General features: G+C 40.6%; 7 protein-coding genes, 7 long non-coding RNA genes and 4 pseudogenes across 69 annotated transcripts, besides 51 other annotated features; 10 read left to right on the top strand and 8 right to left on the bottom strand.

Moving 5' to 3' along the window:
* Positions 1–10082: 10082 nt before the first annotated feature.
* TLK1 (tousled like kinase 1) lies at positions 10083–250553 on the top strand. 6 transcript variants are annotated; one of them, NM_001136554.2, is made up of 21 exons: positions 10083–10231; positions 123519–123637; positions 158524–158595; positions 180220–180295; positions 183179–183225; positions 184810–184905; positions 186204–186293; positions 187523–187615; positions 191202–191312; positions 191426–191562; positions 195014–195202; positions 212971–213037; positions 226428–226525; positions 229922–230003; positions 234313–234404; positions 234487–234576; positions 234733–234902; positions 235094–235229; positions 243553–243664; positions 244616–244723; positions 247420–250553. In NM_001136554.2, exons 2-21 carry the CDS (start codon positions 123524–123526, stop codon positions 247594–247596), a joined length of 2157 nt encoding a protein of 718 aa, NP_001130026.1. In that variant the 5' UTR covers positions 10083–10231; positions 123519–123523; the 3' UTR covers positions 247597–250553. The 6 variants fall into 6 exon arrangements, with proteins under 6 accessions (NP_001130026.1, NP_036422.3, XP_016860911.1 ...); NM_012290.5 differs by lacking the exon at positions 10083–10231 and adding an exon at positions 80483–81086; XM_017005422.3 differs by lacking the exons at positions 10083–10231; positions 123519–123637 and adding an exon at positions 80483–81086.
* Positions 36545–36718: a silencer, noted in NCBI's record as "fragment chr2:172061168-172061341 (GRCh37/hg19 assembly coordinates)". NCBI's record gives its function as "represses an EF-1alpha promoter that drives an FKBP-Casp9 reporter gene in an ReSE screen in phorbol 12-myristate 13-acetate-treated (for megakaryocytic differentiation) K562 erythroleukemia cells {active_cell/tissue: K562(+PMA)}" and the evidence as "EXISTENCE:reporter gene assay evidence [ECO:0000049][PMID:32094911]".
* Positions 56609–56813: a silencer, noted in NCBI's record as "fragment chr2:172041073-172041277 (GRCh37/hg19 assembly coordinates)". NCBI's record gives its function as "represses an EF-1alpha promoter that drives an FKBP-Casp9 reporter gene in an ReSE screen in K562 erythroleukemia cells {active_cell/tissue: K562}" and the evidence as "EXISTENCE:reporter gene assay evidence [ECO:0000049][PMID:32094911]".
* Positions 67895–68224: an enhancer, noted in NCBI's record as "active region_16745". NCBI's record gives its function as "activates an Ori minimal core promoter by ATAC-STARR-seq in GM12878 lymphoblastoid cells {active_cell/tissue: GM12878}" and the evidence as "EXISTENCE:reporter gene assay evidence [ECO:0000049][PMID:35858748]".
* Positions 79893–79952: a silencer, noted in NCBI's record as "silent region_12099". NCBI's record gives its function as "represses an Ori minimal core promoter by ATAC-STARR-seq in GM12878 lymphoblastoid cells {active_cell/tissue: GM12878}" and the evidence as "EXISTENCE:reporter gene assay evidence [ECO:0000049][PMID:35858748]".
* Positions 80083–80802: a silencer, noted in NCBI's record as "silent region_12098". NCBI's record gives its function as "represses an Ori minimal core promoter by ATAC-STARR-seq in GM12878 lymphoblastoid cells {active_cell/tissue: GM12878}" and the evidence as "EXISTENCE:reporter gene assay evidence [ECO:0000049][PMID:35858748]".
* Positions 80083–81312: a biological region, named in NCBI's record as "H3K27ac hESC enhancer GRCh37_chr2:172016575-172017219".
* Positions 80667–81311: an enhancer, noted in NCBI's record as "H3K27ac hESC enhancer chr2:172016575-172017219 (GRCh37/hg19 assembly coordinates)". NCBI's record gives its function as "activates a minimal SCP1, AML or CMV promoter by ChIP-STARR-seq in naive H9 embryonic stem cells {active_cell/tissue: H9 hESC(naive)}" and the evidence as "EXISTENCE:reporter gene assay evidence [ECO:0000049][PMID:30033119]".
* Positions 81073–81312: a silencer, noted in NCBI's record as "silent region_12097". NCBI's record gives its function as "represses an Ori minimal core promoter by ATAC-STARR-seq in GM12878 lymphoblastoid cells {active_cell/tissue: GM12878}" and the evidence as "EXISTENCE:reporter gene assay evidence [ECO:0000049][PMID:35858748]".
* LOC124906168 (uncharacterized) lies at positions 94949–95046 on the bottom strand (annotated as a pseudogene).
* Positions 97871–119170, top strand: LOC124906092 (uncharacterized). The gene has a single exon (XM_047446755.1). The coding sequence runs from the start codon at positions 117404–117406 to the stop codon at positions 117899–117901; it is 498 nt and encodes a 165-aa protein (XP_047302711.1). The 5' UTR covers positions 97871–117403; the 3' UTR covers positions 117902–119170.
* Positions 138028–138534: an enhancer, noted in NCBI's record as "NANOG hESC enhancer chr2:171959352-171959858 (GRCh37/hg19 assembly coordinates)". NCBI's record gives its function as "activates a minimal SCP1, AML or CMV promoter by ChIP-STARR-seq in primed H9 embryonic stem cells {active_cell/tissue: H9 hESC(primed)}" and the evidence as "EXISTENCE:reporter gene assay evidence [ECO:0000049][PMID:30033119]".
* Positions 194935–195442: an enhancer, noted in NCBI's record as "NANOG hESC enhancer chr2:171902444-171902951 (GRCh37/hg19 assembly coordinates)". NCBI's record gives its function as "activates a minimal SCP1, AML or CMV promoter by ChIP-STARR-seq in primed H9 embryonic stem cells {active_cell/tissue: H9 hESC(primed)}" and the evidence as "EXISTENCE:reporter gene assay evidence [ECO:0000049][PMID:30033119]".
* Positions 256587–257087: an enhancer, noted in NCBI's record as "OCT4-NANOG-H3K4me1 hESC enhancer chr2:171840799-171841299 (GRCh37/hg19 assembly coordinates)". NCBI's record gives its function as "activates a minimal SCP1, AML or CMV promoter by ChIP-STARR-seq in primed H9 embryonic stem cells {active_cell/tissue: H9 hESC(primed)}" and the evidence as "EXISTENCE:reporter gene assay evidence [ECO:0000049][PMID:30033119]".
* Positions 257088–257588: an enhancer, noted in NCBI's record as "OCT4-NANOG-H3K4me1 hESC enhancer chr2:171840298-171840798 (GRCh37/hg19 assembly coordinates)". NCBI's record gives its function as "activates a minimal SCP1, AML or CMV promoter by ChIP-STARR-seq in primed H9 embryonic stem cells {active_cell/tissue: H9 hESC(primed)}" and the evidence as "EXISTENCE:reporter gene assay evidence [ECO:0000049][PMID:30033119]".
* Positions 263335–263891: an enhancer, noted in NCBI's record as "OCT4-NANOG hESC enhancer chr2:171833995-171834551 (GRCh37/hg19 assembly coordinates)". NCBI's record gives its function as "activates a minimal SCP1, AML or CMV promoter by ChIP-STARR-seq in naive and primed H9 embryonic stem cells {active_cell/tissue: H9 hESC(naive and primed)}" and the evidence as "EXISTENCE:reporter gene assay evidence [ECO:0000049][PMID:30033119]".
* Positions 267201–267450: a silencer, noted in NCBI's record as "silent region_12096". NCBI's record gives its function as "represses an Ori minimal core promoter by ATAC-STARR-seq in GM12878 lymphoblastoid cells {active_cell/tissue: GM12878}" and the evidence as "EXISTENCE:reporter gene assay evidence [ECO:0000049][PMID:35858748]".
* Positions 267591–267900: a silencer, noted in NCBI's record as "silent region_12095". NCBI's record gives its function as "represses an Ori minimal core promoter by ATAC-STARR-seq in GM12878 lymphoblastoid cells {active_cell/tissue: GM12878}" and the evidence as "EXISTENCE:reporter gene assay evidence [ECO:0000049][PMID:35858748]".
* Positions 267855–273465, bottom strand: LOC124906091 (uncharacterized). 2 transcript variants are annotated; one of them, XR_007087293.1, is made up of 3 exons: positions 271913–273465; positions 271317–271437; positions 267855–268408 (listed from the first exon to the last, which is right to left on the bottom strand). It is a non-coding gene; the product is annotated as an uncharacterized LOC124906091 (long non-coding RNA). The 2 variants fall into 2 exon arrangements; XR_007087294.1 differs by having other exon boundaries at positions 272212–272509.
* A 780-nt stretch (positions 273466–274245) lies between these two features.
* On the bottom strand, positions 274246–312899 carry GORASP2 (golgi reassembly stacking protein 2). Of its 2 annotated transcripts, none has more exons than NM_001201428.2 (10): positions 312816–312899; positions 292946–293026; positions 291634–291837; positions 291086–291172; positions 289918–290048; positions 286594–286726; positions 284817–284940; positions 279627–279713; positions 278430–278537; positions 274246–275586 (listed from the first exon to the last, which is right to left on the bottom strand). In NM_001201428.2, exons 3-10 carry the CDS (start codon positions 291775–291777, stop codon positions 275246–275248), a joined length of 1155 nt encoding a protein of 384 aa, NP_001188357.1. In that variant the 5' UTR covers positions 291778–291837; positions 292946–293026; positions 312816–312899; the 3' UTR covers positions 274246–275245. The 2 variants fall into 2 exon arrangements, with proteins under 2 accessions (NP_001188357.1, NP_056345.3); NM_015530.5 differs by lacking the exon at positions 312816–312899 and adding an exon at positions 311973–312123.
* Positions 311645–312344: a silencer, noted in NCBI's record as "silent region_12094". NCBI's record gives its function as "represses an Ori minimal core promoter by ATAC-STARR-seq in GM12878 lymphoblastoid cells {active_cell/tissue: GM12878}" and the evidence as "EXISTENCE:reporter gene assay evidence [ECO:0000049][PMID:35858748]".
* Positions 323903–324197: a silencer, noted in NCBI's record as "tiled region #14; K562 Repressive non-DNase unmatched - State 7:EnhWF". NCBI's record gives its function as "represses a minimal TATA promoter and a strong SV40 promoter by Sharpr-MPRA in K562 cells {active_cell/tissue: K562}" and the evidence as "EXISTENCE:reporter gene assay evidence [ECO:0000049][PMID:27701403]".
* Positions 367713–367772: an enhancer, noted in NCBI's record as "active region_16744". NCBI's record gives its function as "activates an Ori minimal core promoter by ATAC-STARR-seq in GM12878 lymphoblastoid cells {active_cell/tissue: GM12878}" and the evidence as "EXISTENCE:reporter gene assay evidence [ECO:0000049][PMID:35858748]".
* Positions 380225–428166, bottom strand: GAD1 (glutamate decarboxylase 1). Of its 8 annotated transcripts, none has more exons than XM_011510922.1 (17): positions 427954–428166; positions 422703–422847; positions 419227–419289; positions 411743–411901; positions 410184–410426; positions 404493–404583; positions 397219–397331; positions 395755–395870; positions 395591–395670; positions 395313–395367; positions 393584–393700; positions 392026–392090; positions 388584–388662; positions 387354–387503; positions 384251–384358; positions 382483–382572; positions 380225–381667 (listed from the first exon to the last, which is right to left on the bottom strand). In XM_011510922.1, the coding sequence occupies exons 2-17, from the start codon at positions 422782–422784 to the stop codon at positions 381494–381496; spliced, it is 1785 nt and encodes a 594-aa protein (XP_011509224.1). In that variant the 5' UTR covers positions 422785–422847; positions 427954–428166; the 3' UTR covers positions 380225–381493. The 8 variants fall into 8 exon arrangements, with proteins under 8 accessions (XP_011509224.1, NP_000808.2, XP_016859245.1 ...); NM_000817.3 differs by lacking the exon at positions 427954–428166 and adding an exon at positions 424328–424489; XM_017003756.2 differs by lacking the exon at positions 427954–428166 and adding an exon at positions 423960–424122.
* Positions 417736–418535: an enhancer, noted in NCBI's record as "H3K27ac-H3K4me1 hESC enhancer chr2:171679351-171680150 (GRCh37/hg19 assembly coordinates)". NCBI's record gives its function as "activates a minimal SCP1, AML or CMV promoter by ChIP-STARR-seq in primed H9 embryonic stem cells {active_cell/tissue: H9 hESC(primed)}" and the evidence as "EXISTENCE:reporter gene assay evidence [ECO:0000049][PMID:30033119]".
* Positions 422052–422574: an enhancer, noted in NCBI's record as "H3K4me1 hESC enhancer chr2:171675312-171675834 (GRCh37/hg19 assembly coordinates)". NCBI's record gives its function as "activates a minimal SCP1, AML or CMV promoter by ChIP-STARR-seq in naive H9 embryonic stem cells {active_cell/tissue: H9 hESC(naive)}" and the evidence as "EXISTENCE:reporter gene assay evidence [ECO:0000049][PMID:30033119]".
* Positions 422575–423098: an enhancer, noted in NCBI's record as "H3K4me1 hESC enhancer chr2:171674788-171675311 (GRCh37/hg19 assembly coordinates)". NCBI's record gives its function as "activates a minimal SCP1, AML or CMV promoter by ChIP-STARR-seq in naive H9 embryonic stem cells {active_cell/tissue: H9 hESC(naive)}" and the evidence as "EXISTENCE:reporter gene assay evidence [ECO:0000049][PMID:30033119]".
* On the top strand, positions 422725–426753 carry GAD1-AS1 (GAD1 antisense RNA 1). 5 transcript variants are annotated; one of them, NR_197761.1, is made up of 4 exons: positions 422725–422990; positions 423461–423658; positions 424344–424522; positions 424891–426753. It is a non-coding gene; the product is annotated as a GAD1 antisense RNA 1 (long non-coding RNA). The 5 variants fall into 5 exon arrangements; NR_197762.1 differs by lacking the exon at positions 423461–423658 and having other exon boundaries at positions 424377–424522; positions 424891–426751; NR_197763.1 differs by lacking the exon at positions 422725–422990 and having other exon boundaries at positions 423336–423658; positions 424377–424522.
* Positions 424338–424507: an enhancer, noted in NCBI's record as "experimental_55930 CRE fragment used in MPRA reporter constructs". NCBI's record gives its function as "activates a minimal promoter by MPRAs in K562 erythroleukemia cells, with activity observed for both the introgressed and non-introgressed 2:171673464 variant alleles {active_cell/tissue: K562}" and the evidence as "EXISTENCE:reporter gene assay evidence [ECO:0000049][PMID:34662402]".
* Positions 424595–424674: a silencer, noted in NCBI's record as "silent region_12093". NCBI's record gives its function as "represses an Ori minimal core promoter by ATAC-STARR-seq in GM12878 lymphoblastoid cells {active_cell/tissue: GM12878}" and the evidence as "EXISTENCE:reporter gene assay evidence [ECO:0000049][PMID:35858748]".
* Positions 442399–470998, bottom strand: ERICH2 (glutamate rich 2). Of its 13 annotated transcripts, XM_017003875.2 has the most exons (11): positions 470842–470998; positions 470189–470702; positions 464199–464229; positions 463951–463999; positions 463696–463732; positions 461488–461583; positions 458987–459135; positions 456543–456730; positions 448456–448513; positions 443264–443335; positions 442399–442606 (listed from the first exon to the last, which is right to left on the bottom strand). In XM_017003875.2, the coding sequence occupies exons 2-11, from the start codon at positions 470692–470694 to the stop codon at positions 442482–442484; spliced, it is 1311 nt and encodes a 436-aa protein (XP_016859364.1). In that variant the 5' UTR covers positions 470695–470702; positions 470842–470998; the 3' UTR covers positions 442399–442481. The 13 variants fall into 13 exon arrangements, 12 of the variants coding, with proteins under 12 accessions (XP_016859364.1, NP_001276959.1, XP_047299955.1 ...); NM_001290030.2 differs by having other exon boundaries at positions 470189–470998; XM_047443999.1 differs by lacking the exon at positions 464199–464229 and adding an exon at positions 469949–470147 and having other exon boundaries at positions 470647–470998.
* Positions 469901–470040: a silencer, noted in NCBI's record as "silent region_12092". NCBI's record gives its function as "represses an Ori minimal core promoter by ATAC-STARR-seq in GM12878 lymphoblastoid cells {active_cell/tissue: GM12878}" and the evidence as "EXISTENCE:reporter gene assay evidence [ECO:0000049][PMID:35858748]".
* Positions 470361–470420: a silencer, noted in NCBI's record as "silent region_12091". NCBI's record gives its function as "represses an Ori minimal core promoter by ATAC-STARR-seq in GM12878 lymphoblastoid cells {active_cell/tissue: GM12878}" and the evidence as "EXISTENCE:reporter gene assay evidence [ECO:0000049][PMID:35858748]".
* Positions 470610–541008, top strand: ERICH2-DT (ERICH2 divergent transcript). The gene is made up of 6 exons (NR_110185.1): positions 470610–470674; positions 513588–513717; positions 514048–514091; positions 515287–515333; positions 517783–517872; positions 540797–541008. It is a non-coding gene; the product is annotated as an ERICH2 divergent transcript (long non-coding RNA).
* EIF2S2P4 (eukaryotic translation initiation factor 2 subunit 2 beta pseudogene 4) lies at positions 488294–489685 on the bottom strand (annotated as a pseudogene).
* Positions 497383–497677: a silencer, noted in NCBI's record as "tiled region #1892; K562 Repressive non-DNase unmatched - State 5:Enh". NCBI's record gives its function as "represses a minimal TATA promoter and a strong SV40 promoter by Sharpr-MPRA in K562 cells {active_cell/tissue: K562}" and the evidence as "EXISTENCE:reporter gene assay evidence [ECO:0000049][PMID:27701403]".
* On the bottom strand, positions 523298–526039 carry SP5 (Sp5 transcription factor). Of its 3 annotated transcripts, none has more exons than XM_005246542.5 (2): positions 525308–526039; positions 523298–525117 (listed from the first exon to the last, which is right to left on the bottom strand). In XM_005246542.5, exons 1-2 carry the CDS (start codon positions 525488–525490, stop codon positions 523972–523974), a joined length of 1329 nt encoding a protein of 442 aa, XP_005246599.1. In that variant the 5' UTR covers positions 525491–526039; the 3' UTR covers positions 523298–523971. The 3 variants fall into 3 exon arrangements, with proteins under 3 accessions (XP_005246599.1, NP_001003845.1, XP_047300220.1); NM_001003845.3 differs by having other exon boundaries at positions 525813–526039; XM_047444264.1 differs by having other exon boundaries at positions 525276–525393.
* Positions 524088–524877: an enhancer, noted in NCBI's record as "H3K27ac-H3K4me1 hESC enhancer chr2:171573009-171573798 (GRCh37/hg19 assembly coordinates)". NCBI's record gives its function as "activates a minimal SCP1, AML or CMV promoter by ChIP-STARR-seq in primed H9 embryonic stem cells {active_cell/tissue: H9 hESC(primed)}" and the evidence as "EXISTENCE:reporter gene assay evidence [ECO:0000049][PMID:30033119]".
* Positions 524878–525665: an enhancer, noted in NCBI's record as "H3K27ac-H3K4me1 hESC enhancer chr2:171572221-171573008 (GRCh37/hg19 assembly coordinates)". NCBI's record gives its function as "activates a minimal SCP1, AML or CMV promoter by ChIP-STARR-seq in primed H9 embryonic stem cells {active_cell/tissue: H9 hESC(primed)}" and the evidence as "EXISTENCE:reporter gene assay evidence [ECO:0000049][PMID:30033119]".
* Positions 525666–526455: an enhancer, noted in NCBI's record as "OCT4-NANOG-H3K27ac-H3K4me1 hESC enhancer chr2:171571431-171572220 (GRCh37/hg19 assembly coordinates)". NCBI's record gives its function as "activates a minimal SCP1, AML or CMV promoter by ChIP-STARR-seq in naive H9 embryonic stem cells {active_cell/tissue: H9 hESC(naive)}" and the evidence as "EXISTENCE:reporter gene assay evidence [ECO:0000049][PMID:30033119]".
* Positions 526673–526722: a silencer, noted in NCBI's record as "silent region_12090". NCBI's record gives its function as "represses an Ori minimal core promoter by ATAC-STARR-seq in GM12878 lymphoblastoid cells {active_cell/tissue: GM12878}" and the evidence as "EXISTENCE:reporter gene assay evidence [ECO:0000049][PMID:35858748]".
* Positions 526809–528937, top strand: LINC01124 (long intergenic non-protein coding RNA 1124). The gene has a single exon (NR_027433.1). It is a non-coding gene; the product is annotated as a long intergenic non-protein coding RNA 1124 (long non-coding RNA).
* On the top strand, positions 529369–625584 carry LOC100130256 (uncharacterized). 14 transcript variants are annotated; one of them, NR_187617.1, is made up of 15 exons: positions 529369–529512; positions 558317–558480; positions 558886–558981; positions 572888–573051; positions 591401–591454; positions 593310–593419; positions 596494–596634; positions 596733–596890; positions 597432–597659; positions 599913–599946; positions 600210–600334; positions 602332–602497; positions 602636–602753; positions 602884–603007; positions 621732–625584. It is a non-coding gene; the product is annotated as an uncharacterized LOC100130256 (long non-coding RNA). The 14 variants fall into 14 exon arrangements; NR_187618.1 differs by lacking the exons at positions 602332–602497; positions 602636–602753 and adding an exon at positions 586736–586853; NR_187619.1 differs by lacking the exons at positions 591401–591454; positions 596494–596634 and having other exon boundaries at positions 602332–602753.
* Positions 558872–559421: an enhancer, noted in NCBI's record as "H3K27ac-H3K4me1 hESC enhancer chr2:171538465-171539014 (GRCh37/hg19 assembly coordinates)". NCBI's record gives its function as "activates a minimal SCP1, AML or CMV promoter by ChIP-STARR-seq in primed H9 embryonic stem cells {active_cell/tissue: H9 hESC(primed)}" and the evidence as "EXISTENCE:reporter gene assay evidence [ECO:0000049][PMID:30033119]".
* Positions 559551–559751: a silencer, noted in NCBI's record as "peak3923 fragment used in MPRA reporter construct". NCBI's record gives its function as "represses an SCP1 promoter by STARR-seq MPRAs in K562 erythroleukemia cells {active_cell/tissue: K562}" and the evidence as "EXISTENCE:reporter gene assay evidence [ECO:0000049][PMID:32103011]".
* Positions 560522–561071: an enhancer, noted in NCBI's record as "OCT4-NANOG-H3K27ac hESC enhancer chr2:171536815-171537364 (GRCh37/hg19 assembly coordinates)". NCBI's record gives its function as "activates a minimal SCP1, AML or CMV promoter by ChIP-STARR-seq in primed H9 embryonic stem cells {active_cell/tissue: H9 hESC(primed)}" and the evidence as "EXISTENCE:reporter gene assay evidence [ECO:0000049][PMID:30033119]".
* MYO3B (myosin IIIB) lies at positions 586209–1063229 on the bottom strand. 11 transcript variants are annotated; one of them, NR_045682.2, is made up of 36 exons: positions 1063087–1063229; positions 1041985–1042168; positions 1041092–1041226; positions 1026893–1026997; positions 1026548–1026647; positions 1023981–1024057; positions 1005240–1005385; positions 905926–905991; positions 871999–872154; positions 859264–859360; positions 858187–858303; positions 857562–857666; positions 855104–855187; positions 854068–854270; positions 849758–849856; positions 848881–848995; positions 841062–841188; positions 839685–839895; positions 838381–838528; positions 836976–837129; positions 835743–835831; positions 833532–833661; positions 797330–797409; positions 777931–778008; positions 774665–774870; positions 742673–742784; positions 741568–741730; positions 739511–739591; positions 726354–726455; positions 721836–721938; positions 716750–716871; positions 698410–698470; positions 697388–697484; positions 589642–589748; positions 589222–589268; positions 586209–588393 (listed from the first exon to the last, which is right to left on the bottom strand). NR_045682.2 is itself a non-coding variant. In XM_011510654.4 (36 exons), the coding sequence occupies exons 1-36, from the start codon at positions 1061221–1061223 to the stop codon at positions 588255–588257; spliced, it is 4161 nt and encodes a 1386-aa protein (XP_011508956.1). In that variant the 5' UTR covers positions 1061224–1061246; the 3' UTR covers positions 586209–588254. The 11 variants fall into 11 exon arrangements, 8 of the variants coding, with proteins under 8 accessions (XP_011508956.1, NP_620482.3, XP_006712362.1 ...); NR_045683.2 differs by lacking the exon at positions 716750–716871 and adding an exon at positions 594437–594467; XM_011510654.4 differs by lacking the exons at positions 716750–716871; positions 1063087–1063229 and adding exons at positions 714174–714281; positions 1061195–1061246.
* Positions 589121–589666: an enhancer, noted in NCBI's record as "NANOG hESC enhancer chr2:171508220-171508765 (GRCh37/hg19 assembly coordinates)". NCBI's record gives its function as "activates a minimal SCP1, AML or CMV promoter by ChIP-STARR-seq in primed H9 embryonic stem cells {active_cell/tissue: H9 hESC(primed)}" and the evidence as "EXISTENCE:reporter gene assay evidence [ECO:0000049][PMID:30033119]".
* On the top strand, positions 638992–641238 carry HMGB1P4 (high mobility group box 1 pseudogene 4; annotated as a pseudogene).
* Positions 804468–805113: an enhancer, noted in NCBI's record as "OCT4-NANOG-H3K27ac hESC enhancer chr2:171292773-171293418 (GRCh37/hg19 assembly coordinates)". NCBI's record gives its function as "activates a minimal SCP1, AML or CMV promoter by ChIP-STARR-seq in naive and primed H9 embryonic stem cells {active_cell/tissue: H9 hESC(naive and primed)}" and the evidence as "EXISTENCE:reporter gene assay evidence [ECO:0000049][PMID:30033119]".
* Positions 805114–805759: an enhancer, noted in NCBI's record as "OCT4-NANOG-H3K27ac hESC enhancer chr2:171292127-171292772 (GRCh37/hg19 assembly coordinates)". NCBI's record gives its function as "activates a minimal SCP1, AML or CMV promoter by ChIP-STARR-seq in naive and primed H9 embryonic stem cells {active_cell/tissue: H9 hESC(naive and primed)}" and the evidence as "EXISTENCE:reporter gene assay evidence [ECO:0000049][PMID:30033119]".
* Positions 878183–878477: an enhancer, noted in NCBI's record as "tiled region #12446; K562 Activating DNase matched - State 5:Enh". NCBI's record gives its function as "activates a minimal TATA promoter and a strong SV40 promoter by Sharpr-MPRA in K562 cells {active_cell/tissue: K562}" and the evidence as "EXISTENCE:reporter gene assay evidence [ECO:0000049][PMID:27701403]".
* Positions 886434–887287: an enhancer, noted in NCBI's record as "NANOG-H3K4me1 hESC enhancer chr2:171210599-171211452 (GRCh37/hg19 assembly coordinates)". NCBI's record gives its function as "activates a minimal SCP1, AML or CMV promoter by ChIP-STARR-seq in naive H9 embryonic stem cells {active_cell/tissue: H9 hESC(naive)}" and the evidence as "EXISTENCE:reporter gene assay evidence [ECO:0000049][PMID:30033119]".
* Positions 890433–900859, top strand: MYO3B-AS1 (MYO3B antisense RNA 1). The gene is made up of 4 exons (NR_110576.1): positions 890433–890497; positions 896443–896577; positions 897720–897917; positions 899947–900859. It is a non-coding gene; the product is annotated as an MYO3B antisense RNA 1 (long non-coding RNA).
* Positions 900525–901089: an enhancer, noted in NCBI's record as "OCT4-NANOG hESC enhancer chr2:171196797-171197361 (GRCh37/hg19 assembly coordinates)". NCBI's record gives its function as "activates a minimal SCP1, AML or CMV promoter by ChIP-STARR-seq in primed H9 embryonic stem cells {active_cell/tissue: H9 hESC(primed)}" and the evidence as "EXISTENCE:reporter gene assay evidence [ECO:0000049][PMID:30033119]".
* Positions 901128–907448, top strand: LOC124906090 (uncharacterized). The gene is made up of 4 exons (XR_007087292.1): positions 901128–901209; positions 903463–903527; positions 906497–906630; positions 907245–907448. It is a non-coding gene; the product is annotated as an uncharacterized LOC124906090 (long non-coding RNA).
* Positions 916201–916740: an enhancer, noted in NCBI's record as "OCT4-NANOG hESC enhancer chr2:171181146-171181685 (GRCh37/hg19 assembly coordinates)". NCBI's record gives its function as "activates a minimal SCP1, AML or CMV promoter by ChIP-STARR-seq in naive and primed H9 embryonic stem cells {active_cell/tissue: H9 hESC(naive and primed)}" and the evidence as "EXISTENCE:reporter gene assay evidence [ECO:0000049][PMID:30033119]".
* Positions 1003363–1003657: a silencer, noted in NCBI's record as "tiled region #12880; K562 Repressive DNase matched - State 8:EnhW". NCBI's record gives its function as "represses a minimal TATA promoter and a strong SV40 promoter by Sharpr-MPRA in K562 cells {active_cell/tissue: K562}" and the evidence as "EXISTENCE:reporter gene assay evidence [ECO:0000049][PMID:27701403]".
* Positions 1019088–1019588: an enhancer, noted in NCBI's record as "H3K27ac hESC enhancer chr2:171078298-171078798 (GRCh37/hg19 assembly coordinates)". NCBI's record gives its function as "activates a minimal SCP1, AML or CMV promoter by ChIP-STARR-seq in primed H9 embryonic stem cells {active_cell/tissue: H9 hESC(primed)}" and the evidence as "EXISTENCE:reporter gene assay evidence [ECO:0000049][PMID:30033119]".
* Positions 1019088–1020383: a biological region, named in NCBI's record as "MED14-independent group 3 enhancer GRCh37_chr2:171077503-171078702".
* Positions 1019184–1020383: an enhancer, noted in NCBI's record as "MED14-independent group 3 enhancer chr2:171077503-171078702 (GRCh37/hg19 assembly coordinates)". NCBI's record gives its function as "activates an origin of replication core promoter dependent on BRD2, BRD4, P300/CBP and CDK7 cofactors, and independent of MED14, by STARR-seq in HCT116 cells {active_cell/tissue: HCT116}" and the evidence as "EXISTENCE:reporter gene assay evidence [ECO:0000049][PMID:35650434]".
* Positions 1025880–1026571: an enhancer, noted in NCBI's record as "OCT4-NANOG-H3K27ac hESC enhancer chr2:171071315-171072006 (GRCh37/hg19 assembly coordinates)". NCBI's record gives its function as "activates a minimal SCP1, AML or CMV promoter by ChIP-STARR-seq in naive H9 embryonic stem cells {active_cell/tissue: H9 hESC(naive)}" and the evidence as "EXISTENCE:reporter gene assay evidence [ECO:0000049][PMID:30033119]".
* Positions 1026572–1027263: an enhancer, noted in NCBI's record as "OCT4-NANOG-H3K27ac hESC enhancer chr2:171070623-171071314 (GRCh37/hg19 assembly coordinates)". NCBI's record gives its function as "activates a minimal SCP1, AML or CMV promoter by ChIP-STARR-seq in naive and primed H9 embryonic stem cells {active_cell/tissue: H9 hESC(naive and primed)}" and the evidence as "EXISTENCE:reporter gene assay evidence [ECO:0000049][PMID:30033119]".
* Positions 1060818–1061047: an enhancer, noted in NCBI's record as "active region_16743". NCBI's record gives its function as "activates an Ori minimal core promoter by ATAC-STARR-seq in GM12878 lymphoblastoid cells {active_cell/tissue: GM12878}" and the evidence as "EXISTENCE:reporter gene assay evidence [ECO:0000049][PMID:35858748]".
* Positions 1085803–1085852: a silencer, noted in NCBI's record as "silent region_12089". NCBI's record gives its function as "represses an Ori minimal core promoter by ATAC-STARR-seq in GM12878 lymphoblastoid cells {active_cell/tissue: GM12878}" and the evidence as "EXISTENCE:reporter gene assay evidence [ECO:0000049][PMID:35858748]".
* On the top strand, positions 1121278–1121380 carry RNU6-1006P (RNA, U6 small nuclear 1006, pseudogene; annotated as a pseudogene).
* Positions 1134493–1134993: an enhancer, noted in NCBI's record as "OCT4-NANOG-H3K27ac-H3K4me1 hESC enhancer chr2:170962893-170963393 (GRCh37/hg19 assembly coordinates)". NCBI's record gives its function as "activates a minimal SCP1, AML or CMV promoter by ChIP-STARR-seq in naive H9 embryonic stem cells {active_cell/tissue: H9 hESC(naive)}" and the evidence as "EXISTENCE:reporter gene assay evidence [ECO:0000049][PMID:30033119]".
* Positions 1134994–1135494: an enhancer, noted in NCBI's record as "OCT4-NANOG-H3K27ac-H3K4me1 hESC enhancer chr2:170962392-170962892 (GRCh37/hg19 assembly coordinates)". NCBI's record gives its function as "activates a minimal SCP1, AML or CMV promoter by ChIP-STARR-seq in naive H9 embryonic stem cells {active_cell/tissue: H9 hESC(naive)}" and the evidence as "EXISTENCE:reporter gene assay evidence [ECO:0000049][PMID:30033119]".
* Positions 1149414–1149981: an enhancer, noted in NCBI's record as "OCT4-NANOG hESC enhancer chr2:170947905-170948472 (GRCh37/hg19 assembly coordinates)". NCBI's record gives its function as "activates a minimal SCP1, AML or CMV promoter by ChIP-STARR-seq in naive H9 embryonic stem cells {active_cell/tissue: H9 hESC(naive)}" and the evidence as "EXISTENCE:reporter gene assay evidence [ECO:0000049][PMID:30033119]".

Raw genomic sequence — 1153433 nt, 5'->3', positions numbered from 1 at the left:
TTGTAATCAGTGTTTCAGTGTAATAAAATGATTAAGAACACAGTCTTCAAGACAGACAAGACTGGATTCTATTATAATTAAGACTGGTAACACAAATTCTCTGAGCCTCAGTTCTTCATTTGTAAAGGCAGAGTAATAATTGATACTAGCCTGCGGAGAGGATTCAATAATGGAAAGAAAGCCTTGACAATGTCTGGTGGGTCCGGATACCCCAGGAAGAACTGATTTCCTCCTGAGTCTTTGGACAAGCAATCAGAATCAAGTAGCTCTCTAGAGCACTGATTGTCAGAGCAGAGCTCTCCTTTAGTCCCATCAAATGCCATGGGATTGTGGAAAGTCTAGAGGTCACCTAGTCCTTTCTCCCCACCGAGGCAGGAATTCACTCTACAATATTGTTACTTGTGCCTGAACATGTCTACTTTGGAGAAATTACTTCTTAGTATGGCAGCCTATCTTGTTTTAGAATAACTGTATTAGGAAACTTTACTTTATATTGAACCAACATACACAAATCTGCCTCTCACTTCTACTCCTGGGTCTTTGTTCTGCTACCTGGAGTTCACACAGTCAGTTGCGTCCTTATTTCTTTTTCTTTTTTCTTTTTTTTTTTTGTGGGAGGCGGGGGACGGAGTTTTGCTCTTGTTGCCCAGGCTTGGGTGCAGTGGCGAGATCTCGGCTCACTGCAACCTCCACCTCCTGGATTCAAGTGATTCTCCTGCCTCAGCCTCCCGGGTAGCGGGGATTATAGGTGCATGCCACCATGCCCAGCTAATTTTTTTCTTTTTTTTCTTTTTTTTGTATTTTTGGTAGAGATGGGTTTTCACCATGTTGGCCAATCTGGTTTTGAACTCCTGACCTCAGGCGATCCACCCACCTCAACCTCCCAAAGTGCTGGGATTACAGGTGTGAGCCACTGCTTCCAACCCGCTTCCTTATTTCAATCAGCAAATGGGCTCCATCTGCACTGCCATGGGCCTTTCTTTACCCAGGCTCTTTTCTCTCCAGTCCCACTGTTGTGTTTTGTCCAAAATGCAACATGCGGAAAAGCCTCCTGGGGAGGCTACCTCTCCTCTGAGCATAGTGATTTGAACAGAGGACCTTTTGCAAATTTTTGTCTAGGGTCAGGACAGAGGGCATGATTTAAACTGGCACAATGACTGTTCACTTTATCAATCATCTGTTACATAATACCATCAAAACAGAGCTTCTCTCTCCTCCGAGAAAGTGCCAGCTGAAGAGGATACAGACTCCTCTTGCCATTGACCTAGCCTTTCACTGTGGAAATCAAATAATGTTAGATTCTTTAGTCAAGTAGAGCCTAATCTGGAGCATGGGAAAATAGAGCAGAAATGGGCTGATTGTTCACTGAGGGACTGAGAAAACACTTGAATGGGGCTCATAGTCAATCTCTCTTCTTTCTCTCACCTTTTTTTTTTTTTTTTTGAACTGGAGTCTTGCTCTGTCACCCAGGCTGGAGGGCAGTGGTGCAATCTTGGCTCACTGCAACCTCCACCTCCCGGGTTCAAGCAATTCTCCTGCCTCAGCCTCCCGAGTAGCTGGGACTACAGGCACATGCCACCATGCCTGGCTAATATTTGTATTTTTAGTAGAGATGGGGTTTCACCATGTAGGCCAGGCTGGTCTTGAACTCCTGACTTTGTGATCCGCCCACCTCAGCCTCCCAAAGTGCTGGGATTACGGGTGTGAGCCACTGCGCCTGGTCTCCTCTCTTCTCTTTTCTTCTCTTCCTTTCTCTCTCTCTCTCTTCATTTTACTCAGAAGAGATCTTCTGGTAGAGAAAAGTATCGAGAATTAGAGCACATGAATGGCTGGGCCCGGTGGCTCACGCCTGTAATCCCAGCACTTTGGGAGGCTGAGGCAGGAAGATCCTGGAGCCAAGGAGTTCAAGACCACCCTGGGCAAGATAGAGAGATCTTGTCTCTACAAAAAATAAAATTAAAAAAAGTTAACTGGGTATGGTGGCATGCTCCTTTAGTCCCAGCTATTTAGGAAGCTAAGGTGGAAGGATCGCTTGAGCCCAGGAGGTCAAGGCTGCAGTGAGCCCTGATTGTCCCACTGCACTCCAGCCTGGGTGACAAGAGTGAAAACATGTTGAAAGCAAAGGAAGGAAGGAAGGCAAGTGGGCAGGCAGAGAGACAAAAAGAGAGAGAAAGAGCTATCATTGGGGAACAGGCTATTATTATTCTGTTCAAAAATGAAAAAAATAGGGAAGGAAACGGTAGATGGTAAGTGGCCAAATGAAACCTCAGACTCAGATTATACAAATCCAGTAGCTGCACATTGCCCATCAATATTCTCTTCCCTGTAAAGCAGTCGTCCCCAACATTTTGACCCCAGGGACCGGTTTCATGAAAGACAATTTTTCCATGGACAGTGGGGGCGATGGTTTCAGGATGAAATTCTTCCACCTCAGATCATCAGACATTAGATTCTCATAAGGAGTGTGCAACCCTCACACGTGTAGTTCACAATAGGGTTTGTGCTCCAGTGCGAAATCAAATGCCACCATTGATCTGAGAGGAGGCAGTGCTCAGGTGGTAATGCTCACTCACCGGCAGCTCACCTCCTGCCATGTGGCCCAGTTCCTAACTGGTACCAGTCTGTGGCCTGCAGGTTGGGGAACCCTGCTGTAAAGGAGAATTGTTTTCTAAGCCCTAGCCTTACAAAGTTACCAAATGATTATGACAAATTGTACAACATTTCATGGCAAGGGATAAGATATGTAGGATATCCAACCTGAGCTTTGCCATGACAGAATCTTCTACTGGAGTTCAGTTTGTTTATGAAACAACCATGACCCTGGTCGAGTATTTTTGTTTGCTGAAAGAAATTGCTTGAGGAATAGTTATCCTGAAATAACATTTCTAAAGTTGTATGTTTCTTTGAGGTCAAGTAAAGCAGATTTTATTTTACCCCAGACTCAACACATTATGAGGTTCTCAGGACACTCCAATAATGTGCTTTTGCAAGTTCTCCATTTATTGCCTCATAGCTCCAAATTCACTCTTCATTGCCTGCTCTGCAAAAACGGAACTGCGCCCTTTAAATATTTTTCCTTTTCCAACTGGTAAATGTTAAGTTTTGTCACTGAGTCTTTGGTTAGATATTGCAAGATGAACGGGGTTTCCTTCCTGGTTCCTGTGTGTCTGTGTCTTGTAGCCATCTCCTGCAGCGTAAGTGGCTTCTCTGACAACTGGTAATGCATGTGGTTTCTCCATCACTGGGCTCCTGCTGTGCACAGGGGTGGTCAGCAGTACCAGAAGCCAGCAACTTCCCCTGGTACCCCTCTTGTATGGTTTTGTAGTAGTACATGTCCAGCAAGACACCTCCTTCTTAACAGCTTTCCTTGGCAGGGTGAATTTCCAGCAAGTTACACTAACCTGGCACCACACTGACTTCTCCATTCAGGGAGTCACGTGCCCATGCCCTCCCTAACAAGGTCTGACTCTCAGACTAGAAGGGCAGGAGGACTCTTCCTCAGTGACTTTATCTCAGCCCTAGAGGTAATGGCTGCTACTTCTATCTAATATTCCTATATTATTTAGAACTTTTTTTTACTTCTTACTAGACTTCTCTAATTACTCCAGTCTTCTGTTATGGTTACTAATTCTTTATATTAAACTTCACCTGTTTGAGGCCAGGTGCAATGGCTCACACCTGTAATCCCAGCACTTTAGGAGGCCAAGGCACTCGGATCACCTGAGGTCAGGAGTTCGAGACCAGCCTGGCCAACCATGGCCAACATAGTGAAACCCTGCCTCTACTAAAAACATAAAAATTAGCTGGGCGTGGTGCCAGGCACCTGTAATCCCAGCTACTCGGGAGGCTGAGGCAGGAGAACCGCCTCTGAACCCGGGAGGCAGAGGTTGCAGTGAGCCGAGATCATACCACTGCACTCTAGCCTGGGTGACAGAGTGAGATTCTGTCTCAAAAAATAAATAAATAAATAAATAAATAAATAAATAAATAAATAAATAAACTTCACCTGTTTGCATTACTGTGTGGTTTCTGCCTCAAGACTGACCTTGACTTAAATAGTACCTGTATTGTACAATTTAAATGTTGGCCCTCCTCAACTATGTAGTTTAAATTATTGAAATACTCTGTTTAGTGAGGACTCTTCTTGCTGCAATTAAGAGTAATCCAATACATATTAGCTTAAACAAAAAGTACTTTATTGGTTAAAAGCACAAAAGGACAGGAATGGTGGGTTCAGAGAATCAAACACTATCATATCTATGTCTCTGCCTTTCTTTTCTCTCTGCTTCATCTGTTATTGCCTCTGTGTTTCAAATCTGTTTTTTTTGTTTGTTTGTTTTTTGTTTTTTTTTCTGTGTGTGGCTTCATTGTCTCAGGTCTTCTATAACTGTGCAGCTAGAATTGTGGCCACATTTGTGTCCAGGCTTTATAGTTCTATGCTTGGGAGGAAAACCTCATCCCATTTCTCCAAAAAAAAAAAAAAAAAAAAAAAAAAAAAAAAAAAAAAGTATCATTTCCTTTCATCTCCAGTTAGAAAAGTCTTCAGAAAGACTTGACTTGAGTCGTGTGCTTATCTATAGAATAATCAGCGTGGCCAAAGAGGTAGGAAAAATTGGCCCATCCTGGGTTACATGCTCACCTTTATTGCCAGAGGAGTGGGTATAGTAATTAGCAGAGCCCAAAAGATTCACTTGTGTAGAATGGTGAAACTTCTGATTTTCCAAAAACATGAGGGATGCTGTTCTAGGCAAACAAACTATAGTCTTTAAAGATGTAGGCTCAAGCTTCACATACTGAAAAAATTAAGTTTTTCTCGTAAAGACAATGGTCATTCATAGCAGTTTGATGGTTAAATAATGATAGTAGGCCCCCCTTCTTTAACCAATTGATCAAGGTAATAATTTTTAGCATATTTCCTCAGTCCAACAGGACTTAAGTGTGGCAGATATTGTTGACAGCCTGTCAGTAGCCAGTTCTTCCCATGTTGCTTATCAACAGAATCCCAATTTGGTGTGCCCTCACCATGGCCACGTGCTCAGTGAAGGAGCCCCTCCTCAGCATCAAAGGGTGAGTCTCTGTTAGCAAAGCCTATAGTGGCAATTCCATTTTTATTGCCATTGATTCTTTTTTTTTTTTTTTTTTTTTTTGAGTTAGGGTCTTGCTCTGTCACCCAGGCTGGAGTACGGTGGCATGATCTCAGCTCACTGCAACCTCCGCCTCCTAAGCTCAAGCCACCCTCCCACCTCAGCCTCTCAAGTAGCTGGGACTACAGGTGCTCAACACCACACCTGGCTAATTTTTGTATTTTCAGTAGAGATGGGGTTTCACCATGTTGGCCAGGCTGGTCTCGAACTCCTGACCTGAAGTGATCCACTCGCCTCAGCCTCTCAAAGTGCTGGGATTACAGGCGTGAGCCACCGCGCCCAGCTGCCATTGATTCTTTAGAATGAGCATGTGAATTAATTCTAGAGAATCAGACTTGAAAGAAATTTTTCTGGGATAAGTAGTAGCTTCTGGAAAAAGTTTTCCTCCAATTGGGAGGGCAAACTGCCCTGTTGGGATGTTTCAACATTGCTGTATGAGAAGAAGATGCCTGGAGATGGGGCAGCCAGCCTGCAACCATCATGAGATAACCTGGGGACAAAACCCAGCACACTGCGGATAGGAGCAAGAAAACATGGCGGGAGACAGAATCCCTGATGGCGCTGTCGAGCTTGCTGGGGCTCAGAGCACGATAGCCCAAAGTATGGCACCTTGGCCTGCTGAGTACTTTCAACTGAGGGACATTGTAAAGGCCCCAGAAGCAAGGTGTCCCTGACTGTCTCCTGTCCTCCTATCTCCTGCACAGAAGCCAAATTCCTCTTTCCTAAGGTGAGTCATAGAAACTAGAACCCTTCTGCCTCAAAGCAAGCTATGAAGCCTAGACAGGTCACTCTCTCCATTTTCCCTTGAAACCCTCATTCCAGAGGGTTCTGCCCCATGCCCGGGAGGAAAGAATACTACACAGACAGGCCGAGAAGAATCTGAACAGACAGGCTTTGCTGGGCTTCCCCTATCAGTCTGTTACCATTAGATTGTCCAGCCACATTTCGACATGTGTCTATTCTTCATGGAACCTAAGTGTAAAAACAGACAGTTTCCTCCGAGTCTTTGGGTCTTCATTTCTGAAGGTTCCTATGCCACATAAATCTTTGGTTAAATAAATTGGCTATGCTTTTTTGTTAACCAGTCTTTTGTTATCAGAGTGTCAGCTGTGACCCTCACGGTGGGTGAGGAAAAATAGCTCACCTTCCTGCCCCTACAATTTCTTAAATTAACTGACCTGGAAATCACTCTGTCTCCAGAATTCCTAAGTGGAAAAATAAATTCCTTTAACCCATTTTTAGCTGGGTTTTCTGTTATAAACAATGAAAAGAGTTAGAATTGAAATCTGGGACCTCATTTATCATCAGATTTACATCAGGAAATAGCATATTTATTTGGAAAATCAGATTTCTTTATCTGAGGAATAAATGAAGAATGGGAATATTAGCAATTCTAAAATCAGCTAGAGCACCTCTAACCTCAGAATCACCCAATATTGTTAGGTCAGCTGCCACCCATAATCTGATATCAACATAGATTTAGATCAAATACAGACAAGGCAGATGTGCATCTCTTTATACATGGATATAGCCTTGAAAATAGATTTCTACCTTTTCAAAGCAATGTCACTTGCCAGAGACAGACATAGACATTTGAAATGCATTATAGCCTTCACAGTCCATGTGGGCATCTCTCATTTGGAATGCCATCTGCTGAGCTCTTCCAAAACTGAGCTCGACAGGTAATTCTATCTGTGAGGAACACATTCAACTGACAAGCAGCTATTTGGTTTCCCTCTACAGGAATGAAGATACACACACACACACACACACACACACACACACACACACTCTCTCTCTCTCTCTCTCTCTCTCTCTCTCTCTCTCTCCACATTGATAGCTTCCTTTTATAGTTTTTTCATTTTGGTCCTTAAATATACTCTGATTCTTTCATTTTACCTTTTTAAAATGTCTCTTCTCGTTACAATTTCCGACAAGGTCACATGGTAGAGAAAATATGTGCTTTGAGACCTCAGAATCAGCCTAAAATCTTGGTTCTGCCACTTAATGCTTTGCAACTTTGGGCAAGTTCCTTTGCTTCTGAGCCTCAGTTTCTCATCTATAAAATGTGAATGCTAACGTGTCTTCTCACACTGCCATCACTCACTTTTATATAACATTTTAATCTATAAGTTGTCACATTTTAAAATCACACTGATCTTAAGTCACACAGGGATTTTGGCTGGAAGAGAATGTTATTCCTTGATTCTTAGTGCTAGGGTTCTCGGTGGAAAGCAGTTGGCTCTTCATTTCTTCTTCATGATCTCACAGAAGAGTAAAGAGGATTCAGGACCTTCTGATTCATCACTATGGAGGATAGAGCTGACAAAGAACCTCTTCCCAATATAAACACATACAAATGCTAGATAAAATATTACTACATCATTTTTTAAGTGGAAGAAATGAAGAAAGAAAAAGGTAAGAGAAATAAAGCAATCCATTCTAGCAATGAAGCAAAAACTCACAGCCAAAGTAGCAAGATTCAGGAGTTACCAACAGCTCAGGGGAAGACCAAACCAGCATGTCGGCCCTATGAGATAGGTGCTGAGTGGCAGCCTCCACACAGCCCTGGGACTCTGCAAGAATCTCAAGTCCAGGGTCAATAAATACAGATCTACCTAGAACATCATAATGAATAACATAACATTAAAGATAAGGGGAAAAAAATCTTAAAACAAACAAGGGAAAGGCAGATTGTCTACACTGGATCAACAGGCAACAAAATAGAGGTGAGGCACAAAAGCAATAAACATCTTAAAAGTACTAGGAAAAAATCACTGTCATCCTTCTATATGCCTAATAAGCAAACATTAAAATATAGAAAGCAAAAGCAAATGGGAACACGAGAAAATTTTAGAAATCCAGAGTCATAGTAGAAGATTTTAGTGCCTCTATCCAAAACTGATAGATTAAAGGGTCAAAAAATCAGTAAACTTCTAGAGAATTCGAACCACACAATTATCAATTTCATATATAAATAGTACCCTACCACCAATAATATAATATGCAATATTATGTTCACTTTTTAAGCGTGCATGAATTTTTTAAAAAATGAATTACATACTGGGCCATAAAAGAAGAGAAATACCAAAAATTGGTATATTATCTCTGAAAAAATGTAATATAATTGAAAATGAATTATTAAAAAGATGCTAAATAAAACCTTAATGTTTATAAAAACTAAAAAGTACACTTTTAAATAATTTACTTTTCAAATAAAATAAGTTAGAAATAAAAACATGTTGAACTAAATGACAGTAAAATGACTACTTATTAAAATTTGGATACAGCTAGGAGAGTTAAAGCCTTAAATGTAGGTACATCAGCATTTAAAAGTATTAAAAATCTGTAAGATCAATATTCATCTAAGGAAGTTAGAAAAGGAGCAACAGAGTGCATTCAAAAATGGTAGCAGGAAGAAGAAAGAAAAACAAAAGTAGAAATTAATAAAATAAAAAATAAACAATAAAGATAAATCTTATGTTTTGAAAGACTAATAAAATAGAGAAGTGTCTGGTGACAAACCAAAATATACAGGAGGCACAATTAATCATATTAGGAATGAAAGAAGCTCATAATTACAGATGAAGGGAAATTTAAACCACAGAAATTATTATGTTGAGTAACATTAAATTGCTGATATTCAACCTTTTGACTTTGCAAAACTGCAATTTGATGTTAATATGAACAATCATAGTCCTAACATTTGAAAATATAAAGTGAATAATTTTTCAGATAAATGACAAAAATTCACCAAAGAGGAAATTTTAAAACTTTAATATACTTATAATCATTAAAGAAATTGAATTATAGTAAAAAAAAGTTTCCCCAAACAGCATCACTCAATTTACAACCCAGTGTTAGCAAACCTTCAAGAAATAACAGTTTATACCTACCTTATTGTCTTCCAAAGAATAGAAAGATAGAGAAAAGAAATCATTGGTTCATTTCAAAGTATCAATCTTAGAGAAATTCTCACACATGTGTATAATGATAGGAAGATAACATCCAAGGATGTTCATAATCAGAAAGTTTATAATATCCAAAATCATAAATCACTAAATGTCTTTCAATAAAGAAACATATAAGTAAATTATGGGATATTCATACCATAGTCAAAATAAATAAATCAGAGGTATATGTATCAGCACAGAAAAATCTTTTTTCTTTTTTTTTTTTTCCTTTTTTTTGGAGTCTTGCTCTTGTTGCCCAGGCTGGAGGGCAATGGCACCATCTCGGCTCACCGCAACCTCCACCTCCCGGGTTCAAGTGATTCTCCTGCCTCAGCCTCCCAAGTAGCTGGGATTACAGGTATGTACCACCATGCCCAGCTAATTTTGTATTTTCACTAGAGACAGGGTTTCTCCCTGTTGTCAGGCTGGTCTCAAACTCCTGACCTCAGGTGATCCGCCCACCTTGGCCTCCTAAAGTGCTGGGATTACAGGCGTGAGCCACCACACCCAGCCTGAAAAATCTTTAACTATTAAAGATCAGTTAAAAAACAAGTTGCAAAAGAAAATGTACAAGGTGATATCATTTATAAAAATATTTTCATCTTATAAAGGTGGTATTTGTATAAAAATAACTACAAGTTCCTTGTGGATATAGAGGTAGTAAAAGTATGAAACATACATGACAGTGACACTGAGGATAGTTACTATATCTGGGGATGAAGGGAAGTAGATGGGAGGGGCTTAAGGAGGGAATTTCAATATCTGTCACTGTTTATTTGTGAGGGTTAAAGTAAATACTTGTAGTGGGTGGAATGGTGGTCCTCCAAAAGCTATGTCCACCAAAAGCCTGCGAATATGACCCTATTTGGAAAAAGGGTCTTTGCAGATATAATCAAGTTAAGGGTTTTGAGATGAGATCATACTGGGTTAGGGCGGGCTCTCAATGCAATGATCAGTGTCCTAGAAGAGAAGAGAGGGAGAAGGCACACTGAGGAATGCCAAGGACTGCCAGCAGCACCAGAAGCTAGGAGAGAGGCACAGAACAGACTCCTAGCTTCTCCTAGGCTCCCTCTGAGCCTCCAGGAAGAACCAATCCCGGTGACATCTTGATTTTGGACTTCTGGCATCAGAACTGTGAGAGAATAAATTTCTGTTATTTTTAAGCCATCAAATTTGGGATAATTTGCAATATTGTATTTCTTTCCTAGAGCTGCTGTAACAAAAGTTAATATATGTCAAACCTGGGAGGTTTGTGTGTATTTTCTGTATTTCTCTCCATATTTTAAATACCCGAGGAAGAGGTTTGCAGGTGCAAACCTTCAGTAAAATGCCCTTTAATGTCTCTCAGCTGCTTTTGGCTCCAGATATACGGGTACACTTGATAGTGGAAACTGAAGTCAGTTCTCTGTTCCATTTTCTCCTTTGCCTAACTCTGGCCATTTACCAAAGAGTTGCTAGCGTCTTGGCTTTTGGTGTTCTCTATAGCATGTTCAAAAGTTCTGACATCAAGCCCAGAATCAACATTTTCCAGAATGATTATGTAACTGTAGTAGGTCTGTTGCCTGATGAATTGGGGCAGGTCAATACGCCAAGACACCAGGTTGCAGAAAAGAAAGCAGTTTAATTGTACAGCTGTTGAACAAGGAGACGGGAGGAAATCTCAAATCTATCTCCCTGAGGAGTCTGGGGCTAGGGTGTTTAGGGGTTTTAGAGTGGTCCAAAGTGTGGAGATTGTTGATTGGTGGAAGAGTGCAGGGTGGTGTCGGGACAGGGGGATGAAGAAACTGTATTCTCTTGCGGATTCCATTCCTCTATAGGGGCCTTCAAACTGGGTGGTGTCAGCTATTTCCCTGGAATTCGGAATTTGGAAAACATCTTAAGCAAGTCTTAAAAGTCTTATGACTCTAATGTCACAGATCTTATCTTTGGGGACAGCAGGGATGCAAATGGGCAGTATCTGGAGCTACATAGCTTTTGGTTGCAAGGAAGTGGGTCAAAGTATAGTCTGACTAATGCTTAATTATAACTATATTTCTGCCCAGGATTCTTGTTAACTCTGTGAGGATGGCTTCAATTGCAAAGTCTTTTATTATTTCTTTGTTATTTGTGCAAAGCAATGAAGTGTCATTTAATGTATTTTGTAGCAGTTAATGGATAAAAAGAGTTAGATGGTGGGCCTCTGGAAATAAGTATTAGCTTTTCAAATGAATAATTATGGAAGTAATCACTTTTTATTAGTCTTTTTTTTTTACTGTAATTTGCATTTTTCTGGAATATAAATTTGACTTGCAATGGGAACTCCTACTAAACAGAGGTAGTACCTTACAAACATGGGTGGAACCTAAGGAAGGGCAAGAACAGCAAGGCCTTGTGCATGGTAGAACCTGGAGCTTTGTGCAAAATCAGAAAGTCTTTCTTTCAATCAGCTTCCTCTGCTAACTCGCCATGCCAATGACCCAAGATGGCACAGCATGCCTAGTGAGGTACGATTTTTAAAAATTGATTGAGAGGTGTCTGTGTTCTTAGGCGGAGGCAATACCTAAGCCAGGAGGAAGGATTTGTTTTTATGAGAGGGCTCTCTTGAATGCTCCTACTTAGTTGTGCAAATGCAAAGTTTGCACCCTTTCTCTTGAGGAAAGGACTTCCTAGGACTGAAGAACAGAGATTCTGTCCATTTTTCCTTAGAATTGAAGTCCAGTAGCTCATCAGGGTCAACCAAAGTGGTTCTGTCCTCTGGCAGAACAGGATACCACAGCTTCCAAAAGGGATGGCACCCGGAGGGAAGAGTGAGTTTAAGCTGGCAGCTAGAACTAAACACAAAATGGCAACAGTTGGATTCTCTGAGGCCCAGCTCTCCTGGCATTGAGTTGAATATGTGAATGCAAGTCAAAAAAGTTCTGATCTTGGAGGCCAAGCATTAGACTCTGGGCTGAGGAAGACAGGCAAATATCCATTAGCCTGCACAAGACTGGCACTGAATGTTGAGGCTGTGTGGCAGGGATCAGACTCATACTGCTGTGAGCTCATGAGATTTCCAGTTCCTTCCTTTTTGAGGTTTGATAGGGTCAATTCTTCTGCACCAAGAAAGCCCCTGAGAGTTTTGGACAATTAAGTGGGAAGGCCTCACTGGGCAGGTCCTGGAAAAGAACATGTGACGACTTGAGTAAAATATTGGAAAACAAAAGATGTAAGACCATATTGTTCCCTGAGGTGGAGAGGTGTGTCTTATAGGACACGCATATGCCCTTTCAGTTCAAGAATCTACCACTGAGTGGAAATTCCCAAGTGCATGAATCTAATTAGCTTGACCAGGTCAGATGCCCAATTCTGTTCCATGCAGCTGGGACCTCCTAAGCAGGGAGGCCAATTGGCAGAGTTGAGTAGGCAGGCATTGACAGAAAGGTTATCCTACATGCAACACAGAATTTTTTTTTTAATTACAGTTCAACCACTAGCTTAGCAAAATATATCTCCAGAGTACAAAATGCTACCTTCACAGATTCAAACAACCATTATCTAATAACATAGGCTAAAAAAGAGACAGTCAGTGTTGCTCAGAACAACACAGACAACTCCAGAAGGACATGAGTTTAAACGCTGTCAACTGAACTGAATCACTTGGGAAAAATTAATCAATCTGAACCTCAACTCTCCCATCTGTAAAGTGACCACAATAATACCTACTTAATAAAAGAGTTCTAAATATTATTTATCTTTGGGTTTTTTTAGAGACAAGGTCTTACTCTGTCTTCCAAGCTGGAGTGCGGTAGCACAACCATAGCTCACTGCAGCCTCGAACTCCTGGGCTCAAGCAGTCCTCCCACCTCAGCCTCCCAAGTAACTGGGGCTATAGGTGTGCACCATGCTTAGCTGATTTAAAAAATTATTTCAGAGATGAGGTCTTTCAGTGTTGCTCAGGCTGGTCTCTAATTCCTAGCCTTAGGTGATCCTCCTGCCTCAGACTCCAGAGTAGCTGGGATTACAGGCATGCCTAACAGGTTGTGAATATTAAATACAGTAACATCTACAAAATGCCTTGTCCCTGGCCTACAGCCTATTCTCAGGAAAAGGTCAATGTTCTTTTATTTATTTGTTTATTTTTTGAGATGGAGTCTTGCTCTGTCACCCAGGCTAGAGTGCAGTGGCACAATCTCAGCTCACTGCAACCTCTGCCTCCTGGGTTCAAGTGATTCTCCTGTCTCAGCCTCCCAAGTAGCTGGGATAACAGGTGTGTGCCACCACACCTGGCTAATTTTTGTATTTTTAGTAGAGATGGAGTTTCTCCATGTTGGCCAGGTTGGTCTTGAACTCCTGACCTCAAGTGATCCACCTGCCTCAGCTTTCCAAAGTGCTGGGATTACAGGTGTGAGCCACCGCGTCTGGCCTTCAGTGCTATTTTTAACTATACTAACAAGAGTTAGCAGTGTTCTTCCAAGGTGTCTAATATACTCCAGGGTATTGTTCTCTGAAATTTGTAAGCGCTTTCAGACTCTTTGGGAAAATGTACTATACTGGAAAGAAATTTTATTTGTGTTGTGTTTCTGGTTTACTGACTAAGTTGTAGAGGTAAGACAAGGGAGGGCTGTAATATTTTTCTGGCTGTTCGACTGTTCTAAAATGGGGAGTGAATTAGTCAGAACTTTTACAGTTGCAAGTGAAAGAAATCCAACTGGCTTAAACAAAAAAAAAAAAAAAAAAAAAAAAAAAAAAGGAGATTTACTAACTCATGACTAACTCATGTAAATGAAAAAGCCCAGGGGTATCGTGACTCCCAGATTATTTGGACTCAGGTACACATAAGTCAAAACCAGAAAGCTTTTGGTCATGCTTTCTCCTGCATGGATGCATTGTTAGACAAGCTCTCCTGCAGTTGTAGCAAATATTCCAGAAGGAACTCCAGGCTCTCATTCTATTCACTGAAAAGAGATCATCTCTTTCTTAATAGTTTCAGCAAAAAACTGGAGGAAGTTTCTCATTGGCCCAAGTTGAGTCACATGCCCATCTCTGAACCAATCATGAGGTCAGGAGATAAATTAGCCAGGGCTGGGTCATGTATTTATCATTAGAGCTTGGGGCTGGGGTAAGGGTCAGCTCCACCTCAACTACATGGAGGGGTAGTAGGGAGTCTCAAAGCTTGATTGGGACACTTTTACCAATAGAAAGAGGGTGGGAATGGTATGCCAGAGAGGCATTAAACAAACAGTCCCTGCAGAAGGAACTGCAGCTGTAGGAGAAAAGTTAAAACAAAATGACTATTCTCTGATTGTTTTGCTGCTACAAAATGATTTTGTATCTACCTCATGGTAGCCACTGAAATTTATTTTCTAATTCCATTTTAAAAAATTATGTAAATCTGTTTGAGAATGTATTCTAGGATGACAAAAATGAGGCCAACTACATGAAGATTAACTTATCAGAAGCTGCAAATAAATTGATTATTTTACATAAGAGTAGTTTCATTCTAGCTGGATGATTTTTGTATGCATGACCACTACCCTAACCATCCTATTATAACAAAGGAAATTGCCATCTGCCACTTTGCTTGTATGAAATATTTCTGGAGGTGGCTTGCCAACTTCAGCCAGAATTATAAAACTAATGAGTTTTTAGCTACCATATGCACAGAGTGTAATAATAGCAGGTTCTAGGCAAATGTTGTCTACTTGCTTCTGGAAGTGCTTTCCCTCCATGATAGGAGCAGATGCCCAAGCCTCTATTAAGAATTCTGTTTTCTTCATAAATCTGTACAGTGACATGGAGTCCTCATATTCTCATGAAGTGAGTTTTATATGGAAAACATGGCCCTCATTACCCTGTTTCTTATGGGGTTTTCAGCCTCTGTTTTGTGGAGACTGGCCCTTATTATGTCAGGATAGAGTACCAGATGCCTTTTAGGAAATTTGGCCAGTTTGAAATTTCTAATAGGTCTTCTGCTCTTTTGATGCTTTACTGATTTATGTGAAGGCAAACAAGATTTTAATTTCCTAATACTACTTGCTATTTATATTAAAATGTCTATTTGTACCTACACCAGTGCTTTATGCTATAACAGTCAGAATAGGTTAGATTATGTGGTTGTAACAAAGGCCCCTGAATGTCAGTGGTTTACAATAAAGCCTTATTTCTCATTCTCACTACATGTTTCACCATTTTCCATAGATTAACATGCAATTTGTTTCCTTGGGGCTCTAGTTCATGGGACTCCACCAGGGGAAATCCATTAATACTCACAGGAGAATATTAGGGGGGTGGTGAGAGAGTATTATATCGATTTATAATTTAGGATGCTTAAAAAAAAACAAACCTAATACCAGAAAATCTAGCTCTGTCTACTGATAGTTCCTAGAAGCAACTACAGCCCATGACAATAAGCACACCTAGATGTTGGTTTCTAAATTCCATTCAGCAATGATGAAAGAAATCAGGGCTCCTTGGAAAAATGGCTGATTCTCAGTTTAGGTCAGGGAAAGATTGTTTCAGAAAATAAAGACACATTAAGGAACTGAAAATGATGTGTGTATGCACTCAACGATTGATGGACATTTGGATTGTTTTCACTTTTTTTGCTATTATAAGTAATAATGTATGAACATCCATTCATAAATAATGTATAAACGTTAGGGTTTTTTTTTGTGGACATACATTTTCAGTTCTCTTGTATGTATAGAGTGGAAAATCTGGGTCGCAGTAACTCTGTGTTTAAGTTTTTAAAGAACTACAAGACTGTTTTCCAAAGCAGTCATGCCATTGCACCTTCCTACCAGCAGTGTACAAAGGTTCCAACTTCTCCACATCCTTGCTGACACTTGCCTTTTTCCTTTTTTTTCCCCTTATAGTCATCCTGGTGGGTGGCTATCTCATTGTGGTTTTGAGTCCCTGATGACTAATGATGTTAGGCATCTTTAGTATGCTTATTGGCCATTTGTGTGTCTTCTTTGGGGAAATGTTTGTGCAGATCCTTTGCCTGTTTTTAAATTGGGTTTTCTTTACATTGTTGAATTGTAAGAGTTATTATATATTCTGCATACAAGACCCTTATTATACATATGATTTGCAAGTATTTTCTCCCAATTTGTGGGTTGCTTCTCACTTTCTCACTGATGTCCTTTGAAGCAGAAAAGTTTTTAATTGTGATGATACCCAGTGTATTTTTTTTATCATTACCTGTGCTTTTAGGGTCATATTTAGTGCCTGCCTTGAGATATTTGATTCATTTTGAGTTAATTTTTATATATGATGTGAGGTAGGGGTCTATAATAAATTCATTCCTTTGTATATGAATATCCAGTTGTTCCAGAAACATTTTTTAAAGACTATTCTTTCCTCATTGAATTGTCATGAAACCCTTGTTGAAAAAATCAATTAACTGTAAATGTGAGGATTTATTTCTGAATTATCAATTATATTTCATTGATATACACATATGTCTATCACTAAGCCAGTATCACTGTCTTGATTGCTATAGCTTTATAGTGAGTTTTGAAACTAAGAAATGTGACTCTTCCACAGTTTTGTTCTTTAAGATTGTTTTGGCTCTTCTGGGTCTCTTGCATTTCCATATAAATTTTAGGATGAGTTTGTCAAATTTTGCAAAAATTAAAAAAGTAGCTGGGATTTTTATAGGGATTTTGTTGAATCTGTAGATCAACTTGGGGAATATTGCCACCTTAATGATATTAAGACTTCAGATCCATGAACATGGGATATCTGTCCATTTATTTAGTAGTTTACTATAATAGAAGGATAAGGTTTAAGAATTAGGACTATACAAAGCAGTCTAAAGTTTCAATGCAATCCCTATCAAAATACCAGTGGCATTTTTCTTGGAGAAAAAAAAAATTATGAAATTTAAAGACCCAGAATAATCAAAGCAACCCTGAGCAAAAAGAACAAAACTTTAGCATCACATTACCTGACTTAAATTATACTACAAAGCTATAGTAACACAAACAGCACAGGGCTGACATAAAAACATCAACCAATGGAACAGAATAGATAACTCAGAAATAAGTCTACACATGTATAGCCAACTGATTTTTTACAACAGTGCCAAGATCATATATTGAGGAAAAGACAGTCTGTTCAAAAAATGGTGCTAGAAAAACTGGATAGCCATATGTGGAAGAATGAAACCAAGTCCCTATCTCTCATATATACAAAAATCAAATCAAAATGGAGTAAAGACTTAAATCTAAGACCTCAAAGTATAAAACTACTAGAAAAAAATGGGGAAATGCTCCATAGCATTGGTCGGGGCAAAGACTTCTTGAGTAAGACCTCAAAAGCACAGGCAACAAAAGCAAAAATAGACAGATAAGATCACATCAAACTAAAAAGCTTTTGGACAGCAAAGAAAAAAATCAACAAAGTGAAGAGACAACACAGAATGGGAAAACATATAACTACCCATCTAACAAGCGATGAATAACCAGAATATACAAGGAGCTCAAACAACTCAATAGCAAAAAAAAAAAAAAAAATTGATTTTAAAATGTGCACTGCTGGGAGTGGTGGCTCATGCCTGTAATCCCAGCACTTTGGGAGGCTAAGGCAAGCAGATCACCTGAGGTCAGAAGTTCAAGACCACCCTGGCCAACATGGCAAAACCCCATCTCTACTAAAAATACAAAAATTAGCTGGGTATGGTGGTGAGCACCTATAATCCCAGCTACTCAGGAGGCTGAGGCAGGAGAATCGCTTGAACTCAGGAAGTGGAGGTTGCAGCTAGCTGAGATCTTGCCACTGCACTCCAGCCTGGGCAACAGAGTAAGAGTCCTTCCAAAAAAAAAAAAAAAAAGTGCAAAATACCTGAATAGACATTTATCAAAAGAAGACATAAAATGGCCAACAGGTATGTGAAAGAAAAATGCTCAACCTCATTAATCATCAGATAAATGCAAATCAAAACTACAATGAGATATCATCTCACCCCAGTTAAAATGGCTTTTAGCAAAAAGACAAAAAATAATGGATGCTGGTGAGGATTAAGAGAAAGAGGAATCCTTGTACACTGTTGGTGGGAATGTAAATTAGTACAATCACTATGGCAAACAGTATGGAGGTTCCTCTAAAAACTAAAAATAGAACTACCATATGATCCAGCAATCCCACTTCTGGGTATATAGCCAAAAGAAAGTAAATCAGAATATCAAAGACATATCTTAGGCTGGGCACAGTGGCTCATGCCTGTAATTTCAGCACTTTGGGAGGCAGAGGCGTGCAGATCATTTGAGGTCAGGAGTTCGAAATGAGCCTGGCTAATATGGTGAAACTCCGTCTCTACTAAAAATACAAAAATTAGTTGGGCGTGGTGGTGCATGCCTGTAATCCCAGTTACTCAGGAGGCTGATGCAAGAGAATCACTTGAACCTGGGAAGCGGAGGTTGCAGTGAGCCGAGATTGCACCACCATACTCCAGCCTGGGCGACAGAGCGAGACTCCATCTCAAATAAATAAATAAATAAATAAATAGACTATAGTTAATAATTTATATTGTATATCTCAAAATGACTAGAAGAGTAGAATTGGAATGTTTCTAACACAAAGAAATGATAAATGCTTGAGGTGATGGATATCCAATTATCTTCATTTGATCATTACACATTATATGGTTGTATCAAAATTTCACATGTCCCCCATAAATATGTAAACTATTATGTAGCCATAAAGATTTAAAAAGACCACTTTGGGAGGCAGAGGGGGGTGGATCACTTGAGCCCAGGCATTCAAGACTAGCCTGAGCAACATGGCAAAACCCTGTCTCTACAAAATACAAAAAAAATTAGGCAGGCATGGTGATGTGCGCCTTTGGTTCTAGCTCCTGGGCAGGCTGAGATGGGAGGATGGCTTGAGCCTGGGGATGTCAACACTGCAGGGAGCTGTGATCGTCCCACTCCAGCCTCGGCAACAGAGCAAGACCCTGTCTCAAAAATAAATAAATAAATAAATAAAAAAGAATTAGGAAATAGTAGGTTTTGCTTAATTACAAATTTACCCTGAAATCCCAAAGACTTAACACCACAAAGGTTTCTTTCTAATTTGTGATGCATGTCTAGTGGGACTGGGGTTGTCTTCCCACATAGCCATTCACAGACCCAGGATAAGGGAGTCTACAGCATTTTATAGCTGGCTTGTAGGTTGCCATGAGAAAAGAAGGGAGAATTGAAGGATCATGCATCAGCATTTAAAAGCTTCACTCAAAAGGGACATATGTATTTTTTGTCAACAGCTAATTGGCCAGAACCAGTCACACAATCCTGACTGACTATAAGAGGCCTGGGAAATGTTGAGGAACGCATGGGTATTTGGTGAGCAGTAAATGTGTCCTCCAAAAAATTCATATGCTGACGCCCTAACCCCCCATGTGACTGTATTTGGATATGGTGACTTGAAGGAGGTAATAATGGTTAAATAAGGCCCAATAAGGGTAGGGCCCTAACCGGATAGGACTAGTGCTCTTATAAAAAGAGACAGAGACCCCAGAAATGTTTTTTTCCATGTGTACAGAGGAAAGGTCATGTGAGGACACAGTGAGAAGGTGGCTGTCTCCAAATCAGGAGGAAAGGTCCTAACAAAAACCAACCCTACTGGCACTTTGATCTTGGTTTCCAGCCCCTAGAACTGTGAGAAAATAAATGTGTGTTGTTTAAGTCACTCGTTAAGGCAGCCTGAGCTGAGAAATATGCATCAGCCACGAAGAGGAAGGGAAGACTAGAAAAATAGATCGGACCATATTGTAGAATGCTTTAAATTAATCCATGTTTAATTTTTAGGCAATGGAAAGCTTTGGATTTTTAAAAAATAGCTTATAAAGCAATGCATCATCTTCTTTCCTCCAAGGTGTTCATGAAGTTTCGGTGAGGTGCAGGGCAGTACCACAATAGGCACTCCTTTAAATGTTTGATTCATAAGGATTATTGAAGTCATACGCCGAGCATCCAGCTCTGACCCCAAATCTAGTTCTTTTTCATTTTTTTGTTCCTTACGCTGTCCTTTCAGGGTAGTTCCCCAGATGAAAAGTGGGCCACCGTTACCAGAAGAAAAGCAAATGGACAGTGTCTAAGTAATGATAACAGATATTCATTACACTTCCTGGTAAAAGAAAATAAAGGATAACTATGACAAAACCAGAAATGTGCTCTCTGCTCCCAGAAATGTGGAATGCTGTGTGCCACTCAAGTCCATTACTTATTCCTAGAGATTATTAACATATAAGCCCCAATTTTTCTCTGTGGAAATTTGTTTCTTAAATTTTTTGTAGAGACAGGGACTCACCAACTTGCCCAACCTGGTCTCAAACTCCTGGGCTCAAGCGATCCTCCCACCTTGGCTTCCCAAAGTGCTGGGATTACAGACGTGAGCCTGGCCTCTCTGTGGAAATTGTAAAAATATATAATTTTATTTAAATATGTGGGTAGGATGAGGAGGTTTTGTTTATTTGTTTAGGATAGGGTTTTTAGGGGGTGAGAGGGGCAATGAAGGAGGCTTGGTTTCTCCTTCTCCCACATCACTACCTGTATTACAAATCACCTTCCCAACTTAATGACTCAAAAAAAAAAACAAACACTATCTTCATAGTTGTATGGGTGAGGGGAAACTTGGCTGGCTAGTTGAGCAGTTCTAAGTCTGCAGTCCTCTAAAGGCTTGCTTGACGATCAAGGATCTACTTCCAAGGTGTCACACTCACATAATTGGCAAGTTGGTGCTGGTTGTTGGTGGGAGGCGATAGTCCTCCCCATGTGGGTCTCTCTATGAGGCTGCTTGAGTGTCCCCACATGATGGCTTACTCTCAGAGCAAGCTACCAAAGGCAGCAAGGCAGAAACCGTAACATCCTTTATGACTTTGTCTGGAAATCATACACTGTCACTTCTGCCATATTATGTTTGTCACACAGACAGCTCTCATTCCTTGTGGGAGCTGACTTCGAAAAGGCATGAATATCAAGAGGCAAATCACCAGGGCTCATCTTGAAGGCTGGCTGCCATGCTGCTCCCTTCATATTGATGATGTAGTACACATCTTTGGGAGGCTGAAGAATGGTCCCTAAAAGATAGCAGGGCCTAATTCCCAGAACCTGTAAATGTTATCTTACATGGAAATGTTATCTTATATGGAAAAAGGGTCTTTGCAGATTTAACTAAATTAAGGATATTGAAATGGAAATATTATTCTGAGTTGTCCAGGTATGCCCTAAATGCAATCAGAGTCTTTCAAAAAGAGTACAATGGACAGAATGTTTGTGTCCTCCCAAAATTCCTATGTTGAAACCCTAACCCCCAAAGCGATAATGTTGGGAGCTAGAGACTTTGGGAAGTAATTAGGTCATGAGGTTAGAGCACTCATGAATTAAATTAGTGCCCTTAAAAAAGGACCCCAGAGGCCAGGAGTGGTGGCTCACACCTGTAATCCCAGCACTTTGGGAAGCCGAGGTGGGCAGATCACTTGAGGTCAGGAGTTTGAGACTAGCCTGGCCAACATGGCAAAACCCTATTTCTACTAAAAATACAAAAATTAGCCAGATGTGGTGGCACGTGCCTTTAATTCCAGCTACTCAGGAGGCTGAGGCATGAGAATTTCTTGAACCCAGGAGATGGAGGTTGCAGGAAGCCAAGATGGCACCACTGCACTCCAGCCTGGGTGATAAAGCAAGACCCTGTCTCAAAAAAAAAAAAAAGGTGGGGGGAGGGACCCCAGAAAGCTCTCTTGACTCTTTCTGCCATGTGAAAATACAAGACATTGGCAGTCTGCAACCCAAAAGAGGGCCCTCACCAGAATGTGACCATGCTGTCACCCTAATGCTGGACTCCCAGCCTCCAGAACTATGAGAAATACATTTCTGTTGCTTATAAGCCACCCAGCCTATGGTATTTTGTTATAGCAGCCTGAACTAAGACAGAGAGAGACAGAGGGAGACTCGATTCACACAGAAGAGAAGGCAATGTGACCACAGAGGCAGAGATTAGAGTGATGCAGCCACAAGCCAAGGAATGCCAGCAGCCTCCATAATTTGAAAGAGGCAAGGAATGAACTCTCCTGGAGACTACAGAGGGTGTGCAGCCCTGCCAACACCTTGCTTTTGGCCTAGTGAAGCTGATTTCAAACTTCTGGTCTCCAGAACTGAAAGAAAACAATTTTATGGGGTTTTGTTTTGTTTTAATAATTGGAGACTGTTTATTTTACTTTTGATATGGTTAGGAGCAAGGCCTTTAGAGTCAAATCGTCCTGGATTTGAATCTATCATTGTGATCTTGGGCATATTCTTGCACCTTATTTTTCTCCAAAATGGGGCTAGAAAACAATACCTACCTCAAAGGTAAAGCTTTAAAAAATTGTGGGTTTTTTGGCAAAATACACAAAATATAAAATTTACTATGTGCTATGGTTTGAATGTTTGTGTTCCCTCCAAAATTTAGGTTGAAACTTAATGTCTAATGCAAGGGTATTAAGAGGTAGGGCCTTTAGGAGGTGATTAGTTAATGAGGACTCCTCTGTCATGAATGGGATTAAGGCTCCTACAAAAGAACTTCACACAGTATTTGCCCCCTTTTTGCACTTTTGCCTCTCCACATGAGGACACTAACATGAGGGTTAGTCCCCCCAGAGGATGCAGCAACAAGGTGCCATCTTGGAAGCAGAGAGCAGCCCTTGCCAGACATCAAACCTGCTGGCACCTTGATCTTGGACTTCCCAGCCCCCAAAACTGCGAGAAATAAATTTCCATTGTTTATAAATTACCCAGTCTCAGGTATTGTGTTATAGCAGCATAAATGAACTAAGACACCAACTTTTTAAGTGTATAGTACAGTAGTGTTAAGTACATTTTCATTGTTGTACAACCAGTCTCTTCCAGAACTCTTTTCATCTGGCAAAACTGAAACTTTATACCCATTAAACGACATTCTATTCCCCTCCATCTCTAGCCTATGGGCAACCACCATTCTACTTTCCGTCTCTATGAATTTGACTACTCTGTTTTTTTTTTGTTGTTGTTATTTGTTGTTGTTGTTGTTGTTTGTTTGTTTGTTATGCGATGGAGTCTCCCTCTGTCACCAGGCTGGAGTGCAGTGATGCAATCTCAGCTCACTGCAACCTCTGCCTCTGGGTTTAAGCAATTCTCCTGCCTCAACCTCCCGAGTAGCTGGAACTACAGGCATGTGCCACCACACCTGGCTAATTTTTTTGTATTTTTAGTATAGACAGGGTTTCACCATGTTAGCCAGGATGGTCTTGATCTCCTGACCTTGTGATCTGCCCGCCTCCGCCTCCCAAAGTGCTGGGATTACAGGCATGAACCACCATGCCCGGCCTTACTCTGTTGTTTTAATACACCAAGTTTGTAGCAATTTGTTATAGCAGCCATAGGAAACTAATACGGTATTCTTCCCCATCTTTGTCCATGTTCATACAACTTTAAATATTCATAAATGTACACAAACAATTTTAGTCACACATATATATGCAGAAATTTTTGTTATTGCTTTATAAAAATAAGACCATATTACACGTACTCTTCTTTGTTCTCTCTTTTCACTCAACTTGTTTATTGAATTTTGTTCAGAATAATCATTTCACTCTGACTTTGGGCAAACCTGTTTCAAAGTACCTTTATAAGCTTTCATTAGATGTTAATGTCTGAAGCATGTTCAGAGTGCTTTCTCTGCCATCTGACAGTGGTGTCCTCTCAATTATCCAAGCCCTCATGATCAGCTTTGGGAGTTGTGTTCCTCCCTCCTGCTGTCTGCTTTTCATACCCTTCTCCATTCATTAGCGCCTCCACCAGAGGGGGGCAAGGAAATGGAAAAGAGGTGAAATACGACTCCCAAACTGACAAAGAGATCAATGGAACAGGAGGGTCCAGAAACCAGTTCTCAAAATGGTCATTTTTCCTTATGTTAGGGATGCTGGAAGAAACTTCAGTAATAATACCTCCCAAGTTACCTGTGGATTTGAGAGGGAGAATGGTATCTACTGTCTACTCTTGATTTGTAAGTTCGTTTGTCCCATTTTTATTATAATCATTGCAAAAAGCAATCCCTTCATAAATGTTGGAAGAATTCATTCAATCAACAAACACTTATTAAGCATCTATAATGTGGCAGCAATCATGCCAGGCTCTGAATGAATGAATAACTCAGGTTTTTGTTTCTTTCCCTAACAAGTGGGACTCCTGTTCTGTGGCACTGCTGTTGGAAGGTAGGAGGTAACAGTGAAAAAGTAGGGAGGATAAATGCATCAGTTTGGTATCAGTTTCCTAGGGCTGCCGTAAAAAAGTGCTACACACTGAGTGGCTTAAAATAACAGAAATGTGTCGCCTTATACTTCTGTGGGTTAGAAGTCTGAAATCAAGGCAGGGCTGCATTCCCTCTGAATCTTATAGGAAAATTCTTCCTTGGCTCTTCCAGCTTCTGATGGTTCGCTGGCTGTCTTTGGCATGCCTTGTCTTGCAACTGCATAACTCCAATCTCTGCCTTTGTTGTTACATGACGTTTTCCCTGTGTATCTTTGTCTTTACATGGCTGTCTTTTAAGAACATCAGTTATATTGGATTGGGGGCCCACAGTACTCCAGTATGAGCTCATCTTAACTAATTACAACTATAATGGCCCTACTTCTAAATAAGGTCATATTCTAAGGTACTAGGGGTTACGACTCCAACATATGTTTTAGGGGGTGAGGAGGGACACAATTCAACCCATAATAGTTTCTACTTGTCAAATAGACAAGTCAAATAAGACCTTGGAATTCTGGATTTCATTAATCTCGTAAGTTGTTATTCTCTGTTTTTTTGTTTTGTTTTGTTTTTGAGACGGAGTCTTGCTCTGTCGCCCAGGCTGGAGTGCAGTGGCATGATCTCGGCTCACTGCAAGCTCCACCTCCCGGGTTCATGCCATTCTCCTGCCTCAGCCTCCCGAGTAGCTGGGACTACAGGCGCCCACCACCACACCCGGCTAATTTTTTGTATTTTTAGTAGAGACAGGGTTTCACCGTATTAGCCAGGATGGTCTCAATCTCCTGACCTCGTGATCTGCCCGCCTCGGCCTCCCAAAGTGCTGGGATTACAGGCGTGAGCCACTGCACCCGGCCCTTGTTTTTTTAAGGCAGCATAGTGGTTAGTGTGCAACTCTGGAGCCAGAATTAGTTTGAATACTATCTTTACCTCTTATTAACAGGTATGACCTTGGGCAAGTTAACTAATTCCTAGTGCCTCAGTTTGCTGTCTGTAAAATGGAGATAATAACAGAATTTACAGAATTGTTATAAGGATTAAGTGAACTAATGCCAGGAAAGTCCTTAGAACAACGCCTGGCACAAAGAGAATCTTGATATGTGTTAGCTAATTTTATGAAAAATGAGGAACCATGAGTTGATTATTCTTGTAATCAATTCCCACTAGAAAGGGGTGGTGGTGCGCATATTGTTAAAGGGAATAAAGCGTTCCACCGCGTGCATGTACCCGCTGGGGCCTCCTTCTAAGAGGAACCGAACTTCCGAGGAGTGGGCAGCTGCTCACTGCCTATGCTACTAAATTGCCTTTCTTGGCCTCTGACAGACTATAAAGTCAAGAGACTTCCAAAGCCCCCAGAGAAATATTTCTTCTTTTGGACAACCAACCTCTGAAAAACAATTGATTGAAATGTTTTCAAGGAAAATATATCACTATTAGGGAAGCCTATATATATAATTTAAATTTCCTTTGGTTCCTTTTGGATTTCAACTTAAAATGACCTGTAGGCTCTATCAGAGTAAGAGCAATACATCACCGTGCCTGTCTTGGACATTCTTAAAGCAGATTTGCTCTGCCTAGTGTGACCTAACTCCAGCCACAGCAGAGCCTGAATGCAGACTTGATTCCCTCAGATCGCTGAGGAAAAAGAGCATCACAACTGACAAGACTTGGAGAAGAGCACTCTGTTCTGTATTTGTGTTGGAAACTAAACACAATAAGCCATCCTCTTTCCTATGAAACTGAATGTTAGTGTCTTTATGTAGGTGGAGTGGAAGGTGAGGTGGAGAGGATACTGAAAGAGTTGAGAGAGAGAGTGGGCACGGCGGCTCACGCCTGTAATCCCAGCATTTTGGGAGGCTGAGGTGGGCAGATCACTTGAGCCCAGGCATTTGAGACTAGCCTGGGCAACATAGCAAGTGCCCGCCTCTACAAAAACTACAAAAATTAGCCAGGTGTGGTGTTGCCAACCTGTAGTCCCAGCTACTCGGGAGACTAAGATGGGAGGATTGCTTGAACCCAGGAGTTAGAGGTTACAATGGGCCATGATCATATGACTATACACCAGCCTGGGAGACAGAGCAAGGCCCCGTCTCAAAAAAAAAAAGAAAAGAGTTGAAAGAGAACATGATTGCAGGCGGAGTCAGGCTTCAGTTGCTGAATCAAGGCCCATTGTCTTGACTCACTTAAACATCACAGAATTCTTTAGCTGGAAGACCTTGAGGGGTTACTAATTCAGGAGTTGAAGCAAAGTATAGAAAGTAATTTGTTAGAAATAATAAAAGTGCAGCTTATGACTGATTGATTAATTACTAAATTCCAGGGGATTCTAAGTTCTTATCATACATTGGTCCTCAAAGTATGGTTCTTCCAAGACCAGCAACTTCGCATCACCTGGGAACTTAATAGAAATGCAAATTTTTCAGCCTCACTGCAGACTTAACTGAATCAGAAATTGTAGGGTGGGGCCTGGCAACCAATGATTAACAAGCCCTCAAGGCGACTCTGATGCCCACTCCAGTTTGAGAACCACTGTTAAAATTGTATCAATTTAACACACCTGGCATTCAGGTGTGCTTTATCAAGGGAGTACGAATGGGTGAAGTTGTATACAACTAGTGCCTGGGGACTGGGGCACAGAGAGCCATGCATGCGCACATGTCATTCTCAGATGTCCCATTAGGATAAAGACAGACAGTTAGTGACCTTATCTAGACCCCATTGTAGAGATTAAGAAGCTGAGGTGCAGAAGGGTTACGTGACTCACCCAAGCCGTATGGATACTAAGAGGCAGAGAAGACACTAGGTCCCACCTTGCCCAGCTCAGAATTTTCTTTTGTCTTTTTTCTTGAGACAGGATCTCACTCTGTTGCCCAGGCTGGAGTGCAGTGGCTTGATAAAGCTCACTGCAGCCTTGAGCTCCTGGGCTCAAGCAATCTTCCTTCCTCAGCCTCCCGAGTAGCTGAAACTACAGGCATGTGCCACCATGCCCGGCTAATTTTTTTTTTTCATTAAAAATTTTCTAAAACTATTCACCAGAGTCTGAAAGAAGATGATGGCTGCTAGAGGTGAGCTCCACACTCCTCAAGAAAGATATGGCTGGAGTTTGAGACCAGCCTGGTCAACATAACAAGACCTCTTCTCTAAAAAAAAAATTTTTTTTAAATTGCTGGGCATGGTGGCATGTGCCTGTAGTCCCAGCTACTTGGGAGGCTGAGGTGGGAGGATCATTTGAGCCCAGGAGTTTGAGGCTACAGTGAGCCATGATCATGCCATAGCATTCTAGCATGGGTGACAGAACTAGACCTTATCTCTAAAAAAATATAAGCCTCAAACTCCAGGGGTCAAGTGATCCTCCCACCTCAGCCTCCCAACTAACTGGGACTACAGGTGCATGCCATCATGCCCAGCTAATGTTTTTTTACATGTTTTTGTAGAAAGTAATTCTTACTATGTTGCCCTCCCGCCTCAGCCTCCCAAAGTGTTGGGATTATAGGAATGAGCCACCGGGCCCAAACTAAAATAAATTTTTTTTTTTAAAAAAAAGATATAGGCCTGGCATGGTGGCTCATAGCTGTAATCCTGGCACTTTGGGAGGTCGAGGTGAGAGGACTGCTTGAGCCCAGGAATTCAAGATCCACCTGGGCAATACTGTGAAACACTGTCTCTACAAAAAATACATAAATTAGCTGGGCACGGTGGTGCATGCCTGTAGTCCCAGCTACCTGGCAGGCTGAGGTTGGGAGGATCACCCGAGCCCAGGAGGTCGAGGCTGCAGTGAGCCATGATTGTCATGCCACTGTACTCCAGCCTGGGCAAAAGACCCTGTCTCAAAAAAAAAAAGAAAAGAAAAGAAAAGAAAAAGAAAGATATGGCCTGATATAGAGCCCTGTAGTCTAGCGGAGCCAGACTTGGAATTCACCCATTAGCAAAACCTTTTGGAGATAAAAATATTTTTTCTAAAAAAAAATTTTTTTAGAAAAGGCTTTATAACTTTTCACTTTGGTAAGAAGGACAATTTTACAAAGTAATGTCTACTCTGGCCATAATTTCATAAAGGAGATGACTTTTTTCATAGCAAAGATGTAGATCAGATATGAAATTAGGATAAAACAAGTTTTTTCATGTTAAATACATTTTGCTTGTTTTTTTTAAAAAAAAACAAAACGCTTTTTGCTGTTTTCCTCTTATTTCTTCATGTGCACAGAGCACTAAAACTAAAATGCTGTGTACAATCATAGGAAGCTCAAATATCTTGCTAAAGACCCCTGATTAACAGGGGCTCTGACTGCCTGCCTTACCCCAAATGCAAGCTCTCATCACTAAGTAGGCATTTAATAAATGTCCTTTGATGATAAAAATTATGAGGACAGAGTGGGTTTATAATTTTTTTTACAGTTAAGAAATTACATGCTAGAGGTAGAAAGGACTTAAATTTCTTTTCCGAAGTCACACAACCAGTTTTAAAAGGAGCCGGTGCTGGAACTGAAGTCTTCTATCTCCTGGTTCCAAATCCTTTTCCCTTAGACTCCACTGACATTGATAAAGGACGTCTAAAATGATGTCCCTTATTTCCTTAGGGGGAACATGTTTATTTACCCAGGCAAAGGTATAATGAAATCAAACATCAAGGACCTATTACCAGATATAAAGATAACATCAACTGAACAGATGTTGGGAAAATTGGGGGTGTCAGGTTAAAGTTGCAAAAAGGCAGCATAACAGGGAGTGAAGCTTGGGGGCGGTGGGGGAGGTGAAGGAGGGGGCGGCAAGGGGTGAGGGTGGGGGCAGGGGAGCCAGGAATGTTTCTCTATGATAAAACAGCTGCTGGAGTGGCCAGGCTGAGCTTATGCAGATGTTAATTGATTTCTGGAGGTCCGGAAAGGCTTGTTAGACAAGCTTTAAAACGAGAGGAGGCCAGGCATGGTGGCTCACGCCTGTAATCCCAGCACTTTGGGAGGTAGGTGGATCACCTGAAGTCAGGAGTTCGAGACCAGCCTGGCCAAAATGGTGAAACCCTGTCTCTACCAAAGTACAAAAAATTAGCTGGGCGTAGTGGTGCATGCCTGTAATTCCAGCTACTCGGGTGACTGAGGCAGGAGAATCGCTTGAACCCAGGAGGCAGCGGTTGCAGTGAGCCGAGATTGCACCACTGCACTCCAGCCTGGGTGACAGAGTGAGACTCTGTCTTGAAAAAAAAAAAAAGAGGCCGGGCACAGTGGCTCACGCCTGTAATCCCAGCACTTTGGGAGGCCGAGGCGGGTGGATCACGAGGTCAGGAGTTCGAGACCAGTCTGACCAACATGGTGAAACTCCATCTCTACTAAAAATACAAAAATTAGCCTGGCGTGGTGGGGTGCGCCTGTAATCCCAGCTATTCAGGGGGCTGAGGCAGGAGAACCACTTGAACCCGGGAGGCGGATGCTGCAGTGAACCAACATCGCGCCATTGCACTCCAGCCTGGGCGACAGCGCAAGACTCTAATCTCAAAAAAAAAAAGCATCCATTTAACTCAGATATCACTAGATACATTTATGACTGAGTGTAGTCTGTGCAAAATAGCATTGAACAATTACACTTTTGTATGCACCTCAATGAAGTATCTTTGTATATTATATTTCTGGTGTATTAAATAAGTATAGGGTAAGCCATGCATCTTAGGTGAGTTCAACTACACAAGAAAAGAAAGAGGAAGTGAACTTACCGTGACAAACGGTTTGATATAATTCGTGGTGAAAACCAAAAGGCTTCCTACAACCCAAACCGGTTATAGAAAGGGAGCCAGTAAAAGTAAGTAATAAAACAATGCTTGTTTAAATTTTTGTCGCATGAAAGGCTCTACAGCAATGTAAACTGTGTTACAGGCACTAACATTCTTGTAGGATTCGAGGTCTCTGAATTGTTGAGCATCTGTCTTCAGAGTGCTTTTTAGTATCTAAGAATGTAACATGGGGCAGGAAGCAGAGAAATCAACCAAAAGTAAGGTTTTCATGTGCCCAAAGGATGTCACCGCAAAGATCATAGGAGATAATGTGGACATATCTGAAGAAGTGCCTTCTGGGCTGGCTGCTTATGACTGCTGTCCCTGGCACATCCGGCTGTATATACCTGCTGGCTGAAGTTACTCTCTCAGCCTCCTGGATATATTCAGCTTCAAATGCAGCTTCCCTTCTCCCTCCTGGTAACAGTCAGAGAAGCCTAGATCCTGTTATCAGTTCCTAGATTTCTTCTCAACATTTCACGGCATTCTCTCAATGAATTAACCTTGCCCTAATTTAATTAGCCGGCAAATTCTCCCTTGTAAATTGTCCTAGTTTAGTTTAGTCTCTAGGTGGTTCAGATATAAGGATGTTGCAATACAATGCAAAAAAGTCAGAGTCCGAAGTGTCCGTGAACATTAAGACTGGGTGTTTGTTTGTGTGTTTGTTTTGTTTGACTTTGTTTTTGCACAGGGCATTGTTTTTGTTTACTGTGGTGCTTAGCCCATTGGATGTATTAATTGGATATACTAGTCAGAGATTTTTCTGATTACGTCTGAAATCGAAATTCTTTTCTTTCGCAAATACTTGCCTAGATGTGGTCTTGGTGGGGAGCAGCCCCAGCCAGGGCTATTACACTTAAAGGGAAGATACTGACCATGGCTGGGTGTGGTGGTATGTGCCTGTAGTCCCAGCTACTCAGGAGGATTGCTTGAGCCCAGGAGTTCATTCTCTCCTATAGCCGCATTCTAGCCTAGGCAACATAGTGAAACCCTTGTCTCCTATAAAAAAAAAAAATAATAAAAAAAGAACGTGAAGGTGTGAGTGGCATTATAACCTTATTTCTCTTTCAGAGGGGCCGCTATAATACACACCTTGGTTGCCACATTCCAGTTCAGCTCTATTCATCTAAAAATAATCAGTTGCTTGGCTGATCATGGTACTATAATGACATTCAAATTCAGAACAGTAATACAACTTTTTAACATAAGGAAAATGTAAATAAACATAAATGAAGACATGACACTGTATTTTGATTTACCTGATTAGCTAATAGGAGGTACAAAACAGGCATTCCCATACACTGCCTGTGCCTACAAGCTCCTGGAAATTTTGAGAATGTGTATCAGTATTGTCATTAGTTTGCTAGGGCTGCGGTAACAAAGTTTCATGGATTGGGTAGCTGAAATGACAAAAATTTATTTTCTTTCAATTCTGGAGGCTAGAAGTCCAAGACCAAGGTGTAGGCAAGGTTAGTTTCTTTCAAGATCTCTCTTCTTGGCTTGTAGATGACCGTTTTCTCTCTGTCTTCATATGGTCTTCACTTCGTACATATTCTGTGTCCAAATTTCCTCTTCTTATAAGGACTCCAGGCATATTGGATTAGGGCTCACCTAATGACCTCACTGTAACTCATTATAATTACCTCCTTAAAGATCATATCTTCAAATACAGTCACATTATGAGATATGGGAATTAGGACTTCAACAAATAGACTTACAAAAGGACACATTACTGCGTCAGATTTTGTAAACTATACTAAAGAAATAAATATAATTTCTTAGGTTATAGGAGTATATATTACTTTCTTATAACCTGCTTTTCTTACCCAATATATATTTGAACATTTCTGTGTATATTTAAACACTTACAATATAAATTTTCATCGCTATCTAGCATTCTATCACATAGATACCTAATAATTTATTTAGCAGTCCTAACTTAAACTTAATTTTTTGAATAAGAAAAACATTCATATGGTTCAAAATCAAAACAATATAAAAAGATAAATACTTCCATCCCACCCCTGTTCCATATAAGTAACCCCTTTTATTAGTTTCTTGTGTATTCTTCCAATGTTTCCTTATGCAAATAAAAGCAAATGCAAATACATGCTCTTATTTCCCCTACTTTCTTACACAAAGGGAACACACTATTTACGCTGTGCTGCACCTTACTTTTTCTAAAAAGCAACATATTTCTGAAGCTTCTCCATTATCAGTACATAAAGAGCTTCCCCATTCTCTCCTATAGCCAGAAAATATACAATTGTGTAGCTGAACCATGGTTTACTTAACCAGTGTCTTCTATACAAGGTTGTCTCTAATTTTTCTTCTGTTGCAAACAGAGGGGCAAAGAATAAACTCATACATGTCATTTCCTACAAGTACAGATGTATTGCTAAGATAAATTCCTAGAAGTGGAATTGTTGAGTCAAAGTGCATTTATTATTTTGATAGACACTGCTAAAATGCTCTGCACTGGGCTTGCATCATTTTGCAGTCCCACCTGCAGGGAACAGTAACTAATTTTTCACAGCTTCCCCAAGAGAATGAGTTGTAAACTTTGGGATGGTTGTCAATATCAAATGCCTCATTTTTGAATGTTTAAGTTGCTTCTACTTTTGTTACATTTAGCAGCACTAGGATTAATATCCTTAGAGCTACACCTTTGCTCATTTTAATTATAGCCTTAAAATAAATTTCTTAAAGTTGATTATGTTGTTCTGGGAGTACATGCATTTTTAGGGCTTTTGATCTGTACTATTTTGAGGATTCTTGAAGTCTCAGGGGTTTTTAAGCACGGAGAGGAGAACTCTCCACTCTTATAATGTAATTAATGCTCTAAGTTTATATAGCTAATAAATAAAACTCAGAAAATCAGTTTCCTTGAGCATTTAAACATTGTTTCTAAACATAATTAATTAAAATCCTTCAATGATTTAAAATTTAATTACAAATTTAATTTGAAGGATTATTTAGAATTCTTCAAATGCCTTAAACAACAGTGAGAATAAAACTTATACTTACAATTTAAAAATAGCAACACCATGAATTCAATTTATTTTATAAAAAGTCTATTCTTATACCTTCCTAAGGTTGCAGTAATACTAATTTCTATACTTTCCCAGGATTACATTAATTTTACTAAAGCCAAAAGTAAAAAAAGAAAAAGAAAAAAGAAGACTAAATCAGACTAATTTAGGTTAGAGAGCCTGGGTTGTTAATTTAGTTGAAATAGGCTTGTATCTTTGAAAGTGATTCAAACCTGGCTGGGCGCAGTGGCTCACACCTGTAATCCCAGCACTTTGGGAGGCTGAGGCAGGCAGATCACTTGAGGTCAGGAGTTCGAGACCAGCCTGACCAACATGGTGAAACTCCATCTCTACTAAAAATACAAAAAATTAGTTGGCCGTGGTGGCAGACAGCTGTAATCCCAGCTACTTGGGAGGCTGAGGTCTGAGAAGAGAATCACTTGGACGTGGGAGGTGGAGGTTGCAGTGAGCCGAGATCATGCCACTGTACTCCAGCCTGGGTGACAAAAAGAAAGTGATTCAATCCTGTATCATTGACTAGTCTAGACTCCCCTCCCTTTTAAAAATAGATTTTATTTTTAGAGCCCTTTTAGGATCACAGCAAAATCAAACAGAAAGTATAAAGAGTTCCTATATCCCCCCATCTCCAAACATGCCCAACCTCCCCTACTGTCAACATCCCACACCACAGTGGTACATCTGTTACAACAGATGAGCCAACATTGATGTATCATGATCACCCAAAGTCCATTGTTTGTATTAGGGTTCCCTCTTGGTGTTGTACATTCTATGGGTTTGAACAAATTTATGGTGACATATATCCACTGTTATACTGCCCTAAAAATTCTCTGTGATCTGCTTAATCATCCCTCCTTCCTGCTAATGCACTTACTGATCTTTTAAATGTCTCCCTCGTTTTGACTTTTCCAGAATGTCACGTAGTTGGAATCATACAGTGTGTAGCCTTTTCAATTTGCCTTCTTTCACTTAGTAATATGTATTTTAGTTTCATCCATGTCTTTTCATGGCTTGATAACTCATTTATTTTTAGTTCTGAAGAATATTCCCTTGTAGGATGTCCCACTATTTATCCATTCATCTACTGAAGGACATCTTGGTTGCTTCCAAATTTGGGCAATTATGAATAAAGTTTCTATAAACATCCATGTGCAGGTTTTTTGTAGACATAGATTTCAATTCATTTGGGTAAATACCAAGGAGCATGATTGCTAGACTGTATGGTAAGAGTATGTTTAATTTTATAAGAAACTGCCAAACTGTTTCAAAGTAGTTGTACCATTTTGCCTTCCCACCAGCAATGAATGAACATTCCTGTTGCTCCACATCCTTGTCAGCACTTGGTGTTGTCAGTGTTTTGAATTTTGCCCATTCTCATAGGTGTGTAGTGGTATCTCATTGTTGTTTCAGTTTGCAATTCCCTAATGACATATGATGTTGAACATCTTTTCATATGCTTATTTGCCATCTGTAGATCTTCTTTGGTGAGATAGGTCCCTTTTTATAGTTAGGTTTTCCTCACGTCAAGGGGACTTTTCATGTCCAGTCCACACTTTTACATAGATTTTAGTTTCTAGCAAGCTGGTCTCTTTTCCTAAAATAATGCATTCTTTTTATTTGCTTGGTCAGCATTACATAAACCAGTATCATGTCCCCATTAAATATTGACCTGGTCTTCTAGCACTGTTGGAACCCGTATATGCCTTACTAGGCCCTAGAAGTGATAGGCCCCTTAAAGGTTTCATCTCCATGCAGACAAGGGGTAGAGATTGTATTGCCCAGCCTCCCTCTTTAGAACATTTGGCTAATCCATCACCTTTCTACCTCTCCTCTCTCATCCATCCTAAAGTTGGTAGGGTTCTTACTGTTTTTCATTATAATTTGGCTATCTCACCATTTCACAACTTTCTCTTTTCTTTCTTAATCAAATAGAGACAAACGCATGCCATATTTTATTAAATGTAAGATGCTATTGATTGTCAGCTGCTTCATTATTTTATGTGCCTCTAGGAAAGAACAAAAACTAATTAAACTATGACACAATGTCTTACTGATAATCTTACATAGTTGAGGAATCAGTTAAAATAGCCTCTCATTGCTCTGAAATTTCTTTCTGTGAGGGATTTGGCCATTTTTCCCATCTTCAGTTGTATTTCTTGACATGTAATAAGAATCTTTTTGCATGTATCTCAGTAACAAAATATAACATAGTTTCATTTACTGCAGTAGCTTTCTTTCTCAGGTCCCATAAAGCACTTAGTTGTTGCATTGGAAAAAAATATGGGAGATATGTTGACATTCCTCTAAAGATGAAGATTTGCTTCACTAATAGCAAATGTACATTCCACTGCTCTGTTTTATTGCCTTTCTGTGTATATAATATTTCATTTCAATCCCAAACTTACAGAGGAAACCTTTATTTTTAGACATTTCAAATAGTGGTTTAACTCAGTCTGTAAAATAACAAACAACAAAGCAGATTACTCAGCTTAAGTGAAGAGAATGGACAGCTGTTACCAAGTGTGAACATGCCGCTCTCCACCCAACAGCAATAAAAAGGCCATCTACTGTAGAACCACCTGAATTTCAGAGGTGTTAAAATATGAAAAGCAGCTGTCTTGGCCTGGTGCTGTGGCTCACACCTGTAATCCCAACACTTTGGGAGGCCAAGGTGGGAGGATCGCTTGAGCCCAGGAGTTGGAGACCAGCCTGGGCAACATGGCAAAACCTCATTTGTACAAAAAAATACAAAAATTAGATGGGTGTAGTGGCATGCACCTGTAGTCCCAGCTATTCAGAAGGTTGAAGTGAGAGGATCGCTTGAGCCTGGGTAGTCAAGGCTGCAGTAAGCTCAGATTGTGCCACTGCACTCCAGCCCTGGTAACAGAGCAAGACCCTGTTGGGGGAAAAAAAAAAAAAAGCTGTCTTAGAATCAATAAGTGTGTACCTTATCATTTCTATAATTTAACTGTCATATATTTAATAGACGATAGATGGAACACCTATGAATGACAACATTCTCCTATTTTTAGAGACAGGGTCTTACTCTGTCTCCCAGGCTGGTGTGCAGTCATATGATCATGGCCCACTGTGACCTCTAACTCCCGGGCTCAAGCAATCCTCTCACCTCAGCCTCCCAAAGTGCTGGTATTACAGGCATGAGCCACCACACCTGCCTATTAAAAATACATTTAAAGAATATAGCATATTCCATTGCACTCACCCTTATTTAACATCATAATTTCCTTTTGTTTTTTATTTACTTAAAATCTTTTTTTTTCTTTTTTTTTTGAGACGGAGTCTCACTCTATCACCCAGGCTGGGGTGCAGTGGCACGCTCTGACCGCAACCTCCGAATCCCGGGTTCAAGTGATTCTCCTGCCTCAGCCTCCCGAGTAGCTGGGATTACAGGCACCGGCCACCACGCCCAGCTAATTTTTGTATTTTAGTAGAAATGGGGTTTCACCATGTTAGCCAGGCTGGTCTCAAACTCCTGACCGTAACTGATCTACCCACTTCAGCCTCCCAAAGTGTTGGGATTACAGGCGTGAACCACCATGCCCAGCCCATAATTTCCTTTTTATATAAAATACGTAGATTTTTCCTTTTTGGAGTGGCTTACAGACTCACAGATTTTCAGATATGTATATCATTTCAATTAGCCATAACTACCTTTTTTTTTTTTTTGGATGCTCAAATGACACAAAATGACACAAGTTGACCAGGCCTGCCTTTAAGCTGGCTCTTTTGTCCTTTCAACATTACTCTGACATTTTAAAAACATCTTTGCTTCCTGAAAACATTAAGATATTCTAAGTCTACCTTTATTTTTCTCCCTATCATAGGACATGGCATTAGCTACTTTTAGTGGTTACTAGAATTTAAGACCAAATCTGGGCACGCACTGGGGTTCCAACTTAGATCGTTCCATTTTAGTATCAGTGTAGCCAGGACGATAGCACTGCTAGGTGCCAATTTAATGGCAGAGCTGGAAAAGGCATTTCTCTTGAAAATCTTGAGTTCATGTCAATTTCTGCATGTGTAATGGAGAAATATTCTAATCGATCTCTAAATCCCTTTAAATTCTGATCTAATCACAAGTTTTAAATTTGTTTTCTATACAAAATGCTTACTTAAATGTTTAACATTTCACTTATCCATAATTTTATCATCTTTTCTTTTTTTTTTCTGAGACAGAGTCTCTCTCTGTTACCCAGGCTGGAGTACAGTGGCGTGATTTCAGCTCACTGCAAGCTCTGCCCCCCACCGGTTCAAGCGATTCTCCTGCCTCAGCCTCCCAAGTAGTTGGGACTACAGGTGTGCGCCACCACGCCCGGCAAATTTTTGTATTTTTTTAGTAGAGATAGGGTTTCGCCATGTTGGCCAGGCTGGTCTTGAAATCCTGACCTCAGGTGATCCACCAGCTACAGCCTCCCAAAGTGCTGAGATTACAGTCATGAGCCACTGCACACGGCCCATCTTTTCTTTTATAATTCTTATATGTCTCATTGATTACCAACCTGTAGTAACTTTAATAACACTGTCAAATTTCCTCTGATATATTCTGTATAAATTAACATTCTCAATGCTCATGCTCCTAGCAGCATTATTTACAGTAGCCAAAATGTGTTAGCCACCCAAGTGCCCATCAATGAATGAATGGATAAACAAAATGTGGTTTATACATGTAATGGAATATTATCCAGCCTTAAAAAGGAAGGAAATTTTGACATATTCTACAATGCGGATGAATCTGAAGGACATGATACATTACATAAGCCAGTCACAAAAAGACAAATACAATGTTATTCCACTTACATAGAGTGCCTAGAGTAGTCAAATTCATACAGACAAAAAGTAGATGGTGGTTGCTAGGGGCTGGGGATAAAGGGTATGGAGAGCTGTTGTTTAATGAGTATAGAGTTTTAGTTTTACGAGATGAATTCTGAAGACTATTTACACAAAATATGAATATACTTAACACTACTGAACTATACATTTTGTATACCATAAAAATGGCCAAGATGGTAAATTTTATATTGTGAGGTATTTTTTAAACCACAATTAAACATTTTTTAAAAATTATGCTCTCACCAAGAGGGCATGGGGATCCTTATTTCTCCTAAAATTACATTTGCAGTAGAAAAAACAACTAGCTTTATTTTTTTAATTTTAAAGAAATTAATTGGAAGAATTAACAATACTTAACAATATATTAATATAGTGTATGTTCCCCCACCACTGAGAGAGAATCCATTGTTTACATCAAATTTCCAAAAACATATGGACCCTAAAAGATGCTAAAAACCATTCTTCTACAGAAATGGAAATTTTCAAAAAGGACTTTGGAAATTAGATCAATATTTTGTCCAATAAAACTATGAGAATGATATTTATATGTGCCAGAATTAAGATTTGAAATAACTTAAAATATTGTTAAGTAGATAAATATAAAGTTCTGTTTTTTTGTTTTGTTTTGTTTTGTTTGAGATGGAGTCTTCCTCTGTCACTCAGGCTGGAGTGCAGTGGTGCAATCTCGGCTCACTGCAACTTCTGCCTCCCCGATTCAAGCCATTATCCTGCCTCAGCCTCCCAAGTAGCTGGGACTACCGGCGCACACCACCATGCCCAGCTAATTTTTGTATTTTTAGTAGACACAGGGTTTCGCTGTATTGGCCAGGCTGGTCTTGAACTCCTGACCTCGTGTTCTGCCCGCCTCAGCCTCCCAAAGTGCTGGGATTACAGGCATAAGCCACTGCTGCGCCTGGCAGGGAAATTCTTTTTTTTTTTTGAGTTGGAATTTCACTCTCGTTGCTCACGCTGGAGTGCAATGGCGCGATCCCGGCTCACCGCAACCTCCACCTCCCAGGTTCAAGCAATTCTCCTGCCTCAGCCTCCCGAGTAGCTGGGATTACAGGCATGCACCACCACGTCCGGCTAATTTTGTATTTTTAATAGAGATGGGGTTTCTCCATGTTGAGGCTGATCTCGAACTCCTGACCTCAGGTGATCCGCCCTCCTCGGCCTCCCAAAGTGCTGGGATTACAGGCGTGAGCCACCGCGCCCGGCCTGAGCCGGGAAATTCTTATACCCAAAAATTATTTGTTATTTGTCTGAAATTCAAATTTAACTTGGCATCCTGTATTTCATCTGTCAACTGTGTGTTTTAGGCATAGTAAGAACTCAATAAACATTAACAAAATCCAGTAACAGTCCCCAACTCGTTTCTACATGAGCCCCTCTTCCCTGTGCAAGGCAAATTGCCTAGATAGATAGATAGATAATAGATATGATTGATGATAGATAGATAGATAGATAGATAGATAGATAGATAGATAGATAGATGATAGCTGATAAATGGTCTTAGGCTAAGTTCATAGTCATAGTGGTGTCTAGACCCACAGAGCTGAGGTTCTCACTGCCCTCTCCAGTTGGTCACATCGAGCTGTAGTAAAGACCTGCAGAGACCGTGCGTGAAGAGATATGACTTCAGGGTGATGGAACAGCTCCCTTTAAGGAACAGAAAACTTTAAGTGAAAGAATCCCTGAGATTTCTTCAGAGTTGTACCAGAGCATTAGATGGGAACCAGGTGGAACAGTTCCTTAGAAGCAGCTTTCAGCACAATATGAGGAAAATTCTCAATGGTTAGAGCAGTCTATAGAGCCAGTAAATGAAAACCTAAATAGTAGTGAGCTTCTTGCCAATTGAGGCTGGATGATCACCTATCAAATGTGTCATGAATGGGATTTCCTAGTTGAGTGGCTGGATACATGACACAGCTGTCCTCAAAAATGCTCTGAAGTGAGGTCAGGCAGGGTTCATGTTGATAGTATGGCTCTTAATAAATGGCAGCTCTCTAGTAATTTCAAAGATGCTTCATAACGATTGATGACAAAATATTAAGTGTAAATCTGTAAATAATGAGATGGCATTTCAATAGTAATTAACAAGCATTGATAAAATGAATTTAAAATTAATCTCAAACATACTCTATGAATGTAAAAACTTTTGTGATGAACTTAGGGTAAGGAAGACAGATAATATAAAAATGGGATTTGAGGCCGGGTGCGGTGGCTCACATCTGTAATCCCAGCACTTTGGGAGGCTGAGGTGGGTGGATCACCTGAGGTCAGGAGTTTGAGACCATCCTGGCTAACATGGTAAAACCCCCTCTCTACTAAAAATACAAAAAACTTAGCTGGGCATGTTAGCATGCACCTGAATTCCCAGCTACTCAGGAGGCTGAGGCAGGAGAATGGTTTGAACCCGGGAGGTGGAGGTTGCAGTGAGCTGAGATTGCGCCACTGCACTCCAGCCTGGGCTACAGAGAGAGACTCTGTCTCAAAAAAAAAAAAAAAAAAGAAGGGATCTGAGCCAAGTGCCTAATTTGACTTGTCAGGAGCAATTTTTAAATGATTTAGATTAATAAAAATAATACAAACTAAAATCTGATTGATTCTAATATATTTCTGTTGCTAATTAAGACTTAAAAGGACCTGATATGAATCTCCCAAATAATTTGTAAAAATACAGATGGGGTCTCACTATATTGCCCAGTGTAGTGCTATTCACAAGTACTATCATGGCACACTATAGCCTTGAACTCCTGGGCTTGATCCTCCCACATCCTTCTCATGAGCAAATGGTATTACAGGCATGCACCACCATCCCCAGGTTCCAAATAATTTTGACTTTGATCCAATTTTATTTAGCTTGCCTGAATTTTAAATTCCTAAGCTTAGGCCTACCTTAATGGATCCCAATACATTGCGGCAAGACTGTAAAATGTGGGCTGCGCAAGTCATTCTAACAGTTCAAAGAAAGGAACCATGGCTTCCAGATAGTCATATGATAAAGATAATTCCAAACCATTGTTGTTGCACAGACCAAAATTTTAAACTCCTTTAAGTAATGATATCACGCAACTGAAATTTAACAACACAGGATGGGGGGGTAGAAAAAACAAGCACTTGAAGGATGAAGCAAAGCACACTTTAAATAATGTAATATAACTGTGGAATGCTGACAAATAGTATCTTGATGGGAGGGGAAAGTGGAAACGCCACAATTTCTATTTCTACCGTGTTTTCCAAAGACACAATTTGCTTATGTTTATGTGTAAACAGGGCTTTATTTTCTAATAGTATTGGTTATGATTTAATCAGGGGAAAAAACTCTTGCTTGGCCTCACCATCCAGTCTCTCACATTTATGCTAGAGGTTCCCTGTTTTCCAGAAAAGGGAATTCTTGAGTCATTGGCCATTATTGTAAGCCATGTCAAAGGTGTGCCCTCTGCTCAGCAGTTACTAATGATCTATTGTGGGAAAGCTTCTTTTTTTACCTTACACTTGCTCTGTTGAAAATATCAACAAAATCTGAGTTTATTTGCTTACCAGTATTCCGTATGACAAAGACATGAAAACATCAAACATTATATTCCTTGATTTCTACTTTGCAGAAACCTTTCAGTAAATTAGGCTCTGAAATTTTCAGATTCTATTTCGAATTTGTAATATGACCCTCCTCCATAATTGAAAAGTTTTTCCCCAGCAAAAGGGACCACTGGATTTACTACTTTGACTGTGCCCCATCCCAAACACACACTTATAGGAAGATCCACTGGCTGAGGGAGCCCTCGAACTTCAGACTGATTCTGGGCTTTAGGACTCAAGGCTCAGAGGCTCAGACAGACTCTGCACTTTGTGGTTTGTTTCTGATTTTTTTTTTTTTTTAACCAGGTCTCACTCTGTCACCCAGGACAGAGTGTGGTGATGTGATCACGGCTCACTGCAGCCTCCATCTCCCAGGCTTAGGTGATCCTCTTGCCTCAGCTTCCCCAAAAGTGCTGGGATTACAGGTGCATGCCACCATAGCCAGCTAATTTTTAAATTATTTGTAGAGATAGGGTCTCCATATGTTTCCCAGGCTGGTCTGTAATTCCTGGGCTCAAGCAATCCTTTCACCTTGGCCTTGCAAAGTGCTGGGATTATAGGCATGAGCCACTGCACCTGATGCTCTTGGGGAGTTTTGAGTTCAGAATGACCTTGGCATGATTTTATGGGCTAGCCTAGAAAACTGATCTGGCAGATACACATGCACATTCCTAATATAACACTACTTTTAAAATAAATTACTTCCAAGCTGCAAACAACTTAGTTACAGATGGCTCTTTGGAAAACAATCCTTTCCCTTTTTTGAAAAACAAATTTTGGGTACATGGTTCTTTCATTAGAAACTTATTGGATGGACAGGACTTGAGTTTTACTTTTAATAATTCATGTTATATATTACCAAAAATGTGATTCTGGTGATGTCAAAGTCATGCTTTGTTCATTTGAATCTATTAAATAAAGTACTTATATGGGAAATAAAACTTACTTTAAAATTGATCAACAGGTAAATAGATAGGAAAGGTCTTAAATAATCATCAGTAAAGAACTAAAACAAGCAAACATTTGCTTTTCTAGATTGGAGGATAAATTTATCAGAGTCAGAATTTCCTCACCATGCAGAGTTTAAAGGCCGTTTATAATTATTCCTCATCTCCATCCTTTAGTCAATCAGGCCTCTTTTCTAACACATCTTTGGATGCTTGTCTAACTTCCCACTCTCATCACTGCCAACCCAACCACCAACTCTATCTAGTCCCAGCTGCTCTTACAACCTGCTAATTGAATAGTTTTAATGGCTCTTTTATACATCTATCCAAATCCACTCCAATCCTCTACTTTGTCACATTCATTCCTGGATTTTTTTCCTTGCAGTTTTGAATGGGCTAATATTTCTATTGAAAATTATTCTACTCATCCATAAGACGCAAATATTTTACATTATTTTTCCAATTGAGATATAGTGGCCATGTTGAACCACTGCTGTTTCTTAAATGATGCCTCTGAGCAGAAAAGCTTCATGCTATAATTAATTGCGCTGACACATTTATAGAATATTAAATGCGCTTACACATTTATATCACACATTAAATATGCATGTCAAATACATTTATAATGTATTTCCAGCTGGCCAGCCCATGTTTCTTTACCGTTATCATTTTTTTTCTCTGTTCTTGCTTACCTCTGGTAACTATAGAACGTAGATGATACTTTCCTTAGTAAATGCTTGGATTTAAACTATGATTAAGAGGAGAAAGACCATCTCCCCTATGCAAGTTGTTCATGTAAACATTTATTGACCATCTACTCTAGGCCAGAAACCAGGGTAGGTACTGAGGATACAAAAATGGACACATCATGTCTATCCACAGGAAACTTTGTCTGGTGCAGTTGTTTCATAATTTAGTGTTCTTATAAGAATCATATAAGGGTACTAGCCAAAAATGCAGATTCTGGAACCCCTAGTTACCCCACATTTTAATTTTAGAAGTTTGGAGTAGAGCCCAAGCATCTGCATTTTAGCAAGTCCTCCAAGTGATTCTTTATTGTTTTTTGTTTGTTTGGTTTTGTTTTTGAGACAGAGTCTCACTCTGTCACCCCAGCTGGAGTGCAGTGGTATGATCTTGGCTCCCTACAACTTCTGCCTCCCGGGTTCAAGCCATTCTCTTGCCTCGGCCTCCTGAATAGCTGAGATTACAAACGTGCACCACCACGCCCAGCTAATTTTTGTACTTTTAGTAGATACAGGGTTTCACCATGTTGGCCAGGCTGGTCTCGAACTCCTGACCTCAAGTGATCTGCCCACCTCCGCCTCTCATAGTGCTGGGATTGCAGGCGTGAGCCACTGTGCCTGACCTGATGCTCCAAGTGATTCTGATGCAGGTAGTCCCTTGATAACACTTTGAAAACATCACATTGAATACTATTGAATGTTTTATATTTGTGCCTATAGTTCTGTACTGTTATCTTTTGGGGGGTATTTTCGGGTTTTTTTGTAAAAAGCTATATAAAAGAAAATATTATTTAACCAGTTTCCTTTTCCTCAAATGCTTTTTTCTCTCTCATTTTTAAATAAGAAATCTTTTCATATTCAGAGATTATCTGTCAAGTATAAGAAAATTTAATGTATGAGCGCTTTTCTAAAAACCTAGAAGTTTATCATATATTTTCCTTATTTTTTTCACCACCATTAGACCATAACACAAAACATAACACTGTTGCAATAATATTATTACTTTACAAAAGTTTAGATTTCAAAGTTTGCTACTGAGTATTTTTTTTCTTTGTACTTTCCCCACACTTAGGGTTCTCCTGCTTCCAGGAGGAAAGAAACATTTCGTTTTTCTAGTCCAACTAAAGGCCCAAATTATGACTTACGTGAAATGTAGCTTCTAGCTATATGCTCATTACTTTGAAAAAGACTATGAAAGTAAGTTTAAGCAAAGCAAAACATAAAATAACCTTACTAAGTTTTTAGAGCTATATTCATATAGGCATAGTTACTTTTGTAACTAATGCTTAAGTTTGATGGAATAGTCCTCCCAATCTGTCTTCAACTTTCTTTGCAAACTCACTGTGAAGTCTCTCATAGAACCAGGCTGACAATGGCCTCCAGACTGCTGCCTTCAGATACCATACCATTTTTTTGTATTTCCCTTGCAAACTGCTTAGTTTTTAGAGCCCATTGAAGGGATGCCCAAGCTCACCATTCTTCTGCACTGACTTCTCTGTAACCTCTGTCCATGTAGCTGGGAAGGGGTTGCGAGAGCGGACATAGAAAAAACATATAGATATATGGCAAACCAAGTAACCATGTCAATTTTTTGAGAACATTTTTAAAAAATCCCCATGAGTTTGATGTTTTCTAATTACCAGGAGACAATTATCCACATTACACTTAAATAAAATGAAAAGGTCTCACCATTTCTGGCTACAAGTCCTGGTGTGGTGGCTCACGCCTGTAATCCCAACACTTTGGGAGGCTGAGGCGGGCAGATCACCTGAGGTCAGGAGTTTGAGACCAGCCTGGCCAACATGGTGAAACTCCATCTCTATTAAAAATACAAAACTGTGCTGGGCATGGTGGTGGGCACCTATATTCAAAGCTACTCAGGAGGCTGAGGCAGTAGAATCACTTGAACCCGGGAGGTAGAGGTTGCAGTGAGCCAAGATCATACCACTGCACTCCAGCCTGGTAGGCAGAGTGAGACTCCATCTCAAAAAAAAAAAACCAGCTACAATGTCCCTCCCTTCCTTCCTTCCTTCCTTTCCTCCTTCCTTCCTTCCTTTTTCTTTCTTTCTTTTTTTTTTTTTTTGATACAGAGTCTCACTCTGTTACTCAGGCTGGAGTGCACTGGTGCAATCTCAGCCCACTGCAGCCTCCACCTTCCAGGTTCAAGTGAGTCTCCCACCTCCCAGGTGAGTCCCAGCCTCCCAAGTAGCTGGGACTACAGGCACACACGAACATTGCAAGACGGGGTTTTGCCATGTTGGCCAGGCTGGCCTCGAACTCCTGACCTCAGGTGATCTGCCAGCCTCGACCTCCCAAAGTGTTGGGATTACAGGCGTGAGCCACTGCTTCTGGCCTACAATGCCTTTTAGCTCATTGGGATCTCAACAGAAAATCTTATAAATGTAATCATTTTAGGTGTTTATCCACATGCTCCACCAAAATGAGATGTAAGAAGACAATATTTTACAAAATGAACAGTGTTGATGATTTAGTAACAATATACTTAATTTCAGGAACAAAAGACAAGGACATACTTCATTATTTCCCAGTAGAAAATAATATATATTCAAATATAGAGCTTATCCATGGTGGATTATGTTTTTTTTTTTTTTTTTTTTTGAGACAGAGTCTTGCTCTGTCACCTAGCTGGAGTGCAGTGGCGCCATCTGGGCTGACTGCAAGCTCCGCCTCCCAGGTTCACGCCATTCTCCTGCCTCAGCCTCCGGAGTAGCTGGGACTACAGGCGCCCACCACCATGCCCGGCTAATTTTTTGTAGTTTTAGTAGAGACGGGGTTTCACCGTGTTAGCCAGGATGGTCTCAATCTCCTGACCTCGTGATCCGCCCGCCTCCGCCTTCCAAAGTGCTGGGATTACAGGCGTGAGCCACCGCGCCCGGCCGGATTATGTTTTATACAAGTACTGTATTCTTCTTAGTGTCTGACATCTTGTCAGGAAAAGGGTGTTTTCAGTTGTGAAGAGTGTTTCACATCTTTAAGGTTGAGGGCTTGAAGGATTTCACTAGTTGAATCTTTACTGACAGCAAGTATACGAAAATGCATATCAGAGAAATTTTGCTGCTGACTTCAACTTGCCAGCCACAGACATTCTGCATTTTGAACTGATTGAGGAAAGGGCTGTGTTAGAAAAGGAGCAGTGAATGAGCAGAGCAGTGATTCGTGTAGTGATTGCCAAGAACCTTGTGTTTCAATCCTCCCTCTTTTTTCTAATATAACCAAATGAATTTTTCTCTTAATGAAAAATAATTACAATGGCTTTTACTTTTTTTTTTTTTTTTTTTTCCCTGAGACGGAGTCTCGCTCTGTCGCCCAGGCTGGAGTGCAGTGGCGCGATCTGGGCTCACTGCAAGCTCCGCCTCCCAGGTTCACGCCATTCTCCTGCCTCAGCCTCCGGAGTAGCTGGGACTACAGGCGCCCGCTACCACGCCCGGCTAATTTTTTGTATTTTTAGTAGAGATGGAGTTTCACCGTGTTAGCCAGGATGGTCTCGATCTCCTGACCTCGTGATCCGCCCGCCTCGGCCTCCCAAAGTGCTGGGATTACAGGCGTGAGCCACCGCGCCCAGCCCACAGTGGCTTTTACTTTTAATTTTTATTCAAATTTTATTTCACTGAACTTTTTCTCAACCCCCAAAGCTTTACTTTGTTTCATAATAAATGGTAGGGAAGTTAAAGATACATAATAAATGATCGACCTTGCTCATGTATGGGAAAAAACATCACAGGATTTCATAAGATTTCTTTACATTCCTCTCTTCTTCAGTCAATTTATTTCTGAAGGTGTGGAAGATGGAATTACAGGCCCCATTGAAGACTGTTTATAGTTATTTGGGTTGTACAGTCCACAAATGGCACAATTATATGTAGAAACCCTGATTGCTGAGGCTCATTTTTCTACACTTCCTAAGTGTTGTGTTCACAGATTAATGTGAATAAGGCTTAAAGAAATATATTTCTTCAATGGCGAGCCCCAACTATGCCCTTCATGTACTGGTGTGTAAGCCATTTGCTTTTAGCCTAAAAGGGAAAATTTTTTTGAACTAGGCATGCTAAGACAAGGGCAATCCCATTATTAAAACAAAAATGACCGGGTGCAGTGGCTCACACCTGTAATCCCAGCACTTTGGGAGGCCAAGGCAGGTGATCACCTGAGGTCAGGAGTTTGAGATCAGCCTGGCCAACGTGGTGAAACCCTGTCTTCACTATAAATACAAAAATTAGCTGGGCATGAGGTGGCGGGTGCCTGTAATCCCAAGCTACTTGGGAGGCTGAGGCATGAGAATTGCTTGAACTCAGGAGGCAGAGGTTGGCAATGAGCCGTGATTGTGCCACTGCATTCCAGCCTGGGCAACAAGAGAGAAACCCTGTCTCAAAAAAAAAAAAAAAAAAAAAAAAAAAAAAAATGCCAGGCGCTGTGGCTCACGCCTATAATCCCAGCACTTTGGGAGGCTGAGGCGGGCGGATCACGAGGTCAGGAGATCAAGGCCATCCTGGCTAACACGGTGAAACCCCGTCTCTACTAAAGAAAAAATATAAAAAATTAGCCGGGCGTGGTGGCGGGCGCTTGTAGTCCCAGCTACTTGGGAGGCTGAGGCAGGAGAATGGCGTGAACCTGGGAGGCGGAGCTTGCAGTGAGCCGAGATCGCGCCACTGGACTCCAGCCTGGGCTACAGAACGGGACTCCATCTCAAAAAAAAAAAAAACGAAAAACTAAGTGATAACAGAAAACAAACAAAAAAAATTAACAGTCACTATGGAGACATATTTATGTCATCTAAGAAACAACGGCTTTGGTGAGGTTTATGAAGTCCTAGGAGGAGTGATTTTCACTCCTCCTAGAGTAGACTTTCATTCTCTCCCAGTATTGATATTTCTAAGTGTGGCTGTTGGCCTCATGTATTTGATTTATGTCAGCATATGGTTGAGCTCACAGATTGCTTTCTTTTACCAAATGTGTGGTTACCAATACTGTATAAGTCTGTACCTGAGCAGAAGTTTTTAAAGAGCTAATTTCAACAAGATTTCTTGCAGTGATTTACACCAGCTTTATTGTTAACCAAGGAAAATTAGCAGGTTTTACACCATAATCATTTAATAGATTCTGTAACTAAAAACTAAAATGTACATATGTTAAAGTATATTGATCTATTAGGCAGCTAATTCCAAATCTGAGAATAATAGCATGGAAACATGATCAAGTAACAACATTTTCCAGAATAATCCTCTCTTGTGAACAGGTTCAAGACCCTTCTTATGAATGACTAGAACAGTCATCAAGATGTTGGAATTTGAAGCATGTACAGATGGCCACAACTCTTAAACTATCTCTAACCTTTTGGCCATGACACCTTAAAGTCCAGTGGTTCAGACTGATTTCTTTTGTTACCAATACTTCTTCTTTATTTTTTTTATTTTTTATTTTTTTGGATGGAGTCTCACTCTGTCACCCAGGCTGGAGTGCAGTGGCATGATCTCAGCTCACTGCAACCTCCGCCTTCCAGGTTCAAGCCATTCTCCTGTCTCAGCCTCCCGAGTAGCTGGGACTACAGGCACGTGCAACCATGCCCGGCTAATTTTTTTTTATTTTTAGTAGAGATGGGGTTTCACTGTGTTAGCCACGATGGTCTTGATCTCCTGACCTCGTGATCCGCCCGCCTCGGCCTCCCAAAGTGCTGGGATTATAGGCGTGAGCCACCGCGCCTGGCTCTGTTACCAATAACTTCTAAATCCAAATGCCCTTTGGAGGGTTGCCACTTGTATTATGAAAATAATAATCGTCAGTCCCGGTGGCTCACACCAGTAATTCCAGCTCTTTAGGAGGCCAAGGCCTGTGGATCACTTGAGCCCAGGAGTTCAAGACCAGCTTGGGCAACATGGCAAAACCCCGTCTGACAAAAAGTACAAAAAAATTAGCCAACATGGTGGTGTGCACCTGTAGTCTCAGTTACCCCAGTGGCTGAGGTAGGAGGATCACCTGGGCCCGGGAGGTCAAAGCTGCAGTGAGCCAAGATTGCACTACTGTACTCTAGCCTAGGCAACAGAGTGAGACTCTTTCTCCAAAATAATAAATGTGTGTTCATCTATTTAGGGCAAAAATTTTCAAAATGTATTCTGAGGTAAAAGGGATTCTGTGGTCAAATTAGATTGGGAAATGCTGAATTAAATCTGGACCTCTCAAAGCCTTGAAGATGCTACTATGCATCTTCCAGGAGATGCATAGTAGCATCTCCTCAATTTATTACATCAAAGAATCAGAGTTTTTAAGCTCATCACAGTTTACAGGACACATTTAGGAAAGTATATTGGCCTTGCTGGGTAAACCCTTTCTTATGCCTCGGTAGAAAGACTGCTAATATAGGTCAATGACAAAAAGAGGAGTTCTTAGGAAGACAGTGGGACCAGGGATTTTAGTTTTCAGTGGCAGAAGTAAGATGATTTAAAACTCAATTTCCCTTTGCTTCCTCCCAAGGCCCTCTCCTGGCTGATGTGAGATGCCTGAAAATGGCCTTCATTGAGGAAGAAAATGAATTCAGGGTGTGGCTCAGGAGAAAGGGGTGGGTATCTCTGGCCAGTTCTGATTCTGACTTGAGAGAGACTCCTGGGCGCAACCAATCCTACTGCCCCAGTCCCTGTAGTAGCTGGGACTGTAGGCACACACTACCATGCCCGGCTAACTTTATTTTCATTTTTTTAGAGGGGGGGGTGGTGGGTCTCACCATGTTGCCCAGGTTGGTCTTGAACTCTTGGCCTCAAGTGAAACTTCCACCTTGGCCTCTCAAAGTGTTGGGATTAAAGGCATGAGCCACCACTCCTGGCTAAGATTGCTTCTTAGTAGGGTTCTTGAGCCATAAGGGCAGATCCTGATTTTATGGGACTTGAAAGTTACCCAATTTGGAGTTAGGGGGAACTTGTTGAAAAGAAGAACATAAATTTTTTTTTTTTTTAAGATGGAGTCTCAGTGTGTCACCCAGGCTAGAGTGCAGTGGCGTGATCTCGACTCATTGCAACCTCCACCTCCTGGGTTCAAGTGATTCTCCTGCCTCAGCCTCCCTAGTGCTGGAATTATAGGCCCGCACCACCACGCCCAGCTAATTTTTGTATTTTAGTAGAGATGGGGTTTCACCATATTGGCCAGGCTAGTCTTGAACTCCTGACCTCAAGTGATCCACCTGCCTCTCCCACAAAGTACTGGGATTACAGGTGTGAGCCACCACGCCCAGCCAGAAGAACACAAAATTAAGGGCAAAAGTGACTATTTAAAATAAGGAAAGAAATCACAATAAATTAGATTTTAAAAACTGATAAATACCATTAAAAATCACAAAGAAAAACATTATAAATTTTATAAACTGCCTGACATGTTCCTAAATTTTTAAAACTATTTTTTGCTGCACGCTTTTTGTTTGCCTCTTTATAAAGATTTCACATTTTGAAAGAACATTTTACATAGAATAGAAAGATAATCCAGGCTTTCCTCTAGCAAGTTTGTTTGAAATTTGTTTTGTTTGTTTTTTAAATTGGTAATCTGGAAAAGTTTCTTTCAGCATCATAAGTTGGAAATGTCATGTAAAATTTTAGGATTATTGTCAAACTTTGGAAAACTTTTACCTAGATTCTCTCATGTATCTGATTTGAGAGCATTTCAGATTTTCTTGTGAGTGACTAATGCAACTCCTCCTTGAATTGAAGACACTCATTTAACAGTTTGTCATCAATGTCCTAGTGTAGTGGCTTGACAGTAAGCTTTATGTTGAGGCCTGTACACTCACATCATGGTGCCAGGTGAGTTAGCACCATGGGCAGCAGGAGTTTTCCTGAAAATGATTCCTATACCTCCATGGTTGGCACTAACTCAACTATAAACAAAAGTGACTGTGTACCTCCTAAACAGATCCCACTGAATTTCCCCTTAGCTTCATCTCCCAAAAACCCTTGCCACTCCAGCAACACTCACTTTATGTTGTGAGGGTGGAGAAGTTCGAATGGAAAAGAAAAGTCATATTAATTATTGCAGCTAAAAGATCTTAATTGTGCAAATTTGACAAAAATATATGACCTTGTGAACATATTGCCAGGGTCTCTTCCTCACTGAATGGAGATGTCTGATAGATCTCTTTCCATGTTTTAGCTGGCACATGCCTTCTGCCCTTTTTTCTTTTCTTTTCTTTTGAGACAGGGTCTCGCTCTGTCGCCCAGGCTGGAGTGCAGTGGCATGATCTTGGCTCACTGCTTTCTGACCTTTTGATTTTCTTCTTGCTTGGAATTCAAATACAATGCTGGAGGTGGAGCAGCCATCTTGTGACCACAAAATGACAACATGAGGGCAAAAACCATATACAAAGGGAAAGGCACAGAAAGATGGAAGGCGCCCAGCTGATGTCATGGCCTATCTTCAGACTTCTTGGTACATGAAAAATATCTGTCATATTTCCTGTTATTTGCTAATGAATGCAATCACAAATTGAAATGCTTCCCATGATAGTGATTTTGAATTAATGATATAGGTAACAGAATTTCTTTTGCCACCCTGTGGGACTTTGAACATTTTAAAAATTGGTTGGCCTATGCAATAAAAAATGCATGTTGTTTTCTCAAGTCTTTCCCATACTTCTTATGAACATTTTAAAATCAGGAAATATTTGAAATATTAAAATTGTACTATCATAATCCCAGCACTTTGGCAGGCCAAGGAGGGCAGATCACGAGGTCAGGAGTTCGAGACCAGCCTGGCCAACACAGTGAAACCCGTCTCTACTAAAAGTGTAAAAACTTAACAGGGCATGGTGGTGGGCGCCTGTAATCCCAGCTATTCAGGAGGCTGAGGCAGGAGAATCGCTTGAATCCAGGAGGTGGAGCCTGCAGTGAGCCGAGATTGTGCCATTGCACTCTAGTCTGGGCGACAGAGCAAGACTCCATCTCAAAAAAAAAAAAAAAAAAATTGTACTATCAATATTTGAGTTGATCTTTCAATGTTATTTAAATTCCCTCTCTATATTCTGGTTACATGGATATTTCACTTCAGATGTGATATTGATTTAAGATGATTTTCATGGTTGACTTATAATTCTTATATGTTTACTTTGTCCTTTTGTAAAATGAAAATAATTATTGGTTCTTATTAAGCACAAAGGATGTAAATGAGTCTGTTGTAATGTCTTTGTATGCCATGGATAATGTATCAAACGATTCTCCTATGAGGTATTTTGCTTGAATCTTTTTTTTTTTTTTTTAGACAGAATCTTGCTTTGTCGCCTAGGCTGGAGTGCAGTGGCCTGATCTCGGCTCACTGCAACCTCCACCTCCCTGGGTTCAAGTGATTCTCCTGCCTCAGCCTCCCAAGTAGTTGGGACCACGTGCCACCACGTCCTACTAATTTTCTTTTTTTTTTTTTTTTTTTTGAGACAGAGTCTTGCACTGTTGCTGGGCTGGAGTGCAATGGCACAATCTTGGCTCACTGCAACCTCTGCCTCCCCAGGTTCACGTGATTCTCCTGCCTCAGCCTCCCAAGTAGCTGGGAATACAGGTGCACACCACCACACCCGGCTAATTTTTTTGTATTTTTAGTAGAGACAGGGTTTCACTATGTTGGCCAGACTTGTCTCGAACTCCTGACCTTGTGATCCACCTGCCTTGGCCTCCCAAAGTGCTGGGATTACAGGCGTGAACCACCGTGCTTGGCCTAATTTTTGTGTTTTTAGTAGAGATGGGGTTTCACCATGTTGGCCAGGCTGGTCTTGAACACCTGACCTTAGGTCATCCACCCGCCTTGGCCTCCCAAAGTGCTGGGATTACAGACATGAGCCACTGTGCCCAGCCTGCTTAGGTCTCAATGCCCATATTAGGATCCTGTAGAATAAGATTTTAAGTGTGTACAGGATTATTGCTTAAGCTAAGAGACTTTGGATTGTTTTCAGGGTGCTACTTTAGAATTGATCATATTTTTGCTAAAAGCTTACCAGGTATTCTTCACCTAGATCTGACATAAGGGATGAGTGAATTTCACTTGACCCTTGAACCATGCTCATGTGTTCCTTACAATTTAGTTATATCTATTTTTATATTTCATGTTATGCATGTGGATTCCTGCTCCTTGCCCCTCCCATGACTTTGTAATTCAGTCCAGAGTTCATAATCTGTCATACAATCTCCCTTCCCTCAACATGAAGTTTCTTTTTATTGTAGAATATACCACTCTGTTCTTTTATTGGTATATAATTAAATCTCTACTTATAGTAAGTTTCTTATTCATCCATTCATTCATTCAATAAATATTTAATGAATGCCTCTATATAACAAAGAGAGTTCTAGGCAGTGGAGATGTAGTATAAATAAGGGTAACAAGGTTCTTGTTCTCGTGAAGCTGACATTCTAGCAGACGCAGGCAGACAATAAACAATATTTTAAAACTAGTAATGGATCTAGGGAATGGTGGAGAGCTGGCTTCCTAAAAAATCATGTTTGGAGGAACTCAAAAGCCAGTAGCTCAAAAACTATCTCACACTTGACTGAAGTGATTTTGTGCCCCCTTCTTAAAATTCTGTCTAACACTTCAGCTCATGGCATCTGACATTCTTCCCTTAAAGACTGTAAGTGCTCATTAATAGCTAGAGTTAGAAGTAAGTTTAGGAAGGACTTGTGAAACTGTCATAGACTTTTAATGGTATTGAGTCATAGAATGTTAAAACTGGAAGGCAGATAGTTTAGAAATATTCTTTGGGAGTCACCTGAGTTATCAGGCCAAACAGTTAAGACCTTGGACCCTGAAGGAGTGAAGCATCAGGTGTACGTATTCCAGCGAGGATGTCTATTTTCTAGGATAATGCTAAATTGAGGAAGCTCCTAGGAGTGGATGCCAAAATGCAAGGGAGACTCCTAGAGATGGGTGGATTGATGGAAGAAAGTAATGAAGATGAACTTTGCTGTTTCTATTAGAATTACTCTTACCTGGACCAACCAAAAAAAATAAAAAGAAGTGCCTGGATTTAAAGACTTTATTCTTTTCTTTTTCTTTTTCTTTTTCTTTTTTTTTTTTTTTTTTTTTTTTTTGAGACAGAGTCTCACCCTGTCACCCAGGCTGGAGTGCAATGGCATGATCTCGGCTCACTGCAGCCTCTGCCTCCCAGGTTCAAACGATTCTTCTGCCTCAGCCTCCCGAGTAGCTGGGATTACAGGCAACCGCCACCACGCCCAGCCAATTTTTGTATTTTTAGTAGAGATGGGGTTTCACCATGTTGGCCAGGCTGGCCTCAAACTCCTGACCTCGTGATCCACCCGTCTCGGCCTCCCAAAGTACTGAGATTACAAGGATGAGCCACCGTGCCCAGCCTAAAGAGTATTCTTTTATCATTCATCTTTCATCAATTATATAAGAAACTAATATGGAAGTTACTATGAAAAGTGATTACAAAGTGATTATTTAAGCCCACACAACTTACAAAGTATGATGAGGTGTTCTGCCCACATTCCTTTGCAGTTTCAGTTCAGAGTGACTTTTAGTGCTGGGCTTCTCCTAGCCAATGGGAAATGGATGAGAAATAAAGTCCGCTTCTTAATTGAGTCACTGTGGGCATTATGGGCAGGATAATTCTTGGTCAGATAGGACTGTCCCACACATTGTAGGATATTTAGCATCTCTGGCTCCTAGACACTAAATGACAAGGGCTTTTACTCCCATCATTGTGACGAAAATTTCCCCAAACATCCCTCCAAGGGAGGGGACTGTCTCATCTCCCTGACTGAGAATCACTGGTAATCAGGAAGAGATTCTTAAATGTGTCGCTTCCATGTGGCATGGTGTGTGTGAGGCTAGATGTTTGTGTTCATTGCTACAGGAGCACAGAGGGAGAGGTATCTCACTGAATCTGGTGTTTCCTATAGGCATTTCGATGAGGATTATTCCTATCAAAATAATCCAACAATGCCATTCCTACTCAAAATATTTTAAAGCCTCCCCTCTGGGTTTACTTTTAGAGCCTGAGTCATATTCTTTTGAATTTGTTCAACGGAGGAAAGTTTCTTCCTTTGGAAGCATCCCAAAGTCACTTGTAGCCAAGCCTTGTGAGTAAGATGAGTGAACAAGCTGGACAATATTATTTTTAGTTAAAAGCAGTTTCACAGAACATAAAATTATGAGCCAGCACTTAGTAGTTAGTGAATTATGAAAAGCACTTAGTTCAGGTTTTAATAAGATATACCACTTCGTTCATTATTTTTCAAACTCTTATTATCACGAGATTGTTAGCACTCTGTTAGGTACTGCAGATGTAGAAATGAAAAACAATTTCTGCCATTAAGGAATTCACTATCTAGGGAGAGAGCAAGACAGAAAGATAAGTAAACCAATAAGTGCAATAAAAATGTAAAAGCGTATGCTAGAAGGGGTATATTTGTGCTGCTATGGGAGTACAAAGGAAGGACACTAGCCCAATCTAACAGCAAAGAATATGGACAGTTTGCCGCAGGAAGTTGGTGCTTTATCTGAGTTTTGAATGTACAGTGCTAATTGGCTTGAAGGAGGAATGGAAGATATTCTAGGCAGAAGCAGCAGCATATCCAAAGATACAAAGGATTGAAAGTGTAGTGCACTCTGCAAGCTTCAAGTTCTTTTTTGTCTGGAGCAGATGGTATCTAGTAGGAGATAACACTGGTGAGATAGGCAGTGTCATATGTCAATATCCTTTTTATTTGCCATACCAAGGAATTTGGACTCTGTATTGAAGATGAAGGGTAGCCATGAAGGACTCAAAGGGTAGAAATCTGATGATACTTGCATTTTTACATCATCCTAGAAACAGAGTGGAAAATGAACTGGAGGAGGATAAAACCAGAGACAGCAGTTAAGATGCTAGGAAACATGGGAGAAATGATGAGGTCCCAAATAAAGAGGTAAGGATGGGGATTAAATGGAGAGGGATGATTCAAGACATTTAAAAACATAAAGTAACAGTGATTAAAACATAGTTATAGGCCGGGCTCGGTGGCTCACGCCTGTAATCCCAGCACTTTGGGAGGCCAAGGCGGGCAGATCATGAGGTCAGGAGATCGAGACCATCCTGGCTAACATGGTGAAATCCCATCTCTACTAAAAAATGCAAAAAATTAGCTGGGCATGGTGGCGGGCACCTGTAGTCCCAGCTTCTTGGGAGTCTGAGGCAGGAGAATGGCCTGATCCTGGGAGGCGGAGCTTGTAGTGAGCCGAGATCGTGCCACTGCACTCCAGCCTGGGTGACAGAGCAAGACTCCATCTCAAACAAACAAACAAACAAACAACCATAATTATAAATGGTGAAAAGAGATCCTTTCTGATAAATGGATCAGGATAGAGTTCAGAAACCAACATTGAATAGGAATTATACATACAGTAAGGATGACATTTTAATTTAGTAGGAAATGAATGGAATTTTTTTTAGAGATGTTGGTTAGAAAGATATACTAGTTTTCTTTCTTTTTTTTTTTTTTTTTGAGACGGAGTTTTGCTCTTGTTGCCCAGGCTGGAGTGCAATGGCGTGATCTCTGCTCACCGCAACCTCCAACTCCCAGGCTCAAGTGATTCTCCTGCCTCAGCCTCCCTAGTAGCTGGGACTACAGGCATGAGCCACCACACCCAGCTAATTTTGTATTTTTAGTGGAGACGGGGTTTCTCCATGTTGGTCAGGCTGGTCTCAAACTCCCGAATTCAGGTGATCTGCCTGCCTTGGCCTCCCAAAATGCTGGGATCACAGGCGTGAGGCACCACGCCTGGCACTAGTTTTCTAATTATCAAATTATCAAAAACTTGATGGCTTAAACAATATAAATTTCTTTTCTTATTGTTCAGTAGGTCAAAAACCTGACATAGATCTTACTGGGCTAAAATCAAGGTGTCAGCAGGGCTTTCTGCTTTTTGGATTCTCTAGGTGAGAACCTAGTTCCCTGCCTTTTCTAGCTTCTAGAAGCCACCCTCGTTCCTTGGCTTTTGGCCCTTTCTTCAGTCTCCAAAGCCTGTAACATTGCACGTCTCTGACCATTCTTCTGTAGTCACATCGCCCTCTGACCACAGCTAGGAAAGTTTCTCCACTTTGAAGGACCCGTGTGATTAGATTGGACCCACCCAGACAATCTGGGATAATCTTCTCATCTCCACAATCCTAACCATATCTGGAAAATCTCTTATGCTATGTAAGGTAACATATCCACAGGTCTTTGGTTTATGGCATGGACAACTCTGTGGAGCCATTATTCTGCCTACTACAGGTGAAAAAAATGTTAATTTAGAGTCCTACTTCATGACATAAATGAAGAATAAATTACTGATGGATTAAAGATCTAAACATCAAAACTAACAAAGTATGAAAAAATGTAGTAGGATATCTTTAAATAAGGAAGACTTTCCTGGATAGGATAAGAAACCCAATGGTCATCAATTAAACTATTGACAGACTTGGCCCAATATTTAAATTATTTAAAGCATCCATACAATGAAAGACAAGCAAAAAGTTACAAAGTTAACAGGCAAGCACCAGACTAGAAGACAATATTTGCAACATATACATATATAATAGACAGATAATATCCATAGTATATAAAGAGTATCAAAAAATCAATGAAGAATAAAACCAACCAGATAGGAAAGTAGACAAAGGATAAAACAGATGATTTAGAAAAGAAAAAATAAAAGTAACTAATAAACAGAGAGTAAGAAAGCTAAACCTCTTTCACTATCAGGGAGTATTAGGAATTTCTACATATGTGGTAAATCTTTAAAGAAAAGCAAGGAAATGATAAGATATATTCAGGATATATCTTATCCAGTTTAGAGTTATCTGTGGATGGAGAGGAACACCCACAGCTTTAACATTATTGGGAGCTTTAACATTATTGACAAATTTTCTGTTTCTCAAACTTAGTAGTAAATTCATAGATGTTCATTTTTATTTTTAAATGTCATTAATGTACATATATTACACTTATTCTTTTTTGTATATGTAATGTATCATGATTTTTAATATGGAAAAACAGGTTTTTAAACTTCATTTTCAGACAACTTATTTGAAACAACTTCAAACTTACAGAAAAATTGCAAGAATTATACAAATAACCCCCATAAACTGTTTGTCCTGAGACCCTATTCAAGTTTGTCCAGCGTCACAATAATGTTCTTTCTTTCTTTCTTTCTTTCTTTCTTTCTTTTTTTTTTTTTTTTGGAGTCAGGGTTTTGACCTGTCACCCAGGCTGGAGTACAGTGGCATAATCATAGCTCTCTGCATCCTTGACCTCCTGGGCTCGAGCAAACCTTCCTGCCTCAACCTCTGGATGAGCTGGGACTACAGGGATGTCCCCACCATACCTGGCTAATTTTTTAATTTTTTGTTGTGATAGGGTCTCACTGTGTTGTCCAGGCTGGTCTCATACTCCTGGGCTCAAGCAATCTTCCCGCCTCAGCCCCTCAAAGTGTTGGGATTACTGGTGTGAGCTACTGTGCCTGGCCTCAGTATATTCTTTTTGCTATAAAGCAAAAGGATACATTCCATGTTTTGTACCCAGTTATCATGTCTCTCTAGTCTCCCACCCTGAAATAGTTCTTCAGTATTTCCTTGTTTTCCATGGCCTTGTAGAATGTCTCTCAGTTTAGACTTATCTGAAGTGTGCTTTTGATTTGACTTAGATCCTGCTGGAACATCATAGAAGTGAAGCTAATTTCTTACTGCATTCTAATAAGTAGCCCACAATGTCAGTATGTCCCATTTCTGGTGGTATTAATTTGATCAGTTGATTAAGATGGTATATGCCAGGTTTCTGAGAAATTATTCTTCTATTCCTTTGTAATTAATAAGAATTTGGGGGAAAGTACTTTGAGACCGTGTAAAATTCTCTTCCTCATTCTACTTTCACCCACTAAATTAGCATCCATTGAGGCTTTTTCTCAATTTTTATTATGCTGATTGCCAAAAAGTGATTTTCTAATTCCATCTACATTTGTTAGCACAGACAGTGTGATTTCCATATGGCCCTATTCCCAGAGATAGTCATCACTAGCATTCCTTTTTGATAGTCTGATGGGGATTTTTCTCTACATGCTCAGGTATAGGAGTGAAAAGCCACTGGTTGGATCGACCCAGAGTAGGTTCAGTAAGTGATCTTTCAAAGGAGTAAACAAGTTAATTGTCTTGGCAAGAGTAGGATCGAAGAGATGGATTGTGGGGCGTAGCTGGATAAGGAAGGAAGTAAAGCCAGAGGCAGCTGACAGATTAGGAGGAGATGGAGAGAGAGAAGGACTGCCGTAGTTTGAATGCTCTACCCCTTCGAATCTCACATTGAAATTTGATCCCTAATGTTGGAGGTGGGACCTAATGGGAGGTGTTTGGGTCATGAGAGTGGATCCTTCAAGAAGAGATTAAAGTTTAGAGAGGAATAGGTTATTGCTCTATTAGGTCCCTTAAGAGCTGGCTATTAAAAAGAGCCAGGTGCCTCTCCCTCTCCTTGCTTCCTTTCTTGCCACGTGATCTCTGCACACAACAGTTCCCCTTCGCTTTCCACCATGGGTGGAAGCAGCCTGAGGCTCTTACCAGAAGCAGATGCTGACACCATGCTTCTTGTATGGACTGCAGAACCAGGAGCCAAATAAACCTTTTCTTTATAAATTACCCACCCTCAGGCATTCCTTTAGAGCAACACAAAATGGACTGAGATGAGGACGTAGAAACTCTTTGATGCTAATATGTTAGAAGGGAAGCTTTAGGATGTACAAAAAAATTAGATCACTTAGGTCCTGGCTTGGTTTTTTACTTTGGATTTCTCAGATGCTTCAGAGTCTTTATATGGACACCTCATTGATGAAGCACATGGAATGATTCATACCAATCGAAGTTAAGAAACAAGTTTCACTGTTTCACTTGTGAGTGTGACAATTTTGGGGTCTTGGTGATGGTGTTTTACAACTACCAACTTTGAAGTTTTGTTTCAAGATCATTAAAGAAACATTGAATTTTGTTTCAGCTACTGTTTCTCTCAATGAGACATTAATTCTTCCAGCTTCTGTTGAAAGATCAGAACAAATGGCAAACCTTTATTGTTTTTGTTCATTATACAAACAGAAACTTTCTTGTGCTCAAAGCTTTTTACAGAATGAATCTGTTCTAACTTTAACTCCTCAACCATTATTATCAGAGTTAATCATATTTTAAAGCCCCAAGTCTCTGAACTTTTTAACATTTGCATTAGACCTATAGTTTTACTTCTCATGAAAAGTCATCTTCTCCAGCTTTGAACATTATGCTAAAGTAAAAAAAAAAAAAAAAAAAAGCATCCTCTTAACATTATTTGTATGCCCATATAGTCCTAACATGTCAAGTGACTCATTTGCAGAATTTACATGACTGAAAATGTAGTCTCAAATCAGTGTCTCAGTAACAGTCACTCATTTTAAAGCCAATGCAGAAAAACCTCCTGGACTACTGAAACTTTGTAACATCAGCACAAAGCTTCACACAGAGCAAATACAAACTACTTCAGAACTCTGGAAAGAGTCATTCTAACCTATGGCACTGAAGATGCACTGAATTATCCAATGCAATAAAAAGTATATATAAAATTTAATAGTCATCAGTGTAAAAGGCCATAATACTTGAAGTAGTTAAAACATGTTGTAGTCTTCTCGGTTCTGACAGTTCCTCTTTTGTTTCCAGGAATCATAAGGAGAAAACAATTGGTCTCCTTACTTTGTAGCACTCCCATGTTGCTAATCTGTGATTTCAATTATCCATACTCAAGAAGAGAGATATCAATATGGGTAAAACAACTGATAATATGCTAAGTCTTCCCTTCCTATCAGATTAGGACCTGAATTTTGATGACAAATACTGCCTATTGAGACGCAGGGACCCGGGGGGCAATTTTTTTTTTTTAGACAAAGTCTCGCTCTCGCTCTCGCTCTGTCATCCAGGCCAGAGCCAGAGTGCAGTGGCCCCGAGTAGCTGGGATTATAGACGTCCACCCCCATGCCTGGCTAATTTTTTTTTTTTTTTTTTTTTTGAGACAGAGTCTCACTCTATCACCCAGGCTGGAGTGCAGTCGTGAGATCTCAGCTCACTGCAACTTCTGGCCCCCAGGTTCCAGTGATTCTTGTGCTTCAGCCTCCAGAGTAGCTGGCATTACAGCCACATGCCACCACACCCAGCTAGTTTTTTTTATTTTTAGTAGAAATGGGGTTTCACCATATTGGCCAGGCTTGTCTTGAACTCCTGACCTCAAGTGATCCACCAGCCTTGGCCTCTCAAAGTGTTGGGATTGCAGGTGTGAGCCACCATGCCCGGCCTAATTTTTGTGTTTTTAGTAGAGACGGGGTTTTATCATGTTGGCCAGGCTGGTCTTGAACCCCTGACCTCAAGTGATCACCCGGCCTTGGCCTCCCAAAGTGCTGGGATTACAGGTATGAGCCACTGCACCCGGCTGCTCCTGCTCCTTAATGTCTCCTTTACTTACTCCTTATTTGTGAATAATGAAATTGATAAATAGAACAAATACTGTCTGCTTGATTGTCAGACCAAAAACTACTTCCTTTTTCTCTTCTTCGCTTACTCCTTCTCTTCTCATAAAAGGAATATAAGGAGCTAACTGCTTAAATGTCAGACTCATAGCAATAAAGAGCCTATCATGTTTCAAAACCTCTGAAAGCTCTCTAGAGGACAAATAGGGGGCATTGGGGAATCCACACCTTCTCTAACTTTTTTCTTCTCTTAGCCAAGATTCCAATTCATGTCTGTCTGATTCTCTTAACTGCTAGATTATGAAAAATTAGGTCTTTGAAATGAGAATGAGAAAGAAAAAAATGTCATCATGTATATTTATTTCATTTGGGAATAAAAGGGTGCCCTGTAATTTAGAATAAGAGACAGGGATGACTCATTACAACTATGAGGATTATTAAGGAAATGAATAAATCAATCACACCACTCCAACTGTACTTGTCATCACAGTAGCATTGCCAATTTCCCTATACAGTTGGTAATTGTTATTCCATGTCTTCTTACATGGAATATAAGGTCCATTCTGGTGTAACAAGAAATATTAGAATAGTCTTCAAACCCATCATTAGATGAGGCTATAAAAAGCACTAACTAGAGCAGGTGCAAGCTACCTCAGAACCCTGGAAAGAGTCATTCAAAATTATAGCACCAAAAATGCACTGAATTATCCAATGTAATAAAAAGTATATATAAAATTTAATAGTCATCTGTGTAAGAGGCCATATACTTGAAAATTAAGACTGTTTTGATAATGTTAAGTTAAATTGATATCCCAAACCAGGAAAATGGTAGAATGCCTAAACTAACATTTAAATTTCTTCTGTTTAATAAGTCTATAACTGCTTAACAAAAAGAATAAGAGCAATATATATTACAGCAGCTTTGTTTGACTCTATTTAGACAAGTAAAATCTTACGCTTCCCTGTAGTTTTCCTTATAAAGCTGACTGATTCTCAGTTCATTTCAGCTAATGTTTTGCTTGATATGTCTTCGTTGCTTTGGTTGTCAGGCTTGGAGTTACTTTTCCACTGCTGTTTTTGCCTGCTCTCTAGCTGAGGTTACCATTGTTGTTATGAGGTGTCTTCACCCCAGCCTATCTGTCTTATACTGAGTCAATGAAGAGGGAAGATGGAGGACAAGAAAGGGTGAGAAGCCAAAGAGCTTCCCTTAAGCTCCTGTCTGTAACTGAAAGCTCCATGACATTCCATCCAGAAATCAAGAAGCATATCTGTGGAAACTGAAAGGAATAAAGGCCTATGCAGAACAGTTGAGAGCACAGACTTGGCCTCAAGCAGACCTGGGTTCCAATCCTGGTTTCTTCCCTTGATATCTGCGTGACCTTGGACAAGCTCCCTAATCCCTCTAAACCTGAGTTTTACTGCTTAAAAAAATGAGAAGAACAATATTATCTATCTTATAGAGTTTATTGACAGGAGCATATTAGATAATGCATTTAAACACTCTGTATAGAACCTAGCATATAGTAAGCATTCAAAAATGCAAGGCCAGGTGCAGTGGCTCATGCCTGTAATCCCAGCACTTTGGGAGGCCAAGGCGGGTGGATCACCTGAGGTCGGGAGATCTCAGGGGACCAGCCTGGCCAACATGGAGAAACCCCGTCTCTACTAAAAAATACAAAATTAGCCAGGTGTGGTGGTGCATGCCTGTAATCCCAGCTACTTGGGGGGCTGAGGTAGGAGAATCGCTTAAACCCGGGAGGCAGAGGTTGCGGTGAGCCAAGATCACGCCATTTCACTCCAGCCTGGGCAACAAGAGCGAAACTCCATCTCAAAAGAAAAAAAAATGCTAGTTAGTAAAGTATGGATGCTATTAATATAAAAGCTTTTTGTTCAAAAATGCACTATAGTCTTGGTAGGACATGCTCCCATATCCTTTTGGGGGCCTTATTCAGTAAGGACCTTGAGTCTAAACATTGCTGTACTTCTATCACTTTGTTAGTTGAAAAGAGACAGGTTCTAAACAAAATGGTAAAGTATATCTTTGATGACCAGTTCTGTTCCTAATTTGGTTTCTCTTTCCAATAACCATGCCCTTCCCTCCTCTCAAGACACTTAGGATTCTGTATGCCGAGGTCTCTCACAAGGGCTTTCTGTCTTGAGGTAGCAGTACTTGTTCTGTTTGAGGAACAGCTTTAAGAAGCCCAATGAGGTGGCTAATGCCTGTAATCCCAGCACTTTGGGAGGCTGACGCAGGTGGATCCCTTGAGCCTAGTAGTTCGAGACCAGCCTGGCCAATGTGGCAAAAAAACCATCTCTACAAAAAATTTAAAAATTAGCCAGGCATGGTGGTGTGTGCCTGTAGTACCAGCTACTCTGGAGACTGATATGGGAGGATCCTTTGAGCCTAGGAGGTCAAGGCTGCAGTGAGCTGTGATCGGGCCACGGCACTCCAGCCTGGGTGACAGAGTGAGACCCTGTCTCAAAAAAGAAAAGAAAAAAGAAAAGAGGAGTCAGGCATACTGGCTCATGCCTGTAATCCCAGCACTTTGGGAGGCAGAGGCAGACACATCACTTGAGGTCAGGAGTTCAAGACCAGCCTGGCCAACATGGCAAAACCCCATCTCTACCAAAAATACAAAAATTAACTGGGCATGGTGGCAGGCACCTGTAATCCCAGCCACTCAGGAGGGTGAGGCAGGAAAATTGCTTGAACCCGGGAGGTGGAGGTTGCAGTGAGCCGAGATTGTGCCACTGCACTCCAGCCTGGGTGACAGAGGGAGACTGTTTTAAAAAAAAAAAATTAAAAAAAAAATAGGCCGATGAGGTGAAGCAGAGAGTGAGCAAGGCAGAGAATGCTCAGAGAGGAGGCTGAAGATCTAGAACAGAGGCCAAGTCATTGTGGACGCTGAGGGCAATGTAGGGCAGGAATGCAGGAGTGGAAGCAGGGAGACTATGAAGTTATTGTTTTAGCTCAGTAAGAGATGACGGTAGCCTAGAGTGGTAGCCATGAAGAAAAGGAGCAATGGTAATATTAGAATATGCTTTTAATGCGTAGCAGATCAGAACTTAATTATGTGGATGTGGGAAGTGTGGAATCAGACAATTCCTAGGATTTCAGCCTCAGCAACTACTAACTAATGGGGCCATTTACAGAGATGGGAAAACTGGGGAAAGAACAGGTTTGGGGGCAAAAATCAAGAGTTCCGTTTTGGATATGTGAGTTATTAGACAGCCCAAGAGAAGCCATGCTAGCCGAGGTTGGAGCTCAGAGAGTGGTCAGGGCTGGAGACATGTATTCTGAACTAATCTGCATAGAGATGGTTTTTAAACCCACACAGTGTGCTGCTCAACACTGGTCCCAATTAGAATCACCTGGACTGCTTTAAAACCCTTGATATCCCGGCCGGGCACAGTGGCTCACACCTGTGATCCCAACACTTCGGGAGGCTGAGGCGGCCGGATCACCTGAGGTTGGGAGTTCAAGACCAGCCTGACCAACATGGAGAAACCCTGTGTCTACTAAAAATACAAAAAAATTTAGCAGGGCATGGTGACCCATGCTTGTAATCCCAGCTACTCAGGAGGCTGAGGCAGGAGAATCGCTTGAACCCAGGAGGTGGAGGTTGCAGTGAGCAGAGGTCGCGCCATTGCACTCTAGCCTGGGCAACAAGAGTGAAACTCCGTCTCAAAAACAAAAACAAAAACAAAAACAAAAAAAAAACCTTGATATCCTGACTCCAGCCCCAAAGATTCTGATACAAAAGGGGCCTGGATTTGGTATTTCTTTTTAAAAAGTTTCTCAGGTGATTCTAATGTGCAGTCAAGGTTGAGAACCAGGGTCCATGGGAGGTAGTTGTGGCCATCAAGGTGGGAGGATAGTGTCCCAGAGGTCAAATAAAGACAGAGGTTTAAGAAGAAGGGAGCAATCAGCTGAATCAAATACTGCTAGGAGGGCTAGTTAGATAAAGACTGAGAGGTAACTGTTAATTAGGAATGATGAAGTGTGTTACAGATAGAATGGGAGATAACAAATGGTGCTCCAGTTTTTCTTCATTGTGTATGTACAGTTGTCCCTTGGTATCCATAGGGGATTGGTTTAAGGACCACCTTCCCATACCAAAATTCATGGATACTCAAGTCCCTTATATAAAATGGTGTCATATTTACATACTTAAAAACTTTAAATCATCTCTAGATTACTTATGATACCTAGTACAATGTAAATGCTCTGTAAATAGTTGCTATACAGTATTGTTTAGGGAATAATGACAAAAAAGAAAAGTCTGTACATGTTCAGCATAGAATGCAACCACTACTATTTCTTTTTTTTTTCAAATGTTTTTAATCTTTAGTTGATTAAATCCATGGATATAGATACCATGAATACGGAGGGCTGAGTGTACTTTTTTTGAAACAATCTCACTCTGTAGTTCAGGCTGGAGTGCAGTGGCACAATCATAGCTCACTGCAGCCTTGACCTCCTGGGCTCAAGCAATCCTCTCACATCAGCCTCCCAAGTAGATGGGACTACAGGCTTGCACCACCGCACCTGGGGCTGATTTTATCCATTTTGTATAGAGACGGGGCCTTGCCGTGTTGCCCAGGCTGGTCTCAAACTCCTAGCCTCAAGCAATCCTCCCAACATGTTGGGATTATAGGCATGAGCTACTTCACCCAGCCTTGATTGTACTTACTGAGTGAAGTTGGGAGTCATAAGGCATTTTATAAATAAAAATCATTTAAAATGTTAAGGGTAATATTACTAAAAGTTATATTCTAAATCTCCCTTAAAAAAAAAGATGGTGAATCTAAATAATAAGTAGCTACAGAAAATTTGGGGAATTGAGAAAAGGAAAAAAAATGTTATCCAAAAGACTATTGTGTGAACACAATCACCATTACTTAGTCATTGACTAGCTTTCATTTAGTGAATTCCTACTTTGCAGCAGGCTCTGTGCTAAGGATATAGAAATGAATATGACAAAAGTATTTGCCCTCAAGGAACTCAGGGCTTAGTGGAGGAGGAGGACATGCAAAAAATAATTCTAAAACAAAGTGATAAGTGATATAATAAAGATTATACTAGTATGCCATGGGAGCAAGGAGATAGAGAGCTTAATATTGCATGTTAAATAATAATTATGAAGAGTACCTTGGCAAATTAAAAAATTGCTCCGTTTTAATGTTAGTGATAAAAACAAGAAGGAGAATTAGTGTACCCCATGATTACAATCATATAACAATGTGATTCCCCAAAGGTTCTCTAGCCAAGGAGAGGCTTGAGCTGCATCTTGAATGGTGAGTCAAGCAAATAAGATTAGGAAAAGGGTGGGGGAAAGAATAGGTAGGAGTAGGAAATTCCAAGCTGGAGGAAGGCAAAGGAAGTGAAACAGAGTGTATAACCTGTTTGGTCACTGTAATAACTTTCGTGTGGCTGCAGTGTGGGATTCCCATGAGAGAGTAACCAGATATAAAACTGGGAAAACAGGCAGGTGACAACAAGATTAAAAAGATGAAAAAGAATCACATAGTGCTAGAAAGACTAGTTGGAAAGCTTTTGGAATAATCCAGGAGGAAAAATAATAAAAGTTTGAACTAAGGCAATGGAAGAAGGACGGATGGATGGACAGATGAATGAATGGGAGGAGATGGATTCAACAGGCTGTTTAAGAGACACCGTAGTCTTAGGGAGTGGCAAGGGATGGAGGTATGGGAAATGGGGAGCTGGGGGTGACAAGAATGACTCTCAGTTCTCTTGTTTGGATAACTAACTGGGTTCTTGTCTTGGTTCTTATTCCTGGTCATTTCTACCCAAGATAGTGAATATAGGATGAAGACATTTGAGAAAACTGTGGAACATCCAAGGGGAGATGCATAGGGTCAATTCTGAACCTCCTGGAGCTCAGGAGAAAGATGTGGGCTGAAGAAACAAATTAAAGAGTCATCATTGGGCCAGATGTGATGGCTCACACCTATAATACCAGGCTTTGGGAAGCCGAGCGGGGAGGATGCCTTGAGCCCAGGAGTTTGAGAACAGCCTGGGCAACATAGTGAGACCCTGCCTCTGCCAAAAAAAGAAAAAAAAATTAGCTGGGCATGCTGGTGCACACTTGTAGTCCTAGCTACTCTGGAAGCTGAGGTGGGAGGATCCCTGGAGCCCAGGAGTTTGGGGCTGCAGTCAGATGTGATGAAACCAGTGCACTACAGCCTGGGCAACAGGAGTTTGGGGCTGCACTGAGATGTGATGACACCACTGCACTACAGCCTGGGCAACAGAGTGAGATCCTGTCTAGCTCTGTACATATGTGATCCGTATGAGTCACAAGAGTAGATGAGATTGGGCAAGAAAGTTGCATATATATCATTTGTGTGTTTTCCTTTTTAGTTATGTTATTCTAACTGGTATATTTCCTTAGTTATAATAATAGTGAGCATACAAGTTTCTGTTTCCTTTTTCACCCTACATCATACCAAAAGCTTTTGTCATGTTGCACCAGAGTTTTCAAAGTAGTCACAACTGGCTGAATAAAACTATACTAACAGGATATGCTATAGTTATAATTGACTTTGACTCTGTGATAAACATTTTTATTCATAGTATTTCCCCATATTTTGAATTTTTTTCTTAGGAAAGATTCTCAGAAATAGGAATATATGTATGTTATACAGTTAAAGTGGACTATACATATATCCAAATCACTTTCCAAAATGTTTGTACCAGTTTATCAACAAGGTATGAGAATACTAGAGTATTAGTCTGTTTTCTCACTGCTATAAAGAAATACCTGAGACTGGGTAATTTATACAGAAAAGAGGTTTAATTGGCCCACAGTTCTGCAGGCTGTACAGGAAGCATGATGCTGACATCTGCGTGGCTTCTGGGGAGGCCTCAGGTAACTTTTAGTTATGGTGGAAGGCGAAGGGGAAGTAGGCACATCTTACATGGCCAGAATAAGAGCAAGAGAGAGAAATGGGGGAAGGTGGCACTTTTAAACAACCAGGTCTCATGAGAACCCACTCACTATCACAAGAACAGCACGGAGGAGAAAATTCACCCCCATGATCCAATCACCTCCCACCAGGCCCCACCTCCAATACTGAGGATTACAATCCTACATGAGATTTGGGTGGGGACACAGATTCAAACCATATCAACTAGTTTAAGTAGATACTTCCCATAATTTTGTATTGTGTGTGTGGTGTGTCTATATTTTTATTGTATTTGTTAAACATTTTATTGAAGTATAACTACATGTACCAAAGTGTACAAATCTAAATGTATATAGCTTGATGAATTTCCACAAAGTAAACGTACTTTGTAACCTGAACCTAAACTAAGAAACAGAACATTACCAGTCACTCAGAAGCCTCCCTCCTATCCTCTCAAGGGTAACCACTGTCCTGATTTTTAACCCATAGAATGATTTGCCTGTTTTTAAACTTTATATAAATGGAATCACATAGTATGTAATCTTTCATGTCTATCTTCCTTTGCCCAACATTATTTTTGTACAGTTCATCTACATCATTGTGTTTAGTTGTGATTTGTTAATTCTCATTTCTGCATAGTATTGTATTATGTGAATATTCTATAATTTATTTATTCTAATGAGTACTTAGATAGTTTCTAGTTTGGGGCTATTACAAACAGTGCTGCTTTATGAACATTCTTGTACATGTGCTTTTGATGAATATATGTAACGCATTTTTGTTGGGTATATACCTAGGAATGAAATTGATGGATCACAGATATGGACATTTCAGCTTTAGTGGTTACTGCTACCAGGTACCAATATCCACTTCCACCAGTGTGTGGGAGTTCCCAGTGTTGCACATATTTACTGACATTTCATATTTTTCATTTTAGCCTGTCTGTTGAGTGGTATCTCATTTGCCTTAATTGTTTTGCTGTTGTTGACTAAAGATATTTAGCATTTTTTTTTGCATTTGGTTATTCTTTTTTGTGAAGCAACTGTTCAAGTTTTTGTTTGTTTCTACTATATTATCTATCTTTTCCTTAAAGGTTTTATTTTGCTTTTTACATATTCTGAATACAAGTCCTTTGTCAAATATATGTATTGCAACTATCTTTTTCCGCTCTGTGTTTGCCTTCACTGTCTTTTTTTTTTTTTTTTTGGAGATGAGGGCAGTGTAAGAGTCTCCTATTTTGCCCAGACTGATCTTGAACTTTCAATCTTCCTGCCTCTGCCTCCTCAGTAGCTAGGACTACCTACAGGTGCATACCACTGCACCCAGCATCCTTTCACTGTCTTTTCTTTTTTTTTTCCAGACAGGGTCTCACTGTGTCATCCAGGCTGAAGTGCAGTGGCGTGATCTCAGTTCACTGTAGCTTTGACCTCCCTCCACCTGCCTTGGCCTCCCAAAGTGCTGGGATTACAGGCATGAGCCACTGCACCCGGTCTCTTCACTGTCTTAAAGCAAGTTTTTTGATGATTAGAAGTTCTTTATCTTAATATTGTTTAACCTATCAAAAATATCCCATATGGTTAGCACATTTCATGTCCTGTATAAGAAACCTTTGCCTAACTTAAGATCATAAAAATATTTTTAGATTTTTTAAGAGCTTTATTTGTTTTAATTTTCATATTTACAGCTACAATTCATTTGGAATATATTTTTGTGTTTGGTGTGAGGTAAGGGTCAAAGTACGTATTTTCCCCTCTGGATATCCATTTGACCCAGCCTCATTTATTGAAAAGATTATTCTTTACCCCACTTCACTGAGTATTAATATTCTAAGTTTTTCTTTTTAGTTTAATTGATGAAAAGTAGTACTTCATTGTTTAATTTAAATTTCTTGACTATTTGGGTGGTTTGACATTTGTCCATTGTGTTAATCAAGACAGGATAGGCTATGCTGTAATAGCAAATAAAGCACCAAACAACGTAGGTTTATTTCTCTACATGCAAAGTCTGGTGCCAACTTATGGGGCAGCTACGCTCCCTGCAGTGATTGGAAGATCCAGGGCACTTTCACCTTGTGACTTCGCATCATTATCTGGTCTCTATAGTACCTACCAGAGGAGAAGACAGAGTGTGATGGTGGCGCAATGACTCTTAAGTCTTTTGTCTGGAAGAGACACACCAGATGTCTGCTTACATTCCACTGTCTATACCCAATAACGTGGCCCTATCTCACTGAAAGGAGACTTGAAGGTATACTTTACCCATGTGCCCAGGAAGAAGAGGAAAACTGATACAGTGAGGTAGTGGTTCTGCAACACTCCCATAGTTAGCTAATTTATTTTCAATTTTGTGAATTGTTGTATCTATTGACATTTATCTTTTTGTGTATCTCATGTTTATATTAAATCAAAATAACCTTTAAGCTTTGAATTCTATTTTAATGTAATAATGCTTTTTCTAATTTATTACAAGCTTGCTTACTACATATTTACCTATCCTTTTCTTTGTAGTCTTTTTGTCTTATTTTATTTAGAAGTATTTTTTTATAAGCAGTAAAGTATTGGATTTTAATTTTTAACACAATCTGGGAGGCTTTTTCTATTAATAGGGAATCTACATTTAATAACTAAACTTATCATGGTTAGTCTCACTGCTGCCATGTTTTTATGCCTTTCTTTTCATGTGTGCATGCTGTTTCTTTTCAGTTTTGTCATTTGCTCTGCAGACTTAGTTTTGTTTGCTCTTATTTTCTACTGTGATTTTCAAAGATGGCCATTCCTCTGATTCTGCTAGTGGGTTCCTGAAAGCTTTCCACAAATACTTTAAAAATCTACCTTTGCTTAATTGAATCAATAAAAAGCCAAACAATAGCTTTTAACTATCTGCGGAAAAGAAGGCACCAAACGTTTTGTTTTTCTTCTAGCCCCTGTTAATCCTTCTTTTTCTTGGTCTTCATTAATTTAATCTGGGGTAATAAACTCAGTCATTTGAAAAAATACAGCGTTTTTTTTCCCCATAAAGTACTTGCTATTCCTATAAAACGTTTGGAAAATATTGAAAAGTACAAAGGCTAACAACAAAAATCTGCCATTATTTTACCACAGAAAGACAACCACTCTTAATACTTTGGTATATTTTCAACTGGGCCTGGTGGTGCATGCCTGTAATTCCAATTATGTGGAAAAATCCTTGACCCAGGAATTCAAGGCCAGCCTGGGAAAGATAGTGAGAACTGGTAATAAAAATATTTTGATATATTTCCTTTCATTCTTTTTGTTATACACATTTTATATGATTGAGACTATATTGTATATATATATTTTATGCTGCTTTATTCACTGAGATGCTCTTATAAGCAAACTATTGCTTTTGGTTATTATAAAATCTTCACAAACATTTTAATGGCCTTATCATATTTTATAAGATAGATGAGCCATAATTTATTACCATATGCTTAATATTGTACATTTACGTTATTTTCAATTTTATTGTTACTATAAATAATGTTGAATAGAATTATCTTTGTGTACAAAGAGAAAAAGCACAGACACATTTTTTCTAATTTAAGATTGTTTCTTCCAGATAGATTCCCAGAATGAAATTAGTGGATCAAAAAACAAATTTTTTTTTTTTTTTGAGAAAGGGTCTCACTCTGTTGCCCAGGCTGGAGTGCAGTGGCGAGATCTCGGCTCACTGCAACCTCTGCCTCCCAGGTTCAAGCGATTCTCCTGCCTCAGCCTCCCAAGTAGCTGGGATTACAGGCATGCGCCACCACACCCGGCTTTTTGTATTTGTTGCAGAGACGAGGTTTCACCATGTTGGCCAGGCTGGTCTTAAACTCCTTACCTCAAGTGATCCACCTGCCTCTGCTTCCCAAAGTGCTAGGATTACAGGCATGAGCCACTGCACCCTGAGCACACACTTCCAGAATAACTCTCATCATTATAAATAAAATCTCAATGTAACTATATTGTTGTGATAGTTCTATTAACATTTTAGACTTAGCATCATCTTATCTCCCATTATTGGTGTTTATATTATCTTGTATCTATAGCTAAAGTCTGTTTTAGACACCAGTTCTTTCCAACCCCTATCTTCCAAACTATGAATTCTTTTTATGATTCAGTGATTCATGGTTCATTGAATTATGACAAATCCATGGGAGAATGTTCCTAATTTGCCCCCAAAGTCCTGGGATTACAGGCATGAGCCACAGCGCCCTGAATACACACTTCTAATCAGCACCTGGATCATGAAACAAAAAAATCACTTGCAGCTCAGAATCCCCGCTCTTACTTCATGGTGGCATTTTGACTGTTTATTTTTTTATTTTTTTATTTTTTTTGGAAGAGGAGGAAGAAATTCTCATCAATATTTTACATTCCCATATTGTTTCAAAGTTTCTAAATTCATATGAGGTTATATATGTCTCCTTTGCCATGTATCGAATTAAGAAAGATTTGGCATTTAGTTTTTATTTTCTGGGAATGCATTAAGTAATTCTGAAAATCTTTAAACTATGGAGTGGGAAAGATATTGTCGAAGATCAAAGATATTTGATATTTTTTACGAAAAGAAACTTCCATTTCTTTTGCCTACAAAAAAATTTATGCTGCAGAAACAATGTCCAGGGTAAGATTTTGGGCATTTTTGTTTTTCCCTCTTAATGTGATAAATTTATATTTTGGTTTAATCAGTAAAATTTAGGATAAGTAAAGTGTAACACTAGATTATAATTATAAATTATAATTTATATATTTTTAAATTACTTTTCAAAGTTGCCTGCTTTGTTAAGAGGTACACTATTGATTCAAAATTTGTAATATGAGCACTGTTTGCTTGTTGTACTTTGTTTTTGTAAACATTTCATAATACCATGTCCTTGGAGGATAGCTTCTAGTGCACTTTGGGGGAGGGGATATTATTGTTCTGAAGTTGGTTACAATTATTTAACCTCAGGTGAAATAAATCTAGTAATTCCAGTTTTTGTTTGAGAATCTAGTAATTCCAGTTTTTGTTGTGTATGGACCAAGGGTTTTCTTTTTTTCAAATGGATTGACAAATCTGAGAGAAAACATTTCCATCACTGGAGGGAGCAGAGGAAGTGTAATCTAGCCTATTATATACAAAAGCTTGGAACTATCTCTTCAGGATTTGGAAACCAAAACTTTCAAGCAGTGGTTTTGTGAATTGTGCAATGAAGATAGAACCAACTTAATGAAATGAGAATTCTTCATAATCTAATGTAATGGAGCCATTTGTCTAAGCAACTAATCAAAAAAACTATTGAGGGGGCGTGTTGAGATTGCAGGGTAGGCATCTTAAGAGCTCTGATCTATATTCATACCTTTGGACAAAGAAGGAAACAAAAATTTGGAGGTGAGTCCAGGCAGAGGAGGCCTTGTTGACATTTCAATTCACTCTGATAAGAAGGAAGAAGGCCCAATACTCCTCATTTCAACATTTGTAATGTAATAATTCATACATGTAAGAGTAGATCTAATATATACATGTAGTTTAAAGAGAAAGAATAAGACAAACATACCTCCGTACTCCCACCCAGCTTAACAAGTGGTGCTTTTAGCAGTGTTTTTGAAGTCCCTCTGAGTTCCCATGATCACATGTGCCCTTTTCCTTGAAGGAGGTAACCACTCTGATCTTGGCTTCTCATTTCCATTTTTTTCCTTGTAGTTTAATGTATTCCTGAACAATATATGATTTAGTTTTGAATGATTTTGAATATTTGAGAAGGAATCAAACTGACTTTGTTCTTCTGTAACTTGCTCTTTTTAATGAGCATTATATTTGTGAGCATTTTAATTGTTGTGTAGTATCCCACTGTACAAATATACATATCTCTAATTTATCCATTCTCTTGTTGACGGACATTTGGGTAATTTCCAGGTTTTGACTACTACAAACAGTAGTGCCGCGGACATTCTTGTTCTTATCTCCTGGTGCATAGCAGCAAGAATTCCTCTAGGATACATTCTTTGGAACGGAACTGCCAGGTCAGAGAATCTTCGTCTTTCACAGATACTACCTTACGAAATATCTTTTTGCTTACTTCAAAAGGGCTTGGGTTGCCAGATTTAGCAAATTAAAATGCAGGATGCTCAGATAATTTGAATTTCAAATCAATAAAAAACATTTTAGGATAAATATGGCCTACACAATATTCATAGTTTAATCTGAAAACCCTAACAAGGTCAGTGAACTTTATCAAACCACAAACATTGGGCAATGAAGGATGAGTGTGAAGGGGTGGTGGGGCATTTGGCCTATTCTTCCCCTGCTAGATGGCCAGCCCAGATGTTTATGAGCAGGTTAGCTCAGGGGACTCCAGTGCTTATTAACCAGCTGTGTAGGTAGTTGGTTGGCTCCACAACTGTATGCCAGGCAGGTGCTAGATGTTGGGTATTAACACAACTGTAACCATTACAGAGAAGGGTCCTTGCTCTCCCTAGGCTTTCAGCCAAGAGGGGGAAATAGAGAACAGAGAACAGTACAGCAATGACAAATGTACGATGGGAGCAGTGGTGTGCTGGTGAATGCTTAATAATTGGCTCTGATGGGGAGAAGCAGCTCTAACTTGTAGCTTTTGCTGACCTAGGAGTTATAACTACTCTCACCATGGCTGACTTCAAGCTACAATTGTAACATGTAACATTACTGAATGTGGAGTTGGGAAGCCATGTACATAATCTTCTCCCAGGACATTATGAACAGGCTCCAGTATCCCACTGTATGGGAGTACTCAGAAAGTATACCTCATCCAGTCTCCGGACTCATTTCTTTTTTTTGAGATGGGGTCTCCCTCTGTTGCCCAGGCTGGAGTGCAGTGGTGCAATCTCGGCTCACTGCAACCTCCGCCTCCTGGGTTCAAGCAATTCTCCTGCCTCAGCCTCCTGAGTAGCTGGGATTACAGGTGTGCGCCACCATGCCTGGCTAATTTTTGTATTTTTAGTAGAGATGGGGCTTCACCATGTTGGTCAGGCTGGTCTCGAACTCCTGACCTTGTGATCCACCCGCCTCGGCCTCCCAAAATGCTGGGATTACAGGCGTGAGCCACAGCCCCCAGCCTCTGGGCTAATTTCTTGTTGGTTTGGGGGAAAGGGGCTTAGGTGGCTCAGACATTAATTTTTTCCCTTGAATTTAGAAGTTAAGAGTATAAAATGCATTTTAGTATGTCTATAATATTGGATGCTTTGTAAATATTTTTACTATGGTATAGAAATAGAAAATAGTCTATTAAACATAGTTATAAATTATGATCATCCTATAGATCGGGGCTCAGACCTTCACCTTTTGCATCTGACCTTCCATCAGGAGACCCTTGAAGACTTCTCCTGCATTGCCCTATCACCTGAAACCCAGCTCATTGATCGTCATCATTCATTAATTCCACAACATTGACAGAGCCCTTGGTCTGTACTAGAGGCTTAAGGCCCTGTCCTCATGGAGCACTCAGAACGTTCTCTCTAGTCTCTTCCTGATTCTTTCTAGGCAGGTTTACTACCTTTTACTTGCTCAGTTCATTTCTGTGTTCTCAAGCTGGCTTTCCCTCTGGGAATATTCCTCCATGGAAGATTGCCAGAAAGCTTCCAATGATCTCTTCTTGCTCTTGAGATTTCTTCTTCCCTACAGAGTGGCACGTGTCTCTTTCTGTCTGAATCTGAACTCTTCTGACTTTTCTATATTTTTTCCTATTGTGTAATCTATCACTCTAGCCATCTAATCTTTTTCTTTTTTTTAGATAGAGGTGGGGTCTCACTCTGTTGCCCAGGCTAGTCTAGAACTCCTAGGCTCAAGTGATCCTCCTGCCTTAACCTCCCAAAGTGCTGGGATTACAGGCGTGAGGCACCGTGCCCAGTCTTGATCTATTTTTTTATCGGACATTTTTTGAATGCCCATATACTAGCAAATTTCAAGGTGTGGAGGAGCTTCTCCTTGCCATTTAAAAGTTTTCATTTATTTGACATAATCATTTTATAAAATTATGTATTTGCACAACTTATGTCCAGAGGCCTTCTTTATGCTTCAATTACTTCAATTACTTAAAACGTATTTATTGAACTTTTTCTGAATATAAAAAGAAATACATGATTTGTTTTACAAAATTTGGAAAAGCATACATAAAGAAATAATAACTATGTGATCTCACAGCCCAAGGCTAGTTATTATTAACTTTTTGGGGCACATCCTTCCAGTTTTTTTTCTTTTTAAGAGATGGGGTCTCATCATGTCGCCCAGGCTAGTCTTGAACTCTTGTGTTCAAGTGATCCTCCCACCTTGGCCTCCTGAGTACTTCCAGTGTTTTTGATGCATACTTAGGAATAAATCCAGATCATATCCATTTTTTCACTTACTATAGTGTGAAAATGTTATCTTCTCTGGTATTCTTTGAAGACATGATTTTAAATAATGGCATGACATTCCATTTTCAGGCTAAGCTGCAGTTTGTTTAAATAACTCCCCATTGCCAGTAAAAGCCTTTTTTTTAAAGGTTGGTGAGTGCTGTCTTATCAAAAACCACATGAAGACAGGAATCAAACATTTAATTGTCCTTCTAAGGAAGTATCCACAACAAAAATATAACTAAAGTAAGTTGATCATGTATATGCTGTAATCCTCTAGTTATCATTAAAAATAAACATAGCCAATCTGCATTAAATATAACATGAGTTAGGGTGGACGTGGTGGCTCATGCCTGTAACCCTAGCACTTTAAGAGGCCAAGGCAGGTGTACTGCCTGAGCTCAGGAGTTTGAGACCACCCTGGGCAACATGGTGAAACCCCATCTCTACTAAAATACAAAAAATTAGCCGGGCATTGTGATAGGCATCTGCAGTCCCAGCTACTCAGGAGGCTGAGGCATGAGACTTCCTTGAATCTGGGAAGCAGAGGTTGCAGTGAGCCAAGATTGCACCACTGCACTCCAGCCTGGGTGACAATTAAAAAAAAAAAAAGTACTATGAATTGGCATAAGGATAACTTAAAAACTTGAAGCTCTGGAGAAGGTTGGGAGAAAGATAACCTACCATCATCAAACCTTTTTGGTTGGGCTTTGTTTACCATTTTTGAGAGGAACTGAGCTCTGTACAGTCTCAGAATTGGTAGGAGCTTTAAAAATCACTCAGTGACTCTAACCTCTTTCTCGTAGATGAGGAAATTGAATCAAGTTACCTGCTGAGACTAATACTCAGGTCTCTTAACTTCCTTCCTGTCCCATGTTCTTTTCACCGCAATCTGCTGACTAAGCTTACTCTTAAAAATACAGAAAGAGCATACATTTATCAACATGTCATTACAGAAACTCTGTTCCTCTTATAGTGCATGTATTTAGGTATAAAAATCGAATGGCAAGATCCTGGGTATGTATCCAAGGGAAAGGAAAGCCTATGTCCACAGAAAGACTTGTACATGAATGTTCTTAGCAGCATTATTCGTAACAGCCAAAAAGTGAAAACAATGCAAATGTCCATCAATAGTTTAATGGATAAACAAGTGTGGTACACTCATTCAGTGTAATACTACTTAAAAATAAAAACAAACTATTGATAATGCAACAATGTGGACGAATCTCTCAAAAAAATAATGTCGAGTGAAAGAAGCCAGACAAGGCCTGGCACGGTGGCTCAGGCCTGTAATCCCAGCACTTTGGGAGGCCAAGGTGGGCGGATCACCTGAGGTCAGGAGATTGAGACCAGCCTGGCCAACATGGTGAAACCCCATCTCTACTAAAAATACAAAGTTAGCTGGATGTAGTGGCACGTGCCTGTAATTCCAGCTACTCAGGAGGTTGAGGCAGGAGAATCATTTGAACCCGGGAGGCGGAGGCTGCAGTGAGCCGAGATGGCACTCCAGCCTGGGCAAAACAGAGTAAGACTCTGTCTCAAAAACAAAAAACAAAAAACAAAACCAAAGCCAGACAAGAGTACAAATTGACTGTATGGCCTGCATTTATCTAAAATTCTATGAAATGGAAAGCTACCCATATGACAGAAAGATCTGTGGTTGGAGAGAATGGAAGTAGTGTGGAGGAGGAACCACAAAGAGGAAACTTTGGAGGGTGATAGATACATTCACCATCTTCCTTGTAGAAGTGGTTTCAGGGAGGTATACACATCAAAACTTATCAAATTGTACACTTTATTTTTATTTTTTTGAGACAGAGTCTAGGAGTCTCGCTCTGTCGCCCAGGCTGGAGTGCAACGTTGCGATCTAGGCTTACCGCAACTTCTGCCTCCCGGGTTCAAGCGATTCTCCTGCCTCAGCCTCCCGAGTAGCTGGGACTTCAGGCGCGTGCCGCTACACCCGGCTAATTTTTGTATTTTAAGTAGAGATGGGGTTTCACCATGTTGGCCAGGCTGGTCTCAAACTCCTGACCTCGTGATCCGCCCACCTCGGCCTCCCAAAGTGCTGGGGTTACAGGCGTGAGCCACCGCACCTGGCCAATAATTGTACACTTTAAATATGTGCAGTTTATTTTGTCAATTATACCTCAATAAAGTTGTTTGTGAGATGTCCCTCTTAAGTTTGAAAAGCAGACAAGACTAAAAACTCACTGAAGTATCTAAAGCACAAGGCAACTACAATTACTTCTGGAGATAACTGACAATCAAGGTTCTTTTCTAGTATGATAGTTTATCTGAACAAAACATTACTATGAGAAATGCGAAGTCATAAAAATAAAAAATAGAAACGACATTTTTGTCCCCCTGGTAATCATGCCATTTCCTCTTGTCTGTGCAGTAGCGCTATATCATAATCTTTTTAGTGCTCTATTCAATTTGGTTTTCTAAAGAGAGAAATAACCTTGTTGTACTTTTCCTGAACTAGAGTGCTCTTTTATGTACAAGAAGCCCAATCCCTGGTGTGAGTATACTTGTGTGGGTCTGTAGAAAGCTACACTCTATCTATAAATTTTAGCAAATGCTGTTATTTATTTTGGGATTTTTGTAGTCGGGACTCAGCGGAGACACTAGAAACAAATTATAAGTTTCTAGAAACCATACCTTCTGCAAGATGAACGCTGTATAGTTTTCCTAAATATGTGATTCAGTAATCACATTTTTCATTTAGATTTTCCACTTACTGTTTTAAAACAAAGAATTGCTATACCATACAGTCTACAAAACTGGTAATTTTCAATTTCCTCATTAAAGATTCTTCACTCTTTTTTAGAAAACACGAGAAAGTTTTATTTCCCAACTCTCCCACTACCCATGTTTATTTTCATAGCTCTTTTATTCGGTCATTATTCCCATTCTGCAGACGGGGAGGCGCACATACGTTTTTCTGCACAGTACAGAGGGGCAAGAAAGAAGGAACTCTCAACTTTTCAGTTCCATTTTGAGAAACGATCACATTGAACTCCCGAGAAGCGGCAGCTGAGCGAGAGCAGCAGCATTTCTCCCCGTGTTGGGTGTGGGTCAGGAGAGAGGCGCGCTTCCGCGGGAGACAGGGGGAGTCAGGTGGCAGCGGCGCTGGAGCCCGAGCGGCGCGGCGGGGGCGCGCCTCCCTCCGGCCGGCGCGGGGACGCTGCCCCCGCGCACGCGAGTCCGGCAACCCCGGGCTCCCGCGCCGCGCGGCGATCCGCGGGTGCGGCAGGGGCGCCCCGGCGCTCTAGTCTCTTCCCTCGCGCGCTCGCTCCTTCCCCATGCCCCCACCCCCCAGCCCCTGGCAGGTCCCTCCCCCAAGCCTGCTCCCGCGGCCGCCGCTGCCGCCGCCGCCGCCGCCGCCGCTACCGGAGGCGCAGGAGCCTCGCGATAGTGTTTGCACAGGCGGCGCGTGACGCCGCCGCCGCCTGTAACTGATGCAGAGGTTACCCCACCGCCTCAGCCGCCACCCACAGCCCGCCGCCGCCGCCTCCCGGGCGACGCCGGGGGCCGACGCACTGCAGAGGTGCCGGCAGGTTCCGCCCGCGGAAGTGTCCTCGGCCGGCGCAGCCCGCGCTCCGCCCGCGCTCCGACCCCGGCCCGGCTGGCACCCCCTCGACGCCTCCGCCGCCGCGCTCCTTTCCTCCTCCTCTCCTCTGGCGCGCCCGCTCGCTCCCTCGCTTCTCCCCCTTTCCCTCCTCCCTGTCCCCTCTCCTTCCCTCACCTCTTTCCTCCCCACCTCCCCTCTTCTCGGTTTCCTCCCCCATCCCCTTGACTCTCCCCTCCCAGCCCTCGCTCTCTCGCTCGCCCTCAGCGCGGCCCCCGCCATGACGGAGGCGGGTGCCGGTGCCGTTGCCGCCGCTGCCGTCGCAGGGGGGGAGTCGGGTTCCCAGAAAGTAGCTTGATGAGTGTCCAAAGTAGCAGTGGAAGTTTGGAGGGGCCGCCATCTTGGTCCCAGCTCTCCACGTCTCCAACCCCGGGCTCGGCGGCGGCGGCCAGGTCCCTGCTGAATCACACGCCGCCATCCGGGAGGCCCAGGGAAGGTAAGCACCGCCGCGCCCGCGCCCGCTCGCGGGCCTCCTCTCCCGCGCCGCGGACCCCCGCGCCCCCCCCCCGCCCCCCCCGCCCCGGGGCTTCTCCGCCAGACCCTGGGGTGGGGGATGGTGGCGAGGTGGACGCGAGGCCGCCCGGCTCCCCGGCTCTGGGGAGGTAGTGCCCTGGCTGTGGATGGTGGTTCGCGGGTGGCGGAGGAGACGGACGAGGGGGTGCGCGCTGGTGGGGACGGGGCGAGGCGCATAGACTCGCCTGGGGTTCCTGGGAGCCAGTCCTGCGAGGGTGGGAAGCCTCCCCCCAGACGCGAGCCCCTTTCTGCTCCATTTGCCAGTACACTCAGTACTCTTAACCTCCTGGCCTCCGGTCTCTGGTGGGTTTTCCCTCCCGCTGGAGCCTTCGTCCTCGAGCCCCCTCCCCTTCTCCCGCGCACTCCTCCCATAGAGGCGGTCCCCACTTTGCGAGCTTTGCTGCCCGGGACCTGGAGGATGCCCCTCGCTTGCTGGGTTTCTCCTTTGGGGAGAGACGCTGAAATTATCTGGGCAGACTTTGATCCCCTGTGTGGCCCCCTAGAGCAATTTAAACGACAGACTGACTCGTGGGCAGGCTTTTAAAACCGCCCCTCCAGATGGTTGCAACTTTCTCTCCTTCGCCGTTGCTTCCTGCGTGTTTGTGCGTTATATTCTCTGCTGCAAGTAGGCTACTGTTCTTCTGTGACAGGGTCGTGGGTTTTGTGGGAAATATCTGCGTAAAGGTTATTGCAAACACGCACCAAATCGGTTACAATTGTTTTCTAAGTTTTCTGGCTTCTTGCAAGCAAGTGGGCTGCCACCAGATGTAGCAGTTACACAGCTTGTAAGGCACCGGCGTGCTTTTGACTAAAATTTCAACTTGCTGTATCTAAGTATACAACATAAAATGAAATTTGGGAGAAAACACATTTATGGGGAATGAATAAATGTGCATGGAATGTCTTTTAACGCTCTTTAGTCTGGAAAAAGCTTAGCGGTATTCATCCGCAATTGGTAGACGGGCTGTTCACTCCTAGTTGTCGCACACGAGGAGATAGGCACATTTTCAAATGTCTGGAAGTTCAACCGTCTAGTGAATGTTTTAAAGAAATCAAGAGCTTCGATTTATGTAGGAATCGGTGCGAGTACTTTATTTTGAAAATATCTGTCGATATTTGCTAGTCAGAGCCTTGACAAGTGTTAATCAAGTGTTTTGTGCCCTGAATCCAGTGGTTCAGGCATAGCATTCTTTGTCATTTTGTTCCTGTGAGCATGTGTGAAAGTGACAATAGGCTTAAAGATTGGCATGAATATGCTCTAGAAAATTCACGGAAAGCTTTGATTTATGGGATCCATTAAACATGCGGAATACATTGACAGACGTTTCCCCCTTTCATCTTATCCCAACGCTGAGCTTTCATTGTTAGAATATAGAAGTTTATTTATTAAATGACTAGAAATTTAGTATATCTGGTGATTCTTTTGCACTTGAAAATTTTTAAATGAACGGTTTAAAATGTATTTCATAGAGAAGTTGATGCTTGCTTTTAGCATGCTTTTACTTTTGTTTGTAGTTTCATTAAGATGTTTAATGTTAGTGTTATGAGTTTAAAAAGACCATTTTATTGTTTCTTGTTTAAGGCTATATCATCATTCATTCATTCATTCATTCATTCGTTTCTCGAATATTTATTGAGCCATTACTGTGAGCCAGGCCGTGAACTGGATACTGAGGACATAGTGTTGAATTATCTCTTGATATCTGTTATCAGTATTGGGAATTTGGGAGACAAAACATCTAGATTGTGAGTTTCTGAGGTTACTTCAACTTAAAAACATTCTGCACTTTTCCTGATGTTTGAAAATTTGGAGGGGTTGGAATCATTTAGCTTGAACTTCCAAATAACCATAATTTTTTCCGGCAGTTTAGATTACAGTGGGTTTTTATGTAACCTAAAGTAGTGAGTTTCTGTTAATTCATGAAATCATAGGACAGGCTTTTGTGAAAGTTACACTTCACACCGAGTACCTGTATAGCTACAGGGGGATATTTCTTTTTGACCAACCAGCATGCAAGTTGAAACTATTAATCCTCTCTAGGGTTATATTCATTTTGAAGCTTGGCGATGTGTTCTCAGATTTCACTAACGCTAACAGGAATATGAAGCCCTGAGTGTCAAAATGGAGATGATTTCTATTGAGCGAAATCTCAGTTTTTATTTTAAGTGTTTAGCACCTTTTCCAGGTATACATGTTAGTACATTATATAAATTGATGAAGTTTTAGAAAGCTTTTTAACTGCTAGTTACTGCTAGTAAGAACCGTTAATATTAATGGAACTTGAATGTATTGTATGTATCACGGTGAAAACTAACTTTGTTTCTTGAAAAATTGAGTCAGTTTAACATATAGTAATAGAATAATTGAAACTTAAAAGAGATACACATGTATGTGAACTTACATAAATATTCTATGTGATGAACTCCTTTTAGGCAGACTTAACTTTGAAAATGGGTTATTTTTAAAAATATGCCATAAGCATCTGTAAAAGTTACTTATTTTGAAGTTTTGACATTTGAAACCACAAACCTAAGATTATGATCTGATTATTTTTGATGCTGTATGTTGTAGTTTTGTTTCTTTTTACCTTATTACCATTATCATATTCACATAGTTTTATCACAAATAAAATACAGCTCTATAAGATTTGGGAATCTATTAGAATTTAGGAAATTATGTGATAAATATAGTATAGATTTCTTTCCCTCGGGTCCCAAAGCTTTTCGCTTGTCAGTCTTGTGGTTCTGTTAGAGGAGTTCAGCGATGTAGCTCTAGATTTTCTGTTGAATCTTTTAAACCTATAATCTCCATCCCATTTTGTCTTCTATAATCCTGTGATTAAGGGAGTGACGAGTTAAAAAGGTTTTCAAGTAAAGGCCAGTTTTGCTTTGTTGAAGTCTAGGAACCTAGTGTCATATTGGCTAGATAAGTAGTTGGGTTTTTTTGCATATCAGTACATGGGTACTTTTGAATGGGTTATTGCTGAGAATCAGATGATTGATTATATAGAACACTTGCATTTTCTTTCCTGCTCCAACCTGCCAATTATAAATAATTTGCTTTACTTTTTTGTAAATAGTGAAAGCTTGGTCAAAAAGATTGTATGGGCCAGGAGTGGTGGCTCAAGCCTGTAATCCCAGCACTTTGGGAGGCCTAGGCAGGTGGATTGCTTGAGCTCAGGAGTTCAAGACCAGCCTGGACAACATGGTGAAACCCTGTCTCTACAAAAAATAGAAAAATTAGCTGGGCATGGTTCAGGAGGCTGAGTTGGGAGGATTGCTTGAGCCTGGGAGGTGGAGGCTGCGGTAAGCCTAGATAGCGTCATTGCATTCCAGCCTGGGTGACAGAGTGAGATACTTTCTCAAAAAAAAGATGGCATGATAGTTCGATTAAACTGTAAACTTCCTCTGTTTCCATATTTAAAGACTGCATTCCTTAGAAGAATTAAAGTAATTGACTTCAGATGATTTAGTAATGAGATGTTAAAAACGAAGGTGTACCAGATGGCCCTGTAGGCCTTTAATTTTTTGAAATCACTAGCTGGAGGAGGACAGGGTTATGTGTTTAAGGATTCTAGCTCATGAATAGATATGTGACAGATGTCTCCTTTACAATGGCACATTTACATATTAGAGGAGAGAGATAAAAGAGAGAAACCAGAACGGAGGTTTGAAAATCTTATGAGAAATAGACTATGCTTTAGCCTTTTGGCCTCAGGGCCTCTTTACTCTCTTAACAATTATTGAGGACCCCAAGAGATTTAGGTTTATGTAGATTATATCTACTAATATTTGCTCTTTTAGAAATTAAATGACAATTTCAAATATATTTATTAATTTAAACTGTGTTGTAAATAGAATTTTTTATGAAGAATAAATATGTCCTAAAACCAAAGAAACTAGACCAGTGGCATTGTTTTATATTTTTGCAAATCACCTTGATTTCTGGCTTACTTGGAGAAGACAGCTGGATTTTTTGTCTGCCTTCAGTCTGTTATGATGTTTTGGTTGAGATATGTGAAGAGAATCCAGCTTCATGTAGATATATGGTTGGAAAAGGAAAGAGTGAGTATTCTTCTTTGGTATTACATCAAAATTCAACAAGTGGCAGTTTTTTGTTTTTTGTTTTTTAAGTTACTGACAATGTGAAAGCATATTGTATTCCAAAAATGTCTCTAGGACCTACAGGAAGTCTATGGAAGATACATTTAAAGAAGAGACTAACGGTTGGGAGACGTGATAGCTGTCTCCAGGTATTTAAGAAACTTGGATTTCAGTAAATAGGATTTAAAAACCTGTTAATTTTAATAAATAGGAGGGAGAATAGATCCATTCTCCTGCTTTAGAAGGCAGACCAACGGGTGAAAATTAGGAAGACATTGAGGTCAGTCTAATTTTTTACCAGAATGTAAGAACTGTATGACAACTAGACTTGGAACAGTGGAACAGTGGAGCAACAATGGAACTCGCAACAGCTAACAACAATGGAAAGAAGTAGTTAGTTTTGAGAATTTAAAGTGGACTACAGGGACATATTTTTTGGGGAGGTGGAGATAAATTCTGTAGATTCTTACGATGAGTGCTATTGGATTAGTGACTTAAGGCTTCATCCAATTTAAAAATGTAAACATTCTGTGATTTTTTAAAAATCCCTAAATATAGTTAAACTATACTTATATATATTCATTAACGTTTTTGAATGTTCTTGCAAGTCAGTAGTATGAAACTACTGTTGTTGTTGACTTTATTACTATTTTGCATTTTTATTGTGCTTTTCCTCTGAGGATTTTTCTGTCTTTTCTTGTGTCAGCAAGATCAGTCTTCATGAAATCTTGCTAAATTCCCTGTGAAATATAATAAGCTTAAGACATTTTAGAGAACCAAATGCTGTTTATGATACAGTTTAGTAGAGTTGTAATATATTTCAGCACAGAATTTTAGAATACTATGGGGGCTGATTTTCAATTTTGTAAGAGAAATTATGAGCATAGTTTATATAGTCTTTTATTTGTAATTGTTTACGTGATTTCAGAAGTAATATGCTTAAGTTATTCTAATGTTTTTAAAGCTAGAGAGTCTGAAAAGAGGGAAGAAGAAAGAAAAGTGTTTAAATTGATCTCTTTTGAATTTAAAATGCATATTAAGTATAACTAGAACATAAAATGAAGAATTTAAATTCTCATCTTATTCCTAGAATTATACCTATAATATGTATCATTACTTATAACAATTCATATTTTAATTTTGCATGGCACATAATCTCTTCTGTGAGTTGGATTTTTAGGTGGTGGGAATTTAAGCATAAATTCTCATAACTTTCTTGGGGTCAATTTAATATTAATAAGTGTAGTAAGTAATAATACCCAGCTTGAGACCTCATGTACTTGTTGCATTTGGATTTAAAGCTCATTTCCTATAGAAGAGCTGTAGAAATCAGTCATGTAGTTTCATAAACTCCTTCATGCTTGTTAATAATTTTCAAGAATCTTAAAATAAATTACAGGAATATTGTTATGAAGTAGTAGAAGCAGTATGGTATAGGGGAGAAAGTGATTGTAGTTGGGATCTGAGGATAGTCTTTACTTTGCTATTAACTAGCTGTGTGACCTTGGGCAAGTTGCTTATCTCTGCTTCAGTTCCATAAACTAAGAATTACAGAGCTGAACCGGATCTTGGAAGCAATCTAGTACAAACCTCTCATTTTACAGATGAGGAAGCAGATAATTTGCACAGGCTTTCACTGTAAGACAGTTGGGCCCAAAATTCAGTTTTCTGACTCTCAGGTTGGTTTTTTTTTTCCATTATACTTTACAGCCTCTTTTCATCTGTAAAATGAGAGCATTGGATTAGAGGCTCTCAAAGGTCTCTTCCAGCTCAAAAATATTGTCATTCCTGTGACATTAGTCGTAATATAATTTATTAGGGGAAAGTTTGTAGCTTTTATTTATTGGTGAAAGAAATGTTTCTTGAAGAGGCAGTATAACCTTTGCAAGGTTATATTTTGTTTTTTTAAGAGAATATCATCAGGCGAGGTGCTATGTCTCAGGCCTGTAATCCCAGCTTTGGGAGACCAAGGCAAGAGGATTGCTTGAGTCCAGGAGTTTGAGACTAGCCTGATCCTGTCTCAAAAAAAAAAAAAAGTTAGCTGGGTATGGTGGCATATGTCGGTAGTCCTAGCTACTGGGGAGGCTGAGGTGGGAGGATCCCACCTTGATCCCAGCAGTTCAAGACTGCAGTTGATGCAGTGAGCTATGATCATGCCACTGCACTCCAGCCTGGGCAACACAGTGACACCCTGTCTCAAAAAAGAAAAAAGAAAACATCTTCATTAATACCAAAGGGTATTTAAGTTTATGAGCATGGTAAGTAGTGTGATAGGTAGTCTTGTTTTTTGTAAAACACTTATTAATATATTAATAATATAAATTGCGTAAATAACAGTGTGATACCCGGAAGTGAAGTAAGTAGGTGATTGTTCCTCAGAAAATATTGCTGGAGTTTATTTTATCTGGGACCCCTGTGTCTGCCCCTAGTTAAGTGCCTGTGTTGTTTAGTGTCTCACAGGATTGTCTGTTTCCATAGCATCTGCATCATGCTACTTTTATTATAGTTTTATTTATATTGTCTACTAGACAGAAAGGTCTTGAATTCAGAGACTATATTTTGTTCATTTTCGTATTTTCAGTGCACAGGAGGACATCCTCTACAGAGTTGGCACTCAACTAAAAGTTTTGTCAAAGGACTGTTTCACATACATCATCTCTCTATATATCATGGTATGCACATATTTCAGACCCAGGAAGATGCTTATTTTAGTAATTCTTAAGTGAACTATATTTTAGAGGGTGATATGGATAACAGTAACAGTAATAGCTAAAGTTTATTGTGTTCGCACATGTTAATTCTTATATCTCATAACTCTGAGTTACATACAGTTGTTATTCCCATCTTCAGATGAGAAAACTGAAGCACAGAGAAGTAAAGTGACTTACCAGTGTGACCTAGAGTAGTACATGATGGGGATTTGAACCAAGTTGGTGTATTTTAATCACTAGGATATATTGCCTAAAATATGAAAATTTGGTTTTTAGTATTTTAGTAGTTTTTCCTAAGCAGATTTTAACTTACTAATCAGACTTCCAGGCTTATTCATTTTACTTCTAAACTTTTGTTAACTTTTTTTTGCATGAGTTTTTATACACGTGTGAAGATAAGATTTAAAAAAATACAAAAACCCCAACCAAACAACCCAATTTAGAAAGCTGTACCAGCTGTGCAAATCCTACACTTCATTTTTTTAAGATAAGTTTTGTCCATTCATGGAAAATGTTAGAGATACATCAATGAAAAATTTTATTTCCATGTTAGATAATCTAATTTGTAATTCCATTTATCTTGATATTTTGGCCTCATAAACCCACTGGAGCCATAACAAGTAAATACTAGAATTTGAACAAAAAACTTCCCACTGTCAGTATCGGAGCAGTCTATTTATTGTGGAGGCTTTATAACCTGATGGACAAGGCTTTAAACTAAATTATAATGCTTTAGTGGCAGATCTTTGACTCTGTTAATAGTATTCAGTATGGGCAAGGGGAAGAGGATGTGCAGTCTAGCTAATCTGTAAAAAAGTATTTTAAAAAAATACTTAGTTTTAATTCTTTTATTGCTAACAACAACAACAACAACAACAATAACAAAACCTTTGGTAGCATGTATTATATAGCAAACCTAATTGAGAGGCAGGATTTGAATGGATTGATAGGAATTTATCAGTCATGGAGTGGAAAGATATGCAGAGCAGAGCAGATCCAGGTGGTAGGTTGTCAAACTTGAATTAAATTTTTCCAATGTGGCTTCATCATTAGGTCTGAAATTTAATGAATTTCAAGAAGGCAATTTAACCTGTATTTAAATAAAAGTGATTATATTCTACATAGATTCATTAGCCAAATATAAGTATTTTGGGGGGATGACTTAAAATATTTTTTCCTCTTCATCTATGTGGATTGTTAAGAATTGGTTATACTCATAAATTTGTGCTTTTCCTTGAAAACTAATTAGCTGGAGTAAATAAACTACTAGGTTTAAATTCTTGCTGTTAATATGATAAGTTGTGTGACTTCATGATTCCCCACTGGACACTTAGGTAAGTGCTTCCTATCTGAGGATGAATGTAGTTCCTCTGGTGAAGGTCAGAGGGGTTTGTGTGAGGCTAATCATACTCATCCTGTCTCCTAAGACCAGAGACATGTTTTACTTTTTTCCTTTTTTGATACTGTATATTTGCCTCATAAAAAATATAAAATTTCCCTTTTCCTTGCCGATTTCTTTTAAACATCTGTGTAAATATGTAGTTTAGTTCAACTTTGTATACTACTCTGTTACTTATTTCATTTACTTAAAGATACTTATTTCATTTACTTAAAGATACACATGGCTGGGCGCGGTGGCTCACGCCTGTAATCCCAGCACTTTGGGAGGCTGAGGCGGGCGGATCACGAGGTCAGGAGATCGAGACCATCCTGGCTAACACGGTGAAACCCTGTCTCTACTAAAAATACAAAAAAATTAGCTGGGCGTGGTGGTGGGCGCCTGTAGTCCCAGCTACTCGGGAGGCTGAGGCGGGAGAATGGTGTGAACCTGGGAGGCAGAGCTTGCAGTGAGCTGAGATGGCGCCACTGCACTCCAGCCTGGGCGACAGAGCAAGACTCCGTCTCAAAAAAAAAAAAAAAAAAAAAAGATACACATATTTATTAATGCTGGACACTATTCCCGGCATTTGTAAATAGTAATTCATTTGCTTCTCCTAACAATCACATGAAGTCCTGTTATTATCCCGACTTTATAGATGAGGAAATTGAGGCATAGAGAAGTTAAGTAATGTATCCAAGGGCCAGGCACAGTGGCTCATGCCTGTAATCCCGGCATTTAGGGAGGCTGAGGTGGGCAGATGGCTTGAGCGCAGGAGTTCGAGACCAGCCTGGACAACATGGTGAAACCCTGTCTCTACAAAAATATACAAAAATTAGCCGGGCATTGTGGTGCACGCCTGTAGTTGCAGCTAGTTGGGAGGCTGAGGTGGATCGCCTGAGCCCAGGAGGTTGAGGCTGCAGTGAGCCGTGATTACGCCACTACACTCCAGCCAGGGCAACAGAGTGAGGCCTTGTCTAAAAAAAAAAAAGGAATGTACCCAGGCACACATAGAGAATATTTAGCAGAGCCAGGATTCAGACTGGGCTGAGTACATGCTCTTAACAGTTACACTATTCTGTCAATGTTATTTCCTTGAATGGATGCACTATAATTGGTTAACTACTCTTCTTTAGGTAGGATGTTAGTCATGAATCCTTTGGTTACACGTAATAACAACACGACTTTGTTAAGTTAAAAAATGAGTGTATTGGTTCACATACTGGGTATTGTATGTGGAGGGTGATGGAATGGCTTTGGAAACAGCTAGATCCAAGGTTGCAAGTAATGTCATTGGGTTTCTTTGTCTCCTTTCTGGGTTTTTCTAGCCTCTTGCTTCTGGAGCCCCAGACATATACCTTTAGCTTAGCAACCACACTTGAAAGACAGCTTCTCTTTCCTGATGTCCACATGTCAGTTGTGTTGTTGGTAATCAATTCTGATTGTCAGTTCCTTAACCAATCATTGGAACCTGGGAGATGAGCTACAGCAAGGGTAGCCACTGTGGTGGCTGTGGTTAGGGTGAGTTGGGGAACCCACAGAAAGCCAGGATTGACAGTCCCCTTGAGATGACATGAATTGGATGAGGTGTAGTTTTCCTGAGGAAGGGATGATAATGAGCAAAAAACAACTATAGCGAATCATTTAGGTTATGTCTTTTTAATTTTAACTTTATAACTGTCATAGATAATGATACAGTAACTGAGTAAAAGCCTCCTTTTTTTTAAATACTAGATTTTCAGTCATGGAATTACGAGAGCAGAGTATAAAACAATTTTAGGGCTTTCGGTAAATGTTGCCAGATTATTTTTTTGAAGGATACGTGTACTTAGCTCATATACCAACAGCAGGCATGAGGTGAGCATGTACTTTTGAACCAGGTAGGGTTCAACTCATCTTAGAAATACTGTACTGGGCTTAAATATTAACACATGCCTTGCACTTAATCACAGGGTTGCAGACTTGACACTGAGCAAATATCTAATGCAGTTTATCAAATGTTTCATTATATTTTATCTGGCTATTTTTTATTTTCATTTAAAAATTTTTATTATACAGTCTTTCGTTCGTTCGTTTGTTCTTTCTTTCTTTCTTTTTCTTTTTCCTTTTTCTTGAGACAAGGTCTCACTTTGTCACCCAGGCTGGAGCACAGTGACATGATCACGGCTCACTGCAGCCTCCAACTCCTGGGCTCAAGCATACTTCTTCATCTCAGCCTCCCAAGTAGCTGGGACTACAGGTGCACGCCACCATATCCTGCTGATTTTTTAACTTTTTGTGGAGACATGGTCTCCCTATGTTGCCCAGGCTGGTCTTGAACCCCTGGGCTCAACCAGTCCTCCTGCCTCTGCCTCCCAAAGTGTTGGGATTACAGGCTTGAGCCATTGTGCCCAGTCTATTGTATAGTTTTAAAAAACAAAACCAAAAGGCTAATAAATGGCACCCCTTTGCAAGCTCTTCCCCCTCCTTTCTTTTTCTTCCCAGTGTCTCCTACTTCTCTGACCTAGTTGACAGCATTATACTTTTGGATGTTGGTAGCATGTATAAAGTACATTATTACATAACAAGTTAATATAACATAATAGTTTCAAGGGTTTTGCCACTTAATTATACTAAGTTACTTAACCTCTCAATGCCTTATCTGTAGATTTTGTTTTTGATAGGGTGGGATAGTAATAGTAACTACAAGGTTTCACAAGGTTGTGAAATTGAATGAGAAATACATGGCACTTTAACAAGTCACTATGGATTATTTAATTTCTTTTCTTCTTCTTCTGCTGCTGCTTCTCCCTGCCCGCCCCTACCCTTTTTTTTAGAGACAGGGTCTTGCTCTGTTGTCCAGGCTAGAGAGAAATACAATTTATTTACTCCCAGTAAGGAAAATCTTAGAAATGTTAAAAAAAAAAAAAAAAAAAAAAAAGAAAAGTAATTCAAAGGATGAAAAATGACTATTTGCATAATATTTACCACAGTATTATATAGTGACAAGAAATGAGACCAACAACTAGATTAAGTTTTGGTATACATATCAACAAAATCAACTAAAGCAACGTGATATATATATATATCGCACATACACACACACGCACACGCACACACACACACACATATATATATATATATATATATTTTTTTTTTTTAAGACAGAGTCTCACCCTCTTACCCAGGCTGGAGTGTAGTGGCACGATCTCGGCTCACTGCATCCTCTGCCTCCAGGGTTCAAATGATTCTCACATCTCAGCCTCCTGAGTAGCTGGGACTACTATGCATCACCACGCCCAGCTAATTTTTGTATTTTTGGTAGAGAGGGGGTGTCACCATGTTGGCCAGGCTGGTCTCGAACGCCTGACCTCAGGTGATCTGCCCTTCTGGGCCTCCTAAAGTGCTGGGATTCCAGGTGTGAGCCACTGTGCCCAGCCTTGTATACATTCACTTAAAAAATAAGTAGGAAAACTGTGCAATATGGAAACATGTACAAATGACGGAACATTGCCTAAAAGTTACTTTGCAATGACTCCATAATATTAGCTTGTTTTTTGTCTCGCCTTTCTCTCAAAAGAAAAAATACACCACCAAGAGCAACAATGACAAACAGCATGCCCAAAGTCACGCAGATGAGAAGTGATTGAAAAAAGGATGTCAACCCAAGTCCACACTTCTAATCCCTATACCACACTGCCTATGTTCCCACTAATAGTAATACACACATTATTAGGCACCTAGTGCACATAAAGCACTCTTTCTCCTTGGTACTAATAAGAACACACAAAAAAACACAATATAGGCCCCTTTCAAAATTTGCAATATAGTGCTTTACAGTATGCAGCTGCTGCTGGGTGTGGTGGCTCATGCCTGTAATAGCAGCACTTGGGGAGGCCGAGGTGGGCGGATCATGAGGTCAGGAGATCAAGACCATCCAGGCTAACACGGTGAAACCCCATCTCAAGTAAAAATACAAAAAATTAGCCGGGCGTGGTGGCACACGCCTGAAATCCCAGCTACTCGGGAGGCTGAGGCAGGAGAATCGCTTGAACCTGGGAGGCGGATGTTGCAGTGAGCCGAGATTGCACCATTGCACTCCAGCCTGGGAGACAGAGTGAGACTCTGTCTCAAAAAAAAAAAAGGAATGACTGCATACCAATACAAAGTATAAACACTGCTAATCCAAATCTAGTGCTTGATGCTTAAATGGTATAACTGCGTCTCATACATGTGATCAATTCTAAAGCCACAGAAAATTACAGGCACTAAGATGATGAAAGCAGCAATTTAGGATATCATTTGAAATCTACATCTGTGAGCTACAGTTCTTCAACAGGCTGGAGAAACAGACCATCTAAGTCAAGCATGCTGTGGCTATAAGGAACATTTATTCAGATAGTATTTGGTCCCTATTCTTTGCCACATAAACAGAGAGGAAAACATTTAAATTCTAAAGTATCATTATATCCACACATAATAGTGATAGTTAAAACATAAGCCAGGTGCAGTGGAGCATGCCTGTAGTCCCAGCTACTTGGGAGGCTGAGGCAGGAGGATCATTTGAGCCCAGAAGTTGAAAGGCTGTACTGTGCTATGATCACAACTGTGAATTACTTTTTGTTTTTTACATTTCAAAGATTTGGCTTACTGGGCAAAGGGGGCGAGTATTTTTATGTCGTTTAATCTCTGTTGTCACTGTTGTTTTCTTAGTGGAATAACTGGGATTTTAGTCTATTGTTCTCTGAGATGAATCAGTTGTCAGAGCTATAGAGTTTTATAGAAAACTTATTGGCATAGTTTGTTCATTCAGCAAGTATTTTTGGACCTGAAGCCTAGTAATGAGGAAACAAAGATAAATATGATGAAGTTAGTCCTTGCTTTCTAGGAGCTTGGTCACAGTCTAGTGAGGAAGGATAATTTCTAACATTTAATTTATACTTTTGAAGAACACCTTGTGGGTTAGATAAAACAACCCGAATTGCCAGTTTTCAGCTTCTGAGATAAGCTATATCAAGGTGTTATATTCATTGGTCATTTGGTTGCTAGAAATTAACTTAAGCAAAACAGATTTATTAGTAGTAGAAGGTTATAGAGCTGGGTATCCCTTAGACCCCAGTTAGGCCTTAAGGAGGCCTACTGAGGTAGAAACCGGAAATTCAGGAATCACAGTAGCATTGTTCTCTTGTGGATCATTGAGCAACTGTTTCCAGTGCTGTGAAATAAAGTTTTCTAAAAAGGAGAAGTGGGAAGGAAGGAAATTGTATTTCTGCCACAGAGGTTGTGAACAAAGTACTCCCTACAGAAGGGAGTTACACAGTTTTCCTCCAGTTTAACTGCTGTTAAAATGGTATCTTGTTTCAGTTGATATGTCTTGATTGGTAGTGAGATTGAACTTAATATTTTTATCAAGAGCCCAAAGCCAATTTTTCTTGACGTCTGTATCTTAGACATGAGAATATATGGTAGTGATGTTAATTCTTGTTACATTTGATGAAACTATTTCCACCGTCATATTTTTTCTTTTATATATTTGAATATTTTCCATTGTATAAAGTTTTATGCTTTTATTGAATTCAATACCAGTTGTTCTTTATATTTTATTTATTTTCTTATCAGATGGGTCATATGCTGATGTCATAACAAGGTTTGAGAGAGGCACCTCTTGTGTGTGAGCACCCAGTCATCACACTTAAGAACTACAAAAGAATCACATTCTTACAGAGTCTCACTCTGTTGTCCCGGCTGGAGTATAGTGGCGCAATCATAGCTCACTGCAGCCTGGAACTCCTGGGCTCAAGTGATCTTCCCACCTCTGCCTCCTAAATAGCTAGGACTTCAGGCACACTTCAGTATGACTGGCTCTTTATGATACTTTAATGAGTATAAGTCTTTAAAAGTTACTGCTTTCTGAAGTTCAAGTACTCTAATTTTAGTGTGATTCAACTGATTTTATTTCTAAATTTTATATATTTTATCTTTCATATTGAAGCATAACACATACTGAAAAGGCACACAAAGTAGTGCTCAGTAAGTTATTATAAACTCTGACCTGTGTAACGACCACTGAGACAAGAAATAGAATATTGCCAGCACTTCAAACACTCTCCTTCCCCATCAGTCACTACCTTCTCCATGCTCCCCAAAGTAACCATTATTCTGATTTAGTTATGCCTGTTTTTGAGTTTGATATAAATGGATCCACGCATTATATATTTTGTATCTAGATATTTTTGCCCCACATATTATTTGTAAGATTCATCCACATTATTTTCTGAAACTGTAATTTTAATTGCACTATAATATTACTTTGTGTGAATGTACTACATTTTATACTTTGTTGATTGACATTTGGATTGTTTCCACTTGACAAAATATTAATAATGGTATTATGAACATGTTTATACCTGTCTCTTCATACATTATATTTGTTTTTTGTTTTTTTTTTTTTGAGACAGAGTCTCACCCTGTTGCCCAGTCTGGAGTGCTATGGCACAATCTCGGCTCACTGCAGCCTCCGCTTCCCGGGTTCAAATGATTCTCCTGCCTCAGCCTCCCGAGTAGCCGGGATTACAGGTGCCCGCCACCATGCCCAGCTAATTTTTGTATTTTTAGTAGAGACAGGGTTTCACCATGTTGACCAGGCTGGCCTCGAACTCCTGACCTCGTGATCCACCCGCCTTGGCCTCCCAAAGTGCTGGGATTACAGGTGTGAACCACTGTGCCCGGCCTTTTTTTGTTTGTTTGTAGTCTGTGTCTTGCTCTGTCGCAGTGGTGCGATCTCGGCTCACTGCAACCTCTGCCTCTTGGATTCAAACGATTCTCCTGCCTCAGCCTTTCCAGTAGCTAGGACTACATGCGTGCATCTCCACGCCTGGCTAATTTTTGTGTTTTTGTTAGAGACGGGTTTCACCATGTTGGCCAGGCTGGTCTCGAACTCCTGGCCTCAAGTGATCTGCCCATCTTGGCTTCCTAAAGTGCTGGGATTATAGGTGTGAGCCACCGTGCCTGGCTGTAAGATGGTATCTGTGTGGTTTTAATTTTTCATTTCCCTGATGACTAAGGATGTTTACCACTTTTTCATAAAGTTTATTGGCCTTTTCGTTATCCTTTGTGAAGTGCTTGTTCAAATCTTTTGTTCATTTGTCTGTTGTGTTTGTCTTTTAAAAACCATACTTGAAGGCATTCTTTTTGTATTTTGGATGAGAAGTCTTATTTTTTATTAAAACTTTTTCCCCCTATTCTGTGGCCTGCTTTTGTCTTCTCTTTATGGTATTTAAGAAGCCTTTTCTTATCTCAAGTTCATAAAAATGTTTTCCCATATTTTCTGTTTTTAATATAGGCATTATAGCTGTAAATTTCCCTCTAAGCACTGATTTAGTTCATTCCATAAGTTTTGATATGTTGCCTTTTTGTTTTTATTCATCTCAAGTATTTTCTAATTTTTCTTTTTATTTCATTTGACCCATTATTTATTTAGGAATATGTTAATTTCTGCATATTTGTGAATTTCTCGATTTTTTTTCTGTTACTGAGTTCTAATTTAATTCTATTGTGATCAGAGAACGTACTTTGTATCCTTTTTATCCTTTTCAGTTTGTTGATGCTGGTTTTATGGTCTAGCATAGATCATCTATCCTGGAGAATGTTCCATGTGTGCTTTTTTAGAAAAATGTGTATTGTGTTGTTGGGCAGAACGTTCTCTAGCTGTCTTTTCCATCTAGTTGATTATAGTGTTTGTTTTCTGTTTCCTTATTGATCTTCTGCCTAGTTCTATTCATTATTGAAAGTGGGCCATTTAATTCTTCCAACTATTGTTCTTGGCTTGTCTATTTCTCCCTTTAATTCTGTCAGTTTTGCTTCATGTAATTTGGGGCTCTGTCATAAAGTGCAAGTGATTAGAATTCTTATATCTTCCTAATAAATTGACCCTTAATTGTTTTAAAATGTTTCTCTTGACCTCTCAAAACACCAGTTTTTAAAAGTTTGTCTGATACTAGTATATTCATGCCAGCTCTTTTGCATGGTATGTTTTTTCCCATCCATTTACTCTTATCCTGTCCCGTTTGTATTTTTGAATCTAAAATATGTCTTAAGTAGACAGCGTTTAATTGGATCTTATTCTTTTAAAACCCAATCTGGTAATTTCTGCCTCTTGAGTGTATTATTTAATCCATTCACATTTAGTGTTACTGATAGGGTTAAATTTGTCTGCCACTTTGTTTTGTTTTCTATAGGTCTCATTTCTCTTTTGTCCTCTTTCCCTCCTCTACTGCTGTCTTTTGCATTACATGAGTATTTCCCAGTGTAACATTTTAATTTCTTTAATCATTTTAAAACTATATTTGAATTACTAGTGATTACTGTAGGGTTTACATTTATATATCTTAGCTTATCAGAGTCTACTTCATAGCTACATTAATTCTTGCAATATATAGAAACTTTAGTCCTGTATAGCTCTACTATTCCACCTCCCCCACCTTTTTTTTTTTTTTTTTTTTTTTTTTTTTTTTTTTTTTTTTTTTTTTTTTTTTGGAGATAGAGTCCCACTCTTCTGCCCAGTCTGGAGTGCAGTGGTGTGATCTTGGCTCACTGCAACCTCTGCCTCCTGGGTTCAAACAATTCTCATGCCTCAGCCTCCCGAGTAGGTGGGGATTACAGGCATGTGCCACCACACCCAGCTAACTTTTTGTATTTTAGTAGAGATGGGGTTTCACTGTGTTGACTGGGCTGGTCTTGAATTCCTGACCTCAAGTGATCCTCCCACCTTGGCCTCCCAAATGTATCTTTTGATGAAACTGAGATAAGGAAAATACATTTTATAGTTTTTGTACTAACCTTACTTGTCTATTCATTTACCATTTGATATCATTTCCTTACTTTCAGTAAAGTTTGTCACTACTGACCCCTTTGTCCATTCGTGCATTCATTCATTCATTCCTTCATTCAGTCATTCATTTATTGAGAGACGGAGTCTCGATTTGTCGCGCAGGCTGGAGTAGTGGCATGATCTTGGCTCAATGCAACTTCTGTCTCTGAGTTCAAGTGATTCTGGGTTCAAGCGAATCCCTCCGGAGTAGCTGGGATTACAGGTGTGAGCCACCATGCTCAGCCCTGATTTCTGATTTGACTCCATTCTAGTAAGATTTAAATCCCTAAGACTTAAGTTCTTGGAAATTTGAGACTTGCTTTATGGTTCAACATATGGTCTTTTTGGGTAAACATTCCTTGTGTACAACAACAAAATATTTATAGACTACAGTTGTTAGATGTGGTGTAATATGTTCTATCAAGTTTGTTTCTGTTTCAGATTTTTACTGCTTTTGCATTTGTTTGCTCCTATTCAGACAAAGGTTTGTTAAAATATCCCCAAATGATTATAACATTTGTCTCTCTGTTTAATTTGTCAGTTTTTGTTTTATATATTTTGATTATGTTAAAGTGCTGACAAGTCAAGGTTTTTTTAAATCTACCTGGTGAATCAAACTTTTTATTATTGTGACGTGTCCCTCTTTATCTCAGTATTGCATTTTACCTTGTAGTGTTTTTAATCTAGTGTTAAGGCAGATACACTAACTTTCATTTGGTGTTTGCATGCTACAGCTTTTTCCATTCTTTCAGCTTTCGCGTTTTAGCCATATCTTTTAAGTTGCATATACTAGTTTAAATAAACTAGTTTGACCATGTTTGTTCTTTAATTGGAACATGTAGTACATTTACATTTAATATACTTGCTGATATGTTTAAATTGATATTCCTAATAAATGATTTCTGTTTATCCTGTTTGAACTTTCTCTTATTCTCCTTTTCTGCTGCTTTTGGGATTATTATTATTTTTTGTTCCAAATACCCCCCACCCCCCAACTTGGCTTAATAGTTAGACCATCTTTTTTTAAATTTGTTTTTAATATTTATCCTAGAGATTACAATATGCCTCCTTTCTGTGTTAAAGTGTGATATAAGTTAGCACTTTTTTCTCTTTCTGGTCAGTGCAGCAACATTAGAAAACATTAACTGTACATTTCCCTCTCCAGAATTACATACTATTGCCAGATAGTTTAGTTCTCTGATATTTTAACTCCCCACAAGATATTACCATTAGTGTTTTATTCAGTAATTATACATTTAAATTTGTTTATATACTCAGTTTTTTTCTTCAATCTTTAGTGCATTTCCAGGCTTCTAGCTGGGTTGATTTTCTCTCTGAAAATACTCTTTTTTTTCTCTATTTGGGCCTATCTGTTGAGGAATTCTTTTTTGCTTATCTGATAATGCTTTTTTTTCATTTTTATTCTTGAAGGGATTTTTTTGGGGGGAGGGAGCTGGATACAGAAATCTTGGTTGGCAGTTTTTTTCATTTGTCATGTTGCAGCTATGCACAGTGCCCTTGAGACCTGGTTTCCAGAGTTTCTGTTGAGAAGTCAACTATCAGTCTTACTGTTGCTCCTTTGACTGTAATCTAGCTTGTAGATCTCTGGTCACTTTTTGTTTTTGTTGGAGTGGGGGTGTTTATATTTGGTTTTCAGCAGTTTTACTGTGATATGTCTAGGTGTGATCTTTTATTTGTTCAGCTTGGTGTTTATAGGACTTCTTATAACTGTGACGTAGGACTGCACTGCCCAGTGCCAGCCACTAGCTGCATGTAACTGTTGATACCAATTAACATTTAAAAAGTTAAAAATTCAATTCCTCACATTTTAAGTTCTCAGTAGACAAATGTTTCTATTAGTTACTCTATTGGCAGATGGAGAACATTTCCATCATTCTATCAATAGAATAGAAAGTTCTGTTGCACAGGACTGATGAGCTCGTTCGTCAGTTTTGGAAAATTCTCAGACTATATCACTTCGGATAGTGCTTCTGTCTTGTCATCTTCTTTCCTCCTGGTACTCCAGTTATACATGTATTAAACATTCTTAAATTTGCCCTATGTTTCTTACATCCTTTTTTGTATGTTTTATCTTTTTATTCCTGTGTGCATTTTTAAAGATATATTTTTCTGACCAATCTTCCATTTCATTAATTCTCTTAGGCTGTGTCTAATATGCCATCAGACTCATACACTGAGTTCTTTAATTTAGTTTATTTTACTTTTTGGTTCTAGAATTTCAATTTTATTCTCTTTAGTTTCAGGTTTTCTGCTAAAGTTCTCAGTGTTAACTACTCAGCATACTTATTCGAGAGTCTGTGTCTGATAACTTAATTATCTAGATACCTTTGGGTCTTGTTCCATGTTTCATTTGCATTTTATTTGCGTTATTTTCTTGGATTTCTGGTTAATTTTTATTGTGTATGAGACATTTGATGTGAAAAACTGTAGAAATAATTTGAGGCCTAGAATAATGGTAGTCTTCCATGACATAAAATTTACATTTAATTTTGACAGAAACATAGGGGCCCTATAAATCTGCTTTTCTTAATTCACTTTTAAGGATTGAGATTATTTGAATCTGGGCTTTAATTGTAATTCTTTTGCTCTGAGGTTGAGATCCCAACCCAGAGTTTGGGGGAGGCTCAGGGTCTCATTTTTGTCTGGCTAACCCAGTGAGGCTTTCAGATGTTTTGCTTAGCTTTCCAGCCTCACAGTCACTACTTAAATCAGCAGATGCCTGTAGGGGAGAAGAAACCTGGTATACCAGACTCACTTCTGGGAACTTAGTGAATTCTGGCCCCATTTCTTTACTGCCTGATCTCTAGAAGTAGAGTTTTCGTTTTTTAAACTTAGTTCAACTTTTCAAGTTTCTTCAGCCAGAAGATTGGTTTGATGACCTGATCACCATTACTGGAAGGAGAAAGTCCTTGTTTGCTTTTATTTTTAATTCTTTAATTGGCTTTGAAATTTTGGGTGAATCTGAATCTTTTTCTCCTCTTAACCACGCTCTTCTTCTCTCACTCTCTTTATCTTCCTTTTGTTTAAATTATCAATTGGTTATATCGGGTCCACAACACCAGGGCTGCATACCTGTACTGGTCGCTATCCTGTGAGGAATGAGCCACACAGCGGGAGGTGAGCAGCAGGCCAGTGAGCATTCCCGCCTGAGCTCCACCTCCTGTGAGATCATCCGTGGCATTAGATTCTCAGAGGAGCGTGGACCCTGTTGTGAACTGCACATGCGAGGGATCTAGGTCGCTTGCTCCTTATGAGAATCTAACTAATGCCTGATGATTTGAGGTGTAACAGTTTCATCTGAAACCATCTCCACTCCACCCCACCCCACCCCACCCCACCCCTGGTCCATGGAAAAATTGTCTTCCATGAAACTGGCCACTGGTGCCAAAAAGGTTGGGGACCACTGGGTTATATACAGAGTTTGAATAGGACCAACTTGTGGAGCAGTTAGCCATCTGGAATTGTAGGTTTAATTGGAAGCAGAACTATTTTTGCCTTTGATGCCTTGAAGATAACCGGTTTTTGTTGTTGTTGTTGTTGTTTGTTTGTTTGTTTTTGAGACAGAGTCTCACTCTGTTGCCCAGGCTGGAGTGCAGTGGTGGGATCTCGGTTCACTGCAACCTCTGCCTCCCAGATTCAAGCGATTCTCCTGCCTCAGCCTCCCGAGTTAGCTGGGACTCGTGTGCCACCATGCCCAGCTAATTTTTGAATCTTTAGTAAAGACAGGGTTTCGCCTTGTCGTCCAGGCTGGTCTCAAACCCCTGACCTCTGGAGATCTGCCCGCCCCTGCCTCCCAAAGTGCTGGGATTACAGGCGTGAGCCACCATGCCCAGCCAGATTACTGTTATTTTAAGTTTTTTTGGCAACCGGCTAGTACCAATGTAAGTTAAGTTTGGATTCAAATAAAATCGTCAGAGCATTACAATATATTTTTAAAAGACAGCTCTTCGTGAAATAACATTATATATAATATGTGTGTGTATATATATATCCTATTCCTTTAATGCTGGGTATTTTCTCAGCTCTGTACTCAATTCTTTGTCCTGTAAGTAAAAATGTGATACACGTCTTAGTCACTTTGCTTCTTTTAAATTATAACCCTTTGAGCAGTAGTTTAATATAAAAAAGTTTTAGCTTTCGAAACAGACTTTTAGAGTTGCTCATACTGTATAACACCCTTTATGCCTTTGGAAAATTTCATCTTATGTATTGTAGTTACTGTTTCAATTTATTGATTATTTAGTAAAAAAATATGAATGTCTTTGTGGATGTTACTGTATTGTACGAGTTGTAACTTTAGAGTGCCACTAGCAACATACATATGAACCAGTTTAATGGAAACATTACTGCTCTTAGTATTTTTAGGAAGTGTTTGGCTTGTTAAGTAGGGGTGGTATTACATGTTATTTTACTTACTACATATATTTGATTACCAAGAGATTAAGCAGTTTTCCACGTGTTTATTACTGTTTCTATTTGTGACTTGTTTTAAAAATTAAAACAGTCTTAAATCTCATCTTGGACTTGTTACTCCTGCTCATTACTGCCAAGGCTTACTATAGTATTTACAAACTACAAGGAGTGTGATAGTTTTTATGTTAAGATTACTTAAATTTCTTTGGACTAATTTTCTTCTCTAGCTTGAGAAAAAAATGATTGGGATTTTTAAGAGGGATTACGTTATTTCGTACTGTCCTCCAAATGCTGCCATCTGAAATTTGAAGGTTTGCAGTATTTTTTAGATAAGTATACCTTGGTATGGGAGCCTCTGTGCTAGGACCAATTTATAGTAGTTCTCTACTCTCTATTTGCTATTATAAAGCCAAAATAAATATATTAAATATGTCGTTGTAAGTATATTAGTATTTAGCAAATTCTCTTCTTCCTTAAATTTTATGTTAATAAGTTAACTGGCTAAAACAAATGTGTACATGGCCAGTTAGAACACTGTCTAAAACTTCTTGATATAAGCAAACATTTTAGTTATCTTTGAAAGCTCACACGATAAATTACAACCCCTATCTCTACCCCCTTGAGCTTGCTTTTAAGAAAGTGATAAAAGTGATGCAAACTTTTTATCATTAGTTCTCAATAATTTTATTGTATAATTTAACTTTTATAGGATGCCTTTTCTAAATTTGTATGAAGTAAAAATAACTTTCAGTCCAGTTATTTGAGAAGACAAAGCTGTATAACTGAATAGTTGTATAAATCCTGTTTATTAAGAGTGCTCAAAGAGCTTAATAACTAATGAAAGTTTTTTTTTTATTTTTTACTTTTTTATTTTATTTTATTTTTTTTTGAGACAGAGTCTCACTCTGTCACCCAGGCTGTAGTGCAGTGGCGCGATCTCAGCTCACTGCAACCTTCACCTCCTGGGTTCAAGCATTTCTCCTGCCTCAGCCTCCCGAGTAGCTGGGACTACAGGCACACGCTGCCACACCCGGCTAATTTTTTGTATTTTAGTAGAGACGGGGTTTCACCATGTTGCCCAGGTTGGTCGCGAACTCCTGAGCTCAGGCAATCCGCCCACGTTAGCCTCCCAAAGTGTTAGGATTACAGACGTGAGCCACTGCGCCTGGCTGAAAGTTTATCTTAAAACTGAGGCTTATTCCGGATACTAAAGATATTAAACAAGGCATATGTGCATGTGCCTGGGTGTATATGTAGATGGCTTGGGGGTAGAAATAAAATAAAAAGCCACAGAAAAGGCTATGGCTTTTTATTTTTTAAAAAATCACTTCATTGAATCAACATTTTAATTTGTTGATATTCTTTTTTGAATTTACTTCGTTTTATTTCTGCTCTGCATCTAATTCCTTATTTGGGATAAGATATAGAGCATGAGTCAGCAAACTTTTTTTTTTTTGAAACAGGGTCTCACTCTGTCACCCAGCCTGGAGTACAGTGGCATGATCTCAGCTCATTGCAGCCTTGACCTCCAAGCCTCAAGCAGTCCTCTCACCTTGCCTGGCTAATTTTTATATTTTTTGTAGAGATGGGTTTCACCATGTTACTCAGACTGTTTTTGAATTCCTGAGCTCAAGCAATCCACCAGTCTTGGCTTCCCAAAGTGCTGGGATTACAAGTGTGAGCCACCACACCTGGCCTAAACTGTTTTAAAAGAGTTGTCACAACTACGACAGGTGCTTGTGTTTGTGTGGTAAAGTGCAGCCATAGACAATATGCTAACAAGTGGGATGACTGTGTTCTTTAAAACCTTACTATGGACACTGATATTTGAATTTCATATTGATTTTACTAATCACAAAGTAGTCTTGATTTTTTTACCTTATAATATTTAACAGGGTAGTCACTGCTGCCCGTCCTTGTATAGAGTAACTTTCCTTGAGGAAGTTCAACCCTTCTAGTTACCCAGCTATCCAGGTAGTTGAAAGTTTTAAGTTAAAGAGCAGATGTTTCTCTGACTTTTCATAGATCAAGAAAAGTCAAGGACCAAAATTGTTAGCTCTGTACATATGCAAACATTTTAGCCATTTTTTTTCAAAATTGTAATTGTGGTTAAAAAACACACGACATAAAATGTACCATCTTAGCCTTTTCTTTTCCTTTCCTGTCCTGTCTTGTCCTGTCCTTTTTTGAGACAGCGTCTCACTCTGTCACCCAGGCTGGAGTGCAGTGGTGCAACCTCCGCCTCCCAGGTTCACTTGCCTCAGCCTCTGGAGGCTGCCACCCTGCCTGGCTACCTCTTAGCCATTTCTAAGTCGGTAGTGTTAAGTGTATTCCTGTTGTTGTGCAGCTAATCTCCAGAATGTTTTCGTTTTGTCAAACTGTAACTTTACACCCATTAAACAACTTTCTAATTCCCCTCTGCCCCTAGGCCCCAGCAACCACTATTCTACTTTCTGTCTCTGTAAGTTTCACTACTCTAGATACCTCACAGAACTGGAATCATATAGTATTTGTCATTTTGTGTCTGACTTATTTCCCTCAACATAACGTCTTCAAGGTTCACCCATATTGTGTCATGTTTCAGTGTTTCCTTCCTTTTTAAGGCTGAATAATATTCCATAGTACGTGTGTACCACATTTTGTTTATCCATTCATCTTTTGATTGGACATGGGTTGCTTCCACTTCTTGGGTATCGTGAGTAGTGCTGCTATGAACATGGGTGTGCAGCAATGTCTTTGAGATCCTGCTTTCTATTTTCTATCTAGCTGTACCATTTTACATTCCTACTGACAGTACACAAAGGTTCCCATTTTTCCACAATCCTTGACAACACTTTTTTTCAGTGTTTTTGATGGTAGCCATTCTAATAGGTGTGAGGTGATATCTTATTGTATTTTTTTATTTACATTTTGCTAATAATTAGTGGTGTTGAGCATCTTTTTCTTTTTTTCTTGTCGCCCACGTTGGAGTGCAGTGGTGCGACCTCAGCTCACTGCAGCCTCTGCCTCCCGGGTTCAAGCGATTCTCCTGCCCCAACCTCTGGAGTAGCTGGGATTACAGGTGCCCACCACCACTCCCGGCTAATTTTTTACATTTTTAGTAGAGATGGGGTTTTACCATGTTGGCCAGGATGGTCTCGAACTCCTGACCTCAGGTGATCCACCCTCCTCGGCCTCCCAAAGTGCTGGGATTATAGGCATGAACCACCGTGCCTGGCCATCTTTTTCTTTTTTAAGAGATAGGATCTTGTTACATTGCCCAGGCTGGCCCCAAACTCCTGAGCTCAAATGATCCTCCCACCTCAGCCTCCAGACACTATGCCTAGCTCAATTAATATTTTTAATTGGCAAATCATAATTGTATACATTTATGGGGTACAGTGTCATGTTTTGATATATATATATATATATATATATACACACACACACACACAAACACACACATAATGTGGAATGATTAAACAAAGCTAATTAACATATCGGTCACCTCCTTTAATTTTTCCAGCAAGACATTTGAAATTTATTCTTTTAGCTATTTTGAAATACATGTCATATATCATTATTAACTATAGTCACCCTGCTGTGCGATGGATCTCAAAAACTTATTTTTTCTGTCTAACTCAAACTTTGTGTCCTTTGACCAACATTTCCTCATTTCTCCCAGCCCCTGGTAACCACTATTCTTTCTGCTTTTGTGTGTTCAAATTTTTTAGATTCCACATGTAAGTGAGATTATGTGGTATTTGTCTTTCTGTGCCTGGCTTATTTTACTTTGTCCTCTAAGTTCATCCATGTTGTTTCAAATGACAGGATTTCCTTCTTTTTTAAGGCTGAATAGGTCCGGCTCAGTGGCACATGCCTGTAATCCTAGCACTTTGGGAGGCTTAGGTGGAAGGATTGCTTGAGCTCCACCTCAAGCACCCCTTGAGGTGTGAGCTGTGATGGCACTACTGCTCGCCAGCTTGGGCGACAGAGCAAGACCCTGTCTCAAAAAAAAAAAAAAAAAAAAAAAGGCCAAATAGTATTACATTGTATATATACCACATTTTTTTTTTTTTCCTATTCATCTGTTGATGGACATTTAGGTTGATTCTGTATCTTGGCTATTGTGAATAGTGCTGCAGTGAACATGGGAGTGCAGATATCTCCTTAACATAATGATTTCAGTTTCTTTGGATATATAGAAATGGGATTGCTGGATGTGAGCATCTTTTCATTTCTTGGCCATTTATATATCATCTCTGGAGAAATGTCTGTTCAGATTCTTTGCCCAATCGTTAGTCAAGTTGTTAGCCAACTATATTTTAATAATACTTTCTTTTCTCTCTTGCAGTGTGTCACAAGTACAATTAAATAAGAAATTAACATAATTTAATCCTTACTTACAAAGGTAATATATTGCAAGAATGAGGAGAACAGTAAGGGGAATTTCTGATTTGCTAAATGCCAGTCTAATAGAGAAGCTGACCATTCCATAATTGTTTTTAAAGTACATGAACAGCAATCTGAGAGGATGAAATATATATATAATGTGACTAAAAAAGATATGGGATTGATTTTTATGTGTCATATAGAATTAATCATACCTTGCCTATATATTATAATCAAATTGTCTGTTAAGCAGATAAATTTAGAGAACTGTTATGCTGCATGGCATTTAGGTTTACATGCTGAGGAAGAAAAAAACTTGAAATGATTGTGGCTGGGCACATAACAATGAATTTTATGGATTAAAAAAAACAGCCAGGTATGGTGGCACATCTCTGTAGTCCTCAGCTACTTGGGAGAAGGTGGGAGGATTGCTTGAGCCGGAGAGTGAGGCTGCAGTTAGCTGCGATCATGCCACTGCACTCCAGCCTGGGCAACACCCTGACACCATCACAATGTATATGAAACATAAATAAATGTTATGTTTAGACTTGGGTCCCATCCCCCAGATACCTCATTATGTACACTCAAATATTAAAAAAAAAAAAAAATCAGAAGTCTGAAACATGTTGCTCCTGGGCATTTTGGATAAGGGATACTCAACCTGTATTCATCATTGTTCATAGTTAGACACTATGAACTATCAGTGTCTAAAGCCAGAAAGAAACCATTCCCTTTTCTTTTTTTAAAAAAGCTTATTTTATATTATTTTAGACAGGGTCTCACTCTGTCTCCCAGGCTGAAGTGCCTTGGTAGAGTTTCAGCTCACTGCAACCTCTGCCTCCTGGATTCAGGTGGTTCTCGTGCCTCAGCCTTGCGAATAGCTGGGATTACAGGCACCTGCCACCAAGCCCGGCTAATATTTTTGTATTTTTAGTAGAGACAGGGTTTCCCCATGTTGGCCAGGCTGGTCTGGAACTCCTGACCTCAAGTGATCCACCCTCCTCAGCCTTCCAAAGTGCTGGGATTACAGACATGAGCCTGCGCCTGAATTCAGTCTGTCACCAAATCTTGTTGTTTTTTCTCTCTTAGATACTTTTCTTATCTGTCACTGTTCTAGTTAGGCTCCTATTTTCTCTTAACCTGGATGGCTGCCTAACATGTCCCCATGTTTCCCCTCTGGAATCTACTGTTAGGCAAAAAGGCAGAAGCTATAGTACTTGACAGGTAACAATGTTTAATTTTCAACTTGACTAAAGTAGCTCAGCTTGTGTCCCTTTTATTTTTATTATTATATAGTTTTACATATTGAGCTCCAAGAAGTTATAGTTCCTTGGTTTTTAAATAAGATCTGTAAGAGGAGTTTAATCCATATTTAGTGTTGTGTTAATCTTCAAGCCAGTAAGTTAGACATTTATTCTCATTTTACAAATAAAGAAATCGTTGCTGAGAGTTAACTGTGTGGTGGAGTTGAGATTTAGATTTAGTGTTTTGTTATGTTTTTTGAGACAGTGTCTCACTTTGTTCCCTAGGCTGGAATGCAGTGGCGTGTTCATAGCTCACTGCAGCCTTGATCTCTGGGGTCAAGGGATTCTCCCACCTCAATCTCTTGAGTAGTTGGGATCACCCCACCCAGCTAATTTTTTGATGTTTTGTTGAGATGAGGTCTTACTATGTGGCCCAAGCTGATCTTGAACTCGGAAGCCATAGCACCTGGCTAACAGCCATCAGTATTAAACACAAAAGTGTAAGTGTCCCTTTTAGGCTTTTAATTATCTTAGAAAACAGCTATTTGTAAAGAAACTTAAAAAACTTTTACTAAAATACCACTACGCTGTATTATTAGAGTACTAACATTAATATGCAGTGAACTTATACAAATACGTAAGTTTATAATTTATCTGAAACTCGTGTTGGGGGGGGTAAGTAACTTTATGAGTTTCTGGATATATGACTACTGTTGATATGGTTTAGCTGTGTCGCCATCCAAATCTCATCTTGAATTGTAGTTCCCATAATCTCCATGTGTCCTGGAAGGGACTCGGTGGGAAGTGACTGGATCATGGGGGCGCTTTCCCACATGCTGGGTCTCCTCCCGATAGTGAGTTCTCACAAGATGTAATGGTTTTGTAAGTGTTTGGCATTTCTCCTGCTTGCACTCATTCTTCTGCTGCTCTGTGAAGAGGTGCCTTTGGCCATGATTGTAAGTTTCCTGAGGCTTCCTCAGCCATGAAGAACTGTGAGTCAATTAAACCTCTTTTCTTTATAATTACCCAGTCTCAGGTATTTCTTCATAGCAGTGTGAGAACGGACGAATACAATGGTAAAGAAAAACAAACCCAAACTGAGAATTGGATGGATGGAGATTTTATGTAAGATCTTTCATTTAGCAGTACGTCAGCTAGTGATAAATATATCATGTGATGAACTTTCAGGATTTTGTACACATTTTCATAATTGTAAATGTAAAAGTGTCTTTGAATGCCAGGGGCTACCACTGTATAAAATGTAATCTCAATTGTTGGAAAAAAAAAAAGTATGTGGAAAAAAAGACTGGAAGAAAATAAGCCATTGTTGACATTGGTTATCTTTGGGTGGTAGGACTATGAGTGGGATTTTTTTGGCTTTAATTTTTTGCATTTTTCCATTTTTCTTTACCATGCGTTCATGATTACGGGTAAAAAGGGAAAGAAGTGAAATTGCTTCTTTCCTGACAGTTTTTTAGGAAAATATCCTTTTGTTCATAAGGCAAATAAATTGTCTTGGGGAAGAAATATGAAGAAATATGAAGTCAGAAATATAATAATTGAAAGAAGTCTTGGTATAAGTCAGTATTTTTAAGTGACTGTTTGCTGGAAAACTATGGTGTTAATCTGAGGCCAACCAGGCATATGACTATAGAACTTTGCATCTGCCACTCTGTTTTGGCAGCTTTTAGAGTTATACAAAAAAGGTACGAGAATGATGTGACCCACAATTTATTTGAATCACTAAATACTGTCCAAAAATGGCAGTTACAGTAATTTGTGAGGACACTAGGGGATCTGATTATATCATAGGCCATTTTGGTCATTGAGTATTAGGTTGAACCATATGAACCTATTTTATAGATTAAAAATGGTTGAGTGTCTGTAACTTCCTGTGATTTAACCTGTTAAAAATAGTACTTTTTCATCCTTCATTCAAATTTGATTTACATAGCTTGTATTATATACATATTTCTGTATCTATCTATATATCTCTGTATCTCTCTCTATATATAGATATATAGATCTCTGCATCTATCTATATATATAGATACAAAGATATATAGGTATCTATCTAAGTTTACAGGTTGGTGTGTCCGTTAAGGTTGCAGATAAAAGAAATTATTATTAGAATCTTAAAATTTTGATTTTGGGGTGATTTGGTCTTTGGAAATATGTCTTTCTAGAGGACCATTATGACCTTAATGTGGATTATGTGCTAATTTATATATCTGGATCCCAAAGTTGGCATTCCCTGGAGTCTTGATAGCACGTTAGAGTTGGAAGTGATGGTTAAAGATTGTTTTAGTTTTCATCAAGCAGGATAACTCAACATGTCTACGTGGACATGTAGAGCAGGTAGGAGCCCTATCCTACGTAGGCTAGCCTGTTTTATTGGAAATCTGGTGGATAAAATTTATTTATTTTTGTTCCTTATTTGAAGGTTTAGGCTAGGTGAGTAGAAAGTGAGTAGATTGGAATGCTAATATGTTCCTTCTGTTGCTTTCTCTTCTCACGTGATTTACTTTGCATGTATTTTTGGGCAAGTTGCTTATTTTTCTGGGACTTAGTAAGTAAACATCATTTAGGCTAATATGGTCCAGGAACCTGCCAAAACCTTACATGTATTATCTCATTTAACTCACCTTATGAATTAACGCTGTGTCCTGCCTGTGAACAACCCTGTGATGGACATAGTCATTACCAAGATTTTTTTTTTCCCCGAGATAGAGTTGCTCTGTTGCCCAGGCTAGAGTGCAGTGGTGCGATCTTGGCTTACTGCAGCCTCCGCCTCCTGGGTTCAAGCAATTCTCCTGCTTCAGCCTCCTGAGTAGCTGAGACTACAGGCACATGCCACCACGCCCAGCTAATTTTTGTATTTCTAGTAGAGAGGGGGTTTCACCATGTTGGCCAGGTTGGTCTTGAACCCCTGACCTTGTGATCTGCCCGCCTCAGCCTCCCAAAGTGCTGGGATTATAGGCATGATCCACTGTACCCAGCCGTTATTACCAAGATTTTATAATAATCGGGTCACTACGTGGCAAAGCTGGGATTTGAACTCAGGCAGTCTGGCCACAGAGCCCATGTTCTTAACCTTACAGCTGGCTGTATTGTTAAAATAAATGTCCACAGAAATCAATTTTAGGAATCTTACGAGGATATGGTAAAGATGATGTTGATGAAATAATAGGTTGAAATCACTGTATGAATATTTAGAATATTTAGAATTTTACCCATGTTATGTTATGTTATGTTATGTTATGTTATGTTATGTTATGTTATGTTATGTTATTTGGTAACCTATCTATATCCCAGGCTGGAGTGCGGTGGCAGCATTTCACAGCTTACTACCACAGCCTCTACTTCCTGGGCTCAAGTGATCTTCCCACCTCAGCCTGGGACTATAGGTGCGGACTACCATGCCTGGATAATTTTTTAAATTTTTTTGTAGAGATGGGGTCTCTTCAGGTTGCCCAGGCTGGTCTCGAACTCCTGGGCACAAAGGACCTGCCTGCCTTGGCCTTCAAAGTGCTGGGATTACAGATGTGAGACACCACTCCTGGCCCCTTGTTGATTTTCATTCATTGTTTTCAGTTGTGCTTTAATAGGTAGATCGTATTCAACTTGGACTTCTTACAAAAAGTACTTGCAGCCTCCTTTTTGGTCAGGGATCTACTTACCTGCTGTAAAGGGACTTTAAGAAAGAAAAACTGTTCTGTGGCCCTTCTTTCACCCTGTATTATTGGGATAGAAGAATAGGCCAAGAAGGAGTACTGTGGAGCAGTAAATCATCACTGTCCTTTTTAAGGTTCATAACAATTGGTTACCTCTCAGGAGTGGGATTTGGAGACAAGGAGGTATTGGGACTTTTTACTTTTATATTTTTGTATTTATTTCAAGAAGCACCTATTACTTAGTAATGAGGGAAAGGGATGAAACCAAAAAAGAGTCTTGAGTACTTAGGTTAGAGACAAGATACCAGTCTACTTTCTGGTAGTGAGGAGAGGGTAATTACCAGCTCAAGTTTTACCAGATTCCTGTTTTGGAGTTTTCTTAGAGAACATTCCTTCTTACTGCAGGATCAAGTACATGCTCTGTTTTTCTCTGTGTCTCTGACACGGACACGTGCACACACACATACACACACACACACACATACTCTTCCTCTGGACCCTTCTTTTGGGACAGAGATGCTTAGTTGAGTGGATATAAACTATAACAAAAGGCAGTATAACTTAACCTTTCAGTGTCTCAATTTCTTTATTTTTAAAATCAGGACTATATGTTAATACAGAAATGCAGTCTAGTATAAAATACATCTATATGTGAGTATGTGTATATACATTTGTATGTATGTGTATATATATATACATGTACATGTATATACACAATGTGAGAGATTGATTTTAAAAATAGCAGATTGTCACAAGTTTGAGGCTAGAGGAAGAGGAACTTGGTTAGTTGTGTTACTACTATATTAGCATAAAGAAATTAGGCACGGAAGTATATGTAATCCTATTATACTTAGCAGGAACTTCTAACCCCAGGAAGAAAGCTAGAAGGGGGCTTATTACATTATATATGCTAATATTTATTGAGCACTTATATTTTAGCATACATATATGTTCACATTTATTGAATGCTTTCTAAGTGACAGATTTAGTTCAAAACTATTCATAGAAACTTATTTTACTTTAACAACTCTATAAGGTATGTACTTTTATTATCTCCATTTTCTATATAAGGAAGCTAAAATAGAGAGAGATTAAAGAACTTGACCAAACTTTACACAACTTATCGACCTACGTATGTTTTTGATGAAAGAAAAATTAGTTGTCAGATTTTTTTATTAGTAAGAATAAAATTGAAATTTAAATTATTTTCATTTTTTAAGGTCATGGCAGTAGAGAGAAGCAGAAACCCTATGCTTTAGTAACTCTGATGCAAGCCATATCTCCTTATATGAATTATTTGGTCTCAGAGTATTTGAATTCTTTGCTGTAAGGGTTGCAACAAAAGTGTTTAAAAAGACCAATTATATTAAAAAGATTAGGTGAAGCATTACTCTGACTTGGAATGATTCTAGATTAGACCTGTCTTCTCTACCACAGGGTTATATAATTGAACATGTATACCTAGATTCAGGGACCTGACTTTCTATACTTACTGTTGTCAGACATTTGGGTGAAATCTTCGGAAAGTGTGTGTCTGTGTTTATGTGTGTATGTGCAGTACATATATATCTATATATGTAGATAGATGGATAGATAATATGACTCAGAAACAGATAAATAGTTTAGTGAAACTATTTAGTGAATAAAGTACAAAACAGACCGATGTTTATGGAATGTGATAACCAGAGAGGTATTTTAAATTAGTGGGAAAAGTTTGAATTGGTGAGAAATTGGGACATTTTCCTTTGGAAAAAAATTAGATATATATCTATATATAATTCTAAATGGATTAATGTTCTAAATGTTAATATTTGAAATCATTAGAAAAAAATGTAGGAAATGGGTTTATTGAATTCATGTGAGGGAAGGGTTAGAAAAAGAAATTGGGCTGGTTTTGTGATAGCTCATTTAACTAACATGTTCATTTAACTGCCAAAAAATTAGAATATTTGGTTTTAAAGTAGGGAATCAAACTGTGGAATAAATAATGCAACATAGTATAGCCAACAAAAGTTATAGCTAAATATGGTACAAAATATTGTCAATGAAAATAGGTATGTTCTATTTATTAACCATGTTAAAATGGATGTTTCAAGACAAGATTCAGAAGTAATTCCAGTGTTATACAATATAGACTTCTTGAATTTTTTCTTTCTTTTTTTTTTTTTTTTGAGACGGGAGTCTCACTCTGTTGGCCAGGCTGGAGTGCAGTGACATGATCTCAGCTCACTGCAACCTCCGCCTCCCGGGTTCAAGTGATTCTCGTGCCTCAGCCTCCTGAGTCGCTGGGATCACAGGTGTGCACCACCACGCCTGGCTAATTTTTGTATTTTTTAGTAGAATTGGGGTTTCACCATGTTTACCAGGCTGGTCTTGATCTCCTGACCTCAGGTGATCCACTCACCTCAGCCTCCCAAAGTGCTGGGATTACAGGCGTGAGCCACCGTGCCCAGCCCAGACTTTTGAATTCTTTTGCTTTCGATACTTTTGAGTGCATTAAAAAAAACTAATGAAAAGGAATTATTTAAGTGGAATATTTTATCTTGGAGAAATAATTTCGTTGTCATAGTGTTTATTTTTAATAAAAGGAACCTCTGCCTTATCTAGTATAATATGTAAAGTATTAATAGAAGAAAAGCTTTAACTGTTCTCTATAAATCAGCTTATCAAGTGTAATATGAAAAGTAGCAGTTAAAATCTCGAGTGAATTAAAATATTTTTAGACTTCAGGAAGTTTTAAATTTAAAACTAAGGTCATGGCTCAGCAGCAATTGAATCTACTATTAGAAAGCTCTTAGTGAAAAAACTCTTTTTCACCTTTTTGGTAACTGGTATTAACCTTTTAAAAACCTGCATTCTAGGCATTTGATTTTATTATGACTGTCGTCAAGGAAGATTAAGACTTAAGGCAACTAAAAAATTATATAATGAAAAAATGATTCCTTGTCATAAATACAGGTGATATAACTATCATATAAAGTGATGTTGACTAACCAGAACTAGTAATATGTTCTAATATATCATCCTTGGATCCTTGGGAGCCCATACTTCTACAGTAATCAACATTTATTGAGTTTATGAGAGTGTGTGTTTAAAGACAGGGAGAGAGAGAAAACATGTTTATTAAAATGAAACATGACAAACTAATGGGTCGGATTGTGTTCTTTATGTTCCCTAAAATTTTTCTTCATCATATTGAATGTGATTGATCTCTAATTTGGGTAGTGACATTCCTTGTTATATGTTTTATGTGATGTTTTGGATTTACATTTGTAAATTTTGGGAAACAGGATAGTAAGAAGAGTAGCATAATTAAAAGACAGGTGGTTGTGCTTTGAAATGGGCTATTCTTTAAGAATGGTATGATCTTTATAGTGGCTTTTGTAATTTCTTCCTTTTCAAAATTATAAACATTTATTGTAATAAAGAATTTGATGGATTATAGTGAATTTACTTTTTTTCCAGAAAATTTCCCTCTTGAGGACAGAATTTTTTGTTAAGGGTCAAAAATGACAGTTTGAGTCCATAAAAGATTGAAATCTTTGAAGTGTGTTTTCTAGAACAGGAGTAAGCAAACTTACCTATTTTTACATGGCTAAAAACATCAAAAAAGAATAATTCTTTCAGGTGATGGGTGCACCAAAATCTCAGAAATCACCGCTAAAGAACTTATTCATGTAACCAATCACTACCTGTTCCCCCAAAACCTGTTGAAATAAAAAATAAATAATTCTTTGTGACATGTGAAATTTGAATTTCATTTTCTATTTATAAATAAAGTCTTATTGGAACACAGCTGCTTTTGCTTTATAATGGCAGAGCTGAGGAGTTTTGACAGAAACTGTATATGGCATTCTCATTACTTCAAGCTACTGTTTGGTGTACCACAAATTTCAGTGCTGCCATTATTGCTTGACGGTGTTTTGAGTGCCACATCTGTGACCAGATTGCAATTTTTTATTTTATTTGTTTATTTATTACCACTGTGTATCCATCATGTCAAAAAAAGGAAAGAAGAGAAAAATATAGACGTGCTTTTAAGGCACATTGGAGTGTGGGTTATTTTGTTATTGAATTTAATAGCAAAACATTGCTCTTATTATGAAGTGACACTAGAGCTGCAATAGAGGAATACAGTATACATGAAAGTAACTAGACTAATCATATACTACACTATGTCCAACTCTGAGGAAAGCAATAGAAAAATTACAAAACTTAAAAATGGAATATCTCATCACAGCATAATTTCTTCATAAAAATGAAAATGAGGCTGCCACCAAAATAAGTTTCCAAGTGGCTTATTTGTTTGCCAAGCAAGGAAAGCCATTTACTGATGTTGAGTTAATTAAATTGTATTTTATTGAAGCAGTCAAAAAAATTATGTCCAGAGAAAATAAACTTGTTTTAGGCTATTAGCTTTTTGGCAAGCACAGTTGATTTAAGAGTTGAGGACATTTGAAGCAACATCACTAGTCAATTAAAAAACAAGGCAAATGATTTGGAGTGGTTTTTCTCGGCTCTTGATGAGCCGGCAGATGTTATTGATACAATTCAGTTGTTCTTTATTCAAGGAGTCAATTCCAAGTTTGAAGTGGCAGAAAAGTTGGCCTCTGAATAGCCTGTGCAGAACAACTACAGGCAAGAATATTTTCAAAGCTGAGAAAACACTAAGTACAATCTGAAGTGGAATCTGTAAGGATGTGCTGCAAGCGGTGGTGATAGAATACATACGGAGCAGCAAAAGGCTTAGTTGGAGTAATTTACAAAGCTTGTAAAACTGAGGAGTTCATAGTTTATGGTTATTCATTGTTATTCATTGGCAGATACTTTGCAGAAAATATTTCCATCTATCCATGTGTGTTACTGAATCAGTACTGTCAACTGTGAAGTCAGTTTGCTCTTTTGGACTTAACTAGCATCAGCTGCATTAATTTTTGTTAGAAACAGGACAAATATCCTGACTGGCTTAGAAGTGGTAAAGTATATTTTCACAATTGTTTGAGCTAAAGGCTGAGATTGAAATTTTTTTAATAAAGAGAACTGCCCTCAACTGCTATTAAATACTAATTAGCTTTGGAAATTAGCTTTTTGTGAAGATTGAGTAATGTTTTTAAAATGAATTTAACCTAAGATTTCAAGGCAAAATAGTGTCTATATTTGAAAGAATGTGGTAAAGTCATTTCAGTGGCAACTGATATTCAAATCCCAAATAATTTCAGGCTGCTTTATATATTTCTCAAGCTGTCAAAGAAGTTAGATTGTCATTCCCACATAAATATGAGTGGACGTATTTTCTAGTCTCAAACTATAGTTCCCACAGCATTTTTCAGAAGTTGACACAAATGCACAGAAAGTTCCATATTTCAAAAATTTGTTTAATTTTGTAGTGGAGAAACTTTCTACCTAACCTTGAATTGGAAGTAATTAATCTGCACTGTGATGACATACTGAAAGGCAAATATCAAATGAAGAACCAATGGATAACTGCCTTCCCAGTAATGAATATGCTCAATTAAAATCATGCTTGTGGGTTAATATCAATATTTGGCAATATCTGTTTCTGTTAAAAGACATTTTCAAAGACAAATACATACAGTCTCATTACAGATCAGTGTTTTTTTGTTTGTTTGTTTTTAAGCAAAAGTGCTCTCATTCTGCGCCCAGGCTGGAGTACAGTGGCACAATCATGACTCACTGCAAGCCTGTATCTCCTGGCCCCAAGCGCTTCTCCTACCTCAGCCTCCTGAGTAGCTGCGACCATAGGTGCATACCACCACACCTTAGGTTTTATTTTTTTAATTTTTGTAGAGACAGGGTCTCCCTATGTTGCCCAGGCTGGTCTCGGACTCTTGGGCTCAAACAATCCACCTGTCTTGGCCTCCCAAAGTGTTGTGATTACAGACGTGAGCCACTGCGTTTAGCCTGCAGATCAGTATTAACAGATGAGGCCAGGCGTGGTGGCTCATGCCTGTAATCCCAGCACTTTAGGAGGCACAGGTGGGCTGATCACTTGAGATTAGGAGTTCAAAAACAGCTTGGCCAACATGGTGAAACCCTGTTTCTACTAAAAAAAAAATTACAAAAATTAGCCAGGCATGGTGGCATGTGCCTGTAATCCCGGCTACTTGGGAGGCTGAGGTGGGAGAATCTCTTGAACCTGGGCGGTGGAGGTTGTAGTGAGCCGAGATTGTGCCACTGCACTTCAGGCTGGGCAACAGAGCAAGACTCCGTCTCAAAACAAAATTTAACAGATGAGTATTTGTAGTAGATTTTGATGATAGGAAACCCCAATTAAGTGAGGTGCTATCTTCTCAAAAAGAATTTCATTCTTTTCATTAGCAAACTTTTATTAAAAAAAGAAGTGTGTGTGTGTGTGTGTGTGTGTGTGTGTATTTATTTATTTATTTTTTCATATAGGGTCTTCTCTTGTCACCCAGGCTGGAGTGAAGTGGTGTGATCTCGGCTCACTGCAACCTCTACCTCCTGGGTTCAAGTGATTCTTGTGCCTCAGCCTCCTAAGTAGCTGGGATTACAGGCATCCGCCACCACACCTGGCTAATTTTTGTGTTTTTAGTAGAGATGGGGTTTCACCATGTTGGCCAGGCTGGTCTTGAACTCCTGACCTTAAGTGATCCGCCCTCCTCAGTCTCCCAACGTGCTGGGATTATAGATGTGAGCCACTGCACCTGGCCTATTATAAAATATTATACTCATTATTGTATCTTGGATTTTGTCAATAAAAAGTTTTTGGAAATTGTTTCTGTATCCAGCCTGGGCGACAGAGTGTCTCCAAAAAAAAAAAAAAATTGTTTCTGTCTTGTTATGTAAGTATCTATATGATTTTGCCTGTTGGCCAGCAAAGACTAAAATATTTGTGACTGGGCCCTTTACAGAAAAAGTTACAGATCTGTGTTCTACAGAAGTACTTCTGAAACATGAATGTATATAGTAATTACTGGGGATCTTGTTAAGATGCAGATTCTGGTGTGGTCGGTTTGTGGAGGAACCCATGATTTTGCATTTCTTATAAGCATCTTGGTGATACAGTTGCTGCTGGGCTCATGCACTGTAGTTTAAGTAGCAAGGCTCTACTGTTTAGGATTAACATTTGCTAAGCACCTATTATGTGCCAGGAATTACACCAGGGGCTCTTGAGTATATTGCCTCTTTAAAATATCTTATTAGGGCCGGGTGCGGTGGCTCACGCCTGTAATCCCAGCACTTTGGGAGGCTGAGGTGTGTAATTCACGAGGTCAAGAGATCGAGACCATCCTGGCCAACATGGTGCATCCTGGCCAACATGGTGAAACCCCGTCTTCACTAAAAATACAAAAATTAGCTGGGCGTGGTGGTGAGCACCTGTAGTCCCAGCCACTCAGGAGTCTGAGGCAGGAGAATCGCTTGAACCCAGGAGGTGGAGGTTGCAGTGAGCCAAGATTGCACCACTACACTCCAGCCTGGTGACAGAGTGAGACTGCGTCTCAAAAAACAAACAAACAAAAAGTAATTAGAAGGTGTTAAGAATTAAGGAGAGATTGTGCTTTTAAGAGTTTTTGGTTAGAAACCCATTTGTTCTTGGGTGCCTAATTTCCTGTAAGACCTCATGAAGAGGGTTGAGGTCCTAGAGGAAGCTATATATCTGGGAAAAACAATAGGAAACAAAATATATTATTATTTACTGATCTAGGTCAAAGCAGGGCCCCATGCCCTCATCTTCCATGGTAAATTTCAGTGTGCCATCAACCAGTTATCAAGTCAAAGAGTAGGCATAGTATATAGCACATACATGCTTTATAAATGTTTTCTTCCAATCTGTTGTTTACCTTTTCATTTTGTAACCATGTTCTTTTGAACTAGCACCATTTTAAATTTTTGATGAAGTCCAATTTATTGAATTAAGAACTTGTAAGTATTATTTGAGACAGGTTCTCGCTGTGTCACCCAGCGTGGAGTGCAGTGGTGCAATCTTGGCTCACTGCAGCCTCGACCTCCTGGGCTCAAGCAGTCCTCCCACCTCAGCTCCTTAGTAGCTGGAATTACAGATGCTCACTGCCACACCCAGCTAATTTTTGTATTTTTTGTAGAGACAGGGTTTTGCCACGTTGCTCAGGCTGATCTTGAACTCCTGGACTCAAGTGATTCTCTTTGCCTTGGGCTCCCAAAGTGCTGGGATTATAGGCAGGCGCCGCGACATCTAATTATTTTTTTTTAAATTGTGGCAAAATATAAAATTTACCATGTTAACTATTTTTAAATGTAAAGTTCAGTGGTATTAAGTACATTCATACTGTGCTACCATCACCACTATTCATCTGTAGAAATTTTCTGTCTTCCTCAGCTGAAACTCTGTACCCATTAAATACTAACCTCCCATTCCACCACACCCCCAGCCCCTGGCAACCACCTTTTGTGACTGGCTTATTTTACTTAGCATATCTTCGGAGATCTCCGTGTTGTAGCATGCACCCATATTTTCTTCATTTTTCAGGCTGAATAATATTCCATTGTATGTAGATACCACATTTTGTTTATCCATTCATCTGTTGATGGCCACTTGGATTGCTTCTACCTTTAGGCTAATGTGAATAATGCTGCTGTAAATGTGTTTGTACAAATACCTGTTTGAGCCATTGCTTTCGCTTGTATTGGTTATATACTCAGAAGTGAAATTGCTGGATCATATGGTAATTCAGTGTTTCATTTTTTGAGGAACCGCTATACTGTTTTGCACAGTGGCCGCACCATTTTATGTTCCCACCAGCGATGCACAAGGATTCCAATTTCTCCACATCCTCACTAGCACTTGTATATTTGGGGTTTTAGTTTTTGATAACAGCCATCCTAATGGGTATGAAGTGGTGTCTCACCGTGATTTTGATTTGCATTTCCCTCATGATTAATGTTGAGCATCTTTTCATGTGCTTATTGGTCATTTGCATATCTTCTTTGGAAAAATTTGTATTCCAGTCTTTTGCCCATTTTTTAATTGGGTTTTTTTTGTTATTGAGTTGTAGAAGTTCTTTATATATTCTGGATATCAATCCTTTATCAGATATATAATTTTCAGATATTTTTTCCATTCTGTGGGTTGCCGTCTCACTCTGTTGATTGTGTCCTTTTAGGCACAAAAGTTTTTAATTTTGATGAAGTCCAACTTACCTATTTTCCTTCCTTCCTTTTTTTTTTTTTTTTTTTTTTTTCTGACGGAGTCTCACTCTGTCGCCCAGGCTGGAGTGCAGTGGTACGACCTCGATTCACTGCAGCCTTTGCCTCCTGGGTTCAGGTGATTCTCTTGCCTCAGCCTCCTGAGTAGCTGAGATTACAGGCACACACCACCACGCTCGGCTAATTTTTTTGTATTTTTAGTAGAGACGTTTAGTAGAGATGTTGGCCAGGCTAGTCTCGAACTGCTGACCTCAAGTGATCTGCCGGCCTTGGCCTCCCAAAGTGCTGGGATTTCAGGCATGAGCCACTGCACCTGGCCCTATTTTTTCTTTAGTTGCCTGTGCTTTTGGTGTTAGATCAAAGAAACCATTGCTAAATTCAGTGCCATGAAGCTTTATCCATATGTTTTCTTCTAAGAGTTAGAAAGTTTTAGGTCTTATATTCAGGCATTTGATCCATTTTGAGTTAATTTTTTTATATGGTTAAAGTAAGGATCCAACTCAATTTATTTGCATGTGGATATCCAGTTTTCCCTGCACCATTTGTTGAAAAGACTGATCTTTCTCCACTAAATGGTGTTGGTGTTCTTACTGAAAATCATTTCACGTGAGGGTTTATTTTCTGGTCTCCCTGTTTTATCCCATTGCTCTATATATATGTCTGTCTTTATGCCAGTACCATATTCTTATTTTAAAAATGTGATTTAATGTTTTCAAAATAGTCCTGTGCCAGGGAAGGATTGATAGTTTTTTATAAAGCAAAACTTCAGTAGATTTTAAGTTTCAGTGCCAGGCTTAAGACTTGGCAGACCTGGCATATAATAGGTGTGTGATTTGAGAATCATGTTTGAAGCCAAAGGAGATCTGAAAAGAAAACAGAAGGCCATGGGGAATATTTGCAGTTAAGAGAGAACAAGAAGGTGGTGGGGGGAACAGGTGTGGCTGAATTATGAAAACTAGAACTGTTTATGTTTTTGCTTTGGTTTTTCCTCTCAATAAAGGAATAATATACAGTTTCTGATGTAATAGCAGGAAGAGAAAAAATGGAAGCATTGATGATACTAAGGATGATATGGTTATAAACCAGTTTAAGGGAAGAATTAAATGGTAGTACAGTAAAATTGAGGCTAAGGTAGACTTCTAAAAAGACATAAGTGAGGGCAGAAGGAGACAAGGAGTGAGTAGATGCCAGAGAGGTAGGGTACTTGTGAATACAAGATTTCTTGGATGTCAAGAAGGAGTGAGGTCAAAAGCAAGTGTTAAAGGCTTTAGCTTTTTAGAGGGATTTACCTCTTTTTTTGAGCTAGAAGAAGTAGACAGAGGAAGGTGTATTTTCAGGTACAGGGATCCAAATAAGCATGAAAGAGTGGCCACCATCCATCTAGTCCTCTGTCCAGGTGAGGATAAAAAGTAAGAAAGGGAATTTCAAAAGATAAGATCTATAGGAGTAGTTGTTAACCTTTAGGAGAGGAATGTCAGGATGTGTGGAAGGGGCTAGTATAGTTCAAAAATGTTCCCCAAGTCATTCTGGATTCTGGTAATATCCTTACCTGCTCCCTTTGAGAGCCATTCATTTATGTCACTTCTGGGGTTTTTGTTAGAAGAGAATTAGCAGACATAGATAAAGTAATTTTTGTTTGAACTTCATCTAGAATTTGGAGTGCTTTAGTCTGCATAATAACAATAACATCAGGGTGTTAAATTTTTCCCCTTAATTTTCAAGGTGGTTTAATACTAGTAAGTGTTACTTCAGTCATCTGTGTGTGTGGTAAACGTGTTTGTGTTTCATTTACCTGATGGAAACTTAAAACTATCAACCGTACAAAAAATCTTAAGGATTGTGACAATAATAAAACAGTTCTTTATAGTTTAAAATGTAGTTAGTTATATAAGATATACATAAACAAAATAATTAAGTGGTAATGTCGCATAGTTACAATTCTGGGTATGCTCAGAATAGGGAGATTACATTAGGAGAGTAGTATTTTTTAAACTATGGACCCATGGTCCATTGTTGGTTTATGAAATCAATTTAATTGCTATTTACTAGTGTCACCTCACTCTTTTTTAAGTGGACTAGGATAGGCTAGAAAATAGATGTTGTACAGGACTCTTACTACTGCATTGCAGTAAGATTTGGTATTCTGTGAAACTTTTAAATATATGAATGTTTGTAACTGTGTACTAAATTAGATGGAAAATATATTTCTTCTGTGAGTTGCAGCCAAAAGTGTTGGAAATCCATTGTAGGATGTTTTGATAAGTTGATGTGTACATTTAAAAATAAAGTCTCTCAATTTCGTCTGCTTGTAGCATTCATTCCTAAATTTTTAACATCTTAACTAATCACATATATATATTTGTGTGTGTAAGTATAAAGTATACACACATATATATGTGTACATATATATTTTTTTTTCTTAATAGGTGCAATGGATGAGCTTCATAGTCTGGATCCAAGAAGGCAAGAGTTATTGGAAGCTAGATTTACTGGAGTTGCAAGTGGGAGCACTGGAAGTACGGGCAGTTGCAGTGTTGGAGCTAAAGTGAGCAAAATTCTCATCTTTATTTGACAGTCTTTCTTTCTATTAAATGATCTAAAATAGTATGTAAAGGATTCCTACATAACGTGCTTAACAGCAAATGTAACTTTTATAATGTGTAGAATAAGATCAGTGTTCATAAATGCGTTTTTAATGTAGTATACCATATTTCAGGGGCATTATAATACAGCATAATATGTTTCAGGGATAAAAAGGAGTTTGGTAGATTGTACTGCCTGTCTCCCACTATGTAGTTTCTTATCCTTCCTGCCCTTATTATCCATGGTCCTATCTGTACATCTAATCCACAGTTTCTAACTGCTGCATAAAACTTTAATAGTGTATATCTTTTAGGCCAGGAGTCCTCAACCCCTGGGCCAAGGACCAGTACCAGTCCTGTTAGTAACCGGCCACACAGCAGGAGGTGAGCGGCAGGAGAGTGAGCATTACTGCCTGAGCTCCACCTGTTTGATTCAGCAGCGTTAGATTCTCATAGGAGCATGAACTCTATTGTGAACTGTGCACATGCAAGGGATCCAGGTTGTGCACTCCTTATGAGAATCTAATGCCTGATATGAGGTAGAACAGTTTCATCTCTAAACTATTCCCCACCCAACCTCCACCTTCCCTCTTTTTTCATGGAAAAATTGTCTTCCATGAAACTGATCCTGGGTGCCAAAAAGATTAGGTATTGCTGTGTTCAGCCTTTCAGTGATAGACCCAGATTGTCTACCTCAAACTGTGATGAGTTTTCATGTACTTGGGCTCTTATGGACCTTTGTGACCATTTATTTAGGATGTTTTCCCAAGAGTACAATTGCTAGATCATAGGGTATGTATAGACTGAAATTGGATAAATACAAGGTTGCTATTCAGAACAGTTGTACTAATCTGCATTTTCAGCGGAGTGCATGAGTATTTCTGTATTTCCATATCGCAGAAACACTTGACACCATCCACATTCCTCATTTAAGTATAAAATATCTTCTTGTTTTACTTGTACCATCAATTATTTTGAGCATTTCTTCTTTTTTTTTTTTTTTTGAGGGAGTCTCACTTTGTCGCCCAGGCTGGAGTGCAGTGGCATGATCTTGGCTCACTGCAACCTCCGCCTCCCAGGTTCAAGCGATTCTCCTGCCTCAGCCTCCCAAGTAGCTGGGATTACAGGTGCTCACCACCATGCCTGGCTAATTTTTGTATTTTTAGTAGAGACGGGGTTTTACCATGCTGGCCAGCTGGTCTCGAACTCCTGACCTCAGGTGATCCACCCACCTCGGCCTCCCAAAGTGCTGGGATTACAGGCGTGAGCCACCACGGTCGGCCTATTTTGAGCATTTCTTTGTATGCTTGTTAGGTTGTTGGGAGTCTTAGAAATTATTTTAATTCTTTGTCTGTTTTTATATTAGTATTACTTTCTTTTTTGAACTGATTTTCTCATGTTTCATGTATATTCTACATGTTGATTTCTTGTTGACTTCATACATCGTAAGTAACTTCTCCCACTTTGTCATATGTCTCTTACTTTGTTCATGGTCTCTGTTGAACTGGAGTTGTGTGAATTCATAGCACATTGAACTCTCTAAATTTGTTGTAATCAGTCTCACCAGTTTTTTGCCTTACGGTTTGTATCTCCAAAGTTTTGACTAACTCTTGGTATTTAACAGAAATAAGCATCACCATTAACCATTTGGGTCAAATAGACCTTTTTGTATTTTTATATTTATAAGCTATTTTACTACTAATTTATAGACACATGAATAAAAGTATTATGAAAAACAACTTTATTAGATATTTTAATAAGAATTACCTTGTACATCTCTTTGTATCAGGTAAATTTTGGCTCACAAACATAAAAGATGAAAGAGTACTGTGATGTGTCCTTTGAGCATAATGAGGTGGTCCAGAATATGGTTGCAGAATATTATATGATGCAGTCCTTACTGTGTTTTCTTTTTTTCCTTAGAAATATATTGTTCAATTCATTGATTCTTGAATTTGAGAAAATTCGTCTAGCATTATGTTACCTGATTATGTGAGATTTTACATATAGTCAATATCACCACCATCAGCTTCAGAGTCTAGACATGCAACTGTTGGTGTTTATATTTTCTGATTCATCTAATAATTGTAAGATGTATTCCTCTGTCATTTTCTTCTCTTGGCCATCGTGGGTGGAAAATGAAAATTTTTGAATTCTTAGGTGGAGTCAGTGAAAGCTAACATTAGACTACGAAGATGGTATTCTAGTCTTTCAAAAATATTCTTAAAAGGCCGGGCACGGTTGCTCACGCCTGTAATCCCAGCACTTTGGGAGGCCGAGGTGGGCGGGTCACCTGAGGTCAGGAGTTCAAGACCAGCCTCAACATGGAGAAACCCCGTCTCTATTAAAAATACAAAAAAAAATTAGCCAGGCATGGTGGTGCATGCCTGTAATCCTAGCTACTCGGGAGGCTGAGGCAGGAGAATTGCTTGAACCTGGGAGACGGAGGTTGCGGTGAGCCAAGATGGCGCCATTGCACTCCAGCCTGGGCAACAAGAGCGAAACTCAGTCTCAAAAAAAAAAAAAAGAAAGAAATTCTTAAAAGATGAAGCAAGATGAAAGATGATGCAGTACTTGAAAGATAATGGAAGGCAAGAAGAAAACTGAAAGATGATTTATTTTACTATTGCACCATCCTTTTAGGTTATTAAATCTGTATTTTTCTATTGTTTCCATAACAAACTAAGTAAACTTAGGAGTTTAAGATAACACAAATTTATTATAGTTTTGTAGGTTAGAAGTCTGTTACTAGTTTTATGGGCTAAAACCATGGTGTTTATAGGACTGTAATCCTTTTTGGAGGCTCAAGGGGAGGATCAGTTTCCTTGCCTTTTTTAGTTTCTTTCTTCTTCTTTTTTTTTCCCTCTGAGACAGGATCTCACTCTGTCACTCAGGCTGGAGTGCAGTGGCATGATCTTGGCTCACTGCACCTTCTGCCTCCTGGGGTCAGGTGATGCTCCCACCTTAGCCTCCCCAGTAGCTGGCAGTACAGGTGCGTGCCACCGTGCCCGGCTAATTTTTGTATTTTTAGTAGTGAAGAGGTTTCACCTTGTTGCCCAGGCTGGTCTTGAACACCTGGGCTCAGGTGATTTGCCCACCTCGGCCTCCCAAAGTGTTGGAATACAGGTGTGAGCCACTGCACCAGGCCACCTTTTTTAGTTTCTAGAGGCTGCTGTGTTCTTTGGCTTGGCTATTCCTCCAGTTTCAAAGCCAGCAACAGCCCATCTCCTTGACCATTCTTCCAAAGTCACGTCTCCCTCTGACAACAGTCTGGAAAGGTTGGGCCTCTACTTTTATGTACTCATGTGATTAGATTAGACCAACCCAAATAATCTGGGATAATCTCCCCAGTTCAAAAGCCTTACCCTTAATCACTTCTGCAAAGTCCTTTTTTTGGCCATGTAAGGTAACATAGTCACAGGCTCTGGAGTTTAGGGTGTGTGTATCATTGGGGAAATTATTCTGCCTACCATACACCATCATTCTTCATTTTTTTCTTTGATTTTTTATTTTGTTTTTTAGTATAGTTGGGAATAATTGATGAAAATAATAAGTAATGATGAAGTAATTGCTAGTACGTGATAAATTCAAAATATAGGAAAAATAAGATATGTAAGATTCCATAATATATTTTAGATTTATGGAAGGGCCCATTTGACATCTGGTAATTGCAAGATGGAATGAGTTTTATTCTATTAACAATAAATATAATTTTTGTTTTTTGGATGATCCCTAAGAAAGAATAAAAGTCCTCAAATATCAGTCTTTACAAATAGTTAGAATGGCTCAAACAAGAAATTCAAAAACTAGAATTTGATCTCATAGACCTTGATGGTATTCTAATTAAATACTGCTTCTGCATCCCTGGACCATAAAGATATTCTACAGTTTCTGTTACTAATTTTATAGGTTTACTATCATACTTGCTCTTTAATCCATCTAGGGTCCATCTTTTATATAATATTGGTAGTGATCCAGTTTTATTTTTCTCCATCTAGTGAACAAGTTTTCTCCACAGTGCTTCTTAAATCATCTTTTTAAAAATTGATTTGTGATGCCATCTTTATCATACATATGACTTACATAATTAACACATATATGATTTACATATATATGATAAGTATATGTGGGCTGGGTGTGGTGGCTCACGCTTGTAATCCCAGCACTTTGGGAGGCCGAGGCTGGTGGATCACTTGAGATCAGGAGTTCAAGACTAGCCTGGTGAACATGGTGGAACCCCATCTCTACTAAAAAATACAAAAAATTAGCTGGGCATGGTGGCGGGTGCCTGTAATCCCAGCTACTTGGGAGGCTGAGACAGGAGAATTGCTTGAACCCAGGAGATGGAGGTTGCAGTGAGCCGAGATTGTGCCATTGCACTCCAGCCTGGGTGACAAGAGTGAGACACTGTCTCAAAAAAAAAAAAAAAGGATATGTATGTGGTTGCCATGTATATATAGTATGTAGGTTTGTCTCTGAAATGTCTCTGATGTTTCAGTGATCTGTGTTCTTGTGCTCCAGTATCACATTAAAAATATTATCATATTTTGGTATGTCTTTTTTATATGGTAGAGTAAAATCTCTCGTTTACTCTTTTTCTGGGGTTGACTTTGTTCTTTATGGATCTTTAGTCCTTCATAAAATTTAAGCATCTCTATATTCTTGATAGCATTTGGGAATTCTTCTATTATAGCTTTTTTTGTGTCTTTTTCCTTAAAATATTCAAATGTAATTTTAATTTTGAATGCATTCAATTTGTAGATTAGGGACTACTAGCATCTTTGTAAGATTAGGTTATCCTATTTAAGTACATGAAATGTCTCCCTGTTTATTCAGTTCTCCCCATGGACTTCTTAGGAATTTTCGGCTGTTAGATCCTTTAAAGTTTGTTGCTGATCTTTTTTTAATTATATTTTCTAGTTGATTTTTGCTGGCTTAGGATGCTTTTAATTTTTATAGTTTGGTCTTGTATCTGGCAGTCTTGCTGTTCTCTTTTATTGGTTGTAATGGTTTGTTGGTTCTGTAGATTTATTTAAGGGAAATAATTATCTTCCAAAAATGATAGTTTAATCTCTTATACCTTAAATACATATTTTTTCCTTATCTTGGTCATGACCTTGAATGCTGTGTCTTGTTCTTGCTCTAAAAGAGGAATTGTCTGAAGGTTCTTTATTAAGTGTAATGTTTGCTGTAGGTTTGGAGTATATAACTGCCCAAATTAAAGAAGAGCCTTTCTATTCCTGGTTAGTTAAGGAGATTTTGTTGGTTTTAAAAATTATAAATAGTTTTGAACTTATGAAAGTCTTTTTTCAGTGTTGATTAAAAGACTCAGATTTTTCTCCTTTGGATTATTAATACAATAATTTAATAGATTCTTAAAATGTTGAACCTTGTTTGTATTTCTGGGATAAACCATACTTGATATGATATACTATTTAAAAAACATTTATCAGGCCAGGCGTGGTGGCTCACACCTGTAATCCCAGCACTTTGGGAGGCCAAAGTGGGCGGATCACGAGGTAAGGAGTTTGAGAACAGCCTGGCCAATATGGTGAAACCCTGTCTCTAGTAAAAATACAAAAATTAGCTGGGCATGGTGGCGTTTGCCTATAGTCCCAGCTACTTGGGAGGCTGAGGCAGGAGAATTGCTTGAACTCGGCAGGCGGAGGTTGCAGTGCGCCAGGGTCATGCCACTGCACTCCAGCCTGGGCCACAGAGCAAGACTGTCTCAAAAAAACCAAAAACAAACAAAAAACCCTACCATTTATTGGATTTAATACATGATTAATTATTTAGGATTTTTACATATATGCTTTAAGAGAAATGAATGTGCCAACTGGAAGAATGTAGTTCAGTGAGTTTTGACAAATGTATATACACTCATGTAATCTACATTCCTCTTAAGATACAGAACATTTTCATTACCCTACCATATCTGTTTTATAATTCACTATCACATTAGCCTCACAAAATGAACTGGGCCCCTTTCACTATTTTTAGTTTTTTCAGCATCCTGTATATGATAGGAAATGTTCATGAGAATATGAGTAGACACGTAAAACTGTCTTGGCCTGGCCTGGAGCTTATTTAGAATGGTGGCTTTTTTTTTTTTTTTTGAATACAGGATCTCACTTTGTCGCCCAGGCTGGAGTGCAGGGGTGTGATCTCGGCTCACTGCAACCTATGCCTCCCAGGCTCAAGCAGTCCCTCTATCTCAGCCTCCCAAGTAGCTGGGACTATAGGCGCTTGCACCATGACATTCGGCTAGTTTTTTGTTGTTGCTGGACTTTTTTTGTGGAGACCAGGTTTTACCATGTACCCAGACTGGTCTCAAACTCTTGACTCAAGTGATCCACCTGTCTTGGCCTCCCAAAGTGATGGAATTACAGGTGTGAGCCACTGTGCTCAGCCGGGGAGATCTTTTACTGTGATTTTAATTTCTTTAATATTTAGTTCATTAGTTCATTTCATGTAAGCTTTTAAACTTACTAGTATATAGTTACAATACTTTAAAAACCTCCTTTGTTATTTTCTTTCTTCATATTCTCCTTTTCTGTTCATTCTTGCCAGAGCTTTGTTTAATGAATATTTCAAATAAACAAATTTTTGTTTTAATTTTTTTCACTGTTTTTTTCTTCTCCCTTTTCCGCAGTGATTTCTGCCTTCATAATTTACTTGTTATTTTGGATTTGCTTCTGTGGCTCTTCTTCCAGCTATTGAGTTGAATGTTTAGTTTATTTACTTGTATATAGAAATAATTAAGTACAGTAAAATGCGTAGCTCTTATGTGTTCGGTTATGGGACTTTCTCCCCATGGTTTTTATTAAGGTATAATTATCAGTTAGTAAAATTACCCTTTTTTACTATATAGTTCTGTTGTAAGATTTGACAGATGTATATAATTGTGTAACCACCATCACAATTAAGGTATTAAATAGTTTATTTTGCTGAAATATTTTCCCATACCCCTTTGTAGTCAACTCCTCTAGGTTGCCTCTGGCAACCACTGATCTGTTTTCTGTTCTTTTAGTTTAGGTTTTTAAGAGATGCTATATAAATGGATACATATTGCAATATGTACCTTTTTGAGTCTGGCTTCTTTTAACTTATCATAATGCATTCATTTGAGATTGATCCATGTTGTTGGATGTTTGACCCTTTTGAATGCTAAATAGTATTCTGCTCTATGAAGATAACCACTTCTTTTTAGTCCATTTTCTGTTTGTTTATTTTTTTGAGACAGTCTTGCTCTGTCGCCCAACTGGAGTGCAGTGGCACAACCTTGGCTCACTGCAACCTCCACTTCCCAGGTTCAAGCGATTCTTCTGCCTCAGCCTCCCGAGTAGCTGGGATTACAGGCATGTGCCACCATGCCCAGCTAATTTTTGTATTTTTAGTAGTGAAGGGGTTTCACCCTGTTGGTCAGGCTGGTCTGAACTCCTGACTTCAAGTAATCCACCTGCCTTGGCTTCCCAAAGTGCTGGCATTACAGGCATGAGCCACCACACCTGGCCTTTTTAGTCCATTTTCTAGATGAGGAACATTTGTGTTGTTTCCAGTGTTTTGATAATTAGGAATAAAGGTATTATAACCATTCACGTATTCCCCCCTCTTAGATTTGGAAATTGTTCAGTGTAAATACCACACAAAACAAAATATAGAACACTTCCATCCCTCCAGAGAGTTTTCTTCTGCCCCTTTCCAGTCAGTTCCCTCTTGTCAAACCCTTTCCCCCAACCCTTATCTAATTTCTGTCACTACAGATTAGTTCTGCCTGTACTTGGATTCCATATACAGTAAATGAAAGTATGCAGTATATTCTTTTGTATCTGGCATCCTTTATTTAATGTAGTGTTTTTGAGATTTATCCAGGTTGTTGCTGTTTTAGTAGTTAATTCTTTTTGTTGCTGAATAGAATTCCACTGTATGGATATACCACAGTTATGCATTTAGTAGAGTGGTATTTGGATGTTTTCATTTTGCCTGTTAGGAGTAAGGTTACAATAAACATTTTGGTACAAATGTTTTGGTAACATGTTTTAATTTCTCTTGGGAAGATACTTAGCTGGATAGATGTATATTTTACTTGGTAAGAAACTGCCAGATTTCCAAAGTGTTTGTACCTGTATAAGAACTTTGATTGTTCTGCATCCTCCCTGACATTTTGTTGTGATTCTTTTTCATTTTAGTGTAGTGGGTGTGAAGTAATATCAGCTCGTTTATTTTAACTTTTCTTGTTTCTTGATTAATGCTGTCCCTCCAGGAACTGCTGTAACTGTTCCATAAGTTTTGATGGGTGCTGTTTTAATTAATGTTCAGATCTGTATATTTCATAATTACCTTTGTTTCCTTTTTAACACAAGGGTTATTAATATAGGATATTTTGAGCTATCTTTTTGTTGTGGATTTTCAATCTGTTGCATTACAGTTGGAAAGTAGTTTGTATGACATCAGTCCCTGACATCAGTCCCTGAATGTGCCTTATTTTAGAAACATTTCATATCTAATAGCTGTTAATTGTATTTGTTCAGATCTTAGATATCTCCTTGCATTGTCAACTTGGCGTATCTTTTTCTGAGAGAGATGTATTAAAATATTTAACTGATGATTTATGTATTTCTACTTGCTGTTCATTTGTTTTTGCTTGATATATTTTGAGGCAGTATTTTTACATGTGTATCTCTTGTTCTATTCTTTTTGTGACTGTATACTACTTACTGTTAATTTTAGCTTTCTTTTGGTTTATGTTTGTTTTAGGTATATGGTTTTCTATTTTATTTTTGCTCTTTTTAAATGTGTTTCTTGGGGCTGGGAGTAGTGGCTCATGCCTGTAATCCCAGCACTTTGGGAGGCGGGGGCAGGTGGATCACTTGAGCCCAGGAGTTCGAGACCAGCCTGGGCAACATGATGAAACCCTATCTCTACAAAACATTAGCCGGGCGTGGTGGTACCCACCTGTGGTCCCAGCTTCTTGGGAGGCTGAGTTGGGAGGATTACTTGAGCTCAGGAGGTTGAGGCTGCAGTGAGCTGAGATCATGCTACTTCACTCCAGCCTGGACGACAGAGTGAGACCCTGTCTCATTTAAAAAAAAAAAAATTAAATGCATTTCTTGTAGACAGCATATGTTTTTTGATACAATAGGAGCATTCGACTCTCTTAAATGGTGAGTTTTGTTTATTACATTTTTTGTAATTATTGTTATTTTCTGACTCAGTTCTGCCATCTATTGCTTAATGTCTTCTTGTACTTTACGTGTTTTCCATTGGACAAATGAATTTTTTTCCTGATGTTTTAAAGTTACATATTCTATTGTAGTGTTATAATGACAGTATACTCAGTGTAGTGTATAGTATATGAGTATAGAGTGTCATTATAACACTAAAAATGCTCTCTCAAACTGCATTCCTGTGGGTTTGTTCCCCTTAAAATTTGTATTACTTTTTACTTTGAAAATAATCTATACCTATAGATAAGTTGAAAATGTAGTATAAAGAATGCCATCATATTCTTCATCTAGATTTAAAAGGTGTAAACAGTTTTGCTTAATTTGTGTTCATGTACATCTTTACTGTGTCTCTCTGGTATTGCTGTGGTCTCCTGGCTCCTGTTTTTTTGTTGTTGTTGTTGTTGTTGTTTTTTTTTTGAGAGAGGGGTCTCACTCTGTCACCCAGGCTGGAGTACGGTGACGCAATCTCGGCTCACTGCAGCCTCTGCCTCCTAGGCTCAAGTGATCCTCATGCGTAAGCCTCCTGAGTAGCTTGGATAGGCAAGTGCCACCATGCCTGGCTAAGTTTTTTGTATTTTTTTTAGAGATGAGTCTCACCATGTTGCCCAGGCTGGCATTTAACTCCTGGGCTCAAGCAGTTCGCCCACGTCGGCCTCCCAGAATGGTGGAATTACAGGCCTGAGCCACTGCGCCTGGCCAGCTCCTTTTTTTATTCTGTTGTTATAATTCATTATTGTCTTTGAAATTCAAATTGTCCCAAATTTGGCCAGTGGAAACTCCTTCGCATGGTCACTTTAGAGATCTTTTATCAGTCTTTGGTTTTCAGACACAAGACATTTCTGGCTTCCCTCGTCCTTTTCTGCATTGAATATGAACAGACATTCTCCAAGGATTCCTGGTTCATTTTAATGAAGAATGGTGCTTAGGAACCAACATCTAGGTGCTAGTTATGCTTGTTGTTATAATACATAATAGTCTCTTAGAAGAATGCCAGCTAATGTAGAATCAGAACACTCACCATTTGACATCCCCAATATAATTATTGATTAAGGCAAGGATCATATGTTTTCCATTGGACATTTACATTTAGTAAAATGTTTTCAAGAGCAGTATACTTACAGAGTCCTAATGTTTTACCCCATAGATTAGTTATTACAAAAGAGAAATGTGTCTAAAATGGACACCATTTCTCACCACCATAATAAGCAAGATCAGACTTTTCATTGGCATATTATCTCAGAGAATCTGACATTGTATGTGCCTCCTAAGGTGGTGCAGTAGGAGTTACACAAATCACCTCTGTTTTTAATGCTGGAAATATTTGATTTGAATTTAGTCATGAGACAATACTCCTGGGACACTGCTAGACAACTGGCCTGGACTCATCAAAGTATTCAGTGTCTTGAAGAACAAAGAGAGGTAAATGGAATTGTTGTAGATTGGATGAGGCTAAAGAGACAAGACATAGCAATCAGATGTAATGTGTGAATCTGAATCCTGATTTGCACCTGGACTGGAGGAAAACAGTTATAAAGGACGTTTTTGTGACAATAGGGAAAATTCAAGTACAGGTATATGTTGGATGAAGATACTGAATTAATGTTGGTTTTACTCTTTTGTCTTTTAAGTTGTAATTTTAAAATATAGGTGAAGCTACAGAATGTATGACAGTTGTGACCAATGACTCCTGTAATGTTTAGAGTGATGATGATAATGTGCTTGTGAGATGCAGTATTAATAGGTAGGCAAATTTTAATGATAGTAGCATCAAGAGTTTGTAATTTGGAAGTAAAAACATTCTAAGGATCAAATTGCTGGTAGCAACGGTGCTCTAGCAGAGAGGGTCGGGTAGAAAGGTAAATACATTATCTAGGAGTATTGATTTATTTCTAGAGAAAAATAGAGCAGTATATTTGCCAGCAGCAAGGAAGTAAGCACAAGCAACAGATACTGTACATACAACCTTCATTTTTTGTTTTTCTGCTTTTATTGTTTTTAATTGATAGAGTAATTGTACATATTTATGGAGTACAGTGTGATATTACATGTAGAGACAATGCATAATGATCAGATCAGGGTAATTAGCATATTTGTCACCTCAAACATTTATCATTTCTTTGTGATAGGAACATTCGAAATCTGCTCTTCCAGTTATTTGAAGATATACAATAAATTGTTGTTAATTATAGTCTTCCTATAGTGCTATAGAACACCAGGACTTACTCTTCCTATGCAGCTGTACTTCTATATTCATTAATCAACTGTTGGCTGTCCCCTCCCGCCTACTCTTCCCTGCCTCTATTCTGCTGTCTACTTACAAGATCAGCCTTTTTGGTTTCTGCATATGAGTGAGAACATGCAGTATTTATCTTTCTGTGCCTGGCTAATTTCACTTAACAATGTCCTCCAAGCTCATCAGTGTTGCTGTGAATGAGAGAAATTTTTTTAATGGTGAAATAGTATTCCATTGTGTATGTATACCACATTTTCTTTATCCATTTGTCTGTTGATGGACACTTACATTGATTCCATACTTCAGCTATTATGAATCATGTTACAGTAAACATGGGAATGCAGATATCTCTTCAGCATACTGATTTCCTTTCCTTTGTGTATACCCAGTAGTAGGATTGCTGGATCATATGGTAGTTGTATCTTTTTTTTTAAGGAGCCTCCATATTTTTTTCCATAATGGCTATACTAATTCGCACTTCCACCAACAGTGTAGGAGGGTTTCCCTTTCTCTGCATCCTTACTAGTATTTGTTATTTTTTGTCTTTTTTTTTTCGAGACGGAGTCTCGCTCTGTCGCCAGGCTGGAGTGCACTGGCGCAGTCTCGGGGCTCACTGCAGCCTCCGCCTCCTGGTTTCAAGTGATTCTCCTGCCTCAGCCTCCTGAGTAGCTGGGACTACAGGCGCACGCCACCACACTCATCTAATTTTTGTATTTTTAGTAGAGATGGCGTTTCACCATGTTGGCCAGGCTGGTCTCAAACTCCTGACCTCAAGTGATCCACCCGCCTCAGCCTCCCAAAGTGCTGGGATTACAGGCGTGAGCCACTGCGCCCAGCCAAGCATTTTTTAAATATACCTGTTAAAATTTGTATGGTTTTTGTATGGTTACTTCTTTCAAGAGATGTCTTTGCCCATTTTTAGATTGGATTATTTATTGTTTTGCTGTTGAGTTGTTTGAGTTCCTTGTAAATTCTGGATATTAATCCCTTCTCAGATGAATAGTTTACAAATCACTTTCTTGCAGGTTGTATCTTCACTCTATGATTGTTTCCTTTGCTGTGAAGAAGCTTTTTAGTTTGAGATAATAGTTTGTCTGTTTTTGCTTTTGTTGCCTGTGCTTTTGAGATCTTCTTCATAAAATCTTAACCTAGACCAATGCCCTGAAGTGTTTCCTCTAAGGTTTCTTCTAGTAGTTTCATAGTTTGGGATCTTACATTTAAATCTTTAACCCATTTTGAGTTGATTTTTGTATACAGTGAGAGATAGGGGCTAGTTTCATTTTTCTGCCTATGGATATCCAGTTTTTAATGTTCCCAGTGCCTTTGTCGAAGATTAGTTGGCCATAAATGCATAGATTTATTTCTGGGTTCTATTCTGTTCCATTGATCTGTGTCTGTTACACAAAATCAACATACAAAAAGTAGTAGCATTTCTATACACCAACAATGAACTAGCAGAAAAAGAAATCAAGAAAGCAATCCCTGGCTGGGAGCAGTGGCTTATGTCTGTAATCCCAGCACTTTGGGAGGATCACTTGAGGCCAGGAGTTTGAGACCAGCCTGGCCAACATGGTGAACATTGTAGTGTATTTTGAAGTCCAGTAGTGTGATGCCTCCAGTTTTATTCTTTTAGCTCTGTATTGCTTTGGCTATTCAGAGTCTTCTGTGGTTTCATATGAATTTTAGGATGTTTTTTCTCTTTCTGTGAGGAATGTCATTGGTATTTTGATAGGAATTGCATTGAATCTGTAGATCACTTTTGGTAGTATGTCATTTTCACAGTATTCTTCCAATTCATGAACGTGGGGTGTCTTTCTATTTTTTTATGTCCTCTTTAATTTTTTTCTTCAGTGTTTTATAATTTTCCTTGTAGAAAGGGAACCCCTTCACCTCATTGGTTACGTTTATTTCTACTTTTGTTTGTTTGTTCTTAGTTCTTGTAAATGGAATTTTTTTTTTTTTTTTGAGACAGAATCTCAACTCTGTTGCCCAGGCTGGAGTGCAGTGGTGCAATCTCGGCTCACTGCAACCTCTGCCTCCCAGGTTCAAGCAATTCTCATGCCTCAGCCTCCCAAGTAGCTGGGATTACAGGCGCCCACCACCATGCCCAACTAATTTTTGTATTTTTAGTAGAGACGGCATTTCACCATGCTGGCCAGGCTGGTCTCAAACTCCTGGCCTCAAGTGATCCTCCCAAAGTGTTGGGATTACAGGCGTGAGCCACTGCTCCCAGCCAGAGATTGCTTTCTTGATTTCTTTTTCTGCTAGTTCATTGTTGGTGTATAGAAATGCTACTAATTTCTGTGTGTTGATTTTGTATTCTGCACCTTTACTGAATTTATCAGTTCTAACAGCTTTTTGGTGAAGCTTTTAGGGTTTTCTATATATGAATTTGTGTCATCTGCTATACATAGAACTTTTAAATTACTGGAATAGAATGTAGAAGGAGGAATATAAAGAAATGTAATTCAACAAAAGAGAAGGAGAAAAAGAAAAACAGAAAATATTTCATTTTTATCTGCTATTATATAAGATGGAAGCAATAAAGCCAGGCATGTATTAACACAGTAAATGAGACTCCATCTACAGGCTGTTAACAAGAAACATCCCTTAAAAAATGATGAACATTGGAAATATCTGGAAAGAAAGTATCTCAGATAATCACGAAGAAAAATGAAGTGCAATTAAATATAAATTTGAGGTCAAGAGCGGTGGCTCATGCCTGTAATCCCACCACTTTGGGAGGCTGAGGCAGGCGGATCACTTGAGGCCAGGAGTTCAACCCCATCTCAAAAAATTAGCCGGACATGGTGGGACGTGCCTGTAATCCCATCTACTCAGGAATCCGAGGCAGGAGAATTGCTTGAACCCAGGAGGCGGCGGAGATTGCAGTGAGCCAGGATTGCACCACTGCACTCCAGCCTCAGTGACAGAGTGTGACTTATGTCTCAAAAAAAATTATATATATATATATATAAATTTGAGATCAATTTTTTTCTTAACTCAGAACCTTCCCCAAACTTCCCATTGCATTTCAAATAAAATTCAGTGTCTTCACTGTGCCCCACACAGATCAGAAGGCCTTCCTCTAAATCAGGAGGCCTTTTGATCTAGTGTTAGGCTAACAACTGCCCCACCACGGCAGTTATTATTTGCTGTCTTATTTGCCACTTGCCTCAAACACACTTCACGCTGACTTCATTCAAATTTCCCCTCTTCAAAGAGGCCTTATCTCACCGCTGTATGTAAGGTAATACCTTTGTCACTGCCCCTTAGTTTCTCCACTTCTTTTTTTTAATACTACAACTTATTGATTCCATAGGTAATACTAAAATTTATGTGTTTGTTTATATTCTCTTTCCCTTCTCGTAATGGAAACTCCATGAGCACTGGACTTCAGTCTGTTTTTTTCACTGCTGTATCCCTAGCATCTACAACAGAACCAAGGCCCTCAATGAATACTTTTGAATGCATGAATGAATAGCAAATAAAGCATTCTTCAAAGGCAAAAACCTTGAATGGTATAATGATAGACGTTTTTTAAGGACTAAGTCTCCACAAAGAAGATAAGGCAGTTAAAATTTTTATATATCAAACCGTTTTAGAAATAACGTAGTGAATTTATTAAAACACAGTTAGAATGAGGGATTTTAAATAATTCTTTTAGATTTTGACTATTGTTTTACCCTAAGCCTGTTTCGCCTGTTTATTTACTTACCAGACCCTGATAGCATATGAATTTGTGACTCTCAGATAGAAAGAAGGGTAAATGTTATAAACTGTAATTATGTAAACTTATTGTGTAGTTGTCATGTTGGGAGAAGTTAAGGATATATTTTCTTATTTTACATAATGAGGAGTCATTACACACAGTTTGAACTTAAAGAAAATATTATATTTAAGGTAAGGCAACCATTTGAAGAATTAAAAATAAAAATATAACTAAATGTCTCAGAAAGAAGGAGAAACTGTGATGCTAGATAAATTCTTCATCTTCCATGGCAGGGTCAATTGAGGATTTACTAGAATCTGGTACGTACTCACCTGTTTGAAAGAAAGGAAGTAAAGAAAAAAAGGAATGAAGAAGCTATCTGTGTTTTGATTTGGAAATGTCTCCAAGATATATTAAGAGAAAAATATGCAATGCAGTCTGTATAATGTTATCTTTGAGTGAGAAGGGAGGAACCAAAGAACATATATTTAATTTGCTTGTATAGAAATAGAGACTCTAGGAAGACAATAAGAAAGAAACCAAAGTAGCCTGTTTATATTGCCTATTCAAAAGTTAATTAAAAACATTTTTTAAATAAGTCATTGCCTCTCAATAGTGGGACTGATGTGGGAAGGAGAAATTATCTTTCTGTAATGATTGAAATTCCTCTTATGTGCCTGTGTTGCTTTTATATTTTTTAAAACAATGTCTCATGGGTGTTTTTTAAAAAAACCTATTCTTTTGAAGGCCTCAAGTCTGTGTATGTGTGCTTGCAGTGGAACATACTATATGAGTGTTTGCATGAATGATTATATACTGTACTTTGTTGAGCTTTTTTCCTTCTGATTTCCCTCCACTAATGTGAACTTTTAGAACCACTTTTATTGAGATATAATTAACATACCATCAAAATGACTCATTTAACATATTTAATGGTTTTTAATGTATTCACTTTTTTATGCAACCATTACCACTGTCGAACTCTAAAACATTTTTGTTACCCCAAAACTGAAACACACAAACATTAGCAGCAACTTTCCTTCTTCCCTAGCCTACACTGCATTGCCTGGCAACCACCAGTCTACTTTCTGTATCTCTGGATTTGCTTGTTCTGGACATTTTATATCAATGGAGTGATACAATATGAGTTATTTTGTGCCTGGCTTTTTTTTTTTTTTTTTTTGAGACGGAGTTTCACTCTTGTTGTCCAGGCTGGAGTGCAGTGGCGCTATCTTGGCTCACTGCAACCTCCACCTTCTGGGTTCAAGTGATTCTCCTGCCTCAGCCTCCTGAGTAGCTGGGATTACAGGCACGTACCACCACTTCTGGCTAATTTTTGTATTTTTAGTAGAGATGAGGTCTCACCATGTTGGTCAGGCTGGTCTCAAACTCCTGACCTCATGATCCACCCTCCTTGGCCTCCCAAAGTGCTGGGATTACAGGTGTGAGCCACTGCGCCTGGCCTGTGCCTGGCTTTTAAAACCTAGCATAATGTTTTCATGTTCACAGATGTTATAGTATGTATTGTACTCATTCCATTATATGACAGACTGTTCCATTATATGGATGTGCCACATTTTGTTTGTTCTTTTGTGAGTTGTTGGACATTGGGTGGTTGTTTCCGTTTTTTGATGCAAATGTTATGAACTGTTAGGAACACTCTTAGAAATTTTTTGTAGACATATGTTTTAGTTCTTTTAGGTATATAGATAGGAGTGAAATTACTGATTCTATGTTAACTCTGTGTTTAATGTTTTGAGGAACTGCCAAACTCCTTTTCAAAATAGCCACACCATTTTATATTCCTACCAGCAATGCATGAGAGTTCCACTTTCTCCACATCCCTGTCAACACTTATTATTGTCTTTTTAAATTATAGCCTGTATTCATCTGCTTGTGTTGCCATAACAGAATGCCAGAGACTGGGCAGTTTATAAAGAAAGAGGCTTATTTAGCTCTTGGCTCTGCAGGCTGCGAGGTTCAAGGACATGGCCTTGGCTTCTGGCGAGGAGTTTTACATTTCCCTCATGTTACAGAAGGTCAAAGGGGAAGTGGATATGTGTGAAGAGGGACTGGGGAGGGGGAACCTTGCTTTATAACAACGTGCTCTTGCTGGAACTAAATCCAGTCTTGCCAGAGTAAGAACTCACTCATTACTGCAAGAGTTGCACCAGGCCATTCATGAGGGAGATATAACACAAGCACCTTTCACTAGACCTTACTTCCCACACCGCCACACTTTGGACCAAATTTCAAAATGAGTTTTGGTGGAGATGAACAGACCATATTCAATCCATAGCATAACCATTCTGGGTGATGTGTGAAGTGGGATCTCACTGTGTTTTTGGTATGTATTTCCCTAATGACTGATGAGCATCTTTTCATGTGCTTATTTTCCATTCATATATCTTCTCTGGTGAAGTGTTTGTTAAAATCCTTTTCCCATTTTAAAATTGGGTTATTTCTTAAATCTTGAGTCATAAGAATTCTTTATACTTACTGGGTACTAGACTCTTATCAGATACACGATTTACAGATTTTTGTCTCATTCTGTAGGTGTCATATCTAAGAAATCATTGCTTAATCCAGAATCACATATTTATATACCTATGCTTTCTTCTAGGGAGTTTATAATTATAAATAATTCTTACATTTAGGTCTTTGATCCATTTTGAGTTAATTTGCATATATGGTATGAGGTAGGGAATCCAAAATAATTTTTTCGCGTTGGACTATTCAGTTGTCTCAGCAACATTTGTTGAAAAGACTATTCTTTCTCCCTTTGAATTGTCCTGGAACCTTTGTCAAAAGTTAATTGATTGTAAATATATGGGTTTATTTCTGAACTCTTAATTCTGTTCTGCTGATCTGTATGTCTATCTTTTCGCCATACCACACTGTGTTGGTTAATATAGCTTTGTAGTAGGTTTTGAAACTGGCAGTGTGTATCCTCCAACTCTGTTCTTTTTTCAAGATTATTTTGGCTATTCTGGGTCCCTTGCATTTCAATATGACTTTTATGATCAATTTGTCAATTTCAACAAAAGGCCACCTGGGATTTTGTTAGGAATTTTGGTGAATGTCTAGGTTGAATTGGGAAGTATTGCCATCCTAATAACATTAAGTCTTCTAGCACATGAACACAACTGTTGGTACATTCATTTAGATCTTCTTTATTTTCTTTCAATGATGTTTTTTAGTTTATACTGTATAAGTCTTGCATTTGTTTTGTTAAGTTTATTCCTAAGTATTTTATTTTTTTGATAGTATTGTAAATGAAGTTTTCTTAATTTGTTTTTCACATTGCTCTTTGCTGTTTTATAGATATACATTTGGTTTTTGTGTGTTAGTCTTGTGTCTTGCAACCTTTCTGAACTTATTAGCTTTAATAGTTTTGCTGTTATTACTGTATTTACCTTTAGTATTTACCTTTTATTTTTTTCTTGCCTAATTTTCATTGACTAGAACATCCAATACAATGTTGAACTGAAGTGGTGAGAGCACATATATTGTCATCTTAGAGAGGAAAGCTGTGAGTGCTTCATAAATGTCCTTTCTCAGGTTGAGGAAGTTTCCTTTTATTTCTAGATTGCTGAGTGGCTCTTTTTTGTTCCTTTTAAATCAGAAACAGGGTGTTGGGTTTTGGCAGACATTTTTTCTATGTCTGTTCATGATCAGTGGTTATTTTTTGTTCTGTTAATATAGCTGGTGTATGTTGAACTAACCTTGCATTCCTGGAATGAATACTGTTTGCTCAAAGTGTATAATCCTTTTTATATGTTGCTGGATTTGGTTTGCTAGTATTTTGTTGAGGATTTTTGCATCCATATTTGTAAGGGATATTGATCTGTAATTTTCTTGTGATGTTTTTATCTGGTTTCACTATCAGGTAATATTGTTTTTCCAGAATGAGTTGGTAAGTGTTCCTTCTGTTCTTTGGAAGAGTTTGTGAAGAATTAGTATTAGTTCTGCTTTACATATTTGGTGGAATTTACCAGTGAAACCATCTAGGCCTGGGCTTTTCTTCGAGGGTAGATATTTATTCGTTTTCTTGTTTTAATTATACTGCTACTATTTCTTTACTTGTAAGGACTATTCAGATTATTTATTTCTACCTTTCTACCCCAGCTTTATTGAGGTATGATTGACAAATAGAAATTATATATATGTGAGGTGTATATGTGATGTTTTGATATACATATATATTGTGACATGATTAACACTATTAAGATAATTAACATGTTCATCACCTCATGTAGTTTTTTTTGTGCGGAAAACATTTAAGATCTATTCTCTTAGCAAATTTCAAGTGTACGGTACTATATTATTAACTGTAATCACCATACTGTACATTAGAGCTTCAGAACTTATTCAGTGTAGATGAACCTTTGTACCCTTTTACCAAAATCTCCCCATTTCCCCTACCCCCTAGTTCCTGGCAACCATCGTTGTACTCTCTGCTTCATTGCTTCATGAGATTTCACATGTGAGATCATGCAGTATTTAACTGGCTTCTTTTATTTTTCTTTCTCTTTCTTTCTCTCTCTTTCTCTCTCCCTCTCTCTCCCCGCCCCACCCCTTTCCCCTTTCCCTTCCTTTCCTTTCCTAGTGGAGTCTTGCTCTGTCACCCAAGCTGAAATGCAGTAATGCGATCTTGGCTCACTGCAGCCTCCGCCTCCCAGGTTTAAGCGATTCTCCTGCCTGAGCCTCCCGAGTAGCAGGGATTATGGGCACCCGCCGTCAACACCCAGCTAATTTTGTTATTTTTAGTAGAGATGTCATTTCACCATGTTGGCCAGGCTGGTCTCAATTCCTGACCTCATATGATCCGCCTGCCTCAGCCTCCCAAAGTACTGGGATTACAGATGTGAGCCACCACACCCGGCCGCCTATTCTTAAATTAGGTTGTTGTCTTGCTCTTGAGTTACAATATTTTGGATATTAAGCTCTTATCAGATACATGGTTTGCAAATATTTTGTCCCATTATGTAGATTGTCTCTTTACTGTGTTGATTGGTTCTTCTTCTGTGCATAAGCTTTTTAGTTTGATGTAATATCATTTGTTTATTTTTGCTTTTGTTGCCTATATTTTTGGGATCATTTTCAAAAATCATTGCCCAGACCAATGTCAACAAGCTTTTTTTCCTGTGTTTTCTTCTAATATTTTAAAAATTTCATATCTTATGTCTTTAATTCATTTTGAGTTGATTTTTATATATGGTATGAGATAAGGGTCCAGTTTCCAACTTCTGGATGTGGATTACCAGTTTTCCCAAGGCCATTTATTGAAGAAACTATCCTTTCCCCATTGTGTGTTCTCGGCACTTTTGCCAAAGATCAATTCACCCTACATGTGTGGATTCGTTTCTGGGCTCTCTGTTGTGTTCCATTGGTTTATATGTCTATTTTTATGCCAGTACTGTACTGTTTTGATTATTATTACTTTGTAGTATATTTTGAAATCAGGTACTATGATGCCTCCAGCTTTGTGCTTACTCAGTTTTGCTTTGGCTCTTTGGGTTCTTTTGAGGTTACACGTAAATTTAGGGTTGTTTTTTCTATTGCTGTGAAAAATGCCATTGGAGTTTTATTAGGATTACACTGAATCTGTAGATCACTTTGGGTGGCATGGACAGTTAAACAATATTAATTCTTTCAATTCATGAAAACAGGATATCTTTCCATTTGTATTGTCTTCAATTTCTTTCGACAGTTTTATAGTTTTTATTTTATAGATCTTTCACCTCCTTGGTTAATTTTTTTTTTTTTTTTGAGACAGGGTCTTGCTCTGTCACCCAGGCTGGAGTGCAGTGGTGCCATCTTGGTTCACTGCATCCTCTGCCTCCTGAGTTCAAGTGATTCTCCTGCTTCAGTCTCCTGAGTAGCTGGGACTATAGGCGCCTGCCACCATGCCTGGCTAATTTTTGTATTTTTTGGTAGAGATGGAGTTTCACTGTGTTGGCCAGGCTGGTCTGGAACTCCTGGCCTCAAATGATCCACCTGCCTTGGCCTCCCAATGTGCTGGGATTACAGGCATGAGCTACCGTGCCTGGGCTGATTAAATTTATTCTTAAATTTTTTTTATGCTATTGTAAATGGAAGTGTTTTATTAATTTCTTTTTCAGATCATTAGTATATAGAAATGCAACTGATTTTTTGTGTGGGATTTTAAAAAAAGTTTATTTTATTTTTTATAGAGATGGGGTCTCGCTATGTTGATCAGGCTGGTCTTGAACTCCTGGCCTGAAGCATTCCTCCCATCTTGGCCTCCCAAAATGCTGGAATTACAGGCATGAGCCACCATGCCCTTCCACAACTGATTTTTGTATGTTGATTTTGTTATCTTGCAACTTTACTGAATTAGTTTAACTGACTCCAATAGTTTCTTGGTGGAATCTTCAGGGTTATCCATATATACAATTATGTCATCTGCAAATAGAGATAATTTTATTTATTCTTTTCTGACATGGATGGCTTGTATTCTTTTTTTTTCTTTCCTTTAGCCTGATTGCTCTGGGTAGGATTTCCGGTACTATATTGAATAGCAGTGGTGAGAATGGGCTTACTTGTCTTGTTCCTGATCTTAGAGGAAAAGCTGCCAGCTTTTCATCCTGGAGTATGAAATTAGCTGTGGGCTTATCATTTATTGCCTTTATTATGTTGGGTACATTTCTTCTATACCTAGTTTATTGAGAGTTTAATCACAAAAGGATGTTGAAAGTTTTTTTTTTTTAAATCATGAAAGGATGTTGAATTTTGTCAGATGCATTTTCTGTATCTATTGAGATGATCATAAGATTTTTATTCTTCATTCTGTTAATGTGGTGTATCATATTTATTGACTATGTATGTTGAACCACCCTTGCATTTCAGGAATAAGTTTCAGTTGATCTTGGTGTATGATGATCCTGTTAATGTGGTGTTGAATTTGGTTTGCTAGTGTTTTGTTGAGGATATTTATGTCTTCTAGAATCATTTTTGGTAGCTTGTGTCTTTCTAGGAATTTGTCCATATCATCTTAGTTATCTGATTTGTTGGCATAAAACTTTTCATTATATTTTCTTGTAATTCTTAGTTCTGTAAGTCAGTAATAACGAGCTCTTTCATTTCTGATTGTAGTAATTTGAGTCTTCCTTCTTTTGGTCTTGGTAGGACTTGCTAAAGATTTGTCAATTTTGTTTTCAAGGATCCAACTTTTGGTTTCATTGTTTTTTTTTCTATTGTTTTTCTATTCTCTATTTCATTTGTTTCTGCTGTGATATATATTTTCCCCCCTGCTTGCTTTGGTTTTAGTTTGGTTTTCTTTTTTCTAGTGTTTTTTGGGTGGACGGTTGGGTTATGATTCAAGATCTCTTTTTAAATGTAAACATTTACAGTTACAGTTTTCCCTGTAAGCACTGCTTTAACTTTATCTCATATGTTTTGATATGCAGTGTTTTTGTTTTCATTCATCTCAAAGTTTTTTTCTAATTTCCTTTGAGATTTATCCTTTGACCTATTGGTTATTTAGGAGTGTGTTGTTTAATTTCTGCATGTTTGTGATTTATAACAAATCTTTATGGCAGTCATACATAAACCTGTATCTGCTACCCTCTTCTCCCCCTTTAGAAAATTTAGTTTGAGGCCAGGCGCAGTGGCTCACACCTGTAATCCCAGCATTTTGGGAGGCTGAGGTGGGCAGATCACCTGAGGTCAGGAGTTCGAGACCAGCCTGACCAACATGGTGAAACCCTGTCTCTACTAAAAATACAAAATTAGCCAGGCATGGTGGCGCATGCCTGTAATCGCAGCTACTCGGGAGGCTGAGGCAGGAGAATCGCTTGAACCTGGGAGGTGGAGGTTGCAGTGAGCCGAGATCACGCCATTGCACTCCAGCCTGGGCAACAAGAGCAAAACTCTGTCTCGGAAAAAAAGAAAATTTAGTTTGAGGGTATTGCTTGCCCTTACAGTGTCGATCTTTTAAGCATTCTTGAATACATGCTGCCATGTTTTGAGTTTGCATGTCTGAAAATGTCTTTCTTTTGCTTTCTCGTAGTATCTCAGTAGTTTATAGATACTATTTTTGATGTCTTCTAGGTTTTAATTTTTCTTCAGCTCAGGGAAGTTTTCTTTTTAATATTTGATTTTTTTTCTTAATTTGTTTCCTCCCTTCTGAAAACGAGTTATTTTCATAGTAGATCCCCTAGATATGTCCTTTGTATCTGTTGTTTTAACTCATGATTTTAATTTCTTCATATTTTGATGTTAACGGGATGATTCTACTTCATTTTCTAGACTACTAATTTCATTTCTAGCAGTGCTTCTGCCCCTACTCTTTACTGAATTTAGATTTTTGCAATTGCGTTTCACTGTCAACTCTTTTATTTCTAATTATATTTACTTTAAAATTCAAATAATATACTTATAAAAGACCTATTTCTGCTCTGACCGTAATTTCTCCTCTAGTTGAGCCACCTATTCTGTGTTTGACTAGGGCTCTCCCTTGCAAGGTAATTAGGCTCCTTAAATTACCTGTAAGATTTTCTTGCCACAGCATCCATTCTGGTTAGGCTGGTGATCTTCTGAGTAGTGATAGATTGGTTGGTGGTGAGGTTTACAGGTGTTCCCTTCTCTTACTCCTGGTGTTGGCTACAATCAGGTGGCGTCTAGAGCAGCATGGGACAGGTGGGTAAGGGGAGTCTTCTCATTATGCAGAAGTGATCAACTTAAATCTCTGTCAGATCTACCTTTATGTAGCCCTACAGACATTCTTCCCCATAGATTTGACCAGAAAAGCAGGCCTGATCTTACTTACCTATTCTAACTTATTGATTCTCCTAGCCTTCTTAACAGTGGCATTAAGAAGGTGTTGCTTGGAATTTTTTTTTTTTAATGGTTTCACATAGTTTTTAAGTTGAAGTTCAAATTACCTGACATTTTTCGGATTCCTACCTTACCACTGTAGCCCAGTTTCATGCCCCACTTTCCATCTTTTCTTCACATTGTACTTTGAACAGCCTATTTGTGGTTCCCTAAATGGATATGGTTTTTCACATCTTTCCTTTGAACATACAGTTCACTTTGTTTCAGATGCCCATATGCCCTTTCTTTTCATCAGATGCATCACTCTTTGAATGTCAAGGTCAGATCAGGTATCACTTTAAGGATGTTTCTCTGATTACCTCATTCCATCTAATTGCCCAAATCCAAATCTGGTGGACCTCCTGTGTCCCTCTTCAACACCTGTGTGTACCTAGACAAAATTTTTCCCATCACATTTTAATTATTTGTTTCTTACTAGCCTACTAAGCTCTTGAAGACAAAGGACTGTGTGGCATATTTTAATGGTCTCAGCACTTAGCTCTGTGTCTACTCTTTAGTTATGTCCTCAATTTTGGGGGAATGAAATCCTTTTATTATAAGAAATCAAAACAGTGTATCCTGATTCAGAAACTTTGGAGACTTAGGCAGTAGGAGGCTAATTTTGAGACTGGCATATATTTTTAAGAGTACTGGGGGAAAATTTTGAATTGCATTTAGAGTTTACATGGAGTCATGTGGTCCTTCTGGACTTGCTTTAATATTATGTTCTTAGCACTGCCCAGTATCAGCAAGCTCTTTGGAACTGAAAATAAGGCCAGTGTCTGTTTATTTTACTAATTTTCCTAACTTCTAACCTGTTAACATCACGTAAAAAAAAATGTACCCATCTAGTTGCTTCATTTCCTTAGCATATACTTTAAAGTACTCATGTGTAAGGTTCCATTTAGTGTCCTTGGTTTGTAGACAGAGGACAAAATCCTTGCCCTCAGATGCTTTTAGTCTGTTCTAGTAGTAACCACAGCAGAGCAAGCATAGTTTGGTAACTTCCAGGTGGACATATTCATCATTTTGTCCATGGGGGTAGGAGGGTGGTCTTAACAGTTTGCAGGTTTAACCCACATTTCAAAAAACATGTTAAAATATGAAGTGTTCTAATTAAATCTATTGGCACAGTAAATAGATATTTTGGGATATTAGTGAACTAAAGAGATATTTGGGGAGATGGCAGCTACAAGCTAAAATCTGAACACTTTGATTAATATTTAGAATTAATTGACAACTACAGAGAGCCAGTAGTGGTGGTGCTGATAAGAATGTGGATGGTAACCAAAACTTAGTCTGTCTTACAGTTTTGCCTACAGCTGGTCATAGTGAAAATATGTAGTGTGAAAGTGAATGTCATTGATGGACAAGTCTTCTTTAAGACATTTGACTTCGTTTTCTACTTTTGTCCACTCCAGATTTTTTGCCAAAACAATATGGATTTTTTTTCTTTGGCAGAAATAAACCCCAGCTCTCTAGCTACCTTGAGCAAAGAAGGGAAGTTATTGATCGAATATCAGTCAATTCACAGAATGATTTGGAAGCCTGGAAGACCAGAGTTGCACAGGAACCAGGGCAACCTTGGGTGATGAAGCAACAGAAACTGCTCATCCTTTTGATTGTGGGATCTCCAGTGGATTAAAAAAAAAAAGACGGCCGGGCGCAGTGGCTCATGCCTGTAATCCCAGCACTTTGGGAGGCTGAGGCTGGCGGATCACGAGGTCAGGAGATTGAGACCACGGTGAAACCCTGTCTCTACTAAAAATACAAAAAATTAGCCGGGCGCGGTGGCAGGCGCCTGTAGTCCCAGCTACTCGGGAGGCTGAGATAGGAGAACGGCATGGACCCAGGAGGCGGAGCTTGCAGTTAGCCGAGATCATGCCACTGCACTCCAGCCTGGGAGACAGAGTGAGACTCCGTCTAAACAACAACAACAACAACAACAACAACAACAACAACAACAACAACAAAGACACCCCCCCGCCATCCCATGCTTATTATATCATTCCTTTGAGATTCAAACTTCTGGGGAAGAGAGTTGATTAATTTTCCCCTTTGTTTCTCGATTATAGGTATGGGTAAAGATTATGTATGGGAGAAGGACCCTCCTTAGAATTTCTCTAGTTGCTGGGCAGGTTGATTTCCAGTCCTACCAAAAATACAAGGACAGGATGGTTTTCTAAAAAGAAACTATGTTGCTGTCATGAAATTGGAATGGAGGTTGAATACCTAAAATGGGAAATGTTTACTGTGTTCTGAATCATAAGACTTGACTTTCAAATCCCAAATTTAAGACAGTTAATGCTTTTTAGGGATGCAAGGAATGTTTATACTAGATTATGTCTGGTTAGATGGGGGCATCTATTGTTGAAATATAATATTCCCTCTTAACCCATATAGCTCCTCTCAAGCATTGAACTCAAGCACTGATTTTTGTGATTTTCGTATGTCTGTAGCAGAGGTCGGCAAACTTTTTCTGTAAAGTGCCAGGTAACTAAATATCTGTAGGTCATGTGGTCTCTATCAAAACTACTCAACTGTGCCATTTTAGTACTAAAGCAGACATATACCATATGTAATGAAATGAGTATGGCTTTGTTCCAGTAAAACTTTATATAAAAACCAGGCAGAGGGCCATAGTTTGCTGATCCCCTATCTTATAGCAACTCTGTCTAATAGAAGTTTCTGATATGATGGCCATCTTTTGTATCTGTATGGCCTAATAGTAGCCACTGGCCACATGTGGCTACTGAGGATTTAAAATATGGCTAGTGCGACTGAGGAAATTAATTTTCAATTTAATTTTAATAGTTTCTTAGTAAAAAACTATTGTGTCTGCTAGTTTAAATATTGTTCTTTTTACTAAACTTTTGGCAACATTACCAATAAAAAGCCTTATAAAGTGGAGTTATAGTGGAGCTAGGAAAGATATTTTTATTGATAGAGAATGAATTCTGGTATAAAAAGCATTAAGAATAAATGAGTGCTTATCTATGGGGAAATATTACCAGCTTTAGTCTCCAAAGAATTAATACTGAAATTTAACCTTTTTAAATACATGATTTTAGAAAGTGAATACCTAGGAAAATCCCAAGGATTTGATGACTTTGTAGCAAAAAACCGTTCAAATAAATAGCATAGGCGATAAGTAGTTCTCTTCCTCACTACATTTAGAATAATGCACAAATCATAAGTACACTCAATGAATGTTCACAAACTGAACACAGTGATGTAAGCAGCACTCATATCAAGAAATAAAGATTATCCCCATAACATGATTATGATCTAGAGAAAAATCACAAGGAATCTAAAAATAATTAAAACTAATAAGTAAATTAGTTAAGGTCATTGATTATAAATCATATATTAAAACCAGTTATATTTTCTGCATATCAACAACAAATAAGTAGAAAGTAGAAAATGAAGTTTTAGAAAGGTACCATATACAGTATTAAAAATTGTTAATATAAATATGTTATTAAATCTTTATAATAAAAATATAAGTTGAAATAAATCTTACAAAAGATACTCAAGACATCTTCACTGAAAACTGTAAAACAGTGAAATCAGAAAAGGCCTTAGTAAATGAGATGCAATATTCAAATATTGGAAGACTCAATGTTATAAAGCTATCAGTTCTTACTAAATCGATTTGTAGCTTCAGTGCAATACCAATTAAAATCCCAGCAGGATTTTGGGGAGGGTGGAAAGTAACAAGCTGATTCCAAAATTATATAAAAATGTAAAGACCAAGAATGGTCTAGGCAGCCTTAAAGGACAATAACAGAGCTGGGAGAATTATACTACTAGATATCAAGAATATTTTGTGGTATTATTGATAAAATTAAACCAGGCACGGTGGCTTGTGCCCGTAATCCCAGCTACTTAAGAGGTTGAACGGGAGGATCACGTGAGCCCAGGAGTTCGAGGGTGCAGTGAGCTATGATCATGCCACTGCACTGCACTCCAGCCTGAGTGACAGAGCAAGACCTGGTCTCTTAAAAAATAAAGAGAAAGTTAGTTATTAAGTCAGTCTGATATTGACATGGATAGAAAAATAGACCAATGAAAGAGAATAAAGTCCAGCAGTAGACCCATCTGTAAATAGTAACTTGATCTATGACAAAGGTGATATTGCAGTGCAGTGGGAAAGAGTTGATCGTTAAAATAGATGTGCTGTATCAATTGGATATCTATAAGGGAAAATAAATAACTCTTCACTTTGAACTCTTATCATGATAGAAAAATCAATTTCAAGTAAATTGTAGATTTAAATGGGAAAGGTAAAGCAATAAAACTTTAATAAAATGAATAGACTGTCTTCATTACCTTAGATTGGCAGAGATTTCATAAATAGGTTCCAAAAGGCAGTAGCCAAGAAGAAAAACATTTGATAAATGTAACTACGTTGAAATGACACAGTAAGGTGTGAAAAGGCAAACCATAGATTCATGTCCTGAATATGGAAAGAATTCCTACAAATCAAGAAGGAAAAGACACACAATTCATGTTCATAATTTCAAAGCCAGGCCAAATGTGGTGTCTCACTCCTGTAATCCCAGCACTTTGGGAGGCCAGGAGTTCGAGATCAGCCTGGCCAACATGGCGAAACCTTGTCTCTACCAAAAATACAAAAAGTAGCCGGGCATGGTGGCACATGTCTGTAATCCCAGCTACTCAGAAGGCTGAGGCAGAATCACTTGAGCCCGGAAAGTGGAGTTTGCAGTGAGCCAAGATCATCATAGGATCAGGGAGACTTTTGTGTCTGTCCTGTGTTTGAGCTATTTCATGTATCCCATATCTTCTCTTTCTTGCTTTATTTCTTTGTTTTTGGTGGAGCAGATTCTCTGGTTGCTTCTTGAGGAAAGATATATGGGTAGTGAAATTTTTGAGACCTTGCATATTTTCCTCCTCCCACTTTGTTTTTAGTGTATCTGACGGGTAGAATTCTAGGTTGGAAATCATTTTCTCAGAATTTTGAAGGCATTGTTCCATTGTCTTCTAGCTTCCAGTGTTACTGTTGCACACTCCAATGCCATTCTGATTCCTGATTCTTTGTAAATACTCTATTTGTTCTTCCCTCGAAGCTTTTATTTAGGAGCTTGTGTTTGTCTCTAGAATTTGAAATTATTTATTCTGATGTATCTTGGTTTGGTTTTCTTTAAGCCATTGTGCTTGATTTTTTAAAAATGTGTCTTTCCAATCCAGAAACATGCTTTCCAGTTCTGGAAGAATTTTTTGAGTGATATTGGACTTTGTTCATATCTGTGCATTAGGCACTTAAACACTTACTGGAAACTGTGTAACTGGGCAGGGTTTACTGACTGATGGATGGGTTTTGTTTTTTGGGGTGTTTTTGATACAGGGTCTCAGTCGCTCAGGGTGGAGCGCAGTGGCACTGTCACAGCTCACTGCAGCCTCTATCTCCTGGGCTCAAGTGATCCTCCTACCTTAGCCTCCTGAGTAGCTGGGACTGCTGGTACATGCTACCACATCTGGCTAATTTTTTTTTTCCTCTGTAGGGACAGGGTTTCACCATGTTGCCCAGGCTGGTCTCAAACTCCTGGGCTCAAGCCATCCGTCTACTTCAGCCCCCCAAAGTGCTGGGATTATAGGTGTGAGCCACCATACCCAGCCATGGATGGGTTTTGCAGTAGGATGATCTAGTTAAGTCATTTCTCTGAGGGACTTATAGAATCTCCCAGAGAGAGATTTTTATCATCTCATACCTGTGGAGTAAAAGCTTGGCTGCTAACTTTTTAGAATTGAGAACAAGAAAGGGCCTAAGGGTCTCTTTAGTGTAGACTTTCTACTTAACCTTCTCTGTTTTCTCAGCTGTGCCTTATGCATCTTAGTACAGAGTTCTCCTAGCTCACTATTTCCAGAGTGAAGTTGGCCTCCAGCATTTATGATGACAAGTCAACTGTTACTTTTATCCTTTTTTGTTCTCATGTGTACTTTCTCCAGCTGCTTTCAAGATTGTTTTCTTTATCTTTGGTTTTTCAGCAGTTTGACTATGATGTGCGTAGGTGTGGTTTTCTTTGTAGTTATCCTGCTTGGGAGATTGAGTGAACTTCAATCTGTAAATTAATGTCTTTGCCAAATTTTGGGATTTTTCTGGCTGTCATTTTTTCAAATATTTTTTTCTGCATATTTTTCTCATTTTATGACCCCAGTTACATGTATCTTAGACTGCTTCATGGTGTCCAACAGACACTATTTTTCAATATTTTTTTCTCTGTTCTTTAGTTTGAGTAATTTCTCTTGACCTATCTTCAGTACTCTTTTTCCATTCTTCTGTTAAGCCCATTCAGTAAGTTTTCTATTTTAGAGAGTGAAATTTTCAGTTGTAGAATTTACGTTCAGCTCTTTTTACGGTTTTTATTTGTCTGCTGAAATTTCCAATCTTGTCGTTTGAGCTACTTATATTAGCTGCTTTATGTTATTTATTTGCTGATTCCAAATCTGTGTTACTTCATGATTAGTATCTATTGATTGTCTTTCCTCTTGAGTATGGGTCACTTTTTCTTGTTTCTTCATATGATTACAAATTTTTATTGTATCCTCCACGCTGTGAATGACACATTACAGTGACTTTGGAGACTGTTTTTTGTTTGTTTTTCTTTGTTTTAGGAGGCAGTTAACTTGGCTAGACTGAAATTTAAGCTATGTCTCCCTGCAGAGGGCAGCACTGACATCCCTGCTAGTTGTTTTAGTCTTATCTAGGCTGCTTATCGTCTGCTCCGTTTTTGCATAGATCACTGACCAGCCAAAGAAGTAGGCAGAGTTAATATGCAGAATTTGGGACTCTCCCTTTGTGGATCTTTATTTTCCAGCGTATCCCTCCTTACTTTGCAGCCTCTTTGGAAGCTTGAAACTCTTGTTTTTCAAGCCAGTAAGACTAAAGATTTTGATCTGGGTTTCAACTGCTGTTTGTGCAGCTCTGATCTCCGGGACCTTCCCCTCAGCAAAAGCTGTAAAAACAGGAAACCTACCCAGATCTATTCCCTTCTTCTCCTCTTCTTTTTTTTTCTGTTTTTTTTTTTTGTTTGTTTTTTTTGAGACGGAGTCTTGCTCTGTTGCCCAGGCTGGCATATAGTGGTGCGATCTCTGCTCACTTTAACCTCTGTCTCCCAGATTCAAGCATTTCTCCTGCCTCAGACTCTCTAGTAGCTGGGATTACAGGCATGCGCCATGACGCCTGGCTGTTTTTTGTATTTTTAGTAGAGACGGGGTTTCACTATGTTGGCCAGGCTGGTTTTGAACTTGTGACCTCAAGAAGTCTGCCTGTCTAGGCCTCCCAAAGTGCTGGGATTACAGGCGCGAGCCACTGCACCCAGCCTCTGTTCCCTTCTTCTAAGTGTTGTCTTGTACTTAGATTCTGCCTACTTTTGGTTCAGGTAGTGGCTTTTTTAAATCCTTTTTTTCCAGGATTTATATATAGTTATCTGTAGAAAATAAGGTATTCTGTTTTTACTGGTGGTGGAATCTTATTCATCTACCTACCTACTTATATTTTTATTGTTTGTTTTAAAAGATAAAAATATTTCATGAATTTTTATTGATATTTCCTATTCAAACTCAGGATTATAAGGTTTTTTTCATATGCATCTTTATACTGTGAATTATGAAATTCGAAGATACGAAGCAGAGGATAGAATTGGATATCCCTTAATTATTTTACTTTATTCTGTATTTCACACACATAGCTGTCTCAAAATAACATTAGCACAGTGAACAAAGTGGGTACTGAAAACAATTATTTTGTGTATGCTTTCCATCCCCTAGTTTTAAAAATACTGTACTATTAACTTTGCATGCATTTAGTCATTAAATATTATATCCTCTCCCTTGTCATTATCATTTAATCTTGATCAACAATAAGTCATATTATTGCTTGCCTTCAGTTCTTAGACTGGTAAACTATTCATTTTGGTTGTCTTAAGCTTGTTCTGTAGTAGATTCTTTAGGAAGGGCTCATGGGAGCAGGGTTCCCTAATTGCTTGCATTTTTGGTAACCGTTTATCTATGCTTTCCATGTGTTTAAAATGGATTTTACTGAATATAAAACACTTTGCTTTTATTTTCTTTCCTTGAATAGCTTATGTCACTCCATTTTTGTCTGGCATAAAGTGTTTGCCTTTGATGTTCGCTTTCTGGGTTGTTATTCCTAGGTGTGCATGGTGCTCTGTCAGTAGTTTCAATTTTTTTAATTGAACATTTAAAAAACAACAACTGACAACAAGAGACTGACAACTGAAAATGTCAGAGACATTTTTTTTTCTTTTTTTTTTTGAGATGGAGTTTTGTTCTTGTTGCCCAGGCTGGAGTGCAATGGTGTGATCTTGGCTCGCTGCAACCTCTGCCTCCCAGATTCAAGTGATTCTCCTGCCTCAGCCTCCCAAGTATCTGGGAATTACAGGTGTGCACCATCACGCCTGGCTAATTTTGTATTTTTAGTAGAGACAGGGTTTCACCATGTTGGTCAGGCTGGTCTCGAACTCCTGACCTCAGGTGATCTGCCCGCCTCCGCCTCCCAAAGTGCTGGGATTACAGGCATGAGCCACTGTGCCCAGCCATCAGAGACATTTTCTTGAATTACAGTTTTTACTATTTTCTGGCTTTAGTAGTTTTTAGGGTCTTCTGTTATCTGTATATTGATCTTTGTTGCTTCATCATCAGCTGTAGCTTACTCTCAAATACTTTTCATCTCTTCATTTCTTTTGATTTCAAAAATGTCCCTGTTTTTTGCCTTCTGGTTATCTTAAAGCATTATCTACTGTATATATTTGCTCTTGGGTTCATTCAGATATACTTTTTATTTCTGAAACTTTTATTTTTAATGCTTTCTTGAGTTCTGTTACCTTATTTCCGAGTTTTTTGAAATCTGATTTATATAGTTGTTTCATGTCTTGAGTCCTTTTTGTAATATCTCTTAGTTCATTTTAAAATAGTAGGTTACAATTTTTACCTATTTTGTGGATGTGTGTTCCTGGTATGCTTTTATTATCTGGATGTTATTCTGTATCTTACTTTATTTTTTCTTATACCTTTATGACCTGCATAATTTTCTTTTGCCTACTTTCATGTGAAATTGGATTTCCTGAACACTTAAATGGTTGGTGTGGTTCAGGATGGCTTTTCTTACAGGGCTTTCTCTACTGCTGTTTTTAGGCACGCTTCAAAACTGTGGCATTTGCTTTCTGAGATTGCTAGGCTGTGTTCCCTCCCTTCTTTATCTGAATATTCTCTTTCCATTATTGTAATTGTACCTATATAGTACTCAATTTTCATTCCACACCCAGTAATTTGTACTCATTGTACCACCCTGTTATGTAAAGATCCGTTTCAAGGATTCGTGGAGGCTAGACTGCTCTCACTTTTTAAATGTAACCGTGGACTCCTCCCACTTAGTCACTAATTGAAAGTGCAAAACCCTTCTGTACTTAAGTTAACCTAGCTTCTGTACCTAACTTGTTGGCTGTTTTAGGTGTCTTTTGTTCTCGGTTATCAGACATCTGTTTCTTTCTGTTTCCTCCCATATTGATAATGATACCATACATTATCTATGGTTGTTGTTGACTTGTTTCCATCTGATGTTTTGAGGGGGATTCATGGAGATTCTTGTCACCTAGTTTTGTTGTAAATACAGTCTGTGGGTTTTTGGTTTACTATTTAGTTTTATACATTTTTTTGGTGGGTATTTACAGATGCTCAAACACTTTGCCACTGCCCTTATTGTCCCAGAATCTTTCTAATGTATTACTTCTTAATTGCTGCTGTTTCAAATTTGATAATCTTGCCATAATTAGATTATAACTTATTCCAAGTACTACTTGAATTGTAATTAGTTCAAGCGCTATCCTTTGTTGACAGCAGCTTTTACAGTATCCAGCATAGTACTGGGCATGTATGCAATGGCTCAGAGTTGTCACTTTGGAAATTAATCTAATTTCAATTATATAATTATAGTCTAACTGGCAACCTGTTAATAGTAGGATTAGCAGCCACTCCTGTTACAAGTGAGGTGAAACATGAGGATATCAATTGGCTTGCCTGTATGTAATGTTAATTCTTGCATCATCTTTGACATATATGCCATAATCTGTCAGCCACCTGGTCTAAGCATTTCTGGAAGACTATGATCTGATGTACTGATGGTACAAAAAAGTGCACAAGATAATAAGTATCATAGAAGCGTATTGGAAACAAAGCAGACATCATCCTACAGAATGTTAGCTCTTTCTTTGTTACAGTTCAAAAATATTGTCAAGGAAATGGAGAAATTCTTGAGCAAAGCAATTAATTAAAATGGTCGAGATGGTCAAAGATGTTTTTGAAGAGATAGAGTTAAAACAAATTTTAAAAAAAAGAAAAACAGGACAGTTTGTTAATACAGAGAAAGGCAAAGAGGTGTGTTTCAGACATGATGGAATTTGATAATTGTGAAGGGACCTGAAGAGCCCAAATAATACTTTCAGCCAAAGGTAGCATTAGTTTTTAATACATTGAGTAATAATTTTAGGGATCTTGTCATCCTAACAATGGCCCAGTTCCTTTGCTTTTGAACTGGGATTTAAAAAACCAGCTAATAGAAGTCAGTTCCTAAAACACAGCAGAACTTTATTGACTTGATAAAACTTTTCAAAGTATATAGTGTTAAGAATTTAGTATTTCTTATTTTTACCTCATTTGGCTTCCTTGTTTTAAGGAATTATACTTTATTTATTTATGAAGATAGATTATCTACTTTGTAATATGTTTGTTTAAAATTATTCCCGCTGCTTTAAAAAAATTACTCCTAATTTTTACCTTTTAAAAAATCTTTAACAGGCCTCAACAAATAACGAAAGCTCTAATCACAGTTTTGGAAGCTTGGGATCTTTAAGTGACAAAGAATCAGAGGTAAGTAATTTCATTTTAAATATGGTGCTATTAAAGTAAAAGCTGGAATCACCGTTTTAATTAGTATTTTGTTTCTTCATCAGTTCTTTTGCTAAAGGTTAATGCTTTTAAAGTTTCTTATAGGAATGTTTTGTTCTGCCTTATGAAGCACAACATTCAGATTGAAGACTGCATTTGGCATTAGAAAGAAAATATAATTTCTTTGGTTATGTAGCTGAACTTGTAAATGAATGATATGTATATATTCTTACTGGAGACAGTTATTAGCCATTCATAGTTCTGTGAGAGGAAGGAGGTTCTTAAGTATGTTGGGTTTCCCAGTTTTCTATTATTTCTCTTTATTCTTTCCTTTTAGTTTGATCCTTAGTAAGAGTTTGTGTACTTTCTGAGATACACATTTTTTCCCTCTTTTTAGAATTTCTTATGGAATCATGCTGCTGGTTTTCATTTTTCGTATTTTAAAAAATCTGAAGAATTCCCTCCCCTCTTAATCCCTCCCCCTTTTACCCACTTACTGATCCCACCAAGAAAATATCTGGGATTTTACAAGCAGGCATTTGGATCCATGGTATAATTTACCCTGAGCATGATATACTTGATGACATCTTTTAAAAATGGGTAGACAGGAAGTTCCGTGAGTTTTAGCATTCATTTGTTGATGTTACAGCTTGACTCTTGTGGGTATAGCCTTTTCTCTCCTTGGATGATAACAGGTCTGTCACTTGTGTGTGTGTGTGTGTGTGTGTGTGTATTTTTCCCGTCAGTCTTATTTCTACTTGATCCATTTTTGTCTTTTTTCTACTTGATTAGTATAGACTTTTTTCTACTTGGTTAGTATAGACCTATCAACTTGATAATACCAGTAGTTCATTAGCACTCAGAAACTCTTAGGCATTTTGTTTCACTGTTCAGAGGAAAGGGAACTTCAAAGGTGGCATCTTTTTAGCTCTGTGTTATTGAAAGCATCTAGAAATCTCTAGGTAGACAGTTTCGTGCAGTTCTGTGCAGGCACCCTGACACTACAAAGGAGTATGGCATAGGGCTCTCACTCATCAGGCTTTCCCTTCCACAGAAACAACTGGCAGGCAGCTGAAAGGACTGTGCAAGTGACGGGACTTTATCTGCAGTAGGTTCCCTTGAGGTAAGCGTTAGTAGCCCCTGTAGCATCAGATTATCAGTTTAGTTTTTAAAAAATTAACATACTTATACTAAGCCTTTGAAAATTGTAGGTTTAGCTCTAGTCAAAGTTTTTTAAAAAGTGTATCAAGAATGTTCTCACTTTATATTTCCTGGACTTTGGAACATTTCTTGATATTTTCCCAGAATTGGGAATATTTAGTAATTTCACCTGCCTCCTGTTTCATAGACATTTGTGTTATGAAGAGCAATAAAATAATGTTAGATATTTCTCTTTTCTGTTCACTAAATATGATATTTTTGATAGATTTTTTAAAAAAGCAAAACATGGTGAAAGTTAGATCACTTATCACAGTTATACATTCTTTATAGGTACCCATATTCCAAATATAAGTTATAGATTTAATATTTGGATTTTTTCAGAGGAATTAGTCTATAAGAGAATTCAGCTTCCCTTTAAAGATCCCAAGGATCACTTTTGGCTATATTTTTAGTTAAAACATGTTTTTGTTTCTTAAAAGACCATACTGGCATTTGAAATGAAACACAATTTGGTTAATCATTGGATATACTTAGCTTTATCTGTATTGAAGTTTTGACATTTGGGGCAGCAGTAGAAAATCTTGAAAAATCTTTTGGGCCATGTACGGGGGCTCACGCTTGTAATCCCAGCATGTTGGGAGGCCTAGGCAGGATTGCTTGAGACCAGGAGTTCGAGACCAGCCTGGGCAACATGGCAAAGCCCCATTTCTACAAGAAACACAAAAAGTTAGCTGGGTATGGTGCCACGTGGCTGTAGTCCCATCTACTCGAGAGGCTGAGGTGGGACAGTAACTTGAGCCAAGGAAGTCGAAGCTGCAATGAGCCATGATTGTGCCACTGCACTCCAGCCTGGGCAACAGAGTGAGACCCTGTCTTAAGAAAAAAAAAAAAAGAAAAATCTTTTGACTTTTGCTGTTCTGCATTCTCTGTCTTGGAGTTTTACAAATTAATGGTTAAGTCTAGTGGCACAGAAATGACTACAGATTATACATTGTCCTTAAGATTCAAAGAAATAATTACTATTACCATTATTATTATTATTATTATTATTATTATTTTAGTGTATCTTTCCATTTAAGGAGTTGCTTATCTGGAAAATGATTCCCAGGTTTTATCTGTATAGTTGATAATTAATGAATTCCTTTGGGGTGAAATTTTATATATATCAAAATACAGATATTTATAGATCATTAAGTAAACATGAGAAGAAACAGTTGCAGGATAGAAGTACTTTTGTTTTTCCTAGTACTCCTAGTAGTAAAGTTTATGAAGTATTTCATTGTCTTCTGATGTCACTATTCTTTTGGTAATCCATTCTCCAATTTACTACAGTTGTTAAAATAGTAGTTTTTGGTTTTGGGAGCAAATAGTACTGGAAGGTTTATTACTTTTTTTTTTTTTTTTTGAGATGGAGTCTCACTCTTTTGCCCGGGCTGGAGTGTAGTGGTGCGATCTCGTCTCACTGCAAACTCCGCCTCCCAGGTTCAAGCAATTTTCCTGCCTCAACCTCCTGAATAGCTGGGATTATAGGCGTAAGCCACCGTGCCCAGACAGTTTATTACTTTTTTTTTAAAAAAAATTGCTTTCTCCTACCACCCTTACCCCACCCTGGATTCCTGAAATTTATATCCATATTTTAATATAATTAATATGCATACCCTATTGTAGTTCACCAGTTGGACATTTTCTGTTGAATCCCTCTTAGGATTTGTGATGGTTTTAACTCACCACAATCCCTTTTCTGTACTTCGTTTTCTCCTACCCAGTACTCTTTTTCAGACATCCAGAATCCTCTTGTTTTCTTCTACCCTTACTATTAAAACTGGAAAGCATCCAATTGTCATTGTTAAGTTGATTAATCTACTTCAAGTGAAATTTTTATTTCAGTTTGTATGCGGTTTATTTTATATATGAATCTTTTTTTCTAAATGTGGAATTAAATAGAATGAAAAAGTTTTTCCTCTCGTAAATAAAAGAAGATGGTAGGTAAGAAGGTATTGTTTTGATTTTGTTTTATTTTACATCACTCCTGGTCCATTCAGCAGGCTCCAAAAAATTCAGGATATTTTCAGTAAACATTTATTGCATATCTATTAACTTTTAGTCTCTGCCCAATCACAGAGAATATAAAGATGAATAGGATACAATCCCTGCCTTCAAATGAAATCAGTGTTTAGTAGAACAAACATTTAGACAGTCTGCCTCATGACAGTGTAGGCTGTGCTGTAACAGATAGAAGCACAAGATGCTATGGAAGCAAAGCGCAAGAAACCACCAATTCCATTTGCCTGTAGGGGAAAGGAAGCAAAGAGGTCTTCCTTCAAAGAAGAGATGATAGTCGAGTTTTTAAGAGAGGCTGTGAATTCATCCCATAAGACAGAGTGAAGTATGAAAAGAAGGTATACAGAGGGACTAGGATATGTGTTTGCTTTTATGTGGGAGTATGACAAGTCGTTTGGTTTAAGAGAGGACAGTGATTCTCAGCCACTACTGCTCTTTAGATCTCCGGAAAAGCTTTAAAAAATACCCAGCTGCTTCAGTGATTCCACTGGTTTTCAAACTTCTGGTAGAGGGACTATATGCAGGAATGGTGAAAGGTAGGCAGGGGTCAGGTTTGAAGACCCTTGTATTTCATAGTAAAGAATTTGGACTTCAGGTAGAGAGCCATTGAAACAGGGGAAACAAAAGACAAAGTAGAGGTGAAAGGCTCCCACAGATGGAATGTAGAGGATTGCGTTGGAGGGACATGAAACCCAAGTTAGGAAGATCACTTAATTAAGGAATACAGCCTTCTTTATAAAACTCTATAACCTTCAAGGTTTAATATTAGGAGGAAAAACTTGAGATAAGAGGACTTCTAACTAGTATTTTCAAGTTTGCTGTTTGGGCTCTGCCTTTTTCAGATTCTCTAACTTTGGTTACTGAGACTATCACCACCCAAGGCTGTGGTTCTCAAACTGTTCTGTGCGAATGAATCACTTAATGTTTATGACGGTAGGTCTGGGGTAGAATTTTGCATTTCCAACAAGCTTCTAGATTTCATTAGATTTTTTTTTTTTCTTTTTGAGACGGAGTCTCGCCTGTTGCCCAGGCTGGAGTGCAGTGGCGTGATCTCAGCTCACCACAACCTCCGCCTCCCAGGTTCAAGCGATTCTCCTGCCTCAGCCTCCCAAGTAGCTGAGACTACAGGTGTGCGCCACCATGCCCGGCTAATTTTTGTATTTTTAGTAGAGACGGGGTTTCACTATGTTGGCCAGGCTGGTCTCAAACTCCTGACCTCATAATCTGCCTGCCTTGGCCTTCCAAAGTGCTGGGATTACAGGTGTGAGCCACCAAGCCCAGCAGATTTCATTAGATTTTTAAAAAGTAGAATCAGTAGGGTTTGATGACTTGGAATTAGCATAAAGAAGGAAAGGGAGGAGCCTAAGATGATTCAAAGGGATCTAGCTAGAGTGCCTTTGATTGAGATGGGCATCACAGAAGGAAGATAACAAGTGTAGATGGCACAGTAGAAGATATCTGGAATTCAGGAAAGAGGTCAGGCTACATAAGAAGACCTAGGGGTCTTTGGCATAGGTGTTAATTAAAAAGGCTTGGTTGTAGATAAGCAGATCTCAGAGTATGGTTTGAGGATTTCTAGGGGTCCCCTGCGATTCTTCCAAGGAGTCCACAAAGTCAAGTGTTTTTTATAAAAGCGCCAACACATTATTTGACTTTTTAACTTTCATTAGCTCATGAATTCACAATGAAAATTTCCAGAAGCTGTATAACGTGATATCATCACTCTGATTTATTCATTTGTATTCTTTTACACTTGTATATTCTATTGTTATAATGTTTTTGTTTAAAATCCTAAAATAGTAAATATCGATAGTTATACACATGTAAATAAAAGCTCTTTGGGGTCCTTAACAATTTTTTAAAAGTTACAGAGGGATCCTGAGACCCAAAAGTGATAGTAAGTGGAATTAAATGTCATAGAAGTCATTTAAGATAGGGACTGTAAAAAGTGACTAAGAATTTGACACTTAGACTTAATTTTAGTAGATTAATGGGAACAAAATGCCAGATTGTAGTTAATTGAGGAGAAATTAGAAAGTGAGGAAATAGCGACAGCAAATATTGACTGCTTTTGGCAGAACCTTGACTATGAAGGAAGGGAGACAGTATCTAGAGTCAGACAGGCTTGACATATCATGTGCTAAGGAAAGAGTCATAGCAGAGCTGTGATGGAGACAAAGTGCTGAAGAGAGAGGGAAAAGAGAAATAAAACCACACATCTTTTCCTGGAGGAGGAATGAATGGGTGAAATCCAGACCCTGGTTGGGCAGGGTTATTCATAGACAGGACTAGGAACATCTTTCCCCTGAATTGGGGTAGATGAACTTGCATATCTGATAACTTTTTCTCTTACTTCACAGTGAAAATAGGTTATCAGCTGAAAGGAAAGAAGCGTGAGTGGGTTGTGGATTTGAGGACTGATAAAAATTTTATCAGAGGACCAGAGAAGAGAGTTTACCAGGGCCACTCATCCTTTATTTAAATTTTTTAGAATACCTGAAGGAGTTAGAAATATGGTCATGTACCTGACCTGCTGGCTAACAGCCCACATTATTTTATGAAGATAAGAGCCCGTGTTTCTTGAGTACCAGTGTTTCTTTTTTCTTTCTTTCTTTCTTTCTTTTTTTTGAGACAGAGTCTCACTCGTTGCCTAGGCTGGAGTGCAGTGGCGCCATCTCGGCTCACTGCAAGCTCTGCCTCCCGGGTTCACGCCATTCTCCTGCCTCAGCCTCCTGAGTAGCTGGGACTACAAGCGCCCACCACCACGCCTGGCTGATTTTTTTGTATTTTTTTTTTTTTTTTTTTAGTAGAGATGGAGTTTCACCGTGTTAGTCAGGATGCTCTTGATCTCCTGACCTTGTGATCCGCCCGCCTCGGCCTCCCAAAGTGCTGAGGTTACAGGTGTGAGCCACCACGTCCTGCTCAGTGTTTTCTAAGTTTTAAAACCTGCCTTGATCCACCCATTTGCAGTTCTTCTTGTAGCACTTTCACTATCTAAACACAATGATCTTGTGTCTCAGTTCATTTTCTGCTGCTCTAACAGAATATCACAGACTGGGCAATTTATAATGAACAGAAGTTTATTTGGCTCTTGGGTCCAGAGGCTAGGAAGTCCAAGAGCATGGTGTCAAGCATCAGGTGAGGATCATCACCCCGTGGTAGAAGATGGAAGGCAGAAGTGAGCGTGTGAGACAGAGAGGGAGAATTGGACTCAACTCATCCTTTTAATCAGGAACCCACTCTGTCAGTAACGAACCCATCCCCACAATAATGGCATTAATCCATTCATGAGGCCCCTACCTCTTTTTCTCCCCCCGCCCTCCGAGATGGAGTTTTGCTCTGTTGCTCAGGCTGGAGTGCAGTGGCATGATCTTGGCTCACTGCAACTTCCCCCTCCTGGGTTCAAGCGAGTCTCCTCCTTCAGCCCCCTGAGTAGCTGGGATTACAGGCACCCGCCACCATGGCTGGCTAAGTTTTATATTTTTAGTGGAGACAGGGTTTCACCATGTTAGCCAGGCTGGTCTTGAACTCCTGACCGCAAGTGACCTGCCCACTTCATCCTCCCAAAGTGCTGGGATTACAGGCAAGAGCCACCGCACCTGCCTCCCTCCCACCTCTTAATATTCTTACTACGGGGAGTAAGTTTCTACGTGAACTTCAGGGCACATAGTCAAACCATAGCACCTTCAGATTCTGTACAGTTGCTGTCTATACCTAAGCCCAAGATGCTAAGTTAGATTATGTATCTTCTAGCTCATTTGGAATTCTTAATGATTATTAAAAGCATAACCATTTTTCCTCTTCTCGTTTTGGATGCCCTAGGATACATTTATCTGCTTTATTTATTTCTTACTGAAGTTGGGATATTTGTGACTGAACATATCATTTAATTACATCATTTTTAATAATTAATGTTGGAGAAGCACAGTTATGTCTGTTTATACGTGTGCTTATATACAATATACTCCATAATATTCATGTTTATAAAGCAGACATATATCAAATTATTCTGTTTTTCTCAATTTAATCCTTAATATTCATCTTTCAGAATACTTTTGTATAATCTCAATCAAATTTGAACAAGTTAAAATATATACTATCTCTATAACCAAAGTAGTTTTCCACCATTTTTCATGGGTAACTACCAAGTCTTAAGCCTTTATCCACTGACCTTAAATTACTGTGTATTTTTCATCAAAGTATATTTTGGGATTTTCGAGTTATTAATTTTAAATTATATGGATATGTGGAAGCTGGGACAGTTGTTGCATCTAGAGCATTTCCTGATTTAACCTTGTTTTATATACATACCCACCTCTACTTTCTCATACCTTCTTTTTTGCCCTCTTAATGCTTAGTGCTTAGCTAGTGCTTAGTGTATTCTAAGCACTAGTGCTTAGCTATGATTCTATTTGAAAACAGAGGTAATACTGGCCTTAAGTTTTGTTAACATTTTCATTAAATTTTAATTTATCTATATTTATTTACTGTGACCTGGAGAAATCTTTTTTTTTTTAATGCCTTACTCTGAGTACCTAGTAAGAAAGAAGAGAGACTTTAAAAATCGATTTACTGTTGGATGGGATAAGTATCACTGAAAGTTACATTTTTAGGCCTTTTACTCCTGAATAAATTACCTTGCTTTTGACTAACTCTCTTTAAATCTGTTCTCCTCCTTAAGATGTTAGACACCTATCATCAATTTTAAGACATATTCTATCTTGCTGTCTAAATTATTTTCTAAAATATGTTAGTGTGATAAATGATGTTTGTGGTGTTCTACTTGTTGACCTCCTCTGTCTTTTATTTATCTTCCTGCTAGTATGTTCTCACTTTGTTCTTACCAGAAATCTTACTATTTTTATGTCATTGGTTTTTTCTTCTTTCTTTCTTTCTTTTTTTTTTTTTTTTTTTGAGGCAGAGTCTCGCTCTGTCACGCAGGTTGGAGTGCAATGGCACGATCTCTGCTCCCTGCAACCACTGCCTTCTGGGCTCAGCAATTCTCTGGCCTCAGCCTCCCAAGTAGCTGGGATTGTAGGCACCCACCAGCTTGCCTGGTTAGTTTTTGTATTTTCAGTAGAGACAAGGTTTCACCACATTGGCCAGGCTGATTTCAAACTCCTGACCTCAAATGATCTGCCTGCATCGGCCTCCGAAAGTGCTGGGATTACAGGCATGAGCCACTACACCTCCACCTCCAGCCTATGTCATTGTTTTTACTGAGGCATGATATGCAACAATGTTGCTGTATACAATGAACAAATATGTACAGTAATGATGTCTTGAAAGCAAGTACTCTTTGTACACATGGAAAATAGTATTATTTTGTAACATAAAAAATGGGGAATGTGGCCGGGAGGGGCGGCTCATGCCTGTAATCCCAGCAGTTTGGAAGACTGAGGCAAGCAGATCACCTGAGGTCAGGAGTTCGAGACCAGCCTGGCCAACAGGGTGGAACCCCATCTCTACTAAAAATACAAAAATTAGCTGGTCGTGGTGGCACATGCCTGTAATACCAGCTACTCAGGAGGCTGAGACAGGAGAATCGCTTGAACCTAGGAGGCCAAGGTTGCAGTGAGCCGAGATTGCACCACTGCACTCCAGCCTGGGTGACACAGCAAGACTCCATCTCAAAAAAAAGAAAGAAAAAAAAAGGAGGGGGGGGGGGAATGTTAAGTTTATTCTCTTCTCTGTTATTAAGACAAATAATCATGAATTATTAGACTTAAAAGTTCCTGTGAAACACCTGAAATTACTTTGTAACTTTTTTTTTTTAAAGAGAAAACAGTATTTAATTCACCACTATATATTGAAGGACACAGTCTTTTAGAGACCTATATTCAGGCAGAAATTAGAGTATCTGACACTAAAATATATTGTATTAACCGGGTTCATAGCAAAGGAAGTGAGTCCTGCTTGAATATGTTCATGCTTATTAGTCTCTTGGAAGGAAAAGTGAACTGGAAACCAAATGTGAGTCTCATCCTGGCTGTATACATCTGTTTCCATAAAGGTAGAAGAATATGTATATCAGAATTCTTCAGGAAGCTTTTTTTAATGTTTGAGTAGCCAGGCTCCCTGCTTGGAAATTCTGATATATTCTGTCTAGTTGAGTTCTTGTAGGTCATGAAATCATGAAATGGATCTGTAAGCTATTTAGCAAGCAAACAAACAGCTGTTAAATGTTACCCTTTAAAAAAGTATATTCGATGTGGTTCAGTGGTTGTTTGTTACAGCAAGAAATTTCTAAGGGAACACAACAAGAGTGCCCACCTTCACCACTTATTCAGTATAGAATGGGAAGTCCTCGCTAGAGCAGTCAGACAAGGGAAAGAAGTAAAGGGCATCCAAATTGGAAAGGAAGAAGTCAAATTATCCTTGTTTGCAGATTATATAATCTTATATTTGGAAAAACCTAAAGACTGTACCAAAAAATTATTAGAACTGATAAATTCAGTAAAGTTGCAGGATACAAAATCAATATTAAAAAAGTAGCATTTCTATATGCTAACAGTGAACAATCTGAAAAAGAAACCAAGAAAGTAATCCCATTTGCAATAGCTATAAATACTATGAAATATGTAGACATTAATCTTTTTTTTTTTTTTTTTCGAGACAGAGTCTTGCTCTGTTGCCCAGGCTGGAGTGCACTGGCACAATCTCAGCTCACTGCAACCACCACCTCCCCGGTTCAAGCAATTCTCCTGCCTCAGCCTTCTGAGTAGCTGGGATTACAGGAGCGAACCACTGCACCCAACATTTTTTTTTCTTTGAGATGGAGTTTTTGTTCTGTTGCCCAGGCTGGAGTGTAATGATGTCATCTCAGCTCACTGCACCCTCCGCCTCCTGAGCTCAAGTGATTCTCCTGCCTCAGCCTCCCCAGTAGCTGGGATTACAGGCGCCCACCACCACGCTTGGCTAATATTTTTTTTTAAATGTATTTTTAGTAGAAATGGGGTTTCACCATGTTGGCCAGGCTGGCCTCAAACTCTTGACCTCAGGTGATCCACCAACCTTGGCCTCCCAAAGTGCTAGAATTACAGGTGTGAGCCACTGCACCCGGCCTACCCAGCTAATTTTTTTGTACTTTTAGTAGAGATGGGGTTTCACCATGTTGGCCAGGCTGGTCGAACTTCTGACCTCAAGTGATCCGCCCCCCTTGGCCTCTCAAAGTGCTGAGATTATGGGCGTGAGCCACCGCACCCAGCTTTTAGACATTACTCAAAGTAGTAAAATATCTCTACAATAAAAACTATAAAACATTGATGCAAGAAATTGAAGAGTATGCAAAAAAATGGAAGGATATTCCATGGTCATGGAATGGAAGCATCAATACTTTTAAAATGTCCATTGTACCCAGAGCAATCTATAGGTTTAATGTAATCCCTGTCAAAATACCAATGGCATTCTTCACAGAAATAGAAAAAATAATTCTAAAATTTGTATAGAACCACAAAAGACCCAGAATAGCCAGAGCTATCCTGAGCAAAGAACAAAACCAGACGAATCACATTACCTGACTTCAAATTATACTACAAAGCTATAGTAATCAAAACAGCATTGTACTGGCATAAAAACAGACACATAGATCAGTGAAACACATAGACCAGTGGAACAGAACAGAGAATCCAGATAGCAATCCATATATCTACAGTGAAGTTGTTTTTGACAAAGGTGCCAAGAACAAACATTGGGGAAAGGACAGTCTGTTCAATAAATGGTGCAGGGAAAACTGGATATTCATATGCAGAAGAATGAAACTAGATCCCCTATCTCTCACCATATACAAAAATCAAATCAAAATGGGTTAAAGACTGAAATCTAAAAAGACCTCAAACTGTGAAACTACTATAAGAAAACACTGGGGAAACTCTCCAGGACATTGGTCTGGGCAAAGATTTCTTAAGTAATACCCGACAAGCACAGGCAACCAAAGGTAAAAATGGACAAATGGGGTCAGGCGTGGTGGCTCACACCTGTAATCCCAGCACTGTGGGAGGCAGAGGCAGGCAGATCACTATGTCAGGAGATGGAGACCATCTTGGCTAACACAGTGAAACCCCGTCTCTACTAAAAATACAAAAAATTAGCTGGACATGGTGGCAGGTGCCTGTAGTCCCAGCTACTCGGGAGGCTGAGGCGGGAGAATGGCGTGAACCCGGGAGGCAGAGCTTGCAGTGAGCTGAGATCACGCCACTGCACTCCAGCCTGGGCGACAGAGCGAGACTCCATGTCAAAAAAAAAAAGGACAAATGGGATCACATCAAATTAAAAAGCTTCTGCACAGCAAAGAAAACAATCAACAAAGCGAGGAGATAACCCACAGAGTAGGAGAAAATATTTGCAAACTATCCATCTGACAAGGAATAAATAACTAGAATATATGAGGAGCTCAAACAACTCTGTAGGAAAACATATGATAATCCAATCTAAAAATGGGCAAAAGATTTGAAGAGACATTTCTCAAAAGAAGACATACAAATGGCAAACAACTTGATGAAAAGGTGCCCAATATCATTGTTTATCAGAGACATGCAAATCAAAATTACAATGAGATATCATCTCACCCCAGTTAAAATGGCTTTTATCCAGAAGGCAGGCAATGACAAATGCTGGCAAGGATGTGGAGAAAAGGGAAACCTCATACACTGTTGGTAGAAGTGAAGATTAGTACAACCACTATGAAGAACAGTTCGGAGGTTCCTCAAAAGGCTGAAAATAGAGCTACCGTGCGATCCAGCAATTCCACTGCTAGATATATACCCAAAATAAAAGAAATTGATATATCAAAGAGATACCTGCACTCCCATTTTGCAGCACTATTCACAATAGCCAAGATTTGTAAGCAACCCAAGCATCCATCAACAGATGAATGGATAAAGAAAATGTGGTACATACGCACAGTGGAGTACTATTCAGCCATAAGAAAGAATGCAATCTGTCATTTGCAACAACATGGATGGAACTGGAGGTCATATTGTTGAGTGAAATAAGCCAGGCACAGAAAGACAAACTTCACATGTTCTCACTTATTTGTGGGAGCTAAAAATTAAGACAATGCAACTTATGGGGAAAGAGGGTAAAAAGATGGTTACTAGAGTCTGGGAAGAGTGGTGGTGGTGGGGAGGGGGAATGGTTAATGGGTACAAAAATAGAAAGACTTAGTAAGACCTAGTATTTGCTAGCACAACAGAGTGTGTATAGTCAAACATAATTTAATTGTATATTTAAAAAAAAACTATAAGTGGATTGTTTGTAACACCTTTGTGTTACAGTTGTTTGTAACAACTGTATCAAAATATGTACCCCATAAATATATACACCTACTGTGTACCCACAATGATTAAAAAAAAAAAATTTAAAAAGGAACCTTCTAAGCTGATTGGTGGAAACAAGATTGGAAGAGAAAAATGGCCTATTACTGTAAGAGAGTGAAGATATTTTTTTAAAGTGGAACCCAGTATAGTTCTTTACCATAATAGGTGCTCAGTAAATAGCTGTTGTCTACCCACCTCGTTAATAGGCTACTACTTATTCTCTAGCATACTCATCTCACTTGCTAGCATTTCCTAGTATACAATCAGGATGAGTGTATCTACAAAAGCAGTTTTCAAATTTTGGGTCTCAGGGACTGCTCTTTAACTTTAAAAATTGAAGGACCCTAAAGAGCTTTTGTTTATGTTGGTTACAACTATTTGGTATTTACCATTTTAGGATTTCAAACAAAATGTTGTAACCCTAGAATTCACGAATACATAATCCATAAATCATCCAGTGAGATGTCGTCACATGTCATATAGCCTCTGGTAATTTTCACTGTAAACTCAGAATGAAAGTAAAAAAGCACACCGTACAGTTAGTTTTATGTACCAACTACAAATGATTCTTAATGTGTTCATCAAAGCAAGGTTTCTCACCCTTAACATTATTGACGTTTTGCACTGGATAAATTTTGAGGGGTGGGGTTCCTGTCCTATGCAATGTAGGATGTTTAGCAGCATCTCTGCCTCTGTACATTAGATATCTACAGCCTTGTTACCGCCATCCTCAGTGCGTCAACCAAAAATGCCTCTAGGTATTGCCAAATACCATCTCTCCTGGTTGAGAACCAACTCATTACTGGAAGGAGAAAAAAGAAAGTTTTTAGCCTGTTACCAATGGAGCTAGATTGCGACTTCTTAAGTTTTACATGTCTAAATTTAGAAACCGGTGCTCAGAGTAAATAATTTGTCCATAGTCACACAGATACAAGTTAACAGAGTCAGAATTTCATTCCCAAAGTATGCCTTATTTCAAAGTGATGCTCTCAACTACTGTGCTATTATAATCTTTCCATATAACTAAGATAGTATATAACTTGTTATATAAATTACCCTGGTAAGTCTTGGACAAAAATGGTACTCTTTGGAAATATTTAGATTTCAGATAACTTACAGTAATTATCAAATTTGCCAATCTAAGATATACCTGAGCTAACAGCACTTCACAAATGTTTAATCTGATAAATGTTGCTTTTAGACTGGATTTTTAAAGCATTGAGCACAAGTTGACATTACTGACAAATTTTGTTTCAGAATTTTATTCTTTAGTTTAAAAAATATTAGAAAGATGTATTTTTATGTCAGTAGAACACAGTGAATTTTCTTTAAGATTCTCATTTTTCTAAAATAACTGAGTAACCATGACAACCCATTTGACTTTTTATAACCTAATTAGTTTTCTGCTATATGTAATAATTTTGGTCTTTAATATGGGAAGACTTTAAGGAATAACATTCTTAATTTTAGAGATACTGTAAAGTGGAGTATGTGGGAACTATACAACGTACTATTTTATATATAAACCTAGATAGACAGACAGACTGTTCCTAATCCTGATGATACATAACATCACTTCTGGACCTTTTTAAAATTAATGATTCCTTTGGTCTTTTTCCAGAGATGGTTAAATTTGGACTGGAGATTCCAGCATAAGCTTTAAATAAAAGCTTTATAAATGATTGATGTATAGTCAGCATTGAGAATCAATGCTAATAAAGATATGATAGAGCAATTTAAAAAAAGAACAAAGAAACTGGGTATGGTCACATGTCTGTAGTCCCAGGTACTTGGGAGCCTGAGGCAGGAGGATCACTTGAACCTAGGAGTTACAGTCCAGCCTGGACAATGAAGCGAGACCCCATCTTTCTTTTTTTTGTTTGTTTTTGTTTTTGAGGCGGAGTTTTGCTCTTGTTGCCCAGGCTGGAGTGCAATGGCGCGATCTTGGCTCACTGCAACCTCTGCCTCCCAGATACAAGCAATTTTCCCGCCTCAACCTCCCGAGTAGTTGGGACTACAGGTGCTCACCACCAGATCTGGCTAATTTTTTTGTATTTTTAGTAGAGGTGGGGTTTCGCCATGTTGGCCAGGCTGGTCTCGAACTCCTGACCTCAGGTGATCCACCCACCTTGGCCTCCCAAAGTGCTAGAATTACAGGCTTGAGCCACCATGCCCGGCTGATCCCATGTCTCAGGAAAAAAAGATCACTTTTTTTCTGATTAAAAGTGTTGTATTGGCACCACGGAATACTATGCAGCCATAAAAAAGGATGAGTTCATGTCCTTTGCAGGGACATGGATGAAGCTGGAAACCATCATTCTCAGCAAACTAACACAAGAACAGAAGACCAAACACCATATGTTCTTACTCTTAAGTGGGAGTTGAACAGTGAGAACACATGGACACGGGGCAGGGCGGTTGGGGGGACTTCACATAACAGGGCCTGTTTTGAGGTGGGGGCTGAGGGAGGGATAGCATAAGGAGAAATACCTGATGTAGATGACAGGTTGATGGTTATAGCAAACCACCTTGGCACGTGTATACCTATGTAACAAACTTGTACGTTCTGCACATGTACCTCAGAACTTAAAGTATAATAATAAAAAAAAAGTTGTATTGGTATAGAGAAAAATAGTAACACTTTTTTACCCATCACATCTCAAAGGATTGGTGAGTAGTCTTATACAGTGTTAATGTAAACATGTCAATTGATACTGGCTTTGAATGTGCAATTTGGCATTATCTTTAAAAATCTAAGTGTGTGGCCGGGCGTGGTGGCTCATGCCTGTAGTCCCAGCACTTTGGGAGGCCGAGGCGGGTGGATCACAAGGTCAAGAGATCGAGACCATCCTGGCCAACATGGAGAAACCCCATCTCTACTAAAAATACAAAAAAAACAAGCTGGGTGTGGTGGCGGGTGCCTGTAGTCCCAGCTACTCGGGAGGCTGAGGCAGGAGAATAGCATGAACCCAGGAGACAGAGCTTGCAGTGAGCCGAGATCGTGTCACTGCACTCCAGCCTGGGTGACAGTGTGAGACTCTGTCTCAGAAAAAAAAAAAAAAACCTAAGTGCACATATTCTGTGATACAGCATTTACATTTAAAAGTATGTATACCAGAGAAATAATTGTACAGACCTAGGGATTCGTGTTCAAAGGAATGTTTGTAGGGGTATGATACAGGAGTATGTTACTCCATTGTGAGTGTCACAATGGGTCAAAAGTTGTGAGACCACAGCTCTGAATTTGACTATTACAAGCACTTTCAAAATGCCAACATTTCCAGAATAAATTATCTGAAAGTGTTACTTCCCAACCCCCACCCTTCAGCAGTTGTTCTAAATGGCTGTTTTATTCTTGTATGATTTGAAAACTACTGGCAAGGTAATTTGAGTAGGGGAGAAAGTTCAACTTTATTCTAATTTTATAGTATATACTGTTTAACAAATAAAGCCTTAAAGGGATAGCCAGAGAAGGGAAAGTGCCAGGAAATAGACTACGTAAGTGATAAGAAAATAACAGACAAAATCATTTTCATCAATATTAAAAACTTAGTATACTCCTTTAAACATGTGTGAATGCAGTGGGTCCAAGTGATAGGAGTTTAAGAAGTCACAATGTGAGGATGTCAAGTTAGGTAGTTGTTAAAAATTGAGCATAAAATAATTGTTTTAATATTACATTTCTTTGGAGTACTGATACGGTTGTGAATGCTGTGCATGTGTAAATAGAGTCCTTCAGCCTTTACAAAAATGTATGAGGTGGCATACTTTAAGTATACCTGTAAGACAGCACATATTTTAGTTGGGTGGTTACCCAATTTCTTCTTACTGGTGTTCTACCATCTTTTATATTACACGTTATTAAACAATAAAGGCAGTACAGCAGAAAATATACTACACTCCAAATTGCTGATATGATGATTTTGATTTACTTAGAATTGCAAGGAAATGCTTTTATTTGATGATAGGATTCCAAAATTTTACATACATAAATTTTTTATACTAAATATTAAAATCAGCATTATAGTAGAGATCTTCTTTTAGAGGTCAAAGGTTCAAGTAAATATTTACAGATAATAGTTATCAATATTAAAGTTTTAACTCTTGGGCAGAGACAGACTATGTGAATTTCAGGTCATACCAGCTCAAAATCATCCTTGAATTCGGATGTGCATATTTCATGGTAACGTTTATATGTAAATAGGATACAAAGCAGCAAACATTTTCCTGTCTCACATCTAGTTCAACAAGTTTTGCCTAGAAATGTGGATAAAAATTGAACATTGTTTTACCAGCTGCCAGCAAAAAGGTTTGTCATGCCATTTGTTCAAATTATAGTACCCTTGAATTTGGTACCCAAGTATGAATCATTAGAATAGCCAGAGAGGGCTGGGCGCAGTGGCTCACGCCTGTAATCCCAGCACTCTGGGAGGCCAAGATGGGCGGATCACTAGGTCAGGAGATCGAGACCATCCTGGCTAACACGGTGAAACCCCCCTCTACTAAAAATACAAAAAAATTAGCCGGGCATAGTGGCGGGCGCCTGTAGTCCCAGCTACTTGGGAGGCTGAGGCAGGAGAATGGTGTGAACCCAGGAGGCAGAGCTTGCAGTGAGCTGAGATTGCGCCGCTGCACTCCAGCCTGGGCGACAGAGCGAGACTCCGTCTCAAAAAAAAAAAAAAGAAAGAATAGCCAGTGAAGTTGCAGTTTTGAAACCAGTCTTTGGCTGAATGGATCTGTCAGAAAAAAATTCATTCTGTCAGGTTTGAAGATTGAATATTTTGTAAGGATACTATTTAATATTAGAGTAACTTTTGTTTCTGTTTTAAAGTATTTTCTTGTTTAACAAAAAGAAATATTCTGTGTCTATTAACTATAGTGATTTTATTAGAGATGATGATACCTGATTTTTGTTGTCTATTCAGTGAGGCCCAATGAAGAACAAACTTTAATATCCATTCCCTCTTTTTTTGTTGCTATTAAAATATTTTTTGTATACTGTAAAATTTTCTGTAATGCATTTATTTCCATAATTTTAAATCTCTCTCTAGTTTGAGGCTTATACAGGTGGTTATCTGTTTTCATGGAATAATTCATATTGATTTCTGTCCCTCATACTGTAACAGCATTGAGATTCATGTGTTCTTATGTTTGGTCTTATTTACATTGAAGAAAGACTCCTTTATATTTTATTATAAGATAAAAGCAGCAGGCTACATGATTAGATATAAAAACCTTGATTAATAATCACTGACCTAAGTTCCAAGTAAAATTGGAGGATTAGTTAAATTATATCACTACACTTCTTGAGTCCTTTAAATTTGTCTTTGTGTTTTTTCAACAAACTTTCAACTGGTAGAAAATACTGTGTAAATTCACACTAATATCTTGGAATCTCTAAATGCCAGAGTAGTCATTCAGGTTTTGGTATGATTACAAATCTAACATTTACACAGCTAACTTGGTTTAAAGTGTACTAGTCTCTCCTTTCTTCATTTTCTCCTAATGACTGTTTCATTGTATATTGGAGCTCTTTGGCCTTTTATAATTACTGAATACTTTTCATCTTTACTTCAAAGCCAAATCCTATTATTTTGCCTTCCGTATTAATCTTTTCTTTAGTGGTCTATTTATAGTAGGATAGCTAAGAAAAAATAGAGAATAAAAGAAAGAAATGACAGCATTATTAGCAAGAGCAGTCTTGAAAATGTTCTATATAAAATGTTTAATATGTGCACATTATATACCTTAGCAAATACATAGGTGGCCTGGTTGATGTCCTTTGGATTTCCTCAAGGAAATCATTGGTCATGATCAGTAGTTTTTTTTAAAAGCTGTCGAACTATTTTTTCAAAGGAAATCTCATCTGGAATCTCAATATTAAAATAGGAGATGCTGTGTTTGCAGATTCAGGGTAGAGGTAACATAGGATATGTCTCTGGTAGGCTGGAGCCTTAACTCAGCCACACACTTCCTTCCCTTCTCCTTCCCCTTTAATAACTTCTGGGGCACAACAGTCTTAAAATTAATTTTAGTCCTGTTACCCTTTTTCTTCTCCATCTGTAAATTCTTCTCTGGTTTAAAGGAGGTAAACTTGTTGCCTTCTTTACTATAATTATAATGCATTCGTTTGCTTTTTGGTTGGTTTAATGAAAAGACATTTTTGCCAATGGACTGTCCCATACCTCCACACTGGGAAATTCTGCCTCAGAGGAAAAAGGCTTCACGAAGTAATCTATATGTTAAACAACAAAACTAAGTAATCTGTATGTTAAACAACAAAACAACCTTAAATATCCTGAAGTGCATATCCAGTGAAGTATTTAACGAATGTTGTCTCAAATAAGTTTTGAAAATTTATTGTATCTTCCCACCTCATCCCTCTTTTGGAGATAGCCAGTGCATGTTAGCATTTTGATGGTTCTGAGAAGCCTTGCAGTAAAGAAATCTAATTTTGTTTACCCCGTTTGAACTCACCCCTTTTTACCCTCATTTAGAACATAGTCTTCTCAACCTACCATTGAACACTAGTTCCTTAGGATATACTTTAGAAAATGGTACAGAACCATTTTGAACTTTACATTTTATTTTGTTTTCTAGCTAGAAAATGCTGTTTCCAATACAACTGTTTCAGAATTATAACATTTTGTATGGGTTTTTCCCCCCTATTTTTGCCTGTTCAAGAGTACCTAGTCAAGATTTAAGATGGAATTCGAATAGGATCCTGCCATGCTTAAAAAATTAGTATAACATTAAAGGATTCTGAAAAATTATGTTTTCTTCGCTTTTTTATATATAAATTAAGTTAGGAAGGATATGAATAAATTATTATTTGGGGATCTTTTATTTTAACGTAGACTTGGGGTTCTTTTGTTTTTGAGATGGAGTCTCGCTGTGTCACCCAAACTGGAGTGCAGTGGTGTGATCTTGGCTCACTGCAACCCCTACCTCCTGTGTTCAAGCGAGTCTTGTGCTTCAGCCTCCCGAGTAGCTGGCACTACAGGCATGCACCACCATGCCCGGCTAATTTTTATATTTTTAGTAGAGTCAGGGTTTCACCATGTTGGCCAGGCTGGTCTAGAACTCCTGACCTCATATGATCTGCCCGCCTCGGCCTCCGAAAGTGCTGAGATTGCAGGCATGAGTCACTGCACCCGGCCGATTTAGGGTTCTTTAATAAATGTTAAAAGAATTTTTAATGTAGTGATATTTTTATTTCTAGGAAAACAGAAGATTGATTATTGTTTGAGTTTGGTAATTTTGACAATGAAACAAAAGTAGTAAACTACCTACCCAAAATTGCTGGTACATCAGTCTACCTCCTGAGTAGATGGCCAGTTAGGGTGGATTTCTTTAAGACTTCTGGTTTGTGAAATGAAAACATACTGGCATTTCATTGGACATATTGAGTTTTATTCATAAACAGTAAAATTCTGAAATATTTTTGTATAGTAGATTCATTTAGTTAGTTCTTGATGTAGGATATCATAGAAAAAATAAAGAGCATTTAGGTCTTAGAATCATACAGAACTGAATTTAATTTGAATCCTGGCTCTGCCACACTGGTAGTGTTACCTTGAGTAGGTTACTTAATATTCATGCATGTATTTATCAAGTAATAACTGTATGCTAGGGGTGGGGTAAGAGGGTGAGATAGGGAGAAGATGTAACATCTGTATTTAAAGAATTCAGATGCTATGAACATTTGGTCCAATTTCTCTGAATCTGTTATCTTGTTGGCAAAATGGAGGTGGGAGAACTTTAAATACTCAAGATGGTACTTAGAGGAACAATATGTGTTCAATAAGAATTAGGCTATGTATTGTTATTCATATATTTAATTGTAGGCCCACTCAGAGACATGAAAATACGGATTAAATCCCTTCCTTGTTGGGGGACCATGATGCTTTTAAGAGATTTATTTTAAGTTGTTTAGTAAGATTCATTCATTCATTCAGTCAAATATTAGTGGAGCTCTTGTGAAGTTCAGGAATTTTTCTGGCACCAGAGGTGCTTACCACGTTTCTAGAATTTGAGGGCCTGGTGCCATTGCCTGTGCTTTTGCTCTTGGTTTTAATTTTTGACTAAGCAGGAAAGTTTGTCAAACTCCAGAAAAATTACTTGTATTAGTCTAATGAAGATACTTTCTATCTGTTATAGGAACACACATGTCATTTGGAACCAGAGCCACCATCTAGAGCAGGGATCTGTTAACTTTTTTTGTAAAAAGCCAGATGCTTGCGACTTTATGGGCCATTCCAACTCTGTTGCAGCTACTCAGCTCTGCCGTTGTAATGTAAAAGCAGCTATAGACAATACCTAAATGAAAGAGTGTGGCTGTGTTCCAATAAAATTTTATTAGGAATACTGAAACTTGAATTTCTTGTAATTCTCACACCACAAAATATTCTTTTTGTTTTGAATTTTTAAAATTTCAAACATTTAAAAGTGTGAAAGCTATGGTTCGATCATACAGAACAGGTGACCAAACTGATTAGGCCCATAGGCCATAGTTTACTGATCCGTTATCTGGGGCATAATCTGTGAATTGGCTATAACGGTTGGATAATAATTGCCAGGCATTTACGTGGATGGTCCTTTTTAGTAGGGATTGTGTATATCAGGGTTTGTGTTCTGCCCCTTTTTTCTCATCCAAGTTTACTTTTATACACTAAGTATGTTTGAGTAGTAGGAAACTAAGGAAAAACTTAATAGGAAAAAACTCATAGGAAACACTAAGGTGATTTTTTTCCCCCTCATCCAGTTAAGCATTTGAAGGTCATCTTTTAAAGGCTAATTATTCTAGGATTTTTCATCCACTTCATGTCAAATTCTGTAACTGAATATCAGATAATATGTACAAGGTCTTCTCTACTTGGAATTTTAAAATGTATACAATAGGAAATTTTATCTTTTAAATAAATTGTGTGTAAATAACAGTATATTAACATCTCTTGAGCACTACTGAATGCTATTTTTTTGGTCTCGAAACATGGTTTTATGTTGACTGTGATAATTTTGTATATTAAAACTGTCATTTAAAAATCTGTTATCTTGTTTTCTGTAGACACCGGAGAAGAAACAATCGGAATCATCCAGGGGAAGAAAGAGAAAAGCAGAAAACCAGAATGAAAGTAGTCAGGGTAAGCACATAACATCTTCCTTCAGAGCCTAGTGGACACTTAAAATTAATTGTTTTAATTTTTAACCAATTAATACTCTAATTGTAAAATAATATGAAGTTGTAAATTTTGGTGTGTGCACAGGTAGTTAGTGTATAATGATTGCTTTTAGGCTTTTCAATGTTGCCCTTATTGTTTTCATTTGGGTCCTAGAAAGACAAGTATCATGTCCAAATCTGGCAAGCATTAACTTATGACTTTTCATTTTTCATTCTTTATATGTATTGTATTGAAATGGCTTGTTTTTGAATTAAAAACTTCAATCTCACTTTAACAGAACTACTCAAACTTTTCCCATTTATTTAAAAAAAAGGCTATCAAAATAATTATGAGAGACTCTAGTTAAAGTATTATCTGTTTTTCTTTCCATCCTTTCTTGCATACCTACTTTTTGTGATATGAACTAAGAAAATTATTTTCATTTAACTAAATATCTTATAATGAATAGAAAAATAGTGTTGTCATTTAATTTGAGCACTCAAAATTAAATATAATAAATTGGGCTCTTAAATCGTGTATAATGATGACTTTATACATAATGTTACATGTGTTGGAGCCAATCTTTAGCCATAAGATCTATGGCTGTGAACCCATGACTTACTGGTGTATATAGGGCACTGGAAGCAAGGAATGTATTTGCAGCAACTGTCTTTATGGAAGGAAGGGTAAGTCATTTTAGTGCCTTTTCTGAGGTGTATTGTATTTTGTATCTCAGTTTACACTGAGCTCCTTTTTGGTCTTAGTGTAGCCTCCCCCAGGTTGTAGTTAGTGGACTTGGAGCTTTATTTATTGTAAAGATATAAACTCAAAAACAAGCCCCCGAATAAGATGAGGCTTCTGGATTGGTTGAACCATGTTTTTTTCCTTTGTGGTCTGCCATCTACAGATTTGTCTGATTATCTTTGTTTTTAGGATGGTTGCCTAAATTGTTTTTTCTTGTTTCACCTTCCTCACTTATATTTGCTTTAGTCTGGCTTTCAGTGTTTTTTCCCCCCTTCCTTTGGAGTAAACTTGACTTCAAGTCCAAAGCAGACCTCTCCTCTCATCTTCTGCAGGGTTCCCCAACCTCCCGGTCTTCCAGTCCTTGGCCTATTGGGAAATGGGTCGTACAGCAGGAGGTGAGCAGCGGGCCAGTGAGCATTACCGCCTAAGCTCGGCCTCCTGTCAGATCAGCGGCAGCGTTAGATTCTCATAGGAGTGTGAACCTTATTGTGAACTGCACATGCAAGGGATCCAGGTTATGCACTCCCTTATGAGAATCTAATGCCTGATGATCTGAGGTGGAACCGTTTCATCCCAAAACCATCTCCCCTACTCCCCGCAGTCTGTGGATAAATTGTCTTCCACAAAACTGGTCCCTGGTGCCAAAAAGGTGGGGAACTACTGATCTTATGGACTAGATTGGTCATATGTCCATTCCAAAACTAGTTAGGACCAACAGAGGTACTATTGCCTTAAAAAAAATCAGGCCATCTGTAGGTGGATAGTGTCAGAAATTTAAAAAAAGAAAAAAATCAGGGCCATCTTTGAACCTGGAAATGGAATTAAGTTCTTAAACATACAGCCTGTATGGAGAAGGGATGATACTTGAACAAAATTGGATTTCTAATAAGAAGGTGAGAAGGGGACCTGGAAGTGGAAGTTGTATAGGAGTCAGCTTCCTCTGAAGTTACATGTGCCATGTAGGGTGAAGGGTGTTAACAGAACAAAATTTCCATTCAGTTAAGGAAAGAGAATTGGGGAAATAGCTTCTGGAGTAGGCAACCAAAACCATCTGTCTTCATTAAAATATAGTACCTCTTTAGAATCTACAGAGAAATTATTATGGACAGAAGGGAAGTCCCTTTAGTATAAGACCTTTACAGTCATCTCTGACCTCTAAATAAATCTGTGCAGAACTAATGTTCAAAATTTCTAGGTAGCATTGGTAGTCCTGAATACTTGTTTAGTTTTTAAAAATTCCCCCCACCTTGTTCCAAGAAGGAATTTAAAGTTGTTAAACTTTTAAGAATACTGTTTTTCATCTTAGTAATGCCTGGCACATAGTAACCACTTAAGAAATATTTGTTAAATAAAATAAATGAATCATGAAATAAGTCAGCATTGAATTAACAAATATATGTATGTTTATATTAAGCAAAGCTTTTGACTTTGTGATATCACTAGTTGTAACTTGAAGAAATCGTGTATTCTGTATAGTTCCAGTCAAGGATGGTTACTTCTCCCCCAAGAAAGCATCTCTAAACATTGTATTTCTTAGCAAGTTCTTAATTTAAAACTTACAGGACTGATGAAGAATCCATTTTAGAGCAAAATATTTAAAAAATAGCGTGATCTCTAATGAGCTGGTTCACTTTGTCAGCGTGGTCATATATGAGCAATATTTACAATCTAGTTTTTAAAAAACATTGTATTTAATTTGGGAATGCTTTTTAGAAAATCAAAATACATTTTACAAAATAACATTCCTATTGAAGTGTGTTACTGTCAGTTTGACAGGAATCATGTTATGGTTTGTATAACTAAAGCTGTTTTATTATTATTTACAAGTAAAGGTTAGTTTGTCAGTGATGCAGTCGCTACTTTTTTATTTACTGATTTGCTTTTCTGAAATTAGTAGTTATTAAGCAGTATTAATAATGTAGTTTTAAAACAGGACATCACTTACATCATTTATTTGTAAGATTCTCCAATAACTGGAACTTTTAAAAATTGGCATGTCTCTATTGAAATGTCATTTGATTTTCATATTTGTGAAATTGATAGCTGATGTCCTGCGGACTCTTAATATTTTTTTGATGCCCATCACTACCCTACTAACATCATGCGCTTCTTATATTTTAGGAAAAAGTATTGGGGGACGTGGCCACAAAATTAGCGACTATTTTGAAGTAAGTTCATTGAGGATTGTCTCCATTTCCTAATTCAGTACTATTCTGCTGTGAGCTAGAAATAATTTCTTAGAAGCACAAGGTCAGCTTTTGATTACTTACTTGATTAGAGCAGAGCTTTATTACTATGTGATATCTTTCTAGGAAAATTAGATTTACATTTACATTGGGATGCCATATCATTTTTTTCTAAATACTTTCTCACATAGTTGTTTATAATAACCTGTAAGATAGGCAAAATACATATTAGTGTTTCAGTTTACAGATGATGAAACTGAAGACCAGAAATGTAAAGTAGCCTACACCGTAATTTTTTGAATTTTTGCAGTCAGACCGTGGCAGCAGTGACCTTGAGCAATAATAGAACACTAGGCATAAATGGGTTAACCCATTTAAGGCAAAGTCTGAATTGAAGAGTAAAGAATAGAAGTTAAAGTTCACTGGCTCTCTAGTTGAGAATTCTTTCTACTATCAAGTGTAATTATTAAAACAACAAACATGGTCTACTCAATTGAAAAATATTTATGTTTACTTGAGAGAGCAGAATTGGCTGATTAAGGGAAGGACTGATTTTTTTTTCCACCACTGCTTTCTTTCTTGGGTTCGTAAAATCTAAAGTAAAGCAGTTGCTGACCATGAGATACCTGATGCTCTTTGGTTGAGGTCAGTCACTTACTGATATCATTAATTAAGAACCTTTGCCAAAGGTACGATGAATTCAAATCAACAAATGTCTCTTGAATGCCTACTATGTGCTAAATTTTATGCTAGGCTCTATTGATAAAATAAATAAGGCAAAATCCCTAGGTTGCAGGAAGTTGTTTAATGAACATGCTGGGAAGTTCCTATCTGTGCTGTTCATGTAAGTAAAGTAATTAAACAAGAAATGATGAAATGGACAATAATCTACACCCCCAGAGGAACTTTGCTGCAGCAAGTTATTTTCTTTTCCCATCCTTCGTATGTGAACTTGAAATAGGAGAAAAGATAGCTATGGAATAGATCAGTTGGCTTCTCTTCATATGCAGCTAAGTCATGCACTTTGTACAGAAGAATTGATTTTTTAAAGATTTTGTGCTGTTAGAGGGAAGGGACCTATTATAATTCTTTTTATATAGTGCCATGAACACTTGGGTATCTTGAGAATGATATTCTGTTTAAAATAGTTGATTATGTTCACTAAGGTCTATGGGTAAACATTTTGAAATTTCTTGGGATTAGGGACTATATGGCTCAATAAACATTTGTAGGGGACCTGTGCTAAGATTTGGGGGGAAAACAAAATATGTTTATTGCTTTGGAGGAATTTATTTGTCTTTGAGTTGACCAAAATAACAGATGATAGTCAGAATATAGAGTAATAAGGATCTTTATAAAACAGTCTCGTCATGTTCTTGTGATCAGTAGTCTCTTAGTCTTTTAGGACTTGGCTGACCTTGTGTTTTTTTTTTTTGTTCTGGACCCATTTAAATGACTACTTATTTTAAAATTAGGTATATTTAGATTAATTCTTAATGTCATATCTGAAATAACTGTCTGAGCCTGCTTTAGTAAATAATAATGCTTCCTTTTTCTTTTACTCAGTACCAGGGTGGAAATGGCTCAAGTCCAGTAAGAGGCATACCTCCTGCAATCCGTTCTCCTCAAAATTCACATTCACATTCCACTCCTTCCTCATCTGTAAGTCATCTTTCAAGTTTTTCATGTGTAGTCTTTGGGAGGGTTATGTACACTGAATAAGTTTTATAATTTGTTGTTTTTTATTGAGAACTTCTATATAAATAAGTTAGCATTTATCTTTTAATACATTATTTCTGTGACATGAATTAAATCCTTTTAAGTTATCTGGTGCTATTGGAATTTTATTTCTGGAAGTGAGCCTCTTAAAGATTTTCTGAATTAATTATATCCAAGAAGCATTGTTTATGTTAAAAGAATGCCTGTTGAGTCTGTGGGACTAACATGAGTACTCTTGTATCAGTCTGTATTCAGTTGTTGATTCCTAATTTATAACTTTCTTAACAATTGAATTTCTTAACCACTAAAATGATAGCATAATTCCTTTCTGGGAATCCTTAAGAAAAAGGCAGGGTATGTAGTTCAGTATAGGAAAAGAATCATGGACTTAAAATTATCTTAAACTTTTTGGTTTTTTCATAACATTTTAGATATAGTTCTTTTATATGCATTGTTTTGCATATTGGATTTCATTTTTAAATTTACTTTCATTGTGTGAAAGTTCAATATCTAACTAGAAAAACAATATTGGTTTTCAGTAATTTAAAGAGGAATTAAAGATTTTTAAAAATCAGAGTTTCACTTATTTATTCAAACATCTTGTTTTTATGTCTTGTGTCCCCTTCTTGTCCTTTGTCTTTAGACATACTTGGTTTTGTTTTACTCATTTTGTACCTTTCAGGATATCACATTGCCGTGTATAAAAGTAAGGCATAAGATTCAACAGTAACTAAGAGTTGTAGTGATAGCGCTGATACAATGTTATAATCTGCTTTCAGTGAGTGTCTTTTTGAACTAGTGACCAGATAAACTATGAAATTCATTGATAAATTGATATTAAACTACATATGGGCGTGTATTATTGTCCCTAGTAAGTTTGTTTTTTCAACTATCATAATCATTGTTTAATATTTTTCAGAATAATTTATTTGGCCTTATTTTTTTTTTAACTGTATGAAAGCATTAAGATTTCTTTTATGGCACTAGAATGTAAGCTCTATGAGGGCAGGGAATATATTGTTGTATTTCTCACTGGGTCTTATGTAGGAGGTACTTAATGAACACTTGTTGAATAAATGGTGATTAAAGGTTTTAAAAGTCAATTATGTTTCAATTTAGGTATTATTCTGATAGAAACTTCTTCAGAAATGTTAAGTAATTGTTGCTAATTAGAAATCTGTTTTGTTTTGTGTTTTTTTTTTTTTTTTTTGCTAATATAAAAATTTTAATAATTTCTTTAGGTTCGACCGAATAGCCCTTCTCCTACTGCATTAGCATTTGGGGACCACCCTATTGTACAACCAAAGCAATTATCCTTTAAAATTATTCAGGTAAATGATAATTAAAATGTTTTTTTCTATGGCTTCTAAGAAACCATTGACTAACTTACTAACAACTAAGATGTCTGTTTGTTTTATATGTAGTCATAAAGCAGAATTACACATCAAGAAAGATAACTTACTAAACAAAAACAACAGAATTTGTAGGAAGGAGTGAGAAACTGAAACACACAATTTACTATCAGCTTTTTAAACAACCGTTAACATGTCAGTTCTGTTTACTGATTCTTTCTGAACTTAATTTCCAAGTATATGTAATTGATATTTTGTGAAACTGCTGTATTTTTTAGAAGTGGACATTAAAGCCTCTCATTTGACTGTATTTATTAAATACGTATATGTGACAAATTATAAACATTATTTGAATTATTTGTATATTTTCTATACTTATTTAGTTTCATGAATTTGAGCACTAAGTTTTTCATTTTAATTTTTTACATGTGACAGTTTCTGAGTGGCACTTTCTCAGACTGGGGTTTGGGAGAGTAGATCTTACTCTTCAAGCTCAGCTTGACAGTTTATTTCTATTAGACTGTATTTGTGAGGTCATATCCAAACTGTTGTGCATGTATCAAAACCTCTTTCTTTGGATGATCCTGAGGCTAGGATTAGAAGTACATTCCTTTCAGCCACTGAGTAGATCATGAAAGGTTTTGCTGCATGAGATGTTGGTCAAAGGACATAAAATTTTAGTTGGAAAGTAAGTTCAAGGGAACTATTATACATCATAGGGGCTACAGTTAAAAACAATATTTTGTGTATATGAAAATTGCTAAGAGAGTAGATTTTATTCACACCACAAAAAAAAGATATGTGTTAAATAACTTGATTTAGCCATTCCACATTGTATATACATATATCAAAACATCGTGTTGTGTACCATAAATAGATAGGTTTTTACTTATCAATTTAAAAAAGGTCTTGCAAAATTCAAAAAAATCAACTAGAGGAACGTATAGCACAAAGCAGCGGATATATTGAATTATAATGAGGAACATCAGTATTCTAAGTAATTGGCCTTTCTAGATGTTTCTTGGTAAGTCTGTAGCATTTATACACTTGAAGTTATTAAAACTGCACTAAAACTTTTTGAGATTCACTTTACATATACACACAAATATATTTTTCTTTACCTTTTGAATTTGGAGTAAAATCTAGTTTTATGTTTGCTTGAAACAACATATATAATGGAGATAATAAAATAACTTTTTTTCATTTAGACTGATCTCACAATGCTGAAATTAGCAGCATTAGAAAGTAATAAAATCCAGGACCTGGAAAAGAAGGAGGGACGTATAGATGATTTGCTCAGGGTAAGTAATGAGTCATAGAGGGGAAAAAAATTGAATAAATTATTTGGCAACAGTCAAACTGTTCAGAAAATACTTAGCATTGTAAAAAAATCTGTAGCTAGGCCAGGCGCAGTGGCTCATGCCTGTAATCCCAGCACTTTGGGAGGTCGAGGCGGGCAGATCACAAGGTTGAGAGATCAAGAGCATCCTGGCCAACATGGTGAAACCCCGTTTCTACTAAAAATACAAAAATTGGCTGGGCATGGTGGTGCGTGCCTGTAGTGCCAGCTACTTGGGAGGCTGAGGCAGCAGAAATGCTTGAACCCGGGAGGTGGAGATTGCAGTGAGCTGAGATCACGTCACTGTACTCCAGCCTGGCGACAGAGTGAGACTCTGTCTCAGAAAAAAAAAAAATTCTGTAGCTAGAACTCAATAAGCTTTTTCTGTTAGTTTAAGTACATGATTGAAAAATACCAATTTTAAAGTGAAATATTTTATTAGATCTTCAATAAATTGGGAATTGAGAAACTGTTGGAGAACTGGAAGTTAATAACATTTATATGACCAACTACCATAACACAAATAGCCATTTCATGTTAAAGTTTATTGATTTTATTATATGCCTGACATCTGATACCTATACGATGAAGTAACTGCTGCAGTTCTGTAGGATTTTTAATGGAAGCTTTATTTAAAAATACATCTAGAAGTATACTTAAGAATGTAAGGGTTTAAAGCAGCAGTTCTTACCCCTTGATGCTCCTTAGACTCACCAGTTGGGAAGGGTGAAAGTACTAATGCCTGAAACTCTACCCTGAGGGGTTCTGATCAAGTTGATGATGATGTAGGTCTTGGACATTGGTAGTTTTAAAGGCTCTCCCAGATAACTTTAATTTAAGACAGCATTGAGAACTACTGGTGTAGAAACTCGATAAAACCAACACCTGTGATCCTACTGTATTTGACAGTGTCTTTAAAACATCCAGTGTGTCTTTTTCCTGATCCTGTCATATTTACTTTCTCACACCCATTTACCATTTAACCACTATTTTAAATTTTGTATTTGTGATGCCTTGGTGTTTCTTTATGGTTGTATTAAATATGTGCTTACATTCTTCACAACATATTATTTCAGTTGGTTTTTGAACGTTAAGTGAAATTTTCCAGTATGGACCCTTTTGCCCAGCTTGTTTTCAATGAAATATATCAGAGAGTCATCCACTTTGATGAGTATAACTGTAGTTTGTTCATTTCATTGCAATATTGTAAGGTGTTACAAGTATACCATAATTTCTGTATCTTTTCTGCTTTTAGTTGACATTTTATTTCTACTTTTTCTAGTATAAACAGTTCTAAGAACATTCTTTGTACATGTCTTCAGGGCACATATGAAAGAATTTTTCTGTGGTATATGTTTAGGAAAGACATAGCCAGAGTACAGGGCATACGCATTTTCCATTTTACTGTATAATACCAGTTATTTCTCAAGGTTTTTTGGTCTGGTCTTTTTTTTCCCCCGCTAAGTGACAGGGTCTCACTGTGTCGCCCAGGCTAGAGCACAGTGGGGGATCATAGCTCACTGTAGCCTCAAACTCCCGGGTTTAAGCAATATTTCTACCTCAGGCTCCCAAGTAGCTAGGACTACAGGCTCATGCCATCACTCCGGGCTGATTTTTTTTTATTTTGTAGAGCTGGGAGTCTACAGGCTGGTATTGAACTCCTGGCCTCAAGTGATCCTCCCACCTTGGTCTCCCAAAGTGCTGGGGCTATAGGCATGAGCCACCATGCCCAGCTGATCTTTCAATATAAATTATTAGTCTTACTGAAATTGGTTTTGGGTATGGCATGATGTAGGGTTTCATTTCAATTTCTTTCTATATGGATAACCAGTTGTTCATCCCCATTTAATTAAAAGCTCATTCTTATACTGCCAGCTCTATCATCATAAAATCTTGTTTCCAGTATACAGGTGGATCTGTTTCTGTGTTCTGTATCATGTTTCCTTGTTCTGTTTGTGTCTCTACACAAGTACTGCAGCATCTTTTTATCATTGTTGATAAAACAATTTTTATCAGTTGTTTTTGGCTGTTAGTAACAGTGAACATAAATAACAGTACTTCAGATGAGATAGAAGCTTATTTTTCAAGAGAAGAACAGAAGTGGGCAGCTCAGATATTATTACTCCTCAGTATCATAAGGGACCTTGTCATTGTTAGTTCATGGCTTATATCTCAAAGGTCACATCAAGGTTCAATATATCTATTAGGGTCACAATTATATCTGTGTTCTAAGCAGATAACAGGAGGGAGGATGGGAGCAGAGAACACAAAGCACAATTCTGTGTGCAGCCTTCTTGGATATCTCATTGAACAACTTCTGCTTGCATCTCATTAACCATCCTTCGCTCTAAGGGAAGCTGGGAACTGTAGTCATTTGGCTAGGCAGATAGCAATCCAGGATAAAACATTGAATTTCCATTATTAAGGAAGGAGGAGGCTTGGGTGATCATAGTTATGTAGCTTTATGTTAAGTCATGATACATGGTTAAACAGATATCCTCTTCTTCTTTTTGGCTATTTTTGGCCCTTCACAGTCTTAGAGAAATTTTAGAATCAGGTTTCAAGTTGCATATGCATCATACACACACAGTGTTGAGATTTTGTTTGAATTGCTGAGGGTCTATTGGTGCTAAATTCTGTTTCCTCTTCCTTGAAAAACAACTGTGTTGGGTATCTAATTTTAGGTTGGCAATTCTTTTCTCTCAGCACTTTTAAGATTTTGTGCCCTTGTCTTGTGGATTCCACCATGGTTGGCCTAGACTTTTGATTCTCAAAGTGTGATCTTCAGACCAGGAGCATCAGTATTACTGGAGAACTTATTAGAAACGGAAATTTTCAGGTCCTTCCTGAGACCTGATTCAGAAGCTCTGGGAATGGTTCCCAGTAATCTGTTGTAACAAGCCCTATAGGTTATTCTCTTGCCACTGTACTAATCAGACTCATCTTTTGATGTTAGAAGGAAGCCTCTTCTCTGAGCATATGGCCACCTACAAAGTGAACAGAATTAGTATCCTATTGCTAAGGAAGAATGGTGAGGACAGTTGTTGGGTAGGCAACTTGTGTATGTCATTTATAAGTTCAGTGGAGAAAATATTTTGTTAGTTATAAGAGATAGAGGAAAACCCACATTTAATTTGTTAATTATAAGAGATAGAGGAAAACTCACATTTATTTTTAAGTGATAGACACTTTATATACCATATTTTAGTTATTTTTAACAAAGTGAGGTAGATTGTGTTGCTTCTATTTAGAAATAAGAAAGCTGAACTAAAGTTCTTATAACTTAGCCAAAGTTAACCTTAGAGTATGGATTTGAATGTATGGATATGGATACAAATTTCCCTGTATGTACTTTCCACTACACACTTAAGTAACATTTAACAGTATTATCTCATGGTTAAGTAGGCTTTTTTTTTTTCTCGTATCATACTCAGATATTTAATATTATTAGTCCTATCTGTATATAATTTATTTAGAACATTAAAACTATTTCTAAGCTTTTCATATTCCCCAGTCTAGACCTCTTGCATTTTCTACTTATGTCATAGGCTAACTGTGATCTCAGACGGCAAATAGATGAACAACAAAAATTACTTGAAAAATACAAAGAACGATTAAATAAGTGCATATCAATGAGCAAGAAACTTCTTATTGAAAAGGTAGGCTAAAAGTTGAGTAAATTTTCGCTTTCCCTTCATTAGCCCCTTTTGCTTTGTATGCTTTTATAAATTAATGAATACAATTGAGTGATGATTTTTTTTCTCCTTTTCAGAGTACACAAGAAAAGCTGTCAAGCAGAGAGAAGAGTATGCAAGATCGATTACGCCTCGGGCACTTTACAACAGTTAGACATGGCGCTTCATTTACTGAACAATGGACAGATGGTTTTGCATTTCAGAATCTTGTGAAGTTAGTCATTCTTAACATTTAAAAGTTTTTAGTATTCGTTTGGGTTTTCATTACTTTAAAAGATTATAGATTTGTAATTATGCTCTCCAGTTCCTCGCTACTCTGAAATCATAGAATTTAGTACCTTTGAAAGGGATATGAAACCAAGAGTATTACAGTTTTAGCTTAGTAATTTCTTGATTAATTAGCAGTCATCTATAGAATGTAATATATTATTCTAATTCTGACTTTCCGAGATATTAATTGAACCTTTAGCTTTACAGATGATGTTTTGAGAGGGAAATTGTTGAAAATTTAATTTTCACTGGAAGATTTGTGTGTGTGTTTATTTCCTAGGATTTTCCTACTTAGTTTTTTCCCATTCCCCAATCCTTACATGTTAATGTTCAGCACTTGCCTGCTCTCTATTCCTAAGGGAAAAAACTTCTCTTTTGCCTCAGATATAATAACTGATTTATCAGTTAAACTGAACATGTGGCTTTAGCGTTTCTGAGGTAAACTCTATTTATTATTTATTTATTTTAATTTCAACTTTTATTTTAGTTTCAGGGAATATATATGCAGGTTGTTACAGGGGTATATTGCTTGATACTGAGGTTCGGGGTACAATTGAACCCACCACTCAGGTAGTGAGCATAGTACCCAGTAGTTTTTCAATCCTTGCCCCTGTCTCTGCCTCCTTCATCTTTGTAGCCCCCAGTTTCTATCATTCTCATCTTTATGTCCATGTGTCTCCAATGTTTAGCTCCCACTTATACATGAGAACATGCGGTGTTTGGTTTTCTGTTACTTTTCAGATCAAACTTTTAAACAGAGGAATTATAGTTACCATATTTTCTTGAGTTCAGATGGTGGTAGAAAAGGATTTATTGGCTGTTTATGTGTTAAGGAGTGCTAAATATGCTACTCCGTTTTTGGTGGAAAATTTTTTTAAACCTGAAAATGGGGAGTAATGCCAGCATGAACATCAGCTTTTCCAGAGTATCCAGTTATTTGAAATAGAGGCAGAACTTACTTTCACATGGTATCACACCAACATTGCTGTTCAAACACTGCCTCCTAGGACTTGCCACAGAATGGCCTTCTCTCTCAGCAGATTTATTCAACTTTTCTTCAACATATCTGTGCTAGTTATACCACAGTGAAACAAAGGATAATGTCCTTGTGATATTAGAGAGTTTGGGTTTCAATTCTGCAGATAATGGGACTTGTTAAAGGTTTACATATAGTGTACGTGATCGGAATGATATCTACAGTGATAGTTGTAGAATAATAACTGATGGTAATGTGAAAATATTATTAGAGGATGAATGTTATTGGTAGTTAAGATGGAGGGGTATCCAGATGAAAGGTGATTAAAGCATGAACTAACATATCAACAGTAAAGTGGAAAGCAGGAGAAGATAATTTTTTAGTGTTTATGAGCAAGAGGCTCTGCTACTAAACCCAGACCGGCAATTGTCCTGCAATGAATAAAAGAGACAGTTATATAATTAATATGAATGTTCTGAAATATAAATTCTACTAGTAGTTCCAATTTCTCCTCTTAACTGTCAGAAAAGAGGCCACAGGTGCAGTGGCTCACGCCTGTAATCCCAGCACTTTGGGAGGCCGAGTTGGGAGGATCACCTGAGGTTGAGAGTTTGATACCAACCTGGCCAGCAGGGTGAAACCCTGTCTCTACTGAAAATACAAAAATTAGCCAGGCATGGTGGTGGGCGCCTGTAATCCCAGCTACTCGGGAGGCTGAGGCACGAGAATTGCTTGAACCTGGGAGGTGGAGGCTGCAGTGAGCCGAGATCATGCCACTGCACTCCAGCCTGGGCGACAGAGTGAGAGTCTGTCTCAAAAAATAATGTCAAAAAAGAAAATAATTACTTGTATGTCCTGACTTTCACTAATAAGCATTTATTGAGGACCTACTGTGTGTATATCAAGCCGTTTATAATTGGTGATATAATCCAGAGTGGTTAGAAGATGAGAAGAGAAATAAATAAAAGTAATAATATTAATCTCTAAACTGTATAGTCATCCCTGAGTAATCAGCTATTAATATCTATTCCAGTAATTCTTTACTTTCCATTAATATTTTAATCATTAGGATTATTATTGCTTATTTGCATTTATACCATCTTGATTGTGCCCTAAAATAGCCTTAAGATTTACTTATTAAAAATTGAAATTTATTCCTGCTTCTAAATGAAAACCGGATTAAAGTCTTGTTCTCACTTTGCTATTCTTGAGATTTTTCTCTACCCTTTCAATCTTCTACCTAGATTCTTCTTGATTTTTTTCACTCCTATCATATTCTGCTACTTTATCACTAAAACCATAGGGAAGGGGATGTGTGTAAGGTCAATTCTGCATTAGCAAAGTAGGAGCCCTTTAGTTGATGTCAGTGGTTGGGGAGAGGAGGGCATGAAATATTTGACTTGCTCTAAGTATTGTAACCATGTAGGATTTGAAAATTTTTTATTGGCATAGTGAGGTGACCTGAAAGAGAACATGGTTACTGTTAGAATAAGCTTAAGGTGTTGTATGATAAGTTGGTTTTAAAAAGCTTCACTGTTAACTACTTTATGCTCTGCTCAAACTGCTAAAATATCTAATCTACATTTTAATAATAGACATGGTATCTATTCGTTTTTAGAATTAGGGAGCTATTTGCAAAATTGTTTCAGTTTCTTGAATGGGAAGCATTGATTTTATTTTTGTTACTTTCCCATTTTTCAGAGCCATGCTAATTTTTCTTGCTATTTTCTTGTCTTTTTCCCCTTAAATTATCAAAAAAATTTTTCTCATAAATTTCTTATATTAAGGTTAATTTGTCTCATTTCAAAACACCAACTTCCCATTACCAATTTTTTTTAACAAAAGTAGATTTAGAAAATAACTCTCTTCACATTAAATTCATATTTGCCTTTTGTAAATTTGTTTGCAAATACTGTGGTGAGATGCATGTGTAACATATACCCCATACTTTAATAGTTTGGGGTATTGTTTTATCTCATTTCATTCAAGAAACATTTACTGAGCAAAGGTAAGTGATGATCACTACACTAGGTACTAGGGATACAACAGTATAAATACTGTATAAATAGACACCATCTGTGTTCTTAGGGAGTGATGTCATCTAACCGGACACTTTCTGATAAAGTATCTATAGGAATAATATTTATTAGAAAGAGTGAGGTGGGGAGATAGAAGATCCCATGAAATTATATATGGCAACACATCTTTCCCTAATCTAGGGGTTTAGAGAATACCTCACTTAAAAAAATTCTTTCAAATGAGACCTGAAGGATAAGTACAAATTGGTTCACAAGAGTGGAACCAAAAGGTTACGAATGTATATTTTATGGTTTTTCATGTTTTTTATGCATTTTTTCCAAGTTTAGCCTTGAAAAGTAATGGAAGGTTAATATGGTTTTATTTGTTTATTTTTACACAGGCAACAAGAATGGGTGAATCAGCAAAGGGAAGATATTGAAAGGCAAAGGAAACTTCTAGCCAAACGCAAACCTCCCACAGCTAATAATTCTCAGGCACCCTCTACCAATTCTGAACCAAAACAAAGGAAAAACAAAGCAGTCAATGGAGCAGAGAATGATCCCTTTGTTAGACCAAATTTACCACAACTGTAAGCCTCCATTTAAAATTTTTCTTTTTTAAAATTGTTGCCAGTGAGCGTGAATGTTACTAATGGATGTTATTTATAATTAATACTTAGATAGCAAAAATGATTAAGACCAGGAAGGAAGGCAGTATTGAAAATTTAGCTCTAAATTAATAGCCCCAAATATCTGAATTCTACCGTTTTAAGCAGAGATTTAACAATTCTCTTTTAAAACAGAGACCTAGGTAGCTAAGAGGTTACCAGAATTCACCCTTCTGTGTCTGAATCAGTTAGGAATCAATTAAAAGTTTTGGATTATTCTAATTCAACGTTTCCATTCACATTCCTTTGTCTGAGAGAATGAAGTAATGTAACTACCATTTATATGTTTTCTCAGCCTGTGAAAGCAGTTCATTAGTGGGTTATAGGTATTGTTTTTCCCTTTCTGCTTTTCTTTGTTTTCTGGATTTTCTTTGTTAATGAATTATTCTTTATAATTTAAAGGACAAAGACATTTTTTAAAAGAAAATTTGGAAAATAGGACAAGAATAATAATATAGACCATGATCCCATTTCACAGAGAACACCATTGTTAAAATTTCAATATACAGATGTATCCAAACTTACATAAATTTTCTGTTCTAGAAGAACTTACGTAAACTCACGTGAGTAGAAAATACATAGACCGGGCACGGTGGCTCATGCCTGTAATCCCAGCACTTTGGGAGGCCAAAGTGGGTGGATCACGTGAGGTCAGTAAATTCTCAGAGAGAAACCCCGTCTCTACTGAAAATACAAAAATTAGCCGGGCATGGTGTCAGGCACTTGTAATTCCGGCTACGCAGGAGGCTGAGGCAGGAGAATTGCTTGAACTTGAGAGGCGGAGGTTGCAGTGAGCCAAGATCGTGCCATTGCACTTTAGCCTGGGGGACAAGAGTGAGACTTTCTCAAAAAAAAAAAAAAAAAAAAGAGAAAATACATGTACCCTCTAATGTCTTGTATGTCATGTATTCTTTTCTCCTCTATTGAAAGATTGTCTGTCATCCATGCTTTGAATCCCATCCACACCTGTATCAGGAACCTCTTCTGTTGATACCTCCTTTGTGCTCTGCTTGTTACTTCCCTTCCAAAAACATGTAAGCAAAACCATTAAAAAACTCTCCCTCAATTACAAATCCCTTTAGTCTCTATATTCTGTATGTTCTCTTCATAACTAGGCTTCTTCAAAGAGTTGCCTGTCCTCGTAGTCTCTTCTGCCTTGTCTTCCAGTTGCCCTTTCTTAACTGAAATTTTTCTTAAGATTATCTTCCTGATGCTAAATGCTGTAACATTTGGGTCTTTAACTTACGTAGCAGCACTGAATATTGTTGACTTATTTTTTTCCAAAAAGACTATTTTAGTTTTGAAGATACTGAAGTTTCCATTTTAACTCATCCGGCTGCATCTTCTCAGTCTCTTTCTATGGGCATCATTTACTTACCAATCTGTAAAATGTAGATGACTTTTAGGGATATGTCCTAGGCCGTCACATTTCTCACTCTGCGTATTCTCCTTGAGTAGTATCTACTCTTAGGGTTTCGGTTACCGTATACATCCTGCTGACATCAAAATTACCATCTCCAGCCCACTTTTCTCTTGAGTATCGGATACTTCTGTCTCAGTCTTGAATATCACATCCTGCTTAGTTGCTATCAGTACTTAAATGTCTCACAGGAACTTCTAATGCAGCCTGTTCAAAACTATATTTACTAAAAACAAATAAAACCTTGTATTTACTGTTATCTTTCCGATTCAGTCTGTCTTTACACACACATACTTTGCCCCTTTTCTGTGTTCTCTTAGTGAGTGGCACTACCATCCTCTCACATGTAAGAATTCTAGTTGTCACCTTTAACATTTTAAGTACAGATTTTATTTATTTTTATTTTTTATTGTTTTGAAGAGATGGAGTCTCCCCATGTTGTCCAGGCTTGTCTTGAACTCCTGGGCTCAAGCTGTACTCTTTGCCTTGGTTTCCCAAAGTGCTGGGATCACAGGCATGAGCCACTGCACCCGGCCAGATTTTGTTGATTTTTTCTTAATCCATTAGTAATTAGATGGTGATAGTATTAATCTTTCAAAGTCCATCTCAAAATGTACTTTCTTCTTAAAGCCTTTCTTAATTTTCTTGAGCTGTTGTAAGTTACAATTAAAACATTTTGACTATATTAATTTTTTAAAAGAACTGTACTTTTTGTAAGTTAGTAAATTTGTTTAAGAAAAAACCAAAAGCCAGGTGAATGACTGGCTTGGTGGGTGATTGTATTAAAAGAAAGTGTGGGCTGGGTGGGATGTCTCACACTATAATCCCAGTGCTTTGGAAGGCTGCGGTGGGAGGATCACTTGAGTCCAGGAGTTTGAGACCAGCCTGGCCAACATAGTGAGACCTTGTCTCTATTTCTTTAAAAGAAAAAAAAAGCAAAGTATGTGTTAGCTTTAACTCTACCCTGTAGATGCCCAGTCCTGCTAGATACCAGATATGTCCACTCATCCTTTATGCAAGTTCCCGCTAACACCATTCATTCTAACTCAAGTTAATGCTGTCTTTTACTTGGGTGATGTTTATAATCTCTCCCTCTTCCCGCTTCAATTTTGGTCTCTTCCTGCAGTCTGTTTTCATGTCGTAGAGTCATTTTTCTGAAATAAAAATGTGATCCTTTCATTCTCTTCCCTATAACCCTAACAAAGCTCTCCAGTACTTGAATGATCTAACCCAAAAGTCCTAATATGGCTTATAAAGCACTTTTGATCTGGCTCCTTCTTCGTTATCTAGCCTCATTGTTGCCATCACTCAGTACTTCTACTTCACTGCCAACATTCAGACTCTCACCCATTGTCTTAATTTCTGTTAATCTGTTAAGTCCCACGGTAGTTATCGCTTCCTCCTGGAAGCTTTTCTTTAATATATGAAAGATGGGAGTTATTTATTACTTTGAGGTATCACCATAGTAAGTACCCTCTATCTCTTCAGTCGCAGCATCAATGTCCACTCAGGTGATGACACTAGGAATCTGCCTGTCATCTTAATGTTTCTCTTTCCCTCATTCTCTGTGTCTGTTTCCATAACATTTTCATGTTTGCTCCATTCTTCATTTTCACGGTCACTGTCTTAGTGTAGGACCTTGGTTTTTTTTTTAACCTAGATTACTATTTTTCATGTCTCACCATGTTTAACCTCTGTCAGTGGCTTTCTAGATAAAATTCACCCACATGAAGACCCTTTATGTAAACCTTATTTCTCACTTTATCCTCATTCTCCAGCATTTGCCCTACATATATCTTAAGTTAAACTTTTTCAATTCTCTAAATGGACTGTGCTTTCTTGCTTCTGTGACTTTATCTTGTTCCTTACCTTTCTTCATTTGTCTCATTTCCTGTTTATCCTTTAAGACTTGGCTTAAATGCTGTCTTCAAAAGGAAGTTCTCTCTAACCTTTTTTTTTTTTTAACCAGTTTCTCCTATTGCCTCTCACACTAGGTGCCATGATATTTTGTGCATACTTGTATGTATTGTAGCATTTATTTCACTGTTTTATCTCTGTAGTCCCAATGCCTAGCACAGTGTTTGGTGTATGGAAAGTGGTCAATACTAAATTACAATACACAAGCATTTAGGCTGGGTGCAGTGACTCATGCCTGTAATCCACTGTTTTGGAAGGCCAAGGTGGAAAGATCACTGAGGTCAAGAATTTGAAACTAGCCTGGGCAACAGAGCAAGACCCTATCCTTACAAAAATAAAAAAAAAAATTAGCCAAGTGTGGTGGCATGTCCCTGTAGTCCCATCTACTCAGGAGGCTGAGGCAGGAGGATCTCTTGAGCCCAGGAGTTTGATTACAGTGAGCTATGATCACTCCACTGCACTCCAGCCTGGGTGACAGTGAGACCCGGCCTCAAAGGGAAAAAAATAAAAAAAACACATTTGATCGAATTTCATTTTCTTTTTGATAGATCATCTTTCTGGTTTGTCACAGGTATTTTGTTTACTAGTTGTCTTCCAAGATGCTAACAGCTTTAATTATAGTCTAATAGTCATAGTCTTCTTTCGTTTCTATCCCATTTTATTACATATGTTGACCTAAAACTAACTCTGTGGCAAATGAAGTGATGGGTACTACATGGCAATTTGATTGCATTCTTAAACAAATTATAGGTTTAAATAGGGCAAAAGGCCACAGAAGCACTTTGATTCATATATACTGCAGTTTGAATAATGCTTTTTTAACACAAAATGTCACATCTCTACTTGGCAAACTATCTTTTAAAACTTCTTTTGATTCATTGTTTAATGAAAATGGCTTTGGCTTGTGTGCAGAATATCTAGTATAATTAGGGGACAAGTTATGAATCTAGTTATCAATTGTCTATCAAGAAATTAACATAGAAAATGAAGTTACTATTATGTAGTACAGTAGTCCCCAACCTTTTGGCACCAGGGACCAGCTTTGTGGAAGACAGTGTTTTCATGGGCTGGGGTGGGGGCTGGGGGATGGCTTTGGGATGAAACTGTTCCACCTCAGATAATCAGGCATTGTATTTTCATAAGCAGCATACAACCTAGATCCCTTGCATGCGCAGTTCACAATAGGGTTTGTGCTCTATGAGAATCTAATGCCACTGCTGGTCTGACAGGAGGTGGATGGAGTTCAGGTGGTAATGCCTGCTGGCCCGCTGCTCACCACCTGTTGTGCAGCCTAACAGGCCATGGACGGTACAGGTCTGTGGCCCAGGGGTGGGGAATCCAGATGTGGTGGGTAGGACTTTAGGTTCTGTAGTCAGACAGATGTGGATTCCAAATTTAACTCTCCCAGATTATTTTTAGTAAGTTATTTTACTTCTTTGAATCTCCATTTTCTTGTGAAAGTATCTACATTATACTGTTGAAAAGATGGTAGGAGGTAATGCATGTACTTGGCATGGTTTTTAGTTCATAATTTATTTTTAACTATTAGCAAGAGTCAGTTTTTTAGGTAATAACTTGTAATTTTAGTTACAAGGACTTTTTATTCAGAGTAAATAGTTTGGGTAGTTAATACTATCTCTAGATAAAGTCTGTTGACACTTACATTGATTTTCCTTTACTAATACATTTTAACCAAGATTTTTACTTAAAATATATTTCAAATTAAGCTTTGGTTGTATCTGTTAGACTTACATGTTGCATGTTTCACAGAGGGTGACTGCAAAGTTAAGAATAAGTAATATTTTACCTCATATATTATTGAAGTTGGACAGGTCATTGCTTTTCCATTATAGCTTTAATTTTAAATTAAGAATATATTTTAGGCTGGGCGTGGTGGCTCAGGCCTGTAATCCCAGCACTTTGGGAGGCTGAGACGGGAGGATCACTTGAGCCTAGGAGTTTGAGACCAGCCTGGGCAACATAGCAGGACCCCATGTTTACCAAAAAATAAAAAATTAGCCAGACATGGTGGTATGTACCTATAGTCCCAGCTTCTCAGGAGGCTGAGGTGGGAGAATTGCTTGAGCTGGGGAGGTCAAGGCTGCAGTGAGCTGTGATTGCATTACTGCACTCCACTCCAGCCTCGGCAACAGAGGAAGACCCTGTCTCAAAAAAAAAAAAAAAAAAAAACAAAAAAGGAATATATTTTGTATAACATTATTAGTAGACTACTTATCTCTTTTTAAAATTAATGAACTTATTTTTTAGAGGAGGAGGAGGGCAGTAGTACAGCAGAATTGAGCAGAAAGTACAGAGTTCCTATATACCTAACCCCTGTCCCCACACGGATACATTCTCTTCTACTGTCAACATCCCACACCACAGTGGCACATATGTTACCTGCATAGACACATCGTTGTCATCCAAAGTTACATTAGAGTTCACTGTTGATGTTGTACATTCTATGGGTTTTGACAAATGTATAACTGATTTTTCTAAAATCCTGTCTGAAAAATCTTCCTTTCATTGGAGAATTTAATCTGTTTTTCAATTCATGCAATTACTTATTGAGGCTTATCTTTATGCTTCTGTTTATCCTACCTAGTCTCCCCCTTTTTCTTTTTTTCTCACCTTTTATTGCATTGACCAGTTTTTGTTTATTTTATTCTTTTTCTCTATTACAGTATGAGCATGCTTCTATACACAGACACACATATATACACACATCTACCTATAGGACATCATTATTGTCTTGCATAGTGAGTGTTCATATGGACTTTATCCACATATTTATTTATTTTTTGCTCTTTACTTATTTCTACACCTCTCACAAGATTTTTCTGCCAAGAATACCCTTTACAAATTTTCCTTTGTAAAGGAAAATTACAAAGGGGTCTGTTGGTAGTGACCAGTTTTTGTTTGTCTGAAAATTATTTTGCCCTCTTTGGATATCTTTACTGGTTTTAGAATTTTGGGTTGGTAGTTACTTGAAGAGATGATTTTTATTGTCTTCTGATTTACATTATTACTATTGACAAGGTAGCTGATAGTCTTTAGAGAAACAATCCTGAATGCAGCATAAGCAGTATTTGGAGATGAGATAACTAAGAGTGTTTCAAAAACAGATGAACAAGATCAGTCTACAGGTTCATGAAGGCCAGCAAATTCCAGGGGATATGAATAAAAAGAAACACTCATTGAGGTTGGGTGTGGTGGCTCACACCTGTAATCCTGCCACTTTAGGAGGCCGAGGTGGGTGGATCGCTTGAGCTCAGGAGTTGAAGACCAGCCTTGACAACATGGCAAAAACCCATCTCTACTAAAAATGCAAAAATTAGCCAGGCATGGGCCTGTACTCCCAGCTACTTGAGGGGCTGAGGTGGGAGGATCGCTTGAGCCTGGGAGGCCAAGGCTGCAGTGAGCCATGTGCGTGCCATTGCACTCCAGCCTGGGTGACAGAGTGAGATCTCTGTCTCAAAAAACAAAACAACAAAACAAAACAAAGCTCATCTATACACATCATAGTGAAATTTCAGAAAATTAAGGCAAAGAGAAAAAAATTCTTAAGCAGCCAGAGGGAAAAAAGACATATTGAAATAACAGTTTAGAAAAGACAGGCAAACACCACCCAAAAGAAAGCTATATTAAATCAGACATAGTAAAATTTAAGACAAAAAAAATTATTAGAAATGAAGTGGTTGTTATAAAAGGTTGAAATCACTAGGAAGCTATAATAATTCTAAATTTATATAAATATGATAACATGGCCTCAAGATAAATAAAAAACTAATAATAATAGACAGATCCACAAATCATAGTGGGAGATTTAAGCACATTTCTTAGAAATAGAACATGTAGATAAAAATAAAGCATTACAAAACAAAACACACAGTGCATGCAAAATTAATGGGATTGGCAAACTTGAACCAATGGACATATATAGAATACCTCCCAACATCTGCAGAATACATGTTCTTTTAAAAATATTGACTATAAAAAAATTGGTTATAAAGCAAGCCTCGGCAAATTTCACAGGATTGAAAGTTTATGTAAGAGTGGTATTCTTTCTCCCTTAGTCATTGGTAGAACTCCAGGATGAAAATGATTGAAACCATTATATATGTTCCCTGACCACAATGCAATTAGCTAGAAATCTGTAACTAAAAGGTAGTGGAAAAGTGCCAATGGAAATGAGAGAAAATTCTGAAATGAAAGATTTCAAAATATTTTGAAATGAATGTTAGTGAAAGTGCTACATAACAAAATTGGTAAAATGTATCTGAAAGAGTATCGAGAGAAAATTATAGCTTTAGTTATGTATGTAAGAAAAGAAGAAAAACTAAAACTTTAGAAACTAATCATCTATTTCAATAAGTTAGAAAGAAAATGAGCAAGAGAATTAACCAAAGAAGAGGGAAAAGATAGCAGAAATTAATATAGGAAACACACATACAATACAGAGAATAAACTAGTTTTTTAAAAATCGCGTTAAAATTTTTGTAGGGGAAAAAACCTGATACAATTGATATGATTGATTTTTAAAAACCACAGCTATCCCCAGGAATGAAAAAAGGAATATTACTACTGTGTCTAGATATTTAAAGGAAACAACACATTATAAATTGCTTAAATTTGAAATCTTTGTGAAATTGACAAATTTAAAGAAAAATACAGTGGAACCAAAACTGACAGTAGAAGAAACAAAATCCACATAGTTCTGTAACTATTAAATAAAGTGAATCTGTAATTTAAACATTTATTCAGAGAAAAACTGCAGGTCCAAATAACCGCATCTAAGAATTCTATCAGCCATTTAAGGATGAAATAGTGCCAGTCTTTTACAAACTTTTTTGAAGAACAGAAAAGGTAGATATGCTTCCCACTTATTTTCTGAGGCCGACATAATCTTGATGTCAAAACTCAACAAAGATTGTACAAGAATGACAGTTACAGGCAAATCTCACTTGTGAAAATAAATGCACAAATCTTAAAATAGTAACACAAACACAACATATAATATATAAAAATGCTAATTTATGAAGACCAAGTTGGGTTTATGTTGGATGTGCAAGGTTGGTTATAGATCAGAAAAATATATATAACTTTTCACATAAATAGAAAAATCATATGACTATCTTAATAGATACGAAAAATTTTAAAAAATTAGATAAAATTCAACATTGATCTGTGACTAAAACTCTTAGCAAACAAGCAGAAGATACTTCCTTAATCTGCAGTTTGCTTTCCTTTTTACTTTTGCTTGAGTATCTCCATGCTGTACTCTTGGGTCATCATGCCTCTGTTTTTTTTTTTTTTTGAGACGGAGTTTCACTCTTGTTGCCCAGGCTGGAGTACAATGGCACGACCTTGGCTCACTGTAACCTCCGCCTCCTGGGTTCAAGTGATTCTCCTGCCTCAGCCTCCCGAGTAGCTGGGACTACAGCCATGCGCCACTATGCCTGGCTAATTTTGTATTTTTAGTAGAGATGGGGTTTCTCCATGTTGGTCAGGCTGGTCTTGAACTCCCGACCTCAGGTGATCTGCCCACCTCAGCCTCCCAAAGTGCTTGGATTACAAGCGTGAGCCAACGTGCCAGGCCCATCATGCTTCTTAATACCCTATTTCTTCTTCCTGGCCTCCTGCTGTTGCTTCTTTTTAATTTAGTTCAGATATTACCTTTTCTGTGACTTTGACTAGTTTCCTGCAGATAGAATGTATTTTTTTTCTTTGCTCTGTGTATTCATAGCTGTATTATAAAAAGTAATTATCTTAAAATCAGCTGATGAGCAACCTTGATCCCATTTAAATCTAGCCTTTTTTAAAGACTAGGATATGGCATTTTGGGAAAACCATTATTCTGTTTACTGACCCCCAAAGATTCACATCCTTTCCACATGCAGAGTACATTCACCCTATCTCAACATCCCCATTACAGTGTCAGCACAAAGTCTGACATCACATCTAAATCCCATAAGCTCAAAGTTCAATTCTCATCAAATAAATGAGATATGAGTGAGACTTGGGGTATAATCCACCCTGAGACACAGTTTTTCTTCATCTGTGAAACTGAAACTCGAGAAGCAAGTTACCTCCTCCCACAGTACGATGGAGGAACCAGGTATCTGATGACAGTTTAGAGACATTTCTGTTCAAAACAAAAAGCAGTGGAAGCAAATTCCTGCAGAATTTCAAAATCCATTCAAACTCCATTTGGATTCAAGGTCTGGGAATAATCTTTTATGATGATCTTCTGTGCTTCTGCCTTTTGGGCACAGGTTTCTGTCCTCTAGGTTATCCTTTCTTTTTGATGAAGTTTAGCCTGCTAACAATCTGTTTAAACTTTTTAGAAATTATGCTTTTTTTGGGGGGGGAGACAGAGTCTCGCTCTGGGTTCAAGTGATTCTCCTGCCTCAGCCTCCCAAATAGCTGGGGTTTACAGGTGCCCACCACCATGCCAGGCTAATTTTTGTATTTTTAATAGAAACAGGGTTTCACCATGCTGGTCAGGCTGGTCTCGAACTCCTGACCTCAAGCAGTTCACCCGCCTTGGCCTCCCAAAGTGCTGGGATTGCAGGCGTGAGCCACTGTGTCCAGCCTTCAGAAATTATGCTTCTTAAAATTCTAGCCTCTGTCCCCTGCCCAGTTCCAAAGCCACTTCCATGTTTTTAGGTATTTATTAAAGGCGCATTCTACTTCCAGGTAAGAAGATCTGCAGTAATTTCTTATGGCTGCTGTAACAAATCACACAAACCTAGCTTTAACCAACACAAATATTACCTTACCGTTTTAGCGATCACGGACCTGAAATGGGTTTCATTTGGGCTAAAATCAAATTGTTAACAGGGCTATGTTACTTCTAGAGACTCTAGAAGAGAATCCATTTCCTTTCTTTTTCCAGCTTCTAGAAGCTGCCCACATTTTTTGGTTTATGATCCCCTTCCGTCTTCATAGCCAGCAGCGGCCAGTCAAGTGTCTCACCTGTCACATTACTCTGATTCTGACACTGCCTCCCCTTCCCTCTGGGCACACATGGGTAATGCAGAATAACTCCCTGTTTTACTGTCAGCTGATAAGCAACCTTAATTTCACCTGCTACCCTTAATTTTCCTTTTCTTTATAACCTAATACATTGACATGTCTCAAGGATTAGGATATGGAAGTCTTTGGCCATTATTTTGCATATCACAGTAGTACTTGGTATGTAAGTCATTGTATTAGTTTGCTTTCACGCTGCTGATAAAGACATACCCGAGACTGGGCAAGTTACAAAAGAAAGAGGTTTAATGGACTTAACAGTTCCGCGTGGTTGGGGAGGCCTCATAATCATTGCAGAAGGTGAAAGGCACATCTCACATGGTGGCAGACAAGAGAAGAGTGCTTGTGTAGGGGAACTCCCCCAACCCCCTTTTTTTTTTTTGAGACGGAGTTTTGCTCTTGTGCCCAGGCTGGAGTACAGTGTCAAGATCTCGGCTCACCGCAACCTCCGCCTCCTGGGTTCAAGCAATTCTCCTTCCTCAGCCTCCTGAGTAGCTGGGATTACAGGTGCCTGCCACCACGCCTGGCTAATTTTTTGTATTTTTAGTAGAGACGAGGTTTCACCATGTTGGGCAGGTTGGTCTGGAACTCCTGACCTCAGGTGATCCACCCTCCTCGGCTTCCCAAAGTGCTGGGATTACGGGCATGAGCCACCAAGCCCAGCTGGAACCTCCCCTTTTTAAAGCCATCAGATCTTGTGAGACTCACTCACTATCATGAGAACAGCATGGGAAAGACCTGCCCCCATGATTCAGTTACCTCCCACCAGGTCCCTCCCACAACACGTGGGAATTCAAGATGAGATTTGGGTGGGGACACAGCCAAACCATATCAGCCATTATACTTATACTAAGTATAAGTAATTGCACTTCAATTTCTATTACATTGTGAACGTTTGGACTCTTCAAAGGAAGACTAGTTTCATCCCTCCCACAATCACCTATTTTTTTTCCTAGTGATAACATTTTTTAATTGAGGTTAAATTTATGTAACATACGAATAACCATTTAAAGATGTACAGTTCAGTGGCTTTTAGTCCATTCACAGTGTTATGTACCATCACTTCTCTCTAGTTTCAAAACTGTTTCCTTAACCCAGAGGAACACTGTGCACGTTAAGTAATCACTCCCTAGCCCTTTCTCTTCTCACCTCCAGTAGCAAATAATCGGTTTTCTTTCTCTGTGTATTTGCTTCTTCTGAATGTTGTATATAAAATGACTCATACCTTATATGACCTTTTGTGTCTGGCTTTTACTTAGTATAAGTTTTCAAAATATATTCATGTTGTAGCATGTATCAGTACTTCATTCTTTTTATGGCTGAACAATATTTCATTGTGTGATTATGCACAATTTGTTCATTCATTCATTGATGGACATTTAGGTTGTTTCCACCCTTTGGTTATTATAAATAGTTCTGCTATAAACACCTGTCTACAATTCTGTGTGAGCTTGTTTTGTTTTCTTTATCTGTCTAGTACTGAGTATTATGGTAATTCTGTATCTTAACTTGTTCAAGAACTGCTTATTTTCCATTCTGCACCGTTTTACATTCCCATCAGCATGACAATTATCCCTATTTTTCTACATCCTTGACAATACTTTTTACTTTGCCATTTTAAAAATCATAACCATCCTAGTGGGTGTAAAGTGATATCTCACGGTAATTTTGATTTGCATTTCCCTAATGACTTAATGTTGTTGAACATCTTTTAATGTGTTTGCTGGTCTTTATATATCTTGTTTGGAGAAATGTCTATTCAAGTCTTTTGCTCATTTTTTCACCAGACTGTTTGTTGTTTTGTTGTTGTGGGAGGTTTTTTTTTTTTTTTAAAAAATCTGGATACTAAACCCTTAACATATATGATTTGCAGATATTTTCTGCTATTCTGTAAGTTGTCTTTTACTTTTTTGATAATATCCTTTGATGTACAGAAGTTTTTTATTTTTATGGGTACATAGTATTAGGTTGGTGCAAAAGTAATTGTGGTGTTTGCCTACTTTCAGTGGCAAAAACCGCAATTACTTTTGCACCAACCAATGTACAGGGTACATGATATATTATGATACAGGCATACAATGTGTAATAATCACATCAGGGTAAATGGGGTATCCATGACCTCAAGCATTTATCATTTCTTTGTTATAAACATTCCAATTATACTCTTGGTTATTTTAAATGTACAATATATTTTTGTTGACTGTTGTCATCCTCTTGTGTTACCAAATACTAGATCTTATTCATTCTATGTTTTTGCACCCATTAACCAACCCCACCTTTTGCCCCCTTCCCCACTGTCCTTCCCAGCCTCTAGTAACCATCATCCTACTCTCTATCTCCATGAATTCAGTTGTTTTAATTTTTAATGTTTTTAATTTTTATGAAATGTATTTTGTTGATTTTTGTTACTGTTGTTGTTTATGCTTTTGGTGACAAATCTAAGAATTTATTGCCAAATTTGTAGTCATGAAGATTTACCCCTGTGTTATCTTCCCTTTGTTTTGTTTTGTTTTGTTTTGAGACAGGGTCTTGCTCTGTCACCCAGGCTGAAGTGCAGTGGTGCGATCTCAGCTCACTGCAACCTCTGCCTCCCAGGTTTAAGCGATTCTCCTTTCTCAACCTCCCAAGTATCTGGGATTGCAGGTGCCCATCACCACGCCTGGCTAATTTTTGTATTTTTAGTAGACAGAGTTTCACCATGTTGCCCAGGCTGGTTTTGAACTCCTGGCCTCAAGTGATCCACCTGCCTCAGCTTCCGAAAGTGCTGGCATTACAGGCATGAGCCACCATACCCAGCCTCCTGTATTGTCTTCTAATAGTTTTAGTTACTATATTTAGGTCATTCATTCATTTTTAGTTAATTTTTGTACATAGAGTGAGGTAGGGGTCCTACTTCATTATTTTGCATGTGGTTCCCTAGTTGTCCCAGCATCATTTGTTGAAGAGATTATTCTTTCCTCATTGAGTGGTCTTGGTACTCTTGTCAAAAATCAACTGGCCGTAGATTTTTGGGTTTATTTCTGAATTCAGATCTATTTCATAGGTATATATGTGTATTCTTATGGCAGTACCATACTTTTTGAAAGTCTCCAATCTGTGGACATAGGATATCTTTTCATTTAATTAACTCTTTTTGAACTCCTTAGCAATATTTTGTAGTTTTTAGTAGGCAAGTCTTTCACCTCCTGGGTTAAATTTATTCCTAGGTATTATATTCTTTTGGATGCTATTGTAAATGTAATAGCTTCCTTAATATCCTTTTCAGGTTGTTCATTGCTGGTGTATAGAAGTAACTGATTTTTGTGCATTGCTCTCATACCCTGCAGCTTTGCCAAATTTATTTATTGTTCTAGTGATTTTTTTTCTTGTGCATTTTTTGGGGATTTTCTAAATATAGAGGCATGTCATCTGCAAATATAGATAGTTTTATTTCTTAGCTTACAATTTAGATGCATTTTATTTCTTTTCCTTACCTGACTGCTCTGGTAGGACTTCCAGTGCAATACTGATTAGCAATCATGAAAGTAGACGTCCTTGTCTTTTTCCTGGTATTAGGAGAAAATCTTTCCATTTTCACCATTAACTATGATGTTAGTTTGCCTGGGTTGTTGTTGCCTTTTGTTGTTGTTGTTGTTGTTCTTTTCTTTTCTTGCTCTGTTGCCCAGGCTGGAGTACAGTGGCAGTCTCAGCTCACTGCAACCTCTGCCTCCCAGGTTGAAGTGATTCTCATGCCTCGGCCTCCTGAGTAGCTGGGACTACAGGCGTGCACCACCACATCTGGCTAATTTTTGTTTAAGTGCCTCTAACAGTCTATTTACCATAGTTTGTGTTCTTTGAGGCTTCATGTTAATTCTCTGCTTAAACAGAATGTCTTTAAGACATTGAATACCAAATTTGTTTAAAATGAATATCCCTGTTTTTGTTATTTCTACTAACTTTTTAAAATACTGTCACCCCATATTTCTGTTAAACTATTTTAGAACACTTTTAAAATTAAAATTTTCATTTACTCAGACTTAGTGTGGAAGATTATCAGGAGTCAAGTCTTATGTTTGGGGTTTAAATTTGTTAACGTTTAAAATATTATGTGTGCATAATAAAAATAATACATTGTTATGTGTGCATAATAAAATATTTTTATGTTTGTGTAATAAAAATATTAATAATTTAGCTATCATCAGATATGAGTCTATGGGAAGAGATGGATTATATCTTTGCCTTATCTATGAATAAAAGATTTGCTAAGTAATTTAACTGAATTGTTTGAGAGGGCAGGTTCTTTTAAAAGCATCTTACACACATAAAAGTATTGATAATTAAAAGCCACTGATGTGAACATTATCCTAGCTTAGCTCTTTTCATTCTGTCTAAAATCCTGTTTCTTTAAAGAAGATTGTTCCCAGTTGCTTTTATCTAAATACATAGATTTCTTTAAAAACGTTTTTGATTAATACAAATGGACAACAGAGGTTATCGAAGAAGCTACAATGTGTCAGGTATTAATAATCCCTAATACTTCCTAGTAGGAAGAGGGAGAGAAAATGTAAGAAATGGCTCTTTTGTCATTTGGGGGTTTGCATTCTAATTGGCAAGACAAGACCCAGGCAGAGGAACTCTTACTGAGATTTGTGAATCCCAAAATTATATATATGTAAAATTTTCTGGGGAGAGTATTTATAACTTCCTTCAGATTTTTTTTTTTTTTATGATTGTAAAATGGTAAGAATCACTGCCCTGAAAAGTGAGTAGCCTAACAACACACAACAACAAAATAGCGTTTCTCCTAAATTGCACAGAGTCTAGCCATGTGCATGTGTAGGAGCTTTGCAGTTATACATGATAGCCAAACCTCTTGGTAGGACAAAAATTTCAAGTAACTCAAGTCATGTACTAACTTTGGTTTAAGATATGCCAAATTTTAGCTGTTTTGTAATTCAGTAAAAATCAAAGTACAGAATTTCTATATAGAAAGAAAACAAATTTAAATATCTTTTAAAAATTAGTTATGAGCCCATACTATGGCCTACTAGTGGACCTTAAACCATACTTTAAGAATATGAATTTATGATACTGTTATATAATAGCAGTATCATAGGCAAACTTCCACCAGTGGCATAAACCTGTACCCATATCCAGAAGCTTTTTGCTAACATTCCTACATCTTTTCTTTTCTAGATTAGTTGAGATATTATACATTTTAGTTTTCAAACCTCATTTTCTTTAGTATCACATTCCTCCTCCTCCCTCTCTCACTTCATCTACATTCACACTCCAGCATTTAATTCTCTAAATTTACTATAAGCAACTGCTACAGCTATCAACTATTGCTATATTCAGTGTAATAAAATCCAGTAGTTGTGTCACCCTAAGACTAGGTAGAGAAGTTTAATTTAACATGTTAATTTTTTTGGCTCTTAAGATGTTGCGGGTGGAATACTAACTGAATTTCTTGTTTTTGTTTATTTCCTTTGAATACTCCTTTTTTAGAATTAGTTAATTTAATTAGCATCTAGCTAAAGGGAAATGGCATTTATACTAAATGTTGCTGAGGGACTGAAACCAAACAGATCACACCTGAGTTAGGAGCTTAATGAAATAACCTCAGAACACATAAGTAAATTAACAAACAAGGGCTTGAATATGATAGATAAGAGCTATTCTTTTAAAGTTGGGGTATGGGCCGGTTGTGGTGGCTCACACTTGTAATCCCAGCACTTTGGGAGGCTGAGGTCGGTGGATCACTTGAAGCCAGGCATTCAAGACCAGCCTGGCCAACATGGCAAAACTCCGTCTCTACTAAAAATGCAAAACTTAGCTAGGCATGGTGGCGTGTGCCTGTAGTCGCAGCTACTCTGGAGGCTGAGGTAGGAGAATCACTTGAATTTGGGAGGTGGAGGTGCAGTGAGCTGAGATCGTGGCCACTGCACTCCAGCCTGGGCAACAGAGCGAGACCCTAATAAGCCTTGTTGTAGTTCTGCATACATTAAACTGATTACTTTTCAAAGTCAGGTAATAATATTTGAAATAATAAGATAACCATGAAGCACTTTCAAGACTTAAAGTCCTGTATCTATTTATAATTAAGATTTTGAAGTAGCTAGGCATGGTGGCGTACACCTGTACTCCCAGCTACTTGGAACACTGAGGCAGGAGAGTCACCTGAGCCCAGGAGTTCAAATTCAACCTGGACACTAAAGCAAGACCCTATGTCTATATTTGGAGTATAAGAATTTAGTGCTTTTTTGGGGGTGAGGGAGATTGAGACGGGGTTTTGCTATGTTGCCCAGGCTGTTCTGGAATTCCTGGGCTCCAGTGATCCACCTGCCTCAGCCTCCCAGAGTGCTGGGATTACAGGCGTGAGCCACTGTACCTGGCCAGAATTTAGTACTTTGACTAAAGTTTTAGCATTTTTTTATCTTGCTTATTTACTCCCAACACACTGAAGCAGGGAAAGGAAAAATGTCTTTGTTTTTTTCCTCTTTTTAAAAACTGCCCAAACTGGACTGACTCCCTTTGCAGTGATTTCCCATTACTCTTAGAGTAAAACTGAAATTCTTGACTTGGCCTGCAAATCTATACATAGTATGTCTCCCCAGCTTGCTTCTCCTACTACTCACAACCCTTTTGACTACATCTGATTTACTCCCATTTTTTTCTCTTCTATTTATATGCCAAGACTATTTTCATCTTAGAGTTTTGAACTTTCTATAACTCATGTCTAGAATATACTCCCCAGAGTCCTCTCATGGTTGTCTTTTTGTTATTTAGATGGTCACCTCTCTAACACCCAGTCCAAATTAACATAATGCAATTAGTCATTACCATACCATCCTTTTTTGCCTTCTTCATGACACTTACTGTTACTTAAACTTATTTATTTCATCACGTGGTTTTTTTTATGCTTGCTTACTTCCACTATAGAGTGTACGCTCAAACTAATATGTAAGGAGAAATTGTTTTGTTTTTCACTGTATCCTTAGAATATAAATTCTAGAACATCACTTGATAAATGGTACTCATTAAAACATTGTAGAATTAGTTAACTGTTTCATCTAAAAGTATTAAATATATTCTGAAGAATATCTCAAAGGATTTTTGGCTCATACATTTTCCTTAAAGCATTGTAGAATTAGTTAACTGTTTCATCTAAAAGTATTAAATATATTCTGAAGAATATCTCAAAGGATTTTTGGCTCATACATTTTGGGCTTAAAGTTGTCCACATTTTAGTATTTCCACTTGATTTTTATATTTTGCTAGTTGTTAATAAACTAAGTATTAATCTCAATATGTAGAATTAAAATTTCATTTTTGACAGGTTGACTTTGGCAGAATATCATGAACAGGAAGAAATTTTCAAACTTAGACTAGGACATCTCAAAAAGGTATGTGAAACATATGCTGCATTTTTAGTTCAATTTGCTACCAGAATTTGTGGGAAGTTGTGTTATAAGTCACTTATTTTAAAAGCCAAAATTTAAGAGAGTAAGATTTCAAATTAAAAATTTCAGATTAAAAAGAGATGCATTAAAGTTACTTTATTTTATTTATTAGTATTTTTATTTTTTGAAACAGTCTCATCACTCAGGCTGGAGTGCAGCGGCACAATCTAAGCTCAGTGCAACCTCCACCTCCCTGGTTCAAGCAATTTTCGTGCTTCAGCCTCCTGAGTAGCTGGGATTACAGGCATGCGCCACCACATCTGGCTAATTTTTGTATTTTTAGTAGAGTGAGGGTTTCGCCATGTTCACCAGGCTGGTCTCAAACTCCTGGCTTCGTGTGATCCACCCACCTTGGCCTCCCAAGGTGCTGGGATTACAGGCATGAGCTGTCGCACCCGGCCAAAATTACATTTTTATGTTGAGTATATTAAAACAACATTCCTTTATCTTGTGTCAACTTAAAAATCTTGAGATGGTGACACACCATATCCCTTTAGTGGAGGAATGATTCTTGGACAGACTTCCAAGGTCTTTAGATTATTCTATTTAAGTACTACCTTTTGGTAAAAAATACTTCATTTTAAAGATGAAATCTAAAATTCCATATTGTTTATGTTCATTTCATAATAAAATAGCAATTGTAAATAAATAGCAAACTTATTTCTTTGGCTTATCTTTTAATTTGTTGCATGTGTGATGTTTCGATTAGAAGATGTACGTAGGAAAAAGCACTTAGTGATAGTATAAAGGGATAAAACTGAGAAAAAATGTTGCTATGTGTTATTGTCGTAAACTTTTAAATAATGTGTATCTTTCTACTTGTTTGTAAACTCTGAAATTGTAATCAGTTTATTGTTTTTACAGGTCTTAATTTTAGTTCAAATGATTTCAGAGAAGTAGTAATAATAGAGTAGGTTTTTTTCCCTCAAAATTAAGTTACTGACAGACATAAAGTTCTTTTTCTTTGACCCAATTTTTTGTGCTTTCTGCTTGTCAGGTTCTTTCAATTTTTTAAATAGGCTGAATTATAGGTAAAATTGAAGGAGTGAACTAATTGGAGATAGTATCTGTGAAGTTGTCTCCATGGGATAGGGTGAGGTAGGATGGAGAAACCCATTCTGGTAGCAGCTACTATTACACTGCATACTAATTTGTTTTGGAAATGTTATTAATATGCTGGGGATTCCTACCATTTATAGGGAATAGAAAATTATTATATATAATTTGCATTAGTATCCTTTAATATGCTATATCTGTCTATGCCAACTGCCCAGAAAGCTTCAACGTAAACTACTTGAACAGTGAATTAAAAAGTGATTTATTTTGGTTTTGTTATTTAAGTAGTTCTATTCTGTTCTATTGTAATTATTGACTACTTTTCCTGCGCTTTGAGACTTAGTTGACAACTTAAGTCTATTCTCTATAATAATAGATGGAGCTATATAACTATCATAATAGTTCTATAATAGTGATAGAACCATATAAAGGAACTATGGAAGCGAAAAGGGAATTTTTAGTACAGGATGAGTCGTAAGTATCTGTGTGCCCACTTAAACTGTTTTGATAATGAGTTCGTAAGGGCCTATGCTTTATGTCTCATATAAAGATTTACCAGTTATTTTCTAACCAGCCTGTGGTGATAAAGGAATACTTATTTACTTAGTTATAGTGATTCCAAGGTGTACTTGAGAGTTTTACTGAAGGGTTATTATCTTCACGTGTAATACCAAATTTCAGATTACTCTTTCTAAATGATGACATTTTACATATGCACCTTATTTTATGAAAATCTGTTATAAAATCTGAAATTGTAGAGCAGTTAAATTAGGAATTGGCTATTTGTATTACAAAAAGTACACTTTGAAAAGGCTTCAAAGGAGGGTTTGTTTTTGTTTTTGGTTGGTTGGTTTTAAAGCTTTCCTGGTACTTTGAAAATACTGGTTTCTGTGAAAAACACTTTTATAAAGTAAGGTATACTTAGTGTCCAAATATTATATAGACATTTGTAAAATGTTGTAGAACACTAAACCTTCTAACCTTCGTATTTTCCTCTTTCCCAGTGTTTGACTTCTATATTTTTCGTATTTACTTACTCTTTCCAATAATTATCCCTTCCATAATCTTTTTCCTGCTTTTTTTCCTAGCTTTTATCAAATTTACTGAGCAGTCTTAGATTTCTAACTTTATCTTCTTTTTAACTAATTTACAACATAACTTTTCTTTTCTTTGACCTTCATCATGGAATATTTTGGGGAAATGGATTAACAGTAATGCTGAAACATACTCTCATGTCATGAATACCCATGTTTTCTTCTGAGAGACTATTTTGGGTGAGAAGAATGAGTGTATTATAAAGAAAGTGGCCAGTAGTACATACAGGGAACAAAATTAAGCAAGTAATGTCACCTTAGAGCATAAATAGCAGTTGCCTGCTTAGAACCGAGTATTAATTTTTGAGTTATACAGTTAAAAAATAATAAGCAATAAGTTACATGTATAAAAATAAGTTATTTGGCATTCTGAAGCACAGTTGGAAAATAGGTCATTCTGTTTTCTAAAAAAGATTAAACAGATTTTTAAAACACAGGACAGGCTTGAGTCAAAAGAAAAGATGTTATCACTTCTGTCTTATCAGCTCCCTATGCTCCTGGGTTTATTAAGCAGACATGAACCCCGACTTGTAAATATACAGCTTCTACCATAGGCTGGATCTGAATATTTGACGCCCCTTGTATCCTGCACAGGAAATATAACCAGTCAGTTTACGGTTTAGATTTGGAGCCTGGCATACTCTTGCATTAGCATGGGTGACTCTCTTGCCCTTTCTCCCTTCAATAAATTCTTAACATTAAGCAGAACTAATTATTAGACTAACTTTCTTAGCACTGAAGGACCAAAGTTCATTGAGGAAGCCCATGGCATATGGACATAGGAGAATAGAAAGACCTGTTTACTTTTTCTTGAAGTGGATAATTTATGACATGCTTTGTGTTTCATAATGATAATCACTATAATTGAAAAGCTAAACTAAAATATGAAAAAGTATATTTACCTTTGAATAAATCATGAAGTTTAGTTCATATTTTATGCTGTTCTTCAGGGTTAGAAAAATAATAAATCCAAAGATAGCCTTACTCTATTATCCAATGTGTGATAGAGTAAGGAATGAGAGTCAGGCAGAAACCTCCAAAAGTAAATACATGGCTAAAATAAATAGGTGTTTCTAGTTACTACCAAAAAGTAAATGTAAACTTACTTATGGACTTATTAGTTTTCTCTTCTGAGATTAGGAAAATCACAGCAGAGCGTCACTTTTTTTCCTCTCAACTGTATCAAGAATTCTTTTATCTAATATTTATTGTTATAGTTGTTCCCAAGTTTAAGCAGTCGTTGCTCACCCATTTATTAAGTGACTTATTGCCATACTCTGCCTGACACAGGCATAATTCAAATTCCCATTTTAACGGAATTACATATTACTTTTTATAGACTTTGAAGCTTTCACCATTTTTGAGTGAACATTAATTACACCTTTTTGAAAGCCCAGATCTATATATACTTCCTCTGGAGTAATACCACCAGTAAGTGACAAAGCCAAAACTTGAACCATTCCCACTCCTATTTCAATGACTGTACCCATGTAGTTAATTCCTAGAATTATTTTGTTGTAGATTAATAGTAAGTTGATTCTTTGTATTCAGAAAAATTAATTCACTTGTGGCTTTCCTTGCATCTCTATTAAGTACTGGACTGTTTGCTTTTCCTTAAGTTTTCTTTTGGTGTGTGGCGGGATGAACGTGCTATTTCATTTTCATTACAGATAAAGGAGAACAGTTTTAAGTTAATTATTTTTCATACACATTCTTTTTCATTCTCTTTCACATACTTTCTTCCTTGGGCATTATGTTAGTGACTGTTGAATCAACTACAATATTTCTTTATTATTAACTAATATATTGATTTTCACTCGATTTATTTTTAAAGGTCAACAAAGACCTTTTTAAAAAGCACATTTTTAAATAAAAACTCAAATAATTTTAAAATATATCTTAAGGAATTCTTAGAATAGAACTATATAGTAAAATGTATGGAGACTATACAAATTATTCCTGAAACTATTTCAAAAGGAACAAGTAACTTTTTTGGTTATCATTAATTATATACAAACTTCCCCAGTTATTACTTAATAAAAGCTTGTAGTTGTAAAGAGATTAATTTCCTATCTTTAAAAAGTTGTTAATTTGAGGCAAAGCTTCTAAATGATCCTATTTTATCTACCTGTGCCCATGTGGAATCGTGGGTTCAAGGAAACCAACCAAAAACCAGTTTGCTCTTATAGTTGATCAGGTTTTGATACCTGTCTCTGATAAGTTCTAATTATGGGAAAACAATTTATCTTTGTGATTCAGAAGCTCTGCTAGGTTGATTATATAGTCAGATCTTTATTCTGGAGTTGAAGAAGATGGTGTGGATTTGCTTTCAAGGATTGTCACTAAATTAACACATAAAACTAAAAATACAATCCCTGCAAAATCAACTTCCTTGAAATGTCTATATTTTTAAAAAGATACAAGTTATTAGTCATAATACCCCAAACTGATGAGTAAATGAGAATTTTGAAAGTTATTAGGTCCAGTAACTATGTCTTGAGACTGCTGTTACTCAAATTTGTGATATGAACAGCATGTGGGTATGTTACTCTTTATTTTCTTGTCTTCAGATTTTTTTGTCTTCTTGATTTTAAATATTTGATTAGTTGGAGAGAATGTGTTTAGAAAGTGTGACATCTCAGTATGGAGTATTAAATAGTGTAGTAGGGATTGGCTTTAATGTGTGTGTTTTGGTGTGTGTGTGTGTGTGTGTGTGTATGTGTGAGTGCATTTGACTTATGAGCCCTGAATATAAGTGCCAGAAGTTTTATTTGAAAAACATAACCAATTTGTAATTGAAACAGGATTAGTCAAGAACCATCAGCACCAACACAAATGTATCTTTGCAGACCGAAGGAATCAGCTAAACAATTTACAGTCATCTCAATCTCTACTAAAACAAAAATCACATCCAACATGCCACCTGACACCATTTCTTTCTCTCTCTCTCCTTTGCTCCTTGCGATGTGGCATTCATCTCTCCTTGTGCCTCCGTTCTGAAGAGATAACAGTATAGCAACAACTCTGCCACTGAAATCCTGTTCTCTGACCGATATTGGCACCTGCAAAGAGAAACAACCAGTAACAGGCAGCAGCAGCATCAGTATTAATCTTCCATGATGAAATCTTTACAGGTCAAGAACAAGTACACAGCTCTTTTCTCACTCCTTCACAGTGGACCATGCAACTAGTTGAAATGGAAGACAATGGATTGTCTACAAGCCTTTTGAACAGTGGAGAATGCAGGGCGTTGGCTTTAGGTGAATTGACCCCCAAATATTCTTGAAGTTTGATGTCCCCTTTGGTCTTTTTTTCTAGAACACCATTGTCATCTGACTTATCAAACCCTTAGTATGACCACAAAGAATAAGTTTGCATATGTGACATTTTTTGTCACTTTAGGTTTGAATGAAAATATGAAAATAATGAGCATTATAATGCTAGAGGGCTTAATCTTTAAACCTGTTGTTCATCTTTATATTTATAGCCATGACTGGAAGAAATCTTCTAGGAATTCTCTCAATTAAAGCCAACTACATTGTACATGATGTTTCTGTAGAACCTGACACAAGATGCTGCTTGTGTAGGCAGTAGTTTTCAGTGGAATTCTGGGAAAAGTATACTATACTGGAAAAAGTCGTGATTAAGCCCATGAAGAATGTTAAAAGATTCCTGATTTCTTGGAGGGAGGTGTGTGTGTGTGTATGTGCAAGAAAGGTGCCAAGAAGAGTGCTGGAATTCTAACTTTACAATTTGTGCTTACTACTATTTTCCATTTAAAAATGAGTAGTTGTCCCAAAAAGATGACTGTGGTGAGAGAACATGGAACTAGCTGTAGATGGGAAAACTCAGTGTTTACGTTCTTATCTCTTACTCACATATGGACCTGCAAACTATCCTGGCTCTATTTTTCCATATTTATAATCACACAACCTTAACTTGGTAGTAGATAATGTTCAGCTACCAAAATGAAAATGTAGAGGTAAAAGGTGTTTTACTTCCCCAGTGTGTGTGTGTGTGTGTGTGTGTGTGTGTGTGTGTGTGTTTTTCGCCCAGGCTGGAGTGTGGTGGCATGATCCCGGCTCACTGCAGCCTCCGCTTCCCAGGTTCAATCGATTCTCCTGCCTCAGCCTCCTGAGTAGCTGGGATTACAGGCATGTGCCACCATGCCTGGCTAATTTTTATATATATTTTTTAGTAGAAACGGGGTTTCACCATGTTGGTCAGGCTGGTGTCGAACTCCTGACCTTGTGATCCACCCACCTCAGCCTCCCAAAGTGCTGGGATTACAGGCGTGAGCCACCGTGCCTGATCCACAGTGTTTAATATTAATCCTGTTGTTATACAGGCAATGGAATTTAAAACATTTTGGGAAGAATCTTAGAAGTCATGTTAGCCATCAGCAGGGTTTGTAACTAATTCAGATTTGTAAATTCAGTTCAGAGATAACTTTCACAAAAAAGAGAAAACAGTTGCTTGGCTACCAGCCCTTCCCAATCATAACTGTAAATCCATGCCATATGCATAATGAGCATGTAGAAGACTAGGTTTAAAAGGAAGCAGAGGCCAGGCATGGTGACTCATGCCTGTAATCCCAGCACTTTGGGAGGCAGAGGCCAGAGGATTGCTTCAGCCCAGGAGTTGGAAATCTTGTCTCTACCAAAAAAAAAAAAAAAAAAAAAAAAAAAAAAAAAAAAAGTCGGGGCGGGAAAGCAGGAAAGAAAACTGGGAGAAGGACTGCAGTACACTACACGAAGGCATTGCACCTGTGTGTGATCAGGCTTGGTGTCAGCCCCTTGGTTAGTGTTGAACGTTAATTTCACTCCTATAATACAGCAGCTGTAAATATTTTTAAGACAAGTGTGCCAGATATTTAAATTTTGCCAATCAGTTGAATTCTTAAACATTTATTTGATGCTGGGGAGGTAGTTTTTGTTTTGTTTTGTTATAATAAAGTAGAGGAACTGACAGAATTAAAACCTGCCTGTTTTAACAGTCATTCCAAGTTACGGGTATTAATGCATGTATTTATGCATTTGAAGGGAGAGTAAACCATTACCCCTCCACACACCCCCAGAAAAACAGGAAATGAAGTGTGTAGAGAGCAAAACATTGAGTAAAGGTACTAAGTTAATTATCTAAGCTAGTTGAACACACCTGAGGTGATACAGTATGCTCTCATCAGTAATAAGCCACTTTAGTAATTGGGGATAGGGGTGGAGGGAACATTTATATAATTAGGAAAGAAAGCCCCCAATATTTAATGATTTTTATCTTTTCTCCTTCTCCTACCCTTCTCCCCAATCTACACAATTATTCTCAAGCAAAAATATGATTATGGTGCAATAGTTTCAAAAGTCAGACCTGCTTTGTCTAGGTGGTTATTTTGGTTGGTTGGTTGGTTGGTTGGTTGGCTGGCTTTTATTTTGGTTGGTTCATATCTCACACATTCATATTTAGAATATGGGAAAGCATATAATATGGTGACATAATAAGGATAAATTCGAAATAAATTAGTAATTTTCTCCTTAATTGTTTTTTTGCACTGCCCTTCCTTTTAATTAGCTTTTTTTTTCTTTTTTTCTTTTTTTTTTTAGACAGTCTCGCTGTGTCACCAAGGCTGGAGTGCAGTGGTGCAATCTGGGCCCACTGCAACCTCCGACTCCTGGGTTCAAGCGATTCACCTGCCTCAGCCTCTCAAGTAGCTGGGACTACAGGCTCCTGCCACCATGCCCGGCTAATTTATATATTTTTAGTAGAGACGGGGTTTCACTGTGTTGGCCAGGCTGGTCTCAAACTCCTGACCTCATGATCCACCCACCTCAGCCTCCTGAAGTGCTGGGATTATAGGCATGAGCCACCGCACCTGGCCCTTAATTAGATTTTAATAGTGCCTTTTGTTGATTTCACCTTTCCCTTTCTTGGTGGTAAACTTTCAGAATGGCATTATAAATCGTTTGTGAAATTAAAATTTAATTTTTTTAGGACTTAGAGATGTTAACTTTTAAGGGATTGATATTATTCACATTACTAAAGTGAATTTGGTGTTAAATTTTTTTTTTTTTTTTCTGAGACGGAGTCTTACTCTGTCACCCAGGCTGGCTAGAGTGCAGTAGTGTGATCTTGGCTCGCTGCAACCTCAGTTTCCTGGGTTCAAGTGATTCTCGTGCCTCATCCTCCCGAGTAGCTGGGGTTATAGGCGAGCACCACCACGTCTGGCTTATCTTTGTATTTTTAGTAGATAAAGGATTTTGCCATGTTGGCCAGGCTGGTCTCGAACTCCTGACCTCAGGTGATCCACCGGCCTTGGCTTCCCAAAGTGCTGGGATTATAAGTGTGAGCCACCTCACCTGGCTGGTGTTAAAACCTCATTCTGAACCGGTTTTCTTAATCAAGTAGTGTTGTTACGGTGAATAGACTGTTCCAAGCCATATTCTTCTACCAACTCCCATAGGTTATAGGCACGCTGAGAATAATACATCAAAATACTTCCTGTTTTATCTTGGCTTTATGCGAGGCAGTTCTTAGAAATTGAGTTTTTTGATAGAGAGAATATGTAACATATATTCAGGATTTGCTAAATAACTTTAAACTAGCAAGTTTAATTTTTTCAGGAAATGTATTGGTTTTACATATAAAAATGTATTTTATAACTTTTTAAGCCTTATAGTTTTAATGCCTACCATATTTCACCTTTTAATAATTGCCTTTTGAAAAAAATGCCATTATGAGAAATGCTCCAAAATACTCCAGATTCACCTACCATTTTCTTTTCTTTTTAAAAAACATCTCCTTCACATGGGAACCACCTATCATTTTTAACCTGGAATTTTACAGAAATTCTACATTGCTACAGCCTACATTTGGCTTATAGACTTGAGCCAAAGGAATATTATGTTGCCATAAGAGACTTTGATTACAAATAGAAAGCATTTCTATGCTGAAGATCTGGTGAGGGACAAAGTCTTTTAGTGAAGTTGCTGTGGGAGTTATCCATACACATTTTTTTTTTTTAATTTTAACTGTTAGAAGGTGGTGTTTTTTGCAAGTTACTTAAACAATGAGACAGTGTTGAGATCTGTTGTATACCTGTCTGACTTGGCTTTTTATGTGAGTATTAGATTTTATTTTAAAATACTGTTAAAATAGCTATAGTGTGTATTGTTAAATTTTCCATTGTAGTTTTTGTTTGAACAGAAAAGAGCCATGTCCTTTTATTGTGTATTTAATTGCCAAACTTACCTCTCTCTTTAATACAGTCTGTTCTTACTTATGTCTCTTCTTCATTGTAATAGCCTACAGAGACCAGTTCATTTCTGGAGATGCTGTTTGTCTCTTTGTTTCTTTTAGATTTTCTCTGCTTTCATTAACTGCTCAGCTAGTGTATGAATTCAGGACTGAAACTTGGTGTTCTTACTAAGCACAACTTAGCTGATTGGATTGTCTCCTTTCAGTCTACTCGTCTGGCCTAGTTTTGCTATGAGTTTGAGGATTCTATTCTGTGGTGAATTCAGATCAATTGTGAGCCTAGTTAATCCTGTCTTCTCCTGAACCCTTGGAAAAAGATTATTTCTGAGGATGGCCCACAGGTTAATGTCAGTCTCAGGCAAGGAGAATGTAGCCTACTGGATAGATCTTTGGAAATGATCTGTAGCAAAGATAAGTTGTTCAAACTATTGTACCCTGGGCCAAACCAAAACTGGGCCTTGCCCCATTCTCTGAGGACAAGGTGCTAGACAGTATTGCCCTAGCATTTATCTACAAGTATGTGTGTTGGCCATAACAAAATATCAGACTGGGCACCTAAACAACAGAAATGTATTCTAGAAGTCCATGACAAGATCAGGCAGAGTTTAGTTTTGGGTAAGGGCTCTCTTGCTGGCTTGCAGATAGCCACCCTCTCACTTTATCCTAACATGGCCTTTTCTCTGTGCTCCTTGGAGGGAGGGGTGGGGGAACCTTTCTTCTCATAAGGCCACTAATCCCATCATGAAGGCTCCATAACCTAATCCAACCCTAAGTACCTCCCAAAGGCCTCATCTTCAAATGCAGCCATATTAGGGAATAAGGGCTTCAATATATGAATTTTGAGGGAACACAGACATTCAGCCCATCACAATATATGTACTTTTTCTTAGTGGAATTTTTAGCGTAGCAGAGTTACCTTTCCCCCAGAAGTGTGTCAGTTTGCTTGAAGTCCAAGATACTGTGAAATACTAACTTACAAGATGAAAGACAAATATATTTCACTGAGTATGGTGGGTTTATATCTATCTATTTAAGACATAGTTTCTTCCCTTGACATTTCCTTCTAAATACCCAGAATCCATCTTTTTTTCTCTAGTGCTACTGACATTTTGTTGTTCTTCCAGTAAACTTAACAATTCAAATGGAATGAAACTTGCTTGTGCTTTGATTTTGTAAGATTTTTATGGGACATATTTGTCATGTTTTTAGAGGCAAAATAAAAAAAGCTTGCTTTAATTTGCTGATACATATTTTACTTTCTTTAACAAGTATTTATTTTGTAATATTGATTACTACCATTGTATAGACATCTGAAGATTATAAAACAAATGTAATTATGTTCATCAACAACCTATTTGAATCTTACTTATTTATGACTCAGTAAAAATTAGCTTTTATAAATTCACTGTTGAAATAGTCTCCCCATGCCACAATTTCAAATAAAAGTTAAAACAAGTATTTATTCTAATAGGCTTTTCACAATTTTATCAGATTATTTAAACTTGCACCAGCCCACCAAATGTTGAGTAGCTTCCTACACATGTGACAGTCAAATTAAGTTTTTAAGCAGCAAACATTAGTAACATGAAGGGAAAGAGTCATTGCTTTCTAGATTCTAGTCTAGATTAGAATTGAATCTAGATTCTACATTTCTAGTGTAAATTAATTTAAATTCTTTCATACTCCTGGGTAAACCTGTAGGCAAGTTTCTTATCTGTTTTACATGGCTAACTATGATAACTAAGCTATGTTTTGAGTTTTTTGTCTCAAAGCTTTAAAATTTACTTCCTGTTTTTATGAAACTTTGATTATTGAATCTCCTAGGATATCACTTTACTTTTTAAAATTAAAATTAAAAATATATGTGACCGAAGCTGTTAATGAGGAAATTTCAGTTAAATTAAGAGAATCTATGTAGTGTACCTATTGTAGAAAATCTCCCAATACTTGTAGAAAGATTTATCTTCATTTGAATTTATTTTGAAATTTTCTATTTGCCATGTAATATCAAATCTGCATTAAATATCTCTGCAACAAGTCGTGGTTGAATTTCATTTTAAAATAATAACCTTAGGAGTAATGTGAAGTACAAACAACATAATCTTTAGAGATATAATTTGTTTTTTCTCATAATGCTTAAAATATTCCTCTGAATTTCTGTCTTAGGTACCGGTGTGATAAGCTTTATACCTCTGTTTTCTGTCTTTGAATGAAATGATAATATTTATATTTTCAAAGTAAATTTCAGAGTTATATTTTGAGGTAAATAATTTTTTATATCAAAAGATAAATTACTAAAAAGAAGCAAAGGAGCTGATGAAATATTTAAATGCATTATTCAGAAAAAACTTCTGTTCCACGTGGTCTAGATTTATAATTCTAGTGGGTACACATTAGGCCAAGGTGATCTGTATTTCTTTACTTCAAAATTACGTACTAAAAATATTCTAAGCCGGGCATGGTGGCTCACACCTATAATCCCAACACTTTGAGAGGCTGAAGCAGGAGGATCCGTTGAGCTCGGGAGTTCAGGACTAGCCTGGGCAACACAGTGAGACCCCATCTCTACAAAAAAATAGCCAGGTGTGGTGGCGCATGCCTGTAGTCCTAGTTACTGGGAAGGCTGAGGCAGGAGGATTGCTTGAGCTTGCGGGGTCGAGGCTGCAGTGAACTGTGATCATGCCACTGCGCTCCAGCCTGAGTGACAGAGTGAAAAAAGAAATTGGGCTAGAAACTTTCACTGAAACCTGGCACAGGCTTATCCTTTTTTTTTATTGACGGCGGGTGGCGGTGGGCTGGAGAGTGGGGATGGAGTTTCCCTCTTGTTGCCCAGGCTGAAGTGCAGTGGCACGATCTCAGCTTGCTGCAACTTCCACTTCCCAGGTTCAGGCAATTCTCCTGCCTCAGCCTCCCAAGTAGCTGGGATTACAGGCATGCGCCACCACGCCTGGCTAATTTTGTATTTTTAGTAGAGACGGGGTTTCTCCATGTTGGTCAGGCTGGTCTCGAACTCCCGACCTCAGGTGATCCGCCCGCCACAGCCTCCCAAAGTCCAAAGTGCTGGGATTACAGGTGTGAGCCACTGCACCCAGCCCTAGTCTTATCCATTTTTTAAGTAGTATTCAAATTTGTATTGACAAAAAAGGGGTGGGTGTGTGTGTGTGTGTGTGTGTGTGTGTGTATATGTGTGTGTGTATGAATGAATGACATGAATGACATGAGTGATATGTGTACTTGTTTTGGTGGCTAGTCTAAAAGTTGTATATTTTAAGACAAAAATGTATTTATCAAAATATTTATATTGATTATTAAATTTCTTTAAGATTTATTTACATCTGCTCTGATACCTTAGAGTCTACTACAGCAATCTATAAATTTTTTGTTGTAATGTATCTTTAGGATTGCAAGTGAGTGGTCAGTTTGTGTGTGTGTGTGTGTGTGTGTGTGTGTGTGTGTGTGTGTGTGTGTTTGTACTCCAAATGCTGTAAGGCGTAGGAAGAATCATTCTGCTTTTTTCTTTCTTCCTCTTTTAACTATTATAAAATATTTTCATTTTATTTGTTTTCTACTAGTAAATTATTCCTTCTTAAATTAAAATTTGCATGGACTAGAAATGGCTCATTTTATGTTATGTCAGTTTTCAACTACCTTTCAGTATATACATTATAAAAATAGATTTCTTGTAGTACAGAATAAAACCCAGCATCTCATTAGGTATAGATTTTCATGTGGAGGATGGTTTCTTCAAATAGGTTTTTGCCTTATCTCTTTCCATCTTTTCGGCATTGAAAAGAGCACTTTGGTCTTTTAACTCGGTGGTACTTTATAATATACTATTCTTCCCATCACTGTAAAACATTGATGCATGGGTAAAAATATCTTTTTTATATCGCAAATAAATTGAGCTTGTTATAGTCCCCTCTCTTCATTTTCAGGAAGAGGCAGAAATCCAGGCAGAACTTGAACGTTTGGAAAGAGTCAGAAATCTTCACATACGTGAGCTGAAAAGAATAAACAATGAAGATAATTCACAGTAAGTCATTATTTGCATTTCACAGTTTCATATTATTAAAACTACCCCCGCCCCCCATAGAGCATAAACACAATATTTCCTTCTTGGGTTGTCTCATCGTACTTAGAAAAGATCCAAAGTCCTTCCCATGGCTTGGAAGGCCTTTTATGATTTGGTCCCTGGCCACCTTACTGTCCTCACTTCTCTTAAACATGTCAAGAGCATTCCCTTCTCAGTGGGCTTTTGTGCTTACCATTTCCTCTGCCTGGATGTTCCTCCTCTAAACACCTAATTGGCTTAATTACTTATCTCACTCCAAATGTTCTTTAGAAAGGCCATTCTTAGATCATCCTATTTAAAATAGTAGTCCCTAGCCAGGCCCAGTGGTGCTCACCTATAGTTCCAGCTACTCAAGAGGCTCAGGTAGGAGGATTGCTTTGGCCAGGAGTTCAAAACCAGCCTTGTCAACATAGTGAGACCCCCATTTCTTTAAAAAAAAAAAAAGTCTCTGCTTCTTCATTTCCTCTTTTAATATCGTTACCTTGCTTTATATTTTCTGGATGTTGATCACTATCTGGAATTATAAATTTATTTTTTAGTTATTATTTGTCTCCTCCCTCTAGAATGTAAGCTTCATGAGTGCAAGGACTTGGTTTTGTTCTTGCTGTATCCGTAAAGCCTAGACCAGTGCCTGACATATGGCAGGCACTTAATAAATATTTGAATACCAAAGTTAATGTTATAGTAGTGAAGGAGAAATTATTTCAACCAAAAGTATTTCAGTAAGCCATGTATCCCACATTATGCAAGAATTGGGAGAGAAATGGAAAAGTACAGCTTACAGTCTGTGTTCTTAATCAGTTGTCAGAATGAGTGCCATAGATAGTATATGTTGAAGCAATTGAAAGAAAAGAAAATATCTGTGGGCTTGTGGGAGCTTCATGAAAAAGATAGAAATTGAGCAAGACATAGAAGTAGAAATTAAGCAAGGTACTACTTGGATTTAGTTGATGTACAAGAGAGGAAAGGTTTCTGTTTACACTTCATCTTTGACTGGTCATGTAGTTTAAAGCTTCATGAGTTAATATAAGTATCAGAATAGGAAGTGGCCAATTTCTGTGTGAAATATGAAAATCTTGCTTAGAAAGGTCTTCTTGTGATGTCTATGTATGTATAATTCATAAATACACAGATCATTCCATTGTGTGAAGAGAAAGAAATAGTTATGGAATAACCTAAATTATGTCAGATTAAAATTCTAATGAAAGCCAGGTGTGCTGGCTTATGCCTGTAATCCTTGCACTTTGGGAGGCCAGTGCAAGCAAATTGATTGAGCCCAGGAGTCAAAAACGAGCCTCAGCAAGGTGGAAAAACCCTGTCTCTACAAAAAATACAAAACTTAGCAGGGAATGGTGGCATGCACCTGTAGTCGCAGCTACTTGGGGAACTGAGGAGGGAGGATCGCCTGAGCCTGCAGTGAGCCTAGATCGCAGTCCAGCCTGATTGACAAAGTGAGACTTTGTCTCCAAAAAAAAAAAAAAAAAAAAAAAAAAGTGAGGGGCCAGGTGTGGTAGCTCATGCCTGTAATCCCAGCACTTTGGGAGGCTGAGGTGGGCGGATCTCTTGAGGTTAGGAGTTCGAGACCAACCTGGCCAACATGGTGAAACCCCATCTCTACTAAAAATAAAAACACTAGCCCAGCGTTGTGGTGGGCGCCTGTAATCCCAGCTACTTGGGAGGCTGAGGCAGGAGAATCACTTGAACCCGGGAGGCGGAGGTTGCGCCACTGCACTCCAGCCTGGGCAACAGAGCAAGACTGTCTTAAAAAAAAGTGAGACTCTGTCTCCAAAAAAAAAAAATCTAATAGAGCATATGGTACAAAACTAATTTAAGACTAACTGTTCCGAAAATTACATTTCAAATTTTGTGGATCTGACTTACATTGATGAAAATAAAATCAACTGTTACAGCTTTACAGTGTGGCTTGAAACTAAGCAGAAATTTCTTATATCTACAAGTTTCTCAAGAAAAAGCTTAAATTACTAAATCTAGAGTCAATTGATCTTGAAAAAAATAATAAAATACAATGTATTTTGGCCAGGCGTTGTGGCTCACACCTGAAATCGCAGTACTTTGGGAGGCCGAGGCAGGCGGATCACAAGGCCAGGAGTTTGAGACCAGCCTGGCCAATATGGTGAAACCCCGTCTTTATTAAAAATACAAAAATTAGCTGGGCGTGGTGGCACATGCCTATAGTCTTAGCTAATTGGGAGACTGAGGCAGAAGAATTGCTTTAACCCAGTAGGCAGAGGCTGCAGTGAGCCAAGATCGTGCCACTGCACTCCAGCCAGAGCGAGACTCTGTCTCCAAAAAATAAAAAAATAAATAAATAAATAAAAATACAGTGTATTAGTATTGCAAAGCTGACTTTTTTTTTGAAAGTGTACATTTTGGAACCACATTTTTCTGCTAAGTCCTGCCTTTTATTAGCTGTTAAGCAAGTTACTTAACTTTTCTGTGCATCAGTACCTTCATTTATAAAACAGACATAGTTATAGGACCTACCTGATAGGGTGGGTTGAAAACTAAATGAGTTAATACAGGTAAGAGCATAAAACGCACAAGTTGAACATCCTAATGTTGGAAATCTGAAATGTAAACTTCTCTAAAATCTGAAAATTTTTGAGCACTGACATGACATTCAAAGGTCTTGCACAAAGGAAATGCTCATTGGAGCATTTCAGATTTTGGATTTTCAGATTAGGGATGCTCAGTCGGCAATATTCTAAAAAAAAAAACAACTCCCAAATCGGAAACACTTCTGGTTCCAGGTATTTCAATAAGGGATACTCAGCCTATATATGGCAAGTACGGTAAATTTTAAGTAGTAATAGTAGTAGTATTACCTATGAGTGATTTTTTTTTTAATTTTAAAAAATCTTTTTAAAATTGGTGGTTAATTTATTTTACAAAAGTCCGAAGACAGTAAAATTTAATGATGAAGGCCAGTTTATAATTATGTTTAATCATATGTCAATACTGTAAAAGCTTGATTATAACTCCCAATATAAAAGTCTGTTTTTTCCAGAGAAGTGATTCTTGCTGAGTACATAAAGGATTTTATGAAGCTCTTGGCAATGCAGTAATTATTAGGTCTTTGTGAGAGTGCTATAATTGGTCATTGCTCCTGAATATTGAGCTATAAAAGTTTTGTGAGCGCCAAAGCCTTAAGATGGGTGGTAGTCATGCAGATAGACTGGTAGAGAATGAAAAGAAATATTGAATGAAATTTGAAATTAGCAGTGGAGTAACTGAGAAATAAATAGCTAGGAATAGAATAAGAGAGTAGAACTTCAGTGTAGAAGGAATTTTTATGTGTGTGTTTTAATATGTCTGTTTTTTGCCCCCACCTCTAAGGTTCAAAGATCACCCAACATTAAATGAAAGATATTTATTACTTCATCTGCTTGGTAGAGGTGGCTTTAGTGAAGTGTATAAGGTAATGTATGTTTTATTCTGTTTTTTTTACACTAATGTAGCAAGGATATAGGAGTATGTGGTTAAGAAGTACTTACGTTGTCTGGGCATGGTGGCTCACACATGTAACCCCAGGGCTTTGGGAGATGGGAGGGTGCCTGAGGCCAGGAGTTTGAGACCAACCTGGGCAACATAGTGAGACCTTGTCTCTACTTAAAAAAAAGTCAGCCAGGTGTGGTGGCGCACACATGTAGCCCCAGCTACTCAGGAGGCTGAGGTGGGAGTATTGCAGAGTCCAGGAATTCATGGTTGCAATAAGCTATGATTGCACCACTGCACTCTAGTATGGGTGACAGAGCAAGACCCTGTCTCAAAAACAAAAAAAAGAAGTACTTGTCTTTTGTTTATTGATTATATGTCCTCATTATAAAAAAGGGTTTGTTGTGGCTTCTGTTGTCTTATTTCCAGAATCCAAAGACTGTCCTTGCCACCTGCACAGTCCCTGTGATATTTGATACCTAGTCACCATTAACCAGTCCAATACAAAGAGTAACAGCTATTTAAATCAAGATAGGCAGGTAGCCATTTAATACAGTACACTTATAGAAAGATTGTACCCCTTAATTAAAAAATGTCTGAAGTATTAACATGTCCTGAATTTATCCAAATTTCTACCTATGTCAAGTCCGTTTCTCAAATGCATATGTATAAATGTAGCATTTTTACTCCCCATGTTCACTATTTTATGCCTTTCTTTTTTTTTTTTTTTGTACTTTATGTTGTATCTTTTAGCCTAACCTTTAAATATTGGATTCCTAAGGTCCCTTTTATCATTCTGTATTCTCCCTTAAGAAGGTTTTTATCCTCTCTCATTCACTGGGTTATCTATTTGGTGTCACCCCCAGGTAATATCTAGCTCACACTTTCTTCCTGAGTTCAATACCTCAAAGTATGTTTGTATACATGACTTACCTCATGTGGGTGCTTCATAGGTACTGGAAACTCACATTTGAAATAGAAGTTATCTTCCTCTCCTCTAAAATGTCTTTTAACACTGCTTCTGACTTCCCTGACCTCAGTATATAACATTGCCATTCATCTGCCTGGTCCCTCAAGTGAAAAAACACAAAAACCATCGTATGCTCTTCCTTTCCCTTTGTTCCCCTCCCCTCACATATTATAAGCCCCTAGTTCCTGCTATTATTAATGTCATTAAGTTCTCCTAAATTCAGCCATGACCCTTCCCTTCTGTCTCTTAGCTCAAGGCTTCTTCCGGAACCTCATAGCTGATTGTCTTCTTTTGGGCATTGCTTTTCTCAAGTCATTTTGTACACTGCAACTAGAGTGAACTTTTTATAAAAGGCAGCCTGATCATCTGTCCTACTTGAAAGCCCCAGTAGCTTCCCATTTGCTCTTGGGATGAAGTCCTAGTGAAGGGTTATATGCTCATCTTTAGTTCCTCTAAACAGCTTCCCTGACCCTCTGCATCTTCTCTGATAGATTTGGTGTGCCTTTTTATAAGCTCCTTTGTGCTTCATTACGTACTGGCATAGTTGGTTAAAAGCTTTGGTTCTGAAGCCAGACAGCTAGGTTTAAATCCTGACTGCTATTTACTAATTTTATTAATTTGGGCTTCTTATTTAAATCCCTGTCTGACTCATTGGCTCCTTCTGAGAATAATAACAATACCTACATTATAGGGTTGTTGCAGTGATTAACTGAGTTATCACATGTAAATCATATAGAACATAGGTGCTGAGATAAGCTGATAAGATTATTAGAAATCCTGCTTGTTGGCCATGGCTCACACCTGTAATCCTAGCACTTGGTGGGGCCAAGGCAGGCAGATTGCCTGAACTCAGGAGTTCAAGACCAGTCTGGGCAACATGGCGAACCCGTTTCTACTAAAAATACAAGAAAAAAATTAGCTAGGCATGATGGCACATGCCTGTAGTTCCAGCTACTCGGAGGCTGAGGCATGATAATCGCTTGAACCTTGGTGGTGGGAGGTTGCAGTGAGCCAAGATTGTGCTACTGCACTCCACCCTGGGGGACAGAGGGAGACATTTTCTCTCAAAAAAAAAAAAAAAAAAAAAAAAAAAAGGAAAAGAAATCCTGACTGTTGCATGGGACAAAGACTACACCCTTCTCGTTTCTGCTTCTGACTTGGAAAAATTATGGGATTTGAGTTAAGAGAACTTCAGTTCTGGTATCAGTTCAACCATGCACTATTTTTTGTTAACTTAGATAAGCATTACACGTCAGGGTCCTCACCTTCCTCATTCATCAAAAGTGATCTTTGGGCTCTCTTCCAATTCCTGTTTCTCTGATTCTAATAATAGTTTATCCTTAAGCACTTAATGGGTGAAGTAGGCTTACCATAAGGTAGAAAAGATTATCATGATAGTTCAGCTGGGATCTAAAAGTCACTAAAAGTGCAGTTAGCATTAGCGTGGCCTAAAAGTTGTTGAGCTTATGAACTTACCATGAGCCTTCATAACAACCCTCTGCTACTGCCTGGTTGTATTTTAAATAACTATTTTACCCTCATAGGTGAGGACTTTTGTAGAAGAGGCTTACATAGAGATTAGAAAGTGCAGATTGGGGCCCAGTGACTTGAACTTTCTATACTGACCTAAATACTAGTGACATCATTCTCTAAGCCCTTTAAAGCCCTTTCATGATTGCCAGTTCTGTTGGGAAACAACTAGACAAAAAGCAGATTGTAAGTCAAGAAGTAAAGAGTTGTATTTTATACCAGGATGGGAGATGTTGAGTCAGTTGCTGAGTGATTGCCATATTAACCTTATGGAAAGGTATACTTCTACTCACCTGAAATTTTGGGAGGAAGATGTGTTACATATAATTTATTATAATCAGTATACTCTGATAATAACTTTTTATTGCTTGCTTAGTTTTTTCTTCAATTATCCTTTACTATGATTGCCTTGAATTCTTTATAGATTTGTTCCGCCTTGTCCCTTATATAAACTTACTTTATTTTTATTCTTCTCAGTTTCTTTACACTTAACCCTTAATAATAATATGTAATTAGCTAATGTTTCTTGGCCGTACCATGTATTATTCTAAACACCTCATATGTTTTACCCCCATTTAATCCTCTCAATAACCCTAACTTTTGGGGCTCAGAGAGGGTATTAGCACAGAGTCACTCAGCTAATAAGCTAATCTGATTGCAAACAGAATATTCTTAACAACTGTGTGCTATATTATATCTGATCTCATACTTTTATAGTTTTGTACCAAAGTAGTCACTTTACTGCTTATCCCTTCCTGCTTATTTTTAGGTTAAATTGATGGGAGGAAATGGGGACCTTCTTTCTAATAAATACGTAAGCTTTTAAGTGAAAGGGGCACCTTTGTGTGTAAATCACAATGGAACCAAAATTATTAAATGTCTCTTTAATGGTATTCATTGCTTTTTAAAAAAACATAAGTCATGTAAAGCTGTTAAAATACTGATCATTCTGTGTTTTTAATTTAAGAAATAGGCTGGTGATTTGAACAAATCAAGTATAAATTCTTTTTGAGACAACCAGGGAAAATTGAAGACAGGTTAGGTATTAGATGAGATGAAGGAATTATTACTGATGTAGTTAGGTGTGATAATGGTATGTGGTTATTTTTATTTAAATACTGATGTGTTTACTGGGAGAAATAATGTATTTGTTTTAATAATACTCTGGTTGGGAAGGGTGGGATGCAAGGGTACTAGGGAATAGATGAAACAAGAATGGCAACATATTGGTAATTTTTGAAACTGGATGGTAGGGGCATAAGGGCACATTATAGTAGTCTACTTGTGTATATGTTTGAACAGTTTTATAATAACGAGTTTTTTTCAACAGTTGGAAAAATAACTGTTAGGAACTTTTTAATTTTTCTAAAAAGTGAGAAAGAAATAGGGGGTTGCTAGGAAAAGATAGATTTAAAAGGTTTTATCCAACCTACAAAAAAAGTGGTACAGTCATCTGTTTTCCTGGCTGCTTACTACTAGTATAGAGGAATAAGTCCATATTAAAAACAAATAATAGCTTTATTGTTTTATTTTTATTCAGTATATTGGCATTTATAAAATTTAATGTGAAAATTCACATTAAGGTTTTCTCTGATTTATTACCATGGAATTTCTGTCTTCTGATAATAAAAGTGTCATTGAGCTATATATAGTCTTAGCAGAGAAGATCATTAATAATTGTAGGGTTTGTCCTAATTCCATATTATTGCAAAAATTATCACCAAAATAAAAAACATCTCTTCAGCTATTCAATTGGTCTTTCATCTTAATTGTTTTTGACTTGAAATCCTAGGCTTTTGACCTTTATGAACAAAGATATGCTGCTGTGAAGATACATCAGCTTAATAAAAGCTGGAGAGATGAGAAGAAAGAAAACTACCACAAGTAAATACTAATACTTTATGGTTTTTTAAAATTGAATATTTTTTGAATGATCATGGAGAATTAATACACTGTCTTCTCATAGACATGCCTGCAGAGAGTATAGAATACACAAAGAACTGGATCACCCCAGAATAGTTAAACTCTATGATTATTTCTCCTTGGATACAGATACGTAAGTGAATATTAAGGTTCAATTTTTAAGGAAAGATATGCTTGCTTTCTCTTTCCCCATCCTGTGTTGATGATATAAATACTCTCCATTTCCCCATTGTGATTCTGAATTCTTGGATATTACTTATGTCTAATTTTTTTCTCTTCTCTGTTGTAGGTTTTGTACAGTGTTAGAATACTGTGAAGGCAATGACTTGGATTTCTATCTGAAGCAACACAAGTTAATGTCAGAGAAAGAAGCTCGGTCTATTGTAATGCAGATTGTAAATGCACTAAGATATCTCAATGAGATCAAACCCCCTATTATACATTATGATCTTAAGCCAGGTAATTATGAAATTTGTCTAATTTTTTTTAAACTTGAGTATAGTTTTTAAAAGTCATTCATTAAGTTATCTGAAAACATGTTTTTTGGTTTCTCTTGTAAGACATCAGTAAAATACTAGTAAAATTAAAAGTTATTAAAGTTATGTTTTTCATGTATGTATCATTAAAAGAATCTTATATTTTATTCTTAGGAAACATCCTACTGGTAGATGGAACAGCATGTGGTGAAATCAAAATCACTGATTTTGGTCTGTCCAAGATTATGGATGATGATAGCTATGGTGTAGATGGAATGGATCTAACTTCCCAGGGGGCAGGCACTTACTGGTAAGTGTATTACTAAAAACATCAGAATGTCTAGATTGGTGCCCAGTGCTTTTATAATAATTTAGTGTTTTTTTTTTTATTTCCATGTAGCCATTAAGATTACTGTGGTAAAGGTACTGATATTAAGCTCTCAGTTGAGAGGGAGACTTCTGTGGTCATTCCTCTTTTCTCATCTGTTCTTAACTGCAAATAACAGCATACTGGAGAGAGAATGACCTGGCATTAACAAGTGACTTCAGTACCTGCCAGTCAGAAACTCCTAACAGGAAGAATTCATTCATGGGTTTTCTTCTACAATGTTAGCGTGATGTTCATCATAAATATAAATACTTATGTTAATATAATATTTTAACTATTGCAAGCAAAAACTGCAAGCATCAAGCCCTCTCTGTGGAGGTTATATGGTTGCAGGAATTTTCATTTTATTTTGAGACAGGGTCTTGCCCTGTGCAGTGGTGTAATCTTAGTTCATTGCAGCCTCAAACTCCTAGGCTCAAGCGATCTGCCCACTTACTCTTGAGTAACTGAGACCACAGGTACGCACCACTATGCCCAGCTAATCTAAACTTTTTGTAGAGACCAGGTCTTAATTTGTTGCCCAGGCTGGTCTTGAACTCCTGGTATCAAGTGATCTGCCTCTCCCAAAGTGCTTGGATTACAGGCGTGAGCCACTGCACCTGGCTGGTGGTTTTTGTGGAAGATGGATGTTTTGTTGGCTGTGAATGGGAGATAAATTTGGCATATTCTTTGGACTTGACTTTCAGAAATCCCTTTTAAAGACTTGATATGTCTAGATTTAAATTTAGATATAATCACAGATTCATAGATATAAATCTAAATGACTGTCATCCCCTCAGTATACCTACGTGTTCACAAAAACTACTTCAGTGTGAATTTTCAAACTTGTTAAATTCACCAAAGTGGAGAACATAAACTATAAAATTTCAAAACAAACTTAGTTCTCAGAGAAAATTAGTTTAGCATAAAGAGTGACATTTTAATGGAAGAAAGATAACTGCGTTCAACTTCATTGAAACAGGATTGTGACTACAAACATAAATGTGACTTCAGGTTTTCCAGAACAGTATTCACACAAACTGAGCACATCATAACCACTTACACACGATGCCACTGTCTGTATAGATTTCACTTTTAATGAGCAGGGATTAGTCATATTCATGTATTCTTTTAAAGCCACTTTCAAATTTTAAATTTGGCTTGTGGCATTTCCTAGGAACATGGATAAGATAATAATGTCATGAATTTTTTCTTCATATTTTAAGAAAACTATTCAAACTGGTAACCCCCTGAAAGTCAATATTCTCAAAGTCTTTGGACTTTTTTCTTTTAGCAACAAGGCTCATTTTTTTTTTTAACAACAAAATCTTATTCTAATAAAACCAACAAAAACAAAGCATCTTGGTAGAATCTTAGATTCCATGGAAGATAGCTTGAAAACCATGTTCTAAACAATAAATTATTCTTCGTCTGCAGGACATTCTCATTATTTGTTTCTCTCTCACTCTGGCTTCACTAGTATAGGGAAGGACAAGGAAATTTCCCTTTTACAGATGTTCGAGGGACAAAGAGCTTATGTTTCAGGGGCTGTACTGGAAGGAGATACAATAATGGCATTGTTCTATAGGAACATGGAATGTATTTCTCATGGAAATCTGTGGTCCAAAAATTGGTTTATGTCTACAGTCATATTAGTTGTTTAGCTATGTACAGCTGACCTTGAATAATATAGGTTTGAAATGCATGGGTCCACTTTTATGTGGCTTTTTTTTTTCCGATAAATACATTGGAAAATTTTTTGGAGATTTGCAACAATTTGAAAAATCTCACTGACGAACCATGTAGCCTAGAAATATTGAAAAAATTGGCTGGACACGGTGGCTCACGCCTGTAATCCAAGCATTCTGAGAGGCTGAGGCGGGCGGATCACTTGAGGTCAGGAGTTCGAGACCAGCCTGGCCAACGTGGTGAAACCTCGTCTCTGCTAAAAATACTAAAAGTACAAAAGTTAGCTGGGCATGGTGGCCATGCCTGGAATCCCAGCTACTTGGGAGGCTGAGGCAGGGGAATTGTTTGAATCCAGGAGGCAGAGGTTGCAGTGAGCTGAGATCATACCACTGCACTCCTGCCTGGGCGACAGAGCAAGACTCCGTCTCGAAAAAAAAAATACTGAAAAAATTAAGAAAAAGGTATGTCACGAAGGCGTGAAATATATGTAGATACTTGTCTGTTTTACCATTTACTGCCATAAAATGTACACAAATCTATTACAAGAAGTTAAAATTTATCAAAACGTATACAAACACAGACTGTACCTGGTGCTATTTGCAGTTGAGAGAAACGTAAACAAATGTAAAGATGCCGAATTAAATAATAACTTCATAAAATTAACTGTACCACATACTGTGTACTGTAATAATTTTGTAGCTACACCTTGTTGCTATTGTAAGGAGCTCAACTGTTTTGAGTATCTGTTTAAAACACTGTGATGCTAATCTCCGAGCAATTAATCTCTCCAGTAAAAGGCCTATCGCAGTAAAAAGTAATCTCTCGTGATTCTCAAATATTTTTCATCATGTTTAGTGCAATATTGTCAACCTTGAATAACACCAGTAATGATGGAAGTGCTCTCAAGGAGCAGAGAAAAATCATGACATTACAAGAAAAAGTTGAATTGCTTGATATGTACCATAGATTGAGGTCTGCAGCTGCAGTTGCCCACCATTCCAAGATAAATGAATTCAACAAAAAGATCATTGCTAAAAAAAAGAAATTTGTAAAGCTGTCACTGCAGCTATGTCAGCAGGAACAGAAACCTTGTACTTTTTTTTTTTTTTTTTTTTTTTTTTTTTTTTGAGACGGAGTCTTGCTCTGTCGCCCAGGCTGGAGTGCAGTGGTGCGATCTCGGCTCACTGCAAGCTCCGCCTCCCGGGTCCACACCCTTTTCCTGCCTCAGCCTCCTGAGCAGCCGGGACCACAGGTACCTGCCACCACACCTGGCCAATTTTTTGTATTTTTAGTAGAGACGGGGTTTCACCGTGTTAGCCAGGATGGTCTTGATCTCCTGACCTCATGATCCACCCGCCTCGGCCTCCCAAAGTGCTGGGATTACAGGCGTGAGCCACCACGCCCAGCGAAACCTTGTACTTTTTGCAAAATACCCTTTTATCTCTAATTGAAAATGGAAGCCGTGCACGGTGGCTCATGCCTGTAATCCCAGCACTTTTGGGAGGCTGAGGCAGGCAGATCAGATCACTTGAGCCTGAGAGATGAAGATCAGCCTGAGCAACATGGCAAAACCCCATCTCTGCATAAAAATACAAAAATTAGCCAAATGTGGTGGCACACACCTGTAATCCCAGCTACACAGGAGGCTGAGACAAGAGGATCATCGCTTGAGCCTGGGATGTGGAGATTGCAGTAAGCCCAGATTGCACCACAGCACTTCAGCCTGGGTAACAGAGTGAGAACATGTCTCAAAAGAAAAGGACAAAGAAAATGCAGCTTTCTGGGCGCATGATACCCACAGACTGTAATGTGATTTTAGAAAAAGCAGGCCAGGCGCGGTGGCTCACACCTATAATCCCAGCACTTTGGGAGGCCGAGGCAGGTGGATCACGAGGTCAGGAGATTGAGACCATCCTGGCTAACACGGTGAAACCCCGTCTCTACTAAAAATACAAAAAATTAGCCGGGCATGGTGGCAGGCGCCTGTAGTCCCAGCTGCTCGTAGTCCTAGCTACTCGGGAGGCTGAGGCAGGAGAATGGCATGAACCCGGGAGGCGGAGCTTGCAGTGAGCTGAGATTGTGCCATGGCACTCCAGCCTGGGTGACAGAGCCAGACTCTGTCTCAAAAGTAAAAAAAAAGAAAAAGATGATATGACCATTTTAAAGCAAAAGGAAGGTGAAGGATCTAAAGCTGGAGAATTTCATGCCAGTAAAGGATGGTTTAATAATTTTAGAAAAAGGGTTGGCTTTTAAAATGTCAAGATAACAGGAGAAGCAGCTCCCGCCAACCAAGAGTTCCCAGATGCTATTAAGAAAATAATTGAGGCCAGGCGCGGTGGCTCATGCCTGTAATCTCAGCACTTTGTGAGGCCCAGGCGGGCGGATCATGAGGTCAAGAGATCGAGACCATCCTGGCCAACGGTGAAACCCCGTCTCTATCAAAAATACAAAAATTAGCTGGGTGTGGTGGTGCATGCCTGTATTCTCAGCTACTATGGAGGCTGAGGCAGGAGAATTGCTTGAACCCAGTAGGCAGAGGTTGCAGTGAGCGAGATCACACCACTGCACTCCAGCCTGGGCAACAGCAAGATTCGGTCTCATTCATTCATGAATGAATGAATGAATGAAAAAGAAAAAATAATTGAGGAGAAAGGATAGCTGCCTGAACAGATAATTTAATGCAGACAGAAGTGCCCTCTTCTGGAAAATAAAAATGCCACGGAGGACATTTATTTGTAAGGAAGAGAAGTGAGCACCAGGATTTGATGTAGGAAGGGACAGGGTAACTCTACTGTTTTATGCAAATGCAATTGGGTTTATGATCAGGACTGCCCTTAGCTATAAAGCTGCTAACTCTGGAGCCTCAAACAGAGAAGATAAATACCAGCTGCCAGTCTTTTGCCTATACAACAAGGAGGCCTGGACAATTGGAACCCTTTTTTTGGATTGGTTCCATCAGTGCTTTATCCCTGAAGTCAGGAAGTACCTTGCCAATAAGGGATCACCTTTTAAGGTTCTTTTGATACTGGACAATGCCCCTGGCCACCTAGGAGCCCATGAGTCCCCAAACACAACAATATCTAATTCAGCCTCTAGATCAAGAGGTCTTAAGGAACTTTAAGGCTCGTTACACATGATACTCTATGGAAAGGATTGTCAGTGCTGTTAAAGAGGACACCAGTAGACAGAACATCATGAAAGTCTGGAAGGATTACACCACTGAAGATGTCATCATTGTTTTAGAAAAAGCCATGAAAGCCATCAAGCCTGAAAGAGTACATTGCTGCAAGAGAAAACCGTGTCCAGTTGTTGCATATGACTTTGCAGGATTTATGACAGAGGCAGTCAAGGAAATCATGAAAGAGACTGTGGATATGGCAAAGAAGGTGGGGTGAAGGGTTTCAAGATATGGATCTTGGAGAAATTCAAGAGCTAAAAGACACCCCTCCAGAGGAATTAAGGTGACTTGATGGAGATGAGTGCTTCCAAACTGGTGCCAGATGAGAAAGTAGTAGTAGAAGAGGCACTGCCAGAAAACAGGTTGACATTAGACAGCCTGGCAGAAGGGTTTCTATTAGTCAAGACATTGCTTTTGACTTTTATGACATGGACCCTTCTATAATACAGGCACTGAAACTAAAGCAAGTGGTGGAAGAAGGATTGATACTATATGAAAAAGCAAAACAAATTATGTCTGTAAAGTTGCACTGAGTGTGTCTGCCTCCCCTTTCATCTCTTCCCCCGTCACCCCTGAGACAGCAAAACTAACCCCTCCTCAGTCTACTCAACCTAAAGATGACAAGGATGAAAACTTTTGTCATAATCCACTTTCACTTAATGAATAGTGATTTTCTCTTACGATTTTTCTTAATAGCAGTTTTTTTCTTCTAGCTTACTATAAGAATTTAGTATATAATACAGCATATAAAATATGTATTAATTAACTGTTCATGTTATCAGTAAGTCAACTTCCAGTCAACAGTGGGCTATTAGCAGTTAACTTTTTTTTTTTTTTTTTTTTTTTGACAGAGTTTCGCTCTGTCACCCAGGCTGCAGTGCAATGGCACAGTCTTGGTTCACTGCAACCTCTGCCTCCCAGGTTCAAGCGATTTCTCCTGCCTCAGCCTCCCAAGTAGTTGGGATTACAGGTGCCCGCCACCATGCCTGGCTAATTTTTTTGTATTTTTAGTAGAGACAGGGTTTCACCATGTTGGCCAGGCTGGTCTCAAACTGCCGACCTCCTGTTCTACCCGTCTCGGCCTCCCAAAGTGCTGGGATTACAGGCATGAGCCACCACGCTCAGCCTAGTAATTAACTTTTTAACTTTTTAGGGAGAGTCAAAAGTTAGACATGTGGCCAGGTATGGGGGCTCACTCATGCCTCTGATCCCAGCAGGAAGACCACTTGAGCCCAGGAATTGAAGACCAACCTGGGCAACATAGCAAGACCCTGTCTGTATAAATTTTTTAAAAAAATTAGCCAGGCATGGTGGTGTGTGCCTGTGGTCCCAGCTAATTGGGAGGCTAAAGTGGGAGAATCGCTTGAGGCTTGGAGATCGAGGCTGCAGTGAGCCGTGATCGCACCACTGCACTCAGCCTGGGCAACACAGTGAGACCCGGTCTCAAAAAAAAATAAAAATAAAAATCATACATGGATTCTCAACTGCATGGGTCAGTGCCTCCAACCCCTATATTGTTCAAGGGTCAACTGTATTTGATATATTTGGATAGCACTATAAATACTCGTATATTTTAGAATACACATATAATATTGCTCTTATAAATTACCTTTCATCCTCAGAAACTTAAAATATTTAGTTTTGTCTCTCTGGTCTCAAATTCACTAAATCCTGGTGGACATCTTTTCCCAAGTTACTTTGACGTCAATTTCTGTGGTTGCTCTCCTTGCATACATACACCTTGTGCCTGGAGAGAGTATAGCTTAATCTTTACAAGCTATTCCTGTTTCAGTTACACACATAGACACCTGCGTAAAATACACACTTTTATTGACAAAATAAATCCAGCTTTTTACTGCATTACAAATGAGTTATTGGTTATCTTTGCTGGTTTTACTTCACGGAAGTTTCATGTGTATTTTAAGAGATCTGTCAACATCTTGCTGAAATCTTAATGATTTTAGCATAGTGAATACAAAACTGCATTTTTTAAAAAAAATAGTAAATTCCCATTGAGCAGCATTATTTGTTTTGATAATTTTAAGTTTATCTAAATTTTTGAGGTGTGAGATGCTTGCATCCTTGTGATGGATCTTTTACTTATAACTGGAGATGACAAATTGATTTTTACCCTTCATCTATTAAAAATTATGAACTGGCTTAGTGTGGTGGCTCATGCCTGTAATCCTAGCACTTTGCGAGGCCAAGGTGGGAGGATCACGTAAGGCCAGTAGTTCGAGACCAGCTTGGTCAACAGCACAAGACTATCACTACAAAGAAGAAAGTATTAGCTGGGTGTGCTGGTGCACGTCTGTAGTCCCATCTATTTGGGAGGCTAAGGTGCGAGGGTCACATGAGCCCAGGAGTGTGAGGCTGCAGTGAGCTATGATCGTACCACTGTACTCCAGCCTGGGTGACAGAGTTGGACCCTGTATCAAAAAAAATTATGAACTTATAAATAGGACTTACATATTTTTAAAATAGTAATTTTGAATACCCATTGTGTTTCAGACACTGCTAGTGCTTGAAACTGCACAGTGAATAAGAGTTCCTTGAGCTGCTCACGGTCTGGTGTGATTGTAGTTTAATGCCATAATAGAGGCATTGCACCATTCTGCAGTAACACAGAGAAAAGCAGAGCCACCTGGGGAGAAGCAAAAGATGGCTTATGGGGGTTGGGTGGGTCTTGAAGAAGAAAAGATGCTAAGTAATTGGAGTGATTAGGGAAGGCAGTAGTGATTGTCATATTCAAGAGCTCAGAGGATAAAGGAGAGCCGAGTGGAGATGCAAGTGAATTGGTTTTGACTAGCCAATTTGGCGGGTTAGGGTGGGGGAAGATAGTGTGTGCAGATTTTGAAAATGTATGTTGTTGCCAGATTAGCATGAGTCTTGTGTTACAAACAAGAGATACAAGGTCTTGTTGGCAGTAAGTGCTGTCGAAGTTGTTTGAACAAAAGAACCATGTGATCAGGTGTATATTTTAGGGAGAGAAGTGCCTACAGTTTGAACAGTGGTTAAGGAGGATGGGAGAGGGTTTCTTCTACTATTATTAGATACTGCAAATAAGACCATTGTAATCTCTTTAAGTTTTTGTTTCGGTAGGTAGGTAGGTGGTAGGTAGGTAGGTAGGTAGATAGATAGATAGATAGATAGATAGATAGATAGATAGATAGATAAAGATAGATAGAGATGAACTTTATCACAATGTTGTATGTGTTGGCTCTAGAGTTAAATGATAAAAGAATGTAAATGCTCCAGAAGTTCAGTTGATGATTTTCACTGATGGGAGTCCTAGAGTTTATATATGAATAAAATTCGTGTTCTAAGATTTTACACTTAGAAGATTTTAAGTTACAGATTGTCAGTAGTAACCTTTTTTCTCTCCCACAAAACTTACAGGTATTTACCTCCTGAGTGTTTTGTAGTTGGAAAAGAGCCACCAAAGATTTCCAACAAGGTTGATGTATGGTCGGTTGGAGTCATCTTCTTTCAGTGTCTTTATGGTAGAAAGGTAAATTGAATTCTACCAGCCTTCAGCTCTACAGAGATAAATTAAGTTGAATTTTTCCTTCTTAAAAGCAAAATTTCACTAACTTAAAGTCAATTTAGATCCTTCTAAAGAAAGCCAGGCTTCTCCTCTATTTCTTCCTAAAATTTCCATGGATCAGAATTATTTTAATGTCACACCAGTTTACTTGACCTACTTTTTGCTTTCTTTCCTTTTTTTAAGAAAAGAAGTAACTATCTGTTAACATGCTAATATTTGTCTGCTATTGGGAATACTGGAGTCAATACTTTTCATTATCCACCATTCACTTGACCTCCTCTTACACCCCCCACCCCACCCACACACACAGTTTGGCCTGGGTGGGCAGTTTCCCCGTTGCTCATCAGGGAAATACCATCAAACTTAGTCTTATTTCCCAACTTCTTTTTATATTGAAGTTGGAAGTGCAGGTTACCATAAATATTAACTAGCCCACATCCCACCCCATCCCTTCATCAATAGGGGAAGAGAGGTTAAGGGATTTGTGTGGGATCTCCTCACTCCAAATCCAGAGCTCCTTCATTTAAATTCGCCTGTGATGCACACAGTATTTTATTCTTTGGAAATTGTCATAGACATTTTCATTACTACTTCATCTCTTCTCTAACTGAACTTCATTGTTTATTCAGAATAAAGTTTTAAATTTATGTTTTTATCTTATATTGCAACAGCATTATTTTCTTCTTCTTACAGTGTTTAATCTATGTTGAAGATCTGTTAGGTAGGCTTTCTTGGCCTGCTATCAATTATAGCTTGTTTGTATGAGAATTCATCTCAGGTTTCAAATAACTGAGGAAGATTTTAGAACACAAGATATTTGGATTTTCGGTTTTGGGAATTCGCTTAAACAGAAATGATATCTGTGTTTAAATATTTTGTGAGAAAAGTATCTCAACATTTAATTTTTTTTTTAAGCCATTTGGTCACAATCAATCTCAACAAGACATTCTTCAAGAAAATACAATATTAAAAGCCACAGAAGTCCAGTTCCCTGTAAAACCGGTTGTAAGCAGTGAAGCCAAGGTATTAAATTTTTGTAAATGAGTTTTGTGAAGTAACTTTTCTTTCATCAGTTGTGCTGACAACAAGGTAAGTACTTTCCAGTAAGTAAAGTCACAAGACTCGCTGCTGCAGGGGATCTGTCCAGCAGGGGCTGGTGATTTACTTTCAGAGAAGGAGTTGCATCAGCCTCTGGTTGCTATAGTTTTTATCTTTTAAGCTATGGTCTCTGATTGTTTATGTTCATCAGCTGCTACTTTGAAAATTAGGGAAAAATCACAAGATCTGGGCTCATCATTACCTTTTATGTATTATTTTATCTGCTTATGTTAATACTGAGATATATAAGTATATAAGAAATATTAAAAGTAATAATAAGGCTGGGCGTGGTGGCTCACACCTGTAATCCCAGCACTTTGGGAGGCCAAGGCGGGCAGATCATCTGAGGTCAGGAGTTTGAGACCAGCCTGACCAACATGGTGAAACCCGGTCTCTACTAAAAATACAAAAATTAGCCAGGCGTGGTGGCACACATCTAGAGTCTCAGTTGCTTGGGAGTCTGAGGTGGGAGGATCACCTGAGCTCAGGGAGGTCAAGGCTGCAGTGAGCCATGACGATACCGCTGCACTCAAACCTGGGGGACAGAGTGACACCCTGTCTCAAAAAAACCAAATAGGCCATGCGCGGTGGCTCACACCTGTAATCCAGCAATTTGGGAGGCCCAGGCAGGCAGATTGCCTGAGCCCAGGAGTTCGAGACCAGCCTGGGCAACATGGTGAAACCCCATCTCTACTAAAAATACAAAAATTAGCCCGGTGTAGGGGCCCGTGCCTTTAGTTTCAGCTTCTCAGGATGCTGAGCTGGGAGGATCGCTTGAGACCAAGAGGTAGAGGTTGCAGTGAGGTGAGATCGCACCACTGCACTCCTGCATGGGCGACATAGCAAGACCCATTCTCAAAAAAACAAAAGAGATAAATATTCTTATTTGAAAGCAAAATGAATTATTTTTGTAAGATAAATATGACTCCTTTAAAAATATTTTAACTGTGCTGACATCTAAATCTTGTCTTATTTTCTGTCTGTAGCCTCATTGAGAACAGAAATTAAATGAATTTAGTTGATTCATGATCTGTTTGTTTAATACTGACTGAAAAGACCAGGAGGAGTGGAGTTGCCAAAGGCAAAGTCTCATTTAGCCATTCCTGGTTCTCTCCTTAGGCTCTTAATAGGCACCACAGTCACCTTTTAGAGATCTGGAATCCAGGAAGGGTTAAGGGGTTGTTGGGGGGATATAATATTAATATGATACAATTATATGATATAAATTTTAATATTTTAATGTAATATATAATATCTCTATATTCTGTATCCCTACAGAAGATACCTTTGCCAAGTACTTTCCCTGACTTGGTGTGGGCATCTTTAAGTACATTATTTGTTGCAGACTTAACCTTAACCTTGCTATTGATAGCCTTTCCACTCCTCAAACTCTAACATATCAGTCTTGATGTTTTTTTCCCTCTTAATCATTTTTCAAAGTGATCTCTGAAACTTTGTTAAAGATAAAAAAGATAAGTCCTCTAAGGGATCAGATTGACTTCCAATAAACAGTAAGCTATGGTAAAATGAGAATAGCTAGGTATATTTTTAGAGAAAAATATACTTCTAATGAATTTCAAAGCAAAGAAAGTGCAAAATAGTTACCTTTTAATGTGATTATACTTCTGTTTAATGGTATGTATTAATTTCTAGTGTCAGCATTAAGAAAGGGAAACAATTACCAGTTACCTCCTGAGAATATTTTATCTGTTCCCTCCCCCCCCAAAAAAGGATGAACCTCAAAATTTAATATTGGGTGAAAGAGGCCTGGCAAAGGAGAACATAATTTATAATTCTATTTATATAAAATTCAAACAATCAAAACTCAACTATGGTTTTAGAAGTCAAGATAAAGGTTAACCCAGGTTCGACTGGGGACAGAGCCAGTGCCTGGAACTGGGCATGAGGGGGATTCAGAGGTTCTTTTTCTTGATCTGGTTGCCAGTTACATAGATGTATTTACTTTGTGCTATGCACTTAACGATTTGTGTGCATTTCTAAAAATGTGTTACACTTCAGGAAAGGTTTTTTTTTTTTTTGTAAGAGGCTATTCTCAAAGAAAAACTGAGTAAAATTGGTTTGAGAAAAAAAAAATAGTGATTATATTCTGTTTATTTAGCTTTTCCAGGAGTGTAATGATGCATAGGGTTAACCTGGGAAACAATGTCCCTAATGAAAGTGTCCCTTCAGTGATCTCTTCATCTAAAGAAAGTCTTTATGTCAGTAGGAAAAAAAAATAATGGTTGAAAATGGCATCTTACCCTTTGCTAAACTGAAGTGATAACAAAATGGGATGAGGGTGGGAGGACTGTTTAGCAGAAGAAAAATGCTAGAAAAAAGTCTTCAGAATTTCGTAAGCAGAAACAACTTTCCAGTATAAGTTCAAATGGTTGCAGTAGTAATTTAGACTGTAAAGTGAACCACTGCAGGGGCTTCAAGCAGTGAGTTGCATTTGGAGTGAGAATTTTCTAGCTACAGAATTTTTTTTTTAAGGTTTGAACTTCCAATAAAATGAGATCTACTTATGTCTTAAATGTGTCCATCCTTCTGCTGATTCAGTTGATTGATATTTAGAAGGGAAAAAGATCATTAATTGCTAACATTTCCTTTCTCTTTTTGAGGCATTTATAAGACGCTGTTTGGCATATCGAAAAGAAGATCGATTTGATGTGCACCAGCTGGCAAATGACCCATACCTTCTCCCACACATGAGAAGATCAAATTCTTCAGGAAACCTACACATGGCTGGGCTGACAGCATCCCCTACACCCCCTTCTTCAAGCATAATTACTTACTGACTTTCCTCCAAGATTGGCATGATATCTTTGAATTTGCTTCCAGATGCACACTTAAGTTTGAGAGCATTTGAGTGTTTGTTTTCTTTTTCTTTTTTTTTTTTTTTTTTTTTTACACAAGACGTGGTTAAGAACTGTTTGTGAACTGAAGTTCCTCATAGTGTCATTTGTATGAGAGAGGATCATGGACAATGAATAAATGCACACTTCTGACTATAATTTTGAGCAGTGAAGGAAGGATGACTGCCTGTTACACAGAAACAGGAATACCATGTTAAGATAGAGGAAAAAAATTTTGTTTATTTGGGGGAACACTGTAAATAACGTTTATAATACTTAAATACATTTGGTTGTTACTAGAGAGTTCTAATATGAAGGGTAGTTTTTCATTATTTAAAAACACATGGAAAAATATGAGACATATTTCTAACATACGAACTATAGTGCCTGGATACATTCTTCAGCATTTGGCAGTTAATCTGCTGAAACCAAAGTAAGAACTGAATGACAGTGACAGTTGTGTTTTATAGTAATAGAATGTGAGAGTTAGAATCTTTGGACAAAGTTAGGCTTTGTCATTTGCCTATTCAGACTTTTACCAAGTTGTACCTCGAGATCACATGTCCGTTTTCTTTCACTGGTTATATTAAAGGGAGAGCTATTATTTCTAAATACTTTACACCTTTGACAAAATGAGCTGCTTGTGTTGAAATCAGTTGAATTCACTAAATTATAATATTGCCAGTGTTTTCAACACGTTAGAATTGATAACAGGTATTTTTCTTTTGTTACCAGGCCTTGTTCATCAAAACAGGTGACAGTGAGTAACCAAATGCAGACCAGTTCTATGCAGGATAATGATAAATTCCCTTCTAGCTCTATTGTAAATTGTTGTACAGATGTCATATTTCAATTACTAAGTTTCAGCAGCTTATTCTTGTACAAATGTTTAAAATATGGCTTTTCTAATTGGATATTGTATTTTTTTTAAGTCTTCTTGAAGGCACTCTAATTGCTGCTAAATGATGTTGCTTCTTTGCTAAAAAATTAAATGACCTAGAAGGTGCAAGTTGACTGTACATCATAGATATTAAAAAGCAGACAGTCATTAACAATCAAGATGTAAAAGTGATCCATGTTGGACATAATTGAGTTTTTAAATCAGTTTATTGGGTTCTAGGGCTGTAGAACACATAGATACTAGATTTTTAATTTGTTCATGGTTATTCTACATTTCTAGAAAGTTCTTATCAGCAAGATGGTCCCATAAGCAAATTTCTTGTGGTTTGTACAGATTTGTTAAAATGTGAACGTTTTCTAACTGCCTCGTAGGGTAGAAACCAATATTTTTCAGGATGCTGTATTTCACTCCTGTAAGGACTTTTTCTTTATTGTCACATTCATAATGCTGATACTTACATGTAAGTTGTTCATGTTGCAGAAAAAGGTTATACGTACCACGGATTCTCTTTAATATTGTACAGTTAAACTGTATTTCTGATGTTGCAAGCCATTTTGTTTTTTCATTGTACATAGACACATTGTCTCTTTAAAATGCTGCTGAAATTGTAGAGAGTATAGCCAAAACAGTAATAAACAATGACAGTTAAAATGTAAAGACTATGAAAATTACATTGGAAGGGAGCTTTCAAGATGGTAGGATATTGACTAACTGAGCTCCTTCACTTAAAAATCAGCTGAATAAATTCCTTAAGTATACTTCAAGACAAGTGTAAATTGTTTCAAGCTGTTAAAGTTAAACCTAATAACCATTATCAAGGCAACTCCTGGGTAAGTAACACTTAGAACCATCAAGAGTGGTTTAAGGGGCTGGCTATACCCATTCCTCTGTAGAGCACAGAGAAATCCTATTAAAAAAAAAATACTACATGGTAATGAAATCTTAGCATTGATTGAGTGCTTTACGTGCTGCCTGCAAGTTTTCAGTTTTGTTGTTAGAGTTTTCGTCTTTATGAATGATAAAGTCCTATGTTCATAAAGTAACATTTAAATTCCTGAACTAAAAGGAAATGCCTGTTGTGCTTAAAATTTTGGGGAGATACGAAGTGAATGTGTAAATCTAACTTTGAGGTTCAGTAAGTTAAGTAGTATAGACCTAGAGATCACTGCTTTACCATTTTACTTTCAAATGAATGAGAGCGACTGCTAGTGGCAGAACGCAGAAAAGGGGAAAAACAAGCCATGAAATGAAGTTGCTTTCCTGACCTGGGTTTAGGTCATCATTTTAAAATCAAAGATGTGTAGGAGATGAATCAACTTATAGACCCATATTTTCCTTCTAAAAGTTTCCCAAAGAAATGTTATAGATTTTGAATAACATGCCAGTGACCCAGCAGGTCCAAGATGGCTAACCAAGATGGCTAATTTAGCCACATTGAATAACTTACTTTTACCCTCACATGGAAAGTTGGTATCTATTGCTAAATGATTTCAAGGTCACTCTGACAGTCTTTGACACTGTTTTTTTTAGGGTTTTATTGTTTTCTGGTCTCCTGGTGTCTGTCCTCAGAATTAAAGCATGTCCTGCATCCCTAAGATGATAGCCAAGGCCTCTCTTTTATTAAGAGTCAGCACTGATGTAGGGTAAAATCAACAGTTTTTGCATATGATTTTAAAATCTTTCTTTGATTTGAATTTGCTTTAGTGTGTGCATGTTGAGAGGAAGTAAGTGTAGAAACCACCCTAATTTGTAAGTTGGGAGTTGGAGATACTTGGTGGTTTTTCAAAAATAAAGACTCAATCTTTTTTTTTTTTTTAAACACTCACTACCATCTCCTTCTAAAACAACTCTGTCAGTTTAAATGGCATATAAAATGTGAACAAACACCTCATTACATGAAGTCAAAATGGTGAAGAGCTTCAGTGAAACATTTAAAGAGTATATTGTGTGTTGTTTTGCTGTTCATCATTACTTATTAAATGCAGTAATGTTGATTGCCCTCATGCTATTAGCTGTGTTTTAGTTGTATAGTACAGTTCACCTAGATTAATTTACTCTTAAAATTTAATTACATTGCTGTTTGATTTTTGTGTGAATGTTATAACCTTACTTACACATTTAAAAGCCCATTGACAGGTCTTTCTTTAATTCTGCCTTAAGTTTTGACCTGTTAACTGATGATTTTTCATCTACATATACTAAATTTCAATGTTCTGAAGATTTAATCTAATTCAAAAAGTGCTTTTAGGCTGGCAGTGATGGCTCATACCTGTAATCCCAGCTCTTTGGGAGGCCAAGGCAGGTAAATCATTTGAGGTCAGGAGTTGGAGACCACCAGCCTGACCAACATGGTGAAACCCCATCTCTACTAAAAGTACAAAAAAATTAGCTGGGCATGGTGGTGCATACCTGTAATCTCAGCTACTCAGGAGGCTGAGGCAGGATAGTCACTTGAACCCCAGAGGCGCAGGTTGCAGTGAGCTGAGATCATACCTCTGCACTCCAGCCTGGGCGACAGGGTGAGACTCCATCTCAAAAATAAATAAATAAGTGCTTTTAGCAGCTAGTTTTAGAATTAAATTGGAATTCTAGTTCCTGTGTTTCAGTTCATTCTTCGGCAGTTTTAGAATTTATATAACTTGTTTTTCAATTTAAATTAGATGTATTTCCTACAACATAAACATCTCCATTTACCTTCCCCTACTTTCCCTTCATTTCTCTTTTTTGAGGATTCCTCCCCCACCCCGCCCCCTCTGGGAATTCTATAATTTTTGAAAAGGAAAGATTTGAGTAAATGTGTTTAAATCAACTTTTAAAGTTATTTGCAGAGAGCCAGAGAATGGGGTAGAAGAGTTACTTATAGTTAGGACAAAAATGCATGGCTTTCACCTGGAAATCTTCATTTGTCTAAAGTAATAGAGATGTGGATTATCTACACACATATGACTGGTTTTGTTTTTGTTTGAGACGGGGTTTCACTCTGTCACCCAGGCTGGAGTGCAGTGGTGTGATCTCAGCTCACTGCAACCTCTGCCTCCCGGGCTCAAGCTGGGACTACAGGCGTATGCCACCACGCCCAGCTACTTTTGTACTTTTTGTAGAGACGGGGTTTCACCATGTTGCACAGGCTGATCTCGAACTCCTGGGCTCAGGCGATCTACCTGCCTGGGCCTCGTAAAGTGCTGGGATTACAGGTGTGAGCCACAGTGCCTGGCCCATATGACTGTTTTAAGAAGGGCAATAAAATAGGTTAAGATATCAATTTTTTTGAACCAGAGTTTTTGGATTAAAATGTTGACTAACATTTACTACCTGTGTTTCTGGTTCCTCATCTGAAAATTAGGGTACAACTACCCATCATGCAGAGTGGCTGCAAGGAATGAATAAGTGAATTCACATATGTAACGCACTCAACCTTTACTTATATGCCCAGCTCATAAGTAGGTACTGTATATAATAAGCTGCTATTGTCATCATCCCTTTTTAAAACTCAAAAGATTATTCTATTAGCCCTATTTATAAAATTCAGTCTGCTTTGCTTCCTGTGGTAATTTTAATTATTTTAAGAAACACTTTCACAGTGCTTGACTCAGGTTTCAAACAAGTGATGATTAGATTGTCTGGAAATGGAAGGTGAGGAAATGTAGCAATTTGAAACAAAAAGTAGTAGCTGTGTGTGTGAACTAATTGCCAAAAGGATCATGCCCTATTGATGCTGTTTCATCACAGATATCTGTCATATTTTCCACAGTTTCCTTGCTAGTAACAACTGATTGAGGTAGGACAGATGACAGTATCCGTGTTCTACAAAGGAGGAAACAGATTTGGAGTGGGGGAATAACTTGGTAAAGCCACATAACTGGTAAGCACAGCTTTTGGAGTCGTGGAGCAAGGTTTTTAACTATGTTAACATCTTGGTATATAGTAAACATGGCGTAGTGAGTTAAATCTCATCATGACTCTTCAAAGGTGACAGCCAAATAGCTACAGACATTATTGTCATCTTTTTAAAAGCAAATCTAAAGATTTTTTTTTTTTTTTTTTTTGAAACAGGGTCTCTCTGAAACCCTGTTTTTTTGAAACACCCCTCTCTGAAACAGGGTCACTCAGGCTGGAGTGCAGTGGTGCAGCCTCAGCTCACTGCAGCCTTGACCTCCCGGGCTCAAGCAATCCTCCCACCTCAGCCTCTCAAGTAGCTGGGGCTACAGGTGCATGCCACCATACCCGGCTACTTTTTTTGTATTTTTTGCAGGGGCTCACCATGTTGTCCAGGCTGGTCTCGAACTGGGCCAAGTGATCCACCCACTTCAGTCTCCCAAAGTGCTAGAATTACAGATGTGACCCACATCACGCCTGACCTAAGAATTTTTCAAGTGTTAGATGAAGAATGCCATCTGAGCTGAGTCTTGTTGGCTGTGAGTCACTAGAGAGCAGAGCCCTGCCACAGACCCATTCTAGGTAAGAGGGAGAGTGGGCTGCACCTTTTTCTGTTCTTACATCTTTTTCCCTTGCCTTTTTAAGTCAAAGATCAGGTCCATCGATGAGCTACCCCACCCCATTCTACCTGTCTTACAGAAAGCACCTCATGGAGGTCTTCCTCTGCCCACTGTCACAGGCACAGAAAGTACTCCTGGTTCCTCTCCCCGCAGTGGTACCAGTTGCTCTTTTTTTTTTTTTTTTAAATGCTGGGTGCAGTGGCTCATGCCTGTAATCCCAGCACTTTGGGAGGCTGAGGCGGGTGGATCACCAGAGGTCAGGAGTTTCAGACCAGCCTGACCACCATGCAGAAACCCTGTCTCTACTAAAAATACAAAATTAGCCAGGTGTGGTGGCACATGCCTGTAGTCCCAGCTACTCAGGAGGCTGAGGCAGGAGAAACGCTTGAACCCAGGAGGCAGAGGTTACGGTGAGCCGAGATTGTACCATTGCACTCCAGCCTGGGCAACAAGAGCAAAACTCCATCCCCCCCGCCAAAAAAAAGTTTAAAACTGACTCTAGTAAGTCAGTAACTCCTCTAAAGGAAGCCCTGGAACTTTGGAGAGATTTCACTAATTACCAATTCACCAATATATAGCCCCTGAACATTGTATCTCGAAGTCTTCTAAATCTGATAAATTACGTATGTGTGGTGTTCTACCACCAAGATCACAAATGGGTACTTCTGATTGCATCAAGTGACTCTACTGGGGTTTAAAATTGCTGTATGTAATTATGTTTAAGATTCTCTGTGTGATCCATTTTCACCTGAAGGACCTTAGATTGTTCCCAAAACTATATGCCTTGGGCCAAACAGTATATGTGCATGACCAGCATCCCACCTGTTCTTGATTGGGTGTGTGGTATGTCACAGGGGTACTAAGGTCTTATTTCCATTATATGACAGACATCAAACTCAGATACTAAAATTACCTGATCCAAAGAATGAGCATGGCTGATTTGTTACTAATATTAGCCATGTTTTTGGTGTTTCAAATGATCTTACGTCATATTGCATCCTAAGAGCATCTCTTTATGTCCACTACTTGCCAAATTCATAGCTTCCTTTTAAGGAGATATTTAGAAGGATGAAAGTGGAAGAAAGCATGGGTTTGGAAGTCTGACCTGGCTTTGCCTCCCAGCTTTGTTACTTAATAGCATATGACCTTACAGAAATCACTAACCTTTCTGGGGTCTTATTTTCCTTGTCTGTAAACTATTTCTAATAGCACCTGCCTCATGGGAACCTAGCATCAAGAGTGGGGTTCAGAAGTTTTCCCAGCTGATAATGGCATGGGCTGCGACAAAATGGAACAAATGCCACAAATGCAGAAGACAAGATTCAAGAGGCCCCTATCAGGGTCATTATGTGTTTTGTATTTTTTTGGGGGGTGGGCCTGAGAATGGTTGGGAGATGTGAGGAGGAGTTGCTCAGGAGACCTGGCGCAGTCTCCTACCTACTGGCTTGGAAGTTTTCTGTATTTAACCCATATCTGTGCCTAACTGCTTAGTCTGAGCCCTGCATGCCGCCTTGACGGTGGCACGCTCTTCACTGCCTTCTTTTCCCACTCCAGTACAAACAGCTATTGTGGAAGTGTGTGCGTCCACCGAGGGGGAACAGGACCGCTGCAGGTTGGAGTCCCAACTGGTCTGTGTTTTCATCACTTTTGGGATGCTGTTTAGATCTCAAGAGTGGTTATGTTGAAACCACTATGAAAATTAACACTATTGTGGTTTCTGAACTAATATAACAAAATTTATTGATATTTCACTTTGACAATGAATTTTAACTTCATTAGTAGGAATGAATGAATATATATATATATATATATTTTTTTTTTTTTTTTTTAAGATGGAGTTTCGCTGGAGTGCAATGGCATGATCTCAGCTCACTGCAACCTCCGCCCCCTGGGTTCAAGTGATTCTCCTGCCTCAGCCTCCCAAGTAGCTGGGATTACAGATATGCGCCACCACGTCCAGCTAATTTTTGTATTTTTAGTAGAGATTGGGGTTTCACCATCTTGGCCAGGCTGGTCTTGAACTTCTGACCTCGTGATCCACTCACTTCGGCCTCCCAAAGTGCTGGGATTACAGGTGTGAGCCACTGCATCCGGCCATAGTAGAAATATTTTTAAAGTTTAATTTCTGTGAGCTTCCTTCCCAGAAGTAAAGACGTGTGTATACAGCTTTTAGTGAAAAAGCTTTAAAAGAAATTCAGCTTGAAAGAATGAGATCATGCATTATTCTAGATGCAGAATTAGCCATATACCAACAAAGTTTGTGTAAGATGAGAAACTTTAAGTACACTTAAGCAACATGAGTAGGGTTATTTGTCGTATGTCGATAGCATTTTAGTATTCAAACATACCCTTACATTTGACTAAAACAATATGTGCTTTGTAGTTTGGGGGAACGAAATAACCTTTAGGGGACTGAAGCTATGCTAAAGTGCAGTTTAAGATGTTTCTTTGCTGATTTTTAAAAAATTACACAATAAGGAAAGTAGTAACCCTTAATTGTAAATTGGCATATTTGTGACCAAGACTTAGAAAAAGTGATAGACTTTCCAGTGGCAGATATGGAAGATATTCATTCCACTAATGACCATGGAAATTGCTTAAGCCAAGTTTCATGTTCTGCAGCAAGGGTCCCCAAACCCCAAGCCACAGACTGGTACTGGTCTGTGGCTTGTTAGCAAACTGGCTGCACAGCAAGAGGTGATGGGCTGTTGAGTAAGCATTACTGCCTGAGCATCATCGCCTGTCAGATCAGAGGCGGCATTAGGGTCTCAGGAGCACAAACCCTACTGTGAACTGCTCATTCAAGGGATCGAAGGCTGGGCGCTCCTTATAAGAATCTAATGCCTGATGATCTGAGGTGGAACAGTTTCATCCTGAAACCATGCCCTCAACTCCCATCCGAGGAAAAACTGTCTTCCACAAATTGTCTTCCATGAAACCAGTCCCTGGCACCACAAAGGTTGGGGACCGCTGTTCCACCACGGAAATTCATTGTATAAAGTTTACTCCTCCCCACATCTCTGTAAAAAACTATATTCAGAGATAAAATTTGGAAAAGCAGAGTTCTCACTGCCACGTTAGTTAGAAGAACAACATTCCCCCATTTATTGGCCTGGCACTGCAAAATAAAAGTGGCAAAGTGACTTGTTTTGAACTTGTAATATAAACACTTCAAAAAGCTCCTCTCACAAATCAACCATCTTGGCACTAGAACTGTTTCCTTCATTGGGTCACTGAGTTGAATAAGATCATGTTGGAAACATTGACAGCTGTAGTAGTTTGCCATTACCACACAATTTAAAATTAAAGCCTGATCCTGGTCTCTACAAGAAATATACGTAGGTTACAATTACTCTTCCGGCCTGGGCGAGGTGGCTCACGTGCCTGCAATCCCAGCACTTTGGAAGGCTGGTGGGAGGATCGCTTGAGCCCAGGAGTTTAACACCAGCCTGGGCAATATAGGGAGACTGTGTCTCTACAAAAAATGACTATTCTGTGTCCGTTTACCCTTTTCTGATAGACTAATATTGTACCATATACAAGTTATTTAATAAATTTTAGTAAATACTGTTTAATTGACAAAAAGCCAAACATGGGAACTTTCTCTCCACGTACCTTTCTCAGCTACTTCCCTAGACTGCATCATGAACGTGTTGTTAGGTGTTCTTGTTTCATTGTTTTTTCCAAAACTATGAAATCTTCATGGTCCCTGCCCCCCCGCACCCCACATCTTAGTGTGAAATGAAAACAGGATAAGCTATAGTAACAAATTAACCCCCCCAAAAGGTTTGTTTCTCAATTATGCAAAATCCACACTGAGCTTGGTAACTCCTAGGCAACTTTACAAGACAGCTCTCTTCTCCAGGTGGTGGCTGGGGCATCCAGGCTGCTTGCATCTTATGGTTCTAGTCACATCAATCTGTAGTTACAGGAGAGGAAGGCAGGAAAGGAGGGGACATCCTAGTTCTTAAATGCCTTGGACCAGAAGTATTGTCTTTCCTTGCTAGAATTGAGTCGTGGCCTCAAATCAGCTGCACAGGAGGTACTATATCTCTGTCACCATCAAGAATTTGCATGACAATCCAGGTTTACATGTAACCTGCTTGTACCTTTTAAAGGGAATCTCCACTTCAAATACATACATATCTAGTCTGTGATTCATGACTTTTGCCAGATTTTGGGAGCTGTGTGGAGCAGGAACCTGAAGAGCTTAGCTGAAAACCTCTCATCAGTAGGAATCCACTGAGGTAGTTACAGATACCTGAGGCTCAGATGGGAAGCCCTGGAGGACCATACCCAAGAATAGGAGCAAACCAGCTCAACGCCATGCCCTCTGCCTGGTGGTTCATTGTGATTGGTTTATTGTGTAGATATTGAAGAAAAAGAGAATATTTTAGGTTGACATTTTTAAGCCAAAAAAAAAAAAAAAAGATTCTAGAAAAAAGCCAGGATTATTTTAGACCCAGTTAATTATTTGAGATTCTCTTCCAACAACTCTACCATAGACTTTGACTTGGAATTACAAAGATGGAGAAAATAAACATTTCACTTGAGCAGGGGTTTGTGTTTGTTTAAGGAAAGAGTAATAAGGACAATTTGTCGAGCACTTATGGTATACCAGTCACTGTAACCTACATTTCCTAGAATCCCCAAAAACAGCCCTATGATTATGCCATTTTGTAGGTGGAAGAGGGGAGGGGTGCATTGGAGACAGATTAAGTTGTTTGCTCAAATAGTGAAGTAGCAGGGATGGGATTTAACTCGAGACTGGCTGACTCCAAAACTCAACTGGATTAAACATCACTAATTCTATAATCCATCAACATCTTTTAAAAAATAAAAGTAACAAAGTGAGGCTTAATAAGTTTTAAATGTCAAATTTTCTTACAATGTTCTTGTGTTTTGAGAGTCTGAAATCCCCAACCCACTATTCAGAAACTGTCAGGCCTCTGAGCCCAAGCTATGCCATCATATCCCCGGTGACCTGCATGTACACATCCAGATGGCTGGTTCCAGCCTTAACTGATGACATTCCACCACAAAAGAAGTGAAAATGGCCTGTTCCTGCCTTTACTGATGACATTGTCTTGTGAAATTCCTTCTCCTGGCTCATCCTGGCTCAAAAGCTCCCCCACTGAGTACCTTGTGACCCCCCACTCCTGCCCGCCAGAGAACAACCCCCCTTTTTCCTTTACCTACCCAAATCCTATAAAACGGCCCCACCCCTATCTCCCTTCGCTGACTCTCTTTTCGGACTCAGCCCACCTGCACCCAGGTGATTAAACGCTTTATTGCTCACACAAAGCCTGTTTGGTGGTCTCTTCACACGGACGCGAATGAAATTTGGTGCCATGACTCGGATCAGGGTACCTCCCTTGGGAGATCAATCCCCTGTCCTCCTGCTCTTTGCTCTGTGAGAAAGATCCACCTACGACCTCAGGTCCTCAGACCGACCAGCCCAAGAAACACCTCACCAATTTCAAATCGAGTAAGCAGTCTCTTTTTACTGTCTTCTCCAACCTCTCTCACTATCCCTCAACCTCTTTCTCCTTTCAATCTTGGCACCACACTTCAATCTCTCCCTTCTCTTAATTTCAATTCCTTTCATTTTCTGGTAGCGACAAAGGAGACACGTTTTATCCATGAACCCAAACTCCAGCGTCGGTCACGGACTGGGAAGGCAGGCTTTCCTTGGTGTTTAATCATTGCAGGGACACCTGTCTGATTATTCACCCACGTTTCAGAGGTGTCAGACCATGCAAGGATGCCTGCCTTGGTCCTTCACCCTTAGCGGCAAGTCCCGCTTTTCTGGGGGAGGAGCAAGTACCCCAACCCCTTCTCTCCGTGTCTCTACCCCTTCTCTGCTTTTCTGGGGGAGAGGCAAGAACCCCTCAACCCCTTCTCCCTCACCCTTAGCAGCAAGTCCCACTTTTCTAAGGGGCAAGAACCCCCAATCCCTTATTTCCATGCCCCGACCTCTTATCTCTGTGCCCCAATCCCTTATTTCTGCACCCTGACCTCTTATTTCTGTGCCCCATCCCTTATTTCCACACCCCGACCTCTTATCTCTGCGCCCCAACCCCTTATTTCCATGCCCCGACCCCTTTCACGCTTTTCTGGAAGTTAAGAACCCCCGAACCCCTTTCCTCCGTGTCTCTACTCTCTCTTTTCTCTAGGCTTGCCTCCTTCACTACGGGCAACATTCCACCCTCCATTCCTCTGTCTCCCTTCGCCTGTGCTCTCAAGAACTTAAAACCTCTTCAACTCACGCTGGACCTAAAACCTAAATGTCTTATTTTCTTCTGCAATGCTGCTTGACCGCAATACAAACTTGACAGTAGTTCCAAATAGCCAGAAAACGGCACTTTCAATTTTTCCATCCTGCAAGATCTAAATAATTCTTGTCGTAAAATAGGCAAACGGTCTGAGCTGCCTGATATCCAGGCATTCTTTTACACATCAGTCCCTCCCTAGTCTGTGCCCAATGCAACTCACCCCAAATCTTCCTTCTTTCCCTCCCGCCTGTCCCCTCAGTCCCAACCCGAAGTGTCGCTGAGTCTTTCTAATCTTCCTTTTCTACAGACCCATCTGACCTCTCCCCTCCTCCCCAGGCTGCTCCTCACCAGGCCAAGCTAGGTCCCAATTCTTCCTCAGCCTCTGCTCCTCCACCCTATAATCCTTTTATCACCTCCCCTCCTCACACCGGGTCCGGCTTACAGTTTCGTTCCATGACTAGCCCTCCCCCACCTGCCCAGCAATTTACTCTTAAAAAGGTGGCTGGAGCTAAAGGCATAGTCAAGGTTAATGCTCCTTTTTCTTTATCCCAAATCAGATAGCGTTTAGGCTCTTTTTCATCAAATATAAGAACCCAGCCCAGTTCATGGCTCGTTTGGCAGCAACCCTGAGACACTTTACAGCCCTAGCCCCTAAAAGGTCAAAAGGCCATCTTATTCTCAATATGCATTTTATTACCCAATCTGCTCCTGACATTAAATAAAACTCCAAAAATTAAATTCCAGCCCTCAAACTCCACAACAGGACTTAATTAACCTCGCCTTCAAGGTGTACAATAATAGAGGCAGCCAAATAGCAACATATTTCTGAGTTGCAATTCCTTGCCTCCACTGTGAGACAAACCCCAGCCACATCTCCAGCACACAAGAACTTCCCAACGCCTAAACCGCAGTGGCCAGGCATTCCTCCAGGCCCGCCTCCCCCAGAAGCTTGCTACAAGTGCCAGAAATCTGGCCACCAGGTCAAGGAATGCCCACAGCCCAGAATTCCTCCTAAGCCGTGTCCCATCTGTGCAGGACCCCACTGGAAATCAGACTGTTCAACTCACCTGGCAGCCACTCTCAGAGCCCCTGGAACTCTGGCCGAAGGCTCTCTGACTCCTTCCCAGATCTTCTTGGCTTAGCGGCTGAAGACTGACGCTGCCCGATCGCCTCGGAAGCCCCATAGACCATCACGGACGCCGAACTTTAAGTAACTTTCACAGTGGAGGCTAAGTCCGTCCCCTTCTTAATCAATACGGAGGCTACCCACTCCACATTGCCTTCTTTTCAAGGGCCTGTTTCCCTTGCCTCCATAACTGTTGTGGGTATTGACGGCCAGGCTTCTAAACCTCTTAAAACTCCCCAACTCTGTTACCAACTTAGACAATACTCTTTTAAGCACTCCTTTTAGTTATCCCCACCTGCCCAGTTCCCTTATTAGGCTGAGACACTTTAACTAAATTATCTGCTTCCCTGACTATTCCTGGACTACAGCTACATCTCATTGCCGCCCTTCTTCCCAATCCAAAGCCTCCTTTGCGTCCTCCTCTTGTATTCCCCCACCTTAACCGACAAGTATAAGATCTCTACTCCCTCCTTGGCGACTGATCATGCACCCCTTACCATCTCATTAAAACCTAATCACCCTTACCCCACTCAATGCCAATATCCCATCCCGCAGCATGCTTTGAAAGGATTAAAGCCTGTTATCACTCGCCTGCTACAGCATGGCCTTTTAAAGCCTACAAACTCTCCTTACAATTCCCCCATTTTACCTGTCCTAAAACCAGACAAGCCTTACAGGTTAGTTCAGGATCTATGCCTTATCAACCAAATTGTTTTGCCTGTCCACCCCACGGTGCCAAACCCATATACTCTCCTATCCTCAATACCTCCCTCCACAATCCATTATTCTGTTCTGGATCTCAAACATGCTTTCTTTACTATTCCTTTGCACCCGTCATCCCAGCCTCTCTTCGCTTTCACTTGGCCTGACCCTGACACCCATCAGGCTCAGTAAATTACCTGGGCTGTACTGCCGCAAAGCTTCACAGACAGCCCCCATTACTTCAGTCAAGCCCAAATTTCTTCCTTATCTGTTACCTATCTCAGCATAATTCTCATAAAAACACACATGCTCTCCCTGCCGATCGTGTCCAACTAATCTCTCACACCCCAACCCCTTCTACAAAACTACAACTCCTTTCCTTCCTAGGCATGGTTAGATACTTTCACCTTTAGATACCTGGTTTTGCCATCCTAACAAAACCATTATATAAACTCACAAAAGGAAACCTAGCTGACCCCATAGATCCTAAATCCTTTCCCCACTCCTCTTTTCATTCCTTGAAGACAGCTTTAGACACTGCCCCCACTCTAGCTCTCCCTGACTCGTCCCAATCCTTTTCATTACACACGGCTGAAGTGCAGGGTTGTGCAGTCGGAATTCTTACACAAGGACCGGGATCACGTCCTGTAGCCTTTTTGTCCAAACAACTTGACCTTACTGTTTTAGGCTGGCCATTATGTTTCCGTGCAGTGGCTGCTGCCACCCTAATACTTTTAGAGGCCCTTAAAAATCACAAACTATGCTCAACTCACTCTCTACAGCTCTCATAATTTCCAAAATCTATTTTCTTCCTCACACCTGACACATATACTTTCTGCTCCCCGGCTCCTTCAGCTGTACTCACTCTTTGTTGAGTCTCCCACAATTACCATTGTTCCTGGCCCGGACTTCAATCCCGCCTCCCACATTATTCCTGCTGATACCACACCTGACCCTCATGACTGCATCTCTCTGATCCACCTGACGTTCACCCCATTTCCCCACATTTCCTTCTTCCCTGTTTCTCACCCTGATCACACTTATTCATGGCAGTTCCACCAGGCCTAATACCCACACACCAGCAAAGGCAGGATATGCTATAGTACAAGCCACTAGCCCGCCTCTTAGAACCTCTCATTTCCTTTCTATCATAGAAATCTATCCTCAAGGAAATAACTTCTCAGTGTTCCATCTGCTATTCTACTACTCCTCAAGGATTATTCAGGCCCCCTCCCTTCCCTACACAGCAAGCTCAAGGGTTTGCCCCCCCGCCCAGGACTGGCAAATTAGCTTTACTCCACATGCCCCGAGTCACAAAAACTAAAATACCTCTTAGTCGAAGTAGACACTTTCACTAGATAGGGAGAGGCCTTTCCTACAGGGTCTGAGAAGGCCACCACAGTCATTTCTTCCCTTCTGTCAGACATAATTCCTCAGTTTAGCCTTCCCACCTCTATACAGTCTGATAACAGACCAGCCTTTATTAGTCAAATCAGCCAAGCAGTTTTTCAAGCTCTTAGTATTCAGTGAAACCTTTATATCCCTTACAGTCCTCAGTCTTCAAGAAAAGTAGAACAGACTAAAGGTCTTTTAAAAACACACCTCACCAAGCTCAGCCACCACCTTAAAAAGGAATAGACAATACTTTTACCACTTTCCCTTCTCAGAATTCAGGCCTGTCCTCAGAATGCTACAAAGTACAGCCCATTTAAGCTCCCGTATAGATGCTCCTTTTTATTAGGCCCCAGTCTCATTCCAGACACCAGACCCACTTGGACTGTGCCCCAAAAAACTTGTCTTCCCTACTGTCTTCTGTCTAGTCATACTCCTATTCACCATTCTCAACTACTCATACATGCCCTGCTCTTGTTTACACTGCCAGTTTACACTGTTTCTCCAAGCCATCATAGCTGATATCTCCTGGTGCTATCCCCAAACCGCCACTCTTAACTCTTAAAGTAAATAAATAATCTTTGCTGGCAGGGCTATGCGGAACCTCCTTGGGCACTCTCTAATTAGATGTCCTGGGTCCTCCCAATTCTTAGACCTTTAATACCTGTTTTTCTCCTTCTCTTATTCCGTTTAGTTTTTCAGTTCATACAAAACCGTATCCAGGCCATCACCAATAATTCTACACGACAAATGTTTCTTCTAACAACCCCACAATATCACCCCTTACCACAAAATCTTCCTTCAGCTTAATCTCTCCCACTCTAGGTTCCCACACCGCCCCTAATCCCGCTCGAAGCAGCCCTGAGATACATTGCCCATTATCTCTCCATGCCACCCCCCAAAAATTGTCACCGTCCCAACACTTTACCACTATTTCGTTTTATTTTTCTCATTAATATAAGAAGACAGGAATGTCAGGCCTCTGAGCCCAAGCTAAGCCATCATATCCCCTGTGACCTGCACGTACACATCCAGATGGCCGGTTCCTGCCTTAACTGATGACATTCCACCACAAAAGAAGTGAAAATGGCCTGTTCCTGCCTTAACTGATGACATTGTCTAGTGAAATTCCTTCTCCTGGCTCATCCTGGCTCAAAAGCTCCCCCACTGAGTACCTTGTGACCCCCCACTCCTGCCCGCCAGAGAACAACCCCCTTTTTCCCTTTACCTACCCAAATCCTATAAAATGGCCCCACCCCTATCTCCCTTCACGGACTCTCTTTTCGGACTCAGCCCACCTGCACCCAGGTGATTAAAGGCTTTATTGCTCACACAAAGCCTGTTTGGTGGTCTCTTCACACGGACGCGCATAAAAGAAACCTTTGAAGTGACCAAAGTAATGGCAGGGGAGAGTATTCGGTCAATTCATGGTGCAGTATCTTATCTTTTTTTTTTTTTGAGACGGAGTCTCACTCTGTGTCTCCCAGGCTGGAGTGCAGTGACACCATCTCAGCTCACTGCAACCTCCACCTCCCAGATTCAAGTGATCCTCCTGCCTCAGCTTCCCAAGTAGCTGGGATTACAGGTCGGCACCACCACGCCTGGCCAATTTTTTTGTATTTTTAGTAGAGATGAGGTTTTGCCATGTTGGTTGGCCCGGCCCATGGTGCAATATCTAATAAATTACATTTAACTTCCATGGGTCATGTCTGATACAGCTTTTTGAGATTTTAAAGTTATTTAATGAGCTATTTAATTTTCTTAACAGAAAAACAATTGTATTGGGGAATTTTGAAAAGTTTTTTGCTTAAACACTGGATCCAAGACCCACCTGGGGAAAAATATAAATAGTGTTCTCTGGTTCTGAGTGAAGTCTGTAAATGTAGTCAGGGTGCAAGACAGCTCTGTTCTTCCCCACACCCGCCTTTTTTTTTTTTTTTTTTTTTTGGAGATGGAGTTTCACTCTTGTTGCCCAGATTGGAGTGCAGTGGCGTGATCTCGGCTCACTGCAACGTCTGCCTCCCGGGTTCAAGAGATTCTCCTGTCTCAGCCTCCCGAGTTGCTGGGATTAAAGGCACATGCCACCACGCCCGGCTAATTTTTGTATTTTTAGTAGAGACGGGGTTTCATCATATTGGTCAGGCTCGTCTTGAACTCCTGACCTCAGGTGATCCGCCCACCTCGGCCTCCCAAAGTGCTGGGATTACAGGCGTGAGCCACCGCGTCCGGCCGACAGCTCTGTTCTTTAAGGATCAAATGATATATGTGTGTGTATGTATGTATGTATATATATTTTTTCTTTTTTTTTTTTGAGACAGGGTCTCACTCTGTCACCCAGGCTGGAGTTCAGTGGTGCAAGCACAGCTCACTGCAGCCTCAACTTCCTGGGCTCAAGCAATCCTCCCAGCTCAGCCTTCTAAGTACTACAGGCTCAAACCGCCACATCCAGCTGATTTTGTTCATTTTTTGTAGAGACGGAGATCTCACTATGTTGCTCAGGCTGGTCTCCAACCCCTGGGCTCAAGTGATTCTCCCAAAATGCTGTGATTACAGGCATAAGCCACCACACCCAGCCTAAATTTGTATCTTTTAAACAACTTCGTGGGTTTTTTAAAACAACTTTGTGGTTTTGGATGGCAAATTCAAGAATACAAAGCCTCGGACCTGGGTGTCAGAGGCAGAGTAGCCCTTGCCTTTCGGTCACACTGACCCATGCACAGCATACCTCCAGAGATAGCCCATGCCCCCCAGGGGGCGGTGGGAAATGGTTTGAAACCTCTTCCCCTCCCCACCCTGCTCCATTCTGTAACTTCCTCCCAGGAAGGCAGGCCCCTCCCCACTCAAATCCCTGTCCAGGGTCCAGGGTCCAGAGAAGGGAGTGGCCCAGGCAGAGAACCCCAGTGAGTGCCCACCACATGCCAGGCACTGACTGCCACCCCTTCGACTCTAACCTAGCACCCAGCACATGGAGCTACACTCATCGCCTGTGCCTTTGTGCGGCATATGGTGAGTGCCTGCTGGGAGCTAGGTGCTGGAGAGGACTTTAAGTCAGACTTTGTCCACGACACCAAGGCTTGAAGACAGGTATAACCCCTGAGGCCACCTCCCCTCCTCACAGGTCGCATTGTAGCACTTTCTCACCCTAGTTGTCCACTTTGCCTCTGCTGCTCTGCCAGTCTGCAGGGGCAGAAGGATGCCCGTGCCCAGGAAGAATGCTGAAGCCAGGTGCATGGCCCCTGCAGTGGTGGAAGCTCCCCCAGTAGCGAGCGGCCATTTGACTAGGCTGAATCGAGTTGACTTCACAACCGAGGTCTGATCACTGACTACACCATCTCCTTGTTGGGAAAAACAAACAAACAAAAAAACCCCCACAAACCACTGCTATTTTAAATTGTGATCAAAATGAAGATACTAAAAGCCCTGGGGGCTGGGTTCTGAGAATCCCCCACGAGTCCCCCGAGGACCTTGCACCCAGGTCCTCCATGCAGCCCTGCAGTTGCAGCCTGGTCTGTTTCTGCTCCACCGGCCCCGCCCCACACCTGCCCGGGTCTCAGGCTTGCTGAAAGAATCCCTGGATCCGATTTCCACCTGGGTACTAGGTATAGACCCAGCTCTACCACCCCCTAGCCGTATGCTTGTTGGAGAGACATTTAACCTTTCTGGATTTCACTGTTTTCATCTATAAAATGAAGGAATTGAGAGGGAGGATCTCCACAATGCTGTCCCTGATCCATAGGCAACAGTGTTTTTCAAAGCCACCAGGGTTGAGAAGTGCTGGTCCATGGTTGCTTTTCCGAGCTCAGGATTGAAAGAGTCCTTTGGCTAAAGAGCTGAAGAAGAAAGAGGATGCTCTCACCCTATTCAGCTTTTGGTTCTTCCCAGTCTGCTACAAGACCAGGGAAAATGTGAGTTACTCCTCCAGCCACAACTACAGCAGGCAGGTGGAGGGTGGGGGATGACATGTGGCACAGCACTTTGCTGGACTTTAGTGTTTGGGGATAATGGACTCCTGAGATTTCTCCCACGCCATCCGGCTGGGATGACTATGGCTCCTTTCTCAGGGATGCCCCGCCTTTCCCTCCTGCTCACAGGGAAACTGCCGGCAGCTCCACACTGGCCTGGCTTTTGAATCTATGTGCCATATGATTTTTTTTTTCTTTCACGAAAGGCCCCTGCTTGCCAAAAAGGAGGTTTTTCAGACCACTGACCTATGTAAGGGGCAAGCTCCCTGGGTACTTCACTGCCAAGAACAAAAAACATCCATCCCCCTTATAAACTCCCCAGGGCAGTGCAGTCTAAGCCCCTGAGCATGGCATTCAAGGCCTTCGGCGATCTGGCCCCGCTCCCCCTTCTGTGGCAACTGCTACCACTCCATACTTGACTTTTCACATTCCAGCAACCAGAGCTGTTTGTAGTTCCGGGACACACCACGTGCCACATTCCTGTGTGTCCTTGCAGACGCTGTTCCCTCTGCCTAAGAGAACCTCTTCCTTCCACTTTGACCACCTAAGAGAACCTCTATGCATTCTTCAAAGCCCTAATAGTAGCTGCCCACGAACGCCTTCCTTGATCCCGCACATGTTAGTTACCCGGCCTCTGGGCTATTCTGTCCCCTCTGCTCATCACTAGATCCGAAATCGCTAATTTACAGGCAGCGCAGTGGGATGCTTTTGGATTCGGGACACCTGGGCCCAGACCCAGCCGCCCCACCCCGGCGCCCCGGGCTTGTGCACAGCAGGAGCCTCCGCCCCGCGGGTGTGGGTTGGACGAGGCCAAGGGCAGCGGCCGGCCAGGGGCCAGGCCAGAGTCCAGCACTGCCCTCGGAGGAAGCCGGGTGGGGGCGGCGCTCCTGAAGGCTCCAGCCCCGGGGAGGGAAGCCGGCCCCGCACCTCCCGCACTGGGCGCTCAGACCCCTGGTGCTTCCACGGCGTCTGAGGGTTTCTCAGCCACCGAAGGGTGTCTCCGCCGCACCCAACGGGTCCCCCGGTGGAGAGATTTGCCTTCACATCAGATTAAAGGGGGTTCCGTTTGGTGAAGGCGCCCAGGCTCATCCCCCACGTTTCCGCACTGGGTCTGAGATGGAAAGAAAGCGGGGGACCAGAGCCCTTCTTCCAAAGAACGGAAAGCGCCCCACCGCGACGCCCCGGCCCCGCCCAGGGGCCCTGCGAGGGCGGCCCGGAGACCCCGCGGCCGCTGGCGGGGCGCGGCTTTCCCAGGCTCCCGGCGCCACCTGGTGGCCCGTGGCGCGCACTGTAGTCCCCGCTCGGGAGGCCCCCTTGGCTCGGATCCCACTCCACGTGGGCGGCGGTAAGACCGGAGTTCCTGAACAAAGGTGAATGTCGTTCCAGGAACCTGCCGCGTGGGGACAGAACTGAGGCGTGGGACCGGGCAGACCTACGTGGATTCAGCTCCTACCCCAAAGCCCGCCCGCCTGTGAAGCAGGGGCCTCGGTTTGAGCTCTCCAGGCGCACCTGCTTCCCCTGAGGGAATTAACTCAAGAACTCACCCATCACTTCTCTTTAAAACCATTCCCTTTTTTCACTGAAGTTAATTCGTAAAATTAGCCATATCCAATGCAACTATTATTTTTTCCCCAATACGTGCTAAAATAAAATATATAGGTATTAAAGGAGGAAAGACAGTTTTCTTCACTCTGGGTAACACCAGTCCATGGGATCAAGTTCAGAACCTAAGCCTGTCCTGAGGCCTGCCCGGTGGCTCGTCCCTGCTTCTTCTGTCTCCTTCCGATTCAGCCACAGCGAACCCTCACCTGTCCTCTCCTGGAATATGGCAGCGTCACGGTGCCAAAGATCCCAGAGGGTTGTCCTCTTTTCTCAGGTTGTACTGCTTACCTAAGAGAGATCTGAATTTGGGGAAATGAATTAGTCTCTAAAGTTTCATGCCCTTTAAAAACAAAACCTTGACAGAGACAAAGGCAAGTAACTGTTTATTAAAATCGGAATGAGCTTTGAGCTCCTGGACTCATACAACAGGCATCTGTTTCTTCTTGATTTTATGAGGCTCCTCTAGCAGTTCTGTTCCTCACCACCGAGAAGCACACAGGTTGTTTAGCCACTGATCTCGAGTGAACGTGTTGGAACCATGCATACTTCACTACCTGACGCTAACACTGTTTCCAGAGCTCTAGAAGCCAAAACAGCGCCTGGGTACAACATGGATTCTTGCCATTGTGTTTCTGGGCTCTTTCAGCATAGCTGTCTGAGCTACACGGTTCTGGCCAAACTGATTTACAAACACAACACAGCATTGCAAATCAGTCACAGTGCAAGTCTATTCAGGGAAATTTCATGGATAATTCTAATCTAGGGACAGTGTTGGGGGTTGTTAGCAGAGAGCTCCCTTAGTCTGACCAGTCATGACGCTGCTTGGGGAAAAAGCTTCCCCGGCCCTGCAGCAGCGGCCGTCCTGGACAGACTGAAATGAAAGGCTTCAGAAGAGATGGAACAAGGTTTTTTTTTTTTTTTTTTTTTGAGACAGAGACTCGCTCTGTCGCCAGGCTGGAGTACGGTGGCATGATGTCGGCTCACTGCAACCTCCGCCTCCCAGGTTCAAGCCATTCTCCTGCCTCAGCCTCCCAAGTAGCTGGGACTACAGGCACCTGCCACCACGCCCAATTTTTGTATTTTTAGTAGACGGGGTTTCACCATGTTGACCAGGATGGTCTCGATCTCCCGACCTCGTGATCCGCCTGCCTCGGCCTCCCAAAGTGCTGGGACTCCAGGCGTGAGCCACCGCGCCTGGCCCGGAACAGGGCTTTTTCTGGCTCTGTAAGTCTCCCATTCATCCACACCCCCTAGATCAAAATAACCCCATTGTTGTTAGTGATTAAAAAGTAATTCAGGCCGGGTGCGGTGGCTCACGCCTGTAACCCCAGCACTTTGGGAGGCCAAAGCGGATGGATCACGAGGTCAGGAGATCGGGACCATCCTGGCTCACACGATGAAACCCCCGTCTCTACTAAAAATACAAAAAATTAGACGGGCGTGGTGGCGGGCGCCTGTAGTCCCAGCTACTTGGGAGGCTGAGGCAGGAGAATGGCGTCAAGCCAGCAGGCAGCGCTTGCAGTGAGCAGAGATAGTGCCACTGTACTCCAGCCTGGGCGACAGAGCGAGACTCCGTCTCAAAAAAAACACAAACAAACAAACAAAAAAAAGCAATTCGAAGCCTGGCGCGGTGGCTCACGCCTGTAATGCCAGCACTTTGGGAGGCCGAGGCAGGTGAATCACCTGAGGTCAGGGGTTCAAGACCAGCTTGACCAGCATGGTGAAACCCCATCTCTACTAAAAATACAAAAATGAGCCGGGCGTGGTGGCACATGCCTGTAAGCCCAGCTACTCAGGAGGCTGAGACAGGAGAATTGCTTGAACCTGGGAGGTTGCAGTGAGCCGAGATTGCGCCACTCCACTCCAGCCTGGGTGACAGAGCAAGACTCCATCTCAAAAAAAAAAAAAAGTAAAATAAAATAATAAAAAGTAATTGTGGTTTTAAAAATTCTGGCAATATGCAAGTTTATGAGAAGAAATGAGAAGTTCCTGTAACCCCACCCCCAGCCACCATAATTCAAGTGCTTCTGGAAGAGGCTTGCCCTGAACCTCAGGCAGACTTCTTAGTATGGGTCTCAAACCAGGCCAGCCTGGGCAGAGCTGGGCAAACAGGCCCCTCCCCAGGAAGCAAGGCCATGGAGAGTGGACGGCAAGAAAGCCAGTCAGGGATTCATGAACTCTTATTCACAACCCTTGGTCTCTGGAAAAGAGAATGATCAATTCCAATAGAGTTGGTTGTTAAGGTAAATGATCAATGGGTTGGGGACCCAGAATATGGCTTTAGGAAAAGAGACTAGTGAAACTCAAATTGCTGTTACTGTCCCAGTCATTGTCCAGGGACATTTTCTCCATCAGGTTTACAGTCTAAGCAACTACTTCAAATTTTGCTAACCTTAGTGCCCATTCCACACGATTCATTGGATCCTAAATAATGAAATCCGTGAAGGACCTTGTTTCCTAATCCTGGGTCCCCACGGGTTCTGGCCCCGCTGACTGTAAGGAAACCTCAGTTTCCCAGCTATCCCTCCCCTCTCCCCAGACTCAGCTGTGTTACTACCAGGATAACACAGGGCTCTGCAAACTCAGACACCTGCGGGTGGTGGGAGGGGGGCTGGCGCACGCAGGTGGGGCTGTGGGAATTGGAGACTGGAGGACAGAGACTCCAAGGGGCATTCATTTCCCTGTAGGACTGATCTGTTGCCAGATCTTGTGACTTTGAGAAACCAGAAATCTGGATTTATGTGAAACCTTCTGATTTTTAAATGTTGGCAATTAATTCACATTTTAATATATACAGGGGAGTTCAAAGGAAACATGCCTAGGGGGAACCTGTTTGCTTCCTCTCGTCTGCTGGGCAGAGCACTGTCTTATCTCATTATTCACCCCATGTACAGGAAACACTTAATACATGCTGGCTACTGTTATTATCCCAAACCCCAGCGGCCTTCATGGAGCATGGGCTTGTATCTATTTCTTGCCAGGAAATACAGTGTAACCTCAACTCTGGTAACACTGAAAGTCCGAGGCCCACCTCCATCAATGGCTGCAGTGTGGCGTTTTCTCTAAACTGTCAGTGACCAGAGTACCCACGTTCGTGTAACTCCCTGGAGAGGCAGTGGGGCGGCATCTGCACCTGTCTGCACTCCTTACTCCTCTGCTCTTTTGCTGCACATTCTCACTCTCCTCACCCCTCCCCATCCCCCTCACCTGCAGCCCCCAGCTGGGAGTGGGGCCCACTTGCCCTTCCACGTCTTCTTGTTCTAGTGCTTGAATAACTGGCTGTGGCATTAATTCCCCATTTTATCAATTGGCTCGATATGCAAAAGGCCTATAAAGGAACACTTTGGTTAGCCAAGTCGGAAATTGTTCTTCCTAGATCTAATGCAAATATATATATATATATATATATATATATATATATATATATAAATGACAAAAGGATCCCTCCTCTAACCTGTGCACTTTGCTTAGTGGTAAAAGTAAACACCTAGCAAGAACGATGACCTTCCTATGCCCCTGTTACCTCCCGCAGTTACAGGTCCACCCTCCCTGGGGAAGTTTTTAAAAACTCCAAGAGCCCAGGAATTAATATTCTAATTGAGGCGATTCTAATCTGAAGACAGGGTTGAAACCTTGCTGGGTAGTCAGATAATTAAAGAAGACCTTCATCTTCAGGGTCACAGGGAGAAGACCCAACCTTCCTTCACAAGTTACTGATAAAATCGGGCCACTCTCTGGAAGAAAAAACTTTTCACAAATAAATCCTTTAAATAAGATGTATTAAATTTTCTAATAAAATGCACCTGTAGCCAACTGCTGCTGGAGGCTTTAACACCCATGGCTTTCCTACTGTGAGCTCCCTTAGGGCTCCTGCTTGGATTTTTTTAACTCCTTCTCCACCTGCTAAAATGTAGGTCTGGCTAAGCCTTCTTCAGGTGCCAGAGAATGTTCCCTTCACCCAGACTCTCCAGGTCTCTGCTCAGCTGAGACTCTTCACTTGCTGCAGTTTGCATGAAGTTGCCTCATGTTCCCGCCTAAACCACAGGTTCCTTAAAGGTGGGATCAGGGCTTCCATGTCACTACCGTAGCTCCAGCAGCTCACCAGTCTCATCTTCACTATAGTCAAAAGCAGAAATTTTGGACATCCAAGGCAGAGCCATCTTTGAGCTTTAGTAGGTGCCTTTCAGGTGAGGAAGAGGCCACAAGGCCATTTCTAGGTCTCCAGAATTTTCAGAAAATGAGCTAAGTTAAGCTGCTCCCAGGTAAGCACAATTAGTAATGGACTAAAAATAAAACAGGAACAAAAATCAGAGGGGAAAAGGTAAAGTCACTGATATGGTTTGGCTGTGTCCCACCCAAATCTCTTCCTGTAGTTCCCATAATCCCCACGTGTGGAGGAAGGGATCCGGTGGGAAGTGATTGGAGTATGGAGGTGGTTTCCCCACTGCTGTTCTCGTGAGAGTGAGTTCTCACGAGATCTGATGGTTTCCTAAGCCTCTGGCATTTCCCCTGCTTGCGCTTCTCTTCTGCTGCCATGATTGTAAGTTTCCTGAGGCCTGCCCAGCCACGTGAAACTGTCAATTAAACCTCTTTCCTTTATAAAATTACCCAGTCTTGGGTATTTCTTTATAGCAGTGTCAGAACAGAGTAACACAGTCGTCATCCTAGACTCAGAGTCTTAGCAAAGGGGGTTCAGGTGAGCGTCCCTCCTGAAGCTGGTCCCCCACTGTGCTGCCCCTCCAGCCTTCATGACTGCCGTATTTAAGCCAAAGCTCAAACTCCCTAGTCCAGCACACAGGCCCCAGCCCCATGCACACAAACACTCAAGACTTTTCCTAACCTTGCATGGTTTCCTCACAGTTCACTGCAGCCTTGACTTCCTGCGCTCAAGGGATCCTCCCACCTCAGCCTCCTGAGTAGCTGGGACTCCAGGCACGTGCCACCACGCCCAGCTAATTTTTAAATTTTTTGTAGAGACAGGGTCTATGTTGCCCAGGCTGGTCTTCAACTCCTGGGCTCAAGCAATCCTTCTGCCTTGGCCCTAAGGACTGACTCCCTGGTCTGTCTCCCTACAAGGCCACGGAGAGTGGCCCACTGTCAGGGAAACTCTCTCTTACATCGTGTTTCTGGAACCTGGTACCAAATCTACCACTGTTAAAGACTGAAACTGGCTTTTCTGAAGACAGCAGAAAATAATGAAGTATTTTCCACCTCAGGGAAGATCCAACGAGCCAATCTAGCCTGAGTCTGTGTCCATTCGTCGAGTGTCGAGTCCCTCACTGTCATGGTGGCACACACCTGTGGTCCCAGCTACGTGGAATGCTGAGGTGGGGGTATCGCTTGAGCCCAGGAGGCCAAGGCTGCAGTGAGCCAAGATCAAGCCACTGCACTCCAGCCAGGGTGACAGAACGAGACCCTGTTTCCAAAAAAAAAAAAAAAAAAAAAAGTCCCTCAATCTCCCTAGAGATTAGTGTTTCATTTATGCTACAGATATCTGCCCAGGAAGAGAGCCCAGCCTGCCGTCGTTGCCAAATGAGAGCTGTGACTGCACCAGAGTTCACAAGCATTGCCTTGGAAGAACTGTTTAAAAAAAAATCATTTTGTAAAACTTAAAAATTACTTACTTGCTTTCCACTAAGGGATCTCCTTAATATTTTTTAACGTAAAAACAACAAATATTAAGGAGATCTTAATATTTAAGAAATCTTTTACAAAGTAGTAACTTTCTCAACTTTTCCTATCCTGGAAAGTCAAAAATCATAACATTTAAATGTGCTTGTGAATACTTTCCTCACCTGTTATAAGCTTCTTTTCAAAAAATGGGATTAACTGAAATATTCTAGAAACATTTACACAGTGTAAACAGAAGCAGCTATGATTAGGGCTGGAGCCTTCTTTCATCATTCAGTTTTAAGTACAAACCTGGCCCCAGAAACGGATCTACTCCCAAAACTGGCTGGTACTGGGCCTCCTGGGAGAGTGCTGGGCTGGCGTTGACCTCGAGTGTCCAGCAGGGCGGCCAGGGGTGAGTGACATGAGGGTGATGTGAGGGTGCTGCCACCTCAGCCACGTCCTCCCTGCAGGGGATGAGCATCTTCAGACTCATACCAGGGCAATAACTGAGGAAGCACTTTTGTCTTATTTCAAAAACAGGGATATCTGCATTTAATTTCATTCAGTAAATCAATTCCAGTTAACTTACCATCTCTTAAAAATGGGAGAAAGCAAACATAGGACGTGAAAAGTTAAAGATGCGTGACATACTGGAGAGTAATAAGACATACTGGAGAGTAGTAAGTGCACACGTGGCAATTAAGGGTTGTAATTTAGATGTAACACAAGAAAAAAAGTAAAATTACTGTACTTTATTGCTGTATCTATGCTTTCCCAGTATAGCTATAATACTACAAGGAGCCACAGAGTGCCACCTTCTGGTTTAAAACTGTGGCACCTTATTTCTTTTGAAATGTCACTTTATAAGGTGTATGTAGAAAGCAACAGCAGCAGTTACAAAATGTTGTCTGAGTGATTCTGAGAGCTCAAAACAAGGATCCGCGTATAGGCTGAAGAAAAAGACGTTCAGTTAACAGTGCGCGCTGTAGAACTTTAACACAAGTCTTCAGGTGGAATTCCTGTGTAAACCTTAGTAGAGATGCGACTCACGGAGACCAAAAGTAAAAATCTCTTTACCGTTTACAGTTTAGTGAGGTGGTCTGCATTCTCGCAAACGACTTACAAAGTACAAGAAATGTTGCGTGTGAGTATTAGGCATAGAATATTTCATTTTCTTACGGAAGGAGCAGCAGGGGACAGGAAACCTAGTGGACGCCCCGCCACCACCTTTCCCGAAGATGCACACCCCCAGGAACGGCAGTGCAAGCCTGGCAGCAAGCCACCCTTACAATTCTTTTTGGTTGTTTAAAATACAAGCGCTTTCTGACATCTCACCCTAGCGTGTGAGCCCCACTCAACCTGGCAGGATACAACCCACGTCCTCGTTTAGTTTTCCCCTTGGAATTATTTACAGGATGCCTACAGATACGGTACAAACTAGTATGAAATTAATGATAGTTTGCGTTTCCAGACACGCTCCCGTGGTTAAATATACCACGCCAATTCCAAAGAATGGTTCAAAGTTAAGGTGACTCAGAAGCATTGGCATCCACAGCCGCAGAAACAGGCTTCTCGCTGACTGGGGTGGAGTCGCCGACTCTGTCCTCAACGGTGGTGGGGGCCTTGGCAGTGGGGGGCGTCACATCCACAGTGAGTGAGGAGGCAGCGTCTGCCTTTGCAGTAGTTGTGGCAGGGTCGGAGGGTGCGTTGCTGGTGGGCGGGAGGGAAGACAGCAGCTCTCCTGAGCTTGCTGCAGAAGAGCTCTCTGGAACCAAGGGGAATGACGGGAGGAACTCGGATGGCAGGGGGAGAGGTGCAATGCCAGGTAAGTTTCGGGGAGGCATGGAAGGAAGAGGTGGCAGACCTAGGACAAAAACGGCATAGATCATACATCCTCCCAGCACTGAAAGGACAGCAGGCATTGTCAAAGGGCTATTTTTATTTACATTTCATTAAGGAAACTGAAGTTGAGGAGGTAACACAAATCACAACCTTGGCTGATTTCCAGATAGAGGCCCTGGCAGGGTTAACTATTCCCTACAATCGCAGCTGCCTGAAGGAATAGGTTCTCAACTTCTAGGCTCCATGTAACCTGGCCCAGCACTGGGGGAAACTGGCTCAGGGAAGAAAGATAGATAGGATCCTTCCAGTCAGAAGAGATAGCAGCCCACCCAGCAGGTGACACAGCTACACTGGATGTCAGACAGGGGGACTCATGCTCACCCATGCCAGCTGCAAGCTGAGTTACAGCTGCATTCTTGACAGACAACAGGGAGAGGTAGGCTGCAACCCTCCTGCGAAGGCAGCAGAAGGGAGGGGCCTGGATTCTCGCCCTTTCCACTGTCCTCACCAGGAGTACTCAGCATTTGCTTAAAACCTGTGATTGATAACTATTTATATTACACTCAGTGGGCTCATGATGATGATTTTAAAATGCAAGGCCAGGCGTGGTGGCTCACGCCTGTAACCCCAGCACTTTGGGAGGCCAAGGTGGGAGGATCGCTTGAACCCAGGAGTTGGAGACCAGCCTGGGCAACATAGCAAAACCTCGTCTCTACTAAAAAAAAGTACAAAAATTAGCCGGGCGTGGTGGCACACACCTGTGGTCCCAGCTACTAGAGACTACAAGGCCACTGAGGTGGGAGGACTGCTTGAACCCAGGACGCAGAGGTTGCAGTGAGATGAGATTACACCACTGCACTCCAGCCTGAATGACAAAGTGAGACTCTGTCTCAAAAAAAAAAAAAAAAAAAAAAAAAAATTAAAATGCATATGAAGGAAAGGAGAATTATTTCAAGAAACAAAGGAAAGGCAGGGTGTAAAGCACAGGTTCAGGGCAACCACCAGCTGGTGAAATCCTCACTACTTAGAGCCTGTCAAATTTAGGGAAAGGGCAGAGGAGGAGCCAAGAATACAGGGCACAAAAGGTGGGGTGAGCGCTGCGACAGTAAATGGTAGTTTGACTACTACTAGTACTTCATTTTTATTTTTATTTTTTTTTGAGACGGAGTCTCATTCTGTCACCCAGGCTGGAGTGCAGTGGTGCGACCTCAGCTCACTACAACCTCCGCCTCCTGGGTTCAAGCGATTCTCCTGCCTCACCTTCCCGAGTAGCTGGGATTACATGCACCTGCCACCATGCCCAGCTACTTTTTCTATTTTTAATAGAGACAGGGTTTCACCATGTTGGTCAGGCTGGTCTCGAACTTCTGACCTCAGGTGATCCACCCACCTTGGCTTCCCAAAGTGCTGGCATTATAGGCGTGAGCCACTGTGCCTGGCCTAGTACTTCATTTTTAAACCTTTGGCCTGAAAACTAAGTAGGTTAAGGAATATACACAGATGGTGAGTGTTACAAGAGGGACAATTATCATCTAGACAGAAACAAGATGGTGACGATGCACACCATGGTGCTGTAAGATCATTCACTGACATCACTGACGGGCCTATAAAACTACTGAGATGACCTATTAAAAGTCAGCCCTCCCAAAGGTTAAGGTATGCTGATCATTAACTGCATGGACTTGTAGGAAGCTGCTGCTTCATTTTCAGACAGAAAATCTGAGTGCAGACACTTGGAATATCTGCTACCGTAGACATCTCCAGCTAAAATTTCCCATAGTTTTGAGTATAAAAGCATTTGTAAATAATGGAGAATATTCACGTTTGTTTTTTTATATGTATTTTTTTTTTACAAAAGAAGAATACTGGCTGGGTGAGATGGCTCATGCCTGTAATCCCAGCACACTGGGAGGCCAAAGCAGGAAGATTGCTTGAGCCCAGGAATTCAAGACCAGCCTGGGCAACATGGTGAAACCCCTTCTCTACAAAAAATACAAAAAAATTAGCCAGGTGTGGTGGTATGTGCATGTAGTCCCAGCTACTTGGGAGGATGAGGTGAGAGGATGGCTTGATCCTGGGAGGTAGAGATTGCAGTGAGCCAAGATCGGTGCCACTGCACTCCAGCCTGGGTGATAAAGCAAGACTCTGTCTCAAAAAAACTAAACAAAACAAAAAATACAAGCCCAGCCAGCTGAGCAGGGGTGATGAGAATGGTGGGGAATTCATTCGCCTCCACTAGGCAGCCTGTACACTTTCATTAAAGTCAGTGCAGCAGGGCCACTCCACTGTGCTTTACTGCTACTCTGGGGCGGGGGAGGGGGGCGGGAGGAGGAGGAGGGGGAGGAGGAGGAGGAGGAGGAGCAGCAGCAGCAGCAGCAGTAGCAGCGGGGACTGAGAGACATTCTTCTTTCCTCTTAAGCTTTTTTTTTTTTTTTTTGAGATGAAGTCTTGCTCTGTTGCCCAGGCTGGAGTGCAGTAGTGTGATCTCAGCTCATTGCAACCTCCACCTCCTGGGTTCAAGTGATTCTTCTGTCTCAGCCTCCTGCGTAGCTGGGACTACAGGCACCTGCCACCATGCCTGGCTAATGTTTATATTTTTTCAGTAGAGATGGGGTTTTGCCATGTTGGCCAGGCTGGTCTTGAACTCCTAACCTCAGGTGATCCACCCACTTCGGCCTCCCAAAGTGCTGGGATTACAGGCGTGATCCTCTTAAGCTTTTTAAACAAAAAAGATGAATATTTATTTGAAGTAGCTGAAATCTGTTAAACTGATTTGCTCTCTCCAGAAAAAACTGAAGAGGATGGGCATTCCTGAATAAAACTTTTATTAGAGAGAGTCCTAGGAGGGTGAGATCTGCAACATACCTGGGTTTACAAGTTCTGGTAAGCCAACCCCTGGCATGATGTGTGGTGCTGGGAGGTTGAGGTTGAGGTTGGGGAGGTTGGGCAGTCCTGCTGGTAAAGGCATCAGACCTGAAGAGAAGGCAGAAAAGAAAAAAAGAGAAATCACTTGACCTGGGGAAGAAATAAATCCTCGTGTATTAAAAACAATCCCAGCCACTTCTAAGTGACAGTACCAGAAGTCCACCTAATGTGTGGCAGCTGTGTATCATAACAATATAAATAACAAAATTTCACTTAATTGAAATATATTTATCTACCTAAGTGATTAGATAGATTAGGTGGCTAACTGGGTGAAGATGAAAATAAATAACTAATACTCTTAACACTCTGGAATAAGAACGATGATGGCCCGAGCGCCTTGGAGAAAAGGCTGATTTGTTTCAGTAGATATGGCAGATAATGAAACTGAATTTTTCTTTGATGGTTGAGGTTTACAGTCTCTATGACTTTTAAAATTTCTTATTCTGAAAAATAACTGCAGACTTACAGTTGCAAAAGTAGTAAAAAGAATCCACCTTTCACCCAAATTCCCACATGTCCACATATCAGCACACTTGCTTCATCATTGTGTGTGTGCACACATTTGGTTCATGGCTTAATATGCTTGGATAATGACATTTTTAGCCATACATTAAAAGCCCTCACAATGAAAGTATATTTGATCACTAAAATAGTATTTGATTATTATTGGCTGGATAAAGGGACTTGGTCTTCACTGGGAATATGAAGAGAAAAACACAAAAATTTAATTTAATGTTAGAGCTACTGAAGACCAAATAAGAAGCCTTCTCTTCAGGCTCACACGAATGACTGCCAGGAAATCCTCACTAAGGAGACAGTGGAGAATGGACTTCTGCAGATTCCTTATTCCTGGCCGATGCTGCACTGTAGAGCTGCAGGGGCAGTAGGTGGCCGCTGGCTGGGGGTAAGGAGCACTAGGCTCGGCAGCTAACTAGCTGGTAAATGACATCTCTGGTTCCTTGTTTACTAAGGAGAGTTGCCCTAGCTCTCATTTATCACAAACTTATTGCAGAGATAAACTGAGATTAAAAGACATAAAAAGTTACCACACAGGTATAATATTTTTCATTGTTTTTAAGATGCAAATATCAGTAATACTGTTATTATCAGCCACATCTCTAGTCCCCTGGTGGTTACCTGGTAATGTAGTAGCTGGATTCATTGGTGGCACAGAAGTGAGGGACTGGTTTACTTGTGGTGGCAATAACGGTACTGTTGGTACACCTAAAAAGAAAGCACAATCTTTTCATTTCTAACAAATTTAGTCGACAAGAAATGAACAGAACACATTAGGACAATCTGCAGTCCCTCCTTGCCCCGTGGTCAGGTCTTCATTTGGTCCCGATTTCCAGCTGCAACTGACTGTCCATCACCCTTTACGGCAGATTCACTGACTCTGCCCACAGCTCTCAACAAAGGCTGTTACCAGAGCCTGTGACAAGAGGGCAAGAGGCCGTGCAGTCCCACCCCAGCCCAGCTCACTGGACAAGAGGTTTACACCTGACCCAAGCAGGGCTAGATTAGAAAACTGTCTTAGAAATTTGTATATGGGACACAAGGATTCTAGTCAATCTCAACTGGGCTCCTAAACTAAGATGCCACGTAAGCCAGGGGTTGCAGGGGGACCATGTGCCCTGTGAAACAGTGAATGCTAGTCTGTGAAAGAAAAGAATGACATAGATGGCCTGAAAGAGACAAAAGAGCAGATGAACCTCTAGGATGGAGAGAATGACTTGGCTTCCTGAATGTCCATTTCCTTTTGACCTTAGGTTCTGTGACAGTCCTTTGAAGTCTAACACAAACGTGTACTAACATTAGCTTGAGGAGGTTACGTTCCTCACGTACAAGTAAGCCTCAGGATACCACCTAATCACGTTTACCACCTACCCCAGTGGGACGTTTTGCTGATGTCGAAACAATAAATGAAAGCACACCTTTCACTTATTTAGCACTCATTTTCATTTATCTAGCATAGATTCCAGATTTTGTCTTACAGATCTGCTTACATATGGTAGCGGGAATAAATTGTGCCTAAAAGTATGAACCAACCATGCAGGCAGTCTATTATTTATTCATTTATCTACTTTTCTGCGGAATTCAGAGGCAAGCAAAAATAAGAAAAGTCTAACTGAAGCACTGGCAAATGCTCTACTGGATCCCAGACTGCATAATTTCACTGAAATAAAAGAAGCTGTTCTCTACTCTGTACCAAAATGTTAGTGAGTGTGTGCTTTGTTAATGGTCACACACAATAGCAATGCTATAATTTTTTTATATTTGTTTTGAAATCTCGGTTTTAAGAAAACAAAAGCAGCTTGGATTGGTTAAGCCAATTTCTTCTCTTTCCCAATAAAGTCTTTCACATAAGTTTCTTTTCATTCTTAAAGGATAGATACATTCACAAGTTTCAAAAATAACTGACTAAATCTAAGCCAGGAAGACTCAATCTAAGACAGGAATTCTAAATCTAGGGCCCACAAGTGGGCTTCAGGGGGTCTGTGAAGCTCCTAAAATTGTATACAACAATTTTTCGAAGGCAGGTTCTTTGCTTTCATCAGATTCTCAATGGAGTTGAATGGATAGTTGAGTGTGGTCATTCATTCAAGTTTTTTGGGGGGCACCTACTGTATGTTACACATTGTTCAAGGCACTGAGGCACTTTACAACATGAAGAAATCAGAACCTTTAGGAAATTTACATTCTAATGAGGGGCAGGAAAAAGGAGAAAGATCAAAATACATAGCATGTAAAATGGTGATACACTTGGGCCAGGCACGGTGGCTCATGCCTGTAATCCCAGCACTTTGGGAAGCTGAGGTAGGTGGATCACCTGAGGTCAGGGGTTCAAGACCAGCTTGGAAAACATGGTGAAACCCTGTCTCTACTAAAAATACAAAATTAACTGGGCATGGGGGTGAGCACCTATAATCCCAGCTACTTAGGAGGCTGAGGCAGGAGAATCACTTGAACCCAGGAGGTGGAGGTTACAGTGAGCCAAGATCATACCACTGCACTCCAGCCTGAGCGACAGAGCAAGACTCCGTCTCAAAAAAAAAAAAAAAAAAGAAAAAGGTGATACACTGCAGAAAAATCAAGCAGGTCACAATGATCGATGCCACTTCAAAATCTTTTCTAAAAATTTTATAATCCAAAAATCTTCAAATCCACAAAAAAGTTTAAAAATACATATACTTTTATTTCTCTATAGTTACTTTTATGTCTCTACAGTTACATTATATAGGCTACTGTATTACACTGTTACAATGTATAGGCTACTTTGCAAGCAATATAATGAAAAGTGAAGACTGAAAAATGCCCATCAAAAAGTTGTTTCTCACGTGTTGTGATGCTAGAACATTTTAGTCTTTTTAAATTTATTTACTCAAAAGTGATGATGTCAATTTCTTTCAGTCTCTTTTGAGCAATTAGTGCTTTATTTACATTTGTCTTTAACAGTCAAGAAGCCATTTCTCTGCAGTGCCATAAGCCAGGGAGCTCCGTGCATGTGTTTATCAGACAATACAAGTATAACTACAACGTAATGAGGAAAGATTTAAAATGTCGAAGAGAAACTGGGGCTTGAAGAGACATGTCAACTATCGCCTAAAATCAGAAGCGCATCTGGGGCCGGGCACGATGGCTCATGCCTGTAATCCCAGCACTTTGGGAGGCTGAGGCGGGTGAATCACCTGAGGTCAGGAGTTTGAGACCAGCCTGGCCAACATGGTGAAACCCCGTCTCTACTAAAAATACAAACAATTAGCCGGGCATGGTGGCGTGCGCCTGTAGTCCCAGCTACTCGGGAGGCTGGGGCAGGAAAATCGCTTGAACCCAGGAGGCGGAGGTTGCAGTGAGCTGAGATAGCGCCATTGCACTCCAGCCTGGGCAACAAGAGTGAAACTCTGCCTCAAAAAAAGGGCCGGGCACAGTGGCTCACGCCTGTAATCCCAGCACTTGGGGCAGCAGAGGCGGGCGGGTCACTTGAGGTCAGGAGTTTGAGACCAGCCTGGCCAACATGGCAAAACCCCATCTCTGCTAAAAATACAAAAATTAGCTGGGTGTGGTGGCACGTGCCTGTAATCAATCACAGCTACTTGGTTAGGCTGAGGCAGGAGAACTGCTTGAACCTGGGAGCCAGAGGTTGCAGTGGGCAGAGATAGTGCCACTGTACTCTAGCCTTCCTGGGCAACAGAGTCTGTTTTTTTTTTTTTTAAAAAAAAAAAAAAAAAAAAAGAGCATCTGGAAACACGCTTACTCTAAAACAAATATGAACAATTCAGACTCAAATGGGCTGCTGCCTTGGGAAGTACACTACCCTACCCTTACTAAGTCTATTCAGGAATAAACTAGAGAATTATGTGATGAGATGTAGGCAAAAAATCGTAATATCATAAAAAGGACTCATACTGCTTGAATGAAATAAACTTTAAGTTCCCTTCCAACTCTATGATTAGAGACTGATGACATTAATACTTAATTTCATCTAGGAAGCATTCTAAAACTGGATTGTGGTGATGACTGCACAATTCTATGAATTTACTAAAAATCATTTAGTTGTTTACTTATTGTGAGTTAATTTATGGTAGGCAAATTATTTATCGATAAAGCTGGAAAAAAAGAAAACCAGCAAAGAAGGCAAAGGGGAAGTATATCCCAATATTGATAATTGATAAAGTTGGGTGATGGGGTTCATTATACAATTCCAGCTCTTTTGTGTATGTTTGAAATTTTAAATTTCATCTAGAGAAATAAAACCAGGACTAAAGAGCTGGGATGAGAACCTAGGAGACCAATTCTAGACACCAAACTGTCAACCTTACTACTGCATCTTGGTAGGCTGTTTTAAGTCCATTACAGAACAAAGTGGGATATAAACAAATTGTGAATATAAATATTTAAGACAGCCCAGAAATAAAAGGTATTAATGAGGCTAGGAGCCATGACTCGCACCTGTAATACCAACAATTTGGGAGGCCAAGGCACGATGATCACTTGAGGCCAGGAGTTAGGGACCAGCCTGGGCAACAGAGAGACCCCAGCCCTACAAAAACATAAAAACTAAAACTTCAGAAAAACTGATAATGCGTACAGGGTTTCTTTTGGTGTGATACAATATTCTGAAATTGGTTGAGGTTATTGGTTGTACAACTCTACAAATACACTAAAAAAACACTGGATTGTATACTTTAAGCAGGTGAATTGTATGGTAATATGCATTTTATCTTGAGAAAGCTTTAAAATAAATAAATAAAACCCAAAACAAACAAAAAGGACTATATCAGGTAGAACAAGGGATGAAGAAAAGGAAGGAGGCTGGGTGCAGTGGCTCACGCCTATAATCCCAGCACTTTGGAAGGCCGAGGAGGGCAGATCACCTGAGGTCAGGAGTTCAAGACCAGCCTGGCCAACATGGCGAAACCGTCTCTACTAAAAATACAAAAATTGGCTGCCGTATGGTGGCACGTGCCTGTAATCCCTGCCACTTGGGAGGCTGAGGCATGAGAATCACTTGAACTCGGGAGGCAGAGGTTGCAGTGAGCCAAGACCATGCCATTGTACTCCGGCCTGGGCAAAAAGAGTGAAACTCTGTTTCAAAAAAAAAAAGAAAAGGAAGGAGACAGGCACATGTCCCCTAAGCAAGACTGAGCTCCTCAGAAAGGAGTTCCTACTCACTTTTGCATCCTCAGTGCCTACTACTTCAGAAACACGCAAACGTGTTGAGTAACCAGAGCAGTTAAACAGAATTTCAACTCAGAGTCCTGGCTTTACAAGTTGTAGAATCTAAGGAAAGCTCAGGGTCTAAAATATGCAGGGAAGAAGTTTAAACCCCGTGTGTATCCACATGGTGATTTAGAACAAGCTTTCACAGCCAGGACCTGTCAACACAGAGTACATATGCAGTTTTCAAGGTACACTGGCATTAATTTTTTAAATTCTTTTTTAAAAATTTTTTTAAAATAATTTTTTAAAATTCTTTAAATTTTTCACTCTGTCGACCAGGCTGGAATGCAGTGGCACAATCACGGCTCACTGCTGCCACAACCTCCAAGGCTCAAGCAATCCTCCCATCTCAGGCTCTCGAGGAGCTGGGACTACAGGTGCACACCACCACACCTGGCTAATTAAAAAAAGTTTTTTTTTTTTAGAGACGTGGTTCCACCATATTGCCCATGCTGGTTTAGAACTCCTGAGCTCAAGCAATCCTGCCTTGGCCTCCCAAAGTGCTGGGATTACAGGTGTGAGCCACTGTGTCTGGTCAATTTTTAAAATTCTATGCAATAATATTACATAAAATAGACTGAAAACAGAATATATTTTTCTGCACACCTGTACTGAGAACACTACTGACAGCTGGTGGAGTTGAGCTAATAGAAAGTCCAGTCAGACTCTGTTCAATTCCTGTAGTTCCTGGTGGTGACAAAGACGGGGGATTAACTGAGGACAGCTGGACCTTCCAAAAAAAGAAAAAAAAACACAAAGATTACTTAAGTTTATTTCAAAGAAAATATAAATATTGGCTCTTACTTGCCCTGCAGATAGATATTTGGTTCACACATGAGCTGTCACAAGCTTCATCTGGCACGTCTGCCTCCAGACACTCCCTCCTAATTTTGGTACATGTCACGGACCATGCACTGTAAGCATCTCTCTCTCCTGTCACTTCTAGTCTTGAGACACATGGCTTCTACCCCAAGTTGCACATGCTGTTCTTCATACTTCCACACTAGAAGAGATTCTACTCTCTCCTCTTTCCTCACCACCTGGAAATCATTTTATTCAACCTTTAAACCACCACTGCTTTCCTGAATTCCCAGCTGGTTTATTTGTTTTAACTTTCATTGCTCAGGAAAGAAATCAGCTGGAAGTCTTAATACATGATAGACTTCTCAAGATTTCCAACCTCATGAGTGCATTTAATATTTTCTCATCAGTGAATAAATGTGGCAGCCAGATCTCCACTTTTCAGGAGAAGAAAAAAAGGAGTCTCTATGGACTCTACAGATGGGTGGTTTCATTTCTGAATAACCCACCTTCTGCAGCTCCAGTGCCCTTCAGTACATTCCGAGACAACCTGTATTCTGGCCCTTTGCCCAGCTGCTAGTCACTGTCATCTTCTCAGACTACCCAAAGAGGTTCAACTGGGAAAGCCCTGATTAGGGCCAGTGGATATGGTGGTTGGGGTCTGAACATGTAACTATATTGGCTCTGGCCATGAGCCAATGTTGGAGGTGAAACTTCCCAGCAGCTCTTAAAGAAGAGCTTCAGTTCCTCTAGAACTGAAGATGGCCAAACTGTGTAGACAAAACCACAGTGGCAGCAGCCTTGTCTTTACAACAGCAGCATTTTCTTTTTGGGTATTTGGTTTTTATTTAGTGGTGCAGACAAGAGTTAACTGCCCTGAGATACCTCCTTAAGAAACATTCAAAAGCCCTGTAAGCCTGCTCAAGTATCTCTTATTCCTTAAAAAGTCTTACTTTGATCCTGTAATAGCCCCTTCACTCCCCTCATGACCCCCACACACATAGCTCTCCTTGTTTTCTCAATCGTTTCTTGAAACAATAAGCAACAGCTAGCAGCACCTTTTCACCTATTCACTCTGCTGACCTGCAGTTTGTTTGTCCCCTGGCAAGTCTCTGAAATTGCTCTCGCCCAGGACATGGTTTTTTTCACTCCTTTCACCTGACTTCTCTGCACTACCTGACATGGCTGACTGTGTTCGATTTCTTGAAGCTTGGTTTTCCCTCTGGCCTCCTGCTGAGCTTCCTTTGCTAGATCTCTGCCCATCCAGATTTTCAAGATGGCGACCCACCCAGACCCAATCCCTAGCAGTACAGGTTTCCTAACAGCCAATGGGTTACATTACCCTCTCTTTGCTGATGATTCCCAAATCTGCATCTCTAGCCCTGTCCTTTTTCCTAAAATCCAGACTCACATATCTAACCTCTATCTAGGTATTTTACAGGAACCTCAAATGTAACACAATCAATACTTAACTCATCGTCTACCCTATTTTCATAGTGCTACTGCCATATAGTAGCACTGAAACACGTGACTCGTTTTGGTAAAAACTTTATGATATACTCAGGTAGGAACGTGATCTTACCTCTGTAAACCCATCTTTAAGAGGTGTAATAGGTGTACCAGCCATTTGTCCTGGAAGAGAAATTTTCTTTCCTTCCTCAAATGGGCGTGTAGGTATTCGATGCAAATAACCATATCCAATGCCACATCCTAGGCTATAAAAACATTTTTTTCTTAACGTTGTTATCTATCACAGCTTGTATTTCTTTGAGGTGTTTTTTTTGGGGGGGGCGGGTAACCCAAGAGCATAGATTCAAGTTGCCCTGAACATGCACTCCCTTCTTTGAGATTTTAAAAGATAAAAACAAACAAATTTCTATTCTTTTAGATAATGTCATCTAAGCAGAGGTCTCCCAGACCACCCCACAGAAAACAACACCCTGCCCTCCACTGTGGATATCACCCTTACTCCTTTATTTTTCAAGAATTCATCACCATCCAACACACTGCATATTTATTTACTATCTATCTCCCCCAACAAAATGTTAAGGTCCTGAAGGGCAGAGACCTTGTCTGTTTACTGCCTTCATAGCTGCCGGCACATGGCAGACATTTGATGATTACTCGCTAAACAAATGACATCGATACAGCCTTTCCACTGAAGAGCTCTAAGCACGTCTGTATGATGACATCATTTACACATTCCATAGTTCTCTTTCAGAACCTGACACAAATCAGTCATGTATGTTCAACCCAGATCTCTTCTATTTCATCCTCCCACTGCCACCAGAGGCATTTTTCTAGTAAGATGTGATCACATTGCTTCTTTCTAGTCTGATGTCTTCTCAACATTCCTTTCTCTTTCCTCCCTTTGGGGAATTACTTCTCTGCTGTTGTGTGCAGTGCTGGTAGGATTGTCAATCAGAGTGTCTGCCCTGCCCAAACCAAGGGAATGGCTCATGGTCAAAGCCAGGCCAATTTCTCTTGCCCATGGCTGCAAACCTTGGGAGTCAGAGAAAAAACAAAAATGGGTTTAGTAGAATGAATGCTGATGACATTGCCAAATACTTCTTCCTATCTAAATCCCTAGGTTTTCTGAGTCCTGTCCTTTCTACATCTGGTTCTTCAGCTGTTTCCTTGATTATATGAGCTAATCCATATCATTAAGTATGTTATCTGCTTATGATGGTGACAGCTAGTTTTTACCATTTGAACCCAAAACCCCTTACTGATACAATTATCACAGCCTCAACTGCTCAAAATATATCGGAAGTCCTGACCGTGGTATTTAAGGCTCTCCATAATCAGGTTCCAACTTATGTTTCCATCATGATGTCTTTTATTTCCCAAACAACTTGACAATTTCAGAGTAGGCCATGCATGAATACCTCTGTGCCCTTCTCCTGCCACATCATCTATTATCTCCACTGCCACCAAAAGCTGGGTGAGCAGGCAGTAGCCAACTTCAGCCTTTTTAATTTTATTTATTTATTTATTTATTTATTTATTAAGACAATTTATTATTCTGTTGCCCAGGCTGTAGCACAGTGGCATGATCTTGGCTCACTGCGACCTCTGCCTCCTGGGCTCAAGCAATCCTCCCGCCTGAGCCTCCTGAGTAGCTGGGACTATAGGTGCATGCCACCACATCTGGCTAATTTTTGTATTTTTTGTAGAGACAACGGTTCTTCAGGTTGCCCAGGCTGGTACTGAACTCCTGAGTTCAAGTGATCCACCCGCCTCAGCCTCCCAAAGCGGTAGTACTACAGGCGTGAGCCACCATGCCAGGCCTAGCTCCTCCTTTACCAGTCTGATATGCACAATGATGCTTCATCTCACAATTATTTGTTCCTTCTTCCCTTCTTCCCTCACAATCAAAACTGCAATTCGGCCAGGCATGGAAGATCACACCTATAATCTCAGGACTTTGGGAGGCCAAGGTGGGAAGATTGCTTGAAGCGAAGAGTTCAAGACTAGCCTGGGAAACAAAGCAAGGCCCCATCTCTAAAAAAGAGTTTCTAAATTAGCCAAGTACAGTGTGTACACCTGTAGTCCCAGGTACTCAGGAAGCTGAGGCGGGAGGACAGCTTGAGCCCAGGAGTTAAAGGCTGCAGTGAACTATGATTGTGCTCCAGCCCAGAGAGCAAGACGCTGTCTCCAAACAAACAAACAAAACCCTGCAATTCTCACTGGACTGGGATTTAGAGAAATAAAGATTAAATAATTTATAGTGATCAATTATGGCCTTTCAGAGGTAGCTACATTTGAAAACAAGGTGCTTATTGGTCAAAGTAATTAAGTGGTAATAGACAATGCACTTGAGGCAACAGCAAGACCCTGGGCAAACTTAAAGACAGCCTAAGAATGAAATTAAGAGAAATAAGATTTAATAAATGAAATGTGGTCAGCCTCTGAGGAAGGAATAAAAACAGAAGCACAAAAAGACCAAATGCATGGTCAGAGGCAGACTGACGAAAATGTTCTGTATGGGCCTAGCTAATGCAATGGCCAACTGACAGTATTAAACACATCAAAAGAAAAAATGTCTTCCAAAGAATGTAGCCAAATTTAGTTAACATAATTAAAAATGAAAGAATATGTGATGTTCTTTGCTGTTGGTCTTCACTGTCCACAGAATCTCTTCCTCCAGTTTGATTCCATGCTCAGCAGGCACTCTTGTGGTACTAATCTGACCTGAGTATTCTTCTAACTAGAGAGGGGGTATTTTTCTATTGCAAACTGAAAATTTGTCATTCAAATATAGCAGCTTCTCTGCAAATGTAGTTTATATGAGGAAGTGCCTCTTGTAATGAATAAATTTTGAATGCCTCGAATAGATCCTATTTCTGGGCATTTACAAACCTGGGCAATGGACAATGATAATTTGATCAAGTATTGCCCCATATAGGCCAGACTCTTGGATGACACATCTATCTTACTTTTCTCAAACTGCAACAAGTTAGAATACTTGTGGCGAAACATTCAGCTGGAGAATCTCAGGTAGTGTGGGTAAAGATACTGTGAGCAAACGGAAGCTTTTCCTGCCTGCAGCAACTAAGTTATCCTTTTCCCAGCATGGGATTAGAACTTTTGAAAACATGTGGAATGTTTCCAAATTCTAGGCTTTTCTATAATTATGGCTTATGCGCAATAATTTCTCAATTAAAAAGAAATGCTGTTAGCTCTTAGGTTAGTAAAGAAAAGGACTATAGTATATATACTATGTTCCCTAGATATGTACTTTAAAAAAATTGGTTTCAATATTCTAGACTAGCTCTTCCCTTTTTTTTAAGAGGAGTCTTAAAATAAACCAGTAATTTCTTTCAAAATAAAAACAATCAATGTCTGCAACATATCTGACTGGTATGTTTAAGCAGTCATAACTTAGTCTAAAAAATGACCTTACCTGCCTTCTCCACCCCATGCAGAATTTGGTGTAATAATCACTTCTCGACAGTTATCAGTGTCTGTGTTGTACACATACAGTTTCAATGGTTTTGCTTCATGTGTTTCGATAAGGCTGAATAGATCTTCAGACTGCAAAAGTGTCACAGGAGAAAATGTTTCACGTTACCATACTTTGGAACAGTGTGTCTCAAACCTGGCTATCAGAATCACCTGAGAAATCTAAGAAAAAAATACAGATTCTGGGCCCTGCCCCAGACATAAAAATCACAAGCAGGTTTAATTCAATATATTAATTCAAGCAAAGCCTACTTACTACATACAAGGCTTTATGGCCAGTTCCTTAAGATCTAGTTGGCACTCTTAGTACAATTCTTTTACACCCGAGTTCTACATATTCTGCTTTTACTTCCCATTATTAAGACCTGGTTGTCTGGGCACCTCATTTCTCACTCTTTTTTTTTTCTTCTTTTTTTGAGACAGGGTCTCTCTAACTGTTGCCTGGGCTAGAGTGCAGTGGCATGATTTTGCCTCACTGCAGCCTCAACCTCTCAGGCTCAAGTGATCCTTCCACCTCAGCCTCCCAGGTAGCTGGGACTATAGGCATGCACCACCATGCCTGGCTAATTTTTGTATTTGTTGTAGAGACAAGGTCTCACTATGCTGCCCAGACTGGTCTCGAACTCCTGAGCTCAAGTAATTCTCCCATCTCGGCCTCCCAAAGTGCTGAGATTATGGGCATGAGCCACTGTGCCCAGCCTTTTCTCTCATTTTTGATTTAGCAATGTATACTTCCGCTAGCTAAGAGACAAGGAAAAGGATGTAATATAGCTGAGCTAATGCTGTCACTGAACAAAAAGGGGAAGAGAAAATGAAATCAATGAACAATTGAAAATGAGAATTTGATTTAGACTTCAGGTATGCAAAGATTTCTGTATATTACACATAAAATCTGTGCAATTGCCGCACAGTATGTGTTTTTCCTCACAGCTATACCTAATAAGACACCTACCAGATGTTCCATTTAACACCCTGAGGCTTAAGTTATTTTTGATCAGCAAAGACTGAAATTTTAACTCTAAATGCAAAGCATGCAAATATCTTTCTCAACTCAAACCTCAATGAGAAAATTTTATATAGTTCTCACTATGAATAAACACACGAATTACCTCATTCATGACTGTATCTGCTCCAATTATATAATCACTGTGTGGTCTAAGACCTGCCAGTGCTGCAGGAGAATTTGATTCCACCTCCTAGAATGACATAAACACACACCCTAAAATTAATATATATAAAATAATCTTCCAAGGTTTATAGTCCAATTTTTAATTATGTTGATTTTTTAAATCTGTATACTTCTGTCTTGCTAGAGATGTGTCAGATGTCAGAAACTACAGAATATATTTTAAACTTCTGAGCATAAAAATTACATAATATTTAACAAATATTTAAAATATTTTTGTAGCTATCTACTCTAACACATCTTATAATGAATAAATCATTAGAAAAAGTTCTTAAACTTGTACATTTGCTTCTCTTCCTCAACTTAAAAAAAAATTGATCCATACTTAAAAAGCAATGAACGCTGATTTTTGGCAAAAATTGCCTATTAATAATATCCTTACAATCTTATTAAGCCAGAAACAACCATTGTTAAAACATCTTTCCACACTGCTTCATGAACCTCCAGTAACAGTTCACAGTTGATACGTACCAGCACATGCCAAACATTTTCATTTGCCCCATCAAAGCTGCAGAAACGAATGCTCACTCCCAATAAGCCCTGGCCGCCCCACAGGTTACTTGGTGTGACTGAGGTCTCTCGCAGTTCCAATGTTTTGCTGCTATAGATAAGCATCTTTACAGGCTTTTCAACGTTTGCTTTCAGCAGATCCTTAAGAGTGTCATTGTCTTTATTCTGTGAACACATAGAAATCACATTCCTTAGTAAATAAAAATTTAATGTTAGCTTAAGCATCCTATGGCCCTATAAGAGTAATATTAATAATCAACATAAATAAAACATTCAACAAAGGTTTCACCAACATTTAAATTTTCTTCTATGTAAAAGAATGTCAAGAAATTAAGAACTCTTACGTTAGCAACAACTTGAAACTGACTTTTTTCTAATAGCTCATTATGGATTATGGAATTTGCAACCCAACATTATTTAGAATGATCTAGGGCTTCAATGTGTAAAAACAAAATATGCCATAAGAAGTCACATTACTAACGAAGTTGTGATGACTTTGATTATAAAAATCTAAAACATTTACTGGGGTTAACGTTTAATTTTGGACTCTATTTCTAAATACATGCTTTATTAAGAGCTGGATAGAAAAGAAAGTAGAAACAGCATATTAAATATTTCATTTCATAAACAAATAAAGGCCAGATGTTGGCCTTTATTTATATGTCAGAGATGTTGTAAGTAATGAACGAAAACTTAAGACTGTTACGAAAAATTAAACCAACCAAGTGGCTACTGTCCTAAGAATTTGCTGAGATTATATAATTTCTTTATCTTAGAACTTTATTATGGGTAAACTCTAAACAAGGTATAAAAAGTGGTTTTAATTTGGTACTTTGGAGCACATCTCTCTGTCTGGTTCTAATAACATTATTCATATATTGTGAAACTTAGCACCAAGAAAACTGACGAGTTTGAGAGAATGAGATGAGAGAATGAATCTTTCTAGTAATCCATTTGTCAACAACCAACAGAAGTCTGACATCTTTAAAAAGCAATCTTTTACATCTTAATTATTTCTTTCTGCTTATAAAAATTAAATATTTAACATATAAAAGACTCCACTGATTCTAGAGACTTCCCTAAGATAATCAGTGGAGCATAAGGTATAATATTATAGATATTTCAATGTTTATTAATACATGATTATTTCTATAAATTGGCATACTACACATAATGATTGTAACTAATAAATACCCATCTCAGGTCATCTGAAAAATTCCATTTTTGAGAGATTACAAATACTATAGACAAAACTACAGAAAGTTGAACTTACTAATCTTGAACCATTAATAGAAACAATAAAATCAAAGAAAGGCTCCAAACCAGCTCTGTGTCCTGGGGAATTTTCTTGTACCTGCGGAAACAAAAACGACAAAAATAAAAAATGTAAAGCTTAGGTGAAAATTGTAAGCCGAATCTCTCTTTTCAGTAAAAATAGACCAATTTCACTGATAATGAAATACAGTACACGCTAGTTCTCTCATTTCTCTTCATCTCTCCCAGATAATGCCCGTCCAGCTCCCTAAACTCTACCCATTCTTTAAGTTAATCTTCTATTTATATTTTTATTTTATTTCTTTGAGACAGACTCCACCTCTGTTGCCCAGGCTGGAATGCAGTGGCACAATCTCGGTTCACTGCAACCTCTGCCTCCCTGATTCAAGCGATTCTTGTGCCTCAGCCTCCCGAGTACCTGGGAGGACTATAGGTGCGTACCACCATGTCCAACTAATTTTTGTATTTTTTGTAGAGACAGGGTTTCGCCTTATTGCCCAGGCTGGTCCTGAACTCCTGGGCTCAAGGGATCCACCTGCCTCAACCTCCCAAAGTGCTGGGATTACAGGTGTGAGCCACTGCACCGGGCCTAGTTCATCTTCTATATGAGGTTTTCCCTCTGTGGTTCTATTTCTGCACCACTTTCTCCTTTTTTGGGAGAAAGGGGCTAATCCTCTCAGCAATTAGCAGGGGACACAGCAGACAGTCACTACAATTAAGTGACAAATTCAAGCAATTATTCCTTGACTACTACTAGCAAGGCACCACTCAGTTACAAAGCAAATACAGGCACATAGTCACGTATGTCAAGACATTTATAATCTGTTGAGGAATAGGTGAGAAGAGGAAGGGGCAATGGATACACAGCCCTCTAATCACTATAATGTAAAACCAAACAGGCTAAAGGCTATTTGGTATAAGGTTCTAAGGGAAAGATTAATTCTGACTGAAGAAGCTTCAGACATAAAAAGTGATAAGGAATTGTGGTTTAAAAAGAGGGTAGAACATTCAAAGGTAAAGATGGTCAAGGGGGTAGGAAGGACATCTGAAAATGGACAAAACAGTATGAGTAAACACCCGAAGCAGGAGTCTGAAGAATGAGGATCACAGCATGCGTAGCTAGACAACAGAGTAGTGTGGACAGAAATAGAGAATTATAGACTTTGAAAACTAGGATTAACCCAGAAATCCTCTAATCCAGGGATCTTAAATTGAGGTCTGTGGATGGCTTCAGAGAATACTACAGCTCCTGAAATTACACACTATCTTTTATATGAATAAGCAGTTTTCAGGGTGTAAATATTGGTGGCTTTCATCAGATTCTCAAAGGGTTTCTCCATAACTCCAAGAAGGTTTAAAAACCAGGGATTTTGTGCAATTCTTTCATTTGATAGGTTAAAAAAAATTACCATGTCTTGCTTATGATTCCATAGCTGCCTAATGGTGGAAGTTAAACTCAAAAATTCATCTTTTTTATTTTTATTTTTTGAGACAAGAGTCTTGCTCTGTTGCCTAGGCTGGAGTGCAGTGACACAATCTCGGCTTACTGCAACCTCCACCTCCCGGGTTCAAGCAATTCTTGTGCCTCAGCCTCCCAAGTAGCTGGGATTACAGGTGTGCACCACCACCACACCGCCTAATTTTTTTTTTTTTTTTTTTTGTAGAGGCATGGTTTCACCATGTTGGCCAGGCTGGTCTCAAACTCCTGGCCTCAAGTGATCTGCCCGCCTCGGCCTCCCAATGTGTTGGGATTACAGGTGTGAGCCACTGCATCCGGCCAAAAGTCCATCTTGAAACTATTAGTCTAACAAAAGGCTGGAAAGAAGGGGTAGAGCTACATTTACTGGCCTTTAAATGAAAGAGTGAGATTACTTTTAATATAATTCATAGGTTCATAGAATAAAAAAGATTACTTAGCTTCTCAACAACTCAAATGTTTATCATCCCATATTTGATAATGGACTGTCAAATTTTCAAAATTTACAGTAGTAAAATGTTAGTAGCTAGTAACAGAAATATGACAAAAAATAAAAAATATAATCCACTCCACATTTTTTTTCCAAAATATTTTCCCAAGGAATTTTTATTCTGCTTGATATTATTAAGTGCTGTCAAAACTATTCCATGGCCAGGTGCAGTGGCTCATGCCTGTAATCCCAGAACTTTAGGAGGACAAGGCAGGAGGATTGGAGTCCAGGAGTTTGAGACTAGCCTGGGCAATATAGGGAGACCCCTGTTTCTACAAAAAAATTAGCCAGGTATGGGGGTATGCTTCTGTAGTCCCAGCTACTTGGAAGGCTGAGCTGGGAGGATCACTTGCACCCAGGAGATTGAGGCTGCAATGAGTCCAGGTCGCACCACTGCACTCCGGTATAGGGGACAGGGCGAGACCCTGTCTCAAAACAAAACAAAACAAAAAAAAATCTATTCCACAAGAACAAAAGTTTGCATTGATATTTATAGGTTGACTTTCTATAATAGTCCAAATAGTTCTATAGTCAGTTTTGCAAATAACAGCAGCAAATGACAGATACACTTTCAACCATACACAAAGCTACAGCTATTTATACAGTAACAAGTCATTTTAATACTTTCAAAATGGAACACAGATTGTTCCTAAAATACATCCTTCTAATACCAGTGTCAATCAGAATTGTTCATTACCTCTTAATGTTACCTTTTATTTACGCCAAATTATAGTATTGTCTCAGAAGAAGTAAAACTTGATATTCTTCTTTTGATAACAGTAAAGAATAGTTGCCCTATATAGACGGTTCAACGTCTAACTCCCTAAAACTGTTTGATCATGTTTTTTATGTTTCCCTGCAAATTTGGGACCAAATCATTTTGTAAATTAAATAAGTTAAATATCAAAGGGATCTATTAAAGGTGTTCAGTTTCTTCTTCTTCTTCTTTTTTTTTTTTTTGAGACAAGGTCCCACTCTGTCACTCAGGCTGTAGTGGAGTGGGGTGCATCCATAGCTTACTCCTGGCCTCCCAAGCAGCTGGGACACGTGTGCACCACCATGCCCAGCTAATTTTTAAATTTTTTCTAGCGCACCACCACACGCAGCTGATTTTTAAATTTTTTCTAGTGTACCACCATGCTCAGCTAATTTTTTAATTTTTTATAGAGATGGGGGTCTTGCTATGTTGCCAATGCAGGTCTCGAACTCCTAGTCTCAAGTGATCCTCCCATCTCAGCCTCCCAAAGCACTAGGATTACAGGGGCACGTCACCATACCCAGCTTTTAGTTTCTGTATACTCAGTTTTCTATGGGGGTTATTTCATATTCTGTATGTTATCAAATAAAATGTCTAGGACTCAAAATAGCATATTTCTTCTCAAATGGCAACTCTGAAAGGTAAAGTAGTGGCTGCCTGGAGTCACAAGAAAAGTGAGGTCAAGTCACAGCTACTGGGGACAAAGTCAGATCAACTAGATGTGAAATGCCTATTAGGTGGTTATCAATTAGATGTGAAAGGCCTCAGGTGTGAAAGGGAATGAACAGCACAGATCCTCAGGCGCCTCCTCAGAGTGGAGTTTCTCATCTAATAAAGCCCACATCTAATCACCTAATTCTCTGAATCTGAATGTTTCTAAAAAACTATTAATAGCATTTTATCTAGAACTCAACTAGGTCACTGATCAATTTCAGACTTTGCCACTGAGACTGCCAGAAGTTTACCTTTTAGTTAAAAAGGGCTAAAGACAGCACTTTTATAAGGTAATCACTCATGTAGAAAGCTGACCCTGCATACTGATTCTTACTAGGCCACCCTTATAAAGTTTAAAGTATAAACTTTAGAGTATAAAGTTTAAACTATTTGTCTGAAATGGAAATTTTCCAATATCAGAAGTATTTTTCCTATAATTCAAAAATGATTCAATAGCTAAATTTGAATTCTAAAATAAACTTGATCCTTTCCCTAGCTCTATTTTTCTATTTCATTTGTTACTAACATCGATTTCCTCTCTGTTTCTAATGGCCCTTGAAATTAACTTCTTTCCTAAATTTATTTACATCATTAGTATCTGCACAATTACATAGGTAGGTATCTTAATTACTGCTAGGAAGTCAGCAGAGAGTGCCCTAGAAAAATCCTCTCTTTGACCCTCATATACCTAAAGGAAATTTCCTATATTTTGTAGCATGGAAAATATGATCTACAACATAGCAAACCAAACACTGACACAGGTAAGTTTCTCTTGCAATGTTATCCACTGACAAGAATCTCCTGGCACGTAATCTCTCAAGCATCAGATTACCACTTCAATACTTTCTATCCCCTATGAGATCTCCTGATTATTAATTTATCTTCGCTTTCTTCAAGTCATCTTAACTAAAAGTCTATATATACTTGGCTCCACAGACCATTTAACATTTATTACTGGGCCAAATATCAAAGCAATTTACAATGAACAGGTTAAATTTGTAAATTTAATAATTAAGGCCAGGCACGGTGGCTCACACTTGTTATCCCAGCACTTTGGGAGGCAGAGGTGAGAGGATCTCCTGAGGCTAGGAGTTCAAGACCAGCTTGGGCAACAAAGTGAGACTCCATCTCTACAAAAATTTTTTAAAAAATTAGCCAGGCATAGTGGCAATTGCCTGTAGTCCCAGCAACTCAGGAAGCTAAGGCGGGAGGATTGCTCGAGCCCAGGAGGTCGAGACTACAGTGAGTCAGGATCACGCCACTGCACTTCAGCCTGGGCGACAGAGCAAGGCTCCATCTCACAAATAAATAAATAAATAAGATTTTAAAAGATTATATACAGTGAAAAAATAATAGACTTTTAGAGCCAGACTGAGTTGGTTTTAAGCCATGATTTTGTCCAGTTATTAGCTGTGTGAGCTTGGTAAAGTTTATTTACCACGCTGGGCCTCAATTTTCTCATTTGCAAGTAAGGGATAACGCCATCTTCTTCACAAGAATGTTGTAAAGATTCAATGAGTTAAGTTTATGAAATGCCTAGCTAAGTCTCAAGCCTATGATAGAAGGCCAAGAAATCTTAAGCTCATCCTCCTAACTCTGCAATCACCATCTGAGGGTAAGTCTTTATAGCTAACCAATTCCTGGACACAACATTATTTTTACAACCATATTAAATACCTTTTACTCTTAAAAAGAAAAAATAAAACTTGTAAAGTGTTAGCAGGAAAGAGAGACAAACCATTTTTTCAAATGTTGCCTCCCAAAAATCAATTCCAGATGGATGGCAGCTCTAAAAGGTCAAGGGTAAAACAATAAACGCTGTAGAGAAAAACATAAGAGAATATCTTTGAGACCTTCAAGTTTGCAAAGGCTTCCTAATAAACTGGACACAAAATGCACTAACCATAAACTAAAATAAATTGATAAAGTGAACTACACTAAGAACTTCTGCTCATCAAAAGGTATAATTAAGAAAGTAAAAAGACATAATACATATCCAACAAAGGATCTGTATCCAGAAGAAATCTTGAACTACTGTAAAGCGTTCAGAAAGACAGACAATAAAACCGCAAGATACTATTTCTTGTCCACTGGAATGACCATAATTAAAAAGAGAGTAACAAGCATTGGCAAGGATGTGGAGAAAATGGAACACTCATACATTTGCTGGTGGGAATGTAAAATGGTGTAGCCGCTGTGGAAAACAGTTTGGCAGATCCTCAAAATGTTACACACAAAGTTATCACATGATCCAGCAATTCCACTCCAGGTATACAAATAACCAAGGAAAATGAAAATATATCTCCATGCAAAAACCTGTACACAAATTTTATAGCAGCATTATTCATAATATCCCTAACGTAGAAACAGCCCAAATGTCCCCCAACTGATAAATGGATAAACAAAATGTGGTATACCCATAAGAAAGGATGAAGTACCAATGCACGCTATGACATGGATAAATCTTGAAAACATTATGCTAAGTGAAAGAAGCTAGTCACAGAAGACCACATATTGTTTGATTCAATTAATATGAAATGTCCGCAATAGACAAATCCATAGAGACAGAAAGCAGATTAGTTGTTATGAGGGGTTGTGGGTGGAAGAATGGGGGAATGGCTACTAATACATATGGGTTTCTTTCTGGAGTAATACACAGATTCTGGAATTAGGCAGTGGTGATGGTTGCAGAACTCTATGAATATACTAAAAACCCACCAAACTGTATACTTTAGAAGTCTGAACTTTCTGGTATGTAACTTTTATCACAATAAAGTTGCTTAAAACAGAAAAAAAGACAACCCAATAGAGAAATGGAGAAAAGATTTTAGCAGACACTAAACAAAACAGGATACTGAAGTGATCTATAAATATGAAAATGTGCTCAACTTCAATGGTCATCAAGGAAATGCAAATTAAAACCACAATGCAACACTACTACACATCTATCAGAATGAATGAAATTAAAAAGACGAAAAATATTAAGTGTTAGTGAGGACGTAGGACATTTAGAAACCTCAATTACTGCTGGTTAGAATGCAAACTAGTAAATGACTTGGCAATATCTATTAATATTGAAAATATGCACACCTTTTGACCGTATATTCCAACCTTGGGTATATACCCAACAGAAATGGGTATACACATGTTCTCTAAAAGCAATACACTATAATGTTGATAGTAGCACTATTTATAAAAGCCCCAAACTGAAAACTACAAAAATCCCCATCAACAGGTTAATAAATATTGGCATATTCTCTCAATGGCACCAAATACATTAATGACATGAAAGGTCTACAATAATATACATGAATAAATCTCACAAGCAATATCCGAGCAAAAGAAGCCAGATACAAATGAGTACCTAGCACATGGTTCCCCTTATACAAAGTACAAGAACAGGCCAAACTCATCTATGCTGTTAGAAATCAGGATATTCATCCTGTGGAGGTGGGAGTTGTGCAGGATGTCACTGGAAAGGGATAAGAGGCTGGTTACATTAAGTGTGTTGCTTGTGAAAATTCACCAAGCTATACACTTGTGTGCACTCTTTTAATATAAAGCCTTAAAAGATGCTCCCTGTATCAAAACAAGTATACTGAGGTTACACTTTTTCCAATGCCTTTTTTTCCAATTCTTCTTAGGGCCACACGATTTACTTTGACAATTAAGAAACATAATAAAGCAGCTGAAAATACTAAAGAGCAATTATGCTTACAAAATAATAATTATAAAAAGATATATTACCAAAACATGGATAGGTAGAAGAAATTATGAACACATTAACTGGCAGTTGTAAGGTTCAAACTATACATCTGAGGTTAGCTTACAAAATAAAAACTACAGCAGCGTGAAAGAAATGCTTCTCTCCTAACATTCTAGAAAAAACGGCTGCAATAAACAAGATGATATTTGCTAGACAGTTTTTACCCCTCAACGAGCAAAAATGAGAAGCTTATGATGAAACTGCACAGTAAAGGGGCATCTCTATTACATAAAAAGAAATTTGCATCAATGATTAGAAGCTGGATTTTTTAATCACCAACTTTATAGAAATAATCCCTAAAGTGGTGTCATTCAACTACAGTGGATGATTTCAGTAGGTTCTGAAATCAATTTAGTGTGTCACAAAAGACAAGTATCAAAACACAATATCACAATAGAAAATCTGTCAAAAATGCATGATATAATAAAGGCCTATATTCTTCATGAAATGTAGTATGTACTGGTTGCAATGGAAAATACATTTTTTGGCTTGAGCTACAATAAAAATAAAGTTAGGAAAAGCTGTCCTACAAGATACCGTTAATACTTCTGCTCCATTAAGTTCCTGGTAAAAAAAAAAAAAAGCAATTCACTTCTTGACTTTTCCCTCCACTTCTGATCCCGTATCATTAAAAGTTTTACCAGATTTAGCCTAAACTTTTCTTTTCTTTTAACACACAGACCTAACTATTGCTTTCCAGTGAAGCATTCATCTCTTCTTCCAGGATTAAGAATGTTCAACTACTACTACTTATGCTAGGTTTGGGTCATTTCACATTACCTCTTTCTCTCTTTAATTCTTCACTTGGGGGAGGGAGGAATGGCAGAGTAAGAGGGAAGAAGTGTTTGGGTGGAGTTGGGTGTCAGGGGGCATTCTCCCAACTGCACTGGTCTACTGACTTACATACCTTCAGCTGAGGTATACAGACCTTCTACCTTAAAGTAACAAAGAAAGTAAACCACAAGGCAACTTGCAGCACACAGGATATCACCAGACTACATGCTGCACTAGGTGATACACAAAGACACACTTATCCATGTTTCTGGCTGATATGTAAATTATCTTCCTTAAGTTTTCTGACAATGAAAATTATACCATAAAATTGGCTTACTAGAATGTATAACTGTCTCCTTTTTATTACTACACCATATATTCCTTTTCCACACATAAAATGCAGAAAAGCCCCATTGAATGACTATCTACACTATCATCTCTTCTAACACTCTCCCTCTTGTACTGCTTTTAAAAACAGTGGAGATGTTAAACAAGACTAGAAAATAAATTCAATCCAAGCAATACCTAAATGATGACCCACCTCAACTATAAACATAAATCCTCATGCACTATATGTGTGCGTAGGTGATCAAAATGATGGGAAAAGATCTGGGAATGTGATATAATAAAAAGAAATCCTAAATCCTCCGTGGTTATAATAAGCATTTTTTTTAGTGAGGAGGGTGAGGGAGCTATAGTAGTCCCTGTTATCTGCAGGGGATATGTTCCAAGACCTCCCATGGATGCTTGAAATTGCAGAGTACCAAACCCTACATATACTGTACTATATTTTTTCCCATATGCAAACACTTATCATAAAGCTTAATTTATATGCTAGGCATAGTAAGAGATTAACAACAATAACTAATAATATAAAACAGAACAATCTACCACTTATGAACTGTTTATTTCTGGAATTTTCCATCTGATATTTTTGGACCTCAGTTGACCAAAGGTAACTGAAGCCACAGAAAGTCAAACTGTGGATAAGGAGAGACTACTATATTCTATGTCTGCAAATGGGTAAGTTTCCTTATTTGGGTCTTGACACAAATGTGTGGTAAATAATTTTGCAGTAGACTAGAAGAGTTCAAGCCTCACCTGCTAAAACATTGTCTTCACATGTTCTTCCAAAACAAAGCAAAGTACATGTTCTCCTGACACTAACCCTGACATAATTTTTAACATTCAAGCAATTTAAAATAAAATTGTAATGGCAACTAAAAGGAAATAAAAACCCATTATTGCATAATAGTTTTCCAGAAAAGATCTGTACATTAGAAAAACAACATCGAAAGAAATTGAAGTTTGCTCTAAAAGAAGCAAAAACTCTGACAACTTCTGAACTCATTTTATATTCTTCAAATAACTTAGGGATTTGTTTCTTAGGGAAAGAAAACTTGCTCTGTGACCTTGGGCAAATCAGATTAACTTCTCTGTGCTTTTTTTCTTTTTTTTGAGATGGAGTTTCCCTCTTGTTCCCAGGTTGGAGTACAGTGATGCAATCTCAGCTCACAGCAACCTCCGCCTCCTGGGTTTAAGTAATTCTCCTGCCTCAGCCTCCCAAGTAGCTGGGATTACAGGCGCCCACTGCCATGCCTGGCTAAGTTTCTGTATTTTTTAGCAGAGACAAGGTTTCACCATGTTGGCCAGGCTAGTCTCAAACTCCTGACCTCAGGTGATCACCGCCTCGGCCTCCCAAAGTACTGGGATTACAGGCCTGTGCTTCTTTTCTTTAGCTGCAAAAATGAGGAGGCTAACTATGTAATCTGTAAGCCTGAATGACCCACCATGAAATAAGTCTAACTGTTGCTAAGCTATCTATAGATTCTACAATGAAGAAAATCAAATACAGCAAGATCATTTTAATTGCATAGACTCTTTCAGCCATTTTAATTAATGTGTGTAGTAACACTGTAGCAATGCAATGAAAAGGATACTGGCACTCCCCGTTTAAAATTAAAAAACAATTTCCTTAAAAATGAGGATCAGAGGAAATTAACAGGCACCATTTATGTGTGTGCCTATATGACTAAAATTAATGGGTCAGATCTGACCTCAAACTTACGTTTTAAACAGCAGTAAAGTACAGGTTAGGTACACAGACAAAAAGTAACTGTTGCTTAATCAAATAAAAATACTAAAAATGTTTACAACTACAGTAGTATATTTTAGCTAGTATTGCCACGATACTGGTTCTACACAATAATGCAAATGCTAGTAATAAAGGCATCAGCTAACATTTGAATCCTTATTATATTCCACATTCTAAGTTAAGTGCTTTACATGGAATATCTCATTTAACCCACAGGATAATCAAGGAGGTAGATAGCGTTGTTTTAAGAAAGAGATTTAATAATGCTCAATTGTTTTCATTATTTTCATACACAGTATCTAATGTGTTTTTTAGTGGAAAAGGTAGAAGTGGCTCTGCTATTATCTGCACTTTTCAGATACAAAGACTGAAGCTTTTCAAAGCAGTTCAAAGGGTTGCTCAAGGAAACAGAATGAAGTGATAGAGCTGGCACTAGAATCCAGTTCCCAAAGGTGGTCTCTGGTGGTTGACTATGATAGTTTCTCAATGTACTCATGTCCACAAAGATAACAAGATTCTTTCCTTCTGTCTTTATTTTTTTTAGAGACAGGATCTCACTTTACTGTCTAGGCTGGTCTCAAACTCCTGGCTTCAAGTAATACTCTGCCTCGGCCTCCCAAAGTGTTAGGATTACAGGTGACAGTCACTGTACCAGGTGCTTCCTCCTTTGTTTCCCTCTTTCCCTTCCCTCCCTCCTTCCCTCTCTCTTTCTTTTTCTTTCTCAAGCTCTCAATATTTTGCCACGGCTACTCTTGAACTCCTGGGCTCAAGCAATCCTTCCACCTCAGCCTCCTGAGTACCTGGGACTACAGGCACATGCCACAAAGCCTGGATTTTACTTTTATTTAATTAATTAGGGCAGGGATGTGGCTCACAGCTATAGTCCCAGCACGTTGGGAGGCTAAAGCAGGAGGATCACTTGAGCCCGGGAGTTTGAGACCAGCCTGGGCAATGTGGCGAGACCTTGTCCCTTCAAAAAATCAGCCAGCTGTGGTGGTACGCACCTGTAGTCCCAACTACTTGGAAGGCTAGGGAGGGAGAACTGCTGGAGCCCATGAAGTCGAGGCTGCGGTGAGCTGGGACTGTGACACTGCACTCCAGCCTGGGCAACAGAGCAAAACCGGGTCTCTAAAAATTTTTTTTTTTTTGTGATGGAGTCTCACTCTGTCGCCCAGGCTGGAGTACAGTGGCACCATCTCGGCTCACTGCAACCTCCACCTCCAGGGTTCAAGCGATTCTCCTGCCTCAGCCTCCTGAGTAGCTGGGATTACAGGCACGCGCCATCATGCCGGTCTAATTCTTGTATTTTTTGTAGAGAGGGGGTTTCACCATGTTGGCCAGACTGGTCTTGAACTCCTGACCTCGGTGATCCACCCGCCTCAGCCTCCCAAAGTGCTGGGATTACAGGCGTGAGCCACCGCACCTAGCCTTAAATTTTTTTTAAAAAAATTAACGAATTAATTAATTAATTTTAGAGACGCTGCTGTTACCCAGGCTGGAGTGCAGTGGTGTGAGGATAGCTCGCTGCAGCCTCAAAGTCCTTGGTCAAGTGACAATTTTGCTTTTATTGAGACCGGATCTCATTATGTTGCCCAGCGTGGTCTTAAACTCTTGGGCCCCCACCTCACCTCAGTCTCCTGATTGGAGTAGCTGGGATTACAGGTGCACACCATTATGCCCGGCTTAAGCTTCCTTATTTCTGACAATGTGCTTGAGCCTTCTCTCATTGATGCTTAAAAGAGAGAACAAAACCCCAGAATAATTATCTTCATGCTACAGTAAATTTATTTGCAATGCCAACAGGGAAATGTACAGTCTCTCAAAGTAACTACTTAGGACTAGGTGTGGTGGCTCATAAGTGTAATCCCAACACTTTGGGAAGCCAAGACGAGAGGATCGCTTGAGCCCAGGAGTTCAAGACCAGCCTGGGCAACATAGAAAGATCTCTCTACAAAAAAATTTTAAAATTGGCTAGACGTGGCAGCATATGCCTGTAAGCTACTCAGGAGGCTGAGATAAAAGGATTAATTGAGCCCAGGAGTTCAAGGCTGCAGTGGGCCATGACCACACCACAACACTCCAGCCATAGTGACAGAGTGCGACCCTGCTTCAAAAAAAAAAAAAAAAAAAAGTCAGTTTCAAAAGCACATATCAAACTTTCTATTTCCTAGTTTACATTAGTATTTTATAGTGAATCAATCAATATATATAATCCTTTCAATAGAATATTAAAGTAAGCAAAATGAACACACTGATGTTAACGGTTATTCTAAGCTCAATTTTTATAAAATTTGCAGAGGAATTATTAAAAAGCCCTGTTAGTATCTGACCCAGAAGGCAGAAGAATCAGTGTTGTACACTCTACTACTTACTGAAACCATAATTAACCACTAACAGCAGATCTCCCCCAGTGAGAATCCTGAGGATGATAGCGCAGGCATTAAAACACACCTCATCACATAAGTACGAAAGCATATACAGGCCGGGCGCAGTGGCTCACGCCTGTAACCCCAGCACTTTGTGAGGCTGAGGTGGGTGGATTGCTTGAACTCAGGAGTTCGAGGGCAGCCTGGGCAACATGGCAAAAACCCATCTCTACCGAAAATACAAAAAATTAGCTGGGCATGGTGGTGTGTGCCTGTAGTCCCAGCTACTGGGGAGGCTGAGAGGGGGGAGGATCACTTGAGCCTGGGAGTTGGAGGCTGCAGTGAGTGGAGACTGTGCTACTCATTCCAGCCTAGAGTGAGACCCTGTGTCAAAAAAAGAAAAAAAAAAAAAAAAAAGAGGTGGGGCGTTGGGGGTGCTGGGTGCAGTGGCTCCCACCTGAAATCCCTACACTTTGGGAGGCTGAGGTGGGCAGATGACTTGAGGTCTGAAGTTCTAGACCAACCTGGCCAATAAGGTGAAACCCTGTCTCTACTAAAAATACAAAAATTAGTTGGGTGTGGTGGTGGGTGCCTATAATCCCAGCCACTTGGGAGGCTGAGGCAGGAGAATCACTTGAACTGGAGTGGCGGAAGTTGCAGTGAGCTGAGATCGCGCCACTGCACTCCAGCCTGGGTGATAGAGCAAGACTCCATCTCAAAGAAAAAAAAAGTGTATATAATCAACATGAAACTACTAATTTGTTCAAGGCCTATTAATATTAGAAAAAGTTTATGTTCAATGATATAATTCCTAAAAGTATCCCAAGATTTATATACATTGTATTCCATGGCTTCAATAAACTGAGACATCCTGATTCCTACATTTGAAAGCAATTTAAAAGAATGTTTATTAAACAACTTCTGGGCCTTTTATTAGAAAAGATCAATTTTGGGCCTGGCACAGTGGCTCACGCCTGTAATACCAGCACTTTGGGAGGCCGAGGCCTGTGGATCAGCTGAGGTCAGCAGTTCGAGACCAGCTTGACCAATAGGGTGAAAGCCCATCTCTACTAAAAATACAAAAATTAGCTGGGCACGGTGGCAGGAACCTGTAATCCCAGCCACTCTGGAGGCTGAGGCAGGAGAATTGCTTGGACTTCGGAGGCGGAGGTTGCAGTGAGCTGAGATTGCACAACTGCACTCCAGCCGTGGCAACAGAGCGAGACTCCATCTCACAAACAAACAAACAAACAAAAAAGAAAAAAAAGGAGAGATCAATTCTGGGGGCAGGGTCAGACTCTTCAGGTTTCACAATTATAACTTTATATATAGAAAACAATACCAAATAACCCTACTGTTTTCTTTTTACCCATTGTTTCCAGAATGAGTGAGAAGGGAGCCAGAGTGAGATTTCTGTGTTAGGGGATGAGGTAGGGCGTGGTGGCTAACACCTGTAATCCCAGCACTTGTCGGAGGTGGAGGCGGGTGGATCACTTGAGGTCAGGAGTTCGAGAACAGCCTGGCCAACATGGTGAAACCCCACCTCTACTAAAAATACAAAAATTAGCTGGGCGTGATGACAGGTGCCTGTAATCCCAGCTACTTGGGAGGCTGAGGCAGGAGAACCCGGGAGGTTGCAGTGAGCCGAGATGCGCCATTGTACTCCAGCCTGGGCAACAAAAGCGAAACTCCATCTCAAAAAAAACAAAACAAAACAACAACAACAACAACAAAAAAAAAAACAGGGTATGAGTTTCAAAAGTTTGAGAAAGACTGTTAGAAGAATAAAGAAGACAATGACTATTGAATATCAGAAATTAATTTTTTCAAAATAAGTACTAAATTGAAATCCCATCACAACAGGATTGCAGATAGGTTAGTTAGGCACCATTTAAAAAGAGCAGTACCTTTGGGAGACCTCATCTCTGACAAAATAGAAAAAAATATATAAAAAGAGCAGTTCCATATGATAGAAGATATGGTGTAGGCATTGCATTTTCTATAGAAGTAATTCCACTTGCAGTCACTTGCTTCTCTGAGAACACCTAAATGTTACCCAGTCTGCAGCAAATAGCTCAGAAGATAAAAACCTGTTATTACACTCGTGACACATTTCATGTCAATGACCCTTCCTTCAAAATATCCATCACCTCAAAATCTCTCCCAGAAGCAAGCATGAGAAAGAATGAAAATGCCATTTTCCATGTCTCCACACTCCACACAGTCTCCACACTGAATACTTGCTCCAGAAAGTATGCCCTCAGCTATTCCCCATCTCTTTTAAGTGTGGAACAGAATATGAATATTTTAATTTAAAAGCAGATCCTATAATAGGCATCTGTGAGGTCACTCCAAAAATTTAATTTTGTGAACTATGTCACTAATAATTTTTTAGAGAACCTTGTTTATTACCTTTCAGCTTTATTTTCCTGAGCACTCAAATGTACCTGCACATACACAGGGTGTTTGAAACACAATTTTGAGCGAATGTATAGCATTCTATCTGTGGTTAGGCCCTGATTTGTTTAACAATTTCTCACCTGTTGGATATTTTGGTTTAATTTAATTTTGAAAATGGTCTTGTTGGGTTCACTGGATAATTAATGGAAAATATAGGCAAAAATTTGATATTAAACATAGTTCACATGTAGGGGGTAACTTACAATAACTTCAAAAACTGAGAAGCCCTAACATTTTTCCTGCCTTACATTAGGATTGGAGGACCAAAATAAAAGTGCCATTCATAGTGAGCACAAATCTGACCCACTATATAAGGAAATCTGAAATGCTATTTTTTAAAAAAAGACTTCTACACAAATTTTTAAATCCTCCACTAGGAGTCCACTTCTTTTTTAAAAGTAATTTTGCATATCTACACTTTGGGTGACTATACAAGTATTTAATGATCACTTCAGAAATCCTAGAAAATATATTAAAGTTAAAAAAAAAGTCACCATCCACTAATAATTTTTTAGACAACCTTGTTTATTACCTTTCAGCTTTATTTTCCTAAGCACTCAAATGTACCTGCACACACACAGGGTGTCTGAAACACAATTTTGAGTGAATGTGTAGCATTCTATCTGTGTTTAGGCCCTGATTTGTTTAACAATTTCTCAGCTGTTGGCTATTTTGGTTGTAATGTTAACCTCTTAAGATAACTTTTGGCCATATAGTCCTTGAATACGTCATATTATTCAAAATCTTTGTGAAACATGGCTAAGGGGCGATGTTAGGCCCAGGAAAAAAAGGAGACTAAGAGAAATACTTCAACAGTATTTGCCTTTAGATGGTGGGATTACAGGTAATTCAGGTTCTTTGCTGTACTTTTTTACCACATCCAAATGTTCTCTAATGGACACATGTTGATGATCAGAAAACAATGTAGTTATTTACTAAAATAAAGATCAACATTTCTACAGACAGCTACCATTAAAATTCAATACAGTAATCTGGGAAAAGGATGTATGTTATGGGAAAACAAAAAGTAGGATTTAAGGTTGTAAATATGTACTTATAATAACAGAAGACTAGATAACCAAATGTTCAACACCAGGAGGTACTCCTTAACCAATCTATGGTACAAAAGACTACCGTGAGCTAACTGAAAGCATGAAGCAGATGGCCACTTGCTACTACAGAAAGACTGCCAAGATAGGTCAACAACTGAGAAGACTGAGGTGTGCAACAGCATGGATCATGATTACAAGGTAACAAAAAGAAAGAGAGAAGGGTGGAAGAAGAAGAGACTCTTTTTTTTTTGAAAAGAAGTCTCACTCTTTTTGCCTAGGCTAGAGTGCAATGGCACAATCTCAGCTCACTGCAACCTCCGCCTCCCAGGTTCAAGTGATTCTCCTGCCTCAGCCTCCCAAGTAGCTGGGATTACAGGTGTGCACTACCATGCCCGGCTAATTTTTTATATTTTTAATAGAGATGGGGTTTCACCATGTTGGTCAGGCTGGTCTCGAACTCCTGACCTCAGGTGATCCGCCCACCTCGGCCTCCCAAAGTGGGGATTACAGGTGTGAGCCACTGTGCGCGGCCAAAGAGACTTTTTTATAAGCATAAAATATATCTGAAAGGCTATGTAAAAAACTGTCCACAGTGGTTACTCTGGAGTGGGGATAAGAAGTTGGGTACACAATATGATCACAATCTGAAAATATGCACTCATACATACAGAACACATAAAAAGGAACTACACTGCTCATAGCAGAACTTCTGAATCCATTTAAAGGCTGTCCCCTAAATATTTTTAGATGGATATTGAAAAATAATGAAAAAAATGGAAAGCTCAATCTATCTGAATTATAGGGACTCATGAAATCAAAAGACAGCAGTGGATATAAATGTTATTATAATTGGTATTTCAAAACCCAGTCAATCATATTAAGTTTTTACTACAACAAGATTGGCCAGGGAATTGGTTATTCAAGAAAACTAACTTCTAATTAAATCGTTCTAGAACTTGTTGAATATGGGTGATTTTATTCAAAATTTTCCTGCCACAGTTACTCCAGTTTACAAGCTTGGTAATCTAACAATGAAATATATCGCTGTCCATTTAGGCAATAACAAATGAAAGGAAGACATTTTTACATGTTAAGATTTAACACAGCACTTTTCCCTCTAAAAACAAAGATAAGAAAACCAATTACAGAATCAGGGGCAGAGGGTCTTAGGAAGGCAGACACAAAATTCTCCTAAACTAGATCATTACTATTTTAAAGCTCTCTTTAGTAAAAGTCTAACTAAATAAGAATTATTTCATCGTGTGCAACATTAATGCTCCAGATGCAGATTGGTAACTAAGGTTGTCCCTAGTTTTTCTAAAAATCAGATGTATAGATTAATAACACATCTGCACTACTGAATATGTATGAATGCTGTTTCACTTGACTGCACTTACATAAAGAAAATACAAACTCATTTTATGTCGGAATGCAGTCACTAAGTTGGAATCCTTTTGATGTGTATGGCTTTCTTTCAAACACGCGACTTTTTTTTTTTTTTTTTGCTTATTAACACTAATGTGTTTTACTGAGTTTCCCTGAGTGCATGTATTATAAAAATATCATGAATCCCCAAGGATTCATGACCACAATCGGTCACTGTGAGAAACAGCTGGTAATACTGGGTAACATCCCAGGGTAGAGAACTCAAAATCAGACCAGATAATAGAAAGAAAAGCACAGCTTTCACCTCACATTTGGGAACTGACAATTCTCCTTCCATTTCCTCTCTCAGTGTGGCTCTTGGGTGTTTGGTTAGCAGAAGGGGATAGGAAGATAATACGGTTTATTTATAGGCTCCCTTTTCCTTTCGGGGAAAAAAAAAATCACCCTTTCCTACTAAGAGTATGGCAGAGGAGGGATTTTTAGTGTAATGGAAAGGCAATAGACACGATAATCCGGAAGATCAGAAAGATGATCTGTCTCAGCCCTATCACATAGACAGCTGGGCAATTTAAGAATGTGTCTCACCTAAAACATGGGACCCAGGGCAGGAAATGAAGGTAGCACCAGGAAGTGCACTCTCTTACTTTCAGTGAAAACGTTCTTGCCTGTGAGGAGCTAATATTGAGTGACACTCTATTACACCCCTAAATGGCGCTACACGCTGCGGCCACTCTGTTGACTGTTCATGTTAACACTCACACAGGTGTCACAGCAAACAACCATCAATGCTACTTCTAAAGTCGCCCGGTTCCATGAGGAAAAGACCACATGCTTTGTACCACCCAGGCCCAGGCCGTTCATAGGTAGGGGCTTAGCTGACGCCTTTTGAGATACTATGTTTCTCTGCGTCCTGGAAGTTAAGCTAGGGTTGTTTTCCTTTATATACTCCGATTTTTAAAAAAAATTTCTCTGCACTACCTCTTTACCACTGTGGATCTAAACCTTATAATCTAAACCACACCCTCAGCAATCGGAACAGAACGGAAGTTCCCACTCCAGGAAATCTTGAGAAGGTTTGGGAGGGTCAGGAGTGGCACGGGAAAGGAAAAGTCTGGTCAAAATCAAGTCTGTTTAAGTCCGTCGAACCTACTTCCAGGCCATTTGGTTTTCCGTCTCCTGCCCTGCTGGTCTTTCAGGCCACTCGGCCGGCGCCGAGGTGATTTAACACCTGCCGCCGCAGGCCCCGCCTCCGGACTGCGGGTCCGGATCCCTCTCCTAGGAAAGCGCAAAGGCTGCCTTCACAGTCACCACTTTGGAGACGTTGCCTCCGCGCCCTTCCTAACTTTGGAAGCTAAAAATGAGGGGGGGTGGAGGAGAGAGAAGGCCGTGCGGAAAAAGAGCAAGGTTGTCCCCCCTTCCCAGGGCCGCCCCCTGGCCGAGTCGCCGGCAGCCGCCTCCAGCTCCAGCCCGTCCTCCTACAGCCGCGGACCCCGTGCCCAGGGCGCTCCGCGGAGGTGGGATGCGAGCGGCCTCCGGAACCAGCCTCGACCAAGGCAGCGCCCGCGACCGCCGCTCCTTCGCGGGATCGGGCCTGGCTGCCCCGTGAAGGAGCCCATGGGGGCCTCCGCCTCCCCGCGGCCGGCCCCGCCTCCAGCCCGCAGCTCCCCGGCCGCCGTCGGAGCCCTTACCCGCAGAACGTGGTAGCCCTCGGTGCCCCCGCCCGGGATCTCGACGCTTTGCGAGGAGCCCATGGCGGCGGGCGATCGGTGTGGCCGAGCCGGGCTCCGCGCTGCTCCCGCCCCCAGCGCACCGCCTGCTCTAATCCTCCGCGTAGCACTTGGGACGTGGCACTCGCTGCCGCCGGAGAGCCGGGCCGCACAGCCCGCCGGGAGATCGTCTCTGCTGCAGCCCGGGCCGCTGCGACGCCGCAGACAGCGCCACCTGCCGCGAGCCACTGGAAGGGGCCCGAGCGCTCGCGGGCCGGGAGGGCGGAGAGGGAGGGCCGGAGGAGGACTGGGAGGCACCGCGTCGTGCTCGCGAGAGAACAGAAATGCGCTTCCCCCAGCTTTGGCGCCTTGCTACGGGGCCCTGGATTGGACTAGATTTATGCAGACGCGTTCCCGCTCGCCTGAAAGAACACATACTTGGTTGCAGGTCCCCCTGGTGGCCAGAGGCGGGGAAAGGGCTGCTGATGAACAGGAGCGAACTCAACACACACCAAGCTCTCTGTTCTCCGGGTGTGTAGGTATTTTCCCAAACTGTACAGCTGAGGGGAATAGTGGCCTCCTGTGGGCTGCCTAGCATCTGCTCAGCTAAATTTTATAAAAGGAAACGCTCCCTTTATAAAACAGTAGTCTCACAGAGTCACCTACCAACTTCTTTTTTGGTTTGGGTTTGTTTTTTTTTCTTCCTCCCTAATTGTGAGAATAAGATTAGAGGATTGGTCATAATCAGAGCGATGCCAGCGTGGGAAGCACGGTTGGATTTCCCTGGCATTCCACCACCTGCTGCTGCTCGGTTCCCCGTCCTACCTCCTTCAGGTAGCCAGGTCGTATTCATGCTTATTCCGTTGTCGTATTCCGTTGCTGCTTTTGCCCCTTACGTGTACTCCCTCTGAAACCCCTAGTTGCTTTGTGGTCAGTTGGACTGATGTTGCGTCAACCAGGTATTATGTGGATTCCTATGTGATGCAATGTAAAGTACGTGCTATCGCCCATGAAGTATTCTAGCCCAAGGTGGTTAACTTGCCTCTATGGCATCTTGAGTTTGATGTTTACAGGAAGTAAGGGGAATTGAGGAGCAAGTAAAATGACACCACAGGGAACCAGGCAAATACAGGAAGTGGGCCTTCCTTCAGGACAGCTGGCCAGTTCTCTTTGTCGAGTCAGAGTCCTATGAAAGGGCCTATGCCAGATTAAAAGGAACCCGAAGAATATAACCAAGAGACACATTGCAAGGGCTTGAGTTGGGGGCCAACTTGGAGAAATAAGCGTAAAGGACATTTTTGGTTCATTTGGAGAAATTTGAATATGTACTGAGTATTAGAAGAGTAGTTATTCACATGGAAACGTGGAAATTATTGTCTTTTTTAAAAGCTGGTTACAAGACGGGATGTGTCTGTAGACAAAATGAAAAACATGTCCTCAAAATACAGATTAATATGTATGTATGCATATGAAGATGTGGGAGGAGAATATGAACCAAGGGTTACAGTGGTGATCTCTGGGTGGTGACAGAGATATTTTATTTTTTGTTTTGGCTGGTTCCATATTCTATGATGCTCATGAAGTGCTTTTGTAATAAGAAAATATTATTTAAAATTTAAAAATAATTTTCTTTGCTATCGGTAAGTGAATAGCAGATTTTTAGGAGGCCTAATAAATCCATAAATCCATAAATGAAATCTCCAGTTATTAGGCTCCTCAAGGACAGGGTCTGCAGTGGAGTTGGCTCTATGTTCTTGATATTTACCAGAATGCCTAGCAGCTAATTCAACAAATTAATACATTTAATGCAAGAGAATAAATGGAAGAACTAGATCTAATTATAATGTTCTCATTCTGCTTGGCAATTATAACCCTCTTTATGATGGAAGCTGCTGCCATGTTCAGTGGTCAAAATTTTTGGACCAGTTGTCTCCCATATGTCTGATGGCAGCCGCGGCCTATAGAACCCAGGCTGTGGATCGTTGGTGGTCCATGGGCAAGTCCAGCCCTTCCTTAGAGCTGTAGTGTATGTTTCAGCCTCATGAGTGGCTGCTTGTTATTCTCCACACAAGCCATTTACTTTCTTACCTTCTTGATTTTATTCATGCTATTCTCTACTTCTGGAATGCCCTTCCTTACATTTTCCACTTAAAAAATCCTAACTTTGAAAAAATCCTAATCCTTTAAGTCCCATCTCAAATGTTACTTATTTATCCTTAAGGTCAGTGTGACTCTCTCCTTGCCATGAAACAGTTCCTTCATTTCTATGACATCATCGTCATCATCACAGGCCTGTCTTCCACCATTCGTGGTCCATTCATTCAGAGCAAGGATCATATTTTTTTTTTCCTTCCTTCCTTCCTTCCTTCCTTTCTCTCTCTTTTCTTCTTTCTTTCTTTCTCTCTTTCTTTCTCTCTCTCTCTCTCTCTTTCTTTCTTTCTTTCTTTCTTTTCTTTCTCTCTTTCTCTTTCCCTCATTCCCTCGCTCCCTCCCTTCCTTCCTTCTTTTTTTTCCTTTCTTTCTTGTGAAATGGGTCTCACTCTGTCTCCCAGGCTGCAGTGCAGGGGTGTGATCACAGCTCACTGCAGCCTCCACCTCCTGGGCTCAAAATCATCCCTACCTCAGCCTCCCGAGTAGCTAAGACTACAGGCACGCACTACCACACCCAGCTAATTTTTTTGATTTTTTGCAGAGACGACGTCTCATTATGCTGCCAGGCTTGTTTCGAACTCCTGGGCTCACATGATTCTCCCACCTCAGTCTCCCAAAGTGCTGGGATTATAGGTGTGAGCCACCACACCCAGCCGATCATGTTTTTTCATCTTGAGATCCCCAGTTCCTGGTTGAGTATTGGGAACATGGTAGTAGTGTTTATTGATTTGAATTGAATGTGTGTAATGAATAGCTTCAAAGCCTTTTTTTCAGAATCAGTTAGTAAGTGACCTCTGTGGCTACTATTTGTGTCTCATCAAAATCTGTGGGTTTTTTTTCTTTTTTTTCCTAATTCCCAGGGTGATGGTAAAAACCCATGTTATTTCTTTAGCAGCAGTTGGTGGAGGGTGTGAGGGTGAGGTACAGGGCCCACCTGGTTTGGGACTGAAAAAATGTGAGAATGATTGCTCCATTTTTCCTGGTGCCAGTTGTTTCCTCTTTTAGTTGGAGAATACGCTCCAACAGAAGGCAAATAGTAAAATCTCAAGGATATTGCCAAAGCTAATATAAATAATACAACATGATGGAGGGAACACGTGGTAGATTATTGTCAAGTCAGCTTCAATTGGAGTAAGAATCTGCTGCAGGCAGGTTGGTATTTTGAAACATCAGAGGCAGCAGAAAAGTGAAGTCCAACAGAAGCAAATGTCTACAGGCTAAAAAACCGGAAGTAATCTATTCTTCTGGAAGAAGTATCTGGTACTCAATTTTGTGTGTGTTCTGAGTTCCATTAACATTAATTCTGAGTTCTTCCTTCCCCTCCCTTCCCTTCACCTCCCCTCCCCTCCCCTCCCGTCTTTCCTTCTAATAGAGTCTCTCTCTGTTGCCCAGGCTGGAGTGCAGTGGTATAATTTCAACTTGCTGCAACCTCCACCTCCCAGGTTCAAGCAATTCTTGTGTCTCAGCCTCCCAAGAAGCTGGGATTACAGGCATGCGCCACCATGCCCAGATAATTTTCATATATTTAGTAGAGATGGGGTTTTGCGGTGTTGGCCAGGCTGGTCTCAAACTCCTGGCCTCAAGCAATCTGCCCACCTCAGCTTCCCAAAGTGTGAGCCACCACACCTGGCCAATTCTGAGTTCTTGTAAATAAGTTGTTCATGATGGAGGGATCATTTTTATCATACACATTGAATATCCCTTATCTGAAATGCTTGAGACCAGAAGTGTTTTGGATTTTGGATTTTGGAACATTACTGGTTGAGAATCTCTAATCCAAAAATCCAAAATCCAAAGTGCTCCAATGAGCATTTCCTTTGAGTGTTATATCAGTACTCAAAAAGTTTCCAATTGGAGCATTTTGGATTTTTAGATTATTAATACTCAGCTTGGTATTGGTTAGTGCAGCCTTATCTTTTTGCCTTCAGACTACCCTGAGAAAGTTTGGTTCCTACCATATTTGAATAAGAACCACATTGGATAGGGCAGATGAGAATCTCCTAACCTAGCCTGTTTTGCTGAGGGAGCTAACCACATGAGACCACATGAGAGACCATGTTATGTGTCATGCACTCTCAGTCACAGCTGACTGGACTAGAGGGAAACCCTGATATACAGGCAGCCAATACCCACACTGAATGAGGTGGCCTTTAGAAAAGGTTCTCCCCCCACAAGTGGATGGTAGTGACCAGCTACACCAATCAGGTTTTCTCTCTGGGGACTTGGAACTGGGAAATACAAGGAGACACTCCATCAGTGTATATTTATTTGCATATTAGAATGTAAGCTCCATTAGGGCATGGACTTTGCCTGAGTGTTTACTACTGTGCTCTTAGTACTGACAAAGAATTGGCACATAATAGTTAATAAATGGCTGTTGAACGTATGAATGGTCGTGTTTGTAGTCATGTTGATGGCAGTGGCGATCCGTATGGAGTGGCCATTGCAAGGACACCAGCTGTAGCGGGGGAGGTGTGGCCAGGGCTGTGCACTCGTTGGCCCGTGGGGGCCAGGAACAGTTGAATCCCAGTGGGAGCCCCCACGCCCTACCGAGTTGGTGGGGTGGGAGCCCACCAACTCCTGGGTGCAGCTGCAGCTGCCCAGCTATGGCTCCAGACCCAGGCATCCCTATGCTCTCAGGGGCTCAGGAAGCCTCCTTCCCCCACAAGCTCAGAAGTGCCTGCTCCCACTCCCTGGCCTCTCCCTATCCCTAGCACCCACTCTGGTGTGGAACACAGTTGTGGCCGAGCCCAGGTACTGGTGCAACCCAGCCAGGTGTGTGTATCCTTGGGGCAGTACTGAGGCACCAGCCCTCTGCTACCTCGGCCCCTTCAGACTTTGGGCACTAATGAGCATGGGAGGAAGGCTGGGGTGCTGAGGGCAGCTTGACGTGGGCCTGCAGACAGCCTGGGCACTGCAAATGGCCTGTTGATGGTGGCAGGAGGCAGACAGGTTCCTAGGTGGGAAGAAGCAGGTCCCTGGTGAAACCCCATCTTCAGGCCAGGCCTAAAACCTAGGGGCCTGGCTCCCAGTTCCAGGTGGAGTTCATGACCCAGAGTGAGAACTTCCTTGATGCCTTTTGGCCAGTTGGATGGTGCCTTTTCCATGAACCAATCAGCATGTACTTCCTCCCTTCTGAGCTCATAAAAACCCCAGACTCAGCCAGACTCAGAGACTCATCAGGATTACCTGCTTGTGGATAGGAGCTACCCACTTTGGGTCTCCTCTATACTCGTTGGGAATACCTGCCTATGAATAGGAGCTACCCACTTTGGGTCTCCTCTATACTCATTGGGAATACCTGCCTATGAATAGGAGCTACCCAGTTTGGGTCTCCTGTCTGCTGAGAGCTGTTTGGTTGCCCAATAAAGCTCTTCTCTGCCTTGATCACCCTCCAGTTGCCCATGCAACCTCATTCTTCCTGGATATGGGACAAGAACTTGGGACCCACCAAATGGCAGGAGCAAAAGGAGCTGTAACACTTCCCTGGCTGGTTCCCTGAGCTATGGTGGGAGCTAAAGGGCTGCAACACTATAGCTCTCCCACCCTCTGCTGGCACCAGACAGCTGCCCCATGCGATGGGAAGCAGCAGCGGGGCTGGGCTAGCCCAGGAACTGTGGCCCAGAGTGTGGCAGCAGGACTGAAAGAGCTGTAACACAAATGGGCTGAAACATGCCCCCCAAAACACACCCCCCCACTCACCATGCTGCGGGCAATGAGAAGGAGAGAAGAGCTGTGGCCCTTCTGGATGCCCAGACCTTGGGGCTCCCTGAGCAAGGGCTGTGACACACTGTAACACCTTCTTTGGCACTCTGTAGTTCCTGGCATCTCTGAGCTTTTAGGTGCCACTGGACTCCCCTTGTCTAGATGCTGGTGCCCACAGTGGAAGCCGCTTGTGGTATATCGGGTCCAGCTGCAGCGTCACATGGAGCCAGCGCCTGTGCCAGTGCCTGGAGCTGCCCACCCTGCCACAGCAGCCAGTGTGCCTGGCTGTGCAAAGAGGCAAGAACCTGTGCTCACTCGTTCACATACCCCTCACTGCTCCACACCTGCCTCAACCTTGTCAAGTGTGGGATCCAGGCCGGCAGCAAAGCAAGTGTAGCCTGCCAGGCCAAGTGGGCAGGACAAGCCCAGCAGGCGCAAGCAAAACTCAAGCAGAGGTGCTGCTGATCACAGAGGTTTCCAGCTGGCAAAGCAACACCCTAAGGATCCTGTGACAATGTCAACAGAAAAGCACTAGAACAGTGGTTCTTAAGCTGGGGTATGTATCAGGTTCACCAGGGAACCTGGTAAAAATACAGAAGTCCCAGTGCTAGTCTACTTTGATGACCCTGGTCCCAGTATTTGTCATTAGTTTCCAGGTGATTCTGATACACACGTTTGAGAACTTCCCCATTAGAGCAATGTTTAATAAACTTCTGCTTTTTTGTGGGTAATCAGATAATGAATAAGAATCTCTAGAGCTGGGAGGAATCCTCTTAGCAATCAGACTTGACCACAAAGACCCAAATTGTGCTCAGTTTCTTACATATCTTTGTTGTTTCCATCACCTTTATTGTCAAATTTTTCTTTGTCTTTATCTATTTTCTAGACAAAATTTTGATTTTGGAATAATTTTCAATTAAATAAAAATTTGGGTAGAGACAGGGATCTTGCTAGTTTGCCCAGGCTGGTCTCGAACTCCTGGCCTCAAGTGATCCTCCTGCTTTGGCCTCCCTAAGTGCTGGGATTACAGGCATGAGCCACCACCCCCAGCCTGGAATAATTTTAGATTTAAGGAAAAGTTGCAGCCAGTACAGAGAGTTCCCATAGGTCCCCTTTACCCAGTTTCTCCTATTGTTAACATCTTACATCAACCACAGTATATTTGTTAAAACCAAGAAACCAACATTTGTACATTATTAGTTAAACTCTAAACTTTATTCAAATTTCACAGGTGTTTCTACTAATGTTCTTTTTCTGTTGCAGGATTCAGTCCAGGCCTACATCACAGTTAGTTGTCATGTCTCCTTTGTCTTCTCTGGTTTGGGACTGTGTCTCAATCTTTCCTGTTTTTCATGGCCTTGAGAGTTTCAAAGAGCACTGTTCAGGTTTTGTTTCTTTGTTTGTTTATTTTTGAGAGGGAGTGTCTCTCTGTCACCCAGGCTGGAGTGCAGTGGCTCAATCTCTCAGCTCACTACAACCTCCACCTCCCGAGTTCAAGTGATTCTCCTTCCTCAGCCTCTGAGTAGGTGGGACTACAGGCATGCGCCACCATGCCCAGCTAATTTTTTTATTTTTAGTAGAGACAGGGTTTCACCATGTTGGTCAGGCTGTGCTCAAACTCCTGACCTCAAGTGATCCACCTGCCTTGGCCTCCCAAAGTACGGAGACTACAAACGTGAGCCATCACGCCTGGCCCTGCTCAGGTATTTTAAAGAATATACCTCCTGTTGGGTATGCCTGTTGTCATGATTAGACTGAGGTTATGGATTTTGGGGAGGAATACCACAGAGGTGAAATGCCCATGCTTATCAGGTCATATCAGGAGTATGTGCTATTAACATGACTTATTAATGGTGATTTTAACCTTGATCATTAAGATGCTGTCCATTTTAATAGTAAAGTTACTATGTTCCCCTTTTTCCTATGGAAGCAAGTCACCGTGTCTAGGCATCCTAGAGGGTGTGTGTGTGTGTTGGGGGAGGGGAATTAAGCTGCACCTCCTGAAGGGGGTTATCTATGCAAATAATTTGGGGTGGGGTGTGGTGACTCACACCTGTAATCCCAGCACTTTGGGAGACTGAGGAGAGAGGATCACTTGAGGCCAGGAGTTTGAAACCAGCCTGGGCAACATAGGAAGACCCTGTCTCTATAAAAAATTTAAAAATTAGCCCGGCATGGTGGCGCACACCTGTAGTCCCAGCTACTCAGGAGGCTGAGGTGGGAGGATCACTTGAGCCTGGAAGACTGAGGCTGCAGTGAGCCGTGACCAGTGCCATTGCATTCCAAACTGCAACAGAGTAAGACCCAATCTCCAAAAAAAAAAAAAAAAAAAAAAAACCCAACTTTGGGAGGCTGAGGCGGGCAGATCACAAGGTCTGGAGTTCAAATCCAGCCTGGCCAACATAGTGAAACCCCATCTCTACTAAAAAATACAAAAAAAAAATTAGCTGGGCATGGTGGCACACACCTGTAGTCCCAGCTACTTGGGAGGCTGAGGCAGAAGAATCACTTGAACCTGGGAGTTGGAGGTTGCAGTGAGCTGAGATCACGCCACTGCACCCCAGCCTGGGCAGCACAGCGAGACTCTGTCTCAAAACAACAACAACAACAACAAAACAAACAAAAACACAACAATGACAAAAATAATTTGGAATTCTGTAAAGATTTTTGCCTCATCTCTCCCATTTATTAATTAATTAAATCACTTATTTGTATATCAATACGGGTTCATGTATATGTATTTTGTCTTTTGTTGGTTTTTTGTTGTTGTTGTTTGAGACAGATTCTCTCATTGCTGGTGGTAATGCAATATTTTGTAGCTAAATGGTACTGGCTTTGACCTGGGAAGCACTTTTCAGGTTGGCTTTTGTGTCCCTTTGACAGACCACCATTCTTTTTTAAAAAAAAAAAAATTGTGGTAAAATATACATACATAATATTTAATAGCTTAATCATTTCTACATGTACAGTTAAGCGGTATTAAATACATTCACATTGTTGTGGAATTATCCTTTTGTATTTTGAGCACGCCTGTACTTTCTGGCACTATAGGATGCTCAGGTTCATCTTGTATTTTTTCTTGCTCTAGCCCTAGAGTTAGCCATTTCTTTAAGGCACCCTGAATTCCTTAGAATGGAGAATGGTATTTAGAAACCAAGATTTGGCTTATTTTTTCATTCTCTTAGTGTAAATCACAGGGCAAAAGCTTTAAATTTTGATGAAGTCCAACTTACCAATATTTTCCATGGAATGTGCTTTTGGTTTTATATCTGAAAACTTATCACCAAACCAAAGGCCATGCAGATTTTCTTCTAAGTTTTCTTCTAGAAGTTTTACAGTTTTACATTTTATTTATAGGCCTATGATCCATGTTGACTTAATTTTTGTATAGGTGTGAGATATGTGTTTAGGTGGATTACTTTCACAGATGGATATCCAGTTTTCCCAGCACCATGTGCTGAAAAGACAATCCTTCCTCCATTGAATTGTCTTTGTCCCCCTGTCAAAGAGAATCTCTGGAGCTGGATACAATCTTCCCAGCAAGCAAACTCAATAAAAGGCCCAAATTTTACTGATATTCTTGTATTTCTTTGACATTTCCATCATCTTCATTAACATATATATATAATTATTATTATTATTTTGAGACAGAGTCTCCCTCTGTTGCCCAGGCTGGAGTGCAGTTGCACAATCTTGGCTCACCGCAACCTCCGCCTCCCGGGTTCAAGCGATTCTCCTGCCTCAGCCTCCCAAGTAGCTGGGACTGCAGGCGTGCGCCACCATGCCTGGCTAATTTTTTGTGTTTTTAGTAGAGATGGGTTTTCACCATGTTAGCCAGGATGGTCTTGATCTCCTGACCTTGTGATCCACCCACCTTGGCCTTCCAAAGTGCTGAGATTACAGATGTGAGCCACTGTGCCTGGCCACACATATATATATTTAACTAAAACCTCTATTACTCAAGGTAGGCTGCCCATCTGTTTTTTTGGGTTTTTTTTTTTTTTTTTTTTCAGATAAAATAATCTTCTTAACACAGCCTTCCTGGACCTGCCTCAAACTGTCTCCTTGCAGTTGAGTCCTTCTAGCAACTTTGCAGGTGCCTAATTTTAGGGAATAATTGCTTGGGTTAATTGTTACCTGTGGGTCCTGTGAAGATGAAAGATATTGGTAGGGTCAGTAATTACTGCAGTAAGAACACTATTCACCTTTTGATGCCTGCCTGACTTGTTTGATACTTCTTTAATTCCCCTTGATATTATGAAGAGGTAGAGAATGTAAACCAAAAATAAAATTTGAACCCCTGCAACCATCTGAATGGACTTCCTCCTCAGCCAGGGGACTCTAAAATTTCACCTGAAAGACTGGTTCAGGCCACGACTGGAAGTGGAGGTTGGACATGCCTCATTATTCCCCTCCAGCATTAACATCAACACAGACTGTCAGTCTGATAAGAAACATTTACAGTCTTCTCTCTAAAGCCTGCTACTTGGAGACTTCATCTGCTTGATAAAACCTAGGTCTCTACAACATCTTCCTAATCCAGATATTTCCTTCCTGTTGAAAATAACTATTTCAAGCAATTGCCAATCAGAATATGTTTAAATTTACCTGTGACCTGGAAGCCCCACCCTTGGAGTTGTCCTGTTCTTCCACATCAAACCAATGTAAATCTTCCATATATTGATTGATGTGTTATGTCTCTTTAAAATGTATAAAAGCAAGCTGTAACCCAACAACCATGAGCACATGTCCTGAGGACCTCTTGAGGCTGTGTCATGGTCATATCCTTAACCTTGGCAAAATCCACTTTATAAATTGATTGAGACTTGTCTCCGACACTTTTTGGTTTACAAAACCCATGAGCTGCACCAAATTACTTCCTCAGAATATGGAAGAAGTTGGTGTAGTTCCATATGGTTCTGGGCAATAGAGAGGAGCCTATCTTGCCATTTCAGGCAATTTATTTCTCCTTGCCCCCTCTGCTGTATCATGGGACAGTGTCAATCATGTTAAAGCATGATACATACAGTGATGTGATGTTAAGAGGTGATTGCTAAAGGTCTCTTGTCTAAAGGTCACATATTTCAAGAGGCTTTCCAGGCCTACAAAAGGCTTGGTAACACATTATTCCTTACTTCTCCTGGAAATTGCCCCAAGGGGAGAGCTCTGTTTCATGTTAAGATAAATTCTTTCCCCTTCCATGACACTGTTAACAGATGGTTTTCACTTGGAAGACACACACATCTGGGGCATATCTAGGATTATGCAAAACTCTCAGTTTGATAGCTGTGATTCAAGTCCTTTCTTAAGAAAGCGATAGCAGCAGGAGGCAGACAAATCCTAGGCAGACGGGGGAGCCCCCAGTGAGACCAAAGACAGTTTAAAGCCTGAAAGCCAAGCTACAAGTCTTGGATAAATCCACGGACTGGTGAGAATGCCTCTTCCCGCCTGGCATGCTTTCCTCTGATTGATCCCCCTGCTTTACCTATTTTACATATACCTAACCTTCTCTAATTGTTTTTTTACACTGTCATGCCCGTCTTTGAGTGGTGCCTTTGTTTTAGCCTTTTTTGAAACTCACAAACCAATCAGCACACACTCCCCATTCTGAGCTTGTAAAAGCCCTGGACCCAGCCACACTGAGGGAGAAACCATCTGACTTTGGGTAAGGGGCCACCCTCACATCTGCTCTCTGCTGAGAGTTGTTTTGTCACTCAATAAACTTCTTCTCTGCCCTCCTCACCCTTCGATTGTCAGCCTATCCTCATTCTTCTTTGACATGGGACAAGAGCTCAGGACCCACAGAACATAGGTACAAAGAAGCCTGTAACACTGTGACCCTCTGCCCTCTGCCAGCAGAAGGCAGCCGCCCCACGTGATAGGAAGCAGCGGTAGGGCGGAGCCAGCCCCAGAGCCATGGGCTGGAGCAGGGCAACAGAACTGATAGAGCTGTTAACATGCCGCCATCTGTTGGGCTGTGGATGGTGAGACTGAAAGGGCTATTAGCATGCTGTAACACCCCCTCTAGGGCTTTGGGGTTGCAGGCATCCCTCCCTGGGTGTCACCGACTTCCTTTCATCTGGATACTGGAGTCCACCGTGGAGGTGGCTTGCAACATGCCTGGTCCAGCCTCAAGCCCTGCACGGAGCCCGCTCCTGTGCTGGCACTTGGAATGGCTGGCTGGATCCTGTACTTGCTTGCTCACACACCCTCTCCCACCAGGGGCTGAGCCCGCAGTTGTGGCAGCCATGGAATTTGTGCTGGAATGCAAGCCAGGTGTGGCCCAGGTGGCTGAGTAAATGGAGCATCTCCTGTGGCAGACCAAGGCCCAAGCAAGGCCTGGGCAGGGGTGTCACTGGCTGGTGGTCTCTGGCTAGCAAAGCGACTGAGAAAAATCCTGCATCAAAAATGTATTGTAATGTAACTGGATGATAATACTATTATTACAGGAAAACTTTGAACCTGCTTTAGTGTGGAGAAAATGTCATTTGCAAATGATGCATTATTAAGTAGTAATATATTACTGATGTCACTGTAACTGTAATAGATCCATTGCCTTATGTGCATTGCGGTAGGCACCAGCCCCACAGGGTCAGTGGGTTTCTCCCCATGTGCGGAGACGAAAGAGTGTAGAAGACACAAGACAAAGAGATAAAAGAAAAGGCAGCTGGGCCCAGGGGACCACTACCACCAAGATGCGGAGACTGGTAGTGGCCCCAAATGCCAGACTGCACTGATATTTATTGGATACAAGACAAAGGGGCAGGATAAGAAGAGTGAGCCATGTCCAATAATAGGTAAGGCCACGTGGGTCACGTGTCCACTGGACAGGGGGCCCTTCCCTGCCTGGCAGCCGAGGCAGACAGAGAGAGGAGACAGAGAGAGAGACAGCTTACGCCGCCATTTCTGCTTATTAGAGACTTTTAGTACTTTCACTAATTTTGCTACTGCTATCTAAAAGGCAGAGCCAGGTGTACAGGATGGAACATGAAGGCGGACTAGGAGCATGACCACTGAAGCACAGCATCACAGGGAGATGGTTAGGCCTCCAGATAACTGTGGGCGAGCCTGACTAATGTCAGGCCCTCCACAAGAGGTGGAGGAGCAGAGTCTTCTCCAAACTCCCCCAGGGAAAGGGAGACTCCCTTTCCCGGTCTGCTAAGTAGTGGGTGTTTTTCCTAGACACACTACCGCTAGACCACGGTCCGCTTGGCAACGGGCGTCTTCCCAGATGCTGGCATTACCGCTAGACCAAGGAGTCCTCTGGTGGCCCTGTCTGGGCATAACAGAAGGCTCACACTCTTGTCTTCTGGTCACTCCTCACTATGTCCCCTCAGCTCCTATCTCTGTATGGCCTGGTTTTTCCTAGGTTATGATTATAGAGCGAGGATTATTATAGTATTGGAATAAAGAGTAATTGCTACAAACTAATGATTAATGATATTCATATATAATCATGTCTATGATCTAGATCTAGTATAACTATCCTTATTTTATATTTTATTATACTGGAACAGCTCATGCCCTTGGTCTCTTGCCTCGGCATCTGGGTGGCTTGCTGCCCACACATTGCAAATCTGTAAGCTGAGATATGGGTTGCAACAGAGAAAGAGGTTTAATCATAGTGAGAAGTGACAACGGGCTAACAGCCCTTGCTCGCTTTGGGCGCTTCCTCAGCCTCAGCATCCACTCTGGCCACGCTTGAGAACCCCTTCAGCCCACCGCTGCACTGTGGGAGACCCTCTCTGGGCTGGTCAAGGCTGAAGTCAGCTCCCTCTGCTTGCGGGGAGGTGTGGAGGGAGAGGCGTGGGCAGGAATGGGGCTGCACGCAGTTCCAGATGGGCGCAGGCTCGGCAGTCCCCACACTCGGAGCGACCCAACCCCGGGCAGTGAGGGGCTTAGCACCCAGGCCAGCAGCTGTGGAGAGTGTGCTGGGTCCCCCCCGCCCCCACACTACCGGCTTGCCCGCCCCGCTTGAATTCTTGCTGAGCCTTAGCTGCCTCCCCGCAGGGCAGGGCTCATGACCTGCAGCCCACCATGCCCAATTACCCATCCCCCACTGCCCATGGTGGCCTCTGGCACCACCTGAGCCTCCCCGATGGGCACCGCCCCCTGCTCTGCAGCGCCCAGTCCCATCGACCACCCAAGGGCTGAGGAGTGTGCTTGGGCTGAGGAGTGCGGCTCCCAGTGCAGGACTGGCAGGCAGCACCGCCCATGGTGCTGGCTTGGCGCGGGATCCACTAGGTGAAGCCAGCAGGGCTCCTGAGTTGGGTGGGGACTCCAGAGAACTTTTATGTCTAGCTAAGGGTTTGTAAATGCACCAATCAGCACTTTGTGTCTAGCTCAAGGTTTGTAAATGCACCAGTCAGCAACCTGTGTCTAGCTCAAGGTTTGTAAACACACCAATCAGTGCTCTGTGTCTAGCTAATCTAGTGGGGACTTGGATAACTTTTGTGTCTAGCTAAAGGATTGTAAAGGCACCAATCAGCACTCTGTGTCTAGCTCAAGGTTTGTAAACGCACCAATCATCACCCTGTCAAAACGGACCAATCAGCTGTCTGTAAAATGGGTCAATCAGCTCTCTGTAAAATGGACCAATCAGCAGGATGTGGGTGGGGTCAGATAAGGGAATAAAAGCCGGCTGCCCAGGCCGGCTGGGCAACCCGCTAGCGTCCCATTGAATGCTGTAGAGGGTTGGTTTTTTTTTTTGCTCTTTGCAATAAATCTTGCTGTTGCTCACTCTTTGGGTCCGTGCTGCCTTTATGAGCTGTAACACTCACCGCGAAGGTTTGCAGCCTCGCTCCTGAAGCCAGTGAGACCACCAACCCACCAACCCACTGGGAGAAATGAATAACTCCAGACGCGCTGCCTTTAAGAGCTCTAACACTCACCGCGAAGGTCTGCAGCTTCACTCCTGAAGGCAGCGAGACTGCGCACCCACCAGAAGGAATAAACTCCGGACCTATCTGAACATCTGAAGGAACAAACTCCCGACACAACATGTTTAAAAACTGTAACACTCACCACGTGGGTCTGTGGCTTTATTCTTGAAGTCAGCGAGACCAAGAACCCACCAATTGCGGACGCGGTAGGACTGCCAAATAAAGAGACTGGAGGAAACCTCGAATTCATCTCCTCAAGGAATTTTGGGGCTAGGATTTTGGAGTGGGCTGGAGTGTGGAGATCATTGACTGATCAAAAAGTGCAGGGTGAAGTCATGGGACAGGGAGGTGAAGAACCTGTATTCTCATCCTGATTTGGTTCCTCTGTGGGGATCTTTAAACTTGGTGTCAGCTGGTCACTAGAATTCAGAATCTGAGGTACATCTTAAGTAATTCTTAAACAAAAGCCTCCTGATTCTAACATCAGGAATCCTGTCTCTAGGACCAATGGGGATGCAAATGATTAGTATCTAGTGTTATTTAGGTTTTTAAAAAGTGGGTCAAAGTGCAGTCTCTAACAATTAAAAGTACATTTCTGTTCAGGATTCTTGCTAATCTTGTGAGAATGGCTTCATAACCAGGAGTCACAAACTCGTATGTCCACGGAGGGAATTAAGTTGGGCTGAGTATGTGGGAGTGGTGGGGGCCGTGGGAAATAGGAATTCTCAAGCCCCTCCTAAAAGGGCTAGCTACTGCTAATCTCCACCTGATTGAGGACGTTAAGGAATTGGAGTCTAGTGTTGTCAAATTTGATTTTTCAAGAGATCTAGAAACTTACAGTACTCTTATGAAATCAACCAATTTAAAAAATATCAGTAATCATGGCCAGGTGTGGTGGCTCATGCCTGTAATCCCAGCACTTTGGGAGGCAGAGGCAAGCAGATCACTGTATAGGCCAGGAGTTCGAGACCAGCCTGGCCAACATGGTGAAGCTCCATCTGTACTAAAAATACGAAAAAAAAAAATTAGCTGGGTATGGTGGTGCCACTGCACTCCAGCTTGGGTGACAGGAGACCATGTCTCAAAAAATAAAATTAAATTAAAAAGCTGACAATACTAAGCACTAGCAAGGATGCAGAGCACCTAGAACGCGCAAACATTGCTGGTGGAAATGCAAAATGGTACAGCCACATTGGAGGACAGTTTGGCAGTTTCTTTTGAAGTTAAACAAGCACTTAACATATGATCCAGTGATCTCACTCCTAGATATTTACAGAAAATAAATGTCCATCCAAAATGTTCATACAAAAACCTATATATGACTGTTTATAGCAGCTTTGTTGTCTATTTAGTGTTAATCTGTCTGGAAGTAAACTAAACTCCACAGTGAGGTTTTCCCATTGGGTGGGTATCCTGGGGAAAAGAAGCTCTTCCCTATGGAGTCTTTTCATGCCATCATTGCATGCAAGGGATCGCTTGACCATCCATGGTACAAATGTTCACAGTGCAGCCACATAGCACCTAGGGGAAAATGAGGGCAATGTTGGGGATAGAGTGAATGAGAAAGGGAGAAAAAGAATGAACTAAGGAAGGGAAAATTATTTAGCTGGTGGTAAAGAATGGAATTGACCTGATCATCTCAGGCCCTACCTCCTTGAGGCTGATCAGGACACAGTAGGGCACACTGGTACCATGTCAGTGGAACTGTGCCTAGGACTTCTCTTTGAGCATTTAAGATAATGTCTACAGAGATGTTGTCAGGCTGGACATCAACCTGTTTGGGGAAGGGTGACCTTAGTGCCTTTCTTTCAGCTATGGCATGAAGTTACCAAAGCGATTAGATGGAAAGAAATGTTTTTTCCAGGCTGGGTGTGGTGGCTCACACCTGTAATCCCAGCACTTTGGGAGGCCGAGGTGGGCGGATCACAAGGTCAGGAGTTCGAGACCAGCCTGGCCAATATGGTGAAACCCCGTCTCTACTAAAAATACAAAAATTAGCCGGGCATGGTGGCGGGTGCCTGTAGTCCCAGCTTTTCAGGAGGCTGAGGCAGAAGAATTGCTTGAACCCAGGAGGCAGAGGTTGCAGTGAGCCGAGATTGCACCATTGCACTTTAGCCTGGGAGACAGAGATAATCCATCTAAAAAAAAAAAAAGAAATATTTTTTTTTCCCTACAAATCATGCTGGAACAATTGGATAGGCAAATGCAAAATATAAACCTCAACTCTTCCCACACCATATAAAAATTAACTTGAAATGGGTCCTAGACCATTTTCTTACCCAAGTGTAAAAACAAACATTATAAAACTGCAAGAAAAAAAAATAGAAGAAATCTTAGCAATTTGGATTTGGCACAGAATTATAAATAGGTTTCAAAAACACAGTAAATTGGACTTACCAAAATTTAATGCTTTTGCTCTTCAAAAGAGAATTGTTAAAAATGGAAAGTCACAGAATGGGAGGAAATATTCTCAATACATATATGAAACCCACAGATGACAAAACAATAAATGACTTGAAGGAGAAAGACTGGGAAGGCAAATTAATAAGGAAAAGATGCCATCTCAAGAGGCAGTAGGGCAAATAATTCAAACAAGTAATTATAGAAGATGAAATCAGATACCCAATAGAAATATGAAAAAACCCAAGTATCTCCAGAAAAAAATTTTTAAAGTCAATTAAAATAGGTTCTACCTATAGTGAAAACTATAAAATATTGCTGAAGGAAATTAAAGGAGACCTAATTAAATGAAAAAAATACCATGTTCATAGCTTGGAAGACAATATTGTTAAGATAGCGACACTACTCAAAGCAATCTAAAGATTCACTGCAATACCTATCAAAATTCCAACAACCTTTTATTGCAGAAATGGAAAAGCTGATATTCAATTCGTATGCATTGCATATCCCACCTCCCACAATAGCCAAATAATTCTTGAGAAAAAATGCTGGGAGCAGTGGTTTATGCCTATAATCCCAGTACTTTGGGAGGCTGAGGTAGACGATTGTGTAAACCTGGGAGTTCAAGACCAGCCTGAGCAACATAATGAGACCTCATCTCTACAAAAAAAATTAAAAAATTAGCCAGGCATGGTGGCACATGCCTATAGTCTCAGCTATTCGAGAGGGTCAAAGCTTCAGTGAGCCATGATTGTATCATTGCACTCCAGCATAGGTGACAGAGTGAGACCTTGTCTCAAAAACAGAGACGGAGAGAGAACAAAATCAGAGGACTCATACTTCTTGATTTCAAAACTTACTACAAAAATACATTAATCAAACAATGTGATACTAACATAAGGATAGACATATAAACCAATGGAATATAATTGAGACTCCCTAAAAAAACCCATACATCTATAGCCAGTTGATTTTTGATAAGGATGCCAAGTTCATTCAATGGCAAAGGAATAGTCTTCAACAAATTGTGCTGGGACAACTGGATAACTACATGCAAAAGAATGAAGTTGGATTCTTACCACACTCTATATATGAAAATTAACTCAAAATAGATTAATAACCTAAGTATAAGAGTTAAAACCATAAAGCTCTTAGAAAAAAACATATGGGGAAACCTTCATGACTTTGGATTTGGAAATAGATTCTTAGATATGACACCAAAAGCACAGGCAACAAAAAAAATAAATTGCACTTTGTCAAAATGAAAAACTTTTGCACCTCAAAGGACGTTATAAAAAAAGTGAAAAAACCTATAAAATAGGAGAAAATGGGCTGTGCTCAGTGGCTTATGTCTGTAATCCCAACACCTTGGGTGGCTGAGATGGGAGGATCACTTGAGGCCAGGAGTTCAAGACCAGCCTGGGCAACATAGCAAGACCCCTACAAAAGATTTAAAAATTAGCCGATCATGGTTGTGTGCACCTGTAGTCCTAGCTACTTAGGAGGCTGAGGCAGAAAGATCCCTTGAGCCCAAGAGTTATAGTGAGCCCAAGGTTATCATGAGCTATGATTGTACCACTGCCCTCCAGGCTGGGTGACAGAGCAAGACTCTGTCTTTAAAGAAAAGAAAAAGAGAGAAAACAAAATAATATATCTGATAAAAGTTTAACATCCAGAATATATAGAGAACTCCTGCAACTCAATCACAAAAAGACAAACAACCCAATAAAAAATAGACGAAGAATTTAAACAGACAGTTCTCTAAAGAAGGTAAACAAATGGCCAAAATGCATGTGAAAAGGTGTTCCGCATCATTAGTCATTAGGGAAATGCTAATCAAACCCCAGTAAGATACCACTTCACACCCAGTTAGGGTGGGTATTATTTAAAATACCCCAAAACCAAAAGCCAAAAAGAAAAGAAAGAAAGATAAATAGCAAATATTCTTGAAGATATGGAGAAACTAGAACTCTCATGAGTTGCTGATGGGAATGTAGAATGGTGTAGCCACTGTGGAACACAGTGTAGTGGTTCCTCAAAAAGTTAAGCATAGAATTACCATATAACCCTGCGGCTGGGCACAGTGGCTCATGCCTATAATCCCAACACTTTGGGAGGCCAAAGCGGGTGTATCACCTGAGGTCAGGAGTTCAAGACCAGCCTGGCCAACATGGCGAAACCCCATCTCTACTAAAAATACAAAAATCAGCTAGGCATGGTGGTGCACGCACACTCCTCAGCAAAGGCAACTCCCCAGCTACTCAAAAGGCTGAGGCAAGAGAATTGCTTGAACCTGGGAGGCAGAGGTTGCAGTGAGCCGAGATAGTACCACTGCACTCCAGCCTGGGCAGCAGAGTGAGACTCTGTCTCAAAAAAAAGAATTACCATATAACCTAGCACCTTTACTCCTGAGTATACATCCAAGGGATTTGAAAACAGGGACTCAAACAGATGCTTGTACATGAATGTTCATAGCAGCATTATTCACAATAGCCAAAAGGTGGAAACAACCCAATTGATCATAACAGATGAATGGATACATATGGATGAGCCTTGAAAACATTATGCTAAGTGAAATAAACCAGACACGCAAAAAAAATATTGGGTGATTTCACTCATATCAACAATCTAGAATAGACAAATTTATAGAGACAAAGTAAATGAGAGGTTTGGGAGAGGGGAGAATGGAGAGTTATTGCTTAATGAGATAAAAGCTTTGGAAATAGTGATAGGGTTGCACAACATTGTGAATGTAATTAATCCCACAAAATTGTATGCTTAAAACTATTTAAGTGGTAAATTTACATATATATAAAATAGAAAAAGATATACATTTATTTCATAGATATATATCACAATAAATTTTTAAAAATAGATACTACCTTTTTTTGGCTTACCTTTTTTTTTTGATGGAATCTCACTCTGTCGCCCAGGCTGGAGTGCAGTGGCACGATTTCGGCTTGCTGCGACCTCTGCCTCCCGGGTTCAAGCAATTCTCTGCCTCAGCCTCCTGAGTAGCTGGGATTACAGGCGCTTGCCACCACTCCCGGCTAATTTTGTTAAAATATTTTTAGTAGAGACGGGGTTTCACCAACTTGGCCAGGCTAGTCTTGAACTCCTGACCTCAGGATCCACCCGCCTCGGCCTCCCAAAGTGCTGGGATTACAGGCATGAGCCACCGTGCCCGGCTTTGGCTTACCATTTTAGTGATAAACTCAGCGTTAGCAAAATTATGTGCACTACTGATGGAGAGAGTTTAAACTGTTGCAAAATTTCTAGAGTTAGGTCTACCCCAATTTGCAGAACAATAAACTAGATACACAGTGGTAACAATAGGGATCAGTGAGGGATGCAGTTGTCATTCATGGGTCATATTTCCAAAAAAAAATTTTTTTTTTTTTTGAGACAGGGTCCCACTATGTCACCCAGGCTGGAGTGCAGTGGTGAGATCACAGCTCACTGTAGCCTGGACCCCAGGCTCAGGTGATCCTTCTTCCTCAGCCTTCCAATTAGCTGGGACTACAGCCACCCACTACCATTCCCCGCCAATATTTGTATTTTTTGTAGAGATGGGGTTTCGCCATGTTGGCCAGGCTGGTCTTGAACTCCTGGCCTCAAGTGATCCACCTGCCTCAGCCTCCCAAAGTGCTGGGATTACAGGTGTCAGCCACTGTGCCTGGCTTCAAAAATCTTGTTCTATTGAAAAATGTGATAGTAAATATAAACACAGCTTCTTTACTGTTTATATTACCATTTTCTTTACAGAGTTTTTTTTTTTTTACTTTTTAAAAAGTATAAGTTCCAGGGTACATGTGCAGGATGTGCAGGTTTGTTACATAGGTAAACATATGCCATGGTGGTTGGCTGTACCTATCAACCCATCACCTAGGTATTAAGCCTTGCATGATTTAGCTATCTTTCCTGATGCTCTCCCTCCCCGCTCTTCCCCCACTCCAGACAGGCCCCAGTGTGTGTTGTTCCCCTCCCTGTGTCCATGTGTTCTCATTGTTTAGCTCCCGCTTATGAGTGAGAACATGAAGTGTTTGGTTTTCTGTTCCTGCGTTAATTTGCTGAGGATAATGGCTTCCAGCTCCATCCATGTCCCTGCAAAGGACATGATCTTGTTCCTCTTTATGACTGCATAGTATTTCCATGGTATATATTTACCACATTTTCTTTATCCAGTCTATCATTGATGGGCATTTGGGTTGATTCCGTTTCTTTACTATTGTGAATAGTGCTTCAGTGAACATACACGTGCACATATCTTTATAACAGAATGATTTATATTCCTTTGGATATATACCCAGTAATGGGATTGCTGGGTCAAATGGTATTTCTGGTTCTAGGTCTTTGAGAAATTACCACACTGACTTCCACAATGGTTGAACTCATTTACATTCCCACCCACAGTGTAAAAGCGTTCCTATGTCTCCACAGCCTCGCCAGCATCAGTTGTTTCTTGACTTTTTAATAATCGCCATTCTGACTGGTGTGATGTGGTATCTCATTGTGGTTTTGATTTGCATTTCTCTAATGATCAGTGATGTTGAGCTTTTTTCCATATGTTTGTTGGCTGCATAAATGTCTTATTTTGAGAAGCGTCTGTTCATGTCCTTTGCCCATTTTGGCACCACATGGCGCTTACTCTAAAATTGATCACATAATTGAAAGTAAAACACTTCTCAGCAAATGCAAAAGAACTGAAATCATAACACTCTCTCAGACCACAGCGCAATTAAATTAGAACTCAAGATTAAGAAACTCACTCGAAACCACACAACTACATGGAAATTGAACAACCAGCTCCAGTGTTTTGTTTTTAAAGACAAAGATAATTGAATGGTAATGAATGCTGATCTATTTTTCTTAGACAATGACACCTAGTGATGGTATAGCTGTTTAACAAAGAGCCAATAATTTAATAACAAGTTATCCAAATTTTAGGCCAAATATTTATGGAGGCAATGCCCTAACAATTCTTTTTTTTTTTTTTTTCAACCTAAAGGTTTCTCTGTACACTAACAATTCTCAAGTACTATTTTAACAAACCTTCTGGTCAGGTGACAGTAGTATTTCATACCAAGAAAAAAGATTTCTGGCAAATAGTTGAGCTCAGACCTTCCATAAGATTATCATTACCTTATTTGAAATCTGAAATTATTTTGTTACTCAGAAAAAAAATCCTTTTCATGGTCAAGGCTAGGTATGGGGCAGGAAATAATAAGTGAGTTCTAGAGATAAATTACCTAAGGTATATTGTTAAGAGTAATAGACTGAATTGAAAAGAAAAAACATTAGTAATGGATAAATGAGATATTTTTGTTTCAAACAATACCAATCTCAAAGGGTCCTCCTTGAAGCTAGTAACCACGTTTCATTTCTTTGGGGGAAATGATTTATAAGAGATTGAAGGAAGCTCTTGTCATGGTACTAATTTGTTCTAAATTTTCCATCCATAGCATTTGATTCCATGTGTCAGGGTCTTTGCATTACCACATTGCTTTTGAGGACAGCCTCTATTTCCCCCTGGCCTCATCTGTTCACAAGGGTCTCAAATTGAAGGAGTTCTCCTGTCATCTCTCCCTAGCCCTCATTCATGATGCTTGATAGGTGGTATGGGCCTGGCATTCATTGGTTCATGCTTCTCAAATCAGCAGAGGAAATGAATTAAAATCTAAAAACACTGCAAGGAGTCTTGCCCCACTGGGACAACTCAAAATAGATTAATAACCTAAGTATAAGAGTTAAAAACATAAAAGCTCTTAGAAAAAAACATATGGGGAAAACTTCATGACTTTGGATTTGGAAATAGATTCTTAGATATGACACCAAAAGCACAGGCAACAAAAAAAAATAGATAAATTGCACTTTGTCAAAATGAAAAAGTTTTGCACATCAAAGGACGTTATAAAAAAAAGTGAAAAGTGTGTTGTTTGACTATGGACTTAAATGTTATGCCCAATTGGTCATGTGAGAACGTAAAGCTGGAGAGTATTAGGACAAACACTTATTTGTCCTCCTCAAGCTTCTACAGGGAGGTGATTTCCACACGCTTGCCACAAAAAATAAGTTAGGGAGTATCCCTTCAGCTTCTCTGTCTGGGGAGAGGAGTGGCGGATCTCACTGAAGTGTCTGGGGAAGGAACGGAGCATGCTCGGTTCCAGTCCTCTTGGCTCTCCCTGCTGGGTGAGACCAGCAGAGATCAGGCTTTCAGGTTTGTTGTTCACTCTGTGGTAAACATCCCGTGCTGGCTCTGCAGTGTCCAGCTGTCCTCCTATGACTGAGTGGAAAAGTAAATGCTGGGATGAAGAAGGATTAGGAAGCACACTGTGGCTGCACATTTAAACCATATACTTGAATTGCTTTCTCCATCATAATGGCATGACAAAAGTCACCATCTGCCTAAACCCTATGTCTTATCCTTCAAAGGACAGAGTTGGTTCTGAACTCTATGAGGATGAAAGGGGTGTGTCTACAGCCTCTAAAGTCCCAACAGGGTGCCGAATTTGTTAGCTACTCTTTGGTTAGAACCACCTTATAAACCCAGAGATACCAGAATTTAGTAATGAGGGACACATATACCATATTTGCTTGAGTTGTCCTCAGGTTTTTGTGATTTCCTGAAAACTTTATCTAGTCTCATGCCTTTGCTCTTACTGTTTTCTGCAGAGAACACCCTTTTTACTGGTTCTTTATTCAGTGAACTCCAGGAAGCCGTCTTTGACTACCTCCCACCTGATTAAAAATTCTTTTTACTTTATTCGATTTATTTATTTATTTGAGACAAGCTCTCACTCTATCACCCAGACTGGAGTGCAGTGGTGCGATCTCAGCTCACTACAATCTCCACCTCTAAGGCTCAAGCAATCCTCGTGCCTCAGTCTCCCGAGTAGCTAGGGCTACAGGCGTGCACCACCATGCCCAGCTAATTTTTGTTATTTTCAGTACAGACAGCGTTTTGCCATGTTGGTCAGGCTGGTCTCGAACTCCTGACCTCAAGTGATCTGGTTGCCTTGGCCTCCCAAAGTGCTGAGATTACAGGCATGAGCTACCGCATCCGGTCTATTAGATTTTTAGATTATAAAAGGATACAGACCATTTTTAAATAATAGAAAGGCAAATAATACAAATGATTATTATAATGTATAATTAAAATGATAAAAAATTCACAGTTCCCATACTCAAATTCTACTCTTCAGAAATAACCAATATTAAGAGTGTGGTGTATATAGTTTCACTTCTTTGGCTAAATATAAATGGATACACACCTATGCACACACCGGTTTTCTTTTTGCCCAAGCCCCCACCCCCCACACAAAAACAGGGTCGTATTATATACAGGACTCTGTGATGTGCTTCCCTTCCTTTCATTTAATAATATATCATGAACATTCTTCTATTTTGATAGCAATATTATAGTACATAATTTGATACTTGTTAAAATGCCTAATTTTTAGTTCCTTTTAAAAATTTTGCTGTATTATCTGACTTCCAAACCAAGACAATTACAAGTATTATCTTACTCTTAACTTAATGGAAATATATTTAATAATTCTTTTTTTTTTTTGACAGGGTCTTGTTCTGTTGCTCAGGCTGGAGTGCAGCAGCAGCTCAATTACAGTTCACTGCATTCTCAACCTCCCAAGTTGACGCGATCCTCTCATCTCAGCCTCTCACGTAGTTGGGACTACAGGCATGCGCCACCACACCCAGCTAATTTTTTTTTTTTTTCGGTAGAGACAGGGTCTCATAATGTTGAGAGACAGGGTCTCATAATGTTGCCCAGGCTGGTCTCAAACTCCTGGGCTCAAGCAATCCTCCCACCTTAGCCTTCCAAAGTGTTGGGATTACAGGCATGAGCCACTACTCCTGGCCGTTAATTCATTATTTAATATGATGTTTGCTCTTGGTTTTGTGTTTTGTTTGTTTGTTTTTTGCTAACTAGTCTTTTTCATGTTAAGATGGTTTCCTGTTAACCCTGTTTTACTTCAAGTTTTTATTAGGAAAAGCTGCTGAAATTTTTCAAGTGACTTTTTGACATATTCCCCCTTAATTCGTGACTTTTCCCATTTAACCTGTGGTATTTATAAGTTTTAAAAAATATTGAACCATTGGCATTCTTGAAATAAGCCCTTTTTGGTCATATTATTTTTCACTATACTGCTGGATTCCATTTGTAAAACATTTTATGTATTTAGAAAATTTTAAGTTTAAAGAGACTCTGTAGTCTCTTTTTTTCTATCAAGTTCTGTGCCTTCATAGTATCCTAGTCATGCTTCTATCATAGTACTTGTGACCTTGACGAAACTGGAGAGCAGGGACCAGATTGTATTCTATATTCTGTCCTTTGTGTCAAGCACAATGCTTAGGACATGGTAGAAGCTCAATGAATCTATTATATGTTGAATGAAAGAAGAGACGGCTTATTTATTTATTTCTCTATTTATTTATTTTTACTCAACATGCCTAAGGTAAAAAAGGAACAGCTTTTAGGAACATTTTCCTTTAATCCAGTTTTACCTACTTTTTGTGGTTTGCCATCTAGTAACTTTAATACCTCTTTTGTTCCAATGCCAGTGCTTCAGTGTTTCTCTCTTCACTAGTTCCCTTGAAGAAATATCATTATTGAATACAATATTGCAGTTAAAATGGAAAAACTAGAGCCACATGTATCAACATGAATAGATCTCAAAGGTATAAAGTTTAAAAAGCAAGGATATGTACAGCATACAATCTATGTAAAGTTTTAAAAATGCAAATAAGGCTGGGTGAGTTGGCTCATGCCTGTAATCTCAGCACTTTGGGAGGCCAAGGTGGATGGATCACTTGAGGTCAGGAGTTCCAGACCAGCTTGGGCAACATGGTGAAACCCCATCTCTGCCAGAAATACAAAAATTAGCTGGACGTGGTGGCTGTGCCTGTAATCCCAGCTACTCGGGAGGCTGAGGCAGGAGAATCGCTTGAACCTGGGAGGCAGAGGTTGCAGTGAGCCGAGATCATGCCACTGCACTCCAGCCTGGGTAACAAACCAAGATTCCATCTCAAAAAAAAAAAAAAAAAAAAAAAAAAAAAAAAAAAAAAGCAAACAAGGCCAAGTGAGCTCACACCTGTAATCCCAGCACTTTGAGAGGCCGAGGCAGGAGGATTGCTTGAGGCCAGGATCTTGAGACCAGCCTGGGCAACATTGTGAGACCCCATCTCTACAAAAAACAATTTTAAAAAAATTAGCCAGGCATTGTAACATATGCCTGTAGTCCCAGCTTCTCACAAGACTGAAGTGGGAGGATTGCTTGAGTCCAGGAGGTTTAGGCTGCACTGAGCCATGATTGCACCACTGCACTCCAGGTTGGACAGCAGAATGAGTCCCTGTCTCAAAAAAAAAAAAATGCAAACAGTACTAGGCACTTGTATTGGTTATGTGCTTCCACTCCTGTATTGCAAGAGGCTAAAAACCTGTGAGCTACATACCTGTTGCAGGCTTCCTTGCTAGTTGGATTCTGATTAGGTTTTGCCAATGCAAGGCAGTAGCAGGAGATTAGAAAACAGAAGAAAGGGTGATGCCATTTTTCTTTCTGTTCCTGGCAGTGCTCCTAGCAATGGCAGCAGCAGCAATAGTAGGTGACTGAAGAGGAGCATTTCAGTAGTATCAGTGGCTATTTTGGCAGTGGGAGTGCCAACCTGTAGCAACCCAACAGGGAAGAAGCCAAGTGAACAGGTATTCTGATCTCCTTCTCTTCCTCTTCACCTTTTACCAGTGCTTCCCATTGGCCAAAGCCAACCAGAAGCCAGAGATAAAGGGAGTCCAGTGAGGCAGTCTGCATCACCCACTTTTCTGAGCACAAAAAAGGTAGAGAATTGATCTGGCGGATAAATGGGTGAAATTGAACATAACCCCTTATTCCATTTGCATATTCAGCCCTTCCTTTCTATACCTTTATAACCAATTATCAGTATTACATCTCCTTTCTGTGAAATGCGTAGAGTGGTTTCCATTTTCCTGATTGGACAGTGGTTGATTGAATATAGTTTATGGATACAAACATGTAGCAAAGGAATAAAAACTTCCACGGGAATAATAAACCCCATGTTCAAGATACTGGTTACTGCTGGTTGGAAGAGAGAGAATGAAATTGGGAATAAGTACACAGGGGCATCTTCTGTATCTGAAATATTTATTTCTTAAGCTGGAAGGTGAATTTATGGATATTTTCCATATTATTGTCTATGTTCGTTATATTAGACTCTGTTTTCAGTTGCCAGAAGCATTTATTTATTCTCAAAACTCAGTGTGCATAAATTAATGAATGAACAAATGAATGAAACTTGACTCTGAATTCTGATCCTCTCATTTAATTGTTGTTTGAACTGAGATGAGTTAAACTACTTAAAGTTCTCTTATTTTGTGTCTTCATCCACAGGATAAGGTTAATAGTAGCCACCTTACAGCACTATTGTGATGATAAGTGGCATGATATATACAAAAGGTTCTAGCCCTCAACAAATCAGTCTCCTTCCTTCCTGAACTTTTAGAAAGAATAAGAGCTTGATTTTTATAAACGTTTAATTTTTGTAAGCTTTGAATTTAGAGACTGGATTTTTATATACTCTGTATGACTTAAGGCATACCATTGTGCTATGCATCAAGAAGGTTGCTTGCTTGTTTTTTTTGTTGTTGTTTTGGGACAAGGTCTCATTCTGTCACTCAGGCTGGAGTGCAGTGACACAATCATGGCTCACTGCAGCCTTGACCTCCCCAGGCTCAGGTGATCCTCCCACCTCAGCCTCCTGAGTAGCTGGGACTACAGGTGCGCGCTACCAGCTAATTTTTGTAGTTTTTGTAGAGACCCCCGTCTCTTCACCATGTTGTCCAGGTGGTCTCGAACTTCTCGGCCCAAGCGATCTGCCCTCCTCAGCCTCCCAAATTGCTGGGATTACAGGCGTGAGTCACTGTGCCCAGCCCACTTTCTTTTCTTTTAAAAATCATGTAATGGGCAGGGCGCGGGGGCTCACGCCTGTAATCCCAGCACTTTGGGAGGCCAAGGCGGGCGGAGCACGAGGTCAGGAGATCGAGACCATCTTGGCTAACAGAATGAAACCCCGTCTCTACTAAAAATACAAAAAATTAGCCGGGCATGGTGGTGGGCGCCTGTAGTCCCAGCTACTCGGGAGGCTGAGGCAGGAGAATGGCGTGAACCCGGGAGGCAGAGCTTGCAGTGAGCCGAGATCGCGCCACTGCACTCCAGGCTGGGTGACAGAGCAAGACTCCGTCTCAAAAAAAAAAAAAAAAAAAAAAGTAATGTTCCTTTAAAAGATTAAAAAGGGGTAGTTAAAAGAAGGGTAGTTGTTCAATGCAGAAAATTGGAAAAACACAGAAAAATAAATGAAAATAAAATTTACTGTAACTCTACCACTCATAACTGTTATAAACATATAGAAATATTGAAAATTAGGCTGGGCACAGTGTGATGTGCCTATAGTTTTGCCTATTAAGATGGCTGAGGCAGGAGGATTACGTGAGCCCATGACTTTGAAGCCAGCCTGGGCAATATAGCAAGACCCCTGTCTCTAAAATAATTTTAAAAAAAGACATAAAATTAGAATAATATTATATATAGTTTTGCAATATGGTTCTTTGATTTCATTTTATAGAGTATATGTGTTCCTGTGTCAAATATTATATGATATCACTTCCACTGGTTATATTATATTCCGATGGATGTACTTGAATTTATTTAACAAATTGGCCTATTCAGGATGTTTAGGTTTTACTAATGTTTCAGTACTGTAATTAATGTTGTAATGAATATCTTTGTTGATAAGTGTTTGTCTGCATTTCTTATAATTTCCTTGGACAAAATACTTGTGGAAATTTTGATCAAATGATATGTATATTTTATGGCATCTGAAACTTACAGCTATCTTGCTTTCAAGAAAGATTGTACCAAAAAAAAGCAGAAGGAGAAATTTACAAAGAAAGATTATACTAATTAATACTGCCTCTAGCAGTGTTGGAGGACACTACTTTTCCATAGCAGGAAGTTACTTTCAAAAAGATAAATTGGAACAAGCATGGACTTAGTAATGAAATCTACAACAGATTATAACTGGTTTGATGTTTAAAGAATACCAGCAAAATGCCACATCTTCACGGAGCGAGGACTGCCATGAGCCATTAAATATAATTTTAACAGGTTACCATGCAGAGGGATTCTAGCAAAGCTCACAAGTGTCACCTTCTATCTGGAATTAACTAAACATAAACATCAGCTGGAGGTGATCTGGAAACCAACTGATCTGTGGGTTTTCTAAATCCAGACGCAATAGTGATTTAGTTGGGAAAATGATGGAACAGGAGCCAGGGAAATTCTCTGCTCTTGTCTGGGGCCTGACACTTGGATTTTTTGTGTCTTGGACACTTAGCTCTTACCTTTCCTCTGCTTCCAGTTTGAAGAGTCTTAGACCCACTCTGAACTGATTAAATGGCAGGAAAAAAAAGATGGCAAAAAGTATCAGCTCAGCCAGGCGAAGTGGCTCACACCTGTAATCCTAGCACTTTGGGAGTTCAAGACCAGCCTGGGCAACAGTGAAACTTCATCTCTAAAAAAACATTACCTGAGTGTGGTGGCACACAGCTGTAGTTCCAACTACTAGAGAGACTGAGGTGGATTGCTTGAGCCTGGGAGGTCAAGGCTGCAGTGAGCTGAGATTACACCACTGCACTCCAGCCTAGGTGACAGAGTGAGACCGTGTCTCAAAAAAAAAAAAAAAGTGTCAGCTAATGAGAGCTTCCACTTATTAATTAATATCTGTAGCTATGAACCTCTGGCACCTACTAGCTTCATTTTGAACCAATGAATTTCAAAAATAATTAAAGTTAATGAGCTGCTCTTTGTGATAGGACCCTGACAACTTAACAGCCATTTGATGAGTGGGAAGTGCAAAGTGGGGAAAGTGTCACTTGCTGATGAACAGGATTTCCTCATCTTCAAGATACAAGAAACCAGCCCATAGGTGAAAGTGATGTACTATTGAGTCAAAGAAGACATAGGATGGGGTTTACAAATTTAATTGAAGGACAAGTACCAACCTTAAAAATGATTTCTCTAGGCTAAAATCAGACCTTCTTCCAAAGTTCTAAAATTATTGTGTCAAAATGTTGGTAAGAATTCATGGCAAAGTCTTCCATGAAGTCTGGGAACCCAAGAGAGTCAGTCATCACAGCCTAAGTAGGACACCAAACTTTCTATCCTTTAGTAACAAAAATCAGAGTTGGGAATTATGGGTATGGAGGACTAGAACACTAAGTTGGCAGGAGGTGTTTGTGAATTCAGTTTGCGGAGGGTTTTTCAGTGGGAATTTCTTGAAGCAAATGCAAATCGAGTCTGGAAATGTCAGGTTGGGAGCTGCCTCAGTGGCTGGGAGGAAAAGATAAATCTGAGGAGGTAGAACATCATCAAAATGTATTTCCCGAAGGGATCCTGTGCACGTCTGTATTCTACTGTAAGACAATTTTATGTGGTAAATGGTCAAACTTTTTTGTTCATCTTAATGGGAATAGATTTATTTTAATTCTTTTTTTTTTTTGAGACAGAGTTTCACTCTTGTTGGCCAAGGTGGAGTGCAATGGCATAATCTCAGCTCACTGTAACCTCCGCCTCCCGGATTCAAGCAATTCTCCTGCCTCCCGGATTCAAGCAATTCTCCTGCCTCAGCCTCCCAAGTAGCTGGGATTACAGGTGCACGCCACCATGCCTGGCTAATTTTTTGTATTTTTAGTAGAAACGGGGTTTCACCGTGTTAGCTAGGCTGGTGTTGAACTCCTCATCTCAGGTGATCTGCCCGCCTCTGCCTCCCAAAGTGCTGGGATTACAGGCATGAGCTACCATGCCCAGCTTTAATTCATATTTAAATAATTCAACTAGCTCATCAAAACCTTAATTTTACATTTACAAGAATAATATACTTTTTTTGCCAAAAGAAATGTGCTTAGGTTTAAACAATGAGATAAGTTTTATTTTATTAAAAAAAAACATTTTTTTTGAGACAGAGTTTCGCTCTTGTCACCTAGGCTAGAGTGCAATGGCCCGATCTTGGCTCACTGCAACCTCTGCCTTCTGAGTTCAAGCGATTCTCCTGTCTCAGCCTCCCGAGTAGCTGGGATTACGGGCACACACCATCACGCCCGGGTAATTTTTGTATTTTGAGTAGAGACAGGGTTTCACCAATTTGGCCAGGCTGGTCTCGAACTCCTGACCTCAGATGATCCACCCACCCTGGCCTCCCAAAGTGCTGGGAGTACAGATGTGAGCCACTGCACCCAGCCAAGTTTTAAAATTAATTAAATATGGCTGGGCGCGGTGGCTCACGCCTGTAATCCCAACACTTTAGGACGCTGAGGTGGACGGATCACCTGAGGTCAGGAGTTCGAGACCAGCCTGACCAACATGGAGAAACCCCATCTCTACTAAAAACACACACAAAAAAATGTAGCCGGGCATGGTGGCACATGCCTGTAATCCCAGCTACTTGGGAGACTGAGGCAGAAGAATCGCTTGAACCTGGGAGGCAGAGGTTGTGGTGAGCCGAGATCGCCCCATTGCACGACAGCCTGGGTGACAAGAGTGAAACTCTGTCTCAAAAAAAAAAATTAATTAAATATTATTAGTGCTGGTGGAACTTAGCTCTGCCACAAGTTGAAAATTTGGAATGTTGGGGAAAATTTCAAGGTACCTATTTTAGGCTCTCCAGATTGTTGCTAGCACTCTAAAATGTATCATATTTCATCAAATCTAAAAAGCTTTTAATTGTAAAATGAATCGTTATTTTACATACCATGAAGAAACAAGAAAATGCTGCCAACTAAACTATGATGCAGTGCTTTCTTAGCACTTAGAATTTTGTTTTATGTTTAATGAAAGCACTCTTTTAGGCTGACTGGGCATTATTTCTTAAATCATATATTGCACTGCTCTGTTTCTGTGCTTTTCTGTATGTGTGATAACTTTTCGTTTCAATCTCAATCTGAAAGACATTTTAACATCGATAAATCTCAAATCCTGTGCTACGAACAATGCACATCACTCAACTGCGGGGACAGATGAGCAGCTATAAGCATGTTTGTGCACACGTAGGCAATGGCAATGTTTTCTTGCTGCATCCAATTTCAGAGGAGGAAAAAAGTGAAAAAAATATGCACCTTACAATCACTGGTATACAGTAACACCTTCCTCGGGGTTCTCTTTAGAAGGAGACTGAATTGTTTTCTTTCTTGTGTCCTGAGCTTTTTCCAGAAGCACAGACTACAGACAATGGTGAGGTAATTTAGAAAGGTTTAAAGGAAATAATGAGTTGGATATCAGAGCACTGTGACGCTTCATATTATCTGGTGATACATGAGGCCCTGACTCAGTCACAGCCAGGCTGCTACAATGGGGTGACTTCTGCATGCAGCAACTCATCAGATGATTGTGATGTATGTGCAAAATCCCCAAGCAACCAGAAAGTAGAGCTTATGTAGGAGTCACCCTTGTGGCTCCATCACCCACCATTACCCATGAACCGGGTAATAGATGAATGGTAGTTGACACGACAATTAGTTGTAGATAATTTACAGTTTCACCCCTTGATGAAATAATGATCTTTCAGTAGTGACATCCTCTAATAAATGCTCATGATGAGGGCTTACTATGGGCCCAGGCCCCATTCTAACTGCTTTCCATTTGTTAACTTATTTACTACTTAACACCAAGGTAGACACTGTTATTATCCTCATTTTACATATGAAGGATCTGAGGCACAGAGCTATTAATTAATTTCCCCAAGATCACATAGCTGCTAAATGTCAGTCCTAGATTTGAAGACAGGCAACTGACTTAACAGTCACCCTCTTAACCTTTATACTGTATTGCCTCCACCATATAGTACTGAAGAGCTGTAATCAAATAATAAAAATGCATATGATTGTCTAAATCCACAGCTACTAAGTAAATGTAGAAAGTAAACCATGCTCTCTGGATTTTCAATAAAAACTTGTTTATTGATTGTTCAAAAAATGAGGCAGAGGGAAGTACCCCACAGTTTGTTAAAATGAACAATAATGAAACCCATGCTGTCAGCCAGTCTGGGATTGGGAGACGGATGGGAGACTGATTTTAGGGCTTTGACTGTGAAGTGGGGGCAAAATGTCAAACTAAGGGCAAGAAGTTTCAGGCTGTCCAAAATCACCTTTGATGGACTCAGAACTCAGGCGTCCTCTTGTGTGCAAGCTAAGGGTTAAGTCCGTACCTGATTTTGACCATACAGCCCTGAGATGATACTTGGAATTTAGTGAGCTGCAAGCAATGAATTACCTGAAACTGAAATCAAGTATTAGGAAGTCTCAAATCACTGTCTGAATTCTGGCAGGCTGTGGTAAATACTGTGTTAAGGAAGTTAATTAAATCAAGAAATTGAATTTTTCTTTTTTAAAGAAATGGCCATTGGGTGTTAATCAGCTGTAAAGAAGAAAGCAGAAAGCCAAGGGAATCCAAAAAAGAGCTTTGCCCTGTAAGCACAGTTGCCTCACCTATGACCTCCATAACTGAGAAAGAATTTGGCTCCAGCAATATTCTCTGTGAAGTTGGTGGCTTGAATCACTGCCATGAGCAAATGAGTTTTCTCTACGGAGAATGAATTCTCCTGAGCTGCTGAAACAAAGGTCTGTGTCCCTGAATGGCTATTATTTATTTGGAAGATTGCTATAGACACCCCCCACCCTGTGCTGGAAGCTGCAAGCTGTGGCATTTAGCCTTGGTCCACTGGAACAAAGCTCACAGAAAGGAAAACTGCCTGGGCAAGTAGTATGCCCAGGGCGAAATGTGAAAACTGCCCCACAAATCTGAGCAGGCAATAAAGGATGGTCTTATTTATTGTATTGCCTTATACCTTTGAGATAATGCACATGACTGAACTATTGATTTTTTATTGCACCAGACAGTGCTATTTGGGAGCAGGTAAGGAAGAGGAGCTGAACTCTACTGATTTTGAAATCCTCTCTGAGTCAGCTGTAGTGAATTACTGAACAGCTGCCACAGCGTCATATTCAGAAGTTTCCATTTTTTATGTCAATAGTCTGAAGATTTTTGCACTAAAATATTTCAACTTACATCACTGTAAAAACTGTTAGATGTTCTACTACCACTGCTAATAGTGCTACCACCATCACTACTGAATACAAACTCTTGATAGCTTTGCCTTTTGTGAAAACATATCCCACGTGGTGAGTTGGCTGGGACTGGGTTGTATCAATTCCCCAGGTCCCAAAGAAACAATTTAGAGCATTTCTGCAATTCTACATGTCATCTCCAGGTCCTGTCTAATCTCACGGTTCAATGGAAACAACATATCGTTTGGAGAAGTATTCCATTTCATCTACTCAGATCCTATTCCATTGAGGATCTGAGGATCCTACACCTCTTAAATATTTCAAATGAAATAGTCTTCTGAATGTTGAACACCGAAAATAGAATCCTTTTGCAGAAACAAAATGCAAATAGGTATAAAGTAACAATTTACCATATTATTTATTTTGGAGATCCCAGTTACTGGCTCATAGTAAATAATAAATATTTATCAAATAACCAAAAACATAAATATGTAGTGGGTGCTAGTAGTGCAGCTGGATATTGCCCTCTACTAGTCACTTTTTCTAAATGACAGCTGGTGAGCTGCTCTGGCTCTCCGAGTGCCCTGGCTTGCTACTGCAGCCAAGGTTCAGGTAGTCACCTGGAGGGTTGCGTTAGCTTTCCCCACATCTTTAGGGGTGCAAGTTCTGTGTCTCTTTCCTCTGTTCTCTGGAGTGGGTTGCTGGTTATGAAAGAATGCAACATTAAAAGTAACAGACTGTATCTATCAGAAAGATAAAAAGTAAAAGGAATGAGAGAGAGGATGGGGAAATGCATTTTTACGCATTGCTGGGGGAATGTAAATTCATGCACCTCACTGGAGGACAATTTGGAATATTTATAAAGTCTTTAAAAAGAAGATCCTGTTGGCTGGGCGCAGTGGCTTATGCCCCTAATCCCAGCACTTTGGGAAGCCGAGGCAGATGGATCGCTTGAGCCCAGGAGTTCAAGACCAGCCTGGGCAACATGGCAAACCCCATCTCTACTAAAAATACAAAAAAGTAGCCAGGCATGGTGGTGCGTGCCTGTAGTCCCAGCTACTCTGGAGGCTGAGGTGAGAGGATCACTTGAGCCCAGGAGGTCGAGGCTGCAGTGAACCAAGATCACACCACTGCACGCTAGTCCGGGCAACAAAAGAGAGACCCTGTCTTAAAAAAAAAAAAAAAAAAAAAAAAAAAAGGAGGATATTATTAAATCCAGGGATTTTACTTCTAGGAATTTTTCATAAGGAAACAAAGAAATTAGACAAGGTATATATACCTGAATGTTTAATACAGCAGTATTTATAATAGCAAAAAGCCTAGAAGTTTTGTAAAATTTTGGTATATTTTCACCATAGAATACTATGATCATTAAACGTGTGTGTGTATATGTATATATGACATAAAAAATAGCAAAATAATATATATGACAGAATAATAGCAAAAAGCCTAGGAGTTTTGTTAAATTTTGGTATATTTTTACAATAAAATACTATGATCATTAAACATGTATATATATATGTCACATATGACATAGAAAATTTTTTTCTTTTTTATTTATTATTATTATTTTTTATAGAGACAAGATCTGACTACATTGCCCGGGTGGTCTCGAATTCCTGAGTTCAAATGATCCTCCCACCTCGGCCTCCCAAAGTGCTAGGATTACAGTTGTGAATCACCACACCTGGCCAGAAAAATGTTTTGAATATTGTGTTCAGTGAAAAATGACAGAACAGTTTATAGGATGTGATTTTTTTGTAAAAAGATTTTTAGCATGTTTACGATTGGATAAAAGTCTGGAAGGATATACACAAAACATTAACAGTGGTGAGATTATGGAATGTTTACATTTTCATCTTTCTGTGAATATGTATTTGTACTTTTGGCAAATAATGTGGGCTATTTGAGTAATACAAATTTGCTGTAGTCAATAATATTGAATTGTATACTTGAAATTTGCTGAGAGTAGGTTCTAACTGTTCTCACCACATACACACACACAAAGTTGACTATGTGAGGTGACGGATGCGTTAACTAACTTGATTGTGGTAATCGTTTCAGTATATATGTAAAGCAAATCATCATGTGGTGTACTTTAAATATATACAGTTTTATTATTCAATTATGCCTCAATAAAGCTGGAAAAAATAATTGGTCACATGCAACGAAAATATAGATAAGTTTTCATTTTTCTTTTCCAAATAAGAGAACTCACAAAATTCTAGTATTTTAAAGCTGAAAGCGTTTAAAAAGGACATTTAAACTCATTATTTTACAAATAAATGTACTGAAGCCCGGGGAGGTTAGCTGACGTGCCTGGAGGTGTCACCCTAGGCCATGTCTTAATTGGACGAGTCAGCATTTGAACCCAGATCAGCAGTTCATTGCTTGTTCTAAAGCAACGTGGCACCTCTGAAGAACTAAAAGGGTTCTTTTAGTGGCAACCACGGAAGTGTTGCCAGCAGTTCTATGTGGCTTATGCAGCCTGGTGTGTGGGCACAGCCATTCACTGGCTCTCAGTAGATCTTGAAAATAGCCCAGGCCATAGCCCACTGAACAGCTGAAAGAAAACACTCAGAGCGTGAAGAATGCCTTGCCCAGCTACCTGACAAGCTGTATTTTCCCATTTGGCAAGTGAAGTCCTCTCCAGAAAATGGTATGTTATAAAGAACTTCCTTTTCCAGGGGTTCGATGACATCTTTCATGAGGAAGACTCTAAGGCAATAAACTAGATGCCAAGTTTAATTAAGCAGGCCCCACAGCCAGGAGGAGACAAATTGGACCAGCCTCCATTCAGAGCAGGTTGGATTAAATTAATAGATCAGCTGAAATGAATAAAAGGCCAAAGTAACTAGAGATTCTTCCTCATATGTGCTGCCCTTGCCATGAGGTTAGTTCGGGGTGACATCGGAGCGGCCTCACTAGTTCAGCTTTGGGATCTGGGTGACATGCTGCATGGATTCCTGTATCTTTACACCTGCATAGGAGACTGTTAGCCCGAGTGCAGGTGAAGCCCTCAGGCTGCCCCTCCTCCTTCCCTCCACCCAGCTTCCACCTTTATTATTACTCCTAGCTGCCCTTATGCTTCCTCCAGTGACTTGGACCAAAACCCAATTAAAAGTTAAAATTATTTTTTTTCTGGTCTGGCAAAAGGCCATCTTACCATCTTTGGGCTGGTTAGAGGAATATTTTCAGTTCCTTAACAATATAACCTCAGTTATTGAGCTAATCTGATAGCTGTAGTATTTTCCTAAACTGTTTTTTATTTTATTTTATTTTTTTACTTTTCCTTCAATTGATCTCTTCTCCTTGCTTTCAATGGGGCCCTGGGCTAGGAGTGCCCAAGTGATTATACGTTCGGGGAATTTACCCAAATGGTGAATTCTAGTTGCATTCATTTGGATTAGGTTAGGCCACATGTAACAGAAGAATGCATAATATCTGTCTTAAATTGAGAACAATTTCTCATCTGGAAGTAGACTTTCTAGGTGTGGTGTTAGAGCAGCTTTTCTGTGTCAACAAAATCTTAGCCTGCTATACTTTTATCTGCTATCTTCAGCAAAGTGGCTTCTCTTCTCAAGGTCATCCCATGATCCAAGATAGCTGGGAGAGCTCCAGCCATCTCAACACATTCCTGGCAGCAGGAAGGAGGAAGAGCAGAAATTACATTAAAACAGATTGTAATGGAGAGTTTCTAGCCTAGGAGGCATCCTGTCTTCTTCAAGTGACTTTGACCCTACCTACTCTAATCCAGAATGTATTTCTCTTGCATTTTAACCTTTGAAAAGTCGACATTTCCTTCACTTCCCATTCTTGGTAGAGCATCTTATTGTGTGGCCCCTAAGTAATTGTAATTGGGTCTATCTCAGAATCCCACCTGCCTTTCTCTGGGTATCAGGCCAGAATTCCTGCAACTCATCCTAAAGCATCTCAAACAGCTCAGAACTGCCAGTGCAAAACAAAAAATTCCTGAAGAAGTAGAATGTTATTCTTTCTCTCTCTTCTTAAAGCCCTGACTACTGATAGAGACTCTTACAGATGGAGAGGCAACTTTCCCTGTCCCCATACTTAACATTATAAAGAACTTCCCTCTATGTAATCTAAATTTCTGAGATATAACTCAAATCCATTTTATGCTTTATCATCATTGGAAATTGAGACCAATTAGCCATCTTATACTTATTTCTCAGAAGAAAAGATAGTACTTTGGTTAACAGGTAGGAAGGTTGGATATATTTAGATTTTTCCTTTTAAGGAGAGGGTTGCAAGGAATTTCAGTGTTTTAAAATATTGCTTAACAAGCAAGAGAACATGTTGAAGATACAGTGGTCTGTAAGCATTGTATTCCCATAGCTCAAAAGCTCTTGCAACCATTTGTGAAAGTCAGGGTCTGATCTTATAGTTGTGACATTTAGACAGGGATAGATTGCCTGCTTCAAGGTTATGCCCAATACAGCTTATCTGGGAATCTGAGACAGATGTTCTATGACCAATCTTGTCTGTGATGAGAATTCAAATTCCCCTATATCTGCAGCAACGCTTTGTACACCTAAGATTTTGATTTTTTAAAAAATCCTTAGCAACAAATTTTAAAAAACAACACAGGATGCACCATGCTGCAGTGAAAGGATATGATCTTATTTTTTTTTTTTTATTTTCAGGATACCAGAAGCAAAAAAAAAAAACGGTATGATCTTTAGAGCAAAGAGACCTGGATTCAAATCCTACTTCTGTCACTTCCTGGCTGTATGGATTTAAGTAAGTCACTTAATTTTCCTGAGTTTCAGTTTCTCCATCTGCAAAATGGTGTCAGTCATACCTCCCCTTTTGAAAATAATCTGGGAGGAATATTGCATTAACATGGTGGATGATATAAACTGCTGACTCCACTGACTATAAATATCTGAGAATGGTGTTTGGGTTTTGGACTCTAAAACTGGGGACAGGGTAGGTTGCATGAGGAATGTAAACTGTGTTTCAAGGGACAAGCTGGTCAAATCTAGAAGACGTCAAAGTATCCTGAGGGGGAAAGAGAAAAATGCCGAAATAAAACTATAAAACTAGTTTCTCTGAAAGGCATCAGGAACTTGTTTTGTTTTTACTTTTTTGGGGGAATGCGGGACAGAGTCTCGCTCTGTTGTCCAGGTTGGAGTGCGGTGGCACAGTCTTGGCTCACTGCAATCTCTGCCTGCTATGTTCAAGTGATTCTCCTGCCTCAGCCTCCCGAGTAGTTAGGATTACAAGTGCATGCCACCATGCCCAGCTAATTTTTGTATTTTTAGCAGAGACGGGGTTTCACCATGTTGCCCAGGCTAGTCTCAAACTCCTGACCTCAAGCGATCCACCTGCTTCGGCCTCCCAATTTACTTTCTTTTTCAAAATTTTTTTTAAATTTTTAACTTTTTTCCCCTCATTTTGAACTTCTTTGTCAAGGAGAATTCCCTTTAGACAGGAAAGAAAAGATGAGGCAGGAGAGAATTGGAGCTCAAATAGGAGAGAAAGGTGTATTGAGCACACCTGGAATAGTGGTTCTTCATCCTGCTGCACCTGAGTATCATCTGGGAGCTTAGAATTATCAAGGCTTCAGCCTCAGCCACAGAAATTCTAAGTCTGTGGGCTCTGGATATTAGATTTTTTAAAACCATACACACAAACCCTCTGTGAATGGCTTCTCACCTTGGTGAGACATTAGAGACATTAGAATTATCTGGGGTGCTTAAAACGTGAATATGCTGCTGGGGCTTCACCCCAGAGAAGTTGATTTAATTGTCCTGTTGACAGGTCCAGGCCCTGGTGGTTTTAAATTTGTCTCAGGTGATTCTAATGTGTGGCCGGGGTTGCAGTCCACTGACCTACGTGCTCTAAATCAGCTTGAGTGATCTGACCTGGGTGAATTCCAGAGTATTGAAAACACATGCAAATGAAATTACTGAACTCCTTTGATTGTCTTTAAAGAATTGTGAGGAATGTGTTGGAGGAGTATAAGGGGTGATTTTAGAAAGAGTTGAGATGGGCAAATCTCCAAAAAAAAACCCTCAATTTTCAAAAAGTCAAAAGAAGAAGGTCCTCTAATCTGTACTTCTGGCAGTAAGCCCAGCCAATATTTCCTTTTATTAAAATTATGGTTTATCAGTAGTGATCAATATGAACTTGCACAGGTTCAGCATGAAAAGACACATCAAACTGACTACATTGGCTATTTCAACAGGGTTGCCTGACATTTAGATAAGGGGCATGTGTGTGTAAGTTCATTACATTTTAGAAGGCATAGAGACAGAGAGAGAGGAATGAAAACCAAGAAAACCAGCGCATCTGAACTTTACTGTGCAGTGAATCCCCTAGGCATCTTGTTAAAATACAGATTCTTATTCTGTAGGTTGGATGGGGCCTGTGAGTGTATTTTAACAAACTGCCAGGTGCTGCCAATTATGCTGGTTCACAGGCCACACTTTGAGTGGCAAGGGTGTAGACTGCACAGTAGTACAGTGAGGGGGGTTAGTAAGAAACTGAACAGTGATAGCAAATTAATACTGGTTAATGGGTCAGTGATATTCTGGAAGAAGATTTCCTTTTCTTTTTCTTTTTCTTTGGAGTTGGGGTCTTGCTCTGTCATCCAAGCTGGAGTGCAGTGGTGTGGTCATAGCTCAATGCAGCCACCAACTCCTGGGCTCAAGTGATCCTCTCATCTCAACCTCCCAAGTAGCTAGGACTGCAAGTGAGCACCACGGTGCCTGGCTAATTTTTTTAAAGAGATGTGGGTCTCACTATGCTACCCAGGCTGGTCTTGAACTCTTGGCTTCAAGCCATCCTCCCGCCTCAGCCTTTCAAAGTGTTTATAGTGTAAGCCACCACCCCCAGCCCTGGGGGAAAGATTTCGATGCTTGGGATTTAGTTTTGTTTTGTCTAAGAATATTAGTAGTGGCTTTGACATTCATGGTATCCTTATCAATTTTCAGATGACATAGAACTGGAAGAGAATTAATGACAGAATCAGCATCCAAATACCTTTTTTCTGTGAGCCAGCAGGAATAAATGATCCATGTCACATTCTTTTAGAATCTTTCTAACTGGCCATATAACTTAATAGCTGAGTGGTTGGTCATAGGCAAATCAGTTAACCTCTTGGACTCCCAGTCCCCTCATCTTTACAATGAATGGGATTATTAGTTAGAATTCCGTTAGTTGCATGTAACAGAACACTTGAATAGTTTAAGGGAAAAAAAGGAATTTATTGGCTCCTTTGGGCATAGTTGGATCCAGTAGATAAAACTTATTATAAAAGTTATATTATAAAATGATTTAGCTTTCTCTCTCTCTTTCTCCAACTCTGTTCTGCAGGACTTCCCTTGTCTTCAGGCTGCCTCAGGCTTTCTCATGTCATGAGGAAGAGGGCATTTGGCAACCTCAGCTTGCTAGCTTAACAAGGCATATCTATCATAGAAAACACTCAAGTCTTGCAGGGATCACATATCCTCTCTGCACCATCACTGAGGCCAGAGGGATAGTGTACTGTAATTGGTTCAGCCTGGATCATTTGCCAACCACTGAGGATGGAAGGGACAGAACACCATCACAGACACTCCACTCCACCACATTGAGTAGGGAAAAGATAGTTCCCCTGAGAAAACAGTGGTGAACGACTCAATGTGTCAAGCAAATATCCAGCAAATAACTCACACCCAAACATCACAAAATGATTAGGGCATGTTCTTCTTCTTCTTCTTTTTTTTCAATTTTAGACTCAGAAGGTACATGTGTAGATTTGTTGCATGGATATGTTGCATGATGTTGGGGTCTGGGCTTTGAATGAATATCACCCAAATAGTGACCATAGTACCCAACCCAATGGGTAGCTTTTTAACCCATTCTCCTCCCCCATCCTCCCTCCTCACTTTTGGAGTCCCCAGTGTCTATTGTTGGCATTCTAATGTCCATGTGTATGCAGTGTTTAGCTCTCACTTATAAATGAGAATATGCAGTATTTGGTTTTCTGTTTCTATGTTAATTCACTTAGGATAATGGCCTCCAGCTACATCCACGTTGCTGCAAAGAGCATGATTTTGTTCTTTTTTGTGGCTGCATAGTATTTCATGGTGTATATGTACTTTTTTTTTTAAATCCAATCCACTGTTGATGGGCAACTGGGTTGATTCCATGTCTTTGCAATTGTGAACAGTTCTGCAATGAACATGCGAGTGCTGGTGTCTTTTTGGTAGAATGATTTATTTTCCTTTGGGTACATACCCAGTAATGAGGTTGCTGGGTTGAATGGTAATTCTACTCTAAGTTCTTTGAGAAATCTCCAAACTGCTTTCCACAGGGGCTGAACTAATTTACAATTCCACTAACAGCATATAAGTGTTCTCTTTTCTCTGAAACTTGGCAACATCTGTTATTTTTTGACTTTTAAATAATAGCCATCCTGACTGGTGTGAGATGGTATCTCATTGTGGTTTTGATTTGCATTTCTCTGATGATTAGTGATGCTGAGCATTTTTTCACATTACTTGGCCAGTTGTCTGTCTTCTTTTGAGAATAGGGCACATTCTTTACAATGCAATGCTGCAGGCAGTCAGAGTTGGCATGAGATGAGTCAGGTTTGCTCTTCCTGGACTAGATGGTCTCTAATGTACTGTTTTGTAAGACTCCCAAGCTGTGCTTGTGTGTAACATATCATCCAGTAGCAAGACTTTTCCGGAGACAATTTCTTGAACTTTGAGATTCGATAGAGTAGATATTTAGGTGGTTGGGTTACCCTCAGATCACACCTAACCTCCTAGGAGAGAGGCAGGTCTTAGTAGAGGAGTGGCATTTCATCAGGAGGACTTCCCACCTGGCACCCTTCTGGAAGAGTTCCTGCCTGTTCTGCTGAGGACCCCATTCCCAGCCCCTAAATCCCTAGGCCACTGGCCAGGGGCCTCCATGCAGAGGTGAGCCAGTGCCTCTGATTGGTATTGGTTGGCCTAAAAAGATGACCCGAACTTCTCAGAAGCTGTTTTGAGAATTAGAAATAAAAGACACAGAGAAACTCCAGTGATCTGTGGGTACTGTGATGTATGGGCCTGCAGAAATGGAGCATAGGGTGGGCTTTGTTTAAGTAAAAAAGGAAGCTGCTGAGAGTGAAAAAAGAATGTGGTGGGTGCACGGAGAGAAACAGACACAGAACGAGACCAGTGGAGTTAGGAAGGAGAGAGAAAGAGAGAGAGCTGTGGCTACCGTATGTACCTCAGCCACATAAGCCAAGGGCTGTGCCTATGAACCGGCTACTCCTGGAACTTATCTGTGTCATTCACAGGCTTGGGCCCTGCTAGCTGGGAGGAAATGTCACCTTCCCTGTGGGTGACCCGAGGGATGGGGGTCCTCGAGGCTGAAGCTCTCCTAAGAGGTACATGACAGACTTGAGGTAGGAGCCGGGTGGGGGTAGCGCTGTTGGTGCCAGGCAGCCTGAGAATGCAGTAGAGCTTGGGGACTTCAGGAATGAGGGAGCTGTGGAAGCTGGGCAGGGTGGAGTCAGGATGAGAGGGAAGGGGAAGAGCTCTTCTGAGTCATAGAAGAGGAGAGTAGGAGAGTGAAGAGCTTCTAGCACTGGCAGAAAGTAAATTGGGACCTCTACACCAGATGCAGTGATAATGAGTTCTTCCTAATGCTCTGGGATTAAGGTAAATGCTGCCATTCTAAAACGGGCTGAAAAACATGTTATGTGGAATCTGTGGGTGGACAGAGAGTGGTGGAATGGCCTGGGAGAGCTGGTGCTTGTGATTCTTGGCCACTGGGGGGACAGCTCATCCACAGTCCTTTCACTGTTTGGCCTCTGACAGCCTCACCACTTGGGCTCAGGTGGCTTCTTCATTAGTTGAGCATCTACCTGTCCTACAGATTTCCTTGAAGAGCTGATAATACCCCAAAAGAGCATTCAGCTTACTGTAAGTGAGAAAATAGAATCTAGGTTTCCTGGCCCAGTGTTTATGTGTTCGGCCATTATTTAGGAGTCTGGTCGTAACTAATGGAAACTACTTTATGTACAATATGTATTGAGAGTCTTCTATGTACCTGGCCCTGAACTTAGAATGGAAAGACAGATATAAACAAGAAAACCGCTAACCAAAGAAATGTGTAATTATAAGTTATAGTAAAATCTATGAAGAATAAGAACAAGATGCTGTGAGGGAATAGAGGGGTTGTGGTGGAAGGACAGGCTTTAGAGTGGGCTTTAGAGGTAAGACATCTCTGAAGCATTGGCATTTAAGCTGAGAGCTAAAAGATGAGAAAGTGCTGTTTGGGGGAAGAGGATTTCCAGTCATAAGGATGCCTGTGTGAGGCTGTAAGGGGGAAGGCACATGGTCAGAACATAGTGAGCAGAGAGTGTGGGGGACCAGAAATGATGACTGAAAGGGTGCCCAAGGACCATGTGGGGTCTTGAAGGCTGCTGCATAACAAATTGTCCCAAAACTTAGTGGCTTAAAACAATAAACAGGCTGGGTGTGGTGGCTCATGCCTGTAATCCCAGTACTTTGGGAGGCTGAGGCGGGTGGGTCACCTGAGGTTGGGAGTTCGAGACCAGCCTGGCCAACATGGCAAAATCCCATCTCTGCTAAAAATACAAAAATTAGCTGAGTGTGGTGGTGGGTGCCTGTAATCCCAGCTACTTGGGAGGCTGAAGCAGGAGAATTGCTTGAGCCCTGGAGGGGGCGGTTGCAGTGAGCTGAGATCGCGCCATTGCACTCCAGCCTGGGCGACAGAGCGAGACTCTGTCTCAAACAACAACAACAACAAAACAAAACAAACCCGATAAACAATTATTATCCTTGCAGTTTCTATGGGCCAGGAATCTGGGGGAGCTTAGCTGGATGGTGCTGCTTGGAATCTCATGAGGGTTTAGTCTCAATGTTGACCATGGCTGCAGTCATTGAGAGGTATGATGGGGCTGGAGGACCCACTTCCCAGCTCACACCATGGCTGGGAAGAACAGCTGGTAGATGTGCAGGGTCTCCTTGCCTCTCGACTTGGGCCTCTCCACAGGCTGCTTGACTGTCCTCAAGACATGGCTGCTGGACTGCCCCAGAGTAAGTGATGTGCAATGGAACAAGGTGGAGTGGCAGTGCCTTTTATGATTTGACCTTGGAAGTCACACATGGTCAGTTCCACCCCAGGGTAGTTCTTAGAAGTGAGTCACTAAGTCTAGCCCACATTCAAAGGGAGAGAAATTAGCCTTCATCATTGTAAGGGAGGAGTGTCAAAGAATGTGTGGATACATTTTAAAGACATCACGTGGGCCATGAGAAGAGGCCAGTTTTAGCAGAACTGAGGGCTTTGTCATAAGGCTACAGGGGGTGCTCATGGAATCTGATGGCAGCGCAAAGTGAAGCTGAGCTTCAGCAAGGGCTGGACCCAGGGACTGGGATATGGTCAGAACACTGCACCTTAAAGACATAAGAGTGATACAATGGACTGTGGGGCCTCGGTGGGGGAAAGAATCAGAAGGGGTAGAGGGATAAAAGGCTACAAATTTGGCTCAGTGTACACTGCTCAGGTGATGGGTGCACCAAAATCTCACAAATCACCACTAAAGAACTCACTCATGTAACCAAACACCCCTGTTCCCCCAAAACCTATGGAAATAAATAAATAAATAAAGGCCAAAAAAAAAAAAAAAAAACCAAAAAACCAGTGCTGCACTGTTGATCTCTTGTGCTCTCTATCTGTTGCCTTCATTCTCCTTTCTCTTCAGATTGGCTTTCTTGCTTCTCCTGCCCACCTGGCAGCATGTGACATCCAGCCCTCACCCCCATCCCTTGCTCCTAAGCTTGCAAAACATATACAGGCCAACTGAGTTCTCAGTCCCAATTCCAAATTCCTGGGACAAAGAATTGGATTGGCCCAACTTTGATTAGATGGTCCCCTCAGGTCCAGTTGGCTGTGGCCAGGGCAGTGGAGATGTGTAGTATAAACATAGCTGCCGATGGCCCTCCTCTGTGGAACTGGGTAAGGAGGGAAGTTTCCTGAGGAGGGAGAACTGAGCAGCACCCAAATGTGTCTACTTCAGCCTTTCTGTCAGTCTTGTCACTTTGTCATTTCATCCCACATAGGCAACAGATTTTCTTTCTTTCCTTTTCTCTTTCTCTTCTTCCTTCCTTCCTTCCTTCCTTGCTCCCTTTCTCCCTTCCTCCTTCCCCTCCCCTCCCTTCACCTCCCTTCCCCTTCCCTTCCCTTCCCCTTCCCTTCCCTTCCCTTCCCCTTCCCTTCCCTTTCCCTTCCCTTTCCTTCCCCTTCCCCTTCCCTTCCCTTTCCTTCCCCTTCCCTTCCCTTTCCTTCCTTCCTTCTTTCCTTCCTTCCTCCGTTCCTTCTTTCTTTCCTTTCTTCTCTTTCTTTTCTTTTCTTTCTTCCTTTCTTTGACAGGGTCTTGCTCTGTCATCTGGAGTGCAGTGGAACAATCATGGTCCACTGTAGCCTCAACCTCCTGGGCTCAAGCAATCTTCCTGCCTCAGCTTCTCAAGTAGCTGGGACTCAGCTACTCGGCGCATACCACCACACCCAGCTAATTTCTTTTTTGTAGAAATGGGGTCTCACTGTGTTGCCCAGGCTGATCTTGAACTCTTGGCTTCAAGCAATCCTCCCACTTTGAGCCCCCAAAGTGCTGAGATTACAGGTGTGAGCCACCATACCCGGCTGGTGATAGATTTTCTGTAGGTTGTATTGCCATCAGTTGGAGTTTTCTAGAAGTAAAAGAGATTCTGAGTATGGGAATTTCCAAAATGTAGTAGGTCTTGCTCATTAAAATGGGCCCAAGAAAGCACTCATGAAGCATTTTATGGGGTGCTTTTGGAGACTACTAAATAAAATGGTTTAGTTATAAAACAGCTGGAGTTGATCCATTGAACAAAAATATAAGAGGGCTATTTCGCTGAGCTGGCTAGTGTAAATCTTACTAAAATTAGAAACTGGAGCCCAATACTAGTAGTGAGACAGAGCTTACACAAAGATCTTAATAAACATATTACAGTGGTTTCTAGGGGAACTTACCAGTGAAAGGCAGGAGCTTTTATTTTGGAGTCACTGCTGCAGAAAATGAGGGCATCAAAGACTAAGTCCCATTGCTGTCATTGTGGTTGTTTTCAGACAGGGACGTCCGTTTTTCTAGCAGGGAAATCTAGATGATGGGCAGTTTCACCAGCCATACCCATAGTTAAGGAAGATAACTTGACAAGGTACAGCCTGGGACACAGATTTCAGAAGCTACTTGGCCCTCCCCAAATGCCTTCCCCCACCCACTGGCTGAGGTGCTTTAAGATGGGATGAAAATCTTATTCACTGCCTAGTGGTAATTTTACAGAGCAGGGATCACTGGGAAAGGTAACACATGGGCGGGCATGAGGCACTGTCATAAAAGCAGGCTTTGCTCAGACATGGACTGCACATCTAAAGGTGACTGTAGGAAGAGGGACGTGGGGAAAAAGAAAGGAGGTTACTGGGATGGAAAGCAAATGGCGAATGCCTAACACTTCAGCTTGGGGTCTGTTCTGGAGGAAAAAAATATTTTTGTGCACCAAAAAATGTCTGAAGACAGTTTACTATGGCTTAGCTTAAAAGGGAAAAATAAAGAGGGGAAATATTGCTTTCAAGTACTTAAATGTAAGAAAGATTTTAATGGGCTCTATCTATAGAAAATAAAGATTTTCTGAGAAGCGAGCTGTAGTAATAAATTCTAGTTCAGGGTCAGGTTACTGAAGGGAAGTGGAAGTGGGTTTGGGCACTATATTCAAGAAGTCTGGAAGAGAGGATAGAGTTAGATTTGTTTTGAATAAGGTGAGCCTGACTTAGTTTGAGTCGTGTTTGCAGCCTATTGCACTTTTATATACTAAACAAAATCTCAGAAATCTTCCCTTTATTTTCACCTGTTCTAATACCATTCACGGGCCAAGGCAATCCATCTAATTAAGTATGCTTGCATAGGCAGGTGTTCCCACTAGAGAAATAAAAATCAATGGAAGATTGTGGTAATTTTCACAGCCAACAGTGTTGGCCCACATTATTGGACCATTATATACTTGGTTTGCTGTCTGTTTATCTGTTGGTTACTTTTTTTTAAAAAAAATGATATCATCAAGTAATCTTCAGGGCATAAAAAGGAGCTTCATTCAACTCCTCAGTAATAACAGTCATTACTGTACTCTCTAAAAACAATTGGCTAGTTACGTGCAGCTTCTAAAGAGTTCCCTAATCCAGAAAACTGCAAATTACATAGTAATGATTATTGAGGTACTGTGGTAACTCCAGTCATCATTTCAATGTAATTGATAGAGCATGAATAACTATAAATTATGTCATATATACAACCTCTTTACAGGGAACTCACACAGTTATTTGTGGTATGCATAATAAAGCAAAATCTAAATTGAATGTTAATTTTAATAAAAATCACTTTTATACCTCATTTCCATCTGAATGGATACCATCTGTTTTAAGGTGCTAGCAGGGAGCAAAGTAAAATTGAACTCCAAAAATACAAACATTTGTTGTTTTCCAGCTTTTCCAATTTAATGATGAAAGCCATGAAAGAAACAAGAGACTTTGATATAGTATTGTTTTCCAGGGCAAGGGGTTATCAAAGACATTAACAAACGTTAATTAAGAATATTAGGATTTTTTTCCATGCTGAGCTAAGAAAACTCTCGGATCCCAGTTTTAGTTTGCAGATTTTTTGTTATTGTCCAACTTTAGGATCATCCAGTATCAAACCCACAGACTACAGTTTGATCAAAAGTAGCTCATGTAGGAGCTGAGCCCAGGAAGCACTAATGGGGCAGAGGGAAAGTGAGACCAGGAGGGGAAGGAAGTGAATGAAGTGTGTATTTCCACCATGGGCAACAGAAGCTTGATGCCGCTGGGGAATCTGGAGAGCATGAGAAACACCTCAGAGTAATCTTCACCTCATCCACCCATGGCTGGGATGTTTTGGGGCTCTAACTTGCTTTCTTTTTCTTTTCTTTTTCTTTCTTTCTTTCTTTCTTTCTTTCTTTTTTTTTTTTTTTTTTTGAGACAGGGTCTCGCTCTGTTACCCAAGCTGGAGTGCAGTGGCGCAATCTCGGCTCACTGGAACCTCCACTTCCTGGGTTCAAGTGATTCTCCTACCTCAGCCTCTCCAGTAGCTGGGACAGGTGCCCGCCACCATGCCCTGCTAATTTTTGTATTTTTAGTAAAGACGGGGTTTTGCCATGTTTGCCAGGCTGGTCTCGGACTCCTGACCTCAGGTGATCCACCCACCTCGGCCTCCCAAAGTGCTGGGATTACAGGCGTAAGTCACCACGACGAGCCTCTTTTTCTTTTTTTTGAGACAGTCTCGCTCCGTTGTCCAGCCTGGAGTTCAGTGGCGCGATTGCGGCTCACTGCAACCTCCGCCTCCCAGGATCAAGCGATTCTCCTGCCTCAGCCTCCTGAGTAGCTGGAGTACAGGTGCACACTATCATGCCCAGTTAAACTTTAAAAAAAAATTTTGTAGAGACGGGGTCTTATTATGTTGCCTAGGCTGGTCTCAAACCCCTGGGCTCAAACAATCTTCCCACCTCATCCTCCCAAGGTGCTGGGATTACAGGTGTAAGAGAACATTTAAATTGACTATTAAACATTGCTTTTCTTAAAGGTCCTTGCCATCCTTCCCTGGGGGATTTATCCCAGCCATCCTTCTCCTCATTTGTTATAGGGTTGAGTCTCCCCGGAAAAAGACATGTTGGAGTCCTAACTCCAGGTACCTCGGAATGGGAACTTATTTGGAGATAAGGTGTTTTTAGAGACAGCCAAGTTAAAATGAAGTCGTTAGGGTGGGCCCTAATCCAATATGACTGGTATTCTTACAAGAAGGGGACATTTTGGCCAGGCGTGGTGGCTCATGCCTGTAACTTCTGCACTTTGGGAGGCCGAGGCGGGTGGATCACCTGAGGTCAGGAGTTCAAGACCAGCCTGGCCAACATGATGAAACCCTGTCTCTACTAAAAATACAAAAAATTAACTGGGCATGGTGGCAGGTGCCTGTAATTCCAGCTACTCAGGAGGCTGAGGCAGGAAAATCGCTTGAACCCGGGAGGCGGAGGTTGCAATGAGCTGAGATTGTGCCACTGCACTCCAGCCTGGGCAACAAGAGCAAAACTCCATCTCAAAATTAAAAAAAAAGAAGGGGGCATTTGGACACAGAGACAGACACGAATAGAGGGATTATAATAAGAAGCAACAGAGGGACAAGATAGCCATCCATAAGTCTATAGTCCTGGAACAGATTATTCCCTCAGTGGGAACCAACTCTGCCAACACCTTGATCTTGGACTTCTAGCCTCTAGAAATGTGAGACAATACCTTTCTGTTATTTAAGCCACTTTGTGATACTTTGTTACACAGCCCTAGCAAATGAATACACACCATTGTACCCAGATGCCCCTCCACCAAGAGCTTTCTCTTTCACTTTCTCTCCTATACTTCCACAACTTTGGTCTCCTGCACAGTAGAGAAAGATTCAAATTTTCTGTGATTTTGTTTTGAAAAGCAATGGAACTCTTATTACTTAACTCTTTCCCATCTAGGTTAATTCCTAAGGAGCCTAGTTGTTCATAACCAATCCATCCACTAGACTGTTTTTCTAACAAAAGAGCAGGTTTCCCTCTACTAGTGAACTTCCTTAAACTTCAGAGCCAGTTCTTATAATAACTGTCCCCACCTCCTGTTATATGTGGTTTTGTCATTAAATAATTACAGCATTTTGGTCATGCTTAAATATTCCTTGTGTTTATTTTGGATATGATGTAAGCTGGTTACATGTAGAAGTCTTTTATTCCTCCTGGAATGATCTCCAGGTGACTCAGAACTTCTCTGACTCTTCAGAACAGAACACTATCTGGATTCCACATCTTGAAGAGGTAATAGAAACATGTTAGCTCTCTTGGGAGAAACAACAGCTCTATTCCTGGGATGCTTAGGAAACTTGGCTACTATGGGGTTTCTAAAGAGATGGGGCAAGTTTTCCCTGGGCATTGATTGATAATCTGCTGTTTAAGAAAGTCCAGCTGGGCATGGTGGCTCACACACATAACCCCAGCACTTTGGGAGGCCGAGGCAGGCGGATTGCTTGAGCTCAGGAGTTGGAGACCAGCCTGGGTAATGTAGCGCAACCCTGTCTCTACAAAAAATACCAAAATTACCTGGGTATGGTGGTGCATGCCTGTAGTCCCAGCTACTCAGGAGGCTGAGGAAGGAGGATTGCTTGAACCCTGGAGGTTGCAGTGAGCTGAGATCACCACTGCACTACAGCCTGGGTGACAGAGGAAAAAAAAATCCAGGAACTAATGTTTGGTACAGATATAGGTCATCATAGACTTGGTTTCCGAAAAGACTCTGGAGTGCTACTGTTATGAAATGTTTAGCTGGTGCTTAACAACAAACTCAGTCAGCACTGCAAAGGTGAAAGGCATGCATGTACTTTATTTCCTTCACGGATTCTGAAAGTTTGGGATAAATAAAAGAGTTATCAGTCATGTTTTCAATACACAAGAGAAGCTGGTTTTTGAAGGATTTTATCTATGAATACTATCATTCACAGGGGCCTGGCCCATACTAAGTGAACATATATTTGCCAAATGAAAGAAGGAATACTTTTAAATGAAAAATTATTTTCATGGAAAACAATCACATTTAGTTTCTTATAGCATTTGGAAAGACTTCAGAGAACTCTTAGTCAAACCTCCAACCCAGTGCAGAAAATCCTGTAATCCTTGCATGCTTGGGGTGAAGGAGAGCATCCCACTCCATGGAATGGTAGCGTAGGGCGGCAGGTGAACTGTGGGTTCTGGAGCTGGACTGCCTGGGTTTGCATCAACCCTGACACTCAAGAACTTGTAACCTTGGACAAGTTACTTATCTTGATGCCACTCAGTCTCCTCATCCATAAAATGAGGACAATAGTACCCGCCTTATAGGTTGCTGTGAAGATTTCATGAGTTCATACAAGTCGAGTGCTAGACTCACAGTGAGCACTCAGTGATAACTATTAGTATCATTAGAAAAGTTTGATGTTTCTTCTTGTATTGAGTTGCAGTCTTCCTCTCTGTAACTTATATGTTCATTTGCTTTAGCTTTACTCTCTGGAACTGCTAACACCCTTCAAAGAGCAATCATTTCCTCTCCCCGTCCTCAAGTCATATCCAAATGAAAAATCCCCAGTGTGTTCAAATATTCCCATGGGGCATCTTATAAGCACCTTCTCATCCAGTTGCTTTTTGTTGAGCTCTGTCAATATTGTTTGACCACCTGCTCTTTCCCAGGTGGTTCCCAGAATTGCACATTGTCCTCCAGATATGGCCCAAGCAGAGTGAGAGCAATGAGGCTATTATCATTCTGTGCTGCACTATATACTCTGAGGTGTCTGGTCACAGATTTCATTAAGTGCTTTGGTGGCCAAGTCACATTGCGAGCTCATCCACTAAAATCTCCTAGCCTTTCCTTTTATTTTTCTTTTTACCTGAACTTTAAGCCTTATCATGCTCATCCTGTGTTGTATAGTTGATGTATTTCAATGTTTGTACACATCTACATACCTGTCTTGTGAATCTATTAACATTATATGTCATTAGGCAAAAAATGAAGAAATCTTTTGCATTTGTGTTGAGACAGTTTTCATTTCTTTTACCTTTTTTTTTTTTTTTTTTTGAGACAAGGTCTCACTGTGTTGCCCATGCTGGAGTGCAGTGGCATAATCATAGCTCACTGAAATCTTGAACTCCTAGGCTCAAGGGATCCTCCGCCTCAGCCTCCCAAATGCTGGAATTACAGTCATGAGCCCAACCATTTCTTACTTTTGAAACAGGATGTTGAGTGAGAACTGTTTCTGGAGCCCAGGAATTGCTGACTGGGGCTCAAAGATGAGGACAAAGGTTTACGTACCTCATGTTCTAAAGACAGCCACCAACCGTTGGGTTAGGCGCCTCCCTTGGGAGTATTAAGCTGTGCCTTAACTGGCTTTCCTACTTGCATCCATCATTCAAGCCCTCATCCCTGTGAGCCGTGCAATGATTTTTGCAAGGAACATTGCTTTAGTGAAGGGGAGGGAATGCCCGTCCCCCTCCAAGCTAAATAATGGGAGACGACTTCTAAGCAATTTACTCATAGATAGTGGGGAAGCTTGAAAAGGGGGGATTTAGATATTTTATTCTCTTGCTGTCTTTCTGGTTAGGGAGTAGACATGTGAATTTGTTCTGTGCCTTTCTAAGCAGGGGAAATGAAAATGAAAGAACAATGTCAGGGTCAAACGAGGAGGATGAACGTGGAGCAGGATTCAATCCCACTGGCTGGTGTGGCAAGGATGTATGATATTCGCGTTGGTCAAACGGACCCTGAGGAGGGTAAAGGAGGTTGGGCCAAGAAGGCTGGCAGGAGCCAAGGGGGATTGAGAGAGGCTGGGCCAGAGCTGGAACTCTTACATGGGCAATAGTGCAGTAGGGAGACTCCCTGCTAAGAGCCCTCTGAAGACCTCATGCACCCAAGAGAGCCAGAGATGCAGGACAGCCACGGGACAAGGCCACAACACCGCCCAGTGAAGTAGGAGACACCTGTCCCTTTCTCTCTTCTTCCTCCCCCGACTCAACCTCCCAGAGGAGCTAGAGCCCACAGGAGCCTGTGTCCTGTGGAGACGGTATCTCAAGGGCAGACTGTGCCGCAGCCACCCCATCCAGAAGATATGGGGGAAGAAGGGTAAAAGAGTCATTCATGTCACACCCTCCACTCAGTTCCCTGCAGTTACAAGCTCTCAGGTGATGAGGGGAGGGAATGCTTTCAATCAGATATGATGTTGGAACCTTAAATTAAATAGACTTTTCATAACTAAGAGTGACCAGGAAGCTGAAGAAACACCCAAGATATTATTAGAGTACCTGTTATCCAGTAGGCAGTAAGATGTATCTTCATATAGTTGAAGGCAGTGGTTAGAGAAAAATAGAACCATTTCAAATTTGTTTGAGTTGAGAGTGTTTAAATAAACAAATAAATAAATATAATTTTCCTAAGACACGGTCTTGCTCTGTCACCCAGGCTGGATTGCAGTGGTGCAATAGCTCACTGCAGCCTTCACCTCCCAGACTCAAGTGATCCTACCACCTCAGCCTCTCAAGTAGCTGGCATTACAGGCACATGCTACCAGGCCCAGCTAATTTTTTTAAAAAAGTTTTGTAGCAATAGATTATCACTATGTTGCCCAGGCTGGTCTTGAAATCACGGGCTCAAGTGAACCTCCCACCTCAGCCTCCCAACTGCTGTGGAGAGTGTTTGCCCAAGAGGCTATGCCATGTAACTTTTGAGTCACCCTCCATTCCAGCTAACTCAGTTAGGGTTGGTCTTAGTTTTCCATTGCTGTTTGACAGACTATCATAAATTGGGAAATTTACAGCACATCCATTTATTCTCTTACGGTTCAGTGGGTCAGAAATCTGGGCTGGCTTGGCTGGACTCACTGCCTAGATGCGCATGCTCCCGAGGCCGGGCTCCCATTGCCAGGCTTCGCTGGGAGACGTGCCTCCAAGCTCATTCAGGTTGCTGGCCGAATCCAGTTCCTCGCAGCGGTAGGTCTGAAGTCCTTGCTTCCTTGCTGACTTTCGGTCTGGCATTGTCCCAGCTCCTTGAGGCCACTGCACTAGTATTCCTTTTTTTTTTTTTTTTTTGAGACAGAGTCTCGCTCTGTCGCCCAGGCTGGAGTGCAGTGGCGCGATCTGGGCTCACTGCAAGCTCTGCCTCCCGGGTTCACACCATTCTTCTGCCTCAGCCTCCCGAGTAGCTGGGACTACAGGCGCCTGCCAGCACGCCCGGCTAATTTTTTGTATTTTTAGTAGAGACGGGGTTTCATGTGTTAGCCAGAATGGTCAAAATCTCCTGACCTCGTGATCCACCCGCCTCGGCCTCCCAAAGTGCTGGGATTACAGGCGTGAGCCACCACGCCCGGCCACCAATATTCCTTTTTACGTGGTCCCCTTCATCTGCAAAACAGCAGCCGTGCACTGACTTCTCATTCTGCCATGCCTGAGTCCTTCTGCCTTTAAGGACTCAAGTGATGACCCTGGGCCTGCCTGCATGATCCAGGCTAACCTCCCTATCTGAAGGTCAACTGATTGGTAAACTTATGTTCAATATTCCTTATATCCAGACTTTCTCGGGCCCCAGAAGTCTTCTCCAGGCCCACAAAGGCACACACAGTAGTATAAAATATAGCATGGATCAGAGGAGAGCTATTTCCTGCCTAGAATGAACCTCACCACTGCATGTCTGCAGGCTGGTGCTACTGTCTTGAATAGTGATGACCTTCTAAGCATTAGACCTCTGTTTTGAGGACCACTGAGTTCCAACTCGCCTCATCAGATACCCTAGATTCCAGATCCTTGGTGTTGCTGGAACCCTGGCCAGTCCTTGGCCTCTCTAGTTCCTGACTCCTGGCTGGCATGCGGCAGCCAGGACTCCCCTTTGCTCTGTCCCACCTCTTGGGGCTCCCTGGTTCTCCCGAGCCACCTTCCGTCAGTCCTGATCAGCTGCTGCTTCTGCCCCAAAAGTGATGGGCAACCTTCGAGGAGCTAAAGCGCTGTCTACACTCCTGCACTGGGCAGGTGAAGTAAGGGCGACGTGAAATGTCAACTCTGGCTGACCCCAGCTGCCGGCTGAGTGTCAGCTGGTTGTTTGCCCACTAGGTGGCGTCTGTGGAGCCTGAGGAGACAATGAGGGCTTTCCTGTTAAAAACGCACAAAGGAAGCGTTCTTTTGCTTTTCTTTTTCCTGTTTATTCCACTCACCAGCATCACGGCCCCCACTACTCTAAAAGTAACACTAAAACAAGGCGCCTTTCTAAGTCTCCCTCCCAAGGGGATTGCAGCTTCTTTCAGACCCCCCTGACTAGAGTAAGACAAGAAGTCTGTGCTTTCCCCAGTTTGCCATTAGGTTGTAATTGGAGTCCACTGAGCACCAGTTAACTCTCACCTCCTCCCACCCCTTTCTTTCAGCTGATTTTCTCCAAGGCCCACAAGTAAGAAGTTAAGCCATAGATTTCCTTTTCTTTTCTTTCCTTCTTCTTTCTCCCTTTGTCTCTCTCTCCCTCTTTTTTTCTTTCAAGTTTGCTCCATTTTAAATTTACTTTGGAAGGAGGAGCAGTAGGAGAAGAAAATCTCTACTATCAATTAAGCGGGATTTAACACAGGGCCTATGCAGTGCACGAGTGTCTACGCAGGCGGAGGGCATGGTGTGGCCTAAGAAGTGAGAGGTTACAAGGATTTGCTCCATGAAATAAAAACTAAAGCTAATGCCTATCAAATACATTGCCATTTCCAGGGAATGCAAAGCAGTTTGTACTTTAAAAGTGAGTTTTATTTTATTCATTTGTAGAGACAGGGTCTCGCTATATTGCCCAGGCTGGTCTCGAACTCTTGGCTTCAAGTGATCCTCCTGCCCCAGTTTCCCAAAGTGCTGAGACTACAGGTGTGAGCCACAACACACAGAAAAAAGTGAGTTTTTAGATCAGCTTGAAGGGAGGAGAGATTGGAGTTTTGCCTCCGGTCTCCTTTTTCCCATCTTTCCCCAGGCCACATCTGCATGGAAGGAAAAATAGGGTTACAACATTAGTAGTAAAAACCTATTTATTCAGGCTACCCCGTATGCATTATCTGAGGAAACTCCAGGTATGCTTTTCTGGTGATCTATTACATGGCATGGTGACTGACTATAGTTAATAATAATGTATCGCATATTTCTAAATAGCTAAAGGAATGAATTTTAAATGTTTTACCACAAAGAAACAAAAAATATTTGAAGTGATGGATAAGTTAATCAGCCTGATTTGATCATTCCACAATGTACACATGTATCAAAACATCACATTATACCCCATAAATATATATAATTATTATTTGTCAGTTAAGAAGAAAATAAAACTTAAAAAAACCAAAGGCCCAGGTGGGGATGCCGTGCCCTCAGGCACCACGAGAAATTCACCATTTCTTTCAGCCCTGCCGGGAGGCATTCTCCAGCTCTTGCTGTGATGTGCCAAAGGTCCCCCGGGCTGCACAGTGGCCCAACATGGGAGATGCTCTTCTAGGTCTGCAGGCCATGCTCCACTGTTCACTTCACTAACACCATGCCCTGGCATCATGGAGCCATTGCCTTGATTGGACCCCACAGCCTGTCCTTTCACTCCTTCCTTTCAGTGTGTAAGAACATAGAAATCTAGTCGAAGTTCTTTGTCCTTCTCTGCTCATAAAATGGTTGAGTCTACTTTGGGCCCTTTTCTTTGTTTTTGTTCTCTGAAGTTATCTGGGGGAAAATATTCACAATCAAGCTTGTTTTTCCCTAATAGGAAAGAGTAAGGCAGCTTGACTACTATCAGGAGAAAATAAGATCCTTGGTACTGGTCCAGCACGGCGGCCCATGCCTATAATTCCTGCACTTTGGGAGGCCAAGGTGAGAGGATTGCTTGAGCTCAGGGGTTTGGAATCAGCCAGGGCAACACAGCGAAACCCTGTCTCTACAAACAATACAAAAAATTAGCCGGGTGTGGTGGTGTGTGCCTGTAGTCTCAGCTACTCGGGAGGCTGAGCAGAGAGGATCACTTGAGCCCAGGAGGTCAAGGCTGCAATGAACCATAATTGCACCACTGTACTCCAGCCTGTGCAACAGAGTGAGGCCCTGCCTAAAAAAAAAAAAAAAAAAAAAAATACGGCCAGGTGTGGTGGCTCATGTCTGTAATCCCAGCAGTTTGGGAGGCCAAGGCGGGTGGATCACCTGAGGTCAGGAGTTCAAGCAGCCTGGCCAACATAGTGAAACCCTGTCTCTACTAAAAATACAAAAATTAGTCTCCACTAAAAATACAAAAATTAGTCAAAAATTAGCTTGGTGGCATGTGCCTGTAATCCCTGCTACTCAGGAGGCTGAGGCAGGAGAATTGCTTGAACCTGGGAGGTGGAAGTTGCAGTGAGCCGAGATTGAGCCACTGCACTCCAGCCTGGGCAACAGAGCAAGACTCCGTGCCCCTCCACCCCCAAAAAAGAAGATCCCTGGTGCTTATTCTGCCATTATTGTAAATTAGTTGTAAACATTTTTGTACAATCCTAACTGGGTGGGGTAAAACATAAACTGGTTTTATTTGTCTTTGTCTCCTTTCCAGATTATTATCTCTTTCTCATTAGGTAGTGGACCCCTTAGCACCACCACCAGCTTAGATTCCGTAACTTCATGAACACCCTTGATTATTAAAGATGTTCCAGCTTCTCAAAGCTGTCTATTTTCCCATCTTGTCAGGCTTATGGCTCAAAGGAACTGCAGTGGTCAGGACAGGGCTGTGAACTGCTCTGGTCCTCTCCCAACCTCTCCACCTTCCCTCAGAGTGGAAGGGCTATATCACCTCTGGGATGCTGCCTCCTCTTCATCCTCCAGGCTCTAGCTGCAATGGGGTGTTGGACCCCAACTCACAACCCTAGCAAATCTCTTCTCTCTTCTCTGAGAAGGTGGTGGGGTTGTGGGGCTGGTTCGAGGCTATGGCTGGTGTTAGAAGGGCCAGCTCGGCCAGACGTGGTGGCTTACACCTGCAATCCCAGCACTTTGGGAGACCGAGGCAGGCGGATCACCTGAGGTCAGGAGTTCGAGACCAGCCTGACCAACATGGTGAAATCCCGTCTCTACTAAAAATACAAAAACCAGCCGGGCGTGGTGGCATGCGCCTGCAGTCCCAGCTACTCAGGAGGCTGAGGCAGGAGAATCGCTTGAACCCGGGAGGCAGAGATTGCAGTGAGCCGAGATCGCACCACTGTACTCCAGCCTGGGCAACAGAGTGAGACTCCATCTCAAAAAACAAAAAGAAGGGCCAGCTCAACGCCCACCCCACCCCACCCCACCCCACCCCACCCAGTAAGCTGTGAGCGTGGTGAGCATCCCAATGGTCAGCCGCTTTCTTTAGAATGTGGGGTACTTACTGCCTTTTTGTCTCCAGCATTGGATCCTAAGCACCAATTTTGGGGCAAACAGAAAATCCCACTCATTAACCTGCTACAAAGTAGAATGCCATTCCTCATGCCCTCTTCTTTCCCCCGCTGTGTTAGGCCACCAGACCCCACCTCCATCATTGGGGATTACATTTCAACGTGAGATTTGCAGGGAACAAACATCCAAACCATATCACCCACACACAGTTTCTTTGAGGGCTCCCCAGAGGAATACCTGAGACTGCATAATTTATAAAGAAAAGAGGTTTAACTGGCTCACAGTTCTGCAGGCTATACAAGCATGGTGCCAGTATCTGCTCTGCTTCTGGTGAGGCCTCAGGAAGCTTGTACAGCCTGCAGTACTGGTCTGGGGCTTCATGATCTCACCTCAGGAATCTCATCAGCCTGTCTAGGGTCAGGTGTCCATCCGTTTTGCCCAGAGGATTAGAATGCCTTGATTGACCACACTTGAGTTGGGTGACTATCTCTGGAATCAGAAGGTGAGCTCATCCCTTTACTTTCATTGGGAAAGAATGAAGAAAGAATATTTTCTCAAAGAAAAATGAAGGCGATATGACCAGAAGAAGAAACAATAGATGCCTGGCAGGCATAAAACACAAATGTCCATTATGGAGAACGAGGGAACCGGGAATAGGAATTTTGAAGTGGTTTTATTGGAATATTAAAGCAACCTTGCATACCACATTTATTTTAAAGAATTCCACTTTTCAGCCAAAAATATAGTGAGATTTTCTTTATAAATTTGCTTTATATCATTTGCTCAGATTAAAGGATTTAAGATTCTGGCAGGTACATTTTGATGCATGTATCTGGTATCCTTTATGTGTAAGAGATAACAGAGTCATAATGCCTAGAGGCAGAGCCCTGGGGTGTGACTGGAACATTTCCTGTTTAACAAAGTCTGTTTTATCTAAGAGTTACTGTTGCCATCCTCAAAGCAGCAAATCACCTGGATCATTGTGCTTTCAAACCAGCCTCAGAAATGATGCCCACGAAGCAGACAAAGTTAGAGAGCTCCTTCTAGAGAGGGGCTATTAATAGGCTTCAATAAGGAAAAGTTCAAACACATGCAGATCAGGAAAAAAGAAAATGACCCAAATGAAAGGTCTGAGATGTAAGAGGGAATCATGCACAAACGCAGTGGTAAATATGTGGGCACATCAAGCAAAAATCAACCAAACAAAATTATTAATAATGTACAAATTGTGGGGTTAGAAGAGAGACTTAAAATACTGGATAGCATTGGTATGCATATTGGGAAGAGGATCAGAGTAAAATTATTCTTGGATTCTTAAATGACTCATGAGGAGAGTAAAATTATTAACTTTTGAAATGGTAAAATATTTATGCTGTTGTATCTAGGGTAGCCAACGAAAAACAGACATAGAGAGTATAACTTATAAGCAGAGGGGGAAAATCAGAAAAACAAAAGAAACAAAAAGCAAACCTCCATGAATCCAAATTTTTTGACAAGCAGAGAAAAAAGAAGAAGAGAAAAAGTGGAACAAACAGCACAAAATGAGATGATAGAATTAAATCAAAATATATCAGTAATCACAATAAATGAAGTGAATGACTTCCTTCAGTTAAAAGACAAAGAGGGTCAGAAAAAGGCCCAGGCATGGTGGCTCACATCTGTAATCCCAGCACTTTGGGAGGCTGAGGTGGGTGGATTGCTTGAGTTCAGGAGTTTGGAACCCCGTCTCTACAAAAAATACAAAAATTAGCTGGGTGTGGTGGTGCATGCTTGTGGTCCCAATTACTCGGGAGGCTGAGGCAGGAGGATCGCTTGAGCCCAGGATCTGGAGGCTGCAGTGAGCCATGAGAATGGCATTGCCCTCCAGCACGTGACAGAGTGAGACCCTGTCTCAAAAGAAACAAAAAAAAAAAAAAAGAAAAAAGAAAATGATAAAATCTAGCTCTAGGCCATTTATACAACACAAACCTAAATCATAAGGATACAGAAATATCCTTAAAAGAAGGAAATGTATATCAAGCAGAGACTAATCTAAAGAAATGTGGTATAGCTATATTAATATAAGACAAAATAGACTATTAGACAAAAAGGCAAAAAACCCCCACACCCAACACTGGTCACTACACAGTGATAAAAGCTTAAATCACCAGAAAAATATGAAAATGATAAACTTGTTTATACCTAATAATAGAGCAAAAATTATCCAACTACAAGAGAAAATTGATAAATTCACTGTATTTAGAATCAAATGATAACAAAATAATATGTGGAAACCTTGTAGTATATGGTTAAAGGGATGCTTGTAGGGAAATATTTATTCTTAATGCTATCATTAGAAAAGAAGAAAAGCTCAAAATTAATGATCCATGTATACAACCTGAGAAATTAGAAATAGGAACAGCAGGCCTGGCGCGGGGGCTCACGCCTGTAATCCCAGCACTTTGGGAGGCTGAGGCGGGCGGATCACAGGGTCAGGAGATTGAGACCATCCTGGCTAACACGGTGAAACCGCATCTCTACTAAAAATGCAAAAAAAAAAAAAAAAAATTAGCCGGGCCTGGTGGCAGGCGCCTGTAGTCCCAGCTACTCGGGAGGCTGAAGCAGGAGAATGGCGTGAACCCAGGAGGTGGAGGTTGCAGTGAGCTGAGATCGCGCCACCGCACTCCAGCCTGGGAGACAGAGCAAGACTTCGTCTCAGAAAAAACAAAAGAAAAGAAAGAAATAGGAACAGCAGACGAAACTAAAAAAAAAAAAAAAATTTAAGTAGAGGGAAGGAAATAATACATATAGAAAGATAAATTAATGAAGTAAAAAACAACCATATAACTGAGAATATTGACAAACATTTTCTGAAAAGTTTAATGAAACTGACAAACATCTGCTAAGATAAAGCAATAATGAAAGAAGACACAAATTAACACTATTAAGAAAAAATGGGGAATGTAACTACAGATAGAAACAAATTTTAAAAATAAAAGAATATTATAGACAACTTTATGCCAATAAATCTGAAAACTTAAAGTATGTGTAAATTCCTGGAAAAATACAACTTGCAAAAACTGACTCAAGACATGGAAAATTTAGTTTATGAATAATGCCACATTAACACATGAAGAAGAAAGATGATCATCTCAACAAATGCAGAAAAAGTTGATGAAATTAAACATTTATTTACTATAGAAACTAAAAATTAAAAGAAATGTTATTAACCCATTAAAGGGGATCTACAAAAAAACTAAAGGAAATGTGAAACCAAATGGTGACTGGTGAAAGCATTCCCTCTAATATCAGGAATCAGGTAAGGGTGCTTGCTACTAACACTTCTTTTGCATGCTGTACTGGATATCCTGGACTGTTTAGTATATCAAGGAAAAGCAAAATAAAAGACATAAGAATCAGAAATGAATAAGCAAAGTTGCCATTATTCATAGATGGTATATTTGCCTGTTTAGAAAGCATTAAAGAAACAAATTATTTGCGTTTTAGCAAGCTTTCTGGATATAAAATCATCAACCGAAAGGCAATTACATTTCTTTTTTGTTGTTCTTTTTAATTGCTTTCCTTCTTTTTTTAAAAAAATCCTTCATTAGAAGGCAATTATATTTCTATACATCAGCAACAGTTAGAAAATGTAATTTTTAAGAGATGCCATTAAAAATAACAACAATATAAAGCACCTAGGAATAAATCTGTCAAAAGTTTTGCGTGGATGGGGTGCGGTGGCACATGCCTGTAATCTCAGCACTTTGGGAGGCTGAGGCAGGCAGATTTCTTGAGCTCAGGAGTTTGAGACTAGCCTGGGTGACATAGCGAAACACCATCTCCACCAAAATACAAAAAATTAGCTGGGCATGGTGGTGTGTGCCTGTGGTCCCAGCTACTTGGGAGGCTGTGGTGGGATGATCACTTGAGCCCAGGAGGTCGAGGCTGCATTGAGCCGAGATCATGCCACTGTACTCCAGCCTGGGTGACAGAGTGAGACCCCATCTCAAAGAGAAAAAAAGAAAGTTTTCTGTGACTGTTGTGGAACTACTGAAATACATTAAAGATGACCTAGTTAAGTGGAAATACATACTATACTTATGGCTACTATATTCAATATTAAAAAGATGTTAGTGTTCTTCAGTTGATCCACTGATTCAATGAAATTTCAATAAAAATGCCAATAGGAATTTTTTAGAAACTTGATGAATTGGTTCTAAATTTATATGGAAGATTGAGGGGCTATTAATAGCCCTTTCAGTCTCAAAAAAGAACCAAACACAAAAATCAATTCAAGATGGATTGAAGGCTTAAATGTGAAAGGCATAAAACCTTAAAACTTAAAAGCCAATATATGGGAATGTCTTTATGGCTTTGGGATACGGAAGAATTTCTTAAAGAAGACATACAAGAAAAGCAGAAACAATGAAAATAATTGATAAATTTACATTAAATTTAAGAACTTATGTTTTCAGAAAAGACCATTAACTGAGTAAAAAGGGTGGCCCTGAATTAGAAGAAGACATTTGCCAAACATAATTTAAAAGAATTAGGATTTGGAATATATAAAGAATACCTAAAGAATCAAAAGAAAAAGACAAACAATTGAAAATTTGACAAAAGGCATGATTTAGGCATTTCATAGAAGACAGAACATAAACGGTTCATAATAATGTGAAAAGGCGCTCAACCTCATTTGTAATCAGGGAGACACAAATTAAATTTACAATTAGATACTATTTCATACTTGCCAGACTGGCAAAAATCTTAGGCCAACTGATGGTGAAGTTATAGCACAATGTGCACGGCTGCTTGAAATGCAACTTGGTATGACCGCTCTACTCAGTAAAGTTCCATAAATACATTGTGACCCAGCAATTTCACTTCCAGGTATAAACCTTAGAAAAACTTTTGTACATGTACCCCAGAAAACAGGTACTAGAATGCTCATAGCAATGTTATCTCTAAAGGCAAAACTGGAAAAACTCATATATTCACCCCCAATAGAATGGATAAACCTTCTGAAGTATATTCATACACTGTAATAGCATTGCAGCCATAAAAATGAATGAATTACAGCTGCAGCCATTGTCAAAGGTGACTCTCAAAACCATGAGGCTTCTACATGAGACCGTGTTTGCAGGGTGTGCCAATAGGTTGAGTAGGCGCTGAAGTCTATTCCAGCTCCACTGGCACAGGGATGCTTAGCTATCAAGACAGGGGTACCTTTTTTATTTTAAACTGCACGAAGTCTCCCTAGAGGTTAGCTCTGGACAAACAAAATCATAATGTTGACTAGAAAAGTCACAGAAGTATAAAAATTCTGTATTATTCTGTTTACATAAAGTACAAAATCAGGTAAGACTAAACAATAAGGATGCATGAGTATGTGGTAAAACTATATAGAAAAATAAGAGAGTGAGTAACACAAAATTCAGAATAGTGATCACTTCTTAGAGAGTGGGGAGCATCCAATCAGGGAAGGTTCGTGACGGGGTTGGAGAGTGCTAAGGTCATGATAATAATAATGTTCTATATCTTAGGCTAAGTAATGGGTACTCAAGTATAATGTCATCACCCTTTGTCCTATACATGTATGTCTAATAAAGCCCTTCTTGGTCAGGCACAGTGGCTTATGCCTGTAATTCTAGCAGTTTGGGAGGCCGAGGTGAAAGGATCAGTTGAGTTCAGGAGTTTGAGACTAGTCTGGGCAACAGAATGAGACTCCATCTCTACAAAAAAATAAAAAATTAGCTGGGCATGATGGCATGCACCTGCAGTCCCAGTTACTTGGGAGGCTGAGGTGGGAGGATTGCTTAAGCCCAGGAGTTCGAGGTTGCAGTGAGCTGTGATCATGCCACAATACTCTAGCCTGGGTGACAAAGCGGGATCCTGTCTCAAAAAAAAAAAAAAAAAAAAAATCAGTTATTGTAGATTATCTAAGGAGGGTTTTGTTTTTGTTTCTGTTTTTTTTTTTTTGAGATGGTGTCTCACTCTGTTGCTCAGGCTGGAATGCAGTGGCATGATCATGGCTCACTGCAGCCTTGACCTCTTGGGCTCCAGTGATCTTCCCACCTCAGCCTTCTGAGTAGCTGGCATCACAGGGGCTCACCACCACACTCCCAGCTATTTTTTTATTTTTTGTAGAGATGGGATCTCCCAATGTACCCAGGCTGGCCTTGAACTCCTGGGCTCAAGGCAGTCCTTCCAGTTTGGCCTTCCAAAGTGCTGGGATCACAGACGTGAGCCACTGCACCTGGCCAGTAACTGATGTTAAATAAAAGGCATCCTGGCCAAATGTACTACTTGGAGAAGAAAGGATCCCAACTACAAGGTCTGGACAGTGTAGACTGCCAGGGGCCCAGGCCTGAGGGTCTGAGTCCTAAGTGGTTGCAGGAGGATAAACCTTTACTGCCTCCTGTGCAATGAGCTGGGAGGACCCCAGAGGGATCCTTCAAAAGTGCTTCACGAAAAAGCAAATTAGAACCACAAGATAACACTTTTAGAATGGCCAGCATGGGGGGAAAATGACAGTACCAAGTGTCAGCAAGAATATGGAGCAACTGGAATATTTGTGCATTGCTGGTGAGAATGCAAAATGGTACAGCCACTTTGGAAAATAGTTTAGCAGTTTCTGATAAAATTAAACATATTATTAATGTTATCTTGCAATCCTACACGTAGGTATTTACCCAAGTTAAATGAAATCTATGTTCACAGAAAAATCTGCACACTATTGTTTCCAGTAGCTTTATTCTAATCGCCAAAAAAACTGGAAACAACAGAAATTCCCCTCTACTAAGGGATGGATAAGCAGAGTATGGTACATTTATGCAAATGGAATACTATGCGGTAGTGAAAAGGAATGAACACTGATATAGAGATAACATGGATGGATTTCAAGTGCACTACGTTAAGCAAAAGAAACCAGACTAAAAAAAGACTAAATCTTATATGATTCCATTTACATGGTGGGAAAGGCAAAAGTCTAGGGACAGAAAACAAAGCAGAGGTTGCCAAGAGCTGAGTAGGAGAGGTGTTCAGTACAAAGGGGGATGGGAAATTCGTTGGGGTGACAGACCTGTTGTAGACCTTGATCATGATGATAGTTATTAATACATGACTGAATGGGTTTGTCAAAATCCACAGAAAACTATACACAGTACACTACAAAAAGTTTCATTGTATCTAAATTTTACCTTAATTCCAAAAATCCTCATTCACTCCAGAAAATTTCTCAAAAAAAAAAACAAAAAACCCCCCCAAAAAACAAAAACTCATGTTCCAGGGAACTTGATGCCCAATGACAATTTAATAGCCATGTAAAATTTTACCTTTGTCACGTTATCCCTTCCTCCCGCTAGGCCTGACCCTGAATGAGGAAGCACAGGAGCTAGGGAGATGAGCTGAAAGATGAAGAAAAAAGGTGACCTCACCCACCGTCAGCCTTGCTCTCCCTGCCACTGTAGGCTTGCAGCTGAAGCAGTGCCAGATCGGGGGGAGGGGGGAGAAACTCTATATCATATAAAAATTGAAACTTTGCTTATTACATCAACCTGGACCCTCAGTTGCAAAAATGAGACTGTTCATGCACCCGAGAGGACAGAAAAGCTATGGGATTGGCCTAAATTCAAATGGGGGCATGGAAAAAATCAGCCCCCAGGGGCGTTTTATAGAAACAGTGAGAGAAAGAATAAGTGGCTTTATGATCACTCCCTATAGAGTCGTTTAATACAATGGTTACATGCAATCAGTGTGCTAATTACAAAGGACTCTTCTGTATTCCCTACCTGTGCTAAATAGGGAGCTTCTTGTATTCCAAATGAGTGAGATTGTATTAATATAGCTGAATAAAATATTGTAGAAAATGGGCTGGGCGCAGTGGCTCACGCCTGTAATCCCAGCACTTTGGGAGGCCGAGGTGGGCAGATCTCGAGGTCAAGAGATTGAGACCATCCTGGCCAACATGGGGAAACCGTGGCTCTACTAAAATACAAAAACTAGCTGGGTGTGGTGGTGCACGCCTGTAATCCCAGCTACTCAGAAGACTGAGGCAGGAGAATCGCTTGAACCGGGGAGACAGAGGTTGCAGTGAGCTGAGATGGCGCCACTGCACTCCAGCCTGGTGACAGAGTTGAGACTCTTTCTCTCTCTCTCTCTCTCTCTCACACACACACACACACATACACACACACACACACACACACAAAGAATATTGTAGAAAATCAGTCCCATATCCTAATGATCCAGCACCAACATATATTTCCCTAGGAAGTGAATGGGGACCACTCTACAAGCATAAAGCAGCAGGAAGTTATGCTTCTGTGATCTTAGAGGCACTCAGTTAGCAGAGATACCAAGTGATGTAAGATGCCCACTAGAAGGAATACTTATCTTTTGTTGAATGACTGAATGAATGTAACTCCAAGATGCAAGTAGGAAAAGGAGAAACAGGGATGGCTTTTCTTTCTCAAGGCTTGAACTGCACATTTAATTAATTATAATCATAATGATTTTATTGATTGATTGAGACAGGGTCTCACTCTGTCACCCAGGCTGGAGTGCAGTGGCACGATTTCAGCTCACTGCAGCCTTGATCTCCTGGGCTCAGGTGATCCTTGCACCTCAGGTTCCCAAATAGTTGGGACCACAGGTGCGCATCACCACAGCTGGCTAATTTTTACATTTCTTGCAGAGACAGGGTTTCGCCCTGTTGCACAGATGGGTCTCGAACTCCTGAGCTCAAGTGATCTGCCTGCCTCAGCCTCCCAAAGTGCTAGGATTACAGGCATGCACCACCATGCCCAGCCCATAATGATTTTATAGATGAGGAGCTTCAGAGCCTGTGACAGTGGATCGAGTCTCCTTCAGCTTAATCAGGGTACTGAGCATCACCTAAAGTCAGCCAATAGAAAGCAAATGGGCTATGGGCAACCCAAGGAACTCTAATTAGAAACATCTCTGTATGAAACACAAACTAGAAGAAAATTTTGTTCAAATTCTCCATGGAGAATATTTTTATTTATTTATATTCTTCTTGCATACTCTAAAACGCACAGTGTGAATTTCCCTTCTTCAAAAACAGTTGTGAGCCTGGTCACTTTATCTGAGATCTTCAGAAGGTCTTCGGAAATGTTGCCTTAGGTTTCAGCTAAGCGAGTCACAGAGATTGGTCATCAACTACTACAAAATTACAGGAGATCTAGTTATTATCCAACAGTTGCTAGAAAAGCATTGAGAACACCAGACGTACAGCCAGACAGAGAGCGTAAGAGAAGAGCAGATGCTATTTAAGTAACAGGATTTCCATATATATGACTTTATGTACAATCTTAGAATTCTCTTACAGACAGTAAAATGCTTAAATCATTATTTTAAGGGCACTCTAATATAAATACAAATCTCACTAATTTTAATCTTTTCTCTTTGGCTCACAAATGCACGAAAATACCATAAACAGTTTTCAGAACTTACTTCATATATAAATAAGATACATTACAAATGGGAAGAAAATACAAGACGCCTCTTTAACATGGTACATCTCTGAATATAAATAAGCAAATATTTCATTGACCTACAATTAAACAATCATTGAAATCATGACACATAGTCTCCCCCTCCCACCACCAAGGTCAGACAACAGGAATTTACACAATCTACACAAATTAATCTCTAAAAATACAGCCATAGTACACCTGTAACAATGACTCTGCTACTATTTTCCCCTAACAGGATACTAATGGGGAGGGTGTGACTTGTCATTTGGTGGTGTTTTTTCTCATCCATCATCACTTCAGGTGGAGAAACGCTGACAGTGAGGTCGATTCTCACCAACAGCATTTCCCTCGGCCCCTAGGACATGGCGTTTTGAAAAACAGTTTTCCTGGAGTTGTTGGACAAGCTGGTTGGCAGCATGTTTAGCTCCTCGGTAACTGCTGAAGGTAAAGTGAATTCTCTTGGAGCGGGAAACATGCCGTGATCTATTACTAAGCCACACTCACTATACATGTATATATAGAGAGAGGTATGTATAACTGTACATATATACTCTGTTCCTAATGTGCAACTTTTTAAAAAGAACACTATTTCCTGCTAACTAGAACAAACAAGCTTTAAGTAAGGTTTTAACAATATTCTTCAAGATATTATGTTTTCCCTCAATGAAATGGCCTGTGTGTTTCAGCAACATATAGAGGTTTGTTCTGGAGTGCCAGAGGGAAAAGGCATTCCCATAAACTCATGTTCTGCGAAGGATGATTACAGATCCTGGCCCAGTCTTTCTATCTCCTCAATGAGGAAGTCAATGTCAGACTGGGTAGCGGCTGGGTTGGAGATGACCATCCGGAAGAAGTTGGCCTTGTCCCCTTGGGGCTGGTAGCCAACCATGGTCGTACCTGACTCCATCATCAGGGCTTTGATTTTTGGAGCCACCTTGTGATGGAAAACACAAAACAAAACTCAAGATTGATATGAACACCCTCTCTTTTTAACAATTCAACCCAACTTGCATTTTACTATTTGTGTTTACATTGACATAAAAGCAAAGAAATATTTCATATCCAGGAATCTTCAGGGGCTAATATCAAATGACTACCTGGTCACAAGTTCCCTCAGAAAGTACTGTGCAACCGAATTTTGAAAGTCAGTCATGGAACAATGATAGTAAAATAAAAAATGAAGACAAAACCAAAAAACTCTTATAGACAACACCACAAATTCAGGGTTTTGTATAACCCAGAGCCCAGGATACTGCCTGGCACACAGACTGTGTTTAACAAATATTTGTTGAATGGTTGGATGAATGAAATGTTATATAAATTAAATATAATCTTAAGAACCCTGGATAAGATATAAACTGGATATAGAAAACAGTTAGAATGAATCAGCATTACAGTGGGCCTGAACTTAAAATGTTATTGTAACAGACACAGTTTAATCTAGAATGTCCCTAGGAATATGCACATTATTCCCTTACCCTGCATAGGGCTCCTTTAATGAAGAACATCAACCAAGGACAAGGAGACAAGATGCATCCTTTAGAAGTTCCCGTGGTAACCACAGTAAGGGGGCGATGCAGGCTCAAGAGGAATATAACAGGATGGCTCCCCACCACCCCATTACTAGAAACCCACCCCAAGGCTTTATTTTTTATATTTCCCCCACTAGAAAGGCACATTGGAATGAGGATGTCCTGACCAGCCAGAGAAATTGCAGAGGATTAGATGAGACAAAAAGCAAGTCCATACCTTGTGTAGCTTTTCCCGTCGTTGAGGGCTGTCTGGCACACCCCTGAGGCTTTGTGGAATATACCAAAAACAGACGTTTGTGTGCTCAGGCTGCAGAGATTTTAAAAGACAAACAAAGAAAATTAGGATAACTTGAGAGAAAGCTGTTCCCAAACCAATATGCATCCTTGGTGGAAGTCTCTTGGACCAAAGAAAGAGGTTGAATGTTCATCTCAAAGGCAATGTTACTTCCACACCAGGGAGAACAATGCCTCATTTATCCAATCATATGTGGCAAGAGAGCTGTTCCCTACAACCAATTTTCTAGGTAACTAAAGTTACCGACTTTAAACATTGAAATGTTACAAATAATTACATTTGGGCAATTTTTTAAAAAAGGTATCCGTCTGTCCATGTTGTCATTTTGTAGTGCCTCACATATAGAAGATAATTGAAACATAGTTTATGGATGCTGATGAATATTTTATTGAGTTTATTATATTGATATTGAATCTTTTCTTGATGACTCAGGACTATCATAACAAACATTAAGACTGGATATATCAATTAATAGGGTTGCTCCTAAAAAAAACCAAAAGACTGTTTCTACAGCATAAGGCAAGGCCTGTTGAGATGCCTCAAACTGTTTAGTGTCCCTCCTCTAAAGATTCCTGTGCTTTTTGAGTTCTTCCCTATTCTTGCTATAAAGTTTTCTCGCTGGTTGCTGTTTGCCATTACTGTGCCTGCCTCTAATTGGTTTGAGATATCACATTTGTTGTTTTTAATCTGCTATTAAGAGTGTTTAAAGTAGTGTGTAAATGATCAGAGCAGTGTCACTGATTTTAAACTGCCCAGGGCTCTTTTTTGTTCATTTGGTGATTCACATGTGTTCCTAGTAGTTTAGGTTGCCTGATAAATAGAATAATGTTGACTGTAAGCAGTGTTATATTATACTGGCTTATAAGTGGATTTTCTTTTATTCAACACTGGCTCCTATTCTATCTTTCTTTATTCAAGTGTAAGCTCCATTGGGTCAGAGAATGTATCTGTTTTGTTCAATACTCTAGAATCTAGGTCCTAGCAGGAGGCCTGGCACACAGTGGGTACTCAGTAAACACTGACAAATACTTTGCTGTGTGCAGTATGCACATGAACTGAGGGCAGAGACAATTTTATCTTGCTCTCTTCCTTATGAGTCTATGTTAAGTAGAACCTTATTTTAGAACAAGTCTTGGGAGGTAAGAATATACCCATCCTATAAGCTTCCTGGAAATGAAAACCACTTTATCGTTTTGTAAAATTTCTTTTCATAAATTATATATATTTTTTCTTATAGAGACAGGGTCTTGCTATGTTGCCCAGGCTGGTCTTGAGCTCCTGGACTCAAGCAATCTTCCTGCCTTGGCCTCCCGAAATGCTGGGATTACAGGTGTGAGCCACCATGCCCAGCCTGAAAAACACTTTTTCATAAAGGTTCAACACAAAACAAACCCAAGAATGATGAAGGATTCAGACCTGTCAAGGAAAGACCTCTTGTCTGCCAAAAGCTGGCCAAGAGCAACACAGTTTTAAAAGATGTAAAGGAAAAAGTCATCCCAGTGCTACCAGAAGAAAAGTTCATAGACATGGAAGGAATTAAAGAGAGGAATTAAGAGTGTATAAGAATAAAAATTTTGAAGCAGTTTCTGGCAACATGGGATTGATTTTCCCATGTTGCCAGAAGCTTCAGGAGCTTCCCTCAGCAGTTTTTCTGGAAATACTGTGTACCTGGTCCATGATGATTACCTACCTCGCCATTGAAAACCATCTCAAATTCTTCTCTGTTTTTAATCTTGGCATAGAGGTATTCAGCCAGTTCCAGGCATTTGTTGATCTGGTTTTCAAATCCCACTGTGCCCTGTTTTAAAGAGAAAAGTCATGTTTGTGGTTGCATTTCCCTGTGATGAGCATTTGGGAAGGCTATGCTGTCCCTGTCTATGGGAAATAAACAAAAAAAGTATTTTTGGAGCTGGTTAGGAAGAACAATCTAATCAAATATGTCAGCTTTTTCACAGATGTGCATGCAATAAATGATGTGTGCCTGCTTCCTCTTTCAAAGGCACTCCAGTCTCTGGGTAGTTATTCTCAACTGGACCTATGCCTGATTCTGGTTTGCTTTAGGATGGTGCTACTCAAAGTGTCATCTATGAACTGAGGCCACTCCACAACTGTAACTGGTCTACAATCAAATGAGTGTAGAAATTGAGATTAAGCATAGGAAACTTTAATGGCAATTGGACAAAGGGATTTTGTCTGTTGACTCTAATAAAAAACAGTGGCTTGTTCTTTGTATGTTTTTAAATTTCATTTTTCTAACAATTAATCTTTAGGGTATTGGTCCATGATAGGTGAAAAACAACAACAACAACAACAAATAACTGGTTCTTCATCAGAAAAACTTCGAAAGATACTGCTGTAGAACTCATCTTCCCCAGCAGTAAGTCCTTGTGAAACATGTCCCATGCCCTCTCAGGCAGGCAACCTTCCACATAACAGTGTTATGCCTTTTAGGTGACAGGCAGGCAGGTAGATGGGGAAGCCATTGGTCTCAGTATATGCCCTGATATTGCAATAGTTCCAACTATTGACAAACTGGTTGAGCATGAGTTTCAAAAGCCAGCATGGCTGATTAATAACAGCAGTATGAGGGTTGTTGAGTGGGTCGGTGTTAACAAGGAGAGCAGATGCACAAGGCTGGCTGTGGATTGCTAATGGGCCTGAGCAAAGTCCAGCACTGAGAAAGCATCAGCCTCCCCAGGTAGTGTCACTGCTGACTGTACACCCTAGTCAGTCCACTTAGGAATGAAGCCTGTACCAGGGTCCCATTTCAGCAACCAATCACTATGGTCAAAACCTGCAGCAGATGGTTCAAGAGGTTATTGTTAGAAACAAAAAAGAAGACACAAATTACTGAAACAGGTTGTGTGGTCATTATATTTCAAAATGACACGACTCCTTTTTTGTTGTTGCCGTTTATGGCTTTTTTTTTTTTTTTTTTTTTTTGAGATGGAGTCTCACTCTGTTGCCCAGGCTGGAGTGCAGTGGCATGATCTCGGCTTACTGCAACCTCCGCCTCCTGGGCTCAAGTGATCCTCCCACCTCAGCCTCCTAAGTAGCTGGGACCACAGGCATGCGTCATCACACCTGACTAACTTGTATTTTTTGTAGAGATGGGGTCTTACTTTGTTGCCCAGATGGGTCTCGAACTCCTGAGCTCAAATGATCCGCCTGCCTTGGCCTCCTAAAGTGCTGGGATTACATGCGTGAGCCACCGTGCCCAGCCTATGGCTATTTATATGTTTAAAATTCCTATGATTACTTTGTAATAGAAATCAAATTCAGACTATTTCTATATTAAGTCAAAATAGAGCTGGGTGCGGTGGCTCACGCCTGTAATCCCAGCACTTTGGGAGGCCAAGGTGGGTGGATCACTTGGGGTCAGGAGTTCAAGTCTAGCCTGGCCAACATGGTGAAGCCCCGCCTCTAGTAAAAATATAAAATTAGATGGGCATGGTGGCGCATGCCTGTAATCTCAGCTACTTGGAAGGCTGAGGCAGGAGAACTGCTTGAATCTGGGAGACGGAGGTTGCAGGGAGCAGAGATCGCGCCTCTGAACTCCAGCCTGGGCAACAGGAATGAAACTGTCTCAAAAAAAAAAAAAAAAAAGACAAAATGACTTACTGAGGAAAAAACTAATAATCTACCAAATTTTTCCTACAGAAGAAATATTTGACTAGAAATTTTGCCAGAAAATCTTGTTGTTTGAGTGTTAGTTAGACAGTTAGACTCAATCTTAAACATAGAAATTATTAAAATTAATTTATAACAAAAACAAGGTATGTAATATAAAACTATGAAATCAAAATTTCTTTTCCTTGATTGCATACAAATATTTTTGAAACAAATAATCAAATGGTAATCCTCTCCCTCACTCATATTTTGGGGGAAATTCCAATAGTTAGCTTTTTTCCTTAGGTACAGAAATGAAACCCAAAAGGTTGATGAATGCAGACACAGCATGCTACCATCTAAAAGTAGGATTTTTCACAATAAAGTATACATTTTCCAGAATGGTGTATTAACTACAAACAATGGGAAAGGCATTATTGAAGTTGAAGTTAAAACTGTCATACATAGCCCATGTTGAGAAGCCTCATAAAAGAATTCAAGGGGCCGGGCGCGGTGGCTCACGCCTGTAATCCCAACACTTTGGGAGGCCGAGGTGGGCGGATCATGAGGTCAGGAGACTGAGACCATCCTGGCTAACGCGGTGAAACCCCGTCTCTACCAAAAATATTTTTTAAAAAATTAGCCGGGCGTAGTGGCGGGCCCCTGTAGTCCCAGCTACTCTGGAGGCTGAGGCAGGAGAATGGCGTGAACCTGGGAGGCGGAGCTTGCAGTGAGCCGAGATCGCGCCACTGCACTCCAGCCTGGGCTACAGAGTGAGACTCCATCTCAAAAAAAAAAAAAAAAAAAAAGAATTCAAGGTTCTACTCAGAATAATGCAGTAATTTTATTTTTTTTTATCTTTCTCTATGCCTGCACTAAATAATTCCAGCATCCCCAAGGATTGCTGCAGAAATCCTTATCTTGGCATAATTTTTAGTTGTTATAAGAGAACGTTATAAGAAGACTTCATAATAGTTCAAATTGAGGAGACTGAACAAAAGGAGAGAGAATTTGACATAAGGAATAAAGTAATTTCATTCACAAAGAAAACACAGTTAATTCAATTATCTAGATATTGATTCCCCATATAGTGAATTATCTGTGATATATCTTTGCCCCTCTTTTGCCAGCCAGTCTGTGCAAATTACATTTCTGCTCTATTTCCTGAACTATTCCCTTCATACCTTTGCTTTCCACATCAGCCAGAACTTGAAGATATCCACGTGGCGGCCACACTGAATTGCCTTGTCCCCGGTGTCGTAGGAGACATCATACTGCTTGTCTGGCTGGAAGAGGTATCCTGCACACATCTGGTTGCATCCTTGGAGTATACCCTATCATGGAAATTAAGATGGGTGCATCTGCATTTACACATCAGAGATGTGGGTGGCTTTAAAACTAGGCTGCTTGGAAGGAGGGGCTTGGGGTCATATGCAATCTTTCTTCTGATGTCTTTATGAGGCCTTACACTTGTTCTGATGCCCTTTTCTAAAATCACTCTTGGAAAAACTGCCATCCCTTTTGTCTCTGACTCTCTGATTAGAAGATGATCTTTCCGTCTCAGATGCCATCCCTCTAAGGGGAAATGTGTATGGGTGTCTGGGATTGTTTCAAGATTGGGAAGTGCTACGGCATTCAGTGGGCCAGGGTTAGAGATAGAAAATTCCTCAGTGGGTGGGATAGTTTCATGCTGTGAAGAATTTTTCTCTCCAAAAGCGCTCTGGCAAAAGTCTTCCAACCTTTCCAGGACCTCCTATGACATTAACATGGATTCCACATATGAGTGGACTAAAGACGCTGTGCAGATTCTGGCTCCTACAGGCTGGAGACAGACTTTTTGGAATGCTTCTGTGTGCAGAAGTTTTACTGGAGCAACAAAGCCTTGGAGGGCAGGATCCTAACATTAGGCATGTGAAGAAGGGAATATGAGGCTCAACCATTTACAGCAGCTTTTGGGGCAATATTCCTTGTGGCCCTAAGTTGATATTTGTAGTTGTTGTTCTGTCTCATTTATTTCAGTTCTTGGGACCACACGTTTATACTAAGAACTCCGAGTATGCTCCAGTGAGTGCTTTTGTCCTCACTGAGGACAAAACTGATTGGATGCCTCACCTACTTGCTCCCACTTTTTTTGTGCAAACATGAAGGAATACTCAATTAAATAATTTCCTTAAAGGTTCAGTTGCTGACAGACCCTGAGTACTGATCAAAGAAGAAGCACAGTAGCCAGCAAGAGCCAAGAGAAGAAACCAGGTTAGCTGCAAGGGCAGGAAAGGACAGCAGCAGTAGTCTCTCAGTGGGGCTGCCAATCTCGTGAGTCAGCCAACAAGTACTGCAAAGAGACCCCACGTGTGTCTTTTTGTGCTTTCTAAAGAACGTACGGGCCCCAGTGTAGCTTTGGAGGGAGTACAGACCTTTTCCTTGACGAGAATGGCAGAGCACTGCAACAGCACGCCCATCATCTTGTGAGGGTTCCAGGTGACTGAGTTGGCCCTGAAAGAAGCACATGAGACTTCGAGAAGGTGCAGGAGTTGGAAAGACGCAACTGTTCTCTTGAGGAAAACACCCATTCCAACTCAAGTTAGTAAATATTATCCATGCCTATTCTCCTGAATTGACTAATCAAGTAGCAAACAAATGTTTTGCAGGCAGTCTCGGAGTATTACATTACGGACTATATCTTAGAAGTAACTGCTATTAACAATAGCTAACATTTATGAATAACTTATTATATGTCTTATTGTCTTGAGAGCTTTCAGGTATTATATCAATATGGTATGGTTAAGAATTCAGGCTTTGGAGCCAAACTGTTTAAGTCTGAGTCCTAGCTCTAATATTTGTTAGCTTGGGCACATTATATAACTCTTATGTGCCTCAGTTTCTTTTAAATGGGGAGTGTGTGCCTCACAGAATTGAATAAAGGACAAAATAACTTAATATAAAATGCTTATAAGAGTGCCTGGCACACATAATCCTTACCACAACCCTATAAGGTAGGTACTATTATTACCTCTGTTTTAGATGGGGAAACTAACATGCCAAAAGGTTAAATATATTACCCAAAGTCACAGAGTTGGGAAGTGTTGGAGCCTGGATTCAAGTCCAGGGCCTCTAAGTGCACAGCCCTTTTTTGTAACCACTCCACTAGACTGCTTCTCTCTAGGAGACACAGTGGCTTCTTTCTGCCTTTCTCTTCTCATTTATAGGCTGGTGATGCTGCCCTACCCACTTATGGGGCAGTATCAAGAGTGGCACCTAAAAGCAAGGCTCGACTGGACTACTCTAGACTCTGACTACCTAGCAGAATTATTTAAATGCTAAATTAGAGTGATTTTGCCAGTTTGGGCTGCAATGATAGCTTAACAAGCATGGTCTCCTAGCAACTGCATCATTCTGTCAGACACAATTAGATGGTTAAGGAGCACACTAGCTAGGGCATTACAGAAACAACTAAGTCTAATGTATGATGATGAAAACATGGGTAACTTGCCTCATTGGTTTGCAGACTCCTTCCCAAAGGCCTGGCCTATAGCTAGGTGCTGCATTTTAATACCTGTGAAGGATCTTTTCCCCTAGATAGAGCAATTGGCTCAGAATCATCCTGCCTCTGCTCTCCCTAGAGCTAAACCCTTGTTGTGAACTTTCAACCTCTTCATCGTGCTTAGGTCCTTTAGTTAAAGGACCTAACAAAATAATTTAGTGCACTCTGTTTCAAGGAGAAGAGAGGAAGGTCTGAAGAACTTTTCCCTTCAGTGTATAATAAAACCTTTGTGAAAGAGACCTGTGAAAAATTCCAAGGAAAGTTAACTAAGTGCTTAGCTCACTAAAAAGCATCAGTGTCAGGTCATATTTAAATGGTAGTGAATTTAATCAAATTTCTCATTGCTATCATTTACCAAGTCATTAAAAAATTATATTTAGGTCTCATAAAATGTCTTAAATGGTTTTCTGCATATCCTAAAGGTCTGAAGTAAATGATTCTTTGCTGCTACAAAAGGAAAGTAATAAGACATAATATGAATTCAATTTCCTTTAGAAGACTTATGTGATTTAAAATGTTAGAAAAGAAAAAGTCTAGTGTGAAATGTTTTAAGTTTTCCTAGACTCAAAGACAGAAAATTAAAATTGTCTGAGAAATCTAAAGTTAAATTGGGCTGGCTCATCCACAGTTCTTTTTTTTTTCTTTTTTTTTTAAGACAGAGTCTTGCTCTGTCACTCAGGCGGGAGTGCAGCGGCGTGATCTCGGTTCACTGAAACCTCTGCCTCCCAGGTTCTAGTGATTCTCCAGCCTCAGCCTCCTGCGTAGCTAGAATTACAGGTGTGCACCACCATGCCAGCTAATATTTGTATTTTTAGTAGAGACGGGGGTTTCACCATGTTGGCCAGGCTGGTCCCGAACTCCTGAGCTCAAGTAATCTGCTCTCCTTGGCCTACCAAAGTGCTGGGATTACAGGCCACTACACCCTGCCCAGATTTTTTACATTATCCTCCGAGTTACGGGGTTGTCCACTTCACAGAGCCGGTCTCACCCACGTTGACACTGGTCTTTCAAAACTGAGACAAAAGTTTGGGGAGGCACAGTAGAGGTAACAAAAGCCAGAGTCCTGGCTGTGGGAGAAGCCCTGGGCGGGCTCTCCCTGCCTGCTCCATGTTTGCCTCTCCCTCCTTAGTCTGCTTCTACCTCTCTCACCTTGCTCCAGCCCCAATGGCCTCTTTGATCCTCCTCCCACTTGCCAAGAACAGTCCTGCCTCAGGGCCTTTGCACTTGCCACTCGCACTGCCTAGAATACTGTTCCTCATATCCTTGCTTCCTGTCTCCCTTTATCGCAGTATCTGCTGATATGTTACCTCCTCAGGAAGGCCTCTGACTACCCTGTCTGAAACAGCATGCCTTGTCACTCACTGCTACCTAACCCTGTTTTATTTTTCTTTACTATGAGACAGATTAAATATTTGTTATGAACATCTAGCCCACTGGAATGTAAACTTCAGGAGGACAAATCTCTTAGTTGATAACACCTTTCATATACTGCCTTATTTTTTCTGCATTTATCAGATATGCATTTTTATTAGAAAAGCACCATAGGTGGCTGGATGGAAGACACATAACTGAATATTCACATCAACTCCTACCTGGCTCATGATAGGTGCTCAGTAAATACATGCTGAACGAATCAATGAATCATTGTGACTTTGTTATGGGTCAACACTTAGGAGTCAGGTCAAAATCATATTTGGCCTAGAACATCCACTGAATTTGAACAGTGAAAAAGAAAATAAGTTAGGAGCTGAGTGTCCTGCCCTTTCTGGAAGTAAGCTTAATGAGGAAGAAGAGGAAAGTGAACCAGTGGCCCTTCCTGTGCCCTTGGCAAACTCTGATGGCCTCCAATTCCCCTCACTGGTTAGTCTCTCTTATCTCCTACCTGGGTACCTGCAATTGTCTCCTGTTACACTTATCACATTGTGTTCTAACTACTTGTTTATTGTCTTTCTCATTGATTGATTGATTGATTGATAGCTATTAGAGACAGGGTCTCACTGTGTTGCCCAGGCTGGTCTCGAACTCTTGGGCTCAAATGATCCTCTCACCTCGGCCTCCTAAATTTTTGGGATTAGAGGCGTGAGCCACCACACCTGGCCTGTCTTTCTTTCTTTCTAAATTGTGAACTCCTTCAGGACTCATTTGACTGGGAAATCAGTCATCCAATAAATGCTCAACAAATGCCTGCTGAACTGAAGCAAACTTAGACCGAAATATGATGCTGGGGATCAGGGCAGGGTGGTGCAGGCTGACATCAGAGCATGGTCTGTTTGATGTGCTGGGTGGAAGGAGGCCTGGCGAGTTCTGGCCGTTACCTTTCTATGCCGTTGAGTTTATGGCGGTGCTTCCTGGACATGAGCAGCCCACCTCCCCAGGCAGCCTGTGGGGACAGAGAAAGGAGAGGAAGAGGGGAGCAGTGACATTTAAGAATCTAAAACTAGTCAGTCCTCACTTCTACTAAAACATGAGCAAGAAAGTACAAGGTGAAAAACATAAGTTTCTCAGAAAAGTTCAGCCCACACTGATTGTTCAATCAGTTGTGATTCTTCATTGCTTGTCATTTCTTTTTCAAAGTTCCTCTGGACTTTAGCTGCACAAGTGATACAGCTAGGCCAGGTCTGAGCCTGAGGTGCCTGTTCTGCCAAGACCCAAAGGTCCAATGGCCCATTAGCCCAATGTGTTGTGGAAAGCCAACACAGTGAGTCCCCCTCCGGGTGGCTCTGGAAGCTGCTCAAAAAACTGAGGCCTGCTGTCTGGTTCTTCCCAGAGTAGAATTCTAACAGCTCCTGAAAAACTCAAAAAGCAGCAGTTCCTGCTGGGTTTGGAGGTCTCACAACAACTTATGTAACAACAAGACATTTTTGTGGGTACCATGATGCATGTTTACTGAATAGTTGGGATGCCACGTGACACAGCCTTTGTTAGTCATTAGTTCAGTAGCAAGGCAGATGATCCTATTGGCCAATTGTGAGAAGTTAAATCCCTAAGAAAATGGGCAGAGAGAAAGAAAAAAAAAAATACACCCAGTCACACATGTGAAAATGCATCTTTTGTGTTCCTGGGAAGATTTGGGATTAAGTCTCTTAGTTGATAATGCCTTCCGTATACTGCCTTATTTTTCCTAAATGTAGCAGATATTCTTTTTCTTTTTTCTTTTTTTTTTTTTTTTGAGACAGAGTTTTGCTCTTTTGCCCAGGCTGGAGTGATGTGGCGTGATCCCAGCTCACTGCAACCTCCATCCCTAGGTTCAAGTGATTCTCCTGTCTCAGCCTCCAGAGTAGCTGGGATTATAGGCACATGCCACCACACCCAGCTAATTTTTGTATTTTTAGTAGAGACGGGGTTTCACCATGTTGGCAAGGCTGGTCTCAAACTCCTGACCTCAGGTGATCCACCTGCCTTGGCCGCCCAAAGTGCTGGCATTACAAGCGTGAGCCACCGCGCCCAGCCAGATATAACCTTTTTAAGAGACGTGTCATAGACGGCTGGACTGAAGGCAGGTAGCTGAGGGTTCACATTCATGGCCACTTTCTGTATGTTGTGTCTTCTATTTTTTCCCTCTGAAATCAGTTATATTTTATTCTGTAGCCACTTGTCCCAACAAAGCTACCTGGGAAGGCAATGAGACCATATTCTAGGATGAACCACAGAAGACAGCAATCGACTAGTAAGGAAGTGGATGAGTCCCAGAGGATGTTCCAGGTCTGTGGTGTGTACCAGTTGTGAATGGCTGGCTAGGGTCCAGACAAGAACTGGAACTAATGTGGTGTGGAGAGAGGGCTGGCTGGGGCGTGGGGAGAAGCTTGAGGCAAGTCATAAAAAAGAGGTGCCTCCACCCCCCACATGGACTGGCCTGAGTTATATAGCACTTACATCGACATGCAACCAAAGGTTATATTTCTCACATATATCTGCAATCTCTTGTATCGGATCAAAAGCTCCATAAACAGTCGTGCCAGCAGTTGCATTGACATAAAAGGGAACATATCCCTACAAGGTAAGACAGATATAGGCTGATGAGTATTTTTAACCTTTCTCATTTGCTGATTTTCACAGGAAGAAGAATTGTGTAACATTTATTTCTAACAGTAAATGGCAAAACTTATGTATTACCAGATACTATGTCTAGTAGTGTTTTGTTGGCTCATTCACTCATTCATTCATTTATTCAACAAACATTTTTTGATTGCCTTTTATGTGCCAGGCCCTGCCATAGATGCTAGGGACTCAGCAGTGAGCACAACAGATAAAGAATTCTGTCATTGCGGAGTTTACATTTTAGTGGCAGGTGACAGATAATAAGCTAAATTAAATAAGCAAAATATACAGTATGTTTAATAGCAATAATTTCTATGGCAAAAAATAAAGCAGGAAAGAGTAATAATAAGTGTTTGGAATGATGGTCAGATAGTTCTGAATATCACCTGTGCATCATTCTTTTAAGAGGCTGTGTTGTTTTAAGTGTATTGATATAATAATTATACTGAAACATTGTGGGGTTCAATTATTTAAAAAAGGTCTATACACTGTGAAAGCTGATACACTCACTAACAGTGGACGTGGTTAAATGTTGACATAAACAAAAAATAAACGAAGGAGTAGAGTAATAGATCTAAGACAAGTTTGGGGAAATCTGTGAATCTTAAGCTTTTCTTTTTTTCTGAGACAGGTTCTTGCTCTGTCACCTAGGCTGGAGTGCATTGGCACGATCATGGCTCACTTCAGCCTCTACCTCTCCAACTCAAGTAATCCTCCTACCTCACCTGAGTGGCTGGGACTATAGGCGTGCACCACCACACCTGGCTATTTTTTAAAATTTTTTACAGAGATGTGGGTTACCCTATGTTGCCCAGGCTGGTCTTGAATTCCTGGGCTCAAGGGATCCTCCTGCCTCAGCCTCCCAAAGTGCTGGGATTACAGGTGCGAGCCCCCATGCCCTGCCTCTTAGGCTTTTGTGAAGCTCAGCTCCACCTCTGCTCCTTGCTCAGTCTTTACAACACTTAGATCCACTTCCTGTGCCAAGACCCCAGCAAATAACTACAATTAGAGAAGGAGGTATAAGAATGTAACTGAAACAACCATGTGTTGGTAAGTGGCCTGACAGCTACCTGGCACTGACTTGTGGATACATCTGTTCTGTGAGTTTTTTTGTTTAATAGAGTTTGTTGAGGCTGGATGTGCCAAGTACCATGGGCCATCTGCCAGGGCATGGAAGCACTTTGCTAAACAGAATCCTAAGCTAAAATGGCATCTGTTAAAATGAGATAATACCCAACAAGTAGTAAATAAAAAGTTCAATTAGGCTATATCTTCATGATGCTCAGGGATTTGATTTATTGAAGAACATCAAACCAATCACTTGGCACAATGAAGATAGGACAAATAGTTTAATGACCAAATTTTTCATTTTTTAAAAAAACCCTGATATTGTGTAGACACAGCTTTAAAACCAAATTATTTTACTAGTTGGAAATAAGCAAATTTGAAGAATAGAATTTTAGAAGCACAAGAAAATTGTCTCATATTATCAAGGACTGTTTTTGTCTAGGACAGAAAGAAGGTATTTTAAAACTGGAGTTCAGATGCACCACGGAGTACATACCTTCTGTTTGGCTTCAAGAATTTTTGCCTCAAAATCAGCTGGAATTATTTTCCCCCTATAATTATTGGAAAAGGAGGGAAATTAAAATGAAGAGTCAATGAGATTGCACATGAAAAAAACTTTAGCAGCAGCAAAAAGCAATTTAATCGGATATTTTCAACAGACCATTAGCAGCTTGGCACAATGTACTGAGCCAGTCCTTAAGCACAATAAAACAAATTTAACAGATGAACACATTTAATACATCAAGAACCTAATATTCACCCTCCCCTGCCTACCTTTCATTGCACTTTATCAAAATCACATTGTCAGTTCCAAAGCCAAGTGCAGCCCCAGCTTTCTTTATGGAATAGTGACTCTGCAACAAACAGAGGCTCGAGGTTAGAAGTTGGAAAGTCCCCTAAAAAACACCACTATCCATGAGAAAGCATCCCCGACTCACCTGTTCTGAGGTGAAGAGGACCAGTTTAGGCACAGCCGCCATGCCCTTTGTCTTAACTTCCGGGAAGTACTTGTAGCGAGCAGCCATGATGCTGTACATGTTGGATATGGCGCCCCCTGTCAGCAAGCGGACATATTGGGAGGTGTTGGGGCTCTTTGATTATTGTTTCTAAAAACGAACGCTGAGCTGGTGTCTCAAGAGACAAGGGAGGTCAGGAAGCGAAAGGATAATATCCTGATAGGTTTTGCTGGCTTCCCTATTGCTGGGGCTTCCCACTGGACCCTTTACCCTGGGAATACAAGTAGTCACACTTATTACCAAAGCTATCTAGGCAATTTGGCTGGAGGTGATTCGTGTACTTCAGTGCGCTTTCCACCTGAAGTCTAGACAGAAATATAAGAGGTAGCTGCATCAGTGGCTGCAAAGGGATAGGTGAGTTATATCCTTCCTGCTTTACTTTCTGCTCAATCTATTTACTGAACAAAGATGAATCTGTTCCCTGAGTTCAGAAAGACAGAGAAAGAAAGAGTAACGGAGCTTACAGAAAGAAACAATGACATTTCTTGGTTACCTGCCTAGGTGCTCTCTTCAGCCCAACTGAGTTACTGAGTCATTTAGGAGAGCTCTAAGTTTATTAAAATAAGAACAAACTCATGTTTACCTAAATAAAGACACAAGGAGAACTGACATAACTATGTATGTTTGGCCAACACAAACTAGTTAATTTTACATTAATTATCTGACAATTAAACTTAGGCAAATTTGTGGTCTGCTTGAATTACCTAGATAACTGCAATTCTTATTTCTTCTTTTCCCCTTGTACACAATCACACTGTCTCTGACACCATCAGAATACCTATTCTTGTTTTAAAAATTCTTATTTTATCTACTTCAAACTAGAGATTCAAAGTAGATATACTATTTTGGCTGAAATCAATCAATTAATTAATAATCTTGATTCACTGATCCCCAGCATAATCAAACTGCTGTTGACAGAATGGAGTTGTTTAATAGTGAGACCTTGTTTCTACAAAAGAAATTTTAAAACGGCTGGGCATGGTGGCACATGCCTATAGTCCCAGCTACTTGAGAAGCTGAAGCAGGAGGATTGCTTGAGCCCAGGAGTTCGAGGCTGCAGTGAGCTAGGATCACACCACTGCACTCTAGCCTGGATGACAGAGTGAGACCCTGTCTCAAAAAAAAAAAAAAAAAAAGAAAAAAGAAAAAATGGGGTTATTTAGCATTATCTAGACACAGCCTTTGTCAGTTTTTACAGATTTAAGCATAGCCTTTGTTAGTTAATTCATATAGAATGTAGCATTTTTGTTAGCCTTCATCTTGAAAAAATAGGAAGTCAGGGTATCCAAAAAAAATGTTAAGGCATTATTCTTCCATAAACCTACTTCATATTTTGTATTCTTAAGAATCCCAAACCTTGAGAAGAGGAAGAGAAGAGAAACCTACCAGGAGAAAATATCCCATCACCATCTTTACTTGACCATCCAACTATCTCTCTCATCTTCTTAAGTGTTATTTGTTCCATGAGGACAAACACTGGTGCAATTTCATATGTAAACCTGGAAAGGTGGTAAGAAGAAGGATGAAAGAAAATAAAGAAGTCAAACCACTTATTTTAGGAACACAGAGGATTGGTTTAGTATTTGTAGTTGGGTTCTAAAAAAAAGCTGTTCCAAACCACTAACATGATTCATTTCCTGGAAATGCATTAAGTCGCCGATCATAAAATGTCAGAAACCAGCCTGGGTTACTGAGAGAGGTGGTGGAAGTGCCAGCCCTGTGATACTTCACCAACAAAATAGATTCTTATCTGAATGGAATGTCTTAGGCATGGTCCACCCAGAGGAATAGAAGGAAAGAAAATGACTTTTCTGAGTCCCTTTTACCTCTAAGATTATAGGACAATGCAAATGTTAATTGAAAAAAGCATTCCAAGTTCTATGTAAAATTGGTTTACAATTTGTTTAAAAAAAAAAAAAAAAAAGCTGACTGCCAGTTTCACACTTGTAGAATATATAAAAGCCAGAGCCAAAGTCTATCTTTTAAAAATAATGTAAACATCTGAAGGCTAACTGTGAAGATAATTGGAAATATTGACCCAGGTTTTAAAGATCTCAATATAATTATCTACATGGTTTTTCTGTAATAATCCTCAAGGACAGCTATGTTTCTATAATTCTCTGAAGTCAATATCTGTCAAGAATAATTCTAAGTGATGATTTTCTAATTACAAATTATAAATAACAAGAAGACGGTCAACTGGCATAAACAACTAGCTGTGGGCATCAGATATCTTGGAAGGTTACATTTGTCTTCTAAGAAACTGATTTAAAAGTAGCAAGCCATGCTCTTTTCAAAGCAATTCAACACAGAGGCATAGTCTGGTAGACTAGTCATTGAAACAAGATCGTGAGACCAAACGTGGGGCCTAAGAAAAATCAAGGAAGGTCTGTCCACAGAAAATTAAGCCAGAAAACAAAAAGATATTTACTAAGCTCTGAGGCTTTTTGTCTTTCTTGTTTTTGCTTGGCATTCTTTAGCATTAGAGTCTGTAGGCTGGGCTCAGATCATCCTCACCGAAAAGAGATGCCTAGACTGACTCAGCTAAGTGACATGGGGAAGCTTTATCACTGGTTAGGGTGTTTGAGCCAAGTGCTAATGTTGAAGACTAATGGGAATTCTTGCTTGCTTAATGTAAGGCAAAGCTATTTGTAAGGATGAGATAACTATTGTTTTACATAAGACACAGGTGAAGCTACTAAGTTTTAATTGTGGATGAAAAAAGCAGTCAAATTAATCACATGGAGGTAAAAGAAGACAAAAAGATCCTGAAGGATCCTCAGATATGTTGGTAGAAGTATTTTATTTCCAAAAAGAATATGTCCATTTTCCTTGGGAGGCCCCTGGAAATTTAGGAGGAAGACCCTTGGAAACCATGTGTGCAGTTACCATCACCTCTGGAGGTCACAATCATGCTTTGGTTCTGCTCTGAGCCCCATCACCGTAGCAACCAACACTCCCTCATGTCTGATGGCCTGATAAAGGAAGAAGAAGAGAAGGATTCCTGGTTTAGCCTGTGCTGCCAAGTGTACCAAGAGGCAAACTCATGATGGGCTTTTAACCATTCTTGAACAAATGTGTTATTAATGGTTCCACTGGTTTTTGGAAATGTTGACATGACAAAAATGTTTGCATGGCGAGGAGATACTGGTGGCAGTGTCTGTGCTAGAATCTCCCAGTACTATATAAGAAAGCTCTCTGGGGTAAGGCAAGGAACAAATGAAATCACATACCGTAATATCAGAACCATATCAAAGACTGGATGAAAGTTGGCTTAGGATCAAGTCAGTGTTGGCCAGGCAGGAACCACATGGACAAGGGAGAGGGAATGGGACTGAATATCAGGCATAGGTCCCACTCCATGCTTCAGATTTAAAACCAATTAGGCCCAAGGTTTGCATGAATTAGCCTCCCCAAGGACCAGGAACATGGCCATTACTCTCAGGATTAGGAGGAAGAGTCTAGAGAGTTTATCATGAGCTTAACTGATCTAATCTATTTCAGGTTCCTTATCTATGCCAGGTACCTGATTCCTAAACTTTCTTTCAGTTCTATTCAACAAATACTTACTGAGTGGCTATTCTCTGCCAGGTGACATCCTATGTACTAAGGAAACTAAGATATTAGAAGACACCATTCTCAACCTTGAGGAGGAAACCTACTAGGATGATTCTAGCATCTGGTTCTTGGCCTTAGCTGTATCCTGTTTGATAGTCCCTGCCTGAGTCTAAAGGACCAATTTTCCACTCTTTTCCTGACTTATTAGCTTAGGCCTGACACTCTCTCCTGAAAGCTAGTATATCAGTCCATGGCTGCTGATCCACAGCCAGGCCTGACAAATGGGCTGACATGGTGTTCTTCATTCCTGACACTTCTTCTGACCCTGCTGCCCCATCCTGGGCCATGTTTACAATCTGTGCAGCTGCACTCTTAAAGAAGGCCTTGTAGTTCACCAAAGCAGTTTTTAAAAATTTCTTATTTTTAACTTTATTTTATTTTATTTTGTGTAGAGATGGAGGTCTCACTATATTGCCCAGGATGGTCTTCAATTCTTGGCCTCAAGCGATCCTCCCGCCTTTGCCTCCCAAAGTTCTGAGATTACAGTTGTGAGCCACCATGCCCAGTGGTTCTTCACCTAATTGGGATTACAGATCCCTTTGGGAATCCTAGGAAATCTGTAGTCCTTCTCTCCAAGTAAAAAATGAAGATAGGCACATCATTTTGTATAGAACTATAGGAGATTCTTCTCTTGCAACCTAGATTCCAGGTTGGGTACTGTTTTCCTAAATGACTGAGGAAAGCAAATGAAGTCAAGAGATCAAAGGTCAAATATGAATTCAGAAGAAGCTGGTTAGATGCTAAAGTCAAAGTACAAGATTACATTTCAGAGTCAGAACCAGAAACTAAACCTGCCAGAAGCTCTGGGTTGAAGCATAAGAACATGGGATTGGAAGTAAAGATTTAAAACAGTAGGATGGTGGCATTCATGGAGTGACACTAGAGGAGCATTCTGAGCATGTCTATATTCCGAGTAGGGAAGTGAGTCAGCCCTTTTGCAGTGGTTCAACTCACCTTCCCGGAGGAGTTCACTCAGAGCGAAGGCAAATTGACTGTCAACAAGCTGTAGTTCTTGTGTGGCAGAGTCTGCTTGTTGCTACCCATATCAATTTTCCCTTGCTTTGTTAAATTTTATTTAGGGTTGCTGTTCACTCTGATCGAAGACTATATTTTCTACCCTTTTTTGGTGTGGTCTTGGACTAAGTTCTGGCTAAAGAGGCTTTATGGAAATGTGTGAGACCTCTGAGAAGGTTTTTTTTTTAATTTTTTTTTAATCAAAGAGGAGTATGTCTCTTTTGCCCTTCCCTCCCTCCCTCCCTCCCTCCCTTCCCTACCTCCCTCCTTTCCTCCCTTCCTCCCTTCCTCCCTCCCTCCCTTCCTTTCTGAGTTCTGGAACACCGGAGTGATGGCTGGAGCTCCAGCAGCCAGGCTGCACCATAATGCAACTTTGAGGATGGGAGCCATGTGCTACAATAGGGATTAGAAAGGCACACAAAATCTGGATCCCTGGTGACTGTCAAACTGGGAACTTCTTTAATGAGAGAAATAATCTTCCATGCTGACTCTATCCTGATACTCCTCTTGACTTCTCCTTACAGATGTGGCAGGTAGTACATCTTCACCTTAAAAGGTAACATAGCTGAGGGGAGCTTAGGGAAACACTCTACTGTCCAGATGATGAGAGACAGAAATAAAAGAGTCAGGAAAGTCTCAAATAGCAACAGTGACTGTGCGGTGGTTGCCTTTCCTAGGTGCAAACACTGTACCTTGTATACGCTAGGCACTTAGGACTGGAGCCATTTTTAGTCTTCAGAACCACTCTGTAGGATGGATACTATTATCCTCCATTTTCCTGATGAGAAAACTGAGGTTCAGAGAAATTCAGTGGTTTGTTTTAAGATCTCCGAGTTAGTGTGTTTAAGCAGAATTCCAAGTCTATGTCACAGCTGCTTTTCCATGACAAACGAGAACTGCTTACTGCAGGCTCCTATCTAATGACCTGCCCGGTGGTGTAAAATGATGAATAACTCCCATAGAGAATTTCTCCTGGATATTTTCTATGAAAATAAAGTGCTAGATACTTGAAATCATAACCTCATAGCAAAGGGTTATGATAGATCTTGCCATTAAGATTATGTATTGCCATTAGATGTTTGAGGGCAGGCTGTTGTTTACACTCGGGCCCTACCTGCGCAATTGTGCTTGGTGGCCCTGTTCTGGAAGAAAAGAGCTGTATGTGCCTTGGATAACTACATATTTGTGAACTTTTGTTTGGATCTTCACTGGGTCGTTGCTTAGAAGAAGAATATACTGCACAGCTATGTGCAGAAACAGGTGTAAAGGCATGGACATAGATTTTTTTTTTTTTTTTTGAGATGGAGTCTCGTTCTGTCGCCCGGGCTGGAGTGCGGTGGCATAGTCTCAGCTCACTGCAACCTCTACCTCCCAGGCTCAAGTGATTCTCCTGCCTCAGCCTCCTGAGTAGCTGGGATTACAGGCACCCGCCACCACACCCGGCTCATTTTTGTGTTTTTAGTAGACATGGAGTTTCACCATGTTGGCCAGGCTGGCCTCGAACTCCCATTTTAGGTGACCCATCCACCTTGGCCTCCCAAAGTGCTGGGATTACAGGCGTGAGCCACCACACCCAACCTACCATCTTTCTATTCTAATAGTCAGACACCTTGCACTTTGCACCTGTGTCAGGTTATTGGATCGTTCTTTTTAAGAGGCTATGACTGAGGAATATAGTTCTTATTTTCTATGTCAGGTGCCACCTAAATTCAATGAGAGTACAGGACCAAAAACCAGGCATTATCACTAAATAAATCCTGCACTGCCATAGAAAGATCCTTTTGCCATTCTTTCCCAGACTTATTTTGAACACTGTTCCCGACTGGAGAAGGAATTGTCACAAGGGAGCAAATTTTGCCTCAGCTCCTGACAGTGCTGCCACATTTCATGATCTTCCAGGGCAACTGGCTTAGAACAATTTCTAGATAATAGTTATTGCTTCTTCAGACAATGCCTTGTCTCCAGAACTGACAGAAACTATTTTGCTATTTTAAATAACCTTCTCTATCGATCTGTTGGAATCGGTCATATTTTATAAATATCTCCCATTCAAGTACAGCTGCAATTACTACATGTCATTTAGTTGGATTGGCCTTGACCTCAGATGGCTGGGACACATTTTAGTGTTTTGCAGCTGAGCTAAGAGAAGAGTAAGGGACTTTGGTTTTATGAACACATGCCAAAAAAGGAGAATTTGTGGGATTTTTCTGGTTTAGGAATATCTGGTCATAAGTGGTTGAAAGGGGGGAGGTCCGTTATTTACCTTGAGATTGGAGACATATATATACATGGAAAAAGCAGCTGAGTGCCCTGCAGAACACACACTTAAAGGTGCTGAGTAAATTCAGTGCTTGTATTAATATGGGTACTTGGACTTTAATAGATATGTATCTTTTACTCTGTTTTCCTCACTTATTTTCCAAATGGTTGAGTTAAAAACAACAACTATATTTCCTAATTTAAATTGTTCCTTAGTGCTAGATACTACAATTAAACATTAGTGTCTTTTCTCAAGTTATAATTAACTCTACTATGATGTCTGTGCTGGCTGGTATATTTTTATCTCAAAAATCACAGTACAGTAAAGATTGCTAAATGGAGCTTTTTGTTCAAATTCCAAGCAACTGTATCTTTGACCTGTATTCCTCTTGGCTCTTCCAAATCTCAGTGACCCAACATGGACAGTCTGTGAAGCTAACCATGACCTGCAAGCAGGGAGCATGAACATCGTTTTAGTTTTTCAATCAGTTTAATCTTTTATGCTTTTTTACCACCAGAGGCTTCACTTGTCACATTTGCTCTTTAAAATTTGTCACTGTTGTTTTAAATTAGCCAAGAAAACAGGAATCCTTAATTAATAGAAACTTTTCTGAATATAGTTAAGTATTCTGAGTCACAGCATTAAACAGCTTTAGAATACATATGGGTCACTATATAATTTTAAATGCCCTTCAGGTTTTCTGGCTGAGAGCAGTTTAAGAAAAACAGACTACCTTAAACTTCAGTAATTTACGTTCTATCTTGATATCAAATGGATTTTCTCATTTTAAGCAATACTACCCTTTTACCTAAATTCATTTTTTGGAATCTACTTTTCTATGAACTTAAAAAGTGAGTGGCTATTTTCTGAATATTTCCACAGTGATGGACACCCATGTAATTCTTATATAGTTGTTTTTAAATTATTATAAGATATTTGTTTTGTTATTTTCCTTTGGATACTTTAATAGGATGTAGTGCCATTGTCTGGATGTATAGATACTGGTAAAACATTGTCATTAGTGTTGAGAGCAAAGGCAGTACTCTGATGGCCCCTCCATCGATTAGTAATCTGACATTTTCTTAAAAGAGGGCACATGCATGTAGAGGAAAATCTGGGATGATTGCTATAAGACTACCCAGGTAGTACTTCTACCCCATACCCTACAGGACCTCAGAGTCAGTTTTGTGTAAATTTTCAAGAACTTAGAAACAAAGGAAGGCTTTGCCTACACAAACAAGTATGAAAAAATGTCACATTTAGAAAAACAATCACTTATTTTGAAAAGAATATATACTGTATCAGTATCGGCTGAATTTTGTTTTAGAATTTTTAGTTAAGCAATAGGTTGATCAAATTGGTTTGTGGGTTTATGGCTGCTTTAATTATGGAAGAAACATGACCTAAATGATAAGGACCAATGTGCTTGGGTGGAAAAAGGTAAAACCAAGATCATACCTCAAAACATAACCTCTTTAGATACACCATTAACAGAAATGGGTCTTTTAACATGAAATTTCAAGACTACATTTTGGAAGTTAGAGTTATTATTTCTCATGACCATGCTTTCCTTAAATTCCATTATTAAATTCAACAATAGTTTATCAAGTATTTACCATTAAATCAGAACTGTGATAAACCTAAAGATTTTAAGAGAAAAAATGACCAGGGAAACTTTAATAAAATAGAACCACTGGGACTGAACTTTTAAAGCAACAAGCCATAGTCATACATCAGGGTTGCTTATATGAAAACATATGAGACTTACATGTTGGTATTGGCCGTTGATGTCAGCCATTCTCCAGCTAGGCCAATAATATCCAATCCAGTGGAGAGCTGGTTGAAAAATCGAGGATGACCTAGATAGGAAACAGAAAAGCATCAAGGCAAATGCAGATTTCTCAACCTATCTTGAAGGCAAACGGCCTGCCCCACTGGGTCACACTGATGGGGCTTCCATCCCAGTGATATGTCGAATAAGGCTGCTCAAGGATATTGAAAAAGGAAGGGCAGGTTGACCCACCCTATACCAACATTAACATTCATAATGTCCCTCAAACTTCTATGTTTCTAAAGCATCGTGCTTTTAAAGAATAATATCCAGTATCATGAAACAAATCATGCTTTCCAGTGTTTTGTGTTTTGATGTGTTTTGCCAATATATATATAGTAAAATGACCTTCAAATTAAATTTATGGCTGAGATAACTTAGCTCTCCTCTGTGAAATGGGCAGCCTATTTCACTCATTCAGTTGTTGGTGAAATAATTGCTTTTGCTACGTAACTCTAAATCCCTGTGCAACCCACAGTATGCTTTAACAGGCTTTGCTCTCAGCAAATTCAGGATTGTTGCCAAGTTTTTGCCAACTTAGCATTCAACGGAAAACTCAACTCCACATCAGCAGGCTTGGCTCAGCTGTCAGGAAGGAGTCAACGCAATAGATTATCTAGGGACGTGTGGCTGGGAACTGGTGTTAGAAAGATATGCTGACTGCTGTGTTTCCAGTGGAAATTGCCTTTGCTTCTGAAAAAAAAAAAAAGAAAAACAACCAAAAACGGTCAGAGAGCTAGTGTTAGAATGTTCCTGGTCTAACTCTCCTCTCTGAGAATCTCTATTCTTCCCTAGATGTGATTCAGAACATCTGGACTATGACTTCTCATATCAGAAGATACCAGTCTCTGCATCTTAAGAGCCCTCACAAAATAATACTGTTTTTTAGAAAAAACTAAAAGAAGCATAACTAGTAAACTTAGTTTAAGTATGGGGCCATATTCTAGATATTCATGTGGACTATCCTAGATAGTTAAATGATTCCATGTTACTCTACTTTGCTCATTGCCAACAGAATCTGAGGTCTTTTGAAACAACACATTGTATTGAAAGCCATTAAAATATATATGCAATATCCATTTAAAAACTTTTAACAATAACACTTCATTTTAAGACAAGACTGAATGGTAAATAAATGCAATCACACTATTTGATAATGTATCAAAACCATACAGCTTGGCAGAAACAAAAGATGGACAAAGACAGAGAGATTAACACAAAGTGAAATAGTATCTCTTTGTCCATTAAAATATAAAGGACACAAAGTCCTTCAAAATCTTATTTTTAGCTTATGGTTACAACCTTGTGCCCCCAAATCTTATATCTATCAGAATTTCTATTAAGTAACAAAATAGTTTCAATTTGAATTTCAATTCTCTATATTGGATGAAAGTAGCAGATGATAGATATGGTGCTGGGCCGCTCATGGCCTAAATTCAGGTAGGGGGAGAAGGAAAGAATTATTTTTTAAAGCAAAGTTTTCCTACAAATAAACTACAAGAAAAAAAAGAAGAGTTGGAGGGGGAGATCTCTTGATTAGGAGACAAGGCAAACAACTGCATGTAAGAAACTTATTTGGATCCTGATTCAAATGAGTTTAATTAACTAAAAGCATTTATGACGTTCATGATACAATTGGAAATTTGAAAACTGACTAAATATTTCATTAAGGAGCTATAAATTTTTCTTTTCAGGTATGACAATGACATTGTGGACTTTTTTAAAAAAAGTTCTTAAGAATGAATATTGGGCCAGGCACGGTGGCTCATGCCTGCAATCCCAGCACTTTGGGAGGCCAAGGTGGGTGGGTCATCTGAAGTCAGGAGTTCGAGACCAGCCTGGCCAACATGGTGAAACCCCATCTCTACTAAAAAAATACAAAAATTAGCCAGGCATGGTGGCGTGCACCTATAATCCCAGCTTCTCAGGAGGCTGAGGCAGGGGAATCGCTTGAACCCAAGAGGGGAGGTTGCAGTGAGCCGAGATCACGCCACTGCACTCCACTCCAGCTTGGGCAACAAGATTGAAACTCCATCTCAAAAAAAAAAAAAAAAAGAATGAATATTTATGGATACAATAATATTATGTTGGGGATTTGCTTTCATGTAATGTAGGTGATGGGGAATGGATGGCGGTACAGGTAAAAGCTGATAATAAAGCAGGGCATTAGGTTTATAGGGTTCATTATAGGATTCTACTTTTGTATAAGTTTAAAATTTTCCATAAGAAAAAGTTTTAAAAAGAACAACGAAGGGAGTCCAGCATATCTACAAATCACTTAAGTAGCTGCTGTGGCTGAAGGCTGACTGGTGCCTGTTAGTTCATGGGAAATCTCTATAGGCTGGTTCATTTTTTAAAAGAAGTCTTTTATTAATTTATAGAGAAATTTCTAAATGCCATCATCATCTCTTCACAGACTATACCCGGATCAGTATGTTTTCACTATTAAAACCCAATTCATTATTTTGGCTGAGCCTATTAATGCATTAATATCCTTGAAAAAATACTTTCTACTGTGTGTAGCTACCTGTGGGGTTTACCCTATTGCTCCTTATCTATGCTTAAATTCCACATCAGCAACCAGGAGCTGTTTTGACACGGCAGCAACAGCATGCTTTTATCAGGGCCAAAATCCTGAGATATAGCAGGAGGTTTCATATTGCTTGGAAGACTGTGAACTCTGTAAAGACAAATATCTGCCCCAAGAAGCAACTCTGAGGAACAAAAATGAATGTTTGCAGGCTAAGTACCTAAGTGGGTTCATACACTGGACTAATGAAAGTCAATGCTTTCTCTCTCTCTCTCTCTTTTTTTTTTTTTGAAACAGGGTCCTGCTGTCACCCAGGCTGGAGTGGTGCAGTGGCACAATCTCAGCTCACTGCAACCTCCGCCTCCCGGGCTCAAGTGATCCTCCCACTGCAGCCTCCAGAGTAGCTGGGATCACAGGTGCACACTACCACGCTCAGCTAATTTTTGTATTTTTGGTAGAGATGGGGTTTTGCCCAGGTTAGTCTTGAACTCCTGAGCTCGCGTGATCCACCTGCCAGCCTGCCAACGTGATGGGATCACGAGTGTGAGCCACCAGGCCAGGCCCGTCAGTGCTTTCTCTGACCACAAGATGCTTTGGTTTTGTAGATAATATTAGTTGATATTATGACAAAATCATGTATTTTTATTTGAGGGACAACGCCATTCTGGGCTTTCATAATAAAATGATGTAGTTCTCATCTCTCTGAGAAAGCGCATGTAGAGCAAACTGGCAAAGTTCAAAATATCACACCAAAGCAAGTCAAGCTAAACATACATGGGGAATTCTGACTCTTTTTAAAATGCAGCCGAATAACACTATTTGTTTTCCATTAGGAATATATTAGCCATCTGACCAAGATGAGAAGTAACTAAATGTAAATTGATAGAGTGCTTTTCTTTAAAAATCAAACAACATAAATTTTGTACATATAACTGAGTCTTGTGTATCCATCAGTCATTTAATGAAGCTGCACTTATTCCAGTGGTGTTGGCAGACCTCAGCAGCTCTCTGGGATTCCTCATTTTAAAAAGCATCTTTGGCCAGCATCATTATTTCATTATAACACTTTGTTTTTGACATCCAATAGTCTTACTCAGCTCTATCACCACCAGCCTCCTAGTCTCAGTCTTAAATCTATCTTCAAATGACGAGGAAGAATGAGAGGGAAAATAAAGAAGGAGAGACAAAGAAGAAGAAAGAACACAGGATTGCCAGTTGTGGCCTTGGGGCTTCCCCTGTGGTGGCAACTAAGCTAGGGACTGTCAATTATTCTAGATCTGTCTGCCTGAGAGCTCAGGAAAGCCAGACTGTAGTGTGGAGAGAGTTATAGGGAGAAGAAACCACTGTGTCACTCCTGGGCTTAGTCCACAGTCTGAGCTGTTTCTAAGCATCTCAGACAGAGGCCCCAAAGTCCTTGAACTGGAGGCAATTGGAAAGCAACTGCTTTGATGAGGATTGCTGATTAGAGAGAGCTCCTGGAACAAGAAAAGGAGGCAAGAGGACATCCTCAAGGACTCCCACTGGAAATAGAATTTGGTGACTCAGAGTGTCCTAAGTTCCAGAAGTTGCAGTAGAATGAGAAGGCATGTGTGTATGTGTGTGTGTGTGTGTGTGTGTGTGTGTGTGCGCGCGCGCGCGCATGTGTGCCTGTGTCTTTTTGGCCTGTGTGTGCATGTGTCTTTTTGGCCTAGCTGGTAAAAGGTGTCATGGGTTGAATTGTGTTCCTCAAAAAGATATGTTCAAGTCCTAATCCCTGGTTCCTGTGAATGTGACCTTATTTGGAAATCGGGTCTTTGCGGATGTAATCATGTTAAGATGAGGTCATGCTGGATTGGGGTGGGCCTTAATCCAACGACTGGCATTCTTATAAGGAGAGAGAAATTTGGACACACACACAGGATGAAGGCCATGTGAAGTGAAGGCAGAGGTTGGAGCGATGCATCTACAAGCCAACAAATGCCAAGGAATATCCACAACACCTGGAAGCTGGTAAAGACAAGGGTGGATCCTCTCCAAGAGCCATCAGAGAGAGCATAGCCAGCACCTTGATTTTAAACTCCTAGCCTCCAGAATTGTGAGAGAACAAATTTCTATTGTTTTGAGCCATCCAATTTGTGGTCATTTATAATGGCATTCCTAGGAAACTAATACAGAAAGGGAGAGGAAATAGCCCAATTCTCCCCAGTGTCAGGGACAGGCAAGGGCAGGATTTATCAGAATGAAATAGACCTGAAAATGGAGGCAAGAAAAGAAGCAGAGGATGGGTCATTCTGCTCTCTTTAGGTTGTGAATAGCCTAAATCCAAGAATGAAAATTCTTTTTTTTGAGATAGGGTCCCAATCTATTGCCCAGGCTGGAGTGCAGTGGCACGATCTTGGCTCACTGCAGCCTCTGCCTCTTGGCCTCAGCCTCCTGAGTAGCTGGGACTACAGGTGCACGCCACCATGCCCAGCTCATTTTCATATATATATAAATATTATATAATTTATATTTATATATAATATATAATATAAATATTATATATAAATATTTATATATTATTTTTATATTTATTATTTATAATTTATTATTTTTAAATTTTATTATTTATAATTATTATTTATTTATTATATTAAATATTTATATATAAATATTTATATATAAAAATAGGTATATACACACACACACACACACACACACACACACACACACACACATATGTAGAGACAAGGTTTCGCCATGTTGCCCAGGCTGGTCTCGAACTCCTGAGCTCAAGTGTTCTGCCCACCTTGGCCTCCCAAAATGCTGGAATTATAGGCATGAGCCATTGTGCTTGGCCAGAATGAAAACTCTTTATACAGAACTTGACCTAGCACCAAGCATTTATATCTTTTTTATCTACTTTTACCATGATATATGCTGATGAACTTTTGCCTGGGTCGGGTCCCTCCACCAACTGTTACTGCCCAAGCTTGTTCTTGTGGTCACTGGGTACTTTGCCGCCTTATCTCACCAGGGCTGTGTTTTTCTTCCAACACAAGTTTGATATCCTCACAACTGGCAAGGGTGAGATGGAGGGCAAAGTTGCCACTACCTGTCTACCCAACTCTCCTCCTTACCTGTGCGAACCCCATACTTCAAGGTGTCTCTGCAGTCAACCAGGATCTGCTCCAGGGACTCGGGGTGGTCAGAGAGCTCCAAGTTGAAGCCCTCCATGCCTTCCAGCAACTGGTGTGGGTGATGAAAGTCCAGCACCTTGGTGGAGCGATCAAATGTCTTGCGGACATAGTTGAGGAGTATGTCCACCACTTCCAGGAGGAATTGCACGGTTTGCTCCTCACCGTTCTTAGCCGGAAGCAGATCTGAATTGGGGAGAGCAATGAATGGTTTTCACCTGACTCATATCTAGATTTCTTCAGCCCAGAGACCCCTAATATTAACCATGCTATCTGTATAGGCCTGATTTCATTCTGGGATATGTATGTGCACTGAGAATCGGATATACCACATCTCCAGAAAAATGCACATACACAGAAGTTTTGCACATGCTTCCTGGGGGTTCACAGCCTTTCTGACAGGCTGCTCAGACATGGAATGAAGTGCTCTGAGACGCCGTGAACAACCTGCGACTGCGGTTGTCATCTGCAGGTTGAATGGGCACCTGTGAGGAGTGTGATGGAGGGGGCATCTGTCGTGCTCCCCTGGGACCAGGTGTGTCCCTGTCTATCTGGTTTGGTGTTGTGATGTGCTTGGTCTGTTGGCATCAGAGGGTAAGGCCTCTGTGGGTAGAGGCTGGGGTTCCCCCTGAGGAGGGTGGTCCTTGGCGGTGTCCTTCGACAGGAAACTGGAGCTGGAAGATGGGGCTCAAGAAGGTGGGACAGGGAACCCCTGCCTCTTTCTTGACCCCACCCTTTTGGGCCTGGACTTTGAGATATCCAGAGGTGACTTTGGGTGACAGGCTCTGCAGTAGTCAGGCTAGAGGTTAGGCAGGGAAAAAAGCTGTAGGGGCCCAATTCTGTAGCTCACAGGCAGGCTGTGCAGTTGTGCACGATACTCTCTGTGACTTCCTGGGTTAGCTCCAGGGTTTTAGTGACATATTGTTTAATACTCTGGTCTGCCTTCTGTGGCCCTGTGGGAAGTTCACAGAAGGGGATGGAAGCGGATCTACCTATGAGCTGTTTGGGAGAGACTGGTAAAGCACCTCCTGAGATGAGTGTTGTGGGGCAGCAGGGGTTAGTAAAACATCTCTGAAAGGAAAACAAGTTCCAGGACACTCGTTGGTTATGAGGCTCAGCATGCAACTTCCCATAGTGTGATTTTGTGTGTATGTGTGTGGCCAATCTTCCAGGATAAACGTTATTAAGGAAATCATTAGATTTTCTTATATGCAAGGTTCCTTTGACTCTGAGAGTCTATGAATCCATATTTGTTCCCTCGAGTGTCTTTAGAGTTGACTTTTATTGACTGCCTTCATCCAGTTTCCAAAATGATGGAGACCTGGCCAGCAGGGAGGGAGGGAGTCAATTATATTCCCCCAAAGTCACAAAAGCAGTTTCATGTGGGTTCAGAGAGAATAATGACATTTCTTGATAAAAGAAGTAAAATTGCAGGAAAAAGTCAAGAAACTCAAATAAGAAATCTACTGGCTAGCATGGGGCGGGAGTGGGGCAGGGGCTACCTCTAGCAAACAGATTAGAGAAGTCAGTCTCTGTGCGCCGGAAGCGGGCATCCCGGTCGCTGTTTTCACAGGAAAGCAGGTTCTTGGAGGATTGCCTCTCCTTGAAGGCACTCACAAGGCGACTCTTCTCTTCCAGGCTGTTGGTCCTTTGCAAGAAGCCTATGGCACAAGAAGCTGGTCAGAGAGAGTGCTGCAAACTGCCCAGCCCCTGAGGGTCAGCTGCAGAGTGAATCAACTCTCCAAGCAGGGCTCTTGTTTCTCCTGAGAAAAGAAGTGAGTGTCTGTGTTTTAAATACAGTGGCTCTGGCACTGCTCGCCTTCAGGCAGGGAGGGGGGCAGTGCCAAATGTCATCAGTGGCAGAGGCCCAGTCATGCAAGAGAGAAAAACAGTAAGTGAAGCCCGTTCTCCTCTCTGAATGTGACAGTGAACTCACAATTAAGTAAGTTGGACAGCTTCCACTCCAGTGACCAGCCCCAGGATAGGGCTTTAAAGGAGGAGACACAATCAGAGAAGATGCTGCCAGCACTGTTTATGGGCTGTATAAGCAGAAGGAGGAGGGGAGAGAACAGCAGAGGTAGGAGGAGAGGTGAGGACAGCTGAGGGAGGAGGGTGAGGACAGCAGAGGGAGGAGGAGAGGTGAGGACAGCTGAGGGAGGAAGATGAGGATAGCAGAGGGAGGAGAGGTGAGGACAGCAGAGAGATGAGGAGGGGTGAGGACAGCAGAGGAAGGAGAGTGAGGACCACAGAGGGAGGAGAGCAAGGACCGCAGAGGGAGGAAGGCGAGGACAGCAGAGGGAGGAGAGGTGAGGACGGCAGAGGGAAGAGGAGGGGTGAGGACAGCAGAGGGAGGAGGGTGAGGACAGCAGAGGTAGGAGGGCGAGGACAGCAGAGGGAGGAGGGTGAGGACAGCAGAGGGAGAAGGGTGTGGACAACAGAGGAGGAGGGTGAGGACAACAGGGGAGGAGGGTGAGGACAGCAGAGGGAGGAGGGTGAGGACAGCAGAGGGAGGAGGGCAAGGACAACAGAGGGAAGAGGAGGGGTGAGGACAGCAGAGGAGGACGGTGAGGACAGCAGAGGTAGGAGGGTGAGGACAGCAGAGGGAGGAGAGCAAGGACAGCAGAGGGAGGAGATCAAGGACAGCAGAGGGAGGAGATCAAGGACAGCAGAGGGAGGACAGCGAGGACCGCGGAGGGAAGAGGAGGGGTGAGGACAGCAGAGGGAGGAGGGTGGGGACAGCAGAGGGAGGAGGGTGAGGACAGCAGAGGGAAGGGGATGAGGACAGCAGAGGGAGGAAGATGACAGCAGAGGGAAGAGGGTGAGGACAGCAGAGGGAGGAGGGTGAGGACAGCAGAGGGAAGGGGAGGGGTGAGGACAGCAGAGAGAGGAGGGGTGAGGACAGCAGAAAGAGGAGGGGTGAGGATAGCAGAGAGAGGAGAGGTGAGGACAGCAGAGAGAGGAGGGCGAGGACAGCAGAGGGAGGAGGGTGAGGACAGCAGAGGGAGGAGGGTGAGGACAGCAGAGGGAGGACAGCAGAAGGAGGAGGGGTGAGGACAGCAGAGGGAGGACAGCAGAAGGAGGAGGGGTGAGGATGGCAGAAGGAGAAGTAGTGAGGTCCAACACAGAGGATTCGGGCAGACACTTTCCTCCAGCACCAGGTAATGCTCACAGGGTTGAACGTAAGTGGTATTTTTCTGAATGCAAACCTGAATGCAGCTTTTCTTGCACCACCCCCTCTCCTTGAATGAAGGTACTGTGAGACAAAAAAAAGCTTCAATCTTCTGTGTTGCCATTTAATTCTATAAGTACTTATTGAGCACCTGTTGTACAAAAACACTTTGCTAAGCATCTAGGATTGGGGACTGATAAAGCTAGTGGGACAGATCCCCTGCCCTCCAGGAGCCTACAAGCCTGGCAGATGGTGACAAATGCTGGAATAAAACTAGTCATCCAAGAACTCCACAGAGATGACAGGAGGGATCTGAGCCCAGGGCGGGATTCTCAGTGCCTCACCTCTGCCCCTCGGAGTGAGTGGAAAGTTCTCCTGCCCAAGGTGAGCAGGACAAACTCCGGCAGCAAACGGGGAAAGAGGGTTAAGCCAAAAGGGCAGGAGAACCTGCCAGCGTGGAGCACACTCCCTCCACATCTCCACCATCCCCTGTGGGGCTCCTGGCCCGCACGTCTGCTCTTTCCTTTGGCTTCTCCTCCTTCAATTCAGCCTCAGTCTTAGCCCAAAATGCAGCACACTGAAAAGAGGAAAAAGGTTCTAAGCTTCTTGGTGACCCCAAAGCTGTTTCTGTAAATACCAAGAAACTTGCGGAGTCACACGTGTCACAAGGCAGACTTGGAAGAAAGTCCCAAGAGGTGCAAAAAGGCAAGTTAATCTGGAGAATTCAGCTTTGCTTCCCAGGACTACAATTCAACTGTGATGGGTGGGAGAAGGGGGGATGCATGGGAGGGCTGCGGTGATTAGAATCCTCCCACACAAGGGAGCCAGGGGCTATTTCTGGAGGGAAGAAGGGGAAAGCAGAGCCACCAAGCTTTTTGTTGCTCCCAGCACCTTTTACATTTATCACTAAAGCCCAAAGGACATGAGAAGGGGGGAAATACACTATAATAGAGCTCCACACTTGGGTATAAAGATGGGATTGTATCCTTTTCCATATCTCTTTGCCTACTTCCTGAATTCCTCCTCCAAATCCTCAAAGTCCAGAGCCAGGAGCCAGCACTCATTTGCCAGAGGGATGCAGGATCAGATGGCACCTGAACTCTGAGACTGCTCCTCTCATCCCAGAACATTGAGCTGTGGAATTTGCCAGACTTGAAAGACCAAACCCATGTGGCCTCATGTAGTGAGGTCCTGCCCAGCTGAACCTCCACTCTGTTGTCCCCGACGCCTGCTTAGGCTTCTGACTCACTCCCTGAGTCTCCCCACCTTGAAGCCCCTTCCCTCTGGGCAGCTGCAGGAAGCAGAAACTCGGCTTGAGGTTTTGACACAGGCTCTCCCAGAGATGCGCTCATGAGGCTGAGAAACGATCGTTATGCCACAGCTTTTTTTTTTTTTTTTTGAGACGGAGTCTTGCTCTGTCACCCAGGCTGGAGTGCAGTGGCATGATCTCGGCTCACCACAACCTCCAGCTCCCAAGTTCAAGTGATTCTCTTGCCTCAGCCTCCCAAGTAGTTGGGATTACAGGTGCCTACCACCACGTCTGGCTAATTTTTGTATTTTTAGTAGAGATGGGGGTTTCGCCATGTTGGTCAGGCTGGTCTCAAACTCCTGACCTCAGGTGATCCACCTGTCTCGGCCTCCCAAAGTGCTGGGATTACAGGTGCGAGCCACTGCGCCCGGCCCTACGACACGGCTTTAAACCTGCATCCCATTCCTTGGGCTGCACTTCCAGTAATGTACTAGGAATCAGAATCCTCTCTAAATCCTGTAATTATTTTATGAATAGCACACTTACACTGCATTATAATTTATGTTAAAACAATTAATTTGCTAATATAAACATATAATATATATTGTCACATGTCTTTCACTTTGTTTAGGAAGGTGTTTGTTCTCTAAAATACTGGGATCCTCAGAAAGGTAGGTGAACCAGGCCTCCCTTGGCTCTGAGAGGCCCTGGAAGGAACTGCTTCTCCAAGGATGAAGAGGTGGTGGATGACATGGAGGTCAGTGCCTTGACAATTTCCCTGGCTAGCAAGGGGTCCTGTAAGAAGGGGTCCCAGAGAATGAAGCCGAGTGTACTCCCTCTTGCTCTACACCCCAGCTTCGAGGACCTAGTTTAAGCCTGTGGGTAACTGGTCACAGAGCTCTACATTCTTAGAGGCAAAGAGGAAAGCAGAGGAGAGGCAAAGCTGCAGTTGTGTTTGGTTGGGTGCTAGCACACTGGCCAGCCGCAAGGGGAGAAAAATCATGACTCCACCTCTGAGCTGAGGGGAGCTCCTGCTGCAGGTTCCTCACCCCTGCTGCCAAACTCAAAGGCTTATGGGGCCCAGTGAGAGAGTGTGTATGTGTATGTGTGCGTGCATGTGCGCACAGGTATGTGTAGCTAGAAAGCACCTGGCTCCAGCCAGTTGTTGCCAAGTGGGGCTTTGAGCTGTGTATGGCATAAACACCTATGGCCAACAGGGCACGTGGGAGCTGAAGCCCAGCACATTCTCTGTTCACCAAGCTATGGCATGGAATTGCATATGCATAGACGGAGGGGCTCTTTTTCATTTGTTTGTTTGTTTTTGAGACAGGGTCATACTGTATTGCTGTTGTCCAGACTGGAGTGTAGTGGCGCCATCATAGCTCATTGTAATTTCAAACTCCTGGGCTCAAGCGATCCTCCTGCCTCATCCTCCTGAGTAGCTAGGACTGCAGCTATGTGGCCACCACACCTGGCTAATTTTTTGAAAGTTTTTGTAGAGATGGGGTCTCCCTATGCTGCTCAGGCTAGTCTCAAACTCCTGGCCTCAAATGATCCTACCACCTTGGCCTCCCAAAGTGTTGGGATTACAGATGTGAGCCACCATGACTTCTTTTTCTGATTTTCTTGGGCTAACAGCACCTGCCATGTTTCCCTCCCCATTGCCCACCCCCAAGTTTTTTCAAGAGAAACCAGAAAAAGAGAGCACTTGAAATCTCTCTATTTTTAAGGTTTGGCACTTGATACAAAATTACACACACATACATACACACACACACACACACACACGAGTGTAGGCTAAATAAAACAGCTCAGGGGCTGTAGTTGGCAGCAAGAGATAAGTGATGGAAGCCCAAGGACACCCTGGGAAGTTAGCAGAGCCTGGAGCCAGAACTTAGGGATCCCTGCAACTCATCGTATTTAGGTCATGCCACCATGCCTGCAGCACTCTCCAGCTCTTGGCAAGACCATGGGTTTCTTCTAGCTGATTACTCTCCCTGGGGGATTCTGCCTCCAGAGCTAATTCTGCCTTCAGGGCTACCACTAGTGGGGCCCAGGGCCTTCCTTGCAGCTTCATTCTGTGGATTTTGGGGAAGGGCAGGGGGAGAGTGGGTGGGGGTTGAATTTTGGCAAGGCACTGAGGGTGCTTCTGAGAGTCATCCAGGGCAGTGGGTTTGGAAGTGGGAAGAGGACCATGAGTTCCTCTGCTCTCTTAATGTGAAAGGGTAAACCAACCTGGATGGTGTCAAGTCAAGAAGGGACCCTCCAGGTCCATCCCTCCAGGGATGAAGGGAGGGGTGTGTGTGTGTGTGTGTGTGTGTGTGTGTGTGTGTGTGTGTAGGCAGGCAGGGAGCTGTGGACCCAGGGCCAACACAAAAGACTGCACTCTGCCTCCACTAGATTAAAATGGAAAGCCAAAGTTGTCTCAAGGTGTGGAAAATAAATCTTGGTGTTTTGTTTTCTTTCACAATCAAACCTAATGGGAAGCCTCCTAACCTGTGGCCCCAAAAGCGGGGCATTTTAGCCCAAGGCAATTTCTCCTCAACAGACTACCATGGGTTGTGGGGAGCAGACACAGGGAGGAAACTCTCTGAGGACTGTAGCCCCCAGGAGCTCTCCCTCCTAGCTTCGGCTGACAGTGGGGGAGGGGGAGTGGAGGCCAACTCCGGCTTCCCTATTTCCGGACCCAGCGAAGCCCCACTCTTTCCCGCCTCTTTAGCCTTTCTGAACTCGTCGGGTATGTCCCCATAAGAAGCACTTAGACCTTTTATTCCCGCGGAAGTGGAGCGCCTGCAGCCAGAGGAGCAGGGGACAGCAGGGGGCAGGATGGGGGTGAATGAGGGCTGCCCCCCACCCTCAGCAGGCCAGGCGCCGCTGGTAAGGAGCCGTCGCCCAGAGCCTGCCCCTACCCTGTCCTCGGCTGCCCAGGGCTCGCTCAGTTCTGCCTGCCCGGCTGGCTGCATGACAATGACGGCTGCAGAAGCCGAGCGCTGCGGCCGCCGAAGGGACCTGGCGCGAAACGGGCCATTAAGCCCAGAATGGCGGCAGGGTGGGGGTGGAGGTGGGGGTGGGAGTGGGACGGGGCTATTTATAGAACAAAGATCCGCGGCCGCCGGCTGCCCCAGCACAGGGATGCAGCCCTGGCCTTGCCCCACGGGCGTCCTGCGCTGGGGAGAAGGCCAAACTCCCAGGCCGCCCGGCGGCAGGGCTGGGCTTTCGGTGGAAAATGGCTGGGTCTAGGAATGGAGCGCCTGTTCCTCCCTAAACGCCGAGTCCCAGGGTCTAGAGGACAGAGCCCCAGAAATGCAGGGAGGGCGCGGCGCGGCCAAGCAGGGAAGGGAGTAGTTCCCCAAAGCGGCCACTCTGCTCTGACTGCAAACTGCCACCGCCCTCGCCCCGGGACCCAGGGAGGCTGGGAAGATCAGGTGCAGAGAGCACCCAGGCGGCGGGCGGCTCTCGGCGCTCCGGGGCTAGGGCGGGCGGGCGTGTCCCGTGCCTGCTCTGCCGCTATCTCCCGCGCGCAGGAGCTGACGGATGGCTCTTTAATAAGCCGCCCGTTAATCTTCCCCCGCCTCTCCAACCTCTGCCCGGGGACATCCGTATTTTCTGGCCCGATAAGGCTAGAGAATTTTAGTCGGTGAAATGTAGCCAGGAAAGTGAGGCCTCATTGTTCAGCCAGAATCACTCAGCTGTGTCCCTTCGAACAAATCTCCCTTTTTCCTTTAAAAAAATTACATCCTTTGGGCGTTTTCATTTCAGACCCTCCTGTCTCCAGAGAGCAGTTCTTTCTCCTCTCCAGCTCCCTGATCTATTTTCTTCCTTCCCGGTTCTTTCGCCGCCTGCGGCTCCTCGTCCCTGCTCGTCCCCTTTCCCTTCCCTCCTCGCCTTCAAGGATGCGCCAGGCAAACCCTCGTGCCTCCCTCAGGCAGGCCATGGAGGGCTCCAGGCAATCCTTTTCTTTAGCCTCCGAAGCCCCAAAGAAAGAAACTTGAATCCGTTATGACATCTCAGGGCAAAACCCCTCAAGGTGGAGAGACCACTTTCAATGCGACCCGACTGCGCGGGTGGAGGTGCGAGTGAGGGGTAGGCGATGATGTAGGGGATGGGGGAGACGTGTCAGCTACAGCTTTAGGCAGATACACCGCCTTTGGTCTGCTCTCCAGCAAGCCAGATCAGTTCACCTTTTCTACGCGACCTTTGGGACGCGCAGGCAGAGTGCACGGCACCGGGTGGGAGCTGCTTGCGCGCAGGGCTAGGAAGGCGGGGTTGCCGCGCGGGGGCGCTTTCCTCCCGCTTCTGCGCCCAGGCAGGGCACCCGGCGTTCGCTCCACTGGGTGTTGGGGATTGGGGACTCCAGAGGAAAAGACCCCTGGGGACCAGGTCTGGGGCGGGCAGAGGAGGGTCAGGGCCTGTAGGGGAGCGTGGTCGCTGGCTGTCCTGGCTGTAATTACATTAGAAAATCAGACCCATGAGCCCGGATCCCCCTCCGCTTGCGTCCCAGTCTCCCAAGCCCCAAAGGTCCGCCCGCCGCGCCACCCAGCCGGGCCCCAGTGGGTCCTGTCACTTACCGCAGATCTTGAGCCCCAGTTTTCTGGTGCATCCATGGGCCACGCCGCACCAGGTATCGTACGCTAGGACGAGAGAGAGGGAGAGAGGTTCGGTTAGGGAGGTTCCGACCGCGGGGAAATGGGTGGAGGACAATGGTTTTCTTGGGGGAGGATGAGGACTTTGCCAGAGCTCTTCATTAAAAGCTACTTCCTGAAAGGAGCTAGGAGCCAAATCTGTGAGCCGACAGGCATATACTCTAAGCCCCCATCATACTCCCTTCCTGCTCCTGGCTTCAAATATGGAACGGTGTCTCTGAGAGGCGGGGCACCCGGCGCCCCTCCGGGCCCGTAAGCGACCCCCGCCCGGCAGCTCCGGAGGTGGGGTCGGAGTTGGGTGAAGGCTGACCCACACGCAAAGGGCCAGGCTCCGATCGAGCTGCCCAACACCCACTGGCCGGGCCCCGCAGACTCAAAGGGCGACCACAGCAGCCCAGAAAGGGAACACAGGCATCTGGGACCGAAACGTCTCATAATTTCTTGGCGGGTCTCCAGCCTAGTGGCAGCTTAAAATAAACTGGCATGAAATGGGGTCGTGGAAGAGTTCAAGAATTAATTGGGTGAAAAATAGTATTTGACTAGATGATCGGGCTCGCATGGCTGCTCTTCAGTCAGACCGGGGAGTGGGGAAGACAATAGTGCGCCTCAGGTCCTCATCCCTGGCCCCTCTTCCCAACCTGCCCCTCATTAACCCTTCCCTCTGACATCTTGGGTCTGGAGCAGGCAAAGGTAAATGGAATCAAGCACCTTTCCTCTGAGTCACAACTGAGGGTGGAGGTGCTGCTGGATTTTCCTTCTTTTCCAGGCTGTTCTCAAACCCCTCAAGGTCTACCTGCTGCCTTCGGGGTTCAACTTCCAGCAAGAAGCGTGGGAAGCAGCCCCATCCCCACTAAGCCCCCAAGCGGAGTGGTGTGGTGAGCCCAGCACGAAATCCCCTTCCAATCTCTCAAAGCAAACCTCTCCAAGCACTCGCTTACCCTACCCTGACTGGTGCCTCCAGCTTCGCACAGGTGTTGGAGGCGATAAGGAGAGTGACATCCATTAAACCTGAGGCACAACAGAGCCCCAGCGGGGAGAAGAAACAGCCTGACGTCGGTAAGACATGTCACAGATGGAGTTCCAGTGACAGACAGGAAATCAGTGCAAAAGCGAAACCCTAATAATACCTGGCGGATAAAGAGCTATTTGGACCTGATAAAGTGCTTTCACTTTCAACATCATCTCATCTAATTCTCGTAACAGTCCTATGAAACTGGCAGGAGTGTTGATCTAAGAGTCATTTGACAAAGAAAAAACATCGAGGCTCAGAGAGGTTACATGAGTTTTCCAAGGTCAATCAACAGGGAAGTTGGAGTTCAGACACATTGCACTGCCTTTCAAAATTGGGGGTTGCAATGAAAGAAAGGGAAAGGGAGACGGGGAGAGCAAGCGAGAGAGCCCCTTTGATGTAGCAAGGGTCGGGAAGACCTAGTGGTTGGGGACAAGGAGGGCTCCAAGCCCCACCCAAGGGTTTCTGGAACAAGAGAGTGCCTTAGGTTGCCTGCACTAACGCCACCTCCCAGGAGACTCTAAAGGGGCAAAGAAGTGGAGCCAGCTGGGCGGGCAAAGGTATTGTCTGCAAGGGAGGGTGAGAGTGGATAGAGCGCCCAGCGCGCCTTTGAAGCCTGGGGTGCGGATGCGTAGCTAGGCTAAGGGCCCGCAACAGTGTGCCTGGGACACGTGCTGCTTGCTGTTTTACAGCAGGGTCCCGGGCTCTCTTGCCTTCGCTTTGGCAGCTTCCAGGCGAACCAGGCCACGTGCGGATTCAGGTCATCGCCTCTGTTGTGTCTCCTACCGGTGACTTGGCATTTGCGCCGGCGACTGGCGGCCACCGGGAATTCCGTAAGGGCGCCGGGAGTGGAGGGCAAATTAACACAACTGCCCGCTAACCCCCCACCCCCACCCCCAGGCGGCAAAAGGGAGCGGGAAATGTGGAAAGCGTCAGAAAAGAAATCCATCAAGGCGAAAGCACCACACAAAGGCGCGCAGGCCTCGCGTTCCTCCCGCCCTGCCCTGGCCAGCTCCAACGCCGGTGCCTGGTTCATATGCTACCAGGGCTGGCGACTCTCCCGAGGCCCTCTTTGTTGTGTGGGTAATTGTATCCCTCCTGGGTGGCGGGAAGAGGGAGCTGCAAAGGAAATTGGAATGAGACCTGAGGACTTAACACGAGACCTCCTGCCCGGGAGCCAATGCCAGCGTCTAAAGGGGCTTTCCGGTAATAATCCCCACTTCATTGATGAGGATACTTATTTTCTCAAATATAAAGTGCCATAAAAGCGCATCAATAAGCACTCCCTGTAACCACACTATCCTTCTTAAGCCCTTTCTGTATACAAATTCTGGAAATTCATACAATTAATTACATCTCAGAAATAAATAAATGGGGGAGTGGGAACACTTACAGTCTGAAGCTGATAAGTTTTTTTAGGGGGGTGGGGTCAGGAGACACTTCTTCACTCCAACAAGGAAAAAGAAAAACAATTTTCTCATCTCAAGCCTTTACAGAGGTAGGAAATAAAATTAAAGATAGATTCTGGAAATGGGTTGAGGAGCCTGTCGCACTTAAGACAGGGAAGCATAAATCCTCCCCCCTCTTTTATCTGGTGTCTCTTTTCTTTCTCTCTTTTCGGGACATGTCACCTCCTGACAGATCTCTTGCCTGGGATAAGGAGAGAGGTGCTCTCTCCTCTCTATGATAAAGCTTCTTGCCCCCTCCCAGTTCCCCATCTCTTGCCACTCAGGATGCCGCCCGCTCCCCTATTTATTTATTTATTTATTTATTTCTCTGAGATGTAATTAATTGTATGAAATGTCAAGGCTCAGTCTCAGTTTTATGCACCTTTCCCGCCCCTGACTTCTCCCTAACTCGTCAATAGCTTGATGCAAATTTGGAGCAATTAGGGACCTTGAGTTTTCTAAAAGCTGCAATTAACGTCGAAATTTCCGCTGATTATAGACTTTGAACACAGCCCAGGGGGAAAGGAGGAGGTCAGATCTTGGCTCAACGAAAGCCGGGGACTGAAAACTCTTATTCCTGCTGGGGCTCCTAGCTCTTCATTCCGCCCCCTGCGCTGACCCCTGTCGTCCCACGGAGCAAAGAAACCACACACAACAGAATAAAAACAACACCCTGGCTGCGCGCCCCTCCTCCTCCGCGAAGCCCTCAACGATCGCCGCTGCTCGGACCTTGCGTGGTCCTCGCTTTCCGGTGCCCTGGGAGTCACCTAGCGTCCCTGACAGCCGAATGACCTCTGGCAGGGACGGGGTCAGAGCCCCATTTATTTCCCAGCCTCCATTATCTCCGCGCTCCCCCTTCCCTTTCCGCCAGCTCAGCCTCCCGACGTCCCAGCGCCCCCATCTTCCCTGCAGTTCATTTGATAGAAAATTGGGGCGGGACCTACTTGTGGGGCGCAGGTTAGTGGTATTGGGGTCCGCTCCCGCGTTCGAGGAGGTTGCGGACGAAGATGGGGTCGAAGACGCCATCAGCTCGGTCGTCCCGGGGCCTCTACTGTCCAGAGTCCTCGACTGGTCCGGCGCAGAAACAGGCTGCAAAGAGAAGCGAGAGCTGTGCGGGGAGGACTTCCGGGGTCCTGCACACCGGAGGGACTGAGCAGCCGGGGGCACGGAGGCTCCCCTTGAAGATCCGGCTCTGGAGAGACAAGAGGGAGGAAAGGCAGCGAGCCTGCCTGGTAGGGGTGCGCAGGGGTGGGGGCAGCGGAGGAGACGTGCGCGCTAGCTCCGGTACTGGGGCGCAGGGAGCGTAGCCCTGGGCCGCTCTCGAGTCTGGCGGTGCATCGGCGCGACCTGGAGTGAAGCGCCGAGACGAGGCGGGGTCGGGGTCGGGGTGGGGGTCCAAGGCCAGTACAAGACGCAAGGGTGTGGGGGACTAGGCTAGGAGCACAGGGGAGCGCTCAGTGAGCGATTTTCCAGCCGAGCCGCTACAAGCCCCATTGGGCACTCAGCAGCCGGCGTGTGGGCCAGCGGGGGGAGGGCGCACGGGGCGGGCATGTCTGGTTCGGTGTCTGGTTCCCGTTGTTGTGTCTGGCTAATTCCCTGGAAAGAAAGAGGCTAACTGCTCCGGGGACTAGGGACTTTGGTGAGACAAGGTGAGAGGGGGAAAAAGGCCCATATCTTTACGTTCTCCCTCGGACTTGGCCAGAGAAGAACCACAGTCACCTTGCACTCCAGACAGCCAGAAAGCAGCGAGTCGGAATGTTGCTTGCCTCCCTCTTATCCCAGCCGGTTTTTAGCCATCGCTAAGCCTAGGGCGAGGTTTCGGTCCGGTTTCAGCGTTTCTCCTCTACCTAGCCCCCTGAGGACCCCAGATTTCTCGCGGTACAGATCCAGAGAGGGTGGGGTAAGTAAGCATGGGGAACGTCACCGGGGAAACGAACTTGCGCGCAGCGCGCAGGAGGCGGCGGACAAAGATCTTGCGCGGCGCCCCTGCTCGACTCTCGGCGCTGGCGCGATGGCGCCCGAAGGCCCCGGGACAGAGAGATTGCGGGCTAATCTGGGTAGATCGAGGACCCCACAGAGAAGGGCCCACCGGCCATCGCCTCCACACCCTCCCTCCGACCTCACTCCTAGCCCCGCGCGCGCAGTCGCACAGCAACTCGGGCAGCGGGTCGACTACGGCCCCTGGAAAAGTAACAGGTTACCGTTCCTAGTAGCGCCTTCGGCTGCTGCTGCCCAGGCGCCCTTTGGAGGGACAGGCGCTCGCAGCATGGAAGCTCAAGGGAAAATCGCTCTTGCCCCACTTCAACTAGAGCCTCAGCCTCCGTGCTTCCCCGGGGCGTGAATCCGGAGGGCAGGGATAAGAAGAGTGACGAGGGAGGCGGGGGGGGGGGGGTCCCTGCGCAGCGCACCCGTGGAGAGCAGGGACTAGGGCGGGCAGGAAGCACTCATTTCGGGAGGTTGGGTGGCCGGCGCTGGGATGGGGTTGGTTGAGAAGCCGCGGGAGGAGAGGACCTGGCTGAAAAGCCACGGTTGGGCGCTGGGAAGTCCAGGTGGTCGCTAGCTTACCCACCTCGGCTCTGCGACAGCGAGCCGGGCACTCCCGCCTTTCCTCTGCACAGCGCCCAGCGATCCGCTCGGCTCGGCCCTGACAGGCGTAATCTGCCCGGCGTCACCTCCAGCTGCTTCCTCGTTCTCGCTAGTTCCCTCTCGCACGCGAGCGCCAGGAGAAGAGAGAGATTCGGAGAGGCGGCTGCACGGCTCCGGGGTAGGCGGGGGCAGAGTGGGGAGGCGGGGACCGGATCGGCGGGGAAATCACGAGGCCGTTGCTCGCGGGGGCAGCTAGTCGGCGGAGCGGCGGGGCTCCTCTGCAGGTGCCTGACCGCCTCTGGAGCTTTATAGGGCGATTATAAATCCAGCTCACGGTTTTGCGCCCGGAAGGAAAAAAAAAAGGTCTTATGAGTAATCCAGAACGTACTCAACACGCTTTTTTTTTTTCCTTTGGAAATAGGCAGGCTGTCGGGTGAGAGGAGGGAAAAGATAATTCCTACGAAGAATTCTGCCTTTCTGAGCGTTTCTTCTTCCCTCCCCTCCTTTCCCCTCTCCCATTTCCCCTCCCCCTCCCATATATTGTAGGAGACGAGCGGCGGTTTTGCCTCAGTGCTTTTCCCCGGGGTTCCCCCAGATCTGTGACCCTGCGACGCTTCCTTGAGCGAAAGCGCGCTTTGGGTCGTGTCCTCGTTGGCTCTCTACGGAGCTGGGATTGTTGTAACCGCAAAGGAGGCAGAAATGAGGGGAGACCTCTTAGACCATGGAGGAATTACAGTTTCCTCATCCAGCCCTGGGCCCCATCAAAGTACCACACCTGGCCACAGCTACCCAGTGCCACCGGCAGAGAAAAGGACCCCGCGTCCCTTTTGCTATGCGCTCGCTCCTCGCTTTGGCCCCCTTGGTGATGGGAAAAGAAGGCCTCCTGATTAATCACGTTTGAAGGTTGATGACACGCACGAGCGCCGCTGCACGCGCATGGGGCACCCGAGCACAGAGGTGCCCGGAAGGGGCGGACCAGCCCCCCTTGCCCTGGCCCGCTCCCCCTTCGATTTCACGCGCTTTAAGGATTCTCCCTTTGCAATATTTAGGCGTAGTTAAAAGAACCGCTGCGTTGGGAGAAGCCCCTCGCCGTAAAAATGCGTTGAAAGAGAAATTCCCACCAGAGGGCGCCAAGAGCCCAGAGACGGAGAGGCCCTGCGCTCCCGGGTCTCTCCGCCAGCGCCCGAGCGGAGCCCACACCTGGAGCTGCTGGCCAGACGGTTACGCGCCGGCTTGCCTCTTCATGCCTTCCCTCACCGCCCTGTCACTAGTTTAAGTTCTCCCCTTTCTTCTCCCCCAGTTTTTTTCTTTAGGGCAAAAATGTTGATGTCTGTGCGTGTCTGGGTGACACCGTGTAGGCAGTGATTCCTTTACTGGTATTTACCGTGGTCCTCCCCCTCTCCCCAGGTGGTGCAGCACGCAGGGGTTATTTATGCGCACGTCTGGGGCCTCACTGGTTCAGCGGAGGCCCGTCCGTTTTCTTTGAATGCCTTATCGCCTTTCACCACAACACAATGGAAACACACACAAAAATATTATAAATTACCGAGAGTTCCATAAGGGAGATCGAAGGGTCCGCCCTGGGCAGACATGGCCTGATCAGCAAGAGGGATCTCGCTGTGGGGTTTGAAATAATCGCGTTGCCTTTGGTACTAAAGAAACTACTGTTTTGTCGCCTTGTCTCCACCTGACGATGAAATCCCCGGCACTTTTTAAGGACACAAAAAACATCCTAAACGGCGGGGCGCGCGGTGACTGCAGCCCCGGGCACTGAGGCTTGGGGCTGGACAGGCTGGGGGTGTCTGCTCCACGTAGGAAACGTCCCCCCAAACCACTCAACCGGCAGCTGCTCTGCGCTGCTTGAAGTGGGCGGCATACAACCAGGTGAAGCTCGGAATTCCATCCACCGGCCCTCCTAGAGCCTTCCCTAAACGAGACGCTCGCACCAATCAGGGAGCCAGGTGCCAGTGCTAAATCATTCAAGACGCACGGGGCAGGAGACAGGAAGGAGGAGGCAACACATCTCCCGGTGCCCCTCGTTCTTCATTGTCCAGCATAGACGCCCGCTCGCCTCAACCTTTTCCCAAAACCCGTGATTCCCTGGAAAGGAAGATTCGTTTACTTCACCTGTGGCACGAGATTGAGACATTTCCAACCACTTCCTCCTTTGACCCCAGAGTTCAAAACACCCCTAACGTTTTAGCCAATGAAATAATCTCGTTGGAGAAGGAATCTCCTGCAAGGCTAGGTAACGCAAGCTGAAGCTGAGTCCGTCCAGCTTCGAGGACATCCCTCTCTTTCTCCTTTATGGTGAGTAGGGGAGGAATGAAGACTTTTGTCCGTCCTTGTTTAGAATGTTTAATTGAATATTAGCAGTAATTGATTAAACGAATATTTATTAATCCCCTACTATGTGCCAAGCACTTATTTTTTGGAGCTTGCATTGTCCCTGCGGTTTATATTATCCTGCACGCCGGGAGTGGACATTCCGGTGAGGCAGGGAGAGGAGCGCACTTAGAAACTTCATAAATTTGATTTAATTTTCAATGATCTCCTCCAACTCGAACTCTTGGGCACAGCAGGAATGGTAATGAATTGAAGGCCTGGAATTCCACTCCATCCAGATTACTGAGTTTTGAGGTAGGGCATAGATCTTTCAGCACGAAGGACAGCGCCCGTCCTTCTGGTCCCCATGCCTCTGTTTCGTTTGCTTCCGCCAATAGCTATGGGCCAACCCACCAGACTCGCCCCAGCCCTCCTCCCTCCTGACAGTAACTGCTGTTTGTTTTGCCTAGTTGGGGGGTGAGGTATTTCGCCCACTGCTCTTCTCTCCGGTAGGAATTTGAACTAAGAGTGGCCGTGGTTGTCATTCGGCTCTAAACAACATTTGAAACCTATATTTTTGTTTATGTCTTTCACTCTTCCTTTAATCTTTTATCATTCCTGGGGGAGGATTCTTGGGATAATGGGGGTGGAAAAAAGATATCCTCTCCGGGGACTCGAACCGGTGATGAGGGGTGGCCCGGAAGGGAGTGGTGTCCGCCCAGCTGTTTCGATTGTATTTGAAGCGCTTTGAAGAAATGGGAACGCGGCGCTCAAAGGCAGAAGAAGGAGGGGGCGATATGCGACCCCTCCAGTCTCTCTCCGGCATTAGGGATTTGCGAGCTTGCAGCCCCGGCTACTCCACCCTGTCTGCCGAGGATAACGTTTCCTTAGGTCAACCACCGCTGGGACTTGGGAACACGACCCTCCGCCCACAATGCCCTTTATTCCTTTCCCCGTCGTGGGTGGGTGGGGGATTGTTTAAAGATATTCCAACCGGATTTGGGGCCAAGCCTTTTCTGCAAAGGGAAAAACGGGTGAGTAGGAGGAGCGTGAGGCGTTGAAGGAGCGCCCAAACGGGCTGCGGGGAGATCTTCACGCCTAAAACGTGGTCAGTCAAGGTGAGTAGACAGGACACGTCAATTTTTTTTGACGCAATTAGAATTTTTAGCCTCCAGGAAACGTAATTTAGAGCCATGGTATTGGTTCGTTTCAGCTGGCTCCTTAAAATCTATTTTAAGTGTCTAATTTATGACCAGAAAGGAAAAAAAAAATGGCAGTGCTCACCGGTTAAACGTCTGTCTCCCGAGACGAGAACTGGGGGAAGCGTTACTTAACCTTTCATTCTGCTTAAGTCGGAGCTAAGGTCCATTTGCTGTTTTTGTACTTTAAAGATAGTTCCCTGAATTATTCTGGACTTTTTTGAAGGATCATAGCTAAATCCACACCCCCATCCCAACAGACCACACAACACTCACAGCTGGGAGGCAGGAAAATGTTAAAAGGGTGAGAGGGGGTGGGAGGGGTGACAGCAGAATGCTGGAAGGCTGGAGAGGACTCTAGGAATTACAGCCACTTTTTCTAAAGAAGAGAGCTGGATTCTTCGGATAACTGGCAAATGGTCCTTCCCCCTTGATAGTCAGAAGATGAAAATATTCTAATACAAATAAATGAATCAAGGAGGACAGGGTGATTTGTGTTTGGGCAAATCTCCTTGTGCAAATCTTGAAACGTCCAATTCTTGCTATTCTAAACTCGAAGACAGAATGACCACCAGGTGGCAATAGATTACAATTTCTGAGAAGAAACAACAGGCCTCCCAAGGGAGCAGTTCTTCAAGGAAGAATGCAGGCTCATACTCATCCCTGCCAAATTTCACAAAGCAGGGCCTTTTCAAATGGTCAGAAGTGCTCTGGAAGTGACCTGAAACACCTAGGGTAGTGCGTCTCTTTGGTGAAAGACTAGGGGGTGCATGGCATCTGTTTTTTTCCCACCTAGCTGTGTCTCAAATGTAGTGAACCTGTGAATATTAGGCAAGAAACTGATTCACTGCAAAACTGGAAACCAAGGAAATACAGTTCTGGATTGTAATTCTGATGGGGAGCTTTAAAGGTATATCTGTGTCTTCTGATCTCAACAAAAACCAAGGCGAAATCAGTCCTTCCCCAAAAGGGTGGGATGCAAAAAGGAGGATTTCCCACCTGAGATGCTTTAGTGAAATACAGAATTCATGGGAGACTGAGGAGAGTAATATTTTATTCATTTCTTTTAGTGTAAAAGCTCTTGGACTACTTAAAATAACAGATATTTAGTCCCCATTTTCAAACATAGGTATCTGGGACTGTTGTTTGTGAAAAGGTTCTGGAAAGTTCTGACTTAGTTGTGGCGAATCTAATAACTTAAACTTCTATTCCAGGCCAGGTTTCTTCCCCTAATCCTGACCAGTTACTCAGGGGAGGAAACTGGAACTTTAACAGAAGGGGTGCATGATTGATTGCCGTTCCCATTAGGCCCCACCTTCAACATTGGGGGTCACATTTCAGCACGAGATTAGAGAGGACAAACATCCAAACTATATCAAATATTGTGACAATAGCTGACGAATACACTCTCCTATACCAAGAAGGGCAACGGGGACTGTGTGCGGTGGTTCACGCCTGTAATCCCTGCACTTTAGGAGGCCGAGGCAGGCAGATCTCTTGAGGCCAGGAGTTCGAGACTAGCCTGGGCAACATGGAGAAACCCAATCTCTATTAAACATACAAAAATTAGCCAGTTATGGTGCTGCACGACCTGGAATCCCAGCTACTTGGGAGTCTGAGGCACGAGAATCATGTGAAGTCGGGAGGCAGAGGTTGCAGGGAGCCAAGATCGTGCCACTGCACTCCAGCCTGAGCAACAGAGTGAGACTCTTGCCTCAAAAAAAAAAAAAAAAAAAAAAAAAGCCAACGCAGGCGCAAGGTGGAACTCAGGGTAAAGTCTGACATAGGCTGCCCAGAATTGCTTACTGTGGGCCCAGTCTGGCCAACAGTGGTGGTGCTGGGGTCTGTGGGGGACATTAGAGAACTCTCTCTATATATCTCGGTCTCTCTTGCGGTCTCTCTCTCTTTAGCAACACGACTAATAATTATCCTCATAGAGGAAGGAAATAAGTCTCAGGGAAATTGTGTGGTGTGTTTATTGTATGAATTCTCAGTTAATTATCACCTGAGGTCTTCTGTTTTCTTGATGAGGAAACTTAAGTCCAGAGAGGCTACAGGACTTCCCAGACCACATGCTTAGTGCGCAGGGGGCTGGAAATGCTTTCTTCTTCTCTCAGTCCCAGCGCCTTATGCTTGTTCAGTGAAGCCTTCTGGCTCTGTCACATAATAATCATTTGACCTTGGAAAAATCACAGAATCTCTCCAGACCCCCATAATGGGAGGGTTTGGGTACAAGATAAGACCAGATGAGGTTTCATTCATCTGAAACAATTTATTATTACAGGTATTTTGTGATTCTTCTCACTGGCAACTCTTCTCATGTTGTAAATACCATGGACTCAAGAACCTCTTGAGGCCCTCAAGGCAGCTTTTACTGGGAGAAAAGCAAAAATGTTGAAGTCAGTCTGACTTGAGTTTACATCTAGATTCTACTTATCGGCTATTGTTTGACTGCTCCAAGTTTACTTCTAAGTAAAATGGGGGTTAATATCAGCCTTGTGGGCTATCTTATTTGATGCTCATAGAACCCATTTTAGGCCGGGCGTGGTGGCTCACGCCTGTAATTCCCAGCACTTTGGGAGGCTGAGGCAGGCAAATCACCTGAGGTCAGGAGTTCGAGATCAGCCTGGCCAACGTGGTGAAACCCCCGTCTCTACTAAAAATAAAAAAATTAGCCAGGCATTGTTGCGCACGCCTGTGATCCCAGCTACTCAGGAGGCTGAGGCAGAATTGCTTGAACCTGGGAGGCAGAGGTTGCAGTGAGCTGAGATTGCCCACTGCACTCCAGCCTGGGCAACAGAGCAAGACTCAGTCTCAAAAAAAAGAGAACCCATTTTAGCAAGCTCAAGTGTGCCTAGTTAATGGTGTTCAATACATGTTTAATAGCTGCTTCTGCTCCTTCCCCTTAGTTCAACAGTGATTTTGAACAAATTAAATTTGTTCTCCTTGGATGTATAAGCTAAGCATAATATTTGTATTATTTTGCCAATTTCTTTTAGTAGAGCTACTGATCATTCCCGGACATAGGACTCAAAGCCCTCCTCTTTAGTGCCTTAGAGGTTTTTATTAGTCCACAAAGATAGTTTGATTTGTAGAGAAAGTTTTCTGATGGAGTATTCAGACTCTCTTAGGAAAGGGAGAGAGGGAGCCAGTTTTGTGATGAGGTGACATTTATACATAATTATGGATTTCTGCTGGGATTCAATCTTTTGATCGTTTCAATTTTCCTACCTTCATTCTCTCCCTCTGTAATCTCATCCAATCTGGCAGTTTTAAATATCTTAATTTTTATTTCAATTAAAATAAAAAAATTTAGATGTTATTGACTCCCAAATTTATATCTTTACCCTGAACCTCTGTTCAGCATTCCAGGTTGATATGTCCAGTTGAATTTTCCACTTGGATTTTTTTTTTTCTTTTTTCTTTTTTTTCTTTTGAGGTGGAGTCTCGCTCTGTCGCCCAGTTGGAGTGCAGTGGCGTGATCTCGGCTCACTGCAACCTCTGCCCCCTGGGTTCAAGCAATTCTCCTTCCTCAGCCTCTCTCGTAGCTGGGATTACAGGCATGTGCTACCACGCCCGGCTAATTTTTGTGTTTTTAGTAGAGACAGGGTTTTGCTATGTTGGCCAGTCTGGTCTCGAACCCCTGACCTCAGGTGATCCACCTGCCTTGGCTGCCCAAAGTGCTGGGATTACAAGCATGAGCCACCACACCTGGCCATCCACTTGGATTTCTAATAGGCATCTGAAACTTAAGGTGTCCCAAATTGAACTCCTGATACTTTTTTCCAAACCTGCTGCTATTACAGTTTTCTCCATCTCTGTAAATAACTAGAGGCAATTCCACCTTCCAGTTGGTCTGGTCCAAAACCTTGGAGTTATCACTGACTTCTTCCTTACAATCTGTCAGTAAATTCTGGTGGAGCTACTTTCAAACTTTAACAACTTCACTCTCTATTTCTGCTCTTACTATCCCTTGTTTCCTTCCCTAACACACACAATGTAAAATACTAGGTCATACTCATATCATGGCTTTCCTCTACTCAAAACCCTCTAATGATTCCGCATCTCAGAGGAAAAGACAAAGTCTTTATAATACTGACAAAGCCCTACACGGTCTGACCTTGTTACCTGTTTGAGTTCTTCTTATACTGCTCTGCCCCATCCTCACTCCACCCTAGGGACAATGGCCTCCTTGCTGTTTCATAAACATGAAGTAGAATGGGCCAGGGACTTTGTAATTACTAACCCTGTGCTTGGAAAGCTCTTCCTCCAGGCATTTGTAGGGTTTGTTCCTTCTCATTCTGTCTTTACTCAAATATTCAAGTGTTCTTTTCCCAGTGAGGTTTTCTTTTATCGTTATATTTAAAATTGCAGGCTGGGCAGTGTGGCTCATGCCTAGAATCCCAGCACTTTGGGAGGCCAAGGGTCTCACTCTATCACTCAGGCTAGAGTGCAGTGAGGCAATCAGGCCTTACTGCAGCCTCGACATTCCCGGCTCACATGATCCTCCCACCTCAGCCCCACCCCTGAGTAGCTGGGACTATAGTCTCCCATCGTTACACCTGGCTAATTTTTTGGTTTTGTTTTTTTATATTTCATGGAGACAGGGTCTCATTATGTTGCCCAGGCTGGTCTTCAACTCCTGGGCTCAAGTGATCCTCCCACCTTGGCTTCCCAAGGTGCTGGGATTACAGGTGTGAGCTACTGTGCCCAGTCTGCTTTAACAGGTTTTCAAAAAAAGATCAATTTAGCAAGTTTTCATTTGAGATAAGTTTCTTGAAGTATTCCCTTAATTTTGTTTAGTGACATATGATTTTTAATATTTTTTCTCTTATTTTCTTTCATTGGCAGTTGTGAGCTAAGAGAAGGTGGCTTTCGATGAGGATGTTGTCTGCTGATTTAAATACTCTGTCCCCCCACTGGGTGCCGTGGCTCACACCTGTAATCCCAGCACTTTGGGAGGATGAGATGAGCGGATCATCTGAGGTCAGGTGTTTGAGACCAGTCTGACCGAATGGTGAAACCCCACCTCTACTAAAAATGCAAAAATTAGCCAGGCATGGTGGCACGCACTTGTAATCCCAGCTACTTGGGAGGCTGAGGCAGGAGACTCGCTTGAACCTGGGAGGCGGAGGTTGCAGTGAGCTGAGATGACTCCATTGCACTTCACCCTGGGCAACACAGCAAGACTCCATCTCAAAAAAAAAAAAAAAAAAAAAAACAACACTCTGCTCCCAACTTTATTTGGGTTCTTCTGATGCCAATTGGAAGAAACTGAATTTGATGCATGTTTTGATGGGAAAGAGATTTTCCTCTTAACATATTATCCAGTGGTAGGCATGGAACTGTGAAATCTATCATCTTAAAGAATAGTCACTTTCAAGCAAGTCCTTTTACAGAAGAACATTTTAGAACTTTATTAGAGATGAAGATACATTAGGGACCTGAGAGCATGGGACACCAAAAGCCTTGTTACAAAATAGCTGAAGTATTAAAAAGCGGGGAGAGGAGTTTATGAAAATTCAGTATTAAAATATATGTTGTTGTGCAGCAACAGGAACTACATAATAAATCCTAAGAAAACAGGGACTTTGGGGGCTATTTGTGATGGATTGCAATTAACCCTGCTTAAATATCCAATTAGGCATCAGGGTAAGCAATTTGTAAATGTACTAACTGGTTAATATTTTATGAAAATCAGCAAATTTCTATCTCAGGTGACTTTTTTTTTTCCTGTACTTAATGAACTATTTATTGGCTTATTTATTAGTATTTATCCTCATTAAAAGCTTCCATCACACCAGAAAGGATACTAAGGCCTGCTAAAACACCTCACATAGTTGGCACTCCATGAATGTTGATTTCCTTCCTCATGTTCACTTTTCTGATTCTAAGGTCAATTTTACCTTAATTCTCTTTTGAAGTTTTTTTCTTTTGAAAAAATGTACATCTTTTTTCTTTTAACGTTATATATGATTGCTAAAGAAAGCTTATGACTTTAGAATGATGAAAAAGGAAATAACCTCATTACACAAACACTACGATGGTTAGCATTTTCAGTAACCCCCCCCAATCCCATATTTTCCCCTACCCCATGTATAGGCTTAATTTAAAAGGTTTTAGCCTCCAACAGATATTTGTACACCTGTGTTCATAGCAGCATTATGCACCATAACCAAAAGGTGAAAGCCACCCAAATGTCCATCAGTGGATGAATAGATGAACAAAAGGTGGCATATGCATACAGTGGAATATTATTTAGCAGTAAAAGGAATAAAGTATTGACATATGCTATGACATGCATGAACCTTGAAGACTTTATGCTAAGTGAAATAAGCCAGTCACAAAATGACATATATGATTCCTTTTATACGCAGTACCTAGAGTAGTCAAATTCATCAAAGCAAAAAGTAGAATGGTGGCTAGTGGGAGTGGGAAATGAGGAGTTATTGTTTAATGAGGACAGAGTTTCAGTTGGGAAGATGAAGCAGTTTCTGAGATGGGTGCTGGTGATGGTTACACAGCAATGTAAATGTGCGTAATACCACTGAAGTATACACTTGAAAATGCTTAAAATGATAAATTGCATGCTGTGTATGGTTTACAATAAAAAAGCTTTTAGTTATAAAAGTGATACATGCCCATGATTTTAAAATTTTAAGGGAATAAATAAAAGGTGTAAAATGAAAAGTACAACTTTTCTTACTTACCTCCCCTCAATTGCACAACCCAGAGATAACCATCGTAACAAGTTTCATGTTTCTGCTTTTCCTGACTGACAGAAGGACCCACCAATTCCTCTTCCTTGGCTTTGAGTGGCCATGAACCCTTGGGGAACTGAGGGTAACCTAAGCATCCAGTTTGACTTACACACTCTTAGGAGATGTTATTGGCATTATCATGCTTATTGCGCTGTGGCAGATACATTGGATATACTCTCAGCTACTAGTGATAGAAAATCTGAAGCAAAATGGTTTAAATAGCAAGAAAATGTACTGTCTTACATAGTAAGAAAATGTCTTCAAGGACCGGGTTCCTTTTTCGCTCTGCTCTGCTGTCCTTAGCTTTGGCTTCAGCATAAGGCCTACTCCTGGTTCTAAGATGGCTGCCAGCAGCCATGAGGGCTCCATTCCTTCTTGTTAATATCCAACTCCTGCTGATGTTTTATCAGCTGAAATTGGTGTAGTTCTGCCCATGCCTAGCAATAACTAGTAGCAAAGGGGATAGGATTACCATGATTAGATTTATCATCTGGGGTGGAATGGACATAGGGGGAACCAACCACGATATGTGTCATAAGTTGTCTCTTTGTTCAGAAGGGTACATTTTGAACAGGCTATGCAAGCCAATCTCTTCTCCCAGTGCTTTACTTCCCAGGCTCCTCCAAGCTCTGTACGCTCCCCCTGCTCCATTATAACTCATATCTTATGAGGACTGGGGGGCTTATTAGGAGAGACAGTCAGAAAGACCGTTGTACTCCTTAGTCTGGCCTTGGAGGCCTTATCTTACCTGCCTCTTATGAACTCTCAAGACCTCATGGCATAGGACTTTTGCCCCAAACCCCACAGCGTTTCCAATGGCCCTAGGCTTGACTTCACATCTGGTACCATGAGCTCTGTTCACGTGCTCCCCCTTGACCAACATCAATATTTCAGGCAAATACCAAAATTACATCTATCTTACATGTCCACCAGGATCAAGCTAAAGGGAAATAAACATTGTAATTAAAGTAAATGCAGGCTGGGCATGGTGACTCACACCTATAATCCTAACACTTTGGGAGGCTGAGGTGGGAGGAATCCCTCGAGGCCAGGAATTATAGACCAGCCTGGGACCATAGCAAGACCCAGTCTCTACAAAATATTAAAAAATTAGCCAGGGATGGTGGTATGCGCCTGTAGTCCCAGCTGCTTGGGAGGCTGAGGTGGGAAGATCACTTGAGCCCAGGAGTTTGAGGCTGCAGTGAGCCATGTTTATGCCACTGCACACCAGCCTAGGCAACAGAGTGAGACCCTGTCTCAATAAATAAATAAAGGCAGGTTATCACCTTTTTTAGTATATAATATAGGGTAATTGAAGGCTATGAAAGGACCAATACTGGAGAAGAGGAGACAGCTCTGATTCCACACTTGGACTGCCGGGGCAGTGGTTCACCTAAACACTGCCATGTATTAGGGTTCTCTTACATGGATCTTCTAAAATATTAGATAAATGCCTTGTAAGTTATCCCTTTTTCCAATCTGTTCCTCTCTACTGGCCTCTTAGGGAGGAAGCCATAGCGTGAAGGGCAGGGTATTAGAATAAAATGACCTGGACTTGAATCTGCCAGTTCCCAAGTATGTGATCTTTAGAAAGTTACTTTCAGCATCTCTACACCTCGCTTTCTTCGTATGTAAATTGGGAATAATAATGTCTATCCCATACAGGTGTTATGAGGATTAAAAACATTAACATATGAATGCTTAGTATAGTGCCTAACACATAACAGGCTATCAGTAGCTGTTATTATCATCCATCCTATTAAACAGGCTCAGGCTCATCTATTTTTTTTTTTTTTTTTTGTGACAGTCTCCCAGGCTGGAGTGCAGTGGCGCAATCAGATCCTGGCTCACTGGCGGCCTCAAACTCCCAGGCTCAGGCGGTCCTCCTGCCTCAGCTTCCCAGGTAGCTAAGACTACAGGCGTGTGTCACCACTCTCAGCTAATTTTTATATGTTTTATAGAGATGTTTTTTGCCATGTTGGCCAGGCCGGTAAACATGCTCATCTTAAATGTTTTACAAATAATACTGCACTTACCTTATGTCTTCCAATGATACTTCATCTGTTTTCTTTCCTCGTTTTCCTTTTCCTCACCTCCAATGCACTCAAATTCACTGAAATACGGCACCCCCAATTCACACTCAACTGACACAGCTTTTCCTAATATCACCAACCACCTCTTTGTTGCTATCCCATTACCCTTTTAGTTCTTATCTTACTTGTCTTCTCTGCAACTTTTTGCAAAGCAGGTTTTTACAGGCTCCTTGAAACTCTTTTTCTGGGTTTCTGTGGTGCTGCTCAATATCAGTTAGGAGGCTTTTGGCAGCAGGTAAAAGAAACCTTGATCCAACTGGCTTGAACAATAAGAAAGTTTATCTCATAACATAAACTCAGAGTGGTGGCTCCCAGGCCCGTCGACTCAGCGGCTGAGCATTAGCAGGGACCTAGGTTCTTTTTGTTCTTCCATCCACAGCATCAGCTTCTTCCTAAGATTAGCTTCTCTCGTGATCATGAGATGACTGCCAGCAGAAACTAGGGCAGCATGCTTCCTGGTTCTTAACCAGAAGAATGGAGGAACATCTCCTCCCAATCATGAAATAAAGTCCTCGATCTTTTTAGAAGAAGTAGGTCACATGTCCATCTCTGGAACAATAACAGTCACCAGAGAAATGCCAGGGACTGGTTGGCTGAGTCTCGTGGCTATGGATGTGGGGAGCGAATATCTGAACAGAGTCGGGACTGTCTTTGCTCTTTGCAAAGAAAGGGAAAAGGATAGTTGCTGAGTAGGAAACCAACAGTGCCCACTATATTTGCTTTCCCAATTTTCCTCTTGGTTGTTCCTTCTCAGTCTATTATGTGCACTTCTCTTTCATGGACTACCACTTAAATGTTGGTGATCATTATAATTCTATCCCTGGTCCTCTCCTATTTGGACTACACTCTCTCCATGGGTCCTTCATTCTGTTTATTTGACTACTATCTCTAAGTGATGACTACTAATAAAGGTATATTTCCCGCCCAAGTGTCTTTTTTAAGCTTCATACCATGAAAACTAGTTAACACTTACCCAATACTTCCTGAGTTAGGCAGAATAATGCACCCCTCTTCTCCCAAGATGTCTACATCTTAATACCCAGAAACTGCAAATATGTTAGATTACATAGCAATGGGGCATTGAGATTGCTGACGGAGTTAACCTTGCTGATTAGCTGACTTTAAGATAGGGAGACTATCTTGGATTATCCAGATGGACCCAAGGTAATCACAAGCATCTTTAAAAGCAGAAGAAAAAGTCAGGAGAGAGAATAGAGAGATGGCAGCATGACAAGGGCTTGGCCAGACATTCCTGGCTTTGAAGGTGGAAAGATGGGGCCAAGGAATATGCGTGGGGTCTGGAAGCTGGAAAAGGCAAGGAAATGGATTATCTCCTAGAGCCTCCAGAAGGAATGCAGCCTTGCTGACACCTTGCTTTTGGCCCAGTGAGACCCATTTTGGACTTAGAACCTCCAGAACTATAAGATCATAAAGTTGTGTTGTTTTAAGCCACGAAGTTTGTGGTAACTTTTTATAGCAGCAATAGGAAACTAATACATTTCCCATAGTCAACTTGTGCAAGTGAACCTCCATCTTCTTCAACAAAGCTGCTTTCCTGTGTTCCTGTCTTTAGGGGCTGGCATCACCATATACCTTGTCCTCCCACTAAGAGTCATTCTTGACCTCTACCTCTTTACCACATTTACTTTATCCCCAATTCCTGCCAATTCTTTCTACCTCTAGAGTAACCCCTCCATTCCATTACATCTCCCTGCTACTGTCTCTTTTCAGGTTACAATTTTGAACTGCTAGAGTCTGTATTCAACTCTAGTCTGTTCTCTAAGCTTTCAAATTTTATTTTTCATCGAGATCCACAGGAAGAAATACATTTCACTTCAAGGTCTAGGGAATACACACTCCTGAAACAAAAGTTTCATAAAACAATGCTTGCCATACTCTTTTGCAGTATATGCTGATAGTTTCTATTCTATGTATTTAACTTTGTAAAACCCCCAGGTATTTGTGATTTACTGCAATGATTTCATAACTGACCAATGGATCGTAATGTGTAGTTTAAGAAGACATCTTTTTTACCTACCAGAATGCTCTTTCTAAAATACAATTATTTTCCTTAAAAGCATTCAATGCCTCCATTACTCTAAGGATAAAGTTCAAACTCTAACATGGCTTCTAAGACCCCCCATCACCCAGTTCTTTTATCACTGTAGCTTCGTCTTTCTCCACTCTAAATGGTTCATTTTATAATCCAACCTTACCTGCTTAACTTTCTGATATCAGATTGTGTCTCTGCGCCTTTGCAAGTTGTGTTACTCTGCTCAGACTGTCTTCTAGACACCCTTTTCTTACAGCTAATTCCCACTTCCTCTACCTTCTTAGCTTAGACTTCACTTCTCTCTAAATGCTTTTCCTGGATGCCTAGACTGTCTCTCCTGCCCTCCCACATTCTCCCTTAGTGCCCAGGACCCACACAATGGCAGTGTTTATCTCCCTGTATTTAACAACAATGCTGTTGAAGAGCAGAGACTGGGTTTTGTTCCCTCCAGAATACCTAGAAGGCCTTCAGTAAATACTTATTGAGGCCGGGTGTGGTGGCTCATGCCTATAATCCCAGCACTTTGGGAGGCCAAGACGAGCAAATCACCTGAAGTCAGGAGTTCGAGACCAGCCTGGTCAACATGGCGAAACCCCTGTCTCTACTAAAAATACAAAAATTAGCCGGGTGTGGTGGCGGGCACCTGTAGTCCCAGCTACTCGGGAGGCTGAGACAGGAGAATCATTTGAACTCGGGAGGTGGAGGTTGCAGTGAGCCAAGATCGCACCATTGCACTCCAGCCTGGGCAACAAGAGTGAAACTCCGTCTCAAAACAAACAAACAAAAACAAACAAACAAACCTTATTGAATACATGAAACTTTTTCAGTGGGTTCCCCTCTGAAGTCTATTGAGTAGGCATTCTTACATATTCTCATATTGTTGGATATTTGGGTTCATTAACATCATTACAATGTGTTGTAAAGTTATTGAAGAAGGCACAGGTCTGGAACTGAACTGTCTACACAGATATAACTCATTGGCAGACTTATTAAATAGTTCCTAGATGCTAGCTCTGTGTGAGGTAACAAAGAACATTGGGTTTAAGGTTCACAAAATCTCTCATACTGGGACATAACCAAGCATCTCTAAGTTTCAGTTTCCTCATCTGAATTCCAACATCCCAGCCAATATTTAACCTTAGATTCCTCAATTATGTCAAATTCAGTTTGTGTAATTGATGGGGATAATAGCATGCTCTTCAGATGACTGTGAGAAGCAAGTAGGTTAAATAATGTAAACAATAATTTGCAGATTTTTTAAGCTATTATTACTACATACCTATTATACACACGTGCCTATTGTCAGGTCATGCCAACACCTTACCATTTCATTCATTAGTGAGGGCTAGTAGGATGAAGAGTATGGACAGGGGGTACTGATGATCCTGAATGAACAAGCCTCATAAATTCTTAGATTTAGCTATAACATAGCCTGTGATATCATGGCTTTTTATTCGGACAGTTTCTTCCTCAAAGCTTCCCTGTTCCTTTAAAAGACAACTAAAATCTCATTGTAACTTATTTAGTCTTCAATGTCAGCTTTAGGGTATACTATGAACTTCTTATGGAGGGTTCTCCTTAATCAGGTAAGCATCATTAGATTGAGATATGGTGGTTTTCCCATGGTGGAATGAATATTAAACCCAAAAGAAAATGAAAAGAACAGGTAATTCCTGAGATCTGTCAGTCAAACCTCTGATGCTATTTGGTTATTTATGCATGAAGCCCTGAGAGTTTACTGCAGATTTAGAAAGGGTAACTAGAGGATTACACATATCCATCTTCATTTCTTTTGGTCATCCCTATGAATTGGTGCTGCAGATTTTCTTCCTCTGAATGTTAACAGGCCACAATGCCTAAAGAATAAGCAATGCCGCAAACATTTTGGATATGTTGTGACACTGTACTGACATAAGATAAAAATTCAAAATGCTTCCCCTCAAATCGGATTGGCACATTTGTAAACAAATTACTTAGGAATATTTTTCTTTTACCTCAGTTACTGCTTTGGTCTATATGTGGTTTGCCCCCTTCAAAACTCATGCTGGGCTGGGTGCAGTGGCTCACACCTATAATCTCAGGATTTGGGGAAGCTGAGGTGGAAGAATCACTTGGGGCCAGAAATTTGAGACCACTGTGGGCAACACAGCAAGATCCTGTCTCTACAAAAATTGTTTTAAAAAATATTAGCTAGATGTGGTGGCACGTGACTGTATTCCTAGCTACTCAGGAGTCTGAGGCAGAAGGATCACTTGAGCCCAGGAGTTCAAAGTTGCAGTGAGCCATGATCACACCACTACACTCCAGCCTGGGTGATGGAGCAAGACCCTGTCTCAACAACAACATAAAAACAAAACAAAACAAAATTCATGCTGAAATTTGATCCCCAGTATGTCGTGGAGTTGGGAGGTGGGAGGTGTTTGGGTCAGGCGGGTGAGTTGAATCCCTCATGAGTAGATTAATTTGGGGGCCGGGGGTGAGTGAGGTCTTGCTCTCATAGGAATGGATTAGTTCCCATGAGAGTGGGTTTTTAAAAGAGTCTGGCTTCCTTGGTTTCTCTTGCTTCCTCTCTTGCTGTGTGATCTCTTTGCACATGCCTGTTCCCCTTCTACTTTCTGCCATGAGTGGAAACAGCATGAGTCCCTCACCAGATTCAACTGCCCAATCTTCAACTTCCCAGCCTGCAGAACCGTAAGCTAAATAAACCTCTTTTCTTTATAAATTACCGAGCCTCAGGTATTTTCTTATAGTAACAAAAAACAGACTAAGACAGTTACCTTACAACCTAATTTGAAAGTGGCAGAAATCCAGCAAGAACTACAGAATCAGCACAATAAAATAGATGGGTACGTAAGAAGTATAAGTCTTGTAAATGTTTTATGAAAGAATATAAATATTTCCACTAACTTTCACTTCATTTGTTCATTAATTTGGTATATGTGTTCTATTATTTGCCAGGTACTTGTCCAGTTGCTGGGATATTATGAGGAAAATGATAAAGTTCTGCTTCATGGGTGTTACATTCTCTGGCAGGTAGGGAGAAGATGAAATGAACAATTAAACAAGCATTTCAGACACTGATACATGCTGTAAAGAACATACAATGAATGGGCTGGGCACAGTGGCTCACGCCTGTAATCCCAGAACTTTGGGAGGCCAAGATGGGGGGATCACTTGAGGCCAGGAGTTTGAGACCAGCCTGGTTGATGTGGCAAGATCCCATTATCTAGACAAACAAACAAATGATGAATGATATAAAAGTGCCTGAAATGGTGGTAATTTATAGGGAACTAAACATATGAATTCTGGGGCAATAATGTCCATGCACAAATCCAGGCTCTACAAACAAATAGGTGTATGATACTGGACAAATTATTCACCCTGTCTGTGCCTCAGTTTTCTCATCTGTAGAATGGCATAATAATAGTACTTAATGGGGTTGTTGAATTATACAATGTGTGTAGAGCAGTTTGAACAGTACCTGGCACACAGTCCTATGTAAGTGTTTTCAACTATTTTCCTCTCTGAGTAACTCATATATTGAGCTAAGGCCTAAATATTAGGAAGAGTCTTAAGCCAAGAATATAGATAACTTAAAAGAAACTGTACCAAATAAGGAAGAATTAGACTAAAATGTCACTTGTCTTTATATTTGCATGGTATACATTAATGAAAATACATGAAGCTTCAAGTATTGCAGCAACACTCATGATCCATCTTCACCTTCGTCAGAGCTCTCGTCACTCAGCTCCTCATCGCTTTCTCCTTTACTCTCACCACTGCTGTCTTCATCACTGTTTTCACCGTCTTGCTCATGATTCTGAGTTTTCTCTGCCACAGAAAGGAAGAGGATTGCTTAAGGTGTTTCTTAATATTTCACTCTGAAAAATAATTCTCCTTGCCCCTCCCTCTACCAAGAAATACATATATTTGTAACATAAGAACTGAGTTGGACTTGGCTAACTGCACTAGGGTCAAATGGTAGTACAAAGAAGAAATGTATTTTTACTGGCATACAGGTGTTTTTGATAATTTAAAACATAAGTCTATAAAAATAATTTTACTATTGTCAATGAAATTCTATTTAACGATTTCATAGAATTCTTTCTATCATAGAATTTTATTGACAATAGTAAAATTGTCCATTGAAAGGAATTGAGACAAGGTAATTGAGAGGGTGTGGCTTCCCTTGGAATTGTGGGTAATTCCTTTAACACGCAGCCGTGTTAGCATATTCTGCTTGTCAATACCTGATGCCTGGTGCCCAGGGAGCCTGCTCTGCTCGGGCAGTTCTATCCCACAGAGAGAAGGGGGTCATTGTGACCATCCACAGAGGACAAGCTGTTTCACTAAACCATTTAAGACAGCCATTTAGCCTTTTCTTAACCACTTCCTAAAGATGTATCGACAATCTCCCGGGATAATGGGTTTTTAAAGTGACTGCTTATAGTTCTATGAGAAACAAGGAATTTCAATTTTTAAAATTACCCATCAGCAACATTTCTTCAATAAGTGTGAAAAACTCCTTGGCCTCAGGATTTTCTGGTTCATAGATTAGGACTGAAAATGAAAATGGACAACAGAATGTGTGTTATTAACGTTCAGTGTTGCAGCAAACAGGCTCCTTAGAATGAAATTGAACTGTCAGTCAGAGCAGGTGAAAGGCACAATGCAATAAACACTAACAATTATACCACAGGTATATCTGAGTACAAATAGAGAAAATTCTGCACTTCTATTTTGCACTTTGGAAGATAAATGATCCTCACTATATTTTCTTTCTTTCTTTTTTTTTTTTTTTTTTTCCCTGAGACAGGGTGTCGCTCTGTTACCCAGACTGGAGTGCAGTGGCATGATCTTGGCTCACTGCAGCCTCTGCCTCCCGGGTTCAAGTGATTCTCGTGCCTCAGTTTCCTGAGTAGCTACAGGTGTGTGCCACCACGCCTGGCTAAGTTTTGTATTTTTGGTAGAGACAGGGTTTCACCATGTTGCCCAGGCTAGTCTCAAACTCCTGACCTCAGGTGATCCACCCACCTCGGCCTCCCAAAGTGCTGGGATTACAGGCATGAGACACTGCACCCAGCCCTCATTATATTTTCTACCTCCTATCCATAGAAAGCAATCTCTATCACCTCAATATAGCTTCCCTCATAGGACAGTAGCCAGAGTGTTTCATGAACATAATCATTTCCCAAAGAAGGTACAAATTCTGCAAAATATGGAGACTTTGCTAATGAGAAGACTGTGTGCCTAGAGGTCTGTTAATCCTTCATCTCATGTCATCCACCCATCTACATGACATCCTTTACTAAAGGTCTCATCGGAACACAGAGGAAGTTTTTGTTTGTTTGTTTTTAATGCAACCTCTTCCATGCTAGAGATGCCATTTTGTTACATCTTTCCAATAGGGGAACTGATGTTACTTCTTTCTCTTCATCTTGACAACTTTTACTGTAGTCTACACGTTGGTCATTGCCTGCTTAACAACATTCTCCACCTTCATTGGACCCATTGTTTTCAGTACTATTTATTCCTTTCTGCTGATCCTTTATGTCACTGTGTCACCTTTCTTTTGGACCACAACAATAGACTTTTTTAGGCTTGTTAGTATGTTAGCAAAATCCTAGAGGCCAGAAAGATTTATACCCTTAGTTTCAGAGTTGTCTAGACTATTTTATTCACTTTTTTAGATCTCGCTCCACAGATCTCTCTCTACTTCTTCCTACCAGCCTTGAGGAGTATTCATAATTTTGCATCATCCGTTTAATATTGTGACTCCTGCTCAATATCTTGGTGGCCTCCAAGGGGGGCACTGAAACATCAAGTGTGCTCTTCATCTGGCTAAAAGTAAGACACAATTGTGAGGCTGGGCATGGTGGCTCACACTTGTAATCCCAGCACTTTGGGAGGCTGAGGCAGGTGGATCATTTGAGCTCAGGAGTTCAAGACCAGCCTTCGCAACCTGCTGAAACCCTGTCTCTACAAAAAAATACAAAAATTAGCTGGGCGTGGTAACACGTGCTTGTAGTCCCAGCTCCTTCGGAGGCCGAGGCAGGAGGATGACATGAACCTAGGAGATGGAGGTTGCAGTGGGTTGAAATCGTGCCACTGCATCCCAGCCTAAGTGACTGAGGGAGACGCTGTCTCAAAAAAAAAAAAACAAAAAAAAAAACAAAGAGAGAGAGAGAGATAACCATTGTGGATTGTTCAATTAGACCCCATTGGCTCATAGGATCCCACCCATGGCTTTCATCTTGATACACAAAAAAGGGACTTTATTTCCTAATCTACTAACATAACTAACAATTTGTCATCAATCTGGGTTAGCATGACTGCGTGCCTGCTTAGAAGCTGCTTTTAAGGATCCTGTAAGTATTTTATGTATCATTATACATACCCATAAGGTTTCTGAGCAAAGTAATTTTTTGCACATTTTACCTTGGACTAAAATATGCTTATCATTAATAGTCTAAATCTCTGAGGCTAAGCTTCTTTCCAGAAGAGGGTTTCTCCAGCTTGCTTCTTTAGATACTAGTTTCTTTAAAAGTATACTGTAGGCTAATAGGAAAGAGTGAGTTATTTTATTCAAAAATAAATAGAAGATTTTGTAGGAACTATATTTTTGGAAGATACAGTATATCTGTATTTGCATTAGACATATAATGGCATGAAGTATTTTGGTTTTTGAGCCATTATTCTTTAACATTTACAACTGATGATTTATTAAATAAATCTTCCGGACCTCCATGTATTATGTAGAGAATCTCAGGCTGCCTGGGAGCAGAAGTGTGGTACCCTAAAGAGACTGAGCTGCAGGCTTTTGACTTACAGGTGAAGTGACCAAAAAATAGGAAGATTGATTGGCACCAAATCTCATAGTCACTCATGAGATGAATGGAGAAACGTAAAGTACTTTGGACTCTTGACTTTCAGTTCCATTTAAAAACCACTTTTGGACAGGTGCAGTGGCTGATGCCTGTAATCCCAACACTTCGGGAGGCTGAGGTGGAAGGATCCTTGAGCCCAGGAGTTTGAGACCAACCTGGGCAATGTGGTGAAACCCCGCCTCTACAAAAAATACAAAAATTACCTGGGCATGGTTTTACGTGTCCACAGTCCCAGCTACTTGAGAGGCCGAGGTGGTAGGATCCCTTGAGCATGGGAGTTCAAGGCTGAAGTGAGCTGTGATCACACCACTGCACTCCAGCCTGGGTGACAGAGTGAGACCGTGCCTCAAAAATAGTAATAATAATACTTCAGTGTTTTTATAAAAATAGAGAATTGAACATGATTCTATCAGGATTCCTTCTAATTTGAAATTCTGGCTGGATGCAGTGACTCTCATCTGTAATCCCATTGCTTTGGGAGGCCATGGCAGACAGATCACTTGAGCCTAGCAGTTCAAGACCAGCCTGGAGAATATGGCAAAACTCATCTCTACAAAAAATACAAAAATTAGTGGGTGTGGTGGTACACACCTGTAGTCCCAGCTACTAGGGAGGCTGAGGTGGGAGGATTGCCTGAGCTGGGAGATTGAGACTGCAGTGGCTGACATTGTGCCACTGCACTCCAGCCTGGGTGACAAAGCAAGACCCTGTCTCAAAAAAAATTCTATATTTGTGGGTCACCAAAAATAAGTTTGACTAAAATATTTTATTCAATGGCTCTAAAGGTCAAAAGTGCTTGAAAGGATTATTTACCTCAGATACAAGATAGGAAGTGTTGAAGTATTCAAGAAACCAATTTGTAAAATGAGCCAATGATCTAGAAGTACTCTATCCACAGTTGGGACTCTTGTGAGGCAAGCCAGGGCAGACCGTCACTCAATCCTTGTGCTACATTTTCACTTAAGGACTTTACTGTAAGAATGAATTTAAGTTTAACACTGCTTAATATTTTGAGTCTTGTTGTCAACAAGTTTAATTGTAGAGTTGCTATTTTCTCTTTTTTAACGTATTATCACTAATATGTTAGAAGAAAAAGATGCATAAAATAGTTGAAAAGATGATAGAGTTCAACAAAGAACCAGAATCTTTCCAGATCATTAAATGGAAATTCTAAAATTGGAAAAGACAACCTTGGACTCACTAAATAGTTTTAACAGCATATTGGATACAGCAGAAGATAGAATAAAGAAACCAAAAACAGGTAGATAGAAAATATTAAAACTGACACATAGAAATAAAAGAAAGAGAGCCAGGTGCTATGGCTCACCCTGTAATCCCAGCACTTTGGGAGGCTGAGGCAGGAGAATCACTTGAGGCCAAGAGTTCGAGACCAGCCTGGCCAACATGGTAAAACCCCCATCTCTACTAAAAATACAAAAATTAGCCAGGCATGGTGGCACAAGCCTGTAATCCCAGCTGCTTATGAGGCTGAAGCATAAGAATCACTTGAACTCAGGAGGCAGAGGTTGCAGTGAGCGGAGATTGCACCACTGTACTCTAGCCTCGGTGACAGAGCAAGAACCTGTCAAAAAAAAAAAAAAAAAAAAAGAAAGAAAGGAAAGAGAAGGAAGGAAGGAAGGAAAGAAAGAAAGAAAGGAAGGAAAACAAAACACACTAGAGCTGAGTATAAGATACACATGGGACATCATGAAAAAAAAGTCTAATTTGTGTGTAATTGGAGACCCAGGAAGAGAAGAGAGAGGATAGACTAGAAGTGGTATTTGAAAAGGTAATGGCCAAAAAATTTTCAAAGCTGATAGAAACATCAACCCACAGAGTTAAGAAACTCAGCAAATGCCCTGAACAGTACAACTGCAACAAAAAACCCACAACTATTTTGAACATCAAGTCAAACCATTAAAAACCAAAGATAAAAAGAAAAATAAGGTAGATCATATCATTGCTCTACTCAAAAGCCTCCAGTGGTTTTCCCACCTCAGGGAAAGAACAGAGCCTATGCAATCTGACAACCCCTTGCCTATGACGCCTCTGACTTCATTTCCTATCACACTTCTCCATGCTCATTCTGCTCCAGTTACACTGTCCTCCTCACTATTCCTTTCAGGCACACTCCTGTCATAGCACATTTGCCATTCATCCTCCCTGGCACACTCTGCCTCCAGATATTCATGTGGCTATTCCTCAAGTCTTTCAGTGAGGCCTTCCTGGGCCATCCTATTTAAAACTGCTTTGCCTTCCTCCAGTACCTTCTATTCCTTCTTCCCTACTTTATTTCTCACCATGGCACCTATCATTCATGACACACTATCTGTTTATTGTCTTTCTAACACTAGACACAAATGTGGGATTGTCATCTGTCTGACTGACTATTGTATTTCCAGTGCCTGGAACAGTGGCTGGCATGTGTAGGCACTCAATGTTTGTGGGATAAATGCATGCTCAGTTAAGGTTTGACTGCTGTGTCACCTGACACTTCTTTGAAACTAAAGGTATAAAGTTACTAACCCATCATCATGAGGGTAAAATTTTTGACTTATTTTCCAGTGATGGTAATTAGCCGATGCTAGTTTACATTAATTTATTCCACTAAAATGTACTCTAGAGATCTAAATTAGTACTTATACCAATCAACCTAATTTATTATCAAGGAATCACTGAGACACTATCAGGGAATTCACTAGACCTATGATAATCAAGCCATTTTATATATTACGGAATTCATTTTTGAAAACAAAGAGAAGATTAGAAAATATGAAAGTATTTTGTACTTACTCATCTGACATAATTTTTTTGCCAGCTGGTACTCTCGGGCCATTTCTGCTCTCAGAAACTGGAAAACATTAAATTCTTCAGATAAGTGAATTTAAATGTTGTCAACTCTAAACTCCCTAGAAAATCTTCCATTAATCATTAGTTATTTTGCTTTTAACACTTCCACATGTTTTTCCAGGAGTCAGTCTATAATGAATAGTGAATCAATTAATCAAGGAAATTGAAGTACCTCTGATGGCAAAGCCACATGGGGTAAGGATGATACCTCTGCTTTCCTGCAGCCATACTGTGTATGTACTACTGAACAATTTGAGAATATGTAGGTTGATTCAACTGGCACAGATAGTGAAGACATTAATCACTTTATTTTAATATTCCTTTGGTTCAGATACAGGTTTCATTTGTAACTTAGTCCATAATTATACGACAGTTGAAAAAAATGCAGATTTACAAAATGTACATTTGATATTTTCCAGCATTGCTCTTATATCATCCAGTTTTGTTTTTATTATTTTTATTATACTTTTCTTGTTACAAAATAATACATCTTTTTTTATGTAGGAAATTTAAAAGCTAAATACACACATTCTGTCCCCAATTAAGAAGCACTTAATTTCTACCATCTATGAAAAATAAACACATTTATTTTTAACATCTTCATGTATATTCTTTCAAGTATTATTTTCCATAAATTAACACATATGCATTTACAACATTTAAGATTATTTAGTAACTTAAAAAAAATAAACCATGGATTGTGATCATTTTCTCCTCATGGCATGAAATATTCTTACGTATTTTTTACTTACTTAGGCTACAATTTACTAAACTAATCTTCTATTATAGCTATTTAGACTGCTTCCATTAAAAAAATGCACAAAAAAATCCCCTATACTTTGATGATTGTTCTTGCTTGTGTGTGACACATTCTGAACCACATGCAGGTATATGAGTTTTATTCTGTAAGAGACAGAGGCATATAGTAATATGAAAGAGACCCTTCTCATATACTTCCAGATATTTGATAAATACCCAGACACTGTTTTCAGAAGTAGTTCTCTACCAGTTTTCTCAATTTCTCCCATGGGTTAAAAAAAATTTTATTTCTAATGTAAATATAACTCTTCCGGAGATTTTTCTATAAGTCATTAATTTCATCAAAATTCTCATTCACATACTAATTATTTATTTTATTTTATTTTTATTTTATTTTATTTATTTATTTATTTTTGAGACGGAGTCTCGCTCTGTCGCCCAGGCTGGAGCGCAGTGGCGCGATCTCGGCTCACTGCAAGCTCTGCCTCCCGGGTTCACGCCATTCTCCTGCCTCAGCCTCTGTAGTAGCTGGGACTACAGGCGCCTGCCACCACGCCCGGCTAATTTTTTTTTTTTTAGTAGAGACGGGGTTTCACCATGTTAGCCAGGATGGTCCCGATCTCCTGACCTCGTGATCCGCCCGCCTCGGCCTCACATACTAATTAATATGGATAAATGCATGCTCAGTTAAGGTTTGACTGCTGTACTACCTGACACTTCTCTGAAATTAAAGGTATAAAGTTACTAACCCATCATCATGAGGGTAAAATTTTGACATTATCTTAACCCCCTGCCCATGGTATGTTAAACCTAAACATGGTAGGTTCAACTCATGCAATAGAATTCTTATATTTTCAAAATCTATTCTTGTCTAGGTTAAACATGGTATGGTCTTAAACATGGTATGTTCAACTCATGCAATAGAATTCTTATATTTTTAAAATCTATTCTTGTCTAGGTTAAGACATTTTCATTTTCTTTCCTATTTGTGGTTTTCTTCCATTTTAATTATGATATTTAGTGGTTTATATCTATGTCATCCTTTTTTCAAATATCCAACTCTTGATACATTAATTTGGTTTTTAGTTTGAATTAAAGTTTAATTATTTTTCTTGTTTTATGTTTATTTTATTTTTCTAGTTTCTGGCATTAATATTTAGTTCATTTATTGTCATTCTTTCTTGAATCATCATCATTATCATCAAAGCTTTGAAATTTTAAGCTTATTTCAAAATTTTAATAATTAGTGTTGTTGTGATTACTATTTTCCAAATAGTTTTTAAGTTTTTTTTTTTTTTTTTGAGAAGGAGTCTTGGTCTGTTGCCCAGGCTGGAGTGCAGTGGTGCAATCTCGGCTCACTGCAACCTCTGCCTCCTGGGTTCAAGTGATTCTCCTGCCTCAGCCTCCTGAGAAGCTGGGATTACAGGCATGCACCACCACACCTGGCTAATTGTTTGTATTTTTATTTTTATTTTTTGGAGGCAGAGTCTTGCTCTATCCCCCAGGCTGGAGTGCAGTGGCGCCATCTCGGCTCACTGCAATCTCCGCCTCCCAGGTTCAAGAGATTCTCCTGCCTCAGCCTCCTGAATAGCTGGGATTATAGGCGCCTGCCACCATGCCTGGCTAATTTTTGTAGTTTTAGTAGAGACAGGGTTTCACCATGTTGTTCAGGCTGGTCTTGAACTCCTGACCTCAGGTGATCCGCCTGCCTTGGCCTCCCAAAGTGCTGGGATTACAGGCGTGAGGCACCATGCCTGGCTGTTTGTATTTTTAGTAGAGATGAGATTTCATCATGTTGGCCAGGCCGGTCTTGAATTCCTGACGTCAAGTGATTCTCCTGCCTAGCCTCCCAAAGTGCTGGGATTACAGGCGTGAGCCACCACGCCCAGCTGAAGTTTATTTTTTATTTTTCTTTTACATTCATGCCATTTAGAAAAATATTTTTTAGTTTTAAGTGGTTTTAATTTGTTATTGTTATTTTTGTTGTTAATGCCTAGTTTAATTGAGCATGGACAGGGAATGTGATCAGTAAAATATACAGCTATTTTTATATTTTTAAAATCTATTGTGAAAAATTTAAATATACACAAAAGTAGAGAGAATAGTAAAAGAAATCCAATTTCCCAATTCTCAGCTTCAAAATTTGGGTTCCACCAGTATCACCACACACTCTTTCCCCACCTCTGTCTGGATTATTTTAAAGCACTTTACAGATATCATCTCATTTTACATTACTATAAAACCCAATCAAAATATTACTATCATACCTAAACATTTAGGAATTTCTTAATATTATCTAATATGTAGTCTATTTAATGAAGCATTATATTAATACTAGCCTCAGAAAAAGAAAAGAAGTATGGAATCAATTTCCCTTGTATTGACCTATGTGTTGTTTTTGTTAGCATAAAATATATTTCCTTTAATAGTTCAAAAGGCAGTAAAATTAAGAAATTCTTGCAATGGATGTTTTGCAGAAGCCCTTGATGAGAATTATCTAACACTCCAAAATTAAGCTGAAGACAGGTTTAAAAAATTATTTGTGATATTCGAAATAAAGAGATGCTTAACAACTAAACAAAAAGCATAAACACTGATGATATCTGACTGGAAAAAAATCCAGCTAGAAGCTACAAAAGCCATTTTAAAGATAAATTCAGAAATCTAAATTTGGTGGAATATTATATATTACAGAATTATTACTAATTTTCTTAGTTGTGATAAGGATATAGTGTTACACTGAAGAATGAACTTTGGAGACCCATGCTTGAGTATTTACGGGTGAAGTTTCATGATGTCTACAACCAATTTCAAGTATTTCAGTCAGAAGTATATATCTAGGATGGGCACAGTGGCTCATGCCTGTAATCCCAACACTTTGGGAGGCCGAGGTGGGCGGATCACCTGAGGCCAGGAGTTCGAGACCAGCCTGGCCAACATGGTGAAACCCGATCTCTACTTAAAAAAAAAAAAAAAATTAGCCAGGCATGGTGGTGCATACCTGTAATCTCAGCTACTCAGGAGGCTGAGGCACGAGAATCACTTCAACTCAGAGGCAGAGGCTGCAGTGAGGTGAGATTGTGCCACTGTACTCCAGCCTGGGTGACAGAGCAATACTCTGTCTCAAAAAATTAAAAAAAATAAAGAAAGAAAGAAAGAAAGAAGAAGAAGAATATGGCTAGGCTATATCTATGCCTCTCCTATCAAAAGAGAAAGATAAAGCAAATGAGGCACAATGTTAATGAGTAGTGAATCTAGGTAAAGAGTATTCAGGTGTTCATTGTTCTACTCTTTCCATTTTTCTATAGGTTTTAAAATTTACAAAATTGGCCAGGTGTGGTTGCTCACACCTGTAATCCCAGCACTTTGGGAGGCCAAGGGAGGTGAATCACAAGGTCAGGAGATTGAGACCATCCTGGCCAACATGGTGAAACCCCGTCTCTACTAAAAACACACACACACAAAATTAGCTGGGTGTGGTGGCGTGCACCTGTAGTCCCAGGTACTCGGGAGACTGAGGCAGGAGAATCGCTTGAACCCGAGAGGCAGAGGCTGCAGTGAGCCGAGATCACGCCACTGAACTCAGCCTGGGTGACAGAGCAAGACTCCGTCTCGAAAATAAAATAAAAATTAAAAATTGGGACAACTAAAAAGGGACGCATTGTGAAAACAAAAAATCTTATGCACAGTACAAAACAAGATATGAAAGTAAGCAATCTCATATTATCTGAATTTTTACATGAAAATGAATTAATGGATAACTTTTATAATTAAATGTTGAAAAAGAAAAAAACAAAACAACTCCAGAGAGTCTAGTTATGGTAGATAGGGTCATTGAATGCTCTACAATTCATGAATGATTTAGGTGTCTAGTCAAAAGAAGACTAAGTGAAGTCTTTCTAATATTTGGCATTAATTTTTCTTCTTTCTTAAAAGCACCTTATAATATTAAGGAGGTTTCAAAATTTCCTATATATGCTTTATTCTAGGAAGGAAATATAGTAAATATAATATGACTGATTTCTTTATATTATTCCATGGCTAGCAATTAAATTATCTAAGAAGAGAAGTACATAAGCATTTTTTATTTTGTGCTAAAAATCTAATTGAGGCTTTCGGCCCTGATGGAGTAATAGAGAGCAGACTTACTGTCCTTCCTTAAACAACCATAAAATTAGACATAAATATATGAAACAACAGTTTTCAGAAACTGGACAACAGATACCACAGGACAGTGATATTTCTTAGAGTAGGGAAACAAAGTGGGTCCTATGATTGCCTTAGCTTACCACTTGTAGGCTGTTTCCAGGGGCCAGCATGAGGAAGAAAAATCTAAACAGAAACCAGTGATTTCTCTGGGTTGAAATAACATAGTTTGGACTGCAGAGATTATAGCCAAGGTGGCTATAATTTTCAAAAGAGGAGGGAGTTTCACAAAGACAGAGGGCTCCAGCAATCTGCAGAGGTGTTTCTTTGAGTCTTTGGCTGGTAATGATCTGCATGTGAGTGTGAAGAAACTATCTGAATCTGGAGAAAGAATCACTAGAATGAGCAGGTGGAATAATCACTGGCTATCAGACAGGGTTGAGAGCAGCTCATGTTCTTACCAGCCAGAGTGGAAGGTCCTCCTAACATGCAGCACACTGGGGAGAATCCCCATAAGGGCACTGCCTTAGTACTGTCCTTATGCTACATAAAGGCTGCCCCGGATGCTCCCTAACAAAGCTTAAAAGCAAGGGTCAAAGAGATACCTGCTTCCAAGCACCTTAGCTGTGCACCAGAACAAATATTTACCGAAGTCCAACAATATTTACAGAAAAACAAAAAAAGTTTGTACCCCAAAACATAAGATTTACAATGTTTGGGATTCAGTAAATAATTGCCAGGTACCAGGTGTGGTGGTGTGCACCTGTAGTCCCCAGCTATTCAGGAGGCTGAGGCAGGATTGCTTGAGCCCAGGAGTTTAAGGGTGTAGTGTAACATGATCATGCCTGTGAGTAGTCACTGCACTCCAGCCTGGCAAAGCAAGACCCCATCTGTTAAAACAAACAAACAAACAAACAAACAAACAAAATATAGGCATGCAAAGGAGGAGGAAAATAAGACCCATAAGCAGGAGAAAACAATCAGTAGAAACTGACCTAGAATTAACAAAGACGATAGAATAGCAGGCAGGCATGTTAAAACAGCTATTATATGCCATATGCTCAAAAACAGAGGTAAATATGAACATGATGATGACAGAAATAATAGGTATAAAAAATCTTAATGGAACTTCTAGAGATGATAACTATAGTATCTGAAATGCAAAAAAATATAATGCAGGATGGGATTAACAGCAGATTATAACTGCAAAGAAAAGATTATAAACCTGAAGAGATAGCAATAGATATTATCTAAAAAAATATGAAAAAAACTGAAAAAAATTTAAGTGGTATATCAGTGACCTCTGGGACAATACTGAGTGGTTCAGCGTTTTAGCAATTGCACCTTAGATGAAAAGAGGAAGAGCAGAGGTCAGAAAAAATATTTGAAGAATAACTGAACATTTCCCAAACTTGATGAAGACTATAAACTCACAGATCCAAGAATCTTAAGGAGCAGAAGAAATATGAGGAAAACCACACCTAGGCACATCATAATTAAATTGTGAAATAAAATAATATGGAAGAAAAAATTTTTATAAGACATATTATATACAGATGAATAAAGATAAGAACAACGGATATCTCTTCTGAAACTATGCAAGCTATGAGACAATGAAGCAACCGTTCAAAGCCCTAAAAAAAAAATCTTGGCAATCTAGAATTCTCTAGCTAAAAATTTGTTTTAAATGAAAATGAAATTAAGACCTTTTAAGACAAAACAAGGCTGAGAGAATTTATTGCCAGTAGAACTGCATTATAAGAAATACTAAAGGAAGTTTTTTGGGTAAAGGAAAAGTGATATCAGGTAGAAATTGGGATCTACAGAAAGCTATGATCCAGAAATTGCACATATGTGGGTAAATATAAAGGACATTTGAAAAGAGATTTTAAAATCTCTTGAAAAGAGAATTAACCATTAAAAAAAATAATGTATTGAAGGGCTTACAACATATGCATGGATAGAAGTAAAATGTATGGGAAATAATACAAAGGATGGGAAAGGGAAATGAGTGTCCTATTATACAACATACATGAGGTTGTATAATAATAATTAAAGGCAGACTGTGATATCACAACAAGCGAGGTAAAATTGTTTTGTTCTCCATAGAATTATCAGTAAATGCTTATGTATAATTTTTGAGTGTGTTGTTTCAGGCTTCAATGCCTTCATATATGCCTTTTCTGATGCCAGTAATGCCTTCTCTTGTTTTAACAGATGAATTCTATACTTGCCTCTTCCTTCAGGTTTCCAAGATTCTATTTGTGTCTCTTCCTCTAAAAATCCTCCTCTTATTCTTTGATCCTCCTGCTTCTTTTTTCAGTTAGTCCCTTAATCCTCCCTGTTCCCAGAAAACTTAATAAATAACTTTTGTTACTAGCATACATTTCATCTTATTGTAATTATTTATATATATGCATGTTATCAAGGGCAGAGACATGTCTCTCTTATTTATTTCTATATCCCCAGCAACTAGCATGGTGCCCAGTGTATAGAAAGCTTTCCTTAAAGCAGTCCTTGAAGAGTTTTATACCAAAACTTCTCTTACTCCTGCCTCAGCTTTACCAAAATACTGCATGTCCCTTCCAGAATCTTCTTTCACCTCTAACCTGGTGAAAGTAGTAAGAGAGATGAGTAGCCAGGTAAGCATCTGTGTGTGGACAAGGATCTTTTTATTAATTTTTAAAAATGTTTATTTTTTATTGATATATAATATTGTATACATTTTGGGGGTACATGTTTGATACTTGTATACAATGTGTAATGATCAAATCAAGGCAATTGGATTATCCATCATCTTAAACACTTATCTTTTCTTTGTGCTGGGAATATTACAATTTTTCTCTTCTGGCTAAAGTATACAATAAACTACTGTTAACTATAACTTCCCTACTGTACTACTGAATACTAGAATTTATTCCTTCCATCTAACTGTATTTTTGTGCCCCTTAATGGACTTCTCTTTATCTCCCTTCTTCCCGTCCAGCTTCTGGTAACCACCATTCTATGTTCTGCCTCCATGAGATCTACTTTTTTAGTTCTCACAGTAGTGATTTTAAATCTTCAGTCTTTAGTTATTTCAATATTTTAAAGTTTCTTCAATTATATGCACAAGTAAAACTTACTTCTGCCATTAACTCTAGTGGGGCCTGAGTATTCTTTTTAGGGTTACTATCTTCATCATCATCTTCATCATTGGTATCATCTTCACCATCATCCTCTGCTGATTCTGACAATTTATCATCAATATCCTGAAGGCAATATTCATTATTTTTCTCCTGCTTTACAATGACTGCATCTTTGCTCACTTCACCTAAAAGAGAATATACCTAATTTAATCAAAAGAGATCGAAAAGTTCGCAAATTAAATTTTGCCAGATCCTATTACTATTCATTAAACTGATATATTAATAAAAGTAACATAATTATCATAACAAACTTATATTCAAAACACTACATATTTTAACTCATTTAAATCTCTCAACATCAAGGCGGTATGTACTATTTTTATTCCCATTTATAGGTGAGGAAACTGAGGGACACAGAGGTTAAATATACTGGCCAACTTCACACAGCTAATTAAGTGGTAGATCTGTGAGTCGGTCTGGCCCTAGATTCCATATTCTTAACTATATCTTGTACTATTTTTACTAATACACAATAAAATAAATATACTTCTATTAAAGTAAGTTTAAATCATCTCCTGGGGAAATACTACTGAGTGAGCCTGCTGGCTCCTTCAGCTTTGTGGAAGTCTTTCACAGTTTGAAATTGAACTTGTGTTACATCCACCCCTTCTTGTATGATTTTGAGTGCCTGGGAAGTCTCTGAGATGCCTTCTTTGATGGGAAGGTAGCCATGAGCTACTCTAAATAGTGTATATACATTGTGTTAGAAAGAAGAAAATGAGGAAATCTAGGAGAGCTTCATAGAAGACAATGTTAAGAAAACACAGAACAACAACAACAAAAAAAGGTAAAACTAATGACTCTAAAACAAACTCCTGACTCTAAACCCAAAATGCTACCCTGAAAAGGAATATCAAGTTCTTCCAAGAGTATGACGGTTGTGTTATTCAGGCCATCTGTCTACCTGTTTCTGGTTCATTTACAGTCTCCATCAGCTCACAACCACCCTGACTGTCCAGTGTGCACCTAGCCTGTAGACTGACTCAATGCACTGATGTCACCAAGGGAGGTCATAATGAGGAATTAGGGACATTTTGTGATGTCACAGGAACTGTCTCATTTACTTCACAAACAGTTAGCAGCATGAGAGAAGTTTCCTGATCCCTAGATCTAAAGCAGTCCTCTCTCCAGGAGCTGTTTATTTACATTATAGCACCTACCACAAACTGCAATTACCTTACTTATGTGTTTGTGTTTTTATTTTTATTTATTTATTTTTTTGGAGACAGGGTCTCACTCTGTCGCCCAGGCTGGAGTTCAGTGATGTGATCTCGGCTCACTGCATCCTCTGCTCCCCAGGTTCAAGCGAGTCTTGTGCCTTAGCCTCCTGAGTAGCTGGACTACAGGCGCACGCCACCACACCCAGCTAATTTTTATATTTTTAGTAGAGATGGGGTTTCACCATGTTGGCTAGGCTGGTCTTGAACTCCTGGCCTCAAGTGATCCACCCACCTAAAAGTGCTAAGTTTACAGTGTTTGTGTTTTTAATTGTTTTTTCTTTTAGACTAGTCAAGTGCAGTAGTGAGAAGGGTAGAAAGAGTAAAACCAGGAGTTAATTCTGTAGCTATGAACAATCAACTTGGATAACTATCTTTGCATCAGCCTATTTTTTTATTTTTTATTTTATTTTTATTTATTTTTATTTTTAATTTTCAAAAATTTTTAAACTTCTTTTTGAGACAGGGTCTTGCTCTGTCACCCACCCAGTGCAGGGACATGATCATAGTTCACTGTAGCCTTTAACTCCTGGGTTCAAGCAATCCTCCTGCTTCAGCCTTCCTAGTAGCTAGGACTACAAGTATATACTAGCGTGCTTGGCAATTTTTCTTTTTTAATTTTAATTTTTTTCAAAGATGGGGTCTTGCTATATTGCCCAGTCTGGTCTCAAACTCTAGGGCTCGACCTGGGCTGATCCTCTTGCCTTGGTCTCCCAAAGTGCTGAGAGTTACAGGCATGAGCCACTATAGCTGGCCTGTTTTTTATTTTTAATAGTCAGCTGTCTGACTTCTACTAGAATGTAAACTTTATAAGGACAAGGGCTTTCCCTATTTTGCCAACTTTTGTATCCATAGCCTCTAAACCAGTGCCTGGCACTCTGGCTTTCACTCTGGTTATTAAATGAATGGAACGTGTTAATGCTTTCATAGGTATTTTAATTCATTCCAGGACTTAAGACTCTGTAATTACCATCTTATGTAATGCATATCCATGGATCTCATACCTGGCTGAATATAAGAATCACCTACAACATGACTTTGGAGAACTACTGATTCTCATGACCCGCCCCAGATCTACAGAGTTGTCAGTTCCCAAAGGTCGCAGAAAAGGAGGGTTCAATTAGAAGCCATAGTTAGTTAATTCAATGAAACAAATGTTATTACCTGTGCTTTCTTTTAAGCAGGAAGATGACAATAGGTCAGACTGTAGATTTGTTAAGATATCTTTACTTTCGATACTCCTTGAAGATACTCTATTTTCAGTAGTCTGTAAAGAGACTTTATTTGCAATATTCTTAGAAGGGACTTCCTTCCTATATGTTAGACAGTGAAAAAATATTTTCTTAGGTCATAATTCTGTTTAATGCTTTAAACACAGACACTACATTTAATGTAAACATACAATATAATATGTCAACAATAAACTAAATAGCTAAAATGTAGTATCTTCTTTGTGGAAAAGCATTACAAATTATTTTACAATGATTAAAATTCTATTGCTGACTGGCATTTGTTATCGTATAACAATTCTTAGACTCTTTTCAGAGTTCTTTAACACAGAGCATTTAAGTAATCAGTTATATAAATGTCTCTGGTACATCACAGTGATATGATGGAATAAAACTAAGAAAATTAGCCTTGAGTTTTTAAGTTTATAAATCGATTTTTGCCATTGCTAAATGCTATGCTTATGCAGAGTCCAACACTAATATTAGCCCTTGGACATAATATAAAATAGCCTTTTTCATTAAGTAGCTTAATTAAAAATGGGTTAACTCTCCCTTTTAATCTTTAAACTTGAAGCTTCATGTTAGTAAATAACACATTGAAACAAGGAATTCTTAATGAGGTGCCCTCTGTTCACAAAGACAGCACCCTATGCTTGTGGGAAAAAAAACCCAGGTCTTTTTTTTTTTTTTTTTAGACCAAGTCTCGCTCTATCACCCAGGCTGGAGTGCTGTGACGCGATCTCGGCTCACTGCAACCTCTGCCTCCCAGGTTCAAGCAATTCTCTGCCTCAGCCTCTCTAGTAGCTGGGATTACAGGCGCCTGCCACCATGCCCGGCTAATTTTTCTATTTTTAGTAGAAACGGGGTTTCACCATCTTGGCCAGGTTGGTCTTGAACTCCTGACCTTGTGATCCACCCACCTCGGCCTTCCAAAGTGCTGGGATTACAGGCATGAACCACTGTGCCCAGCCCCCCAAGTCTCTTTTTTTGAGGTCTTGAGAATCTTTCAATTTGTCTCCTTCATAAAGTTTTAAAAATTCACCTTCTAGTTTGCATGGAAATATATAAAAAGATGTAAAGTATTATTTGTTCCCCAAAGTTACAATGGCTCTGTTTTTTTCCCTCATGGAAATGTGAATCCAGAACATTAGTAGTTAAGTTAGTGGTCCCATGCACTAATTTAGCAAATAGGTTGACCAGGTTGTTACATCCTTAATACTATGGGAGGGAATGGAATCTTTACTCCCCCAGTATATATGGCTAAAGCAAAACCCTTCTCTGGAAATGAAAAATGCACAGCAAAGATGATTTACATTTGTTCTGCCTCTGCCCTGTTTGATCTTCTAATTGTGACAGAAAGCATCCAAGAAGAAACTCTACATATGAAAAGTTGTAGAATCACTGAAATATTCAGTTTCCAGGATTGTGAGACTCCTGTTATGTAAAAGTTCACCACACTAGTGATTACTAAAATTTATATGCTCTCATAGCTGATCTACATAAAAGGGCTTTGATGTCTTTTTTCTTCCCTGAATTAAAGTATTTCATTGAATCTAAGATACAATGTTTATTATAAGACATACCATCGTTTTATGTACACTAAAAAAGAAAAATATATTGCCAAATATAAGTGTAAGATGACATTGATTGTAAAAGGTGTTAAAATATGAAAAAAATGTGTGCTTTAGAATAAAATATGGCACTTATATATTCACTGAGTTACATCCCTTAAAACAGGAATTTAGCTAGTATAGTTCTGGGTATTTGAATAACTGGAAATGCCTATAATAATTTTAATGAAACACACATGGAGGCAGCCAACATACTCAATGACCTGAAGTAAATGGAATATTACTATTTGGAAGCAGTGAACATGCCAGAAAAATACCTATATGAGAGCTGATCAAATCCTGATTTTAACAGTAAGACATAAATGGCTTTTCTGTTCACTTTCTATGGTCTTTCTTGCACAGTTTCAAAGAATCGGAGGCCCAAAGGTCAATTTCCTCTTCACCTAAAATCTATTGACTTCTGTTTGAGAAAGTGATGTTATTTATGGTAATAAAGCCCCTAACTAAGAAAAACAGGTAACCAGTATACTCTAACAGATCTGTTTTTGTTAACTACAATTACAACTGAGGAAAGATTTAAAATTTTACTTTATGCAATAATATTCTTTGGAAATGCAAAAGTCTTTAATTTAGTACTTAATAAAATTACAGAGTTAATCAGGTTAGACATTCCATTGGAACATATTTATGCTAGAGGGCAGATAACCTAAGTTTTAGAATTTTTTCCTCAGCATGTTGGGTATATTTAGTGTCCCAAAACTTCTACTGAAATAATTCTTTCAGGAGATTTCTATTTTAAACTTTGTCATAAAATGATTTATACTTGTCAAACATGGGCCTAAAAACAAAATTAATTAAAACTTACTTTTCTGAGAATGTTTTAGCTACATTTACAGAGACCTGTGTTGGTGAGGTATTAAGTTTGCTTGTCAATCTTGGTCTGCGTCCAAAGAGGCATTTACTTGAGGTATAAAAATGGGAATAAAAAATAGCTCATTATTCATTTTAGAAAAGGTGATAAAACACGTGATTATGTAAGAAAAGTCCTAGAGATACAATTTTTTTTCAAGCTCAGTCAGCGCTGAGTGCTGTGGATTTGCTTCAGCCATATTCCCCTCAATCTTTATGCTTGAAAGCTTGACCAAAAAATCCAGTAAGGTCCAAAATCTAGAAAACTTTATCCTGCATTAAATACATATTTTATTTCTGCTGCTGAAAATAGTTTGTTAACTACAAGCAATTTGCTGGGTAGACAAAATCTTTCCCACATAGGATTTCTAAGGAAAAAGAAAATGTTAAATGTGGCATTTGTGTGCCCAGAAGTTTGAAACTTGTGGTTTATAGAGTCCACATACTTCTTGTGGCTGGGACTGGAGTGAAAAATACAAAAACTAGAGCAAAGAAAAAACTTTTAGTTTTCCCTAACCCAACCTAAATGAAATCTTTTGGCAAATCTCACTTGCCAGTCAGACTATGAAGCCAGCAGCAGGGTGGAGAGCGGAATGGAAGCTATGCTGAAAAAATTCATCAACTTTGCAGGTCAGTCACACTCTTCCCATGCAAAGATCTCCCCACTCCAATGTTTTTTCCTACTTGATCATTTTTCTCTAGAACTAGCCCTGTTTACCTTCAACTCTGGGTGAAGTACCTGAGGTGACAAAACTACACACCTGTGAAGCTTATTGGCTACACTATCCACCCTTGTCCTCTGAAAGCAAATTAAAGGGAAATGATCATTTTGACCTTGCAAGAAGCAGTTTGAGAGGCAGATGCAATTAGGACTGAGATCAAGAGAACAAGTAGCCACTCTGCTTTTCTATTTTGGCCTAGACTGCATCTGATTTATCCCCGGGGTTTATCTACCTCAGGAGGTGGAACACCCCTTGCTCCAGTTCCAACACTGCTTATCACTCAAAGAACATTGGGGCTCATTGATACAACAGTAATTTCTTTTCATCTATGATCTAGTAACTTCTATTACTATTATTGAAAGTTATATTTCAAATATCCCTCAAAGACAACTAAACATTTTTTAGATTTTATTAAATGTTTTCAACCATGTAATAGGATACATATAAAATTACATGTAGATTACCATATGTAACAAGGCTCTTTTTTTCTGGTTGATTGTAACTTTAAATGAAAATAAATAAGGTCCTCTGTCACTGATTTGCTATACATTACTTTCTCTTTAATATAAAAACATGTATTATATAATATGTAATATACATATAATTTACAACAAAAGCCAAGGTGGACATTTTTCGTTTTGACAATATGAAAATTTAAATATATGTTGTCTAGGGTAGAATTTTTCCCAGTCAATATTTAGAATAAACAAAAACAGTATGAATTTGAATAGAAGAATCCCACCAGAATAGTACCTACTAATTTGTCAGTAATCCCCACAAATGTGTTTATGATCAACTTTCAAGCTGTAATTTTTCATAGAATAAATAGAGATTTTTTTTTCAGAAAGTAGGAGATGACTACAGGAAGGGCTTTAATAGATTATCAGAATCAGAGCCTTGAACAGAGAAGATATTTAAAATTTAGCTACTAAATTGATATTGTACTGTGATTTTTTTACACTTGATCTTAGCCAAAAGGCTGGAAAGAATACAATTTTTTTAACACCAGTTTCTTCAACTAGTTGAGGTGATTACTTTCTTTATTGAGTAGTAACAATTCATGTTATAGTAAATAATTTGTTAATTTTAAAGTACATATTCACTTGAAGAAATATTGTGAAAGAAATAAGTATCAAAGGGAAATAGGAATGAGCAATGAAAATTATGATACAAGTAAAATACAGAATACAGGGTGTTTAAGCATTAAAAAGTAGAAGTGAATATTATCTATACTTCTGCATTTTTATCAAAATTCATTTTTCATTTTAACTGTCCTTCTATCTATAGTAACAATTGCTTTGACTGCAGCAAAAGCTGAAGTGCTAATCCATGCATTTCTGGCCTTTCAAATTTAATTGGGTGACAAATGGCTGCATTATCTAGTTCTAATTGCTTAAAAGGCATGGGAGAGATCAGCTGCACAATCAAAGACATCTTCTTACTCTGACATTGCTTCGTTTGATTCAATCATCACTTTTTCTGAAAGAGAAAAAAATACCCTCAGTATTTTATTAACACTGATGTCCCTGACATACACTTCTAAATGGCAAATATTTAGGATTTTTAAAAGGATAGGCAACATAATAAAGGATTTAATTACTAAGTCATTCAATGACACTCAAGATTCCAATAGTCTTCTTACTATTTAGGACAAGATAGTGGCTAAACATATTCTTTCAAAGTAATAAATCATTTACCGTTTGGATCAAACATTAGCAATCTGCCATTCTGTTTGTTCTTTGCTGTCTAAAATAGAAGCAGAAATAAAAACTAGCATTATTATTTTAGTTTGAGATATTTGAAATAATTTACTAATAGCCTTTATGTAAACATTTCTACTAGCTAGAATAAGATACAATTTTATACTAAAGCTGGTTATTTAAAAACTGTATAAATTGATGCTAAAATAGACTCAAAACATCCTAAAAAAATTATATACTCTCACCTTTACAGTATCTGTCTTGTCTACAGAAGTCCTGCAAAAACCAAAATATTTACTTCATAAGTCTCTAAACACTTATATAGATTTAAAATACAAATAGAACACAGAACACAGTCTGTCAGTTGGGTATTAAGTATGTATTTTGTTTTTGTATTTAGTAGCATTATTTCCATTCTAACTGTAAAACCTCATTCTTCTGGATTATGAAATTTAGTTTTAAAAAAATCTAGAGAAATTAAGCCTTCTGGGGGACGGGGTGGGGAGGGAGAGAAGCACAAACGATAACTAAGGGGTACTGAGCTTAATACCTGGGTGATGAAATAATATGTAAAACAAACCCTCATGACACGTTTACCTATGTAACCAACCTTCACACGTACCCCCAAACCTAAAATGAAAGTTAAAAAAAAAAAAAGAAATTCTCTGTTATCTTTTTGGTTTTACATAACTTATCTGCCACATTCCAGTTTATTGGTGTCACAAAAATAAAAAACAGCTTTTAAGGCCGGGCGCGGTGGCTCAAGCCTGTAATCTCAGCACTTTGGGAAGCCAAGGCAGGTGGATCACCTGAGGTCAGGAGTTCGAGACCAACCTGACCAACATGGCGAAACCCCGTCTCTACTAAAAATACAAAAATTAGCCGGGCATGGTGGCAGATGCCTGTGATCCCAGCTACTCGGGAGGCTGAGATATGAGAATAGCTCGAACCCAGGAGGCGGAAGTTGCAGTGAGCCGAGATCGCACCACTGCACTCCAGCCTGGGCAACAGAGCGAGACTCTGTCTCAAAAAACAACAACTACAACAACAAAACACCTTTTAGAGTACATGTGACCAGAACAAGAAGAAATTCTTCCACAGTATCTCAAGCTATGGTATTTTTAATAAAGTATTATTTAAACAAATACATATAGAAATTACTTTTGATTCTAAAATATAATTCTTACCTCATAAGTTCTCATGTGTTTATTAATATAAAGGTACAATGTTTTCTCTATGAATTTTTACCTAAATTACCTGATCATAGGACTGATTTTCGTATAGTGTAGCCTTTTATATATCTGGATAAATTTCATTCTCATAGTTAAGAGAAAAATAAACTCTTACTTTTTTTTCAAGTATGGGAGCGGCCACACTTAAAATTTTCCTAAGTAACAATCCACTTCCTCACCCCTCTAACACTTGTTCCCACACCCAAACCAGACTTTAAAAATTATCATAATTATTACCTACTGAGGGATTTCTGGAATATAAAATTCAGGGCCAAGACTGTGGACATTAAAAGCAAAGCGTCATTATTTCGTATTGTTTTTATTTTTTTTAAATCCAACTCCTTTATATTGACTTATGCTCCTGAATAAAGCAGCTGTATATAAACTTCTGCCTCAGGCTTTGCTTTCTGGGGAACCCTGACCAAGCCAACATTACATACGTTAATTCGATTAGCTCTCCAAGAGGCTCACAGAGGACTAAAGTCTATCAGAACAGCACGGCATCTTTTGGGGAAACACAGTTGTGGAAGACCAAACTCTAGGATAAATGAAAGATTTTCCTCTGGTTATCTAGGGCAGCAAAGCTCCAAAGACGAAACAAAGCAATAATGAACTAAATAAGGCCTTAACAAAAGAAATCTAACATCATCTCCCCTGAGAGACACTTTCATTTCACAGAGTTCCACAATCCCCTGGGTACCTGTATATAAATGTGATGTACAGCATCACATTTATATTTATTAATAATATTATTATTTTGAGACAGAGTCTCGCTCTGTCACCCAGGCTGGAGTGTGATGGTATGATCATGACTCACTGCAGCCTCGATCACCTGGGCTCAAGCAATCCTCCCACCTCAGCCTCCTGAGTATCTGAGACCACAGGTGTGCACCACCACATCCGGCTATTTTTTTTTTTTTATTTTTGAAGAGACAGGGTCTCACTTTGTTGCCCAAGCTGGTCTTGAACTCCTGGCTCTTAAGCGATCCTCCTGCCTGGGCCTCCCAAAGTGCTGGGATTGCAGGCGTGAGCCACCTTCCTGGCCCACCTTTAGAGCAGTCCTCTCCTTTCTAGCTCTAGGATCTTCAGGGATTGCAACATTCAACTCTTCACCTAGATGAAACATTCGTGCACATAATTCTCCTCCCATTTTCACCTGGTGAAAACGTAGGATGGACAGATCCCAGCCCTTGATGGAGACCCATGCTCTGCTAGGTCTGGCTTTATCATTAGCTAGGAAATGTCCATTTCATCTCCTTTCATTACACTGAATTCCTTGGGAGGCAGTAAAGAATACTCAAAAGATGGGGCTCTTGGGCTGGGCGTGGTGGCTCATGCCTGTAATCCCAGCACTTTGGGAGGCTGAGGCAGGTGGATCCCGAGGTCAGGAGATCGAGACCATCCTGGCTAACATGATGAAACCCCGTCTCTACTAAAAATATCAAAAAAAATTTAGTCGGGCGTGGTGGTGTGAGTCTGTAGTCCCAGCTACTCGGGAGGCTGAGGCAGGAGAACTGCTTGAACCCGGGAGGTGAAGGTGAAGGTTGCAGTGAGCCGAGAGCGTGCCACTGCATTCCAGCCTGGGTGACAGAGTGAGACTTCATCTCAAAAAAAAAAAAAAAAAAAGATGGGGCTCTTGAGTGAAAGAGACTAGATTTACATCCCAGTTCCTGTCACTTCCCAGGTGAGCCTGGAGAAGTCACTTAACTTCTTTAAGATTCCATTCTTCCATCTGAAAAATGGGGATCACCATGGTGCCACCTTTGGTGGATTATTATAAGGATTAAATGGGATAATCTGGGTAAAGTGTTCAGCAGAGCCTGGCATATAGGAAGGACACTGTTGAAACAATTCAATGTTTTATCTAAAAGAAAAGTTTGGAAAGATGTCCTATGGGGATGATTAAAATTGCTTAGGGAAGCAAAAATGGGCCTTTACTGTGATTGAGACAAGCAGATTATCTCTGAGGGCTTTTAATTAATTTTAAAAACTACCTAAAGTACTGATACTTGTTTAGAAAGATCACTGACTCCAGGGAAAAAGCAGACTAATTTAGAACACAGATAAAGGTGTTTCTTTTAACAGTCCTTGTGGCAATGGGAACAGCACAGTTTATGATAGTTCCAAATTTTCATGCACTATTCAATGTCTATTTAAAACAGGTATTTGGGTCAGGTGTCGTGGCTCACACCTGTAATCCCAACACTTTGGGAGGTCGAGGCCAGAGGATAGCTTGAGGATGGGAGGTCGACACCAGCCTGGGGAACACAGCAAAACTCTGCCTCTATAAAAAATTAATTAGCCAGGCATGGTGGTGTATGCCTGTAGTCTCAGCTACTCAAGAGGCTGAGGTAGGAGGATGGCTTGAGCCCAGGAGCTTGAGGTTACAATGAGCTATGATTGTGCCACTGTACTCCAGCCTGGGCAAGAGAGTGGGACTCTGTCTCTAAAAAAAAAGACAATAATAATACAATACCAGACATTTGATGAGCACCTACTACATGTCACATATAACTATGCTAAACTCTGGGGACACAAAGATGAAGATACTCTACTTTGAGAAGTTCAGAATCTTATAGGTGAAACGGGTACTAACTTCTTATATGTATGTCACAGAGCAAGCTTCAAAATACTATAACAAATGCTTCCCTTTAAGGGGCTACAATGTAATTTCCCATACTGCCCAAACTGAGGAATAGTGATTACCAGGACCAATCAAATTCTTTCTTTTGGGCTCAAGGACTGGAGATACCTAAGGAAGTCAGCAGGCAGTGGAGGCAGAACTGGAAGGACAGAGGTGAAATTGCCTTTGCAAAGATTATAACAGTGAGAAAATTATGACAGTGACACAGATCTGACTTAACTGATGCCATCTTGCTTCTAACCTCCTAGCTGCCCTTGTTCTTTCCTAGGTATAGGCTAAACTAACTTTGGGAAGAAATCAGTTTACAGTTAACACTGAAACAAAGATGATAACCACCCTTTCCCAAAGCAAACCCTCTTCTTGCCTGGGGACCAGACTGCCTTTACAGGATTAACAAATTAGCCACGAGATTCAGAAATTGTAGTTTAGGAGTCATGCAACCAGAGGCCACAAGATTCTGAACCTCCCCAGTTGGTATTATTTGGACTCCACACTCCACAGACTTCAGGAAAAACAAAACAAAACAAAAAAACAAAAACACCTTTTATAAAATGAATTACCAACATTTAAAATTCAGATTTCAAAAAATTTTTATTTTAGATTTCTCTTGTAATATTGGAAGACATTACATGTTTTTCTTCATCCCACTTATGCAATTATTTTACTGTTTTGTGCTACTGGTTTTTATAAGCTACCTTGTAGTCTAATAGGCAAAGACAGAATGAATAAATAGCTAGCTAGCTACACACTCAAGCCCTGCAACTCTGGTGAGAAGGAGAGACAGAGCTGATTAAGCACTATCCTCTATCCTCAGGGAGCTTGGTGGGGGAAACATTACATGATGCAGGAACAATATTTCATGGCATAGCTTCAAATGTGTATACAAATGGTGTCAAGGATCATCCATCACTTACATTCATTTTTTAAACTGACTAAATATAAATTTTATATATTTCCTTTACAGTGTAATATAGTGCTAGGATTCCAGACTCTGGAGTCAGGTTGTCTATGTTTAAATCCCAGTAAACTGTGTGACCTTGAGCAAATTCCTTAACCTCTCTGTGATTCAGTTCCTCAACTGTAAAGTGTGGATAAAAACACCACCTACCTTATAGAGTTAAATTGCAAAGGTTAAAATAATTAGCTACCAATAAATAATAATAGTAGCACTCATCTCCTGCCAGAACTGCAGTTACTATAACTCCTCCTCCTATACTATTGTTAATATTTACAGCTCAGGGAGGCCAGTCCTGAAGGTGAACTGTCACAAATGAAGCCAGTTCTAAACGCCGAAACTGGATGGGGCAAAGAAGGGAGAAAACACTGAGGATGTGGCTCAACCGGTGAGCGTAGGTAGAAAGCTCTGGAATTCTGGAGTGGGTGCAATGAAATACCTAGAGATGCTGGAATTTCAGCTCTGGAAAACTCTTAACACGTAAAGAGAAATGTTATTGTTATTATTGTTCTCCAGAGATTACAAAAACCAAAACTATTTCAATTCACAAAAAACAAAATAAAAATTAAAAAATAAGTTGGATTTGGGGATCATTGTATTTGGTTTTTAGAAAAATGAAACATATTAAAAGACATTTCCGGTGTCCTTTTCAGATTTTTAAAAAGCGACTTCCAGGGGTTCTCCTAGGGTAAAAATAAGATTCAGCCAAGACACCTATGCCAAACAATAAATTGATCATTATACCATGTGTTACTTTAAATGCCACAGGGGCTCAGTGTAGAGTAGTTTGAGTAGTCAAAAGAACAATATCAACATTTTGGAAGTTTCAAGTCAATTTCATCATCTCATAAGATGAGAATAAGGCCCGGGAATATAAATGATTTGTCCAAATTCCATCGAAATTTGTATGGCTAGCAAGTTATATCTAGCTAGTAGTGATGTCTTAACTAATTTTCCAAAAATAAGTAAAAGAATTCCGGGCAAGGGCAAGGACTGAGGGAAGGGGGTCGGGAAGCCCTGGGATGGGCTGGGCCATCTTCGTTATTTGCGGGGAAGGAGTTGGTGCGTGTGCACCGGCCGGTCAAAGAATGGTAGTGTAGACAAGCCTGTCAGAATCGCCCAGTTATCTCCACACCCGTGTAGACACGAACGGCGCTTCCTCACCTCTTCCGACCACTGCGGGAGGAGGGTGCCGCAAGCCAGGCGCACCCCAGTGGCGCGCATCCTCCCTTCCCGGCGGCCCCTGGCAGCCACGGGGCCCGGGGCCCAGAGCCAGAACCAGGTGCGGTAGAGCGGTCCGCAGACTCGGGCGCCCGGTCTGGGGGTGGTCTGCTGTGGGGGCTGGGTCAGACTGCACACCGGGCTAGGGAGAGGGAGACCGGTCGTTGCCTCGGAGTGTCTTACCAGCTGGCGGCCCTCTTCAGCAGACCATCCGAAGGGCACACACCGAGAGCCAGCCCGGCTAGCTGCTCGCGCGGAGCTGGGGGCTCCGAGTCGGGAACGCAGCGTCGCCGTGGAGACTGCACGGCGCGTGGAGGAAGCTCGGGCAGCAGCCGAGGGTGGGGGCTGGGGGAATTGGGCGACGGCGGGGGAGGTGGCGGGGGCGGGGGCGGGGGCAGGGGCAGCCCGGGGAACCACGGAGAGGCAGGGTGGAGGCGGGCCCAGGCCGTAGGGCGGTGGAGGGCGCGGGACGGAGCGGGCGCGGCGAGGAGGGCCCGGGGCGGGGCTGGGAGGCGGGTCCGGGGGGGCGGGGCGGGGCGGGCGGCCGAGCTGAGGGACAGCCCCGCGGTTGTGGGTGTCCCGCGGCGCCGGAAACTGGGCGCACACACCCTCGGATTGACGTGCGCACGCGCACCGGTTACCTTCAGGAGCGCCGAAGAAGGAAAGAAGGTTGGAATGTCGGTGTCCATACCTGATTCTAAGCGAGGGAGAGGGAAGGGGGCGGGGTGGCCTCAGAGTTTTAAACTTGGGGAGTAAAAAGAAGTCTTGAGTTGGGAGAGATGGGTGTCCCTGGTAGTGGATGAACAAGTGTCCCCTGCAGGACTTAGTCCCCCAACCTGAGGTCGCCCCAAGAAGATTATGGGTCTCCGGGGGGAGTCCCTGGACGCCAGTTTTCCCAGAAGTCAGATTCAAGTGATTAGAACCAGAGACCCGGCTCTCCCCCAGCTAGAGCAGCCCAGGTTCCCTCTAGCGCCAGAGCTGCTGCTCTGCCACGCCGGCCAATGGGAGGTATTAGTGTTTAAGTAACTGCTTGGGTCACAGTAGGGGGTGGGGAGCTTTTCTGTTACAGAATTCTAAAGGTCCCTCAAGCTTGGCTTCTAGGAAGGAATTGGTTATTTTTCTCCACTTGGGATGCCGGAAGTAACTAGAATCAATTTGTTGCTAGGCAACGTGTTTTGAAGGACGCGTGTTTGTTGGACTCAAATCTGGATTCGACTTTCACATGGTAGACACATAATATCAGGTGTACTCCCTATTTAATCTCTGGAGTTGCTACCCGCTGAGGATATGTACCTTGGTAGATGGTTGTGAAGCTAAAATGACATAAAAATGTATAAAGCTCTGACATGTGGAAGATGCTTAATAAATAACAAATTTTATTATTATTATAATAAAAATAGAACCAGCTGGACCATTTCCGGAACCAAGAGAATACAGAGACGTGGCCATTTTTTAATTCTCTTAGTCATCTGTTCACATTCATTCTTTAAATCTCCTGTGAGCCCTTGATGATAGGTAGGAGGCAAAGGAAAAATGCCAGAATGGAAGTTTTTGAAAAGAACTCAATGGAGTCATTGACAAATACATCCCTAGTTTGATAAGGACATAGCAGGCCACTGCCTCCTCTATTACAGGAACACCCTTACATAGAAAATGTCTTGTTTGATTGAGGACTTTTCATTTAAACAAGGCCAAGGGTATGTCTTGATCAACACATTTGAAAACATTAGTTTTGTTGAATTTGCTTAGTACTGATGAATGGATAATGGCTGACTGGTTATTCCCATTGATCCACTACAAGGAAGTGTAAGAAAACCTCAAATTTGATTAAACTTTCTTTCTCTACCTATTCTTCCCCCTGACAGAAAAGCTCAAGTTCATTTGTAGGATGCAGTGTTTAGTTTACTTACTGCTCCTGAAGGGAGCAAAAATGGATTAATGGGCTGGGCACGGTGGCTCACACTTGTAATCCCAGCACTTTTTTTTTTGAGACGGAGTCTCCCTCTGTCCCCCAGGCTGGAGTGCAGTGGCGCGATCACGGCTCACTGCAAGTTCCGCCTCCCGGGTTCACGCCATTGTCCTGCCTCAGCCTCCCGAGTAGCTGGAACTACAGGCGCCCGCCACCATGCCTGGCTAATTTTTTTGTATTTTTAGTAGAGACGAGGTTTCACCGTGTTAGCCAGGATGGTTTCGATCTCCTGACCTCGTGATCCGCCCGCCTCGGACTCCCAAAGTGCTGGGATTACAGGCGTGAGCCACCGCACCTGGCAATCCCAGCACTTTGGGAGGCCGAGGTGTGCGGATCGCTTGAGCTCAGGTGTTTCAGACCAGCTTGGGCAACATGGCGAAACGCTGTCTCCACAAAAAAATATAAAAAATTAACTGGGCATAGTGGCACGGGTGCGGTGGGGTAAGGGGGGGTCGAAGCTGTAGTGAGCCTTGATTGTGCCACTGCATTCTAGCCTGGGCGACAAAGTGAGACCCTGTATTAAAAAAAAAAAAAGATTCATGACCTTGGAGAATAAAAGTATGTTCTCCACATCGAGGAGTGGTTAGAGTGATCTGGCTTCCACCTTGGGCCTCAAGGTCTTCAAGTGCCAAGTGGAAATACATGCACTACCTGCCCCTGTAGCTCAGAACATGGAATGAGAGAAAATAAAGCCCCTGACACAGAGCCTCGCACATGACAATTCGTCAACAACTGAGATATTATTACTTCTACCATAATATTCTGTATATAAATAAAAGTACTTTCAGGATAGCCGTAAGAATTAAAGATCATTAGGTAAAGTGCCTGGTCCAGTACCTATTTGAACCACTGATGATTATTTTGCTTCTCTCTGATGAAAAAGCACTACATTTCATCTTTATTTGTATAACTTGAGAAATAAGTCACCTAACTTTTCTGCAGAAGTTATTATTGGTGTTATACTCAAAAATAAAGCACAGTTTAGCCCTGGCCTGTGCATTTACACCACTGAATAAATTACCAAAAGTGTCTGTCTAGCAAGAGTTCGTTCTAACAAAGTGGAGAGGAAGAGCCAGTTTTATACAAATATTGAATCATCCCACAACTACATTTCATGAAACTCCCTGATTTTTTTTAAAAAGAGACTCTTGCTCTGTAGCCCAGGCTGCAAAGCTGGAGTGCAGTGGCCTGACCTCTCAGCTCACTGCAACCTCTGTATCCCCTCAGCCTCCTGAGTAGCTAGGACTACAGGCACAGGCCACTGCCCCCCGCTAATTTTTTTTTCTTTTTTTATAGAGACAAGGTCTCACTATGTTGCGTAGGCTGGTCTCAAACTCCTGGGCGCAAGCAATTCACCCACTTTGGCCTTCCAAGGTGCTGGGATTACATGGCGTGAGCTACCATGCCTGGCTAACTCCCTGATTTTTAATGGACTCATTTTTATTACAGATCTGAATGTTAGCAGTGCCTTATGTTAAAAATGTTTAAATCACTTTTAGTGTTTTTCTAATTATAAAACAAATGCAGAGAAACACAAAAGAAGAAATTAAAACCATCCAGAATTCTACCACTCAGTAATAACCTCAGTCAATAATTCTATTTTTCCTTCTATCCTCTTTGTGCTCACATATATATATATATATATATATATATACTTTACAACATTTGCATTAGATGTGTACACGGTGCCAGCATCCTTTTTGCTTAACTTTTCCTCTTAAACATTTCCCAAATGTATTTAAGCCTCAAAACATTTTTAATGGCTGTATAATATTTATCCATAATTTATTCAAACAGTCCCCAATTTGAAATTTTTCAACTTTTCTTATGTAATTCATTGTTTCAAAAATATTTGTTGAGGGCCGGACGCGGTGGCTCACGCCTGTAATCCCAGCACTTTTGGAGGCCGAGGCGGGCGGATCACGAGGTCAGGAGATTGAGACCATCCCAGCTAACACGGTGAAACCTCGTCTCTACTAAAAATACAAAAAATTAGCCAAGCGTGGTGGCAAGCGCCTGTAGTCCCAGCTACTCGGGAGGCTGAGGTAGGAGAATGGCGTGAACCCGGGAGGCGGAGCTTGCAGTGAGCCGAGATCGCGCCACTGCACTCCAGTCCAGGCGACAGAGTGAGACTACGTCTTAAAAAAAAAAAAAAAAAAATTGTTGAGTACTTAGTATATACCAGGCATTATGCCAGACATAAGATTTAATTGGTGAACAGTAAACTATAAAAATAAGGTTTTGATGAACATCTTTGTAAACAAATCTTTGGTGGCATCTTTCATTTTTAGACTCAATTCCTAGGACTATGAAAACAACTTCAAAAGGCATTCTTCGAGCTTCAAAGGCAAATTTAAGAAACCAAATTTCTGAACTGTAAAATATTAACTTTTTGGAAAACTACCAACAACGGAATTAATATTTATTTCGTGCGAAGTGTGAACTTACCCAGAAGATGCTTTCTTGTTAGTTACTGTGAAGTACCCAGGGTATTTGAAGTGTATTGACTTTGGCTTTTACCTCTAATCCTTTCCAGGATTTGCTGGTTTTCTCAACAGTGTGAGATTGTTTGAAGTCTATGTAAATTGCCCTACTTCCTTCTCTCAGTTAAAATGTTAACTATTTTATTTCCAGCTTTCCTCTTGTAAGCATGTGGCTTTGCTGCATTTCTTTCATTTACCTTTTCATGTGAAACATTTTGTATTTTCACATTTATTAATCTGAAGGCCGATTTTTTTTTCTTCTAAACCCAAATTATAATACATATATTCCTATAAGACATGGACTTTACATATCCTGTAGTTAATATTTGTCAAGAAACATCATATAAATTAACCAATGCATTTAGGGAATTTAATAATAGATATTATTTATTAAAAGCAACAATCTTTCCTGCAACACACCACATACACACACACACACACACACACACACACAAACACACACATACCCTACTATTCTTTGACAATTAAACATTCATATATTAGGTCAAACCATATGAAATTACCATTCGTGGATAAAAAATGGTCAAATAATGGCAACTTCATATGGCTTTATTTATATTAATATTTTATTAAGTAGTTTATATTTTTTCAACTTTCTTCAAATACTGAACTTCCTGATTATCATACTAAGGATATCCTTTTTACTGCATGAGATTGTGTTTGTTTTGACTTTCATAAGTATTAGAATCTAGTCAGGAGGGTGCCATAAAATGTTTGTTTATTATTTCAAAGACAGTAGAGGGAGCCTGGAGCCAAAACAGTGTTATTGTAGGCTTCATGGAAATGATTATTATCCTCCAATTCTTGATGTGTGGATAAATGTAAATACTAGTATATATGTGAAATACCAATTTTTTAAATATTTATTTTAAAAAAGGTTGGTCGGGTTGGGCATAGTGGCTGACGCCTATAATCCCAGCACTTTGGGAGGCCGAGGCAGGTGGATCACTTGAGGCCAGGAGTTCGAGACCAGCCTGGGTGATATGGTGAAACCCCCGTATCTATTAAAAATACAAAAATTAGCTGGGCATGGTGGGCCACTCCTGTAATTCCAGCTACTTGGGAGGCTGATGCAGGAGGACCGTTTGAGCCTAGGAGGTGGAGGCTGCAGTGAGCCGAGATTGAGTCACTACTGCACTCTGTCCTGGGCAACAGAGCAAGACTCTGTCTCAAAAAAAAAAAAAAAAAAAAAAAGTTAGTTGTGCTTAAATGACTTTCATAAGATGTGAAAGAGAAAGTTGGCAGCTGAACCTCATCTGGGCTCACACTGGGGCCAATCAGAATTTCATTGTTCTCTCTCTTCTCTGAGTATTGCTAGAGACAGCACACTGCCACACGAACACATCTGTGCTCTACAATTTCCCCCTTTTCAAACCATAGTGTTGATCGCCCTTTCATTTCCATGGGCATTAATATCATGATTCTTTATGTCAACAGAACTTCAAAATATGTTACCATTCCCAATTTTGTATCTTACAGTCATTGTAGTTTAGTTGATGGCTTCCTCCAGACATATAAGGAGGCACTTGGATCCTGTCACCAACTCATATCCTAGGAAAGTGTTTAATAACTTAACAATCCTTTCACGGACTGGGAATTTTGTTACCCTTAGTTAAAGATGTCTCTTGCTGAGCTCTCCTCAATCATCTTTGCCCTTAGCCCAATATTTTGTTAAGTACCCACTGACCCTGGTGTTACAAAGGAGTTCCTAAGGTAATAACTGGTGGTATCATCACCATTCTTTACTGTAAATAGTCTAGGGAGGGCTCCAAGTCCCTGAGGTAACAGGAATCCCTAAATCTAGAGATAAAATGGAGAAGAATCTCTCTATTGTAAAACCCAAAAGGAATCCGTAGGTAGAATCAATCGGCTACAGCAGGGTTTCCTAAACTGGTGATAAGGGAAAATTCTTCTGGTATGTTATTAACATGCAGAGAAAAAAGCATTGCCCCTGGAGGAAATTAGTTTGTTTGTTAAACTGTTAAACAAAGTTTTTTGTTTAATGTAGAATGTCTCAGAGGCTTTAGTATGCTAATATACTTTGTCAGTTTCTCAGAGGGAGTTTTTTTTAATGTGTAGGCTTTCTCAAATTTACTTGACCAGGGAATTTTGCTTTTTTTCTTAGTGCTGTTTAGGAACTCTTGAAGTACAAGATACTTCCTCTGACTGTGACTTGAAGATAGCTGTGAGAAAAAGGCCCCGCCCCACCCCCACTCAATTGAGAATCAACTAATCTAAAAGCAAATAAACCTGGGAATTGTACCCAATTATATATTGACATGAAAGGTGATGTTGTTAAAACTAAACACAAGTTGAAGGGCTTTTCATAAAAGCTGGGGAAAGCAAATGTTGGAAAAACATTCCACTGGGGTGTTTCCCCTGAATTAATAAACAAATTTAAGTCAGTCTCAAAACAAAATGAAACAGAAAACAAAGCACATGGCCCTCAAAAGTGCCCTTTTTTCCCGTCCTGAGCACCAAGAGTCTCTACATGTGGGCATCCATATTCTAATTTTCATCATTGCTCAGCTTGCCCTTGCTGGCTTTACACCGCACTGCTGAAACTGCTCTGGCAAATAGTGTCAGATTCAGAGCGGTATGTGAGAGGGGACCTTCTGCTTCTTGCCTTAGGAGATTTTTCTACTGCATTTGACATAATTACTTCTCATTCCTTTTTTTTTTTTTTTTTGAGACGGAGTCTCGCTCTGTCGCCCAGGCTGCAGTGCAGTGGCTCGATCTCGGCTCACCGCAAGCTCCGCCTCCTTGCAGTGGGTTCACTGCATTCTCCTGCCTCAGCCTCCCGAGTAGCTGGGACTACAGGCGCACGCCACCATGCCCGGCTAATTTTTTGTATTTTTAGTAGAGACGGGGTTTCACCGTGTTAGGCAGGATGGTCTCGATCTCCTGACCTTGTGATCCGCCTGCCTCCCAAAGTGCTGGGATTACAGGCGTAAGCCACCGCGTCCGGCCTCTTTTTTTTTTTTTAGATGGTGAGGTAGGAGGCAGGACTCGACTCGAGAGGCAGGGCTTGGACACTGGACCAGATTGAGAACTAGCTAAAACAGGGCCAGGATAAAATCAGCTTTCAATCAGATATACCCACTGTGTGCCATGTCAATTTACTATTGCCATAGCAACACTTGGTAGTTACCACCCCTTTCCGTGGAAATGGCCCAATGGTTACTACCCCTTCCCTAGAAATTTCTGCATAAACCATCCCTTAATCTGCATGCAAGTAAAAATGAGTGTAACTATGACTGCAAAATGCCCTGAGCTGCTATTCTCTGCCTAATGCTCCTGCTTTGCAGGAGCAGTCACAGAGCTGTAACACTGCCTCTTCAATAAAGCTGTTTTCTTCCACCCTTGGCTTGCCCTTAAATTCTTTCCTGGGCAAAACCGAGAACCCAGTGAGCTAAGGTCCACTTTGGCACTCACTTACCCTGCATCAACAGGGTCTTGCTCTGTGGCCCAGGCTGGAGTGCAGTGGCGCCGTCACAACTCACTGCAGTTTCCACCTCCCAGTCTTAAGCTATCCTCCCTCCTCAGCCACCGGAATAGCTGGGACTATAGTGTGTGCCACCATGCCTGGGTAATTTTTTTATTTATATTTTTGTAGAGATGAGGCCTTCCTGTGTTGCCCTGGCTGGTCTTGAACTCCTGGGCTCAAATGATCCTCCTACCTTGGCCTCCCAAAGTGTTGGGATTACAGGCATGAGCCACCATGCCTGGTCTTTCTCGTTTCTTTCTGAAACACTTTTCTCTTGTCTTTCATGAACCTCATTCTCCCAGTTCTCCTCTTCATGAGCTTCTTTGTGTGTTTTCTACCTGTGCTCACGCTATAAAACCTTGCTGTGCGCTAAGATCCCCTCCCACCCGTCGACATGGTCTCCCTGGTGATCTCGTTTACACTGACGGTTTTATCGACCACCTTTATGCTGACTGGCCCTAAACTGAGCTTCAGGTCACATATTATCTAACTACATGCTGGACAAATATACTTAAATATCCCATAGACATCTCAAACTCTATTTGTCCAAAGCTGAGCTTATAAGTTTTCCCTCTGCCCCAGTTGTCACTGTGTTACCACAACCTTCATGTCATTAAATTCAAAAGTAACTTTTCATCTCATCTTATTTGACCTTTCAGCTATATTTGACACATTGTATTCCTTTATTCTGAAAACATTTTGCTTTGTTTCTGTGGGTCTATATCTTGTATCTGTGACATTGTACCTTTCTGATTTTCTTACTGTTTCTGACTACCTCTTTTTTTTTTTCTTTTTTTTTTTTTGCCAATTTACATTTCTCTAGTAAATATTTAAATATTGGAGTTTCTCAAGTCTCCTCGGCTACTGCATCAGTGGTCTATCACTGCATAACAACCAATCTTGAAACTTAGTGGCTAAATGTAATCCCAGCACTTTGGGAGGCCAAGGCGGGCGAATCACCTGAGGTCAGGAGTTCAAGACCAGCCTGGCCAACGTGGTGAAAAGCTGTCTCTACTAAAAAATACAAAAATTAGCCAGGTGTGGTGGTGTGCACCTGTAGTCCCAGCTACTTGGGAGGCTGAGACAGGAGAATTGCTTGAACCCTGGAGGTGGAAGTTGCAGTGAGCCAAGATCATGCCGCTGCACTCCAGCCTGGGTGACAGAGCGAGACTCTGTCTAAAAACAAAAGAGAAAAAAAAAAAAGAAACTTAGAGGCTAAAAAAATGGCAAATATTTTATTTGATCATGATTCAATGGGGTAGCAAGTTGAGGTTGGCTTGGCTGAGGGCTTCTGCTGCTCCTATGTGTGGTCACTCATGTACTTGTCTGGTGGCTGACTGGGGCCCCTGTAATCTATGACTTTATTCTCATGTATGGGTGTTGGTGGTGGCTGTTGGCTGAGCCTTTGTCTCATTGTCGTTTACCTTCTCAAAGGGTTAATCTAGGCTTCTTAACATGGTGGTCTCAAGGGCAAGAGCAGAAGCTGCCAGTCCTCTTGACTTCTAGGCTCAGATTCCCCCTCATCACTTTCACCATATTCTATTGGTCAGAACAAGACACAAGGCCAGTTCAGAATCCAGGGGTGGAGAAATAAACTCCACCTTTTAGTGGGAGACAAAAATCACATTGCAGAGTCATGCAAATTTGGCAAGAGGCATATGTGGCTATTTTTTTTCAGTATACTACAACCCTTTCCTCTTCTTATTCATAATCATTTTCTAAGAGATTTCATCCATTCAGCTTGGCTCATTGTCCATCAATAACTCCCTAATACATGTCTTCTCAGACCTCAACTCTGAATTCACATAGCATGAGCCTCCTTGACTTCTTCTTTTGGATGTATCAATGATACAAGCTCGATAGCTCTAAAACTATATTAATGATTTTCTACCAGAAATCTTGTCCTCTTTCAGTCCCTATCTTAGTGACTATAACCACTGGCAAGTAAGAAGCCTGGGCAAACCTCTTTTTTTTTTTTCTTTCCCCATATCCAATTCATAACCCAGTCATGTCAATTTTATATTCTGAATAACTCTCCACACCATGCACTTTTCTCTGTTTCCACTTCTACCACTTTAGGCCAAGCTACTAGCACCCTTTACTTGGATTACTGCAACTGTCTCCTAATGTCACTTCATTCACTCTTGTCCCCTCTATCAAATCCATTCTCCATTCAAGAGCCAGAGTAGTCGTTTAAAATGCAATTTGATAACTTTTTGTTCAAGGTTACAAACTAAGCAGCTATGCTTGTCATCTCTTCCTCCCAACACCTTTATTAAAATAATATAAAATTTTGAAAAGCCTACATCCATAACAAAGAGAATTGAGGCAGGGCTGACCATCATTAAGTTCAACATTTTTAGAGGGAAGAAAGCAATGGAGAAATAGTGACTGATGAATCAAGATAGAGGCAGTCTAAGCCTCTATGTTGCATGGAAAATAGATCCAAAAAGAGATTCTTTTGGAAAAGTCTAGATATTTTGGACTAGATGGCTGCAGATATGAGAGACGGACATGGGACATGGAACAGAAAAAAGAGAGGTTAAGTGATGGCCTGCAATGACCACCATCCTCCTCATTCCTTCTAGGACAGAACAGTTAGTAGCCAAGTATTCCCTACCTTACCTTAGGCCAAAGAAGGAGGAGGAGGTGAAGGTGTACCTCCAAAAATATTAAATGAACTCTCTTTTTTTTTTAAAAAGATCTTCTGTCCTTCCTCTCATTCCTAAGCTATTACTGATCTGCCTTTTACCACCATAGATCTTTGTATTTTCTACAATTTTATATCAATGGAATTATACAGTATATACTTTTTTATCTAGCCTCTTTTTTTTTTTTTTTTTTTTTTTTTGAGATGGAGTCTCGCTCTGTCGCCCAGGCTGGAGTGCAGTGGCGTGATCTCGGCTCACCGCAACCTCTGCCTGCCGGGTTCACGCCATTCTCCTGCCTCAGCCTCCCGAGTACCTGGGACTACAGGCACCCACAACCATGCCCGACTAACTTTTTATATTTTTAGTAGAGACGGGGTTTCACTGTGTTAGCCAGGATGGTCTCGATCTCCGGACCTCATGATCTGCCCGCCTCGGCCTCCCAAAGTGCTGGGATTACAGGCATGAGCCACCGAGCCCGGCCTTGTCTAGCTTCTTTAACTCAGCATCATAATTTCATATTTAATCATGTTGCAAAATCAACAGTTCATTCCTTTTTATTGCCAGGCAGTAGTCCATTGCATGGATATACCACAATTTATCTGTTCACTTGTTGATGGACATTTGGGTTGTCTTCAGTTTCTGGCTGTTACAAATGGAGCTGTTATTAACATTCACATGTACGACTTCAGGCTGGGTGCAGTGACTCATGCCTGTAATTTTAATGCTTTGGGAGGCTAAGGCAGGAGGATCACTTGAGGTCAGGTGTTTGAGATCAGCCTGGGTAACATAGTGAGACTCTGTCTCTACAAAAAATACAAAAATAAAAAAAATTAACTGGGTGTGGTGGCATGTGCCTGTAGTCCTAACTACTCAAGAGGCTGAGGTGGGAGGATCACTTGAGCCCAGAAGTTTGAGACCAGCCTGGGCAACAGAGTGAGACCCCGTCTCTAATAAAATAAATTAAAATAAAATAAAATAAAAATAAATTAAAAAAAACAAAAAGACGTTCTATGGACATATACTTTTGTTTTCTTGGGTAAACACACAGGAGTGTTTTGATATATGTATGTTTCACTTAGGGTACACATAGGGTAAACACATAGGAGTAACACATAGGGTAAACACATAGGAGTCATTTGGTATATGTATGTTTCACTTTTTAAGACACTGGCAATGTGATTGTATGTTTTATGTTCTTACCAGCAGCATATGAAAATTCCAGTTCGTCTACTTCCTCACTTAGTCCAGGTATAGGCAGTCTTTTGTTTTGTTTTGTTTTGTTTTGAGATGGAGTTTCGCTCTTGTTGCCCAGGCTGGAATGCAATGGCGGGATCTCGGCTCACCACAGTCTCCGCCTCCCAGGTTCAAGCGATTCTCCATAGGCAGTCTTTTAAATTTTAGCCATTCTATTAGGTCTGTTGCATTATCTCATTGTAGTTTTAATGTTAATTTCCCCAATGATTAATGATTTTGAGTGCTTTTTTCATTTGCTGTCCATATATTTTCTTTGGTGAAGTCTTTGTTCAAATATTGGGACTGTTTAAAAATTTCCTTTCTAATTATTTAGATGGGAGGGTTTATATACAGTCTTATATTGCTTAATGGTGGGGATACTTTCTGAGAAATGTGTCATTTTGTGATTTCATCCTTGTGGGAACATCCTAGAGTGAACTTACACGAACCTAGATGGCATAGCCTACTATACACCTAGGCTGCATGGTATGGCCTGTTGCTCCTAGGCTACCAACCTCAATAGCATGTTACTGTACTGAATACCATAGGCAATTATAACACAATGATAAGTATTTGTGTATCTAAACATATCTAGGCCAGGCTCGGTGGCTCAGATCTGCAATCCCAGCACTTTGGGAGGCTAAGGCAGATAAATCACTTGAGGCCAGGAGTTCAAGACAAGCCTGGCCAACATGATGAAACCCTGTCTCTAGCTGGGCGTGGTGGTGCATGCCTGTAATCCCAGCTACTCGAGAGGCTGTGGCATGAGAATCGCTTGAATCTGGGAGGCAGAGGTTGCAGTGAGCCAAGATCATGCCACTACACTCCAGCCTGGGTGACATAGCGAGACTCTGTCTCAAAAATAAATAAACATATCTAAATATAGAAAAGGTACAGTAAAAATATGATATAATCTTATGAGACCACTGACTGTCTGCAATCTGTCCTTGACTTAAATGTTATGTAGCATAGGACTATATATAAAATATATATATACACACACATATATAGTATAAATATGTATATACTAATAAATAAATCCATATATATTGCCTTTTCATTCTCTTAAAGTGTCTTTCAAAAGCAGAAACTTTTAATTTTGATGAAGTCTAGATCAAATTTTTGCTTTTATAAATCACTATTGTGTGTTTTATATCTTTTTTTTTTTTTTTTTTTTTTTTTTTTAGAGTTTTGTTCTTGTCACTCAGGCTGGAGTGTAAAGGCGTGTTCTCGGCTCACTGCAACCTCCACCTCCCGGGTTCAAGTGATTCTCCTGCCTCAGCCTCCCAGATAGTTGGGATTACAGGTGCCCGCCACCATGCCTGGCTAATTTTTTTTTGTATTTTTAGTAGAGATGGGGTTTCTCCATGTTGGCCAGGCTGGTCTCAAACTCCTGACCTCAGGGATCCACCCGCCTCAGCCTCCCAAAGTGCTGGGATTACAGGTGTGAGCTACCACACCTGACCTGTGTGTTTTATATGTAAGAAATTTTTGCCCAATCCTAGACCAAAAAGATTTTCTATTTTCTTCCAGAAGTTTCATATGTTTAGGTTTTACATTTTTGTCTGCTATCCATCTTCCTTAATTTTTCTATATGGTACAAGGTATGAATTGAAGTCTATTTTTAGTTTGTTTATTTATTTATTTATTTATTTGAGACGAAGTCTCGCTCTGTCGCCCAGGCTTGGACTGCAGTTGTGTGATCACGGCTCACTGCAACCTCCACCTCCCGGGTTCAAGCAATTCCCCTGCCTCAGCCTCCCGAGTAGCTGGGATTACAGGCACCCACCACCATGCCTGGCTAATTTTTTGTATTTTTAGTAGAGATGGGATTTCACCATCTTGGCCAGGCTGGTCTTGAACTCTTGACCTTGTGATCCACCTGCCTTGGCCTCCCAAAGTGCTGGTATTATAGTCATGAGCCACCTTGCCTGGCCTGAAGTCTATTTTTAAAAACGTATGGTTTTCCAATTACTCCAGCACTATTTTGTTTTTTTTTTTTTGGGATGGAATTTCCCTCTTGTTGCCCAGGCTGGAGTGGAATGGTGCGATCTCAGCTCACTGCAACCTCTGCCTCCCAGGTTCGAGTGATTCTCTTGCCTCAGCCTCCCAAGTAGCTGGGATTGATTATAGGCGCCCGCCACCACACCCAGCTAATTTTTTTGTATTTTTAGTAGAGACAGGGTTTCACCATGTTGGCCAGGCTGGTCTTGAAATCCTGATCTTGCTGGGTGTGGTGGCTCACGCCTGTAAAATCCCAGCACTTTGGGAGGCCAAGGCGGGCAGATCACAAGGTCAGGAGATCGAGACCATCCTGCCTAACACAGTGAAACCCCATCACTACTAAAAGTACAAAAAATTAGCTGGGCGTCGTGGCGGGCGCCTATAGTCCCAACTACTCTGGAGGCTGAGGCAGGAGAATGGCGTGAACCCGGGAGGCGGAGCTTGCAGTGAGCCGAGACTGTGCCACTGCACTCCAGCCTGGGCGACAGAGCGAGACTCTGTCTCAAAAAAAAAGAAAGAATCCTGACCTCAGATGATCTGCCTGCCTCGGCCCTGCAAAGTGTTGGGATTACAGGCGTGAGCCACTGTGCCCAGCCAGCACTATTTGTTAAAAAATGTTTTTTCTACTCTGAATTGCCTTTGTACCTTTGCCAAAAATCAAGTGACCAAATAAATCAGTATATTTCTGGGCTCTAACATGTTACATTAATCTATTTTATTCATCAATCTTAATGTCAATTTCAAAATATCTTGATTACTGTAGATTTATAATAACTCTTGAATTCAAGTAATGTATGTCTTCTAACTTGGTTCTTCTCTGTCAGTTGTTGGTTGGGCGTGGTGGCTCAGGCTTGTAATTTCAGTGCTTTGGGAGGCCAAGGTGCCAGGATTTCTTGAGCCCAGGAGTTTGAGACCACCCTTGGCCACACAAAGAGACCCACCTCTGCAAAAAATGAAAAAAATTAGCCTGGTGTGGTGGCATGCACCTGTAGTCCCAGCTGCTCAGGAGGCTGAGGCAGGAAAATCCCTTGAGCCCAGGAATTTGAAGCTGCAATGAGGTATGATTGTGCCACTATGCTCCAGCCTGGGTGACAGAATGAGACTCTGTCAAAAAAAAGAGTTGTTTGGGCTAGTCTAGGTTTTTGGGTGCTTTTTATTGTTTTTTTGTCTTGCATTTCCATATAAATGTTAAAATCAGCTTGTCAAATTCTACAGAAAAGCCTGCTGAACTATTGATTGCAATTACATTGAATTTGGGAGAGATTTGACATTTTGTCAATATTGAGCTTTCTCACCCATGAAGATTATATATCTCTTCATTTATTTAGATCTCCTTTAATAATTTATCTTGCAGTGTTTTGTAGTGTCTTTTCTTTTTCTTTTTTCCTCTTTTTTTTTTTTTTTTTTTTTTGAGATGGAGTCTCGCTCTGTCACCCATGCTGGAGTGCAGTGGCATGATCTTGGCTCACTGCAACCTCTGCCTCCTGGGTTCAAGCGATTCTCCTGCCTCAGCCTCCCGAGTAGCTGGGATTACAGGCACACGCCACCACGCCTGGCTCATTTTGTATTTTTTTAGTAGAGATGGGGTTTCACCATATTGATCAGGCTGGTCTTGAACTCCTGACCTTGTGATCCACCCCCTTCAGCCTCCCAAAGTGCTGGGATTACAGGCGTGAGCCACCGTGTCCGGACTTTTTTTCTTCTTTTTTGAGACAGGGTCTTGCTCTGTCACCCAGGCTGGAGCGCATGGCCCACTGCAGACTCGACCTCCTGGGCTCAAGTGATCCCCCTGCCTCAGCCTCCCAAGTAGCTGAGACTACAGGGGCCTGTGAACATGCGTGGCTAACTTTTAATTTTTTTTTTTTTTTGAAACGGAGTTTTGCTTTTGTTGCCCAGGCTGGAGTGCAATGGCGTGGTCTTGGCTCACCGCAACCTCCGCCTCCCGAGTTCAGGTGATTCTCCTGCCTCAGCCTCCCGAGTAGCTGGGATTACAGGCATGTGCCACCATGCCTGGCTAAAGTTGTATTTTTTTTTTTTAGTAGAGACGGGGTTTCTCCATGTTAGTCAGGCTGGTCTCGAACTCCTGACCTCAGGTGATCCGCCCACCTCAGCCTCCCAAAGTGCTGGGATTACAGATGTGAGCTACTGCACCCGGCCAGTTTTTGTATTTTTTTGTAGAGATATGGTTTTGCCATTTTGCCCAGGCTGGTCTCAAACTAGGCTCAAGCAATCTGCCCACCTCGGCCTCTCAAAGTGCTGCGATTACAGGCTTGAGCCACGGCGCCCAGCCATGTTTTGCAGTTTCTAGTGTACAGGTCTTGAACATCTTTTGTCAGACTTATTCCTAAAGTATTTCATATTTTTTGATGCTACTGTAAAGAGTGCTTAAATTTCAATTTCTGATTATTTGCCATTAGTGTACAGAAGTACAGTTAATTTTTTTTTTTTTTTTGAGATGGAGTCTCGCTCTGTCACCCAGGCTGGAGTGCAGTGGCCTGATCTCGGTTCACTGCAACCTCCGCCTCCTGGGTTCAAGCAATTCTCTGCCTCAGCCTCCCGAGTAGCTGGGATTACAGGTGCCCGCCATCACACCTGGCTAACTTTTTTATTTTTAGTAGAGACGGGGTTTCACCATCTTGGCCAGGCTGGTCTTGAACTCCTGACCTCGTGATCCACCTGCCTCGGCCTCCCAAAGTATTGGGATTACAGGCATGAGCCACTGTGCCCGGCCAATTGGGGTCTCCCTCTTTCACCCAGACTGGACGGGATTTCGCCATGTTGCCCAGGCTGGTCTTGAACTCATGGGCTCAAGCAATCTACCTGCCTTGGCCCCCTAAAGTACTGAGATTACAGGTGTGAGACACTAAGCCCAGCCAAATACAAGTAATTTTCGTATTTTGATTTGGTATCCTGAAACTTTGCTAAATTTGCTTATTTCCGGTAGCTGTTCTGTGAATTCCACTGAATTTTATACATAGAAGAGCATGTCATCTGTGAATAAAGACAGTTTATCATTTTCTTTCATTCTAGGAGCCTATTATTTCTTTTTTTTTTGTCTTATTGCACTGGTTAGAGCCTCCAGCATAATGCTGTGTAGAAGTGGTGAGAGTAGACATCTTTGCTTTATTTTTTATCAGAGATGGGGAAAGCAGTCAGTCTTTCAACATTAAGTATAATGCTTTTGGTAGATTTTTTAATGAATACCCTTTATAAGATTTTAAGTTTCCTTCTATTCCTGAGAATTTTTGTCAGGAATAAACATTCAATTTTGCCAAATGCTTCTTCTGTACCTACTGAGATGATCACATGGTTTTTCTTTTTAAGTTTACTATTATGTTGAATTGCATTGATTTTTCTACTAGTAAACTGAACAAATTCTTGGGATAAACTAACTTAGCCATGATATATTATCTTTTAAAAATATTGCCAGATGCAATCTGCTAAAATTTTATTAAGAATTTTTACATGTACATTCATAATAACATTAGTCATTGCTTTTCTTTCTTTGTAAAGTCTTTGTCTAGTTTTGGTATCAGAGTAATACTGACCTTCTAGAATGAGTTGGAAAGTATTCTTTCTCTTCAATTTTCTGGGAGAATTTGTATAGAGTTTCTCTCTTCAATGTTTGGTAGAATTCCCAAGTGAAGCCACCTAGACATGGAGTTTCTTTGTTGGAAAGTTTTTAAAACTTTCTTTCTGGTAAATAGCTATTCTGGTTACCTATTTTTTCTTAAGTGAGCTTTGGCAGTTTATGTCTTCCAAGGAATTTGTCCATTTTGTATAAGTTGAATTATTGGCATAAAGATGTTCATAGTAGTCCTTATTGTCCTTTTATTACCTATAAAATATGTATTGATGCCACTCTTCTCATTCCTGATACTGATAATTTGGGTCTTCTCTCTTTTTTCCTTATCAGTATAATTAGAGGTTTCATAATTGTATTTGTTTTCTCAAACCAACTTTTGGTTTCATCGATCTGCTGTATTGTTTTCTGTTTTCTGTCACTGATATCTACTCTGACTTTATTATTATTATTATTATTTTGAGACAGGGTCTCACTGTGTCACCCAGGCTGGAGTGCAGTGGCACAATCATAGCTCATTGCAACTTTGAGCTCCTGGGCGCAAGTGCTCTTCCTGTCTCAGCCTCCTGAATAGCTAGGATGATGGGCATGCACCACCATGTCTGGCTTACTTTGATTTTTGATATTTCCTTTCTTTTACTTACTTTAGGTTTCATTTGGCCTTCCTTTTCAAGTTTCTTCTTAAGATGAGAGCTCTCATGTCAATGATTGAAGGCTTTTTTTTTTTCAAATATGAATGTTCAGCGCTATGAATTTCTTCCTAAGTTCAACTTTAGTTGCATTCCGCAAATTTTGAATATTGTGTCTTGCATGTTCATTTAGTTCTAAATACTTCCTAAGTTCCCTTTTCTTTTTTTTCACTGTTATAATAACTTTAATTTATCTTGCATTTTACAGAAGTCTATGAACTATTTTAAAAAAGCACCTCCTTACCCCATATCACGTTTCTCTGACAGGTGTTAAAGTAGGCAATGAGTATGTCAACAGCTTGAGCATCAGCGTCTTGCAAGGACTTCAGACCAACCAACCACTCGCCAAAAATCTTGGCAGCTTTTTTATCTTGTTTTTAATACAATGGTATATCCACTCTGATGGCAAACCTGTCCAGCCACATCTCCACAACAAGCTTTGCAAAATCAGTGATTAGCAAATTAGTTAGCTTTGGCACGGAGCTGTGCTCGCTTGCCCATGACAGCCTGGAAGCCAATTTTGATAATGGCAACAGAACATCTAGAATGACAAGTTTCGCACTGTAGGAAATAGAGTCGCATGTCCTTCTGCAGGATTGTGTCCGGTGATCGGCATGTGTGACAAGTGACATACTCCTTGATATATCTTCTCAAGACATTTTCTATCTGTTTCTGTTGGAATCTTCCTTTGATTACAAGTTGGTTATTACCATCTATAGAACCACTTGTACCCAATTCAGCCAATAAAAATGCAAGGAGATGTTTGGGTTGACGATGTAATAGTTTACAGATATCTGTAAAGTTGACAAAAGAAGTTTTCTTGGTTCCTACTCGGACGACTTGTGGAGGTTTCATGACAAATTTCCTTTTCTCCCCAGCAACCATATCTGGATTCTTTTCCCTCATGATGTTGAACACTCGATTCAGCAGCTCCTCGTATGTGTAGTCTCTTTCTGAGCCTGCCCAAGCAGGGCCTGTCTGATTACTGAATGAGATACCATCATCTTTTTTGTTGTCTTCATCTTCTAGAGCTTCATCCTCATCTGGGAACTTAACATTCTTCTTTTTCTTCTTTTTATTGCCAAGCATAATGTCAAGGTCATCCTCTGGTTCAGTTGGTTCTTGAACATCACTTTCAATCTTAAGATCCTTTACACCTTCTTCAGCTTCATCAATATCAAATATCTTTTTAGTTTTTTTCTTCTTTTTCTTTTGATTAAAGAAGTTCAAGTCATCTAGATCATCAGAAGCATCTTTTTTCCTAGTGTCCTCTTCATCAGCTTCCAAATCTTTGTCCTCAGTTGGCTCTGGCTCCACTTCTTTTGTTTCTGAAGGCCGGGTTTCCTCTGTTTGGGTATCCCCTTCCTCATCTAACATAAAAGGCTTCTTCTTCTTCTTTTTCTTCTTGCTCATAGTAGGATCAAAAATCATCTCGTCCCCAGACATGGCTGCGGCTCGAGTGGGCTCGGCACGGACGGGAAGTCAGACGGGTCAGCCCCAGGCCCCGGCGGCAGCGCTGCCCCTGCCGATACCTCTCCCACCCCTAAGCTCCCTTTTCATTTATTCTTTGACACATGAGGTATTTAGAAGTGTATGGCTTAGTTTTCAAATAATTGGGGATTTTGCAGAGATCTTTCTGTTGTTGCTTTCTAATTCAATTCCATTGTGATCAGAGAATATACTTTGTATGACTTGAATTCTATTAAACATATTTGTACTTTTTAGTGCCCAGACTATGGTCTATCCTGGTAAATGTTTTAGATGCACATGTAAAGAATATGTATTCAGTTGTTGTTACATGGGGAGTTCTATAAATGTCAATTAGGTCAAGTTGGTTGATAGTTTTGTTCAAATCTTCTATATCTTACTGATTTTAGGTCCACTTAATCCTACCAATTATTGAAAGAAGGGTGTCAAAATCTCCAACTATAATTGTATACTTGTTTATTTCTCTTTGCAATTTTATCAGCTTCTCTACATGTGTTTGCAAGTTCTGTTAGTAGGGACATAAACATTTAGGATTGTTATAGCCTCTTGATAAACTGATCATTTTGTCAAAATTAAATGACCCTTTTTATCCCTAGTAATATTCTTTGCTCTGTAATCTACTTTGTCTGATACTAATATAGCCCCCAGACTTTTTTTGATTTGTGTTACCATGATAGATCTATCTTTTATCCTATTACTTTTTATCTATTTGTGTCCTTATATATAAAGCTGGTCCCTAGTAGTTAGAATAGATTTGCATCTTGCCTTTTTAACCAGTCTTATATCTTCGCCTTTTAATTGTTTAGACCACTTTAATTTAATATTATGTTGATATGGTTGGGATTATATATTATTTGTTTTCTATTCATCCTACCTGTTCTTTATTCCCTTTTTCCTATTTTTCTTCATTGTCTTGGATTAAATTATTTTTATGATTAAATTATATCTCCTTTGTTGGTTTATTAGTATAACTCTTTGCTGTATTATTTCAGTGATTGCTAAGGCATAGAGTAGACATCTTTAACTTATGACAATCTATCTTTGAGTAATATACCACTACACGTAGAATATAAGAAATGTAAAACATGCTTCCTTTTCTCCCCTCTTGTCCTTTGTGCTTTTGTTGTCCTATATTTCTATATGTGTTATATATATGTGTTATATTTACATTTAGTTTCCAAATAGATAATACATTGTCTTATTTTTTGCTTTAAAGAGTTGGTTATCTTTTAAAGAGATTTAAATAATAAGAAAAAACTTTATATTTACCCACATAGTTACCATCTCCACTATACTTCATTCCTTTATGTAGTTGCAGATTTATATCTGGTAGCATTTTCCTTCTGCTTGAAGGATTACTGTTAGCATTTCTTGTAGTGCTGGTCTGGTGATGATAAATTCTTTTGGCTTTTGTATGTCTAAAAAGGGTCCCTGTTTTGCCTTCCGTTTTTTCACAGAGATTTTGGCTGGGTAAAGGATTTTGTGTTGCCAGTGATTCCCTCTCCTTCCCTCCCTTCAGGACATTAAAAAATGTTGCTCCATTGTCTTGCACCTTCATTTGCCATGCTACACTTGCATTGTTTCTAAAACGAAATCTGTCATACTGTTCTTTGTTTTTCTGCATGTGATGTTGTTTTGCCTCTATCTGCTTTTATGATTCTCTCTTTATTACTATTTTTAAGCAATTTTATTACTCTGAGCCTTGATGTAGTTTCTTCCAAGTTTCTTATGCTTGAGGTTTGGTGAGTGATATGGTTTGGTTCTGTGTCCCCACCCAAAATTTCATCCTGAATTGTAATCCCCATAATCCTCACGTGTCAAGGGTGGGACCAGGTGGAATAATCGGATCATGGGGTGGTTCCCCCATCCTGTTCTGATAGGGAATGAGTCTCATGAGATCTGATGGTTTTATAAGTATCTGGCATTTCCCCTGCTTGTACTCCCTCCATCCTGCTGCCCTGTGAAGAAAGCGCCTGCTTCTCCTTTGCCTTCCACCATGATCGTAAGTTTCCTGAGGCCTCCTCAGCAGTGTGAAACTGTGAGTCAATTAAACCTCTTTACTTCTAAATTACCCAGTCTGGGGCAGTTTATAGCAGCTTGAGAATGGACTAATACAGTGAGCATTGTGAATTTGTTGGTTTATCATTTTATCAAATTTGGAAAATTTCATCCATTATTACTTGACATACGATTCTCTCTTCCCTCATTTTTCTTCTGTGGGAACTTTAGTTACACATGTATTAGGCCCCTTGTCCCACAGCTTGCTGATATTCTGTTCATTTCTTTTTTTAATATTTTTTTCTCTGTGTGTTTCATTTTGGATAGTTTCTATGAAAATGTCTTCAAATTCACTAATCATTTCTTCTGCAATGTGCAATCTGACATTAATCCCATCCTGTGTGTTTTTCATATTAGACATTTTAGTTTTCATCTCTAAAAGTTTGATATGGATCTTTTTTATAACTTCCATGTCTTCAATTACATGCTCAACCTTTTCTCTAGCTTCTTGATGATAATTATAATAATGGCTGCATTAATACCCTTGTCCACGAATTCTATCATTTGTATCAAATCTAGGTTAGTTTCAAATTACTAATCTTACAAACACCCCTCCCCCTGTTTTTTTGTTTCTTTTATAAGAGACAGGGTCTTGCTCTGTTGGCCACACTTCAGTGCAGCAATGTGATCATAGCTCACTGCAGCCTTGAATGTGTCTAGGTCAAAATGAGATGTACCCAAGTGTAAAATATACACTGAATTTTGAAGATGTGGTTTCAAAAAGTAAAGAATATGAAATATCTAATGAATTTTTATATTGATTGCATATTATAATGATAGTACTTTGCATATATGTGTTAAGTAAAATGTTATCAAAAGAAATTTCACCTGTTTCATTTTACTTTTTTAAATGTGGCTGGTAGAATATTTTAAATTACATATGTTACTCACTTTATATTTCTATTAGCAGTCCCTAGATTTTATTATCAATCACAGAAAATCCTCCTTAATTTCCATTTTAATCACCCTGTTCGCTGAACATTATTTTCTCAGCTCACTTCCTATGGGACTCCACCTCTAATAACTTTTCCTTCCCACTAAACTTTTAATTCACTGATGCTATTACCTTTTCACTGAACCTTCTCCCCTCCCCTAGGGTCCTCACAGCCTTTCTTACCTAGCTAAAATGCCATGTTCAATCATTAAAAAAACATTTTTTTTGAGACAAGGTCTCACTCTGTCACCCAGGCTCAAGTGCGGTGGCGCCATCACAGCTCATACAGCCTCAAACTCCAGGGCTCAGGTGATCTTCCCACCTCAGCCACCTAAGTAGTGGGGACTACAGGTGCATGCCACCACATCCGGCTTTTTTTTCTTTTTATCTTTTTTTTTTTTTTTTTGAGATGGGGTCTCATTATGTTGCCCTGGCTGGTCTTAAACTCTTGGGCTCAAGCAATCTGCCCGCTTTGGCCTCCCAAAGTACTGGGATTACAGGTGTGAGCCACCACGTCTGGCCACAATCATTTTAATCACTCCCTGGCATATACCTTTAAATCCCTTATGCTTCTGCATGGGTAATGGACTTATCAGGAACATGACTGGCTGATCTTAGAGAGCATGATGAGTCAGGAGCTGAAGTTTATACAAACGTGTTGCTGCACAATCTAGTGGTGTACTGTGATGACGTTTCTTTTCTTATATGGTCTTTTTTTTTTTTCTTCCCTATTGTTCATTGTTGGCCTGTATCACATCTTTAAATTCTCAAAACTACTTGCTTGGTTAAATCTACAACCCTGGTTAAATCCAGATCTCTGACTCCTTCATGCCTGTATCAGCACAGCAGACTGCGGCTGATGGAAACATATGACCAGTTTCACTTCAGATTCTTCCTGGTTAATCTCAGGAGACCCTCAGTGCAGCCCTCCCTCATACCACATGTGCTCAGTCTGTCTGCTCTCCTTCTCTCCTGTACCAGTGGTTTTCAAACTGCGATGGCTTACCAAGGAGAAAAGAGTTGAAGGGAATTAGCTACCAGATCCTCAACATCTACATGGGGTTTCCTAAAATTCACATCACAAAGTTTCTTCTCTCACTGTGCAAAACAAAGGCAATCTCTCACCCCCTCCAATCTCAGGGTGGCCCTGAGGATCTCAATACCACCTGGGCTAAGCCACAGGGCAGTTCCCTGTCACCTCTGATCAAGACACAGAAACATTTAACATTTCTCTGTTCTGAGTATATTTCCATTCAAGGGAAGTCAGCATTTGACCCACATTGAAGTGTTTTCAGTTCCTATACATTGTAGAGTAGGGTGGTAGATCACTGACAATTTTCGTTGAAAGACCCAGACTTTTTTTTGTCAAGAATGCATCACTCTTGGGGGAGAGTCCAGGAGAACAAAGAGATGATTAGTGAGAAATATTGGTGAGGATATTGATTGGTAAATTATTGACTATTAATGAGAAAAAGATTTTTTTTTAGAGTTAATTAAAAAAAAAATTGAGACCGGGTCTCACTACTTTGCCCAGGCTGGTCTCAAACTCTTAGGCTCAAGAGATCCTCCCTCGTTAGTCTTCCAAAGTGCTAGGATTACAGGCATAAGCCACTACGCCTGGCCAAAAAAAAAAAATGACTTTTTAAATGTATTTAAACATTAGAGAACCTTTTTCTCTATTCTCATCCTTAGGGCTATGTTATTAGCTAGGAAGAAAAAACCTTTTTGAATAGCAAATCAGTGTAAGTTAATAACAACAATTCTTCCACTGTAACTGGAATGATTTCTGAGATTACCAGTTTTAAAAAGATATATTAAATAAAAGCTATAGATAAAACTTTTATGTGATTTCTTTCAGATTGGGTGTACTGTATTAAATAATATAGTTAGTACCTATTTTATAAAATTATATCATGAAATATTTCACTTACAGTCAACTTTCATAAAGTGTTAAATATTATCTACCTCCTATTAAAAAATGGTTGCTAGTGGCCGGGTGCAGTGGCTCACGCCTGTAATCCCAGCACTTTGGGAGGCTGAGGTGGGTGGATCACTTGCGCTCAGGAGTTCAAGACCAGCCTGGCCAACATGGTGAAACCCCATCTCTACTAAACATACAAAAAATTAGCTGGGTTTGGTGGCCCATGCCTGCAGTCCCAGATACTCAGGAGGCTGAGGCATGAGAGTTGCTTGAACCTGGGAGGCAGAGGTTGCAGTGAGATGAGATCATGCCACTGAACTCCAGCCTGGGTTACAGAGCGAGACCCTGTCTCAAAAAAACAGAATTTTTTTTTAGTCAGCTATGAAGTTTTATTTCATTAAATAAACAGAAAAATGTAATTATGATATATAATGCAATTAATGGAGTTACTTCTGATTTTTATTTAAAAGCTTTACTAAATTATTCTCAAAAGTAGACTATCAGAGATCTTATATGCACACAAACATAAATTTAAATTAACTATTTAAATTACTTAAAAATTTGTAAATAAACAATGGGACTAATAAATAATGCAATTAGAAGTAATTAACAATAGGACTAACTAAACATGTGTGAGCAAAATATGACAATATTTTAATAACTTTCTTCTTGTCCTTTGATACAGCAATTTGTTTTATCTTTTTTTAACTCTATATTAGGTATTTAAATTTTGCAGGTTCTATTATTATATATTCTTAAGAAAAATACATATTTTAAAAGAACATAAATAGTATTATTAACCAGATATTACCTATATTTAATAAAAAATTGCAATAACATGTTTCCTTCTGTCCTGTGATATGGTAGGTTTTTTTTTTTAATCTTCTGTTGCCTTTTTCATGTTTATTTTATTATTTTTTTATTTTTTGAGATGGAGTTTCTTTCTTGTTGCCCAGGCTGGAGTGCAATGGCATGATCATTCAAGCAATTCTCCTGCTTCAGCCTCCTGAGTAGCTGGGATTACAGGCATGCACCACCATGCCTGGCTAATTTTGTATTTTTAGTAGAGACGGGATTTCACCATGTTAGTCAGGCTGGTCTTGAACTCCTGACCTCAGGTGATCTGCCCGCCTTGGCCTCCCAAAGTGCTGGGATTACAGGCGTGAGCCACTGCGCCCGGCCGCCTTTTTCAATAATATTTCTCTGAACTGCCTGCAGCTTTTACGACATCCTTCCTTCCTTTTATGCAGTGGTAAAACTGAATACAGTCAAATGTAAATTCATTTTGACTTGCAGCTCTGCTATTATCAAGTCCGTATTATAGAAGTTTATAAACAGAATGGAATTTCCCAGGATTTTCCCAGCAGCACTTTCTGCTGAATATGCAGATAGATGAGGAAAGTCTAGTGTTTTTTTTGAACAAAGTATCAACAATTTTTTGTTTTCTGCTTTCTGTAGTTTCACTAAAATCTTCATAGAAATAAGGCAATTGTTTGAAACTCAATTTTTCAAATTAAAGTAACTAAGAGCAGGAAAACATTTTGTTGTTGCTATAATTCGACTCATTTCTTAATATGTTATAGGAGGCATGATCATAGGTACAGCCTGATGAGATGAGTTCCAAAGGGCTGTACTGTGTTGAACAATGTCACCCCCAACATTAAAATTCATGTCCACCTGCAACCTGTGAATGTGACCTTATTTGGAAATAAGGGTCTTTGTAGATGTAATCAAGTTAAGATGAAGTCATACTGGATTAGGGTGGGCCATAAATCCAATATAACTGCTGTCCTTAAGAGGGAAATTCAGACAGACAGACAGACAGACAGATAGACACACACACGGAAGACGTGTGATTCCAGGTGAGGCTGGAAGGAGAAATTGGAATACTGTAGCTTCAGGTGAAGGCATGCCAAGGACTGCCAGGATTACCTGAAGCTAGGATGGAGGCATGCAATAGGTTCATCCCTAGAACCTCGGAGGGAGCACAGTCCTGCTGACGCCTTGATTGCAGAGTTTCCTTCTCCAGAACTATGAGAGGATAAATTTGTTGTGTCAAGCCACCTGTTTTGTGGTACTTGGTTATGGCAGCCCTAGCAACCTATTACAGGGGCCAACATGTCAGTTCTCAAATTTCCCCCTTTTGTTTGCCCACAGGACATTATAGCTTCAGCTTGCGAATCAGGAAATGTAACTTCACTCACTTCCATAGTGCCATCAAGAGAATGATAAAATACTGTGTGTTTGTTCATGTGGTATGCCCATACCAATTCAGTGGTCACTGTTCTTAACTGAACTTAGGTGTCTTTGGGAGACCAAAAAAAAAAACCTCTTCTGATTTAGAAATTCTTCCTTGTCTAATCCCAGAATTGTGAAATCCAGCGTCCACATGTGTTTTCGCAATCACCTTTTCCGCAACGCCCAGGCCAAAGCTGTTTTCTGCATATTGTGCAATGTGCGCCATTTTGGCGACTTACCTCCCTAATCAAGTCGTATGTGTCCTTCCTTCTGTCCTTAAAAGAACACAGTCATTTAGCGTTCCTTTTCAGCGAGATCTGGGTCATGCTGGTGATATTGCAGTTGTTCTATTTTTCACGATCTGAACTTTTAGAAAATATTGCCACAATATTCACAATGTTAAAAATTAAACTAGCACTCTCTCTGGAATAAGGAGTCTGGTTCCACTCTTTGGCGTTTGACTAGCAACAGCATTGAGCCCCACCTCTCTGTCTCTCTGTCTGCCCCACACCTGGGCAAGCTGATAAGAAAGGCTGGGTGTTCTCTCTGTGCTGTGGAGAGACTCAAACTACATAAGCTCCTCCCAACGGGGGAGCCCTCACCCCGCCCCCCACCCCCTAACTGCAATAAAACTCAGAGCCAGTCTCTGTTCCCTGCTCTCTCAAGCCATTCTGGATTTACAGAGAGGCCTGCTCTGCTTTCCCCAGAGACTTCAAGTATGTAAGTAATCAACCTTTCCGTTATCTCTTGAGGTGTACTTGGCATTATGAGTCTTAACATCTGAACTGAACTTTGGGTGGGGCTTATCCTAGTTCTCCAGAGTGGTCACAGTAATCTTCAGACATTGGGTGGGGCGCAATGGCTCACGCCTGTAATCCCAGGTAGGAGGATCACTTGAGCCCAGGAGTTTGAGATCAGCCTGGGCAACACAGGGAGACCCTGTCTCTGCAAAAAATAAAAAATTAGCTGGGTGTGGTGGCACGTGCCTGTGGTCCCAGCTACTCAGGAGGCTAAGGTGGGAGGATCGCTTGAGCCTGGGAAGTTAAGGCTGCAGTGAGCCATGATTGTGCCAATGCCCTCCAATCTGAGTGACAGAGCAAGATCCTGTCTCAAAAAAAAAAAAAGCACAACGGTTAATCTATAGGTTAGGTCAAACAGACTATTAATACCCACAATTGCAACTCAAGTTGTATACTTAATTCCTGTTACTTGAAGTGATGCCACAATGGGTGATCCATTATGTTAACCACAAACTACTGTTGCCAACCTCAGTGGTCAGGAAAAATCAGTGATAGTGACTCCCAAAGGCAGAGAGTCTATGCTGTATCCATTTAACACTATAAATAGCATGGCTTTCAGTCTCTAGTTTTCAGGGCCACTGTATAGGTTTTGTATTTTCTCTCCAACTTCTGCCCCCGTTACTGACAACCAGAACGTTTCATATCCTTGGGAGGGATTTGCCAGGACACAGGGCTTTCAGAGCTAAAACTGGGGCAGTTTCAGTGAGAGACCTCGAGCAAGAACTGCTCAGATGAATCCTATCCAAATTCCTGACCTACAGAAACCATGAGTGATGACAGTAAATTGCTGTTTTGAGCAACTAAGTTTTTGGGGTGATTGGTTATGCAGTACAGACAATTAAAACAGCAACAAGGCCAGGCGCAGTGGCTCTCACCTGTAATCCCAGCACTTTGGGAGGACGAGGTGGGCAGATCATGAGGTCAGGAGTTCAAGACCAGCCTGGCCAACATGGTGAAACCCCATCTCTACTAAAAATACAAAAATTAGCCTGGTGCAGTGGCGAGTCCCTGTAATCCCAGCTACTCAGGAGGCTAAGACAGGAGAATTGCTTGAACCCGGGAGGTGGAGGTTGCAGTGAGCTGAGATCGCGCCATTGCACTCCAGCCTGGGCAACAGAGCGAGACTCTGTCTCAAACAAAACAAAACAAAACATAAAACAGCAACTCAAACTGGCTACAGCAGAGCCTGTATCTTTTCTTTTAAACTCTAGTCTCCCTACAGTCTTCTCCGTCTCCTTATGTGACAACTCTGCTCTTCCAGGTGCTCAGGTAAAAACCCTGGAGTCATCTTGACTGCATTTTCTCCCACATCCAATCATTCACCAATCATATTGGCTCTACCTTCAAAATAGACCAAGATTCTGACCTCTTCTCATCTCCTTCACTGCCATCACCCTACTTCAGGCCACCATCATCCTTTGCTTAGATTGTTTCGAGTCTCCCAACTACTTTTCCTGCTTCCTCCCCACCCCCTTCAGTCTCTTCTTATCACAGTATCCAGAGTGGGTCATGTTCACGTGTACGTTGGATCCTGTCCATCCACTGCTCAAACCCTCTCAAGGTTATCTGCCTCTGCTATAGTAAAAGCCAAAGTCCTTGCTTTGACTTCTAAGGCCCTCCATGATCTGCTCCCCATGACTTCTCTGTCTTTATTCCCCTCTACTATCCCCCTTGGTCAATCTTCTCTAGCCACATGAGCTTCCTTGCTGTTGCTTGAATACAGTAAGCACACTCCTGTCTTAGGGCCATTGTACTTGCTGTTCCCTTTGCCTGGAATGCTGTTCCAGCAGATGGCTGCTTGTCTTGATCTCTCACTTCCTTAAGTTACCTTCTCAGAGCAGCCTTCCCTGCCCAGCCTACCTAAAATTTCAGCTCCTTTGATCGACTCTTATTCTTCTTCCTTGTCTTATTCCCCTCTTAGTACTTTCCATTACCCAGCATGCTCTATAGTTTACATATCTGTTTTTTGTTTGTCTCCCCACTGAAATGAAAGCTCTGTGAAGGCAAGGATTTCTGTCCTTTTTATTCCCTGTTCTATCCCTAGAGCCTAGAGAACTGTGCCCAAAACATAGCAAACTCTTAATAAACATTCACTGTTCAATGGGTAGTCATCATAGTGATTGACACTGCATATTGATTTTCAAATTTAGAATCAGCACTTAGGAAAATAACAGAAGATAATTATGATTACAGAACAGTATGTAAATGCTTTCAACCTTAAGGATGGTACAGTATGATGACAGAGGTTTGGAGGTGATCAGGGAAGGAGAGGTGAAAAGAAGGGAAAGGACACCAATGTCTTCATCTTGCAAAGTATCAGAAACAAGAGACTGGCTCTGATGGTTAGAAAATGAAGTAAACTTATAAGCACAAAATTGAAAGTTGTAACTTATGGTTGTAAGCATAACTGATAGAACTAGAAACAATGAATTAACATGGGAGAGAGATGGAAGTGATGATATGAATCATAACTTTGAGTTCATCAATAATATTGGCAATGTCTGCTTTTGTCTGATTTCCCTAGAACACAGAGCCCGAGGCAAAGCTTAAGTGCTTACGCTTTTGTCGGGAGGTACAGACCCAGCTCTGCGAGAGCCAGGGGAAAAGGAAGAGAGGCAGGGAAGGAATGGCAGCAAGTACAAGGTGATGAATGACTGCACTGGCCATTGCTTCATGAAGAGCCACGAAAAAACAGAGCCGGTTTCTCAGCAGGTGGCTGGCTGCTCAGTCACAAAGGACCTCTTTGGACAGGCTTTATGGAAATACTGTGCCTAGGACAGTCGCTCAAAGGCAGGAGGGAGAGAAAATGCATCTGCAAGCTCACTTTGTCTTCTTTCTTCTGCTGGTCAAAATTTGCTGGCTGGGGCAGTTAACGCCCTCACACATCCGAGTTGTGTCACCTGGCCCCTTTGGTAGCCACTGGGGAAGCCAGATCTAGGCATGTGGCCTGATGGCTCCTGCGGTGGAACCACATGCTCACACTCAGTCAGTCACCACTGGGATGCCCTGGGCAGGGCAGGCTGAGTGGCTGGGAGATAGCTGAGCCTAAGATATCTAAGCAAGCACCTGTGATGTATGCACTGCAGTGTCCAAATGTGAAAAAGCAAGAAAGGGAGATAGAAGCATATTTTTTTCTGGAGAGAAGGAGGAAACCACCAGGAGAATACAAACAGAAAAAAGGTAAGGTGGTTGTCTCTGGAGGTGGGAAAGAGGTTGGAGAGCAGAATGTTGCATCTTATTATTATTAGCATTCCTGCACAATTTTTTAAATGCATGGATACATTGATAGAAATCACTTTTTAAAAACTCAAAAACTAGGTTTTATCACTCCTCTTTCCCAAATTCTTCAATGGTGTCCCATTGCTTTTAGGATAATTGAAACAGATTGAGCAACACTATTTTTCTGTGGGAATATTAGCTCTTAGACACTGCAAGTTAATATTGTTGTTATTTATATAGCCTAAGTTTGTTCTATTAAAAATTTACTATTCAGGCTGGGTGCAGTGGCTCTTGCCTGTAATCCTAGCACTTTGGGAGGCCAGGGTGCGTGGATCACTTGAGCCCAGGAGTTCCAGAATGGGCCTGGTCAACATGGCAAGATCCCATCTCTACAAAATTTTTTTTTTAATTAGCTGGGCATTGTGGCAGGTGCCTGCAGTCCCTGCTACTTGGGAGGCTGAGGTGGGAGGATCGCTTGTGCTTAGGAGGTCGAGATTGCAATGAGCTGTGATTGCACTATTGCACTCCAACCTGGGCAACAGAGCAGGACTGTGTCTCAAAAAAAAAAAAAAATCACTATTGAAATACTCAGTGAAGTATCAGTGATTTTGTAGTAAGCTTCCACAAGTACAATATTTAAGGGAAAAAAAGTGCAGCTGCTCATTTTGATTTTAGGGGGTTTCAGTTCTGAACTAAAGTCCCTGAATATCAAGGTCCTGCTGGCCTCTCCTGGCTCACAGTGAGTGACTTCCTCTTTCTTTCTGCTCAAACCATATTGGCTCCTTTTCTGCTTGTTGGACCCCTGAGTCTTTCTTCCACTTCAGGCTTTTGCACCAGGAGCTCCCTTTATGCCCATGACTCCTCTCCTCAACCCATCCTCCAACACGCCTAGTCCAGTATTTACCAAGCTTCAGGTTTACACCTAACACCTTCATGTTTGCCCTTTCTGTGTAATGCGTACTCTATTATTTTTCTTATGATCTTTTTTACATTGACAGCTTTTAAAACTTAAATACATTTATTTTACAAGGAAATTTTATATGCCAACGTAAATGGAAAGCCAATTTCACTGGCCACAAATAATGCAAAACCATAAAATACAGAATAATGACAATAATATATCTGTGTACCACTAGTTTCTGTAACATACTTTGCAACACCCTAGTTTAATTACTTTTTACTCATTGTTGAGTTATTTATTAGCTTAAATATTGCTTTGTTTTAGGGAAGTCTTCTCTAACTGCTTGGACTAGACCAAGCTCCTATGCAGCACATTCCTGGACCATGACTGCATAACATTTGTGAGCTACGCAGCACTCATAGTTACATATTTGTGTGATTATTTTACAGTGTTTGCCTTGCCAACTGGACTTAAGCTTCATGAGAACAGGATTTGTATTAATTTTGCTCCCCTCACATCTGTGCTGACCACAGCGTGAGCCTATTGTTAATGCTTAAAAAATACCTACGGAATGAATAAGTGAATACCTGTATGAAATTATCACCTGAGAGCAACCAACTTCCTTTGTTTTGCTTCCATGCCCACCAATACGTCTTCTAACTACAATGAAGTTTCCTCAAATTCCTCTTCTTTTTTTTAGAGACAGGGTCTTTCAGTCTGTCACCCAGGCTGGAGTGCAGTGGCTCAATCATAGCTCACTGTAACCTCCAATTCCTGGGCTCCAATGATCCTTCTGCCTCAGCCTCCTAAGTAGCTAGAACTACAGGCACATATCACCATGCACAACTAATTTCTTGAAAAATTTTTGTAGCCCAGGAGTTCCAGACCAGCCTGGTCAACATGGCAAGATCCCATCTCTACACTATATTGCCCAGGCTGGTCTCAAACTCCTGGGCTCAAGCAATCCTCCTGCCTCAGCCTCCTGCATAGCTGGGACTACACATTTGCATCACTGTACTCAGCTCTGAAATTATTTTTGAAAGAAAGCAGGGTAAATATAAGTAATGTATGAATAAATGAATAGATGGATTTCAGGAAGAGGGTGGCCTGGAGTGGCAAATCATAGTTACCAAAATGACTGCAACAGTCTCTCCCATTCCACGTGTTCTGCAGAGGGACTTTGTCACTCCCACATCAAGAGACAGAATCTGGCCGGGCACGGTGGCTCATGCCTGTAATTCCAGCACTTTGGGAGGCTGAAGCAGGCAGATCACTTGAGGTCAGGAGTTCGGGACCAGCCTGGCCAACATGGTGAAACCCCATCTCTACCAAAAATACAAAAATTAGCTGGGCATGGTGGCACATGCCTGTAAGCCCAGCTACTCAAGAGGCTGAGGCACAAGCATCGCTTGAACCCGGGAAGCGGAGGTTGCAGTGAGCTGAGATTGTGCCACTGCACTCCAGCCTGGGTGATGGAGAACTCTGTCTCAAAACTAAATAAATTAAAAAAGAAAAAAAGACACAGAATCTAATTCCCTCCTTTTGAATATATATTAGTCTAAGTGACTCACTTGAACCAACAAATGTGACTTCCAAAGCTAATCAGAAAGGTCAGTCAGCTTCCACCTTTCTCTTAGAACATTCACGGCCTGGCTGTGCCTCTCAGGACACTCCCTCACCGGGCCCAGCCACCATGCTGTGAAGAGCCAAGCCACATGGGAAAGCCACGTGGCAGGTTTTCTGGTTGCCAGCTCCAGCTGAGCCCAGTCTTCAAGCCACCCTAGCCCAGGCAACAGACATGTGAGTGGGGCAGCCGCCAGGTGATTCCTGCCCCTAGTCATTCCAGTTTTCCCAACTGACACCCTAGATATTGTGGGGCAAAAATAGACCATCCTTGTTGTACTGTATCTGAATTCCTGACCCACAGAATCTGTGAGCACAGTAAGATAACTATTGTCTACACCACTAAGTTTTGGGGGTGGTTTGTTGTGGAGTAATAGATAACCAGAACAGAATTTGGTACCTGGAAGTGGGATTCTCCCATAACAAAAACCCAAAACATAAGCGAAAGCAATCAGCTTTTGACTAGTCAGCAGAAAGAAGCTTGTGGAAATAAAGGAAGATCAACCAAATGAGAATAACCAAAGGCTATTTATTTAGAGCTTGCTGTAGCAAGGGAGCCAGCTGCCATTACTTGCATTTGGGAAGACACTCAAAAGCAGGCGGGAGTGGGAAAGCTTTTAGTGGAAAAAAGGGAAGGCTTTGGGTATGCCCTATTGGAGGCTGCTGGCATTGGGAAGCTTTAGTTAGGCTAACTAGAAGTGGGGCATCCTCTTTGACTGGTTAGACTGCACATTTGGCTTTCCCTGGTTGGCTGTAAGTTGGAAGTGGGGACAAAAATAAAAAAATTAGGGAAGCTGTCAGTTATTAATCAAGTCTTGGTCATTTGGGGCCAGTTGTTACAGAGGCTATTGTTTGGTTTCCTGGATTGTTGCTAGAGATAGCAGACTGATTTCTAGTAGGCTTGCTTCTTCGGCTGGTTTCTCTAAATCATGGGCTGGTTTTCTAGGTTGGTTGCTGCAGATTGTGGGTCAGAGTTCTATTTTTTCATATTTTCTGGCCATTGTCTGTATGTATATTCAGTCTTTCAGGCTTAAATGGCCTTGAGAAGTTTGTTGGTGAAAGCTGGACTGACCTTGAGAAGACTACCAGTGAAGGCTGGAAAGATGGGGAGGAAGTTATGACTGGAGGGTGGAAGAAAAGTGACCTCGTTAAATGTAGCAAAAGGTTTAGCAACATTGCCACCTACAGTAACACTGAAAATAGAAAATATACCTAATGAACCAGTGGGTTTGGCCAAGGATATTTCCTGGCAGACAATTTAAAGTGTCAATTTGTTTCTACTTATGATGAAATATGGCTGGAGAAAGAGGAACTGTCAGTTTTCCAGCACACTTTAGAGGAAGTATGGAGGGCTCAAATCAGTCTTTCTAGTTAGCAAAGCATTCTGAAGGTCCTCAGTGCAATGGCTGAATTGGGGGCACATTCTGATACTAAATTCAGTCTCAATAGCAGCTCACATCCCTCCCACATAGAAAATGTACTCTCCCTTTCCTGAAGGTCTACAGAGTCTTATCCTATTACTGCATCAGTTCAAAGTCCAAGATTTTGCCATCAAATCAGGTGCCAGCGCTGATGAGGTTTCTCGGGTACAGCCCCTTTAGTATGGTTTCTCGAAATCTGGAAGACCTGAGGGCCAAAGACACAAGTGGTGTTTTAAGATCCTTGAAAGGCCTACTTCTGTCTGAAAGTGTTCATGAGGTACCATCTGAAATCTTTCTGAGGTCTTATAACAGTATTTAGAGTCACATCGGTGGCTGCATCTTTTCTACGTGGGAGGGATGTGAGCGGCTATTGCTGGCATGTGGGCTGTGACAGATTGCGCTTTTCCAAAGATGATGGTGTTGATGAAAAGAGTCAAACTCTGTAAAATAGTAAAAGAGGTTTATTCTGAGCCAAATATGAGTGACCAAGGCCCGAGACGCTGTCTCAAGAGGTCCTGAGAACATGTGCCCAATGTGGCTGGGTTACAGCTTGATTTTATATATTTTAGGGGGACAGAAGTTACAGGCAGACATCAATCAATACATGTGAGGTGTACATTGGTTTGATCCAGAAAGGTGAGACAACTCAAAGCAGGGGCTTCCAGGTCACAGATGGATTCAACAACTTTCTGACTGGCAATTGCTAGAGAGAGCTAAGTTATTATCTAAAGACTTGGAGTTGGCTGGGCACAGTGGCTCCCGCCTGTAATCCCAGCACTTTGGGAGGCTGAGGAGGGCAGATCACTTGAGGTCAGGAGTTTGAGACTAGCATGGCAAACATGGTGAAACCCTGTCTCTACTAAAAATACAAAAATTAGCCGGGCATGGTGGCACATGCCTGTAATCCCAGCTACTCGGGAGACTGAGGCAGGAGAATCAGTTGAACCCGGGAGGCAGAGGTTGCAGTGAGCTGAGGTCATGCCGTTGCACTCCAGCCTGGGCAACACAGTGAGACTCTGTCTCAAAAAAAAAAAAAAAAAAAAAAAGAAGACTTGGAATCAATAGAAAGGAATGACTGGGTTAAGTTAAGGGGTTGTGGACACCAAAGTTTTTATTATGTAGATGAAGCCTCCAGCTAGCAGGATTCAGAGAGAATAGATGGTAAATGTCTCTTATCAGACCCTAAAGGATACCGGACTCAGTTTAATCTCTCCTGGATCAGGAAAAGACCTGTAAAGAGAAGGGGATTTTCTACAGAATGGAGAATTTTCTCCAACAGAGATAGATAGTTTTTCAGGGTCATTGCAAAATACATCAAAGAAACATATTTAGGGGTAAAATACTTTGATTACTTTCAGGGCCTGCTATTTGTCGTGTGATGCTATACTACAGTCAGCCTGGAATTTGGTATCTTATTGTTACAAACAGTCTCTTTTGTCCATATATATATATATATATTTTTTTTTTTTTTTTTTTTAAGACAGGGTGTCTCTCTGTCTCCCAGACTGGAGTGCAGTGGCGCAATCTCAGCTCACTGCAACCTCCGCCACCCAAGTTGAAGTGATTCTCCTGCCTCAGCCTCCCTAGTAGCTGGGATTACAAGTGTGCACCACCACACCTGGCTAATTTTTGTATTTTTAGTAAAGAGAGGGTTTTACTATGTTGGCCAGGCTGGTCTTGAACTCCTGACCTCGGGTGATCCACCCCCCTTGGCCTCCCAAAGTGCTGGGATTACAAGTGTGAGCCACCACGCCAGCTCTTTTGTCAGTCTTCAGATCTCTGTTTCAATGCTAATGCTGGTCAGTTGTGCCTGAATTTCAAGGGAGGAGGGCACAGTGAGGCATGTCTAACCCTCCCTTTCCATCATGGCTTGAACTAGTTTTTCAGGTTTACTTTGGAATGCCCTTGGCCAAGAGGAGGAGTCCATTCAGTTGGCTGGGGGGCTTAGAATTTTATTTTTGGTTTACAGTGGAAGATGGATCCTTTGCAATGTGAATTGGCCACTCCCCCTTCAAGTTCTGGAGTCTACTCCAGAACTAGATTCCCTTGAATCTAGGCTAGCCTTAGTGATTTGCTTATAACCAATAAATTGTGACAGAATTATCATTAAAAAGACATTCCCTCTTGGAACCCAGCTGCCATGTTGTGTGAAACACAAGCCATGTGTGGAGGCCACAAATAGGTGCTCTGGTTGACAAACTCAACTGAGCTCAGACTTCAATTCATGCTAGCTCAGGTACCAGGCATGTCAGCAAAGCAGTCTCCAGATGATTCTAGCTCCCAGGCATTCAAGTCACCCCCAATGGAGTCATTCCTAAAGGAGGCTCCAGACACTGTAGGACACAGCCCACTCTCACTGTGCCCTTTGTGAATTCCTGTCCTGCAGAGTACATGAGCATAGTACAATGGTTACTATTTTATGCCATTAAGTATTGGGGTGGTTCTACTTAGCAATAGGTAAGCCAGAACACCTGGTTAGATACACAAGCGTTCATAAGAATCATGTCATTTTCAAGCAGGAAAAGACCTCAAGAGATCATCCAGTCCTCCTTCCTCAGTTTTCAGATAAGGAATCAGAGTTACATGACTTGCCTGAAGTCATGCAATTAGCTGGCAGACCAAGAGTCTGAAGTCCTTTCCCATTACAATACAGACATGCTCATCATGCCCTGCAAACTCCTATGAACTGGAACTACAGCAGCTGTTCTGCCAGGGACAGGTTCTTCTCTAAAGTTCCAGCTCTCTGGAGGGAGAAAGCCCTGACTTTGGGTAAGCCTTTAAACTGAAGCTCCCTGTGGGGTCTATCTAAAGAGTCATCCCTCACTTTACTAGGCTGGCCAACTTGGTTCTTCCTTTTCTCAGTCTTCCTTGGTCTTTCTCCCTCTCTTCCTTGTGGCTTCTTCCACTCCACTATTTTCTTCTCTTTCCCTTTTACAACACTGGGTATTGAAATACTGTGTATCAATCAATGGCCTTGAGGGGCACAGAGTATGCTTGAAATTATGGGGTAAGACTCATAACAGAAGTGAAAGGGATCATCCAGCTGTTGGTAGTTATCAGAGGAGCTCAAGATTTGAAAGAGACAGAAGTAGAACACCCCATCTACAAGGAGACTCCTGACACATCTCATCAGTCACCAAGGTCCTAAGGAATTACATTTGGAAATTCTTTAATCTCTCTTCCACTTATATGATCTCAGAGAAGTGAAGTGATTTTCCTAGATCATACATACTCTTTGTGCCTCTTTGGAAATCCCAAAGCATCAAAATGGGTAGTTGCATTTTTCTCCTTTAAAGATTTTATTTGTGGCTTTTTAATATTTAAATCACTGATATTCAAAGGTACATTTTCAACATCAAAAATTTAGACTTTATAGATAGCAGCATTAAGTTCTAGCATTGGGAACACATTAAAAGGATGCTTTTCAAGTGTTTAATGGAACATATGTATCTTCTCAAGAGTGGTGCTTTAGCATGACTATAAAGAGGGGAAATTCTAAAACAAGGCCATATTCTTCAGAGGAAAAAAGTAAGCCTTATGAAGAAAGAAAACAGAAAATCAGATTTTTAAAGCCTGGTCTGGGAAGATATTTAGGGGTTGTTTAACTAAACTCAAGTATATCTAAGAGGTTGACAATTCATTCTGTCCCACTGAAGAGCTGGAAATATAAAGGAATCATTAAGTTTAAACCTAGTAAAATTGTTGGTTTGGGTTCTATGTTGCTGTTTTTATCTATTTTCTAGAAAGCTTTCACATTTCCAGAAAAGAAAGAGAAATGATTTTTATATATTTAGTTTTAACACAATGTCTTGCTCTGTCACTGAGGCTGGAGGGCAGTGGCGCCATCTCTGCTTACTGCAACCTCTGCCTGCTGGATTCAAGCAATCCTCCCACCTCAGCCTCCCGAGTAGCTGGGACTACAGGCATGTGCCACCATCCCCTGCTAAACTTGTTTGTTTGTTTGTTTGTATTTATAGTAGAGACAGGTTTTGCCATGTTGCCCAGGCTGATCTCGAACTCCTGAGCTCGAGCGATCTTTCCACCTTGGCCTCCCAAAGTGCTGGGATTACAGGTGTGAACCACCACGCCCAGTCCAGAAGGATGAATGATTTAACTAAACACACAGATGGAGAGACTGGTGCACAAAAAAGTAAACATAGTTGATCAAGGTCAAGGATTGGTCCATTTAAATCACAGTTCTTTACTGCTTTTGGATTATGAATTCTTTCAGGATTCAACTAAAGTTTGGATGCACTCTCCAGAAAAATTTGGACATTAAAAAATTTGCATATGTCTTAGTCAGTTCTGGCTACTATAACAGAGTTCCATAAACCTGGTAGCCTATAAACAACAGAAATTTATTTTTCATAGTTCTGGAGGCTGGGAGCCCAAGGTAAGAGTAACAACATGGTTGGGTTCTGGTGAGGGCCCTCTTCAGGTTTCAGACAGCCAACTTCTCATTGCATCCTTACATGGCAGAAACAGGACTAGGGAACTCCTTGGGGTCTCTTTTATAAGGGCAGTAATCCCATTTATGAGGGCTCCACCCTCATGACCTAATGACCTTCCAAAAGCTCCACCTCCTAATACCATGACATGGTGGGTTAGGATTTCAACATATGAATTTTGAGGAGACAGAAACATTCCATCTATAACAGCATACAATGCCCATTCATGAATTCCACATCTGTGAATCTCTGGGCTAAATATAGGATAAATCCAGACAATGGATAAAGTGGTTAAAATGATGAACTCCATCTTCTATGTTTTGAAGTAGAAATTGAGCCCTATTACTGAAAGGGTTTAAGGAGTAGACCATAGAATAGGACCATATAAGTAGTATAATACTGTTTTTATTAAATATTTATATTGTGCATATACAGCAAAACAATTTTATTGAGTACTTGTTATGTACCATTTTTCTAAGTTATTTAATCTATATATTTTATTTTTTAATGAATGAATTTTTTTCTTTTTTAAATTTCAATAATTTGGGGGAAACAGGTGGTGTTTGGTTGCAAGGAAATGTTCTTTAGTGGTGATTTCTGAGATTTTGGTGCACCCATCTCCCAAGCAGTGTACACTGTACCCAATGTGTAGTCTTTTATCACTCACTCCACTCCTACCCTTCCCCTTGAGTCCCTAAAGTCCATTATATCATTCTTATGTCTTTGCATCCCCATAGCTTAGCTCCCAGTTATAAGAGAGAACACACAATGTTTGGTTTTTCATTCTTGAGTTATTTAATTCACTTAGTTATCTATTCACTTAGAATAATAGTCTCCAACTCTATCCAGGTTGCTGCAAACACCATTATTTCATTCCCTTGTATTCCATGTTAACCTGTACAACTTAATCCCCACAGCAACCCTATAAGTTAGACACTATTGTTATAACCATTTTGCAAATGAGGAAATCACACACACACACACACACACACACACACACTCAAACTGGAAGCCACGAGGTTAGGAATCATATCCAGCATCTGGGACACGGCAAGGCACACTGAAGGTGATACATAAAGTTGTGTTGATTTAATGAATGAGCCAAATGTTAACAGTTTTTTTTTTTTCAACAGAGGTAGAGGATAAGGCAACCCTTTTATTGTCTACTTCTGTTTTGTACTTAATTTTTTTTCTTTTTTTAGATGGAGTTGAGCTCTGTCGCCCAGGCTGGAGTGCAGTGGCACCATCTCAGCTGACTGTGACCTCCGCCTCCTGGGTTCAAGTGATTCTCCTGCATCAGCCTCCCGAGTAGCTGGGACTACAGGTGCACACCACCATGCCCGGCTAATTTTTGTATTTTTAGTAGAGACGGGGTTTTGCCATGATGGCCAGGTTTGGTCTCAAACTCCTAACCTCAAGTGATCCACCCTCCTCAGCCTCCCAAAGTGCTGGGATTACAGGCGTGAGCCACTGCGCCCCGCCTACTTGAATTTTTTTTTTTTTTTTTTTTTTTGAGACAGAGTTTTGCTCCTGTTGCCCAGGCTGGAGTGCAACGGCATGATCTCGACTCACTGCAACCTCTGCCTCCTGGGTTCAAGTGATTCTCCTGCCTCAGCCTCCCAAATAGCTGGGATTACAGGTGCCCACCACTGTGCCTGGCTGATTGTATTTTTAGTAGAGATGGGGTTTCATCATGTTGGTCAGGCTGGTCTTGAACTCCAGACCTCAGGTGATCGGACTGCCTCGGCCTCCCAAAGTGCTGGGATTACAGGCATGACCCACTGTGCCCGGACCTGCTTGAATTTTTATGATGAGCATGTTGGCAGATCACGGTTAGTTTTCAACAAATATCCATGTGCTTCTCTATGTTTCCCAATCTCTGTGCTTCTAGGTGTGTTTGTGGGACTAATTCTCACCAATGGAATGTGTGTGGAAGTAATGCGTCTCCTTCAGGCTGAGGCAGTTAAGAGACAAGGACTATTGGGGGCCATCTCTGAGGCTAGCTATCACAGAGACCATAAGATATTCAGCAACGTGATAGACTCAGTTTGCCTGTGTAATTTATAGAGGACATGAAGACAAATTTCAGGTTGCTGTTTTGTTGTATAATTCCCTGAAATTATCTTGTTTATTGGGTCTTTCCTGCCTTACTGGAATATCAGCTTCCTGAGAGTGTAAAGCTCGTGTCTGTTCTGCTGTCTGCTGTTTCCCTGGCGCCTGACACAGTGACTGCCACATGAGAAGAGCCCCTAAAATAGTGAAATAAATGAAGAATCACATGAGTGAAATCCTCTTGGTACCTGAGTATGGGCAAAGCTGGAAAACAGTGATGGAGTTTTCCATAGCAGCATCCTAAGAAGACACCCTTAAGCTAGTGAGAACGCATTTTGAGGACATCAGCAAACACAGCCTAAGAGGGGCTTAAATGGTGATATCACCTGGGCTTGCTTTCTCAGGTACTCTTTTAAAAGGATGTAATTCACAGCTGTCCCAAGAAGACTCACCAGGAACACCGTTAATAACTGCCTTAGAAGCATTTTGTGATCTATCATTTAGGATATTTGTTTAGTTGCTGTAACAGGTACCAAGTAACCATGGCTTAAACAAGATGGTCTGTCTTTCAAATAAAAGTCCAGCTGGTAGGCAGCCCAGGAAAGGTGGGCTGCTCTGCTTCTTGTGATGGTCTGAGGACCCTTATGCCTTCTGTTTTGTTGCTTTGCCATCCTCTCGGGTGTTGTCCTATCCACATGATTGAGTTAAATGCCCAACATTATGTCCGCATTCCAGCCTCAAGAAAGAGGAAAGAAGAAAGGGAGAGCATGCAACTTTCTTTTAAGGATGTGACCTAGAAGTGACATACATCACTTAGGCTCACATGCCATTGGTGGGAACTTAGTCATATGGCCACAACTAGTTGCAAGTGAGGCTGGGATATGTCATCTCTAGATGGACAATCATGTACCTCCCAAAAACTTGGGGATTACTATTACCAAAAGGAAGAAAGAAAATATGAATGGGTGGGATTGGCAGTCTCTCATCAGTAGGAAAGCATCATGACTGATGCTGAGAAACTCTTTGCCCAAGTCTTTATGGCCTATATATGTAACTCCATATTACTGACAGTGTGCATCACAGGGTGTGGTAGGTGGCTTCTAAAATGGCCTCAAATGATTCCTGTCTCCTGGTACTCATGCCCTTGTGTAATCCCTTTTTCTTGAATGACTTCCTTCAAGTTAATAGACTGTTGATAGGCTGCCACTTCTATGATTAGATTATTAAAGATGTACCTCCATTTTCCTAGCTGACTTTATTGCCTTTGCAGCTTGCAAGCTTTGATGAAGCAGCCATGTTGGGGAGGCCCATATAGCAAGAAACCAAAGTCAGTCTCCAGGCAATAGCCAACAAAGAACTGAGGTCCTCAGTCCAATAGCCCACAAAGAACTGAATCCTACCAATAACCACTTGAGTTTGGAAATGGATCCCTTACCAATCGAGCCTTCAGATTAGACCCCAGCCTTGGCTGACACCTTCACTGTAGCCTTTTATGTAAGATCCTGAAGCAGATGACGCAACTAAACTGTGCCTGGACTTCTGATGCACAGAACCCGTGAGATAATAAATGTATGTTGTTTGAAGCCTCTAAGTTGGTGGTAATTTGTTGCAACAAAAAAAAACTAATACATAGGGGTCTTTGTTAAGACTGCTGCTCTGGGTCTAACTGTTTTAGGAGCACCATACCTGTTCCTTCTGAGGCATGGCCCTTCCATACCTCCAGATCCATCAGTCCTCCACACAACACATACCCACACCACTACCATCTCTTCTCCATCTGAGACACTCTCCTTCTCTCTTCAGCTGTGGCTTCTTCCACCTCCTGCCTTGTGGTTTTTGCTTTTTTTTTTTTTCCCTTTGAATGGTCACTCAACATACTCTTCTAAGTTAGTTTAGATTATGATAATAGCCAGGAAGGTAGTGGTACAGGAATGTCTTTAAAAGCTGGAGAAATGAGACTTGGGGAATGCAAAGGAATGACTGTTAGACATTGGGAAGTTGAGATTGCCTCAGAGAAGCCATCAGACCCAGGATCTGGAAGAGACAGACAGAGACAGTTAGCATCTTCCTAGAACCACCACCATATCCCCACTCAAACAGCTCAAGGAAGAAAGGGATTCTGGTCTTTAATCTGAACCCACCTCTTATAGATGCCAATGGGAAGAGACACTACCAGTTAAAACTATGGCATATTTACTATACTGACCATACTTGTAGTACCTTATATTCACAACAAATACTTATTGAGTATATAGTATGTGCCAGGCATTATATTAGGCTCCAGTATGTGGTAGTGAATAGCCTCTGCTCTCCTGATGTTCCTAAATATTTCCTGTCAACGTTCTGTATTTCTTACTAGACTGCCAGCTCCGTGACAGCAAGAACCTTGTATGACTTTTTCATGATGGATGTTCATCTGTGCCATCTGTAAATATTGAATAAATATTTGTGGAATACATGAATCTAAAAGTGAATGGAATGATAAAGAGGTAAGATATCAGGTGAGGGAGTAAGATTTTACAGTACGGTGACTTTACTAGAATGCAAACTCTATGAGGGCTGGACCTTGATGAGTATTGGTTGCTTCATCTGTACAATAAAGAGGCTTGATTTGGTGAACTCTGAAATCATTTTGGTTATAAACCTCAATGACTCTGATTCTGAACTGTCACAGAAAGATATGAGCCCAGAATAAAATATCTAGAACATATATATTTAACTCAATTTTTGTGACTTCAGTTCAGAATTTAATTAATTTTAGTTGGGAATTTAGCAAACCCACGTGATCATTTAGTGTCTTTATTCTTATATTTTGACAGGGAAAGGGTCATGACATCTACTACAGCATTTGGCACAGACCCAGGTAAATAAGATAAAACTTCTAAGTCACTTCTCCTCTTCGAGATCATGGAATATATTGTGTCAGACCTCAGCAATCAGCTGTGGACTTTTTAAAAAGGAAAATCAGATATGGATTTATTACCTGAGCATTTGCCGTTGTCAAAATGTGTAGATGTTACCCCATTCACTAGGTTTTCTCTTGTAAGGAAGCATTTCTCTAATGGTGATCTTCCAACCACCTGTCTTAGAGTCACTGGGGTGATGTTTATAATGAAACTAGCTTCCTCACCACTAGACCAAACGAATTAGCAGTTCTAGGGATGTAGCTCAGGATCCTCCATTTAAATAAGCATCCCAGGTAATTTTCATGCATGTAAAAAGCTGAGAGCCACCATTCTTAGTACTTTGGCAACTTCAGACCAAAGCTTCTCTCCATACTTCTTCCGAGTCTTCTCTCAGTCTCTATGCTCCTCAACCATCTCTCCCTTTGCTAGGCTGCTGGATTCCTATTGAATGTGCTTACTTGTGTAATGCACATGGATAATGATGTTTTCATTGGATCTGGCATGCTGTTTTCTCCTCTGTTAAATGAGAGAATCAGAGTTGCTGATTTTCTTTTTTTTTTTTTTTTTTAAAGACAGAATCTCCCTCTGTCACCCAGTCTAGAGTGCAGTGGCGTGATCTCGGCTCACTGCAACCTCCGCCTCCCCAGTTCAAGTGATTCTCCTGCCTCCTGAGTAGCTGGGATTATAGGCGCCTGCAACCACGCCCAGCTAATTTTTGTATTTTTAGTAGAGATGGGGTTTCACCATTTTGGCCATGGTTGGCCAGGCTGGTCTTGAACTCCTGACCTCAGGTGATCCACCCGCCTCAGCCTTCCAAAGTGCTAGGATTACAGGCTTGAGCCACCGTGCCCAGCCTCAGAGTCGGTGATTTTTAAGTCTCCAACCCCAACATGCTAAATTCTGTAAGTTGTGGCTGGGAAGATTTATCTTGTCTTAGAGAGCTCCCTTGATCTCTCAGGGATTGGGGCCTCCTTGGGAATATGCTACAGTCAGCATCATCCTAGCTTCTTGTTATTGTTCACTAGGGAGGCCTCCTAAAGGACCCCAAACAATGATGATTAGATAGTTTAGACTTGGGGGCAGAGTGAGGGGCCCATTCTCTGAAAAAAAAAAAATCATAGAATCATAGAGGTATTTTCATTTATGTTACAGGTTTCCCTGGTACTGGTAATTCCCAGCAGCTTTCTACAATTCCAAAGGTCAGAAATAAACTGCCAAAAAATTTTTACTAAATCATGTTCTGGTCTGGGATACAGCCCTGAAATGCACTTTGAGCAAGAAAGACTTTGTAGAGGAGAAAAAAGGTGGACCAATGAGGATTGGGCTAGAACCAGAGGAAAGTGAACATTCTTGGTTTAGATAAATATCCACAACCTTCTAAGGTTTTCATGTGTACTACAGAGAAGCTCCAGGCTCCTACATTTCCCTGTGGGTAGTTTTAAAAAGCTACTGTAGCAAAACAGAGGCTGGTGGTGACTACGCTTATCTTTTAGAAGAGCCATCATTGCATTTCTGCAGCACAGAATATATACGTGTTTTTTACTCTTAGTGGTGGAGTTTATATGTGACTCATGATGTTTAGTTGTTAATCATCCAATGATACTAAATACTGCTTAGTTAGCTCAGTATTCCCTTTAGGAAACCAGATATTGCTAAAGTCACTGTTCGACTTAATGGGGAAAATTCCACTAACATCTAAAATATGTGATTTATAATTCAAAAATGTAAATACTGTATTGGTATTACATACTATAAAAGGACAATTGTCTACACAATTACATAACATGCATGTAAGGATCAATATTTAATTAAGACTATTTTTGTATTCTCATTGGGAGTTAGAGCCCAATATTCTCAATTGGGTGAGAATTTCAGCCAAATGGTCTATCCATTTTCTTTTCTTTCTTTCTTTTTTTTTTTTGAGACAGATCTTGCTTTGTTGCCCAGGCTGGAGTGCAATGGTGTGATTTTGGCTCACTGCAACCTCCGCCTCCTGGGTTCAAGCGATTCTCCTGTCTCAGACTCCCGAATAGCTGGGATTACAGGTGTGCACCACCATGCCTGGCTAATTTTTGTATTTTTAGTAGAGGTGGGGTTTCACCATGTTGGTTAGGCTGGTGTCAAACTCCTGACCTCAGGTGATCTGCCTGCCTCGGCCTCCCAAAGTGGTGGGATTACAGGCGTGAGCCACTGTGCCTGGCCAGTCTATCCATTTTCTATTTCCCCAAAGTAACTTGTGAGAAATGTCTTAGGCTAGAATTTGCTTATATATTTTCCATCTTGCACATGGTTAAAACGTGCAGTTTCCTAAACCAGTGGTTCTCGAACATCAGTGTGCATTAGAATCACCTGGAGGGCTGGTTAAAACACAGATTGCCAGGCCGTTCTCAGGGTTTCTGATTTAGTAAGTCTGGCGGTTGGACCCGAGAATCTGCATTTCTAACCAGTGATTCCCAAGTGATGCTGATGCTGCAGGTCTGGGGACCAATGTCTTGAACTAACAGCTCTGAATAAAAATCTAATTGGATTCTGAATGCCACAGATGCAGTTTGGAGATTGTTTTTCAAAGCAGAATATCCATTTGTGGAATAAAAAAGTTTATCATTGTTATTACCTGAAGTAATTTCTCTTTCCTTTGTGTTTTTAGAGGAGTTTTGTTGGTCGCTTTTATCAGGCATTAGGCCTTGTATTACATTCATTTGTGCCTATGCTTTATCTCCTTTGTGACTGTGAGCTCTTTGAAGGACTGTGTTCATCTTTAAATCCTCATTGTACCTTACATCTTGTAGACTTCAAATCATTGTTTGGTAAATTGAATTTAGTGATGTGTACATGTTTTGTGCCTGCTTTCCTACATGTAATAATTATAAACAACAAATATCAAGTTAAGTATGCAGCTCACATATTCTTTTTTTTTTTTTTTTTGAGACAGAATCTCACTCTGCCACCCAGGCTGGAGTGCAGTGGCGTGGTCTCCGCTCACTGCAACCTCTGCCTCCTGGGTTCAAGCAATTCTCCTGCCTCAGCCTCCCAAGTAGCTGGGATTATAGGCATGGCATGCACCACTGTGCCCAGCTATAATAAGATTTATTCAGACTTTTTGGCTTACAGATGTTAGATTTGAGGCATTTCAGCTTTGGAAGAGACCATAAGGATAATTCAAGTCCAAAGGTCGTTAAAGTCCACCACATCTCCTCTACAGCCTACTCATACTCACCTTTAGTTAAAAAAAAAAACAAAACACAAAACACAAAATTCCAAAAACCTGGGGTGAGGGAGGCACCTTCCTTCCTGGGGTCCATTTCAAATTTGAGAAGGTGCTCAAACCTTGCCTTTCTACTTCTACCTAAATGACCCTATTTCAACCCCTTTTGATATCCTGTTTAGATAGGATATTCTCCACGTCTGTTATTCCCCATTTGTTTCCCCTTTCTTTACTCCTAGACCTCCCTGCTCCAGAAGCAAGGGGGCAGCCACAGCCCCACAGCCTCTAGCTGCTGGCTGCTCAGGGCACGCAGGCTTGCTATTGACAAGTCTGAATCATGACTGATGAAGGGAGTGCTCTCTCCCTAGAAAACAACTTGGCAACTTTCTACTTCAAACCCAGGCTCACTACAGAATTTCTTACCACAATGACTTTCTTGGCAGCTGTCTGCAGTACTATCAAGAGATGACATGGACTTCAAGGATCAAACAGGGGAGAAAAAGGCTTAAAAGAAAAACAAGTCTCCATCAAAGGTAATAACCACAATGAGAACTATACATAGCTATGTGCTTATAGGTCTTAGTTCACATTCCCCTCATTAAAATTATAGCTCAAGAAATAAAGGGCTGTTTAATGACTTGGGTATATAAATATACTTCATTTGTATATTTTTTACTTGCTAAAATCTATCCAAATTGGTATTACCTCAAACCATAATCTTCTACTGTATTTTATAATTTTACTTTATTGCCATGTATTTTTCCCACTGATGTTCACAAATTCACAGGAAACATCAGCCATGTACTAAATAAAATATGAATTGAATCGACAAATAGAACTATAAATTTAATTCAAGCACATGTAAAATTTAGACCAAAGAATAAAAATGTCTATTAAAAATACAGCCAAGCATGGTGGCTCACACCTGTAATCCCAGCACTTTGGGAGGCCGAGGTGGGTGAATCATCTGAGGTCAAGAGTTTGAGACCAGCTGGCCATTGTGGTGAAACCCCATCTCTACTAAAATACAAAAATTAGCTGGGTGTGATGGTGGGCACCTGTAATCCCACTACTTGGGAGGCTGAGGCAGGAGAATCGCTTGAACCCAGGAGGCGGAGGTTGCAGTGAGCCGAGATCCTGTCACTGCACTCTAGCCTGGGCGACAGAGAGACTGTTTCAAAAAAAAAAAAAAAAACAAAAAAACCCAAAAAAAACAATAGATTTAAAATACTACAGTTTAGAATCCTGTTGAGTTCCGCATTATTGGGAGCAAAATCAAATCATGGACATAAATACGTTGAGAAAAGCAGGAGAGACACATGACACAAAATGAAAGTTTCCATGCTAGAAATGGACATGGATATATAGAAGATGTGTGACATCCACAAGTCAGAATGGAAAAGAAAGCAAGACATAGAATTTATAAGAATAAAACTCACATAGAGATAAGAGAAATGAGCTTTCATGGTATCTGATGTAGGCTTTTGGGAAATTGCCACCAAATATTTTTAAAATTAGGACACATTTTCCCAACCATAAGCATAAATGAGTTAGCCTTGATATTTGCTTCATGAATTGGGTAAAATTAAGCTGAGGGCCAGATGTTTTCCATCTGTGTTTTAGATTATGCTAAACATAAAATGATTAGAAAGCACCCATATATGACTGGTTTAACTCTACATGAAAAAATCAGATGACATTTAGACACTGCCTTAGACTTTAGAAAATTTTAGTGTATTTTGATGTCAGAATTTTGACAAGTAATGAAAATATTAGATGAATAGTTTTACTGTAAAACAAACTTCCATTTCATAATAGGCATAATGAATCTTCATAATGCTGAAACAACTTTTTGAAAAGTGAAAGCTGTAGATTTTCCAAGTGGTATCAAACTAAGAGTTGGGTTTATTTACCCTGAATTACATTTTGGTATGAGGTAGACAACCAAAATGTATTAGTTAATGTGGTTTATTATGTGTTGTGCAGATACTACTATAGTTCATATGCATAGGCTGATTTATGAATTAAGTCTCAAATATCCAATAGAGGATTATACTTTAGATAATTGCTAAAGACACGGAAAGAAAAGTGCATAAAGTCTAGAAAGGGAAGTCATCAAAATGTCAGCATGAAACTATATCAATCATCATGTACAAATCTTCAATTGGTAATAAGCTGTAATAGTAAAACAATTGCGAAACTATCAATCCGTAGCTGTTTGATTACATCTTTGTTGAACAAATATCACTTGTTAATTATAGTCAGGAACATTAAGTTATTGTATAATGTCCATAAATTAATCTGAAACATTGCTGTCTCTGGCAACATAGTAGATTCTTTAAAAATAATCAAGGAAGGAGCAACTGACATCAAGATCTTTATACAAAAATGTGTTGAGTCTGAACATGAGAGAAAAATATACTGTCTATATTAAATAAATCACATGCCACACTAATCAGGTTACCATTATAGTGGCCCAATAATGAAACATGTTCTTTTGTCGTATTAATCTAAACATATATCTCATTACTAACATACATCTATCTAGATATTTTCCTTATTTTTTCCTACTCTATTGAACTATGTTGGTGCATGACATTTCAAAACTGCCCTGGGTCTCATACTCCTTTAAAGTTCTCTCTATCATGCAAACCAGAAGGTCATGATATTTAATAGAAAATTAATATTGCTTGTTTTGAGTGGCCCTCAATTTGCGACATTAGCAAACTATAATTACACTTACTATAACACAAAGCTTAAAGTTTGAATCTGATTCTATAACACAGACTATTTCCCAGTGAGAATGGGCAACTTACCTTGACTAGTCATTATTTAATGTGATGAGCTAATGCAAGTAAAAGTGGCTTGCAATTTTAGAGCCCTAAACAACTTACTAGATGTTTACATGAATTTGAAGTCATAGCTACAGCTATAACATTCTGTGAAACAGTCATAGCAGAAATGAAATAAATAGAAAACACTGAAGATGTTGCTTTCAACTAATACTTAAAACCCCACAATATTAGAATAAAAAATAGTACAGCTTGGGGTAAAAAAACTGACTTTTCTACAAATGTCATTGTTTCAAATAGGTTTCTGCAAGAGGCATGCTTGGCAAGATTAATTTTTTAATTGGCATGTCTTGTTTGATTAAAGTAAAATAATTTAAAAGAATATACAATATACGGCCGGGCACGGTGGCTCACGCCTGTAATCCCAGCACTTTGGGAGGCCAAGGTGGGCGGATCATGAGGTCAAGAGATTGAGACCATCCTGGCCAACATGGTAAAACTCTGTCTCTACTAAAAATACAAAAATTAGCCAGGCATGGTGGCACGCACCTGTAGTCCCAGCTACTCAGGAGGCTGAGGCAGGAAAACTGCTTGAACCCGGGAGGCAGAGGTTGCAGTGAGCCGAGATGGTGCCACTGCACTGCAGCCTGGCGACAGAGTGAGACTCCGTCTAAAAAAAAAAACAAAAAAACAAAAAAAAAAACAAAAATATAGTCATAAGATTTAAACACTAGTTGAAACTAGAAAATAACATGGAGATTACAGTTGTATTTTCTTTAACGTAATTTACTTTCATTCATTACCAGAACTATTTAAAACTAGTGATCAGTTAAGAGTATATTTGCACAATTTTTTCTTGAGAAAAGCAGATAACTACAGTGTTAATAAATTCAGAAACACATGCTTCTAAATTAACTAATTTACTGATATTTCAATTTCTCCATGTTTCCAAGTTCTTGCTCAAAATGGTTCAAAAACTGTTAAAATTAAAATAATATCACGAATTTTAGTATTTTAAAAGAATACTGTACATTACATTTGCATGCTAATAAAACAGTTGCTTTAAAATCTACAATGCCTACTGACATTTGAGGCAATCATTAACATATTTTCTTCAATAAGTTTTTTAAACTTAATTGAATTGTTTGCTGGGATCTTTAAGTGAAACCTTGAATAAAGTTGGTGGATTAAACTTACTTTTTTAATGCTGCCTACTTCTTTAATGTTGTCAGATTTGCAGTGGTACAATCCTATCAGATTTGCAGTGGTACAATGAGCAAGCCTTTCAGCTGTACCACGTTAAAGACCATACTTTTTCAATTTGCAGGTGCAATTAAGTAAAACCATAACAAAGTTATTTTGTCATAAGACTTTGTTCTACTTTAAAAAATTATATACATTTATTTTGTTTTTCTCTAATAACCACAGTTATCTATCTCCAATATCTCATTTCCTTAGATATTAAATTCCATATATTTAACAACCAAAAAATTATAAGAAAACTTTATCTTCAACACCTCTTCTGTTTGGATACTAAATAAATGATTGGCTCTGTCAATAATAGCTAGTAGACTCATTTTTAAATGGCCATTTTTCTTTCTCTACCAAGGTCATTCTTTCAGATGAAAGAATCATTTCAAATTTTGAGTCCAAAGCCTTTGAAAATTTTCACTCTCTAACAAGGATTCCTCTTTCTCACCACTTTCCAAAAATCCTTTTCTGAATCTATAGTTGATCCCAGGGCATGGTTCAGATGGGAGTTTCTGTAACTTTTTAGAGAAAGGTGAGAGTTTCTATAACTTTTCACATTGCTTTAGACATCAAAATGTGTAGTCTTGATCTAATGACTTAGATCTAATGATTTTGATTAAGATTACATATTTAAGTGTATATTAATATTACTGCCTAGCAACTTTATCACTATTGCTTGCAAACTGCCACACCCTTGAAAATGTAACCCAAACTCCTCTTCCCAGGTGAAGAACCATGAAGACTCACATTCTAATTAGTCATTAAATAGTTCCAATATCTCTTATTCTAAGGTATATTGCCACTATGAATCTAATATTCATTTACTACCTTGTCCCAAGTTACAGAATAAAAATGCCATTTCTTAGGAGTATAAAAGTAATTTTCATCTGAATTATGTTGATATTTGTGTTTTACTTCGTATAAGAATTCAAGAACAACCCTCAAAGCTTTTAAGAACTGATCCTTCAGTTTGACTTCAAACAAAAGGCAAAGTAAAAGCAGTTTGTGAACTGTGAAATCCTATCAATTTGTACACACTTCAACTATCATGAAAAGATTATTCGGCTCTATTAAAATTTGGCATTAATGATGCTAGCTTAACATGTTAATAAAATTTAGAACATTTTCTGTTCTTTGCTAATCTTAAATCAAGATTTAACTGCTGATAAAAGTTTCAGTTACAGGTTTAAAAACTCAAATATTAGAAAATATCAAGGAGTTAGACACTTGATAAAACATTTGTAAACTTCAAAACTTCAACTTTTAGAGAAAGGCGAGGCACCTAGACAAAAAATACCCTATTTCCACATTTCCAAACCATGAGTATTCCTGGCTCTTCCCTGAGAAAATCTTAGACTACTTCAATGATTAAAAACATAATAAAATTCAGATACAAAATGGAACTAAACGTCCTGGCCTAGCCAGAAATTCCTGGGTGGTTACTGTGAAATAAGACTTGTTAAGATTTCCATCGCAAGATTAAAAAGAAAACAAGCAAAACAACGCTGGCTATCGTGACGGGACTGAAATACAGGAGTGGCGTCTGGGAAACTATCTTCTTGGTTCTTTCCCAGGCAAAGACCAACCTGAACAAGGGTCCCGTTTCTCTGTACCTCTCCACAAAGTCTCACCTGTGAACAGATCCTGGCGCCTCTAATACCTCTCTTAACACCAGCATAGTTGTGACCTGTCCCGAGAGTACCAACAAATAGAAAGCCACAGGGAATTCGTCAGGTAAAAACAAACTTGGAAGACAAACAGTCTCGGGTGAATCCTAAGGCCGCATGAGAAACTCAAATTGTGATTGGAAAATCTTGCCCTACCTCTTTACCACAAAACGGAATTGCCTGCCTTTGTCCATTCCTGAACCCAACACATTTGCCCAGATCCTTCCAAACCAAAGAAGCCTCCGACACAGGCAGACTATAGGAACCATCAAATTCCCGGGGAAACCCGACCGCTTAGTACAGCCACCCAGAAGAAGAAAAGATCAAATGAGACCGGCTCAACGGGGTCTTCCTGTAGTGACCCCTGAGTTAAAGTATTTATTTTCACGCTGCAACTGCTGATCACTTTACAGAGACATATCATGCTGTAGCTCTGCATGGAGCTGAAGACAAAAGCAACATTTTTATTAATGTTATAATTATTATAATTATCTTTAACAAAGCTATTAAATAACCTGTACAAAGCCCAAACCGGTCCTAGCGAAAACCCGAGCACTGTTTCAAATCTCCCAAGTTCCTTTCTATTCAGTTCAGCAGCATTTCCTATATACAAGGCCAGACCAGGGTGGTCCCCCGAAACTGTAGGTCTCCCTGACGGTGGGAACGGTTTAGAGTTTGGAACCGCCCTGGCGTACGGCAGAGCTCCCAATTACAATCCAAATGCCCCAGCCCCAACCCTACCTCCCCGCTCCTGGGAACTGGGTCCCTATGTCCGAAGGCAGCGGAAGTTGGAAGCCTGGCTCCATTTTGGGAGGCAGGCAACGGAGAGGGTCCGTCTGCTGAGTCTCCCCTCCGCCAGCTGCCCACAGGTCCCCGGATCTCTCGCAGAGGTGCTGGGAAGGGGGTCCACCTCCGGGAGGGCTCACAGGTCCCGCGCGTCCTCCCGCTTAACCCCGGCCTCAGCGACTTTGAGCTTCTTATTCTGGTGAGTCTTGACGTGCTTCGCGAGGTGGTCGCTGCGCATGAAGCGCTTGCCGCACTCGGGACAGGCAAAGCGCTTCTCGCCCGTGTGAGTCCGCAGGTGCCGCTGCAGCTCGTCCGAGCGCGTGAAGCTCTTCCCGCAGAAGAGCCAGTTGCACACGAAGGGTCGCTCGCCCGTGTGCCAGCGCAGGTGCGCCTTCAGGTGCGACGTCTTCCCGTACACCTTGCCGCAGCCCGGCACGTGGCACACGTGCTGCTTCTTCTTCCCCGGCTCCGCCTCGGGGGCGCCGCCCGCCGCCTGGCAGTTGGGACAGCGGCAGCGGCGGCACCTCCTGGCCGTGGCCGCCAGGGGGGCCTTGGTCTGCAGCAGCGCGGCGATCTGGCTCTGGTACTGCGCAAAGTCCGACGGGCCCAACACCAGGCCTCTTTGTAGGGCGGCGGCGGCCGCAGCAGCAGCGGCCGCAGAGGCGGGGAAGCGGGGCGCGTGGGGGGCCCCGGCACAGGCGCCGGAGAGGCCGCTTCCCGGAACCCCGGAGGCCCCCGGCCCGGCGCCCGCCTGCGGGATGCTCCACCACGGGAGGTCGTCGGGGGCCGGGTTGGGTGACAACTGGCGGCAGGTGGGCGGCGGGGGCGGTGGCGGCGGCGGAGGCAGCAGGTTGGAGTAGCCTGGCGGCAGCGCGGCCTGCGCCGCGTAGGGCACGTAGGCGGGCGCGCAGCTGGCGGGCAGAGCCGCCATGCTCGAGGGCAGCATCTTGACCGGCGAGAACTCGTAGGGGTACGAGGGGTCGGCGGGGGGTGTAAGGGGAAGCTCGTGCGCAGCCCCGAAGGACGGCTGCAGGTGCGTCTTCTGCGGCGTCAGCCCCAAGCTGGGATGCGGGGGCGGCAGTGCGCCTGGCGAGTGCGCCGGCATGTCGGCGGTCCACGGGTGGAAGAGCCTGGAGGGTGAGCCCAGCGCGGGGTCGTAGGGCACCTGCAGGAAGTCCGGGGGCGCCGCCGCGCCCGGCTGGCCGATGCGGCTACAGGTGGCGGCCAGCAATGCCAGGGGCGAGTGCTTGCCCAGGTCCGGGGAGGCGCTGGGGGTGCGGTCCTGCATAGGCGGCGAGGGAGGGCGGAGAAGAGACAAAAGGTTAGCTCCAAGCGCGGACTCCGGGCCAGCCCGCCGCCCCCACGCCCGCTATTATACCGCCGCCCCTCCTCCGTCCCGGCCGTCCCTCCCCCGCCACCGCACCCCACGCACGCACCCACCGGCCGAGGGAAACTTTTGGTGCCTGCGCTACCTGAACGTGGGGCCCGCGAGCGCTTCTTGCTAAACTACTTGGTGCACTGAGACGCCATCCAGCCTTAGAGGAAGCAGGCGCGAAGTGGGAGGGGGAGGCATCCGACGGGCCCCTCCCGGCTCCGTGGTCAGTAAGAGTCGGGAAACACCCACAACCCCGCCGGCCGGCCGCTCTCCCTCCCATCTTTTAAGCTCTCTTGTCCTCACTGCCTTCGCGCTCCTCCCTGGCCCGCCCCAGGCTGAAATCAGCAGGAGGGCCCAGCAGGGTGAGCTCCGGTCCTGTTCTCGGCCAGCCGGGCACCTCCGAACAATCCCGGATCCACGCGTCCCTCCAGCAAAGGCCACACCGGATTAGGTGTGAAGTTGGCGTGGGCACCCCTAGGCCTGGCTCCAGCTGCACCCATCGGCGGGGTTCCCTTTGAGGTTCAAGGTGCACGGAGTACCAGGAGAGATCCGGACACGGCCCTTTCCACCTTTCTCCCGCCCCCTCCGGGCTCGGCCCTGACCTGGAGAAAGGCCTGCAGCGAGTCGTTCCGGAGGACGGCCACCGCGGCCATGGCTACGGCTTGCAGGCCCCTGGCTGCGGAGCGGGACGCCGCCGCCGAGGCATGGACACCCGAAGGCGAGGACGAAGGGCCGCCCAGCCTGCCTCCCTGGCGCCTGCTCTGAGCGCCGGGGCCCTCCCCGCCCTTGCCCCTCGCCGCGCCCCGCTCGCTCGCCCCGCGCGCGGTCTGAGCGCTTCAGGATCACCTCCAAGAATTTGATAAGGACTTTGCTGGGCCGCCAGCCAGTCAGAGGGAAGATTTATGGCTTTGAAGTTTGCCGCTACCCAATCATCAAAGAATAGCGGCTCTTTCAGAAGCGAAAGCAAATCCTTTGAATCCACAAAGCTCCTATGGTGTGTTTGTTGGTCTGGATAAAAGAACTGATTATTAGGGGGGATGGGAAGGGAGGAGATAAAGGCGGGACAATTAATGAAGTAATCACTATGTGGGAAATGTATATACACAAATAATTGGATTTTCCTGATCAAAGGGGGCCTTGCCGCCTGGAGACCCGCGCTTGGGTTGCTCGAGACACTCTTCCCGCCCCCCCCAACATACACACACACACACACACACACACTTGCAATTAAAGATTTGCACCGACGCAGCGCCCAAAGTGACAAAGTGTCTTTGTTATCTCTGGAAAAATCTGCCTTCGGCTTCCAGGCGCCGGACTTTGAGACGGCAAAGAGTGTAACTCTCCCCTGTATTTACTTGCACACCCTGCACCCTCGCCGCACACGCACCCGCCCGCGCACACAGCGGACCCAAGCGAGATCCCCGGTGGGGCGTGGGACCGACAGCGCCCGGCCCGCCGCGTGTCCCCCGCCCGCCGCGGTGGGGCCGAGGGCAGGGCTGTGACCTGGGGCGGGGCCGGGCGGCCGCCCAGCGCGGCGTTGGGTGGCGCGCACGCTCCAGGGCCGCCCGCCTGACGAGCGACCGGGGCTCTCCTGTGACGTTCCTGCTGGCGACCTGGAAGTTTTCCTCAGGCCACAACTTTTGCAGAGTGGACCTGGGAAAAACACCCGCGCCGCGCATACCCTCAAAGCTGAGCTCGGCAGGACACCCAAGGCGACCCGTCATGCCCACCCGAGGGGAAGAAGCTGTGCTGTCCCGCCCCCTTCTCCCCAGGCCACCCAGGAGGCCCGGGCTGGGCTGTGGGGGGCCGAAAGCCCCAGCGCTGCTGGTGATTTCTCGCCCGGAGCCCCGCCAAGCCAGCGCGCCCTCTCGCAAGCCTGGCAGACCAGGAGCTACTGGAAAAAAGGCGCGGTCGAGGAAGCCTGGTTGTTGTGGTCCCACAAACCACAAATCATACGAGAGAGGATCCCGAAGGCGGGAGAAAAGTCAGTACAGACTTGTTCCTGCCACCTTTGGAAAGAAAAAGTTCCTCACCAGGCGCGGGGCGTGCTTTGCTCTGGGCAGGGTCGCGCTTGCAGGGGCTTGGGTGACCCCCATCCCTCCCTGGCGGCTCACCTCCTGCCGAGGAGGGCCACCTGCCTCCTCCTGGCCCAGGGCGCAGGGCGCGTCCTGCCCCGGCACTGCGGACGCGGGGATCGCCTCTCCCGGGCGCGCGGGCGGGGAAGGAGGAAGAGGCGGGCGGGGAACCGCGGGGTGCTCACCGCCCTGGGGCATTAGGGGTGCGGAACCGCGTTGGAGGCCTCGCGGCCCCGGCTCGCGAGAGCGCACTGCGGAGTGGCCGCCGGAGCTCGGCCTACTCCTCTCCCCCACCCACCTCCCGTCGGACACAGTCTCCACTCTCCAGGCCGCCGGCCGTGGGGGAGCCCCTAATCAGTTCGCGCCCGGCCTCTCTGCCCGTCTTCCTCACGGGAACCGCACTGCGACCGGGACGGACGGGGTGACCTATCTCCCGATGCAGCGTCAGAGGTTAGCCTAACTACAACGGACTCGGAATCTGGACTGTATAAGGATGCCCTCCGCACTTCCATCAGGGGTCGGGGATGCGATGCCTCCGGGCCCACCTTCTCCCACGCCCAGGGCGCGCCTGCGGAATGAGAATATCGTACTCAAGACGGGTGGGCTGCTTGCGACCCAAATACAATGGGTCCCTCGCACATCCTGCACTCGCACGCCCCCTTCTCCCCCAACGAGTTGTCCCCTCTAAAACGCGAGCGGCGACCACACAACTTGGCCGACCCGATCTGGCTTCTGAAGATGAGGTCGGCTGCTCTGGGAGCGGAGAAGGGGAGAGAGCTTAGTGGTTTCATCCGAGGCCTGGCCAACCTGCTCCTTCCCACGCTCCCGTCCAGGATTTGAGTCTTGGAGAAGCGTGAGACTCGAGGGAGCTCTTCCCTGGATGCAAGTCGGAGGCCAGGGAGCCCCTTGGCACACACTCGCGCCTGCACATGCTTGCACCCTCGAAGCGATCTGGTTCCTTAGCGCTGGTTTCCTTTCCAGCTTCTTTGAGATCTTCGAAGTCCCCTTTCCCAGGGAGGCGGGCAGGGCCGGGCTAAGCAGGATGGAAGGCAGCCCTTTTTATTGAATCTGATAGCTACTTTCCCAAAAAGGCCAGAAAAGCCATTTCACATCCCCATAGTTATGGGAATTAGCTTTTTCTCCAAGATGCCCCCATTAGCCAGTTAAACCATCAGTGGGCCAACAGGGTCAAAGTTAGTGGCTTGGTGGTTGAAAGCTCGGAGTCCGAACTCTCTGAAGACATTTTTCCCGCCTTGCCACTTTCTAGTTGGTGACCTTGGCAAGCAAGGTACTCAGCCGCTGTGTACCTCAGTTTTGCGGTTTGTAAAATGGGAGTTACAATAGTGCACCCCTTGTAGAGTGGCTATAGGTTTAAGAGTTAATATACGCAAGGTCTTTAGGACGGTGCTGAGCGTACAGAAGGCCCTCTCTTGAGTGGTCGCAGTTGGCTGCTCTCGGCCTCATCTCCGTTTGTGAAAACCCGTCCAGATTCCGGTCCTCCCAGGCCCCAGCTGAAGTTTGGAGAGAGGCTTTGCTGAATAGCTGTTTAGTCTCCCCCAACCCCCTTGGCCCTCGGAGCTCCTGGAAAAAGTTCTTAATGAAGTAATGTTGAGAGCGTCCATTAAAAATGCAATGCTGGGAGATCAAAGTACAATATTTATTTTAGAAATTTGTTGTAATCACCAAGAGATACAGGTATCAAGGCCAAATGTCAGTTCCATTACACAAAGCCCCGCGCCCGGGAAGAGCGTGTGGCTGCTCTGCCATAATGTAAAGAGACATCAAAGACCGAGCGCGCTGCAAAAGTGCGCAGCTGTGGGGGAGAGAGTAAGCCCGGGAGGGCCAGGCGCGCCCCAGACAGCGCGGGGGCTGCGGGGGCGGGGGTCAGTTCAAAGAGGTATCCGTTGGGGCGCGAGTTCACAGGAGGGAAGATTTAATGGGCTTTCTTTTGTTGGTGGGTGTGTTTGCGCACGGTGGACCCAGGAACTCCTATGTGGTCCTCCTGCCTCGGGGCGGAGATGGGGGTGGGGTGGGAGCTGCGAATGTGGAGCAAACTTTAACCGTGGCGGGGGGCGGGGAGGTTGAATACCAGTCTCCTGGCGGCGGCTGGCACAGCGGAGCTGCTCTCCAAGCAGCGGGGTTCCCAGGCTGGGAAGTTTGCATTGCCGTTTCTTTGCGGGCGGGCGGCGAGCGCCGACTGCATGCCACCTGCGAGAGGAAGAGGCCGGTAGGTGAACCCGCAGTGACACTTGCGCAGGGGACGGACCAGCTCTGCGCGCTCTGGGATTAAGTCAGGGGTTGCTACTTCCAGCCCAAGCTTGGTACCTCGCCTCGGGCATTTTCTTGCAGCTAGAAGGGACGCATGCCTCTGGCATAAATCCAACCAGAGAGTCACCCCTCTCAAGCTAGATTTTTTAAAAATCTAGATATTATTTAGATCATTTCAGCAAATTCTTAATGCTTTGGCCTTTCACAGTAAGATGTTGCTTAATCGGCTGGATCTCCCCACTCCTTGCCAAGGAGACTCAATTTTGCAGTTGCCCATATCTGCCTAGTTAAATCGTTGCTATACTAAAGGTTCTGGGAGGGTGGGGACAGAATTTCCCCGGTGCTAATGCGGCACTGAATCGCAGGAGGCTGCCCATGCATTTCTTCAGTCATCTACAACCAAGAATTCTCAGAGCAGTCCCTCGGCAGCCTTTTGAAGCTGTGCTAGAGCAGAAAGCTGCTATTGTTCTCATCTCTCAACAAGGAAAGGTTCAAACTTTGCCTCTTCAATTTGAAAGATTTTTTTTTTATGGTGGTGGGGGGAGGGATTGCAATCTGATACTCAAAGTTAACTTTGAGGATTTGGAGTGGTCTCCCAGTTTAAGCTGCAGATCAAATCACAGATGCCCTAACGCCTGCATCTCAAGTCGGGGGCACTTCATCATTAATACGGTGGAGTAGTCAATCACAAGCAATTACAACGTGGGTAACCTAGCCTGGTGACCGAGCTAGTTTACTTTCCAAGGAAGTGGGACCATTTCCTCAACTGGAATCCTTGAATTAATTTTAAACTTAAACTTCCAAATTGGATCAGTATACAATACTGGTTGTAGAACTAGGAGGAATTTTTAAAAATCTCATCTAATTCTCCCTCATTTGGTGGGAGGAGGAAACAGCATTTGTATGATATGTATCCTGCCTGCACAATGCTGTGAGCTTCAGTAGATGCTCAATAAATGCTCATTGATGTTGGGTGGTAGAGTGGAATTGTGTGTACCAATGTCATCAGCGTATGACTGGTGCCACAGAGCACACAAATGTAGTAGGAAGTCAGAGAGGATTGGTGAGGACTGGGGTGGTCAAAGGAGGCTTTATCAAGGAGCTGGGGTTTGGAGGAGACTTTAAGGACCTACAGAATTTTAACTTTAGTTAATTTTAGTGCAAAGAAAGGAAGAAGGTGAAGGGGAAAGGGACAGTAGAAGAAAGAGAATTCCACTTCAGTGAAAAGTTGAACAACGATGAAGTTTTGGGTCTTTGATCTGTTGGTGTGGACATGGTGGGGCCAGATTAGAGAAGTCAGAACACGGAGTTTGCCCCCATGCTGTATACATTATAGTAGGAACTTCTTCTGAGCAGGTAAATAACGTGAGTTCAATTCCATGTCTGAAAGCTTCTTCCCTAGAAGGATTGGCTTGCAGAGTCTGGAAGGATAGATGCAAATGCAGTTACCTAGGTGTGGGATGGTGAAAGTTTTGATTGGGAACTGGTGGTAGTAGTGAAAGGATGACTCAGCATTTTAAAGGGGAAAAAGAGCAAAATTTGGTGACAGGTTGGAATAAGACATTAAATAAAGGGGACACTCAAAAGGACTTCTCTTTTGAGCAAATGGTGCTGGGGCAACTGCATATCTACATGTAAAACAATGAAATTGGACCCTTTCCTTACAACACACACACAAATTAACTCCAATCATAGATTTAAATGTAAGAGTTAAACTCTGAAGCACTTAGAAGAAAACAAAGGAGGCTGGGTGTGGTGGCTCACACCTGTAATCCCAGCACTTTGGGAGGCCGAATCACAAGGTCAGGAGTTCGAGACCAGCCTGGCCAACATGGTGAAACTCTGTCTCTACTAAAAATACAAAAAATTAGCTGGGCATAGTGGCGGATGCCTGTAATCCCAGCTACTCAGGAGGCTGAGGCAGGAGAATCGCTTGAACCTGGGAGGCGGAGGTTGCTGTAAGCCAAGATCATGCCACTGCACTACAGCCCGGGTGACAGAGTGAGACTCCATCTCAAAAAAAAAAAGGAGTAATCCTCATGACCTTAGTTAGGCAAAACCTTCTTAGATGTGACACCAAAAACACAAATCATAAAAGAAAAAATGTTCAATTGAACTTCACCACATTTAAAACTTTTGTGCTTTAATGAACACTGTCAAGAAAGTGAAGACAACTCACAGAATTGGAGAAATCATTTGCAAATTATATATCTAATAAAGGAGCCCTTGCAACTCAACAGTAAAAAGACAACCCAATTTAAAACCGGATAAAGGATTTGGATAAACATTTTCCCAAGGAAGATATACAAATGGCCAATAAACACATGAAAAGAAACCCAACATCATTATAGCCATCACTGAAAAGCAAATTAAAACCACAGTGAGAGGAACCCCTTCACACCTACTAGGATGACTAGATTATAGAAAAGATAGTAAGTATTGGTAAGGATGTGGAGAACTGGAACCCTTATACATTGCTAATAGGAATGTAAAATGGTACAGAAAACAATTGAAAAACAATGTGGCAATTCCTCCAAATGTTGAAGATGGAATTATAATTCTACTGCTAGGTAGATACAAAGAGAATGGAAAATACACATCCACATAAAGACTTGTACATGAATGTTCATAGCAGCATTATTCATAGTAGCCAAAAGTTGGAAACCTAGATGTCCATCTCCTGATAAATGGATCATATCTGATAATCTATGTAAAGGAATATTATTCAGCTATAAAAAGGGATGAAGTACCGATACATGTTACAATATGGATGAACCTTGAAAACATGCTAAAGGAAGCCAGTCACAAAAGTCACCTATTGTATGTTTCCATGTATATGAAATGTCTAGAATAGAAAAATCCAGAGACGGAAAGCACATTAGTGGCTGCCAGGGACTTGGGGGTGGGGGAAGAGGGAATGACTGCCAGTGGGTAAGGCTTTTTGGTGGGGGTAAAAGTATCTTCAAATCGATTGTGGTGATGGTTATACAACTCTGTGAATATATTAAAAAAATGGTACAGTTTAAATGGATGAATTATATGATACAATATGGTATGTAATTCTATCTCAATAAAGCTGTTTAAAAATAACATCAAAAGGACCCCAAGGTTTTAGCCTGTGCGGCAGGAGGAATAGCTCAGTTGCTGACAAAAGCAGGAGAACAAGGAAAAGAGACAGCTGGGAGTTAAGCAGAAGGACTGAATTCAGCGTGGGCTGTTGAATCTAAGATTTTGGCTGGCTGCTCGTGAAGAAACGCCTGCAGAAAGCTGTAAATGCCGGCAGTGGCAGTGAGTGTGATGGACAAGGCTAAAGAGAAGACTCATGAACTTTCGGTAAGTAGGGAGGGCTGAAAAAGTGAGCTCATAAGAGTGAGTGGAGATCAAACAGGTAGAGAAAAGCTACAACAGGATTTGGAGAGAATGCACAAATATAAGATGAACAGAGGAAGAGAAGCCATCAAAGCAGCCCAAGAAAATAACGGTGAGAGAGGCAGGAGAAAACACAGAGAGTAGGGGTGGGAGGATGAGCAAGACCAATGTGCTTGCCCAGGCTGGGGAAGGCGGTGGAGAGGGCCGCGTGGTGAGCAACAGGAAGAGTCTTTTTGCTGGAGAGGAAGCCTTGAGGGTCCATTCGCAGAGCCGAGGTGGGGAAGAAGGCAGAAGATTCGAGTTTAAGAAGCAGTGAGGACAGATAGCAGGGCAAGAAAAAAGTTGTGTTTGTGTTTTAGGACCTGGTAAAAACGGGGAAGTGGTAGGTAGGGAGCCTAGAAACTGGCCGTTTGCAGTGGAGTGTGGGTGTTTCCATTAATGAGGAGAGGAACTTCTTTTTCCCAGCCTGGGGTGAAGCAAGTATAGCCCCAGGACATAACTTCTGACCTGGGGGGAGTGAAACAAACTCAAGGAGAAGCTGCTGCTTTATTGATTTGAAAGGACAAGGGCACAGTCGTTGCTGGGAGTGAAAGGGGTGGTCACAAGTTCAAAAGACAGTAGGAAACTGTGGCAGGTCAGCCGCATACACTTGCTTGTGCTGAGTCTTGTCCTGTGTTTTACTTGATCACATTCAAGCCTTACACGTTTAAATCCCACCTTCTCTTCCACTCTGCTGCCATTTGTATTCCCTCAGATAAGAAGGTAAGGAGAAAGGGCTGGGTGCAGTGGCTCGTGCTTGTAATCCCAGCACTTTGGGAGGTGGAGGTGGACGGATCACTTGAAGTCAGGAGTTCGAGACTAGCCTGGCCAACATGGTGAAATCCCATCTCTACCAAAAATACAAAAAAATTAGCCAGATGTGCTGGTGGGTGCCTATAATCCCAGCTACTTGGGAGGCTCAGGCAGGAGAATCGTTTGAATCCAGGAGGCGGTGGTTGCAGTGAGCCGAGATCATGCCACTGCACTCCAGCCTGGGCAACAGAACGAGACTCCATCTCGAAAAAAAATGGTAAGGAGAGCGGGTGCCGTGACCTGGAGCAAAGGGAGGAGTCCTGGGTGACATCTGCCTCCCATGGCAGGGAGGTCCTCCGGTAAACCTGCTTAGACACGCACAGTTGCTTTCAACAGTACTGCCATGGACACGAATGATCTTTAGGTACAGACAAGGCCTCCTTACAAGAGACATATGTTAGGAAAAGGTAGTGCCAAAATTCCTTTATTAAGTATATGTTTTCCTATTTAGTCATTAATGTTCATGTTTCAAAATGACCCTGTAGCAAGTACCACTTGATGTGAGAAGGAATCAAGGCAGGTTCATGGATAAGGCATGAACTTAAGGTCATGGCAGGAGCCTGCAGAAGCTCACAGTACTGTGGCTTTGTACTCTGTGGCTCTGTCATCTATCTTTCTTTCTAGGCACAAGAAACCAAATCTTTACTGAGTGTGGTGGAAGAATGCCCAGGTGAGCACAGGCACAGTGCCAGGTGCTGCAGAGGACCTGAGACAAAGAGTCACTGCGCCCTCAGAGAGTTTAGAATCCAGCACTGAGGAAAAGAGAGGTCATGGGGAGCACAGGTGGGTCCCACAATCATGGGAAGAATACTGTTGGCTGCAAGGGCCTGGCAACTATCTATGACTCATGAAGAAACAGGCCCAGTGAAGTAACGTGGCTCCTTGAGATCACAGAGTGAAAGAACTGAGTCTCACATACATTATTTGAGACAGGTTCTCTCTCTGTCACCCAGGTTGGGGTGCAGTGGTACAATCTCGGCTCACTGCAACCTCCATCTTTTGGGCTCAAGCAATCCTCCCACCTCAGCCTCCCTAGTAGCTAGGACCACAGGCATGTGCCAGCATATCCGGCTAACTTGTTTTTTATTTTCTTGTGGAGACAGGGTCTCCCTATGTTGCTCAAGCTGGTCTCAACCTCCTGGGATCAAGTGATTCTCCCGCCTTGGCCTCCCAAAATGTTGGGATTATGGATGTGAGCCACCACACCCAGCTTCATCATTTTTCCAGTGAACATTTTTCTAGGGAACATGAATATTGAAAGAAAAGATTCTCCATGTACTGTTACCCATCTGTGGTGGCATTTATTTCCTAAAAAGAAATGAATGTGATAAATCTTTCTTTTAGGCTGAGCAATAATGTTTCACATATATAAAATCTTGAAATTTGATCTGGATTATAGCAATAAAATAAAACATGCATTAATATATAGGAGAATTACTTTGGATACAAACCCAACAAAGATTTAATGAAAAACATTGTCATATATCAATAAATGCAAATAAAGTCTGAACCCCCCCCCCCCATTTCCACCCCTCTAAGTCTAGCACCCCTAGATGGAGGCGGGGGTTGGCTAACTTAGGCCGGAGAGACGCATGCTGGTGAGGTCATGGGTTTGCTCTGGTCTGTTGGTAGTGGTCTTTTGGGGGCCACAGCCTGCATGCTGTCTCCCACCCAGTGTGCTTGTTTGACCATGTGGCTGGTCGACCATGCTGCTGCTACCAATCACAACATGGAGTCTCATGGAATCCTCTCAATGACTCTATTTTATAGATGGGTAATTTGCCCAAGATCCCATATCTTGTTCTTGGAATTGAGTGCAGGTAATGTTACTCCAGAGGGCAACCTTTTAACCATCAGATTAGAGTGCCTCCTTGGGTGAGTGCAAATCTCTTTCTATTATTGGAAAAACAATTAAACACGTATGTCAGTCTGTGGTGGAATTATTAAATATGAAGTCTGGGATATTTACTGGCCACATTACAGGTTGTTTATTATTTGCCTCATGGTGAAAATGTCGGTCCCACGTGAGATGTTTGTTATCTGGTTTTACCCAAAAGAAGTATGGGTCTTGACCTCAAGGATTATAGTTCAGATCCATGATGACTTTTTCTTTCACTTCTAGAGTACTCTTTTCTTCCCCCTACCCCTTGCCCCAAGCCACCAGGGGGCACACAGAATTGGCCATTTACCTTGGAAAATTTAAGGCACCAATTTTAAGGATATAGATAAATATCAGTCCAGTATCTTTAGAGGTACAGCTGGGAATAGACTAACACTAATATCAGGTATCTGTCCCCATTTCCATTTAAAAGATCATCTCTTTAAAATCCTTTAGGACTGACAAGTGTCTCACCCATGGGCCTTTTGGTCTTCAGGAGGCAATGCCCTTTTTATTTGTGTTTCAGTGTCATGGTGTAGTTTCAAGTTGGATCTGTCCTCTTTCCTCTGCACCTTTCCCTGCAGAATCACAGAGATATAGATCCTCCCTTCCAGGGCACCAGCACCAATCCCCCTTTGCCTTTGTTCTCTTCTCCTTCTCTAGGCTTTATTCATGGCTGCTCCCTGATGCCCTTCTCATTTGTTATTTTTTAAAGGTTCTCCTAGGTAACTGCTACAAGAGGCTCTAAGCCTGCACCAGAATCTCTGCTTGTCTCTTGTTTACTATGTCATTAGGGCTCATTCACAGTGAACAGAACCCATTCTACCTGGTTTAAGCAGAAAGGGACTTCTTATAAGATATTTAATGTCTAGGCCAGGCGCAGTGGCTCATGCCTGTAATCCCAGCACTTTGGGAGGCCAAGGTAGGTGGATCACCTGAGGTCAGGAGTTTGAGACCAGCCTGGCCAACATAGTGAAACCCTGTCTCTACTAAAAATGCAAAAATTAGCTGAGCATGGTGGTGCACACCTATAGTCCCAGCTATTTGGGAAGCTGAAGCAGGAGAATCACTTGAACCCAGGAGGCAGAGGTTGCAGTGAGCCAAGATTGTGCCACTGCACTCCAGCCTGGATGACAGTGAGACTCTGTCTCAAAAAAAAAAAAAAAAAAAAAAAAAATTAATGTCTTACAGAATGACTGGAGGGCAGAAGAAACAGAATTGCTACTGAGCTTTCAGGCATGACTCCCAGTGCCACATCACAGACTTAGGTTGACAAGGGAGCTGCTGTTCCCGCCAGGATCAGGAGATTGTGGAATCAGAAAGCTGCCTGCCTCCTGGGAAGCCATAGTGACAGCTGCCCAGCTTCAGACTCATGCCACCTCTACTGTTATCAGACTGAACTTGGGTCTGCCCACCTAGCACAGCAAAGCCAAACATTGACACTGGGATTGCAGCAAGAGAAGTGAGGCATTTATTACAGGATGCCAAGCAAGAAGGACTGGGCAGCTAAAGCTTAGGACCTGAACTCCCAGATGGTTTGCAGTTAAGGGTTTTTAAAGGCAGGGAGGAAGATGTTATAGGCTGCTATGGTTTGGTTTTGTGTCTCCACCCAAATCTCATGTTGAACTGTAATTCCTATTGTTGGGGGAGGGACTTGGTGGGAGGTGATTGGATCATGGGGGTGGACTTCCGCCTTGCTATTCTCATGGTAATGAGTTCTCACAAGATCTGGTTGTTTAAATATGTGTAGCACTTCCCCCTTTGCTTTCTCTCGCCTGCTCTACCATGGTAAGGCATGCTTGCTTCCCCTTTGCCTTCTGCCATGATTGTAAGTTTCTTGAGACCTTCCAGTCATACTTCCTGTCTAGCCCACAGAACTGTGAATCAATTAAACTTCTTTTCTTCATAAATTACCTAGTCTCAGATGTCTTGCTCTGTCGCCCAGGCTGGAGTGCAATGGCGTGATCTTGGCTCACTGCAACATCCACCTCCCTGGTTCAAGCGATTTAACTGTCTCAGCCTCCTGAGTAGCTGAGATTACATGCATGTGCCACCATGCCTGGCTAATTTTTGTATTTTTAGTAGAGACCAGTTTTCACCATGTTGGTCAGGCTGGTCTCGAACTCCTGACTGCGTGATCCATCTGCCTCGGCCTCCCAAAGTGCTGGGATTACAGGCGTGAGCCACCATGCCCAGCCCCTTCAGGTACTTCTTTATAGCAGTGTGAGAATAGACTAATGCACAGGCAAAGTTATAAATCAGTTCTCACACTGCTATAAAGAACTACCTGAGACAGTAATTTATGAAGAAAAGAGGTTTAATTGATTCACAGTTCTGCCAAGAACTGAGTTTGAACTTGAACCAATTTAAAAACACCAATCAGAAATCTTGGGAAGACAAATTGGTTTGGAAAGTGGGAAGAGGGGAGGTGTTTCCTGGGCATGTATTTATTTTGAAGCTCTAGTGGGACGTTCCTGAGGAGATATCAGGGAGGTAGTTAGTAATTCAGAGCTGGAACTCTAGAGAAAAGTGAAGCTGGAGACAGATTTGGGAGTCATGTGAGAGAGAGGTAGTCAAGGGAGTGCACGTTGTAGGAACTCAATAAATGTTGGTTGAATGACATAACCCCGTCACAGCTGGGACCAGACTGGCTAAACCATAATTAGTGTTTGTAGTGAGCAGAAAGAGCACATTGGTTTTTGGCCATAAAGGAGAAGTGAGGGTCTAGGCATGGAGACTAGGAATTAACATGAAGCAACTGCATAATTAGCAAATGTAGCAGATATTTGGATTGGTTCATTTCAGCTATTCCAATCTCTAAGATAGAAAACAAAAAAACTATATTTTCCAGATTCCCTTGCAGCTAGGGTTCCATATATAATATTTAGATCATACCCATCAGATGCAGCGTACCAAATTTGGAAAGCAGAAGTAAACAGTTGTAAGGCAAGAACTGTGCTTTGGCTGTTCCTACTAGTAAGCACAGTGGTGGTACCTTTGGTTTTTCTATGACAGATGTAACAGGTCCTAAGTCCCAGCCCTATATTCATAGTTGTCAAGAGATAAGACACATATCATGGTATTGAGATGGAGTAGGGACCCCCCCAGCATGGAAATAAAGGAAAACCTTGAGTTCCTTTAAGGGTAATTCCAAGCACCTGGCTAGAACTCAGAAGTAAATGAGCAATTGGATAAGCGAGAATGTAATTGTCGCTTAAAATAGCCAAGGAAGTTAGAGTCATAAGAATGTTTGGTTCCCTGTAGAAACTAAAAATAACCTTTTTTTAAAATTTTAGATGGAGTCTTGCTCTGTCCCCCAGGCTGAAGTGCAATGGTGCTATCTCGGCTCACTGCAATTTCCGCCTCTTGGGTTCAAGCAATTCTCCTGCCTCAGCCTCCTGAGTAGCTGGGATTAACGGGCACCTGTCAACATGCCCGGCCAATTTTTGCATTTTTAGTAGAGACAGGGTTTCACCACGTTGGCCAGGCTGGTCTTGAACTCCTGACCTCGTGATCCTTCTGCCTCAGCCTCCCAAAAGTGCTGGGATTACAGACGTGAGCCACCGCACCTGGCAAAAATCACCTCTTAATATATGTCCTTGAGTTGTTTTTTAGAAACCTGGAACCCCACAAAATGGATCCCCTGGCATGCAGACCTCAGTCAGATAAGGGGGAACTGAGGACTGAACTCTGACCACTCTTCCTTTTTTCAGATTTCTTCCTAAGGGGCCTCGAGGAGGTCACACCCACAAGCCAGAGCTAACATTCTTACTACTGATTCCAAATTTTTAGATGAAGCTTCGCCTCCTTAACCAATTGCAAATCAGAAAATCTTTGAATTTACCTATGACCTGTGGGCCCCCTTTGAGATGTCCCACCTTTTTAGGTCAAACCAATGTATAGCCCAGGAGCCAACATGTGAGGGAAGAAGCCTTCAGGTGATCCAGCCTCCAGCTGTTGGAGCCACCATAGCTGAGATGCCAGATTTCATGGAGCAGAGATGAGCCATCCTCTCTGTGCACAGTCCAAATTCTTGACCCAGAAAATCTATGAGCACATTAATGGCTGTTGTTTTACTCCACTAAGTATAGGGTGGTTTGCTATATAGCAATAAGGAATCAAAACACCCCTCACATTCATGTTGCTTATTATCTGATGGTTATCTTTCACTGATACCAAGCAGCTCATATTTTTATCTTGCTCAAAAAACCTTAAATGGTTCCCCCATTGAATATGGAATTAATTATATGTTCTTTAGGCTTGCATTCAAGATCCTGCTCAGTTTTCAATCTTACTACCTTATCTTTCACTTTAACCCGCTACTCACTTTCAATCCACTTGTACCATATGTCAGATCTTCACTGGGCCACGACTGATGCTTTCCTATCCCTGTGCCCTTTCACCAGCACTGGCCTTTTGCTTGGAATTGTCGTTTTCTATATTTACCAAATTCCTAGCTATCATTCCTTCAAGCTCAGTGCAAATCTCACATCCTGTAAGACTTTGTTGCCCAATGTGGTGGCCAGTAGCCACATGTGGCTATTTACATTTAAAATAGCACTGATTAAAATCTAAAGTTTAGTTCCTCAGTCTCACTGGCCACTTTCCGTGCTCAGGAGCCACATCCCAGTGAACAGCACTGTCTTTTTAGCTTTTCCTTTCTCAACTAATCTCTCCTTCTCCCATATAACCTTAAAACTGCATTTTTAGCAATTTTGACCTGAATATTTTTGAGGGTTGTGTAATCCAAATCCATGAAATTACAGATACACCTTGGCTTTCTACCATTCTAGTGCACTGCTCTGTAAATGGGAGGTGGCTCAAATATTAATTGAGTTGGGAGGAAGCAGTGGTTAATCTCTATACTATACTAATGGGTCTGGGTGAAATGACCTCTTATGATCTTTTCCAGTAAAATATTCAACAAACAACATAAGTCTGTTATCTTCAACAATATATAATCTATCAGGATAGCTATTTTTTAAATCACAGGTGATTTGGGAGGAAGGTCTCTTGAGAGGAGCATTCTGCCATTCTGGTGTAGCTGTTTCTGTTCTCTCCAGCAGCTATTTTAGGTATTTAATTATTTTAGAGTGTGTGCTTGCATGTGTTTTGTCTCAATGTATGCCAATTTTTTGCCTAGTCCTCCTGACATCTTAATCTATCTGCCAACGCTACATGCCGTCAAGCCAAGGAAGAATTTCCTTCTCACTGTTGCTTCTCTGACCAAGGAAGACATAAGCACAACCAATCACCAGACTGATGAAATTCCTTCCAGTTTCAGAAAAGATTATCACCAATCCCTACATTATAAAATTCATACTAATAAAGCACAAACATTGAATTCTAACATTATATGCTATGTGACAAGACTACTTAATTGTATGTGTGTATGTGTAATTATTTTCAAGTTAACCATCTAAATTTTACCTGTACAAGAAAGCAGTTATTAGGCATGTGATAGATGCACTGTGTTAATTAACGTGGCCTTTCACAAGCCCTGTAGAGACAGCCCATGATGGTGTTCATATATCACATGATGTCTTCAAGTTAACAATGTTGACTGTTTTCATTTCCCTTCACTCACAGCCCGAGAGGGAGCTTCTCTTAAACCTGAGATATTTTTGAGGTTGAGGTTAATATTTATTTAATCTAAACATTCTATTTTATTATTTTATCATTAGTTTTTGAGACAGAGTCTTGCTCTGTCACCCAGGCTGGAGTACAGTGGTGCAATCTTGGCTCACTGCAACCTCCACCTCCTGGGCTCAAGCAATTCTCGTGCCTCAGCCTCCTGAGTAGCTGGGAGTACAGATGCCCACCACCATGCCCGGCTAATTTTGTATTTTTAGTAGAGACAAGGTTTCACCATGTTGGCCAGGCTGGTCTCAAACTCCTGGCCTCAAGTGATCCACCCACCTCGGCCTTCTCCCAAAGTGCTGGGATTACAGGCGTGAGCTACGGCACCTGGCTTAAACGTTCTGTTTTAAATATAAAAACCTGGCCTCTGTAACAGAAGCCCCTTTTCAGTTACTCAGTAACCTTACTTTTATCTAACAGTAATAAATGGGAATTTATCTGGAATAGATGCCGAAAATCAGGGCACTGCTCTTTGGTTTTGGATTTCATGACTTTTGGATACCTTTGGGCCTCTCTCCTAACTTAGCTGTCACTTTAGAATAATTTCTTTTTTGAGATGGAGTCTCTCTCTCTCACCCTGGCTGGAGTGCAATGGCACGATCTCGGCTCACTGCAACCTCTGCCTCCAGTCCACTCTCCTCGGCCTCCCAAAGTGCTGGGATTACAGGCGTGAGCCACTCCACCTGGCCGAGAATGATTATTATTTCCGCCACAATGACAATATTTTGTGCTTATTTTGTTAGGATGTGTTTTTAAGATGCAGAAAGCAAGCCAGGCACAGTGGCTCACGCCTGTAATCCTGGTACTTTGGGAGGCTGAGGCGGGTGGATCACCTGAGGTCAGGAGTTTGAGACCAGCCTGGCAAACATGGTGAAACCCCGTCTCTACGAAAAATACAAAAATTAACCGAGCGTGGTGGCAAGTGCCTGTAATCCCAGCTACTTGGGAGGCTGAGGCCGGAGAATCGCTTGAATCCGGGAGGCAGAGGTTGCAGTGAGCCGAGATCGCACCACTGCACTCCAGCCTGGGCAACAAGAGCGAAACTCCATCTTAAATAAATAAACATAAATAAATAAATAAGTGCCTTTGGGGCTGAGGCAAAGCAGAACTCCAGCAGGGGCATCTCAATGTGGCCCACAGCAGGTCAGCCACCCTCCTCCCATCCCCAGTGCTTGCTGAGGGTGAGGCCACCGTCTCTTTCTTTACCAGGGAGTCTCTGCCAAGTGAGTGGTGCCCTGGACGCACACCCCAGGACCAGGAGGGGGTGTTAATAACTTTCCACATAATTAGCCACAAGAGCAATATCACTCTTCAGACCTCAACAGCTTAAGAATATGATGGCTTACATTTAGATCTAAAAGGGAGAACCATATAAAACACCTGTGTATTTTATTTTCTACTAACCTAATTAATAGTTGACAAACATGTATGTTGCTGTGCTCTCTTGGCATAGCATGAAGAGTTAACATTGTTTTCTTCTAAAAGCTGTACAAGAAACCATAGAGGCTTTAACTTTCCTGTTTTTGATGACAAACTAGTAAGAAGTTCAGCGCTCTGTGTGAGCCTACAGGCAGAGATGTGTGACCCTAGCAAGGCTCCTGACAATGCATTTTCGTCACCTGTGAAATAAGGGACACATTTTCTTCCTGCCTGCTTTTCTTTCTGGATTCCAACAATACAGTAATAACATTATTTTTCCTTATATGTGAAGTTTGAGAAGGGTTTTTCCTCCCCTTTTTTTTTTTTTTTTTTTGAGATGGAGTCTTGCTCTGTTGCCAGGCTGGAGTGCGATGGCGCCATCTCAGCTCACTACAACCTCTGCCTCCCTGGTTCAAGTGATTCCCCTGCCTCAGACTCCCGAGTAACTGGGACTACAGGCGTGTGCCACCACGCCCAGCTAATTTTTGTATTTTTAGTAGAGATGGGGTTTCACCATGTTGGCCAGGATGGTCTGGATCTCTTGACCTCATGATCCACCTGCCTCGGCCTCCCAAAGTGCCGTGATTACAGGCGTGAGCCACCGGCCAGTTTTTTTCCCCTTTAAAAAATGTTGTTAATTGTGGTTATAAAAAAAAAAAAAACCCACAAAAAATTGACCATCTTAACCATTTCATAACCATTTCAGCAGTGTTAAGTATATTCACATTGTTGTGTAACTAATCTCTAGAACTTTTTCATCTGGCAAAATTAGAACTCTGTACTTGTTAAACAATAACTCCCTCTTTCTCCTCCTACCCCCAGCCCTTGGCAACCACCATTCTACTTCCTGTTCCTATGAATTTGACACTCCAGACACCTCATATAAGGGGAATCATACGGTACTCGTCCCTTTGCGTCTGGCTGACTTCCCTTAGCATCGTGTCCTCAGGGTTCCTCTAGGTTGTATTGCACATCAGGGTTTCCTTCTGGTTTTTTTTTTGAGATGAAGTCTCACTCTTGTCCCCCAGGCTGGAGTGCAATGGAGCGATCTCAGCTCACTGCAAACTCTGCCTCCCGGGTTCAAGCGATTCTCCGGCCTCAGCCTCCCGAGTAGCTGGAATTACAGGCGACTGCCACCATGGCTGGCTAATTTTTGTATTTTTAGTAGAAATGGGGTTTCACCATGTTGGCCAGGCTGGTCTCAAACTCCTGACCTCAGGTGATCTGCCTGCCTTGGCCTCCCAAAGTAATCCCAAAGATTACAGGCATGAGCCACCGCACCCAGCCAGGGTTTCCTTCCTTCTTAAGGCTGAAATCAAGACAGTGGTTTTTTTTTGTTTTTTTGTTTTTTGTTTTTAAAGAAACCTTGCTCCTGGAGGTAGATAAGATTATAACATTTTAGGTTAGAGATAGGCCTGGAAGGTAGATAAGATTATAACATTTTAGGCTAGAGATAGACATGGAAATGCAATTTGAGGGCCAGAGAAGTTACTCATAGAAAGCCACCCCGCAGGTTAGTGTAGATGCCTCGGTCAGAAGCCAGGGTCTGAGGACATTCAGAGCAAGTACTTTTTCTGCCACACCAGGAGATGAGGGGCTGCACTACAGGTAATCCAAAAAGAAAGATTACAGGGTTTAAAATAGCATTAGAGAGAAGGGAAAATAGCCTTGGTTGTGCAGGACAACACAATGTGCACCTGGGGATGTGGGGCAGCGAGCCAGGGGAGGGGTTAGAATATAAGGAGGGGACGGGGGTAGAGGAAAGACTGATATGGGGAAGGGAGAAGTTAAAGGGAGAGAAAATCAGGAGAGGAGGGAAGGACGGGAACTTAGCGACGGTGGAAGACCCAGGCTTTATAAAGGTGCTAGTGACCTGGCTCTGTGGCTCACGCCTATAATCCTAGCACTTTGGGAGGCCCAGGCAGGGGGATCACTTGAAATCAGGAGCTTGAGAACAGCTTGGGCAATATAATAAGACTCTGTCTCAACAAAAATTTAAAAAGTTAGCTGGGTGTGGTGGCACATGCCTGTAGTCGCAGCTACTACGGAGGCTGAGATGGGAGGATCCCTTGAGCCCAGGAGTCGGAGAGCACAGTGAGCTGTAATCATGCCCCCTGCATTTCAGCCTAGGGGACAGAGCAACCTTATCTCCAAAAACTAAAAAGAATCTTTTTAAGTGCTAGTGAATAAAAATTACTCTTGCCCTATAGCAGCTAAATCCTATTTACTTCAGGCCCACCTCCTTCAATAAGCTAAGTTTAGTGAAAAAGCATGGAATTCTCTAGTGTCCCCCACTCCTACCCGTCCACTGATGCTTGAAATACCTCAAAGTAGGACAGTGGCTTTCAGGCAGTGGAGAGAAGTCTTAAATTACACATGCCTTGCTGAGTTAACAGATTGATTGGCACTCTGGCCCTTTAGAGTATAATCAACCAACCTTCAACAAGTGTAAGTGATTTTATCAGAAACTTCTGGGAAGGAGAGTGAGCGGAACAGGTGGGTTGCTGGATGGCTAAAAAGGGAGCTACTGTATTCATGCAGGAGAGAACCACGGGGGAAGCCAAATCAAAGACAACTGCACTGTGGCTTGATCTCAGCCTCATTTGTCTGCAGTGGTGGTAGGCCTGGGTGGCAGACCTGCTGTGGCCAGACAATATGAATGTGAATCCATAGATTAGATTTGCATGATTTATGATGATTTTATTTTCTTAACCCAGTTAGTTTCTTTAACAAGGAAGCTTTGTCTCAGATGATTCATGAATAGCAGTATCAGGCAACACATAATATGTATGTTTTATAGACACCCAGAATGTACTCACACACACCCATGGAAACCTTAATTGGATGTTCAGTTATTTTGAGAGACTTCGTTTTCTGAGAACTAATTCTTCAGAGACTTGCAGAAGAGAGCAGAAGCCACCTTTATGACGGACACAATTTTCTTTCCTCTGTTCAGCTCCTGGCTGCCTATGAACTTATCAGCCTCATTTCCATATCAAAGAGGAGGCAGGAAAATACTCCCCTGACCGACATAAAAAGACACATTACTGCAGATTGTCTAAGAACTTGTTTTTTTTTTTTTTGGCCAAAATTAGCAAGTTATTCACAGTAATAGGTGAGTCAGACAACAATAGTGTTTAAGAGAACAAAGCCACTCATCAGGACCCTGACCCCAAGCAGGGTCCCCAGCTGCCAGAACATCTCTGCACACTGGCAGCCAAGAGGCTATAAAAAAAGAAAAAGAGGCAGCCAGGAAGTCTGCCACTCACCCAGATGCAGCGACCAGAACATTCATTCCAGGGCTGCTCTGCAGCTGCCCAGGCAGCTCCGTGGGTGGCCACTCTGCTAACGTGGGAGCACACGTGGCTTCCATCTGATGAGCAGTCTCAGGGAAGCTGGGGGCTTCAGACACCAAATGTCTATTTCCCTCCTTGATTTGAGACTCTTTTGGAGCTCTTGGAGACTTCCAGCAGAAACCTGAGCTGCCGGCTGCCAAGAATCAGCGGTGGATTTCTTGACCTGCTCTTAATACCAATTGAATAACCCCTTTGAAAACGTTCACATACATGGGGTACAAGGTGGTACCTTTGTGCATGAGACTGTTCTGGAGACGGCTTATCACCCAGCAAATCAGTGTTGGCCATCTGGGACTCAGCGACCCTTTCTACGAGGCTATGGTAAGAGAGTAAATAGAAAAGGCCCTGAAACTGGACCTGGTGACTAGGGCTTCCAGGAGGGGGAGAAAGGTCTTTTTTTTTTTTTTTTTTTTTTTTTTTTTTGAGACGGAGTTTTGCTCTTGTTGCCCAGGCTGGAGTGCAATGGTGCCATCTCAGCTCACCGCAACCTCCACCTCATGGGGTTCAAGCGACTCTCCTGCCTCAGTCTCCTGAGTAGCTGGGATTACAGGCATGCGCCACCACGCCCGGCTAATTTTGTATTTTTAGTAGAGACGGGGTTTTTCCATGTTGGTCAGGCTGGTCTCCAACTCCCAACCTCAAGTGATCAGCCCGCCTTGGTCTCCCAAAGTGCTGGGATTACAGGCATGAACCATCACATCCAGCGGGAAAAAGGTCTTAATGCAGGAGCTGGGATCCCTCTGTGGGCATCTGGGCTCTGACTTCCGCAGGCAACACCAGCAGGGAGCACGGCCAAACCAGCACATTGGGGATTGACGCTGCTGATTGCTGATCACACCTCCTGCTGTAGGACACCCCCCACGGTCCCCAACCCCCGTAAGTAATGTGGATATGTCTGGGGTCCCGGCCTCTCAGTGGTCTGTCCTCTGCCAGGTGACAGCTAGGAACCTCATAAACGGCCTCGTGCATTCTATCAGAGGCTTTTGAAGACAACATCTCAACTCAAAAGAGTGTCTCCATCTTTAGGGATTCCCACAGGGGTGCTTAACTCTGGCTGTAGGTGAGAATTATTTGGGGAGCTTTTCAAACCTAATGCCACCCAGGCCCCACCCACACTAATTAAATCAGAATCTGTGAGGCTCAGGCATGGGCTTTTTAAAATATACTTTTATTTTGAAATAATTACAGATTTGTAGGAAGTTGCAAAAATAGAGATGTCCCATGTATCCTGCATTCAGGCTCCCCCAGTGATTACATCTGACGTATCTATAGTACGATATTAAAACCAGGACGTCGCTGGGTGCAGTGGCTCATGCCTATAATCCCAGCACTTTGGGAGGCTGAGGTGGACAGATCGCTTGAGGTCAGGAGTTCGAGACCAGCTTGGCCAACACTGCAAAACCCTGTCTCTATTAAAAATACAAAAATTGGCCAGGTGTGGCGGCGGGTGCCTGTAATCCCAGCTACTCAGGAGGCTGAGGCAGGACAATCGCTTGAACCTGGGAGGCAGAGGTTGTGGTGAGCCAAGATCGCACCACGGCACTCCAGCCTGGGAGACAGAGCAAGACTCTGTCTAAAAAAAAAAAAAAAAAAAAAACCAAAAAATACAACATCGGCGTTGGTGCACTGTGTATAGTTCCTGCCATTTTATGACACATGCAATTTTGTTGTTTTGTTGTGTTGTGTAACCACCACCGCGGTCAGGACCCAGACTATTCCATCCTTGCAAGACTCCTTCCTGCTGCCCCTTTACCCTCTATAGTCATACCCACTCTCCATGTTCCACCATCCCTAACCCCTGGCAATGCTAATCTGTTCTTCATCTCTCTAATTTTATCATTTTGAGGATGTCATACAAACGGATTTTCCAGCATGTGACCTTCTGAGACAGGCTCTTTTCACTGAATATAATTCCCTGCAAGCTGTTCAAAGTTGTGTGCATCTGTCCTTTGGGTCTTGTTATTGCTGCACAGTGTTCCATTGTACAGCGCTGCTACAGTTTACCCATTCACCTACTGATGGGCATATTGGGACAACTTGGTCTAGGTGGAGAAGTGAAAACGTAGATATTCGAATACCAAATTTCCCCATGTTTCCAGCTTGGGGCTATTACAAATAAAGCTGCTATAAACATTCATGCACATTTTCTTTCTTTCTTTCTTTCTTTCTTTCTTTCTTTCTTTCTTTCTTTCTTTCTCTCTCTCTCTTTCTTTCTCTCTCTCTCTTTCTCCCTCTCTCTTTTTCTTTCTTTTCTTTCTTTGTCTCTCTCTTTCTTTCTTTCTCTCTCTTTCTTTTTTTTTTTGATGGAGTCTTGCTCTGTTGCCCAGGCTGGAGTGCAGTGGCTCCATCTTGGCTCACTGCAACCTCCGCCTCCCGGGTTCAAGCAATTCTCCCCCTTCAGCCTCCTGACTAGCTGGGACTACAGGCACCCGCCACCATGCCCGGCTAATTTTTTGTATTTTTAGTAGAGACGGAGTTTCACCATGTTAGCCAGGATGGTCTCGATCTCCTGACCTCGTGATCCGCCTGCCTTGGCCTCCCAAATTGCTGGGATTACAGGTGTGAGCCACCACACCTGTTTCATTTTTTTGAAAGCTTCTCCGGTGATTCCAATGAGAAGCAGGGCTAAGAACCCTTGGACTAGGTGGGGAAGTGAAAACGTAGATATTTGAATACCAAATGTCCCAAACATTTTTTAAATCCCTTGTGTGAGCTTGTGCTGTGTGGCAGGGAGTGTATCAGAGTAAATAAGAGCCTGCGTGCTGCCACTCATCTATAAAGTGGGCAGCAACACCAACCTCATTGTATTGGTTTTTTTTTTTTTTTTTTGAGATGGAGTCTCGCTCTGTCCCCCAGGCTGGAGTGCAATGGTGTGATCTCGGCACACTGCAACCTCCACCTCTTGGGTTCAAGCACTTCTCCTGCCTCAGCCTCCCAAGTAGCTGGGATTACAGGCACCCACCATCATGCCTGGCTAATTTTTTTTGTATTTTTGTAGAGATGGGGTTTCACCATGTTGGCCAGGCTGCTCTTGAACTCCTGATCTCAGGTGATCTGCCCACCTCGTCCTCCCAAAGTGCTGGGATTACAGGCGTGAGCCACCGCGCCTGGCAGCTCATTGTATTGTTGTGAGCATGCAGTGAATATAACGCACATAGATACTTAGAACACAGCTCAGTAAGTGCTAGTGCTTATTATTATTGTGTTGGAAACTGAACTTATGTCTTGTTGATTCCTGGCCTAAAACTCCTCAGTGGCTATTGCAATAATCACCTGGGGTTCTACGTGCAAGCTTTCATTAACTCGTATATCATGAAACTTTGAGGGGGCTGAAGTCTGAGGGTGGGCGCCACTTCCTCCTGAGAAACTTCTGTTGGTTTTAGCCCCTTTGCTGTGCTCCACAACACCCTAGTGTGGCTGTTCCTTTTATGACACTTCCTCCTGGATATTGAAGTTGCCTCTTTTTGTGTCTGTCTCCATCTATATGTGCACTGTGGGCTCCTTGGGGGCAGGGATGTGTGTCTTGCTCACATTTTATCTGGTGCTTAGCATAGTGCTTGATAGTAGGTCCTCATTAAACAGATGATGAATGGATGAACAAATGAATGACCCCAGGGTCCCGTTAGTGTGTGTGGCAGGAGAGGATTTCACTCCCAGTGAGTTCCCTGAGAAAGTCCTGGTTTGCTCCTTACTCAGGTCAGTGGAGGCTAAGGAAGCCTGAGCAGAAGGCAGAGCCTGGAGTGGTCACTGACTTCTCCCTGCTAGGGGCTTCCAGCTGTCAGGTTGACAGTGAGCACTCGGAGGGAAACACTATACAGCCTGGGAGGACGTGCACAAGGTTACCACCACAGGCCTCACTAAGGTGGTAGGAGCCGAGCAAGTCTGGGCTTCAGCTGGCAGAGGCAAGGTCACGCGGCGTGAGTGCCATAACCTCTCTGCACCTAGCTTTAGTGATATGCAAAATGTGGACAGTTGGTGTTATACCTTAGGCACAGGTTCTGGAGGCAGACTCCCTGGGGGTGATTCCCAGCCCCTGCACTTCCTACTTTGTGACTTTGGACACTTAACCTCTCTCTCTGTGCCTTATTTTCTCATCTACAAAATAGGCATAATCACAATATCTACCCTATAGGGTTATGAGGATTAAAACAGTTCCTAAATGTGAAGGACTTAGAGCAATGCACAAAATTAATGTCAATTACATTTTTAAAATGCACAAAAAATACAATGAGCATAAAGGAATGCTGTGGGAATCAAATAGAAGGAAAGCGGAGTCATGTTGCCTATGATTCTGGCAAGGCTCGCTGAAGATTTTGCTTGCTATTTTAGTCTAGATTTAAAATTCCACAGCCAGATAAATATCCAGAAAATAGTGACGCTGTAGCAGGGAGCTATTGGACACCGTGTAACTGATCTGCTCAGGCGGGACCAGAAGTCGTCACCATCTGATGTCTGTCTTGTGGCTACATGAAAGGAAGTTGGGGGTATGAGTCCAGTTCCTAGTGGACAGGTGTTTGAAACTCAGTGCCATCTTTAGAATTGGCACCCTTGGTGAGGCCTCCACAGACAGGAGAGGATTAAGTCGAGAGGAGACCAAATTGCTCTTCCACCTGGAGCTGGTGGCCTCAGCAGGACAGGGCTGAGGCTCAGTGACAGAGAGTGGGCGCCTAGAGTTAAAACCTTCACTTTTGCTTATGCTCTGTTTTGCAGAGAAATCTCAAGTTCTGGTCCCCAGAGCAGTCAATCCAACAACTTGCATAGCTGCTGTCATATTCACACAATACTTCCATCTGGCCACAACTGTTTCAAAGAATCAGATGCATCGCTTGTATTATGAAAAGAATAATGTAATTAATGCAAAGTTTTAGGCCCTGAATTCTGCTGTCAGAAATGAAATAAATCAGTGCCATGGATATTACCTTTTCTTTAGAAGTTTTTATTTTAATCAAAGAGTGCTGGTAAAGAAAGGATTTATTTTTATCTTTTTTTTTTTTTTTTTTGAGATGCAGTTTTGCTCCTGTTGCTCAGGTTGGAGTGCAGTGGCGTGATCTTGGCTTACTGCAACCTCTGCCTCCTGGGTTTAAATGATTCTCCAGCCTCAGCTTTCCAAATAGCTGGGATTACAGGTGCCCGCCACCATGCCCGGCTAATTTTTGTATTTTTAGTAGAGATGAGGTTTTGCCATGTTGGCCAGGCTGGTCTCAAACTCCTGACCTCAGGTGACCTGCCTGCCTTGGCCTCCCAAAGTGCTAGGAGTACAGGCGTGAGACACCACGCCCAGCCAAGAAAGGATTTTTAAATTATCTTCTTCTTGTTTTCTATGAGGAGTTCAGATTTAAAGTGTTGATTTTTATTAATATATAGAGATTTTCAGACCCTAAGTAGAGTGTATCTCCAAAATTAGGAGCCTAAGAAGGAAATCTGTCTCCCTGAATTGGAAATAACATAAGTATGGATGAAGTTTTGCATGTATGAATGTTGCATCTTCGGAAATCTCTCCAACTATTCTCGTAAATGATTGGCAAATGTGACTGACGGGACTGATGTTTCTCCCAACTCTCAGCTAAACAGGTGACTCATTCGGGATTAGCAGTATTTTAATTACTGGTGTTTCCTGTTCTCTGAAACAATGTTGTAAGGTCAGATGATCATGGTGCTGAAGGTAAAATATTGGAAACAAACTTGAATGAAGAAGCATTTGTCAGTCATGAGAAAATGGTGTTCAGCTGGCCTGAGACAACCTGTCCTGCCTTGTAGGAGACTAGGTGACGGAGCTGATACATGAGGACTTTGTCACTCCACACCCTCTCCCTTGCAACAGCCCCCTCCTTGGAGAGTGTGTCTCCATGCAGACTCCCAGGCCCTACCTTGGAGACTCATACCCCCAACTTCCTTTCATGTAGCCACAAGGCACTTGACTTGGCTTGTGTGGTTGTCATGCAGGGGTTCTCACCCAGCACTTTGAGAAATGTGCCTACAGCTCCTCTATTGACCTCATCCTCCCCAGTCATCTTTTCTTTTTTTTTTTTTTTTTTTTTGGAGATGGAGTTTCGCTCTTGTTGTCCAGGCTGAAGTACAATAATGCTATCTCTGCTCACCGCAACTTCCGCCTCCTGGGTTCAAGCGATTCTCCTGCCTCACCCTCCCAAGTAGCTGGGATTACAGACATGCGTCACCATGCCCGGCTAATTTTGTATTTTTAGTAGCGACCGGGTTTCTCCATGTTGGTCAGGCTGGTCTCGAACCCCCGACCTCAGGTGATCCACCTGCCTCAGCCTCCCAAAGTCCTGGGATTACAGGCGTGAGCCACCACGCCCGGCGACCTCCCCAGTCATCTTAGCTTGATCGTCTCAGAGTTTGCTTAGATTTTCCTACTGACAATAAACTGCTATTCTGTTTTATAAATCTGTCTTCTGGAAGATTATGTGGAGGTTTTAACTTGCTTAAAGGCTTAGGGTTCAGCAGAGGTGCCTCGGGGTATTGGGGGTGAGGGAGCCTGAAGGAGAGGAGCTTGGGCCGGCCCTGCCTTCTCTGAAACTAGAACCGCTTGTTCTGTGCTTTTTTTTTTTTTTTTTTTTTTTTAAGACAGAGTCTCACTCTGTCACCCAGGCTGGAGTGCAGTCGCATGATCTCGGCTCACTGCAACTTCTGCCTCCCGGGTTCAAGCGATTCTCCTGCCTCAGCCTCCTGAGTAGCTGGGACTGCTGGTGTGTGCCACCATGCCCAGCTAATTTTTCTATTTTTGGTAGAGACGGGGTTTTACAATGTTGGCCAGGATGGTCTCGTCGATCTCTCGACCTTGTGATCCGCCTGCCTTGGCCTCCCAAAGAGCTGGGATTACAGGCATCAGCCACCGTACCGGCCACAACAACTATTAAATGGTCAATGCACAAAGACAAACATTGCCAACTTTCTAGTATAACTCTTTAATATTTTCATGGCTACTTAGGCTTAATTGAAAAATAAAAATAGTGTCGTTTTGTATTTTTTTTAATAGCCAGGCTTCTTTTTCTACCTTTTTGAGCCAATTTAAGGACATTATTCCGGCTGGGCGCGGTGGCTCACGCCTGTAATCCCAGCACTTTGAGAGGCTGAGGCGGGCGGATCATGAGGTCAGGAAATCGAGACCATCCTGGCTAACACAATGAAACCCCATCTGTACTAAAAACACACACACACACAAAAATTAGCCGGGCATGATGGAGGCACCTGTAGTCCCAGCTTCTCGGGAGGCTGAGGCAGGAGAATGGCGTGAACCCGGGAGGCGGAGCTTGCAGTGAGCCGAGATCGAGCCAGGGCACTCCAGCCTGGGTGACAGAGCGAGACTCCAGCTCAAAAAAAAAAAAAGAAAAGAAAAGAAAAAAGAAAAAGACTATTATACCATTGAATGGTGGCAACATAATTACCTAATTAATGCCCTACTTTGAATATTTAAATTGTTTCCAGTGTTTGCTTGTTTGTTTGTTTGTTTTTTTGGTATTATATACAGTGCTGCAAAGAACATTTTGTATGTATCTCAGACCATTCTCCTAGGATGCCTTCCTATTAGGGAATAACTGGGCAAGAAGTAAGCATGGTTTTCAGGTTTCTGATGTATTCACTCTGGGTGCAGGCCAGGAACTTCATGCTGATTCATGAACTTCAGCGGACTTGGGTAGTACCCATTTCCCGGTATCCTCACCAACACTGAGCACTTTAAGGAAAAAACTGCTATTCTGAAAGTAAAATGGTATTTTGTTTGTAATTTCTATTTTACTACTAGTGAGGTTGAACACTTTTTCTTTTTTTTTTTTTTTTTTTGAGATGGAGTCTGCTCTGTTGCCCAGGCTGGAGGTAGTGGTGCAATCTCGGCTCACTGCAACCTCTGCCTCCCAGGTTCAAGCGATTCTTCTGCCTCAGCCTCCCAAGGAGCTGGGACTACAGGCGCCCGCCACCACACCTGGCTAATTTTTGTATTTTTAGTGGAGACAGGGTTTCACCATATTGGCCAGGCTGGTCTCAAACTCCTGACCTCGTGATTCACTCGCCTCGGCCTCCCGAAGTGCTGGGATTACAGGCGTGAGCCACCGTGCCTGGCTCTTCTTTTTTTTTTGAGACAGGGTTTTACTCCTGTTGCCCAGGCGGGAGTGCAGTGGTGCCATCTCGGCTCACTGCAACCACCATCTCCCGGGCTGGAGCGATTCTCCTGCCTCACTCAGCCCCCCTCACTCAGCTGGGATTACAGGTGTGAGCCACCGTGCCTGGCCTGAACACTTTTTCATATGTATCCATTTGTATTATTTTGTGAACTACCTGTGTATGCCGCTCTTCTTTATTTTTTTATTGGGATGTTTTTCTTGTTCTTAATAGCTTGTAGAAGCTCATTATTGTCCTTGAAGGCAAGACCATGATGTCTTGATTTCCATCATGTTCCTAATGCATCATAGCAGTCAATACATATTTGTTGAATAAAAAAATAGTAGGGCTATTAGTCTTTATCCTATGAACAAATTTTCTTTCCAGCTTATTGGTGCAATTTAATATTTTACAACATTTTTATTGTAAAATATATATAGCATTTATCATTTTAAACATTTTTAAGTGTACAATTCAGTGACATTAAATATATTAACATTGTTGGGAAATCATCACTGATACCCATTTCCAAAACTTTTTCATCTTTCCAAACTGAAACTCAGTACACATTAAACAATAACTCCATTCCCTCAGTGCAATTTATTTTATGGTGTCTTTGACATGAGCAGGTTTTAAATTTTTATGTAGTAAAATACATTATGATTTTTCCCTTTAAGTTGTCTTTGATGTTATGCTTAGAAAGGTCTCCCTGCCTGAGAAGCATGGATACGTTCATATACATTTTCTCCTAGTTTTTCTATTGCCTCGCCCCGCCCCGCCCCGCCCCGCCCCGCCTCGCCTCACCTCGCCTTCCCTCCTCTCTCCTTCCCTCCCCTCCCCTCCTTTCTTCCCCTCCTTCTTTCCTCCCCTCCCTCTTTCCTCCCCTCCCCTCCCCTCCCCTCTCCTCTCCTCTCCTCTCTCTTTTCTTTCTTTTTCTTTTCTTTCTCAGGGTTTCACTATGTTGCCCAGGCTAGTCTTGAATTCCTGGACTCTAGCAATCCTCCTGTCTCAGCCTCCTAAATAGCTGGGATTACAGGCCCATGCACCCTGTTCTTCTTATATTCAACTCTTTCTTTAATCTATCTAGAATTCTTTTAAAATAAAGCACTAGTTAATGGCCATTGCGGGGCACAATTCTCCATGTCTCTGGTGTTGCTGCATGTTTTCTGAGCGAAGGCACTGCTTCGACCTCAACTATCTTTTCAGAGTGTGTATAGTGAACAGCCTTGGAAAACAGAGATGGTTTCCTCTTAGGAGCAGAGAGCAGGTTGGTGGCTTATGCATGTAATAAAGATCAGTGGCAAAGATCAAGCAGGCATACTGCCCATTACAAAAGAGCATAGCTCCTTCAGCTTGGGATTCCTCTCCTGTAATCCACCCCACTGCCTGCAGGCAGCATCTGGCCCTCTTCACATCACCCTGTGGGAAATGGGGGCTCAGGGAGCCGGTGTAAACGTTGACCTCCAGGCTGCTGCTACTGCCATTTTGTCTCTGACCCAAAAGTCTTGTACCTTCTGCCAATATCCGTGAAACTACAGCAGGCTAACTTGGTAGTTTGCAAGTAGGTAAAAAGCCCGAGGCCCTCACAGTTTTTGACAAGGACTGAACTGTATTTTTTTTGAAAGTTTAATTTTTTTCAATGCCATGTATTGAATTATTCTGGACTGATTTGAAATTTCACTTGCATCATAAGAAATATGAAGATATACTTGTGTTTATTTCATATCTTTGCTGTTCTATTTCTCTGTCTATTCTGGTGCCAGCAAAATGCTCTTATTTTTGTAATTTTATAGTGTGTTTTAACATTGAGCAGTAAATATCCTCTTTCTTTCTTGATTTTCCCCCCTCCTTTTTTCTTTTTTTCCTTCCCTGTCACTTTTAGTGTTTTTCTGGGGCTCTTTGTACCAGATAAATGGTACCTGGCACATAGCAAATATTCAATAAATGTGTTTTGAACAATGTTAGTAAAATTAAGAGTTATTTTGTCAAGTACTCAATCCCTTTTGAATTTTTATAATTATAGCAATGAAACTGGAAACACTTTAATTTTCACATGTACTACTAATTTCTTAAACCGTTCCTTTAAATGTTAAGAATTCAACTGTTACTGATTATATAATTTAAGCAAAGAATTTAACCTATTACAAAATGCCTAATATAAATATAAAGGGTTCTTGCACTGTTGTCTAAATTGCAGTTTCCTGGATATTTAGAGAGTTCTGAAATTAATGATATTTTTCAACAATCCTAAGGAAATTTATAGGCCAAAATTTATTTACCATCTTTTAATGGGCTTTATTATTTCGTCATTCCTGCTTTCCATTAGAGTAAAATATTGCTTTTGTCTTTGCTAGGAATGTTACAGTTTACCATCCCAGAAGAGACTTTTTAGTAAAAAAAAAAAAAAAAAAAAAAAAATTGATGTCAAATATAGCATTTATTTATGCGAGACATTAGGGACAGGGCAAATATGTGAACTTAGTCTGTTATCAGATTGCTACTTAGGTGTCATTGAGATTATTCTTAGGGATTGCTGCTTTTCTTTTCTTTTTCTCTCTTTTTTTTTTTTATTTTTTTTGAGACAGAGTTTTGATCTTGTTGCCCAGCCTGGAGTGCAATGGCGCGGTCTCGACTCACCGCAACCTTTGCCTTCTCCTCCAGGGTTCAAGCTATTCTCCTGCCTCAGCCTCCCGAATAGTTGGGATTACGGGCATTTGCCACCACACCGAGCTAATTTTGTATTTTTAGTAGAGACGGGGTTTCTCCATGTTGGCCAGGCTGGTCTTGAACTCCTGACCTCAGGTGATCCGCCTGCCTCTGCCTCCCAAAGTGCTGGGATTACAGACGTGAGCCACGGTGCCCGGCCAGGGGTTGCTGCCTTTCTGTGGGCTACTCTACTAGTTGCTGCTTGGGCCGTGACCACTGCTGGTGACCTGCCTGGCACTGTGAAGGTGACATGGCCAGCCACAGCAGACAGTGTCCTATACATAGGTATCTAAGACCTTGGCCAAGGCAGCAACTTCTAGAGCACTTGCCTTGCAGACAGACAGGGATCCTAACTTTGTTGACCTGAAAACATTAAAGCTGGCAACTAGTCCTGAATCCCATGTTCACTAAGCCCAGATGACCTGTTGATTGATGATATTGAAAGAAAAATAAAAGGTTAATACCCTACAGGGAAACAGATAAATTTTCCAGCACAGGTTTAGTTGAGTTCACATGAATTTCCTCATTTTTCTCATGTGTTCAGGGCAAACTCCATTTCCACATTCTGGAAAATCTGGTAGAATTGCTGTCAGTATTTATTTATTTATTTTATTTTTTATATATATATTTTTTAGATGGAGTTTCACTCTGTCCCCCAGGCTGGAGTGCAGTGGCGGGATCTCAGCTCACTGCAACCTCCACCTGCCGGGTTCAAGCGATTCTCCTGCCTCAGCCTCCCAAGTAGCTGGGATTACAGGTGTGCACCATTATGCCGGCTAATTTTTGTATTTTTAGTAGAGATGGGGTTTTACCATTTTGCCCAGGCTGGTCTTGAACTCCTGACCTCAAGTGATCCGCCCACCTTGACCTCCCAAAGTGTTGGGATTATAGACATAAGCCACCATACCTGGCCATGCTGTCAGTCTTTTTTTTTTTTTTTTTTTTATTTTTTGAGACAGAGTCTTGCTCTGTCGCCCAGGCTGGAGTGTAGTGGCACGATCTCGGCTCACTGCAAGCTCCGCTTCCCAGGTTCACGCCACTCTCCTGCTTCAGCCTCCTGAGTAGCTGGGACTACAGGTGCCCGCCACCACGCCTGGCTAATTTTTTGTATTTTTAGTAGAGACAGAGTTTCACCTTGTTAGCCAGGATGGTCTTGATCTCCTGACCTCGTGATCTGCCTGCCTTGGCCTCCCAAAGTGCTGGGATTACAGGTGTGAGCCACCGCGCCCGGCCACTATGCTGTCAGTCTTTAAATGACTTTGGTACCCGCATTGGTTCATATAGACATAAAGGTGTTGAAGTTTTGGAGGTAGGGACTAGAAATAGTTGCAAGTATCTGCCTTCTAGCCACAAGATCAATCTGGCTTTTACTCAGTGTTAATGCTTCTATTTCTTTCTTTCTTTCTTTTTTTTTTTTTTTTTTTTAGGTGAAGTCTCACTCTGTTGCCCAGGCTGGAGTGCAGTGGCACGATCTCGGCTCGCTGCAACCTCCACCTCCCAGGTTCAAGCGATCCTTCTGTTTCAGCCTCTCCAGTGGCTGGTATTACAGGAACACACCACCATGCCTGGCTAATGCTTCTCTTTCTATAAAGTAAGGCTCCATTTCTTTATTTTTCCCCCTTGAAACTATTCCCAAAATTTAGTAAAGCACTTTGTAATATGTAAGGAAATGCATACAATTTCTAGATTTATATAATTTCTAGATGATCATACTTTCTAGTGAGAGGCTTGTGACGTCTGTTTGAAACCAGTGACTGGAAAACAAAAATGTTACAATAAAAAAGCCAGGTGCTTTGCTAAGCGTTGCTAAGATGAACTTGCAATCTCTTCCATTGCTCCTCCTGAAGTGAGGGCAAGTCCCCTTCCCCCACATTTAGTTGTCAAACTCATCTGTGTCATTTAGATAGTTTTGAAGTTGCATAGATCGATCCTAAACATTCTGCTGTGAAGGGCTTTATGTTTATGGCCTTTCTCTTTTCTCTCATTCCTTATCCAGTGAAGACGTGAGGCCGTGTAAGCTCCAAGAGAGCAGGGATCTTGTTTGTCTTGGTCACCGTGATATTTCAGCTGCTGACCCAGTGCTTGAAGCATAGTAAGTGCTCAGTAAGAATGTGTTGCATGAATGATAGCTGGTGTTACAGACTAGAGAAAGTGTTCCTGGCCGGGCCTGGTGGCTCATGCCTGTAATCCCAGCACTTTGGGAGGCCGAGGCAGGTGGATCACCTGAGGTCGGGAGTTCAAGACCAGCCTGACCAACATGGAGAAACCCCGTCTTTACTAAAAATGCAAAAAATTAGCCGGGGTGGTGGCGCATGCCTGTAATCCCAGCTACTCAGGAGGCTGAGGCAGGAGAATTGCTTGAACCCGGGAGACGGAGGTTGCGGTGAGCCAAGATCACGCCATTGCACTCCAGCCTGGGCAACAAGAGTGAAACTCCGTCTCAAAAAAAAAAAGAAAGAAAAAGTGTTCCTAAAAGAAGAACTGCAATTTGTCATGGCAGTCGGGGAATTAGAAATGGCATTCTGGGAATTCTGGTAACTAGCTTGATGACTGTATAACTTATTCCAGGTAGGATTATTCATTATGCTTTCTTCAACCAGCTACACTTTACTAATTGTTTTAGAAGCAAACATCACTAGCAGTCCAGAAAGCAAGCAAGCTGGAATCTAAGTAAAAGAGATTTACTACACATAATGAAAGCTGCAAATGGCTGAGGTGTCTGAATCTCTCCTAAAAAGAGTTTGCATTTTACTGTTGCAATTTACTTGGGACAATATAGATCTGGTATCCATAATAGGCCTGTGGGCCAAACAAAGCTTTGTCACATGGAAGTAGCTGTTGCTCAGCCAGGAATCATGAACACTTGCAAAAAGAGGAGTTGTGTTTGTAGCCATTGGAGAGAATCTTTGTAAGTAAACTCTTTCTCTCGTAATTGAGAGTTGCCATTTTATTGGTGGGGAAAAATGCCCAATTTTACAAAATTGCAAAATCTCTTAGATCCTGTTCTGAAAATAAGTTGACATGAGCATTTTCCACATTCCCTGAGGTCTGGCCTGGATTCTGTAATTTACATGACATGATTAGGAGGGTTCTATGCCATTTTAGACTAATTATGTAAATTGGAGGGAATTCACCCCTTCATTATGAGTAAGTATTTATCTTATGAGTACTAACTTGTAATAAATGTTTAGTTTGCTTCTTTTTGTGCTGCTGTGGATAGTTGCCTTAAAGTGCTGTTAATTTGCCAATAAGCCTTAAACAGGATAACCAGGCATCTCTTTTTAAAAGACCAAAATTTAAAACCCAGATTAGAAGATTGATACAAAATGCATTTGGCCAGTATTTAGTCATCTTATTTGGCAGATTTGTTTTTATTGCTGCTCTCTTAAAAAATATAATGACAACTGTATAGTCTGTTAGATTTTTTTTTTTTTTTTGGTCTTTAACTTTTCAAAATGTTTCCAGGCTTTACTACTTGGCAAAGACAATTTAGGACAGATTTCTTTATTTTCTCCTCTGGCCTAAAACGAAAAACCCCCACTTTCCAAACTGTTACCACCGAAGAGTTTATTAAATGGCTGAAAAAGACAGCTGGTCCCACCATCTGTTAAAATTTTTCAGGGGCCAAATAAAACAGGTTACACCTTTAGCCATGCCAAGTCTTGCAATACCCCCTTCCTCTCACAGCCTGGGGAGGGCTAATCTGAATTTCACGCTCTGATTTTGCTATTGCTAATGTCTGAGCTTCTTATGTGAGCTTCTCCACATTGCTGGTATTACTTCTGTTTTTCAGTTACAAAGCTATTCTCACATTTCAACCAAACTCATTTGCAACCTATTACCTTCCACCTCTATAGTCTCTATAGTTACACCCAGTAACTAGAAGGAAACCCACAGATACCTAGCTAATTTCTGACTTTTCAAGCAAAGGGGGAGAATCAAAAGTACATTTCTGTTGTTTTGCAACCATTTTTCTATAAATGCTAATGGAGGTAATTCAGATTTTGGAACAAAGGCTTAGCTCACCACACACTGCAGGTGTGAAAGGGTTAAAACAAAAGAGATGCTAACCCTAATGGTATTTCTTGTCATTAACAATTCTTTGATGTTCACACTGGAGCCTCCCTTTTATCTTTTAGTTTTTCAGCCATCTTTGTTAACATGCAGCTCAATTGAATCTTTTTTTTTTCACCTCCCTCTGGCCTTTAAAGACATCTGCAAAATGTTTATGCTAAGTTAGTTTCCACTGCATCTTTTAGTAGCAAGGCAAAGTAAAATGAGATAAAGCTTGTGAGGTTATTATTAAAACATCAGTAAGTTTCTATCATTAAGCTGAAGGGAAAGATCAATAAAAAAGGAGCACTTAATGTTACTTTAATAAGGATGCGTTTCCTGTTACAGGACTTGGGATTAACTTCAGTATCACTGAAGTGGGCTTTACAATAAGGAAGTTGCTGTGATCAGAAGAGTTTGACTTGCCCTTACCCAATTAAGCAGTTTGCAAATACTTTGAATGTACTTGATCTATTACTTCCTGTTTTATTGAAAGCTTTCATGATACATATATTTAAATAATATTTTACTATAGCTTTTTTCCCTCCTTGTATCAGTCCCTGGCAGGCTGCCAAAGACTTTCTAAGGCAGGTTTGCCTGTCCTGTCCGTTTGGGATTGGGGGAAGGGAGAGGTGAGATGACGGGGAGTGGAACTGCAGCTTCAGAAAAGTTTGTTTAACTCACTTTGATGACAGCAAAATGTCCGGAACAGTCAACACTGCATAATATACCGCCCTGAGCTACTCAGCAGCAGGATCTGCAACTGTACCGTGGGTGCAAAGTGGAATCACATGTTTCACACCAAAATGGTCTGGCTGAGCTCACTATTCATGAGTATATTTTGTGTTTTCTTGACGTAGAAATGTTTATTAATAGTCTCTGGATTAACAGAGCTTTCCCTTTAACTGTGGGTGGGGCGGGGCGGGGGGCAAATTGTTTGCTTAACTAGTTAACACTTTAACCAGTATAAGTGGCGATCTCTGGACAGTTGATTTGTTTCTGCTTGAAACTTGTTTTTTGGCAAGTATTAATTTGGAGCTAGTTGAAATCCTGAGCGCAGCTGTAATAGACATTGTAACTTCCTCAGCCTTTATATATAGTCCAGCCCTAAATGTCAAATGCTAGGGAGAAGATAATCAGATAAAATACAAATTAATGTTAACAATGTAGCTATTTTATGATTTCCCCCTCATGTTATTTAATAATTCTTAGTATTTATATGATGCTTTTCATCTTCAAAGCACTTTACAAATGTTAGCTAATTAACCAAGAGGTAATGAGGCCTGGGTGATAATGCTGTAGTAAATTTTCTGTAGCTCAGATTATAAAGTAAAAATGAAGATGTATGTATTCATACATTTTTAAAAATAACATTAGGCGGTCTTAGAGAGTTTGTGATTCAGAGGCTCAGGCAATTCATCTTCTATGTATAACTTATGTCTCTCTCTAAAAAATCTTGGGAAATTCAGATGCTCATGAACTGTAAGGATTTTCCCATCTGGCAGGTGGTTGGCAAACTTCTTTCATCTTAGCCTTGTCTGTTCTTACTCCTTGATATTTTTCACCTTGATCTCTCTGTCCAAGAACACAGAAAGGTCCAAAGGCAAGGACATTTACTGTTAGGAATTAGGGATAGACACCCATTTCATTTTTTTCTCAGGTTTTCCTGTAGACAAAAGCTGGGTGAAATACATCCTAACGCACTTGTGTTATTTTACATAGCTTTGCATAATGATAATAGTGCAGTTCAATTTCATTACTTGAGAATGAGTGTGTGTGCTGTGGATGGGTAGTCTGACTTTGTGGAAGGCCTAAATGATACAATTTTTGAAAAAGAAAAGGATATTTTATTCAATATAAAATATTATCATCTGATATAAAATGGACTATTGTAAGAAAAATTAATTCACTAATAAAAACGTTGTAGTTTAGGAGTGGTGGCTCACACCTGAAATGCCAGCACTTTGGGAGGCCTAGGCAAAGCAGATCACTTGAGCCCAGGAGTTTGAGACCAGCCTGGGCAACATGGCGAAACCCCATCTGTACTAAAAATAGAAAAATTAGCTGGGCGTGGTGGCATGTGCCCGTAATCCCAACTACTCGGGAGGCTGGGTAGGAGGATCACCTGAGCCCAGGAGGTCGAGGCTGCAGTGAGCTGTGATGGCACCACTACACTCCAACCTGGACAACAGAGTGAGACCCTATCTCAAAAACAAAAACAAAAAACGCTATAGTTTATAGACTTACATTACAAACTAATAAACACATCCGTTTATGAGACTGAGTTGCTAGACTCAGCCTCTGAGGGCAGGTCTTATTTTCCTGAACACATACTTTGGAAAAGCTACTAAAGCTAATCAGACTCTTATTCATGAATAAGATCCTCACAATTCAGAGGGAATTCAATTTAAACCACTGAAAGTCTTATATACGCTGTGTAATTAGCTCTAACTTAACAAGGATTTATCCTATTTGCTAAAGGCTTTCCCCTCTTCTTTCTGAGTTATGGTATTAAGCTATGTCTACATACCCTAAACTCAGGACTGACAAGTGATAGTTTCAGCCTGGGTGTTTCATCCTCCAGAGACTTGGGAACATGCTGATACTATTTAGAAAAGGCCAGATAATGCTTGGTGCACGGTAGGCCATAAGGTCCAGATTCTAGATTGAATCTTTTTACTTTTCATTCTGAACACCCAGTATCAGTCCATATGCCTTCACAGTAATAATAAATCACCAAAGGAAGAATCAATTACTAAGATGTACTGAATCTGGTTCTATAAATGTCTTGGTGATATGGTCTTTTTATTAACTCAGTGCCTGCTGACAGATTTTACATAAAGTGTACCGTTATTATAGGACTAGTTTCGCCCAAAGAAATAAATTACACACGTAACTTGCCACGACATTAACTTGATCAAGTGGAGCTTACAATATGCTGGTCATGGAGAAGTGTTTCTATTATAAATCATGACCTTGTACCCACCCAGCCTTTTATCCTTACGGATACCCTTAGCTTAATGTGACATCATGATGGCCCCACTCTTCAGATGGGGTGGGGGAGGGGTCAGGAAGGAGGAGAAACAAAATAAAAAGTCATACATAATGTCAATGACACCCACCGTCTCCCTGTTTGCAGGGGAAAGAAAGAAGGGAACCCCAGTGAAGAAAAGAAATGAATCCAATGCATTCATGGTGTTAGTGAAATCTCTCAAATATTTCTTTGCTGATTTCACTGCTAGTGAGATGATCAAATTCTTCAACTTCTGCATGGAGAGATACTGTTATTCTTAAAGCATTCTTTGTGGTCATCCTCAATGTCTCCGTATTTTTTTTTTGGAGACGGAATCTCGCTCTGTCGCCCAGGCTAGAGTGCAGTGGCACAATCCCCGCTCACTGCAAGCTCCGCTTCCCAGGTTCACGCCATTCTCCTGCCTCAGTCTCCCATGTAGCTGGGACTACAGGCACCCACCACCACGCCTGGCTACTTTTTTGTATTTTTAGTAGAGACGGGGTTTCACCATGTTAGCCAGGATGATCTCGATCTCCTGACCTGGTTATCCACCCACCTCAGCCCCCCAAAGTGCTGGGATTACAGGCATGAGCCCCTGCACCCGGCCTGTTTAGTTTTTTTTGTTTTTTGTTTTGAGATGGAGTCTTGCTCTGCTGCCCAGGCTGGAGTGCAGTGGTGCGATCTTGGCTCACTGCAACCTCCGCCTCCCGGGTTCAAGTGATTCTCCTGCCTCAGCCTCCTGAATAGCTGAGATTACAGTGTGTGCCACCACTACCGGCTAATTTTTTTTATTTTTAGTAGAGACGGGGTTTCACCATGTTGGTCAGGCTGTTCTTGAACTCCTGACCTCGTGATCTGCCCGCCTTGGCCTCCTAAAGTGTTGGGATTATAGGTGTGAGCCATCGTGCCTGGCCTATCTCTGCATGTTTTTTGTTTTTGTTTTTGTTTTTGTTTTTGAGATGGAGTCTCGCTCTGTCGCCCAGGCTGGAGTGCAGTGGCACAATTTTGGCTCCCTGCAACCTCCGTCTCCCAGGTTCAAGGGATTCTCCTGCCTCAGCCTCCCGAGTAGCTGGAACTACAGGTGCCCACCACCACACCCAGCTAATTTTTGTATTTTTAGTAGAGATGGGGTTTCACCATGTTGCCAGGCTGGTCTCAAACTCCTGACCTTGTGATCCACCCACCTCAGCCTCCCAAAGTGCTGGCATTACAGGCGTGAGCCACTGCGCCTGGCCTATCTCTGTATGTTTTACAGAAACTTGCTGTAGCCTGCAAGATGCATTGAGTCTTAGCATAAACTCCATTACCAAGAAAAGTTTAAGCCTTTTCTCCCTCCTCCCCATCCTTTCCCCCCGAATGCCCCACTCCCTTCTTTTACTAGAGCATATTTGATTTAGATAGAGAGGTAATAAATTTTTTTAAATCATTTTATTTTATTTTAAAATAAAATTGTATATATTTAAGATGTAGAATGTGATGTTTTCATAACAAGTTGTTGCTTTTAAAACTGCCATATGGTATGCAATATGATACAACTTATGTTCTAAAGTCTTGTATATGCCTGAAAAAGAAACTGTTTTTTTTTTTTCGAGATGGAGTCTCGCTGTTTTGCCCAGGCTGGAATGCAGTGGTGCAATCTTGGCTCAGTGCAACCTCCACCCCGCAGGTTCAAGCGATTCTCCTGTTTCAGCCCCCCAAGTAGCTGGGACTGCAGGTGCGTGCCACCACGCCCAGCTAATTTTTTTTGTATTTTTAGCAGAGACGGGGTTTCACCATTTTAGCCAGGATGGTCTCCATCTCCTGACCTTGTGATCCACCTGCCTCGGCCTCCCAAAGTGCAAAAGAAACTGTTTAATAGTAGAATTAAGTAGGGAAGAAAGAGAGGTAACTTTTTACACTTTGGTATTATTTCAATGTTTTATAATAAGGATGTAGACTTTTAAAGTCATATTCTTCTGGCTAATTCTCTCATCTCCTTCAAATCTTAGCTCAAATGTCTCTTGCTCTGATCAGACCCACCTGGACCACCCTGTTAAAATTGCAATCCACCCTCTGTTCTCCCTTCTTCCCATGATCCTTATTAACTTCAAACATACTTAGAGTGACTATACAATTTATTAATCAAATATGACCTTCTGAGAGTGAAAGGGGTCATCAACCTGGGATGAGAGGAGCCAGGGCAATGTCTACAGTCTGAGGCTATCTGAAGCAAACTGGCAACTTTAGACACACCATGTAGTTGATTTTTTCATTATGCTTACCGGTCATCCCCCCAACCTAAATTGAAGCTCCACAGGAGTGAGAAGGCAGAGCTTTTTATCTGTTTGTTTACTGATGTATTCCAAGGGCCAGAGCAGTGCTTGGAACATAATAGGTCAGAGATTCATTGAATGAATGAGTATATGAATGAATGAATGATAAAAAAAATTCATTTTGGAAAACATGTTATGTAAATGTGAAGGGATGTTCTAAACTATCCCATACCGTGCCAAGTCTTTGCCACACTCCAGACATTGTGTTGAGTGTTCTGCACATAAAAAGAGCACGCTAAATATTTTCTTGTTAATTGGTTTGAGATCTGATGAATTCTCAGAACAGAACCCCATCCCTGTTAAAACGAGTAACTCAAATATATTAAAAGTCTAATAGTAATGCTATTTTTGGTTGGCCACCCTGGACTGATGTGCTGCTATTTTCCTTCATTAGGATGGGTAAGTTAGGATTGATTTATTGTATAGTAACATAACATGTTTAAGTGTTCTCTATCCCCTTTCTGCCCACTTGGAGAGCTATTTTCACCTTTTTTTTTTTTTTTTTTTTTAAGAGACAGAGTCTTGCTCTGTTGCCCAGGCTAGAGTGCAGTGGTGCAATCATAACTTACTGCAGCCTTGAACTCCTGGGCTCAAAGGATCCTTCTGCCTCAGCCTCCTTTAGTAGCTGGAACTACAGGCATGTACCAACATGCCCAGCTTAGTTTTAAATTTTTTGTAGAGATGGGGGTCTCACTATGTTGCCCAGGCTGGTCTCCAACTCCTGGCCACAGGCAATCCCTCTACCTTGGTCTCCCAAAGTGTTGGGATTACAGGTGTGAGCCACCATACCTCACCCTATTTTCACTTTTAAGGAGAAATTCTCTGCATTTTAACATTTTCTCATATAGTTTTGTTTTTGGCATGAATTAAAATATTAATGTACAGACAGCCTTCCCACATGGTGTGATCTCATATTCTTCCTAGTGTTTTTTCCCCATTAGGTATTAACCAACAACTCTTGATGAATTAGTTCCTGCATAGTCTTCACTTAATTTTCTCACTTTGCCATCTATCTATCTATCTATCTATCTATCTATCTATCTATCTATCTATCTGTACGTATCTGTCTTGACACCAATATGTATTTTTCAGTATAATCAGGAGGGAAATAGGAAAGACTGTGCTTCAGCTGTTTTTTTTTTTTGTTTGTTTGTTTCTTTGTTTAGACAGGGTCTTGCTCTGTCACCCAGGCTAGAGTGCAGTGTTAGGATCATGGCTCACTGCAGTCTTGAGCTCCTGGAGCTCCTACCTCCACCTCGTGAGTAGCTAGGACTGTGGACATGCACAACCACACTCGGCTTAAACATGTATTTTTATACTGCTCTTTCATTCATCGCTCCCCATTATTTTGGTGCAATTTAAAAGCTGTTTTGGTTATCCCATAAAATAAAACAACTATTGAAGTCAACTATTTTCTTTCTTGAAAGCCCAGGTGGTACTTGTACTTACCTTAAAAAATGATTTAAGATTTTAAAATGACTTCATCATCAAATGCCTTTTGTTTAACATAGCAAAGGAAGTATTTCTCATTAGCAAAATGTTTTCAGTGATGTGTGGGAAAGATAGTGTTTAGAGAAAATCAAAGGGCATAGGAGAAAAGTTGCAAACTTAAAAGGGTGAGCAGAAAGAGGAGCAAGAGAAGAAGCTGAGGAGTGGCCAGGAAGAGCTGTGTTGAATTGACCATCTGATTTGGGTTTAGTTGATCACTGTCTCATGTAGATGGCATGAGACTGGAGGGCAAGGATATTTATTTCATCTTTCTGTCTAAAACATCACAGAATACGTAGGAGTGTGGGGACAAAGTTCAGTTAAGAAGATGGAGAGAGAACCTGCCCAAGGTTAGAAGAGTGGTCAGTGGAGCAAAAGGCTTCTGAGAGCAGCAGGATGAGGAAGAAAGGGACCCCTGGGTGTCAGTCTGTTTAGGCAACACAAGAACAGGATAGAGAGATTGAGGAAAACTACTTCTTGCAATAGGGATAATCGCATATATCATCTGTAATCATTATTAAGAAGTTTAGCTTCAGGGATAATTTGGAAGGAGATTCCTATTTCAGGGATAAATTCGCCAGTCTTGTTAATCTTTACAGATAGAATGTGATATATACATATATCACATGTGAGATATATATATATATATATATATATGGAAATGTCTACAACAGAAATGTAAACGTTTTGCCTTCTCTGCTTTTTTCAGCGACCTTTCTTAGCCATGAGCTAATGCCTAGTCCTGCCCTGCATCTGGCCTTTAGTCTTTGTTGTTGCTGCTGCTGCTGCTGCTTTTATTGCTTGGTTTTTAGTCCTACAGCCCTTCCCATATGATGAAAGGGAGAGGGGTGGGAAAAGACAGGGAAGCTAGAGAGAAGAGGGTGGGAAGAAAGACCCACTCCAAGGTAATTTTCTGTCACTCATCATGGTGCTTTAAGGGCTTGAGTTTTAATAAACTCCATTATAATATTAGCCACACTTGTTTAAATCAATGTTTTAGTTAATTTAAAGTTAAAGGCCTGTACATTAATTCATAAATATTTCAACAGGGGTTCTCATACTTTTTTGTGCATGGAAATCACTTTGGCGTATAGACTTTCCCTCACCCCACTCCAGAGGCCCTGATTCTCCAGGTCTGGGTGGGCCCAGGGAAAGGTCTACTGTACCGAGCACTGCAGGCAGCTCTGATATACTGAGCTGGGAGGCTCTTGGAAAATCATCGGCTTAGCAGTCACTATTTTTACCCCTTCTGCCCTGGATCAGGTCCCAAGAACCTCCTCTCATCTCTCCTGTTTCTGAAGAAGAAAAGGTGGCTTCTGCCCCCAATACTTCTCTCTGCCCTCCAAAGCTGAGAGGGACGATCAGGTTTCTGTGACCAGCCCCCCGCCCCATCTCCCCCATCCCTTTCTTGAATTCTTATGGCTTTCTCATACATATCCTGGAGCTAAAAGTGGCAGGCTCCTTTTTAGCTATAAATGGGATGGAAAAAGTGGACACTATCAGTGAGGGAACCGTATTGGTTAAATATGATGGGATATTTTGACCCCCTGGAGCCAAAGCCATCAAGAAAAAGTGGGTATTGCCTCTGATGTCCTTGCAGGAAGTGCTTCTTCCCTGTGATTTTTGTGTGAAAATATCATCAAGTGGACAGCTCAATATTTATCAGAAAAATCAGGGAAAACTTGTGTAGTGTGGCTTATTTTAGCAAGAATGTGGGATAAAATGAAACACAAAATCATGTAAGGATTACAGTTGCAGACATAATAAGTTTAACCCAATTCCTGGCATAAAGTAGGTATTCAGCATATATTCGTGGAATAAATGAATATATATATATATATTTATTTATTTATTGAGACGGAGTCTTGGTCTGTTGCCCAGGCTGGAGTACAGTGGTGCGATCTCGGCTCGCTGCAAGCTCTGCCTCCCGGGTTCATACCATTCTCCTGCCTCAGCCTCCTGAGTAGCTGGGACTACAGGCGCCCGCCACCATGCCTGGCTAATTTTTTTTTTTTGGTATTTTTGGTAGAGACAGGGTTTCACCGTGTTAGCCAGGATGGTCTCGATCTCCTGACCTCGTGATCCGCCCGCCTTGGCTTCCCAAAGTGCTGGGATTACAGGCGTGAGCCGCCGCGCCCGGCCTGAATATATTTTTAATAGGCGCGAGCCTTATTCCTAGCTGTATAATATAGACATATGAGACGCACAGATAATTTCTATCTACACCTCTTCCGAGAGCTGTGACAGTTTTTAAAATCTCAATTAAGCTGCTCTTTGGTCACAAGATTACCTACCATGATTGTCAGGAACCTACAGCTACCCAGTCACACGGACAGTTATCAGTCACTCCTAGCCTGACTCAAAATGTGTAGGTTAGTCGGCGGTTAGTCGCTAATAAGATAATGCTGAGGCCTCAGAGAAGTTTTGAATCCTGTAGTGTTCGGCTGAGAATGGTGTCTTGTGATAGCTGGCTTGCATGTATTAATATTGGGGAAAAGATGTGAATTTGCTAATAATTAGAAGTTGTTAAGTCATTCAGACATATTATACATATGGAAACTAAAGATGTTGGAATAGTAATAGGTAACCAGAGAATCCCAGTGTACTGAATAGATGCTTCAGTGGTTTGATGATTCCTGATGGTATAGTTCAAGAAGACATCCACATCCAGGAGTGAATGTAGGATGCTGGATTTCAGGACATAAAATCTTGGGATTTTTGTGGTGATTCACAAAAAGCCAGTGAAGTTAATCCTAGGCCGCAGGGAGAAGCCCAGTGCCCTTATTCAATAGATGAGGAAACCATAGCTTTGAAAACATTCTTTCCCTCTGGGCTCCTTCACTCATTTTTTCTCCTCTTGCATGGTGAGCTGTGAAGCGTTCCACACTGTCTTCCCTCTTCCCACAGTTATTGCTTGATACAGGAGTCAGTAGTTAGGATAACCTCACTGGCTCATATTCTATAGTCCCATTTATATAATATTAATCCTGTAACTTAAAAAAAGGCAACAAAATCATATTATCAGGCTTCTAGTCTAAGAGTCTTTTTTTTTTTTTCGGTTTCCAAGTGGTTATTTTATCAGATTGTTTGAACATTTAATTTATCCTGTTTGCAATCCAAAATAGTTACCTCAAGTTTGCTGTTTTGTGTGTGTGTGTTTACTTTTATTGTATATTTATTTTTCTAAACTCTTTGGCACAATTTTCTGGGGGGCGGTCCAATAGTCTTTTTTTACTAAGCCAAATTTATATGGCGTTCCCCCCAAAATTGTTAGAAAGTTGTTAGAAAAAAGTTTTTCCTCCATTTCTCTCATTAGTAGTCTAGACTAGGGGTTGGCAAACTTTTTCTGTAAAGGGCCAAGAGTAAATATTTTAGGCTTTGTAGGCCATAAGGTTTTTGTCATAACTACTCAACGCTACTGTTGTAGTGTGAAAGCAGCTGTGGACAATATGTAAATGAATGGGTGTGACTGTGTGCCAATAAAACTTTATCTATAAAAAGACACTTTGGAGTTGGGGTACAGAGGCAATCAATATGGTCCCAGCTACCTGGGGGGGCAGAGGCAGGAGGATAGCTTGAACCTAGGAGTTTGAGGCCAGCCTGGGCAACATAGTGAGACCCTCATCTCTAGTTTAAAAAAAACAAAAAAAAAAACAACAAAAAAACCATGCCGGGAGTGATGGCTCACGCCTGTAATCTCAGTACTTTGGGAGGCTGAGGTGGGCGGATCACCTGAGGTCAGGAGTTCGAGACCAGCCTGACCAACGTGGAGAAACCCCGTCTCTACTAAAAATACAAAATTAGCCGGGCATGGTGGTGCATGCTTGTAATCCAAGCTACTTGGGAGGCTGAGGCAGGAGAATGGCTTGAACCCAGGAGGTGGAGGTTGCCGTAAGCCCGGATCACGCCATTGCACTCCTGCCTGGGCAACAAGAGTGAAACTCCATCACCAAAAACAAAACAAAACAAAACAATACAAAACCAAAAACACTGTGGGTCTGGAGCTTTGGCCCACACAGGTGGTAGTTTGTCAACACATAACATTGAGAGATGCCACTTCCCTGCATGGCCAAGTTGAAGAACAAATTTTGCATGTAAGTAATTAAGAAAGTTGAGGGGCCGGGCGTGGTGGCTCATGCCTATAATCCCAGCACTTTGGGAGGCTGAGGCAGGCGTATCACCTGAGGTCAGGAGTTCAACACCAGCCTGACCAACATAGAGAAACCCTGTCTCTACTAAAAATACAAAATTAGCCAGGTGTGGTGGCACAAGCCTGTAATCCCAGCTATTCGGGAGGCTGAGGCAGGAGAATTGCTTGAACCTGGGAGGCAGAGGTTGCGGTGAGCCGAGATCGCACCATTGCGCTCCAGCCTGGGCAACAAGAGCGAAACTCTGTTTCAAAATAAAAAAAGGAAGAAAGTTGATAATATTTATTTTATTCCCTGGATAGATTTACTATTGGGTTGCTGGGGAGAAGCCCAATGAGTTATATGCTTGAATTTTTGGTCTGAATGTTCTTTGAATGAAAGCAGAAATGATCGCTAACCAAAAATAAAGACACTGTTAATTTAGTTATACTGCACAATAGTTGGGTAACTGGCTGAGTTTTTCAGTTTAGTTTCTGAATGTCAGAACTACAGCCAGAACTAACAGAGAAATTGTCTTCCGTTTTTCCTGCTTTCCTTTATCCCTGCAGGTTTTCTTTGCTTCTTAGCGTTCTTCCTGCTTTGTGTCTCCATCTGCCTTTGCAGTACATGCCCCAGACTTCTTATTGCCCACAGATCCCCAACAAACTTGCTTATCCCAGTTCATTGGTTCATTGTCTCAGGACCAGCTCTCAAAAGATAACTCATCCGAGGAACTAAGTACAACTGAAGCATAGATTGTAAGAATAATTTTAGGCATTCTTCTTTGGGAAAAAAGATGGCTGTGAGTGGTCTCCAAAGAGAAGACTCACATCATTTCCCCCATTGCCTTGTTAATTGTCACCAAGAGATCAGGAATTTCTCCGCAAGGCTCTGTAAAGGCTAGTCCATGCTGCCTCAAGACCTTTGATAATTGTGTGAACTATTAATAATAGTTGTCTAAAAGATTCAGACTTCTTTCTACCTCTGCCTCTATTGCACCTTTAGCAATCTGGAGTCTCCACAACTTTCTTCATGGAACCACCACCAGGCCCCTTCTGTAGGCTTCTTATGGAGGCTGAAGGTGTCTACATGGCAGCATAAAATAGTAATTAAGGACTCTGGAGTCACTGCCCAGGCTCAAATCCCTGCTGCAAATTGCGAGGTCTTTGGTGAGTCACTAAATTGCTCTACACCTCAGTTTCTTGTAAAAATGTTACTAACAATGATGAAAACATTTGTCTAATAGGTTACTTGTGAAGATTAAATGAAGCAATAGGGTAAAGCCGGGGCTTGGTACACAAGTACTCAATACATATCAGTTATTGTTATTCTCAGATAGAAATGAGATAAAAGCATCAGCTTTTTTTTTTTTTTTTTTTTTTTTTTTTTTTTTGAGATGGAGTCTCACTTTGTCACCTAGAGTGGAATGCAATGGCGCGATCTTGGCTCACTGTAACTTCTGCCTCCTGGGTTCAAGCGATTCTCCTGCCTCAGCCTCCCAAGTAGCTGGGATTACAGGCACGCACCAGCATGCCTGGCTAATTTTGTATTTTTAGTAGAGACAGGGTTTCACCATGTTGGTCAGGCTGGTCTTGAACTCCTGACCTTAGGTGATCCACCCGCCTCGGCCTCCCAAAGTGCTGGGATTACAGGCGTGAGCCACCATGCCTGGCTCGGTATCAGCATAATTTATATTGAGCTATATTTCGGTTGCTCTGGCTATGGGCAGATTGCCATTTAACCATTAGCGTTCCTTAAAGACACTGAAATACAGGCTCCCTGGCTCCTGAAAGGAGCATGGTTTAGGAATCTGACCCACTTGGATTTGCACATTGCTCCTCCCTACTAGCTCTCTGACCATGGTCAGGTAACATTGCTTTACTGAGTTTACCATTTATAATTTTTACCTATGTACAGCTGTATGGACAGTACATCATGGGAGAATGCCAGTGAAATGGCCAGTTCTTGTTAAATATTTTTATTTTAATAATGGTCTTAGATGTCCTCAGTTTACATCTAAATATCTGTGGAGTTCTTGCAAGGCATTAGGCCAGGTATCAATATCTTACAAATTGGGAGAATTAGTTAAGGAAATATTTTTGGAGAGAAGAACATCTTCTTTCTTTCTTTCTTTCTTTTTTGAGATGAAGTCTCTTGTTCCCCAGGCTGGAGTACAATGGCATGATCTCAGCTCACTGCAACCTCCGCCGCCCAGGTTCAAGAGATTCTTCTGCCTCAGCCTCCCGAGTAGCTGGGATTACAGGCGCCTGCCACCACGCCCAGCTAATTTTTGTATATTTAGTAGAGATGGGGTTTCACCATGTTGGCCAGGCTGGTCTTGAACTCCTGACCTCAGGGGATCTGCCCACCTCGGCCTCCCAAAGTGCTGGGATTACAGGCGTGAGCCACCGTGCCCAACAGAACATCTTCTTTCTAAGCAAGCTGTCTGTTCTGTGTGCAGACAAGGCTGGTCTTGGATAGTATATCATTGGCAGTTTGGTCCAACGAGCTCAGAATGCAGAAAAAATCAACCTAGATTCTTGACTCTGTTAGTGACTCACTGGATCTCTGTCTTGTCCTGTAAGGAGTGGATTGGCCTATGTATTTTCTAAGGATTCTTACTGTTCTAAAACATAGCCTTTGTGTGTATAGGGCAGTGATATGGCATTACTTATGTCTCTACACTGATCTGGCAAGAGGCATCCAACCGTCTAGTGTTGTCACGGAAATGTTAGTTGGTCGGAATAGTTTCTTTGCTTTTAACATTGCAGGGTGAGTAGCAATAAGGGTTTTGTCTTTGTGGTTTTATTTTTGTTCCCCTCCTTTTGTTTTGAATGATATGTGGCCCAGTAATATATTAACAGTATAGAAATGAAGAAAACATTCTGCGTGACTCAAAAACTAGCATTTTTTGCTGTCATCAACCAAGGAGCTGGTTTGGAGAACAGTAAATACCAGAGGTTCACGGAAGTGGGAAGCACTACCCAATTAAATAAGTATAGTGTCCGCCCCAACCACCCGCTATATTCACAGGTTGTCGATGGTTCATGTGCATCATGTGTAAATGCACAAAATCCTTTTCTACTTTTAACAGGAATATAATGAAAACCTGATTTGGCTGGACACTTCAGTAAAAGCAGTCAGACTGGTTTTTACACATAGACACAATCTGAATTGATGACCCGTTCAGTCATTTAACCAATTAACTTGATCAATAACCAGTTAGTGACTTTATTAGAGGTCCTCCATGGATCAAATAATTCAAAGAACCACATATAATTAAATACGAGATTATGAATTAGTTATGGATACAAACAAAGAAACATTTAAGTGAAAATATCTCAGTATCTCTTTAAAATGTCCATTTCACACAAATTTGATTTAGGATGAAAATTAATGTAATTCTGTCAAAGCTACATAGAAAAGCGGCACCATATGCAATTAAAAAAAAGCAATACCCAAACATTTACTTTAGGGATAGTCTCTGAACTTTGAAATATCTATAAAACGGTGTATGTGATATAACTGGCTTTTCTGTTGGAGGTGACGTTAACTGTCACCAAGGAACTGGTAATAAATACATTATGAAATCCCATAAATCAACATTAGCAAACACAGCCCTCAGCAAACTATCTTTCGATGACTACTATAATGATTAATAAGAATGTGAAGTCCAATTAATATACTGATTTTTCACTCTTGAACTTCATCTAGTTCATTAACATAGAAAATATTTAATCCCTCCCATCGTCAATCTAAATCTTAATCCTAATCCTTCTCTTCAGTCTCTGATCATTTCCACCCTGAAAATCTGGCCAATCCCACAACCCCCTTTAATTACCTTTCCATTTCTTTCCTTCCTTCTGCCACCAAGTTTCTGGAGTTGTCTGAGGCCACAGGAAACTAAAGTGACTGTCCTAGTCACGCAGTTAAAAAACTGTGGCGCCACATCTCAACCCATTTCTTCTGCATGGCATCATCTTTAATGTGTCCTTCCTCCACCCCTTCCTTCTGTAGCCCACGCCCTCCGGTATGTAAAGTGATGTCTTTGCACCATGTGTTGGTCTCAAGTCCCTCTCTATTCCCCTATCATTACTCTAGCTTACTAATTGATCTGTAATTGATCTTCTAATTGATCTCCTTGTCTCTTGCTTCTCCCCTTTACACAACAGCCAACAAGCCCTCTTCAAATTTCAGCTCTGTTTATGGCATTCCTCTGAACAAAATCCCCCCCTGGCTTCTTATTGTTTACTAAATAGAGTCCAAACTACTTACTGTAGCATTCAAAGTTCCCCACAGTCTACTTCTTCTGTTTTACCTTTTATTTTTAGTTTGACTATGCTCTATTCAAAACAACAACAGGGAGTGGGCGTGGTGGCTCACGCCTGTAATCCTACCACTTTGGGAGGCCAAGGCAGGTGGATCACCTGAGGTCAAGAGTTCGAGACCAGCCTGGCCAACATGGTGAAACCCCGTCTCTAATAAAAATAAAAAATTAGCTGGGCGTGGTGGCGGACGCCTGTAATCCCAGCTACTCAGGAGGCTGAGGCAGGAGAATCTCTTGAACCCGGGAGGAGGAGTTTGCAGTGAGCTGATATTGTGCCACTACACTCCAGCCTGGTTGACAGAGTGAGACTCCGTCTCAAAAACAAACAAAAAACAACAACAACAAAAAACACCAAACGACAATAGGGCCTAAAGTTTCCTATTTCCTCAGTCTAATTGGGCTTTTCCAGGGCACTTAGTTGTTCCGGTTACACAAGGCTGCTTAGAATGTGGGAGCAGGAAGGCTTTCTCTAAACCTCACCAAGGGCTAGCCCAGCAGTCTTGGTGACCTACTTGATGGAGTGCCAGTTTGTCCTACTTCTGGCCATTTCTGCTGTACTGACCATTCAAGATTCAACTTAAATACTAATTCCTTCATGAAACATTCCTTTATGCAGCCTCCTCTCATCTTACTTGCTTTGCCATTTCTTATTGTAAATGTCTGTGCAGGTGTCACATCTCCCCTCCTATGCTGTAAGCTCCTGGAGCAGCTCCACAACAGTGTCTTAAAACAATAGTATCTGGTTGGGCACAGTGGCTCATGCCTATAATCCCAGTACTTTGGGAGGCCAAGGCGGGCGGATCATTTGAGCTCAGGAGTTCAAGACCAGCCTGGGCAACATGGTGAAACCCCATCTCTACAAAAAAATACAAAAATTATCTGGGCATGGTGGTGGGCGCCTGTAGTCCCAGCTACTAGGGAGGCTGAGGTGGAGGATCATTTGAGCCCAGGAGGTGGAGGTTGCAGTGAGCCAAGATTGTACCACTGCACTCCAGCCTGGGTGACAGAGTGAGACCCTGTCTCAAAAACAAACAAACAAACAAACACAAACAGAAACCCACAGTAGAATCTGAAGAATTGTCATGAGGCATGGCACAAATAATTTATTCTTAATAACAGTTCCAAGTACAATGGCTTTACTGTAAGAGGGGGAATTACATGGTATGTGAATAATATTTCGAAACAGTTGTTATAAAAATAATAGTTCAAATCCTAATATTTAGTTATTTATCTATTTTTTTGAGACAGGGTCTCATTCTGTCTCCCAGGCTGAAGTGCAGTGGTGTATTCATGGCTCACTGCTGCCTTGGCCGCCTGGGCTCAAGCAATCCTTCCACCTCAGTCTCCTGAGTAGCTGGGATTACAGGCACGTGCCACCATAACGGTTAATTTTTAAATTTTTGTAAAGACAATCCCACTGTGTTGCCTAGGATGGTCTTGAACCCCTGGGCTCAAGAGATCCTTTTGCCTCAGCCTCCCAAAGTGCTGGGATTACAGGCATAAGCCACCATACCCAGACTGAATCCTAATATTAACAAATGATTTTAAGTTACTTAAAAATAATTTTAGGCTGGGCGCGGTGGCTCATGCCTGTAATCCCAGCACTTCGGGAGGCCGAGGCGGGTGGATCACGAGGTCAGGAGATTGAAACCATCCTGGCTAACACGGTGAAACCCCGTCTCTACCAAAAATACAAAAAATTAGGCGGGCGCGGTGGCGGGTGCCTGTAGTCCCAGCTACTCGGGAGGCTGAGACAGGAGAATGGCGTGAACCCGGGAGGCGGAGCTTGCAGTGAGCCAAGATCTCGCCAGGGCACTCCAGCCTGGGTGGTAGAGCGAGACTCCGTCTTAATAATAATAATAATAATAATAATAATAATAATAATAATAATAATTTTAAGCAGGACCTGGTACAACATGGCAGATATAGCATGCACGCGTTTATCTCCTCAATTTCTCCAGAATTTTCTCCTCAGTTTCATCTTTAATCCCAATACTTTGGGAGGCTGAGGCAGGAGAATCGCTTGAGCCCAGAGGTTTGAGACCAGCTTGGGCAACATAGTGGGATTCTGTCTCTACCAAAATTTAAAAATTGGCTGCTCTGGTGGTACATGCCTGTAATTTTAATCATAATAAATAAGAACGAAAGAGAATAAGCTCAAAATAGTGATAAGACTGGAAGAGGAACTGATCAAGGGAAGGCAGATTTCAACGTATTTCTGGAAGATGGCAAATGGATAGAAGAAGATACTTGCTTTTAGTAATAAAGAAATAGGTGATTCAAATTGGCCTCCTCGTGAAAATTAGGACAAAATTAAAAATATACCTTATTGTAGGCATTGGAGAGGTAGCAAGAGAGTAGGGAAATATTGAACCCCAAGGTCTAGTAGAAGACAAAATTCTTTTTTTCTTTTTTCTGAGATGGAGTCTTGCTCTGTTGCCCAGGCTGGAGAGCAGTGGTGTGATCTCGGCTCACTGCAACTTCCACCTCCCGGGTTCAAGCAGTTCTCCTGCCTCAGCCTCTCGAGTAGCTGGAATTACAGGCGCACGCCACCATGCCCGGCTAATTTTTGTATTTTTAGTAGAGATGGGGTTTCACCATGTTTGCCAGGCTGGTCTCCAACTCCTGACCTCGTGATCTGCCCGCCTCTGCCTCTCAAAGTGCTGGGATTACATGCGAGAGCCACCGCACCTGGCCAGAAGACAAATTCTAAGAGGAGAGTTCTGGGAGGCATCTGCCCATTCCAGAAGAGGTAACTAAGAAGCTGTGAGGCTGAGCAGTGTGGGGCCAACAGGACAAAAGTTGAAGTCTTAAATATCTACCCCTCAACACACTTACACTTTGACTTAGGATCACAAAGAGCTGCACTGTAGGAGATAGTGAACCAGAGAGTGAACTGCTCTTAGAGGAACTGCAGGCCAGTTTCAAATAATTACAGCTCTGAAGTTGGATTAAAGTGATCCTGACTTACTCATGCCCCCAGCAAATATAACTATATTACTATTTTATGGAGGAATGGAATATTATCCTGGGCCTCCAATTATCTTTACAAATAATTTTGCAAATGCAGTTTCCAGCATGCAATAAACAAATAACCAAGAAAGTAAGAAAACATGAATAAGAACCACATTATAGTAAAAATGCTAAAAACCAAAGGAAGAGAAAACCTTAAAAGCAGTCAGGGAAAAAGACTGATTATCTTCAAAGGAACAACAACTTGACTCACAGCTGACCTTTCAGCAGAAACAATGAGAACTAGAAGATAATGAAGTACAATTTTTAAGGTGATAACAGAAAATAACCACCAATATAGAATTCTGTACCCATCAAACACATCTTTCAAGAATGACAGTGAAATAAAGACATTTTCTGTTAAACAAAAACTTAACAGCAGCAGAGTCACGCTAAAGGAAACACTAAAGAATGTTCTTTAGGTAGAAGAAAATCTATCCCAGAATAGTAGGTCAGAGATGTGAGAAGAAATGAAGAGTAATGTAAACAATAATAATGATGTCTTATGTGACTTGCAATAGCTACAAAATTAAATATACCACAACAGTGGCAAAATAAGAAGGAATATATATATATATGTGTGTGTGTATATGTATATATGAACACACATATGTATATGAACACACACATAGAAATATAGGTAGTGTATTGAGGTCCTTCAATTCTGGAATTGTCTAGGTAGAGAGTAAAAATACAAATAATATTAGATGACTATTATTGGATTACTATTATTGGATAAGTTAAGGATGCATACTGTAATTTCTTGGGTAGCCACAAGAGAATGATGATAAAAGTGTTTGTATGCACCTAATAATGTATTATAGTTTTAAAATGTACTAAAATTTTACAAAAATTGGCTGGGCACTGTGGCTTATCCCTGTAAACCCATGTAATCCCAGCACTTTGAGAGAATGAGAGGGGCAGGATTATTTGAGCCCAGGAGTTCAAGACCAGCCTGGGCAACAAAGTGAGAGTCCCGTCTCTACACACACACACACACACACACACACACACACACACACACACACACACACATACACACACACATACAGTTAGCTGGGTGCAGTGGCGTGTGCCTATAGTCCCACCTACTTAGAAGGCTGAGGCAGGAGGATCTCTGAGCCCAAGAGTTTGAGGCTGCAGTGAGGTATGATTGCACCACTGCACTCCAGCTATAAAGTCTCAACAAATTTCAGACTTGAAATCATTACTGAATTGTTCTCTGTTCGTAATGCGAGTAAGCTAGAACTTAATAACAAAAACTAAGTGACAATCAGGATCACAGATGATAAAGAGGATCTTACAGTAGGTTGTACAATATTAAAAATATCTAGCCCTGTGATTTGGTTTGATTAAAAGAATGTGGTGGAATTGTCAATGTAGCACTTCTGAGAATAAAGAGACCTCTTTCTCTCCCCTCCCTTCTTGGAGACTCTGCCACTGCCACTGGGAATAATAGTAACTTGGAGCTTGAGACCATGTAGAACAGAACTAAGTTAGCCCAGCTGTCTCTGCTGTGGCCCCAAGTATGTGAGAAACCCAGCCAAAATCAACAAAGCTGCTTAGCTGACTTGTAGCTAATTGCAGATGCACGAGTGAACCCTGGCAAGACTAGCTCAAATCAGTAGAAATACTCAGCCAACCCCTAGACTTGTGAGAAATATGTAATTGTTTTGGGTAATGTAGTAATAGGTAAATGATACAGGCAGTAAGCCAAGAAAAAACAAGGTATAAAGATTGAAAAGAAAAAAAAATCTGTAGTTATTTGCAGATGGTAAAATTATGTATACAGAAAATCCAAAGGTATCCATAGATAGACTATTGGAATTAATGAGTAAATTTAGCAAAGTTGTGGAACTCAAATGCTAAAAATCAACCGCATTTCCATATAACAGAAACAAATAGAAAATAACTAAAAAAACCTTTCAAATAACATCAAATCATATGTGGCACATAGAAATAAAACTAACAAAATCTGTGCCAAAATTCTCATGTAGAATTATAAATCATTAGCCAGATGTGGTGGCTCATGTCTGTAATCCCAGCACTTTGGGAGGCCGAGGCAGGTGAATTGCTTGAGTTCAGCAGTTTGAGACCAGCCTGGGCAATATGGCAAAACCCTGTCTCTACTAAAAACACAAAAAATTAGCCGGGCCTGGTGGCATGTGCTTGTAATCCCAGTTACTCAGGAGGCTGAGGCAGGAGAACAACTTGAACCCAGGAGGGAGAGGTTGCAGTGAGCTGAGATCATGCCACTGCACTCCAGCCTAGGTGACAGAGCGAGACTCTGTCTCAAAAAAAAAAAAAAGTATACATCATTATTTAGAGACAAAAAGGAATAAATAACTAAATAAATGGAAGGATATGCCATATTTATGGATCGAAAAAGTCAATATTGTAAACATGACGATTCCTTTCAAATTCACTTATAAATTCAAGATAATTCCAAAGAAATCCCAATAGTTTTAACATTATTAGTATTATTTAGAGACACAGTCTCATTCTGTCACTCAGGCTGGAGTGCAGTGTACAGTCCAGAGCTCACTGCAGACTTCCTGGGTTCAAATGATCCCCCGACCTCAGCCTCCCAAGTAGCTGGGACTACAAGTGCACACTACCATGCCTGGTTAATTAAAAACTTTTTTTTGGCTGGGCATGGTGGCTCACACCTGTGATCCCAGCACTTTGGGAGGCCGAGGTGGGAGGATCACAAGGTCAGGAGTTCAAGACCAGCCTGGCCAACATGGTGAAACCCCATCTCTACTAAAAATACAAAAATTAGCTGGGTGTGGTGGCGGGCACCTGTAATCCCAGCTACTCAGGAGGCTAAAGCAGGAGAATTGCTTGAACCTGGGAGGTGGAGGTTGCAGTAAGCCGAGATTGCGCCACTGTACTCCAGCCTGGGTGACAGAGCGAGGCTCTCTCAAAAACAAACAAAAAACTTTTTATTGTAGAGATGGGGTCTCACTATGTTGCCCATGGTGGTCTCCAACTCCTGGCCTGAAAGGATCCATGCTAGTATGCCTGACTAATTAAAAAAAATTATTTTTGTAGAGATGGGGTCTCACTATGTTGCCCAGGGTAGTCTCCAACTCCTGGCCTGAAGAGATCCTCCTGCCTTGGCCTCCCAAAGTGCTGAGATTACAGGCATGAGCCACCATGCCTGGCCCTCCAACAGCTTTTGTTTTTCAGATGTTAACTGATTCCATAATATACATAGGGCCCAGACTAATGGGAAGTTTCTCTTGGAGAAGAAAAACAATGTTGGAGGCCTTTTGTTGCCATATACTGAAGCCTATTATAAAGGTATAGTATTTAAGACAAGGAAAAACAAATAAATCAATGAACAGAATAGAGAATCTGGAAACAGACCCATGAACACTTGACTTACATAAATGGTAGTATTTTACAGCAGTAAGAAAATAATGGCCTTTTTATTAAATGGGGCTGAGACAATTGAATAACCCTATAGAAAACATGAAAATTGACCCTCACTGCACACCATTCACAAAATCAATTTTGGGGAGTTGAGGAGCTAGATGTGAAAGGCAAAACAATAATGCTCCCAGGAGATTCTAAAAGCAAGTATTTCTGTGGCCTTGGGGTAGGAAAAGTTTTTTGTTGTTGTTTGTTTGTTTGTTTTGAGACAGGGTCTTACTCTGTCACCCAGGCTGGAGTGCAGTGGTGCAATCACAGTTCACTGCAGCCTTGACCTCCTGGGGCTCAAGCAATCCTCCCACCTCAGCCTCCCGAGTAGCTGGGACTACAGGTGCATGCCACCACACCCAGCTAATTTTTGTAGTTTTGGTGGAGACTGGGTTTTGCTCAGTCTGGTCTCGAACTCCAGAGCTCAAGCAATCTGCCCACCTTGGCCTCTTGAAGTGCTGGGATTATAGGTGTGAGCCACCAGATTTCTTAACAGACCATAAAAACATACTAATCAAAAAGGAAAAGCTGGGTGACAAAATAATCTGTACAACAAGCCCCCATGACATGAGTTTACCTATGTTACAAACCTGCTCGTGTATCCCAGAACGTAAAATAAAAGTTAAAAAAAGGAAAAGATTGATAAATTATACCACATTAAAACTACATACTTTTTTCTCATCAAAGGCACTTTAAAAGAATGAAAGCGTAAGCTGCCTAGTGGAGAAAATATTTGCAACACATATGACTGACATATAATGTGTTTCTTCACATTAAAAGAAAAAAATGGTTAAACTAATTCAAAATGGTCATGTTATAAAAGTTATCTAAGTTGGGCACAAAATACATAAAATGTGCCCAGTATCATTATTAATGAGGGATATATAAGCTATAATCACAGTGAGATTCTGGGATTCAGCACCCCATCAGAGTCCCCAGATGACAGGCGAAGAGTTGGCAAGAGTTGGTGAGAATGCAGAATGGGAGCTCTTTTATACCACTAACAGGATTGTAAATTGGTATGACTACTTTGCAAAACAGTTTGGCATTCTGTACTGAAGTAAAGATATGTATACCTTATGACTCTGCAACTCTCATCTTAGGTATATAGCCAACAGAAAACCATGCAAAAATAGACACCAAGAGATAGATACAATAATGTTCACAGCAGCAAGTTCTAAAATAGCCCCAAATTGGAAAAAATTCATATTCATCCATTAAAAGTAGAATGACTGGCCGGGTGCGGTGGTTCATGCCTGTAATTCCAGCACTTTGGGAGGCTGAGGCTGGCGGATCACCTGAGGTCAGGAGTTCGAGACCAGCCTGGCCAACATGGTGAAACCCCGTCTCTACTAAAAATACAAAACTTAGCTGGGCATGGTGGCAGGTGACTGTAATCCCAGTTACTTGGGAGGCTGAGGAGGCAGGAGAATCTCTTGAATCTGGGAGGCGGAGGTTGCAGTCAGCCGAGATCACACCACTGCACTCTAGCCAGGGTGACAGAGTGAGACTCAGTCTCAAAAGAAAAAAAAAAAAAAAAAAAAGGTAGAATGACTACATCAATTATGTCATATTCTTCTACTAGAATACTACACAGACATGAAAATGAGCAAACTACATTTACATTCCATGACATAGATGAACCTTGCAAATGCAACATTGAATGAAACAAGACCTAAAAAATTATTTACTGTAGGATTCCATTTATATAGAGTTCTCCAAACCTAATTATGAGGCAAAACCTAACTATAGTGTTTAGGAATGCATGTAAGTATAAAACTATAAAGACAATCAAGGAAGTGTTTACCAATAAAGTCATGAGAATGTTTATCTTTGGGGAGGCACAGACAGGAGTGGTAATTGGCAAGAGCCTGGAGAGAGGCTTCTAGGTGCTAACAATGCTCTGTTCTAGACGGGAGGATGGTTACATGGGCGTTGATTTTCTGATAATTTATTGAGCTCAGTCTTCTGATTTGTGCCCTTTTCTGGATATGTATTATATTTGAAAAGAAAGTTTGGGCCGGGTGCAGTGGCTCACACCTGTAATCCCAACACTTTGGGAAGCTAAGGCAGGTGGACTGCTTGAGGCCAGGAGTTTGAGACCAGCCTGGGCAACATGGCAAAAACCCATCTCTACTAAAAACAGAAAAATTAGCTGGGTGTGGTGGTATATGGCTGTAATCCCAGCTACTCAGGAGGCTGAGGCACAAGAATTGCTTGAACCCGGGAGGCAGAGGTTGCAGTGAGCTGTGATTGCGCCACTGCACTGCAGCTGGAGTGACAGAGCAAGACTCTCTGTCTCAAAAAAAAAAAAAAAAGAAAAAAAGAAAAAGTTTAAAAAAAGTAGATGAAGGCATATCTGCAAATGACCAAAATGGAAGAAGCAGCAGCTCAAAATATGAACACTAAATATCTGCAGTGGAACTTTTAAAAAATGTCCTACTCCCAGAATCATTTCTGTTTGACTTGACATTGTTCAGTCTGCTGGTTTTCTTATTTTACTTATTTTTATTTTTTTTTTAGATAGAGTCTTGCTCTGTTGCCCAGGCTGGAGTACAGTGTGGCGATCTTGGCTCGCTGCAAACTCCACCTCCCAGGTTCAAGCGATTCTCCTGCCTCAGCCTTCCTAGTAGCTGGGATTACAGGCATGTGCCACCATGCCTGGCTAATTTTGTATTTTTAGTAGAGATGGGGTTTCTCCATGTTGGCCAGGCTGGTCTTGAACTCCCGACCTCGGGCAATCCACCTGCCTCGGCCTCCCAAAGTGCTGGGATTACAGGCATGAGCCACCGTGCCAGGCCAAATCTACATTTTTCATAAGGGGGAGATTAAATATTGTCTAAAATGACAAATCAAGAAGATAGAAGCAAATTATTCAGAGGCATGCTAGCAACCGTTAGAAGAGTTGGAAATAATTTTAAACAATGATTGCTTCCTGGAGAGAGGCACATGGAGAAGAAGACTGCTCTCCACTATAAACCCTCTGGACTATTTGATTTTTGTCACGTGCATATTACTTTGATAAATCTAATAAAAGTTACAAGATTCCAGGTTGCATCATTCTCATCTGCTTGGTTTAAGAATTGCTTTTTGAGGCCGGGCACAGTGGCTCACGCCTTTGATCTGAGCACTGTGGGAGGCCAAGTCGGGCAGATTACCTGAGGTCGGGAGTTCGAGACCAGCCTGACCAACATGGAGAAACCCCCGTCTCTACTAAAAATGCAAAATTAGCTGGGCGTGGTGGCACATGCCTGTAGTCCCAGCTATTAGGGAGGCTGAGGCAGGAGAATCTCTTGAACCCAGGAGGTGGAGGTTGCAGTGAGCCGAGATCACGCCATTGCACTCCAGCCTGGGAAACAAGAGTGAAACTCCATCTCAAAAAAAAAAAAAAAGAATTGCTTTTTGAGTTTTGGTACTGTGACTAGCCCAAGAATAATGTCTACAGTCCGTCTTCTCTATACTGTGACTGAAAGTGAACATCATTTCTAAAGTACTCTTAGGAGTATGGCTGTATTAATGACTTAACTATGCAGAGCTTCTGGATTATGATTCCACAATTACTTCTGTTTTCTTTTTAAGTTTATTTATAGATATATTTAAATGAGAAACAAGCCAGGTTTAGAATTACATTGTGCACGGACAAGCAGGGAGTTATGAACATTTCCATTCAACAATTTGAAAAGCAGCTCATATTATCAAACCAAAAGTAGACAATCAGTGACAAAAGTGAAACTTCCAAAAGCACTCGTATATTAACAGTAACATAAAAAATTTATATATTCTACACATTATTTTTTAAACAATAAAATAAAATTTATCTGCATTTTTTCTGCTCTACTTATAAACATTACCTTTTGGGTGAAGTTCAGCTATTGAAAAATTGGCTATATTTATTTTACTTGTAAAATTACAATTTCTGAGATCTTTAAATACCTCATTTCATTATTTATCTTCATAAAAGGCCTATTAATGTGCTCCCTTTCAAAACTCTGATAACAAGATTTTCTTCAAGGTTATTTCTCTCAAAATTTAGGTGTCTTCTTGCATACTATCTCTTTTTTTTTTTTTTTTTTTTTTTTTTGAGACAGAGTCTTGCCCTGTCGCCCAGGCTGGAGTGCAGTGGTGCGCTCTCAGCTGACTGCAACCTTTGCTTCCCGGGTTCAAGTGATTCTCCTGCGTCAGCCTCCTGAGTAGCTGGGATTACAGGTATGCACCACCATGCTGGGCTAATTTTTGTATTATCATTATTTTTTTTAGTAGAGACGGGGTTTCACCATGTTGGTCAGGCTGGTCTCGAACTCCTGACTTCATGATCCGCCCATCTTGGCCTCCCAAAGTGCTGGGATTACAGGCCTGAGCCACCGCACCCGGCTTTTCTTGCATACTATCTACCACATATTTTAGAGTAAGAAAAATATTAAGAACATCTGTTCTAGAGAAATGGTCTTATAGGGCTTCTTTGTTTTTGATTACATCACACTGCAATTTGTCATGTTTTATATAAAGTAGGTGCTCAAAAAAGTTTGTCATACTGAATCATGTTGAGTATTATCTAACATCATTACAATATAATCAGCCCAAACTTGAGTGAAAAATCAGAGGTTATAGTGTATGAAAAGTGACTAATCATATGTAACATACAATTGAAGGTAACATTCCTGTCAGATATGCTTGTGTAACTTAGTTAAGTTTCTCCATGTATTCTCCATTCACTAGATATACCCTCTACCAAGCCCTGTGCTAGGCTCTGTGCACACAAAGATGGACAAGATCAGGTCCTTCCACTGTAGCCACTGATAGCCTCATGGAGTTATTTGACCAGTGAATGGAGAGTTACAGAATAAAGTGACCTGGACTTTCCCTGTCACCAAAGTGACAGGTCCAAACTTTCCCTCTCATTCCTTTCTTTTCATCACCAAAGTAGTGTGGGTGTCTTGGCAAGGTGAAATAAAGAGACAGAGGCTTTCTCAGCATCATAATTAACAAGAGAGGGGTTATTTGCCTTGTAGAAAGAATCTGAAAGATTTAGGCCTATCTGCCTAAACACAGGCAATTATCCTGTTCTAGGAGATCTTGGGGCCAATCCTCCAGGATGGGGCACTCAGCAATGGAGCCCTGACTCTGGGGGAGGTGGGAGTGATAGAAAAGCCCAGCAAAGGTGGGAGGATGGAGAAGAGTGCAGGAAAGGAACTCCTGGGTCTCCACTGGGGCAGATTCTGAATGGATTGAAAAGTAACTTGATAGGAAAAATCAAGCAATATTATCAGGGTCCATGATTAGACTGGGGTGAGACTGGCTGTTATCTTCCTAGACACTGGGGGCATGAATGACTGTTTAAACTATTGTAAAGGTGTTCTCAGTGTCCCACAGGGCCCCATGGGATGAGAAAGGAAGGCAGCGCCCAGCTCAGGCTGCACAACACATGTGGGAGAGTGGTAGAGGATAGGATAAGATGTTTTGGAATCTGCAAGTGGTTCAGTAAGGTTCAGGCATGGACCATATGTCCAAAGAAGCTGACCCCATATCAGTGCTTTCTTACGCAATGACAGACAGTCGATTACCATGAATGTTCCTACTCTGGACAGATTTAGGGTTAGGAAGCACAATTTAATGTTGAGCAAAAGAGTCTCCTTTTGAGGATGAAGAAAAAAAGGAAGGGTGGGCTGAGTTGTTCTCCTCAGGGATACAGTCCACTGGTGACAGAGATTTGTAATATTCATCTTCCCCATCAAGTACTTTGATTTGGCTGCAACAAAGAAAACAACAGGATTTTCAACAAAAAATAAAACAAATGTTACAATCATCACTGGGGCAGCTAAAGTCATGTGAGTAGCTGGAACAGGGTTGGGCTCCAACACTGGAGGGGAAGGACAGCTCCTAGGTAGCTCAGGGTCTCCCAGTACAGAGGTACCAGGGTCTGATCTACAAAGCCCTTCACCTTTGGGTCGTGCACTGATAGTGGGTCCAGTTTTGTGGTGTCTGGAAGTTGTGGTCGTATTGCAACTTGCTTTATGGGATTGAACTCTGTCTCCATCTGGTTCCCTCTAGATGAGAAAGTTTTCCTCCTGACCTCCCCCAATTCTCTAATTATTACCATTATGTACTTCATTGCTGTTCTCAATTGAGATGCTAACTATCAAATGAACGACAAATTCCTTACTATCCTCTATCTAACCAGTTGGGCATGTTTCTCCTTGTCCATGTTTTTAAGGCCCAGGGGTAGGATAATGTGGAGGAAGTGGCCTATTTGTACTTCGTAGAGTGCTCTTATTTGTGGAAGGAGAATTTTATATAACCCACTACATGTCTCTAATTATGAAGAAAGTACAATTCCCTGGAATAATTATGAGAAATAACATTTGCCCTTAGGTGACAATTTCAACCTTTTTGGACAGAATAGATTCAAGTTTTGTATACTTGCTACTGTGAAAAGTAATTTCCAATGTCAATAAGAGTGGCAATATCTGGATTGCATATTTTTAGAAGCCTCTCTGGAAAGTTTTGCATTTTCTGTAATATCACAAAGGACCCCTTCTGTTTACAGTTGCTTAGAACTAAGAAGACAGATATTTACCCAAGTTTTCTTGGCTTCCTCTTGCTCCCTTGATATTCTAGAGTTCCCTGTGGAGAGGGCCAAGAACACACAGTCAAAGCAAAGCAGCAAGTCGTTAATTTTTAATTCAAAGTGATTTTGTGTTGAATGCAAGCAGATGCTGATAATATCAGAAGTCACAGCATAATTTTTTTTGATCAAAGGGCTCAAGTGAGCCTGATGAAGCATGCATCTTGCTCGTCTTTGATAAACCACATCAATTATTCACCGTGAAGGCAGACATCCTGACATGAAAGCAACAGATAAAGAGCCTAAGCACATGTTCAAGACGAGAGCATGAGGGTGGGGGTGGGGCTGCAGGGGCTGGAACAGGTAGTAATAACAGAATTATTAACTGGAAACAAAGCCAGTGAAACAGCTTTACGGCCACTTTGAACTCACATTTAACTGGTTATAGTACATGGTGTCCTCAGGGCTACTCAGCATTTTGGGCTGCTGACATCGTCGGCGAGGTGTTCGATGCTTCTGTGCAAGACCATTTTCTGAACCTGAAAAAAGAGCAAAACTTTGCTGTAAACTGTCCGAGGTGTTGGGAAAATTAAGTGAAAAATGGCTCTTCACATAAATGCACTTAGTAGAAACTGTGTCCTATTTTAATGGGCATATTAAAAGCTTTACTAATATTAGGAGAAATGCCATCCTAAAAAATACACACAGATTGCTAAGTGTAAACAAGGGCCACTGTCTGTAACTTTGCATTCAGCTTTCTGATCTGAATCAGCAGTCCAGGGTGACAGAAAGCAAGTTGTTGTTTCCACATTGGTGAAGTATAAGTTGGTGGTCAGCATTTATAGAGTAGGGTGCCCTTAGTGGCATGACTATGTTAGGACAACCAAAGTAATCTGGGATTGTTTGCACCACATCCTGCAATGAGAGTTCAAAAACATCTGGAGCACACATACTCTTGGGGAGGTGAGAAGCAAACCTTTTGGTGGGATACATTTTGTCGGGGGGGAAATGGCTTGAGCTAAAATTTACTGAAATGCTTTGAACAATACCACTGATGCATGCAGTCTTTGGAGGTAGTGTAAAAGAGAAGGAGAAAGGATGATTGCACGATTACATGAAGCAGTCTCTCCCTGTTTGTCCTGATTTCAGAACCCTGGACCAAGAGTGCCCTGGAGATTAAGAAACCACGAGTCAGAAGAAGTCATAATTCATGGCTGGGCGCAGTGGGAGGCTGAGGCGGGTGGATCATGAGGTCAGGAGTTCGAGACCAGCCTAGCCAACATGGTGAAACCCCGTCTCTACTAAAAATACAAAAATTAGCTGGGTGTGGAGGTGCACACCTGTGATCCCAGCTACTCGGGAGGCTGAGACAGGAGAATAGCTTGAACCCGGGAGGTGGAAGTTGCAGTGAGCCAAGATCGTGCCACTGCACTCCAGCCTGGGCAACAGGGCAAGACTCCATCTCAAAAAAAAAAAAAAAAAAAAAAAAAAAAAGTCATAATTCATTTCCCTTCCAAGCAAATGATTTTTTGGATCTACTGTCCTTTTGGCTCTATATCTGAATCAGGATTCAGCAGTTCTAATTTCTTGGCAACACACACACAGACACACACACCTCTGTCATAGAATATTGTCCATGAATGTTGTTGTTTAGAGAAAAGCTATCACTATCCTGGAGGACAGAGTGTTTATTATAAACTATTCATTAAAAAGAGTTGGAGATTTTACTTGGTATCATATTTTAACTTCACCAGAGATTTCCACGATTTAAAAAAATTCTGGGGGAATTTTTAAAGTAGAGAGTGACTTAGCAAGGTCCATTATTAATACCAAAATATTTGTTCCCTAAGTATAAAGTTTTGTATCTTGATTTTTCTTGAATTGGGACAAATCTATATTTGGACAAGACTATCAGAACCCAGCCTGGCCAACATGGTGAAACCCCATCTCTACTAAAAATACAAAAATTAGCTGGGCGTGGTGGCGGGCGCCTGTAGTCCCAGCTGCTTGAGAGGCTGAGGCAGGAGAATCACTTGAACCTGGGAGGCAGAGGTTGCAGTAAGCCAAGATTGCGCCACTGCACTCCAGTCTGGGTGACAGAGTGAGACTCTGTCTCACAAAAAAAAAAAAAAAAAAAAAAAAAAAAAGACTATCACATCCATCCATTCTAAATACCCATTTTTTTTTTCAGAAGAGAAACTGAGGCCCATAAAATTGAATGGCTCATCTCAGATCAAGTGGCCAGGTGGGTACCCAACCCTAGATTTCTTACTTCTTGTTCCAATAGGTGTTTTGTTTTTTTTTTTTTTTACACTATAGCATATGGTCCTTTTTTTTTTTTTTTGAGATAGTCTCACTGTTGCCCAGGCTGGAGTGTAGTGGTGTGATCTTGGCTCACTGCAATTTCTACCTCCCAGGTTCAAGCTATTCTCCTGCCTCAGCCTCCCAAGTAGCTGGGATTACAGGTGTGCACCACCACACCCAGCAAATTTTTGTATTTTTTGTAGAGATGGGGTTTCATCATGTTGGCCAGGCTGGTCTCGAACTCCTAGCCTCAAGTGATCTGCCCTCCTCGGCCTCCTAAAGTGCTGGGATTACAGGCATGAGCCACCGTGCCCAGCTTATAAGATATTGCCTTTCTTAAGAAGAAATGTTTTTTAAAGTCAAAGGTTTAAGTAAAAGTAAGTTCGATGAAAAAAATATGTATTATATATTATATATTTTATATGTAATATATTATATATATTTTATATGTAATATTTTATATTTTATATTTTTATATAATATATTTATATTTTTATATAATATATTATATATTATTTTATATATAATATATATTATATTATTTTATATATAATATATATTATTTTATATATAATATATATTATTTTATATATAATATATTATATATTATTTTATATATAATATATATTATTTTATATATAATATATTATATATTATTTTATATATAATATATATTATTTTATATATAATATATTATATATTATTTTATATATAATATATTATATATTATTTTATATACATTATATATTATTTTATATATAATATACATTATATATTATTTTATATATAATATACATTATATATTATTTTATATAATATACATTATATATTATTTTATATATTATACATTATATATTATTTTATATATTATACATTATATATTATTTTATATATTATACATTATATATTATTTTATATATATTATATATCATATTTTATATATATTATATATATTTTATATACTATTTCATATATAATATATAGAATATAAACATATAGAATATATTCTATATATAATATAGAATATATTATTTATAATATTCTATATAATATATAATATGTATTATATAGATTATAGAATACATAGAATATATTATATTCTATATATAATACATTATATAGAATATAATATATATTTTACATATTATATAGAATATAATATATATTATATAGAATATAATATATATTATATAGAATATAATATATATTATATAGAATATAATATATATACATATTTTTTGAGACAGAGTCTCATTCTGTCACCCAGGCTAGAGTGCAGTGGCACGATCTCAGCTCACTGTAGCCTCCGCCTCAAGCGATGCTCCTGCCTTAGCCTCCCAGGTAGCTAAGATTACAGGCAGATACCACTACACCCAGCTAAGTTTTTGTATTTTTAATAGAGATGGGGTTTCATCATGTTGCCCAGCCTGGTCTCGAACTCCTGACCTCAAGTCATCTGCCCAGCTCAGCCTCCCAAAGTGCTGAGATTACAGGCATGAGCCACCATGTCTGGCCTCAATGAAAACATATTAATTAGCATAGCAAAACAATGTTGCTTGCAGAAGGTCCAACAGCCTTAACAGACATTTTCATCCACCTCTTCATGATCACTGTGCAGAGCACAGGAATCTAGCCTGTTGTGCTGGCAAAGTCCTCAGAACACAAAGAACACAGCGGTTCTTTCTGACGGTTCCAACATACCTCCTCCTTGTTTGCTTTGTGAAGTCCATACTCTGCAATATGGTAGAATGTGAAGCTGTGAGTCCCTTTTGTGTCATCTCCTTTCTGATTTATAGATCAATGAAGAGAAGTGTCCTTAGGTCCGGCTGCTGGTGTGAAGTATGCTCTGGAGGTCTGACATCCACTCTCCCTCAGACTTTCTAATACGGCAGGAATTCCGTCCATGGTAACTCAAAAGACTGATCTTAAGAAGTTTTTGGGTTCAACTAGAGTTCAGCCTAGTTCAGCTGGACTTCATATTTATATAGTGTTTACATTTTATCAGAGGTTTTTATTTATATTGTCTCAACTGGTAATGCTTTATATACGATATGATTTTCAACTTTTGTTCTTGACGAACTTGCTGTTTCATTGGCTTTTATTTTTTTCCTGATTCTTATAAGGAATTAAGTTATTGGATAGAATGTTCTTAATTTTAATATTTCTCCCATTACTTAAAAACAACTGTTGGTGTCTAATCTTATGGTTTCTACACTATACTAGAATCTGGTATAAGCTAGTTATCTGATTTAGCATCAGATTTTAATTTTCATTATTTTAAGTTTAATTTTTCCATATTTCACAATGTTCTGCAAAGAATGCTGTAACTTCCAGGTGCTTTGCCATTGGAAGAAATCTGAGTGTCACTGATACAATGATCCATTGTAAGCAACCGAATAAATAGTTGGGAAGTAGACCATTATTTAATAAATGCTACTGGAACAATTTAATGGCAATATGCAAAAATATAACTTAAATACAGACATATTAACATTTATCCTATACACAGTGTACTTTGCTGGATTTTGTGGAAAATACGAAGAGAAATAAGACAAAGTCCCTGTTTTCAATCTAGTAGAGGACACTGTTTTAAGATGTTAAGTGACTTCTTTAAAGCCGTTTAAGCTAGTGCTGTTGGACTCAAATTGTTTAGTTTTTAAAATTCTAAATCCTTTACTCTTCTCAATACATTTCTTGATTCTCACAGGCCACAATAAATTCGAGATGAGTTATATATTGAGAATTTTAAACATTCTCCAAAAAACTTTAGAAAGAAATGGAGTATCTCAGCTGTATAAGAAGACGTTAGTGACATGCATGCGTTTAATTATATTAAAGTAAAACGTTCCATATGATGGACAGTAACAAAACTAAGATGAAAGGAAGTACAACAGAAAGATAAAAACAATTGAAAGATATATACCCATAAAAGTTACATCCGTAATGTGGAAAGGCTGAGGCGAGAGACAGAGAAATATAGTTAGAAAACGAGATACTGAAAAATGTTGAACTATCCTGACGAACAGCTTCAATTTAACAATTGTTACTGCTTCTCTATTAATTCATACACCATAAGGTTAAAAGACAATGTGGGAGGGGCCCCAGAGAAACAGGACAATCCACAGGTTCCCTGCCTCCTGAAGTGCAACTTGGCAATAAACAGAGCTGGCTGGGCACGGTGGCTCACGCCTGTAATCCCAACACTTTGGGAGGCCTAGGCGGGCAGATTGCTTGAGCTCAGGAGTTCGAGAGCAGCCCAGGCAACATGGCGAAGTGCCATCTCTACAAAAAATACAAAAAATTAGCCAGGCATGTTGGCATGCACCTATGGTCCCAACTACTCCGGAGGCTGAGAAAGGAGGATCCCTTGAGTTCAGGAGGCAGGGGTTGCAGTGAGCCGAGATCGCGCCTCTGTACTCCAGCCTGGGTAATAGAGTGACGCTTGGTCTCCAAAAAAAGAAAAAAACCCAGAAAAAAACCCCCAGAACTAAGCAACTTGTTCCAAGGAATACGTTGCAATGAAGTAAACCAAAAGAAAAAAAACCCAATTTGTATGAAGACAGACAGACATAACACTTTTTTTTTTTTTTTGAGACAGAGTTTCGCTCTTCTTGCCCAGGCTGGAGTGCGATGGCGTGATCTCGGCTCACCGCAACCTCCGCCTCCCAGGTTCAAGCGATTCTCCTTCCTCAGCCTCCCTAGTAGCTGGGATTACAGGCATGTGCCGCCACGCCCGGCTAATTTTGTATTTTTAGTAGAGATGGGGTTTCTCCATGTTGGTCAGGCTGGTCTCGAACTCCCGACCTCAGGTGATCCACCTGCCTCAGCCTCCCTAATTGCTGGGATTACAGGCATGAGCCACCGTGCCCAGCCATAACACTTTTATAGCAGTAAAAAAGCTAGAAACATGATACATATTTAATAATCGAGAAGAAATTAACTCAGATATAAAAATTGTTTCATATCTTGAGTCACTGACAAAGCGGCGATAAATGTGTATGATGTTGACAGAAGAAAATTCAAAACTTGGAAAAAGAAGTAAAATACAAAATAACATATAGCACATTGACTAAATCTATGCTTGTACATGCATTAAGAAGTTTATCATGATTTTTCCCTTGAAAATTTAAATACTAAAAAATCAATAAGGCACATAGTACCAAAATTGTTAGTTCTTTGCATATATGAAGAAAGTATAACCAGAAAAGGCTAAATTTGTAAGCGGCAGAGTGAAAACTTGAACCCTGTCTTTTGGATTTTGGGCCAGTCAGTTTGCATTAAGATATAAAACAGTATGGTTATCGGATAGTTACCTAGTTCGTTTGATTAGTTTATGTAGAGAAACTGGGCAACTCAAGTTTGAACATTCACTTTTTTTTTTTTTTTTTTTTTTTGAGACGGAGCCTTGCTCTGTCACCCAGGCTGGAGTGCAGTGGCACGATCTCAGTTCACTGCAACCTCCACCGGGGTTCAAGCGATTCTCCTCCCTCAGTCTCTTGAGTAGCTGGGATTACAGGCACCCACCACTGTGCCTGGCTAATTTTTTGTATTTTTAGTAGAGATGGGGTTTCACCATGTTGGCCAGGCTGGTCTCGAACTCCTGACCTCAAGCAATCCACCTGCCTTGGCTTCCTAAAGTGTTGGGATTACAGGCGTGAGCCACTGCCCCCGGCCTGAATATTCACATTAGAATGTGAGTTTTTACTTTGAGGACCATAATGCTCATATTCTCAAAGTGGCTTATTTCTACCTCGCATAGATGCCCATGAGACAAACCAAACTCCCCACTTTGTCGTACATTGGCAACTACCTCCTTACTGGGCTTTTAAAGGTATATTATGTTATGAATACCAGTTTGCATTTAACATAGGTCTCTTTCCTTTTCAAGAATCTTTGCACCTCCCCCCAACCCCCTGCCCTGCACCTTCTGATTTCATATTTGAGAACTTTAACACATCTTTCTCTTCTGAATTGTTATAGAACTTTATAATAAACTGGAGCTAAATCTGTCAGAAAATGGAAGAAATCTGGATAGCATTTCAGGAGCACTGGCAAATGCCTACTCCTTACTTCCTAATCCCAAACTGTCACACTGTGGCTGCACATGTGCCCAAGCCCTTGGTGAGAGACAAATAGCTGAATTCAGTCAATCTGTCACATAAATTCAAACAACTGGTTTGTAAATTTAATTTTTCTTTTCTCTTTATTGAACATGCCAGTATACTCAAGCTAGAGTTGCCAGATGAAATGGAGGACATGGCTGGGTGCGGTGGCTCAGCTCGGAGCAGTGGCTCACGCCTGTAATCCCAGCACTTTGGGAGGCCGAGGTGGGCTGATGGCCTGAGGTCAGGAGTTCAAAACCAGCGTGGCCAACAAGGTGAAACCCTGTCTTGACTTAAAATACAAAAATTAGCTGTGTGTGGTGGTGTGCACCTGTAATTCCAGCTATTGGGGAGGCTGAAGCAGGAGAATCATTTGAACCTGGGAGGTGAAGGTTGCAGTAAGCTGAGATCGCATCATTGCACTCCAGCCTGGGTGACAAGAGTGAGACTTCATCTCAAAAAAGAAAAAAAAAAAAGACACACAGTTAGATAGATTTGAATTTCAGATAAACAACCAATAATTCTTTATTACATCCATGAAATATTTAAGACATATTAAAAAATGATTGGTTATTTGAGATTCAAATCTAGCTGAGTGTACTGCATTTCTATTTGTTAAATCTGGCAACCCTAATTCATGCACAGTTGTAAGTCACAAATGAGGCTTTTGTCGTCTTCCAAGGTTTCAGAGATGAAGAAGAAAATGTCTTCTTCTACTCCATTTGACTTGCTGAGTTGCAGCTATTTTGGCTACACATGCCCCCTCCTACGCTGTCCTCTAAAACTTAATGTTTCCATTTTCATCACCTGCTACAGATGTGCCAGTTCTGGTAAATTTCCTAGCAAGCTTGAAGGAAGTGAAGGACAACTGCAAGGAAGGGCAGGATGGAGCATGCAGCCCACGTATTCCCCAGCTTGGTGGGGCAGAATGCGTTCTTGGCTCCTGAGGAATGGGCAGGCAACGCACAGGGGTCCTGGGAAGAAAGGGAGAGAATATCCTGGGAGAGCCATAGACCCTGGCACCCTCCTGTGGTCCTTCATCAGGTACGGATACTTTCTGAGCTGTGTGATTGCTGATCTGATTGCCATTTTGTGGATGAGGCGTTCTCAGGTTCATTTGCCAAATGAAACATCCCCTTTAAGCAAACAGAGTGTTCAGTGTTCTAGATTTACAGATGGCAAATCCTATATGAGGTTATAAGCTATACCCCTGGGGCATTTAAATAGGATTAGAGTTGTGCAATTAATTTACAGAGCTCTGCCAACTCTGTGCATAAAGAAAGGTGCATCACTCCTCTGACCAAGGTTCTCAGGGCATTTGCAGGTGACAATAACCCAGCTGTCAGCTAGACAATCTTTCTTCTCAATGAGGGTTGACCATGCACATGGTACTCCAGTGGATACTCCCATGAAATAGCTTCTGAAGACATGACCTGTCTTTTCTGGCTCTCTGTCTCTTCCCCTAACCATTTCATTTTTATATAGCAACTCTTGTTTTGCAAAGTACTTTTTGTTTACTTCATCTCATTTTAGCAAGGCCAAATAACCCTAAAGAGATAACAGAGGCATAGTGAGACTAAGAGATTATACAGTTAGAGGCAAAGCCCAAATGAGAATTCAGGTTTTTGAAGTCCAACTGAGAGTATTTTTTAACATGATACCAGTTGTTCAACTTTTAAAATACTAATGCCCGGGTCAAAGCCTGGACATGGATTTTTTTTTTTTTCAAATCTCTTTGGGTGGTTCTACTGTGTAGTCAAGGTTAAGAACCATTGTGCTTGACCATATTAAATCTTTCCTTCCCAATAAGAACCATATCAGCAGAAAGTCTACCAATAATCTACATCACCTTAAAAATGAAGAAATGTATTGTAATCCCCTTGTCCCTAATATGCCTTGAGGCATGGACTATTTCAGGAATGCTCAGAGCCTAACAGATCCTCAGGTTATTGGAGACAGGGAAGTATGCCCTGGTAGCTCAGATTTCCAAATTTAAGTCATGTCATGGAGGAAAATTCTCTGTGGTCTGGCTCCTTGCTTTTATATCTGAGAGGTCTGAGGCTCAAGGAGCTTAGGTCCCTAAGCTATAACTCAAGATTCTTGATTCAAAATCCCAGGGCCTAGGTCATGGCCTCTATTATGATGCTTGTACTTTTGCTGAGACATTTTCATAAGTTTTCACTTCACCAAGTCTAACTTCAGGAGGAACTAAGGAATTCAGTGGGCTTTTGTAAAACACATACACACACAACCAGAAAGAGAGATTTTCTCCTGGGGTGCATGTAATTCAGATCCTGCTTTTTAAGATGAAAGGAAAGCTACAAATTTTCCCACTTGCCATGTTATGTCATGAACAATCTTCTTCAAAATTGCAAAACTGCTACAAAGAAAACATCCCTGAGCTAAATTAGTGCCTGTGGAAGATGCTGGAGTTATAAATTGTCTATGTGGAATTTTCTACTTATTAGTTAAGGAGGTGGCAATAACTTCCCCTGAAACCAATAGCTCAGAGCCTGGCACACTCTCAACAAATGACGAATGAATGAAGAATGAATGAATGAATGAGTGAATGAGTGAATACTGACTATTCACCATTCTTATTAAGATCTCTTCCATCTATGTGGCCTATTCTTTGGTTCTCAGACGGTTAATTGGGATGTTTTTGTCCAGGCTTCCAATAGGAAGAGGGTCTTTCGTATCCTGGGATACCTCTGGGGAAACTGTCCAGAGGCGTTTCAAAGAGGTAGATGAAATCAGTCTCTAAAAACAAAGTTCCTTAGTATTTTTTATTACTGTCCTTTCAATATCTTTACAGGAATATGTATTCTTTTTTTTTTAACTAAAAAATTCATTCATTCATTTAATTTGGGTTATGGCTCCCCGCCCCTCCCCCCCCCCCCCCACTTAACAATAAAGTCATAAATATTTCCATTCTATTAGGCAACTTTTAAAATAGTATGTTTCTTTTAGAGTTACTTTTTGAAAAGGTAATAAATGAACCTAATGTTCAAATAAGTTAAGCAGTGAAAAGTTTGTCTTTTTTCCACACCCAATCTCATTCCCACAATAGTAGTAACTGCTGAGACAAGTTTCCAGAGATATCTGTCTTCCAGAGATAGCTTAAATGGTATCACTTCTAATGCTTGCATGGTATTTCATTTTATGGATGAATCATGATTAATTTATATAATTTCCTATTTTGGTCACAGAAGTTGTTTCCAATGTTTTTCTATAATAACAGTGCTTTGAGGAACATACTCATAGTTTGGTGTTTGACAAATGTTCCTTATTCCTTAGGATAAATTTCTAAAAGAAGAATTACTGGCCAAAGGTATGCATATTTTAAAAACTTATGATTTGTTTTTTTCAATCGCCATCCAGAAATTGTGCAGCAAAATACACTTCTGCCACCTATACCTATATTACCCATTTAAGCAGGTCCTCACCAGCATGAGATGGTTCTTAAGAAAAAGTCTGACAATTTAATAGGTGCAAAAATAACACCTCATTTGTGTTTCTATTTGCATGCCATTGATTATTTGAAAAGGCTGAATGTTCCCTACCCTCCCAGTTTATTCACCATTTGTGTTTCAGGATTCCTCTTCAGTTGGAAACAGCAGCAAAGTTCACAGGTCGTGAGTGGATGTAAAGTGGACGGAACAGGTTGTTGCCAGTCTATTGGAGTAGGATGGTAGATGAGCAGTCCCGTTGGCTAACAGGTGTGGGTATGCCTGTTTTAAAAATTAGCATGTTGTAGGGGAATATTTCTCAAACTTTTGTCACGTATCTACCTCTTAGGCATTTTTTACTTTATTCACCTGTACTACTATTTAATATTTTTAAAATTCAACTGATTTTTTTTTTTGCTTAAATACATGTCTTTAAAACTGGAACTTTATTCGCCACTGTAAATGGAAAACCAGTGTCATTTGCCATATATAGAAGTGAACTATATAGTAAATACGGTGAAAGTGAAATGGTATCATCACACTTGTGCTAGATTCCATTTCCTATAGAAGGTTCTGGGTTTCTTAAAAGGCTTGTTAAAAAGAGAGATGAGTAAATGTGAGAGGAATTTAAGACATACTAGCACCATTAAGACTTTCTCCTTAAAGTAATCTGGAGGATTTAAATTGAGAATTGAAAAAAGTAACTTTATTTTACATAAGAAATTATGTAAAAGAATTATGTTATTTAATGCCACATCCATACGTCATCAAGAGTCAACTTGGTGACCACTAGTGGCCCATGTCCCACACTTTGAGAAACGTGTGTTGGGGTGGGAATCTGAAGTCAGAAAAACTGGAGTATGATAACCACCTCAGCACTTATTAGAGGCCTTCACTTGGGAATGATGACCCTTCCTTGTAGGGTTGTAGTGAGAATGACAGATAATATATGAAAAGATAAAACATGGTGCCAGAGGCATTAGCAGGTGCTGCGAAGGGGCTGTTGTATTTCTTGTTATACTGGAGTGGTTCTCCACCCTGGATGCATATTAGAATCATCTGAAGGGCTTTTTAAAAATACAGATATCATGACCTCACCCCTGGAGATCCTAATTTAATTGGTCAGGGGTAGGGTTCTGGCATTGTTACTTGTTTAAAACAAAGTTCCTCCTCCTTCCCAGTGATTTTAATTTGTAGCCAGTGTTGGAAAAACCATGGACTTAACCCTTTCCTAAGAGCTTAGATCAATTCTGCAGATTAGCTATCTGCCATTTTGAAAAGGTGGCATAAGCTCAGGGAAGTATTCACTGGACAAAAGGAATTCTGGATGGCGGAAGCTCTAGGCACCATCAGGCACTTGCTTTGTGCTGGAAGCTGCATCAAATGGCTTGAGCCCAAAGTAGACATAAGGGCTCCTTATTTCCCTGGACACTGGGAAAATCATTTCTCTTATTCCAAGAGAACAATTTTGCTGACCATGGAAATACTATCTCTGGTTTCCAGAGGTACAGTGCTGTTCAGTGCTCTTCTGGAGGTTGTAGTATGAAGAAATGACAAAGCCAAAAAGGCATTCTGACCTAGGGAGACTATCTTTAAAGCAAAATATAAATGTAGGGCAAAAACTCTGCGGTCTCAGGAGGATTGGATCCAGGGGAAAATGTTTAAAAGGCAAACGTTTAGAATCAATTATACAGCTTCAGCAATGGTTTGCTATTGTCTTGCTGTCTTTTTGTTTTGCTTTGTGTAGTGTTCAGAATATCTGCATCATGTAGCATCTTTCTATTTTTAGGAGTCTTTAAACTCCTTTATTCTGAGGCCCCAGAATATTCTCATCCACCACGTACTTTCACGTGGAGATGACTGACTTCATCTTTGACAATGGCAGTTCCCTAACCTTGATCCAGCACGGGAGCAGGAATTATGGCGAAAATGGCCACCCAAACTGCACCCAGTGGGAAAACAGCATTAACTCAGCTTTTAAAAAAGTGTCAACTTGGAAAATCCAAGACCTAGATCTGATGCTTAGGGACCCACAATGCCAGGCAGCAGTCTGGGAGATGTCACTTCTGGAGCTTCTAATGAGATGCAAATCACCTAGTGAACTACTGGGGAGCTGGGAAACAATGTCCTGGGTAAAAGCAGATAAAAATGGAATGAAAGAATTTCTTTGAAGATTGGAACGACATTTTAAGTGCTTGCGGATATGGGACACCAGATAGTGTTGGTTTTACTAAGCTAATTGTGACGGGGTCTTTGATTCCCTGCAGCAGGGGACCCTGGGGCACTCGTCTCCAGCTCTGCCTCACTCTTTGAGGAGCTAGTTCCAGTTCTACTGTGAGTGTGCAAGGGGCTGGTCAGCTGTAGCAAAACCAGCACTGGACATGGGGGATCAGAAGACCCCGGCACACATAGTTCAAGTTGTGACACATATTGGTATGTGACCTTAAGTGAATCCCTTACCCCTCTGCTGCCATGTTTTATGTGTAAAATGATAAAGAGAGGGGTGGACTGAGGTAGTAATTTTTAATGGAGAACATTGGTGTGGCAAATTACACATGTTCTGGCCTGAAGATTCTGAGCTGCTCTCCTTGGAGTCACATTCTTTCCCAGTGTGTGAACATCTGTGTGCAGTGAGAGACATGCCTGATGGGGATCTGTTGCCTGAAGCCAGTGTGAAGGCAGGAAAAGGGTAAGAACCATTAGCCCAGAGGCCCTTTAAAGTCCCTTCCAACTTTAAGATGCTGTAACTCCAGAGTAATCGCCAGTTAACCTCTTGGAGCCTCATCTGTGAAACTGACATAAATGCTTTTGCTTTTCAGCTTGTTGGAATTTAAATACGACCAATCAAAATGTGTTTAGGCTTCAAAGGAAAAAGTTCTCCATAAATACACCAGAATTTCATTCTAACATGATTCATTCATTCAAAGAGCACAGCTGCACAAGGTAGGTTCCCCTGAACCACTTTCTGGGTCATTTGGTTACTGATGGGCTAAAGGACATCATTAAAACCTCACCTCAGCCTTTGCCCAGCTGTTAGCAAAACCTGCAGTGTATAGATTAATATTGCACAGCTGTACAAATCCCCACCCAGGTCCATAAATTATAAAATATTTTTACACATAGAGAGGGCAGTCATTAGTATGAATGACATGATTTGGGGGAGGTTATATCTACAAATGTCTGGCAGGTGTGTGTGTGTGTGAGAGAGAGAGAGAGAGAGGGAGAGAGAGATTGAGTGGAAATAGAAAAGAATGTCAGTAGTAGACCAAAATAAAATCACAAATATAATTTTTTTCTTGCATTTAATTAATAAGATGTAAAAATGAAATCAATGAAGTGTTAGTGGTGAGAAATGCAGTTGTGATCTTTCAGTCTTAATCTTCAAAAAAGCCAAGAAAATAGTAAGTATCTGAGAGAAGCAAAGATTAAATAGAAAGGTATGGTTTGGTTATTTTCCTAATTTGTGCCGAATTTTGGAACAAATTTCTTAAGTACATTACATTATAAAATCAATTTGGTCCAACTATCCAGTAAACATTAAGACGTTTGTACAAGTAGGGCAGCACAAAGCTTTCAGTTCTCTGCTCTAATCAAGAATTTAAATTTCAGTTCTTCAGGGTCACAGAGAACTACCAAATTTCTTTGCCTTGTTTTACAATCCAATATGAGATTAGTAAAAATCCGTTACGGAAATAATGCATAAAATGATGACTTCTCATGCCCTCCCTGACCTGAGGAGGTTGCAAGAGATCTGAATTTCTCCACTGGACTCAAGATTTCTCAACAAATTAGCATCAGCAGCTTCCTGCCCCCACCCCTTTTAAATATCCCTATACTCAGGTGGGGCGTGGTGGCTCACACCTGTAATCCCAGCACTTTGGGAGGCTGAGGGGGGTGGATCACTTGAGGCCAGGAGTTTAAGACCAGCCTGTCCAACATAGCAAAACCCTGTCTCTACTAAAAATACAAAAAATTAGCCGGGCCTGGTGGCGTATGCCTGTAATCCCAGCTACTCGGGAGGGTGAGGCAGGAGAATCGCTTGAACCCGGGAGGCAGAGGTTGCAGTGAGCCAAGATCAGGCCACTGCACTCCAGCCTGGACGGCAGAGTGATACTCCATCTAAAAAAAAAAAAAAAAAAACCCTACACTCTGAGTGACCTACCTGATCAGTATAGCTATAAGCACCTTCCTATATGTCATAAAAAACAAACCAAGCTTAACCAAAAAGTAAATGGTTACAGTTGTTGCTAACAAAGCTGAGAAATGGGTATCTCCTGTGTTATACAAGTGATATTTCAGCCTTGACAAGGAAATTATTGCCTACACACACACACACACACACACACACACACACGCACAAAAGCAAATGCTTTGTCCATGAAGTTCGACCAAACTAAAAGATAGTTCCAGTGCAATGTAATTTTAAGTTTCCAAATGAACATATTCCAGGAGGCTCATATCAGTGGTCCTCAGCTCTTGACCCCTGAAGGAAACATTCTTTCAGGGACTTGGTTGTCTTGGTTTAGTCAAATAAAATATTAACAATCAGAAACCTGGCAGCATTTATCTGACAATATAGAGAAAATCATATTAACATGAGCTCTTCACTGGAATGATCTTGGACATCCATGATGGCACCGGGAAACGCGCCACCAGCTCTGGAAGGGTGGGAGGCTCTGGCTGACTTGGCACCTTCCCACTTCCAGCTCTCGTGGCCGCTCATCCTGCATGAGATGGGGACCCAGCAGAGAGGGGTTAAATGGGTTGAGAAGCCAGTCCAGCCAGGGGTCATTAGCAATCAAGGACCAGCATTAAAAGGCAGCAGGAGACTAAGGTTCTCTGACAGGCTTGGCTCCAGGCACCATCTGGAAGGAAAGAGGCTGTCAAAGTTGGCTTAAAAAAAAAAAAAAAGAAATTCATGGAGATCTTTTCTTTTCAATAACATAACACAAACAGTTATGTTATTTCCAGCGTGGCTCCTTCCTTGGAAGTTAGGTTATCTTCAAAGTGCTCTGTTTTTGAGAGTAGGGCCAGGCAGTCACATTTCTAGGCCTGTTTCTGGCCATGATGAACCAGTTATTGGCACCTGGGTTGGGACCAGCCCAAGACCAAGTGTATGGCCAACAAACTCTTATACTTTGATAGTGGCGAGAGATCGTAACACACATGCTTCATAATAAGGTAACTGGAATATGTCAGATCTAAAGTATGGGGCACAGCTCATATCCAATAATGCATTAATCATATTCCACACACTATATAATACGATCTGTGACTAAAAAGAAAAAAACAGACAGCTTTGCTTAGAAAACCTGTGTTCAAGCTGATCATCTAAGTTGTGATTTTTGACACAACTTAAATAATTCTAAAACAAGCCTGGGTTCACTTTCTAAGGTAATTTGTACAAGGAAATGTCAGTCAGGGGTGTTGCATATTACATACATGTGGTTACGAACTTGGTTTACATTATTGATTAAATTCATTTTCTCTTTCTCTTTTTTAGACCTTTGGATATCTCCTCCTCCTTCCCCTTATCTATAAATATGTAAGAAAGAAAACATGTTTAAAATACAATATTTTATTTCTTTTGATCACAGATTAGACTTAAAGAACAGAGATGCCCTATAATGTGATCTTTAAGAGATATTACAAAGCTTCCAATCTCACTGTGAGGATCGTTAATATATACATATATTTTATTATACTTTAAGTTCTAGGGTACATGTACACAATGTGCAGGTTTGTTACATATGTATACATGTGTTGTGTTGGTTTGCTGCACCCATTAACTTGTCATTTACATTAGGTATATCTCCTAATGCTATCCCTCCCCCGCTCCCCCCACCCCACGACAGGCCCCTGGTGTGTGATGTTCCTCTTACTGTGTCCGAGTGTACTCACTGTTCAATTCCCACCTATGAGTGAGAACACGCAGTGTTTGGTTTTCTGTCCTTGAGATAGTTTGCTCAGAATGATGGTTTCCAGCTTCATCCATGTCACTACAAAGGACATGAACCCATCATTTTTTATGGCTGCATAGTATTCCATGGTGTATATGTGCCACATTTTCTTAATCCAGTCTATCATTGTTGGACATTTGGATTGGTTGCAAGTCTTTGATACTGTGAATAATGCCACAATAAACATACATGTGCATGTGTCTTTATAGTAGCATGATTTATAATCCTTTTGGTATATACCCAGTAATGGGATCCCTGGGTCAAATGGTATTTCTAGTTCTGGATCCTTGAGGAATCGCCACACTGTCTTCCACAATGGTTGAACTAGTTTGCACTCCCACCAACAGTGTAAAAGTGTTCCTATTTCTCCACATCCTCTCCAGCACCTGTTGTTTCCTTTTTAATTATCGCCATTCTAACTGGTGTGAGATGGTATCTCATTGTGGTTTTGATTTGCATTTCACTGATGACCAGTGATGATCAGCATTTTTTCATGTGTCTGTTGGCTGCATAAATGTCTTCTTTTGAAAAGTGTCTGTTCATATCCTTTGCCCACTTTTTGATGGGGTTGATTTTTTCTTGTAAATTTGTTTGAGTTCTTTGTAGATTCTGGATTTCAGCCCTTTGTCAGATGGGTAGATTGCAAAAATTTCCTCCCATTCTGTAGGTTGCCTGTTCACTCTGATGGTAGTTTCTTTTGCTGTGCAGAAGCTCTTTAGTTTAATTAGATCCCATTTGTCAATTTTGGCTTTTGTTGCCATTGCTTTTGCTGTTTTAGTCATGAAGTCCTTGCCCATGCCTATGTCCTGAATGGTATTGCCTAGGTTTTCTTCTACAGTTTTTATGGTTTTAGGTCTAACATGTAAGTCTTTAATCCATCTTGAATTAATTTTTGTATAAGGTGTAAGGAAGGGATCCAGTTTCCGCTTTCTACATATGGCTAGCCAGTTTTCCCAGCACCATTTATTAAATAGGGAATCCTTTCCCCATTGCTTGTTTTTTGTTAGGTTTATCAAAGATCAGATGGTTGTAGATGTGTGGTGTTATTTCTGAGGCCTCTGTTCTGTTCCATTGGTCTATATCTCTGTTTTGGTACCAGTACCATGCTGTTTTGGTTACTGTAGCCTTGTAGTATTGTTTGAAGTCCGGTAGCGTGATTCTTCCAGCTTTGTTTTTTTGGCTTAGGATTGTCTTGGCAATGTGGGCTCTTTTTTGTTTCCATATGAACTTTAAAGTAGTTTTTTTCCAATTCTGTGAAGAAAGTCATTGGTAGCTTGATGGGGATGGCATTGCATCTATAAATTACCTAGGGCAGTATGGCCATTTTCACAATATTGATTCTTCCTATCCATGAGCATGGAATGTTCTTCCATTTGTTTGTGTCCTCTTTTATTTCGTTGATCAGTGGTTTGTAGTTCTCCTTGAAGAGGTCCTTCACAACCCTTGTAAGTTGCATTCCGAGGTATTTTATTCTCTTTGTAGGAATTGTGAATGGGAGTTCACTCATGATTTGGCTCTCTGTTTGTCTGTTACTGGTGTATAAGAATGCCTGTGATTTTTGCACATTGATTTTGTATCCTGAGACTTTGCTGAAGTTCCTTATTAGCTTAAGGAGATTTTGGGCTGAGACAATGGGGTTTTCTAAATATACAATCATCTGCAAACAGGGACAATTTGACTTCCTTTTTTCCTAACTGAATACCGTTTCTTTCTTTCTCTTGCCTGATTGCCCTGGCCAGAACTTCCAACACTATGTTGGATAGGAGTGGTGAGAGAGGGCATCCCTGTCTTGTGCCAGTTTTCAAAGGGAATGCTTCCAGTTTTTGCCCATTCAGTATGATACTGGCTGTGGGTTTATCATAAATAGCTCTTACTATTTTGAGATATGTTCCTTGAATACCTAGTTTATTGAGAGTTTTTAGCATGAAGCGCTGTTGAATTATATCCAAGGCCTTTTCTGCATCTGTTGAGATAATCATGTGGTTTTCTTCTTTGGTTCTGTTTATATGATGGATTAAGTTTATTGATTTGCGTATGTTGAACCAGCCTTGCATCCAGGGATGAATCCAAATTGATTTTGGTGGATAAGCTTTTTGATGTGCTGCTGGATTTGGTTTGCCAGTATTTTATTGAGGATTTCTGCATCGATGTTCGTCAGGGATATTGGTCTAAAATTCTCTTGTTTTGTTGTGTCTCTGCCAGGCTTTGGTATCAGGATGATGCTGGCCTCATAAAATGAGTTAGGGAGGATTCCCTCTTTTTCTATTGATTGGAATAGTTTCAAAAGGAATGGTACCAGCTCCTCCTTGTACCTCTGGTAGAATTCGGCTGTGAATCTGTCTGACCCTGGACTTTTTTTGGTTGGTAGGCTGTTAGTTATTGCCTCAATTTCAGAGCCTGTTATTGGTCTATTCAGCAATTCAGCTGTCTTTGGAGGGTATAAGTGTCGAGGAATTTATCCATTTCTTCTAGATTTTCTAGTTTATTTGCATAGAGGTGTTTATAGTATTCTCTGATGGTAGTTTGTATTTCTGTGGGATCAGTGGTGATATGCCGTTTATCATTTTTTATTATGTCTATTTGATTCTTCTCTCTTTTCTTCTTTATTAGTCTTGCTAGCAGTCTATCAATCTTATTGATCTTTTCAAAAAACCAGCTCCTGGATTCGTTGGTTTTTTTGAAGGGTTTTTTGTGTCTCTATCTCTTTCAGTTCTCCTCTGATCTTAGTTATTTCTTGGCTTCCGCTAGCTTTTGAATGTGTTTGCTCTTGCCTCTCTAGTTCTTTTAATTGTGATGTTAGGGTGTCAATTTTAGATCTTTCCTGCTTTCTCTTGTGGGCATTTAGTGCTATAAGTAAGTTTCCCTCTACACACTGCTTTAAATGTGTCCCAGAGATTCTGGTATGTTGTGTCTTTGTTCTCGTTGGTTTCAAAGAACATCTTTATTTCTGCCTTCATTTCGTTATGTACCCAGTAGTCATTCAGGAGCAGGTTGTTCAGTTTCCATGTAGTTGAGCGGTTTTGAGTGAGTTTCTTAATCCTGAGTTCTAATTTGACTGTGGTCTGAGAGACAGTTTGTTATGATTTCTGTTGTTTTACATTTGCTGAGGAGTGCTTTACTTCCAACTATGTGGTCAATTTTGGAACAAGTGCGATGTGGTGCTGAAAAGAATGTATATTCTGTTGATTTGGGGTGGAGAGTTCTGTAGATGTCTATTAGGTCTGCTTGGTGCAGAGCTGAGTTCAAGTCCTGGATATCCGTGTTAATCTTCTGTCTCGTTGATCTAATATTGACAGTGGGGTGTTAAAGTCTCCCACTATTATTGTGTGGGAGTCTAAGTCTCCTTGTGGGTCTCTCAGACTTGCTTTATGAATCTGGGTGCTCCTGTATATATTTAGGATAGTTAGCTCTTCTTGTTGGAATCATCTCTTTACCGTTATGTAATGGTTTTCCTTGTCTCTTTTGATCTTTGTTGGTTTAAACTCTGTTTTATCAGAGAGTAGCATTGCAACCCCTGCCTTTTTTTGTTTTCCGTTTGCTTGGTAGATCTTCCTCCATCCCTTTATTTTGAGCCTGTGTGTGTCTCTGCACATTGAATGTTGAATATTGGCCCCCACTCTCTTCTGGCTTGTAGAGTTTCTGCTGAGAGATCCACTGTTAGTCTGATGGGCTTCCCTTTGTGGGTAACCCGACCTTTCTCTCTGGCTGCCCTTAACATTTTTTCCTTCATTTCAACTTTGGTGTATCTGACAATTATGTGTCTTGGAGTTGCTCTTCTCCAGGAGTATCTATCTTTGTGGTGTTCTCTGTATTTCCTGAATTTGAATGTTGGCCTGCCTTGCTAGGTTGGGGAAGTTCTCCTGGGTAATATCCTGAAGAGGGTTTTCCAGCTTGGTTCCATTCTCCCCATCACTTTCAGGTACACCAATCAGATGTAGATTTGGTCTTTTCACATAGTCCCCTATTTCTTGGAGGCTTTGTTCATTTCTTTTTATTCTTTTTTCTCTAAACTTCTCTTCTCACTTCATTTCATTCATTTGATCTTCCATCATTGATACCCTTTCTTCCAGTTGATAGAGTCGGCTACTGAAGCTTGTGCATTCATCACGTAGTTCTCTTGCCATGGTTTTCAGCTCCATCAGGTCCTTTAAGGACTTCTCTGCATTGGTTATTCTAGTTAGCCATTCATCTAATCTTTTTTCAAGGTTTTTAACTTCTTTGCGATGGGTTCGAACTTCCTCCTTTAGCTCGGAGAAGTTTGGTCATCTGAAGCCTTCTTCTCTCAACTCGTCAAAGTCATTCTCCGTCCAGCTTTGTTCTGTTGCTGGCAAGGAGCTGCGTTCCTTTGGAGGAGAAGGGGCACTCTGGTTTTTAGAATTTTCAGCTTTTCTACTCTGGTATCTTCCCATCTTTGTGGTTTTATCTACCTTTGGTCTTTGATGATGGTGACCTACAGATGGGGTTTTGGTGTGGATGTCCTTTTTGTTGATATTGATGCTACTCCTTTGTGTTTGTTAGTTTTCCTTCTAACAGTCAGGTCCCTCAGTTGCAGGTCTGTTGGAGTTTGTTGGAGGTCCACTCCAGACCCTGTTTGCCTGGGTATAAGCAGCGGAGGCTGCAGAACAGCAAATGTTGCTGCCTGATCCTTCCTCTGAAGCTTCGTCTCAGAGGGGCACCCAGCTGTATGAGGTGTCAGTCGGCCTCTACTGGGAGGTGTCTCCTAGTTAGGCTACACGGGGGTCAGGGACCCACTTGAGGAGGCAGGCTATCTGTTCTCAGAGCTCAAACACTGTGCTGGGAGAACCACTGCTCTCTTCAGAGCTGTCACACAGGGACGTTTAAATCTGCAGAAATTTCTGTGCCTTTTGTTTAGCTATGCCCTGCCTCCAGAGGTGGAGTCTACAGAGGCAGGCAGGCCTCGTTGAGCTGCGGTGGGCCCCACTCAGTTCGAGCTTCCTGGCAGCTTTGTTTACCTACTCAAGCCTCAGCAATGGTGGACACCCCTCCACCAGCCAGGCTTGCCGCCTTGCAATTTGATCTCGGACTAGCAATGAGCAAGGATCCATGGGGGTGGGACCCACTGCGCCAAGTGCAGGATATAATCTCCTGGTGTGCTGCATGCTAAGACCTTCAGAAAAGTGCCACGTTTAGGTGGAGTGTCCCGATTTTCCTGGTACAGTCTGTCACGGTTTCCCTTGGCTAGGAAAGGGAAATCCCCCGATCCCTTGTGCTTCTCAGGTGAGGCAATGCCCCGCCCTGCTTCAGCTCGCCCTCCATGGGCTGCACCCACTTTCTGACCAGTCTCAATGAGATGAAGCAGGTACCTCAGCTGGAAATGCAGAAATCACCCATCTTCTGTGTTGATCATGCTGGGAGGTGTAGAATGGAGCTGTTCCTATTTGGCCGTCTTGGAATGGAAATCAGATCATTAATATTATAGCTGAGTTCATTAGAGGAATTACATTCTAGTTCATTATTGTGTGGGTTTTGTTTGTTTGTTTTTAGATAGAGTCTCGCTCTGTTGCGCAGGCTGGAGTGCAGTGGCACAATCTTGGCTAACTGCAATGTCTGCCTCCAAGGTTCAAGTGATTCTCCTGTCTCAGCCTCGTGAGTAGCTGGGATTATAGGCATGTGCCACCATGCCCAGCTAATTTTTTGTATTTTAGTAGAGATGGAGTTTCACCATGTTGCCCAGGCTGGTCTTGAACTCCTAAGCTCAGGCAATCCACCTGCCTTGGCCTCCCAAAGTGTTAGGATTACAGGTGTGAGCCACCGCACCCAGCCCGTTGTGTGGCTTTTAACATTAGTCTTCAGTATACCCTTAGTTCTGATATAAAAAAGGTATTACAAGAAAAAGGATTCAGGGTATATTTGTTTTTAGATGGTGATGGTACTTTTATGATAATTTTACCCTCTGCTAAAATCACCCTCATGAAGCTTCTGGCCAGTTTATAGATGCTTGGGATGGGGGAAAAATAACAGGGAAGATCTAAGACTCTGTAGCCTCAGATACAGCCTCACCAGAGGGTGAGTCAGGTGATACTGGCTGCTAATCCAGGAAGTGGGCATCATTTGGAGGGGTAATCAGGGTGGCTGGCAGTCCAGCAGAAGTCCAGCAGAAATGCAAGATTCTGGGGATTGAATCTGGATCATTTTAAATCATCCAATCCTAAACTTTTGACAGTTTATGCCCATACTGGCCAGCCTGTCTGAGACAGTGTATTAATCGGAGGTCCAATTACACAGAACAGAGTTTGTTTAAAAACAGACAAGCAAGTCCCAGAGACAGAACACTGTGGGTATGGATGAATCCTGTCCTTAACGTTCTTCGGTTGGGCTCACTCTGATTTTGACTTTTCTCACTGTTCTCATGGAGACTTTTGGTTTTCATAGGATGTAAGTGTGCCTACATAAACATGACACTTGAGTCATGAAAACCCAGACCTGATCAGAGTTATAGGGTTCCTGGGAAAGACTATGGGAAGATTCTTTTAAAAAAAATTGTTTGGTAAAAATATCCAAACTTGAAGCCTACTATCCAATCCTATACTAAAGCTTCACAAAAGATGCTGTATGGACCATTGTTGGTAAAGTGAACTTCTAGGGGGGCTTTGATGCCTTCAGTGGCTGTAGGTTTTGTAATATCAGAGTTTGATTTATAAGAATATAAGAGGACAGTTCCAAGATGGCCGAATAGGCACAGCTCCAGTCTACAGCTCCCAGCGTGAACGATGCAGAAGACGGGTGATTTCTGCATTTCCAACTGAGGTACCGGGTTCATCTCACAGGGGCTTGTCGGACGGTGGGTGCAGCGCACTGAGCGTGAGCCAAAGCAGGGCAAGGCATTGCCTCATCCAGGAAGCACAAGGGGTCAGGGAATTCCCTTTCACAGCCAAGCAAAGCTGTGACAGATGGCACCTGGAAAATCGGGTCACTCCCACCCTAATACTGTGCTTTTCCAACGGTCTTAGCAAACAGCACACCAGGAGATTATATCCTGCGCCTGGCTCAGAGGGTCCCATGCCCACGGAGCCTCGCTCATTGCTAGCACAGCAGTCTGAGATCGAACTGCAAGGCAGCAGTGAGGCTGGGGGTGGGGCGCCTGCCACTGCTGAGGCTTGAGTAGGTAAACAAAGCAGCCAGGAAGCTCGAACTGGGTGGAGCCCAATGCAGCTCAAGGAGGCCTGCCTGCCTCTGTAGACTCCATCTCTGGAGGCAGGTCATAGCCAAACAAAAGGCAGCAGAAACCTCTGAAGACTTAAATGTCCCTGTCTGACAGCTTTGAAGAGAGTAGTGGTTCTCCCAGCACAGAGTTTGAGATCTGAGAACAGACAGACTGCCTCAAGTGGGTCCCTGACCCCCGAGTAGCCTAACTGGGAGGCACCCCCCAGTAGGGGCAGACTGACATGTCACATGGCGAGGTACCCCTCTGAGACGAAACCTCCAGAAAAACGATCAGACAGCAATATTTGCTGTTCAGCAATATTCGCTGATCTACACCCTCCGCTGGTGATACCCAGGCAAACAGGGTCTGGAGTGGACCTCCAACAAACTCCAACAGACCTGCAGCTGAAGGTCCTGACTGTTAGAAGGAAAACTAACAAACAGAAAGGACATCCACACCAAAACCCCATCTGTAGGTCACCATCATCAAAGACCAAAGGTAGATAAACCACAAAGATGGGGAAAAAACAGAACAGAAAAACAGAAAATTCTAAAAATCAGAGCGCCTCTCCTCTTCCAAAGGAACACAGCTCCTCACCAGCAACAGAACAAAGCTGGACGGAGAATGACTTTGACGAATTGAGAGAAGAAGGCTTCAGATGACCAAACTTCTCCGAGCTAAAGGAGGAAGTTCGAACCCATCGCAAAGAAGTTAAAAACCTTGAAAAAAGATTAGATGAATGGCTAACTAGAATAACCAATGCAGAGAAGTCCTTAAAGGACCTGATGGAGCTGAAAACCATGGCAAGAGAACTACGTGATGAATGCACAAGCTTCAGTAGCCGATTCTATCAACTGGAAGAAAGGGTATCAATGATGGAAGATCAAATGAATGAAATGAAGTGAGAAGAGAAGTTTAGAGAAAAAAGAATAAAAAGAAACGAACAAAGCCTCCAAGAAATAGGGGACTATGTGAAAAGACCAAATCTACATCTGATTGGTGTACCTGAAGTGATGGGGAGAATGGAACCAAGCTGGAAAACCCTCTTCAGGATATTACCCAGGAGAACTTCCCCAACCTAGCAAGGCAGGCCAACATTCAAATTCAGGAAATACAGAGAACACCACAAAGATAGATACTCCTGGAGAAGAGCAACTCCAAGACACATAATTGTCAGATACACCAAAGTTGAAATGAAGGAAAAAATGTTAAGGGCAGCCAGAGAGAAAGGTCGGGTTACCCACAAAGGGAAGCCCATCAGACTAACAGTGGATCTCTCAGCAGAAACTCTACAAGCCAGAAGAGAGTGGGGGCCCATATTCAACATTCCTAAAGAAATGAATTTTCAACCCAGAATTTCATATCCAGCCAAACTAAGCTTCATAAGTGAAGGAGAAATAAAATCCTTTACAGACAAGCAAATGCTGAGAGATTCTGTCACCACCAGGCCTGCCCTACAAGAGCTCCTGAAGGATGCACTAAACATGGAAAGGAACAACTGGTACCAGCCACTGCAAAAACTTGCCAAATTGTAAAGACCATCTATCCTCGGAAGAAACTGCATCAACTAATGAGCAAAATAGCCAGCTAACATCATAATGACAGGATCAAATTCACACATAACAATATTAACCTTAAATGTAAATGGGCTAAATGCTCCAATTGACACAGACTGGCAAATTGGATGAAAAGTCAAGACCCATCAGTGTGCTGTATTCAGGAAACCCATCTCACGTGCAGAGACACACATAGGCTCAAAATAAAGGGATGGAGACAGATCTACCGAGCAAATGGAAAACAAAAGGCAGGGGTTGCAATCCTAGTCTCTGATAAAACAGACTTTAAACCAACAAAGATCAAAAGAGATAAAGAAGGCCATTACATAATCGTAAAGGGATCAATTCAACAAGAAGAGCTAACTATCCTAAATATATATGCACCCAGTACAGGAGCACCCAGATTCATAAAGCAAGTCCTTAGAGACCTACAAAGAGACTTAGACTCCCACACAATAATAATGGGAGACTTCAACACCCCACGGTCAACATTAAACAGATCAACGAGACAGAAAGTTAACAAGGATATCCAGGAAATGAATTTAGCTCTGCTCCAAGCAGACATAATAGACATCTACAGAACTTTCCACCCCAAATCAACAGAATATACATTCTTCTCAGCACCACACCAAACCTATTCCAAAATTGACCACATAGTTGGAAGTAAAGCACTCCTCAGCAGAGGTAAAAGAACAGAAATTATAACAAACTGTCTCTCAGACCACAGTGCAATCAAACTAGAACTCAGGATTAAGAAACTCACTCAAAACCGCTCAACTACGTGGGAACTGAACAACCTGCTCCTGAATGACTACTGGGTACATAACGAAATGAAGGCAGAAATAAAGATGTTCTTTGAAACCAATGAGAACAAAGACACAACATACCAGAATCTCTGGGACACATTTAAAGCAGTGTGTAGAGGGAAACTTATAGCACTAAATGCCCACAAGAGAAAGCAGGAAAGATCTAAAATTGACACCCTAACATCACAATTAAAAGAACTAGCGAGGCAAGAGCAAACACATTCAAAAGCTAGCAGAAAGCAAGAAATAACTAAGATCAGAGCAGAAATGAGGGAGATAGAGACACAAAAAACCCTTTGAAAAATCAATGAATCCAGGAGCTGGTTTTTTGAAAAGATCAACAAAATTGATAGACTGCTAGCAAGACTAATGAAGAAAAGAGAGAAGAATCAAATAGATGTGATAAAGGGCATATCACCACGGATCCCACAGAAATACAAACTACCATCAGAGAATACTATAAACACCTCTATGCAAATAAACTAGAAAATCTAGAAGAAATGGATAAATACCTCCACACATATACCCTCCCAAGACTAAACCAGGAAGAAGCTGAATCTCTGAATAGACCAATAACAGGCTCTGAAATTGAGGCAATAATTAACTGCTTACCAACCAAAAAAAGTCCAGGACCAGACGGATTCACAGCCAAATTCTACCAGAGGTACAAGGAGGAGCTGGTACCATTCCTTCTGAAACTATTCCAATCAATGGAAAAAGACGAAATCCTCCCTAATTCATTTTATGAGGCCAGCATCATCCTGATACCAAAGCCTGGCAGAGACACAACAAAACAAGAGAATTTTAGACCAATATCCCTGATGAACATCGATGCAAAAATCCTCAATAAAATACTGGCAAACCGAATCCAGCAGCACATCAAAAAGCTTATCCACCATGATCAAGTGGGCTTCATTCCTGGGATGCAAGGCTGGTTCAACATATGAAAATCAATAAACTTAATCCATCATATAAACAGAACCAAAGAGAAAAACCACATGATTATCTCAATAGATGCAGAAAAGGCCTTTGACAAAATTCAACAGCCTTTTATGCTAAAAACTCTCAATAAATTAGGTATTGATGAGATGTATATCAAAATAATAAGAGCTATTTATGACAAACCCACAGCCAATATCATACTGAATGGGCAAAAACTGGAAGCATTCCCTCTGAAAGCTGGCACAAGACAAGGATGCCCTCTCTCACCACTCCTATCCAACATAGTGTTGGAAGTTCTGGCCAGGGCAATCAGGCAGGAGAAAGAAAGAAAGGGTACTCAATTAGGAAAAGAGGAAGTCAAATCGTCCCTGTTTGCAGATGACATGATTGTATATCTAGAAAGTCCCATCGTCTCAGCCCAAAATCTCCTTATGCTGATAAGCAACCTCAGCAAAGTCTCAGGATACAAAATCAACGTGCAAAAATCACAAGCAGTCTTATACACCAATAACAGACAGACAAATCATGAGTGAACTCCCATTCACAATTCCTACAAAGAGAATAAAATGCCTCGGAATGCAACTTAAAAGGGATGTGAAGGATCTCTTCAAGGAGAACTACAAACCACTGCTCTACGAAATAAAAGAGGACACAAACAAATGGAAGAACATTCCATGCTCATGGATAGGAAGAATCAATATTGTGAAAATGACCATACTGCCCTAGGTAATTTATAGATGCAATGCCATCCCCATCAAGCTACCAATGACTTTCTTCACAGAATTGGAAAAAACTACTTTAAAGTTCATATGGAACCAAAAAAGAGCCCACATTGCCAAGTCAATCTGAAGCCAAAAGAACAAAGCTGGAGGCATCACACTACCTGACTTCAAACTATACTACGAGGCTACAGTAACCAAAATAGCATGGTACTGGTACCAAAACAGAAATATAGACCAATGGAACAGAACAGAGGCCTCAGAAATAATACCACACATCTACACTACCTGATCTTTGACAAACCTGACAAAAACAAGAAATGGGAAAAGGATTCCCTATTTAACAAATGGTGCTGGGAAAACTGGCTAGCCATATGTAGAAAGATGAAACTGGATCCCTTTGTTACACATTATACAAAAATTAATTCAAGATGGATTAAAAACTTAAATGTTAGACCTAAAACCATAAAAACTCTAGAAGAAAACCTAGGCAATACCATTCAGGATAGAGGCATGGGCAAAGACTTCATGTCTAAAACACCAAAAGCAATGGCAACAAAAGCCAAAATTGACAAATGGGATCTAATTAAACTAAAGAGCTTCTGCACAGCAAAAGAAACTACCATCAGAGTGAACAGGCAACCTACAGAATAGGAGAAAATTTTTGCAGTCTACCCATCTGACAAAGGGCTAAAATCCAGAATCGACAAAGAACTCAAACAAATTTACAAGAAAAAATCAAACAACCCCATCAAAAAATGTGCAAAGTATATGAACAGACACTTTTCAAAAGAAGACATTTATGCAGCCAACAAACATATGAAAAAATGCTCATCATCACTGGCCATCAGAGAAATGCAAATCAAAACCACAGTGAGATACCATCTCACACCAGTTAGAATGGCAATCATTAAAAAGTCAGGAAACAACAGGTGCTGGAGAGGATGTGGAGAAATAGGAACAGTTTTACACTGTTGGTGGGACTGTACACTAGTTCAACCATTGTGGAAGACAGTGTGGCGATTCCTCAGGGATCTAGAACTAGAAATACCATTTGACCCAGCTATCCCATTACTGGGTATATACCCAAAGGAATATAAATCATACTGCTATAAAGACACATGCACACGTATGTTTACTGCGGCACTACTCACAATAGTAAAGACTTGGGACCAACCCAAATGTCCAACAATGATAGACTGGATTAAGAAAATGTGGCATATATACACCATGGAATACTATGCAGCCATAAAAAATGATGAGTTCCTGTCCTTTGTAGGGACATGGATGAAGCTGGAAACCATCATTCTGAGCAAACCCTCACAAGGACAAAAAACCAAACACCGCATGTTCTCACTCATAGGTGGGAATTGAACAATGAGAACACCAGGACACAGGAAGGGGAACATCACACACCGGGGCCTGTTGTGGGGTGGGGGGAGGGGTGAGGGATAGCATTAGGAGATATACCTAATGTAAATGATGAGTTAATGGGTGCAGCAAACCAACATGGCACATGTATACATATGTAACAAACCTGCACGTTGTGCACATGTACCCTAGAACTTAAAGTATAATAATAAAAAAAAATGTATATTATAAAAGAATGTAAGAATGTGCATATTTATTTCCTTGCATATTAATGGCATAAGAAACTGTTAACAGGGACTTGGGGTAAGGCTTGTGGGAGGAAGGTAGTTTTCACTGTATTCCTTTTGTATTGTTTTAAGTTTTTACTTGTTTTTTAAGCAAGCATGTATCACTTTATATGATATTTAAAAGTTGCTCTTCTCAGGACAGAAAATCATTTTGATTCATTTCTAATTCAAATAAGCACTAATTGAGGATATTTTAATATATCCTCACATTGTGAAAGGATTAAGGCACAATTTCTAGCTTCAAAACTGTACAGTAGGCTAGGGTTAGGAACCTTAACAATTAGCCACACTGCAACATTGGAAATTACTGATTTTCTGAACATTAAGTAGTTCAGGCTTTCTTACATGAAAGTTGAAACTTGAGCATTTTTCTTTTTAGAACTATATAAGTAAAGGATGTAAGATTTAGATTCTCAGTATTTAGAAGGGTGGAGCCGATTTAAAGGTAGAAATAGTTGGCTTTTGGCTTTTGAAATGAAGGTTGAGAACAACTGCCAAGTTGCAAGATTACTTCCTGAGGGTCAGTTGTATGCAAAGCAAATACAAGGGTAAGATCAGCTCCTACATTCAAAGGGTTTAAAATCTAGGGGACAGGTGGGAAAAACAGGTACATGGTAATACATGGCAGAATGTGACATGTGCTCCAAAACAGGTACACAATTCAGATTATAAAGGTCATTTCTAGCCGGGCATGGTGGCTAATGCCTGGTGGCTCACGGTGGCCCCAGTACTTTGGGAGGCCGAGGCGGGTGGATCATTTGAGGTCAGGAGTTTGAGACCGGCCTGACCAACATGACGAAATAACATCTCTACTAAAAATACAAAAAAATTAGCTGGGCCTGGTGGTGCACATCTGTAGTCCCAACTACCCGGGAGGCTGAGGCAGAAGAATCACTTGAACCTGGGAGGCGGAGGTTGCACTGAGCCAAGATCACACCACTGCACTCCAGCCTGGGCACAGAGTGAGACTCTGTCTCAAAAACAAAAAAACAAAAAAACAAAAAAACATTTCCAGTTGGTAGTAAGAAAAGGCTTCATATAAGTTGTAGTATTTAATATGGAGCTTAAAATATGTGTGAAAGGTGGGAAGGAAGAGCATCTTGTAACTTGCCTGAAGAAAGGTGTTATATTAGAAGGGTGTCATAATAATTTATTGAGCCCTTACTATGTACCAGATACTCCATATGAACTAACTCATTGAATAAAACATAAAATAAACCTATGAAGTAACCTCCTGGGGAGCAGTTCTCCAAGTGTTTCTATACATATGTGACAACTGTTGTCCTGGACTATCTTTTCAAAAATATTTCTATGGTTGGCCGGGTGCGGTGGCTCATGCATGTAATCCCAGCACTTTGGGAGGCCGAGGCGGGTGGATTGCTTGAGGTCAGGAGTTCGAGACCAGCCTGGCCGAGATGGTGAAACCCTGTCTCTGCTAAAAATACAAAAATTAGCCAGGCACAGTGGCGGGTGCCTGTAATCCCAGCTACTCGGGAGGCTGAGGCAGGAGAAGCGCTTGAACCCGGGAGGCGGAGGCTGCAGTGAGCCGAGATCCCGCCACTGCACTCTAACCTGGGTGACAGAGCAAGACTCCAACTAAAAAAAAGAAAAAAAAATTTGTATGGCAAACACCCTGAGAGGCTAGAGATCATGTCTTTCTCCAATGCAGAGGACAGAGTCGCTTCCTGACTAGGATAATAAAGAAAATGTCTCCCTCTAGGCCAAAGGGTGGGCAGCCTTGCTGCAGCCTGTTACGAGACTGAAAGGTTCCTAAGCTCAGGGTTCTTCAACAGTGACACAAATCCACTGTGTGCACAGATCTACCCGGGCCATTTTCCATCTACCCCATGGGATTTGGGGACAAGGGTAACCAATGGGAACATGAAGCTCATGCTGCCTACTGTCTTGTGAATAATCAAGTCTTTTGTCTCTGACATGGGAATCTCATGCCTTCTGCTAGTTTCTGTGAAGATGGGGCAGGCTAACTTGTTAGCCTACAAGCAGGGTAAAATCTCAGACCCTTTGCAGTTCTTGACAAAAGTACAATTATTGTCACTATCTATAGAGAAAGAGGCAGAGAGATTTGATGACTTGCCTAATATAGTTAATAAATGGAAGAGGAGCTGACATTCCAGCTCAGGCACTCTGTCTCTAGAATTGAACTCTTAACCAGTACAGTAAACTCTTATTAATTGGCCTCAGCCTGTTATGTGTCATGGAAGTACAGTCTGTAAAAGCAAAGTGGAGTTTTGCCTGGAATGTTAGACTGAGGTATTTGTATGAAATTCTTAAGGAAGAAGTGTTTTTTTTTTGGTTTGGAAAAAGCAAAGAAATCATGTTGTTTGTTTGTTTGAAACCCTCCAAAGATTTATCATCTCACTTGGAGTAAAAGCCAAAGTCCTTATAAGCCTTACCTCATATTATGGTGGACAGCCTCTAAGGTGGTCCTTTAATGATCCCCACTTCTTGGTATTCACATTCTGTTTAATTACCTCTCTTTGGGCTTAGTGACTTGCTTCTAATAAACAGAATATGGCAGCAAGCCAGCCTGGCCAACATGGTGAAACCCTGTCTCTACTAAAAATACAAAAATTAGCCAGGCATGGTGGCGCATGCCTGTAATCCCAGCTACTCAGGAGGCTGAGGCAGGAGAATTGCTTGAACCTGGGAGGCAGAGGTTGCAGTGAGCTGAGATCACCCCACCGCACTCTAGCTTGGGCAACAGAACGAGACTCTGTCTCAAAAAAAAAAAAAAAAAAAAAAAAAAAGAATATGGCAGCAGTGATGGGCCATCACTTTAGAGATGAGGTTTGAAAAAGACTGTGGTTTCTATCTTGTGTGCTTTCTCTCACTCTCTCCAGGGGAAGACAGCTGCCACATGGTAACGCAGTCCTGTAAAGAGTCCCATGTGGTGAGAGACGTGGTTGGGAGTGAGCTTGGAAGTGGATCCCCAACCCTCGTCCCCAAACTGAGACTTCACATGAGACTGCAGCTCTGGCCAACAGCTTCACTGTAACCTCACAACAGACCTTGAGCCACAAGCACCCAGCTAAGCTGCAGGGAGACCCCCTGAAACTATTGCTACGGAATAAAAGATGAAATGCTCCTGATTATTGTAAATACAAAGTTGCATGCAGGATTGTGTAAAGACAATGCCAGGTTGGACTGCCAGAATGAGCCAACTGCACGTGATGTGATTCCCCCTGCAGAGAGCCTATGAATGGACGTGCAGTCAGGGAGGTTTCACATCACCAAGATTCCTATCCTAGAAAGGCAGATGTTCATAGCTCTAGGAATGGAATGCGACCCTTGTGGAGAGCCTATAAACGGATGCATGGGGGTGGGGCGCCTGTCCATATGGATAAGATAGGGCTAGAAACGCCCTCATCTTGCCACAGCTCTTCTAGGCCTCTTTAGGGTTAAGGCATACTCCCTTCTGAGAATTTCTGGTCTAACTGGTTGTCTAGCTTCACATCCTGTTTCCGTGGATTGTTTGTAACCAGCTTTTGTTGCAATTGTTACTGCTGATTAATATCTTGCTAATCATAGGTTATGGAAAGATTGTGCTTCTGTTTTAAGGCTCTGTTAGAAATTACTGACGCACACACTATATTGTAAATTCTTATCTCTCTATGCTGTACTTCTACATACAAATGTACTGTACTTCTACATACAAATGTACTGTACTTCTACATACAAATGTTATGTTAATTACTTCATCCCCATGTGACCATCTCACCTCATAATCAAATGACCCTAAATCCCTCACTAACCAACCCCCACCCTCACTTAACTTAATAATAAACGCTGGTATATCCAGAGCATTGTTGGCACCATGGGACCAGAAGGCGGTGACCCCCCTGGACCCAGCTTTCACTATCTTGTGTGTGTCTATTATTTCCCAACCTGCTGATCTGCCTGGGAACAAAGAGAGAGCCCCATTGCATTGTGGGCTGCTGACCAGATCCTGAAGATGCATGCAACAACGAGACAGAGAAATTTGCTGAAAAAGCACCACAGCAGGAAACAACTAACACATCCAATCATCAAAAAGAAGAAAAGACCACGCTAACTCCTTTACAACAGACAATCCAGACAGCCATCCTGAACAACTTGTCTCCAGCGATCCAGGTCTGGCTCAACCTCTGCCTCCTCCTGATGACACTGATCCTTCTACCTCTGTTACGCCACAGACTGTTAAAAACTATACATATTGGGCCTATATTCCTTTTCCTCCTCTTATTCGAGCCGTGACATGGATGGATGCTCCTATCGAGGTCTATGTTAATGATAGTATTTGGATGCCTGGTTCTCTAGATGATCGTTGTCCTGCACAACCTTCAGAAGAAGGAACCCCTTTCAATATCACTTTAGGTTTTAGGTATCCACCTTTCTGCCTGGGACCCACTAATGTATGTCTCTCATTAGATATTCAAACTTGGGCTGTCACACTACCGTCTGGTCACTCTGTCCCTCCTTTAGGACACTTGATATCAGGGCTCTCATTAAAACCTCTAAGGCAGATCAAAACAGTAATCACTGATTATATTCACACATCCCAATATAAGCCTTTAGACCTGTGTGTCCTCTCAACTTGTCTTCAAATGCTGACAAAATTAATATGGAAAGACTGTGTTAGCTCAGAAGGAACCGTGTTATTTAATTCTTCTCACTACACCATTGTTGATTGGGCTCCTAAAGGTCATATTACTAATGATTGCTCTCAAGGTCACAGAGATTGTCAACATTTTCTCTATAATATTACTTATCAAAAACGTAGTGACAGCCCTCCCCTATTATATCGTAGATTTAACTCCTTTTTTCCTCTTAAGTGGAAAGGGGCAGGGGTTGCGCCTCCAAAGCCAAGGCTCATTGTTCCCCACATAGGACCTGAACATTCCAAATTATGGAGATTAACAATAGCTATGACTGGTATGAGAGTTTGGGCTGGAGAAAGTGTTATAAGTAAATCCACTTTGTCACCTCAAAATGTATATACTCTCTATATGGAGTCCAACAAAACTATACCACTTAAAAGTTGTGTTAAACCACCATATATGTTATTAGCAGGAAAGTTGCATATTAGTTCAAAAACCAACATAATTACCTGTGTTAATTGTTACTTGTATACTTGTATTGACTCATCCTTTAATCAATATCATAGTATTTTAATAGTCAGAGCCAGACAAGATATTTGGCTCCCTGTAGCCTTACATAGGCCTTGGGAATCTTCCCCCTTTATCCATGTTATTAACAATATTCTATAGAAAATTCTTAAAAGGAGTAAACAATTTATTTTTACATTAATTGCAATAATAATGGGCTTGATTGCTGTTACTGTGATTGCTGCTACTGCTGGAGTTGCATTACGTCCATCTATTCAAACTGTTCATTTTGTGGATAAATGGCAAAAAAATTCTACTCGGATGTGGAATTCTCAGGTATTGATCAAAAATTGGCTAATCAAATTAATGATCTAAGACAAACTGTTATATGGATGGGAGGTAGAATTATGAGTTTAGAACATAGATTACAAATGCAATGTGATTGGAATACTTCTGATTTTTGTATAACTCCATTTCAATATAATGAGTCTGTTCACAATTGGGAATCAGTAAAATGCCATTTACAAGGAAGTGAAGATAATTTAAAGCTTTAGACATAAGCAAACTAAAAGAACAGATTTTTGAGGCCTCTCAAGCACACTTAACTGCTTTACCCGGTGCTGAAGTTTTAGACGGTATCTCTGAGGGATTATCTAATCTCAACCCCATTCAATAGGTAAAATCTTTGGGAGGATCCACTATCGTTAATTTTGTTCTGTGTATAATTTGTACTATTGGTTTATTGTTCATGTGTAAAATTGGAAAAAATATTCTTCAGTCCAATTGTGATCAGTGCCAAGCTATGATTGCTATGGTTCATTTAAATCAGAGAGAAGGGGGAGATGTAAGGAGACCCCCTGAAACTGTTGCTATGGAATAAAAGATGAAATGCTCCTGATTATTGTAAATACAAAGTTGCATGCAGGATTGTGTAAAGACAATGCCAGGTTGGACTGCCAGAATGAGCCAACTGCACGTGATGTGATTCCCCCTGCAGAGAGCCTATGAATGGACGTGCAGTCAGGGAGGTTTCACATCACCAAGATTCCTATCCTAGAAAGGCAGATGTTCATAGCTCTAGGAATGGAATGCGACCCTTGTGGAGAGCCTATAAACGGATGCATGGGGAGGTGGCTGTCCGTATGGATAAGATAGGGCTATAAACGCCCTCATCTTGCCACAGCTCTTCTAGGCCTCTTTAGGGTTAAGGCATACTCCCTTCTGGGAATTTCTGGTCTAACCGGTTGTCTAGCTTCACGTCCTGTTTCCATGGATTGTTTGTAACCAGCTTTTGTTGCAATTGTTACTGCTGATTAATATCTTGCTAATCATAGGTTATGGAAAGATTGTGTTTCTGTTTTAAGGCTCTGTTAGAAATTACTGACACACACACTATATTGTAAATTCTTATCTCTCTATACTGTACTTCTACATACAAATGTACTGTACTTCTACATACAAATGTTATGTGAAAGAATTACTTCATCCCCATGTGACCATCTCACCTCATAATCAAATGACCCTAAATCCCTCACTAACCTACCCCCACCCTCACTAAACTTAATAATAAACGCTGGTATATCCAGTGCATTGTTGGCACCATGGGACCGGAAGGCAGTGAACCCCCTGGACCCAGCTTTCACTATCTTGTGTGTGTCTATTATTTCTCAACCTGCCAATACACCTGGGAACAAAGAGAGAGCCCCATTGCATTGTGGGCTGCTGACCAGATCCTGCAATACTAATCTGCGTCCAGATTCCTGACCCACAGAAACTGTGATATAACAAATGTTTGCCGTTTTAAGCCACTAAGTTTTGGTGTAATTTGTAAGAAGCAATAGATAATGAATACATTCCTCCTCCTCCCCTCACTCACTTCCCTCTGTCTACACTGACTTCCTTGCTGTTTCTGGAACATACCAGCTTTGCTCTCACTTCAGGACCTTGGCACTGGCCATTCCCTCTTTAGAAAGCTCTTTTCTCAGACAGCTTTGTGCCTCTAGCACACCCTATCCCTCCGTCCTGACTTGTAGGTGTCACCTTCTATACAAGTGATTTTCTTTCTTGTCTGACTTTCCCATTGTCAGCTCCATGAGGCCAGGGATTTTTGCCTGTTTTGTTTACAGCTTTTCCTTCAGTGCCTAGAAGTGGGTTTGGTACATGGTAGGTACTGAGTAAACATGTGTGGTGAAGTGAGGGAGGAAGATACGTCTAGAGCTAGATATGTTGGGTTTTAGGTACCTGTGGGATTTTCAAGTGTAGTCACATGTGAAGGCAGGATCAGAGAGCAGGGGGCAAAACAGAGGAAAGTGTGACACCGAAACACAAAGGGAGGGACTCCACAGTAGTGAATGCTACAGAGAGGCAGGGAGGTCATTTAATGTAAGAAACAGAAAGTAACTGTGACATTAAATAACATCAGTTTCAAGACTGTGTTGGAGGCAAAAGCTAGATTAGTGAGCAAGGGAGGGAGGGGGAGGTGAAGAAGGGCCAGTAGTAAGAGTTACCTTCCAAGGAATGAGGCTGTGAAGAGTGGAGAAGAGAGCAACAGGTGGAGGGCTCATGCTGGGAGGGAACTTTCTAAAGACAGAAGAGATAGGGCCTGTGAATTCTCTGAGAGTCAGGACTGAGGGGAGTTGTGGCCTTGGTGCAGCAGGACAGAATGTGATTGATAGAAAGCCTTATGCTATAGATGCTGGGCTTTGGACCAGCAGCATCAACATCACCTGGGAGATTGTCAGAAATATGGGATCTCAGTCTGTTCCAGACCTACTGAATCAGAATCTGATATTAAGGTTCCAGATGATCTGTGAGTGCATTAAGTTTGAGAAACTCTGGTTAAGAGCACAGCAAAGAGGAGTAAGTGCTGGTGAGAGAAGGAAGAGCAACTTATTTGTGGAAATGGCAGGGTCAGCTCATGATGGGTGCAGCTGGATTTAACATTTGGAAATCCCAGTAGGAAGTAAAGGGAGTTCCTACCTTGCAGCCTCTCTCTACTCCAAAGAGAGCCCAGGAATCCAGATAGTCTGCAGACAATGATGATCCCCATCATAACAGCTACTATGTGTTGAGTAGTGTGCTTTGTGTCAGGTGGCATTCTGGATGCCTTATATAAATTATCTCACTTAATACTCTAGCAACCTTACAAGGTGAGAATTATTATCCTCATTTTGCAGAAAAAAATAAATCACTTAGGTTTATCCAACTAAGCAGCAGAGAGTTGAGCCAGGATTCATTTGGCACCAAAGTCCATGCCCCCTTTGTTATGCCCCATTGCTTCTACTACACCCTAGGGGTAGGGGAGGTGGGAGAGAGAGCACGAGGATTGAAGAGAGGGATGAAATCTTGAAATAGAATGCAGAAGGGGATGGGAGTGGGAGCTTGTTCGGGACTTGTATTAATCAGGGTTCTCTAGAGGGACAGAACTAATAGGATATACATATTAAGAGGAGTTTATTAAGTATTAACTTACATGATCACAAGGTCCCACAATAGGCCATCTACAGGCTGAGGAGCAAGGAGAGTCAGCTGAGTCCCAAAACTGAGGAACTTGGAGTCCCACGTTCGAGGACAGGAAGCATCCAGCATGGGTGAAAGATGTGGGCTGGGAGGCTCGTCTTGTCTCGTCTCTTCCTTTCACATTTTTCTGCCTGCTTTATATTCTAGCCACACTGGCAGCTGATTAGATGGTGCCCATCCACATTAAGGGTGGGTCTGCCTTTCCCAGCCCACTGACTCAAATGATAATCTCCTTTGGCAACACCCTCACAGACATACCCAGGATCAATACTTTGTATCCTTCAATCCAGTCAAGTTGACACTCAGTATTAACCATCACAGGACTCGGACTTGGGAGAGTGTTATAGGCCCAGCTAGGACTAGAGATGATGATTTTGTGAGTGGCATCAATCTGCATTAATATGCTTTTTAGCAGTAGTGCTTAGAATCTCAGGTGTGGTAGTAGAGAAGGAAGGATTAATGTGGAGCTTGGATGCTCTGGGTAGAGGATGGAAGGACTGAGGTGTGCGTCAGAGTTCAACATAGACTTAAGATATCAAATGGAACAACCTCTTCTGTGAAGTCCCATCAGTGCCAGTGTGAACTTGGATTGCAGGTAGGGGTGGGAACTAAGAGCTGGCAGGCTGAATTGTGTTCAGCACTCCAAACCAGAAGTTGATGGGAGGTTGTTTTCATGCTTCTGAAAAGTCATTGCTGAGAGTGAGTGAGATTAATAGAGATGATCTAGTGTTGGTACACAGAATAGTTTGTGAAAGCTGGAGGGTAGCTGGGAAGTTCCTGCAGAGCTCCAGGTGGGTGGTGAGAGAGACTGGAGTATGGCCCTGCTTTCCGCATTACCAGAGTCGCCTGCTCAGGATGGCCAGTCCACACCCTAAGCTGAGTGTTGCCCCTGGTCCCAGTGCTCCGCGTAGGCCTCCCCACTTACCAGGGACAGATTGCTTCTGATGCACCCAATCTGTGAGAGCTTATAGTCCTCAAAAAGACAGTGCTTGAGTCTTTCTAAAGTGAAAAAGGAGACATCTTCCGTGGGTCATGCTCTGCTAAGAAAGCTGCACAGTAAGGTTGCTTGTCCTGAAGTATTAGGGAATTTAACAAAGCCTCTCTCTAGTTCACAAGCATGGTCTCTTCCTCCATGCAATACCTGCACTAGGCTAGGTAAGGTAAAATGAGCGCAAATATCCATTGCCATGTTGCACCCAGAATCCTTACTCCCTCTAACTCCTGCCTCCACTGTTACGTGTGGGTCAGCGTGTCAGACTCCTTTTCTCCCTGATGGTGAAATCTGTTCCTTGTTGCTCATTTGATTTTATTCAGTGCTTATTCTGTGCCTGGCTTTGTTCTACACACTGGGGATGTGGTAGTGAACAAAGATCTCTGCCCTTATGGAGTTTAGCAGTTAATGAGGGGCAGACACAATAAACAATAGGGGTAATAAGTAAGAGTGGCATATAGAATGTTAGAAAGTGATAGAGGTTATTTACACAAAAAAAGGAATCATAGGTCAGGGCACAATGACTAGCCCTGCTGTCCATAAGGCCCTGAGCACTGGCGCTGCCAAGCTTCCTTTCCCAAGATCTGATGACACCTCACATAAACCCCTTAATGCAGACACACACTAGGAATGGCCCTTGCACCACCAGGGTTGGCCTGCCCTGTCATGCTCTTTCCTGTGAAATGTTTGGGTTCATGGGAGCTGGACCAAAGAGTGGAACAGGTGACAGACAAGACAATGCATTAGTTTATGCTAACTGGTGGGAGTGCAGATTTTTAGGGAAGGGGTGGCTGAGTCCAGGCTCTCCTATCATGCCCAGGTATCAAGGGAAGGTGTGGCCAGGCAGTCCACTGTTGTTCTATGAATAGGACTCAGTGTCCCTGAGAACTGGCCTGGAGATCCATTAGGATACTACAGACAACATAATTTTTCTATTTTTTGAGAAGCATTTTTGGGCCAAGGAGGAAATGGGATTCAAAAATTGATCTGTGAAGTTCCTACATTTGGATGTAGGTCCACACAGGAGGAAAAACCCTGCTTCAGTCTATTCACTTGTAACAAAGCAAAATAAAGCCATAAACTCCTCACTGAAGCTCTAGGGAGGGAGAAACTGACAAGTTCCCTATGAAAAAGAGATGGTGTATAGAAATTAATTGTGCTATACCCATGGTTGCTATTTTCAAAGATTTATGAAATGTTATTGCTAGTCTCTTTAACATGCTGTCTTCTTTTTATTTTATTGAATGCAGTAGTAGGAGGCTTTTGAATTCTCCTGCCTGGTCCTCTCCCATCCCCAGGAATATAACTTTCAAGGAGAAAACACTGAACTACTCCTGATTTCATTTCCAATCTGTAGAATTCCCACTGTCCCCACTGTCCCCACTGTCCTCAACACCCGCATTTTGTGCAAATTTTTTTTCATACCCATTTTACAAATTTTACGTGAAGCTTTGCTGCAATAAGTGTTATTCCAGGGGCTGGTCTTTGGGGATTCTATTTTGCCAAAATGACTCTGGCCCTTGCCCTTTAAAAAAACAAACAAACAAAAAAGCCCAATCATTGTTGATAGAATATTTACTTAAAAACATTACCCCAATCATGGGTTAAACACACTGCTTCTACATGATGGATGTTATGTAAGTAATTTTGAGGCAGAGTGTTTTTAATCTGCCAAATCTCCGCTTCATAAGGATCTAGGTGGTGCCCCTCCAGTTGCCGAGGGGGCTGACCTGCTAATCCCATCCATCTCAGAACATGGTTTGTTTGTAGTCCTGATGAATTTGCCATGCCTTTCACTGGGGTAAATCTGAATCCTACATGGAGGTTAATAAAGCACCAGCCATGCTTATCTTGCTTCCCGAAAAGAACAGACTCAACGGCTCCTCTGGTCTCATGGATCTGCAACTACTTGGTTCAGAGACTATTCTCTTTTCCATGATAGTATAGCTTTGGAGAATATTAATATATTTCCAGCTCTGTGTCCATGTATTGAGAATTATATAAACTAGCTTCACAATATATAAATTGCTCAATAATTAGAACAAGCATCTCACATCAAAATAAACAATTCAAATTTCATCTACTACCCAAATGCGAAATCCTCAAGAGTGCTGAGTTATGAAATTATGCAATCACAGAAATTAGCATTTTAAAAGTTCTCAACTGATAAAAAGTACTGTACTCTGTTGGTTTTTCCTGGGTATGCTTTAGTAATAGTAAGTAATAAGATAATTAGCACAGATACATTCCATCAAGCAGGATGTAGTGGGAAGTAGGAAGTTATTTAAATTCATTTGAGAAAGCTACCATAACTGGGAAAAGAAACATATGTAGGTATCTCATGTCAGCTTTTAAAGGCCTATAGTGAGTTTTTGTTTAGAACTTGATAGAAAATTACTTGACTGCCTGATAGAGGGTAATCAATTTTGTTAACAGAGCTTGGACTTGCTATGTAAACATAAGGATCTCTATCTTGGCCTCTTCTGTAAATCAGCTCATTCAGCAATTGAACATGATGAATACACTAGAAATAAAATTTTTTTTTTTTTTGAGACAAAGTCTTGCTCTGTCACCCAGGCTGGAGTACAGCGGCATGATCTCGGCTCACTGCAAGCTCCACCCTCCGGGGTTCACGCCATTCTCCTGCCTCAGCCTCCCAAGTAGCTGGGACAACAAGTGCCCGCCACCATGCCCGTCTAATTTTGTTTTTGTATTTTTAGTAGAGATGGGGTTTCACTGTGTTAGCCAGGATGGTCTTGATCTCCTGACCTCGTGAACCACCCGCCTTGGCCTCCTAAAGTGCTGGGATTACAGGCGTGAGCCACTGTGCCTGGCCTTGGAAATAAAATTCTTGAGGTGGGCATTGGTTGTTTGACCTGTCTAACATCTCTACCCCTCTGCTGTGGTGAGAGTCTTCTCTTTCCTTTGCAGGCATTTGGATGTGGCTGATCTCCCCAGTCTGCCTCTTTCCAAATCAATTTGAACACATGGCCAGGGCCTGGCCCCCCTTTCCCCACCCAGAGTGATTAATATTAGTTCAAGAGTGGGCACAGGACCCAGGCAGGGCTGAAGTTCCTCTAGGAGATCTGAGATATGGACACTGGAAGAGGAACAGCCCTTTGTCTTTCGGGATCTTGAGTTCTACTTCATGGATATAGGCTCAGGGCTGGCAGTGGCCACCTTACCAGCACTGATAATGTCACCTGCTGAGAATAAGCAGCATTGAACCATAGGGAGAAAGAAACAGCAGCCTAATGACATCATTGGACCCCAATAAATTGTCTTTTGGTCTACGCTAGTTTGAGATAGATTTTTTTTCTGGTTCTTGTATTTAAATGAGTCCTTACACATAAGTAACTTACATAGTTGTCTCTCTTCCTGCTAATCATCAGCAATTTCCCTCCACACCTGCACACAGTGAAGGGCACATAGGGATTGTTAGCAACAGAGGTCTGAGTTATGAACATCTTGGATGGGTCTAGTACATCATGTATTAGGCCATTAGGTCCTTTTGAGCCACTAAAAATGTATGGCGATTCCTGAAGGAATACCTGCTTGTATGACATGTACGTGTGTGTGTGGTATGTATATGTGTGAGTGTGTATATTTGTGTACAGTTTTCCATTATGTTAATGTTAGCTAGAGGTGAAACAAGCTAAGTATGCCAGTATAATGTGTGAGGCATCTATTTCTCATTAATGAAGTAAACAGTGGCATTTGTGAAGGAACATGGGCAAGGAAATCAGCAAGCACGTGGGTGATTTCCCACCTACATCAGAAGAAACATGAAAGAGCAACTCTTAATTACAACCAAATATTAGCTTTGGCTCCTGGGAACTCATCATCCCATCTCAAGGTCTGTATTTATGAAAATTTAAGCAATGTCTTAAAACATGTTAACTTGTTCTTTGTTTATTTCTTTCCCTGACAGATTAATTTATTCCAAGGGACTTTGGTTCTCAAGCGCTAATATATCGATTGGGCCTATGTACGACATAGCTAACAGCCTGGGGAGGAGATTTTGATGGAAAACAAAAGTCTTTCTTGTAGTTTTCCTTAGGTAATTAACTTTATATTGTGGGCCCTGGACTGCTTCCAGTTTTCTCTGGATTTGCATCTCTCAGTTTTAGATCAATGGTTAATTTCATGAGAGGCTGGAAGTGCTGAAACACACACACACATACTCTCTGTCTGTCTGTCTGTCTGTCTCTCTCTCTCTCTCTTTGGGCTTGAATAAGCCAGCTGAAGCATACTGGGACCACGAGCAAAGTTGTATGTTTTTTTTTTTCCTATTGGGTGATGTTGTTCTGAGCACATCTATGCAAAGGACATGTAAACGGTAACAAGAATCTGAAGTGCCACCTCTGGAGAAGCAAAGGAGGGGATAAGAGAAATGCTGTTTATCATTAATGGGAACTTCTCTTGGTTGCCTTTTGGATCCTTCAATCTTGTATAATCCCACTGGGAAGTCAAAGTAATGCTTACAAAGCACCATCCTTTTAATGTCTATTAATTGATTATCAGTTCTTTTGTTGCCCATGAACTGTACTCAGAAGTCTGTGGCACTTACATATAAATATCTGTATCTTGTAGAAAGAGAAGGTACATAGCAAGTAAGTAATAAAATTACCCCAGAACCCATATGCTCCCAAACCATTCTGACGTCTGTAACTATTCTTTTTTGAGACGGAGTCTCATGCTGTCACCTAGGCTGTAGTGCAGTGGCCCAATCTTGGCTCACTGCAACCTCCGCCTCGCCTGTAACTATTCTTTACATCACGGAATTAACTTAGAATAGGAAACCTCCAGAAGTGTACCTGTCCCCAAATTTCAGGCAACTTCATAAGCATTTCTGGATTTTGTCTATAGGTATCCTTAAAAGTGTACAAACTTAAAACAGAACATCGAAAGTCAGTGACCCCTAATTATATTACTTCTCCTTCACAAAACATATCTTTCAAATCAACAAGCAAAGCAGAGGGATTTCTATTATACTTTAGAATTCCTGATTTCTACAAGCTTTGTTCCTTTACCTAGAGCGTCTACTAAATAAAAGAAACCTACATTATTATAAAATGCTAAATACAGGTCAGAACACTAATGTAGGTATTTTTACCACATAATATTGCATTTATGAATAGGCTAAATGGCATAAGCCTAGTCCTATTTACTGCTAGGATATATATTAATAACTAAAATGTAGCTAGCTATTACCAGGTGAAAACAGTAGCTGCTCAGGCTAACTGTGATAGACTGTATTACTTTTACACTAAATATTTGTGTTCCTATCCCTGAAGTGCCTCTCCCAGCAGAAAGATTCACTTCTCTACACTGCTGAATTCAGGAATGGTCATGAAACTTCCTTTGGCCAGTGAAATGTGGGCCAAAAGGGTATGTGTCTTTGTAGATAGAAACTAGAGTGTGGTTTGCCAAGTCTCTGCCATAACCCCCAGGATGATCTAGATGAAAACTGCTATATCAGCCTGGGGTCTGGAGTGAAGAGGACACAGAGCAGAGCCGCAGCTGACCCATGTAGTATAGCACAAATGCGAAAGAAACCTTTGTGGCTGTAAGCCACGAAGTTGTGGGGATTGTTTATTTCTGCATCATAATCTAATCTATCCCAACTGATACTACAGCTTAAACTAAATATGTACACTTTATTAGTTTGTACCTTTTGAAATTGTTGTTTGGTAGTAACAAACTATCTAATAGCAACAATCTCATACAATTTGACTTATTATAACTGAGAAAATAGGAATATAAGTTTCTACTCATGAATGCTTTTCCTCCCAGATGATAATTACTTATTAAGAGAAGAGTATATTTATTACTTGTATTTTATTTTATTTTGTTTTATTTTATTTTTTGAGACGGAGTTTCGCTTTTTTTGCCCAGGCTGGAGTGCAATGGCGCTATCTGGGCTCACAGCAACCTCCGCCTCCTGGGTTCAAGCGATTCTCCTCCCTCAGCCTCCCCAGTAGCTGGGATTACAGGCATGTGCCACCACGCCTGGCTAATTTTGTATTTTCTGTCGAGACACGGTTTCTCCATGTTGATCAGGCTAGTCTTGAACTCCCAACCTCAGGTGATCTGCCCTCCTCGGCCTCCTAAAGTGCTGGGATTACAGGTGTGAGCCACCGTGCCCGGCCTGTATTTTATTTTTATAAGGAACATCATAGCAGAGTTAGAGAAAATGTTGCAAATATTTACGCATTCCTAAATCCACAGCAATGCTCATCATTGATCGAATGTCCTCCATGTGTCACTTTCTAGGAATGTATTAGGTGGGCAAGACAGACATGACCCATACCTTCATGGAGATTTCATTCATTCTAGTGATGGAGTTCAACTATAAACAATAATTGCAGGCTAGGAAATGAATAGATTGTTTTAAGTCAAAATTACAGAGTAAAAGGAACTCATGGATATGGTGGTGGATGATGGCCTCTCTGAAGAGTTGATGGTTGAGGCCTGAAGAATGAGAAAAGTGTTCTAGGCTGAGGGGACAGCATAATGCAAATGGCATCTCCATGTCCCGGAGGCAGATCAGATCTGCCCAGTGTAGCTAGAATGTAGTGAGGAAGGGGATCATGATGTGAGGTAAAGCTGAAGAAATGGAGTATGGACATGTCATACAGAGCTTTGATGGCCAGGGAGGCAGTTTGAATTTTTTTTTTAAGTCAATGGGAAGCTATGGAAGGAAAATGTGAAGAAAAAGACACGAAGCAGATTATTTCTTCAACGCTGATCACTGTCTCTGCTGGGAGTCCCATATACGTACTGACACAAAGGGGAAGTGAGGGGACCAGTGAGGAGGCTACTACAGGTCAGAGGTGATGGTTATCTGGACCAGGGTTGTGGCAGTGAAGAGGAAGAGAAATGGACAAAATCAAGATGTATTCAGAAGGTCAAAACAGAACTTGTTGATGCTCTGGATGTGGAAAATGAGGGAAAGGAGACCAGCAAGAATGGCTTCCAGACTTCTGGCTTGGATCCTTGGGTGGACATTGGTGCCACTTCTTTTTTTTTAGATGGAGTCTCACTCTCTCCCCCAGGCTAGAGTGCAGTAGCATGATCTCAGCTCACTACAACCTCTGCCTCCTGGGTTCAAGCAATTCTCCTGCCTCAACCTCCCGAGTAGCTGGGATTACAGGCGCCCGCCACCAAGCCTGGCTAATTTTTTTTGTATTTTTAGTAGAGATAGGGTTTTACCATGTTGTCCAGGCTGGTTTTGAACTCCTGACCTCAGGTGATCCACCCACCTCGCCTCCCAAAGTGCTGGGATTGCAGGCGTGAGCCACCGTGCCCGGCCAAACATGATGCCACTTATTAAAACAGGAAATACCAAGGGAGGACTAAGGTTTTCAAGACATGAGGGGATCAAGAGTTCAGTTCTGGACATGCTAAGCACAGGATACCCTGGAAACATCTGAGTGGAGATATCAAGTAGGAAGCTCTGTGTGTGTCTGAAATCCAGAGAAACAATCTGGGCTGGACATATGAACTGGGGCATCATCAACACATCACTGGAATTTCAGGCTTGGAGAATAAATGTAAAGGGAGAAGAAAAAAGGTTCTCTGATGCCTGAGGAACCCCTGGCATTTAGAGGTTTGGGAGGAAACAAAGAGCAGCCATGAGGCTGGGGGAAAGCCAGAAGGGTGAGTCTTCACAGAAGCTGAGAAGAGAGTGGTTTAAGAAAACCATGGGTCAGCCTTGTCAAATGCTGCTGAGAGGCGGAATGAGAAAAGGACAGAGAAGATGCCCTGGATCTGGCAACCTGGAGGTCTTTGGCAACCCTGATAATGTGTTTCAGGAGAGCGGTAGGACCCAAAGGGGTTCTCTAGTGGGAAATACAGATAACAGGTACAGTAAAAAATGTTTTAAAATTTGGCTAAGAAGGGGATAAGAGAAGAAGGGTGAGGGAGGAGAAGCCTAAATTAACTGAGTGTTTATGTTAAAGAGAGACTGTGAAAAATCCTGGAAGTGACTGAGTTTACCTGGAAGCTACCAGATTGTTTTCTACCATCAGCAAAAATGGAGACTTGAGAACTAGCTAACTTGCTATACATGTGCACAACTGCATTGTGTGGCCTCTTTCTGAAATACCATGTTCCTTAAGGGTCACCTTCTCTTCTTTCTTTTCCCACATTTCTGGAAGGAAATTGTTTGGGTTGCTTTAATTATTATAGCTTTTCTATCCCTACTTTGTCTTTTTTTGTTGCTTAAGTTCTGAATGATATGCAGTCACTGAAGAATGTTCTTTTATTTCAGAAAGAATTATTGTTCCTCTCTAACTCAGAAGTGCTGACCTATTTGGCTTCTGTATCTGTTGATACAGTTCACTTCCCTCTTAGCTTAAGGGTCATTAAATGAGGGTAAAATTTCATTATAAATTTTATTTTTAAAATGTTTAATTAACAGTTTTAATTGAAAAAATTCACACACTTTAGGTAAAGAAAAAAAGTTAAATAGCACAAAAGATTATAGAATAAATAAGTCCTCCCCAGAACCCTAGCCCTTGCTCCAGAGGAAACTGTTGCCATCACTACCTTGTGTGAACTATTCTATATACATACAATTCTAAGGCTACATCTCCTGCCTGTAAAACAAAAATAAAAATAAAAACAAAACCCTCAAATGTGAGCATATTTACACACTCTGTGCTTTGCTTTTTTCATATTTCAATATAACATGGAGGCTTTTGCATAAAGTCAAGCATCGCTTAACAACAAGGATATGTTCTGAGAAATGTGCCACTAGACAATTTTGTCTTCATTGGAATAACCTATAGTGTACTTACACAAACATAGATGGTATAGTCTATCAGACACCTAAGCTATATGGTATAATGTGTTGTTTTTAGGCTACAAACCTGTATAGCATGTTCCTGTACAAAATACTGTAGGCAATTATAACACAGTGGTAAAAAATTGTGTATCTAAACATATGTAAACTTAGAAAAGGTACAGCAAAAATATGGTATTATAATCTTACGGGACCACCATCCTATATGTGGTTCATTGTTGATCACAACATTGTTATGTGGTCCATGATGATACAGCTATGTCATTCTTATTCATGGTTCCATAGTATTCCATTTTATGGATGTGCCATTATGTTAACAAGTTTCTACTGATGAATATTTATGTTTTCCTAAGCATTTTAAAACCAAACCAAAAATTTTCTTGAATGATTACACAAAACCTTTGCCTAAAAACACACAAAACCTTTAACCAATATGAAGTAGACAACTGTCATCCTAAATCCCAAAGACTGTTGGATTGGGAATAACTACTGTTTTCCTGTTTTGTAGTAAAAAAAAGGTGGCTGATGTTTGTGTGACTCCTTCATCTATGAAATCTGGGGATATCAGTGACACTAATCAATGCCACAGGAATAATGAGAAGAGAAAAAAATACGAAAGTTTTAAGACGTTTAGAAAAACAATCTTTTAGAATAAAATAAATATTTTATGGGCTATCAAATGGCTTATATAGCAAATGCATAGTATTTTGTATTTTCTTAGATAATATGCCACTAGATTTTTTTCAAAATAGCAATGTTTCCTAAAGATGCTTTCCTTCACACTTATATGGACAATTAATATTTTCCACTTCAAACAATACTAAGACTTCTATGGGGTTGGGGGGGCGTGGATTTCATGGACCTAAGTAACGTATTCTGAGGGTGCTTAAAGTGCCCACAGGCCTTCCCCTAGTATCACCACTGATTTCAGGGGCAGGGAAGTGGAGATTTTAGGAAAATAAAGTTTATGAAGGTTTAGAAGTTTTTTTTTGTTTTTTGTTTTTCTTTTTTGTGAGACAGAGTTTCGCTCTTGTTGCCCAGGCTGGAGTGCAATGGTGCGATCTTGGCTTACTGCAACCTCTGCCTCCCAGGTTCAAGTGATTCTCCTGCCTCAGCCTCCTGAGTAGCTGGGACTACACGCACATGCACCACCATGCCTGGCTAATCTTATATTTTTAGTAGAGACAGGGTTTCTCCATGTTGATCAGGCTGGTCTCAAACTCCCGACCTCAGGTGATCTACCTGCCTTGGCCTCCCAAAGTGCTGGGACTACAGGTGTGAGTCACTGCGCCTGGCAGAAGTCATTCTTAAAGATTTTGTCTTTTATCCCATGGGCTCTGGGGAGACGCTGGAGCTTCTGATCAGGAGGATGACATATAGTAATTGGCAGTGGCATGCAGAATAATTTAGAGGAGAGAGGGAAAGAAGAGAATCAAAAAGGACATTATAATAGTCCAACTGAGGTGAGGAAAGCCTTGGCTGGAATGGGAACAGCAGAAGCAAAAAGTAAAAAGGACCTAAGAGTGAATTTAACTTTTTTTCCTGCCCTAGCACACTTGAGAAGACAAATCCTATTAACAGTGATTCACTCTGCATTCAAAACTTTGTTATAAGTGCAGCAGAAAACCCAAATTAAAAGGCTAAGCTATTAAAGTATATTGCTACAAATCATTAAACTATATAAAAACAAGGAAGGTTAATGTTACAGAGTGGAGAGGGTGAGGAGGCTATGCCCGGCTCCCACTCTCACAGCCACTGCAGTACATTGAGCTCCACAGAGACAGTGCCGGGGCAAGTGAGAGCCGGACGGGCACTGGGTGACTGTGTGCCTCGCTGAGGAAAAATAACTCAACATGGGCAAAGGAGACCCTAAGAAGCCGAGAGGCAAAATGTCATCATATGCATTTTTTGTGCAAACTTGTCGGGAGGAGTGTAAGAAGAAGCACCCAGATGCCTCAGTCAACTTCTCAGAGTTTTCTAAGAAGTGCTCAGAGAGGTGGAAGGCCATGTCTGCTAAAGATAAAGGAAAATTTGAAGATATGGCAAAGGTGGACAAAGACCGTTATGAAAGAGAAATGAAAACCTATATCCCTCCTAAAGGGGAGACAAAAAAGAAGTTCGAGGATTCCAATGCACCCAAGAGGCCTCCTTCGGCCTTTTTGCTGTTCTGCTCTGAGTATTGCCCAAAAATCAAAGGAGAGCATCCTGGCCTGCCTATTAGCGATGTTGCAAAGAAACTGGTAGAGATGTGGAATAACACTTTTGCAGATGACAAGCAGCTTTGTGAAAAGAAGGCTGCAAAGCTGAAGGAAAAATACAAAAAGGATACAGCTACATATCGAGCTAAAGGAAAGCCTGATGCAGCAAAAAAGGGAGTTGTCAAGGCTGAAAAAAGCAAGAAAAAGAAGGAAGAGGAGGACAGAAGATGAAGAGGATTATGAGGAGGAAGATGAAGAAGATGATGATGAATAAGTTGGTTCTAGCCTAGTTTTTTTCCTTGTCTATAAAGCATTTAACCCCCCTGTACACAACTCACTCCTTTTAAATAAAAAAATTAAAATGTAAGGCTGTGTAAGATTTGTTTTTACACTGTACAGTGTCTTTTTTTGTACAGTTAACACACTACCAAATGTGTCTTTAGATAGCCCTGTCCTGGTGGTATTTTCAATAGCCACTAACCTTGCCTGGTACAGTATGGGGGTTATAAACTGGCATGGAAATTTAAAGCAGGTTCTTGTTGGTGCACAGCACAAATTAGTTATATATGGGGATGGTAGTTTTTCATCTTTAGTTGTCTCTGATGCAGCTTATATGAAATAATTGTTGTTCTGTTAACTGAATACCACTCTGTAATTACAAAATAAAAAGTGGCAGCTGTTTTGTTGACATTCTGAATGCTTCGAAGTAAATACAATTTTTTTATTAGTATTGTTGTCGTTTTCATAGGTCTGAAATTTTTCTTCTTGAGGGGAAGCTTTTGCCCATTTTGAATCACATGAATTATTACAGTGTTTATCCTTTCATATAGTTAGCTAATAAAAAGCTTTTGTCTATGCACCCTGCATATCATAATGGGGGTAAAGTTAAGTTGAGACAGTTTTCATCTGTAACTGAAAATCCAAAATCTTGATCAGTTAAGAAATTTCGCATAGCCCACTTATATTTACAAACTGATAAGTAATCAATCTACTCACAGCATGGGATTATTAGAAGCAAACATTTTCAAAGTCTGTCCTTAAAGGACTAATAGAAAAGTATGCTTTATCCTTTACATGAGGACTCTATTCTTTAACTCCCATTACCATGTAATGGCAGTGATATTTTGCAGTTCCCACATTAAAGAAGACCTGAGAATGTATCACCAAAAGCATGAGCTTAGAATATAAGACTGCCAAATTAAATTTTTTGTGGACATTAGTCTCAGTGAAGACTATGAAAATGCTGGCTATAGATGTCTTTTCCCATTTATCTAAATATGGACTGCTCAGGAAATGAGACTTTCCATTAAAAGTATTTTTAATTAATTGGGCCAGCTTTTAAAATAGGGTATATTTTCCCATATTATGGTTTGCCCCTTTATAAATCCAAGTAGATCAGAGGAAGGAAGACACTTAAACTTTGCATTTCAGTATGAATTATTCAATTTATTTGAATGATTTTTCTTTACAAAACCCAAACTCATTCATTAGTCACGTTTATCTGCCTAGCAGTTTAGGGAACAATTTGGCAATTTTGTGGTTTTCGAGATTATTGTTTTCTTGAAGTGCCAGTATTCTAAAATAGCGTTCTTATAATTTTACGTGCTTTTGTGATGGAGTGTTGTTTTGTTATGTAATTTTGACTTGGATTATTTCCATTTGGATTTGTTTATGTAATTTCAGGAGGAATACTGAACATCTGAGTCCTAGAAGATACTAATAAACTAATAATTGCAGAGTTAAAAAAAAACAACAACAACAAGGAAGGGCTTATCTTCAGAGTTCTCTATTGTTTACATCCAGTGGACCATTTTTGCATTCCTTCATTAGTGCCTTCCCAGAGCCATCACTGCCATAAGAAGCAAGGCAAGATCTCCAGGAAGGGAAAATAATCAACAATTATGGCTGACTTATGAATTTAATAATTTTTTCTAGATAAATCCTAGATAAAGATAAACATTTTAAGGATATTTGTATTAAATCTAAATATTAAAAAATTTAAAAAATGATAAAAGCAAATATGGGTGAATATTTAATCACAAGGTGGGAAAGATTTTTCTAAGCCTGAGACTAAGGGCAAGCACTCTAAAATATTGAGCTGAACACATCAAAAAGAACTTTTTTTGTTGTTTTTCTGAGACGGAGTTTCACTCTGTCACCCAGGCTAGAGTGCAGTGGCACAATCTCGGCTCACTACAACCTCCACCTCCCAGGTTCAAGCAATTCTCCTGCCTCAGCCTCCCAAGTAGCTGGGATTACAGGCGCCCGCCACCATGCCTGGCTAAGTTTTTGTATTTTTAGTAGAGATGGGGTTTCACCATGTTGGCCAGGCTAGTCACTAACTCCTGACCTCAAATGATCCGCCTGCCTTGGCCTCCCAAATTGCTGGGATTACGGCAAAAAAACCCTTTTAACGGTAAAAACAAACAAATGATAAATAGAAAGAAAATACTTGTAACAGCTATATTTGACAACAGATTACTGTGCCTAATATGTAAAGAGCTACTACAAATCTTGGGGAGTAATAGATTTTCTACCCAGAGCTCTCTTTGGAAAATAAAACAGATTGTATACACCTTCTGAAATGCCTCTCCTTTGATGTAACTGCCTGGAGTATTGTCAAATGGGTGCTACCAGTACGAACAGTATTCTATGCTTTAGCTTGATGTAGTCCTTACTACTGGGTGGTACAGAGATAGAGAATGACTAGGAACACAATGAGGAGTGAGGGAGAATGTCTTGTAGGGTGAAATGAAGACAGGATGGGTGGAAACACTGAAGAAAATGAACAGAGAAACACAAAAGCTATTTTTCAAGCCATACAGCACTCTGAGAAGTATGTATCTAACACACTGGGCCTGACCTGCAGTAGGCACTTCATTAAATGTGCATTGAATTTAAACAGAGGCATGAAAGGACTTGAGGCAAAGAGGAAGGACCTATTTCTAATAATAATTGTAATTAGAATTACAATAATGGTTAACTATAGTTTTATAGCTTACGAGGTACTAGATTCTTAGCTTAGCTCTGGACATGGGTAATTTCATTTAATTCCCGTAACAACTCTGAAAGATTTGTACTGTTATTACCATTTTATAGATTCTGAAACTGAAGCCCAGGACCCCTTAACCCAAGTTCACATAACTAGGAAATGGCTTGTTCATACAAATTTGGGCCATGTAAGTCCAGAGCCCACATCCTTACAACTACACTCTGTGTCCTTACTGCCATCCCTCACCAGCAGGTAGACCACATGTGGTCTCAATGGACTCGGGTCTGTGGCCTGTAGCCATAGCATGGTTCTTAGTATAAAGGCTGCAGTTCTGAATTTCCACACAGGATAGCTGGATTCCCCAAGGGCCATGAAGTGTCAGACTAAGCTGGAAGGCTGAGAGATTCAAAAAGGAAAAGTTGCACACAAAATAAATGATCTTTTCGGCCTTCTAATCATTCTAATCGTAGTTTCCAGTGACCAAACTGCACTCTGTTTATTCAGATGGAGGCAGGCCATGGTGCCAAGCACTGTGCATTGCAGGGGAATTCGTTCGTGAGGCCCTTTGATGTCTCATGAATCCCAGGAACAGCCGGCTGAAGCAGGCAGAGCTGCTTTGTGTTTATGCCTCTAAACAGAACCATTTGAATACACAGACCAAAAGACCTGGTCCAGGAGCACTGCGTTTTCTCCAATAGAGTGATTCATTGCTAATGTCTTCATTTTGGACACTGCAGTTGAATGTGAAACCATATGCTTTAAATTAAAAGCACACTAAGCAAATCACAAGTTTCTCAAGATGGTGCTTAAAGTCTGTTTTGGGATCTGTTCGTTGCCAAAAGACCCATATGATCCTGTAATTAAACAACAGATATTTTCTGGAAAATTAATCATTTTAGCTGTCCCCAAATGCTATAATTATGATGTTTAGGTGCTATGTTGAGAAATAGGTTGCACAACTAGACCCTTTGACCCTTTTAGAATTGTTTGTTCCCTACTCTGATATTGTCCTGATCTTTCTCTAGCCATCTTATTCTAATTCATTGTATTAGAATGTGAAGCTTTTTAGTTAAGTGAGCAATAAACAGCAGAATACAGAGCCAAAAATGTTGGCAACAGAGGCACTAATAATAGATATTATTATATCTACTTGTCCAGAAGATTCATTCGCCTTGAGGATAATACCACAATCATTTAGGGTTCATGACTGTAGTCATCAGAAACTGAGACCATCTTTTCTTTTTTTTCCCCTAACCACTAGACAGGGTGGGAACAACTGAGACCATCTTATGCAAAAAGGAAATTCACTGGAAGGAAGTCAGGGAATCATAGAATTGATGGGAGGGTTGAGAACCCAGCATGGACAATAGGCAGGATCCAGGGGTACTCTGGAGGGCCAGGCAATACAAACAGGCCTTGCTGCTGTTGTTCTCCAACCTCCACAGCTCCTTGCTTGGTTGGCTGAAGAGTCTGGGAGGAGCACCAGCTCGGCAGGGCTTCTTTTTTTTTTTTTTTTTTTCTTTTGAGATGGAGTCTCCCTTTGTTGCTCAAGCTGGAGTGCAGTGGCGCAATCTCGGCTCACTGCAACTGCCTCCTGGGCTCAAGCGATTCTCCTGCTTCAGCCTCCTGAGTAGCTGGGATTACAGGTGTGCCACCATGCCCGGCTAATTTTGTTTGTATTTTAGTAGAGCCGAGGTTTCACCACGTTGGCCAGGCTGCTCTCGAGGCAGGGTCTCTTTCAAGGGTTTGTTCCATGGTGGCTCCGTAGTGGGAGAGAGACAACATGGAGCCTACTTCCCACCTAGACAGTGAGATTTCCCAAAGAAGACAGGGATGCTGAGAGTAGGGCAAGGTAAATGTTGGACAGCTCAGAATTCTGGCACTACATCCCTGAAACGGAGATTCCCCACCCCAGCCATATTTTCCCGCCTAAGCAGAAAAATGTGTAGACAGAAAACCAACTTCATGAGGGTCAAGAAGAGGTGAAGATAGTACACCTAGTTAGAAGGGGCTAGGCTGCTCAAAGAGACTCCTTTTCTGAAGGAATCTAAGCCTATTTTACAGGCCTGTGGCTGGTGACCATGTGCGTTAAGAACAATGGCTTCTTTCACCTAATTCAGCTTGGAGGTTGCTTTCTACAAAATGCACCATTTCTTATCCCCTTAAAGGGCCTTCTCTAGGCCCTGGGGGGGCAGCGGGAGGTTTCTAGGGTAGTGGTGGTTTGGGGGCAGAGGGTGGAAAAAGAACAGAGGAAGAGATGCCTATTTAAATGAGTTGTTCTTCCCCCTATAAACCTCATGGGTGGGAGAAAACATGTAGTCAGAATTAAGGAATTTCATGGCCAAATCAAGTCCAATTATGAATGTGTGGTAATGTGTAGGTATGTAGAACAGTTAGAAACATCGTTCTGCACGGTTTACGTTGTACTCTGAGGCCCAGATAAACTCAGGTAAAAGCCAGCTCTGGTGAGGAGAAAGCAGAGGGGCTGGAAATGGTAACAGTCAAACAGGGACCACCTACCAGGTAAGGGACTCACGGACCAGTCCTCTCCAGGGCCTCTACCTGAAGCGACAGCTTTTGGGGGAGTTCAGGTAGGGGTGCCCCTCAGAAAGGTTGTGATGGGACTTGAATTATTTGTTGTATTACAACAAACCCAGCCAGAATCACAAACAGGCTAATTAGTACTTCAAATTTTTTTTCCTTTTGGCCAGAAATTAACTTACTCTGTGTGGTAACATTGACTGTATCATGCTCTTGGGTTAAGCCCTAATGGCAACCATTCCTATAATTAATGAAGTGGGAAAGTTAATTTTATTAAACAAATCCTACCCTTGGGAGAAGACATCCATTTCAAAATATAGCATCAACAAGAGAGAGAATAATAAAAGGTGTAATAGATGGTGAAAATGTTGAAAACACCTGGATTCAGGTATTTTGACTGTAAAAGGTCCTCACTAAGATGCAACTACATTTGGGAGGGTGGATTCCTTAGCAACCGCAACCACAGAAGCCTCATTCATTAGTTAGGCTGGCTGAGCAAGGAGAAAGGTTGGTTGGAATAACAGTGAGAAGAGAAGCCTACGAAGGCACAGATGGCATGCTCTTTGGAGCTGGAGGACCTTGGATAGCTCGGAATACCCTTAAAGCACTCAGAAGCCAGGCATGGTGGCTCACACCTATAATCCCAGCACCTTGGGAGGCCAAGGCAGGAGGACTGCTTGAGCCCAGGGTTCAAGACTAGCCTGGGCAACATGACGAGACCCCATCTCTACAAAACGTACAAAAATTAGCCAGTCGTGGTGGTGCGTGTACCTGGTCCCAGCTACTCAGGAGGCTGAAGTGGGAGGATTGCTTGAATCTGGGGGTTCAAGGCTGCAGTGAGCCATGTTCATGCCGCTGCACTCCAGCCTGAGTAACAGAGTGAGACTCTGTCTCATAAAACAAAAACAAAAACAAGCACTTAGAGAATAACAGTAAACAAGAAGAGGGGCAAAATGAAGATGCAGCACAGACATGAGGCTAATAATGGCTTCTACCTCGTAATTCAGTCTTCCTCATCTAAGGCTGCACCAGACAACTTATGTCTCCAGTGCCCACAAGATTCCCATCAATCATCTGGCCGTCTTTAGTTAAGGCAGTAGTGCAAGAACTATCATTTTTGGAACACCCCCTACCTGGTGTGATTGGCATGTACTACCTTTACTCCTCACCACAACCCTGCAAAACGATGGTTACCGTTCCTATTTTACAGAAATCAAAACTTAGGTTTGTGGGGGGGTAAGTAACTTACTTGCCTGAGATCCCATGGCTCGATGTCAGAGCCAGATGTGATCATCAGGCTCCAGAGCCCATGTCTATGTCCCTCTCCTGCACAGGTTCTTTCTCAGAAGCCTGGGGCACGACACTGTCCTTAGATCCTCTTCACACCACAAATTCAGCTGGGTCAAGAGCAGCCAATGAGGATTTAATGATTACCTTCTGTACCTGGTAGTTGCCGCCTTCAGGAAAGTAGAGAGGAAAGTGATAGCAACAAGTGTGTGTGTGTGTGTGTGTGTGTGTGTGTGCGCGCGCTGGGAAAGAGTGCATACTCATTGGGCAGATTGGAACAACCAGAGAAAAGCAAGGTAGGAAAGGCTGCAAGGAGGAGGTGGTGACTGGAATATAGATGGGATTGGGATTTGCACACAAAGGGTAAGTCTTAGCTTGAAGCACAGTCTACCTCAACACATCTGCTACTGGGTGGGATGTTCAGGCCCTGCCAGCCTCAGGCAATGAATTCACAGTACAAAGTTAGCCATCATGTTCCTCTCTCCCTTGAAACCTGTGGTAAAATTCCTATTTGCTATTAGAAAATTTGTTAGATGTCTGTTAGCTGCAAATGACAGAAACCACTGCAAATGTGTTTACCCAACATAGGAAACACTGGCTTACTAGAAGAGCTGGCTTCAGGTATTCCAGGGACTAAAATCATGTAACCTGTATCTTCTGTCTCCTGCTGTCCCCTGCAAGCCTAGAGTCTCTCCTCTCCTCATCTCTCATCTCCGCTCTCTTCTCCCTAGCTTCGCCATGCACTGACGATACTTTTTTTTAACTTCGTACAGCCTTCCTCTACTTGGCCATGGCGGTGGTGGTAGAAATGACAGGGCAGGAGGATGGGATTTGGAGGTCAAGAGGTAGCCATATATAAAGTCTCAGAGAGGCCTAACTTGAGGCATTTGTCCTACTCTGGACCAATTACAGTGATCAGGGAGATAGTTGATTCGGATAGATGAGCTTGGGTCACATACCCAAAGTTCTGGCCAGGGTTTAGTGTAATATGCCTGACGGCCCCATCAGAACCATAAACAGTGTGTATGTTAGGGTATAATTTTCCAAAGGAAGGAAGGTAACATGATCAAAGTGGATGAGAAGGAATGCTGGGCTGACACCACTAACAGTTGGTGACAGTGTCTTTATGAATATCAGAATGTACAATATCAGCGAGCCCCAAGAAATAACATAGATTCTCTAGGAAAAATGTTTGGATGTTTCATGATATAGGAAAATCTTGCAGTTGCTCCTGACTAATGACTACTAAGGTGCACATCATAGAGAGCTGGAAACAAAACAGTGGAAGGCCAAGGCTGCATTCATGTTCAAGTGTATAGAGCTCATTTATTTTAAGATGTGCAGTTCTCTTTTAATTACTTATGATGTCTCACAGCATACTATAAGTAGATCCCAGTATGTATTGTGAATAATAACAACATCTTAGGACTAACAGACCTCATTTGGGTCTTTGTTCTCCAGCTCTTGCTAAGAGGCAGGAGAGAGCCAGTGTTAGCTGATATTCAGATCTGCTTATCAGCTTGGTGATGTAGCTTTTCTGTGCTGATGTATACAAGGGGCTATGCACCTTGCAATCAACTGACTTAGGTAAACTCTATGAACCTGGGTAAGTTGTTTTGGGTCACTGCACCTTGGTTTTCTTATTTATAAAATGGAGATGCGGCCAGGCATGCTGGCTCATGCCTGCAACCCCAGCACTTTGGAAAGCCAAGGTGGGAGGATCGCGTGAGCCCAGGAGTTCAAGACCAGCCTGGGCAACATAGCGAGACCTTGTCCCTACAAAAAATAATTTAAAAAAATTAGCCAAGTGTGGTGGCAAGCTCAGGTAGTCCCAGTCACTTGGGATGCTGAGGTGGGGGGATCGCTTGAGTTCAGGAATTTGAGGTTGCAGTGATCTATGATCATGCCACTACACTCCACCCTGGGCAACAGAGCAAGACTGGCTCACTCTCTCTCTCTCTTTCTAGAAATCTATCTCCTCCTCTCGCTATAGACAGACAGATCTATGTACAGAAAGAGATGTAAATAGATTTATCTAGAGATCTATGTATCTATGTATCCATCTATCTATCTACCTATTTAGGTATATAATCTCTATCTATAGATATATATCTATATATAGATCTAGATATCTAGATATCTATATATATCTATCTCATAAAACAGATATAGATATATCTGTCTATATATCTATATGTATCTATATCTATCTATATGGATAGACAGAGAGAAAGAGATGTAAGAGATGGTAAGACCCCCTAGAGTTGGTGAGTGATTCATTCATTAATGTATTCCAACAGTCAGAAATATTTATTGAGCATCTACCATGGCCATGTGATGGGCACCAAGGATACTTCACTAAAGAGAATGTACATGATCCCTGCCCTGCCCTCATGAACCTTATGGTCAGTGAAGGGGACAGATGAAAGGAAAGGAAATTCAAACAGCACCCAGGGACAGGGCCTGGTACACAGTAAGTGTTCAATAAATGTGAATTGCCTTATCTTCTCTTTGCCGGCCAATTCATTCACTCATTTTGTTTTAACCTAGAAATGGTGGCAAGGCTCTTAATTTCTCTAAGCTGTGGTTTTCTCATGGGTTTATTGAGGTGTTTGGGGAGGCTTTCTAATCTTTCTTCTTGCCCCAAAATTCTGCAAATCTTTATTTCTCTTTCCTCTTCACCCAGGGTGTAGGGAATGGTCTTATTAAAGAGAAACTTTCACTTGAATCCTATGTCTTTGAAGAACAGCCTCATTAGTATTGCCAGGTTGGCCCTTTACCACCAACTTCACAATAATATAAAGCTTTTTAGGGATATTTCTACCCTGCCACGCCTGAAACATCCTCAAAAAGTACCTCTATCAACAGAATGGCACATACGAGAACAATTTTAGTGATATGGTTATGGTGAGGGCTTTGGCTCAGGTAGATCTGGTTGGAATCCCAGCACTGGGTATGGGATTTTGGGCAAATGATTTAACCTCTTCATACCTCACTTTCCACATTGTAGGTGGGAATTAAAAAATCAACTTCAACAGAATTATTGTGGGAATTGAATAAGATAATGTGTATAAGATAATGCTTGGTATGGAGTACGTGTTTAATAATGGAATATACTGCCTTGAGTTGAGAAGCAACTGCATGTTTATTGCAAAATGGTTGAACTTCTGGAAGTAAACATTTGCAGCTGGTTCTAGATTTCTACGACCAAGTTTAATGTGTTTTTAAGTTCAATACGTAATACTGGTGCATTCTGTATATACATTATTCTTTTGGCAGAAGTATGGGGGAAGAGACATTAAGAAAGTTAACCAGGAAAGGTAGTGGCCTTGGGCCAATCACATGCTCTGGGCTTTAGTTCCTAACCCCTGAAACAAGAGGGTTGGAATAGATAATCACTAAAATCCTTTTTAATTCTAAAGTTCTATGATTGCAGGGCTGAAAATCTGTGGGAGAATTTTCCACAAAAGAAAAAAAAAAGTCTTTGTCCTGCTCTGCTGCACCCTCCCTTTCTACACTAGACCTGCCAACTGATGACTGTGTTAGCCACCCTTTGCTGTCACTAACCTCTTTGTCATTAACCTCACATTTTCACAGAAAATCTCTTTTGTCCATTGAATGTGAAAAGGTGTGGTTTACAACCCTGACATCTCTTTGATTTTTAATTTTTGATCTCAGAGAAAGTAGTTTGAACTCATTTAGCATGATCATGAGAAATACTAGAGGGTCTATGAACCTTTAATACAGACACCCAAGAGTTTTAGGCCTCCTGGAAATGAGATGAGCCTTTGTGAAGGTCTGAAGTTGCAGACACATATTGATACTGTACAATCTCTTAAGTCCACAGGAATCCGCTGATGCTCAAAGGAGAGCAATCAAAAACCTAAATTAATAATTATGTCAATAGATTTTCCTAAAGAAAAAATTACCTACACCTGAGGCAATTGGGAAAAATAAAGCTCCAAGTTGGGAGAGAGAAGTAATCAAGCATCCAAAGGCCCACTTTGATAATGTTCACTTTTAAACGTTGAGAGCAAATCTGTTATTATGTCCTTTTTCTTCTCCAGCCCATTTTAGCAGAAGTCTGTGGCCTCTGAATATTGAGACATAGTCTCTCAAGGTAATTGACTCTAAGATCCCACTGCAAAGCCAAAATCTGAGAGACTGTGAGTGTAGAGTATTGCGGCCAAACGTTTCTCCCTGCAGCACCCTAGAGGGCCTGAGGGAGAGAAGCCACTGTGAATACTACGACCCATGGTCCAGGCAATTCTAAATCTGGTGTCCAAGTGTAGCACCCCACCACCGACTCTCCCCTTTTGGGTTTCTCTGCAGCAGACCACTTTTTCTTCTCCAAATTCAGCCAGATTTTTCTTAGCTCAGTTCCATGCAGGAAAATACAAAAAGGAAGATCTTTCAGGTAACTGAATTTTGTAGATTCAGAGAGTTTTGAGGCAAAAAAAAAAAAAAAATCAATCAATCATATATAGTATACTACTTCTGGTAATGGGCAAGGAAATGTTTGAAGAAAGTAGCCTCAGCTGGTGTGAGAAGAGGTACATTTGGTGGGTTCTGGCTCCCTCATTACAGGTAACTTAAAAAAATATGTTAATGTAGGGGTGTGAGGGTGGGGTGGGGATATAATAAGAAATTTTGCTGGCTGTAAAACCAAAATATGAAGGAGTATTTCCATTTCTTCCAACCACCTTAGGTGTCTACTCTTGTACTATAAGGAGAAAAGTTAAGATAGAACTTTTGAGAAAGAAACCCCTCATTTAAAAAAATCTTTGTCCTTTTACCCATAGAAAACATTTACTCTCCTATCCCTTTTGGTTCTGTTTAGAGAAAGTAACTGTAACAAGAATTTTGTCCTGGAAAGTAACTTCTCATATCACGTATATACAGGCATATATCACTTCATGATGGGGATAATGTTCTGAGAAATGTGTTGTTAGGTGATTTTGTTATTGTGTAAACTTCATAGAGTACTTACACAAACCTAGACAGTACAGCCTACTACATACCTAGGTTAATACAGTACAGCCTTTGCTCCTAGGCTACAAACCTGTACATCATATTACAATAGGCAATTACAATACGATGGTATTTGTGTATCTAAACATAGAAAAGGCACAGTAAAAATAGATATGAAAGATAAAAAATGGTACCTCTGTATAGGGCACTTGACATAAATGATGCTTACAGGATTGGAAGTTGCACTGGGTGCGTCAGTGAGTGAATGCGAAGGACATTACTATACATTGCCAGAGTTTATAAACACTATACACTTAGACTACACTAAATTTATTTAAAATTGTTTCTTTCTTCAATAATAAATTAACCTTAGCTTACTGTAACTTTTTAACCTTATAAACTTAAATTTTCTAAATGTTTTGACTCATAATAACACTTAGCTCAAAACATAAACACATTGTGCAGCTGTACAAAAACATTTTCTTTATATCTTTATTCTATAAGCTTTTTTCTATTTAAAATTTTTTTTACTTTTAAAACTTTTTTTTGTTAAAAACTAAGACAAAAACATATACATTAACCTAGGCCTACACAAGATCAGGATCATCTATATCACTGTCTTCTACCTCCATATCTTGTCCCACTGGAAGGTCTTCAGAGGCAAGAATATGCACGGATCTGTCATCTCCTATGACAACAATGCCTTCTGAAACACCTCCTAAAGGACCTGCCTGAGGCTCTTCTTGAGGAGGTGGTGTCACTCTTTTCAGAAATAATGTCCATAGTAGTTTACTTGGTTCGTTTCTTTTTTTCATTATAGGTTTTCTTGTAAGCAGATAATACACCACGAACATCCTCTGTATTATCGAAAACCTTTCAGTGTTGGGGTCCATGATATCAAACTTTTTAAGGAGCTTCTTGAGGTCTGCAAAACTTCTGCTAAACCCTGAATTTTCTTGGGGATTCTTCTTTTTTTCATCTTCTCCTGTAGTTTCCTTTTCTCTTGCCTCTTCTTCAGCTACATGTTCTTGTTCCAGTTCCAGTAACTAACTATTAGTTAATTCCTCAGGAATCACTTCTGGAAGCTCCCAATCTCATTCTTATTCACACCCAGGTTAAAGTTGTTGGCCGTCTCAACCACAGCCTTGTTGATTTTTGCAACGTTGGCAAATTCTTTAAAATCATGGATGAACCTCTTGAGTGTCATCTTCCAGATGACATTCATAGATTCTTTGGTGACATTACCCCATGCCCAAGCAAGGTTCCTGATGCAGTCATAGATGTTATAATCCTTCCAGAATTGCATCAGTGTTTTCTCAGTGTCTTCCTCAGCTGCAGCAATAGCTTGAACAAAGGTCCTCTTCAGGCAGTAGACCTTAAAAGCTGCTATAACTCCTTGATCCATTGGTTGGGTCAGGGGTGATATTTGGAAGGAGAAATGCCACTTTGATGTTGGGATAAAGATCGTCAATAAAAGAAGACTGTGTGGGAGCATCATCAACAATATGCAAAATCTTGGAAGGTATTCTCCAAACGGTACTTCATTTCACTGGCATAGCAATTCAGGAGGGCATCCTGGAAGAGGAGTTGAGTCAACCCTGACTTCTTATTGCTCCTGTAGTACACTGGCACTGTGTGCCCTCTCCCTTTTTTTGAGCCAGGGTCTTGCTCTATCACCCAGGCTGGAGTGCAATGGCAAGATCCTTGCTTACTACAACCTCAAAATCCTGGGCTTAAGAAATCCTCCTGCCTCAGCCTCCTGAGTAGCTAGGACTACAGGTATGTGCCACTACACCCGGCTAATTTTTTTTTTCTTTTTTTTGTATAGAGATGAAGTCTCACTATGTTGCCCAGGCTGTCTTGAAGTTCTTAGCCTGAAGGGATCCACCCTCCTCGGCCTCCCAAAGGGCTAGGATTACAGAAGTGAGTCACCAAGCCTGTCTTGTGTGTGTTTATTGATATACTTGAAGTCCCTGGGGTTCTCATAGTGCCAGATCACAAAGGGTTTTAATTTGTAGCCTTCAACACTCCCCCCAACCAAGACTGTTATCCTCTTCTTAAAAGCCTTGAAACCTGACATTGACTTGTCCATATGGCCTCCATATGTATAAGTCCATGTAGAGATCTATTTCTAGAATAGGGAGGTTTCATCCATACTGAAAATTTGCTCTGACAAGTAATTTTCCTCCATAATCAGCTTATCTAGAGTTTCCAAAAATTCTTCAGCTGCTTTCATATCAGCACTCACAGATTCAGTGCTCACTTTTGCATTATGTAGTGAATAACAAGTCTTGAATTGTTTAAATCATCTACAGCTAACAGTAAATTCAACACTGTAGTCAGGTCTGGCCTTTCTTTTACACTGCAAACAAACCTTCTGCCTGGGCTGTGATCATTATGGTACTGAGAAGAATGTGCTTCTGTGATTGGCCATCAGTCCAGGTCATTAAAAGTTTCTCTATATGTGATACAGACCCTTCTTGCATTTTTGTGAGTCTCATTATTTTCAATAAAGCCGATCCCTTAACAACTTCCATCACTTTGCTCTTGTTCTTCAAGATCATAGCTATGGTGGAATAGGACGTACCTGACTGGTGAGCAATAACCATCACTGACTTTCTACCTTTGTAATTAAGTGGTTCTTAATCACTTTTATTTCGAGGTCAGTCACTCAATGTGGCCTCTTACTGGCAACATTAGCCATAAGTTTTGTACACTTAGGGGCCATAATGAACAAAACAACATGAGATTAAATCAAGCACAAGAGAAAATGATGCAATCAAGAGATGTGGTAAACACAAGATGTATGAGGCTGCTGCTGGCATAACATGGCATACTGTCTTACAGCACACATTGTTTTATAAGTAGAAGGCATAATAATAAAAAGTACAGTATAGTAAATACATAAGTCAGTATTATCATTATCTAAAATTATGTAATATACATGTGTATGTGCTACACTTTTACACAACTGGTAGCACAGATGTTTATGTAATTTTTCTCTTATCACAAAGTGACCCTTCAGCAAAAATGCTGAAATTCTTGCTTTGTTGGCATTGGGTAGACTTGGCAAGAGAGAAAACCAACATATTCATTCATTAAAAGGAGAAAATCCATACGAATTGAGTTCCAAAGCTTTTAGTTGAGTGTTGTTTATACAAACTCTTAAATATTTGGATAATCAATTGTCAAAGTAGAAGTTCTGGAAGAATTATGTTCTAAAAGGCTGCCAAGATATCTGATTTTGACATCAAAATTAATTTCACAAAATTTTAGAATTAGTTCAAATCAAACTTAGATTTGGCTCCCAGCCATCAGTAATTAAAATTTATGAGTACACAGCAGTATCTCTGGTGCCTGGCAAAGGCTTCAGGACCACTAAAACGAAAACTTCTACCATGTGACCTTTATTCCAGGGGCAGATCCACTTTTAAATTAAGAACTTTTCATCTCACAGAAAATGAAAAATAATGAGCCATTTCTTTGGGTCATGTATCTCTGTTGCCAGAAAAATAAAAGACATCAAAATTTTTAGTAACATACATAACAGGCACCATTTTTGCTTTTATGTAAAGTATCAACTCCACATGTAATTGCTAAATATTTTCTAAATTAAGAGCCCATGTGGTGAGCGGGTGCACACAAAAAGATAATCAGAAAAATCTCAGCATTAAAGTATATTCTCCAAGTAAAAACACATAAATCACGTTGGTGAGGTCCAGGCTGCTGTGAAAATTACTGCTCTGAGCCTTATGTTTCTGTTGAGTCTAGTGCAGAGGAACTGCAAAATGATTGGACCTGTGAACTTTAGGTCACAGGGCTAAGGCAACCAAAACAAATGGCTACATCCCACAAAGTCAAAGACCAAACACAAAGGAATCTAGAGATATACTTTTGGATTATAATATAGTGTTTACTAGAAAAAGATCTGCATTCTAGTTTCCAGTTTTCACTCCACTGCTTAGTAAATTCACTCCGCCAAAGGTGCTGCTTCCTAACTGAGGACAATAAAACCTTCTTTCCCTGAACAAACACTTGTGTGATTTTTGTTTGTTTGTTTGTTTTTTGTTTTGTTTTGAGACAAAGTCTCCTCTGTGGCCCAGGCTGGAATGCAACCTCCCCCTGGCCTGCCTCAGCCTCCCAAGTAGCTGGGACTACAGGCACGCGCCACCATGCCCGGCAAACTTTTATCTTAATATTTTTAGTAGAGACAGGGTTTCGCCATGTTAGCCAGGTCAGTCTCGAACTCCTGGCCTCAAGTGATCCACCCGCCTCAGCCTCCTAAAGTGCTGGGATTACAGGCGTGAGCCACCACGCCTGGCCACTGTGTGATTTCTTGAAGTGGTTTCCAACTCCAAGAACTGTGACTCGATTTCCTTACTTATTGCTTGTTCAGAGCCTGTTGCTGGTAAGGCCAGAGCTATAGGTGTCCTGATCACTTGGACTGTTGTACTGCCCACAAACGGTACCCCTAATGCTAGCTGATCATCTCACAGATCTCACAAGGGGGCCAGGCCAAGAAAGTACCTGTGCCTAGTGTGTCCACTCCTGAAAAACTACAAAAAGGTGTAAAAAATTGAGGATGGTTCTGCAAGAGCTCAAGGCTCTACAATGCAGGCGGGAGGTGGAGGTGAGCAGGTAGCACATCCATGTTGCTTTTTTTTTCTGTCTGAAGCTTTCAGAGGGGAGTTGGGTATAAGAACTGATACTTTTTTTGGGTCCTCCCCAACTGCATAAAATGAAGACATGCTCAAGTGACTCCTGAAACTCTTCTTGGCTCAGGACACAAAGAATTACTATGAGTACTACATTACTCACCTGGGATGCATTATTTAGGCTAGTAGAAACCTGAGGACATGCTGGAATTTATGTGTAAGACTTATTTATCAGCTTTCCTTTTTGTGCATGCCCCTAGAGCAGTAATTTTCAACCTTGGCTGCACATTAGAGTCATCTGGAGAACTTTAAAATAATCCCAATGGCCAGGCCACACCCCAGAACAATTACATCAGAATCTCTGGAGGTGGGACTCCAGCAGATCAATATTCTTTAAAGCTCCTCTGGTGATTTCAATGTGTAGCCAAGGTTGAGAACTGCTGCATGAGAGGAATAACAGTCAATAGCATGAACCTGCATTTCACGAGCTGATAACACAAAGGTGGAAAGGTTCTCAGTTCAGCTGACCTCTTAAAAGCATCCCAGATTTCTAGAGTAACTACCTACTGTCTACTGAAAATTTATTTCAATTTTTCTCCTATGGGTTAGAATCAAAGGCAGACAGCCTAAAAATAACTCATTAGCAGCTTGTGTGGCTGATGGCAATGTTGGAAATTCTAAGTTGCCTTTTAACTTAAGCTTATTGCCTTCTCCCTTTGAAATAATGTAGCTATTAAGAATCAAGTTACAGATCAATAAAAGGTCTTATTAATCACGTTAACAAGTGCGAAAGGTCCAATCCAACACCTAATCCCTATGAGTATTCTCTGGCACTTATGCAATTCTTTACCTAAAATCCAAGAAACACTTAATGGGGGAAAAAACATGAACAGCAAAGATAGTTGAAGAGAACTGTATTTTCTTAAAGGAATGACAAGCAATACATTTTCCACATTAATTTATATCTGCCCTTCATCTCCACAGGCTCAAGTAATAAAAGTTATGCATAACTCATGTGAGAGATCATTAAATCAACCAGTTGATAGTGTGGACTAATTGGTAAATAAATACTTTATAAAAATGGTGATGGGTGTACAGACCCTGTTTTACTCTTAAAAAGAAAAAAAAAATTAAAAAACTTTATCCATAGCTTTGATATAAATACCCACACCTCACCCTCTTCAATTTCATAACTTTTTCCAAGTTTGTTGGAGGGAGATACACCACAGAATTAGAGCCCCATAGGGGGACCACAATCCTGGATGAAAAGTTTAAAATCAAATAAAAAATTCAGATTCATTTAATTGGCCAAAAGCCTGGTGGCATGCACATAAGACATTCTCTACATCTGGGTGTCACTATATTTTTGTTTTGATCCACTAGTTTGGCATTGTGTAAATGTAACTATAGACAGAAGGAAAGAGAACAAGACAGGGACAGGAGAGGAGAAATATACAGCTCTTTGCCAGGTTATCTTGAAAACAAAAAAGGTCTTTTGTAAGTTAGCTTGCTTTCTGAGGTTTAATTTTTTTTAAGTTTACTGTTACATATGGAAAATCACATCTTCAAGATGGAAAAGATTTTTTCCTTACCGTGAGACTGAGTCTGAAGTCACAATGTACTATTTGCCAGCTGTGTGACCTTGGGCAAGGAGCTAAACTTCTCTCAAACTGTTTGCTCATCAAGGAAGAGTACCTTTTAGATACTAGATATTTTAGATACTAGCCTACTTAAAAAGATATTGTCAGGATTAAATACAATATTGTGTGAAAAACACTTAACCCAGTTCCATGCACAGAATAAAGTGCTCAAGAAATATTTGCTGTTGTTATTTACTATGCATAGACAATCCTAGTATCCATCTTAATTTTTCCACAGAGAAATGCAATTATTATAGAAGTGGAGCCCTAAGAGCAAAGACTTGGGTTTATATATGAATACAGACCAGTGGCCCTAAGTAAAATAAAAATTCAAAAAAAACCAAGCTCGTAGCCTTGACCTGTCACTCCCATTTCTTCTAGAGATTTTGATGTGGCCAAGGGAACGGTGGAGGCAAATTTAGAAATGATGCCATGTTCTTCGAGGCCTGCAGGCAAGGCTCAGCGAGAAAGGACTGAACCACTGAGAGCCTCTGCCTCATGTCAGCAGGTGAGGCAGGCTGAGATCTCTCCCTGAGCACTTTCTCTGTGATCAACCCTAGGTAGGGATCAGATGTGGATTATATTGAGCTAGACTTTATCCCTGCTCTAAAAAATCTATCAGTCTGGTAAGGGAGACAAGGGGTAGTTACACACATAAATACACTCAAATAATCATCAGAGCTCAGTCAAGGGGGAGGGGGTGGAGGGGCTGCAGTGGGGGGTGTGCGGGGTGTCAGGCGGTGGGGCGGGTAGACTCTGCAGTGTGGCAGCACTCCAGGGCAGGGGGAGCTGTCAGGAGCAGCCAGAGAGTCCAAGGCTAGTTTTTGTGGCAAAGGGGTTGTGTCTCCTAGCCAAGCTACTGCTTTTATATCCTTTGAAGTGAGCTGTGGCTGAAAAGGATCTGTTGACCTCCAGAGAATAAGCTCAGGAGGGAATTCTGTGGAAGAGGGAGAGAGAAAATCCCATTGTTTCTCTCCCCTGGGCCTCAAGAAAGAAAAACCACAATGACGATTTTTTTCTTAACAAAAGGCCTGAATATTTAATGCCTGTTGCTGAGTACTTATTTCGCTTTTCCAGGGGAACTAGGAGCAACAACTCCTGCTGGGATTTTTCTTTCTTTTTTTAATAAAAAGTTGAGAGAGGAAGAAAGAAGTAGAGGAAGGCTAGGGTGGCAAAGTGGCAGAAAGGAAGGTGGAAGAAAAAGCAAGCCACTGAAGGAAACGGGATTTCTTCCTGCTTTGGAGAACAAGGCCTTGCTGAGCACCTGTCAATCAGTGCTGCCCACTGGAGGGGCCATCTTGGCAGCCATTTAGAGCACCCCTCACCAGGGATGTATGGTTGGATTCAGCTCACCCAAAAATGATACCAGAACTGAAGAGGAGGGCAGTGAGGTCATCTTCCCTGCAAACAGTGCTGCTTCCCTAAAGCTTGACTCCACCCCACGCACATTTGCCACGAAGCCTTTATTGTCCTGTTTTCTTTCCAGAGTAGAAGTAGGGAAGCAACACTTGTTACACTAACTTCATTTGCTTCTCTGAATGACATCAAACCCCAGAAGCTCCTATCCCTTTGCTTCCTGGGAATTCTACAGACCTGCTGGTAGTGCGTCTGTAGCCATCATGAACTTTAATCTGATTACGGTCCTAAAACTACTTCTTCACGAAGTTATGTTGCATGAAAGAATCTTTGCCCTTGCAGATATTTATTTTTTTCTTCCCCAAAAGTGGATAGAAGGTAATTTATAAATCAATAGGCTGCCTTACAACTGCCTTACAACTGTTGGCCTGTCCAATCTTGGTGTATATCCCACATTACATTAAGGTGATCCTCAACTTTTGGGGGTGTTTTTACCTGTTAATAATGACACACATCTTTTGTCTCCTTTCCATTGCACATTTTTTATAGCTTTGGTAAACTTGCCATGAAAAAATCTTGCCTGAGAAGATAGCTTATTAACATATGCCATCATCATCAAAAGTGTGATGTTATTATTGTATATACAGTAAATATTAGCTTTTATAATAAATCAGAGGTTAGGTTGTTTAGCTAAAATTGTGAGGGTTGAGCAAGATCTAATAGGGAAAGGATGCACTATTCAATAAATGGAGCTGGACCTATTAGTTATCCATATAGAAAAAAAGAAAATTAAGTTCATCCCATATATCATATATAAAAATAAATTTGAGGTGGAGTGATTACCTATGTGTGAAAAAAAAAGATTAAAACTTTAAAAAGATATAAGGCTTAATATCTTTATAAGTTTGTGGAGGAAAGACTTCTTAAGGCACATAAGCCATTAAAAAAGAAACTAATAAAACTGTTAAAATTAAAATCATCTGTTCAATAAAGAATGCTACATATACATACAGAAGGCAAGGCACAGGCTAGGAGAATATATTTGCAATGCATATAATCTGCAAATAATTAATAGCCACAATATAGAAATAATTCTTACAAAAAAATGAAAAATGGACAAAGGACATGAATACGTAGTTCACCAAAAAGTAACACATGAGAAAGTGACTATCTTTATTATTAATCAGAGACAAGCAAAAAAAGCGATATGTCATTTGTGTTTCTGACTCCGAAATTTATTTTTTTAATCTGGAAATTCAAAGAGTTGGTGAGAATATGGAGAAAAGGAAGGTTCATCAGTCTGCTGGTATGAGTGCAAATTTGTACTACATGTTTGGAGAGCAAGTTGGCAATATTCTGAATGGTAGATGTGCATCCTGTGTGGCTTAGCAATTCCTTCCTAGGGAGATATATACCCCAGAAATTTTCTTGTGCTTCTACATGAAGAGATATATACAAGAACATCCATCACAGCGTCATTTATAATAGCGAGAAATCATGAACAACCAAAATGACAATAAAAAAGAGAATATTGTGTTGTAGTCATGAAATTAATGAGAGTTCTATATGTATCAACGTGATAAATATTGGAAACATTTCAAGGAAAAATAAAACCCTGCAGAGTGATAAATATATTCTGCATTTATACAAAGATTAAAAACATATACTATTTACGCTTTCATACACACACACACACACACACACACACACACACACACACACATATATAAGGTTTTGTGGGACCTGAAGCTTATACAATTTGAGGAGTGGTTTTTTATATTTTGTTTTCTTTTGTTTTTGTTTTTGAGACGGATCTCGCTCTGTCACCCTGGCTGGAGTGCAGTGGTGCGATCTCAGCTCACTGCAACCTCCGCCTCCCAGGTTCAAGCGATTCTCCTGCCTCAGCCTCCCAAGTAGCTGGGATTACAGGCATGTGCCACCACACCCAGCTGATTTTTGTATTTTTAGTAGAGACGGGGTTTTGCCATGTTGGCCAGGCTGGTCTTGAACTCCTGACCTTGGGCAATCTGCCCACTTCGACCTCCTAAAGCGTTGGGATTACAGGCATGAGCCACTGTGCCTGGCCTGAGCACTTGCTTTTAAGAAAAGGAATATAAAATTATAAATATAAAATTAGGTACAAAATTGAATATCAAGTTTGAATAAGAAAAAATCATACTGTTATAAAATTGCAAAAGCTGGCAAATACCCTAAATAATAAAGTCCAGAAAAACAATGTGATATTATTAACTATTAGACATGCCTTTATGATTACTATTAGACATACCTTGATAATATTGTTTTTCTTATATTCATTAGCTGCATTCTTTTTAACTCTAATATGGTAATAAATTTTTCTGTAAAGAGTGAAAAGATAATGCCATTTTTTTCTCTAGCACGGTTGATCAACAAATTTAAGGAAGAAAAATAGCACTTTAGAAAAGAGTCTTTAAGCATCACAACTCTGTAATTTCTGTTCTTAGATAGCAGAGTAGCTGTTTGACCTCTCTGGGCAGGGTTCCCAGAGCAGCCTGGGCTGTGGCCCCTGAACAAGGAGCAGAACCTTCACACAGGATAATGTACGGTCATCAGTTCACACAGGGTAACGTATGGTCATCAGAGGCACTGGGGGATCCATCAAGAGCAGGTTTTCCTTGGGAGCTGGGAGGCTCTGGAGGTAGTGCCAATGGCTCCAAGACCACCCACTGAAGACCTGGCACTGCCTCCCAGGCTGTGGTGGTGCTCCAGGTTTCTAGCCTGTGGCTGTGGCTGCTTCCCTGACAATGGCCCTGACAACTTCTGGGCCTTGGAGGAAGTGGTAGGAGTGACTGGCCCAGAGGCCCAGTATTCCTTTGCTTCAGGAAAAATTGGCTTCTGCCTACACATTTAGTAAAAATATAAAAATATGGTAGGGAATAAAATGAAAATTCAGGATAGCAATTACTATGGAGATAAGAGAAGAAGGATAGAACTGGGACAGAGGAATGGTGGGGGTTGCAACAGAATTTCAATTTAACAAGACTTGAAGCAAATACGGTAAAATGTTAAAACCTATTATGTGGGTGGTTTTTGGTATTTTCCCTCTCTTCTGGATGTTTGAAATATAATTATATTTTATTTATAATATACTAATTATATTTCGTTTATAATATACTTCATAATTATATTTTTAAAAATCAAAGGACTGAGTATTGGGTTGTAACTAGTAGTGCCCCACTGTGCTCAAATTGCTTGAAATGGTCTCATGCAAACAAAGCATATTGTTTACAGAATGCAAATCTTTACATTTGATGATCCTGATTCTGCAGTTCTTTGCTAGTCATAGTTTTTCCACATAACTAGTTACACAACCAAGAATTATACTTCTATTGCTTTATATGAATAGTTGTTTCTATGGCGATGTGCACTGCAAACATACTGAGTAATTATATTCAATCCATCACTTTGAGTTTACCCAGGATTTACAGACTAATCAGAATGTGAACTTCCTGAGTACAATAACTTGCTGCTCCCCAGACTATACAAAATTTCAGTACCAAGTCATTCTTCTAAGAAAATGCTAAGCGCTTTGGAGCTACTGCTAAAGAGCCAAGCCTTGGGTAGGTTTCAAGGCCCTCTGCGTAATGCCACAACAGGCTGAGGACAGCACAATTCCTCGCAGCGGGGCAGCGGACGTCCGTTCACTTAGACCACAATATCTACTTGTTAAAGCAAGTTTCACAGTGAACATCGGAAATATTTTTTTAGCAGTTAGTTTAGAGAAATGAGTACAAACTGTGGATAATGCAGTGAATACATTAACACACTAGGACGTTGAATACATTTTTAACAACGCACAGATTATGTAAAATGTAAATTTTAGTAGTAATTAAAATTAGTCGTAATTAACAGCCTTCACCTGTTTACCTTCGATGCTTTCGAAATACTTCAACAGAAAATGTACACTAAGTTTCCAACACCCACTCACTGGGAACTACTTTTGATATGGTTTGTTTAAAACAAAGTACTTCATAGAAACTCAGTAGAGAGTGAAACTTCAAATGCAAAACAGCTGTTCTGTTTTAAAAGTCCAGGCCATCCCTTAAATTGTGCTTCAGTAAGATAGATACAATCCAAATTAATCTGAGTGGTCACCCTTTTGGCCCCGCCTTCCTCCTCCCCACAAACAATGTCCCTCAGGTCTCCAGACATCACGACCCCAAGAGCCGCAGGCTGCGACCTTGTCTGTGAGAACCCACTTGTTCTCAGGCTAACAGCTTGTCTGGGTTGTGGGGAGAGCATATGCCCCTTCTACCTCCTCCTAATGAACCCTTGACGTTAACATTGGGGACCAGCCAAACATAAGCAGGTATGTTTGTTTATGCAACCTTGTTTAGAGAGGGTTTGGGCCTAATATTAAATCAATTTCCAAAATATTAAACAGGAAAAACATACCTGTGTGTGCATGTAAACGTGCACACACACATACAGTACACACATATTCTCACATACCCTCCAGTTCTAGAACACTTTGCAGTTTGAGCAAAATCTTTCCCCTTCACATTTAATATTTGGAAATGCTTGAGGTTTAAGGAAAACATTTTTATTAAGTGTTTGATGTTGTGAAGGAGCTCCGGGCAGTGGAAGACTGCTTTGGTTCACATTTCAGAAGTTCCTCAGGACTTGGGAAGAGGAGCTAATGAAATGCTTCTCTGCTTCAAGTCACTCACAGGAAAATGAATCTTCTAAAATTTAAGATATTTCATTTTAAAGTGCCCAGTAATATTAACACTACCCAAAGCTACAATTCTCTGATGGGGAGTGGAGACCCACTGTCTCCCCTGAGGAATTCATATTCTTGTAATCAACAGCCTAATACTGATCAACGGAATTGCTGAGTCACAAATTACTAGAGTTTATTCGTAAGTCCAGAGATGGAAGAAACAGATTTCACGTGCAAGGTAGCAAAGGAAAATTTAAAATTGTTAGTCTTCTAATTTTAACCAGTTAGTCAATATAAGCTGGTTTATAGCTACCTGTCAACCTACACATTCAACCAGGGTTTATTGAGTGCCTGCCAGGTAACAGATGTATAATAAGGCCCACTGGATATGTGAACATGAACCAGCTACAGATTTTGTCCTCAAGGAGATTAATGTCAAAGGTAAAAATATATTTTCAGGGAAATGATAAATCAGAGCTAATCGATCCACTCTGGATTTTTAAAATTACTTTTAAAATAATTAAAATAGCTTTACATAGAATTTTTTGCTCTTTCTCCTCACAACTTTGAGTTCTACTGGTTCGAAGATCTTGGTACTTAAGAAGGGAATGCTTCTACCAAGGGATGCAACAATGGTTCCACTGAATTAGAGGCTGACACTGCCACTTGGCATTTGGCTTCCTTATGCAACTGAACCAATAGGCAAAGAAATTACTCTGTTGGATGTATTGATCCTGATTAGCTAGGATTGGGGCTATACAATGGGGGCAAAGAGGACTATGTCTGGAGCCCAGGATATTCTCTGAGTACTTCTTAGTACTTGCATGTCTAATAGTAAAGGTTTACAGAAAACTACAGCAAGCAGAAATCTGCAGAACCGCTGGTGATTCAGACCCTTCAGGAATGAGGCTAGGCTCACCTTGCCAGGCAAAGAATCTCAACAAGCTGAGGTCCCTGCTAAGAGATCATAGAGTAAGGAATAAGAAAATTATAAGCATCAACTATTGCTTTGTGACCATTTCACTTATAGTAACAAGGACTATAGCAGTTATATACATTTTCTTCTTGCTTGTTTTAATGCGCAAGTATGTACACACAAGAACATTAATTTCTTTTCTCTTTCTTTCTCGTCCTAATAATATCACTCATAGCCTCATGCTCTGTGTGACGGTGGAATGGGACTCCACAAATCATACTTCTTTGCCATATGACTCTCCACTGGACTCCCAACAGGGGATGCTAGAGGAAAACTACAAGGCACGAGGGAGAAGAGGGACTTGCTTCTTCCGGTTTGCTTCTTGTTCCTACCACGGTCACCACAGCAACAGATCTTCATTCTGGCAGCAATGCTTGATTTCAGCTGTAGCAGTAGTTCCAGTTTGCAGGGTCCCCATACTCCCAGAACTAGCCTCAGCAATCCCTTCAGAGACCAGCATCAGCCGGACAGTAACCCTACACAGAGGTCTGAGTTTCAACTATATGAGGCCCCTCATCCAAGTCTAAGTTCCAACAATCACATCTTCTCTCTGTTCCTCAGCCTTTAGGAGTGGTAGCTGCTTCCTAAAATTATTCTCTGGGATACTGCTGCATCCCCTTTCTGTCTTTTTCAGTTCTCTAATATAGGTTAACAACTAGAAAAAATGTTGAATTGTTAAATTCTTTAAAGAAAGAGCACTGCATAGGGAGTCTGGGGACTTTGGCTAGCTGGGACTCTGCCACTAATTGCCTCATGATCTTGGGTAAGCTGTTTAAGTTTTTGGAGTCTTTATTTCTTTTGTAAAATAAGGGAATAGACTGTTCATAAATCTCTAAAGAATCCTTTCAGCTACGAGAGTCTAGGAGGCAATACGAATGGGAGAAAGGGGTTTTCTGTTCAAAACCTGTCCCTGCCAGTTACGATTTGTTAAGCTTGGACACACTTTTTCTTTTAAAAAATGCTTTTTCCTTGTATTTTTAAAGTATAGAATATGTATTAGAGGAAATATTAGAAGTATAGGTAAGTATTAAGGAAGAAAGTAAGGACTGCCTATAATCTTGTTACCCAGAGGTAACTGACTATTTTAGGGTATGTTTGTCCATAATATCAATTGGGTTGATATGACCATTGGCCCATATCTGTTTAGGGACAGCCCATGAGCTAAGGATGGTTTGTACATTTTTAAATGGTTAGAAAAAAAGCCCAAAACACTAATAATATTTTGTGGGACATAAAAATTATATGAAGTTCAAATCTCAGTGCACAGAAATAAAGTTTTACTGGAACCACATTCATGTTTATTTATCTACTGTCTATGCTTTTTTTACCCTACAATGGCAGAGCTGAATAACTGCAACAGAGACCTTAAGACCCAAAAAGCCTGAACTATTGACTCTCTGGTTTCTTTCATGAAATATTTGCTGACCCCTGATAGAGAGGAAAAAAATATAAACATATGGGAATATATAAATACATATATGAAATTTATATTATATACTTTATTTTCGACTTCTTTCCTAACATTTAAATACAAACACTTGCTGGTAAACTGTAAGGATTCTTTGTAAACATGATTTTAATAGTGCCCTAAGATTATATCATTTAAGATACAATAAAACCCAAATATTCTTTTGTTGGACACTTGGTTTATTAAAATTTTTCAATTAGAAGTGTCACAAACATCCCTAGGCATAAATATTTCACTACATCTCTGATTATAAGTTATAGGTACTCTCAAAACCAGTTTACACACGCTTATTCCCAGTGAATGAGAGTGCTCATCTCCCTGCACTCTTCTAATTATTATTAAAGGGAGTGGGGAGGGTAAGTGAAAGGGGAAAGAGAAGAGGGAGAGGGAGAAGGAGATCAAGACTGAGACTGATTTATTAGGTCCAAGTTCATTTGCCTCTATGAGCATATTTCCTCTTCAGTGAAACAGGGGTAAGAGTTCTAGGAACTAAAAGATTTTCTTTGAGGATCAAAAAAGATGTGAAAGCACTTTGTTAACTGTTAAGGCACAATCACTGTGCTCATAATTATTACCCTGATTCTAAGAAAGCTGTATATATGAACCAGCCAGTTTTCACCCTGAGGGGGGAAAAACAACTCACCATAACTGTCCTTTTTACAAGAGAATCGTGTTTTAACTTTACAAAGAGTATTTCATCCTTGCGTTACATTCTTAAAATTAGATCCATGTGTTTCTTTTAATTAGTATTTGATACAGTATTAATATTCTTATTTATCTTCTGCATGCCATATGGATTAAATTCTCATTACCTTTGATCTTAATACTTTTAAAATATGTAAATCAGCAGACACCCTCTTTAAAGTAGTGTTTTCATCCCTGTCTATTATTACCTTGGGCAAAAGGAAAATATCTGCATTGCAAAAAAATCCCCAAATTGTGTTGAAATCCTAAAAACCATATATTACATTAGTCGATCTCAATAAATCAAATAACGGCCAACTGAAAATAAAGCCAATTAGAATTAAGTATACTTAAATCTGACAAAGGTTAATGAGAACCTACCGTGCATGCATATCATCAAGATGGTCACATTTCAGGGCTAAACTAGTAAAGGCTTTGTGATTTACTTATCTTTAGTAAATGAACACAATAAAGTGTTTCTGATTAATGAATATATGCACATTCTATTAAGTGCTTCAGGGTTCTGAAGCAGTGTGGGGTGGGAGCCTTCTTTGTTTCCTTTGAGCTGCTGCAAGTCATTTTGCTTTCTTGGCCCTCAGTTTCCTGTATTATAAAAGAGGGTGTTTTCTAATGGTGAATTCTAAGGCATATTCCAACTCTAAGCACTAGTAAGAAATAATAACAAGGCAGTCACTGAACACAATTTAAAGGAACTTCAAACTTAACTGAGATTCTAGTTAATAATTAACTTGAGAATGACTAGGGAGGGAAAAAGGCAACTATGGTTGATTGATAGAAATTCGTCTTAAGCAGGATCACTTATATGTCCTATTTATGATCACATCTAGTCTTTTAACAAGTCTCTTTTTTCTTAAAAAAATCAAATATATATTAGCATTATCTTTTCACTTCTTACCTTGAAATATTCTTCCAGTTTGTGCTGAGAAAGTCATTCCCTCCCCTTAGAGCTTATTTAATAATGGTACAAAATATTTTTAGGAGAATTTTATAGCAATGAAAGGCCAACTAAAGTGGCATTTGTATGCCACTAAATAGCACAAATTATTTCTGATTATTTATAAGGTTAATTGCCTTTTGCCAGCTGTTCATTTTACTTTGGAAAATAAACAGTAACCTAGACTTATAATGGAATTGACAGCCCCTTTGAACCATAGGAGAGTTATGTTCTTAGGCCTATATGCAGCTGTTTTTGGAAGAATTAATTTTTAATTAATCACACAGGTATCCACTCTATAGTCTTCTTGTACTTTGATTCACAAGCATGCTACATCCTACTAGTTATTAGATAATTCAGTTTGATTCTAAATTCAGTTAAACTTTGCTAGTACAACATAGCATACATATATATATATATATATATATACACACAGTATACATATATGTTTATTACATATGTTTACTACATATATATGTATACTAGGTGTATATATATATATAGTATCCCCTAGAAGCAGTCCAATTTCTAGAATAACAGAATTCTTCTAGAGACTCTCTCTAGAAGACAGAGTGGTTCTGCCTTACAGATTTATACTGTACCTCTAAAGAATATATACCTTTTATCAGAGTCCTAGCTCTGATCACTAAAACACAAAGACCAACTAAAAGGCAAAGCCAAAATACTAAGCATGGGAGATTAGAGTTTATACAATGAATTACTGAAGGGATAAGAGACTAAGGAATAACTAGGGAAAAAACAGTCATTAATTATTTCTCATAATATTTTGGTCTGGAATAAGTGAGAAACCAGGTGGAGATTCACGACATAATATTACATTGTGCATTTGATTCTTAAACTAAGCAAAACATATTTGTAGATATTTATGTTTGTTAAAATTATTTCAAAAAGAGGATTATCCAGTGGAATATCTGCCATGTTGTACAAGGGGTGCATCACATCAAAAGGTGCTAACTTTGGCCTTGAGCATAGGGCATATGCTGTTGGTGGGAGGAGGAGGAGGTCCTTACCTTTTTTTTTTTTTTTTTGATATAGGGTCATTGCCCAGGCTGGAGTGCAGTGGTGCAATCATGGCTCACTGCAGCCTCAAGCTCCTGTTCTCAAGTAATCCTCCCATCTCAGTTCCACAAGTAGCTGGGACTTCAGGAGCACACCACCACACTCAGCTAATTTTTGTATTTTTTGTAGAGATGGGTTTTTTTTTTTTTGAGACAGAGTCTTGCTCTGTCACCCAGGCTGGCATGCAGTGGCGCAATCTCAGCTCACTGCAACCTCCGCCTCCCAGGTTCAAGCAATTCTCCTGCCTCAGCCTCCTGAGTAGCTGGGATTATAGGCACCCGCCACCACACCCAGCTAATTTTTGTATTTTTAGTAGAGACGGGGTTTCACCATGTTGGTCAGGCTGGTCTCGAACCCCTGACCTCGTGATCCACCCGCCTCGGCCTCCTAAATTGCTGGGATTACAGGCGTGAGCCACCATGCCCGACCAGAGAAAGGGTTTTGTCATGTTGCCCAAGCTGGTCTTGAACTCCTGAGCTCAAGCAATCTACCTGCCTCAGCCTCCCAAAGTGCTGGGATTACAGGAGGTGAGCCACTGCTCCTGGTTGAGGTGTTAACCTTTGAATGCTTCCTCCACCTCTCTATCATCTGACCACTGATGTTTCAATGGTATACTGAAAGACTGACCCTTGTTTACAGGCTTATTTCTCTAGCATCATTTCATCATCATGTTAGCAGCTGTCATTGAGATTTACTGCCTTAAAAAGTTGTTGAAAAGGCATCACTTTTCTGCAGTGTGTTCAGAGAGAACACAAGTCAGAAACATTCCAGATTCCTCATCATTCCAGATTCCTCCCTCTATTACTCCCCACCATATATCAGTCATCAAGCCCTATATACTCCACTTTTATCCTCCCTACATGAATCATCCCATCTATCTCACTGCTTTGACTCGGGCTCTCATCAGTTCTTGCTTGGACCACAGTGACAGCCTCTCTGCTAATCTCATCTCTAGTTTTGTACTATCCTATCTATTCTCTACATGGTAGACAGTATAATCTTCTAAATGAACATGTCATGCCTCTGCTTACTATCTTTAGTGGTTCTCCACAACATTCAGAACAAAAATGGCACTCTTCAGCACACAAAGCCCTTCCTAATCTGACACCTACTTACCTCTCTCCAGCTCATCTCCTGCCATTCCTCAGAACTCAGCCTACACTCTAACAAAACAAACTACTAGCTTTGCTAGCCCCATAAGAAACACCTCAGTCTCATCTTCTCCTGGAAGCCTTCCCTGACTTCTAGGTCCATGTTAAATGCGCTTCCACAGGGCTCCCATTTCATCGTGTACATAACAACATAATAATATTACCCACCTGAGGGCAGGTACAGAATCATTCATATTTCTATTTCTGTGGCATGGATCATACCAAATAACAAAGGAATGTATATTCAGGAATGAATAAATCCTTTAGTTGCTCTTGCTCAAAAACCTCCACTAACATCTCCTATTCCTTTGGAAATTACTCATTGCTTGGTGAAAGCCAGCTAGCCTGAAAAATTAAATCTATATACATGTTACCTGTCTTAAGAAACATAAGGTTATATTAAAAATATGTTTTTTGGAGGTAATCCTACTTCAGCAAAAGAGATGTTATTGGTGATCCTTTTAGGATGATGGGATAGCCTCATTCGTTTCACAGAGATTGAGTTCCATCTACATTCCTAGCACCACACAGAGAGCAATGAGAGCAAGAGGCTCAAAGAGGGTTGCTGGGATAATGCTAGTTTGTAGAGCATTTTGATATTTGTGCAACAATTGAGAACTGCCTGGAAATTTGAAAAACCACTAAAAAAAAATCAAATAAAGAATCCAAAAACAAGGCCAGAATAACGCGCAAATGACTGTTTCTTCAAGGACAAATAATCAAAATGGTCATTTGCTAAATAAAATCAGCCCCGCTGGCCTTACAATAATGATCAAGGAAAACCGCCAAAAAGCACAGTTACGTGTCTTACAACACTGAGTAGAGTAATTTGCTGTGGAAGGCATAGCAAGGTCTGCTAGAGCCCAGGCGCTGGAGTGAAAAGAGCCTGGGTTGCATCTTGGCTCCAAACTTTCTGGCTCAATGAATGTGGCCAATGCACCCAACCTTTATAAGCAGCAGTTTCCTCACCGGTGAGATGGAAATATTCTTTTATTTGGTTCACAGAGATCTAATATAAAAAAGATTAATTATGTATCTCATAATATAAGGTTTCCTAGCGTAAAAGAAGCAGCTAAATAAAAAGGAAGATAGACAAACCAACTCAACTCCAATCTTCAAACTAATGTTTTACATTCAAGTCTCCTTTCCCTCTAAACATCATTTCCTTACTTAGTCTTGTTACAGCAGATGGGCAAAGTTGGTTTTCTCTCTAAGTTGGAAAACTCTTTTTCTTCAGCCAAGAACTTTCATACAAGATCTAAATCTGATTTTGCAACATTTGAAACAATAGTTCTGGCATCTCAGTATATTAATCTTGGATCTTCCTCCAGAATCACACCAGTGTCTGAGTCTCCTTAACCCTCTTCTAGTTAAATTGGGTTTAGGTAGGTGAAATATGCTCATGTTCAAATAATCCATGTTGTCTTATCTTGAGGAGCTTTTTAAAAGAGCCAGGTCCTTCAGAAAGACCTGGCAAAACAGTCTGAATTCTAGGATTTAGGGAATAGAAGAGCAAAACGTTTCCATGACTCTCAGTTTTCTTACTTTTTTTTTTTTTTTTTTTCGAGATAGAGCCTTGCTCTGTCGCCCAGGCTGGAGTGCTGTGGTGCAATCTCAGCTCACTGAAACCTCCGCCCCAGGGTTCAAGTGATTCTCCTGTCTCAGCCTCCTGAGTAGCTGGGATTACAGGCATGTGCCACCATGGCTGGCTAATTTTTTTATTTTTAGTAGAAATGGGGTTTCACCATGTTGGCCAGGCTGGTCTTGAACTCCTGACCTCAAGTGATCTGCCCATCTTGGCCATCCAGAGTGTTGGGATTACAGGTGTGAGCCACCTCACCCAGCCAACTCTCGGTTTCCTATGGATCACAATTCAAAAAGTAAAGCTTAAAAAAAAAAAAAAAAAACTCAGCCCAGTTTTATAGATTCTGTCTCTCCCTCTCACAAGATTCCAGGAAGGAAATGGCTCTTCTGCTTATGAATTAGCATACAATTCAAGTTCAGGTCCACAGATTCCAGAAGAACAGCTTTTAGAGGCTGTTACTGACTAAGTGGGTATCTTATTATACAGTCATTATTGTGAAGGGAAGAACATATATTTGAGTATTGCTGGAAGTAGACTTTTTTTTGCCTAGCTCTGGGGAGATGCAAAAGTGAGACTCTGACTTTAGTCAACTTTTGGAAGAATGGGTGAAAGAAAGCTAAATACAGAGGGGAGGAAACAAAGTAGGCACTCTCTTGTTCCCTGGAGTAGTATTGAGGTCCTTGGTAATAGGAAAGCGTAGTCATGATGGTTAATAAAAGAAAAACGTTCGCAATTTTATAAATTTATTGTATTTTAAGGTATTATTTCTATGTGTTTGCTTGTTTTTCTCTCCCCCTACCCACCGGCACTAACAAGGTTAGAAGCAACAACATGGCAGACTGGATGTCTAAAAATATCTTTAGATACAAAACAGAAACTTATCTAATAGGACACACATGTCACCAAGTTCATTTTTTGTAGACCTTTTCCCTAAACATCTTTTAAGAAGACTGTCCAACAGTCTTCTTTACTTTTTAAAGAAACAGTGAGTTGACTTTGTCAGCCCTAGTATCAGGGCCAGATTGCTGCTACAGTCACTGCACTCTGGAATCTAAATATCTAAACATCTAAACCCACAGTTCACGCAATTTTCACGGTCTCCTTTTATGTCTTAATCCTTATATTTCAAGAGCCAATTGAAATCATTGCTGAAAGTCACTGTATTCTCATTGATATGCAAAGGTATCTTTGTGGACAAAATGGGACAAGAGCCTCTGCAGAATGTGGTGGGGCAAACTGCAGAATACAAACCTGGTAGCTTGAGTTTCAAAGAGCTATGGTTCTCATCTCTTATTTGGGCAAAAGAAGATCCAAACAAAGTCACACAATAGCTAAACCAATGCCATCTGTGTGGAAACAATATTTTAAACACAAACAAAATCAAACGCTCCATATGCCTTCACTCCTGAACATTTGCTAGAAAATTTCTGAATATTTATTGTTAGAGAGTCAGTGCAGTCAGGCAGAAGAAGCAGAAAAGCCCAGACGGGAAGTCCCTGGCCTTCCATCACTGGCCTTCTTCCATACTCTGCCCCTGTTATTACCAAATGCATTGTGCATAGTATCTGGGAATATATACCACACTCTTTCTGCCTCTGTTTATTTAGACATAAGATAACTTTACATACCCCTTCTTATTGGAATTCAGGGGTTTTGCAAAGTATATCTGCAAAGCAGAGTTTTTCAGGCTTTGCCATGTCATGGCACACATAGAAAATAATAATATTTGTACGGTCTGGTCTGGTAAACAGAGATCAAGTAGACAGAGGTGCCTCCAGTTGCCCAGTACTGCCTGGCTGCTTTGAAAGCTGAGGGTATCAATATCTTGGCACAACCATAACACATCCATGACCCATCAGTGCACCTTGGCACCTTGCTTGAAGTTCCATTATAAAATGTATTCATTTTCTATGTGATGTTATATTACTACTTCTTTAAAAAGTTGTTAGATGGAATATAAAGGTTTACTTAAAAGCACATAAAAATGTGCATGGCTTTTCACCATCCCATGTCTAAATTTCATCAAACTTTTCAGAATTTGGGTCTGTGTCAAGACTACTTAAGATGCTACTCTCCAAACACCTGGAGTCATGTCGGCTTTTCTCACAGTGATACTCAGTTTGTCACTCTTGCTGTGTTGTACTTTTTGCACTGGACTTTCTGCCTGGAGGCCTCTCAGCATTACCATAAGAGCTGTTCAGAAGGTCATTCCCCTTCCAACTTCAGCCAAAGACTGAAACAAAGCATTTTCTGCTGACAGAAGCAAAGCGCAATGATTTGTTCTTTGCTGCTCTGATTGGAGTTTTGTGTCCTGTTAACTTTCATAAACATTTCATTATGTGATTAAAAACAATAAAAACAAAGGAATGTCATACTTTTAGGTCCAAAGAGGGCTTTAAACATTTCTATTAGTCCTTTGCTTTGGATGTCCCCTACCCTTCACTAGCATCAACTAAAATCAGTGGTTACGGGAAAAAATTTACATGGTTAGCTGAGAATCTTAAAGAAATTCACAAAAATCTTATTGAAATCCTTATTCATTTCATTAATACTCATCTAGCCATGATTTTGGTATCAGAATGACAATTTCAGTAGAATACATTATTAAAATTGGTATTTTAAGTTTAGAACTAAATCAGCTCCTCTTCTTCCTCTACTGCCTTATTTAATTTTTGCTCTTAGGAAATAGGCTCTGGAAAGACAAGAAGACATCCTCTTCATAACAATTTATGCAATAAATACAGCTCAAATTGTTGTTTCCACAGAAGGTTGCCTGCAAAGATTCTACCACCTCTTTTTCATATGCCACTTGGCTAAGTGTCTCAGTTTAAAATACGACAATATTAAAGATTGGATGGTTGAAAAACAGCCATGTTAAAGTCTGAGTCTGTGACTCAGGCACAGAATGATGTGGTTCTTCATCAGGGTTACTGCCCTGCTTTCAAACCTGGACTCAATCATGACAAGATATAAAGGATTCATGCACTCTACTAATCTAATTGCTTTCCAGGAGGTACCAGTAAGACAGCAGGGCTCTAATCAGAACCGTTTGAACTCCAGATTTATATAGAGAAGATTTATTTACTGAGAATGAGACCCTCTTCAAAATCCTAAATCCATTCACACTTGGTACACAACTTTTTAAAATTTGAGCTTTCTTCTACCTGTGTGATCTAGTAACTCCAGAGATTTCAATATTTTAATAAACTTAGTGGGGATATCAGTAATAAAGTGATCAGTGAAAAATGTTATTGAAGAAATTAGAATTTTCTCACTGGCTACTCATAACTCCCTCTATAAGATCAGTAATATTTAGTTACCTGGGTAAGCAGAACCCAGAAAAATCCAGGTGACAGAATTCTAGCTGTAATGCATATTCAAAAAGAGACTAAACTTTAAACTATTTTAACATTATTGCCTACATGGTTCACATGGTAAAAACACTCAAGCATTACAATCAACAAAATGATTATGCAATGCCATATTTTAGAACTCATAATTTTTATTTGTCACCATGTACTTACACTGCACTTTCAACCCGAAATAATCATTCTAACTAGCAGCATTACTTCATCCTTTTGTAACATAAACAGTTAAGAATAAATTCCTTAATCTCCTATTTTAGATGCTTTCTTACATTAAATGATTTGAGTACAATCTGTTGGGAATTACTGAGAAAATAATGAAACTTGCAGAAGTTTCTAATTCAGCATGTTTTCATCTTTAAAATCCAAGTATATTTTAATGTACTATAACCTACTGATATGAAGACTAATATTTCAAGTTGCCTTCACTGATTATTATAGTCCAGACTCTTGCAACAAAGGTTTGGGGATTTTTGAGGTGTGTTATGGGAAAAGCATTTGAGCATAGGAGGAGAAAAGACTTTAAAGCAAGCTACACCCTCCTCTCTCAGTAGGGCCTGAGACCATCTCCATAGACTATGCAAATTTATCTAAAATGATTATGCTTATCAATCAGATAACCCAGTTAATTTTTCTCTCATCGAAAGTATTGTATGCAGTTACATAAATCACAAGAGTAACCTCACTTGGTCTACCTTGCCCCCTGCAGACTTTTTAAGGCCCACTACTAATCTCTTTCTCTACTCTCACTTGGAGACTTCATTTTCACAATGAATTTGACTATATAAAAAAAGACAAACAGAAATGTCATTCCTTATAGTCCCCCACTGTTCTAGACAGACAGCTGTGCCCATCTCCTGAGCTCCAGTCCTATGGCTACAACTGTTGACAAGAAATATCTACAAAGTGTGACTAAAATGCAAGATGCAAGATGCCATTTGAAACAAAACCAATTTCTCCCTTAGAGACTACCCATCTGAATGAATTCATCATTCGGCAAACACTTATTAGGCACTTACTGTGTGCTAGGTACCACGTTGAGCAGTTTCCTGTTCCTCTGTTCATCTACCACCATTCTCATGATGACCCAAAATGAACATCATTCAGTTTTTGTTTCAGTACAAACTTCACAAAAATATTATGCATAGCTTAATCCAATTACGTACAAAGGATAAGTTTATAAAACAGGTATTGCTGGGTCAAATAATATATTGGCAGATTGCTCTACAAAAAGGCTGTTTCCTGCCCCAAACAATACTACGAATGCTCATTTCCTTGTATTCTTGACAGCCCATGTACTATCTTTTTTGTTCAATCCTCGCCTGTTTGATATGCAAAAAAAATTTATTTCTCATTAAATTTCGAGGTTGAACATTTTTGCATGGAGTCATGGTCACTTGCACTTTCTCCTTTTATGAACTGCCCTTTAAAATTCTTTGTCAATTTCTTTCTAAAGGAGTTTTTCCCCCTGCAGTTTGAGTTGTGACAGGCAGCAAAAGAATAGAGAATATAAATTTTACTATTTAGTGGGATGGAAAATCAAGCAATTTTAATTGGATATTAAAAGAGAGACCTTATGGAATTAGAGAATACTCCAGGCAAAACTGCAGCAGAACCTTAGGTTATTATGATAATAAAAAAGTCTTCCACACATTAAATACTTTGTAAATGTAATTTTTAACAGTTACATATTATTCTACAGTGTGGCTGTAGAATTTATTTACTTGTTCTCTTAACTTTTTCTGAACTTAAAAAAAAAAGATTCTGAGCGAATTGTTGGAATAAAGCATCCAAACATTTTTTCAATGCTCTCAATACATATTGCAAATATTTTTGTATAAAAATTGTATCTTTATACTTCGATCAGCATGCTAACAAAGTGTGTCTTTTCCATTTCTCTTATTTCTGGAATACCAGAAATAACTTCATTTTATTTGCACAAACTGTTTCCACAAGACACACTTAAATATTTGCCTTAGAATGAATTTATTTATTTACTTTTTGAGATGGAGGCTCGTTCCATTGCCCAGGCTGGAGTGCAGTGGTGCGATCTCAGCCCACTGCCACCTCCATCTCCTGGGTTCAAGTGCTTCTCCTGCCTCAGCCTCTCAAGTAGCTGGGATTACAGGCATGTACCATCACACCTGGCTAATTTTTGTATTTTTAGTAGAGATGGGGTTTCACCATGTTGGCCAGGCTGGTCTTGAACTCCAGACCTTAAGTGATCCACCAACCTTGGCCTCCCAAAGTGCTGGGATTACAGACGTGAGCCACCACACCTGGCTGCCTTAGAATTTTATAGCCATTTCATCTAAGTGGTCCTTCTCTTGCCTGCAGGTCTTGATATCTCATGAAGAAGGACCCAAGGTGAAATCTGATCATTCACATGATTTGAAAATTCTCAAGTTCAGAAATGAGCATGAAACAATGCCCTGGGCACATGTGCCTCAGATGATTAAATTCTATCTTGGGTAGATGCTACTCCTTGTCTACTCAACATCCATTCTTCACTGCTTCCTTCATAACAGAACCCTTAAATCATATGCCACAGCAATGTAATCAACTGAACTATGCTTCCCAGCTTCTTCTGTAGATAAAGGAGGCCTATTAGATATAAATAGATCATTGCATAGAGCTTCTAGGAAAATCCTTTTTATAGCCATGATGGCTGGAGCTCCAGCAGTAGCCATCTTTCATGTTCTTGGGACTATGAAGAAAAAGTGGAGAGAATTGCAGAGACTTGGCCTGGCTTGTCATTCTTGATCTTCTGAACCAACACCAGAAATTGCCTACCCCTGGACTTCTGGTGATATGAGGAAAATAGTTGTCTGTTGAAGTCACCCTATTTCAGTATGTGTTTCTGAAAGCACAGACTAATTCCTAACTGAAGCACAATTTTACTGACCTGTATAGACTAGTCTGGCTTCTCAGTGGTTTGGCCAATAGAGAGCCCTATCAGGAAATCAGATGGAAGAAAGGGACAAAGAAGATTCTCTTTTATTCCCCAGCTCCCTTCCTATGGGGTTGTCTTGTGTTGACTGTGTCCTTAACTGAAGGTCATCTCTCTTCTCATGACTCCTATATCCATATGACTCTCTCCTTTTGCATTCCAGATGCCATGCTCTCTTCTTGCTCCTTTACGTGTATGTGGTAATGGCTTTACTCTCATTGGTCCTTGGAGAACTACACTATCCTTTATGGTTTCACTATATCTTGCCCCAACCTTAAAAAATAATCCCTTTATTAAACAATACTCCAATTATCCTAATTTGAGTGTGCAATCTGTTTCCTGCTGAGATTCTGTTTGATTCTTGGGGTGTGTGTGTGTATGTGTGTGTGTGTGTGTGTGTGTGTGTATGTGTGAGAGAGAGAGAGAGAAAGAGTGTATGTGTGTGTAGTGTGTGTGTCTAGAGTGTGTGTGTGTGTGTGTGTGTGTGTGTGTGTATGCATGTTTTACAACTTTGTAGTGTTCAGTCAATTTCTGTTTATCTGCATGGGGAAGTAGGGAAGCTAAAATTATAAGAAGGATTTGAGGAAAGGCCATAGGCCCACACCAGCAAGCATCTCACATAGTTTCCCTTTAAAAGTGAAGAGTTAACTGTGACATGACAGACAGGAAAACACTTTTAGTGGGTAGACTCAAAGCACCACTTCATGGCTACAGAAATTGCTGAAGTAACTATATAAAGGAAGGATGTAAACTGTTATAACAGGCATCACAATCAATGTTTGAAAAATACTTTCTTAAATGGACAAACTGCAATCATTTTACAGGAGGCAGAAAGGATGACTCAAATATCTGTCAATGCACAGCCTCATTACTGATCTTTAATATCTTCACATTACAGAATCATGTGACTTTAGGAAATTCATGCATGATTTGACTCAACTTACTCATCTTTAGTGAGGGCTAATTGACTGCCTGGAACCAAGTATAAATACATTATCTCTAGATTTTCAGTTAAGCTTTGGTTGTTATTGTTATTTTTGGGTTTTGTCGGCTTTTGGGGTTATTTTTCTATATCATAATTCTTCTCTAAATTCTACCAAATTTCAGCCTTTGATGAAAGAAAAACTAGAGACAATGTAAAAACTCCAAAACAAAATATCTGAGATATCTGGAACTATCATTACTCTTTTAAAATCAGTGGTCTAAAACGTCAAAATAGGGTTAACATCTAAGTTTATACGGATATGAATGAGAACCAGGAAAAAACTGCTTTCAAAGAGAGCAATAACACTAATTTATGTTGTGCATAAATTATCTGAGCATGTAACAGTGGCTCAGAAAACATTACCACCACTTTGCAGAGAGCTAAAAGTAAAATGTGAAATATTATCCCAATCTTCATGTTCTAACTTTAGAATTCCACTAATAATTCTCCTTCTGTTTCTATTAAATATGAAAAATTGAGCAATGGCCAAGTAATTTTTTAAATCAAAAACAAATTAAGATGATGGAGCAATAAACACAGGATTCAATGTTTTTATTTTTTTCAAGAATTCTGAGGTTTTTTTTTAAAGGAATCAACTTTTTGTTGTTGTTGTTTAATGAAGAAGAAAAAGACTATAGCAACCTGCCTTGGCATTTTTGAGAAACCACAGGTCTATTCTTTTTATGTATTGCGTGTACATCTTCTAGCCCAAAGACTTTAATCATAGCACAAAATTTTCTTAAATAACTTTTGAGGGTCATCTGATGATTTATAGAGACATATCCCCCAAAGAGACATCTAACCAAAAAAGAGCAATCTACAAATACTTGAAGAACTACCACATGGGAAGAAAAATCCTTCGATCAAGCTTCCCAAACATAAAATTGATAGTCTTTACAATTAGTCAATTCCTCTCATTAGTACAAGAATTCTTAACCTGGGATACAGATCCTGATGGGAACATGAAGGTATTAAGGATTTTATGTGCAAAATGTTGCCGGTGTACATTTGTGCATTTTTCTAGAGTTAGGGTGCATGGATTCCATTAGCCTCCCACAGAGGCTTGTGATGTAAAAAGATGTGCAAAAGAATGTGGGAAATTAGCATGGATGACCATTTGTCAGACTGCTGAAGAAAAGATTGTCACTCTAAGGGCAATGTTTAGAATCCTCTGGGTACAGATAACTAGTAAGTAAAACCTTTATGCAGTATATGTTCAATCCTCTAATCATTCAGTGGTTATTCACAGGTTGTCCCTTCTGGTCATATGGGTTAATTTGCTCAGGGTGGTAGATGAGAGGGAGGCATCCATTCTAACTCTTCTTTTAAGGGGAGAGACAACATAATGGACTGTTTCCCAGTGCCCTCCCAGTGTTAAATAGAAACTGCTACATGACATGAATGGGGGTTCCATTAATGGACTGAATATGAGAATGTGGGTCTAGGGCAAAGAATAAGCAGCACACAAGAGAAGGGAGGTACCTTGCTTTCTTAATGGCAACCCAAGTTGAAAATCAGAAGGCAGAGTACAAGTGTGTTGTGAGCTGACTGCTCTGGACATGGGTAAATACAGCAGTGAAGGACAAAAAAGGAATGAACACTTTGTAATCTGACCCTCGGAGATTTAGAATGGATCCTTGGATGTTCTGTCCCCCGTCGGTACCCCCAGCATTCACCCAGGCTAATGAGTTAGCATGGAAACTGTGCTTTGGAGGACAAATCAGTTAAGAGCAGAAACAAATCTAGAGCTCTTTCCATTTATCTGATTTCTGCACAAATGCAGAGTTTGCCATTTACAGTGGGTGTGTATCCATTGGGAGAACCCAGCCATTGTGTCCTGGCATAAAAACGGCTCCTTTGAAATTAGGATAGTGTGTAAACTCATCCCCTAAGATCTTTGTAGATCTCTTGCAATTGTTTCTTGGACCCTGTTTGAATTTGCTCTTTTAAATGGGCTGCTTAGGGAAAATACTGGCACCAATTTAACAAAAAGGGATATCATTAATTTCTTCCTCTAAAAAGGAAGAATCCCTTTGGGAACACTGAGTCTTCACGTATATTAGGTCAGACAAACCAGCCTGGTGTCTGGGTAGACTGGCTGTTCTAATTGCTCACTGCTAAGCAGCCAAACAGACCTTTCTGGATGGTGACTTGGGGATCTGAGTCTGTGGGAGCTATAAATATTCCTGAAACCATTTAGGTGGATTAATGAAACAACTCCCTCCCATTACACAAACTGCCAGACACAGAAAATACCAACAAATTGGTCCCACTCAAATGCAGTAAAGATTCAAGGTGATATACTCTTGAGACTTGTGGTAGTATCGAGGGAAAACAAGTGTAGTTTTTTAGAAATTGTAGCGCACTCCAGAAGACTTGATAATTTGAGTGGAAAGAAGAAAGGAGTTGCTAAACTTGGAAATTAGGTACTTTCAAAAGTGATTCGCAATGGAAGAGTAAGAAATAGCAGTAGCAGCAGCTAAACTTTATTAGATGCTTACTATGTACCAGGCATTATTCTACATGTAGTAAGCTAATAATCTGGAGTCTTATTTTTGGATAAGTCCTGACCCAGAATCCCCTCAAAGCTTCCAGAGCATCACACACACACAGACAAACACACACACATTCTTAGGAACCCAGGAACACAGATCACAGAACAGGGAATTTTAGTGTAATAAAAACCTTAAATATCAGCAAAACACTGGAAAGAGGGGACAATGTGGGACCGGAGGAGTGAGTGTGGGGGTGATGGTGGTGGGCAGTGCTCAGGCAAAGCTCTAGTCTAGGATAGAGTGCATGATTTGAAAGTGGGAGGTCAGGAAGTCATTGTGAATTGTTCTTGGTAGGGAGAAAAATTACAGACTCATTTAATATCCAGTTTATGTTGAATTTCTCCCTCCCGTCATTATCCAAACTATATTTATAGTTTGTTTAATAAGAGATATATCTGTTCTTTTTAAAAAATTGCAAGTATTTTTAATCCAAATTCAACTGCAGTCCAAACTAAACAAAACACCTCTACCTAATGCCAATAATCCCCCAGGCATGGCTTTATGTGCCTTATTTTGCTCTCTGATCTTTTGGCCTAATTAGGATAGAGCCCTTGAAACCCTAAATTCTGACCAATGAATAAATAATCAAACAACTTGGATATAATGTAATAGACTTTACAGTCTACAGCCAAATATAGAGCTAACTGGTCAACCCCTTAAGGCTTCTATTTTCCCATTTATTTAAAGAACAAAGAGGAGAATACATTTAAGAAGCTAAAATGGCCATCCAATGAGCCCTTAAGAATAGCCTGTGCCAGAATGCTGATCCAGAGGTACTACTGACTCTATGTCTCCCTAAAGCCCAGCTCTGGGTTGGGTTCTAGCTCTGGGTTGGCCAACTAATATGCAGTCTTTTCATCTATAAAATGAGAGTTGAACAAAAGACCTTGAAAGCTTCTACAATCTTAAATCTGGATAGGTTAGGCCATATTAACTCTGTAGAAAACTTCCTCAAATAAAAATGAAATATTCCTATGAGTAACAAGAATAACTCCATGCAGCACCAAATTTTTGTTGAGTGCTTACTACATGTGAAGTAGTGTGTTAAGCACCTTACATCTATACCCTATGACGTAGGTACTGTTACTATTCCTATTTTGGAGATGAGGAAAGAGGGATATAGGGAGATTAAGTTAACTTGACCAAAGTCACAAAGCTATTAGAGTGGCATAGATGGGATGTAAATTTAAGTTTGACTGACTCCAAAGCCAGCTTTGCCACCCTGCCAAGGGTATGGGACCATCATCCATGAACATCTCTTCTTTGTAAGGGTTCCAAACTAGAAACAACCCAGATGCCCATCAACAGAAACATGAATGCATAAAGTGTGCTCTCATCCTAAAATGGGATACTATACAGTAACGAAAATATACAAGTGAATCTTTAAAATATAATGTTAAGGGAAAAAAGAGAAAAAGCTAGAAGTCAAAGAATATATGCTATGTGGTTCCAGCTGTGCAAAGTTTAAAAACAGGCAAAATTAAGCTATAATATTTAGAGACACATATTTAGGTGGTTACCTGTAGGATGCAGGAAGAGAGTCATAATCCTGAAAGGGCATGCTGATGGCTTCTGTGGCACTGGCAAGGACTGTTTTGTGATCTCGGTTGTGCTCACATGGTGCTTGCATTATAATAATTTATTATACTGTCCATTTTCGTTTTAAGCATTTTTTTTTTTTTGGAGACAGAGTCTCACTCTGTCTGTACCAGGCTGGAGTACAGTGGTACGATCTCAGCTCACCGCAAGCTCCGCCTCCCGGGTTCACACCATTCTCCTGCCTCAGCCTCCTGAGTAGCTGGGACCACAGGCGCCCGCCACCATGCTCGGCTAATTTTTTGTATTTGTAGTAGAGATGGGATTTCACCGTGTTAGCCAGGATGGTCTTGATCTCCTGACCTTGTGATCCGCCCGCCTTGGTCTCCCAAAGTGTTGGGATTACAGGCATGAGCCACGGTGTCTGGCCTCCGTTTTAAGAATTTTTTTTTTCTGTAAGCATGTTACATTTCAGAATTTTTTAAAAGGCAAAACCAAAAATAACCAAGGATGGGGGCTGGGGGTGCAAAACAAAATAAACAACCACCTTGATCTTGTATCTCTCACATGTGAGCTTCTCCCCGTGTGGAAAAAGAATGGGCAGACGGCTGGAAACATCTTTTCTGACTCTTCGCTGCAGGTCTGAGTTTTGGAGTAAGCTTATCTGAACCTTTCCTGGAGACCACATATCACCGTTGGAGCTCCCACAGCTCCTGTGCTCACCCCTATCAACACCCTAGTCAAAGCAGACTTGTTTTCAAATTTATTTGTCCATCTCTCTCAGAATATAAATTTCACAAGAGCAAGCCTGGCTCTTGCTCCCTGTATTATATCAAACATAGTGTCTGCCATTTAGTGGGTGCTCAAGTAACATCTGCTGGACAAATATCCTAATGAATGAGGAATAAAGGTATATTTTATTATCTCCCAGCCCTCTCTGAAATTTAAACCAACAAACTGATCTCTTGCTAAATACTGTTTTAGCAGACAACCTGAGTTTTTCTAGTTTTTCCAGGAGTTTTAGTAACTTAGCAAACATAAATAGCACTTTGGGAGGCAGAGGCGGGCGGATCACGAGGTCAGGAGATGGAGACCATCCTGGCTAACACAGTGAAACCCCATCTCTACTAAAAATACAAGAAATTAGCTGGGCATGGTGGTGGGCGCCTGTAGTCCCAGCAACTCCGGAAGCTGAGGCAGAAGAATGGCGTGAACCCAGGAGGCGGAGCTTGCAGTGAGCCGAGATCGTGCCACTGCACTCCAGCCTGGGCGACAGAGCGAGACTCCGTCTCAAAAAAAAATAAAAATAAAAATAAAAAACCCTGCAGACATACCCTTTGAACCTAAAAGAAAAGTTGGAAAGAAAAACAAAAAAAAACACGTATCTAACGTAGGACTGTATCCAAAATATACAAAGAACTCTTAAAACTCAAGAATAGGAAAACAAACAATGCAATTTTAAAATGGTCAAAAAATCTGAATAGATACCTCACCAAATAAGACGCACAGATGTCAAATAAGCATGTGAAAGAAATAAGCTGTGAAAAGATGCTTAATATCATGTTATCAGTGAATTGCAAATTAAAATAATGAGATGTGACTACACAACTATTAAAATGTCAAAATCTGGCCAGGTGCAGTGGCTCACGCCTGTAATCCCAGCACTTTGGGAGGCCAAGGCAGGTGGAGCACCTGAGGTCAGGAGTTCGAGACCAGCCTGGCTAACATGGTGAAACCCCGTTTCTACTGAAATACAAAAAATTAGCCAGACGTGGTGACACATGCCTGTAATCCCAGCTACTTGGGAAGCTGAGGCAGGAGAATCACTTGAGTCCGGGAGGCAGAAGTTGCAGTGAGCCAAGATCGTGCCATTGTACTCCAGCTTGGGCAACAAGAGCTAAACTCTGTCTCAAAAAAAAAAAAGTAAAAATCCAAGATACTGACGACCCCAAAGGCTGACAATGATGCAGAGCAACAGGAACTCTCACTCATTGCTGAAGGAAATGCAAAATGGTAAAGCCAGTTTGGAAGACAGTTTGGCAGTTTCTTGCAAAGCTAAACATACTCTTACCACACAATCCAGTAATCATGCTCCTAGGTATTAACTCAAATGAATTAAAAAGTTACATCCACACCAAAACCTGAACACAAATGTTTATGGTAGGTTCACTCATAATTGTCCAAACTTGGAAGCAACCAAGATATTAAGCTATCAAGCCATGACAAGACATGAAGGAATCTTTTTTTTTTTTTCTAGACAGAGTCTTGGTCTGTTGCCCAGGCTGGAGTTCAATGGCGTGATCTCGGCTCACTGCAACCTCTGCCTCCCAGGTTCAAGTGATTCTCCTGCCTCAGCCTCCTGAGTAGCTGGGATTACAGGCGTGTGCTATTACGCCCAGCTAATTTTTGTACTTTTAGTAGAGACAGTGTTTCGTCATGTTTCTCAGGCTGGTCTAGAACTCCTGACCTCAAGTGATCCACCTGTCTTGGCCTCCCAAAGTGCTGGGATTACAAGCATGAGCCACCACACCCAGCCGACATGGAGGAATCTTAAATGCATATTATTATTATTATTTTAGAGATAGGATCTTGCTCTACTGCCTAGGCTGGAGTGCAGTGGTACCATCATAGCTCACTGCACCCTCGACCTCCTGGGCTCAAGTGATCTTTCTACCTCAGCCTTCCATGTAGCTAGGAATATAGACATGCACCAAAACACTTGGCTAATATTTAAATTTTTTGTAGAGACAGGGTGTTGCTGTGTTGTCCAGGCTGGTCTTAAACTCTTGGCCTCAGGCAATCCTCCCACCTCAGCCTCCCAAAGTGCTGGGATTACAGGTGTAAACCACCACACCTGGCCTCTTAAGTACATATTGCTAAAGTGAAAGAAGTCAATCAGAAATGGCTATATACTGTATGATTCCAACTATATGACATTCTGAAAAAGGCAAAGCTATGGAGGCACTAAAATCAATAAGTAAATAAATAAAAAAACAAATAGTGGTTGCCAGGGGCTTGTGGGGAGGGAGGAATAAGGAGGTAGAGATGGGATTTTTAGGTCAGTGAAATTATTCTGTATGATACTGTCATGATGAATACAGGTCATTACGCATTTGTCAAAGCTCACAGAACGTACAGCACAAACAGTGAACTCTAATGTAATAATAATAATAGTGTATCAATATGGGCTCATCAATTGTAATAAATGAACCATGCTAATACAAGATGTTAATTATAGAAGAAACAGGGAGAAAAGGAGAGGAGAAAGGGTATGTAAGAATTTTGTACTTTAAGCTCAATATTTCTGTAAGCCAAAAATTACTCAAATAAGTAAACTCTATTAACTTTTTAAAACGCAAACAAATTTATTATTCTCAATCTTAGAAAACAAACAAACATAAAAAGAAGAAAAATCACTACAACCCTACCATTAAACAATTGTATGTTTGATTTTAAAGTTGAAAGAATCCTTTAAAATGAAATAAACTAGGCAGCTGTGGTTAACAGGGCAGTCTTGAGAGTATGTGTTGTTTCAATTATATCAAATAAGAAAAGAATTTAAAAATAAATTTTCTCTAGGCACATTTTACAGCCATGCCATCAACATCCAATCTTGGAAGCCAAATACCCTAACTTGACTCACACACCACCCGCCTTGTGTTGTTTGGCATCTGCACTCCTGATGTCCTGGGCCAACGCCAAAACCTAACTTGGCATTGGCAAAAAGTGCATCATGACCTAACGAACTCAGGAAAGCACCGGAAAAGTTTAGCAAGAACTTTTCACAGCTATGTTTGCAGCAACAATCTAAGAAGAAATGATGTTCAAAAACTGTTCAATTCTGTAATGTGCTTTAATGAGTCGCAGGAATGAGAACAGGCTGTGAAAGGTTTTTCCTGAGGTATGTGGCCTCAGGAATGGTGGCCTGGCATGTGACCTCTGCGGCTTGTATCTGCCACTCTCACATCTGTGGCCACTTTCCCCTCCAGCCGCCTCTAGACTCCTCTAGCCTCAGCTCCTCCAATAGAGTCAGAATCTTGCTATTGATTCAGCTGGCTGAGGGTGGAGAAAAGCACTGACCTTTGTGGAGTACATCCCTTGTTCTTCCTTTTCATCCTGATTCTTTCAAGGGAAATGGGGCACTATGATCAATCTTGGTAGGTATCCACAGAGTTCCTTCAGAGAGCACCAGTTTTGAACAGAGCCCTCAGTTGAGGTAAACTACTAGGACTATAACTGATGTCCAAAGCACCCTGTTCCTATTCTTCAAAATTACAAAACAAAGCAAAACAAAAACAAAGAAACCAAAAACCCAGATCTAGTAAAAATGAGAAAAGTCTCTGTATTTGTCCATTCTCACATTGCTATAAAGAACCACCCAAGACTCGGTAGTTTATAAAGAAAAGAGGTGAAATTGACTCACAGTTCCATAATCTGTACAGGAGGCATGATTGGGGAGGCCTCAGAAAACTTACAGTTCTGGCAGAAGGTAAAGGGAAAGCAAGCACGTTTTCACATGTCAGCAGGACAGAGGGAAGGGGGAAGTGCTGCTTACTTTTAAACAATCAGATCTTGTGAGAACTCACTCACTATCATGAGAACAGCAAGGGGGAAATCCGCCCCCATGATCCAATCACCTCCCACCAGGTCTCTCTCCCAACACTGGGGATTACAATTCAACATGAGATTTGGGTGGCGATGCAGAGCTAAACCATATTATTCCACCCCAACCTCTCCCAAATCTCATGTCCTTCTCACATTTCAAAACCAATCATGCCTTCCCAAGAGTCCCCCAAAGTCTTAACTCATTCCAGCATTAACCCAAAAGTCCAAGTCCAAAGTCTTATCTGAGGCAAGGCAAGTCCCTTCCACCTATAAGCCTGTAAAACCAAAAACAGGTTAGTTACTTCTAAGATACAATGGGGGTACAGGCATTGGGTAAATGCTCCCATTCCAAAAGGAAGAAATTGGACAAAATAAAGTGGCTATAGGCCCCATGCAAATCTGAAACCCAGCAGGGTAGTCATTAAATCTTAAAGGTTCAAAATAATATCCTTTGACTCCATGTCTCATATCCAGGCCACACTGATGCAAGAGGTGGGCTCCCAAGGCTTTGGGCAGCTCAGCGTTTTGGTTCTGCAAGTTTGGCTGCTTTCACAGGCTGGCATTGAGTGCCTGCAGCTTTTCTAGGCACATAGTGCAAGGTATTGGTAGATCTACCATTTGGGGTCTGGAGGACAGTAACCCTCTTCTCAAAGCTCCACTAGGCAGTACTCCAGTGGGGACTCTGTGTGGGGGCTCCAACCCCACATTTCTCCTCTGCACTGCCCTATTAGAGGTTCTCCATGAGGCTCTGCAATTGCAGCAGACTTCTGCTTGGACATCCAGGTGTTTCCATACATCCTCTGAAATCTAGGCAGAGGCTTCTAAGTCTCAACTCTTGTTTTTGTGCACCCACAGGCCCAACACCACGTGGAAGCCACCAAGGCTTGGGGCTTGAAGCAATGGCTTGAGCAGTACCTTGGCCCCTTTTAGCCACAGCTGAAGCTAGATCGGCTGGGATGCAGGGCACCATGTCCTGAGGCTGCACAGAGCAGTGGGACCCTGGGCCCAGCCCAGGAAACCATTTTTCCCTCTAAGCCTGCAGGCCTTTGATGGGAGGGGCTGCCATGAAGGTCTCTGAAATGCCCCGGAGGAGTTTTTTTCCATTGTTTTGGCTATTAACATTCAGGTCCTCTTTACTCATACAAATTTCTGCAGCCTTGAATTCTTCCACAGAAAATGTGTTTTTCTTTACAACCACATGATTGGGCTGCAAATTTTCCAAACTTTTATGCTCTGCTTCCCTTTTAAATAAACGTTCTAGTTTCAGGTCATTTCTTTGTTTATGTAAATGAGTGTAGACTTTTGGAAGCAGCCAGGACCCCTCTTGAATGCTTTGCTGCTTAGAAATTTCTTCTACCAGATATCCTAAATCATCTCTCTCAAGTTCAAAGTTCCACAGATCTCTAGAGACACAATGCCACCAGTCTCTTTGATAAGCATAGCAAGAGTGACCTTTACTGCAGCTCCCAGTAAGTTTCTCATCTCTATCTGAAGCCACCTCAGCCTGGACTTCACTGTCCATATCACTATCAGCATTTTGGTCACAACCCTTCAACAAGTCTCTAGGAAGTTCCAAACTTTCCCTCACCTTCCTGTCTTCTGATCCCTCCAAACTGTTCCTACCTCTGCCCATTACCCAGTTCCAAAGTTGCTTCTACATTTTCAGTTATCTTTATGGTAATACCTTTATAGCAATACCCCACTCCTGGTACCAATTTTCTGTATTAGTCCATTCTCATGCTGCTATAAAAAACTACCTGAGACTGAGACTGGGTAACTTATAAAGAAAAGAGGTTTAATTGGCTCACAGTTCCACAGGGTGTACAGGAGGCATGACTGGAGAGGCTTCAGGAAGCTTTAAAATCATGGCAGAAGGGGGAAGGGGAAGAAAGCACATCTTCACATGGCAGCAGGAGAGAGAGAAGGGGGAAGTGCTACACACTTTTAAACAACCAGATCTCACAAGAACTCATTCACAATCATGAGAACAGCAAGGGGGAAATCCCCACCTCAATGATCCAATCACCTCCCACCAGGTCCCTCCCCCAACACTGAGGATTACAATTCAACATGAGATTTGGGTGGGGACACAGAGCTAAACCATATCAGTCACTTAAGCAAAACAGAAAAAGTATATGATTAATATAAATTAAGCTTAATTAGAAATTGGATTGGGGATTAAGACAACTATAATCTGTCTTCTTTCTTCTTCCATCCCTTTGTCCTCATGCCCACAAGCCTCAAACTGTACACTTCCTTATGTTGGCCTTGCCTAGATTTTTTTTTTTTTTTTTTTTTTTTTTTTTGCAAAAAGTCAGGGAACAAACATTATGGCAATGACATATGTATTAGAAATATGTAAGAACGAATCACATGAACCCAGGAGGTGGAGGCTGCAGTGAGCTGAGACCACACCACTGCACTCCAGCCTGTGTGGCAGAGTAAGACTCCACCTAAAAATAAATAAATAAATAAATAAATAAATAAATAAATAATTAAATTAAATTAAATTAAATATATATGAAAACATTCAGATCTGGTGGGGCTTAGAGTAATTTTGCCATGTGGGAGAATATACTACAGCCAGGTTAGCAGAAGTAGCATAGTTTATAATCTGGAAATAACCTTTAACAGCAATAATTTCTGGCTGGGTGTGGTGGCTCATGCCTGTAATCCCAGCATTCTGAGAGGCTGAGGCAGATGGATGACTTGAGTCCAGGAATTCAAGACCAGGCTGGGCAGCATAGTGAAATCCTGTCTCTACAAAAAAATACAAAAAAAAGCCAGGTGTGGTGGCTCAGGCCTGTAATCCCAGTTACTTAGGAGGCTGAGGCATGAGAAAAGCTTGAATCCAGGAGGCAGAGGTTGCAGTGAGGTGAGATCATGCCACCGCACTGCAGCCTGGGTGACAGAGCAAGACTCTGTCTCACAAAAACAAACAAACAATAAAGGCAGTCATTCCTAATAATTTTAGAAAATGATATACTTTATAGACTATTTAGAAGTCTGGAACACTCCCACCCTCTTCCTGCACAGCAAAGCTAAAAGTAAATGTAACTTTGTTCTTGACAACTTCCCGAGAATTTAATGAGATCACTTGAGATACAGGAGGACACTCAACATGTCACCAGACTAGCTTTGGAAAACAACAGCTGCAAAGACCAAGATATTATAATCGTATTAGTCTCTTAAGTGTCTTATTTCATTTCCTGGCCCTGTGGTTGACATATAGTAGGTGCTCAATAAATGTTTGTTGAATGAATGAGGAGAAAGCCACATATATAAAGCCCACTTTCTCTGATTCAATGTTGTGTCACAGAGATAGGTAATGTCCAGAGCAGTGATTTTCAAAGGGAAGTCCCCAGACCAGCAGCATCTTATCCTCTGGAAACTTGATAACAATACGAATCCCCGCCTCCATCCCACACAGAATTGGAAACTATGCAGTGGGTTCAGCAGTCTGTCTTAACTAGCATTCTAGGTGATTCTGGAGAGCACAGTGAAGTTTGAGAGCCATTTGTCTAAAAAGATCCCTTCATTTGAGGTGTTTTTCTAACCTCACATGCTAGCAATAACAATTCTATACCTGTAATTCCTTTGTCATTTTACTGAGAAAAGTCCTCACATAAGACTTTACCAAGTTTTACTGGTGAGGGTTTAAGGTGAATTCAATGGCATCCAGACAAGAAGAAAAGATGTTTTCAGCCTGAGGGAGCCAAAAAGAGCAGGGATTCAGAACCTCAGAGACTACCCATAAATGAATACAGTCTTGTGTGTGACATTCAGTCATGAATTTGGGTATGGGACAGAGATGCCCAGTAGCCTTGCCTTTGTTTAGTGTCTGATTTCCACGTGCCTTCCTGAGGGAGATTATGCGGCCTTTGAGACTCTGTTGTAGGAACATGCTTTCCCTATCAAATGGGAGACATCTTAGCCCTTTATGATCATAGCATTGCTGTCTGGCAAGCTGCTTGCGCTCCCTTCCAAACACAGGCGGCCAGTGTGAAGTGATTCTGTTGCATGGATCTGAGGCATAGTCTTGCCCGATATAGTGATCTTGCCTAAATCAAACTCAATTTCCTGTATTATTACAGGGTGACCGACTCATCTGTTTGCCTGGGACTGTCCTGGTGTAAGCACTGAAAATCCCACATTTTGGAAAACATTTCTGTCACAGGAAAGTTGAGATATTTGGTCACCTTAAGGATCAAAGTTTCCAAGAATAAAATACAGCCTGAGTTTGCTTTCTGATAGCTGAATTGCTGCCAAAAACTATAAAATTTATAAAATTTAGTAATGAGAGCAACTGGAAAGGTAAAGGAAAATAATGAAGTAGATGGCATTAAAGAAGCTGCTAAGTGAAAGAAAGTGGTGTGATTTGCTCAGGAGCTGTGGCTAGACAGGCCATGAAAGACCCGAAATCAATCACTAATGCCTGATGCCAGGTTCCACATGCTCTCTGGTGGCTCTACTACATCCCAACAGTGTGCTTTGCCAACTGTGACCCCCTCAGGAGGCCAGTAGAATACTGCTTGCTACTTTTGACCTTCAAAAAGAAACGTGATTAAGGTATACTCCCTGTAGACAGGAAGAAAACCCAGAACAGAGGTACCTCTTAGGTGAGGTATAAAAGAAAACCCAAGGGCAGGTAGTGAGGGTTCTTTAACAGGCACAGGTCACAAGGTTAAACTAAAGCTTGTGTACTTTACATTAAGAAAATGTAAGTAAAGGGCCTGGCATGGTACCTAATATAGGTACTACATACATAAGAGTTCCTGTTCTTTTATTCATAGGGGATTTTCTCAGATCTCCCTCTCAAACCCACTTCTTTTACTGCCTAAAAAAAATGCTTAAAACCTGTTTTTTAGACCATAGCAAAGATGAAAAAGGAAGAAGGAGAAGAAAAGTATGTCACAAAAAGTCAGCTCATTAACAACAGCAAGAAACATCAGCTTTGTGTTGAGAGAGGAAAAATTAAACAGAGAATCTGGCACATTAACTAAAAATCATAATGGTCAAGGGTCATTTACTGCAAGGGTAGGTGGCCCCATTTCATATTGGTCTCTGAGGATTGCTCTGCATTACAGCCCAATGTGATAACTGCTGTTAATAATCATGCCCCTAGATACAAAGAATAAGGAGAATTGTGTTTGTGCACTCAATATGAAAGGTAATTTTAGGTTTGAGAGAGTTTCAGCTGTAGAGAAAATGTACTTACACAGACTATCTCATTTCTTGATGATGTCTAGTTGGTTCTCAACTCCAAAACTGGAGTTATTGTTAAAATCATAACCCAGATCATGCCACTCTCCCACTCACTGGCTTCCCATTTCACTGAGACTAAACCCTCACTACTCATAAAGTGAACCTCAGACCGACAATATCAGAGCCACCTGCAAGCTCATTAGTGCTGCAGAATCTCAGAGCCACTCAGACCTGCTGAATGAGAATCTTCATTGTATCTAGATTCCTAGGATGTTTGTTAGGACATTAAGCAGTACGAACCTGCACTATCTGGCTCCTCATTTCCTATGACTCTACTTTTTGCTCTCTTAGCTCCAATACAGGGACTTCTACTCTTCATATAGTCCATTCACATTCTCTCCTCCAGGCCTTTATCATGGTCTTCTGCCAGGAATGCTCTTCTCTTAGATATTTACATGGTGAACTGGCTCACCACCCTCAAGCCTTTACTCAAACCTCACATTCTTTTTTTTTTTTTTTTTTTTTTTTTTTTTGAGACGGAGTCTTGCTCTGTTTCCCAGGCTGGAGTGCAGTGGCGCGATCTTGGCTCACTGCAAGCACGGCCTCCCGGGTTCACACCATTCTCCTGCCTCAGTCTTCCGAGTAGCTGGGACTACAGGCGCCTGCCACCACGCCCGGCTACAAACCTCACATTCTTAATGAAGCCACCCTGTTTAAAAATACAACCACCCAAACTCACCCTCTACGCCTGGGCCACCCCTTATCACCCTTGCTGCTGTATTTTCTCCCCGTAACTCTTCACCCTTCTAACATCCCACATAATTGACTTACTTGTCTGCTTAATGTTTATTGTCTATCTCCCTCTGCTAGAGTGTAGCATCATGTGGACAGGGTTTTGATATTGACACAACATCCAAGTGCATGATTATTTTGTTAGTAATTCATTTTTATTGTATTCCACAAAAGTATCAGACTGTGGTGAAATGGAAAACAACCAACCAAAAACTGGCCTTTTATAAAAGTTTTGAGAAATACTGCTCAGTTCCTGGCACATAGCGTTAATAATTATTTTTTGAATAAATAAATATAAGTAGAAGAACAAATGCCTAAAGTATAACCATTTGCATTAGTAAAACCAGATGAGGTCTGTATACATTGCTGTCAGTCCTATTAAATAATTTCACTGCTTGGATTAGTGACCAAGTGACTAGAATTATGCACTTCCCGGGTATATTGTGCTTTTCTCTTAATGTGAGCAATAAGCCGGACCACATGGGCCAGTTTAGGGACACTTCTTTTTTTTTTTTTTTGAGACAGAGTCTTGCTCTGTCGCCCAGGCTGGAGTACAGTGGCGCGATCTCGGCTCACTGCAAGCTCCGCCTCCCAGGTTCACGCCATTCTCCCGCCTCAGCCTCCCCAGTAGCTGGGATTACAGGTGCCTGCCACCATGCCCGGCTATTTTTTTTTTTTTTTTTTGTATTTTTAGTAGAGACGGGGTTTCACTGTGTTAGCCAGGATGGTCTCCATCTCCTGACCTCGTGATCTGCCCGCCTCGGCCTCCCAAAGTGCTGGGATTACAGGCGTGAGCCACCACGCCGTGCCAGGGACACTTCTTATACTCTGAAGACAGCCTTGTTTAAGCCCCATATTTAGAGACTTATTTGAGTGGCTGCTCTAAGCTGAGCTTGAGATGGAGTAACTTTAGATTTATTCCCTGCCTCTCACTCTCACCTCACCAGACCCCTTCATAGAATAACGAAGTTAGGCCTCACTGCAAGTTAGAAGGCAAACCTTCTGGATGTTAGTGTTTTTTTAAACTGAAAAGGTCACAATGTTCTCATTCAGCCTTCCACAAAAACATGGGTTAAAATAATGGGTCATTTAAAGCACAGAATGAAACACAAAGGTATAATTTGCTAAAAATGTTGCTTAAATAATATATTCTTGTTTCTACAACTGATAATATATGCGAAACGGAAAAACTAATTTGTTCTTCATCTTTGTCGTTTTCTAAGATCAAGGGGAATTCGATTTACATATAGTGTTTTCTCACGTCTTCATGTCTAAACTTCCTTTGCTTCTCCTGCCCAAAACAGCAATAGCAACAAAATGAAATAGCTTGGATTATTTTAATTTCTTCCACTAGTACACTATATCTATTTGGAGCTTGCCTCAGAAACATTTACTTTGTTCTAGGATTGTTAGAAATACATTTTAAAACTTTTCTCTGATTGCTTACTTAGGTAGAGTTTCATTTCATTCTTGCTTCCATTATATTTCATCACCACTTTGGATGTTCAAGAATTCAATTCGAGACCTAGGCTAGGTTGTGAGGAGAGAACTCATAAATGGGAAGACATGATTCTAGAGAGTTTTAAATCTAGTAGATGCATTAAAGTAACTATAACACAAAGCAGGATGTGATAAGTATTATAAGAAAGAGTAAAAGAGTAGGGAGCCATTGTGGACCTTGAAGAATGGAGAGGATTTTGAAAAGTAAACGAGGAAGAAGGACATGTGGAGCAGAAGAGGCAGCATGAACAGTCACAGAGGAGGGAAAGAACACACCAGGCATGTTCGGAGAATAGAGAATAGTTTGGAGATTCTGAAGCACAGAATGAAAAAGAGAGAGCAGTGGAAGTTAGAGCTAGAAAAGAAGATTAGGACCAGAACAGAGAAAGCCTTGAAGGTCATGCTGGGATACTAGGGAGACACTGAAGAGTATGGAGGGAGAGAAGGTCATGATTAGGATTTTGCTTTAGAAATCTTAGGTTTCTGTTGGCATAAGAGAAGCTAAAGCAGAAGAATGGAGGCAGGAAAAATACTTAGGATGCTGTTTATAAGAGTGTAAGGGGAAGTAATGGTGATGGTGGCAGACCCAATAGAAAATCATTTAGACTGGAAGGAAGAGACAACTCTAGAAAGAAAGTGCATATGAGCCATTTATAGCAAATCAGATGTGTAACTTATTAATAAATTTGACTTTTTAAGATACTTTCCTAAAGAATGGGAAAGATTATTGTAATCCAACAAGTCTCTTTTCTTTTTAATAAATATTAATTCAAAATGCAATGTATTTTTACTTCCCCTGAACTATCACACCAAAACTTAATGCCTTACAAAAAGAACTTTATTTCTCTACCTAGTATTCATGTTCATAGATTACGTTTGCATTTATATAATGTCAATAACAATAATTACCGTAACAGCAATTGACATTTACTAAACACTTACTATGAGCCAGACACTATGCTATGCCTTTTACTTACACTAGCTCATTTAATCCTAAGTAAAACCACTCAGATATGCATTACTATTTCCCTCACTTTACATGTGTAGGTACTAAGGTAAGGAGTTGCTATGTAACTTGATTAACACAGGAGAGCAGAGATTTGAATCCAGGCAGGTCTGATGCCAGAACCTGTCAGTATGGTTTAGCTATTCAACCGTACTTCAAAGTTTTGTTTTTAGGAATTACATCTATTTAAAAATAGAATACCAAGAGAGAACAAAAACTAGATAGGACAAATAGAAAATAAATAGCAAGATGATAGATTTAAACCAAAACATATCAATAATCACATTAAATATAAATGATCTAAACACTCCAATTAAAATACAGAGACTGTCTGTTTGGATAGAGAAAAGTACCAACCAAACTCTCGCATAATGAATTTTGCTCCATTATACTGTTTTTCCCCTAAATTCTCTCCTCTTTTTTTGTACTACTTTTACCCCCACTTCATTGTGGCCTTATTCCTGAATACTGTCTGCCTATGAGGAAAATATTTCCTTTGTCGGGTTTATCATTTACTACATGTCCATTTAAAAGGTTCTGCTATAATGGACCCATCCTCTTGTCTCTCTCCAAGAGTTTAAGATCCATATAGACTGAAGTCATGACACATTTATTATGCATTTCCCACTTCATACTGTGCTACTTTGTCACCGAAAAACAGGCTAAGAAGAAAATTGAAGAGATCTGAGAAATTACTTTATATTTCAGAAAAATAGATGAGGTTGACATTAAGTGTAACATCAGGAGCATTTCTTTTCTTGGAATGGTTCACGTAGTCCTTAGTATCTTCTAGCTTGTAAATATTTCTTACAATTATGTTTCTATTTTATTTTCCAGAAGCACTGGTTTTAGCTGCATGCAAACCTGAAACTGACTTTTACTATATTCTGTAGCAAGACATTTAGAAAACGAGCCAGAAAGAGTTGTGTCCCAAAGGCATTTCTGTCTACTTGCTCAAAGAATGGCCATGTTGCCAAAAGGGCAGAACTACTTTCTAAATCCATATTCTTTATCAACTCCTAGATTTCGACCCTGCGTGATCCGCTCCACTAAAAGCTGGTCAGCTGTTTATCTTCCCTTTAATAAAATGAAATTTTAGAACAGTTTCCTAGTTTAAGGTTAAGTAAATGGAAAAGCATGGACTTTGATATTCATTGTCTTAAATGACATGGGTACATGGTAAACTGCTACCTTTAATACAAGTTTTACATCCAGCATGTATGGCTTCCCAAAACTTTTTGCCAACATTTGGTCATATTACTATCTAATTGAGTCCTGCCCAAACAACACACTAAAAAGTACACAAACATGCAAATGGTAGAAGCCGCATGCAATTCAAAACGTTCTTCTTACCAGGCTTTTGAGGGGCTCCCCAGAGACTCAATCCTTGCTGATCTGGAGCAGGATGGCATATCCGAGAAGACAGCAAATCAGTCCCAGAAACCGAGTGCTTCAGAAAAACCCAGTAAGAGAAATATTATTCTTATCCTCTGATGAAACAGCCTTAAGGACATGGCTTCTATTTAATGAAGGGGCACTTAAACCTGACTAAAAGCAAGAGGCTAAGTATACTGGAATCATTTGTAAGTTGCTCCCATCTTACATAGAATTGAATGGAGGTCCTCTCCTTGGGGCAATTAGAAGCCAAGTCTTAACATCTTTTGCTTCATTCATTTCTTCCTCAGAACGAGTCAACCTAGCTTCCTGTTAAATTAATTATAGTCCAGAATATAAAACAGCTATGTGCTGATTTTCACCTATACTTATTTTTTATCTCTAAGAAAGAAAAAAGAAAACCTATAGGAAGGTATTAATCTGCTTAACATTTCTAAGTACATCATCCAAAGGATTTTGTTTTTTTAATCTTACATATGCTCAGCAGAGTTACTGGCAAAAACTGTACATTTTCTTCATTTCATCCTTTCAACATCAAATAGTAGGCAGCAAAAATTGGATCAGACTTCAAAGCCTGCTGTGGGCTCCAAGTCACAGAGAGACGCCTCCATTTCACATATTGAATTCGAGCAGGATATCAAAGTGCTACCAAAGAACCTCGGGTCCTTACTCAAAAAGAGGCTCTAACATCTGTAGAGAGTGGAGTGCACAGACAAATCACCTCAGGGAGCAGCTAACATTTATTCTCAGCAGCAAATTTCCAGGCTTTTGATTCTCTCTCCCCTGTACCTCCCTGTCTCTCTACTGAACCAAAGTTCTTCAGCAAGCTGGGCTTTTGTCTCAAAGACTTCAAAATATCACTAACAGTTTCAAGTTTGGATGGTCCAACCACGCAGCCGCAGACAAGCTTCATGCCTATGAACTTGGATGAGTCTGAAGGAGTGATACACATTTACTTTGGAATCAAGATATCCAGCTACCTTGTTTGCATGTCCTGCGAAGATATCGCACCCTTTTGGAGAACTCTGGGCTTGTGAATGCCTGAAAAGATAACAATAATAATAATTTTAAAAGACTTGAAAATAATAATAGAAAAACTTAGAGAGGACTGTTTTTCTTCAAAGATATATCAAAACATACTTTTTATGCTTCCATGGTTTCCCATTTCAGTCCTTGGTTAAAAGGACATGGTCACCTTAAGAAAATGAGTCCTACTAGGTGTTGCTCCTACATGTTACAGCACATCCACAGTCTGCCTGAATTCCTAAGACCCAAGAAACTGCTCCTTTTAAAGTTGTGTGATTGGCTTTGGTTTAGCGAGCTCTATTGGGCTTCCACAACCTTTACCAAGAAGCCAACTAAATGGATGCTAAGGCTACACTTCCTGCACAGCACATGAATCACATTCACAGTTACAGAACTTAAAATGGATTCCGTAATCAAGTAAGTTTGGGGAATGTTAGGTTGGGCGTAGTTTGAAAGGTTTCCTTACTGCAGGAATAATCTTTTAAAATTACAATATACATTTATGGATCTCTATAGTAAAGATAAAGTTCCAACAGTAATTTGACCAAGAAGCTTAAAGTGATAACCTATTAACATCTAATAAAATCCTAATGCTTCATGGAACAAAGTTTGGAAAAATCAATTGGTCTGGGTCCCCAATTTTTGATAATCAGAACACATTGTATAAGAGTGTACTTATAACACACAGATAAAATAGGAGCCACTCATAATGCCTTTCAGATGGAACCAGCAGAGTGGAAAGCACTGAGTAAAGAAGGGAAATCTGTGTTCTGACCCCTGCCTCACACACACGCACACATGTGACACACATGACACAACAAACATGTGACTTTGGGTAAGTTTCTGTAGTATTCGGGGTCCTAGTTTTCCTCATCTATAAAATGAGGAGATTGAGATAAATTATTCCTAAGGTCTCTTCCAGTTCTATATTAATAATCTTATTCTTTACTTAAGCTGACAAATTCATTTCCGTATATTTATTTGTGGATATTACCTTCAAAATATATATTATAAGCAATATGCCCATTTAAAAATTACCACATCAGTACCTGGAAGGAGGGGACTATAATTCTATATTTATTTGTGTGTATATTTGCTTATCATATGTCTCCCACAATGGAATGTAAGCTACATTAAGTCAGGGACTGGATCTGCTCTATTTCACGCTCTGTGTAAGCACCTACCCAGTGCCTGGTACATAGAAAATGCTCAGTAAATATTGACCATTTGAATAAATAAAACAATGATTAGTCAATCCACAAAATGCGGGGCCATGTAGATCAGTAAGAATACTCTTACTATTAAAATTAAATTAACTATCATTTATATACTACTTCATTTAAAAAAAATGCTTTTAAATATTTAAGAAAGCTTCACAACCATTTGGTCTAAGTACTTTAATTGTATCTATCATACAGATAAACAAAGAGGTTCAGAGAGGTTAAGAGATTTTCCCAGGTATCATGGTAAATACCTGGTAGAGCTAAGGCATTCACCCGTGTTTGTCTGACTCCAAATCCTCTGCTCTTCCTCTGAACCATAATATATTCTATACCCTTCAGTATCTAAGCATTGGCCCAAAGGACTCACTCCTGTCTGGCCTAGGCAAGTCCCAGTAGCTGTGACACACCTATAGGATGGGTGGATTCTAAGATCCTCTAGGAGAAAGTCTAAGAAAGAGAGTTTAGCTGTTGAATTACTGCCAGACCCCTAATTTATGCCTTTCCTGACCCCTCAAAAAATGAACCTCTTGACAACTCCTCTAGCTTGTGTGGCTTTTCAGAATCCAAAGCCAATGGCAGACACCTCCCAACTCTCCACAGGGAGTCAGCTTATCTGTTTGATTCCCTCTTCATTCAAGCCTTTGGAAGAATCGAAGGCAGCTCAATGTAATGTTTGTGTGTGTTTAAGAAAAGTCAGCGGCAGAGGTCAGGGAGTAGTGTCTACAGGCAAATAAATTAGAAAATACTAGATTAGCCTACAAGCCAGGTTTCTTTCCCGAGAGGCTTTCCGGCAACTTTAATTTAATAATATGTTCAATGAGACTCCAAGAAAGGAAAAGAATTGGAAACATCTTCTAGACATTATTTTAACAATGGACCCTTCTCCTCTGTACCATGTTGAGGCACTACTGATTCTTAGAACACACCTTGCTTTTAAGAAGATGGTACAAGTCAGTTTTCTTAAAAAATCTAACTTCCTCAACTCCTTTATAGAGTTGTTGTTGTTGTTGTTGCTGTTTTTTTGTTTTTTTTGTTGTTTTTTGTTTTTGCCTTAGGGACATGAGACTGGATAATGCTCTGCAATCCGTCACTACCAAAATAAGAAAAAGCACAATAATAACAAAAAGCCATGGCTCAAGCTTACAATCCCAGCTACTGGGGAGGTGGAGGTGGGAGAACTGCTTGAGCCCAGGAGTTCAAGATTAGCTTGGGCAATATAGCAAGACCCTGTCTCTATTTAATTGAATTTTTAAAATATTTTTTAAAAAGAAAGAAAAAAAAGCCAATGCTTATTGCATGGATACATACCACCAGGCACCAGGCAAAGCATGTTACATACTGCTGACAGCCATGTGGATTGGTTCTTTTTTTTTTGAGATAGAATCGCACTCTGTTGCCCAGGCTAGAGTGCAGTGACATGATCATGGCTCACTGCAGCCTCGAACTCCTGGGCTCAAGTGATCCTCCCGCTGCAGACTCCGAAGTAGGTGGGACTACAGGCATGTGCTACCACCACACCTGGCTAATTTTTTATTATTTGGAGAGATGAAGTCTCACTATATTGCACAGGCTGGTCTCGAACTCCTGGCCTCAAGCGATCCTCCTGCCTCTGCTTCCTAAAATAACCTATTTTTACAGATAAAGGAATTAAGCATCAAGAAGCCAGTGATTTGCTTCAAACCACAGCTGGTAAGCAGTGTACCATAAGACTATGGTATATTGACTATGGAAAAGGTGATGCCAGAGGGAAATTATCAGGCCAAAATTATCAATTGTTGCTGGGTGTGATGGCTCACACCTGGTATCCTAGCACTTCGGGAGGTTGAGGCAGGTGGAATGTTTGAGTTCAGGAGTTGGAGACTAGCCTGGGCAACATGGTGAAACCCTGTCTCTATTAAAAATACAAAAAACTAGCCGGGCCATAGTGATGTGCACCCGTAGTCCCAGCTACTCAGGAGGCTGAGGTGGGAGCATTACCTGAGCCCTGGAGGTCGAGGCTACACTGAGCCAAGATCGCACCACTGCACTCCAGCCTGGACAGCCGGAGTGAGACCCTATCTCAAAAAAAAAAAAATAAATAAATAAAAAGAATTATTAATTGCTGATAAAATCATAGACAAACTGTTAATAGGGAAGAGGACATTCATATGGAGCCAAAGTACCACCATACAGGTGGCTAACCTCCTTCTTTCATTTCACAAGAGAGGCAATGTACACTGGAGAAATCAGAAGGTCAGTATTTTAATCCGGTGCTCAATTTTAACACCACTAACACCACGACAACATTGTCTTGTAATGTGAGGCAACATGAAGTATGTAATATCACCCAGGATGTATTTTTTCCTTTTGGTCAAAAACATGTAACTTAAATCGGATTAAGTCTTTAGATCTAACTTACAGTCTACGCAAAGCATAGGGCATAGAGGGACAAGCTGGATAAGACCACAGGAAGCAAGCAGCTAAATACAGAAGGTGAGCTATTTTATGAGATAATCCTATTTTATGGCTCGATCCTCTGAAAAAGTCAGTATTCTGAAAAAAGTGACTATTCTGTATCAAAAGAAATGTAGATGAAATAACAACTTGATGCACTGTAACATTCTAGATCGGATCCTGGCCTGGATAAACATGTGCAAAGGACATTCTTAGAACAATTGGGAAATTTTGACTATGAATTGGTATGGGACGATATTAAGGAATTAATTCATTTATGAAGTGTGATATTGTTTTCTGAATCCACAGGAAATTTTTTTTAACAAATAACACTGTCCTCGGCCTCTGCTGGAAATCATAAGCTAAATGGGCAGAAGCAGTGTATATGGCTATCAAAATAAGGTGAATAGAAAGTAGTTGTCCCTCTTTGTATAATTCATCACATATTTCTAGGGCTCCATTGGCGTCTTGGAAGCATAACTAAAGTCTCAAACAGATTGCCTCCAGGGCTCGACCGCTTCGCTGAAGTCAGTTCATTGAACTGTGGGTTCTAGGGGAGACGGAAACTCTCAGTCACCGTTGAGAACCCTTCTGCTGGGCATCTGTCCTGAAAAAGCCCCCAGACAAAACTCACATCTAATTCCTTCTTCTTAAATCCGGATCCCAGTGTGAGTGGATGAGGGGCAAGGTGAAGGCTGGCTCCTGAGTAGCTGGCTGCTGAGAATACCCAGCATCTCCCTTCTTCTGCAGCAGAGATCCATGAGGCCAGCTGGCTCTGTCACGCTGCGCCGGTGGCACTAGGTGAAGTCACCATGGTCCAGGGACTGGGCCTCAGCTTCACAGGCTCCAAAATTCAATTTGTCAGTTCATTGAGGGATGATGATTTTGGGGAGAGCTGAGTTGCAATAACCAATCTCAAAAGAGTCATATTTGAAATGTACAATGCGAGTGTGATTTTATAATGAATGGTATGATCTGGACTATACTTTTCCCCTCTCTAGTTGGTTGATACACTCTGGAGACTAAATTACACATTAGAATTAAAGCAAAAGAAGCAGGGTGCTCTTTGAGAATGTATCTGATCAGTCAAGCTTGCCTAGTAACTGGCTTTTTCTATTTTAGGGTTAGAATCAGTACCTTTTTGCTTGGATAGGCGTTGAGACACACTGGCTCCCCTCAGATTCTCCATTTTCTAAATTTTACTTGTTTCTTTGTGTACTTTTTATTAATTTTGATAAAGTTTTCAAGATTATCTTTTATCAATTATAAGTTAGAATGGCTTGGAGAGAAACTGAGATATCCATTTATTCGTTCACGCTTGAAAGCATACTCTAATTTCAAAATAGCTAATTCAATGTTGGTTGATTTTTGTTAGCTTTCCATTGTCTCTAAATTTGGGAGTATTTCTCCTAGTAAATTTGTGTCTCATTTGGTAGCCCCAAAAGAAAGGCAATCAGCATAGCCAAGTAATTTGTTTCCACCTCTTTGATAACTTTGAACAAAAACCAAAGAGCTCTTGGCTGGGCGTGGTGGCTCAAGCCTGTAATCCCAACACTTTGGGAGGTTGAGGTGGGAAGATTCCTTGAATCTAGGAGTTAGAGATTAGCCTGGGGAACATGGGGAAACCCTGTCTCTACAAAAAATACAAAAACTAGCCAGACAGGGTGGCATGCCCTTGTAGTCCCAGCTACTCAGGAAGCTGGGGTGGGAGGATCATCTGGGCCCAGGGAGGTCGAGGCTGCAGTGAGCTATGATTGTGCCACTGCACTCCAGCTTCCCCACCAAAAAAAAAAAAAAAAAAAAAAAAAAAAAAAAATCAAAGAGCTCTTAATAAGAGAAGGTCAATTTCTTGTTCCCAAGAAGCAGCAGTAAAACCACTCTGCAGACGATATGATCAGACCAGAATTATTATTTTTGAGACAGGGTCTAACTCTGTCACCCAGGATGGAGTACAGTGGTGAGATCATGGCTCACTGCAGCCTCAACCTCTCAGGCTCAGGTGATCCTCTTATCTCAGCCTCCTGAGACCAGGATACTTTTTGTTTTTTGTTTTTTTTTTTTTTTGAGACAGAGTCTCGCACTGTCACCCGGGCTGGAGCGCAGTGGCACGATCTCGGCTCACTGCAACATCCACCCTCCAGGTTCAAGCGATTCTCCTGCCTCAGCCTCCCAAGTAACTGGGATTACAAGCGCCCACCACCACGCCCGGCTAATTTTTTGTATTTTTAGTAGAGATGGGGTTTCACTATGTTGGCCAGGCTGGTCTTGAATGCCTGACCTCGTGATTCACCTGCCTCAGACTCCCAAAGTGCTGGGATTACAGGCGTGAGCCACCACGCCCAGCCGAGACCAGCATACTTTTAAATAGTAGGGGCCCCAAGAATCTTGAGGGAGGCAAGTTTCAGATAAACAAGTCATATAACTTTCATTATGGAAGTTATTACCATAAGAGATAATAGAAAACATACACATCTTCAGAAACGGTTTCAGTAAATTCAAATTACAAAGGTAAATTAAGATATTTAAGGAATGACATCAGAGAAGAGATACTTTGCTTATCTCTTTGCAAAATATGCCTCACTATTATTTTAATTTGTACTTCTTGATTTCTAAAGAGGAAAAACATTATTCCTGGGCTTTAATGTGTGATATGAAGGAAATACAAAGAGCATAGGAAAGGAGAAACAGTAACAGTACACAATAAGATCACCATTATTGCAGGAAAATAAGGGAAACAAGAAGGAATAAACTTCACACCTTTTGTATTACTTTTTCTCATCAGGTTTGGATACCCAGTAACTTTTGGAACAATTCTGAATGCATGCACTGCATCCCACCCTAATCATTACTGAATGAGTTGAATATGCAAGTTATATCTAAATATATGGATATTTGTTTGCTCTAAAGCACACAATTATTTTAAGTTTTAGAACATGGCTCAAGGATAAATTCATCAGAAGGGCTCAAAAAGGCTGATGACTGTCTCATAATGCCATTGCTCTAAGTTAGCAGTAGTTAGATTTATGCACTTATGCTAATTTCTCAAATCCCACTGAGCCCTTTAAATGTGATCATATTTGTTTGCCTCATTGCTTTTCCCCAACCGTGAGCCCATACAGTCTTAATTTGCCAGTCCTTGCATTCTCATTTGTTTTCTTTTCCCTCCTTCACTACTTTACTGCAGGCAGCTGTCACTGTGTAAAAGTCTAAGGTAGGAGCAGAAGGCTTTTCTTCATTCTGCTGAGAATGCTTGCTTTATTGGAAAAAAGGACACTCAACTGACAGCTGCCCATAAAGCTTATTTCAGTTATTTGTCAGCAACCAAGGGAGCTGAGAGAAAGTTCAGGGATAAAACAAGAGACGCAGTAGTGGAGAAGGGTATTGTGATCTGAAGGGATACAGAGCCGTGGGCTGAGGGCCACAGCATGGCTAGAACAGCTGAGCTTTATGTGAGCTCAGGTGGAATTTGTGGTGTGGCCTGGGTGACGGTGATGGAAGCAGCTTCCTTTCCATCAGGCACTGTGCTGAGGACTTGGCTAGACTATCCATTTCATCCCATGACAGTGCTAGCAGCAGAGGTCCCCCAGTGTTCCCAATTCACAGACCAGGAAACCCAAGCTTGGGCTATTTGAGTAACATAGGTCATAACCAGATACAAATCCTGATCTGGTTGACCCGGAGCCCATGCTCTCAGCCTCAGCATAATTTTGTTACTGGACTCTTCCAGATAATCACACAATTCTATTAAGGATCTTAATGAATGATACCTGGGGCTACTAACATTCAGTTCTAGAAAATTTGCTAGGAGGCAGATTAAATGAAGCCCAATGATATCTGGAGGTATAAACCCTGGCCTGACCTTCTATTTATCTTGTGTCTATGGACTATTACTAAGATTATACACACTCGTACCACACTGAAGGCTCTAATCTGGTGCAAGTCTCCTTGAGATTCTGTATAAGAACAATGTGTATGACACATGCAATATAAGGTCTTCTACAGGCTCCCAGACATCAGTCATTCGGCTCCCAAGTCTTTACCGAGCACCTTTAAATTTGTCTCCTACTATTGTAAGTACTGGGGATACAGCAGAGGAGATCCAATAGTCCTCTGCTCATGAACCTACATTCAAGTAGCAGACACAAATTGAAACAGAAAAGTAACTATGTAGCATATTAAATACAAGTAAGTGCCAAAGAGGAAAGTTAAAGCAGGGAAGGGGGATAGAAAGTATTGGAGGCAGGGTCTGCAATTTTAGATTGAGTGGCTACAGAAAGTGACATTTGAATAAAGACCTTAATAAATAAGTAGGAATTGATATCCCTGAATACGGTTTCAAAAGTCCTTAAAGGGCAAAAAACACTATGTGTTATGGCACGTAGAGGTTAGAGGAATGCTATAAACACTTGGTAGATTTAGCAATATATTTCATGAAATACAGTCAGGCTATATGCGTACATATTCATGATATATTAGTTCTAAAACACTTGAACTAGAGTTGTTAGATAAAATACAGGACACTGAGGCTGGGTGTGGGTGGCTCATGCCTGTACTCCTAGCACTTTGGGAGGCCAAGATGAGAGGACTGCTTAAGCTCAAAAGTTCAAGACCAGCCTGGGCAACACAGTGAGACCTTGTTTCTACAAAAAAATTTAGTCAGGCGTGGTGGCGCACATCTGTAGTCCCAGCTACTTCGGTGGCTAAAATGGGAGGATCACTTAAGCCCAGAAGGCTGAGGTTACAGTAAGCCAAGATCATTCCACTGCACTCCAGCCTGGGTGACAGAGTGAGGCCCTGTCTCAACAAACAAACAAACAAAAAAACAGGACACCCAGTTGAATTTGAACTCCAGACTAACAACAAACATATCTCAGAGATACTGTGGGTTTTGTTCTAGACTTCCTCAATAAAGCAAATATCACAATAAAGTGAGTCACACACATTTTTTGGCTTCCCAGTGCATATAATTTTTACACTATTATCTATTAAGTGTGCAACAGCCTTATGTCTAAAAAATGTACATACCTTAATTTCAAAATATGGCTAAAAAATTCTGACATAGAGACATGAAGTAAGCACATGCTGTTAGAGAAATGGCAAAAACAGACTTGCTCAACACAGGGTGGCACAAACCTTCAGTTCGTAAAAAACACAACATCTGTGAAGTGTAATGAAGCAAAAGGGAATAAAACAAGGTATGTTTGTAATTATTTAGTAAAAGTATTTTCAAATACTTAACGGGACATACTTAAGCAAAAAAGACTATTTGTTGTTTATAGAAAATTCAAATCTAAGTGGGTATCTTGCATTTTTATTTGCCAAATATGGCAACTCTAACTTGGGCAAATCACCTCTCCCCTTCTTCATCAGCAAAATATAAATAAAAACTCTTGCCTGAGCTAAGGAAAAAATGATTGCATTTGTTCTCCTGGGCAGAACAAAATAAACACACAAGACAAGGTTTTAAAATAATTAAATTAAAGATGCATATATAGTCAGAAGTTAGAAATAAAACACATACTTAACAATGTGGTTACTTATTGTTTATGATTTTGCACATCTGAAAGACAAATCCGTAAACATGGAAACTTCAAGGGAGAATAGTAATGATGAGGTATCTGTGTGGCTGCCTTTCTAGAATCTGTGCTTTTCCTTCGGCTGGAGTCTTAAAGTAACTTGTGGGTTGAGCTACTTTTGAGTTACAGTTCTAGCAGTTTAAGACTGAATTAGGCCAAGGCATAGACTTGTAGAGAAAAAGGAAACTTCAGAGACCATTTATTACACCCTTTTCATGCTGTAACTGGAGGATGTTCTTTTCACCACTGCACACCCCCCCCCCACCCCCACAAAAGATAATATTTAACCCAGTTTTCCTCTTTTAATTCTGAAAGTAGTACTTAGTCCAGGGAAGGAGAAGTAAGAAGTGCTAAAATGAAGTGCATGACACACATGGCACTAAATGATGGGGCCCAAGGACAGGTGAGGGAGGGGGCGTGAGAGGAGGGACGGACATTTTCAGAAACTTTTACAAACGAAAAGCCTAAACAAGATTGTGTGCAGTGAGTGCTGACTAGTCAGCAATGTCACAGCCGAGAAGCTTGAGGACCATCACTGAGCACGGCAATGATGACGTGGAATAGACTTTTAGGTGTGAATGGAGAAAGATCAGGAGTCTAAAGAGAAAGTGGCTGATGAACTGCCCTGTCTAAAGGGCAAGAAGTGGCACTGACTTGTTTATTGCAACTTTTTATTTTGATTTAATTATATTAATAGAAAAGATGCAAGAATAGTATAAGGAATCCTATATATTCCTCAGCAGACTTACATATTTGCTTTGTCCTCTCTCTGTCTCTGTATTGATATATACACATACAAACATGCATAATTTTTTTCTGAACCATTTGAGAGTCAGTTACAAACCTGATACTCTTTTTTTTTTTTTTTTTTTGAGACAGAGTTTCACTCTTGTTGCCCAGACTGGAGTGCAATGGCTCAATCTTGGCTCACCGCAACCCCCACCTCCCAGGTTCAAGTGATTCTCCTGCCTCAGCCTCCCGAGTAGCTGGGATTACAGGCATCTGCCACCATGCCTGACTAATTTTTTTTGTAGTTTTAGTAGAGATGGGGTTTCACGATGTTGGTCAGGCTGGTCTCGAACTCCTGACCCCAGGTGATCCGCCCACCTTGGCCTCCCAAAGTGCTAGGATTACAGGCATGAGCCACTGCGCCCAGCCTACCTGATACTCTTTTATCCCTAAATACTTCAGTGTGTGTATTTTCAAAAAGGAAGGGCATTTTCTTATATGACCAGAATACAATGATCAAAATCAGAATTTAATATGACACTATTTTCCAATCTACAGATTGTATTCAGATTTTTCCAAATGTCTCAATGGCATCTTCTATAGCAAAATAAATTCCTAGATCATCTATTGCATTCAGAGGTAACGTTCTTTTAGTTCCCTTTCATCTGGAATAGTTTCTCAGTCTTCTGTCATGTTTCATTTTGGAGCCTACAGGCCGGTCATTTTGTAAAGGCTCCCTCTATTTGGACTTGTCTGCTGTTTCCTCGTGATTAAATTCAGGTTATGCACATTTGGCAAGAAATCCACAAAAGTGATGTTGTCTTCTTCTCAATACATCATAACAGGAGGCACATGCTGTCAGTTTGTTCAATTACTGGTGATGCTAACTTTCATCACTTGGGTTAAGGTGGTTTCTGCCAGGTTTCTTCACTGTCCTTTTGTAATTAATAAGTTTCTTATGGGGACTTACTCTGAGACTATGCAAATAGTTTATTACTCCTCAAACTTTCACATAGTAGTGTTAGCATCCATTCATAATTATTGCCTGAAACAATTATTTTTGCAGTTGCCAAATGATGATTTTCTGTTTTCTTAATTTCATCTACCTTTATTATTTCATATTTTATTGTAAGTCAGAGCTCAGCCTCTTCTCTTCCTTCCTTCCTTCCTTCCATCCATCCACATGGACTCATGATATCTTATTTTATTCAATGGATTATACTCTTTTGTCATCATTTACTTTGATACTCATAGTTTGGCACTGGATGATTTTAAAGGGTTGGGAGTAACAGACTTCAAAATGAGTACAAAATGCATAATACTAAGGATGACTTAAAGTGGATGCCTCAGAGATAACAACAACTCCTCTAATCACTACAATTTGTGAGTGCTTTTTATGCATCAAATGAGATGCTACATACTTTGTATATGTTACCTCATTTAACTTTCATGTCTTGGTGAGGTAGATATTGTGCTATTTGATCTTCCACTTAAAGATGAGGAAACTGAAGCCTTGAGAAAATAAGTGCGTTTATGAAGTTCTTACCCTGTAGTAGCAGGTCTAGTGGACTCTAGGGCCCTTGTTGTCAACCACAAGACAATCCCACAAGTAGGTGTAGAAAACCCCCAGGAAAGAATAAGGCTTTAAAAGCTGGGTTACACTATTCCTGAGGGTAGCTAGACACTTTTTCCAGGACCTACAGAGAAATCTGAACTTTTTGCATTTTTACAAATGGGGCATTTGGAAACTGTCTACATGTCTGTCATCACTCCAGGTACTTCCCTAACCTGCTTTGTGGAAACCATCCTACCTGCCTGAAATCCTGTAAGGAAAGCATAAAGAAAGAGATCATCTGTGTCAATGTCAGCAGACACAGATCCAGAAAGGCATGACTTGGTTGTGTCGCCCAGGGAAACATTCCTATGGGTCAAGATAAGACAAGTGAAAGCCATGTTGGGGTGGAGGAGAGGGAGGGGGAGAGGACTAAGGGAACAGTAGAGCAGAGAAATTCACTATCTATCCAATTCTTTAGATCCCAGGTGAAGACAAGGCTGTGGCTTCCACTGTTTGCCCTCCCTGCAGGCTAATATACTAAATCTTTCTTCTGGCAACAATGCCCCTTCCACCTTCACCACACCACCACTTTTAATATGAAGTTTCAGATTCTGAGAATGAGCTTAGGTGAAAGGATGCTTCATGCTAGTAAAAATAATTTAAACAACTGCCCTCCCTTGGAGAAAAAAGCACAGTTGGATCTGAGAATAACATCCTTGCTCTCCCAGGAGGAACAAACTAAAAATAAAAGTCAACAAGGTGCTTCCTGCCAGTCAGTAAATCCAATAAGCAAAGACGATGCCTCAACCTGGCGCTGGGTAGTTAACAGCTAGCCTGACTCCCTGCACCCGAGAGCGGCCATGTGGTTCTCAGAGCTAACAGCTGCCAAGCAGAACCCCTCAGATTAACCCATAGGTGGTGTTGAACCACTTCCCATTAAGATATTTGCAAAGCAAACAAAAATGATAGCCCCACTCTGAGTCCTGGGAGCTGGCCAGGAGCACTGGCTGTTCTTGTTGACACAAAGAGCTCTCCCGGGAGGGTCTGGATCAGAGCGAGGAAGGCCACTCCCACCTGCGTCTCCAGACTGTGTTGATCTTAGGCCATTAGAATTTTGGTATCAGGGACTGTTTATTATCTAATTTCCCAAGCACAGCAGTCGCTAGAGCTCTGTTTCACGAGAGCTCTCTATTGCTCTCTGTCTTCCCCACCTACACCATTCAGATAAAAAGAACAAATTCACCCCTCCTCCTGTTTTGTCTATTCATCAAGGAGACAAGTCTGAGAAGTTACTAAGATGCACACGGAGATGTTGTGGCATTACTACTGTTAACAGCTTTTAATGGCAAATACTCCAGTTTCTTCTTAATTTAAGGTGACCAGGGCGATGCTAGTGGAAAATATATTGGCATATTTGTTTTTTATAGTGAGGAACAAGCTGCTATTTAATTCACAAAATATACTTGGAACTGAAACACCATTATGTTTTCCTTATAACCCAGTGAAGAAAGTGAAGTTAATAAAATTGTGAAAATGTACAAAGTTAATCTTCTTTCAACATGTAGGATTATAATCTAGGTTTCATTATGTGTTGATAATGAAGCACTCTTATATAAAGTTCATTTTTACAAAATTTTGTTTCCTGCAATATTTTCCACTTGAGTCCATTTTCCTTTCTCAAACTTTTCAAAATAGGCTCAATATGTAAAGGTCTTTTGGGCAGAAACTCATTCTGAGCGGGAATATAATAAAGAGCTTGATGAGGATACAACGTAGGTACCAGCAATGTGCTGAATTTCTATGGGTAATGCAGGAAGGGGATGAGGGATGGAGAAATGGTTAGAGATCAGATTTTCTTATTATTTGAAATTGTCTTTTGGATCAGAAACCAGAACTTTAGAGACGTAGATATAAATAGTATAAGGAGAGAGACAAGAAGAAAGAAAAAAAAGGAAGAAGGAAGGGAGGGAGGGAGAGAAGGAGGACAGAAGGGAAGGAAGGAAAGGAGAGGTCTAAGGGAGACTGAAATTTTTTTTTTTTTTAACTTTTATTTTAGGTCCAGGAGTACATGCTCCGGTTTGTTATATAGGTAAACTTGTGTCATGGGGGTTTGTTGTACAGATGATTCCATCACCCAGGTACTAAGCTTAATACCCAATAATCATTTTCTCTGCTCCTCCTCCTCCTCCCGACCTCTAACCTCAAGTAGGTTCCAGTGTCTGTTGTTCTCCTCTTCGTGTCCATGTGTGAGAGACTGAGAGTTCTTTAGAAAAAGTAGAGGCATTATCATGCTAAAAATATCATACTAAAAAATTGACTTTTTATAAGAAAGAAGAGAGCTATCAGGTGAAATTAAACAGCAATTTTTTGGAATCTTGAGTACATGATTCAGTTTTAGATGAAGTTTATTCAAACGAAATTAAAATGGGTTTGAAAATGTTCAAGTTTTCCAGAGAGCACGTGAGCCTAACCTTGCTAGTCAACTTTGTAGAGCAACATTGTTGACAGCAAGTCTGTTTAGGGATAGATTAATGTAAACATAAACGTTCATGTCCACAGGTGATCACATTGAAGGCCTTGATGGGGATGATGATGTGACTTCAGCTATATAGAAGAAATGTTAAAAAACTGAAAATTGGTTCCCATGCCAAACCGTCCATCGTCGTCTGATGCATTGGGCACAAAAATATTTGCCTTGAGGCTGGGCACAGTTTCTCATGCATGCAATCTCAGCACTTTGGGAAGCTGAGGCAGGTGGATCACTTGAGGTCAAGAGATTGAGACCATCCTGGCCAACATGGTGAAACTCCGTCTCTATCAAAAATACAAAAATTAGCTGGTCATGGTGGTGCACAGCTATAGTCCCAGCTAGTCAGGAGGCTGAGGCAGGAGAATCGGTTAAACCCGGGAGGCAGAGGTTGCAGTGAGCTGAGATTGCGCCACTGCACTCCGGTCTGGCGATAGAGCGAAACTCCATCTCAAAAAAAATAAAATAAAATTTTGCCTTGAAGTGTGGATCACATGGCAGGCATGGGATATAAGAAAACCCAAGTCAAACATGCATTCTAACATCATATCTGCTGAAGTCCACCACATCCTAGTTCCTAGCAACTGACCCTCAATTTGAGATATTAACCATAGGCAGCTACCAGCCAATAAGTGAGCTTCCTAAAGAAAACACAGAAACATCTTCCCAAACTTGGAGCTTATTTTTGAGTTAGGAAGGTAGATGCATCACAGAAAAATGACATGGTGTTAATAGAATCTCCCTTCACTTGTTTAATTAGGATTTTCGACTTTTTGAGAAAGCTAGCTCCTTTATCAACTAACTAGGATGCTCAAATCAAACTCAAGGTAAATAGGAAGCATTTCTAGAGAACAAAGTAATTAAATTTAGCTTTGGACCTCACAGAAATAAAAACTCAAGGAGCACATATTCATTTGTCCATTCATCAATTATTTCATTTTATGCCAGTTATGGCCAAAGATTCTAAATTCTGGATTCTGTGAGTGCTACAGAAATGAGTGACAGTTTCAGCCCTAAAGTTTATTATCTCATGTGGGATACAGTAATAAGAGCTAACATTTTTGTCCACTTAACTACGTACTAGGTAGTCATCTAAACGTTTCCTATGGTTTATTCTCACAATGGCGGCATGAGGTAAGTACCATTATTAGAAACACACTTGCCCAAGGTCATTGAGGTAGTTGGACACAAACCTGGGCCAGAACAGAGGCAGTTTGGCTCCAGGGTCTGTAGCTGAATCGTTTCCTCTACCTAGATGGTGCTCTGCAGACAGCGGGAGAGAATCAAACTCGGATGCTGGCAGGCCAAGCCATGAATTAGGCAGGCGGTTAAGTAGGGATCTGTGAAAGATAGCTCCTGCTCACTTCCAGCAGTTTGCTGCCAGATACTCAGGTTTTTTAAGAGCTATCAGAAGTCCGAATGACATGAAATCTATTTTTATGTGTTAGAATCTAATTTTAAAAATTTAACAACATTCAGGCCAAACAAAACATGTCTGTAGACTATATTCTACCCAAACACTATGGGTTTACATCTTTTGACCTATAGAACAACAAAACATTTTGTGTACTTTTGAAGACCTCCCATATCTTGGTGCCTTATTCCCTGTAATAGTTCTTCCTGCCTCATACCACCCCCATCCTACCCTCTGCCTTCTTCTCACTGGACCTCTCACCTTCCAAGAATGGCTCTGCATATCCTGCCTCTGGCTATGGCCCACTCTTGTTTCTCCTGCCTGGGATGCTCTTCTCTTGCCCTTGTCTGTATGTCACACGAATGAGACCTTGAAGGATGAGTAAAACATCAGCAGGTAAAGACAGGACTGGCAAGGGAATTCTATTCAGATGGAATAGCGTGAACAGATATACAGAATATGAAAACAAAAGACATGTTGAAAACCACCAAAGAGTTCCAACTATTTTAAAAGAGGCCTCTGGTCCTTGGAATCTGTTCTTAGAAAGAGACTGTTGGCATTCTTGACATACAGAAATCTTCTAAAAGGACTCTTTGCATAAGGATCACTGATGATTTAGGGTTTGTTGAAATAGTTCAGATAAATATTTATGTACGGCCATAAGCAAGTCCCCAAGGAAAAATATAACTCAAAACAGATTTCTCCTTGAAGCTTCTTTCAGCTGGTGATAAGGTTTCTGCCTTCAAAAAGGTTTTGAAAATACACGTGACCAATTAATATTTTAAAAATCTAGAAAGTCTAAGAAAGCTCTAGCAATCAACTAAGCTCTGAATGTTATTATTTGAGGGTATGATAATGTCATGCTGGCAATGTTGGTAAGGGTGACTCCTGAACCCAAAGTCAATCTCAGATTCATTCCTGAGATAGGAGCCAGGAATACAAGAAAATAAAATTTGTCTCTAAAGTTAAAGCAGAGAGTGAGCATTGTTCAAAGTTTCTAAGGTGATGGAAACCTCAATGCTTATTTTAGTCTACAATTCTAGAGCTAAGTCAAAGTCTTGATCCTTCATATGAGTTTAACTTTACAGAAAACTTTTCCATACTAATATTACTACTATTATTGCTGCTACTTCTATCACCATGACCCACAACAGCTTGCCATAATCTCTTATTGAGTATTCATTACATGTCTAGAACTGTGCTAGTTCCTTTGCTTTGATTATCTCCAGTCCTCCCAATTATTCCCTTTTTGCAGTCTAGGATACTGAGGTTCAGAGAGAGGAAGGAACTTGTCCAATGTCTCATAGCTCGTAAGTAATTCAACTAGGATTCAAACCCAGGTCTGTCACCAAAGCTCATCATTTTTCTACCCAAATGAGACAATACATACAGTGTTTACCACATCTTAAGCACTTGATCAGAGAAGGCTACTATTCCTACCACCACTCCCACATCATGCTGCCATTTTCCCTCTGGTTTCATGTGGGGTCCTCTAACGTGTTAGTGCACTAACTTGACCACACTGGTAGGAAATTTGCTGGAGGATTTGTTCTGTTCAACAGTCTTAGAACTGCCATGTATTTCTGCCGTGACCCCTCACACACAATGTTCGTCAAGATATGTGACAATCTGTACTTCACAGCCCACATGAAAATCTGGCCCACAGTCGGCCCTGCTGACTGGGAGGCTGTTTCTCTGGCTCATCAATTCTGAGGTCAGCCCAATTGGCTCCAAGCCCCAGAGCTGCAAGGATGACACACAGGAGAAATATGCACTTGTTTTCCCCTTGTGAGGTGCCAGTTCTCCTTGAGCTGCCTGAGTCACGGAGGTTCCCATCACTCTGAATCTGAATCCTCATTGAAGGGCCCATAACGAAGCAGCTTCACTGGGGGTGTGTTACAAGCCGTCTTGTGAAAACATTTGCACCAGCATTATCAATCTCCTGCCTCTTCATATGAGTTCCTTTTACACAAAAACAGGCTAGCTGTGCTAAAGAATGTCACATAAAAGCCTTGTGAGAGCTTTGCCATATGCAGGCCAAATTAAATTAAGGGGCATAATCCTCACCATTGTATTTATCAGCATTAAAATGGGGGATTACCATCATGGGAACAAAGCCCCACAACATAAAAGACTATTTCCATTTTGGCATTCACTGTACACAGTTACAGGCTCACATAGGAAGTGAAGCAGAGAAGCATCAACCCAACCACTCACTTTTACTTTCAACTTGAGGTTTCCTTCTCTCCAGCCAAGTTAACTCTGTCCCATCATGCACAGATGGGAGCACCTTTCCCATGAGGCTTTAGGCTTTCTCCCAAGAACTGGGTGCTGGAATTTTCTTCATCAATCACAGGGTGACAGTTATAACAAGTAGGGTGTATTTCTCAGTGGGTGGTGATTTAAGATTTAAACAATGACAGGTATAGAGACAACGTGGGTAGAGAGAAAAAGCCTTGGACTAATTATCTGAGACCTGGAGCCTTGAGAGGCAGTAGAATGTACCAGTTAAAAAATGAGTGCTGTGGTCAGAAGGCCCATGTTCAAATCCTGATTCTGTCACTTTACTGATTAAGTAACATTGGCAAGTTACTTGTGATCTCTCAATGTCAGAGATTGTAAAATCTATACCTTTCCCATAAGGTTGAACAGGATAATGCGTGTAAAACCCTCAGCACAGGCCAGGCACGGTGGCTCATGCCTATAATCCCAGCACTTTGGGAGCCTGAGGGGGACGAATCGCTAGAACGTCAGGAGTTCGAGATCAGCCTGACCAACATGGTAAAACCCCATCTCCACTAAAAACACAAAAATTAGCCAGGTGTTATGGCACGCACCTGTAATCCCAGCTACTCGGGAGGCTGAGGCAGGAGAATCACTTGAACCCAGAGGGCGGAGGTTGCAGTCAGCTGAGATCATGCTATTGCACTCCAGCCTGAGCAACAGAGTGAAACTCCATCTCAAAAAACAAAAACAAAACCACTTAGCACAGTGCCCAGGAAATTGCTAATGAACCAAATGCTAGCAGTTGTTATTATTGTTGGAGACAGAAGATCTGAATTCAAAGCCCAGACCCACCATTTATTCTGTGTGACCCTGCATAACCCAGTGATTCCTCGACTAGCTGATGGGGGGCAGGTGTAGGTAGATCTGAAACCAATCCAGCACTGGTCTCTGAGATAATGTTTATGAGCTATTTGCCTTAGCTTTCCCCAGGTTCAGTTTATCTGTAACATAGAGTGAGTAACACCAACCCAGAAGGCTGGTGTGAGAATTACATGAGATAAAATGTGGGGGGAAAAAAAACTGGCATAGCAATAAATGCTAACAATCAATCTGAATGATCTCAACACTTCCCTTCAGTTCTTATTTGCAGCAATATTTCTTGACATATACGGATCGTCCTTATGAACTCTTCCCTCTGATTTTGCCTTCCCTTCATCTTTTCCTGGTACCTATCTGCTCCCATCACTGTCTCTCCAGGACTCTTGAGGCAGACCTTGTTGGTTGCTTCCCTCTTCCTTTCTTCTTTGCCTAATCTCTCAACCTCCTTTGCAGCTCTCCTGCAGAACCACCACTGCAAATTCTGGCCAATCATATGCAAGAAAAGTCTCCTGGGTGACTTCTGGGAAAGATTTCCCTCCTAGCAAATGGAGAGAGACTCCTGAGAAGAAGCCCCTTTCCATCCGCTTCTGTCTTCCTGCTCCAGACATTGGCATGTAAAGAAGTGATGTTTAGTGTTGCTTTGGCCACCTCGTGGCCATAAGTGGGGGCATGACTGACATGCTGAGAACAGCAAAGCAAAGAGATGCAAGGGGCCTGTGTCTTTGCTGACATTCCTGAATGGCTGACCGAGCCCTGGAACTTCTGTCTTTGGACCTTTTGTCTCGAGGGATCCTTGAATCTATGGGTTGAATGTTTGTTACTTCCAATGAGAACATCACCAGTGACACAATCCAGCTCTCTTCTTACTCTGCCCACCCCAAACCCCTCCCTACTCCCACCCCACCCTCTGCCCAAAAACTCCTTCCTATCAGCCCTTGTTGATTCACAGAACACTGAGTTGACAAACATAAGGGGGACAACAGAATCCCAGTCCCTGGATCAGGGATACCCTGGCCCACTGTTTGGTAAGTTATTCGGGATCCTCTTATTGTTGCCACTACCCAAAGACTGACAAGAAAAACACTTCCCTCATAAAAATCTGAGTGCTGAGAAGTGGCTTTGAAAGTTAGCTCAATAAACTTATTGAGTAGCTATTGTGTATATCGGATACAAGAAAGAGTAAGACTCAGTCCTCACTGTTGAGAAGCTAACTTGCTAGCACAAGGTCAACCATAACACCAGGCAAAATATGAAGAGCACCAGAGAGATTGAAACACCAAAGTGTGGTGTGAGGACCCAGTCTGTGAACTGTTACTACTCACAATGACATAAGGGGCTAGTGCCAGAATGTAAATCAATTCATCACCAAGTACATTGTTTAGTTCAGCTGATTTTTTTTAGTAACAAGAGTTTCTTAATGAAGAAAGCAGTGAGTTGATTTACATTTGGGCACAAATTCATTATCCTGTTGTGAAAAAGCACTTTGAGTAGTACTGTTACAAAAGGGCTACAGCTCAAGGAGTATTAAAAAGAATTAGGTCTTCATGGAGGAAAGGGATATGATAATGTGTCTTGACCAAAAGGTAAGAGCTGAACAGAAAGGAATGGGCAGAGAGAAGAGAGGAAGGTGCACCGGTAGAACAATAAGAAGTCTGATTCTGGTTAGCCATAAGGTGTATTAGGGACAAGGTGGAGGTGAGCCTGGAGGACAAACTGAAGTGAGCTAGAGAGAGGCGTGGAACAGCAGCCTGAGAAGTCGGAACCTTTTTTGGTCTAAAATAGGAAGCCATTAAAGTTCTTTGAACAAGTCAGAATATGTTGTAAGACAATTGATCAGGTGTGAGAAATGAAAGCTGGACTGTAAAGACAGAAGGAGAAAGAAAAAGAGATAATGGCAGTCCTGGACCAGGAAAGAGTATTTGGAAAATGACTGGAAGTGAGATTAAGTGAGAGGTAGGGGTCAAGAGTGACTGTGCCAGGTTTGAAGGCCAGGTCACAAGACAGTGTTTATGTCAATCATAGAAGTGGGAAGGGTGAGTGGAGGAGGTGCTTTAGGAGGGGCTTTTCTGTTGAAGTCTTGGTGTGTGAATCAGGAATATATGTCCACTGTGAGTTGGGTGTAGGAGTGTGGAGCTCAGAACAGAGACTTGCGACTCGTGCTCACCTAGCAGAGACTTGATACCAGAACACACTGGTGAGAGATGGTATCATCCAGGGTGAGAAGGAGAGAAAGGAGAGAATCTAAGACTTGGAGAATTGCCTTTATTTTAATGGTAAGCGGAAGAGAAGAAGAATGGAACCAGAGAAAACAAAGACTGAGAATACCTCTGAGCAAGCACCTGAAGAAGGCAATACTACAGATACCCTTGGAAGAGGGCTCTTCAAGGAAAGCACGCATGGCCCATGGAACTAAATGCTGCAGAGTCTGATGAACATAAAGCTCTAGCAACTGGGAGCTGTGCTTCCCAAGAATAGTTTTAGGGACATTGTAGGGACACAAATCAGATTTCAGGATTAGGGAGAAAGGGGTTGGTTTAGTGAGGAAATGAGGCAGTGGACCTGGACAGCAGTTGGAGGAAGTCTGGTGGTAAAAGCAAAAAGAAGGAAGGACAGGCCAAGGGCAGGCTTTTTTTTAGTATGGGGGGAGGTATAAGCAAAATGGAAAGTGATAGCAGAGTGTAAAAGATGGGAAAGCAGGGGAGGTGCTACCTGATAGTGGTAGGGCCTGGATGGCAGGAACACTGCACAAGGCAGAGGATCTGGGGTCTGTGAGATGGGAGCAAAGGAAGGAAGGACAGCCGAAGATAAGGAGAGATTCTAAGGTGAAGAGAAGGGCGGTGGAAGAGCTCAGAGCACTGTCCTGGTGTTCTCAGTAAAGTCAGACCTCAGTTGAGATTGAGGAAGTCAGACTGGGGCTGAAGTTGTTTTCCAAACTGGTTCACTGACTTGCCCAAGGTCAAACAGTTGGAAAATGTTAGCTGGGATCAGAAACCAAGTCTTCCAACCAAGCTCAGTGATCTTTCTACCACATTAGAAATTGTAAACTTTGTTATTCTAATATGAGATATTAGGTCTTTTCCTAAAGTGCCCTTAAATGAGCTATTCTGACTTTTTAAGCAAGTAGTCTAAAGTACTTTACTTTAAAAGAAGCCCAATGACAATTTGAGACCACTGGGGGAGTATTAAGAATTTAATTTATCAAGTCTCAAAAATCTTAAGCGATCTCACAAAATAAAATAATAAAAAATAATTAAAATTTTGTTTAAAATTGTAAATTAAGACTTTCTCTTTTCCAGGTGAAAAGATGCAAAGAACTCTCTAATGACCTGCTTCTTTCTTGAAATCTTTGACTAAAACTTTTAAGGAAGTTCCCCATAATCAATGTGGAAGAAAATAAGAAAGGTGAGTTTCATTCTATTAGGCCTTCCCTTTGCCATGGTCCACTCCTTCCTGTAGCTGTGTCCTCCTCCTGGTGACATACATGATGGGTTCTGGAAACCTTATCTGAGAGAAGGCACATTATAAAGGCTTCCGTGAAGAACAGGCCTAGGAGCTGTTTGTGTCTTTAGCTCTTGGTGTCATGCCTGGCCTGGCTGGACTTAAAGTGTCTTGAGCCTACATTTAGCCAGGGTATCGGGCCCTGCAGCTTGAGCAGCTCAGAGGTCACTGAAAGGCAAGCTCTGCTATACTCCTTTTGAATTATATTTAACTCAAACCTGTGGCTAAACAGGAAATGATACTCCCTTTTTGCTTTAGCTTAAATCTAGGGTTTTTCTAGAAGCTCATCATTTTTCTACTCAAATGAGATAATATATATATCTCCCCCAAATGAGATTATATATATATGTGTGTGTGTGTATATATGTGTGTATATATATATGTGTATATATATGTGTGTGTATATATATATGTGTATATATATACATATTTTAATATGGAGACAGGGTCTAACTATATTTCCTAGGCTGGACTCAAATTCCTGGGCTAAAGTGATACTCCCACCTCAGCCTCCCAATTACCTGGGTCTCCAGGCACATACCACCATGCCTGGCTGTAGGTTTCTCAACTGTGGGACTACTGACATCTGAGGCTGGACAATTCTTTGCTGCGGGGAGGCTTTGTCCTACATTGCAGGAGGTTTAGCAGCATCACAGGCTTCTGCCCATTAGATGCCAACTGCACAACTCTTCCCTCCAAAGTTGTGACAAACAAAAATGTCTTCAGACATTGCTAAATATCCAGGGGGAGGATGTTTAACCTGATGACGCTAAGTATAGATTTAACCATGAAGAGAACCCAAAAAGTAGGGTTGTGTTCACGTTGCTCTGTAGAATAAAGACTTGGGAGAATCTGATGGAAACACTTTTTTTTTTTTTTTTTTTTTTTGAGACAGAGTCTTGCTGTGTTGCCCAGGCTGAAGTGCAGTGGCACAATCTTGGCTCACTGCAACCTCCACCTCCATGGTTCAAGTGATTCTCCTGCCTCAGCCTCCTGAGTAGCTGGGATTACAGGCACATGCCACCATGGCCAGCTCATTTTTGTATTTTTAGTAGAGGCGGGGTTTTGCCATGTGGGCCAGGCTAGTCTCAAACTCCTGACCTCAGGTGATCCACCCACCTCGGCCCCCACAAAGTGCTGGGATTACAGGCATGAGCCACCACGCCCAGCCCTGGAAACGCTTTTTGGTTCCACTCTCTCCAGTTCACCAAAATACCATAGTGGTAGAAATACTTGTTGCATTATCCATTACCATTTCATTATCCATTAGAATGGAGCACCTGAGTTTACAACAGGGAACTCTTAGCAGATAATGCTCACCCATTTTTCTCTGTGACAGCAGGAGAGTTGCTTGAAGTCTGTGTACGGCCATTGTTGGATTCTGCTTGTGAATGGCTCCTACGATGTACAGAGCCCCTGAGAACTGAGAGAAAAGAAAGGAGGGCTAAGCATATGTTCAGAAGTAGGTAGGGTTAGCTTTTGGTGCCCATCTACACTCTCTGCAGCCCTTCTCTCCCTGCCCTCATACCACTCCGTGACTTTCTATAGGTTTTTTTTCTAGGATATGTCATTAAAATTGAGCTGTTCTCGATTCCAGGTCTTGTTCCATGCTTGGTCTCAGTCAGCAAACTGTTTTCATGCTTATAGGAAAACAAGCTACCTCTCTCTGGCAATAGATATAAAGAGTGCACAGATTAGAGGCCCCAAGTGATTTGGGTCCCGGTAGAAGCAGTATACAACAGCTGGAACAACACTGTGCTAGACAGAGACAGCAGATCAGCTTCTAGTTCTGGCTAGGCTGCTTGCTGATGTGGATAGGGCAAGGAGCAAAATGTGATGATGTGGCTAGGATTAACTGTAAACAGGGAATAATTCCAGGAGTAACCTATTTCCACATTTTGATTGAGGACAGTTTATTGATGAGTTTCTCAACAATGAGGGTAACAAATACAATTCTTTCTTCCAGTGACCATGGCTAATCAATCACGGCCTTCTTTTCCACTGAACTTTAATTCAACCTGAAGTTCCTTCTTAACACTTCACATCAGTGGTTGTCAAAGTGTGGCCCAACAAGTAGCATCAACATCACCTGGAAACTTACTAGAAATGAACATTCTTGGGCCCAACTTCGGACTTAGTGAATCAGAGACTCTGCAGGTAGGGTCTGGCAATCTGTGTTTTTATCAAGCTGTCCAGGTGACCTTGATCCATGTTAAATTTTGAGAGACACTGCTTCCAGATCAGTGAGTCTTACTCCTGGCTGTACATTAGAAACACCCAGGAAGATTTTAAACATGCCTAGGACCAGCCCCTAGACATTCTGATATTGATCTGGGATGGGAACTGCCATCAATTATTAAAAGCTCCCTAGACAATTTTAATATGTGGCCAGGGCTGAGAACCACTGTTCCAAGTAGTCACTACCCATCAGTTAGGGTTGGAAGGAGACTGCACACCTATTTGCCATCCTTATTTTAGATAACCTAGAACCATCCAAACTGAAAAGTAACCAACAAAGATAATCTATAAATTTGGGAATTGTGACTTACTGTGGAAGATGCATAAATGGTTGACATTATGATTACAGAATACATGATAGAAATGGAGTGTAGAAAAATAAATAAAAAGTATAGAAATCAGTTTTTTTTGTGTTGTCTGTTCTGGGAAGAACATGTGCTGATTTTAAATTGTCAGTTTGGTTCCTCAGCATAAATATTTCTTGTGTGGAATAAATGCAATTCTTTGAGCTAAGGTAATGGATAGAAAGATTTGTTGTTGTTGTTATTATTGCTACAAACACCAAAAGAGAAAAATTTAAGTGAGACATTAATACAATTTTTATTATTACACACACACACACACACACACACAAACATTATGGCCAAACAGTGAAACAACAATATTGAAAGAAGGAAAAAATAGAAATAAAGAAAAATAGCCACCACCTGTTAGAATTTCATTAACTAATTCCCTTCCCTTCCCCCACTGCCTTTTCTCCGTTGATAAAATCCTCTAGTTAGAGCACCAGGCAGGTTTTCCCCCCTCTTGGAGATTCTAAATCACTGTTTGGCCCACACTCACTTGCAATGCTGTGATAAGCAACATAAAAGCAAGAACTGACATAAAAACAAAAAAGGGGAACCCACTTCAGGGATACAAGTATCTTTCTGTTTCCCTGTTAAGAAGGAAAAATCACCACAAATAATTTTTAACCTTGTTCTCTGGCCCAAATCAGCAGCACCAAGAGCTACCACTGATCAAAGGCCAAATGATATTGCCCTTGTGGAAAGCTAAGATTGCAAGCTTTTGTCTGTACCTATTTTGAGATCCTCAGTTAAAAAACTAAAAATAATAAGGAGCAATAGCCATCCAAAGAAGAAAATAGCACAAAGAGATCTAGAAAAAAAAAACTGTAAAATCTCTTTTGGTTTGGGACTCTCCTTATGAAGGTGCCATGTCCAAGACCAGAACGAGAGGAAGCAATATCTTTACCTGGTTCAGCAAATGCCCCCAGCTACTTTGCTGGGGTTTCCATAGAATTTCTGTTCATGTAATTGAAGGGAAAACTTATTCCATGTTTCTTATTAATTTACACTTCAGTCATCAAAATATTGATTTTTAAGAGTTATTTGAAGTATAAAACCAGAAACTTACAGAATATTCTGAATAAAGCTTAGAAGGAATCTGCTCCTCCATCCCCCAGCTTTGCTGAAGAACAGGGAGAAGGATTTGGGTCAAACTAAAGAGATAAATAAGATTATCAAACCACTGAATTCAAGGCAGCATCCGAAATTGTCAAACAGTTTTCAGTATGAGCTGGTGACAGTTGGAATCACCTGGCTTCTCTCTGGCAAATGAATTGCTGAACAAGGACATTGGAGAAATGGAGATATGAAGGAAAAAAAAGAGAGAGAAGGTGACTCATTTTAAGTGTATGAATAGGTTGAGTTAAAAAAAAATTAGACCAGTGACATGGCTGAAAAATAAAATTATGAACTTAAATAGTAGAAATATTCATAAAATGCCGAACTTGGGGAATGTACAGGTGTGACAATAGAAGCTTCGCTAGAGATGGGTCACCTTTCATCAGGGAGGGTTCCTATGTGTTTCTGGTTTAATGAAGTAAAGCAATACTTGGAGTGGAGTTCTAGAGGAACTAAATCCTTCCAAAATCTGGTTGAGCTCTATAAGCCATTCACATTTTTTTTTTTTTTTTTTGAGACGGAGTCTGGCTCTGTTGCCCAGGCTGTAGTTCAGTGGCGCGATCTCGGCTCACTGCAAGCTCTGCCTCACGGGTTCACACCATTCTCCTGCCTCAGCCTCCCAAGCAGCTGGGACTACAGGTGCCTGCCGCCATGCCCGCCTAATTTTTTGTATTTTTAGTAGAGATGGGGTTTCATTGTGTGTTAGCCAGGATGGTCTGTATCTCCTGACCTCGTGATCTGCCCATCTCGGCCTCCCAAAGTGCTGGGATTACAGGCGTGAGCCACCGCGCCCATCTCTATCAGACTATTTTGAAGTAAGATGGAAAAGCATCTGCCTGTCAGAAAAAAAAAACAACAAAAAACACCAAGAACACCATTAGGAGGTGTTGCAAATGCCTTTGGGGGCACGTAGGAAGAAATATAAATGTGTGAAGTATCAGGCAAAGAGGATGGGGAATCGTGGGATTTGTGATGAACCAGAGAATTCACACCCCACTTAAAGACATTCAGGTTCAAAGTTTTTTAAAAAGCACTGTGTGTGGCCAAGCATAACACATCTTTGGAGGATCTCCTATTTGTGACTTCCTATACTGGAGGATCTCCTATTTGTGACTTCTAGGGGGAAACAGTGATCTGCACCCTCAGTCAGTAATAGCCAGACACCCTTCTTTTGAAAATGAAAACTTTCTCATTGTCTCCATCCCCAAGTCTCCTCAAGTTCAAGAAACACTGATGTTCTCCTGGATCCTGCTACTTCTCTTTTTCTCCTACTTTCTAACCTCCTTGCCCCAAGGTAAAGTTCCAGTTCAGTATTTCCTTGAAACAGACTGAGTGAGAGATACTAAAGGAGTCTGAGGTACCCAGAGACTCTCTGCCTACACACTGGGCAGTGGCGCTGGGGCTGGCAGATAAACTGTAACTGTAAATTCTACCACAAAATCTTCACTTGCCATCAAATGCAGGTGCTGGCATTAAAGACCATACTTCAAAAATCATAGCCTCTCAAGCAGAAGTCCAGGGACCTTCAAAATTCAAAAGGGTGAGACTGCAATATTTTAAAAATGTTTGAAAACCATGATTTAGTCCAATTGTCTCATGTTACCGTGACTGGAGCTTAGGGATATTAACTGGTGGAGGACTGAGAACCAGAAACCCACGTTTCCACTTCTTGTCCACAGTACCCCTTCCTTCCATGAATGTTCTCAATCAGTCTGAGATCTATATACCAGGTTCTGGATCATAGAAAGATCTTCCCAAGACACTAAACTTTCCTCAGTCTTAAGGTAAATCTGATACAAACATGTCAGAGTCTGCCTCAAGAGGACAGGTTAAGGCGAAGCCATTGGTAAGGAGAGCTGCAACTAGACCAGTGTTCCAGGGAACATGGAAGGAGGTGGAGGGGCAACTGTGAGGAACGGAGCTTATCCCCATCTATTCTATTCCCTTCTATGAAATCACCCTTCAGAGTCCTCTGCAAGGTTGGCCTTAAATTTAATTGGCTGTCACCTATAGAAAAAAGAAGGAGTGGTGGACAGAAGGTTCTTATATAAGAGGTGATCACTTCCAGCTTTGGAACCTTCTCCGGAATGCCCCTGAATTTAGAACACTCATTCTAAATCTCGAAAGACTCTACCTTTATGGTCACCAGGCTCGCTGCAGTCTTGAACCTCGGCACTTCCCCTCGTACCTGCTGCGACGGGGGAATGTGGCCCACTGCTTTGGTTTGAAGTGTCCCCTGTGGAATGAAACAAAAAGACTTTCTCAAGGTTATGCTCCCACACCTAGATGAATTACCAAACTGGGTGATACAAGTTGGCCAGGAAAATCCACACTTTTCTTACGGTTCAAGGCACCAAGGTGACTAATCTCACTTATGAACTTGGTGCTTATTTTTAAGATTTAATACAGTGTAGTTGAGAAAGGGCACAATAGTAGGAAACAGCAGAATTAATAATTGTTCTGGCCAGATTCTCTACTAGCTGGATGACATTGGGTAATTTGGGGAAACTGTGTCACTGATCACATTAGTCAAATAGGGAAACTCAGTGACAAACACAGGTCATGAGTGCACCAGGCTAGGATTCTTGGTTTGGTCACTGGATAGCTTTCCTGCTGTCTTTCAGTTGCCACTACCAGGGAAGTAAACAGAAGGGTGAGCTCTCTCCCAGGAAGCTGCTCCGTTTTCTCCTCCACATCTCTGCCTCTTGGAAGTGCCCCTCCCTTCCTGTGAACTCGCAGCCCTGATCATAGATTTTTATTATGCTGTCAGGGAGAAGATGGACTACATACTATATTCACTTGAGGAATATCACATTGCAGCTTCTCATTGTCCAGTCAGCTTACTTCCTTTTGGATTCCACAACATAATGGCTCTACCAGGGATTTTCCCAGCTGTCACATCTCTTCTTCCGTTCTCCATGACCTCAAGGTCACGAGCGGCTGAAGATGTTCCAACATCTTTTACCTCAGATATCTGGAGAAGGCAGGTTCTTTCCATTGGATCTCCTGACTTTAGACAGAAACTACACTGGCAGCAGGACTGCCCCTCCTCACGGAGGAGATTTTTTCTGGTCCTGCCCCGAGGCAATAACCCTGTCCCCATCTCCTCTTTTCCTGGCCTCTTACCTACACCTTGTTCTCACTTCTTGCACCTTCCTTCTGGCTTTGGCAATTTCTATTTCCGGCAGCAGTGCTTCCAAATATACCACATTAGAATATTTGGTATCCCTGACCTTTCTCCTTTATTATTTGTTCAGATGTGATTTTTTAAAATCCTGTCTTTCTCCCTCCTTCTGGTTGACTCCTCCATCTCAGGCATCACCTTTCCACACCCAACTTGGTGTCACCCTTGTCTCTCCAATCCTTTCAAGTGGCCAAATAAACATTTCTAGCTGCCTCAAAGTAAATTAAAGAGACACAGGCCCTTCCTCCAAGGAGCTCACATTCGAATACAGAAAGTAAGAATAAGAAGAGATTAAAGATATGAAAGCACCTGAAACTTTTAAGGGGGTGTGTCAGTTTGACTAGTGATATCCCAAAATTCATGTCCATTCAGAACCTCAGAATGTGACTTTAGTTGGAAACAGGGTTTTTGCAGATGTAGTTAGTTAAAAATGAGGTCATACTGGATGAAGGTGGGTCCTAAAGCCAATGACTGGTGTCCTCATAAACAGGCCACGTGAAGACACAGAGAGACTCAGTGAGAACGCATATGGCAATGGAAACTGAGAGTGAAGTGATGGGTCTACAAACCAAGGAAGGCCAAGGATTGCCAGGAACCAACAGGAGACTGGAGAGAGACTTGGAACAGACTCTCCCTCAGAACCTCCAGTAGAAACCAATGTTGCTGACACCTTGATGGACTTCTAGCCTCTAGAACTGTGACAGAATAAGTTTCTGTTGTTTTCAGCTACACAGTTTGTGGTAATTTGTTATGGCAGCCCTAGGAATCTAATTTTGGGGTTGGGGAGTGGCATGACAGATGTTAAGTACTGAAATTAGAAGAAAGAGAAGGACAAGATCAAGCTGAACGGTAGGTACTTTCAGCTTGATTTGGCTGGGGTGTGCGGGGAAAAATTGGGTGGGAAGAAAAGCTCCATTATTTTTATTTAACAAACATTATCATACATATGGATTATTATGTTCCATGCATTGTTCTCAGCCCTTTGCAAACATTAACTCATTTAATGCTCATAGTAACCCTAAAAGAGAGCGACTACTTTATTCCCATTTTACAGCTGAGGAAATTGAGACAAGGGGAGGTTAAATGACTTGCCCAAAGTCACACAGCTGTAGACTGGCAGAGCCAGGATTTGAACCCAAGCACAAAATTTTTTCCTAAAGTCTGAACTCCTAAATATTACATGATGCAGGTCATTTATTTAAACATTTCAAAATAATAATCCCTATTCTCCTTTTTTTTCCCCCTTTATAAATGAAAGTAAAAAAATCAGACCTTTGTTACATTCTTTCATGTGCTTGGGCCTCTAATGGTCCCATAGATTAGCTGCTGCAGAAAGAGGCTCTGGCCTGGCCTGGCATTTAGTGACCCACCCAAAGGACAGATCAGGCATTGTTTCAGCAGAGACACTGTCCTGGTAGGTTTCCTGGTTGGTGATCTAGGCTGGGTAAACGTTCCTGCCCTCATAATGGGCCTGGCAAAGGGCACCCACTGTATCTGGCAGAGAAGGCTCATACGGATGAGGCACAAAAGCCCAGGCTTCCCCTCCTAACTGCTGCTGGCAGATTTTACAAGGAGCCAGTGTGGTTTCTGGCTTGGACTGACAGCTGGTCATCAGCCATCTTATCAGAATATAAAGGATAAAGAGGCCAACTTGTGGGAGGTCTGACAGGCAAATGCCACCAAAAGCAGCACCAAGAAAGTTGGATTCTTAAGGAATAGAATCTCATTGACACATTTTTTTTTTCTACAGCCCTATAAGAAATCCTGGCCTCTATCTCTACCACACAAAACAAGTCTAGTAATTTCAGGCCTCTGAAAGCATTTTCCACTTTGATTATCCAGTACTTAATTCCAGTCATTATCCCAGTTAAACTTTGAGTTCAAAGAAAATCTTCCCTGGTAAGTGTTTTCCCCAACCTGGAAGCCAAGGAGGGAAGTTTTCCATTATCCTAGAAATCAGTTTCTTGCTTGTCCTGAAACAGCATTGTCTGGGGAATTCCCCTTCCTTCTGATCATCTAGGGACCGTCAATCCATTATTTTCTGACTCCCACCAGCTTCAGGATTTCTTTCTTAAAATTTATGTCCTGCCTGCTTCTGGTAGCTTCATAGACTGCTTCTTGTGGCTGTGTTAAGTGGCCCAGTTTTGTATTCCTTTCAAGCCTGGGCCAGAGTGGTCAGTTTGATTCCATGTAAGACTGCTCCGTCTTGATGGGAAAAAATATTTTGTGGGTACCCCAAAAGAATCTAGCAGACTGTTCTGCACAGACAGGATGTTGAGAAAATGTTTAGAAGGAACGACAGCAAATAAGGATTAGGAAGTCTGGATTATATGAGATTTCCTAGCTTCTATCTGTAAAATGAAGCAAGATTCCTAGCCTACTTCTCAGGGTTACTATAATGATAATTACAGGAAGTAAGGTGTGTGAAAGTGCTTTGAATAGACTATAAATTGCTATGCAAAAGTATAAAATAACTATACCTGTCAGCTAATCAAAAAGAAAACAACTTCCACCTCTAGGATCATTCCTGCTCCTACAGTTCTGGTTTCCTGTGAAGCAAAGTTATTTACTTTACTATACATTTTACTCAAAAGGAAAATGCTCTAAGGCTGGGCGCGGTGGCTCACGCCTGTAATCCTAGCACTTTGGGAAGCCGAGGCAGGCGGATCACGAGGTCAGGAGATCGAGACCATCCTAGCTAACACGGTGAAACCCCGTCTCTACTAAAAATACAAAAAAAAAAAAATTAGCTGGGCGTGGTGGCGGGCGCCTGTAGTCCCAGCTACTTGGGAGTCTGAGGCAGGAGAATGGCATGAACCTGGGAGGCGGAGTTTGCAGTGAGCTGAGATCGCACCACTGCACTCCAGCCTAGGCGACAGAGTGAGACTCCGTCTCAAAAAAAAAAAAAAAACAAAAGGAAAATGCTCTAAATGTTTATAGCAGCTTTATTCATAATCACCAAGAACTGGAAACAATCCAATTGTCCTTCAGCTGGTAAATGAATAAAATTGTGGTACATCTATACACTGAAATTCTGCTCAGCAATGAAAATAAATGAACTACTAAAAAACGCAACACGCAGATGAATCTCAGAAGCATTATGCTAAGTGAAAAAAGCCAGACTCAAAAGTTTCACGCTGTATGACTCCATTTACAGTGTCAAGACTATAAGGACAAGACTCTGGAAGAGGTAAGACTATAGGACAGAAAACCCATTAGTGGTTATCAGGGGCTGAGGGTGAGGGGGGTGGATGTCAAGAAGGGCATAAGGGAACTTTTTGGAGTTCTTCTTTGTGCCTTCACATGGCATGTTTATAAGGACACCAGTCATTGGCTTCAGGACCCACCTTCATCCAGTATGACCTCATTTTTAATTAACTACATCTGCAAAAATCCTGTTTCCAACTAAAGTCACATTCTGAGGTTCTGAATGGACATGAATTTTGGGATATCACTAGTCAAACTGACACACCCCCCTTAAAAGTTTCAGGTGCTTTCATATCTTTAATCTCTTTTTATTCTTACTTTCTGTATTAGAATGCAAGCTCCTTGGAGGAAGGACCTGTGTCTCCTTGTTCTTTTTCTTGATTATGGAGGGGATCTAGTGTTCTCAAACTGAATTTTACTGTATGTAAATTATACTTAATAGACTTTTAAGAATTTACTAGAATTTTAAAAAATAAGGCCTCCTTTTCTTCAAACTGGATCTATTCCTAGAAAGCAGGATCCAATTTGCTTCTAATCCATCAGAGGAAAGAGTCTGATGGGGAGAGTCTTGCTGCTGATGAGGGACTTTTCACAACCATTTGCATCACTGACCATAGCTGGTTTTGACACTAAGCACTTGGCTCAAAGTCTATGAAATTAGCAGGCTCTAGTTACTTGTACATCTCAACTGTCACAACTTTATTGACGAGAATGGCTACCAGCTGTCACCCTTGCCTCTGCTTCTGTATTTGGTGATTCAGACTTCATGGCCACAGCAAATCAAACCGTGATCCTGCTATGGCTCATCGTGTTGAGGTTTGAACTCCCGGCCAAACGGCTGTCGTTCAGCTGTTAGGCTGCCCATCACCCGTCACTGTGGGTTAAACATGATAGGTACACCAAGATCTTCCAACTCTTCAGACATCTGAAAGGCAACTTGCTTTCCACACCAGAAGGCAACAAATCTGGTGATATTTAGCTCCTAGATTTTAGAATTTCTGGCTTTACAGAAGCAGGGTGACAATGGAACTTGCTATCTTTCAGAACAAGTTGCAAAAGGGCCTCAAACTAGTGAGGGGGACAAATGATGTCAGGAGCACACCTAAGTCTTAACAATTTTGAGCTTCCTGAAAATTTTATATACACAAATGAATCAAGGTTTCAGCATGAATGGAGCACAGCTCTTCACAAAAAACAAAAACAAAACCACTTGAAATCTCTTACATGTTATTGTTGTATTCTATTTTTTCCCTGTCAAATAAACAAGACGTAAGTTAAGACTTGGAAAATTCTTTTTACAAAGATTTTACTGTAATCTAATTTGAGATTTGACAGGTACTATTTTTCTCCAGAAATGAAAGAAATTGTTTCATCTTTTTGAAGTTATAGCATTTTGTTTTTGTTTTTTTGAGACAGGGTCTCACCGTGTCACCCAGATTGGAGTGCAGTGGTGCGATCTTGGCTCACTGCAACCTATGCCTCCTGGGTTCATGCAATCCTCCCTGCTCAGCCTCCCAAGTACCTGGGATTACAGGCATGCGCCACCATGTCCAGCTAATTTTTGTGTTTTTAGTAGAGACAGGATTTTGCCATGTTGGCCAGGCTGGTCTCAAACTCCTGACCTCAAGTGATCCACCCGCCTCGGCCTCCCAAAGTGCGGGGATTATATGCTTGAGCCACTGTGCCCGGCCTGAAGTTACAGCATTATTATGTCCTCCATAGAAGAGTATTTCACAGACTTTTTTCCCCCCCAGTGAAGTTGACATTTAGGAAGGGAGTACAGAGAGGGAAGTAACATTTCATTTAGTGAATACGTACCATGAGCCAGGTACTGTGCAGGATGCTTTGCATATATTACCTGCTATCATTTTCATAGCAGTCCTGAGGATTAGGCCTTAATGAGTCCCATTTTACAGCTGAGGAAACTAAGGCTCAGAAGTTAAGTACTTTTCCCCAAACTACATGGCAAATGGCAGCATAGCCATCATTTAACATTCATTGTTTGACTCTAAACTCCACATGCCTAGGACAGTATTTCAACTCTTTCCAAAGCTTTGACTGGTACCTTATTTCCAATGTGTCATATTCAAGATGGAAACCAATGGCAGGGCATGGTCTACTGAAAAGAGCACTGAGTGAAGGCTCTGAAGAGGGCTCTGAAACCAGTGTTTAAACTTGCAGAACACATAAGGGAGACACAACTTATTTAACTCTCTGTGCTCCTGGTTCCTCTGTTAAGAGGTAAAACAAAGCCTGCCTTTCTATTTCCAAGAGTCTTTTGAAGAAAAATAGCATGATCATTCTTGCCACAGCCCAGTTAGCTTTCCCCTAAACGTTTCTTTACTATTGTGTAGTTACAGTCTAAACAACTAATAAAAGTTATAAAATGTGATAACATATTTTATGATTCTACATGAAATTGTTTTAAAGACATAGAGTAAAGGCAACTCAAGTGTGTAATCGATCATAATAATGTTGTTTCATTCTGTGTTGAGGTGGCAAAGATACCTTTTCAGGCACCACTTCTTTGCAGCTAGACTCTGGAATGCTAAACAAGGTTCATAATGGAGAAAACTGATTCCAGATTGTAGGCTCTAACCCTGGCGTCCTCTGAAGTTATAATATCGAGTCCTAGGGGTACCTACTGTTGCACAAAAGTTTCATCTTAAGCATACTTGTGCCATGCCGGTATGATATTGGGCACAAGTGGACCTCCAGCCCACAATGACTTTGCAGCTTCCTCTCTGTGCATTAGGTAAACAGTATTCTGCCCTCTGGCTTATTTAATCCTAGCATGGGCAATAATTTTATTCCATAGCAAAGGAGATTCCTGTGCATTCCAAGCTATGCCATGACAAAAATTCTATCGTTTGTGCCAAAGAGAGATTTGGCAGAGCTCATTTCTTGTCAGAAACCTCGAAACCACAGGCCATCCTGTCTCTGTACTACACCACTTGCTCTAAGCCTTGTCACAGACAAGGTATGTTTTCCTCAAGTAAACCACAATGCTTTCCCCCTAGACATTTCCCCCTACAAGATATGTTAAGCCTGCAGCTGTCAGAAATCAGCCCCAGGCCAGGCACAGTAGCTCACGCCTGTAATCCCAGCACTTTGGGAGGCTGAGGCGTGCGGATCACTTGAGGTCAGGAGTTTGAGACCAGCCTGACCAATGTGGTGAAACCCCATCTCTACTAATAAAAGAGCTGGGTGTGGTGGTGCATGTCTGTAATCCTAGCTACTTGGGAGGCTGAGGCAGGAGAATCCCTTGAACTCAGGAAGGGGAGATTGCAGTGAGCCAAGAACGCACCATTGCACCCCAGCCTGGGTGACAGAGTGAGACTCCATCTCAAAAAAAAGAAAAAGAAAAAGAAAGAAAGAAAGCCCCACTTTCTCAAGTATGGGAGAGCTAGGGAAACCAAGATAGCATGAGAGTGAAGTGAGCAGGACCCCTCGCCTAGGACTGAAGGGCATCCTGTCTTGTGTTAAACAAAGGTTTAGAAGATGGGGGGGTAGGCGGATGGGGAGGGCTAGTTTGCAGTTCACAGTGCATCTCAAGCTCAGGTGCACCAGGTAAATTATTTCCCCCAGATGTTTTATTGCTATTCTGTGGATATGTGGATACGGAAAACACCAGGAAAAGAGAAGCAGCTGCCTCCTGCCCTACGGCCAAGAAGAGTTTGGATCTTGTCTTCTCTCACACCTGTGCTTCCTCTGATAAAGACAGTGAGTTTGAAGAATTTAGCTTTTGTGTGAAATGACCAGGGATCTAAGAAATAGAAATGAAATGAGTGAAGAAAAAGTGAAATAGAGGTAGAACTACAAATAGAGACACAGAAAAGAGTGACAGAGGGCATGCTTGTTTTCCTTCTGTTTGTTCAAAATGGACCTTTTCTTTCAATGGTGCATTTACTTACAGTCCCCCTCTTGTTTGGCTTGGGATCAACAATCTACTTATGTACAGCTTTAGCAGGATGAAAAATATCTACTACAGTCATTTTTACCTTCAAGAAGCATGGGTCATTTCAATGCATACACTTGGCTGTGTTTTATAATAATTTGTACTCTTTGTATTGTTTTAGATTTTACAGAGCTCCATTCCAAAGAGCGTTGGCAAAATACAGAGTACTTGATTTATTCAAACAGCATCCCTTTGAGGGAAAGCATATTTTAGAGTGCTCTGTATTGGAGTTGGATAATTTGAAGCCCCAAATTAAATCTCATTGTTTACCGTGGGAGCCCCAGCATAAAGTAGGTGCTTAACAAATAGTAGTTAAGTAAGTGAATGAAAGAAATATCCCAGTTTAAATATAGTTGTCCTGCACACGTAGGCAAATAGCGGGAAATTTAGTTCTAGGAAATTACAACCACCTAATCATTGCCAACCCACTGATGATGCTAAAGGAAACAGCCTTTTAAACAGCCTTTTGAAAAGGCTAGGAGAAAACCTTGCACTGAAAGAGTTTAAAAGTTCAGGCAGTTTTATACACCAAAAACTTGGTTCTGTTACAAAGTAGGGTCAGGCTGTCTGGATACGATGTTTGCTTTCTCTTCTGGTAGCAGCATTTAAAGCAACTCTGCTCTGCATGCATCACATGATGTGCCCAGTGGTTCCCAGCTGCAGTGGCTTAAAATGCCTGTTCACAGGCTCAAGGAAGGCACCCTGCCAGCCTCGTCAGAGTCTCTGCTGATGCTGGGAAAAGCACTCTCCCCAAAGAGCATCAGAAGAGAAATGGCCGTCACTGTTAGAGCTATTGTTATCTTGTGATAACATCTGTGTTTTTGGCAGGGCCAAGGAGGGGAGTATGTAGGAAGCTGATCCAACAACAGAGAGAAAGAGAAAATAACAATTTCCACAGCACTGAAGCAATTAGATGAAAATGTCCTGTAAACTAGCGTCTCTTCCGACTCCTGTGCGTGTGTGTGGGGAGAAGCAGTGAGGTGCTGGAAGACCACTCCTCCTGGGAGAAGGTTCCAGCCCCTAGGGCTCCACTGTCACCTATTCAAAGGGCATTTCTCCTTTGAGAGAGGGAGGCCCACAACTTTGCTCTCATCTAAAACACATATCCTGAATTAGAGGGGCAGTTTTAAAGCCAGAGCTTTAGAAAAATTAATGAATGAGATATTACATGTAGGTCTTTAATAAAGTTCCCTGCAGTTAGTTTGTTTTGATAATTTTCACTGAGGAATGTAAGCTTTTTTTGGTTGAATAAATGTAGTTAGGTCCAATTTCTGAAACATAAGGTAATTTAAAAATATAACAGATTAGTAATGGAATCAAGGTCACTGTTAGTTTTTACTTAGAATACACCATCTATTTGAACACTAATATGTACAATTTTTTTCGGATTTTAACAAAGTATGTATTTTAATTATTTGGCATTTAAAGGAATGTGTTTTCCTGTGGCAAGAACCCATTGTCAGAATTAACCAGTACAAAAAACAATGAAACATGCCACTTCTTGCCAAGGTGATATGCAGAGTTGCTTCCCACCTCCCTCAGCCCCGCAGAAAAGAAACTGATAGACAATACCTTTGCTCAGGCTCCTTTACTTTCTCTTCCTCTCCCCTCTCCCCTCTCCCCCCTACATCTCATAAAGGCCCTTTATTGACTGTGCAGTGTTATACACATAGGAAATGTATCCTTGTGTACCCAGGGTATTTTTTTTCCGTTTGTTTTCTCTTCCAGCATTTGATTACTGGCTGGTGAACTGTTTGGGCCCGCAGAGATCTCTAGACCACCAGCTCATGTATTTGAAAGGCATCTGTTTATTTTGAAAATGCAAATGTGGCCTACCTCAAAGACTGACAGGCAAGAAATGACCCACTGAGTTGGGGGAGAGGTTTCCAATCTGGAGCCCTGTCCCTCCCTCGATCACACCAAGACCACTGGCTGTCAGAATCACTGAAACCTGCTCCTGGAATCTGAATGAAGGGCCCACAATTAAAAACGAGCAATAATTAGCCAGGCAGATTATTTCTCACCCAGTTGAAAGTAATGATGAGGACATTTACCAAGGACTCTGAGGCTTTGAAATGGTGGCTCCTAGACCGAGGGCTGCCTGGAGGAGGGCCCGATAACAAGGACACAGAGTTCCTAATGGTGGCCGCCCAGTCCTTATGAGGAGAAAGCCTGGGAAGGTTAATACCCTGACTTTGATCTCTGTCAAGGCATACCAGCAAGAATTAATTTACATTTCAGATGAAAAAGGTTGACAGCATGAAAAGGCATCTTGTTTCTGGTATGTGAATGTGCCGTAATAGATCGGGAATTCTGAAAGGAAGTTCTGAGGAAGCTAAAGGGATAAGCCGCACGGCTGCTTTTATTGGGAAGGAGATGAAAGGAAAACAAATTTCAATATGTGCTGCCCTGTAGCAACATGTAGGCCAAATGCTTCCTAAATTTCAAGGGCCGCTCTTTTAAAAATATATAACATATCTTAGCAACACCACTTAAGAAAATACTATGGGCCAGAACTAGAAATACAAATGCATTCCACAGAATCTAAATTTCAAATGAAATGATTTGTTGAAAAAATAATAAATTAGAGAATAACCTTAGAAAACAACCGGAAATGGTTGTGCTGTGACAACATCCCTAAGCCACTTCCTGCAGGCTCCTAAAGCGGGGAGCCACTGTATCTGGGTCTGGTTCTACTAGGAAATGTCCTAGTGGGACGAAGAGAGGCTTGTAATGAGATTATGTTTGGGGAAGATCACAACCCCAAACAGAAACGTCGGAATGAGTTGCTTTGCTTCTTAGATAAACGCAATTATGCCTTCAAATCTAAAGATAAGGAAAATATTCCCAAGTAAAAGTAAACTGCCCATAAAATTGCAAAGATTGCTACCCTATTCATGCATCTTTACCACCAACACAAAACCAGCGCACCAATTCCTGTCCACGGTGTTGGCTAAAGGGCAGATGCTGTCTGCCTTTGCTCTGGCTGCCACACTACTTCTAAGAGGGCAGAGGTGGTGTTGGTGCCACCTTCATGCCCATCTAAGCCCCTGCAGACTCAGTTAATGGAAGTTCCCAACATCACTTGATAGGCAAGAACACTTTGGCTGCAAGGCTAAGAAAGGGGAGGTGCTTGCAAGGCTAAAAAAAAAAAAGGACGGCACCCTTAAAGAAATGTGTTTTCTAAAGTCCTGCTGGGTGCTTGCAAGGCTAAAAAAAAGGAAGGCACCTTAATGTGTTTTCTAAAGTCCTGCTGGGTGCTTGCAAGGCTAAAAAAAAGGAAGGCACCTTAATGTGTTTTCTAAAGTCCTGCTGGGTGCTTGCAAGGCTAAAAAAAAAAAAAAAAAAGGGAGACACCCTTAAAGAAACATGCTTTTTAAAGTTTCGCTGAGCAACATTATCCTTCCATGGTAGCTACCCCATAGGTGCTCCACTGAAAAGATACAATTATTACTATCCTGATCCATGATGATGAAGCAGACCCATTTCTGTTTTACAGCAGTATTCACTTGGCATTAACAGAGTGCAAGACAGGGAGCACTCAAAAGATGACTTTCACTTAGGGAAAATTGGATTTATGATTCCTGTATACTGAACTCAGTGGATCAACAATAAATAAGCTCAAGCAAGTTTAAATTTTAAAACACATGTTGGCCTTTGTACCAAACTGCAAGATCAGAAATCAGTTTGGTACCCTGTTTTAATGAGAGATTGTGTGCGTGTTGGGAGGCAGGCAAGTAGGGAACAAATGATGCACTTTGAGTTCTCTCTTAAGCTGTAACAAGAATTGCATCCCTCTTCCTGGGGCTTTGAAGTTGTAGAGCTTAGAATTCCTAGGAGATGGTGTTAAAAGTTAACATTTGCATTTTAATAGCACTCTTTCCGCCCAACTATTTTCGTTTTGAATGAAGACATCAGGCTTCTACAGTGGTCTAAGAGTTCTGAGAAGTTTACTTGGAGCCAGGTTCCGAGGAGGGACTTCTTTCAAGAGGTTGCAGCTGTTTTATTTAAGAGTTTCCTTCAAGCTCAGCTGTATGTGAAATCCTATCACTCTCTCTGCTGCTGAGTCTACCAGCCTGGCTATTTCTCTCATTCTGTCTCTAATTTCTTGTGGCTCCTGGAGCTCAGGGGCCTGTTTCTTCCAGAGCCTCGAGTAGGAATATGCAGCTTCAAATGAGGGAAGGAGCCCAGCCTGGCACCCGCACCCACAGTGGACACTGCCATTTGCAGAAGAGCAGAGTGACTGAAGAGCCAGAGAGGGGACGGATGAGTCAGAAACCAGAGCTTACACCTCTCAGGCTGCCAATAGCAAGCCGAGCCATAAAAGCCACCATGTGCTCATGCCATGGGGCCCAGAGGACCATGATAGCCACATATAAGCCTGGATTTGGGAAACAGTTTGCTGGGAAACTCCCTGAGTGATTCCTCCTCTGTGATGCTAAGAAACAGGTCTTGCATATAATTAGAGAATTCCAAAATGGGAAGGCACCTTCTGGACCTTTTTAACCAGCGCTCTCATTTAACAGACGAGGGACATATGACTCCGAGAGGGAAAGGGTTTTGTTCAGGTGGCAGTATGCGATGCTGACTCTATCCAAACGGCCTGTGTTCAAATGCTGGCTCTGCAACTGATGAACTGTGTGATGGTGGACAAGTCCCTTCACTTCTCAGTGCCTCAGTTTCCTCCTCTATAATATCAGGTATACAAGAGAACCCAGTCAGAGCATCCTTAGCCAAGTGTGGCAAACAGCAAATGCTCATGCTCACCGTTAGCATCATAGTTATCACACAAGGAGGGTCAGAACACTAGGACTCCTGTCTCCCAGAACTCTTGACTCATTCCAGTGCTCCTGAATTATTAACCTTTCAGCTTTTCTACATTCACAGAAGTTAGTCACAGAATATTTTCAAGTGGACACTGTGAAAATGATGTTTTAATTACCTGCTTGATTATGAGCAGCAGACTCATTCCTTCTGTTGCTTATTTTCTTAAATTTCCTCCGAGCATCATATCCTCTCCAGGCTAAAAATATAAAACCATGTGCTAGGAATGACATTAATTTAAGAACGTGCCAGAGAATTGATATAAGCTGTTTTCCCCTCCAGCCTATTGCCCGTCTCATCCTCCCTCCTGCTTTCTCACTGAACAAAATAAGCAGAGGTATGTGATCTATGGCGAGAAGAGAGGCCTCTCTGTTCTCACAGCTTGGCTTTAAAGATGCTTCTGAGGGGTTGCTTTTGTTCAGGCAGTGATTTCCAGAACACTCTGGGTTCCACTGATGAATCACATGGGACCCCTACTCCAGGTGAGATGGTTTCCTGTCATTCTAATCCCTGGAGAAAGCCCTGTCTTCAAGACTCGGGGATATGATACAGGTGGAAGGGTTTGGCAGGGATGGTAGAAAGGAACTGGAATAGCCTGACCCTTTCAAAATCTGTTATTTGGGAGAAAAATATAAACAGGAAAGTTGAAGAAGAGAAAGAGCGGAGTTAAGGGAAATGATAAGTAGCACAACACTGTCATTTGCTGTGAGTGAATTCTGTGCCGAGAGGTATGCTGAGGGAGAGGAAAGATGTGCAGTGGGAAGGGAAAAGGCAGGGAAGAAAGGTGAAGAAAAAGAGAGAAAAGAGGAAGGGACTCTCTGGGGCAAAGGTGGTAAGCCCTTTAGATACAAAACTGGGGCATTAAGCCACCCACGAGGAGCATAATGTCTTTGTTCCTCCCGTCTCAGCATCACAACTCTCGAAGTTGCTGGGTGAGCTCATGAAGTCCAAAATAGACTGAGCCACATGAGGATTCTGGGTTATGAGAGCATAAGGGAAATCATCCACTTTGTTCAAGATCTGGTGCTTTCATAATCATTTGTCTATTGCACAGGAACTTAAATGTTGTGTGTAACACTAATAACACATATACGTAAACAAAGAGGCACTGACTAGGCAGGGCACATGAAAGAGATTAGCAACCTCTTCCCTTGGTTTATAAGTTCCATCTGGACTAGAAAAGCCTTCTGGAAATGGCGTTAGTAACTCTGGTACTGAACACCTGACCACAGACCTGAAGTGTATATTATCTCAGTCATTCTGGGAGATGCGGCACATATCTGTGTGACTGGGGCTTTACATCACTGGTCCATTTATACCGCCACTATCTATCCTGTCACTCATGTTGTAAAGACTTGTTTGCTTACCTGCAAGTCAGGGACCATGGCAGTTGTTGGGGCTCAGATAATAATTCTCCAAAATATGCTGCTTTGACTTCAAACTTAGAGCACCTGGGTAGCAGCAAATGCAGGGAAGGGCTTTCTCTGAACTCTCCCTATCTATTAAAGGCAAACTCCTCCAGAAGATATTCAACTGTGTGAATCCCTTCCCCAGATATCTCCTCAACCAGGAGAAACTGATGCATACCCCAGGAAGAAAGACTGGAGTAAATATCACCCAGAGGTCAGATGAACTTTGTCCCAGGCTATTGCCTGTTCCTTAGGCCCATTCATTTCCCTCGTAAACCTTTGAATCTTCCCTTAAAACTATCTACATCCTCCACTTCCCTCTCCCCTATGAAGAGGGTATTTAAGCTTCAACCATCTGGCCTTTGAGTTTCACACTTTTTATGACTTGCATGTTAATAAATTTGTATGTCTTTTCTCCTGTTAACCTGTCTTTCTCAGTTTGTTTTATAGACTCAAATTATCAAATCTTCAGGACACGGAAAGAAAGTTTCTTTCACCCCTACACAGTCTTGCTCATGGCTGTGATTTCAGCACCTGGCACAGAACCTGTGTAGTAGGCACTTGATACACATTTGATACACATTTGCTAAAGGAAGGAAGGAAAGAAGGAAGGAAGGAAGGAAAGAAGGAAGGAAGGAAGGGAGGGAGGGAGGGGAGAAGGAAGGGAGGGAGGGAAACCACTTAGAAGAGAAACAGTTGAGTATTCCCCAGTACTTAATGACATGCCAATACCCAGGGCAGTATTTATGAGAACAGGACCATTTACCTGACTGGATGGCAATGGCTCCCTTCTCTCTCTTCTCTCTGACCCTTTTGTATCTCCTGGCTCCAAGCCACCCCTTGGTATATGCCTGCAGCACAACCACTCTGCCTATGACTTCTCGAAGCAGCAAATTTAATTGCTCAACATGGTAATATTTGAGAAAAACCTGAAACGAGACAGTAGTTTTAGCATTACATATGGGTTCCTCAACAGAAATTCACTCTACTACAGCATATTCTAAATGAAAATATTAAAACAATGATATAAATAAAGTTTATAGCGATGTGACTTATGCTCACATTACTGACTTCATGGAGGTAAATACAATTCTCCTTCTAAGATTGAGCCAATCCTTGATAATTGATGTAAATAGATGATGAGGTCAACAGGGTTTAAGCGATTCCAAATGCTCTCCAGGCCTGTCTCATGTCAGTCAGGAGTTCATTTTCTCAGTTTGAGCTCTATCTACTCTCTTTCCCCATAGCCTCTGATAAAGGTGCTAACCAAGAGGACTGACCCAGCCAACAGTGGAAGTTCAGAGGGTGAGGTACCTAGATGATCCACAGTGATCTAATTTCTGCTGAGGAGGAGCAGTGTTGCCATCGTCACTCAGGCAGAGGCTGGTTTTATAAGGCAATCAGGATGGACCATAAAAACCTGGGATCCTATGGGGACGTGACGTTCTCCCAAATGAAAAGCTACAGATGCTGAGACTAATAATCAGGCTATGCAGCAAATAACATGAGTCCAGTGAAAAAATGGACAAAACTCTACTAGAAACTCATCACTGCCGTTAATATGATTTGTGTATTTACATGTGGTACTGGAATAAGCAGCATTGAGAAAAGAAACGTTTTTAAATGAGCTCAAAGATCTCATTCTAAAAATGCTAAATAGCTCTCAAATTACATACAGAACAGGAGGCAAACCCTCCTCCTCTACTCCCTAACGTCCCCAACCTCTTGACTTAATACCAGCAAAGACCATTGTTACGTTGGAGTCTTGTTTGCTAAGCTACACAACTTACAGAGCCATTCATGCCAGTGACATCACTGACAAGAGACAAAGAAATCATACGGGACAATTTGAACAATAAAGAACGAACTACCTTTGTTTTTCCCAGTACCCAGTGATCTAATCTGGACTTTTCCAAGATAGCCACACAGCTCTCTTTGCTAGCAAGAGGTGTTTGATGTGCTGTGAATGCCAAGTAATAATACCTGCAAAATAAAAGAATTAAGTGAAGCCTTTTCAGTCACCATTTGACTCAGCATAGTAGAATTACTCGGGACCATTGACACACCTTGTTTTTTAATAGTAAATATTTGTCGAGCACCAATAATAGCATAGTAGGTAGTAAAAGATACAAAATTTATACTTATGAACTTGGCTCTTCCCTACTTTCATATGTTCTGCAATGTGTATTTACTTCCCTTTTAATGTTGCTTTGTAATTCATATTCAGTGCATACTTGGTGTCTAGTGCATTCAAAATCAAAATAATCTTTTTAGAAAGCTGAAATTTAGACAACTCTCCTAGTGAAAGTAATACTCCTAAATATTAGTATTACTACTATAAAAAATAAATTCCATTGTATATATTTTGACTCTGCTTTGCAAAGTCCCGTCTAAAGCAATTTGTAGATAGCAGAAGTGATCACAGCCTAACACTACTGATTCTGCTGAGCTATTCATCTTACTCAGCGTATAGAGGAGGTGTATTTTCTTGATATAATCACGAAAACCACATTTGTTTTCTTAAATTACTTCATTTTAGTGAACTTCTAAACTTTCAGATTAAAGAGTTTCAGAGAAGAACACTGTAGTGAAGGAAAAGCATCTTTTTTTTTTTTTTTTTTTTTTTTCTGAGGCAGAATTTCACTCTTGTTGCCCAGGCTAGAGTCCAGTGGCGCCATCTCGGCTCACTGCAACCTCTGCCTCATGGGTTCAAGCGATTCTCCTGCCTCAGCCTCCCGAGTAGCTGGGATTACAAGCGTGAGCCACCTTGCCCAGCCAGGAAAAATATCTTTTCCTCACCCATCCAAGTTCACAGCTGAGGCCCCTAGAACAAGAGACAGATAAACAAGAGAAATGCGTACCAATTCATTTAACGTAAGTTTTAAGTGACACAGGAGCCTTCATGAGGAAATGAAAACCTGAAGAAACAATTAGACTTGTGTATTTCTTTTTTTTTTGAGACTGAGTCTCGCTCTGTTGCCCAGGCTGGAGTGCAGTGGCGCGATCTCAGCTCACTGCAAGCTCTGCCTCCCGGGTTTGCGCCATTCTCCTGCCTCTCAGCGTCCTGAGTAGCTGGGACTACAGGCGCCCGCCACTGTGCCCGGCTAATTTTTTGTATTTTTAGTACAGACAGAGTTTCACCATGTTAGCCAGGAAGGTCTCGATCTCCTGACCTCGTGATCCACCCGCCTTGACCTCCCAAAGTGCTGGGATTACAGGCGTGAGCCACCGCCCCTGGCCTAGACTTGTGTATTTCTATGCCAACTTTGATGAAGAAGTGGATAATTGTGGAGAAACAGAATCGAAAAAATAGTTTATTACCCTAATGGTAATTAACTGAGGAAATTTAGCAAGACCTGTTTGTTCAGATTCTTCTCTGTGTCCCTGTGTCTTCAGAGATACAAATGTTCCTTTTCTCTGGGTATAGGAAGAGTACCTTTCACGTGTGGGTCTTATGACCTGCTTCAGGGCAGAAGGGCAGGAGAACGTGAGAGTGACCTTCCTACCTCTGCTATTTTCTCAAATGCTACAGTGCCATATTTGGGGGTGGTGTGTCCTGAACTCCATCGTTACCAAAAGGGTTTTTTCCTCCCCTTTCCTTTCTTCTCCTTTATTCTCCCTGTTTTTAAAAATATAACTTGTTGAGGCACCAGGCATAGTGGCTCATTCCTATAATCCCAGTACTTTGAGAGGCCAAAGTGGGAGGATCACTTAAGCCCAAGAGTTCGAGACCAGCCTGGACAACATGGCCAAATCCAGTCGCTGCAAAAAATTTAAAAAATTAGCCAGGCATGGTGACATGTGCCTGTAGTCCCAGCTACCTGGGAGGCTTGAGCCCAGAGTTTGGGGCTGCAGTGAGCCATGATCACACCACTGCACTCTAGCCTGGGTGACACAAGGAGATCTTGTCTCAAAATTAAAAAATATACATATATATAAAAATATGTATTATATATATTATATTATACATATATATTATATATAACTTTTTGAATATATTATCCTTTTAGAAAATCTCACCTTAGTTTTTCTTTAGAAAACTTGCAAGGCATTTTTTTCTCTGCTCTTTGCTGCCATCTATAATTTAGTTCAACCCCTTGAAAACTTTGAAATAAACTTAATTTCTTTGTCAAAGGATTTTCCTGCCATTCCTCAAACGAGACTAATCTGATATTTTGAAATTACTTTTAAATATAGAGCTGTTTTTACTTTTTAAAATGTGAAAGATATCCCTCCCCCCTGCCAAATATATCCATATCTTCCTGTTTATGGAAGAATAAGTGTACCTAATTAGTACTTGACTCATTCAACTTTATCTTCCTGCTACAGAATTATTTTGCAAGTTAGGATATAATGCTGAATTTGCTGGAAACATTTGCATTCAGAAACCCTGGGGCTGTTTCCAAGGCTCTGAATCTCTGTTTCCACCTTTGGGGAGGAGGGGCAGTGCTCTCTGAACCTGAACAGTAGCCAAGACCAGATGATGCTAGATCATTTGGCAGAACCCAGGAACCTGCTCATAGCAGATATCTTCCGGAGCTAAGTGGGAGGAGGGAAAGCCAGGAGTCAAGCTTAGACCTTTCTCTGGACAGTTCATGGCATCAGCACAGATTCTTCAGCCCCAGGTTCTCCAGGACTGTAGTTTTGGTTATGATTTCTCTGACTTGGCTTTGGCCACAGCAAAAAGATTGTGTCATGGAGCACATAGGGATGGTGGGAATGGCTGGCAAATCTATTGCGGTGAGAAAAGTCAATGGTAAAATCAGGATTTCCTATACTTTTAGGACCAGCCATTTACAACATGGGTTCCACCGGCTTTAAGTAGCCCAGGCTTGCTTATGGTGAATGCTCAGTGTTACTGGTGATGAAGTATTTAAAGAATCTGATGAATGACCAGCACCTTGAAAGATATAAGAGGAGTGTAAGATATGTTCCAGTTCACCAATCAAAGATTTATACTTATTTTTCGGACATCTGTGGGTGTTTTTTTTTTTAGCAACTGTTAGTTTCTAAATAGGCAGAATGTATTCTGATCATTAATATTAGAACTTAACTTTGATTTTCAGTCCATCAACCAAAACATCTTAATTTATTATGATAATAATATTCATATCTAGCTTAGTTCAGAAAGACATGGGTAACAGTACTATATGTAAACAGGCAGTTTTCAAAATATAGTGAAGAAACATGTAAGTGACATATCTATAGTAATCAAGTAAGAAAAGCATAATATGTTTCCTTCACGGAATAATTTTGGATTCTAGCAGGCACCATGGTGATAAATCACTTTGAGCTCCTGTGTACTTCAATGTAAAGGCTAAGCTGAAAGGAACCAAGCCAAGAGGTCCATCAGGAAGGGAGAGTTTTCTGGAAAGATCCATTTTACCCCTTTCCTGAAGCAGCATGATGAGTTAAGCAAAAGATATGCAACAGCAAAATAATAAATGTAAAAGTCTGTCTTGAGAATCTGCACACTTTAGGGCATTGCAAAAACCAGACTTCCCTGAGCTGCCTCTTCTAAGTAGAATTGATTTTATATATTGGAGTCTGAGCACTGAGTTCAGAGTCAGAAGATCTCTGTCTCTAACTGTGGGTGAGTCACTCACCTCTCTGTACCTAACTTTCCACAGGTGGGAATAGGAACCAGATAAGTGGTTCTTAACTATTATCTTGGGTAGGGAGAAGGACATGGGGCTCAAGGCTCTGTGAAAGTCTGGTAAAAGCTATACAAATTCTATCTTGGAAAATGCTCTTAACACAACACATTGCATACAATGTCAAGAAATCCACGTAACTTCTTTTTCTTTTTTCTTTTTTTTCTTCTTCTTTTTTTTTTTTTTTTTTTTTGAGACGCAGTTTAACTCTGTTGCCCAGGCTGGAGTACAGCGGTGTGATCTGGGGTCTCTGCAACCTCTGCCTCCCAGGTTCAAGTAATTCTCGTGCCTCAGCCTCCTGAGTAGCTGGGATTACAGGCATGTACCACCATACCTGGCTAACCTTTGTATTTTTAGTGGAGACGGGGTTTCACCACATTGGCCAGGCATATCTTGAATTCCTGACCTCAAGTGATCTGCCCGCCTCAGCCTCCCAAAGTGCTGAGATTACAGGCATGAGCCAACGCATCTGGCCCCACATAACTTCTGATGGCCCTCGAGGACCAAAGAACACTGCAGAATTTTATGAAGACATAAATTTCCCAAGGCTTCATTTTATTAAAACATATAAGCTATCACAATAGTGTATATCCAGTTGAAAAATATCTCTATTCAAAAAATGTCATTTCATTTTCTGTCTAAAATGTTTTGTTGCATGGAATGCAGGCTGTTTCAAGGAAGAGTTTTTAAATGTAACAGGCAAAGCAGTTTGTTAGCAAAAGCAACAGGCAACTAGAGATACATCCTCCTGCATTTAAATTATGGAATCATAAACTGGAAGGATCTGTAAGATTCCAGGATATGTTTGTTTTATATTGCTGTATAACAAATTACTTCAAAATTTAATGCCTTAAAAACAGATATTTATCATTACACAGTTTCTGAGGGTCAGGAATTCAGGAGCAGCTTATTTCTGGCCCAGGGTCTCTCATGAGATTACAGTCAAGATGTCAGCCATGGCTGCAGTCATCTTAAAGCCTGACTGGCACTGGAGGATCCATTTCCAAGATGACTCACTCACATGGCTGTTGGTGGCAAGATTCTATTCCTCACTGGCTGTTGGCAGGAGGCCTCAGCTCCTTGCCACGTGGGCCTCTCCAGGGGACTGCCTGAGTCCCTTCATTATATAGAAGATGGCTTCCCTCAGAACAAAGCGTCTTGGGGTTGGGGTTGGGGTTGGGGGCAGAGAGGGAGAGAAAGAGAAGAATTTGCAATGTGTTTTATGACCTAGGCTTAGAAATGACATACGCTCATTTCTTCTATATTCTTCGATTCCTTAGAAGTGAGTCACTAAGTCCAGATCACATTCAATAGGAGAGGAATGAAGGGAGGAATATCAAATAATTTGTAGACGTATGTTAAAGCCACCACAAAAGATCTCTCAAGCTCATCAAGTCTTCTATCTAGTAATGATAACAAAAACCACTCTTAATGATATAAGATGACTTATCCAAGATGACAGATTAAATGACAGAGGCTAAAATTATTATCCAAGGTCACTGATGTCCAGGTCATTAATATTTTTAAACAACTGACAAGACTCCAGCTAATGAAGTTTAATTTTTGATGCAAGGGGAAAAAAAACAAGAAAGAGTAAAGTTAAATGCTACTTCTTGCCAGAAAGGAAAAGACTGATAAACTTGCCTACACAAAAATAAAATTTTCCTACCTGAAAAAAAATTGGAGATTTGGGAAGAATTGATCTCTTTTAGTTCTTTAGCTTTTGCTTGTTTAGATATAATAGGTTTTCCATGTTACACGTTATTATGCTCTTTATAGAGAGGTCCCAACAAAATGCTATTGTTTGGAATGTAGGCACATCCCTCATCAAAACAACGGTGGTTAATTTCTTGGCCGATTTAACTGATTTAACTTGAACAGTATTACCTTTGAGGGCGGAAGGGAGCTTTCACTTCCCTTCATTCTCCTTTCTTATGTTCTTTAGTGCAAATGAAGAAAAATCTTTGGTAAGACAGAGTAGAGAAACAGAGACTTTGTTAAATGCACCACAGTTGTCCTATGAGACCTGGCCCATGTCAGCAAAAACAAGGTTTGTGGTCTTTGCTCTGGTTCTACTCAGAAGATTGCGAAGGACATAAGTCTGAGAAACTGTAACGACCAAACATTGCTTTTCCAGGATACAGCCAGAAACAAAGTCTATCAGGTCTCCATAACTTCCAGGCTTTCCCCCAGAGGAAGCAGGACCTTAAAGAGAAGACAGGTAGGAGAGACTGAGGGCACCATGGAGAAGGAGTAAAGAGGGAATGTGGCCCTGGACTTTACTCAACATGAGCTCTGTATTTCTGAAAGACAACTTAATTATGGAGGAAAAGAAGTGTTTAGAAATTTTGGAATCTTTGTGTGTTCCTGATCAGTTGTCAGATTATTTCTTAGGTTACTTTCGTTCATGTAAAGAACTAGTATCTGACCTCTTTCAACACAACGTGGGCAAAACGGAACTGAACTTAACTGATCAGGCTTCAGACTCTACTACCACATGTCGAGAGCTACCACCTAGGCAGCTAGAATTTATAGGACAGAAAACTAGGAGAGAGCTAAAGATAAAGAGAACCCTGGAGATCTGTGGAGGATATCCTCAAGCATTCAGCAGAGTACTAACTGGCATATTCATACGAGGAAACTATCCAAGACTGGAAAGAACCATCTGAGAGGATTAGAAGGAACAGTGCCCAGTGCTTACAAAGGGCTGGCAATACCAGCTGCTTATGCCAGCCCGACCAGTTGACTTCATAATTCATAGGACAATAGAGTACTTAGAAGGATCTCACTTCATAGTGAGGAAATATTAGTCATTAACACAGCTCTGGTTCTACCTAACAAATCACAAATCTTTTTTTTTTTTTTTTGAGACGGAGTCTCATCTCTGTCACCCAGGCTGAAGTACAATGGTGAGATCCAGCTCACTGCAGCCTCTGCCTCCCAGGTTCAAGTGATTCTCCTGCCTCAGCTTCCTGAGTAGCTGGGATTGCAGGCATGCGCCACCACACCTGGTTAATTTTTGTATTTTTAGTAGAGACAGGGTTTTGCCACATTGACCAGGCTGGTCTTGAACTCCTGACTTCAAGTGATCTGCCACCCCGGCCTTCCAAAGTGCTGACATGTGTACATGACACATTTACCATGATATACCCTACTCTGTTTCACAAAACATGACTTCATAAATTAAAAAATACATGGCCAGGCACAGTGGCTCATGCCTGTAATCCCAGCACTTTGGGAGGCCAAGGCGGGCAGATCACGAGGTCAGGAGATTGAGACCGTCCTGGCTAAGGGGGTGAAACCCCGTCTCTACTAAAAATACAAAAAATTAGCCGGGCATGGTGGCGGGCACCTATAGTCCCAGCTACTCGGGAGGCTGAGGCAGGAGAATGGCGTGAACCTGGGAGGCGGAGCTTGCAGTGAGCAGAGATCGCGCCACTGCACTCCAGCCTGTCGACAGAGACTCCGTCTTAAAATAAAAAAAAAGTTAATTAATTAATTAAAAAATACTCAAGTCACACAAGTATGTTCTATGGCCACGGTGGAATTAAATTAGAAATCAACAACAGAAAGATATCTGGAAAATTTCCAAATATTTATGAAGAGACTTCTAAATTTACCAGAGGCCAGAGAAAAAATCAAAAAGAAAATTGGAAAGTACTTTAAATTAAATAAAAATGAAAATACAATGTATCAAGATTTGATTGCTAAAGCAGTATTTAGAAATGTATAGTGTTAAAAACTTATCAGGAAAGAATGGTCTCAAATACATGACCTCACCTCCACCATAAGAAATAGAAAAAGAAGAGCAAATTAAACCCAGAGTAAGCAGAATAAAGGAAATAATAAAGATCAAAGTAGAAGTCAATGAAATAGAAAATAGGAAAGCAACTGATGAAACCAAAAGCTGGTTTTCTGATAAAGTTAATAAAATTGGTAAGCCTCTATCCATACAGATCAGAAAAAAAGAAAGGAAAAGAAGAAACAAATTACCAATATTAGGTATGAGATTGGTGATATCCTATAGTTTCTACAAATATTTAAAGAATAATCAGGGAAATATTGTGAATGACTTTATGCCATACCAATAAGCTAAAGAGAAAAGCATATGATCCTAATAAATGAAAAAAAAGCATTTGACAAAATCCAACATCTAATTCTTATTAAAAATTTAAAAAATTAATTCAACAACCTCAAACTAGGAGACAACTTTCTGAATCTTGACTTTTAAAAAATATCTATGAAAAACTTAAAGCTAACACCATATTTAATGGTGAAAAGCTGAATGCTATCCTCCTAAGATTAGGAACAAATCAAGATGTCCACTCTCATCACTCCTATTCAACATTGTACCAGACGTCCTATCCAGCACAATAAGACAAAAAAAAAAATAACATCCATGTTTGAAGGGCGTAAGTAGAATTGTCTTAATTTGAAGATGACACAATTATTTGAATAGAAAATCCAGTGTAATCTACGAAAAAGCTACCATAACTAGTAAGTGAATTTAGCAAGGCTTTAGGATAAAGATCAATATACAAAAATCATTGTACTTCTATATATTAGCAACAAACAATTAGAAACTGAAAATGAGGCCGGGTGCGGTGGCTCACGCCTGTAATCCCAGCACTTTGGGAGGCCGAGGAGGGCGGATCACGAGGTCAGGAAATCGAGACCATCCTGGCTAACATGGTGAAACCCCATCTCTACTAAAAGTACAAAAAATTAGCCGGGCGTGGTAGCAGATGCTTGTAGTCCCAGCTACTCGGGAGGCTGAGGCAGGAGAATGGCTTGAACCCGGGAGGCGGAGGTTGCAGTGAGCCAAGATCACGCCACTGCACTCCAGCCTGGGCAACAGTGCAAGACTCCATCTCAAAAAAAAAAAAAAGAAAGAAAAGAAACTGAAAATGAAAAAATATAATTTGTAATAGCATTTTAATGTAAAATAAATAGGGATAAATCTGACAATGTATAAAACCTGTACATTGAAAACTACAAAACATTGGCTAAAAAAAGTTAAAGAAGACCTAAATAAATGGAGAGAGATATCATGTTTATAGGTCAGAAGAAATAATATTGTTATTATTTAAGTAAAGCAGATTACCCTCTATAATGTGGGTGGACCTCATAAAATTAGTTGAAGGCCTTAAAAGATTGAAGTCCCGTGACGAGGAAGAAAGGGATTCTGTCTCTAGACTGTACTGAGTCTACACACCACACACACTTACCCACACTTACCCACACTTACCCAGACACACACACACACACACACACACACACACACACCCCTACTGGTTTTGTTTCTCTGGAGAACCCTGATTGCTCTCATGTAGGTAAACTGTGGAGACAGAGCCAACCTTGGTGATAAACTTACAATATTGCTAAAGGTAGAGATAAGTTCTGTGCAAAACCATAAATGGTAGAAGGTTGTTTTTAGTGACTTCCTTCCCTATCATTTCTCTTCTCTTTGTTCACTGACTACCCAAGTTCCCCACAGATTTGGGGGCTTCTGCACCGCACACTGGGGATCTAGGACACCCCAATCCCATTGTTCCTCCTCACATTCACAAACAGATCTTCCCTGCCCTGCGTCAAAACTCTATGCCTGGGCATTCCCACAGGGCTGTCTCTGCAAGGGACTGGCTGGCTCCTTTAGTAAACATTAGATCCTGAGGGGGAACTTAAAATCATTGATAAAAAACTCTTTCTTTGTACAGAGGAGAAAGCCAGAGAGAAGGCAATTGGCCCAAGGTGAGAAATTTAGTAAGTAGAAGATCTGAGGCTTACCAGGTCTTCTAATTCAGGCTTCTTTACACTTATCAAACCTTCCTAGCTCTTCCTGTGTGCACCTGGTATCTTTGACACTCTGGCAGGCACTTCTGATGCTCCAGCACCTTTCACCTCATTGGAACTCATGAGTGTTTACAGGTATCTGGAATATCAGGCTTTTGACTTAAAGTGTTGATTTCTTCTATCTGAGTACCAGCAGTCTGGCTCTCCTTGACATACGTGTGAGGGATCCAAAGAATATTCTATTTGGATTAGTGTATCAGGAAGGTGCTTCTGTTTCAGTAGAAAGCTATATACATTGTCTTTAAAATAACTTCCTGAGTTATCAGATTATTAGAGTCCTGTTATCCCCTTTGAGCCATTTTGCAACTCTTTCTAAATTCCAACTGATAAATAGATATGTAAATTCTGTCCAGCCTGATAATGATTCTAATTGACTTCCTACCCACTGCAGAAAACCAGTTTTATTTCCATTTGCAATTCATCCCAACATTCTTTTATTTCATATAAGCTATGCTACTTTGACTCTTCCTTTGAACTGATTATAACATCTGCCTAGTTCCCTCATAACGTATGAATAAAATAAATTCTTTTTAACACATTCATCTTTATTTCTGTATGCCAGTCATGATTTTATCTTCTTCTGAACATTTTTTTTTAACAAGGGAAAGAAAGAAGTACAAAAATCTACGCTATAGATCCAGGTTTGACACAAAGGCACACACACAAATGGGCAACTTTTGAGGTAGGCAGTCTTCATACCTGGGTAGACCCAATGCTACCAAGCAATCCTAAAAGGCCTACCTAGTAGGCTAAAAAAAATAAATGAATAAAATAAATAAATAAATAAATAAAACCACTGCTACTTTTCTACTTATAATCTTTGAAGTGGAAAATATTCGTGGAATATGTTCATGTTGGACTTTATCAAGAAAGTCAAACTATTTCCCAAAGAGATTACACTAATTTACATCCTTACCACTAGAATATGAGAGTCCCATTGCTCTCTAACTATGACACTCTATGGAATTAACAGACTTATTGGTTACTGCCAAAATAGGCATAACATGGTGTTGAATTGTGGTTTTAATTTGAATTTCCTTGATTAAAGAGGCTGGATTTTTCCTTTTGTTTTCAATGATGTTCTCTCACAATGAACAATGAATTTTATTTCTCTATTTTTTTCCCCTTGGTTACTCTTACTCATGGAAGGGAGAGGAGAAAGAAGAATCACCATTTTAGATAAAAATTGTATTAGCGTGGGAGATGGCCTACATTTTTTATTTGCACCTCTCATTTTGGTCATTCTGCTCCTGCATTTTTACACTGGGGAAGGATTTGTATGTTTTAAAGATGGCTTTGAAATCCTAACCTAGAATGAATGAGCTCTGCTTTGATTCATCCCTCCAATTGAGTTTTGCACTCAAAGGCATATAAAACATCTGCACCCGGCTTGGAGATCTGCACAGCCCTAAGTCAATGTGAAAATTTATCTCAAGGCTAATTACACAGACTGAAACATTTTTTTATTTATAAAGACTTTAAACAAATTCCTTCTTTTAGAATGGATCATTCACTCTGTAGAGTTTTAGGGCTTTGGTATAACCATGTTGTCACCATTCACCACTTTGTAAATCAAATTGGTTTTTCATCTCCATTAAATAAAACTTGACGTAGGATCTACTGATGTATCAGGCATGGGCAGAAGTGCTGAATGACACGAGTAAGCAAAGCACACAATTTCCCTGCCCTCATGAAGCTTTATATTCTAGTAGGGAAGACAAACATAAACAGAAATATGAAGGACATCATTTTGGATAAGGATAAGAATAAAAAATCAGTGTGGGAAGGTCAATGAGTATACTTTAGGGGTATATTTTGGCAGGCAGCCTTAAGCAACCAAGATAGTGATGAAACTCAAGCCATGTCGTATGAGAAACTGATGAAGAGGCTGGGAACGTGGAGCTTAAAAACAAAAAGACTTAGCAGGGTCTCTGAAACAGTCATGTGCAGACCACCTGCATCAGAATCACCTGGAGATACAATGAAAGATGTGGATTCCTGGGCCACACTCCAGACATAGAATCAGAATCTCTGGGGCTGGACCTTGGGAGTCTATATTTTAATAAACTCCTACAGTGATATTGAGTACTAAAGTTTGAGAACCATTGACTTAGGGGAACATGATAATTGACTGCCATCAAGTGGAGAAGGGAAATGATTTGTTCAGTAAAGCCTTGAGGGTAGAACCGGGGTAGATGCTTAGAAGCTTCTGAAGGATGGTTTCCTATGGTCAGGGTTATGAAGGACATGATGGTGATCAGACATCTCGACACAGGGAATGGGCTACTTCAGGAGCTGGGGAGTGAATTCATAAACACTGAATCTATTCAATGGGACGCTAGTTGATGAGGTCAAGAATGCTACTGATGAAAGCCTAGCCAGGTAGTTGGACTGGATGACCCTTCAAGATTCCTTCTAACAAAGATTCTAGGTTGACTTCTCTCTTGGTTAAAAAGAATGGATTCTAAGCCAGGCACGGTGGCTCACGCCTGTAATCCCAGCACTCTGGGAGGCCGAGGCGGGCGGATCACCTGAGGTCAGGAGTTCGAGACCAGCCTCAACATGGAGAAACCCCGTCTCTACTAAAAATACAAAATTAGTCAGGCGTGGTGGTGTATGCCTGTAATCCCAGCTACTTGGGAGGCTGAGGCAAGAGAATTGCTTGAACCTGGGAGGTGGAGGTTGTGGTGAGCCAAGATTGCGCCATTGCACTCCAGCCTGGGCAACAAGAGCGAAACTACATCTCAAAAAAAAAAAAAAAAAAAAAAGAATGGATTCTGTGATTTTTAAAATAGATGTTTATCATTGATCTGATACTGTTACTGTGATAAATCTTGAGTTATTGTCTTATGTTTGGATAATAAGTTGGAAGCCTCCTAAAATATCCCTAGATAATCTATTAGGGGCTTTAAAACCTCAACTATGATCTCTTCCACAGGATAGTCTCCCCAACATACACCTAGAACAGTGGCTGTCAGTGTAGTGTCCTCATCAGCAGCTGCAGCATGACCTGGAAACTTATTAGAAATGCAAATTCTCTCTTCTCTCTCTCTCTCTCTCCCTCTTTCTTTCTCACTGAATCAGAAACTCTGGGGATGAGGCCCACCAATCTGCATTTTAGCTAGCCTTCCAGGAGCTTCTGTTGTGTGAGAAGGTTGGAGAATCAGTGATTTACAGAAATAGAATCCCAGGGAAATTAAGTGACTTGTTTCCAGTGACAGAGTTTATATAAGCAAAGAAACTGGCTCCCAAGTATCTCCATCATCTTTTCTCTTTGTTAGGCCCAAATGACTTACGGAGTCTCTGGAGCACATCATTTTCTCTTGGAAAAGGTCAACTGCTCAGAATCTCCCCTAAAGAAATCCTCACACATGTTTAATATTTAGGATTGTTTATTGAGCACTGCTAGCAAACAACTGGAAATAATCTTAGTATCCACCAGTAGAGGAACGGCTAAATAAATATCATGAATGTCAATGAGGGGGTTGAAAGGAATTTTGTTAGAGCTATGGAACAACATGGTTTTATCTCTAACATGTATAAGTAGAAAAGCAGTTGGCAAATGGTATAAAAAGTGTGGTTCACAAGCTAAAGTCCAAATTCCTCTTCCTCTAACTCACTCGCTCTCTCTCTCTCTCTCTCTCTCTGTGTGTGTGTGTGTGTGTGTGTGTGTGTGTGTGTTCTGAAAGGATAAAACTACTAAAGCTACTTTAGAGAGGGGGCATCATTGGGCAGATGCTGGGAAATGGAATTAGGGATATGGAAAAGAAATTTTAGCTTTATATGTGATACTTAAAAATTTTAGAGGAAAGGGTGTTCATACATTATTTTTACAATTAAAAATTGACTTCAAACATTGGGTAAAAATTGTTATGGTTTTATTGTAATGGGCCCAAATCCTGGTCAAAGAATCGTGACTATACAAATTTGATCAATATTACTTGCATCTAAGTAGAAACGCCCCCAGTCATATGGCAAAGAAATAAACGCTTTTCCCATTTTAAAATATTCCTTGAAGGACCCTCAATGTATATCAATGACCACCCAGACTGTCTACTCAGAAACCCAAAATACTAGACAATTATCTGAACAATTCAATCCATATAAATAATTTTCTCTTATGTAGATAATGGAGGTAGCAGAACTATTTTGGCTTGGATAATCTGATAATTACCCCCAATTGCCCATTCCCCTTTGTGTGTATAAAAATTCAGATTTAGATTAAGTTCTATCTTATATTTACCATAATCCCTGTTACTTTAATTTTTTCCCTTCATGTTTGGCCTTGAGTAAAGAGACAGAACAGCTGGCCACCATCTGCTGCCTAAAAAAAAGCCATATATTCATTATATCCTTAGACTCCTAAATTTGGGCCTTGGGTTAAGAAATTGCACTAATCTGTGCTATTAGAAAGAAAAAGTCCTGAAATTATAGATTCCTTCTAATGCAGTATTACTCACTATAGATAGCACTTAGCATACAACAGGTGCTTAATAAATGTTTCTGATACTGCTACTGCTGCCTCCTCATAAACTTTAAATGAGAGGCCCCTAAAGAGGAAAAATCACAATGACACTGGGAATTGGAAATTGAGGCTGGATTTACTCAAATTAATTTGTAATAAAAGCTTAAGTTTAAACTGATTATTTACAATTAGAAAATTTATTAATGCATTTTTTTCTGATTGAACTCTACAGATTGATTTCACAATGAATATTCAGATGTGTTCAACCACCTCAATTTATTTATTTTGAGGATGGGCATTTCACATCCTGACTCCATCATCCACATACTCTCTGTGTAACTTTGAGCTAGTTTCCTCATTTGTAAAACCAGAATAAATACCATCTATCTGGGGGACTACTACCAGTGTTAAGTGAGATGATATACGTAAAACCCTAGCATGAAGCCCACCATCAGTAGGTTCTCAATAAATGTCCATCTCTCTCTTCTTCCCTTTAAGAAAAATCTATTTTTCTCTTCTCCTACCCAAACATGTGAAGAAACATAGTTAGCAATCTTTTCTGTAAGTCATCCCTAAACCATCGTGCTCAGGGGTAGGCAGATATTTACTGTAAGTAACTAGAGCATGCTGTACCAGTCACGGCTAAGAGGACAACTGCTCAGCTGATGGACTGGGTAGTGTTCTCCTAGAGCACCATGTTGGGAGGGATTCCAAGGCCACATCGAGGCTGTGAAGAAAACATGCCTTGACTGAAGAGCCAGGTCTGCAGCTAGGGTTGAAGAGTGAAGCTGTGCTCATACCCATGTATTTGCCATCCCCATGCCAGGAGGTTTCCTCACATTCTCTTTCCTCTTTTTCTCCATTTTGTTATTTTCTTCATTGCTTTTTCTTTTTGCTGCTTCATTGTTATTATCTAACATAAGTTAGCCCCACTGATATTTGTTTTAAAGAATCCTTGGGAGGCCGAGGCAGGCGGATCACGAGGTCAGGAGATCGAGACCATCCTGGCTAACACGGTGAAACCCCGTCTCTACTAAAAATACAAAAAATTAGCCGGGCGTGGTAGCGGGCGCCTGTAGTCCCAGCTATTCGGGAGGCTGAGGCAGGAGAATGGCGTGAACCCGGGAGGCGGAGCTTGCAGTGAGCCGAGATCGCGCCACTGCACTCCAGCCTGGGCGACAGAGCTAGACTCCGTCTCAAAAAAAAAAAAAAAAAAAAAAAAAAAAAGAATCCCCAAGCAAGGAGTTTTAATTCAGCCACTGATTTCCAGAGTAAGCTGGGCAAGCAAATCCAAATGTCCAGATATTATTTAATGCCTTCATAATGTCTTTTCTCTTGTTTTCCTTTATTATTTCTTCTTTCCTACAACTGAACTAATTCATGAGGTTGCTTATAACACAGAACATTTGGAAAATCAGAAAAGATAGCCTGGGCTTATTATTCTGCCACCATTCAGTGTTTTGGAGAACAGTGAAATGAATATTAATTCTTGCATCCACTTTTTCAAACCACCACTACAGATTCCTGGCTAAATCTACAGAGCTATCAACTACAGAAATGATTTTTCTAATTGACTATGTGAAAAGCTGCTGCCAGCAGCATGGGCTCCATGAAAAAGGCAGGGCTTAAAACAATTAGTTTTGGGATTTTGTCCCAATTGCCTTAGGCAACTAAGAAAGGGTCCTCAGCCCACAATGCCAATTTGAACCCATCCTGCCCCATAAGAATAAGTAGAGGTGGTCACAGAAGTTCTCTTTAGCCTATAATATTCTGGAAAGACTGATATTGCCTATTCCTAGAGATACCTTGGGGAAGTGATTTTACCTCTATTGCCTCAGACTCTGTAAATAAGATCTGTAAATACAGATCTGTAAATGAGAAAGTTGGATCAAGCCATCTCTTAGAGTCTTTCAGTGATATTGTAAAAGGCATTTTAAGAAAGTTTTTTGTTTACTGCACTAACCAAGTGTATTAGTTTGTTTTCACATTGCTGATAAAGACATACCTGAGACTGGGCAATTTACAAAAGAAAGAGGTTTAATTGAACTTACAGTTCCACATGGCTGGGGAGGCCTCAGAATCATGGCAGAAGGCAAGGAGGAGCAAGTCACATTTTACGTGGATGGCGGCAGGCAAAGAGAGAGCTTGGGCCGGGCACTGTGGCTCATGCCTGTAATCCCAGCACTCTGGGAGGCCAAGGCAGGCAGATCACCTGAAGTCAGGAGTTCAAGACCAGCCTGGCCAACATGGTGAAACCCCGTCTCTACTAAAAACACAAAAATTAGTTAGGCATGGTGGTGCGCACCTGTAATCCCAGCTACTCGAGAGGCTGAGGCAGGAGAATCACTTGAATCTGGAGGGAGAGGTTGCAGTGAGCAGAGATTGCTCCGCTGCACTCCAGCCTGGGTGACAGAGTGAGACCCTGTCTCAAAAAAAAAAAAAAGAGAGAGAACTTGTGCAGGAAAACTCCCCTTTTTAAAACCATCAGATCTCCTGAGACTTATTCACTATCACTACAACAACAAGGGAAAGATGTGCCCCCATGATTCAATTACCTCCCATTGCATTCCTCCCACAACACATGGGAATTCAAGATGAGACTTGGGTGAGGACACAGCCAAACCATATCACCAAGGTTATAACATTCGTAATGTAAGGATTAAGAGAGAAAAGAAGTCATTCAAAGTTTCACCTCCCTAATACTCTAATACATAAACTACCTAAAAGGCACCAACACACACAGTTGGGAAGCAGGTAGCAACTCACCCTCTCAACTAAACAAAGAAAAGCTGATGGAAACGATAGTATGCAAGGAGAGCAATGTTAAAGACCCTCCCAGAGAAGCCACCATGCCACTCCTGCCCCTAGAAGGTAGATGTGGAGACTTCATACAAGCATGAAATATATTTTACTCACAATGTTGAAGCTGTCATCCTCCCTAATTATGTCTTAACAGGTTCCTTACACCATGTAAGTTAATTTTCATGGAATATTCTTCTTTACTTTTTAAAAATTTTTAAATTTTTTTTTGAAACATCTCACTCTGTCACCCAGGCTGGAGTGCAGTGGCACAATCACAGCTCACTGCAGCCTTGACCTCTGAGGCTCAAGCGATCCTCTCACCTCAGCTACCAAGTAGCTAGGACCACAGGCATGTGCCAGACCACACTCTGCTCATTTTTGTATTTTAGGGTTTTGCCAAGTTGCCAAGGCAGGTCTCGAATGACTGGGCTCAAGTGATCCACCCACCTTGGCCTCCTGGGGTTACAGGCGCGAGCCACTGCACCCAGCAATTTCCAGGGTATTGAGGATGCTGTTCACTTTGCTGCAGATGTACTAGCTTACCTGGATGACACATTAAGATCTGTTTATATCAGACTCTCATCTATGTAGCTACAGGTGAAAAGAAAAGAAGTCTAATGATGTCCTGGAGGATTTGTGTTTTCTTATTCCTTATTCACTGTTGTCTACCCAGAGAAAAAAGCAGAAGCTTTTACTCATTGAAAATTGAAGTTTGACATTCAGCCTTTCTCGAGATGTCTGGGTTCTTCTGTGCTGCTGATTTCTCTAAACGCTATCCTGTGAGTAGGCACTAACCTTAGGGCTTAATAAGGGAATATGGTGGACCATGTCCTCATAGGTGAACTTTTCACAATGTTAACTGATGATATTCAGTTCACTTTGCGAGAGTTAAAGGATGTGTTGTAGGCTTAAAACTGCAAACACACTGTTGTGGGAAAAACTCTCAAATGATGTTTTTCCTTTGCTCTCACACCACTACAACAATCATCAACACTAAGACTTCTATGACCAAATGTGTGTGAGTTTTTCCCCACCACAAGCAAGCAGTTAATTCTGCAGCAGATACCAACTGGGCATCCTTCAAATCAATTTGGACATTGTCCACCTGGAGATAGTGTCAGATCCCACTGGTTGAGGGCTCAGTCCCCAAGACTAACCACTCCCCACCCCGCAATGCCAGTCACAAGTCTGGGCCTTTGAAACTTCTCACTGACCAGCTTCAAGTTGGGGTTCCCATGACACCCTCTTTGAGTTCAATTAATTTGCTGGAGCAGCTCTTAGAACTCAGGGAAACACTTACTTTTACCAGTTCATTATAAAGGATACTGCAAAGGATACAGATGAAGAGATGAGTAGGGCAAGTTACCGGGGAAAGGGTGCAGAGCTTCCATGCCTTGCTTGGGTGTGCCACCCTCCAGGAACCTCCATGTGTTCAACTATCCAGAATCCAAACCTCTTGGGTTATCACTGAAGCTTCATGACTTCAGCATTCCTCCCCCTGTGATATATGATGGGACCCTCTCTGGGGAGGGTCTTATGACCCACAATCAGAAAGGGGAAGATTAAAGTCTTGCCTTGGGGCCCGTGAAAGGAGGGCAGAAGGATTCTGTTTCCTGAGGCCTGACACACCAAACATTATAAACAAAAGACTGTAATAAGGGTTATGGGAGTTATGAGCCAGGAACCATGCTGAAAACCTCTCTGTCTATAAATAAACAAATATATGTGTGTGGTGTTATTTTATATATATATATATATACACACACACACATATATATAGGTTTAATATATATACATACACACATATATATAGGTTTAATATATATACATATACATATATACACATATATGGTTTTATAGGTTTAATATATATACACACATATTAAACCTATAAAATATGTTAAACCTATAAATATGTGTGCATATATATACACACATATACACCTATATATGCATATATACGTATATATTAAACCTATATATGTGTATATGTATACTAATATATTTAGTTCTTATTACAAAGTTAACATTCAGTTACAACATATACACATATGTGGGTATATATATTAAACCTATATATAATAGGTGTTATATATGTGTATATATAATACCTATATGTTTATATATGTAGTGTATATGTAACATCTGTTATATATATGTATATATAAAACCTATATATTTATATATAATAGATATAAAATACACCTTTATTATATAGATGTATGTATATATAAAACATACATTTATATAAAATATATATAAAATACACCTCTATTATATAGATGTATATATATAAAACATATATTTATATATAGGTTTTTAAAATATATGTGTGTGTATATATATAAAATCTATATTTTATATATTTTAAATACATATACACACATCTATATAATAGATATATAATATAATTATATTCTATATATTATTTTTATATATAAATATATAGGTTTTATATACATACACACATACATATAATATTTATATTTTAATTTTTTATTTATTTTTTATTTTTTTGAGACAGAGTCTCACTCTGTTGCCCAGGCTGGAGTGCAGTGGCATGATCTTGGCTCACTGCAACCTCCGCTTCCCGGGTTCAAGCAATTCTCCTGCCTCAGCCTCCCGAGTAGCTGAGATTACAGGCATGTGCCACCATGCCCAGCTAATTTTCGTAGTTTTAGTAGAGACAGGGTTTTACCATGTTGGCCAGGCTAGTCTTGAACTCCTGACTTCAGGTGATCCACCCGCCTCGGCCTCCCAAAGTGTTGGGATTACAGGAATGAGCCACCATGCTCAGCCATAATATATATTTGTATATAGGTTTTTAAAATATATATACATATATAATAACACCTATTATATATATATAGGTTTAGTGTGTGTGTGTGTGTGTGTGTGTGTGTGTGTGTGTATGTAAAACCTATATATGGGCCAGGCATGGTGGCTTACATCTGTAATCTCAACATTTTGGGAGGCCAAGACCTCCGAGATCACCTGAGGTCAGGAGTTCGAGATCAGCCTGGCCAACATGGTGAAACCCCATCTCTACTAAAAATACAAAAAATTAGCTGGGTGTAGTGGCGCTTGGCTGTAGTCCCAGCTACTTACGGAGGCTGAGGCAGGAGAATCACTTGAACCTGGGAGGCGGAGGTTGTAGTGAGCTGAGATCGCATTACTGTACTCCAGCCTGGGTGACAGAGTGAGACTCCATCTCAAAAAAAAAAAAACACAAAAAAACCTGTGTGTGTGTGTGTGTGTGTGTGTGTGTGTGTGTGTGTACAATAACACCCCACACACCTTCTCCATGGCCACGGAATTAGAAAATTCCCAGGATCTCACCTGCTTCTAGTCAGGCACGTCTGCACTTTCTGACTCTTAAATGAGGTAGCAAGGAGTAAGAAATGAATGGATTGTAAGGAACTCGAAATATTTACTTAATATTCATTCATCCCGTATTCTTTAAATCACTCCCGCATTCAATTAATAAATATTAGATTTCTTCTCTGAGAGAAACATGACTAACCGCCTCCCCCATTTCCACACTCACTTCTCCCTGGCTAAATGAACACCAGTTTTTTACTGGGTGACAATGTGCCCCAGTCCTGTTCTCCACTTTCTAAGCCTCTCCCTGAAGCTAGGAATGGTCACGGGACCCAGGTCAGGTCAATGAGGTATATGTAAAATGGCTTCTGAAAAAATTTTTTCTTTCCTGATAAAAAATAGTAGAGACGTGGCTGCCTTAGCCATTCATCCTGCTCCTTTTTTCCTGCCTTAAATGCAGACATGATAGTTGAAGGGGCAATAGCCATCTTGTGACTGTGACACTATAAGCCAACCCACACACTAAAGCCGGCCAAAAGGGATGAAAGAAGGTCAGAAGGTGTCCAGGTCTCTGATGACATCGCTGAACAGCTGAACTAATGCTAGAAACAGCTTACCTCTCAACTTCTTTTTTATGTGAGAAGAAATAAACAAACCTATTCACCAGTGGTTCTCATCTTGGGTAATTCCCCGCCTCCCCCTCAGGAGACATTTGACAACATCTAGAGATACTTTTGACTGTCACAACTGCTGAGGGTGGAGGTGTTGGAATCTAGTATGTAGAATCTAGAAAGAAGCTACTAAACATCTTATAAGGCACAGGACAGCTCGCAACAAAGAATTATCTGGTCCAAAATGTCAATAACACAGAGGTTGAGAAACTCTGGCTTAAGCCACTAAGAATGTTTATTTGCTATTCACAGTCAAATGTATTCCTGATTAATAGAGTCCTCCATTCAGGAAACACTGGACACACACCATGAGCCAGATACCATAACACGTGAAGTGCTAGGGATAAAAAAATGAGTAAAGTCCACTCCATCCCTGTAAAAGTTCACAGTCTTGTGGGGCAGACAGACATGTTAGGATAAAAATAAGACTATAGGTTCTAATACAGAGATATCAACATCCAGTTGTGGGAGCACAGAGGATGGAGCAACAACTAGTTTGGCAGAGTCCAGGCAGCCTTCATAGAGAAGGTGCCTGGACTGGGGATTGAAAGATGAAGAGAAAACCACCAGAGGAAGAGGCTTTCCATCAGTGAAGAGAATGCACAAAGGCTGACCATCACACATGGGGCTGGAGGGCCCAAGGTCAGGCTGACAGCAGTCTAGGCTATGTGAGGGAGAATGGTGGGGAAAAATGAGAATGGTCAGTTGAGACCAGTTATGGAAAGCTTTGTGTTCTGCAGTAGGCAGGCCTAGGCAAACCTACCCCCAAAAGTCTAAGGAAGCTGAGAGTCCAAAGAAAGAGGCTGACATATCCGGTTCCTTAGAAAGAAAGAAACATTTAATAGAGATTTATGAACAAAAGCCATGTCTGTGTCTAGGATGGCAGTGGGACAAGATGGAGGATCCCTGGGCCATTAACCCCCAACCCAGTGCTTATATACCATAGGAAAGTGATATGAACAGAAGACAGGGAAATACTCGGTAGAAGAGGATGGTTCCCCGGCAATGGTCCCACCCTCAAGTCTGAATACCCATGGCCCTAAATAAGGACAGGTATTCCTGTTTTTGCACCCAAAAAATTGCCTTTGGGCCCACCACATCCCCTATTTTGCACCCATACAAACCACGAACCCCAGGCTCCAGAGCAGATGAGAAGACAAGCAGAGCATGGCACAACAGCATGGCAGAGAAAGAGAATAGAAGGAGTATCTGAAGGCTGAGAGGAGTTCTGCTAGGGGCAGTTGGAGAGGAGTCTGGCCACTGGACAGCCAAACTCCAGAGGAAGATCATCTTCCCATTCCATCCCCATTCCAGCTCTCCATCCATCCCACTGAGAGCCACTTCCACCACTCAATAAAACCCCTGCATTCATCCTTCAAGCCCATGTATGACCTGATTCTTCTGGGGCGCAAGACAAGAGCTTGGGATACAGAAAGCTATCACACTGGCCCACTACCCTTGGGAAAAGGCAGAGGGTCCACTGAGCTGGTTTAACACTTAAGCCATCTGCGGACAGCAAAGCTGAAAGAGTGCACTGTAACATGCCCACTTGGGCTTTGGGAGTTGCAGACACCCCACTCCTAGACACTACTTGGAGAGTGGGGCTGGAACCCACAGCGCTTGTCCCAGCTCCTGCACGTGTCCATCCACGTGCTCCCCTTCCCGCAGGTGGTTTCAGCAGTGGTGGTGACCAAACAGACGAGCCACACCCTTGTCGCATGTCCTGTGGGGGGGGACAGGGAACACTCCCATTTCAAAAGGAAAGGAATGTGTAGGATAATCAAAGTTAACCTCCCAGGGAAAAGCAAGAATGCTGTGTAAATCTGCCTAAGGGCAGGATTTATGGTCAAGGTTGTTCTTACCTAAGGGCAGGATTTATGGTAAGTAGATGCTCTTGCAGAAGAAACAGTAAATAAAATAAAAATCTTAGAGGAATTGCTGGAACTGGGGTTAAGCAGAAGTTAACATGGCAAGTTAATGTCCAAGATGGAATTGCTTTGCCTCCTCACTTTGCTGAGCTAAAGGCTTTAGACCTCGTCCCATAGACAACGAAGAAGAGGCACAGAAGTTTATTCCTGAGAGTGACATGATCATCTTGATATTTTTATAAACGTAATTCTGGTGGCAGTATAAAGGATCATGTAAGGTAAACAGAGACTAGAGTTAGCAAGGCACAAAGTGTAAGCAAAAATTCAGCTGAAAGATTGATTAGTATTCTGAAAGTATGGCAGGAAATACTCAAAAGGAGAGAATAAGCTGGACGTGGTGGCTCACACCTGTAATCCCAGCACTTTGGGAGGCCAAGGTGGGAGGATAGATAGCTTGAGCCCAGGAGTCTGAGACCAGCTTAGGCAACATAATGAGATATTGTCCCTACAAAAAATTAAAAAATTAGCCAGGCATGGTGGTTTGCACATGTAGTCTTCGGTTGCTTGTAGGCTGAGGCAGGAGAATTGCTTGAGCTCAGGAGTTCAAAGCTGCAGTGAACCATGATCATGCCACTGCACTCCAGCCTAGGCAGCAGAGCAGGGCCCTATCTCAACAAACAAAACACAAATAGAGGCTAAGAGAAGAGACCCTGCGAAAGGGAAGTGACATAGTGACATGCAGCACTTCTATGCTGGGTCCTAGGTGGGACAAGAACATCATGGGTGAGAGAGTCAGAGAACTGTGTCAAATGCAAGAAGATAAATTCAAACTGGGCCAGAATAGACTGAGTTTTCTCTAATCCCTTAGTGAAGTGGAGCTGGAAACTATTTTCAATAACCCACTGTATGCTATGTGAAGTCGTGTTTAAACAAAACAAGATGACCATTCTTAAGTGAAAACGATAGTAACTATATATATTTAGTTCTTATTCCAAAGTTAACATTCAGTTATTGTCAGCAAAATTTTTGTTCCTACGAAATTCTAAATTAAAGGGCTCCTATAGGTAGATATCTGGGCTAAGGTGAACCTTTCTGAACTGTTGTCATTTATTCTAGGACACAGAATAGTCAAAACTAAGGGTAATGGATGCCTATCTTTTTTTTTTTTTTTTTTTTTTTTTTTTTTTTTTTTTTTTTGAGACGGAGTTTCACTCTTGTCACCCAGGCTGGAGTGCAATGGGGTGATCTCGGCTCACCGCAATCTCCACCTCCCAGGTTCAAGTGATTCTCCTGCCTCAACCTCCCAAGTAGCTGGGATTACAGGCATGCGCCACCACGCCTGGCTTATTATTATTTTTTTTTTTTAAGTAGAGACAGGGTTTCTCCATGTTGGTCAGGCTGGTCTTCAACTCCCGACCTCAGGTGATCCACCCACCTTGGCCTCCCAAAGTGCTGGGATTACAGGCGTCAGCCACCATGTCCAGCCATGGATGCCTATCGTTTTAGCCTATCCATCCCTATCCTTCCTTTAAAGAGTCCATTAGGCCATGGTTCAAGTGGGGTTGACTCCATCCCTGGCAGTTGACCCAAGACCCTGCCAATCATACCCCTGGGCACAGTAATTGGCTCAAGGGTGGGCATGTGATCCAGGCTCAGAGAGTCAGAGAGTTCCTTGCATAAGAACTCTCAGAAACTCTCTTGCTGCTAATGTTGCTAAGCCTATAGAATGCTTTCTATAGGAGCATCCAGGGACCATCTTTGCCAACATGTAAGGAGAGCTAACCTGGCTCCTTATCAGAAACTCAAAAAAGGGAAAAAGAAACCTGATACAAGGAAAAAGACACTGGCTTGGTAAAACTGTTTGATTGCCTGGATCCAGACATGTCTTTGGATTTCCTAATTTCCTAAGCCAATATGTCATCCCCTTTTAATTGTTGCTTCAACTAGTTTGAGTTTCAGTTACTTGTTATTGAGAGGTTCCTAACTAACATACCAAGTAAGCAGCCTGCTTTCACAGAATGGTGCTTTCATAAAATGTACGTAGGCTGTGTTAGGAAGCTCCAAGTGGTTTCTTTTTTTCTGGAGTACGAGCTGAGAGATGGGGAGATGAGAGAGAAGAAGCTGGAAAACGAGAGAGTCTTCCTTGTCCTATTAAGCTTATCTCTTTGGATTTCGAAAAAAAATCATTTTTGTTATAGAGAAGGGAGGCAAATTTGTTTAAAGTTAGCCTTTCAATGTATTAACTTCTAATAATAGCATTGTCAAACTGGGTTACAGCCTTATTTTAAATCAACTTATTTAGGTTTCTTACCTTTTATTGATAAAGAGCTACTATGACTTACCTGAAATCTTACATTCTATCAATCTAGGTTGTACACTACAGTACAAGGAAAACTTAACCTCAACAAAGCCAGTTCTAGGTATCTGTCATATATTTCAAAGAGCAAGGATCGAAGTGTGAGTCAAGGGATGATAAAAGAAAATAGTGATAAAACGGCTGGGCGCAGTGGCTCACGCCTGTAATCCCAGTACTTTGGGAGGCCGAGGCAGGCGGATCACAAGGTCAGGAGATCGAGACCATCCTGGCTAACATGGTGAAACCCCGTCTCTACTAAAAAAAATACAAAAAAATTAGCTGGGCATGGTGGTAGGTGCCTGTAGTCCCAGCTACTCGGGAGGCTGAGATAGGAGAATGGCATGAATCCAGGAGGCGAAGCTTGCAGTAAGCCGAGATCACCCCACTACACTCCAGCCTAGGTGACAGAGTGAGACTCCATCTCAAAAAAAAAAAAAAAAAAAAAGAAAAGAAAAAGAAAAAGAAAAAGAAAATAGTGATGAAAAAGAAGAGGTAAGAGTTTGATTCAACTCAACAAATATTAATTAAACACTGAATTCGTGCCAGGCACTGCATCGGACAATACAGACATAAAGTGAGCTGAAGTTCAGGCATGGTGGCTCACACCTATAATCCCACCAGTTTGCGAGGCTGAGGCAGACAGATTGCTCGAGCTCAGGAGTTCAAAACCAGCCTGGGCAACATGGTGAGACCTCATCGCTACTAAAAATACAAAAATAAGCCAGGCATGGTGGTGCACGCCTGTGGCCCAGCTACTTGGGAGGCTAAGGTGGGAGGGTCGCTTGAACCCAGCGGGTAGAGGTTGCAGTGAGCCAACATTGTGCCACTGCATTCCAGCCTGGGTGACAGAGTGAGACCCTGTCTCAAAATAAATAAATAAATAAATAAATAAATAAATAAATAAATAAATAGATAAAAAGTGAGCTGAAAAATATCCCTGCCTTCCAGGCAGTTAAGGTTCAGATAAGAGGTAGATAATTGCTCTACAATGTAGTAAGTGCTACCAAAGAAGCTCATCAAAAGAGATCCTAACTCAGCCTGGGAAAGTCAAGGAGGGTATCACAGAAAAGTTAATGCCTGGTCAAAGACCTAAGGAATGAGTAGGATTTAGCTTGGCTAAGACAGCAGACTGAGGGCTTGGAGAAGGCAGATTTAGTCGACATAGCCTGAGCAAAGCACAAAAGACTAGAACAGCCTGGGATGGTTAGGGAACACCAAGTAATTCAATTTTGGCTGGAGTGTGATCTGAGATGTGGAAAATGAGAGAAGAGACTAGGAAAGTAAGCAGGGGCCAAATCAGGTGGACTCCCTTACACCAGGCCAGAGCACTGCAGCTCACCCCATGGGGGCCTGGATGGTCATTTTAATCAAGGAAACAATATGCTCAGATAGGAATTTTAACAAATTCTATTCTGCTGTCTCTTTGGAGAATGAAATAGGCAGGAAGTCCACTTAGAAAACTGGCAAGAGGGTGAGCAAAAAAAACGTTTTAAAAGGCCCAGAAAAGATATAGAGAAAAGAATAGAAGAGAGTCCAGAAATAAACCCTTAAATTTATGGTCAAGTTGGTCAAGTGAGTTTTTTTTTTTTTTTTTAGACAGAGTTTCACTCTTGTTGCCCAGGCTGGAGTGCAATGGCGCGATCTCGGCTCACCACAACCTCTGCCTTCCGGGTTCAAGCAATTCTCCTGCCTCCGCCTCCCAAGTAGTTGGGATTACAGGCATGTGCCACCATGCCCAGCTAATTTTGTATTTTTAGTAGAGACGGGGTTTCTCCACGTTAATCAGGCTGGTCTCGAACTCCTAACCTCAGGTGATCCACCCGCCTCAGCCTCCCAAAGTGCTGGGATTACAGGTGTGAGCCACTGCGCCCCGGCCTGGTCAAGTGATTTTCAACAAGAATCCAAGGACAATTCAATGGGAGGAAATAACAGTATTTTCAACAAAATGGTGTTGAAACTGCTGGATATCCGCATACAAAAGAATGATGTTAGACTTCTACCTTACACCATACAAAAAATTAAATCCAAATGGACCATAGATCTAAAATATAAGAGGTAAAACTACAAAACTCCCAGAATAATGATAGGAGTAAATCTTTGTCACATTGGATTAGATGATAGCTTCTTAGGTAGAATACCAAAAGTACGAGCAACAAAAGAAAACATACATAAATTGAACTTCATCAAAATTAAAAAATTTTGTGCTTCAAAGGACACCATCAAGAAGACAACCCAGGCCAGGCACAGTGGGTCACTCCTGTAATCCTAGCACTTTGGGAGGCTGAGGTGGGTGGATGACATGAGGTCAGGAGTTCGAGACCACCCTGACCAACATGGTGAAACCCCATCTCTATTAAAAATACAAAAATTAGCAGGGCATGGTGGCAGATGCCTGTAATCCCAGCTACTCCGGAGGCTGAGGCATGAGATTGCTTGAACCCGGGAGGCGGAGTTTGCAGTGAGCCAAGACTGTGCCAGGGCACTCCAGCCTGGGTGACAGAATGAGACTCCATCTCAAAGAAGAAAAAAAAAAGAGAAAACAACCCATAGAGTGAGAAAATATCAAAGTGACCAGTAGCTCATTAAAAAAAAAAGAGAGAGAGAGAGAGAAAATATTTGCAAATTATCTATGTGATAAGGGACTAATATTTGGAATACATAAACATCAACAATATAAAGTGGGCAAAGGATTTGAATAAACATTTCTCCAAAGAAGGTATACACATAACCAAGAAACACAGAAAAGCTGCTCAACATCATTAGTCATTAGAGAAATGCAAATCAAAACTACAATGAGATGCCACTTCACATCAACTAGAATGACTAAAATAAAAAAGACAAACAATAATAAATGTTGGAGACGATGTGGAAAAATTGGGACTCTCATAACACTGGTGATGGTAATTTAAATTGTTCAGCCACTTGGAACAGAGGGTTACCATATGACCAAGAAATTCTACTCGTAGGTATATACCCAAAAGAAGTGAAAACATATGTCCACATTAAAAGTTGTACATGAATATTCATAGCAGCATTATTCATAACAGCCAAAAAGTGGAAACAATGCAAAAGTTCATCCCCTGATAAATGAGCAAGCAAAACATGATATATTCATGCAATGGGATATTATTCATCTACAAAAAAATAACATACTGGTACATAGTACCAGTATTCATTTCATCCAACACTGAAAACATGCTAAGTAAAAGAAGCCAGACACAAAAGGCCACGTTGTATGATTCCATTTACACGAAATGTCAAAAATAGGCAAATCCATACAGATGGAAGTTAGATTATTGGTTGCCTAAGTTTGGTGGGATTGAGGAGAAAAGGGAGAATGGCTAATGAGTTTGGAGTTTCCTTTTAGGTAATGAAATGTTCTATGATTAGATGGTAGTCATGTTTATACAACTCTGTGACTAATTAAAAACCTTTGAACTGTATACTTTCCTTCTTTTTTTTTTTTTTTTTTTTTTTTTTTTGAGACGGAGTTTCGCTCTTGTTGCCCAGGCTGGAGGGCAATGGCACGATCTCGGCTCACTACAACCTTCACCTCCCAGTTTCAAGTGATTCTCCTGCCTCAGCCTGCTCAGTAGCTGGGATTACAGGCATGCACCAACACACCCAGCTAATTTTGTATTTTTAGTAGAGACGAGGTTTCTCCATGTTGGTCAGGCTGGTCTCGAACTCCCGACCTCAGGTGATCCACCCTCCTCAGCCTCCCAAAGTGCTGGGATTACAGGTGTGAGCCACCGTGCCCGGCTGAATTGTATACTTTCAAAAGATGACTTTTATCATACGTGAATTATATCTAAATTGAGCTGTTAATAATAACAAAAGGGCTGGACTAAAGCTATGGGAGAAGGGATGAGAGATTCCCAAGGGAACATTTTTTAGAAACTTTAGCAGGTAGTGAGCTGGACCTGGTGATGGATTATTTAAAGGAAGTGAGGAGAAGTCAAAGGTGACTCCTAGTTTCTGGAAGAGAGAGAGTGAAGGAACAGAAAGGAGAATGAGATGAAAGAGATACCAAGACACCATGGTTCTCCACGCCATCATGAGAAGAAATGGAAGATGCCAATGAAAGAGAAGAGGGAAGAGTTTCATTTTGTTCAATGGTTAACAACTGTTACGCATCACAGCCTGGTAGATGCAGGTCTCTCATCCAGCGAGCTCGACTGGGAAGGCAAAAATCCCTAGAAGACTTAGAAACTAAGTAAGCCCCAGGCATCTGCAAGTAATCCTTGAAAATCTTTAGAATGTGGGCTTTGTATATTCCTGCCTTCTTGTCATGCAGGTGAGGAAACATCTTTTACAGAATATTGGGTTACTTTCCAGATGTTATATACTGAAGGAGACTAGAATTCAGGTCTCCTTACTAAACTGCATTATTTACTACAATAGCTTCATAAACAAACAATTAGACTCAGCCCTATTCTTTATCTTTTTGAGAGGAAGTCTCACTCCGTCGCCCTGGCTGGAGCGCAGTGGCACGATCTTGGCTCACTGCAACCTCCGCCTCCTGGGTTCAAGCGATTCTCCTGGCTCAGCCTCCCAAGTAGCCACCACACCCAGCTAATTTTTGTATTTTTAGTAAAGACAGGATTTCACCATGTTGGCCAGGCTGGTCTCGAACTCCTAACCTCAGGTGATGTGCCTGCCTCCCAAAGTGCTAGGATTACAGGTGTGAGCCATCACGCCCAGCCTGACTCAGCCCTATGTTTTAGACATTTGCCAGAACACATCCCAATACATGCAGTTATGTGTTTGCCCTCTGTAGACATTCTGAGAGACTATGCATCAGAATCCACTGACCATAAAAACAATAAATGCTTAGATTGCTTTTCTATGACGTCCCTCAACAGTGTGGCTCCAGCATTTCCAGGTGGCCTCTTTCATGCCTAGTCGAGAACATAAAGACTTCCAATTCACCTGGCCCTATTGATGAGAGGATGTTGGGGACACCCTCTTCCTCAAAGGCTCCATGAGTAGAGGATAAGGAAGGGCACTTCCAAGTCATTTTGCCAGAAAGCTCAAAGATAATAGGGGCAAGAAAGTATTTTAGGCTTGGCCAAGCCTGCAGACTTGGGTAATTTGGGAACTGGGGAAGTCTTTCCCCTTTCTGGAACCCAACAACATGATCCCAAGAACACCACCAGGTGTATACTCAGGGTTTCAGTCCTGAATGCCAGAAAATACAAAAATGTAGAGTCACATTAAATGAGTTTTTATCTTTTATTTACCTCCATTTAATAAACCTTGAATGGCTCTGTTTCCTGTCTTTGATTGTCCTGTCTGCATATTTCCTGCTAAGAGTTTACAAAACAGCACTCTTGAACAGGAAGATAAGAAGTGTACCTATTTGTTGAATAACATCAAGGGAGAAAACTGCTAACTCATCCATTTTGTTAAGTGGTTCAAAAGGATCAAAATACCAATTAACTTGCTGGCTCAGAAATCTTTGATATCCTCAGATTTACTGGCATTTTGAAACTCCTGTTCATACTTGCCTAATGGCTTTCTGATTATGAACAAAGAAGTGCCAATCTGTTCAGCATTTGACCTGTTTTCTTAAATATTTTTATGTATTCAAACATTGTTACAAAAAATACTTGACTAGTCAAATTCATGTGCTAAATTTTTTTTCTTGTTCCACTTCCAAATTTAAGAGGAAAAAAGGAGCTCAAAGACACTTAAAAAAAAAAAGCCATTTCCTTCTTATTTTTAATTTAAAAGCTCTCATTGCAAGGAACTTTTTTTTTTTTTTTTGCCTTATCTTTTCCATGGAATTTAGCAGAGTTTGGGAGACGTGACAAAGCAAGCTACCATATTTATGACTCATCCTCTCCTGAGAAAATTTTGGAAAAAATGACTTTGGGCACATGTTTCAGAGTGGAAGTAAAAAGACACTAAGGATGGCTTAAGGAGTGAGGCAGATTCTACAATGTATTTTTTTTTTCTTGATTGCCTTGTCTTTGTCAGGCATACAATGGATTTCAATATTCCTCTCCAGGCATCCTCAGACAGCAGTGCTTCTCAGGGGTGTTTTTTTTTTGTTACTGTTTTCCTTATTTCTTCACAGAAAATTCTACTTGTAATCACATTCATACATAATCTCTATGGCAGTCGTTCAGAAAAGAGCAGCATTTCATTCTTAGGCAAAGGCACTTTCTGGGTTAAGAAAGTGCCATGCAATTTATTTCAATAAATATTGATTGAATGCACTGAACTGAAGAGATTAAAAGCATGCATGCTGAAACCAGACTGCCTGGGTTCAAATCCTGGTTCTACATTGACCAGCATGAGACCATGGGAAAATCACTTACTTTCTTTTCATACCCAAGTTTTCTCACCTTTACGTTTTGTAAAATGGGGATGATAATAGAGTCTAGCTTATAGGGTTGTTCTATGGATCAAATGAGATAATACATTTTAGAATAGTGCCCTAAAATGTCCTGTACTCTTATGATACTTCAGGTGTTATGTAAGTGTTAATTATCGTATTATATCATGCCAGAACCTGGAAGAAGAACTGGTGCTTGGGTGCATTCAAATCCGGCCCACTTATGGAGGGATACTTTCATCATAACAACAAAATACCTGGAGAACTTGAGACCTAAGGATTTATAACATATAAACGTATATGGAAATTTAAAATAATGTGATCAGAAGGAAGCTTAATCTGGCTGCTGGATCACTGCAGTTTAGTTGAAGCACAATAAAAATGCAACATTCAAGCAAGTAAATGGTAGCTGGCAACTAGCCAATTACATGTTTGGAGGAGAGCACGCAGGAGGAACAATCTTAGGACACAGGGATGGCCAGAGTAGAGCTACATTTATAAGAATGCATTCCCGTAGATGACGGTCTGACCTTTTCACAAATTCTTCAAAAAGGATGCGGTGGGAATAGCCCTGGCGGCGGATGCTGACTGTCTCCAGAATCCCTGTGGAGCGGAGCTGGGCCAGCACCCTCTCTCGAGAGAACTGCAGGGCCTCTCGGTCATCATTGGGTTTAATGCAGCGCACAAAGTGGGGCTGTCCAACCACCATTTTGGAGAGCAGGTCCATCAGAGAATACTACCAGGGAGAAAAATGCACAAGGAACAAGGTTACCACCAACACAATGGATAGTTACAACACAGGCCCGCAGAAGCCTCTGGAGCAGTTCGAGGCTCACAGACCTTCTTGAGGAAGAACATGAAATCAGCAATAGGAGATAATAATGTAAGTTGCACTTATAGCCATCTGCAGATTCAAAACCATTCTTTAAACATCACCTAGTGCCAAGCAATATCCCATATGGCAGAAACTTAGCTAAGAACATGCTCTATCTAGGTTATCCTGTAATTCCACCGCCAGAACTAGAATGCTTGTCGCTGGTATTCCAAGGTGATGTTCCACAATCTGTATCTGTAATTTAAAATGTCCAGCTTTTGAGGAAGGGGCTATTTGCTTCTTCAGCCTAAGAACCACCAGATAGTCTAAGCAAATCCTACAGATACGATTGGTAATAAGGTAGTGGGACAGAAAAGAAAAATACAAAAACAAGGCAAAGAAAATGAGAGAAGTACCAAAAAGAAGACTGTGGTGACTATCAACTAACATACACCAAGCAGCTGGTACAGGGCTCTCACAGCAAGAGGGGAGCAAGGACACGGAAAATCAGGGGGGTGCTTGTGAGGGAGGGCCTCAGTTGTTCCTCAGGGGCATCCACTGCTGGAGCTCTTCTGGGCTCACCTTCAGGAGCTATTATAAGCCAAAGGAACTCAGTTCCATTATTTCATAGTCACTGCTCCTACAGATCAAAATTGGTGTTACCTAGTTTCCAAGGTAACTTATTTTTCAGGTTTAGCACTCGTGAACGGGTATTTTGAGAACACCAAACTGGTTGTATGGGTATATTTCTGAAAAACCGTAGCCAGAGGCTTTTCTGCTGATAGGGGGGCCCTAAGATCTTGAGGATCACTTCACAGAGTAAATAGAGCTACTAAATCCAGTGGGAAACACATACAGACACCAAGGGTTACCAGGAGGATGATATGGTTTGGATGTGTGTTTCCTCCAAATCTCATGTTGAAATGTGACCTCTAATGTTGGAAATGGGCCCAGTGGGAGGTGTTTGGGTCATGGGGCAAATTCCTCATGAATGGCTTGGTGCTGTCCTCACGGCAATGAGTGAATTCTTACTCTATTAGTTCATGCAAAATCGGGTTGTTTAAAAGAGTCTGGGATCTCCCCTCTATCTTGTTCTCTCTCCATTCCTCCCTCTCTTGCCATGTAACACGCCTGCTCTATGAGTAAAAGCTCCCCGAGGCCTCACCAGAAGCCAAGTAGATGCTGGTGCCAGGCTTGTGGAGCCTGCAGAACCGTGAGCCAATAAACCTCTTTTCTTTATAAATTATCCAGTCTTGGCTGGGCACAGTGGCTCATGCCTGTAACCCTAGCACTTTGGGAGGCCGAGGTGGGTGGATTACCTAAGGTCAGGAGTTCGAGACCGGACTGGCCAACATGGTGAAGCCTCATCTCTAGTGAAAATACAAAAAAAAAAAATTGCCAGGCATGGTGGCACGTACCTGTAGTCCCAGCTACGTGGGAGGCTGACGCAGGAGAATCGCTTGAACCCAGGAGGCGGAGGTTGCAGTGAACCTAGATGGCACCACTGAACTCCAGCCTGGGTGACAGAGCCAGACTCTGTCTTAAAAGAAAAAAAAAAATTATCCAGTCTCAAGTATTCCTTCATAGCAACATAAAATGGACTAACAGACTAACAGATGAGGATAGAGCCACTCAAGGGGATAGGACCAGGTGTGTCTCAATATAAGAAATAAGTAGCAATTATAAATAACCAAACATCAGAATGATGAGGCAGGGGCCCACCTTCCACAGATGCTATAGCACGACTCAATGCATGGATGGAATACTGGATTCGAAGGTCTGGGGCCCCTGCAATTCATACCGAGCCCAATTCTAGCCTGCCTCTGAAGCACAATTGGCTAGGCTGGACTTCCGCGTTTTAGATCCCTGCACCTGCTAGCTTTCCATGGAGCCTTCTATCCAGAGTGCTGGCTCCCAAGTCCTGCCCTTCAGCCTTCCTGGCTCTTCCAGCTTCCCATCCACCTGACCTCTCATCCCTGCCAAGCCCTTTCTTGTGCCAACCCTATCTTACTACCTCATTCTGCTATCCCTGAGATCAGTTCTAAATTTGATCTAACAGCATTTTTTTTTTTTTTTTTTTTTTGAGAGGGAGTCTCACTTTGTCACCCAGGCCTGCAATGGCGCAATCTCAGCTCACTGCAACCTCCACCTCCCAGGTTCAGGTGATTCTCCTGCCTCAGCCTCCCAAGTAGCTGGGATTACAGGCACCTGCCACCACACCTAATTTTTGCATTTTTACTAGAGAAGGGGTTTCACCATGTTGGCCAGGCTGGTCTCTTAACTCTTGACCTCAGGTGATGCGCCTGCCTCAGCCTCCCAAAATGCTGGGACTATAGGTGTGAGCCAATGTGCTCGGCCTAACAGTATTTCTATTGTGAAACTATCTGGACCTTAGCTCCCAGTCTCTAAGGGCCTTCCAACTCTAACGCTTTATAATTTGAAGACAAACAAATCTGTGCAAGAGTGTATATGTCTTATCTTTGCTATATAATGTGCATTTAACAGAGCCCTTCTAGAGACCATGTTTTTACCCAAAGGAGGCATTTAACTAGATGAAGTATCAGAAATAGGGATGGCAGAAATGGGAAATAATAGGGCTCAGACAAGTGGGTTTTACAAGGGGTCAATTCAATCTAGGAAAATAAAGTCAATGCTAAGACAGATTCTCTCAGTATCTGAACTTATAAGCCACCTTCTGGAACTTTATTAACTACTTTACTATTCAGTATGCTAGAAAAGTGGCTGCCTCTAGTAGCTTTAAGACCAAGAAGCAGCTCATATGCTAACAGAATCAGTCACTTAATGGGCAGGGTTTTGTGCCCAATGTTCTCTTCCTTCCTTGCTTCCACCACTTCCCCAACCCAATCTTTCTTGACTCTGTGCTTTGCCCTTGTTTCACTGACTCCATCTGGGCATCTCATAAGAAGGCTTAGACAGTCCTTTTTGGAAGCAGGCAGAATAGAGATCAAGAAGACTCCATACCCGGAAGTAAGAAGCCACAGTTTGCCTCTTCATGTTGGTGGTTTCTTCCGGATGCCGTATCACCTCCAGAGTGTCCACCTGGAAGCATAGGTGGAGGCAAGTGGTTTGAGGATCTAGGCACTTACCTCATGCTCCATGTCTTCCAAAATCCGAAAGCCTGTTTGGCCAAATACCTGAGGGGCCATGGTATTTAGGACACAATAGTGTATACTGTGGGGAGAATTTTTCAAAACATAGAAACGAAAGAATATGCATTGTTCTACTCATTTGACAATACCTCACTCTATAAAATACCATGTGGTTTCAGTGTAAACCCCTCTTATTTCTATACTTCTACATCTTCTAATGAACCCCTGTTAAATTCTCCAGTAAGGTCATATGAGACCAAACTATTGCTTAAAAGGAAACTTGGCAAAGGGCCATGAGGCGAAATGATTATAAAGACGTGATGGCCCCAAAGCCCAGGTTGTACCACAGGGAATTAGGCCAGCACCAGTTGCCTTCCACGTCGTCAGACTCTGATGCTGCAACCATCAGACTCCTCCTACCACCCACAGTTCCCATGTGCTCATTGCAGATAGGAGCTCAGGCACCAAATCACTCGGAAACCCAATGGAATGCACCTGTTCTCAATATCTATCCCAACTACCTGGGCTGACTGAAAGGAACTGATTGATGAAAACAATTGTAGGGGCTGACTGCAAGCAGCCTGTGTTCCATTATTATAATGCAACAACAAAAACCCTGCTTTGGTTTGCAGAGTGCATGAGTGGCATTTAGCACTGGCCTTGCCGTGGCAGCTTCCCATCTGCTCTGAACAGGTGGCAAGGGTATAAAGCAGAAATGTTTGAGATGGAAGACACTGCTGTCAGCATGTGGGTTAGGCTGGGTGGACTGCCGTCCAGGCAGCCACCTTCCCATGGGGTGAGGATGTCTGCAGCCTTGTTCAATGAAAGTGAAAAACTGGTGCTAAAAGGGGTGAGAGTTAGGAGGGGTGAATAAAGAGGCTTGCCTAAAGGAGTATGTGGGAGACTGTATGCAAAATGGAAGGAAATGCTTCATCTGGGATGGGTAAAGAAAACAGGTTCATTTAAGAAGGGGAGAAAACATGGAGCTAAGTTTTCAAAACCTAGAAAAACAACCTATCAGTGAGCAGCTCTATGACCCAAGTGAAGACATCAGAGACAGTGCAGCTTTATTTTAATGAGCTGCACGGCCGATGCCATCAGTCCATTCACATGCAGCTGAAACAATGATATAACTGCCTGTAGGTTTGACATTTTGATGTTTTCTAATGGGAAAGGAGGAAAGGAAAGATCCTGGGTTTAGAAAGAAGAGGGAACAAAGAGAAAACACAACACACCAGCACCACCTGCAGAGCGTGTTATACTCTCTCCGCTGTCACCAGATGGGTCCACTCTGGAGGTTTCTTTCCCTTTCTCACCCCCATTTGAGTACAGAACTCAGAGCTGGTGAGGTTTGGGGCAAATTAATCAGGTCTGAAGAAAAGGTCTTGGCTAGGGCCAGCCTTTGGCTAAATTGTAAATTCTGGATTTTCTTCAACTTTTTTCTCCTTATTTTCTTCTTCTACCCCGGCCCCGCCGACCTCCATACATATACATACACACAACTTTGGGAATTTCTCCACCACTTCTTTTTTTTTTTTTTTTAAACGGAGTTTCACTCTTGTTGCCCAGGCTGGAGTGCAATGGCGCGATCTCAGCTCACTACAACCACCATCTGCCAGATTCAAGCAATTCTCCTGCCTCGGCCTCCCGAGTAGCTGGGATTACAGGCGCCTGCCACCACACCCAGCTAATTTTTGTATTTTTGGTAGAGATGAGGTTTTACCATGTTGGCCAGGCTGGTCTCGAATTCCTGACCTCAAGTGATCTGCCTGCCTCGGCCTCCCAAAGTGCTAGGATTACAGACTTGAGCCACCGTGCTCGGCCCAGCCCTTTTTTTTTTTTTTTTTTTTTGAGACTGAGTTTTGCTCCCAGGCTGGAGTGCAATGGTGCGATCTCAGCTCACTGCAACCTCCACCTCTGGGGTTGAAGTGTTTTCCTGCCTCAGCCTGCTGAGTAGCTGGGATTACAGGTGCCCGCCACCACGCCCAGCTAATTTTGTGTTTTTAGTAGAGACAGGGCTTCTCCATGTTGGTCAGGCTGGTCTCAAACTCCTGACCTCAGATGATCCACCCGCCTCGGCCTCCCAAAGTGCTGGGATTACAGGAGTGAGTCACCTCACCCGGCCTCAGCACTTCTTTTTGTTAAGAGATCCTCCCTGAAGAAGCACCTCTTGCTTTGAACCTGGCTTTTCCTCCTTCATTTCCCTCCCTTTTTATTCAAATTAACTAGTGAGCACCAGCCCCCCAGGCAGCTGAAAAGCTCATTTATAATTTTCTATTGGTAGATGTTTATGAATTGACCTATTACCCTCCCTCAGAACTTATAACAGACACTTAGCATTTGAGAATTTAAGTTTAGTGACCAAAAAATCCTTGATGTGTATTAATTCAGCTGAAACACAATTTAAAAGGAATACTCTTATAAGAAAATTTCACATGTACCCCATAAATCTGCACAAATAAAATATAAATAAATAAAAGGAATAATCTGTATTGTTTTCAAGATCAGCACCAGTTCCCTACAGCAAATTGGAAAAATGCAGAGTTAAGCACCAATTTGCACTCTAAAAGTTATAAGGCTACGTGGTCAGGAGGTAGCTCCCAGCTAGTGACGGGCCCTGTCTAACTGCACAGCATCTGTGTTTCAACAGGACTTTAAATTCTGTCCTTGCAATCACATACAGAGTGATGTTTGGAAATAAAGTAAAAACCTATCCTTTGACATATACAACCTGGAAATGCTAATGCTTATCTGTAATTCACCACCTACATACTTAGTACTGTGTTTGACAGAATAGGTCATATGTCTTTTTTTTTTTTTTTTTTTTTTTGAGACGGAGTCTTACTCTGTCACCTAGGCTGGAGTGCAATGGCGCAATCTCAGCTCACTGCAACCTCTGCCTCCTGGGTTCAAGCGATTCTCCTGCCTCAGCCTCCTGAGTAGCTGGGATTACAGCTGCACACCACCACGCCTGGCTAATTTTGGTATTTTTAGTAGAGACAGGGTTTCACCATGTTGGTCAGGCTGGTCTTGAACCCCTGACCTTGAGATCCGCCCGCCTCGGCCTCCCAAAGTGCTGGGTTTACAGGCGTGAGCCACCACGCCCGGCCTAGAATAGGTGATATTGAGAGGTGACAACATGCTAGCAGCCCGTGCTAGCAGCCCTCGCTTACTCTCGGCGACTCCTCTGTCTCAGCATCCACTCTGGCCACGCTTGAGGAGCCCTTCAGCCCGCCACTGCACTGTGGGAGCCCCTCTCTGGGCTGGCCGAGGGCGGAGCTGGCTCCTTCTGCTTGCGGGGAGGTAAAGAGGGAGAGGTACGGGCTGGGAACCAGGGCTGCGCGTCCCTTGAGAGCCAGCATGAGTTCCGGGTGGGGGCAGGCTCAGTCGGCCCTGCACTGGAAGCGGCTGGCCAGTGCCGCTGGCCACGGGCAGTGAGGGGCTTAGTATCTGGGCCAGCAGCTGCGGAAGGTGCACCAGGTCCCCCACCTGCCCACACCACGCTCAAATTCTCGCCAGGCCTCAGCCACTTCCCCGTGGGGCAGGGCTCAGGACCCGCAGCCCGCCATGCCCAAGCCCCCCCACCCCCAGTGGGTTCCCATGCGGCCCGAGCCTTGAGCCTCCTCGACGGGCACCACCCCCTGCTCCATGGCGCCCGGTCCCATGACTGCCCAAGGGCTGAGGAGTGCAGGAGTGTGGCGCCGGGACTGGTGGGCAGCTCCACCTGCAGCAGGATCCAGTAGGCAAAGCCAACTGGGCTCCTGGGTGGGGGTGGGGACTTGGAGAACTTCTATGTCTAGTTAAAGGTTTGTAAATGCACCAATCAGCACCTTGTGTCTAGCTAAAGGTTTGTAAATGCACCTATCAGTGCTCTGTGTCTAGCTAATCTAGTGGGGACTTGGAGAACTTTGTGTTTGGCTAAAGGATTGTAAGTGCACCAATCAGCACTCTGTGTCTAGCTCAAGGTTTGTAAACCCACCAATCAGCACCCTGTCAAAACAGACCAATCAGCTCTCTGTAAAATGGGTCAATCAGCTCTCTGTAAAATGGACCAATCCGCAGGATGTGGGTAGGGTCAGATTAGGGAATAAAAGCAGGCTGCCAGAGCCAGCAGTGGCAACCCGCTGGGGTCCCTTTCCACGCTGTGGAAGCTTTGTTCTTTCACTCTTCGCAATAAATCTTGCTGCTGCTCACTCTTTGGGTCCACTCTGCCTTTATGAGCTGTAACACTCACTGCAAAGGTCTGCAGCTTCACTCCTGAAGCCAGCAAGACCACAAACCCACCGGGAGGGATGAACAACTCCGGACGGGAGGAACAAACAAACTCTGGACACACCATCTTTAAGAACTGTAACACTCACCGCGAGGGTCCATGGCTTCATTCTTGAAGTCAGCAAGACCAAGAACCCACCAATTCACAATATGTTATTGGAGTATTTTCTAATTGAAGAATTTAAAAAGGTCTTCGGTTGGTGAGGGATCTCTTGTATATTTGCATATTCATAAGGTTCTCCTGAACTTGGAATGGATCTAAAAGAATTTCCGACAAGGAACAAACCAGAAGTTGCTTCTCTCAGCCTTTTAAACTAGACCTCTCTCTGTATCAGGCCTTCCACGGAGCTCCAAAGCCAGCCCCAAAACTCCAAACCAAAAGGGCTGAGAAGGCTGTTGTGTAGCCTAAGAGTTTGTCTTCCTGAGCTAATTTCATTATAGTAGTAGTAGCATCATTTAATTTTTTAACCAAAAATGCTTTTAGAAACAACCTGGAAAGTGGGTTCTATTAGGGCATCATCTAGCAAATAATTCTTCCCAAAAGTGGGGATTTGACAAAGAGAAAATCCTCTCCAAAGTATATGTTCTTTACCTTAGGATAAAAAAAGAGACCAGAAAAGCTTTTCTAGGCTGAGTGATTGCTATTGACAAACCTGGTTGAAATTCTTGCTAGCTGTGTGGCCATGCACCTGTTACACTCATGTGCCATAGAAGTAGGACATTTCAGTCAATGGTAAACTGTATATACTACATTAGTCCCATAGATTATAATGGAGCTGAAAAAATCCCATTGCCTAGTAATGTTGTAGACATAATGTCATAGTGCACTTCATTACTCATGTGTTTGTGGTGATTTGGTGTAAACAAACCTGCGCTGCCAATCATATCGAAGCAGAGCATGTACAATAATGTACAGTATATAATACTGGATAATGATAGTAAATAACTATGTTACTGGTTTACGTATTTACAATACTTGTAATCATTATTTTAGCCAGGTGCGATAGCTCATGCCTGTAATCCCAGCACTTTGGGAGGCCAAGGTGCGTGGACCACTTGAGGTCAGGAGTTCGAGACCAGCCTGGCCAACGAAGTGAAACCCTGTCTCTACCTAAATATAAAACTTAGCCAGGCGTAGTGGTGGGCACCTGTAGTCCCAACTGCTCAGGAGGCTGAGGGAGGATAATTGCTTGAACCCGGGAGGCAGAGGTTGTAGTGAGCCACGATCATGGCACTGCACTCCAGCCTGGACAACACAGCGAAACTCTGTCTCAAAGAAACAAAAAAGTAATTATTTTAGGGTGTACTTCTTCTACTTACATTAAAAACAAAACAAAAAACATTAACCGTGGAACAGCCTCAGGCAGGTCCTTTAGGAGGTATTCCAAAAGAAGGCATTGTTATCATAGGAGATGATGACACTATGCGTGTTAGACCTTCTAGTTGGACAAGATGTGGCATTAGTAGAAGACAGTGATATTGATGATCCTGAGCCTGTGTAGGCCTAGGCTAATGTATGTGTTGGTGTCTTTGTTTTTCACAAAAAATTTTAAAAATAAAAGTAAAAAATTTTTAAATAGAAGTTTATAGAATAAAGATATAAAGAAAGAAGATTTTTGTACAGTTGTACAATGTGTTTGTGTTTTAAGCTAAGTGTTATTACAAAAAAAAAAGTGAAAAAGTCTTTTAGACAGACTTGTCCCAAACCATTCTTTGTTTTACAGGCCTTTTTAAGTTCATAAAAAAAAGTTAAAGTAAACTAAGGTTAATTTATTACTGAATAAAATGCATTTTAAAATAAATTCAGTATAGCCTAAGTGTACATTATTTATAAAGTCTACAGGAGTGTACACTAATGTCTCAGGCCTTCATATTCACTCGCCACACACTCACTGACTCACCCAGAGTGACTTCCAGTCCTGTAAGCTCCATTCATGGTAAGTGCACTATGCAGGTGTGCCATTTTTAATCTTTTGTACCACATTTTTACTGTATCTTTTCTATGTTTAGATACAAAAATACCACTGTGTTACATTGCCTACAGTATTCAGTACAGTAACATGCTATACAGGTTTGTAGTCTCACAGCGAAAGGCGATAGCTTATAGCCTAGGTGTATAGTAAGCTATACCATCTAGGTTTGTGTAAGCACACTCTATGAATGAACGACGACAAAAATCACCCAATGACAGAGTCCTCAGAATATATCACTTTATTAAGTGACTGATGACTGTATTTAACTTTTAAAAGCCTCTGTTTTCCTCATTAATAAAATTGGTTAGTCAAAACTGCTGCCTTGCGCACATATAACAAATAACATTAGTTCTCCTTCCATCATTACTGTGATTGATTTAGTTTTAGCGTAGTTTTAAATATCAAGGATGCAAAGTGCGTTCAGTGGCAGAAGGAGAGTTCTGCTACCATGCAACTCAGCAAGGAGATCTTTTTATTTATTGGTAAGAAAAATAGTTCTAATGAAACTGTTGGGGTACAGAAACATATACCCCATGTTGAACTGGGTTCATATACCCCATGTTGACATGTTGAACTGAAGAAGAATCAAGGTCTCTCTGATACCCCCAACCCCCATCTCTTAATCCTCTGTCTCTCCCATAGCCCAGGATGAAGCTGTTCTCTGAAATTCATTTATCTGCCTAAAGCCTAGACCCACCAAAGAAAACAATTACCTGTGATCCCTTCCCTGAGTTTTTCATTAACTAAACTCCTATCACAGGAAGAAGGGCTGCAGTCTGTCAACACAACTGGACAGACTTGTCCCAAACCACTGTTTGTTTTGCAGACCTAACAGACTTTGTCCCAGGCCATTGTATGTTCTTCAAGGCCATTAAATTCCCCTAAAATCATTTACCGCCCCACCCCCCCACCAAAATATCCACACTTCTCCATCTCCCTCTCCCTTAAGAAGGGTATATAACCATCTGTGTACCATTTGTCTGGTGGGTAATCACTCTGTGATTCTCCCCTATTCCCGTTAATACATCTGTATGCATTTTCTCATATTAATCTGCCTCTTGTCAGTTTATTTTCAGCAAACTTTCAGAGAGTGAGGAAGTCTTCCCTTGGCCCCTATAAGACCAATATCAAAATGATCAATAGAAGCCATATTCTGGACAAAACCATTGTCTGTCTAACCCAGTATACTTTCCTCCTACAACACGGACTTACAAAACAATGTAAGTCAGTTGGAGCTGAGCAAGCGTGCTTTCTGCCCACATGATAAACATCCTGTTTGGTTCCTTGTGAATGATTAGCCTTCAGAGTAGTCACGAGTAAGTTTTACAAATTGTGTTACAGTCCCTACACCACAGCAGTTGAGCAAGCTTCTATATACATATGGGCTCCACACATGGAATTTTAAATAGTTATCAAAACTTGAGTAATACAGTATCTATTGAGTGTTTCCTATCTGAAATCACTGTACTAAACACTTCCTATGTTATGTCACTAAATTCTCAAAATAACCTATGAGGTAAATAATATTATTCTTCCCATTCCACATATGAGGAAGTTAAGACTAACATATTTTAGGTAGAATTCCCAGAGTCCTACAGCCAGTAGATGGCCATGCCTATATCTGAACCCACTTTGATTCCTAAACCATATTTCTTAAACATTATATACTGCCACTGAAACCACCTTTGCAAAAATTATAACTGAGACAATTATTACAGTGAAAAGAGATCTGATGACTCCATCTTGCTTCTAACCTCCAGCCTGTCCTTTTTCATTCCTGGGTGTAAGCTGAACTAACTTTAGGAGGAATTTATAGTTTTGCTTTGAAACAAAGACAATAACAGCCCTTTCCCAAAACAAACCCCCTTCCTTCCTGGGGACTAGACTGCCTTTGCAGGACTAACAAATTAGCCACAAGATTAGAAATCATGGTTTAGGAGTCATGCAGCTGGAGACTGCAAGATTCTAAATTTTTCCAAATTGCTCCTGGGGATAACATCAGTATTGTAAGACCTAAGATCAATGCTTGAGGTATTTTACAGACCCGGCACTCGATGGAACAGCTAGCACCACCCAGCTCAATAAACTGGCTCATCTGGTCTTGTGGCCTCAACCCAGGAATTGACTCAGTGCAAGAGGACAGTTTCAACTCCCTATGATTTCATCTCTGAACTGACCAATCAGAACTCCTAATGCACTGTCCCCCCTACCCACAGAATTATGCTTAAAAATTCAGATCCCCAAATTCTCTGATTTTAGTAATAAAAAAAACTCTGGTCTCCCACACAGCTGGCTCTATGTGAATTACTCTTTCTCTAGTGCAATTTCCCTGTCTTGATCAATTGGCTCTGTCTAGGCAGTGGGCAAGGTGAGCCCGTTAGGTGGTTACAAATTTGGGGGCTGGTCTGGGATTGCCTTTGTGGCTACCTGCCCGTGGTTCGGTAGCCCCTCTCCTTTGATGGATCCAGAGGCCAGCCCAAGCAGCCACCTAGTTCTCTTGGATTAGGGGCTGACTCGGGCACTGTCTCTACTGGCAGGTCACTGCCAGCCCAATGTGCATGAATTTAATTGCAATAGAGAAATAGTCCTGCGGAGACATTTCATAACTGTAGCCCCATGGTAGGATGTCTGTCTGTAGCTCCACCACAGGGTGTCTGTAACTGGAGCCGTATTGCAGGGTGTGTCTCTGTCTGTAGCCCAATCTTGGAGTGTCTGTAGCTGTAGCCCCATTATCGGTGTCTGATTTGGTGGGTATTCTAGGAGCTGCCAACACCTCCTCCCTTCTCCTGATAGGTTTGGCTCCTTCAAGGTCTCAGCTGGCCCTCCCTAATGAGTAAGAAGAGTCTTGGTTCCAGAGATTTCTCCTCAATCAGGAAGATTCTGGGGAGATTTCTCAGATGGAGAATAGGAGGTTAGTTTGGAAGGAATACTCTTGGAATTCTTGGCAAGGGATCTTGATTTGGAAGGCCTTCTGTCCATCTTGTCTTTGTTGTGTGTGTGTTTGTATGCGTGGAATGGATCTCTGAAGAAACTGCTAACCAAAGTCCAGCAGGCCTAACTTGAAGAACCCTCTGTAAGTGTAATTGCATTCGGTTAGCCCTGATGAAAGCTCAACAGGCCTGACTCTGTGATTCTCCACTCTTCGTCTTGCCCAGAGACCACTCATTGAATTCCTGGTTGGAGGTCATCCCTCCTCACCTTAAGTGGATCAAAGATGACAGAGACCAATGGGAGAAAGTTTGAGCCTTGTTAGGTCAATACTGGGTGTGGAATGAGGTGACTAGTGTCTGTTTTGTTACGGGTATTTTGCTTAGACTGGGATGGAAAATGTTAATTCAGTTCCTCATGCAGACTATCGGGCAGCATCTTGCAAAACTAGAAAGCTTTTGCCTATGGTTCCATAAAACAGAAAGTGATCATTTTCTTTTGTAATGGGGCTTGGTCCCCACAGCTATGGTGTGGTGAGCAGGGTCATCAAAAGCTGCTCTGTTCTTCTGAAAGTTGCAGAGAAAGGGAGCCCAGAAACCTGGTACCTGGTATGCTGTCAAAAAGGGTAAGAATTTCTTACCAGCCAGGTTTCTGGTCAGTTGGTCGCTCTCTCTTTCTCTCTCTCTCTCTCGTGTGTGTGTGTGTGTGTGTGTGTGTGTGTGTGTGTGTGTGTGTAAATGGTAAACATCACTGTTAGTCTCTTCTGCAAAGGTATGATTAATAGAAAAAAAGGATTTGTGAAACTCGTCTTATTAGGCTGCAGCAAATCTGGTGTACTTTGTGCAAAGAATTTGTCTTTCTGTAATGGAGCGGCAGTGCCACAGGATAGAACGTGGGCTGTGGACCCCTAAACCCCTACTTTTCAAGCCAGCCTGGCAGGCTTGTCAGTTACAAACTTTGCTGCAGGCCCCTGAAACCAATACCGGATGAAGTTTCTCATGTTGTTTTATGTCCTTAAAATCTTAACCATGTGACCATGTGGGGATACTTTATTTTAGTCTCTGCCATCCAGAGGACAAGGATTTTGTGGTTCATGTCATAGCTAGTCCTAAAAATTATCTTAAGCACTTTAAAGCCTTTGCAAGCTCAAAATTGGCTACTCTAGGCCTCTTTTGGGAAGAACAATAGGAAATGCTTAATGTTGTAGTTCCATAGCTAAGGCTTTGTTTTTTTGACAATGGCAGCCTAGGTTCAATTCTTCGCTTAGGAAATCAGTCCTTTCTGGTTTGTTATTTGTGTAACTTTTTGCCATTTATTGATTATTTTCCCCTATGGACGGCTTCTGATTTCCTGTCTTAATTTTTTATTTCTCTCAATTATCTTTGGGTAGATTCTAAATCTTGTAAATAAAGAAACTGTTTACTGTCTCTTTGAGACACTTTATGCATCCATGGTTAAGTTATAACCTTAGTTAAAACTTATTAATTTCACTGGGAGCTTACCTGTGGTAGAATTCAAAGGCCAAAAATATTGGCTTTCCTGGCTGGAGTCTGGAATAAGAGATTTTAAAAGTTTTTTTAAAAAACAAAAGAGCTCTACTGTTAAAATCAGCTTAATTAAAATGGATATCCAAGCTATACATACTTAAAAGGCCTTTATCTTTTTCCTCTTCTTGAATCATATTTTTCTGAAAAAGGCTTTTCTTCTCAGTTGACGGAATTATTTTTCTCCATTTTGTCTTTTTGTTGCTCTTGATGCCCACATGAGAGAACCTAAGAATTTCAAAAGCCTGGACTCCTGGGGAAAAACAGAGGTGGCACCACAGACCCCATTCTGGAAAAAACCTGTTTTCCTCATGGAACCCCAGGAATTGAAAGTGAATAGATCTCTCTCAAAATCTAAGGCTTTGTTTGGTTTTACGTTATGTTACCTGAACCTTTTTTTTTTTACTTTTGGGGGTATCAGAAATTACTTTGCATTATGGGAAAGCCTTTAGCCTTGGTGTATAGCAACTTTAAGGGATATTGGCTGTTATGGAGGGATACTTGGCTCTTTGCATGCTTGGATTAGAGAAGCATGCTTGGCCATCTGGAAGGTGTGCAAACATCCCCACCTTCCACTGAGAGATGAGACTCCCATGTAGATGGGCTGATTACAAAATGGGCCGATTGGCTTTGGGTTGCCTTGCAATAAAATGCACAGTAAAAGCGTTGTACTGTCTTCTTCCATAGTGTTTTCCTCTTTTTGGGGATCCAGGATGTGATATAAAAATGGGACCCTTAATTTTGGGGATCTGTTTTTGCCTTCCAGCTGTGCCTGCTTATTAGGCCCTGAAAACTGCAAGCTTTCCTCACCCTATTCCTCCAAGGGCTCCACCCTGAAGCCAGTAATCCAACTATTGACAAATGAAAATCTTGACAACTACTGGATCTTCTTTTCTGTGTATATTCATGTCTGTTTGTGTGATGTTTATATATGAAAGTGCTCTGAACAATTGGGGGTAAAAATAAGGGCTTAAATCAAATATTTTGTTAGAAAAATAGAAACTTTAAGTTTTTGTTCATGTGACTTTAGTAATCTTTCGGAAATAAAGACAATTTTAAAGATTACTGGTAAAATAAAAATGTCTTCAAAATTTAGACATTTGGTCAAAACATTTGGTCTAAATTAGGTCAGATATTAGGTTTGTTAAAATGCTTTAAGGTAATAAACTGCTTCTTTGACTTTTGAAAACTGTTTGACTTACCTACTTTGGAGTCATTAGGTTCTAGATAAGGCCTAGGGACATGTGGCGTAAGCCATGCCGCCTACCTGTACTAGGAAGAATCAAACCTTATTTGTACTTCTGTCTGGTGTCCTAGGCTCCACAGCTAGTATATATTAAAATCATTTACTTATCAGGCTTTTCACCAAAAATGAAAGATGCAAAAAGTTAATAGTGTAACATGTACTTGAGTCCACTGGAAAAAGAGTTTTACATGCAAGGTTGCAAGGTATAGAAGGAAAGTAGAATGTGGTTTTGGTGGGAAATTATAAGAAGGCATGGGAATATGGTTTTTGTTAAAGGGAATGTAATTTTGTCTAGTTAAGAGGGTTTTAAAGAATGTCTTAAACTAAAAGAGTAAAGGGACAAAATTGAAGGTTTAAGCAAGTTAGAAAGGTTTGTGAAGGGTTGATCTGATAAAGGAAGTTCTGTGAGAAGCAGCAAGTTGGCTAAGAGTTGAAGGGAATTGTTTAGTATTTTTCTATAGCTCAAACATTAAAATAAAAGCACACTGATGTGGAGCCAGAATCTGGGCCCATGTGTCTGAATAGCAGGGTTTTCTTTTAAAAAAATTGATCTGTTTAACAGAAAATTGTAAAGAGTTATAAGAAGTTTATGAAAATCTTACCTTATGGTCAAACTAATTAAAACTGCATAAATTTATAAAATTTTATTAAAAACTAGCTTTAGCATTAAAGATGCCCTAAAGCAAACATGAAACTTAGTTTTCTCTTTTGAAAAAGATTTTTATGTAATATTAGAGACAATGAAAACAAATCTTGTTTGCCTTTTGAGTAAACTACAAAAAAAAAAGGGAGGGGAGAGAGAAGAGACAGATTCAGCTGGCCTCATGCTGTCTTCATAGGATCTTGTTGTCTAGAAAGCTGAGTCTCCTCTCTATCAGAGTACAGGTCTTTTCCTTTTTAAAATTTCTGGGTTATCATTTTGGCTAAATGAATGACTTACGGTGACCTGGGATTCTATTTAGTGATATCCAGTGTTGTAAACCTTTGATATGTGACAAACTTTCCAAAATTAAATTATAAAGTATGTCTTTTTCTGACCTAATTAATCTTTTAGATATTAGGTCCCCTAAAGTGCAAAAATGATGTATTTGCTTTCTTATATAAAAATCACACAGGAAACACTGTCAAATATGAAATGATGTTTGGCTTTCTTTGGACTGTATTTTTATAAATATGTTATTTGTATGTGTTCCAAAATTATAGGAAGCTTCTATAATTCTGATATAATTTAATGTATATTAAGCCTTTTAATTATTATGTAAAATTGTTGTGTGCCACAGAAGTAACCAAAATTCCTAGTCAGTTGTAGCTTTAATAGTGGCTGTCCTAAGACTTTTGTCATCCACAGACAGTTGTCTTGTTTTGATCCTTTTCAGAAGGCAGTTTATAATCAGATATAGGGCTCTGATGGGTTCTCTTGAATGCAGGTCTCTGATAATGTAGAAATTGTGTTATTGGAATAGAGGAAACAAAACAAACTTCTAGGACTTATGGAGAGCTGATGTGATAAACATTGCGAATCCTTTTGTTTTTCAGAGTCAAGAAAACTTCTTCTTTTTCTTTTCTTTTTTTTTTTTGAGACAGAGTTCTGCTCTTGTCACCCAGGCTGGAGTGCAACGGCGCGATCTCAGCTCACCGCAGCCTCTGCCTCCTGGGTTCAAGCAATTCTCCTGCCTCAGCCTCCCGAGTAGCTAGGATTACAGGCATGTACCACCACGCCCAGCTAATTTTGTATTTTTAGTAGAGATGGAGTTTCTTCATGTTGGTCAGGCTGGTCTCAAGCTCCTGACCTCAGGTGATCCGCCCACCTCAGCCTCCCAAAGTGCTGGGATTACAGGCATGAGCCACTGTGTTCAGCCAAGAAAACTTTTTTTTTGAGTTATTTAGAACATTTAGCAATTGAGTAAAGTATACTCCCATGAATGAAATTTGGAGCATATTGCTTTCTCTCTACCTGATTCCTCCAGAATTTAGAAACTATTTGTGAGTATTCTCAACTTATGGCAGTCTAGTTTTTTGCATAACTGCAATAAAAATCTCATTTCTTTTGTAACAGGGCACAACTGGAGAAACTGGTTATTTTACCAGGCTTTGACTGGAATGGCATGCTTTCTTTAAATAATCAAAGTTGACTTATAGAGCTAATAAAGGGAAAGCTGGCCTCATACCTTGTCTACACAGTCCGTGTACTGGGTTCCTGATCTGTAGTAAATAAAGAATGTCACTTTCTGACAGGCCCAGGAGCACCAAGTTACCTTAGGACCTTCAGAGGAGGAAAATTCACTCAACTCATAAAGGTGTTTGCAGGCATACATAAATCTGTGACTGGGCTTCAAGGCTTTAAAAGTACAATCTGAGATTCCTTGTAGAACAAAGTTTCAGCAAAGCCAATTTTAAAAGATCCTATATGGCAAATAATTATTCCTACTGGACTTTATGCAAATAATCAAGCCAAGCATAATAGGGCTAAAATTTATTTTGCAAGTAAATTTGACCTACTATGATTTATCTTTAGTAAAACTGGGGACTCGTGAGAGAAAAATTATACTTCAAAAAAAAAAAAACTATCGCACACCTGTTGTTAGTTGTTCTTGAGTTTTTATTATTTTCTGCAATTTGGATTAAATTCTAAATTATCTGTGAGCTACAAGTCCCCAAACTAATGCTTTCAAATCTTTACTTTTAAAACTTGGAATTGCACTGCTTATCCCAGAATGCATTATTTACCATATAGTATGTTGTTCTATAAATGCATTAAAACTATAGATGAGGATACTAACACCCTTGTCATGTAAGCCTTGAAACCCCAACCAGGCACCTATGAGTACATGCAGACAGCTGCAAAGCAGTTCTACTCCTCTTACCTAGGGGTCAATACCTAACCCCACTATGCCCCCTGTTCAGCAGGAAGATGTTAGAGTGGTCTTCATCCTTTTTCCATCTTCATAGCCCACATCTGAAGAATAAGGTGTTACAAAACCCAAAGAAAGGGACTGAAACTACCTTTACAAAAATTGTAACTGAGAAAATTATTACAGTGAAAGAGATCTAACATAACTGACTCCATCTTCCTTCTAACCTCCAAGCTGTCCTTGTTCATTCCTGGGTGTAGGCCGAACTAACTTCAGGAGGAACTTAGTTTATAGCTTAGCTTTGAAACAAAGACAATAACAGCCCTTTCCCAAAACAAATCCCCTTCCTGCCTGGGGACTAGACTGCCTTTGCAAGACTAACAAATTAGCCACAAGATTAGAAATTATGGTATAGGAGTCAAGCAGCTGGAGGCTGCAAGACTCTAAACCTCCCCAGATTGCTCCTGGGGATAACATCAGTATTGTAAGACCTAAGATCAATGCTTGAGATATTTTACAGACCCTGGACTCGATGGATCAGCTGGCACCACTCAGATCAATAAACTGACTCATCTGGTCTTATAGCCCCAACCCAGAAACTGACTCAGCCCCAGAGGACAGCTTCAACTCCCTATTATTTCATCTCTGGCCTCACCAATCAGAACTCCTGATTGACTTGCCCCCTACCTACCAAAGTATCCTTCAAAACTCCAATCCTTGACTACTCGAGGAGACTGATTTGAGTAATAATAAAACTCTGGTCTCCTGCGCAGCCAGCATTGTGTGAATTACTCTTTCTCTATTGCAATTCCCATCTTGATCAATTGGCTCTGTCTAGGCAGTGGCCAAGATGAACCCACTGGGTGGTTACACCACCCGATGTGGTTTATATAACTTATAAAATAAAAGTCTGAAAGCACGGTATCAGTAAAAAGATTTGCCTCATTTGTCAACTAAGTTTACTCTTGGATACAGATATAGACTCCAAAGAATCCCATAAACCATCTAGATTTTGGCAATAAATGAAAACTGAAGAATTTCCTCCTGTTCTTAGTTAGCGCTCCCTATTTGCATGCTGAAGCCTCAGAAGTGTTCATATTTATTATCTTCTTGACAAAGCCTCTTTAGAAGAATTTTTATTGCTATCAAGTGATACATCTATCCCTTAAGAAGAAGAAAAAAAACCCGACAGCACCACTGGTCTCAAACATCGTTAGAGTACTGAATAGAAAGCAAGACACATTGAAAACTGACTGTGCAGTGCTGCTCCATGTGTTGGAGCTGATAGAGTCAAGGACATGCTATCCCCAAACATGGGACTTAGGCATTTAAACAGCAGAAGCAGGAAGGCCACTCTCACCTTCCCACAGCTCTTCTCTGAAGCAGGCCAGAATACCTAGGAAGGTCACTCTCTGCCATTCTCCCTCCCTTCTCCCCTGAAGACCCTCATGTGACAGATGTCCTGACCTGAGGTAAGGAATACCCAGAGGTAAGGAATGTCATATAGGGACACCAAGAAGAATTTGAGCAAACAGTCCTTGCTAAGTAAGCTCCAGTTTAATACCATTAAATCATACCCTTTTGTTTTTCAGTCATAATTCTGTACAACTGACCACAAAAATACACAGATTTCCCTGTTTCTTTGGGTCTTCATATCTGATGGCTGTCATGTCATCTAAAACTTATATTAAATAAATTTGTAGGCTTTTCTCTTGTTAATCTGCTTTTTGTTATAGAGGTCTCAGCCATAAACCTTTTGATGGGTGAGGAAACAATATTACTTTTCCCCCACACTTACAGAGCCGAGCTTTATCCAGGGCCACTTCTGTAATTTTACCTTGGATAAGTCAGATAGTAACTGGAGTTGGTTTTGTTTCATTTTTTATTGCTATTACTGCACTTCATATTTTTGATGCCTTAATTATTAGGATTTTCAACTCATTTTCTAAGTGAAAACAAATCTTTAGTCATTTTCATCAGACCCATACACATTATTATTAATAACGTAAATATATGCCACACACTAGAAGGCACACTTTTCATGTGGGCAGGGTCTGAGCCATGGTAGATAGTACAGGGAGGGAGGCAACACTTTGCTGGTACTATGGGTGTGGAAGGCAGGGGATATGCCTTAGTCCAGTAGTCAAAAATCAAACAGAGGAAAGGAGAGGAATGTGGGTTGACAGGAAATACGACACGGGGTTCTTTAATGTTTCTGTGTCATAATCCCTTTTAGAACTGGTGGAAGCCAGTGACTCCAAAAAACCACAAAGACAATCCATCTTCATTATCTGAGGATTTGCCTACTTGCTAAAATTTATTTGTAACCCAAAGTCAATATCTGCAATGCTTTCATGGTCATTCACAGAAATGCTCAGTCCCCTGACGCACACATTTCCAGCTGATGTCAAAGAAGATGATGCTCTGCCTTCTTATTTCAGCTCTCATAAACAAGTGTCCTTTTTGAGGTCTGTTTAAGTACCACATTTTTTTTTTGCATTTTTGTGATTTTTCCATTGGTAATTTTGCTGTTTAAAATGCTGCCCCCGACCCCTGCCCAACCCAGGGTGGATGTGGTGGCTCACACCTGCAAACCCAGCACTTTGGGAGGCCAAGGCAGAAGGATCACTTTAGGCCAGGAGTTCGAGACCAGCATGAACAACATAGCAAGACCTCATCTCTACAAAAAAAATTTTTTTTAGTTAGCCAGGTATGGTGGTGCCCACCTATAGTCCTAGCTATTCTGGAGGCTGAGGTGGAAGGATCCTTGAAGCCAGAAATTCAAGGTTACAGTGAGATATGATCATGCCACTACACTCCAGCCTGGACCATAAGAGTGAGAACTTGTCTAAAAAAAAAAATGGGCCAGGTGTGGTGGCGAGCGCCTGTAATCCAGCACTTGGGGAGGCCCAGGTGGGCGGATCACCTGAGGTCGGGAGTTGGAGACCAGCCTGACCAACATGGAGAAACCCCGTCTCTACTAAAAATACAAAATTAGCTAGGCCAGGTGGTGCATGCCTGTAATCCCAGCTACTCAGGAGGCTGAGGCAGGAGAATCGTTTGAATGCAGGAGGCAGAGGTTGTGGTGAGCCAAGATCACGCCATTGCACTCCAGCCTGGGCAACAAGAGTGAAACTCTGTCTCAAAAATAAAAAAAAAAAATGTATCCCCGCAAGTGTGGTGCTGTCTAGTGTTTCTAAGCACAAGAAGGTTGTGATATGCCTCATGGAGAAAATACTTATTGTTCAGGCATGTGTTACAGTGCTATTGATTGTGAGTTCAATGACACAAATGCTGCAATTGACATACTGTTTTATATTTTAAAATACTGACTATAATTATTTAGAATAAACATATATTAAATAGGGTGTCTTTTAACAGAAACATGTGTAAAATGAGGTTATGCATTGATCACTTCACAAAAATATTGTGGCCTAAGTATTGACCCCGTATTTCCTCCTGGAAGCAATGGTTCAGTATTTGCTGATTCAGAGTTTGCAGCAACTTTAGAGAGCACAACTTTTACAAATAATGAGAACCAACTGTATTAAATACAGATAAAATTTTACATGCGCTATCAAGAGGCCATCAGAACCACTGAAACTCCTGTGTAAATCCTTCTAGAGGCCCAGATAGTACTAATGTTTTGCCGTGAAGTAGCAAGGTTGAAATGTAGGGTATTACAATGAATTATAATAGCAATATTGGTAAAAAATTATTTTTAACAAAAAATGATTTGAGTTCCCACTCTGCAAATAAGTCTTTTATTCTCAAGAAAAGTAAATATAAATATGTACATCTGTATCAATTTTGGAATACTATTCAACAGTATTAACGTGTGGCCAAATTGTTTATTCTTTATTAAATAAATTTTCAGTGTAAACCAAAAGATAAGAAAATTCAGAAACGTGACCAGCCTTTACTCCAACACCTTCAAGATAACTGTGTTTCTCTGTTGGCACTTACAATGAATATTAACGAAGCAGTCCTTAAGACTCTTGTTAAACTTTAGCTGGAAGGATAGAACAGTTAAAGACATATTTTACAGCTGGATATTTTTTAACCCTTCTAATAACTCCTTTGCACAGATGAGTGTACAACTCATTTTTCAGAGGGCAAAGGAGAGCAATAGGAAACACTGTAGTTTCTTTCCTCCCTGATTCCATTTGGTCCACTAGCTTGCTGGTAGTGTCAGAGAAATGCTTTATCTTTTCTTAGACTTTATTTTTTCAGGTAGCATTGTTCTTAAGTGCTCTTTCTGAGAATCAGGATTGTAAGGATTCCATGATGTTTCCAATTTCCTAACCCCTGATTTCCTAAATGCCTTTAATCTCTCTACTAGACTGCCCAGGCAGAGGGCTGCTAGAAGGGAACTAATGCTGCCCACTCTAAGATTATCCCTGGGTCAAGAGTACCTGCCAGTCCATACTATATTTGGTGCAAATCTGTTACTCACCTTGGCTTTCCCAGCACTGAAATGTGGAGGCAAAGAACTTGAGGCCACTGTTATCCTAGCTCTTGTCTGGGCCAAATTACCTGAGAAAGAGACCACAAAGAACATAAATTAAAGGAAAAGTTAAGAAATAGGATCATGAGTAATTTTTCCCTTTGGGTCCTTGTATTTTTCTGAATTTTCAAAACAATCTGCTCTGAATTTTTAAAATTTGGAAAATTTTGACACTTTGATGATATAAATTATAAATTATAATAATTATTTATAAGTTTAAAATAATTTGTAACTTATAAATTGAATTTATATTCATTTTATAAGCAAAAAGAACATAAAATTATTAAATTCACTGAACAAATTAGAAATAAAAGGAAATTCACCTTATACAAAAATTAATTCAAGATGGATTAAAGATTTAAATGTTAGACCTATAACCATAAAAACCCTAGAAGAAAACCTAAGCAATACCATTCAGGCCATAGGCATGGGCAAGGACTTCATGACTAAAACACCAAAAGCAATGGCAACAAAAGCCAAAATTGACAAATGGGATCTAATTAAACTAAAGAGATTCTGCACAGCAAAAGAAACTACCATCAGAGTGAACAGGCAACCTACAGAATGGGAGAAAATTTTTACAATCTACCCATCTAACAAAGGGCTAATATCCAGAATCTATAAAGAACTTAAATTTACAAGAAAAAATCAAACAACCCCATCAAAAAGTGGGCAAAGGATATGAACAGACACTTCTCAAAAGAAGACATTTATGCAGCCAAAAGACACATGAAAAAATGCTCATCATCACTGGCCATCAGAGAAATGCAAATCAAAACCACAATGAGATACCATCTCACGCCAGTTAGAATGGCGGTCATTAAAAAGTCAGGAAACAACAGGTGCTGGAGAGGATGTGGAGAAATAGGAACACTTTTACACTATTGGTGGGACTGTTCAACCATTGTGGAAGACAGTGTGGCGATTCCTCAGGGATCTAGAACTAGAAATACCATTTGACCCAGCTATCCCATTACTGGGCATATACCTGAAGGATTATAAATCATGCTGCTATAAAGACACATGCACATGTATGTTTATTGCGGCACTATTCACAATAGCAAAGACTTGGAACCAACCCAAACATCCATCAATGAAAGACTGGATTAAGAAAATGTGGCACATATACACCGTGGAATACTATGCAGCCATAAAAAAGGATGAGTTCATGTCCTTTGTAGTGACATGGATGAAGCTGGAAACCATCATTCTGAGCAAACTATCGCAAGGACAGAAAACCAAATACTGCATGTTCTCACTCATAGGTGGGAATTCAACAATGAGAACACTTGGACGCAGGGTGGGGAACATCACACACCAGGACCTGTCGGGGAGTGGGGGGAGTGGGGAGGGATAGCATTAGGAGATATACCTAATGTAAATGATGAGTTAATGGGTGCAGCACACCAACATAGCACATGTATACTATGTAACAAACCTGCACGTTGTGCACATGTATCCTAGAACTTCAAGTATAATTAAAAAAAAAAAAAAAAAAGAACACCTCCTACTAAATAACAAGAAGAGGGACAATCAATTAATAAATGGGCAATATATTTGAACAGAAACTTCACTGAAGAAGATACTCAAAGGGCAAATAAGCACATGATATAACTTTAACTTAATTAGTCATTAGGGAAGTAGAAATAAAAACCATAATGATACAGCTCTACATACCTGCTATTATGGCTAAAATAAAAAAGGCAGACAATAACACGTGTTCACAAGTATTAGGAACAACTGGAACCTTCATTGCTGATAGGAATACAAAATATTAGAGCTACTGTTGAAATCAGGTGGAAAATTTATTATAAAGTAAGCATAAATTCATATAGCTCCGAGATAACACTTCCAGATATTTACCAAAGAGAAATAAAAATATATGTCCACAAAAAAAAGAAATAAAAGGAAATTACCACAATATATTAATGGCCATTTATGAAAATCCCACAGTGAAATGTCAGAGGCATTTGAACCACAGCAACTTCATCTTGAATAGGGGCTGGGTGAAAATAAGGCTGAGACCTACTGGGCTGCATTCCCAGGAGGTTAGGCATTCTTAGTCACAGGATGAGATAAGAGGTTGGCACAAAATACAGATCATAAACACCTTGCTGATAAAACAGGTTGCAGTTAAAAAAAGAAAAGCCTGGTCAAATCTCACCGAAACCAAGATGGCAATGAAAGTGACCTCTGGTCATCCTCATTGTTCATTATATGCTAATTATAATGCATTAGCATGCTAAAAGACACTCCCACCATCTCCATGACAACAAATGCATGGCAACATCAGGAAGTTACCCTATATGGTCTAAAAGGGGGAGGACCCCTCAGTTCCAGGAATTGACCACCCTTTTCCCAGAAAACTCATGACAAATCTACCCCTTATTAAGCATATAATCAAGAAATAACCATAAAAATGGGCAACCAGCAGCCCTTGGGGCTGCTCTGCCTATGGAGCAGCCATTCTTTTATTCCTTTAGTTTCCTAATGAACTTGCTTTCACTTTACTCTATGAACTCATCCCAAATTATTTCTTGTGCAAGATCCAGGAACCCTCTCTTGGGATCTGGATTGGGATCCCTTTCCAGTAACACTAACATCATACCAAATAGTGAAAATTTGAAAGCTTTTTCCACACGATCAAAAACAAGACAAGGATTCACACACTCACCACTTCCATTCAAAATATTATAGTACTGGAAGTCTTAGCTGGGGCAATTAGATAAGGAAAAGAAATGAAAGGCATCCACATCAGAAAGGAAGAAGTAAAATTAATGTCCGTTCACAATTTTATATGTAGAAAACCTTAAAGATTCCACATTAAAAGAAGTGTTAGAACTAATAAATGTTAGAACTAACTTTAGCAAAATTGCTGATACAAAACCAACACCCAGGCTGGACGAGGTGGCTCACGCCTGTAATCCCAGCACTTTGGGAGGCCGAGGCGGGTGGATCACAAGGTCAGGAGTTGGAGACCAGCCAGGCCAACATGGTGAAACCCCGTCTCTACTAAAAATACAAAAATTAGCCGGGCGTGGTGGCACGCGCCTGTAATCTCAGCTACTCTGGAGGCTGAGGCAGGAGAATCACTTGAACCCAGGAGGCGGAGGTTGCAGTGAACCGAGATCATGCCACTGCACTCCAGCCTGGGACAGAGCGAGACTCCGTCTCAAAAAAAAAAAAAAAAAAAAAAACCAACACCCAAAAATCAGTTTGTTGTTGTTGTTGCTGTTGTTTTTTCAGACAGAGTCTCACTCTGTTGCCCTGGCTGAAGTGCAGTGGTGTGATCTCAGCTCACTGCAACCTCCACCTCCCAGATTCAAGTGATTCTCATGCCTCAGCCTCCTGAGTAGCTGGGATTAGAGGCACGCGCCACCAATCCCAGCTAATTCAGTTGCATTTTTATACACTAAAAATGAACTATTCAAAAAAGAAATTAAGGAAATAATTCCATTTAAAATAGCATCAAAATATAATAGGAATAAATTTAATCAAGGAGGCAAAAGACTTTTACACCAAAAACTACAAAACATTGCTGGGAGAAATTAAAGAAGACACAAATAAACTGATGGACATCACTGTTCATGGGTTGGAAGACTTAACATTGTTAAAATGTTCATACTATCCCAAGCATTCTACAGATTCAGTGTAATCCCTATTAAGTCCCAATGGCATCTTTTGCAGATAGAAAAAATATCCTAAAATTCATATAGAACCACAAAGGACCCAGAATAGCCAAAACAACAGTGAGAAAAAGAATAAAGCTGGAGGACTCACATTTCCTGAATTCAAAACAGAGTGCCCAGAAATAAACACACAACAGATGCATGATCAAATGATCTTTGATAAAATCACCAAGAGTATACAATGGGGTAAAATAATCTCTTCAACAAACAGTGTTAGGAAAAGTGAATATCCACATACAAAAGAATAAAATTTAACTGTTACCTTATACCATACACAAAAATCATATCAAAATGGCTTGAAGATTAAAATGCAAGAACTGAAACTATAGCCAGGCATGGTGGCTCACGCCTGTAATCCCAGCACTTTGGGAAGCTGAGGCAGGCGGATCACAAGGTCAGGAGATCGAGACCATCCTGGCTAACATGGTGAAACCCCATCTCTACTAAAAACACAAAAAATTAGCCGGGCGTGGTGGTGGGCACCTGTGGTCTCAGCTACTCGGGAGGCTGAGGCAGGAGAATGGTGTGAACCTGGGAGGTGGAGCTTGCAGTGAACAGGGATAGCACCACTGCATTCCAGCCTGGGCGACAGAGCGAGACTCTGTCTCAAAAAAAGAACTGAAACTATAAAACTGCTAGAAGAAAACATAGGAGAAAAGCTTCATAACATTAGTCTTGGCAACAATTTTTTTGGATATGAAACCAAAACATGGGCTATAAAAGCAAATATAGACAATGGGACTACATAAAACTAGAACTTCTACTCAACCAAGGAAACAATCAACGAATTGTAGAGATAAGCTATGGAATAGGAGAAACTTTTTTCAAACTATATAGCTAATAAAGGATTAATGTGTAAAATATATAAGGAACTCCTACAACTCAATAGTAAAAAAGCCAAATAACAAAAAATTATTATTATTATTATTATTTTTGAGATGGAGTCTTTCTTTGTCACCCAGGCTGGAGTGCAGTGGCACAATCTTGGCTCACTGCAAGCTCTACTTCCTGGGTTCACGCCATTCTCCTGCCTCAGCCTCCTGAGTAGCTGGGACTACAGGCGCCCACCAGCATGCCCGTCTAATTTTTTGTATTTTTAGTAGAGACGGGTTTTCACCGTGTTAGCCAGGCTGGACTCAATCTCCTGACCTCATGATCCGCCTGCCTCAGCCTCCCAAAGTGCTGGGATTACAGGTGTGAGCCATCATGCCTGGCCCAAAAAAAAAAAAAACAATTTAAATATGGACTTGACTACACATATCGCCAAAGAAGGCATACAAATGGCTAACCGGTATATGAAGAGATACTCAGTATCACTAAACATTAGGGAAATGAAAATCAAAACTATAATGAGATGAAATATTACCTCATCCTTGGCCGGGCACGGTGGCTCACACCTGTAATCCCAGCACTTTGGGAGGCCAAAGCTGGTGGATCACAAATCAGGAGTTTGAGACCAGCCTGGCCAATATGGTGAAACCCTGTCTCTACTAAAAATACAAAAGTTAGCCAGACATGGTGGCAGGCGCCTGTGGTCCCAGCTACTCAGGAGGCTGAGGCAGGAGAAGCATTTGAACTTGGGAGGGGGAGGCTGCAGTGAGCCAAAATCATGCCACTGCACTCCAGCTTCGGCTACAGAGCAAGACTCCGTCTCAAAAAAAAAAGAAATATTACCTCATCCCAATTAAGATGGTCATCATCAAAGAAACAGAAACAAGTGCTAAAGAGGATGTAGAGAAATTAGAACTCTCTGCACTATTGGGGGGAATATAAAATGGTGCAGCTGCTATGGAAAATGTAGTATAAAGTTTCCTCAAAAAATTAAAAATAGATCTACCATATGATACAGCAATCCCTCTTCTGAGTATTTACCTAAAAGAATTGAAAACAAGATCTCCAAGAGATATTTGCACTCCTGTGTTCATTGCACCATTATTCACAAGGGCCAAGAAGTATAAACAAACTAAATGCCTATCAACAGTTAAATGGATAAAGAACATTTGATATATACATACAATTGAATACCCAGCCTTAAAAAAAAACAAGGAAATCCTGCCATACACTACAACATGGATGAACCTGGAGGACGTTAGGCTAAGTGAAATAAGCCAGTCACAGCAACACAGCACTGCACAATTCCACTTACATGAGATATCAAAAGTAGTCAAACTCACAAAAGCAGAGAGTAGAATGGTAGCTGTCAGTGGCTGGGGACACGAGGAAGTGGGAGTGGCTATTCAGTGGGTATTGAGTTTTAGTCACATAATATGAAAAAATTCTAGAGATCTGCTGTGCAAAACTGTGCACATATTTGATACTGTATTGTATACTTAAAAAGAGAGATTTCATGTTATATATATTTTTTACTGCAACAACAAGAAAAAGTCTCCAACTGGGACACTGCTAATCATTGAAAAAGATGAATATGGAAGAAAAAAGGTGCTGAAGGAAGTTTTCCCGAGAAAGAAGTTAGACGATAGAGCGCGCCATTGTGAGGGTTGAGGACACAGACACTGATTAGTAGACTGGGCAGTAAGGATCCTTCAGGGGAGGAAAAATATCTTTTTCTCTACCCATCCTAGGTTCATGGTTGAGGCACTTATAACAAAGGACAGATTACTAAGTGAAAAGCATAAAAATTTACTTAATGTAAGTTTTAGTTGACACTAGAGCCTTTATAAGGAAACAAAAAGGAGAGTAGTAAAGAAATATGATAGGAAAAAGTATCATCTAATGGTAAGAAACTAATGAAACTTAGCAAGGCCTATTTGTTCAGATTCTTCTCTGTGTCCTTGTGTCCGCAGAGATAAAGACGCTTCTTTTCTGTGGGTATAGGAAGAGCAGCTCCTACATGAGAGTCTTACAGCCTGCTTTAGGAGAAGGTCAGAAAAAACCTTCCTAGATTTTATGACCTGCTTCAAGGGAGAAGGGGGTGGGGGCTAAGAGTGACATTCCTGCATCTGTCATTTTCTCAAATTCCTTCAGCTTAAAATATTCAATAGGTCAAGGGGCCATATTTTGGGACAGTGAGCCCTAAACCCCATCAATCTCTCTGCACGTAAGGAGAAACCTGGCCACCCCCAGTGAATCAGTGGGGTAGGGAGTGGGAGACAGCAGCTTCTGAGTCCTGGGGGCCAATGAAGTTTTGCAGGGCTTTGCATTTGTCAGGAGTGTGACTTTGAACAAGTTGACTTCTCAAAGCCTCAGTTTCCTAGTCCATAATAAGAAAACAGTACCACCTGTTTTCCTCCCATAAGAGTTATTATGGGGATTCAACAAGACAACTTACAAAAAGCACTGCCAACACAGGACTAGAGCAGGGCAACTATTCATTTCACATTAGGTAGTATTTTATTATTATTTGCTGTGAACTGTTCACAAAGGTCTCAAAGGAGAGAGCAAGAAAAGACCAGGAAATCGCACCAAATCTCTGTGTGATCACTGGCTAGTCAAAAAAACTATGAAAGGTGAGAAAAAATGATAGGGCAACTCTTGGCTACTCAGATTCCTCCCACTTTTTACCTTTGAAGAGTCTGAATGGCCTGTTCACTACCCCACACACCCTTCACCACTTCTCTGATTGTTCTTCCCCCAAACCAAGTGTGTGAAGAGATTTGTTTGCATTTTTACCTACAGTGTCATTTGATTCTGTAGCAAAATAAAAAGTTGTTAATGAAAGGAAGTGCTGCAATTTGTGCATATGCAAGATGCTCAAGATTTCAAAGTTTCAGCAAGTCTAGCACAAAGATGTCCAAATGTTTTCTCTGGCGATATCTTCAGAGGCTAAACTGTGATTAATAGCCCAGAAAGAACCCTTTGAAGCAGGATTGGTGACATCAAAGTCGTAATCCAGGGGTGGCAGGAGCTTTATAATGAGTGGGAAGCATTTTAACACATTTCAAAGGATTTACAGCATGAATAAACAATAGACCTCAGCAGATGCGCACACACACCTTTCAGAAACATAACCAAAGTTTCCATTTTAATTTAAATGTAAATAGTGTTCACACTTCTTTCAAATGTTAAGCATCCTCAGTGCTTCACCCCCTAGACAGCCTCCTCCCAGCTAAGCATTGCTCATTGCCCCAGAACACCCTTCTGTGCTTCTCAAAACTGCAACTACCAACATGTGTCCTGTGTTGGAAGGAGAAAACGGAAGTCAGAGGCATCTAATGGAATTTATATCCTATGTGGGAACTGTGTTAAGAGAGAATCTGAATTGGAGATTACAAAGATCTCACACAATTTCCCTGCTTCCAACTTAAAAGAAAAGACACAAGTGGTCTGAAGACAGAGCTGGAACTTTTAAAAGACGGCAATTTTCCGCCTGCTTCAGAGGATTTTCCTTGCTTGGAAAGTACCCAGAACCCAGGGTGTCACCTGTAGTCATCTTTTACTAACTGCCCCAAAGGACAGGTTGTTGTATTAAATAATCAAACATAGAATTCAGTCTCCCTCTGCTGCACCCTCTGGGTTTATAGGACTTGTAGCTGGGTTCCAGTGGTGATTGTTGGTGGGCATTTGTTTGAGAAATTTTCCGATTTTAATTTTCTCTCCAAACACAAGAAATAGGCTAATAAACTAAGAAATGATTGCAAAGCAATGCTGAAATGTAAAAAGCTGTTTGTGTCAAATAGCTACAAAGATAAGGAGCAGTAAATAAAAATCAGATGCTTCAGTTCATCTGTTACAAGATTAAGTTATATCGCAGTAGACCTGAGAACTGAAACCACGTAGCCCACATTCAGCTTAGACACTGAGAACGGAAACCACATCTTACTGTCTACAATACGATGACTTTGTGTAATTCCTGTCTCCATTAGTAGGACTTTCTTTTTTCAGGAGTCTCCAAGCCCAGGCAAATGGTTAGATTGCTCATTACAGAAACTTCCTGAAAGACTCATCAGCTCTTCCATGGAAAGGATCAACCTGACAGTTCATTACCTATGATTCCTATCATCTCTCCTTTCAAAGTCCTCCCCTTGCTGTTTCCACCAGCCCTGGACTGCTGCACTATGATCCTTACCCAGTCCTAATCAAAGGCCCTCACTTTGAAAGACCCTCCTAAAAATAAACGATTTCTCAACAAACTCTGACCTTGACTTCCCTTCTCCAAGACATTGCCAAAGCTTTGAGAGGTGGTGGGAAGCAATAACCTCCACTTTATCTTATCAGTGAGTTGGGCTGGTAATGTTTGGGAGCAAGCTTGAGACAGACCTACGCTAGTGCAATACTTGCAGTAATTAACATGTTCCAATTTCAGTTTATAACACTGTAGCTAACAAAAATGCAAGGAGTTAAATTCAGTACATAGTTGTATACAAACATACTATAAAAAATACTATAGTAGCTAAGTACAGTGGCTCTCACCTGTAATCCCAGAATCTGGGGAGTCCAAGTGGAAGGATCACCTAAGCCCAGGAATTTGAGACCAGCTTGGGCAACATAGTGAGACCCCATTTCTACAAAAAGTTTTAAAAATTAACTGGGCGTGGTGCCACGCCTGTGGTCCCAGCTACTTAGGAGGCTGAAGTGGTAGGATCTGTTTGTTAGATATGAGTTCTAAATTTCTTTTCAAAGAATATGTCAGTATGTTCAATTCTTTGCCTTCTAAACTTAACTTCCTCGTAAAGCAACCTTTTTCAATTACCTACTCCACCCTGACTCATTCTGATCACCTGCTCCACCCTAACTCATTCCAATTACCTGCTACCTTCTCTGCCCTGACTCCCACTAAAGCACTCACCCGTCATTCTCTTTACATTAGCCAATCAGAATTAGCTTAGCCTGTGTGGTCTAACCCTAGCCAATAGGGGAATGACACAGCAGCAGGGGCCACGTGCGTCAGGAATAAGAACCCCTTCCCCTCCCTTGTCCAAGTGTGCGCTCACCATTGTTCCATCTGTAAGGGTGAACCCTTCTATACAGAAGTACCTTGCCTTGCTGAGAATCAAAAAGAAAATTTTATATTCGAGTGCTATTCCTTTTGCAGCACCAAAACTTTATATATAACAAGTTGAGCCCGGGAGGTTGAGGCTGCAGTGAGCCATGATCACACCACTGTACTCTAGCCTGGGCAACAGAGCAAGACCCATTCTCAAAAAAACACAAACCTATAGTATTTTGTATACTAAAAAATCTTAGTTCATCTTCACATAACCATCTCTCCTAAATTTATAAGAAGGATTTATTTTAGATTCGATAAATTGAAGTAACTTAAGATAGCCACAAAATATGACACAGCTGTAGGAAGCCAAGAAAAGGAGATCATGTGTAATGTTAAATTTTGTTCTGCAGTTTTTACTTTCTCCCTTAGCATTTATCTACAGCTTTCACGTTAATATCAATAAATGGGCAGAGCAGGATGGAAGAGTTCCCAGCCCACTTGGACATGACCTAATGTCTTATGAAAAGAACATGGATAATTTATATACAGTCACGTGCTGTGCTGCTTAACGACAGGGATATATTGTAAGAAAAGAGTCATAAGGAATTTTGTCATTATGTGAACAGCATAGAGCGTACTTACAAAAACCTAGATGGTATAGCCTCTGCACATTGTGAAAGTTACAGATACAGGATGAAATCACTTTTGTCAGACCCAGACAAGATAGGGCTGGGAAGGCCCGAAAAAGAAGAGGCTCATGCTTACATGTCTGAGATAAGAACTGTTTCCAAGGACTTTCTAAAAACCCCACAAAAAACCCTTTTGCATCCTTCATGCATCTCCCACTTTGATAAGGTTTATTACTAGGCATTCTATAGGACTGAAGTAATTCAGTTAAGATATTCTCAGAAGAACACTTGCCCAGTAACAGTATCTCCACCAGTGAACTGACAACTCTGGCTTTGAACTTCTGGAACCAATGAACTCTATTTCTAAGCAGCTTATATAAATCTCTTTTTGCTAATAAAACCTCCCCTTACCCTTCCCTCACTGAATGCACTGGTGGCTTGCCATTTTATACCATTCCAGATTATAATCCTTATTTTTATTCCTAAGTAAACCCAGCATATTTATGGATAATTTTCTCTTTTTTTTGTTTTGTTTTGGTTGACACACCTGGGCTATGCTATTTCTTCTAGGCTAAAAACCCGTATAGCATGTTGCTGTATGGAATACTATAGGCAATTATAACACAATGGAAAGTATTTGTGTATCTAAACATAGAAAAGGTACAGTAAAAATATGGTATAAAATGTAAAAAAACAGTACACCTATATAGGGCACATAACATGAATGAGACTTGCAGGGACTAGAAGTTGCTCTGGGTGAGTCAGTGAGTGAGTGAGTGATGTGTGAATGTGAAGGCCTAGGACATTACATTCACTGTACATTAGTACATTAGTGTACATTACTGTACACTAATGTAGACTTTATAAATACTGCACACTTAGGCTACACTAAATTTATACAAAAGATTTCTTTTTTGGCCGGGCATGGTGGCTCACGCCTGTAATCCCAGCACTTTAGGAGGCCGAGGCAGGTGGATCACAAGGTCAGGAGATCGAGACCATCCTGGCTAACACGGTGAAACCCTGTCTCTACTAAAAATACAAAAATTAGCCGGGCATGGTGGCAGGCGCCTGTAGTCCCAACTACTTGGGAGGCTGACGCAGGAGAATGGTGCGAACCCGGGAGGCGGAGCTTGCAGTGAGCCGAGATCGTGCCACTGCACTCCAGCCTGGGCAACAGAGCAAGACTCCGTCTCAAAAAAAAAAAAAAATTTCTTTTTTTTTAAATAATAAATTAACCACTTACCATAACTTTTTTTACCTCACAAACTTTTAAAATATTAAAATTTTTTGACTCTTTTGAAATAACACTTAGCTTAAAACACACATTGTAAGATGTACAAAAATATTTTCTTTATATCTTAATTCTATAAGCCTTTTTAAATTTTTAAGATTTTTTTGTTTACTTTTTAATTTTTTAATTAAAAACAAAGACACTAACACCCATACTAGCTGAAGCCTACACAGTTTCAGGATAATCAATATCACTGTCTTCTACCTCCACACATCTTATCCCACTGTAAGGTCTATGGGGCAATAACACACAGGGAGTTGCCATCTCCTATAATCACAATGGTTTCTTCTAGAATACCTCCTAAAGAACCTGCCTGAGGCAGTTTTATAGTTAACTTAAAAAAAAATAAGTAGGAGTACATGCTAAAATAATAACTTAAAAGCCTACTATAGCACATACGTAAACCAGTAATATAGTTGTTTATTATCATTATTCAGTGCTATGTACTGCACATAACTGTATCTGTTATATTTTATACAACTGGCAAAGCAGTAGGCTTATTATATCAGCATCACCACAAACACCTGAGTAATGCATTGCAAAGGCTAGGACATCACTAGGCAATAGGAATTTTTCAGCTGCATTGTAATCTTATGGGACCACAGTTGTATATGTGGTCTGTCATTGACTGAAATGTCATTATGTGATGCATAACTGTATATAGAAGGGATTGTAGTTTTGTGGAGGGAAGGAATCAAGAGTAAGTAAGAGACCAGACTATCCTCCCATCGGTTTTATTGAAGAAAGGTATGCACAGATAACAAATTCACTCTCTTTTCTGAATCTACAACTTTATCTTGCATGTGGCAAATTCAAAGCCCCAAAGAAATCCCTTCCCTATTACTGTATTGACTTTTAATTGGTAATTGTCTGGCATTTTAAGGAATTTCTGCATAATTAACACCTTTACACTATTTGCTTAAAGAAAGCCAAACCAATGTTTTCACTGACTTTTTTCTTTAGAATATAAACTACAGCTTTAAAGATTTGTGACCCAGAGATCTCAAATTGTAGAGCTAGGGAAAAAATAGTTAACTCCTTCCTTTCTCCTTAAGCTTTAAAACTCATAAACAGGATGTCAGTCCAGCAAACAACTATACTGAATCCCAGACTGTTTCAAGGAGCTAACAAGGCTTCTCTTTCCTAACACAGTCAATAGTGGAGTTGCTCTGTTTTCTGCATTTTATTGCCACGTCGGCAGTAGGTCAGTCTCTTTTAACGAGGAGAATTTCCTTTTAGAGCCAGATGAAGAAAGCTCTTCCCATTATTTTCTTGGTGGAGTTTGCTTGAAAATAATATGGCTGTCACATGGCCTGATGTGTGTTCACAAAAGTACAAGAGCCTATACTACTGACATCTACCCAATATCTACCCAAGAAGACCTGACCCATTTAAAAATACAATAAAATAAAAGCCACATACACATGTCTGTCAGCACCCATGTCATGAGGTGTGAGAATGGCTTATTCCAATCTCAGAGCAATCAGGGATGGTCCTGGGCAAAATCATAATTTAGGCAAAGGATGTATTCAAATTCCCCACATCCCTTTTCACCTCTCTATTTCCACTTCTGAAGGTGCAACATGGCTTTAATGCTGTCTCCTCCCTATCCCAATATCTAATTCCCCCTACTTCATTGTCCCACCCTTGAACTTTTCCATGCAGTACACACCTCCTCCATATTCTCATCAAATCTCCTTTTGTTTTTGTTCCAAACCTTCAGGTTACTATTCTTCTGATACTTAATCCAGGTGTAATTTGTTAATGGACAAAGAAATTTATTAATTCACTCAGGTGAGATGTTTATATGGTATAAGAAGCTATCTAGGCCAGGCGCGGTGGCTCATGCTTGTAATCCCAGCACTTTGGGAGGCCGAGGCAGGCAGATCATGAGGTTAAGAGTTCAAGACCAGCCTGGATAACACAGTAAAACCCCATCTGTACTAAAAATACAAAAATAAGCTGGGCATGGTGGCACGCACCTGTAATACCAGTCACTCAGGAGGCTGAGGTAGGAGAATCCCTCGAACCCAGGAGGCGGAGATTGCAGTAAGCTGAGATCATGCCACTGCACTCCAGCCTGGGTGACAGAGCTAGACTCCGTCTCAAAAAAAAAAAAAAAGCTATCCAGAAAAAAAAATTTTTATGGAATGATTCTATTGATGGGAATGTTGAAAACCTGTAGATGATCTAGTGTCCAGGTAAGGGGGACAGTTTTGAAATAGGGGACCTTTTGTTTAATGATGCTCATGTTATTCATACTTTGAAATAATACAGTAAAGGCCTTCTATGGGTCTTATAAAGATGAATAGAATGCAATTAGTATATATGAGGGATTCATTCTAGTACCCCCTAGTATACCAAAACCTACGCACTCAGCCCTGAAGAACCCACATATATGAAAAGTTGGCCCTCCATATATGCAGTTTTGCATCCAACCAATATTGTATTTTTTATCTGCATTTGTTTGAAAAAAAAAAAAAAAACCTGTGTATAAGTGGACCTGCACAGTTCAAACCAACATTGTTCAAGAGCCAACTATACAGTTCTTTGTTTTAAGGAGAAGACAGCCCAGAGAAGCTCTTGGGGGGAAGGGGAAAGGCTGACATATAAACAATTCATTGCGATTGAAACTGGTGAGTGTTAGAATAAATCTCTGAATAAAGTGACACAAGGGGACAGAATACTAAGTTTTCATGAGAGGATGAGGAAAACAAAAACTGAAGAGTAGTCAATGAATGAGCTAGATTGTGAAAGCTTAACATGAGTTTGACAGGAAATGGAAGGTATTCTATCTGAAAGACATGCGCAAGACAGATACAGAATGTAAACCTGAGGGTTCCAGAGAGTTCCAGAGAGCTTGTAAGACAAATTTCTAGGAGGCTTCTTATTTTAAAATTAGACATTTAATAATAGCATTAAAACATTTATTATTTTACCCTTGCAAACATAAAAACAAGTTACTCACCACTCCCTTCCAGTGAAAATACCACCTGTGGGGACAGTTTTAGGGGGAAGAAAATATGGGGAAGAAGGCTTTGCTAAGGTATCATAAGTCACTGGTGGGACTGGGAACAAAAGCTTGTTCTGCTCTTCAGGTGGCCTTCAGGTAGAATGCCCATTCATCTGTGTGGCCAAAGGTGGATGGTTTGGATACGAGCTACTAGGAGACTCATTCCAGTTAAAATAGTGCTGATATGGCCAAAGTCTTAAGTAAAATCTCATATGGGTCAGGTAGTTTCATACAGAGAAGTTACATTCCACAGTCTAAGAATAGAATCCTAAATAAAATGCTCAGGCAGGAGCAAATCAACTGATCACTGCAAATTAAAAAATCCCTCCCTAGAAGATTTGCACAACATACCTTATCTATTGGTGGTAGGTCAGTCATATAATTTCCCGCAACACCTATGCTTCCTTGTGTTTTTAAGCCTGAGAAAGTTACACAGGGCTTCAGCAAACAAGACGCTGTTAGCTTCCCATTGTGCAGGATTATGATTCAGTGCTTGGAACTATAACTGCTTTTTTGAGTTTCCCTCTTTAGCATGGAAGCAATGAAAAGGACACTGGAAAGTGAGAAACTTGGATTCCTATCCCACACCTGCCACTGACTTAAGGAGATCATGTCTACTCTTTATGACTCATTTGTATTATATGTCAAATGAGGAGTTTGAGAAGATCAGTGGTTCTGCACTTGTGTGTCATGGCATTCCGTCATGGTGTCCATAATGAACACCCTTTGTGGCTATGTAGCTTCACCTAGATCAATGCCAGGCATGTGGTGTAGATGGGGGTGGACTGTTCTCTGAAATGGAACTACAACGAACAGTGTGTAATGTCAACCTGGTGCCAAAATAAAATATTGTGTGATATCTGTGGCCAGGACATGTGTGAGCTTTACCTAAGCTATAAATCAGAGAGCTAATCAAGGAAGTAAACAGTATTGTTCAAAAATCAACAACACGCTGAACAACAAGGAAACACGTAAGTGCAATAACTAGATGCAAGTTGGAGTAAAAAAAGTTAAGTATTGTTAGGCTTCCATCCAGCTCTGAAATTTTATCTATAGTTGTGAAATATCTCCTAAAAGACCCCTGAAGTGGGGGAAATAAGAAAGAACAAAATAAAGACAATAAAACTAAAATCTGCAAAATGTATTATTTCTTAGCAGTTCAGTAGGCAACAGAAGAAGTGGGTGGTGATGATAGCCTCGCTTAGATAAATGGAGGAAGCTTAGATAGTGGTTTTACAGAGGCCTGGATATTTAATTTGCCAATGTTCTCTTCACAGCTAACACAGGCAACCAGCAATGGCTCTGTTGCTATGATCTCTTCAGTTATTCCTCCTCCTTTACTTTGCTATTGTGGCTAAGGTAAGCTTATTCAGTTCTCTAATTTTTTAATATCATTCTTGTTTCTTAGCACGTGAGAGGAGACAGAGGCATAGTTTTTTGCTCCCTTTCTGCAATGTTTTTAAGATTAATGAATTCAAGGTGTTCATTTTTCAACATCTTTATAACATCTATTCTCCTAGTAAAACATTATGCTTCTGTTTGCATATTGGCAAGTACCAGCCATTTTGAAAAACTGGGTGCTAATGTGAAGGCAATAATCACTTATACGAGCTTTTTTTTCCTATTGGGTCTCTGAAAGTACTCAAGGGTAGCTTTTGATATATAGGTATCCAAGTCTAATTTTCACATTTACCAGTTATTTTTGTTATATTTTAAAGAATGACTATTCCATGTCACTAGCTCTTTTATAAAAGAACCTAGTATAAACATCCATGTATATGTATATATCCTTGGGAAAAACTATAGCAACTTAAGAATCCAGAAAATAAGGAGAGGCATACTGAAATAGGTAGTATTCCACAGGAAACCAAACTTGCATGTGCCCAATTGGCCAGCATTACTCATATCTAAACTACATTGTTATAATGTTTCTGAACACCCATGCACACACATTTCTTATAGATATATGTATAACCCGTTCATAAAACGCCAGTGCCCAGAAACACTTCTTCCATTGAAATTTATATGTTTCATGGTGTTAAAGAATGAAGTTAATGTAACTTACATTCTTAAGCACAGGCATTGATTTTTGGAGACCTTGGCTTTATGGAACTGTAATGCTGTATTATCCAAACTAACTGATTTCAAAAAGACTTTCTAAATTAAAGTATTATCTGACAGACTTGCGATGCAATTACTGATTTTTTTTTGAAAGAGTGAAACCTATTGAGAATAAAGGCCAACAAAGATTATTTATCTGATGAAGGAACTCTACAAGCATCACAACTCTACACTAATTCTAGAGGTTGCAGGTAGTCAGTACAATTGTGTCTGAGTCCTTTAAACTCAATGCAAATATGCTATCTTATATTAGTATTAATCTTTAGAAATGATTTGGCTCCTTATAGATGTTACAACCTCTTTGAAGCCAGGTACTAAGTATCTATTTCTTTTCTTTTTTTTTTTGAGACTGAGTCTCGCACTATCACCCAGGCTAGAGTGCAATGGCGCAATCTCGGCTGACTGCATCCTCCGCCTCCCAGTTCAAGCAATTCTCCTGCTTCAGTCTCCCAAGTAGCTGGGATTACAGGCGCATGCCACCACGCCTGGCTAATTTTTTGTATTTTTAGTAGAGACGGGGTTTCACTATATTGGCCAGGCTGGTCTCGAACTCCTGACCTCATGATCCGCCTGCCTTGGCTTCCCAAAGTGCTGGGATTACAGGTGTGAGCTGCCACGCCTGGCCCTAAGTATCTATTTCTACTCCCATTCATTAATTCAAAAAATATTTCTTCAGCTACTGCGTAAGACTTGCCAAGTGCCCTTTGCTTATCCTTCACATAGACAATAAAGAAAAGAAAAAGTTACAATGAACTAGAAGAACATTTTAGAATGTTTCTACCCTTGCCACCTAGAGACAGATTATATTTACATCCTGGCTAACATGGTGAAACCCCGCCTCTACTAAAAATACAAAAAAATCATCCGGGCATGGTGGTGGGTGCCTGTAGTCCCAGCTACTCAGGAGGCTGAGGTAGTAGAATGGCGTGAACCCAGGAGGCAGAGCTTGCAGTGAGCTGAGATCGCGCCACTGCACTCGAGCCTGGGTGACAGAGAGAGACTCCATCTCAAAAAAAAAAAAAAAGCGATGAGGTCTTGCTCTGTCACCCAGGCTAGAGTGCAGTGGCACAATCGTGGCTCACTGCAGTCTCGAACTCCTGGGCTCAAGCAATCCTCTCGCCTCAGCCTCCTGAGTAGCTGTGATTACAGGCATGAGCCCCAGCACCCCCTGTTTATCTTCTTAAGGTAAACACAGAAATCTCAAACTCTCAACAAAAGACAGAGCAAAAGGAAAAAGAGAATAAACAAATGTTATCTACTGCTTTATTGTAAAAAAAAAAAAATCAGAGATTAAGAAAATAAATGTGGAAATCTACTTACTTTTGTCTCATATTTATCACTCTGCTCCAGATCAAAAAATATTTAACAATACTTAAATACTAACATTTTTTGAGGGTTTACAATGTTGTACATACCATGCTAAATGTTTTAAAATGAATTACTTAATACAACAACCCTGTGAGCCATGTCACCAGTCCACAAAGACATAAAACTGAGGCCGAGTATTCAAGACTCTTGCTCAAGGTCATAGCACTAAGTAGTAACGCTCAGAGAACCTATCAAGATGCTCCAATTACACTGTAATCATTTCAGGGATTTTGATCTTATGCAAGGAAGACTACTGAGTAGCTGATGGGATTGCTGCCTGGCCAAACTAATTGGGCCCAGTTGATTTTAGAGGATGTCTGGATTTTTTTTGGCTGTTTACACACCAAACTAGGTCAACTGAACAGTGATTCCCATTGATTACCTGGCAATCACTATTGTTATGGAGAAGCCAAAAAACCTAATCATCTGGACAACAGTTGATTTGATTTTTGTATAACTTGAAGTCCCTTGCGAAATGCAAAGATGGAACCACTCTACTAAATTCAAACTTTAATAAAATCTTAGCAGTCTTCCCTTACAACCTCCAGCTCTCAAGTTCAGTTAAGCAACATTTAATTTAGTTTACTGATGACTCACATGTGCAAGCCAGTAAAGTTCACAATTGTTACTCCACACAGCTGTGGTTTACAGCTTCTCTTTGCACACAACACGTTGGCACCAAAGCAAAATGATTAACTTTATATGCTTCTAACATATGGACCAGACTGTTAGAAGGCAGTCTTGTGTTCTAAAAAGAAAAATACAGTTTCTATTAACATGACCTAAATTCCTGGGGAAAAATGTTAAGTTTTATTCCATCTTTAAGTAGAGAGATGATAATTAGAATGGCTTTGTTTCTAATGTATTTCATTTAAAGTGCCAGGAGGTATCTGTTACTAAGGGAGGGAAATGACCTGAAAGCCTCATTATAAAAAGATTTTAGAGTGGGATGACTTAATAAAGTATAAATGGCTTTGAGACCTTTTCTCCAATATGAGCTATTGAAATATGAAATAAATATGGAAAAAGTAAAGAATCTTTCATCTCAAATGGGAACATTTTTCTTTTCTATGAATGAGAAGGATGCTGGCAGAGAGAAGCAGAATTTCTTTTTCTTGTATTCTGACCATTCGAAAAATCAAAGCTGCTATGTTTTCTATACTTAGCAGGATCATTAAAGAAATAAAACCAAATGGCTCTAAATTGAACTTCCACTTAAAATATACATTCACTGTCTTATTCAGGACCTATAAGAGAACTATTAAAATGTGTTAGGGGAAGATGGTGAATCTGATTCACAATAGACACTAATTTTCCCAAGGTTAGAGTCATTATCATAACTCATTATTAAAGTTTGTTTTAGTTTTTCTTTTTCTCTTTTTTTTTGAGGCGGAGTCTTCCTCTTTTGCCCAGGCTGGAGTGCAATCTTGGTTCACTGCAACCTCCACCTCCCTGGTTCAAGCGATTCTCCTGCCTCAGCCTCCCGAGTAGCCAGGACCACAGGCACGCACCAACATGCCCAGCTAATTTTTATATTCTTGGTAGAGACGGGGTTTCACCATGTTGGCCAAGCTGGTCTCAAACTCTTGACCTTGTGATCCATGCACCTCGGCCTCCCAAAGTGCTGGGATTATAGGCGTGAGCCACCGTGCCTGGCCTAGTTTTTCTTTTTCAAAGACACAGTAGCAACAGGGCCTTAGAGCCAGGAAGGCAAGAGGAACTTTTGGAAATGGATTTAAGATCCACACTGGAAGGATGTCCTGGAAAAGGAACTCAGGAAGATCATCTGATCAGCATTACCTTAGCAGGTCCCACATGATTCTTGACCCTCAAGGTGCTTCTCACAAAAAGGATCTCACTGATTTTGGATGTCTGGTACACGGGAGCCATCTCTTGGTATTTCTGCAGTAAAGATACCTATTGGATATTCATAAACAATGTTCCTTCCCCACGCTTTTTGGTCATGGAAATCTTATTCAGCTCACACCTCTTAACACCACACAAATTTGGTGTTTCAAGAAAAACACTTTGGAAAACATTGCTCAGTACTGATAATATGGAACACTTCTATCTCTCCAAAAAGAACAAAGGAAACTGCTAAAAAGCTTTTGCTATGGGCTGGGCACGGTGGCTCATGCCTATGATCCCAGTAATTTGGGAGGCCAAGGCAGGCGGATCACGAAGTAAAGAGACCAAGACCATCCTCGCCAACATGGTGAAACCCCGTCTTTACTAAAAATACAAAAATTAGCTGGGTGTGGTGGTGCACGCCTGTAGTCCCAGCTACTCAGGAGGCTGAGGCAGGAGAATCACTTGAACCCAGGAGGCGGAGGTTGCAGTGAGCTGAGATCGCACCACTGCACTCTGGCCTGGTGAGAGTGAATTCTGTCTCAAAAAAAAAAAAAAAAAGCTTTTGCTGAAACTCTGCAAATCCGGGAACAATAATGTCTCTTACACACTGGGAGATAATCTGAAGTCAAGTCTGTACACAAGAAAATAAATATTTTATGAAGAAGCCAATCTGCAGAATTATTCTGTGCTACCCCACCTCACTTTATTTTCTTTGGGAGGATCAACAAGAAGGGCTCCTTGGCATTTCTGCATTTCTCTTTGAGAGCAGGAATGAGGCACTTCTGTGGCCGATGCAGCGATCCTCTGCAGTCATGCTACTCGATATGGTGGCTACTGCACATATGAAATGTGGCTGGATTAGGCTGGGCACGGTGGCTCACACCTGTAATCCCAGCACTTTAGGAGGCCAAGGTGGGTGGATCACCTGAGGTCTGGAGTTCAAGACCAGACTGGCCAACATGGTGAAACCCCATCTCTACTAAAAATACAAAAAATTAGCTGGGTGTGGTGGTGGGCACCTGTAATCTCAGCTACTTGGGAGGCTGAGGCAGGAGAATCACTTGAACCTGGGGGGCGGAGGTTGCAGTGAGCTGAGATCATGCCATTGCATTCCAGCCTTGGCAACAGGAGTGAAACTCTGTCTCAAAAAAAAAAAAAAAAAAAAAGAAAGAAAGAAATATGGTTGGTCTAAATAGAAATGTGCCATAGATATAAAATGCACATCAGATTTTGAAGACTTAGTACAAAAAAAGTAAACTATTTCAATAACTTTTATATTGGTTACATGTTGAATAATACTTTTGATATATGAAGATCTATTATTGAAATTAATTTCAATGACTTGTTATTTATTACTTTTAAAATGTGGCTAATTAAAAAAATGTGGCTGCTGGGTATGGTGGCTCATACCTGTAATCCCAGCACTTTGGGGGGCCAAGGCGGGTGGATCACCTGAGGTCAGTTTGAGACCAGCCTGGCCAACATGGTGAAACCCCACCTCTACTAATAATACAAAAATCAGCTGGGCAAGGTGGTGCAAGCCTGTAATCCTGGCCACTTGGGAGGCAGAGGCAGGAGAATCGCTTGAACCTGTGAGGCAGAGGCTGCAGTGAGCCGAGATCGAGCCACTGCACTCCAGCCTGGGCAACAGAGAGAGACTCCATCTCAAAAAAAAAAAAAAGTGGCTAATAGAACATTTTACATTTCATTGTATAGCACTGTCCCATAAGGTTTTCTAAAGAGAGCCAAGTAAACACTTCCAAACCAGAGTAAATCAGGCAGGTGCAGTGGCTCATGCCTGTGATCTCAACTACTTGGGGGGCTGAGGCAGGGGGACTGCTTGAGCCCAGGAGTTCCAGGCTGCAGTGAGCTATGATGATACCACTGTACTCCAGCCTTGGCAACAGAGTGAGACCCCATTTCCTTAAACAACAACAACAACAACAACAAAGCAACTCAAGACTGAACATCTGGTCTAGAGATATTAGGGGTTGGTCTGTTCAATTTTAAGGTCCCATCTAATCTGGAGGCTCTTCTTAATGCACACCCCTCAATTTGCAGATGTGGAAGCTGCTCAGAACTTTAAATCAAATCTGCCAGATGCAAAGTACCAGTTCAGGTAGCTCTTAGCTTATCTCCTGACTTACAGTTCAGAGTTCTTCATTCCACCATAGCTGAGAGGGTAGGAGAAACTGCATGGAGAATTTTAAAAATGAAAGAAACACTTAAGCCACCTATACTTAAACAAAAAACAAGACAGCACTTGCAGAGTACAAATTAAAACCTAAAAACATTCAGGGATGGGGGAAAAAGGCAACAAGAGTTTCAAGGGATGCTCTTTTCACCCCACAGCCACATCATACACGTATTTTCCCCTCAATAAGCTTTACAAAGAAAATCAGATTCTTCTAAACAAGGGCTGAAAACCATTAACAGGGGAAGAGCCAGGAAGGTGTGAAGTTCCTCCTGGGGCTGTCCAGATGAGGCCAAGACAAGGGCAGAAGAGGGCACGGCCCTCACAACATCTCACAGATAAAGCTTCTGGTCCTCCCAGCAGGCTGTGGCAGTAAGGTGGGACTCACCCTCACATGCGGTCCAGTCAGGGTGGCTGGAGAGGGCTGGGTGGCACCCCGGGGCAGCCACGTTCCAAGAGGGAAGTTGTAATGTGAAGGGAGTACGTGGTTCTCGTGCTTAAAGATCTGTACTTTAGCCACAAGTGTACTGTTTGCTTCTGGGAAAGCCCCACTCCGCCCAATCCAAGAAGGGGGCCAGCAATTGATTTCAGATGCCAGAAGTAACTGCAATTACATCTGCACTCCTCTGGTGCAAGAGTCCTAATAAGGGCTTCATACTCATCTCTCTACATTCAGAATATGAAGTTCTGAATGGAGCGCCTTCTGAATTTCACAACTTATTAAAATAGATCTGATTCTGGTGGGCTTCCTGCCAGCACCATAAATCACAGGATGACCCACATTTATGATGTGCTTTCAAAGTGTTCCCAGCACTACCAGGAAACCGTCCACAAATCGCACTCTCTATCTGGACAGAAAGACTCTCTGAGCACCTCCTGTCACACTCCTCTCTAGACGATGGAAAGAGGTGCCAACCAAATGGACAAAAATCCCTGTCCTAATGGAATTTACATTCTAGTGGTACCAGGAATTTTACCCAACCCAGACTAGAAACTCCCTGGAAGAGGTGATGCTAGGACTGAGTTTTGAACACAAAAATGTTGGGGAGGCAGAGGAAGGGCAGGGTTGGGAGGTGTGGTGATGAGGGGTGTCGGTGGGGAGCAGAAGTAATTCTAAAAAGCAGAATTAGCATGGGGCTGTGAAGTAATGTGACCAGTACTGACTACATGTTTGGTATATAAATGAAACAGGAGACCCAGTTTCTGGTCTCATGGCACTTATGATCTTTTCAGTCAGACAAGATGGTCACATGAGACAGGACTGTGCAGCTGGCTAGACCAATGTGCTGAATTGCACAGCTCCAGCTGCAGACTGATGAAGATGAGGAGCCCATGTAATTAACATTTGCTAGTTCCATTATTCATAAGGGACTCTCTGTATCATTGCCCTTTCCCTGAGACAAGAATCTGTCACCCACTCCAGGCTGGTGCTGGAAGAAATCCCCAGCTAGTGACAGAACCTGCCAGCCTACCAGGATCAGGTCTGCAAAAGCTCTGTGGTTCTCTGCTTGTGCCTTAGGCATGAAATCAGCATACTGAGACATCTCAGTTCTCTGTGGGTAATCCAGAAACAATTTCACTTTTCCCTCTAACTTCCCTCACCCATGTGGACTCAGCTTTCTATGAAGATGGCAGCTCCTTAACCGTAGCATAGTCCCATTTCATAGATTTTTCAGTTATTAAATATTATTATGGTTTTGATAATTCATTCTTGTTTTGTTTGTTTCTGTTTTTTGTTTTGTTTGTTTGTTTGTTTGTTTTTTGAGACTGTCTCCCTCTTGTAGCCCAGGCTGGAATGCAGTGGTGCGATCTTGGCTCACTGCCACCTCCGCATCCCGGGTCCTGTTCAAACAATTCTCCTACCTCAGCCTCGCGAGTAGCTGGGACTACAGGCATGCATCACCACACCCAGTTAATTTTTGTATTTTTAGTAGAGATGGGGTTTCACCATGTTGGCCAGGATGGTCTTGAACTCCTGACCTCGTGATCCACCTGTCTCGGCCTCCCAAAGTGCTGGGATGACAGGCGTGAGCCACCACACCCGGCTTCATTCTTGTTTGTTTTTAACCTTTAATGTTACATCAATTCGCAGCTTTTTCCCCACTTTCCTTCTGCCCCCAGGCTGGATGTATGGCTTTCACGGGCTTGGAGGGTTCTTCTCTCCGCTCACCTTCTCTAGGCTAGCTCCCTAGGTGTGGCGGAGGGAGTGGGGATGAGAGGGGCAGAGCTCTCCTTCTCTGACTGGGGATGCTGCAGAGCCGCTCTAGGTGGCCACAGTAGTCCTTGGGCTTTATAAAGAAAGGTGGTAGTCCCCACATGCCCCACAATTAAGGAGCTCACACTTAACAGCTACCCAAGCTCTTAGTGATCTGTTACCAGCTGAGTTGTTTCTTCTCCATAATTCCCATGTTGGAGCCCTAATAACCCCCACTACTTCAGAATGTGACTGTATTTGGAGATAGGGTTTTTAAAGAGGTGACAGTAAATTAAGATGTGGCTGTAAGAGTGGGTCCTAATCCATTATGACTGGTGTCCTTATTAGTAAGCCATGGAGAGAGGCCTCACAAGAAACCAAACCTGCTGACAACTTGATCTCCAACTTCTATCCTCCAGAACTGTGAGAAGCAAATGCCTATTGTTTAAACCGCTCAGTCTGTGTTAATTTGTTCTGGCAGCCCTAGATAAAATAAAGAGTTTCCTAGACCTCTTTATTTGTGAAAAGTACGTCCTGATCCTCGGAGGCTGACAGGTTCTAGCACTAGCTGGGGATTTGCTCCAGCACCATATCAAACTAATATATGATCCCTTGCCAGACTGGCTACATCTTTTAACTGACCTTGAGCTCAACTCTCACAGTACATTCATCTAATGTGTGCATCTTTTTGCCTTGTGCTGATTCCCAGTGAGACAGTAGCACTTGATTTCTTCTATGTCCTCAGACAATGGTGGGGCTGTAGGCTCACAAAGGATCCCTCCATTTTTGTGAAGAACTGAAAACTCAAAATGGGACAGTTCCCCACTATGACATCTCTTGCTCTCTAGTTACCTTTTCCCCTACAAAGGGAAAGGTTATATATTTTGCTAGCTAAGCAAGTATCCAATTAGGGGATGAGATTGTAAGCATCTTTTTTTTTTTTTTAAAGTAATTGCCTCCAAATTTCATGAGTGATTCTTTTGAGAACTGCCTCCTTCCCCCAGTTTGGGGGAGGAAAAGCATACTCTCCCTTTGCCCCCAGGTGGCCCAGGGCCAGGGGATGGAGGTAACAACTCTTAGACCTTTCCTGAACTTAGAATGTGAGGTGCAGGGACTTCTGTTCTCATCATGGGCCTTATTTCCAGGAAAACAGGTCTGGACCGAGCACCACACTCCACCCTGTTGTAAACATTGGCTGTTATTAAGAGCTCCTGTATTTTTCAGTTAGGTGCTAGAGCTTTTATGAAGACCTAGGGATGCACTTTTCACAAACAAAGAGGTCTACAAACTCTTTTCCAGGGAAATCACACTTCTCCAGATTCCAGCTTAAAATTCTAGTTTTGCAAAGAGAAAATTTAGTAGCGATGATATTAATACAATAATGCCTCTGCTAATAAAAAGATGCATTTTAACTCAGCTTAGTTATGTAGAAGACAAACCAACAATGCTTTATTGTCAGACTCAGAAATAACACAGGAAGGCAAGGGGAGTATGGAGAGCATGGGCCCGCCTCTGCCCTGCAAGCCAGACACACAGGCCCCTCAGCCATGGAAACCAGGGCTCCCTAGCTCTTTTGGCCCAAATGAGAGCAATCTCAACTCACTAGGGACAATATGCTGGCAATGACATGAAGGTCAAACTAGGACGTGACCTCACTGAAGCCTCCTGCACACCCACTGGACTGGGTGATTTAAACTCAGGAATCTGGTCCCATCCTTACCCAGGCCTAGGGCTTGGCAGCCCCACTCCCTCCTCCTTGGTGATGCCTCAGTACCTTAAGCTCTCCCAATCCCCCATTCCCTCCCACTCAGAAAGATCCTATTATACATTGAATTGTGTAATTGTGTCCCTAAAAAATTCATATGTTGGAGTCCTAGCCCTTAAGTACCTCAGAATGTGACCTTATTTGGATATAGGGCCTTCGTAGATTTAATAAGTTTAGATGAGGTCATACTGGAGTAGGGTGGATCCTTAATCCATTTTGATGATGTCCTTATAAAAAGGGGAAACTTAAACACAGACATGGAGGGAGAACACCTTGTGAAGGTGAAGGCAGACAGAGGGTTGGTGCAGAAACAAGGAACACCAACGATTGCCAGAAAACCACTGGGAGCCAGGAGAGAGGCCTGGAACAAACGCTCCCTCAGAGCCTCCAGAAGGAACCAACCCTGACTTCACCTGAATCTTGAACTTGTAGCCTCCAGAACAAGGACAATACATTTCTGTTGTTTGTGGTGTTCTGACATGGTAGCCCTATTATACTAATACAGAGCCTTAGATTGGGAGTCCAGACTTGGCCTTCAACTTTAGTTTCTATCTTGCAGTAGTTAACTGAGTTATTTAACAAATATTTATTGAATACTTTCTATGCACTGGGCACTGCTCTGGGTCAAGGATATACAGTAGCAAACAGGACCAATAAGGGCTCTATCTTCAAGTTGTTTACAGGCTAGCATGGAGTGGGGGCAGGGATAGAGATAGATGTATGTTGGCTCTTGAAGGAGACAGTTAAACAGATGATGTGATAGAATGAGTGGGGAAGAGAGGGGCTACTTTCCATTGGGTAGACAGAGAAGACCTCTCTTTGGAGGTGACATTTGAGCTTAAATTCTGGGTCAGAAGAAAGAGATGGACCCATAAAGATCTGGAAAAGCCTATAATCCCAACACTTTGGGAGGCCGAGGCAGGCAGATCACGAGGTCAGGAGATTGAGATGCTGGCTAACGCAGTGAAACCCCGTCTCTACTAAAAATACAAAAAAAATTAGTCGGGTGTGGTGGCCCATGTCTGCAGACCCAGCTACTCGGGAGGCTGAGGCAGGAGAATTGCTTGAACCCGGGAGGCAGAGGTTGCAGTGAGCCGAGATCGCGGCACTGCACTCTCCAGCCCGGGCAACAGAGCGAGACTCCGTCTCAAAAAAAAAAAAAAAAAAAAAAACAACAGAAAAAAAGATCTGGGGAAAGAGTGTTCCAGGCAGAGTGAGCAGCTGGAGCAGAGTCAGGAAAAGGCTTGGAATACCTAAGGAACAAAACAAAAACAGAGTAAATGAAAGACTTCAAGGAAGTGAGGACAGAGATACAGGCAGGGACAGATCACATAGGATTTTGTGTGTACAAAAAAAAAAAAAAAAAAGGAGTTTGGATTTTATTCTAGGTGTGATGAGGATCCAGTGGAAACTTTAAACAGAGGAATGACATGATCTAGTTGGTATCTTTTTTTTTTTTTTTTTTTTTGAGACGGAGTCTCGCTCTGTTGCCCAGGCTGGAGTGCAACGGCACAATCTTAGCTCACTGCAACCTCCACTCTGAGGTTCAAGTGATTCTCCTACCTCAGCCTCCCAAGTAGCTGGGATTGCAGGCGTGCACCACCACGCCTGGCTAATTTTTTGTATTTTTAGTAGAGACGGGGTTTCACCATGTTGGCCAGGCTGGTCTTGAACTCCTGACCTCAAGTGATCCACCTGCCTCGGCCTCCCAAAGTGCTGGGATTACAGGTGTAAGCCACTGCATCCGGTCTAGTTTGTATCTTTTAAGATGGCTGTTGGGCTGTATGAGGCAGGTGGAGAAGCAGAGTTGAGTTAGCAGGTTCAGGTGAGCGATGCTGCAGATGCATCACCATGAACTCTGCTTTCATCTTCACAGGGTGTTCTCCTGGTGCGTGTCTCTGTGTTCAGATTTCCCCTTTTTATAAGAACATCATTTATATTGGATTAGGGGCTCACCCTAAGGACATGATTTTAAGTGGACTATCTCTGCAAATACCCTAATTCCAAATAAGGTCACATTCTGAGGTACTGGGGCTTAGGATTTCAATGTATCTTTTTTTGGAGGGAACACAATTCAACCCATAAGAAATAATTGAAAAGATGAAAGAGACTATGTTGATAAGAACAACCACATCAAGAGGAATAAACAGATATGCAGAAGACATGAGAAATACCTACAGGATCAAAATCTTTGTGGAGGTAAGAGAGGAAGGGATGCTGCGTACAAGTAGAGAGCATCTTACCTGTAAGAAGAGCAGGGATGGTTCAGAAGCCCTTAGACCAGAAGGAAGACAGATACATTGGTCATGTGGTATCTTTGTGAAAAAAATATATAGAAGGAAGATAGAGCAAACAGGAACAATGCGGGTGGATGCGTCGATTTGGCTCATCTATCTATTCATTTATTGAGCAACAATATATTGAATGCTTACTATATGCCAGATATATTTTAAGGCTTTGAGGACACAGTAATGGACAAATGAGATAAAAATTCCCTACCTTCTTGGAGCTTACATTATAGTGAAGAAAGACAGACAATAAACATGATACATAAGTAAAATGTATGTAGTATGTAAGGTGATAGTAAGTGCTAAGAAGAAAAATAAAACAGGAATGTGGATATAAAATGTTGAATAGGTTGAAATTTTAGATAGGATAGCCAGAAAAGGTAGGTTTAGAGAAAAGATCTGAATGAAGAGAAGTTAGCCATGGGTATGTCTTAGGAAAGAAAAAAAAGTTCCAGATATAGGGAACAGTAAGTGCAAAGGCACCTACATAAAACCCACAGCTAACATCATACTTAATGTTTAAAGACAGAAGGTTTTCACCTCAGGATCGGGAACAAAGCAATATGTCTCCTCTCACCACTTTTATCCAATATCATACTGGAAGTCCTAGCCAGTATAATAAGGCAAGAAAAAGAAATAAAAAGCATTAAGATTGGAAAGGAAGAAACAAAAGAGTTCTCATTCACAGACAACATGATTATCTATACAGAAAATCCCAAGGAATCTACAAAAACAAAAACAAGAAGACTTCTAGGACTAGTAAGTTTAGCAAGGTTGTGAGTGACAAAGTCAGTACACAAAAGTCATCTGTATTTCTACATATTAGCAATGAATAACTAAAATCAAAATAAAAAACCCATTTATACTAGTTCTATAAACTGAAATACTTCATTATACATCTAATAAAACATGTACAGGATCTGCATGCTGAAAACAACAAAATATTGATTAAATAAATCAAAGAAGATCCAAATAAATAGACATATCATGTTCATGGAATGGAATATTCAACATAGCAAGGTTGCTAATTCTTCCTAAATTCATCTGTAGATTTAATGCCATTCTAGTCAAAATCCCAGCAGGACTTTTTATAGATATAGACAAGCTGCATTTAAAATTTATATGGAAAGACAAAGGAGCTAGAACAGCCAAAACCATTTTGAAAAAGAAGAATAAAGTTGAAGGAATCATACTACCTGATTTTAAGATTTCCTACAGCCAGGCGTTGTGGCTCATGCCTATAATCCCCACACTTTGGGAGGCTGAGGTGGGTGGATCATGAGGTCAGGAGTTCGAGACCAGCCTGGCCAACACAGTGAAATCCCATCTCTACTAAAAATGCAAAAAATTAGCCAGGCGTGGTAGTGGGGGCCTGTAATTCCAGCTACTCAAGAGGCTGAGGCAGGAGAATTGCTTGAACCTGGGAGATGGATGTTTCAGTGAGCTGAGATCGCGCCATTGCACTCCAGCCTGGGTGACAAGAGTGAAACTCCATCTCAAGAAAAAGACTTACTATGAATCTGCAATAGTGTGGTATTGGTGAAGAGGGAGATAGTTTGATCAATGAAACAGAACCACATAAATAATAACCAATTGATTTTTGACAATGGTGCAAAAGCAATTCAATGGAGAAAGGATAGTTATTTTATTTATTTATTTTTTTGAGATGGAGTCTCGCTCTGTCACCCAGGCTTGAGTGTAGTGGCGTGATCTCGGCTCACTGCAACCTCCGCCTCCCAGGTTCATGCGATTCTCCTGCCTCAGCCTCCCAAGTAGCTGGGACTACAGGCGCCCACCACCACACCTGGCTAATTTTTTTGTATTTTTAGTAGAGTCAGGGTTTCACTATGTTAGCTAGGATGGTCTTGATCTCCTGACCTCGTGATCCACCCGCCTCGGCCTCCCAAAGTGCTGGGATTACAGGCATGAGCCACCGCACCCGGCCTAAGGATAGTTATTTCAACAAATGGTTTTGGAACAACTAGGCATAGTTATGAAGAAAAAAACCAAAACATCTTAACCTTACATTTTATACAGAAATTTACTCAAACTGGATCCTAAATCTAAATCTAGAATGTGAAAGTATTAACTGAGCACCTATTCATACACAGATATACACACAACACCGTGGGTGCACCCTGGCTCTCACTAGTCAGTCTCTAACACCCTTGTTCAAGTTTTCCTTTCTCACCCTAAAGCTGTGCTCTTCAAGAGCACAGCCCCACCACTCACGGCAGTTCAGATCAGCATCACGAGCCATCCTCTGCTCAGCAGCCTGCCATCATTTCTTCCTCCTCACAACCTCCCTCTGCCCAAAGAGGTCTTTCCTCCTTGTCCTATTCATTTAATCATCTAACTTCCACTCCCTTCTCCTTTCCAGTGCTGTAGGCCCTGGCTTAGAATGCCTCATTACTCCCAGACTGTCCAATTTTCTCTAGTCTCTACTAAAAACAAACAAACAGACACCACTCCAATAAGCCTTTCTTAGTTAAAAGAAGTCTTTCCTCATGTTTACCCATGACATTTCCCTGACATTTCCTTCTATTTTTATTTGTATGGATATAGTTGTTATATTGCTTCACTTATGGATTTGCATGCCTGTTCAGAATGTAGATTTTTTGTTCATCTTTTATACATTTTGGGATTTGGCACTATTGATCTCTGGCCATTCTAGCTGGGACTTTGTTGTGTTACTTCTAGAAATAACCTATACATAGCACCATATCTAGACAGATTCTCAATACATAATTATCTATTGACTGAGATACACTTCCCAAATTAAATAGAAAGAAGTGGGTCTCTTTGTAAGGAGGAACTCACTCCCCAGGCCTCCCTGATGGGGCTGGCTCATCAGAGCCTCCATTTCAGGAAGAGCCAGCACTATCCATGTCTGTGGCCCTGAAATTTTGTCAATTAGATTCAGCTCATCTGCTAGACCCTTTTGCTAAACTATCAGGATAGACCAACAGCCATAAGTGGAAAATGGAAACTGAGAGATGGATACCAAAAGGCGCTCTCTTAAGAGCTTAATTCATTTTGGGCATTACAGAATCAGGACTCGGAAAACTGACTGCAAGGATTTCAGCAGTGAAGGTGTTATAGTGCTTTACAGATATGACAATGTAGGGGCTCATCTTGTCTCCCCCATCCAAAAAAAGAGGAGCAAATAGAAGTCAATAAACAGATACTTTATTGTTGATTTTCACTGCAAATCAAATCCCATGGAAGAGACCTGAGTCTTCAGACAGAAGAAGGCAATGAGGGTAAAACTCAGTTCTAGGTTCTGAAGCAAAAATCAAACTTTGAGGTTCAGAGAATGTTCCCTCTGGTGCTATTCTTATTTTTCCTAGTTTCTCCCAAGTTCATAACTTCTTTAACACCCCAAACTACTATTTGGAAGTCAGAATTCATGATTCAAAGACAAAAATGAATTTTCAAGTTCTTTTTGAAACTCTGTTTCTTTCTTCCCCTGAGCCTTTTAAGCTTTTCTCTCAGTTTACTAGTTGCAAGTGGAACATTACCCAAACAGGAAAATATGCCTTGAAACCATGTTATAACATCCTTCCTTTTAATGTTTTTCTATCTAGATCATTCAGTTTGAAAAGTCTCAGCCGAAGGGTTAGAAAGCAGTGTTGCTGCTACTTCAAATTTTCACACCTAAAATCTTCAGAGGATTTCCTATCAATAGGAAGTATTACAAAGAACATTTCATCATGTCTGAAGTGGCCCATCTGCAGGCAAAAGGCTGGCTGCATAAGCATGAGAAGAGAACAGAGAGAATTCATATTGACTGTGGCTGCCTCCTTTTACCACAAGGTCACTGAGAACCTTGCAGTGAGAGTGTGCCTCTCAGGCACAGGCAGCTCCACAGCCAGATGCAGCCAGGTGTAAGCAGAAGGGGGCTGCAGAAACCTGGGAGGAGCCCTGTCTCCTGGTGACCTTGGGCCTCCTTATTCTACTCCTCATGCTTTTTAATCTCTTCAATAGTCTGGAAAGTGGGAGCTGGAAACAAGAAAATACCAACTGGATTACTCTCTATGATTTTATATTATGATTGCACATATACACACCGAGGTTGATCCTCTCAACCTTGATAAGAAATTAAATCAAGCCCCAGTAGTGTCATGCGCCATGTACATTTTGGTCAACAATGGACTGCATATAAACTGGTGGTCCTGTAACATTATCATACCATAGTTGTACTGTACCTTTTCTATGTTTAGATATGTTTAGATACACAAATACTTGGCATTGTCTTACAATTAACTACAACATTCAGTATAGTAACATACTGTACAGGTTTACAGCCCGAGAACAGTAGACTACAACATATAGCCTAGATGTATAGTAGATTATATCATTTAGGTTTGTGTAAGAACTCTATGATGTTTGTACAACGATGAAATCAACTAACGATGCATTTCTCAGAATGCATCCCCATCATTAAGCTATGCATGACTATACTTTTTTTGATATATACTAATGAAGGGAATGTTACCTGCCCAGCAACCCAGAGAGGAGGTAACTTGAAAGAACAGGAAAGTGATCCTGGGGCTGTTTTGAAAGCAAAGGACAGTGGCAATCTAGCTACCAGAAAACCTCAAGTTAACTGTCAGGAATCCTTCGATAAAGAAATTAAAGTTTTTCTTTGCATTTAAACAATTTTAATTCTAATTTTTTTTCAGAGATGGGGGGTGTCACTGTGTTGCCCAGACCGGCCTTGAACTCCTGGGCTCAAGTGATTCTCCTGCCTCAGCCTCCTGAGTAGCTGGGACTCTAGCCATGCGCTACCACATCAAGCTTTTTTTTTCTCTTTGTATTTTAAGGGGTCTTCTCTATCTTTTGGAGAAAAAAACCCAACATTACTATGACACAGAATGCACACACAAAAAAGTATGCAAAACATAAATGTACAGCATAATAAATATAATGCAAGCATACATGTAACCACCACCAAGATCAGGAGCCAGACCACTGCCAACATCTCTTAGGGGTCTTCCTAACAAACGTCTTCTCCTCTTTCAAAATTGAGGAGTCCAGCACTGGACCTCCTTTTATGCTTTGAGCTAATTGCCTCTAAGGTTTCCCAAGTTTTTTTTTTTTTTTTTTTCTTTTTTTTTGTTGAGACGGAGTCTTGCACTGTTCCCAGGCTGGAGTGCAATGGCATGGTCTTGGCTCACCGCAACCTCCACCTCCTGGGTTCAAGCAATTCTCCTGCTCCAGACTCCCTAGTAGCTGGGATTACAGGTGCCCGCCACCACACCCGGCTAATTTTTTGTATTTTTAGTAGAGACGGGGTTTCACTATGTTGGCCAGGCTGGTCTCGAACTCCTGACCTCGTGATCCACCCACCTTGTGATCCGCCTGCCTCGGCCTCCCAAAGTGCTGGGATTACAGGCGTGAGCCACCGCGCCTGGCCTCAACTTTGATCTTTTTCCTTCCTCCCTGTAGTTCATTCCTCAAAAGAGGTTTGTAAAGTAATTGACCATAATATATATGCTTACTGAACTAGTGCTCCATTTAATTTCGATAAAACAATTAAAGCAAGGAAAAATAAAAGTGACAAGAAAATGGTTTCTTATGCATTGAAAATATTAGCATATTCTTTTCCAAAGTGCCAGGATAGTGTGGGATCTTGCTTCTAGTGGGAACATCAAGATGTATAGGCACCTTCCCCTTCACGAGAGGGACATGCCTGAAACAAGCATTGGCAAAGAACAGCATAACTTATTTCTGTCCAGTGAGGTTTCCCATCTTCAAAGGCTGTAACATAATAACCCCCAAAAATATAGACTATGAACGTTTTAAAATTTAGAAAAGTAATATTCTGACATTCAACACAGGATGCACAATCATGTTAGAATCGAGGTTTGAGGGCAACTATTGTCATAAGGAGATAAATTAGTGCCCAATTCTGTATAGAAAATTCCATATAGAAAATGAAGTTAAAAGAAAGTTCTAGTTGGTGTACGGCAAAGCCGTATTACCTTTACTCCTATATTTCCCTCGTTGCCTAAAAAGTACCTTATTACTAGAAGCTGTTCTTTAAATGTTTGTTGATTGAATTCATTCCTACATAAATAATTCCAGAAAAAGAAAACACAATCATGCTTATAAGTTTTGATGTTTGTGGCTTCTTAACTATACTCAAAATGTGGAGAATCCTAAGCTATACTCAAGCTTAGGATCTCAAAGGAAATTACTATGCATAATATATAGCTCAGGAATACTGGGAAGCCTATTGGTACATCACGTTTGTGTCTAGTCTTATTTTTCACTTTTGTTTCTATCAAGTGGTGTGGAGTGTAGTTTCAAAACAAGATTCAGAAACAAGAGGAAAGCTCTTTGGGAGGGGTAAAAAAGACGCAGCGGCGGAGGTTATCTCTTTGTTCCTGTTCCTCCCGCAGTTGGGTGAATCAAGGGAGAACAGAGACCGGCTGCAGGGCCTTACTTTCTGCATAGCGCCCCCTAGTGGTCCAGGCTGTTAAATGGTTTTTATTTTGCCAAAGGTTGAAAAATCGGAAATTCCGAAGTTGTGAACAGATTTGACAAGTCGTTATTAATATTTGTGGGAGGATGTAAATGCCAGCTGAAGAGTTATTTGGATAGATTTTTTTCCCAGAGAGCATGTCCCCTATCAATAATGGCTGTCTCTTCACCTCTGTGCTGAAGTCGCCTGATGAGGAGTCTACATCCCTGGGTCTCTGGTAAGGAAACACCAGATAGCCCTTTCCACACCTGCCCCGAGCTCCTGGGATTCCATATTGAATTAAACCCCGGCTGCTCCAAGGAAGGTCTGGAATGGAAGCTGGAGGGCAGCCTTCTGATGGGCACTGCTACTAGTTCTGTTTACAGGAGCATGTCTGAAAAAAGAGCCGGATTTCAACTTTCCTTCCAAGTTAAGATGAAGCAAAGGCTGTAGACTGTGGCTTTTTTTTTTTTCTTAGCCAGGCTTTTCATTCCTCTGCAAGCTGCTAAAAATCAGACCTGGCAGCCAGTTAAGAGGGATGTGGGAAGAAAAGAAGAGGAAATAGTGAACAATGAACAGTGATAAAAAGGTTTCTCTTCCTCTTTTTCTTAAAAGCATGCCCACTGCTATTTCCAGACCTAGCCTAAAAAACACAAAGCCCTTGAGAGTAGAGCTGTGAGAAGGCTGAGTTGGCCGCCCAGCTAAAAGCAGCAGAATCCCAGGTACATTCTAAAAGGTTGACTCAATTAGAATCCATTTGGAAAAACAGTTAAGACCTGGAAGTTCTGTTCTTTGGCCCTAGTTTCCTGCTTTTTTGGCATGAGGACTGACAGCAATTAAACAGAAGGTAACTGTAAGTAGGCAAAGGCCACATACATAGGTGATGGACCTGTTCCAAATTGGTTAGGAGAGAGGTAGGGTGGGGTCATAACTGGGTAGAAATTGGACCAAGGTGATCTTTGAGGATCCCCTGAACTCTGATTCAACACACTCCTTTAACTTGGAATGACACACAAGTAGAAATAATCTTCCTGATAAGTTTTGGTAAACTGAGACTATCCTAGATTGCTTAGCATGAATTAATGATATCGTATGGCTTTATAAAGGGAAGAATGAAAAGAAGGACAAGAAAGTCTAAGAGTTGATGTTATGGATAGTGTATGTATGTTTATGTGTGCAGCTACACGTGTCTGTGTACACACGGATGCTGCACAATTCAATTACAAAAGAAACAAACATTTTCCTTTTCTTGAATTTAGACCCTTACTCCTGCTTAAAGAAGTTCAATGTTAGCGGTGCAGCCCTGGCAGTATTCAGACACTAACTGGAAAATTTCACCTGGTCTTGCAAAAGCTTTAAGAGCAGGGCTATCAGAGGGTTCCCAAGTACCTGTTTTGGTCAGAGGGATTGAGAAGAGCTGCTGAAGAAGCTTGTTTTCTGACGTTCTCAGGACCACAACCACATCGGCAGGGAGAGTGTCTCTATTTTTCTCAAGAACCCCAGAAGCATCATATAATACCTGTAACATGAATAGCAAACGGCAAATTAGCCAAGTCAACTGTCCGTCATTGGTGACACTGGCAACTTGCCTAACCAGTTGTTAATCAACCTCTATATAGAACTCATCTTTACATAGCTTTCATATCCAGAGCACCAGATAAAGGGAATAATTATGATGTTGACAGACCAGTTTATCTTAACTTATTGTCTAGTTGCTTTGGTTTTTGTTTTTTATGGGTTTTCTTTTGTTGTTGTTTTGTTTTTTTCTTTCTTGAGATGGAGTCTTACTCTGTCACCCAGGCCGGAGTGCAGTGGCATGATCTTGGCTCACTGCAACCTCCGCCTCCCGGGTTCAAGTGATTCTCCTGCCTCAGCCTCCCGAGTAGCTGGGACCACAGGTACATGTCACCACGCCCAGATAATTTTTTGTATTTTTAGCAGAGATGGGGTTTCACTGTGTTAGCCAGGATGGTCTTGATCTCCTGACCTCGTGATCCACCCGCCTCGGCCTCCCAAAGTGCTGGGATTACAGGTGTTAGCCACCGCACCTGGCCTGTCTAGTTGCTTTTTGAAGACTACTATCAAAGATAAATCACATCAGAATAATTATTAAAATATATTAGATACCATGTGCAAAGCATCCATCCTATGAGGTAAACACTATTATTATCTCCATTTTACTGGTAGGCAGGCAGAGACTTAGGAAGAGGCTGAGTAATGTGCCCACGGTCACACATTTCACAAGTGGTAGGTAGGTATCAAAACTCAGGCAGTTTGACTCTATGCTCACAACCACTTTAAGTACTCTCACTGCCTCCCTAGGTCCTCATGAGATCTGAGTGATCACTCAAGGATGCTGAGTAGTTCTTGGTTCTCAGAACAGAGGGGATCCAGTTCAGATAAATTTTAAGGAACACCCTCAGAGAATTCCTTCTCTACAAATAAGCTTTGAATGGCAAATGGATGCAGCAAAGGACACAGAGGCCAGAAAAAATAAAAATAAAAAAAGTTTTTCCCCTAAAATCAAGAAAGGAAAATAGTAAGAGTCAAGAAGACGGGTGGGTAGGACATAGTTATAAAAGGACAGAGAGGTGAGAAGAGGAGGACAGGAATGGGAGGCAGAAAAGAGGAATGGGGAGGGGAATCAGGGTAGATGCTGGTATTTCAGACTCTGAGGAGGACCTTAATATGCTAAGGTAAATAAAATATTTAAGGGCAAAAACTGAATTGCAATGTCTAACAAAGATCCAAAATAGATACCATAAAGTACTATGTGGAGAGAAAAATAATCCCCTTCCCTTGTACTAGAATTTCCCAACATCCAGTTAGGAAAATCAGTTCCAATGCCATGATGTGAATATGAATGACAATTTCAATACATCTGAAATTAATAAAATAATCAAAAATGTCTTTTATTGAACTCCTACCAATTTTCTGGACCTACAGCCTCAGCAGAGCCCAGAGGAACCAATCAGCCATAATTCAAATGGCTCCTTTGGGAGTAACATAAGCAAGGAACTTGTGGTTATGGGATAGGGAATTTCCTGAATCAGTCACTAATCTGCTTCAGGAACTTGAAATTGAGACTGAGGCATAATGTATGAAAAGTGGACATTTCAGTTAAGTTGTAAAAGCTTAACATCTGGATAATAATGTGAATTTTTTTTTCTTTTCATCTGGACATTTTGGGGCCCTTAGACATATGATTAAAGTACTAAAAATTGAGTCCCACTGTGATATTAACCTTCCTGCATTACCTACATGTCTCCAAATGACTTTAGAATGTGAACATTTACTGCTAAACACCGCAAAAAGCTGTAATGTGTTTTCTCTCTGGAGAGCTGTCAGTTCTAGGCCAAACCTCAGGTGAGAAGCAGATGGCAACACTGTGGGCCACCCCAGTGAGAAATTGCTTCTATGCCAGGGGCAACTTTCTGTGAGTGGCACCACTGAGAAACTTTAAGAATTATGATTAGGTATTCAGGAAGAATTAAAATGGGAAAGAAATCTGTAAGCAATTTCATGAGCAGCACAGACAGGGTAATACAGACACTTACCCTTTGCCAAATTCAGGTCTAATAACTGTCACACTGGCCTCACCTTTCCAGCATAATGCTGAATGCCAAAGCACAGTTCCACTCCTTTGGGCCTCCAGAAGTATTTGCATCGTAGATTATCTTCAAATTTATCTGTGTGGATTTTTATGTTGGAGAGTTACAATGTGAATTATTTCCTCTTTCAAACAAAAACTTGTTCCTCAAGCCATGAATGACTCAGAATAAGGGCTTTCAGAATAAGGCCTTGATATTAACAAGGGTGGAGAAAGATCACCGATATGATGGGCATTTATCATTATATCCTTGCTTAGTTGTGTAGCATTGTCTTAATGTCAGGCTGTGCTCTAAGATCGTATATTCTCCTGCTGTTTCTAAGAACTCCTAGCATGGACACTGATGACACCAGAGGCCCTGCCAGTTAGTTTTAGAACCTGGTTTAAACTCATCTGGACAACTTGTGACAATGTTATATATAAAAGAAAACCACTGAGGGTTATAATTTCAACTCATAAAAGTGAATCTCTGCCACAAATCAATTTTCCAGCTGGGGAAAAGGCTTGAAACTTTTTGTTCCTCCTTTAACACACGATCTTTGCTATTGTGGTTGAAAGCTTACTAAGTATGAGAAACTGCTAAGCACTAAAGGCACATAAAGACTGAGGCTTCATTGCCCCAAGCACCTCGCAATCTAAGTGAGGAACAAAGGTTGTGAAAAACACTGAAGATTCAAGAATAGGGTACAGAATAGAGGGCCTTTGATGTCAGGACGAGGTGCCCTATATTCATCCTGTAGATAATAGTAACCTAATGAGAAGGTGGCTTTAGAAAGACTAAACTAGCTGGGATGTCCAGGGTAGATGGGGCAGGTAGGAGCCTGGAAGTCAGGAGACTGGAAAGGGCTTCTGCATGAAATCAGATTAGAGGTGGATGGGGGTACAGGGGAAGACATGAGATGGGGGCACACAAAGGAGGAGAAGCAAACATTGCCTATAGGAAAGAAGAGAGAGGAAGGTGTAAAAATGAAATCAACATGGGGGTAATGCTAATCATGTTGGCAAGAATAGGAAAGTGGGAAGGTGTTAGGAATAGCGATGGGTTTGCTTTAACATTCAAATTCTACCACAACACTTCAATTCAATGAAAAAGAAGGCCTATATTCTTACAAACCACCATATAAACAAAATATGTAAGGTAAATTCATTAAAGTACACTCAATTGATGACACAAGCCAAGTTTTGTTCTAAATGTATATGCCTGTTTCTCAGAAGTTACCTACCAACCAGGGTCTGGTCAGTTGCTTGGGGAAACCGACTTTCCTCATCCAAAAGTGCAAGCAGTCCCAGGGGTTTCTGGAGGAACATGTCCAAGAGCGGGCGGTTGTCCTCATATTCCACGGGTACAGCATCAATGCCTTCATTCTGATATTCCATCTGGAGGGAAATGGATTGTGATTCTCTCCAGCCCAAAACTAGCCTTGGGACCACCAGGATACTTTGACATGGACTTTCTGGGTCTAGCAACATTGAATGCATGTGGAAAGCAGGATATGTTTTATGTGTATAATAAAGGAATCTTCTGCATATAACACCATTAAAGCTGTGCACTTAAATCTGACTTACAAGTGGCCTATGGCAGCAGCTAAACCAGTAAAACATCTCTCTCAAATGTGGACTTGGTAACTTATCATTTAGAAACTAATGTACAAGGAAGTGAAGCTGAAAAAAAAAATTTATTTTGGTGAGAAATATTGTTTAAACCAAGAAAACAGACTTCTCTTCTGCAAGGAGTTCGACAAAGGAATCATCTAGGGTTGGAAAACTAGAAAAACTCCAGATTACCGGGAAATAAATGGAAGGAACCTGGACTGAAACAAGAGTGGATGGGAGAGGAGTGCTATACAGATTTATCCAGCTCCAGAGATAAAAGCAATGCTGGTATTTTCACTAAATGTCTTTGTGTCTATCTCATCGAAGTTGAGTTTGTGCGTCCTCATGCCTGCATTAAAACAATTATCCCTGCATCGAAGAGGCTTAGCCAGAATGTTTCATTATTGCAACTACTTCATACAGAAGAGAGTCTTAAGGTTTAAGTAAAGGTTGGGGTTGATCAGACTGCTATATAGGCTGCTGCCACAGGAAAAGAGCCCCATCCCTTGGGTCCACTAGTTTCTTACTCTGTCTTATTTATTATTAAACTCATAGAGGGATGATTTCCATTTCTAGAAAACCAAGAACACATCTTACTCTTCCCTGGAGATACCTCTCCAGTGACTGTGGGATCTGGTATATAGCAGATAGGGGATAGGGAGGGCTAGTGTAGCAGTTAAGAACCTATGTCCCGAATTCAAGGTCATCTGTGTCATTTTGAACGCAATCATAAATATTTTTAGTTAAATAAAGTAGAAGAGATACAGTATTTTGAGCAATATGCACGAAAGAGTTTTGACACAAAATTTAAATGAGTGACTTGTCACCAGCTCCACTCAAGTGAGGAAATGTACCTTTCCACAGAAATCGAGACCTTTTCCAGACAAATTTAGACTATTTAGCCAGGACTGCCTTACCCTATTTTCTCTCTAGGGTCTTTTAGTTGTTAGTCTACAGGGTTTCTGCTACAAATTGTGGGCAGCTTGGAGACACCTTTTCCCCATCAAGTTTAGTTACCTCAGAGTTCACTATTACCTGCTCAAGAGCAAAAACATGCTGATTGAAATAGTACTGGATTTGCTCATTGGCGATGTTTATGCAGAGCTGCTCAAATGAATTTCTCTGAAAATTCTCGAATCCAAAGATATCCAAGATCCCCACATTCATTCCACCTCCTGCACTACTGCATGAGAGAGAAGAACAAAACTCTTTAGGGGAGGAAACACCCACCTAAAGAGGATGAGAATATATGTGCCCAAGTGCTTATCAGCTCAAGTACCCAATTCACCCACTCATGGAAAGCAGCATCCTGCCACCCCTAAGAAAAGAAGCAGTTTATGTCTCAAACTATTTGTTCTTTTGGCCTTTCAATAGTATTTTCAACTTCTTTTTTTTTTCAAGCAGTAGAATCCTTTAAAATCTTACTCAGAAACTCCATGTATAAAATAAAATTTTTAAAGTCCTTTTGTTTGAAGGGGTTGCAGCTGTTGCTTATTTATTCTCCCACCTATCTACCCACAAGGATAACTGGAAGAGTACTCTTCAGAATTTGATGTGGTGAATTCCTCCACAATATAGGAAACCACTACGCCTAGGAAAGAGCAAGGAAAAGTAGTTGAAGAAGTAGGAATAGTAATGTAAGATAGTGTGCTTTAAATTTTTTCATAAAATGTCTCTTTGATTCTAAAAACAAAACTATGAAGAGGATATTATTATCCTCATTTTACAGGTGAGAAAACTGACTTAGAACATGCAGCTGATTAAAACCCATTTATGCTTGGTGTTCCATTATTGGAACACAAAGCATATGGGAGTTAGTTATTCACATCCTACTGCTCAAGGTCATCGCCAAGGTCTGATGAAAAAATTCAAAAAATTGCAACCTCAGGCATAAATGGGTTAAGCTGTAGAGTTTGGGTGCGAACCCAGTTTGTCCAGCTCCCAGCCAAGACTATTCTCTCAAATACTACACTTAGTGGCTCCTTCAGTCCTTTGCCTCTCGGGTACAAATGCTTCAACTGTCCTGGATCTCACTGTGTCTTCTAAAAGAGAATGCCTAAATTAGCCGGGCGTGGTGGCACGCGCCTGTAATCCCAGCTACTCAAGAGGCGGAGGCAGTTGAATCACTTGAACCCTGGAGTTGGAGGTTGCAGTGAGCGGAGATCGTGCCACTGCACTCCGGCCTGGGCAACAGCGTGAGACTCTGACTCCACAAAAAAAAAAAAAAAGAAAAAGAAAGAAAATCCCAGAGAGGACCAAATGCTTCCTTTTGCAAACTCTAAGAGACGGCGGGGTCAATGACAGCTCTCCTGAGACCCTCTGCTCTCCGAGGAACTTGCCATATGTTTTCGTCTGGCTGCAGGAGTGTATTAATGCGATTCACAATCCAGCTGAAGAGCCTCCCATACAGGGCTTTGGACATGGCGTCTCGAACGTCCGCAGCCCTGTCTACAGTGTTGGCACGGATGATGGTCTCGCCCCGGGTGACCACACAGTGGGAGGTGAGGGCCTCCTGGAGCTCTTCAGGGCTAATGCACAGAACAGAGGCAGCTGAAACAAAGAGTAAGGATAACACAGAATGTAGCCAGACCTTCATTCAGTCAGTCTGTTCAGCATTTATTCAACATCTACTATGTGCCAGACTCCATTTGGGTACTTTTGACTCAAAGATAAACAGGCTAGATCCCTAACCCCAAGAAGCTTCCAGACTGACACAGTATCTCCCAAACTGTTCTGAAAGCTCTTACTTCATAGATGCTTGATGAAAAAAAAGGAAGAGGAGGTGGTCTTTTGCCAAATAAATTGGGGAAATAGGTGCAGACTGTATTCTACCCTTAGTCACAAAATACATTCATATATTAAAGGCCCTAAAATGTCCTACAGTTTTAACACAAAAAGGTTTTTACTTCATTTAAATCAGTTTGTTTGTTTGTTGTTCATATTTGAGGATTCTCACTCTTTGTGCCACCATAATTACCCGTGGAACTTTAAAAATAAATAGGCGCCTGCTTTCTCTCCTGTATATGCTGATTTAGTGGATTCAGAATGGGCCCAACCTCCTGTATCTTTTTCAGTTTGTAGATGATTTTTTTAAAACAGCCAAGGTTAAAAACCACTGCCCGCAGTGAGCCGAGATAGCGCCACTGCACTCCAGTCTGGGAGACAGAGCGAGACTCCGCCTCGAAAAAAAAAAGAAAAAAACACTGCTCAAAATTACCTGCCATAGAATTCTTTTCTGCAGAATACTTGCAGCTTATGGAAGGAACACTGGTGTTCCACAGGACATCCTTGGGGAAATACTAGTTCATGAAAACATCCAGAGCCATTAGAAAGACCAGCAGGCTGGGTGAATCCCAACACTTTGGGAGGCCGAGGGGGGGGGGGTGGATCATGAGGTCAGGAGTTCAAGACCAGCCTGGCCAAGATGGTGAAACCCCGTCTCTACTAAAAATACAAAAATTAGCCAGGCGTGGTGGCAGGCGCCTGTAATCCAAGCTACTCTGGAGGCTGAGGCAAAGAACTGCTTGAACCTGGGAGGCAGAGGTTGCAGTGAGCGGAGATTGCACCACTGGACTCCAGCCTGGATGACAGAGTGAGACTCCATCTCGATAAAAAAAAAAAAAAAAAAGGACCAGCAAATGCTGCATTATATTTTACAGAGCCTAAAGAAGCACGTGCTTTGGCAACAACACAGCCCACAAATATCAAATAATTACCATTTTGCAAAGCTTCAGCATTGGGCACCTCACTTTTATCAGTCTGATGTTGAGAGGAAATAGCTGCGAACTCAATGTTCCCAATATTCAAAATCCCAGCCAAAATTCTGTACACTGAGTGCACCTCCTGAAAAGGACATCAAGAACCATATATGAAGGTCATTGCCAGTCAAACTAATGAACCATTAGACCTGTAGTGGAAACTACTAGTTGTCTACCAAAGTCCATTCTCCCTCTTTTCCTGGACACACAGCAAAATTTCCCAAACTTCTTTGCAGTTAGAGGTCGTCATATAACTACATTTTAACAATGAAGCAAGCAGAATGACGTGGGTCACTTCTGGGCCCAGGCCTTACCGGCATGAGCATGCCTCCTCCACACTTTCCTTCTCATTATTGCCGGCTGGAACTCCCAGCACAGCCTTACCATGCCACTGATGAGGATGCCTTAGACCAACAATTGCATAAACGGAGTTGCTCTGCAACCTGAACCTCTTATCTGGAAATGGTTATTAAGAGATAACTAATCTTCTTTGTTCTTTAAGCCACTTTCAGCCTTTTACCCTAACTAATACCAGCTCCCAAATTCAGGTATGATCTTTTGTTCAAAGCAAGAGAGGAGCTGTTTCCTTAACCTCTTTTGAATATCGCTTTTATGAAGTAGTTGGGAAGACATTCATTCATGGCTCCTAGAACATTTTAAAGTTAAATGATGGAATATATAGTTATGAAGTCAGGAAATATTTTGAAAGACTCACTAGAAATTATCTGTGATAATTGTATATTAAATTATATTTTTATATAACAAGAAATATATATAATTAACCTTTTTTTTTTTTTTTGAGATAGAGTCTTGCTCTGTCACCCTGGCTGGAGTACAGTGGCACAATCTCGGCTCACTGCAACCTCTGCCTCCCGGGTTCAAGCAATTCTCCTGCCTCAGCCTTCCAAGTAGCTGGGATTACAGACATGCACTGCCACACTCAGCTCTTTTTGGTATTTTTTAGTAGAGACGGAGTTTTGCCCTGTTGGCCAGACTGGTCTCTCTCTTTTTTTTTTTTTTTTTTTTTTTTGAGACGGAATTTCGCTCTTGTTGCCCAGGCTGGAGTGCAATGGCGCGATCTCGGCTCACTGCAACCTCTGCCTCCCAGGTTCAAGCAATTCTCCTGCCTCAGCCTCCCGATTAGCTGAGATTACAGACATGCACTACCACGCCCGGCCAATTTTGTATTTTTAGTAGAGATGGGGTTTCTCCATGTTGAGGCTGGTCTCAAACTCCTGACCTCAGGTGATCTGCCCACCTCAGCCTCCCAAAGTGCTGGGATTCCAGGCGTGAGCCACCACTCCTGACCAACAACTGACTTTTAAACAACACAGGTTGGAACTGCACATGTCCTCCTATACATAGATATTTTTCAACCAAACACGGATCAAAAATACAGTATTCACAAGATGTGAAACCCACATATACAGAGGGCTGACTTTTCATGTCCTGACTGCAGGACTCGAGTATGCTTGGATTTTGGTATATGAATTGGGGGTTCCCGGAACTAATCCCTCACATATACGGAGGGACTATTATATTTGTTCTTTGCTCCCAGTTCCTGGCACAAAAGCATCTAAAACCCTTGAAAGTGAGTGATAGGAATGCTAGGAGTCTTTCGTTATTTACAACAAGCCCCTTTCAACCATACCTGAGTTTATACTAAGCAAGTGACTCTTGGTGGACCTCTAGATAGCTTTAGGATGGAGAGCTGGTTGCCAGAGGAACCAATCATGTGATTAGAGAGTTCGAACTTTTGGGTCCTCCTCAACCCAATCTCTGGGGAGCAGAGAGGGATTAGACATTGAGTTAATCACTAATGGTCAATGATTAACCAATCATGTGAATATAATGGAACCTCCGTAAAAACCCCTAAATGATGAGATTCGGAGAGCTTTCAGGTTGGTGAACACATGGGTGCTGGGAGAGTGGTGTGCTCAGAGGGAATGGAAGCTCTATGTTACTTCCCACATACTTTGCCATATGCATTTTTTCCATTTGACTATTCTTGAGTTGTATCCTTTTTTTTTTTTTTTTTTTTTTTCTTTTGAGACAGAGTTTTGCTCTTGTTGCCCAGGCTGGAGTGCAATGGCGTGATCATGGATCACTAAAACCTCCGCCACCCAGGTTCAAGTGATTCTCCTGCCTCAGCCTCCTGAGTAGCTAGGATTACAGGCACCTGCCACCATGCCCAGCTAAATTTTTGTATTTTTAGTAGAGATGGCATTTCACCATGTTGGTCAGGCTGGTCTTGAACTCCTGACCTCAGGTGATCCACCCGCCTCGGACTCCCAAAGTGCTGGGATTACAGCCATGAGCCACCACGCCCAGCAGAGTTGTATCCTATATAATAAAACAGTAATGGTAAGTAAAGTGTTTTCCTGAGTTCTAGAAACTATTCTAGCAAATTATCCAACCTGAGGAGGGAATTGTGGGGACTCTCAATTTATAGCCAGTCAGTCAGAAGTATAGGAGACAGAAGTATAGGTATCTGGAGTCAGAGTAGTCTTGTGGGACTGAGCCCTTAGCTTGTGGGATCTGATGCTAACTCCAGGTGGAGAGGGTCAGAATTGAGTGAATTGTAGGACACCCAGCTGGTGCCAGATAATTTGCAGGTATGGGGGAGAAAAACCCACATATTTGGTGTCAGAAATGTGAGTAAAAACGGTTCCGATTATCTAAGCTCTATTTTTATATTGAAAGTTGAATACATATGTATCATTAATGGTAAAAAGAAATTAAGGTGTATTTACTTATTTAAAAACTTACATTTTCTATACGTGAAACAACGAAATATATAGCCAGGAAAATTTTGCATTTTATGCTTATAGACAGAGAAAAGTACTTTCACAAAAATACTCAGGCAGGTAACTTGATTTGGTACTCTACACAGCAGCAAAGGAATAGGAACGGTCACTGGACCATTGATAAAGCATTGCCTCACAGATTACAACTTCCTATAAACATTACTCAGTAAAGCCAAAAAAAGGAACACAGACTATAATAGTGACATCTGCTGGATACCTGATAATGCTACAAAGACAAATGAAGATTTTAAACGAGGCTTCTACAATGGATAAATGTTATTCTTCCAACTTCTAAATCAAAGGCAATATGTCATTTTTTTTTACTTTAAGAATCATTGTTTAATCACCCAACTTAAGAGTGGCTAAGGAGAACACCTACTAAGTAGGTTTTCTGGGACTTGCTCGGATTTAACATGACAGCACCTCGTTACTTTGATCAATACAGTGTGAGGCTTGCTCACTACACTGAGCAACTCCCACAGAGGCAGATCCCAGGGGGTAAAACAGAGACTCTTGCAGTGAGTTCTACATCAGCTGTTTCTATATCGAGGTTATCTGAAACTCTCAGTACTCTTAGAAAAAATAAATGTATTTCCTGTAATTAAAACACACATCACACAAAGACTCTCTCTCTCTCTCTTTCTTCATGTATTACAGTACAAGCTCTGAAACCTCCCAAAATAAGACTTCCAGCATTTCACCACTGGGATAATCACCATAGAAAATGACTGTCAAAGACTATACCCTTGAAACCAGCATCTTGCCCCGTTGCTTCTCTGGCACTACCCTCTTCAGCATAGTGCCTAGACAACCATTTAAAGTGAAAAACTATCTATGACCCTGAGAAAAACTTTTAGGTTCAAACACTGTGTGAATCACTGAAATTAATGACCGATTGGGTCTCCTTCCTTGATTTAGTGAGAACTAACAGCGGGGTAACCAATGCTCACCTTATTAAGGAGTTTATATTTCTGGGCTATTCCATCCACTTGACTCCATCAGTCCTAACCTTGGGTTAATTAGTTCTCCCTTTCTGATCTAGGAGCCTCTGCTTTCAGGTCAAAACATCAGTTACACTCATGGCAAAATTCAATTAGTTATATGTCCACCTGAGGGATTACTCTTCCTGCCTTAAAACTTTTCAATCAAATTTTTCTTATTGTCTCCCCAACAGACAGCCAGGGAAGGTTTTTTCACCTTCTTTACCTTGTCCATTTTCTCTTGCTTCATCTCCAGCTACAGAGCCTTTCCTGGCATCTCTGCCTTTTCTGCAGAATCTTGCTACGCTGCTGTCTCTTTTTATTTCTACCAGTTTTCAGCTTTCTATATTATAAAGTGGAATAGCTTTACTCAAGAAGACCAAGTCCTCCAACTGGGTTTCTCAATTTATTGTTGATGGGTATAAACTGTTTCACTACCAATCAACAACAGTGGGGAAGAAAGAGCATTTCTCCATCAAAGCCCCACTGCAGGATGTCTGATATTTTCTTCTCTTTTCTCATAAGACACTTCTTTTGATGTAGTATTCTCTTGATAGAGTTGAGGCTAATTGAAAAGTAGAGAGAAAACTTAGTTTTCTCTGTTAGCCTGGCGCTACTCTAAGAAAATCCCCCTTGGCCTGGCTCACAGGCATCTCCGGTAGTTGTTTCTCTGGTATATCCCTAGGAATTTACTTCCGTTCCCAGTCTCTCTTTCCTTTCTTTCTTTTTTGTAAATCTCGTCAGTTTTTCATCAGTTCTTCCCTAAGCACTGCATTAGGACCAGCTGAAGGACCTCCCCACAGGCTCTGTTCCAACACTTCTCGGTCTCCTTTGCAGAGGCTCACAACTTTTGTCATCTTAAAAGTCAATGGTATCCTATTGTCTGTCATCAAGACATTAGAAATCCTCAAGACTCCCGAGTCATATTTTCACATATAATCCTTCAATCTCTCTTCAGAGCAGTACTCTCTCAATTCATAATCTATTTTGAAGAAAGGGAAGAAATTTTGCGCCGATCTCAAAGGCTTCTCCCTAACCTCTCCAACAGGGATCTATAGTGTACGTCCAATCTTGACCATCACATAGATCATCTGCCCAAAAAGTTTTCATGTAGCATTAAATAGAAACATATCTAAAACCCAATTTATGTAATATGTTAATTCCTACCAGGAAGACAAATATAATTTTAAACAAAAATAGTATGGTTTGGCTCCAGAAATAAGAGTTGAAAAGCACAATCTTCACAATAAGGTCTTAGGTATAATCCCCCAGCCCTCCACAAGGAGTCATCATCATTATTAGTGGAAGACTCCTCCACCAGGGAAATTTCTTTACAATAAACTCAGGGTCAAGTGTTCTTTCAGATACTTTGGCTGTTGTCCCAGAATTAAAATTCATGCTCCTGACTCCACACTAAAGTTTGCTACTCATAATTTTGCTGTAAGGGTTTGAGAAAAACTAAAGGGATTCCTGCAGGGAACTAGTGACATTGTAAGAAAGGAGAAGAACCATAATTTTGATTGACTTGATCAGTTCATTTAAGCTTTATCTAGAAATGTCTGCCAGAAAAACTTAAGAGAAAGTTCTGTTACATCAGCATTTGGCATCTGTTTCCTGACTACCTTCAACTGGATCTTTCTGAATTTAGTCACACTACTTTTTGAGTTTATAAACATGAAGTGAACTGAGTTAACTCAGCAAAACAGGTTGTCAGCAGAGATAGAACCACAGAATTCAGAGTTGGAGAGAGAAGATCCTGCTTCTTCCTTTCATTTCTAAGGTTGCAGCTTATATAAATTGGTTTATTTCCTGTATGAATTAATGTGGGACATGGTGAAAATATACACACATAACACCATTACATTCTGGTTATTCATTTAACAGTACAGACCAGGCACAAATGAAAAATGTTCACCATCTTTTACATTTTTTTCTTTTCATGTTTATTCATACAGTCATTCATTTATTTCTATTGTACCTTTTTTCCCAGAGGGGCTAGGGATGGCTTACTTCAAGGACATATACTTAACATACTTAATTCTTCTGTTTTTAATGCTTTAGTGTTGTTGTACTAAAACAGATTTTAACAGTTTTCAACGTTGTTTATCCTGAAACAGATAGCATCTGTTTTATTATTATTAGCAGTACATTGCTATTATTAGAATGGCACCATTATATACTTTCTTTTAACCCACCTAAGCCTGAGGTTGCAATGTTTTGAATTTTTGCAATCAGACCTTGGTGATGACCTTGAGCAGTAGGGTATAAATAACTCCCACATGTTTAGCATTCCAATAATGGAACACTAGGCATAAATGGGTTCAGCTAGGATCAGTCTCTTCACAGTATTCTATAACTATATTTGTACTCAAAGAAAACAAAATATTAACTCTGTTAATGATTATTAACCTTGACTTCTCTATGGTTCCTGTACCCTTTTAAGGACATGTGCCCCTGCGTACTTTGGCATGACACAAGTGACTTTAAATTGCTCCACTGCCATTCCTACCATGCTTTAACTCTTCTGGGGATGCATCTTTGATTTAAAAAACCTGTTCTTTAAGTTAATAACCACAAAGGTCCTTTAACAATGCTAGAACCTGTTTAATTGCCCCCCTCTAAGAAGCCAAGGAAAATATATTTATATTTTTATCTGACCTTTGGGATTTTCCATTGTCTGTCAGTTTAAAGTCTGCGGGAGGCTGACAGAGAAAATTAACAGCTGGCTAGACAGAAAAAAAAGAAAGGTACTATTATGATTAAAATCAACCATGCAGGGGAGGGAAGGGCTAGCCAATCATACTGCATTACACAGAAGTAATCCTTTATCTGGAGTGGCCATCCCAGGGTAACTGGAGTGTCTTGTAATCTAATCCCTTAAGATTTAACACTCTCACCTACCTCCTAATAATTCACCCCCTTTGTTGGAAAAGCAAAAGAATCTATATATTTTGCAAAATTGATGGCATGAAGCCCAGAAACTATGACATAATGTATCACAGAGTAATATTTGAGCCTAGGGTTATAAATATTGTCTGTCACCCCTAGCATATATTTAATACAGACAGCTTGTATCTAGGATGATAAGGGTAGTACAGTATTGGCCAGGCATGGTGGCTTATGCCTGTAATCCCAGCACTTTGGGAGGCTGAGGCAGGTGGATCACTTGAGGTCAGGAGTTCAAGACCAGCTTGGCCAACATGGTGAAACCCCGTCTCTACTAAAAATACAAAAATTAGTCAGGTGTGGTGGCACACACCTGTAACCCCAGCTACTCGGGAGGCTGAAGCAGGAGAATCGCTTGAAGCCAGGAGACAGAAGTTGCAGTGAGCTGAGATCCCGCCACTGCACTCCAGCCTGGGTGACAGAGTAAGATTCTGTCTCAAAAAAAAAAAAAAAAAGTAGTACAGTACTTAGAGCTATAGTTAATAATGTGCAACTGTGTACCCTGGAGAAGGAAATAACTGCAAGAAAGTTGAAAGGGTTTTAATTAGTTTGTCTTGTTACCTAAGGAGCTACTTGCATAAATATATTTCTGTGACTTGGGTGTCATCTACATATTCCTGTACTCCTACCCCCCGTTCACTTTAATGGTTGGAAGAACGCTCAATCAGAAAAAAAACCCACAGTATTGTTTTGGTATTTGTTATTACACGTGTAATGAATTGATGACAATGATAACAATTTATCAGCACATGGTCCTTAAAACAGTGCTCCCCTAGTTTGATGTTCATCTGGACTTCTCGTTAAAATGATTATATTCTGATGCAGTCATTCTTGGATAGACCTCAGGGTCTGCATTTCTAATAAGTTCTCAGGTGATAACAATGTTTCTGGTCCTGGGACCACACTTTGAGTAGCAAGACCTTATAACATGACCAACATGGCATTTGAAAGCAAGTGTCTTATCCCAAGTGAGAAATACCACATCTTTACTCACATTCATATAAGAATATTGTCACTTGAGTTCCTCTCTTGATCATCACTTACTTTGTCCGTGAACCCTATAATCCTGAAGCAATGCTGAATTGCTTCGAATTGTCTTCTGTAAGACTCCTTGGAAGTTATGTCGTGCATCACCCTTCCAGTTTCATCAGCTATGTACCTAAATGAAGTGGAGCATGACCAAACAGAATGAGCACTGACTTGGAAAGTAGTACAGGCATTTCCATTTTTTGTTTGTTGTTTGTTTAAAGATGGGACCTCACTCTGTTGCCCAGCCTGAAGTGCAGTGGTGTGATCATAGCTCACTGCAGCCTTGAACTCCTGGGCTCTAGTGATCCTCCTGCCTCAGCCTCCTGAGTAGCTTGGACTACAGGTGTATGCCACCACACCCAGCTAATTTTTTTTTTTTTTTTTTTTTGAGACAGGGTCTTGCTCTGTCACCCAGGCTGGAGCGCAGTGGCACGAACTTGGCTCACTGCAGCCTCGACCTCCCAGGTTCAAGCAGTTCTCCCACCTCAGCCTCCCGAGTAGCTAATTAAAAAAAAAATTGTAGAGACAGAGTCTCACTATGCTGCCCTGGCTGGTCTCAAACTCCAGGCTTCAAGTAATCCTCCCACTTCAGCTTGCCAAAGCACTGGGATTACAGGCATGAGCCGCCACACCCAGCCCATTTCCTTTATAGTCTAATACTGTGGTAGAATAATGATGCAAATGGCTGAAAAAAAATAAACCATGTGCAGTTGAGTTTTTGAACTTTCTAGACAATGAAAATGGTGGATACTTCCTGCCACCTCACCCTGGGCACTTTAGTTAAATAGACTGTGAGTTTCCAGTTAGGAAAACAGCTCCATTTACTTCCAAGTTTGTCAACTGCTAATCGTACATTCATCAAAAATTAACAACCAACCCCCCTGACACTTACCTAGGAGGTTTTTCCTCAGGAAGTCTGAAATCAGAAAGCTTCTTTTGGTGATGAAGACCAGCATAAATATAGTAAAATATATGAAAATTTTTCTCTCTCCTGAAAAAAAAAGAGACTTTAGTAATAATATATTCTGGCTTCCCCATCCCAAGTATTTTACACCATTTCCTTTCTGTACAAAAGATTATTCCATGGCAAATTTGTATTTTCAGGCAATTAAATATTATAAATCCCACTTACAGAATAGTGATAGGATTAGTATAGTAATTGTCATAATGTTGCATTATTAAACACACTTTACGACAAGCAAAAGGTTTCAGAGAATGGGACATTTACAGGAAACAGCTCAAGTTACATATGTTGAGCTCTTTCTATTGCAGCCCAAACGCCTACTACCTTCTGCTTGTACCACATGTTGCTTCAGAGACAGTGAGGTCCAGCTTAGAGACATCAGCCAAATCCTCTACTTTACTGGAGCCCTAGACAGGAAGTGGCCTGCAAGTCTCACAGCAGGTTAGGGAGCAGAATTGGTCCAGAACTGAGGTTTTTCACTCTCCCAAGCTGGTATTCTTAAAAGTACTACTCAAAATGTCATTCATTAGTCTGGTCTCCTGCCATCCACCTCTTTTAGGCTACCCTGGCCAGGGTCCTTTCAGATAGGTGCTACTCTGAGCATAGCCTGTGGACTGCTGTCAGTTTCTAACAAGAGAAGGAACTGGTAAGTACATGCCTAGACGTTTTATAGCAAGTGACATTGCCATGACATCCAAGAGCATGATAATTTTTCTGATAATTAATTTGCATTGCATTTTACAAAGGTATTAGTTCAAAATGGGTTGGAGATTTTTTTTAAAAAGTGGTCCCTTAGCACAGAGTTTGAAAAGCACTGCTCCACATCCCCTTCTTTCCTCTGGAGGAGGACAGTCTCTTCTGTAGATACCCTTGGATTTTGGCAAATCTTTTCTTTGGTCAACCTAGCTCCATGAAAAGAAATCGTCTTTCTTCTCCCCTTATCCGCCTTTGTGGCATGGCCCCCATTCTGTTCAGCCTCTCCTGGGTCTCCTCATCTTCCTTTGGTTGTTTATCCTGTCAAAGCCCTTCTGTGACATTCTTTATCCCTGCCCTGTATTCTAGATGCCTCTACTTGCCATTTCTCACTCACTTGTTCACTTAACTAATAAATCTAGTTAAGAGACAGGGTCTCACTCTGTTGTCCAGGCTGGAGTGCAGTGGTGAGGTCATAGCTCACTGCAGCCTCAAATTTCTGGGTTCAAGCAATTCTTGCACCTCAGCCTCCAAAGTAGCCATGACTATAGGCACACATCACCATCCCCCACTAAGGTTTTTGTGTTTGTAGAGACAGAGTCTCACTATGTTGCACAGGCTGGTCTCAAACAAGCTATCTTCCTGCCTTGGCCTCCCAAAGTGCTGGGATTACAGGCGTGAGCCACTGTGCCCAGCCCTTATTTTTATTTTTTAAAAATAAATTTTATTGTGTATATTTAAGATATACAACATGTTATAGGATATATATAAATAGAAAAATGTGACTATTCAATGAATAAACATATTAATTGCCAGTCACGGTAGGCACTATACCAGGTGCCAGGGATACAGGACTAAAGGGATTCATGTTCTCTGAGTGTCATTATAAGAAGCCAAGATGGCTACAGGGAAACCAGTGAGGGGGTCCAGGTGAGAAAGCATAATAGCTTGGATAGGGTAATGGTAGTGGTGATGGAGAATAACGGTAAGCTTAAATATTATATATATTCTGGAGAAACAACCAAAAGAACATCCTAATAGACTGAATGAGGATGGTGACGGAAAGAAACCTAGAGTCTGCCTCCTAGATTTCTAGCTTGAGCATCTAGTGATGGTGGCACCCTTCACTGAGACAGGAACCGAAAGGCCTGAGATGAATGTCACTTGTTCTTTAACCTCTGTTACATGTGCAGGCTTTGGCTGGCCCATCTTAGTCTTACATTCCTTTAGTTTTTCTACAGATCCATCTAGTTCTCAATTCTTCCAAGCTTTTCCTGCCGACATCCATCCCTAGCATCACTTCAGTTTCATTTTCATCCCTTTATCTGTCAAGATTGGCTAGGCTTTGTTATGATAATAAACACCCCCAGATCTTAGTAGCTTAACTCAATAAAGGTTTAGTTCTTGCTCAGAGTACATGTCCATGGCAGGTCAGCGGTGGGGCTGTGCTCACTGCAGTCACTGATGGGCTGTGGCTGGCAGAGCAGCCCCCATCTTACACTGTGCCAGACTCTGGAGGGTTGCCATTACATGCCCACTTGCCAGAACCAGTTATATGACCACACCCAGCCACACAGGAACCCTACAGTGTGCCCAGAAGGGGGTGAATCCCAACAGTTAGATGAACAGGACTGGGACAGGCCCCATCTTCTCTTCATCTCATTTAATTCTCATAACAGCCTTGTGAGGTTGACATTATTATGCCCATGTTGCATATGAGGAAAGTAAGGTATATGAATATTTACATTAATAAGCAACATATCACATTAAGTGACCTAGAACTCTCCTCACATTATCTTTGTAAAAGACCACTTTACATTTGAACACAGAACACTATGCTTTCCATTCTGTCAGAGGTAGCTCCCTAAATTTTAAAACCACCCTAACCTGGGGAGACAAAAGCAGGGGACCTCATAAAAATTAATCAAAAAGCCACAGGGAAGCGTAAATGACTCTGACTCTGTCTTTCATTTGTTTAATGTTCATGCCAGTCCCTACTGCGTGAGGAAACTGCAAGTACATGATAGAGGAAGATGCTTGGGTTTTCAACCCAGAACAATTCCTGTAAATTCTACTTGCACAGTATCTCTCAGACTCCTCATCTTCTCTCCATCTCCACTGCCACCGCCTTAGTCTAGGCCAGCGTTCTCTCTCACATGAATCTGGCAACAGCCTCCTAATCATGTCAACACAATCCTTGCATCTCCCCCAATCCATTCCCCATTGAAGCTAGCGTGATCATCTCAAAATGAAAGTTGGGTATGGTGACTCCCCTGCTTGAAAACGTTCAGTGGCTTCCTATTGCCCTTAGAAAAAAGTTTGAGATCCTTATCCTGGTTCCAAAGCCCTGCATGATTTGGTCTCAGTCTTATCTTTGCCACTTTTCCTCCTTGCTCTGGTCCCCACCTCGTTGCCTAACTCCTGGTGATCCTGTGATCTCATATACAGGGAGCCCCTCTTTCTCCCTAGACTAGGTTATGTGTCGTTCCCTTCTCTCGTTTCACCTTAATAGCACCTACTTTGCTTTCTGGTGCTTATTACAATTGTTCTACATTTAAGTTTACTTGTTTAATGCCTGTGATCCTCCCCTACTGCTTCCTCATATACCGCATACTCTAAGCCCCGTGAATACAAGAATCTTTTTTATTTAGTTTGCTCTTACAAGCCAACACAAAGCACAGCACTGGCAAACAGCAGGGATTCAATAATGCATTAATATGGAAGTGCGGAGCCATGCTCCTGAGAAACTCTGGTGTCCTACAATAATAATAATAGCTATTATTATTAACAATTATAATAATAGCTATTATTATTATATGAAGAGTTATTATTATAATAGGAAGAGTAGCTAACACTCTGATAGTATGTACCACACCAGTGGTTATATTATTATCATAGGAAGAGTAGCTAACACTGATAGGGTGTACCACACTAGGCATTCTTTTAAGTAATTTTATATAAATGAACATGTTAATCCTCACAACAAACCCATGAGGTCAGCACTAGTAGCATTTCCATTCCACAGATGAGGCACAGAGAAGGTTAGTGAAATGCCCAATGTCACACAGTGAGTATCAGAACCTGCATTTGAACCCAGATCAAAGTCTGTGCTATTGATTTCTATTACCAAATGCTTTCCCTAAAAACAGAATAATTGTTTTCTCTATCTGTCTCAATCTAAGGAAAAAATTAACATGTGAAATATTCTTGGTGTCTTTTTCTTTTTTAACCAACAAGTTCAATTTTAAGGGGCCTCAGGGTTTTAAAAAATGTCTGCAATGCTGCTAAATTCTACCTGACACAACCAACTCAGGAGAAACAAGCATACCCATCCCTAAAGCACGCCCACCCCAGCCCTTTGTACTCTTTCCATTAATTTCTTTTAGGTCAAAAACTACCACTGATCCTTTGCTTAAATAATTCTTTGCCCTTGGGGAGGGTAGGGGAATGTTAAGAACAAGAATGAAAACTGAACCATTAAAATTTCCAAAGTCTCCCAGTTTTTACTGCAGGGCAAAAACACAGTGATAAAGTAGTGCACCTACGCTGCCTGTTTTATAACTCTGGATTTTTCCAGGAGATATTCAGAGATTCTTGCCCCCATCACAACTCCAGTTGGTGTAAACATCATTTCCAGATATTTTCCAAAACGGCTCGAGTTGTCATTGATGGCAGTGCATGAGTTCCCAAAGGCTTCCACCAGGGAGTTGACTTGTAGAATTTTCTCTCTCAAGGTCTGATTATTGGCCTGTGCCAAACAGAGAACGGTCAAGAAGAGACTCCAGAAACATTACACCAGCAAAGTTGCCAGGCACCATCCCTTGCCCACCAAAATCCACATGGTCTTTTTACAAAGAGCCCCATTTGGGGGACGTTAGCATCAACCACCAGCATCATTTTCTCATATGAGCAACTCCCCAGATCTGCATATGAATCGGATTTGGCTAGATTAGGACAGCAGTTTTAAAAATCCAGCCATATTTCATTTAAAATCCTTGACAGATAAAACACCTAACCAGTTTAGAAAGATTTTTAAATAGATCCCGTAACTTTTCTGGCATTTATCGTAATAGTCTATAAACCTTATCTATAAAAATTCCATACATTCTTTCTTAGTCACCTAGTACACTAATTCAGAGTGTAAGTAACTACTAGACTATTTGAATTCATTCTTTCAATATTGATTTCACCAAGCTGAAAATTTTCATTTCCCTCAACTTTTGCTCAAAGGCTTCTATTTTACATCCTTTTAATCACTATAGTGGCTTTCCCTGATCCTGTTCCTAGTGCTTAACCATTTTTACTACTTAATGGCTGAATGTTTCTATTACATTGAAAACATGAAAATTAATTGCCGATAATCTAGTAAATTTGTGCTGGAATTATTCTCCTCCCTACGTGAAGGAAGGATAGCATGCTGACATCTTAAGAGGCCTCGCTATCAGGAGGCAAACGTAGCAAAGATGGAATGTCTTTATGTAAGCCTTAATAAAAAAAACCCAGCACTTCCATCATTTATCAAATATGCAGTTACTCTGTAGGAACTTCTCGCCACAATACGTAAAGCAGATTAGTCAATACCTTTCCCAAGAAAGTCAAATGCTGAACAATCAGGTGGGCGCTTTCTGTCTTCCCAGAGCCACTCTCTCCGCTGATGACAATGCACTGGCACAGAAAATGGAGCGTCAAGTGAAGAATTTATAGCACAGAAGCAACTTGCATGCTTCATATAACATCCACTACTGTACACCTTAATTTTTCACTGAGAGATAGATCTTAGGCATCTTCCTATTTCAGTACATAGAGACCTTCTTCAACCTTTTGTATAGCTACTTGTTGTTCCATTGTACATATGTACCATAATCTGTTTAATCTGTCCAATATTGGGATATTTGAGTTTTTTCCTTGTAATTATAAACAACATTGCAATGAATAACCTTATACTTAAGTCATTATATTTTTATGCAGGTTCATCTGCAGGAGAAATTCCTAGAAATGGGGATGTTGGATCAAAAGGTAAATACATTTGTAAATTTGACACACGTTACCAAATTGCTTTCCTAGGGACTATACCAATATGTGAAAGTGCCTGCTCTCCTGTAGCCTCAACAACAGAATGTTAGATTGTTGACAATCTAATAGCTTAAAAAAATGGTATCTCAGTGCAGCCTTATTCTGCATTTTAAAAATTATGAATGAGGCCTCCTTCCATATGCTTAAGAGGCTTTTCTTTTACATGACCTGTCCGTATTGTTTGCCCATTTTTTATTGTATTGTTGATATTTTTATCATTCATTTCTAGGAGCTCTTTAGGTATAAAGGAAATTAGTGGATGTGGTATAATAAAAATTATATATTGGGTCTTTGTCCCTGGTTCCTGGCACTGAGCTCCTAAAACCTTTGGGATTTCCAAGAGTGGTAGGAGTATCTTTCGTTATTCACAAGGAGCCCCTTTCAACCATACCTCAGTTTATTCCTAAGAAGGTGGTTCAAGGTGAGCCCCCTAGACAGCTTCAGACTGGTCATTAGAAAGACCAAACATGTGATTAGAGTGTGGGAACTTTCAGCCCTACCTCCCAACTTCTAGAAAGAAGAGGGGATTTAAAGATTAAGTTATACAAATTCTTGAACAAGGAGATTCAGAGAGCTTCTGAGTTGGTGAACACATTGAGGTGCTGGGAGGGGGATGTGTCCAGAAAAGGCATGGAAGCTCTGTGTGCCATGCCCCCTTCCTCCCCCCATACACCCTGCCCCATGTGTCTCTTCTATTTGGCTGTTCCTGAGTTATACCCTTCATAATAAACTGGTAAATGTAAGTAAAGTGTTTTCCTCAGTTCCTTGAGTCATTCCTAGTGAATTATCAAACCTAAAGAGAGTCACAAGAACCCCTGGACTGGTATTCGGCTGGGCAGATGTGTGAGAAGCCTAGGTACTCCATTTGCAGCTGGCATCTAAAGTGGGAACAGTCTTGTGGCACTAATCGCTTAATCTGTGGAGTCTGTGCTAACTCCAGGTAGTGTCAGAATTGAACTGAATTGTTGGGCACCCAGTTGGTGTTGGAGAATTGGTTCATGCTGGAAAAAATACAACATTTGGTGTCAGAAGTGGTGTCAAAAAAGACAACACAGTGAGGCAACTTCTTAACTTAAAAACGATATATATTTCTCTCCATTTACTTCCTCCCTATGAAATCTATGGACATTTTACAAGTATCTGGGAAAGGTAAGAATTTGGAAGAGCTAAGTTTCTAAGCTACAGTGAATCCATGTATTCCATTTTATAATCTATGTTGTTATAATGTCATCTATTACTCAACAAACCCCAAAGCTGGGACTTTTCCAGATCTTAGGAAATCCACACATTGATACCCTCAGAAAATTTGCTTGCCAAATTAGACTACTTCTATTTCAAACAGAATAAAGAAACAAAGAAAAATATACCTATTGAAAGTAAAGAAGGGATGAAAGATTAGATATATGAGCAATGTGAATTAGAAGGCTAGAAAGGTAAAATGGATGAGCCTGTGTTTAGTATTGAGTTTAAGGTTTGTTCATTCTCTACCCAATCTATCACAATTTTTCAGCAGCTAAATGGTGTGGTGCATGGTCACTGTCAACCTCTGTGCAATATTTCATACAAAAAAGACTGAATCATGAAAATTCTAAGACCTTAATAGGAAAGAATTTCACTTATGCCATTCTATATGCTATTTTTATTACAATCACTGCCATGTAATCAGGTTGCGTTTGCACTGTTCTCATCATATTCATATTAGAGACATTTTTATTATATCTTATCAGAGAAAATGAGCGCACCTCATGTGACTGTTTTATGTTTCTTGAAAAGCATTTTCACATTCTCCCGATGCTATGGCTTTACCTATGCTCAAGTTCCACAGAGCTGCCACTTCATCTCCTGTCTCTTTGGGTCAGCACCAGCAACCGGAATGGAAAGGTTTCAGGAAGACTTAGGAGTTGACGAGGAAGACACAACATGTCTTAACTGGGTGACTCCGTAGGAAAGGAAGGTGAGTTCTTACCTGGTCTTTGCTGAGAGTAACCATGCACTGGTAAGCAGCATCTGCTGATGCAAATATGTGGGGGGGATTGGAGGCGCGTTTCACCCCATGATAAAGTCTGGAAAACTGAAGGAAAAATAATTAAAGGAAACTCTCCCCTGGACCATCTAATACTCCACTACCTATTGCCCATGAAACCAAGAATCTGTCACTTATTAGGGTACTTGTTGCATTAGGAAGACTGTAGGGTATAGGTTCTGGAGCCTGCAGGACTGAGTTCAAATTTCACTTCTATACTTACTGGCTTCATGAGCTAGTAAGAGGGAGTTCACTCTATGCTAAGTCTCCCTGTCTGCCAACTAGGTTTAACAACAGTACCTGTCCCACAGGGTGTGAAAAAGTGAGATAACCCAGTGTCTAACACGCAGTAAGCACGCAATAAATGTTAACTATTATTGCTATAGTTTGCTTTAAAAAGGTATTCTCAAGATGTAAAAATTCCATTTGTATTACATTACTATCTGCAGTTTGGAGTATATACATCTAGGGTAGCATAATTTTATTCTTACTTTTTCTTTCTCTTCATTTGCCCTTGTGAGTTTTAATTTCCTATTAAGGAGCAGTATGCTCTTAAAACATCCCTTACCTGTGGAGAGTATATGCTTAGATTCTGGAAGGGGTTTAAGGCAATTAAGATGTCTCCAACATATGTGTAAATTAGCAAGTCTGCATAACGTTTCTGCAACTGATGGATAATTGTATCCTAAGAAGAGGATAAATGGTATTGAGGTAAATATTATTCCCAGTCAAGGGATAGATTCTAAAAATGACAACAAATTTATTCTTCCAAGAACATCTTTCTCTAAACGATGAAAGTAGTCCATTTAAATCATACAATGACCCTAATGATCCCAATTCATTAAAACAATGCCAATATTTGCCTTGAAAGAAAAAATAGGAATACACTGAAAGAATTAGGCCCACTTAGGACTTGCTAAAAGACACTGAGATATCCAACAAAGATTTTACTTGTTATTGTGAAAAAAAAACTCATCTCAACCAGTCAAAATGTTGTATTTAAAATTTTATTTAATAGGCTGTTCCTACTGATAGAGCACCGACAGAATGGTAAGTTAATTTCTCAAAGCACTGCACTTAAAACCTAGGTGGCATAAATACAGAATTAACCACTTTGTATTACACTTTAGTGATTTAGACATTGAAGGTAACAATCCCCAGAGTTAGACTCAGCATAAACAGGTCCAGTGCAATTAACAGCTCTATTAAACATGCATATTTTAAATGGGGATTATCACAGACTTCAAATTTAGAATTCAAGCTATATTAACTTCACTATTTCCCTAAATGAAGCTCTTTCTTATGAAGAACAAACAACTTCTTAAGGGTTAATTGAAATATTTTATCAAATTTTATCAAACAAAATATTTTCAGCTGATATAATCCATCATTAAGGCTACAATATAAAGAGCTTTATTGCAAAAATCCAAATCCTTTTCTCTTCATCATTCTAGGGGCTATCTAAATAAACACAGCACAGGATCATAGTCACAGCAACTGAATGCTCCCTGAACTTCATCCCATAGCTACACAAACAATTAAATTTTCAAATGACCTTAGGAGGACATGGTCTACAACAGAAAGTTCAGACCATTCACATGAAACAAATGTCTTCAATGAGAATTGTCTACTAAATATTTAGTACCTCATCCAGAACCTCTAGGTTGACCAAATCATCCTCAAGGCAGTATTTTTCAGCATCTTCCACATGATAAGGTCTTCTGGTATGCATCCTCTCATGCCTAGAAATTTATCAAGAGAGTTTAAGCATTAAGACAGCAAATAATGTAGCAGAAAGCGGGCAGCAAGCATGGCTCATTCACAATCTTATCACGTGATATGTTCAGAGACTTCAGAGACAGGGACAGGAAGTCCAGTCCAGGTCCCCAGGCTTTTCCTGCCACTGTAGAACTATTGGGATAAAGTGATCTCCATAGTTCAAGTCTACTTCCTGCCAGAGTGAGGAGTGTTACCAAATGGGCCCACCTAATACACATACTTGCTTTTCTTAAATGCCAAAGACAGCACTTCCAGAATAAACACCTCTGACTTCTGCTCAGTGTCAGGCACATAGTTCTCACTGGGGTATAGCCATAAGTGCCTTACTTCCCTTGAGGTCCCCTTGCTTTATCTACCAGCACCACCCCCAACTTTTGTGATAGTTTTTAACCTACGTAACACTTTCAGAGATTAATATAGTAAATACCAAATAATTGATCACTGTTTATGTTTTTTCTTATTCATGTGAAATCCCTTTGTGACCCTTGTCCCATCCCACTCCTCTCTCCTGAGGTGACCACTATTTGATGGGTTTCCTTCCAGTCTATTTTTAAATATTGGTCATATGCCTATAGATACCCATGAGCAATATACAGGTTCTGTATGTTTAGTTATAAAAATGATATCATACTTAGGTTTTATACTGTAAGCTTACTTTTTTCATTAAACATTATGATTTTTAAACTCTATTTATCTATCTATCTACCTATCTACCTTACCCACTTACCTACCTACCTAGTTCAGTCACTTTAATCACTGGGTAGTATTATACTTTATGAATATGTACCTATTTATTTACTCAGTCCGATGGGGGGGGTTGTTGTTTTTAAAATTTTATTTATTTATTTAGTAATTTTTAGAGATGGGGTCTTGCTCTGTCACCAGGCTGAAATGCAGTGGCATAGTCATAGCTCACTGCAGCCTCAAACTCTTGGGCTCAAGCAACCCTCCCCACTCAGCCTCTCAACTAGCTGGTACTAGAAGTATGCACTATTGTGCCTGGCTAATTTTTTAAAATTATTTTTTGTAGAGATGGAGTTTTGCTTTGTTGTCCAGGCTAATCTCAAACTTCTGGCTTCAAGTGATCCTGCCACCTTGGCCTCTCAAAGTGCTGGGATTACAGGCATATGCCACTGCACCCGGCCTACTCAGTCCTATGTTGATCAACATTTAGGCTGATTCCAATTTTTTTGCTACTAGTAATAATGCAACACTTAAAACTTTATACACATCTTTTTGTGTATATATGTGAGTTTTTCTCCTGGAGGGCACTGTTCACTAAGGATTTAAAAATCTTGTTTGATAATCAGTAATAATCCCCTCTGGTATACTAAAATATAGCTCTTTAAGGTTTAAAATTAATTCAAGGTCAAAGTAGGCCTTCCCGTAATTCCTTTCATAAACTCATCACTCCTCAATGCGGTTTAGGAGGAAAGCATTGGCTAGAAGAGCTCTGGACCCTAGTTTCAGAGTTGCGAGCAATGTGGTATGAGACACTCAGCAAATCCCTTAACAGCCAGTATATCGGTTTTCTTCATCTATAAATAGAATTACTCATAACTGATCTGTCTATCTCCCAGGTAGCTGTGAAAGCACATATAGTCATGGATATAAAAATGCAATAAAGTTGAAAACATGTACTAATTATTATTCTTACATCCTTGTTAACATTTGGAATCAACAATTTGCATAACTACACACATTACTCTGAATATCATTGACTAAACAAAATCATACATAAACTGTCCTACATACTGTAAATTCACTAGCCCAGAAGCATAACTTCTTGATTCTTCTCTGTCACTTTTGTGCCCATCAACATCACAGCTTATGAGGATATCACCCACCAATACAATTCTATCTAGCTAGATCCTAGAAGCTGGTGTTGACTGAAAGTTTTATGGTAAGTACCAGCTAGAAGTCATGGAATCTTGATGTACACCCCACCCTTTGGTATGCATTTCACAAAAGTAGGTAAAAAGGAAGAAGCAAACTTATCAGCTCTGCATATTGAGTCTTGAGTTTATAATGCAATATTAATGGCCAAATAAAATGGATTTCTCTCTTTCTAGCCTATTAAGTTAAATCTTACCTTTCAATCTCCATCACTGATAAATTTGAAAAGAGATATTTGAAGCATGCTATTAGTCATCTCCAGTCCTAGAACCAGTTTTGCTGCTAATTCATATAAAGGTCCAAAGTAGAATGAAGCTTAATTTTTATTTAATCAAATCAAATTTATAACCTAAGCAGTTTAAAATTATTAAACAGAATTATTTATCTGTGACTTTACATATTGGTGATGGCAAAGAAAAATCAAATTGGTTTGTAATACAGATTTTTACTAAAACTCAGAGCTGCTGCCTGCCTCTAGCTAGCCATTTTGTTAAATAAAACAGCAGGAGGATACATATTTCCGATCAAAATCCCCTTCACATAAAACCTAAGAATAATTTTGCTTGAAGTTAATCAAAAAACAAAATACTGGCTGGGTACAGTGGTTCACGCCTGTAATCCCAGCACTTTGGGCGGCCAAGGCGGGTGGATCACAAGGTCAAGAGATTAAGACCATCCTGGCCAACATGGTGAAATCCCGTCTCTACCAAAAATACAAAAATTAGCTAGGCGTGGTGGTGCACGCCTGTAGCCCCAGCTACTCAGGAGGCTGAGGCAGGAGAATTGCTTGAACCCGGGAGGCAGAGGTTGCAGTGAGCCGAGATCAAGCCACTGCATGCCAACCTGGCAACAGAGCAAGATTCCGTCTCAAAAAAAAAAAAAAAAAAATTGTACCACATTTTCATGAAATAATTAAATTACCATATTAAATTCAGCTAGTTTGTCTCCTTCCTACATTTATATCTTATAATTGCATATTCTGCACATCATTTGACAAAGAAAATCAATAATTAAAAAATTACCTCAGATCTGGTTCTGGTCAAGATGGAGTAAGCCCTCTCCACTCCTCACTGAAGACAACTAAATACCCTTGTCAGAATGCATGGAGCAGCTATCTTAAGACTCTGAGAAGTAAATTGTAACAGGCAGACTGGGGAAGGAAGTCAGAACTCAAAATACCACTGAACCAATGGTGAGTTTTCCAGGCTTTTTTTTCCTTCAGTAACTCCTGACCTGGATTTAATGGCAGCCTGAGCTGCATACAGAAATGCCAAGCTTCACATTGGATGACATTTTTATAGCCAACTAAAAATGGAAGCATGGACCAAACCTTACTTGCAATCTCACAAATAGATGCAGTCTAGTAGAAAGTTTTAATTTTCAGTGTGAATATACACAATGCAATATCACTAGGATCAACATTGGTATCTTCTGAGCCTGAAGGAGATTGTGTGCTATGCCAATCTGTCTCACAGATATAACTTCCAAGAATCATGCAGATGTTGTCTGCAAATCTGAGCTTGATTCTTGTAAAAAATCTTCCCCAATAATATTGTATTAACAAAAAATAACTTTTTAAAAATTTTAACTGCTATTAGTAGCAATGTGTGGCCTCTTTCCATGCTTACAGGTGATCAAATTCTTTAGAAATATTTGCTCCTAAAAGTGAAGTAGGCAATCTAGAAGTGGATGTAGATGCAAGACTTCTCTACTCTGATAAAGACCACTTCGTTTTCTCAACCAGAAAAAATATATATATGTGTAGCACTATTTCTGCCTTCCACAACTAGTGTTCTTTGGAAACTGCTGCCCGCTTAACTTTCCTCCTCTGGCTATGGGGTTTGGAGGGTCTATCGTAGAGAAAAAGCATTATTTATTTCAATTTTTATCTCCTTTAAAAACATTTTCCTAGACTTTGCATAAGCTTATAAAAAGCGTTACGTTGTTTTATATTTCTCTATTTTTAGTTGAAATTAATAAAAATAAACTTGGTTTATTTTTTTAATTTTATTGAGTTAAGTGATTTGTGTCATTAGTAACTATAGATCTTAATTTCCTTTAAATTCACATGCTCCATCTAGTGCCCTACTTGAGAATAGGACCTATTATCAATTTTTGCTGAAGAATTCCTCGTTTAATGTGAAAATTACAGATCTCCAACTAAAAGCTACTTGGATCGAGTATTCCAAAGCTCAGAGGAATGGAGACATAGATAAATGAATGGATAAACAGCAAAAAACATTCTACTAAATCAAAAGTATGTGGTAAGGCACTGTAGTTTTAATGGCTCAGAAGACGTTTTCAAATTCCAGTAAAGTTTATATTGCTTTTCTTAGATTTCCTACTTGTTTTTATGAGTTTGTAAGTATGTTGGCTGCCAAGGCTGGCTTCTCAGACAAACAGAGTTTGCGAGTTGGAGCTTAGAGGGAAAGTCTTGGCTTGGACTGGTTCCTGGAGTTTGCTTTTGGTGTGGCAGTGGAGCGGGAGACTGTGGAGAGCAGGACGGGCCTTAGGTTTCAGGGATCAGGTAAAGGGGAAACTGGTGCCTGAATCCATGGATCAAGTAGGGTGGGAATGAGGGCAAGTCTGTACCATCAAGTCCAAGGAAATGAGTGCAGCGTAAGAATAGAATCTGAAGAACGGGAAAGACAGAGCCAGAGGTAGAGGCTGGGAGTTCCCCTAAGACAACAGTGGGCATAGATGAGGTAGAGGATGGGGGTCTTTGTTCAAATCTTTGGCCCAGCCAATGAGTGGGAAAGGAGCTTTAGAGGACACCAAACTGGTTTAAACACTAGAAGAATTATTCTCATGAAATAAACTCCTAAAGTGTTGCAGCTTTCACTCTAGTTTAATCTCTGTATCTGCATTATGGTTAAAACCATTTCTGTGTCATTGTTCTCTAATATCTCATCACTGGGCCTGCTAGCTTCTTTGTTTGAGCTGCTAGTCCTATGAACTATATTGACAAACATATTTTGCCCAAAAGTGACTCATTAATCAATTAGCCTCTTTCTGTCTGCCAGTTATGCCTATGGAAGTGGAGGCTTCCATGTAGGTAGGTACAAACAGAGCTGCAAGAACTTCACGTAGGTGAGACAGGATACGCTCTTCCTTTCACTCCCCAACTATGATGAAGAACAAGTAATAGAAAAAGGTGCTCTAAATCATAACTCAAACATGAGAAGGAAACAAATTCTTCTAGCTTATCAATTCAGCCTAATAATAATAACAACAAGCAATATACTCCTAAGAAGTTAATCTCTGCACTGAGAAATGCCTGCTGGCTTCTTAGAGAGTCACCCTGTGTCAGCACCATTGTGAAGGTCACCTCTGCCTCTGCTCCTCCACACCCAGGATAAGAACCCTCTCCTCCGTCCAAGAGTGGAACTGCAAAAAGTGGAGAATGACTATCACTGTTACCAGATTCCAGATGGAAAAGGAAGTAAAATTTGTTGCGGATAGAGGCAAAAAAAAAAATAGAGAGAGGGAATAAGGAAAAAGGTGCAGGCTCAAAGATGTCAGTCCTCAAGAATCTAGGACAAAAGCCTCCATGGCCATAGAGAGAACTCAGGGATCACTCCCTTATCACTACATTCAATGGATTCCATACAAGAAAGAAAACATTACTCAAAACTGAGAATAGAGTACTGTTACTACACCAAGGTCAGTGATGTTGAATATTTCTTCTAAATCTTAATTTCCATTCAATATACCCTTTGATAACAGAGCCAATGAAAGAGGGACTTTTATTTTACCGTAACTATATAATAATGGACCTCAAACGAGAAAAACAATAGCAGACCTTTGAGGAATGACATTATTCTACTGAGAGTCAAATATGGACAGAGATAGCAGCTGGATACCTTTAACTACATGAGCTGTATCTTGACCCTGAACTTAAGGCTATGTCTTTCAAACAATACAATGCATAAATTTTAAAATAGGAGAATTGTTTGGGTGGAAATTATTATAGTATCTGCCCATTTTTCATCTAAGCACCGTTTTGGCCAGAATCCCAATAAATCAGCATCTTATCATTAATCATATTAAACAGTATTTGATATACCCAACTTCTCTAAGCGGCAAGAATCAGTAACACCAGCATAAAATTAATATTAACTAACTTACTCATTTGTAGATAGACAGATATAGGTATAGATAGATAGCAGATACTAATTATAGCAAGGTATAGATTTATTTCTTCTGTTAGGAAGATAAAAGGATATTTAACCTCCTGTGTGTTAAGCTTCTTCAGCACTTTATGAAGTAATCTTTCTGGAGTTACTTATTTACATAAGAACCCAATAACCCATTAGTGTATATAATATGGGGTGCTCTGTGTGTGTGTGTGTGTGTGTGTGCATGCATGCACATATTTGAAGGTAGAAGAGGGAGAGAGTGAGCAAGGATTACTGGGGAAAACTAGCAGTTAAATAGTGAGAAATCTGTTTTTAAAGGTCATTGCTGCAGGTTGAAAAGAAATCAAAAGCTGAAGTCATTGTTTTAATCAGCCTCAGGCAAATTGCAAGGGCGACATGACAACCCATTAAACAGAGCAGAAAAAAAAAAAACCCAGCAACTTAATTCTTCTACCAAGTAATACTTAGAACAGACCCTTGGCATTTAGGGTTTAACATCTGTGGTTTCAGCTAGTACCAAGCCACCTGCAGGGGCACGGCATGCTGGATCTTGTAATTTTACTGAGGTTCACGGTTGAGTTCATGGTCGTGGCAGAGACAATCGAGTCCTTTCCCTGCCTCCACTCACATTCCAGAGAGTGGTTTCACTCTTCTCCCAATAACCCTTGTAAAATGATACAAAGCATGTTTTCAATCTACTTCTCTGAACTTTAACAGTGAGATGACATACCAGATGATACTAATGAATTCAGGGATTTGCAAAACTGGTTTGGGGAAGAAGTCGTCTTTTTGCAGATCAAGGAAATAGGTGCTGATATAAAGGAAATGACCAAATAGTTTAAAAACACCTCCAACAGATGAAGTAACAATGTACTTTCAGCCCATTGTTCACATAGTTTTAGGGCTTCTTTAGCCCTTTAGGGCTTACTCCTTTAAAAGAGTAAGACTTGGATTAATAACTGCTCTATTGTACCTGAATCAAATACATGCATTGGCACAATTATAATTTACTGGAAAAACTTAAATTCCAATGATGTCATACATACACTATAATCAGCATCAGGTAATGGTATCTATCAAATCTCAAATAGTACAATATCACTTCTCCACAGGTGCCTCTGCTGTCCTGTATCTATATCTGTAGTGTGTGTGTGTGTGTGTGTGTGTGTGTGTGTGTGTGTGTGTATGTATGCATATATATATATAGAGAGAGTGAAATAGGGATGAATCACATCCTGGCTTTCCAAAAAGCACTCAGAAAAGCCTGAATGGTTAGACCCAGGAGAGGTGAGACAGGGGACTTACAAATTCAAGCCCTCCAAGCACAGTACAGCTTCTGCTCTATGTGAACAAGCCCTCCATGATTCTTAGCCTTGTTTTTGAATACTCTTGAATATGTGCCATAACTGAGATGGATCTGATCTAAGAGTTCCTCAACCTGTCAACACTTAAAAAACATTTCTTTCTATTCCACCGAAGTTGCCCACAAGCTCAGCTATCCTTAGTTCCTAATTATCTATCAAAAGTTCCTAGGATCTCAGTTCTACAATCCCTTTTCTCATCATCCCCTCACTGAATCTGCTCTTCATCTTTGTTGTAATAGCCAGTCCCAGGACTAGATCAGCCTCAAAGTCAATAAGCCAGTCTGGTGTCACTTTCTTCCCTACCCACAAAGATCCCAAGGCCACTCTTCTACTAACCTCGATTCCCTTGCTTCCTTGCCCACTCATCATGTCCACTGAAGTCAGTCTCTAGCCTGAAGAAGACCATAATGTCTGCTTTCTCTACTCCTAACTCCTTGCTGCTAAGAGTTAATTGAGATGACAGATGAGAAAGGCGGCAGTGGTGATGGTGCATTTTCTGAGAGTTTCTAGTGCCAAGTGTCCTGAATGCTCTACATGCATTATCTTAGACACTGATTAACTTCACTACAATAGGATGCTATTCAGTTGCATTCTACCTGGGTTTTCTATGCTATTAAGCAATCATGATGTCGATCTTTAACTGACCCTTTATCATATTCCTCATAGTGAATATCTCAAAGATTTAACGATTCCCTGGAGTCCACAATCCACTCCCAACTCTGAAACCTTGCTAAGTTTTTTTTTTTTTTTTAAAGGCCATTCAACATGAATTTCCTCACAATGCCTCCTCTCCTAAGTTTTCTGAGTACTTTTATCTAACCTTTCTGTGTCTTTCCCAACTTAGAGTTTCTCTCTTTCTAAAGTCAACCTCCCTTTTAGGCCCCTGACCCACTCCCTCTTGCTTCCTCCATTGCTTCCTCTCTCTTCTGTCTTCGTTGTCTCCCTCTCTATATATATCCTTCCCCTTTACCTGTCCAAGTGTTCCCCCATCCTTTAAGAACTTGCATTCTTCCCTGCATCCTGCTCAAACTACCAACTTCTCTCTCCCCTGGGAAAAGTACTAAAGTGGACTGAACGTTCCTTACCTTTGCAGGAATGGTAAGAAAGTTTTCCCTGTAGATTATAGGTTTCATTACTCTGTATCAGCTCTCAAATCCAAAAAGAGTTGCTACAGCTGGAGGGCCCAGGACTGCCTAGACCATTGAAGAACTCTCTTTTGGGCAGAAAGCTGGAAGCTTTGTGTAATATCTGGAAGTACTTGGCATTGCATTTGATAGACTATGAAGACGTGTCTTGCAATTTCTACATGATTGCATTGTGAACCAGGCCAGGGAGGCAGCCCAGTTTGGGTAGGCCCCAACACACTTCTCTGTTTCCCTAATCTCCCTCAATCAATCCATCACTAAGTCCTGACAATATCATTATTTTAATATCTTCTGCCATTTGTAATTACTATGATCTGCTCACTAGTTCCCTGGCTGCAGCCTTACCCTGCTTCATTCTCCATACTGCAATCAGAACAACTTTCTGGAACTCTTCAATGGCTCCCTAGCACCTAAGAAACAAATTCAAGCTCCTTAGGCCCATGGTGACGTGGCTCCTGTCTACCTTGTCTCTCCCTCCCACCTACCCCATGCCAAGCTCCAGCCATGTCAACTAATTGTTCACCAGATTCCCCAAGCTCTCTCTAGCCCTTGTGCCTTGCCCTTTGCTCATTGCTCTTTCTTTCCCCTCTACCCCGAATAACCCCCTTTCCTTGACTATCTTTGATTTGTTCTTCAGGGCAGTTCAAGGATCATCTACCCAGCAGCTCCAGGGCATCTTCCCCTACCATCCCAACCCCAGACTGACTTAGGTGTCTTTACCAGGTGCTCTGAGAGGTATCCCAGGCATTCCTTTATCTAGGTACTTTTCATTTTGAACTGTTCTCACCTGATTCTTGTCTCTATCACACACCAGACTATTAGCTCTTTATCAGGAACTGCATCTGATTTGCCTTTGTAGTCCCTCTGTTCAGCATAGGGCCTGACACATACACATGTATAAATGCCTCTTGAATGAATAAATTAGATATTGAATAAGAGATAAAATGGGATATTTTAAACATTCAGTACCTCAGTAGTGTTTATTTTCATGATCTTGTACAGTAAGTAAAAAGATGAATTTGCACAGATTATGGGCAAGAGGTAGTTAGTGTTAAAAAGAAATGAAAGACTCAGAATTAAATAGACCTTGTACACTACTTCTACTACTAACATTTATGGAGGTTGCATTATTCTAAGCATTTTACATGTATTGACTCACTTAACCCTCAAAATAACCCCCGTTTTATAGAAGAAACTTTGGAAGAGAAAGATTAAAAACTTATCCAGTTAGTGGCTGGCCTGAGATCCAAACCTGGCAGAGCAATAGATTTTTTTCTTTGTTGTTGTTGTTTTTTTTTTTTTTTTTTTTTTTTTTTGAGACAGGGTCTCACTCTGTTGCCCAGGCTGGAATGCAGTGGTGCAATCACAGTTTGCTGCAGCCTCAAACTCCTGGGCTCAAGTGATCCTGCCATGTCAGCCTCCGGGGACTACAGGCATGTGCCACCATGCACGGCTAATTTTTCTTTTATTTTTTATTATTTATTTAATTTTTTTAGTAGAGATGAGGTCTTGCTATAGTGACCAGCCTGGTCTCAAACTCCTGGGCTCAAGTGATCCTCCTATCTCAGCCTCCCAACGTGCTGGGATTACACGTGTGAGCCACCACACCCTGCCAAGCCAGTGGTTTTAATCACCACATTGCACTGCCTGCCGGGTGGCCATAACTGTGCAGAAAAATGATGAGCGGGTAATTAGGCCTCAATCATCTATATACTCACCTCAATTTTTCTGTTTTTTTTTTTTTCTGCTTTAACTTGAAAAACCACAGCTTTAAATATATTGATTTATCAGCATGGAATGATATTTGAGAGTTTTTCCTGGTGGGCTGAAAAACATCTATGTAGCCAGCTCCTTGCCAGTTGCTAAGAGGAAGTAATAGTACAAGAGAGGTGGCAGGTTAAGTGTCAATTACGTGCACTGTGTTTCCTTTGGAATTAATTTTCCCACATCCTAAGGAAGTGTCTGTTTAAAGTGTTGATACCTATTTGTGAGGTTGTATTTTTTTTTAATGATAGTTCAAAGAAACACAAACCACTGAGTGAAACTCAAGATTACAAAGACCCTGTGAGAAGCCTTTGCCACCACATGAGGCTTCTGACATCAAAGGAGTTAACAAAGATAAAGAGAAATTAGAGAAAGGGGATGAGAGAGGCTGGTGTTACAATTTTCTATGGTAAAAGAAGAAAGGTTTTGGTTTTTTTTTTTTTTTTTTTTTTTTAGACACTGTCTTGCTCTGTCGCCCAGGCTGGAGTGCAGTGGCGCGATCTCAGCTCACTGCAACTTCCGCCTCCCAGGTTTAAGCAATTCTCCTGCCTCAGCCTCCCGAGCAGCTGGGATTACAGGTGCCTGCCACTATGCCCAGCTAATTTTCTGTATTTTTAGTAGAGACAGGGTGTCACCATGTTGGCCAGGCTGTTCTCAAACTCCTGACCTTGTGATTCATCCACCTCGGCCTCCCAAAGTGCTGGGATTACAGGCGTGAGCCACCGCACCTGGCCTGTTCTTTTTCTTTTTGAAAAAAAAAGAAAAAAAAAGAGAGAGAGAGAGAGAGCATAGATCTGGACAGGCAAAGTCAGGCAAATATGAAAATCCAGATAGCTTGGCAAATGAAGTCTTAGAAATCATTCCATGGCAAATCCTAGAACAGGGAGACAAGGAGGAGATGCTGGATTTGACTCATACCCTTTAGATGTTGGGTTTGTTTTTTGCTTGGTTTGTATTTTCTTTTACTTCGTCTTCATTTTTGGTGGTGGTGGTGCTGTGTGTGTGTGTGTGTGTGTGTGTGTGTGTGTGTGTGTGTGTGTGTGTGTAGGTGGGTGGTAGGGGTGGTGGCTGGTGTATAGGAACCAAAACAAGGAAGAAAAGAGATTTCAGCTCCCTGGGGCTTAAACACAAGTTCCTGCTGCTTCAAAAAGACCCCAAGTCACAAGAATTTCTCTGCATTTCTCTACTCTGTAGGGAGGCCATAGAAACAGAAAAGGCAGTGGAAAAAGGAAACAAGTAGGAAAAAAAATCCCCTCTGAGCTATCCAAAAGGGAACCTGGTGGAGAAAAATCAGCAAAATATAGTCACCTTGATACTACGCCTCCAGCTCCAAGAGTTTGGATGCCAATGTTTGGCTTTTTGATTAGTAAACAGTTTTCTGCAGAATACATGAATATTTCCAGAACTTGTAACTTATGATATTTTATTTTCTTCACCTCCAGTACTTCCAATGTTCTTTTAATAATAATGGACTGGAGCTTATCTACATCCTGGATGGTTTCATAAAACCAAATAATTGCTGAGCATAGGAAGCAGGTTTATTTGCATTTAATTTTTTTTAAAGAGAAATTCTGCCACCCTCTGGACAGAAATTGAAGATCTATTTCTTAGAGATTTACCAGGGAATACTGTTTAAAGCACTTGCCCCTGAAAATAAACATTTGTATAAAAATCTACCTTCTAAAAAAAAAGAGGATGAGGTAGGGTAGGAATCACAGTTGCTTTAGATAGCATAAGAAATACCTGAAAAATGTTACTTAAAAATACCAAATCGACTCTAAAGAGTTTGAAACTAAAGAGAAAATGGTCTCAGAGCACATTAGAGAAACAGCCTTCGGTGTTTAGCTCATAATCTTTCCAAAATCACTTTACAGCCTGCATTACTGCTCTTCAGTCTACAATGGCCAAGTAAAGGTGTTTCACACAATGTCAGCCATGGTTGCTTTCATACGGTTACCTCTATTGGTAAAAAAAAAAAAAAAAAATCCAAATTTCTGTTAAATGTAAATATATATATTTGTTGATTTTTTAACTAAAGCTAACTGAACACCAGGGCAGAGTAAGATTTCAGCCACTTGAGAGAAATTGGCCATAAGAGCACAAATGGGCAGTTTGTTTCTGAAGTTCTCCTGCTCTCATCCACTGGGCATGGAGTACTTAATGTCATGTAAATAAAACTCTTAAAAATGCAGGAATGTAATAACTACCAGTAATAATGCTGGGCAAATCAAAACACATGACATGACATTTTTATAAACAACCACAGGGAGAAAGAAGAAAGAGAGTACAGTACCTGGTTTTAGCAACAGGATTTTGATGCTTCTGGTCTTGGAGAACCTTGGCCAGCTGTTTTTGCAGAAACAGAACTTTTCCATGTACTCCTTTAATAAATGGGTGGTCAAGGAGATGTGTGACGGAAGGTCGCCTTTCAAAATCCTTAATAAGACACCTGTTTGCAAAAACCAACAAACAATCCAAAGTACAATCTTAGACACCCTGTTCCCCTATGAATATGGGAGATGGAGAGAAGGTAAAAGCTCATTTATAAAACCTGATCATTGGTTAATGATACACAGCTCTCTCTTTAATTAATATGTACCAGAAAACAGAAAAATAGTAATTCTCTATTAGTTGAATTAATTAAAACATCAGAAATCTGTCTTCGTTTGTTTTAAGCAAAGTTGAAAACACAATTTGTACCATCAACTTGAAGTACTCAAAACACTAAAAATATAGACTGCTCAATTTTCTATCCGCATTTTCATTAGAGAAAAATATTTTCAGTGGAGTCAAGTTGATTTGTATGTATACTTTCTTTTAGAAATACGTAGAATTAAATACTATCACCTCAATTAAATCCTAATATATGAAATGCCCCTTGTTTACCGGCAGGGAAAAGGCATCTAGGTGTTAAAAGGAAAAAAACTAATCATAAAGAAACCTTCACAGAAACGCTGGCGCTTGATTTCTAATGTCTTCTGAAGAACCAGAAAAACCACAGAACAGGAAGTGAGTACAATATAATTCAGATGAATTGGAATAGAATTATACAAACAGGGAACAAAAAGTCCATTCGAAATGATAAAAATTGGGTTGCATTTAAACTCTTCTGTGGTTAATTGGTTAAAATCATACCGGCATAACTACTTTCTGTTTTAGATTCAAAATCCTTTTCAAAGCAATGATTCAGTACATTTTGCTGCACCTTCTGTGTTATTCAAGATGATTTGGATACAGGGAAATTTCTAGTGAAATTGAATCTGACGAATATCCCTCCAACTGCCATCACATTTCTATTCTGCGTACCTGCCCTTGGCGAGAGGAAGAAATTTTAACATCTACCCTTTTAAGCCACTTGTCCTTAAGCCCACATTGGAGGCTTAGGATAAATGGATGCCATTCTGCCCAATCCATGAAATAAACGTCTTTAGTTTTCTCAACAGTGGAATGCCAGCAGCATCTAACATACAACGTATTTTTAATGAAATTCACTGACAAATGTTAAAAAACTTCAGCCTCACCTTGAACATCTTTTCAAAACACTTAAGCAGAGTTCTTGAAACAATCCTCAAAAGTTAAATTTACAAAAAAGCTTTGGTTTCTGCAGTTTTCAGTTCAAAACACTTTCATATCCCTTACCTTCTAGTCCTGAAAAGATATTCGGTAAATCTCCCAGTTACTCCATTTTATAATTGATTCAGGGGATTCCCTATCTATTGGAACTGGAGCTTTCAGCCAGAAAAGCCAACGGAACCTAAATTATCTCCATTCAGCTGCTTGCAGGACTATAAATACCACCTCTGCCTTGCCATGGGAAGAAATACATCATTTGACTTTTATAGGTTCAGGGCTTTTTGTATAATCTATTATTTTTCTGTGAAAAATAAAAAATCAGTGCATATGCTTTAAGAAGACTGTGTTCATGTCTTTACATCAGCAATCTTCCCTTGATTCCTTGTATATTCATCTCTATATGTAACTATCAAAGTTAATATGCTTAGATATTATGCAAAAATGCTAATAACCATGTTTCCTGAAAAAAGAGGGAACCCAAGAGGTAGTTATACTGTCAGTAACATAGGTGTATGGCCCAGTCCTCCTAGCATTAGGAATAGTGTATAAAAACTCCTAAGATAAACATAGCCCCTATGTCCTCTGAGAGTTCCTACTGAAGATGCACCCGGTAGTTGTGCACACCCCCAGGAACCTCAGAGGGAACGGGTAGGATGGGAGTCCAGGAACTGCTGGATCTGAAGCTAAGCCTGCTTACTGATTTCTTAATAAGTCACATTATGTCTGTTTCTCATCACCAAATAGGCATATCAGTATTGAAGTATTTCCCAAACATGGGGAGAGAAATTTCTTGTTTCCTCACATAATATTCATCCCACCCATCCGTCACCCTCCCCACATTTTTGTTTTGGCTTTCTTCCTGTGTTAATTGTTGAAGCGTCATCTGACTACCAGGAAATGCTCATTGAAAAGAAAGAATGAACAAAAGGACCAGGGGTCCCTCAATAGCCTGTTGACTAGTGGCAACACTTCAAATTAGTAAACACAGGGGCAGAGACTGAAGGTGGAAGGAGGCAATTCACAAAAAATTCATAGCATGTGAAGGGGAAAGTGAGCTGGAGCTGCCTCTCTACCTTCCTCCTTAATATAGGTACCTCAGGGCAGTGTTCCAGGTGAGGCCTGAAAACAAGGTCCTTTGGGTACTTCAGTAAGTAAAGCTCCTTGAACAGGGATTGAGAAAGACTAGGAAACCCATACTCCATCCAGCCTTATGAAAAGATGCCTCCACTGGAGTCTAGGGACCACAATTAAAGGTGGTATAGCTTGTTTCACAATGTTAGCATCCACTGGAGAAGCAAGGCTTCCAACACGGTCGCAAGATCATTTGATATGTTAGAGAGGGTCCCTCTCTAGATTATGGAGGAATAAAAGAAATGAATGAATAATGAAGTCAGAGAATTAGACAAAGAAGAAACTAACGAGTAAATCTGTTATTTCTTGAAGATCCAAAAAATGAAGATAGTAGGCATTCTACTTTCTGGAAGCAATGATCAAGAAGATCTGTTGGCCAGGCGTGGTGGCTCATGCCCATAATCCCAACACTTTGGGAGCCCAGATAGGAGGATTTCTTGAGCCCAGGAGTTCAAGAGAAGCCTGAGCAACATAGTGAGACCTCATCTCTACTAAAAATAATTTAAAAATTAGCAGAGCACACCTGTAGTCCCAGCTACTTGGGAGGCTGAGGCAGGAGGATCACTTGAGCCCAGGAGTTTGAGATTGCAGTGAGCTATGATCCCACCACTACACTCCAGTCTGGCAACAGAGTGAGACCCTGTCTCAAAAAAACAAAAACAAAAAACAAACAAAAAAAAGTGCTTTCTTAGTTCTCCAAGTAAGAAAGAAAGACTGAAGTGGGTTGAATGTCTGCGTGATAAACCCCTATTAACTTCAGTAGGGATGGCACCAAGTTCAAGAGGCTGAAGGAGAGACCCAGAGCCAACAAATGAGATATAGGGTTTTATTAGGAGAAACTTACATACAGGGATGATGCAGTAGCCATGTGCTGGACAGAAGAACCACCACTGCATGCAAAAAGCATGCAGTTTATATAGCATTTTCACTTCACTCCCTCCTCCTAACAACCTCCACCTGGCAACCTTCATTTAACGCAAAACAAAGAGCCTCACTCCCCTGTATGCTGATGTTCCACAGGAAGGGCCCAGAGCTCAGATGTTCCTCACAGACAAGGAATTTATCTCTGGGTTGGGCACGCTCTGAACTCCAAACACATATTCAGGTGCAACTGCCATACAGGATCATCCTCAGGGTATGCTCAAGTTAAATTATTGCTGTCGGGTGTGTCTACCATATACCATCATACCACAGGATCAGCACAACTGAACCTGAGTGTAAAGAGGAAGAAGGCTAAGCAGAGTTGTGACTCTCCAACTGCATTGGAGGATTTTTAGGGAAAGGGCATGAAGAACTTGAAGGTATAGCTTTATTCTAAAATACTCCTCTCTATATTTTTTTCTCATGGGGAGCAAAGAGCCAGTCTGAAATGGAACTATTATTTTACAGATAAATAGAGGAAAGTTATGCCTTAAGAGCAGATAGAAAGTCCTGCGTTACTGGATATGAGGGCATAGCATCATATCGTTTACTCAGCAAACATTTATTACTCAGCACTAGAACTAGCCACAATACATAAATTAATTAAAAGCTATGACCCTTTTCCTCAAGGATCTACAATCTAATTGGAAAGACAGAAGGACAAGAGAAGCACAAGAAACAGCAAAAGCCATATGTTTGCTTCTATCTTTAGGATAAGAAATAATAGCACAAAAGCATAGGGTTTCAGAGCCACAGGGACTGAGATTTTCGATTCTAGCCCCTCTTTTAAGAGGTGAGGAAATGGGATCAAGTCCTGGCAATGATGAGGTCAATTCCTCAACTCCCACAGGAGGACCCTTCCTGCTTTGTTCCGTGTTGTTAAAAATGACAAAGGTACAACGTACGAAACAATACTTCGCGGCCAGAGGGAAGAACTGTAGTCAGGGAAGACTTCCTGGAGCTGGTAAGAATTGAGCTAGGTAAGTCTTGGGGGAAGTTTTGGAACTAAATTGAACTAAACTGGGGGAGTAAAGGCAGAAGTCATACTGGGGAGCCAGACCGGCAATGCAAGAAGCAGACTAGACAAGCTGCAAAGCCAGTAAGTCAGGAGGCCACCAGAACACTGACCTTCACCTCCTAAGCTGCTTCTTTTGAATGCCTAACAACAGTTACTGCCTTTAGTCCCTTTACCAACTTTAACTAAGGTATAATTGTTGTTGCTTAAGACTTTGTAGTTTGGTGCCCAGAATTCTTACTGTTTAAGTTTGTCGGCTTGTCATTTCTATCCCTGGTCAGCAGAGATTTAGTGGATGAAGATGAAACTGACAGCTGGGATTCCTAAAACTCCTGATAGCCTCCATGTCCTTTTATAAAGCAAGATAGAATCCTTTAACCTGATTTGGAGAACAAACAAGTAGAACTAAAGGAGTTCTAAGAAACGTATTCATTTCAGGTATTGCTTATTAAACCAGGAATTGCAAATTCCAAAAGAAGACTATCTTCCCCCAGCCAGGGACTGAGCAGTTTTTACAAAAGGATGCATAAAATGTTAAACTCTGTATGGGATTGGGGGCCAGCCAACATGAGGTGAATTAGGGGAAGCACTAGACACATAAAGCATTCCATCAAAAAAAGAAGCTAGTTTCCTAGTCAAAAGAGTTTGGAAAACATTGGTGATTCTCTAAACCAAGTAAGTTTGGAGTTTTGTAATGCACACAAGCCTATTAAAGGTTCTTACAAGAGCTAGGGTTAAAAAAAAGTTTAATTCTATTTGAGCCCACGTTTCCAAGCTTACTTAGCCACAGAGACCTTTTTGTTTGTTTGTTTGGGCCCCACAAATGATATCCTTGGAAGTTCTGTTGTAAGCAATTAGTCGCATGATTTTAGAATGGACACCAGAGTCCTCAACTCAGTGGACTGAGGGGACACTGTAAGAACTCTTAATAATTGCCACATCTCAGACACTCTGGAGGGCTATTGTTTCTGCAAAAGACAGTGTTTCAACCTGGGGAGATATTTTCCTGAGCTCAGTTCTTTCCAGAGTCCTTTATTCTAGAAAACAAGTAGCAAGGACTAGATTTAGATACACTACTTTTCCCCAAATCATAAGTAATTCTTTCTTTCATTCATTCCTGGATTTTTTAATCTTTTTTAAAAAATTAGGATTTAGATATGCTTTCTCTGTGCTAACAGACAAAACAACAGAATAACAATTTATTTATACCATGAGATATATGCAAGAGACTCTGGAAATAAGGCCATGATGGGTGGTTTTGAATATGATAGAAAAGTCCACCAGAAGATAAAGGAAGCAAATTTCAGCCTTGAAGGAAATCAATCCACTATCTAATTTGAAATTCTAGTACCTTCCATCATGCTTTCTTGGCTGAAGATTAATTCTCAGAATCTATTAGTGTCACCACATTAAACACAGGTTGTTGCAGCCATTTGCAGCAATCTCCCAGTCTGGCTTCTGCCAAAAACAGGCAAAAACGGGACATTTCTTAGCAAGAAACAAGGTCGGGCTCTCAAGCTGGTGGTGTCTGTGCACTCTCTGCTCCAAGACAATAATGCTGTCGTGACACAGCTACTCTGTGCCTGTAAACTGCCATTTCATAACCAAAAAACCGGATGCCTGCAAGGGGGAGCTATTTGTCAAGAGCCTCTGACTGTTGTTTACCAATGAATAAAACACTTGATATAGAGCAGCTGAAAAGGCAAAAACTAAAAATACTAGTAAACTGGGTAAGAAAAGCATGAGGGTGAGCAATGTATTCCATACATTGGGGCAAAACTAGATCAAAACTCAGGATTTATGACTCTTCTCATTTCTTTATAAATATTCTGTCTTTTATACTTCCTGCTATTTTCTTGCAGGCCTGCTACTTGAATTGTTATGTGTTCCCATTGCTACAGAAGATCTAAACATTTTGGATCTGAGCAAGCATTTCCCTGCCGTGTGATTCACTGTGCTGCCCTGTGGTTGCTATCATCGTCAAACAGAAGGCTGACTGACAAAGAGGCCTCTAAATCAAGGGGAGAAAATCCTCCAGAGGATACACTAATTATAGGTTAAATATCAGAGCACACAGTATTCTGCCTTGGAAGAAAATTTCCATTCTGCAAGACAAGACTATGACAAACAGGCATTTTCTCAAAATGACTAATGCCTCAAAAGAAGGCAGAATGAGAAACTTGATGCTGTGTATGGTATTTCTGTGAAACATCACCCCCCTGTTTGGTGGAATATTTAACTGCATTTCAGTTTTCCTGAAGTCTGAATATCACATTTGATGCTGTTGCAAAGTCTCACTGGTGAGAACTGAAATTGCATGCTAACTTCACATTTGGGGTGGGGAAGTGGGGTCCTCCCCTGAAACAGGTAAATGAGAACTGGGAGTGCATTACTCAGTTAGGCAGGTCTATGGTTATCAATCAGAGGAGAATAGTCAGTATTTGCTAAAAGACAAAAATCCCCAAGAAGGTAGGATGGAGAGCTTTTGAACAGGAAGCTGAGTCTCCCTTTGAAATGAGTAACGGGAATAGAGTCTGTGTAAAAAGCAAGAGACCACATGGCTACTGGACGACAGGGCAGCTGCCATCTTGCCAGAGATCCTGGGGCAAGGTTGGAAAGATAAACAAGTGAGCCTGATCTTTAGACAAAGCTGTCAGCACCAAAGGTCCACAGTAAGCTCAAGTGAAGGTAGGACGGAAATGGAAAGGGAAGAACATTGCATTTCCTGAAGCCTGACACTGGGCAGGAAACTTGGGGATAAAGAACATCTACTTTTCTCACCCAGAGAAGACTCAAAGAAAGTAAAGAAGGTGACAAAAGAAAACATATAGGGTGGTGGTTTGAAGCCAAAATATCACATCTCTGAGCAAATGGGACAGAATCTACCTCTAGAGTTAAGACGTGTGCACCAGTGTGGCTGGAGAAAGTCCCTATGCAAAAACAAGGCCCAGGATCAGAGACCCCCAGTAAGGCAGAGAGCTGCAATATGTAACCCTGTAATGCCCCAGGGTTGCAGCCTCAGTGAAACCTGTCAACCAGGAACCTCTTTACCCTCTATCTCTAAGCCCTTGGTCAATATGAAATAGTTTGAAAAGCCCAGACTAACTGACTATGTTCTTAGGGAAGGAGATGTGGTAACAAAAATTCTAGATCCTCAAGCCCTGCTTGTCTGGGGACAAGTGGAGAGCCACAGTGAGGAGGAACAGAGGAAAGGAGACTATACTATAGACAAAAGGCAGAATCAGTCTGGGAGGAGGAAAAAGAGAGAGAGATGTAAAAGTGCTAAACAAATGACATGAAGTTAGAAGGGCCAAGTGAACCAGGCCAGAGCCAAGTAGCAGGTCAAGATGGGGCACAGATTCAAGGTAAAGAGAGGTATCTCCAAGAAAAAGTCACTGAAGGCATACTGACCGAGTTGGCTGTTTTATTCTTGTTCTTGGCACCTCCTTCTTATGTTTAAGCTACGCTTTCAAACTGTCCTACGGCATTTGACAAAGAATGGGGATAAGGTTGCCCTCTGCTGGACACAGTGGCAGCCAAGAAGATGTCAATTTTGTGTCCGAGAATTAAGGCAGTCTTAAGGATTGTTAACTGGTGGCCCCAAGTCATCACCTTCTCCCTCCTCCTGGCTTTCTTTTTTCTTTGGTTGAGTTTTTATAAAAAGCACCTTGCAATTAACCAGATATTTCTCCAGGCAACTCCACCCATGTGACACAGTCAGGGCACAGATAAACACAGCCCCAGCAACTAGCTTATCAGATTGTTAGTCTATGTTCAAATGCCACCCTTTAGTTCAAAGGGCTGGAGAAGGTGTGGTCCCTGGGAGATCACACCTTAAATGGTTAGAAAGGTTATTGTGGGGAATAAATGAGTTAATTCATGTCTAGTATTTGGTATATAGCGAACAATTGATAAATGTCAGCTCCCTGGGCCAGACACTGTACTAGTTGCTGGGTATACAGTCAGTCAGTCCATTGGAGGAAGATAGCTGTGGTACACCTATTGATAATTAGCAGTATGAGTGCTACATAAGTGTCTTACTCCATTTTGCACTGCTCTATCAGATGACCTAAGACTGGGTAATTTATAAAGAACAGAAATGTACTTTCTCACAGTTCTGACGGCTGAGAATTCCAAGATCAAGCCTCCAGCAGGTTCAGTTGTCTGGTGAGGGCTGCTCTCTACTTCCAAGATGGCTCCTTCAGAGGAGAGGAATGCTGTGTCTTCACACAGTGGAAGGCCAAAAGGCAAGAAGAGACTAACTGCCTCTCCTTCAAGCCTGTTTATCCAGTACTTAATCCTTAATCCCATTCACCACGGAGAGGCTCTCATGACCTAACGACCTCTTAAAGAACCCACCTCTTAATACTATCACAAAGCCAGCACCTGAATTTTGGAGGAGACACATTCAAACCACAGCAACAAGGAAATGTTAATGTGCAATGGCTCCCTCAGTTAGATTTTAATAATACTGTGCTCATTAGTTAGCTACTTTCTCTCAGTTGATTCCTACCACTGAGGACAAATTTCTGTTTGATAGTAGATGCCCTGATCAGAACTTTCAAAGTTCTGAGGGGAAGGGAATTTCTGGGGTCTGGCAATTCAGCAAAAGCAAAGAGCTTTGGCATTTTCAAGTTCATGCCTTTGGGTAATTTTTTTAATGTCTGGCTCATTTCTTTGATTCGAAAATCAATTTCCATTTTGACAAACAGTCATGGTCTGCTTCTTAGTCCAGGCTTAAATGCCCAGGGACACATGAATTGTATTTCTTCCCATGATCCTACTTGCCACCCTTCCCTGAATTAAATCCACAATTCTCATTTGTATGCATTCTTCTCCCTACAAGGAGAAGGAATAGAGAGTACCCAGCCATCCTCTAACAGAAATGAACAATCTGTTCCACAGTGCATGATCATTACATGCTCAGGACTATACCAGAACTGGGGTTGGGGCTAAGAGAGTGCAAATCAAACAGAAGACATTATATTCATCCACAAGAAACTTATCAGCTTCTGGGGTAATACCAAACTTACACATATGAAAGATTTAGAGAATCAGATGAGATTGATTTCATTGATTCATTCAAAAACTTACTAGGTATTTACTGTGAATGGTGCCACAGCAAATGCCTAGGGAAAACAATGCCTGGAATGAGACATTTGCTTTCATGGGATTTAGAAAGAAGTATTAGAATAGACATGGACATAAATAATAATAATTTAAGGCTGAAAAGTATAAGCACTAGAATAGCGCAGACGAAGTAAATAATTCTAACTAGGAGCAAGAGTTTCACATGAGAGATGATCCTTGGGTCTTAAAGAACAAAAGGGGTATTGACAGAAAATGCAGGCAAGAGGCATTCCAAGCGGAGGGTACAGTAGCCTTTTGAGGAAGTTCATTGGTATAAAATGCAAGGCTCATCTAGGGATATGAGTAGAACAGAACAATGCAGTTATAATAGAGATGGGGTGAGAGTCTGGCTGGAACATCTTTTCAGAACCCAGAAGGTCTTGCTGGTAAGTTTGGGCTTTCTTAGCCACATTAAACTGAGGTTCATGAACAAGGATATAACACAATTAGATATTTGCTTTAGAAAATAAAGTGGCACCACATTAGAGAGTAGATTAGAGGGAAGGAGTGAATTCATTTAGGAAGAATACAGTCTGAATTAATGAAATAGAAAGGGAAAGATGATGATTGTAGCCCTGGAACTTGAAGACAAGTCAAGAGTGTTGAAAGAAAAGAGAAGAGGTCACCAATGGAATCTTAGGCAAACTTAAATTTAATAGATGGGCCTGTAGCTAAATGTTTGTGAACATAAAAATCTTTTATCTTCACTACCCAACTAAAATCTCTCTCAAAGGACCCTAAAGGCCTTTAAGTTGCCGATTCTGTGTTCCCTTTTTAGTTCTCATTGTATTCAACCTCTCTGTTCAAGAGGTCACTAATGACCATCATTACCCTGGTTTCTTGAAACATTCTGTTTCATTGCCTGTAGTGATGCTACATCTCTTAGTTATTCTTTTACTTTTCTGACTACTCTCGCTCATTTATTTTCATTACCAGGTGGAATAAGATGACAAGGGCAGAGGAGATAGGGTATGCAAAGACAAGGAGAAGCGAAAATAGAACTGATAGCTTTTATGTGCACAGGCTTAGAACTTGCTCCTGAACAACTACTGCCTTTGCCTAGTAGCTCAAATTTATAAATTAAGTAATATAGAGGGAATTTGCCTACTACGGAGAAGGCCGTCCCTATTCTTGGAGACCCACAATCCCAAACAAGTCTGTAGATTCTGCTCAAAATGAGTGGTTGCAACTATAATGTGCATAGCTGGCATTAAGTAAAAATTTTAAATGCAAGAAAATCAGCAAAAACTACTCAATAAAATTTTCAACTGATTATTGCTAATAATTCTTATAATAGGTTTAATGAGATATAGTTCACATACTATACAGTTCATCCATTAAAAATGTACAATTCAATTATTTTTAATATATTCACACAGTTGTGCAACCATTACCACAATCAATTTCAGAACATTTTCATCACCCCAAAAAGAAACCCCGTATCCATTAGCATTCACACCCTATACTCCCTCAACCTCCTCAGTCCCAGGCAACCACTAATCTACTTTCTGTCCCTGTAGATTTGTCTAATCTGGACATTTCATATAATATGTATGGTCTTTTGTGACTAGCTTCTTTCATTTTGCATGTTTTCAAGGTTCATTCATATCACAGCATATATTAATATTTCATTCATTTTTATTGTTAAATAATGTTTCATTATATGGACATACCACATTTTGTTGATCCGTCTATCAGTTGATAGACACTTAGGTTGTTTCTACTTTTGTTTTTTTGTTTTTTTTTTTGAGAAGGAGTTTCACTCTCGTTGCCCAGGCTGGAGTGCAATGGTGCGATCTCGGCTCACCGCAACCTCTGCCTCCCAGGTTCAAGTGATTCTCCTGCCTCAGCCTCCGGAGTAGCTGGGATTACAGGCGCTCCCCACCGCACCTGGCTACTTTTGTATTTTTAGTAGAGACGGAGTTTCTCCATGTTGGTCAGCCTGGTCTCGAACTCCCGACCTCAGGTGATCCACCCACCTTGGCCTCCCAAAGTGCTGGGATTACAGGCGTGAGCCACTGCGCCCAGCTGGTTGTTTCTACTTTTAAGCTATTATGAATTATTGCTACTACGAACATTTCTGTACAAGCTTTTATGTGGACACATGTTTTCATTTCCCCTGGATTGCTGGTTATGGTAACTTTATGTTTGTCTTCTTGAGGAACTACCAGACTGTTTTCCAAAATCATAGCATCATTTTATATTCCTACCAACGTATGCAAATTTTAAAATATTCCATCTTGTTCCAGAAATAACTTAAGACACCTTAAAACAATAGGTGCTTAAATAAATAAAGGTATATGTGATAAGGAAAGATAAAAAACAATTATAAACCAAACAGAAAAATGAAGCAAAGGGGAAATAAGGGAAGAAAGATACCCTGGAATCTAATAGGAATTAGAATACCAAATAAAAGACTTTGTTAGCGGTGTCCACAAATGGGGCTCTGGGCTTTCTGTCAGACAATGTGAAAGATAAAATGTAGTCAGTTATATACATATATATAAAATATAATATATAATACACATATAAATATATAATATATAAAATATATATATATAATATATATTATTTATTTTTATTTTTATTTTTTTTGAGATGGAGTCTCTCTCTGTTGCCCAGGCTGGAGTGCAAGGCGTGATCTTGGCTCACTGCAACCTCCGCCTCCCAGGTTCAAGGGATTCTCCTGCCTCAGCTTCCTGAGTAGCTGAGATTATAGGTGACTGCCACAATGCCCAGCTAATTTTTGTATTTTTAGTAGAGACAGGAATTCTGTTCTATATTTCTTAAAATCCATGATATAAAAACAGACTAGGCCAGGCCCAGTGTCTCACACCTGTCTGTGATCCCAGCACTTTGGGAGGCTGAGCCAGGAATATTGCTTGAGCCCAGGAGTTAGAGACAAGCCTGAGCCACACAGGGAGACCCTGTCTCTACCAAAAATATTGTTTTTAAATCAGGGGGCCGTGGTGGTGCATACCTATGGTCCCAGCCACTTGGGAGGCTGAGGTGGGAGGACTGCTTGAGCCCAGGAGGTTGAGGCTGCAGTGAGCCATGATTGTACCACTGCACTCCAGCCTGGGCCACAGGGTGAGACCTTGTCTTAAAACATTTTTTTAAAGATAAAAATAAAAATAAATAAATAAAACAGACCAGCAATTTGGAGAACTGTGATGTAATGACAGGTAACAAGACTAAAGATATAGCTTTCCAGGGTTTTCATAGAAATGGCTCCATGCAGCCAGGTGCGGTGGCTCACACTTGTAATCCCAGCACTTTGGGAGGCTGAGGTGGGTGGATCACCTGAGGTCAGGAGTTCGAGACCAGCCTGGCCAACATGGTGAAACCCCATCTCTACTAAAAATACAAAATTAGCCAGGTGTGGTGATGGATGCCTGTAATCCCAGCTACTCAGGAGGCTGAGGCAGGAGAACTGCTTGAACCCAGGAAGCAGAGGTTACAGGGAGCCGAGATCATGCCGTTGTACTCCAGGCTGGGCAAAAAGAGGGAAAATCTGTCTCAAAAAGAAAAGAAATGCCTCCATGCTATGTAATGAATATTATCACTCTCTAGTAAATGCAGCTATGGGTTTAATAGGGCTGTTTCTTATGACACTCTTCAATGTAAACCGAAGCCTGTTGGCCAGGCGCGGTGGCTCATGCCTGTAATCCCAGCACTTTGGGAGGCCGAGGTGGGCGGATCACGAGGTCAGGAGATTGAGACCATCCTGGCCAACACGGTGAAACCCCGTCTCCAGTAAAAATACAAAAAAGTCAGCCGGGCATGGTGGCGGGCACCTGTAGTCCCAGCTACTTGGGAGGCTGAGGCAGGAGAATGGCGTGAACCCAGGAGGCAGAGCTTGCAGTGAGCCGAGATCACGCCACTGCACTCCACCTGGGCGACACAGCGAGACTCCATCTCAAAAAATAAAATAAAATAAAAATAAATAAATAATAAATAAATAAATAAACTGATGCCTTACATCATCTAGTAAAAAAAATTCTCCCTGGGTGGCCAACACAAAGAGACAAGAGCCATCTGTCTTAATCCATTGCTAAATCTATCAGCAACTTGGTGAATTTTTATAGGGTCAGGCCCCTTGATTCCTGACACGTTGAATGTCTGGATGCTGGCATTGATTAAGGAAAGAAAAGGTGGATGCCAAGCTACCATGTGCTATTCATTGCAAAGAATGAAAAGAAGATTGCTGAAAATGTTGAGCCCATGAATCAAAAGTAACTCAAAGGAGGGAGCGATTCAATCCCAACAATGTGAGTTGGGGAAGGGCAGGAATAAGACTGGAGCATCACACAAGTGGGAGTTGGCAACAAAAGGACAGCTGACTTGCTCCCTAAATGATGACAATAATTACTCCAGCTAAAATGTCAGGCCATAATACACAGTGGGGCTAGGAGATTAGATAAAGAGGCAGGATAATGACCTAGAGCTGCAATAGTCGTACTGGCATTGTGTCTACCCACATTTTGTACCCTTCCCTTAATGTTTGTTCTTTTGGTAAAGACTAAAATTGACTAAACACTTCTCTGGCTGACTGCCAATTATGTGAACATCAAATTGGAGAAAATGAACTAAGCCAGATTTTCATAACAACTTAACCACACTAAAAAGTCTGGAAAAAAATCTTGTCAGATAATATGTAGGTGCACACATTTTATGCAAGGTAGGATTTTGCAGTTATTGGCTGTCTTGGTTCATGTTCCTGAGGACACAAACCACTACCATGCCTGTCACCTGTCATCTCTCCTGCCCAACTTCTTAGCAAAAAAGCTTCAAAGGACAATGAACCACAAGGCCTAAATTACTGCTCCTGCTGCTTTTTTGGAGAGATGGTTTTTGCAGAGGAAGTGGCCACCCAAGGAAGCCAGGAAGTGCTGCTTCTGTGTGATTTTAGACAAGAAATGAACACTTCACCCTCCACCCCCCACCCCACCCCCAGGATGTCAATCCAGTGCCTTGTTCAAGCACTGAATTTTTGCAAGATAAAATATTTTTCTTCTTTAGGAAAGGGAATGAATAAAGACACTGACGGCCAAATAGAGTCTGGGGAGTCCTTAAAACTCCTCCATTAACAAGATGGAGCAGAACAGCTCCATCTATTACATCAAAGCCTCATCAGAGACCCTAATCCTTTCTGAAAGGAACTCAGGCAACCAAGCCTTTAATTTGCTGAATAATAGGCCATCTAATTAACCCTTGCAAAGTAAAGCACAGACGTTGCAGGCAACCAACACATGTTCCCAAGAGGTTGGGAAAGAAGGGGGAGGGGGAGACAGTTTGGAATACTTTTGACTCCTATTGTTAGGGAACTAACTCTATGCATGGGTTTCTGAATGGTTATCTTTCTGTTTTCCTTTCTAATTTTCTCCATTCTGTTTCCCCAGGGGACCTGCTGTTTCCCCGCCCTGGTATTATGGTGTGTCCTGAGCTTGAAGCCACTGTTAATTCACTGACATGCATAGATAGGTGATACAGAATGACTGTCACAAAATATACTCATAGCAGCAAATCAGTGACATCAAAGGATCTTTTAGGACCACTTACCCACCCATCTCTGCTCTAGACAGGCCACTGTGCTCTGGGGAAAGAAAAACAAAACAGAACAAAAAAAAGGAACCAGAACTGATGACAAGGAGAAAGGGAAGAGAAGAGAAAAGAAGAGAGGGAGTAACACTAGCTCAGGCACTTCTTGGATCTCTTCCAATTCAACAGGCAATGCCTAGCATTAAACAGGGTTGTCTGATTCTTTCTGCGGGATCCTATTACTGGAAGTAGACAACTGTACATACTATGTTGCCAAGGACAGGTAACAGGTTAGATGGATCACGAATTTCATACTAGTATGCATTAATAATAAATCATAGACATATTACCCTTCCTGCTAGTTATATCAGATAATGCGATGAATGATTGAATGTGTGACACAGTGGTCAATTATCATGTGGATGATATAAATTCTATTGTGCTGAGGACATTTATCTCTTTATTGATCTGGCTTTGCTAGCAAGGATCATAAATTACTAGCCTTCCATAACCATATGATGAATACTCTAATAAGAGAATGCCACCAAGTCCTGTTTTCATAATAAATTCCCTTATGATTTCAGTTAGAAAAGTAGCATGCAGAGAATTTGTTTTATTTTATTAAAGACTTTATTTTTACAACAGTTTTAAGTTCACAGCAAAATTGAGAGAAAGGTACAGAGATTTCCCATATACCCCGGCCCCCCTACACGCACAGCCTCTCCACTGTCAACATCCCCCACCTGTACATTTGTTACAATTGAGGAACTCATACTGACACATCGTAATTACCCAGAGTCCATGGTTTACATTAAAGTTCACTCTCAGTGTTGTACATTCTATAGGTTTGGGCAAATTTATAATGACATGTAATCCATTCGTAGAGTATTATACAGAGTATTTTCACTGCCCGAAAAATCCTGTGGGTTCCACCTGTTCTTCCCCTCCCTCCCTGCCCACAACTCCTGACAACTACTGATCTCCATACTGTCTCCATGGTTTTGCCTTTTCCAGAATGTCACGTAATTGGAATCCTACAGTATATAGACTCTTCAGATTGGTTTCTTTCACATGGTAACATGAATTTAAGATTCCTCCATGTCTTTTCATGGCTTGATAGCTGATTTCTTTTTAGCAGTGAATAATGTTCCATTGTCTGGATATACCAGAGTTTACTCATCCATTCACCTACTGAAGGACATCTTGGTGATTTCCAAGTTTTGGCACTTGTAAATAAAACTGTGATAAACATTCATGTGCAGATTTTTATGTGTATATAAGTTTTCAATTCCTTTAGGTAAATATTAAAAAGGGCGATTGCTAGACCCTACGGTAAGCATATGTTTACTTTTGTAAGAAATTAGCAAACTGTCTTCCAAAGTGGCTATACCATTTGCATTCCCACCAAAAATGAAGGAGAGTTCCTTTTGCTCCACATCCTTGGCAGCATTTGGTATTGTCAGTGTTCCAGATTTTGGTCATTCCAATAGGTATGTAGTGGTATCTCATTGTTGAATCTTTTTATTTTATTGTCAAAAGTTATATGCAGTAGGAAGACTATGAGGAAATCCTGTCTATCCCAAACGAGTAAACAATAGTATCCTAGAACCAGCATGCATAAGCTTACTAGACATTACTGTTAACATTTTCAGGAATTCTGTGAGCTGGTTGATATCAGATTGATAGCTTGAAATTGGCTATGGTGGGAATATTTACACCATGAAAACGAGTAAACACTGAAAATCAGCCCCACTCCCACCCCTATCCGCAACCAGCCAGTTTAAACATTTACCAGTACACCACTGCTTATGTACTGGAAATCTTGGGAAAAACTGACTGCCTGATAATTCAAAAGCATGGTCATATAGATAGAAATCTCTTTTTACCAACCTTTTCCTCCAATGCTTTTTTTCCTCATTTCCTGTCTTCTGTTAGATTGATTAAATTTTCTGTAGACCCTTTCTTCTTTTGGTTTAGAAACTAGACATTGTTTTTCTATAGTTTTAACATATTTGCTTAACTACAAATTAGTTTAACATGTTTGCTTAACTGTCAATTTTCCTGTAGTTCTATCCCCTTTCTGAGTACAAAAACCTATGCGTGCCTAGGCCGGGCACGGTGGCTCACACCTGTAATCTCAGCATTTTGGGAGACCAAGGAGGGCGGGTCACCTGAGGTCAGGAGTTCGAGACCAGTCTGGCCAACACGGTGAAACCCCGTCTCTACTAAAAATACAAAAATCAGCCAGGTGTTGTGGCATGCACCTGCAACCCCAGCTACTCAGGAGGCTGAGGCAAGAGGATCGCTTGAACCTGGGAGGCGGAGGTTGCAGTGAGCCGAGATCATGCCACTGCACTCTAGCCTGGGCGACGGAGCGAGACTCCATCTCAAAAACAACAACAAAAAACCAAACAAAGAAAAACAACTTGTGCATGCCTAAATCACACACTGGATGCTGTCCCTGCCCCAACTGTATGATTAGAGTTAGTTTTTACGTATTTTATCCCAAATTGTTTTCCTTCTTACAGTTAGTAGTTATCTACATTAATCCTTCAGACTATTCCATGAATTTAGTTTCATTTCAAACGAATTTATGCTTCATTTGTTGTTTTGGTGGGTTGTCTTCCTCAGCTTTAGGTTTATTCAGGTGTTCTGAAATTTCAGTTGGCAGGCTCACTGAAAGGGTGAGGAGGAAGAGGATTTTGTTTTCTCTCTCCCTCTCACTTCCCCTTTGCCCACCCTCCTATTCTAGTAATGTTATGGTTATGTCTGCTTGGCTCTCTGGGTCTCTAGCCCAGAGCCAGGTTGTAGAATGGCATTTTGTGCTGCTGTCCCATGGTCTTATTGGGCATATGGAAGAGCCTATGACTGTGGCAGCCACAGGCCTGGCTGCTTATATATCCTTCTACCATCCTCAGCCAGAAGGTGGCTAAAAGTCATAGTCCTGGGTGATGGTCAGCATCACCCCAGACGATGGAGAATATGTGGAAGAAATTGCTACAGTTAGAGCACAGGATCACATAACCTCTCCCCTACCCCATTCTTTTTCCCAGACGCTTTTTATCAGCCTAAATGAACCACCTCATTTACTGGCTTCAAGTAGGAGTCTCAACTCTGAATCCTATCTTGTTTGGAGCCCTGTTAGTCTTTTTACTCACAGGAGTCACCACTGCTCTTGATACCTGCGGACCTGTGACTTCAGCCCAGCTGAGCACTTCATGAGCATTCCATTCTCATCCATCACAATGAACATTCTGAATATAACTAACTTCCTTCCTTCCTGCCTTCCTCCCTCCCTGCCTTCCCTTCCTTCCTGCCTTCCTTCTTCCTTCCTCCCTTTTTTCTTTTCTCCCTTCCTTCCTTCTTAATATGTTTTTGGCCTTTTCTTTATATATGTGGCCTAGCAATATCCTGTGTTTGGAAAAGTATAAACCTAAGGCATCACCTTTACAGAAAATATCTTCCACGGAAACATCTAAAGGCAAAAATCCTTCAAATTCAAATTTATCCAATCATTTCTTCTGCTTACTACCATCCTAAATCATTTTTCTTTAGTAAGATCTATTAGTGTGAAGCTATTAAGCTATTAATGTATGTATCATATTAATGTATTAAGACATTAAGGTACGTGGCCAAAATTAACATCTGTGAGACGTGCCCCTAATCTTTTTTCCCCCTGCCAACACCTTGATTTTAACCTAATTTTATTTTACAGTGAGGAAGTAAAGTTGCATTCACAGGCCTTGAACTTTTCCACATCTCGATTTTTACCCATCATCTCTGCATAGTTCCCTAAGGCAGCCTTCAAATGGTGATGTTTCTTATAATCCAGAGTTCAGAAGTGGCTTCTCTTCAATCTTTCTGTGGAATTCTAAACCACGTGATAAAGGAGCTGGTGGTGAGAAATAAGGGAAGGCAGAGATGAAAAGGAATGGGCAGAAGCTTTTGGAGAGGAATAACCACTGAGATTGCCATGAAGGATTCATTCTGACATTCTTTTCATGTATTTAAGGCAATCAAAAAAGAATCCACAGCTAACCACGTAGCTATCAATTTAACAATCCTATCATGTTTCTTCTTACAGTTAAAATTTCGGTTTTTGGGAGGTCGAGGCGGGCAGATCACTTGAGCCCACAAGTTGGAGATCAGCCTGGGCAACATGGCAAAACCCAGTCTCTACTAAACATACAGAAAATTAGCTGGGTGTGCACGTGCCTGTAATCCCAGCTACTTGGGAGGCTGAGGGAAGAGGATTGCTTCACCCTGGGAGGTTGAGATTGCAATGAGCCGAGATCGCGCCACTGCAATCCAGCCTGGGCAACAGAGCAAGACACTATCTCAAAGGAAAAAAAAATGTTCAGTTGTGTTCTGGGATACTGTGTGTATATTGAGAGAGGAAGGTGTATCTGACCACTTTTGCCACCCCTTATTCTCTTCCTTATCATTATGTTTGTCGTTTGGAGAGACTGTCCAAAGATCATGAGTTCTAACATCCAACTTCTATCTAGGTCCATTATATGAGGTGCATAATTTTTTTCTTTCTTTCTTTTTTTTTTTTTTTTGAGACAGGGTCTCATTCCATCGCTCAGGCTGGAGTGCAGTGGTGCAATCTCAGCTCACTGCAACATCCACCTCCCAGATTCCAGTGATCTCCTGCCTCAGCCTCCCAAGTAGCTGGGATTACAGGTGCCCACTACCATGCCCGGCTAATTTTTGCATTTTTAGTAAAGACAGGGTTTCACCATGTTGGCCAGGCTGGTCTCAAACTCCTGACCTCAAGTGATCCACCCACCTCGGCCTCCCAAAGTGCTGAGATTATAGGCATGAGCCACCACACCCGGCCATGAGGTGCATAATTTTAAGAGTATCACTTCCTCTAAAGAATTCGTGGTTCTTCAAAAGGAATGGATATTTACTGAGTTCCTGCCATGTTCTAGGAACTGTGCTAGGTATTGGGGATATGAAGCAGTAAAGATACATTCTCTGCTCTCAAGGAATTTACAGTTTGAGTGGGGAGACAGACGTAGAAACAAATAATTCCAGGATGGCTTGACATGCTCCCTCTCTCCCCATTATTATAAAGTTCTGTAAAAGGCACAACGCTGACATAAAAGCATGAAGGAAGGGGCCTCTGAGTCCTCCTGGGGAAGTCAGGGGAAGCATCACTTGTTCAATTTTTCTAGAATGTGCAGGGAGTTTGGAGGAGAGAATGGTATTACATAGAAAGGGGCAGATCCTTCATGACCTTGTGTGTTACAGAGTTTTAGTGCACCCTGTAAGCACTGGGAAGACACAGAATAATTATGAGTAGGGCATGACTTGATCAGTTTAGGGATTCAGAAAGATCACACTGACTGTTTTGTGCAGGATAATTTGTGATGAGATCCAGGGAGAGTATTATGAAAGCTGCTGCTCTAGTTGGAGCAGAGATCTGAATCATCACCCAGAAACACTTGGCCCCTATAAGATGGAATGTTCTGGGTAGCCAGAAAAAGCCAGATAACAAAACTACTACCCCAAATTAGAAGTGGATTAGGGAAAGCACATATACTAAGCTATAGCCAGCTCTCCTACATCTAGAGCCTGTGGGCGCTTTGGCCTCATGCATCAGGAGGGCAGAAGACCATGTCCAAACACTCCATATCCAGGGAGAGGGAGAGCACCTGATATTTTAGCAGTGTGGTCATCCATGTCACCATGTGGAGAATGACATGGGGAAATGGAGGAGGTGTCTGAGTAGCCAGACTTGGGTTTTCTTCATATATCCAGGTGAAAAAGGTACATAGGATGTTGATATTCTGCCTCAAAATATACACAGTATGGGCTGGGCATGGTGGCTGTCACCTGTAATCCCAGCGCTTTGGGAGGCCGAGGTAGGAGGATCACCTGAGGTCAGCAGTTCGAGACCAGCCTGGCCAACATGATGAAATCTCATCTCTACTAAAAATACAAAAAATAGCCAGGCATAGTAGCAGACACCTGTAATCCCAGCTACTCTGGAGGCTGAGGCAGGAGAATTGCTTGAACCCGCGAGGCAGAGGTTGCAGTGAGCCGAGATTGTGCCACTGTACTCCAGCCTGGGTGGCAGAGCGAGACTCCATCTCAAAACAACAACAACAACAACAACAACACCACAATATTATGTAGCCATAAAGAGGAACGAAATACTGATACATGGTACTGATACACGGATGAACTTTAAAAACATTATATTTTGCTTTAATTTTTTCACAGAAATAATGTCTTGCTATGTTGCCCAGGCTGGTCTCAAACTCAGGCTCAAATGATCCACCCATCTTGGCCTCCCAAAGTGTTACGTGTGAACCACTGCACCTGGCCAAAAATATTTTACTAAGAAAAAGGAGTCACCTATTGTATGATTCCATTTATATGAAATATCCAAAATAGGTAAATCTAGCAGATTGCTGTTTGTCAGGGGCTGGAGGGGAGAAGGAAATGAGGAGTAGCTGTTTAATAGATGTGGGGTTTGTTTGTGGCATGATGAAAACATTCTGGAAGTAGATCAAAGTGGTGGTTGCACACACTGAATGTACTAAATACCACTGAATTGTTCACTTTTAGACGGTTAATATTTTATGTGAATTTTACCTCAAACACACATATTCACGCATGCACACTCTAGCATCATGAGCGTCAGAGCAGACATTGAAATATGTCACAGACCTGGTGTTAAATGATAGCTCTGCCAGCTGTGAGGCCTAAAGTCCATCACTTGATTTATTTTCTTTTTATTTTTTTTCGAGACAGTCTCACTCCATCACCCAGGCAGGAATGCAGTGGTGGATCTTGGCTCACTGGAACCTCAACCTCCCGGGTTCAAGCGATTCTCATGCCTCAGCCTCCCAAGTAGCTAGAATTGCAGGCACATGCCACCACACCTGGCTAAGTTTTGTATTTTCAGCAGAGATGGGGTTTCACTGTGTTGGCCAGGCTGGTCTTGAACTCCTGACCTCAAGTGATCTGTCTGCCTCAGCCTACCAAAGTGCTGGGATTACAGATGTGATCCACACCTGGCCCCCCATCACTTGATTTATAAGAAACTCAGCTTCCCATCTGAGTAGTGACCTACTTCATATGGCAGCAGTGAGGATTCACTGAAATTATGCAAGTAAAGTACACTTCACCATGTCAGATGCACAACATCTGACAGTAAGCTTTAAATAAATCTTACTGTTAATATTATTATCTGTACTCCTCACACAGACAACTCCAAATTTATTCTACTACTTTTATTTTAGCTCTCAGGTATTTTTAGGCTACAGCTGATTTAGTTGAACATATGCCAATTTGCTTTCATTGGCTAAATGAATTTTGCCATGAATAAAGATTTTCACATAACAAAGAACTTGGTCATAATTAAAAAGAAATGTAAACTGCAGGTCCACAAAAGTATGAGCTACAATTGATCCAGTTCAGACCCATAGTAAATGTCACTAAGCGATCATGATGCTCTATCCTAGATGCAGTGTCAGAATCCTCCTTAACACAGCATTGCAGGGAGGTGATCAGTTGATCAGTGCTGGGATGCAAGATGACACTAATTGGCCATCTCATTCTATAATTTGTTCCTCATGGAGAGATACTTGTTACCAAGAAATCTTAATGTACAGTATATATTTAGTTCCTGAAGTCCTCTATAAAGGCCAGCAAATCATTGATGATTACAGAAATTCCCCACTTTTACTACTGTGCAGTTGGTTGAGGAGGAGGAATTTAACATAAACCCTTATGACACATATTTAAACAAAAAATAAAATGAAAGAGAGAAAAAGGAAGGTAGGGAGGGAAGAAAATACAGTATGGTTTTATGGTTTCATATTAATACTTGACATTGTAGTGATTGTTTTATGGTGTCATATTAATACTTGACATTGTAGTGATTGTTTTATGGTGTCATATTAATACTTGACATTGTAGTGATGCTTTACAATAGGGGTGTCCAATCTTCTGCCTTCCCTGGACCAACTGGAAGAATTGTCTTCGACCACACATAAAATACACTAACAATAGCTGATGAGCTTTAAAAAAAAATCACAAAACAAAATCTCATAGTGTTTTAAGAAAGTTTACAAATTTGTGTTGGACCACATTCAAAGCTGTCCTGGGTGGCATGAGAACCATGGGCTGAGGATTGGACAAGCTTGCTCTACAATATTCACAGGTACACTTGATCCTCACTGGTAGATGGGTGAATATTACTATCCCACAGCTTAGGAAACAAAGTCTTGGAATATCAAATGCCTTAAGGTCCTGTAACTACCCAGTCATGGAGTGTATTAATTTCCTAGGGCTGCTATAATAAAGTATCACAAACCAAGTGACTTAAACAACAGACATTTGTTGTCTCCAGTCTGAGGGACAGACTTCCAAGATCAAGATGTCGGCAGGGCTATTCTCCCTCTGGAAGTACTAGGGAAGGATCTGTTCCAGGTCCCTCTCCTAGCTGCTGGTAGTTCTTGGCCTAAGACAGCATAACTCCAGTCTTCACATGATCTTATCTGTTTGTCTGTGTACACATTGCCCCATTTTAAAATACACCAGTCATACTAGATTGGGGCCCATCCTACTCCAGTATGACCTCATCTTAACTAATTACATCTGTAATGGCCCCATTTGAGATATTGAGGATGAGAACATCAACATATGAATTTTGAGGGGACACAATTCGACCCATGACATGGGGGATTGAAGCCAGGGTTTCTGTATGTGTGTGTGAAGCACTGCTTGAGCCTGAAGGTTCAAGCTTTGGGCCTCTTTTAAAGGCAAAAATTCTCATTATTCACTAAAATGTGGGCTTTTAAATAAAACTATTATTTCAAAAAATCATTAAATAGCCCTTCATACTAAAAATAAATTATGAAATTTCCCCCTCCATTCACTAACCTGGTATGACAGCTAAATATTATGCATTTGATGACCCTAGAAAGTTCCGAATTAAAATACTAAGAAGGCAGTGGAAGCCGCACATATGCCCAAAAGCACATAAGACCAACAGAATCTATGATGACTTATTATATCTAAATTTTCTGTTATAAATTTTTAATTCATTAAAACACACCCACACATATACCCCTTTCTTCATTAGTGCCAAAGGGCTATGTCTGTTATTTTTATCCCTGCCAGAAATCATCACTGGGCTGAAAGAATGTAGTACTGGTGACATGAGCCTGCATTTCCATTTTTAATTAAAATTCTAACTGACCCAGAGCCAGATTTCCTTCTGCACCAGAGCCTGTGGAAGCGCCACAGTGGAAGCAGCAGAGACTGGAAGAGCAGGCAAGAAGCTGGGAGCTTTGCACTGAACCAGGAAGTCACCACAGCTCTTAGGCAAAGACCCGGAAAGGTGTCAACATGGCCACACTACTGCTCCCACCTTGTCCTTACTTTCCTCATCTCATCCCACAGGCCACAGATCAGCCCTGGGGTTCAGAGGGATCCTGACAGCTACTCCTCAAGATCCTCTCTGTTGTGATTCATCCCCCCGGGGCCCTACAGTTTCTCCTTCCTGACTCTTACATTTCTTTGGATGGCATCATTATTGTGAGTTATAGTATTCATCACTGTCATTTGATACTACTTATTTGATAATACTATTCTTATCACTAGTATTTGCTGAGCTTTCATTCTGTATCTCACTTAATTCTCTCAGTCACACTATAAAGTAGCATGATGCAGACTGCTTCCTGTCCAGACACTCTCCCCTTTACTTAGGGATAGAGCCCCAGTAGTCCACTGCTGCCCAGTCAGAGGACTGTATTTCTTAGCTTCCTTTGCAGCTAGGTGTGGCCATGTGATAAAGTTGTAGCTAATGATACGTTGTGTGAAACTGCCAGAAAGCCTTCCCGCCCCGCCCCGCCCCCCACCCCCCCAACCGAGACGGGGTCTTTCTCTGCCACCCAGGCTGGAGTGCAGTGATGTGATCTCGGCTCACTGCAACCCCTGCCTCCTGGATTCAAGCAATTCTCCTGCCTCACCCTCCCAAGTAGCTGGGATTACAGGTACCCACCACCACACCAGGCTAATTTTTGTATTCTTAGTAGAGACGGGGTTTCACCATGTTGGCCAGGCTGGTCTTGAACCCTGGACCTTGTGATCCACCCGCCTCGGCCTCCAAAAGTGCTAGGATTACAGGCATGAGCCACCGTGCCTGGCCCAGAGAGTCTTAAAGTAAGGAGACTTGCATTTTTTTCTCTTTCTCTCTAACTAAAATAAGTATGTGAATGTCAGAGCTCCAGCAGTCATCTTGGCCCATGAGGTTCCACGGAATGGAAATCGTATTTAGTGGGGCAGCCTGAGGGCAGGAGCCCAGGTGGCTGCCATGTGGCCCTGCCACACCAGCAGTACATATGTGGCTTAACTCCCAGCTGATTTCAAGTGAGAGAAAAATAAAAGCCTAACTCTTTAAAGCCACTGTTTTTGGGGTTTTCTATTACATACAGACTTGATCTTAATCCCAACTAGTTATTATTATAGAAGCATTGTTATTCTCATTTTGCAGATGAGGAAATTGAGGCTCAGAAAAGTTAAGTGACTTGTTCAAGGCCAAAAATCTAATTAGCAGTGCTAGAATACAATTTGACTTTAGACCCTACGCTCTTAATCTCTCCAATATATATTTTCCAAAAAGCCCTGTTTCCATGCTGAAAACACTGGAGTCATGTTTAACTCTTCTCTCTCTGTAGTACCTGTCTCCTCCCATAGTTAGGTGCCAAGCACTGTGGATTCTGCCTCTCAGTGTCCAGACACCCATTTTCCTTCCCACTGTTCCTTCCCCATGGAGAAGCCTGTGGCTGGCTGACAGCAGAGAGAGATGCTCAACTTGGAGAAGGTGTTACCTGGGCCAGGTGGGGAAGGTTTGTTTGCAGAGCAAAGAAGTGAAGGTGAGCCTGAGTCGATTTTTTTTTTTTTAACAAGGTCTCTCTTCATCATTCAGGCTAGAGTGCAATGGCACAATTAGCTCACTATAACCTCAAACTCCTGTGCTCAGGGGATCCTCCTGCTTCAGCCTCCTTGGTAGCTGGGACTATATAGGCACACACCACCATGCCTGGCTAATTTTTAAATTTTTTGTAGAGACAGGCTCACTTTGTTGCCCAGGCTCAAACTCCTGGTCTCAAGTGATCCTCCCACCTCAGCCCCTCAAAGTGCTAGGATTACAGTCGTAAGCCTACCACATCTGGCTTGACTCTGCCTTGACTCCTGTTGCAGCCAATTCTTTCAGGTGGAGGGAGCTGTTGCCATTGAGAAGGGGTGGAGAGGGGTGTGTGTGTGTGTGTGTGTGTGTGTGTGTGTGTGTGTGTGTGTGTGTTAGAGGCCCGAACTGTGGAAGTAAGTGAGCTGAAGTCTAAATAAAGAGACAGTGGACAACAGATTGAAACAGCACATTGGTGTCAAAGAAGAGAAAGTCATTGCCACTTTCAAAACACAGTTTCAGAATAGCAGCACAGACCAAATGCAAAGGGTAATAAAAATAACCTCTACTGCTGGTTGAGCGTGAACTCTGGAACAAGTTTTCTGGGGTTCAAATCCCAGCTCCACCATGTACTAGCTGTGGTCTTGGGACTCTTGGCCTCTTTTTACCTCAATTTCTATAAAATTAGAACTACTTTATAGAATCATGAGGATTAAGTAAATTATACAACATGTAGAGAACAGTGCCTAGCATAAGAGTTATATATGTTAATTATTATTATTATTTGTCAAGTGCTACATATACATTATGTAATTTAATCCTCACAGCGATACTACTCTAGCCCCAATTTGACAACTGAGGACTGGCGGTCAGACAGGTTAAATATCTTTCCAAGATTACACAGCCAGTAAGTGACACAGCTGGATACACACACTATAGCACAGCTCTTCCACAGCTGCCTCTTCCTGGTGATGATCCAGGCGGCACTCTGGGGAGAGGCGAATGTGTGAGCCACCACCTCCAGGCACAAGCACACACAGACAATGCAGCACTCACCCTCACTTTCTATTATTTCAATTACAGAGTCTTTTTGATTCACAGTATGAAAATCAAGTGTAATTTTTTTTAAAAGAAGAAAGAAAAGCCAGTATGGAGAAAATGGTACAGACATAACTTAATGAATCCACAGCAGCTACAAAAGTCAGCTAATATAATGCGCCACAAGCACTAACATAAAATCTATGACATATGCCACAGATCTGGTTTCTCACAAGATTTAAACCCAGCATCTGTCAGGAAATAAACAGGATATGCTGACAACAGTCTAGATTACCCACGTTACTATGCCTTTTTCTTATTTCATATGACGCTAAACCTTCATTTCTCTCACATTACCATGGTTCCTGAGAAGACAGGATATATTCCTAGTATATTCCAGGTATATGTGGGTACCATGTTTTAAACTTCAAGTCACACTCAGCTGCTTCCTGGTTTACACTATGAGAAAATCAGATTTTATCAGGTGACTTTATAAGTAGGGTATAAGTGAGATCAAATCAGGCCCTTGGTGTGTTTAGATGATCTATTAGGTAATCTAAATTAGACGCTCTTCAGGGAGATATAACCTTGAAGTTCACACATAGCTTTATTTGTTCTTCTCATGAAAACAAAATCCCAATATTTCAAAATAAGAAAGGATTTGAGTTGCATTTATAAGTATATTGATCAATGTATGTTAAGTGAGGAGTGGATAATTTGGGGGGGGTTAACTTATTTTTTGTGTTAATTTTGAGCTTCTCCATGAGTTTTTATTAATTCACTAATTCCCTGTAGCTCAAGAGATGCTAATTAATTCAAGAAATCATAATAGCTAATCACTGCCTAAATAAATCTAAAATGGAGAGAGTCTGTCACTAGAGATACCACTGCTCATTTTAATTAAAATTATGAATTTGTGAAGTAATGTAAATAAAGGTTATTGTATCCTTCTACTCTAGGAAGTATTAACCCTTTGCATGGCCTCCTGAGAATCCGACAAGACGTAAATAGCCAAGAATATCTGTGAAACTTCATCACTGAGTTACAATATTTATCACTGCAAGTGTGTTGTTCATTGACACTATAAAGCCATGTGGAATTAAGCAGCCTTGAAACACAAAATGGAGAAAGGCTAAGAGCTGAGAATTGTTGCCTTCAGGGAAATACAATCAATGTCAAGCAAACAACCACCCCAAAATGGTTAGCTTTATCAGCATTCAGGCCTACAGTGAACGCAAATGTTCCAGATCTGAGTTTCAATTTTTAAAGAATAAACATATGCAAATGACCATTAGTCTTAGTAGTTTTAGGGCTCAGAATGATCTTATCTTGTTAACATTCAGGGCAACTGCTTATACCCATTTGAATGTCATTTAGAGGGCTAGGAAAGACTGCTTCAACATTTGATGACTAAATGGCAGGGCTCAGCCACAATGCTCACTCCGAGAAATGAGAAATAGACACACCAGTATGCTAGATGCTGATGCAGTTCAGGAAATGCTACCCCAAAATATGGCCCCTCAGCATACTGAGTATTTTAAGCAGAAGGCAATTAAGAAAACCACAAAAACAGAAAGGTCCCTCTGACCTTCTCCCACCCTCTCTCTCTTGAAGATCCTCATGTGACAGGTGACCTGCCATATAATCAGAAGGAAGAAATGTTACACAGAGAGGCTGAGAAGAATCTGAGGACTTGCTAAGTTTTCCCCAGTTTATTACCATTAGATCATATGCCTTTTTTGTTCAATCATACTTCTATACAACTGTCCATCATTCATTAAACCTAACCACAAAAGTAGTTTTCACTCGGTTTTTGAGTGAAGGCTCCTGTGTCACATAAAACTTACATTAAATAAATTTGTTCCACTTTTCTTTTGTTAATCTGTCTTTTGTTATAGGAATGTCAGCCATTAACCTCACAGTAGGTGATGAAAAGATATTACTTTTTCTCCCCTATACTACCCAAGCCAGCCACCTCAAGAAAGAACAGTTCATGTGCAGGTGACCATGTAGTTCAAGTCATCATTAAATCCAAAGCTGAGCAGCCGTGATGCTATTGGTGGAATTGCCCTTGACCAAGAGAAATCCATCTTGATTGTCTCAATAATCGGCTCAAGGACCACTGATGATGAGGTCCTAAATTTAATTCCTAAAAAACCACTAAAGTTATAGAGGCAAAATGAGAAAGCATAGCTCACAAATACCTTGTGACCAATGACTTGGTAAGTATTTTTGTAGTTGATTCCAAAGACCTGAAATTAGCTTGAACTTAAAAAGAAAAGTGACATCCATTAGGACCAAGGTGAAGTTGACAAAATGAAAATTATTTTTATCTTATCAAAAGGCTACTTCTGAATGGAGCCTCCTGACAAAGCAGAAGTCTGGCTGGTACTTGAACCAGATAAACTTGTTATGCAAATAGCTTTAGTCGTAGGGGAAAGGGCTGATAATGAAATCTCTACAAAGCCAACCACACATTATAGAGGTGACAAAACACATCAAGCAGGGTCCTAGCATATGGATGAAAAGCAGTGCAGAATTTATGTGAGCATTGCATTTAATTTATCATAACTAAGCTGTCAGGAATCATGCTTTGACAAACGCATAACTAATGAATATAAATGAATCAATTATCACTAACAACCAAAGCTTCAGAACCAAACAGGCTGATGCTTCTTTTAAAACCCCCAAACAGGTTTACTAATAGTATTTCAGACTTTTAGATGTTTTAAAAAATCTCTCTTACTATCTCTAAATTAAGGAGGCTGGAAATAAATCTGAAACACACTAAGCCACATCCCCAGTGCTCCTGATTTCCTGCCTTCCTGGCCCTCCTACACGCGTATGCACGTGCACACACACACCCCACTGTGCCCTGTCTACATAGCTATAATCACTAGGCTGCAGCCAGACCAACTTGTTCAGATCCCTGCAGCAGTCAATACGAAATCTTTTGGTGGGTAGTGACCAGCATGGACTAAAAAAGACCTAGAGTATTGAATCGACTCTGTTACGGCTCAGTAGTCACATGAGGACAAAGTATTAAAGGTCTTAAAGCCGTTAAGGAACTTTTTGTCCTATTTATTCTTTAAAGAGAAACAGTTAGATTTACTATGTCTTGGTTTACAAAGGGAACTGAAGCAATTATCTGTATAATTCAGGTTAAAAGAAACTTTTCCTAAAATTACCAGATAATCATCTTCTCCAGCCCAGTCCCTCCAATAATGAAAAGCTTATAATCTGAAGGTCTTAATCCTCCATCTTTCTTTCCCTTGACTCCTAATATGAGCAAGATAAGTATAAAAACAAACTAAGGCTCTCTCTTTAAATAGACATTTCAAACCCAGTGAATATCATTGTTTATACTGAATTAGAGATTTGAATAAATATAATGCACAGCATTTGGTCAAACTGCATTTGATAGGCTGAGTAATGGCAGCCTAGTATCAGCAGTCTCCTCTACAGAATGAAAGGATATTATTTGGGGCTGGGCTCAGTGGCTCACACCTGTAAATCCCAGCACTTTGGGAGGCTGAGGTGGGCAGATCACTTGAGGTCAGGAGTTCGAGACTAACCTGGCCAACATGGTGAAACCCCATCTCTGCTAAAAATGTAAAAACTAGCTGGTCCTGGTGGCACACACCTGTAATTCCAGCTACTTGGGAGGCTGAGGCACAAGAATCATTTGATCCCGGGAGGCCAAGGTTGCAGTGAGCCAAGATCATGCCACTGTACTCCAGCCTGGGCAACACAGTGAGACTCTGTCTCAAAACAAACAAACAAAAAAAAGAAAGTATATTATTTGGGAATGGTGGGCAGGCTTCTATTTAAAGATATATAATATAATAATCAGTTCCCAATTTTGAGAAATATTCCCAAAAATATTGCAGAAGAATTTATGGTTGAAGCACCTAAGATGTTATGGGAAAACAGGATTGGAGGGCTGAGGTCAAGAAGGAATCTATAAACACCTATTATATAAAATTTTTCACTAATAAAAAACCGTAAAGACAACTCATTAAACAAAAAAGAAGACTGATGACATATTTCCATCTTAAACTAGTACTAAACCACATAATCACTTAATTTCTAATTGCCTTCCTGACTCATTATAAACTTTCCAGACTCTCCCTCCCTTGCAATTACAACAGGATGCTTTTTGCTTTGCTCCTGACAGTATGCATACTCAAAGGCATTGTTTTCTGTGTTTAGCCCTCCATTCTAGTATTCAAGACCTTTTGCAACTCAGAATGAGTGCATCTGAAATTCTCAGAATTGGGAAAAACATAGCAGATTTGAATTGGCATATAATAGGATTTGCCATAAGGAACTATCTTAGGGAGGAATTTCTGCATAGTTGACCCTTGAACAACATGGATTTTAACTGCATGGATGCACTTATACATGGATTTTCTTCCACCTCTGCTAACCCTGAGACAGCGGAACCAACCCCTCCTCTTCTTCCTCCCCCTCAGCCTATTCAACGTGAAAAAGATGAGGATGAAGACCTTTATTATGATCCACTTCCAAGTAATGAACAGTAAGCACGTTTCTCTTCCTTATGACTTTCCTAATAACATTTTCTTTTCTCTAGCTTACTTTATTGTAAGAATACAGTATATAATACATATAACACATAAAATATGTATTAATCAACAGTTTATGTTATCAGCAAGGCTTCCAGTCAACAGTAAGCTATCAGTAGTTAAGGTTTTGGAGAGTCAAAAGTTATAGGCAATTTTTGACTTCATAAGGTGGGGGGTAGTCAGCACCCCAACCGCTGCATTGTTTAAGAGTCAACTGCGTTGTGTACAGTCCAATCTCTGTCATCAATTATATACCTTTATTCTCAAATCCATCCAAGGAACACCGAGCTTAGTTTATGATTACGAACATACTCTTGAAAAAGTATACAGAAGCCAAAGTTTTGTGAGTCAAATCACATTTTTAGAGGCATCAGGAGAGTTTGGTATGGGAAGGCATATTAGTGAATATGTAATGGATTTTTCTAGGACAACAGCTTAGACAAGGTCAATCAAGGGTATCTGTGTGTGGCAATGAAATGAAAAGGAAAAATCTTTGGATTCAGCCTTTACCAGCAAAATCATTGGAACCTTAGCTCCCAGATTTGTTTCCTTGGGGTGGTCTGAAATGTGGTCCCAAGCTACCAGCATGTCTTCAGCCCTTTAGTTCCCTCCACCTACTCTTTTGGGTCCCAAACCTCTGGAAGTGGCTCTTCCACTGCTCTTATGTGAGCATCATCCCTCCTACAAGTATCTGTTTTTCCTCTCAACATGGCCTGACACCATCACCTTTGACTGGTGGCTGCTCCTAGTGCATTCTGCAGCCAGGACAAAAATGTCAACGTGGGGCTAAAGGGGCAACGAGATACCCTCCACCCCTGACCTTCAACTTCATGGTCATGTTCCAACACAGTCTTTCTTAGCAGGGGTCTTTGAGTTCTTTTCCACTCCCCTTTCCTGAGGAACATGGCAAAAGTCCAGGAGGGATAGGAAAAGCAAACAAATTCAGGGACCCTGAACTATACTACATTTGAAATGAAAATGAAACTGAAATATAGGTTCATAGCTGTTTACACAAACCCCCTGGGGCCAAATGTATTTTGGAATTCAGAATTTTATCAAATTTTACAAAGGTAAACTGGTACATTTACTGTATATTATGTAACAGCCCCAGCAGGATATGGGGCAGCACACTATAATCAAACAAATATATCTGCTGCCAAACACATGAATATTCACATCAAGTAAGATGAATAACAACTATAAATAGCCTCACAGTTAAGGTCATATGTTACCATCAAATCAGTTCACATAAGGTTAGGTTTTGCTGCTAAATGACTCAACTACAAAAGAACTTTTATCTTTCGGAGCTCTTTGGATTTTGGAAATACGGATAAGAGATTGTTGATCTGTATTGTGATTTATTAAGGAAGATGATCAAAAGACCCACTTTGCTTTATTGCCTGGCTTCTTTGTGAAAGCTAAGTTTGCACAGAGGCATAAATTAGAAAAATTTGTGTTGACCCTTCCCCACTTCTTATTTATCAGCTAATTTGGTCACTTCTTTTCTCCTCCCACGACCTCTGAACACCTTGTTTCATATACTAGATCCTACAGGACTTCTTCCAAGCTCCTCTGCCTTGGTATGGTTGGTAATGCCTGGTCTAGATTCCTGTCCCCTCAATTCACCAGGCCCCTAGCTTGGGGCCCTGTAACCTCCTCCAGTAGTCTGAGTATCTTTCTCAGACTTAGGACCAGTGTGGTCCAAAAGCCCATGACCCCAGCACTGAGCCACTATTGGTTTCACTGTTGATTCTGCTCCTGTCTGAGTCCCAGCAATACTTGCCTAGTGACATAGCTCCTACCAGGTATGTCACACCATCATCTTGGCCTTCATTTTGTTCCTCATACCTTGAGCCTTGGCTGGGATACCTTACCTTGGTACCCCAAGCCTGAGATTCTACTTTGTCCCTCTATCATCTTGGAAACTGGACCCTTGTTCCCATGCCACAGATCCTAGAGGAAGCCCAACTTTCACACTGCAAAAACTCTGTTGGAGGCTGCTACCTTCTGTCTTCTCTTTGGTCCTAATGTAGGCATCAGATTTTTAGATGTTTCATCTCTCCCCATTAAACATGACAAGTTGTCAATATTTGCCCTAAGACAAAGTAGGTTCTCAGATAAATGTGACCCATATGATAAGAAGGACTTATTATAACTGAGAGTCAAATGGAACGCCTTACTTTTCACATCTTGCAAAGGCATCTTCTATCATTTACTAGAACAAACCCCGAGTCATAACGTGCTAACAGGCATAACAACCTCTAGTGTCAAGTAAATTCCACAGCCTGGATTTCTCCAATCACTGCTCAAGGCCTTGCTAGATGGGCAATTTTTAGTGGAAGAAATACTCACTGTGAAATAAAGTGGTTGAATTCTTCACACCATTTTTCTGGATGAAGTAAAGTAGGTGGAGGATTTCTGAAAAAATAACAGCAATTTTTTCTTAAGAAAGAAGAATTTCATTAAAGGCAAAATATCAACTTGTTTTTATTGATATCATTCTAAATAGCTCTAATAAAATCTGTTTGTTCTCATATGAGAGTCATTTTTTAGTGGTAGATTATAAAGTGCCAACCCTTATTCCTGTAGTCATTCATTTTCATTGACTGAAGACCTACTATGTCCCTGGCCTTCTCAGGACCTGTGAAAGTTACAAAGATCAGGAACATTCTTCAAGAAGCAGACACCCTAATGAGGGGTGAGGCAAGCACACAAACTACTATAACAGAGCTGAGGATTATTAGTGCTATAAGAAAGCTCTAAACATAGTGCTAGGGGCTTTAGTGAAATAGACGTTTAATTGTACAGGATTTTCAGATCATTATGGTACCATTTGGATTAATTATGTGATGCATTTAAAGTGTACTCATAAATTCATAGTCACATTTTTAACTATCTCCTATGTATCAACTTCTGCAATAAGCACTGGAGAAAGTCAGACAGTCAAAACAATGTCCCAGACTCCGTGAAGTTCCTGGGTAGAGAAGGAGACAGACATATACCATACCTAATAATTGGATGTCCGAGAGAATGAGAGAATGGCAGAAAGAACTTTAGGTAAGCAGACAACCTCTTGGTGAGAGGGCAAAAAAAAAGAGGGGTGGGGATGGGGTAAGAGCCCTGATTTGCTTGAATACCACGAAGAGATCTGATTTCAAAACAGAAGTGACTATATTACCTTTAATTGATGAGACTTTTTTCTAGCAATACATGGAAATAAGGGCTTGTCGGCAACTCAAGTTCAGAAAATGAAGAAAGTGACAGTTCTGCACACATGAATTATGGCTGTAAATTTTAAAGCCATCATATGTGATCCTTGATTTTACCTTGATTCTAACTGCTTCCTAAAGCCATGGATTGCTCAGATTCAATAGGCAGAGGAATGGGAAGCAGCAAGAATTACCAGAAATAAATATACATCAGATAATGTGATCGCAATTTGCCCCTCGATATCCATTATCTTCTCATTTCTTATAGTACAATTTTTATTTCAGCATACTGCTGCCGTAATAAAGATTACAATTTCTTGAGTTCCTTACGGCTAGATGTGGTTCTGTGATCAAGTTCTAGTCAATGATATATAAATAGAAGTATTATATGGTATTTCCAGAAAGTCTCCTTAAAAGAGGGGAGACATGCCATTCTTCTCCTTCCCCCTTCTTTCTTTTTAGAGCATGGGTATGATGGCTAGAGCTTGAGCAGCCATTGTGGACATCAGATGAACTTGAAAGTGAAAACTATGAGCTGAATACGACAAAGCAAACAGATAGAAAACTGGATTCATTATGACATTGCAAAGCTGCCAGACCAGCTCTAGTCTGCTTCCCCCTAATCTTCCTTACTAAGAGAGAGAAATAAACTTCCATCTTCTTCAAGCCACTGGTACATGCAGCTGAGTCTAATCCTCAGTCAGATAACCTTTCCGAGTATTTTCCTACCATATGATTAGAACATAATATGGTAAGTGATATACTAGAAGCACAAGCACCATATGTGGGTAGAATAATTAAGATGCTGCTTACTCAATCTAGGGAGTCTCAAAAGACTTTATAGAAGATAAACTTGAGCTGGCTTCTGAAAATTAGATTGGATTTTTCAAGATAGAGAAGGAGAGTGAAGCCATTTTAGGCTCAGAAAACAATACGTACCAAGACACAAGGATGTAAAAAAGCATAGTATGTCCAAAAAACCTAATTTGTTGAGGCTAGACTATATATGATCTTTTGGATCTGAAGAGAGAGCAGGGGGGAAGGATAAGATGAGAAGGAAGAATGATTAGAGGAAGGAGATGATTTATCTGTTCTGCATACGAATTTAGTTACCCTTCATATCTTATAATTCAAAAACCTATAAATTATCTGTGTATTACCCAGAAAGAATAGCAGTTAAATTTTTTTCCCCCTTCTGCTGGATCAGAGACAAAGGAGGAGGCTGCCTCTTTATCTCATTCACTCCATTCAACAACATATGCCTTCATCTTTCCCTAGTACCACCATCACATAAGTTCAGCTTCAGTCCTAGTTTGACTGAGCAGTTCTTACTGCCTGTGGCTATCTGAGGTTTTACATGCCCTGCCAGCTCACCTCTGTGGGCAGCTTTGGTGCTATATCTTTCAGTGAGTCCGTTATCCTAGATCATCTCTACAGCCGTATCCAGGATTTGCACTTTCCTTGATCTTCTCAGGTTTCCTGATCATTCTGTTCTAAGGTCAGTCCCACAGAGAAGAGCTGCTTAAGCAATCTACTGTCTAATAGACTTCATTCACCCCCAAAGCAGTTCACCATGACTAAGTCATTTGTAGAGAGACTGAGTAGATTTGACTGAAATGACACTAGTAGGCTCAACACTGGCCAGCCCAGCAGGGAAAGGGCATCTCTCTTCTATAAGTAGAGAGTGACCTGGCAAGGGTCCAATATGAAATGGATGGTGAATATCCACTTTAGTATAGAGAACAATGTACCCTCCTGTTTTCAGTCTCTTTCTCAGCAGGAAATATGCAAAGGGGTATTGTTTAGTTGTTGGCCTGAGGAGAATGGCAGCAAACCACCACTCACCCAGGTCACCACCAACCCTCTATGGCTTCACATAAACACCACACAAGGAAACATCTTCTTTGAAGCCCAGCATCATAGCAAGTTGGTTAAGAGAACCTCATTTGATCCTGTAAATGTCCTGCCTTTCCTGGAGTTCATCCTACTTTGGTTCAGTAAAGCAAGATCTTGTGAAAGATTATTATCTGATATAATGAAAACCCAATGAATTTGAAGACTTCGCAATACTTTGTTTGGACTGGCAATATAAATTCTAATTCTCTCACAACCCAGAAAGAACACCAGTGAAGGGAAACCATGTAGGTTATTCTTTTGTTTCATTTGTGAGTGCTCCTCTCTCTGTTGCAGCTAAAACATTATTGATCCCAGAATCCTGTTTTTCTCCCTATTCTCTTCCCATTCCATGCATTCACTGAGGGCTTACTGTATGTTGACAGCTTCCTAACATGCCTTGATTTCTTGTCTGCCTTTTAGCTGGTGCATCTGACTACTTACTAGATGGTTGCATTTTGATTTCCCAGAGACATCTTAAGGTCAACATGTTCAAAACCAAACATCTTCCTTTCTTAAGGCTGCATCCCACCCGGTTGTTGAAGTCAGAAACCTGGATTCTACATTCTCCCTTAACCCCATATCCAATTAAAGCAGGCAGAATAATGGCTCCCTCAAAGATGTCCACATTCTAATCCTCAGAACCTATTAATATGCTACTTCATATGGCAAAGGGACTTTATTTATGTAATTAAGGTAAAGGTCCTAGAGACGGGGAGGTTGTCTTGGATTACCTGGATGGACCCAACTTAATCACATGAGTCTTTTAAAGTGGAAGAGGGAGGCAGAAAGAAAAAAGAAGAGGCAGGAGAGATTCAACGTATGAAAGGGACTTAACCCGTCATTGCTGCCTTTGAAAATGGAGGAAGTGGCCATGAGCCAAGGAATGCAGGCAGCATCTGGAAGATGGAAACGGGCCTCAGCCGATATCTAGCAAAGAAATGAGATCCTCAATTCTACAGATGCAAGGAAATGAATTCTGCTAATAACCTGAATGACCCAGAAAATAAATTTCCCCTCAGCCTTAAGAAAGGAGTACAGCCCTACTGACACCTTGATTTTAGCCCACTGAGACCCATGGCAGACTCTAACTTAAAGAACCATAAGATAACAAATTTGTGTTGTTTTCAGCCTCTAAGTTTGTGGTGATTTGTTATGACGGTAATAGAAAACTAATACACCAATCAAGTATCAAGTCTTCTCAGTTCTACTTCCTAAATCCCCTACTCATAACCTGTCCCCTCTTTCACATCCTAGTCCAGTTACTCATCATCTCATACCCATACTACTCCAATGTCCTTCTTGTTTTTCTCCTTCCCTCTACCTTATACCCCTCTAATCCCTCTTGTACTTGGTAGCTGGAATTTCTTTATAACATAAAAATATGACCTCATGGTTTTCTTCCTCAAAATTCTTCAGCAGATGCACACTGCCAGAATGATAAAATGTTAACTCCTTTGCATGATATATACAAATGGTCTTGCCTGCCACCTACCTGTCTACTTGATTTCATCTTAAATCACCTGCTCACCAGATGCTGTAGCACTGTGCTGCACAGTACTTGTAGCTCCAAAACAGGTCCTATTCTTTCATGCCTCAGGGCCTTTGCACATGATGTACCTCCAGTTTAGAATACTCTCCCTAATTTGTCCACCTGGCAGGCTCCTACTCATGTTTCATGTGTATCTATAGTGCCCAGCACAGAAATACTCGGTAAATTTTTTGAATGAATTCACACAAACATATACATGTTGCAGGTAGGCCAAGAAATGGTGATATGACAAAATATGACTTGGTCTTCAAAGTAGCATAAAATTAGACAAATATGGAACAGCTCTTTCGGAAATCAGCAAATTCCAACTAAATTATTCAGAGCAAGCAGGTTTGAAGAATAAAGGAGTATTGACTTGATTTGGATTTGAAAATATAAGCCTCATTCCTCTACTTTTGAAGCCCAAATGTCGCCAGGTCCCTGAATATATATAACCAAAATGAGCAAATAAATCATGATTTAAACCTCATTGTAGACATTAGCTGATGTCACAACCATTATACACACATACATGGTGGGTCAGAGACAGAAGGAGATGAATACCAATAACCATCATATGTTGAGTGCTTACTATCACAAAGCTTCATGCCAAGTGCTTCACATGTAGGTCAACCAAACATTGCAATAATCCTATTAAATAGGAATTATTCCAGTTTCACAAGTGAAGAAAATGCAACTTAAAAGAAGAAATTTTCTAAAAAACTTTCAGCAAAAATTGGAAGAACCAGGTTTTAAATTCAGGTATTTCTGTCTCCAATGCCCATATACCTCACTCTTCTGTATTTTATCTCGTGAAGAGTCCATTACTTTGGAAGATGAATTAAGAGAACATACATGCAAAAAAAATGACAGAAAACCAGTTAGCAAGCAATGCCTCAAGAAGGTGCAAAATGAAGCCCTCAAACATTAAAGCACACTCACCAAGGAGATGCTGAGTAAAAAATTTCTCAGTGAGGCACAGTTAATTAAGAAGGGCTTCCTGAAAGTTGTGAATTTTAAAGCAGGACCTCTGTTCACAGATGGGACATAAATCAGCTAACTAGGGGAGGAGGGTGTTAGGGGAGAAGGGGAATAACAGAGGAAGATAGAAAGAATGAAGTATAATAACTAAGAAACAATTGTTAACATCCAGTTAAACACTTAGGAATGTGTTAAAAAAACATTCTATTTCCTTACTCATAAAAGCAAGAAAGCAAGACATTTGAGTGTAATTAACTGTTCTGATAGTATTAACTACAGCAACAGAGCTGCCATTCTGATTACAATTGGTAAATCCCATTAATAAAGTTGAATAGTTAGTCGTGTGTCTGTGTCTGTGTCTCTCTGTCTTGCCCCAGCTGTTCCTAAATTTGCTTTTCTCCCTAAGTCACATCTTACCTGTTCAAAATTAATTATTTTTAAAAGTTTACATTTAATTGTAATACATGATTCATCTAAGTGTAAGAAACATTCCCTGGCTGGGCATGGTGGCTCACCCCTGTAATCCCAGCACTTTGGGAGGCCAAGGCAGGCAGATCACTTGAGGTCAGGAGTTCGAGACCAGCCTGGCCAACATGGTGAAACCCCATCCATACTAAAAAAAAAAAAAAAAAATACAAAAATCAGCCAGGTGTGGTGGCCTGCACCTGTAATCCCAGCTACTCGGGAAGCTGAGGCAGAAGAATCACTGGAACCTGTGAGGTGGAGATTGCAGTGAGCCAAGATGGCATCACTCCACTCCAGCCTGGCGACAGAGAAAAAAAAAATCCCCAATAGTGGAATGTAGAGAATAAAAAGCAAAATTCCTCCTCATTATACAGTCTCCTCCCCATTATCAGTATGGGTTATATTCTTTTAGACCTTTTATTACATGAATTTGTAGCATCTGCTATAAATATTTTATATATATACACACACACACACACACACACACACACACTGTTTTTCTGTGTTGTAAGTAAATGTCACAATATAAATTGGACAATATATTATTAGTAGTAGTAGTATTTTTTTTTTTGGAGACAGAGTCTCACTCAGTCGCCCAGGATGGAGTGCAATGGAGCGATCTTGGCTCACTGCAACCTCTGCCTCTCAGGTTCAAGTGATTCTCCTGTCTCAGCTTCCCAAGTAGCTGGGATTACAGACACCTGCCATCATGCCCGGCTAAATTTTGTAGAGACAGTGTTTCACCATGTGGGCCAGGCTGGTCTTGAAATCCTAACCTCAGGTGATCTGCCTTGGCCTCCCAAAGTGCTGGGATTACAGGCATGAGCCACCGCACCCGGCCTTAATTTTTATAATTTTTATAATATAGTTGAGAGTATAATCCCAATAGAAATGGGATTATACACCACAAAAATGTCCTGGTACTTATTTTTTTCCATTCAGTAATACAGCTTAAAGTTCATCCATATCACTTTCATACCTAAATGGCATTCCACAGAGTGGGTAACTATAGGTTATTTAGCCGTTCATGTATTGGTGAACATTTAGGTTGTTTCTGTTTTTGTTACTATTAGAAAGAAGGCTGAAATGGCTTACATATGCCACATGTCATATGGGATTTCAAACTTTTAAAATATCTCTTAGGTGGCAAAAGCACTGACAAATGAACACTTAGTATCCTTCCAAGAAACTTGAATGCAAAGAGAGAATATACTGCCGCATCTTCTGGGGGTGGCTCAGTGAGCAATTTCAGAGCAGTGGGGGCAACAGAGCTACAGCCAAGGAGGAAGCAATCAGCAAATGGTCCCACAGGATTATGAATAATGCTCTGTGGGCCAAAACTCCATAGAACACACTGTAAATAGTGACCTTGAGTGGTTCGATTCCAGCAGCTACAAACACTGAACCTTATTGCTGGGTTCCACTTGCAAGAATCTGCTACCTCGTTCCAGTGGTGGGTATCCCTGGGTAATAACCTCAGCATACGTGACACAGACGAAGATATATTCAAAATATGCATATGTGGCCAGTGTGGTGGTTCATGCCTGTAATCCTAGCACTTTGAGAGGCTGAGGCGGGCAGATCACTTCAGCTCAAGAGTTCAAGATCAGCCTGGGCAATACAACAAAACCCTGTCTCTACTAAAAATACAACACTTAGCCAGGCATGGTGGCAGGTGCCTGTAGTATCAGCTACTTGGGAGGCTGAGGCAGGAGGATCGTCTGAACCTGGGAGGTCGGGGCTGCAGTGAGCCGAGATGGAGCCACTGTACTCCAGCCTGGGTGACAAAGTGAGACTGTCTTTCAAATATATATATTTATACATTATATATATATACTATATATAGTGTATATATATATATATGCTAATAATTCCACTAGAGAAAACATTTGAAAAAATTACAGAAATAGTTGGAGGCATTTATAATTAGAAAATAGATGATATGAAAATGAAACAGAAATCAGTATCACAATGCTACATACTATACCGTCATTAAATGTGAAAGATTCGTCCAGGTTAGAAAAGATATCCATGCTAAGTGCTAAATCCACCACAAAGGCACCTCCCAATCAGGGTCAATCCCTTAAAGTAGGGAAAAGGAAGAGAAGAAGAGATGTGTAAGGAGAACATTAGATGGGGAAATGTCTGGAAGAAAGCAAAGACAAAATGCTCCTAGATCACATCTCAGCCTTAGATTACCACTGTCTAAGAAAGGGAAGCTTCTATGATTAATAACTATGATACTTTACAGTAACTGAAGGAATTACCAAAGGTAGTAAGGAGAAAAGCAAAAGCTTGTAGTTAAATTTCAAGCTTGTTGATTCTTCTTTGTTGTTGTTGAGAAGGAGTCTTGCTCTGTCACCCAGGCTGGAGTGCAGTGGCGTGATCTCAGCTCACTTCAATCTCCATCTCCTGGGTTCAAGCGATTCTCCTGCCTCAGCCTCCCGAGTAGTTGGGAATACAGGCATGTGCCATCACACCCAGCTAATTTTTGTATTTTTAGTAGAGACAGGGTTTTACCATGTGGGCCAGGATGGTCTCGATCTCCTGACCTTGTGATCTGCCCGCCTTGGCCTCCCAAAGTGCTGGGATTACAGGCGTGAGCCACCACACCCAGCCTTGTTGATTCTTTTGATTCTGATTCTTAATGACCTGTTTGGTCCTATACCTTAAATAATGCCATTTGCAATGTTAGGCTATAATCACTAAAATGTAAAGTTACTACATTGAATCACCCAGTTCATAATAAACCATTCCTAACCACTATAGTCAGTAAGTGACAGGTGTTCACGTCCTCTGGCTTTCCAGCCCAGCACCAATCTGCTTCAAAGGCCATCCCAGAATATGAAGATTACATGTTTCCCATATCAGGTATTATTACCCCAGGCCTGTGGGAATGACTTGCAGAGGTTTGGGGGTGTCACCAAGCTCTATTAATCCTTGACCACTACCTCAAAATGTAAGTGTTCACAAAAGGCATGAATCACATTTTCTCATTATCTCTAAAGCACATTGGGGTACCTTTCCCTCTACTGTACTCTCCTTACGCAAACACAGGACGCATAAGCAATTCAGCCATGCATGAAGAGTGCAGGAGAAAGTCAAGGACAATAGAAGGTGCCATGTCAATAGAGATGATGGAGGGGACAAGTGGGTGTGTGGCTCGTTGTCTGAGCCAATGTGGTCATTTACTGACATCCATTCTTTAATTTCCTCCTTCAATAAGAACTCGGCAATATCATCAGTTCCAACTGTTATTGTCCAGTGTGTCAGGGAAGTAGACCTTGCCCCAGGACTGGCTAACGACCCTTTTCCTAGGTGGTCCTTCACATATAGAGTGGAAACCACAACCCTGTTCTTTTTCACACACATTTGTAAATGCATAATTTTTTTAAAAAAATTATTATTTTAAAGAGATGTGTTTCAAATAGATCATGTTGTTCTCTAAATGCTTTTCCATCATCAAATTCTGGACTGTTTACATGGGTTCTTTGGAAGTGTGCTCTTTGAAGGTGATCATTACAGTGTGTCTAATGAGAGATGTAGAATCACTCCTCAATTAGATTAGTATTTTAAGAAAAAAAAAAAAAAGCTTTATATGTGTGGTGGGATAAAAACCACAGTGGTATGGGGGAGGGCCGGGGTATAGTTAAAGCCAAAGGTTAAACATGCCGTGCTTATCAATCACTTTTTCTGGTGGCAAGTTATTTTAAAAGAGTTGTTTTATATGAAAATTGTTGGGGAAAGGGGAGTGGCAATAAAAACAGGACTTCTCCCTACCTGGATTCTGAACACGATGAACACAGTCAGCAGATAAGGTCCAAAATAATACCTTTATTATAGATAGAACTGATCTTGGAGAATGTAGCTTTCATCTGCAGGGAGTGGACTTTCTCAAACTGAAAGGCAGAGGTAGAGATAGACTTATCTGGCCAGTCTTGGGACTGGGCTGGACCACCACAGGTACCTCAGTCAGGAACACAGCCTTTGCCCCTGAGCTTAACTACGCTGAGAGCAATCAAGCAGGCAGGCTAACTTCCAGAAGAAAGCAGAAGGGAAAGAGCAGGACCATGCACGACCAGTTCCTCCCCAAACTCACCATCTGCATACATCACTTCTCATCCTCTAGCATCTATCAGTTTGGGTCCAATCAAAAGACGGAAACCACACCAGAAATTTGAACAAAGAAAATTTAATATAAAGAATGTTTAACTTAGGCCAGGCGTAGTGGCTCACGCCTGTAATCCCAGCACTTTGGGAGGCTGAGGCGGGTGGATCACCTGAGGTCAGGAGTTCAAGACCAGCCTGGTCAACATGGTGAAACCCCGTCTCTACTAAAAATACAAAAATTAGCCGGACATGGTGGTGGGTGCCTGTAATCCCAGCTACTTGGGAGGCTGAAGCAGGAGAATTGCTTGAACCTGGGAGGCGGAGGTTGCAGTGAGCCAAGATTGTACCAGTGCACTCCAGCCTGGGCAACAAAGCGAGACTCCATCTCAAAAAAAAACCAAACCAAACAGAACAAAAAAGAATGTTTAACTTGTAACAGCGGATTAGATACTAAGGAGTAAAGAGAGTTCTAAAGAATACAGATATAGCAGGTATTGGAAGCAGCTGCTACCTCTACTGAGATGGAGTACCCAAGAAGAAACAAATTTGGAAGAGCCCCTGCCCCCAAACCCAAGCCTGAGATTCAGGCCTCAGTGGAAAGGCTATCACTATGGGCCTCCGTGGTGAAGTTCTCTGAGGTGAGACAAGCCAGGGCTGGCAAGCATAAGACCACCTGCTGGGGTGCCTTTGAAATTCATTGAGAAGCCACCAGATTAGGTGCCAGAAGAATTCGCTGGAGGGTGAGCACCACAGGGTGTCCCAAATGCCACTGAGAGCCAAAGGCCACAGAAGCAATTAGGAAAAAGCACACTGAAACCTGCAAGAGCGTTCTTTCCTCCTGCAGTGGCCTTCTAGTGCCCTCTGCTGACAAAGCTTAATATCTGCCACATGGCAAAGAAGAAATGTTCACCAAGTCCACTCCAGCATCACAAAGCAGAGCAAAGGGTAGATTCAGCGCTGAAAAGTGCAGGAACGAAGTGAATTAGAAAACAGAGAGAGGCCAGGAATGTTACAACGCTCTTTAAAAAAAGACAAAAAACCAGCTTCTAAGGAATTTCAATTTGGGGCTTGCAATAGGCAACTTCAAGCTATCGTCAACTGACTGAGTCCAGTCTCCTCCGACATTAGGAGCACTTGCATATATTTGAGAGATAAAGAAGAGATTATAGAAACCCTCTTCCCCTACTTAAAAAGACATGTCTTGTGATGGGCATGAAATTTCCTCATTAAGACTCATAGTTTTTCAATCCAGAAGTTCCTTATTTGAAATGGGAATGTTCTGTGAGGCATCCTTTTGTAAACCTTTATTGACCAAAACTTCCTTGGGATAAATGACAGTCAAGAATAAAAATGTAGAAAAAGGGATCCAGCAAAGGGGCCAGTGAGGGGAAAGGGCCACAAATACAGACTTAATCTCTTTATGGGTTTCCGTTCCTATGATTCCAATGTTGTATGAGCTGAAAAAGTGAAGAGTCAGGTGGCATGGCACCTTTCTGACTCTTTCCTGTCGCTCTGCCTCTAGGATTTCGCCCAACATAGAAAGGTAAAGGAACCAGTGAAAGTCCACGTGATTCGAAGCTCTTTTGCCAGGATCATGGCCATAAAAGGGGAACTCCTTTTTCTTCTGGGCCCCAATTTCTCACCAACTCAGTCATGAGTGCTAAGTCAAAGATAGGGAGTCAGCCAAAGGGAGCTGATTCATGGGTCTCCCCCTGGCTCTTTTAGGTCCAGTCAGGAACCCAAGACTTTCCTATAAGCTGGACCATTTTTCTGCAGTCTAATATTTCTGAAGCCTGAGTCATTCATGATAATAATAACAACAGCTAACAATAATAAGTTATTAGATAATAATAACTCACTTCTTGAGTACTTACTATGTGAAAGCACTGTGCTAATAATGTGCTGATTTAATCCTCACATAAACCCTATGAGGAAGATAAACAAGTCTGTTTTAGAGATAAGAAAACAGAGGCTTAGAGAAGTTCAGAAGCTGGTAATGGTGCGGCCGAGCTTCAAATGCAGGCAGCCCAATTCCAAAGTCCACAATTACAACCATCTTGTTTCTGCATTTGGGATTTATTCTTGATTAATGAGACACCACTTCTTTAGATTCTGCTAGAGCATTTTATATCATATTAATGGGGAATCCAGGCCTGATATGATAAGCCAGTTGCCCTTCTGACATCCTATCAACTTAAGCATCAACTCAAGCATATTATTCTTCAGTTCATCCTATCAACTTAAGCATTAGCATTCTTCAGATTATAAGACACTAGCAAGCAAATCCAAAGAACATTTTGTTTGAGATGCTGAATGATCAGCGATAGAGTATGAGCTGAGAATGTTTTCATCTGTTGAGTTTTACGTGTTTTCTGTCATTTAGCTCCCTCCAAAGTCACAGCTGGTAAAACCAAATGGGTCATTTTACCACAATAAGACCAACGTCACAGTTCAACAAGCACCATTTGTCCTCTAAGGCAAAGCCATGCACCTAATTATGACACACTGTTAATAAATTTGTAATAGACAAAAAGAAATTGACTACTATGGATTTTTTTTTCCTCAACAAAGCAAAACCATTTAAAGGGCAGATTGTGCATCTATTTCTTCTTTTATTGTTTCCATAAAGTTAGCATTATATTCTAGACAGAAAAAATCAGGGCAGACCTCAGATGAACAGATTGTACCATCAGATCCTACCACATTGTCTCTAATGGGGGAAATTAGCAGCTGAACATCAACACCTGTCACCATGAGCAGACCCTGGCACACACACCAGGTAGGAAGGCTGTACAGTTCCTTAGAGCAATCTGAGCCTGGATCACCAGAGACCATGTGCATGCCAATGCCCACAGAAGCATAGGCTGACAGGCTCCATTTAAAGTCAGGTGGATATATGAAATGCCAGAGGAGATGTAGTAGCAGTTCCTGAGGAAGACTGGTTATCAACAACAGTGAGCGCTACAAAGGCTTTATAGAGATCGTACTAACTGCAAGAATAGAATCACACACATGGGCAGAGAGGCCCCAGCAGTAACTACCGAACATTCGTCCTCTTTCAAGGGCAAAAGACACCACAGCAGCACCCCCTCTCACACCTGGATGGCTTGGGTCATGTCTCCACTGAGCCAGAATATGGCCAATTGTTTTCACCAACCTCAAGATCAATTGCAATAATTGCTACTGAATGGATTATGCTGCGGGTCCTGGCAGTTTGTAAGGGGGCCTAACTGAGCAAGCACACATTTATTTTTCTGACATTGTAAGCATGTCTTCTCTTTAAAAGGGCTTTGGACATTTTTTCCTACCCGGTTGCCTAGCAACCTTTTGAGGGGACAGAAATAGGAAGGAGGATACTGGAGACTAATAGATAAGTGTTTATTTCGTAGATTTCTTTTTCAAAAATCAATCTGTTGTCACTTCCTGGGGTGGGAGTGGGGTGAAGGTGGAGGAACTGTGCTATATTATAGTGCTGCTACTCTTTTTTTTTTTTTTTTTTTCGAGACGGAGTCTCGCTCTTTCACCAGGCTGGAGCACAGTGGCGTGATCTTGGCTCACTGCAACCTCCACCTCCCGGGTTCAAGCAATTCTCCTGCCTCAGCCTCCTGAGTACCTGGGATTACAGGCACGTGCCACCACGCCCAGCTAATTTTGGTATTTTTAGTAGATACGGGGTTTCACCGTGTTGGCCAGGATGGTCTCAATCTCCTGACCTCAAAATCCACCCGCCTCGGCCTCCCAGAGTGCTGGGATTACAGGTATGAGCCACTGCACCCGGCCTACTCTTCTAGCAGGAACACACAGTGCCAGCAAGTGTATTTACACAAGAATTTTCAGAAACTGGGGAAGTGTATCACTGATACTGCATCTTAATTAAGATGAAAAATAAATACATCAACATTAAGTCATCAGAAACACACTGAGTATTCAGGCATGTCCCAGACATGCCTGAGAAGAAACTGTAATCTCTCTCACTTCACTCTAGTTGTGAATGACTAGTGAATAATGCTGCATTCTTGTCTGTCTGGTCTCCTTCTTTTCACTAAATTATATTTTCCTAGAAAAAGGACCCTTTCATTAAGGTGTTCAAGTTCATTCGCAAGGAACTAAGATAAGTAGTTCTTTTAACTTCCTCTGTATCTGTAGTTACTTCCCTCTTTTTATTTTTTGTATATTTAAACTTTCTCTCTTTTTTCTTGATTAGGTTAGTTAATAAACGATCTATTTTATTATTTTTGTCCCGAAAAAGCTCATGATTTATATATTGGTTCTACTATGTTTCTACATTCTGCTTCAGTAATTTCTACTTCTATTTTATTAAATCCTTTCTTATGTTTTATTTAGATTTTTTAAAATTGTAATTTCTTGGGTGGAAAGCTTAATTCATTTGCTTTCATTCTTTCTGGATCATTAATATAGGTATTCAGGGCTATGAATTTGCCTCTAATCCCTGCTTTAACTATTTTCCATTAATTCTGACATGGAGTTTTCTTGTTTGTTTCTCGATTTTTTTAGCAGATGGGGTATCATTATGTTGCCCGGGCTGGACTAGAGTGGCTATTCAAAGGCATGATCATAGGGCACTACAGCCTTGAAATGCTGGACCCAAGTGATCTTACCGCCTCAGCATCCCAAGTAGTTGGGACTACAGGTGCATGACACTGCACCCAGCTTGGTTATACAGTACTTTGAAAATTGTTATTTTCTATGTATTCTTCAATTTCCATTTTGATTTTTTTCACCTGACCTGTTAAAGATGGTTTTGTTTTTTCATACCTAGGTGGTAAGGACTTTTTGTTTTCTATGTTTGTTTGTTTATTTCCAGTTGTAATGCATTGTGGTCAGAGAATGTTGTCTGTACTACTTACATTTTTGAAATTTGAGAATGTCTCTGTAGACTTCATAGCAGGTATAAGCACATATATATATGTAAATAATATTTACATATGACATACATAACATATATCATAAATATATAATTATATTTAAAACTAAGTGTATACCAATCGATATCTCAAGCCCTGTCCTTGAAATTAGAGGATGCATCTCTTTTCAAGTGCCCATGAAACATTCACAAAAACATACACTGTTGCTTATTTTTATATCTATCTTAATTTTTAAATCTATTTCTCACAAAATGAGATAGGTTCATTAAATAACTTTTGCAACCAATGTACATCTCCTTGTATTTTTCATAGCTTCTGCTTTATGAACGTGATGCCACAAATAAATATACTTCTTATATTTTCATTATAAAATAGCATCTGGCCAGACACAGTGTTTCACACCTGTAATCCCAACATTTTGGAAGAACTGGGGTGGGAAGATCGCTTGAGCCCAAGAGTTCAAGATCAGCTTGGGCAACACAGTGAGAACTTGTCTCCACAAAAAATAAACTAAAAATAAATTATCCGGGCATTGTGGCGCATGCTTGTAGTCCCAGCTACTTGGGGCGGGGGAGGGCTGAGAAAATGAGAAAAATATATTTAAAGAATCTTTCATATTAACCCACATCTATGCCGTTTCCTGTGCTCTTTATTTCTTACTGTGGACTTCAGTTACCATTTCTATTCAACCTGAAGGACAACCTTTAGTATTTCTTGTAAGGCGGGTTGGCTAGCAACAAGTTCTCTCAACCTCTGTTTATCTGGGGTTTCCTTTATTTTAACTTCATTTTTTTTGAAGGATAATTTTGCTACATAAAAAATTCCTGGTTGACAACTTTTTCAGCACTTTGAATATGTCATCCCACTGCCTTCTGACTTCTACTTTTCAGATGAAAAGTTAGCCATTAATCATACTGACCTTCCCTTGCACATGATCAATTGATTTTTCCCTTGCTGATTTCAAGATTTTCTCTTCATCTTTCACCAGTTTAACTAGGATGTGTAAAGGTCTCAATCTCTTTGTATTTATGCTACTTTGGGTTTGTTGAGATTTTCAGTTGTGTAGACTAATGTTTTCATCAAATTTGGAATGTTTGGACCTCTTATTTTTTTAAACAAAATTTTGAACATTTATCTCACCTCCTTCTGGAAGTTCCTTTACATGTATGTTGTAATGCATTATGGTGTCTCATGGGTCTTTGTAGCTCTGTTAATTTTTCTTCAATGTCTTTTTTTCCCTCTGTGTTCTTCAGGTTGGTTAATTTCTATAGATCTCTCTTCAGATTCACTAATTCTTTCTTTTACCATCTCAAATCTGATGAGATCCATAATTAATTTTTTTCATTTCAACAATTATACTTTTCACCATCATTGGGGTGGGATGGAGGCAGCCTAAAATGGTGAAAAAGAACATAGCTCTGGAGACAAGCTTTATGAATTCAAGTCTGCACACCACCATTTATTAGCTGAGTGAACTAAAACAATTTACTTGGCTTCTCTCTACATCAAATTTATAACCTAGAAAATGCAAATACTACAAGTGCCTAACTCATAGTGCAGTTTGAGAATTGAGCTACTACATAAAGTGTTTAGAGTAAAGCCTGTCATAAAATAAGCATCCCAATAACCTTTTGCTATTATTACTGCTGATGTAGGAGTTTGGTCATCCTAGCAGACATGATCTGAAATTAGTTTTGTACCCTAAACCTGAGATCTGGGGTAAGAAAGATTAGCCCCACATATGTGACCTCTTCAGCCTTTCCTATTCTTTCTTCTCAAGTTCCACTATGCTTGTTCCATAGGTATATTTGGGTTTCCCTATTGTTTTGCTAAATTACACTATGGTCACACCACTAGGGCTAATACTAAGCTCACTTGGTGAGATTTCGACACATGACACAGATTTTTTTGGCCTCATCTCCAGAAGGTCTGGACCTTGATTCTCATACCTTTGGGTGTTAGTTGTCATCAAGCTCCAACCCACACTAACAACTCAGAATTACAGCACCACAGCTACTGAATTTATATACGTCTTCTCTGCATAGAGGTACCTCCTGCTCTGCTCTTGCCACCCACTATACTGGATCTCTTATATATGACTCTTACTTATTTGACCCCAAGTTTGGCCAAAATCTTCAAGACAAGGAAATTTCGCTTGAGACCACTCACATCATGGGGTACAGCCCAATAACCACATCAGCATCCTAGCTTCCAGTTCTTCCCAGTCCTAGCCCTCCCCATCCTATTGGCTCATAGCCCTGAACATCTCCTTCACCATGTGCCACCAATTCCTAGTCCTGGATCTGCATTGACTACAAGGTATTAAGGACTATAATATTTAGTTAAATCAGTGTGTCAGTGGAATAATTTAGAAAGTAGTAAAAGAGAATCTCTAGTTAACCATTAACATGGTATTAAGACAAACCCTGGTGAAGTAAACAGACCAGATTTTTCAGTCCCATTTGGTCAATCTAAGGAAAGTCTAAGCAAAGATGAATATAAACTGTCCAGTGCTCTCTCTCTACTCTCCAAACTTGTATGCAACTAGTTAGTTTCCCAATGACAACTAATGATGCTTTATATTTTACAAAGCACTGTCACAAATGTATTTCATTCAATCCTCAAAATGACCCTATGACCTAGGTAAGGTGGCATGATTACTCTTATTTCACAGACGAGAAAACAAACTTGAGGAAAATAAAGGACATATCCAAGGTCACTCTATTATTTGGGTGAAAAGTAGCAGTTATAAACTAATTTTTCTTGCTTTCAACTCACTGAGTTTTTCAATGCGTCCCATGAATCAGTAGTCCCATGAGAAATCCTGTGACCAAAAATTTAGAAAATGGTGAAGATTTTATCACGATAAAAACTCTAGGAAATCCTGCAGTAAAGCATCTGGTTACCTTTGTTTTCCACAATGTTTCTCACACTTCTCTGATCATGGAACCTCCTTTTTAAGAATAAATTCCCACAGAATTTTGAAAAACACTACCCTATAGTAAGCTGCCTCATGGGAAGCACAGGGAATGCCAGCTTGAGTAAGGTTAGGGCTCCTTGGAGAAATACTCTCCTCTTAGCAACCTCCGGTCTTTCACCAAACATTTCCTCCTATCTGCAAACAGAAGAGGACTCTGGTGATGGGGCAAACTAGAGTATTAGGATGAGGATAAGGGACAAATCAAAATACACAGATACACTTACTATCAGATCTGAAATCTTCCCAAAATGGCCCTAACTCCATGTTTTTCAAAACAGAGTTTACAGCCCTTTGCATAGAATCATCCAGGAAATTTGGTGAACACAAAGAGTCCCAGACTATCACAGACCTAATGAAACAGAACCTCTGGGAACAGGGCCCAGGAATCTGCATTTTAACAAGTTCGCTAGGCAACTGTGACATAACTAGAATTTGGGAAACAGACTTATGTAGTCAACAACAGATGTGAGATACTTTTCCAATTAAATCAAAGTCACAAACCAAAATGCAAATCGCCCAAGATGCATCCAGTGGGGGACTATTTGGTTTCTCGGTAATAACCACATCTCAATGAGACCAGCCTTCCTGGGGAAGGCTATTCCATGGTCTATCAGATCTTTTCATTAGGGAAACTTCCCTGCTATTCCATCTAAGTAGTTTTTCTTAATTTGATCCTATTACTTCCATGCTTTATACAAAGATGAGTATAGCAGTTATCCTCAATAAACAAAAATGCAATACAAATGACACTCCAGGCTCATGTTTCCATCCAATGGCCACATCTCTTTACAAAGTGAGAGTCAATGCAGGTGTCTGCAGCCAGCTTCTATAGGTCCCAAATTTTGATTTAGATGAGCAGTGCCATCTTCAGTGTCAAATGTGTAGCCATCAGTGGCACCATTCTCGCAAACAGATGGCATGCTCACAGCACCTCACCCACATTACAACAATTGGGACTCAGAGGACTGTTCAAGATGGAGGCACTTAAGGAATTAGAATGTGACCATAACTATCGACTGAGTTATAGATACTGTGATTTTCTGGCCTTAGGAAAAGGACCATGAATAAGATAACATTAGTCTCATGACCATCAAATGGAATAAGCCAAGGCAGCAGAAGACATTTTGTTCACACATCAGGAAGTACCTGCTGACTAGCTAGATTATTAGGAAAGGCAATAAACTGCCAAAATAGGTGGCATGGCATCCTCCATAGGTCATTAAAAACAGTAATATGATCTTCTAAGATTTCCTGCCCAGGCATAAGTGGGTAGATAAGATGACCTTTTCAGATTTTAAAATGAAGATTTTATGAGTATTCAGAAGATGCAGTGAGGGAAAATTGCTCTTAGGAACAAAAACAAATTCTTTGGAAGAGGAAATGATTCATTTAAAGACCATTTTAAGAACTTCAGCTGATTTTCCTAGAAATACCTTGGTTTCAGAGTAATTTGGAAATAATTCAGTAAATTGTTATATCTAAAATAATTAATTAGCTTTTAAAGTCAGATACTTCATTAATACACACACATATGTACATATACTTCATTAATACACACACATTTATATGTGTCTATATGCATATGCATGTATGGCTGAAGTTTTGAAGATCATAACACTGTGAGATATGGGAATATGGAATACTAGGCCAATTATTTCATCTAAGAACACAATAACAATCAATAGTAATCATGCCAGTAAAAAATAATCCACTAAATCAGCTTTGGAATCATCTCTGAAATAGCCCAGACATGTGTCATTTTGAGATCACATTTGCATTGATCTGCCTAGATCCTAGGAGACAAAGAATGTGATTTTTTCCAGATATCTGTCAGGATCAGGGTTCCAGTCACAGAGATAAGCTAAGGCTAGGAGAGCCTGCAGAGTGTGGGCTCTGAAGTCAGATTGCCTGGGTTCATATTCCAGTTCTAGTGCTTACTATCTTCATCAGCCTGGGCAATTTCCTAACTCCTCTAAGCCTCAGTTGTATCATATGTAAAATGCGATAGCAATGGTACATATATTACAGAAATCAAATGAGTGTTAAATAAAATGATTCATGTAAAACATTTAACACTGTCAAACATGAAGTAAACATTCAATAGGCAATAGTTAAAATTACCCCTATTATTAAGAATTATAAGGCCGGGCACGATGGCTCACACCTGTAATCCCAGCACTTTGGGAGGCTGAGACAGGCGGGTCACCTGAGGTCAGAAGTTCAAGACCAGCCTGGCCAACTTGGTGAAAACCCACCTCTACTAAAAACACAAAAATTAGCTAGGTGTGGTGGTGCATGCCTGTGATCCCAGCTACTCAGGAGGCTGAGGCAGGAGAATCACTTGAACCTGGAGGCGGAGGTTCAAGTGAGATCGTGCCACTGCACTCCATCCTGGGCAACAGAGCGAGACTGCCTCAAAAAAAAAAAAAAGAATTATAAGTAAATTGTATGTCTCTTCACTGTCACTAATTCTCCAGATTATCTCTGACATGGTATGACACATTTCTGAGAAATCAGTCAATCAGTCTGCAAAATAATGCAGACTCTCAGGAATCATAAGTTAAATGCTGCTTCTAATTCCTAAAGCTTCAGTCTTTTCAGAAGCGAAAGAAATAGGGAATTGTGTGCTGATTTGTGAGAATCATAAACCAACAGAATAAAACATTAAGAACAACAGGATGCCTGTAATTTGAAGCAAAACTTGATAGTCCTAAAAATGTCAATTGGGTCCGTAATCACCCAGTACAAAGTCCATACACTTAATGAGCTCCTGCCAAGAATGACTGTTGCCAAATGAAATACGTGGATACTGATGGACCAGTCTTGAGTAGCATAGTGGGCACAAAACTGAGTAATGCTGAGTAAGAAATACAACATTGAGTAATACAGCTGTAGCGTAGTCTTCTATGTATTCTAATTCTAGAGATTCACTCCCAGCACCAGCACAAGATGCTTTTCTTCCAACACTTCCCATTCTAGAAGGACTTTCCATCTCTGCCAACTAACCCAAATCTTATTGTTTCATTAGGACTTGCCTCTCCCCATAGCCATCACAAAACATTTAGTTTAAAATACATAGTTCTTTATTTGATCATTCATTCATTCAATACAGTTTAATTGAATTTCCCACCAATAATATAAAAAACTGCTGAAAGCTGATTAGATGTATTTTTGTATATACTACCCCTTTCTTAGTGATGTTTTCTGTCCACAACAATTAAAGATCTAATGAAAGGTGATAAGATGAGAGCACAACCAAGGGAATTCAGAGGAGGGACAGAATGCTTTCAGTGGGATGAGCCAGCACATGGCACCCTAGTATGGCTGCAAGAGATGTTACTAGGCAGGGGTTACAGTGGGTAGCAAATCACACACACTTCATTGAGATGAATGCAGCTTGGACATTTCCTACAGAATCTAGCTCTTTTCTGTGAATTCATGCAAACTGTTGGTTGAACATATACATGAATTAATGAAACGGAGCCTATTTTGCCCTCATACAGGAAAATAGGCAAAATAGGCAAAGAAGGACCTGGCTCAAGGTCCTTCTGGGGAGAGGTGCTTGGCAGAATTTGGCCACAGTATCAATTCTAAACTGCACACTAAATAAACATAATAAAAGATGTGCGCCAGGAATAGAAGGCCAGCAGGATGTTACTTTTCTGAAAATGGCATTGGCAGGGGGGCTGTAGGGAGGGAGCACAGTCCCCTTCTTTCCCCCTCTTACTTGTCAGCCTTGTGGTTCACGAAAACCCAATTGGACCCTTGTTTTCTTTCCTGGGCCAGTAATGAATGGCAGTAATTATCCATGCAGGGCTGTGTGTGAGTCATGAGGTAGCTCTGGCTCCCTTCTCCTTGCAATTTTGAGCTGTGTGTGTGTGTCTGTGTGTGTGTTTCACCCGCTACTATTGAGGGGTGGAAAATAGATTACAATTACATTCCGGCTGGCTTTTGAAGACTTGATGGACAGCTGGAGAGAAATCTTGCCTGCAGCTGCTGGGATGAGAGGGTGGCCAAGAGGTGGGCGTGGAAAGAGGAAGAGAGGCCCTGTCAGAAGAGGGGGAAACAATACTAAATGAATTCAGGATATTCTCAAAGGAGCATTTTGAAGAGATCATGCTTGCTGACATTAAAACTGATTCTAGGGTCCAGGTGGCTGGCTGCATATCTGAATAATGTAGGTCCCTTTCAGGAACATTTTGAGTGTTCAAGTGCAGAGATGCTATCACTGGATCAGAGAGCAGCAAGATTAGACATAGACCAAGGCTGGCCCTGAAGATGGGCTCAGCTGTAGGTTTTTCCCTCTCTTCATCTGGAATCATTTTTCTAAGGTTAACCCCAACCCCTAACCTTTATTTATTTATTTTTTTTAGTATGTATATGGGGAGCTTTCATGTACTTACTGAGCACTATGTTTGGCACTTGGCCATACATGTTATCTACATGCCTCACATAATCCATATTACTCCCCTTCAAGGGAAAGGTCATAACCCTTATTTTACAGAGGGGGAAAACGAAGTTGAGAAAGGTGAAATAACTATCTCAAGGATGTTAAGTATTAAGGTGAACAACCCAGGCAGGCCAACTTCAAAGTGCCAAACAGTGCAATATTTTATTTCTTATTACAGTCAAAAAAATCACAAATTTAGAAAGCAGGAATGCCAATTACTGGGAGTAGAAGAAGGGGCAATGCTAATGCATTTATTACATTTGTCTAAAACAGATACCCAGTTGTCTAGGTCCTTCAATTCCATAATGGTTAAGAAAATAAAACACCATGATTATATCACAAATGAAATATAAATAGTTCCTCTATGTGTAACTTAGAAACATTTGCAGGTATGTAGGTGAAAATCAGCACTCCATAGAAGGCACCAAGAAACTCATCAGCTTTAAGTGTAACCAGAATTCAAACAATAATTGTAGGGAAACATGCCCCCAAAATTGTACGTAGGTGTGATTTCCCTGGATACCAAACGGAAGTGATTTCAACTGGCCTCTAACCCTCAGTGAATGTGGTTAGAACAGTGGTCTGCAGAGCTACCAAGCAAAATAATCAGAAAAGTGTCCCTTATCCTTAGCTAATTGCAAAATAAACATTTCTATTCCTTCCCACCAGCCTTCCACGCAGGATTCACTTTGATGGCATTTGCCTCTTGGTTCAGATCAAACTTAGATCACAATTTAAGAACTGGTTTATTAACACCACCAGCAAGTCCTTTGTCAATGGGGTCAGAACCCTTGCCTAGGCAATGACATGACATCTACTCACATTTAGTCAGGGATTTCTTTGTTCAGCAATACACTAAATAGGCACAGTCATCCCCTACTAAAAGCCAGGAGCTGTACTAAATATTAGGGGAGCCATTCTCACACTCAGTGCTCATAGATAAGTAAATGGACCATTAAGTAAACGCTGTCTGGATGAGTCAGAGAAGGATGCTCATGTCACATTTCAGCTCCCTTCTATCAATTTACCCTGTCCCAGACCAGTCTTAAAGTAGTCATATCATGAAATCACAACAAACCTGAACTGTAGTCTAGACACATTTGTGACTGTGAGAAAAGATGAAACCTTGAAGAAACGTGCATCTTAGGACACTTGGTTCTGTGAGTGGTAGAAGAGGTTGTGCAAAGAAATAAGACATAGTCAGGAGCAAATAAAAAGTTACCCCGTGCGAAAAGCAATATTGAAAAATAAGAAAAGAGCACTCACACTTTCTTATTTCAACACCTACTACAAAGCAACAGCAATCAAAGTAGTGTGATTACCGGCATAAGAAGCGACGTACAGATCAATGGGATAGAATGGAGGGTCCAGAAATAAACCCATATATTTGATTGATTTTCGACAATGTTGCCAAGACCATTCAATGGAGAAAGAATAGTCTCTTTAACAAACGGTGCCGGGAAAACTGCATATACAGACACAAAAGACGAAGTTGGACCCACACATTACAACAAATGTAAAATTAACTCAAAATGGATCAACAACCTAAATATAAGAAATAAAACCATAAAACTCTTAGAAGAACGCATAGAGGTAAATCTTCATGACCTTGGACTTGGCAATGGATTCTTAGGTATGACACACCAAAAGCACAAGCAACAAAAGAAAAAAAAACTGGATGTCATCACAATTTAAAGCTTTTATGTTTCAAAGGACATCACCAAGAAAGTAAAAAGACAACCCACAAAACAGGAAAAAATATTTGTAAATCATATATCTGATAAGGATCTAGTATCCAGAATATATTAGAAAAAATCTTAAAACTCAGCAACACAAACAGTTAAATTTTTAAGTGGCCAAAAAACATGAATAGACATTCTTCAAAGTAGGTATACAAATAGCCAAGAAGCACATGAAAACATGTTAAAACACCATTAGTCATCAGAGAAATGCAAATCAAAACCACCAGGAGTATCGCTTTACACCCACTAGGATGGCTATAAAATGGAAAACAAAAAGTGTTGGAGCAAATGTGGAGAAATCTGAACTCCCATACATTGCTGGTAGGGATGTAAAATGGTGCAGTTACTGTAGAAAATGGTTTGGTGGTGGTTCTTCAAAAGGCTAAAACACAGAATCGCCCAGCATTTCCACTCCCAGATATATAGTGAAAAGAACTGAAAACAGGTATTCAAACAAGCATACACACATGCATGTTCACAGTAACACTATTCACAATAGACAAAAGGTGGAAACAGCCCCGTAAACCAAAAATAAAATTCTAAGGCCCCGCAACCATCTGAATGGACTTCCTCCTCAGTCAGGGCTCTTTTAAAATTTAACCTGAGAGACTGTTTCAGGCCATGATGGGAAGTGGGGGGTCTAACATGCATCATTATACATCTCTGGCGTTAACATTAACACAGACTTTAAGTCTGATAAATAAGAACTTGGGTCTCCACAATCCTTTATCTTAACCCAGACATTCCTTTCTGTTAATCCCAGGTCTTTAGACATATTCAACCAGAAAATGTTTAAATTTACCTATAGCCTGGAACCATCCCCCACCTTCAAGTTGTACTGCCTTTCTGGACCAAACCAATGTATTTCTTTTTTTTTTTTTTTTTTTTTTGAGATGGAGTCTTGCTCTTGTCGCCCAGGCTGGAGTGCAGTAGCACAATCTTGGCTCACTCCAACCTCCATCTCCAGGTTCAAGCGAGATTCTCCTGCCTCAGCCTCCCAAGTAGCTGGGATTACAGGTGCCCACCAACATGCCCAGCTAATTTTTTGTATTTTTAGTAGAGATGAGGTTTTGCCACGATGGCCAGGCTGGTCTCAAACTCCTGACCTCGGGTGATCCGCCCGCCTCGGTCTCGCAAAGTGCTGGGATCACAGGCATGAGCCACTGCGCACAGCCCAGTGTATTTCTTAAATGTATTTGATTGATGTCTTATGCCTCCCTAAAATGTATAAAACTAAGCTGCACCCCAGTCACCTTGAGCACAGATTCTCAGGACTTCCTGAGGGCACTGTCACGGGCAATCATCACTCATGTTTGGCTCAGAATAAATCTCTTCAAATATTTTACAGAGTTTGACGCTTTTCGTCGAGAGCTCAAATGTTCATCAATGGATGAATGGATACACAAATTGTGTTTATAAATCAATGGAATATTATTCAGTCATAGCTCAGTCAGGATATAAGTACTGATCCATGCTACAATGTGCATAAGCCTTGAAAACATTATGCTAAGTGAAAAAATCCAAATACAAACGGCCATACATTGTATAATTCCGCTTATATAAGATATCCAGAATAGGTAGAGGCATAGAGACAGAATGCAGATTGATAGTTACCAGGGTCTGGGAGAAATAGGGAATGGGGAGCAACTGCTTAATGAGTACACTGTTTCCTTTTGGGGTGATGAAAATGTTTTGGAACTAAACAGAGGTGTTGGTTGCACAACATGGTGAATGTACTAAACGTCACTAAATTGTTTACTTTAAAATGGTTAATTTTATACTATGTCAATTTCACCTCAAAAAAGAAAATCCAAAAACTTCAAATTAAAAAAAAAAGATGTCTACAGAAAATTCATTTATTCATTTATTCAACAATAGGGAAAGGTTCAGTGCAGAACTAGCACCATGGAGCAGGCACTGGACTGGGGATAAAATAGTGAGCACACGCATGCCAGTCTAGCAGCCAAGACAGACTTCATCAAATAATCACCCTCATGAAGTGTAAATACCACAAATCAAAGTGAGAAGGTTCTAGGCTGAGAGAATCAGGGAAGATATCCCTGAAGATGCAAAAAATATTAGCTAAGGTAGAAAAGATAAGTTAGAGTTAATAAGAGGTTAGGGAAGGTTCAGGGTAGCGGTGGGGAGAACATTCCTTCAAGGGAAACAACATGTATAAAGATCTAGTGGCAGGATAAAAAGGAAGCTAGTACCTCCTTAGCATTTGAATGATTTATCAGTAATAGTTTTGACTATTTGCAAGCAACCCACTGGTTTATTACACACAGTAATTTATGATTTGGTAGAGATACCAATTCAAATTGTGAGGCTGAGTGTCCCTAGCCAACTTAGTTGTACTATCATATTTTTGTTAGTACTGAAGGGTCTACTTAAAATTTTCACATACTTTGTGGCATTTTATGGGGGAAATTATATGCCATAGTGACATACGTTATTTAAAGGTCTCAAGAGGATCCCTTTGAGATCATCCAGTGCTCTATAGATTCAACAGGGAGAACTGGCCAGATTCACCCAAAAGACACATTTTGATTGGCCTCCCTGGCCTTAAAAATAAGATTCTGATACAGAGGGCATAACCTCTTCAGTCTAACCCCAGGCCCCTCTACTTCCTATTGTTTAATTTTACACCTACATGTTTCCCTCATTTTCATTTTCTGCTTGGCCTCTGACTACATTTGAATTTGTGTCCCCCCTTCTAAAGGAACAGGCATTTTTCCATGAGTGACTGGCTTTGATGTTGTCTTTCTTGAAGGCTGGGGAGGAAAGGGGCATGAGAGTCCAACAGGGAAAGGTGTGTAGGAATGTGAGAAGGAATGAGTAACTATAATACAGAATAAAAGTGGTATTTCCAATATATCAAGAAAGAAAAGGATCCTGGGGAGAAAGATGAGAAATTAAATCAACATGAGTATATGAAGCCAGCCCCATTGGACTTAAAGGCACAGAGACCTGGATGCACCCAGAGTATGCCTCAGATAGTAAAGATTATCTAAGATCAAAAAGGAGGCAGCAATTATCCCTACATAAATGTCAAAATTGTTATGGGATCAGTGATTTTCACACATCCATTGACATAAATCCTGGGCAGGGATATTGTGATCAATACCCACCAGGCCCAGGGAGGTGCCTTTCTGTAGAGAAAGAGAGAGATGCATGTGTCGCACTCAGCAACATGGCTACAAAAATAATTACAGGAAGCAATCATTTCTTTGATTTTTGCTTTCGGGCTTCTGTATGCCAGAGAGGCCTCCAAAGGGCGCTGCCTACAGCAATTACAACATCCTTTTGCAATGTTGCTAGAACAGAACATTCACGTTTTTCTCAGAACCTGAGAGTAGTCTATTATCACAGCATGTTCTGAGACAATGGGGTTCAATAGGGCAAACAAAAGGCTGGAAATAGATCAGTACATTCAAATCATTGCCCTGGCCATTGACTCAATAAATATTTATTGAGTATTTACTATGAGCCAGAGCAGGCTAGATGTGGGGACACAAGAATGGGACTTCCCATTCTCAGTTGAGATAAATCATTCTTTACATCTGTTGCACAAAGGGTCTTGCCTTCCTATTTCTGAAGTAGGAGGCAGGGATCGACTCTGGACCAGACTGAAGACTGGCTGACATGCCCACCAAAGCCATGACAGTTCACCCATTCCCTGACAACAACCCAGAAGTTACAACCCTTTTCTAGAAATTTCTGAATAACTTGCCTCTGAATTTGCATGTAATTAAAAGCAGATATAAATGTGACTGCCTGACTGCCCTTGAGCTGCTATTCTTGCTGCACTACCTATGGGGTGACCCTGCTCTGCAAGAGCAATCATGAAGCTGTAATACTGCTGCCTCAATAAAGCTGTTTTCTTTCACCACCAGCTTGCCTTTGAATTTCTTCCTGGGCAAAATAAAGAAACTTCCTGGGCAGAGCCTCAATTTTGGGGCCCCCCTGTCCTGCAACACTTCAAGGCCATATGGAAGGATAGGGAATCTACACTAAAATAGAATTTCACAGTTTAAGAGGATCACATGTACCACTGATATGCAATACATTCTCTATTATATTGATAACAGCAAGAAAGGTAGCATTGAGAATAAAACTTTTGACTCACTGAACAGAGCATTTTAATTTTCTCAGGTTAAAGACACAATTCGTTATCTGTTTGAGAACCTGTTCTTTGGTGAAAGTACATATGATTTTTTAAGCCAATAGTCAAGAGAAAAGCAAATAATATTATGAGCAACCTAAAGTAAATGATGAATCACAGACTTTTTTTTTTTTTTTTTTTTTTTTTTGAGATAAGGCCTCACTCTGTCACCTAGGCTGGAGTACAGTGACATGATCATAGTTTACTGTAACCTCAAACTCCTGGGCTCAAGTGACCTTCCTGCCTTAGCCTCCAAAGTAGTTAGGACTGCTGGTGTGCACGATCACACTCAGCTAATTTTTTCATTTTTTACCTCTGTAGAGACAAGGTTTTGCTATGTTGCCCAGGCTGGAAAACACAGAGATTTTGAAATAAAAGGAAAATTATATCACTTTTGGGTGAATGAGAATAAAAAGTGTTAAAAAAATGTTTTCCCCATTTCCATATGCCTGAGAACATACAAAGCTACTTGTAAAAAGAAATTAATTAAAACGTAGTTTTCTACTAGAGTCTCCAAATATGCAAAATACATGCAATGTGAACCTATGATTTTTATGCACTAAGATGACACCTCAGACCCAAGTGCAGAAGAACTTGGGCTTGTTTTTCCCTACAATAATCATCTGTCATGTTGTCACTTCACACCCACACATGCAATGGCAGATAGGTAAACTCAGGGCCAGAACGACAGCAGTTTTCTAGTCTGACGTGGGGATGGACACGCTGGCTTTGGGCTCACAGGCTCAGTGCTCCAGACAACTGAGCTCTACTTGACAAGGACATTTTGAAAAACACAAGTCAGACTAACGGTCAGTCAACAGTCACTGTGTGATAACCAATTGTTTTCAAGGATCAGGTTGTCTGAATTCTAATTTCCCCATATCATCACCCACACACACTCATATAAATTGTATATGTACATTTCTGGAGTTCATAAAACAATAAAGTCATCGCATGGTCTGACTTTAGGTTCTAAATGCCATGGAAGCATGCACAAAGTAATCATTAGAAACTGCCATATGCAAATTCTTTGACACTTTTCCCATTAAGAGGTGGGGGTCTATGCCCTCACTCCTTGAATCTGGGCAGGCTCTGTAACTGCTGTGACTAACAGTATCTTGCGGATATGTGGTGCCAGTTTGGAAATTTAGATCTTCAAAGAATGGCAGCCTCCACTTCCTATGTCTTTGAATGCCTACTCTTGGAGCCTTGAACAGATATGTAAGTCCAACTATCCCGCTGAAGAGACCACAAGCATAGGAAGCGGGATCCAGCTTAACCCAGGCTACCAGCCATTCCCACCAAAGGCACCCAGGCATATGAGTGAAACCACCATGGACCCAGTAGACTGGACTGGTTACCAGCAGATTAGCATTGGCTGACCCCAGTTCATATCATGTAAAATAAAAGAATTACCCAGCTAAGCTCTGCCCTGATTCCTGACCCCAAAGTTATAACATGCAATAAAATGTTTATCGCTTTAACCCACTAAGGTTTGGGATAGAGCCAAGAGTGGTAATGCATACCTGTAATCCCAGCTACACAGGAGGCTGAGGGAGGAAGTCACTTGAGCCCAGGAGTTTGAGATCACCCTAGGTAATATAGTAAGACCCTGTTTCGAAAAGTAATAGATAAAAATTTATTTATTATTTATTTGTTAATGGTCCCAACTGGCCCATTAACAAAAAGGTTTGGGGTAGTCTATCATGCAGCAATAAGTACTTGGGACAAAAATTTACAGGATCTCAGGGCTAAGACTACTTGAATGATGGGCACAGGGAAAAGTGTCCTGGGAAGGCATTAATTAGCAGACAGAAGGAAGGCTGTATCTCTTTCTCCCCATTATTATTCAAGACATGATAATGCTTGAAAGAAAGGCTAGAAAACTAGAACTACAAGGGTTGGACCAAGAAAACTGCCTCTGAGATTATCACTACCATATTTTAAAATGAAAAGCCTCTGGAGGAATAAGTGTGGAAAAATAGGCAGAAACATTTTGGGGGGAAAATGAGGACTTACCTTCTCAGTTAAGAAAATATACCTTAAAATAACTAAAACAGTATAGTACTATTTTAATCACAGAACAGAATAAAAAGTAGAGAAGCATATCTATGTGTATGTAACGTTTTAGTGTAGGATAGATACTCCAAATCACTAGGAAAGGATGAACTATCCTACACCGTGACAGAGAATAGAGGATGTGTCCCCTGGTGTTGAAACAACAGGTTATTCATATTTAAGAAGTCTAATTACATTCCTACTTGAATCAATCAGAAAAAGTTCCAGTGTAACTAGAAATCTAAATTTCTAAAAATCAAAATATTTATATTATCTAAATATAAAACTTCAATGATAAAATAAGGCATACTTTTAAAATCTTGAGACAGAAAAGAGATTCATAAGCATGAAATAGAATTCAAAAGCCATAAAGGGAAAAATTGACAGATTTAAATGTATTAAAATGTCAGATTCTTACAGAAAAAAAAAATAAACCTTAAACAAAATTAGAAGGCCAAAAGAAAACTGGGGGAAAAAAATACCTGTGACATAACAGTCAAAGGGTTAAGAGCCATAATACATTACTAAGAAAATATAAAAGCCCCAGTAGAAAAATGGATGAAAAGGGCCGGATGCGATGGCTCATGTCCGTAATCCCAGTACTTTGGGTGGCTGAGGCGGGTGGATCACTTGAGGTCAGGAGTTTGAGACCAGTCTGGCCAACATGGTGAAACCCCATCTCTACTAAAAATACAAAAGTTAGCTGAGTGTGGTGGTGTATGCCTATATAATCCCAGCTACTCGGGAGGCTGAGGCAGGAGAATCACTTGAACCTGGGAGATGAAGGTTGCAGTGAGCTGAGGTCACGCCACTGCACTCCAGCCTGGGTGACAGAGCGAGACTCTGTCTCAAAAAAAAAAAAAAGAAAAAGAAAAAAGAAAAAAAAATAAAGTGAAAAAATGAGCAACAATTCACTTAGATGAAGTGTACATGGCCTGAAATATATAGAATTATATTCAACTCCACCAATAATCAAAATAATGAAAACAAGATATAATTTTATCCATCATATTGGAAAAATTTTTGAAGATTAGTAATACCAACTGTTGATAAAAATGTAAGAAAATGGTGTTTTCATACACTGTTGAAGGAAAATATAAATCACTATGGCCATTTTGTTAGAATAACTTGGCAATATGTGTCAATATTAAAAATAAGTACTCTTTTGAATCATAGGTTCTGTTTTTCACTATCCTACAGAATTTCTCACACCAAATACATAGATATACAAATATACACAGAATGATATGCACCAAATCTTTGTTTATAACAGCAACGAAAAAGGGAAAGAACCAAAATGCCCATCTATAAGGGCATAGTTAAATATATTATGAAACTTCTATATTATTGAAAACAACACAGCCATTTTAAAAGAATAAGGTGGGTCTATGTAAGTACTAATAAGGAAAGACATCTTTAATAAAATTGCTAAGTGAATAAAAGCAAAACACAAATGTATGATCATATTTTGGTAAAAAAATCAAAGTTACAAATGAGTAATTGCATATTAATATATATTAGTACATGTGTAAGAAAAACATGTATGCATAAACACACGAATAGATACATATTCCAGAAAAGAGATGTCTGGGCAAATATAAAATGAACTGTAATCAGTAGCTCCATGTAATGGAGAGATTCACAGTATTTTATATTGAACAACCTTTTTATAACAAAGATCTATTAGTTTTTTTTTAATAATAGGAAAGCAATCAAAGAATAAAGTGACATAACTAATGGGTACTAGGCTTAATATCTAAGTGATGAAATCATCTGTACAGTAAATCCTCATGACACACATTTACCTATATAACAAACCTGCCCATGTACCCCTGAACTTCAAACAAAAGTTAAGAAAAATTATAAATATAATCAGTCTCATGCATAATTTAAAAAATGTAAATGAGAATGTGAAATACCATTTTTTACACCCATAAGATGGATGGAGATTTTTTAAATGACAATATACCACAGCCAAGGAGGCAGAGATTCACTTTCATACACTGTGGGTGTGAACACAATTTAGTAAAACTTCTTTGAGCAAGAATTGGGTAAAATCTGCCAAACTTCTAAATGCCCATCTCTTTGGACAGCAAAGATGTAGATACATAGACATTTATTATAATACTTTTTTTAGTAGGAGAAAACTTAAAAAAACAGTTTTCCATTCATAGACAACATAGTTGGAACATTTACAACAGTAGTAAACTATAAAGCCATAAAGGAAGAATGAAGTAGTTTTGTTGTAGCTCTAAAATATATTGTTAAGTGACTAGAAAAAAAATCCTAAACATTATATATGGTATGTGCCTTTTATGTAAAACAAAATGCGGCATGTTTGTTTCAGTAGACTCAAGAATGAAAAGATAACTGCTCAATAAATGTTCAAGTAGAAAACAAAAACAAAAATCAGTGACATAAAAAGGATAATAATAGATCAAGCACCATCTTCTCTTTGTAGCTGCATCATATCACCAAAACTGCCTGCATCCTTGCCTCATAGGCAATACCTCTATGTTTTAGCTCTTTCTCCTAATATATGCTTAACACCTGAGGAATTAACACATATAAAATTGTTTTTTGCAGGACTCATTCTTTAATCCAGTGATCTCAGTGCAAGAAGAAGAAATATTTTAAACCACACTTTCCTCATTCCCTCCAGATATCTTTTCCCCCACCCCTGCCATGGTATAGCAAGACTTTTACTGGAACGAACTGGAATAAACTTTAATGAATATAGAAAGTCCCTCCTAACAGATGTTACAGCTTTAAGAGTTTGGAGTCAGGAAGAAGTTTGGGAACCACTGCTCTAAAGTTAGCAAGTTAGTTCCTTCAAAATCTCATGCTGAGATTGGGGCCATTGTCACTAGGTGGACAGTAATGCTTGTTTAGATTTTACAGTCCCAGCCCCAGCTGGTCATTTCAATTACAGAAAACAGAGAACTCATCCATTTAAGGCAAGTACTTCCATGCAATATTGCTGGGGTTTTTTCTATTTAGAAACTCTTAATAATCACATTAAGTAGATATTGTGTACATTTATGTTTTAATTCTAAAAGAAAATGCCTTGTGGAGTAAGAGTTAAAGAAATACAAGACCACATACAAGAATCTTAGTCACAGAATTTCGACTTCAATTGTTATTACTCATTACGTCTGCTCTTTTTTAAAATCAGAAGTCATGCAGACCTCATTCTCTATGGCAGCATTATGGTTTTTAAGAACTTTGAGAGCTGCTAAAGGATGTATCTGGCTTGGTGGGAAGACGTGCTTATGCCTGCTCCCACATTTCAGTCTTGCTTCAGGGCTTTGGAGAAATATCCAAAACCCACAAACACCTACCTATTTAGAATTTTCCAATAAGGCTTTAATTTGCCTCCTGCTGCTGGCTCTAATTATCAAGCCAGTGACTGAGAAGGAAAATCCAGCCTCCTAAAAAAAAAAAAAAAAAAAAAAAAAGCCTCCACTTTGCCTATGTGGCCGCTCTATGTCGCTCGTTTCCTGTAGGCTTTCTCACCTTGCACATACTGTTACACAAAAAAAGGCCATGAAATACTGGACCACGTGTCGTCACTGCCACCCTGCACATGACTGTGTATCACACAATCAGGAAACAATTTCTCATGATCACTATTATTTGTTATTGCCCATATATTATTGAAGATTTTAGTCATTAAACACCCATCTACTCCCAGCCATTGTTTTGTTTTGCTTGATGGAAGCTGGGATTCTGGCTAAGGGCATTCTCCTTAAAGGATTCTGCCTCTTTCACCTTCCAGCCATTTTAAACATAAATTTAATGTAGTAGAAGAGTGTGAATGGAGAGAAATGTTTTAGTTACATCCCACATTATTTTGATCATGTTTTGTGCCCAGAAATGTATAAAAATAGAGTGATCTAAAACTATTATCGATACAATCTGAGGTATTATAAGTGGTTGTTTCCTGATTTCAGATAAATCATTTGATGTATAAAGTAATCTAAAATGTCAACATCCCTAAATTTGACATTTGAATATATTGCTAGGACTCAGTTACTTATGTAAGTTTAGAATACCTTCATTAGTCAACTAGGATACTTTTAACTAGGATTTCGATCACCAAAATAAAACATGGTTGAGCAGCTGGTGCAGATAACTCAGGATCCTGTGGTCATTACAGTCAAGCTGAGTGCTCACCACACACTGACAAGTAAATGGTGTAACATTCAAAGAAATTATTCTCATTGCTGCCCAGTTAGAGTCCAATTCCCTTTCCTTTTGGAGGATATATCCTGGGCTGGGATGCCTTCTCAACAGGCAAGACACAAAGATGTAGCCTGTAAAATCTGATGTGCCTACATGCTGGCACCCACCATGGTTCATCAACTAACTAACTAAACTCCCTTTGTAATTCAGCACCTCTTCCTGAGATTTTAGTCTTCATACAGAAATCTGTTTCATCTTCATGCTTAGCTAATTTTGAGATGGGGGAAAATAAAAACAAACAGACAAAAAAACCCTAAATATAAGTCTTATCAAGTAAGTCACTTAAGATGTAATGTGGTAGGTTTCAAAAAGTAGAAAAATACTCTGATGTCTGTTTCATGAGCACTTGAAGCTGGTTGCAGACTGGATGTGCCAAGGTGAAAATAGCCAGCAGGAATTCTGAGTTGGATACTGTTGTTGTTTCCTATAATGCTTGATTGTCTAATTTTCAAAGCCCAAAAATGAAGAGAAAAGGAGAAATAGGTATCCTTGTATCTATAATACTAAGCTCCTTATTCTGCCACCTTTATCCAGGCACCAAATGCCCTCGTGCCTCATTACCAGCCTCCTAGGGAGACCAGTGCTATCCACATTACTCCCCAGAGGGACACGTGTTTGGGGTCAGAGATTCAGATAATATATGCACTATAATAAGGATTTAGAAAATCAGAAATATAAGAGGTATTGATATTAAAATAATGGAGTCATAATTTGCATATAGGCCTTCCTCCATATCAGTCCTCTAAACACACAAGCATATGAACTTGCACTATCCAGAACATAGCTCATCATTGTAGCAGGGAAAAAGAGAACATGGTGAGTCACTTTTCAAAGGCTTTCACCTAGAAATGTCATGTGTTATTTCCACTCACATTTCTTTGGCCAAAGCAGCTCATATAGTCAGACCCAATTTCAAAGGTACAGGTAAGTACAATCTACCCTGTGCCCAAAGAAGAAAGCCAGAATACTGAGCATCTCTAATGTCTGCCCTATCGGCACTGAATATCTCAGAGCGGGTGTGAGGATCAAACAAAGCAAGACATGAAAGTATTTTTAAAAGCTGCAAGCTCAAAACAATAGTGAGTTATCATTAAGTGGCACACCATCGAGAATTATCCAAGGCCTTTCTTACACTGCGATGCTACAATCTCATTCCAACAATGTAAACATGAATGCTTTCTAATACTTGGAAAATGCTTTCTAGGTTTTCAGATTTTATCAAAGACCCCACATAATTATTCCTGTGATCTAGCAATGCATCTTTGTTTCTTACTGCCCTTGCCCACGATGAAAATATCTTTACCCTAATTTCTGACATCTAAGAATTGGGTTTATTTCCATTTATACTCAGTGTCCTGAGAACAAAGGGGAAAATAATGAAAGCTAGACTGCTCGATTTCTAATTCTGGCCCTGCCATTTGCCAGTTACAAAATCTCAGCCAAGTTACTTATTCTTTCTGGACCTCAGTTTCCCTTTCTGAAAAGTGGGGATATTAATAATACTCTACCAGGCTTTTGGAAAAGATTAAAGGTACATAGTGACATATAAAGTACTCAGGCCAGTGCCTGGCTTATAGCAAGTATTCAATAAATATTGGCTCTTTTCATTTCTTCTAAAAAAAAAAGAAATTTCATTTTTAGAAAAGAAATTTATTGTAAAATTCTATCAAGGATCATGGCAGCAGTGAAGGTGACTGTGATATCAGACAAGCCAGTGGCAATGTCCAGGGAGCAAGGATGGCCCTAAAAAAGAGGATGTAAGTCTGCCTCACTGAATTCATTCATTTAATCAATCAATCAGGCATTTATTTACCACTCTGTCTCTCTATTCCAGGAACTGTGCCAGGCCTATGACCTCAGAGATTATTAAGACACTATCCTTCCCTCCTTCTGTGAGCTCATATCCTAGTAGGGGAAGCAATAGATAAATGAAAAATAGTAGTGTTGTTCCAAAGCATAAGAAATATCATAATACAGTCATGCATCACTTAAAGATAGGCATACATTCTGAGAAATGCATGATTAGGCAATTCTGTCCTTGTGTGAACATCATAGAATATACTTACACAAACCTAGCCTACCACACACCTAGGCTATATCATATAGCCTATTCCTCCTAGCCCATGGACCTGTAAAGCATGTTACTCTACTGAATATTATAGGCAATTTTAACACAATAGTATTTATGTATCTAAACATAGAAAAGGTACAGTAGAAATATGGTATTATAAGCTTAAGGGACCACTGTCATATATGTGGTCTGTCATTAACCAAAACATCATTATATGGTGTATGATTACAGATATAAATCCTAAATAGAGCCCAGTGCAGCCTCTCCAAAACTCCATCCATCCAAAACTCCCATGCCAGGGTATCTATGCTTGAAATTCTTTTTTTTTTTTTTTTTTTGAGACAGAGTCTTGCTCTGTCACCGAGGCTGGAGTGCAGAGCAGTGGCGTGATCTCGGCTCACTGCAAGCTCTGCCTCCCAGGTTCAAGCAATTCTCTGTCTCAGCCTCCTGAGTAGCTGGGATTACAGGTCCCCGCCAGCACACCAGGCTAATTTTTGTATTTTTAGTAGAGACAAGGTTTCACCATCTTGGCCAGGCTGGTTGTGAACTCCTGACCTCATGATCCACCCACCTCGGCCTCCCAAAGTGTTGGGATTACAGGCATGAGCCACTGCACCCAGCCTGAAATTCAACTTTTAAAGTTCTAGTCCTTTAGTTTAAGAATTGTTCTGAGAGAAAAACCACATTATTCTCACTTCCTGCCAGCTAGAACCAATCTTACCAGGGGTGTGATCTCACTGGTCTCTAGGGAGGGCTCTCTCCTCAAACTCTCCTCCCCATTCCTGCCATAAGGCCTAAGAGTTCACCATCTGAGATGCTTTCAACTGGATCATTTTTTAGCCAGCTGGGATGTGATTGGGAAATTTAAAAAAATTACCTTGAGAATAATTCTAATTCTCTAGAAGAAAATTTCCAGAGAACAGGCCCTGGAATATTTATGTCATATATTTACACCACATATATAAAAATATACACATATATAAGTCTTCATCAAAATCCTGTCAACCCTCTAAATAGTATTTCTAGAATATGATTATCATCATTATTATTTCCTAGCCTAATCATTTTTCATTCATGTGTTTGTCTTTGGTCTCATGATGGCACCTGTGATAGACCAGAATTCCCTAATTGCTAATGGTACATTTGCAGCTATTCCTATAGTATCGCTGCTGTACTAATCATGAACAGTGATTAAATATACTCCAAGCAATTTTAACATTCATCAGACTGATAATGGCAAGAAACAAATTGGAGCCTTTCAGTGTTTTACTAAATGTGCTCTCTAATTCCTTATTACTCTATATATTTCTGGAAACTATTTCTATACACAAACCAAGCTGAAAAGAAAAGTGCTCTTTGCTGCAAAAATAAAAGAACGAGTTTAAGCTGCTTGCCACCCTGGGGATAATCGCAATCACATTAAAATGCAGCTCAATGGCTCATCTTTCTTCTTTCCCCTCTATCAGTCAGTAAATTAATTCCTTTATAGATATGAACATCAATATTCTATTTTTATAAAATGTGCCTTTTTTCAATTACTTCCTGGGAAAAGCAGAGTTACTATGGCAATCTCTGAATTTTGCACTCTGCAGCTTTAGACTACCACTGTTTTTTAAATGGGGAGCTATAATTTAGCTCAACTCTTTTTACAAGGTATACAAATACCCACACATCCTTAACTGTCTGTGGGTGCATGTCATTGGGGGAGGGGGTGGCCATTGGGAGCGGGTATGTTTTGTTTTTCAGGCCTATAAAATATGGAAGGGGTATTGGGGGGAAAAAATCTTTTTCTAAGGTGAGCTCTTACATCCCAGCACCTAGTGGCATACCTCAGTCACAACAGATGTTAAATAAAAGTTTATTGAAGATCAAAAAATTGTACATCTTCTTGTGAATTTCTCACATGGTTCTTACCTATTCATAACCTTATTCAATATGTGAAGGAGATTAATATGGTTCGGATCTGTGTACCCACCCAAATCTCATGCTGAAATGTAATCCCCAATGTTGGAGGTGGGGCCTGGTGGGAGGCGATTGGATCATGGGTGCGGTTTGTCATGGCTTAACACCAACCTCCTTTGATGCTGTCATCGCAAGAGTAAGTTCTAATGACATGTGGTTGTTTAAAAGTGTGTAGACCTCCCCACTCTCTCTTTTGTCCCCACTCTGGCTATATAAGACATGTCTCCTTTCTGTTCACCTTCCACCATGATTGTAAGTTTTTTGAAGCCTCCTCAGAAGCAGAAGCTGCTATGCTTCCTTTACAGCCTGTGGAACTGCAAGCTAATTAAACCTCTCTTCTTTATAAATTGCCTAGATTCAGGTATTTTTTTACAGCAATGTGAGAACAGACTAATACAGAGGTCAGCTGGTAAAAAGGTTTTGCTCTCCTTTGGGCAATAAAGAGTGGGCTTATGACCCATGAAGACCCCCATACCTCCCCATTGCAAGATTCTGCTCAGTTCTGTAGCCTCTTCCTAATCTCACACAATGTTATTTTGTAGTCTCCAATGCCTGGTTAACAAGAACCTTCTATTGACTGAATTGACATGGAGACGTCTAAATAATTCCTGTTGATAAGTCTGTTTGAATACCCCTCTTGTGGTGTACCATGTGAGTGTAGCTGTACCACTAACCACCAATGGTTATACGGACAGAATAGCAACTTGTATTTCACCTCCAGCTTCTACACAGATAGCTGTTTAGCAATTTATTTCACATTGGATAAGCTTCTTGTCTCCATTACTGTCTCTTTCAGCTAAGCCTTAGGTTGGAAAGACAAAAGCAGCTCTCTCAGCGCATGATCCATCACTCTGCTCATCAGGGTGGGAACTTTAGGGCCAAAGTTGTACATGGAAAGATGTAGGGCCTGTCTCTCACTGGGAAAGATCTTCCACCTTTGAAAGCCCTATTACAAGTGTTCTTAAACTGAAGGCTAAGATGAGCGTAAGAGCATCTGTAACTCTCAAATTAGTAGGCATTATTTTATCCATTTTTCTAGGGAGAAAGTTATATGATTTTCAGTAGGCTGCTACAGGTTTAGGACCCCTGAAAAAGGTGCACTCTACTGGCTTAGCAGGTCCAGAGTGGGCTTCAGGTAGAGAAGACTTGGAGAAGATAGCCAGCACTTTATGGAATAACATATTCAACATACCAAGAGAAAATAATTCTCAACATGGAATTCTATACCCAGCTAAGTTATTTTCCAACAGTAAATATGTCTTATAATAAAGAAGAAATAAAGATATTTTTACAAAGGCAAAGACTTAGAGAGTTGATTACTCAAAGACTCTGAAAGAACTATTTAAGGTTGTACTTTGATCCTAAATGAAACAATATTATACAAAAAACTATATGGAACAAAGACAGTTGGCTCAACATGGATACATCTATTTTAAATGATAATAGTAATGACTAATTTGGGAGCAGGGGATGTTAAAAATAAGATATAAATAGAATACATGGATGAATTGAGAGATTTCTAGAGTTAAAGCTTTTTAAGTCCCATATATTCTTTAGCAAATAGGTAAAGATAGAGATTCTTTTTACCTCGTTAAATCAATATAGTATATTAAAAATTTAAGGGAATCCACTAAAATAATATAAATCAATTATATAGTTTCAAAATGATAGATGGGGGAAAAGAGAAACAATAAAGAAAATCAATACAATAGAATATACACAAAAAGAAAAGGATCATAAATAGAAAATAAAATTAAATGGTATAAATGAATCCAAAAATATCAGAAATAATGAGTATAAACAGAATAAACTAGCCCATTAGAAAGTCTCAGGATAATTTTTTTTTAAATCCAAATACATGTCATTTACAAGATACACTTGAAGCATAATGGCTCATCAACATTGAAAGGAGGGAGATTTAATAAGATATAAGACAAATACTAACAAAAATTTAGTTATAGTAAAACTAAAATAAGACTGTATAATGACAAAGGTAACCATTCATCAGTAATAATAGTTCTGTACTTTTAAAAATTGAAAGAATTACAAGGAGAAATGAATTAATTAACAATCAGCATGGTGAGAATTATGTTTAATACACTTTATTTTTTAGAGTAATTTTAGTTTTTCAGAAAAATTGAGCAGAAGGTACAGCAATTTCTCATATATCCCCTACTTTATATGTGCATAGCCTTCCCCCATTCTCAATATCTTCCACCAGAGTGGTACAACTGAACCTACATTGACACATCACTATCACTCAAAGTCCATAGTTTATCTTAAAGTTCAATCTTGGTGTTGTACATTCTATGGGTTTAGACAAATTTATAATGACATATATTTACCACTATAGTATCATACAGGGTAGTTTCAATGAGTATGAGAATTTTTAATAAGTTTAATTTGATGGTGATATGTTGAACCTTGCCACTCACAATTAAAGGGTACACATTCCTTCCAAGCATACATTAATTCAAAAATTGAACATGAACTGGATCACAAATTTTTAATAAATAATATAAAATTGAATTCACACAAATCACAGTATATAACCACAGTAAAATAAAATTAGAAATCAATCTTCAAAAATATAGCAAGCTATTTGTTTGAAACTTATATTTTTGAGTCAAAGAAAACTACAAAAATAGAAACTAGGAACTAATTAGAACTAACTTAAAATGAAAATAAATATATCCAAATTAGTTTTTAGAATAAATTTTATAATATATTATTTTATCTATATATTATGAGGGGAAAAACCAAAAATTGGGCTGTCTGCAACTCAAGATTGGTGGTAGAGAAACAGCAAGATAAGCCCAAAGAGAACAGTATATGGAGAATTTTGTTTTTAAGAACAGAAATTAAATAGAAAAGAAACAAAGAAAGAATAAAGTTGATTGAGCCAAAAACTGTTTGTTTAAAAAGATCAGTAGGTTCTGTTCTAGGTAAGACGAAACAGATAAACTCTGCCTTGTCTCTCCTATTGAATGAAGCTACAAAATTTGAACAGAATGCATGGAGCAGTTATTTGAGGATTCTGAGAAGTAAATAGGAGCAGGTGAACAGGGAAAAAAAAGAACGAAATTCTAAGAATCACCCAACCAGTGGTGAATTTATCATTTTTTTCCCTCCATATCCCTTAGCCTGGTCTCAAGGCATCCTGAAACCAAGAAGTGGATATTGACATGGGCAGAGAAAAGCTCATGCAGAATACCTCTAGTTTGGGCTCTAGAAGTATAAAAAAAAAAGGCTTCTTTGGTACAGTAGCAACTGTCAGCTAAAACTCTAAAGAAAGGGAAATTTCCTTTCAATCAGGGGAGCTGTGGTCTCAAAAGGTGAGGTGAATCCCTACTGCTTCTCTTTCTCTATCCTCCAGCCACTTGGTCTCAGACACAATTGCAGTCATAAAAAGTGTGTAGCAAAGCAGACCAAATAAATCTTAGATTTTTGGCTGGAAGACTGAAAAGGGGAATTGCAGGAAGCCAGACAGTACCACGGAGATTGCAGACAGAGAAGAGGTTGAGAAAGCAATTCCATAAAAATTTATAATCTGACAGAGTATTACCACCAAAAAATATCTGTGAAAACATTGGAAGCATTCTCTTAAAGTGGGAAGTGAGACAGATGCCCATTGTCACCACTTTATTCAACATAATATAAGAAATAAGCAGTAGAACTAATTAGAATAAACATTAGAACAAGCAAAAATATCACTTATATAGTAACAAAAAGTAAGTATCCAAAAATAAATCTTTTCTAATGTGCCAAACTTTTATGGAAAAAGTATAAAACTTAACTGGAAGAGTTCCAGTTTTCAAATGGCAGTGCAGAAACAATCTAGCTTCATTTCCCCCCACAGAAAACCAAAACCAAATATACAGTGCCAAGATTTTCACCAGCAACAACCCAGAAGTCAAATATGAGGATGAGATGCATCCTGGGGCCACAGAGAGGTGAAAAAACTCCAAGTCAACAGTGAAAGAGTTGGACTTCCAAATCCTTGAGGCCTCTCCCCCTCATGGTGCCCTGCAACAAGTGTGTGGAAAATCTTTCCCCAACTCACAATTTCTACACTGGAAAAATGTGAGATTGAGGTGGTAAATCAGCTTTCCCACCAGCTTGGATTCCCTGGCAGGAGTTCTGTACTTGCCTCTACCCACTGGAAGCATCATACTGCCTGCAAAGACAAAGGTGGGAGGCAGGACTACCATACTCATTCCTGGAAACTGTACTGTAACTTGGCTAAAGAAGATGCCAAATCAGAGTGGCTGTTCAGCAGCATCACATTGTAGAAGGTACAATTCAGAGGTCTTTTGAACATGAACCCCTACCCAGCCTTCCCACACTGGTTGGATAATCCCTTTGGGATCTCCACATTTGAAACAGGCAGGGCTCAGATCATTTACTAGAGCTAACGCGGACCTGGGCTTAAGGTACCACCTAGAGGCAAAAAGGAAACCGCAACCTTGTGATAAAGATATACTAAGCAAATATATCTAATAAAAACCAAAACAAGCTGGACAGAGAAAACTGGAATAAATAGCTAGTCCTTCAAAGACATAGACATTTACCCATAAGAAACAACAGCAAACAGACCCATTACCTCCCCAAAAAGACAAAGCAAAAATCCAGTGACTGACCTAATGAGACAGCCATTTGTAAGCTCTCTGACCAGGAATTCAAAATTGCAGTTTTAAGGAAATGCAGTGATCTCCAAGGTAACACAGAAAAGTAATTCAGAAATTTATCAGAGAAATTTAACAAAGATATTAAAATAATTTTAGAAATCAAATAGAAACCTTGGAACTGAGAAATACATTTGCTGAAATGAACTCATTAGAGACTCTCAATAGCAGAATGGACCAAACAGAGAAAAAAAATCAGTGAGCTTGAAGATTATTTGAAAATACACAGTCAGAGAAAAAAGAAGAGTGAAAAGGAAAGAAAACCAACTACAAGATGCAGAAAATTATCTCAAAAGACCAAATCTAAGAATTATTGATGTACAAGAGGGAAGTGAGTAGGAGCAAGGGGTAGAAAGCTTATTCAAAGAAGTAACAGAAAATTTTCCAAAATGTGAGAAAGGTATAAATATCCAGGTACAGGAAGGTCAAAGAACACCAAACAGATTCAACCCAAAAAAGACTAATCCAAAGCATATAATAATCAAAATCTTAAAGGTCAAGGACAAAGTGAAGATCCTAAATGCAGCAAGAGATAAGAAGGAAATAAGATATAAAGGATCTCCAATTTGTCTGGCAACAGGCTTTTCAACGGAAACCATACAGGCCAGGAAGGGAAAAAATGGCATTTTCAAAGTGCTTTAAGAAAATAAAAAAAACCTGTCATCCAAGAATACTATGCCCAGCAAAATTATCCTTTGAATATGAAATAGAGATAAAATCTTTCCCAGGCAAATAAAAGCTGAGAGAATTCACCACCACACATATTTTACAAGAAATTATAAAGGGAGTTATTCTATCTAAAAGAAGAAAAACACTACCATGCAAAAAGAAAAATCTTCAGGGTATAAAAACCACTGGTAAAAGTAATTGCATGGACAAACCCAGAATATTCTATTACCGTAAATTTTGGTGTGCAATCCACTCATAACTCTAGTATGAAGCCAAAAAGACAAATCTATCAAAAACAATAATAGTTACAGCAACCTGTTGAGAGACAAGTAATATAAAACTATGTAAACTGAGACAACTAAAAGTCAAAATTTGGGGGGGATGCAGTTAAAGCGTAGATTGTCTTGTGGTCCTTTAACTTTGGTTTTTTGTTTGTTTGTTTCTTTTTTTCAAATGGAGTCTCACTGTTGTTGGCCCAGGCTGGAGTGCAATGGTGTGATCTCGGCTCACTGCAGCTTCTGCCTCCCAGGTTCCAGCAATTCTCCTGCCTCAGCCTCCCGAGTAGCTGAGATTACAGGTGCCCATCACCATGCCTGGCTAATTTTTGTATTTTTAGTAGAGACGGGGTTTCACCATGTTGGCCAGGCTGGTCTCGAACTCCTGACTCAGGTGATCCACCCACCTCAGCCTCCCAAAGTGCTGGGATTACAGGCATGAGCCACTATACCTGGCCACCTTTGTTTGTTTCTATTATTTTATTTGTGATCCAAAATAACTTTTCTTCTCTTTAAAGTAACCTGTTATATCTACAAGTTCTTTTTTTTTTTTGTAAGCCTCATGGTAACCACAGCATGAATGCCTATAATAGATTCACTAAGAATAAAAAGCAAAAGAGTAAAACATACTATCAGTGAAAATAACCACAAAGGAAGACAGGAAGAAAGGAAGAGAGGAGTCTCAAAACAACCATAAAACAGGCAACAAAATGGCAATAATAAGTCTTTACTTATCAATAATAACACTGAACGTAAAAAGTCTGAATTCTCCAACTAAAAGTTAGAGAGTGGCTGAAGGGACAGAAACAAGATCCAATTATATGCTGCCTTGAAGAAACCTACTTCACATATAAAGATACACATAGACTGAAAATGAAGGGGTAGAAAAATGTATCCTATGCAGCTGGAAGCTAAAAAGAAAGCAGAAATAGCTATACTTATTTCAGATAAAATAGACTACAAATCTAAGGTTGTAAAAAGAAACAAAGAAGGTAACTATATAATGATAAAAGGGTCAATTCAGCAAGAGAATATAACAATTGTAAGTATATATGCACCCAACAGTGGAGCTCTCAAGTATATAAAGGAAAAATTAACAGATCTAAAGGGAGAGATAGATTGCAGTACAATAATGGTAGGGAACTTTAGCACCCCATTCTCAGTAATGTAAAGATCACCCAGAGAGAAAATCAACAAAGAAAAAGTAGAGTTAAACTCCACACTAAATCTAATAGGCCCAACTGCTGCAAAATACATATTCTTTTTATCAGCACACAGGACATTTTCCAGAATGAATCACAGCTTAGGCCAAAAAACAACTCTGAACAAATTCAAAAAATATAAATTACATCAGGTATATTTTCTGATCACAATGGATCACAATGGAATACAACTAGAAATCAGTAACAGGAGGAACTTTGGAAAACACACAAACACATACAAATTAAACAATGTGTTCCTGAATGACCAATGGGTCAATGAAATTAAGAAGGAAATTTTAAAATTTCTTGAAACACACAAAAATGGAAATACATCATACCCAAATCTATGGGATACGGTAACAGCAACACTAAGAGGGAAATGTATAGCAGTAAATGCCTATAATCAAAAGGAGTAGAAAGACTTCAAATAAACAACCTAATGACACCCCTCAAGGAACTAGAAAGAATGAACCAAACCCCAAATTAGTAAAAGGAAAGAAATAATAAAGATCAGAGCAAAAATAAATGAAATTGAGACTAAAAAACCACAAAACGTCAAGGAAATGAAAAGTTTGTTTTTGAAAAGATAAAAAAATTGACAAACCTTTAGCTAGACTAAGAAAAAAGAGAGAATACCCAAATAAATAAAGTCAGAAATGAAAAAAAAGACATTAAAACTGAGACCTCATAAATACAGAGTCATCAGAGATGGTTATGAACAACTAAATGCCAACGAATTGGAAAACCTGGAAGAATGGATAAACTCCCGGAATCATAGAACCTATCAAAATTGAACCATGAAGAAATAGAAAACCTCACAAAACCAATAATTGTTAATGAGAAGAAGGCTGTAATAAAGTTTCCCATCAAAGAAAAGTCCAGCACCTGATGGTTTCACTGATAAATTCTACCAAACATTTAAAGAATAACCAGTAACAATCTTACTCAAATTCTTTGTCTTCAAAAAAATTGAAGACAAGGGAGTACTTCCCAACTATTCTACAAGGACAGCATCACCTTGATACCAAAAACAGACAAGGACACAACAAACAACAAAAATGACAGGCTGATATCACTGATGAACATATGTACAAAAATGCTCAACAGAACACTAGCAAACCAAACTCAACAACACATTAAAAAGGTCACTCACTATGATCAAGTGGGATTCACCCCAGAAATGCAAAGATGGTTCAACATAGTCAAATTAATAAATGTAATACAACACACGAACAGAATTGAGAACAAAAACCAACTGATTGTTTCAATAGATGCTGAAAAACATTTGATAAAATTCAACATTGCTTTATATAAAAACCCTCATCAAAATGAGTATGGAAGGAACATACCTCAACATGATAAAGGCTATGTATGACAAACCCACAATTAACATTGTACTAAAAAGCTTTCAGCTTTTCCTCTAAGGAATGGAACAAGACAAGGATGCCCACTTTCACTTCTCTTATTCAATACAACACTGGAAGTCCCTGCCAGAGCAATTAGGAAAGAACGAAAAAAAGGGCATCTAAAGCAGAAAGGAAGAAGTCAAATTAGCTTTGTTTGTAGACCACATGATTTCATATCTAGAAAAACCTAAAGATTCCACCAAAAAAACTGTTATATCTAATAAACAAATTCAGTAAAGTTGCAGGATACAAAATCAACACACAAAAATCAGCAGCATTTATATATGCCAAGAGCAAACAAAAAAATCAAGAAAGCAATCCCATTTATAATAGCTGCAAAAAATATGAAATACCTAGGAATCAATCTAACTAAAGAAGTGAAAGATCTATACAATGAAAACTATAAAACTTGGATGAAAGAAATCGAAGAGGATACCAAAAACATGGAAAGATACTCCCTGCTCATGGATTGGAATAATTAATATTGTCAAAATGACAACACTACTCAAAGCAATTTACAGATTCAATGAAGTCCCTATTAGAATACCAATGACATTCTTCACAGAAATAGAAAAAAAAAAAACCTAAAATTTATGTGAAACCACAAAAGACCCCAAAAAGACAAATCAGTCCTGAGCAAAAAGAGCGAAGCTGGAGGCACCACACTCTCTGACTTCAAAATTTACTACAAATCTATAGCAACCAAAACAGTACGGTACTGGCATAAAAATGGACACATAGACAAATGGAACAGAATAGAGAACCCAAATATAAATCAATGTATTTACAATCAGCTCATCTTTGACAAAGGTACCAAGAACATACAATGGGGAAAGGACGGTCTTTTCAAATGGTGCAGGGAAAACAGGATAACTATATGTAGAAGAATGAAACTAGACCCCAGTCTCTCTCCATACACAAAAGTCAAATCAAAATGGATTGAATAATTAAATCTGAGACTTGAAACAATGAAACTACTAGAAGAAAACATTGGGAAAATTGCTCTAGGACATTAATCTGGGCAAAGTTTTTTTTTATGTAAGACATCATAAGCACAGGCAACCAAAGCAAAAATAAACAAATGGGATTATATCAAGCTAAAAATCTTCTGCAAATCAAAGGAAATTGAAGAAACAACCCACATAATAGGAGAAAATATTTGTAAACTATTCATCTGAAAAAGAATTAATAACCAGAATATATAAGGAGCTCAAACAAATCAATAGCAAAAAACCAAATACTACAATTTAAAAATGGAGAAAACATATGAAGAGACACTTCTCAAAATAAGACATACAAATGGCCAAGAAGCATATGAAAACATGCTCAACATCAGTAATCAACAGGGAAATGCAAATCAAAACCACAATGATATATCACCTCATCTCAGTTAAAATAGCTTACATGGAAAAAAAAAAAGGCAATAACAGATGTAGGTGAGGATGTGAAGAAAAGAGAACCCTGATACCCTGTTGGTGGGAATGCAAATTAGTACAGCCACTATGGAGACCAGTATGGAGGTTCCTCAAAAAACTAAAAGTAGAACTACCATATGATCCAGCTATTCCACTACTGGGTATATATCCAAAGGAAAGGAAATCAGTATATAAAAGAGATACATGCACCCCCATCTTTATTGCATCACTATTCACAATAGCCAAACTATGGAATCAAGCTAAGTGCTCATCAATGGATGAATTGGTAAAGAAAATGTGGTAGACATACACAATGGAATATTATTCAGCCATAAACAGAATGAAATCCTGTCACTGGCAGCAACATGGATAGAACTGGAGGCCATTGTGTTAAATGAAAAAAGCCATGCACAGAAAGACAAATACCTCATGTTTTCATTCATATGTGGGAGCTCAAAAAAGTGGATCTCATAAAGACAGAGAGTAAATTAATGGTTACCAGAGGCCAGGAAGGGTAGCAGGGAGGGAGGGATGAAGAGGAAAAAAGAAATATAAATGTAGTTATTACCACTGAACTCTATACTTAAAAATGGTAAAGATGATACATTTTATGTTTATTTTTTACCCAATAAAAAAATAAAATGAAAAAATACGAACAAAAACAACTTAACTGGAGGACAGAAAAGAAGACCTAAGTTAAAGAAGGTCTATGGCATTTTGACACATGGGAAGACTAATACCTCAAAAAAGTTGATTCTTCCTAAATTACTCTATGCAATTCCAGATAACTCCCAGTAAGACGGAACTTGACATACTGTTCCTAAATTTTATATAAAAAAATTAAAAGCCAAGATTAGTCATAATAATTTTTGAGAAGGAAGGGGAAAAGGAGAAAGAATATAGCAACCATGACTAGATATAATCCAGGAAAGCCTCTAAATAGATATAAATGGGAAACTTCCTACATCATGTGGTACAGGTACAGATGGAAACCAACTGCCCCAGTACTCCCAGCAAGCAAGACCCCAAGATCAGTGTAGAATTATTGACATATATTCATGCCCCCAGCTTTAGGTTAATCAGATGTAGAAGGCATCTTACTCTGTTAGGACTACCAAGAACTGTGAACATCAGATATAGTTCAATGAGATAAAACAGAGCAACGGAGAAACCTGTCCATTTCCTTTACATTGCTTTGGCTGCTTTGGAAGTTCTGCTTACCCATCCTCAAACCTGGACCACACTTCATGATGTGGCTTATTAAAAGGGGTCTGCTTTATAATATCAAAAATTATTATCAAAGCACAATAATTCAAATTGTGTGGTATTCACACAAGGATTGTCAAACAGATTAATGGAACAAAACAGAGACCAGAAATAGATCCACATATAGGTGGGATCTAGATATATGGTAGACATGACATGATAAATCAGTTGGTAAAACATTAATCAGTAAATGATATTGGAACAATTGGCTTTTCATGTAAGAAAGACTTAGGTTTCTCCCTCATATTATGTATATAAACCTAAAATTCCAGATGAATTAAAGACCTTAAGTGAGAAAAGCAAACCTTTAAAACTTGTAAAAAAAAAAAAATACAACATTATGACTTTCACATAAATAATGATTTCTATAACATGAAAAGCATACCCAAAAATAAAAAGATCGAGAAATTTGACATTAAACTTAAAAGTTTTTGCACAATAATAAATACCATAAAGTCAAAAGATAGGTCACAGCTGAGCACGGTGGCTCACGCCTGTAATCCCAGCACTTTGAGAGGACAAGGGAGGCGGATTACCTAAGGTCAGGAGTTTGAGACCAGCCTGGCCAACATATGGTGAAACACCATCTCTACTAAAAAAATACAAAAATTAGCTGGGCATAGTGGCACATGCCTGTAGTCCCAGCTACTTGGGAAGCTGAGGCAGGAGAATCACTTGAACCTGGGAGGCAGAGGGGCCGAGATTGTGCCACTGCACTCCAGCCTGGGCAACAGAGCAAGACTCTGTCTCCCAAAAAAAAAAAAGGTCACAGACTGACAGAAGATATTTGCAACACATAAAATATAAAATGTTAGTATCCTGAATATATAAGATGTACCTATAAATTAATAAAGACAAAAAAAACCCTTTGGAATGCGAGTTGTTAATATCTGATTAAGCTGACATCAAAATTCTACTTCTGGAAATGTCCTCCAGAGAAATCTTCACCCTTGTCCACAAGAAGACAAGTAGAGTATTATTTGTATTGTAATAACAATGTAGATGCCCACCCATCAGTAAGAACATAGCTATTAATAGATAAAGTATGATATAGTCCAATAACAGAATGCTATGCAGCAGGTAAACTGAATAAACTAGATCTGCATGCATCAACATGGATAAGTTTTCAAAACATGATGTTTAGCAACTCAAAAGCAAGATGCAATTGGATATGTACAGTATGAGACAGTTTATATAACATTTTAAAACAATCAAACCATACTCTATATTATAAATATATGCATATGCAATGAAAGTTTTTTAAAATGCATAAGAAAAATACACACCAATTTTATTGTGATGGTCATCTATAGGAAAGGAGAGAGACAAGTAGGATAGATAGTGGTGTTACCCTTATTACATTTGATTTATGAAGAAAAAGGAATTTAAGCAAATGTGCAAATTCCTTTTTCTCAAAACGTTATTTTGAATATGTGGGAGGTCATACTATTTTTTAAGCTTTTTGGTATGTTTTAAATATTTAAACATAAAAACAAAATCAAATTTAACAATGTAGGCCACTCTCCTCAGGAAATACATTCTTTTATATTTTCCAAAATTTTCATTCGCTCCCTTTCCTTTTCTCCCTATTTTCCCCATCATTCACCAAAATGCTTTGTAGGTCTTAACTCCTGAAAAAATTTCCAGAGTCCTCACTCTGCCTGCCTCTCCCCTCTCTGCACCCCTGCTGGATGTACACACACCTCTATTATCTTAGCTGTCATACTGACATGTATTGAGCTGAACCATGAGAGACTGCTGCTTTTGGTAGGTCAAAACATTTGAATATAGGGAATGTCATACAGTTTAACTGATAATGATATTTACATATCTGTCTTTGCTATCAGACTCTGGAACCCTTGAAAGTCCATGTTTGATTCACTGCCCTATCCAAGGATTGGTGCATATAGGGTGCTCATTTGGACATTTAAATTAAATTGGTCCCATAATTAGAGGCATTTCCTCTGCACCTCTCTTTCAGTTTCTTCCCCCCAGCTTTAAAGGGATAGACATCTGACACAAACATTCTCCAGCCTAGATCAGAAAGGAACTGTAGAGTAGTCATTGTTTTGGTATTTGTTCCATGGAGTTCTACTTATGGAAAGGACTAGAAGTAGCATATATGTGTGAAGAATTCATAAGAGCTGCTCAGCTATGGGACAAAGGGATTCTTGGAAAACTGAGAAGCCAATGTATTGTTACAATAATGCACAGTGATGTACATGTATGCATCTTTGCACTCACTCATCCACCTATTCACTCATTCAGAATCAGTATGCAACTTATCCAAATGTATCAAGAATAACCCAGGAATCCAAATATAATGTGCTACTTTCAACCAGAAAGTGCCAATATAAACTGCCAATTTCAACCAGAGGTACTACTGCTCACCTCTAGCCTTCTGATATTTAACCCACACAATTAACTGACCAGAATCTTCCAATCTAGGAAGAGACAATTATGATTGTTATTAGTGGCTTGTAGCTTTACAGCAGCTGGTTTCAGGAATTAGCCAGTCTGTATGGGGTTTACAAAGGACCAAAAGACCAAAAAGGTATGTCCCATAACCACAGTTAAGAGCAAAAGGAGATATTCTAACAGGAAAGAGCATCATAAAATTTAAACACTATAGGGGAGAGGTTCAAGATGGCTGACCAGAGGTACAGGACACGAACTTCTGCAAAAAGAACAAAAATAGCAAGTAGATAGTCACACTTTAAATAGAACATATAAGTAAAGAAGTCACAGGAAACACCTGAGGCAATGAAGGAGAAGCAGGCAAGTGACAGCCCAGCTGGGATCCCCTGAGAGCCTTGATAGGTTCCCCAGCATGGGAAATGGATAAGAGGGATCTCCAGCAGTCCACATTCTCACCTTAGGCTCCTATAACCCTAGCCACAGGAGAGTCCCTTGACTCTCCTTGAGACTGAAGTAGAGAGCTCCCAGAGTCTATACAATATCATTGCCCTAGAGAAGGAGCTCACGCTGGGTCCCACACATTCCTAAAGTTCCAGGCAGCGGCAGCACAGCACGATTTTGAGAGCCCAGCCCCACCAAACTGCATCCTAGCCCAGGGTACAACAGCCTCTGCATCTCTGCCTCTTGGGAGCACACCACTGGCATCCCCCTGAGTCCACCCAGAGGACTGCAATGGTGAAATGCTACTTGGATTCACTGGAAAAACAGAGTCCCCAGAACTCTAGCCCACACAGTGATCTGCATGCTGGGGAAAGGGGAGCCAAAGTATGTACTCCTCAGAGCCTCAAACCTGCCTGCCTGAGGTGGCTATCACCGATAGCAACCCTGACCCCTCAACAGCTCTGTGTTTGCATGCACTTTAAGAATAGGCTTTCCCCACTCACTGCACTGCTACTGCACCCACTCTAGCACGCTACCCAAGGCCTGGGGATTGGAAGCATTAATATTGTTTAAATGATCATGCTAATCAAAGTAATCTACAGAGTCAATGCATCCCTATTAAAATATGATGACATTTTTCACAGAATTAGAAAAAAAAACCCTAAAATTTATGTGAAACCAAAAAAGAGCCTGAAAAGCCAAAGAAATCCTAGGCAAAATGAACAAAGCTAGGGGCTTCACACTGCCTGACTTTAAAATATACTACAAGGCTATAGTAACAATGAGAGCATCGTATTGGTATAAAAACAAACATGTAGATCAATGGAACAGAATAAAGATAAACCCAAAGTAAACCTACATATTTACAGCCAACTGATGTTTGACAAAGGTGCTAAGAACATTCAGTGAGAAAGGTCACCTTTTCCAATAAGTGGTGCTGGGAAAATTGGTTATCTATATGCAGAAGAACGAAACTAGAACCCTATCTCTCAACATACACAAAAATCAAATCAAAATGGATTAAAGACTTAAATTTAAGACCCCAAACTATAAAACTACTAGAAGAAAACATAGGTGAAACACTCCAGGACACTGGTCTAGGCAAAGATTTTATGACTAAAACCCTCAAAGCACAGGCAAAATTGACAACAAAAGTAGACAAATGGGAAGATATTAACTAAAAAGCTGCATGGCAAAGGAAATAATCAGCAGAGTGAAGATACAACATGTTGAATGGGAGAAAATATTTGCAAAATATTCATCTGACAAGGGGCTAATATCCAGAATACACAAGGAACTCAAACAACAACAAAAAATTCCATTAAAAAGTGGGCATAGAGGTATTTGTAGTAGTTTCTGATGGTTATTTTTATTTCTGTGGGGTCAGTGGTAACATTCCCGTCATCATTTCTAATTGTGTTTATTTGGATCTTCTCTCTTTTCTTATTAGTCTAGCTAGTGGCCTATCTTATTAATTTTTTTAAAAAACCAACTCCTGGATTCATTGATCTTTTGAATGCTTTTTTTGTGTGTCTCAATTTCCTTCAGTTCAGCTTCTGCTAGCTTTGGGGTTGACTTGTTCTTGCTTCTCTAATTATTTCAGTTGTGACATTAGGTTGTTAATATGAGGTCTTTTTAACTTTTTGACGTGGGCATTTAGTGCTATTAATTTCTCCCTTAACTGCCTTAGCTGTGTCCCAGAGACTCTGGTGTGTTGCATCTTTGTTCTCAGTAGTTTCAAAAAACTTGATTTCTCCCTTAATTTCATTATTTACCCAAAAGTCATTCAGGAATATAAACATGATTTTGAGCAATTTGCTTAGTCTTGAATCCTATTTTTATTGCACTGTGGTCCAAGAGTGTGTTTGGTGTGATTTTGGTTCTTTTGCATTTGCTGAGGATTGTTTTATGTCCAATTATGTGGTCAATATTAGAGTACATGCCATTAGACAATGAGAAGAATATATATTGTTTTTGGGAGGAGAATTCTGACAACAGCCAACCTGAGAGCCAAATGAGAAAAACAATCCCATTCACAATTGCCACAAAAAGAATAAAATACCTGGGAATACAGTTAACCAGGGAAGTGAAAGATCTCTACAGTGAGAATTACAAAACACTGCTCAAAGAAATCAGAGAAGACACAAATAAATGGAAAAACATCCCATGCTCATGGATAGAAAGAATCAATATGATTAAAATGGCCATACTGCTCAAAGCAATTTATATAATCAATGCTATTCCTATCAAATTACAAATGACATTCTTCACGGAACTAGGAAAAAGTATTTAAAAATTCATATGGTACTAAAAAAGAGCCCAAATAGCCAAGGCACTCCTAAGCAAAAAGAACAAAACTGGAGGCATCATATTACTAAACTTTAAACTATACTACAGGGCTACAGTAACCAAAACAGCATAGTACTGATACAAAAACAGGTACACAGACCAATGGAACAGAATGGAGAGCCCAGAAATAAGGCCGCACACCTATGACCATCTGATCTTTGACAAAGCCGACAAAACCAAGCAATGGGGAAAAGATTCCCTATTCAATAAATGGTGCTGGGATAACTGATTAGCCAAATGCAGAAGACTGAAGCTGGACCCCTTCCTTACACCATATACAAAATTCAATTCAAGATAGATTACAGACTTAAATGTAAAAACCCAACTATAAAAACCCCAGAAGACAACCTAGGCAACACCATCCTGGACACAGAAACAAGCAAAAATTTCATGACAAAATTTCATGGCAAAAATTTCATGGCAAAATTGCCACAAAAGCAAAAATTGACAAGTGGGATCTAATTAAACTTAAGAGCTTCCGCACGGCAAAAGAAACTATCAGCAGAGTAAGCATACAACCTAGAGAATGGGAGAAAATATTTGCAAACTACACATTTAACCAAGGTCAATATGTAGCATCTATAAGAAATTTAAACAAATTTATAAGAGAAAAAAAAACAACCCCACTAAAAAGTGGACAAAGGACATAAACAGACACTTTTCAAAATAAGACATATGTGCAGCCAATAATCATATGAAAAAAAGCTCAACATCACTGATCATTAAAGAAATGCAAATCAAAACCACAATGTGATACCATCTCTCACCAGTCAGAATGTCTATTATTAAAAAGTCAAATAACAGATGCTGGCAAGGTTGTGGAGAAAACAAAACACTTATACACTGTTGGTGGGAGTGTAAATTATTTCAGTGATTGTGGAAAGCAGTATGGTTATTCCTTAAATAGCTAAAAGCAGAACTACCATTCAACCCAACAATCCATTACTGGATATATACCCAAAGGAATATAAATCATTCTACCATAAAGACATATGCACACAAATGTTTACTGCAGCTCTATTCACAATAGCAAAGACATGGAATCAACCTAACTGTCCATCAGTGGTAGACTGGATAAAGAAAACATGGTATATATACACCACGGAATACTATACAGCCATAAAAAGTAATGAGATCATGTCTTTTGCAGGAACATGGATGGAGCTGGAGGCCATTATTCTAGCAAACTAACACAGGAACAGGAAACCAAATACTGCATGTTCTCGCTTATAAAGTGGGAACTAAATGATAAGAACTTATGAACACAAAGAATAAAACAACAGACACTGAGGCCTACTTGAGGGTGGAGGGTGGGAGGAGGGAGAGAAGCAGAAAAGATAACTATTGGGTACTGGGCTTAATACCTGGGTGATGAGATAAATCTGTACAACAAACCCCCATGACACAAGTTTACCTATGTAACAAACCTTCACATGTACCCCTGAACCTAAAAGTTTTTTTTTTTAAGTGGACAAAGGATAAAGACAGACATTTCTCAAAAAAAGACATACCAAGGGGTAATATGAAAAAATGCTCAACATCACTAATTATCAGGGAAATGCAAATCAAAACCACAATGAGATCACTTCTTACCCCAATTAGAATAGCTATTATCAAAAAGACAAAAAATAACAAATGTGCTGGCAAGGACGCAGATAAAAGGGAACTTTCATACACTATTGATGGGAATGTAAATTAGAACAGCCATTAGGGAAAATAGTAAAGAGATTTCTCAGAAAACCTAAAAATAGAACTACTGTACAATCCAGCAATCCCACTGCTGAGTATTTACCCAAAGGAAAGGGAATCAATATATAAAAGGGATACATGCACCCCCATGTTTCTATTCACAATAGCAAAGATAAAAAATCAACCTCAATGTCTGTCAACAGATGAATGAATAAAGAATATGTGATATATTTACCCAATGGAATTACACAATGGAATATTATTCTGCCATAAAAAAAGAATAAAATCCTGTCACTTGCAGTAGCAAGGATGTAACTGAAGGTCATTACATTAAATAAAATAACCTACAAACTGAAAGACAAATATCGCATGTACTCATTCCAATGTGGGAACTAAAAAAATTGAATTCATGAAGGTAGAGAGTAGAAGAATAGTTATCAGAGGCTGGGAAGAATGTGGGTATATGTGGCGGGGGTTAGGGGGATAAGGAAGAGAGGTTGGTTAATGGGTAGAAACATACAGTTAGGTAAAAGGGATAAGTTCTGATGTTTGGTAGTGGAGTAGGGTTACTAAATTTAGTGACAATTTATTGTACATTTCAAAATAGCTAGAAATGAGGACTCGAATGTTCTCAACACATAAAATTATAAGGCACATGAGGGCAGATATCCTAAATACCTTGACTTGATCACTAGACATTCTATGCATAAAACATCACATGAACATCAATATATGCACAAATATTCTGTATCAGTAAAAAGAAAAAATTTATGCACTAGAATGAACTCTTTTTAGTATCTACAATATTTGGAATTATATTTAATAGCTTCAAAAACTTGCGGCTGTTGCCAAAAATAGATGTGTGCTATTAGAATTCTAAAGAGCTCTTTTATAAGGGAAATAGAATGAACTGTAGAAAGAATTCTGAATATAATCCTTTCCTACATCCTTGCTGTATATAAGACTACGACATTCTTAAAATTTCAAGCAGGGAGACCTGCTCTGGTTACCTTGGTGATAAACTGGGGATAAAAATTACACATAATTGCTACTGATGTCACTATCGCCATATTGTTTCCAAGGCTACAGATTGTCTCCAAATAATCATAATGCTTTGTGCACTGGAAGCCCACTCTGTAGCAAAAAGCTTAGTACTGCAGTTATTCTTTCTAATTCTGTCTAATAAACTATCCACAGTCTCTCAGGGATTTTGAATATTACAGCAATAAACAGGCATTGAAAATGTCTCTATCTTAACCTATTCCAGGCACACACATAATTTTTAAAAGCTGATATATAGAAAAGTTAATTTCTATCAGGAATATTCAGATATATCAGAAAATGTCCTTCTAAAATACATATCCCCTTAAATGCTACAGGGGAAAAGCGAATTGCAGAAATGCATATGTATGTATTTTACATGGAAAATATCTGAAAGATGTGCAGCAAACTGGTGACAGTGGTACTGAGGGGTAGGATTTCAACAGATTGCATTCTCTGTAAGACATTTATTTGTGTAATTTTTTTTTTTGGTCGGCATATATTACTTTTATAATCAGATGAAATAGTACAGGTAAAAACAAATTCCTAGTCCTCAGCAGTGCTATCCTTAAATTACCAGCCTAAAAGAAATGGTTTCCTAAATTGAATGAATAGATGAAGCCATTTATAAAGGATACATTTCCCTCTGACCTGCTTTCATTTGTTAAAGCAGTGCCCAGTGAGTTCTTTGTGCAATCACACTCAGCAACAATACAGTTACCCTTATGTAAGTCACATTATGCAGAAATCAAGACTCTCTTTGAAAACCAGTAATTGATGTATTTTGATTTAATGACTTATTGCGCCAGCCATAGATGTTGACTGCTCAAGAGATTGCCACAAGACAGCTGTGGTCAGTGAAAAACACCATGACGTTTTAGTTTCTTGGGAAATCCTATTTAAAGCACAATATGCTCTAACAACACACTAGTAATTATGTGATTAACAATAACAATCACTAGTACAGATTATGTGAGCCCCCAAACCTACTGCTAAACCTGGACTTCTAGGTGCTGCTGAAGCCCTGCATTTCTGGCACTCATTTGACCAACAGCAAACAGAGCAGGGGCCTCCTTCTCAGCCTTCCCCAGGTGCTGCATGCCTGCTTCTGGATGACACCAGTTCCCAGCACTGACCTTGTCAGCATGACATTTTCCACTAGAGCAAAACAGAATTCACTGTATCTAAGCTGCCTTGCCTGCCTGACCAGCTGGTTTTGAATAATAACAATTTACCTTTAGAGCCCATTTATTATATAATCCATAAAATGGCCCATATCTTGGGGAGGGGAACTATCCTTGCCTTTTAGACTATATAGAAACCAGAAATGAGAATGATGATCCACATAAATACATTATAAAGCAAAAAAACAGTTGCTTTATATTATAGGGTCCTGATTCTTTTTCTGCTGCTGAAATTTATGTTGGAAATTGCTGCTACAAAAGGAAATGGAGATCAAAGAATTAAATTTACAAGAAAGGTAACTGATTATATTAGGCAGGCATTAAATTATTTACCTGTGAAGGACCAAATACAAAATATTCCTGCCTGCCTTTTTGATGGTCATCACTTTAGGCTCTCATATCAATTTCATGATTTATTTTTGTGTTTCTAATAATTGGCCAGATGTTCCTAATTTACAATCTATTAATAATTATAGCAGCAAACTGTACAATTAAGATGGCAGGACGGTTAGGCTACAGGGTTTGTATGCTATATAAAATACAGGGTTTGTATACTATATAAAATATTTCCTCATCTTACCAAAGTAGATTTTAGAAGCTCTTGGATAACCATAAGCATATGGGTTCTACAACAGAAAATTATTTAGAGCATCATGAGGCCAGAGATAATATAGCTTGGATTTTATGAATAAGTAGCCTAAAAATAACAGACGACCAATTTGTTTCACTCAAACATTCTCTAAGTGGCCATTTATTTGCCATTTCAACGGGCTATACTAGGAATAATTCACTTAGGACTTGGACCCACACCAAGTTCCACATTGCCCCCTCCTGACTTGGGTGAAAGTGGGTATAGGTGGGAAATTGATACCAGCTCTTTGCATGATTTCATTTGTCTAAAGTGACCATTGCTATTCTAGGAGTAAAATTTATAAGTAATCTACGAATGATTGCTTCCAGGAGGTGACACTGGCTGTCATGGAAAAGTACAGAAGTATTCTTCCAATGTCCTCAGCCATCGCAGACAGGAGAGCAGCTTGAATTTAGTAAAGTTTACAAAATTCTGCTTTTAAAAAACATAACTGATGGAGAATATTTAAAGGTCCACAACCACTATAACTATATGCAGAATCACTAAGAGTTGCTTGTTTTTATTTTGTTTTTTTCTGTGTGAACAAAATATAAACACTATCATTTAAGGTAAAAATGTATTCCTTTACCTTCACAGAATGCCAAGTAACTGGTTTAAATCCAGGTATTTTTTTTAATGCACAGATTTTACTGGTTTTTATGGTACAATGCATCTTCTGCAAAGCATAAAACTATTCCTTAATAAAGAAACGTATCTTAGAAGTCAAAACAAAAGGCAGAAAAATCTTTCATGCTCTGACAATGAGTCTTCCTCACAAGTACTGGAGACTTATTTTTAAAGTAAGCTAGTACTCAGCATAACTACGAATAAAAAGTTCAAGAGGCCCTAGATTCATCTCTCAAAAATAAAATAAAATGAATGCAACCACAGTGTTTTTAGGACATAGTACACATGAAAAATGTCATAGTAACAGTAACAATTCCATTAGATCAAGTTCCAAAGCAAAGGTATGGGAAAGAAATAGCAACTCTGGAAACTGTGGATGAAATTTGATGTCTGACTATTCTAAGACATCGGGAAGTCTTGAAATAAAGAAACATGTTCACTTTTCTTAAACTAGAATTTCTCAAATACATTTGGGAATGCAACCTTCATAAATTGTCATTGTTATTATTGTTTTCAATTGGCGTGTTTAAATATCCTATGAAGCAATGTTTAAGTCTGAGAGATGCCTGCTCAGGAGAGTATAATCAATATTGTTTAAAGCTTTCAAATCAAATAGTTAGTAGTTAGGCAACAACATTAAATGGGGACCTAGCAGAAGCTGGAGCTCAGAAATACGGGCTTATTTCTTTCTGAACATAATATTTTGCTTTTATCAGTACTCAGAACTGGAAAGTAGAGAAATAGTACTTTCTATTTTGGCAACATTTTTGAATAATGTCAAGCAAGTCAAAAAGCAATATCATGTCCCATAATCAACATTTCTATTATCTGGATCCTATGGTCCCAGGAAAAAAGAAAAAGAATTGGGTAAAATGATGCAAAAAAAGTTAAAGATTTTTGATTAGGAAATTAATGTGTTGTAGAGAAAATATTATTTTACTTTGCGTTTTTTTCTTTTTTATTGCTTCTTTATTAGGTTAAGTTTATTAAGTTAAAATTTACATACAGTAAAAGTCACCTTTTTCAATGTAGAGTTCTGTGCATTTTGATAAGCACATAGAGTCATGGAATTATCACTAGAATCAAGATATAGAACATTTCCATCACTCCAAATAGTAGCTTCATGCCTCTGTAGTCAGTTCCCTCTCTTCCTCACACAACCCTATGCCTTTCAGGTTTTGACTCTACAGAATAATTTTCTGGGTGCCCTGCAGCATCTTTAGTGCCTACTGTTAGTTCACTCATCCAATATTTACCGAGCCTACTAAAAGTAGCCACTTTGCTATGTGGAACTGAGAACACAGTGAGTAGAATCCTTGTGCTAATCAAAGCTTTCCCGGTTGCACTGAAAAGAAACCTGCTTCAAAAAGCTTGAGTTAAAGGAGTTTTATTTAAGGATGCAAAGGGATAAAGCATTCCAATGAATCTGAGAACCCAAAATTACATTCAGACAGGCCTCAAGTAAAAAAGCTAGGAAGAGAAAAGAAAAAAGGCTGGAAATTTGGATTAATCCCTGGATATTATTGTCTCACCTACGTCTAACGTCAGCTTGGTCTCTGTCTTTCTCTCTCTCAGTGTCTCTCTCTCTCTCTCATTCTCTCTCCCTCCCTCTGTCTAAAGCCATCTTGGTCTCTCTCTCAGTCTTGATCTCTCTCTCTCTCTCTCTCGTAGTTTGCTTTGCCTATGCATCTGATATATGTCTAATATGGCCAGACCAGCCCAAACTCTTTCCAACTTTTCAGCTCATACACACATCACCGATTAAATGACTCTCTATGTCTCAGTTAAAATTTCCAAGAAAGGAAATCTGATTGGCCCAGCTCCACATCTATGGCTTCCCCAGGTGCCCCCCCACTGCCATTTAAAGTGGGGTCTCCAGGCCTCTCATTAATAGCCAGGGGCTAGGGAATTGCGGTCCTTTTGAGCCTGAAAATGTCTTATTCCAGGAATAAAGCAATTGTCACAAAAAAATATGTATTAGACCAACTTTATGTGATAATTACACGAGTCCAATCCTGCTTGACGGGTTTGAGGAAGGTTTCACCGAGGAAGTGACATATGAGCTGAGTTTTGAAGGATGGTCACCATGTAGATAGTGGCAGGTCCAAGGGGAATATGGAAGATGAAGTACGTGAGAGGAAGGAAGAAATGAGCATCCCAGGCAGATGATACAGTATGTGTTAAACATAAAGAACGATGAAAGACTATGTCTTCTTCAGAGACTTAATTTGATACGGCTGGAGAGCAGGATTCTTTAGGCAGACTCAAGAGAAAATAAGCAGGAACTAGAGTTTGAAAGACCTTCTAGGCTGTAACAAGAGATTTGAACTTCATCCTTTGGGCAGCTGTGGGCCATCCAGGGGTGTGAGGCAAGAGGAGGATTCTAGACTTATTGGGATAATATACAGCAAGGACCCAGGGTCTCAGCATTCTGAGATCCCTAGTTTCGCCTCCAGTTCCCAAGACAGAAATGCAGGTGGGTTGCTCCAGGCTAAATCACTTTTAATTATCAGTTGAGGCTTGGACCTCAAACCCCCACATGGTCACTGGGTGAGATGGGCCAGACTATAGATTGCTCAGAGCATCCTTTTGGCCTTGGCTCCGGGCTGAGTAGTCTCTTTGGATTCTTCCTGGAGATCCACTTTTGAATCTTGGCCCTCTTGATCTTAAGTCTCAAATGGCAAATACAGCTGATCCTAAGGGAAACACATATACACTACCCCACCCCAACCCATCTAAAAGAAAAAGGAGAAAGAGCAATTGACCCAATACTCCTTCCCATAATGGTTACTATCTTAGTCTGTTTTGTGCTGCTGTAACAGAATCCAGACATTGGTATCCACAAGCTAATACATTTTCTGTTCATTATACCAGAATAGTATTATGAGATGTACAAGATTGAGACGTACAAAACTGAAGGCTTAAGGATCTTGCTACATCGTCCCATGGCAAAGGGGCAAAGAAAGGGCAAAAGAAAAACAGAAAAGGGCCAAACTTGTCCTTTTATGAAGAACTCACTCTTACAATAATAGCATTAATACAGTCACTCCACCCTCATGGTCCAGTCACCTCTCATTATGCCCCACCTCCCAACACTGTTGACACGGGGGATTAAGTTCTCAACACATGGTTTTTGGGAGACACTCTCAAACCATGGTAGTTACCACTCCCACCTCTACCTGCCCTGTCACTACTGTGGTCTACTGCATTCATTGCCTTGGTCTACTCCTTGTGGGTGAGTAAACTGAAGGAGGAAAACTTGGGCTCCCTTTAGAGTGTTGAGTATTCCACTGGTGATGAGACAAAAATCAAAGGCCAACTGATGTGGGGAATGGATTGGACAGGTTAACTCTGGAAGTAGGGAGACCAGCTGGGGACTGCTCCAGTGGTCCAGACTGATGAGGGTTACACCAAGGCAGTAACAGAAGGGTTGGAAAGGAGCCATCCCAGGATTCTCAAGTTTGAGTGAGCCTCAGAAGCACCCACAGGGCTTGTTAAAACACAGATCACTGGTCCCCACTCCCAGTTTCTGATTCAGTCAGTCTAGGCTAGGGCCTGTGAATTTGCATTTCTAACATGTTCCCAAGTGATGCCGATGCTATCGGTTCAGAGACCAAGCTTTGAGAACCATTGGAATAGCCCATTTCCATGGGCCAAGTTAAAAAAAAAAAAAAGTTTCCCTTCTGTCACTATTTAGAAAGAGGGACATCACTGGGTTAGAAGCAGTAAGATGAAATGTAGAAATATAACAGTCCCTCACCAGTCAGCTGGCATCTGCAAGTTTACTAGATACAAAGAGCTATTTTCACATTATTATATACTGAAACCTGAATACAAATAGGCCACTAAAACCTACTAGTCCCCACCTCAAATTCTGAGACTACATTCAGAGTAACTTAAAAACAAAAGTCATTTTGGGAACATTTCCGAAGCCCACTATAGTATCAGTCAGTGCTGGGCATAAAGGAAGAATTCAGTAAATTTGGCTTGTTTGTGGTTAAAATTCTTATTATAACAATTAGCAATTTTCAGAATTCCTTAATAAGACCAGACAAGTAGCACTGATACATGCCTTCACAAGATAGCACAGTTTGAGGAGCTTCAGAGTTCATTGCATGTTAAAATCACCAGTTACAATGACTCTCAGCCATTAGGCCACGTTGTACTCTATGCACTGGGCCAGATTCCACACTTAGGCAAAGGCAGCTGATGGAGGAGGTTAAAAGCATCAAATATCAAAGTATCAACTTTGGTAGGCCACCTCCCTTCATAATTGAGACACTTCTGTTGGAGAGTTGAAAATATATTCTAGACAGATGACATGTTAACAGAGTCATTTCATGGTTCACCATTCTCTCAGTGTGATTTATTTATATCTGTAGGCACCAGAGGCCCCTATTCAAGAGATGTATGAGCTACCTATAAGATTCCATTTTGTTGAAGGAAATGTGTGTATTATTTAAAAACAAAATAACATTTATTTTAAGATTATGCTGCTTTCCAGTTAAAGGCTAAATGTTCACCACTTTAACATTCCCTGTGCCCCACCCATTTCTTTACTCCATTAACAAATACTAAAATAATACCTGAAGGGGAAAGGAAGAAGTCTTTCTCATTTCTGAACCCCTGGAAACCAGGTTACAAAACCTGCATGTGACTTCCAAAGTTGCTACTTAGTAGCAATCTTTACCGGCTCCAATTTCTATATCTGGCAAATAAATATAACTGCCTTTCAAGGTCTGAGAATTAACTTAGATAATAAATGTGGATATGCTTATAAACGGTGAAGTGTTACCCAACTCCATGGATGTGGAACTGGCTGTAGTGGTTGTTGGAATAAAATACTTTTCTTCCTTTATCTCATATTTACCATCCAAATTCAACTACAAAAGGCTTATGAAACACACAGTGAAAAGGGCCAAATGTTTAAGTTCATGCAATGGCTAGCCATCGGTTGTAGCTCCCTTGTTGAGTACTCTTCTTCCCTGGGGTCACACCTCCAACCCTCTCAAACCCTGCTACGTCCTCTCCTAAACTACCATTCCAACAGCCTTGCCACGTTGGAGGAAACATAGAAAATGGCTCTAGCAGTGACTGTCAGGCAATGGAGGGCTTCTATACAGGGCAGGGCAGCAAGGACAGGAGACTAAACTGTGCATGTTGGTGGATACTACTGTTTTAAACAACATGAAGTCAAAGCCAAGGACTAGAAAAATCTAATCCAAAATCTGACAGAACAGGCTCAGAGAAAAGTAAACAAATACATCAGATCTAAGCCAGCTGCGTCCAGAGTCTGAGAGATGAGCAAATTCAAAGTAAAGCTTTGAATTCTATTGTTCTAAACCCTATCATTTTTTAAAATCTCTGGTTCTTGATTCAGGATACATCCTATCACGATCAGTCTTTCTCATCCAAACTCTAGTACTATTTTTCTTACAACTACGGAGCACACTTACTAGTTCTGAGGGTGGAGCAGAATGGGTTTGCACTCTTCCTGTTAGTTTTTGTAATTTCCCTTTTTAACACAAGTAATATATAAATATATCCTCAGTGTAAAATATTTAAATAATACAGTAGCATAGAAAAAGTAAAATAACTCCCCTCCTCAGAGGAAAGCACTGTTAACCATTTGATGTATATCCTTGGAGCCTTCTTCCATGAGTTTATGACCATTCAAATATGCAAAGATTTATTATAACTAGGACTATATTGTGCATAATAATCTGCAACTTGATATTTTTCCTTTAACACTGTTTTGGAACAGTTGTTCTCAACATGTGGACCCCAGACCAGCAGCATCGTTATCTCCTAATACTTGTTTAGAAATACAAATTATTCCTGCCCTGCTCCTCACCGAACCTACTGAATCAGAAACTCTGGGAAGCCCAGCAATCTGTGTTTTAATAAGGCTTGCAGATGACTCTGATGCACACTAAAGTTTGAGGACCTCTGGTTTTGAAATCTTTGCATGTCAGGACATACAGCTCTACCACATTCTTTTTAACAGATGCATTTTATTCCACAGAATTTATATATCCTAATTGTTTGGCCATTTCCCTACTTTTGGTTAGTTTTTCCTAATATTAAGAGAAAATGCTGCAATGAACATTCTGGTATATTACCTCAATGAACTTACGTGGCATGCCTATAGATGGATTCTTAAAAGCCAAGTGTGCCAAGTGTATTTTTATTCAAATTTTGATAGTGCCAAATTGTCCTCTAAAAGCCTCTATCAATACTTCCATTGAAAGTGCTAGTGCTTGTTTCCCCACATTCTTACCAACACTTATTATCAGTCTTTCCCAGTTTTGCTACTCTGATAGGTGGGGAAAAAAAATGGAAGCATAAAATCACATGCCATTGGGAAAGGAGGGATTTAGGTTCTGAAGTGGTAAGGTGAGAACCACATATTGTATAGTCAAAATTTCCTTTGAAGGTCTTTTAGAAATATGCCACTTTGGTGACCAATACACTCACTCCAAATATGGAGAACCCAGTCAGATTGTTTTCCTAGGCTACCTCTGGAGCCTAGGAAAAAATGTTTAAAATGTTTGGGGGCATTGTCATATGAAAAGTACATATCTTTAAATGCCGGGCTCACACTCTGTATGGCAGGAACCCCTTAGATTAAGAGGCAGCCTGTAAGGTGTACAACCACCTGAGCAAAAGCAGATTCACAGCTGGCATCTTACCGTCACTCGGGCAGAACTGCCCCACCTCAATCCCTACAATGAGCTGGATTCAGGAAACAGAAGTGCACCTATCACGCACTTTTCTTACCTGAATCATGCAATGTCCCATTGTTTTATTTCACATTTTCTTGATTTATATGTATAGTGGTTTGACCAGGTTAAGTTCTTTTTCATGTTTTGAATGGCCATTTGTATTTTTCTTCTGTGGAATGCTAATTTCTATCCTTTGTCTTCTTTTCGTGTGGCCAATCTTTTTCTTATTTGAAGAAGTTATTTATATATTATGTATATTAATTTTTATCTGTTATATGTGTTGTAAATATTTTCTTTCCATCTGTGTGTTGCTAATTTGGTACCCCTTTATTTATCACATTATTTATCAGTTTTATGTGTTTTTCCAACTAGACAACTATAGGACTAAAGGGCAGTAAATATGACTTGCATTTTAAAGTTTATTTCCTCATCCCTTCTAGCCCCCAAGTTTGTAGTAGAGGTATATGTAGGCAAAAATGTTCAATGAAGTGAATAAATGACTATCTAGAAAAGCACATAGTCTTATGCACATAAAGCTATATTATTCAAGATTTAATATTTTGACCAGTTTTCACTAGTATTCTTTCTTTAAATCACTCTGGCCTATAGATTTTACAATTGGATTCTCTAGGTCAAACCATTCCTTCTTTTTAGTTCATCTTTTATTCTGCCCACACTACCTTGGCCCCTTTGCTAGGTCTAATCATTCTGCCATTTTCTCACCCATTATGGCTTGTTTTCATCACAGTCAACAGGATCCTACTTTAGTGGAGTTTGCCCTTTTCTCCAGAAATCACTTCCAAATTCTCTTTTATATATCCTTTGTCATCCAGGTGTGATGCATAAAGGCCACTCCATTCCTTTAGTTTCTTTCTTTTACTGCAAACTCTGCCTCCCGGGTTCAAGTGATTCTCCTGCCTCAGCCTCCCAAGTAGCTGGGATTACAGGTGCCTGCCACCACACTCAGATAATTTTTTTGTATTTTTAGTAGAGACGGGGTTTCACCATGTTCGCCAGGCTGGTCTCGAACTCCTGACCTCAGGTAATCCACCCGCCTCGGCCTCCCAAAGTGCTGGGATTACAGGCATGAGCCACCACACCTGGACTTTCTACAGTTTCTTTATCCATTTTTTCCCTACAACATGGATTCTGTCCAACCCTAAGCTCTTTCACAACTATGTGCCCAAATGCCAGATTTTCTGAACACTAATATCTTACTCTGGGTCTCCAGGCCAATTCTTCAAATTCCATCATCTATGTCCTCGAAAATAAATATTACCACAGATTACTATATTTGCAATTTTGTTCCTATCAGATATCAAGAGGAAGAAAGTTTCTACAAGATAAACTAACTGTTCATGACAGGAAAAGTGGAAATTGTCTTGACCAGTTGACATGAGCCTTTGGAATGAATAACACTACAGAGCTCAAGACCAGCTAAGGGAACTTACCCCCACATCTTGGGTGAATAATGATATTTATCTTGTCTCTATGGTAAAAACAGATACAAAACTGTATATACAGCATAATTCTATTTTTATGGAAGAATAATACATTATGTGTGAGTAGCAGAAACCAACTAGTCTGCCAAACCAATTCTCTTTCCTTCTGCACACAAAACTAGATTATATTCCCAGCCTTATAATTAGGTATGACCATGTGACTAAGTATTGGCCAATGGAATGTGGGCATAAGGAATGGAAGCCACTCTTGTGCAGTCCTCCATATTCTTTCTACCTGTGTCTGCCAACCCAATGCTGAGCATCCAGCAGAGGACTAAGGGGCCCTACAAGATGATGGGTCTGCTTGTTAAATATGGCAGAGCCTCTGTCAGGCTGGGTTCCCCAAAGACTGTGAGGTGCAGAACCCAATTCCCACCCTACCCCCAGCTGCTGTTTGAGTTTTCTGTGAACAAAAAATAAACTTTCATCTGTTGAGCCACTGAGAACAGGAAGATGTCTAGCTAGCTTTCCTGGCTCTAATACAGAAATATATCTCTAGAAAAATGTCTGAGAAAATGTGTATCAAGATGTTAATCAGATAGTGGGGTTTGTTTCCTTCATTTGGCTTATTTATGTATTCTAATTACCTGTAAACTTTTTTAAGGTTTTCAAAACAATAAAATCTATATACCAGTTTCCCTTCTGGAAAACTGCAAGTTTGGTCATTTTCAGCTGATATTCCCTAAGAGGGGCAGAGGATGCCAAGTGTTGTCATTCCTCCATTATCCACTGTTTCACTCTATTGCCATCAGAAGAAACCTATTAGAAATGACATGGGGCTGTTTACAGCTTTTATTGACTTTCAATAAACTTTTGACCCCACAGATGAGAATCTGTCGTGAACTAAGAGGTATGAACTCACTATAGACCCCTAGGTATTGTGACACTTACATAAGAACCTGGAACTTCCTTCTCTCATTTGTGTCAGAGTCCTTGTACTTCTCTGCTTGACAGAAAAAAGCATAATAAGCACATTTCTATATGCAAAGCACAGGACTCTTTGACAAAAACTGTTAAGAAATAGATCAGCCATTGAAAGAATGACCTTAAGAATATTCTAAAACCAGAGTTATAATTTCTAGTAGATATCCTACAAAAATGTAATTAGCCCATAACCAGCAACAAACTACCTTGATCAGTTACCTAGAAATGCATTTGTTTAACTTAGCACACCAAGAAATGACATACAGCTAGTTTAAAAATTAATGTTTTGTTGAGTTTAGAACTGTTTAGTTTTATGGGCAAGGTAGGCACTCAATCCATTACTCTAAAAAATCCAAAAATTAATCTTGTATTAGGCCAAGCCACCAGGGAGCTATATACATGAGGCTGCATTGTTTTATTAATTTTGACTGAATTTTTCTTTATAATCATTATGTCAATCTACACTGAAAAATTATTATTGGATTTACCATAAAAATCATAATTATGATTACCCATCCTGAGTATTCTGCTTGTGTTTAATTCTCTGAATACTGTAAATAGTGTAACTGACTATATTTTCCTTTTTGCCTTGACAGCTAGGGAGCTCAGAAGTAAGTGTGCCATCCACAAGTGAACAGAAAAGTATGGTATGCATTTTGTTTACCAGCCTCCCCTTGGCTTAATCTTCTTTTTCCTATTTTTTTCTACTTTATTTTATGTTGTATTCATACAAAATTCCTCTGTCATGTGTTTTCATCTTGTTGCATACTCTGTGCTTTTGTAAATGGTTTTAAATACTTTTTAGAATGAGCCAAGAAATAGAGGGATGTACACATAACTAGAGAAAAGGAGAAAAAAGTACAGGACTGGAAGGTAAAAGGAGACTCTCAGTAGGACCACAAATTTTCTTCAAGCAATAAAATCTGGTATTACCTGGACTGTAATGCAACCAGGGACTAACAGTCCTTTACTTCCATTATCTCTGCCTATCTTGATGCTCCTGGTTTTGATATCCCTCTGACCTGACAACAACTTTGTGTCTTGGCCCATGCCTGCCACATGCCCTGACCTAGCCTGACCTTGCCTGTGCCCTGTCTCTGTATCACTCAAATCTTGGCATGGGAATTGGGTACCTGGCAGTGTTCCTAATAACTCTGATTAGTTGATTCTGGCCCCAGCCATGCTATAATTACTCTCAAATTCACATATAATGTAGGTTTTTATCACAATTACTTTCCAAGTTATATAAAAGAGTGCTTTCTTTTAGAACCTTTCTGAAATGCATAAACCTTTTCAGAGTTTGGAACCTCCAGCTATGTAATTTATAAGCTAAGAATTCATGGAGCTCTGAAATTAAGGCCAAGACTTAAAAATCTAGAGGAGCTACATATTCTTTAAAAGTCTGTCTCCAACTAGAGGAAGACTTTGGGAGGTGAGGGCAAGACAACCCTCTGTCAGGAGGTAAGAACAGTTTCAGTAAAGAGATGGGGTGCCATTATGAAAGCCAGCCCCAACAGCTTTCTGGCTTATAATCACAGCATTCTAAATATGAATTCTGTAAAATCTTTAAAAGGCTTTTTAAAACTCTGCCCTCAACAATTATCTCCTCTCACATATCTTCATTTTCTACCTCTCCACTTGCCCCTTTGGCTTAACCTGATTTTCCCACATGACAGCAGGATTTCCCTTTTCACTGACAAGCTGCACTCACTACCCTCAAATCCACTTACAACTTAACTTTTGCCACTAGCTTTTGCTCCTTACCTTGCTACTGCCATCCTCCAAAACTAAGCCATCACCCAAAGTCTCTCAAATGTCAAATCCAACAAATATCCTCTTTCCAATTTTCATTGTATTTATCCTTTAAGAGCATAAGACAGTAGTAATAATAGTAGCTATTATTTATTGAGCAACTACTATATATCAGGGTATTTTGCCATACCATCTCTTTCCCTCATAGCACCCAATAACACTGATATTATGTCAGCTAGAAGAGTTCACATAACTCATCCGAAATCACACAACCAGCACGTGGCAGATTGAATGTCTGCATGGTGGATTAAGGATGACTGTAAATTCTTTGTCCCTCCTCCTTTGAAGAAGTGTAGTCCTCTCCTTAAAACCGGGCTGGCCCTGTGATTTGTCCTGACCAGTAGAATGTGGCAAAAGTGATGGGTGTAACTTCCAAGACTGAGCCTTACAAGATCTGCAGCTCTGCTTTCCTGTACTGGGAGAGGACCCTCTTGGATGATGACTGCCACATAGGAAATCCAACTACCCTGAGACCACCATACTGTGAAAAAGCCAGGTAAAGAAAGGAGGCCATGTAACAGAGCACTGGGGCATTTAAACGAATGTGGGGAAAAGAAAGAGAGATCAGACTGTTACTGTGTCTATGTAGACAGAAGTAGACATAAGAGACTCCATTTTGTTCTGTACTAAGAAAAATTCTCTAACCCTAGCCCCAGCCCTGTGCTCGCAGAGACATGTGCTGTGTTGACTCAAGGTTTAATGGATTTAGGGCTATGCAGGATGTGCTTTGTTAAACAAGTGCTTGAAGGCAGTATGCTTGTTAAAAGTCATCACCACTCTCTAATCTCAAGTACCCAGGGACACAACAGGAAGGCCACAGGGATCTCTGCCTAGGAAAGCCAGGTATTGTCCAAGGTTTCCCCCACATGTGATAGCCTGAGATATGGCCTCACGGGAAGGGAAAGACCTGACCGTCCCCCAGCCCGAGATACCGGTAAAGGGTCTGTGCTGAGGAGGATTAGTAAAAGAGGAAGGCCTCTTTGCAGTTGAGATAAGAGGAAGGCCTCTTTGCAGTTGAGATAAGAGGAAGGCATCTGTCTCCTACTTGTTCCTGAGCAATGGAATGTCTCGGTGTAAAACCCGATTGTATGTTCTATTTACTGAGATAGGAGAAAATCACCTTAAGGCTGGAGGTGAGACATGCTGGCAGAAATACTGCTCTTTAATGCACTGAGATGTTTATGTATGTGCACATCAAAGCACAGCACCTTTTCTTAACCTTGTTTATGACACAGAGACATATGTTCACATGTTTTCCTGCTGACCCTCTCCCCACTATTACCCTATTGTCCTGCCACATCCCCCTCTCCGAGATGGTAGAGATAACGATCAATAAATACTGAGGGAATTCAGAGACTGGTGCCGGTGCCGGTCCCCTGGGCCCACTTTTCTTTCTCTATACTTTGCCTCTGTGTCTCTTTCTTTTCTCAGTCTGTCATCCCACCTGACAAGAAACACCCACAGGTGTGGAGGGGCAGGCCAGCCCTTCAAATGAAGACTTCTAAGACCTTCCAACCCAGCCCAATTGCCTGCTGAATGTAGCAGCCAAGTTGATGCCTCCAATTGACACTCACTATGCGGAGGAGAAAAACCGTCTAGCCAAGCCCTGCCTGCATTTCTAACCTACCAACTCATGATAAACCACAAATTGTTATTTAAGCTGCTAAGTGTTAGGGTTGTTTGTTACACAGCAATAAATAACCAAAGTCTGGTTCTAAGATCTCCTGCTGCTTAGTCGCTCCAATTTTTTACCATCTCCTAATTCCTACCAAACCAATTTATCCTTCAAGTCATTTAATGATGCAATGATCAAATGATCATTGGTAACGTCAAAATCATGTTTTAATTTTAAATTTAAAAGCATTTTGAGTAGATTAAGTATGCATTAAATGTGGTGCTAGGTGCTACGACAGATACAAAAATTCAGAAATTTATAGTCCTAGACTTCAAAGGCTCTTACATCCTGGGAGAGAGATAACCAAATACACAAATGGCCCTAAATACACAAAGGAGTGAGCAAAGATGATGCTAGAGTAGCAACCTGAACAGGGAAGAGCACAGGCCCAGGGTTCTGACTGGGACCCCCAGATTTAGAGGGTGGCTTCCACACATTGTCCATGGACGCATATCTACCCAAACGTGGACAAGGATCAGCTTTGATTTCTTCCTGGCCCTCAGAACCTGTCACACAACCAGTCACCAACTCCACATGGCCAACTCTTACTTCATTGTCCCATCCTCTGCCCTGTGCTGATTTGCTTGTTACAAGCTTGTTACAGGCTCCTCACATTTCACCTTGCCTCCTCCCTCCTATTTTCCCCAACTCATCCTTACTGTCTCTAGAAGGATCTTTCTAAAACACAAGTAAATTTCTTGTCACTGTTCTCAAAGCAGCTGATGGCTTCCAGTTCCCCAGAGTCCCACCCAATGGCTCTGCATGGCTACCAAGATGCTCAGCATTCTGTTCTCAAGGTAACCATCTAGCCCCGTCTCTCACCCCAGCAACTCCAGACCTGGACCCACTTTTGCACAGCTATTCCTTTGCTAATGTTCTCACTAACGTTCTGAAGGATCACTTTGGCCCCAATCCCCATCCTTTTGAAAATTCTGCCCCTTGTAGGTTCAGCTTAAATGAGGTACAAGGCCTCCCTGGATCTCCTTGGTCAAAATTAATCATTTTCCCCTTTACATTTCCAGAGCCCTTTCTTTATACCTTCATTCCATTCTGTCTGATGTGTACACTTAGTCACAATATGGAGTTTCAAACAGACTGCGAACTCTCAAGGGCAGAAGCTCTGCCTGACTGATCACTACATCTCCCCAGCTTTGAGTAGTCCTTCTTACATTGGAGATGCATATATATACACACACATATATATACACACATACATATCTTCTATTGATGCTATCCTATATTCTATTTCCAATCTTCCTGAACATTTATATATTTGAACTTTGATTAAGCCTGCCTAATCTATGTCATTCTTAGACATTTGTACCATCAGCCAAAAAGATGCAGATTAAATGCTGACAGGATCAAATCATCCTATATAGCATGAAACAATGCGAAACAATGCTAAACATAGCATCATGCCACAACCAGGCATTTTCCCCTAAAACTTTTTATACTGTGTACACTTCATGATGAAAGATCACATTATATGTGGCCACTTAGCACACATATCATGGGATTATGCATGTGTACTGGCAGTCTCCCTACTTAAAACACACATGTACTGATGACCATTGAAACTCACTCTGTTGCCCAGGCTAGAATGCAGTGGCAAAATCATAGCTCACTGCAGCCTCAATCTGGTGACGGGATCAATTCTCCCTCCTTAGCCTCCCAAGTAGCTAAGACAACAGGTGCTCGCCACCATGTCCAGGTTTTGTTTTGTTTTGTTTTGTTTTTTGGTAGAGACAGGGTCTAGCTATGTTGCCTAGGCTAGTCTTGAAAAAATGTATTCTTGGCTGGGCGTGGTAGCTCACATCTGTAATCCCAGCACTTTGGGAGGCTGAGGCGGGTGGGATCCCTTGAGGCCAGGAGTTTGAGACCAGCCTGACCAACATGGAGAAACCCCGTCTCTACTAAAAAATACAAAATTAGCTGGGCGTGGTGGTGCATGCCTGTAATCCCAGCTACTTGGGAGGCTGAGGCAGGAGAATTGCTTGAACCCGGAAGGCGGAGTTTGCGGTGAGCCAAGATCGTGTCATTGCACTCCAGCCTGGGCAACAAGGGTGAAACTCCGTCTCAAAACAAAAACAAAAACAAAAAGAAACGAAAGAAAAGAAAAAATGTATCCTTTATTTTCCTCTCCAGGTACCATCCCATTTTTCTGCATCACTTTAAAGCATACTTCTCATAAGAGTGTCTATGCTCACTATCTCAAATGACTGTTTTTGTTTCCCCTCTCTTCTTACTATGAAATATATCACACATAACCCAACACTAGTATAATTACCCACTAGAGTCAAGAAATAGGCTATTGCCAGCACCCCAGGTCCCATTCCAATTTGGTTTTTATCCCCATAGCTCCATCAAAACAGCTCTTTTTCTCAACTGAATTCTTTTTTTAGAAAATGTCAACTTTCATGTTAGATTGACAGAGTGAATGTGCAGGCTTGTTACATAAGTATAGTGTGTGATGCTTCAGTTTGGGATACAATTGGTCCCATCACCCAAGTAGTGAGCACAGTACCCAATAGGTGGTTTTTCAACCCTTCTTCTCCTCTCCCAACTCCAGTAGTCCCCAGTGTCTACTGTTCCAATCTTTATGTCTGTGTGTACCCAATGTTTAGCTGCCACTTTTAAGTGATAACATATGGCATTTAGTTTTCTGTTTCTGCACTAATTCACTTAGGATAATAGCATCCAGCTGCATCCATGCTGCTGCAAAGAACATGATTTTATCCCTTTTTATGGCTGCATAGTATTCCATGATATATATGTACCACATTTTCTTTATCCAATCCACCACTGATGGGCACCTATGTCTTTGCTATTGTGAATGGTGCTGCAATTAACATACATGCACATGTGTCTTTTTGGTAGAATGATTTCTTTTCCTTTGGGCATATACCCAGTAATGGGATTGCTGGGTTGAATGGTCGTTCTTCTTTTAGTTCTTTGAGAAATCTCAAAACTGCTTTCCACTGCTTAACTAATTTACATTCCCATCAATAGTGTATGAGCATTCCCTTTTCTCTGCAGCCTCACCAACATGTTATTTTTTGACTTTTTAATAATAGCCATTCTGACTAATGTGAGATATTTCATTGTTGTTTTGATTTGCATTTGTCTGATGATTAGTGGTGTTGAGCTTTTTTTTTTTCATGTTTGTTGGCTGCTTGTGTGTCTTCTTCTGAGATGTATCTATCTCTTCATGTCCTTTGCCCACTTTTTAAGGGGGTTATATGTTTTTTGCTTGTTAGATTATTTAAGTTCCTTACACATTCTGGATATTTGACCTTTGTGGATGCATAGTTGGTGAATATATTCTCCCATTCTGTAAGTTATCCATTTATTGATATTTTATTTTGCTATGCAAAAGCTTAATGTGTCCCACTTATCAATTTGTGTTTAATTATGTCCCACTTGTCTATTTGTGTTTTCATTGCAACTACTTTTGAGGACTTTGTCATAAATTCTTTGCCAAGGCCAATGTCCATAATAGCATTTCCTAGGCTTCCAGTTGGATTTTTATAGTTTTAGGTCCTAAGTTTTTAATCCATCCTGAGTTAATTTTTGTATATGGTAATAGGTAGGAGTCTAGCTTCATTCTTCTGCAAAAGGATAGCCAGTTATCCAAGCACGATTTATTGAAAAGGGAGTCCTTTCCCCATTGCTTATTTGTGTTGACTTTGTTGAAGATTAGATGGTTATAGTGGCTTTATTTCTGGGTAATCTATTCTGTTCCATTGGTGTATGTGACTGTTTTTATACCAGTACCATGCTTTTTGGCTACTGTAACCTTGCAGTATAGTTTGAAGTTGAGTGACGTGATGCCTCTGGCTGTGTTCTTTTTGCTTAGGATTGCTTCAGCTATTTGGGCTCTTTTTTTGTTCCATATAAATGTTAGAATAGTTTTTTATAATTCTATGAAAAATGACATCGGTAGTTTCATAGGAATAGTGTTGAATCTATAGATTGCTAAGGGACAGAATGGCCTTTTTAACAACACTGATTTTTCCAGTCCATGAGCATGGAATGTTTTTCCATTTGTTTGTGTCATCTATGATTTCTTTCAGCAGTGTTTCATTTTTAGTTATCCTCGTAGAGATCTTTCACCTCCTTGGTTAGATGAATTCCTAGGTTGTGTGTGTGTATTGTAAATTGGACAGTGTTCTTGATTTGGCTCTCAGTTTGAACAAGACTGGTGTATAGAAATACTACTGATTTTTGTACGATAATTTTGTATCCTGAAGCTTTACTGAAGTCGTTTATCAGTTCTAGGAGCCTTTTAGGTGGAGTCTTTAAGGTTTAAGGTTTTCTAGGTATCAAATCATATCATCAGTGAAGAGAGATAATTTGTCTTTTGCTTTTCCTATATGGATGCCTTTTATTTCGTTTTCTCCTCTGACTGCTCTGGCTAGAACTTCCAATACTATGACATATAGAAGTAGTGAACGTGGGCATCATTGTCTTGTTCCAGTTCTTAAGGGAAATGCTTCCAGCTTTTTCCCATTCAGTATCATGTTGGCTGTGGGTTTGTCATAGATGACTCATTATTTTCAGGATGTTCCTTTGATGCCTAGTTTTTTGAGGATTTTTGTCTTAACTGAATATCGGATTTTATCAGAAGCTTTTTCTATATCTATTGAGATGATCATATGATTTTTTCTTTTAATTCTGTTTATGTGGTGAATCACATTTATTGATTTGCATATGTTGAACCCACCTTGCATCTCAGGAAGAAAGCCTACCTGATTGTAATGAATTAACTTTCTGATGTTCTGCCAGATTCAGTTTGCCAGTATTTTGTTGAGGATTTTTGTATCTATATTCATCAGGGATACTGGCCTGACGTTTTCTTTTTTCACTGTCTCATTGGTATCAGAATGATGCTGGCTTCATAGAATAAGTTAGGGAGGAGTCTGTCCTCCTTGACTTTTGTGGATAATTTCAGTAGGATTGGTACCAGCTCTTTGTCTGTCTGGTAGAATTCAGCTGGGAATCCATCTAGTCCATAGCTTTTTAGGTTGCCAGGTTTTTAAAATTTTTAAATAGTGATTCAATTTCAGAACTTGTTATTGATCTGTTTAGGGTTTCAATTAATTTCTGATTCAATTTTGGGAGGTTGTACATTTCCAGGAATTTATCCATTTCCTCTAGATTTTCTAGTTTGTGTTCATGAAGGTGTTCATAAGTTTCTGAAGACCTTTGGTATTTCTGTGGGATTGGTTGTAATGTTACCTCTGTCACTTCTGATTGTGTTTATTTGAGTCTTCTCTCTTTCCTTTAACTTAGTCAGTGGTCTATTGATCTTGTTTATCTTTTCAAATAACCAACGTTTGGTTTCATTGATCCTTTGTATTTTGGAGCCTCTATTTTGTTCTGTTCTGCTCTTAGTTATTTCTTATCTTCTGCTAGCTCTGGGGTTCGTTCTTGTTTTTCTAGTTCTCTAGGTGTGATGTTAGATTGTTAATTCGAGATTTTTCTAACTTCTTGACATAGGTGTTTAGCACTATAAACTTCCCTCTTAACGCTGGTTTTGCTGCATCCCAGAAATTTTGGTATGTTGCATCTCTGTTACCATTTATTTTAAATAATTTTTTGATTTCTGCCTTAATTTTGTTATTTACCCAAAAGTCATTCAGGAGCAAGTTGTTTAGTTTCCATGCAATTGTGTGGTTTTGAGAGATCTTCTTGGTATTGATTTCAATTTTTATTCCACTGTGGTCCAAGAGTATGGTTGGTATTATTTCAATTTTTTTGAATTTATCGAGACTTGTCTTACAGCTGAGAATGCAGTTGATCAGAGTATGTTCTGTATGGAGATGAGAAGAATGTATATTCTGTGATTGTGGGGTGGAATATTCTGTAGACATCTATTAGGTCCAATTGGTCAAGTGTCAAATTTAAGTCCAGAATTTCTTAGTTTTTTGCCTTGATGATCTAACACTGTCAGTGGGGTGTTGAAGTCCCCCGCTATTATTGTGTCTAAGTCTTTTCATACATTTAGAAGTACTTGTTTTATAAATCTTGGTGCTCCAACATTGAGTGCATATATATTTAGGATAGTTAATTATTTCTGAGGAATTGAATCTTTTATCATTATGTAATGTCCTTCTTTGTCCTTTTTTACTATTCTTGGTTTAAAGTCTGTTTTATCTAATATAAGAACGATGACCCCTGCTCTTTTTTATTTTTCATTTGCATGATAGCTGTTCATTTCTTTACTTTGAGTCTATGGGTGCCATTACAGGGGAGATAGGTCTCTTGAAGTCAGCAGACAGTTGGGTCTTGTTTTATTATTCAACTTGCCACTCTGTGCCTTTTAAGTGGGGCATTTAGACCATTAACATTCAAGGTTAATATTGTTATGTGAGGTTTTGATCCTGTCATGATGTTATTAGCTGGTTGCTAATAACAACCAGCCAATATGGTTGCTTTGTAGTCTCAATTGTGTAGTTGCTTTATAGAGTCTGTGGGCTATGTCCTTAACAGTATTTTTGTGGTAGCAGGCTAGTGGAAATCAATTTCCTTCATGATTACCTACCTGGAAAAAAATTTATTTCTCCTTTGCTTATGAATCTTGATTTGGTGGTATATGAAATTCTTGGTTAGAATTTCTTTTCTTTGAAAAATGGTGAAAATATGCCCCCATTCTCTTCTGGCTTGTAAGATATCTGTTGAGAAGTCCACTGTTAGCATAATGGGGTTCCCTTTGTAAGTGGTCTGATTCTTTTCTTAAGCTGCCTTTAAGATTTTTCTTTCACACTGACCTTGAAAAGTCTGATTACTATGCATCTTAGGGATAGCTATCTTATATAGTATCTCACAGGGGTTGTCTGAATTTTTTGAATTTGCATATTAACCTTTCTTGTGAAATTGGGGAAATTTTTGTGGACTATATCCTCAAATATGTTAGCCAAATTGCTAACTCTCTCTCCTTCTCTCACAGGAATGCCAATGAGTCATAGGTTTGGTCTCTTTAGAGAATCTATTTCTCAAAGGCTTTGTTCATTTTTTTAAGTCATTTTTCTTTATTTTTGTCTAACTGGGTTGATTCAAACGGCTAGTCTTCAAGCTCTGAAATTCTCAGCTTGGTCTAATCTGTTGTTCAGGCTTCCACTGTATTTTGAAATTCCTGTAGTGAATTTTTCAATTCCAGAAGTTCAGTTTGATTATTTCTTAAACTGGCTATGTCATCTTCCAACTCTTGTATCAACAACTGGCTTTCTTGGATTGAATTTCAACTTTCTCTCGAATCTTGAGCCTCCTTGCCATCCAGATTCCTAATTCTATGTCTGTCATTTCAGACATTTCAATTTGGTGAGGATCTATTGCTGCGGAGCTAGTACAATACTTTATAGGTAAGGAAACACTCTGATTTCTTGAATTGCCGGAGCTCTTTGGCTGATTGCTTCTCATCTCAGGGGGCCTGGTGTTTTTCTTTTTGACTTTGCTGTTGCTTGAATGGGGTTCTGGGTTTTTTTTTCCCTTCAGGGTTTGACTGTGGTGTATGCTGTATACAGTCAATTGGCTTCGTTTCTGGTGCTTTCAGAGGGCCAGTGCTCTGTATGGGTTCCTTGGTTGTAGCTAATTTCCTGTATTGAGTTTCACAGGTGTTGGGTGCTGAAGGAACTTATTTTTGTATAATTCAGGCTGCAATCCAGTAGACAGTGCTTAAGAGTAAGGGCCAGCAGATAGGCTCTTAGTTATGTACCTTTTTTGTACTTCAGTGTGTGCACAGCAGTGCTCCGGGCAGGGAGGGATGGTGAGGGAAGGGGGGAGGAGCACAAGAGATGACTCCCTTACTAAGTCCACTCCTGGGTTTTGAGGGAGCCTCCTACAATGACTGACATTGCACCTGTGTTTCCTCACCCCAGTAGGGACCCTGGCGGGCTCTACTCCCACCTGTCTTAGCAGCGGCTCAAGCCAAAGGTTAGGTCACAAGGAGACCCACTCATTCTCTGAGGTTGACAGAGTCAGAGCAGGTGATGGAGTATGTGTGCAGGCGTTCTGGTGATGCAATGAGTCAAGGGCGTAGGATCCCCAGGCAGAGCAGTAGTGCCATGGGTGTGCAGCTGGTGTGGCACCTGTGGCCTGGGGCTTTTATCCCAGCAGAGGACTATGGGGTCTGCCCAGCTCTCTCTTCCCAAACCAGATCTCCCTCCAGTGTCTGCCCCAGGAGCAGGCCCACTCAACTAGTTTTGTCCTAAACCTTCTGCACCCAGATTGCTGCACGATTCCAGGTGTTCAGGGATATGGGGCTCCCTCAGGTAGAAGCTGTGGCTAGCCAACAGGCTACACCCTTCCCAGACTGGTCTTGCACAGGGTGGGATACCCAGTTCCCATGCTGGCACATGAACCTGTGCCTCACTCCTCTCTGTGTTCTGAGAGTGAGGCCTCCTCTCTCACTCAAGCTCTGGCCACAGATCTCAGCTCAATATCCCTGGGTGGTGTGCTCACACCCTGGGAAGTTGGGACAAGGCCTGTGGCTTTGTCCTCTGACCCCTCTGGGTCAAGCACCAGCTGTGCTGGGGGTGGTGCTGAACTGCTCCCAGTCCACTAGCAAAACACGCAGGTAGGACAGTGGTGGCTCTGTTTTGCACACCCTCTTGTGGGAGCAGCCAGGCAGGAGGCCTTGGGAGGGGCCAGCAGACACTGGGAGCATGCAGATCAGATGCGCCCCCCCGAGTCCCGCAGGAAAGGCAGCTCTGCTCTCTCTCAGGTTGGCAGTCAGTGAGGGCTGTGGTCATTCAGAGTAAGATGGAGAGCCTTTGCGGGTGGGCGTCTACGGTGTTTTGCTGCAGCTGCCCCACATGAGTGTAACCTTCTGGGCGCCATGCAGGTTCTAGCTTTACCTCTGTCTACTCTACAGGCAGCTCCTCCTGCCCATCTAAATGTCTATAGGGATCATGGGATCTTTTCTAGCTGGGATCCCAGAAGTTTGTGGCGGGAGTGTAGTGCCACAGAGTTCCTTCATTCACCCCTTCCTGAGAACCTTTTCAGTACCAGGAGCTGGTCGTGGTGCTCAGTGACTCCATGTGGGCTTCCCAGCTTCCTCCCTCTTCAATCTTGGTGTCTGCATCACCTCTCTTATCAACTTTCAGTGTTTTTTCTCAAAAGATCTGTTCAAAGTGTGATGATTTACTGCATATTTTGTTTTCTCTCAGTGGGAGAGGCACTTCCTGGCTACATCTAATCAGCCGTCTTATCACTGCCCGCCCCCGCCCCCCGTCCCCAGAACAGCTCTTCACAGCATCACCAGTTTTCTCTGAGTTGTCATATCCAGTGGTGAAATCTCAGTCTTCACCTTGCTTGACTCAGGAGCATTTGATACAGTTGATCATTTACTCTCTTAGCCCTTTCTTCCTTGGCCTCTGGAATACTACCCTTATTCTTCTCTTATCTCAATGGCTACTCCTTCTCAAACTCCTTTCCTGGTTTTTCTTCATCTTTCTTATCTATAAATGTGGGAGTAGCCCTCAGGAGCTCTCGTCTTCTTTACACACACCCACTGCCCAGGTAAATTCTACTCATCCCATGACATTAAATTTCTAGACTCTGATGACTTCTGCATTTATGTCTCCAGTCTAGGTGTCTCCACTGAACTCCAGACTTGTATCAACTGCATACTCAATGTCACCACTCAGATGATAAATTTGCATCTCAAACTTAATGTCTGAAAAGGAACTCTTGATTCGGCTGCATACTCCCACCAAGTTAGCTCCTTGCACAACCGTCTCCAACTTGGAAAATGGAAGCTCCTGTTTTGCAGTTGCTCGAGCCAAAAATCTTGAGATTTTCAGTAAGTCCTCTCTCCCTCTCATACCCTACATCAAATCCATAAGCAATCCTGTCAGCACCACCTCCAAATTATATCCATAATCCAACTATGTCTCACTACCTTCACCTTGGTCCAAGCTGCCATTATCCCTTACTTAAATTATGACAAGAGCCTCTTACCTTGAGTCTCTGCTTCTACTCTTACCACCTCCTTCCCTAATATTCCATTTTCCACATAGTATGCAGAAGATCCCTTTAAAACAGAAGCTAATTCATGTTACTTTTCCACTCCAAACCCTAATGGCTTCCTATCTCATTCACAGAAATATTCAAAATCACTACAATAACTCATAAGGCACTACATGATCTGTCCCCAGCTCTCTCCAGGGCATCATCATCTACCACTCTCCACTGTTCTCATGTGCTCCAGCTGCCTTGGTCTCCTTGCTATTCCTAAAATGTCCCCACCATGTTCCCACCTCATTCCCACCTCAGGACCTTTGCACTTATGTTTCCTCCAAATGTGGCTTGCTCCCTTATTCCCTTGAGACATTTTTCTTCATCTTATCAGAGAAGCCTTCTCTCAGCACATTATATAACAAACCCCACCCCAACTGTCACTCTGTATTCTCTTTATCTCATTTTATTTTTCTTCATACAGGGACATATTGTCACCTAGCATATTATTTATTTTTACTTGTTTATTATTTCTTTCCCCCTCTAGAATGTAAGCTCCAAGAGGACAGGGACTGTTTTGTTTATTGCCATGCCTGATACAGTTCCTGACCATAGTAAATACTCAAAACATATTTAATAAGTGATTGAATAAACTAGTTCCAAGCATCAACTTATAGTCCATGTGTAAGTAGGCCACTACTCATACACATGCTCTTAGAGAATTAAAATAATTTTAATTAAATGTCTTGTATTTTGCCAAACTCTTTGGCAAACATTTTTCACCTAAGGTCATTCTTTCCTTACTTACAATTTTGTGCCAGGTGCATTGACTTTTTAAAATCCCTTTCCAGTTGGAGAGCATATTATTACCAATCCAATGAACTATTTCCTTGTAGATATACATATTTAGTAACAGTTGGGTTTTTTCCTTTTTAATAGACACTGAAGTGATAACATGTGAACTGTGGAAAGGAAGGGGGTGAAGGGTGGAGCCAGCAGGAGGACTGTGATCTTCAGGTAAGTGCATTATCATCAAGGCAAAGATGCAACATATTTCCCATTTGTTCCTTTGAAGTCATTGGAAGAACGGTGAACTATGCCAGATCAAGGCAGATCACCAAGCCTAATGATGAGAGAGGTAAGCCAACTTCCCCATATTTACTTCTCCTGGTCTCAAAGTTGAACTTAGGAGTAAGAATGTATGAGATCCAGCCATGGATCTAACTAACCATCTCTCTAACTAGCCATATCACCTAGGAAAACTCACTCCCAGTCTCTGGGCTTCCTCCTCTGCTTATGGTTGTACTGGATTATATCACTGGTTTTAGCTGCTTTTGGATCCTAGACCCTTTCCAGAGCAATGGACCATAGTTTCCTAGAACTGCTGTAACAAAGTACCACAAACCAGCTGGCTTAGAAAAACAGAAATTTATTGTCTTACAATTCCAGAAACTAGCAGTCCAAAGTCAAGGCTTCAGCAAGACCACTCACCTTCTAAAACCTGTAAGGGAAGGATCCTTCCTTGCCTCTTTCAGCTTCTGGTAGCCCAGGCGTTCCTGGACCTCTATGTGTCTGTCTCTGTGTCTAAATTAACTCCTTTCCATAAAGACACCAGTCATATTGAATTAGGGTCCACCCTGATGACTTCATTCAGCTTGATTACTTCTGTAAAGACCCTATTTCCAAATAAGGTCAAATTCTGAGACACTGGGGATTAGGACTTCAATGTATCTTTTCTGAGAAACACGATTCAACCTATAAAAACCATTTTCCTAAAAATGGTGCATTTTGCAATCAATCTTGATTGAATGCAGATCTCTTCAAGCTTGCCCTCTGCCACTTATTTGTTTTTATTAACTGTGTGTCCTTGAGCCAATCACAACACTGAGTCCTGAATCCTCTGAACTCTAACATAAAGAAAAAAAAGAACCCTACCTATCAGAGTTGCAGTAAAGAATCAAAGAAACTGTATAAGACAGTAAATGTAAATCGTGAAGGGACAAACAATTGTAAAAAAGCTATGTACAGTTGACACGGACAGGAGACAGGGAAATACTGGGTAGAAGAGGGCGGTTCCCTGGCAAAGGCCCCACCCTCAAGCCCGAATACCCGTGGCCCTAAGTGAAAACAGGCATTCCTGTTTTTGTACCCCAAAAAGTTGCTTTTTGGCCCATCACACCCCCTCAACTGTACCCATATAAACCTCAAACCCCAGGCTCCAGAAGGAGAAGCACAGACAAGCAGACGAATGGCAGAACGGCATGAGAAGATAAGGAGAGTCTGAACATCAGAAATTTGGCTCGGGACAGTGGGAGAGTCGGCCGCTAGACAGCCAAACTCCAGGGGAATATCATCTTCCCACTCCATCCCCTGTCCAGCTCCTCATCCATCCTGCTGAGAGCCACCTCCACCACCCAATAAAACCCCACATTCAACATTTTTCAAGTCTGTGTGTGACCCAGTTCTTCCGGGACACTGGACAAGAACTCTGGATACAGAAGGCTGTCACACTGGCCCTCTACCCTTGCAAAAAGGCAGAGGATCTACTGAGCTGGTTAACACTTAAGCCATCCATGGATGGCAAACCTAAAGGAACGCACTGTAACACACGCCCACTTGGGCTCCTGCACCTGTCCATCTGCATGCCCCCCTTCCTGTAATGGGTTTGAGCAGCAGCAGCAACCGGACAGAAAAGCCACACCCCTGTCACGTCCTGTGATGGGGGTCAGGGAATGCTCCCATTTCACAGTGGCTGAACTGGGGCCCAAAGCTACTGGTTTAAGACAGTGGCCTCCAAACTTTTTTGACTGCACACTTCATCAGTAACAAATGTTGAGCCTATGGTCCAGTAACTACTTCCTTTCTTATCAATTGTGAACAAGTGCTACTAAATTTTAAAATGAATAAGATGAAATAAATAACATGTTTTAACAGTACCCCCAAAATATTTTGTAGTTGAATTGTAGTGGTTTATCTTTCTGATCTGAATGCTGAATAATCTTGATGGTGTCATGCTAATAACTTCATGCATAAAACACACTTATGAAGAGGGCTCATCGTCAATAATAGTGGATATAAATCCATACTTCCAATAGTCTTCATGGTAATTTTGAATTTTTTAATGATTTCTTGGCAGATCTGATTAGCCTGTCATTGTTCTAAACCTCAAGTGGCTGATGAAGAGCTTGTCATAGGAGGAGAAGTGCCAGCATTTCAGCCATTTTTTTCTGTTGCTCACTTTTGCTTGTATTAGTAGAATTAGATTCAGTCTGAGGTTTCTTTACAGAAATCTTTTAAAGCCACTTGTCCATTTTGTGAAGGTCTCTTTATTGAAACTCAAGGACGTTTGCCATATAACCACTAATGAGGCACCTTTAAATGAAAATGCTTTCCAGAATTCTAGAACTGAACCCACAAGTGGAGCTTCCTCAGCCTTTTTGCTGTGGAGCTGCCTCATGATTCATCTGTAAACCCAACCAGACAGGACTGTCCAACATTTGGACTGAACAAAGGCAGCAGTGATCATCTTTATACTTAGTAATAGGAAAGCATAATTTGTTTCTTGTTTTTCTTGTTTTTTGATTTGAAATACTTAGGAACAGAAGTTCTAATATTTTCTGTCTGCACTCCAAGGGATTGGTTCAGATGCTCCTGCATTGGAGACCACAGGAATAGTCAGTAACTCTCCCTTATTTCTCTTCTCCCTCAAGCAAATGTTGATATGAATAAGAACATCTGTTACTAAACTGCTGAGGCCAAAAGAGTTAGGTTTGGGGCAGAGGAAATGTGGAGGAAGGTGGGCAGGGTGGTGTGGGTTTGTTTTCTCTCTAGCTCCTTGGACTAATTAAAAGAATAAGGATAAAAATAGAAAGGCCCGTTTATATAGAGGGAGTTGATGTTACTCTGTTGAGAGAGGAGAGCCAAAATGGTGAGGCTCTGGCCACAAGCAGAGTTGCTCAGGGACCTAAGTGGCAGAGAATGGCTCAGAGCTCAGGATAGGGGCTACCTCCCTTCCTCTGAGTGGAAACCAGTGCTTTGGCACCCAGGACTGGAGGCTTTGGGAGTTACCAGAATGAATAGCCTGCAAAGGCCTGGATGTTCTGATGGTAGATAAGCAGGCAGTAAACGTGGCCAAAGAAGAACTAGATGGAAGAGAAACAACAAGTCAGAGGCCACACAATAATGATAGCTCAAAATGGCTATGAGTACATAAGGAGCACGCTCTTGAAGGTTTCTAAAAATTCTTGGGCAATACTTTGGGAGGCATTGTAAGCAGAATAAAGATGTCCGTGTCCTAATACCCAGAACCTGTGAATATGTTAGGTTATATGGCAAGAGAGGATTAAGTTTATATGCAGGTATGGTTACCAATCAGCTGACAAAATAGGAAGATTATCCTGGATTACCTTGGTGGGTCCAGTATAATCAAAAGGGTCTTTAAATTGGGGGAGAGGGAGGTACAAGATACAGTGTCAGAGTGGTGCAGTGTGAGAAAGACTAAAGCAGCCACTGGTGGCTTTTAAGATAGAAGGGAGCCACAAGTCAAGAAATCCAGGCAACTTCTAGAAGCTGGAAAAGGCAAGAAAACAGATTCTCCCCTAGAGCCTCCAGAAAGGAACACAGCCCTGTGACACCTTGATTTTAGCCCAGGGAGACCCATTTCAGACTTCTGACTTTCGGAACTAAAGGATAATAAATCTGTGCTGTTTTATACTACTAAATGTATGGTAATTTTTTACTGCAGTTTCTTAAAACTAACACAAGAGGTATGCAGCTCAGATCTTGCTAGTATGGGACTGAGCCTGAAGACATCAGAACCACATAAATATAAAGCAGTATTATCAGGCAGATAGGATCCCTGTGACTTGGAGGCCTAGGTTTGACTAACTTTAAACCCCTCCTCAGCCCTTCAAGTGGGAGACTTCCTATCCCTTCACCCTTCCGGAAGGAAGGAGGAAAGAAAGAGATATTTTCATCAGAGATAAGTGTGGACTGTAGGAGTAAGGGCAGCCAGGAGGGGTCTTGCCAATCAAGACTGATGAGTAATGCAGCATGAACACAAGAGCTTCCAGTCCAAACAACAGGTGGCACAGAAAGAGGGGGAGCTGGGAACCATGAATCCAGAGAGCAAGCCAAATTTGCCACCAAGAATGTGAGGCCAAAGGAAGCAAAAGCTGAAGGTTCAGATGTAGAGGAAGCAAGAAGAAAGGAGGGTTCAGGAGGGGACTCCCCACACAGTGCTCCTCACCATTCTTTGTGCTATGGTCTGAATGTTTATGTCCCCTCAAAATTCATAGGTTGAAATCTAATCACCAGTGTGATTGTTGTAGGAAATGGGGTCTCTGGAGAAAATTGGGTCATGAGGACAGACTTCTCATGAATGGGATTAGTACCTTCATAAAAGAGGCCTAAGAGAGACCCCCTCATGCTTTCCCCCATGTGAAGACACAGCAAGAAGCTACCATCTATGAACCAGAAAGTGAGCCCTCATCAGACACCAAATCTGATGACATCTTGATCTTGGACTTCCCAGCTTCCAGGACTGTGAGAAACAAGTTTCTATTGTCTGTAAGCTACCCAGTCTAAGTCAGGTATTTTGTTATAGCAGCTTGAATGAACTAAGACACCCTAAATAGGCCAGTTGCTTGGCGTGGAGATAAAGAACGAAACCTTGATGAGGCCTGGTAGAAGTCAATGCCCATTCCCCATGACCAGGATGAAGCATGATGTCAGGATGCTGCCTGCCCTCTGTGCAGGTTTTAAGCCCCTTTGAGACATAAGAAGCAGATGGTGCTGCTCTTCGGATCATATTCCACAGGTGCTTGACCCTTGCCCAGATGGACACCTGAATCTTCTTGGAAATCCTAACTTCAGAGGACCTGTGCCAGATAGGCCACAACAGCTACCTCTCAATGTCCCCAAGTACTACTGTGTTCTGAGATGGAAAGATTGAACATTAAAAGCCATATCTTTATTCTGTACTTCATTCTGGAAGTACTGAGTCTGGGAAGAACTCAGAGAAGAAACGTAGAGCTCCCTTCTCCACCCTGAGCACTGCAGAAGAGTCTGGATAGAAAAGGAAGTTCTTGGCTCAGCTGTCTGGTGCAAGGGAGAGGAAGAATCTCTCATGTACCCACTTCCTATCTAGAAGCAGACTGAGAACTGCCAAGTATGTTATGTAAGATTGTCTTGACTTCTACAGAAATGCCACTTAGTGGGGGTTGAAGAATGGAAGGCTGGCCAATCTAACTCCTATACCCACCCCTAGGACTCTCCTAGGAAGAATACCTCCCTCCCTCCCCGCATTGTCCCATCCCTAACCATGCCCTAGGCAGACCTCCAGGATGCTACTAGGAGCAATGGACTCCAAACTAGATAGTCACTGTACTAGTTTCCTAGGGCTGCCATAAGAAAGCACCACAAACCAGGTGGCTTTAAACAATAGAAATTTATGCTTTCACAGTTCTGGAAGCTAGAAATCCAAAATCAAGGTGTTGGTAGGGCCATGCTCCCTCTGAAGCCTCTGGGGGAGGATCCTTCCTTGCCTCTTCTAGTGTGGCCTTCTTCCTGTGTGTCTGTCTTTATATGATGTTCGTGTGTGTGTGTGTGTGTGTGTGTGTGTGTGTGTGTGTCCATGTCCAAATTTTCCTCTTCTTATAAGGATACCAGTCACATTGGGTTAAGGATCAACTCTGCTCCAGTATAACCTCATCTTAAGTGAGCTAATTATGTCCACATGACGCTATTTGCAAATAAAGTACTGGAGGTTAAAACTTCAACATACCTGTTTGTAGGGGGCACACCACAGTTCAACCCATAACTTCACCACTGGCTATTCTGCTAGAATCCTTTTTTCTACTTTTACATTCTTCATAATGTGCAACACACTTCCATTGATATCATCTCTCATTTCTCAATTATCAACCATGGGGTGGGAATTGGGAAGGTAGGAGCAAGAATTTCCAGAGGGAGACTCTGTAGTTTTAAAATATCAACAAAAAAACAAACAAGGGTCTGATAGTTGTTTCAGGGAAGGGTTTTACTCAACCCCTTCAGAATCATCTAGGGAACTTGTAAATATAAAATAATATGCATGTTATCCCAAAATTATATTTGTAAAATTAATTGTATTTGTATATAAATGCTGAACTTGACCCAAACCAATTAAATTGAAATTCCTGGGGAATGGTACCCAGGCACTGGTATATTTTTATTATTTATTTATTTATTTTATTATACTTTAAGTTCTAGGGTACATGTGCACAACGTGCAGGTTTGTTAGGTTTGTTACATACCTATACATGAGGCACTGGTATCTTTTTAAAGCTCCCAGGATATTCTTATCTATATCAAGGACTGAGGACCCTGTCCTGGGTGAGACTTGCTGCTGCAGTGAGTGGCCCCAGCCCTGCAGTTAGTAGCTATTCTCATTCCTGTCTATTGAGAAGCCACAGAATATAGAGAGGATACTTAAGAAAACTTTACATAAGCCCTGTTATCTGAGTGCAGAACATGGTTGCTCAAGAATGGTAGCCATTTATTCCCCTCTGAAAGGTGAAATGATGGAATAGTAACAGAGCAGGAGCAGAACCGGAACCCAGGCATCTGAATCCCGGTTTGAAATGTCAGCTTCAGGTTTAGAGTTCTGCCAGGGTAAGACTCCCTTATGGCAGTTTTGGTCTGGCACTCAGAAGGAAGACATCATTCCATCTGGCTAGGACAGAGCCACTTTGGGGGATGCTGGTAGTGGGTGCTCTATCAAACCTCATGTTTCATGCAAGATGGTCTTACTGTTTGATCCCCCCATTGGGCTTACAGCTACAAATAATTCATTTTTCACCGTGGGCTATTAAACTCACGGCTCTTTCAGCCTATACAGTTCACCAGGGTTTCCAAGGGTTCTATTTGCTAGTTAGAGACCCCCATTGCCTTTAACGACTAAGACATTGTGGGATTCCAAGCCTGTCATCCAGCACACCAACCACCCCTTCCTTGAATGTGACAGAAAGGCTGCCAATGTCCTCCAATTCATTAAATATTTTTAAATGTTCAGTTGGCAGGACGGTCAGCAGAGTCCTGCCTCAGGCCCCCAGAACTTCCCGCAGTCAGTGTGTTCATACCAACACGATTATCCCCCAGCCAGTGTATTCATACTGACACAATTTTACCCCAGCCAGTGTGTTCATATTGACACAATTATCCAGTGTTCCTCAACACAATCTTTCCCGGGCTGTGATTCCATCGCTACCACCATTCTCCAGTCTATGTTTTTCCATCTTAGCCACTAAGATGTCACAACAAATTTTACTTAAGGCCAAAGATACAAATATATTATGTCTAAAATAGTCCCCATTCATACCAGTCTCAAATTAACACCAAATAAGGAAATTGTCTGACATGGCTTGTTTACAATGAACCCGTGCTAATTCCTAGTGATCACAGCTTTCTAAGAATTCACACACTATTCAAGGAGAAAATGAAAAAAATTTTAGTAATTATCCCAAGGCGAAAGTCAAGCTCACCAGATAGTAGTCTGCAGGCTCTGCCCTCTTCCCTTATTTGAAGAATTGAAGCACATTCTCCCTTTTCTACTCCTCTAATACTGTTTCTGTTCTCCAGAATTCTAAGAGCACTGATAGTGGGGCAGCAGTCTCACTTGTATATTCCCTCAGCACCTGGAATATCACTCCTCCCCAAAGAAACCTGAACTTATCTGCAACAACCAGGTGCTCTCCTTACAATCCCCTGACCTGGCTTCAGTTTTCTGTCTCCTTTTGCCAATGTTTTGAGCCTTTCCAGGTGGGGCTGGGAAAAAAAATATTATCTGTGGTAGAGGAAATAGCAAAATGGGACTCAATTTTGAATCAATGACCCTAAGTTTAGAACTCTTGCTATTGTCCCTTTATCTGCAGACAAAAAAATTTCTAGAACCCTGGAGAAGGTTGAACCTACTAAGGGGGCTAAAAGGACCCTATAGAAGGAGGCAGCCAAGACCAGTCATACGACTCATCAACCGAGCACAAAACCACCACAAAAACTGATAGAACTGATAGCAAAGGAAAAGTACCATGGCCCTAGTTCTCTTCAGAGGATGACAGCATCACCACTCGTTGTAGACATCATGGCAGTGGAGACTAAGGCCAGCCCTGCTTCCTCATGTGCAGTTCCTGTCACAGCATTCATGTATGTGTGTGAGGGTGAGGTGTATGTGACCGTATCTCTTAAGAGTGTGTCTATTTACAAAGGAGTTGTGACAATGGATACTAATGGCAGAGTCCTTCACATAGATGCAATGTAAGTAGTAGGGACTTCAGAAATCAGCCTTCATTCTCTCTTAATTCCTCATACAATCATCAATCAATCAATTAGCTGAACTTTCAAATGACTGATCTCATGGGTGGCTCTTTTTGAATAGAAGCTTTCAATTCTTCAGCTACAAGGGAAAGAAAATTCCTTACAGTATAAATATGCCCTTGAGATATTTTCCTTGGTAGCATCCAGCATGAATTGAATGCTTACTATGAAATATTCTGACCAATTTACATTCTTTAACTCCCACAATAGCTCTATGAGGTCGACATTACTCAAATCCTCATTTTATAAGGGAGGACACTGACACACACAGACATGCAGTAACTTGGTCAAGTTCACACTGGTGAACTTGAAAGTGATGGAGCTGCTAGTTGAACCCGTGTAGATTGACTGTAGAACACTGTAATAACTTGAGAGCAAAACTGGTCCAATTTTCTGTTCCTTCCTCTATCTGTGCTTAGAACCCTGTCACCAATATGAGAACTACCTCAGGCTAGCCTGCTGGAAGATAAGAAACAACATGGACCAGAGCCAAGTCATCCTAGCCAAGGCTATCCTAGACCAACCAACACAGCCACATTCTCAGCTGATCACAGATGCATGAGCAAGCCCAGCCAAGATCTGCAGAACCACCCAGAGAAACCCATAGACTCATGAAAAATCATAAATGTTTGTTGTTTAAGCAACTAAGTTTGGGGATGGTTTGTTACATACTAGTAGTTAACTGATACAAACAACCATGCTGGACCACTATACTATATTTTCCTTCAAATGATACTGGCTTCACTTGACTCTAGGATCCTCCAGGAATGGATAGCTCCAGCTGTGAAGAACCTTCCTTTAGACTATCACCTCATTGCTCCTCATCCCTGTCTTACCCCTGCCCCTACCATTATGCCAACCCATAAAGGCAGTTATAATTATTCCTCACCTTTATTCCTTAGTTTTTTCTGGAGTAGAGAGGAAACCAGGGTGCCTCAACTCTAGCACAATTTTGAGCTCTGTTTCCTTGCCTACTTCTTTGCCCATCTCTCCATCATTTAGGAGGTGGGTTGGAATTAGCCACAGTCAGTTGTGCCAAAATAATATACCAGGGTAATGAGAAGAAGGCACAGATAGCGCTGGGAATCAACCCCTCGCACCTTTGGCCTGTCTCTCAGGGTGAGCTTCTTACTCAGTAGTGGTGGGGACCCAAAGTCCCTGAAGGCATGCTCCTGCTTTGTCACCTGATCCCCAAATGAAACCTTGCAAAGCTAAATTCTCCCTGCCTGCCAGGACTCAGGCAGGGGGCAGCAAGCAGTACCTACATAGGACTGAATGGCCCCAGCTGCTCAACTCGAATTTAAAAATAATTTGGCAATGTGTTCCACAGAGTGAAAGCCTTCTGGGGCATTTCTGCCAGATGCCTCCAGCTACTGGGTTCCCACGGAAAGGGAGTGTCAAGTCCTGGGCCCAGAAGATATTCTGGGGATCTGGAACAGGGTACATACTGAAGGCAATCCATTAAAAATGGGATTAGAAATCTCTCAAAGAAAGAAAAAGATACATAAAACATAACTGTTTTTCTATTGGAATATTTTAAAACTTTTTTTTTGCTATTAGGCACTCAATAAATGCTAAATGATGCTAATTCTTCTAGCACTTCTTGCTTTATGAGTGAAGCTTGGATCGTGGGGATTCATTGCTCAAAAGGCCAATAGCTAAGTGACCTGGGTTGGTGAAGAGAAACCAATACTCCCCAGGGCAAATCCAGCCTCACTGTGCCATTAAACACTCAGCACCCCTCACTCATTACACTTCAACAATAGTTTAGTTTTAATTTCTTTCCTTTATATTTCACAGCCCTAAAGGAAAATGTCCTGTGACAATTCTGTAATAGTGAGACAATTACTGGTGACTCAGGGCTCCCTGCTGCCTCTGCATCTCACAGCGGAGGAGCAGGCAGAGACTACTGCTTCCCATATAGGAACAATTTGGTTTGTGAATTAGGAAAGTCAGCATCAAAAGGAATCTTAAAAAAAAAAATGCCTATGTAAGATAAAAATTTAGCCCAAGGATCCTATTTCAGGATGAGAGTCGATTGTAGGCACTGAGTCCCTGAGGAAGCTCTTCAAATAGACACACAAATATTTCAAGCAGTGACTTGCCCATCTGCCCCACTACCCACAGCATCCAGGCAGTCCACAAGGATCCAGACCCTGGGTTCCCAAAAATCTGATTTCTCCTTTTTGTTATCCAAACTCTCTCCGTTTCACCTTTACCGATAAATGAGGAGGAGGCAGTAAACTGATGTGCTCCTTGACAGCAAAAACTCTGTCATCTCTGCAACTCAAGCACCCAACCCAAGCCTGAGTCTGGACGAACAAAGTTTAAGGCGTCCTAGGGTAGAGGACAAGGGCATTCCCAAGTTCCCAGTGGATTGTGCTCCAAAGCTCTTTTGTAAACTGGTAGTTTCGAACTTGGAAAGCATTTTCTTTTTCCATAAGTATAAAGCTCTAGAGGAAGCCTAAGTCCTTAGACTAGGTCATACAGCTCTATTTAGCCACAAAAATCTAATAATGCATCCAAAGTAGAGAACTTCAGCTATTCTATTGCTTCCTCCTAAATAACCATTGAAAATACTGCTTTCATGAGAAAGTGTGTTCCAACTTAGCATGCCAGAAACAGATTTCCATTTTCCTCAAGACCAAGAATGAGCTTTTCCTACTAAAAAAAAAAACAAATAAATAAAAGGGAAGAGAAAAAATAAGAGAAAGGCAAAGGGAGAGAAGGTGTTGGCTATACTAGAAATAGCCCTGACACGGGAGATACAACTTTGCAAGGAAGGTGAGATAAGACAGAAACTTCTGGGTGAGAATAAGATATCCTGAAGTATTTTTCTACTTTTATGTAACATGTATTCCACAATTCTTTAGTTTAAAAACTTGCCTTAAGTGTTCTAAATTAGGAACTAAAAAGCAGTTCCTTTAAGGGGAGTTTGGAGAAGGGAGAGATTTCTGGTTTGCGGGTCATAAATCAATGAGCCAGAGACAGCCTATGTTCACCTAAGACAACACTCTTGATTTCTGTTCTTCCGTTTCTTGGCTGATTCAGTCATGATGCTAATAATATTCTAACTTTCAGGTTGATAATGTCAGCTTAAAATTGGGAGGAGGAAAGATATTGGACTGTAAGCTTCTTAAAGGGCAGGACCACTTTCTATTCATTTCCATATACCCCAGTCCCCTCAGTGCTCAACATATGTAATTCATCAACACATAATATAATTTAAGGAAGGGCTTTAACTTTTCAATGTAGTAGCAAAACATGTGGGCTTTAGAGTCAAACTTCTCAGATTCAAATCATTTTTCCTCCCTGAAAAGGAGGGAAGCAAGCCTGCCTAACATCCTTGAGTTTTCTCATCTGGAAAAAATAGTGGTAACAGTACTTACTTCACAGAGTTGCTGTGGGGATTAAATGCATTTCTGTTTCTAAAACACAGAACACTGTACCTGCCCCACAGTTAGCACTTGACAGATCTTAGCAGCTATTATTTTTCCATGATCATTGAGCTAATTGTCTTGTATCTTGCCCGCAAATTAGTTTCTCAGGGAATGTGGTAAACATAAAAGTTGGTTGGTATAAAGGGTTAAATTGTGAACCCCAAAAGATATGTCTACTCAGAACCTGAGAATGCGACCTCATTTGGAATAAGAATTTTTGCAGATGTAATTAAGGCAAGGATCCCCAGATGAAATTATCCTGAATTAGGATAAGCCCTAAGTCTATGTCCTTATATGAGACCAGAAAAGAAGACCCAAAGACGTGGGAAAGGCGGCCATGTGAAAACGAAGCCAGAGATTGGAATCATACTGCCACAAGCCAAGGAAAAGCTGGAGCCACCAGAAGCTGGCAGAGGCAAAGACGGATTCTTACTTAGAGTCTTCAAAGGGAGTGTGGCCCTGCTGACCCGCTGATGTGGGGCTTCTGACCTCCAGAACTGTGAGAGAATAAATGTCTGTTGCTTTAATCCACCGAGTTTGTGGTCATTCGCTGTAGCAGCCCTAAGAAACAAATACAGCTGGGTCCAGGTGACTTTGGAACAACCTAGATTTAGTGAGGGAAACAAGCCGAAATGCAAATTGGTGATGATCATGAGCTGTCCTTTTTTTGAATTGTGTACTGCAGGGAAATTCTCTTTAGGAAGGGATAATCACCAGCTTCAGGGACTGGAATGTTCAGGCCAGCCTGTGCTGTCCATTTCCAGCCAAAGACATTTCTGCTGAGAATCCTGAAAACATTCTGCATTTTTCCACAAGGAATAAAGTGGAAATATTCAATGTGTGATGAGACAATGGACAGAGTCAGCTCATACCTGGCCCCAAATAAATGGGCAGATGATGCAGCTGTCAGTGACTGACCAGTGAACCCACCCACACTGATGCCCACAGCCTTCCTCACTCCCCTCTATGGAAGTCAAGGGGGTCATTAGCCAAAGACTCAAAGCTAAGGAAAGATACCTGCTTGTCAAGAGACCAACATAATTGTATATTTCCACTAACTCTATTGATTCTTGCAATTATATCTATGAAACGGATCTCTTTTTAAGGGAAAAATATATCCAGGTCATCTTCAAGATCCTTTTAAGCCTTTGGAATTTTAAAGAAGTCCTCAGTAAAGAGTCATGAGAGACAGTTGAATCCACTGATGTTGAGAGAAATGATATTCACTCATTTGCTCTCTTATAACTCCTGGGGAAAAATAGCAGCAGACAGAGCAGTGACAGTCAGAGAGGGGTGACTTTTTTGGAGCAAAGGCGTTAGACGAGATGACACATGCTGACAGGTTCAGCAAATAGTGGATGCTCTGCCAATCAGCAGGTAATTTCTGTGTGTTTGCAAAGTGGGAAAGATTGTGAGTCACGCAGTATTTCAAAGCAGGTCACGATGACCCTGTGTGTGATCTTCTAATGTGAAGGTCAAGAGAAAGGAGAAGGTGGATAAAGGAAGAAAAGGGAAAAGCAAGGAGACCCATGTACAGGCAAATCAACCACATCAAGGCAAGTTGCCACCTATTTCCTGACAATACCCAGGGAACCTTCCTAATTACCTGTTTTATTGACATCTGAGGCTCACAGGTAACCAGCACTTCATTAACTCATAAATCTTTTTTTAACTTGTGAAAGTCACTTCTTCCCTGACTCCATCAAGGTTTTATTTTCTTCCCTTACTGGGTAATTTACTCAATTTATTTCCAGTAAAGAAAGGGTTGCCGGGAAAAGGTCAGTGAGGAAAGCCAGAGGAAGAAGCCACACGCAGTATTCTGGATCCCAACATACCCTGAAAAGGATTTCATTGTTTCACTGACAAGAATTCCAAAGCACTGAAAATAGTCACATTCAAATAGAAAAAAAATTAATTCTGAAGCCAAATGGATTCAAAGGATTTTTGTCATTATTTTTCATTTGCTTTTCTCCACTGAGGGGGCGGAGAGAGAGAGAGAGAGAAAGAGAGACAGACAGACAGACAGGCACTGAACTGAGATCGATTCCAATGAAACACACAGGTAAATAATTTGAATGCCTTTTTAAAATACATAAATGCTTAATTTCTGTACTTTTCATCAAAGAGCTTTTCTGGGGAAAGGATACATTTTTAGCACTAGAAATTAAGTAGCACTCACACAGGATGCACACATTTGGTCAATCCATAACCCTTCAAAGAGAACTGTGCAATTCTAATTGACAGAGTAATTTTAAAGTAAATAACTTGGTGAATATAAACCCAACATATTTTTCCTGGTTTGGGGAAGAAAAAAGCTGTACAATGTACGTAAATATGCTAAGATTTAAAATAAAATAAAATAAAACCTCTTATCATTCTTGTCCAAGAATGTCACGTCAGCCATTAAGGTTGTGACAATGGCAAGTGTTGAACACACATGAGCACACATAATCACACTGAGAATCTGCTGACTGATTATTGCTGACATTGCCTAGTTCAATCTGATTCATCATTTGCACAGGAACCAAGAGACATTAAAAGGGCAGGAGGTTACACTAGGGGGAGAGAAACAAAGCCTTAAACTAAGTTGGGATAAGGATCCTTTTCTAACAATTGCCCAATTCTTGGGATCCACTCTGTCCCGAGGCAGGCAGTAGAGACTTAGTTACTCGTATTCCACATCTGGAGATCTGGAGGCTTCTCCCAAGATGGAAGAGATGAGTGGTGAGAGAATATGAGATTATTAGAAGAAGCTTGGCTGGGCACAGAAGCAAGCTAAGTGGAGTCAATAGAGTGGAAGGGTCTATTTAAACATATACACCCCCCTCCCCCCCGCCAAAAACACACACTCTTTGCTGCCTCACATTTATCACCTTAAGAAATTTTTGAACACCTGGTCTGTATACAAATACATAACAAGAAAGGAAAAAAATATAGATGATCTCTTATCAAAAGTACATATTATTTTGCTAAAGAGAAGCTACACCTTAATCCTGATATTCAGGAAATTATGTTGCCACATTAAATAAATGGTGAGGGGTAAACCATTTGTAAAAAAAAATCAAAGCACACACACAAATCATTCCAGACACCATTTCCCATTTTCTGACTTATTACTATACACAATGCAGCTTTTAGCTCCTGCATTCTTATATCCTTTTGAATGTTCACCAGACTATTAATTTAAAAAGCCAGGTGCTTCGTCTGCTCCTCTAATCGCTGTGACCTGTTTTTGTGATTCGAAAAAGGCAAAAAGACTAACTCTGGCTTGGGTGGGAATCATTTTTGGAATAGTGGTTGGTGGTTGTTCACATCTGGATTAGGTATAAAATGATAAAATTATGATGATGAACATCAGAGAGCCTCATCTGCATATAAATAGACCTAATCAGAAATGCAAATTGCAATCAGGAGAAATTTTTAAAGGCTGTGATAGCTGTGTGATTGTGCAGATAAGGAAAGGTCAACATTTGTATTGTTAAGGCAGTTAAATGGCTCCCAGCCTGCCCAGAGCCTTCCTTTGAAAGAGACATATGGAAGGTACAAATTATCTCTCAATCTGCACCCTGGTTGGGAAGGAGTCCCTGGATAGCTTCATATTCCATAACTAGAGCCGTGAGCTGGCCATACATCAGCCCGATTCCAATGAAAGGCAACCCAACCTCTTGTACAAACCACTAATGAATACACAGAATAGAAAGTATACTTGCATTTAAATGCTCTCCAAACAGACCTCTTTCCGCACAATTTTCCACTGAGACGGAAATTAAGGGATGGAGAGTAAGATATAGCGCTGATGTAACATTTTCTGATACATTTCAATGCTAGTCTGAGTGAATACAGCAATATGATATACATATGTTTTCACTGAATACTAGAGAAAGTATGTAATTAAAAAGAAAACACTAGCATTTAGACAGATTACTTAATCCACAATTCCATTCGTAGTCTTATCGTGCAAAGTACAAAAAATGAGTATCTCAGAAAAAGCTGAGTGCTAAAAATAGGCAATTGTTCCAACATGGTCTTATTATTCCTTGGGGTATGTTATCTTTCAGGAACATCCTCTTCTCTGTCCCCCCCAGCCCCCCTTGCTTTTTCAAAGAAAATATATTTCACAATCAGGCTTTGTCAGGTTTGGAGAGAAATTGCTTGCAAACTATTTATTATCCCTCTAACCAGACGCTTTCACAAAGAACTAATGAGTCAAGAGCGCCATCTTGTGTCTTACCTTGGAATCTTAAAGAGTGTTTTCACAGGATGCATGTCAAAGAGGGGAGGGTCTCCATCCCCCAGTTCAATAGCTGTGATCCCCAAGGACCAGACGTCACAGCGAGCGTCATAGGAAGAGTCATACTGCTGCTCACAGGCAATGACCTATTGGACAAAAGCAGGACATGACACATCAACCCTACTGCCACATCAGATGTCCTAAAAAGGCCCTGGGCTGATCTTAGCCCCGTTCTCAGTTTTCTTGGCCACGATGATATTGAATTCCAGTAATAAGATGTGTGCATTCTAGGCCTTATTTGTGTATAACCAATTTATTATCTTATACGTTCATTAGCTTTTACAAATGTGTCAGTTTTGTTTTTAAAAAGCATGCATTGAACCGTCTAAGTAACAAGAACAGTGCAAGGGGAGGAAGCGGATGTATACCACACCATCCCAACCCTGCTATTCTTTAAGGAAAGGCTTTGTCTACATCCTTCACCTCATTACCAGCTACTGAATTCAATAACAAGCAACAATTGTTCTCAAAGATGCTTGTGTACTTTGAGATGCATGAAATTCCCGCGAGTATAACCAACTAAGCAGAGAGATGTTGGAAGACCCACATGGTTAACATAAAGTAGAAATGACCCCACTCCACCCTTCCCTTTTTCTAAGAGCATCTTTCCCCTCCTCAAACTCCAACAATGGTATGCATCACAGAAACAACTGCCATTCCAGTTACTTGGCCTGACTAGGTACAAGAGCAGCAGAACCAGAAAATGACCCTGGGCTTGTCATTGGGTTGAGGAGTCTGTAACCCTGTGGAGGAATGTTTTTATCAACTTTTTGAGTCAGGCAAGAACATCTCCTACACTCAGACTCTGATGACTATCACAATGGCGATAGGAGAAGTCAGGAGTGAGCCAGAGGATGTGGAGGACCAGGAACTCCTATTTGACCTAAAATCTGCCACCAGGATGACCCATGGCCATGGCCAGGTGGGAGACTTCAATGTCTGATGATCCAAAACATCAGGGAGGGGCAACACCTATAATGGTGAGCACAGGAAGACCAGAGTAATAGAGACACCCTCTTAGGCCATCATAATGTCTTTAGTTTTTTTCATTCCAAATGAAATGAGACTACTGACTGTGGTGAGCAGAGGAGTGACAGATCTAGCTTATGTTTTAGCAAGATCACTCTGGCTACTGTGCAGAGGATAGATTATGAGGAGAAGAAACAAAACCAGTTAAATATGTTACTGCAGGGATCCAGATGAGAGATTGTGAGATGGCGAGAAATAATCAGATTCTAGGTATAATTTTGAATGTACAGCCAACTGGATTTGTTGAACAGGGCTTAGAAGAAAGGAGAGCTAAGGAACACTCCAAAGTTTTTGACATGAGCAACCACCAGAATAGAATTGGTATTTACTAAGATGAGGAAGACAGTAGGAGGGGCAGGTTTGGGGTGAAGAGTGGACCTCCATTTAGGATATATTAAGCCTCAGATGCCTGGGACACTTCGAAATGGAGAAGAGTATTTTAGCCTGGTGAGACTCATACTGGACTTCTGATCTAGAGAATCGTAAGATAACTGCTATGGTCTGAACATGCCTCCCAAAATTCATGTGTTAGAAATTTAATCCCCAGTGCAACCAATGGAAGGTGGATCCTTTTGGGAGGTGGTTAGGTCATGAGAATTCTGCCCTTGTGAATGGATTAATGCTACCATGAAAAGGGCTTGCAGGACTGGGTTTGCTCCCTTCTGCCTTCTGCCATGTGAGGACATAGTATGAAGGCCCACACCAGATGCCAGCACTTTGACCTTAGGCTTCCCAGCCTCTAGAACTGTGAGAAAATAAATTTCTGTTCTTTATAAATTACCCAGTCTCAGATAATCTGTTATAGCAGCATGAAACAGATTAAGACTAAGAAACAGGTGTTTTTTTTTTGTTTTGTTTTGTTTTTTTTTTTTTTTTTGAGACGGAGTCTCACTCTGTCGCCCAGGCTGGAGTGCAGTGGCGGGATCTCGGCTCACTGCAAGCTCCGCCTCCTGGGTTCACGCCATTCTCCTGCCTCAGCCTCCCAAGTAGCTGGGACTACAGGCGCCCGCCACTACGCCCGGCTAATTTTTTGTATTTTTAGTAGAGACGGGGTTTCACCGTTATAGCCGGGATGGTCTCGATCTCCTGACCTCGTGATCCACCCGCCTCGGCCTCCCAAAGTGCTGGGATTACAGGCGTGAGCCACCGCGCCCGGCCAGAAACAGGTGTTTTAAGCCACTAAGTTTGTGGTATTGTTATGGCAGTGATAGAAAACTAGTATTCCTGCTCTCTTCCAGAAACAGTGCATTGGACCTGTAAGGCCTGGCAAAATGTGCCAACTGTGCAAAATGTGCTCTAAACTCTGTGCTCTTGTTCTCATAATTGCCCTGTACTCTTCTCTTCTGAGCTGAAGAACATTTTCTATATATCCACATCCTTGGCCTGGCCCCAGCCCCATCTTCTGAATAGAATATCCTGTCATACTTTTAACACGTTATTTTCAAATGTACATTCAAACTGAAGTTCAAACAATTCCAGTTTCAGAACCAAAGGCCATTTCATTGCCCCCAAAGACCTCCCTTTCCTCACCCCAATCAGGTGAGAACCTACATTATTTTTAAAGATCCCTAGAGAAGGCTATTCAACACCTTCCCTTTCAGAAATGACACTTTCGAAAGTGTAAGACAAACATAATTTTAGACCTATCAATCAACAAATAGTTCACTGTTATTCATGACACTGTGATAGGGCCTGTGAGGGAGAGAGAAATAAGACTCTGTCCTTCCCCAATAGGAGCTATGGCCAATCAAAATATAAGGTGAACCTATCATAATTAAATGACAAACCATGACAACTATAAATGCCCTAAGACAATGTGTACTAACACGTCCAATAAAGGATATGGGCTCTAAATGCTTAAGATTTTAGAAGGAGACCACTGCTGGCTAAGCAAGACAATAAAAAGTATCTAGTACCCATAGTCTAGAACTTTTGCGGAGAAATTCAAATCAGCTTCTAGCCAACTTGGATGGGACACAAAAGGCAATTCTAAGAACATATCTAAATGTGAAAATGGAGATATTCTAACATTTCTCAAGCGTTGTCCTAAAATATTCAAAACTTGTATCTGGTTTCAACTTCTCTTTACAGACAAACATTATCTTCAGCTCATTCTGATGAATAGAAAATCATATCTTGGCCTAATTCTTCTCTTCAGTGCATCATGTAACAAAGAAATTATTTAAGTTCAGCCTTCCAAGGAAGTTTATTGAAAATTATGCTAATAAAATAATTCACAAATAATTATTGAGTACTCATTAGTCTGGCATGATAGTAGGCCCTGGGAAGAGAAAGTCAAATACACACTGAACTTAATCTTCATAATAATTTGGCAAAGTAGGTGCTATTATCACTTATGCAGGTGTGGAAACTGAGGATAGCATGGTTAAACAGCTTACCTGGCATCACATAGCTAGTAATTGTCAGGGCCAGAATTTGAACCCAGGCAGGGAGAAGGATAACTAAATGAATCATTGCCATATAAGTGCTATCTATAATAAAAGTTACAGTTGGTTAAAATTGTTAAAATTATCAGCTTCTGCACTCATATTTTGACTACGCTCAGGTGTTCTGAGGTTTTGTCATTTCAACTCCATCTTCTTTGGGGGTCTCTCATTCAGGATTGCTCCTTACCAGGAGGAAACAGCCCTTTCTGCAGGTTACACATACGATGAGAGTTAAAGAAGCACTCTTAAGAGGATGCAGGGCAACTGAAGGTCAACATCCTGGAATGGGATTCCCTATCAATCCAATACCAAAGTCTGAAGCTATTTCTTTAAGAGAAAACACTACTATCATTCTCTTTAGCTCAACATTCTCCTTGTCTCTAGGTTAAATAGAGCTGAGTTAAGGATGCTTGGATGGTCGAATGGTCTTTCTTCCCTTGTCCCCAGGAGAAGGTGACCTCAAAAAGAACTCTCTGAATCAGTTGTTAGGATGCTCCATTAAGAAAGGAGACTGACGAAGGCAAGTAAGTGCACGTCTTTGGGACCAGGTTTTCCAGGTTCTGTAAGTCACATTAAAGGAGTGGAGAGAAATGAGACGGTGTTGACAAAGGTCCAGGATCCCAAATGCACACCCTTTCACATCTGAAAACAAATCACTTATATTCTCAGGACCTCTCTCTATCTATAAAGTGGTAAGGTGGAAATAAATAACCTATACGATCCCTTCTAGCTCTAATATTCTACGACTTTGCGACTTCCAAGTAAGTGATCTTTGGGTAGTATCTCAAACTGAGAGGCTAACACTGCCATACAAATTAGCTAGAGTGAACAGTACATTATTCTGAGGTGTGAACAGGATGGCTGGAACTTTGAGGGGATTTTGTTGCCAATGTTTTGTAGAAGGTCTTAAGGTCTATGAAAATATGCTGGTTGCTGTAATAATGCCTCTGTTAAGGAAGATGAGCTTCAGCGACAGAGCAATTGTTTGGAAGCTGGTTAATGGAGCATGTCCAGGTTCCTACCTTGAAATGCAAACTTACGGCTCTTCTGGTACAGTTAGACTACACTGCTGCTTATTTTAGGAAGAAGAAAAACACTAATGCTGGATTACTAGCAATATCTATGCACTGGCAGCTTTAGTGCCCAAGGCCAATAGCTATTTTACCTAGCAGTGGGTTGAGACTCCCAAATGTTGGTCATTACCACCTTAGCTGCCAAAAACTTTTCTTTCTGGAGAAGATTGAGAACAAGAAACAAGTTTTCACTAATGGCTTAGCTTGACAGGTCTTTGGAGCAAAGGCTAGTCATTATCTGTCTTCAATTGTTGAGGCAATTCTCTTTAGCCTTCTTCAGGCTAAGGAGTTCACAGATCCAGACTCCTTAAATCTACCCCCAGTCACTCCCTCCTACCCCACAGAGGGAACACCTCCCCTCTCCTGCGGGAATCTATGGGATGAAACCACATGCACAACTGCTTTGACACATATCATCCCCTTGTCTGTCCTTGAGCAGGGTCAGCTGTGTTCTGTTGAAGATGGCTGTTCCTTTCCTTAGCCACCAGCCAGAAAATGGCAGAGAAAAACAACAGTCAGCAGCTCTTGGGTCACGAAGAGACTTTCACCTCTGACTAATGCTAGAAAATCCCAGAGCCTGGCATTTTTGTTTTGGTTTTGCCACCCTCTCACTGGGTGACTTTGACAAAATATTTTATCTCCCTGTACCTCTTCTTTGCAAGCAAACCAAGCAACCCCTTTTTCATGGGCCTCATCCGAAGCACTGCTTATGAAAATGCTGGTTATTCAGCTTTTACTATGGCACTAAAATGTTAATAGTAGATATCACTGGATCACTGACATATGGCTAATAATTATTTTATCTACTTACTTCTTTAAGATCTTTTATGTTTTCTAAAATGTCTATAGAGAGCATGGATTATTTCTATAATAGAAAGAAGCGAATTTTATGTTTTTTTGTCTTGAAAATATAAATAAATATTGAAAAGTTTGCCTTAATTTTCAAGGGCATGTTTCTTTCTTCTGGAGTATTTGTTGACTGCTGGGATTCTTTATCAAGAAGTTGGCAGGTTAAAGGTTGTATCTTGATTATATAACTAGGTCCCTGGCTGGATGTGGTGGCTCACGCCTATAATCCCAGCACTTTGGGAGGCCAAGGTAGGCAGATCACGAGGTCAGGAGTTAGAGACCAGCCTGACCAACATGGTGAAACCCCGTCTCTACTAAAAAAAAAAAAAAAAAAAAAAAAAATTAGCCAGGCGTGGTGGCACATGCCTGTGATCCCAGCTACTCCGGAGGCTGAGGCAAGAGAATTGCTTGAACATGGGAGGCGGAGGTTGCAGTGAGCCAAGATCACTCCACTGCACTCCAGCCTGGGTAACAGAGCAAGACTCTGTCTCGAAAAAAAAAAAACAAAAAAAAAAACTAGGTCCCCATGAGATTAATACCAGAAGAATGAAGCATAATTATTCATGTAGTATAATCGATAAATGTTATTGAACATAAGGCTTTCTAAAATAGAACTTCTCTGGAATCAGAAGTTGTAGTTACAGTATAACTATTCCAGTGGCAGATTTTTTTTAATCAGTTTTACAAATGAAATTCCCTTCCCAACTATATCCCTTTCTACTGTAAGCACAGGGCATGAGTAGAGTACTTTCACTTTCTCGGGCCATCATGATCCATGACTAGGACTTATTGATAAAGTTACCAAGATAGGAGTGAGTTCCACCCTCTCTTGCACAAAGACTTGGTGTATAAGAACCTGAGCTTACAGCTTCTCATCTCAAGATCTTCATTATCCAGAAAGATCATCTGTATTATACTATATGTGAAAGGGATAAAAACAGTCAATATATGAGCTTCTAGATTCAGAAAACCTAGTTTCTCTAATAAAATAGTTAAACCATTTATCGAATTTTATGTCAGAGAGCTGCTGGGCTGAAATTTCTTCCAATAATGTAATTTTAAGCAATGTTTTCAAGCAAATAGTATTATAGTATTTTTGCTGTCATAAGAAATAATTTATCAAACTTAAACAACAGGTATTATTCAGACTAATTTTCCACTAATATTTTTAAATGTCATTAAAAATGTAATTAGGTTTGCCTTCTATGTTCTGATTTCTCACCTTACTAGAATCATTCATGCAATCCAAAATTATAACCAAAGGTCAGGATTAAAATTTCACTCAAGTACACAGGCAAAATGCTGTTATCTCAAGAGCTACATTCAGCTAAATAAGAGGCAAGGCAAACAGACCTAAAGCTATTAATCCTTGGCTGACCTTGAGCCCAAAAATGCAGGCAATAGACTGGCAAATAAGATGGGCTGAGAGGTAGGAAGGCAAATAGGATTCTTAATTTGCTTACACAATTCATGCAGCATAATTGATAAATGTTATTGATCATAAAGATTTCCAAGTCAGAACTTCTCTGGAATCAGAAATTGTGGTTACAGTATAAATATTCCAGTGGCAAATATTTTTATCACTTTTACAAATGAACATCTTAAAGTGTTATAAGCTGAGATACTGAATAAACAAATGAAGTTTCTTACCTATGATGATACATAATTTCAAGAGAGGATACATTTGAGATTCGTTGTTTTTTTTTTTTTTTTTTTTTGTAAAGGGAATATGGACTAGATGAACTGAAATTGAAGTATTTGGCAGGGGGATGGTCTTTCATAAAACTAAAACTAGAGCTAAGATTAAATCCACATTTTGTACACTATGAAATTGTCAGAAATAATTTAAATTAGACTGTTCTTATGAACTTCAGGAAGGTCTCTAATTATAATGTGATGTTCTATGGGTCTCTTTTTTCCCAGGATTGTAAGTTTCAGCTTAAGTCTACAGAGAAATAAAGCCAGGTTCAAATTAAAAACACTCAAAGCACGCTTACACTACACCAGCTTCCCACCATAGCTAGTGGAGGGTAGAAGAGGAACTCACTCTGGGTTTGAGGTCAGCCCACACACTGATTTTTGCACCTAAATTCCCTGAAGCCCTGGGAACAGATCATTTATTCTTACTTGTGTGTTAAGTCCCGTTCTCAGACTCAGGACCAATATCTACAGAACTCCTAGCATGTCCAAATTTCGTATGTGTCCTTGGTACTCAAAAAGTGAAGGAGCACATTTGCTTGGAGACCCAGTGCAATCCCACTGTCCTTGCCTGTTCCAGAGCTTCCTCATACAGAGATGGACAATGAAAGGACCTTTAAGATTCACTCATTCAACCCCCTTCTTTTACAGAAGAGAAAACTGAGGGCCTGAGGGGAGAGTCAGTTGATTTGTCTGAAATCACACAGTTGGTTCATGACCAAAGCAGGAGCAAACTCCATGGTTACCTACCACCTTCCTGAGTGAGGCATCTCTTGGGAATCCTTATAATTATGGAGAATGCTGAGCCACTTCCAAACAGAGTCCATATTCAGAGAGCCGCAGTCACAGTAACATCTACGCTATGAACCCATAGGCACAGCACGCAAGCATTAAGCAGATGGATTTCCTGCCGCCTCTCACTTCCCTGTCCCTTCACTCTCCCTTGCTGCCCCTTTCTTTTGCCAGTTAGTGCTCCATTTCCACCAGAGTATGTTAAGGACAAGGAGAACCTCTACAATTCAGTCCATTTTACAGCTTGTCAGGTCACGTATTATTACACCAAGTCAGGAAACAGATTCAGAAAGTTAAGAGATATATGCGCTCAAGGCCACAGCTAGTAGGGGATAGAACTGAAGGAGAGCACCCAATCAGAAACTATTGAGGAAAAAAATGTTTTTCTCCTTCATGACACATCTGAAAAACAGGAAGGGAAGCAAATCAATCAGAGTATCTGAAAGTTCCCACTTGGACATACCCCTTCATCGGCAAGTATCTGTGGTTTCTGTCCTCACCCAGGCTGACAGCACCATGCAAATAAGGATGTCCTTGAGAATGTCATATGTTCCTGTTAGAGAGTGATTCTGTTTAGCTCTCTAAAATTAAAAAAGGTATGGGAGGCCGGGCACTGTGGCTCATGCCTGTCATCTCAGCACTTTGAGAGGCCAAAACAGGTGGATCACTTGAGCCCAGGAGTTCAAGACCAGCCTGGGCAACATGATGGAACCCTGTCTCTACTAAAAATACAAAAATTAGCGGGGCGTGGTGGCACATGCCTATAATCCCAGCTACTAGAGAGGCTAAGGCACAAGAATCGCTTGAGACCTGGAGGTGGAGGTCGCAGTGAGCCAAAATCACACCACCACACTCCAGCCTGGATGACAGAGCAAGACCCTGTACCCCCCCACTTCCCCTCACAAAAAAGTATGAGAAATACCCGGGACATAATAGAGCACAAGAAACACTAGTCCATCTGCCTCTACTTGTTCCTATTTCATCCTACTCAAGGCTCCTCTGAGGTCCCATCCCTCATGCTGACTGCTCTCCCCCATTTGCTCTCATGGTGGCTCAGTGGCCATCAGGCAAGGAAGCAAATGTAGAGTTTGGCTTGGGTGGGAATTCTCTTTCATGGGCTGAGACTGTACCCAGAACAGGGCAGTGGAGGCACTGACTGGAGGTCAGTCATGGGTAATTTGGGACCCAGAGCTCAGGAAGAGCTGAGGCCAACTCTGACATTCCTTCAGCAAACACTTCTGTTCCTGCAGTAACAGAATCAGTTTTTCCTCTTTTCCTCTTTGGTGGATGAAGAGAAGGGGCAACAGCAGATGCTTTGACCCTTCTCACCTCCCCAGAGAGGAGTGAGGACAGCCTTAAAAATTCCAAATGCTCCTGGTAGTTGTTCCTTTGACATTTCTGGCTTAGCACTTCTCACTCAGCACTCGGAGGGGATGTGAGGCCTCTGCTCTGGGCCTCACATGCTTCTGCACATCTGGGATCTAAAGCCCTCAGATAGGGTCTTATATTTAGACCCACCAGGAAGAGGGTAATAACATATCACCACCTCCTCCAGAATCAGCCCCCCGCCTCCACACTGACATATGACACATGACTCAACCTCCCCACAGAGCTCCAGCTGAGAGGGAACTATCGCTGGAGCTGAGGTGAAAACCTGGGGCTGCATCCAGTCATTTCCACCCCTTGCACCTTGGGCCGTTTGCCTGCTGGAACACTGAGCGTCTGGGTTGTGCCTCAGGGCCTTAGAAGACAGAACCACTCTGCAAATGTAGGCAGGCCAGGGCCAGCCTCAGAACCAGAGAAGGAATCTGTTTCTTTGAGCCTGACACACAATGCCTGGGGTGAACCAGGCAACAGCAAAAGGTTACGGAATCTCAGAGATGAATGTCTCTGGAGAAGGTAGGCAGGTCTTTCAGCCAATGATCTGAAGTTCTAAACCTCTCATTTAACTCTCCTGAGCTCCCAAAGCCTGCATTCCTCACAGTGATATGACCGGCAGACAGGGTCCCATGAATCTCCAGTCTTTTAACAGAGCCAGGTAAAATGGAACCTAGCAGCCACGGCATCAACATTAGTTCACTCTTACTGGGAACTTGGTGAGATCCCACCCTCATTGCTTGTGGAACATCAGAGCCATGGAATATGAGAACTGAAAGCAGGTCTTCCCTCTAAAAACAGTAAATGTTCCCTGTAAAATAGACAGGACCTTAAAAGGCAAAGACTACCTAAGCCAATTTCTTCTTTTTTACAGATGAGAACAGGCTAAGCAGAGGTAGGCATAGGGGCAACATATGCCACCACTGTTAGAAGCCCCTATTGCGTCTGGCACTGCCCTGAACAGTTGCAGTACATTATTTCATTTTATCTTTTCAGGCAGGTTTTTTTCTCCCCATTTTACCTCTTTTAACTTCTCCCCATTTTACTAGTCAGAAATATTAAGTAACTTGCCTGAGGTTACTGGTTATATGGGTAGCAGGTATCTATGATTTGCTCCCAAATCTATCTGACTCTAAAATTTGTGCTTTTTTATTCAAACTGAAGCCATATTAAAATAACTGAACCACAATCATTTTCTAGAAAATGAGTGGCAGAGCCAAGAGTAAAATGTAAATCTCCTAAATTCAATTCTAAAGAACTTTATTTTATTTTTTCCATATCCTTCTCTTGGGCATTAATTACACTGGCTTTTAGCATCAGATTGAAATATTACATTTTCCTTCATATATTAGGAAGGATAATTCTCATCTATGTTAAGAATTGGGGGAAAAAACAATTCATGACTTATCTGGTACACTGGTTGTCACAATTAAATAATTTGCTGTGGTATAGTGGTTAAAAGTAAGGACTTTGGAGACAAATATCTGGGTTCAAACTCTGGTGGCATCACCTAATAACTTGTCCAAGGACAAGAATAATTACTTTCTGTGACTCATCTACTTCACCTAAAACATTGGACTAGCAATAGCACCCCCTTTTTGGTAGTGTTGTAAGATTTATAAATGAGTTAATACACACAACTCACTTAGCACCTAACACATAGTAAGCACTCGCTAAACGCTAGCTCTTATTTGGGAACCAAACCCATTAGCTAGAGCTTAGGGAACAAAATGGTAATAATGACAATAATAATAATTCAACTCTATAGTGTTGTATGTCTTTCTCAGCCCTTTGACACAAAATATCTCATTTGTCATCTCTAGCCCTGGCAATGCCAAAGGAAATAGCATTATCGTATCATTTACTAGGAATGGCATAATTAACAAAGGCAAGAGTGGCTGCAAAAAGCTTGCGATATTTCTGCATTAGTGTAAGCTAGTTGTTATGGCAACCGTCCCTTGTCAACGACCCTTTGCCAGGCAGAGAGAGACCCATTTTTGGAGCCGTCACAGCACATCTGTTTCTCTGCTCAGCTGATTAGCTCTTGTTTGCAACAATGAGCAGATGGAAGTAAAGAGGGGGAGAATTTTCTGAAAAGAAGCAAATGTTTATTTTATCCACAAGTCTGTTTTCCAGTACAGAAACAGACCGTTAGCTGTTTTAGGAAGATGCTGCATATACTAGATCCTTAATGCATGGCGGAATTGCAAAGTGTAGTCAACCTATAAATTATAGGTGATAGGTCCTTCATGTGCATCTTTTAAAATGATGTCTCACACTCCAATTTCAGAGTATACTTCCACTATATCTCTGCGTGTCTTTGTTATATGAGCTGGTGTCTCAGTTAGCTGGTACACATTTTCCACAATGAATATCCCATATGAACACACTGTAAAGTGAGAGTACAAGTATCCTTTCCCTGCCTTGGTTTCTTCATCTGCAAAATGGGACTTGCATTCCCATGCTCTCTGAAAAGCCAAACAGCTTCAATATTTACTAGGTATGTGAATTTGGGCTCGATTCCTCCTATAGCTCTTTAAGCCTCACTTTCCTCAGTGATCAAATGGAGAAAATAACATCCACTATTGAGAGCTGTTGTGAAAATGAAATAAAATATTTTAAAAGCCCCTATCATAGTCCCTGGTATAGAGTCAGTCCTCAGTAAGTGAAAGTTTCCTTCCCACTATGCCTCTGCTTAGCAAGTGCAATGTTCAAAATATCTGACAATCAGGTGGCATGTGGCACTGGCCATCCCTGCTTGTCAAACAGACCTTTCCCCCCATAGTTACTGGATCATCAGGTCAGAAATGTCCCAGGGTAAAAGACAGGGCACCTCTGGTGGCTGAGGAGCACTCAAGGGGCTCTGGATGGCAGCCATTTACCATCCAGAATGAATAGTTTAATATCTTAACAACCAGCCTGGCCACACAGTGTACATCAGCTAAATATAAGCCATTATTTTCAAAGTCTACTGGTGTCCTCAATAAAAACGATAATGACAACATTGGTTCTTTCTCTTGGGTTTCAGTCACTTACAAACACTGAGTTTAATTCTTTGCTATATGTGATGGTAGAAAAAGTTTTTTAGGTATCAACTACCCCTAACCCCCTGCCATTACCATTAATCAACATAAACTAGGCTTGTATCCCTTTTGCTATAGGCCAGGATATTACCTGGCATGTGTTTGATATAAAAATTGGTTGAGCAATATTAACAGCGGACACGGGTTACATTGGAAATCCCTTAGTTGAATAAGTCACAAAATATGGATTCCAGTCACCATTACCCACCTACCCACTCTGTGTCTATGGACACTTGGCCTGACAAAGCCTTAGATTCTTTATCTACAACATCAATGTAATCATGCCCGAGTGGCACTCTCACAGGTAGATGACAGTGTTTTTAAAATACTATTTGTAAAAATTCTACGCAAATGTGGGATACTATTATTCATATTACTTACTATAAGAAATTGGCTGTCAGGAGATAGTGGAGGAGAAAAGAGATAATAAACATGGCTAATAGGAAGACTGTGTTGTTTTTGTGAGTTTTTTTAAGTGCATAAAATGCAGGCTAAAGTTTTAGGTCAGGAGACCAGAGAGGCTTAATCAGGTAAAGAGAAGGTTCAAGGAAGTGACTATGAGCTGGCCAAACATCTCAGGAGATAATAATAATTTTAAAAATGCTTTGCCTGAGAGTAGGTAGGAGAGAACAAAAGTCTGGGGGTGTTGGGCGCCCACACAGGAAGGCAATTTGGTATGCTTTGTACCTTCAGAAAGAACCACGTTTGCCTCAAACACCAAAGGCTGAGAGAGTGCAGACAGTCTATGTGTGTGGTGTGTGTGGAGTAGGGGAGGTGGTTGTGTATGTGTGTGTAAACAGGCAAAGCTGAGCCTCTCACTATGCTAGCATCTATAACCTGCAGCCCTGCAGGTTCTAAATAGTTGACTAATTACCTTGGAAACTTGAATGATTTAATACAAAGGAAGGGTGCTAAATATTAGTATTTGGGAGCTTGTTATTGGTTGAACTGTGTCCTCCAAAAAAAAGATACATTTAAGTCCTAGCCCCCAGAATCTCAGAACGTGAACTTATTTGGAAATAGGGTCACTGTATATACAATTAGTTGAATTCAGATGAGGTCATACTGGAGTAGGGTGGGCCTCTAATCCGACGGGACTGGTGTTCTTATAAGAAGTCATGGACATGTGAAGACACACAGAGAAAATACCACGGCACTACAAAGGCAGAGACTGGAGTTACGCAGCTTGCAAGCCAGGGAACACCAAAGATCACCAGCAAACCTCCAGTAGCTGGGAAGAGACAAAGCAAGATCCCTCCCCTAGAGGCTTCAGAGGAAGCCTGCTGGCATCTTGGTTTCAGATTTCTAGCCTCCAGAAGTGTGAGATAATATATTTCTGTTGTTTAAAGCTACCCAGTTTGTACTACTTGATTACAGCAGACCGGGAAAATAAATATAGGGTGGAAAAGTCTTCAACCCCAAGAGAGGAGGAAAACCCACTTTAACTTCTCGCTGTTTGGTTGCACCATGAGTGCCTTCACCTGTGGCTATTGGCATGTTGGAGCCACTACTGCCCCTCAGATATTCACAGGCACTGTTGTCATAACTGCCCTAAAGTCAGTCCCAGAACAATGAAGCCATGCAGCTTGCAGCAGTCATAGCCAGGGAGATTTAAAAATCGGAAGTTTTCATGACTCTATTATTATGAGCTGCTAAATCAACAAACTCCGGAACAAACTACCTCTGATCTTATTATACGAGAAACTTAATTATCTATTGTTCAAGTTATTTTGCTCATGATAATCTCCTAAATAGTCTCCATGTGAAATTTTTCTTTCTCTCTTAAGATAATCTTTCCTGTAGTCACAGTATGCTACTCACATACAGTGTGTTTAGTTTATAAAAAATTGTTCTGATCTTAAGCCAGGCATGTTGGGGCATGCCCTGTAGTCCCAGCTACTCGGGAGGCTGAAGCAGAAGGAATGCTTGAGCTTAGGAGTTGGAGACCAGCCTGGGCAACATGGTAAGACCCCATCTTTTAAAAAAAAATTCTACTGATCTTGACTTTTAGATTAACCCTTTTATTATGCCAAGCAATTTATTTCCCCAGTAGTATTGTTTCAAAGTTCTAATACACTAAGGGCATCCCACAGAACTCTTCTCCTACACTGCTGAGTTGATACTACTCTGCCAGTATCTTTCAACTTTAGTAGTGTCCAAATGAGGTAGTAAGAGAAAATGAGTAGGGAGTATTGACAATATGATAGTCATTTCATGCTGCAGCTTTGAGGTGCCCCAGTGAACTGTGTGTCTTGACTGCTCATCAACATTTGATTGTACTGTGGTCACATTCCATTAGCTACCCGGTTTGTAGAATAGCTACCTGAATTAAATATTACACTTACTCAAGCTTGTGGAATAAAAATGGAAATAAAAAAGGGAAAAAACAATTTGGTTCAATTCCTCAAAAATAAAATAGGATCAAGGATCTCTCAGCTGCATTTTAAAAATAAAGCACAAGTCATCTGCAATGCTCTTATTCCACTGGCATTGGTATTGCGTGCATTGTCGTATTTAATCTAAAGACCACTTATTCATACAAGCAGAAGTGAAAGCATATCAGGATCAATATACCACACAGGCCATCATATGAAGACAGTGTTAATTTGAACCATTACTGATTATACTTTCAAGGACTGTTCTTGACCCAAAGCATTGCTCAGATGGACAATATAAATGCTTGTTGAATTGAATTGAAAAATGGAAGGTTGTTCTTGTGGACATTCCTATGGAGGATTATGGCGCAAAAAGAGACTTTGTTGGAAAAAATGCTTCTCCATTTAGAAAATAAAAATGTGAGAATAGTGCAGGCCTGATTCCCAAGAGCTACAGCCTGGGTCCCAGAGCATACTGGACACAATCACACATCCTGAGAGAATCCTGCACTTGAACAGTCAGACATTCACTCCTGCAACGTGCTGTCAAGGTGTCCATACCTTAAACTGCTTACTTTTCAATTGATCCACTGCAACAGGCAGGATGCAGTGCTGGCTTTTCCCAGCTAACAGGGGAACCACTTCCAGGGAATCTGAGCAAAAAGCTCACCATAAACTGTCCCCTACAGAAACACTCCATTTTTTTTTTTTTTTTTTTTTTTTTTGAGACGGAATCTGGCTCTGTCGCCCAGGCTGGAGTGCAGTGGTGCAATCTTGGCTCACTGCAAGCTCTGCCTCCCGGGTTCACGCCACTCTCCTGCCTCAGCCTCCCGAGTAGCTGGGACTACAGGCCCCTGCCATCCTGCCAGGCTAATTTTTGTATTTTTAGTAGAGATGGGGTTTCACCGTGTTAGCCAGGATGGTCTCGATCTCCTGACCTTGTGATTCGCCTGCCTCCGCCTTCCAAAGTGCTGGGATTACAGGCGTGAGCCACCGCTCCCGGTCAACACTCCACATATTTTATTCAATCCAGTTAAAGTTGGAAAGTCAGAAACACCTCTTTTTTGATTGTTTTGTTTTGTTTTGTTTTGTTTTTGAGACGGAGTCTCACTCTGTCTCCCAGGCTGGAGTGCAGTGGCACAATCTCGGCTCACTGCAAGCTCCGCCTTCCGGGTTCACGCCATTCTTCTTGCTCAGCCTCCTGAGTAGCTGGGACTACAGGCACCCGCCACCATGCCCAGCTAATTTTTTGTATTTTTAGTAGAGACAGGGTTTCACTGTGTTAGCCAGGATGGTCTCGATCTCCTGACCTCGTGATCTGCCCACCTTGGCCTCCCAAAGTGCTGGGATTACAGGTATGAGCCACCACACCCGGCCACAAACACCTCTTAATAAATGTACAAAGCCATTTATACATAAATGTACAAAGCCAAGAAAATGCTTCTCTTAATTATATTTTGTGATTTTGAAAATACCAATTTGCTCTAGAGTAGAACAGGAATACCATCTTCCGTGTTATATCACCCCAAATATTAGTTGAGTGACCTTAGTTATGCTTTCCTTTCAGAACAGATCTAAATCTACAGACAAATTTGCTAATATCAATAGTTGTGAAGCCGTCCTCAAACTGTCCTGCAAGTGCATCTTATCCCTTTGGCTTTCTTACAGATGGATGCATTCATTCATTCAACAGATTTTTTTTTTTTTTGAGAGACAGAGTCTAACTCTGTCACCCAGGCTGAAGTGCAGTGGTGGCATCTCTGCTCACTGCAACCTCTGCCTCCCGGGTTCAAACAATTCTCCTGCCTCAACCTCCAGAGTAGCTGGAATTACAGGTGTGTACTACCACACCCAGCTAATTTTTGTATTTTTAGTAGAGATGGGGTTTTGCCATGTTGGACAGGCTGGTCTCAAACTCCTGATCTCAAATGATCTGCCTGCGTCGGCCTCCCAAAGTGCTGGGATTACAGGCATGAGCCACCGCTCCTGACCCAACAGATAATTTTTTTGAGCATGTACTCTGTATCAAGCACTATATTAAGAGCTTAGGCATCCCAAGTCCCTGGCAGACCTGAGTCCAGTTGGGAGACCTGCCTGCCAACAACTACAATGCAGTGGTGATACTGTATTAAGGGAGGGTCTAAGGACGTGGTGGAAACTTAGGGAAAGGAGCCTCAATGTGGGCAAGGGATTAGGGAATGTTTCCCAGCAGAGCTAGCATTTGAGACTTGTCAATTAAGGAGGAATTTTCCAGAGGCCTGGGGGCCATTCCAGATGATATAATAGTACACCAAGGGTTTAAAGGAAAGACACATCAGTAGGGATTTGGAGAGTCACCTGCTGTTCACTACTGTTGGGGCATTAAGAACAAGTAAATTGGGGGAAGTAATCTGAAACAAGGCTGGATAGATAGGGGCTGGAATATTAAGAGCTTTATTCAAAATTCAAAGAAGTTTTGACTTTATCCTGCAGTGCTTCTCAAAGTGGGATTCACAAAGTCCCTAGATAACTTTTTATGTTTTTGGTTTTGTTTCAGTGATAATTGTATTAATAATAATAATAATGGGAGAAGGAGGAGTAAAAACATAGTCTAGATCATCTGGATGACTATTTGTCACACAGTGTTCATATTATGTTTACTATTAAGTTGGCACCAAGCCAACACAGATGTAACAGTTGGAGATCAAAAGAGGTGCTGTTTGAACAAACAGATTATGCTAGCTGAAATGGAATAAAGTAGTAGGAGAACTGAGTAGCCGCATGGTACGTGGTTGTAGGTGTGCCAGACTGAAAATAACCCATACTATTGTGTCCTGAAACATAAGCACACTGCAAAGGACAATGGAGAGTCACAAAACAGTATCATTTGTCTCATAAAAGTAGAGCTGCTTACTTGAATGTTACTGGCATTGTATAATAGCTTTTTTTCATAATACATTTTTTTCCTTTTGGTTTTATACTTCTGCAAATAAAAATGACAAAGAGTTTATATCTAGTTTTATGTTTTGTAAAACCTATTTAAGAAATATTTAAGATTTAGGTAAACACTGGAAATTGCAGCATTTTTCTTTTTCTTTAAAATGGGCCTATCCATTACCCAGTATGAAAGAAAGAGCCATAGATGATGGGAGGCGGGGGAGGTCACTGAAGAAATTTAAGCAGAGATTAGTGTGAACCACTTACTTTGTTAGGAGACCACTTTGGCAGTCACACAGAGGAAATACCATCATGCAGAGATGGAAAGACATCTAAGGAGGTGACCATCTGAGTCCTTTTATTAAAAGAACCCATTTGTTTAATCCAGAAAGCTGCTCTCAGGCAAAGGTCAGCATACTGTGGAATTAAATGACCTGAAAAACTAAACTGCACTGGTGTTTCAGAGCAAGACTCATCTAGCTGGAAGGTTCCCCAAACTTCTACATGCGTCATTTTCCAGAGAGTTCTGTGATGATGCCAAACCTAAATTAGGAATAAATCCCATGTTTCACTACAGAGAGCCGACAAAGTACACAAGATAAGTTGCTATGTATCTGGTAACAAAAAAACAACCAGGGCCACCGCATATAGTTCTGTAGGCCAGTTGGTGCTGAAATCTGGCTCTTCACAAAGCCATATACCTCTGGGGCTGCATGTATCCAGGGAAGTTGACTTTTTCTAATTTATACAAGGGCTGATGAATTTGCCAAGACATGGCCCTTGGAGGGGGCTGCATCTTCTGGAGGGACACTTTCTTCTAATTGCATGAAGGTGCCCTGTGGGATAGCTATAACTTAATCTTGCTTTTCTGAGGTTACATCTCACCAGCATCGCTGACCAAACTAGTACTCTTAAAGTTCAATGAGGATAATGGACTTTCTTCTCCCTAAAAATTCTGCAAAGCATATGACTTACCCATAAAAAGGCATAGTACCAAGGCATTCAACAAGTGCAAAGAAAGAACTAGGTATTTCCAGCTTACCTCAGGGGCCATCCAGAACGGGGTGCCAACAGATGTGTTTCTCCGCAGACGTGTACTGGTGAGTTGAGCTGAAACACCTATAAGGAAAGAGTATCAGAATTCAAAAGTGAGCAAAGTATGATGCTAGACCAGCAATCGGCAGACTTTTTCCACAAAGGCCAAATAAGTACTTTAGGCTTTGTGGGCCATATGGTCTCTGTCACAACTACTCAGTTCTGCTGCAATAGTACAAAAGCAGCCATAGTAAACACATAAATGAATGAATGTGGCTGCATTCCAATAAAACTTTATTTATAGATGCTGAAATTTGAATTTCATATAATTTTCACGTCACAGAATATTTTGGGTTTTTTTTTTCCAATCATTTAAAAATGTAAAAACCATTCCTAGCTCATAGGCCATATGAAAATAGGAGGTAGGTCATATTTGGCTCACTAGCTGTAGTTGCCAAACTACAACTCTGGAGCATTTATCACTCTATTTAAATCATTAGGATTTTTTTTTTTCCCTAATGGACATCCCTGTCTATATCACTGCAAAAATCAAAAGAAAAATATCAACAACTAGGATCAATCCAAAATATCATCCTATTATATTTCCAAATTATTTCACATGACTTCTTTCTTAATAAGGGGCTTCATTTTATGGAGAAAGAAGATCGGCTGCACTATCTGTAACAGAGCATCAGTGTAGACATAAAAAGATTTCAGTGCCTTATCTTGCCTAGAAGCCTGGAAACCTGGCAAGAAAGCTGTGTTTGTCAAATGGAAAAAGAAAATGACTAATAACATTATCTGGGGCTCAATGTTGGGGACCTGAATTCTAATGTAACTCCAATGTCCTTTAACCAACTGTCTTCTTCATATCACGAGAGCGTAAAGGTCCACAGGATTAAAAATCAATGTTTTCCATCCCAATTATGCTTTTTACTAATTATGTGATTGCTTCACCTTTGAGCCTCAGTTTTTTCATCTTTAAACTAGGGATAATCACAACAGTCACACCTAACACGGAGGGTTCTTCTTAAGACCAAATAGGAGAACAAATGTGAAAATGCTTTATAAATTGCAAAGCATTTTACACACATAAGGTATTCTTTTATACCACACAGAAGTCTCACATAGACCTTAAGAGAATGACAAGGGTTGCCACTAATGTCATTGATGACAAAAACTTAGAAACTGAACACTATGTGTTCTTAGCAAAGGACACACCTTTGAAACATGAGCATAGATTTGCCAAGGATCTGTGGGTTTATTGGGGGATGACTGCGGACATTCTCTTTATTAGAGAGCCAAGAAGCTCTTTAAAGTCTATTTGACCTAGATAATTTCCCATTTTACCAAGTCCTCCACCACAATTTTGGTAAAAACAACTATACCTTTCTGGTTTTAATTTCTAGACATTCCTTTTGCAGCCACTGAAAGTTCAGGAACCTTCTAATGGAAAGATTAGGAACATTTACTCTATGTCAAATCGCAAAGCTGCTGAGTGAATACATCAGTATCAATTCCCACCCCATCCTCATCCTTTCAGTCTGTTTCCCCTCACAACATATTTACAGTCCCCAGAATCACGTGCAAAAACAATTCAAATGTCATACACACAGCATATTATTGGAGTTATATCATTCCTTATAAAGAGGAGCATAAGACTTAAACAAAATGCTCCCTCTGCTATTTTTCTTTGCTTGTGTTTCAGTAAAAATAGACTAGTACGTCTAAACCAACCTCATTTATTTTTAAGTAATTTCTTCTGAGCAAGTGATAAACTGATACATGTTTACACTGAACTCTTTCTTAGCAATAAGACAATAAATATTCTTTTAAAAAAACACGTTTAAAGTGTTTCACTAAATGTTTTCTCATTATTTGTAACAATGACTCTGAAGTACTATTGCTGAACTCATTTAGAAGACTAAACCTTCAATAAACTTAAAAAAAAAACCAAATGGTTTGTTGTTTTGTGAATATCAACATATGATATTACAAGGGGATATTTAATAGTTCTCTGGCCTTAGGTGATATTGCCCTGCATTTCCTCTCACACTTCCATTTCCCGTTAATGTTTCCAGTTCAACCAGCCTCACATGTAGCAGCAGTAAACACAATTTAAAAGGATGTTAGCTCCCAGGCCCAGAGGACTATTTTACCTTCTGCTCCCTGGGAATAAGTATGCCTAAGGCTAGTGAAAGTCATTTGAAAGACCAAACTGCTTTCTCTTTTCATATGCAAAAGAAGAAATGACAAAATGTAAATTATAGACAATTGCCCTGAGATGTGAAATTCTTAGCAGAAAACCGAAAAGTTTTTCCATCAAGTTCTTCTTTTGAAACACTTTTATTTTCAATCTTTATAAAATTGCTTCTAAAGCTGAAACTAGATTAGCAAACAGCATCTCCTAGGGTGATCCATCTGGAGCCCCCACCCCCTCCAGCTTGTGTTTGACTGGAAAAGTCCCTCAGCCTATGGTGTAGCAGAGAAGCCCCAGTCTTCTGAGATTGCAATAAATTGTCCCCTTTGGCTAAACTGCACACGTCAAGAAAACAAACGACAAGCAGTCATTACCAAAGTCAACGAGCTTAACTCCTCCTTCTGTTGTCAGAAGAATGTTATTCCCCTTCACATCACGGTGGATGATTCGGTTGTTGTGCAAATGCTGAAGGCCCTGCATGGCATCCCACCACCACCAAACAACAGGAAAGAGAAAGGGGAAATTTACATGCTTATTTTAAAGCAATTACCCTACTATTGAAAAGTCTCATGAAAGTCTACATTTGGCTACACCTTCCTGCTGTTAGTAATCCTTGCATATCATAGGGCAGTTTCCCCATTGTTAATATGCAATAAGGACCCAAGCAATGAACAAACCATCCCATCTGCTGTCATACCCCATTTGATAGATGTTCTTACCAAGAGGGCCCCGTACAAGATGTATGAGATCATTGCTTCATCCAACCGCTGGCCACATCTGAGTAGACCTTTGACAAGCTCAGTGACTGAGCCCCCATTACACAGCTGCAAGAAGAGGTGCCAGACACAGGGAGAGCAGGAGACCACATGTGAAAAAGAAAAGAAAAAGAAATTAAGAAAAGCCGACTGATACTGATTCAATGTAGTAAATTTGCAGATTACAAAACTCCAGCTTGGAATACTCAGACTTCACATTTCCATTACCCAGTCTAATCTAATTCTTTGCGTATGTATTTTTTATTTGAGGTGATGATTTATGAGTGAAAGTGCATGTTCAAAATGCTAACTTTTTAATTGCCAAATATAAAATAAAAATAAAATATAAAGCACAATTAGAAATTTTTTACAAAGAATATTTTTGGAAAGAAAAAGCATATAAATAATAATGGCAACTTATTGGATATTTTTCACTTTATATGAATATTGTCTATGTTTTTAATGTGCATTTTGAGGATAAGGAAAAACCGGGAGAGGCAAGATGGATGCCCTTGATACCTGAGAGAGAATAAATTTCAGTGATTTCTCCAGTGCTAGCACGTATCAGAAGCCCAACCAGCAGTTCTTCCTAGAACTGCCATTGCAGATAAAGTTTATGGAGTGAAGTTGCATCATAAGTGCATTTATTAACTTTTTAATGTTCAATTTTAGGCTCTCAGCAACTTTATGCTCTTCTCTCTTTTTTGTCTGTAATTAAAAACACTAATTTTATTTTGCATATTTGTTCTTTGTCATATATTGTATCTTAACTGAAGTTTGAGCACATAAAGCAGTTATACTGAGAGAAGAGAGACAGACCCTCTCATATTGTTTTATATTGTTTTATACTCAGAAAAGAAAAGCAAAACAAAAGGCAGGTAGCCCGGTGCCTAGGAACCAGACCCGAAACCAGGCCTGGGCCTGCCTGACCTAAGCCTGGTAGTTAAAGATTGACCCCTGACCTAACCGGATATGTTATCTATAGATTCCAGATATTGTATAGAAAAGACACTGTGAAACTTCCCGGTCTGTTCTGTTTCACTCTGACCACCGGTGCATGCAGCCCCTGTCACGTACCCCCTGCTTGGTCAATCGATCACGACTCTCTCACGCGGACCCCCTTAGAGTTGTGAGCCCTTAAAAGGGACAGGAATTGCTCACTCAGAGAGCTCGGCTCTTGAGACAGGAGTCTTGCCCGATGCTCCCGGCGGAATAAACCACTTCCTTCTTTAACTCGGTGTCTGAGGAGTTTTGTCTGCGGCTTGTCCTGCTACAATACTTTTTCATCAACTTAAGGATTTCCAAAGATGACTCTTACTAATTGCAGAAGTCAACGTGCAGGTTTGGGTTTGCTACAAGCCATCCTAAGTCAAAGGTTCTTAACTGTTTTGAGCAGAGCATGGAAATACCCTGAAATTGTAGGCAGCATGCTGTATATGCATCTTGCAGTTTACTGGGGAGAAAATGCAGAGCTTTCACCAGATTCTAAAAGCTACTGAGATAGCCAAACGCCTAGGCAGATAAAAAGGGGGTCCCCAGAGAATCTCTGACCTGCCCCGCAAGTGTTTACATCAGATGCTTTGTGCAGATTAGGCAACAATTGTGCCCTAGGCTTGTATGGGCATCCCCACAGCAGACTGGAGCCAGACACGAGCACTGGGGGAAATGGGTGGAGCCACGGGGAATTCACGCCTTATGCAGGGAAGTAGCCTGCTCTCTTTAGCTCGTGTGGTGACCTGGGAATCAATCGGTGAGGTAGAGGGCCTGTTAGCAGGACTCCATCTCACTTTGCTGAGTTCTTTCTTTTTTTTCCTTTTCTCCCAATAAATTCCGCTCCTCACCCTTTTATGTGTCTACCAATCTAATCTTTCCTGGTCAAGTGACAAAAACCCCGTTTTGGTGGAACTAAGGAGAAAGTTCTGCAACATTTTTGGCATCCAGGCGTAGGGCTTAAGGAAAGGTGAGTGACATGCAAACCAAAAAGTCTTTTTCCTTTGGCTTCTAAGCCTTTTTGTCCTCCGACTTCTTCTGAGGGTAGAGAAATTATGCCCCCCCATATTAAAATGTCATTCCTGGAGGTCAGGAATGTCGGCTGGACGGGCAAACTGGTGGCTCCCCAGCTCCCAAGTTTCTCTCCCTGTTGGAGAAACTCACTGGCATAAAAATAAGAGATTCTTCCCCCAGACTTTTTTTTTTTTTTTTTTGAGAGGGAGTTTCACTGTTTTTGCCCAGGCTGGAGTGCAGTGGCGCCATCTTGGCTCACCACAAACTCCGCCCCCTGGGTCCAAGCGATTCTCCTGCCTCAGCCTCCAGAGTAGCTGGGATTACAGGTATGCGCCACCACACCCAGCTAATTTTGTATTTTTAGTAGAGACAGGGTTTCTCCATGTTGGTCAGGCTGGTCTTGAACTCCCGACCTCAGGTGATCTGCCAGCCTCGGCCTCCCAAGGTGCTGGGATTACAGGCCTGAGCCACAGAACCCAGCTGGCTTTTTTTTTTTTTTTTAAGAAAACATTTTACCAGGCCAGGACCCCAACTATCAGGGTTTATATTTTCTGTAAAGTTTTAATTATGAAAAAGGATTTGTGAGGTTGGTCTTAAGCTGTAGCCAATCTGGTGTGCTTTGCATGACTTCCTGTATGGCCAACAGCAAACTTTGCTGCAGGCCTCCATCTTGTTTTGTGTGCTTGGGATTGTGACCTGTAACCATGTGGCAATGCTTTTTGTTTTTCATTTCACAATGATGCCTAGGTTCAATCCTGGCTTAGGAAATGAGTACTTTCCAGTTAATATCTGTGTGACTTCTGCCATTTGCTGATTCTCTTCCCCACCATGAACAACGCTTAGCCTTTTTCTTACATCTTCCTTTCACTGGGTTACCTCTAAAGGTTCTAAATTTTGTAAGAATTGCTTACCCTTATCCCCTTCGAAAATACCGCATACGCTCACAGTGAAATAATAACCTTAAGTGAGGCTTGTTGGTTTCACCTGCGAGGTTAACGTTAGTAAAGTTTGAAAGCCAGAAATACTAGCTGCTTGGCATGGCTAAAATCGGGTAATAAGGGAGTTAAAAGGATTTTCTTAGAGAGTGCTCAGTTTAATTAAAAGTGGATGTCCAAGTTATGGTTTATTTAAAAGGCCTTTATGCTTTTTCCTCTTTGGGTATCTTGCTTTGCTGGAAAAAGGCTTTTCCTCAGTTGACTAAATTATTTTTCTCCATTTGGCTTGCCACTCTCAGTGCATGCATGGCAGGCCCTAAGATAACTCCTGGGGCCATGGGACTCCTTGGGAAAAACAGACAAGGCACCACTCCGTTTTGGGAAGAAACCTGTTTTTCTCATGGAACCCCAGGAATTAAAAGTGGATAGATCCCTCTCAAACTCTGATTTTGCCTCCCAGTCATGCCTGTTTATTAGGCCTTAAAAGCTGCATGTTTTCCTAGCCCTGTCTCTTAAAGGGCCCCACCCAGAGGCCAATAATCCAAATAGGAGATGGGCAAATGAAAATCTTATGGCTGCTGGTTTTCTTCTGCCTGTCTGTGTAGTTACATATGTGTTGTGTGTGTGATGTCTATAAAAAAGCTCTAATTAATTGGTCTAATGGAAGACAAGTGCTTGGATCAAATTTTTTTTAAAGGGAAGATTAAAGCTGTGGTACGTTTTAGTTCATGTGACTTTAATCTTTGAGAAATAAAAACAGCCTTAAAGATTATTGGTAAAATGCAGATGTTGTCAAATATACACAGGTGAACTAAATTATGCAGGTCAGATACTAGGTTTGCTAAATGTTTTAAGGTTATAAACTGCCTTTTTGGTTTTTAAGAACTTTTCAACTTGCCAGCTTGACAATTAGTAAGGCCTGGGGACATAAGGAATTAACCACACCCTTAATTATGTTGGAAGGAGTCAAACCTTGCCTGAACCTAGCACATAATTAAAACAACTTACCAGGTTTTACATTAAACTTAAAATTGCTAGGGGTTACCATTATAACATGTAATTGAAACTACTGGAAATAGATTTACACGCAAGGTATGTAGGAACAGTAAGATGTGTTTTTAGTAAAAGATTACAAGAAGGCATGGAAATGTAAATTCTTGCCTAGGTTTAAAGGACTGTTTTGAATTAGATAAAATAAAGCTGACAGTTTAAACAAATGATGGAAGGACTGTAAAAATTAATATTGCAAAAATTCAGTGTGTGAACAGATTGACTAAATTCAAAAGGGTATTATATAGTTTTTTTGTAAATTGAGCATTGAAATAAAAGCACAACAAGGTACTCTTAAGGCACTAATCTGCTCTTTAGCAAAATTTGTAAAGGGTTATAAAAGGTTTTTGCTTTTTTAAATTTCTGAGTCATCGTTTGGCAAAATAAATAACTTTTGGTAATCTGGAATTCTATTTCAGTGTTTTAAACCACTAACATATTTAATAGGCTTCCCAAAATCAAACTTCAGTTTCAAAATTGCCTTTCCTGACACCTAGCTTTTGGATGCTACAGAGGGCCCTGGAGTATCCAAAAGAGAGGTAAAAGGGATCATTTGACATGTTTAGTTACATGGAATTGCCAAAATGGTGTTCAATATTATTTAGGTTATATTTTGATGAATAATATTAATATGTGTTCCAAAATTGTATGGGATTTTTAAAATTCTAATGTCTAATGTATATGCTATCATCATAATTAAGGTTGTTATGTTATTGTAAACCAGACTTCTTTGAGAAGAAGAGAGATAACCAAACTTCTTTGTCAATTGTGTTTCTAACTGTAAATACCCTGGGCAATTTTTTTATTCCCAACAATTGTTGTCTTGTTTTGGTCCTTTTCAAAAGATAGTTTATAATAAACCAGACTCTGACAGGTGCCACAGGACTCTGACAGGTGCTCTCAAATACAGGTTTCTGATAACTTTGGAGATTGTGACATTGGAAAAAAGGAAAAATGTACAGGACTCATAAAGAGCTGAAATGTTCATGAATATCAAACAAGAGTTAACTAAATGGACCGAACTCATAGAAAACTGAAGCTATCTTTTTGACTTTTGCTTGGAATATTGCTGACCCTTGTTTTGTTTTTCAGAGTCAAGGAAACTTATTTTGAACTATTTATGGCCTTTAATGATTAAGGTATACTCCTGTGAACAAAATTTGGAGCATATATGTCCCTCTCTGCCTGGCTTCCCCAGAATTTGGAAACTAGTTGTGAGTATTCTTAACTTACAGCAATGTAGTTGTTTGCATCAGTGCCATAAGAATCCATTTTCTTTTGCAGTATGATGCAATTGGAGAAACTGTTTTACCAAGGCTTTGACTGGAAGGGTATGCTTCCCTTTAAGGAGTCAAGCTCGACTTGCAGAGCTGCTAAAAGCCCCTTGGGAAAACTGGCCTTATCTACGCAGTACCTGTATAGGGTTCCTGACCTGTAGTAAGTAAAAAATGTTACTTTATGACAGGACCAGGAGCTCTAAGTTTATCTTGGGACCTTAAAAGGAGAGGATCACCCAACTCACAGGTATTTGAGGATACAAACCCATGGCTGTGCTCAGCTTTAAAAGGTCTTATCCGAAATTCCTTGAGGAACAGAGTTCCATCAAAGCCAATCTAAAAGGCCTATGTAGAAACAATTATTCTTGCTGCACTTTATGCAAATAATCAGGTCAAGTGTAAGACTAAAGTCTATTTTGCCAGCAACTCAGTCCTGATTTTTTTTTAACAAAAAAATGAGGGACTGGAGATAGAGAAATTATGTTTTAAAACTTACCATACATTTGTCATTAAATTCTAGACTCATTAGTTGTTTTTAAGTTTTTGCCTACCCTTTAGACTAACCCTGCTTGTTCCTGTGAACCAACCAGGAATCTCCAGCTGCAGCTTAGAAAGAATAAAAGGGATAGGTGATGTAAAAACCTGGATCAAAATTCTAGTTCTGAGCAATTATCCTGCAAATACTGCCAGGTGATGGGAATAAATAGGATATAAATAGGGTGCCCATCACCCAGAGTTTTCTTCTGGGGAAAGTAAGACCAAGGGAGCTAACCAAAGCCAAGCCCCATGCACCTACATCTTAGCAAGCATAACTATAGCCACCAGTTATCTGGGCATGTCACAAGACATCCTTTTCTCTCCCTTGTTGGAGGAGGACTCAATTCCACAGCTTCACCTTAGCATTTGGCTTATGATAAGGAGTCCATGCAACACCCCTTCTCCGAGGCACATTTTTGTCCCAAACTCAATTCCAAGCTTCAGGTCAAAGCCCTAGGAAAGAAAACTGGATTTGAGGGATCCAGAGGTAGATGATAATGGAAGTTAAAAGGCATAGCACAGGTGAGCATGACTGGTTTCCTGCCAGTTAAGCCAGGCTTCCCATTTCATGGATAAAGGTCATGATACTACCCGTGGCATAAATGAGGTCTAGAGAATTCAAAGGCTACTGACAGCAGAGGAGATAGGGCATACGTGGGTAAGAGTGGATACTCCCACCCCCAGACTCCCTTTTAACAAGGGTGAAAGCCGCTTTGACTCCATGGGCAGTACCCTGTCACAGTCACTGGAACTTGGGGATACAAGGATGGAGGAAAAGAAAGAGGAATGACTCACTTTCTCTCCCTCATGTACCCCAGGTATTTGCTAGGAAGAGAAGGGAACCAGGGATGCCTTGCTCTCCTCTTTCTAGATGAGTAGCCATTCATCTTCAGTCTGTACCCCTTTTGAGTGCATCCTGAACCCCTGGGATGCACTTTAGACTAATCCTTTGAGAAAAAAAAAAGCCTTTTTTTTTTTCTTTCTCTTCCTCTCTTCACTGATAGGTAATTGTCTCTCTGTACTATGGGACACTCCCCTCAGATGCATCCTCCAAACTAGGAACAGTTAATTTCCCAAACCTTAGACTGGTTGGCTTAGGATTGCGCTCAGGGGAAGGGAACCCAAAAGCCTGACACGATGGCAGAAAGGTAAAAGTTTTTTACCAGTTGGGCTTTTGGCCTCCCTCTTCCTGTGCAAACATAAAAGGCCTCAAGACTTTTGAGCTATCCCCACCCCCTGCCCCCATTTTGTTTTAATACATGTTTTCTAATAACCCAGTTTGTCTCTTTCTCACCTTCATGACATCAAACTCCAAATGGTCATGCAACTGGAGCCTCGGATGATGGCCCCTTTGGCCAGCAACCCTTAGATAGGCCTCTGAGGGAGATCTGACTGTTTTCCCCTAACTGGAGTTAGGGGAGATTAAGAGGACAAGATTAGAATGAGGATGCTCCCTCTGGGAGGGGGGTGTCTGTGTAAGCGGGTAATGATAATAGAAATTTCAGTTTCTTATGATCCTCTTCCCATTTGGAAATCTAAGAGGAGACCTCTTGATAACAAGGGGTGTCTGTGTCAAGTGAAATGAAAGTATGGCATGGTGAGGTAGACCATGCTTGAGATTACAATAACAGTTTTCTACAATCTGCTCACAACTTGTAAGACACTCAGAACTTCATGCTCTATTTGGGGACAGGGATAAGGTTAGAGTTTAAATAAGGACAAAGGACATGAGGACCTCATGATAGGAGGGAGTGTCAGAGACCAGGAACATCAAAGATACCAAAGGGAGAAAATACAGTTTTATTATCACAAGGACTTTGTGGTTACAATACAGTTCCGAAGCCTCTGCCCTCACTACCATGGCATTATGTAAGCATCTACTTGTACCCAGATCCAGATGCCACCCAGGGAAAAGGGAGAGGGAAGAGGGAGAGAAGAGGCCCTAAAAAACTGAGTACGTACCCAAATGACTAAGCCTTGAACTGGACAGTGAAAATTGGATATAAATACTGGAATATGCCACTCCACAAAGTCACTCAACTGGACTTAAGTTTAACAAAATGGGTTAGAATCAGTTGCCTCCTTTAGTCAGGCTGGGGGCTCAAGAACCCAGTTTAGTTCAGTTATTGAGAAGAAAGGCACCTCTTTGTTATCAATAGTTTATGACTGTCTGGTTTATTACCTATTACTCAATCATGAATATGACACAATCTCTAGCCTCAAAGAGGTCACTGCCCAGTAATGGACATACGAGTAATTATAGTGTGGAATGTGGAAGCAGAGCTGTGCCTAAGGAAGTGTGGTGGCACCAAAGAAGGAAGGGTGAACTCTGCTGAGGGAGGGCAAAGAGGGGACAGTCTAGGAAAACTTCCCAGAGGATGTAACATTTACAATGAGTTTGAAGGACAAATGGGTTTGGGGCAGGTGGACATGAAGGGAAAGAAGATTCTGTGAAAAGGAACATGGGGACATCTTGTGCAAATGTAGGGGGCATGAAAGAATGAGGGGGAATGTGCATGTGAGGGTACATGTGTGTGATGAGTTCTAAATACTCTACTACTGTTGGGACAAAGGATGCCAGAATCCTGGGGCAGGGAGATGGAGGAGGAAGGCCAATGACAGGGAATGACAGGTATGCCCTGCTAAGGAGTATGGGCTTTATTATAATATACTATGTATACTACCCATATAATATATATCCATATACTACGCATATAATATATACCTGTATACTACCCATATAATATTCTATGTATATTATAATACCATGATATATCACTAGATAAAAAAGGGAAACTATTAACAGATTTTAGGCAGGAGGTCTCAATGTTCAGACTGGCATTCTAGAAAAATGATTTGGTCAGCAGATGGAGGATGGACAGAAGACAACACTAGGAGCTGGAGTATCCATTGGAAGATATTGACGTAATCAAGAGAGGCAGGGTCAAGAAGTCATGAGGATAAAAGGGAGGGAGAGATTTGGGAGACTTTTTTTGAGATAGAAATGACAGGAATTTCTGACCAGCCACATGTGAAAGGTGAAGAAGAGACAGAGTCTAGGGAAACTGTGAGAATTAGGAAAATATCAATAGTCTTTGCTCCTCTAAAGGAAAGGCAGTAATAGGGATGCAAAGCACAACAGAACCTTCATCAGGACCACTCCCCACCCTGGCTCACATCTCAGGGAGGCACAGGCTTTCTTGCATTGCAAGCATGCTATTAAAATTCTACTGAGAGAAATTTTAAATTAAATGCTGGGTGATGATCCCAGAAAATGCAACCCTGGAATTTTCCCCTGACACCTCATTTTGGTCTCTCTCCCTGCCCTACTTTAAGTGTGGCCATTTTTGCAACAAAGGCCTCTTCAGCAATATTTTATATAGGTAGCCAACTTATAAACTTTATTTGTAACTCTAGAACTTATGAAGGGATTAAGAGTAGCTATTTGTCAGCAGGATCAAAACTCAGCTATGGATTTAAAAACAACAAAGGAATCTTACCCAGCCAGTGCTTTTTGTTCACTAAATGTCAGAGTATAAGAGCTGTCTGACTTCCCAGAACTCACAGAAACATATAATTAAACTGCTCAGGACACTTTTAAAGGAAGCTGTCCTGTGAAGTTGATAAGCCCACCAGCAAGGTTTTCAAGGGCAGCCTATGGGTTATAGAAAAAAGACTGGGCACTTGGATATAAAAAAAAGAAATCAGGTGTACACTGACAATTGTCTAATCAGAATAAATGTTCAGTGAAATGGGTTGAACATTTTAAAAGCATAACAAAGAATTATATTTAAATGCACCAAGTAAAATAATCCCTTTAGAATTGTAAGAAGGCAACCAAGCCTCCCACCCCAGCCCTGAGGGTTGACATATCAGCCCTTTATTCCCGCCCACTCTGCCAGCCACCAGATTCAAATACAGAAGTGTGTTTTCATTCCTGCAGTTCCTCCCTACGCCCTCAGCATTCAGGAAATGTGGTAGCTGAATGCATCTAGAATTTAATGAGCATTTTGCTCCAAACCAAGAAAAATAGAAAAATCATTTACATTCCACATCTATTTTCCAAAACGTCATTGAATATTGATTCAATCACAGTATGTGCATTTGCTAAGACAGTCATCATTTCAAGCAATAAAATGTTCCTTGCTCAATAAGCCATCAACTTTCTTCCACATTATTAAAGAATGGCCCATGCAACACAATCACCAGACCTAGGCTCCAACGTTCAAGTAGCTTCTATACTAGCTTGCTGCTTTGACATAGTCAGTTTGCAGAATTAAGAGGAATTTCTTTTTGGTGCCCCTTTGTTCAGTAGACTTTGTCTTTTAAGGGTGTTGGGTTCTACAGATAACATAAAGGAAAAGTCAAAGACAGTCAAAATTACTTCAGAAAATCCCTTAGGAAGTATCATGTTGGACACTGTCCGCCTCTCAGTAATTCCAGAACAGCACATTTTTTCCTCTGGTGTTGGACGAATCATGTTTATTTTAATGAAAGCCAGCAAAAGTCACTGGCTTGCCACAAGACCAGTGAAAACTATGTCACTTGAAACCCTAGAGTTTCTATCAGAGTGGAGAGATGCTCATACAATGAGAGGGAAGTGGGCCCTGAGAGTGACCTCCCATCTCATTCTCTTCCTGGGGCACATCCTTATTGAATAGAGCCAAGAGTGGGAAGAATCACTCCCAGTCCTCAGCCTCTTAACTCTCTCTCTTTTGTTGAACACATATAGTATATGTTTGTGGGATGTAATGCTGTTCCATTTCAAAGTTCTTCCCTTCTCCAGTCTCAAGTTTTCTGTGCCTTCATCCAGGCTCCCAGCATTCCAGTGTCTCTCACTCTAGAACCCACTGAGTCAGTGTTCAATGCTGCAGTACTTTCTAACCACTTCTGGTCAATCAAAATCCACCAGTCCCACATTTGAGTCCGTCAGAGTATGACTAAGACCCTGATTTGTTAACCTGATAAACTTAATTCATGCCACAGTATCAACAAAATGGTTTGATGTGTAACACTTCCAGTGATATTCAGGTCTAGATTATACTTTCTAGGGCCTTGGATAAAAGCAAAATCTGGACAAAGGTCCATCGGTCTGTCGGTCTCTCTGTCTGCTGTCTCTCTTTCTCCCTCCCTCCCTCCCCCCCCCGCCGCCCCCTTTTGCTTTGGCTCTACATATTAGATACTGAACTTATACCGAGATCTCTGAAGGGAAAAAAAAGATGTAAAACTAATTCTCATACATGGTTTAAAGGACAAAGTTGTTTGTTTTACTTTCCAGCCTCATTTACCAGTACTCCAAACCATTTCTTTTAAGTAGAACACTTGATTCATGCAGAAATTAAGTTTCTACCTGCCAAAGATTTTACACTAAAAGGAAAAAGAAAATATAGTTCATGCTTTAGCTACCACATGTTAGGTATTTTTTCTGAGCATCATGTTTTTCTTAAAGGTCTAATTTATTAATATGTATATCATCTAGGTGAAAGGCGGACTTATAGATTTTTAAAAATTTAATATTCACTTAAAATGCATTCACAGATTTTCCAAAACACTATTATGTGTGTGTATTTTCTCTCCATATCTTTCCAATATAGTAGGTGTGTATCATGAAAGAGAGCTTTTGTTTGCTTTCTACTAACAATTAGTAATGAATTTCAGAAAATGACATTTTTATTTGCTTTGTTTTCAGAGTTGTCGTGATTTAAGGGGATTATTAATAACATTTTTCTATCCTCTAGAATTGCTCTGTGGAATAGCTTCTCACTCGTCCTTTCATCAGTCAGGCAAATAAAGAGCAAAGGCAACATAAATTTATTCTTAATATGCAAGATGAGGAGAACAGTATTAAACAGATAATTTTTTTGTGTGAGTCCCCTAAAGCATGCCTTAAAAAGCTGCAGAGAGAACAAAATAGGGTACTATGTGGACCATCATTGTCATCCAGCTCTGTGTGTGTGGTCAGGAAGTGCTACGATCCCAGTGAGAGACTTCACATCTGTGTTTCCATGACCCAATGGATAACATCAGAGGAGCAGCTGCACATGGTGAAAGAAAATGTGCTGAAATATGCTTTTCCTTCCAGTTCTGCCATACAACCAATTATGTGACCATAGGCATGTTACTCACTTCTGTGGGCCTCTGTCCCTCATCTGAAGGCTAGGGGACTGAAGAGAGAGGCTTCTGCCAGTATTAGGAGTCTAGGAATTCCTGTGTTTCCCTAAGACTATTGGAGGCACTGAATGCACATGACCATGTAGCAGCCTGGTTTAGACTGCCCATCCTGGGACAGAAAAGACTGAGGACACCCAGTATCTCATATCACCCACTTTGGCATGGACCAAAACAACCAGCAAAAGTCATAAATGACAGCATATTGTATTGCAGAGGTATGAATAATTCAGTGTCTCAGGGCAGCTTCATTACTGTGGTCACCCTGAAAAAGCTAGAAACAGGTGGCAAGGGAGCACCTGCGCAAGGCTCAGCTCATAGTTCTGGGCTCTTTCTCATCTTTCAAGTCCATGTGCTACTTCCTGGCTGCTTTGGCCATACCTGAGTTGCCATGTCTGAGGGTCACTCCTCATCAGGAAGGATGTTCATTCACCAGGTGGCCTCAGGTATGAGCAGCCCACCTGCCTGCCTGGTTGCATGGAGGGAAGGCTCCTTTTTAGGCCCTCGAAAATTCCTGAAAGTTTCAGTTCTCTATGTCTGATATGAGCCTTTTTTAGTCAGGAGTTAAAAATAAGCAGAAACTGAGGTTTCTTGGTCACTGTACTTCCATTACTAAGTTACAACGAGGTTTAAAACACAGAGATCTTACAGAGCTGAAGACAAATATAATCAGAGACCCCAGGAACAGTACTTTATCATTTCCAAATAGCATTGTTAAACAGCTTCATTGGCAAGATAAAATCCTAATATTCTTGGGGTGGGGGTGGGGGAGTTAATAAAACCCCAAAGAAGTGTGTTATATGACTTAACCAGTCAACTAAAGGAACAAAGATAATTAGAAAACCAAAATCCCTTACATCTTATATATTCTGAGGAAGGCAACTGATGTGACAGAAATAAATTCAAACCAGTTTCCCTGCAGATTATCCCATTTGAATATAACAAATGAATTCCCCAAACATGGTTGCCATGGCAGCCAGTACTTATTGTCCCAGGCTCAGGCCCTCCCAGAGCCAGAAACATGTGGACAAGAGGTACCAGACAGTGAAGTGAGGGCTGGTTTCTCCCCTGGTGCTTCTCTCTTAAGGCTTCCACTTGTGTCCACACTGTGCTGGGTCACCTACGTGACCTCAGACATGGAGACATGAGCTGGTTCAGAAGGTCAGAGCCCAGAATAAAACAGTGTAGGCCTAGTGAGAATGTGGCGATAGACCTGTCCTAATATATTAATTCATATACTGTCATTATTTTCCTTGTCATTTTAGCCTCATAGGGAATCGTATTTGTTCGGAATTGACTCTTTTGCACCCAGATGCACACATTCATTCCCATTAATAACTGAAAACTGACTCTGAGAATTGTGTATGGAAGGATTGTTGGAGAAAAAAATGCAGGACTATAGTGGATACAGTGTTGTTCCCTTCAGATTCCCTCTTCACAGTGGATGCTGCTAGAAACAGGAACAGCTCCCAGCCCTCAGCTGCACCCCTCACCCAAGTTGGCTTCCACTTCAGAGAACTGACTCCCCCAAAGTCACGCTCCTTCGCAGGGATGGCATGCAGGCAATGATTGGCTGATGTGGAGATACAATTCAGGACAACATTCCAAAAACTGCCCAGCTCTCCATTTCCCAGAGGACCAGCTTAGGTCTCTGTTATGACCATATTGCTGTTCAGTGTCTCCCTTGCCTGATCCTGCCTTCCTCACTTTTTTCTAGGTCTACCTCCGCTAAGAACTCTGCAACAAACTTTCCATACACAATTCTCAGAGTCAGTTTTCAGGAAACCCAATCTAAAATGAGGACTAATGAACATGAGTGGGCAAATCCAAACTTGGCAAGCCAAGTAAACCTTGGGTTAACAATTTTTGAAAATGAGTTGCAATCAATTCAAACATGTTTACAATTAAATGTTAGGGAAGAAAATTAATGTTTTCAATTATATTCCTATATTCACCCTGTACTAGAATAAAAGATTATTAAACCTCTGAAGCAGAGAAACAAAAATATTTTTAGCATAAGGCCTACCTGTAAGAACTGTGGAGGAGAATGTCACATCTGGTGAGGTACCTGTGACATGCAGGAGGGACCTACTCCTCAAATGTGTACCTTAAAACACCCTCTAGGTAATAAAGCATCTGTTGGCCTCTGGCACTCTGTTCAAATCACTGGTTACCCAATGGGAGCCTCTTACCTCCAGGACCAGCCACAGCTGTCCCCCTACACAGTGATCCGCTTTGTAAAACATCCCATAAAACTTTACAACATTGGGATGATTAGGAAGGAACTGCAAAATGTTGTATTCTGCCTCAATTTCTTCATCCATATCCTAAACAGGGTAGAAAAATGCAAGCTGGATTAAATCTAATGTGTAAGGAAGGGTACAGATATGACATCATGCTCAAGTACTTAGTAAAACATATGTACTATGTATTTTCAATCTCATTACCATACCTTCAAAATATCTAACAATGGACATTCAGATATCAATCTACACCTTCTAGTATTACATTATTACATTCTAATATTACAACCTACACCTTCTATTATTACATAATTATATCAATAATGTTTATGATATTTTTTCTTTAATAATACTATCATAAATATCTTTTTTATTGAAAAGTGTCTGAATTTTCAAAGCAGTTATGGAGAACTTGCTTGAAGGGACCTATCACAGGATAGGACATGTAAAACCTCACTGTGCAAAACAGCATACAGCATTATAACCCCGGTGCTCTAAAATAAGATGTCAGCGTAAGATGATTGAATATCACAAGTCTGGGTCACTTTGTAACTTACAGAAAGACCAGGTAGTAAAATATATTACTCTTTCCAAGAGAATAACTTTTGAAGATCCCAGTGGTCCCAAACCAACACAACAGTAAAATGGACAAGAAACAAAAGTCAAGGGAAGCTTTAACTCCAAGTGGAGTCCCTTCATTCAGAGAAGCTGACAAATCATGACCCATTTTGAGATTTCATACCAGGTTTCATGAAAATTAAACCTAAAATCAAGAAAAGAAGTTGAAAACTCAGTGTGCATAAAACACCAAATTCTGGTTATAATTTACAACTGTTACTTACACTGACTGGATCCAGAATTTTCACTGCAGCCAGGCTCCCATCTCTCTTGTTAGTTACCTTGTAGACTTTGCCATAGGTGCCTTTACCAATGGTCTCTATAATTTCCCAGGTGTCTGTGGGATCTGGAAGTGATTCAAGTCCAAGCATCATAGGATTATAGTGAAATAATCCATACAGATGTTTCCTGGTTGGGGGAAAAATTTGTTATGTGCAACAGATCACAGAACTGGGGGCAGTGGACTTTTGAAACAAAAAGATTTTTATTTCTTAACCAGCAACCTCATGTTACTTTTTATTTTCTTCCTCTATTGTAAATAAATTTTTTGAAAAAGAACTTGGACCCTCCTTAAGAAATGGTAATAAAAGATAGAGTGGAGGAGTAACATGGCTCTGAAACATCCTAAAAACATGATTCTAAAAATGGAAATTATGTACACACCACAGGAGAGAGTAAAACAGCCAAAGAGGATGTTCTGGTCATGATTGGACAGTTGTCTTGATAGGCTGCTGAATGGTGGCTGCTGCCAGGGAAAGTGGCTGAAAACTGTTAAGTCTAACATCTTTGTCCCTAGGTTATGGTAACCTTCATGAGGGCTCCCTGATAGACACTGGGAGCTAATCCCCAACATCAGTGTACTACCAGGCATTTGACTCATATTTCTTCTTTTTTATCCTCGCTCTATGTTAGATAACTTGAGTGAAAAGAAGTAAATTTAAAGCACCCACACTCATATTGTCAGAAATTCACCTTCCCAATCTACTTCTTGCTTACTGAAATATAGTCAGTCCCACAATATGGCTGATGTCCCAGCCCAAACAGCTGTAGTTACGCAAAACTACTGAACTGCTGAATGGTAGAAGGAAAATCAATAGTCAGAAGAATACAAATGACTTTCTTCTTCTAGTCCAATTCTTGTTCCTTCCTCCTGAAGGAGGAAAACAGAAAGAATATCAACATGCAGAAACTGAGATGAACAAAACCACTCATCACTACAAAGCTCTGTGATCTTTCTCATCTTGTCCCTGAAAAGAAACTGCCCATTGGCAGGAAGCTATGTCTGCCCAAGTGTAAACAGAGTCACATAAAAGAAGAGAGAAATACGCATTAACTAGCTGGGTGGACTGCCCTTAAGCAGCCAGTGAAAGGCCTGGAGGGAAAATGAAGAATAGTGTAAAGTGGGCCTTGACGTTAGCAATGAAAGGAATCAAAAATGAAATTTCACATGGTGCCCTTAAAACTGATGTGTTTAGTGAAGAAGGGAAAAAAAAAAAAAAAAAACCCAAAGGAGAAAGGTGCTCCTGATAAATTTCTGATCATTCACCCATATCTTTTCAGAGGCCCTAGGAGCTTATTTCCCACATTAGGTCAAAAGCAATAGATGGACTCAATTCTTCAGGGTTGCAGTGAGCACTAAACATGCTCAGTCTGACGTGTGGCTGATTCGCCCATGTCTTACTGCACATTCCTTGCTGCTTTGCCCATCCCCTCTTAAGATTAATCAGAAATGATACTTTTTTCAAGGTGATTGTACACCATCTACCCTTCTTTCAATAACAGGTCATAAATTAGCCAAAATTACCATAAAATGTTATTTATGCATTCAGTAAATAGTTAATAAATTCCAATCCCATTCAAGCTACACTAGATTCTACAAGAAATATGAGGAGGAAGAAGAAACTGAGCTCTGCTCTGGAGGTTCCGAATTTGTTTCAAAAATTTTTATGACTTCTGGGGTGAGATGGCAAAGTGAAGTCAAGTATCTCCTTTCCCTAAAACTGAATGAATGAACAACACTAAAATGGAAACTTGAAATCCAGCAAACAAATCAAAATATACCAGCAATAATCAAACAAAAGAAGGGATATAACTTCACGCCATAATCTTTGAAGAGTAGCATTCAGTGAAAATGAGAGAAGATCCCAAGAATCACTGCTCAAGCAGTTCACTCTCTTCTCCCAGAGTGTGATGGGATTTGCCAAATGGTGAAGGAACAAAATATTGAAAAATCTCAGCAACATTCCCTGTAACTGCCTGATGGGTTCTTCCTGCCTACTGCACAAACAAAATCAATTCATGGCATTGCAGTAAAGAAAGTTTGAAATGAGGCTGGCCACACCATGTGGGAGATGGAGTTATTACTCAAATCAATCTCCTTGAAAGCTTGAAGGTTAGGGGTTTTTCAAAGGCAGTTTGAAGAAACGGGTGGGAGTGGCGAGGCACTGGGCACTTGCTGCTGATTGGTTGGGTCAGAGATAAAATCACAGGGAGTTGAAGCTGTCCTCTTGCTCTGAGTTGCTGCTGGGTGGGGCCACAGGAGAAGTTGGCCATCCAGGTGGAGCCAGGTGTCAGACATGTTTAAAAAAAAAAAAAAACCTGAAAAGATATCTCAAAAGACCGATCCTAGGTTCAAAAATAGTGATGTTATCTGCAGGAGTAATTGGGGAAGTTGCATGTCTTGTGACCTCTGAAACAATGGCTACCAATCAGGTATATCTACACCTTAGCAGAATTCAGGCTCCTCTCCTTCTCCTAGCCTGGTGCTCTCTCATTAGCTTTGCAAAGGCAGCTGAGTTTTGGGGAAGGGCTATTATCATTTAAACTATAAACTAAATGTCTCCTAAAGTTAACCCAGGAATAACTGAAGGCAGCTTGAAGGCTAACAGCACTAGAGGGGTTAGCTAGATCAAATCTTCCCCACTGCCATAATTTTCTCACTGATATAATTTTTGCAAAGGCAGTTTCATCTTTACTTAGAGAAAAATGGACAGAGAAGGAAAGACAGCAGCAGAAAATGAGTCTAGGTTCATTCACTTATACATTCAGTAAGGATTTATTAAGAACTTTTTACATGTATTACTCAACACTAGGCTTTTTTGAGACAGGCTCTCACTCTGTCACCCAGGCTGTAGTGCAGTGGTGTGATCACCACCCCCTGTAGCCTCAACCTCCTGGGCTCAAGCAATCATATCTCAGCCTCCCAAGTATTAATAGATGGGACCACAAGCATGTGCTACCACACCCAGCTAATTTTTTTGGTGGGGTGGAGAGTAAAGACAGGGTCTTGCCGTGTTGCCCACGCTAGTCTCAAACTCCTGGGCTACAGTGATCCTCCTGACTCAGCTTCCCAAAGTGCTAGGATTACAGACATGAGCCACCACATCTGGCCAATACTAGGCTCTTAAAAGGAAGTAGGAGAAATAATCAGGCTCTATTCTAAAATGAGGAACATTTCCAAAGCTATGCTGTAGGAGTTGCCTCCTATCAGGTGGAATGACCCTAATATGCACATTAAATGACATTTCAGAAAGAAGAGTAAAGCTCATATCCATCAATTGTGGCTGCCCCTAACACTCAGAAACCCACAAATCTGAGGGAAAAATGAACAACTCTCAGAAAAACAAATATTTCTGTTAAAATTACTGAACATCAAGGTAGAGAAACAAATTTTTAGGTATATGTGTGATGGTTAATATTGAGTGTCAACTTGCTTGGATTAAAAGATCCAAATTATTGTTCCTGGTGAAATGGCAGAGTTCCCTGACCCCTCTCATAGGACATGCTGCAGGGGTGTGGCTTGACTGTTTGGCTGTGTGTCTGCTCAAACTCCTTATGGGAGGGGGAGCACATAGACAGGCAGGTGCAGGATCTGGGGTGAGCGCCTTGGGGGCTCCAGACTCATGCTAGCATCTAGAGGTGGGTACCTAAAACTCCCAAAGCCCAAGTGGGCATGTGTTACAGTGCATTCTTTTAGATTTGCTGTCCACAGACGGCTTAAGTGTTAACAAGCTCAGTGCCCTCGGTACCTAGGTCCTTGTCCAGTGTCCAGGAAGAATCAGGTCACACAGACTTGAGGATGGTGAATGCGGGGATTTTACTGAGTGGTGGAGGTGGCTCTCAGTGGGATGGATGGGGATGGGGTGGGAAGATGATCTTCCCCTGAAGCTTGGCTGTCCAGTGGCAGATCTCTTCTCCAACCACCCCAAGCTGAATTCCTCTTGGCATTCAGATGCTCCTTCTCTTCTCTCTGCTGTGCCGTTCTGCCGTTCTTCTGTTCTTCTCATCTTCTGTGGAGCCTGGGGTTTGAGGTTTATATGGGTACAGGATAGGACGGTGTGGCATGCCAAAAGCCAACTTTTGGGCATGAAAACAGAATGCCTCTTCCCACTGGAGCCATGGGTTTCCATGCCTGTGGGTGGGGTCTTTGCCAGGTGACTGCCCTCTTCTACCTAGTGTTTCCCTGTCTCCTGCCCATATCACTGGAGGTGTCTGTGAGGGTGTTGCAAAAGGAGATTAACATTTGAGTTAGTGGACTGGGAGAGGCAGACCCACACTCAATCTAGGTGGGACCATCTAATCAGTTGCCAGAGCGGCTAGGATAAAGCAAGCAGAAGAACGCGGAAGGGCTAGACTTGCTGAGTCTTCTGGACTTCATCTTTCTGTTGTGCTGGATGCTTCCTACCCTCAAACATCAGACTCCAAGTTCTTCAGCTTTTGGACTCTTGGACTTAGACCAGTGGTTTGCCAGGGACTCTCAGGCCTTTGGCCACAGACAGAAGGCTGCACTGTCAGCTTCCCTACTTTTGAGGTTTTGGGACTTGGACTGATCTACCACTGACTTCCTTGCTCCTCAACTTGCAGATGGCTTTACCTTGTCATCATGTGAGTCAATTCTCCTTAATAAGCTCCCTTTCATATATACGTATATCCTATTAGTTCTGTCCCTCTAGAGAACCCTGACTAATACAATAGGATGCACACACACACACAAAACCAAAACCAAATAAAAGCAAATAAAACAAAAGCTCAGGTTTCTCTCCAGTTAACATTCAAAACCAGAAAAATATGTAAACCATGTATATTAACAAAGCTCTTTTTTTTTTTTTCTTGAGACAGGGTCTTCCTCTGTTGTCTAGGCTGGAGTGCAGTGGCACAATCATGGCTCACTGCAGCCTCAACCTCCCAGGCTCAAGCAATCCTCCCACCTCAGCCTCTGGAGTAGATGGGACCACAGGTGCACACTACCACACCTGGCTAAATATTTTTATTTTTTGTAAAGACAGGATCTTCCTAACAGCCCAGGCTGGTCTTGAACTCCTGGGCTCAAGTGATCCTCCCACCCTGGCCTCTCAAAGTGATGCGATGACAGGCATGAGCCACCATGTCCAGAATGTACAAAGTTTCGAAGGGAAAAAAAGTATGAGCAAATATTTTTATATTTAACCAAACTGTTGTTGAAGTATAAAGACAACAACAGACACTTTCAGACATGCAACAGCTTGAGTCCTTCCTGAAAAAGTCACATGATTCCAAAATCCAGCTAACCAAGAGATAAATGTGAAGCCCTAGTAAAAAGTCTGATAAGAAGAACTGAACCCATTTATACTTAGAAATAAAGCTAATCAACAGTGTGAAGTATGTTTACAAAAGGGAAATGTTATACATTTCAAAAATAAAAGTAAATAATCAAATTAAACAGAAAAATAAGGGTGAAAATTCCTCATTTTTCTTTATTTTTTGATGCTAAATTAAGAAACTGAGATTTAAATATCCTCTTTAAAATTAAGGTAACCAAGCAAAAAGACAATATTAATAAGGAGAAAATATGTATGTTAATTTTCTCACTAATTTCAGTAAGTAGGCAATAGATAATTGATAAATTGCTAAATGGATGCTAAAAACACTATAAAGTTATCAAATCTCTAAAAGACCTAAAAATAGACTATAAGTCTTTGACATAACAACAAAAAAAGCACACTTACTCATATGAACACACATACAAACATCAAACAACAAAAAGACAATCTGTGGAGTAAGAGAGGACGAGTGGAGGTGGTGGTGAGGGGGACATTAAAAACAGAGGTAAATATCTGTTGTATCAATTAAGATTCTTTAATAAGGTCAAAACATAGAAAAAACAGATCTATAGATATCCACATCTAAAACAAACTGTTCAAGAGTCTATAACTCAGAAACTTTAAAAGTAAAAAAAAGAAGTCAAAGATAAACCAGGTAAATGATAACAAAACCAAAAAGAATCATAATATTAATATCAGAAAAGAGTAAAGTTAAAAACTATCAAAGAACATAAAGGGTTATTTTACATTCAACAATAGTAATTGAGCAATTACTAGGCACCAGATACTATTCTATATACTGTTAGAATGGGCAGACTTTAAATCAATAATAAGCTTATAAAAGTCATAAATCCTTCAGTATCAAAAACAATATGTCAAAATTCATAAAAGCATAAACTTATAGAAGAAATAGACAAAACACAATAATAGTAAAAGACATTGTCAGCTATGACAGAACAAGGTGACAATAAGAAATATATGATACAATAAAAAGATTAACCTATTAGATGCACATCAATAAGTGCATATTTAACATAAAACTTATTTTCAAGCACTAATGAGATATTTTAATTTTAAAAATAAGGAATACATTAAGCCACAAAGTAAAGCCTCAATACATTCCAAGAAAATGAAATTTGAAAAATCTTCCCTGACCACACTACAATAAAACTAAATATTAATAATAGAAAGAAGAAACCTAGCCACCTGAGAATATTAAAACTCTTTTAGGTCTTGATATAAAACAAAAAGTTAAAACTGAAATTACAGAGTATATAAAAATAAAAATATTGAGGATACTATCAAGCAAAAAACTTAAGAAGCTGGGCTGAAAAACAAAATGTTATAGAATTAAACGTTTTACCAAGCAAATTATAATTAAAAAGAAATTTTTTTTAATATTCTATTCAAAAAGGTAGAAATAGATAAATAAAATAAGCATAAGGAAAGTAGAAGAAAAAATAAAAGCAGAAATTGATGAGTTAGAAAACAGAAAAACAGTAGAATATATAATTAAATTAAAGATGTTGTTCTCTGGGGACAAAACAATAAAATAGATAAAATAGATTAATCAAGAAAAAGAGGAAAACACAAATAAAAATAGAAAAGAAAAAGATGCATAAGAAATTCAAAAATTATATGACTACTTTGAAAATCGCTAAATAAGTAAATATTTTTTGTAATTATAAATAATTATAAAATGAATGCTTTCTTAGATAAATACAAATAAAAAAAATTGAACCCAAAAGAAATAGAAAACTTAAGTAGACATATAATGGAAGAAATTCAGAATAATAAAAAAAAAGAGCTAGCCCTCAAAAAGCCACAGGCTCAGATGGTTTTAACAATAAATTCTTCCAGACCTTCAAAGAATAGATAATTCCAATGCTATTTATGTTTTCCAGGTCATGAAGAAAGAAAAAGATAATTCCAATGCTATTTATGGTTTCCAGGTCATGAAGAAAAAAACTTCAAATCACTTAGAGTAAAATAACAAAATATTCCTACAAAAACATGATAAAAGTAGCACAGAAAAATAAAACTGCAATCAACCTCACTTCGGAATACCTGTATAAAAATACTAAATTAAAAATCAGCCAATAGGAGAATCTCGAGTTACAGGCAGAGCAATATGACCAAACAGAAGCTTCCACTGATAGTCCTCCCTATAGGAACACCAAACTGAAAAACTATCCACACAAAAAAGCACCTTCATAAGAACCTAAAATCAGATGAGTGATAACAATATCTGGTTTTAACTTCATATTACTGAAAGAGACACTGAAGAGGGTAGGACAGACAATCTTGAATTGCTGATGCCACCCTTCCCCCAATCTCCCAGCCACAGTCATGTGGCACGGAGATAATCTGTGCACTTGCGGGAGGGAGAGCACAGTGATTGGGGAACTTTGCATTGGAACTCAGTACTGCCCTGTCACAGTAGAAAGTAACACCAGGCAGAACTCAGCCAGCATCCACGGAGGAAGCATTTAGAACAACCTAGCCGGGGGGAAATTGCACCTCCCAGTGATAGGAACTTGAGTTCTGGCAAGCCTCACCACCGTGAACTAAATTGCTCTGGGGTTCTAAAGAAATCTGAAAGGTAGTCTAGGCCACAAAGACTGCAATTCCTGGGCAAGTCCTGACGCTGTGCTGGGCTCAAAGCCAGTGGACTTGATGGGTATGCAACCTAGTAACACATCAGCCAGAGCCAAGGGAGTATTTGTGCCACCCCTCTTCCAACCCCAGGCAGTGCAGCGCACAGCTCCAGAAGAGACTCTTTCCTTCTGCTTGAGGAGAGGAGAGGGAAGAGTAAAGAGGACTTTGTCTTGCAACTTGGATACCAGCTCAGCCACGGTAGGACAGGGTACCAGGAAGAGTCCTGAGGCCCTATCTCCTCTACGACATTTCTAGACACACCCTGGGCCAGAAGGAAACCTGCTGCCTTAAAGGGAAGGACCCAGTCCTGACAGGATTCATCACTTGCTAATAAGAGCACTTGGGCCCTGAATATTCAGCGGTGGTACCCAGGCAGTATTTGCAGCGGGCCTTGGGTAAGATTCAAAGACATGCTGGCCTCAGGTGTGACCTACCTAACTGTGGTAGCAATGGGGAGGGACTCCTGCTTGAGAAAAGGAGAGAAAAGAGTAAAGGACACTTTGTCTTGCAGCTTAGGCAGCAGCTCAGCCACAGTAGGGTAGAGCACCAAGTGGGCTCTTAGGGTCCTCAGTTCTAGGCCTTGGCTCTTGGATGGCATTTCTGGACCTGTCCTGGGCCAGGGGTTGGGGAAGCCTACTACCCTGAAGGGAGAGTCCCAGGCCTGGCAGCATTCATCATAAGCTGACTGAAGAGCATTTGGGCCTTGAATGAACATTGGCTGTAGTCAGGCAGTTCTTACTATGGCCTGGGTGGTGGCCACAGGGAGACTCCTCTGCTATGCAAAGGGGAGGGAAGAGTGGGAAGGACTTTGTCTTGTGGCTTGGGTGCCAGCTCAGCCTCAGTATAATAGAGCACCAGGTACATCCCTAAGGTTTCTGACTCAGGCCCTGGCTTCCAGACATCATCACTGAGCCCATGTAGGACCAGGGGGATCTTGCTGCCCTACAGGGGAAGGACACAAACCTAGCTGGCTTCATCACCTGCTGACTGCAGAGCCCTAGGGCCTTGAGTAAATGTAGGCAGTAGCCAGGCAGTGGTTACTGCAGGCCTTGGACAAGAGCCAGTACTGTGCTGGCTTCAGGTCTGACTCCACATAGTCTCAATGGTGGTGGCCATAGGGGTACTTCTGTCACCCCTCTCCCAGTTCTAGGCAGCTCAGGAAAGAGAGAGACAGAGACTCTGTTTGTTTGGGAGAAAGTAAGGAAAGAGAACAGGAATCTCTACCTGGCAATCCAGAGAATTCCTCCAGATCTTATCTAAGACCACCATGGTGGTACCTATATGAGTCTGCAAGAACCACAGTGTTACTGGGCTTGGGGTGTCCCCTGATGCAGATATTGCTGCTGTGACCAAAAACTTAGATCACAACACTCATGTCCCTTTGAATACCTGGAAAGCCTTCCTAAAAAGACAAGTACAAACAAGCCCAGACTGTGAAGAACACAGTAAATACCTAACTCTTTAATGCCTAGCCACAAAGAAACATCCACAAATGTCAAGACCATCCAGGAAAACATGACCTAACCAAACAAACTAAATAAGGTACCAGGGACCAATCCTGGGGAGACAGAAATATCTGACCTTTCAGGCAGAGAATTCAAAATAGCTGCTTTGAGGAAACTCAACAAAATTGAAGATAACACAGAGAAGGAATTCAGAATCCTATCAGATAAATTTAATAGAGATTGAAATAATTTAAAACAATCAAGCAGACATTCTGGCATGGAAAAATTCAACTGACATGCTAAAGAATGCATCAGAGTCTCAACAGCAGAATTGATCAAGCAGAAGAAAGAATGAGTGAGCTTGAAGACAGGCTATTTGAAAATATAAAGTCAGAGTAGACAAAAGAAAAATGAAAAATAAAAAAAAGAACTCACACTTATAAGATCTAGAAAGTAGCCTCAAAAGGGCAAATCTAAGAGTTAATGGCCTTAAAGAGAAGGTAGAAAGAGAGAAAGGGGTAGAATGTTTATTCAAAGGGATGATAACAGAGAACCTCCTAAACCTAGAGAAAGATATCAATATTCAAGTACAAGAAGATTATAGAACACCAAGCTGATTTAACCCAAAGAAAACCACCTTAAGACATTTAGTAATCAAACTGCAAAAGGTGAAAAATAAAGAAAAGATCCTACAAGCAGCAGGAGAAATGACAAATTACATACAAAGAGCTCCAGTCATCATCTGGCAGCAGACTCCTCAGTGACACGGCATATTTAAATTGCTGAAGGAAAAAAACTTTTATCCTAGAGTAGTATATCCATCCAAAATATCCTTCAAACAGGAAGGAAAAATAAAGACTTTCCCAGACAAACAAAAGCTGAGGGATTTGATCAGCACCAGACCTGACCTCCAATAAATGCTAAAGGGAGTTCTTCAATCTGAAAAAAAGGATGTCAAAAAGCAAGAATAAATTATTTGAAGGTACAAAACTCACTGGCAATAGTAAGCACACAGAAAAACACAGAATATTATAACACTAATTGTGGTGTGTAAACTATACATATCTAGAAAGACTAAAAGATGAACTGATCAAAAGTAATAACTACAGCAACTTTTCAAGACATAGACAGTACAATAAGATATGAACAGCCAAAAAAGCAGGGAGATGAAGTTAAAGTGTAGAGTTCTCATTAATTTCTCTTTGCCTGTTTGCTTATGAAATCAGTTATCATTAGTTTATTAATAAAATAATGGATTATAAGCTATTATTTGCAAGCCTCATGGTAACTGCAAATCAAAAAACATAACAGATACACAACAAATAAAAAGCAAGTAATCAAAACATACCTAGAGAAAATCACCTTCACTAAAAAGAAAAAAAGGAAAGAAAGAAGAGATAACCACAAACACAATCAGAAAATATAACAAATGACAAAATGGCAGAATTAAGTCCTTATCAATAATATTGAATATAAATGAACTAAACTCTCCAATCAAAAGACAGAATGGCTAAATAGATTTTTTAATGACCTAATGATCTGCTGCCTACAAGAAACCTACTTCACTTATCAAGGCACACACGGACTGAATATAACTACTTTGGGATTCTATTTGGATGGAAAAAAAATATTCTATGCAAATGGAAGCCAAAAAAGAGCAGAGGTAGCTATACTTACATTAGACAAAATAGATTTCAAGACAAAAACTATACAAAGAGACAAAGAAGGTCATTATATAATGACAAAGGGGTTAATTCAGGAAGACAATATAACAAATGTAAATATATGCACCTAACACTGAAGCACTCTGATATGTAAATTTTAGAGCTAAAGAGAGGCTCCAATAAATTAATAGCTAGAGACTTCAACACCTCACTTTAAGCATCGAACAGATCATCCAGACAGAAAATCAACAAAGAAACATTGGACTTTATCTGCATTACAGACCAAATGGACCTATTAGATAGTTACAGAACATTTCATACAATGGCTGCAGAATACACATTTTCCCCAGCACATATATCACTCCCAAGGATAGATCATATGTTATGCCACCAAATTAGTCTTAAAAAATTCAAAAGAATTGAAATTATATCAAGTATCTTCTCCAACCATGACGGATTAAAACTAGAAATCAGTAACAATAGGAATTTTGGAAACTGTACAAACACATGGAAATTAAACAATATGTTCCTGAATCACCAGTGGGTCAATGAAGAAATTAAGAAGGAAACATAAAAGTGTATTGTATCAAATGATAATAGAAACACTACATACCAAAACCTACACGATACAGTGAAAGCAGTGCTAAGAGGAATGGTTATAGCTATAAGTGCCTACATACAAAAAAGTAGAAAAACTTCAAATAAACAACTTAATGATGCATGTTAAAGAACTAGAAAAGTGGCTGGGCACAGTGGCTCACACCTGTAATCCCAGCACTTTGGGATGAAGCAGGCAGGTCACTTGAGGTCAAGAGTTTGAGACCAGCCTGGCCAACATGGTGAAACCTCATCTCTACTAAAATACAGAAATTAGCCAGGTATGCTGGCACACACCTGTAATCCCAGCTACTCAGGAGGCTGAGGCAGGAGAATCACTTGAACCCAGGAGGCAGAGGTTACAGTGAGCCAAGACTGTGTCACTGCACTACAGGCTGGGAAACAGAGCAAGACTCCATCTGAAAAAAACAAAACAAAAAAAAGAACTAGAAAAGCAAGAGCAAACCAAAACCAAAATTACTATAAGAAAAGAAATAATAAAGATCAGAGCAGAAAGAAGTAAAATTGAAATGAAGAAAACAACACCAAAGTCAAGGAAACAAACAGTTTGTTTTTTGAAAAGATAAATAAAATTGACAAACCTTTTTGTTTTTTGAAAAGATAAATAAAATTGACAAACCTTTAGCCAGACTTAAAAAAAAAAAAAGACAACTCAAATAAATATAATCAGAGATGAAAAGGAGACATTACAACTGATACCACAGAAATCCAAATGATCATTAGTGGCTACTATGAGTAACTATATATCAATAAATTGGAAAAATCTAGAATAAATGGGTAAGTTCCTAGACATATACAACCTACCAAGATTGAACCATGAAGAAATCCAAAAACTAAATAGACCAGTAACAAATAAAGAGATCAAAGCCATAAAAATGTCTCCCAACAAAGAAAATCCTGGAACCTGATGGCTTCACTGCTGAATTTTACTAAACATTTAAAGAAGAACTAATGCCAATCCTACTCAAGCTATTCTGAAAAATAGAGGAGGAGGGAATACTTTCAAACTCATTTTATGGGGCCGGTATTAGCCTGATACCAAAACCTGACAAAGGCACATCAAAAAAAGGAAACTACAGGCTAATATTCCTGATGAATGTAGAAGTAAAACTCTTCAACAAAATATTAGCAAACCAAATTCAACAATACATTAAAAAGATTATTCATCCTGACCAAGTGGGATTTATCCCAGGAATGCAAGTATGGTTCAACATATGCAAATCAATCAATGTGATACATCATATCAACAGAATGAAGGACAAAAATCATATGATCATTTCAGTTCATGCTGAAAAAGCATTTGATAAAACTCAACATCACTTCATGATAAAAACCCTAAAAAAAACTGGGTATAGAAGGAACATACCCCAATACAATAAAAGTTGCATATGACAGACCCACATACTGAATGGGGAAACATTGAAAGCCTTTCCACTAATATCTGGAATATGACAAGGATGCCCACTTTCACCACTGTTACTCAGCATAGTCCTGGAAGTCCTTGCTAAAGCAATCAGACAAGAGAGAGAAATAAAAGGCATCCAAATTGGAAAGGAAGAAGTCAAATTAGCCTTGTTTGTAGATGGTATGATCTTATATTTGGAAAAACCAAAACACTATTAAAAAACTACTAGAACTGATAAATTCAGTAAAGTTTCAGGATACAAAATCAACATACAAAAATCGGTAGCATTTCTATATTCCAATAGCAAACAACTGGAAAAAGAAATCAAGAAAGTAATCCCATTTGCAATAGCTACAAATAAAATACCTAGGAATTAACCCAAAAAAATGAAAGATCTCTACAACGAAAACTATAAAACACTGATGAAAGAAATTGAACAGGACACACATGAAAAGGGAAAGATATTCTATGTTCATAGTTTGAAAGAAGCAATATTGTTAAAACGTCCATACTACCCAAAGCAATCTACAGATTCAATGCATTCCCTATCAAAATACCAATGTCATTCCTCACATAAATAGAAAAAACATCATAAAATGTATATGGAGCCACAAAAGACCCAGAATAGCCAAAGCTATCCTGAGCAAAGCAAACAAAACTAGAAGAATCACTTTACCTAACTTCAAATTATACTACAGAGCTATAGTAACCAAAACAGCATGGCACTGGCATAAAAACAGTTATATAGACCAATAGGACAGAATAGAGAACACAGAAACAAATCAATGCATTCACAGTGAACTCTTATTTGACAAAGCTGCCACAAACATACATTGAGGAAAGGACAGGCTCCTCAATAAATGGTGCTGGGAAAATTGGTTATCCATATGCAAATGAATGAAATAAAATCTAAATGGATTAAAGACTTAAGTCTAAGACCTCAAACTATGAAACTACTCAAAGAAAACAATGGAGAAACTCTCCAGGACGTTGGTCTGGGCAATGATTTCTTGAGTGATACCCTACAGGCACAGGCAGCCACAGCAAACATGGACAAATGGGATTACATCAAGTTTAAAACTTCTGAACAGCAAAGGAAACAATAAACAAAGTGAGGAGACAACCCACAGAATGAGAGAAAATATTTGCAAACTATCCATCTGACAAGTTATTAATAATGAGAATATATAAGGAGATCAAACAACTCTATAAGAAAAATCTAATAATCTGATTTTAAAATGAACAAATGACCTAAACAGATATTTCTCAAAAATGGCAAATAGGTTTATGAAAAGGTGCTCAAAATCAATAATCAGAGAAATGTAAATCAAAATTACAATCAGATATCATCTCACCCCAGTTAAAATGGCTTTTAACCAAAAAAACTAAGCAATAACAAATGGCTGGTGAGAATGTGGAGAAAAGTAGACTCTTGTACACTGTTGGTGGGAATATAAATTAACACAATCACTATGGAGAACAGTATGGAGGTTCTTCAAAAAACTAAAAATAAAACTACCATATGATTCAGCAATCCCACTGCTAGGTACACCCCAAAGGAAATGTTATCAGTATATTGAAGAACTATCTGCACTCCCATGTTTATTGTAGCACTATTCACAATAGCCAAGATTTGCAAGCAACCTAAGTGTTCATCAGCAGATAAATGGAAAAATAAAATCAGGTTTATATATACAATGGAATATTATTCAGCCATAAAAAGAATGAGATCCTGTCATTTGCAACAACATGGATGAAACTGGAGGTAATTATGTTAGGTGAAATAAGCCAGGCACAAAAAGACAAACTTTGCATGTTCTCACTTACTTGTGAAAGCTAAATATTAAAACAATTGAACTCATGGAGACAGAGTAGAAGGATAGTTACCAGAGGCTGGGAAGGGTAGTGGTGATGGGGAGTAGGGATGGTTAATGGGTACAAAAAAATAGAATGAATATGATCTAGTATTTGATAGCACAAAGGGATGACTACAATCAACACTAATTTATTGTAAATTTAAAAATAACTAAAAGTATAATTAGATTGTAATACAAAGAAATGATAAATACTTGAGGTGATGGATACCCCATTTAACCTGATGTGATTCTTATGCATTATATGCCTGTATCAAAATCTCATGTACCCCAGAAATATATACATCTATTATGTACCCACAAAAACTAAAAATTAAAAATAAACAAACATAAAACCACAGAAAAAAAATCAGCTATTAGAATTTAGCAAAGATAATGCAACATTAGGGAATATATTACTATGATTTTCCCATTAATATATCAAAGTATGAAACACCATTAAAAATGGAAATCCAAAATGAATCTGGTAAGTTTTAATATCTAATTTTTAGAACATTAAAAAATTCAAATGGGTTAATTCCTTTCTAGCATTTAAACAGCACAGAAACATATCTCTCAAACCAAAAGTCAACATCTTAGTTAATAATGGATTTCTACAACCATTGCTAATAAAAATCAAGAAAAAAGACAAGTATCTCTCACAAACACTATAAAATTTTGCATTGTTTTTGAAGTATTAGCCACTGTGATTAGACAAAAAAACATAGAAATAAACACTGGGAAGATGGTGAATATAAAATAAATAGTGGAATGATTTATTCCTGGAAAATCAAAGTTTAACAATGAAAAAAATTAAGTTGATTCATTGAGGAGCTGAGTATAAAATTAGCATCTAGAAATCAAGCAATTTCAAAATATATTTTTCTATATGTTAAAAGTAATCAGCCAGAAAGAAAATAGCATTTTAATAGGAATTAAAGAGAGTAAAATGCCCAAAGCTAAACCTAACGAGAACAGAGCAGAATGTATAAAAGTAAAATCTTAAAATCAATGGATTAAATGAAAAGAGACCAAAAAAATGCAAAACCATATACCTTATGCTTGGATAGAAAACCTTACTGTGAAGATGTCAATTCTTCCTAAATTTAGTCTGAAAGTAAATAATTGTTTTTTTTTGAGACAGAGTCTTGCTCTGTGGCCCAGGCTGGAGTGCAATGGTGTGATCTCAGCTCACTGCAACCTCTGCCTCCCAGGTTCAAGCAATTTTCTTGCCTGAGCCTCCCAAGTAACTGGGATTACAGGTGCATGCCACCACGCCCAGCTAATTTTTTTGTATTTTAGTAGAGACGGGGTTTCACAGTGTTGCCCAGGCTGGTCTTGAACTCCTGAGCTCAGGCAATCCACCCGCCTTGGCCTCCCAAAGTCCTAGATTACAGGCATGAGCCACAGCGCCCAGCCGCTTTGTTTTTTTTTAAGAATTTGACAAAATGATATTAAACTTCATTAGAAAATTAAACACATGAGGGCTGGTCACAGTGGCTCACACCTGTAATCCCAGCACTTTGGGAGGCCAAGGCAGACAGATCACTTGAGGTCAGGAGTTTGACCAGCCAGGCCAACATGGTGAAACCTCGTCTCTACTAAAAACAGAAAACTTAGCCGGGTGTGGTGCAGGTGCCTGTAATCCCAGCTACTCAGGAGGCTGAGGCAGGAGAATAACATAAACCTGGGAGGCGTAGGTTGCAGACAGCTGAGATCACGCCACTGCACTCCACCTTGGGCAATGGAGTGAAACTCAGTCTCAAAAAAAAAAAAAAAGAAACAGAAAAAGAAAAACACATAACATGAAAATTTTAAAAAAGAATAATTAGTGAACATAATTTGACCAGACACTAAAACATGTTATACTGCTAGAGTAATTAAAACATTATGCCACAGGGGTAGAAATAAGTAGTCAGATCGTTAGACTAGAAACCAAAAGTAGACTCAAATACACAAAGAAATAGGGTTTATGATAAAAATCACATTACAAATCAATAGGCAAAAGATGGACTAAATAATACTGTTCAATAAATTATGCTGGCTTAACTTGCTGGCTGTTCAGAAAAAAAGTTAAGCCAGATTGCTACCTCATTCCTTTCTCCAAAATAGAGTATGGTGGCTCAAAATTTTTTAAAAAAATATAGCTAAATACATTATAGTCTTGGTGTAGGCAAGAAATATTTTCAAGTAGAATAGAAAACTCACAAGCCCTAAGAAAAAAATTGATAAACATAATTGCATACAAGTAAAAAGGTCTCTACAACCAAAAGAATTGTTGTAAGTACTAACATTTTTCCAAAAAATAAATAGAAAAGAAGGTTTGTATCAGGAGCTAATTTTCTATCAAGAGTATATACAATAAAAAAGAAAAAGACTCAAAAAATTTAAATGTATAAAAGATGCTAAATCTCACTAGTAAATTTTAAACGGCAAATCAAACTAATGAGATACCATTTGTCTCCTATCACACTGTCAAGATTTTTAGAAGTTTGATAATAGTGTTAAGAGAAATAAGCACTCTGAGACAACATGAGCGAAAGCGTAAACAATCTTTGTGAGGAATTATTAGTCAAAATCTACCAAATGCCCATTCCCTTTGTCTCTGTAATTCTACTGGTAGGCATTTACTTTACATATATAATCAAAAAAAGCACACTTAGATTTATATTAACAGAACATAAAAGAAAAACCATCATCTCGATCGATGCAGAAAAAGCATTCACAAAAAATTCAACATTTATTCAAAATTTAAAAACAACAACAAAAATCTCTCAACAGACTAGAAAGTGAAAGGAACTTCTTCATCTGATACAGGAATCTAGGAAAAACCTGAAGTTAACACCACACTTAATGGTGAAAAACCGAATGCTTTCACCTTAAGATCAGAAGCCAAGGATGTCTGCTCTCATCATTTATATTGAATACTGTGGTGAAGCCAGAATAATAAGTCAAGAAAAAGAAAATTTAAAAATCCAGATTAGAAGGGAAGAAGTAAAATGGGCTTAATTTGAAGATTACATGATTATCTATTTAAAAAACTGATGGAATTTATAAAAACATTACTAGAACTAATTAGTGAGTTTATCAGAATTACAGGATACAAACAAGGTCAATATTTTAAATTCAATTATATTTCTACATACTAGAAAGGAAAACTTTTCAACAGTGCTAAAACAATTGTAGAGCAATATGCAAAAAGAAAAAAAGAATCTTTATCCTTACACCACATATAAAAATTAACTTTAATCATTAAACAGATGTAAGAGCTAAAACTCTATTAAACTTGAAGTAGATAGACATACAAGATTGTTCACTATAGTATTATTTTCAGTAGAAAACCAGATACAACCTAGAGGCCCATCATCATGGAGAGATTATCTAATAAATCATAATAGTTACATAAAATTAAATACAATGTAGCCACAGGTAACCACCAAAAAGAAAAAAGGTAAATTTTCTGCCAATTAATATGGAAAGAATGCCAAATATACAATTAAGATTTGTTTTAAAAGTGTTGAATAGTGTATAGAGAGGACAATTTTTGTGTAAATACAAAGAATATTTGCATTTCTAGTCATTTTATGTGTATATTTGTGTGTATGTCTCTATGTATGTGTATATCCTTATATACATTTTTCCAGAAGGCTACACAGGAAACTCTTAAACTTTAGGGAGAGGTGGTAAAAATCAGAGAGTTTGGAAAAGAGAGAAATTTATATGCTTTTTAAAATTATTACACATTTTTAGTCATGTTTTTTGCTAGTGCATATGTTATTCTACTTTTTAAAATAAATATTTTTTAAAAAAACATATAAGAGATCTCTACAGAGGAGACTATTATGACCCAAATGTGTGCTGAAGTCAGAGGATAGCAGAAACCATATGAAACAGAGGCTCATCCTGAGAAGAAAAAGAAAACAGAGAAATAAGAAACTGAAAGGACCATGCTTGAGAGAGTGAGACAAAGAGGATTAGTGAGTGGGTTCACTGTGAATTCTACATCTTGGCCCTCTGAGGCCTGCTAAGCTTTGCTGTCTGTCCTTGTAACCCATGAAATTTCCTACTGCATTCTTCCAAGCAGCCCCTCTTTTCATGAGCTGATTTGAGTTTCTCGTGAGCTAGTTTTAGTTCCTTAACAACCCCAAATTGGTCTAGTCTGATCCCTTGTTGAATACCCTGAATTAGTCCCTAACGGAGGTACAGCCTTACCTTGTTGAAAGTAAAGCACTCTGCAGCATGCACCCTGTGAATGTCTGCAGTTAGTCAAGCCTAGCGAGCATGATTTAAATAGAAACTTGCCCAGCAACATTTTATACTCATTAGAAAATTCATGATGAAGATTTCCATTGCTCAGTATGCTATTCAGAATATTTTTTCTAGATGTTATAGTATGGTATATATGAATCACAAATCATAGAATGCTTTCAAATCTAGAGAATAGATTTTAGAAAGAAGAAATCGGAAACCTGAACTGTGAAATGTCAGAGGAAATCTGTACAAATATTAAATATAACACCCAGAGATACACAGAATAAGGAAACACATACCATACAAGCGTGAGTAAATTAGAGAATAATTCCAAACCAATACATAAGCAAGTGCATAATAGTTGTGTTAGTCCATTTTCTGCTGCTGTAACAGAATACCACAGACTGCATCATTTATAAACAATAGAAGTTTATTTGGCTCATGGTTCTGGAGGCTGGGAAGTCCAAGATCAAGGGGCCACATCTGGTGAGGGCCTTCTTGCTGCATCATAACATGGTGGAAGGTCTCACATAGTGAGACAGGGCAAGAGAGTGAGAGCTCAAGAGAGAGAAAAAGGAGACTGAACCTATCCTTTTACTAGGAGCCGTCTCCCACAATAACAGCATTAATCCATTCATAAGGGCAGAGCCCTCATGACCTAGTCACCTCTTAAAGGTCCCATTTCTTCTCACAATGGCAATTAAATTTCAACATGATCTTTGGAGGGGACATTCAAACCATAACCATGGTAAAGACGTAAGAGTAGGAACTGGCTTCTTCACAAACCACCTATCTGGATGCTGCTAGATAGGGCCTGTTCAAGTATAGCTCAAATGTCTTCTCTTCTAGGAGGCCTTTCCTAATTTTCCCACTAGAACTGACCTTTATGGTTCCACTGATTATGTACTCTTTTCCTTTCTTTAAATTTTATTTTATTTTAAGTTCCAGGTTACATGTGCAGGACGTGCAGGTTTGTTACACAGATAAACATGTGCTATGGTGGGTTGGCTGCACCTATTAAGCCCCCCATGCATTAGCTATTTATCCTGATGCTCCAGGGGAGACACTCAGGACTGGCATTTGACAGAGCTTGGTAGAGGAATCCAATGATCTCTAGGTTGATCTCTAAGTTCCATCTCTAATGTTCTATGGATTTTAAACCTTGAATATACAAAATTACTGAGAGGAAGAAAAGAATCATGGCATAATGGAATTTATCTACTATTGTTTACATTGTCATGTTACCAAATTAACAAATCTGTCATGATATTGCAGTCACTAAGGAACAATACATACCCACAGCTCTTACAAATGATTAACTAAATGATCAGATTTTTCATTTCCCCACCAAAGCATGAGGAAATTTATCTTAGCTTTAGCTGCCTGAAACCTCTCTTGGGTGAAAAACATTAAAAACATCTGCAAATTACTGATGACTAATGCCCTTCAATTTGGCCTCAAGCTGAGAAATTCTGTGCAGAAATAAAGTGGTTTATAATCCCACAGGTCCATTCTATTATAAACTGCAGGTGGCAAATCAAGTGACTATGAACTATGCTGTGTGTATGTGTGTGTGTGTGTGTGTGTGTGTGTGGTGTGTGTCTGTGTAAAAAGCAATACTCAAGAGGGTGTTTATCCTACTCCTTCAAGAGAAATTTAACCACCCAGACAAAAGGCAAATGCTAACTGAGAGGACCCAGGAATCTGGGTGATGTCAGACAGAGGCCCAAAGCCAGAGTGGCTGTCATCCCCCTCCACTGCCCACCAGCCAGGGCAGCTGCATCTGCCCTTTGCAGAAAAACAATCTAAAGCAAGCACAGAAGAAAGCTGGAAGGAAAATAACTGCAACTCACATCGATGACCTATTTTCTGAATCCGGCTTATGAGAGATTGGATTCTCATTCCTCCAAAAACCAGCAGAACACTTCAGGCCCAGAAAATGGTGTCTTTGATGACTAGAATGTATGACACATCATTACCAAAGGACTTTCGATCTAGGTTCCAAGAGGTGTTAGCCTCAGATGACTATTGTGGGAGGAGCTGATAAATCCACCAAATCCTTGGTGACTTTGCTTCACTATTAGGCAAGATTAAGATGATGCTAATTGGTAGTGAGCCTGATCTATTTAGTGTCTCCTACCAGGACACAGAGCAGAATCAAAACCATTCTCACAGATCCTGTTTGCATGTCATTTAACAGTTCCAATGTGATATTCCCCCAACCTTTTAAAGTTCCTTCATTCCAGATTAAATTCCTTCATTCCAAATGCTGCACAATCAAAACTAATCATCTTTTTGTGAGCAAAGGGCATAATCAAAGCATGTAGTCAGGGTCACTTTTCTGAACTGCAGATAAACCCAGGGGAAACACCATGAGTTTCTGATCTGAATTACCAAGCAATGAAACAGTGACTATTCAACAGTGACTATTCATTCAGTAGCATGCCCTGGGCTATATACAGAACAGTAGGTTAAGAGGAGGCAGGGGGTGGGGGGGTGGTGCTGGGCATGGTGGATCACGCCTGTAATCCCAGTACTTTGGGAGGCCAAGGCTCGTGGATCACCTGAGGTCAGGAGTTCGAGACCAGCCTGGCCAACATGGGGAAACCCCATCTCTACTAAAAATACAAAAATTAGCAGGGTATGGTGGTGTGCGCCTGTAATCCCAGCTACCAGGGATGCTGAGGCAGGAGAATTGTTTGAACCTGGGAAACGGAGGTTGCAGTGAGTAGAGATTCTGCCACTGCACTCCAGGCTGGGCAACAAAGTAAGACTCCATCTCAAAAAAAAAAAAAAAAAAAAAAAAGGGAGAGAGGGGAAGTGAGAAACAGGAGGGTAGGGTCCCCAGAAAGCTTCTTTTCTGGCCAGCTAACATGACACATAGGCCCATGTGAAATAGTTGAAGACTGTGCAATAACACTGGATAAGCTATATCCATCAATTCTGAGGAGGAGTCAGTTCAACCCAGGACCAAGACTTGAGTGGGAATGCTTCCTGGAGCAGATAAATCTAGGTACAGTTTTGAATGAAGAAGTGAAAAGGATTAGTGTAGATGAGGCAGGAGAGAAACCCAGAGCCAAGAAACAGCACACAGAGAATGCAAATATGAAGAAGGTGATTTAAAGGACAGCGATCTTACTCCCGCTAGTCAATAATGGCCTTTGTGTTTCCATTTACTGTCATAAGAATCTTAAGAATGGGGATAATGTGTTCTATCTTCCTATATTTCCTACAGTATTTGCACATAATAATTGCTCATATTATAGCTAGTAGAATCATGGATTCCTACAGTTGGACTGAACTTATCATCCCATCTGCTTGCAGAATAAATTAATAAATAAATGAACAGGTTATTAAAATTAACAGGTTGTTAAAAAGATCAGCCTGGTTCCAGTAGAAGAATTATAAAAATAATCAAGAGATGAAGTTGAATTTGTATACAAGAGTCAGTTGAAGGCAGAGCTTTCAGGCAGCCTGGGGGGCTGGAATTTTTCCTCAAAGGTGAGAGGGTGCCACACCAGGCTTTTAAACAGTAGAGTAACATAGGAAATTTTCTTTGAGAAAGAGTGTCTTGGCAGATTTTTGCAGGAAAAGGCAAATCAGAAGGCCAGCAGGATTCCATTGCAACAAGGAGTTAAAGGCTATACAGTCTGGAAGGTGACCGACAGCCTGCCCAGGCCCAAGGGAAAAAAAATACCAGATGCCCCAGCAGAGGAGGACTGGCTAGACTGTCTTCACCAGGGATTTGCCCGAGGCCCTTTCAGCCACTGGGCCCCAGTAATTTATCCTAATTTCCTTCCCCACAGCCCCGCCTCTCCACCTCAACCCTGATAGTACTTATTAGCTCAAAATGGACCATCTGAAGGAAGGGACAACCTCTTGCGAACGAACCGAGGGCCTGGTCTGCTCCAAATAAGTGTTTCCTCTAAGAAAGAAATTATAATGCATTCCTAGTGTGAGTGCAGCAGCAATAGCCTGACAGCCATTTGCATAATTTCTCTTCTGTAACAGACTTCAAAAATAACAATAGGCGAACTAGATAGAATCTATTAATTTTAAATTTGCTTGAGCTGCTATCTTTAATGAAGCTAAAGTACCATGAAGATTTTAAATCTATTAATTATGTGGTGTATTATTTGTTCTCTCCAATGAGACATTTTGGGGAATGGACATTTAATTTGTGTTGCTATAGAATCACCACCTTATTCTGGGATGTCCACTTGGTTTGAATGTACTGATAAGGTTGGAAGGTAGCGTGTTTAGAAAGTTCATCCAAGAGTAGCAGAAAAATGCTAATTAATGTCAAGAATAAAATATACGCACACACATCAAGTCAGGAATGACTCAGGAACGCAGAAGTGACCAGCCTGGGCACCATAGCAAAACTCTGTCTCTACAAAAAATAAATAAATTAGCAGGGCATGTTGGCACATGCCTGTAGTCCCAGCTACTTGGGAGGCTGAGGTGGGAGGATCATTTGGGCCCTGGAGTTCAAGTCTGCAGTGAGCTATGATCACACCACTGCACTCTCACCTGGGGGACAAAGTGAGACCCCACCTCAACAATAAAAATGTAAGAACCCGGAAGCAAAAGAATCTCATAGATGACTTTCGCAAGTGCTAAAACCACTACACAGCAACAGGAGGACAGGAACCATGCCTATCAGGTCCACCATTATATCTCCCATGCCTAACATAGGGCCTGGCATGTGGCTATATAATGTTGAAAGAAATGACCTACTGGATGGATGAATGAATGGGATTTCTTTACATAACAAAGGCAATTAAAATACCTAAGAAATATATGCATAAGATTTATTTTTCCAAAGAACTAAAAGAGCAATAATTTCATGATCATTTTCATTCATAAGCATACATGCCCACATGTGTGCACGGGCAAACACGCACACCCTTCAAGTAAAAACACCTTAAGAAGGAACTACATTGAAAAGAAAGGACTTTAAGTCTTAAATTATTTATTATAGCAGAAACATTTCAAACTAGCAAAGCATTTAATAACACTGTAAAATGAATTACCACAAGTAAACCTCTTAGTTTTCTTCATCCATTTATGGAGTGCCAGACACTACACTTGATGGCTGACAAATTGCAAAGAAGGAAAAAAAGAAAATACCTAACTTTTGAGTGTCTTCTGGATAATTTTTCCAAAGAACATCCTACTAAGTTATACTCTAAACAGGCCAGACGCGGTGGCTCATGCCTGTAATCCCAGCACTTTGGGAGGCCCAGGTGAGTGAATCGCCTAAGGTCAGGAGTTGGAGACCAGCCTGACCAATATGGTGAAACCCCATCTCTACTAAAAATACAAAAATTAGCTGGGCGTGGTGGCGGGCGCCTGTAAGCCCAGCTACTCAGGAGGCAGAGGCAGGAGAATCGCTTGAACACAGAAGGTAGAGGTTGCAGTGAGCTGAGATGGTGCCCACTGCACTCCAACCTGGGTGACAGAGCAGGACTCCGTCTCAAAAAAAAAAAAAAAAAAAAAGTTTTACTCTAAACAGATGAATTTTTAGCAGCACCAAATAATCCATTTTCTGCTCCATTTTAATATCCACATTTTCATTTCATGGGTTTTATCCCTCAATTCCAAATGACATTCTAAGTCAAATAAGAACTTAACCAAAGTCATCAGCTAATACTTAAAAAACAAATAAATCCTAATGGTAAAAGGAGAATCTCTGGGTATTAAGTCTGCCCTGAAAAACAGGGCAAACAATGTGTCCAGTTTCAGATTTTAAAAATTTGTGGATCTGGAGTTCGCCTGCTTTATCACACACACACACTGGGCACACACAGAGATCACCTGTGTGTGATCTGCTTTATCACACACACACACACACACACACACACACACACGGTACACACAGAGATCCCTGGGGATTGTTCCTGCACTTCCATACTTCTCTCTCCATAAAGCTCAATCTTCCTTCATCCTGAATACGGTGAAACTACTATGATCTTCCATACTACTTTCCTAATCATATTTTGGAAAATGTCATGTGGAAATCTTTTTGGTATTAGTATTTTCAAATCAATCCTTCCAACATACCCTGTAATCAAAGCACAGTGTGATTCATTCTGTCAACATCCAGTGGCTTTGGGAGGCCAAGGTGGGAGGATTGCTTGAGCCCAGGAGTTCAAGACCAGCCTGGGCAATATAGTGAGAACCCATCTCTACAAAACTAAAAGATTAAAAAAATTATCCAGGCATGATGGTGTGCAACTGTAGTCCCAGCGACTTGGGAGGCTGAAGTGGAAGGATGGCTTGAGTCCAGGAGTTCGAGCATGCAGTGAGCTATGATCTTGCCACTGCACTCCAGCCTGGACAACAGAGTGAGATACTGTTTCTACAAAAAACAAACAAAAACATTCCATGGTGCCTATGGTGTGGCAGGTCCTGGTGACATAAAGTAGCCTCCTTATCCCTATGGGGCTCAGAGCATGAGTGTTACAGAAGGGAAGTGCAAGGTGCTATAGGAGCCCATGACAAAGGAAATCAGGCCTCTGAGGTGATTCTCCAACTTGGTTGCACATTGGAATCACCTGAAGAGATTTACAAATATGGATTCCTGGTCCCACCTCTCCCTGGAAATTCTGGAGTATGGCTCTGAGCACCAGCAGTTTTTAAGCTTCCCAAAGAGGCAAAAAAGTTTGTGAATCATTGCTCTAGGGGGGTGGTTCTCGAACTTTTGTATTCATCAGAATCTTCTGGAGGGCTTGGTAAAACAGACTGCTGGACTCCACATCCAGAGTTTCTGACCCTGGTGGTGGAGAAGAGCCACAGAATATGCATCTCTAACAAGTTCCCAGGTGATGCTGGACCACCCTTTGAGAAACACTGCTTCAGAAAGCCAGCTGAGGAAGTGAGCTGAAGGGACAGGGGACGGGGGAATGTTTTCGGCAGAGGGAAGCACCGTGTGAAGGCCCAAAGTGGAGATAGCACCGCGGCAAGCAAATATTCCTGGAACCAAGAGATCTGAGGCATGGCCAGAGGTTAGGGAGCAAGGAGGATCATGCAGGGTAAGGCCAGTGATAGGTGGACACAAATCCTGGTCCTGCCATCTATGATTATGACTGAGAAAAAAAATGACTCCACAAAGCAAAAGAGGCTGCTCCTCTTCACAAGAATTGGCCACAGTAGTATTGTCCAATCAGTAGGGTTCTTAACTCTCAGATTATGAAAAATCCAGGCTGGCTTATTATTAAAAAGTAATAACACTCTTTGCAGGGTTAACATTTTATAGCTTTCATGACACTTTTGCAAGTGTTATCTCATCCAATTCTTAAAGAAATCCTGGAATGCAAGAAGGTCTGGCGCTCCTGCCTTCATTTTGCCAGGTCTAGAACCCCATTATCAGACTCCTGTTCTGGTCATCTTCTACTATAGCTCGTTACCCTCCAGCGTTTACTTCTACCCACAAATGGAAAAGTCCAGTCCTCTAGAAAATTCTTGTCCAAGTGCTGAGAAAAATATAGGAGAAACCAGCTCTCCACATAGGTGGTAACATACACACCTGCCCATAGCATTTACGCATGTGTCACCAGAGACTGTTCCAGAAGGCCCTGGCTATGTTTAGACAACTATTTGACTCTCCAGAAATTCAATCCAAAAGCCAGGCATGGTGGCTTATGCCTGTAATCCCAGTACCTTGGGAGGCCAAGAGAGGAGGATTGCTTAATGTCAGGAGTTCAAGACCAGCCTAAGCAACATAGGGAGAACTACCCTGCCAATCTCTACAAATTTAAAAATTAGCTCATGTGGTGGCATATGCTTGTAGTCCCAGATACTCAGGAGGCTAAAGCGGGAGAATCTCTTGAACCCAGAAGGCTGTAGTGAGCTATGATCTCACCACTGCACTCCAGCCTGGATGACAGGGAGACCCTGTCTCAAAAAAAAAAAAAAAAAAATTCAGTCAGAGTGTAAAGTTGATTTGGAAGAGAACTCAGATGTTTGTTTTCACATTCTTAGACACTAGTCCTGAAATTTGGGTAGCTGCCATGAGGGGGAAGTAATGTCTGGGTTTGGTTCTACCGTAAGCCAACAGGCTTGGCAAACTATGGATAACTTAGAGACCATACAAGTATAATAAACAATTCAGGAATTTTTTTTTCTGTCAAAATTAACACTCTTCAGAAAATATTGGCTACTATTTTAATTTTTACATTCTTTTTAAATTCAAGAATGTGTTGTGTCTTTTTCTGTGATTATAAAGTAGTACATGTTTGTAGGTGAGATGTTGGAAAATACAGGATACAAATCAAATAAAATCACCCCTAATCCTACCCAAAAACTAATCACTTTCAACATTTTGTTGTCTTTCCTTCAGACTTAAAAAAAAAATGCATGTGGGTAGGTGCAAGAGTGTCTATGGGTGGGTGTGCATTTTTTTTTAACCAGTGTTGACTACCTATTGTTTGATATTTGGTATTTTTAAAAATATTACATCATTTTTTAGTAGGTTTTAACATCATTTAACTATAATCTTGATTCTTAAAAGGAGATATCTCCACTCTCAGGATATCAGAATCACCAAGGAGGCATTTTAAAAATTATACCTTGCTTCCGAAGCTACAATCCTCCTCCACCCACCCTCACATTAAGATTTCTTGGTGGGCTGGGGCTTGTACAGACATATGAGAACTGCTAGTCTGCAAGAGGTATTACTGACCATTCCTCTTTCCCTTACACGGGCACACCAAATTAGTTAACTGATGCCCCATAAGCATTTTGTTGTTTCCAATTTTTCCTTATTTATGAGCTACTGCAATCAACATCTTAGCATTCATATATACATACGTAATGGTTTTAAGTTAAAGTCCTGGGTATAGACTTGCTAGACAAAAGGATTTAAATATTTTTAAGGCTTATGAATAACTTTTGGGGAAAGATGTAACCTAGACTAGAGAATGATCAAAATATATAAAAACTATTGACTATATTAAGAATATTTCTTATAATGAACGAATGGTTTTCAATCACTGGTTCTCCTAGGTAAAAGACAACCAAGACCTTTCTCTTTCTTACTTAGATGTCAAACATCCAGGTTCCAGGCACATGCAGTCCCCAAGGAAACTCTCCCATCAATCTGCATTGCAGCTTCAGAGACGCTATGCTATGCTGGCTCAGGAAACCAATTAATTAGCCTTCTTAATTTTCCTAAGTACCTCTGGCACTCTCTAACTGCCTATCCAGTCCCTTCAAGGGGAAGCCTCCAGCTTCCTTTTCTTTCTGAGACAGGATAGAAAGGCTAAACATGACGATATGCAACATGACGATATGCACGTCTGCACACCCAGGCCCACACCTGTTACTTTTCAACTGGGAAAGGTTCCCTTGGCAACCATCTGCACCACTGCCCCAACAACTCCTGCTCAGTAAGCCCTGATATTAGCAGGAATAAGACTTCTTTATCAGGATCCCTGTTTTACTAATCCCCCCCGACCCTGGACTATTTCTCCATGCAGGCAGGGATGGTGGCTGTCTATTTACCATCCACTGCTGATCTCCTAGTTCTTGACAATAGTTTTCAAAACATGTTTGCTAGATGAATAGATAAGATTTAGCAACCTCCCTTTTATATGCAAGACTTGTGAAATTCATAAGCACTTTGGATATTTAAAAACAAACTTGACAAAACAAAACAGTTTGCAAACAGCCATATGGTGATTTCCTCACAAGGGTTGTTAAGAATGAAAATATCCTAGTTCCTCTGATTTCATTAGAGGAATCAACAATGCACCATTAGAAGCAATTTTAAGAACTGAATGTAGAGTAGATGTGCTATTTCCACAAGTAGATGACAAAGTGGTGACTGAGTTGCTGAGTACAGTCAGAGAGGTTATGCCTGCCCAAATTTACCTAGCCAAGGACAGATGCAGAAGCTGTAATCTAGCCCATGCTCTGTTCACCAACACATGTGCTCTAGTGTGGGGCTTCATCCGCCCAGAGAAAAGGGCAATTTTTTCTAATGATCACAAAGGCACATTTGCTCACCAAGTTGTACAGCTTTTTGCAATTCACGCAATGGCACTTAGACAAGTCCTCTGTGTTTTGTTTACTCATATTCCTCAACCAAATGTAGCAAAAGTTTTAAAATATGCCAATACGCTCCATCAGCAAACATTAAATAGATTGAGTACATTGTTAGTTGATAATTATATTAAGACTACTATGAGGGGGAAAAGTCCCAGGATGATTTGGGAACAGATAACATTTTAGCAATGGAAGAGAATTCAGAGAACATGTCCTTAAGAAAAAGAGGCTCAAAGAGCTCATCTAGATTACCAGACTCTTAAAATAGCACTCTTAGGCCAAATCAGATATAAATTTAATTTTGCATTTAATCTAGGCCCTAAACTGCCCCTCACACACCCTGCAGGACCTACTTTTAGGTCCCTGGCTAAGCAATTCTAATGATAAATGAGCAGCTTTGCAATTTGATTGAGACTGAGTTCTGACTGGGTCATCTTATACTGCATGGAATGATTTTCCATATCTTTTAGCATCAAGATTTTTTTCCTAAGTTTCAAAATTAAACTGATAAAAAAGAAATAAATCAACCTTTTATAAGATCTAATAGCTGTCAGAGTGTTTTTCTCTGGTAGGAGTTCTAATTCTTTTTTTGAAAAAAAGATTAATCATCAAAGCAACTTATAGTATAAGATTAAAATTTATCATTTATATTATAAAATTTATATTACTTGCCACTTCTATCAACTCTAAAGGGGTAATTTTCTGTATTGAATTATTTATAATCTCTTGTAATCAGATACCTGGTAAACTTTTAAACATTTATGTATTCACCTAATTCAAAGATGGCAAGTGAACTAATACTGAAAATGGAAAATCTGTCTGTCAGAACCTAAGGCCCTGTAGAATTTATGATATGTCTATTTACCTATATACTAATGTATACCCCTACACATTTACCTTATAGCTGCATAATTATACCTGATTATTATTAAATGAATGATGAATAAATGTAATAAATATTATAAATTAAGATGGCATGTCAGATAATGTCCACAATAGTGGAGAAAGTAGCAAATTTCCACATTATTTGGGTCTCTATGAATTTTAATGCATTGTTATTGTTATGTTTAATTATTACCATTACTCTACAAAAGCCTTGACAATGTTGGATTTCTCTTACAGTACTAAGACTCATAATACAAGCACATTTTAATTTGGTATTGACCATAAGGATTCCTAATCAAGACACAAGTTATGAAAAGAGAGAATTAAATTTGCTTCTTTGAAATTCCAAAAGAAGATGCTTTCTGTATTAGTTAACTGCTATTCCTCTGTACTTGTTTCCTATTGCTGCTGTAAGTTAACACAAATTTCATAGCTTAAAACAACACAAATTTATTACCTTACAGTTCTGAATTGGACATCTGAAACAGGTCTTACTGTACTAAATTCAAGGTGTCAGCAGGGCTGCATTCCTTCTGGAGGATTTAGTGGAGAACCTGTTTCTTTGACTTTTGCACTTTGTAGAGGCTGCCCCTTCTCCACCTTCAAAGCCAGCAGTATAGCATCTTCAAACTTCTCCCTGACCTTGACCCCTGACTCTCCCGCTTCCCTCTTTCACTTATAAGGCCCCTTGTGATTACCTAGAGCCTACCCAGATAATGCAGAGTAACTTCCCCAACTCAAGATCCTCAATTTAATCACATCTATAAAGTCTTTTTTGCCACGTAAGGTAACACAGATTCCAGGGATTAGGACATAGACATCTTTCAAGGCCGTTATTCTCCCAACCAACCTTCTGAAACTGGCGTTTAGCACCGTGTAGTATCCTGAAGAGGTAGCATATGAGGGGTGGATGGCACACATTTGGGGAGTGAGGGAGACAGTGTTTGAATCCTGGCTTTGGCCACTTTCTAGCTATGTGACCTTAGCCAATAGACTCAAACCCCCTGAGCCTCAGTTTTGTCACCTCTAAAGCGGGGCCAGAATGCCTACTTCATTTTGTTGTTGTAAGGGTTAAAGGGGAGAACAAACATAAATCCACAGTAGGTGTGGAATAAATGTGAGTCAGTTTCCTTCACTTGCCCGTTAAATGGGTACTGTAGCATTAATGCCAACTACCTACTGATTTTCACGATATTGACATGAGGTTAAACACCATTGAATTCAGTGAAAAGAGAATTTCTCTGACCCAGAATGTTCAAGACAGACAGTAGACTGGTGGCCTTTCTTTGTCAGCCAACACCATTGAACATTAGCAGGGCTGCTTCAGTAGCTTAAATGGCAACCTGATTCAAGACAACAGAAAGGATTTCTCTTTATCTCTGATTCTCAGTTACCTCTCAGGTGAGATACTTATAGCCAGGAGCTGCCAAATCATGTCTGAAGTCTAAAGAAAATGACACGTTATGGTGGAATGCATATTAAAGGACAATGCCAAGTTTCTAACTCCAAATAACTGTTAAATTCTTTAAAAATTTGAAGTTATAGATATGTAATATATGTTGACAAAATTGAAGAAAAAAATACAGATAATTATTCAAATGTCATCAATTGGGATGTCATGGAAATAGCATGAGATTTGGAGTTAGATGATTATGATAGCAGGAGACCCATACCAGTCCCTGCTGTGTGACCTCAGGTGGTCACCTTTCTGGGCTTCAGCTGTAAACTTACAGAGTTACTACAGGGATTAAATAAGGTTATAAATGTGAAAGCACTACATCAGTATAGGATAATATTATTTCTTCCTCATTCAACAAACATGTATTTTATCTTTACTCTGTGGTAGATGTTGAAATTAAAAGAGAATAAAGAACAAATAAGACAATGTTTCTTAGCCTCAAGGAACTCTCAAGCTAATAGGGAAAGGGACAGAAACATACTGTATTTATAAAATATCTCTGTGTTATTTTTTAGTTAAAGCATACTTTCCTGAGAGTGAAGTGTTCAGATCTTACATATACCATTCAATTTAATTTTGCCAAATGCATATGAAGAGGCAAAATATTTTCACCACTCCAGAAAAGTCCCCTGTTCCCATTCCCAGACAATTCCCACTTCCCTCAGAAGAAACCACTGATCAGAGTTCTATCACCACAGGTTAATTTTACCAGTTTCAAAATTCCATAAGTGGAATTATGTGGCATGTAGGGGTTTTTTGTTTTTGTTTTAATTGAGACAAAGTATCATTTGTGTTGCCCAGGCTGGAGTACAGTGGCGCAATCATGGCTCACTGAAGCCTGAACTTCATTCAGCATATTTTGATATGGATCCATGTTGTTATATTTAGAGTAGTTATTTTGTGGTTGTTGTTTGTTTTGCTAAGTAGTATTCCTTTTATGGATCTGTCACAGCTTATCTATTCTCCTGGTCATGGACATCTGAGTTGTTTCCACTTTGGGTCTATTATGAACAGAGCTACTATGAACAGTCTTGCACAAAGTATTTTTTTGTGTGTGTGGGCAAATGTTTTCTTTCTCTTGCATATAATACCTAGGAATAGAATTGATGTAATACCTAGGAATAGAATTGATGGGTCATAAGATCTCCTTTCATTTTAAATTTAAACTTTATGCTCTTTTCCATAAGTTTGAAATTTTATAATTTAACGTAATTTCAGAATGTTTAAGTTATTTTTAAAAACTATTTTGTATTGTGAAAGCAAATTCTATTTGAGATGGAAATAACCCCAAGACCATTTTTTTCTTTTACATTGCAAGTAAAATTCCCTTTTCAAGGATAAAAATAGGTGTCAGAGTTGGGAGAAAAATCTGTAAAACAAAGCCATTTGGAGAAAGTCGTAGTGGTTCCTGGAAAACACATTGTTCACCTGACTACCATATCCTGCAGCTAACGAACTCTCCTGTTCAAAAGCGCTTTCTCAGGCTTCTTCATTCGCAGTAACGTCTCCATTATACAAGATCTCTTTTTGATATTAACCTTGTCTGTCTTGCTCCCTTTATAACCCCATTGCCTAGTAGTACAGTATCTGGCCCATAAGAGGCACTCAGCAAAATTTTGATGAACAAATGAAGGAAGGAACAGTGGGTTAGGCAAAACAAGGAGCAGGAACTAAACAGTACCTGAGCTGTTTTACTCTCTTGGTTTTGCCATTAAGTAGCAATTACGGTTCAGGTCTCAAATCACATTCTCCGACATTCTGAACAGGGATAGAGATATAAACATCACCATGGTGACTCTTTTCCAGTCATCTATGCCTACCACGATGTCCCAGGCCACCCTTAGATTCCAATTATTCTCCTTAGGAGCATGCAGAGCACTAGTTGAGGATCACTGTGGCAATGAGCCCTTGTGTTTGAGGGGAGTATGTTGTGTCCCTCAAATTCAGAAGCCCTGCTCTAAACTCATCATTGTGTGGCCTGTAAAGGGAGAGTATAAGGAACACCACTGCACCAGTGTCTTTATGCACAACAATGGTTCCCACCATTTCCAGAGAAAGACTCATTTTTCAAAGCCAAAAAATGTATGCTTTTTTTTTTTTTTACCCCACCTCTTACCATAACAGAGGCTTACTTTCACTATCTGGTATTGAAAAACATATAGCACAAGCTACTGTGAATTTAGTATCACTTTAAAATGAACTTCTGTTTCATTCTCTACAGACACTAGAACATGGGCTATGTCTGTTTTATTTCATTCATAACTCATTGTGGAGGGATTCATGGATGTGTTTCTCGTTTGACATATTGCCATGGCTTGGGCACTGAGTTCCATGGGTGGGAAGTGCAGGAATCAATTTCTCCACCGTAAAAGAAAAGTGAAGAGGTGGACACAGGAAACTCTGAACCAGAGTTCACTATGAATCACTATGACCAGAGTTCCTTATGAATCACAAAGATCATTATGAATGGAGAAATGGAGCTCTCTGATTGTCCAGGTCTAAGTCAAATCCTCCTCCTATGAGATAAGGGCAGGGGCTGCCCTGCTCAAGCCATATGGAATGGGCTCCTCATATAAAATAGGACTTCTACTCCCAGTCAAAAGGAAAGGAGATGATTTTATACAAGTAGTTCATTAAGACTTGTATCATGACCAGGTACGGGGCTCACACCTGTCATCCCAGCACTTTGGGAGGCCAAGGCAGGTGTATCACTTGAGGTCAGGAGTTCGAGACCAGCCTGGCCAACATGGTGAAACCCCATCTCTACTAAAAATACAAAAAGTTAGCCAGGTGTGGTGGCATGCACCTGTAATCCCAGCTACTTGGGGGCCTGAGGCAGGAGGATCGCTTGAGCCCAGGAGGCAGAGGTTGCAGTAAGCCAAAGATTGCACCACCGCACTCCAGCCTGGGCAACAGAGCAAGACTCTGTCTCAAAAAAAAAAAAAAAAAAAAAAGTAAAAGACTCGTAGGATGTTTGCAGAGAGAGTAAAACAATAAAACAGCATTCAGAAGCACAGAACACATTTTGAGGAGTTTGGATTTCCATACCTGATCCCCAAAGCCAGGAAAGCCCTGCTACCACTTGCCAAGGCATATATGAACTCTGAATATCCTGAGCCTGATGTTGTGTATACCAGGCACAAAGCAAAACTAAGCAAGGATGATTTTGTTAAAACTGTAAACTTTTAAATATTGTACAGATTGCTTTAACTAGAGAAGATATCTATCACTTACGAGGAGTTAAATGTAAAAACAAAACGGGTTCAGTTAGTGCATTTAGATACAATGTACAGACCAGTGCTACCCTGGAGAGGCAAAGGGAAGAGGGGAAAGAAGCCAACAGAGCATTTTGTAGAATTTTTTTGTATTCTCACCACTGCAGGAATGAGGAGAGTTAGGAACACAAAGTGTGATCAAGTAGAACAAAGTCTCCAGGAAAGGTTAAGCTAACTAGGTGAACTCCTCTCTGTTTTCCTGGCAATAAGGCAGCACTTTATAATGATATTTTAATGAGGAAAAAATACAGAAACAAAGAAAATGATGTTTAGTATACAGACAACATCTAGCTTTAGCAATTAAAAAGTACATATCTATATACACACACACACATATATACATATATATACACACATATATATACATATATACATGTATAATTATTTTTTCTTTTCTAAAAAATATCTTTCCAGAGATGGCCTAACTCCTAGGCAGTGTGCCCCAAATCAGCCAAAAAGTAAATATATTTTATAACTCTTTTAAAATGTCACATCTTCCCCTTATGACCTTATTTTGGTTCCATAGCTTAAAACTTTTGTCAATCCTGCTTAGGCCTCCTCTCAAGGAGGAACTGATGAGCCCAGTGATTCTCAACCCTGACTGTACATTGGAATCACCACAGAAGCTTTCACAATCACAAGGCCTGGCTTCACCCTCAGCAATTCTTATTTAATTGGGCCAGAGTGGGGCCCAGGCACCCGTCCACAATGGCTGTTTTTATTGATAGCAACAATAGTATTCTGATTTTACAGAAATAATTTTAGACAAGTAGTTCATTAAGACTTGCAGCATGTTTACTATTATTTACTATGCAGTTAGCAGGCCAGATGCTAAGAGCCGGGAGCTACCATTATACATGAATAGATTAGAGAAACACATTCAGCATCGTACATTTTATGCTATTAGCACAACCTGAAAGACAGCACATAATTGGTGGCACATTTAAAATTCTGTACAACGAAGTCTGCTGCTGCCATCGAGATGCCAGGGTGGGGAATAAGGGTGATCCAGTGCAACTGATGTACTTGCATAAACAGAGGAGAAATAAGCGTCCACTGGATCTTTTCCAGGTTAAATCTATCATAGGGCAGTAGGAGAGCAATGGGCTGGAAGTCAGGAGACTTGGGTTCCAGTTCTGACTACCAGCCAAGTCATCTCAAGGAAGTCACTTGAATTACTGTTAGTTTCTAAGCTCCTTCAGGGAGAGGGATGATGACTGGGTTGACTTTTGTTTTAACTGGATTAATTTTGAAGGACAAATAAAAAGCTCAAAATTAGCATAGAACACGAAGAGCATTCCGGACAGAGGGAATTCTAGGTGGCAAAAGAAAGCAGTTTAAAATGGCATGGCATGTTTGGGGAACCTTAAGTATTTTAGAATAGCTGGAGCATAAATACCAAGGAGAAGCAGAGGCAGTCGTGTGGGACAGAGACCTGACTGTGAGATCACGTATGCCATGCTGGGAAGCTTCAGCTGTATTCAGCATACGCAACTGGAGAGTCATCAAAGAGTTTTATCATAAAGAGCTCAATCAGGCCAGGCATGGTGGCTCATGCCTGTAATCCCAGCACTTTGGGAGGCTGAGGTGGATGGATCACTCGAGGTCAGGACTTCGAGATCAGACTGGCCAACATGGTGAAACGCCGCCTCTACTTAAAATATAAAAATTACCCAGGTGTGGTGGTAGGCACCTGTAATCCCAGCTACTGGGGAGGCCGAGGCACGAGAATCACTTGAACCTGGGAGGCGGAAGTTGCAGTGAGCCGAGATCATGTCATTGCACTCTAGCCTGGGTGACTGAGCGACTTTGCCTCAAAAGAAAAAAAAAAAAAAAGAGCTCAATTAGACAACCACGTACGAGGTTTAGAAAGAGCATTCTGGCATCACAGGGAAAAGGGGAGTGGTGGGCTGAAAGTGAAGGAAATGGGATAATGCCAACATGGCAGCAAAAATTCTAATTAGGAGGCTATGGCAGACGCTTCACCACTCTGTGGCTCAATGTCCTCATTATAAAATGACAAGTGTATTAGTCAGAAACTGTGTATAAGTGACAAAAACATGTCTCAAACCAGCTTTTTTTTTTTTTTTTTTTTCCAAAGGTGGTTTCTTGACTCATATTTCAGACATGTCCAGGGCTATACTGACTGACTTCAGGCATCACTCACAGGATTTCATCAGAGCGCTCTCTCTCTCTCTCTCTCTCCCCATCTTTCTAACAGGCTCTCTCCACCTGAGAAACAAGGTGGCCACAGCAACCCAAGATTGCTAATCCATAAAGTTAGTCCCCTCCACTGGCAGAACAGCACAAAAAGAAGTGTCCCAAGGAAAACTCCAACTGATCTGGCTTTGGTCATGTGTCTAGCCCTGAACCAATCACTGCGAATTGGGAAATGGAGCTCTCTGATTGGCCAGGCTGGAGTCACTGCCTACTCCTGTGAGATGTGAGCAGTGTCTGCCCCAGTCAAGCCACAAGGACTCCCCATGGGAAATGGGACTCCTGCGCCTTCCTCTCCCAGAGGAAAGGAGAAAGGATGTTGAGTGGGCAAAAACAACATTGGTTCACTAGAGGAGATGGGGTGAAAGGGCTTTAGGATCCACATACTGTAAGCCATGTTTTCACCATAAGCTCATTCAAATTTCTCCATCAGGCAAGGCTCCAAGAGCCTCAAGCCCCAGTCCAGGAGGGGAGTTGAGATATTTCTCACTATTGGCTTAACTTATTGGCTAAAGTTTGTTCTTTTGAGCTAAGACTGTACACACGCACACACACACACACACACACAGATCAAGAATGAACAGAAGCAAATGACTTCTTTAATTCTCGTATAATTCAGCTTTACACTAAAAAGAAAGTGAAGAAGTGGGGAAGAAAGGGAAGGAGGATAAATTCCAGTGAAGCAAGTGCTCTTTTTCTAAAGAAAAAACACTAGGGCTCAGAAACTCTGTTAAATTGTTTTTATTGTGAAACTGGAAAAGGTTCCAAAGAGAGCAACCCGGATGATTAAAGTCATAAATACGTTCTGAGAAAAGCTCAAGAATCTAGGATTTTTCACTACAAAGAGAAGATTAAGAAGACTGAATAAATGACATGCACCAGTAAAGTACTTGGTTCCTGTCTGCAATATTAGAGAGTTGTGCTAGACATAAAAAATAGCTGTACTTCTTTCCTCCTCTTTTTCCTCCTCTCCTCCCACTCTGCCTTTTGATTGAAAAGATGTGGGGGTATCTCAAAATGACAAAAACCTACTCGTGAAGGGATATTGAAAGTTAAAATAATTACTAGAGTAGGGCGAGAAAAGAAAGAGAGAAGCCGACAGATTCTCAGGATAGGTATTAGATTACTGGTTCCATACAACATGAAGGAGAACTAAATGATGCTGAGGTTTCTTGTGCTTCAGTCTAATCTTAAAATTAAATTAGGTGATAATGTATATTCTTCTCACTTGACTTTTAGCCGTATTTCAAAAACCACCCTCCCCATACCTTAAAATATACAAATGTAAAAAAAAATTAGTCAAACAATATTCTATTTACACATCACTTAACACTTCAAGAAAACAATAAAGTGGTGTCACTCTAACATCTTTGGTTTCAAAGTACCATGTAGGATAAATGCATTTCTAATTAAAGACTTCCAAACTTTCAAAATGAAACAAAAATTTGCAAAATGAAACTAAGAAACCAAGTAACACTTAATTTTGTTATATTTAGCCTCATGTCAGCTATTTTTGTTTTAAAGTGGTTTATGATTCAATTGGCAAATGTTTAGGGAACGTATCTCATGTGCAAAATATTATCCTAGACACGGTGGAGAAAACAAAGAGGCAAAAGGAAAAGTCTCTACTGGCATGAAGCTTATAATTAAGTTGTGTAGACAAAGCATAAGTATTGTTACAAGTTAAATAAAAATGTATAAGAATGCATTATGGGCCAGGCACTGTGGCTCACACCTGTAATCCCAGCACTTTGGGAGGCCGAGGTGGGTGGATCACCTGAGGTCAGGAGTTGGAGACCAGCCTGACCAACATGGTGAAACCCCATCTCTACTAAAAATACAAAATTAGCTGAGCAGGCTGACGCATGCCTGTAGTCCCAGCTACTTGGGAGGCTGAGGCAGGAGAATCACTTGAACCCAGGAGGCGGAGGTTGCAGTGAACCAAGATCACATCATTGCACTCCAGCCTGGGCAACAAGAGCAAAACTCCATGTCAAAAAAAAAAAAAAAAGCGATATAACAAATATCACGTGGCAGGTTGCAATTAAGTACAAAATAATAAGTGCAAGAAACTCCCAGTCTCAAGCAGGGGTCATCACTGTGGGCTGGGGAGACTGCCTGGAGGAGGAAGTCCTGAAGGGGTCCTGCAAGCTGACTGAGAGTCACAGGAGAGGGCTGCACAGCTGAGAAGCAGGAATGTGAGGCTTAAATCAAGAATCTAGAAAGCAAACAAGAGAACCAGCATAGGGGCTCTCCAGGAGGCAGTGGGATCAGCCTGGGTGGATGTTTTGGCACAACCCTGGACTTCAGTTCTTTGGGGTTTAGAAGTTTCTTAAGAGAATCTCAAATAAAATTGTCATTTTGGGACCAGGGGTCTGGTTGCAATTGGTTTATTTGTATATACTGCTTACTGTGTTCCAGATGCAGTTCCAAGTGCTTTTTAAAGATTAACTCAATTCATCTTCATGACACCCCTTTGAGGTAGGTATTAGGAAGCTAATGCACAGAGTGGTTACAGTAACTTGCCTATGGCCACACCATTAATAAGGGATGGAACCAGTATTTGCAGCCAGCAGTCAGGCTCCCAGGTCTGTCCTGCTCAGCACCATGTTATACCCTACAAAGAAGACCAGGGCAGAATGTGCCTCCTGGAAGCAGGTCAGGAGTCCCCACCCAGGGCTTGAGAACTGAGTCAGGGTGATGGTGGAAGGAGGGGAGAAGGACACTGGAGGAATAAGGAATAGGAATAGATAATATAATGACTGGTTAGATATGAGTGGGGGAGGACAGCAAGGGAGAGGGGATAGGGAGTGGGGCTAGGGGTGATAAGAAAGGAAAATTCAAAGGGACTTGGAATTTTTAATTTTTATGCTTCCCCTGGTGAGGAGCAGGTCTACTCAGGGATAATGAGTCCAAATTTTGACCCAAAAAGTATGAGCTCCTTGAAGTCAGACAAATCTCAGTTTGAATCTGGCTGTGTGGCTTTGGGAAAGTTTCACAATCTCTCTGTGCCTCTTCTCCATCTCTAATGGGAACAATTCCAATAGCTGAGGTGATGTAAATCAAGAGTCTGGCACAGTGTCTGACAGGAGAAAGCCTTCCATTCAATGTCTTTAAGCCACTGGAGGTGTGGAACCCAGAGCCTGGACATGAGTTCATGGCTAGACAATTTGGATTTGGGGATGGAGAGAAGGCAGAGCTTGAAATAATCAGGAAAACAGCAATGTGACTGCCACTGTGCTGGGCTCTTCGCATGCTTTATTTTATATAATTCTCACAACAACCCAACAAGGCCATTTAAAGATGAGAAAACTGGCTTAGGAAGGATGAGTAAGAGGCAGCTTTTCCAGCCTGGGTCTGCCTAACTCTGAAGGCCTCAATCCTCACAGCTCATTGCCTCCCCAGCTGGTGTTATGAGAGGTGAGATCACCAAGAGATCGCCAGAGACTATCAGGGTTGGGGAAGATGGATGGAGACTGAATGGGAAAAGAGACCGAGAGGGATTATGGGAGTTTCTTTCCCTCCCCAGCCTCTCGTAGTCATGGATGCCGTCTGCAAACTGTGGGTATAAGCTGGCAAACAGTGGTTTTTTTTTTAAAACACCCAAATGTCAAAAGAGGAGTTTGGCAAAGTGGCTTTGTGCATATCATCTACACCACATGGGGAATCTCCAGTCAACTCCAGATGAGGAGCTGTCTCACCTCCACCACCCAGGAAAAGCCCAGACCTGTGCCCCAGACAGCCACCTGGGGTCTGCTTTCTCTCTCTCCTGCCAATCCTATTTCCAAGGGTGGACCGGATCCCTGGTGGTCCTCTCTTTAAAGGACTTGACTCAACACAGCATTGTTCTGCACCTAAAATCTGCATCCCACCCTCCCAGAGATGTGCTCCCAGCCTGCCCCCTTCAATACGAACACAGGCCTAGAATTGGAGTAGAATTTTCCAATCCCTCTTGGTCTGGGTGTTCTGACCTGCTGGTCATTGAGCTTTTCCTGAGAAGGAGCCACCACTTCTTGTCCCAGGGTTTCCTTGCCTCCTGCAGCCCAGTAAGCCTCCATGCTTATATTCCCTGCCTATCTTGCAGGCTATTTTAATTCCTTCTGGAAAATATTTCTGATGGAGTGGTTAGTGGAGATCCTAGCCAAGGAAGGCAGAGTTTCAAAGAAAGAGTGGTCGATAGTATTAAAGTCTACAAGACAACCGAGGACCGTGAAAAGGCCATTTGAGTTAAGCTGGTAAAGGCTAATGGTGGCTTTCAAATATGCAAAGGAGGCAGAAGCCACATTGTAAGGGTTACAGAGGATCTGTAAACCACTTTCCCCTCAAAACTTGTCAACAACAAGAAGCGAAAAATAAGATGATGGAGAATGGGCCCCAAGTGAAAGTTTTCCTTAAGTTATTAAAAATCCAGGGGTTATTTTCCAGCAGAGGATAAAGAAACAGAATATAGAACCAAAGTCTAAGGTGTAACAAAATTTCCCCCTTGTTGTTGAAATATTTATATCTATTTGTCATCATGGATTAACTTTATTTTCCAAAAGTTTTAATGAGCAAGTAAAGTATATATGAATATAGGTATCTTTTCACTTGACTTTTGAAAATGATGCCCATAAAAGTTAATGTATGCAAATCATTTAAAAATTATAAGCCTTGTATGACTCTCTGACCTCCTTTGATTAAATTCGACTGGCATAAAAACAAGTAATTGAAGTATTAAGAATCAATTAACAGTGAGCTGGCTGATTGTCATTACACCTTTAATTAGCAGTATTGGTTTCAGTATCACAGTGCTATGGTTAGCAGCTATAAATGAATGGATTGAGCAGCCACCAGCTGACATTTTGAGAACCTTGATACATCATCACTTTTTCCTGCTACTAATTAAGATTTATATCTTCCACTGTATTAATACTGCAAAGGCCTTTGTGATGGAGGCAGGATTTTTCCACTGCCTTTGTTTCTGTGGGTCTCATCGATTACAGTGTACATTGCCTGGGATCACAGACTTGTAAACACCATCCCAGTGACTCAGTTCAAACAGGGTCTTCTGCTGATTCATTCAACAAACACTTACTAAAGAACGACCACATGCAAATCACTGTGCTAAATGTTAGGGCAAAGGAGGAGGAAGAGAGGAATCCAATGATGAGGGAATATAGGTATTCCCTCTATATTTAAGAAGCTCATAGTTTCAGGAGGAGATACACATAGTACTTCACTGTGATACAGTAGGATGTGAATTATAATAGGATAGAAATAATGTGAATGGGAGCACAGAAGACAGAGAAGTTAGTTCCAACTTCCAACAAGTTACTTTTTTTGTTTATTGCCACAAAGATTCAAGGGCTCACTCTCAGTCCATACAACTGGGAAGGAGAATTTTATCAGGTCATTCCATGAGCAGTCCATGGACATTTATGAAAAAGGCGACTCACCCATCTCCAGGCCATGATTCCCACTCACTGCTGAGATGGGCACTGCCTGTCTACAGCTCAGGCTCGGCTTTCCATTCTCTTGTCAGAGGGTCAGTGCTTGTGCCTCTCAGGGCATAATTTCTCTCTTCTTCCCAAAGCAACTCAATGCCAACAGTTAGAATGAACTCAACGCTCATTTAATTATGTGGGTTCTCCTATGATTAGATAAACATGCATAAGAATGACTTTGAAAGCATTTTTATAAGCTCCTTTCCAGGCCATGCTCTAAGAGATTTTATTTAAACTGATACTCTAGGTTATTTTGATGCTAGAGGTCTCCAGACCACATTTTGAGAACCAGCACTCTAGCTTTACAGCTAAGGAAGCTGAAACCAGACAGGTAAATTATCCTAGTACCTAGTTAGTATATAATAACAGCAAACGTTTATATAGCACTTACAATGAGCTAGGTATGGTTCCAGACGTTTTACACATGCAGTAGGAATTCATTTAATCTTCACAACAACTCTATAAGGTAGATATGCTTATCATCTCGTTTTATAGATAAGGAAACTGATGCACAAAGAGGTGAACTAAGTTGCTCATGGTCAACAATAAGAAAATATCAGACTTGCCCCTTGAATCCAGACTGCCTGAATCAAGAGTCCACCATCACCACTATCTCAGAGGGGCAAATGTGGGTCTGAACCCAGGTCGTCGGATGTCCATAATGGGTGCTCTCTATCACACGTGCTGCTTTGAAGGCTGTGAGTCTCAAATAAAAAGCTGGAGTTCTGCTGTTGGCCACCGAGAGACCCAGTGATTTTTCTTTCCAGGAAGAGCTGGCTTGTTTCTGAGACTTTTCCGTACCACTTCTTTGCCTCTGCAAAATTCTGTACTTTTCTTTGCTTAGGGCATCTTGAGAACCAGAGCAGCTCAACTTCAGAACTATAGTTAAGCTAAGCTTTAACTGACACATTCTTTGAGCAATTAAACTGACGCATTCTGTTAGCAATTCCAGAGGAGGACAGGAATTTAAGTGTGTGCTGAAGATTAGAACGCCTGAAATTATACTTCCAACTTTGCCTCATTGTTAAACTTTTCTTTTTTTTTTCTGCTTGAACTGACTGAGAGACCCAACTTCTCATGGAAAAGCTTGGGAAAGTCAGAAGTTCCAGTCATTAAGAAGAAAGTGTGGAAAGTCTGGTTGACAGAAACAAGCTCAAAAGCAGAAGTGTCTGACTACAAATTCAAGTGCACTTGTCTGCATGAGAGAATAACCTTCATGAGACATTTCTCTTTATGACTCTGCTGTTTCGAATCTCTGGCTGGCTGTAACAATAATTAAGCAAAGTTTTTTATTTCTGAGTCCCTTCATTTAAAAAAAAAAAACAATGAAAAAAACTCTCCATGGTCCCTTTAGTGAGCTCTTCCTTGCTGCTTTGTTACTTGGTACTGATAGCTAAAGGTTCTTATTCCAGCTGGTTCTGCAGCTCTGACTCAACTGCCAACTTCCTGACTTTCAGAAATCTCATTTCCAGATCCCTGCTGTTTTTCTGCGTGATGCTGATTGCTGGCTCTGGTTCCCAGGAGGCGCCCAAGATCGGATTAACTGCCAGCTTCCTGATGCACAGCCTTGTTATCAGCGCCTATATCCTTGTTCAGCAAAGTGCCTCTCCACCAACTTAATGTTCTTTTCACCACCCCATTTCTGCACGATGTAGTCACAGTAAGACACAGAGTGTGCAGTCCCGATCCCAGTGCTACATAATAAAGATCCAGAGCTCACTTTTGTTGCACTCATGTTCTCGCCAACTGCTGGTCACTAGACTATCAGGAACAATAAGCGCAATTTTGGAAAGGGTGATGCCTTGGGATTTTATTGCTGCACTACACTAGGACAAGGAAAGCAATTGTACTGTGCAGTGTTGCCCAGCATTTGAGAACTCTTTGTTGTTTTTGCCACATTCAAGGCTTTTTGTAGGTATCCTTTATCAGGTTTAAGAATTACAGATTACAGGCATGAGCCACAGCTAGGCACAATGGCTCATGCCTGTAATCCCAGCACTTTGGGAGGCTGAGGCAGGAAACTTGCTTGAGCCCAGGAGTGCAAGACCTCCCTGGTCAACATGGCAAGGCCTCATCTCTATAAAAAATTTCTTAAAAAATTAGTTGCTGGGCATTGTGGCATACACCTATGGTTCCAGCTACTTGGGAGGTGGAGGTAAAAGGATTGGTTGAGCCCAGGAGGTCAAGACTGCAGTGAGCCATGTTTATGCCACTGCACTCTAGCCTGGGCAACAGAGCAAGACCCTGTCTCAAAAATAATTAAATAATAATAATTTCCCTTCTATTCCTAGTTCGCTGTTTTTTTTTCATGAGTGAATGTTGAATTTTTTAAATGCTTTCTCTGCATCAATTGATATAATCATGTGCTTTTTCTTTTGACTATTAATAGGGTGACTTGCATTGATTGATTTTCACAGACTGAACTATTTTTGCATTCTCAGGATAAACTCCACTTGGTTGTGGCGTAGTATTCTTTTTTTATATTGCTGGATTGTTGTGCTAATAATTTGTTGGGGGGTTTTGTGTCTATGGTCATGAGGATATTGACCTGCAGTTTCCTTGTCTTGTTACTGCCTTCGTCTAGTTTTGCTTTCAGTGTAATGCTAGCCTCATAAAATGAGTTGGGAAGTATTTCTTTCTCTTCTATTTCCTGAAAGAAATTGTTGAGGATTGATTTCTTTTTTAAATATTTGATAGACTTACTGAAACTCTAGTTTTTAAAGATTTTTTATTATGGATTCAATTACTTTTGATAATTATAAGATCATTCAGATTATCTATTTTGTCTTGGGTTAGTTTTGGTAACTTCTGGTTTTCTGAGGACCTAGTCTGTTTCATCTACATTGACAAATGTATGTGAATAAGAAACTTATGCTTCAGTCCTGCAGCCACAAGGAAATAAATTCTGCCAACAACCTGAGGAAGTTTGGAATCAGATTCTGCACTTCCCCCCACCATCATCCACCCCCAAGCTTCTGATGAGGCCACAGCTTCATCCAAGACCCTGAGGGTTAAAACTTGGTGAGGCCCTGAAGTAAAGTAACCAACTAAGCCATACCCAGGCTTCTGACCCCTGAGATAATAAATATGTGTTGTTTTAAGCCACTACTTGTAGTAATCTGTTACACAGCATTTAAGCCACTACCTGTAGTAATCTGTAGCATAGCATTTAAACCACTACTTACAGGAATCTGTTACATAGCATTTAAGCCTCTACCTGTAGTAATCTGTTACTTAGCATTTAAACCACTACTTGTAGTAATCTGTTACGCAGCATTTAAGCCACTATCTGTAGTAACCTGTTACATAGCATTTAAACCACTACTTGTAGTAATCGGTTACACAGCATAAAAAAAAAAAAAATTGACACAGTGCAATCTTTTCCTGTCCTCTACCTGTATAACTATGATTGAAGTGAAATTTCTTGTAGACAGCATATAGTTGGTGTGTTTAGACCATTTACATTTAATATAATTATTGATCAGTTTGGATTTAGTTCTACCATCTTATTTGTTTTGTTTGTTTCTAAGTTGGATCCTTTTTAAAAATCTATTTGACCATCTCTGCTTTTAATTAGTATTAACTGGAATTACTTTCCTTTTCCCTGCCTTCTTTTGGGTTAAGCATTTTTTTATTATTCTATTTAATGTATTTGTTTTCTTACTATATCCCTGTATAGTTTTTTTTCAGTGCTTGCTGTAGTGATTACAACTTAAGCAATATTCCACTTGAAGCAGAAAAACACAAGCACACTATGAAACATTAAGTATGCGCTAATATTATGAAAGGAAAAAAGATATAGCGGAATGAAATGGAATGACATGGAATGGAAGAAAAAGGAGCCTGTGGCCTATTGTTTCGACTCAATCCAGAAATGTCAAAGTATCAAATGCTCAAAAATAAATTTTCTCTTGTAGTACTAGACTGATAAATATTAAATTCTTTCCTAGACCATGTATCTCAAGTAATTAGACTGGTTTTATGTCATTTGGGCCAGATATGATATAATTGAGAAATCTTTTTTTTTTAATTTTTATTTTCCCTTCCTGTCTAGACTCCCACACCCTGCTTAGAGGTGGAGCCTGTGTTCTGTTTTAGGAAGTCACCCCAGTCCACTGCTGGGAATCCCAGCCAAGCCATCTTTCATGGTTGGTTAGGCACTGTGTCTAGCAGACTGTACACACCCACCACTGGAAGTCCCTCCAAGAGAAAGAGTCAGGTTAAGATGGCAGTTCAGACCCTCAGTCTGGTAGGTACATTGGGGCAAGCGTGAACCAGCCTTGCAGCTCCACAGGGCCCTAAAGCAGATACCAGTCCATTCCCCATCATTTCTGTTCCACCAGTAGACCTCTCTACTCATCCTCTCTTCTTCACCTTCTGAGTAAGGCAGAGTGGTAGCCATGAGTGCCAGGCTTCTCTTCCCTCCCTGCATTAACTGTGTTCAACATTGTCCCAAGGATTTCCCCCTCAGCCACTGGGCCCTTAGCACTGTCCTCAATGGTAAAGTGGATTTCTTCAGATTCCAACATGGAATTTCCCCACACGGTCACCAAAACAGCAGAGGGTGGTGAGAGGTGACTGAACAGAGAGGCGCCATATGTGCAGCCAGGGAGGTAACTGCACAGTCTTCCTCCTCAGCCAGACACAGGCAGCACCTAGAGAGTGCCATTCGGAATTGCTTCAAAGTCCTGTAATGAAGATGACCTTTATAAAGTCCGTTTAAGATACACCTTAAAGGCAGAAGAGAGCTCAGAGAAACATGAGCATGTTCTCTCACTGTTCTGTGAGATGATTCTGACAACTCTGAGCCTATATGCTTAGGAAGGTTGTGTTCCAGTTACTCTTATATTGTTTCCTCCTTCCCATTGACTTACATATAAGTGACAAAAGGAATGAATTAATTACCTAAGTAAAATGAAGAATGTTTAATTTTCTTCCCCCAGGCCTATAAAAGTCAAAGAGGACATGTGTACAGTTGTAGTACAACATTTACAGAATCCAAGGGACACAAACAATTACTTAGTACTGCAAAGATTAAACCTCAGATGGCAAGATGGGGTTGCATGATCCTTCACAGACAGTCCCATCTGCCTGTCAATGGTTAGGCCATACACCCGGACTGGTGTGCCTCCCTCTCTCCCTTCCTTCCTCCATAAATACTTAACAATTCACTCCATACCTGGCACTATGTTAGGTACTGGGATATTTGTGACTCTGTAAGCATTAGACAACACTAATTATCCATCTGAAGCTGTTCTTTCTTTGCATAGGAACATGCTTGTAGCATATGTGGTTAGACTGATTTCTCAGCCTCTGTTGCAGTTCCATGTGGCTATATATCAACATTCTCCTCCATGGAAAGTGAGAAGTAATGTGTGCCATTTATGCCAAAGCTTTCAAGAAGTAGCTATGAGGGGATGGCGAAGCCCCAAGAGGGCAAGGAAGTAGGTCCCTGAATGTCTTTTGTGGAAAAAAGCCAGTCACTGATCAGGAACACCTGCCTTAACTATTATACACATACATTTCTTTTTTTTTTTTTTTTTTTTTTAAGTGCAAGTAATTTATTTGGGAAGTGATCCCAGGAAGCATCAGGAGAGGAGCAGGGAAGCTGACAAGGGCATGCGGGGACTCTGGGAGGCTTAGATCCTACCTCTGATAGGTCCTGAAGTATTGTGATTGACTGTCGGAAGCCTCCTAAGGTCAGCGCCACTGCCGATGCGTTGGTATTACACCTTTGTTACTCCTTTTTATCTTAACCGTTTATTTCAAGAGTTTCTTTGCTGATCTGCTCCCAGACTGGTTTGTACCTGGTACCAAAGTTAATTTTCTTTTTTTATTTTTTTTATTTTTTATTTTATTATTATTTTTTTTTATTGATCATTCTTGGGTGTTTCTCGCAGAGGGGGATTTGGCAGGGTCACAGGACAATAGTGGAGGGAAGGTCAGCAGATAAACAAGTGAACAAAGGTCTCTGGTTTTCCTAGGCAGAGGACCCTGCCGCCTTCCACAGTGTTTGTGTCCCTGGGTACTTGAGATGAGGGAGTGGTGATGACTCTTAACGAGCATGCTGCCTTCAAGCCTCTGTTTAACAAAGCACATCTTGCACCGCCCTTAATCCATTTAACCCTGAGTGGACACAGCACATGTTTCAGAGAGCACAGGGTTGGGGGTAAGGTCACAGATCAACAGGATCCCAAGGCAGAAGAATTTTTCTTAGTACAGAACAAAATGAAAAGTCTCCCATGTCTACCTCTTTCTACACAGACACGGCAACCATCCGATTTCTCAATCTTTTCCCCACCTTTCCCCCCTTTCTATTCCACAAAACCGCCATTGTCATCATGGCCCGTTCTCAATGAGCTGTTGGGTACACCTCCCAGACGGGGTGGTGGCCGGGCAGAGGGGCTCCTCACTTCCCAGTAGGGGCAGCCGGGCAGAGACGCCCCTCACCTCCCGGACGGGGCGGCTGGCCAGGCGGGGGGCTGACCCCCCCACCTCCCTCCCAGACGGGGCGGCTGGCCAGGCAGAGGGGCTCCTCACTTCCCAGGAGGGGTGGCCGGGCAGAGGCACCCCTCACCTCCCGGACAGGGTGGCTGGCCGGGCGGGGGACTGACCCCCACACCTCCCTCCCGGACGGGGCGGCTGGCCGGGCAGAGGGGCTCCTCACTTCCCAGTAGGGGCGGCCAGGCAGAGGCGCCCCTCATCTCCCGGACGGGGCGGCTGGCCAGGCGGGGGGCTGACCCCCCCATCTCCCTCCCGGACGGGGCGGCTGCCGGGCGGAGACGCTCCTCACTTCCCAGACAGGGTGGCTGCCGGGCGGAGGGGCTCCTCACTTCTCAGACGGGGCGGCTGCTGGGCGGAGGGGCTCCTCACTTCTCAGACAGGGCGGTTGCCAGGCAGAGGGTCTCCTCACTTCTCAGACGGGGCGGCCGGGGAGAGACGCTCCTCACATCCCGGACGGGGCGACAGGGCAGAGGCGCTCCCCACATCTCAGATGATGGGCGGCCGGGCAGAGACGCTCCTCACTCCCCAGATGGGATGGCGGCCAGGCAGAGACGCTCCTCACTTCCCAGATGGGATGGCTGCCGGGAAGAGGCGCTCCTCACTTCCTAGATGGGATGGCGGCCAGGCAGAGACGCTCCTCACTTCCCAGATGGGATGGCTGCCGGGAAGAGGCGCTCCTCACTTCCTAGATGGGATGGCGGCCGGGCAGAGACGCTCCTCACTTTCCAGACTGGGCAGCCAGGCAGAGGGGCTCCTCACATCCCAGATGATGGGCGGCCAGGCAGAGACGCTCCTCACTTCCCAGATGGGGTGGCGGCCGGGCAGAGGCTGCAATCTCGGCACTTTGGGAGGCCAAGGCAGGCGGCTGGGAGGTGGAGGTTGTAGCGAGCCGAGGTCACGTCACTGCACTCCAGCCTGGGCACCATTGAGCACTGAGTGAAGGAGACTCCGTCTGCAATCCCAGCACCTTGGGAGGCCGAGGCTGGCGGATCACTCGCGGTTAGGAGCTGGAGACCAGCCCGGCCAACACAGCGAAACCCCGTCTCCACCCAAAAAACACGAAAAGCAGTCAGGCGTGGCGGCGCGCGCCTGCAATCGCAGGCACTCGGCAGGCTGAGGCAGGAGAATCAGGCAGGGAGGTTGCAGTGAGCCGAGATGGCAGCAGTACAGTCCAGCTTCGGCTCGGCATCAGAGGGAGACCGTGGAAAGAGGGAGAGGGAGAGGGAGAGGGAGAGCTACATTTCTATTATGTTAGAGCCATTACACATCTTGAAGCCTTTTTAGAGATAAAAGAAAAAGCAGTTAAGCTAATCTAACTCTTCTTTTTTTTTTTTTTTTTTTTTTTTGGAGACAAAGTCTTGCTGTGTCACCCAGGCTGGAATGCAGTGGTGCGATCTTGGCTCAATGCAACCTCCACTTCCTGGGTTCAAGCAATTCTCCTGCCTCAGCCTCCCAAGTAGCTGGGACTAGCACTGCCACGCCCAGCTAATTGTTAGTATTTTAGTAGAGATGGGGTTTCACCGTGTTGCCCAGGCTGGTCTTGAACTCCTGAGCTCAGGCAATCCACCTGCCTCGGCCTCCCAAAGTCCTGGGATTACAGGCATGAGCCACCACACCTGGCCTATTCTAACTCTTTAATTAAAAAATTATTATCTTGAAGTAGAAAACAACTGTTTGGAAAATGTGCATATATGAGAATTGGCTTAATGTTTTGGCACCAGAGAAAGCAAAGACTCAGATAGGGCAGGATGGGAAGCTGGAGATTCCTCTTATTCCATGGGCAAAATATTTGGTAAAATTGTCCTCTCTGTTAACTTGCATATTAACTTAATATCTACCAGGCCTGCAGCTCTTGGGGCAGGAGTCAGCAAACTATGACTCATGGCCAGTTTAGCTTGTTGTCTGTTTTTGTAAATAAAGTTTTACTGGAACACAGCCATGCCCATTCATTCACACATTGTCTATGGCTGCTTATGTACAAGAGTAGCATTGAGTAGTTGCAAGAGAAACCATATGGCCCTCAAAGCTTAAAATATTTACTACCTAGCCCTTTAAGAAGTTTATCAACCCCTGATATAGGCAGTAGTGGGATCTAGGTGATGATGGAGCTAAGAAATGAAAGGAGCCACCCAGTAACCAGGACCTGTACTGTTAAAATGAACAAGAAATTAACTTCTAGAGTATTTCAGTTATTAACTACTTTGGAATTTATTTCAGCAGGTTAGCCTGCCCTACTGTGGCTGATTGATGGCAGGCATGGCCTCAAATCCTCACCCCTCCTTGGGTCTTTTTCCTATGTAACTTTGCAGTGCCTTCCCATTGCAGAAGGGCCTTTCTGTCCCAACTCTCAACTTTAGGTTTTGCCATGTGATTTACTGTGATCACTGGAATAATAGCAAATATAACACAAGCGATGACTTGAAAAAGCACTTGCACACTCTTGCTTTTTCCCTCTTGTTCCTCTGACATTGCCATGAGAACAAGCCCAGGCCAACCTGCTGGAGGATGAGACACATGGAACAGAATGCCCAGCCACCGCCCTCAGACATGTAAGAGAGCCCAACCCAGATCAGCAGAGCCATCCATTCAACCTACAAATTCGTAGGGAAAAATAAGTGCTTATTGCTATAGGCCACTGAGATTTTATGGTTGTTACACAGAGCATTATTGTGGTAATAAATAACTGTATATCTACTAACACATAATAGATATGTGTTACTCATTCTTATTTATAAGCTGAGGTGCTTATCTTATATAAAACCTTTCCAAAATCTTATGAGGTAGTTATCATATTTCCATTGTACATAGAAAGAAAAAGGTTCAAAAAGGTGAAGTGACTTGACCAAGTTGCCCCAGCTGAAAAATGTCCAAGCTAGGGCTTTAGCTTTGTCTTCACAAATCCAAAAGGTTTTGCCACAGAATTAAAGCGGTCTGTCTAATATCTTACTCAAGTATCACACATTTAAATGCACACATGAGCCAGGCAAGTTGTATCAACTGTGAAAGAGACCACTGTCATTGTCAGAGAGCTGTCAGGGAAGGGTACAGATCACCAGAACTGGAAAGGCATGCCCCTTCTTGAGGGGCTGCCACAATTCAACTCGGGCCAACTGCTGCCACACAGAGACGGGGCCCAGGTTGCCACATTGCTTGGTTTTTCAAGAGAAGTAAGAAATCCAGAATTTATGTAAACTGTTCTATTTTTAAATGTTAGTTCTGTTTTTAAAAATACAGTGCAAACCAAGTGAAATACATGTGCAATATTTGGCCCACGACTGCCAGCATGTGGCCTCTGCCTTATATTTGCACAACAATTTACAGTTTGACAAGCAGTTTTACATCTATTATGTCCTTTCTCCCTTATAAAAGCCCTGTCAAAGCTAGGCACAGTTGTGTGCACCTGCAGTCCCAGCTACTTGGGAGGCTGAGGCATGAGGATCGCTAGAGCCTAGGAGTTTGAGACTAGCCTGGGCAATATAGTGAGGCCCTGCCTCTGGAAAAAAAAAAAAAAAGCCCTACAAAGACAGAAAAAATAGAGGTTATTATTAAAACTTTTAGAGATGTGGAAACTGAGGCTCATAGAAAGTAAATAACTTGCCCAAGTTCACATAGCCAATTAATAAGAGTCAAGGCTAGCATTCCCAGCCCTTAGGGTTTCTGTACTTTTTCCTTTTTCTTTTTTTTTCTTCTTACAATATAATATAATTCAATCTTATTCCTTTTTCACATAATGGTTGAAAGTTTTTCTGTGTCTGAGGTAAGAGCAGTAGCAGGTGGCGGTGGAGGCTCCATTATTTCAGAAAGTGATGGTCTAGTCAAATTGCCAAGGCTCTGCACTGTGGGCAGATCTTTATTTAAATTAGGAAACTGATTACAGTCATTCCTCCAAATAGTTTACTTTCTCTGATTATTTTGTTTCCTCTGTAAGTGAACCATATCTACTTATTTAATTTATTAAAATCTGCCTACCCATCAAATAGCCTTAGGCTATGAAAACAAAGCAAACTCATAATTAAAGTATTAATAGAGCTTTAAAAGCTAGCAGAAATGATAAAAAAACATAGGCATTACATCTATAAATTAAGCATAAAATTACATTAAGGAATAATTTCCTCCTGGCATCCAATCAAGGTAGCTCAGCAGACTGCAAAGACAACATAACATGCAGCAAACCATCTAATAAATAAATGGCCCTCATCAAAACAAGCATGTAATTTCTGCACAGGAAGCGGTACTGTTTTTACTTAGTTAACTTCTCTTTAATCATTTAAGCAAATTTATATTTGAATGAGGAAAGCCAGAGGGCGTGTAGGAGGCAGGGAAGATGAGTAGATGTCTTTTCACAGCTCACGGCTGGCTCAGAGTGTCCACAAACGTTTTCAAAAGTCAGGGCATTCCTGGAGTCATCTGTTGCTATTCTGGGGCTCTAGTTTTTCAAATGAACTCAAGAGGCTGAAGCGAAGGAGACAGTAAGCACAGAGGGATGGTAGTAGGGACATGCAGTGTCACCCATCCATACCAGGAACGTATCTATCTTTAGGAGAAAGGCCATTCACAATGATACTTCCACTAATGCTAATGAGATGTTAGACACGACAGCTTATAGACTTACAACAGTCCATGGATTGCCCACATAGAAGAGAAAACACAATTCAGTTGATGCTGAACATAAAATGTGCTTGAGGAATTCCCTTATTGAAATTTCAGCCTTTTTTTCATATTATTTTGACATTAAAAAATATACTTTGGGGGCCTCTCTCTAAAAAAAATTCAGGGCTTTTTTTTAGGACCAAAATTAATAAAGATTACTCTCTCAAAATACTGCTGTCATCCTGCCAAGTAAATAAAGTGACTACTCAACCAGAAATTGCACCTTGAGTCCTTAGTCATCACCAATCCAAATTCTGTTAGCTATTACCATTGCTTTGCTTTTTTTTTTTTTTTCTAAGCAAGTCACTCAGCACAAAATATTCTAGAAACATCAGAGTGATACAATATAGTCCTGAGGAGACATGGCAACTAGACAAGTGATTTTTGGGGGAAAAATATGGGTGTGGATTCTCCACCACTAAGGTCCCGGAGTGTGCTGCTTTAGAGATGGAATTCCTGGAAAGATTCCTTTAGCAGAGTTTTAAATTCACCCATCAAAGCAATAGCTGAGATGAATGTCTTGTTGGAAGCAGCTTAGCATTTTACTAACTAGTTCAACTTTTGTAGTCTTCGCACCAGACATTTATAGGTGATTGCTTTCAAGGAGGTAGAAAGCTGCGTACAGGGCACGTTGCTGAGCCTGGCGTCTGGCCCATCTGTGCCAGTTGGCTGAACACCCAGATTATGTAGAATGGGGAGACAGTAAGGTCAGGCTCCTCCTTCCACAAGTAGGTTTGGGCACCAGAGAAATCCATTAATATTTCTCCTTGAAAGAAACAGGCTTGTTAAACACAGAGAAAATGGAGCTGCCCCACATCCCACACTTGCTTTTATGTGTATTTCTAGCAAGTGACCAAAGACCAGTATTTAGGATTCCCACAGAGGACTGACTTTCTTGGTTAAAAAACATCTGCCAGATTTGTTTTTCATGGAGACAGCCACTTCCCGACCCCTGTAATATTCTTTCTGGTAAAAGATTACTGGGGTTAAAAATGAGAGTTTTATTAAATCCTGCCTGTGTCCAGTCAAGCCTTTTAGTTCTACACCACTATCCTTTTCACTTTATTCAAGTAGAGCGAATCTTCAATAGCAATCATTTGAAAACCAAACAGCTGTCTCCTCCAAAATTGCTTTTTTCTTTTCATCATATATCTTTCCCTAATTATTAATGCCACAAACACGTATCAAAGTCCACTCTGTGAAGTGGTTCTCCCAGGCCTGAGGACATCACTGAAGAAGACACTGTCCCCACACTGTCCCCAGCTGATGTTAGTCAAGGGAGGAGACTCTTGCACAAACTGTTTTCACATTTGACTACTACCTTCATCCTGTGTAGATAACTCAGCATCCTACTTCTCATTTTTATTAAAAATGTCTGAGTATGAAAGATATAGTCACTGAAAAAACTAAAAAGTACTGACATATATGAAGGAAATGAGTAAAGTCATGTGTAATCCTGTCATTCAGAGATATTTGTTAAAATGTTGGTGGGTTGTGGGGGAGACTCTTTCCAGAATGTTTTAAAGGTATGTATATACCCAATTATATCTACTATTTTGTAAAGTTTATAGGTGGAGACAAGTGTAAGAGAGAACAAAGAGAGGGAGAGAAACAGAAAAAGAGGAGTGACTAAAGCAAAGAGACAGAGGCAGAGCGGGGAGAGAGACAAGGAGGAAGGGCAATGGCAAGCTGGCAGGGTCCTTAAATCAATTTAGGTCTCCTTCCTCGCCAGGATGATCAGCCAGTCGCAGGGTCACGGGCCCGCCAATTAAAAAACCTTTTATCCTACTGTCCTTTCCAAGCACACTGCATCAATAAGCTAATCCAACCCTGCAGTTACCTCCTGCCCACAAGCCCAAGGCCACTGAAAATTACAGGAGGCCAATTCATAAAAAATGCACTGCTGTTTCCTGACTAGTGGTTTAAAAACATTCTTTTCCAAATTTTTAAATAATTATTTATTTAGCGTTACTTTATGCTTATACCTCAATATCTGATTACCTTGTCAAGTCATCTTCTGTTTTGGCAAAAAAAAAAAAAAAAAAAGCCTGTTCACAACCTGGCAAAAGATTCTGGCTGAGCCCAAGGTCACCACCATAGAGAAGCAGATTGAGGATACTCAAATCTACTAGCCCAAGTGTATTTTTGATTAAAAAATACAACCAAGCCATGTGTCAGAGCCAAGATACCTAAATGCATGGCCTTGTCCAGGCAAAACTGTAAGTGAATTTGTTTTGGACTTCATATGTGGGGGTTTTGATGTTAAGTAGACAATAGCTATGTTCTCATTCTGGTTAGAATAAGAGAGCAAAGTCTTAGGCAATCCTTATCAAGGAGTCCCCTGCCTGCGCTGATAACCACCCGGAAAGCATTCTTCATGTTTCCATCCGAGGACTTGACCACACCAAGTATTTACTCCCAAAGCAGCCAGTGAAACCCTCAAGAGATCTGTCTGGAGATCATCTGGGCAAGTGGGGAAGAGGACAGCAAAAGCATTAGGTTCATTGTCTTCTGCTTGGGAACAGCCACTCCTGGCAAACAGCAGTGACCACTCCAGGGGATGCCCAGCAGCAATGGGAGCCAGCACCACTCCCACCTCTCACAAAGCCCATTGCCACCGAAGAAAATGTGCTCATCTCAACCTCATTTTTGCCTCCTTGTGAGAGTCTTCCAACAGCTAGCCTTTCTGCTAGGCATTAGCAAGGATGAACACAATGAGCTCGTGATTGCCTCTGGGAACACACTACATTCTGTAGTTGTTTTAAAAATCATGAAATAACTCTCAGCCACGACCAACAGTGTCTGTCAGTGGACTGTGTAAGGCACTGGGAGGGCAAGCAATTTTCTCTAAATGCTTCCTGATGATCCATTCTCCGGATCTCCCTTATCTCCTCCCATCTGAAGACAGACTGCCAGCAAAGGCACTCCCTGGCCAGCTTCAGGGCCGGCAGAACGGCATAAATCAGTTTTAGAGCAGTGGTTACAATGAGGGTAAGGAAAGCTACATGCATCTGTCCTCTCTCCACTATCCTAAACCTTGTCATCTTATTATCTGATAACACTGGCATGGCCTTCCAACAGCTTCCCTCTGCCCCGCAGAGGGGCGGCCTTGGAGACCGGGAAGGAGGCAGGCCTGCCCAGCCTGTGGTGGGCAGAAATGGGAATCAGACCACCCACCTACCTACCTAGTGCTTGGAACTCTGAAGCTTTCCCTCCAAAAATGTCACAGGACTGATTGCATGGTAAAAGTTTTGGACTATAGGGGAAAAAACCAGGTAGGTAAGTTCACCGAAGCCCTGAGCAAGAGCCCTTAGGGGTGTGGGTCTGAGCAATTCTGCAGCCCACCTGCTTCCAAAGTGACCCGCTCAGCAACGATCTGTCCGTGGCTCCATCTGCATTGCGGCTCCCTCATGGTCTGGGCTACTCTGGGAGAGGAAGGTGTCACACAGCTAAGGGGAAGGGAACCAGCCCCACTCCTTGAGCTGCATTAATCCCCACGGGGAAAGCAGGTGAGGCCCATCACAGGGGCACAGCAGGCAGTTTACCGGAACGTGCAGGCGGAGGGGTACGCAGCAGTTTTCAATCATAGTTTAAGTCAAATTTACTGAAACCTTACTAATTTTAACTCTTCTGATGCCGCAGCTGACATAATCACGGTCACATGACTCGCAGCTGTAATGTTCTTAAAAAGGAAGCTTCTTCTTCAGGATGATACCAATTAATGCAGGACAGAAAGAACAGCCAGGTCTAGTTCTCCAAGGGGGAATGAGTGGCTTTGGAAATTCTTCCTCTTACCTTGTTTTGTCCTCTTCGGCACGTTCGCTGCTCACATCCAATGCTGCTGCAACGACAAGCAAAAAAACAGAATCATGACAGCCACCTGACACCCGAGGCCCTGCCGCCAGCCTGCTGGGGCCGCCTGAGGTACCAGGGTCCAGGCATTATTTTTCACTCCCTGTGCTCCTGGCAGAGGAGGAAGGGCCTTACCTGCCATTGTTCCACCTGACCGAAGATGAGACTAAACCAGGGGAAATCCTGCTCCCAGGAAAAAGGACTGGGAGAGATGAATAATTAATAATGCCCCAGAACTTGAAGCGGAACGGAAGGTAAGTGTGAGGCCTGGGGTGAATAAAAGAAACACTCAACAGGAAAGGCCACATTTTACCCCTAAGGAAGCTCAGAAAGGGGAGGTTCACGTTCATGTGCTGGGAACTGAGCCTCTCTTTCCAAATGTTAGTTTTGGACTGAGAAAAACCGGGCCGTGGGTTCCAAAAAATCCCAAGGGGACACTTGCTGTTGGGGAAAATGCCCGCTTTGGAGACTAGCCACCCTGGTGCGTGCACCCGGCTTGCCATGCATGCAAGTCGATTCTGAGGTGTCCGTGTTCCTCCCTTTCCTCTGGGTTCTATTCCTAGGAAACTTTCTTCTTCTTTTCGAAATTGTTTACTGTTGTAAGCACGATAACTCAACTAATACCATTCACTGACTCTTATCCATGTATCCTTTTCTCCACAAATATTTGCGAAGCCTCTCTCTATGCCATCTGTGCTAAGATACTAGAACTGAGAAGAAATGTAAGACCCAGAATGTCTCCAGGCTGCCTTGGAGGCCTGTAGTGCTGAATGCCCATGTTTGTGGCCTCCGCATGGCCATCTCCAACCCAGGCCTCTCCCGTGGAGTCAAAACTCACATACCCGACAGCCCACTCATGATCTCCCTCAGACACCTCATGATGTCCAGCAGGCATCTAAATGTAACGGGTCCCAAACCAGGCCCCAAACCTGCTGTTCACAGCCTTGTCTATGGCAACTCTGTGCTTCCTGTGGCTCAGGATTTTCTTGGGATCATTGATGCTTTCTGCATTAGTCAGAGTCTGTTTGAGAACTAGAAATCACACCATTATTCTCACAGAGTTTAATATAAATAATTGTTAACCAGGTATTAGAAGTCTGAAAGGCAAAAGGGGGCCCCGAGGCAGCACAGAGGTTGTAACTGTAGGAAGCAGCCTCCGCCTGGAGGGCTGGGGGAACAGAGAGAAGAGCTGGGCTCATCAAAAGCCTGCAGTCTCAAGGAGGGACCCACAGAGTTAGACCACTGAGGAGGGCACGAGGGCCAGTGGGTGCTGCTACCTCAGAGGGGCCCAGTGAGGCCGCTCCGGGAGTGTGAGGAAAAGCTAGAATTTGGAAATAGCTCCTGTGGTAGTGTTGCTGACAGGGACAGGAAGTCAACACAGCGGAACACGTCTCTTCTCTCTCCCCAGGCTTGTATCTCCCTCTAGCTCTGCTGAACATGGAGCAGGGGCTGGGAAAAATGAAGACTGGTTTGCAGAAACACTGGGTGAGAAGCATAAACTTAAGAACCAGCACTGCCCACGTCTTTGGCTACTGAGGCTCCACACACCTTTCTAAAAACTTTTTCTCTCATGCCCCACCTCCAACCTGCCAACAAATCCTCTGAGTTCTATCTGCAACATATTTTCAGGATTCTACTTATTCTCCCCACTCTGCTGCCACCACTGTGATCTAAACAGCAGGCCTCACTTGGATCACTGCAGTGGCCTCCTCAGGGGTGTCCTTGGCTTCCCTGAGAGTCAGTTCTCCATCCAGAAGCCAACAAGATTGCGTTCATTAATGAGGACTGCTGGAACAAATTACCACAAACTTGAGGGATTAAAACAACGGAAATTTATTCTTTTACAGTTCTGGAGGCCGGAAGTCTGTGATTAAGGTTTTGGTAGGGTTGGTTTCCTCTAGAGGCTGTAGGGGGAAGATCTTAGATGTTCCACACCTCTCTCCTAGCTGCTGGTGGGTGCTGGTGAGCCTTGGAGTCTTTGGTTCTTAGACGCATCGCTCAGGCGTCAGCCTGTGTTTTCCCATTACCTTCTTCTCTGCAGCTGTGTTCACTCCTTATCTCCCACCAGTCACTGGGTTTAGGGCTTACCCTGAACCTAGTATGATCTCATCTTGAGATCCCTAACTTAGTTACATCTGCAAAGACCGTATTTCCAAATAAGGTCACATTCACAGGTACTAGGATATATCTAGTCTTAGACATGGACATATCTAGATTTGGACATATCTTTTAGGGCTTGGTCTTCAACCCCCTGCAGTGATGCTGTTAAAACACAAATCACATCACATCACCCCTCCGCTCAAAATCTTCCAAAGAGTCCCAGCTCATCCTGAGTCCAAACTACACTGCTCCCGAATCTGTCACTTCCCCTTTCTGATTGCCCCTCCTTCTGCTCTCATGTTTCTCACACCCCTGAAACTACTCTGGTCCTCAACACTCCACACACAGGCCAGCCTCGGCCTTTGCACACACTGTCTCTCTACCTGAAACACTGTCCCACTAGTTACTCCTGTGGCCCACTGCCTTGGATTCTTCAGATCTTTTCTCAAAAGTTATCCACTCAGTGAGGCTGCCCCAGACCATGTTGTATACAACTTCCATCCTCATTTCCTACTTTTTTTCTCACCATAGCATTCAACAATATAACATACTATACATGATTTTTATTAATTTTCTTTCTCCTGTCAGTAAAATCTATGCTCAATAAGGACAAGGATTTTTTGCCAGTCTCATTCACTGCTATACCTGAAGCACTTAGAATAGTACCTGGCACCTATAGGCCCTCAAAAATTGTACTTTAAAATGCAGCATATACAATTGGAATCACACAAAGTAGAATATACTAGCATTCCTGTGTTGGTAAGGCACAATACTACAGCAGCATTAAAAACAGCAAGTGCTGCTGTAGATGAAAACATATGCTTTTACATCACAGCAAATCCTAATTTAGTGTATTTGACTCACCTTATCCTGATGACATCTGAGGATACCAAAGTAGAATGCGTGATTGCCACCAATGGAGTTAGTTTAAAATTTTCCTCAGATATAAATAAAACCCAACTTTGATCAACAGTGATAAAAGAAAAGCTGAATTATTTCTATTCTCTTGGTTGAAAATAATGTTACAAAACTTTCATAAAGAAAGAGTATTCAGTAAAGATTTTAGGGAAGTACTTTACAGATGTGTCAGAAGGCTAATAAGATATGTTATTTTTCTGGATAGTTTTACTTTTGCAGCATCTGTCAGCCTTTTTTTTTTTTTTGAAACAGTCTCACTCTGTCACCCAGGCTGGAGTGCAGTAGCAGGATCTCGGCTCTCTGCAACCTCTGCCTCCTGGGTGCAAGCAATTCTCCTGCCTCAGCCTCCTGAGTAGCTGGGACTACAGGCACAGGCTGCCAGGCCCAGCTAGTTTTTTGTATTTTAGTAGAGATGGGGGTTTCACCATGTTGCCCAGGCTGGTCTCGAACTCCTGAGCTCAGGAAATCCGCCCACCTCAGCCTCCCAAAGAGCTGGGATTACAGGTGTGAGCTACCGTGCCCTGCCCCCTGTCAGGTTTTTATGACTTTTCATTAACTACTTTGTTGAGGTATAACTGACATAGAACAAACTGCATGCATTTGGAGGGCACAATTTGATGTTTTGACATTTCTATAAACCCATGAAATTCTCACACTCATACATCATTATCAAGATAGTGAATATAGCCATCACTCTCAAAACTTTCTGTGGGACCCTTTATAAGCTATTGTAACCCTTCCCCACCTGCTTCTTGATAGGCTGTGGCTTTATTTTCATTTAGTTTAAAATACTTTCTAATTTTCCTTTTGATTTCTTTTTTGACCCATGTAGAGATATGTTCTTTAGTTTCCAAAAATTTAGAGGTTTTCCAGAAGTCTTTCTTTTGTTGTTTTCTTATTTAAATCCATTATAGTCAGAGTACATTCATTATGTGACTTGAATCTTTTAAAATTTACTGAGAACTGTTTTATGCTGCAGAATATGATTTATCTTGGTAAATGGACTGTGAAGAGAATATGTATTCTGCTGTTATTAGGTGGAGTGGTCTCTTAATGTCAGTTAGATCAAGTTAGTTGATACTATTGATCAAGTCTTCTGTATTTTTATTTTCCTATTTTTTCTACTTATCCTATTAAGTTAGGGATTTTGAAATCTCTGGCTATAATTGGAGTTTGTCTATTTCTCCTTGCAGTTATATTGGTTTTCACTTTGCATCTTTTAAAGCATTGTTATTTAGTGCATAAACACTTAGGATTTTTATGTTCTCTCAAAGAACTCACTGGCTTCATGTTTAAGAAATGACTTTTTTGTCGGTACATAATAATTGTACATATTTATGGGGTATATATATTTTGATACATGTACATAATGTGTAATGATCAAATAAGGTAATTAAGATGTACATCACCTTAAACATTTATTATTCCTTTGTGTTGGGGATATTTAAAATCTCTTGTAGTTATTTCGAAATATACAATAAATTATTGTTAACTATAGTCATCCTACCATGCTATCAAACACTGGAACTTAACGCCTTCTATTTACCTGTATTTTTGTATCCATTAGCCAACCTGTCTTCATTCCCCTCCCCCTTCGCAGCCTCTGGTAACCACCATTCTTTCTCCATGAGATCAACTTTTTTAGCTCCCATATATGGGTGAGAACATGTAATATTTGTCTTTCTGTGCCTGGCTTATTTCACTTAACATAATGACCTCAAGTTCTATCCATGTTGCTGCAAATGACAATATTTCATTCTTTTTTATAGCTGAATAATATTCCATTGTATATATTATACTACACTTTCTTCATTCATACGTAGGTTGATTCCATATCTTGGCTATTGTGAATACTGCTACAATAAACATGGACATGCAGATATCTCTTCAATGTACTGATTTTCTTTTTTTAACCCAGTTGTGAGATTGCTTTCTATCTAGCCAGCAGTGGGATTGCTGGATGATGTGGTAGATGTATTTTCTGTTTTTTGAGGAACTTCAATATTGTTTTCCAAGTGGCAGTACTAATTTACATTCCCACCAGCAGGATACTAGCATTTCTCTTTCACAACATCCTCACCGGTGTCTATTATTTTTTGTCTTTTTGATAATAGCTATTTTAACTGGAGTGAGATGATATCTCATTGTGGTTTTTATTTTCATTTCCCTGATGATTGATGTTGAGCATTTTTTCATATGCCTGTTGGCCATTGATATGTCTTCTTTTGAGAAATGTATATTCAGATCATTTGTCCATTTTGAAATTGAATTGTTTTTCTGATATTGGGTTGAGTCCCTTATATTTTGTAGTTACTAACCCCTTGTTGGATGGATAGTTTGCAAATATTTTCTCCCATTCTACAGGTTGTCTCTTCACTCTGTAGATTATTCGCTTTGCTGCATGGATGGTATTTAGCTTGACATAATACCATTTGTCTTTTTTGGCCTTTGTTGCCTATACTTTTGAGGTCTTACCCAAAAAATCTTTGCCCAGATCAATGTCCTAGATCATTTCCCCAGTGTTTTCTTCTAGTAGTTTCATAGTTAAGGTCTTACATTTAAGTATTTAATCCACCTTCATTTGATTTTTGTATATAGTGAGAGATAAGAGTCTACTTTCATTTTTCAGCATATAGATATTCAATTTTCCCAGCGCCATTTATTGAAGAGGTTTTCATTTCCCCACTAAATGTTCTTGGCACCTTTGTCAAAAATCAGTTGGCTGTAAATATGTGGATTTATTTCTGGGTTCTCTAATCTGTTCAATTGGTCTATGTGCCTATTTTTATGCCAGTGCCATGTTCTTTGGATTACTATAACTTTGTAGTACATTTTGATATCAGGAAGTGTGACTCCTTCAGCCTTGTTCATTTTGCTAGGATTGCTTTGGCTATTTGAGACCTTTTGTAATTCCATATGAATTTTAAGATTGTTTTTCGGCTGGGCGCGGTGGCTCACGCTTGTAATCCCAGCACTTTGGGAGGCCGAGGCGGGCGGATCACGAGGTCAGGAGATCGAGACCATCCTGGCTAACACGGTGAAACCCCGTCTCTACTAAAAATACAAAAAATTAGCCGGGCGTGGTGGTGGGCGCCTGTAATCCCAGCTACTCGGGAGGCTGAGGCAGGAGAATGGCATGAACCCAAGAGGCGGAACTTGCAGTGAGCCGGGATAGCGCCACTGCAGTCCAGCTTGGGCGAAAGAGTGAGACTCCGTCTCAAAAAAAAAAAAAAAAAGATTGTTTTTCTATTTATGTGAAGAATGTCATTGGTATTTTGATAGGGATTGCATTGAATGTGTACATCGCTTTTGGTAGTATAATAATTTTTCACAATTTTAGTTTTTCCAATCCATGAACGTGGGATGCTTTTCTATTTTTTTGTTACCTCTTCAATTCTTTCATAAGTGTTTGATAGTTTTCTTTGTAGTGAGATTTTACCTCCCTGGTTGAATTTATTCCTAGGTATTTTTTTTGTAGATATTGTAAATGAGATTACTTTCTGGATTTATTTTTCCTCAGGTTCATTGTTGGTATATAGAAAAGCTGCTGATTTTTGTACATTGATTTTTTTTTATCCTGAAACTTTACCGAATCTGTTTATCAGTTCTAAGAGTATTTTGTGAAGCTTTTAGGGTTTTCTAGATATAAAATAATGTCATCTGCAAATAGGGATATTTTTACTCTCTCCTTTTTTATTTAGATGCCCATTATTTCTTTTCCTTGCCTAATTGCTCTGGCTAGGACTTCCAGTTCTATGTTGAATAAGAGTGGCGAGAGTGGGCATTTTTGTCTTGTTTCGGTTCTTAGAGAAAAAGCTAAAAGCTTTTCACTATAATGTTACCTGTGGGTTTGTCATATATGGCCTTCATTGTGTTGAGATACACTCCTTCTATACCTGTTTATTGGGAATTTTTATTATCAAAGGATCTTGAATGTTACTTAATGCATTTTCTGCATCTATTGAAATTATCATATGGCTTTGTCCTTCATTCTGTTGATGTGATGTATCATGTTTATTGATTCACAAATGTTGAACCATCCTCACCTCCCTGGGATAAATCCCACTTGGTCATGATGAACGACCATGTTAATGTACTGCTGGATTCAGTTTGCTAGTGTTTTGTTGAGTATTTTGCATCTATGTTCATTAGGGATATTGGCCTATGATTTTCTCTTTTTTTGTTGTGTACTTGTCTGTTTTTGTATCAGAGTAGTGTTAGCCTCATAGAATGAGTTTGAAAGAATTTCCTCCTCTTCAATTTTCTGGAAGAGTTTGAGAAGAATTGGTATTACTTCTGCTTTAAAAGTTTGATAGAATTCATCAATGAAACCATGAGGTCCTGGGCTTTTCTTTGATTGGAGACCTTTTATTACTAATTCAACCTTGTTTCTTGTAATTAGTCTGTTTAGGCCTTCTATTTCATCTTGGTTCAATCTTAGTAAGTTGTATGTTTCCTGGAATTCATCTATTTCTATTAGGTTTTCCAATTTTCTGGCATATAGTTGTTTGTAATAGTTTCTAATGATCCTTTGTATTTCTGTGGTATCAGTTGTAAATGTTTCTGTTTTTATTTATTTGGATCTTTTCTCTTTTTTCTTGGTTAGTCTAGCTAATGGTTTATTTCTATGTTTTTAAAAAGCAACTTTTCACTTTTTTAATATTTTGTATTTTTGTCTCAATTTTTTTAAATTATACTTTAAGTTCTAGGGTACATGTGCACAATGTGCAGGTTTGTTACATAGGTATACATGTGCCATGGTGGTTTGCTGCATCCATCAACTCGTCATTTACATTAGGTATTTCTTCTAATACTATCCCTCCTCCTGCTCCCCCCACCACCCCCCACAGGCCCCAGTGTGTGATGTTTCGCCCGCCCTGTGTCCAGGTGTTCTCATTGTTGAATTCTCACCTATAAGTGAGAACACGTGGGGTTTGGTTTACTGTCCTGGTGATAGTTTTCTGAGAATGGTAGTTTCCAGCTTCATCCACGTCCCTACAAAGGACATGAACTCATCCTTTCTTATGGCTGCATACTATTCCATGGTGTATATGTACCACATCTTCTTAATCCAGTCTATCATTGGTGGACATTTGGGTTGGTTCCAAGTCTTTGCTATTGTGAATAGTGGCGTAATAAACATACATGTGCATGTGTCTTTATAGTAGAATGATTTATAATCCTTTGTGTATATACCCAGTAATGGGATTGCTGGGTCAAATGGTATTTCTAGTTCTAGATCCTTGAGGAATCGCCACACTGTCTTCCACAATGGTTGAACTAATTTACCTCCCACCAACAGTGTAAAAGCATTTCAATTTTTAGAAATTTATACTCTGATCTTTATTCTTTCTTTCCTTCTACTTATTTGGGGTTTGGTTTGTTCTTGCTTTTCTAGTTCCTTGAGATGCATCATTAAGTTGCTTATTTGAAATTATTCTACTTTTTTGATGTAGGCATTTATTACTATAAACTTCCCTCTTCATACTGCTTTTGCTGTATCCCATAGGTTGTTATGTTGTATTTCTATTTTCATTTAAGAAATTTTTAAATTTCCTTCTTAATTTCTTCATTTACCCCTTGGTCTTTCAGAAACATGTTAATTTCCATGTATTTGTACAGTTTCAAAAGTTCCTCTTGTTATTGATTTCTAATTTTATTCCATTGTGGTCAGAAAATATACTGGATATAATTTAAATTCTTTTAAATTTGCTGTCCCATAAGTCTTATAGGCTTTGTTCTCTATTTTTATTCTTATTTCTTTTTTTTTTTTTTTTTTTCTCTAGCTGGGCAATTCCAAACAATCTATCTTCAAGTTCAGGGACACTTTCTTCTGCTTGATCAAGTCTGCTGCAGAACCTCTTGATTGTATTTTTTATTTTATTTATTGAATTTTTCAGCTATAAAATTTCTGTTTTGGCTTTTGTATGTTATCTATTTCTTTGTTGAATTTCTTGTTCATAACATAAATTGTTTTCATGATTTCATTGTCTTTCCAATTGTCTATCTGTATTTTCTTGTATCCCATTTTGAGTTTCCTTAAGATCATCATTTTGAAAATCGTTTCCAGCAATTTGTCAATTTTTTTTTATTGGGGTCTGTTACTAAAGATTTATTACGTTCCTTTGTAGTGTCATAATTCTTTGTTTTTTCATGTTTCTTATGTCTCTGCATTGAAGTCTGTGCATCTGGTGGAATTGCCTCTTCCAATCTATCTAGAGTGGCTTTCATAGAGAAAGACTTTCACCTACAGTTGAATCTTAGTGGGTTGGTTAGGAAGGGTGTGGAGACTCTGTTTCTAGGTAAGTGCAGTAGTATAGTCTCCATGCAGCTTTTCTTCTGCAGTGTCTAATTTACCATTAATTCCCTCTAATGGACTTTTATAGAAAAGAAATGAGAGTTTTCATCTCTAGAGATTCAATTTGATTTTTTAAAATATCTTTCATGTCTCTATTTACTATTATAAACATATGTAATGCAGTCATTAAAAAAACTGTTTTTATGTCTTTACCTATCAATTCTAACATCTATATGAGTTCTGGGTCAATTTCAATTGGTTTTCTCATTATTATAAGTCATATTTTCCCTCTGCTTTATATACCTGGTAATTTATTAGATGCCAGTCATTTTGAGTTCTTAAGATTTTTTTTCTCCTTTGGATTTGTGTGTTGTGTGTTTTTTTTTTTTAATTATACTTTAAGTTCTGGGGTACATGTGCAGAACATGCAGTTTTGTTATGTAGGTATACATGTGCCATGGTGGTTTGCTGCACCCATCAACCCATCACCTACATTAGGTATTTCTCTTAATGTTATCCCTCCCCTGTCCCCCTAAACCCCCCTTACAGGCCCCAGTGTGCGATGTTCCCCTCCCTGTGTCCATGTGTTCTCATTGTTCAGCTCCCACTTATGAGTGAGAATATGCAGTGTTTGGTTTTCTGTTCTTGTGTTAGTTTACTGAGAATGATGGTTTCCAGCTTCATCCATGTCCCTGTAAAGGACATGAATTCATCCTTTTTTATGGATGCATATTATTCCATGGTGTATATGTGCCACATTTTCTTTATCCAGTTTATCATTGATGGACATTTGGGTTGGTTCCAACTCTTTGCTATTGTGAATAGTGCTGCAATAAACATATGTGTGCATGTGTCTTTATGGTGGAATGATTTATAATCCTTTGGGTATATACCCAGTAATGGGATTGCTGGGTCAAATCGTATTTCTAGTCTAGATCCTTGAGGAATCATCATACTGTCTTCCACAATGGTTGAACTAATTTACACTCCCACCAACAGTGTAAAAGTGTTTCTATTTCTCCACATCCTCTCCAGCATCTATTGTTTCCTGACTTTTTAGTGATTGCCATTCTAACTGGTGTGAGATGGTATCTCATTGTGGTTTAATCTGCATTTCTCTAATGATGAGTGATGATGAGCTTTTTTTCATGTGCTTTTTGGCTGCATAAATGTCTTCTTTTGAGAAGTGTCTGTTCATATCCTTTGCCCACTTTTTAATGGGGTCGTTTGTTTTTTTCTTGTAAATTTGTTTAATTCTTTGTAGATTCTGGATATTAGCCCTTTGTCAGATGCTTAGATTGCAAAAATTTTCTCCCATTCTGTAGGTTGCCTATTCACTCTGATGATAGTTTCTTTTGCTGTGCAGAAGCTCTAGTTTAATTAGATCCCTTTTGTCAATTTTGGCTTTTGTTGTCATTGCTTCTGGAGTTTTAGACATGAAGTCTTTTCCCATGCCTATGTCCTGAATGGAATTGCCTAGGATTTCTTCTAGGATTTTTATGGTTTTAGGTCTTATGTTTAAGTCTTTAATCCATCTTGAGTTAATTTTTGTATAAGGTGTAAGGAAGGGGTCCAGTTTCAGTTTTCTGCATATGGCTAGCCAGTTTTCCCAGCACCATTTATTAAATAGTGAATCCTTTCCCCATTTCTTGTTTTTGTCGGATTTGTCAAAGATCAAGTGATTGTAGATGTGTGGTGTTATTTCTGAGGCCTCTGTTCTGTTCCATTGGTCTATATCTCTGTTTTGGTACCAGTACCATGCTGTTTTTGTTACTGTAGCCTTGTAGTATAGTTTGAAGTCAGGTAGCGTGATGCCTCCAGCTTTGTTCTTTTTGCTTAGGATTGTCTTAGCTATACAGGCCCTTTCTTTGGTTCCACATGAAGTTTAAAGTAGTTTTTTTCCATTCTGTGAAGAAAGTCAATAGTAGCTTGATGGAGATACCATTGAAACTATAAATTACTTTGGGCAGTATGGCCATTTTCACGATATTCTTCCTATCCATGAGCATGGAATGTTCTTCCATTTATTTGTGTCCTCTCTTATTTCATTGAGCAGTGGTTTGTAGTTCTCCTTGAAGAGGTCCTTCACATCCCATGTAAATTGTATTCCTAGGTATTTTATTCTCTTTGTAGCAATTGTGAGTGGGAGTTCACTCATGATTTGGCTCTCTGTCTGTTATTGGTGTATAGGAATGCCTGTGATTTTTGCACATTGATTTTGTATCCTGAGACTTTACTGAAGTTGCTTATCAGCTTAAGGAGAATTTGGGCTGAGACAGTGGGGTTTTCTAAATATACAATCATGTCATCTGCAGAGACAATTTGACTTCCTCCTTTCCTAATTGAGTACCCTTTATTTCTTTCTCTTGCCTGATTGCCCTAGCCAGAATTTCCAATACTATGTTGAATAGAAGTGGTGAGAGAGGGCATCCTTGTCTTGTACCAGTTTTCAAAGGGAATGCTTCCAGTTTTTGCCCATTCAGTATGATATTGGCTGTGGGTTTGTCATAAATAGTTCTTATTATTTTGAGATATGTTCCATCAATACCTAGTTTATTCAGAGTTTTTAGCATGAAGGGCTGTTGAATTTTGCAAAGGCCTTTTCTGCATCTATTGAGATAATCATGTGGTTTTTATCATTGGTTCTGTTTATGTGATGGATTATGTTTCTTGATTTGCAAATGTTGAACCAGCCTTGCATCCCAGAGATGAAGCTGACTTGATTGTGGTGGATAAGCTTTTTGATGTGCTGCTGGATTTGATTTGACAGTATTTTATTGAGGATTTTCGCATCAGTGTTCCTCAGGAATATTGGCCTGAAAGTTTCTTTTTTTCTTGTGTCTCTGCCAGGTTTTGGTATCAGGATGATGCTGGGTTCATAAAATGATGTAGGGAGGATTCCCTCTTTTTCTATTGTTTGGAATAGTTTCAGAAGGAATGGTACCATTTCCTCTTTGTACCTCTGGTAGAATTCAGCTGTGAATCTGTCTGGTCCTGGACTTTTTTTTGGTTGGTAGGCTATTAATTACTGCCTCAATTTCAGAACTTGTTATTGATCTATTCAGGGATTTGACTTCTTCCTGGTTTAGACTTGGGTGGGTGTATGTGTCCAGGAATTTATCCATTTCTTCTAGATTTTCTAGTTTATTTGCATAGAGGTATTTATAGTATTCTCTGATGGTAGTTTGTTTTTCTGTGGGATCAGTGGTGATATCCCCTTTATCATTTTTTATCATGTCTATCTGAGTGTTCTCTCTTTTCTTCTTTCTTAGTCTGGCTAGTGGTCTATCTATTTTGTTGATCTTTTCAAAAAACCGGCTCCTGGATTCATTGATTTTTTTTTTTTTTGAAGGTTTTTCGTGTCTCTATCTCCTTTAGTTCTGCTCTCATCTTAGTTATTTCTTGTCCTCTGCTAGCTTTTGAATTTGTTTGCTCTTGCTTCTCTAGTTCTCTTAATTTTGATGTTAGGGTGTCAATTTTAGATCTTTCCTGCTTTCTCTTGTGGGCATTTAGTGCTATAAATTTCCCTCTAACCACTGCTTTAAATGTGTCCCAGAGATTCTGGTACATTGTGTCTTTGTTCTCATTGGCTTCAAAGAACATCTTCATTTCTGCCTTCTTTCGTTATTTACCCAGTAGTTATTCAGGAGCAGGTTTTTTCAGTTTCCATGTAGTTGTGTGGTTTTGAGTGAGTTTCTTAATCCTGAGTTCTAGTTTGATTGCACTGTGGTCTGAGAGACTGTTCGTTATGATTTCCATTTTTGCATTTGCTGAGGAGTGGTTTGCTTCCAATCATGTGGTCAATTTTAGAATAAGTGCGATGAGGTGCTGGGAAGAATGTATATTCTGTTGATTTGGGGTGGAGAGTTCTGTAGATGTCTATTAGGTCTGCTTGGTCCAGAGCTGAGTTCAAGTCCTGAATATTCTTGTTAATTTTCTGTCTTGTTGATCTGTCTAATATTGACAGTGGGGTGTTAAAGTCTCCCACTATTATTTTGTGGGAGTCTAAGTCTCTTTGTAGGTCTCTAAGAACTTGCTTTATGAATCTGGGTTCTCCTGTATTGGGTGCATATATATTTGATAGTTAGCTCTTCTTGTTGAATTGATCCCTTTACCATTGTGTAATGGCCTTCTTTGTCTCTTTTGATCTTTGTTGGTTTAAAGTCTGTTTTATCAGAAACTAGGATTGCAACCCCTGCTTTTTTTTTTTTTTTTGGCTTTCCATGTGCTTGGTAAATTTTCCTCCATCCCTTTATTTTGAGCCTATGTGTATCTTTGCACGTGAGATGGGTCTCCTGAATACAGCACACCAATGGGTCTTCACTCTTTATCTGATTTGCCAGTCTTTGTCTTTTTATTGGGGCATTTAGCCCATTTACATTTAAGGTTAATATTGTTATGTGTGAAGTTGATCCTGTCATTATGATGCTAGCTGGTTATTTTGCCCATTAGTTGATGCAGTTTCTTCACAGTGTTGATGGTCTTTACAATTTGGCATGTTTTTGCAGTGGTTGGTACCAGTTGTTCCTTTCCATGTTTAGTGCTTCCTTCAGGAGCTTTTGTAAGGCAGGCCTGGTGGTGACAAAATCTCTCAGCATTTGCTTGTCTGTAAAGGATTCTATTTCTCCTTCACTTATGAAGCTTAGTTTGGCTGGATATGAAATTCTGGGTTGAAAATTCTTTTCTTTAAGAATGTTGAATACTGACCCCCACTCTCTTCTGGCTTGTAGGGTTTCTGCAGAGACATCTGCTGTTAGTCTGATGGGCTTGCCTTTGTGGGTAACCCAACCTTTCTCTCTGGCTGCCCTTAACATTTTCTCCTTCACTTCAACCTTGGTGAATCTGATGATTATGTGTCTTGGGGTTGCTCTTCTCAAGGAGTATCTTTGTGGTGGTCTCTGTATTTCCTGAATTTGAATGTTGGCCTATCTTGCTAGGTTGGGGAAGTTCTCCTGGATAATATCCTGCAGAGTGTTTTCCAACTTGGTTCCATTCTCCCCGTCACTTTCAGGTACACCAATCGAACGTAGATTTGGTCTTTTCACAGAGTCTCATATTTTTTGGAGGTTTTGTTTGTTCCTTTTCATTCTTTTTTCTCTAATCTTGTCTTCTCACTTTATTTTGTTAAGTTGATCTTTAATCTCTGATATCCTTCCTTCTGCTTGACCGATTCAGCTATTGATACTTGTGTATCCTTCACAAAGTTCTTGTGCTGTGTTTTTCAAGCTTCATCAGGTCATTTATGTTCTTCTCTAAACTGGTTATTCTAGTTAGCAATTCATCTAACCTTTTTTGAAGGCTCTTACCTTCCTTGAATTGGGTTAGAAGGTGCTCCTTTAGCTCGGAGGAGTTTGTTATTACCCACCTTCTGAAGCCTACTTCTGTCAATTCATCAAACTCATTCTCCATCCAGTTTTGTTTCCTTGCTGGCGAGGAGTTGTGATCCTTTGGAGGAGAAGAGGCATTCTGGTTTTTGGAATTTTCAGCCTTTTTCTGCTGGTTTCTCCCCATCTTCGTGGATTTACCTACCTTTGGTCTTTGATGTTGGTGACCTTCAGATGGGGTCTCTGAGTGGATGTCCTTTTTGTTGATGTTGATGCTAGTCCTTTCTGTTTTAGTTTTCCTTCTAACAGTTAGGTCCCTCTGCTGCAGGTCTGCTGGAGTTCGTTGGAGGTCCACTCCAGACCCTATTTGCCTGGGTATCACCAGCATAGGCTGAAGAACAGCAAAGATTGCTGCCTATTCCTTCCTCTGGAAGCTTTGTCCCAGAGGGGCAGCCGCCAGATGCCAGCCAGAGCTCTCCTGTAGGAGGTGTTTGTCAGCCCCTACTGGGAGGTGTCTCCCCGTCAGGATACACGGGGGTCAGGGACCCACTTGAGGAGACAGTCTGACCCTTATTAGAGCTCGAACACTGTGCTGGGAGATCCACTGATCTCTTCAGGGCCATCAGGTAGGAACATTTAAGTCTGTTGAAGCTGCACCCACAGCCTCCCCTTTCCCCAGGTGCTCTGTCTCAGGGAGATGGGGGTTATATCTCTAAGTCCCTGACTGGCGCTGCTGCCTTTTTTTCAGAGATAGCCTGCCCAGAGAGGAGGAATCTAGAGAGGCAGTCTGGCCACAGCAGCCTTGCTGAGCTGTGGTGGGCTCCGCCCAGTTCAAACTTCCTGGTGGCTTTGTTTACACTGTGAGGGTAAAACTGCCTACTCAGGCCTCAGCATTGGCAGATGCCCGTCTCCCCACCAAGCTCAAGCATCCCAGGTCAACCTCAGACTGCTTTGCTGGCAGCGAGAATTTCAAGCTAGTGGATCTTAGCTTGCTGGGCTCCGTGAGGGTGGGACTCGCCGAGCCAGACCACTTGGCTCCCTGGCTTCAGCCCCCTTTCCAGGGGAGTGAATGGTTCTGTCTCGCTGGCATTCCAGGCACCACTGGGTATGGGAAAACAAAAAAAATCTCCTGCAGCTAGCTTGGTGTCTGCCCAAACAGCCACCCAGTTTTGTGCTTGATACCCAGGGCCCTGGTGGCATAGGCACCAGAGGGAATCTCCTGGTCTGTGGGTTGCGAAGACTGGGAAAAGCGCAGTATCTGGGCCGGAGTGCACCGTTCCTCATGCACAGTCTCACAGCTTCCTTTGGGTTGGAGAGAGAATTCCCTGACCCTTTGCGTTTCCTGGGTAAGGAGATGCCCCACCCTGCTTCGGCTCGCTCTCCATGGGCTGCACTCACTGTCCAACCAGTCCCAATGAGATGAATCAGGTACCTCAATTGGAAATGCAGAAATCACTCACTTTCTGCGTCAGTCTCGCTGGGAGCTGCAGACCAGAGCTATTCCTACTCAGCCATCTTTCAAGATTTTTTTTTAACATTAGGGAAGACCATGGTTTTTTCTAGAGCTAACTACTTCCCACCACAGAGACTATACATTTCTGAGTATTCTACCTAATGCTTTGAGAATTCTGATGGTTTCCAATATGGCTGGTAGAAAGAAATACTATTCTTGGCCCTGTACAAACACTAGATATCCTTTTGGGTGATTCTTTCTTTGGCCCTGTGTAGTTTTCTCATACACATGCACTGATTAGTACTCTGCCAATACACAAGGGCAGCCCTCTGCAGATCTCTGGAATTCCTTCTCTGTGGAGCTCTTTCCTCCCCAGCAGTCCATCTATGAACTCTAGCTGCTTTGGACTTCACAGACTCTCAGTTCAGCCTGTTCAATTCAAGGAGTACACCAGGTTCCATTTGGAATTTTCTTCTTTGCTCTACAGCCTGGAAATGCTCAATAAAGTAAGAGTAATTATAAGATTTATTTTATTTGTTTCTTATTTCTTTGTGATCACTGTCCTTTGTAACTTGATAACCACTGTCTTGAAAAATCACTGGATTATATATTCTTTTCACTTTTTTGGATGTTGTTTTTGGCTGTTTCAGGTAAGATGTAAACGTGGTCTGTTATTCCATCTTAACCAAAAGTGGAAACCTCTATTAGCAATTTCAAATTTATAATGTGTTATGATTTCTATTCCCATTCTTAATATTCACTTTTCTACTTAATTTTCATTTGTAATTTTGTGTTCTTTTTCTTAAAGAAGGCCCTCAACCTTGGGTCCTTTACTCAAGCTCTTGAGATGAACCACCTGGTTAGAATTCTGTCTCCACCACTTGGTAGCTTGTGACCATGAGGAGCCTCAGTACCTCAGTTTCTTCATCTATAAAATCAGAATGATAATAGGAATTACCTCATGATGTTGAACGTCAAGTGAACTATTACATCTAAACTACTTAGAAAAAAACCTGGAACATAGAAACCATTCAAGAATAGTAACTGACATTTACTATTCTTGAGCATCATTAATGTATAGGTGGTACTATAAATTATGGGATCATTTACAGAGAGTGTGAAGGCTTAGGATGGAACCCCACATACATGATGAGAGCAGAGTGTAGACCACAGAGAAAATAGAGCAATGACCAGAAAGCAGGAACAAGAATAATATGGTGTCCTGGAAAACAAAGTAGGCAAACATCCAAAGGAGAGGTTAAACATCAGAATGAGGACTTAAAAATGACCCCTGAATTAGGCAATAAAACAGTCATGACTGATGCTGTGAAATGGGGGTATAAACAGGCTACATCACATATGTTAATGAGTATTAATTGAGATAATTCATGCTAATTCCTTAGCACAGGACTTGGGACATACGAAGTGTTAAAAATATAAGATATCTTAATTGTTATTGTTAAATATGTTTGCCTTTTGTGTCACTGGGCCCAGCCCTTGTCTTACCATAGTATATCAATATTAGGGCAGATACAGAGTCTCTTCTGGTCCCACTGTCTCTATTTGCTTTGTCTCACCACCCATACCCCAAGGTATGACACTAGAAATCCTTCTGTCAAGCAAACACAAGCACGTTCATGCATGCACACATACACACACACCGCATACTACACACATGCGACACACACACATCAAAGTCTGTCCTGCAGGATCCTTTTTTTTTTCCAAGGGCAGTCATTTCCCCCTACTCTGACACTCCCAGTCTATCTTATTAAAATAGTATAGATGTCATGAACAACTACTACTTCCTGTGGATTCAAAGGCCAAGGCCAATCCTGGGTCACATGGCCGCATTCTTTCCGTGCTAGGAGAGATACTTGGGCCCCTCTGGCTTCTGTAGGGAGAAGTACAGCCCATCTTTCCACCAGGATTTCTTCCAAGTAACAAGGGAGATTCTTGGCAGCCAAAGACTAGTGGCTGCTGTACCCTACAGCCACCCAGTTCCAGGGGTTTAGGATGTAACCAACCAAATCAAAAATAAAAATTTTGACAGCCTTGGAATTTAGACAAAACACCTTGAGTTATATTTCCAAATTCTCTTTTTAATTTGGGGAGGCACCAAATCCATTTGGTCACTTGTTTATATGCCTGTATAGATTCCAGGTGAAACATTTGGTCCTTGTGGTTCTGATTCACTGCTGTGTGAATCATATTAATGCTATTTGCATTAATAGCAAGGAAGGTCTATGTTGAGCCCCAAATTACCCCTTTCAAGATGGGAAGTATAATTTGTACCAAGAGTCAACTGATTAAAACCCCAAACACACCTGTGTTCACACTGAAAACCTGCTACCCAGGCTTGTTTGAACTTCATGCTGTGAGTCATTCTAGATGACTAAGTCTCCAAGTACTTGAAAATTCAATCATGTATACACAAAACTTAAAAATTTTAGTGACTTAAGACAAAAATCTTTCTAAACAAATACATTTCAACTTCCTTAAAGTGAACATAATTTTACCTCCTCTTAGAGACTTGGGGTCATCACTGAAAATATCAATAAGTGGCCCAGTCTAGATTAGGTGTAAGAGTCTAAGGGTTATTTAACCCCACACTAAATGGGCCCAGGCTGTTGGTTTTGAGTTCTGGGGACTATTTCAGTTTTTCTGTCTCCCCTCTTGTTGGCACTTGTCATTTCCTGCTGTTATCAGTTTATCTGTCTGTAGTAGCTTCTCCCACATTTAATTATTTGCTGCTTTTTATATTTAAGAGCTTAGAAAACTTATTAGAATTATGTGTAAAGTTAGTGTAAATGGGTTCCAAATGGAGATTTTACATGTGAATAAATTAAAGTTACTCTGAGGCTTTTTCTGAAAATAGGTTGGGTATAAATAAATAAAACAAGTGAAACATTTTGTGACATCGATTTTGGCCTCTTTGGTGATTTGCTGGCTTGTTTTGTCATTCCTGGCCATGTCCTACACTGGTGGGCAGTAGGAACCTCACAAGGGGACTAGGCTTCAGGTGTGCTTCACTCGCTCCAAAACGTCATGGGTATCAGCTGGGTTGGAAATGGAACCAGTCACTTGGATTAGCAATTCTTGAAATACCTCAGGGAAAGACTTGCCAATGACTGTGGCAGGAGGCAGAAGAGCCAGGGGAGGAGGGGGAGGGAGGGGCAGAAGAAGGCACCCTCACAATTTCCTTACTCCTTATAGAGAATTACTAAAAGAATGAGGACTTCCCCATCCCTGAGGGAACTCTGGTCCATAAGTTTGGCTGTGAGTGGGGTCCCTGCCCTCCAGGAGACGTCGGGCTACGAGACACCACACTTCCATCCTGCAGAAATGGCTTCCAGACAGGGCTTCTTCCTCTGCTGCCTCTCCCTGCAGTGCACCATCTAGTCACTGGATTTTTCTGTACCAGGAGAAACCCCCAGCCCAACATTTCAGTATCATCTTGGGGCGCATTTTCAATGGGTGAGTGAGGTGCCAACCATTTAATTCCTTATACAGCAGAAATCTCAACTGTCCCCAGAAGCCTGCACACTGGCTCAGGAAGAGCCCTGCTGCTCCTGTTCCCCCAAAGTCTCCTGGCGTAAGACTGCAGAGGCACCCAACCATTCCTTGCACTGGGACATTGCTCAGGCAAATGGCCCTCCTCAGGCTGTGAGGGGCCCTCTGGGGAGACAGGTGCTCTTGTCCTGGAACACACACTCACATCCTAATCCTCTGTCCCCAGGTAGGCTGGCCTGTGAGCTTCTTTCCAGCCTTTTACAGCCTCTGGGCATTTCACACTTACCTGACCTATTTTTACAAGCTCAAGACAGAGGGCATAGAAAAGTGTGGAATCACTCTGGGGTCTGTGGTGTGCTGGTTCTAAAGCTCAATGTCAAAGTGAAATTCCACCTTTTAGTGGATTCTAATGAATGTCAGCTCATGTTTCTTTATTTTTCTTTTCCTAGAGTGAAAGGAAAGAAAGGTTTTTTTCTTTCAGAAGAGTCTAGATTCTATATTTACAAAGATCTTAAGGGCTATATATTTCCTCAATGACAGGAAAAGTAAAGATTTTCCCTATTCACCCTATGAGGACAGAAGTTTTCTCTTTTATTATTGGGGCATTGTCTTCCCACTTCATCTCCAGCTCAGTGTCCTGGGTCTCTAGGCACATAGTAGCTACTAAAGAAATATTCATTGGTTGAATGAATGAAAGAACGAATGGATGGATGGATGGACGGACGGATGGACAGATGGATGGGTGGGCGGGTGGATGGATGGATGGACAGACGGATAGGTGGATGGGTGGATGGATGGATGGATGGACAGATGGACAGAATTGTTGCCTTCTAGGACACCTTCCCAACTTGGCAGAAACCCCTCATCATGCTCCGTGGTAGCTCTTCCTCAGGGACCTGCCTATCAAAGAGACATCTTTTAAGCCTATTTGGGGTCCATACAATAGAATTTAATAATGAAGACTCCTTTATTTGATTCTTTGCTATCCTTTGCAGAAGAGCTGGATGAAAACCTGGCTGCCTGGGTCCTGGGTAGAATTTCTCAGTGAATGGTTGCATGGTTGTGTGCTTCCAGCACAGCTCAATTCTGTCAGGCCCCTTGGCATCTGCTTTGTTCTGGAATGGCTGTGCACAGTTTGGGGTCTGGACAGCAGTTCAAATGGCCCTTCTGGGGCTCTGAAGCAATTAAAGTTGGGGCCTGTTTTTCTTTGTCATGAGGGTGTTGGATTTTTTGGTCTTTTTAAAAGCCTTGGCAGCCACTGGCTTTGCTCTAAAGGGTATTGTTCCTCAGATGTTCTGGGTTACCACTGCCCACTGACAACCCTGCAGAGAAAAGTGCCCAGGCTGCTGGCCCCACAGAGTGTGGGAAGCCAGGGGCTCAGTTTCACAGAACAAGGCCAAGTCTCACTAGTATGACTCAGTGACTCTAAGTCCCTGACCTCCCAGCCCTTCGAGTCTGTTTCTCCCTTTCCTGGAGCTGAGCCAGGATTCTGAAGACAGTTTCCTCCTCTTGATGGGACCCCCTCATTAACATGTCTTCTTTTTCTCTTTTTCTCTGCTCCAGTTCCATCTGCAGCTTCCTAATCACAGCATTAGCAACCTCAGATCTGATCCTGCTCTTGATACAGTGCGTCCAAGAGAGTGCTTCAAGCCAAGAGAAGATGGGTTTGTGGTCGTGAGAAATGAAGGAGCCCTCCTAGGATGGGAAGAGACCACATCTGGAATGCACAGTGCTTGGCATGGGAAAGGTACGCTCACAATAGTCATGGTTAGGGTATCCGCATAATCTTAAAGTGATCCCCACATATTATTAGTTTCTTATTAGTTGTGAGGGAGAAAAAAACCAAAACGGTAATGAGACCAAGTAGAAACCGTGTAACACTTTTTGACCAGGTGATCAAAATTAACCTCATTTCTGCAGTACAGATGACATTGTGTGGCTCTTGATGTGACACCCTGGATAGGACAGTATTCAGGTTGAAATTATGTAATCTGACCATGAGGAAATATGAGACAAACACACAATGAGGAACATGCAATTCAAACAAAAATGGTGCGTGGTGCTTGCTTTGGCAGCAGATATGTGAAAAATTGAAATGACATAGAGAAGATTAGCATTGCCCTGCACGAAGATGACACAAATTTGTGAGGAACAAAAAAGGGTATTGGTGGTGGGTAATGGTGGAGTGGGGTCAGATGGGGGAATCAACATCGTGAAAGCCAGATTAAAGGAGGCTAAAGAGAAATGACAACAAAATGCCATACCTGACCCTAGACTGAAACCTGTACTGGAGATGGGGAAATGCCATAAAGGACATTGATAAGTTAATTAATAAAAGTGACATATGGTGACACACTAGATAAAGTACTTTGCCAAGTGCCAGGTCCGACCTGCAGACCCTGGCTGAACGATGGATGAAAGAATACACTCAGACACAAGTATCCAGTGAAAGAGCGGGCTAGGAGACCTGGCCGTTTACAGACCCTGAGGAGGGTGCTGTAAAGAGTCAGCAGCCGTGGCCCTGACCCACTGGTGCTGCAGGCATTTATTCAGTACAGATTCAATGACAAAGGCCTGAGTCAACACACTTGTGGGTCATCCCCCCACCCCCCAACCCCCAACTCAGAGAGAGCAGTCCTGTGTGCAGATGATTAAAGGCCAGGTTCCGAGGCCTAAGTAAACTAACTTATCTAGAGCAGTTTCTTTACATCCCCTTGTTATCTAACCTAAGCTTTCAGGCACTGGATTAGAGAATCTGGCTGCCTTCAGCCAAATCCTTTCCCAAAGCTTTTGTAAAACCTCCCAGCCTTTCAAGAAGGTTTGCATCTTTCTACAATTTTTCCCACCACCCTGACCGATCTCCTACATCTCCCCCTTTTTCTGTTTTTTGCATCAGGTTTTGTTGATTGAAGAGTACAGATTTGTGCAGGAACAGGTTTGTCAGGCGTGGTGGTCATTGCTCATATTCTGGCTTTGCATCCTAGAATTAGTAAATAACATAAGCAAACATGAGTATAATTAGCAACGTTCTTTTCCAATGAAGGAGTGGCCCCCAGGAACGGGGGTCTTTCCAGGAGAGATGATCTCGCACACCCTTCCATATGGCTGTTTGTTGGGCATGTAGATCTATGGCATTTAGGGATTCTAGAATTTTAGTTTTGAGTTGCTTTATGTCTGCTGTTAAATTGTCATGAAAGGTTCTCCAGAGGTGGTTTCACCTCATCCCAACTATGTATTGATTGATTCCAAGGTAGAGAAGTGACACAGTTATCCTTATGCTCCCAGTCACAGTTTAATTGCTGTCAGAATACCAGTGCATCTTGTCACTCCCCCACATCTTCCAAGGCAGCCTCGAGGGCTTGCAGACATGCAAGAATCTTTTGATCTATACCCTGCTGTAAGAGAAGTTCATTAGACACATTTCTGCCAAATTATCTATAAAAGTAGCTGTTTGTATTGATTCAGTAATAGATGCTACAGCCACGCTAGCATTGCTAGGATGACTATGGCTGAGACTATAAAGGCTATAAGTGTAACTATGAATCTTTTGTGTCTGAACTGGGACAGGGCACGTTCTAAGTTGGCAAGGGTAGAGGAACTTTGCCAATCATATATTAAATTGACTGGCAGAAAAGCCTCAGATTGTCTCCTCAATACCATGATGCTGGTAATATTTAAATTAGATATATTATAATTAGAGATACAGAGGCAAACCAAGCCTGTCCCTGCACTCGGGTCACAAATGTGGAGTTTTGGAGTGTAATAGAAATATTGGTTCCCATAAGGGAAAACATATGCATGGGTAGTGCAAGTCAAGCACTGATCAGTGTGATTATGAAAAAACATCATAGTATAATTGTGACTGGAATTTTGATATGTCCCATGCCAGGTGTTAAGGGGGGTGCTAAGATGTCCCAGGCACCATAAAGTGTCTTCAGGTGGTATGGACTTTACTTGAGGTCTGGGATGTCACATTTTCCTATCAGCCCAAATTATAGGGGAACGGGAAGTGGCTTCAAAACTGTCATTGATGCCATGATAGACGCGGACATCAGTATGATCGCCCTGCAAATGGCTGTGGGGGCTCCAGTCTAAGATGTTACAATTGCCTAACTAGAAGCTATGGGCTTGTCCCCCATGACAGACCTCCCAGCTAAAGTGGAATCCATTACTTTCCAGGCTTTGTTCTTTAGCACTGGGAGGAATGTTTGGGAAAGTGGCATTGATTGCGTTGCCCGGTTTAAGGCTACCTGCAGCTAAGAATGTTAAGGCATTTCCTTTGCCATGATGTAGCCATAATTGTATTTGGGGCAGGTACACAGTAAGGGTAAGGGTTAGAACTTTTGTAACTACACACAGTGGCAGGATAGTGGAGTGATATGTAGTGTTACCAGGCACTTTAGTCCAATGTGTGCTATTAATGAGGGACCCCACTGGGGGTAAATCTGTCCCTCCCAGCCAAGCAGTTATGGTTTTAGAGGGTGGAAAGGGGGTGTCTGCCCAGGTGACAGGGCGAAGAAAGGCAGATCTAAGATATGAGTCCAACAGAGTATAGCAGGTACAGGTTGCGGACAAAGCAAGAGCATAAAAAGGATCAATACCCTACATGAGTTGCAGTGTACAACAGAGAGCATAGCAAGGAACACATTATCTGGAGTGAATGGTGTCTGTGTCCGGAGCAGGATTCGTTCAGCCTCCTAAGTTGTCTTCTTCAGCATCCCCCAGGTAATGTCTGAGGCTTTAGTTATCCAAGGAAGCCACATCATCTGGGGCTGTGGGTCCTGTAGGGTCATTTTCTTCATTTCTGGTACCGGGTTGGGTCCTACCCATGCCATGGTATGGTTTGATGCATTGTGCTGGAATCCAAAGAGGACCTGAGGGGGTGTGAACACAAGCATATCCTCTTCCCTACATTAACAATTCACTTGGACCACACCATACATTACTGTTTACATCTTTCCATAAAACAGCAGGTTTTATGTCTTGAGAGGTTTTAGCAAAGTGCTTTTCTACAGCTGATTGAAATTTATCATTTAAATTTTAAAAATTAAGGGTAAATAAGCTTGTGCCAATAGTATTGCAGGGCCCTTACTCATATTCCTCCTATTTTGTTTTCTGAGCATATTTTTAAGGGTGGAGTGGGTACGTTCTATGGCCTGTATTTAGGGTTATACGGGATGCCTTTGGAATGTTGGATGTTCCACGTGTGACAAAATTGTTGAAATTGTGAGCTGGCATAAGCCGGACCATTATCAGTTTTAATTTTTGTGGGCTGCCCCATAAATGCAAAAGTTAAAAGAAGATGTTTAATGACATAATGGGTGGACTCTCCAGGAAAGGCATAAGTGCTAATTAAGTGAGAATTGGTATCAACGGATACATGTACATATCTAAGTTTTCCAAATTCACGGATGTGTGTAACGTCTGTTTGCCGTAACTGATAAGGTTCTAGTCCTGTAGGGTTAACACCTGTGGAAGGAGGGGACGTGACTGAGCTGGCAATCTGGGCATTGCAGGATAATTTGTTTAGTCTCTGGGTAAGTTGAAATTGTTTAGATAAGTTTCTTCAGTTTTGGTGGAAAAATTGATGCAATTGGGTGGCTTGGTCAAGCAGTGATGTCATAACTGATAGGTCTGCTTGATCATTGCCATATGCCAATGGACCAGGCAGTGAGCTGTAGGCTCGAATATGTGTGATAAAAATAGGATGTGTATGTTGATCTAGCAAATGCTGAAGTTGGAGAAAGAGTGCACACAGGATGGGCTCCAATGTGGACTTAATGAGGGCTGTCTCAAGATTCTGCAATAAACAAACAGAGTAAACAGACTCACTAACAATATTGACGGGCTGAGCGGAAAAAGTTTCCAAGGCCAGTATTAAAGCTCCAACCTCAGCTCTCTGAGTGCTAGTAAATCCAGACCAAGTGAGGGAATTATGCAGAATCCACCAAACAGCCGCTTTTCCATGTTTACCAGAGCCATCAGTAAACAGTGTTAAAGTGTTAGGTATGGGGGATTGAACTATTTTAGTAGGCAAAACCACAGAAGTGTGAGATAAGAATTGAAGGAGTTTGTCAGCAGGTAGGGCATGCTCTATTTGGCCTGTGTAATCAGAGAGTGCTATTTGCACGTCCATAGATAAAGGCAATACTGCTTTGAATTGCTTTTTACTTAAAGGAATCCTGATGATATCAGGGTCATAACCTAGCAACTGATTGCGTCATCTGCAGCCTGAATAGATGACTTTACTGACGAACTGGATATAGGGAAAGAGTGTTTTAGTCCCGGTATACGAGCAAAAAACCCTTTCTAGGAAGCACAGCCCTGGGGTCATCTGTCCTATTAACCCTGTAGAGGAACGTTTAGTGGAAACAAACAATTGAACTGAGTACCATGGATCTATGCGATCTAGTTGCCTCTGAGAAATAGCTTGCTCTATCTCTTCAATTTCCCTTTGTGCCGCAGGAGTTAAATACCTAGGAGAGTCTAGGGCAGCATTGCGTTTTAAGATAGAAAACAGGTTCTGTAACTTATCAGTAGTTATGCCTAAGGTGGGGTGAAAGCAGTTAATATCACCTGGTAATTTCTGATAATCATTTAAGGTGTATAAGTTGCTTTTTGAGGTCTTACTGACCAAGAAGTTAGTATGTATCCAAGATATTTCCAAGGAGAAGACATCTATACTTTTTCATGTGCTATGATTAAACCTCTTAACTGTGTATTCTTTATGACAGAGGCATGTAAATTTACAAGTACTGGCTCTGTTGGGGCTACTAGTAAAATATCATCCATAAAATGAATAACCTTGCAATTAGGAAATTTTTTTCTACTGGGGAGCAAAGCCTGATTTACATGATCTTGACACATAGTAGGACTGTTTAGCATCCTTTGAGGAAGCACTTTCCAATGAAATCAGCGAGTTGGCCTTTCATTATTGATAGCTGGTATTGTAAACACAAATTTTCTGTCCTGCTTTGCAAGGGGAATAGTATAAAAGCAGTCTTTTAAGTCAATAATGATTATAGGCCAATCTCGAGGAATCTCCACAGGGGAGGGGAGCCCCTGCTGAAGGTGCCCCATAGGTTGCAAATGAGCATTGATGGCACGTAAGTCATGCAAAAGTCTCCATTTACCAGACTTTTTGGGAATGACAAAAATGGGTGAATTCCAAGGGCTGTTTGATGGTTCTATATGGCCGGTTTTTAATTGCTCCTCAACTAATTCATAGGCTCTTTGTAATTTCTGTCCCTTTAAAGGCCACTGTTGTACCCAAATTGGATCTTGAGAGAGCCATGTCAGGGGTACCGGAGGGATAATAACAGTGGCCATTATTAGAAAAGGGACTGCAGAGTGACCCCCCGCACTGGGCTAATAGATCTCATCCTCAAAGATTAACAGGGATGGGCATAATTAGAGGTTGTATAACTGCCTTTCTTCCCTCTGAATCGCAACAGGTTAGGGGGCACATGCTCTGCTTAGCTGTGTATGCTTCCCTGATGCCGACAATTTTTTGTTTGTGACCCAATTTTTTGAGTGACCCAAGGCCAAGTTTCTGGCCAGTTTTCATCACTAATAATCGAAATGTCCACCCCTGTGTCCAATAAGCCAGTAAAATTTTTATTTCCAATTTTAAGGTAATCATGGGTCTCTGATCAGTGATTAATTGATTCCAATATTTTCCTATGGCTCCTGTACTTCCATAAGTTCCCTTTCCCCTTTCCTTTCTGTGGGCGTTGGGAACCCAGTATGGTGAAAGCAGTAACTGTTCTATCTTTGATCCGGGGGAAGAATATGCAGACCTTTACATTCCATCGTAAGTAATATCTGACCTTGATAATTACTATCAGTTACCCCATTGAGCACATTAATTCCTTTACTGGATAGGCGCGATCGCTCTGGGACTAATCCCACTGTTCCCAGAGGCAGTGGGCCCCAGATCCCAGTTGCAAACCCTTTTAGGGTCTTCTCCTTCTTTTAGCATTAATTCGTCGGGGCAGAGTAAGTCCAGTCCTGCGCTTCCAGCGGTGGCTGCTCTGAGAGAGAGGACTGTGGGCTTTCCATCTGACCGAGGAAAGCCACTGGCATTACCCCAGTTTGAAGCGGGGCCTGGGGCCAGCCCCCTCATGAAGTTTCCCACCTGGTTACTTATAGGGTTGCCGTTTTTATCAAATTTGGACCTGCCTTGATTTGCCCATTGTTTCCCCTTGTTACATCGGGGAAATATAGAAGGGGATTCTTTTCCTGAGTTACCTTGGTCTCTATTATTGAGGCATTCTCTCTTCATATGACCTGGCTCTCCACATAGAAAACAATTTGGGTTTCTCTCCCTTTTCACTTTAGGAGGCCTTAATACCATAGCCAATATTTTGGCTTTGTGTGTTTCAGTCCCCACCAGTTGACATGCTCATATAAATTCTCCAACTGTGGCTGCCTTTCCTCTGAGTGCCTGCATTTCTTGCAGGCAATCCACATTAGCATTTTCATAAGTCAATTGCAACAATAAGATATCAGCAGCCTGGGCATGACTAATTTGTCTCTTAATTGTCTGGGTTAACCAATTGATAAACTCAACAAATGGCTCCTGAGGCCCTTGTCAAACATTTATAAAAGATCCCTGTTGAACTCCGCTTTTGGGAATTCAGTCCCAAGCCCTGACAGTGCACAAAAACACTTGTGCATAGACCTGGGGATCAAAAGTTAGTTGTTGTTGTACATCGACATGGGGGCCCCACCCCTGGAGCATAGCAGCTGTTATGTCTTGCCTGGCAACCTGGTTCTGGTTGGCTTACTGTTGACACAACTCATCATATTCTGCTCTCCAGAGAATGTATTGGCTGGGCTCCAAAGTCGTTTTAGCTAGCACTGACCAGTCCATGGGGTCATACAGAAGTTGTCTGCCATGGCTTCAATCATTCCTTTCATAAATGGGCTAGCAGCTCCATTTTATTTAATGCTTTTTCATAGCTCTTTGTAAGCGTTAAAAGAAATGGGTTCATGTACCTGATTGCCTTGTCGATCTTGCATTACTGGGCAGGCTAAGAGCTTCCCTTCTAATGCCGCTTGCCTAATGCAGGGTCCCATAGCTGTAACGTATCCCTTGTCTTTTTTCCAATTTATTGGAGGACGGGGCTTAGGCAAAACCTCCGTTTCCTCTTTGTTATTTTGGCCCGGTGGTAGCAGGCTGAGGGATAAGGAGGCAGTAAAGTAGGTGACTGTTCCTCCTCCCTTCCCTTTTTAGGCTCTTCTGTGTAAAGCGGAACCAGAGCCACCCTAATTAAAGCCTATAACATTAGAGATGTTACTGGGACCCGTTGCCCTTGCGCATGATGTTGTTTAAGATTTCTCCCCACTTGTTCCCAGAGCACTATGTCTAGCATACCTTCTTCTAGGAACCATGGGTTATGGGAAACAACAGTTTGCATTAGGTCCCTTAATTGAGCCTGCAAAACCGAGGCTCCACTAGCTTTAAGCAGCTGTTTCAATACTTTTATATACTGTTGCTTTTGAGCCGATAACTGTTGTCCCATGATGAAACTCTAGCCTGAACAATTCCCTTGAACTTGGAAATCCCAAGCAGGCACCAATGACTTACTGACTGCACAGTCTCTTCACCTTCGTTTTCAAGGGTTCCATCGTGATCTGTTGTGGTGTTCCTCACACGGGGCACCACCTGCCGGGTCCAACCCACAGACCCTGGCCAAGTGATGGATGAAAGAATGCACTCAGACACAGGTATCCAGTGAAAGAGTGGGCTAGGGGACCGGGCCATTTACAGACCCCAAGGAGGATGCTGTAAAGAGTCAGCAGCAGCAGCCCTGACCCACTGGCACTGCAGGCATTTATTCAGTACAGATTCAATGACAAAGGCCTGAGTCAACACACTTGTGGGTCACCCCCACCCCAGAGAGAGCAGTCCTGTGCACGGATGATTAAAGGCCAGGTTCCAAGGCCTAAGTAAGCTAACTTATCTAGCTCAGTTTCTTTACATCCCCTTGTTATCTAACCTAAGCTTTCAGGCACCAGGTAAGAGAATCTGGCTGCCTTCAGCCAAATCCTTTCCCAAAGCTTTTGTAAAACCTCCCAGCCTTCCAAAAAGGTTTGCATCTTTCTGCAATTTTTCCCACCACTCTGATTGATCTCCTACAGCCAAGTATTATGGTTATGTATTAGAACATCCCTGTTCTTAGGAAATACACACTGGAATATTTAGCGGTAAAGGGCCATGAGATATGTAACTTACCTTCAAGTGACTCAGAAAATTATATATATGTATGTCAAGCAGGGGAGAAACATGCAAATAATAAAGCAAGTGGAGTACAAACATGACCAAATAGATGCTCTTTGTACTATTTTTGTTTTTGCAACTTTCTGTAATTTTGAAATTATTTTCAAATACAAATTTCAAAAATATAACTGCACTTATTCTGATCCTTAAATATTCTTAAAGTCTGAACCTTCTGAACCAGGGCAAAGATGATATGAGGCCATATCTCGGTGAAACCCCTCAGGTTTGCAAAGTGTCATGAGAGGGAATGCATTTTGAACTTACCTATAATTCTGGAGCAAATGCTCCATGACAGCAGCCACTCTGTGGGCCCTGGGCTTCCACTGGAGGAAGACATGAATGGGCTAAGGAGGGCTGAAGGCAGAGTGGGGCATGAAGCTAGGCAAGTCTAACCCATGGCTCCATTTTGCCCAATGCCAGGCTCAGTGCAAGGGCTTTAGAGAGAGCAAACCCCAGCCATGACCGCCTCCCAAGTCCAATTCAGAAAATAAACAATGCCCAGCTGTTGGGACTGACAGAGCAACAAAAACTCAAATCGACTTCAAACTCTATTTTTTTGAGCAAAAATCAGAGATGCCATATAGCATAGAGATTGAATGTGGCTTGGGAGACCTGTGGATCTGGGTCTAAATTCTGACCCTGCCTCTACCAGCTGTGGCACCTGGGACAAGTTACTTTGTCTCCTGAGCCTCAGTTTCCTCCTCTGTGGAGAGATAATTTCCAAAGATTATGATGAAGGTTGAGGGAAGCAGTGTATATGAAGTGCTTAGAGTGTATGAGGTTCAGGCACGGTAAGCGTTCAGCCATTGGTAGCTGTTACTATAAAGATGGTGTCTCCTGTCCCTGACTCTGTGGATGCAGACAGATGCAGTTATAAAGACTCCTGAGTCCAAGCGCAGGGCTGTCAGGGGGGGTGTGGTCCTGGAGGCAGGACTTCTGAAGGCAAAGAGGGTTCTTCAGTGGGAGAAGGCCTAACAAGAGAGCCACTTAGACCAGACAGTGTTTGCTCTGGGGAGCTTCTCCAGACGACAGCCACAATCTGCTCAGGCCTTTGTCCACCGTTTAATAAGACACAACACATATGCGCACAGGCTTTATTTGATAAAAAGCTGGGTATATTGGGCAATTTACCATGAAAGCCAAATCTCTGCTGTAAGAATTTACCAATTCTTTCTCTTAAGTCAAACTTGTCCAGCCCCCAACAAATACTTTAAAAAGTAAAAAATGGGCCAGGTGCGGTGGCTCACACTTGTATTCCAAGCACTTTGGGAGGCCAAGGCGGGCGAATCACGAGGTCAGGAGATCGAGACCATCCTGGCTAACATGGTGAAACCCCGTCTCTACTAAAAATACAAAAAATTAGCTGGGCGTGGTGGTGGGCGCCTGTAGTCCCAGGTACTCGGGAGACTGAGGCAGGAGAATGGCGTGAACCCAGGAGGCAGAGCTTGCAGTGAGCCAAGATCGCGCCACTGCACTCCAGCCTGGGCGACAGAGCAAGACTCCATCTCAGAAAAAAAAAAAAAGTTAAAAATTCCTTTAAATAATTAACTCTCCTCTAAGAAATCTGGAAAGTAGGAAGAAACCAGAGTCTCCCTGGAGAGCAGCGCCTGTCTTTTTGCAGCATGACCATCACCTGCCTGGCTCAATCACTCACCTTTTTCGAATTGCCTGGTGACCTCCCTACTTCCAAAGACACTTAACCCGAGCCACATGAGGATTCTGGGGTGGGCCCTAAATGCTTATTGCCTGCACATCGTTTGCTTATTAGGTTCTCTATGTTCCTAGTATTCTTTCTTTTCCCATCGCCCTCTACCTACTCGCAGCATCTGAATCAGGGTGGCCACTGTCAATACAGTGCACCAAGGGTGGTTCTTCATCCAGTTCTTTAATTTGTTAAAGAGAAGTCTCCTCACACAGTGCCTCCACTCATTCATGACACAGACATTTACTGATGCCCATTTGTGTGCCAGATACTGGTCTAGACACTAAAATGTGGGGAGGGATGAGCCATCATCCCTCCCCAGCAGGAGCTCAGCATCCAGCGAGACACATGAACAAAGACAGGAGAGGCAGGTAGAGTCGCAGCTTACAGGCCTACACCGGTGCTTCCCAGCCCACCTTCTGTGCCACAGTAACTGAGAAACTAATTTAAAACGCAGCATCCAGGCCCCAAACACCAGAACTACCAAATCAGAATCTCTGGGTGTAAGACCTTGAAATCTGCATTTTAACAATGGTGTCTAAAATACTCCCAAGTTTAGTACTCACAGATCTGTCCTACACCCCACTGAAGCTTTAGCCACATCTGTGCCTTTAGTCACATCTGTACATTTTTGTGCAGTAGCACAGGCTCATTGGGGGTCTATTTCTATGTGGCTCCTAGGGACCCATAGGACTGAAGGAGGTATCAATAATGGGGCAGAACCCATGAAAACTCTTGAAGAAACAGAAGGGCTGTGGCTTTGGGAACTCAGGACGAAGGGACTTCACCCCACCCCAGCATTGTGACTGCTGGGAGACCTTGGGGTGCAGCATGGGAACAGTGGCAGCAGTCATTGCCTACTGGAATGGAGGAGCAGGAGCAGAGGACATTATGTGGACAAGCTGGAGTGAATAGAGCCACACTCTGGCATTAGAGAGGAGCAGAGAGGAAGAAGCCAAGAGGTCAGTGTTTCTGATCTAGCATGGCTTTGCTGCTTCCAGGGACCTCTTGATGCATTCATGGAACTTGCAGGGGTTGGGGAGGTGGGTGAGCGATTCACACCAAAGCTGCCAGTGTCTCAAGTTGTCTGCATGGAGAGAAATGTTTCTGAAGCATACAGCACCATTGCTGCTGCAGGCTTCGTGTGCATGAGTTTGACTATAGCCGTGTCCTCCAGGACACTGTCATGGGCCAACATGCTATGTGCATATATCCTAGATGGGCCATTGGTCTATCAAACCTAGTGAGACAAGTCCAGCTCTCAGGTGAGCACAGGTTAGGCTCAAAAACCGGCTCTGCTACACTGGTTTCAACTTTGTTCTCATCATATGCACTTGGCTAATGGATTCTGTCCCTTGAGAGATCACACAGTTAAACTAGACCATCCTGCAGATCTCTCGATACCCAGCCTCAAACACCCCTAACTCGATGTTGCTTTCTTCCTAAGCTCCACATTGGGTTGTGGAAATGATATTCGCTTTAACCCATTGAATCCCAGCTCTGCCACTAACTCGTTGTGTGACTTTGGGAAAGTTGTTTACCTTCTTTGAGCTTCAGTTGCCCCATCTATTAAATAATAATGTATATTTCACAGTATTGCTTTATAAATATCAGCCCCTTTCCATTTCTCTATAGTTCAGTGTCATAAGTAATAGGCCCATGTTTTGACATTTGAAAAGACATATTTATAGTCAGCCACTTTGTTCATAACTTCATATATTAATTTTAGTTTGAACATTTCGTTAATGGAAAATACTTCAGATATAGCAGAAAATTCTCCAGAGATATTTTTCAATGGGTGGTAGGTTTTAAAGTGTCTCTGTCTTTTGGAATGGATGGCAGACAATTAGCCTGCCTTTTGCATGAGAAATCAGACTAATTACTGGTGAGGCTTGGCTAATGGGGTCCTTTGTGAACTCTCTCCCTAAATGAGAAATCTTTAACTTTTCACAAAAATGCAATCTCATTTGTGCTGCTGATTCCTAATATTTTGAAATAAATGCATGGCCTCTGGGCTTTTGTAGTCAAATAGCCCAAATCAAACCAAGCTGCTCTGCTAGGAGAAAAGTATTTTGTGTGAATCTCCTGGAAGAAACTTTTAGAACCAGTTTGGAGTTACCATAAGCAAAGACTGGCTGTAGCCTGCTATGGGGCAAGATTCATGGAACTTGCAGGGGTTGGGGAGGTGGGTGAGCTATTCACACGAAGTGGGCCTGGGCTTAGAGTGTGGGTTTACCCTGTTTGGGCTGAATTGGCTTGTTCAGGTGCTTGAACAATAAATTCTGGCATGTTTCAGAGCTCTGTTTATAAGAAGCTGGCAATTTTCATGACCCCAAGTTGACTGCCACCCATAGACACAGGATCAGGGTTCTTTCTGTATCTAAGGCAGAGGAGACAAAAGGTCAGGAAAACCATTATCTGCCCTGCATCAACTTGAAATAAGGATAAAAGTCTGTGGAGGGTAAAAGGAGTTTGAGGCATGGGACATCCTAATAATGACAGGGTCATCCACCAGCAGGAGGCCATTCAAAGAGAGCTTGAAACAGACTGATAAACATGGGAATGCTGATAGGAGGAGAGGAATGGGCAACCCAGGGCTTGGCAGAAATCTGGAGGAATCCAAAAAACGACCCAGAGCTGAGCTGTAACCCATCAGGTCAGCTGGAGGGAGCTGCTCCGGTAGAATCTCCAGTGGCCGTAAAGGGGATGTCTGAAATGTTCTACTTAATAGTCTTTCCTTCAAATTTCCTTCTTAACAAGGACTTTCACAACCACAACTCTTGAGTTATGGGGTCAAAATGGAACTTGGAGATGCTAGGTGCCTTTAGATTCCTTTTGTAATATTAAATGACATTAAATTGCTTCCTAGATGACCCTAAGCTCTTCCCCTATTTTATTTTCACCAGCTCCACTAGTTCTTCCTGAAACTTTGAGAAGGGATGGTTGTCTGCCCCATAAAGGTTTGGGATATTCTGGGTCCCCAATCTGAACTGATGGTGGAATGGAAAGAATCCTTCATTTTTACTTAATAAAGATATCATTCAATTAAAGAAAAGATTTGGTAGAAAACTTTAGGAAGATAAGAGACAGAGATGGTTTTAGGACATACAGATAGTAAAGTTGTAAGGGGAGCTTTTGGCAAAAGTAGGAGCCCGTAAACCTCTCCTGTACCTGGCCTAGAACACCTTGATCTAAAACCTCTTTTTAAATCCTTTAGCATCTCCATCTCCCATTTCATTCTCAGCATGTGTACCATCCCTGTAGAAAATAAGCTTAGGCAGAGGTCTCCATCACCACATGTAAGACTAAATAGGTCATTAAAGGCCTAAGCCTAGGCAGAGAAAGAAAGCCTTTTATTTCTCAATAACCATGATTCTCAAACTGTAGTGTGCATAAGGACCACCAGGAAAATATGTTAAAGTGTATAGAGAGTTATTCCCAGGATGTGGTTCATCCTCCTCCTCCTCCAGGATAGCACTCTGTGAGTCTTAAGTTGCTCACAACAGCTGCTGCCTCTTTTCAAAGATCACAAAGGAGCAAGATTTCCATATCCTCCCATGCAAAGCCATTTGTGTTTAATTGCCCTTCAGTTAAGAAGTTCTTCCTTAAGTATTTCATCAATTCTCTCATTGCAAGACTCATCAACTCCTGCTCTATTCTCTGTGGAGACTGAAAAACAAGAAGTTAGTATGTAATTTCTAACCCTTCATTGAATCGCAGAGTGTAAAAGCCAAACGAAACTGCAGATATCATCTGGCACTACTCCCATATTCTACCTACATGGATGCTTGCCCAAAGATATGCATGAATTCAGTGGGTTTTAGTTTCCAGTGCCTGCAAAACATCTGAGGGAAGCGTCTGAGACACAGTTGGCTAAGCTAATCTTCCTCCGGTACTGTCCATAGAATTAAAAAATTCAATGTGGCTTTAATTTGGGGGTGGAAATGGGTGCATCCTCCCTTCTCTGTTCTGGAATATTCATGTGCACTCCTTCACCATTCCTCCAAAGGGATGTGCTTTCCATTCCTGCAATCATTTTACTTTATCAAATGAAATTACAAGATACTTACTTAAATTTGAATTTCAGATAAGGAACTAATAATTTTTGCAATATTTGAAACATACTTTTACTAAAAAAAAAGTTATTTATCTGAAATTCAAATTTAACAGGGGGTCTATATTTAATCTGGCAATCCTCATTCCAACATTCTTGAAGTTTTTCAATTAAAACACAACACAGAACTCTTCACATCTTTGGCAATTCTTCATACTCACTAAGGGTACTCCCACCTCATGGTCTTTATACTTGAAGTTCCCTCTGCTAGAATGTTCTTCCCCAAAATACCTGCATGGCTTGATCCCTCACTTCGGGTCAGTACTCATATTTTTACTTATTAAAGATGTGTTCCTTGGCCATCTTATAGAAGCCCCATTATTACTTTTCAACTTCTTATACTGATTTATTTTTCTCTCAACACTTATTTCTACCTGGCAAAGTGTATTTTTAACTATTTGTATAGTTTATATACCTTCTCTTAAAGTAGAATAAAAACTGCATGACACAGGCGCTTGGCTTTACTCATTGCTATATTTCTAGTATGTAGGCATGTAATAGGGCCATGTATTAGTTATCTAAGGCTGCATTAAAAAGTACCCCAAAATGTAGTGCTTAAACACTAGTCATTTATTACCTCTTACTGTTTCTGTGATCAGGATTTCAGGAGTTGCTTGGCTAGGTAGTTCCGGCCAAGGGTCTCTCATGAGGTTTCAGTTGGATATTGGCTGGGGTTACACACATCTGAAGACTTGTTTGGAGCTGGAGGATCCACTTCCAAGGTGGCTCATTCATATGGCTGGAAGATGTTGCTGGACGTTGGCAGAAGCATTTCTTTTTTTTTTTTTTTTCCAAGTCAGCCTCTTCACAGGGCTGCCATGACGCTTGTGTGATGTAGTCGTCAAAGTCACACAGAGTTGGGAGGATTGCTTGAGGCCAGAAGTTCAAGACCAGGCTGGGCAACAAAGAGAGACCCCATCTCTACAAATACACATGCGCGCGCGCACACACACACACACACACACACACACACACACACAGAAACAAAGTCACACATTGTTGCTTCCTCCATACTGTACTGATCACATAGGCCAGCACTGATTTAATGTGGAAAGGCATCCGTATTAATTTTCTACTGCTGCATAACAAATTACCACAAAGTTAGCGGCTGAAAACCATACAAGTCTGTTATCTTACTGTTCTGTAAGTGAGAAATCTGGGCAGAACTTAGTAGGTTCTTTGTTTAGGATCTCACAAGCCTGAAAACAGAAACAAATACTCATTAACAGAAAACAAATACTAAAAATATAGACCTAAATCTAAATATATTAATAATTACATGAATGTACATGGTCTAAATACATGTTAAAAGATAGAGATTATCAGAATGATTTTTTTAAAGTTCCAACTATAATATCTTCAAAAAACTTATTTTAAATATGATGATATAGGTAAGTTTAAAGTAAAGGATGGAGAAATATATACCAGGAACACACTTTTTTTAAGCTGAGTGGCTATATTAATAACAAAGTAGACTTCAGAGCAAAGAAAATTACCAGGTATAAAGAAGGGCATTCTATAATGATACAATGGTCATTTCACCAAGAAGACAGAACAATCTTAAATGTGTGTGTGCCTAACAACAGAGCTTCGAACATGAAGAAAAGCTAATACAACTGAAAGGAGAAACAAATAAATTACAGTTAGAGTTGGAGATTTCATACTCCTTGCTCAGTAATGAATAGAACTAGTACATAGAAAATCTGCAAGATTATGAGAACTGAACATCATCAGCCAACTGTATCTAACTGAAAATTTTGGAATATTCCACCCAACAATGGCAGAATTCTTTTCAAGTACACATAGAACATTTACCAAGATGGACCATATTCCATGTCATAAAATAAACTTTAACAAATTGGAAAGAACTGGAATTATACAATGTATGTTCTCTGACCATAATGGAATTGAATCAGAAATCATCAACTGAAAGAGAACAGAAAGATATCCAAACACTAAATACTAATTTCAGAAGAAAAAAAAAAATTCAAACCAATAATCTAAGCTTCTTCCTAAAGAAACTAGAAAAAGAATAGTAAGACAAACTCAGAGGAAGAAGGAGGGAAATAATAAAAGCGGAAATCAATGAAATTGAAAGCAGAAAAGCAATAGGGAAAATAAATGAAATCAAAAGCTAGTTATGTGAAAATAATAAAATTGACAAATATCTTGGAAGACTGAAAAGAAAATAGAAGACATAAATTCTATCAGGAATGAAAAAGAATATTATTAGAGATTTCATATGCATTAATAGGATAATAGGATAAGGTGAATACTATGAACAATTTAATGCTTATAGACTAAAAAATTAGATAAACTGGACCAACTCCTCAAAAACCTCAAACTACTAAAACTCACTGTAAATGAAACAAACAACCTACATAGTCCTAAAATTGTAAATAAATTAAATCTGTGGTTTAAAATCTTCTGAACAAGAAATCAAGAGGCCCAGATTACTCCACTGGCAAATTCCACCTAACCTTTAAAGAAGAAATAATACTAATTCTATACAATGTCTTTCAGAAAACATCTCATTTTATGAGGCCAGCACTACCCTGATACTAAAACTTGACAAAGACAATACAAGGAAACTATAGACCAATATCCTTCATCAACATAGACGCAAAATTCCTCAATGAAATGTTAGTTAATTGAATGCATTATAAATAAATAATAATAGTACACTAACATCAACTAGGATTTATCCTAGGAATATAAGACTGATTTCAATAATAAATGCACTATTCACAATAGCAAAGACATGGAATCAACACAAATGCTCATCAATGATAGACTGGATAAAGAAAATGTGGTACATATACACCATGAAATACTATGCAGCCATAAAAAGGAATGAGATCATGTTCTTTGTGGGGACATAGATGGAGCCAGAAGCCATTATCCTCAGGAACAGAAAACCAAACACCACATATTCTCAGTTATAAGTGGGAGCTGAACAATGAGAACACATGGACACAGGGAGGGGAACAACACACACTGTGGCCTGTCAGGGGCTGGGGGGAGGGAGAGCATCAGGATAAATAGCTAATGCACGTGAGGCTTAATACCTAGGTGATGGGTTGATAGGTGCAGCAAACAACGATGGCAAACGTTTACCTATGTAACAAACCTGCATGTACTGCGTGTGTATCCTGGAACTTAAAATGTAAAACAACAAAAAAGCAATCCTTTTATAACTTCCATGGGGAGGGGGAGAAGTCAATAAATGTAATCTACCCTATACATGGTGTAAAGATTGTACCAATTGTCACAAAAAAAGAATTTGACAAATTCAACATCTCTTCATAACTGAAACTAGCAGCAAACTAAAAAATAGAAGTAAACTTCCTTAACCTGTGAAAGGACAACTAAAAAAAAAATACGGCTAACATTATACTTAGTGGTTAAAGACTGGGTAATTTTTTCTGAAGATTAGGACCAAGGGAAGGATCTGCTGTTATCTCTCTTATCCCTGACTGCATATCCTAATCAGTGCAATAAGGCAAGAAAAAGTAATAAAAGTCATACAAATTAGAAAGGAAAAAAAACTGTTTCTATTCACAGATGACATAATTATCCACATGGAAGATCCTAAAAAAGCTACCACAAAAAAAAAAAGAAAAAACATCTCCTAGAACTGATAAGTGAGTTTGATAAGGTCACAACATATCAGGCCAACACACAAAAATCACTGGATTTTTAAATACTAGCAATAAACCGTTGGAAATGAAGATTTTTTTTAAGAAAACACTATTTATAAAATGAAATCTCAAATATAGGTCTAATATTCAACTTTAGATTTTTTAAAATTTCTATAGTACTAAGGCATTTAAAAATTCTAAACAAAAGTTCAAAACCAGGCAAAGCTAAGCTATGGTGTTGGAAGACAGTAATTGCGCCTGGAAAGGAAAAAGGATGTAGCATCTGGGTGAGGTCATGGAGGGCCTCTGGCATCTCTGCTGTGTTCTATATACACAGGAGATGGGTGAGAGAATATTCTCTGCAGTGTTTTTTGTTATTCAGCACAGAAGGAAAAGACATATTTTTTTTTTGAGTAGTAGATACATGCTGAGGAAACTCTGCGGCTGTCAGATGTGCACATGGTAACAGAGATAATTGTTCAAAAACATGACGCTGGGTGAAAAAAGAAAAAGGAATAAGATCTATAGCCCAAGCCATATGGCCCAAGATCTATAGCCCAAGACTTGGTGATGATATGTTTACTTTGTGATAACTCACTAAAGTAAACAATTAGGAATTATGTACTTTTCTGAAAATTTGTTCCACACCAAAAAATTTAATAATAATAAACATAAAAAGAAAATAGAGTGCTATTATGTCTTGAAACATTTGTAAACTGCATTTTGAAATTGCAGTTTGCATTTGGCATTAACCAGTTGAACACTAGCAGAATGACCTGAAACATGTGTTGATTTAACTGTATCTAATTAACAGTCATTTACAAATATCTTTAGATCTCTATAAGTCTTCTTGTTTTATAAAATTTGCATCAGCTTCACCCATATTTTACTCACCACTGTTACCTATCACTGACAGTAACTATTGACACTATGACTACACTAGTGGTCCTTAAAAACATGGAGTATACTTTTATTTAGGGAGTGCTGGTCTTAGGGTGAGAGAGCTAGGATAATCATCCCCTATTTGCACAAGGTATGTCTATGGTTTGGTTTTGTTCTTTTCCCCAGTGTCCCCAGTTCTTCTCTTCCTGTCCTCCTCTTGCCCCCAAACATAAGTTCCTAGAGAATGTTCCTGAAACTATGCTTGGATGTCGATTGTATTCTTTAAACTTATATAGAGTTTTTTTAATGTGTATACATTTTAGTATACATAAATGGCTTGGGCTATAGATCTTATTCCTTTTTCTTTTTTCACCCAGCGTCATGTTTTTGAACAATTATCTCTGTTACCATGTGCGCATCTGACAGCCGCAGAGTTTCCTCAGCATGTATCTACCACTCAAAAAAAAATATGTCTCTTCCTTTTGTGCTGAATAACAAAAAACACTGCGGAGAATATTCTCTCACCCATCTCCTGTGTAAAAAAAAGTATCTCTGGAATATATATCTAGGATTGGGATAGCTGGGTCATAAAGTATTCATATTTATCTTTGCCAAGTACTGCCAGCAAGGAAATCCTAATGCTTTCTAGAATAGTATGTCATTATGCTTTTAGCCTGTATTTCCCTGTTAGTGAGGATGAGCATTTCTTTCATCCACATAATAATAATACAGATTTCTGGTTATGTGAATTATTTATATTATTTTCTCATTTTGCTACCAGGTTTCCAGGTACTTTTAACTAATTTAAATAAGTCACCCCAAAAGGACAAACTAATAAACAATTGATAAATTTGATACCAAAACTAAACATTTCTCCCCCAGGAACAACACTATAGGCAAAATTCAAATAAAACAGATAACCCGGTGAGGAAGATATTTGCAGTAACCAACATCAGGTAGGGGAGGAGGTCCTGTTCTACCTTATTTAATCTTCCCAGTGACCCCAGAAATCAGTGCCATTATAATCCTCATTTTCTAGACAAGAAAACTGAGACCAGAGAGGCTAAATCACTTACCTAAGATCAAAGACCTACTTTGAAGATGGACAACAGATTTACTCGCAGATTTATCTGATCTAAAAGTCTATGCCCATATACACCTACTATGTACCCACAAAAATTTTCTTAAATGAGAATAAAGTTGTATGATTAAAAAAAAGTCTATGCTCATAACAATTGCCTCCATTTCCTTCTAGCAGATTGAGAACATCCATCCTCCACTTCCCACCTTCTATTGTATCTTTTGTTTCCTTTCCCCTTCATCAAAGTCTGTATTTCTCAATAATATCAATGTCTCTAATGCTGGGACATTTATAGTTTTTACTCTGCTAGCCATCTGTGGTTCATACTGTAATTGTATCATTACTTAGTTTTTTATTTTACAGGTAAATTAATGTTTCACCAACTATAATATCACCTCCTTGAGTACCCGGACTTTTGACTTCTTTGTATTGCTGGAAACAACCGACATAGGGCCTTAAACATGAGGCCCTCAATAAATACACATTGCTTTAAAACAAATAAATACATAAAACACTTCTATATCCCTCTATCCCACTTCCTGCCATCAATTTCCACAGAAAACAGAAATGCTTGATAGTTCTTTTAGGTACACTGCCTGTTTGCATTTGATCTTTGTCGTATTCATGGCTAATTTAAACAGTTACAGCTGAAAGATCTGAAAGAGTTAGCGCCATGTTGGGTCAGACCATTCACTGATTGAATCATCTGAGGCAGTTATTTCTGTTACTGTTGTAGTTTTCTTATTGGTGAAATGTAGAAGATTGTATGCCTTGGAGGTTTTTTGGACGGAATAACATAAGAACATAGAACTTAAGTAAATACAGTCTATGGGCGAGTAAATAAAAATAAAAGTTCACCTGGTTTTCTTTTTTTTTTTTGTTGAGACGGAGTTTCGCTCTTGTTACCCAGGCTGGGGTGCAGTGGCACGATCTCTGCTAACTGCAACCTCTGCCTCCCGGGTTCAAGTGATTCTCCTGCCTCAGCCTCCCATTACAGACATGCACCATCACGCCCGGCTAATATTGTATTTCTAGTAGAGATGGGGTTTCTCCATGTTGGTCAGGCTGGTCTCGAACTCCCAACCTCAGGTGATCCAACTGCCTGGGACTCCCAAAGTTCTGGGATTACAGGCGTGAACCACCTCGCCAAGCCCATCTGGTCATTGTTCAGTCCCCTGACTAATGAATCTCTGACCTATAAATCTTTATGTGTGGCCATATGTAGGTACATTTTTTTCCTACTGTATATCTATCTTTCTTTCCAAATGATGACATAAGTATAGCGGTGGGGGCCAGAGTAGTATTAGAATTGGAAGTAAGCCAGTGAAATCTAGAAACAAGCAGAACTGAAACCAAGAAAAATAAACCTTCAAGGCTGATGGTTAAACACAATTAGAGGATATTGAGAAAGGCCTCAAATATGCTGTCAACGAGCAGGTCAAAAACAAAGAGAGATGGAATGGACAGAACTACCTGTCTTTTTTTTTCTTTTTTAGCTTTTTATTTTGAAATAATTATAGATTTGCAGAAGTTTGCAAACAAAGACAGTACAGAGAGGTCCCAATATCCTTCACCCAATGTTTACATCATACATAATCATAGTACAATATAAAAACTAGGAAACTGATATGGGTAGTGTGAACAGTTCTATGTCATTTTATCACATGGGGTTCTGTGTAACCATTCATTACTGCAGTCAAACAAGATTCTTTCAGTCGCCACAAAGATCTCCCTCTTGCTACCATTTATAGTACAGAGTTTGCTTTTAAGGAGGATAACAGTAAGTAGAGGGCAAGTTCAAAGCCCAGTCTAGGAGCACATACAGAGAGTAGTGGGTGTGGGGAAAGTCAGTGGAGGAAGGTTGTTCCTGAACTGTCTCTAAACCAGACTCTCCAGTGTGTCAGGAACTTTGGGGATCTCTCACTGTTATATATTATAATTATATATTATTATATATAATACATATAATTATATATTATATGTTATCATAGAAAATTACAGAGAAAGTAATTTCTTTGAAGCAACTGTTCCTTTAAATAACTAAGAACATTAAGGAGAAATTGCTTGACTATAATACCCATTCCAGGCAAGCAACCAATCTGTGTAGATCTGGGTCTCCAAGATGATGGGATCATCTCTACATAATCATCTACCGTAGATCTCTCCTTTGGAAAAACTAAAGTGAGGGGCACTGATCTGAAGTATTGTAAAGGTCACTGAAAGACTCATAAACTTAAAAAACCCAAATGTCATATAAGAAAAGAGAAGCCTAGAGGTAAATTTACATAATTATGATTCTCTTAAAGTATCCATATAATATAACTAGTTTGGATAACTTAGAAAATTTAACGGCAAATGGCTGGCAAAAGAACTATAATCTATTTTTTAAAGGAAACTAGCTAGAGTATATGGGCCAATATTAACAATGAAATAAAATCAAAAGAAAATATTTGACCTCAGACAGGAATTCTCAAATATTTTAGGCCAAAAACCTTTCATTTTATTTCATCTAAATTTTCTTATTAACCTTTGGTACTTGCTTATATATATTTTACTTACAATTGTTATATTCCTTTGAGACAAAATATTTTACTTAACTTTGACCTTTGCTTCTTTATATCTAACTAAAGCCTGTAATCCCTGGAGTTTTTATTTTAATGATTAGTTTTCCTTAGAACACTTTAAGAGAAGAAATACAAAGTGATTTAATATACATTTTAAAAATCATATTTATTAAAAATTTGTTGCAGAGAAAAACATTTATTTTAGTAAAAAAGTTTAATTACATAGAAAACAAAATGTGAATATATAATAAGGGAAAAGGGATTAGATAATAACAATAAACACTTCCAATTGGAAAATTAGAAAATTAGTCTGGGTGTGGTAGCTTACACCTGTAATCCCAGCACTTTGGGAGGCCAAGGTGGGCTGATCACTTGAGGCCAGGAGTTTGAGACCAGCCTGGCCAACTTGGTGAAATCCTGTCTCTACTAAAAATACAAAAATTGGCTGGGTGTGATGGTATGCACGTGTAATCCCAGCTACTCGGGAGGCTGAGGCAGGAGAATCACTTGAACCTGGGAGGTGGAGGTTGCAGTGAGCTGAGATTGTGCCACTGCACTCCAGCCTGTGTAACAGAGCAAGAGCAAGACTGTCTCAAAAAAAAAGAAAGAAAGAAAGAAAGAAAATTAAACACAGCAGTCACTGATTCATAGCAATTTTGAAATGTGGCTGGGAAGATACTCTGAAGTCCCTCTAGAGGTGGGTATGTAATATTTCTCGATTAGGTCCAGATTCTGCTCCTTGGGAAGAGCTCCTTTGTCCATTGTTCTTAGTAGCTTGTGGCTCCAGGCTCTGGGAATATATTCCCTTCCCATTATACTCTTGGTCTGCATCTGGAGTGGGCATTTGAGAATATGCCTCCTTGAGAGTTGTGCAGTTCTCTCAGCTTCTTTCCCATATATGGCTGGTAGTACAAAGTCATTTCAAGTCCCAAAGAGTCACAGACTTTTAATATCTACATTTATGGTTTAACAACACAACCCTCCTAAAAACATACACTTTTTATATATTGGAGTCCAATCAGTTCCATGTTTCAAAAGCTACATCAACAGCTCCTTTCTAGACATTCTCCTTAGATTTGCTCTATTCATTGCTTTCTAGTTTCCATGACTCTCTTTCAACTTATTTTCAGATAAATTGAATTTATCAGGACTTCAGTGAGACAGTCACACTTTTAGTCTCTTTTCCTTAAACCATTTTGTCTAATTGAAAGGATGTACTGCTACGCACCCTTAGTTGGACCTTGATTCTGAGACAAACACTTTCACAGAAGCTTTTCAGAGGTTTTAACTATGGTGTCAAGACCATAATCTCATTTAATCTTTGCCACAAGGCTGAGTTTAATCTTTGTTGCTCAAAGCTCTCTCAGGTTTATCTGTTAGTGGTTATGGTTAAGAGCAGTTGTGTTTTCCAACTCTTAAATCCCCCAAATTTCTAGACTATATTATTTTTTATTTCTGCTACCAAATGGCCATTTACATATATATGAGTTTATCTCTTCCACGTAATACCCTGTGTAATGCAAACACTGCCAGGCAACACATTCTGTTTTCCAGTTCTTTCCCTTATAGTCACAAATTCATTCGGTGTGTTATTATCTTATAATTTACTGCACACAACAGCTCAACAAATACTTTGCTCCTGGATAACATGGATCTCCCTTTCATCCTTCATTATCACCTACCATCAACTTTTAAATCATTAATACATATATTAATAACTTTTTGCTACAAAAGCATCCTGTTCCTCCTAGCAATTTCTATCAATATGCATAATCCAAGTTACGTTTCAACAACTCCAAGAATCTCATCACGTTAAAACACTGGGTTTACTTTTGCTCATGTTTATTTTGCTCATCCAGCCAGATTGGCTTGTTCTCAAACTGAGACCTAGGCTGACAACTGGAACATCGCAAATTGTCATTACAGTGGGAAAAAGAACAGAATGATCACTCACTGGCTTTGAAAAATTCCGCAGGTAGCACATATCACTTCCAGTCACATGACATTAGCCAAAGCAAGTTATGTGGCTATACACAATTTCAAGGGGTAGGGAATTATAATCCTAGCATGGACCCGAAAAGGAACTAGAAATATTTGGTGGGCGACATTAATGACCATGACATCCTCCAGTATCTTTATTGTTTTGCTTTTTGTACTTAGGGCTACCATCTAACTGGAACAGATTTTTGTATGGTGTGATGAGATCCAATATAGATTGTATCATGTATTGAAAAGCTCATCCTCTTTCCACTGCTGTGCAGTACTTCCCTTGTTATAAATCAGTGTTCATATATGCACAGCTCTCTTTCTGGGCTCTTGACTCTTTTCCTTTGGTCTGCTTATCTACCCTTGCACAAACTGCATATTATCTTCTTCAATTTTTTTTTTTTTTTTTTTTTTTTTTTTTTTTCAGATTCAGGGGTAGATGTGCAGGTTTGTTACATGAGTATATTGCATGATGCTGAGGTAGGCTTCTAATAATCCCCTCACCCAAGTAGTGAACATATTATAGTACCTGATAGATAGTTTTTTTTTTTTGTTGTTGTTGTTTGGTTTTGTTTTGTTTTGTTTTAGACAGGGTCTTACTGTTGCCTAGGCTGGAGTGGTGCAGTGGCATGATCATGGGTCACTGCAGCCTCAAACTCCTAGGCTGAAGTGATCTTCTGACCTCAGCCTCCCGAGTAGTTGGGACTACAGACGCATGCCACTATGCCCAGCCTGATAGGTAGTTTTTCCACTTTTTCTTTTCTTAAGAGTTAGGGTCTTACTATGTTGCCCACGCTGGACTTGAACTCCTGGGCTCAAGCAAGCCTTCCGCTTCAGTTTCCCAAGTAGCGGGGACTACAGTCTCACACCACCACCCAAGTAGCTGGGACTACAGGCATGTGCCATCACATCTGGCTTGCACATTATCTTCACTGCTATTGAAAAGACCGGATAACAGAGTGAATCTCCCCACCTTGCTCTTGCTCTTGTCCTGGCTTAACCTTGATGTCTATATATATATATATATATATATATTTTTTTTTTTTTTTTTTTTTTTTTTTTTTCTGAGATGGAGTCTTGCTCTGTCTCCCAGGCTGGAGTGCAATGGAGTGATCTCAGCTCACTGCAACCTCTGCCTCCCAGTTTCAAGTGATTCTCCTGCCTCCGCCTCCCAAGTAGCTGGGATTACAGGCATGCACCACCATGCCTGGCTAGTTTTTGTACTTTTAGTAGAGACAGGGTTTCACCTGTTGGCCAGGCTGGTCTTGAACTCCTGACCTCGTGATCCTCCCCCCTTCATCTCCCAAAGTGCTGGGATTACAGGCGTGAGCCACAGCGCCTAGCCGATGCTACATTTCTATATAAAATTTAGATTCATCCTTGAATTTTGTATCTTTGAATTTTTACTGCATTGGCACTGATTATAGATACATTTAAGGAAGACTATCTTTACAATGAGTCTACCAATTTTTATCATGTACATGTTTAATTAGGTTCTCTTTGATTCTTATTGATATCTTATTGTTTTATCTAAAGAAGTCTTACAAATCTTTTATTGCTCAGAAATTTGATACTTGTATGCTTTTAGATAGTAACTTTTAAATTTTTTTATTTTTGATAGAAATTACTTATCAAATTATTAGAAATTATTTCCAGTAACCCATTGATGTTAATTGGAATAGTACATCTGTAGATCTGAATTTTCTGTGTACATATATCAGGTGTACACAATCATATCATCACTGAAAAATGAGTTTTATTTATTCCATCATTATACTTTTTATTCCTTTGTTTGTCTTATTGAACTAAATAGGACATCTTACCTTGTTCCCAATCTCAAAGGTAAGTTTTCAATCTTTCACCATTCGATATATGACCTATAGCTAGTTTTTTGGTAGCTAATTTTTATCAAAGTAATTTAAAATATAACAGTAATTGTTTTATATGTGTCTCTTGTAAACAGCCTGTGTTGGTTTTCTATTTAGTCTGACAATCTTTGTCTTTTAACTAGGAATTCAGATCATATGCAATTTAATGTAATTACTGTATGAACTTAAATACCACCCTCTTATTGTACTTTTATTTCTCTTCACTGGCTACATTTCTTTTTCACTTATTATTTTAGATTGCTTTTTATTATTGCATTATCCACTCCCACATTAGTTTGGAAGTTTTACCCTCTTTATACTCTATCTGAAAAATTTTCAAAAAACCTACCCTAGAAATCAACTTTCCAAGGTATAATATTACTCTTCTTCTTTCATTAACATGTATGAAACATGTCCATATATCAGGTGAAGTAAAATGCAATGGGGCTAAGAAGGTGAGTAGCGCAGTCTCTCTTCCTGAAGAACTTAAGTCTAAGTCAGCCTCTTCAGTTTTCTTTTGAAGGATCTCCAGATCTCCCATGTTCAGACCACTACTTCTTTTCTTTCTGCAAATACCATATATTTACAAATAAATTCAATATTTTATGAGCTTATTGTAGAGATTGTCAGCTATTATATCAGTCTTTTTGAAATATTTTTTGGTTTGGGTTTGTCATTTCAAAGGATCCAGCTGTTCTGGATCTTTACAAGTATCTTTTTACACATTACAGCTATCCTCACCACAAACTTCAAGTGAACTATTATCTCCATTATGCAGAGGAGAAAACTGATTTCAGTGAGATTTTCCCAGGAACACACAGCCATTAAGGGGTGGACTGGATTTGAACCCAGACCTATACCCATCTCTAATGACTATATATTTTTCCCACCTTGTCACAGAATTTGTCAAAATGTAGGCTAAATAACTGTAATATGCATTGCTACTTTGAGTGTATATGATTGTCACTTTATTTTTTGAGGTACAATTACATACTACAAAATGTATTCTTTAAAGTGCATAACTGACTGGTGTTTATCACATTCACAACGTTGTGCAACCATGATCACTTTTTAATTCCAGAATGTTTTCAACTCACCACAAAGAAACTCCATCCCTATTAGCAGTTATTCTGTATTTCCCTTCCCCCAGCCCCCGGCAACCACGAATCTACTTTCTGTCTGTATAAAGATGCCTATCCTGGATATGTCATATAAATGGCCTTTTTTGTAGCCTTTGTGTCTGGCTTCTTTCACTCAGCATGTTTTTAAGGTCCGTCCATGTTGTAACATGTATCAGTACTTCATTCCTTTTATGGTTGAATAATATTCCACCATGCAGATATACCACCCTTTGCTTATTCATTGGTTGGCAGACATTTTTCACTATTATGAATAATGCTGTGTAATCATTTGTGTGCAAGTTTTGTGTGAACATATTTTTTCATTCTCTTGGGTAAAGAGCCAAGAGTGGAATTGCTGGGTCATGTGGCAATTTTGTTTAACTTTTTGAGGGAACACAGCATCCTTTCACATACCTACCAGCAATGTAGGAGAGTCTAATTTCTCTACATCCTCCTCAACACTTACTGTTCATGTTTTTCATTAAAGCCATCCTAGTGGGTGTGAAGTGGTATTCCATGATGGTTTTGATTTCCATTTCCGTCATGATGAATGATGTTGAAATCTTTTCATGTGCTTATTTGCCTTCTGTATATCTTCCTTAGATCAAAGCATTCAAGTCCTTGGCCTATTGTTTAAGTGGGTTGTCCTTTTATTGTTGATAGGAGTTCTTTATTTTGGACATTAAGGCTTAGCAAATATATGATTTGAAAATATTTTCTCCCATTCTGTGGGTTGTTTTTTCATTTTCTTGATAGTGTCCTTTGAAGCACAAAAGTTTCAAATTTTGGTGAAGTCAAATTTTTCCTTTTGAAGGGTGGGGAATTGCTTGTGTTTTGTAGATTAGTGGTTCCCAAACTTTTTGGTGCCAGAGCCTGGTTTTGTGGTAAACAGTTTTTTCAGACTGGGGGGTTGGAGCGAGGGCATGGTTTCTGGATAATGCAAGCAATTACATTTATTGTGTACTTTATTTCTATTATTACATTCTAATATATCATGAAATAATTATTCAACTCACCATAATGTGGAATCAGTGGAAGCCCTGAGCTTGTTTTCCTGCAACTAGATAGCCCCATCTGGGGGTGATGGGAAACAGTGACAGATCATCAGGCATTAGATTCTCATAAGCAGCAAGCAACCTAAATCCCTCACATGCTAGTTCACAATAGGGTTCACACTCCTATGAGAATCTGCTGCCACCACTGATCTGACAGGAAGCGGCGATCAGGCAGTAATGGGTGCCATGGGGAGTGGCTGTAAATACAGATGAAGTTTTGTTCACAGCCACTCACCTCCTGCTGTGCAGCCTGGTTCCTAACAGGCCTTGGACTGGTATGGGTCCGTGGCCCAGAGGTTAGGGACTCCCTGCTTTAGATGTTATATCTAAGAAATGATTGCCTAATCTAAGGCAACAAGGACTTAAAACTATGTCCTAAGTATAATATTAACCTTCACCATTTTCTGAGATAATGCAAGGACTTTGGAACATCTATCCCCGTCTTATTACATTTCTGTTAAACACCAACATACATACATACTGAAATCCCATATAATGCAGTATCATAATCATTTTATGCAGAAAGTGTTCATTTAGTTATACTATACATATATTCACAATTTTTATTTTCTTGCCAAAATTTAATCTTCCAGCAGGGCTTATTTTCCTTCTGCCCAAAAACTCTTTTTGTGTTTTCCTTCCTTAGTGTGGTTATGCTGCTGTTACATTCTCTCCATCTTTATTTTAATGTCTTTATTTTGCTATCATTTTTGAAGAGTATTTGTTGTGTAGAGGATCTTCAGTTAAGAGTTATTTTCTTTCCACATTTTGAGGATATTTTTCTATTGCTCTGTTTCCAATGTTACTGTTAAGAAGACAGAGGCCTTTTGAGGTAATCCATCCTTTTTCCACTGAGCAGTTTTTAAGATACTTTTTATTCATTGCAGTTTCACTATTATTTCTCTAGGTATGGATTATTTTCCATTTATCCTATTTGTGATCTTTTGAACTTCCTGAATTTATGGTTCAATGTCATTCATCACTTCTGAAAAATTCTCAGCCATTATCTCTTCTAATATTGTCTCTGCCATATTCTCTCTCCTCTCCCTTCCTGAGGCTCCAATTACAAGTGTGTTTGGTGTTTTCACAGGGTGCTTTATGTCTTTTACCTCTTACTCCTTTTTCATCTTTTAGTCTCTGTGCTCTATTCTATATGCCTCCTTCTAATTTATAACCCAGTTTACCAAGTCTTTCTTTAGCTGTATTTCATCTGATAAACAGCTCCATTTAGTTATTTTTGGTTATCTTTTCAGGACTAGAATCTCTAAAATTTTTTCAAATAAAAAGTTACATGAGTCAAGTAATTATAACAACTGGAGTCCCTGTGATCTGTTTTTATTATTTTTCTATTGATTCTGGCTTTTGTGTATTGTCTCATCATGTTTGTTTACCTGAAACACTTTCAGAAATAGTTTGAGAATTAGGATGATGTCATCAGTCTCCAGAGAGGATATTTTTTTCCAGGCACTGGAGAGTAATAGCAGTCTGTGACCAAGATTTGATTTTGTTTTAGAGCTGGAGTACAATTAATACCTCCACTTCAACAGTCTAGTTGAAGTTTCCTCCAGTCTACTTGTGGTTAAATGAAGCCAATCTTTTAGTAGATTTTCACTGGAAAGACTGACATAGGCATACTTTAAACTATTTTTCTATGATCTGATACTTGAAGGACAGCATGACCTTACATAAAATCATTGGCTTACACTTTCTTTCCTTGAGGTGTTCTTGAAAATTCTGCTCAATTTTGCCTTGCTCTTGCTTGTGAAAAGTCTAATACCCAGTCTAATTCTCTCTGTAAGTCTTGGGAACTTGTCTTTATAGTTAAATAGTTTTTCTAGGGTATGTCTTGAAGTTTACTATTGATGATCAATTTTCCTGGTACTCTGTGGGCTCTTTCAATATGAACTCAGGTCTTTTTATTTGAGGAAAGCTTTCTTAGGTTATTGGTCTTTTCTAAAAAAACTTCCCATTTTTAAATAAATTTTAGATATACAGAAGAGTTGCATGAATAATGCACAGAGTGCCTGTATATCCTTGACTCTGCTTCCCCTAATATAACAATTCACAGAAACATAGCACAATCATCAAAATCAGAAATTAGCTAAATACTATTAACTAAACAACAGACTTTATTTGGATTTTGCGTTTTCTCACTATGATCTATTTTTGGTGTCAGGATTTTGTCCAAGATTTCACATTGCATTTAGTTATATCTCCTCAGTCCCCTACAGTCTGTAACAATTCTTTGATTTTTCCTCTTCTTTCACTTTGACACTTTCAAAGAGTACTGGTAAGTTATTTTGTAGAATGTCCTTCAGTTGACTTTTTCCTATGTTTTTACATGATTATAATGAAGTTATGCAACATTTGCAGTTATATTGCAGTAATGATACTATATAACTTCTCAGTGAATCATATTTAGGGGTTTATTAAGTCTTTACTGGTAATAATGAACTTTAATCACTTATCTATCAGGTTTCTCTTCTGTAAAGCTACAATCTTTCCCTTTGTAATTCATATGTACCTGGAGGGATGTACCACGAAACAATGCAAACCTGGTTCTTCAACTTTTGCCCACTCATTTGGCATTTTTTCTTCAGTAAGATGGGCCCCTAATGATCCCTCCTCCCCCCAGTATTTAGACTCTTGTGTAGCCTCCTACATGGTCTCTGGGTTGGCATGTTTGGCAGAAATAATATGCCACTTCTAAGATTAGGTGATAAAAGACACCGAGGCTTTCCTTGTAGGCATGCTTTCTTATGTGTTCTGTGTCTCCCTCTCTTGGGTCACTTCTTCTGTGGAAAATCAGCTGCTGTTGTTAGCAGCACTGTGGAGAGGCCCACATGGCGAGAAACTGAAGTCTCTGGCCAACAGCCATATGAGTGAGTTTAGAAACAGATTCTCCAACCCCGATCAAGCCTCTGATGACTGCTGCCGTGGCTAACGCCTTAATTTAGTCTTGTAAAAGACTCTGGGCCAGAATCACCCAGCTAAGCTGCTCCTGGATTCCTGATCCACAGAAACTGTGATGTAATGTGTACTGTTTCATGGCATTATGTTTTACAGTAATCTGAAACACAGCAATAGACAACTAATACAGTCTGAATCACTTACTCTGCCATTACTGGAAGCAACAGTGTCTATGTTCATTTAATCACCACATTAGCTATTGTTTCCATTGCACAGATAAGAAACCAAAGTGTGGCAGATATTGAATTAGCCACCAAAAAGCCACTCACAATCCTTTTTGCCTTTGGATTCCTCTAGCACAGCAGCTCGCAAGCTAAAATTACCGCCCCCCCCGGCCCCTCCAGATTTCCTCGCATTTTGTAGCGGCCACCTACCATTACTGACTAAAGAGGTGTATGTACAAGTGCACCAGGAAAGGGCTTCTCTTGTTGAGCACAGGATAAAGGCTTAGGAAAAGGCTTTTGGCCCATTTGCTTTTATCCTGCCTGGAAAATGAGGTGAGCTACTATCTCGCTTTCATCCTCATAGCAGCCTGGATATTAGCAGTCATCTTGCAGCCATGAGGATAAAACCTATAATCTAATGGTATGGAAAAGGAAAACAAGAGAAGCTGAGATCCATATTGATTCCCTTGAGCCGCAGCCCCTTCCTCGTATGTCTGCCTCAGCCTTTCTTTTGCCTGAAACCAATAAACTCCTTACTTCTTTAGGCCATTTCTTAGTCAGGTTTTCTGTGGCTTGAAACAGGACACATTCCTAATTGATATACTCATGTAAGGAGAAGTAACTCAAATGGTAAACAATACCATCGGACTAAACACAACATCTAATTAGAAGTAGGTTCTGGTGCAAACACGTCCAGGTGTCCTGCAGAAGTCCTGACCATGCCAGGGAGAGTAAGGAAATGTGTGTTCTACTCCTCCACTTTATTGCCAAATTTTCTACTTTGTA

Source organism: Homo sapiens, chromosome 2 (genome assembly GCF_000001405.40).
Source record: "Homo sapiens chromosome 2, GRCh38.p14 Primary Assembly".
Taxonomy (NCBI): domain Eukaryota; kingdom Metazoa; phylum Chordata; class Mammalia; order Primates; family Hominidae; genus Homo; species Homo sapiens.
This window is presented reverse-complemented; position numbering and strand designations above follow the sequence as displayed.

Bases quoted from the DNA above. Each gene is read 5' to 3' on its own strand.
- TLK1 (NM_012290.5), top strand. From the start codon at position 80,948: ATGAGTGTCCAAAGTAGCAGTGGAAGTTTGGAGGGGCCGCCATCTTGG. The intron at 158,596-180,219 runs GTAAGTAATTTC...TGTTTTCTGTAG, and splicing joins TAAGTGACAAAGAATCAGAG to ACACCGGAGAAGAAACAATC. The intron at 234,405-234,486 runs GTAAATACTAAT...GTCTTCTCATAG, and splicing joins AAGAAAGAAAACTACCACAA to ACATGCCTGCAGAGAGTATA.
- LOC124906092 (XM_047446755.1), top strand. From the start codon at position 117,404: ATGGATAACTGCCTTCCCAGTAATGAATATGCTCAATTAAAATCATGC.
- GORASP2 (NM_015530.5), bottom strand. From the start codon at position 312,035: ATGGGCTCCTCGCAAAGCGTCGAGATCCCGGGCGGGGGCACCGAGGGC. The intron at 293,027-311,972 runs GTAAGGGCTCCG...TTGTTTCCGCAG, and splicing joins AGGGCTACCACGTTCTGCGG to GTACAAGAAAATTCCCCAGG. The intron at 279,714-284,816 runs GTGTGCAGAAAA...CTTTCTTTTTAG, and splicing joins CAGTAGTGTTCTCAGTACAG to GTGTACCAACAGTACCGTTA.
- GAD1 (XM_011510922.1), bottom strand. From the start codon at position 422,784: ATGGCGTCTTCGACCCCATCTTCGTCCGCAACCTCCTCGAACGCGGGA. The intron at 387,504-388,583 runs GTCTGTACTCCC...TTTCCATGATAG, and splicing joins CCATTCTCGTCAAGGAAAAG to GGTATACTCCAAGGATGCAA. The intron at 381,668-382,482 runs GTATGGACTTGC...TTCCATCACAAG, and splicing joins GACGGGAAAAGCTACACAAG to GTGGCTCCAAAAATCAAAGC.
- ERICH2 (NM_001290030.2), bottom strand. From the start codon at position 470,694: ATGGACACCGACATTCCAACCTTCTTTCCTTCTTCGGCGCTCCTGAAG. The intron at 463,733-463,950 runs GTAAATGATTTA...TTTCTCTTTCAG, and splicing joins GCTAATGTTTGATCCAAACG to AAAAAGTGATGATTGAATCA. The intron at 442,607-443,263 runs GTAATTTTAAAA...TTTCTGTGGCAG, and splicing joins TGAAGAAATGTTGCTGATGG to AGAAAACTCAGAATCATGAG.
- SP5 (XM_005246542.5), bottom strand. From the start codon at position 525,490: ATGGGAGGGAGAGCGGCCGGCCGGCGGGGTTGTGGGTGTTTCCCGACT. The intron at 525,118-525,307 runs GTAGCGCAGGCA...CCGCCTATGCAG, and splicing joins CTCGCGGGCCCCACGTTCAG to GACCGCACCCCCAGCGCCTC.
- MYO3B (XM_011510654.4), bottom strand. From the start codon at position 1,061,223: ATGCTGCAGAGTGCTTTACTTTCAACAAG. The intron at 1,026,998-1,041,091 runs GTAAGAGGCTCC...CTCTTCTTGCAG, and splicing joins AGCTGTGGCTGGTCCTGGAG to CTGTGTAATGGGGGCTCAGT. The intron at 833,662-835,742 runs GTGAGGCCAGTG...TTCATGTTACAG, and splicing joins TTCAGCATTATGCTGGAAAG to GTATTATATGATGCTTCTGG.